The 1,153,433-nt window shown below is 35.3% G+C and overlaps 24 protein-coding genes, 3 long non-coding RNA genes and 2 other non-coding genes across 61 annotated transcripts in view; 16 read left to right on the top strand and 13 right to left on the bottom strand.

Moving 5' to 3' along the window:
• The window catches only part of LOC111515029 (alpha-tocopherol transfer protein-like), a 52,311-nt gene extending 5,205 nt beyond the window's left edge, over positions 1–47,106 (top strand). For 2 of the 4 annotated variants that reach the window (XM_074183542.1, XM_074183585.1), the window contains exons 2-7: positions 28,005–28,184; positions 28,324–28,418; positions 31,711–31,864; positions 34,416–34,609; positions 43,908–44,169; positions 46,764–47,106. In XM_074183542.1, coding sequence (XP_074039643.1) covers positions 28,005–28,184; positions 28,324–28,418; positions 31,711–31,864; positions 34,416–34,609; positions 43,908–44,169; positions 46,764–46,804 — 926 coding nt within the window. In that variant the 3' untranslated portion in view covers positions 46,805–47,106. Of the gene's footprint in view, positions 1–8,501; positions 8,648–23,139; positions 23,301–28,004; positions 28,185–28,323; positions 28,419–31,710; positions 31,865–34,415; positions 34,610–43,907; positions 44,170–46,763 lie in introns of those variants that run through there. The other 2 variants (XM_074183474.1, XM_074183633.1) reach the window with 2 other exon arrangements.
• A 2,188-nt stretch (positions 47,107–49,294) lies between these two features.
• Positions 49,295–73,074, bottom strand: LOC111515030 (alpha-tocopherol transfer protein). 4 transcript variants are annotated; one of them, XM_023171263.2, is made up of 7 exons: positions 68,371–68,524; positions 59,038–59,150; positions 57,054–57,294; positions 54,336–54,778; positions 53,806–53,916; positions 53,572–53,722; positions 49,295–51,798 (listed from the first exon to the last, which is right to left on the bottom strand). In XM_023171263.2, the coding sequence occupies exons 3-7, from the start codon at positions 57,232–57,234 to the stop codon at positions 51,755–51,757; spliced, it is 930 nt and encodes a 309-aa protein (XP_023027031.2). In that variant the 5' UTR covers positions 57,235–57,294; positions 59,038–59,150; positions 68,371–68,524; the 3' UTR covers positions 49,295–51,754. The 4 variants fall into 4 exon arrangements, with proteins under 4 accessions (XP_023027031.2, XP_023027035.2, XP_023027036.2 ...); XM_023171267.2 differs by lacking the exons at positions 59,038–59,150; positions 68,371–68,524 and adding an exon at positions 72,928–73,074; XM_023171268.2 differs by lacking the exon at positions 59,038–59,150 and having other exon boundaries at positions 68,371–68,526.
• Positions 54,979–90,995, top strand: LOC111515032 (uncharacterized). 2 transcript variants are annotated; one of them, XR_012467786.1, is made up of 4 exons: positions 54,979–55,237; positions 82,119–82,337; positions 82,596–82,775; positions 83,458–83,790. It is a non-coding gene; the product is annotated as an uncharacterized lncRNA (long non-coding RNA). The 2 variants fall into 2 exon arrangements; XR_012467793.1 differs by lacking the exon at positions 54,979–55,237 and adding an exon at positions 87,063–90,995 and having other exon boundaries at positions 82,052–82,337; positions 83,458–86,894.
• On the bottom strand, positions 81,666–96,162 carry LOC111515031 (retinaldehyde-binding protein 1). 2 transcript variants are annotated; one of them, XM_074184008.1, is made up of 6 exons: positions 96,130–96,162; positions 90,842–91,063; positions 87,320–87,476; positions 85,592–85,741; positions 84,871–85,025; positions 81,666–82,052 (listed from the first exon to the last, which is right to left on the bottom strand). In XM_074184008.1, the coding sequence occupies exons 1-6, from the start codon at positions 96,145–96,147 to the stop codon at positions 81,873–81,875; spliced, it is 882 nt and encodes a 293-aa protein (XP_074040109.1). In that variant the 5' UTR covers positions 96,148–96,162; the 3' UTR covers positions 81,666–81,872. The 2 variants fall into 2 exon arrangements, with proteins under 2 accessions (XP_074040109.1, XP_074040139.1); XM_074184038.1 differs by lacking the exon at positions 96,130–96,162 and adding an exon at positions 92,573–92,732.
• A 6,298-nt stretch (positions 96,163–102,460) lies between these two features.
• On the top strand, positions 102,461–104,750 carry Mps1 (dual specificity protein kinase monopolar spindle 1). The gene has a single exon (XM_023166582.2). It carries the CDS (start codon positions 102,538–102,540, stop codon positions 104,149–104,151), a length of 1,614 nt encoding a protein of 537 aa, XP_023022350.2. The 5' UTR covers positions 102,461–102,537; the 3' UTR covers positions 104,152–104,750.
• Positions 104,751–112,964: 8,214 nt separating this feature from the next.
• Positions 112,965–115,385, top strand: Tmem18 (Transmembrane protein 18). 2 transcript variants are annotated; one of them, XM_023166581.2, is made up of 4 exons: positions 112,965–113,191; positions 113,872–113,989; positions 114,048–114,196; positions 114,280–115,385. In XM_023166581.2, exons 1-4 carry the CDS (start codon positions 113,129–113,131, stop codon positions 114,394–114,396), a joined length of 447 nt encoding a protein of 148 aa, XP_023022349.2. In that variant the 5' UTR covers positions 112,965–113,128; the 3' UTR covers positions 114,397–115,385. The 2 variants fall into 2 exon arrangements, with proteins under 2 accessions (XP_023022349.2, XP_074038710.1); XM_074182609.1 differs by lacking the exon at positions 112,965–113,191 and adding an exon at positions 113,383–113,403.
• A 3,152-nt stretch (positions 115,386–118,537) lies between these two features.
• Positions 118,538–154,152, bottom strand: row (relative of woc). 4 transcript variants are annotated; one of them, XM_074182200.1, is made up of 18 exons: positions 153,812–154,152; positions 153,596–153,753; positions 152,575–152,721; positions 147,061–147,148; positions 146,683–146,928; positions 142,564–142,730; positions 142,285–142,491; positions 141,590–141,964; positions 139,651–139,821; positions 139,460–139,599; positions 136,045–136,306; positions 132,663–133,160; positions 126,202–126,431; positions 125,829–126,142; positions 123,501–123,808; positions 120,885–121,174; positions 120,451–120,611; positions 118,538–120,392 (listed from the first exon to the last, which is right to left on the bottom strand). In XM_074182200.1, exons 1-18 carry the CDS (start codon positions 154,062–154,064, stop codon positions 118,852–118,854), a joined length of 5,556 nt encoding a protein of 1,851 aa, XP_074038301.1. In that variant the 5' UTR covers positions 154,065–154,152; the 3' UTR covers positions 118,538–118,851. The 4 variants fall into 4 exon arrangements, with proteins under 4 accessions (XP_074038301.1, XP_074038344.1, XP_074038399.1 ...); XM_074182243.1 differs by having other exon boundaries at positions 153,824–154,152; XM_074182298.1 differs by lacking the exons at positions 153,596–153,753; positions 153,812–154,152 and adding an exon at positions 153,168–153,324.
• Positions 129,143–129,264, top strand: LOC111510659 (U4atac minor spliceosomal RNA). Its single transcript, XR_002722809.1, has one exon. It is a non-coding gene; the product is annotated as a U4atac minor spliceosomal RNA (small nuclear RNA).
• A 32-nt stretch (positions 154,153–154,184) lies between the features above and the next one.
• LOC111510655 (Gustatory receptor 63a) lies at positions 154,185–173,853 on the top strand. The gene is made up of 6 exons (XM_023166586.2): positions 154,185–155,874; positions 156,007–156,384; positions 160,738–161,130; positions 165,809–165,880; positions 165,931–166,020; positions 173,138–173,853. Exons 1-6 carry the CDS (start codon positions 155,575–155,577, stop codon positions 173,261–173,263), a joined length of 1,359 nt encoding a protein of 452 aa, XP_023022354.2. The 5' UTR covers positions 154,185–155,574; the 3' UTR covers positions 173,264–173,853.
• On the top strand, positions 163,925–165,569 carry LOC141485428 (uncharacterized). Its single transcript, XM_074182145.1, has 3 exons — positions 163,925–164,442; positions 164,502–164,723; positions 164,781–165,569. The coding sequence occupies exons 1-3, from the start codon at positions 164,272–164,274 to the stop codon at positions 165,426–165,428; spliced, it is 1,041 nt and encodes a 346-aa protein (XP_074038246.1). The 5' UTR covers positions 163,925–164,271; the 3' UTR covers positions 165,429–165,569.
• A 6,741-nt stretch (positions 173,854–180,594) lies between the features above and the next one.
• LOC111510650 (uncharacterized) lies at positions 180,595–228,340 on the top strand. Of its 2 annotated transcripts, none has more exons than XM_074182487.1 (10): positions 180,595–180,715; positions 189,823–190,110; positions 194,069–194,261; positions 205,276–205,379; positions 210,755–210,943; positions 211,045–211,276; positions 212,553–212,680; positions 225,498–225,578; positions 226,388–226,472; positions 228,192–228,340. In XM_074182487.1, exons 2-10 carry the CDS (start codon positions 190,047–190,049, stop codon positions 228,259–228,261), a joined length of 1,146 nt encoding a protein of 381 aa, XP_074038588.1. In that variant the 5' UTR covers positions 180,595–180,715; positions 189,823–190,046; the 3' UTR covers positions 228,262–228,340. The 2 variants fall into 2 exon arrangements, with proteins under 2 accessions (XP_074038588.1, XP_074038535.1); XM_074182434.1 differs by having other exon boundaries at positions 210,752–210,943.
• Positions 228,341–229,337: 997 nt separating this feature from the next.
• On the bottom strand, positions 229,338–275,325 carry LOC111510653 (uncharacterized). Its single transcript, XM_074171582.1, has 13 exons — positions 275,181–275,325; positions 273,768–273,963; positions 270,120–270,434; positions 267,576–267,935; positions 264,736–264,948; positions 261,075–261,323; positions 260,828–261,012; positions 247,553–247,786; positions 240,544–241,068; positions 239,798–240,143; positions 236,575–236,787; positions 231,721–231,975; positions 229,338–229,787 (listed from the first exon to the last, which is right to left on the bottom strand). The coding sequence occupies exons 1-13, from the start codon at positions 275,205–275,207 to the stop codon at positions 229,624–229,626; spliced, it is 3,282 nt and encodes a 1,093-aa protein (XP_074027683.1). The 5' UTR covers positions 275,208–275,325; the 3' UTR covers positions 229,338–229,623.
• On the top strand, positions 249,318–250,341 carry mRpS25 (mitochondrial ribosomal protein S25). The gene is made up of 4 exons (XM_023166578.2): positions 249,318–249,563; positions 249,720–249,826; positions 249,884–249,971; positions 250,107–250,341. The coding sequence occupies exons 1-4, from the start codon at positions 249,427–249,429 to the stop codon at positions 250,282–250,284; spliced, it is 510 nt and encodes a 169-aa protein (XP_023022346.1). The 5' UTR covers positions 249,318–249,426; the 3' UTR covers positions 250,285–250,341.
• Positions 252,035–252,199, top strand: LOC111510658 (U1 spliceosomal RNA). Its single transcript, XR_002722808.1, has one exon. It is a non-coding gene; the product is annotated as a U1 spliceosomal RNA (small nuclear RNA).
• Positions 275,326–279,821: 4,496 nt separating the features above from the next.
• On the bottom strand, positions 279,822–283,106 carry LOC111513446 (ubiquitin-conjugating enzyme E2 J2). Its single transcript, XM_023169656.2, has 4 exons — positions 282,671–283,106; positions 282,052–282,286; positions 280,686–280,823; positions 279,822–280,493 (listed from the first exon to the last, which is right to left on the bottom strand). The coding sequence occupies exons 1-4, from the start codon at positions 282,793–282,795 to the stop codon at positions 280,308–280,310; spliced, it is 684 nt and encodes a 227-aa protein (XP_023025424.1). The 5' UTR covers positions 282,796–283,106; the 3' UTR covers positions 279,822–280,307.
• Positions 283,107–285,314: 2,208 nt separating this feature from the next.
• Positions 285,315–298,458, bottom strand: kz (putative ATP-dependent RNA helicase kurz). Its single transcript, XM_074181599.1, has 9 exons — positions 298,156–298,458; positions 297,795–297,971; positions 296,766–297,676; positions 296,246–296,685; positions 294,574–295,018; positions 291,748–292,102; positions 286,790–287,444; positions 285,984–286,283; positions 285,315–285,550 (listed from the first exon to the last, which is right to left on the bottom strand). The coding sequence occupies exons 1-9, from the start codon at positions 298,228–298,230 to the stop codon at positions 285,468–285,470; spliced, it is 3,441 nt and encodes a 1,146-aa protein (XP_074037700.1). The 5' UTR covers positions 298,231–298,458; the 3' UTR covers positions 285,315–285,467.
• Positions 298,459–299,018: 560 nt separating this feature from the next.
• Positions 299,019–395,670, bottom strand: Mks1 (Meckel syndrome, type 1). Of its 2 annotated transcripts, none has more exons than XM_074181667.1 (7): positions 395,525–395,670; positions 302,762–302,999; positions 302,380–302,558; positions 301,673–301,898; positions 301,090–301,390; positions 300,664–300,908; positions 299,019–299,288 (listed from the first exon to the last, which is right to left on the bottom strand). In XM_074181667.1, the coding sequence occupies exons 1-7, from the start codon at positions 395,551–395,553 to the stop codon at positions 299,037–299,039; spliced, it is 1,470 nt and encodes a 489-aa protein (XP_074037768.1). In that variant the 5' UTR covers positions 395,554–395,670; the 3' UTR covers positions 299,019–299,036. The 2 variants fall into 2 exon arrangements, with proteins under 2 accessions (XP_074037768.1, XP_023025425.2); XM_023169657.2 differs by lacking the exon at positions 395,525–395,670 and adding an exon at positions 304,536–304,752.
• On the bottom strand, positions 305,965–307,586 carry LOC141485327 (uncharacterized). Its single transcript, XM_074181834.1, has 3 exons — positions 307,092–307,586; positions 306,811–307,032; positions 305,965–306,753 (listed from the first exon to the last, which is right to left on the bottom strand). Exons 1-3 carry the CDS (start codon positions 307,260–307,262, stop codon positions 306,109–306,111), a joined length of 1,038 nt encoding a protein of 345 aa, XP_074037935.1. The 5' UTR covers positions 307,263–307,586; the 3' UTR covers positions 305,965–306,108.
• Smr (nuclear receptor corepressor smrter) lies at positions 320,955–468,891 on the top strand. The gene is given in 10 exon segments (XM_074181526.1): positions 320,955–321,659; positions 417,025–417,373; positions 417,376–417,456; positions 425,346–425,612; positions 432,255–432,616; positions 435,495–435,840; positions 435,842–435,965; positions 437,733–438,444; positions 441,660–441,775; positions 464,881–468,891. Coding segments are annotated over 10 exon segments (5,448 nt in total). The 5' UTR covers positions 320,955–321,573; the 3' UTR covers positions 467,886–468,891.
• Positions 443,181–448,015, bottom strand: LOC111510922 (uncharacterized). The gene is made up of 3 exons (XM_074181768.1): positions 447,712–448,015; positions 445,462–445,705; positions 443,181–444,304 (listed from the first exon to the last, which is right to left on the bottom strand). Exons 2-3 carry the CDS (start codon positions 445,691–445,693, stop codon positions 443,316–443,318), a joined length of 1,221 nt encoding a protein of 406 aa, XP_074037869.1. The 5' UTR covers positions 445,694–445,705; positions 447,712–448,015; the 3' UTR covers positions 443,181–443,315.
• Positions 468,892–471,617: 2,726 nt separating the features above from the next.
• LOC141485400 (uncharacterized) lies at positions 471,618–472,160 on the top strand. Its single transcript, XR_012467180.1, has 2 exons — positions 471,618–471,882; positions 471,942–472,160. It is a non-coding gene; the product is annotated as an uncharacterized lncRNA (long non-coding RNA).
• On the bottom strand, positions 471,966–723,867 carry Mhcl (Myosin heavy chain-like). 9 transcript variants are annotated; one of them, XM_074181078.1, is made up of 26 exons: positions 723,659–723,867; positions 722,453–722,621; positions 714,225–714,808; positions 711,204–711,582; positions 686,610–686,747; positions 590,126–590,314; positions 588,878–589,057; positions 581,380–581,669; positions 580,778–581,154; positions 576,576–576,849; positions 573,460–573,782; positions 571,689–571,956; positions 571,458–571,626; positions 570,492–570,674; positions 569,757–569,966; positions 516,363–516,635; positions 499,924–500,013; positions 477,411–477,770; positions 476,951–477,229; positions 476,210–476,525; positions 475,476–475,697; positions 474,027–474,447; positions 473,770–473,955; positions 473,506–473,712; positions 473,340–473,447; positions 471,966–472,869 (listed from the first exon to the last, which is right to left on the bottom strand). In XM_074181078.1, exons 2-26 carry the CDS (start codon positions 722,603–722,605, stop codon positions 472,806–472,808), a joined length of 6,243 nt encoding a protein of 2,080 aa, XP_074037179.1. In that variant the 5' UTR covers positions 722,606–722,621; positions 723,659–723,867; the 3' UTR covers positions 471,966–472,805. The 9 variants fall into 9 exon arrangements, with proteins under 9 accessions (XP_074037179.1, XP_074037222.1, XP_074037334.1 ...); XM_074181121.1 differs by lacking the exons at positions 714,225–714,808; positions 722,453–722,621; positions 723,659–723,867 and adding an exon at positions 712,234–712,319; XM_074181233.1 differs by lacking the exons at positions 686,610–686,747; positions 711,204–711,582; positions 714,225–714,808; positions 722,453–722,621; positions 723,659–723,867 and adding exons at positions 596,600–597,549; positions 618,617–618,728.
• On the top strand, positions 514,375–648,386 carry LOC141485365 (uncharacterized). Of its 4 annotated transcripts, XR_012467166.1 has the most exons (4): positions 514,375–514,845; positions 607,713–607,987; positions 608,117–611,684; positions 613,932–614,347. It is a non-coding gene; the product is annotated as an uncharacterized lncRNA (long non-coding RNA). The 4 variants fall into 4 exon arrangements; XR_012467176.1 differs by lacking the exon at positions 608,117–611,684 and having other exon boundaries at positions 514,446–514,845; positions 613,932–614,311; XR_012467172.1 differs by lacking the exons at positions 608,117–611,684; positions 613,932–614,347 and adding an exon at positions 648,142–648,386 and having other exon boundaries at positions 514,448–514,845.
• A 1,333-nt stretch (positions 723,868–725,200) lies between the features above and the next one.
• Hmt-1 (ABC transporter ATP-binding protein/permease Hmt-1) lies at positions 725,201–749,649 on the top strand. 2 transcript variants are annotated; one of them, XM_074180412.1, is made up of 14 exons: positions 725,201–725,360; positions 726,886–727,200; positions 729,393–729,592; positions 729,729–729,876; positions 734,758–734,935; positions 739,206–739,378; positions 742,709–742,946; positions 742,999–743,174; positions 744,815–745,020; positions 745,198–745,405; positions 746,928–747,106; positions 748,155–748,410; positions 749,026–749,147; positions 749,291–749,649. In XM_074180412.1, the coding sequence occupies exons 2-14, from the start codon at positions 726,892–726,894 to the stop codon at positions 749,403–749,405; spliced, it is 2,508 nt and encodes an 835-aa protein (XP_074036513.1). In that variant the 5' UTR covers positions 725,201–725,360; positions 726,886–726,891; the 3' UTR covers positions 749,406–749,649. The 2 variants fall into 2 exon arrangements, with proteins under 2 accessions (XP_074036513.1, XP_074036436.1); XM_074180335.1 differs by lacking the exon at positions 725,201–725,360 and adding an exon at positions 726,014–726,612.
• Positions 749,650–750,348: 699 nt separating this feature from the next.
• Positions 750,349–782,507, bottom strand: LOC111507279 (vesicle-associated membrane protein 3). Of its 2 annotated transcripts, XM_074181013.1 has the most exons (4): positions 782,495–782,507; positions 755,527–755,609; positions 755,064–755,348; positions 750,349–751,137 (listed from the first exon to the last, which is right to left on the bottom strand). In XM_074181013.1, the coding sequence occupies exons 3-4, from the start codon at positions 755,338–755,340 to the stop codon at positions 751,070–751,072; spliced, it is 345 nt and encodes a 114-aa protein (XP_074037114.1). In that variant the 5' UTR covers positions 755,341–755,348; positions 755,527–755,609; positions 782,495–782,507; the 3' UTR covers positions 750,349–751,069. The 2 variants fall into 2 exon arrangements, with proteins under 2 accessions (XP_074037114.1, XP_074037077.1); XM_074180976.1 differs by lacking the exon at positions 782,495–782,507 and having other exon boundaries at positions 755,527–755,684.
• On the top strand, positions 756,512–759,071 carry LOC111507277 (snRNA-activating protein complex subunit 1). Of its 3 annotated transcripts, none has more exons than XM_074180807.1 (5): positions 756,512–756,612; positions 756,670–756,883; positions 757,095–757,241; positions 757,324–757,655; positions 758,585–759,071. In XM_074180807.1, exons 2-5 carry the CDS (start codon positions 756,696–756,698, stop codon positions 758,833–758,835), a joined length of 918 nt encoding a protein of 305 aa, XP_074036908.1. In that variant the 5' UTR covers positions 756,512–756,612; positions 756,670–756,695; the 3' UTR covers positions 758,836–759,071. The 3 variants fall into 3 exon arrangements, with proteins under 3 accessions (XP_074036908.1, XP_074036863.1, XP_074036945.1); XM_074180844.1 differs by having other exon boundaries at positions 756,589–756,612; positions 756,676–756,883; XM_074180762.1 differs by having other exon boundaries at positions 756,560–756,883.
• LOC111507278 (zinc finger protein rotund) lies at positions 764,982–1,077,037 on the bottom strand. 4 transcript variants are annotated; one of them, XM_074180541.1, is made up of 8 exons: positions 1,076,454–1,077,037; positions 1,064,236–1,064,379; positions 911,186–911,350; positions 863,107–863,218; positions 851,538–851,761; positions 771,532–771,767; positions 769,429–769,718; positions 764,982–766,517 (listed from the first exon to the last, which is right to left on the bottom strand). In XM_074180541.1, the coding sequence occupies exons 2-8, from the start codon at positions 1,064,371–1,064,373 to the stop codon at positions 766,021–766,023; spliced, it is 1,662 nt and encodes a 553-aa protein (XP_074036642.1). In that variant the 5' UTR covers positions 1,064,374–1,064,379; positions 1,076,454–1,077,037; the 3' UTR covers positions 764,982–766,020. The 4 variants fall into 4 exon arrangements, with proteins under 4 accessions (XP_074036642.1, XP_074036727.1, XP_074036678.1 ...); XM_074180626.1 differs by having other exon boundaries at positions 851,550–851,761; XM_074180577.1 differs by having other exon boundaries at positions 911,186–911,347.
• Positions 876,866–878,392, bottom strand: LOC141484945 (uncharacterized). Its single transcript, XM_074180694.1, has 3 exons — positions 877,870–878,392; positions 877,589–877,810; positions 876,866–877,531 (listed from the first exon to the last, which is right to left on the bottom strand). Exons 1-3 carry the CDS (start codon positions 877,918–877,920, stop codon positions 876,884–876,886), a joined length of 921 nt encoding a protein of 306 aa, XP_074036795.1. The 5' UTR covers positions 877,921–878,392; the 3' UTR covers positions 876,866–876,883.
• LOC111510350 (insulin-like growth factor 2 mRNA-binding protein 3-A) lies at positions 1,057,156–1,057,768 on the top strand. The gene has a single exon (XM_023166254.2). The coding sequence runs from the start codon at positions 1,057,304–1,057,306 to the stop codon at positions 1,057,649–1,057,651; it is 348 nt and encodes a 115-aa protein (XP_023022022.1). The 5' UTR covers positions 1,057,156–1,057,303; the 3' UTR covers positions 1,057,652–1,057,768.
• Positions 1,077,038–1,153,433: the final 76,396 nt, after the last annotated feature.

Raw genomic sequence — 1,153,433 nt, 5'->3', positions numbered from 1 at the left:
AAGAGGAATAAGGTGTAAAGGCGACCTAGTGAAAAAATGTTTGTTTTTAAATAGTTCATTTTGTGAAAAAAAAGGCTGAAAAGTTGCCCTTTTCTGAAATTTGAAGGGCCGTAACTTTGTAAATAAGGGAGAGCGTCGCTTTTTTCTTTCGAATTCGTAATCTACGTATCAAAATACATAAGTACACTCAAAATTTCTTTCAAAACCGCCGGGTGCCCTCAAAACGAAAATTTACCAAAAATTCAATAAAAAATATCAACGAAAACATTTCCGACTATTGTGTAGATCATCCAGAGGTATTTTTTCCATATGATACCAAAATACAGAGTTTCTGAAAATTACTCCCCTTAGCGATATACATATTTTGCAGTCGCTTTTTCCCTATTGGTGTTTCAAACATTTATAATAGATGCTAAGACATATAAGATTCATATACAGTGTGGTCCACTAAGTGTGCAACAAATGGGAAACTTTTTTATTATTGATTTCTCAGAAAATGTTATTCTTGACAAAAGTTGGTGCATGTTCCAAAACTATACATTACCATTATTTCAAAAAATATAGAAATATGTTGTAGAGAAAAGTTGCTTCGAATTAAAAGTTATGTTCAGATACGAAGTCATGGCCTGCTATTCGATTTTTTTTAGAACATTTTGAATTACCCCCGTATGATACATATTTTCACTATTTGATTTAATGTGTATTTGAAGTAGCAACAATCAAATCAGTTTGGAGTATTTTTTATCAAATCAAAGTGTATTTGTAAAATTTACTTGGATTTGTATTTTTTTAGGTGACCGTCAACTTCATGTTTGTTGCAACGATATTCAACAGAACTGTAGAATAAAATAAATACTCTTTTTTAACGAGGCAAATACTTTACTAACTAAATGTTCATATTAATAAACTGTCAAAATCTATCGCGGATAGCCATGAACAAAAAATAACCAATAAGCGATAGTACAGAAAAATACAGTAGGTAACTTAACAACTTAACAGGTGCTAACAATAACAATTATCGAAGCATCTCTGTATGTCTCGTTCTATGCATCTAATTGTTCGCTCATAAAATTCGTTTAATGTAGATCGCAACACATTAGCGGGAATATTTCTGCAATGAACTCGTATCGAAGTTTCAAGCTCATCAACATTATTAAAGGGGCGATCTCTGTAGACTTTTTGTTTCAAGTATTCCTATAAGAAATAATCTAGAGGTGTGAGGTCTGGAGAACGAGGAGGCCATCGAGGATCGGTATTTCGTCCTAATCATTTATTACGAAATGTCGTATTCAGCCACTGAGAAACATTTCTAGTAGAATGGGCAGGGCATCCGTCATGTTGGAACCATAACTTTCGCCGTTCTTCTAATACCATATCATCCAAAAACTCTGCTATTTCAGTTTCCAAAAAGTTCAAGTCACCATTCAAATTCTCGCGAAAAAAACGTACCTAGTAATTTATCATTTAATATACCACACCAAACGTTTGTTTTCTGATAGTATTGATTTTTGTTGTCAATAATAAAATTTGGGTTGACCACCATCTGCAATTTTGTGATGATAGAACCACATTTGTTGTAAAAGTAGATTCATCTCCAAACAGAATACATCGATGAAAATCTTGCTGTTCTTCTATTTCACTCTGAATCCACATGGAAAAATCATATCTCAAATTATAAAGCCATTTCAGGTACACTTGGTATAGTTTTGGAACATGCACCAACTTTTGTCAAGAATGAAATTTTCTGAGAAATCGATAATAAAAAAATTTCCCATTTGTTGCAGGCTTAATGGACCACACTGTAGAAAGTAATAAATGAAACGATATTTATTATCAATGTTTTGGATATTCTCATCGATAATTTATTCAAAATGTCTTGATTTTTTTTCAATGTGTCTCGTAAAACGCAAAAATACTTGTATAAGTACCGGATGAGAGTACCTATAAAACCATTATGATTTTTTTTTTATTTTTATTATTTTAAATCAACAATCATTTCTTCATAATAACGGAAAATCGAAAGTTTTGTTACCTTCCACAATCTGAAAAAATATAAAAATTATAATGGAGAACTTTATACAAGTGTAGAAGGGCAAACTTTTTAGTTTACCCCGATAAGTTACTGCGTAAAAATCAAAGTATTTTTCACAAAGAAAAATCTTCTATTTATCAGTAACTTGTCGTATTTAACAATTTTGCCTATCAAAAAAATTATTAAGAAATAATACTTATCTTTTACGTTTCGGAGGCCAAAATCTGCCTCCGTCTTCAGAAATGGATAAAAATTCGAATATATACGCAGTTATTCCTTTTTTGAGAGCTTATTTCTTTACTTCTTCGACAGATGTCAAGAAGTTTTGAAATATGAAATTATGTCAATGTTGTTGATTGACAACTGATTTTTTCCTCCACAAAAAATGACTTTCGTTGAATATTTTCATTGTATATGTGAATTTATGAAAATTCATACTTTAGTGTTAGTGTATTTCAACCTAGTTTTGATGTAAATTTCATTTTAATGTATTACTTCACCTACCAGTTGATAATTCCAATACATCTAATCCATGTCGAAAAATGTAAATAAATATTGATTGATTAATTAGCTTTATAGAGTTCGATACAAAGTCCCAAAGTAAATTTTATTAATCTATGTTGTGCTATTTTCGTAAAAATTGTGTTACTTATTGTGATACACAACATTTGAAAGAAGTTCAAGGTACCAATTTGAAGCACACTTAAATTTGTATCTAAAGTGACCCAATTGATAAGTCATATTTACAATAAATCTAATTTCCTAATTTGAATTCAATTGATCAAATGCTCGAGATGTGGATCAAATACCCACCTACTGACGCATAAAAATTCTGGTCCGCCATTTTCGGTGTACTTGGTGGGGTTTCAGTGCATTATGTTTTTTGAATCATCCCAAATTTTTTTTACATATTGTCTTTAAAGAATCCAATACTGTAAGACCTTTTTTCTCCCAATTCTTCGATTCGGAAAAGTTCAAAAATATGCATCAGGTTGAAATTTTCAACCGTAATCATATGAAAGGTGATTTCTTCAACTTTCCCAAACTTAAATCTTTTAAAACTTCAATGAATTGATGGATGTAGCCGTTAACTACGTGGTAGAAAATCATAATGAAAAGAGAAATGAAAATTTCTATGTTTTTTACCAAATCAAAATCAAATCAAATCAATTTCTTTACCGCTTTTATTTGTATCTAACGTTACAAATCATTTCTATCTAACGTTACAAATGAAAGTGGTAAAAAACATAGAAATTTTCATTTATCTTTGTTTAAAACTCTAAAATACAATGAAAACACAAATAATCACACCGAATTCTCGTCAAACATATATTTACAAAATAATAGAAGCCAACAAAATTGCTAGAAAAATCAAAATTCTTCTTCGCTATATTCGGATGAGGTGAAATCACCATCGAGTTGAATAACGATCGGATTTATGGAACTTTGCACATAATATTTGTTTTCTTCTTTCATAACGGGGGCCACACAGTTCTCCATACATCACTATTACCTACTTCATTCACCACTCGCCTTATATTGTCAAGCACTACAGCATTCAAAGTCGGTGACTGATTACATTTCCGCAAGCTTTCTTTCATTGTGGCCCAAACCATTTCAATTGGATTGAACACACAATAGTATGGAGGCAAACGTAAGAGAATATGACCACGTGTGTCACACATCGAATCAATAATAAGTATACTCTTTTTTGAAATTACGTTGTTTTATGGTCGCCAGTAATACCTTTTTCGTTGGAATCTTTTCGGGTATCTCCATGTCATGATTTCGCATGAAATCAACAATATCTGCTTTTTTGTGTTATTGTTTGGTATTGTAGTCAATAACCGAGAATGATACGAAGCGTTATCCATAACAATAACCGAGTTTGGAGGAATATTTGGGAGAAGCTGCTCACTGAACCAGGTTTCGAAAAAAGCCGCAGTCATATCTTCGTGGTAATCAGCAGACGAATCTTTTATATTTTTGGCCGACAGAAGCAAATCGTTAGGTACGAAACCACTTTCATTCCCGACATGCAAAATTATAACACGTTTTCCCCTTGAAGAAGGTGTGTTCAAAGCCCAACACTTGGTTTCGTCTACCCAGCCATATTTGACAACATCATGGGTGTCAAACCAAGTTTTGATGAGGTAGATTATATGTCTGCTGGATTCTCGCTAGCTTTTCATTCTCCTCAAATATTCTTGTCGGAGTTGAACAATGCGTGTCGATTCCATTATGACCATCCGATTGTTCAATTGTTTATATTTGAAACCACAAGACAATAAGACACCTCGTAGAGTTTCTAAAGATTTGTGATTGTAATCGGGATAGTCGAGTAATTTGTACCAAATCATTTCTAAGGTTGGTACTTAATTTTTTTGGTATATACCATAAATTGTTCGCCGAATCACATCTTTTGTAGCACCATCAACGTTTGCGAATTTTTTATTCGTTTGTTTTCGTTTCATTGCATGGTCAATGATATCCCCTATTTTAATGACTCTAAGAACTGTCGAACGAGATAGTTTCGTTAACTCGCATATTCTTTTCACAATAGCATTCTGTGAAGTGTGACAGTTTTCCTTCTTCAAGCATTCATAAATATTCAAAATTACTCGCTGAACTTGAACATGTAAGTCCTTATTTTCAAGTTCCGGATCCCTGTCGATTGACACAGTTTCCTCACACGTAATGTTATCATTTGTTTCAAAAGGTCTCCAGAAATCCATATTGATGAAAGTACTCAAAAACACTAAGATTTTCACAAAAATCGGTTTGAACGATGAAATTGGATCCTTTGGTGTAAAAGTTGAGAACTTTTTCTAGAGATCAATTACCCTAACACCAAACTGATATATTTGCACTCGCTAAGAAGGTTAACATCTTCAGGAGAAGCAAATTGATACTGAATCTAAAGACAAGGGTTAACTGTTCATATACCTAAAGTTTTCTGACCCGATGTGGACTTTGTTTGTTAATTGATGATTATCCTAATTGATTTTTCGGTAATTAACTAGTGGAACCACTACCTGCAAATTAATTTGTCAACAATAGATTTAAAAGCGGACAAATTAAAATATTGAGCAATTTTATAGAGTTGACTGCTCCAAAGCATATTATAGGAGCCTCAGTACATAGGATTAGAGAGAACTTAATTTTGTGGTAAATTTGTTCACGTGCGATTATCAAATAAGCTTTCAATCTAGTATTATCTCCAGAAATTTCACTTTATCAACGATTTCAATAGATTTGTTGTCGATATATAAATAATAGAAACCGCCACGTTTCTTTGGGTTGATTCTGTGAAATTTTCCACTGATAATGTAAATAAAATTCAATTGATTTTGATGAATTTGCAGTGAGTGTTTAGAAACAGATATGGTATCAAACAAAATGAATTTTATCTCCAACTTGAAGCTTCAGTTTATTTAAATAGTTTATTTCAAATGTATTTCGAGAGATACTAATTTTGTTACATGAAAGTTGAATCTGTGAAATAATTAATTTTCACATTCAAATCTATTCTTTGTTATATTTTTGTTGTTTTTTTTGCTCAGCAAAGATTTTGTGTTGGAACATTTTATCATACATGCGTCTATAAAACTTTAGGATTTTTTCTTCCTATACTGTCTGGTGAAAATGGCATACTAAAACTCAAGATACTTTTTAGTACTGCTATAATCATTAATGTTAGATGAAACAATTGAATCCATACATGTTTCCAGATGTTTAAAAACATTTCTACGTTTCGGACAATTTGGAAATATTCCGTTGAAACATTGAGATATATGTCAAGTGATGGAATATCTTGATTTGATTGATAGGCCACTCGATGAAAGTTATAAACAATCCAAGGTTGATCACAGTACGGATCTGTCACAGGAACATGGTTAATTGAAAAGCTACACGTGTGCAAACCAAAATTAATAAATATATTTTTTCTCTTCTACAGTGTGACCCATTTTTAATGGAAACACCCCCCTAAAATTTGAAGTTGTAAATCGATTTTAATAATTTTTTTTAAAATGTCAAGTTCTAAAAGGTCTACCTTGGGACAAAATTTGAAATGTTTATTAAAGTTTTAGGGCATACTACGATATTTTTTCTTAGTCGAAAATTTATTAGCGATTTTTTTATTGAAAAAATCATTACGCCACTGGATTCAGAGTGCCTCTAAACAGGTGTGACCAAAATTTCATGAAAAAATATTCATTATTAACAAAGTCATGACAACTCAAAAATTCGAAAACTGACACAGCTAACAGTCACAATATATCATTTTTTTTATGATTTCAACAATAAAGTGCCGCCAGATGGAAAAAAAACGAATAGCGTAAATATTTTCAATGAAAATAACGGAATTACATTCACACAATTCAACTAACAATGAAAAAAATTTAATAAACGTAAATAATAACTAATTAATGAAATGTTTCGATTCAGTGCAACAATTAATTCTAACTCAGATTCTAGTAGCCTCTACTAATCCACCACGTATTTCGATACATGTGTCGTAGCGCTTACGAATGTTCCTGATTACGTTCCTTAGTTCTTGAGGGCTAATATCTGCACATACCTGTCGAATTCTTGCACAAAGTTCATTTCTATCTCTTGAGCGGTTTTTGTTAACCTTTTGTGTGAGAAGTCCCCAGAGAAAAAAGTCCAAAACTGTGAGGTCTGGAGATCTGGGTGGCCACTCTATAAACGGTCTACCACGGCCTATCCATCGGTTTGGAAAATGTTCGCTAAGCCATTGCCTCACAGCTCTGGCATAATGAACTGAACACCCATCTAACTGGACAATTAAATTTGATCGTTCATTGATTGGCAGCTCGTGAATAGCATCCCAAAACTCTGTGTTTAAAAATTCTAGAAACCTCTGCGCATTGATGTTTTCCTCAAAATAGAAAGGACCAATAATTCGTTCGTTCAGTATCCCACACCAGACGTTGATTTTTTGGGAATACTGGCTTTTACAGTTTATTACCCAGTTAGGATTATCCGCTGCCCAATAGCGACAATTCTGTGATGACACTACTCCATTTGTAGTGAAAGTGGCTACGTCGGTATATAAAATATTTTTTAGGAAATTTCTATTGTTCAAATATTCCCCTTGGGCCCATAAACAATATTCCAGGCGTCTTGCTTCATCGCCTTCTTGAAGTGTGTGTAAAAATTTTGGCTTGGTAGGTTTAATATTCTTCGCCTTGAGACATCTCCGAATAGTTTCTCGTGGAATATTCAAATCTAAAGTGGCATTCCTTATACTGGCATTAGGATTATTTCCGAAATAATCTAAAATGATTTGATCATTCCTGTCATTCCTGTTTCGTCTTTGTACAGGATTACTTTTTAACATCATTTTTGATACTGCACCAGTTTCATTGAATATTTTATTTATTTTATTTACCTTACCGCAGCTAATACGAGGACGATCTGGATGTCTCTCATTAAATACTCTACAAACCTCTCTAGCACTTCTAACGTCATCTCCCGAAAGGCGTACAATTTCAATTTTCTCCCTTACGCTCAATCTTGCAGCCATGACACAATATAATTCGAAGAACTGTAAGGTGAATATTGTTGACAATAGTACACTTAAATCTTTCACAAGTGTCAAAGTGTAATATCATTTCCATGGCAACTAAGATTTAAATTGAAATATTAGGTCTTAGTTTTAGTTAATTTGCGTGAAAACTTGAATGTAGCGTAATGTAGCGTAAAAATATTTACGCTATTTGTTTTTTTCCATCTGGCGGCACTTTATTGTTGAAATCATAAAAAAAATATTCTCATGGCTATATCTGTTGATATAGGGTGTTTTTTGTGACTGTTAGCTGTGTGAGTTTTACAATTTTTGAGTTGTCATAACTTTGTTAATAATGAATATTTTTTCATGAAATTTTGGTCACACCTGTTTAGAGGCACTCTGAATCCAGTGGCGTAGTGATTTTTTCAATAAAAAAATCGCTAATAAAAATCCCGATTTTCGACTAAGAAAAAATATCGTAGTATGCCCTGAAACTTCAATAAACATTTCAAATTTTGTCCCAAGGTAGACCTTTTAGTACTTGACATTTCAAAAAAAAAGTTAATAAAATCGGTTTACAACTTCAAATTTTAAGGGGGTGTTTCCATTAAAAATGGGTCACAAATGGTTTCCATTAAAAATGGGTTATTATTTGAATAATATTCCTAATGTTGAACAAAGGTCAAAAACTGAACAAAACTATGTGATTAAGTCACGGGGCGTATTTCCAGATGCGTTTTGAACCATCATCGAAAAGTTTTCATTGGTTTATTATTTGACTGAATTATGGTTCACGGTGGAAACAACTCGTTTTCAATTGAGATAGTGTAAAATATGAAAATATTGCTTTACTTGGTCGCTGTGAACACGATATTACCATACAATGATTAGGCAGTTCCAGAATGAGGTCAACGAATTACCAGTCATAGTTCCGGCCCACTGAAAAGTAGATCGTTGTAAAGACAGTTGAAGTGTCAAGTGCACCATGTTTAGTTTTCGAAAAAATAAATCTGAACCCGAAACGAAAAAAACGTTTCGAATCAAACCCGAGATAGTGTTCGTAAATGTACCAGAATGCCGTAAGTGTCAATCGGAAAATTTATTTTCATCCATTGCAACAATATATAGTAATGACTAGCATCGATTTAAAATAGACGATGACGTTTCCTTTATGCCAACAATTACAGACTTATCGGTGGTAGTGACTAAATTTCCGTGGCGCGGAGAGTTTGGAAATTTCGTTCGGGAAGAGCATTATTATTGCAGTGAAAATATTATGCAGAAACACGCCATATGAACCTTTTATTGCTTCACCAAACTCACTGAGGAATCTTCATATAACACGTTTCGAATGAAATGTGAGCATCTTTCAATGGAGACCTGAACAATCAGAGGCTGCTTTAATAATTACTCTTAGAGGGTCAAGTGAGACTCATTTTGAATTCAAGTGATATATCTCTGAATCTTCACTGGAATGCTTTTCAAATGTATTTATTTTTGGTGAAAATTTCCAGAACAAAAGTTAAATCTGCCAAGGGAATTTAGGCTGCTAACTTCATACTGTACGTTTCCTTACGTATTAGTTTCATTTTGATGATTCTTTAGATGTATCTTCTTCTTCTGTACTCTCTTCTTCATTAGCCTGAATTGAAAACATTGCTAATACGTTAGATTCAATAAAGCTAGTAAATTATACAAAGAAACATTAATACGTACCGAATATTGAACAAATGTTAGTTTCTGAAGAGGAAATAGAGTTTTTTCGCCCTTCATTTATGGAAGGACAATAAAAACGTAACAAAAACCTTACTCAAGTGTCTTCAATCGATCAGTCAATCAATTTATTTGCTTATTATCAATACAACAGATTTAGCATCGTCAAGGTAGATAAATATAATACAAAACACACACATTAAAAGGCAAACATTAAAACTTGCAGTGAAAAAATTCACTTACTTTAGGGCAAAGATCAATCAGCAGCCCTTTTATACTTTTTTTGAATTTAATCATATGTAATTTCCTCATATATGGTTTTTACCATATATGAGGTACATATAAACCATATAAACAAGACATTGAAATATGTTTAGAGCCGTAACGGTTAATATATTAAATTTTTTAAATAGAGGTCTATACAGCTGTCTTTAAAGACACACCTGAAGAAGCCACTGTAAAGCGAAACACGTGTTGCCTTTTTGTAAAATTGTTTAGTGAATACGTTTGAATAATGTTTCATTTTTTTAGTTCGTGTTGCTATTGAAGCGTGTTTTTTTTAAATTTTCAAACTAATCATTTTGAGTTTCATTATTTTCCCACAACTTGCATTTCCGCTAATAGAAAAACTGCATTGCGGAATGAAACAAATACACTTATATGCCTAGAACCACTAAGACATTGTTGTCCTACTTCAAAATGTGTTTGAGTAACAATTATAATGAAGTGTCACCATATTTACTCCTCTCATTCGTTTCCGTGCAATTTTTTTCTTTCCAAGGATAAAGAGACACCGATGTATCGTTGTCAAGATGATCAATTACTGTTTACGTTTAATTATTTTTTACTATTAATCGATGTTGACTGTTACACAACGAACGGAGTTTGCCTTGGACTGAGATCGATTCAAGATTAAGGTCCAGACGAAAAAGACAATTACTCAATAATTTACGACTTTGGGGTTATGTTCGTAATAAGTTTTCAAAATAAAAGATCCGTGAAGTAGGTTAACAAATTCTGATTTTGATTTGCTGATAATGATTTACTTATGATCCTTGAAAATAATGGCATCACTCAAAATCCATGGCACAACTATTTTTATAAGTTTTTCTGTTTAAATTAAAATATTTTTTCTTATGTTCATTCAATGTATCAATTTTTACACACTCAAATATACCTAATTAGACGAAGATTTTCACAACTCAATAAAGTACAGTAAAAAAGTAAAGAGGAAGATTAATCTTCCTCTTAAAAACAGGAAACCTTCTTTCTCTAAAACTAACCTCTCATAAATGATAAGCTACTTTCTATTTAAATCCTGTGAAAATTACTTATATTTGAAAAATGGATATTGGGGGAAAAAGTATAGTGCAGGAAAAAAATGTCAACACAAGAACAATAAAAAAATATATTCTCTTTGTATACCTCAAGGATTTTTTGCTCTAGAACCAATGGAGTTCAGACTTTTGCGGCGGGAGACTTCATTGGCGACAATAAGGATTTCTTTTTGATGCATATATTCCTGCTAACAGTTTCTGAACCACAAAATTCTTATGTAATAAAATAACGAATGCGTAATACTGAATAATGCAGAAGGCGAGCCGGCGAATGTAGTCATAATATGAGGTGAAATCCGTTCAAGATCTCTCATTATAGATGTTTATGAACAAAATTTCAATGGAGTCATGTACATTTTCAAGAGTCGTGGGTTGATTATAAAATAATTTCATATCGTTCATGGAAAATATTTCAGATTTGAAAAAAAAAACATTCTTCTGTTTCCTTTGGCACTATTGATTCTTGATTTAACTACTTGTATTTACGAAGCTCTTGACAAACAAATTCCAGCAGTCAGTCATACAAAACTCCTAAGAAAATTAGAGAACTGCGGAGAACTTGGGAAAGCTTACGATATTTCCGAAAGCTATCTATGTGACCGAGAACAGAGAGTTAGTATAGATGGATTTATGAGTTATCCCAAAATTGTTACCTACTTTTGGTGTTCCGCAAGGAACGGTTCTAGGACCAATCCTGTTTACAATATATTTGAATGAACTATTGCAGATATCAACAAAAGGTAAAATTTTGAGCTTTGCTGACGATACAGCTGTCTTGTATACCCACTCTTCATGGAACCAATTGAAAATGTCTGCAGAAAAAGATTTCATTGAGATCGAAAAATGGTTCTGTCACAATAAACTTTCGATCAATTTCGAAAAAAACAAATATTTGCCTTTCACATCATACTGCAGTACATTACCCAATATGGGACCCCTGAATATATAGGAAACAATAATCACATACCTGAAGGCGAGTCAATAAAATATCTAGGTATCCATTTAGATAGACATTTTGGATAGCACCTACATATGAAAGAAATAATCAGAAAGTTAAGAGCTAAATTCAATAACTTAAAAAACTTTCTTGACATTCAACAACTGAATCGGAAACCTTGATAATTTAACTGGCATTGGAATTGCAGTCATCTCTCATTCAAAATGTTTAATGAAACCGATCAATTTTAATGTGAAATTGCACATGAATTAGAGACTATTATCATCTATTACTTCTTTAATAGACCTAACGTTTTAGAGGCATACTTGAGAAAAAAATGTCTTCAATGACTAGTATCGGGATTTTTATCACTTTTTAGAAATATGATTCAATACTTTTTCAATAATTAACTTTTATAGTAGCTACACATGTTGATCGTAAAAAGGTTTAATTAGAGGAAGATTCCACTTTCTTTGTGTTCAATATCAATACAGTTATGAAACAAAGTTAATTAACAACAAAGGAAGTGGATTAGTGATTTGACTTATGTGGAATTTGTTGGAATATTCTCCATCTTCAGATTATTTGAAGATATCTTTAACGAGAAAATAATGAAATAAATCATCAACAATTTTTTCATGTTGAAAATTAAATTTAATTGACTCAGCCTGACAAAATTCTGAATTCATTCAGAAGGATCAGTTGATGATAATATTTTTTTTCGTTAGTTAGTATTTATCAAGAAGACTATGAAAAATAATTCGAAGTTCAACTGAAAGTAAGCCTTCACATACTTACGTTTGTGAAAATTCTTCCCAGTGGCAATATATTAAAATTAACACATTTTCATTCTGTTGTATCTAGAATTCCGTTCAATTGCGTTTATTTCCAGAGATTCGAGCAAGTTCAATTTTTGTCCACCATTTCCTGTATCTAATATGTCGTAGTCCATGTTGAAATTGTGGTTGTCCTTTAAAAGGTGGCAAGCATAGGTGAAATTAGTTTTCTTCAGCTCAAAATTTCTTTTATGTTCGTAGATTCTTGTTTTGAAATTTCTGGAAGTCCTTCCTATATATTTGTGATGCACTCTGTGAAACTTTTGGTGTAGTAAAGAATATTTCTTCAACAGTAATATTCCTTTCTATATATTGTATAAAATAAAGAGAATCCTGAAAAAGAGAACATTAATATAACATATAAAATTGATAACTTGTTGGGTATGCATATAAAGCATAACAAGTCAAAAAGTGACAAAAATAACAAATCAGGGGTCTAACATGTGGATCATGTATATAGGAAAAAATTCAAGAAAGTTGTTTCGTTTCCAACTAATGTAACAGTGCTTTCAGCTGCACTAAATGAAAAAATATATAACATAATTCTAAAATTCATGATTAAATCTAAAATATCATTATAAAAAGTAGTGAGAACCACACGTTAAAAGGTAAGCCCTCGATAGTCCTTATTGCACTTGTTTTCATAAAATATCAGTGATCAACGTTTGTACATACTGAATATTTCACTAGAAATGACATTGTAATAATTTGTGCTTTCTAAATCAACATGTTTTTCCAGAATAAAGCATTTATGTAATTAATTTTTACAAAAAATTTCAATATTGTACCTGTTTCGTAGTAGTAATTTTGTATTCTACTTAATTGTTCATTCAAAACATGTTTCAAATAAAATTTGTTATGGAAATGCCAGTACCATCATATATCATCATGCCAGTATTATATAATCCGTAAACGAAAATAATTTTGATGACATTTAACAAACCTATTTGATTTGGTATATATTCACCATATTCGTAGCAGCATCCAAAAGTCTAGTGTCATATATCGATCTCAATACTTTTAGAGAGTGTTCTCTATGGCTATTTCCCAGGACTTGTTGAGCGATTCCAGACTTTATTGGTCTCCAAAATACACACATCGGAAAAGTCTAGGGATATTTTTATAACATACTAAATATCATAAAAATAAATGCATGAGGTCGTTTAATTTCGATTAAATTGGTACACTCGACCACCCTGTAGATTTCTATGGGTTGAACAAAGCCTGCAAAAACGGTAACTAATCTTTTATCAAGTTTTTTACAAACTGTAGGTTTTCGGCTAAAATGAATAATCTGAAAGTGTCGAGTTTGTATATTCTATGCAGTTCTTGCTCAGCAATTAAACTGGAAATATTGTGCTTCAACATGGAACGCCATCACTTACCATTGGCTGAGATGAATAGAGCTGTAGGGCTTCTTCAAGGTGGCATGCGACAAAATGATGTAGCTCTTCGTTTGGGGGTCTCCCAAAGTGTTATCAGTCGATTGTGACGGCGTTTCCGAGAAACTGGCAGTCCAGCCGAACAACATCCAGGGCGAGGACGCGCTACAACTGCAGTTCAAGACCGATTTTTGGTCTTAACCGCAAGAAGACAACCGACAATCACAGCACCTGAGTTGGTTAACGTGTTGCAGCAGACGCACCAGGTAACCATTGGTCGTGATACTGTCAGAAATCGACTGCATGAAGCAGATCTCCACAACAGAAGGCCACTTAGATGTCCACCTTTGTCGAGAGGCAATCGCGGTAGGAGATTAGAGTGGTGTCAAGAACATCAAAACTGGGATGCAAATGATTGGGCCACAGTTTTGTTTACAGACGAATCCAGATTTGGATTTCATCCAGATTCTCGTCGAGTAAGACTGTGGAGACGACCTGGAAATAATGAACGTTTGAGACACGTCCAGGAAGTCCACACATACAGAGGTGGTACAGTAATGCTATGGGGCGGAATCATGATCGGCGGCAGAACCGATCTCGTTTTTCCAAATCGCTCCCTCACAGCTCGACAGTACCTCGACACTATTCTTCTACCTATCGTCCGTCCGTTTGCTGGTGCTGTTGGTGAAAACTTCCACCTAATGCACGATAATGCTCGTCCACATGTCGCGCGTCTAGTGACTGACTAGCTCACTAACGAAGGAGTTGATGTATTGCCATGGCCAGCACGATCACCGGACCTGAATCCCATCGAGCATGTGTGGGACATGCTTCAACGAAGAATTACTCCGCATATGGGGAACATTCACACAACGTTTCAATTGAGAGAGCTTTTAATCGCTGAATGGGCAAATGTACCTCAACAAGACATTGACAATCTCATTTTGTCGATGCACGATAGATGTAGGGCCGTAATAAACCAGCGTGGAGGCCATACTTTGTACTGATTCCAATTTTTTTTGTATTATGATTTTTTTCGGGGTGCCAAAGAAGAGCCATATTTTTTTTAGTTTTGCTTATATGCGTTTAATAAACTTTGTTGTAAGTTACATTCGTTTAATAATCACCCGTCAACTTTTTTTCCCTAAAGCGATCTAAAAAAAAATTATTGCCATTTTTAAAAATATCCCTAGACTTTTCCGATGTGTGTAGAAAACGTACTACATGTTCTTTAAAACGAGTTTCAGTAGCTCGTTCAGTCTGAGCGATATACTTTTTGTCACTCACCCTACAGCTTACTTCATTTTCCAAAATCTAGTCTTCGGGGTTACCCGATATTTATTGAAGTCGAGTCGTTTCGTAGACTAGGTATTTTCATTACTTATGCGACTGCATGGCTTTGTTTAAAAGTTGCACGTGAAAGACAACCCTGAACGCAACAGTGGTTAAAAGAAAAGTTGGGAATGTTTGAAATAAGCTGTAATGACTGTGGCAAAAATATATCGCTCCGATAAACAAGCTATTTTTTCAATGAATATAGAAACAAAACTGACTCCAAAGAAACCTTCTTGGTTTATCATTGATTGGCAAATTACTAAAGGTAAACCACTCCTAAAGACTAATTCCCAATGACGTCTTTGATGAAACGAAGCTTGTTTTTGATATACACTAAACATGTTATTTTTTACCGTTGTCGCAAACATCTTCCAGTTTGTTACGTTTTTTCTTTGGCGAATTTCTGCTTTAGAACTGTGTGACTTTCCAACTATTATAGTCCAGTTATCTCAGTAAGTTCAGCATATAATTTGAGATATCCAGTCATAAACTCGTATAAACGCGACCATTAAAAGTTAAGGTCAACAATTGATTTCTTGCACATTTTTTGCAAATACCTCTTTTGCTATGGGTTTTTCGCTATTTGTATACATTATCAATATTGAAGAGGACAAAATTTCCTATAATTTCGAGACAGAGAGAGGAGTGCACGGTGTAAGAGTTAAGGTTGAGGTCAACCGGTTGTCCCGGTCAAAAACATGCCATATAAACTTTACAAATTATTGATAAATACATAATTAATAATAATTTTCGTTTCTTATCAACTTTTATATCATATTTAATAATTATTCTACTTGCGTATCTGTTTTTAATTAAGTATCAATTTATTTAATAACACTCACCTGCCTGTTTATTGGAAAATACCTAAATTATGTTTCAATTCTAATGTTACTCATATTAATAATTTTATTTCTGACCGGGATATTATAAGCTTATATCGTCATAGTTACGCTATCAATAAAGAGGGTCATAACTCCCTTGGGACATTATAGATTTTATAATTCCCTCTACCTTTCACAAGTAAAAATAAATAGAAATGAAAACTGAACCATATTTTATTTATTCACGTCATTACAAATAATAAATGTACAATTTTGAAATGTTCCCTGAAAATTACTTCCGCCACTGGAAACAATTTCTTCTTTTGTATGGCTGGAGCTTCTGTTCACTACAGTCGAGGTACCTGCCTCTTCTGATGACAAAGTAGACAACATAAAGGTTCTGTTTATAAACAAGTAACATAGCAACAACCTAGCAACAAGAAAACTCTACTATAATCAACGGTACCTGATTCAAATATACCGGGAAGGTAATGAATTGGTACATTTTTCCGTTTCAAAAATGAACAAAATTTTATTGAAATCGGTCAGAAATAAAATTATCTATGTACCTCGGGAATTAATGAGCCTTAATAACCTCAGGCAATTGCTGTCCCTCGGGCCAGAGGCCCTCGGGACGCAAACTTTGCCATCGGTAATTAGGGCCCTCCTAATTCCCTTGATACATAAATAACTATCTTGAATGGATATTTCAACACCTCGACACGCGTTTCGATCACCAAGTGATCATCTTCAAGAGGAAGATCAAACTAGTTTGAAAAATCTCCAGTAATATCCATTAACTACACCAAGTATTCCTCACATTTATAATTGTGAAAATTAAAACATTTAATACAGCTTATAATTTTAATAATCTTCTTCTTATGATGCACTGTTTGGAAACTTTGGTGTAGTAATGAATATTACTGGAGTTTTTTCCCAACACCAAATCGTTATTTTTAACACCTCGACACGTGTTTCGATCACCAAGTGATCATCTTCAAAGAGGAAGATTCAATCTTTCTCAGTTTTAATCTTCCGATTTGGTGTGGGGAAAAAACTCCAGAAATATTTATCTTCTTCTTCTTTATCTTCGTCTCCCGACCGTTGTAGTATTTCAAAGTACTCTTATTTATCGTCTTCAACGACATTTGTCTCCAGGTTTTTCATGATTTAGCTGTCAAAGGTCCTGTCCTTATTGACATCGCTCTGATATAGTTAAGCATTGGGACAAGCTTACTCATTACACTGACCACAAGTTAAAAACCACTGCATCCACATCGCGAACCACAATCACTCTTGCAGTTGCATAACATTGACCAGGAATTCGTTACGCATTGTCTAACTCCATTCCTGGGGTTCCAAATCATGCATTAACGTAAGTTTGAACACGATTGAAATGTTGGTAAGCGGCTGCATTTGATGGAATATTTGATGATTGCACAGGTTTCTAGACTGCATAACGAAGATGATCGATTCTGTCCTCAGATTTTGGAGCATTATAGACTGACAAAAAAATTGAATTCGATTCTCAAATGATCTTTCAACCGGAGAGTTTTCTTCTTCAAATGCTGCTGCAAGTTGATGCAGGTTTCTTCCGTCGACTTTTTTAAAGAAGATTTCTTGTTGATGAGAAAGTATACACTGTACACCACATTAAAATAACAAGTAAATCAATATCTTCTTCTATTATAACTACAGTAAAAATTCATCATGAGAAATATAAATTAATAATAATTACGGGTTTACCAACAATTAGTAAACTTTATATGGCTTGTTTTTGACCGGGACTACAGATTGACCTTAAATGATGCTCTAATTGCGCGCTCTCTGTCCTCTATCTCGAAAACAATTCAGCGTATAAAAAATGTTTGCAACAGAAGTTGTAGGGAATTCAATCCTCTACAATATTCATAATGAATATAAATTGCGAAAAACCAATTGGAAACGGAATATTTCCAAAAAATATATAAAAAAAAGATTTATGTGACCATTGACCTTAGATTTCAATAGTTGCCTACACCCTACCACATGTAGGTTTCGAGACAACTTTTAGGACGTCAAAATACAAGTTTATACGAGTTCATAGCTTAGTATCTCAAATTCCGAGGTACGCACCAAATTTTGACAAAGATGACTGGACCAATTAGTCCCAGCAATGTATTGAAACTCAATAACCACTCGTATCTCCAGTTAGGAAATTTCAGGTACTTCAAACATATTTTCAGAGTATTATTCAAAATTAATTCAAAAACTCTCAACGGGTTTTACATTGTGAAAGACTTTCGACTTCCAAGCGTTGTTTCCAATAGATATTTGTTATTAGTTGAATAATTTCTTGGGACAAGGCTGAATTTCGAGGTTTCTTCCTTCTTTGGTATTCCGTAATAGTTGATCACCTCACTCCTTAAATTGATATTGCTTCCCACACGTTTTTAATTATAGTAAAATCATTTTTGGGGAAAATTTATACGGGGTGTAACTGAATAAGTGTAAAACATTTAAGGAGGTGATTCCTCATCGAAAAAAAGATAGGATCTTTCATATAAAGAAACTTCATTAGGGCTGTTAAGATACAGCCCCTAACAGGGGGTACATAAAATTTGTATAACAATTTTTTCACAAGCACTGAAAAAGTTACAATATTGAAATTAACCTGACGTTTTGTACTACCAAAAAGACACTTAGCCAGTAATTTATTTGGTTTACCCCGTGGTTGTAAGGGGTGGAAAACGCAACCCCTAAAATGTATTTCCAATGTAACTTTTTGTCTTATCATTTGTTTACCATTTAAAAATGTATTTCCGATAGCCTGTTTCATTCTAAACAAAAAGTGTCTCTTGGGTTTTTTGCCCAAAATGAACCAGTTCGCAGCAAAAAAATATTTTACGAACAACTACAGAGATACATCGTCATAAATGCGAACTGGATTTATTGTTATTTTGTAGTTAGTACCTGCATTAAACGATTCAAGGGTAATAAACAAAACTGATTTATTAATAACAAAACACACAACATGTAGAAATCATAGTAAATGTTCAATATGTCTACCTTCAGACATTACGCATGCGTCTAGACGTCGGCGCATTGAGCCACGTATTCGCTCAAATATTCCTGGAGTCTCTCTGATTACCCTGCACGCATCGATGATGCGGTTTCTTAAGTCCTCTACACCGCGAACAGGAGTACGATAAACCAAATGCTGTAAATGGCTCCAAATAGAGAAATCGAGAGGATTGAGATCCGGGGATCGAGCGAGCCAGTTCTGTGGTCCTCCTCGACCTATCCACTGATTTGCATATGTTTCAGTTGAATGGTAACGTGCTACTTGACTAAAATGGGCGGGAGCCACGTCATGCATAAAAAACAGATCCCTTCTGACGCCCAAAGGAACTTCCTCCAGCAGTACTGGATGGACTTACCTTGAAAATTGAACGTATGCCTCACCATTTAATCGAGGAGGTAGTAAATAAAGCCCAATTAAATCATCCCCAATAACTTCGAGCCACACGTTAAGAGAAAACTGTTCTTGATGGTTAGTTTCGACAATAGCGTGAGGGTTTTCATCAGCCTATATGTGGTAATTATAAAAATTAATAATCTTGTCCCGAGAAAAACTACATTCGACTGTGAATTCTATCGTCTTCAGAAAGTCACAATTTCTTCTAATTATTTCCAGCATCCAATTGCAAAATTCAAGACGGTTCGGAAAGTCTCGCGGTAACAGTGCCTGTACTCGTTGTAGATGGTAAGGGTATAAGAGTTGTTCTTTTAAAATTCGAAATACCGTCATATGATCAACATTTAGCTGGAAAGCAATCTTTCTAGTACTGGTAGTAGGTTCTTCTTCAATCAAATTAAGTACTGCTTCCTGGTGCTGTGGTGTTCGTACTTCTCGATGGCGACCACAATCCTGCGTTCTTTTGTCGAATGAACCATATTCTCGTAATGGTTGATGAAGTCGAGCAAATATTCTATGTGAAGGATGCTGCCGTTGAGGATACATTTCAGCATATCTTCTAGAAGCTTCTAACCCATTCCCCTGCGACAGACCGTAAACGTAATGCATATCAGTAACAAATCAAGAACAGAACAACAACACACAATTAGTATTAATTCATTTTCGAAAATTCACAAACTGACAGCGTCATACCAATTTAATTGTCACTATCGCTAATAGCGACCTACTAGATAGATGAGTTTCGTATTTTCGCATTTATGACGATGTATCTCTGTAGTTGTTCGTAAAATAATTTTTTGCTGCGAACTGGTTTATTTTGGTCAAAAAACCCAAGAGATATTTTTTGTTTAGAATGAAACAGGCTATCAGAAATAAATTTTAGGGGTTGCGTTTTCCACCTCTTACAACCATGAGGTAAACCAAATAAATTTCTGGCCAAGTGTCTTTTTGGTAGTACAAAACGTCAGGTTAATTTCAATATTATAACTTTTTCAGTGCTTGTGAAAAAAAAATGCGTATATAAGCAAAACTAAAAAAAATATGGCTCTTCTTTGGATCCCGAAAAAAAAAATCATAATACAAAAAAAATTGGAATCAGTACAAAGTATGGCCTCCACGCTGGTTTATTACGGCCCTACATCTATCGTGCATCGACAAAATGAGATTGTCAATGTCTTGTTGAGGTACATTTGCCCATTCAGCGATTAAAAGCTCTCTCAATTGAAACGTTGTGTGAATGTTCCCCATATGCGGAGTAATTCTTCGTTGAAGCATGTCCCACACATGCTCGATGGGATTCAGGTCCGGTGATTGTGCTGGCCATGGCAATACATCAACTCCTTCGTTGGTGAGCCAGTCAGTGACTAGACGCGCGACATGTGGACGAGCATTATCATGCATTAGGTGGAAGTTTTCACCAACAGCACCAGCAAACGGACGGACGATAGGTAGAAGAATGGTGTCGAGGTACTGTCGAGCTGTGAGGGAGCGATTTGGAGAAACGAGATCGGTTCTGCCGCCGATCATGATTCCGCCCCATTGCATTACTGTACCACCTCTGTATGTGTGGACTTCCTGGACGTGTCTCAAACGTTCATTATTTCCAGGTCGTCTCCACAGTCTTACTCGACGAGAATCTGGATGAAATCCAAATCTGGATTCGTCTGTAAACAAAACTGTGGCCCAATCATTTGCATCCCAGTTTTGATGTTCTTGACACCACTCTAATCTTCTACCACGATTGCCTCTCGGCAAAGGTGGACATCTAAGTGGCCTTCTGTTGTGGAGATCTGCTTCATGCAGTCGATTTCTGACAGTATCACGACCAATGGTTACCTGGTGCGTCTGCTGCAACACGTTAACCAACTCAGGTGCTGTGATTGTCGGTTGTCTTCTTGCGGTTAAGACCAAAAATCGGTCTTGAACTGCAGTTGTAGCGCGTCCTCGCCCTGTATGTTGTTCGGCTGGACTGCCAGTTTCACGGAAACGCCGCCACAATCGACTGATAACACTTTGGGAGACCCCCAAACGAAGAGTTACATCATTTTGTCGCATGCCACCTTGAAGAAGCCCTACAACTCTATTCATCTCAGCCAATGGTTAGTGATGGCGTTCCATGTTAAAGCACAATATATCCAGTTTAATTGCTGAGCAAGAACTGCATAGAATGTACAAACTCGACACTTTCAGAATATTCATTTTAGCCGAAAACCTACAGTTTGTAAAAAACTTGATAAAAGATTAGTTACCGTTTTTGCAGGCTTTGTTCAACCCATAGAAATCTACAGGGTGGTCGAGTGTACCAATTTAATCGAAATTAAACGACCTCATGCATTTATTTTTATGATATTTAGTATGTTATAAAAATATCCCTAGACTTTTCCGATGTGTGTATATGAAACGGAACATTTTTCGTAATTGAACTCGGTGATTTGTTTTAATCTTTTTTTAAAAATCACTGGATAAATTACCTTTCCATTCCAGTTATGGCATTTTGTTATTGTTTGGACTACTTTACAATATATTTTGACTTTACAATTCCGCGCATGCTGGCCACAGATATACCGTCATGCTGATTTGCCACGTTTCCAACAGATTTATACGAGTTGGGACTCCTCAATGTTCATTTTTATAGCTTAATTCGATCCTCCTATTTCGAAAATCGTAGATTGACTCTGCCAAAGAATCTAAGCATTATATATAAAATTCCTACAAACATCCTTCAGCATTTGAAACCGAACCTAATGAATATTCAACTGAAATTGAATTTTTGGTGTGTCATATTGATCAAAATGTATCGTGGTCAATCGTTAGTACACGTAGTTGAGGTATTGCGAAGTTAAATATCTTTGAAATATAGAAAATATATGTATTCTGCACCAATTCATTTTTGTCTTGTTTCTATACGGGCCACAGCAAAAATATCTGTATTGAAATCATTGAAAATTCTTCGAAATGAATCAGTAGATTGCATTTTATATCTAGAAAATATATTGAAACCTTGGAATTTTTATATTTTTTGTATTCACTACATCAAAATGAAATGAAACATTCAAATCTGAAGTTCCAGAATAGTCCATCTTGTCATGATCCATGAAATTTAGTGGTATTTCTCTCATTGAAGATATCGCCCTCCAAAAAATGTCGAAAAAAAATTGCTAGTGAAAATTTTTGCGTTATAAAATTCTAATTCGACTGGGCTATTACTGTTTTATGGGTACTATATAAACTTCCACAATCAGAGAAATAAACAAAGCAAAATCATAATGTGGAAGATAGTATAGACCAAAAACCTACAAATAGTGTCTTTCAAAGGATAAGAGTCATATATAATCCTATACGTTAACTTTTTAAAGTGACTTTTGAATTTCAGACAATTGTGGATTTTTGAATGTCTTCAGGAATTGTGTTGTATGTTAAAAGTCTATCATGATTGTTCAAAATTGGATTTGGAACTGTCTTCCAACTGATAATAATTTTGTAGAGCAACTTGTGAATGTTTAATGACGGGACAATGAAGTTGCTTTCGAAATTTTTGAAAAATTCAGTCCTTTAGTTAGTTTTGAAAAATAGGATCGACTATTCGGTTCATTCCAAACTGTTTGTGAAAGAAATAGTATGTATCAGCGAAGCCTGGGTATATTTGTAAATTCAAAGGTATTTCCATTGGGTTGCCTATATTTCACTCAATCTGGCAACAGCGCCGTCGACTGTGTCTATAATATACCAGTTGTTTCTTTGAGGAGATTCACATTATTTTGGTACGGTGTATGGTGATTGCACACGCCTTACGTGGATCGACACCTGCTATTTAGAAAGTCCGCACTTACGGTTCTGCTACTTTCCGAAATCAGTGCATTTTGCCCCATTTCTTACGTGATTGTTACTAGATTCGTTTGGAACAATGCCGAAAAGTAAGTTTATTCGTATATTTGTTAGACCTTTAGTTGATATTATATTTCCTGAAACTCAAACTACTTAATTTTTATGTAACAAATTAAAATATAACCATGTTCGACAAATATGCCTGTTTGTCTCGTGATGTTTACGCATTTTTCGAAAATTTTTCATCGTTTTACTAGCAACGGGGGTTCAGAAAGATCGAGAATTTTTTAAGGCATTATCGAAAATACTTCATGATGTCTAAGATGAATTTGAACTCAACACAAGCATTTTTGCGGTACAATTAAATATTATTATTGTGAAAAGTTAAAATTTTCCGAAGTATGTGCAACTAGGTACTGGATAACTATAAAAATCAGTGTTATTTAATCAAATTACCAATATAATGGCAAAAATAGCAAGTTTCAGATATCACATAAAGGTTTTTGAACCGTTTTTCACAGGATGTTGGGGTATTTCCCGTAGATTTGGCATTATCAGTCCTCTAACAAGTTTAGATTTCATTCTATGTTAATATGCGTTACGTGACAGTGTACTATAGAAACGGACATCTAATCGGATTGTTCAACACCAGCACTAATTACCAGTGAAACAATTATGGAATTGTAATGTTTCCAATTGAGGCACATCGTTCAAAAAACATTATATTTCAATTTCTCTCAGTTCTAAATACAGATATTTTAAAATGAATGCTTCAAGACAGAAAACACGCGCGTCTCCCTTACAACTTTATGTTATCAGAAAAAATAAATCTACGGTTATTTGATTTAAGCCCATCCATAGGAATTTTGTTAAAATCGAAAGGGGGATATTATTTGGAAGAAATTAGTTTCCCACTTCTCCGTCGCCACACAAAAAAATAAAACGTGGGAAGTTCCTAGAAACAAATAATTTGTTAGCACTTTACTTTTACTAGTGAATACAATAAATAACGTAGAGTGCCATTCATTCGTTAAGTAATTAACACTTCTATCTTTCATATTATGATGCCAAAAAATTTACTATACCATCAAGACTAGGTGTAACTAAAAAAGTGTAAAACATTCAAGGAAGTGATTCCTCATCGAAAAAAAGATACGATCTTTCATATAAGGAAATTTCATTGGAGCATCTCTTGTTAAGATACAGCCCCTTAGAGGGGGTACATAAAATTTGTATAACAATTTTTTTCACAAGCACTAAAAAAGTTACAATATTGAAATTAACCTGACGTTTTGTACTACTAAAAAGACACTCAGCCAGAAATTTATTTGGTTTACCTCATGGTTGTAAGGGGTGGAAAACGCAACCCCTTAAATTTATTTCCAATGTAACTTTTTTTCTTATTATTTGTTTACCATTTAAAAAATTTTTTCTGATAGCCTGTTCAATTCGAAACAAAAAATGTCTCTTGGGTTTTTTGCCCAAAATAAACCAGTTCGCAGATCGTCCTCGTATTAGCTGCGGTACGGTAAATAAAATAAGTAAAATATTCAATGAAACTGGTGCAGTATCAAAAATGATGTTAAAAAGTAATCCTGTACAAAGACGAAACAGGAATGACAGGAATGATCAAATCATTTTAGTTTATTTCGGAAAGAATCCTAATGCCAATATAAGGAATGCCACTTTAGATTTGAATATTCCACGGGAAACTATTCGGAGATGTCTCAAGGATAAGAATATTAAACCTTTCAAGCCAAAATTTTTACACACACTTCAAGAAGGCGACAAAGTAAGACGCCTGGAATATTGTTTATGGGCCCAAGAGGAATATTTAAACAATAGAAATTTCCTATAAAATATTTTATATACCGACGAAGCCACTATCACTACAAATGGAGTAGTGTCATCACAGAATTGTCGCTATTGGGCAGCGGATAATCCTAACTGGGTAATAAACTGTAAAAGCCAGTATTCCCAAAAAATCAACGTCTGGTGTGGGATATTGAACGAACGAACTATTGGTCCTTTTTTTTTTGAGGAAAACTTTAATGCGCAGAGGTTTCTAGAATTTTTAAAAACAGAGTTTTGGGATGCTATTCACGAGCTGCCAATCAATGAACGATCAAATTTAATTGTCCAGTTAGATGGGTGTTCAGTTCATTATGCCAGAGCTGTGAGTCAACGGCTTAACGAACATTTTCCAAACCGATGGATAGATAGGCCTTGGTAGTCCGTTTATAGAGTGGCCACCCAGATCTCCAGACCTCACAGTTTTGGACTTTTTTCTCTGGGGACTTCTCACACAAAAGGTTTACAAAAATCGCTCCAGAGATAGAAATGAACTTTGTGCAAGAATTCGACAGGTATGTGCAGATTTTAGCCCTCAAGAACTAAGGAACGTAATCAGAAACATTCGTAAGCGCTACGACACCTGTATCGAAATACGTGATGGATTAGTAGAGGCTACTAGAATATGAGTTAGAATTAATTGTTGCACTGAATCGAAACATTTCAATAATTAGTTATTAGTTACGTTTAGTAAAATTTTTTGCTTCATTGTTAGTTGAATTGTGTGAATGTAATTTCGTTATTTTCATTAAATATATTTACGCTATTTGTTTTTTTTTTCATCTGGCGGCACTTTATTGTTGAAATCTTAAAAAAAATGATATATTGTGACTGTTAGCTGTGTGAGTTTTCGAATTTTTGAGTTCTCATAACTTTGTTAATAATGAATATTTTTTCATGAAATTTTGGTCACACCTGTTTAGAGGCACTCTGAATCCAGTGGCGTAGTGATTTTTTCAATAAAAAATCGCTAATAAAAAAATTCCGATTTTCGACTAAGAAAAAGTATCGTAGTATGCCCTGAAACTTTAATAAACATTTCAAATTTTGTCCCAAGGTAGACCTTTTAGTACTTGACATTAAAAAAAATCTATTAAAATCTATTTACAACTTCAAATTTTAGGGGGGTGTTTCCATTAAAAATGGGTCACACTGTATATAGTTTATTAAAAAAAACACAATCGGTTTCAAGTTAAGTTGTTGTCATCAATGATGAGTATTTTTGGACTTGTAGACTTGAAGAATACCTTGAACTTAAAACGGACCCTAAAAAATTAATCGAAACATTGCCATGAGAATATCATTATGTATTCAAGAACCGGCCTTGCGTAAGAAGTTTTCTTAAAGACGTGGACCCAAAGGGTAATTAGATGCACGTAATATATCATTTTGTTAATGGTAGTGTAATGATTTCAAAATCGTATGCCATATCTACCAGTTGAAGGCTTCTGGAAGGCCATCATTAAGTTGTTTTTGTGTTTTTCCATTTGACAAACTAGTTTAACATTTTATCGAACATTACAATCGGACAAAATGTTTGTGAAAACGATTCATGTTTAGTACTTTTTAATGAAAAATCCAATAGTCTGGAATGGGGGTGTCTTGTGATATTTCGTATTTCAATTTTCTATACTATCACTTCTATTTATTGGAATTTGATAACCGGTTATGGACTGAGTTTAGCTAAGTTTCGGTAATTTTGCCTCCAAGTTGCGGAGCACAAATTTTCAATTTGACATATCCCCAAAGAAAAAAAACTAGAGGGGTCAAATCGTGAACGAGCAGGCCATTCCAACAGACCATGCCTACTAATCCACATGACTGGACATGTCTGACCCAACGAATCCCTCATAGGTCTAAATAGATGTGAAAGAGCACTGTCTTGTTAGAAAACAACAAGATTTTTGAATTCATCTTGGGTGTTGGCCACAATTTTTTGAATCCATAGATAAATCGAAAAACAAACTGACCATATGTATGTGTATATGTGTATGTATGTATATATGTGTGTATGTGTATATATATATATATATATATATATATATATATATATATATATGTATATATGTGTATATATGTATTTTAGCTAATGTAAGTGTAAATAAGGATATATGAGTTGAATATAAATGTTGTATTTTTATTATTTTATTAGTTTTCTTTAAGTGATTTTAACTTTGATTGTAATTTTCACAGTCACACACAAACTGGAAACAGTTTATGTGACTTCTTAGTTTATTAACTTAATTTGTTTTTACTACGTCTATATTCTATATTTTATATTGTACCTGAAGTTAATAAATAATAATAATAATAATAAATGAGGTCTCTTAATATATGACACCAACAATATAATTTCCCAATATTCCTCCCCAGACATTTATTTTCTCAGGTGAGTCTGACCTTTTCGAAAACTATGTCTGACCAACATCCCATATTTTGTCTGTTAACATTTCCGTTTAAGAAAAAAGTGCATTCGTTACTGAAACAAATACTCTTTAGGCCGTTCAGATTTGTAATTTCATGTTTTGGCATTAACTCACAAACTATAAAAAATTGAACTATACAGTTTTCAAGCGAAGCCTAGGCATCAACAGTATTTTTTTGCTAAAAAGCAATGCTTATTTTTTCAAATTAACAAAAGTTGCTTCAAATCTAAAGCAAATCAACTTCAAACGTTCAAGCCAGTCTCTATATACCTACACAGTAGGTTTAATGGACTGACGCCTATCAGAAAACAACTACTCCCTTGGCTAATACCACAAATTAATAATCCGATCGTTGTGAAATTTGTACACGTATCTTTTGCAGGTTAGGGTCAACTAAAAATCATATGGATTAAATACTGTGTGCTATCCTATCAGCCCGCCTAATAGCTTTGACAATTCATAGATCCTTAGTTGATTTTACTTTATTTTACAATGGTTTTATTTCTTTTTTTTTAGTTGCTGCAACTTTGCTGTCCCAAATGGACGAGCTGCCGACCGTCAAACTGGGAGATTACACCCTACAAATCGAATTGGAAGATTTGAAACCCGAAGTCCAGGAAATCGCCAGGAAAGAACTCCGGGAAACGCCAGACGTTAAAAGGGACGCCATAGTAGCCCTCAGGGATCTTTTGAAGGGTGAGGGTTTCCACAAAATAGTTTCGCAGTTTTTTGGCCGTCTCCACTAAGAAAATTGAAATATCTCAGGAGTTCCACACGGCTCAAAATGAAACCCACTGCTATTCTCTCTTTATTCTAATTTGTATCAATGTTTCAGAGGAGAAAGACTTGCATATACCATTGGATAATGATATATGGCTGGTGAGGTTTCTTAGGCCATGCAAATTCTACCCAGAGAGTGCACTGGAAAGTGTGAGTATGAAATGCAATTTTTTTAACGTTACTGTATAGGTTTTTGTCTCGTGTTCCTGTGGTGCTTATGTCTCTTATCTCAAGTTGAGATTTTACATAAAAATAATACATATACGCGAGATTGTCTTGATGAGAACATTCTTTTCAGAACCATTTTTCGGGTTTGTCGACCGTGATCTGCAGGTTTTTATGACTTACGTTTCATCTACGGTTGCGCTAGACAAAATGCTCAGGTTAACTAGTCGGTGGTTTTATCTGAGGTTTTGTTCATTGCACTAGATTACACTCTTTTTATGAGTGTAATCTAGTGCAGGTAGCCAAACTTTATTGATGTTAATTTCTTCTTTTAAATTGATTTTTTTTCAAATTTCACTTGCCTTCCTTTATAGTTGTAGTCTCGTAAAAAAAATGGAAAAATTGAAGTGACAATAAAGAGTTTGAATTTGAAGAAAAGATATAAAATTGCAACTGTTTTTTTAGCATTTTTCAAAATTTTTAAAAAAGTTTTTTGGCTATTTGCAAAAAAAAATATTACAGGTGCAAATGACAAAAGAAAAGAGGATATTTTTTACTGATTTCTCAAGCGCAAATTTCCTGCGGAATTAAATTTCGAACAAATCTATTAATACAGGGCTTTTCATGATGAGCGTTAATTAGCCGTTTCTGACAAACTATTCAACGGATCAACCTGAAAATTTCACAGTATGCATAAATCAATATGACCTACACGCCTAAAATATTTCAGACGAAGCGGCGTTGTCGCTTCTACTATAAAGTAGCGGCTTCTTTGATTTTTCAAATGGAACACCCCGTATATAATATCATATTATGATTCACTATCACTTTGTCAACAAATTCATATACTATTTTCCTATACCTATCTATTACCGTTTAGAAGATATAAATTAATTTCGATATTTTTTTTACCAAACATGAACTTTTATAAATGCTGATAATCTTAAATTCTCTTGCACTAAAACGATCAAATTTGAAATGGAGTGGAGTGATACTATGAGGATCTTCACTCCGAGTCATATTTTCATTTGCCTCATACAGGGTCTTCAAAAAATGCAGATACTTTGATCTCATGAAAAAAGGAGTGGAACTCAATTTTTTCAAATGGAACACCTTGTATATTTCAACATTTTTGAGCTCTACATCCAATTTTAGATTAACTTTGTTCAGATAATACTATTTCTATTTTGAACCGTTTTCGAGATAAACTGTTTCAAACTGAAACTGACGTGGTTTTCTTGCTCGTTTTTTTGAATACTTTGTAATATTTCTTTCTGATCCAGTTTTTTAACTGTCTCAGATCAGTCAATTCGAAATTGGTATGTACCTACCTTAGAAAAAGTTACAATTTGTATACATTGAGGTATTGGTCTCTAACGTACAACAGTACACATTAATATTTTTCAATAGTGTGCTTTGGAAAAATAAATGAACCAATTATTTAACGTCAGACTTTCGTTGGTGGTTTTGACTGATTGTGATAGCTACCAATTATAATAGAATAATGTCAAGATATATCCACAACTTCCGAAGCCGAATAATAATGTGATAAATCGACTAATAAAAAACTGTAGGTTGAATGGAACCTTCCGTCCAAAAATCATTCGTAAGAAGACTAAAGTGGATAATGATGACAATGGTATAACAGTTTTGGGAGACTTTCATGCATTTCCAAATGCTTCTCTGCACGAGGCTGAAAGGGAGATAGGTATACCCTACGTGACAATTTGTCGAAATCTCAATAAGCATAAATGGCATCCCTATAAGTTCTACTGTGTCCAACATTTGAAAGAGACTGATTTACCTCGTAGAGTGGAATTCTTTGAATGGTTACTTGTCAAGACTCAAGAGGATGAACATTTCCTTGACAATATCATATTCGCAGATGAGGCCAAGTTCACAAAAAATGGAGTTTTCAATAGACACAACAGTCATTATTGGGCGCCAGAAAAACCCCATGTTGACCGCCAGAAGGGTTTTCAAGAAAGATAGCAATTCAATGTATTTTGTGCCATAAAGAATGAGTCAATTTTTTATATAGAGTTTTATGATGATAATTTGAATGCATTAAAATATGAAGATTTACTGAGGAATGGAATTCAAATGATTTCAAATAATAGACCAGGAAGAGAAGGTGTATGGTACCAAATGGATGGTGCTCCACCCCATAATTCTCATTCAGTCAGCGAAGCTTTAACCGAAATCTTCGAAGACAGGAGGCCTTTTCATTGGCCTCCTAGAACACCAGATGGCAATCCATTAGATTATTTCGTGTGGGGTTTCATTAAAAATATGGTTTACTCTACTCCAATAACAACAATGGAAGATATGAAATCGAAAGTTACAACTGCTTTCAATAGTTTGACTCCAGACTTGATCAGAAGCGCTACACATGACAATCTTTTGAAGAAATTATATGTTTGTTTAAGTAGAGGTGGAGATGTGTTTGAACATATTCTGAAATACACTGACGATTAAATTAACTTGAAGAGAAGTTTCATTCGATAGTTGAGGAGTATTTTAATAATTATCTTTTCATTGTATTATCTGTGACTAATTGAGAAACATCAAACGAAATCTGTTTTACAAATATGAATGATGAACAAGGAAACCATGTCAATTTCCGTTTGAAACAGTTTATCTCGAAAACGGTTCAAAATAGAAATAGTATTATCCGAACAAAGTTAATCTAAAATTGGATGTAGAGCTCAAAAATGTTGAAATATACAGGGTGTTCCATTTGAAAAAATTGAGTTCCACTCATTTTTTCATGAGATCAAAGTATCTGCATTTTTTGAAGACCCTATATGAGGCAAATGAAAATATGACTCGGAGTGAAGATCCTCATAATATTATTTCACTCCATTTCAAATTTGATCGTTTCAGTGCAAGAGAGTTCAAGATTATCAGCATTTATAAAAGTTCATGTTTGGTAAAAAAAATATCGAAATTAATTTATATCTTCTAAACGGTAATAGATAGGTATAGGGAAATAGTATATGAATTTGTTGACAAAGTGATAATGAATCATAATATGATATTATATACGGGGTGTTCCATTTGAAAAATCAAAGAAGCCGCTACTTTATAGTAGAAGCGACAACGCCGCTTCGTCTGAAATATTTTAGGCGTGTAGGACATATTGATTTTCAGGTTGATCCGTTAAATAGTTTGTCAGAAACGGCTAATTCACGCTCATCATGAAAAGCCCTGTATAAAGCTTATCATAGTAGTGTTTCGAAGACCTTGTATAAATCGATGCGTTTTCAATTTTCAGATTAAAAGGTATTACGCTTTCAAAGTAAAACACGCAGACATATACGACGGTCTAATGCCTAGTAAAGAGAGGAACGTCTTTCTGCAGGACATCCTGACCGTACAACCGAACAGAGATCAGTTAGGCAGGAGAATGTTGATAATAGAACTAGGAAGTGAGTATATTTACAGTGTTCATTCGAATATTTAATTATGTATGATGTAGAAGTGAGTGTGTACAAATTGATTATCTCGTTAATTGCTTCGATATCAGTTACACTGTAATTAATTAATTTGTAATTAATAAGGAATGTTTTACAACAAAGTTATTTGGAACTGATAAGTTGACGAACTGACGAACTGGTCATATTTTCCTAATTTAAAAGTGGATAATAAAACTAACTGATAAAGTCACATTTAGTGTGACAATGTTCAGCTTGGATACAACCAATCGAATCAACTGGAATTCAAATCCTTCCTGAATATTCACGACAGGGATGAATTGGACCGTACTGGCCCAATTCGCAACATTGTCTTCTCTCGTATGAGAAGACATTATTTCACATAAACATTGGTGCTTTTGAGTTTAACGTAATTTTCAGTCTAAAAATTTGGAACAATTTTGTTTCAATTTTTAAATAAAATACAAACGTGCTTTTTTCAGAATTTCAATCTCCGAAAATCTGTGAAAAAGTCTTTAAAGAAAGTTGAGTTCTCCATTTTAGTTATCCAACCGTTTTTTGTACATCGTGACTATTGGATTGCTAACGAAATTACTACTCGGCTACATTTTTAGAAAGTTTTAGTTATGATAAACTGAAGCTATAAGATCATATAAGGTGTTTAACAATAGAATTCTATTTTTATTGTAATTGACTGTACTTCTATTTGACTGTGTGAACCACAACATTCTTTTGGATAAACTCTATCACTATGGTGTGAGGGGTACACCTCTGGATTGGATACGGTCATATCTTTGTAGCAGATGGCAGTATGTCTCAATTGAAAAGGAGTAATCTGGGTACCTGAAAACGACTTGGGTGTCCCACAAGGGTCAGTACTTGGTCCTTTTCTATTCATAATTTACATCAACGACATTGATAAGCTCTCTGTGCCAGGCCAGCATCCTTCACTATGTACGCAGATGACACCACACTTATAATTTCCAGTACCCGAGAAGAGAAAGTTCTATAACGGAAACTTTACCAGCAGTTAATAATTGATTCTCGGCAAATCGTCTTTTTCTGAATATTGATAAAAGAAAATGCCTTAGATTTCATATGCCGCAAAGAACTTGTGAATATATCTCATTTGGTTTTCCTATGATCCGCACTAATGTCACAAGAACGAAATTTCTGGGATTAAATGTTGATAACCATCTCAGTTGGAAACTCACTGTGAGGATCTTGTTTCCAAATTCCACACAGTTTCCTTTCAATTTAGGAATATAAAAGAAATTCTGCACAGGTAGGACTACGATATGGCTTGACCTTCTGGGCAACATCAACTTCATCGTCTTTCCGCCAGATTGATTCTAAACATGGCTATAACACTAGACACAAAAATAACTTTATAGTGCCTTTAAAAAACTTAGAATAACTCAAAATGCCCCAAACTTCAGGGCTCCATAAATATTTAATTCAATCCCGGAAAACATAAAAAATAGTAGCTCCATTTTCATTTTCAAACGAAATCTGAAAGATTTTTTAGTGCAAAATTGCTTTTACTTCATAGAACAGTTTTTAGAACACCACTTCTGAGGGAATATATTTTTTTTCTCATCTATTCATGTACTTATTTGCTTTTGTGAATTTTCATTTTTCTCATAAAATATTAATTTATTATTCAATTTCTATTTTGTCCCCTTTATAGTAGTCCCCCTCAGATATGATGCACTTGTGCCAGCGATTTTTCCAATCCTCAAAGCACTTTTTTGGTATGTCCTCAGCTCTCTCATCGTTCGTTTTTTTTCTCCTCATTCGTCGCAAAACGCCGTCCTTCCATAGGTGTCTTCAATCATGGGAGCAGAAAAGAGTCACAGGGGTCAAACCTGGTGAATAAGTTGGCCGAGGAGTTGTGAAAACAGGAAAAAGTTGCAGGGGGCCAAATCTGGTGAATACGGTGGCTGAGGCATGATTACAAACAAACAATGAGTTGTTTTTTCACAATACCGTGATTTGTATTCGTTTTGCTTCTCGCAAGTGGCGAATAACTCCAAAATAGTACTCCTCATTGACCGTACGACCATCTGGCAAGAACTCTTGATGCACGACGCCACGGTAAACGAAGAAAACGGTGCTTTTTTTCCTTGGCTCTTCTAGGCTCTTCTAGGTCCAGGACGAGAGTCGTCGTTCACATCTCGACCAACATAAAAAAATTGAAACATCGCTAATCGTTATCTGATCTATACTAACCAGCGTATTCCATTCGGTCAAGTTTTTGTAGCTCATTTAGTTGATACTCATGTAATTATGTTTCTAGCACGGAGTAGATGCATTAGTAAGTGAACGTCCAGAATTGAAACAAGCACGAGAGAAAAAGATTGAGAAATCGTGAAATATAATAAATGTAAATACCGCAAGTCGTGACAGAAATAAAAACTACGACACATAACCCAATTTATTTAGAATCATGCTACTAAAATATTTTCAATGTGCCGATAAAACCAATAATCAGTCCCCAAACAATATCATTGCAATGACTTAAATTATATTTGTTTGTATACAGAGAAATGGAAATGCAGCGAAGTGTCCTTAGACGAAGTATTCAAAGGCGTCGTTTTGTTCCTTGAGGCGGCCATGTTGGAACCAGAAACTCAGGTTTGCGGCGCCGTCGTATTTTTGGATATGGAGGGTCTCTCTCTTTCGCAAACGACCAAATTCACGCCAAGTTTCGCTATGAAATTGCTGGAGTGGCTGCAGGTAAGGATATCGTTATTGTAGCTTCATAAGCATGTTATAATGCTTTACACATCATTCGGAAAAATAATTCATTGAGAAATATCATTTTTGTTGTCCCACAGGGATCAGTATCGGGACCTCTAGTATTTCTCAAGTATGGACATTGAATTTTGTAGCTATGTCATCATAAGAAATTAGCACTTTTCATCGAGATATCACATAATAATAGAATGGGGAATGTTCCTCAATTTGGGTTATTGCAGCAAATGCAAGTTTGAATAAAATGAAGTCGAGTTTCATTCATGAGTTTTTCAAATTCACTTGGAAAAGTATTCAAATTGATGTTTCAAATGTTGGGTTTTAATTTTTAAAGGGATTCGTTTCTAATTCACATATTGGCAACAGCGCCTATATCAAGTTGAAATAATTTATACGTACTTAGATATTCTACTTTAAAAAAGGAAAATTATCTTTATAAATCAACAATTAAGGCAAAATATAAATTATAGTTCAATACCACCTCCACAAGCCACATAAACAACAGTTGTTTTGTTATTTATTTATATAGAGGAAGATAGGTTAGGTGCACAAAATGTCATATGTCACAGAATGTCTCGGAACTCGGAACATAAGTAAACAGAACAGCACTCATTGTCCTTTATTAGCTATAATCGATGTTGCCAAATAGTGAAATAGAAACGAATCCCTTTAAATGTTGAATGCATTATTTCATTCCTCTTTTTCAAGTATTTAAATAATTTTTTAAAGGAAAAGCTTGAAATGATAAGTTTAAAAGGCGTTGTTTTAGAGCTCTTTTATGAAAACTACTTGATTTTCGTCAGGAGGAACATTCCCCATTCAATACAAATTTTTTGATGGATTCGACCAATATTCACTAAATATGCTTTTATTTTGAAAATCTCACAACGTTTCGAATTTTTTTATGTTATAATTAATCTATTCTTCATTTAATGTTATCCAGTGGAAGGTTTTTCAGAAAATAACGACAAGAAATCAACTCTTGTGTATTTGTGTAAGATTCCTCACATAAGTCGCTCATGAAGTTCAAAAAATTTTCAAATCCATAATAAAATGTATCAGTTAGGATGACTTCTTGTGGGATTTGATATTCATCGAGAATGTTTCAGGAGAAACAGTGTTTTCTCTGTTCAGTTTTTTGTTATTTTCCAACCACAAAAGATTTTCTGAAACCACAAAAGATTTATTCACTAGGCATGTTTAATATGCAAGGTACATTTGAGAAAAAAAACGAGATACATCTAAATTATGACTGTCGTAGAACGAAACGACTTTGAATCCTGATGATATAGATTTTAAATATCTGATGTACACATGGTTCCAAGAATTATGAGTAATTGACGTTATCTTCAATTACATTGGCCTTCAATTTATCATTCATGGAATATGTGATTTTAATGAGGAGGTATTTCAGGTATCATTATATAATATTGGGTACTTAATTCGACTCTGTTAAGTGACTACCACAGTAATAATCGGAAAAATATTTAACGTTGTTCGTATTAATTATTATTTTGTCAAAGTTCCATTTGCAAGAAGAAAACGCAACGGAAAATCGATAATAGAGTCATAAAAATATTGTCAGTATTCCAATTTTCAGTGCTGCAGGTTTTTCCGGGTTTTCCTGCAGCTGAAAAAGCGAATGCGCCACTGGAATCAATGAAGTCGCCCCGGAGCGCCAATTAATTTTTATTGTTGTGTTTATTTTATTTTCTCCATTAATTAATCAATTGATTATGAAAAATTAAATTTTTTGAGCATTTTCAGTTATTTTTCGAGAAGTATGACGTGTTCAGCTCTAACAAGAAAATTACACTCATGAATGAAACTTGTATTTTTTTTAATGAGACTTAATTAATATCAAGGAAACAAATTATCAATTTCCGACCTTGTCTTCCGTCGCATCATAGTTACCATTAGATAATAACAGTAAATAGTCGAGGGGTTATCATAGATCTAGGTCGAAAAGATAATGAAATCTTGCGAAAAAAACTATCTTCATCTCCTCAAACTGAAGAAAAACGTTCACTTCGAACTACAAAGACCGCAAAAAAGCATTTGTGTAGTAGAAAAGGCCCAAATAGGAAGAACGTTATATCTATTGATTATAAAATATAATCACAAATAGTTTCTTCGATTGGCATTAAACGTCAATTTCAGTAACATTTATCGATTATAGAAGTGGCATTTTTAATACCTGCTCAATAGAACATACACATACACATAAATAGAACATGTACTGTAAGTACATTTTTATGAAAAGTATAGTTGAAAGTAGATACGTTTAAATTCAGAATTTGATTATGATTTCAACTTTTACATAGTTACAGAGAACATAACACAGCACATAACATTGAAACATAAAAAAATGTACTAGATTGAAATCTATAATATTGATAGCATATTTATAGCAACGTGCGAACAATTTTTCAACCTTACTTCAGTTGCTTGATCCATTTTGTCCTCTGTAATACCACAGTATACTTATACAGGGTGTAACTGAATAAGTGTAGAACATTTAAGGAGGTGATTCCTCGTCGAAAAAAAGATAGGATCTTTCATATAAATAAACTTCATTGGAGCATCCCTTGTTAAGATACAGCTCCTTAAAGTGGGTACATAAGAATTGTAAAACAATTTTTTTCACAAGCACTAAAAAAGTTACAATATTGAAATTAACCTGACGTTTTGTACTATCAAAAAGACACTTGGCCATTAGTTTATTTGGTTTACCTCATGGTTGTAAGGGGTGGAAAACGCAACCCCTAAAATTTATTTCCAATGTAACTTTTTGTCTTATTATTTGTGTACCATTTAAAAATTTATTTCCGATAGCCTGTTTCATTCTAAACAAAAAATGTCTCTTGGTTTTTTGCCCAAAATAAACCAGTTCGCAGCAAAACATTATTTTACGAACAACTACAGAGATGCATCATCATAAATGCGAACTTGATTTATTGTTATTTTGTAGTTAGTACCTGCATTAAACGATTAAAGGGTAATAAACTAAACTAATTTATTAATAACAAAACACACAACATGTAGGAATCATAGTAAATGTTCAGTATGTCTACCTTCAGACATTACGCATGCGTCTAGACGTCGGCGCATTGAGCCACGTATTCGCTCAAATATTCCTGGAGTCTCTCTGATTACCCTGCACGCATCGATGATGCGGTTTCTTAAGATCTCTACATCGCGAACAGGAGTACGATAAACCAAATGCTGTAAATGGCCCCGAATATAGAAATCGAGAGGATTGAGATCCAGGGATCGAGCGGGCCAGTTCTGTGGTCCTCCTCGACCTATCCACTGATTTGCATATGTTTCAGTTAAATGCTGAAGTGCTACTTGACTAAAATGGGCGAGATCCCCATCATGCATAAAAAACATATCCCTTCTGACGCCCAAAGGAACTTCCTCCAACGGTACTGGATGCACTTCTCTGAAAAATTGAACGCATGCCTCACCATTTAATCGAGGAGGTAGAAAATGAGGCCTAATTAAATCATCCCCAATAACTTCGAGCCACACGTTAAGAGAAAACTGTTCTTGATGGTTAGTTTCGACAATAGCGTGAGGGTTTTCATCAGTCCATATGTACTTATTATGAAAATCAATAATCTTGTCCCGAGAAAAACTACATTCGTCTGTGAATTCTATCGTCTTCAGAAAGTCACAATTTCTTCTAATCATTACCAGCATCCAATTGCAAAATTCAAGACGGTTCGGAAAGTCTCGCGGTAACAGTGCCTGTACTCGTTGCAGATGGTAAGGGTATAGGAGTTGTTCCTTTAAAATTCGAAATACCGTCATATGATCAACATTTAGCTGGAAAGCAATCTTTCTAGTACTGGTAGTAGGTTGTTCTTCAATCAAATTAAGTACTGCTTCCTCAAGCTGTGGTGTTCGTACTTCTCGATAGCGACCACAATCCTGCGTTCTTTTCTCGAATGAACCATATTCTCGTAATCGTTGATGAAGTCGAGCAAATATTCTATGTGAAGGATGCTGCCGTTGAGGATACATTTCAGCATATCTTCTAGAAGCTTCTAACCAACCCATTCCCCTGCGACAGACCGTAAACGTAATGCATATGAGCCATTTCCTCATTTTTGTATGCCATTTTAATAACAAGTGAATTAATAAAGTAACAAATTGAGAACAGAACAACAACACACAATTAGTATCAATTCAATTTCGAAAATTCACAAACTGGCAGCGTAACCACAGTATACTATATGTGTATAGTATACTATGGTAATTCTAGTAAAATTATTTTTATTTATTTGTGAAGTACTGTTACAACCTACGGTATTTTGTTTTTTGGTTTTTGGGATACGAGAAGAGTTTGTCACTAGTATTGTTTTTGCGGCTATAAAGTCTTCAACATAACCTTCGGCTACTGTTGATGATCTCCATCCCCCATGCCTTTCAACGTGGTTATATCTGCTCCAGAGTCCATTAACAATGTAGTGGAATTTTTGGTTTGGTAATTTTGAGAATTTGCAATATCTTGTGGTATTTTCCAAATTCATTGAGACCAAGTCGTTATTTGCATGCCTTACCATTAGGGTTTTTGAAAAAGTAGATGGCCAGCCTGGAGGTCTACAATATTAATATTTTCTGTAGAAGTTTAAAGGTTCCACCACAATAACTGAGCGTAATTTTTTTGTCTTCGTGTCAGGAATGTCATGATGAGTACAAACTGTTATTTGATGACGATCCATAGTAATTTCATGAACTACACATACTATGTATGAATAACATACTATGTATGTTATTCATTGGACAAAGGTATGGTTACAAAAACCACCACGATATTTTAAATCGCCATTCAATTCGACTATGAATTTTCTCAAGAATCAAAATTTGAGGATCAAAAAAAAAATGTGAAGTTTATTTCGTGATAGCTCACTCTTCGGTCACCATTTTCTAGACATAGCAAATAGAAAACAAAACCGTTCATTTTCACTTCATATATGCTTCCGTATATGACATAATCATGAGAGCGAATAGCGAGAAACTTGGTATTTCTTAGTTCCGTACAGATAGCCCTGAGCTTTGTTACTAGAGAGTCAGTCGTGACTCGCCTGTAATTTCCGATATTCCATTAAGAAGCTCGTTGGGGCAATACAGTTGCAACAGGTAACCTTCGGTATAACGGGCAAGGTTTGTTGCAGCCGAAATAATTGATGACATTATATTCAAACTGATTGTATACCGACGATTTTGTGACGTACGTTCAATGCCGTCACTTTCGCTATTTCAGGCGGTAAATCACCTTTGTCGTCATTTCCATGTTTTGTATTCCGCGCGAGACACTGGACATTACTTTCCAAAGATCGCTAGTCTTTGTCTTTTTGTCGGCCATTAATCGTTCCCTTACATAGGTTTTGTACGGTCTCACATGTTATATGATTGATTATTCGCGGTATCTTTCACCACTAAAATACTCTATCTACATACTGAAACACGTATTCAGTAAGTTATCTTTCATCCTGCTGAACGTTGATGAATATTCAGCGAATTGGTATTCACTCACCTATAACAATCACATATTTTTATATATAAATTAGTCCCCATAAATATTATCCTCCCCGAAATTTTGAAATTGTTCCCGTCCCGAAATGTATACGATAGGTTGCCTTTTAAGTTTCAGGATTTGGCAACCCTGGTGTTGCAATCTGACAACTGACAGCTCTATCGTAAAGTTGGACATTTTTGAGCTTATACGTACTCAGACCGTTTTGACATATGCGCGCTATTTGTGATGCATGTTTTGGAAATGCCTCAATCAGAGTGGCAAAAGTGCTTCGACAATTGGTTCAAACGCATGCAAAAGTGTATAGATTTTCATGGGGAATATTTTGAAAAACAATAAAGTGATTTTCGATGATTAATATTTGTTTTCTTATCCCGAAATATAAAAGGCAACCAACGTATGTCTCACTTCTCATGGAAACACCCCCATATCTTCCGTAATATTCAAGGTGGAACGATGAAACTCTCAAGACTGATGGAAATGCTCAAAATGCACCTACCACCTGAATGGGGTGGGCAAAATAGGCTCAAAATTCCTTCAGATTCATGATCAGGACTACCAACTTACTGCGAAAACTCTTTTTTCCTGAAAAAATTTCAGTCCTGAAAAATTCGAATTAGTCTCATTTCTTATGGACACACCCCCGTATCTTTCGTAATAATTGAAGTAGATTTTTTTTTTGTTTTGACATCAAAACATGAAAGAAATTGTTTAAGAGAAACTCGACTTTTGTTTTCACATAAATAATTAATTTTTTATTTTGTTGTCAGGAAAGTTATTCCTTCTCAATAAGAGAGAAAATGGTAATTTTGTAAGAGGAATGGAAACATGTAATTAGTGAGGTTTTAGGATGATTAATGTTAGTTCATATTCTCATTTTCCTATTATTTGAAAAAAAAAGAATATTTTGTGGCGAAAAATGTTATGATGTACTTAGTTCAAAATTTTTTAGAAGTTCTACTTTCAAAATCACATTTTCAAATTGAAAAAGAAAACAATCAATTTTCAGGAAAAAAGTGTATTCGTAGTAAGTTGGTAGTCCTGATCATGAATCTGAAGGAATTTTGAGCCTATTTTGCCCCCTAATATGTTTTACCGTAAAAATGGGGTGTTCCATCGCGAGTGGCAGACAGTGTATATCACTTTGGCCAACCCAATTCAGGTGGTAGGTGCGTTTTATCAGTCCAGAGAGTTTCATCGTTCCACCTGGAATATTACGGAAGATACTACGGGGGTGTTTCCATAAGAAGTGAGACAAATTCGGATTTTTCAGGACTGATTTTTTTTCAGGAAAAAGTGTATTAGTAGTAAGTTGGTAGTCCTGATGACGAATCTGAAGGAATTTTGAGCCTATTTTGCCCCTAATATGTTTTACCGTAAAAATGGGGTGTTCCTGTTCCATCGCGAGTGGCGGACAGTGTATATCACTTTGGCCAACCCCATTCAAGTGGTAGGTGCATTTTGAGCATTTCCATCAGTCCAGAGAGTTTCATCGTCCAACTTGAATATTACGGAAGATACGGGGGTGTTTCCATAAGAAGTGAGACAAATTTGGATTTTTCAGGACTGAAATTTTTTCAGGAAAAAAGTGTTTTCGAAGTAAGTTGGTAGTCCTGATCACGAATCTGAAGGAATTTTGAGCCTATTTAGCCCCCTAATATGTTTTACCGTAAAAATGGGGTGTTCCATCGCGAGTGGCAGACAGTGTATATCACTTTGGCCAACCCTATTCAGGTGGTAGGTGCGTTTTATCAGTCCAGAGAGTTTCATCGTTCCACCTGGAATATTACGGAAGATACTACGGGGGTGTTTCCATAAGAAGTGAAACAAATTCGGATTTTTCAGGACTGATTTTTTTTCAGGAAAAAAGTGTATTAGTAGTAAGTTGGTAGTCCTGATGACGAATCTGAAGGAATTTTGAGCCTATTTTGCCCCTAATATGTTTTACCGTAAAAATGGGGTGTTCCTGTTCCATCGCGAGTGGCGGACAGTGTATATCACTTTGGCCAACCCCATTCAAGTGGTAGGTGCATTTTGAGCATTTCCATCAGTCCAGAGAGTTTCATCGTTCCACCTTGAATATTACGGAAGATACGGGGGTGTTTCCATAAGAAGTGAGACGAATTCGAATTTTTCAGGACTGAAATTTTTTCAGGAAAAAAGTGTTTTCGAAGTAAATTGGTAGTCCTAATCACGAATCTGAAGGAATTTTGAGCCTATTTTGCCCCCTAATATGTTTTACCGTAAAAATGGGGTGTTCCATCGCGAGTGGCAGACAGTGTATATCACTTTGGCCAACCCTATTCAGGTGGTAGGTGCGTTTCATCAGTCCAGAGAGTTTCATCGTTCCACCTGGAATATTACGGAAGATACTACGGGGGTGTTTCCATAAGAAGTGAAACAAATTCGGATTTTTCAGGACTGATTTTTTTTCAGGAAAAAAGTGTATTAGTAGTAAGTTGGTAGTCCTGATGACGAATCTGAAGGAATTTTGAGCCTATTTTGCCCCCTAATATGTTTTACCGTAAAAATGGGGTGTTCCATCGCGAGTGGCAGACAGTGTATATCACTTTGGCCAACCCTATTCAGGTGGTAGGTGCGTTTTATCAGTCCAGAGAGTTTCATCGTTCCACCTGGAATATTACGGAAGATACTACGGGGGTGTTTCCATAAGAAGTGAAACAAATTCGGATTTTTCAGGACTGATTTTTTTTCAGGAAAAAAGTGTATTAGTAGTAAGTTGGTAGTCCTGATGACGAATCTGAAGGAATTTTGAGCCTATTTTGCCCCTAATATGTTTTACCGTAAAAATGGGGTGTTCCTGTTCCATCGCGAGTGGCGGACAGTGTATATCACTTTGGCCAACCCCATTCAAGTGGTAGGTGCATTTTGAGCATTTCCATCAGTCCAGAGAGTTTCATCGTTCCACCTTGAATATTACGGAAGATACGGGGGTGTTTCCATAAGAAGTGAGACGAATTCGAATTTTTCAGGACTGAAATTTTTTCAGGAAAAAAGTGTTTTCGAAGTAAATTGGTAGTCCTAATCACGAATCTGAAGGAATTTTGAGCCTATTTTGCCCCCTAATATGTTTTACCGTAAAAATGGGGTGTTCTTGTTCCATCGCGAGTGGCGGACAGTGTATATCACTTTGGCCAACCCCATTCAAGTGGTAGGTGCATTTTGAGCATTTCCATCAGTCCAGAGAGTTTCATCGTTCCACCTTGAATATTACGGAAGATACGGGGGTGTTTCCATAAGAAGTGAGACGAATTCGAATTTTTCAGGACTGAAATTTTTTCAGGAAAAAAGTGTTTTCGAAGTAAATTGGTAGTCCTAATCACGAATCTGAAGGAATTTTGAGCCTATTTTGCCCCCTAATATGTTTTACCGTAAAAATGGGGTGTTCTTGTTCCATCGCGAGTGGCGGACAGTGTATATCACTTTGGCCAACCCCATTCAGGTGGTGGGTGCATTTTGAGCATTTCCATCAGTCCAGAGAGTTTCATCGTTCTACCTCCAATATTACGGAAGATACGGGGGTGTTTCCATGAGAAGTGAGACAAACTGTATATTTATATTTTTTTATTCTATCTGTACTTTTGTATTGGGTATTGCGTGTAGCTATTTTCAATTTTTTTATTGTATTGAATCAAATGCGTCTTGATCCCAGTAATAAATAAATAAATAAATAATACTTCTGCAAAAGTTCATGTTCCGTCAATCATTTTCCAGGACAGCGTCCCGCTCAGAGTGAAAGCCATCCATATCGTGAACCAGCCGTACGTCTTCAAAATAGTGTTCGCTCTCTTCAAGCCGTTCCTCAGAGAGAAACTGAGGAGCCGTCTCTACTTCCACGGCACTGACCGCAAATCCCTGCATCAACACGTCAGCCCGAAGTGCTTGCCCGAAAATTACGGAGGCACCCTCGATTTGCCCAGGATCGACGGGAAGCAGTGGTTGGAACTGCTTGAGAAGTGCGACAAGGAATATGTCGGTGAGTTTTAACGTATATACAATTCGTCTAGTTTGGAACGTTTGGTGTAGTAATGAATTTTACTGGAGGTCTATCCTAACACCAAACCGGTTTTGTGAGAAAGGCTAATTTGCTAACGAAGTTCTTGCTACTTGGAGACCTACAACGACATCGACAACTATGACCATTATCTTAGTGCTATTCGCAATTTCTCAACTCTGTAACGTAGCAGAATTAATCCAACTTCAACTAAATTATGTCCATCCAACAAACTAAGTAACCCCAACAATGATAGATGCGTGATCAAAGCATGCCCACCTCGCACATTTGCATCCATTGGGTAAGTAGATGAACAAGGCGGATTTTGGACCAAACTCCCATGTATTTTCTTATGGAGCTAAACTTTCTGCAATTTTTGGTTCAAACAGGAGTGGGGGAAGCGTATGACGTCATCGACGCAGGATGGAACGAGTTTCGTAGCGATTCAAGCATTCACGGCCCCCTTATTAGTACTCCACATCACCGCTCAGGCGGTAAATTAGCCTTCTTAGCCCTTAGCCTTAGTTGTATCGGTTGTGGTGTGTACATATACGGTATTTTAAAGTTTCAATTTTTAAAATGTCATATTCTGATACGGCTGAAGAAACTGTCAATTTGTGGCCCTGCACTCTTCCCAAAAATGTTCCTATACCTAGCCGCATGAATTTCATCTCTGGAAACACATCAACAGCGTGAGACCTTCCATCAATTTCACAATGGAGAAGGAAATCCACAACGAATTGCCATTCTTAGACGTTTTGGTGAAGAGGACCGACACTAAGTGGGAAACATCTGTATACCGAAAACCCACTCATACGGGACAGTATCTGAACCACGAATCCAACCACCATCAATCGACTAAAAGAGGAATCATCAAGACTCTATTAGACCGTGCTTTTGGGCTCTCTAATACGAAGGAAGGTCTCGAGAAGGAACTAGACATCATCAAAAATGATCTTCAACGGAATGGCTACTCCAAAGCGATGGTAGAAAAGACTTTGGATAAAAGACAGCAGGAGCCTCGCAAGGAAGAGAAGCCGTCACAACCAGTGCTTGCACTTCCCTACATCAGAGAATTATTGGAAAGGATGAGAAGAATTGGTTCCAAGTACAACATCAGAACCTGTTTCAGATCCGGTAACACTATCCGTAGCAGCCTCACGAAAACCTGGCCACCAAACGCGGACTGCGATTCCAAGAATTGCATTTACCGGATACCCTGTGAGTGCGGAAAGTCCTATATTGGTGAAACTAAGAGGCCATTGAATGTTCGCATTGCCGAACACAAGAAGCACACACAGCGAGGGGAAACCAGCAAATCAGGAATAGCAGACCATGTTTGGACCTATCAACACAACATCGAGTGGTCCCAAGCTGAGATCTTGCACAGAGAGGAACATTGGTTTAGGAGAAAATTCAAGGAAGCCGCATACATGTTGTCCAACAACGTATTCAGCCAAGCCAGCGTAGAAATACGCAACATATGGAAACCCATCATCAAGCGAAAAATGCCCAACTCCCGCCAAAATGGTCATCTCCCACGGAACCAGTGAAGCGGAAAATGGAAAGCGGGGATAAGTGAAAGTACTCGAACTCATCTCTCGGAGGAATCAGTCCAGTCATCACCCGAAGACGATTGTAGATACTAACAATCGAAACGTCGTGAACTAACGTGACTTGGAATCTCTCCACTTTTTATTTTCTTTTTTCTTTTCTTTGTTTTTATTCATTCAATTGTTCTATTTTTACTTATATAATATAATTCTTATTTTCAGCTTTTCATTTTTAATTCTTCTTTTTTAGTTGTTTCAGGGATTTCAAATAATTTTATATAGTAGACAATGGAAGTCCGAACTAGTGAAATTCATCATGAAACATTGTCAATCACCTTCAAACAAACCTAGCCGCATATTGTTGAAAAAAAATCGGTCGTTCCTTAGGACGACTCTGTACAGGCAGCCTTGTCTGGGAGATCACGAGCACTATGCATGATAATGTTTTGGAGCACTCCGTTGCTTAGATGGACAGAGTATAGAAATAAAATGTTCGCCAGAAACAATTTTCATTATTTTTTTGAAGAATAACCGTTGAATTCATCTAAAGTTGAGAAACTTTAAAAATTGACGTAACTTGTCTTCAAGATATATTGAGAATTCTTTGATTGAAAGACTCTCGACAGGATATCAGTTCATGTCCATGAAAATTGTCTTGAAATGCACAATTATTTTGAAAAAACACTAAATTTCGAGTTTAATCTCTGAAAATAATAAATCCCATCTTCAAACTCAAAATTTAATGAATTTGAGCTCTGCACCTTCCTTTTTAACATCATAAATCAGAGAATGATTACTCAAATCCCAAATTACATAAAATTAAAAAGTCGTTGAATTTTCTACAGCATATTTTGAAATTAATAAGTTTAAATAACCGCATTTGAATTTTCTTTTATAAAACATCTTCTTTGATGGTGGATTATTCATTCAACATGGCAATTGAAATAGTGTGAGAATAATTTGAAGATTTATTCATTTATTTATAAACGCCTTAACGTTAATTATCATTTTTTTCTCTTTCAGCTATCAATTCCTTTGGATACAACAAGAAGAGGGAGCTTTAGAGAAAAACAAAGGTCTTCCATCGAACATTCCCAAATTATTCGTAGTCAGAAACATTGGAAACATTATTTATTTTTGTAATGAGTAGCGGTTTTTTAGTTGGATGAGTAAGTTGGACGGCAGCAGTTTTGATATTTTGTTGGTTCGGAGATAATCGACGGAAGCTACTGCTTTGCCGCAATATTTCGTACAAGCCCGTGTACTTATGATATATTTTGTGATACAACTACCATCACTGTATAATACATGCATTTGTAATGTACTTATATATTTCAGATGAATTCATTATAATTTTGTTTTAAAATGCCTTTTTACTTAATGTTTAAGATACTCGTCTTCGACATATCAAAAACCAGGAAGTTTTCTGCAGGTTGATGATAGATCAAAGAGGGGGTGTTAAAATTTTCGTTTTGAGGGTACCCGGCGATTTTGATGCGTAGAATACAAATCCCAAAGAAAAAGGGCGACTTTTCAGCCTTCTTTTTCACCAAATAAACTATTTAAAAACACAAGAATTTATTCACTAGGCCATCTTAACACCTTATTCCTGTTTATTTGACACTTTTCACTTCAATAATCAACATTTTTCTTATAAAAAACTTAAATTTAAAAACGAATGCTTCTGGTGACATTCTTCTATTTCTAGGTTATTTACTGGTGACATTTCAGAAAAAAGCGGTTGGTATTTGCCGTCGCCTACTATTGAATGAAGGTAAAAAACATTTGAATTACTTTAGGAATATTGACTGTATCAGTCGTACCAACCATGTCATTAACCTCAAAAATGTAAAATACAGAATTATGTAACCAAAAAGCAGCTCCGTACGTTTTTTAACATTTTTATTGGAAAAATGTTGATTATTGAAGTGGAAAGTGTCAAAGAAGGAGAAATAAGGTGTGAATGTGACCTAGTGAATAGATGCTTGTGTTTTTAAATAGTTTATTTTGTGAAAAAGAAGACTGAAACGTCGCCCTTTTCTGAACTCGGAAAGGCCGTAACTTTGTAAATAAGGGAGAGCGCCGCTTTTTTCTTTCGGATTCGTAATCTACGCATCAAAATACGTAAGTACACTTAAAAATTTTTTTAAAATCGCCGGGTGCCCTCAAAACGAAAATTTACCTGATTTTATTTTTGTGATAAAACCATGTCTGAAGACGATATCGAAGAAAGATACATACATACTAGAAAATAAATATTTGAAAACAAAATCTCGATCCATCTCTGTAACCCGTCCAAATAGTACTCGGCGTTTCTCGCTGCCAAATAAGTGTGTTCACGAAAGTGATTGCCTCCTCCTTTGTCCCTGGGACTAGATCTGGTGAGTATGGCGGATGGACAAGCCGTCCAAAACGTAATTCGTGGATTTTGGCCATGGCAACCACTGAGGTGTGAGACGGTACGTCGTCTTGGTGAACCATCACTTTTTTATTCTGCAAATGTGTCCGTTTTTCCGCAAGTTCTGCCTTCAGCTTGTCAAGTAATGATGCGTAGTATGCTCATGTAGTAGTTTTTGCTTTTTGAAGATAATCAATTGAAATAATTTCATGACTCTCCCCAAAAAACAGTCGCCATCACTTTCCCTGCCGAAAAAACCGTTTTTGCTTCTTTTGGAACCGGTTTCCTCTTTGTAGTCCACTGTTTGAACTATATTTTTGTTTCCGGCGTATAATGGTGGTGGTATTCTAGTTTCATTGATCGGTGCCAAAATTCGGATTTATTGCGCCTAAACTGCGACAACAGAGCATTGGAAATGTTCACGCTTTTGGTCTAATGTGAACAAACGCGACACCCAACGCGCGGCAGCTTTCCAAAGCCGAAATGTCGATTCAATATGTGACAAACACGTTCTTTTGACATATTCATAACTTCTGCTATTTCTCACTTTAATGCGGCGGTCGTTTAGCACCATTTGGCGACGTTTTCGTCGGTAGTTGCAATTTTTGGACGTCCCAAACGTTCGTCGTCTCCCAAGCTCTTACGGACATGTTTAAATTCAGCTGCCCAAAATTTTACTGTGGTGAATGATTGTGCAGAGTCCCCATACACAGATTCCAACTCATCTTTGATTTGCGTAGGCGTATTAGCATTCAAAAATATATATTTAATGATAGCTCGGTGGTCAATTTTGTCCGTCTCTATAAAAACACTCAAAAGACTGTTACATAAGAACTGCGCATCCAAAATGGCTGAAACTTTGGTTTGTAACTGTCAACAGATGAACAACGAAATTCACTAGCTTCTATTTACGAGTGGTACTATTTTCATGTTGAGGTAGCAAAGTTTTCAGAACTCCCTCGTATTTATCTCGAGATTTTATTTTGAAATATTTATTTTCTAGTACGTATATATCTCTACTCAATCCAGTCTTCAGGCACGGATTTATATCTGCTGGAAAATCAATACATGGGATGTGATTCTGCTTCGAAAAATATACTTTTTAGTTTTATTTTTGTGTATTTCCTTGGACCCCACCTGAAATGAAACGCTTCAGTAGTTTAAGTTTATTCAAAACTTTATTATTCATACTATTCATGCACTTATATAATAAATATTCCCGGTATAAAATATAAAAATAATAAAACGAATTAAAAAGCTATCGTTATATAAATGTATGTAAAGAAAAACTGATAATACTTAATATTTTTCTTCGCGTAATCTTCATGCATGTTTGAAAACATGTGAATCCAATAAATATATTTCGACTTTATCTATAACATTAAACTGGCCCTTAACAAAAAAATCAAAATATATTACATTTATTCATCTTTCGAATGATTAAATGTAAAAATTGAAATAATATTGGAAATACACTGACCTCTTACTTGATGAAAATGAATAACACTATCCTACATTATAATAAAACAAATTTCACAATAAATTTTATCAAAGACACGTTTTGCTGCCCAGTGGCTTCATCAGTATTCTACAAACTATTCAACAATGTTTCTGATATATAGAAGACACTGCAGAATAATTTGATGACCAGGCTAACTGAGGAAGTTATTCTGTAGACAAACACGTTTCAAACGAAACTTAATGTTAAATTTGATAAAACTGATCGATACTTGATGAAACTCCGTATTCAAAAACACACTCTAATGTGAGATTTCTTCTTGAAAATTCATAAAACCGCCACAGGTGTTTTTCAATATTTTGTGACGACTGAAGATGCTAATGTATAGCAAAACACGTGTCGTGGGCGTCACAATACATACTTTTTGAGGTCGCAATAGTTTATGACGTCCGAATCTGCTATTGTATAACGAAACACGTGTCATGGGCGTCACAATACATACTTTCAAACGCCCGAAGGTACTTTTGTATAGCGAAACACGTGTCGTGAGCGTCACAATACCTAATTTGTGACGTCGTAATATTTTGTGACGCATGAAGATGCTAATGTATAGCGAAACACGTGTCGTGGGCGTCACAATACATACTTTCTGACGCCAAAAGATGCTATTGTATAAAGAAACACGTGTCGGCGTCACAACACATACTTTATGATGTTTCTATAGTATATGACGTCCGATTCTACTATTGTATAACGAAACACGTGTCGTGAGCGTCACAATACCTACTTTGTGACGTCGCAATATTTTGTGACGCACGAAGATGCTAGTGTATAGCGAAACACGTGTCGTGGGCGCAACAATACCTACTTTCTGACGCCAGAAGATGATATTGTATAAAGAAACACGTGTCGGCGTCACAACACATACTTTATGATGTTTCAATAGTATATGACGTCTGATTCTGCTATTCTATAACGAAACAAGTGTCGTGAGCGTCACAATACCTACTTTGTGACGTCGCAATATTTTGTGACGCACGAAGATGTTAGTCTATAGCGAAACACGTGTCGTGGGCGTCACAATACATACTTTCTGACGCCAGAAGATGATATTGTATAGAGAAACACGTGTCGGCGTCACAGCACATACTTTTTGATGTTTCAATAGTATATGACGTCCGATTCTGCTATTGTATAACGAAACACATTGTGGGCGTCACAATGCATACTTTCTGACGCCCGAAGATGCTATTGTATATAAAAAATACGTGTCGTGAGCGTCACAATAGCTACTTTGTGACGTCATAATATTTTGTGACGCACAACGATGCTACTGTATAGCAAAACACGGGTCGTGGGCGTCACAATACATACTTTGTTCCGTCACAACACTTTGTGACGCCCGAAGATACTATTGTATAGTAAAACACGTGTCGTGGGCGTCACAATACATACATTGTGATGTCACAATAGTTTGTGACGTCCGAAGATGCTATTGCCTAGCGAAACACGTGTCAGGGGCGTCGCAATACATGCTTTCGTATAGAGAAAAACGTGTTGCGGTTTTGTAAACTTTTGAGTAGAAATATCAAATCAAAGTGTGATTTTTGAATACGAAAAATTCAGTGTGAAAAATGTATGTTTATTATCATGGATTGATTAAAAAATGATAATATATAATCTAAAATGAACTCATTATGAAATTGATAAAAATAACACCACTATTTCGAGCCAAAGGTTTTATACATTATTTTTTCACGGAGATGTTTTCGAATGAATAAGGTAAATAATAAATACTGTATAAATAAATTCAAAATTGTAAGAGCTAACTGATTATTTCGAGTAAAAAATTAAAAAATCTAATTATAACAATGAAAGCAAGGAAAAAATCCCAAAGATCGCTTCTGAGAAGTGACGAACTGTTTCCAATATCTGTTTGTTTATATTTTCAAATCATTTTTATTTTCATTTGTCTTGTATCTAGACTCTTATTTCGCAGCTTTTCAGAATTTAGATTTTTTTCCTCTGCTGTACAAGTGAAGCTTCTAAAAAAAAAAACGTTTCAAATCCTCTAGAAATGCTATAAAATAAAAACAAACAAAAAATTTGCTGCAGGTCATCACCTCCTCGACTGTCGGTCTTGCCAAATCATTAAGTCTATGCTTTCACCTTCGTTGTGACGTATCCGTACGTGTTATACACTGAAACAGAATTGAATGACTGTCATATATTATTTATGGTGTTCAATATCAGGCCCAAGAAAACATTCAAGTAATGTCAGTAGAGTATTAGTTTATTATACTTGGAGGTCGCTTCATATTTTCAAAAGAAGATTCCCAAATCTCCTCGACTATAAACACCGCAATTGAACTTGACATAATTAGTTGTGTAAAAGAAATATTATGCCGTTGACACGCACGTACCTGTACTAGTTGAACAGTGAGTTTAATTATTCTATTTATTATTCGTAGCATTAAGTGGATATTGCGCAAAAACCATTCTTATGAAAATCCAGAATACTTCTGACAATGCTCAGCTCAGAGCTAAGCTAAAACAGACATGTTCAACATTCACATCACCTCACGTGAACTGGCCACCGAGATCGTGTGATTTGACCCCGTTAGACTTTTTCTTGTGTACGATAATAAGCCACAAATCACAGCGATAATAAACCACACATCATTATATGAATGTAAAGTACAATTAACGTCCACGAATATGGTTGATATTCAAAAATTCCTCGGTATAATTATAGTGAAACTGCAAGCTCTAGAACAAATATGTTCGTAACAGACATCGAAATTATTTTCTTTCTGTTCCATTAAGCAACTTCATGAATAGATCAAACAATACTCTGATACCTCACAGTCAAAATCTAAAATGAATGGGGAATGTTGCTTCTGACGAAAATTAAGTAGTTTTCATAAAAGAGCTCTAAAACAACGCATTTTAAACTTATCATTTCAACCTTTTTCTTTGAAAAATTATTTAAATACTTGGAAAAGAGGAATGAAATAATGCATTCAACATTTAAAGGGATTCGTTTCTATTTCACCATTTGGCAACATCGGTGATAGCTAATAAAAGACAATGAATCTGTTACCTGTATGAGACAAACAAAAATGACTTATTTCAGAGGGGTGCTGTTCTGTTTACTTATGTTCCGAGTTCCGAGACATTCTGTGACATATGACATTTTGTGCATCTAACCTATCTTCCTCTATATAAATGAATAACAAAACAACTGTTGTTTATGTGGCTTGTGGAGGTGGTATTGAACTATAATTTATATTTTGCCTTAATTGTTGATTTATCAAGATAATTTTCCTTTTTAAAAGTAGAATATCTAGGTACGTACAAATTATTTCAACTTGATATAGGCGCTGTTGCCAATATGTGAATTAGAAACAAATCCCTTTAAAAATTAAAACCCAACATATGAAACATCAATTTGAATACATTTCAAAGTGACATTGAAATACTCATGAATTAAACTCAACTTTATTTTGTTCAAACTTGCATTTGCTTTAATAACCCAAATTAAGGAACATTCCCCATTGTCGATAAACAGAATGAAAATTCACCAGTTTGAATGATCATTCCATCACTGGAACAAAAGTAACTGGATACTTTCTTTTACTTGAACTTTTGACAATTTTCCACGACCTTCTTGATGACAACAGAGAAGTCTTAATTTTGAACTAATTTTTGGTGCCTCAATTCACTGCTTTCGAAAAAAAAAGTTTTTTAATACATTCAAATTTAAATTATCAATTATTTCAATCTCTTCTCAACATAAATATCAAAATTGAGAATTCAAAACCTCAATGGTCTCAAGTTTTGTTTTAAATGATAACTTTCATCAACACAAATATTTATAAAATACTCTATCACAATAATTTTGCTGAAATCTTAAATTGGTAACAGCTTGAACGAATTTTTCGTGAAGTACATTTTCTTGTTGATCTACCCACCTTCAAAATCTTTCTCATAATAAAAGAGCATATCTGCAAAAAGACTACCAGGATATTCCGGATATTCAGCTGTTCCTCCGTAATATGCCGGTAAACTTTCAGATGATATTTTCTCCAAGAGGGATTTCCTGTTGGTTCCGTGTAAGAATAACTGAAAACCAAAAGATTTTTGTGATGTGATATTTCCAAATAATGATGCAGATATTCAATATCAATAAATATGTATAAGCTCACCAATTTTTTCAGTTTTTCCCCAAGAAATGGTTTGAATATGGTAAACACCATACTGAAAAAGTTCGACTGATTGATAATGTGGATGCCTTTCAGTCTGGTTGGGTTACATTCCTAGAAAACAGGAAAATGATTATTACACATGAACGGGACGCTTTTTGCTGTGATGTCACTGCACAGTACTTGACCAGTATAGTACCAGTACCAGTACCAGTACAGTTGAAACTTTTCAACTGCAACTGCGGCAGTCGAAGTACTCTTCTTAACGTGTCAACTGAAACTCAGTAGTCAACAACCGATGTTGAGGAAGTAAAGAAAATTGTTATGGAGCACCGTCGAGGAGAATTAGAAGCAATCTTGGATTTACAATGATTAAGAATTTATTAAATTGCATTGTCATCAAAACTAAATGTGTGTACCAAATTTCAGATCAATCTGTCAACAGGAAGGTCGTGAAACTTCAATTCTAAATTTGACAAATAAACAAGCAGACAGGGCAAGTTGAATAAAACCGTTTAAAACTGATTAGCTACCTGCACCCAGTCCAAAATGAGCTTAGCAGTCTGAGGGGAGAATTGGCAGACGTGGAGCAGGGAGAAGCCGTCCATGTCGATGATGACGTGGACACCTCCCAGCTGAGTTTTCGGTTCCAACATGGCGATTTCTATGGTGACCATCGTGGCCTTGAACAAGTCTTCCAGGGTTACTTGCTTCGGGTTCCATTTCGCTCCACAGTTTATCACCAACACCCTGGAACCGGCTGTCGTCCTGATCGGAATCAATTTGTACACTTCTGAGTCGAAAACGTGTCTGATGCTCTGAGGCGTTATGTTGACGCTGTATTTGGGATGCTTGATTTTGAATCTGTAGAATTTCCTGATGATTTTTGCCGCGGTTTCTGGGTTGTATCGGCACGGCCTCAGGAATTTGATCAGGAAAGATTCGTCATCGAACGGTATGTAGAGGCCTTCATCAGCTAGAAAACGATAGCAGTTGCATTAATAATAAGGTATTTATTTCGCTGTGGCAACATCGCAAGAATTATGAAGGGAGAGCTGGATCACAGAATACCTCACAGAAGAGATACTCGTGGCCTACTGCGCCGTGAGGGAAGGAGAGATCATAAAAAAAAGAAGAAGAAGAGATACTCAGCACGGATGGCACGGAACAGAAACGATGAACTTTCGACAATGTTAACCTAGAAATGTCTTCGAATTGTGAATTTGTGAACGTGAATATGGTAAAAATTGAATCTAGTTTGGTAGAAGTTAAATCTAGTTTGGTTATTACGACTTAACAACCTGAAGAAATGACAGTATGGTAATTTTTCGACTGCGTTTGAATGATATATCTGATAAGATATGACACTGAACACCCCCCAACACAGAATATAGTTCCCAGTAAACTGACAATTTCCACATCAAAGTGCCGCCAGGTAAGTGTTTCTTTTGTGAGGTATTCTGAGACTCAATTGTATCATCAATAAATTAAAAAAATCAAGATGCCCCTACACTACTATAGCGACTCATACGTTCAGAATTTTAATGCCAATCTGCCAGCCAATATATACGCGGGTCGCTTTAGAAGAAAAAACGCTAGATACCGTCAATATCGTCGTTTGTGTGTCGATATAGTGTTGCGTATTCCACAAAGTGATTATTTATATTGACAGGTAGATGTGAATTGTGATGACACTGACATAGAATATTATCTTATGGTAGGTAGGTAAGCAAATGCATGAAAGTTTTCTGATTTCTTTGAATCACTTTCGTGAATTTATAATAATCTAATCAGCGGTGTTTATCATCAAGTCCATATTTTCAGTTTGCTTTTTCGATTACCTATTTTACTGGAATCAAAATATTTTACGAGTGATGGTATATCTGCGAATCCTCTCTAGTGATATTAGGTGGCTGAGACACGATAACGGTGTTGTTTTTGACGTTATTCAACAATTCCTGAGCGATTCTCATGCGACGGTTTTTTGGTCTTATTCACCTTATTTTTCAACAGACTTCGTATTCCATTGGAACGTTTTTCATTTTAGATGATAATATAGGGGTAAATTTTTGTTTTGAGGACAGCCGGCGTGTTCTTACGTATTTTGATGCGTAGATTACGCATCCGAAAGAAAAAAGCGGCGCTCTCCCTTATTTACAAAGTTACAGCCCTTCAAAGTTCTGAAAAGGGCAACTTTTCTGCCTTCTTTTTCACAAAATAAACTATTTAAAAACACATTTTTTCCAATAAAAATGTTAAAAAATGTACGGAGCTGCTTTTTGGTTACATATCTCTTTATTTTACGTTTTTAAGGTTAATGGCATGGTTGGTACGACTGATGCAGTCCGTATTCCTAAAGTAATTCAAATGTTTTTTACCTTCATTCTTTAGATCGTAAATTAGTTTTTGATGGTGTATTACGAATTTGAAATAGTAGGCAACGACAAATACCAACCGTTTTTTTCTGAAATGTCACTAGTAACTAACCTAAAAATAGAATAATGTCACCGGGAGAAGCATTCGTTTTTAAATTAAGTTTTTTATAAGAAAAATGTTCATTATTGAAGTGAAAAGTATCAAAGAAGGAAGAATAAGATGTAAAGGTGACCTAGTGAATATGCTTGTGTTTTCAAATAGTTTGTTTTGTGAAAAAGAAGACTGAAAAGTTGCCCTTTTCAGAACTTTGAAGGGCCATAACTTTGTAAATAAGGGAGAGCGCCGCTTTTTTCTTTCGGAATCGTAGTCTACGCATCAAAATACGTGAGTACACGCAAAATTTTTTTCAAAATCGCCGGGTGTCCTCAAAACGAAAATTTACCCGTGAATGATTTGGACGTCACATGATTATTCAACTCTAGGAAGTTGTTTCAAAATGTTATTGTATGCATATTTGTAGGCCACACGTGGTGACATTGTTTGGATTCATTTCGGAAAATGGCGAAAAATTGTTCATATTGGCGAACTAAATACATTCGAGGATAGTTTTAAAAATTATGCTTACAAAGTGATACCAACATTCATATTTTTTCTTCCAAATAAAAAGTTCGCTCAGAAGAAAAGTAGTTAGATGCTCTGTTTTATTAATTGTCATACCATGAAAAACAGACTAACTACCGGTGGCGATTTGTTTTGAAGCGAATAAGAAATCCAAAATGACTTCAAAACCATTATTAGATCAAAATAATAGTTGTTCAAGAAATAGTAACTTTCAGCAATCCTCTTAGATATTTGATTACACATTGAAAATTTACCTTTCAGAATTTCGCGAAGCTTCGTCAGTCCAAATTCGACATTCTCGGGAGTTTCTCGCAGTTCTTTTTCCGCCCTTTGTTTATCTTTGCCCCTCAGCTCTTCCAGATCGAGCCGCATTTGATGAGTTCCTAATTGGATAAAAGGGATGTTGTCCAACCCCGTTTCAATGCATATCACCATATTGCAGGCTTGTATTTTTGGACGGTTACTTGGTTAATCCAGGAAATGTAAGGAATCACCCTATAAAATATGATTTTCAATTAATCCTCAATTAATCCTTCATGTTTTCAGTACCAAAAGCCAGCGAAACCAATATTCATTCAAAAGATATATTTTTTGGAAAGTGGTATATGAGTTTTTATTGCCATCCCCCCAGAAATTGTAAATCGGTAGTATCTTGTTTGAAATCTCAACCGTTTTTCTACGTTTTGACGTCCGCAAAGAAAAAGGTGAAGAGGGTTAAAATCTGGTGATTTTGATGGTCACTCAGTAGATTGTAGCAATCAATTAGTTCCGGAGAGTAATTCTGGTTCAGACATTTATTTCATTAGAATAATGAATACCCCATTGAACTCCTTATTGTTCTTAAATTTACCTTGTCAACAAAAGGGCCTGTCACCAAAACAAAATATTTTTCCAAGTCTTAAATCGTCTATTATTTTTGGGTCATTGGGTCACAAAATTTGTTCATCCTACCTGAATCCTTATTATTGAATTTCCGAAGGATTTGAAGATCATTATCCCAAAAAAAGTTTTCGGTATTATTTTTTTTTCTGTTTTCTCGGAGTTACAAATTTTTGCAACAGAGCAACAAATAGAACAGTTATACAAACTAGATTTGATAATTCAGATTGTTAATGTTCTAGAACTACAGAAAATTATTTTTTCGGATATGACTATACTTTGTCCACAACTACGTCATTTTCAATAAACGAAACATGTAATTTTATTATTTATGAACCTCAATACATAACACGAACATTTCAAATTATCATTAAAAAAATTATAGGTGAGATTAGAGACATACACATAATGGCATTTATATGAATAATTCGCTTAATTTTCAATTGATGTTGTATGTACTGGTTGATTGTTATATTAGGACAATTACTGAAAGTGATCGTGTATCAATCGTATTTTATGTTTTTTAGACGTGGATGATTATGATGATGATATAGCTTTTGTGGCGTAAATGCTTAACTTAATTCACAACTCTCGTAACTATAGTTGAAAAAATACCGCCTTATAATTTTTGTCACTTGTTTCAAAACTTGCAATTATGTTTCCGAAACGTTGTGGAAATAATCCTTGTAAGGATCAAAAACACAGAATACGGAGCGAATCCCAAAAAAACAGTTCATCATACTTTGTTCTTGAGAATCTAGAAACATGTAGATTCGTTTTCCGATGGCATTTCAGAATAACTTCCCAAATTTCTGCTACCGCAGTTGTCGGTTGATTGGTCGAACCACCAACACTAACATAAAAACTTGGCAAGTTGACTTGGGTGTCACACCAATAGATGGTTCCACTTATGCCTCGCTTGCGTTTACGCAGTTATTTTTATTGAGTACTTTTCTCACTTTGTCTTCAATCGAGAACTGCCTGCCCGGTACTGACGATGCCCAACAGGCCGAAACAGCTATCTACCGGTGGTTCTTAACTTGAAATCCATATGGGAGTGATCAGAATAGTACTAATGTATTCATCTTTTGATTTTCATGGAATTATGTTCCAGCAGCTTTACTACATTAACCTTTCTCGATTACATAGATACATTTTTCGACATTTATTACAATTTTTATTCAGATCTTACCAAAAGCAGAACCAGTGAAGTATAGCAAAAATATTCACCGTTGACCAGAACAACCAAACTAGGAATAATCGATTTCACAAATCTTGCTTATAATATAAAAATAATTTTAATATTTCTAAGAAATGCTAGCTCACTTTCTTCATTCTGAAGGATTTTCAACTACTTACCAGTAAACTGTGCTCAAAAACCCGTATGAATCATTTCCAAGAATGAATTAATATAACTTTACAGACTCAACAAATATAGCTGTTTCTTGATGAATGGTTTTTTGATTCTGAAACTAATTTAAAATTTATATCAGTGTTATCGACCTGAAAATCAAAGTTTTCGATTCATAAGTTATTCGATACATTTTGACCTAAATCTTTTGTTTGAGTTTGTGGAATACGAGTACTATTTGCAATAATTATTGGAACTTCATACAGTAATAATAACAATAATAAGAAGTGTTGGTAGGATTAAAAAATCAATTTTCAATTATGAATATTCAAATATGAATATGAAATAAACATATATCAAATTTATATAACTTATATACTCGATTATATGCAGGGTGACCGAAACGAAGAAGTCGAAATTTTTTTAATAGGACACCTCAAGTCCTGTAACATGGCTAAATGCGCCTTACGGAAGAAAAGGACAGGAAAACCTAGAGATAGAGAGAGAGAAGTTCTGTAACAATTATTCCTAAGTAGATTATGCGTTGATAAAATTTTGTCGCAATAGAAAAAACACGTTCGAACAAGGCAAAGTTAAATTTTAAAATTTGAATTCAATATCGTTAAAAAATATTCCATAGTTCTTAGGTGTTGTTGTGTTGTTGTATTGTTGAATAAATACCTACTTGATGGTTCTTAAAGTATGTCACCAGACTTTGATATCTTCCAAATACTACCGATTATGATTCGTTATCTAAAACAAAGTTTGGTCCCGGTAATCGAATTTTGATGTACCAGTACATAGGGTAATGACACCACGTATCGTTGAAATCAATCAGTTTCAAATTTAGCTATCAATGAATTTAGCAAAAACGTTACCTTCCACGTTTGAAATAGATGAAATAATAAAACGATTCTTAGATTAACTTTCCAGTACAACAAATAGTCACCTTAAAATTTATACACTGTGGAATAACTAAAATTATCGAAGCTGAGACTGGGAGTATGACTAGAGGCGTGCCACAAGGCTCAATATTGGGGCCCATACTTTTTATTTTGTACATGAATTATCTGAATCACATTATTGAAACAAAGAATTATATTGCATACGCAGATGATTTCTCATTATTCGTTTCCGATTCAGATACGAAAACCTTGGAAAAAAAATTGTAATGATACCATAAATGAAGTAGCAAGATTCTTCAATGGACGAAACTTTTTTTTTCAATGTTGACACAACACAAATTATAAGAGTTCACAATCTTCAAAAAAATGTTGAATGATGTGACTAACAACATATTTACCACTGTTAAAGTAGTGATCGATGTATCATTTGGGCATAATACTATCTACTGTTTGATAACATGACATGATAACTATGACTAATAATTCTTAGATCGCGTTGTACTGATGCTGCAAACATCAATAGAGTCGTTCTTGATTATTTCGCCGAATCGAATCGAAAGTTTTTTGCTATCATAGTTCTTAATTATATCCAACGAGAGTACAACAAAATAATTACTTTTCAATTTTGTTTCGCTAATGTGTTTATGATATTTTTTATAGCATTTGTTATTGTGTTCTGTGGAACTTGTTTCTAATGATGTTGATGTTATTTGCGTTAATTTTCTAATTTGCTCATTCTGGTTCTTAAAAAAAAGACAATATATTGAGTTCAGAATGTGAAGAAAATATTGAATTGAACCTGTTTTTGACTAAATGCCCCATTTTTTCGGTATATCCTGAGTTGATGCGAAATATTTTAAATATATCAGATATCAGTAATGTCACTTTTCATAAAAATTATATATTATATGTACAGTGTGACCCATTTTTAATGGAAACACCCCCCTAAAATTTGAAGTTGTAAATCGATTTTAATAATTTGTTTTTTGAATGTCAAGTACTAAAGTGTCTACCTTGGGGCAAAATTTGAAATGTTTATTGAAGTTTCAGGGCATACTACGATATTTTTTCTTAGTCGAAAATCGGGATTTTTTATTTCATTTCATGAAAAAATATTCATTATTAACAAAGTTATGACAACTCAAAAATTCGAAAACTCACACACCTAACAGTCACAATATATAATTTTTATTATGATTTCAACAATAAAGTGCCGCCAGATGAAAAAAAAAACAAATAGCGTAAATATTTTTAATGAAAATAACGGAATTACATTCACACAATTCAACTAACAATGAAGCAAAAAATTTTAATAAACGCAACTAATAACTAATTATTGAATTGTTTCGATTCAATGCAACAATTAATTCTAACTCATATTCTAGTAGCCTCTACTAATCCACAACGTATTTCGATACATGTGTCGTAGCGCTTACGAATGTTTCTGATTACGTTCCTTAGTTCTTGAGGGCTAATATCTGCACATATCTGTCGAATTCTTGCACAAAGTTAATTTCTATCTCTTGAGCGATTTTTGTAAACCTTTTGTGTGAGAAGTCCCCAGAGAAAAAAGTCCAAAACTGTGAGGTCTGGAGATCTGGGTGGCCACTCTATAAACGGTCTACCACGGCCTATCCATCGGTTTGAAAAATGTTCGTTAAGCCATTGCCTCACAGCTCTGGCATAATGAACTGAACATCCATGTAACTGGACAATTAAATTTGATCGTTCATTGATTGGCAGCTCGTGAATAGCATCCCAAAACTCTGTGTTTAAAAATTCTAGAAACCTCTGCGCATTAATGTTTTCATCAAAAAAGAAAGGACCAATAATTCGTTCGTTCAATATCCCACGCCAGACGTTGATTTTTTGGGAATACTGGCTTTTACAGTTTATTACCAGTTAGGATTATCTGCTGCCCAATAGCGACAATTCTGTGATGACACTACTCCATTTGTAGTGAAAGTGGCTTCGTCGGTATATAAAATATTTTTTAGGAAATTTCTATTGTTTAAATATTCCCCTTGGGCCCATAAACAATATTCCAGGCGTCTTGCTTCATCGCCTTCTTGAAGTGTGTGTAAAAATTTTGGCTTGAGAGGTTTAATATTCTTCGCCTTGAGACATCTCCGAATAGTTTCTCGTGGAATATTCAAATCTAAAGTGGCATTCCTTATACTGGCATTAGGATTATTTCTGAAATAATCTAAAATGATTTGATCATTCCTGTCATTCTTGTTTCGTCTTTGTACAGGATTACTTTTTAACATAATTTTTGATACTGCACCAGTTTCATTGAATATTTTATTTATTTCGTTTACCGTACCGCAGCTAATACGAGGACGATCTGCATGTCTCTCATTAAATAGTCTACAAACCTCTCTAGCACTTCTAACGTCATCTCCCGAAATTTTGGTCACACCTGTTTAGAGGCACTCTGAATCCAGTGGCACAGTGATTTTTTCAATAAAAAAATCGCTAATAAAAAATCCCGGTTTTCGACTAAGAAAAAATATCGTAGTATGCCCTGATACTTTAATAAATATTTCAAATTTTTTCGCAAAGTAGACCTTTTAGTACTTGACATTTCAAAAAAAAATTATTGAAATCGTTTTACAACATCAAATTTTAGGGGGGTGTTTCCACTGAAAATGGGTCACACTGTATAATAATTGATTTTATTCGAATTTGACGTTGAATGTAGAAAGAATCAGTGTTTCATTTAAGAGAAAGGGGAGAAATTATTTGAACTCAGTTCGAAAACATCGTTTTTCACAAAGTTATATTTTTTCCACCAGGGATAGTTGAATTACAATTATTTCGTGAAAAATATATTTCAAATCCACTATATTAGAATTTTCATATGTTATGTATTAATAAAAGGCTCACACAGCTATTTTGAACAAACAAAACAATTAGAAGAGCTCAATTTTACAAGGGAACATGGTTTTTTTGGAAAAGAGAGGTTTTGACATTCATCTTTATACAAAAAAAACTGTGGAAGGTTTCCAATTTTTTTGTATAAAGATGTAAAAAATGAATCCATAACTTTTCTTTTACAAAAATCAACTTCTTCTAAAAATATACCCCTTTCAATTTAAGAAATATGGTTGTTATTAAAAGTTTCGTTATATATTGAAAAATATTTCATAAAGAGGTGTTTCCTCTAACAAATGCAATGTATATGCAAAGGACGTGATGGCTTAAATGAAGCATAAAGAGGTATTTGATTCCTTTCGCAAGATTTTGAACTTCACAGAAAAATTAGAGAGTTTATTTCAGACGCAAAATCTCGATATTTAATTCAAATTCATGTCACCGGCTCACGAATATTGAAGACAATAACTTAATATAGGAGATAAATAAAACAATTCAGTCTCAAAATTCAATAACTAGTTGTCATTGTATATAAAATGTTAAATTTGTGTAGTATGTGAGACGATTTTTATAAAAAGTAGAACCGAATTTTTAGAATTGTTGGTAAGTTCTCAATCCCAAGTAAGATACGAGAAACGTTGAATAATTAGATGATAAAAAATTTGTTCGGAAGATTTTTTTCTACGTTTGATAGTTTTGTATACATTTTTTTGTTACATCTTTTCAACTGACATCAATATTTTGCTTCTAGGTTTTCGTTCTAGATTTTTAATCTATAAATTTCTGTTGAACAATAAAAGTGTGATTAATTCATAGTAAGTTTACTCACTTGATTTGCCTTCTCTGATGTGGATCAGGCCGACACAAAGGAAGTGAACTGTAATCTTTTCACGACCGCTCCGCAGACAACAATAACATTTCGGTTTTCATGAACATTATTTTAAAAAGTGAAGCCCATTCGATGGTGGGACGGAAAGCTAGATTGTTTATTTTTCTTCGACTGTCGATTATTGGGAACCTAGTAATTATTCTGTTTACGATTACGCGATAATTTGGGACATTCTTTTCCAAAAGAGATGATAACACATTATTTTTACGATCTCTGAGAGTTATTCGGCTCGACAGTTTTCACTCCTCGATATTTTTCAATGCAAAATTCACTAGAGAGATTATGATATTTCGGGATTCTACACACCTAATTACCTTTCATGACTCCCAATTCGTTCATGCATAATGCGCTCAAATTATTTTTGAAATACCAAAATTGAGGTCTTCTTTTTTCATAAATATCGCCTAAAAATCACTGAAGATTTTTACGTTTCTGAGATTTTTAAACGAAAACTGGAAATAACAACTCTTGCAATAACTTCGTCCCTGTGAATGACAAATGTTTGTGATGTAAAATGATCTTCAAATATTACTGAAAGGATGAAACAGAGTGTTTCTTTGTGTTCAAACATCATGTATCCGGTTGACCCACATTTCGAATAGATGACAATTTTTTGTTTTAATTATTTTTCATGCATTTTTATCGGTACTAGTCAAAACAAGACTCCTTTGCTTTCTGAATGAAAACAAAATAATAAGTGATTGCCAGTTTGGTTTCCAAAAGCAAAAAAACACTTCCGATGCCATATTTTCATTTCTTCATACTTTGAAGCCTTCGGACCATAATGATTTTTTCAGTTTGTTCCAAGGGCCAATTTCTGCCCTTAACTATATTTCTAGACTAGGATAGTCGCAAAGTGAGTGACCTAAGCAAACTTATGCTTTTTTGCATTTCGATTATTATTGTGTATTGTGACGCTTAACGACATCTAGTGGCGAGTAGTGGTACTATGTACTATCTTTTTCAGCTACCCACTAGGTGGTATTAGGCGTAATTAAATATTTGGAATTACCGCGTTGGTTCGAGAAAGTTCTGATTCCAGCTAGTGTATTTCGATCACCTCGAGATGCCAGTAATAATTGCATATAAAAGGCTAGCGGCGCAACTGCGAGTTAGTCTGCGTAGGAAAGGCGAAGGAAGCGAAACTGTCTATTGTGAAATAAAGTAACACCCGTCAATAAAAGTATTTTGATTTCACTTATTGTTTTTATGTGTGATTTGTTAGTATGAAAAAGAAGCGAAAAATCGACAGTGAATGCAGAACGTTTCAAGAAGAATGGAACTTTCAGTATTTTGTCATTGAGTCCAGTAATAAGGCGCTATGTTTAATTTGTAATGAAACCATAGCTGTTCCCAAAAACTATACTATTAAACGACACTATGAATCGAAACATCTTCAAAGTTACTCCAAGTATACAGGAAGTTTGCGGAAGGAAAAATTTGAAGCTTTGAAACGCGAACTCAAATCGCAGCAATCTTTGTTTACCAAAGCGAATACTGAACAAGAGTCTGCAACTCGCGCCAGCTTTCTTGTGGCTCTTAAAATCGGAAAACTTGGCAAACCATTCACCGATGGAGAAATGATAAAAGAATGCTTGATTGCAGTAGCCGAAGAAATATGCCCCGAAAAGCTAAATTTATTTAAAAGTGTCAGTTTGTCAGCAAACACCGTGGCTCGGAGGGTGCAGGACATCGCAGAAAAAATATCATCTCAACTGTCTGACAAAAATGGACATCATTAGTGGTTTTCTCTAGCAATGGATGAGTCAACGGATGTGTCAGATACTGCTCAGGTGTTTATTTTTATTCGCGGAGTAGATAAAAGCTATGAAGTGTATGAAGAACTTCTTGATATTGATAGTATTCACGGCACGACAACTGGGGCAGATATTTTTAAGGGAGTTGAAAATGCCATTAATTAAAAGAACCTTCGATAGAGAAATTTGAAATCTATAATAACTGATGGAGGCAAAAATATGTATGGTAAAAATAAAGGAGTGGTTGCACTTGTGTCAAAGGCTGTAGAAAATGATGGTGGTTCAAAACCATTAGTCTTACATTGTATCATTCATCAACAGTCCTTGTGCGGAAAATGTTTGGATATGTCTGAAGTTCTAAAACCACAGTCATATCAGTTGTTAACTTCATCAGATCCACTGGGCTGAATCACTGACAATTCCGCGAGTTTATTCAACAGATTGGAGAAAATGATTTACCATATCATACTGCCGTACGCTGGCTTAGTTGCGGAAAAGTCCTTAAGCGCTTTTTTGAACTTCGAGCAGAGACCGAAAGTTTTCTAAATGAGAAGCAGCGCCCTTTTGCCGATTTAGAAAATAGTAAATGGATGTGGAAGTTAGCCTTCTATGTCGATTTGACAGATCATATGAACGAACTGAATTTGAGATTGCAAGGAGAAAAACAGCTTCTCCCTGATTTATACACCAATATCAAATCCTTCAGGCACGAAACTTTTAATGTTATGGGGCAAATATGATTCACAATTTGGCACTTTTTTAAACGGTAGCGTTTCTTCGGGCACCTCAAAAATCATCAAAAATGAGCTTATAGACAGTGTGGCATATATTATTAACGAAAGTATAAGCAAGGAGATTGAAAGTGTTTCTTTTTTGCATGGGAAATTGATGAAACTGCCTATATTACCTGTACATCACAACTTTCAATCGTTTTTAGATATGTCAAAGGTCAAAGATGGTAATGTGGTAAAACGTTTTATGGGTTTTCATGATGTTTCATCTGGGCGCACAGCTGATGATTTGTTTAATTTTTCAATTCGTACGTGTGACACCTATAATTTTAGGCAAAAGTTACCTACCACTGTAGGTAATAACAGACTTAACTGAGTACCTGAATTCCAAATAATTGAGTTTCCAAGGCATGTTTGCATGCAAAATTATCATCTCTCTTCATCTTGATTTGCCAAGCTGTACCTGATTAGACTTCTGAGTCCAAATAAGAGACAGCCGTGTTTTAACCTTGCTTGTGAATGAAATACTTACTATTTTTACTCAAAAATGAAACAGTTGTGAGTAAGTACACATTTTCAAGGATTCAGTGAGAACGAACGCCTGTAAAATGTTTCAAAAACATGTTAAACCTGTAAAAATTGTTCAAAACCTTGAAAACTTGGTATTCGACTTGATGAGCGCTAATTTAAAAATGAATCAACGATAAAAATTATTTAACAACAATAACAACCCAAACAGAAAAATGCAGGTGAATCGATTAGTGTCTATAAATCATTATTGTCCTTGTTCTTTAAATTGTTTTACCAGAATTTGAAAAGGTGGATTTATCAAACCGTAGGATATAACAAAAATTATTTACATTTTTATGACACAAGATATATCGAAATCTTTATTAATATAAATGTGAAAGTTTGAAATACAAGTAATAAATGTATATTATTACTAAATCTCGATAAATTTCGATAAATTTCCAATAGATAAAATTTAGTAATGGTATATTTATTCTATCGATCCCGTGCTGCATCTAAACGGAATAAAAGGAAAACCAATCCCTGTTCTCTCCGTTGGTTACTCCTCATTATGACGATAAACTTCTTTCTGATTGATTAAATTTAAAAACAACTGGAACGGTACCGAAACCAGATGCCTCTATATATCAGTAACCAAAATATATGTATTGTTATCAAATAAGTTAATAAATTGAATTGAATGTATGTTTGTGGATCTTTCACGCCTAAACGATTGAACGGATTTAGATGAAACTTTATTTACAGCATATACATTAGATTAACATACATTGTGTCTCACTTCTCATGGAAACAGCCCCGTATCTTCTGTAATATTCGAGGTAGAACGATGAAACTCTCTGGACTGATGTAAATGCTGAAAATGCACCTACCATCTGAATGAGGTTGGCCAAAGTGATATACACTGTCCGCCACTCGCGATGGAACACCCCATTTTTACGGTAAACCATATAAGGGGGCAAAATAGGCTCAAAATTCCTTCAGATTCGTTATCAGGACTACAAACTTCGAAAATACTTTTTTCCTGAACAAATTTCAGTCCTGAAAAATCCGAATTTGTCTCACTTCTTATGGAAACACCCCCGTATCTTCTGTAATATTCGAGGTAGAACGATGAAACTCTCTGGACTGATGTAAATGCTGAAAATGCACCTACCATCTGAATGAGGTTGGCCAAAGTGATATACACTGTCCGCCACTCACGATGGAACACCCCATTTTCACGGTAAAACATATTAGGGGGCAAAATAGGCTCAAAATTCCTTCAGATTCGTGATCAGGACTACAAACTTCGAAAATACTTTTTTCCTGAACAAATTTCAGTCCTGAAAAATCCAAATTTGTTTCACTTCTTATGGAAAGACTCCCGTATCACGAGATACGGGGGTGTTTCCATGAGAAGTGAGACACATTGTTTATACTACAATTTACAAAGGTTTTGTGTGATTTTGGTCATAATATAATAATTAGTATTAGGTAAAACTGTTTATCCTTGATAGTTCTAATAGTTCTGATATCGTATTTCATAATCGTATTTGAATTGTCATTAACTTCTAAAATTACGATAATTTTTTGAAAATCCTGTAAAATCCCAATTGTAATTTGAACATTTTTAAGAAAACTCATTGTCTGCAAAAAATATTTTTCAGCTTACCTTTAAAACATTTTTTTAATCACAACATACTTCAGTCACTCCTGCATCAAACAAAATACAAAAGGCAAATGAACTACCAGTATAAATTGCTCGGTTATCGACCGTTTGGTTAGTGATTTGATCTACAATGACTTTAGATTCAATCAATTACGAATGTATATTAGTCCTTTGTTGAAGCCAGACCCACCTTTGATCTTTTTCATATTTATTATGATAATTACATATGCAGCGCCCCAAAAATATTTACGAGGAAGGTTCAACAATTACAATAGAAGAAGTAAAAATGAATGTAACACTTGAGTCGAAGAGTTCGTAGGCCGACATAAAAAAACTTGGTAAAATTTGATTTCATCGTTCAATATAGTTGCCTTTGAAGGCGACACAGCAATTATATCGGTCATACAATTTTCCGATACAGTTTTTATAGTACGATTTGTCTTTAGCCTCAAAATAGGCCTCAGTTTTGACGATTACCTCTTTATCGACGCTAAATTTCATCGCAGCGAGCATTCTCTTGAGGTTTGAGAACAGGAAAGAGTCGCCGGGGACTAGATCTGGTGAATATGGTGGATGCGGAAACATTCGAAACCCAATTTATGTAATTTCATCATCGTGTCCATTAATTTGTGATAAGGTGTATCGTTTTGATGAAGCAGCACTTTCTTTTTCTTCAAATGGATCCTTGTCAGCCGACTTGTCGCGTCTTTTCGCCTTTTAGAGTCGGTTCATAACGTGCAATCCACTCAGATGACGATCTTTTTGATTCTGGTGTGAAATGATGGAGCCATGTTTCATCCATTGTCACACATCGATGCATAAATTCGGGTTTTTTGTGGTGAAAAAGCTTCAAACACAGCTCAGAGTTGTCAATTCGTTGTTTTTGGTCGATTGTGAGCTCGGGCGGACTCTCTTTGACCAGAATTTTCGCATACCCAAATATACCAAGGACAAATACAAAAAAGTTATTGTATTCGTTTGAAAATGACCTATTACTGGAGTTTTCTCCCAACACCAAATCGTTATTTTTAACACCTCAACACGTGTTTCGATCACCAAGTGATCATCTCCAAAGAGGAAGATTAAAGTAGAAACTAACGCGAAGCTAACGCTATTGATGCTATATAGATATCCCATACAGGTAAACCATCCAGGTGTACCACCCATACAGGTATACCAACATAAATTAATTTTACAATTATGCCTTATCTATTATTTTACAATATATGTTTAACTGTTATAGCTGTATATGAAACAATTTTCAGCTATATAAAAGCTAATTTCACAATATTGCCTATCTAAATTTATTTTTGCAATGTGTCCTTATGTAGTAACCAGTAAACCCAACAATATTATTTTAACAAGCTATATAGTATACTCTTTGGTATAGGTCCGTCATCGTTATTCATAATATTATTGTGTTTACTTATTTCTACACTCTCATAGGCATCTAGTTGCCTGTTGTTGTTAACTTGTCTAACTAATCTTAATGAACTGAAGTCTATGGAATGGTTTTGTTGCAAAATATGACGGGCAACTGCTGATTTTTCAGGTCTTCCATATTTCAAAAATCAGCAGTCTCCCATCATAGTTTGCAACAAAACCATTCCATAGATTTCAGTTCATTAAGATTAGTTAGACAAGTTAACAATAACAGGCAATTAAAGCAAATTCAAATCCAAGATAGAGTGGATGTAAACATTGACATGCCGTTCGCACGTGATATTGAAAATCCCAAGAATTGGCCAGGGTCGTATTCAGAATCAACATCTTGTTGATCGCAAATGCTATATCATACTTAGGAAAACTTTTTTATAATAACGAATGAAATGCACAAGTTTTGCAGTATGCCCATCCTCCAGATGGGGTAGAACTTTGGAAAACCACTGTTCGAAAGATTCACCGTTCATTTCTTCGTGATAATCTCCAGTTTTCTTCGACTCGAAACACCACAGCCCTTCAGCAACAAACCCATTCTCATTGCCGATGTGACTAATAATAAGCCGTTTTCCTTTACCTGAAATTATGAAGAGGTATGTAAGTTAATAAAACAAATACTAGTTACTTTTTATATATTGAGATTGAGGCAGGTCTTAATATAAATATAAGTTTTCCTGATGGATTTGTTAATCCGGTGGATAGTCCATCTAGAAAGGCCCTCCTAGATGAGGTCACAGTTTCATCGACCCATACTTTAGGGGTAGTATGACCAGCATTGACCCAGGTTTCATCCATATAATAAATTGTTCTCTGTTGTTCCCTATAATATTTAATTTTGGTCAAATACTCTCTCCTTCATAACACAATTTCCTTTCTATCCAATAATAAACTATTGCGCCCTCGTTTTTCCCATACAAAATTCAAATGTTTCAATACTTTATGGAATGTTGACCGCTTAAAACTTGGCAATAAAACATCTTCATTTATTTCTGCGAGTACTTTGTCTATCGTGGGTATTTCATTTCTGAAAAAGTACTCATGCCCTTTCCTCCTGATTGCATGTTTATCGTCATCATCTATTGATTTAATAATGGTTTGACGATTCTGATTTGTATTCGGTTTGGAAAATGTATGATTTTGTTTATATTCCCGTGAAACATTGTAAATCGAAGCGCAACACACTCCAATTTTATCGGAAACTTTCGATACGACTTCGTCGAGAGTCGATGTCTCAATTTCTTCCATCTCTTTCTTGAACACATTCAAAATCACTCTTTTCATCTCAACACTCAAATGTCTTTTTTTGGATCGTTTCCTGGCTGGACTCAGAGGATAGCTCACAGTGTCATCAGCAGTGTCTGTACTGGACATCTTGGAAAACAATTTTAAACAATATACTATAACTCACGCCACACAAACACGCAAACGACTGATTACAACCCTGTGCTGGTACCGAACTCGTACCAAGAAGGCGAATTCACCAATGAACGCTGCCCTATCCATCTGACACTGAGCGATCACGTGAACATCACGCTTCGCTTTTGTTTTGTTTTACTCTATCTTGGATTTGGATAGACTTTAGATGCCTATGAGAGTGTAGAAATAAGTAAACACAATAATATTATGAATAACGATGACGGACGTATAACAAAGAGCATACTATATAGCTTGTTAAAATAATATTGTTGGGTTTACTGATTACTACATAAGGACACGTAGATAGGCAATATTGTGAAATTAATTTTTATATAGCTGAAAATTGTTTTATATACAGCTATAACAGTTAAACATATATTGTAAAATAATAGATGAGGCAAAATTGTAAAATTAATTTAGGTTGGTATACCTCTATGGTTGGTACGCCTGGATGGTTTACCTGTATGGGACATATATATAGCATTAATAGCGTTAGCTTCGCGTTAGTTTCTAGTTTAATCTTCCTCTTTGAAGATGATCACTTGGTGATCGAAACACGTGTCGAGGTGTTAAAAGTAACGATTTGGTGTATGGAAAAAATTCCAGTAATATTCATTACTACACCAAAGGTTCCATACAGCGCATCATAAGTGAAAATGACCTACTTACATGTCTATACATACATACAAGAACGAATACAATAAAGTTTATTGTATTTTTATTCAATGACGAATACAATTAAGTTATTGTATTCGTTTGAAAATGATCTACCTACATGTCTATACATACATACATACATACAAGGACGAATTGTTGTTTTTATTTTATATAGTAACGGCTACATCCATCAATAACTAGTGAAAATTAGATAAAAGTGTTTTTATTTAGTGATTCACAGATTTATTGTATTCGATTGAAAATATCCTTGTATTACGAAACTACAGTAACGTTAGTTACAAATAAAAGTGGTATAAAAGCATAGAAAGTTTTATTTCTAGTTTTTCATATTATCATTATTGTTATTCGTATATATTTTCTTCAATAAAAATGTTCAACGTATTACTTTTTTCACTAATGATCAAAATTCAAAATCGCTCACATCATAAAAAAATCATCAGATGATTTTTTGAAATCTCACATGAATTTTTTTTATATTTTTTCAGTAATCTCTTTCAAACCCTACTAAAATACCATTTTGTCCAGACATGATATGACTTTCATTCAATTATTAACGATTTGAATAATTCACTTCGGTAACATTCAATCGACTTGATGATGCATTTGCAACATGACAATTTTTGAATGCATTCATTTCTTTATTTCACAATAGAGTTATGCAAAGTATGTCCGTTGCATTGTCATATAGAAAGATAAATATTATTCATATTCATTGCATGAGTATCCAGCGAGATGACTGCACTATATTGGCAAACATTTTGGAAGTTCAGACGCCTGGACAGTTTTGATATTTATTCACTGCAATAAACATTTTACTAGGCAAACAATTCATTAATATGTATGTAACTCTTAAGCAAATTCAGAAAAAAATCTCATGTTTAGAATCATTTTTGAAGTTTGAGGTAGAAGTAGATCACAGAGGTGAAAATGTCATTATTGTGAAGTGTTGTAAACAAATCTCGAAAATCAGCAAACCTAAAATGTCATTCTTTATTCACTTCTGATGTTTATGAAAGCCAATGTTACCTGGTTCTATAAACAGAAACATTCCAAAAAGTATGCACCCAACTATCCCATGGACAATGATTCCACACACGTATTTCAAATCATTTACAAAATGTAAACATTTAAAAAAGCAATTCTTATGTGACAGAACAGTTACACATGTTCGGTAAATCGATATGAACGTGCAAGTTGTTCATTGTGGCGCCATCTATGAGTGATAGTATCGTTTCTACTCAAACAACGATGTGTCGAAAACTTTTTAGTACTTACCCTGATCACTAGAGGGCGATGGCAGTACGATGTCAGCTAATGTGATTATTAACAGAATTGGTTAGCTAGCCGTCGCTGACAAGAAAAACAGTCGGCCGGATCATATTCAAGTCGAGACGTATGTCAAAATTAAATTAAATTGAAAAGCTGACTGTTTTGTCAGCGAATGCTACCCAGATCTGTTGGTGAACACATTGAATATTGTCATTGTACTGCCGTCGCCGTCTGGTGGTCAGGGTAAATACTGAAAATTTTAAATACACGAAAATGCCAGTATGAGCTTCTATCGACTTTGTATTCTTTGCTTTGGATATCTTCTCCTGAACAAACTAAAATAATAATAGTAATAATAATAATTCTCCAGAAGGACAATACAAGTATTGTATAGGAGTAGCCGTTCATCTAGAATTAACAGAACATGATAACATTCAATTAAATTGTATACAACAAAACAGTAAATTTGCATATATTATAGTCGTTCATCTATACTATAGAATAATTGTGTAACACATATATACATATACAGACATATATACATATATTTACACAAATAACAGACAAATCATAAAGGATTTACAAATAGTTATTATAGTGCCTGATCGACTTTATAATAGCATCTTTCAATTAAAAAATGTTTAAGACTTTTTTTGAAACATGTTAAGGTTCGATTCTCCATTACATAGTCTGGTAATTTATTAAATAATGAATGACCTAGTGAGTTTGGAGAATTTTTAGATAATTGGACCCTAGAAAAGGGTATATTCAGCTGATTTTTTATTCTTGTGTCATGTTTATGAATGCTAGATCTGGTTGAAAAACTGTTATAGTACATACATATACAGGCTGATTCACGGTGGATGGCACATTAGACGTTTCTGGTGAACCAGACAACGAATCACTTTGAAAATTTAATGGAGGGCATATTCGGACATTCTCTAGCCAACTAAAATATTTTCGACAATGCGGTGTTGCCGCTTCTATTAGAAAGCAGTAGCAACTTTGATTTTTCAAATGGAACACTCTGTATATAATATTATTTTTGGAATCTCCAACAATTGTCCGACAACTTTTCTTGATATTTCCCTATACCTATCTGTTACCGTTTTCGAAATAAAAATTAATTTCAATTTTTTTCTTCGAAAATCATGACTTCTAAAAATGCCGATATCTTTTAGTTAAGAAGTACTATGATATCGAAATTTGGTTTGGAGTTAGGTGATACTTGGACACTTCCCACACGTCAGCCTAATCTCCGTTACTTCAATACAGGGTGGTAAAAAAATACAGTTTTTTCGTTTGCTTGAAAAAGTTGCTGAAATTTGATTATTTTAAATGGAACACCCTGTATATTATTGAAAATTCGGAAAGCTGCTGAAATTTGCTTTCTTTCTATGTATATCATACCTATACCTAACTAGTCAAGTTTCGGACTTATGAACATTTATTTGTGAAAATGTCCCTTCAGAATGGTATTTCCATTCGGTATTTGGTAAGCAGGCCATGATTACTATTTAACAGTAGCGTTGTGACATTCTCCTAATAATATCGACATTTTCGTCACTTCAGAAGTTGCAAATACCTTCAAAACGATGGAACAAAACTATTCAAACGAAGTTCTTATGAATTTGTTTATTATTTTTCGACAGTGTGACAAAATTATCAGCCGAACATGTAGAAAGTTCAATGAAATGTATCCGAATCTACCGCCAATGAACCTCAAGAAATTTATACGAATTCAGAACAATTTCAATATGTTTGGATAAACTTTAAAAAAGCACCAAGAAACTTGAAATTGGAAATATTGATATGAATAATTATAAAAAAGTAAAACAATCATGTGGTATATTTCAAAATATGTTCGAATCGCTGGCCGTTCACTTCCAAGCACTTTAAAATGCGGGTGTTGACTGCTTCCGTGGTGGCAGATCTGATTTCATTGGGATCCAAATCTTCAAATGTTTGGGCAATCCTTTCTAACAATTCATCTCTCGAACGCACGGGTATTTTGTAAACTTTTTCTTTAAACATTCCCCACAAATAAAAATCTAATGGATTAAGATCGGATGATCTCGCTGGCCAATTCCATGGTCCCAAGCGCCTCATCCACCGATCGTCAAATATCAAATAGTCTATCCAGTTCTGCGCTCACTTCTCTTGTGCAATGTGCAGGAGCTCCGTCTAGTTGGTACCAACAGTTTCGATAATCTTCGAGTGGCAGATTATCCACGAAACTGTCTACAGTATTCTACAAAATATTCAGATAGCTTCTGGATGTTAATGACTCCTCGTATATCACGTACCTCAATTTGTTGTCCATCAACATGCAGAAGACATTAAAACTAAATTTTTCTTGAAATCCGGCTTCTTTTGTGACGTGAGGATTTTCACTGGACCAATAATGACGATTTTTTCTATTGAAAATCCCTTCTCTCGAAAATTTCGATTCATCAGTCCAAATAATTTTATTTAAAAAAAGTGGATCTTCTTGAATGCGTGTCAACAACATTTCACAAAATTCTACTCTCTGTTGAGGATCTTGAGGCTTCATTGCTTGAATTTTGGTGAATTTATAATCATGCATTTTATGTCTTCGCAAGATTCTTTGAACCGATGAATATTTTATACTCAAATCTTCTTCAGCACTTCTTATCGATGACTCGGGAAATGCGTGAAAAAATGCTAAGACATTAATCTGGTTGTCTTCGAAAGTTACGGGTCGAGGCAAGTTTCTTGGTGCTTTTGAAGTTGATCCAAATGCATTGAAATTGTTCTGAATTCGTATAAATTTCTTGAGGTTCATTGGCGGTAGATTCGGATACATTTCATTGAACTTTCTACATGTTCTGCTGATAATTTTGTCACACTGTCGAAAAATAATAAACAAATTCATAAGAACTTCGTTTGAATAGTTTTGTTCCATCGTTTTGAAGGTATTTGCAACTTCTGAAGTGACGAAAATGTCGATATTATTAGGAGAATGTCACAACGCTACTGTCAAATAGTAATCATGGCCTGCTTACCAAATACCGAATGGAAATACCATTCTGAAGGGACATTTTCACAAATAAATGTTCATAAGTCCGAAACTTGACTAGTTAGGTATAGGTATGATATACATAGAAAGAAAGCAAATTTCAGCAGCTTTCCGAATTTTCAATAATATACAGGGTGTTCCATTTAAAATAATCAAATTTCAGCAACTTTTTCAAGCAAACGAAAAAACTGTATTTTTTTACCACCCTGTATTGAAGTAACGGAGATTAAGCTGACGTGTGGGAAGTGTCCAAGTATCACCTAACTCCAAACCAAATTTCGATATCATAGTACTTCTTAACTAAAAGATATCGGCATTTTTAGAAGTCATGATTTTCGAAGAAAAAAATTGAAATTAATTTTTATTTCGAAAACGGTAACAGATAGGTATATGGAAATATCAAGAAAAGTTGTCGGGCAATTATTGGAGATTCCAAAAATAATATTATATACAGAGTGTTCCATTTGAAAAATCAAAGTTGCTACTGCTTTCTAATAGAAGCGGCAACACCGCATTGTCGAAAATATTTTAGTTGGCTAGAGAATGTCCGAATATGCCCTCCATTAAATTTTCAAAGTGATCCGTTGTCTGGTTCACCAGAAACGTCTAATGTGCCATCCACCGTGAATCAGCCTGTATATACACACAAACTTCAAAGATAAAGAGTGATGGTAGCGTCATGATTTTACATGTTTTGAATACATCAACACAGCTTTGTCGAGAGGATAGACTAAATATTATTCGGAGTATTCTCTTTTGTGCAACAAAAACATCATTAGCTCTCGAAGACCTTCCCCAGAGAGAGATGGCATATCGAAGTCTGGAGTCCACTTGGGCATAGTAGAGCATCAGCAGCTGATCTCAAATTACGTAATTGATAGGAAATAGAATTCAATTTATTGATTAAGATTTTACAGTGTTCTCCCGGAAATATGTTCGTCTATATATAATCCAAGAAATCGGACGGTCTTATCAACTGACTGTAAGTCTCCGAAATCAACTACACTAGCTCCTTTTTGTCTATTGTGAAAGCGTATACATTTTGTTTTATTTGTATTTAGATGAAGTGAGTTGGCTCTAAACCACTGAGCCATATCAAAGGAAATTTTTTACATTTCTGACGTATACAGTATATTCATCCCTATCTGATACAATAATTGATGTATCATCAGCATAAACAATGATTGAGCTATCACATATCTTCACAATATCGTTGATATAAAGTATAAATAAGGTAGGTCCTAGGACCGAACCCTGAGGGACACCTACTTCAGAATAATCATTGCACGATGACATATGGTTACCAATAGTGACACGATTGTTACGTTTACTCAAAAAACTTTTTATCCATTCATAAGTGACACCTCGGATACCGTACCGAGATAGTTTATTCAATAAGATTGTATGTCTGATGCAATCGAACGTCCTGCTTAGGTCGCAAAATACCCCAATGGGGCACTCACCCGCATCAATGCATTTAATGACTTCAAGAACATTGAGTGTATTGCAGTTGTGGTCGATTTATTTTGCACAAAACCATGTTGATCCGCAGTTATGATATTGAAATGCTTGAGATAAGATAACAATCTCTCCAAGAATGATAATTCAAATATTTTGGAAAAGATGGAGGGTACCGTAATTGGTCGATAGTTACTTATTAGAGAGGAATCACCTTTTTTATATACAGGTGTAATTTTACCAGTTTTCAAAGCTTGCGGGAATGTTCCATTTGCAAATGATAAATTTATGAGATAGACTAGTGGTGTCACAATATGTTTAAGAACACGTTTAACGATCACATGGGGTATTTCATTCGATCCAGAGGAAATACACGATTTATTGAAAAGGGAAGATTGATTTTTGTGAAAAAACGACTGTGGCTTTCTACTTCTCCATCAATACAGACTATACTGGAAAAACTGTCTCTGTTTTTAACGATGCAGATTTTTCAACCAACTTTGTACCTTGGATATTTACAGCAATATTCGTAATATCAACATGGACTTCCCAGCTAAATCGATTCAATATTTTCATATAGCAATGTACTAGGGGACCGAAAGTTGTCAAATTGAATTGAAAAATTATATACAAATCATGCAGAGCCTTTTCAATCCGCATTTTTTGTACTGAGAAACAATAAACTTGAGTATCAGTGGTACTGCGTTCAATCACATCTACGACATTTTTTTCCATTCAATGTTCCAACTATTTGATATTGAATGAAATAACAAGAGTAGGAAATATTTTTGAATGCTTTTTCAGGTTGTTATGAAAATTATTGGTATTTCTCTCGTTCGAAATATCCCGCACAAATAAAACGTAATTCAAGGTATTCCTGTTATAAGTCATAGAAAAAGTATAGTATTCTACTCGCGATATTTGGCCATTCGCTCGAATGATACATCATTATAATATCGCGATTGTTTTCTGAAAAAATTCAGCTGTAAACAACTGAAACTTATAATATGATTATTTGGTTATGAAATCAAAAAGAGGAATGAAGGGCATATTTCTATAATAGATCATGACTCACGGTCGATGGCAGGTTAGACGTTTCTGGAAAACGCAAAGCATGATTTTTCTGAAAATTTCACCTCTCACATTGCCTTACCTGTTCTATCGATTTAAAATATTTTCAGCATTGCGGCGTTGCCACTTCCATCAAAAAGTCCTAGCAATTTTATTTTTTTAAATGGAACACCCCGTATATTGATACATTTTTGGAATCGCTCTGGTATTTTAATACTTTTTTGTTAGTAATGTTCTATACCTATCTCTATCTGTTTTCGAGATAAACAATGAATTGTGCTAAATATGGTCCAAAACATAGCCTTAATTGAAATTAAGTACATCAGTACTCTCAATTCATGAAAAGTTGATATTTTGATGATAGTTTGGACAAACTCGAAATATTCAAATAACACCAAGAAATCCACTCCATATCATACAGGGAGTGCTAAAATTACTATTATTTCCATTGTGCATAAAAGTAGTCAAAAGTTCATTTTTTCAAATGAAACCCTCTGTATATTACTCGATAAATTGAAAGATTGTGAAAAATGCTTCAAGATGATATATCATGTCCTATACCTAAATCATCAAGTTTTCTCAAAAAAGTCGCTTCTTCTAGAAACATTATTTTTTTTTAGAATTTTGATTTAGATAGCAGTGGAATTATCAAGCTTATAGCAGTTCGGTTACTTTTATAAGTAATTTACAAAGAGTTATCGACGGTGTTTCGAATCATCTTCCGAAATTAATGCAAATATCGATTATTCAATCGAAGTTCTTATGAAATTATTTATTATATACATGAACAAAGTGATCAAATCATTGTCAGAACGTGTAAAAAATTCAACCAAATGTATCCTGAATTAACACCAATGAACGAGAGGAAGTTTGTAAGGTTACAAAATAATTTCCTTAACTACGGCTCAAAGTTTCCAGGGAACAACTGTATCAAAAATCAGTCATTTCTAGGTAAAAAGTAAGATTTTGTGGGCTAAAACATGTGAAAGTACAGACAATGACAGAATAGGATGATTCAAAATAACAAAAATGTAAACAAAATATCACATTTTCACAATAAATGCTGAAAATATTGTCCATTACATTCTAAACACTTCAAAATGTTTTTTGTACGCGACTTGTGGTTGCTTTTTCAATTTCCTGGGGATCCAGATCTTCAATACTCCGCAGTATTCGCCGTCGCAATTCTTCTTTGGTAGGCACTGGAGTACTGTATACCCTTTCTTTTAAAAAACCTCATAAAAAAAGTCAAGTGGCGTGAGATCGGGTGATCTCGGTGGCCAATCCCACGGCCCTAAACGCCTAAACCACCGATCGTCGAAGAGTTCGTCAAGTTTCCTGGAAACTTCCTGGGTGGAATGAGCTGGCGCTCCGTCCAGTTGAAACCACGAATTTCTATATTCCTCTAAAGGCAAAATTTCAAGAAAATTGGTTACAGTCGTCCTCAATATTTGGAGATATCTCTCTGAATTCAGTGTGTCTTCATAAATAAAAAAGGTAATTTTATTGTTCTTCAGAATACAGAAAACATTCAGGTCAAATTTTTCTTTTGTAACATGAGGATTATGATCAGCCCAAAAATGTTTATTCCTTCTATTGAAAATACCATCCCTCGTAAATTTTGATTCGTCGCTCCAAATTATTTTTGACAAAAATTCCCGATCTTCCTGTGTATGAATCAAAAGGGATTCACAAAAATGCATTCTACGTTCGAAGTCTTCTGCTTTTAGAGCTTGAACTTTGGTAAATTTATACGGATGCATTCCGTGATTTTTCAAAATTCGTTGTACTGAAGCATGTGATACACCTAAATCTTTTTCTGCACTGCGAATTGAAGCTTCTGGATATGCATAAAAATATGCCAAAACGTTAACAGTATTGTCCTCATTTGAATTAACAGGTTTTGGTAATGTTGAAGGCGCTTTTAACATGGGGCCATAATTAAGGAAATTATTTTGTAATCTTACAAATTTCCTCTCATTCATTGGTGTTAATTCAGGATACATTTGGTTAAATTTTTTACACGTTCTGACAATGATTTGATCACTTTGTTCATGTGTATAATAAATAATTTCATAAGAACTTCGTTTGATTAATCGATATTTGCATTCATTTTGGAAGATGATTCGAAACACCGTTGATAACTCTTTGTAAATTACTTATAAAAGTAACCGAACTGCTATAAGCTTGATAATTCCACTGCTACCTAAATCCAAATTCTAAAAAAAAATAATGTTTCTAGAAGAAGCGACTTTTTTTAGAAAACTTGATGATTTAGGTATAGGACATGATATATCATCTTGAAGCATTTTTCACAATCTTTCAATTTATCGAGTAATATACAGGGGGGTTCCATTTGAAAAAATGAACTTTTGACTACTTTTATGCACAATGGAAATAATAGTAATTTTAGCACTCCCTGTATGATATGGAGTGGATTTCTTGGTGTTTTTTGAATATTTCGAGTTTGTCCAATCTATCATCAAAATATCAACTTTTTATGAACTGAGAGTACTGATGTACTTAATTTCAATTAAGGCTATGTTTTGGACTATATTGAGCACAATTTATTTTTTATCTCGAAAACAGATAGAGATAGGTATAGGACATTATCAACAAAAAAATATTAAAATACTAGAGCGATTCCAAAAATGTATTAATATACGGGGTGTTCCATTTAAAAAAATAAAGTTGCTAGGACTTTTTGATGGAAGTGGCAACGCCGCAATGCTAAAAATATTTTAGATCGATAGAACAGGTAAGGAAATGCGAGAGGTGAAATTTTAGGAAAAATTATGCTTTGCGTTTTCCAGAAACGTCTAACATACCATCGACCGTGAGTCACGCTGTATTTTTTATAATTATTTCAGTACATTACTGAACACTAAATGAATTTCATAAACCCGAAATAAAACTTCAATTCAAATATGTGGGACTTGATTTTAATCATATAAAAATTTGATAATAATAAATGAAGTTTTCGTGAGATGCGAAATAGACAAAAACAAAACACGACTTTAGTTGTTGTACTTTTTCTATAAACGTGCAGAAAGTGGCATCTCACAAAAATTCCAATGAGCCTCAATTGGCAGCTAGAAAAACTTAACGTGAAGTAAATATCAAAAGCGAGCTATTATTTTTTTAGCCCGAACGAATTCATCGTTTTGATGTGGTCCTTATAATTTTCTACAACTGGAAACCATTCTTTTCCACTGTAGTTGATTGCAGGAAGGTCCCCGTCGTAGTCTTTCGGCAGATGGGAAGGACTCATTTTTTTGTGTAGGCTCGCCATTTTGCTTCCGTGGAAGAAAATCTAGAAAAGAAAATTTCGATTAAGTAGATTCACGTAAAGTTTATCTATGAAATTCGTAAATTTCAGTGTTGCGGCTTTTTTACATGGTACTGTATGAAATTAACAGAAACATCCAAATACAAAAAACTGTTTTTATTGCAAAAACATCCGTCGCCGCAAATTCCTGAACAATTCGAAGCAGGCTGTGGTAGAAGCAAATGGTGTGGCGATAAATTAATTCATAAACAACTGTCCTTTCGTTAATAAAAATGGATTTCAGAAAGATGATTTTCGAAATGTTTATCGGTGAGTTAAACAACTGAACTATAAGATCATATTAATAATGAAAATAAGTAGTGAAATTCATGGAAAAATCGATGCAATTACTAGTAATTATTACTAAAAACTGCTAGGGTTGAACATATATGAAAACAATTCTGAATAGTGGCGAAAAATAGTTTATTGTTTAAAAGGAGTCACTAATATTTATCAAGTTTTCAAGTTATACTTGAATAATTGAAAAATGATGAATAATTACAATAATGAATATTGTTTTCATTGCAGGTCTGACTAACAGATGTTACAAGCATCTCCCAACCTGGTTGAAAACTGCTTTAGCAAAAAGATTAGAGTTAACTTTGTTTCTCTCACTATGTTGCTCCCTTACCTTTTGGTGCATTGGCTTCTTTTTTGTTAGGATACCAGTTAATGTAATGCTTGGAATGATATTTGTTGAAAAAAGTGGTAAGTGTATAAACATATTTCATTTATGTATGTTAATCAGAATAACCCTCTACTATTGGTAAATTGTTGTCAAACTATTATTTCATCAGTTTATTCTTGAGTCTGTCGTTCACCTTATTCAATTTCCCATTATCTCTCAAACCCCCAATTCGCCCTACTCAAAACTATACAGGGTGTAATGAAAGTGAATATATTTTTTGATACATTTTTGTTTCGAAAAACTATATACAGTTCAGGATACATTTGAGAAAAACTAAAAACTGCATATGAACGAGTGAAAGCATAAAAAATATAAAACTCAGAAGCACTGCCTCCGACATGCCGTATACTTCCTCAGTAGGAAAATCGACATGCTCATCTTTTCAGTATTATTCATGACTAGATCAAACATAACTTCGTTACCCAGCCTAGTATAAGTGATTTGCTCTAAGCTCTAAGCAACCTGGATTATATTCTGTATTGGCTTCAAATGGCATTTGCCTATTTGCAGTGAGAGCCGCAGAGAGGTGGGAAACGATTCCTCATTTGGCGGTGTTTATAAGCTTAAATGATTTCTTTCTATTTTCATCAGTGAATTATTTAAAAAATTGTCCCGTGGTATTTCAAGTAAATCTGTTATTTCTGTTTACATACTTTTATTATTATTATTATTATTATTATTATTATTATATGTTTCTTTCAGATTCCAAGTATGACATGTACGGTATAGGAAATACTGTGGTGCGTATGGCTGTCCTGCTGTTTGCCTTGGTTATGTCGTTGGTGTGGTTTAGTATATGTTTTTTGATTTATTTGCATATGGCTCTTACAAACACACTGAATATGGATGATTTGTTTGAATTTGATTTATCATCAGGAGGTTCATTCAATTAGTTGTTATGGTGGCGGTTTCATTTTTATTAATATATGTTTATTATTTTTATGTAAATCCTAAAGCTAGTCTATCGATTATGAAATAATTGTTAATATCAGTTTTACCAGTTTTATCTAAAGAATTTTAAATACCAGCACATTATAGATTGTTTCAATAACTTGAGAAGTAAAAATTCTTTTATTAGGATGGATTTCGAAAAAATAGTGGCACGAAGTCCACAGTATCAGATACTCTCACCCAGTTCCGGCTAGATTAAGATTCGGGCAAAAAACGTGGAGTTTTTTCCTGAGACGTGATTCGTTCCTTATACAGGGTGTTTCCTAAGTACGGTACAAAAATTCAGAAGGTGATACGTTAGATCGCTTAAAGAAAAAAGTACCTATCGTTTCTGAGATACAGGTCGTTGGAGTTGAAATGAAACGGTATTTATATAATATGCAACATATGATCCATTGATCAACTTAGACAATTTAAAAAAATCATGACAGTCTTATTTTATATGACACTGACCTTCAATACACTGCCGGATATGATGATATTTCCGTTAAGATTCTTCACCACTCAATGCTCTAGAGCAGGGGTCTCCAAACTTTGAAGCCTTCGGACCATAATTATTTTTTCACTTTGTTCCAAGGGCCAATTTCTGCTCTTAACTATATTTCTAGACTAAGATAGTCGCAAAGTGCGTGACCTAAGCAAACTTACGTTTTTTTTTGCATTTCAATTATTATTGTGTATTGTGACACTTAACGACATCTAGTGGCGAGTAGTGGTACTATGTACTATCTTTTTCAGCTACCCGCTAGGTGGCATTAGGCGTAATTAAATATTTGGAATTACCGCGTCGGTTCGAGAAAGTTCTGGTTCTAGCTAGTGTATTCTGACCACCTCGAGATGGCAGTAATAATTGCATATAAAAAGGCTAGCGGCGCAACTGCGAGTTAGTCTGCGTAGGAAAGGCGAAGGAAGCGAAACTGTCTATTGTGAAATAAAGTAACGCCCGTCAATAAAAGTATTTTGATTTCATATCCAAAAGTAGAGATATTGATGTGTAGGCTTTCACAACCTCGTCTAACAGATCATCCGATGTTTCCATCGCTTTCGGTAGTGTCTGCCGCAGTAGCAGACGGAACGTCGGATATAAAAAGCTGCAAACCACGGCTCATGAACCCAGAAACATCGGACAATCAGTAGATAAATATATTGTTGTAAAATACCTACCCTGGACTTGAGCTTCTGCCTGATGAAGGGCTTGAAAATTTGCCAGACCATGTTGAAGACGAAAGGTTCTTTGACCATGTGGACCTCTTTCAGTCTCAACGGCATGGCGTCTTGGATGAAAGAGAGCAGCAGCAAGCTGAAGGCGGGACCCAAACCTAGAATATAATTAGCAGTGTGTTTTCTTAGTTCGTTCATTCTATCATTTTCTTTTATAATTAGTGTTTGAGGCAATATCGTCTCCAATTGCAAATAGATTTTTTCATCTTCAAGAATAAAAAAACTGACAGACAGATGAACTGTTCACTATAAACAGTTTTGTTTCTTAGGGTAGATAAAGGAATAGTAAATTTTAGAGAAAGGTTGACAAAGATAGTTGCTAAGTAGTAAGAATGGAAATCGCCATTGCTTGATTACAGTAAGGCATTTGATACAGTATACTTTTCTGTAAGAATATTTAAAACTTTGACTTCAATACATACATCGAGGAGTTGTTAGGGAGTTACCACGGAATCGCAAGCAAATTGTATGTATAGATGGTAGATGTTCGGATGCTTCACCAGTTAGTTCTGGAGAACTTCAAGGATCAATTCTTGGACCACTCGAAGTTTCATATATAATTCCGTTGTCCTCAATAATGCACTTCCCAGTGAGTTCAGACGCTAAACGCTATATAACGGGTGAATCACCAGGATTTCAGTGCATCTTTGTCTAGACCACTAACCTTTCACTTGTTTCATTCCCATTCCATTGTAATCCATAATGACCACCACGCCTTTTATTTGGGTTTCCGGCTCCAGAACAGCCAGTTCATGGATCAGGTAGAACATGCGGAAGATTTGATCTGAGGTGACTTTTGATGGGTCCCAGAGTTCTGAAATTTTAAATATGGTCCCAGACACATTAAAGGCACGAAAAATCGAAAAAATATCGTGAAATTTTCTATAAAACATATTTTAACGCTAAAAAACGCATAATGGAGGTAGGATGTAAGGAGTTATGATGGACATAGGATGTACGGAGTTATAATGGTGCTAGGATGTAAGGAGTTATAATGGAGATAGAATCTAAGGAGTTATAAATGGAGCTAGGATGTAAGGAGTTATGATGGAGATAGGATGTAAGGAGTTATACTAGAGATATGCTGTAAGGAGTCATAATGGAGATGGATGTAAGGAGTTATACTAGAGATATAATGTAGGGAGTTATACTAGAGATATGATGTAAGGAGTTATAAAGGAGATGGATGTAAGGAGTTATAATGGAGCTAGGATGTAAAGAGTTATAATGGAGCTAGGATGTAAGGAGTTATGATGGAGATAGGATGTAAGGAGTTATAATTGAGCTAGGATGTAAGGAGTTATTATGGAGATAGGATCTAAGGAGTTATAAATGGAGCTAGGATGTAAGGAGTTTTACTAGAGATATGCTGTAAGGAGTCATAATGGAGATGGATGTAAGGAGTTATAATAGAGATATAATGTAGGGAGTTATACTAGAGATATGATGTAAGGAGTTATAAAGGAGATGGATGTAAGGAGTTATAATGGAGCTAGGATGTAAAGAGTTATAATGGAGCTAGGATGTAAGGAGTTATGATGGAGATAGGATGTAAGGAGTTATAATTGAGCTAGGATGTAAGGAATTATTATGGAGATAGGATAAAAGGAGTTATAAATGGAGCTAGGATGTAAGGAGTTATGATGGAGATAGGATGTAAGGAGTTATACTAGAGATATGATGTAAGGAGTCATAATGGAGATGGATGTAAGGAGTTATACTAGGGATATAATGTAGGGAGTTATACTAGAGATATGATGTGAGGAGTTATAAAGGAGATGGATGTAAGGTTATAATGGAGCTAGGATGTAAGGAGTTATGATGGAGATAGGATGTAAGGAGTTATACTAGAGATATGATGTAAGGAGTCATAATGGAGATGGATGTAAGGAGTTATACTAGGGATATAATGTAGGGAGTTATACTAGAGATATGATGTGAGGAGTTATAAAGGAGATGGATGTAAGGTTATAATGGAGCTTGGATGTAAAGAGTTATAATGGAGCTAGGATGTAAGTAGTTAAAATGGAGATAGGATGTAAGGAGTTACAATGAAGATAGTGTTTAAGGAGTTATAATGTAAGGAGTTGTGATGGATATATGATGTAATGAGTTATAAAGGAGATGGATGTAAGGAGTTATAATGGAGCTGGGATGTAAGGAGTTATGATGGAGATAGGATGCAAGAAGTTATAATTGAGCTAGGATGTAAGGAGTTATAATGGAGATAGGCTGTAAGGAGTTACAATGAAGATAGTGTTTAAGGAGTTGTAATGGAGATATGATGTAAGGAGTTGTGATGGATATATGATGTAAGGATTTATAATGAAGATGGTTAGTGCAATGGAGCTGTGTCCAAACAATAAGTCCTAACAATTGGGATATGTCTCACCTCCAGCATTGACTATGAGGACCCTTCGCCCTTTGTGATCCCTGTTGGTCATCACATTGACGACATTGTGTTCTGTAAATGCAACTTTCTCATCTTGCGGAAGAAGGCCATCCAAAATTTTTTTGTTCTTTTCCTTGAAGTCTGCGATCCGTTTCATCTACAAATGAAAAATGGATAATTGCGTAATTGAAAAATTGTCTACTTATAATATTATTGCGCTGGTTTCATGTGTTTTGCATTTAGTTGGGAATTATTCAAATTAAATTGTCAACGTTCATTATTTTGCATGTCTCAATGTTACATCATCCAATACTTTTGTAAAGATTAGTTGAAAATATTACATATAATGACTAACGGAAATTGAATTGATGTAGATTATTTCAACAATATGTTTCGAAAATGGCAAAAAAAAATATCGAATCTCGTTTAATCTGTTCTAATTTACCTGTTCAGATTTATATTTCTTTTTTAGATTTTTTGTTGTTGCTCCTTTTTGTGTATTTGAGAAGAGGATAAGAGCCTCATTTTAATATCGATTTTGAAATTCAAAAATAATGATAGAGTACCTGACATCATGTTGTTTTTGAAGTATTAAGAAATATATTTATTGAAAAAAATGACAGAGTTCAAGTGTTTGAACTGCTGAACCTATAGATACGGTGATAATTTCATTGTAATCCTTGAAAACAAGGATGAATAAATAAAAATAAAATGTGTAATAGATATCAAATCAAATTTCATTAAATCCCTTTTCCTACTATACAATGGATTAGACGTGTCTGTGAGGTGTAAAACCCACACATTTTCATTGAAAATATTTCTATTTCATAAATGTTCATTGAATTAATTTTATACAACGTGTGACTATTTCAAATTGAGAACATTACCGAGACTTATCGATGTCTAGTAAAAAATGGGAAACATCTGTATATCGAAAACCCACTCACACAGGACAGTATCTGAACCAGAAATCCAACCACCATCAATCGACTAAGAGAGGAATCATCAAGACTCTACTAGACCGTGCTTTTGGGCTCTGTAATAAAAAGGAAGGTCTCGAAAAGGAATTAGGCATCATCAAAAATGACCTTCAACGGAATGGTTACTCCAGAGCGACGGTAGAACAGGCCTTAGCTATAAGACAGCAAGAACTCCACAAGGAAGAGAAGCCGCCACAACCAGTACTTGTACTTCCCTACATCAGAGGATTGTCGTAAAGGATAAGAAGGATTGGGTCCAAGATTAACATCAGGACCTGCTTCAGATCTGGGAACACTATCCGTAGTAGCCTCACGAAAACCAGGCCACCAAACGCGGACTGCGATTCCAAGAATTGCATTTACCGGATACCCTGCGAGTGCGGAGGATCATACATCGGTGAAACTAAGAGGCCATTGAAAGTTCCCATTGCTGAGCACAAGAAACACACACAGCGAGGAGAAACCAGCAAATCCGGAATAGCAGAGCATGTTTGGACTCATCAACATAACATCAAGTGGGCTCAAGTTGAAATCAACCACAAAGAGGAACACTGGTTTAGGTGAAACTTCAATAAAGCTGCGTATATGTTGTCCAACAACGCATTTAGTCAAGCTATCGTAGAGATACGTAACATATGGAAACCTCTAATCAAGCGAAAAACGACCAACTCCCTCCAAACGGTCATCTCCCGTTAAAACCAATGAAGCGGAAAGAGGGAAGGGGGGTTAAGTGAAGGCACTCGAAAGACCTATAAATAGTCAGATCTCGAAGGAATAAGTCCAGTTATCACCCGAAGACGATTGTGGATACTAACAATCGAAACGTCGTGACGTAACTTGGTTTGGAATCCTTTAATTTTTATTATTCATTTTTTGTTAATATTTTTTATTTCTATTTTTCAGCTTTTATTAATATTTCAATTTTTTTTCATTTGTTTGGTTGTTACTTGTATGTTATTTCTTTGTAATTTCAGTTTTTTGTTTAATAAAATTGTTATTTTCGGTTAAACTGTTCAATTTTTTTTCAGGGTTTTCAAATCAATTTATATTATATTAAACAATGGGAGTCCGAACTGATAAAATAATCGTAAATTATACTAAAATTTTCAATGTCTGTTTTTTTGTTCATATTATTAGGATTTTTTTTTTAATAAGGACCATTTCGTGAAAAAGTCTTTTAAACATATTTTTTCCGAATGAGATGACAAACGTCACTGAAAATGACTGGCCCAGTTGCAGTCGAAACGTTTGAAGATAACGAAAGAAGACCACCGTAAAACACGGAAACCAACCAAAACCAAGGGTCTCAATTTTCTTACGCAAAAACGACATATCGTAAGACTAAAACTTGAAAGAAAATTTGTGTCTAGAATTGAAAGAGGAGTTTCAAGAATTAATTTTATTTCACAAAAATCCACGCGACTGGTGAAGTTAACTATTTTTTCAATGAAAAATATAAACTTGCATCAGCTGCCACTGCTTACTAAATATCCCAAGTTTTCGGAACGGGATATTTTTTGGAAAAGAAAGTTTTTGGCTTTCTACTGCTCCATCTTGAACAAAAAAAGGATGAAGGAATCTTCCAAAGAAAGGAAGGAAGTGACTCTATACATGGATGTGTAGATCATGCAAAGAAGTAACTTCACAAACTGAAAGAAAGTCCTCCTGAAACAGCCATTTTCATATAAACATTGAATTACACGAAAGGAAAAAATTCTTTCGAAACAAATACTTCTACATGAACACTGAATTATACAGAAGATACTTTTCTATACTCGGTTTGTATTTCAAACATTCGTTGTGGAATAAAAATCAGATATCATTCACATGAGTTCTACTTTGAATGAATGGTAACAAATTGCACTTACATGGAACACTGTCATCCTCACTGGTATACATCGATGTTTCGCCTTAAGACACTTGCCTTAAAGGCTCTTCAGTACCAAATTGGATAACATTATAGAAAATACACACACTTCATTCTGAATTACGATTTTGAATGTCACGGAATAAGCTTGATCTGCTTATGTCATCGATGACATCGTAATGACATTCATTCACCTGTTTGATTTAGTCCCAGCCAAGAGGAATCTTATTTGAATTGAAGGGATTATATTTTTAGGAGTGATTAATTTTTGGGAAAGAAAGTTTTTGGCTTTCTTTCCCAAAAATTAATCACTTCTAAAAATATAACCCCTTCAGTTCAAATGGGATATTTTCGTAATATACTTTATACAGCAACTTATCACCATTTTTTCAAGATTAACATTTCATTAAAATACCCCCTGAATATACAAAAAAAAAATTGCCGTTTCGTAGAGTTGAAAATTTTCAGACACTCTTACTTCAAACTGTTTTTTTAATGACCGTGTAGCGACCAAGAATTGCAAGGTTTCCATTGAATTATATTAAAACTTTTGCACTGTTTATTCGTAACCTTTGAACAATAAATGTTTCATCGGAGAAATGACAATGAATTTCATTTATTCGAATGAATTAAAACAGCCGATTCGAAATGAGTATTAGGTGTTTTTTCACTTACCAATTCGTATGCACTTTTAGCATACCATTTGCAGGGCCTCAAGTATATCGTCAGGGTGGCGTCATCGTCTTTGAAATAGATCGAGCTGTCATTCTTTAGTAGCTCCCGCAGTTCCTTCAAAGCTGCCTCGACGACTTCAGGAGTTTCCCGAAGTTCTTCCCTGGCGATGGCGAGAGTTGCTTCGTCCGGTGGAGAGGTGTTTATGAAGAAAGGAGATGTCATCTGAGGACGAAGACACGAAACGTTTAGGAGACTTTGGAAAATCTCAGCGAAACAGACTAGCGGTTATGGGCGACTTGTGTGACCGTTTACTTTTGTTTTTACGAATGAACGGTGGATTTTGTATTGAACAAAGGAATGAATTTGAATATAATTCGATTCGACAGAACATATTTTGTCGGTTCGCTATTTGCGGAAGACAGAACAATAAAAACTTTTTGAAATTCAATACAATGATTTGAAAACACTCCCATTTGTTTTCGTGAAGATATTATACAACTTATTTCATAATGGTTGAAGATAAAGATGTCTAAAACGAAAAAGTTTTGCAATTATACACTAATTAACCTTTTTTAGGGTCAGAGATTGCAACATTTGACGATTGACTGAATGCACAACATACTTGATTATGGTTCAATCGTAATCACTTGATATTTGGGTGAAGATTTTTTTATTATCAGAAATATCACTACACCAAAGCTTCTTCAGGGTAAATCATGCTCGTCTAAATATGATGTGATTATTAAGCCCCGGACTTTTATAAGAATCTAACTACATTCATTGCATTTTCAAAAGATGTGTCGCATTGTTGAGTTGGTTTCCCGTTTCAAAAATGCTTCCGAGTGTTCTTTTATACTTGTAGGACAAATTTTTCTGCTTTGCCCAATATAAACAGTGTGGCAAGACCCATAATTGATTTCTTTTTCAAGTTATCACCAGTGAATTCGAAAATTATCATTATTAATGATGTAGGTACTCTTACTTTACCTTCTTTTCGAAACTATGCAAATACCATGCTTTTTTGGGCGCCATTTTGGGGGTGAAAAATAAAAAAAAACGATGTTTAGTTTTAGAGGTCATAAAATTCAAGTTTTGACGAGGAAAATTCATTGATATGAATCCCCATTTCTCACAAAAAATGCACAAAATCTTATTTTCAAGCCATTTTCATCAATTTACATGCGATTTTGTGGAAAAGAAAAATTGAAGTTTCTGCCGTTTTCAAATTTCAATTGACATGAACAACGGCCAAGTTTTGGACGGATTCAGATTGAAAATCTCCCAAATCCTTTAAAGGAACTGAAACAGCAGGGAAAAAACAGTTTCTTCTATATCCGGACATGTTTTCCAATGTTCTCAGTGTTTAAAAAGGGAAACTATTCAATGTACCAAATTCCATAGGTTAATTCCTGCTAATTCCTAAAAAACGGCTCCTTTTTTAAATAAATCGTCTGAGTTTTTATCAGCTCCGATCATTTCAACTGTTTAGAAGTAATTGTTTTTTGAGTGCAATTTAAAATATTCCAAAGTTCAGTATTTTTAATTCAATAAATGCATTTGTTAATATTTTTGATAACAAAATACTTAAACCAATTTTCAATTATCATTATTTTATAACATCTTTTCTTTTCTGTTTCGAAAACAAAAGGTTTTTCGATGATAAATGTATCAAATGATCAATTCTTATTTATGGAATTGCTTATCGTGGCACTTATCGGCCGTATTACTTACAGTTGTTGATAATTATTTCACTTGCGTTTGATGCCGGATAATGCTACTTCACGTTAACCCTTACCGCGCACATATGAGCCCAAATTAAGAGTGTTCTTATGAACAAAAATACCCCTTCTTTTAGGCGATTGTTTATCTTATCCTCATTATTTGTTTCGAATCAAAGTTCATGATTTAAACAATTTTCAAGTATCTCGATATCACGTACACGGACATTCTATCTGAATGACATGGGCGGGGATTTTATTTTCAAGTAGATCAACAGAAGTGAAATTGCGGGAGGAAGAATAAATTGAATTTTGCCCGATGTCTGATTCCAACAAAGTATAGAATGCTTCCCTGTCAAATGATAATTCAACTCCTTTGTTTTTGATGCCATGGACTGAAATCGTGACTAAACGTTTGCTCGAGTTGATAGCGAGACAATATGATAATAGCATAGACTTCGTTTCCGCATGTTTGTTGATATACATGAACATGGAAAAGCCTCGTTATAGAACAAAACAAAATATCAAGACCTATAAATTTGATCTCACTGCTTTCAGCAAAAATCAAAGTGGTTATCAGAGAAGGAGCTTTTTGGATTTCTACTTCTCCGTCAGTATATTGGGTAGAGGAAGATTAATCTTCCTCTTGAAGATGATCACTTGGTGATCGAAACACGTGTCGAGGTGTTTAAAATAACGGTTTAGTGTTGGGATATAACTCCAGTAATATTCATACACTACAGGGTGTAACTGAATAAGTGTAAAACATTTAAGGAGGTGATTCCTCATTGAAAAAAAGATAGGATCTTTCATATAAAGAAACTTCATTGGAGCATCCCTTGTTAGGATACAGCCCCTTGAAGGGGGTGCATAAAATTTGTACAACAATTTTTTTCACAAGCACTGAAAAAGTTACAATATTGAAATTAACCTGACGTTTTGTACTACCAAAAAGACACTTGGCCAGTAATTTATTTGGTTCACCCCATGGGTGTGAGGGGTGGAAAACGCCACCTCTAAAATTTATTTCCAATGTTACTTTTTGTCTTATTATTTGTTTACCATTTAAAAATTTATTTCTGATAGCCTGTTTCATTCTTAACAAAAAATGTCTCTTGGGTTTTTTGCCCAAAATAAACCAGTTCGCAGCAAAAAAATATTTTACGAACAACTACAGAGATACATCGTCATAAATGCGAACTGGATTTATTTTGTAGTTAGTACCTGCATTTAACGATTAAAGGGTAATAATCAAAACTAATTTATTAATAACAAAACACACAACAAGTAGAAATCATAGTAAATGTTCAATATGTCTACCTTCAGACATTACGCATGCGTCTAGACGTCGGTGCATTGAGCCACGTATTCGCTCAAATATTCCTGGAGTGTCTCTGATTACCCTGCACGCATCGATGATGCGGTTTTTTAAGTCCTCTACATCGGGAACAGGAGTACGATAAACCAAGTGCTGTAAATGGTCCCAAATAGACAACTCGAGAGGATTGAGATCCGGGGATCGAGCGGGCCAGTTCTGTGGTCCTTCTCGACCTATCCACTGATTTGCATATGTTTCAGATAAATGCTGACGTGCTACCTGACTAAAATGGGCGGCAGCCCCATCATGCATAAAAAACATATCCCTTCTGACGCCCAAAGGAACTTTATCCAGCGGTACTGGATGCACTTCTCTTAAAAATTGAATATGCCTCACCATTTAATCGAGGAGGTAGAAAATGAGGCCTAATTAAATCATCCCCAATAACTCCGAGCCACACGTTGAGAGAAAACTGTTCTTGATGGTTAGTTTCGACAATCGCGTGAGGGTTTTCATCAGCCCATATGTGGTAATTGTGAAAACTAATAATCTTGTCCCGAGAAAAACTACATTCGTCTGTGAATTCTATACGTCATCGTAGTGCCTGTACTCGTTGCAGATGGTAAGGGTATAGGAGTTGTTCCTTTAATATTCGAAATACCGTCATATGATCAACATTTAGCTGGAAAGCAATCTTTCTAGTACTGGTAGTAGGTTGTTCTTCAATCAAATTAAGTACTGTTTCCTCAAGCTGTGGTGTTCGTACTTCTCGATGGCGACCACAATCCTGCGTTCTTTTGTCGAATGAACCATATTCTCGTAATCGTTGATGAAGTCGAGCAAATATTCTATGTGAAGGATGCTGCCGTTGAGGATACATTTCAGCATATCTTCTAGAAGCTTCTAACCCATTTCCTTGCGACAGACCTACTAGATAGATAAGTTTCGTATTTTCGCATTTATGACGATGTATCTCTGTTGTTGTTCGTAAAATAATTTTTTGCTGCGAACTGGTTTATTTCGGGCAAAAAACCCAGGATAATTTTTTTGTTTAGAATGAAACAGGCTATCGGAAATCAATTTTCAAATAGTAAACAAATAATAAGACAAAAAGTTACATTGGAAATAAATTTTAGGGGTTGCGTTTTCCACCCCTCACAACCATGGTGTAAACCAAATAAATTTCTGGCTAAGTGTCTTTTTGGTAGTATAAAACGTCAGGTTAATTTCAATATTGTAACTTTTTTAGTGCTCATGAAAAAAATTGTTATACAAATTTTATGTTCCCCCTCCCCTTTAAGGAGCTGTATCTTAACAAGGGATGCTCCAATGAAATTTCTTAAATGAAAGATCCTATCTTTTTTTCGATGATGAATCACCAACTTGAATGTTTTACACTTATTTAGTCACACCCTGTATACAAACAAACGAAAAATGTTTTTTCATCTATTCAACAACAAATAAATGAAAAATTTTGATCATAAATCATAACATCAAACAAAAACGTTATCAGAAATTATCATGTTCATTATTTCGTTCAATTGTTATTTTGATTTATAAAAATTTAATGTTTCTTGGGATTTTGGAAACAGTACAAAAGATGTATGAAGCTTCCGAAGAATTCTTTACACCTGGTGGCTCGTTCTAAAACTTTCCTATGAATGATTTCTGTTTCAAATTCGTTACGGATGTTTGGAGTGCTGACTAAATAGGAAAAAGTTATTTTTCTGCAACTCCGTGTTCATATTATTCGAAAGTAGTTATTTTGGATGGACTTTTCTGCAATTGGTACCGGAAAGAAACTGCTGTGAATAATCTGCACGTCTTTGTAAAGAGTTTTTATTGTTAATTACTGTATTCCTTTTTGTTTTCATATGTTTTTATGATAATTGTTTTCATACTACACAAAAAACTCAACACATACTACGTGAAACTATATTAGATTGTTCCAAAAGTTTTGTCCGTTTTATGAGTCTACTTTTGAAACAAGCTAATATTAAGTTTTGCAAAATGCACGTTATAATCCTTCTATACAAGTATGTTTTGTTTTTTTATGAGATCAATGAAGATATATGAAACGGGAAAACCAGTAAGAAGTTCCGAAAATTCAATTGTCACAGAATGTGACATGTAGAAAAGTTTTTCTTTTTTTTTCATCCTTCACAGAGCTTTTTTTGTTCAATATTCAGTATATGTATTTTCTAAAAATAAATATATTGTATTGCACTTTGATATTGTTCTATAATACGTACATGTATCAAGTAATCCATGTTTATTCGATCATCCATAGCAAGTTTCACAAACCCTTGAAATAACAGTTATCAACAATATTATATTTCTCTAAATATGGTGTTTATGAAGCACAAGACTATTTGATCTGTTTGTTATCGCGACTAAGATCTTTTATATTTTCCAGATTATTTAAATAATGGAAAAATGCAAAATCGTCGTCAATTAATCGAAAGTATAGAATATATTAATTGGATAAGCTTGATTGGTTCTAGATAATGTATTGATGATTTTTTGTTATTGCTGCATAAAGCAATAGACAACTAAACTTTTTTTTAGCGTTCTTTTTTATAATTCCCGCACCTGTTCATACAGCGTGTCATATGATTAAAAAAATGCAGAGGAAATCGACTTTTGGCTGTGTTAATCCTAGAAATGTTGATTCAAGTGTTGTTTGTTTATAAATCGTTTTATTCATTATTGTTTCGGATTTGCAGGCGAAAAGTAAATAGGGATCATATTAGTACTTGGCATGTATTATATAATATAGGAAAGGTTCAAGGATTTTTGACAGTAGATTTTTCAGCGATATCAGATTTGTTGGTGATTTTGAAACAAAGTGAGTTCAAAATCCACGGTGTCGGAGCTCAGTACATTTTTCAGACAATCCAAACTTTTTCATCAATGAAATTACTAATTTTGAACCCCTGTCATTTTTGAGGCTATGAAAACTCAGAGAAAATTGTAAAGAAAGGGTATCATTATTTTTTTCGCTGAATATTTGGGCTGCTTTTGTTGTATTTAACACCAGAACGTCTCGATAATAATTAAGGGCGACCTGAATGGAGCCTGAAGCACGAAACGTTTCGTCTGCTACTGCGGCATACAACACGCCCTGAAAATATTTCTCAAAAGATTAGGCGAATTTTATGTTGTCATTTTTTCAGTAAAAACTTTTGGAATTTCAATAAATTTTGTGTTTTTTGTGGATATATTTTCTTCTATAAGTTCCATGATGTGTTGTGATACAAAATAAAAATCACTTTTCTAATATCAATTGATAAAAACGCAAATTAATCGAAATAAACTGGAGTGTTACTTAAAGATATGCATGAATTTTAATGGACAACCTGTTCAGTAAGAAAAATTATTAATAATATTGCGATTGCAAAATATAACGATTGCTTTGTTTACTTTTTATGCTTTGGGGTAATGATTGTTGTCAATTAATACGAGAATAAATACGAGTATTGAAGAAACGCATTAAAAGCCTGTTAACAAGATGACCCTTTTTCCGGTGTCATAATTAAATGCCCAGTGAAATAATTTTTTATCTGCCATTGAACAATCTAGCGATCGCCAAAGTATCAGTCAAAGGAAAAGTTGTTTTCGGTTGAATACAGGATGGCCGGAGTTGAAATGAGAAAACAATGTGTTCCAGAGCGCATTTTTCTCAACTTATCTTCAATAAAGGTCGATGACCAAGCAAAATTAATTTCCAGACCTGCACGTCACTGGTATCTGAACATGATATCGTTATGGTAATAGTAACAAACAAAAATCATAAATTAAAAGTTATCTTTTCTCGATAACACATTCGAATGATTCACATGTATTCATACTGATAGTTTGTATCTTTCCATGTGGCTTTCTTTGTGAAGCTTGGCCTATGATCTTTGTTACTTCACCAATAAAGGTAATGCATAAGGATTAGAGGGTGTACTTCTAAATACGAGTAGATCTTTATTGAGTTAGATATCCTTATATACATGAATATTGTATATTGTTTATTGATGTATAATCTGTTGACCTGGGATTTCGCAAGCAAAATGAATACAGGGCTTTTCATGATGAGCGTTAATTAGCAATTTCTGACAAACTATTCAACAGATCAACCTGAAAATTCCACAGTATGAATAAGTCAATATGACCTACACGCCTAAAATATTTTAGACGAAGCGGCGTTGTCGCTTCTACAATAAAGTAGCGGCTTCTTTGATTTTTCAAATGGAACACCCCGTATATAATATCATATTATGATTCATTATCACTTTGTCAACAAATTCATATACTATTTCCCTATACCTATCTATTACCGTTTAGAAGATATAAATTAATTTCGATAATTTTTTTACCAAACATGAACTTTTATAAATGCTGTTAATCTTGAACTCTCTTGCACTAAAACGATCAAATTTGAAATGAGTGGAGTGATACTATGAGGATCTTCACTCCGAGTCATATTTTCATTTGCCTCATACAGGGTCTTCGAAAAATGCAGATACTATGATCTCATGAAAAAATGAGTGGAACTCAATTTTTTCAAATGGAACACCCTGTATATTTCAACATTTTTGAGCTCTGCATCCAATTTTAGATTAACTTTGTTCAGATAATACTATTTCTATTTTGAACCGTTTTCGAGATAAACTGTTTCAAACGGAAACTGACGTGGTTTTCTTGCTCGTTTTTTGGAATTCATCACTTATTTTGGATAGTCAACATTTTTTTTATACTTAGTAATATTTCTTTTTGATCCAGTTTTTTAACTGTCTCAGATCAGTCAATTCGAAATTGGTATGTACCTACCTTAGAAAAAGTAACAATTTGTATACTTTGAGATATTGGTCTCTAACGTACAACAGTACACATTAATATTTTTTAATAATGTGCTTTGGAAAAAATAAATAAACCAATTATTTAACGTTAGACTTTCGTTGGTGGTTTTGACTGATTGTGATAGCTACCAATTATAATAGAATAATGTCAAGATTAGGTTACAGTAATGAAGATTTCTTAAATTTATTAATAATTTATAGTGAGTGCAATAGAATTGCAAGTAGAACATACCGAGTATTTCATGAAAGATATCCACAACTTCCGAAGCCGAATAATAATGTAATAAATCGACTACTAAAAAACTGTAGGTTGAATGGAACCTTCCGTCCAAAAATCATTCGTAAGAAGATTGAAGTGGATGAGGATGACAATGGTATAACAGTTTTGGGATACTTTCATGCATTTCCGAATGCTTCTCTGCACGAGGCTGAAAGGGAGATAGGTATACCCTACGTGACAATTTGTCGAATTCTTGATAAGCATAAATGGCATCCCTATAAGTTCTACTGTGTCCAACATTTGAAAGAGACTGATTTACCTCGTAGAGTGGAATTCTTTGAATGGTTACTTGTCAAAACTCAAGAGGATGAACATTTCCTTGACAATATCATATGGGCAGATGAGGCCAAGTTCACAAAAAATGGAGTTTTCAATAGACACAACAGTCATTATTGGGCGCCAGAAAATCCCCATGTTGTCCACCAAAGGGGTTTTCAAGAAAGATGGCAATTCAATGTATTTTGTGCCATAATGAGTCACATTTTTATATCGAGTTTTATGATAATAATTTGAATGCATCAAAATATGAAGTTTTACTGAGGAATGGAATTCAAATGATTTTAAATAATAGACCAGGAAGAGAACGTGTATAGTACCAAATGGATAGTGCTCCACCCCATAATTCTCATTCAGTCAGCGAAGCTTTAACCGAAATCTTCGAAGACAGATGGATTGGTAATAATGGACCTTTTCGTTGGCCTCCTAGAACACCAGATGGCAATCCATTAGATTATTTTGTGTGGGGTTTCATTAAAAATATGGTTTACTCTACTCCAATAACAACAATGGAAGATATGAAATCGAGAGTTAACTGCTTTCAATAGTTTGACTCCAGACTTGATCAGAAGCGCTACACATGACAATCTTTTGAAGACATTACATTTTTGTTTAAGTAGAGGTGGAGATGTGTTTAAACATATTCTGAAATACACTGACGATTAAATTAACTCATTAATTTATGGGTTTATTATTTTCAGTTCGTGTTTCAGCGTTAATAAAACTATTGTTTGAAGAGAAGTTTCATTCGATGGTTGAGGAGTATTTTAATAATTATCTTTTCATTGTATTATCTGTGACTGATTGAGAAACATCAAACGAAATCTGTTTTACAAAAATGAGTGATGAACAAGGAAACCATGTCAATTTCCGTTTGAAACAGTTTATCTCGAAAACGGTTCAAAATAGAAATATTATTATCTGAACAACGTTAATCTAAAATTGGATGTAGAGCTCAAAAATGTTGAAATATACAGGGTGTTCCATTTGAAAAAATTGAGTTCCACTCATTTTTTCATGAGATCAAAGTATCTGCATTTTTTGAAGACCCTGTATGAGGCAAATGAAAATATGACTCGGAGTGAAGATCCTCATAGTATCACTCCACTCCATTTCAAATTTGATCGTTTCAGTGCAAGAGAGTTCAAGATTATCAGCATTTATAAAAGTTCATGTTTGGTAAAAAAAAATATCGAAATTAATTTATATCTTCTAAACGGTAATAGATAGGTATAGAGAAATAGTATATGAATTTGTTGACAAAGTGATGATGAATCATAATATGATATTATATACGGGGTGTTCCATTTGAAAAATCAAAGAAGCCGCTACTTTATAGTAGAAGCGACAACGCCGCTTCGTCTGAAATATTTTAGGCGTGTAGGTCATATTGATTTATGCATACTGTGAAATTTTCAGGTTGATCCGTTGAATAGTTTGTCAGAAATGGCTAATTAACGCTCATCATGAAAAGTCCTGTATAGTAGGTACCTTTTTGAAACTGCCCAACATTTCATCGTAATATTTTCACTAATCAGTTTACAAAACCCCAACACGTGTTAATGACTTCTTCTGGCGTGTTCAAATCGAATTAACGATCAATTCCAACACATATTGAAAAAGTATTTTCTTCAGGGAAAGAAAAGTTTTGGCTTTCTACTTCTCCATGTTTATACAAAAAAATTAAGATTGAAACAAAAAATACTTTCGTAAAGATGGAAAAGTAGAAAGTCAAAACGTTTTTTTCACAAAAAGTAATCTCTCTCAGTTGTTTTTTCAATCTACCACAAGCACTTTTCCCAATCACCAGAAAAACTACTTTTTCGGCGAACACGTGATGACGAAAACTCTTTTATTCATCTCCTGAAAACCTTAACTTGGTTGAATAAACGTGTATTTCTGGTGATTGGGAAAAATGCTTGTTTTTGGATGATTCTTCTCTACAAACAATAATACATTTTTTCAAATGGAGTTGATTTTTGTAAATATTAGGTTTACATATTCTGAAGAATTGAATTTGTTGAAATATATTAAAAACAATGAAACAAATAACCTTTGTTTCTGTTATTCTTTATCTTTCTAGATTAAGTAGTCTGGATAGATAAAAGTTCGAGAGCATATTTTTTGTGGAAATTTTTCTCTCAATATAAAAATAATCAAAACACTTGAATGCATTAAGATAAATGTGTATCAAATTTTCAAATCAATTCATTGGAGGTTCATTACATAAAATATAACAAGGTTTGGAATGTCGGAATTTCCTTTCGAAACAGTTCTCCTCCATTTGAATCACGCTGGTTTTGGATAAGTTGATGTGTACGTCTGTCTTAACATGCCCAGCTGTAGAATTTCTGGAAGAAATAAACCATATTTTGAGTTTCATTGGTTATAAAGTTCAACGAGAAGACTGTTGACAGTAATGAGGTCACCACGTTTTATCTCAATACTCGATTATAATTAGAAAGAAACATTCAATCATATTCTTGTCAATCGTTAGAAAAAGATGATTGATCATAGAAATATAAATAATCTGCTTCAATTCTTGATTGCATAACGGAGGGACTGGATTATACACACTCGTAATAATGAAATGCAGATTTCAAGGATTCTGTTTATTTGTATAGTCTTAGTTCTCTCAAATTTGATGGAATATTACTATTTGTCTTAGTTGTAATGATTGGAAAATAACGTTTCATAATTTTGAAGCAAATCAAAATTCCTTCTACAAATAACTTGCACTTGGGTGAAAGTAAAAAGTATGTTTCAAATTTCCACCAGAAGTATATAGAGTTGCATACTTTCAATCTAACGACGCCATCTACTATTCGATAGTCAACCTAATAGTGTCAATCACCTTTTCTGTAAAAGAAATTGACAAATCAAATTCGTACAGTTCGGTCGGCAAAAAAGATAACTTCCGTTTGACGTTTGTATATCATCCATAGACATGATAATATGGACTAACCGTAAGTCACTTTTACATGTATTCCACATGCGGATCACACAAGGTCTTGGCCACTGCGTCACAGCATCAAGCAACAAATGATATCCCAAAATGTTCACTATGGAAATATGCAACACGTAAAACATCGAACGTTAAGCTTATAATTGACGTAATGCCAAGACATAAATCTGTTCATCTTTTTTTTAGTTCATGGAGTCAATTTATCTCTTTTCAATGGCCAGTTTATATTACGAAGTCACTGATATCATCAAATGAAGTAAATCCGTTATTTTGAATTTGCTAGTTATTTGAAATGAATTCCACTACTGATTTCACAGAAATAAGAAAATCACCAGAAAATGATATCCCTCAGAGAAGTACCCTCAGTTCAGTGAAAAAGAGACCGTTCGTTTCAAGAAAGTTGCTTAATTTGGCGCCTCTTAATCTGAACGAGATAAAAAGGGAAGTGGAAGCAGAAAAAAATAAAAGTATAAATTTTACCTTTGATGATAACGAATTTACGACAGAGAACGAATCGTCAGAAAACACCCTCAGAGATATATCGAACTCCATTGAAATTCGAGAAGCTGAATTGGCATCAAGTCTCAGTGAGAGTCACTGTGAGTCCAGTGCTGCTCATGTTGAAAGTTTGTGCAAGGAACCCGAGAGGAAAAGTGAATTGAACCCTTGTAGAAACCCAACTGACGATAGTTTTGATTTGGACTTTTCGTCGTTATCTTTATCAACTCCTGTGAGGAAAAGAGACACAGCTTTCACAACTCCTACTGTTAACAAGCCACCCGTATGTCATACAGCACAAGCACCCAAATTCGACAGTTTTGTTACACCTAAGGTACAGAATTCCTTACCAGCCAAACGTCAGTCAAGCAATTCCAACAAACCGTTGTTCGTAACCCCCAAACAACCTGTGCAGAGTTATCAAATTAAACGTGTTACTCCATTTGGAAGTAAAGCCATCAAGAAAGAAAACGTAGGTGAGAATGTCTTGTATTCTATGCCGAGGACTACTACTCCTAAGGACGAAACTTTCAATAAGATTGTGGTCAATCAGGTAGAATACCTGATCCTCAGCTTGTTAGGAAAAGGGGGCAGCTCCGAGGTATTTCAGTGCTACAATCTGGTAAGCAAAAAGCTTGTAGCGATAAAATGTGTTTCTCTACAAAACTCCTCTTCAGCAAGTGGTTACATAAACGAAGTTAATCTGCTGAAGCAACTTCAGAACTGTGATAAAATAATTAAAATGTTTGACCACGAAATTCTGAGATCAGAAAATAAGCTGTACATGGTTCTTGAGAAAGGCGGAGACGATTTGTCAACCATTCTGAAGAAACTGGCTTCTCAAAGTGCCCACATCCCGATTTACATGCTCCTCTTCTATTGGATGGACATGCTCCACGCGGTCAGACAGATACACTTGCATGGAGTGATACATTCCGACTTGAAACCTTCAAATTTCATCAAGGCCGACGGTGGACTGAAGCTTATCGACTTTGGAATAGCCTCTTCCGTGCAAAATGATGAGACGAGTGTTATTAAAACCAACCCTGAAGGCTCGTGCAACTATATCAGCCCCGAAGCTTTGAACAGTGATACTTCTACAAATTCGTCGAGCCCTAGTTTTGGCAAAGCTAAGTATAAGCTGCACTATAAGTCCGACGTTTGGTCTTTAGGTTGTATTTTGTACCAACTAGTATATAGGAGGACACCTTTCAACCACCTGGTCAATTTGTGGTCTAAACTAGCATATATTTTGAACCCGAATCACACAATCGAGTATCCAGATGCACCTTGGGTGCCTCCGAGAATCTTGGATACTATTAAGAAATGTCTGCAATATAATGTTAAATCTAGACCATCTGTGGACGAATTAATACAGGAGTATGAGACGAAATTACATGAAATTTAAATAATTTATTGAGTATTCAATGTTCTGGTTGTTTCTGAAATAATTTTTCACAGAATGGCTGTAAATTCTGGTAATTTGTAATGTATACCTACTTTTTATTCAGAATTATGTATAAATTAATTTGAATTTATTGACAGAATCAATTAATTTTCAATTGAGTAAAAAAGTTGTACTGACACAGTTTTAAAACAATAATAGTGCTATACTACCAAAAAGTGGGCATTACAAATAGCCCCGTTTGTATTATATATTTATTTATCTAGTATTAAGAAGCCTGAGAGATAATCTTCCATTTTTCAACTGTAAGCCCTTTATAACCTTGTATGTATGTTTTAGTTCATTGAACAGACTAAAGCATATAGATAGAAGCATTATAGATGAATGATTTTATTTTCTTAAATTGTGAATCATGCATCAAAGATGGAATATATTTTTTTAATATTTCGAAGAGAGAGTATATACAAAATATATTTTTTTATATAAAAACTGTACATGTATCCTTGTAAGGTTTATGAGAAGATCCACCACCATAGATATGTGTAAGAGGGTAAATTTACGAATATTGTCAAAGGGTCCTAATTATATTTTTTAACTTTTTACATCTGTACTTTCATTTTAGCTAGTTCAAAGTAATATAGTAGTGGACCATACATGTAACAATATTAATTTCCGAACGAAAGTTTCAAACATTCAAAAATTTGTTGAAAACCAGGGCCCAAACACAAAGCATTTATGATTCAACTCTAGACGAGTACTTCCACCACGTCACAGAAGATGACTACCTCAGTTTCAGTTGAAACGTTTGGAGATTTTAACCAAAGAAGACCACGGCAAAACCCGGAGAGAAACCAATCAATCATAGGTATCATTATCATTCTCTCTGTCGATTCTATAGATGACGTCTTTGTCCCGCTTGTCCTTCAAGAACAGTTGAACTCAGCAATGCATTTGTGGTTCAGCCTAGCACCACTGATGAGACCTGCGGCGTGTTGAAGCAGCGCTTTTGTTGAATTATAAATGCGTTGTGTGGAGGCTCTGGTTTTCAGATAATTGCTTTGCCGTGAGAGACGTGTTGGCTTCGACTTTCAAGCTATTTTCAAGGAGGTACTACACTGGGGTCTCACTCTGTCTACTCCCCAGTTAGTAACACCATTTGAGGGTTTTGTAATTTTACGCCGGTGTCTCAATCTGCCTACTTCCCAGGTCTCGTCACTGGTCTATGCAAAGGTCTCAATCTGTCTACTCCCAGGCGGAAACCAGTGACGAAAACTGCGGGATAGGTAGTTGAGACCCTGGTGTCAAGTCACAGGACAGAACAAGAAAATATCGCCCTAACTTGTAATTCTGTCACTTGTCATCATTTCATGAGGAGGACTAACTTTTCCAAGTAGAAAAAACAGCGAAAGCTTAGGAATTTTGTAAAATTGTCACTTCAAAATTTTTGTGGACTGTTCAGGGCTATTCTCTCACTTGCGAGAAATTAAACTTTTTTGAAGTTTTCAAACAAATCAGAATTTCAAAGTATGGAATCTCCAAGTTATGCATGTTGGGCTTCTCCTAGTTCTTTCCCTTTTCTTATTACCTCTCCCTTTCTTTTCTCCCATTTTCATTTTTTTATTTTTATTCATTTTTTACAATTATTTCTATCTGAATGGAATAAAAAAGATCTCCTCGCGTTTCTGTTATCCTGATACAAAACGAGTGAATCTCATATTTTGAAAGTTCGAAGTTTAAAAAGCAATTTTTCTTTCTGAATTGAATAAAAAAGACCTCCTTGCGTTTCTGTTATCCTGATACAAACCAGTGAAACTCATTTTTTGAAAGTTCGAAGTTTAAAAAGCAATTTTTCTTTCTGAATTGAATAAAAAAGATCTCCTCGCGTTTCTGTTATCCTGATACAAAACGAGTGAATCTCATATTTTGAAAGTTCGAAGTTTAAAAAGCAATTTTTCTTTCTGAATTGAATAAAAAAGACCTCCTTGCGTTTCTGTTATCCTGATACAAACCAGTGAATCTCATATTTTGAAAGTTCGAAGTTTAAGAAGCAATTTTCCTTTCTGAATTGAATAAAAAAGATCTCCTCGCGTTTCTGTTATCCTGATACAAAACGAGTGAATCTCATATTTTGAAAGTTCGGAGTTTAAAAAGCAATTTTCCTTTCTGAATTAAATAAAAAAGATCTCCTCGCGTTTCTGTTATCCTGATACAAAACGAGTGAATCTCATATTTTGAAAGTTCGAAGTTTCAAAACCAATTTTTCTTTCTGAATTGAATAAAAAAGATCTCCTCGCGTTTCTGTTATCCTGATACAAAACGAGTGAATCTCATATTTTGAAAGTTCGAAGTTTAAAAAGCAATTTTCCTTTCTGAATTAAATAAAAAAGATCTCCTCGCGTTTCTGTTATCCTGATACAAAACGAGTGAATCTCATATTTTGAAAGTTCGAAGTTTAAAAAGCAATTTTTCTTTCTGAATTGAATAAAAAAGATCTCCTCGTGTTTCTGTTATCCTGATACAAAACCAGTGAATCTCATATTTTGAAAGTTCGGAGTTTAAAAAGCAATTTTTCTTTCTGAATTGAATAAAAAAGATCTCCTCGCGTTTCTGTTATCCTGATACAAACCAGTGAAACTCATTTTTTTGAAAGTTCGAAGTTTAAAAAGCAATTTTTCTTTCTGAATTGAATAAAAAAGATCTCCTCGCGTTTCTGTTATCCTGATACAAAACGAGTGAATCTCATATTTTGAAAGTTCGAAGTTTAAAAAGCAATTTTTCTTTCTGAATTGAATAAAAAAGATCTCCTCGTGTTTCTGTTATCCTGATACAAAACCAGTGAATCTCATATTTTGAAAGTTCGGAGTTTAAAAAGCAATTTTTCTTTCTGAATTGAATAAAAAAGATCTCCTCGCGTTTCTGTTATCCTGATATGAAACCAGTGAATCTCATATTTTGAAAGTTCGAAGTTTAAAAAGCAATTTTTCTTTCTGAATTGAATAAAAAAGATCTCCTCCTGTTTCTGTTATCCTGATACAAAACCAGTGAATCTCATATTTTGAAAGTTCGAAGTTTAGAAAGCAACTTTTCTTTCTGAATTGAATAAAAAAATATCTCCTCGCGTTTCTGTTATCCTGATACAAAACCAGTCTTTCCTCTTGACAATCAGATATCGAAAATGATAATTCATGAACTATTTTTATCATTCATTCGTACTTTAAGTTTGGACTTCTGGTACCCAGATGAACCCATGATAATGAAACATATTAATTATCCATCAGGAGAGTTGCAAAGTGAGGAGATGTATGAACTTGGATTTGATAAATTTTCAATGTTCATAATTTTGAAGCAAATCAAAATTCCTTCTAAATATTTTTACCAATAACTTACACTTGGGTGAAAGACAAAAGTAGATGTTTCAAATTTCCATCAGAAGTATATAGAGTTGCATACTTTCAATCTAACAGCGCCATCTAGTATTCGATAGTCAACCTAATAGTGTCAATCACCTTCTCTGTAAAAGAAATTTACAAATCAAATTCTTACAGTTCGGTCGGCAAAAAAGATAACTTCCCTTTGACGTTTGTATATCATCCATAGACATGATAATATGGACTGACCGTAAGTCACTTTTACATAAATTCCACATGCGGATCACACAAGGTCTTGGCCACTGCGTCACAGCATCAAGTAACAAATGATAACCCAAAATTTTCACAATGGAAATATGCAACACGTAAAACATCGAACGTTAAGCTTATAATTGACGTAAATGCCAAGACATGAATCTTTCCATCTTTTTTTAGTTGTTGGAGTAAATTTTCCCTCTCAATGGCCAGTTCTTATTATAAAGTCATTGATATCATCAAATAAAGGAAATCCGTTATTTTGATTTTGCTAGTTATTTGAAATGAATTCCACTACTGATTTCACAGAAATATAAAAATTGTCAGAAAATGATATCCTTCAGAGGTACCCTCAGTTCAGTGAAAAAGAGATCGTTCGTTTCAAGAAAGTTGCCTAATTTGGCGCCTCTTAATATGAACGAGATAAAAAGGGAAGTGGAAGCAGAAAAAAATAAAAGTATAAATTTTACCTTTGATGAATAAAAAAGATCTCCTCGCGTTTCTGTTATCCTGATACAAAACGAGTGAATCTCATATTTTGAAAGTTCGAAGTTTAAAAAGCAATTTTCCTTTCTGAATTAAATAAAAAAGATCTCCTCGCGTTTCTGTTATCCTGATACAAAACGAGTGAATCTCATATTTTGAAAGTTCGAAGTTTAAAAAGCAATTTTCCTTTCTGAATTAAATAAAAAAGATCTCCTCGCGTTTCTGTTATCCTGATACAAAACGAGTGAATCTCATATTTTGAAAGTTCGAAGTTTCAAAACCAATTTTTCTTTCTGAATTTAATAAAAAAGATCTCCTCGCGTTTCTGTTATCCTGATACAAAACCAGTGAAACTCATTTTTTGAAAGTTCGAAGTTTAAAAAGCAATTTTTCTTTCTGAATTGAATAAAAAAGATCTCCTCGCGTTTCTGTTATCCTGATACAAAACGAGTGAATCTCATATTTTGAAAGTTCGAAGTTTAAAAAGCAATTTTCCTTTCTGAATTAAATAAAAAAGATCTCCTCGCGTTTCTGTTATCCTGATACAAAACGAGTGAATCTCATATTTTGAAAGTTCGAAGTTTAAAAAGCAATTTTCCTTTCTGAATTAAATAAAAAAGATCTCCTCGCGTTTCTGTTATCCTGATACAAAACGAGTGAATCTCATATTTTGAAAGTTCGAAGTTTAAAAAGCAATTTTCCTTTCTGAATTAAATAAAAAAGATCTCCTCGCGTTTCTGTTATCCTGATACAAAACGAGTGAATCTCGTATTTTGAAAGTTCGAAGTTTCAAAACCAATTTTTCTTTCTGAATTTAATAAAAAAGATCTCCTCGCGTTTCTGTTATCCTGATACAAAACCAGTGAAACTCATTTTTTGAAAGTTCGAAGTTTAAAAAGCAATTTTTCTTTCTGAATTGAATAAAAAAGATCTCCTCGCGTTTCTGTTATCCTGATACAAAACGAGTGAATCTCATATTTTGAAAGTTCGAAGTTTAAAAAGCAATTTTCCTTTCTGAATTAAATAAAAAAGATCTCCTCGCGTTTCTGTTATCCTGATACAAAACGAGTGAATCTCATATTTTGAAAGTTCGAAGTTTCAAAAGCAACTTTTCTTTCCGAATTGAATAAAAAGATCTCCTCGCGTTTCTGTTATCCTGATACAAAACGAGTGAATCTCATATTTTGAAAGTTCGAAGTTTCAAAAGCAACTTTTCTTTCCGAATTGAATAAAAAGATCTCCTCGCGTTTCTGTTATCCTGATACAAAACGAGTGAATCTCATATTTTGAAAGTTCGAAGTTCAAAAAGCAATTTTTCCTTCTAAATTGAATAAAAAAGATCTCCTCGCGTTTCTGTTATCCTGATACAAAACGAGTGAATCTCATATTTTGAAAGTTCGAAGTTTCAAAACCAATTTTTCTTTCTGAATTGAATAAAAAAGATCTCCTCGCGTTTCTGTTATCCTGATACAAAACGAGTGAATCTCATATTTTGAAAGTTCGAAGTTTAAAAAGCAATTTTCCTTTCTGAATTAAATAAAAAAGATCTCCTCGCGTTTCTGTTATCCTGATACGAAACGAGTGAATCTCATATTTTGAAAGTTCGAAGTTTAAAAAGCAATTTTTCTTTCTGAATTGAATAAAAAAGATCTCCTCGCGTTTCTGTTATCCTGATACAAAACGAGTGAATCTCATATTTTGAAAGTTCGAAGTTTAAAAAGCAATTTTCCTTTCTGAAATAAATAAAAAAGATCTCCTCGCGTTTCTGTTATCCTGATACAAAACGAGTGAATCTCATATTTTGAAAGTTCGAAGTTTCAAAAGCAACTTTTCTTTCCGAATCGAATAAAAAGATCTCCTCGCGTTTCTGTTATCCTGATACAAAACGAGTGAATCTCATATTTTGAAAGTTCGAAGTTTCAAAAGCAACTTTTCTTTCCGAATTGAATAAAAAGATCTCCTCGCGTTTCTGTTATCCTGATACAAAACGAGTGAATCTCATATTTTGAAAGTTCGAAGTTCAAAAAGCAATTTTTCCTTCTAAATTGAATAAAAAAGATCTCCTCGCGTTTCTGTTATCCTGATACAAAACGAGTGAATCTCATATTTTGAAAGTTCGAAGTTTCAAAACCAATTTTTCTTTCTGAATTGAATAAAAAAGATCTCCTCGCGTTTCTGTTATCCTGATACAAAACGAGTGAATCTCATATTTTGAAAGTTCGAAGTTTAAAAAGCAATTTTCCTTTCTGAATTAAATAAAAAAGATCTCCTCGCGTTTCTGTTATCCTGATACAAAACGAGTGAATCTCATATTTTGAAAGTTCGAAGTTTAAAAAGCAATTTTCCTTTCTGAATTAAATAAAAAAGATCTCCTCGCGTTTCTGTTATCCTGATACAAAACGAGTGAATCTCGTATTTTGAAAGTTCGAAGTTTCAAAACCAATTTTTCTTTCTGAATTTAATAAAAAAGATCTCCTCGCGTTTCTGTTATCCTGATACAAAACGAGTGAATCTCATATTTTGAAAGTTCGAAGTTTAAAAAGCAATTTTCCTTTCTGAATTAAATAAAAAAGATCTCCTCGCGTTTCTGTTATCCTGATACAAAACGAGTGAATCTCATATTTTGAAAGTTCGAAGTTTAAAAAGCAATTTTTCCTTCTAAATTGAATAAAAAAGATCTCCTCGCGTTTCTGTTATCCTGATACAAAACGAGTGAATCTCATATTTTGAAAGTTCGAAGTTTCAAAACCAATTTTTCTTTCTGAATTGAATAAAAAAGATCTCCTCGCGTTTCTGTTATCCTGATACAAAACGAGTGAATCTCATATTTTGAAAGTTCGAAGTTTAAAAAGCAATTTTCCTTTCTGAATTAAATAAAAAAGATCTCCTCGCGTTTCTGTTATCCTGATACAAAACGAGTGAATCTCATATTTTGAAAGTTCGAAGTTTAAAAAGCAATTTTTCTTTCTGAATTGAATAAAAAAGATCTCCTCGCGTTTCTGTTATCCTGATACAAAACGAGTGAATCTCATATTTTGAAAGTTCGAAGTTTCAAAAGCAACTTTTCTTTCCGAATTGAATAAAAAGATCTCCTCGCGTTTCTGTTATCCTGATACAAAACGAGTGAATCTCATATTTTGAAAGTTCGAAGTTTAAAAAGCAATTTTTCTTTCTGAATTGAATAAAAAAGATCTCCTCGCGTTTCTGTTATCCTGATACAAAACGAGTGAATCTCATATTTTGAAAGTTCGAAGTTCAAAAAGCAATTTTTCCTTCTAAATTGAATAAAAAAGATCTCCTCGCGTTTCTGTTATCCTGATACAAAATGAGTGAATCTCATATTTTGAAAGTTCGAAGTTTCAAAACCAATTTTTCTTTCTGAATTGAATAAAAAAGATCTCCTCGCGTTTCTGTTATCCTGATACAAAACGAGTGAATCTCATATTTTGAAAGTTCGAAGTTTAAAAAGCAATTTTTCTTTCTGAAATGAATAAAAAAGACCTCCTTGCGTTTCTGTTATCCTGATACAAAACCAGTGTAACTCATTTTTTGAAAGTTCGAAGTTTAAAAAGCAATTTTTCTTTCTGAATTGAATAAAAAAGATCTCCTCGCGTTTCTGTTATCCTGATACAAAACGAGTGAATCTCATATTTTGAAAGTTCGAAGTTTAAAAAGCAATTTTTCTTTCTGAATTGAATAAAAAAGATCTCCTCGAGTTTCTGTTATCCTGATACAAAACCAGTTCTTCCTCTTGATGTCTGAACTTGGATTTGATAAATTTTCAATGTTCATAATTTTGAAGCAAATCAAAATTCCTTCTTAACATTTTTACTAATAACTTGCACTTGGTGAAAGTAAAAAGTAGATGTTTCAAATTTCCACCAGAAGTATATAGAGTTGCATACTTTCAATCCAACAGCGCCATCTAGTATTCGATAGTGTCAATCACTTTCTCAGTAAAAGAAATTGACAAATCAAATTTGTACAGTTCGGTCGGCAAAAAGAAAACTTCCCTTTGACGTTTGTATATCATCCATAGACATGATAATATGGACTGACAGTGACGTCACTTTTATATATACTTCATATGCGGATCACACAATGTCTTGGCCACTGCGTCACAGCAAATGACAAGTAAACAAATGATATCTCAAAATTTTCTCAATGAAAATATGCAACACGTGAAACATCGAACGTTAAGCTTATAAGTGACGTAAATGCCAATACATAAATCTTTCCATCTGTTTTTAGTTATTGGAGTCAATTTTTCTTCTTCAATGGCCACTTCTTATTATGAAGTCATTGATATCATCAAATTTAGGAAATCCTTTATTTTGATTTTGCTAGTTATTTGAAATGAAATCCACCACTGATTTCACAGAAATAAGAAAATAAGACTAAACACTACGGCGCTAATTTCGCGGGTGTTTGGTTAGAATAATGAATATTACAACAAAATCTGCAGTTATCTCAATCCTAAATGATTTTTCATTAATTGAATTCAATCTGGTATCAGATTCTTCGTCATTCGAAACTCCCAATAAACAAATAAAAGATGTTCACCTTCAATAATAATGTTAATTTTGTTGTGATATATTATAACCAAATACCAATGCACGCTTATTTTCCTTCATGTGCATGCGCAGACAACTCATTGAGGATACACTTTTATTTTGTTCGAATACCTTATATGTAGTTTGATTTCTTTTCTTTTTATAGGTTGCCAACACTGTTACGGTGGTACAAAGTGGCCATTGGCATTTGTTTTCTATTTTTAATCTGAAGTCAAAAAATAAATAGTGCTTCAAGTAGAGAGTGAATAATTATTGACCAACTTTAACAAGTGATTTAACAGAATATAATAAATTAAAATGATCGACCAAGAATTTGCTGAAGTGAACAAATTGGACAGTTTTCTGTGGTTTTTATTGAACGTGAGTACCTATAAATAACAAGATGTTTTTCCAAAACACACCTAATCAATTCAATGTGGAGTATTTTCTTCTTTTGAAATTGAACCGGTTGATTTGAAATTGATTATACATTGGATGGCAATATTCTGTCACTTTTAGGAGTGAACTATAACCTTTGAAAAACTTTTTGAACATAATTTCGTAGAACAATATTACTTTCTATGAATATGCATGTAAGTTCAACAATGATTAAATAAGTGGAGATTCATGTTATTACAAGTACCACGTATGGAATGATATGCAATGTTTTTCTCAATTCTAAATCGATCAAATTGTTTAATTTTTCCAGAAAATGTGATTTGTTGGTAACATACTGGCATGTTGATACTTTCACTGTCTATGGCAATTCAAGTGGATAATTATTACTTAATATTTTTTTACCGTCATTAGTATATCTTAGTTTACCCATTTCTGTGTATGCATCATTATTACAATGTATTTTTCTTTCAAGTTTTGAGCTCCTAAGTGAGGAAGCATTCCCATATTTCACGCACAGCATTTCTATTGTAGCAATAGCTTATGAATTTTCATCAACATGAGGTACTTAATTGAATGTAAAATACTTTAATTTTATTAATCAATTTCAACAATCATTTCGGCTCAGATTTCAATATATACCTATTGTTTTAACTAAATTTCAGATTGAATGGAAGGACCCTTGGATCATAGCCCTGTTCACCTTCCATATTTCCATTTTCATGATGGCTATTTTGACGAGAAATTATGGAAATTTCCAAGCTCTCTTATTCTTCTGCCTACGTAAGAAAAACCCTATTCTGTAGTTTTGAAAATGTATTCATCATGTTTCGTTTTCTAGTGTTATTAGTCTATTTCTCAGAGAGTATAAACAAGCTGGCTTCGACAAATTGGAACATATTTTCCAGACAACAGCTTTTCGATAGCAATGGACTGTTTATATCAGTGGTTTTTTCCATGCCGATACTGTTGAATTGCATTCTGATGGTGGTAAGTAGATTTTTTTTACGAAAAATTTGTTGATGACAAAATGAATGAAACTTTATCTTTGCATTCATTATATTTTACTTTAGGGTAGTTGGATGTATCAATCAACACAGCTAATGAAAAACCTGAAGTTGGCTCAACTCAGGGAACAGAGGAGGATAGAGAAGGAAATCAAACTACAGAACAAAGCGAAGGAAGAATAATAGATGTCGACATTCTGCTCTATTAATATTTGCTTAAGACATTCTACTAAGATTTCCACTCGTATCATCACAAAGTAAAGGCATAAATAATGATAGTTACCATTCGTTTTAAGTCGCAAAGCTAGCAAACCCCAGAATTTCAGCAGATCCTCGTTAGGTACATGAGATAGTAGATCGGATCCACTCCACGGTCATTATTACGACTTTAGCAACTGTTGCTTTTCATAATGAAGATTGAGATCATTCTGAATCAGGAAGTTTTCTTATAGCAACGAAAAAAATCGGTGATAGTGTACAGCCTTGCTGAGTACCAATGTTTACGCTTTTTCCGAGATTCCTGTCTGAAAGCATACTAAACGATTTTCAAGTACTTACAGTTAGTAGTTCGCAGTAATAACGAATCAAGCTGGGTAAATGTAGCTTGTTTTAATACTTTTTGAAGAAGTCGGATACACATTTAGGATTTTAGCTGGCTAAAGCTCTTTGGAATAATGTTCCTTATAAAAATGTTTCATACAAGTTTTCCAGTGTTTTTTGTAAAATAGTTTATGTGAAGTGTATGTATGAGCATATAAAGTTGGACTATGGATAATGTTCATTGAGCTTTCAGCCGCTTTGAAATGTAGAGCAAGGATATTTTTGTCAAAGTGATGAGCCTTAACATTTTTAAGGGTTATTTTTTGTTGGAAATGAGTTTAAACAAAAATAATGTTGAATTGGTGTGGATTCATGTCTAGCAATTTCCATATTAAATGTTTGTACTTTGCATTTTTTTCATACACAAAAAATTATTATTTTTTGCCATAATCAGTAATCTCGACTAAACTGTTAATTCCGACTAGTCAATTGAAAAGAGGAAAAATGAATTTTGTATATTTTTACTGGATGTTGAACTTAGGACCTAAGATTATTTTTTATTATCACATAAGACTGAATGATTACTGGAAAATTTGTGTATTGTATATGTTGAAATAAATGCTTTTACAGTTCCTTGGACTTTTTGTATATCACTGAAATTAATACAAAAAAAAATACAGATAATATAATTTATTTACCCCTCTTTTATATTTGAGAATTATGTATAACTTTTATCTATATTAAGTGAATAAACATTATTATTATTGAACTTCACTGTTAAAAAACAATCTTTGTTTCCCACCTCGATTCTGATATTGTTTCTAAAATATAAATGGAGGATAATGTCATTATGCACCATGTTTAAAAATTGGTTTTTATTCGAACATTAAAGCTAGAGTAAGTTTTTTAAATCATATTTTGAAGATAGGGAAGCCAGAGTAAACTTAGAAAATGATGTATCCGACTTTGTGGATGTGGAGCACGGAGTATTACAAGGGCAGGTTGTAGATCCCAGGTTTTTCATCATCTATGTCAAGGGTCTCCAAACTAGGGCCCGCCAGTGTCATTAATCCGGCCCGCGACAGGCAATGACTTACTGTCATCAATCTGGCCCGCGGCAGCCAATGATTACCTAATTGTTGTTACTATTGCTGTGATAAGTTGAAGAAGAAAACACAGAATGATAATTACTCGGTTTTATTCACTTGCAAGGTAAAACTTAAAGACAGAAATGATGACAAAGAAAACTTAATTCACAAGTAAGTAGTACCAAAAACAGAAAACAACCCACGAGAAGATTTATGCAAATTATCAAATTGTTCCAGTGGAAGACTCTTATAAAATTCCAACAAAGATGAATTTTGATATTTGTTCTTAAGCATATCACTGCATCGTAAATCAATAATTTCCATTTGGACTTCCGGAGCCAGGGTTTCAATGTCAGAATCAAAAGGATTTTGAAAAAGCTTAATTTCATTCGCAATGACATCAAAATCTGAAAAACGAGTATCAAAATTTATCTTCAAAGCACTCAAAGTTTCGATTGCAAAATTGACGGGAAATTCAGTCTCTGTAGTGTGGCTGAATATTTCACATGTTTCAAAATGTGTGAAACATTTTTTACGGAATTGCGATTGAAATAGTATTATTTTCTGCCTGAAGGATTAGATATTGGTGTATAAATCAGGGAGAAGCTGTTTTTCTCCTTGCAATCTCAAATTCAGTTCGTTCATATGATTTGTCAAATCGACTTAGAAGGCTAACTTCCACATCCATTCACTATTTTCTAAATCGGCAAAAGGGCGCTGCTTCTCATTTAGAAAAATTTCGATCTCTGCTCAAAGTTCAAAAAAGCGCTTGACTTTTCCGCAACTAAGGCAGCGTACGGCAGTATGATATGGTAAATCATTTTCTCCAATCTGTTGAATAAACTCGCGGAATTGTCGGTGATTCAGCCCAGTGGATCTGATGAAGTTAACAACTGATATGACTGGTTTTAGAACTTCAGACATATCCAAACATTTTCCGCACAAGGACTGTTGATGAATGATACAATGTAAGACTAATGGTTTTGAACCACTATCATTTTCTACAGCATTTGACACAAGTGCAACCACTCCTTTATTTTTACCATACATATATTTGCCTCCATCAGTTGTTATAGATTTCAAATTTCTCCATCGAAGGTTCTTTTTATTAATGGCATTTTCAACTCCCTTAAAAATATCTGCCCCAGTTGTCGTGCCGCGAATACTATCAATATCAAGAAGTTCTTCATACACTTCATAGCTTTTATCTACTCCGCGAATGAAAATCAACACCTGAGCAGTATCTAACACATCCGTTGACTCATCCAATGCTAGAGAAAACCACTCATGATGTCTATTTTTGTCAGATAGTTGAGATGATATATTTTCTGCGATGTCTTGCACCCTCCGAGCCACGGTGTTTGCCGACAAACTGACACTTTTAAATAAATTTACCTTTTCGGGGCATATTTATTCGGCTACTGCAATCAAACATTCTTTTATCATTTCTCCATCGGTGAATGGTTTGCCACGTTTTCCGATTTCAAGAGCCACACGAAAGCTGGCGCGAGTTGCAGACTCTTATTCAGTATTCGCTTTGGTGAACAAAGATTGCTGCGATTTGAGTCCGCGTTTCAAAGCTTCAAATTTTTCCTTCCGCAAACTTCCTGTATACTTGGAGTAATTTTGAAGATGTTTCGATTCATAGTGTCGTTTAATGTTATAGTCTTTGAGAACAGCTACGCAGACTAACTCGCAGTTGCGCCGCTAGCCTTTTTTATATGCAATTATTACTGCCATCTCGAGGTGATCGGAATACACTAGCTAGAGAACTTTCTCGAACCAACGCGGTAATTCCAAATATTTAATTACGCCTAATGCCACCTAGCGGGTAGCTGAAAAAGATAGTACATAGTACCACTACTCGCCACTAGATGCCGTGTGTCACAATACACAATAATAATTGAAATGCAAAAAAAGCGTAAGTTTGCTTTGGTCACGCACTTTGCGACTATCCTAGTCTAGAAATATAGTTAAGGGCAGAAATTGGCCCTTGGAACAAACTGAAATAATCATTATGGCCTGAAGGCTTCAAAGTTTGGAGACCCCTGATCTATGTCGATGACATGATGTTTGATATACTTAACCTAAGTGATTTTACTCACCCCGTTAGATATGCCGACGATGTATCAGTAATACACTGTGACAGAAATAGTCGGACACTATGGGGCAAAACGATGGAATATGATGGATTCATCCGGTCTTGAAAAATGAGAGTAATTGTCTTTCCCTCAACTGAGTCTCAGTTTCACACTTGCTGAATAATTAGACGAAAATACAGTTAAATTACTCGGAGTACACCTTGATAATGACTTGAATTTATCACTCATCAAGTATCTCTCGACTAGAAAGCAAACGAATGAATATCTGTCAAATTTTTCATTCAACAGTGCGGGGATCTCCAAGCCACTTCCTGTTGATTCAACAATCTACTGACAGATTCTTCTCGGTCTGGGAAGTGAAGCATCCTTCCGGTTCCAGGGATATTTAAAACATGTCGGTCCCAAATAAGGTATTAATCAATTTTTCACCTCATTTCATCTGCCTTGAGTAAAATCGACTCGAACAAGCCGAAGATTCTTGAGGTTCTCCGCCTTTGAAGAATTTAACCAAAAAAGTTACACGATGCATTCCCAAGAAAGTGAAAATATCGAGCTGAACTTGTAATCATTTTATTGCCGAAATAAAAAAATACCTCTAGAAAACAATGTTTATTTAAACGTACAAATAGTGCAACACAGGAGAAAATAAGGGGAATACTAAAAAGAAATATTTATCTATATAAAAATATAAACAAAAAAGACGCGCATATTACTCTTTCCGCACGCGCCGTGTAGTCTTGCGGATATGGGGTTAGGATTCAATAAACACAAACTTTTTACAAAACTCTTAAATATTTACTATTTACAATATCGAACGGCGGTCGTTGAAACCGCCCCATACGCGCGCTATGTTTGATACAAACACTCTTTTTACTTACATACAAAACACAATCGATCGCATCACCGACTTAGTCCGTTTCCATGGGGGAAACTTCCTCGCTCTCGACAACTTCCATAGACTCTTCCGCCTGAAGACTCTCCCCGTTGCTCAGTCCGCCGACAATTGCAGCCTCTGCGACTGTTGGTTTTTCGCACCCTTCGGCATTCAATTTCTCACCGACAACATCTGAAAGGAGGTTCTGGATATCGTCTGTAGTGAGTTCTGGTTCGGAAGACGATACGTGATTCTGCACCTCGGCCAATTCCGGGCTTCTTCGAGAAATATCAGTTCTTTCGTCTTCCACCACCTTCATAACCTCATCATTTCCCTTTGAGTCTTCTGATTGTTCCTCTGGAAAACTTTCCACAACTGGCCCTTCATCATCCTTATCTTCAGGTTCCGCAATTTGTGTTTCTTTCTCATTTTCAGATTTCATCACACTCTCGAGTTCATTTTCAACTGCTTTGGCTGCATCAACTGGTACAGATGCCTCTTCTTCGGCAGTTTTTGCCGCTTCCTCTACTTCAGATTCCTCCATTTTAATGTCTTCCTCAACAGTAACTATATCTTCTTCCTCCACAGCTTCCACTCTGTCTTCGGTAGTTTCAAGTGTCTCTTCTTCAGCAACTTTTATGTTTTCTAGAACCACTGGTTTCTCTTCTTCAACAGTTTCAGGAACTTCCTCAACAGTTTCAGGCACTTCCTCAACAGTTTCAGGAACTTCCTCAACAGTTTCAGGAACTCTCTCAATAGTTTCAGGGACTTCTTGAACAGTTTCAGACACTTCCTCGATAGTTCTAGACTCTTCCTCTACCACAGCTTCAGGAGTTTCAGTCGTTTCTTCAACAGATTCACATAATTCCTTCATAGTTTCAGATTCTTTCTCAACAGCTTTAGATTCTGCCTCAACAACCTCAGATGGTGTCGTAGCACCTTCAAATGCTCCATCAACAGCTTCAGGAGCTTCTTCAACACCATCAGACGTTACTTCAACAGCTTCAGACACTTCTTCGACAGCTTCAAGCTTTTCTTCAACAATTTCAGGTGCTTCCTCAAAACTTTCAGTCTCTTTTTCATCAACAGTTTTTGATTCTTCTGAAACAATTTCTTCTACTGCTTTGGGTCCTTCAGTAGTTGATGCTCTGTCATCAACAGTTTCGGGGCTAGTCTCCTCTTTGTTTGTTGGTTCCTCCTCATCGACAATGACATGTTTCTCATCATCTTCTGTGGTTTTTTCCTTCTCGACATCCTTCTTTGCCGCCTTATCACCAATCTTTATTCTCTTCATTTTGGGAGCTTCAGTGACTTCTTCTTCCTCAATTGGTTTGCTCTCCAAGTTTTCTACTTTCCTTTTCTTGACGCTGCTCAAACTTTCAGGGGGCTCTTCCTCATTCACCGCTTCCGATTTTCTTTTGGTGTTGCTCACCACCTTAGCTGCTTCTTCTGGCTTCCTCATCAAACCCAGCACGTCCAACATGCTGTGAGTGACAGTGGCCGATTTGGCTTCGTTCCTAGATGAATACGCCGACTTTCGTTCGCAGATCGCCAAATGCCTCGCCAGTTGATTTCCTGAAAAAAATAATGAAGAACTGAATTGTAACAATACAGGTACAATCAGAGTACGTACCATCTGTATCGCTGTAGCCACAAATACAGAACATCTCGAAGGGTAATTTCTCCTCGGCGACAGGGTTGTGACTCTTGCTGCACTTGGCGTTGTGTTCCTGCATGGCATTCGTGCAACAAGTTGAGTATTGACAGTTCGGGTTTTGACAGCTCTCGAAAGATCTGCAAAAATGAAATGGGAAGAAATGAGGTGATGTGTTGAAGTTTTTTTTTTTTTTTTTTTTTTTTTTTAATGAGGTAAAAAGTAGAAAAAGGAATATGAATAAAAAGATAGATTTTTAACGAAAACTGTTCAATTCTAGAAAATGATGAATTAAAAAAAAAAAAGTATACAACAGAAATTTCAAGTGGAAAACGAAAGTTGTATGCCTAAAATGGAAGCTTTCAAAAACTGGTTTCGGAGAACCATCTACAGATAATCCCAAATTCACTTACGGAAAATGTTTGGCTGTATCCATGGAAGTATTGCACTCCTTGCACATCAAATTCTTGGATAAATTGAAGTGCAGAGTCCCAAAGTTGATAACCTCTCCATCTCCTGGGTACTTGTCCATCCGCGATTTTGGTACCATGACTCCGTTCCGCGGCGCATTCCAAGGAATCAGGCCTGTCTTGCCTCTCTGCGAGACGTGCATCCGATTCTGGTGATCCTTGAGGACGTCCTTCTGCACGAACCATAGGTTGCATTTGCCGCAACGTCTCGCAAACTGTTTCCTTTGATGTTTCTAATAATAATAATAATGGTTTTTTAAAATAGGCAACCAGTCACAGAAACTTCATTTATATAAGTAAAGACCTTTTTTCAACAAATTGATGGATGTAGCCGTTAACTACGTGGTAGGAAATCATAATGAAGAATTTCTTCATTTAAGATCTTTTTCATCTTTGAAATATTCAATATTGTTTTACTTCCGTTTAATTTATTCACAAGTTTATTTCTGTTTGAGGCACCACCACATAATCAACTTTGAAACCCTCATTCATAATTTTTCACTGGGATATACCAGGGCTTGTTAAAAAAAATAAGCCGAATTTTCTATAAAAAAATGGAAATAAGTGCCCAAAAACAATTGAAATATTGACAGTGGCATATGGTGATTGTACTTTGGGTCAGAAAAATGTTAACAAGTGGTGGAAGGTCATCTTCGTGTTATTCAGGCTTGGAGTCCAGCTCCCCTACCCTTTTGGCTGATTATTGGTCTCGAGAATGACCAATGTGTTCATGACTGATGGTATGGCGGCATGAAGTCCTCAGATATCAGTGCCGCCCTTCACGGGATACCCCTACCTAGCTGGGGTGGGATGGATGAGAAAGTTGTTCATCCATTAACGGAGGACATGAGGGCCTCATTCGACAGAGTGTCGGGGCCTTCTATATCGGGAGGGGTCGTCTACAGCATAATCTGTGGCTTCCCTAACTAACGGTTAACAAGTGGTACAAGCTTTCAGAGTATTTCATTCCTCTTCCTAAGTTGGAGCGAACAACAAAATGTCACTCCATCTAGTGGGCGAGGTACCAACCAACTGCATATCCGAAATGTGCCCGATTCCTCTGAATAAGGAAGAAAAACTTTCTTATTAGTCTTACCTACACAGTAGGTTGAATGGACTGACGCCTAACAGAAAACAACTACTACACTGGCTAATACCACGAACGGCGATATATTATATCCGATATATTTTGAGACTTGGAATGAAATACTCTGAAAGAGTGGCTAAGGAGCCCGAAACCGGTCTGCAAGTGTGCCCGTTCCAAAATTGAATGTCGACTCTTTCAGTTGTATTGCCATTTGCATATGCAGGAAATTTTCTGTGAAGATTCCTGCACTGACGCCTGTCGGATATAATCCAACGCCCTTCGTGGTATTAGCCAGGGGAATAGTTGTTTTCTGATAGGCGTCAATCCATCCAACCTACTATGTAGGTATATCCGAGACGGGCTTTTGTTTGTTCATGATTTTTTATCCAAAACAATAATACCTCAATCACTAGATTTGGTCCCCTGCCACTTTTTCCTGTTCCCAAGATTGAAGACACCAATGATAGGACGACGTTTTACGACGATTGAGAGGATGAAAACGGAAACGCTTTAATTAGGAATGCAGGTACTAACTACAAAATATCAATAAATCCAGTTCACATTCATGACGATGCCTGTATGTAATTGTTCGTAAAATAATTTTTTGCTGGGAACTGGTTTATTTTGGGCAAAAAACCCAAGAGACATTTTTTGTTTAGAAGGCTGCTTAGGCTATCGAAAATAAATTTTTAAATGGTGAACAAATAATAAGACAAAAAGTTACATTGGAAATAAATTTTAGGGGTTGCGTTTTCCACCCCTTACAACCATAGGGTGAACCAAATAAATTACTGGCCAAGTGTCTTTTTGGTAGTACAAAACGTCAGGTTAATTTCAATATTGTAACTTTTTCAGTGCTTGTGAAAAAAAATTGTTATACAAATTTTATGTGCCCCCTTTAAGGGGCTGTATCTTAACAAGGGATGCTCCAATGAAGTTTCTTTATATGAAAGATCCTATCTTTTTTTCGAAGAGGAATCACTTCCTTGAATGTTTTACACTTATTCAGTTACACCCCTGTATATCGAAGAAAATGATTTGACGAATATGAGCTTGGTCTCGGATTTTCAGCTACTTGCCCTTCAGTGAGAGCTGCAGTGAAAGGCAGAAGACGAATCTCATCGGCGGTCGACGTCGAAGCTTTGCTTTGCAAATGACCGCCTTGGGAAGCCTCGTTCATCTTTTATATCTGAGGCTATAGTTCTCTATCAATCCCATAGATGGCGTCTTCTTACGGAAAGATACCATCGCCCTCACTTGATATGAAACACTTCTGGATTTCATCTGACTCTATCCAGTATTAAATTACTGTTTTCATATAATTTGTTATTCTCTTTCATGCACTCAATTATCATGCATGTCTTTGGGGATCAACAATCAAACAAATCACATTAATTTTTCAATTTTTGTCGATATACTACCCTCGTTCTCAACATCAAGATTATTTGTAGTGAAATTTTATACAAACTCACCTGTAAATGCTGGATGAAATAGTTCATATTCTGCACGATATTCCTGCTGGACGAGAAGACGGTGGTCGATTTGAGGCAGAATGGACACTGGATGGTTGGTCCGTTATCGTGCGTCCTGTAGAAGTGATCGATGGCCTGTTTGTGGTTGGAGCACTTGTATCCGCATGTGCCGCATTGGTACGGCAGTTCGGAGGGACAGTGCTCTTTGGACATGTGCTTACCGAGCACGAACGGGTTCATGTACTGCGTTTCGCAAATCAGGCAAACGAAACCATTGTCGAATTTTGTTTCTGCTGGATGGGAAGTCGCTAGAACAATAATCAAAATAACATTTACTAAAAAAAAAAAAAAAATTCGTTAACTAAAAAAAAAAAAATTTCTATAGCTCACAACAAACTATTTACCAATAAAAAATTTTTTTCAAATCAACAATGTATCAAAGAAGTATAATGATGGATTTATGATTTTCAATGTATATATGTGTATATGTATAATTGAAAAAAAACCTGTGCTTCTCGGGACGCTCGACAGAAGTGATAACTTAAACTAATTCAAGTTGAACTATTTAATATTGAAATTGTTCAACTTGAGAAAAGCTTAGGTTACTACTTAAATTTTATGTATGATAATGTAAGGAAAGGTTATTTATTAATAAAATCTTTTATTGATTATTTTGTGTATGTACATATATTATAGCCACCATAAGCCAATTGTTACTTTTGTAGGATTAAATAATGATACTAATAATGTACATACACAAAATTAGTATTATCATTTTCAAGACACGTTACGCATAATAAAAAAATATTACGTGCTTGCTGATTAGATTTTTATAATACTGTCAACAGTATATGTCTATCGCACACTAAACACTGAACGTCTGCCCGACGAGAGAGGAGGAACCTGCCTTCCGCTGACGTATGCGTGAGAGAAAGGAAAGCCATACAAACTGGCGCCATTACGCGTTATGTAAAGAAGCGGTTTATCCTCCCATAAGAAGTTATCGCTTCAAAAAGAGTTAATCTAAAGTAAAGAATTTTGTAAGACTTTTTAGGGCCTTCAAATTGGAATTATCAGATTAACTACATTTAGTTCTGTTCGTGTAAACGTTATGGCATGCGTTTTATTGGTATTCAATTTCAGATTATGGGCTGAAAAGTAGTTTTCTAGCAGGTTCAGGGAGGAAAAGATATTGGTTTTTCAGAAGAAGCATCATCTGAACTAAAAATCACAAAGCAATCATCAGCATATTGCACCATAAATTCATTCACAGCGTCTGATATGTTATTAGTATATAATATATAGAGTAAAGGACCCAAGATTGACCCTTGGGGTACCCCTCTGATTATTTTCTCTTTAATTGATGTTATTAGTTCGCCGTTTATTTGATCCCTTTGAATCACGCACTGCCTTCTATTTTCCAGATATGATTTTATTAATTTGAGAGGCAAACCTCGTATACCATAATTTGACAACTTGACACCCAATATTTCATACTCAACGTTATCGAAGGCTTTTGACAGGTCCAAATTAACAGCTGTTGTAATTTTATTTTTGTTGATGGAATTTATTATGTTACATAAAGCCTGATAGGTTGCTCTAATGGTTGATTTCTTTTTCCTGAAACCATTCTGGGTATCAGACAGAAGATTATTACCTTCCAGAAAGGTTATTAATTTCATGTATATACATTTTTTTAAAACTTTACTGATATTGGGAAGAAGTGCAATAGGTCTGTAGTTGTTGAGCTCACTTTTTTCGCCTTTTTTATATATAGGTCTCACATATGCTATTTTTAAATTATCTGGAAAAATACCCGTTGAAAAATATAGATTAATTATATTTGATAAAGGCTCACGAATCTCATGTGTTATATGTTTCAGTAATTTGACAGGGATTCCATCTTCGTCTACTGATTCAGCATTGTTAAGGTTTTTGATAATGTCATATATTTCTTTCGAATCAACAGGTTTGAAAAATATGCTTTGTTTGTAAAATGGGAGAGGTTAGAAAACCACTTCCACGATTTTGATTTGTAATATTTGTACAATTATGTATGAAAAAATTGAAGACTTTGCAAAGTGCTTTTGTTTTGTCATTTTCCTTCGGAAAAACATTATCTATTACAGAATCAAGCTGCTTCTTTCCACCACCAGTATAGTTCTTTACTAGATTCCATACTGCTTTAGACCTCTCACCGTTAATATAATTTATTGAAACACTTGCACCAACTACACCCTTCATTTGATCACTCCCATACTTGCGAAACTCTTACATACCGGCAAAAATCGTTCTCTCGAAAAAAAAAAAAAAAAAAACAGTACTTACATATATGTTTGAGAAGATCGTTGGCTGTCGTAACACTCGTCAAGCAGTACCTGCAGAGCTGCGCGTCCTGTGACACGTTGTGCGCGTGCTTGAACAAATGATTCATCAGTTGGATATTGTTGTCGAACGTCGCTTTGCAGAACGGACACTTCATGTTGAGGACTATCGAAGGCGTTTTCGAATACGTATCTATCGTGCCGTAGTAGTAGTTCTCCAGAGGAACCATCTGCTCCGGAACGTCTGGCGAGATGCTCTTGGGGGGACGGTTGATGTCCGTCACTACGTTTTGGGTCACTTTCGGTGGGTCAGGTTTCCTACAGAGATCATAAAAATTCCAGTAGAACAAAACTTTTAGCATTTCACACTCACTCACCTCGTCCTCTGTTTCTTGTTGGCATTCGAGACGTTCTCGACCACTTTGGTGGAATTGGTCAGTGGTATGCTCCAGTTTTTGAACGGGTTTTGAGCTACTTTGTTCAGACGGACTATGAGCGATTGATTGCTGTCGTGCCGAGTTTGTTCGGACATGTGGATGACTAAATTGTCGAAAGCTTGCAGCGAAGAAGTGCCGAACCATTCACGCCACACCAGCTCGTCCAAAAACTACAATAAAAACATTTAACGTACCTATTTGAAAATTCATTTTGATTTTGAACATTTTGGAACAATGGAAAACGTTTTCTTCAATCAAATCTGGCGGTCATTTAAACCTCCCCCATACGTAAAAATGAGATGCGTACTATAATCAATTTAATAAAAATTTAATTAACAATAATAATACTTGTATTGCAAAACGATCAACACAGAACAGGAAACGTCAGCGTCAGGTTAAAAAACAAATTAAAATGTATTTACAAAATCTACAAATTATGGTGAATCACAGGATTCCACTAAATAAACTAGAAGGATATGGTATTAGAGGCAAAGCACATGACTTCATCACTTCTTACTTATCCGGGAGATCACAAATAGTGGACGTTTCTCAAAATAATTCGTCGGCTCTTTCCACTAAAAACCCCATTACACAAGGAGTACCACAGGGGTCTATCCTGAGCCCAGTTCTTTTCCTAGTATATGCAAATGATCTCTCAAATTCCACTCGACCCTGGACTAGTATACCAGTTTGCAGATGATACATCGGTTATAGTGTCAGCCGAAGCCCCGTCTACCCTCTCCAGACAATTATCCCAAGCAGCTCAAAAAATGATTGATTGGTGCAAGGAAAATGACCTAAAATTGAATACAGGAAAAACAGGGCTTATAACATTCAGCAAATCCCAATCGATATATGCCAAATTGCTTAACAAATCTATTCCTGAAAGAAGTGATATTAAATTCTTAGGGGTCACAGTGGAAAATAATCTTACATGGGACATCCATCTAAACAAACTTAAATCTAGACTGGGTACTACAGTAGGTCTAATCCGTGCACTAAGAGATCAAGTATCATTAGATAGTCTGAAGATATACTATTATGCGCATATTCAATCTATTATTCAATACGGAATTATTTTCTGGGGATCATCCACACAGTCATATAAAACCTTCAAAACTCAAAAAAGGATAATTCGCTGTATGTCAAAACTACCTCATAGATCAACATGTAGACCACACTTCAAGATGCTAGACATATTAACAGTTCCTTCAATCTATTTTCTGCAATTAGTCATGTTTGTCAAAAAACATAGTATCTTCATGAGAAACTGCGACCTTTACTCAAACCAAATGACTATAAATACCAGACACAAGAACGAACTAAGCATACCGAGACATAATTTATCATTTTTTGAAAAAGGACCGCATTACAAAGCCATAAAAGCTTATCAATCTCTCCCAAGAGAAATTAGAAATACAGAAAACCACAACAAATTCAGACTCTCAGTCATTGATTATCTAAAAACCAAAGTTTATTATAGTTTCAACAGTTGGTGATGGGTCTCTATGCGATTGCACCATAACTGAGTACTGGACAAAATTCTTTTAAACATTCTTTTAATAGTCCTTCTTAAATTATTCAACATGTAATGTTGACCAATTATAAAAATTGTGATATGGGAACTGTAGTTGTAATAAATATCACCTATTGCAAATCTTAACCCATTGACGTCAATGTAGATTTATAGGAAGGATATTAATATTACTATTATTATTGTTACTATATTATTATTCAACCGTCTTATTTATTATTGTACTGTACCTTATTATACTATTCAATTCACTCAACATGTATCGAATTTCATTGAAAAAAAATATTTATCTTTAGGAATGTTTTTAGATCTTTCTAAAGCACATGACTGTTTGGACAGATCTCTTCTGATGTATAAATTAGAGAAGTATGGAATTAGAGGAAACGCTTTGAAATGGGCTAGTTCATACCTAAATGGTCGAACTCAGAGAGTTTCCATTAAAAGTGAGGGAATGATTTATAAATCACAGATACTTCAATCAATCAATGAACTCTATTACATCACCTGCAATTTGTAATCTTATGTTGAGATTGTTGATGAGTGATAGCTTATAACCAGTTGATAAGATCATATATTTTGTTTTGGATGTGTTGAGTTTTAATTTATTGCTATTCATGTACTTGAAAACATTTCTTAGTTCATTATTCATTTGATCAGCTACTGTTTCTATATTATCTCCTGAAATTGATAACAAAGTGTCGTCTGCAAAAAGGTTCATGAAATCACAACCATGGTTGGTATCTATATCATTCAGGTAGATTAAAAATAATATAGGTCCCAAAAAACACTCCCCTGAGGTACCCTGAAAATGACATCGCGAGATGATGACACTGAATCCTTTATTTTGTTTACCAGCCATAACAAACCAGTTTCCCTGATACCAATACTTTGCAGTTTATTTAGTAATATGTGGCGATCAATTGTCTCAAAAGCTCTTTTAAGATCTAAAAATACGGCTATGATATAATGCTCCTTATCAAAAATCCCAGTTCAAATTTCCAACCCCTATGGGCTTTTCAAACACATGGAATTTAGAATGTATTCATAATTTTGCTTCACTTGAGCCATCAAAGTTGAATGCACAATATTTGTGTAACTTTTTTTTCTGGCTTGAACGTTTAAAGTTCATTTCTTTAGATTTGTGTACATGGTTGTTCATAATAATCTAAACATATAACCCTACATTTTGTTGCCCCCCGTAGCGGACTGCAAATTATGTAAAAGAAAGGAATCCTTCATTTAAAAAGCGCTAGATCTTTGTCCTCCCTCCACTAGATGACGCCACATCCACACCCTTGACTAACTTAGAGGTGAACTACTAGATATAAGCAGCATGAATTTCATTCTGCCTTCTTTGTCAAGGGGAGCTTGATGAGTCAATGAGCGTATAGCGAGGCCATCTTTGCTGAAACCCTTTAAATTGCCCGCACCCATTCAAAAGATTTTGAAAGAGTGCAATTTTTGGAGGCGCCCCTATACTTTTATGGGGCCGTCAAGTAAAAAAAATGTAGTTAAGAGAGGACCCAGGGGATTGTTTCCCCATTAGAATTGAAAATTACTGGAAGTAATTTGTTAAGTACAAAGACTAGCTAAAATAGATCTTAACATTTGATAATATGTTAAAAATTAATTTGAAGGCATAGTTACCAAATTATGACTTATTAAAATTGTCCCCTATTTTTTTGTAGTATTTTTCATGTCAGTATTATTTGGACAGAGGAGCTATTAAAAATAAATTCCTATTTAAGTAACACTGGAAGTTTGATAATGAGGAATGTCCCTTGATAGATAAGATCTCCTTAATCCTTAGCTGGAAGGAGTTTAAAAGTGAGAATTAAAACTTCCATGTTTTTAATTACCATTTTTCATGATGATGGAGATAATTTTCATTACTTGTAAAATATAGGGCTTGATGACAGCAGATATTTTTTTCTATAATTTTTACTACCCTCTTACCAATAAACAGAGGAAAATACAGCAAAAAATATATAAATTGATGGATGTAGCCGTTACTACCTGGTAGGAGATCATAACGAAAAGATAAATGAAAATTTCTATGTTTTTTACCACTTTCAATTGTAACTAACGTTACTGCAGTTTCGTCCCACAAAGACATTTTCAAACTTATACAGTTATAACAATAATAATAATAATAAATGGGCTTTATTCACTGACATACATTGTTTATAAAGAAGTGAATACAAGAATCAATGAAAGGGCGAAGTTCAGCCAAGGCTGTTTTACAACTTAACCTGTGGGATAGCACGTTATATATAGAAATATAAAAATAATTACCTAGTATACATCGGTAAGTGAGTAGTTCATGAATCTTTGTGAGACTAAGAAAAAACAAAGGTTATAAATTCCAAAGTGAATATTAAAAATCTATTTAGCTTAAATAAGGTAAAATATATAGCAATACATCTACTTATAATGTTAGCAGTTTTCAATGACAGAACATGTAATGTATAGAGTAGGGGTCCAAGGACTGAGCCTTGGGGCACACCTGCTTTGGTAGTTTCAGTTTGGCTTGAAATGCCATCAACCATTGTGAATTGTTTGCGATCTAGAAGGTATGTTTTCAGTAAAGAGAGAACATTTCCTCTTATTCCCATTTTTTCAAGTAATATAGAGAAATCAACAACATCAAATGCTTTTCGTAGATCAACAAATACAGCAATAGTGTAGTATTTATCATAACATAAACACAACTCTACTGCACTACCCCAAATCTGATGTTGACCCTATTGCTTTTATGGATAAAAAATGAACACAAATAAGTGGATGTTCTTTAGGCCTGTAATGACAGATGAGGTGAGAATAATCATAACCAAATTAAAAAATAAAAAAACGGAAGATATAAACGGTGTGAATGTTTTAGTCATAAAAAGTGCCGTTGAATGTATAACTCAACCCTTAACAGATATTATCAATACCTGTCTAAGTGAAGGCAATTAAAAATTGGTAGAATCCTGCCGATTCATAAAAAAGGTGTTACATCTGAACCAAAAAATTTCGGAAAGGAAAATCGACGTCTGAAGCAATAAACTTTCTCACAAATAGTATAAAAGACGCCTTTGATAACCAAGAAAAATATGTGAGCGTTTTTACAGATCTTACTTCAGCATTCGACTCGGTAAATCACTCGATTTTATTGGCCAAATTAGATTTCTACGGAGTGAGAGGTGTCTGCCTGGACATGATGAAGTCATACCTTAACGAAAGATATCAAATTGTTGATCTAGGAAATACCAAAAGTGAAAAAAGAAAAATTTTAAGAGGGGTGCCACAAGGGTCAATATTGGGGCCACTTCTGTTTCTAATCTATATCACCGACCTCATGTGATGAACTCATCAGGCATAGAAACTATATTGTATGCAGAAACATATAAAATAGATATAAATATATATAAAATAGATGATCCTCATATGATCCATACTGACATATTAGAGAAAGCTCGATCATGGTTCACACTAAATGACTTGATTCTCAATGAACAGAAACTCGTAACTTTTGAAACAATTTGCTTAAATCGAGATAACAAAAATTCTACCAAATTTTTGGGAGTACAAATAGATTCCAACCTGAAATGGATAGACCACATAAATAACATGTGTAGTAAACTTAGTAAGACGGTTTTTGCTATCAGAAGAATTAAAAAAATTGTAAATCAAAGTGTGGCACTTGCAACATATCATTCTCTTTTTCATTCAGTCCTTAGGTATGGTATAATCAATTGGAATAATGCATCAAAGGTACATCTTAATAGAATATTTGTCATTCAAAAATCTGCAGTAAGAAGCATAATCTCTGCCAATTATGATGAAAAGTGTCGACTATTACTTGTAAAACTTAAAATAACGACCCTGTATTCAGTTATTGTCTATGAAAATCTGCTTCTTGTTCAACAAAACTTGTTGAATGAAGTTGCTCACAAGGATATACATCAACATGATACAAGAAATAAATCAAACCTTGTTCCTACAGCTAATAGGTTGAAAAGAACAGATAATATAGGAATTAAGCTATACAATGTCTTATCTGCCGAATTTCGTAACTTGCCATTTAGAAGATTTAACAACTTATTGAAGAAAATATTAACCAAACATTCTTTATATGAAATTGATCAATTTTTCGAAGTTATCCAAGAAGAAAGACACTTTTGTGGTCACCTCCCGAACTTTAACTCAACTTTGAATATATATAATACGTTAGCTATGTGTTTATAATTTGTAAAAGCTCATGGCTTTACATTTTAGTCAAGTCTTATAAGTACTTGTGATATACTGTTTGGAACCTTTGGTGTAGTAATGAATATTACTGGAGTTTTTTCCCAACACCAAATCGTTATTTTTACACCTCGACACGTGTTTTGATGACAAAGTGATCATCTTCAAGAGGAAGATTTTATCTTCCTCTTGAAGATGATCACTTGGTGATCGAAACACGTGTCGAGGTGTAAAAATAACGATTTGGTGTTGGGAAAAAACTCCAGTAATATTCAAGTCTAATAAGATTGGAATTTTATCTTGTTAACTTGTATTTTTTTTTCTGTAAATCTAATTTATCTACAAGCATTTTTTTTAAAACTATATTGACAAATCTTACCCTCTCAAACCTATTTTAGAAATTGTATTGACGTGTCTAAAAACTGTGTGTTTCTTGAGACTAATAAATATTATTATTATTATTATTATCCAGTAAAGAAGCAATGAAGTCTATAGTTGGACTCAGGGTGCAGGTATATTGTATAAGTTTGAAAATGTCCGTATAGGACGAAACTTCAGTAACATTAGTTACAAATAAAAGTGGTAAGAAACATAGAAAGTTCATTTTCTCTTCTCTGCAAAAAACTGTCTCACTCACCTGCTGGATGATCTGCCTGGACAGCAACGACAACGTATTCTGAAACATCCTCGGCACTATCCTCCTCAAGTACTCCATTATCTGCTTGTTGCTGCCGAACTCATTGGCGGAGGACTGCACGACGTTCGTGAACCCCATGCCAATCAGCGTCTGCTTGTCGACCGTCAAATCGGCCACGAGCATACTCTGCGGGTGGACCCACTGGAAAATCGGCTCGAGGATCTTCGAGAAGCGCTTCTTGTAGTTCCTGTCGCCTTCGGCTTGGGGCTCGACGGCGCGAAGACGGATGAGTTTCGACGTGGTCTCCAGCACGCCCAAAACCTCCACCTTGACCTGGCGCTGGTTGCCGTCCTGCGAGGTCGTGCCCAAGGAGATGACGCCCACTTCCACCTTGACGCCGGGGCCGCCCAGCTGCCGGATGTGCGTCTGGATGGCAACCGTGCATATTGAACGCAACCACGTGAACATTCCCTTCACGTACAGGTTGTCCACCTTCACCTGTGTGATCAAGACATATTCCTCAATTCCATACATCAGATTCTTTAGTGATTTGTTAGTTAAGTGAAAAAATATCTTTACCCTTTCTCAAACTTCTTGAAATCAAAGTAATACTTTTCATCATCATCATCATCAATGATGGCTGAAAGTACAGCGACAAATTTCTTTTCGTCAATTAATAATCAAACTGTATAATCTCTCATATTCAATCATATCGAGCCACTATGATAACACTTGATAGGTAGATAGTTGACAAAATGGTCAAGGCATTTGCGGCCGAGGTTTCCAGTGTCACTATTTTCCGGGTTCTGAGGCTGTGGATTTTTGGAATTTCTTCCTGACGTTTCGCTGGCTAATTTCTTCAGTAATATACAGGGTGTAACAACGAAAACTTAACAGAGCCATTTTTGAATATAAAAAGTAAGATTTAAAAAAAAAAGCTCGGACACGTCGATTTCTAATTAAAGGGGGACACCTTTCAGACTAATCAGATTTTTTGTAGTACGCACCCCCTCGGAGGGGTGCGTCCGACGACCCTTATTTTGATAAGGAAAGTAGGTCGAGTGGCACCTTGTTTTAAAGGTCTTTTGAATACCTTTACAACTATGTTTGAAAAAAAAATTTTGTAACGATTAGTTTTCGAGATAATTTGAAGTTAAAAATGCCATGTTAATAATACATTAGACAGACCACTCGGTAACTTGTATGCCTAAATAAAAAAAATTTCAAGCAGTTCTTTTTATCAGTTTTTTGTTAAATAAAATCCCTTTTTTTAAATCAATACCCACTTCTCTTTTATTCATATATTATACTTTATTTGTATTATCACTTGTATATTATAAATTTGTGTGTGGTATGTGTATGAATGGCATATATGTGTGTATATGTATAGTACACACATCGGAAAAGTCTAGGGATATTTTTATAACATACTAAATATCATAAAAATAAATGCATGAGGTCGTTTAATTTCGATTAAATTGGTACACTCGACCACCCTGTAGATTTCTATGGGTTAAACGAAGCCTGCAAAAACGGTAACTAATCTTTTATCAAGTTTTTTACAAACTGTACGTTTTCGGCTAAAATGAATAATCTGAAAGTGTCGAGTTTGTACATTCTATGCAGTTCTTGCTCAGCAATTGAACTGGAAATATTGTGCTTTAACATGGAACGCCATCACTTACCATTGGCTGAGATGAATAGAGCTGTAGGGCTTCTTCAAGGTGGCATGCGACAAAATGATGTAGCTCTTCGTTTGGGGGTCTCCCAAAGTGTTATCAGTCGATTGTGGTGGCGTTTCCGTGAAACTGGCAGTCCAGCCGAACAACATCCAGGGCGAGGACGCGCTACAACTGCAGTTCAAGACCGATTTTTGGTCTTAACCGCAAGAAGACAACCGACAATCACAGCACCTGAGTTGGTTAACGTGTTGCAGCAGACGCACCAGGTAACCATTGGTCGTGATACTGTCAGAAATCGACTGCATGAAGCAGATCTCCACAACAGAAGGCCACTTAGATGTCCACCTTTGCCGAGAGGCAATCGCGGTAGAAGATTAGAGTGGTGTCAAGAACATCAAAACTGGGATGCAAATGATTGGGCCACAGTTTTGTTTACAGACGAATCCAGATTTGGATTTCATCCAGATTCTCGTCGAGTAAGACTGTGGAGACGACCTGGAAATAATGAACGTTTGAGACACGTCCAGGAAGTCCACACATACAGAGGTGGTACAGTAATGCTACGGGGCGGAATCATGATCGGCGGCAGAACCGATCTCGTTTTTCCAAATCGCTCCCTCACAGCTCGACAGTACCTCGACACCATTCTTCTACCTATCGTCCGTCCGTTTGCTGGTGCTGTTGGTGAAAACTTCCACCTAATGCACGATAATGCTCGTCCACATGTCGCGCGTCTAGTGACTGACTGGCTCACCAACGAAGGAGTTGATGTATTGCCATGGCCAGCACAATCACCGGACCTGAATCCCATCGAGCATGTGTGGGACATGCTTCAACGAAGAATTACTCCGCATATGGGGAGTAATTGAGAGAGCTTTTAATCGCTGAATGGGCAAATGTACCTCAACAAGACATTGATAATCTCATTTTGTCGATGCACGATAGATGTAGGGCCGTAATAAACCAGTGTGGAGGCCATATTTTGTACTGATTCCAATTTTTTTTGTATTATGATTTTTTTTCGGGGTGCCAAAGAAGAGCCATATTTTTTTTTAGTTTTGCTTATATGCACACTCAGTATTTTTGACCATTTAATAAATTTTGTTGTAAGTTACATTCGTTTAATAATCACCCATCAACTTTTTTTTCCCTAAAGCGATCTAAAAAAAATTATTGCCATTTTTAAAAATATCCCTAGACTTTTCCAATGTGTGTATTTTATATTAACCTGATGTTCTTTTAAAACAAGTGCCATTGCACTTATGGAAAAAAATTATTCCATATTCGTATTTGAGAATTGGACAAATAAAGCAAGTTATTGATTGATTTATTTCTCTTTGTTTTTTGTATGAGTTTTGCACTCCCAATTTATCCATTAAGATATCAAAGCTTCTCTTACACTTGCAAGAAAAACTTGTCAAGAAATCTGGGACAAAATGTTATCATACTGAATTGATGGGTTTATATTTTTAGGAGTGATTAATTTTTGGTACTGAAGAGCCTTGGGGCAAGTGTCTTAAGGCGAAACATCGATGTATACCAGTGAGGATGACAGTGTTCCATGTAAGTGCAATTTGTTACCATTCATTAAAAGTAGAACTCATGTGAATAATATCTGATTCTTATTCCACAACGATTAGTTACATGGCAGTTGACATTTTTCTAGTCACGATAGTATTTATTATAAGAAAATGACTTACCCACTGAGTTACGTTCTGGATATTGGTTTGACACGCCCAATGGTACAGCAACTTCAGAATCACCATCGGCGGGTGCGGAGAACCTTCGAAGAGGGATCCGCTAAACACAGAAACGAACCTTTGGGGACAGCACTCGGATATCCATACATATCCTCCAGAATAGGGAAATTTGGAAACGTCGCTGTACATGCCCAGTTTGAGGGGCGTCGCGGTATGCACCGTACATTTTTGTTCAGCTCTTACTAACCCTTGTTGAATCAACCTAGAAGGAATCAACTTTTTGAAGTCGTTGATTATTCAAAACTTTCTAGCAATTTCAAATGATATGGACGGCAGCGAAAGGCGAGACTGGAATCTCTGGCGTAGATTAAATACTGCAGTCTGCTTGCCCTCTTAAACAAATTTTAGGCAACCATAAAGATGAGCTATTTGAAAGTTTAAATCGGGAATATATGATTATGAACTGCGAGGAACGTCACAAAAAATATATTGGGCAGAGAAAGCGAGCTATTGAAACTAGTTTCAGAGAACACACATCATATATCCAATTTCGGAGAGCTGAAAATCTAAGTGACAGAGAACAGCCATAAAATAAATGAACAACTGTTCACTAGACTTTTTGATGTTCTTGAAAGTCCGTAAATAGCAATTCTGTTAAACATTAGCGGAAATTTAATCGAAAAAATATCCCGGCAATTTCTTTGTTTCGATTTGTTAAAACATTCAATTTATATCAATTTTGACTTTCATTAATACATATATAAAACCACGAAGGTATGTTATGCTTCCCATTCATTTTACAGCCATGAGTTCCCTGTAAATAATTTATCTATGTTTGCATTTGTGTGATTTCAATGAATCAATCAATTTTATTGGTAATAATACACATCGTGCTTTTACAAGTCAAGAATACAATTCAAGAATACATACAATTATAAAATTACAGTTTAAAAACTAAAATGAGTGAAATAATTTTTTTTTCTCCATTGAGTTGAATACAATTTAAACAATCAAATTAGGTCATCGAAGTTATTATCCAAAAATTCCTGAATTGAATAAAAGGCTTTGTTCACCAAATAATCTTTGTTTTTTTTGAAAAATAATCTCTCCTCAAGGAGTCTTATGGTCACTGGCAAGCAATTAAAGAAATGTACCATAGTAGTCAGTTCCTTTTCTGGTTCTATGCAGTCTGTGATATTCAGGAATAAAGTCCTGGTTACACCGTGTTTCATAATTATGGAGTTGGCTATGTGTTAAATTTTTTTGTTTATTATTATAGACATATTTAATGCAGTTCAGTATATATGCACAAGGAAATGTTAGTGTTTTAAGCTCAGCAAAACAATGTCTGCAGCACTGGCGATATTTGAGATTCATAATAATACGGATGCATCTCCTCTGTAGCCTAAACATTTTTTCCGAATGGGAAGAGTGACCCCAACTCAGCACAGCATATGTCATGTTTGAATAAAAGTAATCATAATAAGCTGACATTATAGTTTCTCTAGATACAGTTTTAAGAAGTGATCTTATCATATATGTAATTTTTGAGAGCTCAGACGATAGTTGAATAATGTTTTTTTCCCATATTAGACCTTTATCAATAATTATTCCAGACACCAACATGTACTTGTTATAAATATTATCATTTTCATTAATATTTCAGGATTATTATTATAGAATTCCAAGTAAAAATTCAAACTCAAAGTGAATGATATTCAATTCATTTGTTTTATTTTCATTTTTATTTCTTTATTTTTTGTTCAATCGTTTTATTTTTACTTGTACTTTATTTCAACATTGCATTTCAGGTTATTTTTGCTTAATATAATTGTTATTTTCAGCTATTCATTTTCAATTCTTCTTTTTTAGTTGTCAGGGATTTCAAATCATTTTATATATTGATAATAATGTTTATTGATTTTTTTAGAAAATCCTAATATACATACATTATTTTAAAAATATATAAATAAATGACAAACAAAAATGATGATATGATAGAAAAAAAAAAAAACATTTTTCAATAATTCCAGAATGGTTTCAACATGAGGATATACATAATAAATATATTACCAAACAGAAAAAAGAAAATCAAGTATGATATTTTATATAGTTCATGAGTTTTTCTTTGGATTGGAAAACATTTATTGAATCTTTCAACGAAAGTGGAAGTTTGTTATACTTATTGAAACCTTTATAAAATAAAGACTTCATCGTACTAGTCAAATTAGTTCGAGGAAGATGGAATTTTTGGGAGATACTCGCTCTTGTTTAGTGGTTATGGATTTGAGATTAATATATACAGAATTCTTCAAAATAAGTTAGAAGCAAGTTATGTGTTAGTTTGAAAATGAATATCATTGCTAACTCGTACAGTCTGTGGGAAACAGACAGCCACTGCAATGTACTTAACATGTTTGATATACCAGAATATCTATTCACTTTTAAAATAATCCTCATTCCACGATTCTGTAAATTTTGTAAAGCCGATACCTTATTTTGGTCAAATGAGTATAATGGAGTAGCACAATAATCAAAATGGGGTTGGATTATGCAATTAAATAATGTAATTTTTGAGTACATCGAAAGCTGAGATGAAATTCTTGAGAAAAAATATATTTTTTAGTAATTTTTCTATATATATAATCAAAATGAGCATGAAGAGATAACCGATTATCCACCATGAAACCTAAGTATTCGATTTCACTTACGAACTCTATTACATCACCTGCAATTTGTAATCTTATGTTGAGATTGTTGATGAGTGATAGCTTATAACCAGTTGATAAGAACATATATTTTGTTTTGGAGGTGTTGAGTTTTAATTTATTACTATTCATGTACTTGAAAACATTTCTTAGTTCATTATTCATTTGATCAGCTACTGTTTCTATATTATCTCCTGAAATTGATAACAAAGTGCCGTCTGCAAAAAGGTTCATGAAATCACAACCATGGATGGTATCTATATCATTCAGGTAGATTAAAAATAATATAGGCCCCAAAACACTCCCCTGAGGTATCCCGAAAATTACATCGCGAGATGATGACACTGAATCCTTTATTTTGGTTACCTGTTTGCGTTGTGATAAATAATAAGCCAGCCATAACAAAACAGTTTCCCTGATACCAATACTTTGCAGTTTATTTAGTAATATGTGGCGATCAATTGTCTCAAAAGCTCTTTCAAGATCTAAAAATACGGCTATGATATAATGTCCCTTATCTATTGATTTTTTTCATTTTGATATTGTGACTTGTAATGCAGACTCACATGAATGATGTTTTCTGAAACCTGACTGATATTTTAGTAAACTATCATTATTTTCTAGAAGTCCGAACTAGTGAAATTTATATTCAATTCAGTTTGTAACACTTTTCATATGAAACAAATAGAAAATAATCACAAACTCACCATTCCGTGAACTTAGTGGGAGCGTGCATTAGCACCGACTTGACCTTCGCATCCAGCTTGGGTCTATCCACGGAGAGGTCTTGCACCCTGAGATGCGGTCTAGCGACCACAACAAGAGATGGGTACGTCTTACCTTGGAGCTGAAAAAAAAAATCAATTGATTCTCCTGTCGGATAAACAAACCAACTTACTTTATTGAAAGATATTTCTTTACTATCGGGCAGCATTCCTCCCCCTTTGTTCTCTTCCGATGTAAGATCCACGATTATCTTTTTACCTGCCGCAGCACCTCCGGCACTCAGGCCCCCTTGAACATTGCTTTCCGAAGGACGAACGTTAGAAAACGCGTTGGGTGTCGCTTGCTAAAAAAAAAAATAAAATCCTGGTTATTACCTTGACAGTTCTTGAATTTGAGCCAACAGTTATATAAACCATTTTCCTAGCAAATACCACTATTACTATACCCGAAAAGGTGATATTCAGAAAGTTGATGAAATTAGAAGAAGTTGCCTATTTAGGGAAACAATGAAAATCTTTTTTTAGATTGAGACTATCAATGTACGTTTTTGACACATTCCCCAAAAAAATTAAAATTGCAAGTTCTTATTTGTTGGTTCTACCACCTTCGTTTCAAATAATATGAAAATGAAACACATGTTAAGATCTGGTGTGAACCAATTTTCAAAGCGACGTTTCATTCCTTGCATTCCACCATCAATTATTTTTTCCATATGAACATCTACTTTTGCCATCAATTTCAGTAGCTACAATGGGGAATGTTCCTCAATTTGGGTTATTACACCAAATGCAAGTTTGAACAAAATAAAGTTGAGTTTCAAATTGATGTTTCAAATGTTGGGTTTTAATTTTTAAAGGGATTTGTTTCTAATTCACATATTGGCAACAGCGCCTATATCAAGTTGAAATAACTTATACGTTCCTAGATATTCTACTTTAAGAAAAGGAAAATTATCTTTATAAATCAACAATTGAGGCAAAATATAAATTATAGTTCAATACCACCTCCACAAGCCACATAAACAACAGTTGTTTTGTTATTTATTTATATGGAGGAAGATAGGTTAGGTGCACAAAATGTCATATGTCACAGAATGTCTCGGAACTCGGAACATAAGTGAACAGAACAGCACGCCTCTGAAATATGTCATCTTTGTTTGTCTCATTATCCTTTATTAGCTATAACCGATGTAGCCAAATGGTGAAATAGAAACGAATCCCGTTAAATGTTGAGTGCATTATTTCATTCCTCTTTTTCAAGTATTCAAATAATTTTTTAAAGAAAAAGGTTGAAATGATAAGTTTAAAATGCGTTGTTTTAGAGCTCTTTTATGAAAACTACTTGATTTTCGTCATGAGGAACATTCCCCATTATAATAGATTCGGTTATATGTATTTCTCAACATTTTTTTCATGGAAAATTATCATCAGAGTCAGACTTATAGGTTTTTCCGTTAACTAGCTGTCGCTCTCGTACGAACGACAACTCTCAGAAGGTGAGAAACTTGTGCGAGCTAAAGAATAACGAGGTCTTACCTTTTAACGTGTGATTCCCAACACAGAGTTCAAATAGTAATTTCCACTTTAGATAACGGATTCAGTAGAGGAGACGAATTAAATTCTATCAAGTCATTTAGTGAATTTTCCTTATCCCTAAACCTATCGATTCCAAAAGATTGACTTTCAAACCTTTCATTTACAAATATTATAATTCATATTCGTGGTTGAACTCTCGCCTCTCCATTAAAAATGATTCGCAAATGTGGAATTGGTTTCAACATTTAAAAAACGACTTTTGTGTTATTTTACTCTTCGGGAAAAAGTTCTTCTTGTTTGGCCAATATAAAGTTTTGTAAAAGAACCTCAAGTCAACTTATGGTGATCTACCCGACAATTAAAGTTTATTCTCTATTGTTATTGATAAATTTTTGGAGGCAACCAAATTTTCTGAAAATTCAATTGAAAAATGTGAAATTTGATAGGTTTAGAACATGACAACTGAAGCGATGTCATCTTTCAAGTAAAAACCAACCGCAAAGTCAAATTTCAATTATATAATATATATTATTGAAAAAACATCCCATATACTGCGGATTTCACTGTACAACTCACCCCTCTCTGCCTGGTAGCGATACTGGGGGTGGAAGGTTGAGGCGTCGAAACAGTAGACTTCTTGGCCGTTATCAAACTCCTTGTAGGCGGCGGAGTAGTCTTGGAAAGAGGCCCCGCCTTAGGTGGGGGAGCTGCCTTGGGCGATGGCGCGGCCTTGGGAGGCGGCGCCGTTTTCGGCGACGGAGTGGCCTTCGCCGGTGGCTGAACGGGCTTGGCCGGGGGCGTAGCCTTGGATTGGGCCTGAGCAATGGACCTGGTCTGTTGGATGGATCTGGTTTGCGGGGGAGTCATGACGGACCTCGTTTGATGAGCTGCCATCGATCTGGTTTGGCTTGACGGCACGGACCTTGTTTGAATGGTGGGGACAGGCCGTGTCTGGGGAATTGTTGAGAGTTATTTGTCTTTCTCGTTCGAGAAGATTTTAGGCGTAAGCAAAAGTTATGGTCTGTTATCATCAGATGAATCCAAGGAAAGTATTTTATAACATTTTTCGGAATCGACTTTTTTCAAGGACTCTTAACTTGAGAGAGAAAAAAAAAAAAAAAAAAAAAAAACTACAACCGAGAAGATGTTAGCAGTGATACATGACTGTGAGGCTGTTAAAATTGATGTCTTTTTATTGGGATTTGTTCCTATTTAGACATTAAACAATTTTTTTTCAACTGTCAAGTTGGGAAATCTAGAAGCAAACTCACCTGATTAGAAACCGCTACAGATCTCGTTTGATTAGCGTTCGTCCTCGTCTGCTGGTTGGTAGCAAGCGATCTAGTTTGCGGTGCCTGCATGGGAACGGGAGACGGAGGAGGCGTAAGCTTAGCTGCAGCTCCTCTTCGAGTCCTCACGCCTCTTCCGCTCAAATTCTGACTGGATGTGGTGGGAGTTTGTTGTAGGTTCTGGGCGACCTGAGAGAGAGAGACAAAAGAAAGGTTTTAAATACTTGTCACTTGTCACTATTGAAAAGATTCGTTTCTCACCTGCACTTTGCCTTGATAAACCTTAGGTTGCGAAGCAGGTTGGGCAGGAGACGGAGGATTCAGGGCCCCCACTATCAGGCCCAGTCTCGGATCCATAACCAATTGATAATTCTGTTGACCGCTGCTGATGTTGTTTAGCACCAAGTTTGTTGGGGGAGCTTTAGCACCTAAAATTCATAATTAAAGTAAGGAAAAATTGAACTGGAAACATGTTTTCTTTGAACGACAGAAAATAATCGTCGTTTTTGAGAATCTCAAAGGCATTGTTGAAAATTAATTCATTCTCAAGAGAACAAAAAATTTAAATCAGCAATTTTTTCAGGCATATTTTGAACTCTGTCAGAAAAGAGTTATGCAAGTAATTTTGGAAATAAGCAACGCATGAAGAAATAAGAGGGTGGTCCCAGAAGTACCCAATCTGACCTAGAGATGGCGGTGGTTGTTTGAAAAAATCACTGTGTTGGAAAGTACACAATCTATAAAGCATATGTTTCAAGTTTGAAGACGCTGCGTTGTTTAGTATTCGTTTGGCAGCCATAAACAGCAGTGAATTTGTGAAAATGGAGAAAACTGGTCATCATATGTGGTATACTTTTATTTGAAAGGCCTCAGTCCAACCAATATAAAAGCTGAACTGGATTCTACTCTGGGTGAGTCTGCTGCTTCGTTTACAACAGTAAAATTTTGGGTAGCAGAGTTTAAACGAGACTGTATGAGCTACCAAGATGAGCATCACAGTCTACGACCAAATGAGGTGACTACTCCAGAAACGGTAAAGAAAGTCCACAAAGTGCTACTGAATGATCGTCGACTGGAAGTGCGCGAGCTAGCAGACTTAATAGGCGTTTCAAAAAGTGCGGTACATAGTGTATTATCTGAAAATTTGGACATGAGAAAGCTGTGTTCAAGAAGGGTGCCGCGTTTGCTCACTCGAGCAAAAACAGTGCCGTGATGATGTTTCAATTGAGTGTTTAGCAAAGTTTCATAGCAACATAGCATAAATTGGCATTTAATGGCTATTTTGAGGAGCAAGACAGTTTTTATTATATAAACGTCATCAAACTTATTAAACGTCGCTAGAAATAATAATAATTTTCGTTAGTGTCAAGAAACACACAGTTTTTAGACACGTCAGTACAATTTCTAAAATATGTCTGAGAGGATATGATTCGTCAATATAGTTTCTAATAAATGCTTGTACAGTGTGACCCATTTTTAATGGAAACACCCCCCTAAAATTTGAAGTTGTGAATCGATTTTATTTCTTTTTTTTTGAAATGTCAAGTACTACAAAATTTGAAATGTTTATTAAAGTTTCAGGGCATACTACGATATGTTTTCTTAGTCGAAAATCGGGATTTTTTATTAGCAATTTTTTTATTGAAAAAATCACTACGCCACTGGATTCAGAGTGCCTCTAAACAGGTGTGACCAAAATTTCATGAAAAAATATTCATTATTAACAAAGTTATGACAACTCAAAAATTCGAAAACTCACACAGCTAACAGTCAAAAAAAAACACCCTATATCAACAGATATAGCCATGAGAATATTTTTTTTATGATTTCAACAATAAAGTGCTGCCAGATGAAAAAAAAAAACGAATAGCGTAAATATTTTTAATGAAAATAACCGAATTACATTCAAGTTTTCACGCAAATTAACTAAAACTAAGACCTAATATTTCATTTTAAATCTTAGTTGCCATGGAAATGATATTACACTTTGACACTTGTGAAAGATTTAAGTGTACTATTGTCAACAATATTCACCTTACAGTTCTTCGAATTATTTTGTGTCATGACTGCAAAATTGAGCGTAAGAGACAAAATTGAAATTGTACGCCTTTCGGGAGATGACGTTAGAAGTGCTAGAGAGGTTTGTAGAGTATTTAATGAGAGACATCCAGATCGTCCTCGTATTAGCTGCGGTACGGTAAATAAAATAAATAAAATATTCAATGAAACTGGTGCAGCATCAAAAATGATGTTAAAAAGTAATCCTATACAAAAACGAAACAGGAATGACAGGAATGATCAAATCATTTTAGATTATTTCGGAAATAATCCTAATGCCAGTATAAGGAATGCCACTTTAGATTTGAATATTCCACGAGAAACTATTCGGAGATGTCTCAAGGCGAAGAATATTAAACCTTTCAAGCCAAAATTTTTACACACACTTCAAGAAGGCGACGAAGCAAAACGCCTGGAATATTGTTTATGGGCCCAAGGGAAATATTTAAACAATAGAAATTTCCTAAAAAATATTTTATATACCGACGAAGCCACTTTCACTACAAATGGAGAAGTGTCATCACAGAATTGTCGCTATTTAGCAGCGGAAAATCCTAACTGGGTAATTAACTGTAAAAGCCAGTATTCCCAAATAATCAACGTCTGGTGGGGGATATTGAAGGAACGAATTATTTATTGGTCCTTTCTTTTTTGAGGAAAACATTAATGTGCAGAGGTTTCTAGAATTTTTATTTACAGAGTTTTGGGATGCTATTCACGAGCTGCCAATCAATGAACGATCAAATTTAATTGTCCAGTTACATGGGTGTTCAGTTCATTATGCCAGAGCTGTGAGGCAATGGCTTAACGAACATTTTTCAAACCGATGGATAGGCCGTGGTAGTCCGTTTATAGAGTGACCACCCAGATCTCCAGACCTCACAGTTTTGGACTTTTTTCTCTGGGGACTTCTTACACAAAAGGTTTACAAAAACCGCTCAAGAGATAGAAATGAACTTTGTGCAAGAATTCGACAGGTATGTGCAGATATTAGCTTTCAAGAACTAAGCAACGTAATCAGAAACATTCGTAAGCGCTACGACACATGTATCGAAATACGTGGTGGATTAGTAGAGGCTACTAGAATATGAGTTAGAATTAATTGTTGCACTGAATCGAAACATTTCAATAATTAGTTAATGGTTACGTTTATTAAAATTTTTTGCTTCATTGTTAGTTGAATTGTGTGAATGTAATTCCGTTATTTTCATTGAAAATATTTACGCTATTTGTTTTTTTTTTCATCTGGCGGCACTTTATTGTTGAACTCATAAAAAAAATGATAAATTGTGACTGTTAGCTGTGTGAGTTTTCGAAATTTTGAGTTGTCATGAATTTGTTAATAATGAATATTTTTTCATGAAATTTTGGTCAACCTTATTAGAGGCACTCTGAATCCAGTGGCGTAGTGATTTTTTCAACAAAAAAATCGCTAATAAAAAATCCCGATTTTCGACTAAGAAAAAATATCGTAGTATGCCCTGAAACTTCAATAAACATTTCAAATTTTGTTCCAAGGTAGACCTTTTAGTACTTGACATTTAAAAAAAAAATTATTGAAATCGATTTACAACTTCAAATTTTAAGGGGGTGTTTCCATTAAAAATGGGTCCCACTGTAGATAAATTAGATTTACAAAATAATACAAATTAACAAGATAAAATTCCAATCTTATAAAAATTGACTAAAATGTAAAGCAATGAGCTTTTACAAATTATAAATCACATAGCTAACATATTATATGTATTCAAAGTTGAGTAAAAGTTCGGGAGGTGATCACAAAAGTGTCTTTCTTCTTAAATAACTTCGAAAATTGTTCAATTTCATATAAAAAGATGTTTTGGTTAATATTTTCTTCAATAAGTTTTTGAATCTTCTAAATGGCAAGTTACGAAATTCAACAGATAAGGCATTGCATAGCTTAATTCCTATATTATCTGTTCTTTTCAACCTATTAGCTATAGGAACAAGGTTTAATTTATTTCTTGTATCATGTTGACGTATATCCTTGTGAGCAACTTTATTCAACAAGTTTTGTTGAACAAGAAGCAGATTTTCATAGACAATAACTGAATACAGGGTCATTATTTTAAGTTTTACAAATAATAGTCAACACTTTTCATCATAATTGGCAGAGATTATGCTTCTTACTGCAGATTTTTCAATGACAAATATTCTATCAAGATGTACCTTTGATGCAAGATTAGATTGAAAAGTGATTACATTTTATCCCCAAACTTTAGTTTTCTTTGTTGGGCCTGGTACTTCCGAAACCACCCTTGTATACCTGACATCTTCAAATCATTCAAAAACTTGCATTACCTGCGATTGCGCTTTGTACTTGCTCCGTCACTTCGATGATGGAAGCCAGATCTCCCTTGTGTATTACTTTCGCGTTGGCTTGACTCACCAACGAATCCAGTTTTGCTTGCAACTCCTTCTCTTCGTCTTTCATCTTCTGAATCCGATTTTTTTGCACTTCCTCCAGTTGCTCAACAAAACACTCTAATTCAAGAGTGTTTTCCGCATTGCGGTTCGTGATACTTTTCAAAACAATCACGTCACGATCTGCCAACAAAAAAAAATTCTGAAAAACTTTTTCAAGAGTCAATAAATTATATTGAGCAACTTTGAAGACATTATATGTCGGTTTTTATCGTACAAATACCTATGAATAATAATACATATAGTGCTATTTACCGTTCCCATCAGATGACTTCCTGTGGCTCAATTTATATTTTTTCTTCGGAGGGGGTGGTGGAGGGGGCGACGGTGCAGGAGGAATAATCTGAAACGCCATCATGAATGCGTAAGACAAAATCCCAGTGTTGAGAAAAAAAGAGTTTCTGCATCTCAAATATATATTTTTTCAAATGGAAATACAATTCACCGTATGTTTTTCAATATAAAACATTTTCTTTTGTCAAGCAGGAATGGTAAATCATTACGTAGTAGCTGTTTCAGGATAGGACTTAGAATGATTAACTGGTGAGAAAGAATTCAACAGAGACGTGTTATTCAAATCAATTTGATTATTCATGAAATATTGGGAATTTTGAAAAATGAAGTATTGAGCATGTTTTTTTTTAAAGAAGGGTTTCGAATTCGTGATTGAATTCATGACCCTGTAAGAGTAAGCGAGTAACAATTTTCCATTCTGGAATCTTTTCAATGTTCATTTATGTGCACTTTGAATAGTCTTCCAGTTTGTCCTACGTAAAAAATCAGACATGATCTATTCCATGACCAATTCAAGAACTCTCCTGGTTCACCTGACACTCAACACTTCTTCTTTCTTTGTTATTATTAATAACATATGAGTATTTACTAATTTAGTGAAGCTTTTGTGGTCGTAGCCGTCTGTAATATAGATCCAATTTATAGAAACTATTGGAATCTGTTTGGAACTTTTGGTACAGTAATAAATATTACAGGAGTTTAATCCAACACCAATTCGTTATTTTTAACACCTCGATGAAGATGATCACTTGGTTTGGTGTTGGGATAAAACTCCAGTAAAACATCTACCATCAAATCAATACAGTTGACGAAACAAATGGTTTCTTTAAAGATAATAAGTCAGTATTTCTATTTTTTCGGAAATTAGCAAGTTTTCTGCAGACATTATATAATGGGATCAACAAATGAATGCATCTAATTAATTTACTGAGTTGCAGATGTAATTAAAAAATTGCCTCAACTGTACGAATTGCTAATTGCTCAGCAGTAGCGTATTTGTAGGGAAACATTTCTGCTGTGCGTTTTATTTCAATAACACAGCTCAATTTCTGAAGTTGGGGCAACACCAAACTTCCACAAATTAACAAACACATTGAGATACAGGAACTCCCCTTCAAATTTTCAAAGAAATATTATTCTACAGGAACTAGCCCATATAAAGCCGATCAAAATGAATGCTAAGCAAAACAGTGAAAATGAATGACCAAAATTTATGAAAAAAGCATATAAAGAATAAAATGGAAAACCACTTTCAAAAGATTTCAAACTTCACATACAAATTATTCCAAACTGAGGAAAACATTTGCTTTCATAAAAACCACATACTTATAACCATCCGCTGTTAATTAATTATAAGTGCGGATGTAAAATCTACCCCGAAATATTCCATATGGCGTGAAATGTATTCGTGAACAGACTTCTTGTTCTGTTTTCCGTGCTGTTCTAATAAAGAATAGAATAGAATTTATTCATCATTAAAATATCATACACATACAGAGTGGTCCAACGAAAAGTATGCACCTTGCTTTTCTCCTTTTTTTGTAACTTAACGCATAAATGCTCGGACAGGTCAATTTTGCTTTTGAGGGGGACACATTTTAGATGTATTTTTCTACCTGTGCCTTAAATGGAAAATGGGGTCGAGTGATATATCATTTGAAAGGGCACAAAATTATCTTTCCAATGATACCTAATTTGTTGTATTTCACTCAAACATGTAGGTATTATGAAAAAAAAACAACTACAACCCAGTACTTTGAAATGTGTAATTGACTTAGAAGAATCCTACTTCAGCAAGTGCTGAAAATGTGACCCATTTGCTTCCATACAATAATACAGATTTTGTTCAAATCTATTCCTAACATTCTGTAGCATATCAGGTGTTATACTTCTGCACTCTGCTGTAATTCGTTGGCGAAGATCTTCTATGGACTCGGGCTGCGTAGCAAAACATTCATTTTTCAAGTGTCCCCAAAAGAAAAAGTCTAAAGGCGATAAATCAGGTGATCTGGCAGGCCATTCGATGGGGCCTCTCCTTCCAATCCACCGTCCAGGAAACCGGTCATCTAAAAACTCTCTTACCGGAGCAACATGTGAGGAGGTGCTCCATCTTGCTGGAAATGAAGCCGATCATCATTATGATTTTGGTCATTTTCAATTATTTCTATTATGAGAGGATCAATTGTATCTTCAAGCATGTTCAGGTAGACCTCACCAGTTAAATTCCCAGGAATAAAAAGTGGCCCTACGATATGACTACCTAATATGCCACACCAGACATTGATTTTTTGAGGGTACTGGGTATGGACCTCTCGGAATAAGTGTGGGTTACTGTCATCCCAGTAACGGCAATTATGCCTATTCACAGCTCCATTTAAAAAATGTACTCTCATCGGAAAAGCACGTGTTGAATGATAGGTGCGGATCATCAATTAGTAGCTGGCTCAGTTGTTCACAAAATTGCAGCCTTCTATCAGGATCATCCTCATTGAGTTCCTGTACTAATTTAATTTTGTGCGGATCAAATTTATAGGCTTTTACTATCCATATTATGGACGAACGGGAGACACCTGAGGCTGCAGCAAGCTAACGGGTACTTTGAGTATGATCCAATTCAACATGTCCCAAAACGGCGACTTCCACTGCTTCATTTCTGATCGGTTTCCGTGGCTGGTGTTTCACATTACAGACAGATCCGGTATCGAAAAACTTTTGGACTAACTTGGCAACGTACGAATCATTCACATTTTTCCCGGGATGACTGTTATTAAAGAGGCGAGCAGTAAGTCTAGCACAACTATTATGTTGATAATAAAGTTTAACAATTTCAACTCGTTCAGGAATGGAATAAACCATTTTTACAGTGAAGTTGAAATAATTTCAAAAGCAACCGAACTGAATCAATGAACGTTTGCCTAAATTCTTTTTGTACACTCATCTGCTGTTGTTATTTGAACAAAAAAACGCCCGAGAGAAATTGAGGAATGTAGTAGTGATAAAAATGCCGTTTTTTCCGCATTTTCATCAACACCAAAACTATCGAGTAAATGTTCTTGCTTTTTTTATAACTATTCAAGTAAATACAACAAATCAGGTATCGTTGGAAAGAGAATTTTGTGCCCTTTCAAATGATATATCACTCAACCCCACTTTCCATTTAAAATTTTAGGGTTGTTACTCACCCTCGCAAGGGGGTTGAAGGCACAGGTAGAAAAATACATCTAAAATGTGACCCCCTCAAAAGCAAAATTGACCTGTCCGAGCATTTTTGCGTTAAGTTACAAAAAAAGTAGAAAAGCAAGGTGCATACTTTTCGTTGGACCACTCGATATACATTACTGGTACAACATTCATCAGACTAGTTAACACCAACAGAAGAAAACAGAAGAAAAAGACAGCTTATACATTCAAGTCTCTTTAAATTCTTCCCACATTGTAAATGGCATTTTCCAAGAGAGTATCCACCAAAGATTTTTTGAAGTGACTGTATTTGATTTTATATATTATTATTATCATTATTATTATCGAAAGAAAGTAATAAATATTTTGAAAATTTATTGGGACAAACTGAAGTGAGCTTGGAGCCATCAGGAGATGGCTGAAATAAAAGTTGAACAAAACAATATTAACAAAAAGACAGACATCGTTAAAATCTTAGAAAAATTTATTCATTTCTACTAACAAAAAACCCTGAATACATCCTGTAATACTGAAACAATAGAAATCACCATGATCAACAAGATTTTTAAAAGAGTATTCTCACATTGTTTATTGCCAAAAAATTGTCATTCTCGTATGTGTGTATACAACTTATGAAGCTACCATGTAGTTTCATTTCAAATAATATTTATTATGAAAATTCTATATTTATTATCATGAATCAAGTAACAAGTAAGTTAAAAATAATATCTATTTACATACATATTGTTGACTTCTTGTCCTGTTCAAAAGTTAAGAGGGAATTTTTATATTCACACTGTATAATAGTGTACATACATTTTCAAAAGATTGGGTTGCTTTTTTGACTCAGAATTGATCTGAGAAAAACACTTTCCCCTCATTCCGAATTGTTCTCAACATTCATCTCATTGGGAGATGATCTAACCTGTTATTCAACTCCAGATGAGGTCAATTTGGTTGGTGAAATAAGTGGGGAAAAGTGGTTTCATTGGATACGTACATTTTGTTAGTGATGCCTACAAATGCAAACAAAAAGTTCCACATGAAGCTCATTACTAAAAAATTCACAATTTTCTTACAGAACACTTGCGGAAACTATTCAAATAATTATACCAGGTACCATCAGATTTTTGAAGCCTAGTTTCTGTACTAAAATTGCTACTTATCGCATATTTATATAATAAAAATGTAACTTACGTCAAAGTACTGTAGAAGTGACAGGGGTAGGCAAGCATGAACGAAAATAGAGAAAATTCGTTAACAATATAAATGAACTAGTTTTCAGTCAATTTTTGGTAAGAAACTTTTTGGCATTTCACTTCTCATGACTATATAGAGATTGGCCTTGTTAAAAAAAAAGATTTAAAAAAATGAAATACATTAATGATAACTTTACAAATAAATTCCAAAAGCAAATATTATTGATTGACTGCTTTATTGTTTGAAAACACATATTCTTGTCACAAAGCTCAACTTATTAGTAAAAAAGAAGTATAATAAAGATATTTTGTGTGGTGAAATTAATTTTAATAATTATAAAAGGAACAATCATTTCGAGAAACTCTGCAATGACTGGAAATGTGAGTTACTACTCTATTAGGTCAATCTACCAACTATCAATAACTCATTTTTCAATTGGATGAATCTTTTTTGTTATCCAGAGACCAATATGTAACAATTATTCAAGGAAAAAATATTATCGCAAGAATTCTGAGCAGATGACATGAATATAGGGATCCCACAAGGGTCGATTTTGGGGCCAAAATTATTTATATTGACAATATTTTGCCATTAGAATGTAGCAGCTACTTTCATTGCGTGAACAGTGAAAATATCTGCTGAATTAGTAAATAATTTAGAATCTAAATGTCAACCAGTTATGAATAATAAGAATGATTGGTTTGCTGATCATGTTTTGTAGAATAAACCTGGAATCTGCACAATTTGTTAAACCCAGATACTTCATTTTCATTGTTACCAGAATCAGGCAAATCAATTGGGTATTGATATCAATGTGGTTAACTCAAAATTCAATTACGAAAGTTTGGAGTACAAACTGAATGACAGAAAGTGACTTCTCTGTGTTCATATATTCAAAAGGGGTATTCGAATATATATAACTTTTTCCCTATTTGAAAATTTCAATATGTTGTTGAAAAAGTAGAAAGCCAAAAAGTTTTTCCTAAAAACTGATATCTCCTAAAAAGTATTCCAATTCTAAGTTGATATTTCACAAAACTCAAAATATTCACAAAAAACCCCTTGGTAACTATCTAATAAAATAATTCAACTCACATCATCATCTGGAATCTCTACAGCATCATTCTCATCATCCAGTAGTAGCTGCATCTGTTTGAGGGCCTCTTTACTAGCAGCTCTTCTGCTTTGGGTCCTTGCCCTTGGAGGACTCAACTCAATGTGGTGCTTCTTAGGCATTCTGGACTAAAATAATACAGAAACATTCACCAACTAATAAAAATCATCCCACAAACATATAACTTTACTAGATAACCTAAATGTTACATGGTTGGTTCATTCAAAACAATAGATTTCATCAATAAAACAAGGTGGTACCGAAAAATAATGCCACAGATTCCAAGTGAGGCTAGAAAACAGGAAGGGCCTCAGCGAGAGATTTGAGCTTCAATAAGACAAGTTAATGGTTATAGAAATATAATAAAGAATCGAATGTTTGCAGGAAAGTTGTATTGTATTTTTTGAAAATCGTGACGGAAATATACAGTAATGGCGGTAAATGTAACTCTACTTTTGACATCTAAGAAGTTTTGATATTATCAAAAAAATATGACAAACTATCGAATTCCTCGCAACAGTAATCACATATAGGGACACCTTTCACTATTTCCAACGAACTATTGAAACCTTACTTTCGAAGTTTCACGAAATTTTCACAAAAATCACTGACTCCCCGACTTTTGCATCACTCGGCATCCATTTTTATTTGGATTATGTCAAAAACCTCACGCAGTGGGCGGGGACAAAATGTTGGCGGGAAGTTTGAATAGAGCACGACAGATCTATTATGAAAACATTTCAACTGACAGGAACGTGTTTACTGACATTCGTGTAGCCCTCGTATAAATAATAATTACATGTTTGTGATATTCACAATGGGACTGGAAAACGTTTTATCAATTGACGATGCGTCATTAAAATGACGTATGTGGAGGGGAGAAAACTGGAATATAAATAATGAAATACGCATCGTTCCTGCAACCCTCAACACGACAGTTAACTTCGAAAGTTTTGGTACCTCTCGTATAGTAGGATACAAACAAAAGACACTTGTTATTACCTTCTCCTTTTCTTTATCCTTCTCTTCTTTAACTTTAACCTCTTCGACTTTTATCTCCTTACTATTATTATCTTTTTTGCTGATTTTGATTTTGAATGTCGATTTCGGTGGTAAGTTCAAGGATGGCACCGCCTCGTTTTTCAACACTTTGAATTCGCCTGGAATGTACAGGGTGATCAGTAAAAAATCAAAAAAATTATTCAAACCAAATCATACAGGTGCTCTTACTTCCTGTGGGAGTATTCTTATTGCCTGTCGTGTAGTTCAGCCTAGTAACTGAATAATCCGAGTTTTTGAAATGTTCTGAGCACACTTTGCTCCGTTTGTTGACTTCATCTTCAGTTCTGTTTATCGCTTTCAACCACTTTTTTCGCAGCACATCATCCTTCGGGATCAGGTGGAACGTTAGGGGAGGTTTTGTTGCATCCGTAGAATCGCATTCTGATACGATGCACGCATTTTTCTTCATCGTAATGAAATTAAACGAAAAACAACAAGCTCATTACAAGGTTATGTTACCACTCGGTATCCACGAACACGAAAACTGAGTCAACGCCGATGACGACATCTGACGCCTCTTTCTCAAATACAAGCTCTGAAATGGTTGGTAGCGCCCCCTACAGGATTAGTGATGTCGAAATTAGTCGATAGAATATTGCAAAAATCGTTTTATCACTATAAAAACATTTGATCTGGACGCCTATGATTATTACTGACTAGAAGGTTGCCTAATAGTAAATACTCTTTTTAATTAGGAAAGACGTTCAGTTTCTAGGACAGTTGTAATGTATCTGTCCTTTACTTTTACTGTCGCGAGACAATTCGATTTGTTCTTCCTACACATTAACGTACTTCGATGATTGTTCATGATAAATAAATATAACGGGGAAAAGTAAATGTCACGTTTCTGGAGGTCACAGATTACAATGGTGGGTTATCTGCGGCTACTTTTAGCAACAAAAACGCGTTTCGGCTTCAGACTCATGCAAGCATTTTTTCATCGTTAAATAAAGTTTGGTATGTGTATAAAAAATATTTGTTGCCTTTCAATACAGGAAATTATTTTTTTAGTAATTTCATGATTTCTGACAAACGAAATAAGCGTCATCTATCAGTCAGGGCCTGAAATTATCGACGTTAACTCTTTTCGAACATAGATGTCACGTGTAGAAACAATTATTCAAATAATTCAGTTATTTGACTTATTTTCAATTTAAATACAAGTTTGTTCATAAGTGAGGGCGGTGTTTGTGTTGGGCGGGGAATCAGTTCTTTAAAACAGCATTTTCTTGCCTAGTAATAGCTCTAGTAATAGATTCATATTGAAGAACTATAAATTCTGAGTAATGGAAAGTCGAAAATTTACGAAACCATTTTCTTAATCTCGTTTCCTAATTGACTTCTATATTATGTTCGAAAGATAGTCTTTATTATATATTTCCTTGATAATTTTTTCACGCTGTCGTATCTTTCTTTGCTTCTACCTATCAAATCATTTGAAAATTAATATTCATTCGTAAAATGCTTGAAAATTTTGAATTATAGGTACCTTTTTTGAATAATTTTGTTAGCTGCAGTAGATATCCTTGGTTTTAACGCCTATCATAATGGAGAAAACCTGAACTCAAGGTCGACCATGCAATGTACGAACGTTTGTATTGGAATTGGGCAATTAATCATAAATTACGGAGATCGATACCTTTATTTACACTTCTGGAAAAAACTGTAATTTTCTGGAAACTTGACCGCTTTCAGGAACGTATAATTGGTGACACAGTAAAGGTGTAGGTCACAAAAAGTGAGACTATATTTCAAATTTGTCCGGACCATCTCGAAGAAACACAGAAAAAGTTCCGTCAAATATAATGTGAAAGTTTATTCATGTCAAAACGGAGCAGAATCGTTATTCCAAAAGAAGCCGTATTACCTCTGGGCTGGTAAAAAAACAAATCTGCTATTCGTCCGGCTGAAGACTATCGATGATCATGAACAGTGAAAACTTTAACATCAGCCTCATCGACGGAATACCCAGAAAAAACTCAAGAAGAAGAAGCGTCTACTTGGAAGGAACCCAACCGTTCTACCAGAAGTCTGGGAAAAATCCGAACCCCGTCATCAAGGTGGCTCCCTACGATCCAAGCGGGCCTGGAGGCCCTGTCAGGGCCTTCCACGATTCAAGAGAACTTGACAGCGTCTTCTTCAACTCCATCAAACCGATGGTTTACCTTCTGAAGGCGGTAGGAATTTTTCCTATAGGAAATACTGGCTGCGTTTTCCAGGTGAGGCGTGGAATTTTATTTTTTTCTTTCTCTTTTAGGTATGAAAGTAATCTTTCAGTGGCATAGGAGAAAAACAGTTAGAATTATTGTACCATTGTACCATAAATGGAACTGAAGTGTCTCATTTTGCAGACCACACCCCAACTTCTGATTTACTCCATCGCTGTATTCGTCGTCATCTTCGCCTACATTTGCTATATCAGATGGGACAAGGTGGAAATGGTTCGTTCTGCCGAAGGCCGCTTCGAAGAAGCTGTCATTGACTACCTCTTCACGGTTTATTTGGTGCCCATAGTGATCAACCCGATAGCGTGGTACGAGGCGAAGAAACAAGCCAGAGTTCTGACCAACTTGGTGGCCTTCGAGAAATTATACCAGAAGGTGACGAAGAACAAATTCCCGCTTCTTCTCGGAAACAAATCTCTCATTATCGCCATAGGTTTGCCAGTTTTGGCCACCGTCACGATGGTCGTCACGCATTTGACGATGGTCCATTTCAAATTTCTGCAGGTAAGATTTCTATTGAACTACGAAAAATAGTTTGTTTTTCGAACAGAAATTTTTTAACTGAGGCATGCTGCCTATACAAGCGACGCTCTCTTGCTTACAGACACAGGCTTGTCTGGCTATCAGTGGTGCCATCAGTACCACACCGTCAGCGGTCATGGAGATCCTTCTACATCTACCTCCTCTCCACATTTTTTCTGGAGAGAGAGGCTAAATGGACTGCATATACAGGCTGATTCACGGTGGATGGCACATTAGACGTTTCTGGTGAAGCAGACAACGGATCACATTGAAAATTTAATGGAGGACATATTCGGACATTCTCTAGCCAACTAAAATATTTTCGACAATGCGGTGTTGCCGCTTCTATTAGAAAGCAGTGGCAACTTTGATTTTTCAAATGGAACACTCTGTATATAATATTATTTTTGGAATCTCCAACAATTGCCCGACAACTTTTCTTCATATTTTCCTATACCTATCTGTTACCGTTTTCGAAATAAAAATTAATTTCAATTTTTTTCTTCGAAAATCATGACTTCTAAAAATGCCGATATCTTTTAGTTAAGAAGTACTATGATATCGAAATTTGGTTTGGAGTTAGGTGATACTTGGACACTTCCCACACGTCAGCCTTATCTCCGTTACTTCAATACAGGGTGGTAAAAAAATACAGTTTTTTCGTTTGCTTGAAAAAGTTGCTGAAATTTGATTATTTTAAATGGAACACCCTGTATATTATTGCAAATTCGGAAAGCTGCTGAAATTTGCTTTCTTTCTATGTATATCATACCTATACCTAACTAGTCAAGTTTCGGACTTATGAACATTTATTTGTGAAAATGTCCCTTCAGAATGGTATTTCCATTCGGTATTTGGTAAGCAGGCCATGATTACTATTTGACAGTAGCGTTGTGACATTCTCCTAATAATATCGACATTTTCGTCACTTCAGAAGTTGCAAATACCTTCAAAACGATGGAACAAAACTATTCAAACGAAGTTCTTATGAATTTGTTTATTATTTTTGGACAGTGTGACAAAATTATCAGCAGAACATGTAGAAAGTTCAATGAAATGTATCCGAATCTACCGCCAATGAACCTCAAGAAATGTATACGAATTCAGAACAATTTCAATATGTTTGGATAAACTTTAAAAAAGCACCAAGAAACTTGAAATTGGAAATATTGATATGAATAGTTATAAAAAAGTAAAACAATCATGTGGAATATTTCAAAATATGTTCGAATCGCTGGCCGTTCACTTCCAAGCACTTTAAAATGCGGGTGTTGACTGCTTTCGTGGTGGCAGATCTGATTTCATTGGGATCCAAATCTTCAAATGTTTGGGCAATCCTTTCTAACAATTCATCTCTCGAACGCACGGGTATTTTGTAAACTTTTTCTTTAAACATTCCCCACAAATAAAAATCTAATGGATTAAGATCGGGTGATCTCGCTGGCCAATTCCATGGTCCCAAGCGCCTCATCCACCGATCGTCAAATAGTCTATCCAGTTCTGCGCTCACTTCTCTTGTGCAATGTGCAGGAGCTCCGTCTAGTTGGTACCAACAGTTTCGATAATCTTCGAGTGGCAGATTATCCACGAAACTGTCTACAGTATTCTCCAAAATATTCAGGTAGCTTCTGGATGTTAATGACTCCTCGTATATCACGTACCTCAATTTGTTGTCCATCAACATGCAGAAGACATTAAAACTAAATTTTTCTTGAAATCCGGCTTCTTTTGTGACGTGAGGATTTTCACTGGACCAATAATGACGATTTTTTCTATTGAAAATCCCTTCTCTCGAAAATTTCGATTCATCAGTCCAAATAATTTTATTTAAAAAAAGGGGATCTTCTTGAATGCGTGTCAACAACATTTCACAAAATTCTACTCTCTGTTGAGGATCTTGAGGCTTCATTGCTTGAATTTTGGTGAATTTATAATCATGCATTTTATGTCTTCGCAAGATTCTTTGAACCGATGAATATTTTATACCCAAATCTTCTTCAGCACTTCTTATCGATGACTCGGGAAATGCGTGAAAATATGCTAAGACATTAATCTGGTTGTCTTCGAAAGTTACGGGTCGAGGCAAGTTTCTTGGTGCTTTTAAAGTTGATCCAAATGCATTGAAATTGTTCTGAATTCGTATAAATTTCTTGAGGTTCATTGGCGGTAGATTCGGATACATTTCATTGAACTTTCTACATGTTCTGCTGATAATTTTGTCACACTGTCCAAAAATAATAAACAAATTCATAAGAACTTCGTTTGAATAGTTTTGTTCCATCGTTTTGAAGGTATTTGCAACTTCTGAAGTGACGAAAATGTCGATATTATTAGGAGAATGTCACAACGCTACTGTCAAATAGTAATCATGGCCTGCTTACCAAATACCGAATGGAAATACCATTCTGAAGGGACATTTTCACAAATAAATGTTCATAAATCCGAAACTTGACTAGTTAGGTATAGGTATGATATACATAGAAAGAAAGCAAATTTCAGCAGCTTTCCGAATTTTCAATAATATACAGGGTGTTCCATTTAAAATAATCAAATTTCAGCAACTTTGTCAAGCAAACGAAAAAACTGTATTTTTTTACCACCCTGTATTGAAGTAACGGAGATTAGGCTGACGTGTGGGAAGTGTCCAAGTATCACGTAACTCCAAACCAAATTTCGATGTTATAGTACTTCTTAACTAAGAGATATCGGCATTTTTAGAAGTCATGATTTTCGAAGAAAAAAATTGAAATTAATTTTTATTTCGAAAACGGTAACAGATAGGTATAGGGAAATATCAAGAAAAGTTGTCGGGCAATTGTTGGAGATTCCAAAAATAATATTATATACAGAGTGTTCCATTTGAAAACTCAAAGTTGCTACTGCTTTCTAATAGAAGCGGCAACACCGCATTGTCGAAAATATTTTAGTTGGCTAGAGAATGTCCGAATATGCCCTCCATTAAATTTTCAAAGTGATCCGTTGTCTGGTTCACCAGAAACGTCTAATGTGCCATCCACCGTGAATCAGCCTGTAGACTTGTGCACATTGCCAATTGCACAAATCAATATAATGCCGAGTGCAACAGACTGTTGGTTGACACTGGAAGTCACAGGATACTGGAAATGACCTCTGACTTTATGCTTCCAACTGTCAACCACGAACTGCCTTATAAAGTACGGTTCCCGAGTAAAGAGGACTGGAATCTCCAGGAGAAGATGGATCAAAAACACCTTTCGGTTCTGGTGCAGGTGTTTTCAGTCGCAGACCTAGTACAGACACAGGGTGTTAGACAGTTGTATTGAAGCCGAAGAAGGCCATTTCCAACACTTTTAGTGCAATTCGTTAGTCTAGATGTTAGTGTTATTGAATATTTGTTGTCGTTTTTACATAATTAGTAATGAAAAATTGTAAAAATAATAATTTCCAAAAGAAACATTCAATTCCCCATATTATTCCTTGCGAGGTCTAGGGATATGCAATTAGGTCGACTTAAAAACTAAGCAAGCTACGAAAAAAACTCAAGAGACAAAAAAGTTGTATTTCTAATCCAAAGAAATAATAAAAATTGCACAAAAGTCAGTGGCGTACCTTTTAAGTCAAAAATATTCGTTCAAATCGCGCTCGAGACGCCACTGGACTTAATAAATTGAATCACGTTCGGGCTAAATTAGCTCCTTGATGTTATAAATACCATTGCCAAATTACAACAAAATTGGGTGAAGGATATTTGAGATATTTACGAATAACTAACTAATAACCTAACACAGAAACTCCGTCATACGAGGAAATTATATGAAATCGTTTCTTTTCGTATCAATATTCTTAACGAAACTGGATTATGTAATGAAAAGAGTTTGGAGTCGTTCTTTACAGACAACCGAAAAGTTTCTTGTGAGTTACAAGAGTTAGATGACCTGGAAGACATGAACATAAAAGTCAAGAAGCTGGAATTAATTAAATTAGTAACGAAGATTGCGACAGAAAGAATAGTGGCTTAACTAAATGAGCCATAAAAACTTTTTTCAATGGAAAAACTTTCGCATCAAGAAGCGGAATAGAGAACGATTTGTAAAACAACTCAGAATCAGTTTCCTGGAATCATTTCCGGAAAAATTAGTGGGGATTTCTCTAATAGCAGTAGAAAGTTTATTTAACCATCGTGAAATAATGTCAAACTTTTTATGGAGGACAAAAAATACTTTTAGTGAATTACACCAGCAACATCCTGAATTTCCTTTTAGACTTCTTGGAATCCACTTCGTACTCTTCGAGAGTTGAATAGAAGTACTTCCACACTTCACCTTGCCTATATACTACAAAATATTCAATTTCAAGGTCGTTCCGTACTGCTACATCAACATGATCACATACCTAGTAGGCGGCGCCTGGTACCTCTACTGCGACCTCCTCGGCAACATAGCGCTAACGGTGGCGAAGGACTTCAAGCAGGCGCTTAAGAACATTGGTCCTTCGAGCCGGATAGCGGATTATCGCTCGCTGTGGATGATGCTCAGCAGACTGATAAGAGACGTTGGAAACGCCTTTGGATACACCGTCACGTTCCTCTGTCTGTACCTCTTCCTCATCATAACGCTGACCATTTACGGGCTGATGTCACAGATGCAGGAGGGACTGGGAATCAAGGACGTAGGGCTTACTATCACGGCGGTCTTTGCTACGGCTACTCTGTTTTTCATATGCGATGAGGCTCATTACGGATCCAACTGTGTAAGTTCCTTTGAACAATATTAAAAGATATATGTATCAGAGCAAATTTACTACAGTACGGTCAACTGATTTTTAGACGTGCGTCACCGATTTGTGCATCCGAAATGAGTGGAAAAAGTAATGAAAACCACGTTTGTTTGAAGGTGATTGACAATGTTTCGTGATGAGTTTCACTAGTTCGGACTTCCATTGTCTACTATATAAAATGATTTGAAATCCCTGAAACAACTAAAAAAGAATAATTAAAAATGAATAGCTGAAAATAACAATTATATTAAGCAAAATAAACCTGAAATGAAATAATAGTGAAATAAACTACAAGTAAAAATAGAACAATTGAATAAATAAAAAACAAAATAAAAATAAAGGAATGAAAAAAGAAAATAAAATAAAAAGTGTAGAGATTCCAAGTCACGTTAGTTCACGACGTTTCGATTGTTAGTATCTACAATCGTTTTCGGGTGATGACTAATATAATGAAAACCAATTCATATTATAACAAATTGTATTTAACATTCCATTTTACCATACAGCCATATTACAGTCTTTCATAAAAATAATCTGGATATTGCAGAATCATTTAACAATTATTTTATTGATAGCGTACAAGAAATTGTGAACACACTATTGATCAATCTGATTCACTTCATGAGAACAATGTTGTATCGATTAACAACTCCTTCGAGAAATTCAAAGTGTTGGAGTTAGCAGTTCTGTCTAAATTGATCAACGGAGTGGAAATGAAATACAGCAGTGAAATACTCAATTGCAAACTTATTAAAAAAAAAGTTTGGTGTTATAGGACATGCATTGTTGCATTTTATAAATACATATTTGAGCACTGGCAGATTCCCGAAGGAGCTCAAGACAAGTGTCCTTGTGCCAATTCAGAAAGTCCCTAACACAAACAAATCCAACACTTTGCCTTGTATTGAATAAATATTAGAACTCGCAGTTTATAATCAACTCATTGATAATCTAGAAAATAATGATATTTTACTAAAATATCAGTCAGGTTTCAGAAAACATCATTCATTTGAGTCTGCATTACAAGTCACAATATCAAAATGGAAAGAATCAATAGATAAGGGACATTATATCACAGCCGTATTTTTAGATCTTAAAAGAGCTTTTGAGACAATTGATCGCCACATATTACTAAATAAACCGCAAAGTATTGGTATCAGGGAGATTGTTTTGTTATGGCTGACTGCTCATTTATCACAACGCAAACAGGTAACCAAAATAAAGGATTCAGTGTCATCATCTCGCGATGTCATTTTCGGGGTACCTCAGGGGAGTGTTTTGGGACCTATATTATTTTTAATCTACCTGAATGATATAGATACCATCCATGGTTGTGATTTCATGAACCTTTTTGCAGACGACACTTTGTTATCAATTTCAGGAGATAATATAGAAACAGTAGCTGATCAAATGAATAATGAACTAAGAAATGTTTTCAAGTACATGAATAGCAATAAACTGAAACACTCAACACATCCAAAACAAAATATATGATCTTATCAACTGGTTATAAGTTATCACTCATCAACAATCTCAACATAAAATTACAAATTGCAGGTGATGTAATAGAGTTCGTAAGTGAATTCAAATACTTAGGTTTCATGGTGGATAATCGTATATCTCTTCATGCTCATTTTGATTATATATATAGAAAAATTACTAAAAAAATATATTTTTTCTCAAGAATTTCATCTCAGCTTTCGATGTACTCAAAAATTATACTATATATTGTGTATAATCCGACCCCATTTTGATTATTGTGCTAGTCTGTTATACTCATTTGACCAAAATAAGGTATCGGCTTTACAAAAGTTACAGAATCGTGAAACGAGGATTATTTTACAAGTGAATAGGTATTCTAGTATATCAAACATGTTAAGTACATTGCAGTGGCTGTCTGTTTCCCAAAGACTGTACGAGTTCATACTGCTTGAATTTTGGCTTATAGTGTATGAGGGCATGTAATTCAGGTTTCAGCATATTTTTCCAAATGGAATATCCCTGCCTGATAACCATGATTGCATACTGATTTTTTGGTCAATTTCGTTAGCATTTTGTCGATTTGTTTATTGTGATATGGTGCATTATCGATAAACACAACGCTTCTTATTGGAAAATTTGGACTTAGTTGTTCCAACACCCATTTCCTATAAATATCAAAATTCTTCTCGTTGTTATAATCGCCTGTATAACAATTTTATTTCCATACTTCCATCCAATGTAAGCATTAGGCACTGTTCTCTGCAGGATTAGTGATCTCACATAGAATAATTTCCCAACTTACTGTACTAACAAGATGTTCAATACACGAGTTCCTCGATGTAAGTCGCGTATCCAATATTTAGAAGCACAGCTAGATTCGTCATGCTCTACAAATCATCAATATAACTAATGAATGAAAGGGGGCCCAATACTGGGGCGCCTGAGATTGAAGGTTTCAGATCAGATAGGCAAGGTTTATTGAAAATAGTTTGTTAATGTGATTTTGAAAGAGCCAAAGCAACCAGTATGACAAAGTTATTTGTATTAAATTGTGGGATATGAAACTTCCCAGGAAAAGGCCTACGAAAAATATGGTCCCTCCACGAAAATCGGTTTTTTCATTAAAAAATCATGTTCTATAGCAGAAAATGCCTTTTGATTTTTGGAAAAATTGTACTGTGCCACAAAAATATTTATATTCATAATAAGGTTATCATAAAAACAGTTTTTTTTAAATTTTAGCAGTCTGTAGTTTAAAAAAACCCTTGGGATATGTGTTATTATAGTTATTTATGTATCAAGGGAATTAGGAGGGCCTTAATTACCGATGGCAAAGTTTGCGTCCCGAGGGCCTCTGGCCCGAGGGACAGCAATTGCCTGAGGTTATTAAGGCTCATTAATTCCCGTGGTACATAGATAATTTTATTTCTGACCGATTTCTATAAAATTTTGTTCATTTTTGAAACGGAAAAATGTACCAATTCATTACCTTCCCGGTATATTTGAATCAGGTACCGTTGATTATAGTAGAGTTTTCTTGTTGCTAGGTTGTTGCTATGTTACTTGTTTATAAACAGAACTTTGTTATCAAGCTGTGTTTGCGGTGAAAACGTGTTTTCTACCCCAAATATAATGGAGGATATTTTGAAAAAAGCTGAACAAGCAAGAGAATCATTAATTCCATCGAAAAGTGAAGCCGTATACCAAAAAGAATACAAGATATATCTGGACTGGCTGACACGGAAAAATGTTATGCCAAAAGATGTCACTGAAACTGTATTTCTGGCATATTTTCAAGAACTGGTAAGGAATTTTCTATGTTTTTCGGTAGATTTGGTAGTAATTGTGTTTATTCGTTTCAGTCAGAAACGTATAGTCCGAATTCTTTATGGACTAAATGGTCAATGCTAAAATCGATGGTGACTATACATGAGAAACGAGATATCACCAAGTTCAATGAACTACAGGCTTTTTTGAAACGGAAGAGTAAGAGTTATAAGCCGAAAAAGTCTGCTGTTTTATCTCCTAAAGATGTTATCAGATTCCTAAAGGACGCTCCTAATGATATTCATTTATTGCATAAGGTAATTTTTTTCTTATTTTCCTTTTTGTGTGTATTTATTTCCTTTTTTTTGTTATAGGTTGTTTTGATTATGGGTTATTTTGGAGGATGCAGAAGTCAGGAACTTTTGAATATGAAGATATCGGATATAGAGGACCGGGATTCCGTTATGGTAGTGAACGTACCGGAAAGTAAAACTGGTGTATCGAAGAAATTTACAGTTGTGGATGAAAAAGAGTTCTCCGCTTTGCCTTCATTAAGACTTTATATGTCTTTGCGTCCGAAAGGTATTGAACGATTTTTTTTGAGCTTCCGACAAAATAAATGTACATCTCAGCCAATTGGAAAAAACATGTTTGGGAAAATCCCCAGCAAAATCGCAATGTATTTAGGATTGCCAAACTCATCTTCCTATACGGGACATTGCCTTCGTCGCACTTCTGCTACTGCTCTAGCCAATGCAGGAGCAACTATGACTAACTTAAAAAGACACGGAGGTTGGAAAAGTTCCACGGTAGCGGAGGGGTATTTGGAAGATAGCATCGAATTGAGAAATAAAACGGCGCGTATGTTGTCTACTTTGTCATCAGAAGAGGCAGGTACCTCGACTGTAGTGAACAGAAGCTCCAGCCATACAAAAGAAGAAATTGTTTCCAGTGGCGGAAGTAATTTTCAGGGTACATTTCAAAATTGTACATTTATTATTTGTAATGACGTGAATAAATAAAATATGGTTCAGTTTTCATTTCTATTTATTTTTACTTGTGGAAGGTAGAGGGAATTATAAAATCTATAATGTCCCAAGGGAGTTATGACCCTCTTTATTGATAGCGTAACTATGACGATATAAGCTTATAATATCCCGGTCAGAAATAATAAATGTTTTTTCTTAAAATGGTCCCTTAAAATAACCTCTCTAAGTATTAGCATGTTACCAGGTATTGATTCCTTTATTTAGTTGCTGTCTAAGACGAATTTCCACCAAACGGACTCGTTTGCGACTAGTTTCGTTTTCAAAAACAGTTTCGAGAACAAATTCGAAACAGTTTGAGTCGCGGGATTTGTTGTGGAACTGTTTTCAAACTATAAAACATTGTATATTTCCAGGTGAAAGTTCAATTCCAGAAAAGACTGCTGCTCGTCGAATTAAACTGGATGAACGATGATGCCCAGCAAGAGGTGAGCCTTTCGAATTGTTTTCCATAAAGTTACTTGTCTGAAATTTTCAGATCAACATGTTTCTGAGAGCAACTGAGATGAATCCTACGGATATGAGTTTGGGTGGCTTTTTCGATGTGAACAGAAATTTATTCAAATCTGTGAGTAAATATTTATTTAATTATGTATAAACAACTTGCAAGACCAATTCAAATATGAGTAGTACAGTGCTATGTCGTACTTGATGCAATACTATGTCGAAATTGTGCACAATTTCGTTTTAATATGTACAAAAAAGATCCATCAGATATTTATGCAAGGCTAGCTACAGGAATTCATGCCGCCTATTATTTGTGAAGCAAAAAATTATGATCTTAGTATGTCTTATTTTGGAAACAGTGTGTCTTATCCACAAAAAATATAAAAATCAATGTAATACCACCTCAACTTACAGTACACGTCAGTCTTACTTCATTTTCTTCAACACCTACTCTAGCCCTTACACAAAATTCTATTATTTTCAATAGCAAGAAGTTATTTAATCACCTTTCCATTAATTTAAGGCGACTATATAATGAAAAGACATTCAGAAAGAAAGTAAAGGAATTCCTTGTTGGGAGGCCCTATTATAGTGTAGACGAATTCTACCAAGGTTCTATTGAGTAATTGGTATGTTATTGAAATCAACACGAAATGGCTATCAATATATTTATTACGTATCATTATATATTTACATTAATTCAATATTCATATATTCATGTACTTATATTTGTATCTGTTCAGCTGGGCTTAATATTGTTGTGTCCATATACTCTGCTCGTGTCTCTAAGCATTATTTTATAGTTTATGTTTGTTGATTTAATGTCCCATATACACGTTTTACTTTACTAGACTTTGCCAATAGCATGTTCAGGTCTTGGGTTATAAAGCATATTTTGATTTGATTTGATTTGAACAACACAAGCAGAGAGTATTAGATAGCTAGGTGAAGAATCGTCTTCGGGTGAAGACTGGACTGATTCCTCCGAGAGATGACTATTTATAGGTCGTTCAAATACTTTCACTTATCCCCGCTTTCCATTTTCCGCTTCACTGGTTCCGTGGGAGATGACCGTTTTGGTGGGAGTTGGCCATTTTTCGCTTGATGATGGGTTTCCATATGTTGCGTATTTCTACGCTGGCCTGGCTGAATACGTTTTTGGACAACATGTATGCGGCTTCCTTGAATTTTCTCCTAAACCAATGTTCCTCTCTGTGCAATATCTCAGCTTGGGACCACTCGATGTTGTGTTGATGGGTCCAAACATGGTCTGCTATTCCTGATTTGCTGGTTTCCCCTCGCTGTGTGTGTTTCTTGTGCTCGGCAATGCGAACATTCAATGGCCTCTTAGTTTCACCAATATAGGATTTTCCGCACTCACAGGGTATCTGGTGAATGCAATTCTTGGAATCGCAGTCCGCGTTTGGTGGCCTGGTTTTCGTGAGGCTGCTACGGATAGTGTTACCGGATCTGAAGCAGGTTCTGATGTTGTACTTGGAACCAATTCTTTTTATCCTCTCCGATAATCCTCTGATGTAGGGAAGTGCAAGCACTGGTTGTGACGGCTTCTCTTCCTTGCGAGGCTCCTGCTGTCTTTTAGCCAAAGTCTTTTCTACCATCGCTTTGGAGTAGCCATTCCGTTGAAGATCATTTTTGATGATGTCTAGTTCCTTCTCGAGACCTTCCTTCGTATTACAGAGCCCAAAAGCACGGTCCAATAGAGTCTTGATGATTCCTCTTTTAGTCGATTGATGGTGGTTGGATTCGTGGTTCAGATACTGTCCCGTATGAGTGGGTTTTCGGTATACAGATGTTTCCCACTTAGTGTCGGTCCTCTTCACCAAAACGTCTAAGAATGGCAATTCGTTGTGGATTTCCTGCTCCATTGTGAAAGTGGTGGAAGGTCTCACGCTGTTGATGTGTTTCAGGAAGGCGTCTAGTTCAGTATTCCCATGGTTCCATATTATGAAGGTGTCGTCAACATATCTCAACCAGACTCGGGGTTTCTTGTGGGCTTCTTCAATGGCCAGAGTTTCAAACCACTCCATATATATGTTGGCTATGACTGGTGAAAGTGGCGATCCCATTGGCAGTCCCTCATCTTGTGTAAAGAATTCGTCCTTCAGTTGGAAATAACAGTTTCGTACACAGCATCCTAGTAATTCCATAATTACTTCTATAGGTAGATTCGTTCTCTCTTTTAGGTTCCCGTCTTCGGATAGCTTTCTCTGTATGATTTGGAGTGCTTCTTCGACCGGAACGTTGGTGTAAAGGCTTTCCACGTCGAAACTAATTAGTTGATCTTCCTGTGTGACCTCAATTGACCCTAGTAGTTCGACAAAATGCCTTTAATTCTTCACAAAAGGCGATCTTTTTCCTTGTAATGGTTGTATTAAGGGACGTAAAAATCTAGACAAGTTTTGAGTAGCCGAATCTCTGGAGCTGGTGATCGGTCTAATATAGAATATGGTTTTCAAACCGGGAATTTGATATATTAAAGATTTGAAGGTTATTTAAAGAGTCAGCCAATCGAAGAGTTCTGGGAATAAAGCTGTTATATGAATTATTGAATCTGTGGAAAGAAACGTAAAACGTTTGCACCTGTCTAGTTGAACGACTGGGAACATGTAAAGATATTTTGGAGAGAAACTCGGGTCTGATACTCAGTCCGTTGATAATTTTGAATAGAAGTATTAAATCTCTACGTTTTCTGCGAGCCTAAAGAGAAGGTATGCTCAAAATGCATTCCAATGCAGTATAGTCATAGTATACACGCATCTTGAAGGCAATATATCGCAGAAAATTGTGCTGTATGGCCTTCCAGGAAATCCAATTGAAACGACTGTATATACTTTTGTCACATTTTTCTTAGTGTATTTTGTTGTGAGTTCATCAACCGAAACACTATTTATATTCTTTTTAGTTCGATACATTGTGTAATTAATGTGGTTACACATTTCCTATCCTCAGAAGTGTCTTTATCGTCTTATATTGGCATCGCATCGATAAGGATTCTGGTTCCCCATTTTCAGTGTCGAATTTCTTTACGGTATGGTAATCCTATTCGTGAACTAGATTTATTGTTTACTATAAAGAAAAATCTATATTTCCATTCACCGATGATTTTGAAATCGATACCAATTATCTTTCTGAATGAAAATAAATTCGAGATCATGTAAGTAACCCATTCACAGATCACGAATCTAGTTTGTTACATTAGAAGCTTTAAGAAACAAAAGAAAATGATATACTAGATACTCACCTGAAAAATAAGGTGAATTTTAATTTTTCTCAAAGTTCAATTCTAGTAATGTAGCAGCTGCGGTCTTTTGTGATCTTTCTAAGGCGTTTGATTGCGTTGATCATAAGATCTTGTAAACAAAAATTCACCAATACGGCTGCAGAGAAATGGCGCTCAAATGGTTTGAATTTTACCTTTCAGGAAGGAATCAAATGGTAAAAACAACAGGACTTTCATTAAAAAAAAAATTGGTGTGGTATTCCACAAGGATCAGTTTTAGGACCCATATTATTCTTATTATATGTCAATGACATTGCAAATTTGAGCATTTCTGGAAAATAGCACTTCTGTCTGTATTAGTACTGCAGAAACGGGATATCACGTTTATGTGTAAGATAAAACCTCGTGATTCATGCAGACACAAATTCGTTGAGTAAAATATTTTAACAGTGATTGCTTTGTTCATTTTGGAACCGGTTTGCCTCATTTACAAAAATATGTCACTGTTTAAGACTTCATGCCATTCTTATAGCACCCGTTCCACCGCGTTGCCAATTCCTTTAACAAATTTGGTAAGGAATTCTGTTTATTACAATGGAGTCAAGACCTTTGATCACTTGCCCTCAGATATAAGACAGGCAAATTTGACCAACAAAATGTCTAGAAAACGAGTAAAAACATAAGTTAATTCAAAAGTAACTTATTATTAACGCTTGTGAAAGCTATTGTATAGCGAAACATGTGTCGCGGTTTTTGTAAAACCCTTAATAGTGAAAATCATACAATAAACTGTATCAATGAGTTTACCTGAAGGTGTTTTTGATCCACCTGTGAACCAATAACTATCTGCTTTTAATATTTCCTTCTCCCGGAGGACAAAACTAACGCTATAAATACCCAACATTCGCAGTTACCTTCAATATCTTACGTTGGTGTAGAGGCTAAGGACAGTGTCTACCGCGCGGATGTCGTGGGTTCGAATCTCATAGCTATAAACTTTTTTTAATTAAAATCACGTGACAAGGGGGCCTCAGCGCTGATGCGGAATCCCAAGGGGACCGAGGGCGGAGTACTAAGGGAGCTGATAGGTTAGGTGGAGTACCAAGGGGGCCGAGGGGCGGAGTTCCACGCTTGAATCGCTACGATACTCGTTCCGTCCTGCGTCGATGACGTCACACGTTTCCCCCACTCCTGTTTGAACCAAAAATTGCAAAAAGTTTAGCTCCATAAGAAAATACATGGGATTTTGAGTTCGTACATACGTTGTTCGTCTACTCCAGTCCTCTTTTGTCGGGAACAGTAGATACTTTATAAGGCAATTCGTAGTTTACAGTTGGAGGCATAAAATCAGAAGTCGTTTTCAGAATGCTGTGACTTCCAGTGTCAACCAACAGTCTTAGTCCAGTCATTATAGTAAGTTCACCTCGGAATTCGGGATACCCAGCTGTAAGTCTGTAAATACTTGTATATTGACACCCTGAAAGTTGTCTCAAAACGTACATATGGTAGGGTGTACGCAACTATTAAATTTCAAGGTCAAAGGTCACAAAAATCGGTTTTTTGCGCTTTTTTTGTAAATATCTCACTTCCTATGGGTTTTTTGCTATTTGTATTTCATCTATGTAGTAGAATATAAAATTCTCTACAAATTTTGTTGAAAAAGTTTTTTCATACGGTGAACCGTTTTCGAGATTGAGGGCGGAGAGCGCGCGGTCACAGGATCACTTCAGGTCAACCGGTGCCTCCGGTCGAAAACGCGCCATATATAGTTGATGAACTATCAATAAATCAATGATTATAAATGTTTATCAATTTTTATAAACTATTATATTATATTTTATAATTTTTTTCCTAACCTACCCACTTTTTATTCAGTATTAATTTATTTAACAACACTTACCTGCTCATGTAATTACAGAATTGTTAATGAAAATATAGCAATTATATTTGAATTTCAAACTAATTAATAACTTCTTACATGATGAAAAAAACAAATAAATTATGAATTAATCTTTTTATTAAAAAATATCATTCAATACATTTATTTTCATTAAAAGTAAAAAAATGGACTAAAGTTTTGTAGACTTGACGTAATGCATATAACGAAGATGATCGAGATTTTTCACAGATTTCGGAGCATAATAGACTGCCATTAAGGTTTGCGTTCCACTCTCTAATAATCTCTGGGCCGAACAGTTTTCTTCTTCAAATGCTGCAGCTAGTTCATCCAAATTTGTCAGTTTCTCAAAAACTTTTAAAAATTATTTTTTTCCCTTTTTAAAAAGCGCAGAAATTGTGTCACAGCCACTTAATGCGTGCAGAAATAAAATATGTGTTTTGGGATGAGGATAATTATCAAAACTTTTAGTCAAGTATATCTCCGTTTTTACATTTCCTTTCCCAACTTTTTTTAAGAAAATTTCTTGTTCGTAAGACAGTGTACGCCCAATTAAAATGACAAGTAAATCAATATCTTGTCCTATTATAACTGCAGTTTTTTCAGACTTTGATTCTTCAATTGCAGTTTCAACTATAACATCCGCATCATCTCTGGCTTGTTTAGTAGTAATATTTGCAGCTTGTAATTTTTCAATTAACATATTAATGAGCATATCTTTGTTATTTCGATTTGATAAGAATTTTTCTTGAGTAACTGGTACAACCATTGTTTCATCGAAACAGACTTCATACGTTTTTGAAAGTGCAGCAGTTCTTCTCTGCTGCTCCATAGCTTCTTACGTTCTCAATGTAGTCTGAATATCCGTCAAATACAACAATTATTTTGGAACTGTAATGCCTTTGTAAATAATTCATGTATTTATCACAAATAATAGAAAAAGTATCTTCTCTGCTCCTTACAACATGATGAAGAAGAAATCCGCCATCAATAATGAACGTCACATTATTTTCATTGGGAACAAAATCAACTGAGCTCATGTTGTCATACAATGACAATTTTGTTGTTTTTCTCATGCCATCATTATCAAATAGAGCTGTTGGATACGGACTCAATTCATATTGAAGATATTCTTCAAAATTACTTTCAAATTGTTTGCTGACAGTAATTCTTTGCAAGAGTAACAATGGATCCACGCGTTTTCGACCGAAGGCACCGGTTAACCTAAAGTGATCCTGTGACCGCGCGCTCTCCTTGCTCTATCTCGAAAACGGTTCACCGTATGAAAATTTTTTTTCAACAGAATTTGTAGAAAATTTTGTATTCTACAATATTGATAATGAAAACAAATAGCAAAAAACCCATGGGAAATGAGATATTTACAAAAAAAAGCGCAAAAAACCGATTTTTGTGACCATTGACCTTGAAATTTAATAGTTGCGTACACCCTACCATATGCAGGTTTTGAGACAACTTTTAGGGTGACAATATACAAGTATTTACAGACTTACAGCTGGGTATCTCCAATTCCAAGATTCTTACCTAATTTAAGCTTAAATGACTGGTGTATCTGTTGCATTAAATTGATTTGTGCAATTGGCAATGTGTACAAGTCTGTATGCAGTCCATCTAGCCTCTCTCTCCAGAAAAATGTGGAGAGGAGGTGAATTAGAATTATACCAGGTATTCAAAAATGTGAAAATATACAGGGTGTTACATTTGAATCAAGGAAGTTGATACCAACTTCCGGTATAACAGGACGTGTTGGAAGAACGACATAATTTTCATTCGATGCCAATTGTCAGGATATGAGTCTTATTAATTTCCAAAATACGGCTAACCGATAGTCATCGCGCTGTATCCTGTATACACACATGCATGTTGCGCAATATATCACCCAATAGTAGGAAATGAAATGGAAGTAAATAATTGAAGAAGGAATTATCCGGCAAAGCGCTCTTCGTTTATAGCTGTTGTTCACGAGGATATATGTTCCATCATAACCGGCCATCACGTTAATCCATTTCCATCCTCGAATGTAATTATCCACTCGAGTATTCCCGTTCCATCACCCATCGCTAATTGAATTTCTATTTTCAGTTAATTGCCACAATGGTGACGTACCTGGTGGTGCTGCTTCAGTTCCAGATCAGCATTCCGGAAGACGGATCTTCCTCAGGAAGCGCTTCCTCCAATGATAATAATTCGACCAAAATTTTACGATGAGTTTATTCAATCATGAAATATAAAGTGTCTTCAGCGGGTCATTTGTTCAGAATATCATCATCTATGCAGTTTTCAATAATGTACAGTTATAAGTTTTACTTAACATTCAGTGTTCGATTTATTTGAATCAGTTCATGAATAAAAAAGTTATGTCAATTCAAGGAACCACGTCAAATATTTATTGAAAAAATACTGTTCAGTCGATTAGGCTAAAATTTTGGATAATAGTTTATGAAATAATATTCTTATGGATCGAAGGTAGGCAAACATGAGAATTTGTTGCTGTTAGAAAGCTTGGGAATTTCCAAAATCTGAATTAGACACGATGAAAGTCGCGGGCAAGAGATATACAAAGTATGTTGACATGTTAAGCTGATAATATATGAATAGATTTGATTTAAATTTTTGTAGAAGTTTATATGAAATCAGAATAAATGTGCTCCCCTTTATTTCAGACATCCACATATTCAAAATGAATTGGGATAATGTTGATGATATACACAGAAAAAATTGTATTAATTGAGTATTTTGATTTTTTTTTTAAATTTATTTTCTTGGTCTGAGTAATATTAATTTCATTATAAAATATTTTTATTGAACTCAATAAATTAATTTCTTTCGGTTGTATAATGTGTTTATGCAAATAATTCAAAAAGAATATATTAATTTATGTAGTCAAAACTTATCAGTCTACTAAGAATATCGATCTTATAAGTTTAAATAAATATTACATCTTTTTTCTCTTAATATTTAAATTAAATACTTTGGTTTTCTTTCCTTCATTACTTCTTTAATGTATCTCCAAGATTTTCGTCTTGAAATTTATTAAAGTCGTTTCTATATAAAAGTTCAGTCACGGTCCGTATGTTTTATATACCATTTATTTCCATTTATCAAATAATATAGAATACAAAAACTATTACGATAAGTGAATCAAGACTTGTTCTGAGATGAATATAAAAGTAAAGATAAAGGACACAGATTTGATGTGACTCAGAGAGAAAAAATTTAATTTTAAAATCCTTTATATGTATATATACTCGTATATACACATATACACATAAACACGCACACGTACATGTGTATACATACATTGTATACATGTGTACACACTTTTTTTTGTACCTTGGGGACTGTCTGATTTGTCCATTTAGTCCAAGTCTCCAGAAAACACTGCACCATCTCATGACATCCATTCCATCAGTTTCGTTCCCTGTACTAGTTTGTACAGGTTCGGTGTTGGATGTTCCTCATATTCTTCTGGACGTAATTTTGTACGTCCATATATTGCCTGCCTCCTGTAAGTCAGTGCCTCATATTCGCAAAAGATGTGTAGAACTGTTTCTATGCCTTCGTTGCATAATCTGCAGCTGTGTCAATGAGCGGACAATGACCGGTTAGTAACCCTGACTGGTTAGTAACAAGACTGTTAGCAACCCGCGGACGGTTCCCTAATGAAGGGTCTACTGTGTTTGTTGCCAGGTACTTTTGTCCAGTACTCTGTGTGCTTCTTATTGGTCCATGTCCTAATCTGGTTTCGTACCAATGATTTTGGTCCCCCAGAGCCGTTTCTGTTGACATACCTGACCTGTGAGCATATTGGTCTCGATGTAATGATCTGATAGCCAGTGATACGTCCCTGATATGAGTTTTCAACGCAAATGGCATGAGACTGATTGATCTCAAGGCCTTCGCCGAGTTCTGTCCGATTTTCCCAGGTTTCGGAATGAAGGTGGCCCTGATCAGTCTCCAAATTTTTCGTATGTGTCCCAGTGCTAAACTTGTCCTGAGAATTATACACAATTTTTTTGAAAAGAACTTCAGGTCCCTTTTGAAGCATTACTGGGTATATGCCATCAGGTCCCGGCGATTAGATATATGTACACACATACAGGCTGATTCACGGTGGATGGCACATTAGACGTTTCTGGTGAACCAGACAACGGATCACTTTGAAAATTTAATGGAGGGCATATTCGGACATTCTCTAGCCAACTAAAATATTTTCGACAATGCGGTGTTGCCGCTTCTATTAGAAAGCAGTAGCAACTTTGATTTTTCAAATGGAACACTTTGTATATAATATTATTTTTGGAATCTCCAACAATTGCCCGACAACTTTTCTTGATATTTCCCTATACCTATCTGTTACCGTTTTCGAAATAAAAATTAATTACAATTTTTTTCTTCGAAAATCATGACTTCTAAAAATGCCGATATCTTTTAGTTAAGAAGTACTATGATATCGAAATTTGGTTTGGAGTTAGGTGATACTTGGACACTTCCCACACGTCAGCCTAATCTCCGTTACTTCAATACAGGTTGCTTGAAAAAGTTGCTGAAATTTGATAATTTTAAATGGAACACCCTGTATATTATTGAAAATTCGGAAAGCTGCTGAAATTTGCTTTCTTTCTATATATATCATACCTATACCTAACTAGTCAAGTTTCGGACTTATGAACATTTATTTGTGAAAATGTCCCTTCAGAATGGTATTTCCATTCGGTATTTGGTAAGCAGGCCATGATTACTATTTGACAGTAGCGTTGTGACATTCTCCTAATAATATCGACATTTTCGTCACTTCAGAAGTTGCAAATACCTTCAAAACGATGGAACAAAACTATTCAAACGAAGTTCTTATGAATTTGTTTATTATTTTTGGACAGTGTGACAAAATTATCAGCAGAACATGTAGAAAGTTCAATGAAATGTATCCGAATCTACCGCCAATGAACCTCAAGAAATTTATACGAATTCAGAACAATTTCAATATGTTTGGATAAACTTTAAAAAAGCACCAAGAAACTTGAAATTGGAAATATTGATATGAATAATTATAAAAAAGTAAAACAATCATGTGGAATATTTCAAAATATGTTCGAATCGCTGGCCGTTCACTTCCAAGCACTTTAAAATGCGGGTGTTGACTGCTTTCGTGGTGGCAGATCTGATTTCATTGGGATCCAAATCTTCAAATGTTTGGGCAATCCTTTATAACAATTCATCTCTCGAACGCAAGGGTATTTTGTAAACTTTTTCTTTAAACATTCCCCACAAATAAAAATCTAATGGATTAAGATCGGGTGATCTCGCTGGCCAATTCCATGGTCCCAAGCGCCTCATCCACCGATCGTCAAATAGTCTATCCAGTTCTGCGCTCACTTCTCTTGTGCAATGTGCAGGAGCTCCGTCTAGTTGGTACCAACAGTTTCGATAATCTTCGAGTGGCAGATTATCTACGAAACTGTCTACAGTATTCTCCAAAATATTCAGGTAGCTTCTGGATGTTAATGACTCCTCGTATATCACGTACCTCAATTTGTTGTCCATCAACATGCAGAAGACATTAAAACTAAATTTTTTTTGAAATCCGGCTTCTTTTGTGACGTGAGGATTTTCACTTGACCAATAATGACGATTTTTTCTATTGAAAATCCCTTCTCTCGAAAATTTCGATTCATCAGTCCAAATAATTTTATTTAAAAAAAGTGGATCTTCTTGAATGCGTGTCAACAACATTTCACAAAATTCTACTCTCTGTTGAGGATCTTGAGGCTTCATTGCTTGAATTTTGGTGAATTTATAATCATGCATTTTATGTCTTCGCAAGATTCTTTGAACCGATGAATATTTTATACCCAAATCTTCTTCAGCACTTCTTATCGATGACTCGGGAAATGCGTGAAAATATGCTAAGACATTAATCTGGTTGTCTTCGAAAGTTACGGGTCGAGGCAAGTTTCTTGGTGCTTTTAAAGTTGATCCAAATGCATTGAAATTGTTCTGAATTCGTATAAATTTCTTGAGGTTCATTGGCGGTAGATTCGGATACATTTCATTGAACTTTCTACATGTTCTGCTGATAATTTTGTCACACTGTCCAAAAATAATAAACAAATTCATAAGAACTTCGTTTGAATAGTTTTGTTCCATCGTTTTGAAGGTATTTGCAACTTCTGAAGTGACGAAAATGTCGATATTATTAGGAGAATGTCACAACGCTACTGTCAAATAGTAATCATGGCCTGCTTACCAAATACCGAATGGAAATACCATTCTGAAGGGACATTTTCACAAATAAATGTTCATAAGTCCGAAACTTGACTAGTTAGGTATAGGTATGATATACATAGAAAGAAAGCAAATTTCAGCAGCTTTCCGAATACAGGGTGTTCCATTTAAAATAATCAAATTTCAGCAACTTTTTCAAGCAAACGAAAAAACTGTATTTTTTTACCACCCTGTATTGAAGTAACGGAGATTAGGCTGACGTGTGGGAAGTGTCCAAGTATCACCTAACTCCAAACCAAATTTCGATATCATAGTACTTCTTAACTAAAAGATATCGGCATTTTTAGAAGTCATGATTTTCGAAGAAAAAAATTGTAATTAATTTTTATTTCGAAAACGGTAACAGATAGGTATAGGGAAATATCAAGAAAAGTTGTCGGGCAATTGTTGGAGATTCCAAAAATAATATTATATACAGAGTGTTCCATTTGAAAAATCAAAGTTGCTACTGCTTTCTAATAGAAGCGGCAACACCGCATTGTCGAAAATATTTTAGTTGGCTAGAGAATGTCCGAATATGCCCTCCATTAAATTTTCAAAGTGATCCGTTGTCTGGTTCACCAGAAACGTCTAATGTGCCATCCACCGTGAATCAGCCTGTATATACAGTCACATGTACACACACACACAATATATCATTAATGGAAAACAACATTATAAAAGACTATCAAACTTGAAAATACTAGTTGCAAATAGGATCGTAATCATGCTTTCTATTTCTTCCTTCAGGCATATCATTGATAAGCGATCTCGGAAATTCACGAATGACATCGGAGATAACTTAGGAAGGATCAACGGCCTTCAAACCCAAATAAAAATAGTGACACACTAGTAATTTATATTGAAAAGGGTGATTTGGTTGTTGACACTTGTGTCTGAATGAGTTGGTTTGTGGTTGATTATGAAACCATGTTGTTACATATCCACCTGTGAAATCTGTATTACCGAAAAAATTTCTGGTGGGAGCCACCCTATAGCGGACAGCGATAGCCAATACGACTTCCTTTTCGCGATTAATAATATCTAGCTCATTGGGGCACTGGAAAGTGGGGAATCCCTCTTCGCGAGGGTGGGTGGATTAGTGTATCGAAAGACCTTATTTACAACTGCATCTGCAGAGGGGATGGCAAGCAGCGTTGCCAAATCCAACGTTCAGCCGACGTTCTTGCTAATTTACTTATTTTGCAAATGACGAAGTGGCAAAGCATTAATTAAAGATAGATGGTGAAATGGAAATTCCAAAATCCACAATCTTGCAAATTCAAGTCATCAATATAACGAGTAATACGAAACACCTGAATATCAATGGAAAAAATTATTTTTATATAATTCAATAAAATGGCAATGGAAATAACAACTTTATAATGCAGATTCTTTGTAGATGCATCTGCATTGGTATCATAAACCAACCTTTTTTTTTCAATTATTACACAAAACACAATTTTCACAGTAAAATTAGTATTACAAGAAACTTGAAATCAAGAGCCATTATCCAAGAGCCATTAAGTTCTTATTAGTCAATGGGCTATGCTTGAAGACTGGCAGTAAACAAATCTAAAGCAAATGGAACTTCAAACGTTCAAGCCAGTCTCTATATACCTACACAGTAGGTTTAATGGACTGACGCCTATCAGAAAACAACTACTCCCCTGGCAAATACCACGAAGGACGTTGGATTATATCAGACAGGCGTCAGTGCAGGAATCTTCACAGAAAATGTCTTGCATATGCAATTGGCGACTCTTTCAGTTGTATTGCCAATTGCATATGCAGGACATTTTCTGTGAAGATTCCTGCACTGACGCCTGTCTGATATAATCCAACGCCCTTCGTGGTATTTGCCAGGGGAGTAGTTGTTTTCTGATAGGCGTATGTCCATTAAACCTACTGTGTAGGTATATAGAGACTGGCTTGAACGTTTGAAGTTCCATTTGCTTAAGAAAAAAGTTGTCCTTCACAAATTCAATACGTGAAAAATCAACCTGTAAAACTAAGCCTGTTATTTAGTGACAAACAAATGAAAGCGGCCTTTTCAAATTATAATACTGTTGGAAAATATTTCTCTCTGAACAGAAACCTGAAACACACATATACAATCTAACATAGTTTACAAATACTGTGGAAACTGTCTCGAATACTACGTTGGCCAAACCGCACCTCATCTCAAAACACGAGTTTTGGAACACATAGGAGGCTCTAAGAAATTCAATATCAAGAACCCCACAGACCTGGTTGATCATGAAAGAGAACATTCGCACAGTTTTTATTTTGAACATCCGACAATTTTAGATGTCCGCTCATATTTATTTGAAAGAATTCGAAATAATTTCTCTGCCCCATTCTAATTCTTTGTTACAAAACTAAAAACAGGTGCCACTTTATCAAAATTGAAGATAAAACCATTCGTTTGCTTCATGTCACTGTGTTGTGTAGGATTCGAATATTTGTTTGCTACAGTGTTTTTTATTCATCATATAAAAGAATTTTATTATTTCCACATGTTGTTGAATGCTATATCCGTCCATGGTGATTTGGCAAGAAAGACTGAATAAGTGACAACTAATTTGACAGATGTATCTTCATTAAGATGGCCGTTAACAACTGTCAACTGTTGGAAGACCCTATATATCTAACACGTCTAACAATTTTTAAACTTAGTCATAGTTTTGACATAGAGAAACTCCTTTTCGGTAAGTGATTTGATTTTAGTTTTATTATTACCTCTCACAACATGAAAAAAACGACAACAGTTATGAAGTTTGTGGCAGGTATGTTCTATAAAATCCATTATTTCAGAGCCCCGAAGAGGATTTTAATTGAATTCGAAACGTTGGCAAGAAAACAATTGTTTTCCTGATATAATTTGATTCTATAATCCAACAAACATTTCTAAATGTCATTTGGATCATCAGATTATTCAACTAGCGAAAACTATATCAATAATTAAAAAAAAACTAATCAATACAGTTTATTGTATGATTTTCACTATAACAGGGTTTTACAAAAACCCTTTTATAGTGAAAATCATACAATAAACTGTATCGATTAGTTTTTTGATATGGATTTTCTCAAGGATCGGCCAGTTCTATTCAATTATCAATAATTTTGTTGAAAATTCTTTTTTGGAGTGATGTCAGTCAAGATGGAAGGCTGATAGAGAATTTTCTCTAACATGGTTTGGAAAAACGAATGAAAACTTGGCAACGTTGTTCGAAAACCGCGCGAGAATATTGTAAATGCAGCGCAATCGGTATCAAACGTGAACCAACAGTGGTGGTGACGTGAACACGCTGTTTTCTGGAAAACTACGTGTTACGAAAGATGAAAATCCGTACTTCCACTTGACTCCTGACCGAAGAAAATATTCTAGAACAGGTGAGAATTGATATTTCGAGTGACTGTGAGAAAATAATCAGGTGTCATCGAGTCTAGACTGTTAATTGTTGATTTATCCCGGGTGGTGGAGATTCAAGACCGACAGAGTCTTAGTTTTCGCAAAGAAAATTTGGTGAATCCAATATTTAGGGTTGAAGTTCTCTAAATTGAAAAAGAACACTTGTGTGAGATATTTCAGAAGTTGTACTTTTGCAAGCAAATCGCGTCTTACCATCAATATCGATGAAGTATTTTTGTATTGTTCATACGTTCAGAACATTAGCAATCATACAAAGTTTTATTAATTTTGAATACTTTACCAACTGGGGTATTATGATCTGATATACAGTGCGGAGGTATTCCAATGAATGTTCAATATGTTCACCATTCACTTTCTTACAATCATGGGGTCTGTTTACAAATCTATTTCCAACATTATGAACACCTGTTTTTCAATTCACTAGTTTTTTAACGAACTGCCTTTATATACCGTACATTTCAGTTGTCACAAAGCTCATCAAAAGCATCTAGAAGCTTCGTATCAGGTAATCCACGAGGCCTTTCTGAGGGACCACGTTTGCCTATCGACCGGTTTGGATAATTCTCATATAGAGAAAAAGTAGCTCATCTTGCTGAAACGTAACATCAGTTGAAAACTCGTTAGGATTTGTCAGATTTCCTAACCGGTAGGTAACCACACGTGGTCTCTCAAAATGACCCACTGGAGCACCTGATATGGCACCTCTAGATATTCGCGAGGGGATACGTGACATGACAAATATACAACCACAGCTCATTTCAGAACTTTTGGGTAGAAAAAGAGGTGTTTGCAACTAAGTTACACCAGGAACATTTCATAATGTACGAAATAAATTTGTAAACAGACATTGTTATTGTGAGAAAGTGAACATTTATTGGAATAAACTGGAGTGAATAATCAATGTATTTTCTCTTGAAATTATTATATTTAACGTTGGTTTGTTGATTGTTGAAACGAATATATAGCTGCTAATTACTTTAGAACATCTTAACCGATTTTCGAAAGTGAAACAGTATTGGATCGAGAATTAAATTACCAATTGAACGAGATATCACAAGACTCCCTTTTTATTTGAAAAAAACCAGTTTGTAGCGCCATCTCTGCGATGATTGTCAACACTAATGTCTACCAAAAAGTAGTAAGTGGGGGGATTCACGTCCGCACTGTATAAATTCACAATCCGTTTTATACAACGATGCATTATAAATCATTGGTCAATATTCCCTTGAAATGTGAACCCTATCGATTCGAGGATGGCACATGCACGATTGTTGATTTATTCGAATAAGTCGCATTAATGCATCAATGCATCGCCCGTGTCATGTGTCCCGGCGAGTTTTTCCGATTTTCCGAATCATCGATTACAACCAGTACCGTACTTTCACCGTCATAGTGTATTCCTATTTTGACATGCTACAATTTTTATATTGCCTTACCTAAGCCAATAAACATATTCTATTCTATTCTTTTCTATGCTATTCTACGATATGCTATGCTATTTCATTCTTTTTTATGCAATTCTACTCTATTATATGCCATTCTATTGTATTATATTCTATGCTACTATATTATATTCTTTACCATTCTGTTCTATGCTATTCTATATTTTTTATGCTAGTCGATTTCATACTATGCTATTCTATTGTACACTCCTCTACTCTATCATATTGTATTTCATTCTATTCTGTACTATTGTATTCTATTCTAATGAATTGATGGATGTAGTTACTACGTGGTAGGAGATCAATATGAAAAAAAACAGAAAGTTTTGTTTCTCATTATTTATTATATTTTATCCTATTGTATTCTATTCTTTTCCATTCTATTTCATGCTATGCTATACTATTCTATGCTGTTCTATTTTATGCTATTCTATTCTATGCTATACTATTCTATTATTTGTGATGGGTAAAAGTAATGAGTTTTCTCATTACGCTCAACAGTAGCTGTGCTTACTTCTACTAGGAAATATGTTGTGAACTAAGACCAGGTCATATAATATCACTTGAGTGAAAAATTGTAATTTTCTGTGTTTGGTTTTTACTTTTAAATATACACAGTTTCAAAATGTGATTGTTTCATTGAAAATGAAACGAAATAGAACAAGAAATCAAACTTTGACTGACAGCCATGCAATACAAGTCCATACTACTTTATTCATGTTTCCAAAGCACTCAAACCAAAGCAAAAACCTATTTCTGTGCTTATTCCCATTTTAGAAATATGACAGAACACAAATTAACTTAAAACAATTTGCATGTTATGATAACAGATGACAGCAAGTGTATTAGATTCAACAATTACGATAGAACATTAGGATAGTTCAACATTCTACTACATATTGGATAAGAATGGGTAGCCTCTATATTCGTGAAATGTATACACAGGAGATGGAAAACTGCAGTTTCTTATTACAGAAAAAATAAAACACGCAATTAATATACAACAACCTTATAATTGCTATAAAGGATATGTAGACTTCGAGACAGTTCAAAATCAGTGGTTACATCATAAAATGTGTGGTGTAGAAAATTTCAGCAATAGTAAATGCTGAAACAAGACGATTGAAGGAATCTTCGTACAATATTTCATGAAAAGTTTGCTGCAATAGTGTTTGTTAAGTCAGTCCGATCCTGAATATATTCGGAATTCGAAAGCCCTATTTGTAAATTCGATTGGAGAACTAATTGACTGTGTTAAAAGCTCTGTCTGGTTCGAAACGCTCATTAATTCCTGATGTAATAAACGCTGGAATATTGTACATCGCGCCGGTTGTTTTTCCAAGTTTCCGACCTAATGGAATTGCCGTGGCGCTCTGCCCTCACGACTATCTTGTAAAGGGAAAACCCATCAACAGCGACTATGGCATAGCGTTATTGGAGCGCTCGAAGGATGAAATCGTGAAGAGACAGCCCCGTTTAAAGAAAAAGAAAGTGCTGTTTCAGCAAAACAAAGCAATTTGTCACAAATAAATGAAAACGCTGGCAAAATTGCACAAATCGGCTTCTAATTGCTTTCACATCCATCGTATTCTCCCGATCTGGCCCCCAGCGACTTTTTCCTGTTCTCAAACCCCAAGAGGCTGAAAACAAATCGTACCATAAAAATGGTGTTGAAAAATTGTGATCATCTTCAAGAGGAAGACCAAATTAAACATACTTATAATGTTATTCTTATTTATACCATAGATACCTCTTCTAGGTATAGTCGAAGTAACCTTTATTGTGAATACTTAAAGCTATCGGCATCTCAAAGGCCCAAAAAACCAATACAGAGAAATAATGCTGCTGCGAATTAGTCTACGTGTAGTGTAGACTTGGCGTTTCACATTGGATAATTTCTACTAACCGAGTTTTATGATTGGCTGAAGAGTCATAAAATTAAATTTGAAGTCATGATGACGAATAAAATGTGGGGATGAGTATGGCCGTTGTGTCATTAATGTTCAGTTCAGGAACTGATCGCGATTTGAGTGTTGAAATTCGATATTGGTGCAGATATAATTACTTGAAATTTTTGTAATCTTTTTAAAATGTGGCGTCCTTAGACGAGTACTAAGTAATAGTAATAACAAGTGTGATAACAACGCAGGCTTTTTCCTGTGTAGTGATTCCAATAGCGATGGTGAACAATGCGAAAAAGAGATACCAGTGAATAAGATTCGTATGCATTTGAATACTGAAACACAGAGAGTATGTTTCAATGTATATAAGAATCTACATATCAAGTTTGGTTTCGAGGCAAAAAAAAATATTACAAGCAACATCAGATTTGACAGAAATTCCTTTCTCAACTGTACGTAAAATAGTCAAAAACAAACCTTATGAACGCAAGACGCGATGTGATACGGGATTACGAAAACCTTTAGATGTTCATCTAATAAAATCATTGAAAAAAACAATATACGACTGTTAAAAAAGCAATGAGATTCCTACAACTGAAATCTTAAGGAAGAAATTGTATACTTCCGGCCATAACGTGAGCTGTTCTGACAAAACTCTTCAGAATTGGATAAAGAAACTAGGATTTAGATTAGAAATAATAAACAAACGTCAATCAGTTATGGAAAGCAGAAGAATAGTGGAATTCCGTAACAAATACTTAAAACAAATAACCAAATATAGACAAGAACAACGGCAAATTTTCTATTTGGACGAAACTTGGTATGACACTCACGACACAACTACGAAAGGGTGAACTGATGGTTCGATAATGTGTACGCCTAACATGCCTGCAAACCAAACAAAGGATCGCGACTAATCATTGTGCATTGTGGAGGAAGATTAAACTGTTCGATCTTCCTCTTGAAGATAATCACTTGGTGATCGAAACACGTGTCGAGGTGTTAAAATAACGGTTTGGTGTTGGGAAAAACCTCCAGTAATAGTCAGTCTTAATAAACTGAAGTCTATGGGATGATTTTGTTGCAAAATATGATGGGCGACTGCTGATTTTTCAGGCCTTCCATATTTTAAGTGTGTGCTATGTGTTCCTTATATCTTACTTTAATAGATCTTTTTGTCTGTCCACAATATTTTGCATCGCAGTCCTTACATTCAATTTCGTAAATTCCAGACATTTCCGAATTCTCGACTTTGTCGTTTGGATTTCCTAAAAGACCCTGTATCATTGATCAATGTCTATTTTATTGGGACATTCGCTCAAAAACTCATCTCGGCGACCTGACCCGACTGTTGAAAAGCCATAGCGTGCTTGCGAAGAATGAAACAGAATTATAGATCGAACTTTATTTTCTGAGACGTGAAATGTTTTCCCGAACAAGTACATTTCTGAAAGCGCGTCTAAGAATTTCTATCTATGAAGACTGCAAGACAGTACGTGAAAATGTTACATAACTTCATCAGTTCGTTATACGTCTCTGAAATGTAATAAAGAAGTTGTAAATTGCTCCTGATATGACATTTCAAACGACTGAAATGTAAATAGTGATTGAAGCTCTGGTAAACGAAACTCTAAATTACAGAATGTTGTAAATTTTACGTCGTTAGAAATATTCAAGGTTTAAGAGTATTTTTCTCTGTTGAAATGTCAGGTTACTAATAGTTCAAATTTGTTTCTTCAACCGAATTTACGAGTAAAACACACTCCGATCTAATCGAGTTTGAAACTCCATAAACTAATTGTTTTATTGATAATAGGTACATTCAGTCTCTGAAGAAAAAGACGGACATGGAGAAAAATTCACGCACTGGTACGATCCACATTCACAACCCCAAGTCCATACCTTTTTTTTGTTTCTTGGTCCGTAATAAATCTATTCAAATCCACAATAGACTTCCTGTTCTATTCGAATCCAATGATTAGAAAAGCTTTTAGAAATGACGTATTACCTTCAATTTCAAATAATGCAATGTCGTGTTACCTTCACTGTTTTTCAGATCAGAGAAATAGAATATACAGAGTGAGTAAGAGTTAGCATTTGAAATTCGGAATCTCGATTGAGGTTGAAACCGTTTCTGGTGGACACAATATGATTTCTTCTTTTGAAGCTTCCCATTACTGATATTGTGAACAAGTGCCATGGTTGGTAGTTACTGTCTTCATCTTTCTGAAGTTACGAAACTTCTTGGAACGTATGTAGACATTGAAATCAGTTGTGAAAATAGTATTGACGCCATAAGCAAAAAAGTGAACATATTTCGTGGTGTATTTCATCAGTTCGGACTTCCATTGTTTATTATAATATAAATTGATTTGAAATCCCTGAAAAAAAATATTAAAAAATATTAACCGAAAATAACAATTTTATTGAACAAAAAATTGGAATTACATACATACAAGCAACAACCAAAAATATCAACAATTGAAATATTAGTAGAAGCTGAAAATTAGAAAATATTATAAACAAAAAATGAAAAATTCAAATTAAAAGATTCCAAACCAAGTTACGTAACAACGTTTTGATTGTTAGTATCCACAATCGTCTTCGGGTGATAACTGGACTAATTCCTCTGTGATCTGAGTATTTATATGTCATTCGAGTGCTTTCACCTATCCCATCTTCCCTCTCTCCGCTTCATTGGTTTTAACGGGAGATGATCATTTGGCGGGAGTTGGTCGTTTTTCGTGAGGTTTTCGTGAGGCTGCTACGGATAGTGTTCCCAGATCTGAAGCAGGTCTTGATGTTATACCTGGACCCAATCCTTCTTATCCTTTCCGATAATCCTCTTATGTAGGTAAGTACAAGTACTGGTTGTGGCGGCTTCTCTTCCTTGTGGAGCTCTTGCTGTCTTCTAGCTAAAGCCTGTTCTACCATCGCTCTGGAGTAACCATTCCGTTGAAGGTCATTTTTGATGATGCCTAGTTCCTTTTCGAGACCTTCCTTTGTATTACAGAGCCCAAAAAGCGCGGTCTAGTAGAGTCTTGATGATTCCTCTCTTAGTCGATTGATGGTGGTTGGATTTCTGGTTCAGATACTGTCCTGTATGAGTGGGTTTTCGATATACAGATGTTTCCTATTTAGTGTCGGTCCTCTTCACTAATACGTCTAAGAATGGCAATTCGTTGTGGAAAACCTTCCCCATTGTGAAAGTGATGGAAGTACTTACGTTGTTGATGTGCTTCAGGAAAGTGTCTAGTTCTGCATTCCCATGGTTCCATGGTTCCATGGTTCATGGTTCTAGGCCTAGAAGATGACAGTACTACCAACTGTCGAAAGCGCTCGCAGATAATTTATAGAAGATATAAAGCTTCAAATCCTTTTTGTAGAATTTAATATTGAAATATTGACACATCGGAAAAGTCTAGGGATATTTTTAAAAATGGCAATATTTTTTTTAGATCGCTTTCGGGAAAAAAAGTTGACGGGTGATTATTAAACGAATGTAACTTACAACAAAATTTATTAAGTGGTCAAAAATACTGAGTGCGCATATAAGCAAAACTAAAAAAAATATGGCTCTTCTTTGGCACCCCGAAAAAAAATCATAATACAAAAAAAATTGGAATCAGTACAAAGTATGTTCTCCACGCGGGTTTATTACGGCCCTACATCTATCGTGCATCGACAAAATGAGATTGTCAATGTCTTGTTGAGGTACATTTGCCCATTCAGCGATTAAAAGCTCTCTCAATTGAATCGTTGTGTGAATGTTCCCCATATGCGGAGTAATTCTGCGTTGAAGCATGTCCCACGCATGCTCGATGGGATTCAGGTCCGGTGATTGTGCTGGCCATGGCAATACATCAACTCCTTTGTTGGTAAGCCAGTCAGTCACTAGACGCGCGACATGTGGACGAGCATTATCGTGCATTAGGTGGAAGTTTTCACCAGCAGCACCAGCAAACGGACGGACGATAGGTAGAAAAATGGTGTCGAGGTACTGTCGAGCTATGAGGGAGCGATTTGGAAAAACGAGATCGGTTCTGCCGCCGATCATGATTCCGCCCCATAGCATTACTGTACCACCTCTGTATGTGTGGACTTCCTGGACGTGTCTCAAATGTTCATTATTTCCAGGTCGTCTCCACAGTCTTACTCGACGAGAATCTGGATGAAATCCAAATCTAGATTCGTCTGTGAACAAAACTGTGGCCCAATCATATGCATACCAGTTTTGATGTTCTTGACACCACTCTAATCTTCTACCGCGATTGCCTCTCGACAAAGGTGGACATCTAAGTGGCCTTCTGTTGTGGAGATCTGCTTCATGCAGTCGATTTCTGACAGTATCACGACCAATGGTTACCTGGTGCGTCTGCTGCAACACGTTAACCAACTCAGGTGCTGTGATTGTCGGTTGTCTTCTTGCGGTTAAGACCAAAAATCGGTCTTGAACTGCAGTTGTAGCGCGTCCTCGCCCTGGATGTTGTTCAGCTGGACTCCTAGTTTCACGGAAACGCCGCCACAATCGACTGATAACACTTTGGGAGACCCCCAAACGAAGAGCTACATCGTTTTGTCGCATGCCACCTTGAAGAAGCCCTACAGCTCTATTCATCTCAGCCAATGGTAAGTGATGGCGTTCCATGTTAAAGCACAATAATTCCAGTTTAATTGCAGCGCAAGAACTGCATAGAATGTACAAACTCGATACTTTCAGATTATTCATTTTAGCCGAAAACCTACAGTTTGTAAAAAACTTGATAAAAGATTAGTTACCGTTTTTGCAGGCTTTGTTCAACCCATAGAAATCTACAGGGTGGTCGAGTGTACCAATTTAATCGAAATTAATATATATATATATATATATATATATATATATATATATATATATATATATATATATATATATATATATATATATATATATATCGACAATGGAAGTCCGAACTGATGAAATACAGGTTTCAACCTAAAACCAGACGAATCGTGTCGAAGACATTTTCAAATATATAAAATTTTAACAATTCCATGTATTTAAATTTTCAAATGCGTAATGTTATTTACGCAACATATTGACAGTTCATCAGTGTCATGATTACCCCACTAGAAAAGGAGACCTCATCAGAATTCCTGCTCATAGTTCTCATTTTATGAAAAAAGCTCTGCGCATAGTGTTTCAATCATCTTCCCGCAAACCTGAGAGAGCCACGGAATAAAAACTCCTTCAAATCAACCTTAAACGAATATTTGCAAGATAAATGTTTTTATGCACGACCGGGCGTAAAGTATCACTTCATCTACGGGATTTGCGGGCGTAAAGTAGTACTTTAGCGCTCGCGGACTACTTTATCGCCCGGCGGGATATAACATCGTTGAGCAGGCGTTAAAGTGAATTTCAATCACATATCGATAGAAATCACATACCTCTTGAAGATGATCACTTGGTGATCGCAACACGTGTCGAGGGGTTAAAAATAACGATTTGGTGTTGGGAAAAAACTCCAGTAATATCCATTACTACACCAAAGGTCCCAAACAGTGCATCACAAACCCAAAAGTAGGCTAGACAAACTCCTACACAATAAATTGAATCGCAATAACTGCAACTAGCAGTAAAATTACCTGCATGTCTTACAATTGATCTAAACACTCAAATAAACCCGAAAGATGTACAACAAAAATGTTTACCGACATAATCAATCGATCAACTTTTTTTTCCAGTTAGCCAACTCGATGCCACCGGCAACCACTTAGTTTATTTACACGGCGATCGTGTAAACGAATGCCCGATGAATGTAAAATTTGGAAAATAAACAACACAGATAGAGAGCAGTGCGACGACGATAAAAAAGTTAGATGGTTTTCCACTGGACGGTTGCTAGTAAGTGTCGCAGTGATGTTCGTGACAATCCCGAAAAGGAAGAAGAAAGTTAAAGAAGAGGGACATGTTCGTTTTTTTATCGATTCTCGTTTTGGGTTATTTTCGATACACGGTTTCTGGATACGTAGGTGAGATAATTTTAGATACTGGACGTGACGTAGGTAGGCAATAGTTAGTCTATTAGGGACGATGAAAAAACCATCGCAAAAGACGCGATGATCTAAACATTTTTCAAGAATTTCGAAATCTTGAAGATTGCCGAAACATCCGAAGAAATGTCAAAAGTATATTTGAATGGTACCGCAGCAATAATTTGAATCTCAATGTCAAAAAATGCTTTGTATTTACTTTCACAAGAAAATTCATTTGGTTGATATTTGACTATAGATTAGAATCAGCTTCACTAAGTAGATTAGTAGCTCAATTACCAGACGAGTAATTTCATTACATGTTTATAGTAGGGACAATGTAACATACAATTAAAAAAAACATATTAAGAAATACAACAAATAAAATAAACAAAAAAAAAACAAACCCAATCTATTTCAGGATATATTCTTTTAGTTGTGTTTGGAATTTCGTGTAATTCAATTTTTTTATATTGTTAAGTATTTTACCAAATTTACTTTTGTGACTCAGCTTATTATATACATTTTATGATTTTATGTTGTAACCGTTGTACAGGGGAGCATCATCTCTACGTACAACGAACATTGTCCCATAGTAAATCAGAAATCAAACAGGAATGTACCCTGGTGAAATGAAGATCTGGCGAGGATGAGACAAAAAACTAGAAAAGCCTTTCAATGTGCAAGGAAATCAGGTTCATGGGACCAATACAGAAGGTCCCTAACTGAGTATGACATAGTCCTGAGAAAATCCAAGAGAGATACGTGGAGAAGGCAAAATGTGAGGAGGTCGAACAGACCCAAGCATGTGCCAGGCTCTACAAAATACTCTCGAAGGAACCTCAGGTCTGAATAAATAATCTGAAAACAAATACGGGGGAGTATACAAAAACCGGAGAAGAGACTATCAGAGACCTTTTCCGAGTACACTTTTCCGGGTCAGAAATAACAAATCTAACACCGGAGTCCTGGGCGAATTCAGAACTGGAGACCTCGAAAAGGGCATCCAGAGAGGACTGGCAAAGAAGGTGATAGATATGGAGAAAATTAAATGGGCTGTAACCTCATTTCAACCCTATAAGTCGCCGGGACCTGATGGCATATACCCAGTAATGCTTCAAAAGGGACCGGAAGCACTTTTCAAAAAATTGTGTATAATTCTCAGGGCAAGCTTAGCACTGGGACACATACCAAAAACTTGGAGACTGATCAGGGCCACCTTCATTCCGAAACCTGGGAAAATCGGACAGGACTCGTCGAAGGCTTTGAGACCAATTAGTCTCATGTCATTTGCGTTGAAAACGCTAGAAAAGCTACTTGGCAGGCATATCAGGGACGTATCATTGGCTATCAGACCATTACATCGAGACCAATATGCATACAGATCAGGTATGTCAACAGAAACGGCTCTATGTCGGGTAACAGAAAAAGTAGAATATACTTACAAAAACAAGGAAGTACTCTTAGCTGCTTTCTTGGATATTGAGGGCGCATTTGATAATACGTCATTAGAATCAATCATCCAGGGGGCGGGGAGAAGAGGGATCGACAAGACAAGCTGTAGGTGGATAGACTGCATGCTTAGGGGAACAGTCTTAGCACGGATAGCAAGAGGCTGTCCTCAGGTGGGTTCTATCCCCTCTGTTATGGAACCTTGTAATGGATGAGCTACTATGTCTCTTGGACCACAATGGGTATAAAGCAGTGGGATATGCTGACAACTTAGTCATCTTAGTCCAGGGTAAATACCATAATGTAGTGAAGGGATGCATGCAGCAGGTCCTAAACATTATAACAATATGGACCGAAAAAGAAGGGCTTAACATAAGCCCACCCAAATCGATCATAGTAGCATTCACCAAGAGGACTAAAACGGAAGGTCTCGGACCTCTAAAACTTCGAGGTGAAGAAATACAAGTGTCGGGGGAGGTTAAATATCTGGGAGTAATTCTAGATTCCAAACTGCCTTGGACCAACATTTGGACAGGATAAAGAGGAAAGCGGAGGTAGCACTGATGCTCGCCAGACGCACCTATGGAAAAACATGGGGCTAAAACCAGACATGGTATATTGGCTATACACGATGGTGGATAAACCCATGATAACATAAACATCTCTGGTCTGGTGGCCAAAGATGAAGCAGGTGACCGCCATCAACAAACTAGGCAAGGTGCAAAGACTTGCATGTTTGGGAATGACGGGAGCAATGAAAACTACCCCAACTGCTGCATTGGAGACACTCCTGAATCTACTTCCTTTACACTTTGTGATAATGGGGGAGGCCAGGATGAGCCAATTCAGAAGTACAACTTTAACACAAATTTCACGGCCAAAATCATAAGCCGTGACGAGTGGAAGACTATTAGTCATTCCAAAAACATATTTGGAAAAAAACACCTGGTATACAGATGGATCGAAGACCAAACATGGAACGGGAGCTGGAATATACCGAGCGGATAGAAATCTAAACTACAGCTATCCGCTAGGACTATACACATCCGTTTTTCAGGCGGAAGTGTATGCTATCTTGCAGTGTGCAAGGCTCATTTAATTGAGACCTCAAAGAAATGAGCGGATCAATATTTTTACAGAGCAAGAGCGCACTAGGGGATCTGAAAAACCCGAAGGTGACGTCAAAACTGGTCTGGGAATGCCATGAAGAACTGAATGAACTTGCAAACAGGACCAATAAGAAGCACACAGAATACTGGAAAAAAGTACCTGGCAACAAACACAGTAGAACCTTCATTAGGGAAGCGCCCGAGAAAAGAACTGAAGAACTACTTCAATATAGTAGGGATCGGCTCAGAATAATTACAGGGTTACTAACCGGTCATTGTCCGCCTAGAGGACACCTGAATGAAATGGGGCTGTACAACGGAGACCTCAGCTGCAGATTATGCAACGAAGGGATAGAAACAGCTCTACACATCTTATGCGAATGTGAGGCACTGAATTACAGAAGGCAGGCAATATATGGACGTACAAAATTACGTCCAGAAGAATATGACGAACATCTAACACGGAACCTGTACAAACTAGTACGGGGAAAGAGACTGATGGAATGGGTGTCATGAGAAGATGGGAGAATAAACGCATTAACCCCAAGAGGCAGTGTTTTCTGGAGACTTGGACTAAATGGTACAGCTCCCAAGGTACAAAAAAAAACAAAAAAAAAAACATTGTGAAAGTTTCAATTGAGAGGAATTAGCTGTTGCCCAAACTGATGTTAGGTATTGAAGATTCAAATAAATTGAATAAAAATAAATTGTTTTCAAATATTTCAAAGGAACAATATTTCTTATTTTATAAAATATACCTACAAGAGGAGCAATTTTCCTCCTGAGTCGACTGATATGTAAATTCCAAGATAAATTCTAGATATAAACCCAAAATTTTTACTTCTTTCTCAAATTCTACCGGATTATTATTGAAATTAAGAAAAAACTTTTTGTAATCTGAATTTTTTCCGGATATAATTGTATAGCAAGCTGTAGCGAAATTCAAATGTAACTCATAAGATCCCAACCAAAGGGTTATTAGTTTAAAGTCTTCCAAAATTGATTTTTCAATGATATTGGTATTTTTAGAAAAGTAAATGCGGGTTAGATCATCAGCAAAAAGACTGATAGAACCACATAAATTCAGTTCTATAATAGAATTGATGTGAATCAAGAATAGAGTCGGACCTGAAACATAACCTTGTGGAACGCCACACTTGATGGTTTTCAAATGATTTTTTCCTGTTTACAAGTAGCTGTTAACTCTTGCAGAAGAATATCATGATCAAAAACTGTGTTCTAATGAGCGACACATTTTCAAGCAAACGTTCATGATACTTGGCGTAATTCACACGTTACTATGGAACATTAACTTATCAGAAAGTAGAAATAATCGTTCTAAATCAGCAATCGTCTTTAAAGTTACCACTATAAGCAAAATAACCTCTCTGTTCCAGAAATAGTTGAAATAACAGGCTGCCACACCTGCAGATTGATGTTAACCTGTCGAAGTTTGAACTCCATCATCGCCATTCTCGATTACAATTTTGTCGAAGACATCGTTGACGAATCTGCGAATGCAGGAGACCTTGCAGGAAACAGCAGCATTAGTTTCGCTCCTGCTTACCCCAGGGATATACTGAATCAAAGGTCAGTACAGTACAGTACAGTACAGTATGTTGTCTGAAAGCAGGTTGTCTCTTCAAAGTTGTGAGGAGGAAACGCTTGTATTTATTATTTTGTAGATAAAAGATGAAATGAAGTTCTTTCTACATGAATTCATTGCATCTAGCAGGTAGCTATCGAAAAAATCTTCATAGTTCAAAAAAGAATAATAAGGGGAATCAGCAACTTCAATTATAACCAAACTGGCAGAACAGTATTCAAATCCACCAATATAATGACAATCTACGCGATTTATATCTATAAATGCCTAAAGTTCATTTATAAAAATTCACACCTCTCCACTGACAATACACCCCTTCTGAATTATAAGCACCTCCTCAAAAATTTTAAATAGCAAAGGGGGTCGTGTGGCACCTTGTTGGAAAGGGATTTCAGTCCTCTGTTCAGCAATATAAAGTTTTTTAAGTTTGGTGCAATCATAACTGAGAAAATTAATTTTTACAATTAAATTAAGTGTTCAAAATGACCACCATTATTCACTTATTGACAATAACCTGACCTATTAAACAGACCATCCCTGTAACACGCTCCTTACCAACCTTGAATCCTGGAAAAAATCTTTGAAGATACTGAAATATTAGACAAAAAGCCAAATAAACAATTAATATGAATCTAGTAGGCTGCTGTCATTTAGGTATTTGAAGTTACTAAAAGACGTCAGTATAATATTTGTGGGTGTATTAAATTTAATTATGGCTCATTTGTCCGAGACTCAAAGAATAGAACAACAAAAATCTTGAACCTCCTTGTTTAACGCCATTTCATTCTTTGTTACCGACCTTTTGTAATAAAAGTTTGTAATGTACTCTGAAATAAAGCTGTTTATTATCATTATTATTGACTTAACTAGTTCAGTGGTCCAATAATTTTTCTGAAAAAGGGGTTGGTTGGATAACAGGATCAATTTTTTCTTAAAAAAACAATTGTTTTCTTGCCGATGTTTCGAATTTAATTAAATGTTTCTTCAGGGCCAGAAAAGTGGTTTCTTCGTGTGGATAATATTACTATAATAAAAACCATCAGACATATTAGATACATATTAAAAAAATAACAAACATTGCAATATGAGGAATCGAAAAGACAGGTTAAAATTGTATAATCAAGGATAACACCTTCAAGGAATATTTGTAGCCATCGTGGTTCAACTCCCAAGAAAGGTTAGATGTTACATTCAGATACTTGATTGCTATTTTCCTTCCTTCGGATGTTTTCCACATTTTTTGTGTAAAGATGGAAAAGTAGAACGCCCGAAATTTTTTTCCAGATATTCTTCTTGTTATTACATTGACTTAGTTGTGATTATGGATGGAAATAGTTTTAACTCAAGCAAGGAACTGGAATTCATCCACAGATAACTTTCCTCATTTCCAATTAAGATAATTACTTTTCGGCAAAAACTAAATCTAGGATATCTAGAACATTAAAATGTTCCATTCACTTCGTTAATAATTTAGAGTGCTCTCAGCCATGTGTGGCTTTAGAAGTAAATAAAACTTTCTCATATGGCGAGTGTTTCGATCAAACACTCTAAAAATAGTCGTTTATCATTCAAAACCGATCCAGCGGTAAATATATCTAAAGGGCCTGCAAAATATATCGACATGGTGAATAAAAAAATCAATAAAAGCAGTAGAATTCATGAATGGCGACTGGCACCAGAATTGAGGCATTAAATTAATAAACTGTTCTACTCTGAAAATTACTAACTCATCCTTGATTCTGTGAGAAAAAAGTTTGTTTGAAATATTACAAAGTACTTTTCAGTTAGGTATATTTCAAAAAGTATACCGGGTGTCCCACATTTTATGTGACAGGCAATATCTGGTTTGTTGAAGGAGGTACACAAAAATATTTCATACAAAAGTTTTAGGAGTTCATGAGAGCTATATTTTGATATAATTTTTAAATATACAGGGTGTTTGGTGTAGGTGCTACAGACCAAAATTCCATTTTTTAAAATAGAACGCCCTGTATATCATTACATATTCAGATGCTACGTTAAATTCTGATATCATTTCATGTTTGGTTTTTGAAATTCGGTTACGGCGTTGTTGAGTTATTGCACTTTTCCTTAAATATAAAGTTTCAAAAAAACTTATTTACTCGTACACGAATCCAGTCTATATCTTTTATTAAATTGAACTAGACTACTACTGAATACAAACCATTATTCTCACTTCTACGATACGATTTCGATATCAGTTGAATATAATATTGAAATTCTTGAGAATGTGACTAACTTGAGGGTGAATTGCTTTTGTATTGCACAATTTCATCAAGTAGCTTATGCTTGTTGATGCCATAGTAACAAATGTTGTTGAATTGTATCTACTTGTCAGTTCGATTCAGTGATTCTTTGCAAAACAGTAACTGTGTTCTTTGTGCGAAAACTCCAGTATGCCTTTCGCGTTTAGTCCAAGTGATTGCATTGATATGTTATTAATTTTTGGGGAATGTCAGAAAAACTGCCGTCAAGCACAACGTCTATACCAAGAACGTATTCCAGACAGACCCATTCCGTCACGAATGACTTTTTCGAGAGTTGTAGAAAAATTGCGAACTGGGTCATTTCCTTCTACTATAAAGCATCGTCATCATACGAGATCTGTTAGAACCGAAGATTTAGAAATCAATGTGTTGGCTTATATTATTATTCATCCACATGTTTCTATCCGTACTCTTGCAGAAGAAGTCGGTGTGAGTAAATCTAATGTACAGAGAATTCTGAAAGAAATTAAATACCACCCATTCAAAATTCAGTTGGTACAAGGTTTGAAACCCACGGACTTTGAACGACGACTTGAATTCATTGCTTGTATTCAGGTAATATTACATGAAAGTCCTAATATATTCAGTCAAATTTTGTGGAGCGATGAATCGCGATTCCACAATAATGGAGTTGTGAATCGACATAACAGTCACTATTGGTCTCAAGAAAATCCCCACTGGGTCCGCGAAAGTAATTTTCAAACTACTTGACCATTAATGTATGGTGTGGATTGTTCAATGGCCGCATCATAGGACCTTACTTTTTCAATGAAAATCTCAATGGATTGTGATATTTACATTTTCTAGAAAATGATTTGATCCAGTTGATGGAAGATATTCCCATAGCAGAACGACAAGGAATTTGGTGGCAACAAGATGGTGCTCCTCCTCACAATTCACAGGTTGTTACTGAATATCTGGATAGAACGTACCCAAATAGATGGATTGGTAGTAAGGGTCCAATTCGGTGGCCGGCTCGTTCCCCAGATTTATCACCGCTTGATTTTTTCCTATGGGGTTATTTAAAAGATATTGTTTTCACTACTCCCCCTTTGAATGTGGATGATCTGAAAATGAAAATTCGACTAGCGTGCAGTGATATTACGCCTGATATTATAAGAGCGACTTGTACGAGAGAAGTGATTCGACGTTTCGAAGCCTGTATAATATCTAATGGGCATCACTTTGAACAATTTTTATGACTTATTTCTAGGTACCTACCATTCTTATGAAATGATTTATCAAGTTATATTATTTACATTGTTATTAATTAAAGATTTGTTTTCGAATACACCTCTTTCAATTTCGCAATTGTTTCATATTCAAAATGATTCCTGACTGAATTCCACAACTCAAAATTGAAACCATTACTTCGAACACCCAAAATTTTGACTAATTTTCATGTGATCTGATGCAGAGAGAATAATTGTATGAGATATTTTTAAAAATAATAGTCGTTCTCAAGACTTTACATTTTAAGCAATAACTCAACAACGCCGTAACCGAATTTCAAAAACCAAACATGAAATGATATCAGAATTTAACGTAGCATCTGAATATGTAATGATATACAGGGCGTTCTATTTTAAAAAATGGAATTTTGGTCTGTAGCACCTACACCAAACACCCTGTATATTTAAAAATTATATCAAAATATAGCTCTCATGAACTCCTAAAACTTTTGTATGAAACATTTTTGTGTATCTCCTTCAACAAACCAGATATTGCCTGTCACATAAAATGTGGGACACCCGGTATAGCTGAAAACAAAAAGAGTGGTAAATAAAATTCTATAAAAGAGAAATGTTGAGAAGAAAAAGCTAAAAACCTCAGAAAAACTATACAGAGAATATTTCCTAATGAATAAGGAAGTTGGAAGACAAATATGAGAAAATTAAGATGATTGAGAAAATGACGACAAGTACGATGTTAAATAAAAACCACACTTAGGTAATCAGTCCTAAGACATGAAGATGACTTTCCACACTTAGGAAACGTTCGTCATCTAACACCAGGCAGCTCTGTTTCGGACTGCCATAGGTCACATCAGAGGTGTCTTTGAAAGACAAACCTAATAAGTGAGCATGTACTCTCGTTTACGAAAAAAAAACATATATGGGATCAAGAGAAAAGGACCCCACGATGGACTGTGAAAAAGCCAAACTTCGACCATCGAATGAGAAATCGCTTTCTGTCCTCTGCAGCTTTAAACTACACAGATGTCCATGCCTTATATGCTAAAATAATTTCAAGACAACTTGGTTGGTGAATTGCGCATCAATGAAATATATTTTTGTTGCATGTCACAGAAAAAATAACTAGTGACTAGTGAAGCTGAGCTGAATTTTTACTAAAAAAATTAAGGCGCTCAGGTCATCTCAAGTCTTCTCAAGACTGTTGGGAAGCTGCCTCAGCGCACTCAGTAGATACGGTATAAGTCCTAAGTGGTTTGAGTCATACTTAGCAGATCGCACCCAGATGGTCAAAATCACTTCATACTCAAATGAAGATAAAATTACTTGCGGCGTCCCACAAGGTTCGGTACTTGGCCCACTTTTATTCCTAATTTACATTAATGACCTATCGTCTATAAACATCCAAGGAAGGTTTACTTTATTTGCTGATGATACTATAATTTTATGGCATGCTCCTAACAACCGTACGTTGTATGAAGTCATTGAGAATAATACCACGAAAATGAAAAACTGGTTTGACTCAAATCTTTTGAGCTTGAATTTATCAAAAACAAAAGTAGTGTCCTATCGTTGCCAGATTCCAGCCGTACATCTAAATCATATTCAAATTGACAACGTACCAACTTCTAAATTCCTTGGCTTGTTCATTGACAGTAATTTAAAATTCAACAAACATGTAGATACTTTGAAATCGAAGCTCTCTTCAGGATGTTATGCAATACGAGTAACTGCATTTGAGCTCGGATCTGCAGAAGCTAGAATAGTTTATCATCCCCTTTTTGAATCCCATCTTCGTTATGGTATTTGCTTTTGGGGTGTGTGCTCTACAACATGCCTTCAATGAGTTTTACTAATACAAAAACGTGCAATATGATGCATATGCAAAGCCTAGTCTAGGGACTCTTGTCGGCCTCGTTTTGCCTCTAACAGAATCCTAACTGTGGTCTCCTTATTTATATATGAGACAATCTTCCTTCTCTTCAAAAATAGGGTCTTGTTCAACAACTTGGATGAGCCAATGTATCAAACCAGGCAAAGATGAATTTTGCCTGGTTTAAATTACCGCTGCCTTCTTCGACCCTAGTTAAAAATTCCATTTATGATGAACTGTATGGAACCTTTGGTGTAGTAATGAATGAATACTGGAGTTTTCTCCCACCTCGACACCTCGACAAGTGTTTCGATCACCAAGTGATCATCTTCAAAGAGGAAGATTAAAACTAGAAACTGATGCGAGCTAGCCCTATTTATGCTATATATCCCATACAGATAAACCATCCAGGCGTACCACCCATACAGGTATACCAACCTAAATTAATTTTACAATTTTGCCTGACCTATCATTTTACAATATATGTTTGTATAAAACAATTTTCAGCTATATAAAAATTAATTTCACAATATTGCCAATCCAAATTTATTTTTGCAATGTGTCCTTATGTAGTAATCAGTAAACCCAACAACATTATTTTATTTTATTTCAACAAGCTATATAGTAAGGCTCTTTGGTATAGGTCCGTCATCGTTATTCATAATATTATTGTGTTTACTCATTTCTACACTCTCATAGGTATCTAGTTGCCTGTTGTTGTTAACTTGTCTAACTAATCTTAATGAACTGAAGTCTGTGGAATGGTTTTGTTGCCAAATATGATGGGCGACTGCTGATTTTTCAGGTCTTCCATATTTTAAGTGTGCTATGTGTTCCTTATATCTTACTTCAATAGATCTTTTTGTCTGTCCATAATATTTTGCATCGCAGTTCTTATATTCAATTTCGTAAATTCCAGACTTTCCCAAATTCTCGACTTTGTCTTTTGGACTTCCCAAAAGGCTCTGTAGTGTATGACTTGTTTTTAAAACCAAGAAGAAGTTTAGGTTAAGAATGAACGAAATCTCGACTTTCAGAAAGTACAAAAACCAAGATAAATACATCTCAGTTCCATACCACCAATATACGACAAACTTTGGAAAGATTTTCAAGGAACTAGTTATGAAGGTGGTTTTTAAAACAAGTCACTACAGAACCTTTTGGGAAGTCCAAAAGACAAAGTCGAGAATTCGGAAAAGTCTGGAATTTACGAAATTGAATGTAAGAACTGCGATGCAAAATATTATGGACAGACAAAAATATCTATTAAAGTAAGATATAAGGAACACATAGTAATATCTATGGTATTTTATTGATTTGATTCAATTTGGTTTAAATTGATTTATTCAATTTTATTGTCCATGCTCTTATATCCTGAACGTTTGTATTATTATTATTTACATGTCTCTTTTCAGTTCATGTTATCACTTACTTTTAGTGATTTTACTTCTGCGATACTTTTGTGATTTCATTTATATGTTATTTATATTTCGCACAAGGCTTTGTCAATACGAATTTATTCTTCAGACAATAAAGTATATTTGAATTGAATTGAATTGTTAGCAAGGCTGAGACACGCAAAATGCGGGGTAGAAATTGCGAAATTGGCTAGGGCTGCTGCTAATAATATAAAATATTGCAATTCATCAAATAAATAATGAAGTAGATTACGAATAAATAGTATTTCTATGTTATCCTGCGATTTTCATGAATGTTTGTTCTTCTTTTTCTTCTCTTTTTTTATGGTTTTCGCTTCCATTCGGCGCAGTCGACCAGTTGAATATTTGTTGTATCGTCGTTCCACATCGACTCTCGAATTATATTCAAACTAATTGTAATTTGATGTAAAAAATAGATAAACATCAGAAGGTTAACCATTTCATCAAACTATTCTCTATTAAGCCCAACAAAACATACAAACGCCCCACCACCTTGTACAAAAAAACCACTAAATGCAAATTAGAAACCATATTACAATACAAAACATATGCACACCTTATCAGCGTCTGAATCTAGTGATCGGGCACCGAGACGGCCGTTTACCTAATTTATTCAACCCCTCAGCATCGTGAAAAGCTATTCGAAATGAAAATTAATCAGAGAAAGCGATCAGATAACCGCTGTCAATTTTTTCCGATCTTGATTTCGTCATGGACATTTTAATGGAACACTTAATGACGTGCATGAATTACGATCCTGTATGGCATTGACGATCGAGAGTTGGGGTAGGTTCGTTAGGGGAGGCTTTGTATTGCTTTTACTTGGCCACGTGCTTGCTGTTGTTCGCACAAACATGATACAAGTTGATTTCATCCAAGGGTGTGGGGATGGTGTGTGGAAATTTTGATAAAAGGTTGCACGATACACAGTTAGATATTCAGGGATGTTGAACTGTTCAAAGAACAAATAAATATTGGTTTGAAGGTGGTTGATAATGATTCATGGTGAATTTCATTGGTTTGGACATATATTGTCTAATAGAAATCATCACACATGGGCTATAGTAACATACTGCGTACGATTTTCTATGAAAGTGCTATAAAAGGAAACTAAAGCCGTTATCGTCGACCTTGCTTCTCGGAAACCATGTTGGTTTTCGGTTATAATTTCAAATTTTTCAATAAATGTTATAAGACGGTCCAGAAAAGAGTATTCGACTACTTTTTGAAAACCGAAAGGTATCATTACTGGTCTATAATTTTCCAAATTATTTCGATATTTTTTTTTGTGAACTGGAATCACTTTCCCACATTTTAGTCCTTTTGGGAAAGCGCCATTAGAGAAAGACAAATTGACCATGAAAGTGAGAGGTGTTAATATCGATTCGATAACTTTTTTCAATAAAAAAGGAGGAACATCATCTGGATCTGTCGAACATTTATTTTTTAGTCTATTATTTAATATGCTGAGTAACTCATTTTCCTGAAATGGACTCAGAAAAATAGAATTGAGATTAAAATCCGTATTTTCTATTGTTTCTATGCTTTTTTTGTCTAATTGAGAAACCAGATCATTTGGAGCAGTAACAAAACAGTTGTTGAGAAGTGTTGCCAACTCAGAGGGATTTTCAATCATTTCATCTCCCATTTTTATCAATGGAGAATTTATATCAATACCCCCAGTCCGACGCCTATTAATAATATCTCAAACGTAATATGAGAAAAAACATCGAACGGTTCTTTTGGCGGTATTTTCGCATTCTTTGTCGAAGTTTTCGCGTTCTTTGTCACATATCCCTATTTTAATGGCTCGTTAGCGGCGTCCTCAAGAGATATAGAGGGTAGACATATCTCAATGATTTTGTGGGTGAATTGCAGTGATATTCGCTTGAGACGACTATGTTACTTATTTTGATGTAGCGACATGTTTGTCGGGGTACTCGCTTTAGATGCCGCGTCCGCATCCCCAATACACCCGCGGAGGCCTATTTTCGGCGTTAGATTGAAACTTTTCAAGGCCACCTTGACAAAAGTATCAACATTACCATCCGCCTTCAATTTTTCGCCTTCAAAACGCTTCACAAATCTACCCTAGAAATAAACCGTATTCCTCTTGTCCCTCTTAAGCCTTCCTTTCGCTTAAACCAACTTCAAGCATCCCCCGTTCAACAAGATTCCACCCTCGTCGATTACACCCGTTCTCCTTCGCCGTATCCTTACGCAAGGACCTCCGAGTCGTGTCCTCGGCCTGTTTCTAGGTCGCAGCCGGGTCACCGAAAACAAAACCAGGTCGTTTTCGGAGATTGGAACAATTCCCACACCCGAATTTCAGTAGGCCACGCTCCGTTCGGGGGTTGTCTCTCGGGCAAGGTCGAGGGTAAGGTCTGCCGGAGGACGAAATTCGGGAGATTCGAAGAGAAACGTTTATCGATCTGTTGTTGCGAGCTTGAATCAATTATTTACGGAATTTGCGTAGTTGGCGTCGGTGGGAGTCGAGGAGGGGGAGAAGTCTTTTTGTTGTGGAGAATGGCTGAAGAAGTGATTTGTTTCAAAAATTCTTAGTAGTGCCACGCCTTCATTCAATGACTTAACAACTTATGAAAAGTAATTGACAGAATTGAATCTTGTCTATCCAAATCGATGGATCGGTAGGGGTGTAGAAGAACCTAACCAGGCGTGGGCACCAAGGTCCCCAGATCTAAACCCGATAGATTTTTATTTTTGGAGACATTTGAAGTCACTGGTTTATAAGACTCCAGTAGTGAACAAGGAAGATCTAAGAAACCGAATAGTAGACGCCTGTGAAACAATAAGAAACACACCAATAATTTTTGAGTGGGTACGAGATTCAATGACTAGACGATTGACTGCCTGTATCTTCGCTGAAGGTGGACACTTCTAACAATTTATTTGAATACAATTTAGTTTCGTTTATTTTAGTTTATTCTACATATTCAAAATTTCCTGAAATAAAATGTTGACATTTCTTGCAAATTTTATTAAAACAAATACTGATTATGCACCCTTGATACAAAAATAACTATTTCGCTTAAGGATGTCATAAAGGAACGTACCCAACAGTAATGACCTCTTCAAACGAGTAAAACGTCAAATTTATTTCCAAAGCATTCTTGTGAAAAATGCAAAATATTCGTAATAACTTCAACATGCATCGATTATCAAATAATCGACTTGAAGTTTTCAAGTCCAAATATTTAGAAAACGGTTGCTTACAGCGACTAGTAACAAGGGTAGCTTATTTACGTAGATATGATAGAGGAATCGATTTTTTTACTGAAAAATGTGCTAGAAGTACGCCCAAAAAAGTTATGAATCTTTAAAAAAGAAAAAGACGTGTAGGTGGCGCCCCCTACGAGTAAGAGCAATAAGAACATCAGGTTCGAATTCGACACCTCAAAAACCTCCTATTACCAAGTTTCGTTTAATCAAGTTCAGTATTTCAAAAGTTATTTGAAAGAAACGAAAGTAAAAATAAAACTTCAACATCCTGTATCTTGGAAACGAAGCGTTTCCGGACATTTATTTATTTGGACAATTCATATTAGAATATTGTGAGGAATCACCTCCTGAAGTTTGTTAAAGTACTTTTGAATTACCCTGTATACATGTTTTTGGGAAGGTCTATTGAAATATTATCTATGCAACTCGACGTTGTGCTGCCAACTCTTGTTATATCTATTAAAGTTATAGTCAAATCGATACATAATGGCATAATGGTCTTTCAAACCGATAAAAAGTTTCGATGATACCTTTTGAGACAGCTTTTTCTTCAATTCTGTAAAATCGAACAGAAAATCATCACATGACAGAAATGTCTCTCTTCCCCTGCGGCATATGCGGCTTTCACGATTAACCATATGTTAGGTCAGTGACACAAAATGGAAATGAACAGCGATTTCAGGGGTAGATATAACAACCCCTAAATTGCGTTTGGCTATTCTCACAATATAGATGTTGGACCTTTCGAACATTTTCTATAAATTGATCAATCATGAAATATTTACTTCGAATAGTTCCAATATGGAACCATTGGTTTATTCATATAAATAGTATTGATGTACAGGTCAAAAAAGATGATTTCTCTTCATATCGCAACCACTGAGGTCTTTCAGAAAAAACGAACACACATTCCTTAGTTTCATAAATATTTCGGATATATGTATATCTGTATATCTTTGTTTCAGATGTTCCGGTTTAAACCTTTGTAGTTTTATATTATCAGAAGACTGCCCTGGTTCGGATATTTTCGGCCCAGGAAATATAACAATAAAGTATGCCTGTGTTACTGGTGAGTACAATGATTTTCCCAGCTTATAATAATAATAAAACATTTTTCAACCATTTTCGGAACGTAATGTACAAATGGTGAGTCAAAAATTGTTCTACATAATATACAGCGTGACTCACGGTCGATGGTAGGTTAGACGTTTCTGGAAAACGCAAAGCATGATTTTTCTGAAAATTTCACCTCTCACATTTCCTTACCTGTTCTATCGATCTAAAATATTTTTAGCATTGCGGCGTTGCCACTTCCATCAAAAAGTCCAAGCAACTTAATTTTTTTAAATGGAACACCCCGTATATTAATACATTTTTGGAATCGCTCTGGTATTTTAATATTTTTTGTCCTATACCTATTTCTATCTGTTTTCGAGATAAAAAATAAATTATGCTAAATATGGTCCAAAACATTTATTTGAAATTAAGTACATCAGTACTCTCAATTCATGAAAAGCTGATATTTTGATGATAGTTTGGACAAACTTGAAATATTCAAATAACACCAAGAAATCGACTCCATATCATACAAGGCGTGCTAAAATTACTATTATTTCCATTGTGCATAAAAGTACTCAAAAGTTCATTTTTTCAAATGAAACCCCCTGTATATTACTCGGTGAATTGAAAGATGGTGAAAAATGCTTCAAGATGATATACATGTCCCTATACCTAAATCGTCAAGTTTTCTTAAAAAAGCCGTTTTTGTGTAAAAATAGTTATTCGCGTTTTACCTACAAGTGGTGAAAGTGGCATTTTATTTTGTGAGTGCAAAACGAGCGTCAGCAAGTGGAGCAAACTCACGAGCAAAATAAAATCACTTTTAACAAATGTATCATACGCAATGCTGAAAATATTTTAGATCGATAAAACAGGTAAGGAAATGTGAGAGGTGAAATTTTCAAAAAAATCATGCTTTGCGTTTTCCAGAAACGTCTAACCTACCATCGACCGTGAGTCACTCTGTATACATAGGAGGATGAAAACAATAGTTAGTCATACTTGAATAAAAAATCAAAGAATAAAGATATAAAAATAAAAAGATACAAAAACCACGGCATATAATATACAAATGTCACAATTTCAAAAGGAACAAATAAATATATTATTTTATATTGAAGGTTATTATTTGTTTCAAACAAATCAAACAATTATTTTTTTTAATACTTCCAAACAAAAACAACCATGTATCACTTTTGTGTAAACAAATTTTTCTCTATTTTTTACAATTTTTTTAATATTTTTGCGTTTGGTGACACATGGTTGCTTTTGTTTCTTTTGTAGTATTTAAAAAATATTTGTCGTAAAAATTAATGTGTTTAAAATAAATTGTTTATTAAATGAATAAAGAAAATATAAATAATGATTTTTTTTTCAGAATATAAAAGAAAAATAGAAATAATGATTTTAATAAAATCGTTCCTCAATATCCATATTTAGTAGCAAAAAAAAATTGTTAATCAACAAATGCGTATTCAAGCAATAAAAAAAATGTTTAGGAAATGATTTAATTTTTTAAACATTTTTTAACAAATGGAGCTGAAAATTATAAAAAATCATTTAAATGTTACTTCAAATAATAAGAATACAAATAAATTTGAATATCGAAAAAAATTCATTGCTTTAATTGAATTTTTCACTTTTTAACGTCTTCGATTAATAATAACAAAGTGGAAAATGAAAACTTTTTTATTTTTCCAACGGGAGTCTTTTTTAAAGGCTTTCAACAAACGCTCCAAGAAGTGAAAAAAAAATGAGGTTTTCAGTTTAAAAATTATCTGGGTTTTTCTGTAAATTTAAAAATTTAAAACTCTAAATTAAAATTATAAATATTGGTGATAGAGTTCCGGAAGGTGGGACTTTTTTTCAGTAAATTTCCTCCTCTTTAAGGATTTTTTTTCAAATTTCGGATATCTTCAATATTTTCCGAGATACTTGCAAAAAATCAAACCCCCCTTTTTGTTTTACTAAATTATTCATAACTTTTGAAACGTTTTCTAGCCCCCTTGAAATTTCTCAAAAAGTTGCTAGAGGTCATTCCGAATCGAATGAGATCGTAATTTTCGGTGCCCTTGTACAGAATTTCCAAAAAAAGGATATTGTGACCCAGACTATATTAGAAGAAACGAAGGAAGCAACCTGTAAAAATAGATACGTCCCTCAATGACTCGGCCTGCTTTATATTAAGTGAGTTTTTATGAAAGATCACGCAATGCTAACACGTGGTTTCATTTTCCAATTCCACAGCCACGTCTGGCCTGATGTAACATGTAACTTCAACTTATTCGAAAATAATTAATCGGAATCGACTGCACAGATGTTTTATTGAAATTGAATTGAAGAAGCATTTCCGTTTCCTTAAATAGACATCAGAAGTGTCGGTCGAAACGAAATTGACTCTAGTCAATACGGAATATTTCACTTGCTGTGAATTTTTCTGGAATACCATTTAAGATTTTGCTTCTCTACTCCTGATAGTTAGCTCAAACTTTTTCTCCTTCTCTGATAAATATGAACGAGGTGTCATTCTGTGCGGAATAGCATGTAGATGATTTTTGAAAAAATCAAGTTCCGCTTGCAAAAATTGCAAAACTTATAAACAATTACCTGGAACAAAATTAGGTTTGGTTTTTTGCGAATATCTCAAAAACTATCTGACATTTCACAAATTTGATATAAATCAGCTTGCAATGCGACGTTTCGTTCATTAGATTTCATCAACTTTTTTTAAACGACCTCTAGTTTTTTTCATCGATTTTTGTAGCAACTTTGTAGCATACTGTATTGTATTACAATATTGTATTGTATTACAATACATGTCAATGTATGTCTTTCCGTTTCCGAAAAAGCAATAGTGAGATCAGCTACAAAATGGACCTGTATAATTTTAGATGGGCAAAACCATTGTGGTACGTAATTTGCAATCGCAACGACAATAACAATATTCCTTTCAAATTCACTCTACAAAAAAGCAATAACAGAATGCCCTTCTGTAACAAAACGATTGCAAATAATCGCCTGGGCCACGGTGATCCATCATTCATTTTGATTATGCACTCTATGCAGCATAAGCGTGCATTTCACCATTTTCATTGTCAGAGTATCAACCTCTCTAGTAAGTACAATGGAGGGTTTCGTACACAAAAGACGGCTCGTGTGCGTTTTTCAATATCCACGAGATTGGCGAGTTTTCACGGTTTGCCGATTTTACGCCCTATTTATTGAAAGTCATTCGGCACATAAAATATACGAGGGGTGAGTAATATTTTCCCCTGAAATGCCGAAATTGTAGTTGCGTAAGTTGGAGTACCAATAACTGGATTAGGTAACGAATATAAAACAAAAATCCGGTGTCCAACAAAAATATTTCCTCTAAACACTAGAACAGTAGTACTATCCTCGAGGAGCGTTTCACCATGAAAATACGACTCCAAAAAGGAGGTAGTTACAAATATATATTGAACATGGAGATATTTGCATTTTCGAGTGTCGAGATACTGCAGTGGAAATGAAGAAAATTAGATTATTATTTGATAATAAAAGAGTTAGGATAAGTGACTAGGAAATTTTTTATTAAAATGTACTCTCATAATTGGGTCTCTTTTTTTGAAAAATCTACAGAAACAAGTATTTTCAGCAGGATGGAATTACCTGCTATCATCTGTAGCTGTTCTTTCAATTTGAACAGCTGTTATATGTTGCTGTTCATCTGTAGCGATGCATCTGCTCGTATGTATCTGTTCATCTAATTTGAACAACAGTTCAAATGTTTCTGTTCATCTAATTTGAACAGTTGTTTATATGAAGCTGTTCATTGGTAATTATTATTCTGTTCATATGTAGCTGTTTATTCAATTCGAACAATTGTTCATATGTAGCTGTTCATATGTAGATGGTCATTCACTTTGAACAGCTGTTCATATGTAGCCAGGCATCTGTTCATACGTATCTGTGCATCTAATTTGGAAACTGTTCATCTGTTGCGGTTAATTCAATTTAAACAGCTGTTCATATGATGGAGCTGTTCATCTGTTCATTTAATTCGACAAGATGTTCATCTGTAGCGATGCATCTGCTCATATGTATCTGTTCATCTAATTTGAACAACAGTTCAAATGTTTCTGTTCATCTAATTTGAACAGTTGTTCATATAAAGCTGTTCATATGTAGCTATTCTTCTGTTCATATGTAGCTGTTCATTCAATTTGAACAGCTGATCATATGTAGCTGTTCCTCTGTAGATGTTCATTCACTTTGAACAGCTGTTTATCTGTAGCGATGCTTCGGTTCATACGTATATGTGCATCTAATTTGGAAAACTGTTCATCTCTTGCGGTTAAATCAATTTAAACAGCTGTTCATGTGATGGAGCTGTTCATCTGTAGACATTCTTCTGTTCATTTAATTCGACAAGATGTTCATCTGTAGCGATGCATCTGCTCATATGTATCTGTTCATCTAATTTGAACAACAGTTCAAATGTTTTTGTTCATCTAATTTGAATAGCTGTTCATATAAAGCTGTTCATATGTAGCTATTCTTCTGTTCATATGTAGCTGTTCATTCAATTTGAACAGCTGATCATATGTAGCTGTTCCTATGTAGATGTTCATTCACTTTGAACAGCTGTTTATCTGTAGCGATGCTTCGATTCATACGTATATGTGCATCCAATTTGGAAAACTGTTCATCTGTTGCGATTAAATCAATTTAAACAGCTGTTCATGTGATGGAGCTGTTCATCTGTAGACATTCTTCTGTTCATTTAATTCGACAAGATGTTCATCTGTAGCGATGCATCTGCTCATATGTATCTCTTCATCTGGAGCGATTCTTCTTTAGCTGTTCATCTAATTTGAACAGCTGTTCATATGTAGCTGTTCGTCTGTAGCGATTCATCTGTAACTATTCATCTAATTTGAACAGCTGTTCTTGTGTATCTGTTCATCTAATTTGAGCAGCTTTTCATATGTAGATGTAATTTTGAGCAGCTTTTCATATGTATATGTTTATATGTAGCTGTCTATCTAATTTGAATAGCTATTCATAGGTAATGACTTATCTATTCACTTGTAGCTGTTAATTTAATTTGAACAGCTATTCATCTGTGACGATTCATATGTTCATATGTAGCTGTTCATCTGTAGCGAGTCATTTGTTTGTCTACAGCTGTTCATTCAATTTAAACAGATGTTCATATGCAGCTGTTCATTCAATACGAACAGTTTTTCATTATATGTTCATCTGCAGCTGTTCATCTGATCTGAATTAGCCTGTACACTCTCTCTGTATGATTCTCTTCAGCTTATCGCTCTTAAAATTCACCTTTTTACGAGCGTGTTGATTCTAATCAAAGCTAACAGATGAAAATAACCGTTCCAGAAGACAGGATCAAGAAGTACTGCAACAGCGACATAGTCCTGCCGAGCGAATACACAAAGGACGGTTCGGAAGGATTCATCCACAATCCTGGCTATCCGAGATTCTACTCCGGACACAAGGACTGTCGGTGGAGGATCACCGGAAACGCTGAACAAAGGATTCGAGTCACGATCCTGGACATTTCCCTTATCGGTAAGAAATTGTAAGTTAATATTAATAGTCGGGGAAAATTAGAATTTTTTTGGAAATAGTCCGAGAAAATTAGACTCACTTTAGACAACCGTTATTTTCAGTCGACAACGTGGAATGCACGGATGTCCTCGAAATAAGAGACACTGGACAGGTTATACACTCGGCTTGTAGGCAGCAACATCCTCCCACAGAAATTGTTTCAGGAAGTGAGTCAATTGAAGTAGTTTTAAGTTCGCGACAGGAGTTCAATCCCCGTAGGGGATTTCTGATTTACTACAGCGTCGTTGGCTGTTCTGAGCTGCCTACCCCTCAAGGCGCTTACATAGTCCACAGGTGAGACATCAGAATTATTATACAATAGAGACATTTGAAATTAGAAGTCATCTCTTTTACTTAAATGCAAATTACTGTACTTATACGGTATTCCGGAAATACCTACTACTCCCACTGAAACTTATAGTGAGCTTCATTGAATCACCATGCTAAAATTTAGACATATGTTTGGAAATTCATCCATTCATTGTTCCAACAAACAAATTTTCATAAAAATCACTCAATATCTTCTTGAAGAACAGCATCAACTAACTATATGTTCTTGTACAAAAATAACTAAGTATTATAATATAAGAATTGACAATCATTAAAAGTATGAATGAAAACTTTGACATTTTCCTTTGTAAAGACGCCATCTATCGATCGATAGAAAACTCAATACATTGAATGTATTTTGTGTCAGAGCAAAAATACTTTGTTTTTTAGGTTTCTTAGGTTCAGTTGAGAAATATATTCATCCACAAAACTGCAGAATGGCAAATGGTATCTGTGATTTGTTGAAAATCAAGAAAGAAAGTTGTTTCTTCTGCTACATGATTTTATTTTTCCATATCAATGAAAGATGAGTTTGCGACGCCATCATAGAATTATATTTTTCCGAAAGAATAGGATGAGGTACACTTCACACATTGGAATGACAACATTATCCCAACATTACCTGAATTTTTTCATTCCTTAATATTTACATTTAATATGTTTAAATAATTTTTTTTTGTTTTTATGTCAGAGTGACGAAAGGCGCGCGGAAGCCAGCTTTTGGCTCTATTTTCAGGGCTCTGTGAAAATTATAAATAATCGAGATACAGTTTTGGGAGTCAGGACTTTTTTTACGCAAATTCATTGATCTTTTCAAATCTTTTTTCAAATTTCCAAAATTTTGAAAATTTTCCGAGATATTAAGAAAAAACTAAAGCCCCATTTTTTTTCACTTAATTGTTTATAACTTTTGTAATTTTTATCGGCGCGATTTCGGACCTTTCCTTAAACTTTCTAGGCAAAAATACGAATCGAATGACACCTTGGTCGTAATTTTTGGACAGGGCTGAAAAATGTTACAAAAAAAAGTACATGTGAAATAGACTATGGCATGAATAATTTTTGTGGTCCAGGAGAAAAACTAATACTGTTTCATCCCTGACCCATTTTCAAAATGAAAACGTCAAAATTTCAGGCGGCTGCTCTACCTAATCCTTTTGACAATTTCATTTTCTTTCTTCTTTCTCTCACACTTCTTGACGTTCTCGATTAAAGAAGTTTGTTTCGTTTTTTTTTCCAGGACTCCTTTTTTGACGGTGTTCAGCTGCTGCCGCGGTTATAACTTTCCTGATACAGGAACTAGGATAAAAAGTATCGGATGCCTTGGTTCTTTTTGGAACACTTCACTGCCGCTTCTCGATTGTCAAAGTAAGTAAAAACGTTGTTAATGATAGTAATTGATTGTCTCAACAGAAGTAAATCGCAAATTATCTGAACAAGGTAAAATGTTAGTAAAAAAAACAGTTTTGTTACTAGAAAAAAATTTTAAAATCAACTTTCATATTGTATTGTAGTTTTGAAATTATTATATTTATATTTGAATTCACAAAGAGGATACCTGTTTTTAGGAGGAATCAGTTTTTTACGCGCTTTATATTAGCTTCACCTGTATGTATGTTTGTTTGTTTGTTTGTTTGTAACTCTCAAACTCGAGATCCGACAGAATCATCGGGCTAGCGGGCAGATGGCGCTGTATGTAACTATCAATTATTGCTTGAGATGTATCAGAAGTATTTCGTTAATTTTATGCCGAAAGTTACGGTAGTAAAAACCAGCTTATTGATCACTAAATCAAAAATATAATACAGGTGCCTACGACAAATCCATTCTCCCACAAAATTTTGTTAACTCGATTAATAATAATTATAAATCAGTTGGAAATCTAAGGTTAACACATAAAATAGCAACTCTTTTGATTTCCTCAGAAGTTTTGTATTGTTTTACAAGCACTCAGTTGGAGTATTGTGTGCTAAGTATTAGATGGGTTGAAAAGTTCGTAAGTTTACACATAGATGGTGCTACTAGTATTAAATCGATGGCAAAATTGCATGAATTGGGCTTAGAATTACTTCCGCGTCCACCGTATTCGCCAGATCTGGCCTCCAGTGACTTTTTTTGTTCTCTGACCTCAAGAGAATGCGCGCTGGAAATAATTTAGCGGCCATGGAGAGGTCATCGTTGGAACTTAGGCCTATTTTGAGGCTGAAACAAATCGAACTTTAAAAATGGTAATTAATAATTATATGACCGCTATAATCGTTGTATGGCTTTCGAAGGGAATTATATTTTATCAAAAGCTTTATATTTCTATCCGAATATTTCTATCTATTTGAGTTTCTGGCATAATTAGAGAACTGAAGCCAATGTCCAGGTCTATTTATAATTTACCTAATTTACCCAAAACAATTAGAAGTGGTACAAAAAATAATACTTAAACTAATACTATTTAAAAAAAAAGAAGCTTCCCAACTAATCAGCTGTGTAAGGATTTAGTTGGTTACCTCGTTTACAGACAGATGGGGCGACGACAAACCTATTGTTTGTTGTCCGCTTCAGCCTAGTTCGTGGAATGATACTTTGGAAGGAATTCGATTTTCAATTATCGAAAATCATCGACTTTATGTTGATGATAGACACTTTGCACTGAGGAGTGGTCAAACAGCCCGAAACCGATCTGCAAGTGCGTTTCAATAATTGAAAATATATTGCGGCAGGAATAACTTCAGTGAAGAATCCTGCGCCGACACCTGTCGAATATAATCCAAAGCCCTTCGTGGTATTAGCCAGGGGAGTAGTTGTTTTCTGATAGGCGTCAGTCCATTAACCTACAGCACCGTATAGAAGTAAACACTATGTACGGTGCCTTGAATGTAGAGAGACTGGCCTGAACGAATTGTTCCTCTAGATTTCTAGATGATTTGATATTGGCATTAGTTTCAGATTTTCTCAAAATTCCAAGAGCACGAAGCAGTAGGCAACGTACTTTTACCTACCTAATACCTAAAATATACAATACATTGCCAGAAAGTATAAAAATTATTTATAGCAAACCTATAAGAAGAACATTAGTGGGTTCTCAAGACGAATAAAACCTGTTCTCGTGTGATAATTGATCTTTAGTAGAGAAAAAAATTAAGTTAATGCAATCAACATATATCTCAGATAGAACAGCGGTTCGAACTGAATACTAATATTTCCATTTTTATTTTCGAAACTTGTTTCGCTAGCAGTATTCATTAATTAAATTCATTAATTATAATCGTTCTGCTTGTAAGTAGTTGTCAAAGACGCTAGAATCTAAATGACTGAACCATTTCATTTGCAAATCTGTAAATGATTGGAATTTCATGAAATTATTATTATTATTTAAAAAAATATCACATCTGGTAACTCGTAATAAAAAAAATTAACTTTTGTTATATTGAAAAAGATTTGAATTTATTTACACCATTCTAGCGCTGCAAATACTAATTATTTTATCAATAAGGACATCTTTACGGAAGCGCAGAAGGGCCACATATTTTTATTATTTGTTTCATGGAAATTACGACTTTGAATCTCGAATTTTCGACTTCAATCTCGAAATTTTGACTTTAATCTCAAAATTTCGACTTTAATCTCAAAATTTGGACTTCTATCTCGAAATTTCGACTTTAATCTCGAAATTTCGACTTTGAACTCGAAATTTAGAGTTTAATCTCGAAATTTCGACTTCAATCTCGAAATTTCGATTTTAATCTCGAAATTTCGACTTTAATCTCGAAATTTCGACTTTAAAGTCGAATTTAGAAATTACCGGATAAAAGTCGAATCTTGAAATTACCGGATTGAAGTCGAAATTTCGAGATAAAAGTCGAAATTTCGAGATTCAAGTCGAAATTTCGAGATTAAAATCGAAATTTCGAGATTCAAGTCGAAATTTCGAGATTAAAATCGAAATTTCGAGATTGAAATCGAAATTTTGACTTTAATCTCGTAATTTCAAAATTACGACTTTTATCTCGAAATTTCGATTTTAATCTCGAAATTTCGACTTTAATCTCGAAATTTCGACTTCAATCTCGAAATTTCGATTTTAATCTCGAAATTTCGACTTTAAAGTCGAGTTTAGAAATTATCGGATTAAAGTCGAAATTTCGAGATTAAAGTCGAAATTTCGAGATTAAAATCGAAATTTCGAGATTAAAGTCGAAATTTCAAGATTAAAATCGAAATTTCGAGATTAAAGTCGAAATTTCGAGATTAAAATCGAAATTTCGAGATTAAAATCGAAATTTCGAGATTAAAGTCGAAATTTCGAGATTAAAATCGAAATTTCGAGATTCAAGTCGAAATTTCGAGATTAAAATCGAAATTTCGAGATTCAAGTCAAAATTTCGAGATTAAAATCGAAATTTCGAGATTAAAATCAAAATTTCGAGATTAAAGTCGAAATTTCGAGATTAAAGTCGAAATTTCGAGATTAAAATCGAAATTTCGAGATTTAAGTCGTAATTTTAAAATTACGAGATTAAAGTCAAAATTTTGAGTTTAAAGTCGAAATTTCGAGATGAAAGTCGAAATTTCGAGATTAAAATCGAAATTTCGAGATTCAAGTCAAAATTTCGAGATTAAAATCGAAATTTCGAGATTAAAATCAAAATTTCGAGATTAAAGTCGAAATTTCGAGATTAAAGTCGAAATTTCGAGATTAAAATCGAAATTTCGAGATTTAAGTCGTAATTTTAAAATTACGAGATTAAAGTCAAAATTTTGAGTTTAAAGTCGAAATTTCGAGATGAAAGTCGAAATTTCGAGATGAAAGTCGAAATTTCGAGTTTAAAGTCGAAATTTCGATTTTAATCTCGAAATTTCAACTTTAAACTCGAAATTTCGACTTTAATCTCAAAATTTCGACTTTTATCTCGAAATTTCGACTATAATCTCGAAATTTCGACTTCGAACTCGAAATTTAGAGTTTAATCTCGAAATTTCGACTTTAATCTCGAAATTTCGACTTTAAAGTCGAATTTAGAAATTATCGGATAAAAGTCGAATTTAGAAATTATCGGATAAAAGTCGAATTTCGAAATTACCGGATTAAAGTCGAAATTTCGAGATAAAAGTCGAAATTTCGAGATTAAAATCAAAATTTCGAGATTAAAGTCGAAATTTCGAGATAAAAATCGAAATTTCGAGATTAAAGTCAAAATTTTGAGATTAAAGTCGAAATTTCGAGATGAAAGTCGAAATTTCGAGATGAAAATCGAAATTTCGAGATTCAAAGTCGTAATTTCCAAGGAACAAATAATAAAAATATGTGGCCCTTCTGCGCTTCCGTACATCTTTAGTTATCCATATTGATATGTCATGCTGATGTGCAAAGCTTGTACATCGTCATTGAGAATGTGCTCACAAACTAGTTTGACGCCTCAAAAGACTAAAATTAGCCAAAACTTCGATCTCTGATTCCATAATTTTCATATTCCACTACATTCGATGAATTACCCCTCCATCACGAGTCGTCCCTGTGTACCTAAACATCATTGAATAATTCAATTGAATGAACCCATTAGGGAGTTTCTTTATCTCGATGCGGCCTCTAACCCCTGTAGATAGAAGTTGACCTCTCTGTGGATTACGTTACACAGATTTGAACTGGCCTCCATTATAAATAATGTACACACCATTCTCCGTTATGGCTGAGAAATGCCTGTACATTCGGGCGAAGGGATTGAATAACGCAATTGGAAACAAGAGAAATTGCCTGGGAAAATAGGATTTTCCAGCGCAAGCTTTCCGACTACCTGGGGAGAAATATCGCTTGTACATCTGCAGGTACAAACTCTAGAGAGGAATAATACCTGGTCCAAAAGTTTTATTACCCCCAGTCGCAACATTTAGATTAAAATGATTTATCTAATTTCCACAATCATAATAGAAACATTTATTAAGAAATTATTTATTTCTCTCTTTTTTTATTTATTTAAGAATTTATTAGTATGGATTACATTGGAAATAATAAATTGGTGGATGTAGCCGTTACTACGTGGTAGGAAATCATAATGAAAAAAAGAGAATTGAAAACTTTCTATGTTTTTACCACTTTTATTTGTAACTAACGTAACCACAGTTTCGTCCTAGAAGGACATTTTCACACTTTTACATTAAACTAACAATGGTTTATTAAATTATTATAGCACCCCTGTAGGTAATAATAGAGGTGAATTTCACTAGTTCGGACTTCCATTGTCTATTATATAAAATGATTTGAAATCCCTGAAACAACTAAAAAAGAAGAATTAAAAATGAACAGCTGAAAATAACAATTATATTAAGCAAAATAAGCCTGAAATGAAATAATAGTGAAATAAAATACAAGTAAAATAGAACAATTGAACAAAAATAAATAAAATAAAGAAATGAAAAAAGAAAATAAATATAAAAAGTTGAGAGATTCCAAGTCACGTTAGTTCACGACGTTTCGCTTGTTAGTATCTACAATCGTCTTCGGGTGATGACTGGATTGATTCCTCCGAGAGATGACTATTTATAGGTCGTTCGAGTACTTTCACTTATCCCCGCTTTCCATTTTCCGCTTCACTGGTTCCGTTTAGCGGGAGTTGGCCATTTTTCGCTTGATGATGGGTTTCCATATGTTGCGTATTTCTACGCTGGCTTGGCTGAATACGTTATTAGACAACATGTAAGCGGCTTCCTTAAACTATCTCCTAAACCAATGTTCCTCTCTGTGCAAGATCTCAGCTTGGGCACTCGATGTTGTGTTGATGGTTCCAAACATGGTCTGCTATTCCTGCTTTGCTGGTTTCTCCTTGCTATGTGTCTTGTGCTCGGCAATGCGAACATTCAATGGCCTCTTAGTTTCACCAATATAGGATTTTCCGCACTCACAGGGTATCCGGTAAATGCAATTCTTGGAATCGCAGTCCGCGTTTGGTGGCCTGGTTTTCGTGAGGCTGCTACGGATAGTGTTACCGGATCTGAAGCAGGTTCTGATGTTGTACTTGGAACCAATTCTTTTTATCCTCTCCGATAATCCTCTGATGTAGGGAAGTGCAAGCACTGGTTGTGACGGCTTCTATTCCTTGCGAGGCTCCTGCTGTCTTTTAGCTAAAGTCTTTTCTACCATCACTTTGGAGTAGCCATTCCGTTGAAGATCATTTTTGATGATGTCTAGTTCCTTCTCGAGACCTTCCTTCGTATTACAGAGCCCAAAAGCACGGTCCAATAGAGTCTTGATGATTCCTCTTTTAATCGATTGATGGTGGTTGGATTCGTGGTTCAGATACTGTCCCGTATGAGTGGGGTTTCGGTATACAGATGTTTCCCACTTAGTGTCGGTCCTCTTCACCAAAACGTCTAAGAATGGCAATTCGTTGTGGATTTCCTGCTCCATTGTGAAACTGATGGAAGGTCTCACGCTGTTTATGTGTTTCAGTAAGGCGTCTAGTTCAGTATTCCCATGGTATGTCGTCAACATATCTCAATCAGACTCGAGGTTTCTTGTGGGCTTCTTCAATGGCCAGAGTTTCAAACCACTCCATATATATGTTGGCTATGACTGGTGAAAGTGGCGATCCCATTGGCAGTCCCTCATCTTGTGTAAAGAATTCGTCCTTCAGTTGGAAATAACAGTTTCGTACACAGAATCCTAGTAATTCCATGATTACTTCTATAGGTAGATTCGTTCTCTCTTCCAGGTTCCCGTCTTCGGATAGCTTTTTCTGTATGATTTGGAGTGCTTCTTCGACCGGAACGTTGGTGTAAAGGCTTTCCACGTCGAAACTAATTAGTTGATCTTCCTGTGTGACCTCAATTGACCCTAGTAGTTCGACAAAATGCCTTGAATTCTTCACAAAAGACGATGTTTTTCCTTGTAATGGTTGTATTAAGGGAATTAAAAATCTAGACAAGTTTTGAGTAGCCGAATCTCTGGAGCTGATGATCGGTCTAAGTGGAACGTGGAATGCTCAATATAATTGTTATTTTCAGCTATTCATTTTTAATGCTTCTTTTTTAGTTGTTTAAGGGATTTGAAATCATTTTATATAGTAGACAATGGAAGTCCGAACTAGTGAAATTCATCATGAAACATTGTCAATCACCTTCAAACAAACGAATAATAGAGGTATTCGGTTTGATTGAGTACCTGATTTTTTTTTTATTAGTTTCAATGCGGATATGCTAATTTGAAAACCGGTGAATTTATACTTGTGAATTTCCAAGGATTCTAAATAATTGAGTTTGGAACCCTTCCTTGCATAGTGCAAAATTTCCGTATCGTTTAGATTCGGGAACCTCGGGAACCCCTCTTGCTCTAAACTATATGGCCTGATAAAAACACATAAAGAGGATAACTACATAAGACCAGTAGTTTCGTATACAAATAGTCCGGTAAGAGAACTAGGAATACGTCTTAACAAGTTGTTCAAAAATATTACCAATTTCGGTGTAGATCAAGCCGAAGTAGACCATATCACTTCCTTTGGAGTTTCAACAGCTTTCGATGTGTGCTTTGATCAGAGCTCTGGATTTAGGCACACATTCATAGTAAATTCCGAACTGGGTAAAAAACATATTCATTTTTGATACAGATATGTAGAGGATTCGCCTGTTTCAGAGGTACTATACAACAGCTGAACCAATTTATGACATTCATGAATAATCTCAATAAAAATATTCAGTTCGCACTCGAAACAGAGATAGAGAAACAGATACATTTGTTAGACCTGACCATTACAAATAATCAGAATAAATTCGAGTTCAATGTATATAGAAAACCGAGCTATACAGACATTAACATCCCGAGTGACACAGAAAAAACAATGTGGAAGTGACATTCAGACCACATGTCAGGTTATCTAATTTCCTTTTTAATGCCAAAAATAAAATGGACAAGATGGAAAAATCTGCAGTTTGTAAGCTTAAGTGTTATAGTGTTTATGTGGGACAATGTGGCCGAAATTTGTCAAAACGGTATGCTGAACATGAAAGGTCCTTCAGTCTACGTAAAAATAATTCGACGGTTTCAAACCATTCCTTGAAATGCAACCACAAGTTTCCCAATCTAAACGATACGGAAATTTTGCACTATGCAAGGAAGGGTTGCAAACTCAATTATTTGGAATCCTTGGAAACTCATAGGCATAAACATTGCGGGTGTAACCTGTTAAATGATCAAATCGATCTAGTTTACTCAGCGGTTTCAAATTAGCGTTATCCCTCGACAGGACTATTCAATCTGGCGTTTACTCAGAAACGGTTTTTTTTTATTTTTCCGAATTTTTCAACAGCAATATCATGAACTGTTATTTTTATTGCTTTTCTACACCGAACATCCCACTATTACCCAATAACTGACGGTGCTTGCTTATACAAGTCAGCATAATTTGTAAGAATTATACATCCAAAATTTTATAGCTTTCAGCTTCTACATTCACATTCACTTCACACGTAATACCCAACAAAAATATTTATATGACTGAAACTCATAATTCAGGTACGATTTTTTTCGGAGAAGAACATTTAAAAACTATAACTGAGACATGTTTTCGAATAGATTTAGAGATTCGATTTCGTTTTATCTGTTTCCATTATTTTTGCCTTTGAAAGTAACAATATGGAAAGACTGATTTATAATTTATGGAACATTTACTGATTGTGACGAGATATGACAGAACTACTCCGCATAAAAATGCATCTGAAGGCCATTTAAAGTTTTATGAAAATTATAAGGGAAGAAGCCTACTTTCAAGCAAATCCAAATTATTCAAGCTTAACTTTAGGAAACAACTACGTTAACAGCAATTAAGCATCTCTCTGGTTTCACACAAAACAGAATCACGAACACAGAACAACTCCAAATTTGTGCCTTGTTCATCAACTTCTCCAGAGTTTTTGATTGTGTGAATCATAAACTTCCATGCCTGAAAATGCAACGTTACGGAGGGGAGGAACAGCTGTGAAAGGCAGATAAATAATAATACATGGTGGCCCTCTGGGATCCATTCTTGGGCCATCACTAATGGTAATGTATGTATAAATTGATAAATAGAGCCGTTTCGGCAAGGCTTTGGTTCAATTTGAATTCGTACAGAAGAATTGGACAAAAATTTCTCAACGACATCATTTATTAATGAGCTGAAAAGATACAAAAAATTAAAATTAAAATGAACAGGGTAGAAAATTCTCTATCGATCAGTAGGATAACTATTCATTGAGATCTGAAGCTTCAAAAACACATGACATTGATAGATGACATTGAAGACATCCGATAGAGAGGAATTTAGGCCTCGTAACACGCACAGTATTCAACAAACCCCAAGCGTAATACCCCCTAACCCTGTCGGTCGCTCCGCTCGCGTCTGCTTCCCCAGACACAGGGGGTTGTTAATTCAAATATCCAAACTGACTCACAACGCTTGACGTTGAGTGTACAGCTGATAAGCTGAACAACGAAATAATACGAAAACTTCTTACAATACGATTCCGGCAGCTGAGCGAGAAACAACGTTTCGGTTGGTGCAAACTAGCGAAAAACATGCGAAACTAGGTGAGTGTACGCTGTTGTTTCTAGACGGTTGTTGTTGTGTGGCTTTGTAGTCGCGATTTTGATAGTGAAACTCCGGCAGTTCGTGGTTTGGCGGGGTTTACGTTCTAAAGTGGTGGGAACGACAAGCCGGACGCACGTGATAGGGGATGGGGTGCTACAGGGTAGCGAACTTGGCCCCTTTTCCGGGAAAGGGTCTGGTTTGAAGAAAATTGAGCATTACAAGTTTGGAAAAGTTTTCAATGATGAAAAACGAATCAAGAAGGCTGCAAAGTGAATTCAAAATTGATCTGAAATTGGCTTACATTTTTATAAGTAACTGAGACGAATTTCTGTGGCTAGGAAAGTATTTGATTTCCGATGAATGTTTGTTTAGTTTCTACTGAGTCAAAAATGTTTTTTTTCTTTTTTTGTGTCTACAAAGTCGAGCGGTTAAGGTCATGTGCCTCAGAAATATATTATTTTGAATCCTTTCACTTACTATTATTAAACAATGGTGGAGAAGACCAAAGTGTAGAGGGGCAAATACTTTTAGATTATAAAAGGAAAATATCTGATTCTACTCTATCCATTGACAGAGGCTATATTTCTTTTTTTTGATCAGGAATATTTACGAAAATTCAATTATGTATATCAAAGTATCAACAATTTGCCTATAAAAGTCATTATTTGGTATGAGCTGCAAAAACCGTGAATGAATCATATTATTTATCCTTCCCCACAATTTTTTTTTATAATTCAATAATATACTGGAAAATATGAAATATTCCACACAGTCACATTTTTTATTTATTTGCTTTCAATATTCTTATCTCCACAGATATGAACACCACATTTCACTATGATTTTTACGAAAGATTGTACGATATTCATGCTTTATTTTTAAAATTCGATTTTTCTAATCATGTTAAGATAACTACAAAACCTACTTGAGAAGCTACCGAAAAAAAATTGTATGTTTAACTTTTTGGTAGGTAATATAGGTTATAGAGATGAAAACATATGTAATAAAAGATTAAATAAGCTTATTTAGGACCCTATGTGGAAATAGTAGTAATAATAAATATAATTTTCATCAGATACAAATAATATACAATGAAATATGTGTATAACTTTCTGTTAAATTTTTCATGTAGATTGTACAAGTTTTATTGTAGCGGTTTCACAGAAATATCCAGGTTAAAACAGTGTTGTTTACAGTTAATAGCATTATTTTAGTTTGAATATGGTATTATTTAATCCTAAACTGAAATTATAATCCGGGTCTATGTTTTCATTACCTGCGTTTCCTTACAGCCAGTTTATTCTTACCCCTAGTTCTAAATAGATTGTGAATTATATGAAAACCCTTAGTATTGACTTCAACGAAAAAGCGATTGGAACATTATTTATACTTTTGGAAAAAAAAGGTTTTGGTTTTCTGCTTCTCCATCTTTATGCGGAAAATATGGGAATCTTCCAAGCAAAGAAAGAATACGATTAATATTAAAATAAACTCTTCACAAAGGTGTGTAAATCATGTATAGGCACAAACTGAGCGATTTTATATTCGTTCAACATTATAATTAATTCATTTGATTTGAATGATTTCAAGAAAAATTAGGATGATGGCTTCTTCTATAGTTTGTAAATCGTTTTCAGAAATATCATGACGATAGTTTGATTGTATCAACTTGAATCATACAGGGCACTTTCTATTGCGGTAAAAAATGTAAGGACATGTGAGAACATGTTTTAAGAAAAAAAATCACGTGTACGTAAGTTCGGAAATGCTTGCAAAGATACAAATCCTTTTCGGTATTAATATTGTAAATATCACTACTCATTATTCAGGTGAAATTTGGCGATGTTATTTTTAGTCACAAGAGTACCTACGTTTAGCTTCAATTAGATACAAATTATTGAGTACAGTGGCGGCTCGGGACACAGTTCAACCGACATATTTACCAAAAAATTTACGCCACTGACGCTTCTTGTAACATTTTAGTTTTTGTTAACGTATTCTAAAAACACTTCATTGTGTGATTTTCACTAGACAGTTTAACAAAAACGCAACACGTGTTTCGCCATACAATGGCTTCCTCGGGCGTGTCTTAATAACTTATTCTATACATTCAATACTATATACATATATACCTCTTTCTACAATTTGAAGTACCTAAATTTCAAGTACCTGATTTTTTACCTAAGTTTGTAATGAACTAAATTACCTGAGCTTATGTTCCATTTTCCACATTTGAAAATATATTCAGTAACGGAGAGTTATTTAATTCTAATTGATCATTCGGTAAATTACCCGAATTCCTAAATCTATTGATTTCTAAACATTCTAGTAGATTGAGTTTCAAACTCTTCTCTTCTAAATGTAACACATCGTATTCATGATTGAACTCATGTCCTTCTGCTAATAGGTGGTTTGCAAATGTGGAATTGGTCTTTATATTTACAAAACTACTTCTATGTAAAATAGAAACCAATCCCTTCATTATTTCATTCATCTTTTTAAGTATTTAAATAATTTTTTAAAGAAAACGGTCGAAATAATAAGTTTAAAATTCGTTGTTTTAGGGCTCTTTCATGAAAACTACTTGATTTTCGTCAGGAGGAACATTCCCCATTCCTATCTGTACCAGTAAAACATACTAAGATATCATCTACGTATCTGTACTAGTAGAAAAAACTGTTAGCTAACTGATTATTATAGTTTTTGTTGTTTGTTTTTGTGTAAAACATCCAAAAATTGAAGTTTTCCATCCCTTGATTTGATTCCAGAAAAAAAAAACCTTTTTTGCACATTTGTCACATTAATCTATATTTATGAAGTTACCAATTTTAAAATTAAGTCAGTCTACAAAAATTAGTGGAAATGAAAACCAGCGCCAATATTAATACAAAAAAAAAGGTTTTTAAGGGAAAATCAACACCCTCTGTATCTCGGAAAGTCTGAATTTCCGGGCCCATGTTCATATGAACTTTTTTCAACATAATTAACTCCTGAACACGACCTTGTATTTTTTCACAGCAATTTTGGAACACCCTGTATTCTACGTTAATGCTTTCCTTGCACTCATTGGCCATAATTTAAATTGAATTCGAGTTATATTACATACTGCATACACCTACGACCTCGGAAGTTACTAGCATTTTGTTGATTAAAGTCAGTAATACTCTGCATGCCTTTAATGTCGTCCAAGTTGTTTCATTGCCTATAAGTCAACAGGAAAGTGGGTTCAACTGATACTAACAGGTACTGATTGAAATTCTAGCATAACTCTCAAACGAAACGTACTTTTTTAACGTATTTCCTAACTCTCGCCGTGGTAAAACTAATCACCAATCAATAATCATCAAGTGGATTAAAGGGCGTTTGTTAATTGATGTTGTTCTTGTGTATTACGTGCAATGCTGATACTAAATATAAATTCACCCACCGGAAATTTAAGGGCTTATACAAACAGTGATGAAAAGGTAACTTTATTTCATGAACGCTCCTTTTTTTTCCCCGCGGCTGACGCCCCAATTGGCATATTTGAAAATCATGTCTTATTACACATCTACAATTACAAAAAAAAGTACTACACTTCGTAATATGTATTCTTTGTTTTCTTTATTGACTCCGTTCATTATTTTTTACAGAATCGTCATCCCCGCTCCATTGGAATTTAACGAGAAATCTAGAAAATATCAAACCAGGAAACTTTCGCAACATGAGTTCAGGTAAAGTATCGATAGAGCTTTCTGTTTTTTTGTTTTGAAAGCCGGTTTTCGCGAAAAATACCCTTACCTCGACACATGTCAGTCAACACCAACCGTTATATTTAATTTTCTTATTGATTCGGCCGTTAGTTGATGAAGATCCATAGTAATTTCAAAAACTACAACTAACGATTTGATCCCCACAAACTTTATTTCAAAAATATATCACAACATGTTTCGCTGAAACATTAGCTTTTTCAAGTGATTTATATTTAAACTTCACTTTTCAAGTGATTTATACTTAAATCGCTTGAAAAGGCTAATGTTCGATGTTTTTTCAAGTGATTTATACTTAAACTTCACTTTTTCAAGTGATTTATACTTAAACAGAAAACTAGAATATTTCTGGGCCCTGCTTTCATTGAGGAAACTTTATTATATTACTGAGGTCAATTAAAGAAAAAGTATAGTAAGACACGTAACAATCAATATTATTATGTTTTCCCCGTGGGTTTGTCACTAATTGACACTTTATTTTACTGTCACTACAACGAAACGCTTTGACTAAAACTTCAAAGTAATATTCAAATGTTTATCGCCTTATTAGAACACTTCGCATCGCACTGTTAACTAGACTACCTAGACTTGCATATCAGTAGTGTTTATATAATACCAATGGAAGTCGATTGACGTCGACCACCGGTGGCCGACGTTATTTTTTTCAGGGAATGATTTATAACAATAATTTCTCGTCAGACATATTTTTATACACATTCATTTATTGAACAAAAAAAGACGCTGATTTTTAATGATTTCTTATTTATTTTCAGAGTTGATAGTACCTATTATGGTTATACTAGTCCTGTTTGTAGTGAATGCAGTTGTTGTTTTCTTCATCCACAAAGAGAGGAAGAAGTAAGTTGATATAGATGCAATGGAAGCAACTAAGTGTATTTTTTTAATAGGGTTACCAATAATACATTGTGACAAAACTTACCCTTTGCACACTTATAATCAGTTTCAAAGTTATATATGTAATTATTACCAGAATTATTCAAACAATGATTAGGACGTAATAATTTCCAGATAATAGCACAAGTTTGCCAACAAAAAATTCAGAGCTAATAAATTGATGGATGTAGCCGTTAACTACGTGGTTGGTATTTATGCGGTAAATTTTCGTTTTGTGGACACCCGGCGATTTTGAAAAAATGTTTGAGTATACTTACGTATTTTGATGCGTAGATTACGAATCCGAAAGAAAAAAGCGGCGCTCTCCCTCCTTATTCAAAAAGTTACGGCCCTTCAAAGTTCAGAAAAGGACAACTTTCCAGCCTTCTTTTTCACCAAATAAACTATTTAAAAACACAAGCATTTACTCACTAGGTCACCTTTACACCTTATTCCTCCTTCTTTGACACTTTTCACTTCAATAATCAATATTTTTCTTATAAAAAACTTAATTTAAAAACGAATGCTTCTCCTGGTGACACTCTTATATTTGTAGGTTAGTAGATACTAGTGACATTTCAGAAAACAGCGGTGGGTATTTGTCGTCACCTACTATTTTGAATTCGTAGATTTGAATTTTTAGTTTGACGTGAGAGAAAAATACAAAATGAATTTGAACGATATTCATAATCTAGAGGAAGTAAGAAATAATTTAATTCTATATTTGGTTCAAGTAGGAGTGTTTGCAGCAACAATACGTTGTACTAATTGCAATGAAGAATACAAATTAAATTATGACACTTTAAATTAAGATATAGATGCAATAAAAAGTGGATTATGAAAATACCGAATAAAAAAGCTCAGTACATTTGTTGTAATTTTAAGAAAAGTGCCAAAAACCAATTTACGAGCTAAAGAATGAAGGCAAAAAACATTTGAATTACTTTAGGAATACTGACTGCATCAGTCGTACCAACCATATCATTAACCTTAAGAACGTAAAATACAGTGATATGTAACCAAAAAGCAGCTCCGTACATTTTTTAATATTTTTATAAGAAAAATGTTGATTATTGAATTTGAAAAGTGTTAAAGAAGGAGGAATAAGGTGTAAAGATGACCTAGTGAATAAATGGTGGTGTTTTTTTAAATAGTTTATTTTGTGAAAAAGAAGGCTGAAAAGTCGTCCTTTTCTGAACTTTGAAGGGCCGTAACTTTCTAAATAGGGGAGAGCGCCGCTTTTTTCTTTCGGATTCGTAATCTACGCATCAAAATACGTAAGTACAGTCAAATTTTTTTTCAAAATTGGCGGGTGTCCACAAAACGAAAATTTACCAAAAACTAATTTTTTATCTAAGATACGTTCTCTAGTAAGCAATAAACACTTTTCTCAATGAAATTCCTTTTGGTATATTTTCGTTTGTAGTCTGCCATCATTGCGATCAGGAACTTCAAACACAAATATAAAAATTACGTCTTTGATAGCCAGTAATCTCAATTTTTGCTTATTTGACAAATCAATAATGAATGAAGCAACATATCATATTGATTTATCAACTCTTCAGGGGATAATCACCAATTATTATTTGTTTCTATTTTTTTGTATTATGGCACCGATTTATTATTATTATTATATGTGGTGGTTAAGTTTCGATAGAATATTCAATATATTTTACTTTTCAGACAAGAAACGCTAAACAGTATTACGGAGGAGCACTTGAGGACCTTCACATCTTCCCCAGATGAAATATGAGTCTTCGCCCTAATTTATTATTTTGTAATATAAAATTATATACGAGTATCTTTTTGCCAATAAAAGGTTTTACATAGTTCGTAACTTATTTTTTCTTATGTGATGACACATAAAAATTGAAGGAAAATTCATCTTTTTGACATTTCCGAGATTTTTGGCCAGTTCTATAATCCATAATCAGAAAGACGATCGGGAATAGGAACAGGTAACAGAAGCAGCCATAAACTATTATTTTGATAAGTTGTTGATCTATCTATTCAAGTTTTTTGTCTTATAACTCAGTTAATCTAAAGAAAACATTTTTCTTCTTGCGCACAGTAAGAGGTATTAAGACAGATTTGATCAGCCTCAAATCAAGAAATCAATAAAAGCCAATTAAAAATTATTTGAATCACACATTTTCATTCGAAATAGCCGCCTTTGTCATACTCTACAATGCAGCCAACATAGAAAACTGAATTTCCTATTCACATGTTCTTAGTTTTCAGCGTTTCTGTACCACAGAACTAGAATATTCTTCAATATATGGTCTAGAATCGTCATTTGGTGGTTTCTTGCCAAAGACAACTTTTTCTATTGAGAGAAACTACAATCCTTGATTTCTTACCAGTTTATTACCACAGAGGGTTTCTATCAATTGTTAGATAACAGAATTTACAGCTCGCAATTCTCGCTTTATTTCAACGGGGTATACACGATGAAAGGTCAGCTCAGTTTATTCGCATACGTTAGTCAGTTTGTGACGTCACCAGCATTACTGAATATGTCTATTTGATTTAAAACAAAGAGTATTCATTTTTCGTATTGTTCCCTACTATATGCATTGAAATTTTTTCGGTGTGATCTTTCATCTATGAAGCTTCTTTAAATCAATTCGGTGCCTCAGACAAACTTATATTTTGGTGTAAACTCGTATAAGCTAGTTTTGAACCTTTTGAATTACTTTGTATTCGCTAGATTGAATGTGCCTTTTAGATCATTTCTCGAATTCCTACAGGAAATTTGTCTTTTTTGAATGACACAAATCCATGAAGATTATTGAATCAAAATAATCTCTCCGGCAAAAAACGAAACTGTCTAACTGTACATTTTTATTTAATAACGAAATTTAACTAAAGCTATTGCTTGATCGAAAATTATAGACATGCACGATTGTTCTCTTATAAGTATAAATAAGTAGTCTACTAGCACTAAAAGAATTAATAACAAAATACAATTCTTCTATATCTTAATTACCGGCACATCAAAAGTACTCATATCAAGTAATTTGTGCATCCAACATTCCGAAGTGAAATATTTCTCATTCATTCGTGGCAGATCCAGAGTCGAACTTATTTCCTAAAATTTACGTCAATAATAGTTTCACACTTTGGTGACCACCATTTTGAGTCCATTGATTGGCAACATGAAAGGAGATTTCGGGTCCAAAATTAAGGGAGTAGGAGTTTCTTTGCAACTTTCCACTCTGTATTTCTTCAAGAAGTAGACTAAGCCCACCTTGGCACAGATCAGTCCGAATCGATCACCTGAAAATAAATATGAAAATTATCTAAACTAAAAAAGGCCCAGGATGTGGAGTGTACTCCAGATCACGCCTAAGCCGAATAATTTCAGAACTTCCATTAGTATCGTATACAGGGGTGCGCAAAAGTCCGGAATAAAATTAATATTTTTTTTAACCAGTATTTTAGGAAAAAAAACGCTGAAACACGTCAGTTGATTTCACGTTGTACGCATTTTTTGGCAAAAGAATGAAATTTTTTTTCAACCCCTTAGCTGCAACCCTCCCAACTTTTTTTTTTCATATTCAAACCTATGTCGTGCATGGGCTCTTTGAAAATCTCGAAAAACATGGATTCTGACCATACCCTTTATTTTTTTTTGTGGCTACAATGAAATGAGAAAAAACTCTTTTGAAAATTTACAAATACCTAACTCAGTGCTATCTACGGGTGAATTAACGTAACAGATGCTGAAATTGGCCTCCACCCTCTACTTGGCAGGCTCCTAGGCGATGGTAAAACCCGTCTACGGAATTTCGAATGGCCTCAGCCGGTATGTTATGTGATTCCTCTCTAATTCTGCTTTATAGATCCTCAATATTAGCCGGCCTATTTTGATAAACCTTGTCTTTCATATAGCCCCAATAAAAGTAATCTAATGGCGTTAAGTCTGGGGATCGTGCTGGCCATTCAATTGTACCACGTCGTCCAATCCAGCGTCCTGCAAATATGTCATCGATATATTCTCTGACATTAGTACCAAAATGTGGGGGAGCCCGTCCTGTTGGAACCAAAGTGTTTCAGTGGGGACATCTGGATCTGCTTCATTGGGAAACATAACAGCTAAAGCAGGGACTAATTCAAAGCGTAAAAAGTCTAAGTAGCGTGCAGCTGTAAGGTTTCCGTCAAAAAAATTTGGCCCTAATATTCTGTTGTTGATGATGCCTGCCCATACATTTCCTTTCTGAGGACGCTGCGTACGAGCTTCGTATATCCAGTGTGGGTTTTCCTGACTCCAGAATCGATAGTTGTGCCTGTTAACTACTCTATGTACATAAAAAGTAGCTTCGTCCGAAAAGAGTCCCATTATTCTCGACACATCGCCTCATTATTTCCTCACAAAATTGCAAACGCTTGTCATAGTCATCTTCCAAGAGCTCTTGGACAAGACATACCTTATATGGGTGGTATTTTTCTGTTATCAAAAACCTCCCAATCGTACGTCTAGACGCAGGATTGTTTTGGGCTAATGGAACCGTTGACAAATGTGGATCTTTCTGCAGAGATACGGCAATGTCCAATTTTTGATCTTCGTCTAAAACATGTGGCCGACCACTTCTGGGCAAGTCCTTCACTGTACCATGTTCTTCAAATTTGTGTATGATCTTACTCACAGTTGCCTGGGAAATGTGATTTTCCGGATATTTTGCATTAAATAAAGTACACACCTCACTTTGAATCCGCATTCTATCCCCACAATACTAAGGGTTTGAAAAAAAATATTTCATTTTATTGCCAAAAAATGCGTACAACATGAAATCAATTGACCTGTTTCAGCGTTTTTTTCCTAAAATACTGGTTAAAAAGATATTAATTGTAATCCGGACTTTTGCGCACCCCTGTATACATACAGCCTTGAATTTAAAAAAAAGACAAACTTCAAAGTACTCTCCATTAGAAGAACATAAAACTCGTCTTAAACAAGAACTTCATCTGAAGGAGTGGTAGTGTTGGGCTGCATGAATTTAGGTCCTAGTTCTTCAGTCTAGTGAAGTTTTTGAATAAGCCTGATCCTTACCGTCATACCCTTATAACGGCCTTGAGTATCGCCCGAAATAACCCCCATTGATTTTTTTCATTTCAGTTATTTTATCAGGTTATTCAAGTGGACAAAATCAAAAACACCAGTACCAAAGATGAATTAGTCCAGTATTTTAACATACACTGATCAGCCTACCTATACAATTCCTGGGCCCCATTCCGAATGGCATGTAAACGCATGATTGCGACAGTTGCAGCTTCCTTCCGTTGGCGAACCTTTCGGGTTCGAATTTTTCTGGCTCGGAATAATATTCTGGATCGAAATGCAGACCATCCAGAGGTACCAGGATCGGTGTTCCTTTTTCTATAACAAGGCCGGTTTCCTTGATGACGTATTCCTCTTTACACTTGCGGTTCAGGAACGGACCGAAAGGGTATCTCCTCAGAGTTTCTGAAAGAAAAAGGCGTCCGTCAAATGGAAAATGTACAGCAGAAGAGTTTGGAGCAAGGTCGCAAGTGTTTGGAAAATAATGATATGTGTTTTTGTTCAATGGTGTTAATAGTCTAGTAAACAAACGCCTTTCAAATCAATTTTTTTTTCGCCGCCTCCAATTTTTATATTGTGAATGTGAATGAATGTGAATGAATGGTGTACCGCAGAGATCCGTTCTGGGACCATTGCTATTCTTGATATATTTCAATTAACAAACGCATTTTCAGCAACAAAGAAATTTTTTTAAGAAACCATTTTTTTTTCTAAAAATCATGATATTTTTCAATTAACATAATGCAAAAAAATTTTCGAATTGCTTATAAACAATGTATTTGTTTATAATAAATTCATTAACAATAGCTGTAAAAAAATTAAAAAAAAAATATTATTAATTAGCTTTTAGCCATGAGACATTGAAACAATAAAAAATTAAAGGAAAAAAATTGTAATGTATTTTTTATAAAATTATAATTTTCAATTGTTAATAAAAACATAGAAAATAACAATTATTTTATTTTGGCAACGGTAATCTATTTTTTTGCCTATTAAGGATAACTTCAACAAAGGAAAAAAATGCCAGGGTTTTAGTTTAATAATTATGGGGATTTTTATATTAACTTTCAATTCAGAAAAAGTTATTAATTAACAAATTTATAATCAACGTTAAAAATGTGATAAAATTTTTTTGACTGCGGATTATTGTTAATTGATGTATCTCAACATTACATGAATTTTTTCATTCCCTAATATTTACATTGAATATGTTTAAATAATTTTTTTTTGTTTTTATGTCAGAGTGACGAAAGGCGCACAGAAGCCAGACTACCCGCTTTTGGCTCTATTTTCAGGGCTCTGTAAAAATTATAAATAATCGAGATACAGTTTTGGGAGTCTGGACTTTTTTTACGCAAATTCATTGATCTTTTCAAATCTTTTTTCAAATTTCCAAAATTTTGAAAATTTTCCGAGATATTAAAAAAAAACTAAAGCCCCATTTTTTTTCTCTCAATTGTTTATAACTTTTGTAATTTTTATCGACACGTTTTCGGACCTGTCCTTAAACTTTCTAGGCAAAAATACGAATTGAATGACACCTTGGTCGTAATTTTTAGACAGGGCTGAAAAATATTACAAAAAAAAGTACATGTGAACTAGACTTATACAATCATCTTCCTGATTCGTTCAAGGTGCTCAAACAAAGCTTCTTCAAAAACAAAGTCAGAACTATTCTCCTGGAAAACTGTTTCAATTATGCCGATTCATATTTGACTTTATTTCATCTGATATGTTATATTATACATAATATTTGTTTTTTGACACTTTCAAAAATTTCAGCCTGATTATTGTAATGTTCAAAATTATCTTTCATTTTATTCACAATTTATGATTCAATATTTTCAACTTGTGACTAGTTTTTTTTCTTTTTCTATGTATATTTTAACTGACTTGCAACAAACATTCAAGTGTAAAGTTGTCAAATAAATATATCTGTCTATCTATCTATCTATTTAAATTTTCATCGGTTGTTGACTCAGAGAACAATCACCGAATGTCCCTGTCAACATTTCAAGTGTTTTTGGTCACTTCATTTGATTTTTTTACACAAAATTTGATGGAAATTTTCTGATCCATACGCAAAATACTTCTACCTTGTATGCCAAATAGAAATTGATGAATAATTGAATATTTTTGGAGAAAAATGAAAATTCAGTTCATTTCAACACACCTCGTGTATCTCAATAACTTGCAAAAACCATTCTACCAAACACACTAGATTTTTACATTTCTGTATATTTGGTGATTGTGTAAAACTTTCCCAACCAATAACTTAATGGAATATTGCTCTTTCATGTTCTCCAAATCTATTAGAATATTCAGAATATTCAGGTATTATAATCGTGTGTTATTTTTTCAACCGAACCAGACAAACGGAATATATTTCTTTTTCATTAAGACATCCACATGAATAACTGAATAATTGTGACGGGCATATTTTTTTTAATTCGTCCAGAGGTTTTTTTCTGACGGGCCAGTTTGTTTTTATCATGTCACGCAGAATATGCAAATTTTATCGCAGATAATCACACACTCGTAAAATAATAATTTCATAGTGTTGGGAAAGGCCAAGGTGATTATGGAATCCGTTAATAAATTAACAATGAAATTATCATTAGTCAATAAAGCTTAACAAACGAAAAAGTGACGTATAAATTGGTTGTTTTGGAATGGGTCAATGGTTTTTCAGTTATACATGCTTACGTATTGTGCAAAGTATTTTTATAGTAAACAAATCTGAGTGAAAAAAATTTCACGTAGGTTAGAAAGAATATATATTAAAGTTGAATTTTATGGTTTTTGAAATCAGTCAACAATAAATTATATATTTATAATGTACGTCTAATTATTATATTTTCAAGAAGAGGACCGTAAACAAATTAAGTAAATTATATCTTGGCTTCCCCAAAGTTCAAAATACAACATTTCATGGATAGTAATGGAATATACCAAAAAATTATAATACAGCTTTTGACTACCGAAGGAAATAAGGTCGTTTTTCACTCCCGGACCGGAAATAACTGTACGGAGGCAATTTTCCGGGTTTTCTAGCCGTGGTCTGCAGGTTTTCATGCCTGAGGATTAATTGTATTTATTACCAATTCGTGTACCTCTAAGGCCATGTAGCCGGATTTTATTAATATTCATTGTCTCTTCTTTTCTATTCAAATTATTATTTATTTATTTTATTATTATTATTAGCTTCACCTGTATGCATGTATGTATGTATATTTGTTTGTTTGTTTGTAACTCTTAAGCCCGGGATCTGTATTAAACAGAATTATCGACATTATTGCTTGATCTATACGCGAGCAGATGGCGCTGTACATAACCTACTTGATATATTAACATTATTGCTTGATCTATTCGCGGGCAGATGACGCTGTACTTAACCTCCTTGATATAATTCGAACTCACTTTACATGTATTTCATCAGTTCGGACTTCCATTGTCTAGTATAATATAAATTGATTTGAAAACCCTGAAAAAAGTATTAAAAAATCAATAATATTGACCGAAAATGACAATTTTATTTAACAAAAAACTGAATTTACAAAGAATTAACATACAAGCAACAACCAAACAAATAAAAATTGAAATATTAATAAGAGCTGAAAAATAAAAATTAAACATTATTTATTAACAAAAAAAGAAAAATGAAAAGATTTCAAACCAAGTTATGTGACATAAGTTTTTAGCTTGTTTTTTAGTATTAATTTTTTTACTACTCTAACCTAACCTAACCTAACTCAACCTAACCAACATGTAACCTGAAATTTTGAGTAAGAACTAACGTATTAAGAATGTTTTATATGGAAAAAATAATCTACCCTCAACATTTGACCTAAGTAGATTACTCTACTCTTCTCTACTCTACTCTAACCTAACCTAACCTAACATAACCTAACAACCTAACCTAACCTAACCCGACCTAACCCCAACGATTATGGACATACAGGACTGCTTACTTTTGCGATTTTGTTAGACACGTCACGTGAATTTTTGCGTGTACTTACGTATTTTGATGCGTAGATTACGAATCCTAAAGAAAAAAGCGATGCACTCCCTTATTTACAAAGTTACGGCCCTTCAAAGTTCTGAAAAAGGAAACTTTTCAGCCTTCTTTTTCACAGAATAAACTATTTCAAAACACAAGCATCTATTCACTAGGTCACCTTTACACCTTATTCCTCCTTCTTTAACACTTTTCACCTCAATAATCAACATTTTTCCAATAAAAATGTTTAAAAACGTACGGATCTGCTTTTTGGTTACATATCTCTGTATTTTACGTTTTTAAGGTTAATGGCATGGTTGGTACGACTGATGCAGTCCATATTACTAAAGTAATTCAAATGTTTTTACCTTCATTCTTCAGATCGTAAATTGGTTTTTGGTGGTGTATTACGAATTTGAAATAGTAGGCGACGGCAAATATCAACCGCTTTTTTCTGAAATGTCACTAGTAAGTAACCTAAAAATACAAGAATGTCACCAGGAGAAGCATTTGTTTTTAAAGTAAGTTTTTTATAAGAAAAATGTTCATTATTGAAATGAAAAGTGTCAAAGAAGGAGGAATAAGGTGTAAAGGTGACTTAGTGAATAAATGCTTGTGTTTTTAAATAGTTTATTTTGTGAAAAAGAAGGCTGACAAGTTGCCCTTTTCAGAACGTTAAAGGGTCGTAACTTTGTAAATAAGGGAGAGCACCGCTTTTTTCTTTCGGATTAGTAATCTACGCATCAAAATACGCAAGTACATGCAAACATTTTTTCAAAATCGCCGGGTGTCCTCAAAACGAAAATTTACCGATTATTTATAAACCGGTCAAAATACAAACACAACTGTCATTGAAACTTTGTTAAATTAGAGATGCAATTTTATGAAATCGATTGTAAAACACCACGTAAGTATGCGGGTAAAGGAGATCGATACCGATACTCCTGATTCCAATTCAATAATGCTAACTTGAAATTAGATCAAACATTTCAAAAATTACTTACCGGAGAACACCATATCCAAATATTCCAGCTTTTGAACGGACTCAAATGTTATGTCATCATCGCTTTCAAGATTCTCTGAGATTTCCTGCCTCAGTTTTTCTTGGCAGTCCGTTCTGATGCAAAGTTCGTACAAGGCAAAAGCTAAGGCGTTGCTAGTAGTTTCGAATCCTGCTATAAAAAATGTTATCGCCTGTGACACCATTCGGTCTGTATCTGCAAAACATATGACGTTGAGAAACGGAAAAATATAATCGTAAAAAAAGACGAAGTCCTTTAAAACCCAATCAGCATCATTTTCATCAAAAACATAATTGCGTTTATACCTGTTAATTAACATGTGGACAAAAGTTCATTTTTACCTAAACAACCGATACACTGTAATATATCGCTTCACTTTTATTTAAAACCCGCCCCGGCTCTGCACGGGTGCAATGCTGATACTAAATATAAATTCACCCACCGGAAGTTTAAAGACGTAGAGGGATGAAAGGGTAACTTTTTCCCTTACACCTAGCGCCCTAGTTAGAATATTCAAAAATCCTTCCTTATTGCACATATACAATATAAAACGAACCAACATACAAAATTTCAGCCTCAGAAAATATAGTGGTACAGAGAAACAGTTATGAAAATGTAATTTTCATATGTAAACACTCCCCTTTTATCCCCAGGGGGCGCCCCAGTTGGAATATTCAAAAATCCTTCCTCATTGCACATATACAATATAAAACGAACCAACATACAAAATTTCAGCCTCAGAAAATATAGCGGTACGGAGAAACAGTGATGGAAAGGTAATTTTCATATGTAAACGCCCCCTTGTATCCCCAGGGGTACGCCCCGGTTGGCATATTCAAAAACCCTTCCTTATTGCACATCTACAATGTAAAACAAACCTACATACAAAATTTAAGCCTCAGAAAATATAGCGGTAAGGTAAAACAGTGATGAAAAGGTAATTTTCATATGTAAACGACCCTCTTGTATCCCCAGGGGTGCGCCCCAGTTGGCATATTCAAAAATATTTAATTATTGAACATATACAATACAAAACGAACGAACATACAAAATTTCAGCCTCAGAAAATATAGCGGTACGGAGAAACAGTGATGGAAAGGTAAATTTCATATGTAAACGCCCCCCTTGTATCCCCAGGGGTACACCCCAGTTGGCATATTCAAAAATATTTCCTTATTGAACATATACAATTCAAAACGAACGAACATACAAAATTTCAGCCTCAGAAAATATAGCGGTACGGAGAAACAGTGATGGAAAGGTAAATTTCATATGTAAACGCCCCCCTTGTATCCCCAGGGGTACGCCCCAGTTGGCATATTCAAAAATATTTCCTTATTGAACATATACAATACAAAACGAACGAACATACAAAATTTCAGCCTCAGAAAATATAGCGGTACGGAGAAACAGTGATGAAAAGGTAATTTTCATATGTAAACGCCCCCTTGTATCCCCAGGGGTACACCCCAGTTGGTATATTCAAAAACCCTTCCTTATTGCACATCTACAATGTAAAACAAACCTACATACAAAATTTAAGCCTCAGAAAATATAGCGGTAAGGTAAAACAGTTTTGAAAAGGTAATTTTCATATGTAAACGCCCCCCTTGTATCCCCAGGGGTACACCCCAGTTGGCATATTCAAAAATATTTCCTTATTGAACATATACAATATAAAACGAACGAACATACAAAATTTCAGCCTTAGAAAATATAGCGGTACAGAGAAACAGTGATGGAAAGGTAAATTTCATATGTAAACGCCCCCCTTGTATCCCCAGGGGTACGCCCCAGTTGGCATATTCAAAAATATTTCCTTATTGAACATACAAAACGAACGAACATACAAAATTTCAGCCTCAGAAAATATAGCGGTACGGAGAAACAGTGATGAAAAGGTAATTTTCATATGTAAACGCCCCCCTTGTATCCCCAGGGGTACACCCCAGTTGGTATATTCAAAAACCCTTCCTTATTGCACATCTACAATGTAAAACAAACCTACATACAAAATTTAAGCCTCAGAAAATATAGCGGTACGGAGAAACAGTGATGGAAAGGTAAATTTCATATGTAAACGCCCCCCTTGTATCCCCAGGGGTTTGCCCCGGTTGGCATATTCAAAAACCCTTCCTTATTGCACATCTACAATGTAAAACAAACCTACATACAAAATTTAAGCCTCAGAAAATATAGCGGTAAGGTAAAACAGTTTTGAAAAGGTAATTTTCATATGTAAACGCCCCCCTTGTATCCCCAGGGGTACACCCCAGTTGGCATATTCAAAAATATTTCCTTATTGAACATATACAATATAAAACGAACGAACATACAAAATTTCAGCCTTAGAAAATATAGCGGTACGGAGAAACAGTGATGGAAAGGTAATTTTTATATGTAAACGCCCCCCTTGTATCCCCAGGGGGCCGCCCCGGTAGGGATATTCAAAAATCTCCCTTTATTCATTGCACATCTATAATATAAAACGAACCTACATACAAAATTTAAGCCTCAGAAAGTATAGGGGTACGGAGAAACAGTGATCAGTCGACTACTGCTCAAAAATGACACTGTTACTTGGTTATCAATTAAAATTAACATCTGAAAACCTAAATCCTATTCTGTAATGAATTATTCGAGCGAGTTTGGTCAGAATTTTCTTATGTTACCCCTCCCATTAATTGTGGCTAGATTGACGTCAACTTGAAGTTTTTAAATTACCCGGTATTGGTTGTGGCCTTGCCGCTGAAAATAACCAGGACTCTGGGTTACATCAGGTGGATCATTCAATTTCATTACCGCTGGAATTCCATCACGGTACGATGAATTTTTCATCTTCAGTCATTCTGTTAATTCGTGCGTGTGGATAAGTATAGAATCATCAAAATTGCCTTCTCCATGCAAAAACGCAATTAAAGAAATGAATAGAAGAAACGAGATTAATGAAATATCGATAAGCATGTTATTATTGATGAGACACACGAGAAAATGCAACCATTTCAATTTAAAACTAATTAATACACTTTATCGTATGATTTTCACTCTGAGGGGTTTAACAACAGCTTCCTCAAGCGTAAATTTACGCTTTTGTAAACTACTTTATAGTTAAAATTATACAATAAACTGTATTAATTAGTTTTTTTTTGAGATAAACATTTTATAACATTCTCAAAGTTCCATTCAATAGTGTAGGCCAACATACCAAAAATAGTTCCTTTATCAGTGGATTCGATCACGTTATCCCTCAGCTGCAGGAGCAAATCCACGAAATCATTCCTCCTCGTCTTCGTCCTCTCTCTGTACTGCAGCGTGTTGAGAAACACGTTCCTCAAGAACGTCGTATCGATCAGCTTCAGCTTGAACCAAGACACGAAATCTGGCACGAAAAAGTAGGAAAACAGACTGAAGGATCCCATAGGCGACAGCTCGAACATCTCCCTGCTGGCCTTCCTGAACTCGGTATCCTCTCCCTGGAACGAGTTGGTCTCCAATCCGAAGAAGCACGAAGCCACGAGGTCCGTCATATATTTCGCAGCGACCTCCTTCACCTGGAATCGATGATACAATTGTAATATGGTTACAGAATTATAAATTTATTTTCCAACCATGGTCTGCAGGTCTGCAAGGACTCTAGCCTTCTTGGTCGTTCTTGTGAACAGACGTGAGGATGGTACATTGGGCCACAGAGTGTACAAGAGAAGAAGACACACATACAGTTACCTGAACAAAAACTGTAACCACCAGCCACAACAGAAGAGAAGGGCAATCAAAAAGTGGTTGTGAGAGCACGATGTATCTGTGAACCTGAAACTCTTCCTGAGTAACTCAATCACGTTGGCTACCTATCAAGTAATCCAAGCAAGAGAAACCAAGCCACGTCCACTAACAATATCATGAAACCAGAGACAAACACCAGCAACATTCATAGACAAAAACTCACTTACTTACCTCTACCACCTGCCCGTCGAAGCCGCCCAAGTAGGTCTGCATCTCCTTGGAGCACTTCTTCATGATGTTGATCATCATCTTCAGCTTGCCCGACGTGAAGATGGGCGTCAGCTTGTTCCTGATGTTCTTCCAGTCCGGGTTACGCATTATGAAGAGACTGTTTCCAGTCATGGGGTCGGCGTTGACATCACACGCGAATGTTCTATCATCGAAGTTGCTGAAGTCGCGGATGGTGACGCTCTTGATGATCTCCGGGTTCCTGAGCACTAGGTACGGCCGGCCCATGATGTAGATGCCGAAGTAAGGCGTGTCGCGAGGGTACTTGCTGTAGAGGTGCCCCAGGTGCTTCCCTATCTGCCGCTTGCCCGTGAAGACGTCCCAGAGGTTGCCAGCTAGGAAAACGGGCTCCTCGAAGGGTACGCCGCGGTCTTTCCAGTAGGTGTGGTTCCTGGTGAGGTAGCGGTAGACGAGGTAGATGGAAACTGTGAGGAGCAGCAGGCTGGTGTAGACATTGTTCGGAAGAACCTGGAAGGAGCCGTACATCGAAGAGAATTATATAAAAACTATACCATGGCGAATCAAAATGTGTACATTTATTTGGAGGTGGTCGACAATGTTTCGTGGTGTATTTCATCAGTTCGGACTTCCATTCTCTAATATAATATACGCACATCGGAAAAGTCTAGGGATATTTTTATAACATACTAAATATTATAAAAAAAATGCATGAGGTCGTTTAATTTCGATTAAATTGGTACACTCGACCACCCTGTAGATTTCTATGGGTTGAACAAAGCCTGCAAAAACGGTAACTAATCTTTTATCAAGTTTTTTACAAACGGTAGGTTTCCGGCTAAAATGAATAATCTGAAAGTGTCGAGTTTGTACATTCTATGCAGTTCTTGCTCAGCAATTAAACTGGAAATATTGTGCTTTAACATGGAACGCCATCACTTACCATTGGCTGAGATGAATAGACCTGTAGGGCTTCTTCAAGGTGGCATGCGACAAAATGATGTAGCTCTTCGTTTGGGGGTCTCCCAAAGTGTTATCAGTCGATTGTGGCGGCGTTTCCGTGAAACTGGCAGTCCAGCCGAACAACATCCAGAGCGAGGACGCGCTACAACTGCAGTTCAAGACCGATTTTTGGTCTTAACCGCAAGAAGACAACTGACAATCACAGCACCTGAGTTGGTTAACGTGTTGCAGCAGACGCACCAGGTAACCATTGGTCGTGATACTGTCAGAAATCGACTGCATGAAGCAGATCTCCACAACAGAAGGCCACTTAGATGTCCACCTTGGAGAGGCAATCGCGTTAGAAGATTAGAGTGGTGTCAAGAACATCAAAACTGGGATGCAAATGATTGGGCCACAGTTTTGTTTACAGACGAATCCAGATTTGGATTTCATCCAGATTCTCGTCGAGTAAGACTGTGGAGACGACCTGGAAATAATGAACGTTTGAGACACGTCAAGGAAGTCCACACATACAGAGGTGGTACAGTAATGCTATGGGGCGGAATCATGATCGGCGGCAGAACCGATCTCGTTTTTCCAAATCGCTCGCTCACAGCTCGACAGTACCTCGACACCATTCTTTTACCTATCGTCCGTCCGTTTGCTGGTGCTGTTGGGGAAAACTTCCACCTAATGCACGATAATGCTCGTCCACATGTCGCGCGTCTAGTGACTGACTGGCTCACCAACGAAGGAGTTGATGTATTGCCATGACCAGCACAATCACCGGACCTGAATCCCATCGAGCATGTGTGGGACATGCTTCAACGAAAATTACTCCGCATATGGGGAACATTCACACAACGTTTCAATTGAGAGAGCTTTTAATCGCTGAATGGGCAAATGTACCTCAACAAGACATTGACAATCTCATTTTGTCGATGCACGATAGATGTAGGGCCGTAATAAACCAGCGTGGAGGCCATACTTTGTACTGATTCCATTTTTTTTGTATTATTATTTTTTTTCGGGGTGCCAAAGAAGAGCATTTTTTTTTAGTTTTGCTTATATGCGCACTCAGTATTTTTGACCATTTAATAAATTTTGTTGTAAGTTACATTCGTTTGATAATCACCCGTCAACTTTTTTTCCCTAAACCGATCTAAAAAAAATTATTGTCATTTTTAAAAATATCCCTAGACTTATCCGATGTGTGTAAATACAGTCCACAAGAATACAATGTGTATTGTTTCTAATGGTGAATCCTTGAATAAATGAGTAAATATTGGTCAAACGTTGAGATTACTCAAAGATAGAATCAGCTCACATAAAAGTGATAGTAGATTACATCCCGATAGATGTCATAGAAATGTCATTTATATTACAATCAAATAAATGGCTCAACAGATATTCAGATATTGCTCACCTCAGTAAAATCTATGCTTTTTAACTGGATATTGACAAACATTTACATGGTTTTCAAATCAGTAATGATTATGAAAGTTCATTAATATAATTTATGATAGTTTTTCAATAGATTTTTTAATATTTTGAAATACATTTTTCTTGCGTCTTCATTATGAAGGTTTCACAATCAATTAATAACACTTTTCCGTAAAGTTTTTGCCTCGCAATAGTAATTGCGTTTTCAATTAATTAAATTCTAATTTGATGGATGCGACATTGGATTTTCTCCCTAATTTGCATCTATAACAGCTGATGTCCCTGATCACACTTGCACCAAAATTATTCTCAATTGTTCCATAGTTCAACATAGACAAACAAACGCCCTTTTTTTAAATAAAATAACACGTCAGCTGTCAGTGTCACTGGATTTTTTGTATCTCTCTTTGGTCTTCATGGCTTTCACTGGTAAATTATAATTTCAAAAGAAATAAAGTTTTATCAAGTGAATTCAAATAACCTTCTTTACATCAGGAAACTACTTGTATCAGATATACTATTTCAATGCATCAAATGATAGATTTTTGCCATACTGCCTAACTTAGTTATCGATAATTACTGATAATTTCAAAAATACCAAAACAAAAAGTTGGTTAGCATGCTCCTCGATGAATTAACTACTGATATTCATAATATTATGAATCTATGACATTTACTAATATGTTCATCAATGCTAAATGAAAGTTTCAATAATTTCAGGGTATATTACTTCTAAGTACCCTTATTTCCCCACTGTTTATTTCAGTTCGAATAAAAATACGTGACTCAAGCTTGCATGGACCTTTTCACATAGTACTCCATAATTTTCAAAACACATCACCTTTTGCGTTATTACATTTTTTGCAAAAACCAATGGAAAATAATAATCAATTCAGTGGGAACAAAATGAAGACTTTTTGGATTCTCCAATCAATAAAAAAATTCATCGTGAACTAACCTCCCATAGCGGCCACATCATTTTCGAGAAAACCAGTTCGAGTCCCGCGCAAAAATCAATCATCGGCTGATCTCACGGCCTGGCTTCACGAACTGCCCGCCGCCAACTATGTCTCAAATATATCCACGTTCCTTCCTACCGAACAACGCGATTAATCATCTATGCATTTGTGGCCGATTTATCGATTTTGGACACACTCCACCAAACCCCCCAACCTTATCTGTCAATTAATTGCAGCAATAAAGTGTCAGCAAAAACAAGTTTTTTTCGTCGTGCGGCAATTTGGAAGAATCGTTTTTGAGGATGACTTCCGGGACGGTGTTTTTGTTACAAAGTTTAATTTGCGAAATGGTTTTATCGGCACTGATGACACGGGCCCGGTGAAAAACAAATTAAAAGCCGGAATTAAAATGTAGCTACACCGTTATTTCTTAATGAAACAATCGACAATATTGCGATGTACAAAGTCATTGGGGTTTTATATATATGTACTTTAGGTGTAACTTCCCTTCACAAGCTTTATCGCCACTAATAAGTGGAAAGCGTTTTTTCAAATAATATTCTGCTACTACACGGGCTGAAAAGTCCCAGGCCTATCACATAGATGGCGCTACTAAGCTTTAAAAGAAAGCTGTTGAAGATTCATGATATTCTACTCATAAGTTTGTGAGTTATTGTGCTAAGAGTGACACTAATTTTGTTCATTTCAAAACAATGGATCAAAATCAATTTCGTGTTTTGATTTTACACTGCTTCTTGATGGTAAAAATACCGTTCAAGCAAAGTAATGGCTTGAAAAGTGTTATAAAGACTTCGCCTTACCAGAAACAACAATGGGCTTGTTTCATGATTTTTGGTTTATAGTTCACTTGATAGAAATTTCAAATTGAAAAACAGTGCACTTTGTTTCATCTCTCTGAGTACCGTAGTTTTTCCGTAATTAATTATTAAAAATCGAATGTGGTGACGTCACGCCACTATTCCCGCTTCTTGTTTGATTGACCAATTGGAACAATAGAAATAATCAACATTGCCAAATCATAAAATTTACGAAGCCTATAATTATGGAAGTGTATATGAACCCGTTAACGTTTCAATTAATGAAAAATTCTCCACATGGAATAAAATGTACACGAAAAATCATGTTTGGAAATAAGTTCTATATCTAAAATCAGTACACAAAGTCGATAGATCACAAAATATTTACCTGAACTATGATTTTATGCATTATTTAATAATATACAGTTATGAAATCCAAAAAATTGACTTATTTTTTGAATTTCATAATCCAGTTTGCTGGATTCCAGCAAACTGGATTAAAGAATCATTTCAAATATTCAATTTATTCTACAATCATAATATAGCCTAATATAGCCTAAAGTTATAGGCTCGCTTGGGTAATCTGTTGAATCCTCCAAAACTTGAGAGGAAGGTTAAATGAGGTCAAATATAGGCAGAATTGATTATACTCGAACTGATCCAACAAAAGCTTCTGAGGTAATAATACCATTATTCATATAAAATTCAATTAATTTTGTTTTATACTTTCAGTAACAGGATTAACTCCAAGATAATACTTTCTGTGGAGAATACTTGAAGTTGAAATAAAAAACTTTGTCATCAAATTCAATATTTTCGTTCCTCTTTCATTTATAGTCACTTTTTAAATGATTTCTATAAAGTCTTGGAAAAGTAGAAGGACTGTAGTTCTTTCTTTTCAGTTCTTTCAGCCATTTTTTTTCTGATAGATAGATACATAAGAGATGAGGTATTATCAATAAACCCTCTCAACGAACGCCAATATGCGTACCAGCCAGGTAAGTCAACTGTCTAAAGTCGATCAAGTCGATCTAAAGTCATCTAAGTCTAATGGCATTAGATGACCTTAACAGGCTACTAACAAAATCCTCAGAGGATAAAGAGATAGCCGTGGCAACATTCATCGACATCGAGGGTGCCTTTAATAACGCATCTACAGAGTCCATCACCAAAGCTCTAGATAGAAAAGGGGTTCCAACCCTCCTGTGTAAGTGGATAAATGCCAGCCTGGAAACATAGACGAAACCAGTCACAGCTAGAGCTGGCAAGGGGTGTCCACAAGGAGGGGTATTATCGCCCCTACTGTGGGCTATCCTAGTGCACGAAATACAAATGAGGCTAAAATTCAAACTCGCAAGAACTAAACATAATAAATAAATGGTGCCAGGAGGAGGAACTAACAGTAAACGCTCTCAAAACTACACTAGTAGACCAGATGGCAAATGCCTATAAATATGCTGCATGCAACCCCATAAATGGAATTCCATTGGATGAGATGCTTCCCCAGTATAGCTTTGGAAAAAACTTCAAAACAATTATAACAGGCAGGGAGGCTTGGAAGGGAGGACCTCCAATAAATGCAGAGATTGCCTGTTACACAGACGGTTCAAAAACTGAAGAAGGTGCAGAAGCAGGAATCTATATAACTTAACCAAAGACAAAACTCTCACTAAGCTTAGGTAAAAAAGTGACGATATTCCAGGCAGCAATACGTCACTGCACAGAAGAGTTACTAAGGCAAGAGTTTAAGGAAAAGACTATTGCAATATACTCTGATAGCCAAGCAGCTATAAAAGCAATAAGCTCCATGCAGGTCAATTCCAAACTGGTCTGGTACAGCAAAAGCGCTGCGAAAAACTTGTAACAGCAACTGAAAGGAAAAACAATCTCAAAAATGGTGGAATAAGGCGCCGGGTATGAGACCGGCCAAAAAGTTCATTAAAGAGCCATCACCAAAATTCACGGAGTACCTACTAAGTCTGAATAGGCGATCAACTAGAGTTCTGGTCAGGCTATTGACGGGACACTGTAGACTCAACAAACACATGAACAACATCGGACTGGCAGACACAGCCCTACGCAGGCTTTGCCAAGAGGATGAGGAAACCTCCGTACACATACTATGCTATTGCGAAGGTCTGTCAAGGATAAGGTTTGCAGCATTAGGGGAGGAAAAACCACAACCCTCTCAGTATATGGGGAACTTGAGGTCTGACCTATGGAGTCTAGTTATAAGGACGGGCCTAGACAAGGAACTCTAGCATACATGAGGGCACACACAATAGACCTGCAAAGGTCGCAGTGTAGTGGGTGTTCAGCACAGAAGCCCCATATTAATCTAATCTAATCTAATCTAATCTAATCTAATCTAATCTAACCATGGTCTTTTTTGTTGAGTTTTGGCCTCTGAGAAGTGCCGGGATGGCTCATCGGTATCTAACCACTAGTCGTGAACGACTTCTGTTATCGTAGAGGATCCACTTTTCATCATACGATCCAAAAAAGTATAGTTTCGGCTGCGCAAAAGCAAAAAAGAACAGACCTCGATCATTGAGGTGATCTGTTGATCATTCAAATCGTGAGGCTTTTTGACCTTTTCAATAGGTACGTTTCAGACCATCAAAAACCGAATTCAAACGATCAAAACTTTTTAAACAACGTAATAACTATTTGAAGTACTGACCAAAGCACCATTTTTTCTTTATATTGAATAAATTCACCTTTCTTACAAAGTTGGGCAAGTTCAGTAGTTAGTCGAAAAATCACACTAACATTTTAACAATTCAACGTATGAAATTTGCTCGAACTATGAAAGTAAATAAAACTTACTTGAAAATTCGCGATATCATGCTTCCTGTTATAAACAGGCCACACAGATTGAAATAACATCTTCAAATGCAAGATATTATATGTCACAAAGCATTTTATTTTATAATATGCTGATTTCACACTAAATAGAGAAACCACTTGCGTTACATTCATACCATGTGTTGAAAAATATTTTAAGAAATGCATCATTTTGTCATCTCCTGAGGAAACTTGAGAAAAGGAGAAAACTAACTTTTTTTAAGATTGGCATTAAACGTCAATTTTAGTGGAATTTATAGATCATAGAAGTGACATTTTTAATGCCGTGACAATTAAATCATAACACAGAACATACAAAATAGTAGCAGATGAAATTGTTTGATAATAATGATCATTGTGGATATTTATAGTAATGTTTGAACTATTTTCCAACCTTACTCCACTGGCTACATACTCCTTTACGCCCTTTGTAGTCATAGTATAATTATTTTTGTTTATTTCTAAAGTCCTGCCACAACCAATGATATTTTGTTTTTTGGGATAGAAGAAAAGTCTTTCACTAACATCTGTTTTCATAATTTCATAATTGTCTAATATAATATAAATTGATGGAACGAAAAATATAATCATTTCCTAAATTCTGATATTTTGTAGTTAGGGCCTTTCTCCTAATGATGCAGCAGCACAAAAGTAGCAGGAATATGGCAAGTTGCCAATGTATCCACACAAGTAAAGTCCCAAACAACTGATTTTTCCATGGAACAAGTCTCATACCATCCGGCCGTTTTCCGTCGTCTCAACTTGTACCTATGCGTTCCAAAATCACAGGAATTTTTGCTGAAGTTAATGCCCTTTCAATCAGATCATTTATGACACAATGGCAAGATAAAAGTCCAGGGGTCAACCCATGAGTACCTACCTGATTCATCTACAAATGCACCACATTTACAAAAGTGTTGAACCAAGTCGAAATCCAGTAGAATTCCAAGTGATGCTACAGGAATAGCATTTATCCTAGCACTAGATTCTTTCACAGTAACTGCAAGAAGACGATTCTTATTTTTTAAAGTTTCAGAAACTGTCTTCAGTTGAATACTAGTTGTATGATCTAGTAGTAGTTTATTCCATGCCCTCTGGTTTTTCATGTCTTCAATTTTCACTGTTTGGACAGTTTTTGATTCCCAAAGAGATGTGCCTCGATCAAAAACGCGATCAAATATTGGCTTTGAGTATTGAAAGATGATTTTTATCAGATTTGAAACACCGCACAATGAGCATTAAGGTTTAAAGGTTTCTTTCAACTGAACAAACTATATTGAAGAAGAAAAGTAAATAAAAATGGTCTAAATGCAGAGTAATGTGATATCGGAAAATTACAACACGGACAGAATTACTTGTCTTAGGTTTTTGCTTCTGGAGGATTATAAACACCACTGAAAATGCATTGGAAGTGAAGAAGCTATACATAAATTCAAAATGAATTAATATTATTATTATTATTGTTGATCACACTAGTTATTCTAATTCACACGGTTTTTCTAATACATATTTATTCCAATGTGAATGTTATTGATGGTAAAAAACTCACAAAGTAAGTTCCTCTATCTTCTCAAAGGAATACCCCTAAATTCTAAACGCCCACTACATAAAAACCGAACTTGTTCTGTAGTCTAATGAACGAGATAGCTAGTTCCATCTATCAGCGAGTAGTCGATCTAAATGTCAAATAATTATCTCAACCGTTGGTTCTCTTTTACTATCACAGATGTCACCCACCGTACATTTTGTCGATTTCGTCGCGATTTCGTCACGTTAACCTCACTTTTTCACTAGAAAACAACTTGCTAGAGAAATTTTATTTGTTACGTGAAACGAAAAGAATCAACTGAGAAACTATGCCTTTCATGAAAGGGCCAGCTCCTATAAGGAGAACAATAAAATATTTGGAAGGGGCACGGTTAGCGTTGAAGGATCAAATAAAAATAATGACTATAAACTACCATGTAACTGCTCCCCATCACCAAGGAACAAAGTGAGTATTGAAGAAATGAAGAATTCTGACAATGATTGTGAATTATATTTTTGACCTGATCTGACATTTGCTAGCTTTTATGTGTTCGAATTGAAAATGTATTTCTTCTCTTGTTGTCCTAATTACATCATGTCTTCATCTTTGTTTTTGTTACAGAGACTTCGTATTTTGGTATTTGCCGCAGATTCAGTACAGGAACCCGAATGTCCAGATAGCTACTTTGAAGAATCTCACACCATCTCCTTTCGTCAGGTGTTTTTACGGTGAGTTTCTTGCGAAGAAAGTTCTCTAGTTACGACTGTAATGAATTATTTTTTCAGACACTGGTCACGAGATGCTCATTGACACTTTCGGGCGAACTAAAGAAGAAATTCACGAACACTTGATTAACGTCATCGGGAAACAGAAGTAAGCAATGACAAGTTCTGGGTTCAGCTTACAAAATTATTGAATTTTGTTTAAACACAATCGTCAGACATCAAAACGAACACTTACTCAATTTATGTATGCCCAATACTTTTACTGATGGCGGTTTTGTTACAGAGATGTATTGGAGGCCGAAACGATAGCCAGAGAAAAGAAGGATAATCCTGCGAACTTTGGGACGCTGTGTGAGAGACATTGTATTTGTGAAATACCCGGACAAGTGCCCTGTCCCGGAACATGCCCCCTACCTAAGCACTGGAGGGGCAAATACAAGTACAACAAGGTACAAGAGTAGACATTAAGCTCAAGTATAGTTGATTTTTTTTTGTAAATAATAAATTCATGGACGGTCGTTGCTGGATATTAGTTACTTGTGAGAAACCACATCATTATTTCCTTTTCATTCCCTGTCCCATATCAAATGAGCTATTCAAAGGGTATTTGTCAGATGATATTCAATGTCTGAAGAGGTATTAACTATGAAAATAGCTATTTTATAGAGAATTTGTGTGCCATGTACAAGGTCATCTATAATCTTGAAGAAGTTGTTGAACCAATTTGATTTCATTGTTTTCAACCTTCCATAATGAAAAATGAATTGATATAGCTCAACAGACAAGTTGCTCAAGTATAAGAATGATAGTAATAAATCAGCTTTATTGAAATGCAAACAGAAAAAAAACGGGAGATTCTGGTACTAATTGACGGGAAATCTAGCTCAGAGATACTCAAACTCGACCAACAAGCACCACTCCCTAGTAAATAGAGCAGTGCCGATGAATTTTGAAACAAAAAAATACTAGGGGGATTAAACACTTTGGAAAAGGAAGAGAATATGTCAAAAATGAGAAGAAATATAATTTACGGGCTATCTAAAGTCGGGAAGTAGAGAGGGGTGAGTTTTTAAGGGTAAAAAACAGTTAGCACGATTTCCGACAAAATTACAAGTCCTATGGAAAAAAGTTGAATAAAGTTGTATTTTACAAAGTTTTTTCCTTACCAAATTTGATGAAAGCTTCCCTTTTAGTTTCCCAGACACACTGTAAGTTTTGAAATTTAAAATATTCATTTTCTCCCCTCACTTCGATTTAATATCGAAAAAGCACCCTCATGATCAATCGAAAAATCTCTTGTGAAAATGTCTGTTTTGTTCAAAAAATCAAGATGCTTCTGGTTTGTTGAAATCTGTACTTTTTGATGGTGTAAACAATTATACATTACAATTGCAAATCTCAGAAAATGCAAAAAACGAAAAAATTAGAATCTGATTTTTTTTCACTTTCTTTTTTGAAAAATGTGAAATTGCATGTTACATTAATAAACAAAAAAAATTCAAATCCATGAAACAGAGATTGCAAAAATAGTTCATTGAAGGGGATTTCATGTAAAAAATGTGACTGTTGCAATTTCTTTCAGTAAAAAAGCTGATTCATTGAATTCTTATTAAATTTATGTCATAGAAAATATCATAATATCATAATTTTGGAACTATACCAATCCACATGAGATCCAAGAGCGTTCAATACATCCTGAAAAAGTCATTTTTTGGTGTGGATTAAGAAAATTATCAGTAAAAATGTTTGCGTTGTCAAATCCTAATTCGACTGGGCTATAAATATTTCAATGCATAAATAAAAATGTTGAAGATATTTAAAAATAAATTAATTTAATCGGAATTGATCTCTACAAAAGTAAACATACGTTCACTAACTGATTTATCTAATCAGAGTTTTTTTTTTGTTAATTTTACCATATTTATTTCGTTGGCTCTCGGATTTTTTTTCAATCTACAACAACTATCACAATAAATAAAAAGAAAAATCAATGTTCGAATATTTGCGGCAATAATCAATGTTCTCGCCTAGTTCGAACTACGTGGCCTAGATGGCGCCCCACCGTGGACCCCCGGGACATTCATTTGCGTTCCTACGATAGCTCGTACGCACGTCATGTCCGCTAGATGTCGGCAGCGCTTTTCGAACACCACGTCGCCGCTGATACCGTAGCGGTTGTAATTAAATAACTCCATCTCACAACGAATAGTCATACTTACTTGGCGCAGGGGCAACCGCGATCAAGAAGGCGGTTCCCCCAGGTCGAGGGCAATCCATTGCACTACGGGACAGCTTGACACCTGCGATTATCCCTAATGAGGATAAATCGGGCGTTAAATTTTTGGTAGTCGGGATTTGCGTACGCGCGATCCCGGTGTTTTGTCAAATTTAACAAATATTTTAGTCTCGAGCCGCAACTATCGTCAGTAGTGATATACCGCATGTAAAACATTTCTGTAATACGGTCACAATATTTCTGTATACAAAATACTGTGATACGGTGGTGATAGAAATGAGTAGCATTGTGATTACTGACTACTAGTCTTTGATTGCTTAACGATTGAAGTCATAATAATTAATATGTCGTTTAAAATTTACAATAGAAATACAAACAATTATACAGTGTGTAACAACGCAAACTTAACAGAGCCATTTTTTAATACAATAAGTGAGATTTTAAAAAAAAACTCGGACACGTCGATTTCTAATCAAAGGGAACACCTTTCAGACTAATCAGATTTTTTGTAGTACGCACCCCCTCGGAGGGGTGCGTCCGACGACCCTTATTTAGATAGGGAAAGTAGGTCGAGTGGCACCTTGTTTTAAAGGTCTTTCGAATACCTTTACATCTCTGTTTAAAGAAAATTTTTGTAACGATTAGTTTTCGAGATAATTTGAAGTTAAAATTGCCATGTTAATAATACATTAGACAGACCACTCGGTAACTTGTATGCCTAAATTAAAAAAAGCAGTTCTTCTTATCAGTTTTTTGTTAAATAAAATCCCTTTTTTAAAATCAATACCCACTCCTCTTCTTCCAGTTTTCATTAGTACATCGATCGATTGTTTTGTTTAAACGGGGCGTGTATTGTTATTTGTTTAAAAATGCCTTACACTACTGCTGAAAGGGTTTCAGTCATTGCTTTATTTTTTGGCAACGACCGAAATGCTAATAGATCATCAATTTTATTCAACGAGCAAAACCCTGGTAAACACCTAAGCAGAAATCACGTTCTGGATTTGGTCACAAAATTCAGGGAGTCAGGTTCGGTTTTAAATAAGAAAAGAAATGTTCAGAGAAGGGTAGTGAATGACGATAATGCGATTGGAGTGATTGGTCAAGTCATCGCCAATCCCAGGTTAAGTACCAGAGGTTTATCAGCAATGGCCGGAATAAGCCATATGAGCGCATGGAGAATCCTTAAAAACCACAAATTCCATCCTTACAAAATTAAACTTGTTCATGAACTCAATGAGGATGATTTCGACCGAAGACAGGAGTTTTGTGAGGGCATGAGTGAGATATTAATGCAAAATCCCGAGCTGCTTTATAACATCTGCTTTTCGGACGAAAGCTCATTTTATTTAAATGGTTACGTGAACCGTCAAAATTGCCGTTATTGGTCGGATGAAAACCCAAGACAATACGCAGAAATACACACCCAACATCCCCAAAAGTTGAATGTCTGGGCCGGGATATTAGGCAATCATATCAGAGGTCCATTTTTCACTAATGGAAATTTAACCGATGATTCTTATTTACAACTTCTTGAAGAGGCAATACAACCTCGTATAGTTGAAATAATTGAACAGGATCGAAGATGTCAAGATGAATTTATCCATTTTCAACAAGACGGTGCACCACCCCATTATGCCCAGCAGTTTCGAAATGTTTTGAATAATCATTTTAAAGAAGAATGGATTGGCAGAAGAGGTCCAATTGAATGGCCAGCACGATCTCCAGACTTAACACCACTGGACTACTCTTCGAGGGGATATTTAAAGTCTAAAGTTTATGCTACACGCATGGAGCAAAAATGGCGCACATTTTGAACATTTACTCTAAATTTCCTAAGTGAGTTACCCTTATTAGGTGTTACTTTTTTGTGTGTGTTTTAAAAACAATTATTGGGATTTATTAACCCTAAAACAGTTTTTTAAACTTTTCTGTGTCATCAGCATTCTAGGAAATCAGCAGGTTGTATTCGTTGTGTAGGTAAGTTTTTAGTATGATTCACTTTTTTATCAGAAGCATAAAATATCCACGTCAAAAGGCAACCTTCATAAGGAGGTGCCACTCAATTTACCTAAAATGTAAGGGTGGTAACCAACCCCATCCCCCGAAAAAATCTCCTCGTAATAAACAAATAATTCTTACTTTTTTACGAAATCAAATGGACACGTATTAGCAGATTGTCATAAAAAGCAAAAATTAATTTTTTTTATGAAAGTTCCGAACGTAAATTGTACCTTAAAAACAATTTGATTTATTTTAAAAAGAGTTGAACTCAATAAAAATACCGTTAAATCTTCAAATTATCTCGAAAACTAATCGTTACAAAAATTTTCTTTCAACAGAGTTGTAAAGGTATTCGAAAGACCTTTAAAACAAGGTGCCACTCGACCTACTTTCCCTATCTAAATAAGAATCGTCGGACGCACCCCTCCGAGGGGGTGCGTACTACAAAAAATCTGATTAGTCTGAAAGGTGTCTCCCTTTAATTAAAAATCGACCTGTCCGAGCTTTTTTTTAAATCTTACTTTTTATATTCCAAAACGGCTCTGTTAAGTTTTCGTTGTTACACACTGTAGATCGAAGCATCATGTACTTGAATGTGGTGAAAAACTTAGGTCTCAACAGAAAATTTGAAACACATAAAATTAAATTTAAAATCGCAAATAATAATGAAATCAGTAAATCTGAAGAATATAAAATCTAATCAAAATATTCATATAAATGAAATCTAATATTGAGAATTTAAATTATCTGTTTATTATTTCAACACTCGAAAACGGCTGGACAGATTTGGCAATTTTTGGTTTTAAATTACGAGGAAGGTTTGAAAAGTGAAAAATTAAATAATACATAGTGAGCATAAGTAAGTTAAAATTAAAAAATAACTTTTGCAAAAACTAAGTTAATTGCACGAAATTTGGTACCCGGGATTTTTTTAAACTGGGAAATCGTATTTTCGTGTTTAAGTTTTCGTGTAACATCTCCTAGAGTGCCTGCATACGCTGTGAACTTTTGGTAGTTTTCATGGAAAAACCTAATTCCCACACCTCTTCCAACTGAAAAAAGTACACTTTCTCAACAACACTGGAGGTGATCGTTTTTGAGTTATTTACAATTTTCTATATCGATCCATATTACTTAGCTTAGTGAAGTTGCTGAGAACATTACAAAAATTTACTTCCTATGTGGTGGATCTCGTCAAAACGAGCAACGTTTTTCTATAAAATGTTTGTCGAAAAATCATTCGTTTTCGAGGAACAAATTATTGAAATTTGTCATAAAAAAATCGAAAGAAATGAACTTTGAACGTTCAAGCCAGTCTCGAACTACAACCTACACAGTAGGTTGAATGGACTGACGCCTATCAGAAAACAACTACTCCCCAGGCTAATACCACGAAGGGCGTTGGATTATATCCGACAGGCGTCAGTGCAGGAACCTTCACAGAAAATTTCCTGCATATGCAATTGGCAATACAACTGAAAAAGTCGACCTTCAATTCTGGAACGGGCACGGGCATTTCTTTAGATTTGTTTACTGCCAGTATCCAAGCATAGCCTAAGAAAGTCATAAATATTGTCAAAAATCATTCGTCACAAATGTTTGATGAGGAAGAGATCAATCTTTTTAACAACGGTTTAAAATTTGGCATCCCGTCTTCCGAAAAGGTACTTGAGAATATCGTTGCTAGTGTTCTAAATTCGATTCAATATATGCCTGATTTCTTGAAGGGCCTAGCTCGAGAGAAAGTCAGCAATCAAATCTCCAGGAACATGATAATAGATAAACGGAAATATATAATAAACGACGATAAAAACCATAAGAAATAAGTTTGATTTACCTCTTGAAGATGATCACTTGGTCGAGGTGTTAAAACGGTTAATAAATGTTATTATTACTTACACACTCTTGCAGAATGAAGTACAAGTAGGAAAAAACCATCGTTCACTAGGAATGCACTCGCTAAACTCGGTATTTCACTGACTAATCTTTTCAGACGGTGTAACAGTATTCACCCAATCGGCCTTACTTTATAAATAATATTTTGCTATTTGAATTTTAGATAGTTCCTGAAAAACATCCTTCAACATCGAGACCGGGTTTGAATATAATGAATAATGTATCAAACTTGTATGGTAAATGAGGAGCCGAAAGATTGTGGAACGAAATTGTTCCAAAAAACCCTCAGATTTTCAAACAGGTATACTCGTTTGGTTGTCACAGAAAAAGAGGGAAGATTGGCCGTGGTGGAAGAGAGAGTAAGATAGACGGGGTGTGTCGGAAAGGGTGAGAGAGGGTGGTGAATTCCCATTAAACTTTGTTGAATGGAATTTACATACTTCTCGAAGACCAGTTTTTTATCTTTCCTTTATTACCCCTTGAATTAGTTAAACGAAATTTGAATGTTTTATAGAGATATTCATGCATAAGAATTTATATAGTCAGTTTTGTTTTTGATTGTGAAAGTCAGCATTTAAGACGACATAATGATGCCAATGCAAAATTTCGAAAAATGTATCACTTGAAAAATTTAACGTAATTACGCTGATGAGGACATGAAAAATTTGTCAGTTGACACTTCAACTATCTGCCTATAGTTCTAATTTTAACAGAGGGCTGTTCAAAATGTGATCTTTAGCACCCTTTACCAATTTCAAGTAATGATTCTTCATTATATTATCTTGTTTCGCCATTCCCGTAGCTTTCTCAAAAAATAGTTTTCATAGGTGGGTTAATCTGACCAACATATGTTTTGTCACAGTCATCGCAGCTCATTATAAAAATTTCAAACTTTTCAGTTCCCATCATTTTCTCTACAGTGTTAACTTAAAGAAAACAAACAGTTGTTGTATTCGGTTTTTTGATGTGTCAACTTTTCATGGAAGGGTAAACCGCTTCATTACCTAACGCGTAACGCCGCCAGTTTGTCTGGCTTCCCTTTCTCTCACGCATACGTCAGCAGAAGGCAAGCTCCTCCTCTCTCGTCGGACAGACGATCAGTGTTTAATGTGCGATAGACATATATTGTTGACAGTATTATAAAAATCTAACCAGCAAGCAACTAATATTTTTTTGTTATGTGAAAGGGGCTTGAAAATGATGATACTAATTTTCTGTATGTACATTATCAGTATCATTATTTAATCTCACAAAAGTAGCAATTGGCTTATGGTGGCTATAATATATGTGTATACACAAAATAATCAATAAAATATTTTATGAATAATACAGGCTTTCAATCATCTTCATGGCTCTACTCAAACTGAACTTTTTATCTTCTTGTTTGTTCTTTTATACGTTTAGAACCCCTTAGTGCAGGTATTTGTTCTCTCCTGTCTGATGGATGTCTCTTTAAATTTGCCTGTATTTGGGTTATATCAGGTAATATTGAATCAAACAAAAAATACAGATAAAACAACGCAACGATGGACTGCATTTACATACATAGGTCACCAAACCAAAAAATCAACAAACATCTTGAAGCCGTTGAACATCAACATCACTTACAAACCGAACACGAAAATAACACAAAAAATAAACAGCTATGAAAAAGAAGAAGACAAAAACCTAGAAAAACCAAGCAAAAACTGATACAAAGGTACAACGAGCACAAAAAAGCATACATAAACCCAATAACATACAAATCAAACCTCGCAACACACGCAATACAAACAAACATAACTTTCCCCCACCAGAAAACATCAAACTCATAAAACAAGTCAATAAAGGAAACCGTATGGACGTCTGGGAAAACCTTAACATCCATAAATTCAAAAGTGATAATTCACTTATCGAGGAACAAATACAAATCAAAATACAGCAAGACCTAACGTTCAATATACTACACAATACAAGACACATACGTAGAAACACTGGAACTAAAGAAACTCCAACACAAAAGATGTAACTCAAATACAGGCAAATTTAAAGAGACATCCAGAACACAGGAAAGAACAAATTCCTGCACTAAGGCGTTCTAACCGTATAAAAGAACAAACAAGAAGATAAAACGTTCAGTTTGAGTAGAGGCATGAAGATGATAGTACAGCGCTCGTATACAGCGTGACTCACGGTCGATGGTAGGTTAGACGTTTCTGGAAAACGCAAAGCATGATTTTTCTGAAAATTTCACCTCTCACATTTCCTTACCTGTTCTATCGATCTAAAATATTTTCAGCATTGCGGCGTTGCCACTTCCATCAAAAAGTCCTAGCAACTTTTTTTTTAAATGGAACACCCCGTATAATAATACATTTTTGGAATCGCTCTGGTATTTTAATACTTTTTTGTTAATAATGTCCTATACCTATTTCTATCTGTTTTCGAGATAAAAAATAAATTGTGCTAAATATGGCCCAAAACATAGCCTTAATTGAAATTAAGTACATCCTTACTCTCAATTCATGAAAAGTTGATATTTTGATGATAGTTTGGACAAACTCGAAATATTCAAATAACACTAAGAAATTGACTCCATGACATACAGGGCGTGCTAAAATTACTATTATTTCCATTGTGCATAAAAGTAGTCAAAAGTTCATTTTTTCAAATGAAACCCCCTGTATATTACTCGGTAAATTGAAAGATGATAAAAAATGCTTCAAGATGATAATCATGTCCCTATACCTAAATCGTCAAGTTTTCTCATTAAAGTCGCTTCTTGTAGAAACATTATTTTTTTTTTTAGAATTTGGATTTAGGTAGCAGTGGAATTATCAAGCTTATTGCAGTTCGGTTACTTTTATAAGTAATTTACAAAGAGTTATCGACAGTGTTTCGAATCATCTTCCAAAATGAATGCAAAAATCGATTATTCAAACGAAGTTGTTATGAAATTATTCATTATACACATGAACAAAGTGATCAAATCATTGTCAGAACGTGTAAAAAATTCAACCAAATGTATCCTGAATTAACACCAATGAACGAGAGGAAGTTTGTAAGGTTACAAAATAATTTCCTTAACTATGACTCAAAGTTTCCAGGGAACAACTGTACCAAAAATCAGTCATTTCTAGGTAAAAAGTAAGATTTTGTGGGCTAAAACATGTGAAAGTACAGACAATAACAAAATAGGATGAATCAAAATGACAAAATTGTAAACAAAATATCGCATTTTCACAATAAATGTTAAAAATGTTGTCCATTACATTCTAAACACTTTAAAATGTTTTTTTGTACGCGACTTATGATTGTTTTTTCAATTTCCTGTTGATCCAGATCTTCAATAACTCCGCACTATTCGCTGTCGCAATTCTTCTTTGGTAGGCACTGGAGTAATGTGTACCCTTTCTTTTAAAACACCCTTTAAAAAAAGTCAAGCGGCGTGAGATCGGGTGATCTCGGTGGCCAATCCCACGGCCCTAAACGCCTAAACCAACGATCGTCGAAGAGTTCGTCAAGTTTCCTGGAAACTTCCTGGGTGGAATGAGCTGGCGCTCCGTCCAGTTGAAACCACGAATTCCTATATTTCTCTAAAAGCAAATTTTCAAGGAAATCGGTTACAGTCGTCCTTAATATTTGGAGATATCTTTCTGCATTCAGTGTGTCTTCATAAATAGGTAAAATTTTTCTTGAAAACCCATTTCTTTTGTAACATGAGGATTGTGATCAGCCCAAAAATGTTTATTCCTTCTATTGAAAGTACCATCCCTCGTAAATTTTGATTCGTCGCTCCAAATTATTTTTGATAAAAATTCCCGATCTTCCTGTGTATGAATCAAAAGGGATTCACAAAAATGCATTCTACGTTCGAAGTCTTCTGCTTTTAGAGCTTGAACTTTGGTAAATTTATACGGATGCATTCCGTGATTTATCAAAATTCGTTATACTGAAGCATGTGATACACCTAAATGTTTTTCTGCACTGCGAATGGAAGCTTCTGAATATGCATAAAAATATGCCAAAACGTTAACAGTATTGTCCTCATTTGAAGTAACAGGTTTTGGTAATGTTGAAGGCGCTTTTAACATGGAGCCATAGTTAAGGAAATCATTTTGTAACCTTACAAACTTCCTCTCGTTCATTGGTGTTAATTCAGGATACATTTGGTTGAATTTTCTACAAGTTCTGGCAATGATTTGATCACACTGTCCGTGTATAATTAATAATTTCATAAGAACTTCGTTTGAATAATCAATATTTGCTTTCATTTTTGGCGATTTTTTGAAACACCGTCAATAACCATTTATCAATTACTTATAGAAGTAACCGAACTGCTATAAGCTTGATAATTCCACTGCTACCTAAATCCAAATTTTAAAAAAGATTTAATGTTTCTAGAAGAAGCGACTTTATTGAGAAAACTTGACGATTTAGGTATAGGGACATGATATATCATCTACCATAGACCGTGAGTCACGCTGTATAATAAGTATAAACTGTATAAACTGTTGGTAAACAAATGTTAATATTAAAAAAAATTAAACTTCACCTCATTTTTTCAACAGACATCGTACGCCTATTTTCTAGCAACTTTCTGTAATAAATTTCAAATCAATGATTGAAATAGAGAAGATTAATACTTTTCTGACTTCGAAATTCAATTAGTTGTTTTAAACAGACACACACTGTAACATTTATGAATATCGAAATATAATTTATTATTTGAATATCTTGCGATCGTCTGCAAAAATCAGATGATCTAAATTTTTGATCACAGAAGGCGAATAAGCTAAATAAATAAAAGTAAAAACCATAATAAATTAGCATTTTCCTGATGTATTGCCATTTTGCTTGGCAATTGAAGGTAGGTAAGTATATCTTCAAGACAGATCATTATCTGTTTTTGTACAACTTTTTACTACCATCTTCAGTGGTTTCTGCGAGTGATAAAACGGCGATTTTGTATCTACAATTAGAGGAACTGGAGTCACCGGGCATCTTTCCAGCTGGAATGTTTGGAGGACGTTCACTAGAAAAGACTTTGTCGCTATCATCGCGAACCTGTTACCTGAAAAAGAAACGTGAAAAAAAATACGTCGGGTGTTCGATTTCGGAAAAACTCCAGCTCACCTATACATTGCCTGGGGCCTATACCGAAAGGCATGAATATTCCGGACTGTGAATGAGATTTCTTGGCCTCAAACCTTTCCGGTATGAATTTCTCGGGTTCCGGGTAATATCTGGAATCGTTGTGAATTCCGTCTACCGGAATGAAGATCGGTGTTCCTTTTTCGATGACTAAACCTGTCGACGGCACTACGTAATCATATTTGCACCTCCGGTTCAGGAATAAAGAAACTGGATACCTTCTGAGGGTTTCTGGAAGCGAAAACATCAATAATTCCATAGATGAGATTTACGAAATGAACTGGGACTAAACTATGTTGGGCAGAGTAAACAGACTATGAACACTCGTTTCAAGGAACACGTTTCATAGAACTGAGAAGTCTCAAAATGCTTTTATGCAGTTATGCAAAGCAGAAGAATAGTGGAATTGTGAAACAAATGCTAAGAACAAATAACTAAATATAGACAAGAACAACGGCAAATTTTCTATTTGGAGTAATCTGGGTATGACGCTCACGATACAGTTACGAAAGGGTGGACTGATAGTTCGAGAATGTGTACGCCTAACATGCCTGCAAACAAAGGATCGCGACTAATCATTGTGCATTGCGGCGGAAGTAACGGATAGGCTCCGAATTCTTTGAAATTATATGGAAGAAAACTTGAGGAAAAACTTGACTATCATAAGAACATGAAAGCTAATATTTTCGAGGAATGGTTTGGAAACACATATATTCCAAATTTGGATGTGAATAGTTCTTGACAACGCTTCCTATCATTCGCGATACCAAAAACCAACTACTTGAAGTTTTACAGGCAAAAACATTTGAAACAGTGCCCTTGAGAGTATTGCTGAAAAGTATGGATACACCATACTGAGACTTCCCCCCTATTTTTGTGTTTTCAATGTCATCGAGTTGATTTGGAGAAAATTGAAACAAAGCATCAGGCGTAAAATAATTTTCTAAAATTTGATAAGAAGGTAACAGAGCTAATATTACTGAAAGAGACTGGCAGAAAAGGATTAAAAAAGTAATTTTTGTTGAAAAAGACTATTGGACACTTCCATATAATTGGTGGAAATAAACTCATTATTGATTCAAATGACGACAGTGATAGTGAAATAGAGAATATGGAAGAAGAATTATCAGAAGCTTTCGAAGAAAGTGTAACTAAATAAGTGTAAAACATTTAAGGAGGTGATTCATCATCGAAAAAAAGGAGGATCTTTCATATAAAGAAATTTCATTGGAGCATCCCTTGTTAAGATACAGCCCCTTGAAAGGGGTACATAAGGGAGCCAGAAATTTATTTGGTTTATCCCATGATTGTAAGAAGTGGAAAACGCAACCCCTAAAATTTATTTCTAATAGCCTGTTTCATTCTAAACAAAAAATGTCTCTTGGGTTTTTTGCCCAAAATAAACCAGCTCGCAGCAAAACATTATTTCAGGAACAACTACAGAGATACATCGTCATAAATGCGAAAATATGAAACTAGTCTATCTAGTAGGTCGCTATTAGCGATAGTGATAATTAAATTGGTATGACGCTGTCAGTTTGTGAATTTTCGAAATTGAATTAATACTAATTGTGTGCTGTTGTTCTGTTCTAAATTTGTTACTTTAATAATTCACTTGTTATTAAAATGGCATACACAAATGAGGAAATGGCTGATATACATTACGTTTACGGCCTGTCACAGGGGAATGGGTTAGAAACTTCTAGAAGATATGCTGAAATGTATCCTCAACGGCAGCATGCTTCACATAGAATATTTGCTCGACTTCATCAACGATTACGAGAATATGGTTCATTCGACAAAAGAACGCAGGATTGTGGTCGCCATCGAGAAGTACGAACACCACAGCTTGAGGAAGCAGTACTTAATTTGATTGAAGAACAACCTACTACCAGTACTAGAAAGATTGCTTTCCAGCTGAATGTTGATCATATGACGGTATTTCGAATTTTAAAAGAGCACCTCTTACACCATCTACAACGAGTACAGGCACTGTTACCGCGAAACTCCGAACCGTCTTGAATTTTGCAATTGGATGCTGGAAATGATTAGAAGGAATTGTGACTTTCTGAAGACGACATAATTCACAGACGAATGTAGTTTTTCTCGGGAAAAGATTATTAATTTTCATAATTACCACATATGGGCTGATGAAAACCCTCACGCTATTGTCGAAACTAACCATCAAGAACAGTTTTCTCTTAACGTGTGGCTCGGAGTTATTGGGGATGATTTAATTGGCCTCATTTTCTACCTCCTAGATTAAATGGTGAGGCATACGTTCAATTTTTAAGAGAGTTGCATCCAGTACTGCTGGAGGAAGTTCCTTTGGGCATCGGAAGGGATATGTTTGTTTCAGTCAAGTAGCACGTTATCATTTAACTGAAACATATGCAAATCAGTGGATAGGTCGAGGAGGACCACAGAACTGGCCCGCTCGATCCCCGGATCTCAATCCTCTCGATTTCTCTATTTGGGGCCATTTACAGCATTTGGTTCATCGTACTCCTGTTCGCGATGTGGAGGACTTAAGAAACCGCATCATCGATGCGTGCAGGGTAATCAGAGAGACTCCAGGAATATTTGAGCGAATACGTGGCTAAATGCGCCGACGTCTAGATGCATGCGTAATGTCTGAAGGTAGACATATTGAACATTTACTATGATTTCTACATTTTGTGTGTTTCGTTATCAATAAATACGTTTTGTTTATTACCCGTTAATCGTTTAATGCAGGTACTAACTACAAAATAACAATAAATCCAGTTCGCATTTATGACGATGTATCTCTGTAGTTGTTCGTAAAATAATGTTTTGCTGCGAACTGGTTTATTTTGGGCAAAAAACCCAAGAGACATTTTTTGTTTAGAATGAAACAGACTATCAGAAATAAATTTTTAAATGGTAAACAAATAATAAGACAAAAAGTTACATTGGTTGCGTTTTCCACCCCTTACAACCATGAAGTAAACCAAATAAATTACTGGCTAAGTGTCTTTTCGATAGTACAAAACGTCAGGTTAATTTCAATATTGTTACTTTTTCAGTGCTTGTGAAAAAAATTGTTATACAAATTTTATGAACCCCCTTTAAGAGGCTGTATCTTAACAAGGGATGCTCCAATGAAGTTTCTTTATATGAAAGATCCTATCTTTTTTTCGATGAGGAATCACCTTCTTAAATGTTTCACACTCATTCAGTTACACCCTGTATATAGTTTACTTGAACTATACTAGAATGTCTCATAACCACAACAACATATAAAAGCAAGCACATGAGAAATTTCTTACAACATATGCGTCATCATAAAATTCTTGTGAACTATAATAGGGATCAAAAAATGTGGAATGAGCAATGAACAGCAACAAAAACCCAATATCTGATACTTGGAACTATTTTAATGTACCTCATTCCCGCAGGTTCAGATGTGTATATAAGGCCTAACGTAGGCTTGACTTAGTTGTCCCCGTTAGGATCATTTTCAGCAATATAATTCTGCTAACTTCCTTCAGGAAAGGAGCTTTCAACAACTCGAGGAATTAGGGTAAGTTAGAAAAATACGCCTCGAGAGGATTTACTGTATGTAGTTCTAGTTTGTAGAAAAAGTACTCAGAAAAGGATTTCAATCAGATGTGTTACTTACCTAGAACGACCATATCCAAGTACTTCATATTTGCCAAGTTTTCAAAAGTGACGCCAGCTTTTTCGTTGACGTGTTCATTGATTTCTTTTCTCAATCTGTCCTGGCAGTTCTTTTTGAGACACAGTTCGTACAGAGCATAAGAAGCAATCGTACTAGTTGTTTCGAAACCTCCAAGAAAAAATGCTATGGCTTGCGTGAGCATGGTTTTTGTATCTGAAACATTGTTGCTTTTCAAGAGAGTTCAATAAAATTATTCTTCTGCGCATCCAATATTCAGAGGCACAGCTACTTTTGCCAAGCTGTACATACTTCAAGAACAGATTGAAAATTAATAGTCCAGTCATTATAGTAAGTTCACCTCGGAATTCGAGATACCCAGCTGTAAGTCTGTAAATACTTGTATATTGACACCCTAAAAGTTGTCTCAAAACCTACATATGGTAGGGTGTAAGCAACTATTCAATTTCAAGGTCAAAGGTCACAAAAATCGGTTTTTTGCGCTTTTTTTGAAAATATCTCATTTCCTATGGGTTTTTTGCTATTTGTATTTATTATCAATATTGTAGAATACAAAATTCTCTACAAATTTTGTTTATAAAACTTTTTTATACGATGAACCGTTTTCGAGATAGAGGGCGGAGAGCACGCGGTCAGAGCATCACTTCAGGTCAACCGGTGCCTCCGGTCGAAAAAGCGCCATATATAGTTGATGAACTATCGATAAATCAATGATTATAAATATTTGTCAATTTTTATTAACTATTATATTATATTTTATCATTTTTTTCCTAACTTATCCACTTTTTATTCAGTATTAATTTATTTAACAACACTTACCTGCCCATGTAATTGCAGAATTGTTAATGAAAATATAGGAATTATATTTGAATTTTAACCTAATTAATATTTATAACTTCTTACATGATGAAAAAAAAAACCAATAAATTATGAATTAATCTTTTTATTAAAAAATATCATTGAATACATTTATTTTTATTGAAAGTAAAGAAATGGAATAAAGGGTACAAAAACTACAATTTATAATTTTAATCATCTTCTTCCTCTTCATCGTCGTCTTCTGGCTGCTGGTAAATTTCAAACTGGTCTTCATTATCGTCTTCAACGACATTTGTCTCAAGTTCTTCCATGATTTCGGGGTCAAAGGTTCCATCTTCGTTAATGTCGCTCTGATATGGTAGAGCATTGAGACAAGCTTGCCCATTACATTGGCCACAAGCTAAAGAGCATTGCAAGCCCGCTTTCCTGCATCCGCATCGCGAATCACAACCACTCTTGCAGTTGCAGAAAATTGTATTTAGCAAATCTTCTGGAGCAGGTGGTATAATTGTCATGATAGGCTCCAGAAAATCGTTTCACATTGCCCAACCCCATACTTGGGGTTCCAAATCATGTCCTAACCAAGTTTGAACTTGATAATATACACAGTTGAAATGTTGATGAGCAGCTGCACTTGTTGGTGGAATATTTGAAAGCTGCACAGGTTTATTAAGTTTTGTAGACTTGACGTAATGCATATAACGAAGATGATCGAGAGTTTTCACAGATTTCGGAGCATTATAGACTGCCAATAAGGTTTGAGTTCCACTCTCTAATAATCTCTGGGCCGAACAATTTTCTTCCTCAAATGCTGCAGCTAGTTCATCCAAATTTGTCAGTTTCTCAAAAACTTTTAAAAATATTTTTTTTTTTTTTTAAAGCGCAGAAGTTGTGTCACAGCCACTTAATGCGTGCAGAAATAAAATATGTTTTTTAGAATGAGGATAATTATCAAAACTTTTAGTCGAGTATATCTCCGTTTTTACATTACCTTTCCCAACTTTTTTAAAGAAAATTTCTTGTTTGTAAGACAGTGTGCGCCCAATTAAAATGACAAGTAAATCAATATCTTGTCCTATTATAACTGCAGTTTTTTTAGACTTTGATTCTTCAATTGCAGTTTCAACAATAAGAACATCCGCATCATCTCTGGCTTGTTTAGTAGTAATATTTGCAGCTTGTAATTTTTCAATTAACATATTAATGAACTTATCTTTGTTATTTCGATTTGATAAGAACTTTTCTTGAGTAACTGGTACAACCATTGTTTCATCGAAACAAACTTCACACGTTTTTGAAAGTGCAGCAGGTCTTCTCTGCTGCTCCATAGCTTTTACGTTCTTACTGTAGTCTGAATATCCGTCAAATACAACAATTATTTTGGAACTGTAATGCCTTTGTAAATAATTCGATAGTTCATCAACTATATATGGCGCGTTTTCGACCGGAGGCACCGGTTGACCTGAAGTGATGCTGTGACCGCGCGCTCTCCGCCCTCTATCTCGAAAACGGTTCACCGTATAAATTTTTTTTAACAAAATTTGTAGAGAATTTTGTATTCTACAATATTGATAATGAATACAAATAGCAAAAAACCCATAGGAAATGAGATATTTCCAAGAAAAGCGCAAAAACCGATTTTTGTGACCTTTGACCTTGAAATTTCATAGTTGCTTACACCCTACCATATGTAGGTTTTGAGACAACTTTTAGGGTGTCAATATACAAGTATTTACAGACTTACAGCTGGGTATCTCGAATTCCGAGATTCTTACCTAATTTAAGCTTAAATGACTGGATTATAATTGAACAAAGCATGATGAACCTAGTTGAATTACAAAACAGTTTATAAAATCCTGACTTTGTCTTTCGTACCTAAAAAATTTTGTATAGTTAAAATCTCACGAAGTGTTTTCACCATAACTAAAAATTTGTGATCGATGAATGAAAATGAGATAATTAAAACTGTCACATCAACAAATTAATGTTTCTCTTGTACTAACCGAAAACGGTGCCGCTGTTGTTGTTTCTAAAATCTTCTTTCAACTTGAGAAGCAAATCCACAAAGTCGTTCCTCTGTTCTTTGGTTTCCTTCCTTTTCTTTATCGTTTCCAGAAAAACTCTTTGCAAGTAAGTACTATCCATGAATTGGAAGTTGAACCAAGTTGCTATTTCTGGTGCCAAAAAGTACGAAAACAGTCTGATAATACTTATCGGTGTGATCTTGAACATTCTCTTGACGTTTCTGCGGAAATCCTCGCCTTTCTCCTGGAAGGCGTTGGTCTCGAAGCCGAACATGAAGGCTCCTATTATATCCGTCATGTAGCGACTGGCGATTTCTTTCGCTTCCACCACGTTCCCATCTGTTGAATGAAATAAACAGTTTATCAAAGAACTCCCAATGATTTCTCAACAGATAAATAATTAAATGTTTTGAGATATACTACTGAAAAGTCTCGGAATTAACACGTAGATGGCGTTAGTTTTATTGCATTAACCGTTTCGATTTCTGAAGCAAATTCAAATCCAAGATAGAGTGGATGTAAACATTGACATGTCCTACACACGTGATATTGAAAATCCCAAGACTTGGCCAGGGTCATATTCAGAACCAACATCTTGTTGATCGCAAATGCTATATCATACTTAGGAAAACTTTTTTATAATAACGAGTGAAATGCACAAGTTTTGCAGTTTAACGGGAAAAATGCAGATAATATGTGTAATATAGAAAGATTTTCATTGGATTTTTCACAGCGCACTCAAGCATTATATGAAAAGAGACGTAATTATTTCTTTATTGATAATTTTTATTTTATGTAAAATCAAAAGGAATGTTAATCAAAATTATTCAACTGGATGAATTTGTCTCTTCATCAGTAGTATCATCCTCACCAATCTGAATTATCAGTGGCTCGATTTGTGCCTCTATTATGTTATCAAGCTTCCACATCTTTGTCTCAACTTCCGATATCACATGCCGAACGCACTTCTCCCATTTCTCCGCTGTGACTCTTTTCAAAGCCTCATCAAAAAGTACTTTGAGATCTGCAAATTTGAACGTGGTGTTATGCTGAGCTACAAAATTCTTCACATCCCATATTAACTCGATGGGATTGAGCTCGCAGTGGTATGGAGGCAGGCGAAGGGCAATTTTGTTTTGGGCTGCTGCCATCTCATCGACTATATATATTTGGTATTCAAGCTTGCGCTCCTTGACAATTTTTAGTAGCTGTACCCTTAGCATTGAGTCTTCAAAGCTAATATTCTTTGATCGCAGCCAATTTTGGATTTCAACCTTCTTTGAAGACGTTGTCGGAATTTTCTCTAACCGTCGCAAATGATAAGGTGCATTGTCCATTACAATCACAGCATTACCCTCCAGATGGGGTAGAACTTTGGAAAACCACTGTTCGAAAGATTCACCGTTCATTTCTTCGTAATAATCTCTAGTTTTCTTCGACTCGAAACACCACAGCCCTTCAGCAACAAACCCATTCTCATTGCCGATGTGACAAATAATAAGCCGTTTTCCTTTACCCGAAATTATGAAGAGGTATGTAAGTAAATAAAACAAATACGAGGGTTACTTTTTATATATTGAGATTAAGGCAGGTCTTAATATAAATATAAGTTTACCTGATGGATTTGTTAATCCGGTGGATAGTCCATCTAGAAAGGCCCTCCTAGATGAGGTCACAGTTTCATTGACCCATACTTTAGGGTTAGTATGACCAGCATCAACCCAGGTTTCATCCATATAATAAATTGTTCTCTGTTGTTCCCTATAATATTTAATTTTGGTCAAATACTCTCTCCTCCATAACAAAATTTCCTCTCTATCCAATAATAAACTATTGCGCCCTCGTTTTTCCATACAAAATTCAAATGTTTCAATACTTTATGAAATGTTGACCGCTTAAAACTTGGCAATAAAACATCTTCATTTATTTCTGTGAGTAATTTGTCTATCGTGGGTATTTCATTTCTAAAAAAGTACTCATGCACTTTCCTCCTGATTGCATGTTTATCAGCATCATCTATTGATTTTATAATGGTTTGACGATTCTGATTTGTATTCGGTTTGGAAAACGTATGATTTTATTTATATTCACTCCAATTTTATCGGAAACTTTCGATACGACTTCGTCGACAGTCGATGTCTCAGTTTCTTCTATCTCTTTCTTGAACACATTTAAAATCACTTCTTTCATCTCAACACTCAAATGTCTTTTTTTGGATCGTTTCCTGGCTGGACTCAGAGGATAGCTCACAGTATCATCAGCAGTGTCTGTACTGGACATTTTGGAAAACAATTTTAAATAATAACGCACGCCACACAAACACGCAAACGACTGATTACAACCCTGTGCTGGTACTGAACTCGTACCAAGAAGGCGAATTCACCAATGAACGCTGCCCTTTCCATCTGACACTGGGCGATCACGTGAACATCACGCTTCGGTTTTGTTTTGTTTTACTCTATCTTGGATTTGGATAGACTATATATATATATATATATATCAGAAATTCTGAATGATACATACCCACTTTCTCAAGGTAACGCTGCATATCTTTGGAGTAGAACTTCATGAAGGGAAACATCTGTTTGAGCTTTCCAGACGTGAATATCACCGAAATCTTGCCCCTGATGTTCTTCCAGTGAGGATTCTTCAGCGTGAACAGGCTCTTTCCAGCCAGGGGATCTGGCGTCTTTTCCCAGTCGAAAGATCTCTCGTCGAACGTACTGAAATCGCTGATGGTGATGGTTTTTATCAGGTCAGGGTCACGAAGTACCAAGTAGGCTTTGCCAAAGACGTACATGCCGAAGTACGGAGTGTCGAATTTTGTGTATAAGTAACCTGGAACAGAGTGTATCATTAGTCATCACCTGAAGGCGATTGTGGATACTAACAATCGAAACGTCGTGAACTAACTTGACTTGGAATCTCTTATTTTTAATTTTTTGTTTAATTGATCTATTTTTTACTTTTATTTGATTTCAGGGTTTTTTTGCTCAATATAATTGTTATTTTCAGCTACTGTTTTTATTTTTCATTTGTATTGGTTTTTTCAAGGATTTCAAATAATTTTACATAATATTAGACAGTGGGAGAAGCAGAATTAGATGCGAATGGGCAGGACTGACTTACTAGTTCCCTAAAGATGATAAGAAAGACAGAAAAAGTGCCTTAGCGATATCAGATGGGTTGAGATAATAATAATAATAATATTTATTTACTAAAATAGAATATACAAATGTATAAAGACATTTGGTAAATAAATATAGGAACCCACTAAATCATATAATATACAAACATATTACAAGTAATATTCAAGGGTTATAATATACAGATTCATATAAGGATGATAAATAAGACTATATACATACACATAGAGGGTGATATAAGAGAATAAAATAAAGAAACATATGAACTTGCTTAGAGATAATTATGTAATAATTCAAAGAAGTATTTATTTATTCAGTTTTCTAAAGGGCAATAGACATCTTTTATGTCGACATATTGATGTATCTGAATTCTTGGCAGTCTCAGTATCCACATTATCAATTTGCGTTCAAATTGAAGAGTTCATTCAAATATATATTGAGTAGAAGTGGTCCCAGTACAGTGCCTTGAGGTATCACTTGTTGAATCTTTGATTTTTACGCATTGTTTTCTTTCATGTAAGTAATTACAGAGCAGTTCGTGTGATAGACCTCTGAATCCAATTTCACTGAGTACTTCTAGAAGTTGTTCGTGACTCACAGTATCGAATGCTTTTTTAAGGTCTACGAAAATGCATAGGCAGGGTCTATTTTTATCAATATGCGTTCTGATCTTATCTGCTAGGGATGTTATAGCATCTAGAGTAGGTTTTCCATGTTGAAAGCCAAATTGGTTGTTGGATGTAATTTTGTTTTTTGTTAGGTAGTTATCTATACGTGTTTTAAGAATTTTTTCATATATTTTGGCAAAATTTGTAATTACGGAAATGGGGCGGTAATTTTCTACTTTAAGTTCATCACCGTTTTTGTACATAGGGGTGACAATTGCACATTTAAATGATGTTGGGCACCTTCCTGTTGTGAAAGACCAGTTTATAAGATAAGTCAGGGGTGCTGTTATCTCCTTCGCTATAATTTTGAGAGTTTCTGCTCGAATTTCATCTAGTCCAGGAGATTTTTAATTTTTTTATTTAAAAATTGTCTTGAAAACTTCATCTTTGTTTGTTTCTTCTAAGTAGAAGCATTTAACAAGGCGAATATTTGGAATTTTCTGTTTATAGTTCGGTTTTCTTTTAATAGTTTCTGCTAGGTTTTTACCAATTCCAGTAAAATATTTTACAAATTCATCTACCAATTCATTCTCATCATTTATTTTATTTCCATTCTCCGTATGTATTTCAGTTATTACTCGTTTATTCGAACTTTTGGGTGTTATTTCGTGGATCGATTTCCACAGTTTCGCTGAGCCCCCCATATTTTTTTCAACTTTTTTTTGGTAGTAGTTTATTTTGGCTTCAACTATGGTTTTCTTGAGTTTGTTTTGGTATTGTTTGTACTGTGTTTCATTTTCATGGTTTTATAAAGAGATAGCTAAAGAAATATTATATTGCAATACAATAATCAAAGCAGAATAATCATGAAATACAAATCAATTAACAGAATTCAGTTTAAAAAAAAACACCTCAATGGTGCTGCTTCGTTCCCTTCTGTTCATAAAAGAGGACAAAGGCCTCCTGACTCACAAGCGATTATGGTGAAATTGGGAAAACTTGTTAATCGTTGTAATCATGCCACGTGGCACTATATGGGTGTCTGCAATATGCTGTGTAATGCCCGTTGTAAATAGTCCCACTGTGATACGAAAGTGCATATAGATTATAACGACAAGGAGCCACTTTGTGTGCTACATAATTGATCACATCAAATCCTTCCAAAGAAAATACAATGGCAACATTCAGTTTGCCTCTGAATTTTTCCGTTGGAGAGAATATTTTTAAATGAATTACTAAAATACGGGGAAACTTGTAGATTGATGGGGACTTTGTGCATTTTCTTCTTTCGTTGCACCTCGAACAAGTTGGTTTTTCATCTCGATCCAGAGTTTCCTCTCTTGCGAAGGAATTCAAGCAATGTGACAAACTCAATTGGCCAGTTCTTTGTGGTATGGGGAGAGAAAACACCCATATAGGATTTCATTGTTTAGGAATGGAGGCTGCGAAGACTTAGATGTAGAAGGATCCTTCAACGATGTCAAACTGGGTACGATATAGATACAAAAGATTTCTTATGAAATAAACACGAATATAATCAAGCCAATTTCAGGCAATGATACAAAGTGTTAGCCATGGTGTATCATAGATTTGTTGAGGAAGTGTACCTTGTACCTCTGGATTGGATACGGTCATATCTTTGTGGATGGCAGTATGTCTCAATTAAAAAGGAGTCATCTGGGTACTTGAAAAACGACTTGGGTGTCCTACAAGGGTCAGTACTTGGCCCTTTTCTATTCATAATTTACATCAACAAAACTTAGAATAACTCAAAATGCCCCAAACTTCAGAGCTCCAGAAATATTTAATCCGATCCCGGAAAACATAAAAAACAGTAGCTCAATTTCCATTTTCAAACGAAATCTGAAAGATTTTCTAGTGCAAAATTGCTTTTACTCCATAGAACAGTTTTTAGAACATCACTTCTGAGGGATTTTTTTTCTCATCTATTTATGTACTTATTTGCTTTTGATTATCTGTTATATATAACCGTTTCTATGTTTTATGCGGTGTTTGCTATTCGTGTGTTGATGGTATATGCACTTTGTATGAAACCCTTCCTTTGACTTTTTCCATACTGTCTCAAAGAAATAAAATCATATTATTATTATTATTTTTACTTGTAAAAGGTATGGGAATTAGATTTCCTCATGAAAAGTTCCAAAAGTTTACTGTCAAAAAAGTTAAGGCGATTTGAAATGAACAATTTCGTGCAAATGAACAAATTTCGTGCAAATAACTTATTTTTTGCAAAAGTTATTTTCAAAACAAGGACAAAAAATTAAATTTCAACACCCTGTATCTCCGAAACGAAGCATTTTCCGACACAAGTTCATATAGACTTTACACCGTGTATATTCCATCTTTCTTCAGAGAAATCATCGGATCACTAAACTAGTTGACTAAATTGATATTACCTAGATGTTTGGCAATTTGTCGTTTTCCTATGACAACATCCCATAAATTTCCAAAAAGGAACACCGGTTTTTCATACGTGACTCCTCGGGATTTCCAGTAGTCATATTTTTCGTTGAAGTAGAAGTAGAACAGAATGATGATCAACAGGACAAATGTTATCACTTGCCATTTGAGTTGAAAATATCCGGTAGAGTTCTAGAAAAAAAAATCAGTTGAAGTACTAATTACATACTCTGGTAGACAATAAAAAATTTCTATTCTGACTTTGGTGGTCCAAAGAAAAGGTATTTTTTTCAGCCGACAAATATGAGCCGTTTCAATATAAACCACTCTCATTACAAAAAATTATTACAGAATACAATTTCTGTTTAAAATCTGTTTTTCCGTTAACCAGCTGTCGCACCCCTACGAACGACAACCCTCAGAAGTCGAAACTTGTGCGAGCTAAGGATTAACGAGGTCTTACCTTTTAACGTGTGATTCCTAACACAGGTATACAATAAAGATACAAGAAATGTTACATCTCGATACAATAATATAAAAGTTAAATTGTAATTAAATGTTTAATCAATTATTGTAAAGCTATTGAGAACGCCTATATGATCCAATGCTGATCAAAAACTCATCAACCTGCTCATGAATGTGTAATTCAGAAACTTATTACAAAAAAAAATAGTGATTGAATACGACTTTTTGAGTGTAGAAAAAGTGCAATGAAAATCAGTAAAATATATATGATTAAGTGGTATTACATGTCTCGAAAACCATCACTAAAATATTCATCTAAGGAATAAAAAGCTTTTTTAATTAAAAAATTTTTGATTCTGTATTTGAACTCCTTCAAAGGTAGATTTTTGATATTTTGGGGAAGCGAATTATACATTTTTGGAGCATAATAAAACATTCAATGAATTGAATGTTGCATCTCATAGTGTTATGCAGTTTGATGCTGGAGATGCAATAACACAAATGTCTCATTCCGAAACATCGATGTCCGCCATTGAGGATGGCACTCTTCCACTTAAGTGAACTTTTACCGCTTTCGTATGATATATTGTGTAGCAGTCCTGTGAATGATATCTGATTCAATTCCATAACGAATGTTTGGAATACAAACTGAATAGAAAAAAGCGTTTATGTATAATTCAATGTATATATAAAAGTAGGGCTTTTTCTTTCAGTTATGTGTCTGAATGTTACTTCTTTGCATGATCTACACAACTTCGTATAGAGTTTATTTTGAGATTAATTGTTTTCTTCCTTCTTTTGGAGGTTCTTTCCCAAAAATCAATCCTCCCTTAAAATATACCCCTTTCAATTTTGAATTTGGCTAGATCTATAAAAAACAAATGAACTTTCGGCTACTTCTATATGTGAAATCGAAAAAGTTTATCTTTTTTCATATCACTTACTTGTTCCAAACTGCCGAAATCAAACATTTTTCTCAAAAATTGTTTTTGAGCTATTCACTACAATCTTTTGCACGTTATTCGATCAGAAGCAAATAACAAAATAGTATTTCCTGATTTGATCAATATTTATAACCACGGTAGAATTTTCAAAACAGTGGAAGCTGAAGATATTCCGCTTCCACTGTACAAGGTGGTCCACTATTAAATATGAATGATTAAGATAGTTGTGTTTTTATATATATGTATATATATATATATATATATATATATATATATATATATATATATATATATATATATATATCGGACACGTGTTTCTGGCTATTGGCCTCATCAGCGCGGTGCAGCCAAGTGTAAAGATGGGCAACACTTGTTTGCCGAAAGCATGAAACAACACATACGCATGGAGTCAACAACAGAAGCCAACCGCACATTTGTGGTTCCACGCAGGTAGCTATAGCTGCCTACGTGGTCATGTTAGATGTAGCCTAGGAATTCTAGGTCTTCTAACTGGAACCACAAATGTGCGGTTGGCTTCTGTTGTTGACTCCGTGCGTATGTGTTGTTTCCTGCTTTCGTCAAACAAGTGTTGCCCATCTTTACACTTGGCTGCACCGCGCTGATGAGGCCAATAGCCAGAAACACGTGTCCGCGGTTTGCCCTTATTTTTTGAGTGTTGTGTCCACGAATTATTTCATTCTTGATTTGTATCATACACACTCGATAAAATCTCTATCTATCTATCTATCTATCTATATATATATATATATATATATATATATATATATATATATATATTAATTATATTAATTTTTAGATAATGACAATTTCGATAACCACTGATCTGTTTTACAATGTAAATACAGAGTGGTCCAACGAAAAGTATGCACCTTGCTTTTCTCCTTTTTTTGTAACTTAATGCATAAATGCTCGGACAGGTCAATTTTGCTTTTGAGGGGGACACATTTTAGATGTATTTTTCTACCTGTGCCTTCAACCCCCTAGCGAGGGTGAGTAACAACCCTAAAATTTTAAATGGAAAGTGGGGTCGAGTGATATATCATTTGCTTCCATACAATAATACAGATTTTGTTCAAATCTATTCCTAACATTCTGTAGCATATCAGGTGTTATACTTCTGCACTCTGCTGTAATTCGTTGGCGAAGATCTTCTATGAACTCGGGCTGCGTAGCAAACATTTATTTTTCAAGTGTCCCCAAAGGACACTTGAAACAGCTACACCTCTCGAAGCGAAGCAGTAACACGTCTTGATAATGCCATCTGAGATGATGGCGAAACGTCGACTATCGAATAGTACACAACGGATGAACACCCGGAAAAACAACACATCATATTCCACCATCCGTGAAAACCTGCATTTCTCTTTCGACTGAAGCCGCAATAAAAAGAACACGAATATATATATATATATATATATATATATATATATATATATATATATATATATATATATATATATATATATAGATTATTGTTAATATCAGATTACACTACTATTAACCTAGTTTAATCTTCCTCTTTGAAGATGATCACTTGGTCATCGAAACGTGTCGAGGTGTTAAAAATAACGATTTGGTGTTGGGAAGAAACTCCAGTAATATTCCTAGAGATCTGAAAATTAACCTTGTAATATCACCTGATGAGTGAACAGATTGCAAAAGTATACATTCCATCGATTTTTAAGTATGGTCTGTGAAAAACCTTTACAAAAATTATTGTTCAACGTTTTTTTAAATCTTCAATAAAACTTTTTTCGAATACCTAATAATATAAAACTGTGTTAAGTCACACTGTATAAATCAATTGTACGGCTGGGTATATAGTAAATAACGACAATGAAATAAAAGAAACACAGATGTGAAATATATTGTTTTTTCTCGGAAACCTGCTCAATGTTTTTGTTGTTGAACTGTTTACATCTAGTCCAGTTCAAAATATTTTTTCATTTTTTAATTGTGTGAGAGACCCCATTACTTGTAAAGATTTTCTTGTTTTTTTGTATTAATCCTCTCAACTATCGATAACAACTGTCAATGTTACAATTTTGAATGTTCTAGAAGAACAATATTGTTAAGATTTAGTCGACAAACAAATCGAAACGAAATAAAAGAACAATAATAATAATAAGCGCCTGACTTTCGCTTTCCTCAGGTCGACTGGGCTAAAGTCGAAAACAGTGGGGTTCATCATGGCCTGCCAGAATGGTGTCTTCAACACCTTAGTCTACCGCAGTCGCGTGATGGGTATGGAGGTTCCTGACACAAAGTGCAGGGCCTGCCGCGAGGCGCCCGAGACCCTAATGCACTTGCTATCAGCATGTCCAGCATATGCGGTCTCGGCCTATATCCATCGACATAACGCTTCATTACCATCTACGGCACTCTTCCGGTATTGACGAGACATCGGTGTAGCCCCACGCTCCGGGGGATATTGAATCCGTTGTGGGGAACGAGAAGTGCCGAATTTATTGGAACTATTCGTTCCCCACCCTCAGGCTCATACAAGCTAATAAGCCTGATGTGGTCCTTCTCGACCACCAGAGCAAGACGATATTTGTCGTGGAGTTTTCAACTCCTGGCGAGACGAATATCGTCAGAAAACAGTAGGAAAAACGGATAAAATATCGAGATTTTCCCTTCGAACTCCGCAGACCCTATCCAGATCACTCTGTCGAAATGGTTGTTCTAATTATTGGAGTCCTTGGTGGAATGATGTCCTCTCTACTCTCGAATCTTAAAATCATACCGGCTTGCCGCACTAAGGCAGAAATCTTAGCCGGACAGATGCAGAAGGCTGTCATTCTTGGCTCACTGCGTTTGCTCAGGGCACATGATTCTCGCTCACAATGATCACTTACCCCACGGTGTGGGGAGTGGTCGTACTACGGTAAAAATAACAATAATAATATTAACTTGCTTCTCTCGGTAAAAAGTATAAATATTTCTTTTACAAAATAGTACACAGTAACAAAGAAGACGTCCATGGGTGTAAAACATAACAAATATAATACAATACAAATTTAAAAATATTTACAGTCATTTACACATGAAAGGGACAGCGGCGGCTCGTCAGAGGAGGCAGGGCTGGTGTGATTAACTTTCTCACCGGTAGAACCTTCACCAATCAGGACCAGAGAAAAAAGGCCTTCGTCGACTGTATCGATTCAAATGGCGCTCATTTCGATGAAATTAAATAAGTATTCTTTGAGATGTTACGGTTCAAAGTAGACTTATAATAAAATAATGATGAAAAAACTTTTAAAACAAGCTTTTATTTAAGTGCCCTAAAAATATCAAAATATAATTTTGAATCACATTAACCACATTCATTTATGATTTTACAGAATTGAAATTATAATAAAAGCTTATCGCAATAATTTCAATTTGTAATTGAAATTTTGTAATTAGGTAGCCACCTACTAAACTTGTAAACAGTTCATAATGTTTGTAACTAAATAAAAGTACCGTGAATGCTTAAAATGTGGAACTTTACCCTTGAATAACTTTTTTGCACATATTAGATTTATCGGATTTGAAATTTATTGCAGAATGTTTTTTAATTTAAATTTCATCTGACTTAATATGTAGATTTATTCTAGGCATCGCGACAAGCTTTTATTATAATTTCAATTCTGTAAAGTCATAAATGAATGTGGTTAATGTGATTTAAAATTTTATTTTGATCTTTTTAGGGCACTTGAATAAAAGCTTGTTTTAATAGTTTCTCATCATTATTTTATCAGTTGAGCAATTAACAAAATGAAATGTTACTAGTTTCATTGCTGTTGACCGCAATTTAGTGGGAATTTCAACGTTGTTATGTTGGATATACAAAATTACCAAAAATGACGTCATTCTCTTCTTACGTCAACAGCCTCTACCTACTCCTCCGACATACCTTATAGAAGAATTAGCTTGTTATATTTCTTAGTCTATTCATTTCATTGATGCGTCATTATTACATGGCCGAGTCCCGTTAATTTCGAACAGTCTAATATTTTTTTACAATGCAAATAAATATGGGTTCTTACAACCTACTATACCATTTATTGTCTTCTTTTTAGAGTCGGGAAGTAGGTATTTAAAGGTAAAAGCTTGATTTAATCTTTTTTTCTAGAAATATATTTTTTTTATTGAAGCCGACCCTGGATGTGACATCTATTTCATGGTGCCTATCATAAACGAATGCGTATACAAAATTTCGTGTCCCTGCTATTTACCACTGAGGAGATCTCTCGTACGGAGCCGATCCTGGCAGCAACATCAGGTCATGTTTATGATAAACATGCATTGTCATTGGTTCTGAACCAGCATGCAAAATTTCAGGTCAATCGGATACCGGGAAGTGGGTCAAATTAAACTTGCAACATTTGTTAACATACATACAAGTCAAGTTAAATAAAAGCTTCACAAAATGGACAAAACTTTTGAAATAACCTAATATTATTATTGCGTAGTATAGCAGTAAGTGTATTAAACAGAAATTTCATTATTATGCTAAAATATTTTATTTCCTTTAGTGTGATGATCCACATGTTACTTATGGAATTGAAAATTCCCAATAGAAGATTTATTATCAGTACATCTTTCTATTTGAAATCCACAAATAAGTCACAACTGAATATTCCAATGTTTTATTAACATTAATGTACAGGAAAATATTGCTATTATATATACAAGGAAATTATCAAAACTGTGATACAAATTACAATTTATCTGCAACTGTTTCACGTTTTTCGTAAAGAATCTTACATGACCTGAAAAGAAATACTGAATACTGAAAAGAAAAAGACACGTCTCTGAGAGATGAGCCAGATGTTGTACAGAGCAACCAAATTATAATCTGTGCAAAAATCCTTTTAAAATGAATGTCATTTCAATTATTTTGAAAGTTATATGAATGAAAAAATCTCATTCATCACAACTGCCATTATATTTAAAAAAAAAATATTTTTCTCAGACAACTCAAGTACCCTGTATAACAACCGCCTCCATTCAATAGAAAAACCAATGGTCTCCTCCCTCAGACAAGTTCTCCAGCAATACTCTTTGAACTTAAAACAATGTGGATTCACGAAACTCAAACAATAATAAGAACTAAATAAATTATTCGGATTCAGAGGCAGTCGTTTTCATGACGTATTTGACAGTGAATGCAAACGCTGCAACGCCAATTATAACACATAGGTTAGTTATGCAGGACTGTATGCTACTAGGTTGGGCCTCAGCTTCTGTAGATTTCCGAGTCTCCATCGCCACTTTCTGGGTAGCGTTTCTTTTCGTTATCTCGCTCTGAAACCATAACAACAGATTGTTTCACAATGAAGCTCAATCAGATGAGATTCGTTTTTTATAATGGCCATAATACCAATCCACATTTTTTAACTTCTTCCTTTCTATGGAAGATTCCTATATTTTTTGTATGAAGATGGAGTAGACGAACGAAACTTTTCTTTTCCATAAAAACACTATTTGTTTACATACCTGAATTGTTGATACCGTTTCGGGGAATAGATCACAGAACTGCCTATCTCTCAAATTGTATTCCAGAGACAGATAAGCAAATTGTCTCTTATCGTAGTCTGTTGTTTCTATGCTGCCCAAAGTAGGACTTTTTTCAAGCTGAAATAGAGGTACGACTCATTGAATACAAAAAAATGCTTATTGAACTATTTCAAACGTATGTTTAGGTATATAAACAAGCAATTATGAAATGAAATGTTCAATATGGCGAAAATATATTTGAAAATGAGGATTCAATTATGAAAAACTCATTTAAATTACTGAGAAAGGCTTATATCTTAGGAGACCACATAATTCAAAGAGTTTATTTTTATTTCTTTATGTTTTCGCAGGTTTTCTGGATGGCATTTGGTATTCATCATTCACGGACATATAAAAAAGGGTATTTCAATGTATATCTTGGAAAAATATATTATTTGCAGGTAAATTTTCATTTTGAGGACACCAGGCGATTTTAAAAAAATGTTTGCGTGTACTTACGTATTTTGATGCGTAGATTACGAATCCGAAAGAAAAAAGCAGTGCTCTCCCTTATTTACAAAGTTACGGCCCTTCAAAGTTCTGAAAAGGGCAACTTTTCAGCCTTCTTTTTCACAAAATAAACTATTTAAAAACACAAGCATTTATTCACTAAGTCACCTTTATATCTTATTCCTCCTTCTTTGACACTTTTCACTTCAATAATCAACATTTTTCCAATAAAAATGTTAAAAAATGTACGGAGCTGCTTTTTGGTTACATATCTCTGTATTTTACGTTTTTAAGGTTAATGGCATGGTTGGTAAGACTGATGCAGTCCATATTCCTAAAGTAATTCAAATGTTTTTTACTTTCATTCTTTAGATTGTAAATTGGTTTTTGGTGGTGTATTACGAATTAGAAATAGTAGGCGGCGGCAAATACCAACCGCTTTTTTCTGAAATGTCACTAGAAACTAACCTAAAAATAGAAGAATGTCACCAGGAGAAGCATTCGTTTTTAAAGTAAGTTTTTTATAATAAAAATGTTCATTATTGAAATGAAAAGTGTCAAAGAAGGAGGAATAAGGTGTAACGGTGACCTAGTAAATAAATGCTTGTGTTTTTAAATAGTTTATTTTGTGAAAAAGAAGGATGAAGGATGAAAGTCGCCGGGTGTCCTCGAAACGAAAATTTACCAACTTCTATTCATCCAGAACAAGCACTTTTCTCAAACACAAAAACTGTAATACTCTTCTTCACCAACCAAGTTGGTGTCTTTAGGAGATGAAGCAGTTTACTCCATCTCCTGAACAGAGAACTAAGATTTCAATTCATTCGAAAAGCCTAAACTTATCAAATTTGCTCACCATGAAACTCAGAAGCCCCGTGAGGATTGTAGAAACACTCCAAGCTGGGTTCCAGGTGTCTGGATGAAAGTCTGATATACTCAAACAGAGTTTCTTGTTGGTCTTGAAGCGTCCATTTGGAGTTATCATATATATTGAAGGGGGTTTGAATGGAAAGTCGCGTGGGAACACTAGTTTTCCATGATAGTAGCCTCCTTCATACGGAGTGTTTTCTGGTCCACAAACAACATAATGCCTGGATATAAATAGATAGTTTTGAGAAGTATATTTAATTAAATATCCAGACGCGCGCCACTGCAGGTCATAAAACGACCCGAACACTCGAAATCTTTCGTTTACTGTTTGAAAATGGTTGACAATATTTATTGATGAATTTCACAAAACTGAAAATATTGAGATCAAAATATTTGATTGACTTGATTAAAATAGAAATAATTTGAACAAAAAACTGTTTTTGATAGAGTTGGAAGTTTTGTCAATGAAACAGTTCAAAATAATAGAAAATGAAACTCCTTTTCTGAAATTCAAAAAGAATTGGTTATACATGCAATGTATAACCAATTCTTTTTCATAAACCTGAAAATATCCAGCTCAAAAAAAGACTATATGATATTGTTACCATTGCAAAATATTTGAAGGAAGAGGTTCGGCAGTTATATAGGGCACTGGGTCCCTTTTCAATCTGAGGTAATCTTGTCTGAGCCTAGCGGTAGCGCTGGTATGTTTTCGTGACAGTTTACTCATTGCCCCAATTTGTCTGTAATTATTTTCGATTTCACTCTGTAGCTCTCTTGGAATGTGGAAGTTTTCTTGAACTGTACTAATTGTAAAAAAGAAAGTGTATTTCCTTCATCCTTCAAAATCTGGTGCCCTTCATATCGAGTGCAAGATTAACTGAGAAATCGTCTTATTCTTATACTGGATGTTAGGTTTATAGACGAAATTTCGGTCGATTTGAAATGTCTACAATTTTCCAAAATATAATGCAATTCTTCAAATTCTGCAAAATAATAGAATATGATTGAACTGACACTGACAGATGAGAGAAAACCAGATGACGAACGTAAAAACCAGTTACACCAATATATAAATATTTTGATTTTGACAAACTGTCATAGAATTCGACACCGACACTGTCAATAAGGAACATGCATACGTCTCAGTTTTTCAATATTTTGATTTCAACAAGTACATCATCTCCAATGAAGCTGCGAAAAAACCACTTGAAATTACAAATCAAACTTTTTCATAATAGTAAATTGAAAATGCCTGATAATTGTTTTTTACTATTCGCCGATCTATGAAATAGATCGGCATGTACCGATTTTTCTTGAATCCTGTATAATGTTACAAAAAGGTTTTGTTCATAGGCTCAATATACGAATTTCTGTCACAAACGAGACTTCTTATGAAAAATGCAAAAGAATATCTCATTAAAACTGGGAAAAAAGAATCATTATGAATATGATCAGTTTAAACAATCTCTATAGAGAACACACATATATCTCAGTTTTGAAATTTTGATTTCAACTAGTACATTTTATGAAGCTATGAAAACTGCTTGGCATCAAAAATAATAGTACTGTAACCCACCAACGGCGAAACCGTCACAGGACGCTGAAGGGCAGATGCCAAAACGACAGTTGAAGTGTTTCTCGAAAACGTTATGGATTTTCATCAAATATCGTCCGATTCTATCACATAGCAAAAACAATCTTTGCGCTGTCATTTACACAAAAAAATCACACTAATTTGCAGTTCAAAATAACTTCATTTGGTGAGAATACCTATGGATGACTTGCTCAGGAGGAACTTTGACTAACGTGGACTTGATCGGAACAAAACATATAAACTCACAATGAGTCCAAGTCAATGACGTAATAATAAATACAGACTGGTTATTGAATAGAGAACATTGACATTAACAACTAGAAAAGGATGAAGAGATAGAATATCATGACGTTTTATGTGTTGCATACATGTGAAAATTTAGAAATTTGATTTGTCACATGATGCTGTGACGCAGTGGCCAAGACGTTATGTGCCGCAGGTGTAATATACGTAAAAGTGACTTCACGCCTAGTCCATATATTATAATGTCTATGATGTTCTTAAATTCATATCAGGTGAAAAAGATGAAAAGAGGACGCAGAACCTGTTTTAATAAACATAACCCCACTTTTACAATAGAAAACTGGATCCTATAATGAAAATATAAACGAGAGAAACGTGGAACATGGAAATTTCTGCTTTCTTTGTACTGCCACTAAATTTATAGGCACATTTCTTCCTCTTTCATCTAATTCTCTAAGGGAATATGAGTTATTCAGTACTCTGTGGAAAATGAAAAATCAGTTGGCAATGTTAAAGTATGATTACGCTTAAGTAAATCATTCCTGCAGTTATTAAACAGTTAACTCACCCTATGAACTAGTCTGATTAAAAGGTATGTTTTCCAATGTTCTAAAAAAAGTGCTTTTGGAACAGTTTCCCAACATCTAATGAGCTACATATATACAAAAATAAACCCCTTCCAATTTAAAAAGTATGTTCATCGAAAGCCTTCGATACAGTGTGCTTAGATGTTTCACTTCCAAAATTATTCAGCCTAGGTCTCCCAAGTCATAAGATGAATTGGATTTTTATAATATATGAGTGAAAGAAATATAAAGGTATTTTGTATTGGTTCAATATCAAAAAAATAATAAACTCGGTGTGTGTGCCACAGGTATCGGTTCTAGGCCTTCTACTTTTTCTCCCATATATATATATATAAATGGCTTATCCCGACATTTAATAATAAGACAGGCATATTACAATGTATGTTGATGACACCGTAACTTTATCGGGACAAAATGTTGAGCAACTCATCTGCAAAGTATTGTTGACCAGTGTCAAAGAAATAAACTTTCAAGTCGGTACCAATGAAATTCTCTTTTAGGGTTAATACTTCAGATGATCCTGTCATAAGTGTTAGGAATCACACGTTGAAAGGTGAGACCTCGTAAGTCCTTAGCTCGCACAAGTCTCTCAACTTCTGAGAGTTGTCGTTCGTATGGGGGCGACAGCTGATTAACGGAAAAAACAGATATGAGTGGGATTGATAACTGTATGGAAGTGGAATTTCTAGGTAAATACTTGGATGCTAATCTTAACTGGGATAAACAGGTAGATGATACTTGCTAAACGATCAACCAAGCATACTATGCTATAAAGCAGTTGAAATCAGCATTTAATGAATCAGGATTACAGATTGAAACAAATTCTAACAGTGATTATTTTTTAATACAATAAAAATTATATTTAAAATAATTATGTACAATTTACAAATATTCACTAAAATAACCATTCATCAAGAAAAGTTATGAAGATTAAAAATAAATCTGTTTCTGTCGGTGTCTTCTAAATAACACACTCTATTTGTCTAAGGGTGGCCATGACAAGGAAACATCATTGTGGGCTGATTCCGGAACCCATTTCAAAAACTCTGCCAACAAATCTGCAAAAGAAATATTTCATGACAATGAAATGATTGCTAATAATTATCTATTCATTTCAAGACTCGGTTTTGGATTTTGACATTGGGCCAACATTTTGGAACAAAATGATAGGAGAGTTGAAGCATTTCACCCAAAACCCAGAGAATGTCGTTTCAATCTTCTACGGGTCTTGTCTTCTACAGGTCACGTCTTCTACAGACGTGATGACACGTCTAAACTCTTCTGTCTTTATCAAAAAAAAACCCGAGGCTAGAAGTGAGAGGCTCCTGGCTCTGAAGTAGCAGAACTATCATATCTAATAGCATATAAAGAAACGAAATGTGAAACACAGCCAGACTTAAACAAGAGAGAAAGTTTAGAGAAAGTACTCATCAAATCCACAGTTCATTCACTGAAGAATCAAAACTATCACAAAGTAGTCCATATACTTACATTGTGGATCTTTTTTCCACACGTCTTCCAATGCTTGTTTTGTACAACAGTCTTTATCCATCAGTCCTCTCAAAATAGCCTCCGTCCTAGGCTGTAATTTTGCCCAACTTTTAACCATTATATTGGGCTGACTCAAGTAGTGCTCTGCATACTTTTCTAATCTAGAGAATATCTTTCCTTCAAGTAGAAATCTTCCGAACCACTTGAAAGCATCGACTGTTCTCGGGTAAACAATTTCAATGTTGGGCAACGGCCAAGCCTGGGGGCCGAATGTTCCATTTACGGTGCAATGAACTTTACCTTAAAAAAAAAATGCTGAATGTATTGACCGAAATGTAAAAAAAGAAATCTGATTGTAAATGACTCCATTATCTACAAGCGTTTTTTAGAAACTATTTTGACGAATCTTACCCTCTCAAACATATTTTAGAAATTTTATTGACGTGTCTTAAAACTGTGTGTTTCTTGAGACTAATAAAATTATTATTATTATTATGTATGTATAATATACTATTAGTACTAGTCTAGTGATTTTTTATGCTATCGTATTTTACTTATACACATTCATATCTGTAAACTTCATAATATTTGTCATGTAACAATAAACCCCCTTTTTTAATATAAGTTATATTGTTCAGCATGTACTGAGTGATATTTTTTCAAGTTACAATCAATTCAATTGGAGTAATATAAATGCCAATCTTCTTTGGCATGTTCTTAAGAATATTTCGGCAGTTCCATCCAATTTCATTTCACGAAATTAGGATGGATACTGCAACACATGTGTTTTAGTATCAGAATATTACCTGTATGTGGATTGTATCTCGGCTCGGGGAACAATAACGGCTCCGACAAGTTACACAAACCAGGTACGTAGACAGGTAACCACTCTGGTTCCACAGATGCTACCCCTCTCATATACATTTTATTAGTTTCATAAATTTCCTGATACACCACGAACTCTGGCAGTGTCTTTTTCAATACGGAACTCTGATGTAGGAAAACAGGTTCCTCCATATTATTCGCACGGTACGCATACTTATATTTGCTCTTCTCCTCGTCCTCCTTGACTTCTTCTGGAGATATCTTTTTCGCAACTTGATCCCCATTGGCGGCAAGTAACAGCTGCCGCAGTAATTTCGCCTGGAGATCGGTGGGAGGCGGCATAGTGGGATCGACAACCACGTCAACCTCCGGTGTGTTTTTCCTTATTTCATTGGTTAGCTGTAGACGCAATTTCCTTATTTCAACAACGGCTTTGTGCCGCAGGCCATTGTCAGTACAAAATTTCTCGAATTTTCCTTGACTGTTTGCATATTCTGCTGCACCGACTGCTCTCAGGAGAACCATGTAATCCCCCAAAAATAAAGAGTTTCCCTGACCAGCCCATTGTCTCCTAATAACAGCCCATTTTTGACGCATCTGCTTCATTTCTTCTGGACTAGTATGCACAATTGGTACCTGTTGGCAATAATGATAATTTTATCAATAAAGACATGCTCTATCGAGACAGGGAGATGACATCCCCATACGGATACGCCATCTATGGGATCAACAGAGAACTCAGTCCTCGAATATCAAAGATAAACAAAGCTCTCTAAGACGGAAGTTACAAAACCAAAGTAAAAGCAAACAAACAAAAATCTGCAAACAAATCAAAGTCTATCGGCGAATAATATGCCTTTGATAATTCATTAATGCAAATATTCCCTTGTTGAATTTACATTTTCTGGAAAAAGGAGATTTGAGATTTTTGTTAAGATATTATTGAGCTGCCTCATATATACGTTTTTCTATAAATTACATACTAGAATGTTTATTATTCTTGAAAACTTCTTTTCTTGAAACTTCTCTTCTGGATCTGGCTTTATATAGTATTACGGAATTTTTTGAGACAGTGTTCACTGACGTCTAACATCAGCTCAGTATGTTATATGTTATATTGTTATTTAATTTATTTATTTTAATACTTAGTCATAACCAATTGAAAATTAAATTAATTGATAGTCCTATATTTTATTGACAATATCATGTGAACCACGATATATCAAGTTTTATGAATGTCTACACTTTGTTGATAAGATTATTGTATCTTCAGACAATAAAGTATATTTATTATTATTATTATTATTATTATTATTACAATGAACTGGGGGAAGGATGCATACTTTTAATACATAAATAGGTTTGTATGCTTTGGATTATATAGATTTTTTAGTTGGTTCTAGAAAAGGTAAAAGAAAAATGCATTTTAGTGATTTATTTTGTAAACTCCTCAATGGTTTAAGATTTATTTCTAGCAGTTCCCCATTTTCTAACTAAATAAAACTAAATACTGTAATTGAGTGAGAAGAAAATCAGTCTGAGATGCTTCAAAGAAATATAGTTTCTTATTTTATATAGAATCCCAATGATTCGAGCTAAATTTTTTGAATTACATTGATCTATATCTTCCACAAAAGAGTTTTATAGATAGATAGACATATATTTTTTGGGAAAGAAAGTTTTTGGCTGTCTACTACTTCATCTTGATACAAAAAAAAGGATGAGGGAATCTTCCAAAGAAAGGAAGGAAGTAATCAATTTGAAAATAAATAACTCTATACATGGATGTGTAGATCATGCAAAGAAGTAACTTTCAGACACAAACTGGAAGAAAGTCCTCCTGAAACAGCTACTTTCATATAAACATTGAATTACACGAAAGAAAAAATTCTTTCGAAACAAATACTTCTATATGAACACTGAATTATACAGAAGATACTTTTCTTTACTCAGTTTGTATTTCAAACATTCGTTGTGGAATAAAAATCATATATCATTCACATGAGTTCTACTTTGAATGAATGGTAATAAATTGCACTTACATGGAACACTGTCACCCTCAATGGTATACTTGATGTTTCGCCTTAAGACACTTGCCCTAAGGCTCTTCAGTACCAAATTGGATAACATTAAAGAAAATACACACACTTCATTCATGAATTAAGATTTTAAATGTCACGGAATAAGCTTGATATGCTTATGTCATATTATATACGATGTCATCGATGACATCGCTCTTCTTTGGCACCCCGAAAAAAAATGATAATACAAAAAAAATTGGAATCAGTACAAAATATGGCCTCCACGCTGGTTTATTACGGCCCTACATCTATCGTGTATCGACAAAATGAGATTGTCAATGTCTTGTTGAGGTACATTTGCACATTCAGCGATTAAAAGCTCTCTCAATTGAAACGTTGTGTGAATGTTCCCCATTTGCGGAGTAATTCTTCGTTGAAGCATGTCCCACACATGCTCGATGGGATTCAGGTCCGATGATTGTGCTGGCCATGGCAATACATCAACTCCTTCGTTGGTGAGCCAGTCAGTCACTAGACGCGCGACATGTGGCCGAGCATTATCGTGCATTAGGTGGAAGTTTTCACCAACAGCACCAGCAAACGCACGGACGATAGGTAGAAGAATGGTGTCGAGGTACTGTCGAGCTGTGAGGGAGCGATTTGAAAAAACGAGATGGGTTCTGCCGCCAATCAGGATTCCGCCCCATAGCATTACTGTACCACCTCTGTATGTGTGGACTTCCTGGACGTGTCTCAAACGTTCATTATTTCCAGGTCGTCTCCACAGTCTTACTCGACGAGAATCTGGATGAAATCCAAATTTGGATTCGTCCGTAAACAAAACTGTGGCCCCATCATTTGCATCCCAGTTTTGATGTTCTTGACACCACTCTAATCTTCTACCGCGATTGCCTCTCGACAAAGGTGGACATCTAAGTGGCCTTCTGTTGTGGAGATCTGCTTCATGCAGTCGATTTCTGACAGTATCACGACCAATGGTTACCTGGTGCGTCTGCTGCAACACGTTAACCAACTCAGGTGCTGTGATTATCGGTTGTCTTCTTGCGGTTAAGACCAAAAATCGGTCTTGAACTGCAGTTCTAGCGCGTCCCCGCCCTGGATGTTGTTCGGCTGGACTGCCAGTTTCACGGAAACGCCGCCACAATCGACTGATAACACTTTGGGAGACCCCCAAACGAAGAGCTACATCATTTTGTCGCATGCCACCTTGAAGAAGCCCTACAGCTCTATTCATCTCAGCCAATGGTAAATGATGGCGTTCCATGTTAAAGCACAATAATTCCAGTTTAATTGCAGCGCAAGAACTGCATAGAATGTACAAACTCGATACTTTCAGATTATTCATTTTAGCCGAAAACCTACGGTTTGTAAAAAACTTAAAAGGTTAGTTACCGTTTTTGCAGGCTTTGTTCAACCCATAGAAATCTACAGGGTGGTCGAGTGTACCAATTTCATCGAAATTAAACGACCTCATGCATTTATTTTTATGATATTTAGTATGTTATAAAAATATCCCTAGACTTTTCCGATGTGTTTATTTGAAGTGCATAACATCCTGATGCCAATTTTTTATTCAGAGCTGAAATATGTTTATCAAATTTTAATTTGTTATCCATGAAGATTCCCAGGAATTTGGATTGGTTTTTATTCTCAAGAATGTGTCCAAGCAAGTATAAATTGTTAATATTACAGCTGAAGGTGAGTAGGTTTGTTTTTTTAATATTGAAGCACAAGTAGTTTGCGTGACACCATTTTTTCACAACTTCTAAATCACTAGAGATAGTTTCTTTCATATTAGAAGTATTTTTTCCGGGCCAAAGGAGCGTGGTGTCATCCGCAAAGATCGTAAAAATTCCTTGAATTGAGTAACAAGGTCATTTACACAAATAAGGAAAAGAATCGGGCCCAGTACTGATCCTTGTGGAACGCCCGATAAGATATCCTTAGTGTGTGATAGTTTTTCGTTTGATCTTACTTACTGTTTTCTATCACTTAAGTAAGACCTGAACCAGTAATTACACACTCCTCTAAAGTCACAGTAGTTCAACTTTTACAAAAGAAGTTCATGATTTACACAATCAAAAGCTTTGGAGAAATCGCAGAATACTGCAGCTACGACCTCACCATTGTTGAGATGTGTGTAGACATGTTCAAGAAAGGAAAAGATTGCATCATTTGTGCATTTTGCCTTCTGAAAGCCAAATTGACAGTTGGTTAATATATTGTATTTATAAAAAAAAAAAAGTTACAGCGTAAATTTCAATAAACACCTCAAAATTTATAAAGAAATAATGTAAAACTAAACACTAGTCGAGCTTCCAATTTTGTTGTGACCCAACACTAATTTGGAAGTTGTTGTCTCACAGGATTTCTATCTATAAACATAAAAGAAGATATTTCAAAATTCAAAGTTAATTTGTAATATTCAGCTAAATATCTATTTTTTTTAAACAGCTTCCATTTGTTAGTGTAATAATTATGAATCTTCATTGAAATACATTTGAGTTGTACGAATAACTAATAGTTATACTCCAAAAGTGTAATTCCAAAAGAAGATTCATATAAATGAGAAAGAGTGAAGGTCCAAACATAGCACCCTGCGGTACTCCACAAACTGTACTTGGTTTCCAAAGACTCACTTTGATTCCTATCACTCAAAATGCATTACCTCTGCTACCAATGCCAACAAAATTTCATGATTAACAGTATCAAAACCTTCACAGAGGTTTATCTATAGAAGTCCGCATTTTTTACACTCATCTAATTATAAATGAATATTAGAGATCATATCCAAAGCGGCACATTCTCCATCACTAGACCGTGGAAAGTCATAGTGATTTGGATACAAAGATACAAGATACAAACAATACAAGGAGACATTTATCATCAACACTTACCTCCAACAAAACTTCTTGAACAGATAAAGACGCCACCAAGCATATGCTGTACGGTAGCAAATCTTGTTGGTGACTGAGAGCCAACATTTTACCGTATCTCGGGAGAACAGGAAATTTAGATATAGCCCTGCCGAGGGGTGTCACTTGACCGTCTTTCAATGCTCCCAAAGTTTCCAGTCTAGCTTCGGCTGATTTCAGTTGCAACAGATTTGGAGCTGTGGGAAATGGAAAATTCACAACTTTATCTATGTGCAAGCACTTCATTTGCAAATAGAGGTCGTCGACAGGTTTTTGCTGAATTTCTGGTATGGAGTACTCGGGGAAAGTATCGTTGAATACGGCACTGGAGTATAACCTGAAGTCAAAAGTAAAGACGTGACCAGGTTTGTCTTTCAAGGACATTTGAGTCCAACAACGCATTTATGCTTCAGCCTAGCATGAATTAGTCTAGTTTACATGTACTTTTTTTTGTAACATTTTTCAGCCCTGTCCAAAAATTACGACCGAGGTGTCATTTGATTCGTATTTTTGCCTAGAAAGTTTAAGGAAAGGTACGAAAACGCGCCGATAAAAATTACAAAAGTTATAAACAATTAAGTGAAAAAAAATGGGGCTTTAGTTTTTTCTTAATATCTCGGAAAATTTTCAAAATTTTGGAAATTTGAAAAAGGATTTGAAAAGATCAATGAATTTGCGTAAAAAAGTCCCGACTCCCGAAACTGTATCTCGATTATTTATAATTTTTACAGAGCCCTGAAAATGGAGCCAGAAGTGGGTAGTCTGGCTTCCGCGCGCCTTTCGTCACTTTGACATAAAAACAAAAAAAATTATTTAAACATATTAAATGTAAATATTGAGGAATAAAAAAATTCATGTAATTTTGGGATACATCAATAAACAATAATCCGCAGTCAAAAAATTTTTATCCCAATTTTAACGTTAATTATAAATTTATAATTTAATAACTTTTTCTGAATTGAAAGTTAATATAAAAATCCCTATAATTATTAAACTAAAACCCTGGCATTTCTTTCCTTTGGTGAAGTTATCCTTAATAGGCAAAAAAATAGATTACCGTTGCCAAAATAAAAAAATTGTTATTTTCTATTTTTTTATTAATAATTGAAAATTATAATTTTATAAAAAATGCATTACAATTTTTTTTTATTTTTTATTGTTTCAATGTCTCATAGCTAAAAACTAATTAATAATGTTTTATTAAATTTTTTATAGCTATTGTTAATACATTTATTATAAACAAATACATTGTTTATAAGCAATTCGAAAAATTTTTTTTGCATTACGTTAATGGAAAAAAATTATGATTTTTAGGAAAAAAATGGTTGCTTGAAAAAATTTCTTTGTTGCTAAAAAATGCGTTTGTTAATTAACAATCGTTTTTTGCAATTAAATATTAAAATTAAGGAACCATTTTTTTTATAATAAATTCTATTGTTCTTCAAGGTTTTGAAAAAACTTTTTTTATTGTTTTTTAAATTGTTTATTTAAAAAAAATTATTATAAACATATATATTTTTTTTTCAATATTTTGTTCTATGATAAAAGTAACTATATATAAAACTTTTAATTTTGTGATATTAAAAAAAAACACATAGTTACTGTTATTATAGAACAAAGTATTGAAAAAAAAATTGTTTATAACAATTTTTTTTAAATAAACAATTAAAAAAAGAATTAAAAAAAAGTTTTTTCAAAACCTTAAAGAACAATAGGATTTATGATTAAAAAAAAAAAGTTTCTTAATTTTAATATTTAGTTGCAAAAAACGATTGTTAATTAACAAACTCATTTTTTAGCATTTTTAGTAAGAAATCTTTTTTTTTCTAAAAATCATGATTTTTTTCCATTAACATAATGCAAAAAAAAAATTCGAATTGCTTATAAACAATGTATTTGTTTATAATAAATTTATTAATAATTGCTGTAAAAAATTTTTAAAAAATATTAATTAGTTTTTAGGCATGAGACATTGGAAAAATAAAAAATAAAAATAAAAAATGTTGTAGTGTATTTTTTATAAAATTATAATTTTCAATTGTTAAAAAAAAATAGAAAATAACAATTTTTTTATTTTGGCAACGGTAATCTATTTTTTTGCCTATTAAGGATAACTTCACCAAAGGAAAAAAATGCCAAGGTTTTAGTTTAATAATTATAGGGATTTTTATATTAACTTTCAATTCAGAAAAAGTTATTAATTAACAAATTTATAATTAACGTTAAAATTGGGATAAAAATTTTTTGACTGCGGATTATTGTTTATTGATGTATCCCAACATTACATGAATTTTTTCATTCCTTAATATTTACATTTAATATGTTTAAATAATTTTTTTTGTTTTTATGTCAGAGTGACGAAAGGCGCGCGGAAGCCAGACTACCCGCTTCTGGCTCCATTTTCAGGGCTCTGTAAAAATTATAAATAATCGAGATACAGATTCGGGAGTCGGGACTTTTTTTACGCAAATTCATTGATCTTTTCAAATCTTTTTTCAAATTTCCAAAATTTTGAAAATTTTCCGAGATATAAAGAAAAAACTAAAGCCCCATTTTTTTCACTTGTTTATAACGTTTGTAATTTTTATCGGCGCGTTTTCGGACCTTTCCTTAAACTTTCTAGCCAAAAATACGAATCGAATGACACCTTGGTCGTAATTTTAGGACAGGGCTGAAAAATGTCACCAAAAAAAACTAAATCGAGTACATGTGAACCAGACTAAATGTGTTGTGTTTGGGCTCTGGTTTTCTGTGATGTTCATATTGAAGAAAACAATTCTTAATAAACAATATGCTTTTAATTTATACCTGTAACAATGTCCGGGTCCCACTCTGCCAGCTCGTCCGGCCCTCTGATTTGCCGATGCCTTACTGGTCCAATCGACGACGTAACTTGTAACGCCAGTTGCCTTATCATATAATTTCACTTTACGTTTTCCAGTATCTACCACATACTTTATATTGGGGATTGTCAGTGAAGTTTCTGCTACGTTTGTACTGACAATGCAGAGTCTGCAACCCGGAGGAGCAGGTTCGAAGACTTTTTGTTGTTTATGAGTGGGTAAAAGAGAGTATAACGGGAGGGTCCAGAGGGGTTGCGCATTCGTTATGGTAGTAATATCAGCATAATCCTCTTCATCTGAAAGTTCCTCCTCTGATTCGTTTTCTATGTCACCTGGTACACTATAATCGTCCAAATTGATTTCTGGTATGATTTTAACTTTTTTTCTTTTCTTGAGAGCTTTTTTCATTCCTGAAGAAAATTGAAGAAATCATATAAAGATTTTTGAATTTATCTACGATTGTATTTATTATGATAACTCAGTTTTTTTCCAGCCAGAGTAATTGCGGTATCATCATCAAACATTATATGATACTCTGAAAAGAATTCGGATAAGCCTTTATGAAGTCAATAACCTTGACGTACTGTTAGAATTACGTTTTTAGAAAATACTCACTTACAACTGTCTGATGGAAAATAAATTATCATCATTATTAAAACTACCCTGTTGCAATTAAAACTTACTGACTTGAGAAATATAGCTTAACAATTTATCTCAATGGAATTTGTAATGAATTCTCACCTACATGTGTATGAATTTGTAGCATTAATAAAAAAGATACTGAAGCGCTCCATACATTCTTGTGGTTCAAGACTATTGAAAGAAGCGTCAATTATGTGACTGTTTCTTCTCGAGTGAGTGCGAAATTATCCATAACTCACACGTTTGAACCAATCAGAGTTGACCTGAATCATAACCTACTACTTTAGAACCAATCATAGTTGACCAGAATCATATCTCACACCTTGGATCCAATCGCAGTTGACCAGAATCATAACCCACTACTTTAGATCCAATCATAGTTGACCAGAATCATAACCTACTACTTTAGAACCAATCATAGATGACCAGAATCATAACTCACACCTTGGATCCAATCACAGTTGACCAGAATCATAACCTACTACTTTAGATCCAATCGCAGTTGACCAGAATCATAACCTACTACTTTAGAACCAATCATAGTTGACCAGAATCATAACTCACACCTTGGATCCAATCGCAGTTGACCAGAATCATAACCTACTACTTTAGAACCAATCATAGTTGACCAGAATCATAACTCACACCTTGGATCCAATCGCAGTTGACCAGAATCATAACCTACTACTTTAGATCCAATCGCAGTTGACCAGAATCATAACCTACTACTTTAGAACCAATCATAGTTGACCAGAATCATAACTCACACCTTGGAACCAATCACCGTTAATCAGAATCATAATTCACTATCTTACAACCAATTACAGTTGACTTGATGTGTGTTTGGATTTTTGCGAAAAGTTCAGTCTCCTAAGACAGTTTGACTTTTTGATGAGCCATCCTATATAAATTTCATTTGCAATGATGATAATAATTGACAGTTGAGTGTCACGCCATGGCTGGAATATCAAAATAACTTTGAAAGAAATATTTACCATTTTCTACGTCTTCATTGTCGCTGAGCTGGTTATTAGCTTCCTTTGTTATTTCTTTACTCTTCTCCAATATTTTACTCTTGTGTCTCAGAGGAAAAGCCCTCCTCAGCTTTCTCACCAATGAATTGACTTCTTGTTGACCCGTTACAAAAATTAAAATACCACCTTCAGGCAATTTGGTGTTGATTTTGACTACTTTATTGAAAGTTTCCTTTAAATAGTTCTGGTCAGTCCTCTTGTTGAAATGAATCGTAACGGGAAATTGTCTAGCCTCTACTTTGATCACTTTTGGTGGATTCTTGAAAAGTCTGCGATTTTCAGTGAAATCTTCCAGTCGCAATGTAGCCGACATTATAATGAGTTTCAGGGGGTTTCCTTTCTTATGTCGTAGAGGAACTATCCGAGAAAGAAAACCTATGAGTATATCAGTGTATACTGATCTGAAAAGTAAGAAAGGATTCAATGAAACAAGATAACAACTTCTGTTGCCTGAGTAAAATACAAGTAAGTGACCACATACCTTTCATGAGCCTCATCCAATATAACCACAGAGTATTTAGACAACAAGAAATCACTCTTCAACTCTTTCAACAAAACTCCGTCGGTCATAAATTTAATTTTTGTATCATCAGTGACATTCCCCTCAAACCTGATCAGATAACTGATTTCTTTCTGGCTGAGATTCATCTCTTCGGCAATTCTTTTCGACATTGAAATGGCAGCAACCCTTCTGGGTTCTGTAACAGCTATTTGTTGTTTCAAAGCGTATCCTGCCTCATACAGAAATTGGGGTACCTGTGTTGTTTTACCGCTACCCGTTTCACCAGCAAGTATAACTATTGAGTTTTCATTGATTGCCTCCATTATTTGTTGTTCTTCGGCTAAAATCGGAAGTTTGAGCCTGGCTCTTTGTATTTCTTCACTTCTCAGAACGTCAACGAAAACTGCAGGTTTCCTTGGCAGTTCTTCATTGTTGGGACTCACTTTTTTATCATCTTTGACTTCAATGGGCACTTCCTTTTCTTTTTCAACCAGAATGACATCACGAACTTTTTCATCAGTTTCTGTTTCGCAATTAGCATCTTCCTTGATTGCTGGTGCTGTTGGTTCTTCAATATCGTCAGGTACTTCCGTTTCGGAATCACTGGCTTCAGAACCACTACTCTGGAAACCGACTATATTAGGATCATCATTTTTAACCTTATCTTCCGTTGCCAACAATTTACGCCTCTTCGCTCCAGACAAAGTATTAATCTTGAACACACCTTTAGAATTATTTGATTCTTTTTTTGGTTTTACTTTTTCTGGATGTAGTTCTTCCTGAAAGTACCTTTTCAAACCCTTAGTTTGGATTGATGATATGGAAGTCAACTGGGATAATTCTTCACTAGATGCCTGTACTTTTTGGATGGACTCCAACAATTCTGCTCTCTAAAAAATAATACGACAAAATCGAGTGAGTGATATTTACAATTCATTTCATTTGAATTGAAGCGTTACTTTGAGAAATTGGTATAATAAAAAGTCTTTGACAGATTATTCTACTTACATTTTCCTTTTTCTTTTTTTTGTCCAAAATTTTCTCCAAGCGTTTACGAAGTTTCTTAGACAAAATCCTTTTTGTTGTTGCTTTTTCCGATTTTATTTTTGTTTTCCGTTTTTCAGATGGTAAGACCAGTTCGTTACAGTCATCATAATGTCCAGTTGTTCCCAAATCAACTTCTATCTGAAATAATAAAAAAATAGTTTTTCTCAAGTTACTTTTCCATGAACAGTTATTCAGTGAAATGAATCAGCACATACGGTGGTACATCTATCACTATCCAGTAAAATTCATTTATTTAATCCATTATTTAAAAACACCTCACAGAAGTTATTACAAGTAGGTGTAACGTAGACTATAAACTTACTTTTTTAGAGAAAGATCTGTCTATTTTCGTTTCAACCACCTTTCTTGCTTTCCAGTTATATCGTTGTTTACTCATTTTCAATAGAAAAAATGTACAAAAAATATCATTTACAATCCTACTAATGTATTCCAACTATTTCAAATTTCGGAGTGACTTGACCCTTAGGTTATTTTCTTCTTCTCGTTTTATTTGTCTTTGCATCTTTGATGAGGCAGTAGACCACTCCCCTTTTACAGCATAACGTCCCTTTATGTTGGGTTGTATCTAATGATTTTACATCAAACTTCGTATTGATTACAGGCACTGTCCGTTTACTATAAACATGAGGAACTGATCACTAGGTGGAATGAATTACTTCTGCTCACGGGAAACATAATAACTACAACAATATATAAAAACAGCTGAGGGAACTTTGCTTTTGATTTACCATTTGACTTAGTTTCAATATGTCCGATAGATGTCGCAGTTTGATTTTTATTCTGTCAAATTTCATTAAAAACCTGCGGGATAATGTGCTCTAGGCCGGACACTTTCCGCATAAGACAGTTGACAAGTGGCAGATGCGTAGGGCATTTATTGGAGTAAAATTTATATAATGTCGGCACAATGAATATATATATTTATCCCATCCATCCATGGCATCATCAGAAAGTCATCTCCTGATGCTTCCAACATATCTGCGAAACACGAGTAGAAGAAGAAGTTGCAGTATGAGATATAGAACGAGTGTTTTTGTCGGATTGATCCTTTGACACCTGATCAAAATATAAAGTAGGCACCGCTGCTGGTCACAATCATTTAGTGAAACTTTCACAGTTTACCAAATATAACTTTTGAAAAAGGCAGGTTGAAAACACAAAATATACTGTCTCTAAATGTTTTTATTGAAAACCATCTTTCACAGTTTTTTTCACTTCAATCATATTTCTTCGTGCCCTTCTGAATGCATGTAAAACTTGATTTACACTTTTTATTAAACTGGAAGAGCTCAGTTTCTCATAAATATGTTTTTCTCGGAGACTTCCCTCAGTGAACTCTTGTAAAAATGCCTGAGATTGGTTAATGACATTCAATCGAAAGTCAAGCCTACCTGTTCCTATTGTGTTGGCAGCAAATCTGTTGAAAATTCTCATCTGAAAAGTAATTGGCTGATAAATTTTTCTAAATATATTTGCAAAAAATTAGAGAGTTGATAATTTTGCGATTATCTTTGGTATTTGGGCCAATGGGGTTAGATGACATTTTTCGCAAACGCAATAATTTTGATAGTTCAATGGTACGAATGGTTCGAGTCATTGGTTTTTGATGTATACACGAAAATGAGCGCTCCATAGAGTCGATTCGCCCGGCAAGCGATCGGTAAAGCAGATCTGTTGTCTCAGTTACATCTGTTCTGTGTTCGGAATTTACAAGAACGAGGAAAAAATATTACTCTGAGAATGTGATCGGTTAGCTCCGAGATCAACTTTAGGATCATACAGATTTTTAGTTGTCAAAAATGTTTCAGTTTCAGGTATTTTTCTGAAAATCAACTTTTGGTAAAATTTTTGACTTTTGTCAGTATCTTTAGAAAAGAGTTCAAGACATATTTTTATTGACATAATGATGTCTTCTTCAAATCACGTGGTATCAAATCTGCTCGCTCAACCCCAGGTTTTCAAAAATGAACACGCTGAACACACCTAGTGCGTGTCTGTCAGTGTCACAGAACTATAACTTATAATATAGTTCTGTGGTCAGTGTGATCACCATAGACATGATAATAATATGGACCGGTCGTTACGTCAGTTTTACATTTATTCCATCTGCGGTCACATAACGTCTAAGCTTCTGCGTCACAACACAACTAATCCTAAAAATTTTCACGATAGAAATATGCAACACATAAAACATCGAAATTTTGTATTTTGATGTTAAATGTATGAGTGACGTAAACGCCAAGACATGAATCTTTATATCTTTTTTTAATTGTTAGAATCATTGTTCTCTCTTCAATAGCCAGTCCATATTCTGACGTGACTGGAGACAATGTGACAATGTGAATGTTTGAGATCCAACTTTCAATAACGGAGAAAGATTCAAGAGGAAGGGTTATGTGTAATGTGTATAATTTATCAAAGTTTTGTGTGAATTAGTTGAGATTCGACGATGATATCCATACTGATTCGAGGCGGTAGTACCCTGCGAACTATAATGAAAACACTATATATTGTTCATGCTATATATTGTAGCATATATTTATATTTCAGTTATAGCTCTCTATGCCAATTTTTATTTTTAAAATAAGGGTCACACAAAGAATGTTTCCAAATTGCATTGAAAAATATGTTCAGGAGTTGATAATATGAAGAAAAGTTAATATAAATATAGGTTCGGAAATACATTGTTTCCAAGATACTGTTCAAGCGGGACTGTGAAACCACCCAACATTGAAGACATACGTTCAATTTACTCAAAAGGGGTTAAGAAGAAAAATCAGAACGAACAAATTTCGTCGCTGAAACTTACTTGATTTTCCTGTTGAGGTGGACCGATCCTTCGGAGGTCTTCATAATTGTAACCATCACCGATGAAAAATCGTCTCAGTCTACTAGAAGGTCCATCCGTGTCAAAACGAAAACATGACAGAGAGTAAGAATGACAGCCCGGAGTTGATACAGGAAGATTTTTATAAGTGAGCCCCTCTGTTCGATAGCGGTCCCAAGTGCCTTTCGATATTATTTCGAAATAAATGTACGGCGTATCAGGAACACCTGAAATTCATGAAGTAGCGTTGATGTTATCATTTTTGAGCTATTTGAGTTTTTCTTCTATTCTGGCTAACTTCTATGTACTTTTGTACATAGTAGTTAGCCACACAAATTATGGGTGCGTCAGTGCTGTGAGATGAATGGGAACTCGTTCCAAAACAGAAACTACTCCTATAGTCCTTACTTTTTTCCTGTAAACTTTCGATGTCATACTCCAACAAAACATCGAAATTGTGGCCAAAATGGACAAGGCCGTCTTCCTTTATTCCATGGCAAGTTTGTGTTGTCCCTCTAAGGGTCTGAGGGTTTCCGCAAGACCAATACTTTGGAAGCTCTATTCGATAATGGAGATATAAGTCGTCGTTTTCGAAATTCCTGGCAGTTGAGATTTCGAAAAATAAAAAAACGTATAGCTTGTTTTTAGGTGGGACGAAAAATATGTTGCCAACGATGTCCCTCATCAGAGATTGTTTAGTTTCCACAACCTGTAAAGTAAATGGATTGAGAATAACTATGTTTTTTTTTATTTCAGATACAGATGAACCATTCTAGCTTGGCTCTTGTGTTTTGTATGGTTAATTACTCAAGGATTTAGTTTCTCTTGCTCAGTGACTTGTTCACTCTTTCTTCTATGCATTTCAGAGGCCAAGCAATATTGTCGACCTGTTAGTTTTTCATAAATTATTACCAACGTTTTCATTTCAAGATCACTCCACATACTAGTCTTTTCCGAAAACTATTCGCAAATTACTTTGGGGGGGACTCACTTTCTTCATAATATCTTTCTCCTTTTGTTCCTCCGTTTCTGAAAAGTTCTCTGAACATTGTTCGATGAAGTAGTGAACATATTTTGGTCTTTCACCCTGAATTTTCAAAGAGTAAGGTTTACTCTTCGTGAAATCCGGATAAATGGAAACCACTTTGTAAACCCTGTCGAATTTAATTGAACACAAAACCTGCTCGTTCTTTATCCATATATCTTCGATATAATCCCTAAAAGCGTAAAAAATCCTAGAGTTTGAAGTTGTAATTGGAAAACACAATCAAGTGAGTAGGAGGGTGAATACTTTGCAAGTAAGAGATTGTAGTTTAAGACAAGATTGATGTACTTTTCTCAGTGAATAAGTAGTTTGAATTGAAATTCGAAACACTATCTTGCTCCAATGTTCTCACGTAGTAGGATCTGGCAAAATGGCTACCGCAAAACAAATATTTCCCTGGCTAACACCGCGACGGATATACGATCTTCTACCGACACTTGTGCAAGTTCTTGCTCCAGCCTACGGCGACGTATACATAGACAATAATGACTTCAGTTTCAAATTCAGCTAGGCATGCATAGAATATGAATATGGCAAGTGGGATCTTGTCGAAACGTCGTGAAAATATCGAAGACGAACGGATGAACACCCGAGATGACCAAAATGACATCCCGTCTGATTCAAAAAGCATGTTATGTACTAATGTAACTCACCCTAAATCTGCTAAAATGGTCATTCTTTCGAAATCACTTTGTATCGCCTTTTTATCAATACTAGAGTTGAGTAATTGTTCAAAATGGTAATCAGAGTGAACCTTACTAGGTTCTACATGTTCTTCACCCAGTTTCATACCTTCCACGTATTTTTGTAAATAAGAAGTTGTGACAGCATCCTAAAAATGAGGAAATATCAATGTCAGCATATATTAAAGTAATTCCTTTCTTGATTTTACTGTTTTATCTTTCAAAGTTTCAAATATTTTCAGCCCTTCTGAATTCTCAGAATATTTTCTATATTTTAACTATTATTATTATCTTTACGTTCAAGAAATGATCTGAATTTTTTAGCTGAAAACTCGTAAAAACTTTTCCTTACCTCGTCCTCAAAGAAGCCATCTTTATCCACGTACGTGAAAAAAATCGAACTCTCTTGATTTTCAGAGATTCTTTCGTTATATATTTTCTCCAAATCTGTAAAGCAGTTGTTTATGTCTCCATAAAAGTCTTTCTCAATTTTGCTAAAATGTTTTTCTTGCCAACAAAATTCTTGAATGTGCCATTCATCTTCCCTATTTGCATTAATATTTTCCGCATCCTCTTCTTTTAGTCTTATTCTAGAAAATTTATGGAAAATTATGAATGTGCAAAGTGGAATATAGAAAGTTCAGTGTATTAACACTTCTTGGTGTTTAAGAAGTTTGAAATCTTGGGTTGTTTCAAAAGTCTACTTCGAACTGTAATATCTCAATCAATATCTAATCAATTTATTTGAAATGCGCGCCATTAAAATCAGTACACTTTTGCCAACGTAACACAAGTCAACACCATCCTCTTTTTGTTCAATTCAGGATGGGCGTTATGGAGATTTATCACCAAATGAAATGCTGTGTACGAAGTCACGGCTTTAATCGCAAATTTCTATTTCAGTCACCGCTTCAATTAATTAAGTTGACGGACTGAAATAATTTATTCCATAAGGTTAATATATTGATCATTTGTGCACTCATAAATAAAATGTTGGTGTCACCAATCGAAAGATTCCGATTTCCTTAGGAATTTATCAGGAAAACCAGACAAATCTCGATCAGTTCACATGCTAAGACGGAGAAAAACAAGAACAAAAGATGAAAAAACTAGACCAAGGCAAACAAGGAGAAATTCTTTCTCGAATTGTCATGAAAAGGAACGGTACCAGTGAGTAAGGAATACCTGAAAACTATGAAGCAGGTGTTGCAGACAGGTTTCCAGCTCAAGTATACGCGAAAACATTGCTGTATACAGAAAATAAAAATGACCACCACACCATAGTCAACACCTTTATTAAGAATAAGGTTGAATGTCATACCTACATCCTGCCAGACGACAAAACACTTCCTATTATTCTCAGGAGTCTACACTCACAACCTCCAGTAGATGACTTGCAAGAGAAACATAAAATACAGGTGGAGAACATCTACAAGATGAGAACGGAAGGATGGCCGTTATATCTAGTCATAACGAACCAGAACATTATCCTCAACTACTTATTGAAGGGGAACGTTCCAAGCATCTTATACATGCGGGTCAAATAGGAGCTAGCTAATATTCCAATATCCCAGATCTTTGGTAGAAATGTTCTCTCTTCATTTCTGTTGAAGTCCCCTTGGTGTTTGTATATTTCTATGGCTCCTAAATACATTCTTGTTGAATAATAATTCGACGTTGCTGTCATTACAGCAAAAACAGCACCATAAATGGCTTGGCAGAAATGAGAGCTTCAGTTTCAGTTGATACATCAAGAAGAGTACTTCGGCCAGCCACTGAAGGTGACTGCCGCAGTTGCAGTCGAAACGTTTGGATATTGTAACCGAAGAAGACCACGGCAAAACCAGGAAACCAATGAAAGCCTACATTCCTAGTGATTGAGATATTACAATTTAAGGTAGACTCAAAAACACGGAAAAAACTTTTGAAACATCCTGATAAAATGATACAAAAAACTTGGTAGTCAACAAACACGGACTCTTTCAATATCTTACTCATCGGACTGTAACACGAGTCAAAATAACAAATCGACATTTGATATCTTCCAACACCTAACTACGTTTATGGTGAATTGACTGGATTTTGTGGCAACAATGACATGACTGAAAAACGATTTAGCTGCTTACCTTATTTTGAAGTTTTGAATTTCGTCAACACATCGATAATAACCTGTATATTTCGTTAATTTTTCTTTAGTATTGTACATTGTTCTCCCATTATCATAGGTACACACACTACGTCAATGACAAGCCGTATTTAGATCGGAATTCTATGTTCTAACCTGACATTTGTTTACATTGTTGGCGTTATGTTCTCCACAATCACAACATGCAGTTCTACAACCATGGGCGGCTCGTTGAGCACTTGAATAGGATATTATAATTCTCAATATTTGGCAAGAATATCCCTCATGTAACATAAGTTCTAAATATTGGCGTTATGGCGGATTTTTTTGATGGTTTATGTTATTTACATAACCTCAAGTCTATGGTGGAAAATGAAGTCGCATGGAAATTTTTATATTCAAAACATTTGAAAAATTACGGGGAGATTTAAAAAGAGCATTTGAGTATCCTCTAGTAACGAAGAATGGTGTCATAGTACAGAAAATAAAAACATGAAGAACAGTATATAGAAATGCATTGTAACAGATTCGTTTAAAATTAAATTAACGAAAAGGAGATGAAGCAAACTGAGTGGTCGGTGAAACGTGCGTCAAGAAGAAGTATGGTGATTGGGGAAGGTGCTAGTTTTCGTAGGAGATATAATTCCCTAACCTTTTTTCGACGACCTGGATTTCAAAAGTTGTTTGTGATTTGGGTTTCACCAAGTATCAGTTATGCTACATATGTGTGAACAATATTTCAAAGATGGCCTATTTCAAGCTTTATACACAGCATTAAAAGTTAATGACATGCGTAGCTTTCAGTTGCAAAATACTATTAAAAGCTTCTGTAATAGTATTTTGAATTCACCAAGGCATATTACTTTTACGCTTATGGTTTCTTCATAAGGAAGTGGCACAATCAAGGGATTTATGTCATATAGTCCAGATACGACATCTACCGGACTAAACCAGATGGTAAAACAAAAACAAAGCTTGTCAGCTGTTTTTACATATCGTTGTGATTTCTTGTGCTTCCCGTGAGTTGAAGTATTTTTATTACCTATTCATCAGTTTCTCATGTCTATAATGAAGGCATTAAAACATATCACTTTCACAAATTCACGATTTAAAAACTCAAAACCACAAAACATAACGAATATTTAACAATCATTTTTCAGTTATGGGTGAAAATGAAAAAAATCGTACACAAGCAATAGTTTCACGCCAAGATCGTTGGTCAAGAGTTTTAAAAATACAGCCTGATTTCTACAGAAATATAATTGTAAATAGTAAACCTTACTATCATGAATATTTGCCTATCGTAGAGCAGGCAAGGAAGTTGAAATACATTTTTTTCTCAATTTCAGAAAAATCGGCAACCATTTTAAAACACAAGCAGTCAGTCAATTAAAACAAGTCGTTTTTATATTCATGTTATATATTTTATTTCTGACCGGGATATTATAAGCTTATATCGTCATAGTTACGCTATCAATAAAGAGGGTCATAACTCCCTTGGGACATTATAGATTTTATAATTCCCTCTACCTTTCACAAGTAAAAATAAATAGTAATGAAAACTGAACCATATTTTATTTATTCACGTCATTACAAATAATAAATGTACAATTTCGAAATGTTCCCTGAAAATTACTTCCGCCACTGGAAACAATTTCTTCTTTTGTATGGCTGGAGCTTCTGTTCACTAAAGTCGAGGTACCTGCCTCTTCTGATGACAAAGTAGACAAAATACGCGCCGTTTTATTTCTCAATTCGATGCTATCCTCCAAATACCCCTCCGCCACCGTGGAACTTTTCCAACCTCCGTGTCTTTTTAAGTTAGTCATAGTTGCTCCTGCATTGGCTAGAGCAGTAGAAGTGCGACGAAGGCAATGTCCCGTATAGGAAGATGAGTTTGGCAATCCTAAATACATTGCGATTTTGCTGGGGATTTTCCTAAACATGTTTTTTCCAATTGGCTGAGATGTACATTTATTTTGTCGGAAGATCAAAAAAAATCGTTCAATACCTTTAGGACGCAAAGACATATAAAGTCTTAATAAAGGCAAAGCGGAGAACTCTTTTTCATCCATAACTGTAAATTTCTTCGATACACCAGTTTTACTTTCCGGTACGTTCACTACCATAACGGAATCCCGGTCCTCTATATCCGATATCTTCATATTCAAAAGTTCCTGACTTCTGCATCCTCCAAAATAACCCATAATGAAAACAACCTATAACAAAAAAAAAGGAAATAAAACACACAAAATGGAAAATAAGAAAAAAATTACCTTATGCAATAAATGAATATCATTAGGAGCGTCCTTTAGGAATCTGATAACATCTTTAGGAGATAAAACAGCAGACTTTTTCGGCTTATAACTCTTACTCTTCCGTTTCAAAAAAGCCTGTAGTTCATTGAACTTGGTGATATCTCGTTTCTCATGTATAGTCACCATCGATTTTAGCATTGACCATTTAGTCCATAAAGAATTCGGACTATACGTTTCTGACTGAAACGAATAAACACAATTACTACCAAATCTACCGAAAAACATAGAAAATTCCTTACCAGTTCTTGAAAATATGCCAGAAATACAGTTTCAGTGACATCTTTTGGCATAACGTTTTTCCGTGTCAGCCAGTCCAGATATATCTTGTATTCTTTCTGGTATACGGCTTCACTTTTCGATGGAATTAACGATTCTCTTGCTTGTTCAGCTTTTTTCAAAATATCCTCCATTATATTTGGGGTAAAAAACACGTTTTCACCGCAAACACAGCTTGATAACAAAGTTCTGTTTATAAACAAGTAACATAGCAACAACCTAGCAACAAGAAAACTCTACTATAATCAACGGTACCTGATTCAAATATACCGGGAAGGTAATGAATTGGTACATTTTTCCGTTTCAAAAATGAACAAAATTGTATTGAAATCGGTCAGAAATAAAATTATCTATGTACCACGGGAATTAATGAGCCTTAATAACCTCAAGCAATTGCTGTCCCTCGGGCCAGAGGCCCTCGGGACGCAAACTTTGCCATCGGTAATTAAGGCCCTCCTAATTCCCTTGATACATAAATAACTATAACACTGTATCCAATAAACAAAAAAGAATTAATAAAATATGTTTTATTTTGTGCATAAAAGTGAATGTTGGCGCCATCTATCGAATGATAGACACGTACAACTGTATACATCGATAATGTAGATTTCCAGTCTTGAGGTAAGACAGACAAATATTATACAGAGTGTATCAACGATGTGTGGGTGTAATAAAAGTTATTTTTCAAATATAGTCTTCAGTGGGTTCATATTGGATTGGTAGAAAGTTATGGTGGTATTATTATCAGTATTTTACCAATTCAACACAAATTCAATAATATATTTAATGGAATCAACTGAACAAGTTACTTTTTTATTTCGCTCATAAGTTAATTCCAATCAGTCAGATTACACGAAAATTAGAAAACGTGGCAACTGCGGGAAACTCGTCTAATGTAATTTCATCCTTTTTGTTTTTCATGATTATTCTATGTTGCTTTATGAGGCACAAACAATACAGCTATCAGAGACGTTGATAAAGAATGCAAATAACTGGAGTAGGGTACTGATAAACATGTCTTCGAAGAAGAACTTACACTTGATTCGCGCTTTGGAAGTCTGATGGGACAAGCGAAGCGAGTTCTAACTTTGTAGTTTCGGCACAGATTAAATAATACGTGGTTTCGGTGACAGTCCGGACCCCCAGCAAGCTCAGCTCTATCGACCAGTCACCGTAATCTATGCAACGTTGCCAAACTTTATCGACTCAAAATTACTTCATTCTGTTTGCAGTTGGTTTCTCTTCCGTGCTGCTGTTTGAATTCCCACTTCTCCTATTGAAATGAATTTTTTTGATGGTATAAGCCACTTCACTTTTCATTACCTCATGAGATATCCTGGATAAATGAAGTATCAAACGTTTTTTTTTTTAAATAATTATTTATTATTCACCATAACAACATTAAACTCATCAGTTCGGGCTTCCTGAAAGAGCAAATGGAATTGAAAATTTAAAAGAATAGTTTGAAATAAATAACAATTATATCAAGCAAAACAAACCCTGAACTGAAATTACAATAAAATAAAAATAAGCAATGAGTGAAAATTGAAACATTTTGAACGAGGTTTTTGGGTGATTATAAATCCAAGAAATAACATAAAAAAAGTAAATGAATGGGTTATGTCAGGCCTTAATACCAATTTTTCTACATAAACCACACAAAAATAACTGATATAGTTGATTGAAACTACATCATATCGAATACACAGGGTATAGATACATATATGCATGAACAAACATACCTATATAGACACTATATATACAGTTTCAGTTTGAAGTTAAAATTTTCAGTTTAAAGTTTAAATTACGACTTTAATCTCGACATTTCTTGATAATTCACGAAATTTCGACTTTAAACTCAAAACTTACACTCTAAACACCAAATTCTACTTTCTAAATTTCGAGATTTAAAGCCTAAGTTTGAATTTGAAGTTGAAATTTTCTGTTCAAAGTCGAAATTACGACTTTAATCTCGAAATTTCAACTTCAATCTCTAAATTTCGAAATTAAAAGCCTAAGTTTCAGTTTGATGTCGAAATTTTCAGTTTAGAGTCGGAATTGCGACTTTAATCTCGAAATTGTGACTTTAATCTCGAAATTTCAACTTCAATCTCTAAATTTCGGATTAAAAGACTAAGTTTCAGTTTGAAGTTGAAATTTTCAGTTTAAAGTCAAAATTACGACCTCAATCTCGACATTTCTCAATAATTCACGAAATTTCGACTTTAAACTCAAAACTTACACTCTAAACACCAAATTCTACTTTCTAAATTTCGAGATTTAAAGCCTAAGTTTGAATTTGAAGTTGAAATTTTCTGTTCAAAGTCGAAATTACGACTTTAATCTCGAAATTTCAACTTCAATCTCTAAATTTCGAAATTAAAAGCCTAAGTTTCAGTTTGATGTCGAAATTTTCAGTTTAGAGTCGGAATTGCGACTTTAATCTCGAAATTGCGACTTTAATCTCGACATTTCTTAATAATTCACGAAGTTTAGACTTTAAACTCAAAACTTACACATTAATCACTAAATTCTACTTTCGAAATTTCGAGATTAAAAGCCTAAGTTTGAATTTGAAGTTGAAATTTTCAGTTTAAAGTCAAAATTGCGACTTCAATCTCGAAATTGCGACTTTAATCTCGAAATTTCAACTTCAATCTCTAAATTTCGAGATTAAAAACCTAAGTTTCAGTTTGAAGTTGAAATTTTCAGTTTGAAGTCAAAATTACGACTATAATCTCGATATTTCTTAATAATTCACGAAATTTCGACTTTAAACTCAAAATTTCTACTTTAAACACTAAATTCTACTTTCGAAATTTCGAGATTAAAAGCCTACGTTTGAATTTGAAGTTGAAATTTTCAGTTCAAAGTCGGAATTACGACTTTAATCTCGAAATTTCAACTTCAATCTCTAAATTTCGAAATTAAAAGCCAAAGTTTCAGTTTGATATCGAAATTTTCAGTTTAAAGTCAAAATTGCGACTTTAATCTCGTTGCGACTTTAATCTCGAAATTTCAACTTCAATCTCTAAATTTCGAGATTAAAAGCCTAAGTTTCAGTTTGAAGTTGAAATTTTCAGTTCAAAGTCAAAATTACGACTTTAATCTCGACATTTCTTGATAATTCACGAAATTTCGACTTCAAACTCAAAATTTCCACTTCAAACACTAAATACTACTTTCGAAATTTCGAGATTAAAAGCCTACGTTTGAATTTGAAGTTGAAATTTTGAGTTCAAAGTCGAAATTACGACTTTAATCTCAAAATTTCAACTTCAACCTCTAAATTTCGAGATTAAAAGCCTAAGTTTCAGTTTGATGTCAAAGTTTTCAGTTTAGAGTCGAAATTGCGACTTTTACCTCAAAATTTCGACTTTAATTTCTAAATTTCGAGTCTAAAGTCGTAATTTCGAGTTTGAAGTTTAATTTCGAGTTTGAGAGTCAAAATTTCGAGGTAAGGGTTTCGCAAACATAATAAATAATAAGCATTTATTTCTGCAACGATTTTAAAAAAGGACTATAGTAACTATTACAAATTCTTGATGTAAGTTGCTTCAAATCACATTATTCCTTATGTAATATTGTCTAGTCAAAGTCATTTCTTTTGTCAATTCACCTATTGTCAGTTGATTATGTAAATTTTTATTTAATATAATTGTTTCTTCCATTGATATTGTTATGCATTTCTCCTGTATGGTTATGACAAGAGATTTTTTGGGTTAAATTGAAAAACATTGACAAGTGACACCCTTTCATTTCTAGTAAATAAATTGAGTCGTTCATTATTATTATCACCAATATGAACTATAATACATTCACCCAGACAAATGAAAAAGATTGGCATATTCAAAATTCGTGAAAGGCTTTTGAAACGTTATATTTTTCGATTCAGAAATTCGAAACCTTAAATCGACCTTCTCTCCCACAGGTGTGAACGGCTCTGTTACCTTTCAAATAACGTAAATTTATTGTCCTTGGGATAAGAATGGGGTATTTATTGAACGAATCTTATAGAGAGCTTGAAAATAAAAGGTGCGGATATGACAAGTATGACGCAGGTATATTCATAGTAATTGTCGGAATATTTCCATTCCCTTCCTGTGGGTGGTATATTCATATTGAGGATCGATAAATTCAAGTGATCAGGAATAAAATGTTGTCTCATTTTGAGGCGAGTTGGTGAACCTTCCGTTGGGCCGTATTGGTAAACAAAAGCAATGTACGGTGTCTTTCGAAAAAATTAAACGAATTGTAATATTTCTCGAAAATATTTATTCATTGACCAATTTTTATTTTATCACCTTCTGATATGCACTTTCTGGTATGTCCTTGAGCTTTTCTACTTAATCTGTTCGATAAATCAAATATCTTGTCACTTCACAAATTATAAGTTTGCTGTAGCTTCGGGCAAACATCCCTGATTTGGGTTTAACCAGAAAATATATTTTCTTGCATTTTAATGAGATTTTCGGAAGTAATTACTTTCGTTCGTGCTCTTATCTGCCTAACTTTCCACATGCCATACTAATTTTTCATTTTCTTCATTACTTAGTCGAATTATTTTTGTAACAAGTGTCTCAAGTTCAAGTTGTTAACGAAGATAGACACATTTGAGGTGTTTCTTTATTGAAACAGACATTGAAATCAGATTAATACGACTCAGTATTAGCAATGTGTCTAACAACAAACCTACATAGCCTACATAGTCCGGTCAAATTAGACTAAAAAATAAGAGTGAAGGTACATAAATTTACAACAAGCTGCAAATGCGTGTAATTGTTCAAAACATAGTTGAAAATGAGATTTTGAAATTCCGAATGATTGCGATGCCTGGAAAAAAATTTATTTGAGGTCAAAGGTCAAAAATCTCGAAAAAAATTGGTTTTTCGCGATTTTAAGGAAAACGGTAAGTTTTATCATAAAATAACTTCAGATAAAAATTGTAGATCATAAAATTCTCTACAAAAAATGTATCAATACTTTTTTTCTTAGAGCCACCGTTTCTGAGATACGACGAGTCAAAAAGTTGTAATCGTCATTATATATGCATACGTTTCCACGCCTGGTTTTCCCAGTAGGTCTATTCCACATGTCTGTTGTGATTCTGTCAAATTGAAAACTTGCATAATAAAATATATTAGGAAGGGTTGGAAATTATAAAAGCGATTGAAATTTAAAAAATGTAAAAATGTATTCATCTGAGTCATAACCTTCAAATACTTCTTGTTGTCGTTCTCCTTCTTGGTCTTCTTCTTCTTGATCTTTTTCTTCTTGATGTTCATCCTGGGTGTAGGTAAACTGCGTCAAGAGTAATGTATCGCATGTTTCCTCGTTGGTATCAAATGAATCCTCCACTATTGGTGATTCAGCATTAGAACATGACTGGCCTTGACAATGTGTACATCCCAGAGAACAAAACAGTCCAACTTTTTTACAACAACATTTAGCATCCCTTTTTACAGTTGCAAAAAATTGTGTTCAGCAGTTTTTCCGGCGCAGGTGGAGTAAAGTCTTAATAGGTTCTAATGCATTGTCGACCAACTTCCAACCCCAGTCTTTTGGGTCTAGCTGATAACCAAGCCACACTTGAACTTGGTAATATACCCGGAAAAGATGTTGATGAGCAGCAACTGAGGTTGGAGGAAGAAAAGCTAATTGCACCTGTTTCTTATTTTTAGTGTTTTTTACGAAACATGCATATCGATACTTATCTAAGCAGGTGGTTTTTTTTCGGAGCTTTGTACATAGAAAGAAGAAACTGAATCCCGTTGGTGATAATTTCTTGTTGAGTCGAATAACTTTTTTTGAAAACTTCAGCACATTGAACTAAATCTTGTTTTTCAAACATTTTAAAGACTGTTGCTTTACCCCTCCTGTAAAATGCAGACGTCGTATCACAGCCAGTTATTGCGTGTAAAAATAGCACATGATTTTGACTCTTTGCAAAAGTAGATAAACTTTTTGACGAATATATTTCGGTTTGACTTTGAGCTTTTCCTGGCTTTAGAAAGAGAATAGTTTTTTCAGGTGGAGTTCGAGCAGTAAGAAGTACGAGTACTTAAGTCTACATCTTCACCAAAAACGATAGTTGTATTTGTCAAATTAAATTGTTCTATAGCTGTTTCAAAAATCAGTACGTCGGCATCGTTATTAGCCTGTTTTACCAATATATTTTCGCCAATAAACTTATCCTTCAACATTGAAATGAACCGAGATTGGTTGTGAGTATTTGCAAGAAATTTCTGTTGACTGGTAGGAACTGTCATAAGCTCATCAAATAGAATATCGGAAGATGAAGATGTTGCTAAGTTCGACGACGTTGTTCTGCAGCTTTAATATTTCTCGTGCAATCATCATAGCCATCAAATACGGCCGTAATTCTGGCACCAAAATGTATACGTACATACTGAACGTATTTATCTAAAATAATGATAAATGTTTCTTCACTATCCCACACAACACGATGTAGTAAGTATCCACCGTCAATGATGTATTTCGTATTAGTCTTATCTTATTTTTTTCAACTATGCTTTGAACAATTACACGCATTTGCAGCTTGTTATAAATTCATGTACCTTCACTCTTATTTTTTAGTCTAATTTGACCGGACTAATACCTCTTTTGCCATTTCATGTTAATACGCCCATTTATCCCTCCCTATTTATCTATTATTGGCTAAGATTCTTGCATTTTTTGACCCTTGAACATTTGATTTATTATTTGTTGGCAGTATTTTATTAAATTAATCATTATTGTCCAGGTAGAATTAACATGAACAATAAAACTCGTAGCCCGCTATCCGCAAATTCAGACGTGAACAATAACAATCCGGATAATCCTGCAATCTGCAATAATCTGTTCGATAAATCAAATCTCTTGTCACTTCACAAATTATAAGTTTGCTGTAGCTTCAGCAAAACCTCAATGATTTGGGTTCAACGGGAAAATATATTTTCTTGCAATTTAATGAGATTTTCGGAAGTAATTATTTTCGTTGGTGCTGTTTTCTGCCCAACTTTCCACATGCCAACCTAATTTTCATTTTCTTCATTACTTAGTCGAATTATTTTTGTAACAAGTGCCCCAAGTTCAACTCTGATTTTGTTTCCGAAGACAGAAATGGAAAATACGAATTTGAGGTGTTTTTCAAAATTGAAATCAGATTAATACGACTCAGTATTAACAATGTGTCTAACAACAAACCCAAACTAGTTTGAATTATGGTTTTTAATGACTTGTAGAAAACCATTAACATATTTTCGCATTAAGAAAATCGTCCAAAGTCGTCACAATTCTTGAAATCGCTTTGGAGACTCCTTTGAAGACAGGCTTAGTTTTCCTTTCATTTTTTGAGGTTTGAGGTTCCGTACAGCGCCATCTGCCCGCGAATAGATCAAGCAATAATGTCAATAATTCTGGAATTACAAACAAACAAACATACCTACATACATACAGGTGATGCTAATAAAAGCGTGTTAAAAAAATAGACTAAAGTAACGTTATTGTATTTAATTCGACAATGTCTAAAGTAGTTTTGATGATGAAGAAAAGAGAAATGAAACTTGTGAAATGTGTTTTTTACCACATTTATTTGTAACTAACGTTACTGCAGTTTTGTCCTATACGGACATTTCCAAACTTATTCAATAAAGTTGTATCTAATATATAAAAATGGATGTTTGTTGGTTGGTTGGTTGGTTGGTTGGTAAGTGATAAACTTCTACATCGCTCAACCGATTGTGAGGAAACTTGACATGTATAAGTAATTTTTCAGAGAGAAGGTTTTTAGGCTATCGATTTTTCTGTAACTCGCCACTAAATGGCGCTGTAGAAAATTTTTTGAAAGCACTGTTTCATTTCTCTTTTCTTCATTGTGATTTCCTACCACATAGCAATGGCTACATCAATCAATTTATAGTTTTGATGATTTTTAAAAATGATATCACTTTCTCCAGATAATAATTTCTGATGATTTTGAAACAGTGACTCTCCGGAAGGAGTATAACTCATTTCAGAAATCACAAAATTCAAGAATTTGTCTTTTCCCGGCCGGATACACGATTTTAACAGGCAAACCGGCCCGTCAATTACAAGAATATCACTTGAAATAGTTACAATTTCCATAAGCAATGGAAGTGAGTACATGTTTTATGTAAGAGGTCACTGACATTTCGGCCTCTTTTCAAAAAAAGAAAAACAGCGAGAAGATGCCGTTCATGTGGGTTTTAATGAAACGAATTTCAACGCCCCCAAGACACTTTGTGTTAAGTGTTGACAGTAGCGTTGCTAGGAGAATGCAGTTTCAACAAAATTGGGAAACCATTTTGTCGAGCAGTTCTCTAATGTAATTACAATGTTGATGGTATCAATTGATTAATTAAATTAAACTCGAGCGGACGATTGTGACGGGGATCTATGAAACTTCTTCAATTAACCGTTCCCTGGACATTCTGTACCTAATGAATGAAAACTGTGTGTTTATGAAAGTGGTTGACATGTTTTTCTTGAATGGTGAATGTTCGGACATTAATTTATGAGTGTCTGAAAGTTTCACTGCTTTTTATTTTCCATGAATCGATTCAAAAAGATCAATGCAGCGGCGGTGGCTCGTCAGAGGAGGCAATGGAGGCTTAGCCTCCCCATAAAATTTGAGGCTATACATCGCAATAAATTAAAATATATTAACAAACAATTATGATTATTATTTTCTAAAAATGCTTGGGTATCATTACTTTACCATTAATTTTCAATATAAATACATATTACGCCCGAAAAACTCACTACGTAGTACGTACCACACTGTATCCTGCATCAACAAAGCTCAAACGCACCGCCCATGAACGAATAACGAATAAACCATCAACCCGAAATAATAAATGACATACGTTACAAGGGAGCCAAGCCTCCGACCACCTTAAAAAACACAGGCTCCACGAGACCGATCCAAGCAGCGACATACGTCCCGATTTGTAATTTTAGTTGCAGAAATTATAGCGTTAGAGGCGGCTAGCCTCCACTTGGTCTCCGTTAGTCGTTAGTGTATGACTGCGTTTGTTTTTTATTTAATTATTCGGACGGGATGCCGTGACGGACCGGAACTGAAAAATATTTTGGTAAATCGTTTTAGTGTTTCTTGATAATATTTGTTATTTGTGTATAAAACAGGCAGTATTTATTGTATTATAGCAGTGCTGTTTGGTAATATTTTAAAAACTCTGACGATATAGTCGATTGGTTGCCGACAAATAATTTCAAGTCTTTATCTTATGATAATAAATTTTACATTATTAAAACTCTAGGAAGGCCTCAACAAAATTCGATTTCAATTAAAGCGTCAGATAATCGACAAAATCAAGGATTTAATATTAGTTGGTACGATAAATGCGATTGGTTAATCGGCTCCATTAAACGAGAAAAACTTTTTTTTGGCCCTGTGTTTTATTTTCCGTACAAACCGAAAACTAAACGTGGTCTAAAATAGGATACTCCAATTTAAAAAAATTACCTCGTTCTACAGAAAGACATTTTAAATCTAAGAAGCATATATTTTCGTCTTGTAAATTGAAATTGTTTACAAAACAAAATATAGGTTAGGGAAAATCGGTCGAATTTAAAAAGACTCACCGATATTACGATTTATTTGGGTTCCCAAGAATTAGCTTTTCGCGGACACGGTGAAACCGAAGATTCGTTAATCGCGGCAATTGCAAGGAAATTTTAATGTTATGGGGCAAATATGATTCACAATTTGGCACTTTTTTAAACGGTAGCGTTTTTTGGGCACCTCAAAAACCATCCAAAATTAGCTTATTGACAGTGTGGCATATATTATTAAGGAAAATATAAGCAAGGAGATTGAAAGTGTTTCTTTTTTTGCATGGGAAATTGATGAAACTACCTATATTACCTGTACATCACAACTTTCAATCGTTTTTAGGAATTTTTAAGAAACGTCTTATATAAGAAGAGAAAAGTATTATTTATTGACTAAGAAGAGTTCATATATATTAAATAACTCAAAGACAACCCTTTTTCCTTGTTTTTGTTTCTTTGATGGTCAGATTTATACGTATAATTTTCAGCAATACTCAATTTTTGTTTGCATTTATGCAAATATTACGTATTTTGCTACAAATAGGTGCGATACCCCAAAAAATTTCGCGCCTCCGACGGGCTGTGTGTATATATAGCCTTTATGACTTTAGCCTCCCCTGTTCTCCAATGCACGAGCCGTCACTGAAATGCAGTATCGTAAACCGCTTCGTTACTCGATTACAAAACAACACCCTGTACACTACAAACATACTGAGAGCTGTATATTGATTCGGAATTGTTTTCATAGTGGATGGGTATTTATATTTCATAACAATTCCTCTTTTCATAAAAACCGCGCCCGGGGCTTCTTCAAATTCCATCTGCTCTTCTGTTGGCACCTCAGCCATCAGTAATCGACGTCCACATTGTTATAACAATTCCTTTCGAGCGAGGGACATAACGGTTCGTATAGCAACAACATTATCTATCACTTTCATATGAACGGCATCATGACGAAAAAACATCTGCCATCTATTTATGAAATACATTACAACATGGTAGATAACGTTAGAAATGTAATATCAGTATTTAGAGATAAAACTGATAGTTTAATGGTCCCGAACGCATCAATTTCTTATTATCTGATGAAGATTTTTGGCAGCGGAACAACAGTTGTTTCTAGATTCGACAGATATTTCGGATTCATTCATGTCAAGTATAAAAAATATATGATTCTCACTTGTGGAGTGGTTGGTGTGCCGTATATATCTTTACTGGGTACAATATTTTTGTCATATTGTCGAACACTCTCCCTGAAAATGTAGAGATACCTATTATTTACCTATTGTTCACAGATACCTATTTTCATTCACAGATTATGGTTAAAAGAGTTCGGCAACAGATTGTGGGTTGTTTATAGTCTGACCCTACTCAGATATTTATTTACAGATAACTATTTACATATATCTACCTATCCACAGATACTTGTTTACAGATTCCTATCACTTACAAATACCTATTAATATTACGGATAATAGTTGAAAGAGTATGGGTACAAATTACAGGTTGTATGTAATCTGGCCCTACTCAGATACTTATATACAGATACCTATTACAGATACTTATTTACAGATAATTATTTGCATATATCTACGTATCCACGGATACTTGTTTACATATACCTATAAATGCAAATACCTATAAATACATATACTATAAATGCATATACCTACTCAGATATTTATTTACAGATAACTATTTACATATATCTACCTATCCACAGATACTTGTTTACAGATTCCTATCACTTACAGATACCTATTTATATTACAGATAATAGTTAAAAGAGTATGAGTATAAATTACAGGTTGTATGTAATCTGGCCCTACTCAGATACTTATATACAGATACCTATTACAGATACCTTTTACACATACCTATTACACATACCTATTACAGATACCTGTTTACAAATATCTGTCATTTTCAGATACCTATTAATAACAGATAATGGATGAAAGAGTCTGGACATAGATTACGGATTGTATGTAATCTGTTCCTACTCAGTTAATCTTACAGATACCTATTACACATAGAGATACCTACATCAAAAAACAAGCACTCACCAAAACAAGCACCAGAAAAGTTTTTTCATCTCCTGAAACCCGCGTCGTATTTCTGGCAATTGGAAAAAGTGCTCGTTTTTGGATTTATTTTACGCCAGAGGTTCCACTTTTACCTTTTATTTACAGATACCTATTATTCACAGGTACCTATTTACATTTACAGATTATGGTTGAAATTGCCACGGCACAGATTGCGGGTTGTTTGTAATCCAGTCCTACTCAGATACTCATTTACTGATACCAATTTACAAATAAATATTTACAGATACATATACATTTCGGAAAAACATATCCACAATTCAGGCTTCTTACAAGATGGTGAATGACATAGTGGAGGGTCTTCATCAGGGCAAACACATTCATTTCACTTTATGCGACTTGACCAAAGCTTTTGATTGTGTATCACATGCCATACTCATTGAAAAGTTAAGTCATTATGGTTTGAGAGGTACCATTTTGAGTATCCTCAGCTCTTATCTCGAAAACAGGTATCGGTGTGTTGATTTTAATTATGTCAAATCCGACATTGAAACGATACAACATGGAGTACTACAGAAGCAGAATATTTTCATGTATTCATGGTTAAATTGAACTCGACTCTATTCTACGCATATTTTCAGATACTAATTTACATCTACAGATGGTTGAGAGTGGACAGACACTTATTGAGTTTGAATGGTTGGGTAGAAAATCAATAAAAAAAGAAGTTATTCGGTACTTACGCTACCTCTTTAGAGTATCAATAATAAGAGTAAAACTGTTTTCACATCAGTTCTATTCTTTGGTATAGGTATAGCTACCTACCTATGTAGAGATTACCTGGAAAGGTAGATGATTTACGTTGGTATGCTGGCCGCAAGATAGACATTCTTTCATTCTGTACTTTTGTTCAGATATTATTGAATGTTTTTACATATTGAAGATTATATTGACGATTGTGGAAGAAAGAAAAAAGTACCTACCTTCTTTCTATGCCGTAAGACGTAAGATTGAATACCTGTGATTGTAGGCAGAGGTAGCAACAACAATTTCTTGCTGATTTCAGATACATTTAACATACGAAAGTTCTACTTACTAAAATAAAGTAAGGTAGACCTACCCCCTTAGAAACTATAGTGCAAGATTTGAAAAAAAACTGGTTTTAAGTAGGTACCTAGGTATTCAGTGTCCTGTATAGGTCAATTATTGTTTTCAATTAATTGGTAGGTGATTGGGGTACTTTTTCAAAGCAGAGGCAAAAATACTTATTCACAAATTTCATTTTTCATAAACGTCTTTCAGTCTATCCCCTTTAAACTAACAGTCTTCGTTTCATCTCACTCTCACACACAGAACGGGCGGTAAAAAATGAAAGAGAACACAGTGGAATGGAGTATCTCTAGCACGAACTCTAAGAAATACGTCATTTATTTATTACTTTCATAGAATATCGAATTTTACGAAATTTCAGTTCATTTCTCGGGACAAAAGTTTCTTTATACTGTTGAAATTCTTTTCGTTTTTGCATCGACTTCGTTTCACTCAAAAATGACCGCAAAATGCAATTTACATGGCTTGGGTGGTGTGCAGCGTTGCCGGACCACCGAAGCTCAATTATCACATCACATCGACCAAAATATTACCATATCTAAATTCTTTTCATCAGTGCAGAAAAGTTTCTGTATTTCCATTTCAAAGCACACGTTCTGTATTGAGGCCAAATTATTAGATTTTTTACATTTTAATTACACAATTTTTGATATAGAAATCATTGAAAGTCGTACATCCCACTAAGTGACGCTAAGAAAACGTGTTTTGCCTTCTGAATTTCTCACCAGCAACATCAGTTTGGGCAACACAGACATATTTTTGTCAGTGAATACGGCCTCTCATATATATATATTTTGAATTGAATTCTTGCGTTCGATTTAAACTCAAGGGCATGTTGGGAAGAAATATTTACGTCCTTCATTTCTGTATCTTTGATTCATTTCAACCCTAAATGTCAGATGCAAATTCGGAAGACGGAAGTGTATTTCGTAAATTGTATAAAATTTTAATTAGTCATAAACTGTAATTATTGTAAGTCTGGCAACGCGGTGACGTGGCTTCGTTGTTGAAACAGCTGCGTCGTGTCGTTGATTATTTTATGACGGTCTCTCTCTACACTGGCGTCCTTCCCTTGTTCTCGGTAAGATAGACCATCCCGGACCTGTTTTCGTGCGATTCACGTTAAACCTAAACCAAGATGTCGAATATGGCGCTATAGCAGTTGATTTAATATAGAAATTGTATTTTCTAGCCTCTAAATCAGTGAAAAGTTCGGGATTTACAATTTTTTAAACGTGTTTTTCGTGAGGAAATTAGTAACGTAGTGTGATTGATCGAAACGACGCTAACAGTGGAAATAACGGTTCCAAAATACCACGTTTTTAACGTTTAACCTTTTCAATTCCCAGTAAATACTCCTAAATTCGGGATAAAAAATATTTGGTTGCGGATTCCGAGTCCCAGTGAACCAACGGAATACTTTCGACGTGGCAGAATCACGATTTTCACTCTCCCTCGAGAATTAGGCCTGTACCTTCTTGAAATATATCTAGGGTCCATCTCTAAATCAATATGTGTATAAAGTAGGGCCATTTGAATTACGTTTCATTAACCCCGATGACCTTCCTCCTCGGAATAAACGTAAACATTGAAAAAGAAAACAAATCATCATGATCGAAGAACAATAATGTGGCTGCTGCAAAGTGATGACGCTGTGAGTTATTTGTAGGAATTGTGCTTAAATGTGTATGCTATGGAAATTCATTCCATGAGGATTGATCATGGGGCAGTTCAAACTAATACAATGTCGTATCCTCAAAGACAAACTCAAAATCACAGGTAAGTCTTGTTTTTGTCTCAGCTGAACTAGAAATTATTCGTTTAGATTGTGTGCCTCAATTCTTGGATATAATATAGTTTTGGATCCCTATTTTCACATTCACAGACAGAAATACATTGAAATGACAATAGATACAAAATATTGTGCATATGCAGAAAGAGAGAACTTCTAGTTCACTTCGATTTTTCCTAATAAATGTTTTCTCTTCTTCACCACTCAACTCTGCAAAAATCACAACTGAAGAACCGTTCCAGAGATCAATTATATAGATTTTCATATGACTCTTGCATTTTTATCTGGGAAATTGTTTGAGTAATTAATTTTGAGTATATCTTTTCCTTTGGCAAGAAACGGTATCCACACAGTAACTGCTTTGTTGAAATGTAGATACTAAAAGTTTGTTTTTACTACACCTGTAAAATATCCATTGTACTTTTAATTATTTTCAGTCTGTGGAAGATGAAAATTAATGAAAAAAGACCGTAAAAAGATATGGTTTAGCTATTGAGCGATCAATGTTTCAAAACTATTTTTTTCCATTAAAAGTGTAAATATTTAGAGAAGATCTGAAGTCAGTATTGCAGATTTTTCAATGTAAAATATCCATTATACTTTTAATTATTTTCAGTCTGTGGAAGGTGGAAATTAATGAAAAAAGACCGTAGAAAGATATGGTTTAGCTATCTGGCGATCAGTTTTTCAAAACAATTTTTTTCCATTAATAGTGTAAATATTTAGAAAAAATCTAAAGTCAGTATTGCAGATCTTTCAATTTTTCAAAACATTGCCGTCTTCTATATATTTGTTCATTTGGCATAAAAAGTTCTGCATGATTTCAAAATATCTGACATTCTATTTTTGAAACTCGAACCTTCCTGAAAAGAAATTTATGTCCACGTTGTCATTTATGTTCATTACTGAGAAAAACTACGAAAATACTAAACCAAGTTTTCAAGTTCTCCAAAGTCTGAACTAAATCTCAAACAAAGAAAACTATTAGTAGTTAATTATTATGGTAATATCCTCCGTCAATTTCAAGTCCTTAGGCTAATACAAAATAATAATTGGATAAGCCATTGGATGCTATTGGAAAGCCTAAAATTATTACCTAATTATTATCCCGTAGTTTTCTCTTAGTCAAATATTACAAAATAGGGATCACAATTAGCCCAAAAGAGGATTATGAAAAGATTTTAACCTCAAAGTGCTTTTGATGTTTTGTTTGCCAAATACATTTCTTTCTCGCAACAACTTCATTTGGGTCAGTCATTTTTCATTATAAAACCAGTGTGATTGAAATTAATTTTTCTTTGCCAGACCTCAATAATACTTTCAGTGGTATTTTTCTTTTCAACTGTTTTTTTCCAATAAAACTAGTATCACAATCGGTACTATCATGAGTACCTGACTGTAATGATTTTTTTTTTAAAGAAGTATAATGGGTGGTATATTGTTATCAAAATCTGTTTCCTAATGATTTTTCGATTTTGTAAAGCAATTAGTTACCTGACTAAGCATATAGAAATAGACACATATCTACATAATCTTCAGTTCTTTATTCATTTTTAATGGGAACAAAAAGATTTAGCGCCCTAACCTAAGAACAGCTTTTTAGTCAAACTATTTTATTACTCCGGAGGTCAGTGAAGCAGAGATAGAATGAAAAATTTCATCAGTTTATATAAGTCAGATGTAAGTAGTAAGTTTTTTATTTCCTTGAACATAAACGCTGTCTGCAACATATGGATTTTTTAACGATATATTTATTCGAAATTTGACTCCTCAGTAAACTTGTGCTTGAGACAAGAGTGAAAAACAGCCAAAATTTCACAATTTTGGTGAATACTTCAATGTGATTTGCCCAGAAAACACACACATTGTCCTTTTATCAGAAAAAAATGAATGCACCTTCCAGAAATTCGTCTTTGTTGTTGCAAATTTTATCTAGTTTTTCATTTCAATGTGGATCTGATTCGGATTCTGAAGGTTAGGGAGTTGATATGTCAATACTCGTTCTTATTACCCTCGCAATTTTTTTTAATAGATTTTCATCCAGTTTGATTAGTTTCTACCCGTAAATTCACTTCAAAACAAACCTAAAATATCATACGTTTCTGTAAACTAGGCAGTGACCTACAGTTTCATAAGTAGGTGTTCAAAATAATTCCGTTCTAGCGATTTGAACTGAGCATGTTATAAAATTTCAAGATTTTAAACAAGATTTTGAACAGTACAAGACTAATTCAATTGCAATGAAATTTTCCCACAGTAGGCTTTCGAAGCAAAACTTGGTTAATGCCAGATTTTAATGAATCGAATTGTTTTGTATACAGACCTTCATAAATTTGTAATTCATAATTTTTTGGCCAAAAACAACACCGTAATCATACCTCAGCCACCGTATTGACCAGATTAGTCTCCAGGCGACTTTTTGCTGTTCTCAAGTGTGAAGAGACCCATGAAAGGACGGCGGTCTGTGACGATTGGGAATATAAAACCGAATTATCGCGGGAGCTCAAAGATATAGTTACCAAAAAAGATGAATTAATAGTTTTTTTTTGAGAAAAATTAAAATTCACCTCGCAATTCACACAAGACAATGTGGAAATCGTTGTGTTGTGTGGCGTTGCTTGTAGTGTCAGTCAGTGGCATCCAGGAAGAAATATTAACTATCCTTTTGGGAAGGAAATTGAAAACATTCAAAGAAACTGTGTGTGGAAAATCGTTTCAAGAAACCAACTAATCCAAATTACACCTATTTGGATTAGTTGTTGAAGAAGAACAACTTAACGTTTGTTTGAGCTTTGTTGAAAACGGAAAAGGTTATATTTGGGTTTGGCAGAGAAACTATGAGAACCTATCTCTAGATTTTTAAGTAAATAAATGTATACCTACTTTCAATATTTTATCTACCTATTATAAATAAATTCCATTACAGTAATTTTTAATTTATAAACATGGAAAACTACGTATTCTACCGAATCGACCTCACGGAGTTAATTTTAGTCTTCCAGACGCATGTTATTTCTGTATTTGAAGGGATAAATAAAAAAATTATGGGTTCGTCGTTTAACAGTTCAAAAACATGTGTTTCCACCCTGGTGGTAACAAAAACAGTTCTGCAGAAAAAGTATAAATTAAATCGTCTAACGGAAAATACCAACTTTGGTAAACCGGTCAAAGTTGAGAATAGAAAAATGTTTGTTTCAGCGAATACAAACTTTTTTCACGGATGATGTTTGCGACAATTCGAGTTACTAATCAGTTATAGATCGAAGTGAAAATCTTGAACGGTCAAACATTTGTTGATAACTGCTCAAAACACGTTTATACAAGTTTCTTGTTCTCGGATAGGCCTATACAACTGATTTTTTCCTTCAGTTGACCCGGGTTGAGTAATATACATTTTGGATTGCCATACGAAAAAGTCAAGAGGCGTTATGTCGGGTGCCTGAGTTGGCTATTCTGTGGGACTTTGTCTGCTCCATCAAACGACTCTGAATATTGATTAGCCAGTGTCGTAGAACAGCTCACGTTAACAGGGTGTGCATACACTGAAGTTACATAATATAAGTTGTATTTTTTGTGCCACTCCATGATTATCTTTTAGGAATATCTTGAGTCTACAATGTGGTTACCTAAAACAACAGTTCAACATTTTATCTCATCTATATTTATAGTGATGAACTTTTTTAATGTACAGTATTCGTTATTTTGCTAAAGAACTCATAATATCGGATAACGATGACTTTAGGAGTGTGCTTTTTGAATCCATCTCAAATTTTTAGCGCTCTTCCTGATAGAGATATCGTTGTTGAATTCGGACTAACAGAACCTACTAAAATAAAAGAATGCCTGTTTCAATATTATTTTTTTGCGTCATTACTTCTTTTATGAGTATAATAATTCTTCAATTTTAAGAATGGTTTCATCGAGGGTTTTATGCATGAAACAAAAACCCTGAAACGATTTTAAAGTGGTGCGAAACTACCTACTGAAGTATCTGAAATAATTTAGGTTCGATGTATTATGTTTGCATGATGAAAGATAACAAAACAGGTTATCAAACATGTGACGTAAATATATAGATGGATTTGTCGCAAAATATTTGCATCAGCACTTATCACACAGACGGGGGGGGGGGGGGATATTTTGAGGCCTTGTGCCATTCGTCAATGATTTACATGAATATATTGACGGTCGGCATTGCGGAGTTGATGGTCTCCTCGATCATCTGATCTTAATCCATTAGATTTGCCTTTGTCGAGACATGAAAATGATAAATTAGAGTGAATTGTGAAGGTCTGAGGTTGGCAGAATAATTAGTAGGAAATTTTTTGACATGCCAAGGGAATGAAAGAGATGAAAAAATAGCGGAGTACTTTCACTTATCCCCGCTTTCCTTTTTCCGCTTCACTGGTTTAGTGGGAGATGACCGTTTGGTGGGGGGAGTTGGCCATTTTTCGCTTGATGATGGGTTTCCATATGTTGCGTATTTCTACGCTGGCTTGGCTGAATACGTTGTTGGACAACATGTATGCGGCTTCTTTGAATTTCCTCCTAAACCAATGTTCCTCTCTGTGCAAGATCTCTGCTTGGGATCACTCGATGTTATGTTGATGGGTCCAAACATGGTCTGCTATTCCTGATTTGCTGGTTTCCCCTCGCTGTGTGTGTTTCTTGTGCTCGGCAATGCGAACCTTTAATGGCCTCTTAGTTTCACCAATATAGGATTTTCCGTTTAGTAATTTATGCAGGAATTTTATACCAAGGATAACTCTCCTATTTTCCAAAGATGTCATATCAAATCGTGTCAACAATATGTTATGATCGATGCCTCTCGTGGGGTATTGACCGTCAACTTTTACTTATTTTATTTATTTATTTGTAATACAATACTCTACAGGGCATAGCCCAATTACAGAGCAGGAAATAACAGAGTATAATAAATACATCACAAACAAGTGACTGTAAAGTCTACAAACACTACAAACAATACAAACAAGTGACTACAAAGACTACACATTTTATATTTATTATAGGTGACAAAACAACTATTTTAGGAAGTGGGATTTTATATTTGACAATTTGCAACTAAATATATCTAAATTATCACTAACAGAATTTGTCACTTTACACATGGTATGGATCGGAGAATTCTCCAGAACATTTGTGCGAGATGTTTTTATATAGAAAGTACTCGGGTGTCTGGAACAGATTCTAGGAATGCAAATATTAATCCTTTCCAGTAATGTTGGACAGTCAACTATGCTTTTGATAATTTTATGGGTTGGTGCAACACTATAAAATTCACGCCTTTTTTCGAGACTGCAAAAGTTATGCTTTTGTAGCAATTCAGAGTGGGTTGTTCCTATTGGAGGATAAATGCCATCGGTTTTTAGTTTTAAGTAGGTCGTCTGCAAATAGTAGGCTAAGAATATTCAAAGAGGTTGCCAAGTCGTTAATAAAAATTAAAAATAAAAGAGGTCCAAGATTAGAACCTTGTGGTACCCCAGATGTAACTACGTATTGGGCCGATTTGAAAGATTCAAATCGGCCCAAATCTGTTAGATATGATTCAATTAAGAGTGAGCAGTTGGTTAGAGAGTCCCAATTTTGTCAATTTGCTGAGAAGAACGTAGTTGTCTATTTGATCGAAGGCCTTTTGAAAGTCTGAATAAACAACATCGACTTGTTTTTGCTTGTCCAGGTACATACAGAGATATTGATTTAAACATGCAAGATTTGTCATACATGATCTTTGTTGTACGAAACCATGCCGAGTAGGAGAAATAACTTTTTGAATATGGGAGTACATAACATTTTGCACACATATTTCGAAGAGTTTAGAAAAGTTACATAAAATTGAAATTGCCCTGTAGTTTGTGATATCGTCAAAATTGAGGATTCACTAATTTACCCACTCTCTGTTCTCATGAGTGACCCTTGAGCGATTTTCATTGGCAAAGTCCTGGCTTATTGACACATGTCTACATCGATTCGGCATTGTCAATTGGCAAACATTGGCATATTGCGGACACACTCATTTCCCCTCACTATGGAATTTGAGCTTTGTTGATATTTTTCAATATTTTTTCATTGCCATAGCTAGTAAACCTACGATCCGGTCCTGTCTGGACGATCCGGTCCTGGACGATCCGGTCCTGCACTTTGACAGTTTGTAGCCGACTTTTTGACAGTTCATTCATTTCGCCTCTTTGCCTTCACTTGCATTAATGTCCACGCCATCCGGTAGTCTGAGAGGTGCTCCTTCCAGAAACAAAGAGTCGTCCTTCTCCAAGAGGAAATCGAGGAGCGTAAATAGTTCGTCTATTCGTCTGATCGAAGATTCCGAAAAGAAGTCTAAAAGTAGGAAATCGACCTCCTCTTTGGAGAAGAAGAAGCAGGTTACCGATGCCGCTACCGCTAGAGAAATCATTGTGAGATGCATGAGGGATTTGGAACGGGTGAAACGATATCTAGAGAGGAGGCAGCGAGTTGAGAATGATCAAGTGGATCAAGGGATAGGATCGGAGGTCGACGAGGGAGAAGCATAGGCGAAGAAAGACGGAGGAGGGGGAAGTTTTCAGTGCGGGGATATTCAGTTAGAAGCTTAGTCTAAGTGTGACATTTATACTACTACAGAAACTTCAAAAATGGGATTTCAAATAAAATTGTATTTTAATGTTGTGACACTAATTTCCATTTCTCATTAAGTAATAAGAAAAGTCTCGGATCTAACACATAGATAGGTCTAGTCTTACGGCATTCACCGCTTTTTTCAGTTAATACTGACCTTCAAAAGTGAGCTGTTGAAATTTCATCGGCTCTTGAGGGAGATAACATTAATGAATAAAGCCAATTTCGAACACAAAAAAGTGTTTTTCTTTCTTATGTCCGGGATTTTTAAGCCCATGTATTATACAGAGTGGTCCAACGAAAAGTGTGCACCTTGCTTTCCTCCTTTCTTTGTAACTTAACGCAAACATGCTAGGACAGGTCATTTTTGCTTTTGAGGGGGACACATTTTACTACTACTTCAGCAACTGCTGAAAATGTGACCCATTTGCTTCCATGCAATAATACAGATTTTGTTCAAATCTATTCCTAACATTCTGTAGCATATCAGGTGTTATACTTCCGCACTCTGCTGTGATTCGTTGGCGAAGATCTTCTATGGACTCGGGCTGCGTAGCAAAACATTTATTTTTCAAGTGTCCCCAAAGGAAAAAGTCTAAAGGCGATAAATCAGGTGACCTGGCAGGTCATTCGATGGGGCCTCTCCTTCCAATCCACCGTCCAGGAAACCGGTCATCTAAAAACTCTCTTACCGGAGCAACATAGTGAGGAGGTGCTCCATCTTGCTGGAAATGAAGCCGATCATCATTATGATTTTGGTCATTTTCAATTATTTCTGTTATGAGAGGATCAATTGTATCCTGAAGCATGTTCAGGTAGACCTCAACAGTTAAATTCTCAAGAATAAAAAGTGGCCTACGATATGACTATCTAATATGCCACACCAGACATTGATTTTTTTGAGGGTACCGGGTATGGACCTCTCGGAATAAGTGTGAGTTACTGTCATGCCAGTAACGGCAATTATGCCTATTCACAGCTCCATTCAAAAAAAATGTACTCTCATCGGAAAAGCACGTGTTGAATAATAGGTGCGGATAATCACTTAGTAGCTGGCTCAGTTGTTCACAAAATTGCAGCCTTCTATCAGGATCATCTTCATAGAGTTCCTGTACTTATTTAATTTTGTTCCCTTAAAATTTATAGGCTTTTAATATCCGTATTATGGACGAACGGGAGACACCTGAGGTTGCAGCAAGCTGACGGGTACTTTGAGTATGATCCGATTCAACATGTCCCAAAACAGCGACTTCCACTGCTTCATTTCTGATCGGTTTCCGTGGCTAGTGTTTCACATTACAGACAGATCCGGTATCGACAAACTTTTGGACTAACTTGGCAACGTACGAATCATTCACATTTTTCCCGGATGACTTTTATTAAAGAGGCGAGCAGTAAGTCTAGCACAACTATTATGTTGATAATAAAGTTTAACAATTTAAACTCGTTCAGGAATGTAATAAACCATTTTTACAGTAAAGTTGAAATAATTTCAAAAGCAACCGAACTGAATCAATGAACGTTTGCCCAAATTCTTTTTGTACACTTATCTGCCGTTGTAATTTGAACCAAAAAACGCACGAGAGAAATTGAGGAACGTAGTAGTGATAAAAAAGCCGTTTTTCCGCATTTTCATTAACACCAAAAATATCGAGTAAATGTTCTTGCTTTTTTTATAACTGTACAAGTAAATACAACAAATTAGGTATCATTAGAAAGAGAATTTTATGCCCTTTCAAATGATACATCACTCGACCCCACTTTCCATTTGAAATTTTAGGGTTGTTACTCACCCTCGCTAGGGGGTTGAAGGCACAGGTAGAAAAATACATCTAAAGTGTGTCCCCCTCAAAAGCAAAATTGACCTGTCCGAGCATTTTTGCGTTACGTTACAAAAAAAGAAAAACAAGGTGCATACTTTTCGTTGGCCCACTCTATATATTATAATGGTCTCAATATGTTTAATCATTTACCTGACCATATTAAAATTTTAGAGGATAGCTGTTTATTTAGAAAATCAGTAAAAGACTTATTATGTGGTAGACCCTATTATAGTTTAGAAGAGTTCTATGAGGACCGCTTTCTCTAGTTTATTTTATCAACTGTATTTTTTATTAAACAAAGTATGGTATACTGCATTTGAACATTTTGAATTTTTTTGGTATTTTTTATTAATTAATATTAATTTAATTATTATTATTATTAATATTTATCAATTAATATATATATTCATTAATCAATTTTATATGTGTTTGAGTACAAATATAATGAAAAAATCTCCAATTTATACAATGTGCGATACCTCTAATTCTGTTAGTCATGTCCTAGATATACTCAACTGCTAGATTATACAAATCAAAAGACATTTCTTAGCTAACTGTTTTATTATGTAAGTACATATTTGTAAATGATACTGTTACTCCTTATTCTGTTACTCATCCTGTAGAATAGTGTATGGCATAAATGAATAAATAAAAATACAGACATCGGAAAAGTCTAGGGATATTTTTATAACATACTAAATATCATAAAAATAAATTCATGAGGTCGTTTAATTTCGATTAAATTGGTACACTCGACCATCCTGTAGATTTCTATGGGTTGAACAAAGCCTGCAAAAACGGTAACTAATCTTTTATCAAGTTTTTTACAAACTGTAGGTTTTCGGCTAAAATGAATAATCTGAAAGTGTCGAGTTTGTACATTCTATGCAGTTCTTGCTCAGCAATTAAACTGGAAATATTGTGCTTTAACATGGAACGCCACCACTTACCATTGGCTGAGATGAATAGAGCTGTAGGGCTTCTTCAAGGTGGCATGTGACAAAATGATGTAGCTCTTCGTTTGGGGGTCTCCCAAAGTGTTATCAGTCGATTGTGGCGGCGTTTCCGTGAAACTGGCAGTCCAGAGGAACAACATCTTGGGCGAGGACGCGCTACAACTGCAGTTCAAGACCGATTTTTGGTCTTAACCGCAAGAAGACAACCGACAATAACAGCACCTGAGTTGGTTAACGTGTTGCAGCAGACGCACCAGGTAACCATTGGTCGTGATACTGTCAGAAATCGACTGCATGAAGCAGATCTCCACAACAGAAGGCCACTTAGATGTCCACCTTTGTCGAGAGGCAATCGCGGTAGAAGATTAGAGTGGTGTCAAGAACATCAAAACTGGGATGCAAATGATTGGGCCACAGTTTTGTTTACAGACGAATTCAGATTTGGATTTCATCCAGATTCTCGTCGAGTAAGACTGTGGAGACGACCTGGAAATAATGAACGTTTGAGACACGTCCAGGAAGTCCACACATACAGAGGTGGTACAGTAATGCTATGGGGCGGAATCATGATCGGCGCCAGAACCGATCTATTTTTTCCAAATCGCTCCCTCACAGCTTGACAGTACCTCGACACCATTCTTCTACCTATCGTCCGTCCGTTTGCTGGAGCTGTTGGTGAAAACTTCCACCTAATGCACGATAATGCTCGTCCACATGTCGCGCGTCTAGTGACTGACTGGCTCACCAACGAAGGAGTTGATGTATTGCCATGGCCAGCACAATCACCGGACCTGAATCCCATCGAGCATGTGTGGGACATGCTTCAACGAAGAATGTCTCCGCATATGGGGAACATTCACACAACGTTTCAATTGAGAGAGCTTTTAATCGCTGAATGGGCAAATGTACCTCAACAAGACATTGACAATCTCATTTTGTCGATGCACGATAGATGTAGGGCCGTAATAAACCAGCGTGGAGGCCATACTTTGTACTGATTCCAATTTTTTTTGTATTATGATTTTTTTTCGGGGTGCCAAAGAAGAGTCATATTTTTTTTAGTTTTGCTTATATGCGCACTCAGTATTTTTGACCATTTAATAAATTTTGTTGTAAGTTACATTCGTTTAATAATCACCCGTCAACTTTTTTTTCCCTAAAGCGATCTAAAAAAAAATTATTGCCATTTTTAAAAATTTCCCTAGACTTTTCCGGTGTGTGTAAATACCTACCTTTTTTGCCAAATAAAAATAATTACCACAGAACCTTTAAACTTACTTTGTAGAGGGTCTTTGGAAGCTTTTCATTTGTTTTCTGCTCTGACACTTCGTGAAGAATATTCACTAATGAGAGTTTGAGAATCATGAGCTTTTTATCCGTTTTTCAAAGCTGATTATTATACGTATTTATGAGAACATCAAGAAGACGGAAAAACCTGAACCAAAAGGCATGATATTTCTTCAGTCACCAACAGAATATATGAACGAGTTTTTTCATGAACTTGGTCGAGACCTGATGAAAACCATAATAAACGTAATAGAAACGTAAGAGAATCCAAACATTCTCTGAATTTTTTGTTTCATACAAAATACAGCAATTTATCTCATTGAAATTTTGTCAGTTTTGAGAAATAACAATCTAGCAAGCAGTAGCAATAAAACCACTAGTCCAAGATTTTAGACGTTTAGGTTTAGCGGTATCATTTTCGAATATTGAAATAAATTTATCAGTTTTTATTTCGAACGGAAAATCTCGCTCGAAAAGATCAATTTGAAACTAACAAGTCATGTGTCGAAATCAACCCAGAGCCAGAATTAGAGAATCATTACTATTATTAGATATTTTGAAGAGCTTCATATCCGCATAAATTCGTCCGTTCCAAATCTAATTTCGGTTTCAGTATTTCATTTGTGATTATTGAATTTCGATTATGGGCGGAGATTGGCATGGTCAGGAATATAGAATTGGGGCCCCCTCCCCTAAGCTTGGGGAAACAGGGGCCCGCTCAACGCTCACCCTCTCCAAAGCAAACATGAAGGAAGTTATTGCCTACCAAACGAACATTATGAAATGGAAAAGCGAATGTTTGTGCTGCAGGAATGTGTGGGAGAATTGTGTAAACTAATAACAAGAGAAGATATAATAATGTAACAAATTGAAGAATTTACCGTCTTAAACAAATTTATTTCTAACAATATTTAACTATCACAAAATAATTTATTTACAACACGGCTGGATTCATTTTCTGAATTCAACTGCCCCTCTCTGGACGAGAAGCGGGCCTTATATATCGGTAACGATCGTTCTAGATTTCTCTAGTTGTTTCGGTTCTCAACTAGCGTTTAACCGGCGGTTGCCGACTGCATTCCTTTTGCGGTGATGTCATATTATTCACTGGCCGACATATATGCCAGTGAATTAGTTGTCATTCATTCAGTCTGCTTTGCCAAATCACCATGTACGGATATAGCATTCAACAACACAAATCATAAAATTATTTTATCAAAATGGGTGTTCTGTTCGGGCAACGTACCGCGCGCTCCGCTCATTTTACGGTCGCCATAATCGTTCTACTGTCCACTGGTTCGATAAACGATCGACCAACACCCTTAAGTCGACGAAACGCAAGATATGCCGATAATATCGCCGCTGTCTGTGAGAGTGTGCAGTCGCAAATGAATGTGACTTGAGAAAAGAAACGAAACAAAGTGACCCACTGTTTCTACTGTGTCGTTAAGTGAATGGATACACGTCAATCAAAACATGAAATTGATTGTGAAAAACGCCTTCAGCTATAAAATTACAGCAAACTCAGAGTAAATCATTTTCATATATATTTTTTCAACTTGCCTCTCGGAAATAATGGAATTCGTAATTCAATCTCTGAACACCTACTCGCGGGATTTAAATAAATAATGTTTTTCAGCTCGAGTACTTATACATATACATACATGAGCGTTTGACGAATATACGTATGATTCGAAATGCTTAGGCTGGAAGGCTTGGTAACGGAGGTATGTTGATTCTTGGAATGAACAATGAACCGAGTATTAGCATTCTGGTGGGACTTTTTCTCCGTTTAGGAAATACACAAATCACTTGAGAGCATATCAATTAATATATTGTGTTCTTGGTAATAGATGATGACACCGTCTATAAGTATGGGTGATGATTTAGGTATTTTTTGTTTCACAAGAAAACACGATAGCAAATAGTGTTTATACTCATCCAGAGTAATGAAATAGTACAACAAAATGTGTCAACATTCGAGTTACATCGAGATCAAAATTGGAGGATAGTCAAAGTCTCAAGCGGCGCGGCGTCGAAAATTTCTCTTTGTTTCATTACCCATTAGCTTGGCCACACCGTATCAAATTCTGTCATACCTTGTTGGTGTTTTACTGCTTACAAGAACCTTTTTGGAAGAAACGAATGAACATGTCGTTGCAATAATGAATAAACGGGTTTTATTGTAAATCATTCCCTGAAAAAAAAAACCGCCGGCCGCCGCTGGTCGTCGTTAATCGATTGTGACTTGGCCAATATCGCGCTCAACTCGACGTGCGCTTCGCGTTGTTCTAGATGTCGCGTCGCTTCGACAGATTTCTAGCGACTTCAAGAGACTTCCATTACCATATAAAAACACTGCCAACACGCAGATCGAGAAAGTCTAGTTAAAAATGCGGTAAGAAAAGATCTAGTGAGGTTAGAAGTTTCAGTTGAAGTGTTTGTGTTGTATTGGCAATGTGGCAGCGAAATAAAGTTGAGTTTAATTGTACAATGCATTTAATTATTGTCAAACCCACTCTCACTGAGTTATAGCGCCTTCGTTACGTAAAAAAACTCCAAAACAGTTTCTTTTCTTATTTTTTTCTTCAACATTTCATTGTTATTGAACTTGAGAACCTCTGTAACGATCAAAATACACACATCGGAAAAGTCTAGGGATATTTTTAAAAATGGCAATATTTTTTTTTAGATCGCTTTAGGGAAAAAAAAGTTGACGGGTGATTATTAAACGAATGTATCTTACAACAAAATTTATTAAATGGTCAAAAATACTGAGTGCGCATATAAGCAAAACTAAAAAAAAATATGGCTCTTCTTTGGCACCCCGAAAAAAAAATAATACAAAAAAAATTGGAATCAGTACAAAGTATGGCCTCCACGCTGGTTTATTACGGCCCTACATCTATCGTGCATCGACAAAATGAGATTGTCAATGTCTTGTTGAGGTACATTTGCCCATTCAGCGATTAAAAGCTCTCTCAATTGAAACGTTGTGTGAATGTTCCCCATATGCGGAGTGATTCTTCGTTGAAGCATGTACCACACATGCTCGATGGGATTCAGGTCCGGTGATTGTGCTGGCCATGGCAATACATCAACTCCTTCGTTGGTGAGCCAGTCAGTCAGTAGACGCGCGACATGTGGACGAGCATTATCGTGCATTAGGTGGAAGTTTTCACCAACAGCACCAGCAAACGGACGGACGATAAGTAGAAGAATGGTGTCGAGGTACTGTCGAACTGTGAGAGAGCGATTTGGAAAAACGAGCTCGGTTCTGCCGCCGATCATGATTCCGCCCCATAGCATTACTGTACCACCTATGTATGTGTGGACTTCCTGGACATGTCTCAAACGTTCATTATTTCCAGGTCGTCTCCACAGTCTTACTCGACGAGAATCTGGATGGAATCCAAATCTGGATTCGTCTGTAAACAAAACTGTGGCCCAATCATTTGCATCCCAGTTTTGATGTTCTTGACACCACTCTAATCTTCTTCCGCGATTGCCTCTCGACAAAGGTGGACATCTAAGTGGCCTTCTGTTGTGGAGATCTGCTTCATGCAGTCGATTTCTGACTGTATCACGACCAATGGTTACCTGGTGCGTCTGCTGCAACACGTTAACCAACTCAGGTGCTGTGATTGTCGGTTGTCTTCTTGCGGTTAAGACCAAAAATCGGTCTTGAACTGCAGTTGTAGCGCGTCCTCGCCCTGGATGTTGTTCGGCTGGACTGCCAGTTTCACGGAAACGCCGCCACAATCGACTGATAACACTTTGGGAGACCCCCAAACGAAGAGCTACATCATTTTGTCGCATGCCACCTTGAAGAAGCCCTACAGCTCTATTCATCTCAGCCAATGGTAAGTGATGGCGTTCCATGTTAAAGCACAATATTTCCAGTTTAATTGCTGAGCAAGAACTGCATAGAATGTACAAACTCGACACTTTCAGATTATTCATTTTAGCCGAAAACCTACAGTTTGTAAAAAACTTGAAAAAAGCTTAGTTACCGTTTTTAAAAGCTTTGTTCAACCCATAGAAATCTACAGGGTGGTCGAGTGTACCAATTTAATCGAAATTAAACGACCTCATGCATTTAATTTTATGATATTTAGTATGTTATAAAAATATCCCTAGGCTTTTCCGATGTGTGTATTTATCTGAAATTGATAAATGCTATTAAAATATCAGATATGATTTTTACCGAAGGTATGTACATGGACGCAACATCCAAAGTGACTCTAAATGTTTTGTTTGATACAAAGTACAACAATTCAACCCATTATTCTCTATCTCCTACTGGTGAAAAATAAAAACTGCTCATTATAAATGCAAGACCCTAAATTTTGTGATGATGTTAATGCTTTGCCAGAGCTGTTATGGGCCGATTTAAAATACTTTACCGGGCTCAGCCTATTTTTGTATCGCGAATGGGCCACAAAGCAACTTGAAAATGTTTCAATACTCCGCTGCTTAATGGGATAAACTTTAACAACTTTTCATGGACAGTGATTCTGGTATAAAGGATTACTGTGTGAAAAAATCTGTTTAAAATTTGTTTTTCTGTAAACCAACTGTCGCACCCCTACGAACGACAACCCTCAGAAGTAGAAACTTGTGCGAGCTAAGGATTAACGAGGTATTACCTTTTAGCGTGTGATTCCTAACACTGTGTAAATATGTATATAGAAAAAGACTTAGCGTTATTGTTCTCAAAAGATTCTCCCCAGAGCAATGACGAATAAATATTCCTAATATTATCCTTTCGTGGAATTCGTTACGTAATTTTCAGAGCTTCAGAAACAGAAGTGACAGTTCCTCATTTCTTGACAAATTGTCTTTGCGTCTGAAATAACGAAAATTTCGTCTCTTAATGAGACGCGCCGCATTATTTAGTGGAAGATGAATCCAAAAGTTTTGTTTTGTTTTTACCTTCACAAGAGAAAAAGTATAGTCGTTAACAATAATTAAGCAACTTAAAAGTAATAGTTCGCATTTGGCGACCTTTCAAAATCTGTTCCTGTCGTTATTTATCCCGCGACGACTTTATTTCCTAAGAATTCGTTTGGCCTGCTCGTTCTTTTTAGAAAACTAGAATTGGGGTTCTGAAATCTTTTGAAATTCTATGAAAAATAAATCGACAGAAGAAGGAAAGTGTTTCATTAGAAATAAATTGATAACTTTCTCGAATAGTATCTGTGAGCGAATATCAAAAAACAATTTGACGAACAAGAAAGGTGGATTTCGTTTTAGAACGGCCAGGAATAATCTTATGTGTGCTACGATGGGGGACTATTTATACAGGGCTTTTCATGATGAGCGTTAATTAGTGGCAAACTATTCAACGGATCAACCTGAAAATTCCACAGTATGCATAAGTCAATATGACCTATACGCCTAAAATATTTTAGACGAAGCGGCGTTGTCGCTTCTACTATAAAGTAGCGGCTTCTTTGATTTTTCAAATGGAACATCCCGTATATAATATCATATTATGCTTCATTATCACTTTGTCAACAAATTCATATACTATTTCCCTATACCTATCTATTATCGTTTAGAAGATATAAATTAATTTCGATATTTTTTTTACCAAACATGAACTTTTATAAATGCTGATAATCTTGAACTCTCTTGCACTAAAACGATCAAATTTGAAATGGAGTGGAGTGATACTATGAGGATCTTCACTCCGAGTCATATTTTCATTTGCCTCATACAGGGTCTTCAAAAAATGCAGATACTTTGATCTCATGAAAAAATGAGTGGAACTCAATTTTTTCAAATGGAACACCCTGTATATTTCAACATTTTTGAGCTCTACATCCAATTTTAGATTAACTTTGTTCAGATAATGCTATTTCTATTTTGAACCGTTTTCGAGATAAACTGTTTCAAACGGAAATTGACATGGTTTCCTTGTTCATCACTCATTTTTGTAAAACAGATTTCGTTTGATGTTTCTCAATTAGTCACAGATAATACAATGAAAAGATAATTATTAAATACTCCTCAACCATCGAATGAAACTTCTCTTCAAACAATAGTTTTATTAACGCTGAAACACGAACTGAAAATAATAAACCCATAAATTAATGAGTTAATTTAATCGTCAGTGTATTTCAGAATATGTTCAAACACATCTCCACCTCTACTTAAACAAACATGTAATCTCTTCAAAAGATTGTCATGTGTAGCGCTTCTGATCAAGTCTGGAGTCAAACTATTGAAAGCAGTTGTAACTCTTGATTTCAATCTTCCATTGTTGTTATTGGAGTAGAGTAAACCATATTTTTAATGAAACCCCACACGAAATAATCTAATGGATTGCCATCTGGTGTTCTAGGAGGCCAACGAAAAGGTCCATTATTACCAATCCATCTGTCTTCGAAGATTTCGATTAAAGCTTCGCTGACTGAATGAGAATTATGGGGTGGAGCACCATCTATTTGGTACCATACACGTTCTCTTCCTGGTCTATTATTTAAAATCATTTGAATTCCATTTCTCAGTAAATCTTCATATTTTGATGCATTCAAATTATCATCATAAAACTCGATATAAAAAATTTACTCATTCCTTATGGCACAAAATACATTGAATTGCCATCTTTCTTGAAAACCCCTTTGGCCGACAACATGGGGATTTTCTGGCGCCCAATAATGACTATTGTGTCTATTGAAAACTCAATTTTTTGTGAACTTGGTCTCATCCGTCTATATGATATTGTCAAGGAAATGTTCATCCTCTTGAGTCTTGACAAGTAATCATTCAAAGAATTCCACTCTACGAGGTAAATCAGTCTCTTTCAAATGTTGGACACAGTAGAACTTATAGGGATGCCATTTATGCTTATTAAGAATTCGACAAATTGTCACGTAGGGTATACCTATCTCTCTTTCAGGCTCGTGCAGAGAAGCATTTGGAAATGCATGAAAGTATCCCAAAACTATTATACCATTGTCATCATCATCCACTTTAGTCTTCTTACGAATGATTTTTGGACGGAAGGTTCCATTCAACCTACAGTTTTTTAATAGTCGATTTATCACATTATTATTCGGTTTCGGAAGTTGTGGATATCTTGACATTATTCTATTATAATTGGTAGCTATCACAATCAGTCAAAACCACCAACGAAAGTCTGACGTTAAATAATTGGTTTATTTATTTTTCCAAAGCACACTATTGAAAAATATTGATGTGTATGTACTGTTGTACGTACGAGACCAATACCTCAATGTATACAAATTGTAACTTTTTCTAAGGTAGGTACATACCAATTTCGAATTGACTGATCTGAGACAGTTAAAAAACTGGATCAAAAAGAAATATTACTAAGTATGAAAAAAAATGTTGAATATCCAAAATAAGTGATGAATTCAAAAAAACGAGCAAGAAAACCACGACAGTTTCCGTCAGAAAACGGTTCAAAATAGAAATAGTATTATCTGAACAAAGTTAATCTAAAATTTTATGTAGAGCTCAAAAATGTTGAAATATACAGGGTGTTCCATTTGAAAAAATTGAGTTTCACTCATTTTTTCATGAGATCAAAGTATCTGCATTTTTTGGAGACCCTGTATGAGGCAAATGAAAATGTGACTCGGAGTGAAGATCCTCATACTATCACTCCACTCCATTTCAAATTTGATCGTTTTAGTGCAAGAGAGTTCAAGATTATCAGCATTTATAAAAGTTCATGTTTGGTAAAAAAAATATCGAAATTAATTTATGTCTTCTAAACGGTAATAGATAGGTATAGGGAAATAGTATATGAATTTGTTGACAAAGTGATAATGAATCATAATATGATATTATATACGGGGTGTTTCATTTGAAAAATCAAAGAAGCCGCTACTTTATAGTAAAAGCGACAACGCCGCTTCGTCTGAAATATTTTAGTCGTGTAGGTCATATTGATTTATGCATACTGTGAAATTTTCAGGTCGATCCGTTAAATAGTTTGTCAGAAACGGCTAATTAACGCTCATCATGAAAAGCCCTGTATTTCGGGAACTGACAATACTGGCAACGTAGAACGAACAATTCTGATTGGTTCCCGACCATTTTTGAAGGAATTTTCGGAAAAAATCGTAAAACTAACCGTCGAAGACGAATGATTTGCCATCATGACAAACCGGTCTCTCCCACACCTTGTCAAACAGGTGAATCTTCGAATTGATTATTCATCCTCCGGACAGTCCTGATTTGGCACCCAATGACTTCTTGTTTCCAAATATCAAAGATAAACTTGCGTGGTCAACGATTTACGAGCGCCGAATAAGCAGCTGAAACGTTCAAAAACCATGTTTTGGAGGTGTCTCAAGAGGAATGGAAAAACTGCTTTGACAAATGATTTGAACGATTGCAAAAGTGTATTGATCATCAAAGGGAATATTTCGATGAACAATAAAGTCATTTTCATTAAAAAATTGATGTTATTATTTGCTATTCCCTGTTTTCAATAATAATTCAAGAAGTCTCCGTGATTTTTCCAGACAATATAATTCTAAACATTTTTACCTGGAAAACTGATTTCTAAATTTGTATAAACAAAAGTAACAATAGAATTTCAACATTGCGACTATGATAGTTTCTTATGGCTATAATCAATGTTCCTAGAGTTTGACGTTCAAATTGTTGAAGCTAGATGTCGCCCAAACCGTGGTCTTCCTAAATAATCTTGTCAGTTGATTTCACAACGGCCTCAACCACCGAGGCCGATCAACCAGTTACCCATTCGTGAAATTTACTCTGAATTTGAAGGGTAAATTACCCCATCTTGAACTGGAAACTAAATATTTGTTCTGTTTTGCATAGCATGGTTAGCCTTACCATGATACAGAGAATTGAAATACCATTTTCGCTGTCATTTCAAACATAAAATGATGGGCATTAAAAGAAAAACAATTTAATTCCGGTACTCTTTCGTTACATGCACTCGAATGACAAATTGCTGCGGATTTCAGTTTTGAATTGAAATAACAATGGTACCTTTATTCACGGAGCGATGCGTTTCAATTTTTTTTTGCTAAAAGAACAATGATGTTTGTTTTTATTGTCATTGTGGTGGACCATACGGATATGATGGTTAAAGTGGATTGTTATGCATGCAGCGAATGAAAATTGGGAATCGATGCATTTTATTTAACGAGGAAATGGAAAAACTGTCACGGTACAAAATGTATGCGTGTATTGAGGTCAATAAAGTAACACCAAACAATTTTTTTTCCTACTCAAATTTTTATTGTGTCTCAGTATATCTTGAGAATTTTGAATTAGCCTGCCGGTATATATAAAATAATTGAAGTCTCGTTATTGGCCAACAAACATTCCCATTGTTGCACATGCTATCAGACTAACATGTCATGTATCACGAATGACTATTATATGTCAAATATATTGAATTTTTTATGAGCCATTTCTTGAATATGTTATGAATTGCTATAATTTTAGTTCGGATTTTATTGTTGCTTTTTTTCAAATTAGTGAGACGAGTCTTGGAAGAAATACGTCATGGCATTGATTTTTTTAGTAATCCACATCTATCTTTTTTTTTCAAACCATGAAGCTGGTTCTCTGCGATCAACTTTTTGTGAGATTTGGGCTACCTAAAGGAAGATTCAATTTTCAGATTCGATGTTTCATGTATATGATGGTGCTGAATATTTTCTAAATGTGTATATTCGTAATTTCGACCTTATTGCGGAATTTTAATTTCATAATTTATTTTTCTGATTGATTTGGCCGTTACTTGATGTAGATCCTGGCAGAATATCTGTTTAAATCTGTTTAAAATCTGTTTTTGCGTTAATCAGCTGTCGCCCCCATACGAACGACAACTCTCAGAAGTTGAGAAACTTGTGCGAGCTAAGGACTAACGAGGTCTTACCTTTTAACGTGTGATTCCTAACACGGTTGCAGAATCATTCCAGCTTCAACTAGATAAATTATCTCGAGAAAAATATCTGGTCGTAGCGGGAATCGAACCTACGGCTTTCCGATCGTGAGTCGGGCGCACTACCACCTCGGTCAGTTCCACAATTTAGGAATTGAATCCAGGAAACATCATATATGAGCTATGGTAGGGTTTAGTAGGGTTTCGTCACATCATTTGGTCGACCATTGCGGCCTCGTTTAAACTCTGCTATCCATTATTTTACCCAGAATAGAATTCAGTTCAGCTTTAATATTGGTTGGGCTGATGCCATTCAAATAAAAGTGTTGTACAACATAAGGATGACCCATTTTCACAAATTCGCTGAACACGTTCGCTGTTGATGGCTGCCAAACGAATACTAAACAACGCAGCGTCTTCAAACATATGCTTTATAGACTTTGTACTTTCTAATACAGTTATATTTTTCAAATAATTACCGGCATCTCTAGGTCAGTCGGGGTACTTCTCGTATAACCCTGTTATACAGTGTGACCCATTTTCAATGGAAACACTCCCCTAAAATTTGAAGTTGTAAACCGATTTAATTTTTTTTTTTTTTGAAATGTCAAGTACTAAAAGGTCTACCTTAGGACAAAATTTGAAATGTTTATTAAAGTTTCAGGGCATACTACGATATTTTTTCTTAGTCGAAAATCGGGATTTTTTATTAGCTATTATAGTTATTTTACAAAGCTTTTGAGTGGCAAATTGTAATAACGAGGAAAAAGTGAAAGGAAAACTGAATGCATCGCAGTTGCATGAAGCTGCCGCTCGCCGAGGTCGTTCTACTCCAGAGGAAGTTGAAATTTGTAGGTGGAAATGCTTTTCCGGCGGTATATCGTTACGCCGCACCGGCACAAAATCAATACTTTATTTTCTGTTTATGTGTGAAGGACGCAGGTACGTACTTTCGAGGCGATGGCGGCAATGTCTGTAAACAACGTGATGCCGCTGGCCGCGATTATAGGGAAAAACTTGACGTGCTGAAAGGAAAATCTATTGTTTCGTTTCGATCGGGGACGTTGTTTTTGTGAGAAATTGAGGAATATTTTGGTTGTTTAATAAAACTGTAGGGCTGATTTTATGTGGAATTCATGAACGTGAGGAAAAGATGATGATGATAATAGTACAGCTTCATTCGTAGAGAAAATATTGTTTCACATCTAGAGTATTCAAAACAAAATTTATTTATTTCATACACTATTCTACAGGATGAACCCAATTACAATGTTTTGGAAACAAATGTTCCCAAAACTTCATTTAGTACTCTGGGGTTATTTTTTTTTATTTGTCACTGAACCAAATAATAAGTTAGGGTACCATTGGAAGCAGAATTGAACATCAATTAAAATGATGACCCCCTTCTCATTTGAAATTCTAAGGGTAACATCTGCTCCTCTTAGGGGGTTGATCCACGAGGGCTACAAATATTCATTGAAAGTGCCCTCCTTGACACTATTAGAAAAGTTGCTGAGAATTATTTTTCAAGTTAGGGTTCTTGTTGGATATTTTAGCATGCTAAATATTTATTCAGTGTGTTGGTTTATTGAAATTTTCTATGAAAATATTTTGACGTGAAATAAAACGTATGGCTCCTCGTATGTTAACTGCGAAAGTAAATATTGGATAGAGAACGGTTTACACTCTAGGTAAAAATAAAGTCAATATCACGAACGAAGTACAATTAATATGGCAAATCGCATTAGATGAATATTAATGAAAATGACGTAGTTGTTTGAACAGAAGTCAATGATTTGGGTTGTCGTGGCAGTGGTTTTGATCATATGCTTTTGAAACCAATTTATTGACCGTCAGAAATTTCGATATTATTCGAATTCTTCAACAAGAAAAAAAAAAATTGAACCATATAAATAATAAGTTTAATCAAGATGTGGGTGCTCACGCATAAACATGATAAATTCGAATTCATTGGAGTCGTTAGTCAATCAAATACAGATTGAAATCTGTTTTCTGCCTGTTTTTCCGTTAATCAACTGTATCCCCCATACTAATGACAACTTTCAGAAGTTGAGAAACTTGTGCGAGCTAAGAACTAACGAGGTCTTACCTTTCAACGTGTGATTCCTAACACGGTTGCAGAATCATCCCAGTACCTGCATTTGAAGTAGTTTCATCTCAAGTGAAAACTGATAGATCTCAAGTCAAATAAAAAAGTGGTAGTTTATCTGAAGCGATTAACCAAAAAACTATCGGAGTCGAACTCGAGTCCTCAGGACCATGGCTCCTTTTATTTTTCCAAAAAAAAAACAGGAAAAATTGTTACTCAAATCATGGCGATTAAATTTCGAGATATTTGTAGGTTTCAAAAACTTAATGCTGGTTTTCATTGGATGCACACATTTTTTATACGTCTTGAACAGATTTAAGCCAGAATAATGGGTTTCTTTGTCATATCAATATAGGTAATTGTTTAGGAAGGTCAACAAAAATTCCTCGCCATAGTTACTGTAAAACCCTTTACATTTCCTATCATTTATACTAAAATCCATTAAAGTCAATGTATCTGAACTGTCCAAGGTTTCTTTTCTTTATTCGCCATAAACTATTCATGTCGTCGGTTATTCATTCTGTAAATGTGAATTTTATGCAATGCCACTTCGGTTTCACAACATTGTTTATCATCTGTTTTGTGTATGCAAATTCAAGTCAGTATTTTTCGCAGTCTAGTATGGAGTAAAAAGTGTGATTGGGTATCGTCACTCCTAAATGGATTATTTATTTATTTATTTGTAATACAATACTTTACAGAGCAGGAAATAACAAGAGTATAATAAATACATCACAAACAAGTGACTGTAAAGTCTACAAACACTACAAACAATACAAACAAGTGACTATAAAGACTACACATTTTATCGTTTGTTTGACGGTGATTGACAATGTTTCGTGATGAATTTCACTAGTTCGGACTTCCATTGTCTACTATATAAAATGATTTGAAATCCCTGAAACAAGTAAAAAAAAGGATAATTAAAAAAGAATAGCTGAGAAAAAAACAATTATATTAAGCAACAATAAACCTGAAATGAAATGATACTGAAATAACCTACAAGTAAAAATATAATAATTGAATAAATAAAAATTAAAGGAATTAAAAAAGGAAATAATAAAAAAATAAAAAGTGTAGAGATTCCAAGTCACGTTAGTTCACGACGTTTCGATTGTTGGTATCTACAATCGTCTTCGGGTGATGACTGGCATGATATGACAAAGTTATCATCACCCGAAGACGATTGTAGATACCAACAATCGAAACGTCGTGAACTAACGTGACTTGGAATCTCTACACTTTTTATTTTTTTTATTATTTCCTTTTTTAATTCCTTTAATTTTTATTTATTCAATTATTATATTTTTACTTGTAGGTTATTTCAGTATCATTTCATTTCAGGTTTATTGTTGCTTAATATAATTGTTATTTTCAACTATTCTTTTTTAATTATTCTTTTTTACTTGTTTCAGGGATTTCAAATCATTTTATATAGTAGACAATGGAAGTCCGAACTAGTGAGATACACATTTTATATTTATTATAGGTGACAAAAATTATTTCAGGAAGTGGATAACAGAGGATAAATGCAATCGGTTTTTAGGCTTGGCAGTTTTGAAAATCGTCTTTGAATTGCTTCCATTCTATCAATGTGATATTAATAACAGGGGCCCCACACAACTGACGCGTATTCTAACTTTGATCTTATGAAAGCATAGAATAAAGTTTTCAAGGTCGAAGTTTCTTTGAAATCACTACTATTACGTGCAATTAATCCGTACAAACGACAGGAGGAGGCTACAACATTTTCGATATGCCTATTAAATGATAGTGCAGTGTCAAATGTGACGCCAAGATCAGTTTTCACGTTTTCACACGTTTTCTATTGAATACTTGATCACAATACTGCCTGTTTTATACACAAATAATAAATATTATCAAGAAACACTAAAACAATTTACCGAAATATTTTTCAGTCCCGGTCCGTCACGGCATCCCGTCCGAATAATTAAATAAAAAACAAACGTATTCGTACACTAACGGAGACCAACTGGAGGCTAGCCTCCAGCCTCGGGCATATTATGTATTTATTAAAATTCTTCATCATGAACAACACTTGTAAAATGCTATTCATGTAGCAAATGTTTCCTAAATTATCTAATCCAATTTTCTTCGCAAGATTTTCAGGAGAACTGTCTACTGATTCGTAATCAAGAACATGTTTCGTTCTGTAAAGGGCCGTATTGATCTATATTGAACGCACAATGTATTTAAGGTACTTAATTAGATAAGGATTAATGCTGTATTGCTCAAAATCGCTTCGTAAATAAGCCATTATTCCTCGAGGATAAAAAATGGTTATTGTGGGTTATCCCTTTTAAAGGTGTAGTACATTATTTTGATCTATCTCGTAGGGTTTAGCCAGCGTTTGCAATCTAAGCGCAAAAAATGTGTTTACGATATCAACTGGAAACCTCTAAAATCACCGGTGTTTCTCTACCATATTATGCATGTTATATACATATAAACCTTCCACTTAAATCACTCTATCTATTAAAAAACCCACATCAAAATCTGTTGCGTAGTTTTCAAGATCTAACTAAGCATAATGATAGACAGCGCGAAGCGACTTTCGTTTTACACTGTGTAGTGATTTTCGATTGGAAACTGTTTTATTTATTTTTGTTGTTGTTCACTTTTTTTATTTATGGTAAACAGGATACATTTGTGGTTCCGTAAATGAAAGTCGACCGCATCGCTGACCAACGGGTCAAGTAAGAACTGGCAACACAGCTAAAGGCGAAGCGGCGTAGTACACATGAGAGTTTGACCTAGCTAGCCGAGCCGGAGAATGGAGTTTTATCTTTGGGAGAACAGAATTGTGGTGTTTTGCTTGGTCGTGGCGAGCCCGGGTTTCAGACACGATGTCGATACCTACTTATATCTCGGTCTCTGTCTTTATCGACGGTCGTTTTCCTCTCGATTCACCTCAACACCATTGTCATCTTGGAAATCTTATTCGCGGTTGAACTGCCTGCCCGTGAATCATACAACATAAACAGAGATACCGTTCGATCTCTCTTCCTTTTTGATTTCTCGGAAACCACACCGTTTATCTGAAATAGTCTGTCTCGCGAAAGAGTATTGCAGTTTTTCCCCTTTTAATGGAGGATGAATCGAGCCTCTGGAGACACCCGATGTGGTGCTGCAGGTTTTTCCGGGTTTTCCTGCAGCTGAAAAAGCAAATGCGCCACTGGAATCAATGAAGTCGCCCCGTAGCGCCGATTAATTTTTGTTGTTGTTTTATAATTGCATGGTTTGTATTTTGGAAGTGTTATAAATATTTCAAAAGTCAAGCGTCATTTCGGAAAGGATGGACATCATCATACATTATTATTACATATTACTATTATGACGTCGATCAGAAAACAATTCTTCGCGGCAATCAGTCTGTATTTTTGGAGTTGTTAGTTTCCTACAACATTCTGTCGAGAAAGTACCTGCAGGAACCGATCTTTAAAAAAAAAGAGCCATACTCTAACTTAGATCTGGCATACGCAAAATATTGTAATATTGGCAATACTTTTGAAGTTCTTGCCATTTCTGTAAATGAATCCAAGCATCCTATTTGCATCAGCAGTCATATTCCTTATATGTGTTGTAAATGTTAATTCACTGCCGTATGTTATACCAAGATCTTTTATCTCATGTACACGGTTGATTGTAGTTTTTTTGATTGAATAATCGTACTTCAAAGTTCGGTTTTTTGTTGTAAATGATACTATTTAATATTTAGATACGTTTAGTTGTAGTCGATTATTATTACACCAAAGTTTGATTACATCTAATTCATGTTGTACATGTTGACAGTCAGTAATGTAGTCGATTTTATAATAAAGCTTCAGGTCGTCTGCAAATAGTAGGCTAGGAATAGTCAAAGAGTTGCCAAGTCATTAATAAAAATTAAAAATAAAAGAGGTCCAAGATTGGAACCTTGTGGTACCCCAGATGTAACTACGTACTGGGCCGATTTGAAAGATTCATATTCGACGAATTGTTTTCTGTTAATTAGATATGATTCAATTAGAGTGAGTAGGTGGTTAGAGAGTCCCAATTTTGTCAATTTTCTGAGAAGAACGTAGTGGTCTATTTGATCGAAGGCTTTTTGAAAGTCTAAATAAACAACATCGACTTGTTTTTGCTTGGCCAGTTATAACAGAGATATTGATTTAAACATGCAAGATTTGTCATACATGATCTTTGTTGTACGAAACCACGCTGAGTAGGAGAAATAACTTTTTGAATATGGGAGTACATAACATTTTGCACACATATCTCGAAGAGTTTAGAAAAGTTACATAAAATTGAAATCGCCCTGTAGTTTGTGATATCGCTAGAGTCGCCTTTTTTTAAAATCGGACAAATTCGAGCCGTTTTCCACTGCTCAGAAAGGCACAAGTTGATAAAATCAAGTTGAATATTCCTATTAGAAGTATAGAGAGAACGTCAATACAGTCCTTTATCACAAGACTATAGGAACATTGTCAACGCCTGGGGTGAGTTTATTTCTTAATTTTTTTGAAGCAGTAATAATATCGATTCTCGAGAAGGCAGGGATGTTTAATGCATCTAAATCAGAATCATGAGAATTTTCACGAAGCATATTCTCGTCCAAATCCAAGTATACACTTCTGAAATACTTGGCGAATCCATTGACAATATCCCCAGGCTTATCAAACACCTCATCATCATGTTTCATTATACCCGGTATACGCGAATGACCTTCAACGCGTTGAGGGATTGTTGAAATTATTTTTGTAGCTAGGTTGGCACAACGGTCCTGTACGTTCACGCGGAGTCTGAGCGTCAGAGTCATATAGTTTGTTTACAGTACTCAATTTGTTAATTAACCTCAAACATGTTTTGAGAGTTTTACAATGGATAAAAATATCGAACAAAGAATTCTCAGTATCAATATTGGCGACCGTCAAGTTGAACTTTAGACACATTTTTTTCCACCCCCCTTTTCCCCGTTGAGTTCACCGAAGCCCGTTTTTTGATTGATCAGAAATTTTCTTACGTTGCGATAATTTGTAAGTAATAATTTGCAGGTATTCACTGAGAAAACATATTTAATTTTCCGAAAAATTAACGTAGATACACCATATTTCAGTGTAAGATCACCACTTGAAAATTTACATGAAAGTGTGTTTTTTTAATACCTTATAACAGAATTTCATCAAGAATAGATAATTTCGGTCATATACATGCATAACTGAAATGAGAATATTCCGCAAATATACGTTCTGAAATGAAAACATTTCAATTCACTCGGAACTGACGTTCAATAAATGGGTTGATGAGTCAGTACCAGAAATAGCCTAGTTTAATTCTATACCATTAATTCTAGCGAATCCCTCTAATTTCCAAGTAAATAATTGAAATATACGTATCGATTTCCACTGACCGTATACTTTGAAGCGATATACAGGGCTCCTCAATGACAAGAAATGCTTCCTTTGCTTGGAACTGTTTGGTTCTGGGTCAGAAGTGAATTAGCTATGAACGATTTTTTGAAATCAAATGTGAAGATGAAACCACTTCCGTTCAGTACAATATTTGTGAACTTCTGTCTGCAACGATCTATGAATGCTTTTGTAAATATGGAGTTTATGGAGGATATAAGCAAATAATTGATTTCTCTCTTCAAGTTGAAGTTGAGTTGTTCTTAACGAGGCAGTATAGTTTTAGATCATCGGCATACAAATGGAAATACACGTCTATAACATCTGCATTAATGAAGATATTGAAGGGCAACGGTCCCAGATTTGACCCTTGTGGAACACCGGAAGAAGCACTATATTCGGTAGATTTGAAACCATTGAGCTGAACATATTGTTTTCGATCCCGTAGATAGAAATGAAAGAGTGTGATTAAGGATGGAGATAATCCAAAGGCTACTAGTTTGTTCAGTAGAATGTCATGGTCAAGCCTGTCGAAGGCCTTAGAAAAGTCAGTGTAAATAACATCAGTTTGGGCCCTATTGTCAATAGATTCAGCAGTATGTTGGGTTACAGTCAGAAGATTGGTGACCGTTGAACGATTTTTCGTAAAACCGTGTTGGTTATACTTATATTGCAACTAACATGCCGATATACAGGGTGTTCCTCAAACACATGCTAATATTTGAGGAGGTAATTCTTAGACCCATTTTAAGAAAAAAACTTCCTATAGACGTATGTCCTAAACGCCTTTACTTTTGAGATACAGGGTGGCAAAGTTTTCAAAAATAATCAGTTTTTTAATAATAACTGAGATAATTTTGTAAACATCTTTGGCATATTTGGTACACATGTTCCATGCCTCAAGGCGCATTTTCTGATGTACACAAATTTGTATTTTTTCAAACAGTGGCATCCCTACGGGTTTCGCATTGAATATTTTTGGGGAAAAAGTACCTACGCCAATGCTTTTTTTTCAAAATAAAATCATTTTTAAAATCCTCATTTATTTTTGAGAAAATTTGATCTCCTGGTATTTCTTTGTCCGACGCATGATTTTCACTCAAAAAAATAAAAATCGACAGAAAGCAAATTAGGAAATTAGATCAATTCTAAAATGAATGAGAATCTGAAAATTGCTTCATAACGCATTACCAATTCCCTAATAATATTTGAAAACATAATCTGCAAAAAAATAAATTTTTCACAAAAACGAGTTTTATTTTATTTTGTGACAGTAAGTCTAAACGAATAGCACAAATTTGTTAATTAGTAATAATACCAAAACTGATTATAAAAATTGTTGGAAGTGGCCACCTGCACTTAGTATGCATGCTTCCGCCCTTCTAACGAATGGAATTACGCACCCATTCAAATATTCCCGGCGTATTTCGTATAGTTTCACACGAGGCAACTATTCGCTCTCTTAAATCTTCTAAAGTATTAACGGGAGTTTTATACACAAGAGTTTTAAGGTGACCCCATAAAAAAAATCTAAACTGTTGAGATCGGGGGATCTTGCTGGCCATTGCTGAGGTCCTCCGCGACCTATCCAACGATTAGGATAAACTGTATTTAAATGGTTTCGGACAATTACACTGAAATGAGCAGGGGCGCCATCGTGCATGTACCATATTCGATTCCTTAACGCAAGTGGCACATCTTCCAATAACCCAGGTAAGTCTTCTTCGAGAAAGTGTAAATAAGAACGACCATCAAGGCATCCTGGTAGAAAAAATGGGCCTATTAGATGATCACCTATAATTCCTGCCCATACATTAACCGAAAATTGGTACTGGAAATGGGTTTCGGTTATTGCATGGGGATTTTCTTCAGCCCACACATGATTGTTATGGAAATTTTGAATGGCATTCCGAGAAAAATTTGCTTCGTCTGTGAACAAAATTTGTGTCTCAAACTGCGGATTTAGTGCAATACTTTGTAGATACCACTGACTGAAGTTCACATGCTGTGGAAAATCTCTGGGGAGTAATGCCTGCACTCTTGAAATATGGTATGGAAGTATGGTATGGACCATACCAACCAAAATACGCCAAACAATTTGATGACAAATATCCAGAGTTCTAGCGATCTTCCTCGTGCTCGTCTCAGGATGTTCCTCAATTTCTTGCAGCACCGCTTCCTCAATTTCAGTAGTTCTTACTACACGAGGTCTACCTTTCGGAGTCCCTTTCTTGAAACTACCAGTTTCCCCAAGTCGACGATGAATATTTGAAAAGGTTCGGCTATCTAGTAAGGCACGATTAGGATATCTTTCCTGATGAATGCGCCTGGATTCTGTTGCATTACCATCGGCAAGGCCATATACGTAATGCATTTACGCCATTTCCGCATTCGTATAATTTACCATATTTACTGATATTCAGAAAAACAGCGGACTACCAAAATAACTTCAATAATACTTCAAAATCAATCAAAACGCGCTGTGGCAGTTTTTAACACCAACACCTTACTTTAAACCAAAATCAATATTAGCTACTGACGTTTGTACGTACAGAGAATTCGTTTTTTATTGCTATGGTGGGTACCCTGTTTTTCTGCTTTTAATCTTTAAAAGAAATCACATATCGACAAACTCCATATTTCCAAGAGGTGCAGTAAATAAATTCTGCTACACGTCATTTATTCCAGGATAACTAAATTTGTTTTCAAAAATTATTAAGCGGTGCTGCGTTATGACGTAATTTCAATTGAGAACAGTGCATCTGACAACAAACAAATACCTTCTAGATCCTCAATTATTTTGCAACAAATCTGATCTCTTAGTTTGCTTTCAGTCGATGCACGATACCGCATCAGATTTTTAAGGAATTTATCCTTAAGTAAAGCGATTTTTAATTTTTTGAGCGAAAACCATGCGTCGGACAAAGAAAACTCAATAGATCAAATGTGCTCAAAAATGTATGGAGATATTAAAAATAATTTTTAATTCGAAATAAAGCAGTGGCGTAGTATTTTTTCGCCAAAAATATACATTTCAAAACTCGTACGTACGCCACTGGCAGAGAAAATTAAGAAAATTGTACATCAGAAAATGCGCCTTGAGGTATGGAACATATGTGCCAAAGATGTCTACAAAATTATCTCAGTTATTATTAAAAAACTGATTATTTTTGGAAACTTTTCCACACTGTATCTCAAAAGTTAAGGCGTTTAGGACATACGTCCATAGGACTTTTTTCCTTAAAATGAGTCTAAGAATTACCTTCTTGAATATTAGCATGTGTTTAAGGAACACCCTGTATAACTCGCTTCAGCAGAATCTCAAAAACCTTTGCAAAGTTGCAAATAATAGATAGGCCGATAGTTTGAAATATCTCGTCTATCTCCTTTTTTGAAAATGGGACAGACTTTTGATGATTTCCAGATCCTTGGTATTGTAGCCGATCTTAAGCAGATGTTAATTAGTATAGATAGAGGACGAGCAAGCTCAAGTGGACAATCTTTCAGGATGTAATTTGGAATGTCATCTGGACCAGTGGTCTTTTTAGGCGGCTTGAGCGACCATAGTGCCTCGTATACTTCGTTCTCACTGAAGCTTGATATATCAAGAAAGTGATTATTATCAATATCAGAGTTTGGTTGAAAAGGGGAAAAACGGTTTACGATTGTTTCAAGAGATTGGCAAAAGCAATTGACCTTTAAAATTGAGTACTTGTGATATTTTGGAGCTACCTCGTTTATTATTTATAAATGACCAAAATCTGTTGGGATTGATAATAATAATAATAAGAAGGAAAACGTCATAAGAGTTTGTGCTTCTCATATACATATATTCAAACTCAAGTGTTTATCTAAATATTTTAAAAGAATTGAGATAAAAAGATGAAAAATATATGTAGGCACATAAACGTAGCGAAATACTACAACAGTAAAATTGAGGGTCACGGTTATAATTAAAAAGTTTAAAATAATGGTAATGTCAAATAGTGACAAGAACGTTAAAGAAGACAAAAAAACACCTAACCTACTATGATACTACTGTCCTAGTTACTTAGGCTGAGGTATTATGTGAAAAATACTATTCATTCCAGTTCCATGCCATTCCGACAAACACCGATATTTACTATTATTTAGTCTCTAGTACGGCGTATTCGTCGACTTTATTTGCGTATAATAGTCGATCTCTAGTCAAGGTCACCGACCTTGTGAAGTACGTTCATTTGAACAATAATTATTATCATCAGCTGATTATGATTCAGTACCACGTGTGCCGCAGCGTAGGTAGAAATATTTCCAGCGAACGATAAATAAATCTATATGCTTCGTTCGGCTCCGGAGCATTCGACTATTGTCTTTATTCACACCTCCGCAGGCATGTCAAGCCGTTTCATTTCAACACTCTTTGAACTTATGAAATGTATGACGACGCCTCATACTTGAGTATTCAAATTTCGTCCTTTCGGAGAAGTCTCCGAGACGGCAATACCAGGAAGTCGTATCTTGTTTCGACTGGTTTGGTTAGTTGAAGTACCGACACCAGAGATCGGGTTCCAGCACTTTTTCTGTTGTCGGTGGTCTCGCAAACAACTTTACTGATTTTTTAGTTATATGATACTCTGTGTATTTTTGTATTGCCTATAGTTCTGCCAGGCAAGATCATAGGCACATGAAAAATCGTATTCGCAAAAGAGGTTGAGTTCGAAAAGAGGCTTGCCTTTTATGTTTCGGGATTTGGCAACCCTGGTGTTGCAATCTGGCAACTGACAGCTCTATCGTAAAGTTGGACATTTTTGAGCTTATACGTACATATGCGCGCTATTTGTGTTGTTTACAGTAACTTAAGAGATTTATCTCGGCCCAAAATTGGAATTAAATCGTGAACATTTTGGTGCGATTATTTTTTACAACTTTCGACGTGGATTAACACAGCAACAATGCATGGATGACCAGCATAAATTCAATATTGCATAAACATCTGACCGTCAAAAAATTTGCTCGCCTTGGATCCCACCAATTTGTCAATCGCTCAAAAAAAGGCTCTTGTCGATTAGTCGAAGGAAATACTCAAAAAAATACGATCGCGGTGCTTCGAAACACATCGTGACAGGTGATGAATCGTGGATTTACGCGTATGAGCCCGAAAGTAAACAGCAGTCGACTGTATGGGTGTTTCAAGAGGAGCCAAATCCAACAAAAGTTTTTCACGCACGAAGCACTTCCAAGCAAATGGTCACCTGTCGCAACCGTACCACTAGAACAACGCAGAACAGTACATTTTGAGTGGTACTCAACCATTTGTTTGCCAGTTGTCTTCCAAGAAATCAGAAAAATCAACCGCCGAAGACGGATCACTCTCCACCACGACAATGCGAGCTCTCACACACTGGCTCAAAAACTGCATTTTTGAGCACCCAAAACATCGATTTGATGAGTCATCCGCCGTATAGTCCTGACTTGGCACCGAATGACTTTTTTTTATTCCCGCACGTAGAAAAGAAACTGAGAGGTCAACGTTTTTCGACACCTGAAGAAGCGGTTGCTGTATTCATAATCCATGTTTTGGAGATACCTCAATCAGAGTGGCAAAAGTGCTTCGACAAACGCATGCAAAAGTGTATAGATCCTCATGGGGAATATTTTGAAATACAATAAAGTCATTTTCGACGATTAATATTTGTTTTTGTTCTCTAATCCCGAAATATAAAAGGCAACCCTCGTATACGTACAGTTTGATATTCATTTATTTGGTACAGCGACATAATGTGACAGCAGCACCTAATTAACGATGAAAAAAATTGTCGATGACTGTCGGAACTTTGTAATTGCAGCATGCAGAACGCTACAATGTTAACGATCGGGCGTAGAAAGTCGTTACACGTGTTGAAATTAGTTCCACGGTATGGTTCTTAATGGCTGGACATGGTTATTTTGCTAGTTTGTGGATCTTTTAAATATTCATGGTCGTCAAATTATCGACCAACACAGCTACTTTATAATATGTCCATCCAAGATCAGCTTCCTCTTGAAGATGATCACTTGGTGATCGAAACACATGTTGAGGTGTTGAAAAAACTCCATTAATATTCATTACTACAGCAAAGGTTCCAAACAGTGCATTATAAGAACCTAATATAACACAATATCAATTCTAGGTAAGCAGGTACATTTTAAACTTGTAATTTTAAATTTTTTTGTCGATGACCTAGAAGTAATATCGTACCGTTTTTATTTTTTCTTGAAATCTACATGTTTTTCCAGTCGAACAATTTTTTCAAACAATGGGCTCTTTGGACCCTTGAACTCTTCATAATGCTCATGCTGAACTTTGAAAGCATCGAAAAGTCTAGTTTTACGTACCGACCCCAACAATTTTTGACAGTGTTCATTTCATGGCCGTTCTCCAAAATATGTTGGGCGACACTAAACTTTTCTGGTCTCTGAAATCGAATGTATGCTGCGTATTCCTTGAGAAGAATTATCAGAGCTCGTTTCAAAAAACAATATTTGTTTAAAGCAACACGAAGTGATATAAAATAGTTATGTACAGAGAATAGGTGTCTGATGATTCACTTATGAAGACCATTCAATACTCATTATTACATACAAACTAAATCTCGTCCTAACTGCACGAACAAAATCTGATTTATTTTTAATTAATTGTTAATAAAGACATTTGAAGTTATTATTATTATTATTCCAGTGCCATAATTGTGTTAAACAAAATTTTTCTCAGCACTAGCGGAGAATATAGCATAATTGAGTTATCAGTTTCTTTCATTCGTTAATAGATGATATTTCTTCAACTATAATTCTACCTTGACAAAAAAGTTGTTTTTGGCAAATAACTACGCCGACGCGCATAATATACAGACTTGTGACGTCAACCGATCAGACTGCTTAGATTGCACTTCAATTAAGAATATCACAGTATATACATTTTGTTTGAAAGAAACAAGTAAACGTTCCTGTTAAATGATAAGTATACTCTGTTTATCTGAGCAACAGAGAGCTGCAAAACAGTATCAAGCATGATGCACGGGATTTACCAGACAAGGCTGCTTGTACAGAGTCGCACTAAGGAACGACTGAATTTTTTTTTCAACAGTATGCGGCTGGGTATATGAAAACTTTTTAGGTGGAGTGTGGCGATCAGCAGTTTCTTCAGCCGTATCAATACTTGACATTTTGAAAATTTTAAACTTCAAAATATCGTATACAGTGTGTAACAACGAAAACTTAACAGAGCCGTTTTTGAATATAAAAAGTAAGATTTTTAAAAAAAGCTCGGACACGTCGATTTCTAATTAAAGGGGGACACCTTTCAGACTAATCAGATTTTTTGTAGTACACACCCCCTCGGAGGGGTGCGTCCGAGGACCCTTATTTAGATAGGGAAAGTAGGTCGAGTGGCACCTTGTTTTAAAGGTCTTTCGAATACCTTTACATCTCTGTTGAAAGAAAATTTTTGTAACGATTAGTTTTCGAGATAATTTGAAGTTGAAATTGCCATGTTAATAATACATTAGACAGACCACTCGGTAACTTGTATGCCTAAATATTTCGAGCAGTTCTTCTTATCAGTTTTTTGTTAAATAAAATCCCTTTTGTAAAATCAATACCCACTCCTCTTCTTCCAGTTTTCATTAGTACATCGTTCGATTGTTTTGTTTAAACGGGTCGTGTATTGTTATTTGTTTAAAAATGCCTTACACTACTGCTGAAAGGGTTTCAGTTATTGCTTTATTATTTGGCAACGACCAAAATGCTAATAGAACATCAATTTTATTTAACGAGCAAAACCCTGGTAAACACCTAAGCAGAAATCACGTTCTGGATTTGGTAACAAAATTCAGGGAAACAGGTTCGGTTTTAAATAAGAAATGAGATGTTCAGAGAAGGGTAGTGAATGACGATAATGCGATTGGAGTGATTGGTCAAGTCATCGCCAATCCCAGGTTAAGTACCAGAGGTTTATCAGCAATGGCCGGAATAAGCCATATGAGCGCATGGAGAATCCTTAAAAACCACAAATTCCATCCTTACAAAATTAAACTTGTTCACGAACTCAATGAGGATGATTTTGACCGAAGACAGGAATTTTGTGAGGGCATGAGTGAGAGATTAATATGTAAAATCCCGAGCTGCTTTATAACATCTGTTTTTTGGACGAAAGCTCATTTTATTCAAATGGTTGCGTGCGTGAACCGTCACAATTGCCGAAAACCCAAGACAATACGCAGAAATACATACCCAACATCCCCAAAAGTTGAATGTCAGAGCCGGAATATTAGGCAATCATATTATAGGTCCATTTTTCATTGATGGAAATTTAACCGGTGATTCTTATTTACAACTTCTTGAAGAGGCAATACAACCTCGTATAGTTGAAATAATTGAACAGTATCCAAGATGTCAAGACGAATTTACCCATTTTCAAAAAGACGGTGCACCACCCTATTATGCCCAGCAGGTTCGAAATTTTTTGAATAATCATTTTGAAGGACAATGGATTGGCAGAAGAGGTCCAATTGAACTATAACTCCTGAGATGTTGAATAATGTAAGAGCAAAATTCGAACAAAATCTTTTTTATTGCATGGAGCAAAATGGCGCACATTTTGAACATTTACTCCAAGTTTTCTATGTAAGTTACCCTTATCAGGTGTTACTTTTTTTGTGTGTGCTTCAAAAACAAGTATTGGGATTTCTGTGTCATCAGCATTCAAGGAAATCAGCAGGTTGTATTCGTTGTGTAGGTAAGTTTTTAGTATGATTCACTTTTTTATCAGAAGCATAAAATATCCACGTCAAAAGGCAACCTTCATAAGGAGGTGCCACTCAATTCACCTAAAATGTAAGGGTGGTAACCAACCCCATCCCCCGAAAAATCTCCTCGTAATAAACAAATAATTTTTACTTTTTTATGAAATTAAATGGACACGTATTGGCAGGTTGTCATAAAAAGCAAAAATTTATTTTTTTCATGAAAGTTCTGAACATAAATTGTACCTTAAAAACAATTTGATTTATTTTTAAAAGAGTTGAACTCAATAAAAATACCTTTAAATCTTCAAATTATCTCGAAAATTATTCGTTACAAAATTTTTTTTAACAAAGTTGTAAAGGTATTCGAAAGACCTTTAAAACAAGGTGCCACTCGACTTACTTTCCTTATCAAAATAAGGGTCGTCGGAAACTTAATCTCTAAACTAAAATTAAGTGAACATTTCCTTCTTGTTTGGAATTTGTCTACTCCAAATTTCAAGTTCTCCGGCAGGACCTTTTTCCTTTGTCCCTTATTGAAACCAGGTAGTTCCTTTATGTCATATTTCAACGAATTGACTGCATTTATAAATAGACTGTCCTTTTGAATCTTGGGGTCATTGTACTAAATCTATTGACAACATTACAGGAAAGATTTGTTTTTCAGTATTTCGAGTGAAAGATAGAATTTTGTGTAGTGCATCAGTGGAAATGATATAAGCCAGTGCTAAAAAATGAGGGACTTTCTAGTACGATGGCAGTTTCAATTGAAAAAACGGATATTGTTTATCATGGCAACGTTAGTATAAAATTATTCCTATGTTTAGAATTGTAGATATTTAGAGTTGAATAATACATTTGCAGTAGACTTTGTAGTTTGATCAATGAATTTCCTCTACAACTTTTTCTTTGAACTTGTGAACAGTTCGCCTCGTCTCCTGATACATATTTGTTGTTAAATGGTTACTTTGCGTAAACAGTCATTAAAAATCATTATCAAACATGAAAGTGGTCATTAGCTTCAATTACGGCGATGGCCTATAACAACATGTTATGTAGTGCGGAACGATGTTACGCTTTTAAGTTTTTCGTTCATTGTAAATACTGAAAAATGTATTTCTGTAGAATTTTGGAGTAGGTTGAATCTATTCGCTGATCGTTGATCGAACAAAGACTGGTGAAAATTCCATGTGGAATATTACTTTGTAATTCTACCGCGGATAGAAATGTGGAATTTTTCATTTTAAGTGTTCTTTTGCAACAAAATTAACTTGATAGTTTAAATTTGTGATGTGAATTTCTATCGTGATATTACACTCTTCCATATTTTTACAATGGAATTACAGCGGAATTTTACCCTCCAACATGACTTTTCATTGCAATTTTTCATTTTGAGTGTACTTTTGCTATGAAATCTGAGATATGAATATCTATTGTGATATTACACTCATCCATATTTTTACAATGGAATTACAGCGGAATTTCATCCTTCAACATGACTTTTCATTGCAATTTTTCATTTTGAGTGTACTTTTATCATGAAATGAAACTTGATAGGTTAAATCTGTGATATGAATATCTATCGTGATATTACACTCTTCCATATTTTTACAATGGAATTTTCCAGCGGAATTTCACACCCCAACATGATTTTTCATTGCAATTTTTCATTTTGAGTGTACTTTTGCTGTCAAATCTGATATATGAATATCTATTGTGATATTACACTCATCCATATTTTTACAATGGAATTACAGCGGAATTTTACACTTCAACATGACTTTTCATTGCACTTTTTCATTTTGAGTGTACTTTTATCATGAAATGAAACTTGATAGGTTGAATCTGTGATATGAATATCTATCGTGATATTACACTTTCCCATATGTTCACAATGGATTTTTACAGCGGAATTTCACACCCCAACATGATTTTTCATTGCAATTTTTCATTTTGAGTGTACTTTTGCTGTGAAATCTGAGATATGAATATCTATTGTGATATTACACTCATCCATATTTTTACAATGGAATTGCAGCAAAATTTTACACTCCAACATTATTTTTCATTGCAATTTTTTATTTTGAATGTACTTTTGTTGTGAAATGAAACTTGATAGGGTAATTCTGTGATATGAATATCTATCGAGATATTACACTTACACTACAATGGAATTTTACAGCGGAATTTCACACTCCAACATAATATTTCATTGCAATTTTTCATTTTGAGTGTACTTTTGCGATGAAATAAAACTTGATAGGTTAAATTTGTAATTGAATATATACCGTGATATTACACTCCATATTTTTACAATAGAACTTTATATTTCACCATAATTATACAGCAGAATTCACACTCCAACGTGATTTTTCATTTGCGCTGAACTAATACTTGGTAGGTTGAATTTGTGTTAGGAATCACACGTTAAAAGATAATACCTTGTTAGTCCTTAGTTCGCACGAGTTTCGATAGTTGTTCGTAGGGGAAGAAAGCTGGTCAACAGAACAAAAGATAAATATCTATCGTGATATTACACCCTACTATATTTTTACAATGGAATTTTACACTTCACCAAAATTTTAAGCAGAATTTTACACTCCCATTTTTTATTTTAAGGCTATCTTCCCTTTAGATATTCCGTTGTAAGTACGTTTCCTGAGAATTGTAAGAAGTAATACTGAAAAATGAAAACATGAACTCTTCAAATTAACACGTCTTTGAAAGTCGTCAAAATAAGTTGATATACCAGAAATCACCTCTATAGAGGTGATTGTTAAGAAATCTTTAGATCATATTGAATTTCAATGAAATCGTGATTTTTTTATTCTGTTTGTTATTGTAGTAATGCTAAACAATAAAATTTTCTTTAAAAAAATGTGAATTTATCGATGAAATTTTGAGGTCTTGTGGTATTAGTTTTTGATAGATAATTCGTCATTCGATAGAGTTGTTGAGATGGCATTTTAAATTAGATCGGAACAGTTATTTTTAAGAAATATTGACGCTCGAAATTATTCTTTATTTTTAATTAAAACCTAAATGACATTTTCAACCCATTCGCTTTGGCTATATTCGAAAATTTTGGCACTAGGCAAATGATATTTAAAAATGGTAAAAACAGCTTCAATGTGAACAAAGTTGTGTGTCTTTTACCAAAAGAAAACCCGAAAATGTAAATTAATTGTTTTTGCTAACAGTACCTATTCCTTTTCTGAATGTTTTATCTATCAGGTCCGTTCACCCTAAATACATGTTAGATTCGGATGTTTGTTATAAACTGAATCGGATCCACCGTGCGGCTTTTACTAATTGTTTCTACAGATTTTCACAGCCCAGGTACGTCTACACCCTTTTTGGATTCGTTTCGCGAGAGCTGAACAAAGAAGGACTTTCGCAGGATTAACCTCACGGCATAAAGACTCCTTCGGACTTGATGAGTCACTAGAGGTACCCGGCTTCTCAAGGTCGGCAGGTACGAGAGTGGTACCTATAGTATCCGGCCCAACAAAGAAAACATTAAATTTTGAAAAAAAATGTATTTGTTTTTCAACACAATCTTAGAAATATAGGGCACGGCTCCGTAGTGACCAGCCCATTTGGTGAGGAGTTTATTGTAGACTCTTTTTCTAATGTCTTCCCGAATACTGCATTGTTCATCAGCTTGAAAATGTTTTTCTCAAACTCATTCGTAGCCTTTTTCTCTGCAATTCAGTATTCAAATCAATATAGGACTTCAACCATGGTGATTGATTAAACTAAACTCCAGTAATATACAAGAATCCAATGTTTATTTTATAATTGTTTTGTTCCTGTCTTCCTTCTTTCCAGAAAATATCGATACGTATGTCAATCACCTACAAAAAGTATGGTTCTACATTTTATCTTAAATGAGAACAAATGCAACATCTGCGAAAAAAGTTTAACCCCAGAGTGCCCCTTTTAGCTTCTCATCTCTCACAGAGATACTACAGAAAAAAGAACTGTAACCCTATTCATATTCTGCCACAAAATCTCCCATTCACCCTACTCTACCGTCGTCCTGCCGTTCTATACTGAATTAAATTTCACTTCTAGCCAGCCGGGTACGAGCTTTCTTTTGTATCGAAGCTATGTTGCCAGATTGTTCATGACGAGAGCTGTGTTGCCACATTGTAAATGAGTTGTCGTGGGGGAAGTCTGATAACAGACAATATGATGGCTGGATGGCGTATACGGGGATGGGTTTTTTTATTTTGATTCATTTTGGACGTTGGTCGACTACTTTGAAGATTTTTTGTTTTGAGGAAGAGGCTTTTATATTGATTTTTCGTCGGGATGTATTGTGACTCATTCTGTGATTTATTTGATTGTGAAAGTATAAATCATTCTCATGGCTTTGTGTTATTGCTAAATAGTTTCAATAACTTTTATTAATTTTTTTCTAGAAATCACGGTATAGGCGCATACGATACTAAAATTCCAAGGGTGGAAAATGTTTTTTTTTTTAATTTCAGATAGAAATCATAACTCTAACACAATGAATGGTGGTTATGAGCGTTCTCTTATTAAAATTTTATCTCTTTGAATGATTCTTATCGCAATCAGCAGTTTTTTGTCGTCATTATTAGATATGCATTGTATGTAATCGAGGGATAACATTACTTTCTAATCATGATCTCATTTTTCCTTAATTATTTTTGAGTACAGAACTCGACCTGTATGTAGTCCAATATACATTACGTCTCAGATGAGACGACCATTTTTTAGTGTTCAGACATTTCGGAACCTTCGTTCAAGTTATTTAAAACATTCACTATAGTTTGAAAATACCCCAGAACTTTCTCATTAGTCAGTGAGCTATGCTTGTAGACTGGAAGTAAACAAATCTAAAGAAACGAACTTTAAACGTTCAAGCCAGTCTCGAATTTACCTACACAGTAAATTGAATGGACTGACGCCTATCAGAAAACAACTACTCCCCTGGCTAATTCGAAGGGCGTTGGATTATATCCAACAGACGTCAGTGCAGGAATTTCTTTAGAAATACCCCAGGAAATGCAAATTCTCTTCCCAATTTCCCACTTTAACGAATATTCGGGATCTGAGTTCTGAGTGAGAATTATTTTCCTGCAGTTTGAATGACAAAAATTCAAAACAACGATTATTACGCTCAGTCGCGTATATAAATAAGTTTCAAGGTTCCTTGTTTTGAAACGATTTGTATTTTTGGAACGGACGTGCGTAGAAAAATAACGTTGAAATATCGAGAAAGTCGGAGTCGGAGTTCAGTTTATAATTACCTTTCTGTCATACATTATTTGCACTGCAAAATTAATTGTTGATGGCTTTTAAATCGCCAATCGACGTCACGAATGTTTTGTATTTATATAAATCCTCGAATAATTTTTTTTTTGGTGTCAGATCCTAGGCGACAGTTTATTTCATAACTAGCTTAGAACCAATAAATGTTGTGTTATTCGCCTAGTTCTATTTTTTTATGTTGTGTTCGTGGAGCACGAAGTTGGGCCATAATAGCCCGGCCAGTGTTGCCGGGTCACTTCCATGCTCAGTAGTAGATTGTCCACGAAAATGTCCACTATTTACAGTAATTTGGTGATTATTTTAGGCAGGAAACTGAACTATCTGTAGATTTTAACTTTCAAAGAGTGGAACAGTAGACCTAGCAGCGATTTCTTCTTCATCTGCAGAGGATTGATTCGCAATATTCCGCAGTCTAATTGTTTCACGGTTTCTACGTTCATATGTTCTATATTCATAATGAAAATCCTGAAAACCGACTGTAGTTTGCTATTCGTGATGAAAGAATTTGAATTATGGCAATGTTACTATTTTTTATACTAAATACATCCGGAAACTTTAGAATCGTGGTTAGTCTTATGATGTGTATGTACCCCAAAGATCCGGCGCGATTATTACTTTTGATTTTTGAGCCGCGATTATCGTAGTGCTTAATGAAAAAAAACAGTTTTCAAATAATTCAGTGAATCGTTATATGCGGGTTCTGTATTTTTTCTTCAAACAGATAATAAAAACGACCGTTGCTAATAACGCTACGGGTAATAATGGGAAATGGTACAAAGTCCCATAGGACACAGAGAAATAACACGGTATTGTTCAGTATTGTCGAAATACTTGACGTTTCCCATGTAAAAATGGTGGTTCTTCTAATATCCTGACTATTTATCAACTAGTGATTGAAAAACCAGTCCAAAATCTATGTTCAAATTTGTACCAAAGTTTCTATCAACATTTTTCGTTTATTCTTGCCGCTTACGAGCATACAGTGCGAAAACTTAACAGAGCCGTTTTTGAATATAAAAAATAAGATTTTTGAAAAAAGCTCGGACACGTCGATTTCTAATTAAAGGAGGACACCTTTCAGGCTAATCAGATTTTTTGTAGTACGCACCCCCTCGGGGGGGTGCGTCCGACGACCCTTATTTAGATAGGGAAAGTAGGTCGAGTGGCACCTTGTTTTAAAGGTCTTTCGAATACCTTTACATCTCTGTCAAAAGAAAATTTTTGCAACGATTAGTTTTCGAGATAATTTGAAGATTTAAAGGTATTTTTATTGAGTTCAACTCTTTTTAAAATAAATCAAATTGTTTTTAAGGTACAATTTACGTTCAGAACTTTCATAAAAAAAAATTTTGCTTTTTATGACAACCTGCTAAAGCGTGTCCATTTGATTTCGTAAAAAAGTAAGAATTATTTGTTTATTACGAGGAGATTTTTCGGGGGATGGGGTTGGTTACCACCCTTACATTTTAGGTGAATTGAGTGGCACCTCCTTATGAAGGTTGCCTTTTGACGTGGATATTTTATGCTTCTGATAACAAAGTGAATCATACTAAAAACTTACCTACACAACGAATACAACCTGCTGATTTCCTTGAATGCTGATGACACAGAAAAGTTTAAAAAACTGTTTTAGGGTTAAAAAAATCCTAATAATTGTTTTTAAAGCACACACAAAAAAAGTAACACCTAATAAGGGTAACTCACATAGGATTTTTAGAGTAAATGTTCAAAATGTGCGCCATTTTGCTTCATGCAACAATAAAGATTTTGTTCGAATTTTGCTCTTACATTATTCAACATCTCAGGAGTTATAGCTCGGCATTCATCAATAATTTTCTACGACGTAATTCATCCAAATTGGCTGGCTGTGTAGCATAAACTTTAGACTTCAAATATCCCCATAAAAAGTAGTACAGTGGTGTTAAATCTGGTGATCGTGCTGGCTATTCAATTGGACCTCTTCTGCCAATCCATTGTCCTTCAAAATGATTATTCAAAAAATTTCGAACCTGCTGGGCATAATGGGGTGGTGCACCGTCTGTTGGAAATGGATAAATTCATGTTGACGTCTTGGATCCTGTTCAATTATTTCAACTATACGAGGTTGTATTGCCTCTTCAAGAAGTTGTAAATAAGAATCACCGGTTAAATTTCCATCAATGAAAAATGAACCTATATTATGATTGCCTAATATTCTGGCCCAGACATTCAACTTTTGGGGATGTTGGGTATGTATTTCTGCGTATTGTCTTGGGTTTTCATCCGACCAATAACGGCAGTTGTGACGGTTCACGCAACCATTTAAATAAAATGAGCTTTCGTCCGAAAAACATATGTTGTAAAGCAGCTCGGGATTTTGCATTAATCTCTCACTCATGCCCTCACAAAACTCCTGTCTTCGGTCAAAATCATCCTCATTGATTTCATTGGCTATTGCTGATAAGCCTCTGGCACTTTCTTATTTAAAACCGAACCTGTCTCCTTGAATTTTGTGACCAAATCCAGAACGTGATTTCTGCTTAGGTGTTTACCAGGGTTTTGCTCGTTAAATAAAATTGATGTTCTATTAGCATTTTGGACGTTGCCAAAAAATAAAGCAATAACTGAAACCCTTTCAGCTGTAATGTTAGGCATTTTTAAACAAATAACAATACACCACCCGTTTAAACAAAACAATCAAACGATGTACTAATGAAAACTGGAAGAAGAGGAGTGGGTATTGATTTTAAAAAAGGGATTTTATTTAACAAAAAACTGATAAGAAGAACTGCTCGAAAAATTTTTTATTTAGGCATATAAGTTACCAAGTAGTCTGTCTAATGTATTATTAACATGGCAATTTTAACTTCAAATTATCTCGAAAACTAATCGTTACAAAATTTTTCTTTTAACAGAGATGTAAAGGTATTCGAAAGACCTTTAAAACAAGCTGCCACTCGACCTACTTTTACTATCTGAATAAGGGTCGTCGGACGCACCCCTCCGAGGGGGTGCGTACTACAAAAAATCTGATTAGTCTGAAAGGTGTCCCTCTTTAATTAGAAATCGACGTGTCCGAGCTTTTTTTTGAAAATCGTACTTTTTATATTCAAAAACGGCTCTGTTAAGTTTTCGTTGTTACACACTGTATATTCCCACGAGAAAAATGTTGGGATTCTGTTATATATTTGTTTGATAAATCTTCACAACCTTGGCTCGCAAGACAGGGGAATAAATTTAAAATGGGTCAGCTTATTATTTAATGATGTTGATTGATAAATTGCCCTGAAGTGTTTGAGGTGTTTGAGGAAATGACATTAGAAGGAGAGCCAGATTGTTATTTTGAAATTTCATTGTTAAGCTGCCATTGTGTAACTTTGGAATTTGTTGAATCGTGTTCAAATTACTTTATTGAAGTTTTTATTCACCTTTTTTGGGAATTTTCAACTTTTACATTTTGAAAAATACGAAAGTTTTAATGGAGAACGTGTATGAAATTCTCCATTGCAATTTTCCTAATTTTCAGGATCTGGAAAATGAAAATACTCAAAGGAGGACGACAAAAACTTTTGATTTCTTCAAAAAAGAAATACTTTTGTCCACTTCATTAACTTTTGAATTGTATGGGGTGTATAATTGTAAAATTTATATTAACTGAACAACAATTTTAATTCCTATCTCTTTTTTTCAGGTAAGCCAAACATTAGCCCAATTGTGAGTAGAGAATAATATATTTTTATATCAGAGTATGTATCCTTCATCTGATGTATTATCCAAGATTTCTCAAGATTATTCTGCTAGTCCCGATAAATTGCTGTTGATTTTTTTGATAAATAACTTAATTTTTTACTTTGTGTTCGTTTCAAAGAATTATAGAAGGTTGAAGATGAGATTTTGAAAATATATGCTTTCTCATTTTGTGCGTATTATGTTTCAATTATTATTTATGGAGGGTGAAATTAACTGAGCTACCAAAATTGTAATTTAATGATGTTTTTAAGCACGTGTATTATACGCTTTCCATAATATTTCAGAATGTTCTCGTATTTTTCGAAAGTTATTGAAAACATTTTGAGGAATACATTGAAAGCGATGAATTTGTAGTATGTTAAAAATGGGTTCGCTAAAAAAGTCCTGGACAGGCTATTTTTAATTTTTTTTTGAAAAGTGATTTTTAATTAAATTTTGCAACATCAAGATAATAAGAAAATTTTTGTCCTTACTTGAAGTATAAAACGTATAGAATGTGCAGCCGTTGGGTTGTCTATTATTTACCTGGGCGATCTACTGGTTTGTCAGGTATAAACAGGTAAATCGATGCCAGTTACTTTCACTGATCAGATAATAAAAAAAATCGTATATCATCATAAGCGCTGTTTCATTGCGAACACGTTGATAAAGGGTTGTCTCTAGAAAATTCGGTCCTATTAGGGGTTTGCGAACTTTAAAGATTTGAATTTCAATGCGCGTGGAAATGTGTGACAGAGAGATCCGAAGTAAGTATACTGTGTAATAATAAAGGACCCAACATCGTGGCAAACTATTATGAGCAACCTTTTTTTCTGCGAATCAAGACTAGACTGATAATCCGCATTTTAATGATATTATGTACTACAAAATATAAGTATGACGGTGATAACGGATGAGAGCGATATCAAAACGATAATTTAGTTGCGAAATTCTTATTCGTACTGCAAAAAGTATTTGTAATTGCAGAATTTTATACCAAATCTTTCGGTTTACTTCATCTCATTTCCGGATGGGCAAATTAATTTCTAGAAGCGTATAGATTTCGCTCAGAACTGTTGCATTTTTTTTCTTTCTTAGAATTCGTCTGCAGGAAATTGTTTTCAACATGACTGTGGTGTTGAATTATGTTGATGATATTCTCTCTCTTCGAAGTGTTTATCGACCGTTTAAAATTATTCTAAGTGGGTTATGATGCAAATTTATTTCCTGATATCTGCATATATCTGTGTTAAGTCTGGATTACGCTGATACTAGAAAAGCACACATTGAAATATTTTATGTTTGACTGTATTTATGAAGCCATATCTAAGATAAACTGTTATCTATTGCCGTCTGAATTATTTGAATTGGCATAGATGTCTACTCAAATCATTCGATTTATTTTTTGTTTGTTGATGTAGAACTTTCAGATGAATGCTGATTCTTCCGTGAAAGGAACGAGATTAGTATTGTGACAAATTAAAAGAATTAACTGTCTTAAACAATTTATTTCCAACAATATTTCACTAATCACAAGGTAATTTATTTATTACAGACTTGGCAACTAACGCTCAATTTATTTCCACTATTTGAATTTCTTGTTTAGCCGCTCTATTAACTTTCTGAACTGCCCTCTTATATCGGTAAAGGTTCTTTCTAGAATTCTGTAGTCGGTTCGCTACTAGAATTTTACCGGCGATTCCCGACTGCATTCTTTTGAGGTGAGTATCTCCGCCCCTATTTTTCCATGTAATTTAGGAACAATAGCTTTACTTTTGTGAAAAAAACTAATTTACAATGTGTGGTTGGGTTTCTGAATCACCCCGGAGAACATTAGTTTGTGTCCAATAAACACGTTGATGCAAATATTGCATCGGGCTTGATGCGACGTTCTCGGCTGTGATTCTCCTCGGCTTTTGATTAATCGGCACAAAATTGCAACGAGTGAGTCCTGTCGTCGTAGTAAAATGCAACTAACGCTGACCGTGCAACCACGGCGTATTCTTTCGAAATCTTGCGGTCGATGGCAAAAAATGGAATCCGACCCGATCCTCAGACTTCACGTCCGACCTTTAGTTGCTGATAAAGCTAGCGCTGCCTCAGCTGATTGTTTCGTGGTTTGTTGTTCATTCCCGGGCTCGAACGGGTTTACCAGGCGGCGGTGTTGCCAGATCGTGACTGAACGATAGAGGGCATAAGGAAGGACGACTGCACTTTGCGCTTTTTTATGATCGGGACTTTAATCCTAGGTATTTTTGCGCCAATGTTTGAAACAGGTATCAATTTGAAACTACATTTTGTGCCTGTAGTATCAATTAACAATCTTATGATTCAGGTGGGGGGCAAGTGGTTCGAGTCAATACTGAATAAGTTGTAATTATTTTTAGAGATGGTCATTGCAGGTATGACTCGTCATTCATAACTAGTTAAATGTCTGAAAACATGCTGTTTGTCCTACATTAGGTGGCTCATCCAAGTTGGCTGCAAAAATATGGCTCTTATAGTCGGTTTTTTGTTACTTGTCATTCCCAAATGAATTGGCTTGAGCAAAAAGGATATACTTTTCATTTCAGATGAATTAGGCTTTCCCACTCCTAAACTACATGTGGTGTCACATGTATTGTAGTAGTACCAATCAGTGGTGAAGTTTGTTTTATCGGAGTAGATTCAAAATGTGTTTTTGCTGAGAACACAGCTCTCCGGGAGGGGCAGAATTTCATAAGGGGTTGAATCTGCTTCATATACATTATCAGAAATTCCTGAAGAGGGAGATAACTTACGGACTCGAAAACAACTCTAGTTTTGTTAGAAGGTGATTTACAATGTTTCATGATGAATTTCACTAGTTTGGACTTCCATTGTCTACTATATAAAATGATTTGAAATCCCTGAAACAACTAAAAAAGAAGAATTGAAAATGAATAGCTGAAAATAACAATCATATTAACCAAAATGAACCTGAAATGAAATAATAGTGAAATAAAATACAAGTAAAAATAGAACAATGGAATAAATAAAAATAAAGAAATGAAAAAAGAAAATAAAAATGAAAAGTTGAGAGATTCCAAGTCACGTTAGTTCACGACGTTTCGATTGTTAGTATCTACAATCGTCTTCGGGTGATGACTGGACTGATTCCTCCGAGAGATGACTATTTATAGGTCGTTCAAATACTTTCACTTATCCCTGCTTTCCATTTTCCGCTTCACTGGTTCCATGGGAGATGACCGTTTTGGCGGGAGTTGGCCATTTTTCGCTTGATGATGGGTTTCCATATGTTGCGTATTTCTACGCTGGCTTGGCTGAATACGTTGTTGGACAACATGTATGCGGCTTCCTTGAATTTTCTCCTAAACCAATGTTCTTCTCTGTGCAAGATCTCAGCTTGGGACCACTCGATGTTGTGTTGATGGGTCCAAACATGGCTTGCTACTCCTGATTTGCTTCGCTCGCTGTGTGTGTTTCTCGCTGTGTGTGTTTCTTGTACTCGGCAATGCGACCATTCAATGGCCTCTTAGTTTCACCAATATAGGATTTTCCGCACTCACAGGGTATCCGGTAAATGCAATTCTTGGAATCGCAGTCCGCGTTTGGTGGCCTGGTTTTCGTGAGGCTGCTACGGATAGTGTTACCGGATCTGAAGCAGGTTCTGATGTTGCACTTGTAACCAATTCTTCTTATCCTCTCCGATAATCCTCTGATGTAGGGAAGTGCAAGCACTGGTTGTGACGGCTTCTCTTCCTTGCGAGGCTCCTGCTGTCTTCTAGCCAAAGTCTTTTCTACCATCGCTTTGGATTAGCCATTCCGTTGAAGATTATTTTTTGATGATGTCTAGTTCCTTCTCGAAACCTTTCTTCGTATTACAGAGCCCCAAAGCACGGTCTAATAGAGTCTTGATGATTCCCCTTTTAGTCGATTGATGATGGTTGGATTCGTGGTTCAGATACTGTTCCGTATGAGTGGGTTTTCGGTATACAGATGTTTCCCACTTAGTGTCGGTTTTCTTCACCAAAACGTCTAAGAATGGCAATTCGTTGTGGATTTCCTTTTCCATTGTGAAATTGATGGAAAGTCTCACGCTGTTGATGTGTTTCAGGAAGGCGTCTAGTTCAGTATTGCCATGGTTCCATATTATGAAGGTGTCGTCAGCATATCTCAACCAGACTGGAGGTTTCTTGTGGGCTTCTTCAATGGCTAGAGTTTCAAACCGCTCCATATAAATGTTGGCTATGACTGGTGAAAGTGGCGATCCCATTGGCAGTCCCTCATCTTGTGTAAAGAATTCGTCCTTCAGTTGGAAATAACAGTTTCATACACATAATCCTAGTAATTCCATGATTACTTCTATAGGTAGATTCGTTCTCTCTTTCAGGTTCCCGTCTTCGGATAGCTTTCTCTGTATGATTTGGAGTGCTTCTTCGACCGGAACGTTGGTGTAATGGCTTTCCACGCCGAAAATAATTAGTTGATCTTCCTGTGTGACCTCAATTGACCCTAGTAGTTCGACAAAATGCCTTGAATTCTTCAAAAAAGACGATGTTTTTCCTTGTTATGGTTGTATTAAGGGAAGTAAAAATCTAGACAAGTTTTGAGTAGCCGAATCTCTGGAGCTGATGATCGATCTAAGCGGAACGTCCTTCTTGTGGATTTTGGGTAGTCCATACAAGTGAGGGGGCTTACTGAGGTGCGGTGTTAGCGATGATCTTTCCTTGTCCGACAAAATAGACTTGGTGTTTTTTCAAAATCTGGTACAACTTCCTTTCGATTGATGCAGTAGGGTCCCGTACGATCTTTGTGTATCGTCCCTTCTAAAGAACCTCTTCGATCTTCTGTTCGTAGAGAACGGTATCCACTACCACAGTAGCGTTTCCTTTACCTGCAGGTAGGATCTTGATGGTGTTGTCTCTACGTAGGCTGTTCAGAGCTCTATGTTCTTCATTGCTGATGTTAGATGTTGGAACTGGTTCTCGATCCAGCTGTTCTCTAATTTTCCATCTGAACTCTTCTGCTTCGGTCTGGTCAATAAGGGAACTGGTGGATTCCACTGCAGTAATTAACTCTAGTTTTGTAATGCTGCTTTGGTAATATTTTCGAGGATATTTCTAAAATGCCCATCTCATGAAATTTTACTGGTGATAGTGACTTCAACGTGAATAATAATCAAGGAATGTAAAGTTTCACAGCCGGAGTCAAGGCTATTTTGTTGTTGTTGACTGCGTTATGTTGATATCTTCTTGGTATGGCAAGATGGTGAAGAGACGCTAAACGATTTTATCGATTACATCTCAACTCTCTCAACTCAAGAGTCCAATTCACAATGGAACGAGAAACCCAAGAGACTATTGCCTTTTTGGATGTTCTTGTGAACAGACGTGAAGATGGGACAGTGCTATAGACTGTACAAGAAACCAACATACACAGACAGGTACCTGTATAAAAGGAGAGAGAAGGCCAAAGTAACCCCAGCTAGGCCTGTTACAGATCGGATTGGGATTTAGCAAAACACGACTGGAAACCGCAGTAGTGAACGAAACGTCAAGCATAAAACACCTGCAGACCACGGCCAAATAACCTTAGCTTCGCCACATGAGTAATTATGTTACTGTTACTTCCACATTCTTCACGAGTCTTGTTTATGAAGTCTACTTTATTTCTTTGTTGGAGGTTTAGATAGTATGAAGTGTTTTGAACGTCATTGAAGTAAAGCAAAAACGGAGTCGGTTTGAGAATTGAACACTATAGTATACCAGTGTTGATGTCAAAAAAAATCAAAAATATTCCGGCAACAAATTGAACTTGACTCTTTTTTGCATATTTAGTTTGGGTCGTGGTGTGAACCCTGAGTAAGGATTCTGAGGTAACTCTGATATACTGAAACAGTTGAATATTTTCGCTTTGCTTAAGATTGAACGGCAAGACCTTCCTTTTTCTTTAACTCGCACATTCGTGAGATTGTTTATTAGTAGACCGGCAGATAAGGCGAGGTTAAATAAATTCCTAGAGAACTTTCAGTGTAAGAATATACCACTCCACAGTGAAATTGATTTGTTTTTTTGTCATACTCGCGTTATGTCATTGTTTTAAATTAATTTCTTTGAGAACGTTTGCGTTGTCACAATCAATGAAGAACATGTGTCTCGGACAAACACATAACCTATATCACAATCGTTAATTCATTTATCTTTATTTAGAATACAGTTGACGTCAATATTATATTCAGTTTTGATTTGGCGCTCATACTTATGTTTCGATCCTACTGATCTTGTATGATTATTTGAAACCTTCCACGATTTCGCAGAACTTTTGATGAAGTTTTTCTGTTGAGAGTTATGATCAAGAACTGAATTTGTGAGTGAGATGAGTGGTTCTTCTTCTTCTTCTTCTTTTTTATGGTCTTTGCTGCCCTTCGGCGCAGTAGACCAATGATGATCATGTCAAAAATATCAAAGTAGGATTATGCTAATGTAGTAGGATTATATGAAAGTTGAGTTTTCTACCTGCATTATAAGCTGATTGACGAAGTACTGATTATCAAAATAAACCAAAAATCGCTCATGCGTCCATTAACTTCAGTATCTTCAGTGGCATTTGATAATCTAAAAATCAATGCTGATCAGATGGATACCCCTGAATTAGGACATGTAGATTAGACGGAATGTTAGACTCTCTGAAAATGTCTTGGAATACATTTTTATTCAATGAATAATAAACATGTTATTCCGAGAGACGACATATTGCATTTCCATTGATGCATTTTTATATTTGATGGAATTAGCCGTTATTTTTCTGTCAGAACACGCCAAAGAATGAATCGCACTGAAATTGGGCAAAAAACCATTTTTTATGGATTAAATACTTTTTAGCATTATTTCGTACTTTTTAACGAAACAAAACGTTTGTATTTCAGAAACTTGTAATGCAATACATGTTGTGACATGTGTTACGACTCATACTCCTTTTTATCAACTGATATTTTTCTGAGCAAAGATTGCGACGCCCTTGATTTTTTTTAAAATTAAAAACGCCAAATCTATGCGTCGTTCTCTATTAGAAACATATGTAATGTGATCATATTAAGTGGCTGTTGCTTCTAGACTTGTCTGTCACGCACGCATTATAAACGTTGATGTTCTGTTGATGTGACAACATTGCAACATCGATACGGTTGGGGTCGGAAAGGTAGAGGGTTTGGGAGACTTGGCCCGGTTGCCAAGTTTTCGATGCACTTGTCGTGTATAAAAAGTTTTGGCAACGCAGCGTATCGTGCTCTTTCTGCAGGCCCCGCTTTCGTCATGTAATAAAACTTGTCTGGACGTGTAACGTTATAATGAACGCTACAGAATAATATTGTGTTTTTGTTTGGATAGTATTCCGGTTCAGTTGGATGTATCCATGTGTTGAAATTGATTCTTTGGTTGGTTTTGTTTTTGATTGTTGCCCGAGGAAGCTTTATATAGAGAAACACATTCGCAGTGTTGCTAACCTTTAATATTGAAAATCTTAAGGAAAATATATTCAAATAATATAACTTCTGGAAAATTATTCAAAATAGTGCTGTTGAAACAGGTTCATTAACCATTTGGTTGTTGTAGAACGGCAGGTGGGAAACATTTATATTTTGATAATATTTCATCCTCACTTTTGAAAAGTCGTTATTTCGTTAGCATCAAAAGTGAATGTTGATTTTAATTCTGTAGGTGGTTTGAAATCCATTGCTTTTTTTCATTCATAATCTTTGGCTGCTTATAATTTTGACGTGAATATATTTATCTCTGATAAATGTGATATACACGTACAAAATAATCTAATAGGAAGAAAACTCGAGGAAGCTGCGGTGTCTTTTGATAGTGTAGAAAATTATTGTTGATTGTTGTTTATGTTTAACGGTTCGCGTCCCATTTCCTGAACTCGTATACTTTAACTTTTACCCGCATTCATTCTGATTATGATTGATATTCCAGCCTTGTTAATTTTTTTTTCTCATCGTGTTAGCTACTCTTGTTTGCTGTAATAAATCCTTTCTGGGAAAAATATTACTGTTCGTCTCAATTTTTTGTTCTGGTAATTTTGAAATAATTATCTTCTCTAGCATCCAGCTTTTCGAAAATACAGACTGCAACTTCCCACACGAAATTTATTCTACATACTTACGATAAAGACCATATTTTCACGGTTATGCGTCAGACCAATCAAGGTCAAGTTCATTTGTAGCTTACGCGAGTTTTATAAATAGTATTGGCCGATATTTGACTTTTTCGACACCATTATGTTTCTGCTAACGAGTTTTAGGTAACAAATTATTGGAAGTAGTAGAAAAATGTGTTGTTAAGATATCAGCTGTTCACAACAAAACACACAGAGCTCTCTGTTGTAGCGTTTTGTTTTTATGTATCCATTTTACAATACTATTATAACTGTTCTCACTTTAAAGTCGCAAAACTTCTTGCATAGAAAGATCTTCGACAGTAAGTTTTCTGGAAACTCCAAGTCTCTTAGCAGGTTATGTAAGAATACGCGGCGTACAGTTAATGCATCTAGCTGCGGTCCCACTTCAAGGCACGATTGACTTTCAACAATGAAGTTCTATTGTTGAAAAATTTGAGTTGGTTCATGAACAGTTGTACTTTCAAACAAATGTTGTTGATGAAATGTCTCGTTATTCAGGTAATAAAATTTATTTAATTTGAGACTTGGTATTTTCTTCTCATGTCGATGCAAACTTTTCCTACGGACTCGTGGTTTTATCATTTGAGGTGTTATGACTCTCCGATTGTTGATTGAAAAACCAGCAGTTTACCATTCGAGCTCGTAAAACGTTATTTGATTTTCAATTAGTTACCGAGTTTTTGATTGGCAGGTATATACCCGGTTGAAATTACCGGCACTAAACGTGTGCATGGCGATTAATTGCGTTTCCAGTCATAACTCACTAAAGGAAATCCATTTTCATGACCGAAGCAAATGGGGAACAGCCACTTCAGCCGACTAGCTCATCTGCAGAATGTAGGACTGACGATAATCTGTTGTCGAATTAGCGTTTCGTTTGAAGAGGTTCTTTTCCAACGAATGCTTCAACTTAGATTAGGACCGTATCCAGTGGAGGATAGAGGTGTCTGGATAGAAGGGGTAATCTAAAAACTGCGAATTTTTTCAGTCTAATCTGGAGGCACGGTAGTAGGTCACTATGTTTTATCGTAATTTCCAACCCACATAATGCTAGAAATTGAAAACTTTGTGAGGATATGATATCAATACAAATGTAGTATACGAAGGCAGTGCAGGAAGTACCTGGCCTGACCCAGAGATGGCGGTGCAAGAAGTACCTGGCCTGACCCAGAGATGGCGGTAGCTGTTTAAGTGAACTCTTTATAACTATTCTCAAGCTTTCGAGTAACTTAAACTCATCGTCAGGGGTACTAGAAAATACAAATTACAAATTTTTGATAATAGAATATAATATAAATGTAAATGTACAAATTTCCGTCTAATCTTCAACCTCAGATTTGTCACTGTTGCTACCGCTATCATCAAAGTGAATTATGATTGGTTCAATATTGTGTTCAATACGGTTGTCTACGTCCCATATTTTTTGCTCCTCTTTTAAAACATGCTGCATGCATTTCTTCCAGTCTTCTGCAGAAACAGTTCGAATAGCTTCTTGTAGGTGATGGTGCACGTCCACTAATTTAAATGTTCTGTTTTCTCATGCCACATATCCTTTTATTTGCGCCCAGATTAATTCTATTGGGTTTAATTCGCAGTGGTATGGTGGTAACCTTAAAACTGTAATTCCACGACTTAACGCCATTTCATCTACTGCGAATTTTTTATATTTGTCTGTATGTAATTTTGTTAGCTGAAGTAGTTCTACCTTTAAACTATCTTTGTTATATTGGATGTTCTTATTAATTAACCATTCTTGAATTGCTGCTTTTTTCCATGATTGTTTCGGTAATGGTTCTAAATGTCGACTATGGTATGGGGCATTGTCCATGACGATGACAGACCCAGGTTCCACAAGTTGAATGATGCCTTCAAACCATTTTTCAAACACCTCCGCATTCATTTCTTCATGATAGTCGCCTTTTTTCGTAGATTTAAATATTAATTCACCATTTGGTAAAAATCCACTGTCGCTTCCTATATGCGTAACTATCAGACGACTACCTTTTCCAGATGACTGTTTTAACCCAACTGACAAACCTTCAATAAAGGCTTGTCGTGCACTTGTTATATTACCATCCTGCCATACTGTTTTGACCGTATGTCCTTGGTTAACCCATGTCTCGTCCATGAAGTACAGTTTTTTTTTGAGCTTCCGAAATTCGTCAATTTTTCTTAGATAGTTTCTTCTCCATGCTATTATTTCTTGACGTTCATTGAGAATGCTTTTCCTGTCAACTTTTCCGTACGTAAATTTCATTTCGTGTACAAGTTTCCTAAAAGTTTCTTTACCCATTTTAGGGACCAATTCATGATCGCTAAGTGCCTCCAGAACTGTTTGTAGTGTGGGCAGCTCATTTCTGAAAAAGAAACTGTGAATAGTTCTGCGTATACTGGTTTTGGCTTCTTCATCAACTGTGTTTTTTTTTCGTCCGCTACTAGTTTTTGGCGTTTGTACGTCCCCATGAATTTCTGCTTCTCTTAGTATTTTGTAAATCGATGATTTCGGTTGCCCGGTATAATCAGAGCACATATCAACTAATTTACCTTTTGTAATTGTGGAACTTAATGATGTAGAAATGCCCGGTTGGTTATTCGGAGGTACACACGTATAATTACAGCACATATGCACAAAGTCATCTTTTGGTGACTGATGATCTCTTTTAAGACAGTGAAATACTCGCAGTACAATTTGTTTTTCTCTTACTGACCGAGACTCCGACCGTTTTACCTTTTTCGACGTGGAAGGATAGATTTTTTCACCAATTGTTATCACAACACGTCGATTGCTGACTAACTTAACTGTAAAACGTACAATTCACGCTGTATAATTCACAAACCAATGATACGCTCATGGCTGCAAGTACATTAGTGAGGACTGCAACGATGAGATGGAAGTTACGGTAAAGTGACAAAGACAGAAATATCGTTGCGTACAGCGTTGCCACTAATTGTAATAAATATCTAACACTATACAGAAAATAATGAATTTTAACTGATCAGTAATCAGGAAATGTATAAGTATTACTCATTACAAGCTCATTACTGATTTTTGTCATAAATAATACCTTTTAATCATACTAGTATTGTGTATTATCTATAATTTGCCACAACCTACAACTCTACTGCTTACTATATTTTGATTCTGCTATAAACTGGTAACGTAAAATTTAGATATGACAACGCGCTTTACTGTCAATCATTATTGGTTTTACTATATAAAGCATATGTTTCGAGTTTGAAGGCGCTGCGTTGTTTGGCAGCCATCAATAGCGGACGTTTTAGGTAAATTTGTGAAAATGGAGAAAATTGGTCACCGTTATGTGGTACAATACTATGATTTGATTTCATTAAAATTGAAGAAAATATAAACTAGTTTCTGTAAATTATCAACATAAAAGTATTCTTAAAACCCACACTTTTTCAGTTTTTTTGATGTTTAAACTTTGAGGCTTTGGATCCGCCCCTGATTGCATGAAAACAGATGGGTTTCGGAACAATGTGACTTCATGAAGTGGCTCGTTCTTCGCTACTTGTCCTTTAATAATATTTCCATCTCCGAAAGAATAACCCAGAAATGAATGGAGCCGTAACTTTGGAGGAACATCGTAAATTCTCATTTTGAGTTTGGCGACGGTAAATTTGATATAGTGTTCGAGAGAGTTGCGCATTGCATTAACGTCCTGCAGAAAAGCCAACTTGAGGAATATATAGTACCGGTAATGGGGTAGGGCGAAACTCTTTATTATAACCTGAAAAAATACATAATGAAGTTTTACGCCGACTTTCAGTTATTGCTGCGAATTGATCATTGTTACGTCGGGGTTTCTTAATAGCTGTACACTCGCTAAAATTTAATCAAATACTCTATTTGATGATTCAAAATCACAACTGTAATTGCTCATCAATAATTTTTGCATAAGTTTCTCATCACGTTCCTTGGACTTGAACTATTCTCATTTGCCTCTACGACCCGATCATTACCACTGTAGAGATCCAGTCTTTCTACTTGGGCGACCAGTGATTTGCTTCAAGCAATCAGCTCGATACTACAGACCAAGTCGTTTTCTTTTCCATCTTCTATGTAATTCGAAAAAACTCATTTGTTCTGCTGAGGTTTGCATAACCACAGAGAGTCTCTTGGTTGGAACTTTGGTAGCCTTGGCCTCAAGTTCAGTCTCTTTTTCATCCAGTTGGTGTCAATCCATAGGCGTTTTCATTTATGGTTCACTGGTGTGGTTCCCCCCAAAACCATTTTTCCAGTTGTTGTACGTAACAGTTGGGAAATTTCTTCTCTCTTGGTGGTTATATGCTCTGCTAGTACTCTTGATAGAATGATCTGTTGTGCACCTCAAAGAACTTCAAACACACTTCATTACTCTCCTGTTTTGATGATCTTGTTCTGACTGTGGGGACCGACTTTATCAATCTGTCCTCCGTCCTTGACTCGATGTCGTTTCTTTTTGCTTTCATCAGTTTAAGCAGTTAATGTGTTCATTATCCGGTTTTTGGTCAACTTTTAACGTATTTTACCGGACTAAAGAACAATAGTCGTGGTGTTTCTTTACACGGAATTTATAGACTGCGTCTTTCTACAGATGCGGCGGCACGTTATTATGGCTGTCCGTGCGGCAGTGTATGCGTTATTAATAAAACTACCAGCTGCTGTAAACAATCTGACAAATACGTACGGACCAGATGAGTCTGGTTTGATCCAATATTCGCTGTCCGAAGAAGTTTACTTTCGTTTTATGGGTTTGTCGGTGTACCAGAGAGCTTGGAAAATGAATGTTGTTTGAAGTAAAGTTGATTGATTCAAGCAAACATGTATTCTCAACCTACTGGCCGCGACTTTCTGATGATATATTCGAAAGAATGAAAAAGCCGATATAAATGCCTCACTCTAGATATCAGTTTCTTCTTGAGTTTTTCTTGATGTGATTCTTCAATTATTGGGGGATCTGTGTACCCTGAAATACATCCATGATTTAGTGAGCTTGAAGATGGAAAACAAACATGGATTCAGCACCATTTTGAAGATTACTAAAGCTTCTATGTCGGAACTGAAAAAACTCCTTTCGATTCAAGTTCGAACTGTCGTCAAAACTGAATTTGCATGAGATTTGTTTGTAGAGTGGCCTACAGGATCTCCTGATTTATTTCCAAAATGGAAATTCAGCAAGGTGTTTCGGTTGACTGCCAAAAATTTCCATGTTTCAAAATGTCCTGACCACTAGGACATAATGCTCGTTTGTGCCAAGCGATTCATAGAAAACGTTCTAGAATTATTTCTGCTTCTTGGACACACGGATATACTCTCGAGGAATTCCTTATTCCATTTGTTGCGGTCTGTTGAATTTTATTGTTCTATAATATAGTCGAGTAGGCTCACAATTTATAATCTGCATTGAGTCGGAGGACAAAGACGAATGTATAGTATCGCGTAGGTGCTCGATGTTGAAGGTATCCATTAAGAAATGCACATGTAACGTATAGTTGAATGTGGTAATTGATGAGGTAGAAATATTACGAACCGTTCTGAATAACGGCATAGTCTTTATTTTCCGAACAAATTAGGCGAGGTCTGATAAAAAATGAGGTGAATTTTCATTTTTCTCATTTGTTTTTTAAATTTATTCATCAATGTCTATCTTGTCCCTTTCAAAGTTGTCCCCCTCTGTTGTAATACACTTGTGCTAGCCTTTCGGATTTCAATGAGACTTATTGAATCATTTCCCTGGTTTTCATGTCGAAATGAGACTTTTGGACCTTTGCCTAGGAGGAGACAAACAAGTTTCTGTAGACTCATCAGTTGCCGGGAACCGCTCTTAGGATGAGATTCTCATCCAACGCCTTTAGTGCTGTAGTATCGATGGATTCGACTATAATATCCTTTAATTTCGTTTTTATATGAGCGCACGCCTATGGTAAAAGATACTTCAGATGAATTAGTGTAAATAAATGAATCCAGAATTATACAGGGTGTAACTGAATAAGTGTAAAACATTTAAGGAGGTGATTCCTCATCGAAAGATAGGATCTTTCATATAAAGAAACTTCATGGGAGCATCCCTTGTTAAGATACAGCCCCTTGAAGGGGGTACATAAAATTTGTATAACAATTTTTTTCACAAGCACTGAAATTAACCTGTGTTTTGTACTACCAAAAAGACACTTAGCCAGAAATTTATTTGGTTTACCCCATGGTTGTGAGGGGTGGAAAACGCAACCCCTAAAATTTATTACCAATGTAACTTTTTGCCTTATTATTTGTTTACCATTTAAAAATTTATTTCCGATAGCCTGTTTCATTCTAAACAAAGAATGTCTCTTGGGTTTTTTGCCCAAAATAAACCAGTTCGCAGCAAAAAATTATTTTACGAACAACTATAGAGATACATCGTCATAAATGCGAACTGGATTTGCGTCTTGCGTGGATTTTCCCTCACGAAAACCGTACTGAGAATTTGACAAAAGTTTATATTTTGAAAGAAATTTATTAAGCCTAACTTTCACAACTTTTTCTAATATCTTGGCTAAGCAAGGAATAAGGGATATTGGTCTGTAATTGTAATTGAGCCACGTATTCGCTCAAATATGTATTCCTGGAGTATTTCTGATTACTCTGCACCGCATCATCGATGCGGTTTCTTAAGTCCTCTACACCTCGAACAGGAGTACGATAAACCAAAGGCTGTAAATGGCCCCAAATAGAGAAATCGAGAGGATTGAGATCCGGGGATCGAGCGGGACAGTTCTGTGGTCCTCCTCAACTTATCCACTAATTTGCATATGTTTCAGTTAAATGGTGACGTGCTACTTGACTTACGGCGGGAGCCCATTGAAACTTTAGAAGATTAATCTTCCTCTTTGAAGGTGATCACTTGGGGATCGAAACACGTGTCGGGGTGTTAAAAATAACGATTTGGTGGGGAAAAACGCCAGTAATATTAATTACTACGCCAAAGATTCCAAACAGTGCATCTTTCTCAAAAAAATAATCTCGCCTAGAAGCATATTGCATCAATTTAAAATCTAGAATAATTCTTAGACTGCAGAGCGGGACTGTTTTGGTTTTTCAGTCCAAACTAGAATGCTGGGAATAGTGGTCGATAAAAAGCTATAGAAACTTGCATATCATGTTTTACCCGATTGCCGTTTTTTAAAATCCAACCGGTACGGTTATAAATACCGTTCAACTCGATGGCCTATAAACTTGATTCGATTTTCTTACGTTCAATTTCTGGTAGCGTAATTTTTCAGCGCGTAATACAGTTCATGAAAGTACCGACTTTGGTATAAGTTTATGAGTATAATTATTATATTTCAATTCGCAGCAATTACCGCTGGATTCCGATCGAATCGCCTTTGTAAATGTTATCTTCGGCAAAGTGTTGATCGTCGGATCGTTATTAATTGGTAGTGGATCGAAATGCAACGTTAATTGGAAGCTTCTTTCAATTGTTTCCAGTTGTCCATTAGCACACAAGATGGGAAAATCGTCCGGTTTCCTACAACTCTCATGAACGAGGATGATTGTTATTCAGCGGGGGATTTTTTTTTCGATTTAGGCATTCGGTGCGTGAGAGATTCGCTTTGTTGTTCTGATTTCGTAATGGAGTTCTTTGCATGTATTATCGAGTTGATCTAGAGTACTTGCTTCATCTGCATATTGAAGAAGGCGCGTTGCGATAATGCGTGTAGGTTGATTCTTTCCGGACGGATTATGAAATTTCACGTTTTGAATGGGAGGAAACTTGTTTGGGGAACTCACGAATAATTTTCGAGAAATATTCTCATAGAAAATAACTTCTGGGCTCTGCTGTATAACTTTAATACATCGCTCTGAGTCGCATCAAATTTGACAAACATAATTGTTGTAACTTATACTTTATAAGCGAAATATTATTACTATATTCAAAACCAAAGTTTAAAATAAAGTTTTCCTAACATCAAGGATCGCTCGTAAATGAAGACCTATCCAGAAAACTTTAAAACGTTTTTTTTATTAACACGCATTTATTAGCTTCACCTGTATGTATGTAACTCTCCTTTTCATTTCATATTCGAGATCTATATTTGACAGAATTATCGACATTGTTGCTTGATCTATTCGCGAGCAGATGGCGCTGTACGGAATCTCCTTGATATAATTCGAACTCACTTCACATGTACTTCTTCATTTGAAAAAAGTATTTTTTTCACTAATATGAAAATTCATTTATATGAAAATTTGAGCAATGGCTGACATTGTAAAGTTTCCTTTTTACATGGATTGTTTCCATCTGATATTTTTTTTCTGTTTGTAAATGAATTTCCTATATATCCTTGAAAATTGAGTTATTATTGATTCTTAATTATTCCAACAAGTTGAATCGAACATTTACCTTTTCTGTCATTCTGTTATGTGGAGTATGGGATGACCGTGGAGATAAATATTGCCTATACAACAGCAGCTGTTTATATCCAAGTAAAACAAAAGTTTTCTCAATATGTGTTTGGGCAAATTTAGTTGATATTTTTATATCCTACAATCGTAATATTTTGGTACAGTTACCTTCAGCTTTATACAGCTTTATAGCTGTATACAGCTTTATAATAATTGTAAAACATTTATAGAGGTGATTCCTCATCGAAAAAAAGATAGGATCTTTCACATAAAGAAACTTCATTGGAGCAACCCTTGTTAAGATACAGCTCCTTAAAGGGGGTACATAAAATTTGTATAAGAATTTTTTTCACAGGCACTAAGAAAGTTACAATTTTGAAATTGACCACCCCATGGTTGTGAGGGGTGGAAAACGCAACGCCTAAAATTTATTTCCAATGTAACTTTTTGTCTAATTATTTGTTTAATATTTAAAAATTTATTTACGATAGCCTGTTTCATTCTAAACAAAAAATGTCTCCTGGGTTTTTTGCCCAAAATAAACCAGTTCGCAACAAAAAATTATTTTACGAACAACTACAGAGATACATCGTCATAAATGCGAATTGGATTTATTGTTATTTTGTAGTTAGTACCTGCATTACACGAATGAAGGGTAATAAACAAAACTAATTTATTAATAACAAAACAAACAACATGTAGAAATCATAGTGAATGTTCAATATGTCTACCTTCAGACATTACGCATGCGTCTAGACGTCGGCGCATTGAGCCACGTATTCACTCAAATATGTATTCCTGGAGTCTCTCTGATTACCCTGCACGCATCGATGATGCGGTTTCTTAAGTCCTCTACACCGCGAACAGGAGTACGATAAACCAAATGCTGTAAATGGCCCCAAATAGAGAAATCGAGAGGATTGAGATCCGGGGATCGAGCGGGACAGTTCTGTGGTCCTCCTCGACCTATCCACTGATTTGCATATGTTTCAATTATATGCTGACGTGCTACTTGACTTAAATGCATCATGCATAAAAAACATATCCCTTCTGACGCACAAAAGAACTTTCTCCAGCAGTACTGGATGCACTTCTCTTAAAAATTGAACGTATGCCTCACCATTTAATCGAGGAGGAAAAAATTGAGGCCCAATTAAATCATCCCCAATAACTCCGAGCCACACGTTAAGAAAAAACTGTTCTTGATGGTTAGTTTCGACAATAGCATGAGGGTTTTTATCAGCCCACATGTGGTAATTGTGAAAATCAATAATCTTGTCCCGAGAAAATCTACATTCGTCTGTGAATTCTATCGGCTTCTGAAAGTCACAATTTCTTCCAATAATTTCCAGCATCTAATTGCAAAATTCAAGACGATTCGGAAAGTCTCGCGGTACTCGGCTGTACTCGTTCCTTTGAAATTCGAAATACCGTCATATGATCAACATTTAGCTGGAAAGCAATCTTCCTAGTACTGGTAGTAGGTTGTTCTTCAATCAAATTAAGTACTGCTTCCTCAAGCTTTGGTGTTCGTACTTTTCGATGGCGACCACAATCCTGCGTTTTTTTGTCGAATGAATCATATTCTCGTAATCGTTGATGAAGTCGAGCAAATATTCTATGTGAAGGATGCTGCCGTTGAGGATACATTTCAGCATATATTCTAGAAGCTTCTAATCCATTCCCCTGCGACAGACCGTAAACGGAATGCATATCAGCCATTTCCTCATTTGTGTATGCCATTTTAATAACGAGTGAATTATTAAAGTAACAAATTAAGGACAGAACAACAACACACAATTAGTATTAATTCAATTTCGAAAATTCACAAATTCACCGGGTCGTACCAATTTAATTGTCTATCCCTATAGCGACCTACTAGATAGATTAGTTTCGCCTTTTCGCATTTATGACGATGTATATCTGTAGTATCTAAAATAATTTTTTGCTGCGAACTGGTTTATTTTGGGCAAAAAACCCAAGAGACATTTTTTGTTCAGAATGAAACAAGCTATCGGAAATAAATTTTTAAATGGTAAACAAATAATAAGACAAAAAGTTACATTGGAAATAAATTTTAGGGGTTGCGTTTTCCACCCCTTACAGCCATGGGGTAAACCAAATAAATTACTGGCTAAGTGTCTTTTTGGTAGTACAAAACTTTAGGTTAATTTCAATATTGTAACTTTTTTAGTGCTTGTGAAAAAAATTGTTATACAAATTTTATGTACCACCTTTAAGGGGCTGTATCTCCAATGAAATTTCTTTATATGAAAGATCCTATCTTTTTTTCGTTGAGGAATCACCTCCTTAAATGTTTTATACACTTATATTATATAGTTACACCCTGTATATGTAAAAAAACCCTAATGAATTTGGTTGATCTCCTCTTTGTTGAAGACTTTTGCCAATATTACATCTTCTCTAAAAGTTTTGCATTTCTTTACATCCATCGAAAATGATTCATTAACGATTTTTCAGGCGATAATTATGCTGTAGCATTCATTGATCCTTATGTCGTTCACTTTTACGTTTGAAAAAATGAAAATGCAAGTTCTCTCATCATACAATATTGCTGGTTTTCCCTCAAAAGCAAAGTTGTTGAAATCTAATTGTAGTTGGTGCGGTACACAAAAGTAAGCTCTTCTTTTTAACAATTATCTTGATGTAAATATTGTGTTTGTTGAAGAGAACAAATGTAATGGGGACAAAAGGAGCTTCGTCGGATACACAATATTGACACTGAGGTGAATAACATGAGTTATCGTAAATTTTGAATGGGTTGCTTATACTTTCAGTACGGTGGATTATTTTCAACCTCGTAAAAAGTTCTTTCTCTGTATACGTCCCTGTTGGTATAGTTGAAGTAACCGATATAGTAATCTTAAAGGTGTGGGCGAAGTCAAAGGCCAAAAAAAACCAATGCAAAGGAATTATGCCGCAACGAATTAGTCCAAGTGGACTGAAGAATTGGGGGTTCGTATTGGATAATTTTTACTAACCGAGTTTTATGATTGGCTAAAGAGTCATAAAATTAAATTTGAAGTCATGTTACAGTGACCAACAGAATGTAGCGATGAGTACCGCGTTGTACTGCTGGAAGGTAGGGGGCACTATATCTTTTCCTTGAACTATACCATAAGATTCAACTTTCACATTTATAATAACACTAGGATTTTTTTTGTCATGGAACAAACTAGACGAAATTGTTTGTCTTTATATCGATAAGGTTTCAAAAATATAAAAAAATTAACGTTGAAGACAAACATGACATCGGTTAACTCGTGTTGTTTGAAACATTCCTTTTGAATTTTGTAAAATTCTCGTGTGAAATACATAAAATAGATAAACCGGTCAATGTAATATTCTCTTTCAGATTAACAAATTGACCGACTACACTAATATTTCTTTTGAATTGTACTATTTTGTGGCATTGACCTTGGCTTTCGGAAATTTTCTGGCTGTAGAGAAAGGTATATTCATTATTAATGACGGATGACTAATGTAATTTCAAGGGAAATCATCAAGAAAATACAAATAAATTACCATCGTTGCATTATTGTTGTTTTTTTTTCACTTCGAGCATACTTCTAATGCGATTATAATGACTGCTTTGAACGTTTTTTTTTAATTACATGTTTTGTGTCTGTTCACGTTCACTTCACGTTCACATTTTACGGAATTTATTATGTAATTGATTTTACAATTGACGCCCGCTGTGATAATCCAAATTAATTACAAAAATTAATAACGTATATTTTTTGAAACACCCAGTTGATTTTCGTCAAGAAATTACCAAAAAAACTCTGTTGGGGCTTTGAATTCCTACTTCAATATACAGAGCCTACAGAGAAATCTGCCACCGAATGAAAAACTTCATTAGTGATTTATCACTAATATGTATTGCCCATAAAAGTTGGCGCATGTACAAATAGTGAAGTATACACAGGGTGTTCCAAATTAAGTCGACACCATTGCCAACTCCGTTATCATTCATGCTACGAATTCGGTTAAATGGGCAAACTATTAGCACACAAAGTTGAAAGTGTGGAAATATTTATTAATTTCACTAGTCCAATAAATTTCTTGTTTTGGCGAATAGAGAGCTTCAAAATATCGAGTGAATATTCAAAAACGTCGCCTTCTTGTTGAACACACATTATATGCATTATATATTACCAAAATTGCCCACCTACAGCCTCAGATATCAGAGCTTGCAAAATCGCGAATGGTATCCATAAACATTGAGTCTGTTAAGAATCTGATTTGTTAGACTAAGTACGAAAGACCTTCTGCTGAGTTCAGATAATAACGCGTCAGAGCCTGTCACAGCCGTCCTAGATGATAAGAAATAATGGAAGAACGTGTGAGTAGGTTTTTCAATTTGTACGTACTTCGTGTTTTTGATTACGGTGGAGTTTTCTCATTATCTCTGTTCTCTTCTGCGTTTTACATTACGTAGAAATTCCTCGGGAACTTTGCTTTGTAAATTAATTCCACGAGTTTGATAATCGTATCATCAATTATCCATGATTATTGTAATTGGAGGTCTACGATCTCTCGTATCTTGCTGGGTCGTTTTCTTGTGTCTTATTTCAGTATTTCCTTGTCCACGTGATAGAGCAAGGTCACGAAATGTTTTGAACGAAATCCACAATTAGTCTTCCTTTATTATATATTTGAAAGTGACATGGAGATTATAATTTATGCTCAGGTTGTTTCAGGGCCTTAGAATATTACTAAAGTTGACGGAATCTTTTCGAAAAGTCCTAAAATTTTAGTGATTTTTCATAGGCCAGACCAACACTGAAAATTGTAATATTTAAGCGAGTTCTGAGAAAATCTTTAAAGGTCCTTTTGTTGAAATTATAGACCCAAATTTATATAACCGTGAATATCGATGCTTGTTTACAGTTGCTACCGGGACTTGTATAATTATGCTATATCTTTATCAGCAACGTGGCGAATCACATTTGTTATTGTCAATTGTTAAGATTTGTTTTCAACTTTGACTGCTATTTTTCTCGCAATCTCAACCGGATTGATATTTATTCAAGAAAACACGAAAACTGAACGTTATTACTAAAGTTATTATTGTTGAGTTTGAGCATCCTGAAATTTCAAAAAATTTACAGCCAAACATTCATTAATTTTGAATAATCGTTTTCTTTTATCCAATTTATGCAGTTTTCTACAATTACTAAGATTTTTTTTGTGTAGAGGCAGGGCCGGGTTTGGGATTCTGTAGGTCCTGGGGAAACGAAGGAGTGGAGGCCCTGTAATTTTTTTTTATAAAAGTTGAATTTTTAACTTTCCGCTAAGAAAATTGAAAATTTTCTAAAAACCAAAGATGACCTGCAGATTCTATCGTTTTTCGGTATAAATTACAAATTATACGTTGAAAAAAAGGGTTGCTACTGAAATGCTTGATCATATCAAAAATTGATAGTAAATGTAAACTTGCCAACAGAGATTTCTGATATATTGATAGCAATATCATTGTTTGTGCAAGTATTCTTAAAGTGGAAATGCAAAAAAACAGTTTGGCAAGAAAAATAAAAAATTGCTGACCCGTCAAAATTGGGATTTTTTAAATCTTTATCGTGGGGGCCCCTCTCCTGTGAAGGCCCCGGAACAGTAGCTTCGTCTGCCCTTCCTTAAATCCGGCCCTGTGCATAGGTATAGTGCTTATTATCATGAGGTATATGTGTGTTCTTCAATGTTGTGTTGTTTTTTTGATTAAATTTCTGTTTCAGTTTAGAATCTGTTTCTCCGTTAATCAGCTGCCGCTCCCATACGAACGACAACTCTCAGAAGTTGAGAAACTTATGTGAGCTAAGGACTAACGAGGTCTTACCTTTTAACGTGTGATTCCTAAACAACTTCATTCAATAACCCGAAATACAGGCTAGTACTTGTTACCATCGTTTCTAAACTTCGGAATTAGCCTTCGAAATAACTAACCTACAGCTTGATCATTTATAAACTAGTGAATAATCTGATTGACTGTCCCGAACTACTCTCCCACTTCAACTTTTATGTTCCACAAATCAATTCTAGAAATTAACTGACCTTTTATCTACCAAATTCTAGAACAAACATATTACTCAAGTCACCAGTTGTTGCAATGAGCAAACTTTACAATCAACTCTGTGAAAATCTCGACATCTATTATGAACATATTGGTCAAGTTAAGAACCTCGTTAAGAAACGTTTACACTCTAGTCAAAATACATGACCCCAAATTGAAAGTTATTCTACCATGTGAACTTATTACTACTACTGTATTACTGCTGTTTTTTTTGTAATACACCTGAACTATGTTTTTACTTGTTAGCTCCATATCTGACTAAAGGTTTTTTTCAATTACTCTCCTAGCTTGTTGTTTACTCGCTTCAGGTGTTTCTAGTTGATAAATTAGTATTATATTCATGTATATTTGTATGTATGTATGTATATATGTATATGTATTGTGTGCATATAAGCAGATATAAACTGTAACATGTTTGTTGATAATACTAAATGTCTTGTTATTGGGATTTATTCCTGTTTAGACATTAAACAATAATTTTTTTTGATGCGTTCGTTTCCATAGTTAGGACGATTATTCTAGTATGTCGATCCCTTCTTACGTTTTACTATCCCCTCTGAGGCAGTTCGTCCTACTATTATCACAAGTTGCCATGGTGACGATATGACGTTAAGATAATTGTCTAGTCCTTCAGTAATATTAATGGAAATGGTCCAGCCTTCATTTCCTTTTCTCTTATTGAAACTTCACGGTTTTACACGAAATATTATAACACGTGAAGCTTGACTTAATTCCGTGAAAATTAAATGTAATTCCGATTATTTCAGCCATTTCTGTGAAGTATATCATAAACTCGACCAAAAAATTAGTTCCAGTAACAGTAATTAAGTAATTCTGAACAATTCCCTTCTCTATGGATTGAAAAATATTTGTATATTATAAAACTGAACTGAAAGTAAGAGACGTGATGCATTTCAGTATTTTGCAAAATTAATTTTAAATAGAATTGGCAAGTGGAGTTGCGAATGATGAATTGGTGGATGCTGTTTTTATTATGTATGGATTTATATAACATAATCATAAGATATAAATGAACTGACTCGATTTGGCACTGGTTGGTTCGAATTTTTGATGGCAGTAACCTGGTATATAGTTTGTGAATGATGTCATCGATAAACTAATTGCTAGTAAAAATGTAACTTATAAAAAGCCACAAAGAATGTTGGTTATATAGTGTCTGTAGACAAGCAGCGTTTGAAAAATTAAAACATGTTGGGAATGGAAAACATTACATTTTTGAAGGTTATGAATCGATAACCTTTAGAATGTGTATTAACAAAGGAAATCATGGGAAAATTTCGTTTGTCATACTTTAATATTCATTCATTACTATATACTCACTTATTCCAAGGTCGCCGGTGATAAGAAACACTTTCAGCTGTGTTTCGACTCAACAAAAACTAGTCAATGTACAGTGACTCATTCATAACGTGTATTTACTAATTGTATCCGAAATTATTTGAGTTTATTTTTTGTGTTTTGAAATGAAATTGTGTCATTGTGTTATCTGTGCATGACTTTGATCTTATCAATGTGGGTGCGTGATATTTGTCCCTCCGTCAAAAAAAAATTGGAATTATTTACATTTTCTCCTAATCTTTTGTTTTTCTCAACAAACTTACAGCATTATAGAAATCACAACTGCAATATAACATACCTACATCGAAAATTGGAAGTTAACAGTCAGTACAGGTTATGAAGTAACCTCATTTGTGTGATAAAAATTATATAGGTACTAATATTATTATTATTTGTGAATTCAATTAATGTGCGACTGCAGCAAAATCTGATTCTGAATCGGATACCTCCTCTGGAACATATTTATATTCTCTTGAACTGTCAAGCGGATTCCACTATATCATACAAAATCTAGTTTACTGACAAAATGTTTTAAGAGTCCAATAGTTTCAACATTTATTATTGTTACCGCCTAAAACTGTCTCTAATTACATTTTGTTCGTTCTGTAGGCTTATCCAAAGTCGATACCTTAATAATTCAAAATATGCTCAATACTTGTCGCTTTCTCTTGGAACTGGTCTTCGAACTAATGTATCTACAAATTGATACCTCGTATATTTACCGTGATCGAAGGCTATCGAAAATCCTTCAAACTCTTCACGTTCATTGGAGAATAATTTTTGTCACCATGATGTCGATGAAATCGTGATACGTTTGCCAACTCCGTTGTTCTATTGTTTGTTTGCTCTCCTTGGTTGCTCCGCCATGGGCGTAACATTACTTGTGAGTTAATATGTGATTATTTGAATATTACTGTAGTTTTTTCCCAGCACCAAACCGTTATTTTCAACACCTCGATACGTGTTTCGATCACCAAGTGGTCATCTTCAAGAGGAAGAATCAATCTGAAGATGATCATCCTTAAGTTCCATGCACATTGCGACAGGAAGGAAGGAAGGAAGTATAGTCATCTTGAAGCTATCGGCGAACTCATAGGCCAAAAAAAACAATACAAAGAAATAATGCCGCTACGAATTAGTCCACGTGGACTGAAGAACTGACGGTTCGGATCAGCTCATCAAAGTACCGAATAAAAATACGAGGAAAGATGAAATATAAAGTTTTTTATGGATAACAATTTGTATTCTGAAGATTACTTTATCAAAAACCAACTACTTGAAGTTTTACAGGCAAAAACATTTGAAAAAGTGTATGCCCTTGAGAGTATTGCTGAAAAGTATGGACACACCATATTGAGACTTCCCCCCTATGTTTGTGTTTTCAATACCATTGAGTTGATTTGGGGAAAATTGAAAGAAAGCATCAGGCGTAAAAATAATTTTCCAAAATTTGATAAGAAGGTGATAGAGCTAGTTAAAGAAGGAGTATCTAATATTACCGAAGAAGAATGGCAGAAAAGATATCTTTCCCCGTAGAGTTTCAGATTTTTTACCCAAACTATGTCAACGTTCGTCATAGAAACATTCTAATTTATACCGGGCCTAATACTTACGCACGCTTAAATTTATTTCCGTGTCCTTGACAGGAACTAATTTCGGACGAAGTGTTTACTCATCTAGGCCGATTTTACGTCACTCTTAGATAGGTATTCCAGTGAATGAACTAGTCGAATATAAAATTCGGTTTACACCGATGATTAAGAATTCCATTCATCTTTATTTGCTAACTGCCAGCAAACAAGATAAAAATAAGTTCGTGGATGGTATGACGAAATACGTTCTATCGAGGGAATTCACAATAATTTGTTTTCGATAACAAAATCTTTCGTTGAATTATATCAGTCGTATGGTTTACCAGGTAATCGTTCGATATCATCATTTTGTTTGATATGAGTCGTACTTTAAAATGTTGGACCTCGTTAATCCTTGGCTCGCCCATTTTTCTACTGTTGAGGGTTGTCGTTCGTAGGGGGGGGGCAGCTTGTTAACTGAAAACCATATTTCCAAACTCTCGATGGTAATAATTGAACATATGTCTATTACAACATTACGCTACAACTCTTACATACGAGGGTGGTCCTAGAAGTTCCCTGCCCAACAACGAAAACGCAAAAATTTTGCTTCCTCCAGCTTTGACAACTGAGGAAGCTATAATCTCCGGCGTTAACAAGATAATTAAAATATATTGCTATTTTCAAAGACTTACTAGAAGCCTTACCTGATTTTTAATCTGACGTATCGTCTCGGAGAAACCACCACAGAATGTATAATTTTATGTGTTACACAATAATCGTAATTTCCTAAATTTCAAAACGTTATTTGAACAAGGTGGACAACTTTTTCATTGTCAAAACGGCTTTGTATGTGTAGCAGATTAAACAACTTTTTTGTATGTTTCTAAAAAATCTTCCGAAGTTATTTCCAAGTGATAATTCATTCTGAGACTTGAGGATTGTATTGTATAGCGAAACACGTGTTGCGTGTTTTGTAAACTGGCCAGTGAAAGTCTCGGAATGAATTATCATGAAAATCACTTCGGAAGATGTTTTAGGAAAATACAAATACATTGTTTCATCGATCAATTATCATGAGAAGTGCTAGAATGTTTCTATTGATTGAAGAAATAGACAAACTCTGTTTCGTAGTAATTTCAAAAACTACACCATAATTGGTTATACCAACGCCATTTGAACTCATCACGCACACAAAAACTACACCTCATTATTTGATCCCCACAAACTTTATTTGAAAAATATATCACATGTTTCGCTAGCACAGTAGCTTTATCAAGTTATTTGGTCTTTATAGCACAAACATTCCTCTGTAGCTTACAGATGATGTTTTGTTGGAAAATTTACATTGGATTCTATTAATAATCTTGTATATTTCGTGTTCTTGCACAATATTTAACCTGTAAATTCTTGCGAAATAGTAAGTATGGAATGTACTATTAATAGAATCCAGTTGTTCGTAGTCTAAAGTTAGAAAACCACAATATGGAAACTATTATCAAAGATAAAGTTATTTTTATTAATTAGTCCTGATATCTGTAGTTATTTCCACACAAGATCCATGTGAGGTATCTTGCATAAATGTCTGTCGCTTATAATTCATTGCCCAGCGTGGTATTAGACGGGGAAGTAGTTGTGTATATTGTAAACAGTATATGCTTCATTATGATTTGTATGTTCCTCCTTTTCATATTTTTTTTTCTTCACTTATTCGAAATAGAGATGTGAAGGTAGATTTTAGAAACTTTTACTTCCAGTTTTATCTGAAAAAAATTACTGTGCATAGTCTGCATGTAACAGTGCATGGGTATCTAATCTTGATTCTCACGAGTTTGTGTTTCCATTTTTTTTTGCAAGCAGCATATCTTATAATTTCCAATTTTTATAAAGTTAGAAATTTCCAATTTTTATAAAATTAGAAATTTCCAATTTTGAACTAAATCGTAGTTTTTCGTTTCATTACTAAAAAATACCAAGAATTTTTGAGAGTTTTGTATTTTTAAATAGAAATATTGATTGGGATTAATTTATAAATACTGTAAGTATCTAAAAATAAAAATACAGTGATTCGAATGGGAAATAGTTGTAATGAAGCCAAATTTTGATTATGAGAATATATTAACTAGATATTTCAGTTGAAAGTCACTGAAATTTTGATTGATAGGTGTATGTAAGATAACTTGTGAAGTTTACTTGGTATTTTTTATAAATTTACACGTTACTTCAAATTACTGCTCATTTCTGGATTCACCAAATTGTTCTCAGTTAGATTCCTTCTACGCGAACTTTGTCATTATTTATGTGTCACCATCATCACTGGATTCTTACAGAATAACAACAAGGAATCGTTATTGATTTTATTTTCGACTAAATTATCGTAGAATACTTACCTGTTCTTATTCTTTAGCATGTCCTGCATGTGTCTGGTATTCAACGCGAGACATTCGCACAACCAAAGACGAGTCGAAAGTGAAGTTGAATTGTGCCTGCCGTTAGTTGCCTGTAGACACAAATGTGATAACTGAGAGAATCCCCCATACGTTTCCCCCCCTCTTTTCATTCTAAGGCTACCGCCTACATGCGCGCGTTCAGGTTCTTATCGTTCCACTATCCGTTTCTTTCTAAAGGCTTCTCTCTCGCATTCGATTTTGATGAGCGTAGAGCGAGGAGGTATTTTTCAACCGTTACTTTTCTGGAAATGTTTTTTGTTTGGGAAGTGATTCATCCTTTGTGGGTATAAATGTATTTTTTTTTTGGTTGATTGCTCAGTGTGGTTTTCATCATCGATGACTGAGTTGTACTTGTACCGCAATCGAAATCGTCATCCTGTTTTGCTGGCTGCAGGCGATTTTTTTTTTGGAACAGATGGTCACTTGAAACGGTTTTCTATTCGGATGTAGGTAGTATGGCCGTTTTATTGATGCAAATGGGAGGTGGGGAAGAACATTTTAGCTTTCTACTTGATCAACATTGAACATAAATCCTTTTTCTCGACAAACTGATAACTCGTGAGCATTTATTCTTAATACAGTATGTACAGCGAACATTTATAATGAAGTGACACAATATGGAATTTCTCGGTACCTCCATGTCAAGTTTACGATGGCCCACCCTGTATATCGCAAGTGAAGAAGGAAATAATAAAAAATTAAATATATCAATCTGAACTCTTCACAGAGCTGTTCAGATCATGAACAAAAGTTTCGTAGATAAAAAGCAGGTGAAAAATTATGTATTATATGAAAATTGAAGTTTTAAAGCTTTCTTTTTCACTGGCACAGACATTTCTTAGACATTTCCATCATGACGTCATATTGAATCAATAGAAAATGGCTACACCACCGTTTTGAAAGGATATTGGCACTTGAGTAATATCGTTCTAAAAAATATACAGGGCCCTCTTCAAAATTGTTGACTTAGATTCGTTTCCACTTGATTTTAAATAGGATTTCAGCTGCTGTTTCATTAGGAGTATCAGCTGTAATGAACTACTTCAAATTTCCCACCTCAGAAACAACCTGAATGGCGTTTTGTACAATGATTTAGTTTGTATATTACGTTGTGTAGCATTCCTCTATGAAACATGTGTCAACTCTATGATAACGATGAGATTGGAACCTTTGGTGTGAAAGTTGAATAACTTTTTTCGAGATCAATTGCCCTAACACCAAACTGATATTTTTGCACTCGACGCGCGTTTCGCCAACAAAGCTAGCATCCTCAGGAGAAGAAAATTGATACCTAGTCTAGTGTGGTTAGTCGTAATATACTAAAATTTGTTACCTGAGGTTGTATACCTGAAGTCCAATATGGAATTTCTCGGTAATTAACTACCTGTAAGTTCTTAGTAATTATTCTCTCTTCCTAACAGAAGATTAAAAAGCGGGCTAAACGGGATGGGTCCCTTATCGCCATTCATGCTGTTCTTACATTGTGCTATTTCTAGACTGGTACTAATCTTGCAAATTCTAAAAAACGCTCAGACAGGTCGATTTTTATTGAAATCCCCATTTACAGCGTCGTCACCTTAACCCCGGAGCAGGGGTCGAGAAAACAAAAAAAATTCCCAACAAATCCCTAATCTCTCTTAAAAGTAAAATATTATTTTCTTCACTGACAAAACAGAACAAAATTTGATCTCTCACATACCTAATTCAAAAATACCAAATACTATTTATTCTCTTCCATGAATTTGAAACCAATCCACGATTCGATAAAACGTAATGAGTGAAATACGATTGAAATGCCATTGAATTACAAATTTTATAGGAATCATTATATGCAGGAAACTTCCTAAACAGATGTTTTGCCTAGATTATTCAAAAATATTTTTAGAAACTCCTTTTTACTACCTATCCAGTATTACCCAATTTTCTGTATACTAATACTATCTAATAACATTTTTTTAGTGTTCACTTTGTAAAAATAAACTGCTGTAGGCATTTTCTTTCATTAAAAAAAAGTTACGAGAAACCTGGTACTTCAATAACATAACCTCATCTCGAAACCCAGTCGCTGCACTCCGTTTCTCTGTTGAAATGATAGGCATTGACCCTAACGATAAATGAATAACTGTGGGCGGAGTTGTAGTAACGTACAGCTCGCGAGTAGTGGGAGAACCTTTTCGTGATTGGCTTACGCGGGTCGGCCATCTTGGCGAGTCTCCCTCTCTTAAGTTTCAAGCGTACAACACACTCTTGAAGTTGAGAGGGAAATTCTCTAAAAGTAACAGGGAAGACGGAGATGAAATACGTTGACTGATGAAAGACGTTTTCCGCAGAGAGAGGGGGCTATGGTTGCGAGCGTGAGCATATAATCCGAGTGGTGGGGAGGTTTGTCAGGCGCAGCAAGTTCTATGCTGGAACTGCTGGTGGGAGATTCAGCGTTTCAGTCACATTGCATATTGAGCGACTGAAGGAGAAGAGAATATGCTCGTAGATGTGAGATGGAAACCTAGTTTCGTATTGTCAGGTTATGAATTGTTTACTATTCTGTGGTTATGACACGTTCAGGTTCAGGACTAATCCTGGGCAATTATTGTACTTTTTCCGTTATGTCGGAATCCACGACTGACGTGTAGTTTTTGTTACATATGTATTTTCCATGGGTTTAACATTCCAGGCTATTGCGCCAGCTTTCACAAGTAATTCAAAATTTTATTGGCGGACACAACAACATTGAAGTTCAAGGTTTTTTAGTAGTGGAAAAATTCAATTGTAAACATCTGCAGACCTAGGAGTGCCGTGAAAATTAGTCTATTATTGATTTCTCTTAATGTAGAGATACGTTAGAATGGAATATTGAAACGCATTTTCTTTTTTCATTCGTGTTAGTACTTTCCTGGAGTTTTCCTCAGCTCGAGAATCCACCGAGATAAAAAACATTTGACTTCAGCAAAAGTTTACTTTTACCTGTATACATTTTCTTGTATAGCTTTTTGTTGTTTCTTATAGATGTGTTATAATATGCACAGCTTGTCAAAACTAGGAAGAGACTTGAGAATTCTATCTCACTCTCTCACGCAGTCTTCTAACGAACGCATATCTTAGGGGACGTCCTAAGCCAAGACTTTGAAATCGCTTGCTAGATAAGCTGTACCTACTTCGAAGAATATGTACATAGACCTAAAATAATATTATTTTTATATGGAAATTATTTTTTCCATTACCGTCTGAGGGACCTATGACAGACTTACAAATAAATATTTGATGAAGACTCGTTAATGGATGCGTGTTGCTTTCCGCTTTGTTGTACATCGATAATCAAAATAAGATATTCGCCAGACGGGTATTTGAATGATGAAAAATGTATTTTGTTGAATTAACAAGGAGAACGTGACACAATTGGCCGCTAGACCGATTTACATTGTCGGCATTTGCATTTGTAATTGTTTGTCGCTTCTCTGGATGTTTCCAATGGAAATATACTGTTTTTTTCGCCCTCTCCGGAACTTCCGGAATTATATTTTTTATCTGTGCGACTGCAGTTCTGGCACCAAATTACCATTGTGATCGATCGAATCATTTTTGCATGCCATTTTGATTAACGATGCTGATTTGACTGTTAACGCCGTAGAAAATGGGATTTGCTTTATGGTACTTGCTACATTCGATGAATTTGACTCCAATTATTCACTAAATGAAGTCTGATTTGATAAAGAAATGTCACAATTTATCCTAATGAGTGGTTTATTCGTAAAACTATTCATTTGTAGTATAATTCATCTTTAATGTTGTCAACTGATCACTATCGACAGCTGATGAGATCGTACAGGAGTTATACTCGTATATGACTTACTAAAGCAATTATTATTATTATTTTGAAGCCGAAAATTCATGTGTCACTCAAGCAGTTACTCATGTCTTACTCAAGCAATTACTTATGCCTTACTCAAGAAATTACTCCTGTCTTACTCGAGCAGTTACTCATGTTCTACTCAGCGATTACTTATGTTTTACTCAAGCAATCACTCGTGTCTTACTAAAGCAATTACTTATGTCTTACTCAAGAAATTACTCCTATCCTACTCAAGCAATTAGTCATGTTTCACTCAGCAATTACTTATGTTTTACTCAAGCAATCACTCGTGTCTTGCTAAAGCAATTACTTATGTCTTACTCAAGAAATTAATCCTGTCTTACCCAAGCAATTACTTATGTTTTACTCAGCAATTACTTATGTTTCACTCAAGCAATCACTCGTGTCTTGCTAAATCAATTACTTATGTCTTACTCAAGAATTTACTTCTGTCGTACTCAAGCAATCACTTATGTGTTACTGGAGCAATTATTATAGTTATTTGAAAGCAGAAAATTCATGTTCTACATAAACAATTAGTCATGTCTTACTCAAGCAATTACTCATATCTTACTCGAGCAATTATTATAGTTATTTGAAAGCAGAAAAATTCATGTCCTTAAACAATTACTCATGTCTTACTAAAGCAGTTACTTATGTCTTACTCAAGAAATTACTCCTATCTTACTCAAGCAATTACTCATGTTTCACTCAGCAATTACTTATGTTTTACTCAAGCAATCACTCGTGTCTTACTAAAGTAATTACTGTCTTAGTCAAGAAATTAATCCTGTCTTACCCAAGCAATTACTTATGTTTTACTCAGCAATTACTTATGTTTCACTCAAGCAATCACTCGTGTCTTGCTAAATCAATTACTTATGTCTTACTCAAGAATTTACTTCTGTCGTACTCAAGCAATTACTTATGTGTTATTGGAGCAATTATTATAGTTATTTGAAAGCAGAAAATTCATGTTCTACATAAACAATTACTCATGTCTTACTCAAGCAATTACTCATGTCTCACTCAAGCAATTACTCATGTCTCACTCAAGCAATTACTCCTGCCTCACTCAAGCAATTACTCATGGTTTACTCAAAAAATTACTCCTGACTCACTCAAGAAATTACTCATGTCTTACTGGAGCCATCACTCATGTTTAACTCAAGCAATTACTCACGTTTTACTGAAGAAATTACTCCTGTTCAGTCAAGCAATTACTCATGGTTCACTCAAGTAATTACTCCTGTCTTGAGCAATTACTCATATCTTACTCAAGCAACTAGTCATGTTGTTCATTGAACATGTCCAATGGAATTTGGTAAGAAATAATCAATAGAAAGCCAATGAAATTGCTACGCTGATATTTGAATACTTTTGTAAGACCCTTCACCACGCTATTTTTTTCTGTCTTGGTGGATTATTTTGTTTCCTCACTGGCAATAATTAGAAATTTTAAAGTTACTGGATAATAATTGATTATTTCAACTTCCCCTATTCTCAAGCAGAGGAAACGAGTTAGATGGAATAAATATTTTCTACCCATACTCGTGATATTTGTAAAAGTTGCCTTCAAAAATAGAAAATCAAACGAAGTCGTTATGTAATAGTCGATATCTAAATTTATCGGATTTATTTCGAATGATCAAATCTTTTAGTAGATCCATATCAAATCTGATTTGGTTCCGTTAAACCTTGTCTCGATCGACTTTCCAATGTATTTGATAATATTTTATGAAAGGTGGAGGTCATTGGAAAATTAAGGTCTTGCATTATCGCGATATTTATTAGTAGTAACATAATTTTATGCCACCTGTTTATCAAAAGATGAATGTGGGGATTCCAGGTACGGACTTGTTGAGTGGATCTCAAATTCTTGTGCTTCGAGAAGTAAATAATTACCTATGTTATGCTTATGAAGTTTCAGAATCCATTGACTCGTCTGAAGAGGAATCCCCAGTCACACTTAAATCTATTATTATTTTCTCTTCTTCCTTGATCACGTGGGCTACAGCATTAGCCCAATCTTCTTTCCGTATCCGTTCCGTTGGACATCAGAAATTTTATATGTCACGTTTTCACGAGCTACGTAACCCTTAACTTGAGCTCAGATTATTTTCATCGTGTTTAACTCGCAATGGTAAGGAGGAAGTATCAAAATGGTGATGCCTTCAGCACGAGCTATTGTATCCACCACATGCTGGCGATATCTGTCACGATGCTGTTTAATGACACTCGTAAACTCGGCCTTAACCATGTCCTCGGAAAATGGAATTCCTTTTTATCCTAACCAACTCTGCATGTCTGCTTTTCTGGTGGTCATAGTTGGCAGCTGCTCTACTAATCAGCTGTGATAAGAAGTCACAGTAGTATCTTGCCAGATCTTAGATACTGTGTGACCAGCATTCACCCACGTTTCGTCCAGATAATAAATCTTTTTGTGAGCAGAATGCATTTCTCTAATAGAGCGAAGTTATCTCCGTCGCCATGAGACTATATCTTCTCTTTCTATTAAGACAGATTTACGGGATCGTTTGGCATATATAAATTTTAAATCTTCTTTTATTATTTTCCTTAACTTCTCTTTGCTAATTTTTGAAATGAGATCATTATCCATTACCTTTGTCCTAATGGATTGGAGGATTGGCGCTTTATTCTCAAAAAAGAAAGAATGAATGGTATAGCGCACAAAATTTTTCTGGTACTCGTCCAATTCAATTTTTTTTCTACCACGACAATGTGCTTTTGGAGCTTGCACAATCCCAGTCACCGTTTATTCAAGTACAATGCGACAATTGTCGACACGGATATTCCCCTTAAAAATGAACACTGAGCTAGAGCTTCGACTGTACGGAGTGTATTTTTCAAATTTTCGTACACTCTACTTCTATAACGACAAACACTTCCGCTTCCTTTGTACATTACTTGGACCTGCTACGGCATCCATCTTAATACTATAAAAATAATAAAATTCAATCAAATTATTCAACTATTTGTCAGTTGTTTACTTACCTCAAAAACTATTTTAAAGTTGATGTATTTTGAAAAACACTTTATTGTGAGATTTTCACTAGAACAGATTAACAAATCTGCAACACGTGTTTCGCTGCACAGTAGCTTTTTCAAGCGTGTTCACTAACAAACTGAATTCTACATACATTGTGATTTCTATATACTTTTTGAAATATTACTATCTACCTAGAAACTAATAATAATCTAGGAACTAATTAATGACAGTTATACCTGAGTTTAACGAACATTTACACCTGAGTTTAATGACTAGGTCAACTAATTATCTCACAATAAAGTGTGAATGTGATGAAAATCTATGACAATGTATTTTGAAAAACAAGTATCGGCCAACTCTATCTTATATTTCAAAGTTAATACATATAACATTCTATTTAATAAATATAATAAAATATATTTGATAAATACAAAACAAAGTCACGTTCACAAGAAACAGAACACACTATGCCTATGCAGATAAGGACGCTTGATAATGAAGAAACCGAATGACTAGTTATGGCATTTTAAGGACGCAAATATAATATACCTGCGAAGTGTTGATCAGTTTACCGATGTTTCAAAGTATTTAACGAACTGGTTCACCTCTTCGCTCGTACATCCTATTAATATGCAGAAGCTATCTTGTTACGGGGGTCAAATTTTATGGAATCGTCTTACTTTTCAATTATTGACCCCGGTAAGAATTTAGTGTTCTAAGATTTAACATTGTTGCCGTTAGCTCTCAGTTCGATTTGTATATGAGTTACCTTCAATTGAAAATTGTTATACTATAGACTGATACAGTTGACCAAATTAGTGGTTCCATATTCCATATCCACGCTCGGCCTCCTCCTCCAAAAAATATATCACGTCCGTCATCTATTTTTAGTCGGACAAAGTTCACATTTGAATTATCCGATGTGATCTATAGCTAGAAGGTTCACGCTCCACGAGACTAATTCAGATATGGACCAAAATAAAAATGAAACACCCTTGTTTGTTGTGGCTTGATGAATATGCAAAACAAGAAAGTTGTTCGAGCTATAAGCTATGATGATCCACGAGTTTTTGTTGCTTTTCGATTTGTTTAAAAAAAAATGTTGATAGGTTAGTATTGCGGACGAGCAAAAAAGAAGAACCTTATTAATTCGTTTATGTTTTGATAACAAAGGTACAAGACATTGTTTCTGATTTTATTTTATATTTCAACATAGAGGTGCGTTATGTTGGTGAAACAGGATATTCTTTTTCTGCAAATGTGGCCGTTTTTCCGCAAGTTCTGCCTTCAGCTTGTCAAGTAATGATGCTTAGTATGCTCCTGTAATGGTTTTGGAGGTAATCCATTAAAATAACTCTAAGCCTATCCCAAAAAGCAGGAGCCATCACTTTCCCAGCCGAAAACGAAATTCGCTAGCTTCTATTTACAAGTGCTGCCATCTCCATGTTGAGGTTGGGAACTTTTTATATTACCCTCGTATGTCTGGCACACTCATCAGCTTTCTTCAATAATTAGTTGATTTGTTTTCTTCGTACCCAAAAATCAAGTATGTACAGAATCAAGTCAAATGACAAACTCAAGTATTGAACGAAAGTCATTTCTTTGTGGAGAAAAACGAGAGTTTTTATCAACTTTCTTTTAGTATTTTCACCTTCTGAAAAATCTGAAAATTTTAATGGAGAACTTCATGCACGTGTAGAAAGGGCTATTATTTCAGTTCATCCCAAAAAGGTAAATTTGAAGCAAAAATGTTTAATTTATTAGTAAATATTGATAATTTTGCCTACCAAAAAAAATTGACGACATAAAGAACACCTGTGTTGCTGCAGATCAAATCATTCTCTATGCAGATGATACGAATATTTTAATGTGCAGAACAAATAATGAACAACTAGTAAAGAATGGTAATATGACATCAAAGGAAATCAGTGACTATTGTAGTAAAAATGGACTAGCACTAAACACCGCTATCTATTCCACCTATTATTAAACCTATCTATTAAACACCTATCATATTCGATTCTTACCAAAAAATATGAATCCTGATAATGATCTCTACTTAACAGTCAATGGAAAATCGATAGAAAGCAAAGAGAGTATGAAGTTCTTAGGTGTTGTGCTTGATAGGAAACTTTCATGGGAAAACCATATCACCACTTTATGTTCAAAACTCAGCACAATCACATACATTATTAGGAATCTGAGGGATACAGTATTAGCTGATGTACTGAGAATTCTTTATTTCGGACTGGCACAGTCAGCTATGCAATATGGAATAATATTTTGGGGATCCTCTACTCACATACTAGGGGCTTTTCATTCTCAGAAAAAAATCATCAGAGCTATGAATAAAACTCACCCTTCAGAATCTTGTAAGCCACTATTCCGAAATTCTAAAATACTAACGTTACCATGTCTCTACATCTTGAACTTGATATTGTTTATAAAGGACAATGAAAATACGTTTCTGAAAAATGATCAAATACATGCACATGATACAAGGAATAAGGAAAATATTCATCTGCCCTTTTCCAGGCTTCTCATTGGTCAAAATTCCCCAAAATATGTTGGTGTAAAATGTTTGAATAACATGAAAAATCTAATTGATATGAGCGGTAGCAAGTCAGCAGTTAGGACTAGAATATCAACATATCTCAGCGATAAAGCTTTCTATAGCGTAGAAGAGTTTCTGGGCTCCTTATTATAGTTTAAAATTATAATTGTACATTCTTATTATACTCTTTTTTATATATTTATATCACTAAATAGTGTCCCGTTACTGCAGTTGTACCATATTCCCACTTTTTAATCCGTTTGTCCATCCCGATTTTTTATCTATATATATTGTATTGTCTATATTTTATCAATTTTAGTCAATCTACTTTATATACAAATATTTTTTTTTGACTAGTCCGATAAGTTACATATTCTGTAGTTTTCACCACACAATGTGTATTCTTTTGTGATGAATAAAATGATTCTGATTCTGGAAAGAAATCATACAGATACTTATCTCAGCGTTTCGGATGGCTAAAATCTGCCTCGTCATCGGAATAGAAAAAAATCTTGAGTATATTAGCTGTTATTTCTTCGCTGATTCTCTTCACTTATACACTTTCTCGACAGACGCCAAAAACATTTGTGTAAGGTGAAACATCATAGGAAACTTGTTGAAAATCCGTGAGATATTTCAAAAATTGTCTATAAATAGTAATCATACTTCAAAACATATACAAAGTACGTACCCTCCATATCTGCCATCACTATCATCATTTGCATAAACAAGGTCAAGCAAGACATATTTTTTTGGTAACGTAATCAACATGTAGAGATTTCTGTGCAAATTAGGTCTGTTACATAAAGGGTGGACAAATTGTTACCTCCGAAATGCTTGTCACCCATTTACCTACATCAAAGGAGCACGCGTTATGTTTTAGTTTATTTGCATAATTTTCCCATTTATAACATTTCTGTATCACTGCACACCATTTTCATTCTGGAGTTGTTTCTGCCAAGTGTTATCAGGTTCAATTCTATGTGCTCAAGAGGATAACGGTAATGGACATTGCTCGCGAGCTACAGTCGAATTAAAATCGAGAGATTCATTGTAAATTACATAATTTTACTTATCGGTTATAGATTTTATGTACGTATGTATATTTTGATTGGTATTCAATTTGAATTCATCTCTTTCTTTTTCCTATAGTGTAGGTTTTGACAAATGACTGAAGGAAAGTAATAATTTTTTACACGCTTTATTACATGCTTCATATTAGCTTGACCTATTCGCGGGCAGATGGCGTTGCAAGTAACCTCTTTGATATTTCTTGATCTATTCGTGGACAGATGGCGCTGTACATAACATCCTTGATATTTCTTGATCTATTCGCAGGCAGATGGCGCTGTATGTAACCTCCTTGATAGGTTGTTCAAAAGAAAATCAAAATAAAAAATGGATTTCATGGATTGTTTTTTGAAATTATTACTGCAAATTTTCTCTTTACTTCGAAACAAATTTTACAACTGTCCTCTCTCTGTTGGAGACTCATTATACTACCTGTATCTCAGTATTACTATAGAATTTAAGACCTCAAACTTTATTATGTTGTTTGAGAGGAATTTTACATTCGTGCGGCGTCTGTTAAAGATTTATAATACTAGTGATTATAACTTTAAAAAAAAATATTTTTAACAATAAATTGGACTAAAAAGCGAAAAATAAATTTAGTTTACAAAAACTAAGAAACGCGCTTTTATAGCATATGAAACTAAAAAGTGAAAGATAAATATAGTTTTAAAAAACTAAAAAACGCGCTTTTAAAGAACATCGAACTAAAAAGTTGAAAAAATTTTAGTTTGTTATTGTTTTAAGCTTATTGAAAAATATTTTTAACTTTTTAGTACGATGTTCTTTAAAAGCGTGTTTTTTAGTTTTCCAAAAGTATATTTATTCTGGCTGATATCAAGATGTATTTTGGACTGAGTCAAGGCCGGTGGGAGAAATCGTATCTGCGTGAAGGTTGGGTCGTTGCATGACAAAGAAAGTTAGTTAGGAAAACAGGAATAGACACTTTTGTTTGCAATTTCACGTATTAAGGATTGAGGGTTAAACAATAAATGGATACTACAATGCCATTTGGGTTCTTGTAGATATATAAAAGCCAAGCTCATATTCATTAAAATTCTTTCACAGAGACAATCATCAGAAACCAGAAACTTACTGAGATATTTATTTCCGGTAACAACCAGTAGATAAACCCCAAAGTGTACATTTCTTGAGAAATGTTGATGATCATATTTAGGTATCGAATCGTCTAAAATTGGTGGCAGAATAAGTAAACCCAGATTGCATCAGAAAACAACTCCTCCCCTGGCTAATACCACGAAGGGCGTTGAACTATATCTGACAGGTGTCACTGCAGGATTCTTCACAGAAGAAATTCCTGCTTACGCTTTTGGCGATACAACTGCCGGAATCGATTGGAACACACTTGCATTACTTTTTTTGTTTTTTATATTTTCAGTTATATTGAACAGTGTTTTCGTTGGGAGCAAAGAAAACATTTCATGAGACTGTTGATAATGGCCAATGTTTTTTTTTTCAAGGAAATTTTGTGTGATGTTCCACTAGGATCAGTTTTGGGACCCATCTTATTCTTATTATATGTCAATGACATTGCAAATTTGAGCATTTCTGTAAATTTCACTCTTTTCGCCGATGACACGACGATATTGTGGAACAACAAAAACTCAAATGATTCACAAAATGCAAGGAGTGGTGTGACGCTAATTTGCTATCTTTCAATTGATTGCTTTGTTCATTTTGGAAACGGTTTACCTCGTTTACAAAAATATGTCCCTATTTGAGACTTCATGCAATTCTTATAGCACCCGTTCCACCGCGTTGAAATTGCCAATTCCTTCAACAAATTTGGTCAGGAATTCTATTCATTACAATGGAGTTAAGATGTTTAATCACTTGCCCTCAGATATAAGACAGGCAAATTTGACCAACAAAATGTTTAGAATAGGAGTAAAAACATTTTTGGCTGATAGACCCTATTAAAGTTTGCAAGAGTTCTATAATGATGAATTTGCGTGACAAAATGTGCGTATTTGAATATACACACATCGGAAAAGTCTACGGATATTTTTATAACATACTAAATATCATAAAAATAAATGCATGAGGTCGTTTAATTTCGATTAAATTGGTACACTCGACCACCCTGTAGATTTATATGGGTTGAACAAAGCCTGCAAAAACGGTAACTAATCTTTTATCAAGTTTTTTACAAACTGTAGGTTTTCGGCTAAAATGAATAATCTGAAAGTGTCGAGTTTGTACATTCTATGCAGTTCTTGCTCAGCAATTAAACTGGAAATATTGTGCTTTAACATCGAACGCCATCACTTACCATTGGCTGAGATGAATAGAGCTGTAGGACTTCTTCAAGGTGGCATGCGACAAAATGATGTAGCTCTTCGTTTGGGGGTCTCCCAAAGTGTTATCAGTCGATTGTGGCGGCGTTTCCGTGAAACTGGCAGTCCAGCCGAACAACATCCAGGGCGAGGACGCGCTACAACTGCAGTTCAAGACCGATTTTTGGTCTTAACCGCAAGAAGACAACCGACAATCACAGCACCTGAGATGGTTAACGTGTTGCAGCAGACGCACCAGGTAACCATTGGTCGTGATACTGTCAGAAATCGACTGCATGAAGCAGATCTCCACAACAGAAGGCCACTTAGATGTCCACCTTTGTCGAGAGGCAATCGCGGTAGAAGATTAGAGTGGTGTCAAGAACATCAAAACTGGGATGCAAATGATTGGGCCACAGTTTTGTTTACAGACGAATCCAGATTTGGATTTCATCCAGATTCTCGTCGAGTAAGACTGTGGAGACGACCTGGAAATAATGAACGTTTGAGACACGTCCAGGAAGTCCACTCATACAGAGGTGGTACAGTAATGCTATGGGGCGGAATCATGATCGGCGGCAGAACCGATCTCGTTTTTCCAAGTCGCTCCCTCACAGCTCGACAGTACCTCGACACCATTCTTCTACCTATCGTCCGTCCGTTTGCTGGTGCTGTTAGTGAAAACTTCCACCTAATGCACGATAATGCTCGTCCACATGTCGCGCGTCTAGTGACTGACTGGCTCACCAACGAAGGAGTTGATGTATTGCCATGGCCAGCACAATCACCGGACCTGAATCCCATCGAGCATGTGTGGGACATGCTTCAACGAAGAATTACTCCGCATATGGGGAACATTCACACAACGTTTCAATTGATAGAGCTTTTAATCGCTGAATGGGCAAATGTACCTCAACAAGACATTGACAATCTCATTTTGTCGATGCACGATGGATGTAGGGCCGTAATAAACCAGCGTGGAGGCCATACTTTGTACTGATTCCAATTTTTTTTGTATTATGATTTTTTTTCGGGGTGCCAAAGAAGAGCCATATTTTTTTTAGTTTTGCTTATATGCGCACTCAGTATTTTTGACCATTTAATAAATTTTGTTGTAAGTTACATTCGTTTAATAATCACCCGTCAACTTTTTTTCCCTAAAGCGATATAAAAAAAAATTATTGTCATTTTTAAAAATATCCCTAGATTTTTCCGATGTGTGTACTTACATACAGTGTGGTCCAACGAAAACTTAACACCTCGATTTTCCGGCGTTAACATGAAAATGTGGAAAATCGCTCGAACCCGTCAATTGCTGATTCGAGGGGGAACAACTTTTCCGCTGTTTTCATCCCCGTGACTTCAACCCCCTAACGGGGGTGAGCACAACCCCTTGATTTTGAATAGGGATGAGGGGTGTTGAGATACCTCATTTTGAAGATCTTATCGTGTACTATCTGCCCGTAAAATTTCACTTCAAAATATCCATCGATAATGAAATAACAGCGAAAATAGTGAAAGAGGCAATATGGAATTTATCTCGAGAATATTATTCGTATCCGACGCATTTCAAAGGTATTGAGTGGTTAATTTTTTGTCCAAAAAAGTAGACGGACCTTGTTTTTGTACCTTAGTCTATCGTGAATTGTTAAGAACGGTACAAGTGTGTACAAGCGATTGTAAATTTGTAGTGGAATTAAAATGGTGTATTCCGTAGAAAAAAGGGTGGAAATGATAAAATTATTTTTCCGAAATAACGACTCTGCGCGCACAACAGCGGCTTTATTTAACGAACGACATCCTGGAAAAAATGTATCCGCTGCTTACGTTGTGCAACTGGTTGCCAAATTTGACGCTACTGGGTCAGTTGGAAACAAAAAGAGGGTGCATGAAAGAGACGAAGCGAGGGACGTGGCTGTCTTAGGTCATATAGCAATGGATCCGACCGTTAGTACTAGGAAATTGTCCGAGGTATCTGGTGTTTCACGCACAACAATCATGAGAATCCTGAAACAACATAAATTCCATCCGTATAAGATACGATTGGTTCAGGAACTGAATGAGGATGATCCCGATCGCCGACTCCAGTTCTGTGAAGTGATCAGTGAAATAATTAACTGCAATCAAAACTACATGTTCGATATCTGTTTTTCGGACGAGTGTTCATTTTACCTTAACGGCATTGTAAACCGGCATAACTGTCGGTATTGGTCAGATGAAAATCCACGATTATTTCGTGAGGTGTATACACAGCGCCCCCAAAAATTAAATGTTTGGGCGGGTATTTATGGAAATCACATAATCGGCCCTTTTTTTCTACCCGGTAATCTCACAGGCCAACTTTATCTCGATCTATTGGAGAACGCTATTTATCCAGCCCTCGTGCAAGTATTGGAGAATGCAGAAGACCATCAAACGATCATTTTCCAACAAGATGGCGCACCACCTCACTTTGTTCAACCGGTGCGTCAGTTTTTAGATGACAATTTTCCTCACGCCTGGATTGGAAGAAGGGGACATATTGAGTGGCCACCCAGATCACCGGATCTGGCTCCACTGGACTTTTTTCTATGGGGTCACCTGAAATCCAAGATTTACGCTACCCAGCCTGAGTCACTGGATGATTTGCGAACTCGGATCATTAATGAATGCCGTCAAATTACACCAGACATCTTGAGTAATGTACGTGAACGTTTTCAGCAAAACTTATATTACTGCATGGAAGTGGATGGTGCCCATTTCGAACATTTAATAAAGTAATCACAAAAGTACGTACTCTTCCACTCTTTTACCTGTCATGTCGTTATCGATGGATATTTTGGAGCGAAATTTTACGGTCAGATAGTACACGATAAGATCTTCAAAATGAGGTATCTCAACACCCCTCATCCCTATTCAAAATCAAGGGGTTGTGCTCACCCCCGTTAGGGGGTTGAAGTCACGGGGATGAAAACAGTGGAACAGTTGTTCCCCCTCGAATCAGAAATTGACGGGTTCGAGCGATTTTCCACATTTTCATGTTAACGCCGGAAACTCGAGGTGTTAAGTTTTCGTTGGACCACACTGTATGTATGTATTTTTCACAAGCTTTATCCACAAGATTTATTCTTAATGACAATAAAGTATATTATTATATGCTGACTGCTCCTGTCTAAGGCAAGTATTTTATATACTCTCAATTTTTACTTCATCTTACCATGTAAAGCAGTTCTAATTTACAATTCTATCAGATAACAATAATAACATTCCTGACTGTGCTTCGAATGGTTCTCCACGCTTCGATAATTGGGAATGACTCGGTTTTATTCAGACCACTTTTTACAATGTACCGTACATTCATGAACTTGTTTCGTGTACGTACGGGGCAGGCAAACAAACTCATTTATCTCCGTTAAAACACCAAAGACAAAATGTTACTGGTATTATTATCTCCCAGAGCTATGTCAAGGTCTATCGGAAATCTAGGTCATGATATCAGTTCTTAGAAATTGGAAACGAAGCACACCGAAAGGACGCTGCGCGCATACATAATGGGGGGTTCTTTTGATGGGGATTGACAATGTTGACGCATCGTTGATCATTTCTTTACTGTTCAAATTGTTGAATCGTTACACTTTTGCCAACGTAACATAAGATTATCAAATATGTCGGATATAATCCAACACCCTTCTTGGTATTAGCCAGAGGAGTAGTTTTTTTCTGATAGGCGTCAGTCCATTCAACCTACTTTGTAGGTATGTCTGAGACTGGCTGTAACGTTTAAAGTTCATTTCTTTAGATTTATTCTCTATCTCATTAACATTGCTAGTAAACTGAAATTTATTTCTATTAACTACCTGATACCGATTATTCTTTTCACGGTTTGGCTAAACATTCTGTTGAAATCAATCATTTAAGAAATATTTTTCCAAATTTTATTGCGTGATAAAAAAATACAATTCATAGAAATGTATGATTTATAATAGCTGATACGTTAACTTTAATACCTAACTTGAAATTGTCGACTTCCAAACCTACGATCACGAGGTTAAATTGATTGAAAAATTCCTTAAGAGCTTTGATACGTTTGTTTTTATAGCGATACTTTAATCGTCCAGTTTTTTTAGTGCCTGACGGTCGAGTTTTGTTAATCTAAAATTCGTGGAACATTGCCCAAGTAGGGTCAAATACGTAGTTTTACGACGACAATAAAACTTCTTTTATAACTGTGAAGAAAGAAGAAAATTCCGGAATGATTTACATATTTGTTCATATCAGATTGGTGGAATAAAAATTCATTCAAGGTGGGTTTTTAGATGAAGAGAATTGTGCAATAAACGCAAAGAACTGTTTATTTTACATAATAAGGGATTATGAAGAGCATCATGGCCTCAACTTGACAAATATCCATAGCCGCATATGCAAAATAAGCCATAATTGCAAATAAACTGTAATCTTCATTGCAAAATAGATAACATCGTTTCCTAATAGTTTGTCCTTGTTAATTTAAAAAATATTACATGTATCTACAACAAAGACGCATTTGAAATGAAATATTCATTCTAAGTGCATTGATTTGTCCCGGCATTCTAACACAATAGAAGTTGTCAAATGTTTGTCGGAAACCATCTTTAGCTAATACCTCGACGAATATTGGATTATCAAATCCTACTGCTTGAGAAAGCTAGAAGAGCTATATATTGCCTGCCTCCTGTGATTCAATGCCTAACATTCGCATAAGATGTGCAGAGCTGTTTCTATCCCTTCGTTGCATAATCAGCAGCTGAGGTCTCCGTTGTACAGCCCCATTTTATTCAGGTGCCCTCTAACAATAATAGCTCTATTGTCCAACAGTTACCTATTTGCAGGACAATATAAAATTGTATTCACAATACTTGATGATATTAATGAATATTAAGGCAGGAAAATGTCCTGTTGGGATCTTTTGTGATGTCAGCAGGGCATTCGACTGCGTAAATCATTCTATTCTGCTCTCAAAGCTGTATACTTATGGAATTAGAGGATTACCATTGGACTGGATGTCAGATTTTCTTACTTACAGGAAACACTATGTCACTGTTGGTACTGAAAGTTCTGAGATCCGAGGTATTGATCTGGGTGTACCACAAGGTTCAATTTTGGGACCAGTACTATTTATATTCTACATAAATCACTTGGATCACCTATCAGTACCAGCATCATTTACTTTATATGCTGATGACACGTCAGTTCTTATCTCTGATAAATCAGATGTACTATTGACGGAAAAATGCCAAGAAGGAGAATTGCATGGTTGGTACTCTGCTAATCATTTATTCCCCAATATTGAGAAAACAAATTCTATGAGGTTCCACCTTCGTACTAGGGAAGTTCTGCATATGAATCAACTCAATAGTATACTGGGTGTCTAGGTTTTGGCCAATCCGTTACAATTACTAAGTTACATCAGTATGAAATGTTGATTTTGTTTGCTGCTGCTGCCATGGGTGAATTAGATTGTTGCTTTTTACAACTGGAGCATAATTCATACACCAATAGAAGAATCTCGAATAGTCTTTGAAGCGTTCTCTATCCCCGCCATTTGTTTGCCGGCTCCGGATAATATGTTTGTTTTTGATACAAGTACCTAAGGAAAACATAGTTCTTGCAATGCTGCATCGAATTTATTCGACTCTCATTAATGTTGACCTCATTACATTTCGTTATATAGTTACAGTTTCTTTCTGAAAATTAATTAATTCAAAGGAACTGAAAATATTTATAACGCGATGATAATTATGGTAATCTGTACCGTATGTCCGGAATTTCACATCGTATCGCGATTGTTACCACAGCAACTGTTATACTGTACTATCTCCAACTATCTGCCATAATTATATACGAAGCTGGGTAATTTATTATCCTCGTTATTATTCAAAGTAACACGAAATTAATATATCTGCCAATGATACTATTGTTCGCTTTTATTACACGGGGTTTCTTCGCCTGGCTTATCTTGTGGGGGGAAATAAAGTCGCGAGGTCCCATTGAGGTGGAAGAATTTATGGGGCGACGACTTTGACAGGTGTAAGTCCATTAAATGTATATTTATCTTTGCACGGTAGATGAATAATAAATACTCCGGGTGTATAAAAATCTTGATTTATGTTAGAAACGAGTATGTTGACAAGTTATCTACCGTCTCGACGAAAGTTTGAAAGCATGCCGTGAAAATTCCCGCTGGAAAACAACTACTTCTCCGGCTAATACCGCGCAGGTATTAGCCGGACATGCAAGATACCTCACAGAGGTTAGTCTCATAAACATTTATCGTTAATCCAGCAGGACCATGCTGAAATTATTTGAGTAAATCATCTACAGACCGGTTTCGAGGTATTACCTCTCGTCAGTGCAGGACAGATTCGACCCAAACAGCATTAGGCACCCATTTCCATAATGATACGAAAGATAATGTGTAATCATTAATAGCGGTAATACCGACAAATAAGCGGATAAAAGTGTTTTGTCGGATATTTGGATTCTTTTGTGGTATTAGACAACCAGGTAAAAATGTAGGTACCTCCGCAATCAGAAATATGTTTACGTGTATTTAACGTGTTAGGAATTACACGTTAAAAGGTAAGACCTCGTTAGTCCTTAGCTCGCACAAGTTTCTCAACTTCTGAGAGTTGTTGTTCGTATGGGAGCGATAGCTGATTAACGGAAAAACATAATTTTTTAAAACACATCTTGTTAATTATAATTGTTGTCGATAAACAAAATGAAAATCGATTATAATTGAGCAACACACAGAGTGATACGAATCAACTATAAGGTGAACGATATAAAATTGATGTTTGAGGAATTTTTTAGTATTGAATTTATGTTTTGTTACTTTTTTTATCAGTTTATTCATAGTGGAGGGGAGATTTTCAATTTGTGGTAATCACTTACATGACACAGAGAATCCCTTTTTCGTTAATGATTTTGCCTATCAATTCAGAATCTACAAAGACGGAGAATTCAATTATATATAGCCATTCATTAAATTTTCAGATTTCTTAAATATATTAATTTCTAAGCATTCCAAAAGAGTTTCAAAGCTTTCTCTTCCAAATGTAATACGCCATAGTTCTTGTTGAGCCCGTGCTTATCTGTGAAAAGATGGTCATAGTCGAAAATTTACTTATGTTCTTCTATTCCTTGGAAAAAAGATCTTTCCGCTTGGCCAATATACGGTTTTGGACAAGAACCACGAGTCAACTTATATACTCCTGGTCTGTGTGACACTGAATTTATTTCTTTCTTTTTAATACATTTTCTTTACTTTAGACTTGGACGTAGGTTATAGAACAAAACAAATGATAATTTAAGTGATCAGGAGTACAAAAGTTGACTCATGGTTCTCGCCGAGAAATTGATACAAGAATGGGCCTCACAATGGGCCTATTTCATGATTTTTTGTTTACAGTTCATTTGGTAGTAATTTCAAATTGAAAAACAGCTCAATTTGTTTCAGCTCTCTAAATAGCGTTGTTTTTCCGTAATTAATGATTGAAAATCAGATTTTCTAGGCCCGTGACGTCATGGGCCTAGTCTCGCTTCTTGTTCGATTGGCCAATAGGAACAAGACCAATATAATCAACTTTGCCAAATCGTATAATTCACGGAGCCTATAAACAGTTTCTGTTTAATTTGTGATTCAAAGTAAAATTACAGTCACTTTCGACAACTAAATCTAAGAAGCAAGTGCAAGAAATGCAGTGAAGGGAGAATTAATCACACATAGGATGCACAAAACGTAATAAAAACGTTATTTTTGAAATACTCCCGGCAGTAGACATTTTCATGTTGAACTCGTAGAAATTTTAATAATGGAATTGTATATGAACTCGTTGACGTTTAAATTAATGAAAAAATTCTCCACATGGAATAAAATGTACACGAAAACCATGGTTCTAAATAGAATTTAACGAGCTGTATTTTCAAATGGTTCTCAAAGGCTCATGAACCTTAATAAAATAAATCAATTATGCATTCATGCCCGCCACCAAAAATAAGAAATTCAACGTTATATATTAGCAATATTACTACCCAGTCAGCTACCTCTCTTTAATGTTTGAGATAATGTACTCTTTCTAATGTTTCGACACATAACTTCGTATTTTTGTTAATATTATTGGCACTTGGCAACACCGCTGTAGACACGTTCAATTTCATTGGTCAACAGACACGCGGCCAATTTAAACTCTTGCTTCTCGAATTGTTCTTTTTTCTGCAAATATAAAGAGATCTTGGGAGCGATTAGGCTCCCATTTCCATTTCTCAGCTACAATAGTAATTGTAAGGTCTCGGTAACAAAAGGCTCAGGATAAAACTTTCTGGTGACAAAAACATCTCGCCAAATTGAATCTCGCACAAAAAATTATCTAGTTTCGGCGTTTTATGGACTATCCTCATTGATAGCCATACATACTCCTGTAAATTCTTCATATTAGGCGCTGAGATGTTTCAATCTTGAGATGTCTTCTGATGTTTTTTACTGAGATGTTTCTGACCGAGATATTATTTCTGAGATAGAAAGAGGGGTAGCCTACCATTATGTAATCGTTATCGTGCTTTGAGTAACTTTCTGTAATTTGTATAACCTTTCAAATGATACATTTCTATAATAAATAACACCTGTTTTTTTTTTCGTTCCAGACCAAACCACAGCCAACCATCGCATACGTCTGTTGACATATACAAGCCCTCCAGGTCCCCCATATCGACGGCCCGCTACCCGTACCCTTCGTCGCCTCACCAGCAGCAACCTACCGCGACAGCGGCCAGCATCAACCCCGCCGCTGCCGTATCCCAGAGATACCCCCAGCAGCCGCCTCCGGTGGTGGTGTCGACCGCTCCGCCACTGCCCCCTCTCCATACCGGCGTGTTCCGGGACTACAGGCACAATAGAATATCACTGCTGCATCCGGAATATGGTCCAGGCAGGCCCCGAGACCATCAGCCGACCATACAGGCGGGGGTGGTGTGCGTCGACGGCGGAGGACTCCAGAGCAGCGGGGGCAGCAACCGCTGAAGAAGATCCGATTGCAGGACAAGGAGGGCGTGCAACCGCTCAGGATTGACATACGGGTAGGTTTGTGTCAGATTCAAATATATACAGCGTGACTCACGGTCGATGGTAGGTTAGACGTTTCTGGAAAACGCAAAGCATGATTTTTCTGAACATTTCACCTCTCACATTTCCTTACCTGTTCTATCGATCTAAAATATTTTCAGCGTTGCGGTGTTGCCACTTCTATCAAAAAGTCCTAGCAATTATATTTTTTCAAATGGAACACCCCGTATATTAATACATTTTTGGAATCGCTCTAGTATTTCAATACTTTTTGTCAATAATGTCCTATACCTATCTCTATCTGTTTTCGAGATAAAAAATAAATTGTGCTAAATATGGTCCAAAACATAGCCTCAATTGAAATTAAGTACATCAGTACTCTCAATTCATGAAAAGTTGATATTTTGATGATAGTTTGGACAAACTCGAAATATTCAAATAACACCAAGAAATCGACTCCATATCATACAGGGCGTTCTAAAATTACTATTATTTCCAATGTGCATAAAAGTAGTCGAAAGTTCATTTTTTCAAATGAAACTCCCTGTATATTACTCGATAAATTGAAAGATGGTGAAAAATGCTTCAAGATGATATACATGTCCCTATACCTATATCTTCAAGTTTTCTCAAAAGAGCCGTTTATGTGGAAAAATAGTTATTCACGTTTTACCTACAAGTGTTGAAAGTGGCATTTTATTTTGTGAGTGGGGATTATTGCAAAACGAGCGTCAGCAAGTGGAGCAAACTCACTAGCAAAATAAAATCACTTTTAACAAATGTATCATACAAATTTTTTGTATAACGTTACTGCTGATAATAAAAAAAATTATAGAGTTCATGGGATTTGAACACACGATCTTTGGATTACAAGGCATATGTTACAACTACATACGCCAACTCACGTTATTTCAAGAAGGATTATTGGTTAGTCATGAAGGACTATCTACAGTTGTACTGAATACTACTTCGTCATCGTCAGTAACTTCACAGGGATCTAATATTACCAATAGCACGAACTGCATGTGTGAACTTTTCTAAATGAGTTTTTGGTGGGTGTTCTGATTGAAGTGTTTCTATCAAAGAGATTTTCAATAACAGTTGTACAAAAATAATTTTTAAAGAATTTGATTTCTAGGTAGCCGTGGAAATATCAAACTTATGACAGTGTGGTGACTTTTATAAGTAATTGATGAATGGTTATTGACGGTGTTTCAAAAAATCGCCAAAAATGAAGGCAAATATTGATTATTCAAACGAAGTTCTTATGAAATTATTTATTATACACGGACAGTGTGATCAAATCATTGCCAGAACTTGTAGAAAATTCAACCAAATGTATCCTGAATTAACACCAATGAACGAGAGGAAGTTTGTAAGATTACAAAATAATTTCCTTAATTATGGCTCCATGTTAAAAGCGCCTTCAACATTACCAAAACCCGTTACCTCAAATGAAGACAATACTGTTAACGTTTTTGCATATTTTTATGCATATTCAGAAGCTTCCATTCGCAGTGCAGAAAAAGATTTAGGTGTATCACATGCTTCAGTACAACGAATTTTGAAAAATCACGGAATGCATCCATATAAATTTACCAAAGTTCAAGCTCTAAAAGCAGAAGACTTGGAACGTAGAATGCATTTTTGTGAATCCCTTTTGATTCATACACAGGAAGATCGGGAATTTTTGTCAAAAATAATTTGGAGCGACGAATCAAAATTTACGAGGGATGGTATTTTCAATAGAAGGAATAAACATTTTTGGGCTGATCATAATCCTCGTGTTACAAAAGAAATGGGTTTTCAAGAAAAGTTTGACCTGAATGTTTTCTGTATTCTGAAGAACAATAAAATTAGCTTTTTTATTTATGAAGACACACACAGTTGTTTCCTGGAAACTTTGAGCCATAGTTAAGAAAATTATTTTGTAACCTTACAAACTTCCTCTTGTTCATTGGTGTTAATTCAGGATACATTTGGTTGAATTTTTTACACGTTCTGACGATGATTTGATCACTTTATTCATATCTATAATAAATAATTTCATAAGAACTTCGTTTGAATATTCGATATTTGCATTCATTTTGGAAGATGATTCGAAACACCGTCGATAACTCCTTGTAAATTACTCATAGAAGTAACCGAACTGCTATAAGCTTGATAATTCCACTGCTACCTAAATCCAAATTCTAAAAAAAATAATGTTTCTAGAGAAGCGATTTTATTGAGAAAACTTGACGATTTAGGTATAGGGACATGATTATCATCTTGAAGCATTTTTCAACATTTTTCAATTTACTGAGTAATATACAGGGGGTTTCATTTGAAAAAATGAACTTTTGACTACTTTTATGCACAATGGAAATAATAGTAATTTTAGCACGCCATGTATGATATGGAGTCGATTTCTTGGTGTTATTTGAATATTTCGAGTTTGTCCAAACTATCATCAAAATATCAACTTTTCATGAATTGAGAGTACTGATGTACTTAATTTCAATTAAGGCTATGTTTTGGACCATATTTAGCACAATTTATTTTTTATCTCGAAAACAGATAGAGATAGGTATAGGACATTATTAACAAAAAAGTATTAAAATACTAGAGCGTTTCCAAAAATGTATTAATATATGGGGTGTTCCATTCAAAAAAATATCATTGCTAGGACTTTTTGATAGAAGTGGCAACGCCGCAATGCTGAAAATATTTTAGACCTACCATCGACCGTGAGTCACGCTGTATATACTAGTCCAACGAAGGGTATCTATCACCAAGCTTTTCTGTTTTTAGAGAAATCGATTTTGGTTTCCAAGAGAAACGATTTTCTACGTATGACCATCCCTGTCACTTTCAATTCCTATAGGTTTGTCCCACACCAATTCAAACTACACCAATACATCTAATTAATCAATTAATTTGGTGAATGATCTTCCAAACCTCCCAGAGATCTTCCGATAGTCTAAGCCTCTTCATATGATGATTCAAACGACAGCAACCCGTTAGTGGGCCTGTTAGATATAGTAGGTCATCTCTGCTGTATGTAATCTGACAATTATTTCTATTGTGACATTATTTGGAGGAGGTTTACATGCTTTGGAGTGAGCTTAGCTTTTCGGATTTCACCAGGAGTCTAAAAGTCTGCCTGCAGTCCAGTTGTGCAGTATTTGTTCGGCAAAGCCTAAAGATATGTCAGTGACTGGTTCTGGTTCGATTAAACCGCTTGTAGTATCTTCCCCTGCAAGACGGTCAACAGTTTCATCAATATCCAAGCCAGTGTGAGTATCAAAGCAGCTTGGCCATTTGATGATATTCCTATCGATTTATGACAAAGATTGGTTTTCCCCATATCTCCACATATGAATCAGTGTCGTAGATATCAGCTTGAAATGCGGGTAGGTTTGAATTTTTGGACTAGGTCTGCGACTGTATATTCCCGCACCAGAACCTAAAGGTGTTTTTGATTCATATGTGAACCAGTAGCTATATGCTTCTGGTGTTTCCTCCTCCCAAAAGATCCAGCTCTCTATACTCGGAATTAGGACTGTATATGGCAGGCTCTAGTAGACTGTTGCAGGAATTGGTCAGAGGTCATACTCAGGATGTCAGTTTCAGTGCCAAGCTTCCCAGACGCCTGTTTTTTTACAATATGGACAATTCTGTACGTTGTCCATTTAGTTTCTCTCTCCATCTAGAAAAATGTAACGAGGAAGTATGTATGGATGGCAAATGGCACCGGAGATAAGCAGACAAGCAAGTCTCTATTGAGTAGATAGCTTCGTTCTATATAAAACAGGCAATGGGAAATGTTCCTACTGACGAAAATCAAGTAGTTTTCATAAAAGAGCTCTGAAACAATGCATTTCAAATTCATCATTTCAACCTTTTTCTTTTAAAAATTATTTAAGTACCTAAAAAAGAGGAATGAAATAATGCATTCAACATTTAAAGGGATTCGTTTCTATTTAACCATTTGGCAACATCGGTTATAGCTAATAAAGGACAATGAATCTGTTACCTGCTGAGAAACAAAGATGACATATTTCACAGGCGTGCTGTTCTGTTTACCTATGTTCCGAGTTCCGAGACATTCTGTGACATATGAGATTTTGTGCACCTAACCTACCTTCCTCTATGTAAATAAATAACAAAACAACTGTTGTTTATGTGGCTTGTGAAGGTGGTATTGAACTATAATTTATATTCTGCCTTAATTGTTGATTTATAAAGATAATTTTCCTTTTTTTAAAGTAGAATATATAGGTACGTATAAATTATTTCAACTTGACATAGACGCTGTTGCCAATATGTGAATTTGAAACAAATCCCTTCAAAAACTGAAACCCAACATTTGAAGCATCAATTTGAATACTTTTCAAAGTGCATTTGAAAAACTCATGAATTAAACTCAACTTTATTTTGCTCAAACTTGCATTTGCTGTAATAACCCAAATTGAGGAACATCCCCCATTACGTGACCTTTGGTCTGACAATCATCAAAAGTATGTTCAATAGATTTGCTTGGGAACCAAGCTCCAAGATTTTCTACAGATCAAGTGGATTTCTGTTCGTTTTGTGTCAAGTTTACAAAAAACGGAACTCTATCCCGAAATAATAATCACTTTTTTTACACACCCGTTATAACTTCGAGCCAGGAAAAGTTTCTAGGCGTCTTTTGTTATCCGATCTCGTTACCATGCAATTTCCTTGCAGTTTCTCGTTACTGTTTATCTTCGAATGAAATTTGAAGTGATGTGTTTAGTGATGAATTCGAAACCCTTCAACGTCTGCTGTTGCCAACTATCCGAGGTAACATAATATTTCTTCCATTATATTTTTCGTTTCCGCATTCTGAAATGTTCAATGAGGTTAACCTAACCTTGCCAAAAGTGTCCACTTTTCTGGCGATGGCGTCATGAATATGGTTCATAGTGCGGGAAAATTTGTATGTTTTTTATGTATTATAAAAAGTTTTGTGTTTTCTTTGTTGGAAACTGTTAGTCATATCAAATTTTTCATATAATTGGCGTCATTTATGTGGTTTTTATTCTGAAAAGAGTTTTGTTTGTGAGAACAATTCTGGATGTTCTACCAAAAAAGTTATCGTATCGAAATCGAGTTTGACATGGCGGTAAAGAAAAGCTTTCTTTTCCAAGTCCCCGATCTCTAGGTCACTCGCAAAAGTATTGCGAAGTGAGACTGAAAGAGTGTTTGACATTTGACAAGTGTCCACCATTATCGTTATTTCATATAATACGTAGCCCGGTCCACACAATCTATCATTATGAAAGTTTATTTGAGTCTTCAACCATTTCTAGGCATTTGCTCGTCTAACTATTTTCTTATACGAATGGTTTGTTGTTCATTATCGTCTAGTCGCTTTACTTCTTTTAAATAAACCAAATATCCTCTTTTTAACAATTTCTGGACTGGGACTATGCCAAATTGATGAAATTTAAAATAATGTATTCGGTTGGCAACCCATTTGAATGAATATCTTGTTGAAATAATTATATCAGGCTATTCAGCTATGGCCGTGTAATATTCAGCCGTACATGGATTACAAGTATTACCATTTTGAGTTGATATTTTACTATTGGAATAAATATTATATATAATTAACTATCTAATTCATACCCATGAATACGGTAATTAAAGTGAATGTGATGAATGCTGCACAAGAGTAACATTAATACACGTCGCTGACATCTTACGGTTGAAAGCTGAACTAAATTGTCGGTGAAACAATAAAATTCCTTGAATATTGGAAGAAATCCCTCTAACATAAGTGTGTGGAGATTTTTCGAATAGTTTCAAAAGCTTCGTCCGTTTTAAAGTGTTTTTGTAGCTGGTGGTTCACGCGATCATCTATGTTCTCAACGAGGCAGTATAGTTTTAGATCTTCGGCGTATAAAAGGAAATACACATCTATTACATCTGCAATATCATTAATGAATATATTGAAGAGCAACGGTCCCAGATTTGAACCTTGTGGAACACCGGAAGAAGCACTGTATTCGGTAGATTTGAAACCATTGAGCTGAACATATTGTTTTTGATCCCGTAGATAGAACTGAAAGAGTGTGATTAAGGATGGAGATAATCCAAAGGCTACTATTTTGTTTAGTAGAATGCCATGGTCAAGCCTGTCGAAGGCCTTAAGTGTATAAATAACATCAGTTTAGGCCCTATTGTCAATAGATTCAGCAATATGTTGGGTTATTGTCAGAAGATTGGTGACCGTTGAACGATTTTTCAAAAAACCGTGCTGGTTTATACTGCAACTAACATGCCGATATATAACTCGCTCCAGCAGAATCTCAAAAACCTTTGCAAAGTTGCAAATAATAGAGATGGGCCGATAATTTGAAATATCTTGAGTTCGATAATGTTTAATTGAAGGTCAACTTGAAGATTGCCTCAAATAACAGCGACTACTTGATTGTTGGAGAAATTATTGTTGACCAATCGGTAGCATTCAGTTCTTCGAAATCAATGTTAATTTATGTTACATAAGGGTAGTATATTTGAGTGGAATCTTTTCTTTGCTTTGCTTTCTTTGCTGGAATCTTTTTGACAGTGTTTTTGACAGATCACGCGTGAATCGTGTCTTGTGTCATTGTCAAACTTGTTCAGTTTGGTCTATAACTTAACCATGAAACAACCTACGAATGAACAACGCTTGCAAATTATTGAATTTTATTATCAAAATTCATGCTCGGTGAAGAAAGTGCATTGTGCACTTCTTCCAATTTATGGGCAGTTTCGACGGCCTACTGAGGGAGCTATTCGGAAGCTCGTGACTAAATTTCGAACCAAGTTTACATTATTGGACATTAAACCACCAACACGCATACGTACAGTGAGGCCCGAAGAAAATATTGCGGCTGTATCCGCCAGTGTTCGTGATGACCGTGAAATGTCGATTCGCCGCCGTTCGCAGGAATTGGGCCTCTGTTACTCCAGTACGCGGAAAATTTTGCGAAAGAATTTGGGTGTAAAACCCTACAGCTGGTGCAAGAATTGAAGCCACACGACCTCCCACGTTTGGTGAATGGGCGCTGGGAAAGTTGGAGGAAGATCCACATTTTCATCGAAAAATTGTGTTCAGCGACGAGGCTCATTTCTGGTTGAATCGATACGTTAAAAAGCAAAATTGCTAGCCATAAGTATTGCAAGAGCTACCGATGCATCCCGAAAAAGTCACTGTTTGCTGTGGATTATGGGTCGGTGGCATCGTCGGGCTGCACTTCTTCAAAGACGACAATGTGAATGGCGAGCGCTACCGTGTGATGATTGAAATGGAAGAATTGGACGTGCCAGACATGTGATTTCAACAAGACGGTGCCACATGCCACACGGCACGCGAAACAATTGCCCAATTGAGAGCCGCCTTTGGTGAACAGTTTATCTCACGTTTGGCCGCGTAGATCGTGTGATTTAACGCCTTTGGATTATTTCTTGTTGGTTCATGTTAAGGTTCATGTCTACAGGGATGAACCAGCAACGACTGACGCTCTGGAAGCCAATATTGAATCATTTATACGTGAAATACCGGTCGATATGTTAGAGAGAGTGTGCCAAAATTGAACCATGCGCATGGGCCATCTAAAGCGAAGTCGCGGACAACTTTTGCATGAAATCATCTTCAAACATTAAATTATATAGATCGTTCATCAATTTTTTAAAATTTTTCGTGTCGTTTTGAAAATCAAATCCTATACTGCTCAAAAAATGAAAAAAACACCAAATATAATGATATAGATTTGAAAACGAAAACTGTATTATCTGTCAAATTTTTTACACCTATAATGAATAGTTTATGAGTGATGTTTTATGAGTGATGTTTATCACTCGTCAATAGAATTTTCTCTTTATTTCAATTCTGATATGTTGTTCTAAGGAACAGCCGGGAACGTACATCCCGCAAGTGGAAGCTATTTCACCCACACTGCCCGATCAGCTGAATCAGGACGATCAGGCTTTTCGGACGACGAAGGACGAATTGATCCAGCAGATCGGAAAGGTCGACAGAGAGATTGCCAAGGCTGAGTCGCAGATAACGATATTGAAGAAAAAACAGTCGGAGCTGGAGGAAATCGCCAACAAGCCAGTCATCAAATCGGAGGTCGAGGAAGTGACGGCTCCAAAACATCAGAGTTTGCCACAGGTGAGTGTTCGTGAGAAGTAGACTTTGTGATTCAGTGTCTGGTTGAGAATGAAACTCTTCAAATATCGTGTGCTTGGTTTTCCGTGCTAGGAGTCGCACTTCGAACGGTAAGACCTAGTTAACGAAAAAACAGTATCAACTGTTTGTCAACCAATAAGATCAATCGTGACGAAAAGGAGCTATAGTGGTGTCACCAAGTGATGGTTATATTATTTTTTCCAGAGTACAACATACAGTGTGTCTCACTTCTCATGGAAATATCCCCGTATCTTCCGTAATATTCGAGGTGGAACAATGAAACTCTCAGGACCGATGGCAATGCTCAAAATGCACCTACCACCAGAATGAGGTTGGCCAAAGTGATATACACTGTCCGCCACTCACGATGGAACACCTCATTTTCACGGTAAAACGTATTAAGGGGCAAAATAGTCTCAAAATTCCTTCAGATTCGTGATCAGGACTACCAACTTACTACGATTACACTTTTTTCCTGAAAAAATTTCAGTTTTGAAAAATCCGAATTTGTCTCACTTCTTATGGAAACACCCCCGTATCTTCCGTATTAATTGAGGTGGAATGATAAAACTCTCAGGGCTGATGGAAATTCTCAAAATTCACCTGCCACCTGAATGGGGTTGGCTAAAGTGATATACACTGTTTGCTACTCGCGATGGAACACCCCATTTTTACGGTAAAACATATCAGGGGGCAAAATAGGCTCAAAATTCCTTCAGATTCGTGATCAGAACTACTAACTTACTACGAATACACTTTTTTCCTGACAAAATTTCAGTTCTGAAAAATCCGAATTTGTCTCACTTCTTATGGAAACACCCTCGTATCTTCCGTAATATTCGAGGTGGAACGATGAAACTCTCAGGACTGATGGAAATGCTCAAAATGCACCTACCACCAGAATGGGGTTTGCCAAAGTGATATACACTGTCCGCCACTCGCCATGGAACCCCCCCATTTTTACGGTAAAACATATTAGGGGGCAAAATGGGCTCAAAATTCCTTCAGATTCGTGATCAGGACTACCAACTTACTACGATTACACTTTTTTCCTGAAAAAATTTCAGTCCTGAAAAATCCCCATTTTTACGGTAAAACATATCAGGGAGCAAAATAGGCTCAAAATTCCTTCAGATTCGTGATCAGGACTACCAACTTACTACGGTTACACTTTTTTCCTGAAAAAATTTCAGTCCTGAAAAATCCGAATTTGTCTCACTTCTTATGAAAACACCCCCGTATCTTTCGTAATATTCGAGGTGGAACGATGAAACTCGCAAAACTGATGGAAATGCTCAAAATGCACCTACCACCTGAATGGGTTTGGCCAAAGTGATATACACTGTCCGCCACTCGCGATGGAACACCCCATTTTTACGGTAAAACATATCAGGGGGCAAAATAGGCTCAAACTTCCTTCAGATTCGTGATCAGGACTACCAACTTACTACGATTACACTTTTTTCCTGAAAATTTTTTCAGTCCTGAAAAATCCGAATTTGTCTCACTTCTTATGGAAACACCCCCGTATCTTCCGTAATATTCGAGGTGGAACGATGAAACTCTCAGGGCTGATGGAAATGCTCAAAACGCATCTACCACCTGAATGGGGTTGGCCAAAGTGATATACACTGTCCGCCGCTCGCGATGGAACACCCTATTTTTACGGTAAAACATATTAGGGGGCAAATAGGCTCAAAATTCCTTCAGATTCGTGATCAGGACTACCAAATTACTACGATTACACTTTTTTTTCTGAAAAAATTTCAGTCCTGAAAAATCCAAATTTGTCTCACTTCTTATGGAAACACCCCCGTATTTTTCGTAATATTCGAGGTGTAACGATGAAACTCTCAGGACTGATGGAAATGCTCAAAATGCACCTACAACCTGAATGGGGTTGGCCAAAGTTATATACACTGTCCGCCACTCGCGATGGAACACCCTATTTTTACGGTAAAACATATTAGAGGGCAAATAGGCTCAAAATTCCTTCAGATTCGTGATCAGGACTACCAACTTACTACGGTTACACTTTTTTCCTGAAAAAATTTCAGTCCCGAAAAATCCGAATTTGTTTCACTTCTTATGGAAACACCCCCGTATCTTTCGTAATATTCGAGGTGTAACGATGAAACTCTCAGGACTGATGGAAATGCTCAAAATGCACCTACCACCTGAATGGGGTTGGCCAAAGTGATATACACTGTCCGCCACTCGCGATGGAACACCCCATTTTTACGGTAAAACATATTAGGGGGAAAAATAAGCTCAAAATTCCTTCAGATTCGTGATCAGGACTACCAACTTACTACGATCACGCTTTTTTCCTGAAAAAATTTCAGTCCTGAAAAGTCCGAATTTGTCTCACTTCTTATGGAAACACCCCCGTATCTTACGTAATATTCGTGGTGGAACGATGAAACTCGCAAAACTGATGGAAATTCTCTAAATGCACCTACCACCTGAATGGGGTTGGCCAAAGTGATATACACTGTCCGCCACTCGCGATGGAACACCCCATTTTTACGGTAAAACATATTAGGGGGCAAAATAGGCTCAAAATTCCTTCAGATTCGTGATCAGGACTACCAACTTACTACGATTACACTTTTTTCCTGAAAAAATTTCAGTCCTGAAAAATCCGAATTTGTCTCACTTCTTATGGAAACACCCCCGTATCTTACGTAATATTCGTGGTGGAACGATGAAACTCGCAAAACTGATGGAAATGCTCAAAATGCACCTACTACCTGAATGGGGTTGGCCAAAGTGATATACACTGTCCGCCACTCGCGATGGAACACCCCATTTTTACGGTAAAACTTATTAAGGGGCAAAATAGGCTCAAAATTCCTTCAGATTCGTGATCAGGACTACCAACTTACTACGATTACACTTTTTTCCTGAAAAAATTTCAGTCCCGAAAAATCCGAATTTGTCTCACTTCTTATGGAAACACCCCCGTATCTTTCGTAATATTCGAGGTGGAACGGTGAAACTCGCAAAACTGATGGAAATTCTCTAAATGCACCTACCACCTGAATGGGGTTGGCCAAAGTGATATACACTGTCCGCCACTCGCGATGGAACACCCCATTTTTACGGTAAAACATATTAGGGGGCAAAATAGGCTCAAAATTCCTTCAGATTCGTGATCAGGACTACCAACTTACTACGATTACACTTTTTTCCTGAAAAAATTTCAGTCCTGAAAAATCCGAATTTGTCTCACTTCTTATGGAAACACCCCCGTATCTTACGTAATATTCGTGGTGGAACGATGAAACTCGCAAAACTGATGGAAATTCTCTAAATGCACCTACCACCTGAATGGGGTTGGCCAAAGTGATATACACTGTCCGCCACTCGCGATGGAACACCCTATTTTTACGGTAAAACATATTAGAGGGCAAATAGGCTCAAAATTCCTTCAGATTCGTGATCAGGACTACCAACTTACTACGATTACACTTTTTTCCTGAAAAAATTTCAGTCCCGAAAAATCCGAATTTGTCTCACTTCTTATGGAAACACCCCCGTATCTTACGTAATATTCGTGGTGGAACGATGAAACTCGCAAAACTGATGGAAATTCTCTAAATGCACCTACCACCTGAATGGGGTTGGCCAAAGTGATATACACTGTCCGCCACTCGCGATGGAACACCCCATTTTTACGGTAAAACATATTAGGGGGCAAAATAGGCTCAAAATTCCTTCAGATTCGTGATCAGGACTACCAACTTACTACGGTTACACTTTTTTCCTGAAAAAATTTCAGTCCCGAAAAATCCGAATTTGTTTCACTTCTTATGGAAACACCCCCGTATCTTACGTAATATTCGTGGTGGAACGATGAAACTCGCAAAACTGATGGAAATTCTCTAAATGCACCTACCACCTGAATGGGGTTGGCCAAAGTGATATACACTGTCCGCCACTCGCGATGGAACACCCCATTTTTACGGTAAAACATATTAGGGGGCAAAATAGGCTCAAAATTCCTTCAGATTCGTGATCAGGACTACCAACTTACTACGATTACACTTTTTTCCTGAAAAAATTTCAGTCCTGAAAAATCCGAATTTGTCTCACTTCTTATGGAAACACCCCCGTATCTTACGTAATATTCGTGGTGGAACGATGAAACTCGCAAAACTGATGGAAATTCTCTAAATGCACCTACCACCTGAATGGGGTTGGCCAAAGTGATATACACTGTCCGCCACTCGCGATGGAACACCCTATTTTTACGGTAAAACATATTAGAGGGCAAATAGGCTCAAAATTCCTTCAGATTCGTGATCAGGACTACCAACTTACTACGATTACACTTTTTTTCTGAAAAAATTTCAGTCCTGAAAAATCCGAATTTGTCTCACTTCTTATGGAAACACCCCCGTATCTTTCGTAATATTCGAGGTGGAACGATGAAACTCGCAAAACTGATGGAAATGCTCAAAATGCACCTACCACCTGAATGGGTTTGGCCAAAGTGATATACACTGTCCGCCACTCGCGATGGAACACCCCATTTTTACGATAAAACATATTAGGGGGCAAAATAGGCTCAAAATTCCTTCAGATTCGTGATCCTGAAAAAATTTCAGTCCTGAAAAATCCGAATTTGTTTCATTTCTCATGGAAACACCCCCGTATCTTCCGTAACAATTGAAGTAGATTTTTTTTGTTTTGACATCAAAACATGAACGAAATTGTTTAAGAGAAACTCGACTTTTGTTTTCACATAAATAATTTATTTTTCATTTTGTTGTCAGGAAAGTTATTCCTTCTCAATAAGAGAGAAAATGGTAATTTTGTAAGAGGAACGGAAACATGTAATCAGTGAGGTTTTAGGATGGTTAATGTTAGTTCATATTCTCGTTTTCCCATTATTTAAAAAAAAAACAAGGATATTTTGTGGCGAAAAATGTTATGTAGTTCAAAATTATATCGAAGTACTACTTTCAAAATCACATTTTCAATTAAAAAACAAAACAATCAATAATTTCAAATGATTTAACAGTTAACAATTTTATATTTTCGTGCCTTCTATGAAATTTCCCCCCAATCGAACACATTTTTCTATGCGCCTTCTATTATTTCCTCCAACTCTTCTCAGTTCTCTAGGTGTGACTTCTCTACACGCTTGTATAATTCTTGCACGGAGATCTTCCTTATTTGTTGGCCTATCCTTATAAACTTTATTTTTAAAGTTTCCCCATAAATAAAAATCCAGTGGAGTTAAATCTGGGGATCGTGGTGGCTATACAATGAGAGGGCTACTGGGTCCTATCCATTTCATAGGTAGATTCCTATTCAACCAAACCCTTGTTATGCCACTATTATGAACTGGTGAACCATCTAACTGAAAAATCATGCTGTGTCTCACATCCAAAGGTAGTTTTACCAACACATCGGAGAATGCATTTTCGACAAAATCAACGAATAGTTTTTGCTCATCAATCGAGAGCTCTCACTTCTGGTTGGGATATAATTTGGATGTTCAGCAACCAGAATTAGTTTTACGAATAATCTTCTTCAGTTATAATAGATGCCGCCATCGATAATTTTTCATACACTGCTTCGATAATCTGAGAATGTGGTGCTGTGACATTTTCCTCAGATAGGCTCAAAATGGATGAAGAATGAAGGGGTTCAGGTATTGGAGCGAACTATTTTGCGCTAAAAATGGGGTGTTCCATCGCGAGTGGCGGACAGTGTATATCACTTTGGCCAACCCCATTCAGGTGGTAGGTGGCCTTTCAATGGAGCATTTTTCATCTATCCATCGCCACCGCTGTCAAGGGAACACCTACTCCTCCAAATTGGCGGGGTAGAAGATGATCAAAATAAATAAACATGTCTTCTGTTGTTTGTGTACATGGCCCGATATCAGAATAATATCCATGGCCGCCACCATTGGGGGAGACCGCCGCCAGCACTCCTGATCCTTGGCACTCCAGATCCGTGGCACCAAGCTAACAGCCTGCCTTTTACCCTTCTCTTTCATCCCTCACCACACTTTCCGCCCACTCATTGACAAACCTTATCCATTCACTATTCTTTCAATTCTCTCTCAATTCTTTCCATTCACGCCATCCAGTCCTATCTCCATCCATGCATCGTTCTATCACGTGTTCCACCGTTTCAGGATCACCGTAGCCGCAAAACATGGTAGTTCCGGGCCCAGGCTTTTGGGGGTTTTAGTTCCCCTCACCCTACTTATTTCTGCCACTGACCAGAAAGGAGTCCGGCGACCCCGTCCGTGAGGCCACATTGGCTTTCCGGACAGGGCCTCTAGTCCCCTGGCCGTTCCCCTATCCGCCAGTTGGGGACGCGCCCGGTAGGTAGCCCAACCCACTGACCAATTTGTGGATTTTCTTCAAGGTCCAGCAACTTTTTTTCAGCACAAACTTATATAAAAGACATTCTAGAATACCAATAGAAGACCAGTGTCACTGAAGAAGCCACCGTGTAGCGAAATACGCCTTGAATGGAATTTATTGTGAAGATTCTATGAATGTTAATCATCTTTGACATAATTTTTTTATTATATGCATAATCACACCTTTATAAGACATATTTTTTCTTCTCATTTCTGAATTTATTTCTCTGCAGAAAATCTATGCGGAGAACAGAAAAAGAGCCCAAAATGCTCACTCTCAACTGGATTCCCTTGGCCAGAAAGTCGAGTGGCCTCTCTACAACCAACCCAGTGATGCGTCCGCCTATCAGGACAACAAAAGGAAGCACGTGTCTTTCAAAAGAAGGCTGTTGGAGTACTTTAAGCAGAAGCACAAGGAAAACGAGACAAGGAACAAATTTCTGACTGAGACTTACAGCAAAATGATGCAAGATTGGTTGAGGAAAGTCGACAAAATAGAATGTAGCACGAAGCGAAAAGCAAAGGACGTAAAAAATAGGGAATTTTTCGAGAAAGTTTTTCCAGAACTGAGGAAGCAGAGAGAGGACAAAGAAAGGTAAAAAATACTTGTACCGTGTTTTATGAAACGGGACAGAAACACAACTAATTGTTTTTTAATCGAATATTACGAAGTAGGTTTCACTATGATTTGAATGAACTTTATATTCATTATTTTCAATTATAATGAATAATTGCAAATTAGTGTCCGTATTCATCGTCTTAAGTTGACGTCACAAGTCTGCTTGGCACGCATTTTCGAAACGGCCATTTTTGACGTCAAATGACCGCTCCTTGAGCTTCATATAGCCGTTTTTGATGCCAAATTGGCCACTTCTGACGTTAAATTGGCCGCTTCTGACGTCAAATTTACCGCTTCTGTCGTCAAATGGTTTCTTCTGACGTTAAATGTCCGCTTTGGTGCCGCAAGGTGGTTGCTTTTAACAGCAGAGCGCCATGTGGCCGCTTTTGACGGTAGAGCGCCACGTGGCCAATTTTGAAGTCAAATGATCGTATTTGGAGTCAAATGACCGTTTTTGAAGTCAAATGGCCGCTTTTGGCGTTAAATGGTCGTTTTTGATGTCAATTTGCTGATTTAGACGTTAAATGACCGCTTCTGACGTTAAATGATCGCTTTTGACGTTCAATGGCCGCTTTGACGTATGATAGTAGATGCCGCAAGATGGTTGCTTTTAACAGCAGAGCGCCATGTGGCCGCTTTTGACGGCAGAGCGCCGGGTGACCACTTTTGGAGTCAAATGACCGCTTTTGGAGTCAAATGACCGCTTTTGGAGTCAAATGACCGTTTTTGAGGTCAAATGGCCGCTTTTGGCGTCAAATGGTCGCTTTTGGCGTCAAATGGTCGTTTTTTTAAGTCAAATAGCCGCTTTTGACGTTAAATGACCGGTTCTGACGTTAAATGGCCGCTTTGACGTATGATAGCAGGTACGTCAGGTGGTTGCTTTTGACAGCATAGCGTCTGGTGGCCGCTTTTGATGACAGAGCGCCGGGTGGTCACTTTTGAAGTCAAATGACCGCTTTTGGAGTCAAATGACCGTTTTTGAAGTCAAATGACCGCTTTTGGCGTCAAATGGTCGTTTTTAAAGTCAAATAGCCGCTTTTGACGTTAAATGGCCGCTTCTGACGTTAAATGATCGCTTCTGACGTTGAATGACCGCTTTGACGTATGATAGCAGGTGCCGCCAGGTGGTTGCTTTTGACAGAAGAGCGCCAGGTGGCTGCTTTTGACGGCAGAGCGCCGGGTGACCACTTTTGAAGTCAAATGGCCGCTTTCGGCGTCAAATGGTCGTTTTTGACGTTAAATGGCCGCTTCTGACGTTAAATGATCGCTTCTGACGTTAAATGGCCGCTTTGACGTATGATAGCAGGTGCCGCCAGGTGGTTGCTTTTGACAGAAGAGCGCCAGGTGGCCGCTTTTGACGGCAGAACGCCGGGTGACCACTTTTGAAGTCAAATGGCCGCTTTTGGAGTCAAATGACCGCTTTTGGCGTCAAATGGTCGTTTTTAAAGTCAAATAGCCGCTTTTGACGTTAAATGGCCGCTTCTGACGTAGAATGATCGCTTCTGACGTTGAATGACCGCTTTGACGTATGATAGCAGGTGCCGCCAGGTGGTTGCTTTTGACAGAAGAGCGCCAGGTGGCTGCTTTTGACGGCAGAGCGCCAGGTGACCACTTTTGAAGTCAAATGGCCGCTTTCGGCGTCAAATGGTCGTTTTTGACGTTAAATGGCCGCTTCTGACGTTAAATGATCGCTTCTGACGTTAAATGGCCGCTTTGACGTATGATAGCAGGTGCCGCCAGGTGGTTGCTTTTGACAGAAGAGCGCCAGGTGGCCGCTTTTGACGGCAGAACGCCGGGTGACCACTTTTGAAGTCAAATGGCCGCTTTTGGAGTCAAATGACCGTTTTTGAAGTCAAATGGCCGCTTTTGAAGTCAAATGGCCGCTTTTGACGTTGAATGGCGCTTCTGACGTTAAATGATCACTTCTGACGTTAAATGGCCGCTTTGACGTATGATAGCAGGTGCCGCCAGGTGGTTGCTTTTGACAGAAGAGCGCCAGGTGGCCGCTTTTGACGGCAGAACGCCGGGTGACCACTTTTGAAGTCAAATGGCCGCTTTTGGAGTCAAATGACCGTTTTTGAAGTCAAATGGCCGCTTTTGAAGTCAAATGGCCGCTTTTGAAGTCAAATGGCCGCTTTTGACGTTGAATGGCGCTTCTGACGTTAAATGATCACTTCTGACGTTAAATGGCCGCTTTGACGTATGATAGCAGGTGCCGCCAGGTGGTTGCTTTTGACAGAAGAGCGCCAGGTGGCCGCTTTTGACGGCAGAACGCCGGGTGACCACTTTTGAAGTCAAATGGCCGCTTTTGGAGTCAAATGACCGTTTTTGAAGTCAAATGGCCGCTTTTGAAGTCAAATGGCCGCTTTTGACGTTGAATGGCGCTTCTGACGTTAAATGATCACTTCTGACGTTAAATGGCCGCTTTGACGTATGATAGCAGGTGCCGCCAGGTGGTTGCTTTTGACAGAAGAGCGCCAGGTGGCCGCTTTTGACGGCAGAACGCCGGGTGACCACTTTTGAAGTCAAATGGCCGCTTATGGAGTCAAATGACCATTTTTGGAGTCAAATGACTGTTTTTGGTGTCAAATGTCCGTTTTTGGCGTCAAATGGCCGTTAATTTTACTCAGTGTTGGACAAACCATTTTATTCATCATTACAGCATCATTCGTATCTTCCTAACAAAAACTTATATACAGTGAACTTTACTTCTAATCTCTTCAAGCTTTCTGATTGGTGGACATCAAATGTCTGTTTAGTGCGCATCTTCAAAATGGCCATTTTTTTCTATTATAATTATCTTCATTGAAACAACAGATTTTCACAAGTATAATAATATTTCGATCATTTACAGGTTCAACAGAGTGGGGTCTCGAGTGAAGTCAGAAGCTGATATGGAAGAAATTATGGATAATCTTCAGGAGCAAGCTCTGGAAGATAAGAAAATGCGTAGCTATGCAGTCATACCTCCGATTCTTTTCGATAAGAAGGCGAAGCGGATCAAATACGACGACAACAACGGTTTCGTCGAAGATATGGACGTCGTCTATAAGAGCAGACGGTTTTTAAATGTGTGGACTGCCAGTGAAAAAGAAATATTCAAGGAGAAATATCTTCAGCATCCGAAGAACTTCGGTTGTATAGCGTCATATTTAGATAGAAAATCGGTGTCCGACTGTGTACATTACTACTATTTGAGTAAAAAAAACTGAAAATTATAAACAATTATTTAGGAAGGCTAGGCAGCGAACGAGGAGCTCGAGGAATAACACGCAGAAGGTTAGCAATAGCGGGAATGCTTCCGTTGTGGACATCTTGACTTCAGGTAAACATTTATTGATTATTTTCTGATTGCGAAATGGAGAGACAAAAATACTCTTTGTTAATTTTTCCAGTGAAAAACGTTAATCGTACTGTCAAGCACGAGGGTTGCTATGGAAATGTAGACTTTTATCTTTGAACAAATTTTTTTATTTTAGAATGACGCGCTGTTGTCTATGTGATGATATTTTTGTGTAACAGCAAAATAAATTCTCGGATGAATAATTTGAAACTTATTATATCTAAAAAAGATAATAAATATTTTTTTCAAAAAACGGGTTGTTCAAAAACGACCGTTTTTGACACCAAATGCCCGCTTTTCACGTCGAATGGTCGCTCTTGACGTAAAATGACGCTTTTAACATCATATGGCCGTTTTTGACGGCAAATTGTTGCTTTTGACGTAAAATGACCGCTTTTGACGGCAAATAGTCGCTTTTAATAATAATAATAGCGTTTATTGCCTAACAGTTTTGACGTCAAATGGTCGCTGTTGACATCAAATGGCTGTTTTTGACGGCAAATAGTCGCTTTTGACGTCAAATGGTCGCTGTTGACATCAAATGGCTGTTTTTGACGGCAAATAGTCGCTTTTGACGTCAAATAGTCACTTTTGATGTCAAATAGTCGCATTTGACGTAAAACGACCGCTTTTGACATCAAATGGCCGTTTTTGACGGCAAATTGTCGCCTTTGACGGCAAATTGGTCGCTTTTGACGTAAAATGACCACTTTTGACGTAAAAGACCGCTTCTGACGTAAAATGACCTAAAATGGCTGTTTTTGGTGAAAACTGGTCGCTTTTGACGTCAAATAGTCGCTTTTGACGTCAAATGGTCGCTTTTGACGTAAAATGACCGGTTTTGCAGTCAAATGGCTGTTTTTGACATAAAAGACCGCTTTTGACGATTTTATAGCAAATTTTAGGAGGTGTGTTTTGAAAATTATGAGTGGCAATTAAATGTCAATAACAAAAAAATATATAAGCTTATTCATTTCATCAAATTGTTTATAATCCTCCTAGTGCTACAATATAAATTTTGAAATAATTGACAAACATTTCGTTGACGAACAGTTTGAGTTTATCTCAATGATTGGATACTATTACAGCTTCGAAATAATAATGAATTCTACTCTTGGCCATTTGTGGTTCAGTCAGGCGAAGTTACAGGAATCCTTTCTGGTAATGTTACCTACAGCTTTTCACTTTAGTTCCCTCTGTTATCTAGAGGCGGAACCTCTGGTGATTATTGATTTTTCATACATGAGTTTGTGGATGAAATAATCCGAATTTCAATATAGAAAACTGCTTCTCTTTCGAAATGATTCAAGTTTGAAAATTGAGTTGTGCAGAGGACCTACCAATTTAGAGAACCGTCTAAAATTCAGAATTTGTACTATATACGAGGTCTATTCAAATAATGAGGTGACTTCTGATATTTATTGATTCAATTTCTGTTTTTTCCCTTCAAAGTAGTCCCCCTTCAGATATAATACACTTGGGTCAGCTTTTTTTCCAATCCTCGAAGCAGTTTTTGGTATGTCTGTGAGCTCCCTCAGCGATTCGGTTTTTATCTCGTGAATCGTCGCAAAACGCCGTTCTTTTATCAGCCTCTTCAATTCTGGGAAAAGGAAAACGTCGCAGAAGGATAAATCTGGTGAATACGGTGGCTGAAGCTTCGCAGGGTTCAATCTGGAGACTTGCTTCTGTTTCTACTAAAATGTCTCACGGCCTAGATTAAACTTATACATTGTTTCGTTCCACTTTCAGGCGTAACAACTCGACTTCAAAGAGAACAACAGGCTAAAACGGGAAATCAACAGTCTCGAGATCCGAATCAGCCGTTGGAACATCCGACGTCGACGACACCGCCAGCAACATCCGCACCCACTCCCAGCACCGCAGTGTCTGTCGACAGCCCTCCGTCGACCGTTACGACGACTACCACCACCACGTCCACGTCAAGCCCGGCGACGACAACCTCCGTACTCCCGTCTACGCCGCCACCGTCGGCCGTTTCAACGTCCGATAAAACCGTGGTCGGTGGTTCGATGACGCCGTCAGTTTCTGGAGTGACTACTACTCCGACAACCGCGATATCGAACTGTATATCTTCTTCTAGTACATCTGTGATTACGACTAGTAGTAGTGGCGCGATTGTGACGGCGTCCACGGCGACGACGACGCCGTCCGTCGTCGTTTCGGCGTCCGTGACCGTGACGACGATGAACGATAAAGAATCGGCTCCGATGGAGGTGGACACAGTTACGGAAGACGTGAAACCGAAGACTTTTTTGGGGTTTGGTTCGATGGACGAGTACATGGCGAAGAGCAGTTACTTTGAAGAGGTCGGCGGTTGCGGAACCGGCAGCGGTAAAGACGGCGCGGCTGTAATTTTGGACGGGCAGAAGCAGAAGAGCGTTGTGGTGGACGGAACTACGAGCCTGAAGATGGAGGTCGAATCAGCCCAGGAAATCATCAGGTTAGTTGAAAAATTTGATAGTCGTAAAGTATTGGATGGAATAATGTAGTTTTTTTACCAACGGGATGGAGTAATTTTTAAGAAATTGATGTGGCTTGACGCCGGGGCCTCAATCTGCCAACTCCCCAGGTCTCGTCACGGGTTCTCTCTGAGGTCTCAATCTGTCTATTCTTTATATTGAACAGAGGTATCGAAGGGAGTAGGTAGGTAGGTAGGTAGGTCTAAAGTGAGTGGGTCTATTCGACCCTCCACCGCAACCCATAAGGGTTTATTGTGGCTCACACTTATTCACACTCGGCCAAATAAACCCAGCTTCTTAACGAAGCCGATTTGTTTGTATGGTGAGTGGTCTCTCAGGTCAAATGGTGTACATGCAAAGTATATGCTCTGTGACCTGTAAGAAGGTCTGATAGACATCGTAGTTCATCCCTACTGTAGTCCAACCACTGTTTGGAATCAAGCTTCAAATGGTGAATAAATGCCTTGGAGTGAGCCAGATTCTGCCAGAATCTTCCAGGATTGTTGCCATCCAGGTGTTAAGTGTTTGTTTGCAAAGGAGAGGGTGCTTGCAGCACCCTCCTTTGCAAGAGAGTCAGCGGCGGCTTCATTACCTTTTAGGCCAGTATGGCCAGGAATCCAGACCAGAGACAATCTGGATCTCCATGGCCGCTGGCGGTGAGGTACTGATGGCACTACTGATAGCCAGCAAAGCTGCAAAGCCTGCAAAGCTTTTGGTCACCAGGCAGTTGCACCATACGTGATCAGTGGTCTGACAATCATCACATAAATCCAATGGATTTGTTTTGGACCTGAACCCAAAGTTTTACCACAAATCCTTCGACATGTCCATAGAGATAGTCTGGCTTTGTGCAAAACTGTTTTCAAGTGAGCTTTCCAGGTTCCAAATGGAATGACCACACCATTGAGGGAAAGTGGCGTCAGATCGTCCAATTTCCTTCTCTTGTTGAAGGGGATTATCACAGTTTTGCTGGGGTTGACAGACATCTGCTCCCTCAGGCACCAACTGTGAACACCGTCCAACGCGCTTTGGAGGATATTACAAGCTACCCTTCCCGACGTGGACCTTGCCAGGATGACAAGGTCATCTGCGTAAGCTTGCAGATCAACTTTTCTTCTGTCGAGGGCATCAAGCAGACTATCCACCAGGAGCGACCACAGAAGGGGATATAGTATCCCACCTTGAGGGCAGCTCCTGGCGACCCTGAACCTAATACTATATATGTACCACCCAGTTGTTTGGCAGCAAGGGTGGTATATATACCGAAAGTGGGCGGGAGAGACCCACACCCCAAATCGGTACGACCAATCAGCCTTACTTCCTTCCTGCTGAAGGGACTTGAGAGGATACTGGTCGGACATATCAGGAGGGTAGCATTATATGCATCCTCACTGAATAACCACCAGTATGCTTATCAAATCGGCAAATCGACAGACTCAGCGTCGAAGGGAGTTCGGTGGTATTTATATCGGCGGGTGCTTCTAAAGTGGAAATGTGGGGTGGGGCTTCGGGAGATTGTTATCACCGGACGTGTTGGTTGGGGATGAGCATCGGGGGGGAAATTCCAGGTAGTTGCAAGTCTCTGACCGTCATACAGTTACTTGCGACGAATCTTCCAACTAGAAGACGTTGTTCATTATTCTGACCACGGGAATATGTTTATTATTCTGACTATATTCCGGAGAGGTGCATATGACATGCTCAAGTTCAGGTGAAAAACACCTTACCCCTTGAGAACCTACGACTTAGTAGGTACTACTGAATCAACCGCAGATTAAGCTTATGACTAATTGTAATTAATTTTGTTTGTTCGGGATATTCAAAAAAAAATAGCAATAGTTTACACTCGTCGAGGAAATGAATAGATTATACGCATCTTCAGAGCTGATCCTTTTTTGGTTTTTTCGTGTTTATTCAACAAAAAAATCAAATTTTCTCATATTATGTTTTGGTATGGAGTAGCCGAAGGATTTTGTTATTTTCGGTTAATCTTTCTAATTTTTCTTCAGGGATTTCAAATCAATTTATATTATATTAGACAATGGAAGTCCGAACTGATGAAATATAACCATTTCGAAGTTATAACAATCTCGTTCTCCCGTTCCAATCTATAAATCCAATTCACTCAATACCGATGAAAATTCATATTACTCTCAACGTTATATAGAAATAATGCGTCTGCGCGGTACTTTTAAAACATTCCCAAGTTAATCAAAGTTATCAATTCACAAAATTGATATGCCGGTTTGTTCAATAATTGCGCAGCCATCAGTAATACCGACTCCCTAGAGAATTCAAAAACACTCGTCCAGATTGTAATGAAAATTAATGTTTGTCAAAATTATACCGATTCGCCGATTGAATTGCAGAATCAGAAATATCGAGAGGGGAATTTAATATCTCTTAGATTTAAGTTTGTACACACAGCGGCGTCGCTTTGGGAGCGTAGAGAAAAACTATGTTTTTTCCTAATAATTGAACAGTTATTTCCGAAGAACATCTGAAATTTTACCCGAACAAACTTCAAATGCAGGAGAATGGCACCGAGAAAACGGCACTACAGTGCCGAGCGATCAATGATGACGTAATTAACTACTCACTCGACTACACGTGACGTGGTACATGTAGCAAAATTGGTGTCGAACTACTATATGCAGCTGAACTATGTATGTTGAGGTACTTGAGTACTCATTCACACGTGACACACGAAACAAAATGAGACTGAGGTTTGTATTATCTAGAAACTACTGAACTCTCCGAACTTTGTATGGTGGGGTGATTGAATACTGGATGATTTGATAATAGATGATTCCGGCAAGGAAATCTCATGATCTTATTATTACACATTAAAATTTCGATTATATCCCTCTTGAAACTGTGACGCCCCTGAGAGTATTTGCTAACTCTGTGATGCGATTCAGTCGAACATCGTGATGGCGGCCATATTTAAATTGAATTTTCTTGAAACGTTTACAGAGAGAGTCTATTCCCGATTGAAGAATGAATTATTCGAAAAATACGCCTTTTTGAATTCGATTTTTTTATTTTGTGTGACTTTCATAGTCTAACTGATAGCAATTGATATTACTGATACAGTAATGCATTGTTTCAAATTTGCGCCGATATTAAAAAAATAATTAGTAAGAGTAATTTGTTTTTTGTTTTTTCACTATTTTATTTTTTATTTTTGTTTCAGTGATCAAAGCATGACATCCAGTGCAGCATTAGGTGAGAACAAAAAGAAAAAAGAGAGAAGAAAAGAAAAAGACGCCCCTCTAGAAAGTAGTGACGAAGACGCTAACAATGTACAGGGTAAGAAAATTTGAGAAAATACTTGTTTTTTGATATTGCATTACTTCATTGACATCACTTTGTTTTATTGTTAAAATAATCGCTGATCGGGTGGCTACTTTTTTTCCTTGCAATGTTTGGGAATTAAATCGAAAAAATCGCGGCATATTTTGTGATTGATATTTTTCAGTTATTAGTAAAGAAATTGATATTTGCTCGGAGCATTACGGTTTTTTGAACGGGCCGGCAAAAATATTCTCTTCATTTATATTTGGATTCTTGTAGAAGGCAGTTCCTGTTGGAAATTGAGATTTTTTTTTTGAAAATTTTTTGAAATTGATATCATATTTTTTCTCGCAAAGATCAATCAACGAGTAAGTAATTCGACACTTACCCCGTCAGTGACCTATTTTATTCTTATATCTATTTGTGTCATCGAAAATTATTCCAATGAAATTTGGTAGTTTATAGTTTAAATTACAGATGAGATGCCTGAACCATACTACTCTTAAGTAAAATGATAGTGATCTCTAACTGAAGAAACTAGGCAAATCCGCCACCATACGATGAAATTTGGTAGTTTATAGTTTAAATTACATATGAAATACCTTAAACCATACCCTCAAGTAAAATAATAGTGATCTCTAACTGAAGCAACTAGGGAAATGTGGCACCATACGATGAAATTTGGTGGTTTATAGTTTAAATTACAGATGAAATACCTAAAACCATACTACTCTTGAGTAAAATGATAGTGATCTCTAACTGAAGCGACTAGGGAAATCTGGCACCATACGATGAACTTTGGTAGTTTATAGTTTAAATTACAGATGAAATCCTTCTCTTATGTTGAATGATAGTGATCTCTAACTGAAGCATCTGAGCAAATCACTTCACGGTTTCCGAATGAATTCGAAATCAGTGTAAACAGTAAATTGTTTTCATAATTTTTATATTATCTTCTATCATAGGTATTACTAAATACAATTCACCAACATTTATAATTTTTATATGAATTATCGGACAACTTGTGGAAATAGTATGGAACAAGATATAAATCCTTGCTCTCATTAACAAACATTTGAATTATAAACTTCTTTCATGGGGATTTTGAAATTTACTCACTAACACTCTGTACGGTAAAATATTTCTATGAATTGTTCTTTATTCTGATACTGAGTGTTACCAGAAAAGTCATAATTATTTGAAAATTAATTTTATTTTTTTGTAATCTTTGATTCACTTGAATAGTTTATTGTGTGTTCATCAGTTACTCGTAAGTTGATATTTTTGCGAATAAAATCCCAGTGTGTGAGTTGAATTCATGTTTGAAATAGAATTTAAGTGGAATGTATTTATTTTGTCTTTAAAAAATTAATACTCTTGTACATTGTAATACAGTTGGAGATTTACTTAACTTTCATTTTCATTAATACAATTTTTTATAAAATAAATTTATTTGCTACCTCACAAAACTTTCACATTTCTGATATGTCAATTCGTTAATTCGGAATATAATTGATTAGTACATTAAATTTAAAATCGAATTTCATAACGGAAATTATTTATCGGAATTTACGGCCTCCACGTCAATAGCGCTACAACTGCTGTCCGTATTCTCCGCATTCTCCGGCACCATTTCGTTATTCTTATTATCATTATCCGCCATTTCTTCGGCGTGACACAATTTCCTGTGCTTGTGCACGAAGTAGTAGCTGGGAAATTTGCTTCCGCACGTTTTGCACGGGTAGTACTGCACATTCATATCGAGCAGCTTCACTTCTCTCTTGGCCTCCTTCGGCACTCCTTTGGCCTCCAAGTTGACAGGATTCAGGTGCCGGCGAGCGTGTTTCTGGTAGCAGTATTTCGACTTGAACGTGTGGTTGCAATACAGGCACGTGAACAGTTCGCTGTTTTGATTTTCGTTCTCGTCGACGAGCTGATCGCGAATATTCTCGTTCATGACTTTGTTGAGCACGGCGTTCCTGTTGATCTCCTCTCGCTGGCAATTGTCCGAAGCGGGCGGTGGTACGCCGTAGTTTTTGTTGATGACCCTGTGGAATTTGACGGGACCGTCGCAGCAGGCTATGTCGATTATGACTTTCTCGTTGCCGTGGTTTGTCCGTTTTCGATGTTTCTGTTTTTCCCCGGTCGACGTTTTCTTCTGCGCGGCGATTTGTTTTTCATCGGTCTCCATCGCTTCGGCTTTGGACGTGGAGGCTTGTTGGGGGGCCGCTACGACTTTGAAGGGGGTGTCTTCTGATTTCCGTAAGAGGCTGAATGTCGGCGGGAATATTTCTTGAGAAGGCAGGGGCGCTTTTTTACTCGGTATGGGTTTTATTATGTTGGTGCTGCGAATTTCTGGAGCTTGGGTGTGAATCAGGAAGGACCTGCATATTTCGAGCGCTCTGGGCATGTGGAGGATGTGCGTCGCCAGGAGGATGTTGTAGATGTTTGACAGGTTCAGGTCGAGGTAACCGGTGTACATAAAGGTCAGGAGAGAAGAGAATTCGTCCACGTTGACGTTCGGTACTGATATGGCCGTCGAACCTGAGAAAGAGATATGCTGGTTAGGTTAGAGATATGCTGATGAGTGATAAATCCCCTCATAAGGGGATTTATCACTCATCAGGGGCTATATTCCCTAGTCGGGGGGCCAACATCCCCTCATCGGGGTGGGGGGCTATATCACCTCATCAGGGGCGTATATCCCCTCATCAGGGGCGTATATCCCTCATCACAGGCCTATTTCCCCTCGTCAGGGGCCTATATTCCCTCGTCAGGGGCCCACATTCCCTCATCAGGGGCCCATATTCCCTCATCAGGAGCCCATATTCCCTCATCAGGGGCCATATTCCCTCATCAGGGGCCCATATCCCCTCATTTGGGGCCTTATTTTAAAATTTTACTACTATCACTAGGAGTGAGCATGATGTAATTTTTTTCTCAGAATTATGTGTACTTTGTTTTCAAGAATGGTGAAACAGTAAGTTTAGTTCCGCGTTAATAATAGCTAGTATTGAAATAAACAATATTTGGTATCAAATATTGTTTATTGTTATTTAAAAATCAAAAAATGATTTTTAAATAACAAAATCAAAATTACACTAATAAAATTAATATTTTGTAACCTCGAATATGAAAATAGAATAGTTTATTGCAAACACACGAAGTCTTGTAACGGTGTTTTTCCAAAAATCAAGTTTTTAAATTGTTTTTCATTTGTGGAATCATCCAATAAAAATTCATTTTCAGAATACCGTTTCTTTGAATTTAGTTCTTATGATGTTTCTTGTAGATTGGTGAAGGTTCATAAATTTGACTCAAAATTCACAGAATGAAATTCATACAGTATGTCGTGTATTATAATGAAAATTTGAATAAAATAGATTTTTCTGAGAAGTTTTGATTTCCTACAGTTCCTGGTTCGTGTGACAGTTACGATGTATGTGGTTTGCTTCTAAAAATCATTCAACCTATATACATCCGAGTATTATTATCTCTATAGTTTGAAAGAGTTTAAAAACGTCGGATTCCGGGTAGACCTGTTGGTTCTTTTTATTGATACCCTAAACACATATTACTTCTCTATAGTATCATCTGAGACATACCAATAGAGTTTGTAAGCCTTTTTAATATCACCGATATCAGTTCAATCCTTGTCATTCAGTTTCAAATTGTTCTGTATATCTCTGAAAACTATTTACCTGTATGATTTCCCAAGGCTGCTTTGAAGAATCCACTGTGAGCGGCCAAAACGGCCTTGTGGGCGGAAAACTGCGTGAGTCCGGGTCCCACTTGGAGAGCGACGTCTGGTACCGCCGGCATTTGGGGCGGTACGCTCAGATTCATAGGCGTAGGTGTCGCTAGGGTGGGCGGCAAGGGGGGCAAGCCCCCGCAGGGGCCTAGCGATAGCCAGGCTCGGTAGAGGGAGTACATTGCAGGGCTGTCCTGAAATTATGACTGATTAAATTTTTTTTTTTTTTTTTTTTTTAGTTTGAATTGTATCAGTTCGAACGATAATTGCCACTCAACTTGATTTATTTTCCCAAGTTCATAGTAGCAAAAAAACAATTCAAAACTGTGACAGAACTATGTAGGAACAGAGCAACGAAAAAAAAGAATCTGAACTGAAAATGAAAAAAGAGGTATCATTGAATATACTTTGAAAGTCTAAAATAGGATTATCAATTCTTACACATATGTGTACCATATATATACATATACGAGTGCATACTATTTCTCAAGAAATATTCACACGATCACCACCGAAACTCCGAAATGTTTTCAGAGGTGAAAAACACCTTACCTGTTGCCTCTCATGTGACTTACGACTTTGTAGGTACGTATGGAAGATACCCGACGGAAAAACAACAACAGACCCAGCTAACGCCGAGCAGAAACCTGAAGTAAAACCATCAGGCACCTGTGCACCGTCTTCCATTTGGAAGATTCGTCACAAGTAACTTTCTATATATGAAAAGCCGGAATATGGTCGGGACGACCACCGATATACCGGTTTCGGAGTACTTGCTTCTCGTCAGTACCGGGGGAGGGGGTCATTTCATACGGATTTAACCATCGGAGTATCCCGAACAACCAAAATCAATTCCAACTAGTTGCAGTTGATTCAGTAGTACATACAAAGTCGTAGGTTTACATGAGAGGCAAGGGGTGACGTGGTTTTCACCTGAATTTGGGCATGTCATATGCACCTCTCCGGAATATGTTTATTATTCTGAACCTTCGTATGGTGTTTTTATTCTGAGCATATTCCGTCGAGATGCATATGCCATGCCCAAGTTCAGGTGAAAAACACCTTACCCCTTGCCTCTCGTGAACCTACGTAGGTTCAGAATAATAAATATTTCAGAGGTACATATGACATGCCTAAGTTCAGGTGAAAAACACCTTACCCCTTGCTTCTATGTGAACCTACGTAGTTTCAGAATAATAAACATTCCAGAGAGGTGCATATGACATGCCTAAGTGCAGGTGAAAAACACCTTACCCCCTTGTCTCTCATGTGAACGTACGTATGTTCAGAATAATAATTTCGGAGAGGTACATATGACATGCCTGAGTTCAGGTGAAAAACACCTTACCCCTTCTATGTGAACCTACGTAGTTTCAGAATAATACATTCCAGAGAGGTGCATATGACATGCTTAAGTGCAGGTGAAAAACACCTTACCCCCTTGTCTCTCATGTGAACCTACGTATGTTCAGAATAATAATTTCGGAGAGGTACATATGACATGCCTGAGTTCAGGTGAAAAACACTTTACCTCATTGACTCTCATGTGTTTTTTATCTGAACTTGGGCATGTCATATGCATCTCTCAAAAATATGTCTACTATATATATTTAAATAATTAAAAACTGATATTTTCGCTTCAGTTGAAATGAAGTAAAACCTCGTTTCAAACTACACTATTTGCTATATTTGTTATATAAAGCAGGGGTGATTATTCAGCTGTAAAACAGAACTTACTTCATGCTCTATTTCGTTATAAATGAAAAAAAAATTGAAGATACAATTTCAAATAGTTTTTATGGAAAACTGCGTCTAGTTTTAGAACGAATAAATATTTTTTGAACATACAATGAGGATATTTTTTCTGGTATTTCCATAATATATTATGAAGCACACTTTGGCCTGTGTGATGTCATATAATTAACGATGAATGAAACTTATGATGACTGTGATAATTACCAAGTTGCGACAGTTAATTATTTGTAGCAGCATCTTTACAACTGGAGAAAAAATTTTAAGAAGGAAAAAACGACGGAAAATTTCAATTAAGGAAAACTTTTTGTGTTGAATTTCTCTCAAAATAGATAATAGTTAAATTCCCTGTATAATTTATGCAATATTCATGAGGTCATTGTGATTTTTTAGGTTACTTTTCGATGAATTCCAAACAGTACTTTTATTCAGACAATTTGATACATACCTAACTTCACTTTCAACAATATATTTATGGATTTTCAATGTATTTTCTTTTATTTTAAAGAAAATTAATCTGTATATGAAGATTATTGACGGATTTAATTCACGTCCATGTTTTTTTTGAAAACCCCGACACAACCAAAAGGTAACGTTCGACTGACAGATATCCTCATAACATGTCAGAACTTTATAGCCATAATTCAAACACATTCCACCCCATCTGGAAGCGGCGCGTCGCAGGTGGCGGTAGTGGGGGGAAGCGCCGAACGGAGCATCTCTCCATTCTACAATGTTCACGTTCTGGCCATTTAAATTCTTTGCTTTCCGCGCATTTCAGATATAATCGAGCAATTGTAAGGGTTAAATTGGTAATTATAATTGGGGGCGCTTCGTTGAAGAGGGGCGGGCGGGAGCGGATCGGGAGGTGGTGCTATACCTATTCGAGATGGTAGGAAGTAATGTTGTTTCATGATTGTATGTAAAGTAGTATCCTCAAGAAGTTACTGTCCGCCTAATACTCCGAACACAACCTTTTGACGAAGGTCAACTTCCAAGACAAGCACTCTCCCCAATCACCAGAACTGCGATACTTTTCTCGACGCGCGTTTGAACAACCGAGTTGGCGTCATCAGGAGGTGTAGAAAATTAACTCCCAACCATGAAATGTGTCTCTATTCATGTCTTACAGGTTATACACACAATTTGCAGAAATTTCTCTTCAACAAAGAGATAAAAAGGTGAAAGATGAGTTGTTTGGAATGGGATCTTTGTCACTATTCGTAGTTCTCACACATTTCCAGACTTGCGTGTTCTTTCAAACGAGTTTCAATGACTCGCTGAGTTTGACCGATATAATTTTTGACACAATCCTCACAACCCACTTTATATATCCCCGACTTTTCATTTTACAACATTTTGTCTCAGGATTACTGTTCACCTCCATAGCTAACGAATGTTATATTAGATACATCAAACATTAAATACCTATTTGGACTATGTCAATAATCTGTTTTCCCCAAAGTTTGAGACTAGAATTATAAAATCAAGATGTCATCCATTTCATTGACCTCCATAATGATTTTGTATTCATGAATTTTGATGTCAACTTTGTTTCGTAGCAGATGGGTTAATAAATGATAGAGATAACAACAATACAGGGTGTAACTAAATAATTTAAGGAGGTGATTCCTTACCGAAAGGATCGTTCATATAAAGAAATTTCATTGGAGCATCCCTTGTTAAGATACAGCCCCTTAAAGGGGGTACATAAAATTTGTATAACAATTTTTTTCACAAGCACTGAAAAAGTTACAATATTGAAATTAACCTGACGTTTTGTACTACCAAAAAGACACTTAGCCAGTAATTTATTTGGTTTACTCCATGGTTGTAAGGGGTGGAAAACGCAACCCCTAAAATTTATTTCCAATGTAACTTTTTGTCTTATTTGTTTACCATTTAAAAGTTTATTTCTAATAACCTGTTTCATTCTAAACAAAAAATGTCTCTTGGGTTTTTTGCCCAAAATAAACCAGTTCGCAGCAAAACATAATTTTAGGAACAACTACAGATATACATCGTTATAAATGCGAACTGGATTTATTGTTATTCTGTAGTTAGTACCTGCATTAAATGATTAAGTTAGTTATTATTTAACAAATTTATAATTAACGTTAAAATTGGGATAAAAATTTTTTGACTGCGGATTATTGTTTATTGATGTTTCCAAACATTACATGAATTTTTTCATTCCTTAATATTTATATTTAATATGTTCAAATAGTTTTTTTTATTTTTATGTTAGAGTGACGAAGGATGCGGGGAAGCCAGACTACCCGCTTTTGACTCTATTTTCAGGGCTCTGTAAAAATTATAAATAATTAAGATACAGTTTCGGGAGTCGGGACTTTTTTTACGCAAATTCATTGATCTTTTCAAATCTTTTTTCAAATTTCCAAAATTTTGAAAATTTTCCGAGATATTAAGAAGAAACTGAAGCCCCATTTTTTTCCACTTAATTGTTTATAACTTTTGTAATTTTTATCGGCGCGTTTTCGGACCTGTCCTTAAACTTTCTAGGCAAAAATACGAATCGAATGACACCTTGGTAGTAATTTTTGGACAGGGCTGAAAAATATTACAAAAAAAAGTACATGTGAACCAGACTAAACTCGAGGAAACAAGTTCTAGACAGCAGCGCCTTCACGGAATTTTTTAGAAATAGGTTCGAACGCTTGGCTTGCCATTCTGAATTTTTATTGCTGTTATCTAAGTAACTAATTCAAATACAAAAATAAAATCATTTAGAAAAAACAATCAAAGACTTGTGACAATTATTGAACTGATCAAAATCGGGATCATTTTTCCTCAACGGTAAATATAGGCTTAGTAGTACTGTACTATGTTATTAAGGAATTGCAAGCGCCCCAATTATTAACAGAGCGATATATAAATAATGGAGAGAACAATTCAAGGGGCATACATTGTTCCCTTCATTCTCGTCCTAGTGGAATCCTCTCGAGGATCTCTTTTCAAACACGATGGGGCTTGTTAAGGAGATAGTGGTGACGTATAATGAAAAGATTTTCCGCACGAATTTCGACATTTAAAATGAATTTCCTCTGGGAATTTTTGTCGATGATTGTTTCAGAGAATGCCCGGTTCGATTGCGTAGTAGCGATACCTTGAAGTTCTTCTCAGATGAAAGTAATGAAGGGAAATGATACAGTTCTACTAGTTTTGATGATCGTCTAAATTGATTGATTGTGAGTGAACTTTCGACAATGGATATTGGGAGTTGCATTTTCAAAAATTTCTACGTTCATGTCTTGGGTAGAAAAATAAATATTAGTTGAAAAAAAAGAGTATGTGTGTGTACTTAAGTAAGAAGTTATATTTCTTTGGCGTAACAAAATAAAAATCATCATTATCCTTAGCGTTATCCTATGTTGGTAGAAAACACTACACTAATAATAGAAAAAAAAGGTATTTAATACATTTAAAGTTTCATTATAACGCATTATTTAATCCACCGCGTATATACTTTACTTTCTGAAACACAGTGATACCACTGGGTCTATTAGGAAAATTAACAGTATCGGGCATTCTAATCAAGCTCATAAATGAATCAATATTTGAGGGAATTTTTCCTGAAGTCTGGAAAACTGTTAAGGTTATACCAGTACATAAAAAAGGTTCCCAAGTAGATATTGACAACTATCGCCAAATTTCATAATTAAGTGTGCCATCAAAACTATTAGAAAAAATAATTGCAAATAGAATTGTTTTATTTCTTGAAGAATACAAAATCTTATCTGATCAGCAACATGGCTTTAGAAAAGCTAGATCAGTTGAATTGAATTTACAATAACTGCATCACATATTCAAGATATTATGCTTAGTGTACCACAAGGTTCAATATTAGGACCGCTGCTGTTTTCAGTCTATATAATTGATCTCCCGAAATATATCAAACATGGTTACACTGTAATTTTTGCAGATGACACTACCATATCAGTGTCTGGTAACACAATAGATGAGTTAGAATTCAAAATAAACTTTGTCATTGAAGCTGTGGTGTGACAGAAACCAACTGAAACTGAATGCAAATAAAATAATTCACTTCGGTGACATTGAATCTTAATAACGTCCAACTATCTGATACAGCCAAACTTCTAGGTATGTAATTAGATGAAACTTTGTCTTGGGAGCCTCACATTGATCATGTGTATAAAAAATTGAATCATGCAATATTTGCAATATGCCAGCTCAAAAAGTTGCTAGACTTAGATGGTATCTAGACATTCTATTATTCTTTGGCCTATTCTCACATGGCTTCAAAATATACTAATGTGGGATACTTCTGCTGGCGCAAGACGTGTATTTATTCTACAAAAAAGAATCATGAGAATCATATTTGACATTACACCGAGATATAGCTGTAGAGCTTTATTTTCAAAATATAAAATATTAACTTTACCCTGTATCTATATTTATGTCTAATATTATAATGATCTGAAAGATGAATAAATACAACAACAACAATTACTTTATAAAATGCCCGCTACATGGCTAAGAAGTAATGAAGGTGAAAAGTTTGATACTGTGGTTAATATAAATTAAAGAAGAAGAAGAAGAAGAAGAAGCTAACTTCATGGTGTCGGTTTTTCGTGACGGTGTGCGCGTGCATCCTAAAAATGATCAACCACCAGATCATTGAAAAGAGTGTTTTCTAAATTTTTAGGACTATACATTGACAACGGTCTCAAATTTAATGAACATGTCAAAAACCTGAATGAAAAATTGTCCTCTGGTTGTTACGCTTTAAAAATTGCTGCAAACGAACTAGGTTACACAATCGCAAAGTCAGTATACTTACTTCTCCTTGATAGAGTCACATTTGCGATATGGTATCCCATTCTGGGGAGTGTGCAGTGGAAATGTTCTTCAAAGTGTTTTTGTTTTACAAAAAAGAGCCCTGAGATACCTCTGTAAATTAAAATTTCGCGATTCGTGTAGAGTTCACTTCAAGCAACATAACCTTCTCACGGTAGTGTGTATACAGTGTGTCTCATTTATAAACATAAACAAAATTTCATTACAGATAGTAGATATGCCACCCGCCAAAGTGACCATATAAACCACCTTTACCATATTCCACTCTAGTTAAGGACTCCATTATATATAACGGCTGCAAGATGTACAACCACCTTTCAAATTATGTCAAAAATATACAGTCCAACATTGGCTTCAGAAAAGTTGTAAAAAGAGTTCTTTCCGATAGAACCTATTATAGTTTGGAAGAATATTATGCGGATATAATAGACAAATAATAAATATACCCAAACTTTACATTTTGATATCATATACCTACTATTGTTTGTTAAATTTTAAATGAGTGGCTGATTGCTTTTTAACAATTCAATTTTATAAAGTAGTGACTACGTATACTATGTATACTAAGTAAATAATTATCTGAATGTTATTTATATAATTTAATTGAATTTATTTTATTTATACAGGCTTTGTCAACAAGATGTTATTCTTTGATAATAAAGCATATTTTGATTGATTGATTGATTGAAAGAGATTGAAAACACATATATTTCTTAATTTTTTCAATTGACCAAATTCGTTTTCGAGTTGTGATCTTATATAGCAATTCCATAGCGTTTTTTTTTAAATTTAATGTAATATGTTTACATAATGATTTACTGTAATTCATTGAATGAATATCAATGTGACTTTAGAAAATTCGCTCTGTTGAACGTAGAAATACCTACTTCATATTGCATTTTCGCTCGTATAATGAAAATTCGGGTTGAATCCTTCTGATTCATTTGGAACATTAACCTATTCCAAATGTCTAGATAAGAAAATAAATTGTTTGCATTACCACTAATATTCCCTTGTATCTTCAACTATATATCTAGAGTACTCACTTGAAATTACATTCGATGAGCACGTAATGTAAGTAATATTTTTATAAGCGTTTTCGATATCGTGTATATTTTCCCTTTTCCTATGGGGCCGATCGGCATCAAATATTCAAGAAAATAAAGCATTATTGGTCTCGATAATATCAACAATTTCATTATTACTTCTATTAGTCAACATCTGTATTAATTTGTTTCCCTTTTATATGTATGTGGCGTATGTGCAGTGGATCGGCTTGTCACATGTTTTTTTGTCGATAAACGTTTTTGTTTTGATTAAAATACGCCCTAAATTCCAAATGCAATTATCGTTATGGAACTAGTTATTTGCAAAATGAAATAATAATTGAATAGGACTGTTACATATGTGGGTAATATGATTTGAAACGAAATCAATTACGTTTTTCGATGAATTCGATAGATTCCAAAATTTTCCATTAGCTATGCCACTGACTTGACTGACGTTTGGATACTTTGTGAAAAATGAACGTGTCTGCAACAATGAGTGATTCTGATGTTGAAGAAATTTAGGCAGCGTGTCTGATCCGTTTTTGTAACAACTTTTTACACGTTCGACTAGCAATACACGTTGAAATTGAATACGCTGTCTTATCTCCTCAATCGTCGCAAAACGCTCTCCTTTCATCGGTCATCTCAATCTTGGGAACAGTAAAAAGTTGCAGGGGGCCCAAATCTGGTGAATATGGTGGCTGAGGCATGATTACTATATTGTTTTTGGCCAGTCCAAGAGATATTCCCCTTTTTTTGTGGGAGGGTGTTTAGTTTTTTATTGACCGATAAATAATTTAGTGAGAAATATGAAAAGAGCATTCACTATGGAGGTTAATATATATCGAAAAATATGTCAAAAGCACATTATCCTTATTATATAGTTCAAATTGATTGATAGAGGGAGAGGAAACATATTTCTGGTTCCGAAAATATTGAAAACCTCCGCCATTAATAATTATCCAATTTGATTTCATTGCCAAAGGTTACGAATGGCCGGAATGCTTTGTTGATAAAGTAATCACAAATTAATTGGAATCTTTAAAAATCACAGACGCAATTTCGCTTCGAGATGAAGATGAAAAGTATGTATTTTAATATTTGCACAAGGCTCCTAATTAATTTATATAACGAAGTTGGATGAATTAAACGTTCAAAATCAACAGTCGGTGCATGCTTATTTAACACAAGTAATTACTCGAAATTTATATGAATTTGTCAATAACAGTACGCTGGTGCTGTTATGTCAGGGAGATGTTTCTCCTTTACTGATTTCGTTTTATTATCGATTCAGTTTATGCTAATTGTCAGTTTTCAAAGCCACTTTCTTGGGCTTTTTTCTAATTCGATCTAGGTGATTACTATAATTAGTTTTGTTTTTGATCGAAGAAAATGAAAACCATCATTATCATTACTTGTTTTCTTCAATAAAGCTTTTAGAAACACAATCGCGAAATCCCATCGGAAAAACATGGCACACTACTAATCCGGTCAATCTACACATTGGAAGCTACATAAATTTACAACAAGCTGCAAACGCGTGTAATTGTTCAAAACAAAAAAATTGATTTCTCGTGATTTTCTGGAAAACGGTGAGTTTCATCATAAAATAACTTCAGATAATTGTACTCAATTCGTCGTATCTCAGAAACGGTGGCTCTAAGAAAAAAAAGTATTGATACATTTTTTGTAGAGAATTTTATGATCTACAATTTTTATTTGAGATTATTTTACAATAAAACTTGCTGTTTTCCTGAAAATCGCGAAAAACCAATTTTTTTCGAGATTTTTGACCTTTTGACCTCTAATAAATTTTTTTCCAACCATCGCAATCATTCGGAATTTCAAAATCTTATTTATAATTATGTTTTGAACAATTATACGCATTTGCAGCTTGTTGTAAATATATGTACCTTCAGTCTTATTTTTTAGTCTAATTTGACCGGATAATACGTCTGCTTGCTGAATAATGTTTCAATTCGGAAGGATCGATCCTGCTGCTGTGATAAAAATGCTTGTAAACATCCCCAATGCAAACGTATATTAATTACCAGAATGCAAGGTAATCAAAAACGAATCAAACATATATGTGCCTACCTCCATACCCATCTGTGGCCGATAATTTCAATTAACGATAAATTTGTTGATCGCTGTGCGAGCATTTGAATTTGAAAGTTCCGCAGTTTTTTTATTACGCTCGTTAACAAATTGAATGCTATTCGAATTTATTACGTCAGTTTCCGATATTCGGATTGATATGTGACATGATTCTCTTTCAGTAACGATGGTGGTTGGTATTTATGTGGTGGATCTGAAAAATATCTTCTGTTTTTCAGGCTCAAATCGTTTCAGGTGACTCTTAGATTTGTCCTGAACATTTTCTCATCGTCTTCAGTGAAACAAAGTAGCATTTCTAAAGTTTAAGGTCTTATTATCACTAAGCAACTAAAAGCAATATGTTGATAGTTGGTTTGCTTAGAATTCTTTGCAAGCTCAGTCTTCTTGTTTATGGCGGATGGCAGAGATCACTCTACACTGAAAAAACATGTGAAAAATTGAATTTATGTATATCAAATATCTACAGTGTGACCCATTTTTAATGGAAACACTCTCCTAAAATTTGAAGTTGTAAACCGATTTTAATAAGTTTTTTTTGAAATGTCAAGTACTAAAAGGTCTACCTTGGGACAAAATTTGAAATGTTTATTAAAGTTTCAGGGCATACTACGATATTTTTTCTTAGTCGAAAATCGGGATTTTTTATTAGCGGTTTTTTTATTGAAAAAAATCACTACGCCGCTGACAAAATTTCATGAAAAAATATTCATTATCAACAAAGTTATGACAACTCAAAAATTTCAAATTACAATACTAGGGTTGCGTAAATTTTTAGCAATATTGACTGACCTTTTTGGGGTGTATGCGCTTTCTACAAACTGAAAAAAAAAATTGTAATGGTGAATTTTATTCAGGTGTATAGGAAAAATTGTCTGATTCGCTCCGAAAAATTACTACATGAGCTTAAATTTATTTTTTTTTTAAGAATATTTACCCAGTTAATTATTGTGGTGAACTCTCTTTCTATAACTTTATACAGTTTGCCAATTATAATTTTATTTTTTGTTTTTCAGTCTGGGAAAGTGAAAATACTAAAAAAATCACAAAGTTTTTAATTTTTATCATCAAATAAAACTTCATTCATTTGCGCATAAACTTATATAGAAATGGTCAACTTATCTCTTACGAGAGTGGTCCCAGAAGTACGCCGCTAGATTTAGCCCCCTCGAGTATTTTCTGTTCCCAAACTTGATAAAATGGCTCAGTGGTCAAAGATTTCCCAACCGTGAAGAAGTTATGTCGGCAGTTAATAGAGCTGCAAGATTATGTTGAAGAATAAATACATTTTTTTCCAAAATTTTTGTGTTTTCTCTGTTGGGCCGGGAACTTCTGGCACCACCCTCGTATTGAATGCTTTCTCACAAGCACAATTTCATTTACTTGTTTGAATGGATCGAGGTCCTATGACTTCATAGTACTCTTTGCTTTACTAACTCACATTTTCATTGTTTTGCTAATGATCTAATATTATCAACGCGAATAAAACTGTACTGAAGATTTTCAAGTACTTCACAGTTGATTATGTTAATTATTAAATAAATTGAACTGCAATTTCATCGAATGCCCCTCACCTGACACCAATTCGTTTTCTGCAGCAGTTTCAAGCACATACATTTTTTTCAGTGTCAGTTTTACACAGTAAGAACCAACTGTTCCTGAAATAATCTATTAATTTCGGAAAGTTCAAAAAATTATATTTGATTCAACACTATTTCATGATGTTTAGTTTTATCAAACTGTCGTACAGTCAAGCCAATCTGTATGATTTGCAGAACCGTATTTATTCAAAACTCCCTAGTTTATTCAATAGAAAATCGGATTTATTTACTTACTCTCTTATTCTCTCCATAACGAAATGAAGTAAAAAGTAAACACTGGCGATTCATTCGGGAACAAGAAGCTGCGGGCGCATTTGATCTCGTTCGAAATAACAAGGCAGTTTTTGCTTTACTTTATACGATCGATTGTGTAATTCTTATGCGATTTATTTTTTCTATGAAAAAAAAATGAGGTGAGGGCTGTTTTGATACAGAGCAGAATTATGCTCAATATCTTTCAATTACCTTGTATCATTGTATTTTTACCGTGAATTACTCTTGTTCCAAATAGGCGAGTATCATTATTGTTATTATCCTTTGTTTTACCGGAGTTTGCGTTAGTCAGGCCCTATCTCGGGAGGGCGTGCCAGCATTATCAACCAATGACCACTCCCCACGCTGTGGGGTAAGTGATCATTGGGTTCGAGAATCATGTGCACCGAGCAAGCGCAGTGAGCCAAGAGTGACAGCCTTCTGCAGTTGTCCGGCTAAGATTTCTGCCTTAGGGCGGCAAGCCGGAATGATCTTGAAATTCGAGAGTAGAGAGCACATCATTCCACCAAGGACTCTAATAAGCAAAACACACATCTTGACAGAGTTGGCGATATTCGTCTCGACAGAAGTTGAAAACTCTACGACAAATATCGTTTTGCTCTGATGATTGAGAAGAACTACGTGAGGCTTATTAGTTTGTACGAGCCTGAGGGTGGGAAATGAATAGTTCAGTAGATATGCTATTAGAGAGCTAGGACAGAAATGGGCATATTTCCATGTAAATCTCCATAAGAAGCAAACAGGTCCAACATGTCATTTTTATCACTAGATTTAATCGGCCTAAAAGCCACTAGATTTGCCACAAAAGTCCCCAGATTTGACCAAAATGCCACTAGATGTCTTCAGAAAGTCACTAGATTAGCTCAAAAATTCACTAAGATTTATATGAGTGATCACCTCATTCAGTGTCGAAAACGAAACCGAATGAATGATAATTTCAATTCTCGTACTCTCACCATATGAAACTAAGGGATGATCTAGTGAATTTTTTGGTAAGTCAAGTAAGTTTTTGGGCAAATCTAGCGACTTTTCGATAAAGTCTAGTGACTTTTTGGGAAATCCAGTGACAAAAATGACGTGTTGGACCTGCTTTACATGGAAAAACAACCATTTCGGTCCTAGCTCTCTCATAGCATCAATACTTAGTTCCAATAAATTCGGCACTTCTCATACCCCACAACGGATTCAATATCCCTCGGAGCGTAGGGCAACATCGGTGATCGGTGTCTGGTAAATACCGTTTTAAAGTGTCGTAGTTGGTAATGAAGTACTCCTAGGGCCACGTTATGTCGATATATGTAGACTGAGACCTTATATACTGGACATGCTGACAGCAAGTGGATTAGGGTCTCGGTGTTAAAGGTGTTAAAAACAAAATCCTGGTAGGCCATGATGAACCTCTTAGTTTCCGACTTTAGCTGAATCGAATTGAGGAAATAGAAAGTCTAGCGCTTTGATAAGCCAAGCTCTTCAATGTTGTTGAAGAAGATCCCATGCATTGGCTTATCCTTGTGTTTCCGCAGAAATGAGGTGATCTCTGCGGCTTTTATATGAGCTTTTTGCTCAACGGGTTCTAACAGAGTTGTGATCACCTCGTTCAGTATCGAAAACTACACCGAGTTCATCAACTGCTCGGGCAGCTACCTCAAAGATAAATGCTCCAATTCCTGCTCTCTCATGGTCGCTAACCAAGCAGATCGCTCACCAAGGGGATCCGAACTCCTGACGACTTTACAGGCTCCATCCCTCCATCCAAACTCAAAAGTCCACGGCCTTCCTGTTGTCGGGGGAAGTACAACCGTGGAACAGACGATTTGGGATGCAAATTCCTATGGAGGTGCATCATTTTTCGGTGGATTAAAATTAGTGGCCTTATTCGTATCGAAAATTCGCGAAGTTAATTGTTCTACTCGGTAGTTGGGAATGTTCCCGGACAATTAGCAAGTTACATCTCCGAGTTTCGGTGTTGATTTTATCGTCTAATTAGAGCAGATTACGCGAGCGACAGAGAACGAGGAATTGAGTACATATATCCGTTGCAGGCAACCGCCAATTACTCGTCGAATATCTCTTCTCGTTGTTTGAACTTCATTAGAGTTGACTTTTCGAAAAATAAAAATCGACCAGACCTATTCTCGTGTTCTCGGCTCGATTTCGAAATGTGTAATGGAGGACGAATGCATCGGTTTTTTTTCGGTTCTGTTTCATTTCCGTGTTAATTTACATTGCGTTAACTAAAGGGTGTTTTTTATAGAGGTATACCTAGTGACGGGCATTTTGTCAGCTGTCAAATGATTTCTGTTTAGTTTGGTTTGGTTTCAAAATGACTAGACTGACGCCTGATCCATTTTACGATGAACATAATCGTCCATCAGAGCAATTATTTCGATTAACTATGGAGCGGTTTCGCACCACTTTCACTCTAAATGATCCACAGAGACGTCGTACAGTGCGTACAGAAGATGTAATTCATCAATTCATCATGCAGTCAATGGTGACAGCTATAGAGTCAAGATTATTGACTTTTTCGTTCATCAATTCAACAACCATGATGTGCAGGAGCTGTGGCTTCAACAAGACATCGCAAAATGTCACACAGCTCGTGCCACAATTGATTTATTGAAGGAACTGTTTGGTAACCGTATTGTTTCACGTTTCTGATCCGTGAATTGGTCTCCAAGATCGTGCGATGTAACGAAGCTAGACTATTTTCTGTGGGGATATGTGAAGTCGCTAGTCTACGCCGATAAGCCAGTCGATTCTTGGAATTTATTCCTGGCGTTTTTCTGGCGCGAGTGGCTAGCTTCTTCATACATCCTGAGTTATCTCGGATGTCAAAAACTCACCTGGAACGCTCACTTGAAAAAAGTTTTGCACAAAACCAGACTGTCCCTGTGGACATGTCGATGGATTTTAATACTAACGTAATAAAGTCCTATTGTTCAATATGTTGTTCTTCATTTCTAACAGTTACTAATTTCCACGATAAAGAATATCCATTTGAAAAAGTGGGTAGAGAAACTATCTTCAATTTCCTCGCATTGAATTCATCATCTGGAAACAACCCTTCCACTCGAACTCGTGGATTATCCGAGTGAGCCGTTGTATTACAACGAGTTATCCAAATTCGCTTTGGGATAAACTTTGAACAAACGAAAACCGGCCAAGTGGAATAGAGTTGTTAACTTAAACAAATTAATTAATAATTGTTGTACGATAATAATGTTAATTCTCGAAGCATCAAGAAAGTTCTATGCGAGATGCAAATATTCTGTATTTGGGAGAACAATATTGAATTAGCGAATAAGAAGGTAGTTTTGTGATCCTGTGTAACGTCGAATGAGTTTGATTTTCTGTGGGCAAGGATTTGTATTCAATTTTGTTTTTGCTAAATCGGTCAAACATACAGGCCGATTGAGTTGATGAAAACTTCTAGTAAATAAAGTTTTTGGCTTTCTACTTTTCCATCTCTATACAAAAAAGTGGGAAACTTCCGAAGAAAGGAAGACAGCAGTTATTTTCGAAATAAAGTAACTACAAAGATTGTAGATCATGCAAAGAAGTTACTTTCCGACGCAAACTGGAAGAAAATCCCTCTCGAAACAATAACTTTCACTCAACTTTATTTCACTGCTACACTGACTATACAACACAATTACTTTAAATGAAACTTCTGACTAATATTCAAGTGTCTATCGCCTTCGTACCGCACTTTCAACTAGACTTCCTCGATCTGCCTGTTGGTAATGTTTATATATCCTAATGGAAGTATCTAGAAGCCGGTAGGGAATTTCCTGGAAGTGTCTTGAAGTGACGCGACACCTACAACCATCAAGAAACGCAAGTTGATTTGAGCGAGACCTGCGAGAATCGGTTGACAAAGACCAGCGGCGCCCGGCGTTATTTTTTTTCAGGGGATAATTCAAACACTATAAACATTGATTTACACGAAACAAACAGTACTTTCGAAACGAAAATTTTTATATGAACATTGAATTATACAAAAAACAATTTTTCCTATTCAGTTTGTACTCCAAACATTCGTAATGAAATAAAATTTTGTATAATTCATTGTTCATATAAAAGTAGTCGTTTCGAGGGGTTTTTCTTCCATTTTAAACTGTTTAATGTATAAGTTTGGAAATGTCCTTAAAAGATATTTATACATTAAACTGTTCAATGTGTAAGTTTGGAAATGTCCTTATAGTACATTTATGGTGTTCAATGTCTAAGTTTGAGAATGTCCTAATAAGGACATTTATACATGAAACTGTTCAATGTATAAATTTGAAAATGTCCTCGTAGGACATTTATACATTAAACTGTTTAATGTATAAGTTTAGAAATGTCCTTATAGGACATTTATGGTGTTTAATATATAAGTTTGAAAATGTCCTTATAGGACGAAACTGCAGTAACATTAATTACAAATTTTACAAGTATAAGGGTTTTTACCCAATATAGATAAATTCTTGGGGAGGGAGAAGCCCTCACAAATCTATCAATTACAAAAATTTGATTTCTCAATGAAACTATCAAAAAATGAGGACACAATGATAAGAGACATCGATTTTTGTTATATTCGAGGAATGAAATTATCTCGTACTGTCAGAGAAGCATGCTATTTCAGATAGCCGGGTTTTAATAAAACGGTTTTCATTACGTTCGAAACACTCAAATGTAATAAAATATTCTCAAAGTTAAGCGCACAGAACGCCAACATCTATTATATGGCCGAGCTAAATTGGATATAAATATTTAATTTAATTACAGAAAAGTGTGTGTACTCTTCATTTGGTATGACTTGATTTCGTTAAATTTTTCATTTTAGTTTCGAATAAACGACGTACGAAAAAATAACGTTTTGAGAGATGAGTCGGTAGTTGAAACAGGGGGAAGCCCGACGACTTTTCTGGATGGATTTTCTTTAAACCACCATCATTTCATTGGTACCTGTATTTTCATGAGAGTATCAAGAAGACTTCACCTTGGTATAGAAATTTCGCCATCACATACTGGTTCTTGATTTTTTTTTGCGGGGAATCACCCCTTTTATACTAGTCAGAGCATGAAATATATTAATAGGGAATAAATAAAGAATAGACTAAAAATGTAAAAGTAGACTCGAAGTAAACTCAAGCACGTGAAAATTGGTAAAAGATAAACAGAAGTCTGGATTATACAATTCAAAATACAGAAATAAATGGCGAGAATAGTATAAAGTATAAAAATTAGTAATTAGTGAATATATTTTGAATTGAAACAAATAAGTAACTGTTTATCGCACAGAATAATCTCTCCACTTGCTTTACTAATACAGATTTCAAACAGATTTTTAAACAGATGTTCACTACACGAGTTCGTCGATGTTATTGCCCCACTCCGCTGATCTACTATGCATACAATATTCAGAAGCACGCGTCTTAAATTAAATGTATTTTGATGGTTCTATGCTTATTATCATGGATAGCATTTCCTATTAGTTTCACAGTTTATGATCATAATTGTTGCGGGATTGAGCTGATGGATAACTAAGGTTTTAGTGACATTTTGGTTGATAAATATTACTCTCATACTCATATAATATATAAGGGATGAAATGTAGTCTTTTTGCAACTACACGATCCATCCGTTTGCCGCTGATGAGATATATGAAGAACCAAAACGCTGTTGTTTCATCTAGTCTCTTCCAAATTAATTGCCTTCGTTTGAATCGCAACAAACAGAGCCGGACTTTCGTCGTCGATTTTCATTAATAAAACGCGATCGTTCTAATTTCGATTGGCGTGACACGTCCGCACAATGAGCAACATCATTAGGAAGTATATATGCGTTTCGAGGGATTTTGGGGATTATAATCAAATTTTAATAGAGAGCGGAGAGAGAATACCCGGTCGACAGTTTCGCAAATGGTGTGTGACAATTACGATATTGTCATTGATGTACCGATAATTGTGATATGCGTAGTGGGATCGTACAGGAAATTCGATAATTTTACTAATTGTTCGGCAGATGCTCTGCCGTGATTAATGATTACGTTCTAGTTGATAAAATTCAGACTCTTGGGGATTGTCGTTGGTTTTGTCAGAACGCCTCGATTAATTACAAACAGTTTGATGCAATTTAATGCGAAATCTATACAGATTAGGCGTATTTAGAGTTTGGAGTTGGAGTTTTGAAAATTATCATTTTTTTCCAACCGTATCACCTCGACGTTCAAGTTCTAGAATTTAGAAAGGTTTGTTGGGTAACAGTAGTTGGTTTAAGCCGATTTCGTACTCCCCCCCTTCCACTTTTAAACTTGAAATGACCTCTACATACGTCGCATTACGTAGCCAAGCCCGCGCACTGATTAAACAAATAACATTGATGTGTCAAAGCTATTTTTCCTTTTTTTGCCGTGGTATGCAGGTTTTTATGCATGACGTTTCATCTACTACTGCGGTAGACATTATCAAAAGTGCTCGAGTTATCCTCAACGCAGACACTTTCATCATTGGTGGGCCTGGCTTCATTTATCTTAACTGGATTAAATGAACTTGTTTGTGTACAATTGTTTCTGAATTTCTATTACCTCTATATATTCTTGGATAGTAATTAATAGACTATTTTACAAGAATATAACTATTTTTCTGTATGTATAATATATTTATATCTCTATTTCATTGTTTATATCCGCATATTACTGCTTTGTATGTAAAGAAATACATGGTGATTCTGTTTATATTTAGCCTCATGAAAGGATATATCTATTTTCTTTCATACACATTGTATACCTTTTTCTAGTGAATAAATTTTTATCATTATACAAATGAGCAAAGTATTTTATATAAACAGGTAGACAAATTGAAATGAATTATAAACTTCGATATTTGAAATAAGAAGATATATGGTTTTAATTACTTTTGTGCGTCAGATTTCTTCCAAATTGAAATGTATAAAAATACAACTTTTTTTCAGTTTTTTCTCGATCAACTTTTAAAATTCTATGTACCAGAATATTCTTACACGCCGTCCATTTTATTTCACCGTTACTACTTCATACTTTTTAGAAATGTCATTCTTTTTTCCATTTCATTTTCTTTGTTATTACAACGTCAACATACAAACAAATCTAACCGTATGAATATTTGAATAAAATTCTTATTTACTTACCGGTTATTCAATTTCACGTATGGAAACCCGGATTGTGAGATGATTTTATTTTTAATCGCCGACGGGAATACAGTAGTACTGTATGTATCTTGATCAAATGTAATCTTGAAAGAGGAGTTTTAACAATCGATGTTACTAAAACCAACAATTTTCATCGAAAGTTAATAAACCGGGTAATCAATGCTAGTCTCTTTGGAAAGAGATAGAACCAAAGTCATTGAGTCGTGTAGAAACCTACTTTAGGCGGTGAAATAATTTAGTGACATGAAATTTTAACTAGAAAATGTCTGTTTGAAGGTGGTTGATAGAAAATGGGGGGTAGAAAATGTCGTTTTAAAATGGTTCTAATTGAATGGGACGCCTGGGATAAAGATCTTGCAGTCTGCTGAGAAAAAGACAAGTGATGGATTAAATTAGACGAGAAAAGATTTAGGTTGTCAATTAACCTTGCAATATCATTCGCTGAAACAGAATTAAATACTAAGTACTCTTCGTAAATGTTTATTCAGAAGATATCAATATGCTTTTACATTTTCCTGGCCAAAAAATCATATTTATTGATAAATCTTATTGTCTTTGTTTCAGAAAAGACAATTCAAGGTACCTGCATCGTTTGCCAAGCTCAGCTCAGCCCCAAACTCCATTCCAGGCCCTTGGTTCCGAGCCAGGCATCTCTATACGGTTTGCGAGAGGACCAAATACCGCCAAATTCACGGGTGTGTAACACTTGTCGATGCAAATCGGTACGATCGCGATACACCCATTGCCCTCTACCTTCATGTCCCAACTCGCGAGGTCGCGTGAAGAGATTGAGGTCCTTTCCATACAGACTGCAGGATTTGCCCTCCGATGCTCGGGAGCCGCTGCTAGCAGAATTTCGTATTCCCAGTGGGGTAACAAAGTGCTGCTCGGCGTGCTTCAACAGAATCCAGCGTCGATTAGGTCCCGTGGAAGAGTGGCCTGAAGAAGAATTCAATAAACTCAAAACCGCCCTCAGCGAGCTCGGCTCGAACTGGCAACTCATAGGCGAGAGGTTGAACAAGCCGCCGCAGAAAGTGAAAATGTTTTGTGCTGCTAATCGGAAGAGGCTCAAGGGTTGCTTGGGGGAAGATCGCAAACCGACTCTATCCACCGATGAAGAAAGCGGCTCGAGTACTTCGAGCTGCGAGGAATCGTTGATAGACGGAGACCGTCACTCCAGCGACACGGCCAGTGCTGCGGAGAGTCCTCCGGTGCAGGGTGCGAACGATAACGCGACAAAGAGGGTGGATTACGACTCGAGCGCCACCGAAACGGCGGATGAAGCGCAAACTCCGGATCATTATCAAGGATCCGCCACGATAACACCCGTCATCGCTGACGGTCAGCCTAGACAAAATACGTCGCCTCTCAGCGTCAAGGATCTCGTGTTGAATGTGATAGAGTTATCTCTGATGAAAAATTCAGGAGGGCAACAGCAGATTCAGAATCCTCCCACCAGCGGTATAACTCCGACGATATCTTCGATATTGAATAACGATTCTAACGAGGTTACTATAGTGAGCGAATATAGTCTCAACAGCATGAACAATCAGCAAAGGCAGCAGCAACAGTCTCAACAACAACGCTCCGACCTTAACTTGGCGAAACTAGTTACACCTTTGATCGGAGCGACTATAACGCCGGTTTCGGGGCCGATACAGTCACAGCCTCCGCCGGAGCCTGTGCCGTCATCTCGCGATGACTTGATCGTCCTGCAAGTGCCCGATGGTAGAGAACCGGAGACTTTGGACCTTAGTTTGAAAAAACCCAGGGAACCACCTCCGCCACCGCATAGTAAACATCAACCTCAGCAGCAACAACAGTCTCAACTCCACCGATCTGATCCTTTTATGTATCACCAGGAAAGGAAGAGTCCTCTCTTCTCGGTAAGAACGCAGCCGAAATTGCCTAGTCCTAAACCTGCGAATCCGAAATCTGGCTCAATTACTTTAGGCACCCCCATTATGTCCCAACCCAGGTACGAAATATTGAGGCAGATACCGGAAGCTAAAATGGGGTCGATTACTCAAGGTACTCCAGTAATACCTCATAACATGCAAGACAAAAGGGTTTATGATTATTTCACTAAGAGAGGACCGATGCCGACTCAACAAGGGCAGACGCAGCAGATGCAATATCCACCCCAGCGATACGGACAACAACCGGCTTATACCGTCGAGCAGCAGCTCAGCTCTAGGCAAATAATCATCAATGATTATATAACTTCGCAGCAGATGTTGGGTAGAAGAAACGAAAAACCTCAGTATTATCCCGCCAGCTCCCCTCACCGGACTCCGCCGCCACAGCAGGGGCAACAGCAAAGACAAGGCGTCATTCAGAGACACACAAGACCCCAGTATCTTCAACCTGGACACGAAGCTTTATCATCGCTGGTCGATGTTGCTGTTCAACAACCCTCTTTGCCGGTTCCAAGTGCTCCACATGAGGGTCTCGGTAAAACAATGGCAGATAATATAATGGAACAACCTCATCGATATCAGATTATTCAGCAGCACCAACAGCAACAGATGAGGCAACAGCAGCAACGCATTGATGAGCAGCGGAGGGCGGCTTTTCACCAACAACAAGTTCAACATCAGCAACAACAGCAGCAGCATCAACAACAGCAACACCAACAGCAGCAACACCAACAGCAGCAGCACCAGCAACAGCAACACCAGCAGCAACAGGTACAACAACAACAGGTGAGGCAACAACCTCGAACTGACAATAGTACACTGACTGCTGCTAGCTTGATCGATGCTATTATAACACATCAGATAAATCAGACTGCTGAAGGGGGAAGGGAGGTTGTGCAGAATACTAGAGAACAAAGGGCTGGTGATTTGCTGTTTCAGAAATTCCACAGAGGAGGTGATCCACCTCCTCAGCAAGGTCAAGATAATGGGGAACGGCCACCTTCTGTTATAAGTGTCGATCTTGATGGTGATTCCGTTAACAAGAACCTCACCGTGAAAGAACTAACCGATTCAGTGATCAGTCACGATTTCAGTTCAAGGCAAACTAATTATTATCACTTGCAAGAAAATATGAATGAACAGTGGAAGAGAAGAATTCAACAACAGCAACATAATGAGGATAAACGTTCTCAGACACCTCTGCAAGATGAAAGACAAATTATTCGCATAGCTCAGCCTCAGAAATATCATATTGAGAGGGTGGAACCCGTTTCACCACCAGAAAATAGTCACTGGACCGAACAAACTTACAGGAGGTATCCCCAGAATCAACCACACATGTCTCCTCTAGACTATGTGAAAAACAGAATTGTTGAAGTTATGAGAACTGAGGATGATAAAAAAGACTCTCAAGATTGTTCTCATCCTCAGGACAAGGATCGCAGCGACAGTCCTGGAGACATGGTGATAGATGAAGAAAAGCACGAAAATGATTTTGGGCAGCAGCAGCAGCAGCAACCTACCTCCCAGCAGCAAAGTGGATTTTATTCGTTTGTCCACAAAGATAGCACTGCCAGTGATAATTCGAGAAATAATGAGCCCAAACCTCTCCTCAGTGCTCAATATGAGCCATTGTCTGACGAAGATTAACAGTTGAAGATTTCTGTGTTTTAGACTGTTGAAAAAAAGATTCTTCTTGTATGTAAATAGTAAGTGATAAGTGATATCTTAGGTTAGGTTTAATGTTAATCAAACATGAATTTGGCCCACATTTGACAATTGTTTTTATTTCTTCTTTCCTTTGAAGTGTGTTTCTACTTAAATGTTTTTCAACTGTAACTGGCTGTTGTGTTTTGTCAAGAATCTTGGGTTTGGGTTTTAAAAATTTAATTAAATAAATTTGCTATCATATTTTCGGGATAACTTTTGAATGAAAATTGTTCGATATTCTCTTGAGAGGGTCTGAATGTAGCGTCCAACTTTTACTTATATTATATTGATTGTAATATGTAGATATATATATTTTCGTCATATTTGACGGCCACCCGCTTTCCTTGTACTTTTATTTACCCACTAACTATACTGACTAGTAAGAAATGTATATATTATATGAACATAAAAAATCCTAAGTGTAAGTCGATATAGATTTAGTATATGAAGATATTGCATAACAACTGAAATTTTGATTGGTTTTTATGCAATTAGGTGTCCAGTTTTTTGCATTTCCAATGTTTGTCAGTTATTTTTTTATTTTTTTAAGAAAACAGTCTGTGAAATATGACATTTTAAAATTTGCGTGAGTGCAATTATATTTTCTTCACTAATATTTTTTAAAGGTGTATATTTCTTTCTGTTATGTGTACATGTTTGTTTTAATTTTAATACATTTTGGGAATGTAAATAACTAATATGAGTATAAATATTTATAGAAAAATTGAGGGATCCCAGTGTAAATACTTGTGAATTTTTTTAATTTTTATGTTTCACAATGTAATTTAGTCCTTACGCTTTTGGCGTCTAAGAATTAGACGAACTGATAATTTTTCTACACTATAAAACAAATGCTTCCAGAATGTGTACACTGTCAATTTTTTTAGTTGGTAATTTTCAGATGATGACTTGTTATTTTGTTGAAATAAATGAATATCAGTTGGAAGTTTCGTCATTAATTTCCTTACCAAAATCATGTAATAAACGAATGTTTCTCAAAATTTGTTTCATTTCTGTTATTTTTTGGGAAAGAAAGTTTTTGGCTTTCTACTACTCCATCTTGATGAGGATGAGGGAGTCTTCCAAAGGAAGGAAGGAAGTAACTCTATACATGGATGTGTAGATCATGCAAAGAAGTAACTTTCAGACACAAACTGAAAGAAAGTTCTCCTGAAACAGCTACAAAGAAGTTACTTCGTTCCTTTCTTTGGAAGACTCCCTTACTCTTTTTTTTTTTTAATTTTTTTTTGTATCAAGATGGAATAGTAGAAAGCCAAAAACTTTCTTTCCCAAAAATTATTCACTCCTAAAAAATATAACCCCTTCAATTCTGTTATTTATTTTGATAGTATGTACACTCTCTGTGTTCGTCAATTTTAATTTTCTCCTCTTCAAAGTAGTCATCCTCAGATACAACATACTTGTGCCAGTTCTTTTGTCAATCCTCTGAGCAGTTTTGATATGCACTTTTTGGTATGTCTCACTGTCAGAATTTCATACTAATTGTAATATTACGATAAAAATAAAAACAACATTAAAAATTAATTGGCGCTCCGAGGCGCATTTGCTTTCTCAGCTGCAGGAAAACCCGGAAAAACCTGCAGCACCACATCATCTGAAGATCTTGATCCGCCAATGTCCTATCTCTCATAAAACAAAATGTAGGGTGTCTCCAGAGGCTATAATAGATTCAATACATCGCCAGAACGCTTCGTGACACGACTATCGTCAAACTTAAACCAGTCTGTTTTGTCTTAATTTTCATATTTAATAATGGTCAATTTTTTGATTTACACATATACCGTCTTGCCCGTTTTTTCTGGATTAGAAAGACCTGCATGTAATTGTTACTAACCCCCGAAAGGCAATACCTAAACCTTGGTGAGATTCGATTAATCAATGATCAACCATATTTGCGTTGGACGTTCTCAGTTCATTGGATGTGACACGAACTGCATAACATCCACATGCTAGTTTGATTTTCAGATACTTGACATGATTATCGATGTTCAGTTTGCTATCAGTAACCCCAAGAATTTTGTATGACGCTTGTTTTCAACTCTTCCACTAGTGAAACATTTTCAATCTGCTCTCTGACAATGACAACATTGTTGTTGGAGAAACTGAAAGGAAACTTATTTGAGTTACACCAGCTCCTAATTACATTACATTGTGAAATAACTTATTTAAGGACTTCTAATTTGAACTGTCATATTATAGTCGAGTCACTGTCATACAGTGTAGAAAGCCCAGATATGTTGACATTATTTGTGAAATTATAAAACAACAATAAAAATTAATTGGCGCTCCGCGGCGACTTCATTGATTCCAGTGGCGCATTTGCTTTTTCAGCTGCAGGAAAACCCGGAAAAACCTGCAGCACACATCGTCTGAAGATGTCCTCTGTCCTCATAAAACAAAATGTAGGGTGTCTCCAGAGGCTCCGAAAGATTCAATACATCGCCAGAACACTTCGTGACACGACTATCGTCAAACTTAAACCAGTCCGTTTCGTCTTTGACCAAGGCGTAACAATGACCAAATTCAACGCCGGAACCGCAGTGAACAATGACTGCATGAATATTATAATAGTGGTCCGCTAGATTGAAATGTTCATCTATTTTGAACCTTCCAAAAATTTTGTGGCTTCCGTCAGAGGTTGAGTCTTGTTTGAAGATCATCAGTGTTATTTTTAGATTGACTGGTGCCTCAGCTATACTTGTTTCCTTATAACAGTCAGTTAGTTTGGCGCATGTTTGGCAATACAGTCGATCATCACCTGTAAAAATTCCATTTCCAGATGATTTAACAATAAACTTTGCACGGACTGGTTATAAGTCATATTAGGAAACGCTAGATGAGGATCCAGAAATTCACAAAAGTTTTCACTACCTCTTGAACATTTACTGCAAAGTGAACAAATGAGGATTTTTCTAGCAAAATATTTACAAACGCAAGACAGGATGGACTATATGGAATCATTCAATCCAGAGCGGTCAGGAGTATTGATTTTGCTAGTGTTTTGCTCACGAAGAGTATTCAACAAGATACCCAAGAATTCGGAACAATCCTCTTGTTGTCCTAACGAGTATCTAGTGGACTTCAAAGACTCCAGGAAATCGGTTGGAGGGAAAGATGATACCTTCTTACGAAACTGCAGCTGCATGAACAGGTGTTTGAGTTTGATGAATAAGTAGGGAACATTCCCGTTCTCGTTCATCATTAAAACCTCGTTCTTGAAATTCTTCGTCATGAACAACACTTGTAAAATGCTATTCATGTAGCAATTATCTAATCCAATTTTCTTCTCTAGATTTTCAGGACTCTCTACTGATTCGTAAGGAAGAACATGTTTGACATTTGGCAAATCATCCATATACACAAAGAAGAAGAGCGGGCCCAGTATTGAGCCTTGAGGTACGCCAGTCTTTATGTTCGTTTTTTTTTTAGAGGGTGTTGTTGTTCAGTGTCACTATTTTCCGGATTTTAAGGCCGTGGATTTTCGGAATTTCTTCCCGGAGTTTCGCTAGCCTTAGTGGCTAGCTTCCTCATAGGTTTAGACATCCTGAGTTAATATCTCCGATCACTGGATAATACGGCTGCGTAACGCATAATTATGTTGACTCCTCAGGTAGTTTGGTGTACTTTCACCTGTACCTGTCTTAGGTAAATTATGTGAAGCATGTTTATGTTGATTCAGGTTGTCTGGTGTGAGAAAACCTTTACCTGGATTTGGTAAATTGTCATTCCGTAGTGATGAAGTTTCTGTTACAGTATTTCATGATTCACACAGCCGAACTGCCTTTGATTAAATCACGAAATACTGCCGCTATCATCCCATCATTATTCAAATCAGTGTAAACTTTGTTAGGAATGAGAAAATGACATCATTGGTATTTTTGCTGCCTTGAAAGCCAAACTGATTGCTCACAAAAATGTTGTGCTTTTCAAAACATTCGGCCATTCTAACTTTCACTAATTTATATATTATTTTAGGATTTCAAAAAAATTCACAAGGAGTTCAGAACTGGAACGAGAAACGGTGTTTATTTCTACAACATGTATATATTACAGACGAAATGGTAAATTTTAGGTACAATGACTTTATAAAAATTAAATACAATTTAAGTAATACAGCCCTATTCAAACTATATGTTACATCGAATAATTACATGAAAGAAGCTTATTTACAATTACAAAAACAAAAAAAAATAACAGTTTGGAAATATCTAAGCTTTAATAAGTAACAATATGCGATTGGGGCAAATTTTTATTGCCTGAAGTGCATTTCTGAAGCGAAATTTTTGGAGCTATAGTATCAGATATTCATTATTTTATATAAGATGATAATTTATCAACACAAATGACCAGAAATCGTCATTTATAAAAAATCTTATGCAATCAAATGAGCACCCATTACTTAGTTCATAAATACCTTCCCTCGACGAAGCTGTATCATTAATTATAAAATGAAAATATGCTCAGTACCAATTGAACGAATCATTTTTCCTCCACTACATTTTAATTCTGTTTCAAAATAGTTTGTGATATAAAGGTTAATTGATATTTAAACTGTCCAACTACACTTTCTTTCCTTCACTTCCAACAAGAGAACAACCAATTAAATTTTCAAAAAGTATCGTTCAGTCTTATCAAAAAATCAACAGTTCTGGATTATCTTGGTCCTCCATATTTGAGAATTGATACTTGAGTTGCTTATCACCCGCATGTTGTTTGTCAATAACGATAACTATAAACTTTTTGCTATTTTCAAACGTACTCCACCATCGCGTTTTCAGTATCACCAGTTTCTTGTCTACAGAAAGTCAATGATATGCTCCTGCAGATATTCAGCGCTACTCAGGTATACGAAGGCTCTTTCCCCAGGTTGCCAGTTGTACTGGAACGAACGGAGTTGGATAATCTGTAAATAAACTATTTTAGACTTATTGTTCAAAAACAGAAAAGTATGCTACATAAAAGTATGCGTTTTTTCACGTATTTTATTGATGACGCATGTGTATTTTTCCGTCGACCCAACTGTAGTTGCGGATATTTAGATAATTTGACTGACTGAGACTGACTGACTTGAGTAACTTGACTGATCTGACTGACTGCCGGACTAACTGACCGACTGACTGACTCATTACTAACTGACTGACTCGCTGATTCACTGACTGAATGACTCACTGACCGAATCACTAACTCGCTGACCCACTCGCTAACTGACTGACTGACTGAGAAGAGAATCGCACAGCTGCTTGCGCATGGCGACCCGTGGCTACAGCATGCCATCAATTGGTTTTACGTGCAGCTTTAGATGTTTCACATCAAAATGTTTCCGAGTGAAACAAGAATAATTAAAAAAAATGATAACTTCAAAGAAGGTCCTACCTCCTAACATCGTTTGATATGGATGCCTTCTCGTTTTTCGGAGATCCCATTTTGTGGTTGGACAAGAAGGTATTCACAGAGTCGTCAGAGCTGTAGGTTTCTTGTTCACTGAAAAAATATCAATTTTACATATTCCACATTCACTGCGCACCAAAATTGCTCCTACCTGTCGGAATTGTCTGAAATAGTGTCCTCCATATCGCCCTGGATGGCAGACTGTAGATCTTCGATCCTCTTCAAGGCAAGTCTCAAGTCAGTCCTCGCTGTTGCGCCTTCAGCTTCCAAAGCTTCACATCTCTTTTCCAATTCCTTTTTTTTCATAATCACCTCAGATTCTTTGACTAAGCTCTTGTTCAACTCCTCTTTGACTTCCCTGAAAAGGTTTGCCACAATGAGTGAAAAAATAAGAGAAACTGAAGGTTTTACTCACCTCAGTTGTCTCTGAAGTTTCCTTATTTGATCCTGGGCTTGCTGCTCCTTCACTTTCGAGCTGGCCACGTCGTTTTGTAACTTCTCTACAGTTTCCTTCAATCTATTTATTTGCACCTCTAATCTTGACCTCGTCGTCTGTTCTAATTCTAGTTTTGATTCCAATTCTTTTACTTTCAGTTCTGACCTAATGATGAACATTGACGACAATCAGAACGATATTCACTTCAAAATTCCACATCTAAGATAGAAACTTACCTCTTGACTAGCAAATTCGATGAAGATTCACCCATGCTCTCCACATTTTCCAACCTAGAAGTAAGCTCGGCCAGTTGCTCCTTCAGTTGATTCCTTTCGACTTCAAGTTCGGATACCAATGACACTTGCTCCTGTAGCGCCATCTGATCTAGAGACATCTGCTGAACGGTACCTTTGAACTTCTTCAAAACCTCCGCCAGTTCCTCTTCGTTTTCTTCCAGCTGCAACTGCAGATCGGATTTTTCTCTCAAAAGGGCGTTGGCCCTTTCTTCGGAGTCTTGTTTTTGTTTGTGTGCTTCTTCTAACAACGACTGGGTCTCCAACAGTTCGGTCTCTAAACTCTGTTTAGTCTTGACTGCCATTGCTCTTGCACATTCTAGATCTTCCAGCTGGTTCCTAAGCTGTCGAATTGTTGCTTTACCTAGAGAATAAGAACACTATTCATAGACTTTTGTTTACAGTTCCGTGCATAAAAATTGAAAACCTTTTCGAATCGTCACTCAAATCATTTCTTTTACTTCTGTTTCAGTAGCTATTTCGTCTGTTAGGCATTTTTTGTAAAACTGGACAATGTCCATTGAGACGGCACCTGAACCAAATAGGGCTGTACAACGGAGACAACTGCAGGTAATGCAGTAAAGGAACAAATACAGATCGTCATATTTTATGTGAATGTGATGCATTGGATCACAGGAGGATCACCCAAATATGACATGAATATGACATAAATATGAATATGACATGAATTCAATAAGGGATATGTTCAAACTAGTATAGAGCAAAATATTTTTGAAATGAAACATGCTACTTAAGAGAACTGAAAAATTAGAGATGTTACATTTGGGATAAGAAAATCCTCTAAAATACCCATTAAAATGATAAGGCTCCTTCAAACAGCTTTAGCAATTTATGAAGAGAATTTGAGACAGAAGGTCTGAATATTATTCTATTATGGATGATTTGGATTATTGATAGGAAAATCACATTAGCCAATGCCAAATCGAGTAAGATCCTCAATATTTTCTTTCAAAAAAATTAGGGATTTTCAAACATGCGTCAATTTACTTACCAGCCTGAAAAGTGAACATATTTGGCACTATTGGATAATGTTGACAGGTTATCCTTGAAGTGAATTTAATACAAACATTTCTGGAGGACAAAGAAACAAGTTCGCCAACTTTGCACAAAGTATAAAATATTCTAATTTCATTTACTGTAATGAAAAAACTTTTTTGAAACCTTCAGTTAATTTTTCATATCGCCAATTCTGAATGTATAAATAAAACAGAATTATTTGCCTTGAAGTTTTCAATATTCTCATCCACTATATGAAAGTTTTGAATAACAATAAATTTTCTTTCAGATATTCATTTGAAATTTTTTCCACACCTTTCAAGTCTTTGCCTTTTAGCATTGTTTACATTTTTTATGATTTGGTTGGATTCTTACCTGGGGTTTCAGCCTTCTGTCTTTCTAGTTGGGTCTGGGTATCTCTGAGCAAGGCTTTCGTCCTCTTCAGGTCTCTCTTCAGTCTCTGCAAAAGAGCTTCATCTCCTGCTCGATCGTGCCTTTCAGATTCGACAGCTGCTGCCAATCTTCTTTCTAATTCGTGCTTCTCTCGCAACAATAACGTTCTTTCTTCGTGTTCGTTCTCCAACTGTTGTTCAAGAGCTGAAAAATTGTAATTTTTTAAATATAGGTGATCGGTAATGACGTATTCAAAAAACACTTGGAATGTGAGATTTACACTTGACAGCTGACAGCTGTCATACTTGACATTCGACAGGTGTCATACTTGACAGCTGTCACTCTTGACTGTGTGACATCTGTCACACTTGACAGCTGACAGCTGGAAATCTAACATTAAAGGGTTTTTTGGATTTTCATCGTCTTGGTAAGTTCTATCATATGTTTAAACGATAACGAGCCAATCCTTAAGCATCTATGAGAATAAAATTTTGAATGCAAATATAAAACCAGCATTCCTTTCGCAGCAGAAGTGTATATCCTTTTATTATCCTCGATAAAATATTCAGCAGAAACCCTCAGTTTGGAAAAGTTCTACACAATATATTGATTGTCAGACCAATGATTGTATGTTGCAACAGCAACGGAGGGTCGACTAGATCCACTCACTTCGAACCTAATCTATGCTAACATAATAAAACGACCGGCTTCCCTACCTTTGACTTTCTTCTGAGCGTTACATCTGGCTTCTTCCAATTCTTCGTCTCTCATCTGTGCTTCTTTCTTCGCCTCCTTCCTCATGGATTCGAGCGTCATCTCCAGCCGGAGTTTCGCTTGCTCGAGAAGTTGTACTTGTCCGGCAAGTTCGTCCAATTCTTCTTCTTGATCTTGGAGGCGTCGTTCGCAATCGATCTTTTGTTTCCTCAATGTCGTCACCTCTTCTTCGGTCTTACCGCCGCACGTTATTTCGTCGAATTCTCGCTGCAGGGCCAGCAGTCTTTCCTCTTTCATTTCGAGTTCGAGCCTTGTATCCTTCATTAAAACAGATTATGCAATGAATTGATGAACTGGGACGATAAGTTTACAGTGTTTAGGGATGAGGGATGGTATGAGAGGAATTAACTGGAATTTATAGTTTTTTAACTGTCAGAAAAAGCCATTTTGACAAATATGTCAGTAAAACCGATATTTCAATCAAACCAACTGTCAATGTAAGATGTCCACACATCCATTGTCTGAAAGGAAGTAGAAGAAGATTTGAAATATATGAGAAGAAAAACAAAAAAAAAACAAATAGAATAAAATATTTAGTGTTCTGAAATATTATTTTTGACCTGTTCATTTTGTATAATTATCAAATATGTCCAATTTTTAGTGGTCAATTTAATACTATCGAATAATAACCGTCCGTGCTGATCGCGCAGTGCAAACAAGGCCTTAGACTTGGTAATACTCACCGCTAGCGTACTTTCCACTGAATATTTCTCCGCTAAGCAAACTTCCTTTTCTCTCGCGAACCGCTCCTTTGTCTGCCGTTCTTTTTTCAGTTCGTCTTGCAACATCTGCGTCTCCGAATCGAACTTTCTCTGCTTCTTCTCCAGCAGATTGTTCCTGGCGTTTTGTTCCTCCAACAAGAGACGCAGGTCGTTCATTTCGCCGTTCAATTTTTGTACTTTTCTCTTCCACTGACCGACGACTTGCCGCTGTTCCTCGACTTCTTCGTACGCGTCTGCTAACTGAAAGTTGATAATAATAAGATGAGTTGAAGGTTCATATTTGCAGTGGAATAATTTAATTGGCTGGATAAATAGTTTGGACACCTTGTTGCATACGGTATACCGTAGGAATGTGAAGAACAAACATAGCAGGACCACCTCCACTTACCAGCCTAAAAGATTAGAAAAATGTAGTACCCACCTTCTTCTCCAACTGCTTCTTCAGCCCGATGAGCTGCTCCAAATCGTCCTCATGCTGCTGTTGCAGCCTCCTCTTAGTGAATTCTAATTCTTTGACGGCTCTTTCGTACCTCTGTTTGTACACTCCTCCGTCACCGTCGCCATCTTCGTCTTCTTCGCAGATGCCATTGAGGTCTGATCTAGCATAAAGCAGCTCCATCTCCAGCCGTTCCGACGACTGCTGAAGCTGCTTGTTCTTGAGCTGCATGTCGGTGAGTTCTTTTTCGAGCTTGAGACGTTCCGACGTTTCGGCGTCGAGCCGCTCCGCCGCCAGAGTGGCCGTGGAATGCTCTTCCGCCAGATCGGCAGTCATCTCGCTGAGCTGCAACCAAAGAAATAACAATAAGAACATACTCGATGGTGTCAGTTTAACAATGGTGTATGATGATTTGTTTAACTTTTACATTTGGGGAGCAACTTCAATAAACAATGTCATCCCTTTGATTTTTAGGATGACTATACATGATTTGGGTTGTTTCAGGACCTAACAAGAGTACATTAAAAACTATTTTTAAAACCTAATAGTTAAGTTTTTTTGGAGTTTTGTGGTTTTTCAACGTTTTACACTTTATTTGAATCCAAACTTTGTAAACAAAAAACAATATTAAAATTTATGAAAAAAAAACATTATTTCTTCAACAAGTTGATAAACAATAACACCAACACATTTCTCTATACTTATCATAATTCTTAACCTACATATTGAAAAAATACGACGCCTACGCGATTTAAAAATAAAACCCGCTTATTTTCTGAGAGGCCGAAATATTGATAACCATTAAATTATTGCAACAATATAGCGTAAACAATTTCACGCTTCCCTTCATAATCGTTATCTAGGAAAACTCTCTCATAATTTCGTTTTTAGAATGTATCGAAATTAGTTGATCCTCTGCCAAAATATATATGAATTGGTTACAACTAAAGTGACAGTTGGAGAAAGTAAGCTGGCAATATGTTGCTTTGAAAGAAATATAAATGCTTTGGGAAAGGCGTAGATTTATAAATGATCATAATCGATTTTAATCGGGTGACATATCCACGAAACGATATATCTGATCTGACTGACAGTAAACCCTTGTCTTTGTCATTTTCAAAATACTATTTTTGAACAGGTAAATGAAATTGCTACAACAAAATCGAAAGAATCTAGTCATAACTGGAAAATTATGGCACCACAACCAGTATCTGCGACAGCGATAGTATAGGCTGGACTCATACTCAAAATGTCTTCTTAAAGATCTCGCAGCAATTAAAATGTAAGACAAAGTGTGCGAAAAGAATTTTTACTACTCTATGTGCATGTGTCGATGAAGAAAAATGTAGCAAATCATTGACACTGTTGATGCCAAACTCATCAAATTTTGGTAATATCAAAGTCATTCACTGGAATCATAGGCAGCAGGTTATGTCATTTGACAACAACATTTGTATTGAAGGTGGGTATTTGTAGTGTTCCAAAAAGAGCATGTTATCCTCCTATGAAGCCACGTGTCCTCTAAAAAAGTTGATTCAGCTATCAACACATCACTTCGGATCTAGCTCACAGAATTTTGCAATTGTTGCCGACTTCACATCTAAACCAAATGACCACTAACTTACTAACACACTTAGGAATATAATGAAATCATTCGTGATTTGGATTCTTAAAGATCTACTGCTTCACATATAGACTACATCAAAAAGAGGTACAATTCTCATTGAAGAAGGGGACACAGTTGGAGAAATATTCTCCACACAAATCAATTTTGGGTGGACTCATCAATTCGATTGGTACTATAGTTTATCCTCGTTAAACGTTAAACTTTAAACCTTAATGTTCGATAACAGTGGTTACTGTAGCATAGGGAAACCTTGGAGAATTTTTAAAGGAAAACTTATTGTTTGAGTCTTCTATATACCTTAATTCGAGTCCGAAGCTGAACATATTGTTCAGGTTCTTGCTACTTCAGAACCTTGGAGAATTTCTGGAGGAAAACTTATTGTTTGAGGTACTTCAGAACCTTGGAGAATATTTGGAGGAAAACTTATTGTTGGAGTCTTCTATATACCTTAATTCGCCTCCGAAGCTGAACATATTGTTCAGGTTCTTGCTACTTCAGAACCTTGGAGAATTTCTGGAGGAAAACTTATTGTTTGACTACTTCAGAACCTTGGAGAATATTTGGAGGAAAACTTATTGTTGGAGTCTTCTATATACCTTAATTCGCCTCCGAAGCTGAACATATTGTTCAGGTTCTTGCTACTTCAGAATCTTGGAGAATTTCTGGAGGAAAACTTATTGTTCGAGTCTTCTATATACCTTAATTCGCCTCCGAAGCTGAACATATTGTTCAGGTTCTTGCTACTTCAGAACCTTGGAGAATATTTGGAGGTAAACTTATTGTTTGAGCTACTTCAGAACCTTGGAGAATTTTTGGAGGAAAACTTATTGTTGGAGTCTTCTATATACCTTAATTTGCCTCCGAAGCTGAACATATTGTTCAGGTTCTTGCTACTTCAGAACCTTGGAGAATTTCTGAGGGAGAACTTATTGTTTGAGCTACTTCAGAAACTTGGAGAATATTTGGAGGAAAACTTATTGTTGGAGTCTTCTATATACCTTAATTCGCCTCCGAAGCTGAACATATTGTTCAGGTTCTTGCTACTTCAGAACCTTGGAGAATTTCTGGAGGAAAACTTATTGTTTGAGCTACTTCAGAACCTTGGAGAATATTTGGGGGAAAACTTATTGTTGGAGTTTTCTATATACCTCAATTCGCTTCCGAAGCTGAACATATTGTTCAGGTTCTTGCTACTTCAGAGCCTTGGAGATTTTTTGGAGGAAAACTTATTGTTTTAGCTACTTCAGAACCTTGGAGAATTTTTGGAGGAAAACTTATTGTTGGCGTCTTCTATATACCTTAATTCGCCTCCGAAGCTGAACATATTGTTTGCTTGATTTAATAATGGCTCCTTTCGACTGATCAATCTGACAGATTGGTGGTTTACTCCCATCTGCAGTAGCTTAGAATTTTATACAATACCACGTTTCTGTATAAAAACGGAGAAGTAGAAAGCAGTTTTCTTTTACAAAAATTGATCTCTCCTGAAATTATACCCTTTTCAGTTTAATCAATTTGGTATTTACGTTTGCTGAAGTCTTTATCCAGAAATATATGGCTACCTTTCGAAAGAAGGCGCTAAGAGATTAAAAATTCAATTCAGACAGATATGTGAAGTAGGCTGCATGCATAAGTATAGGTGGAGTGTTAAGTACAATTAAATTCTCTGATCACACCATTAAGCCACTTTCAGAACCCAGAAATAAAATCAAACAACCCCAATAATATACCTCATCGCATTCGGCTTCCGTAGGATCATCCGTGATCTCCGACTCCCTCGCAACCGACGACCTGCTGCAGCTGCTAGCTCTGCTAAAGTACTGGAACCCCTTTATCATTATATTCGTGGCACTTCTAGATCGACCGACATTCCTTCCAGAGCTCCTTCGCATTCTCAAGCTATGCTGCTCGTCCTCCTTGTGACCCATGCTCTTCCATTCGTCCATAACATGATCGGTCCTCGAGAGGAAATCCGAGATTTTCGTGGAGAGCGCATTAGAAGCAGTTTGAGCGTCCTCGTGTGCAGGTATTGGAGTGACGTTCTGCCTCAGTTTTCCTTTACAACCCAAAACGAAAGTGAGGTTAGCGTCGAACACGACAGGACTGTCTTCCTTGTCTTCGGAGTCCAGATCCAAGGTGCTCCTCTGGTAAACTTGTGGGAAGACTCTCCTCGGAGGACAGCAGCTGGCGGATCTGGTGGACCTGAAGCTGCTTCCCGATCGCACGCTACAGTTACTGATGGTGGGACTGGGTGACCTTGTAGTGCCCCTCTCCACGGTTCCATCTCTCGAAGGAGGGTCCGATAAGACCGTAAGACCCCTCAGAGGTCTGGTCTGGAACATGACCGGTTTTCTCTCGCTGGGTACATCGAATCCGGCCGAACAGGGTTTTTTAACCGCCGTGAATTTTCTGACATGTTGTGACGAGGGCACTGATGGTGGCAAGCCAGGCGAGAACGTTCTCTGAGATGGGGAGGAGTACACGCTGTGTGTGGAGCTGCTCGGCGTTGGGCTGTATCCATTCAGAGTGCTGGACGAGGGGTAGGATTCGAGGTAGGCGTTTACTTTTCTCGTGGTGGACATTGATGGATATAAAGATGTTTGGCCTGGCATTTTATAAGTTTCGAAATATTTTTTCATCAATATTTTCGCAATGTATATGTTATTGTAAAGTAATAAACCCCAAGCTCTGAAGAAAGTAAACGAGGTGTCATCACCGAAGACGATTATGGATACCAAGAATCGAAACGTCGTGTGAAGTAATTTGGTTTGAAATCTTCTTTATTCTTTTTTGTTTATGTCTGATTCCTTTTTACTCTGTGGTCATTTTCAACTGTTATCTGGATTATTTTATTTTACAAATATTGGTTTTATTGTATTTTTATTTCACGTTTTATTGCTTAAATTTAATTGTTATTTTAGCTACTCATTCTAGTCAAGCAGTTTAAGTTGAACCATGAAACTGCCAAAAAATAACATCAAAAACTGAATGACTTCATCCGCCCCCATTTTCAATAAGAAATCATTTAAAAATACTTTCGTAATGGATATACTTTCAAAATGTATAGTTTTTTCATTATTAAACAATAATTTGACCAAAAACTTTTCCTGAAAATATGGAGCTGAATAAATATATATTCAATTGATGTGACGGTTTACAAAATCTCCAACAACCGTATAAGACGACGGGTTACTGAAGCGTTTTCATACGCGTTTTCTTCACACAAAAAAGGCTATCAATTTCCAATTGGAAATGCAATAAAAATAAGAGCACAGTCATAAACATTTCTTGCCTGAGGCCCCTAGTCGCTCAGATAGTTAGTAAACGTGCTATCAAATGTAGTTGAGGAATAAAGGCTCGGCTAGCTGGACTGGCTGAATACTAATTTTTTGTCCGTTTCACAATATTTCTTTATCAGTGCCGTGTGTTCGTGGGGTTAGGTGAGGTAGTGAGTGGTTTTGCAAACCGATTTTTGAAAACTTTTTCTAGAGACCAATTACCCTAACACCAAACTGATATTTTTGCACTCGATGAGCGTTTCGCTAACAAGGTTAGCATCTTCAGAAGAAGCAAATTGATACTGAATCTAAAAACAAGGGTTAACTGTTCATATACCTAAAGTTTTTGGTCCGATGTGGACTTTGTTTGTTAAATGATGATTATCCTAATTGATTTTTCGGTAATTAACTATTGGAACCACAACCTGCAAATTAATTTGTCCACTTTTTAATATATCGTTGACAAATTAATTTGCAGGTAGTGGTTCCAATAGTTAATTACCGAAAAATCAATTAGGATAATCATCATTTAACAAACAAAGTCCACTTCGGACCAAAAAACTTTAGGTATATAAACAGCTAACCCTTGTCTACAGATTTAGTATCAATTTGTTTCTCCTGAAGATGCTAATCTTCACAAAAAAGCAGATATTGTTGATTTCAGGCGAAATCATGACATGGAAATACCCGAAAAGATTCCAACGAAAAAGGTATTACTGGCGACCATTAAACAACGTAGTTTCAAAAATTTCGATATGTGATTGAAATGGTTTGGGCCACAATGAAAGAAAGCTTGCGGAAATGTAATCAGTCACCGACTTTTAATGCTGTAGTGCTTCTTTTGGAAGGAAGAAACATTTGTATACATTTATGAAGAGTCCTTTAAAAAAATGTGACATTGATTTCTTATATTGATTCTTTAATCAACAAAGAGTTATACGATTTTCAAATGAATGCGACGAAAAAGGAAAATGAAAACGCTTTCAATTTCATTGCCACCATGACCATCATTGCAACATTTCCCGCATTATCAACTCCACTTTTACCAATTGACATCCTTTTTCGAATCATTGCTGATTGGCGCAACGTTTCTGTGTAATACCATCACGGCGTGTAATTTTTGAGCAACCTGCCGCCCACCAAAACAGACTCGATATGCAAAATAATGGCGAATAATTAGCAGTTGCACCGATAGTAATTTATGCGAGGCGTTCTTCTTCATGATGAATGAGAAAACTTACCCGGTGCTTATCGATATCGATGCGGCTTTCAATTTTTACCGGGCGTGTTTAGTCCCGGCGTTTCGCACGGCTCCTACAAAAACATTAATCGTTTTTCAAGTGAAACTTGAATTAATTTCATGACTTCATGTGAAAATCCCATGAATAAATTGCCGTCTCGCGGATTTACAGTTCTATGGGAACGAATGAAATTGTGCAAAGTTGACTCGTAATATTTTATATCCCAGTCAGAGTATAGAATTTCAACTCGTAAAACTGTGTAACCGACTGAAATCCATATGAATAAGTCCATGTATAGGAAGGAGGATCTTCATGAACATCGCTCACAGTGCCTTAAAGAGAAATCTGACCCGTTCTTTCTCCAGTCAAGAAATCATAACGAAGGTTGAACACAATGGGACTCTGACCGCTGACCACCATACAAAATTCGTTAGACTATAGTATAACAATGTTCAATTGGAGTTAACTCATATACAAATTGAACTGAGAGCTAACGGCAACAATGTTGAATGTTAGAACTAAATTCTTACCGAGGTTTTATTGTCTATGCATCGCCATTGTAAATAATTGAAAAGTAAGATGATTTCATAAAATTTGCCCCCCGTAACAAGATAGCTTCTGCATATCGATAGGATGTACGAGCGAATAGGTGAACCAGTTCGTTAAATACAACGGTAAACTGATCAACCCTTCGCAGGTCTATTATATTTGAGTCCTTAAAATGCCATAACTAGTTATTCGGTTTCTTCATTATCAAGCGTCCTTATCTGCATAGGCGTAGTGTGTTCTGTTTCTTGTGAAGGTGACTTTGTTTTGTATTTATCAAATATATTTTATTATATTTATTAAATAGACTGTTATATTTATTAACTTTAAAATATAAGATAGAGTTGGCCGATACTTGTTTTTCAAAATACATTATCATAGATCTTCATCACATTCACACTTTATTGTGAGATAATTAGTTGACCAGTCATTAAACACTGGTATAAATGTTCGTTAAACTCAGGTATAACTGTCATTAATTAGTTCCTAGAATATTATTAGTTTCTAGGTAGATAGTAATATTTCAAAAAGTATCCTATAAATCACAATGTATGTAGAATTCAGTTTGTTAATGAACACGCTTGAAAAAGCTACTGTGCAGCGAAATACGTGTTGCGGATTTGTTAATCTGTTCTAGTGAAAATCTCACAATGAAGTGTTTTTCAAAATACATCAACTTTAAAATAGTTTTTGAGGTAAGTAAACAACTGACAAATAGCTGAAGCATATCACTGAATTTTATTATTTTTATAGTATTAAGATGGGTGCCGTAGCAGGTTCAAGTAATGTACAGACTCAAAGCAAAGAGAAGTTAAGGAAAATAATAAAAGAAGATTTAAAATTTATATATGTCAAACGATCCCGTAAATCTGTCTTAATAGAAAGAGAAGATATAGTCTCATGGCGACGGAGATATCTTCGCTCTATTAGATAAATGCGTTCTGCTCACAAAAAGATTAATTATCTGGACGAAATGTGGGTGAATGCTGGTCACACAGTATCTAAGATCTGGCAAGATACTACTGTAACTAGTTATCGTCAAGCATTTGTGGACGGTTTATCAACAGGGTTACGCGGACCAACGGGTAAAGGGCAACGACTAATTGTCGCCCATATAGGTAGCGAGAGCGGCTTTTTAGACGATAGTGCACTAAGTTTTTTATCAAAAAAAAACGGAGGATTATCACGAAGACATGGACGCCCAACGCTTTGAAGGATGGTTTGAATCCCTTTTTTCACGAGTCGAGTCAAATTCAGTAATAGTAATGGATAACGCTTCTTATCACAGCCGATTAGTAGAACAGCTGCCAACTATGACCACCAGAAAAGCAGACATGCAGTGTTGGTTAGGACAAAAATGAATTCCATTTTCCGAGGACATGGTTAAAGCCTAGTTTACGAGTGTCATTAAACAGCATTGTGACAGATATCTCCAGCATGTGGTGGATACAATAGCTCGTGCTGAAGGCATCACAAATTTTGATACTTCCTCCTTACCATTGCGAGTTAAACACGATAAAATTAATCTGGGCTCAAATTAAGGGTTACGTAGCTCGTGAAAACGTGACATATAAAATTTCTGATGTCCAACGTTTATTAGAACTCGCAATGGAACGGTTACGGAAAGAAGATTGGGCTAATGCTGTAGCCCATGTGATCAAAGAAGAAGAGAAAATGTGGAGATTAGACGGGATGGTGGACACTGTTTTCGACCAAATAATAATAGACTGTGTCACTGGGGATTCCTCTTCGGACGAGTCAATGGATTCTGAAACTTCATAAGCATAACATAGGTAAATATTTCTTTGCTTTGTAGTTCTCTTTCTATATAAAAGGAACATAATAATTATTTTGTAATTTTTTCTGTTTTTTTTAGAAGTACTGTATTAGGCATAATAAGAAAATGTAATCAGTTTTACCATTGACACCAGGTAGCGCCACCTACTATAATAATTTTTACGTAATTACCTATGTATTTGAATAAATAAAAATATTATTTTGGTACGCCTCTTTAGAACTGGTAAGAGGATTATCCGTTGGTCACTTCAAATGCGACGTTGCTAATGAATCACCTTCAAATTGTTATAGTATAATACAGGATTCATGTATATTTTTTCAACCTCCTCAACAACTACTGTTGTTGTTTCGCTATCGAGTGTATTATCGCCATTTAATAATATCAATAAGACAAAATAAGGTTTGGCTAGGAAATTTATTCCTTCTGAATTATTTGAAAAAATATAGCGCCCATATGGAATCAATAATCTATAAATTTAAAAACTTGGAAGATCAAATATGTTTCCAAAATCGTTTGGAAAGTAAAATTCAACAATGCATAGGCATCTAATTTGTGGAATGTGAGATAAGGAATATACTTGTGAATATTTTTTCGAAGTACTCTTAACGAATGAAAATTGAGAATGAGCAAAATTGTGAAATTTCTTTAGTGAAATAATTCCAGAATTATTGTTTGAATAAGTAGAACTCAGGAAAGATCAATTATCTAAATATCTCATATTGATTTACAATGATTTTGTATTTGATAGATCAATAATTTTAATCTGTTATAAAAAACGAACTTATCAATTGTATTTTTTATTTTACTTCTTTATTTTCATTTATATTCATAAAGGTTGAAAGATTTTGTAACGCGTTTAGTATATTTTATATTTATATTTGGATTTGTCATTATTCATTATATTGAAAAAGCGTTTAAGGAGTCAGGAATTTCTTCACGGGTGGTTAACTTCTTCAGAGGTTTTGACCCAGGATTATTTTATCGTGAGTATGAATAATTAATACACTTTTGAAAAAGTAAGATACGATAAATAACTGGCAAGATGTAGAAAAGACAATGTTTATTTTGACTGTGCTGTTACAAGGTTCAAAATGTACTGAATATAAATTTACAATACAATATTATGCCTAGCTTATTAGGGAGGGGGTTAGATTGTTCATTATAGGAAGAGGAAAGGTCATAATAGTGGGTAAGTCACAAGAAAAGTGGCACAAAGGACAATAAATGGGTCAATAAAGGAATTGAAAAATAATCTGTTTGTAGTTTACTATATTTCCATGGAAATAGGATTAAATATAAGGGCTGCTTAAGTAAATAAGATATTCCTAAATATTAAATTTCATGACGATTAAGTGTATTGAAAATGACCCATACATTAGAAGGGCAACTGGAAAACCCATATTGGGAAAATCCTGAGAACTGCAAAACTGAACAAATTAAACAAAATTAGTTAACAATACTTTAAATAGAAATAATGCAATAAACCAACCTGCTTTGTTATAGAAATTTAAGCGCCGGCAACTCTAGCCAAAATACTAATAATTTAAGATTCACAATTCACTAGTTAAAAAATATTAATTTGGGTAGTAGAGTCTTGAGACCGAACTGAGGTCATCGGAGATAATTTATGACGTATAAACCTCTGAAGAAGCAAGCCAACCGCGTCAGCGAAACGTCAGGAAAAAATTCCAAACATCGACGGCCTTTTTAGAATAGTGTTCAATGATCAAATTTCATACTGATATATTTGATATATTTCTGGATTTCATAACGGATATACACGTTTTCATTGAACTACTTCAATAATTTCAGAAAGCATTTTTTAGAGAATTTACTGTTTTTCTTCTACTGAGAAACTATGATCAGAAGAAGAATAAGGTATCGAGAAAATATATAGTTTAAGTCAACATCAATTATATATGTATATAATTATATATGTATATAAGGAACCGATGAATGACAGGAATGCTTGAGGTTTGACCTTTCAGAAGCATTTCAACAAAATCCAACGAACAAAAATCGAAAAACTATATCCTTGGGAAAATAGAAACAACAAGTTTCCTTGGTCGCACTGTAAGAATATTCACTCTTTCTCACACAAATAGATATCACACACAAACCAAATCACCCTTGAATTTTTCTACGCGGAGAGAAAATAAAAATTCCACGAAAAGCGCACTAAACTAAAACAAAACTGAGAAAAATAGCCGGTAGACCGGCGGTCAAGAGTCCTGTGGAACCACTACAAATTAGAATAATTTATTTTAAACAGCCGCCTAAAAGCAACACGTAGCTAAAGATATCCCGAATGCAGTGGCGGGGACATTTTGCACGTCTCAACTGAAACCTGTAATGATTGTTGGAAGAAGATATCCCCTTGAAATACATTTCAAAATTTTATATGAGACTGGAAGCTGCAACAGGGCAGAAAGAGATTGCTCGGCCGGCGATGATAACAGCTCCATATCTCAAAACATTTTTTCAGCCACCTTTTCTCTACGAATTCAAATTGAACCAAAGCACTGCCGAAAAATTAACCAGGAATTTGGCAATATATAGTGTTAATGAACGCACTGTTAGACGTTGGTTTGGGAAATTTCGTTCCGGAGATTTTAATCTCGAAGAAGATAGATAGATAGATTTTATTGAAGTTTTCAAATTGAACATATGAAAACTTAAGTCAGTAAGGTATAAATATATAACAAAAATACAACAAAAGATAACAAAAGATTATCATAGGTTTATACACTCGTGGTAGTACATTTCAGTATAACTCAATATTGAAAAAAGAAGAGAAAAAAAAATAAGATAAGTGTCACAGATATAACATTAGTCTTAAACCAGGGGTCTCCAAACTTTGAAGCCTTCGGGCCATAATGATTTTTTCAGTTTGTTCCAAGGGCTAATTTCTGCCCTTAACTATATTTCTAGACCAGGATAGTCGCAAAGTGCGTGACCTAAGCAAACTTACGCTTTTTTTGCATTTCAATTATTATTGTGTATTGTGACACTTAACGACATCTAGTGGCGAGTAGTGGTACTATGTACTATCTTTTTCAGCTACCCGCTAGGTGGCATTAGGCGTAATTAAATATTTGGAATTACCGCGTTGGTTCGAGAAAGTTCTGGTTCTAGCTAGTGTATTCCGATCACCTCGAGATGGCAGTAATAATTACATATAAAAAGGCTAGCGGCGCAACTGCGAGTTAGTCTGCGTAGGAAAGGCGATGGAAGCGAAACTGTCTATTGTGAAATAAAGTAACACCCGAATATTACTGGAATTTTTTCCCAACACCAAATCGTTATTTTTACACTTCGACACGTGTTTCGATCACCAAGTGATCATCTTCAAGAGAAGATAAGGAAGTTTTATCTTCCTAAAATATCTTCCTAAAATAAAGGAGTGGCTGCACTTGTGTCAAAGGCTGTAGAAAATGATGGTGGTTCAAAACCATTAGTATTACATTGTATCTTTCATCAACAGTCCTTGTGCGGAAAATGTTTGGATATGTCTGAAGTTCTAAAACCAGTCATATCAGTTGTTAACTTCATCAGATCCACTGGGCTGAATCACCGACAATTCCGCGAGTTTATTCAACAGATAGGAGAAAATGATTTACCATATCATACTGCCGTACGCTGGCTTAGTGGCGGAAAAGTCCTTAAGCGCTTTTTTGAATTTCGAGCAGAGATCGAATTTTTTTAAATGAGAAGCAGCGCCCTTTTGTCGATTTAGAAAATAGTGAATGGATGTAAAAGTTAGCCTTCTATGTCGATTTGACAAATCATATGAACGAACTGAATTTGAGATTGCAAGGAGAAAATCAGCTTCTCCCTGATTCATACACCAATATCAAATCCTTCAGGCAGAAAATAATACTATTTCAATCGCAATTGCGTAAAAAATGTTTCACACATTTTGAAACATGTGAAATATTCAGCCACACTACAGAGACTGAATTTCCCGTCAATTTTGCAATCGAAACTTTGAGTGCTTTGAAGATAAATTTTGATACTCGTTTTTCAGATTTTGATGTCATTGCGAATGAAATCAAGCTTTTTCAAAATCCTTTTGATTCTGACATTGAAACCCTGGCTCCGGAAGTCCAAATGGAAATTATTGATTTACAGTGCAGTGATATGCTTAAGAACAAATATCAAAATTCATCTTTGTTGGAATTTCAAAAGAGTCTTCCACTAGAACAATTTGATAATTTGCATAAATTTGCTCGTGGGTTGTTTTCTGTTTTTGGTACTTCCTACTTGTGTGAGAAAACGTTTTCCAAGATGAAGTACACAAAGCATGTTTACAGATCTCAATTAACCGATGAGCATCTTAAATTTCTTTCGATAATTGGTACAAGTAAAATTGATCCACAACTACAAAGTATTGTCGGTGGAAAATCACAATTACATAAATCTCATTATTGTTTTCGTTTCACTGTGATTCATTTCAATTATTTGTTAGTTATTGATATGCTTAAACTTAGATACTTAAGTTAAGTTTTCTTTGTCATCATTTCTGTCGTTAAGTTTTACCTTGCAAGTAAATAAAACCGAGTAATTATCATTCTGTGTTTTCTTCTTCAACTTATCACAGCAATAGTAACAACAATTAGGTAATCATTGGCTTTCGCGGGCCAGATTGATGAAAGTAAATCATTGGCTGTCGCGGGCCGGATTGATGACACTGGCGGGCCGGATTTGGCCCGCGGGCCGTAGTTTGGAGACCCCTGGTCTAAACTATATAAACTATATCATGTCTATATTTGTTAGGATTATAAAAATGTTGATGGCTAATACTAATATCTATCCTTCTTCTGTTCTCTGCAATCGTCATGAAGTTGCCATAAAAAATTCTTGCATCGAATACGGTTCCATGTTACACAACAAATCAAAAACTAGAATTTTGAAAGTATGCCGTCTGCTTTCTTCTCTGATTGTCAGTGGTCAATGATTATATAGTTTGACTTCCATATAGCGTGGACCTCTTTCTGTTTTTCTCAGTCTATGTTTAGGAAGAACGAGGTTCGAATTGTTCCTAGTATAGTACTCGTGAATGTTTTTATGAATAATGCATTTTTCTTTGTTGTCATAAACGAAAATAACACAAACATAAATATAGAATCCATATAAAGTAAGTAACTTATTACTTTTAAAAATTCCGCGACAGGAGTCTGTGAAGTTCATGTTAAGCATATTCTTTATTATACGTACTACTATTTTTCGTTGTTTATTGTTTTAAGCTTATTAAAAAAAAACTTTTTAGTTCGCTGTTCTTTAAAAGTGTGTTTTTTAGTTTGTTAAACTATATTTATTTGGTTAGAAATGTACTAAAACGTGACAGATGTAAATAAATTCGGCATCACACATTAATTTTTCATTACAATGAAAAAAAACTAGACTACGACACTGAATGGTATCCCATTATTAGTAAAAGTCTTTCGAATGGCTGTTGGCAACAGCTCTATGAATTCAATGCACTCTTAAATATTTCAGATTTCCGGGTATATAAATTCTACTTCAATTTTTTTATTTATTGAATTGGATTCGGGTATTTCTAAAAATGTCTAAATACAATCTCAGCTAGCAAAAACAAAACTATTCGTACAATTCAAATGAAATCTTCAAAATTCTCCGGGAAAAAAATAGATTTCAGAATAAATTCCCAAAATAAATCCGAATTCAAACGTCCAGTTTGATTATGAAAACATTTCAAAAGGCTCTGAAAAAATCAACAATGGATTCATTTATAGTATGTTTGCAGGTGCGACCGAAGGTTTTTTTCATTGCGTTTCCTCTCATTATAATCTAAATTTATCCGATTGAATGAAAGATAAATGTAAATTGTAAAGTTAATTGACGAAAACTAAACGGATCGTGACGCAAATTAGGTAATATAAATAGATTTTTCCGTACTAACTGATTCACAGTTTGTTTTTCAATGAAGGTTCGTATGTAATTGCGTGGAATTTGCAACGATTCTAAACGTGTATTATTCAACAACACACATCAATAACTGTTATTTTTCTTGTTTTACATATAACTTTGACTGTCAGTGCAACATTCTCACCAGAACAATGTGCAAGAATGGTAAATTTTTGTTTAACTACAAAGCAACCAATATACAGGATGTTACATAAGTATTTCAAAATATTCAAGTGATGTATTCCTTAGACAATTTTAAGAAAAAACGTCTTTATAAACTTGTGTCCGGAAATGCTTAGTTTCGGAGATACAGAATGTTGAAATTTCCGGACAAAAGTTCATAAAGACTTTTTTTTTACAATGGGGAATGTTCCTCAATTTGGGTTATTACAGCAAATGGAAGTTTGAACAAAATAAAGTTGAGTTTAATTCATGAGTTTTTCAAATTCACTTCGAAAAGTATTCAAATTGATGTTTCAAATGTTGGGTTTTAATTTTTAAAGGGACTTGTTTCTAATTCACATATTGGCAACAGCGCCTATATCAAGTTGAAGTTAAAAAAGGAAAATTATCTTTATAAATCAACAATTAAGGCAAAATATAAATTATAGTTCAATACCACAAGCCACATAAACACCAGTTGTTTTGTTATTTATTTATATAGATTAGGTGCACAAAATGTCATATGTTACAGAATGTCTCGAAACTTGGAACATAAGTAAACAGAACAGCACGCCTCTAAAATGTGTCATCTTTGTTCGTCTCATACAGGTAACAGATTCATTGTCCTTTATTAGCTATAACCGATGTTGCCAAATGGTGAAATAGAAACGAATCCCTTTAAATGTTGAATGCATTATTTCATTCCTCTTTTTTAAGTATTCAAATAATTTTTTAAAGAAAAAGGTTGAAATGATAAGTTTAAAATGCGTTGTTTTAGAGCTCTTTTATGAAAACTACTTGATTTTCGTCAGGAGGAACATTCCCCATTGTCTTACGAATACGTCACTTGAATATTTGAACGAACTTATGTTACACCCTGTATAGATTAAAATTTTCATTTGAAATACTAATCTCGATAAATCCCAAGACGGGTTTTTCACCATTGTGACGTATTCAAAAAACACAATCATCTGTCAAAATATGATTCGCAAATGTTGAATTGGCCTTTCCATCAGAAAAACTACTTCTATCCTCTTTTATTCTTCTGGAAAAAGTTCTTCCGGTTTGTCCGATATAAATTTTTCGACAAGAATCACAAGTCAACTTGAACAATCCCGGTCTATCCAACACTGGAGTTGTATCTTCATTGTTTTTTATGGATTTACGCAAATTATCATTTGTTCTGCAAGCTACGTCCAATTCTTTGCTTTTTAAATACCGAGCGATATTATTAGTTGGATCACCGAAGTAAATGTTACATAATTTAGTAATATTCTTTGAAACTGAATAGACCTGATTCAGAGCTTGCTTGTGCAATTTTTTAGAAAGAATTTAGTCAATAATATCCTCCTAGTAACCGTTGTTATCAGTATTATGTTTTATGAAAATCAGTTCTCTTTGAAATTTGCTTTCTGAAAGTGATATAAGTATTCAATAGTTCGTGTAAGGTAAGATGGTTTGTGGAAAATTGCAAAATTATGTTTATTTATTATCAATTCAGCTAACAAGGGACAAAATGGGTTATTATTAGAACTTCGTTACAAGAGTAAGAAGTGTAGTTGAATTGAAAATTACTCAGCAAATCCAAAACTCAAACAAAAATAACTGAAATATATTGAAGCCTCCTTCTTTCTTTACTTCATAAGATCAGTTATAAATCTTAGGTTCGCGTATTAAATAAAAAAAGGAGGATTGAATAAAATACCGTTTTATGGAGAAATGGAAAACTAAAATACCGAGGCAGTACATTTTGAACTATTTTTTTTGGCACAAAAAGCAGTTTTCTTGATGAATCATCCCCAAAAAGAAGAATGAATATACACACATCGGAAAAGTCTAGGGATATTTTTAAAAATGGCAATAATTTTTTTTTAGATTGCTTTAGGGAAAGAAAAGTTGACGGGTGATTATTGAACGAATGTAACTTACAACAAAATTTATTAAATGGTCAAAAATACTGAGTGCGCATATAAGCAAAACTAAAAAAAAAAAATATGGCTCTTCTTTGGCACCCCCAAAAAAAATCATAATACAAAAAAAATTGGAATCAGTACAAAGTATGGCCTCCACGCTGGTTTATTACGGCCCTACATCTATCGTGCATCGACAAAATGAGATTGTCAATGTCTTGTTGAGGTACATTTGCCCATTCAGCAATTAAAAGCTCTCTCAATTGAAACGTTGTGTGAATGTTCCCCATATGCGGAGTAATTCTTCGTTGAAGCATGTCCCACACATGCTCGATGGGATTCAGGTCCGGTGATTGTGCTGGCCATGGCAATACATCAACTCCTTCGTTGGTGAGCCAGTCAGTCACTAGACGCGCGACATGTGGACGAGCATTATCGTGCATTAGGTGGAAGTTTTCACCAACAGCACCAGCAAACTGACGGACGATAGGTAGAAGAATGGTGTCGAGGTACTGTCGAGCTGTGAGGGAGCGTTTTGGAAAAACGAGATCGGTTCTGCCGCCGATCGTGATTCCGCCCCATAGCATTACTGTACCACCTCTGTATGTGTGGACTTCCTGGACGTGTCTCAAACGTTCATTATTTCCAGGTCGTCTCCACAGTCTTACTCGACGAGAATCTGGATGAAATCCAAATCTGGATTCGTCTGTAAACAAAACTGTGGCCCAATCATTTGCATCCCAGTTTTGATGTTCTTGACACCACTCTAATCTTCTACCGCGATTGCCTCTCGACAAAGGTGGACATCTAAGTGGCCTTCTGTTGTGGAGATCTGCTTCATGCAGTCGATTTCTGACAGTATCACGACCAATGGTTACCTGGTGCGTCTGCTGCAACACGTTAACCAACTCAGGTGCTGTGATTATCGGTTGTCTTCTTGCGGTTAAGACCAAAAATCGGTCTTGAACTGCAGTTATAGCGCGTCCTCGCCCTGGATGTTGTTCGGCTGGACTGCCAGTTTCACAGAAACGCCGCCGCAATCGACTGATAACACTTTGGGAGACCCCCAAACGAAGAGCTACATCATTTTGTCGCATGCCACCTTGAAGAAGCCCTACAGCTCTATTCATCTCAGCCAATGGTAAGTGATGGCGTTCCATGTTAAAGCACAATATTTCCAGTTTAATTGCTGGGCAAGAACTGCATAGAATGTACAAACTCGACACTTTCAGATTATTCATTTTAGCCGAAAACCTACAGTTTGTAAAAAACTTGATAAAAGATTAGTTACCGTTTTTGCAGGCTTTGTTCAACCCATAGAAATCTACAGGGTGGTCGAGTGTACCAATTTAATCGAAATTAAACGACCTCATGCATTTATTTTTATGATATTTAGTATGTTATAAAAATATCTCTAGACTTTTCCGATGTGTGTATTTTGAGAATGCAACCACATACATTTAAAAAGTATTCAAAATATGTATTTATAACATGATAATAATAATAAATTCATTTGCCTCATTAAAAAAATGGTACTTTGAATAAAAACACTGACGTAGACCAATTGAGAAAAATCATCAACTTCAAAGTGAATTCTTCATAAAAATGTGTATATCATACGTAGGGGTTCGTTTCAGATACACACTGGAAAAAACCATTCGAAATAACTACTTTCAAACATTTTTTCTTGTATTCAACGAATGTTTCAACTTTCTAGTTCATATCTGAAAGAACTTCCTGTGGAGAAACATTTAGAGACAATCTCTTCATTAGACTACCAAAAGTTAATATAATTTAAGGATTTTACCGTATGAAAGTTTTTTCAAAATTACATAAAAAACAAAACAATCAATTCTTGAACATTTTTTTAAGAAGTGAGACTAATTAAAGAAAAATAAAATCTCCTATTTCGATAGTACTGAGTAGAGTCAAATCAATCATTGGATAGTTTCGAATATAACGGACTAGAAGTACATCCAGAATTTAATCATAAAGATCCAATGCGCGAACCTCTCTGGCTGCAATTAGAATTGGTCCACATTTAAAATTGTTCAGATCGTGGACCAGTGCCAACATTTTTTCTCACATTTGTTTTGTATTACATAATACATAATTGACAGAAAAAAATAGTAGTTCAAGTGAAACGAAGGTTACTTATTACCTAAGAGTATTTTTGACTTTATAATCATTAAAAACTCATTTTAGAATCGGAGCATCTGCTTTACTCCATTTTCTAAAATACTATTGAGTGATAAATGCAAAGAATAATATTTCGCTTCTGTGCCTTTCTGTGGACTTCAATTCAACATACTTTATAGACTGTGTACTTTCTAATACCGTGATACTTTTCAAACAACTACCGCCATCTCTTGAGGTCAGGCAGGATAGTTCTGGGATCACTTTGGTACATCGAGAATAATAATAATCTTTCTGACAACAGAGAAAGCATATTTGCTCATTCCTTCTACTGGAGTAAAAACTGAAGTATAGTCTATCCATTCCCAATTTGAACGGCAATAAAAATAAGAGCACTACGAGGGGTGTTCATAATCACTGTCCGGCAAATAGGAAATGTATATACTACCAGTGCTTTTATGTTCAAATCTTCCCTGGTACAGTCATAAACATTTCTTGCCTGTGGCCCCTAGTCGCCCAGATAGGTAGTAAACGAGCTATCAAATGTAGTTGAGGAATAAATGCTCGGCTAGCTGGACTGGCTAATTTTTTGTCCGTTTCACAATATTTATTTTTCAGTGCCGTGTGTTCGTGGTGTTAGGTGAGGTAATGAGTGGTTTTGCAAATCGATTTTTGAAAACTTTTTCTAGAGATCAATTACCCTAACCCCAAACTGATATTTTTGGACTCGACGCGCGTTTCGCTAACAAAGTTAGCATCTTCAGGAGAAGCAAATTGATACTGAATCCAAAGACAAGGGTTGGCTGTTTATATACCTTAAGTTTTTTGGTCCAATGTGGACTTTGTTTGTTAAATGATGATTATCCTAATTGATTTTTTGGTAATTAACTAGTAGAACCACTACCTGCAAATTAATTTGTCAACAATAGATTAAAAAGCGGACAAATTAAGTTGCAGGTAGTGGTTCCACTAGTTAGTTACCGAAAAATCAATTAGGATAATCATCATTCAACAAACAAAGTCCACATTGGACCAAACAACTTTAAGTATATAAACAGTGATTCAGTATCAATGTGCTTTTCCTGAAGATGCTAACCTTGTTAGCGAAACGCGCGTCGAGTGCGAAAATATCAGTTTGGTGTTAGGTGCTAGAAAAAGTTTTCAACTTATACACCAAAGGTTTCAATCTCATCGTTTAAATATGACTTTCTGGAGACCTTTTGAAACAAATGATAACATTACGTGTAAGGAATCTGTGTCAATCGACAGGGATCCGGAATTTGAAAATAAGGACTTTCACGTTCAAGTTCAGCGAGTAATTTTAAATATTCATGAATGCTTGAAGAAGGAAAACTGTCACACTTCACAGAATGCTATTGTGCTATTACTGGCGATCATAAAACAACGTAATTTCAAAAAAAGTGTATTATTGATTCGATGTGTGAAACACGTGGTCATATTCTCTTACGTTTGCCTCCATACTATTGTGTGTTCAATCCAATTGAAATGGTTTGGGCCACAATGGAAGAAAGCTTGCGGAAATGTAATCAGTCACCGACTTTGAATGCTGTGGTGCTTGACAATATAAGGCGAGTGGTGAATGAAGTAGATAATAGTGTGGAAGAACTGTGTGGCCCACGTTATAAAAGAAGAGAACAAATATTATGTGCAAAGTTCCATAAATCCGATCATTATTCAACCCGCTGATGATTCCACCTCATCCGAATACAGCGATAAAGAATTTTGATTTTTTTAGCAATTTTGTTGGCCTCTATTATTTTGTAAATATATGTTTGACGAGAGTTCGGTGTGATTATTTGTGTCTTCATTGTATTTTATAGTTTTCGACTCGGAAATCAACTACCTTGAATTTCGAAGTTTTCCATAATTACCCATGGTGGAAAAATTCAGTTGAGATAACTTTTTCATGGGGTGATCAATTGCTATGATTGTAAGAATAAGTAACTGAAAAACTACCACTGAAAAATAATATGCCGTCGCCTATGTCGAGGAGGGAATTCCTTCTCTGTGCTGTTCCAATTGGTATTGGAAATACTATAGCCATTTTAATCCACACACTGAGAATAATTCACTTATACAAACACTGATTAAGATACAAGGGCTTTATCATTAATTCATATTCTTCAGGTAATAAACTACCTTATGAAACTTATGATGCACTATTTGGAACCTTTGGTGTAGTAATGAATATTACTGGAAATTTTTCCCAACACCAAATCGTTATTTTCAACACCTCGACACGTGTTTCGATCACTTGGTGATCGAAACACGTGTGTCGAGGTGTTGAAAATAACGATTTGGTGTTGAGAAAAAAGTCCAGTAATATACCATATGAAAGTACTATCCGATAGGATTGAATCATGACGTCATCATCTTTCCCATGAAAAACAGCATACCTGAATTATTCAGGTATGCCTGATTCAATTAGGTAAGCTGTGCAGGTACCTGATACATTAAAAAGTGCTTTCTATATAAAGCATTGAAAATTGTAGACGAAGCTTAAATGTAAAACAATGTTGGATACATGAAAAAAATAAATCTGATAATTATTAATGCGACTGTTCCATATTTTTGTAACTCCCTGTATACTCGAGCACTGCTACCGTTACCTCATCGCCTTTCATAATATCTACCGCAGTAGTCGACGAAAGGTCAGTAATAAAAACCTGCAGACCACAGGATGATTGTAGAACTGACTTCCAAGTAACTAATACCTTTTTTTGATAAGAAATTTTTTTGCCACTAAAAGAGAAGGTTAAACATTTAACAGACCAGGTAGCCAATAATTCAATTGAGTTCTGCTGCAGCATCAAAGCTCAAACTAATGAAAAACGTCACGACAATTGACACAATTATTTATGGAATAGAGTAAATGTGTGTTATACGTCATTACAAGCGTGCCCATTTGATGAAAATGGATGTATCATACGGTGTGTACGTGTGTTAATGTGAGAACGTGATTATTATTTAGATTCGTCGATTTCGGTGACTCGTTCCAATAATATTTTGTTTGGGCAACAGGTGACACAAAAACAGTACCACGAACTGTAGTACTATTAGCAGTATCACCATTCAGGAAGAGATAGACAGAATAGTTGAATTCATTTTTGAATTTAATGTTTTCGTTTTTTTTTTTCAGTTAACACGGGAATCTCAATATTGCTTTTTTTCTTAGAGCCACCGTTTCTAAGATACGACGAATCAAAAATAATTTAATTATTAAAATAATTACTGCGATTGTGATTCTTAAGATGTAGTAAAGTAAATAAATTTGGCGGGCGCTAGAAAATAATTAATACTCGAAGTGGGTGGTAAACAAAATAAGTTTGAGAACCTCTGGCTTAGAGATTCACATCAATATTTTCTACTGCAAACGATTCGACTGTATCAATATTTATCAAAACGCCGTTAAAGCTTTCGCTTCATTGGTCACTCACTTTATTATTCCAGTGGGTACCAAACACAACATTCTAAAAATGCCCACAATGGCGCCATTGCAATACGAAACTTGGACGTGCTACTCGAATGGTTTGGCAAAATCCCAGACTTTTTCTGCATCGAGATCCAAAACATTCAAAACAATGCCAAAACATTGGTGTTTGGAAATTATTATTCAGTTCAACGAGACGATCGGAGTTATAATGGCATAATTATTAATGACTGGAAGCGTGTTTGAAGCAAAATTGTCGTTTGGCGAGGATACATTTTAAAGTACAGTGTGTTCCAAAATGAAAAATGAGAAGTAAAACCTCCTGTTTTTATACCACTTGTAATTGTAACTGACGTTACGGCAGTTTCGTCCTACAAGAACATGTTCAAACTAATACAGTACATTTGGTCAAAATACTAACCTTGGATTCCAGTTTGTCGTTGTCATGCTTTAGTTTAGTTCTTTCATTCTCTAGTTTTTCTAGCTTCAACTTGATTGATTCCAGTTCATTCTGAAAAAAAAAGAAAAGAGTATTAATGAAAAATCAGTACCGATGAAGTAATTGTTCAGAAAAAGATAATGTTTTTGAGAATCGAGTCCTCAAATCTCATTTTTATCAATCACAATGAGGTGCAGACATATCAACAAAGTAAGGAACTACTGAAAGTCTTTATAATGATCACATCTGGTATTTGTAGTGATGCCGGTTAATTTGAATAGTCTCATACAAAAGATGAGAAAGCAAAGAAAGCTGAACCAAATCTGGCAATTTTCCAGTCAATTCTTTCACTTTTAATTCCGATACGTGTCAAGAATTTACTCGATGAAGAAACGCATTAAAATTCTCACGATTTCTTGCAGTTTGACAGTTTGAAGAATAAAATCAATTATCTCATAAGTTTCTTCGAAAGTCGAAGGAAGATCAAGTTATCAATTATGTATTTTTCGTTCTGCGAAGAACAGTTTCCTAGTAGAACGTTACATAAAATGCATAATGCATAAGGTGTACGCTACCGGGTTGTTTTATTTCTCACAAAAACTCTGGTGAGTTTATTGCCTATTCTTCTAAATCTATCGCTCCAATATATTGCGATAGAAAGCGGAGATGGGAATTCATATGTTAACAAAGAGTTTATCCGACTTAAAGGATTATCAGAGAGGATTATTGTTTTTTTCAATGAATATTCTGCAAAGTAACAGATGAATAACAAATAACTATGCATTGAGGAAAAATTTGAATGAAGAAATTTAAAGATTTGCTCTCGACCAACTTTTTAATAACACGGCATTGATATTACAGCATTGATGACAGTAATTTCAGGACATATTAATAAACTGAAGATGACAAGTACCTAAATGTAAATGATAATACAGTTAAGGTTGAGAATGCGACTTGGAATAGTCGAAGTAACCTGTATTCTGAAAAGTTAAAGCTATCGGCATCTCAAACCTTTAGATGTTCATATAATGAAATCATTTAAAAAAACAATATACGACTGTTATAAAAGCAATGAGATTCTTACCCCATAACGTGAGCTGCTATGACAAAACTCTTCAGAATTGGATAAAGAAACTAAGATTTAGATTGAAAATGATAAACAAACGTCAAGCAGTTATGGAAAGCAGAAGAATAGTGGAATTGCGTAACAAATACTTATAATAAATAACTAAATATAGACAAGAACAACGGCAAATTTTCTATTTGGAGGAAACTTGGTATGACATTCACGACACAGTTACGAAAGGGTGGACTGATGGTTCGAGAATGTGTACGCCTAACATGCCTGTAAACAAAGTATCGCAACTAATCATTGTGCATTGCGGAAGACGTAAAGGATGGGTTCCGAATTCTTTGAAATTATGTGGAAAAAACTGCAATGTTGATTATCGTAAGAACATGGAAGCTAATATTTTTGAGGAATGGTTTGAAAACACATTGATCCCAAATTTGGATGCGAATAGTGTAATAATTCTTGACAACGTTTCCTATCATTCGCGACAGCTCATCAAAGTACCGAATAAAAATTCGAGGAAAGATAAAATACAAATTTTTTAAAAGATAAAAAATTGTATTTTGCAGATAGCTATACCAAAAATCAACTACTTGAAATTTTATAGACAGAAACATTTGAAAAAGTGTATGCCTTTGATAGTATTGCTGAAGAGTATGGACACACCATACTGAGACTTCCCCCCTATTTTTGTGTTTTCATTCCCATCGAACTGATTTGGGGAAAATTGAAACAAAGCATCAGGCATGAATTTTTTTATTGTCGTTCATCATGGTGATTTATACTGTGTTAATATTACAGGATGTATTCAGATTTATATTTTTTGTTAGTAAAAATGAATAAATTTTGCTGAGGTTGTCGATGTCTGTCTTTTTGTTGATATTGTTTTCTTTAATTTTGATTTCAGCCATCTCCAGAAATTGCCTTTTATTTGAATCTGGTTCGAAATGGAGAATTTTGGTGTCAGTATAATTGACTGAATGATCATTATCTAGAACGTGTTGTGTAAGAGCACAAGAATTTCGTTTTAAATTTTTACAATTACTTTTATAAAGAGCTATGCGGGTTTTTAAATTGTTTTTTGTTCGACCTATATATATCTTATCACAATTGTTGCAGGGAATTTCGTAAACTACATGTGACTTTTGAATATATCCTGTAATATTAACACAGTATAAATCACCATGATGAATGACAATAAAAAATTAGAAAAAGTATTTCACATTATTCAATGTCAAAAAGTTCTCATTTTGATGTTGAAGACTTTTAAATTGAAATCAGTATGGGAATGATCAAAAAGTACTTATCTATGTATTTTTTGATTTTCATGGAATTATTTTTCAGCAGATTGACTGCATTAACCTTTCTAGATTATATATAAATATATATACATACTTGAACTATACAAGCTATACGTTTTTCTGTACCTTATTCCACATATTTGCTTCGTAGAAGACGGTGTTTGGTGACAAAAGTGGAACTGTATTCAATGTTACACAACTCAATATTTTTCTGTTTACAAAACCCAAAAATTCACTTGAAAACGGAAAAAATTGTTTTTCTGAAACGTCGACCATTGAATCAAGATTGTGGAAGGTTTATATACCTAAAAACACATTACGAAACATTCTTTTTCATTATTGGATGCCTCGTTGTCTGATTTGCTTGGCAAAAACTCATTCAAAATTCTATTATCCGTTTGAGATATCATAAAGCGTATATAATCATTGAAGATAAAAATCGCTGTATACATTAAACGTTCACAGTTAGATTTCTTATCGATTCTTGATTTTATAAATACGCCTTTGGAGGGTCATAACAGTCATGTTACGCCTCCTCACAGATAGATCTGATTACATTGAATTTCATGCAATAATACTCGGCGTGGAGTTGTTTCGATGTTAATTCTCAAGTTGACTACTTCACCCATGAAAATAATACTCAGTTGTTGTCAACATACAGACAAACAACACCTACAATGATGATTTCAAAGGAAATCTACAAACACCCACAAGAATAGTCTCACTTCATGAATTTTGCATTCCAATTATGTACACAAAATGATTTGAAAAAGATATTGTGCGAAACGAAAAGTGAAATAATAGTGATCTACAAAAATTATCTTTCTCAGCTAAAGGATATAGGACGAAAAGAAACAAAACTTAGAAAATGTAGGTACCTAAAATAACACAACAGAGCAGGAATCGTCAACAATAATTGTAAACCTGATCACTGTACATGTGTATTTGGAGAACACTTGAACAAATGGAGGCCGTATAACGGAGATTTCATCTGCAGACAGACATTCTAACTAATCATGCAATGACGAACAACTAAAATTATGTCGAGAATAATATGACTATATCATATACTAAAGTACTTGTACAGTTTAGAACAGAAAACAAGATTATTGGAATCGGTGTTCCTCAATTTGGGTTATTACAGCAAATGCAAGTTTGAACAAAATAAAGTTGAGTTTAATTCATGAGTTTTTCAAATCACTTCGAAAAGTATTCAAATTGATGTTTCAAATGTTGGGTTTTAATTTTTGAAGGAATTTGTTTCTAATTCACATATTGGCAACAGCGCCTATATCAAGTTGAAATAATTTATACGTACCTAGATATTCTACTTTAAAAAAGGAAAATTATCTTTATAAATCAACAATTAAGGCAAAATATAAATTATAGTTCAATACCACCTCCACAAGCCACATAAACAACAGTTGTTTTGTTATTTATTTATATAGAGGAAGATAGGTTAGGTGCACAAAATGTCATATGTCACAGAATGTCTCGGAACTCGGAACATAAGTAAACAGAACAGCACGCCTCTGAAATATGTCATCTTTGTTTGTCTTATACAGGTAACAGATTCATTGTCCTTTATTAGCTATAACTGATGTTGCCAAATGGTGAAATAGAAACGAATCCCTTTAAATGTTGAATGCATTATTTCATTCCTCTTTTTGAAGTGTTTAAATAATTTTTTAAAGAAAAAGGTTGAAATGATAATTTTTAAATGCGTTGTTTTAGAGCTTTTTCATGAAATATACTTGATTTTCGTCAGGAGGAACATTCCCCATTAGGGCAGTCTAAGATGACCAAATACACTAATGGAAAAATACTTCAAACAAATTTAAAATATTCATTTATTTCAGCTCTCCTGATCTGAATTATTTGCTAAATTCCTGCTGTTAAAACAACTACTTGTGAAGAAAATATCTATCAAATGTATTACAAAAATTGGTCGAAGAATTTTTGAAGAAAGTTTCTCTGGATGTCTGTTGTTGAAAGTTTCAGCTGCTTCACGTTTCTTTTATAATTATCACCAACAACTAACCCAATTTCTATCTTTTCTTCCACACTAAATATCAAGTTAACAAATTTTATTTGATGTTCACTGCCAAATAATTCTTACTAAAAAGAAATCATTACCTAGTTAATCAGTGCATCCTTAATTTCACGTAACTAGAGTTACATTTGCATTGCTATTGTAGTAAAAAAAACATGTAATTGGGTGTAGTCGTATATTTAAACGTAGTTTTTAGTTTTGATCAACTTTTCTCAATAACAATTTTTGATTTTGTCAAAAATGAAGTTAATTTACTCTTGATCCAAATTCGTATATTTTGAGAAACCGCTGAAAACGACTGAAAAAAATCAATATCTGATGGTTGCATTTCAGGTTTTAGACCATGCAGGACTTTTCATAAAAAATAACATTTTTTTTTCATAAAATCAATAATAAAAAAGTTTTATATATGGTGCGAACTTAAGCAGACACACTGTATATTCGAGATATTGATTTACTTAATGTATTTACTTTTCCTTATATTAAGTAACTGACTACCATTCTCTATAAGAGATCCATGTTATCCCATCAATGAATAAAAAGTTGCTGAAAGATTTACGTTTCAAGTAAAGAATCGATCTCGACTGCAATTTAAAATATCTGAGAACTAGATTATTTCTCAGAAACGTGACTCCTAGAAAGCACACTGGAAATTGAAGTTCATTGTGGCAGAGAATGAATTACCGATTTAATTTTGAAATTTCATTGATAAAATGTTACAGTAATATATGTAGCTCGATTCGAGGTCAATTTCGATTTCCTTTTACGGCTTAATGCGAGCTTGCCTTCAATGTAATGGAAGGGTGTTCATAATTTCATTCAATTTGTTCTACTTCTCCAGATAGAGATAACTACTGTTTGAAAGGAACTAGTATACATCGATTTTTTTTCTATTCAATCCTTAGCATAATCGATAATCTTGTGAATGTTTTCAGGAACTTAAAAACTTACTTTACAAATAATGAGATACTTTCATCAAGAAGGACTTTCATCAGATACGTATAAACATATTTATGATCGCAGGCAATATGTTGAAATTGAATGTTATCAGTCGAATTTTTACTCATCTACTTTTGGAGTTCCACAAGGTTCAAATCTTGGCCCTGCTGTTTATTGATGACCTTCCACGGTTCATAAAGACTCCCAAATTATAACATACTGACGATCTGAAGATTTATAATGTCATTGAATGTAAAGAAGGCTGTTTAACATTGCAGATAGATATTACACAAGTTTTCAACTGGTGTTCTGCAAATCACTTTTATCGTAAGACCAAAAGGACATATAATTTCAGAAAGTTCAAACACTGATTTTCCTTTATTATTGCTTGGTCCAAAGAGCAGAGTATATTGAATTCATTTAAAAATAACACGTACTTACTCAAGAGATTAAAAAACAACAAAAATATCTAAGCTTAATGGCGCTCATGAAATAACCTTGAAAAAATAATTCTTTCCTAACACCCTGATGTGAATAACCCCAGAGAGAAATTACTAGAAACTAGAAATTTTGATATTAATTAATTAACTTAATATTAGGCAGGTAACCAATTTAAAAACTACCAATAATCATCCCATAATAATTATGAACAAATATATAATTTCTTTTCGAGAAGGTTGAACCATTAGCAGAAAAAGTCAGAGGGCTTGTAAAAAATAACAATAACAGAGATACTATCAAAATACGCAAAAAAAATACACTATTGACTGTTGAAGTAGAAAATTCTTTTAAGTGTTGCTGAAGTAAGGGTAGAGAAGGTCCAATATACATGGGCTTATTAGATCCTTCATAGCAAACCGTCAGGATTTATTGTGGCTCACACCTAGTCAAACTCGACGGAATAAAACAATCGAAAGAAGCGAAGAACTCGAGTAGTGAACAATGTAGAGTGTTGAAAATAAAAATCCTTACATGCACAGTTTTTTACATAACTAAATGTAGTTTGACTTATCTTTAAGATGAAGTCTTCTCCCTATGAATTGTTCTGGGCCATGTTATCCTTAAGAAACCCTCAGTCAAATAGATATAGATCGGGAAAATATAGGATTACTTAGGTTTCTCTTAATATATTGGTCAAATAGGGAGTAAGTACTGCTGCGAAAGGAATGAAAGACTATACGATAGATGCAGTTTTGTGAATTGAAAGACCAATAAACTTTTTGGCAGAAGTAGAAAATGTGGCAACTCAATATTTCGAGATGTTTTAAAATCGATAGATTAAAAATATGACGACAAAATAGAATTCAGCTCGTAATTATCAATTACACCTACGTTTTCATTGAACCTGTTCTTGGAATTGTTATTGTTAGTATAAAGACCCGCCTGAAGAAGTCATTGTATGGCGAAACACGTGTTGCTTTTTTGTCAAACTGTTTAGTAAAAATGTCACAATGAAATGTTTTTTCTATACGTTAATATTTTTATTACTTTAGTGCTGCAACTATACACTTTATAATAATGATGTCAAGATTTTTCGATAACGTCTCCTATTTTATCAGTTTTATTATTTGCAAAAACATTTTCAATATTTTTAACGTATTCAACTAGGAGAACTGACCATCTTCTTTGAAAGTGTTATTCGATGCACAGTGAGTTGATCATTTATCAAACAAGCTGCAGAACAAATTACACAAGAACTCGCAATTAATTGCGAATAATTACATCATGGACTTTCTAATCTGAAAGCATCCTCATTTCTCAAATTCGACACGAGAGAAACACTCCCCTTATATTACATGACTAGGAATCGAAAACTTTTTCATACGACACAAAAAATTACTACATTACATACGAGGGTGATCAATAATGTTTCCGAACTAACCAAAATACATTTTTGCAGTTTTTTTTTAAATTTATTTCTCAACTCTACACACTTCTAGAGACGTTCCCATCTCCAAATAGTACCCGGCGTTTTTTTATGCAAAATAATTGTTCGCGAAGGCGATTGCCTGACGTAACAACTGCGCGTCCAAAATGGCTGCAACTTTGGTGAGTAACTGTCACCAGATGAACAACGAAATTCACTAGCTTTTGTATATAAGTGCTGCTATCTGCATGTTGAGATTGGAAATCATAGATAACCGTTTCAGTTTTTTAAGCTATTCACCAGTAGGTCCGTGGATTCTGTCACCAAAAATACAATGTTGCATTCTGTTTCTGAATTATTCCATTCTCAAACTTCCATCGAGATTGAAAAATCTACTCATGAGAAAGCAAGCTAACCATGCTTTTTACAGGAACAAACTGAGGATGAACTTTCAGTTGTTCGATCAATAAAGTATCAGAAATTTTCTCTAGACATGTCTAGGCATGCGTCATCAATAAAATATGCGTTTAAACACATAATTTTCTCCCACAAGTGAAAAACGAAGACAAAACAATTAACGTAATGTAACAAATAGAAAAGAAATGCTGTTTCTAGATGCGCGTTACGCTGACCAAACTAACACCATCAGGAGATGATTGGGACTGGTGTAGACGCCCATGTGGAAATTTTCAACCATTGGAAATACGAAGTGGAGAGAATATAGTCAAAAAGATTCATGATAGCCTTTGAAAAAATTAGTTTTTCCAACGACTCATTGATTGGCACCATGAAAAAGAGAGAAACGACATCGAAGCTGACCAGAATGTCATTTGGCTGTGGGTCCAGAGACTTTTTTGTAGTTTGTTGACCATTGAATTGGAAACAAATTTGGACGACAACCTGTAGAGGTGCATATAAGTAATGTTGAGACGCCCAGTATAATTCCAACGAACTTCTCCGCTTTATTAACCCCTAAAAACGACATGTGCAAGTGATCAATATCACTCTGCTTCATAATAATGAAACTTGACCTAGTCTCGTGAACGTTCAAGAGCGATGAAATTGATATGATTGATATCGGTAATGACTTTCGAATATTTCTTGCATACTCGTTCACGCTTCGAAATTTCATCGGTCGGTACACATATATTTACAGGAACTGACAAGAGGAGAAAGTATCGATGTCACGAAAAAATATATTGGGCCTGGCATGTGCGACAGGTTGGGTTCTCGCACTTGAGAACAGCTTTTACCGGTCCCAGAAGAAGTAAAATCGTTTCTTTGAACGAACTGATGACCCGCTGCTCTAGTAGTTAGATTTCGATGATTATCAGTCACTGGATGGAAGATGCATTGCTATATAATTTTCTTCTCTTCAGATTCGCTTGAAGAGGGAAATCCAGTTACTGCTGGAGAACATTATGATTAGGAGAACAGCACTTGAGAACAGCTTTTACCGGTCCCAGAAGAAGTAAAATCGTTTCTTTGAACGAACTGATGACCCGCTGCTCTAGTAGTTAGATTTCGATGATTATCAGTCACTGGATGGAAGATGCATTGCTATATAATTTTCTTCTCTTCAGATTCGCTTGAAGAGGGAAATCCAGTTACTGCTGGAGAACATTATGATTAGGAGGTGGGAAAGAAAGTACAGGACAACAAAAGTGACTTATGTGAAAGCTATTTTCCTGTTTTTTAGACATAATCTGTAGGTTTTTGTGCCTGGGGTTTCGTCTACGTTTCGCTAAGATTCTCCCAATACGGTTACAGACTAATCCAGTCATTTAAGCTTAAATTAGTTAAGAATCTCGGAATTCGAGATACCCAGCTGAAAGTCTGTAAATTCTTGTATATTGACACCCTTAAAGTTGTCTCAAAACCTACATATGGTAGGGTGTAAGCAACTATTAAATTTCAAGGTCAAAGGTCACAAAAATCGGTTTTTTGCGCTTTTTTTGGAAATATCTCATTTCCTATGGGTTTTTTGCTATTTGTATTTATTATCAATATTGTAGAATACAAAATTCTCTACAAATTTTGTTTGAAAAAATTTTTTATACGGTGAACCGTTTTCGAGATAGAGGGCGGAGAGCACGCGGTCACAGCATCACTTCAGGTTAACCGGTGCCTCCGGTCGAAAACGCGCCATATTAGTTGATGAACTATCGATAAATCAATGATTATAAATATTTGTCAATTTTTATTAAAAATTGACAAATATTCGACCGCAGGCACCGGTTGACCTGAAGTGATGCTGTGACCGCGTGCTCTCCGCCCTCTATCTCGAAAACGGTTCACCGTATAAAAAATTTTTTTAAACAAAATTTGTAGAGAATTTTGTATTCTACAATATTGATAATAAATACAAATAGCAAAAAACCCATAGGAAATGAGATATTTCCAAAAAAAGCGCAAAAAACCGATTTTTGTGACCTTTGACCTTGAAATTTAATAGTTGCTTACACCCTACCATATGTAGGTTTTGAGACAACTTTTAGGGTGTCAATATACAAGTATTTACAGACTTACAGCTGGGTATCTCGAATTCCGAGGTGAACTTACTATAATGACGGGACTAGACCGGATTAGGAGAAACATAGAGAAACACGACGTGACATCAGTATTGAAGTCAACAAAAACTATCAGACAGAGTTTGCCAGTTTACCAAATTCCTTGTAGCTGCGGATCCGTCTTCATTTTAACCACGAAAAGAAGTGTAAACACAAGAGAAATTTTCGACTCGTACAAATCGACAAATCAGCTGTAGCCGAACATCATAATATAAAACCAGAGTCAAAAGATTGACATGTTTTTAAATAATAATAGTGGCATAAGCAATAACCATTTCGGCTTTCAATCAAAAAAAGAACTATCTTTTCTTCGCTACCTGATGTTTATGGAAACTTTAATAAAAGAGAGTCATCAGAAGCAGTGTTCTACTGAAGCCTTTGACTGTGTAGATCATGGAAAACTGTTAAAAAACTATATCAATATGGTATCCGTCGAGTTACTCATAAATGGTTCGAAAACTACCTCACAGAAAGACGTCAGATTGTGAAAACCTCATCATCCTCATCAGCAGGCGAAATATAAAAAGGCGTACCACAAGGTTCAATACTGGGACCGATACTTTTCGTGCTATACATAAACGATTTAACATCTATCGATATAGAAGGCACCACAATATTATGGCGTGATAAAACATTATGTAATCTCCACGAGATTATAAGTGCAGATATAAAAAAAAATAAAAAGTGGTGCTTATTATTATTATTATCATTTCGCTGTTTTATTGACAGAATTCCATTACCAAGGACGCTATTAAATTTTTGGAGGTAATAATTGACAATAAACTCAAATTCGCCGATCACATTGTAACTCTCAATAAAAAGCTAGCTTTAGGATGTTTTGCAGTGAGAATAACTTATAAGGATCTTGATTTGTCTTATGGATATTATATGGATAATAATTGTAAGCACAGTGGAAGTTATGAGTATGTATGACGCTTTAATCACATTACCAGTTTTCGTTGCTAAGGAAACTCTCGGTTGCTAAGGAAAGTCTGGTTGCTAAGGAAAGTCTGGTTGCTATGTACATTTTCTGATTTGTTAAGTTGAAAATCGCCATTTTCATTCGTTCATCTTGAGAGTGAATTGTTCAGAGAAGAGATTATTTTGTGTTTGGACTTGCCAAAAACATTTCATATTTCCTTAAATAGTGGAAAGTGATGAAGAAAAGTTAACTCCTCCCGAAATTAGAGATTTGGCAATAGACGCAAAATATAACAGAAACGTGTTATAATATTGAAGACTAGATTGTACATTAACAATACTCTAGACATATCTAAACATTTGAAACTGTGCATCAGTCAGATGGTTACCGTGCCAAAAAAACCGAGTACTACAGAAATCGCAAATTCGACAATTCATTTTGGATGCTCCAGACAAAATATACTGCAACGAATCCGAAGCCGCCCCTGACTGATATGTCGTCCAGCGAACAAACACATGATATGACCGCAAAAAGAATGTAGTCGGCAACCGCCGGTTAAACTCTAGTTGAGTACCGAAACGACTACAGAATTCTAGAATGATCGTTACCAATATATAAACCGGTTTCTCGTCCCAAGAGGGCAGTTGAGTTCGGAAAGTGAATCGAGCGGTTAAACGAGGAATTCAAATAGTGGAAATAAATTAAGCGTTAGTTGCTAAATGTTGTGAATAAATTAGTTGGTGATAGTGAAATATTGTTGGAAATAAATTTGTTTAAGACAGTAAACTCTTTAATTTGTTACAATTGGTGTCAGAAGTGGGATTTGTAAAATAAATGTGCGAGCGCTTGGCGGACAATCTTTGTATTGCGGTGAAATTGACTAGAAGACTTATTTGTTCGCGCAGAGAGACTGATGATATCATGTGTTTGTTCGCTGGCCGATATATCGGTCAGGGGCGGCTTCGGAGTCGTTACAATACCTATCTACAAAGCTAAGAATGAAGAATTGATGAAATTTTAAATTTATTATTGAGTAAACAATTTCTTTAGGATGGTTTAGTTGTTGGCATAGCGGGTGTATGTAGAAGTGATGAGTACGTGGTAAGGCACCTTGGTAACAACGACACAAGAATTTACTGGGCATTATTTCAACAGAATTTCTACTACATTGTTAATGTAGGCATTGAAAAGGCATGGGGATTGGAGATCCTACAACAGTAGCCGAAGGTTATATTGAAGACTCTATATCAGCAAAAACAAATGTTCTCTCGGATCCCAAAAAACAAAATACCGTTGGTAGCAGTACTTCACAAATGAATGAAAATAATTATACTATGATTCCATAATGCATAATGGGTTATGTAGCCAGTGGAGTATTGTTGGAAAATTGTTCGCACATTACTATAAATATCGCAACAATCATCAATACTACCCATATTTCCGTTATGTTCGTTATGTTTTGTGTTTTGATTCATTCATTGATGTTAGAGTTGAAATCATGATGAAACTATGAATTTTGTCGTTATTTTCATGACCTATTTTTTTATCTGCCTTAAATTATACTTTTCACGAAAATTCTTAGGAAATCGACCTTCTTCATGTGAGGTATTGGAAAATATTTTAATGCTCTTCCAATAGTCATCTTTTTCATTTCTTCCGAGTGCATTTATTTCACTTTCTTCACATAAAACGTTAGTATTATAAACTTATTGGTGAACTTCCCAAGTGGAAACAGTTTCTTCATATCTTCTTCATTGTAAGGTACCCAATAACTGGGTATATAATGCACGTAAACTGAAGAATCACGTTTGCAGTATCTCCGAGGACATTATAAAACATGTTTCAAAAAACGACAACAATGAGAACAACAATTTACAACTTTCCTAATACACCGAAACAAGGTAGTAACATTCTTCGATAAACATCAAGCGGTGAACTTTTATGGACACTTGATACGATTTTGTTCCGACATCAAAACGCACTCTGCATTCCACTTTCACCTCTTTGTTTTATTTTTCATCGAGTAATAGACACCTAAAAATAGCAATACTGGGAAATACTACTCTATAAACGTCTCGGCGAGGCGTTTTTTTAAATTTTAATACAATACCTACTTCTTGGAAGTCTTCAACACGTCGCGTCGTGTAGATTGAAATACTTCGTTTGAAAATGAAAGTATGCAGTAGGTTGGCTGTTGATTAAGACAAGGTATTCGATTTTTCAAAAAAATCAAGACTGCATAACGAATTTAGTCATCAATAATTCACTAAAACATAGTCAGAGAAAAATGCACCTCTCTCCGTCATTTCATAATGAATTTTAAAACTGCACTAAGTGGTATTAACAACTTTCATGAACATACTAAAGAAGTCCTGACCAACGTCTTGATTTTTATACGGTAAATATTTGTTTTGAGGGCACCCGGCGATTTTGAAAAAAATTTTGAGTGTACTTACGTATTTTGATGCGTAGATTAGGTAAGAAAAAAAGAAAAAAGCGACGCTCTCCCTTAATTACAAAGTTACGGCCCTTCAAAGTTCAGAAAAGGGCAACTTTTCAGTTTTCTTTTTCACAAAATGAAGTATTCAAAAACACAAGCATTTACTCACTAGGTCACCTTAACTCCTTATTCCTCCTTAATTGACACTTTTCAATTCAACAATCAACATTTTTCTTATAAAAAACTTAATTTAAAAACGAATGCTTCTTCTGGTGACATTCTTCTATTTCTAGGTTAGTTACTAGTGACATTTCAGAAAAAAGCGGTTGGTATTTGCCGCCGCCTACTTTTTCAAATTGATTAAAAAATTATAATTTCAAAATTTGCGTATAACTCATACTCACTAGGATTATTTTGCGGAATATAAGCTGATGTTAGTTTACTTCTTAAATCTATCTTATCTTAATAAACCACCTAAAACCAATTTACGATCTAAACAATGAAGGCAAAAACATTTGAATTACTTTAGAAATATTGACAGCATCCTGTCGTATCAACTATGCCATTAACCTCAAAAACGTAAAATACAGAGATATATAACCAACACCCAAAACATTTTTTCAAAATCGTCAGATGCCTTCAAAACGAATATTTACCAAACTTTATTCTAATGTACTCTGCCGTTCTGTTACTGATTTTATCCTACGACAAAAAAATTCCTTCGCTACCGTGTCACCGATTCAATTCTTTCTCGGAAAACGAACACAATGGCAAGAATGGGTCGGGAAAAGGTACTAATAAGATAAAACGTCAGATGCACGTGCGTCGATAGCACAAATAATAGCGTTATTTATATGTAAAGTGCAATCCATTCTGAAGAGACGTTGAACCTGATTCGAGATAAAGTAATAATAATTGGAGACGAAAACATGAAAGCAGCGATTGTTAGCTGCACGTGATAAAATTTGCCACTTATTGAATATTGATGTGTACAGACCTTCAACAGTCAAAAGAAGAGTTACCCTTTGTCGGGAGGTACCAATCTTTTCAGTTAATTCATGAATAGAACTTATCGAGAACGCAACACATGTTGCGGTTTTGTAAACTTCTGAACTCTCTTAAATGTTATCACTTCAAATCATCAGCGCAATATATTTTCAATTTTGTGAGTGATGGGTAGGTATCTTGTCTAGAGACAGCAGATACTCGTTTTGCGATATTTTCCCGGCGTACTTCGGCTTATTATCCCGTTACCGGATTAACAATCGAACGAGTCGGAGCGAACCTGTCAAAATTGTGGTTCGCAGTGCCGAATTATTGTAGATTTCAGTCTCCCTCAGCTCATAATGATTACGGAATACTGTTTATTTGAGGCCACTGAAATAGACACTGCTGAAACGATTCGTCATGTTTATGGAAATGTGGTACGTTTTAATTTATGATCAACCAAAAGAAGTCTGCAAGAATATGCCAACCATGAAAAAACCAACGAACAAACTATTACAGCGAACAAGTCTGAAACAATAGTTGTCACGAAAAGATGAGACGATAACGCAATAAGCTCAGCAGGCTCTTGTTTTTACACCATTAAAGTAAAATTAAAATACTGTGGAGATGATAATTCATGGTGTGTTTAGTTATAGTGATGCTGATCTGTGTTTGAAGACGATATATAGTGTTTTCCTGGCACTTGGAGGAAATTGACAAGGAAGGCTCCGACATATCAAAAAAATTACAACTGTGAGTTCTTAAAATATTACATTCATTAAATATAAGGTGATTGTCGACTGCTTCAGAATCTTACTCTAGTCAGAACTGATTTTATGAAGCTGAAGAACCCAACCGGGACGGTTTGTAGAAAATGTTGGTTTTTTCACTAGTGAAACAATAACCTAGGTATGTCAAAGCATATTACTTTTTGAGATGGATTTCAATCTCATAGAATAGTATCAAAATGGTTACTTGATAAGAAAATCAATCATAGATATGAGAATTTCGGAATCGTGATTAGGTTTTCCAAACAAATATTCATTTAATTCCTGGTTACAAATTTCTTGAGATATGTTCAGGAATTACTTGGTTTGGAGTTTATAAACAACGTCAAAAGATGGTGTTCAAGTCGACTTATCATTTTCAGTTATGGAGTTGAAAGAATCTCCACTGTTTTCCACAGCTTTTGTGCTTATTCATGCGAGTCGGGCATATATAATATGAATAGTAATAATGATAATGATTACGAATAATGAATGTAAGAAAAAAAATCAAAATGCATTTAGTATCTCAAGAAGTACAAAGTGGAGAATATTATTCGATTGTGATGAAACGAAATAAAAACAACGTTCACTTTTCCGAGGTTTTTGGCCCTGGTCTACAGGTTTTTATGCCTACTGCGGTAGACATACCAAAAGTTATATGGTAGCATCGCCCGAGATGGTATTCGAGTTGTTCCCGTTGTTCCAAACGCAGTAACTATGATGCCCCCTCCCGGGTTGAGTGCCCTGAGTTGAAATTTCTCCACGCGATTACTGTGTAATCCGGAGGAGCGGGGATGACATCTGATCTTCTTTGGTCGAAAGTCAGTCTCTAAGTTCATTTACTTTCTGATCTATTGAACTATGATGCTGGCATTTGACTCTGGTTTTATATTATTATTGGTGGGCGTGGCTTGGTTTCTCTTGTTTGTGTATTTTTAAGGACAGGTAGCCAGATTTTAATAATGTTCATTGTCTCTTATTTTCTATTGAAATTCACCCTGTTTTTGAATTTCTATTGTCTCTCTATATACTCTTGGATAGAAATTGTGAGTTTTATTGAGTTTCACTATGGATAATGTGAGTGCCTTACTTGTTGAGAGCATGTTCAGCTACAGCGGATTTGTCGAGAATAACGAACAGAATAACGACAGGCGGCAAGACTGTTATTGTTCCAGGTTCAAGTACAGGTACAAGTGCAGGTGCAAATACAACTGATTACCTGAAAAGGCATAAATACGCTTTACGAAGCCAAAAAGTTTGTCATCGGAAGAAGAAATTCCAAAAATCCACGGCTTTCAAACTCGAAAAACAGTGACACTACCCATCTTTTTTTTGTGGTTGGTTCAGCTGAACTCGAACCGACATACTTAACAGTTACGTCAAAGAACGTTCATCAAAGTAATTCATTTCAAACCGGACGTAAAACAATGTAACAGATCAACAAAAAAAAACAAATACAAGAACCTATTTTATAATGCGTATTACGTTTCTTTGTGAACTCACCGTTTTTATCCTCAATTGCTCTTCAGTCCTGTGAACGTTCAGCAACGGTGTAACTCTCACCAACAATCGCCACCACGGCCAATCCCTAACAGCTATGAACTTTCTGACATTCCTCTGTATACAGCGCACCGCCATATCTTGAAGTTTTCGTTGAGCCAGCTTTCTTCTGGCGAGGTAACCGCGGCAGTGTGCCTGAAGGTGGACCACCATACCGGCGAGACGTTCGTCGCGCTGTGTTTCGAGCTGGGATATGACGCCATTTCTGAAGAAAATCTGGAATTAGAAGAAAAATATATATTACAGAGTATGTGTTGAGTTTGTATACTACCGATGGAATCAGTCGTCCAATGAAAAAAATGTGGGAGTTACAAAAACAAGTGGAAAGTGACAAATTTACAGTATAATAATTAGGATCTGCAGTCTAGTTAATCTTCTGAAGACGCAAATTTAGTTTCTGGCTATGTGTCTTTTTGGTAGTACAAAACGTCAGGTTAATTTCAATATTGTAACTTTTTTAGTGCTTGTGAAAAAAATTGTTATACAAATTTTATGTACCCGCTTTGAGGGGCTGTATCTTAACAAGGGATGCTCCAATGAAGTTTCTTTATATGAAAGATCCACTCTTTTTTTCGATGAGAAATCACCTCCTTCAATGTTTAACACATATTTAGTTACACCCTGTATCACTCGCAGTAATATTACAGTTAAACAATTATTTATTCAAGTAACTTTACAAATAACACGGCACCTCAGTCTTGAAACCCTTCTGGCGAATAGCAGGAATGTCTTTGCAGGCATCAATTATAACGGCCACATAAAAACTGTGATGGCAACTTCGACATACTTTTCATTTGAATTAAACATTTCATTCACTCGGTATAGCCGGGTACACGGCGTTTTATCTCGCTAACCCAGATTTCTTCACCCTTCTTCAAATTGAGTGACCTCTTCAGTTTATTCATAAATATTAACATCCTCATTATCAATGAAAAGCATTGTTATTCACTTCTTTTTTGAATCGGTATTTAATTCAGTGAATGGGAAATAGAGTAGTGTTTTGTATTTATTGTAGGAAACAATTTCTTTCTGCGTGAGACGCTGAATGAATTCTGAAACTGCCGACAGTGAAAGTGGCAGTTCAAAATAAGGTTCTGATGAACATCAACACTGAGAAATACTTTTTATGTTCTGAACACTTCCGATTCATCTATTGAAAACACTCTTCAGTCATCAGGATATGACTAACGTATCAAGACAGTAGGTTCTGGTAAATGCCTGCCGAAAAACAACTACTTTCCCGGCTAATACCACGCTGGACAATGAATTATATCGGCACTTATGCAAGATACCTGACAGAGATTAGTCTCGCTATTTCCCGTTCATTCAGCAGCAGGACTATGATGAAATCAATCGAGTAGATCACCTGCAGACCGGTCTCGAGGTATTACCTCTCGTCAGTGCAGGAAAGATCCGACCCAAACAGCAAAGTGCCTGGGAGTCGATTAACTTCAACGTGGCTCAATTGTGAATTTTATTACTTCGGACTTCTATTGTGTAATATGATTCTGATATGATTTGAAATATATCAAAGACTAAATAAAATTGAAATGAATAACTGAAATATCAAGCAATTCAACGTAACCATTTATAGGTGAGTCGAATGCTTTCATCCAACCCCTCTTCCCTCTCCCTGCTTCACCGGTTTATCGGGAGTTGATTGTTTTTTCCGCTTGATTACAGGTTTCCGTATGTTGCGTATCTTTACGCTAACTTAGCTGAATGCGTCGTTGGACAGCGTATATGCAGCTTCTTTGAACTTCTTCTTAAACCAGTGTTCCTCCCTGTGAATGATCTCAGTTTGGGACCACTTGATGTTATGTTGATGAGTCAAAACATGCTCTGCTACTTCCGATTTGCTGGTTTCTTCTCGCTGAGTGGTTTGAAACATTGCTACCCACTTTCAAACAAACGCAGCTCAAATGCATGTATGAAATCTTAGTCTAGAGACATCTTTACACAAGATGAGGGACTGCCAATGGGATCGCCACTTTCACCAGTCATAGCCAACATATATATGGAGTGGTTTGAAACTCTGGCCATTGAAGAAGCCCACAAGAAACCTCGAGTCTGGTTGAGATATGTTGACGACACCTTCATAATATGGAACCATGGGAATACTGAACTAGACGCCTTCCTGAAACACATCAACAGCGTGAGACCTTTCATTACTTTCACAATAGAGAAGGAAATCCACAACGAATTGTCATTCTTAGACGTTTTGGTGAAGAGGACCGACACTAAGTGGGAAACATATGTATACCGAAAACCCACTCACATGGGACAGTATCTGAACCACGAATCCAACCACCATCAATCGACTTAAAGAGGAATCATCAAGACTCTATTAGACCGAGCTTTCGGGCTCTGTAATACGAAGGAAGGTCTCGAGAAGAAACTAGACATCATCAAAAATGAGACAGCAGGAGACTCGCAAGGAAGAGATGCCGTCACAACCAGTGCTTGCACCTCCCTACATCAGAGGATTATCGGAGAGGATAAGAAGAATTGGTTCCAAGTACAACATCTGAACCTGCTTCAGATCCGGTAACACTATCCGTAGCAGCCTCACGAAAACCAGGCCACCAAACGCGGACTGCGATTCCAAGAATTGCATTTACCGGATACCCTGTGAATGCGGAAAATCCTATATTGGTGAAACTAAGAGGCCATTGAATGTTCGCATTGCTGAGCACAAGAAACACACACAGCGAGGGGAAGCCAGCAAATTAGGAATAGCAGAGTATGTTTGGACCCATCAACATAACATCGAGTGGTCCCAAGCTGAGATCATACACAGAGAGGAATATTGGTTTAGGAGAAAATTCCAGGAAGTCGCATACATGCTGTCCATGCATGCTGTCCATCCAAGCTAGCTTAGAGATACGCAACACATGGAAACTCATTATCAAGCGAAAAACGACCAACTCCCGCCAAACGGTCATCTCCCACGAAACCATGTAATTTAAAAATAAATTATGGTCGAGAATTCCAAATAAATATAAAAAAATGTGAAAACTTTGAATTCTAAAATTATTGTGTACCTTATCTGTTTTGTTGAAAGACAAATCCTCCTTGGTCAAGTCGATACCGCTATCTCCACCAATAATGGAAACATCCAAAACCGTTGTCAAAGATCCGGAACTCTTCAACGATGAAGTGGAAGACGACGGATTCGTATCATCACAATCCAACTCGATTTCATTGGAAATATGACCAGAGTCGTCAGAATTGTCCGAATTATAGTCTAGGTGTTTTTTCAAATTGTCATCAAGAACTGCAACAGCTTCTTTAGTAGTTTGAGACTCTTGTATCAAATAGATATCATTCCCATTTTTTTCTTGAACAAAATCAATAGGGTCCAGATAGTATTCCGTGTGTTCACCAGTTTCTGCTTTGAGCTTCTCGAGGAAATCTTGAGTCCGCTTCAGATTCAGTTTGATCGTTTCCATTTGTTTCTTCTTGAAAGTGCCTGTAGGTTTATTTGTTGCGACAGGTTCTTTGGAAAACTTGGGCTCAACTCGAGCCTTGTGGCTAGCGAAATTGTCCATGTTTTTGGCAACGCTGTTTTTGGCAGGAACTCCGAACGTGTCTGTTCTCAACTGCCTCGGTTTTGGACAGGGCTTGTCATCTTCCTTCACTTCCAGCTTTTGTATTACATTCTTCACCTTCTCGTTTGGAGCTTTGAGAACTATAAATGTATCTTCTGGAGTTACCTCTTCGTTCTTTCCAATGGAGGACAACTTCTCTACAGATTTCAATACAGAAACGGTCCCATCTACTCGGTCTGCGGGTAGTCCTCTACTCAGAATTTTCGGAGAGTTAGGTACTATTTTAGTTTCCACTTTGAGTATTGGTTTCACTGGTTTGGGCTTTTCTTTGTCACTGTCGAAGTTTTTAGAGAGATTCCTCACAGATTTTGATCTCACTTGCAATTTCCTACTGTTGTCCAGCGCTCTGTCGGGAATCTTAGTTGCAACATTGGTCGATAGACTTTTTTGGTTCAGATTCTGTACACTTCTAGTTCTGTTTGATTTATCCAAACTTTTCAATTGCGTTTGCTTCAAACTCTGAACACTACTTTTTGTTGAAGTGCTATCTTGCTTGGCTAAAGACATTTTGTATGTGTTGCTCAAATTCTGAACACTTTTTCCCAAATACTGGCCGGATTTTGAAAGGTTCTGGGTACTTTTGGCTAGCGACAACTTTGAAGTGGTACTTTCCGTCAAGTTTTGGGTACTTTTAGCGAAATTTCCATTCAGGGTTTGCCTCTTAGAACGAGCATTACTTCTGTCTGGATCTAAATGGTTTAGATCGCAGGGAATGCTGGGGTAGTTCTTTCTCAAGGTCGTATTGACCGGAATCTTACTGCAAATCGACAGTTTTTTGTTGGAGCTGTTGGAGCTGAGGTCCAAAGTGCTTTTAGCTTTAGCGATTGTTTGTTTTGGAGTAACGTCGGACGTTATAAGATCCTCTTTCGTATCAGTTAAACTGTTCAGTCTCTTAACCATTGCTCTAACATTTGACAAGACTTCCTTCTCAGAGTTTCGATTGGGTTCAGGAGTTCTTGGAAGTTTATCATTATTGGCACTGCAATGAATCGAAGCTTCGTCGAAATTGTCAAAAGTTTTCTCACCCTGAAAGGTACCGTCCAAGTTGCTCATGCTTTTTGTTTTGTTGAGTGGTTTATCGGTTTCAGAAGTCCCGCTAGCTTCAGTAGCTAGTGGCTGCGAATTGCTTTTTTTCAAGATACACTTCGATTCAATGATGCTGCAAGTCTTTGCTTTCACCAGTTTCGGGATTTTGGTGTCACCTCTAACACTTGGCTTATCGGTTTTAGGCACCGGTAAATCAGGTTTTGCTGGGGTGGAAGTGGCATTAGCAGTTTCAACCCCGATATTGGCATACTCGTCCAGTATTTTGTCGAAGTTTTTGATAACTATTCTCAACTTATCCGATTGACTTTTGTCGAAATTGACATCCACTAGCGTAACATTTTCCTCCGCTTTTTTGTTGATTTTATCGCCTTTTTGGTATTCAACGTTTTCGTACGTGCGGTCTGTTTTTTTGTGAATGATAACAACATCACGTTTAGCTTTCAACGTAGAATTTCTTTCAGTTCCCAACCACCTTCTAGGCGTTTCGTATATCTTCTTGATCAGAGGCGTAGAGGAGTTCTTGGCATTGAACTTTTGCATCTTAGCGGAAGACATATCTTTTTTCAGAGCTGTTCCAGCATTTAATTACTCAATTACAGAATCAGTCGCGGTCTAGATAGCTTTAATATGAGGCTCGTCATAGTCTGCGTAAATCATCCTCTATTCTAAATCTTGATGTAGGTTAGTAACACAATGGTATATGCCGGGTTATTTTTGGAACGGTATTAGCATTTTTGATACTCCTACACTACTCGGTCACGCAAATTTTATTTTCCTCTTTTAATTAGCTGAGTTATGAAACGTTGCCCACATCTGAATTATGCACATACGAATGATGTGAAACTTTTCTTCAAATATGGGTAAGAATTTCTCTTGGAATTCTTCGTATCCGATTCCAAAGTTGTTAACGGTCTCCTGAAATTGAGCGAGGTGATAGTTCATCTTGTGTTTTATGGACTACACTCTGGAGATTTTTGGGTCGAGTTTTTATTAAAATGTGAATTAATGTGAAACGTAACAGTAACTTCGTTTCTTTTGGGAAGATCAATTATTTTCTTCGAGGCTATACTTCGAGAAATTTCGGCTTCGAACTGAACTTTGGTTTAGTTGGCAAGAAATACAAAATAATGGAGAAAAATATCTGTGAAACAATATCTAAATATAATGATGACAAAAAAGATTGGGTGAAATGGAAAAGGAAGACTTTTGTTTTGGTAAATTTTGAAAGCGTTTCTCCAGATAATCTATCCTAATTCGATTTAAATACAGTGTCATCCCCAAAGTATGCGCCATATGGGAAACTTATTTATTAAGGGTTTTTCGACAAAAAGTTATTCTTGATAAAAGTTTGTTAATCCCCTAAAACTAAACATGCACTAACAAAATACAGTAAAACACACGTAATATACGAGGATCCTTCAAATATTTTATTTTGAGATAAGAGTAAAGTACTCTTATTTTGAAAAATCCCGGGAAATGTTATTTAAAAAAGTAGTTCAGAAAAAAAAACTAAATTTGAAGTCATGGCCATCTTAGTGAAGTTTTATGTTTTTACCCATTTTTTTATGTGGACTACAAAAAAAAAATCACTAAAACGATAAATAGACAGTATCCTGTATACGACGCTTTATTTTAAATGCCTGCAATAGTACGAATTACACAACTATGGTGTTGAACACGGCAATTTTTTTGAAGAGTAAAATAATTTTCAAAGTTTTTGGTGCAAAGTTATTTTTACTCAAAAATTACTCAAAATTATACAGTATTGTAACAAGAACTCAATATTCAATTATATCAAATCACAAAACATCAAAATAAAATAGGTGTTTTGGAATAAACTCATTGATTTTCTGGAGATTATTTTGGAGAATTATTTTGGAAAAATCCCCAGTATAATTTTACAATTTACAATTCAGTATAATTTTGAGTAATTTTCTGTGTTAACAAAAAATAAAAATAACTGCACCAAAAACTTTGAAAATTATTTTACTCTTCAAAAAATTGACCATTGTTAACGCCATAGTTGTGTAATTCGTAATATAGGTTTTTAAAATAAACTGTCGTATACAGGATGCTGTTTTAGCAGTTTCTTTTTCGTAGTCCCCATTTAAAAAAAATGGGAAAAAAATAAAACTTTGCTTAAATAGCCATCACTTCAAATCTAGATGTATTTTTTGATGTTGAACAATTTTTTTAAATAACATTTTCCGAGATTTTTCAAAATAAGAGTACTTTATTTACACTTGTCTCAAAATCAATTATTTGAAAGCTCCTCGTATATTACGTATGTTTTACTGTATTTTGTATTTTGGTGCATGTTTAGTTTTAGGGGATTCACAAACTTTTATCAAGAATAACATTTTGTCAAAAAACCCTTAATAAATAAGTTTCCTATATGGTGCATACTTTGGGGATGACACTGTATGAATTTTAGTTGAACGGTTTTTGTTAATCCTGAATTAGATACTTTTATCGAATTCTCATTCTTCAGAGTGATTATCAACTCAAATAATATATTTTTTCGGTCACAAAACTACATTACTCAAAAATTAAATTGATTAATGATTAACTTGAAGCACCTCCTTTTCACGATCATATTAAGTACATAATAATTTCCAAGAACCCAGGGATTTCCTATTCAACAAAGTGCCTTTGGAAGAACAATTTTTATGGTACTACATAAGCCCATATTTCTATAAAGTTTCCAAGAAGTCCAGAATATTCTATAAAAGTATTCAATACCTGGCAGGTAATTATTTTGAAAACCCTTACAACTGAAGTAATTACCATCAATCCTGAATATACAAAAAATGTAAATGGTGTATCCCTTCGAGAGACTATTCCTTCAAAAATAAAATGTTATGTGAAGAAGATATTTAATTTTGGATGGTGCTCGTATTGATATTGGGGCTTCCCACAGGTGAAAAAACTCCGCAATGTCGCAAAAAAGCAGCAACTTTTTTTTAGGAACATATTGAAGAACAGACGCGTATACAGTATGTATCACATACAAGTTGAGATAGAGAAGTGAAATTATCAAAAAAAATTAGGATAAAAGCTTGAAATATAAATACATTAGGCTTGGTATTTTCGAACTTTGTAATTTTGAATATTTTACGTTTGAAGATGTTTTTCATTTCTTAAACTAATTTTTTGCGTGTGTAAATAAAAATAAAAGTTGTCTTTTTTCATTGTTTATTACTATTATTTATAAAATAATTTATTAATTTCTAAAGTATTCAGACTTATGATGCTTTGTATAAAATGAACCTGGTTCTAACCAAATAAACCTAGTTTAAACAAAAAAACCTGTTTATTTCGTTTTTTTTTTAAACATTCTTGGTTTTTGCCAACCCTGTTTTTTTGGGTTTATAACCTTCCAAAACAAGTCAGTAACTTGTTGTATTTATTAATTTTGCCTACAAATTAAAAAAAAATAATACTTAGCTTTCTTCAGTGGTTAACGTTTCGGAAAACAATCCTTTTCCGTTTTCGAAACCTGTTTTCACTATAAAAATCTCGCCTTAAACAGTGATGGTTCTAATTTCTTTTGACAATTGATTTTTTCAATTTGTAGGCAAAATTTATGAATACAAGTTACTGACTAATTGGACTTTCCAGTAGTTTATATAACGCAGTGAACATTTTAAATTGTCCTTGACTACTCTTCAGCAGATTCTCTGTCGATTTAGCTTGGAGAAGGGTATAAACCCAAATAAACTGTATAAAACTTTGAGTCTTCCACAAAAAAAATATCGTTTAAAGAAGTTAATTTTGATCAGAAAAGAGTCGGCAAAATTTTTTCACAGGTAATATAAATTTTGTTGGTTTCCAAACGTGAAACACCAAAAGCATATGTGTTTTTGAAAATAGGAAGGTATTGTCAAGTTTGAATGAAAAAGACAATTTCCGTAAAAGACTGGGTTTGCTTCAAACAAATACGGTATCACCCAATTAGTTTCACATACAAAAACAAGGTTTGTCTAAATCAAACCGCATCAAATTCTCAGAAAAGAATCAATTATAATTCGATTCCCGAAAAAATCTCCAGAACGGTCTCTTCGCCAGATCGAAAAAATTACCACTCTCTGTTACAAATATCCACTGCATTCACTGTCACCTCCAACATACAATTTTCGAGAAGCCACAAATATCGGCGGAAAAACGCGTTCAATCACGATACCGTTGACGTTCACCACACAAAGACGAGTACCAACCGAAGGACAAGAAGCGACTGCACCGGCTGCGGAGTACCGTCGCCTCCTCGATGGACGATTAGAGCAGATGTTGGTCGGTACCACAACAAACCGCAACAAGTGAAAGAAAAGCTCAGGAAGCAGTTGGCGCGTCGAGGAACAGGTATAGTCGTAGTAAACGATATTGTGTACTCTTAAAGTTGTCGGCACTCTTAAAGGACAAAAAAACAATACATATAAAAGAACCGGCAGCAAACTAGTTCACGTGGACTGTAAATTGGATAATTTTTACTAACCGAGTCATAAAATATATGAAATCGTGTTACGGTGACGAATAGAATGCTAGGATGGTTATCGCCGTCGTGTTGTCAATGTTCAGTTCAGGAACTGATCGTAATTTGACTGTTGAAATTTGATATCGGTGCAGTTATAATAACTTAAAATTTTTGTTATCTGTTTAAAATGCATTTTTGGACAAGTACCAATAGTAATAACGAGTTTGGTTTCGAGGGAAACAAACTATTACAAGCAACATCAGATTTGACCGAAATTCCTGTCTCAACTGTAAGTAAAATAGTCAAAACCAAACCTTATGAACGCAAGACGCGACGTGATACAGGATTACCAAAACCTGTAGATGTTCATCTAATAAAATCATTGAAAAAAACAATATACGACTGTTACAAAAGCAATGAGATTCCTACAACTGAAATCATAAGGAAGAAATTGAATACTTCAGCCCATAACGTGAGCTGCTGTGACGAAACTATTCAGAATTGGATAAAGAAACTAGGTTTTAGATTAGAAATAATAAACAAATGTCAAGCAGTTATGGAAAACACAAGAATAGTGGAATTGCGTGATAAATACTTGAGAACAAATAACTAAATATAGACAAGAACAACGGCAAATTTTCTTCACGACATAGTTACGAAAGAGTGGACTGATGGTTCGAGAATGTGTACGCCTAACATGCCTGCATTTTCGAATTAATAGCTACAATAAAATACTATGAGAAGTAGGTATCACAAATTTCGAGTTTAGACAGTAGACTATTTTTATTGACAAAAATATAATATGGCGATTTACACCTATCGCTTACTTGCTAAGTCAGTAACGGTCAAATATCTACACTCACTTAGACATAAATAATAAATTTAGTTACGAATTGAAGATTTGTACAGTCATAAGCAGTAATGAAAATATAATGCAAATAAATGAATATTGGTGTACATTATAGAGCGAATGATAGTAGTCCGAAAATGGAGCTATGTGGATACTCCATAACTAACAAGTGAGATATCAGAAACAGACAGAAATCAACAGGACGCAGTTACCGATTGCAAATCCTTGAGAAACATTTCGATGAGATGAATATAATTCAAAATAGAATATGTGAAAACGATTATTATTATTATTATTATTGCAGCGCATGTCTTGGAACATTCCATAAATTTTTAGGTGCAGCTTGGCAACTCTATTTGATGCCCAGTAGATCACCGGAGTGGAGCGAGACCTCAATAACATCGAGAAACTCGTGTAGTGAACATCGTGTTAGTACAGTTAGTGGAGAAATTTTTCTGTGTGGTGAACTATGAGTTATTTGTTGTTTTTTGACAAGTACCTCAAATACATTGTGCATTACACAATTAAAAGGCATGGATATAGCGGTCGCGGCGGTACCGGCCGGGGGGCCGGCAGCATATAAGTAGCGCGTCGAAGGCTGCGATTCGCCTATAGCACTTTATGATTAGCAGATATTGTACGCGTTTATATGTATGTTTAGTATCAGCATTGCACCCGTGCGGAGCCGGAGCGGCTCGCTAGTGAGTTTTTATGGAGAAGTATTGTGATAAAATGTGTTACTCAAACGTTCGTAAACCTAAATCAATCGACAGGATTCTTGGGCAAATGCAATAAACTCGTAACCGGAAATATATTTTAAAACTCAATTGGAATAGCAGCTTTTTTCAGACAGGATGAATGATGCATCCGCAGCAGCGTGAAGTAGTCAACGATCTCGGTTTTTTTTCTGCCAGCCATTCACTAAGAATTTATTAGGATTGTCCAAAGTAATTGAATAACAATTTATCGGTAATTTCTGTCGTTAGTCTCGTTTGATACACGTTACAGAATGTTGCTTTATATTAACATGACAATTTATATTAATAAGTTTATAAATCATACGGAAAGATTACGATCGTGACATATGGCCAGCGGCCTTTTTGAAATTATTGAACATCTTTACATTTCCATCAGAAATTCGATTTTGAATTATTTATCGAAGAATGAGAAACATTTGCCTTTGACCGCTGTTGAACCAAAAAAACTAATCAACATGAAATTCCGAAATGAATATTCATCATTCTTGATGTTTTACTGTGAGTAAATGAATGAATTTGTTATAAAAAAAATAAATTGGGTGACCAGCTGATGAAAAATAACACAAAATTACGATTCAAGTCACATAGATTTTTTATTCAAATTTTGTAGGGAATGATTGAAATTTTTCTCGAATAAAAGTTTAAGATATCGATGTACTGATATTTTATGAAGTATTCTCTTATATACCGGTGAAGAGTAGAAGCGTGGCATGTGAATGTTAGTTTTTTTTATGAAATGTCAAATATTACGTTACATATTCCAAATTATCCTTTTCAAATATGTTCAACTTGGATACGAGGTGCTTTATTATTTTTTTATTATATACTTTATTGTCCAAAGAAAAACTCTTGTTTTTGTCTTGTCTTGTTGACAAAGTTGTTGAATAAATATAAAAGAATACATAAATGTCCTATAAATATAAAAATATAGTTTTTATACTAAAGTATAAAAACACTGAATAAAAAAACCACAAACAATGGTTGAAACATACATACACATAAAACATGCTAAGTTAAAAATGATCGGTACAGAACTCAGTCAAACTGTAATAGGGTCTACTACTCAAAATTTCTTTAATAATTTTTCTGACTCTGATTGGTATGAATATTTATCTCTTTAGTGTAACTCGGCAGATGTTATACATTTTCACACTATTGTAAAATAAGGAGTCCTTGACCAGAGAGTTGCAAGGGATAGGTAAAGTGAGACTCTATCAAAGCGTGATATGCAGTATAAACATTCTATTTCACTAGTTCGGACTTCCACTGTCTAATCCCTGAAACAACTAAAAAAGGAGAAATAAAAATAAATAGCTGTAAATAACATATAAATAAAATATAATTGTTATTTACAGCTATTTATTTTTAATTCTTCTTTTTAAGTTGTTTCAGGGATTTCAAATCATTTTATATATTAGGCAATGGGAAGTCAATCACCTTCAAACAAACATAAACTTCCCAGTTCTCTAGCAATAACTCTCACTGCATAACAGCCGGGGGAAATTTTACTTTTCATTTTTCTGATGTGAGCGTCAAATTTCAGTCCACCGTCACATTCCCAGAAATTTAGTACATTCTCGCTACAGATAAATTCTGAAGAGAACATTTGAACGTCATAATATTTGTTTTAAAAATATTAAGGGAGAGTAGATTGTATATCACGAGCTATTGTCGCATTGAAGTATATCTACACCTTTTCTTTGCTACAATATAGTGGTATCGTCAGCGAAAAGGGTGAATGTTCCAGATATACTGATGTTCATCAAATCGTTAATATACAACAGGAACAATATGGGACCGAGAACCGATCCCTGTGGTACACCAGTATTTATTTCAATACTGTTTGAACATTTAATCGTTTTTACAATGTGACTGCGACCATTTAGATACGACTCAAACCACCATAGATATTCAGCTTACGTAGCAGTATTTTATGATCAACGCAGGCAAACGCTTTTGTAAGGTCTCAAAAAACTGCTGCAGCAGCATCTCCATCATTCATATTGGAATACATCTCAAACAGGAAAGAGAATATTGCATCATGTGTGCTCTTGTTGCTCTGGAATCCAAATTGATTTTTTCTTGTAGAGTTATAATGTTATGACGAAGGAGACATTCATTGAGGGCCACATAACTGAAAGATTATTCATTGCTTTGGGTGATTCTAACCTAATGATTCTCCGCACTCGCAGGGTATCCGGTAAATGCAATTCTTGGGATCGCAGTCCGCGTTTGGTGGCCTGGTTTTCGTAAGGCTGCTACGGATAGTGTTCCCATATCTGAAGCAGGTCCTGATGGTGTATTTGGACCCAATCCTTCTTATCCTTTCCGATAATCCTCTGATGTACTCTGATGTACAAGTACTGGTTGTGGCGGCTTCTCTTCCTTGTGGAGTTCTTGCTGTTTTCTAGCTAAGGCCTATTCTACCATCACTTTGGAGTAACCATTTCTTTGCAGGTCATTTTTGATGATGCCTAGTTCCGTTTCGAGACCTTCCTTTGTATTACAGAGCACAAAAGCACGGTCCAGTAGAGTCTTGATGATTCCTCTATTTTGTTAACATACCTCGTATAGTAAATATCGAAGTTCCGTTTCTGCATTATTCTAAATATTTGACGAACTCGCTATAGTGTCTACAAACATAGTATCGGCAGTAAATTAATACTCATTATATGAATCGAACACTATAAAACCGTAAGACTAACGATGTTTTACCGTAAAATAGGAATTTACGTTCGAAAAAGGGGGTTTACACTGACCGTCGGTATTATAGATAACATCTAGCTTTGTTAATAATATATAACATGTAATAGTTCTTTGGCTCATTTACTCTGCGAAATAATTCACGTCGTTAATTTATTTTTATTTTATAGCCCGAGTAATGAGGTCAGTTCTATCGAATATAGCACAGTCGAACATCCTGTGAATGTTGAAAACAAAGTTAAAAGAAAACTGGAAAAGGTAACCCACATAACATCGGAGAGTATCCATACAAAATATGAAAGTGAAACAAATTCAAAACAGTCACTGCTCCCATACACCAGAACTGCAATCCTCTTCTCAACGCGCGTCTCACTAACAAAGTCGGTGACGCTAGTGCTTGTTTTGGATTCATTCTACGTCGGATGTGCGGTTCTACTTTTCATTGTCACTGAAACAAAGCTCCATTGTTTATCTCCATGGACGACAACGCCCGCTAAGGGGTACTGGAACAAGGGCATATTACTCAACTAGACTGGCCACCTTACTCGCCGGATCAGAATCATATTGAAGCCATGTGGGATTTTGTTCGTAGAGCAGTCAACAAACGTATTAACTTATCCCAAAATACAGGAGAGAGTTGATTGCAGCAGCAGTAGAGGAATGGAACGATATTGCTCAAGGATATCGTTCAATTGTTTCAATACATAGTCAATATGTACCTTTCTATCCGAAAACCCAAAGAGTGCTATTTCAACCTTGAAAATGAAACGCTACGTAATAACGCAATTGCATCCTTTCTTCATCACGCGTGTTGCATGGCATGTCCGACCGCTTGAGTTCATTTCTCGTTCAATAGTGTCATTTTGCGACAACACCTAAGATGTTAATTTGAATCGAGTGGATCAAAAGTGCATGAAATACTTGAAGTCAGTGAAGAATTCATATCGTATCCGTATAAATGTCTTTTCAATTATCACTTTATAGTAGAAACTTTTCTGAGCTGGGGATTAACGATATCTCAGATTGTAACACATGGGCTGAGAAGTCTCGGGCCAATTTTGTTCAAAATTGGCTTTAATCATTAACGCCGCTCTAACATTTCAATACCACTTTTGTAGAATGATTTATCTCTTGCCTCGAAATAGGCCTCAGTTTCAGCAATTACATCTTCATTCGCACAAAATTTCTTACCAGTGAGCATTTTTTGAGGACTGCGAGCAGTCAGAAGTCGCTTGGAGCCAAATCTGGTGAATACGGTGGATGTGAAAGAAATTCGAAGTTCAATTCATATGGTTTCGCTATTGTTTTGGTTAACCTTTTCAAGCCATTGATTCGCTTGAATGGTATTTTTCCCCATCAGGAAGCAGTTACGTACACCAAGTTACGTACGAAACTGCTACTTCCAACTGAAGGACGAATTTTTTACGCAAGATGAGGGATTGCCAATGGGATCGCCAATTTCACCTGTTATAGCCAATTTATATATGGAGTGGTTTGAAACTCTGGCCATTGAAGAAGCCCACAAGAAACCCGAGTCTGGTTGAGATACGTAGACGACACCTTCATAATAGGAACCATGGGAATGCAGAACTTAAAACTTTCCTGAAGCACATCAGCAACGTAAGTCTTTCCATCACTTTCACAGTGGAGAAGGAGGTCTACAACGAATTGCCTTTCTTAGACGTATTGGTGAAGAGGACCGACACTAAATGGGAAACATCTGTATATCGAAAACCCACTCACACAGGACAGTATCTGAACCAGAAATCCAACCACCATCAATCGACTAAGAGAGGTATCATCAAGACTCTACTAGAACGTACTTTCAAGCTCTGTATGACAAAGGAAGGTCTCGAAAAAAAAATAGGCATCATCAAAAATGACTTTCAACGGAATAGTTACTCCAGAGTGATGATAGAACAGGCTTAAGCTAGAAGACAGCAAGAGCTCCACAAGGAACAGAAGCCGCCACAACCAGTATTTGTCCTTTTCTACATCAGAGGATTATCGGAAAGTATAAGAAGGATTGGGTCCAACTATAACATCAGGACCTGCTTCAGATCTGGGAACACTATCCGTAGCAGCCTCACAAAAACCAGGCCACCAAACCCGGACTGCGATTCCAAGAATTGCATTTACCGGATACCCTGCGAGTGCGGAGAATCATACATCGGTGAAACTAAGAGACCAATGAAAGTTCGCATTGCTGAGCACAAAAAACACACACAGCGAGGAGAAACCAGCAAATCCGGAATAGCAGAGCATGTTTGGACTCATCAAATATCAAATGGGCTCAAGCTGAAATCATCCACAAAGAGGAAGCCTGGTTCAGAAGAAAATTCAAAGAAGCCGCGAATATGTTGTCCAACAACGCATTTAGTCAAGCCTGCGTAGAGATACGTAACATATGGAAACCTCTTATCAAGCGAAAAACGACCAACTCCCGCCAAACGGTCATCTCCCGCTAAAACCAATGAAGCGAAAAGAGGAAAGAGGGGAAAGGTGAAAGCACCCGAGTAAGAAATAGTCAGATCTTGAAGGAATAAGTCCAGTTATCACCCGAAGACGATTGTGGATACTAACAATCGAAACGTCGTGACGTAACTTGCTTTGGAATCTTTCAATTTTAATTTTAATTTTAATTTTCATTTTTCAATTTTGTTAATAATATTCTGAATTTTTAGCTTTTATTAATATTTCAATTTTTCATTTTCTGGTTGTAGCTTGTATGTTATTTCCTTGTAATTTCAGTTTTTTGTTTTAATAAAATTGTTATTTTCGGTTAATCTTTTTATTTTTTCAGGGTTTTCAAATCAATTTACACACATCGGAAAAGTTTAGGGATATTTTAAAAATGGCAATATTTTTTTTTTAGATCGCTTTAGGGAAAAAAAAGTTGACGGGTGATTATTAAACGAATGTAACTTACAACAAAATTTATCAAGTGGTCAAAAATACTGAGTGTGCATATAAGCAAAACTAAAAAAAAATATGGCTCTTCTTTGGCACCCCGAAAAAAAATCATAATACAAAAAAAATTGGAATCAGTACAAAGTATGGCCTCCAAGCTGGTTTATTACGGCCCTACATCTATCGTGCATCGACAAAATGAGATTATCAATGTCTTGTTGAGTCACATTTGCCCATTCAGCGATTAAAAGCTCTCTCAATTGAAACGTTGTGTGAATGTTCCCCATATGCGGAGTAATTCTTCGTTGAAGCATGTCCCACACATGCTCGATGGGATTCAGGTCCGGTGATTGTGCTGGCCATGGCAATACATCAACTCCTTCGTTGGTGAGCCAGTCAGTCACTAGACGCGCGACATGTGGACGAGCATTATCGTGCATTAGGTGGAAGTTTTCACCAACAGCACCAGCAAACGGACGGACGATAGGTAGAAGAATGGTGTCGAGGTACTGTCGAGCTGTGAGGGAGCGATTTGGAAAAACGAGATCGATTCTGCCGCCGATCATGATTCCGCCCCATAGCATTACTGTACCACCTCTGTATGTGTGGACTTCCTGGACGTGTCTCAAACGTTCATTATTTCCAGGTCGTCTCCAAAGTCTTACTCGACGAGATTCTGGATGAAATCCAAATCTGGATTCGTCTGTAAACAAAACTGTGGCCCAATCATTTGCCTCCCAGTTTTGATGTTCTTGACACCACTCTAATCTTCTACCGCGATTGCCTCTCGACAAAGGTGGACATCTAAGTGGCCTTCTGTTGTGGAGATCTGCTTCATGCAGTCGATTTCTGACAGTATCATGACCAATGGTTACCTGGTGCGTCTGCTGCAACACGTTAACCAACTCAGGTGCTGTGATTGTCGGTTGTCTTCTTGCGGTTAAGACCAAAAATCGGTCTTGAATTGCAGTTGTAGCGCGTCCTCGCCCTGGATGTTGTTCGGCTGGAATGCCAGTTTCACGGAAACGCCGCCACAATCGACTGATAACACTTTGGGAGACCCCCAAACGAAGAGCTACATCATTTTGTCGCATGACACCTTGAAGAAGCCCTACAGCTCTATTCATCTCAGCCAATGGTAAGTGATGGCGTTCCATGTTAAAGCACAATATTTCCAGTTTAATTGCTGAGCAAGAACTGCATAGAATGTACAAACTCGACACTTTCAGATTATTCATTTTAGCCGAAAACCTACAGTTTGTAAAAAACTTGAAAAAAGCTTAGTTACCGTTTTTACAGGCTTTGTTCAACCCATAGAAATCTACAGGGTGGTCGAGTGTACCAATTTAATCGAAATTAAACGACCTCATGCATTTATTTTTATGATATTTAGTATGTTATAAAAATATCCCTAGACTTTTCCGATGTGTGTATATTATATTAGACAATGGAAGTCCGAAGTGATGAAATACACCACAAAACATTGTCAACCACCTTCAAACAAACGATAACATTAAAATATTGAAGGCAATTGGATATCACTTCTCGCATAAGAACAAATCGAAAATGAGCATCAATTAGCTGTGAGAATCGCGAACTGAAAACAATAAGTCGATTGGAAAGTATTCGACGTAATATTACAAATTGATTCGGTTCCTATTGTGTATTTGTATTTATCAATTACTACGTTCAAAACGCCAAGAGTGAAAGCGTAATGCATATTGGTAATTTCTGTGTTTTACAAGGCACAACTATTAATCAAGGGCTTCGACTGAATAATGATCGCTTGATTATAGACAATTCGATAATGCAATGGAATTATTTATAATGACGAAACGAATAGTTTTGAATGACATTTTCCTGCGAATGTCGAAAAAAAAAGCAATGGCAGAAAGGAAATTAGAACGAAGTAAGAGCGAATCGAGACTTTGATTAAATTGGAAGAGTTTGAAAAAAACAAAGAGAAATTTTCTTATTATGCGCTTTGATAGGATATGGCCGCTTTCATTTATTTTTATCTTAATGTATTAACGAAGTATCACATAATATGGGCGGACGATAGGTAGAAGAATGGTGTCGAGGTACTGTCGAGCTGTGAGGGAGCGATTTGGAAAAACGAGATCGGTTCTGCCGCCGATCATGATTCCGCCCCATATCATTACTGTACCACCTCTGTATGTGTGGACTTCCTGGACGTGTCTCAAACGTTCATTATTTCCAGGTCGTCTCCACAGTCTTACTCGACGAGAATCTGGATGAAATCCAAATCTGGATTCGTCTGTAAACAAAACTGTGGCCCAATCATTTGCATCCCAGTTTTGATTTTCTTGACACCACTCTAATCTTCTACCGCGATTGCCTCTCGACGAAGGTGGACATCTAAGTGGCCTTCTGTTGTGGAGATCTGCTTCATGCAGTCGATTTCTGACAGTATCACGACCAATGGTTGGTTACCTGGTGCGTCTGCTGCAACACGTTAACCAACTCAGGTGCTGTGATTGTCGGTTGTCTTCTTGCGGTTAAGACCAAAAATCGGTCTTGAACTGCAGTTGTAGCGCGTCCTCGCCCTGGATATTGTTCGGCTGGACTGCCAGTTTCACGGAAACGCCGCCACAATCGACTGATAACACTTTGGGAGACCCCCAAACGAAGAGCTACATCATTTTGTCGCATGCCACCTTGAAGAAGCCCTACAGCTCTATTCATCTCAGCCAATGGTAAGTGATGGCGTTCCATGTTAAAGCACAATATTTCCAGTTTAATTGCTGAGCAAGAACTGCATAGAATGTACAAACTCGACACTTTGAGATTATTCATTTTAGCCGAAAACCTACAGTTTGTAAAAAACTTGATAAAAGATTAGTTACCGTTTTTGCAGGCTTTGTTCAACCCATAGAAATCTACAGGGTGGTCGAGTGTACCAATTTAATCGAAATTAAACGACCTCATGCGTTTATTTTTATGATATTTAGTATGTTATAAAAATATCCCTAGACTTTTCCGATGTGTGTAGATTGAAACATACTCTCTGTGTTTCAATATTCAAATGCATCCGAATCATATTCACTGGTATCTCTTTTTCGCATTGTTCACCAGCGCTATTGGAATCACTACACAGGAAAAAGTCTGCGTTGTTATCACACCCGTTATTACTATTAGTACTTGTCCAAGGACGCCACATTTTAAACAAATAACAAAAATTTTAACTAATTATAACTTCACTAACATCGAATTTCAACACTCAAATCGCGATCAGTTCCTGAACTGAACATTGATGACACAAAGACGGTACTCATCGCTACATTTTATTGGTCACCGTAACATGACTTCAAATTTAATTTTATGACTCTCCAGCCAATCATAAAACTCGGTTAGTAAAAATTATCCAATCCAAACCGTCAGTTCTTCAGTCCACGTGGACTAATTCGTAGCGGCATTATTTCTTTGTATTGGTTTTTTTTGGCCTTTGAGTTCGCCGATAGCTTTAAGAATTACTATATCAGTTACTTCGACTATACCTACACAGTAAGTTCTGGTGAATGCCTGACGGAAAACAAGTACTTCCCTGGCTGATACCCCGCTGGATATTAGATTATATATGACAAGATTCCTCACAGATGTCAGTCTCTTCCACCCAGTAGCAGATTCGATAAATGATGACATAGGAATACATGGAACTAATATCGATAAAGTGTCCAATCACGAATTTGGGACTTTGTTTAACGTACTGGCACCAAATTTTTTTAAATAGAATACAAATTACAGATTGGTTATATCTGAATAGTTGCTTGTTGTTGTCGACCGTTTCCATATAGCGAACTCTGTTTACAAAAACACAGACAAAACACCGAAACCTTTTGATCTTTCCGCCTGCCGACGGGACATTTAGTTATTGACAAAACAGTCTCCCGTGACACTAAGTCTTCAAAATGTTTCTCATTTTGACAACTCAAGTTTGTTTTGTTGCGGTTTTGTCCGCTTGGTGGAAATCTGCTTTGAGACTTTTTCTAACATCTTCAATAGGGTATGCAGAGTTTTTTTCAAACAATAAATTTACGATGATCAACAATGCAGTGGTCGTATGGTTCTCATAACACCATTTTATCTCGTACCATAAAAACTGGTCGGAGATTTTTTGTTCGCCAAACCGACTCCGCCCCTGATGAAAATCTAGTTTTGTGTTCTTGCGGTCGCCGACAACCGCTAGCACCATAAGGTATAGTTGAATCTTGATATTTACACAAGCAGCGAACGCAATGAATAAAATCGAGACTTGATTCTCGATTCAAAGAAGCCAAAAAGGCAGTATACATTGAAGAAGAGTTACTTTCGGAGGAGAAACCAAGTATTAACTGTACACATCATCTTCAAAACCGGGTTGCTGGGTTGGGTTAGTTCCTTCGTAGTCTATTTTATTGTCAGAACCACATAGATCGAGTTCGAAATAACAATAATAATTCAGTGAATTGGAATACTCGCCCAGTTTCATGAACAAACTGCATGGAATATATCAAAGTCAATCATAATGTCAAAATCAGGCGAGAGCTGCAAAACTGATATAATTTCATTGCAGAGAAGAAGTTCTTTGACCTTATCTGACAACTGATTCTCAATGAGATGATGAAGATTTATTTCTTAATGACTCGTTATTACATAAAGGATCGCCCCCCTAGGAGTAGAAAATAAGAGAAGAAGACAGTGCATAATGCTTATTTGATTTACATGGAAGCGAAACGAGAAGTAGAAAGATGGAGAACAGTGTTCGTTTTGATGTGGAACAAACCAGGTGGAATTCAGTTTCAGTTGAATACAATTATTTAACATGGCTAAAATATGAAAGGAGGATCATAAAACACCTAATAATGCAAAAAAAAATCATTCCATTTTATATTGATATAATAACGGATATACACATCGGAAAAGTCTAGGAATATTTTTATAACATACTAAATATCATAAAAATAAATGCATGAGGTCGTTTAATTTCGATTAAATTGGTACACTCGACCACCCTGTAGATTTCTATGGGTTGAACAAAGCCTGCAAAAACGGTAACTAATCTTTTATCAAGTTTTTTACAAACTGTAAGTTTTCGGCTAAAATGAATAATCTGAAAGTGTCGAGTTTGTACATTCTATGCAGTTCTTGCTCAGCAATTGAACTGGAAATATTGTGCTTCAACATGGAACGCCATCACTTACCATTGGCTGAGATGATGTAGCTGTTCGTTTGGGGGTCTCCCAAAGTGTTATCAGTCGATTGTGGCGGCGTTTCCGTGAAACTGGCAGTCCAGCCGAACAACATCCAGGGCGAGGACGCGCTACAACTGCAGTTCAAGACCGATTTTTGGTCTTAACCGCAAGAAGACAACCGACAATTACAGCACCTGAGTTGGTTAACGTGTTGCAGCAGACGCACCAGGTAACCATTGGTCGTGATACTGTCAGAAATCGACTGCATGAAGCAGATCTTCACAACAGAAGGCCACTTAGATGTCCACCTTTGTCGAGAGGCAATCGCGGTAGAAGATTAGAGTGGTGTCAAGAACATCAAAACTGGGATGCAAATGATTGGGCCACAGTTTTGTTTACAGACGACTCCAGATTTGGATTTCATCCAGATTCTCGTCGAGTAAGACTTTGGAGACGACATGGAAATAATGAACGTTTGAGACACGTCCAGGAAGTCCACACATACAGAGGTGGTACAGTAATGCTATGGGGTGGAATCATGATCGGCGGCAGAACCGATCTCGTTTTTCCAAATCGCTCCCTCACAGCTCGACAGTACCTCGACACTATTCTTCTACCTATCGTCCGTCCGTTTTCTGGTGCTGTTGGTGAAAACTTCCACCTAATGCACGATAATGCTCGTCCACATGTCGCGCGTCTAGTGACTGACTGGCTCAACAACGAAGGAGTTGGTGTATTGCCATGGCCAACACAATCACCGGACCTGAATCCCATTGTCGATGCACGATAGATGTAGGGCCGTAATAAACCAGTGTGGAGGCCATACTTTGTACTGATTCCATTTTTTTGTATTATTATTTTTTTTTCGGGGTGCCAAAGAAAGCCATATTTTTTTTTAGTTTTGCTTATATGCGCACTCAGTATTTTTGACCATTCAATAAATTTTGTTGTAAGTTACATTCGTTTAATAATCACCCGTCAACTTTTTTTTCCCTAAAGCGATCTAAAAAAAAATATTGCCATTTTTAAAAATATCCCTTGACTTTTCCGAGGTGTGTATATAAGAATCTATATATCAAGTTTGGTTTCGAGGGAAAAAACTATTACAAGCAGCATCAGATTTGACCGGATTTCCTTTCTCAACTGTACGTAAAATAGTCAAAAACAAACCCTATTCTTAGAAGAAATTGAATTCTTCTGGCACTTCTCAAGTGCCAGATGATGACTTGAATAATTGAATTGAATAACTTTTTTCGAGATCAATTGTCCTAACACCAAACTGAAATTTTTGCACTCTACGCGCGTTTCGCCAACAAAGTTAGCATCCTCAGGAGAAGAAAATTGCTACCGGCTCTAGTCTGGTTAATCCTTATATACTAAAATTTGTTACCTGAGGTTGTATACCTGAAGTCCGATATGGAATTTCTCGGTAATTAACTACCTGCAAGTTCTTAGTAATTATTCTATTCCTAACAGAAGATTAAAAAGCGGGCTAAACGGGATGGGTCCCTTATCGCCATTCATGCTGTTCTTACATTTTGCTATTTCTAGACTCTCACATGCATCGAGTAGCCTGGTGTCATGCACATACTTAATCAGTTTCAGATTGTTTTCACCAATTCTGCGGTCCTTGTCTAGAGTATGTTGGGCGACACTGGATTTTTCTATCCTTCCGTATTTCATGTGTGCACAATGCTTCTTGAAGCGGGTTTTAATCGCTCGTCGGCTCTGGACGATGTATTTGCTGTTGCAATCTTGAAAACTGATTTCGTAAATCCCCGACTTTTCTATGTTTCCTAGTCTATCTTTTGGATTACCAAGAAGCTGTTGTAATTTATAAGAAGTTTTGTTCAAAACTGTATATTGGCCAAACTGGAAGAACATTTTTCCAAAGAATTAAAGAACATAGAAGCAGTTTTATAAATAGAAAGACCAATTCCACATTTGCAAACCACCTATTAGCAGAAGGACATGAGTTCAATCAGGAATACGATGTGTTACATTTAGAAGAGAAGAGTTTGAAACTCAATCTTCTAGAATGTTTAGAAATCAATTGATTCAGGAATTCGGTAATTTACTGAATGATCAATTAGAATTAAATAAGCTCAGGTAATTAAATTCATCACAAACTTAGGTAAAAAATCAGGTACTTGAAATTCAGGTACCTCAAATTGTAGAGTAAGGTATATATAGCATTTAATGTGCAGAATTAGTTATTAAGACACGCCCGAGGAAGCCATTGTATGGCGAAACACGTGTTGCGTTTTTGTAAAACTATCTAGTGAAAATCACACAATAAAGTAAAGTGGCTTATAAGATCAGCGAACCATGGGGGGAATTTACGTGTTCTCAGTGGAACTATTCGAAAGAAGATGCTGTGTAACTTTTGATACAATAAATTTCATGCCGAGTCGATTTCAGTACATTCAGAATCGTCACACCCTTCGGTGTTCATACCTAGCTGGAGTTCCAAAATCCTCGCCTCGAGGCAAATGAACAACATCAATGTATAGAGTAAAAAATTCTCTATCAATCAGTTTATACTACGACACAGTAGAATAAGTATTCATTGAGATGTGAAGCTACAAAAATACATGTCAGTGAAACGGACAAAACTTTTGGAACAACCCAATATTATAAGCGATAGTTTTCGGAGGACCTCCCTGTACACACCTTGAACATACACATCGTCTTCCTCCTCGACATCCATCATCTCACAGCAGTATTTCCTCAAAACTCGTATGCAGGTTCCTAAACAATCGAATCGCAGATGGCCAGCAGAGAGTAACTGTTTCCAGCAACATCCTTAATCTTTGCGTATGAATAAAGTGATAGCCGCAGACTATACCGAGAGTTCGCTGACTTCCGGAAGTGAAATTCTCTTTAAGGGTAACGCCCATATTCAACGATTTTTTAAACCCATGTTATGGGTCATTGCGAAATACAGTCACGTCTAATTACGGATAAATAAATATTCGTATCGTGGTACAACGTTGCGTTTTTTTTTTCGACTAATAATATAAATGATTACGTAGTAGATGATAATTTCATTCACTTTTCCGAATTTTACTACATCTTCATTTAATAACGTATCAAATGACGTTACAAAATCTATTTTTTCAGACGCATGTCTCCATTAATATTGGTATTATAGGTTAAATGACAAGACACTATATCGGAGATTGTTGCAACAGAACATGGAGTTCCGCAGGGTTCTGTTTTAGGTCCTCTACTTTTTAGAATCTATGTTAGTGATTTGATGTTCAATTTATCCGAACAAACTAATATGCATGCAACTGATGTCTCAATTATACTTTGTGTCGAACAAAATATACCGGAGTCTAAAAATTAATGAAATATGGAACAAAGTAGGTAATGTTTCTAGCCACTCGAGAATTTTTTTTTAATTTACAATCAGCCGCATAGACCTGATGGTTATTAGCGGCGGAGTATGTCTATTACAAATCACTAGGTGGTTGTTACAATCTCATAATAAGGTTCAAAGCACCTAAAAAGCAAATCATATTGTTCACTGGATGTCGTTCTAGAGGTATGTTGTACTTGTTTATTTCTATTTGGAACATTGGACATTCCGTTATGATGTGTGTTACTGTGAAAGGTATTCATGGGTGAACCTGGTATGTCCTATTCGAGTCACAATGACTTTTTCTCTTTTCGTCAGATTTCCATGATCCCACGGTCCTATCGCTGTTTTGATCTCTTTGAGTTTTGACTGTGAATTTTGCCATTTTTTTATTCCAGATATCCCTCAACAAACTTTCTATATATGTTTTCAAATATGTGTAGGGAGTGAGCAACGAGGCTTCTTGGTTCGGGTTTATCGGCGCCTCACGAGCGCTTCTGTCAGCTGTTTCTCCTTTGAGAAGTATTTTACTTATTTGCACGTGACGTAGGTATAAACACTTCTGTGTAGTAACATGAATAAAGTTTCTATATATCTAATAATTTTGTTCTGAAGGAACTGAAACTGAACCGTGACCCGAGTTATTTAGTGTCTCTAATGAATAATTACTCTCTAACCAAACTTACCATGATATCGTTGGACATTGATACGACTCAACCCCGCCGAAATGGAACTCTCCCTTACACCGTAGGTTCATTTAATATGGCGTTTTCAAGTTGCCTCTTTTCATAAAGAGTGGCACCTGTTTTACGAAATTTGGCCACCAATTCTAGAACAATTTTTCCAGAAGCATCTTCGTCGGGATGCTGTTCGTTAAACAATTCCGTGACTTCATTTCCATATTTTTTTGGTCATTTGGTTTTTGCCACAGAGTTCTCTTCCACCCTGTATACTATATACGGTACCTTTGCGATGGGCCACTCTGCATAAATTCTGAAAAAATCATTCTCGACATCCGAATTTCCCTCGTACATTAAACCGGTCCATCAAAATGCGTACAATCCTATAATTTTCAAAGTGCTACGCTTTCGTATACGAGGGATGTTCAGAAAATAACAGAAACTATGTGTGAATTTATTTCTCGAATTATTTTAACAAAGCTTTGTCAATAAGATGTTATTCTTCAGACAATAAAGCATATTTTGACTTGTATTTGAACCCAGAAACTTTGATAAACTAGTACATATTGCGCCTAAAAGCTGAAAGAGAAGTATGTTATCTCTACAAATAAACGAAGATTCGCGACCTTCACCCCAGCTGTCTTCAGACTCAAGTGGACGATCCACTAATAAACCAGGCCGGAGCAAATGTGGGCCAACTCAAAAATAGTAACTTATCAAACAAGGAAGTTATTGGCAGACTTTAAACATTATACAACTTCTCAGTGAATCAAAAAGACGCAATGAATAGATAAATTATGCATTTCACATTTTATTCATCTTTAACATACTGATGAAAGATTTGAATTAGCTTTCATTTTTTTTCTGTATACAGTTATTGTTATTATTATTCAAATCATTAATCTTAATCTTAACTTAGTTTATTGTTTCAGTTTTTTTTTTGTCATAAACGAGCTCTATGAGCTTCTGTGACTTGTCATGTTTATTTCTGCATTCCTTCTTGTTTATATGTATATGTTTTCAATCTTATGAAATAAACATTAAATAAATTCATTAATTGCATCATTTGGAAAAGAAACAACCCTACGCCACTGGCAAAAGAAACATCACTGAAGCAATGAAAACTACTAATTCTTCTACCGACCCAGTATTTTATTGGATACGCGATCTGGCTTTTCCTCAAGGGAGAGTATAATATCAGGTTAGCTGTGGTATCATCGCAGCTCGCTCCCAAGAGAAACAAACAAAAACCGCGCAGTCCTTAGATGGCTTCGATGAAAAAGAACGGTAATTGATCACGGCACATCGTACGTACTGGTAACAAACAACAAAAGTACGAAACAAGTGCATATCAATCAACCTGAAACCGGTCATCTAGATTAAAATGGAAGATATCGGAAAACCGGTCACGGCAAGCGTGCGTCTTTAGGAAACAGTTACGCATCATGCGGCCCTCGAGGCGTGCGTTTCAGAGAAATTGGGATGAACGAGGGAAGATTGACACGTATATAATTATGCCAAGCGAACTAATATGATTGTCTAACCTCTATAACAATATTATTCAGTTGCAAAAATGAAACAACATAAATTGAACAACATCAAACAGCGCTGTTTCGACCCGCTATAAGAATCATCAGTGGTGCTAGGCTGAATCAGGCTAGCAACAACTAGGGTGTACGAATCTGAAGTTTCTATCTTGATTATGTTGTCACCTCACAAACCACAAGAGGAGACTAAATCATCTGTCGGTAACAAATAAGACAGATGGGTATCCGCGGCTAAGCTAAACAGTGGAGACGGGAGTGGGTTAAATAACTTAGCAATTTTCAAATAGATCTTAATGGGCGCCAGGTAAATTTAATCCTCCAGATACCCTAAGTAACTCACAATATCAATAACTTACCAATTAATATTGGAAATAAAAGATAAAGATCCCCAATATGATTTATTCAGTAATCCTAACTTACATGGATTAACCAACAACGCTTCTAAGACAACAATGCGATATTCACACTACTACGCGATGTTCAAATGTCAATACAAAAGCGCGGTGTATATAACCACGAATTCAATCAGCCATAAATTACGGTAGTAACGACGCTGAAAAGAAAACTACAATACGTCGAGTGAAACTACCACGAAAATTGAGTAGGTGAGGTCGTAAATACCAGTATTGGAAGGTAAGACAAATTCGTTTGCGTCGCGTGAGCTCAGGCGTAGGCGCATCGGTGTCAACAAGCAATCGTGAAAGGAAGAAAATACCTCAATTTCCGTTTCACAAATGCATCACTATATCAATCAGGTATAAATAAACAAACACTATATCAAACAGGTATCAATAAACATAAGGGCAAACAATTATTTAAATCACTCAGTATGTCACCAATATTCAAATAAATCAATTATAACTTGCGTGCTCCTTTTGGGCCACCCGGTATATGGTGTTAGGCTACCCCGTGGTCCGACGGAAGTGGATCACCCTGTAGTACGGCGGAGATGGATCACCCTGTAGCACCACCAAGATAGATCACCCTGTAGGGCACAACAAGCTGGACCAGTAATATATCACCAAATAAGATCCAGAAAGATAAATAAAAAAAAAAGAAAGAAGAAAACCCTACGGAAGAAAATTCTCAATCAGAATCAGATAAAAACAAGGTGAGATTCAACCCCCATTCAATAGGGACTAGTTGACTAATCGATACCCCTGGTATATTGGGTGCCCTGTATAACCATATAACCCGTAAAAATCAAGAAAATTGAATGAGTGTTGAAACCTCTCTTCAAAACTGAAATTCAGTTGAGTTACAACGATGCAATCAAAAATTACTAAAATCATTTAAAACACATTTAATGGTAAAATTCTTACCCTGGCCAAGGGGTTTTCTATACGTCCTCAAAAGAGATTAAGTTTCAGACTGCAAATATCCACACCAAATGACCAATCAGTCTTCCACTATACAATCCTGACTTGTAGAAATAATCCCCGTGAAGGATGGCACAAATACAACCATATATATCCTACAATCTGTCTGATGGTACGCTTGAACTCCGAACCAAGCTATCTTCTATCTAATAGCAAAGATAAACGAATCTAAGCCTAGCACTACTGACGAGACCTGGTGGGTCGAAACAGCGCTGTTACAAATACATCAATCAAGATAATAATGTTTCTAAATATAATTTCGAAGCATTCATCCTTCTCAACTACCTACACAGCAGGTTCTGATATATGCCTTCCGGAAAACAGCTAATTCCCCGGCTAATACCACGCTGGATAATGAATTATACCCAACAGACATTTATGGAAGATACCTTACAGAGGTATCCTCGCAGATGTTAGATTAGCAGCGGGACCATGCTGGACTAATTCGAATAGATCATCTGTCTGTCTGTAGAGTAGGGAGGGTGAGTGTAAGCAGCACTTACGCCACATGTGACCCATTGTACATCCTCCCGAGGAGTTGTCCTCCTAGGACATCGTCCATCCTGTCCTTTCCAGAAAGGTGGACAGGTCACTGGGAGACATCTCCTTTAGGCCAAGACTCGCCTAACACACACTCTCTTATTGACGATAACTCCGGGCACTCGCGTAGGACATGCCTGACAGTCTCATCTTCCTGTTCACACATCCTGCATAGAGGTGTGTCCACTAGCCCCATATTGTGGAGGTGTTTCCTTAATTGACAGTGGCCAGTCAGAAATCCTACTGTTAAGCATAGATTTTTCCTGGTCACCGCCAGATATTTCTTCGGCGCCAGTTTCCCAGGGTCGCCCAAGGTGATCCTGGCAAGATTGCATCCTTTGATTCTATCCCATCTTTTCAAGGATTGAGCTGGTTCCGCAATTGTCGAAGTCATCAGGCCGTAGGTGCCACTAGGTCCTAAAATTCTTAGTCCAGCCGCTTCCTTAGCTAAAGAGTCGGCAATGCGATTTCACTTCTGTCGTGCCCTTACACCCACCTCAAGATAATGTTATTATCTACCGAGGCTTTGGCTAAATTTTGATGACACTCTAGTACTAGCCCTGAGGTTATACGTTGTCTGTTCAAGGCTAATAGGGCTTGTCAGCTGTCAGTGCATATTGTTATGTTTTTGCCGGAAATTCCTTTCCTGGTTATTGCTTCTGTGGCCATTGAGATACCAGCCAGTTCTATTTTGACCACGCTGGTATTTTTCCCATTCCCCACTTAATCCTTAGGCTTAGTGATCTGGAGTACACTCCACTTCCTGAGCCTTCTTTGGTTTTTAGGCCGTCTGCATATATGCGTATTGCATTAGTAGCATTTGACTCTGTATTCTGTTTGATTTGTATTTTGTAGGGTTTATTAAACACAAAGCTGGGTTAAGTTGAATCATTGGTTGCCTGCAGCAGAGGTTGCGCAGTAAGCGCTCCCCGCCATAGCCCCAGAAAATAGATCACCTACAGGCCGGTTTCGAGGTATTACCTCTCGTCAGTGCAGGAAAGATCTAACCCAGACACCAAAGTGCCTGGTGTTCGATTAAGCTCAACTACATGTACGAAACCGACTAAAAGAAGGATTATCAACTAGTAACAGCTCTATCTCGTAAACAAAGTCCAAGTCGGGGAAGAAACATTACATGTACCAATACTCTGAGTCTGAGGAGTGTATAGAGGAGAGATACATACACGTACATATAGAATGAAATTTCGAATTATCTTTCTCAACAACCTGAATCATTATTTCTAAATCTATTATATTTTCACATCACCTCATTCACCAGTTGATTCGAAAAGATCGATAATGTAACTTTTTCACTTTTTTTCATCTGCTTTTACTACTTTACTTTCATCTGCGAAATCTTACATCTTCATGGCGGTACCTGCTTCGGAAAACCCACTATGCCCGTAGAGTAGAAGTACCACTTTTTGCCTCGTTGCGAATTCTAGAACGCCGCCTACTTTTATCTAGCCATCGGCGCTGACCTATGACCCTAGATAGATATTTATTCGACTGATTCGACATAAATAGCAGCCAGAGTAGGTGATGGCGTTCGATTTATGCAAACCGTTATTAGCAAAACCAATTTTGATTTATATTACTGGTTTTTCGATGAGTTGAACACGACTAATCGTAGAACCAACGCTTTATTAGGTTATAGTGATCGATGAAGAATTTTTCACTTAATACATTGATGCTACTTTTTGCCTTTGTTCGGCTTGTTACTATATGTTGAACGCACTGTTCCACGTTGGTTTGCGAAATTTCTTTCTTTAGCTTCGGAGATTAGCCCCGAAATGGTCGACCTACAGTAATCCAGGACGGAGATTTGAGGATCCTGGTGGAGACTGATCCATCACATGCGGTTTTTGATGGTTTGAAACGTTTACTACATGGGCTGGAACGTCTTGAGCCTAACATATAGATGGCGCCAGTCGTATTGCATTCACCGCTTCTTCAGTTAGAACTAACCTTCAAAAAAAAGCTGTTGAACTTTTCATGACATTCTACTCATAAGTTTGTGAGTTATTGTGCTAAGAGTGACACTACTTTTGTTATTTTCTAAACGATGGATCAAAAACACGCGTTTCTTGAAGGAAATCATACGATACTGTTTGAAGATGTGAAACTACTTGCACCCGATCATGGATACCACAGTCGGCTTGTACGGGAAGCCATAGAAATCCATAAACATACAGAAAACTACAACATGAAAGAGGAGGCGATAACGCTTAGCCGGATTTGGAATCCCATACTAAAAGATGCTAAGGTGGCAGCTGTGCAACGCAATGTAACAGGTAATAACACTTCGGCCAAAGATGCTAAGGTGGCAGCTGTGCAACGCAATGTAACACCAAATATGCTGAGGTGACAGCTGTGCATCGTAAAGTAACAGGTAATAACACTTCGGCCAAAAATGCTAAGGTGGCAGCAATGCAATGTAACAGGTAATAACACTTCGACCCAATATACTAAGGTGGCAGCTGTGGAACGCAATGTAGCAGGTAATAACACCAAAGATGATGAGGTGACAGCAGTGCATCGTAATGTAACAGGTAATAACACTTCGACCGAAAATGTTAAGGTGGCATCAATGTAATGTAACAGGTAATAACACTTCGACCAACGATACTAAGGTGGCAGCCGTGCAACGCACTGTGACAGGTGACAACACTTCGGCCGAAAATGCTAAGATGGCAGCAATGCAATGTAACAGGTAATAACACTTCGACCAACGATACTAAGGTGGCAGCAGTGTAACGTAATGTAACGGGTAATAACACCAAAGATGTTAAGGTGGCAGCAGTGCGACGTAATGTAACAGGTAATAACACTTCGATCAAATATACTAAGGTGGCAGCTGTGCAATGTAATGTAACAGGTAATAACACCAACGATGCTGAGGTGGCAGCAGTGCATCATAATGTAACAGGTAATAACACTTCGACCGAAAATGCTAAGGTGGCATCAGTGTAATGTAACAGGTAATAACACTTCGAACAACGATACTAAGGTGGAAGCCGTGCAACGCAATGTAACAGGTCATAACACCAAAGATGTTAAGGTGGCAGCAGTGCAACGTAATGTAACAGGTGATAACACTTCGGCCGAAATGCCAAGGTGGCAGCAATGCAATGTAACAGGTAATAACACTTCGACCAACGATACTAAGGTGGCAGCAGTGCAACGTAATGTAACTGGTAATAACACCAAAGATGTTAAGGTGGTAGCAGTGCGACGTAATGTAACAGTTAATAACACTTCGGCCAAAGATGCTAAGGTGGCAGCAGTGCAATGTAACATGTAATAACACTTCGTCCAAAGATACTAAGGTGGCAGTTGTGCAACACAATGTAACAGGTAATAACAGCAAATATGCTGAGGTGGCAGCAGTACAACGTGATGTTACAGGTAATAACACATCGGCCAAAAATTCTAAGGTGGCCAGCAATGCAATGTAACAGGTAATAACACTTCTGTCAAAGATGCTAAGGTGGCAGCTGTGCAACGCAATGTAACATGTAATAACACCATAGATGTTAAGGTGGCAGCAGTGCAACGTAATGTAACAAGTAATACCACTTCTGCCAAAGATGCAAAGGCGGCATCAGTGCAATGTAATGTAACATGTAATAACACTTCGACCAAAGATACTAAGGTGGCAGTTGTGCAACGCAATGTAACAGGTAATAACAGCAAAATGCTAAGGTGGCAGCAGTGCAATGGAATGTAACAGGTAATAACACTTCGGCCAATAACAACGCACCAACTAGAAAGGCGGGCTACCTGTGTCAACATAAATACAGCTTACGAACTAGAAATTACGAGTCATCGGTGAACCATCAGGATGAATAGACCTCTGAAAAAGCCATCCACTCGTGCTGGCGAAACGTTGAGATACAGTTCCAAACCACGACGGCCTTCAAACCCGAACGATGATTGTAACACTGACAGGACACATTATCTCGTTCGAAGATACAGTAATACTCGATAAAACTCAAAATTTCTATACAACAGTATATATATATATATATATATATATATATATATATATATATATATATATATATATATATATATATATATATATATATATAAATTCAAAAACACAGAGATAAATCCAGTTGAAAAGAAGAGGCAATGAACACTTATAAAATCAGGCTATATGTTCTTAATGGTACTTGGTCTAGTAATTCAATTAAGAGAAACCGAAACACGCCTACCAATAATAATAAAAAACCAGAGTCAACTACCAGAATCGTAGTCACAGCGTTGGGAACAACAGCTCCAGCATCAACCTTAGCATTCCGATCGTTACCTCATCGCCTTTGATAATGTCTACCACGACCAAAAACCCGGAAAATAATTTGCACACAGTTATTTCCGGTAGTGAAAGTTTAGGTTGAGGTTAGGTCTAGAGTGAGTGGGTCTATTCGACCCTCCACCGCAACCCGCAAGGGTTTATTGTGGCTTACATCTATTCACACTCGGACAAATAAACTCAGCTCCTCAACGAAGCCGGTTAGTTTGTATGGTGAGTAGTCTTTCAGGTCAGATGGTAAGAGTACGGCTTTGCCAAACTCTGAAAACCTAATTTGGTCCCCAGCGGGGCATGCACAAGGTATGTACTTGGCTGTTTCATAATTTTCCAAACAGAGGCGACACACAGTCTCTTCCGACAGTCCAAGTCTCTGCATATGATGATTCTAATGACAGTGACCTGTATGAAGGCTTCTTAGACATCGTAGTTCATTCTTATTGTAATCCTATTCCTACTGTTCCTACTGTTTGGTATCAAGCTTTGAAGGATGAATAAACGCCTTGGAGTAAGCCAATCCTAGAAGATTCTGCCAGAAGTTCATAAATCTTCTTGCCATCCAGGTGTTCAAAGTTTGTTTGGCCAAGGCTAAAGCGATGCCAATTTTAGGTTCTGGTCCGATGAAGTCCATTCTCTCCGCACACAATTCAATAGCGTAAGTTTCAGTTTGAAATATAGTCGCATAAGTTCCTAGGCAGGTAGATAACTATGTCCTGGGTCTGCGACTAAAAACACCTGCACCAGAACCGGAAGGTGTTTTTGATCCATCTGTGAACCAACAACTATCTGCTCTTAATATTACCTTCTCCCGGAGGATCCAGTCTTCTCTACTCGGGAATGGTACTTTATAAGGCAGTTCGTAGTTGACAGTTGGCATAAAGTCAAAGGTCATTTCCAGAATGCTATGATTTCCAATGTTACCAACAGTCTGTTGCACTCTGCATCAAATTGATTTGTGCAATTGGCAATGTGCACAAGCCTGTATGCAGTCCATCTAGCCTCTCTCTCCAGATAAATGTGAAGAGGAGGTAGATCTAGAAGGATCTCCATGGCCGCTGACGGTGTGGTACTGATGGTACCACTGATGGCCAGAAAAGCCTGTCTCTGTAAGCCAGAGAGCTATATTTAGGCCGTTTTCTGTAAAGCTTTCGCTCACCAAGGAATTGCACCATAAGTGATCATTGGTCTTATAATTATCACATAAATCCAGTGAAAGTTTACCTTGAATCTCTCCAATTGCCCAGGCAAAGAATGTAGAGTTTCACAGCACCAAAAAGAAATGATCTCTGTCATGACTAATTCGTTTTTGATTATTTTTCATTATTTTGTGGATTCCATTACATACGCAGAATAAGTTTCTGCATCAACATTTTAAAGAAAAAACTTGATCGAGATTGCGAAAGATCTGAGCAACCACAAAAGAAGAGAACTTATTTAGCGACAACTAATTAGTCATGCATCATCTGTACAAATTGATCCAATGCGATTCTGTAAACTATTTTATTGCCGTTGAATAAAAAGCCAACCGTTATAGACGAACATAAAAGTAAAACTCCACGATCGTCCAATAACCATGAAAATGATCCAGATTGATTTGCATAATTCGATTTACAGGCCCACCTGTAATCTCGGAGTACCGTAACGCTGCTCTGACTACTCCTTTTTTCTGTTATCGTCATGTATCTACCTGTTACGCCTTTCTCTTCTTCTTTCTTCTATTTATGGTACAGTTGAACATGTGGCCAGATTTTATAGCGTCGGACCGGTCGAAGAACGAGGAGTGCCTTCGAGAGGTTCACAAACTCGACTCAGCGGGAATCTCTGCTCGTATACAGAGTGTCAGTCCATTTCATGTCGATGATTATCATCTTTGGTGTGAGAGAATAACTGGGTGAATCGTCACACAGAGTGAGTCTTCGAAATGGTACCTCATGGCAAAACTGCCAGAGAAAAAACTTTTGGCGACAGTCTAAAATCACATCAAGGTTTTTAGGTCAAGTTTTGACCTAAAAACAATTGCAAAACCTTCAACTCTCTGGGTGCATGGGGATGAGGCTTGAGGAATTGAAAACAGATTTTGATACACTGTCACTGTGACTCGTCTGAAAAATATAGAGATTTGGATGGAAATGAAGTGATACCTTGGATCAACCAGGATTCAGGTAAACATATAGTATAGTCGAAGTAAACGATATTGGCACTTTTAAAGTTAGCGGCACTCTCACAGGCCAAAAAACCAATACATAGAAATGTAACAGAAGTGAACTAGTCCACGTGGAGTGTAGACTTGGCGTTTCATATTGGATAATTTCTACTAACCGAGTTTTATGATTGGCTGAAGAGTTATAAAATCAAATTTGAAGTCAATTAGGGTGACGAATAGAAATCGGGGGAGGTTATCGCCGCCGTGTTCAGTTCAGGAACTGATCGCGATTTGAATGTTGCAATTCGATATTGGTACAGTTATAATTACTTAACATTTTTGTTATCTGTTTTAAGTCTGGCGTCCTTGGACAAGTACTAATAGTAATAATGAATATGATAACAACGTGTTTCGACACGTGTTTCGATCACCAAGTGATCATCGAAACACGTGTCGTGGTGTTAAAAATAACGATTTGGTGTTGGGAAAAAACTCCAGTAATATTCATTACTACACCAAAGGTTCCAAACAGTGCATCATAATGACAACCACTATCAAAAAGGAAATGTAGAAGAACCTGGATAAAAATTCTTGCGGACGTAAAAATTTAATCTAACCTTAGGTAATCAGTATTCCGGATTAAGCTTGAAATTGCAAACTAAATCTAACCAAAAATGTTGTTCACTGATTTAACCGTTAATTTTATTGCTTCAATCCAAGATATGTTGATGAGTTATGAAGCAATCAGAGTCTACATTTGAATTACAGCGTCGTAAACAAGCTATCCGGATATATCAGCAACAAGTGGTTAATGCCGGTACGTAATAGGTATATCGTATTTAATAATAAAAGTTTTTTTGCCGACGTCATTGAAATTACTCCAGACAAATTAGAATATTTTGGACACATGTGTAGACGAATATTTTGAAAGCACTATATATTTTCAATTCATTAATTTCGGTAATGAGATTTGTTTTTATCAATTGGTATATTCTGAACAGATAGATTTGAAAAAAAAAGAGTTCGGTTTACTATCGGATCAGAGCAGTTTTGCTACTGTGGCAGATGAAATATTTGGAAATAGTACCTGCAAATTTGTATCATTTGACGTCAAAAACCTATTTCCGAGTATCCCAGTTCGATTAACAATAGATAACCTTAATGACCTGTCAAAACACAACAACAGCACCCCAGTAATTACCCAAGAAATTATTAATTTAACTAAGCGGAACAAAATTATCTGGAGTTCAATATCATTAGCAAAATCTACATATAAAAATCTGGCCCCCCTATTGGTTCACTACTATCCCTTCTACTTGCTGAATTACTCATGAATCATTTGGAAAAATAAATACATGCATCTGAATTCAAACATAAGTTCAAATATTGGTATCGATATGTCGAAGACATCTTTGTTTGTTGGGTCGGAACGCAAAACCAGTCAAATATCCAAAAATAATTGAACAGAATCAAACAGATTGCCGTCAATAATGGATATAAAACCTCCATCGTAGACGAAATACTAAAACAAAAACAAAACCGCAAAACTTCAAATTTAATCTACCCTCGAATCAAAGAAAATAATGACCTTTTGAGTGATATATCTGTTATTCTACAAACAAAATAATTAAATTGTAGCATTCGATATAAATAACGATTTGAATTCCTTTATAAATAATTCAAAGTTAGCACGGGACAAATTTAAAAAATCTGGGGTATACAAGCTCAAGTGCGATGACTTTAATGTCTTATATATAAGCCAGACTAGTCACAGTTTCAACCAGAGATTCGGGGAGCATTTGAGAAGTTTCAGATTGAATAAACAAGATTCCAACTACGCCAATCATCTCATATAAAACACTTACAGTTTCACACAAAATCTGGAAATTCTACACATTCAACCAAAAAGTCTGAAATTAAATCTAGGAATCAAAAAACATCTTGCTAATAAAAAGAACATTGTTCTGAATGGTCAGATAGATATTTATAATTCACCAATCATCAATGGAAAAATCCTCATTAGTTTACTTTTTGGTGCATGTTCAAGGGGTAGCAAAAACGTATGTGACTTTGTGGAACTTCAACTAGCGTTTCCTAATATGACTGATGACCAGTCTGTGCAAAGCTTATTGTTAAATCATCTGAAAATGGAGCTTTTAACGGCTGATGCCAAACATGCGCTAAACTGACTGTGCCATCAGTCAATCTAATGATAACACTGATGATCTTCAAACGAATGACTCTGACAGAAGCACTAAAATATTAGGAAGGTGAACACTTCAACCTAGCAGACCACTATTAGAATCTTCACGCAGTCATTGGCGTTGAATTTGGTCGTTATGACGCATTGATGAAACGGACTGGTTTAAGTTTGACGATAGTCGTGTCACTAAAGATTCTGGCGATATCTGAAATTTATTGAAGCATCTGGAGACACCAGTAGATCACCAAAGCCGATTCTGTGACACCAGCCAATGAGAGCGTGGTATAGTTTGATGTTGCGCAGTTACGCTTTGGCTTGGTTCGGCGTACTATGTATCAGTTTCGCTCGTATCGTTATCTTTCAAGGTCACGCGTACGGTTGAGAATCAAGCAGCGTTATCGCGGTTTGAAAGATAACGATTCGAGCGAAATTGATACACAGTACGCCGAACCAAGCCATACTGCGCAAAGCGTAACTGCGCAACACCAAACTATACCGCGCTCTCATTGGCTGGTGTCACAGAACCGGCTTTGGTGATCTACTGACACCCTACATTTTATTCTATGAAAGAGGGACATTGGCAGAACAAGATCTTCAGATGATGTGGTGTTGCAGGTTTTTCCGGGTTTTCCTGCAGCTGAAAAAGCAAATGCGCCACTGGAATCAATCGAGTCGCTCCGGGGCGCCATTTAATTTTTGTGGTTGTTTCATAATTTCATAATTTGTATTACTTCCTTTTTTCAATAAAACCATTTATTCAGTAATGATATTAGTAACTTTCCAAATGCCCCTCTCTATACCTATACCGATGCAACTTCATGTATTTTAGGAGATGAAAATATGTACCTAGGTTAGTTTATAACTTGCACAGAAGATGGCAGCGTGTCGAAACAGTTCCTAGCCTCAAATGTTAGTGTTGTGTAAATTGTGAAGTATTTTTTTTACCCTACCAATTCAATTAGAATATTTTTTGTTTCAAACAGCTTTTTGTTGTAGTGCAAATCCTGATCCAAACTGTATCGATAAGATTAAGTGAAAACTTCATAAAAATAGAGTAGAGAGTTTTTTAATTCTCATACAGAATCAGTTAACCAAATGGTTCACCATCAACCAGAATGAAAGGAATGAATGTAAATTATTAGACTTTTCAAACACTTGTTTTGCTTGGTTTCCGGGTTTTGCCGTGAACTTCTTCGGTTATAATCTCCCAACGTTTCAACTGCAACTGCGGCAGTCATCTTCAGTGGCGCGGTCGAAGTACTCTTCTTCTTTTTGGTAACACTGTTTTTGACAGATCACGCGTGAATCGTGTCTTGTGTCATTGCCAAACTTGTTCAGTTTGGTGTATAATTTAACTATGAATCGACTTACGAATGAACAACGCTTGTAAATTATTGAATTTTATTATCAAAATTCATGCTCGGTGAAGAAAGTTCATCGTACACTCCTTCCAATTTATGGGCAGTTTCGTCGGCCTATTGAGGGTGTTATTCGGAAGCTTGTGACTAAATTTCGAACCCAGTTCACATTATTGGACATTAAACCACTAACACGCATACGTAGAGTGAGGACCGAAGAAAGTATTGCGGCTGTATCCGCCAGTGCTCCTGATGACCGTGAAATATCGATTCGCCGCCGTTCGCAACAATTGGGCCTCTGTTACTTCACTTCGTGGAAAATTTTGCGAAAGAATTTGGGTGTAAAACCTTATAATAATACAGCTGGTGCAAGAATTGAAGCCACACGACCTCCCACAAGTCTAACATTTGGTGAATGGGAGCTGGCAAAGTTGGAGGAAGATCCACATTTTCATCGAAAAATTGTGTTCAGCGACGAGGCTCATTTCTGGTTGAATGGATACGTTAACAAGCAAAATTGTCGCCACAAGCATGGTCCAATGGTCCAAACAATGGTCCAATTAAGAGCCACATTCGGTGAACAGTTTATCTCACCTTTGGGGTCCATCTATTGGCCGCAGATCGTGTGATTTAACGCCTTTGGATAATTTCTTGTGGGGTCATGTTAAGGCTTATGTCTACAGGAATACACCAGCAACGACTGACGCTCTGAAAGCCAATATTGAAGCATTTATACGTGAAATACCGGTCGATATGTTAGAAAGAGTGTGCCAAATTTGGACTTTGCGCATGGGCCATCTAAAGTGTAGCAGCGGACAACATTTGCATGAAATCATCTTCAAACATTGAATTATATTGATCGTTCTATCGATTCCAATAAAGATTTCATCATTTTTTTTTCAATTTTTTGTGTTGTTTTGAAAATCAAATCCTATACCGTTCAAAAACTGATATTTTTTTCGAAATATTTCCGAGTATTTTGTGAAAGCATTTACTAACCAACCATTACTGTTTTTTTTCTTAAATTACCTAGGCTATCAAGAGAATCACAATGTAATTTTGAAAGCACGTTCACGACCTCCAGAAAAAAGAATACTAATAAAACAGTAAATGAAGCTGAACTTGTACGAGAGGTGTTAGAAAGTATGATATTTATAGTCAGTTGATTGATGATCTGTCGGCAAAGAAAATTGCTTCTTCAACAGGTATGAGGCTTGTACATCTGAACGAACAGCGAAATGAAAGTAGAACTTGCAATTATTTCGGATTGACGGTAATGGCAAGCCCATAGCATAGATTACGTTCTGATGAAGTCACAAAAAGCCTTAACAAGCCGTAAAAAGTAATACGATCGTTTTGTCTGAGATCCGGTAGCGAAAAAGAAGATTATTCAACGAGCGAGAAATTTAGTCATTATTCGTCAGAATGAATGAACCAGAGACGAATCCCGTCAAGCCTTCAAGCGAGTAATGATCCGTTCTCGCAGGTAGAATTCTATACTATTTCGAAATCCCAACAATGACTGACTGTTGCTGATACTTCGAAATATAACCTTTGTCCTCGCAGTCAACGCACATATCACTGATGGTGTTTGCCGCAGTAGCAGACGAAACGTTGGGTACTTCAGGTCCATTCTATCACCGTCCTACCAATCTGGATTTTTTCTCTTTGATAGTGTCAGTAGTAATGAATAACTATCAAAACTATATCCATCCAGCAAACAAAGCAACTCAAACAAATATAGATGCGTGATCAAAGTATGATCACCACGCACATTTGCATCTATTGCAGATCTATTACACATCATTTGCAGATTCAACGGCAATCGGCTGGCGGAATTGATTGTACACTGTCGAAGTAGTCAGTTAAGTTTCAAAGCCTGTAGTGTGTTTATACAGGGTGACTCAAAAGTACTTTGACAATCTTCAGGAGGTGATTCCTCACAATATTCTAATATGAATTGTCCAAATAAATAAATGTCCGGAAACGCTTCGTTTCCAAGATACAGGATGTTGAAGTTTTATTTTCAAATAACTTTTGAAATACTAAACTTAATTAAACGAAACTTGATAATAGGAGGTTTTTGAGGTGTCGAATTCGAACCTGATGTTCTTATAGCTCTTACTCGTAGTAGGCGCCACCTACACGTCTTTTTCTTTTTTAAAGATTCATAACTTTTTTGGGCGTACTTTTAGCATATTTTTCAGTAAAAAAATCGATTCCTCTATCATATCTGCGTAAATAAGCTACCCTTGTTACTAGTCGCTGTAAGCAACCGTTTTCTAAATATTTAGACTTGAAAACTTCAAGTCGATTATTTGATAAGCGATGCATGTTGAAGTTATTACGAATATTTTGCATTTTTCACAAGAATGCTTTGGAAATAAATTTGACGTTTGTGAGTAGTTTTGGTAATTACATATTTTGTGACAGTTAGACGTTTTGTTGAAGTTTCCGTGAGTAGAAGTAGAAAACACTTATTTTGAAAAAATGGATTATTTAAACAATAATGCTCATTTAGCCGATATGCATTTCGTTTATGGCCTTGCGGATGGCAATGCGCGCGAAGCAATACGTATTTACCAGGAGCGATTTCCTAATCGAGTACTGCCTTCAGCTCCAACATTTGCTAGTCTCCACCGTCGTTTGGCAGAAACAGGTAGCTTCAAGAGGGCAGCTGATATTATTGGAAGACCACGAGCAGTCCGAACTTCAGAATTGGAAGAAGCTGTTTTGAACGCTCTCGAGGAGAATCCAGAAACAAGCACAAGAGTAATTGCTGAATCTGTCAATTCTACTCAGTCCACAGTTTGGAGAATTATCCACGATCAACAGTTTTATCCATACCATATTCAAAGGGTACAAGCTCTTTTGTCACGAGACTTTCCCCAACGCATTACTATGTGTCAATGGTTTTTGAGAAAATTGGCTGGAAATCCTCAATTTAAGATATGCACTCTTCACGGACGAGGCAAACTTCTCCCGAAATGATATCACAAACTTTCATAACAACCATGTTTGGGCTCTCGAAAATCCGCACGCAGTTAGTGAAAGGCATTATCAGTATCAATTTTCTGTAAATGTATGGGCGGCAATAATTTTCAATTACTTGATAGGTCCTTTCTTTCTTCTGCTCCGACTGAATGGCGCAACTCACAGACACTTTAGAAAATGAATTGCCGGGACTACTTCAGAATGTACCATTAGAAATTCGTGTCCGCATGTGGTTTATGCATGATGGGGCTCCGGTCCATTTTAGCGTTGTAGCCAGGGAATTCCTTAACACAGTCTATCCAAATCGATGGATCGGTAGGGGTGTAGAAGAACCTAACCAGGCGTGGGCACCAAGGTCCCCAGATCTAAACCCGATAGATTTTTATTTTTGGGGACATTTGAAGTCATTAGTTTATAAGACTCCAGTAGTGAACGAGGAAGATCTAAGAAACCGAATAGTAGACGCCTGTGAAACAATAAGAAACACACCAATAATTTTTGAGCGGGTACGAGATTCAATGACTAGACGACTGACTTCCTGTATCTTCGCTGAAGGTGGACACTTCCAACAATTTATTGGAATACAATTTAGTTTCGTTTATTTTAGTTTATTCTACATATTCAAAATTTCCTGAAATATAATGTTGACATTTCTTGCTAATTATGATTATGCACCCTTGATACAAAAATAACTATTTCGCTTAAGGATGTCATAAAGGAACGTACCCAACAGTAATGACCTCTTCAAACGAATAAAACGTCAAATTCATTTCCAAAGCATTCTTGTGAAAAAAGCAAAATATTCGTAATAACTTCAACATGCATCGATTATCAAATAATCGACTTGAAGTTTTCAAGTCCAAATATTTAGAAAACGGTTGCTTACAGCGACTAGTAACAAGGGTAGCTTATTTACGTAGATATGATAGAGGAATCGATTTTTTTACTGAAAAATGTGCTAGAAGTACGCCCAAAAAAGTTATGAATCTTTAAAAAAAGAAAAAGACGTGTAGGTGGCGCCCCCTGCGAGTAAGAGCAATAAGAATATCAGGTTCGAATTCGACACCTCAAAAACCTCCTATTACCAAGTTTCTTTTAATTAAGTTCAGTATTTCAAAAGTTATTTGAAAAAAACGAAAATAAAAATAAAACTTCAACATCCATATCTTGGAAACGAAGCGTTTCCGGACATTTATTTATTTGGACAATTCATATTAGAATATTGTGAGGAATCACCTCCTGAAGTTTGTCAAAGTACTTTTGAATCACCCTGTATATACACACTACAGGCTTTGAAACTTAACTGACGGTATTTTGAAGTTTTAAATTTTTTAAATGTCAAGTACTGATACGGCTGAAGAACCTCTTGATTTGTGTCCCAACGCTTCATCTGAAAAATTTTCCTATTTCCTAGTGAATGAAATTTCGGACGTTTTCTCAGTGCCACTCTGTATAAGCAGCCTTGTCTGGGAAATCACGTGCAGTATGCATCATAATGTTTTAGAGCACTCCGTTGCTTAGATGGACAGAGTACATATCTTTATATTTTCTAAGTACTAATTTTGCAAAAATATACAGGCAGCAGTTCACAAAGAGGGATATAAGAAGGGACATGTTTGCAGAGGTTCCCTTCTTTAGCTTGAAACACGAACATGATATGCAGTTTGGCGAAAAAATTCAAGCAAAAATTAAAATTCCTTTTTTTTTTATTTAGATTTTTCACCGGCGTTCACAAATGAAGTGGATCCCTACAAAATTACTATTTGCAGTAGAATTGATGTGGAAAAAGACAGTAAACATTTGAAATGTAATGGTTCGAAGCTAACATATAAGGCAACTTCCTAAATTCAACACAATATTTCTGATGAATAGTAGTAACAAGCTAACGTTTCGAATGGAAAATTTTTATATTTTCATATCATATTCCATGAGAAAAACGGATGGAAATAAAATATGAAATTATACTGAACCTTTATCAATTTTTGTGTTCTCCTGTAGAGCGCAATTTTTACATACCACCTTTTTGTATGAACAGTAAGGTTATTTCTTTCTTTGTACACCGATCAAAAAGATCATTGTGAGAATAATCATTAAATTTATTAAAGGAATATATTTTTTCTGTTTTTAATTGAACCTACATGTTTTGTGATCTCTTGCAAAGTGTTTAATTTTGACATACGACAGTAACGTTTTTTCTTTCCCAGCACAGTGATATTTTCCATTTAATCTATTCAAGAAATCCATTTTTCTGTTTTCAATTGAATCTACCAAAACCATCTATATAGTAAACAAGTGATGAAATATGTTCCATTTAAAAAACTTTCATTGAGATAAGTTAATCCGGCTTTCGAGGTAGGTATATAAATTATAAGATATTTCAAAATGGGAACTGATTATACAAACGCGGTTAATGATAATGAGAAAAACTGTGCTGTCCTCATCTCAATCATCTGTCGGATGAATAAAGAGCCTATGGAATATGTCGTCATTAAATTCGTCAGATTCTTTATTTGACAAGTGATGTTAATCAAGTTACGTTTTACAAAGATACGAAGAGCCAATCAAAATTAATGTTTATTGAAAATATTACGAAACAACTTTTCAATTCAAGAGATCTTTACAAAAATCACATCTGTTTTGGTTTATGAGATTATTCGAAGTAGAATAATGGGCAGTTTCATAAAATTTGTCCCCCGTAACAAGATAGCTTCTGCATATCGATAGGATGTACGAGCGAATAGGTGAACCAGTTCCATAAATACTTTGAAACATCGGTAAACTGATCAACACTTCGCAGGTCTATTTGCGTCCTTAAAATGCCATAACTAGTCATTCGGTTTCTTCATTATCAAGCGTCCTTATCTGCATAGGCGTAGTGTGTTCTGTTTCTTGTGAAGGTGACTTTGTTTTGCATTTATCAAATATATTTTATTATATTTATTAAATAGACTGTTATATTTATTAACTTTGAAATATAAGATAGAGTTGGCCGATACTTGTTTTTCAAAATACATTGTCATAGATTTTCATCACATTCACACTTCATTATGAGATATTTAGTTGACCCAGTCATTAAACTCAGGTATAAATGTTCGTTTAACTCAGGTATAACTGCCATTAATTAGTTCCTAGAATATTATTAGTTTCTAGGTAGATAGTAATATTTCAAAAAGTATATATAAATCACAATGTATATAGAATTCAGTTTGTTAGTGAACACCTTGAAAAAGCTACTGTGCAGCGAAACACGTGTTGCGGATTTGTTAATCTGTTCTAGTGAAAATCTCACAATAAAATGTTTTTCAAAATACATCAACTTTAAAATAGTTTTTGAGGTAAGTAAACAAGTGACAAATAGCTGAATAATATGATTAAATTTTATTGTTTTTATAGTATTAAGATGGATGCCATAGCAGGTCCAAGTAATGTACAAAAGAAGCGGAAGTTTATGTCGTTAGAAGAAAAACAGATTGTCTGTAGAATGTACGAAAATTTAAAAAATACACTCCGTACAGTGGAAGCTATAGCCCAGTGTTCATTTCAAGGGGAATATCCGTGTCGGCAATTGAACGCATTATACGTGAAAAAACGGTGACTGGGATTGTGCAAGCTCCAAAAGTACACTTTCGTGGTAGAAAAAAATTGTAATTGGACGAGTACCAGAAAAATTGTGTACGCTATACCATTCATTCTTTCTTTTTTGAGAATAAAGCGCCAACCCTCGAATCCATTAGGACACTGGTAATGGATAATGATCTCAATCAAAAAATGAGCAAAGAGAAGTTAAGGAAAATAATAAAAGAAGATTTAAAATTTATATATGTCAAACGATCCCGTAAATCTGTCTTAATAGAAAGCGGCGACGGAGATATCTTCCCTCTATTAGAGAAATGCGTTCTGCTCACAAAAAGATTTATTATTTGGACGAAACGTGGGTGAATGCTGGTCACACAGTATCTAAGATCTGGCGATACTACTGTAACTAGTTATCGTCAAGCATTTGTGGACGGTTTATCAACAGGGTTACGCGGACCAACGGGTAAAGGGCAACGACTAATTGTCGCCCATATAGGTAGCAAGAGTGGCTTTTTAGACGATAGAGCACTAATTTTTTTTATCCGAATAAACGGGGGATTATCACGAAGACATGGACGCCCAACGCTTTGAAGGATGGTTTGAATCCCTTCTTCCACGAATCGAGCCAAATTCAGTAATAGTAATGGATAACGCTTCTTATCACAGCCGATTAGTAGAACAGCTGCCAACTATGACCACTAGAAAAGCAGACATGCAGTGTTGGTTAGGACAAAAAGGAATTCCATTTTCCGAGGACATGGTTAAGGCCAAGCTTATGAGTGTCATTAAACAGCATCGTGACAGATATCGCCAGCATGTGGTGGATACAATAGCTCGTGCTGAAGGCATCACCATTTTGATACTTCCTTCTTACCATTGCGAGTTAAACACTATAGAATTAACCTGGCCTCAAATTAAGGGTTACGTAGCTCGTGAAAACGTGACATAAAATTTCTGATGTCCAACGTTTATTAGAACTCGCAATGGAAAGGATACGGAAAGAAGATTGGGCTAATGCTGTAGCCCACGTGATCAAGGAAGAAGAGAAAATGAATAATATAAGAGAAAATAATAATAGATTTAAGTGTGACTGGGGATTCCTCTTCGGACGAGTCAATGGATTCTGAAACTTCGTAAGCATAACATAGGTAATTCTTTCTTTGCTTTGTAGTTCTCTTTCTATATTAAAGGAATATAATAATTATTTTGTAAATTTTTCTGGTTTTTTTTGAAGTACTGTATTGGGCATAATAAGAAAATGTAATCAGTTTTACCATTGACACCAGGTAGCGCCACCTATTGTAACAATTTTTACGTCATTACCTATGTGTTTAAATGAATAAAAATATTATTTTGGTACGCCTCTGCAGAGTTGGTAAGAGAATTATCCTTTGGTCACTTCAAATGCGACGTTGCTATTGAATCACCTTCAATTGAGAATTGTTATAGTATAGATTTAAATTTTTTTTGTCATCCCGACTTTTTTCTGGAAATCTCGACTTTTCTCACCAGAGGTCTCCAGAAAAAAGTCGGGATCAAACCAAAAGTAAGGGCTTCGTAGAAATGTGAACGTCAAATATATTTCCTGGGCAACTTTACTAGTTAATTTCTTATTTTTAGAGGTGCGCCTCTTCGCCCATCAAGCACATATTGGAGAAAGCATACTCGACATTTTTTTTGATATACGAGTACTTCAGCACACTTAGATCAGTTGAAAGTTAAATGTTGCTGAAGATGAATGAGGTCATTGCACCTTCGGCAGTAGAAGGCACTTGAATATTCAATGAGGCAATATAACAAGAATAAGCCGCTAAAAGCAATTTCAATTCCGTTTTATGAAAGTAACCGGGTAGTGCCAATTTTTCGATGTTAATCAGAAATTCTCGAAACGCAATTAGTGCGAACAATTGTTGATGTAGAAAATCGTAAGGACCCGAAATATTAAAAACATGATTACAAGAAATAATTATCTTGTTCGGCTGATATCGAAGAGAGGTAACAACATTTTAACGAAATTAATTTATCATTAATTCATTCATGAAAAAAATGGTAAAATGGAGTACACACCTTTGCGTCTTGCAAAATCAAAAGCTCTGTTGAAAGTGGGTGCCGCGCGTGCTCACAAGCGACAACAACGATTTGATGATTCTGAGCAGTGTTCGAAGCTGTTCTACCATAATAAATATAGTTTATAAAACTAAAAAACACGCTTTTAGAGAACATCGAACTAAACTAAAAATTAAAAAAAAAATTAAATAAGCTTAAAACAATAACAAACGAAAAATACTAGTATTATTGTGAAAAAAGCGACGGGCGCCTAACATACAAAACTATGGCACTAAGCGCCCACGCTTTTTTCATAATAATACTAGGAGAGTTATTGTTTCACGTTTATTAAAAAAATTATTTTTCACTTTTTAGTCCGATTTATTTATTTATTAAGTAGGCAAGCCTAATATACAAAAAAAGAAAAATTACAAATTCATAAATATCTCACGACATTAACATGTAAATATAATAACATTTTAAAGTACCTTTCAAGGAAAACCAAATATACATACATATCTATAGATTGTTAGGTTAGTTCACATTAAAAAATAAAAAATTACAAATATCATAATGAGCTGTCACTAATATACTTCTTTAATGATGACTTGAATTGGTTTATTGAATTAGATTCTTTCACAAATTGTGGTAGTTTATTAAATTCGTTTAAGCCTTTATGAAATATACTATTCATTCCAAATTTAGTGTTAGTTTTATTAATGTAAAAATTGTTATTTTTTCTCGTATTGTAATCATGAACTTCATTATTTCTCAATAAGAATTTTTGAACGTAATTGGGTAGCAATCCTTTATGCAGCTTAAATATAAAGATCATAGTCATATATAATATACGTTCTTCAACTGAAAACCAGTTTAGACACTGTAACATCGATTTAACAATATTAATCGCATGCCCCGATTTTGAAGCTTTTGCAATTGCGCTATTTTATTTTTACCAAGTAGAAAAAGTAATGTTGTGCAATAATCAAAATGAGGTTGTATTAGGCTTTTAAAAAGAGTCAACCTAGCATACATAGACACTTTTTTACATATACGAGAGAGAAAAAAAAGTTTTTTAGATATTTTTTTACAAATAAAATCAGCATGACTATTTAGTTTTAAATTTTTATCAATTATAAAACCCAAATATTTTATTTCAGTCACAATTTCAATGCTAACATTATTAATTTTTACAACAGCATTTGCCCAAACAATTTGATCATACTTATAAGATGATGTCAAAATAATACTTTTTGTTTTACTGACATTTAGTTTCAGTTTATTATTAAATAAATATGTTTCAATGCTTTTTAAAGACCTGTTCATTTCAACAATTGACTGATCCAAATCTTCATGTATACCATAAACCAATGTATCATCTGCAAAAAGATTTATACAGTGTGATCCAGATATGTGATTAATATCATTTAGGTAAATAATAAAAAGCGATGGACCTAACATTCATTGTCAAAAATATATTTTTTTAAGTCACTAGTATTATAAATCGTTAATAGATGGCGCACGAATGTAAAATTCCTCTCAAACAACATAATAAAGTTTGTGGTCTCAAATTCTATAGTAATATTGAGATGCAGTGAGTCTCCAACAGAGGGCGGACAGTTGTGAAATTTGTTTTGAACTAAAGAGAAAATTTGCAGTAATGATTTCAAAAAACAATTCAGTCTTGATGTTTTGATTTGAAGTTTCATCCAAAATATTAATGGACTAAAAATATCTTTTCAGTGAATAATTGTATTTTTCAAATCAAGCTTTTGATTTGATATGTAAGTCAAGCACCTTGATTCTAATTTTTCGATTTTTTGAAATATTTGAGTAACTGAACTTTTTAGGTGTACAATTTACGATAAAGTTTTCATTGTTGAAATCCATATTCTGGTTTGCTTTCAAATAATCGAATTAGATTTTAAAATGTATCTTCCGTTTCGTTCAAAACTTTTTTCTGTATTGAATCACGGGTAATTGTAAATATTTAAATATTTCATCTGTAGTACAAAATTTATAACACTTATAATTCTTAAAAAATGTTTTTTATTTTGATTTTCTTTTGAACAACCTATCAAGGAGATTACGTATAGCGGCATCTGCCCGCGAATAGCTCAAGCAATAATTGATAGTTACGTACGGCGCCATCTGCCCGCAAACTGATCAAGCAATAATTGTTAGTTCCGTACAGCGTCATCTGCCCACGAGTAGAACAAGAAATATCAATGAGGTTACCTACAGCGCCATCTGCCCGCGAATAGATCAAGCAATAATGCCGATAATTCTGTCAATACAGATCTCGAGTTGAGAGTTACAAACCAACATACATGCAAACAAACATACATACAGGTGAAGCTAACATAAAGCGTTCAATAAAAAATGATTTATGCGTTGATATGTGAGAATGGAAGAAACATGACTATATCGTTTCACAGCAGAATCAAAACGATCGTCATTTAAGTGGACTGCACGTGGTAAACCGACTCCAAAGCGTGCAAAGACGCAACAGTCGGCTGGAAACGTTATGGTATCGGTATTTTGAGATGTGCATGGTATAATATTCATTGACTATTTCAAAAAGGGAAAAATAATAAACAGTGACTATTACATAGTGTTATTGGAGCATTTGAAAGATGAAATTGCGGGAGAACGGCCCCATTCGAAGAAAAAGAAAGTGCTGTTTTATCAAGACGAAGCACCGTGTCACAAATCAATGAAAACTATAGCAAAATTGCATGAATTGGGCTTAGAATTGCTTCCGCATCCACCGTATGCTCTAGATCTGGCCCCTAGCGACTTTTTCCTGTTCTCAGATCCACAAGAGGAAAGAAAGAGGTAGTCGTCGAAACTGAGGCCTGTTTTGAGGTTAAAAACAAATCGTACAATAAAAATGGTATCGAAAAAATTATAAAACCTCTATAACCGTTGTATCGTCCTCAAAGGCAACTATATTGAATAATGAAATCAAATTTTATTAAAATTCGAATCCTGATGTTCTCGAAGAAGATGGTAAATAAGTATCGTTAATTTTTTAGTGATGGAAAAATATGGACTTGAGTTTCGCACAACAATTGGAGTAAACAACTTCGGAGCGCCTCGTATAATAATCTAATCCGCGATGCATAATCCAATTAATAATTTATTACTTGAAATGTATCCAACATGCAATCGATCCATTATTTTTAATTGATAACTATGATAGATACAACCAACGTTAATTAAAAGAAATTATGTGAACACGTAGCTAATAAAATGTTGTAATTTCCTTAACAACCCATGAAATGATTTCTTTGGGACTTGCTTTCTATTCGAAAATGATTATATGTTTCTTTTTCCGGCAATATTCAAATTGACATAAGTGCACCGATTTGTTAATGAATTGTTTTGTTTGAATTTAAATTAATTTGACCTTACATATTTATTCATTGAATTATAATGGACATAATAATTCAAGTTGCTAGGATATCCCAGATAATTTCGAGAAAAGCTAAAAGCATTTTCCAATGATTTTCTGGGGCAACTGCACTGAGTCTGCAATTCAGAATGTTTGTTTGACAATAAAACGGATATTTTGAATTTTTTTTTCAGCCTGAAATAAAAACACAGCTCATGTTTAAAAAATACAACATTTATATTTTCATATAAACAACTTGCCCATAAGTTGAGATAACCTTCAGTTATTTAGAGGTATTACATTGAAACAATTCTTTTTTATTTGATATACAATAAGTTTCACAAAGGACAGCATTTTTTTGGGATTATTTTGACAATTTTCATCCGAAATAGATTACATTTTCAGTAACGAAAATGTGGTTTCGAAGGTATCTACAATAAACGAACGATGACAAAATGAAAATATTTTTAACATGGTCGAATGGAACGTAAAAAACCAGACGTTTCGTCTGCCACTGCGGTGATCAACTCAAAAATGTATTATCATATGCATACGGAGTAATTACTGATCGAAATTGGAAATATTCAGCATTCCCAACGTTTCTACAAAAACCTGCCAGAAACTACTACATCCCTGGTTAATACCCATGAAGGACATTGTATTCCTTTCAACACCAAATTAGTTGTTATTGTAGACTTTAATTACCTTACACCATCTGTACTTTTTCAAAACACTTCAAAACAGACAGGAAACTGTAATTTCTAGTAGATGAACTCATTGTTATGAATAGTTAAATGGATAATATACATTATTAGTTATTTTTTAACGGGATTCATGTATTACATGCTCAATAAATCAACGATTACTAGTCAAAAAAATATTTGGTGGTATATGAATTAATATACGACATAACAATAAAAACAACAGATCAAAAATAACCTCACAGGAATCTCAAAGGTGCGTACTCGTTTCTTCCTTTTCATAAAAGAGGGTGTATGCCTCTCCACTCACAGGCGATTTTAAATGCTACTTCGAGATATTCTTTTTTTTTCTCCATTTCACTGAAATTGTCAAGTTTCAACCTTTTTCAAGCAAATAATGTCGATTAAAAACATTTTCCACTTAACTATGCATGTTATTACGTGTTGGGAATCACACGTTAAAAGGTAAGACCTTGTTAATCCTTAGCTCGCACAAGTTTCGCCTTCTGAGGGTTGTCGTTCGTAGGGGTGCGACAGCTGGTTAACGGAAAAACAGAAATGAATAATAGGAATATATCCTCAAATTCATGTTGAATAAAAAATTGTCCAGCTGTAATTATGCAACCAATAATACTTATAACGTATTCAAAAAGTTGCCTACAAGTAAATTATTTCAATACAGTTTTTCGTGATCGGGTCTTGTTATATCTGTCGTTTTTTGCATTATTTTGCATTTTGCAATATTTCACGCTCAAGTCTTTAGAATCCTCAGGAACACACACTGTTTTCATCTCAACACTTATTTCTCTTCCAGTAGGGCAGATAAAACTCACATAACTGAAGCCTGTCAATCGGTTCTAATTAATACAGAAATTAGTTCATTTAAAGACTTCTTAGTGCAACCTGTCCCTTTAATTAACCGCCTGAGGTAGTGACTAGGCGTTCTCAGGGATATGATTTCAACAACAGTTCAACAGAATAACATTGTGAAACTCACTCAAAATGAAATCCCGAAAAACGACAAATGTTTTGTGAATAAATAAGTGCGCCATCTGTGTGATCGACAGAGAATTCAATCCTCCCCAAGGCGGTCAGTTGCAAAGCCAAACTTCGACATCGACTGCCGACGAGAATCGTTTTCAGTCTTTTACTGCAGCTCTCACCGCACGGCAACTGATTGAAAAACAGTGCCCAAACACGACGCATTTATGATTCAACACCAGACAGCGCCTTTCCGACCCGCCATAGATCTCCTCAGTGGTGTTGGGCCGAACCACAAAGGCGCTACACTCGATTGTCCTAAGAGGACCAGCCTTAGAGGGACGATATCTCCCCCTGACGACGACGCCATCTATGGAATCGATGGGGAACTAACTCAATTCTCGAAAATCTAAGACAAACAAAGCTGCCTCGTTGTAAATGTTGAAAAGACTCGCACTCGCAAAGAGCCTCGCAAAGTTACCTCCAGTTATTATGAATTCAAAGGGTGTTTTTTGAGTAAATCATTGGACGACTGATTTTGGCTAAAATGCAAGAAAAATAAATAACTTACCTGACTGAGACCCACTCTGTAACTAGACAACTCGAGATCCAGAGCTAACAACATATCTTCAACCGCTTTTCTTTCGTCTAATACGGGACTAGAAACACTGTGATCGCCAGTCAGAAAATGAAACTTTCTCCTGAATTCACCCAAGGGTAAAAAGTTCGGATAACCCTGTTTGTATAGTCGAACCGAATCTAGTACTTGACCGCCTCGTATCTGCAAAAATGAAATTTCAAGGAATTTTCAACATTGGTTCTGTAGAGTCTCCCAACAGAGGCTTCCGAACTTTGACAATTGATAACGGCCATCTTGTTAAAGCTACAAATTAGTTGTCATTCATTTAATCTGCCTTTCCAAATCACTATGGACGAATATAGTATTCAAGAGCACGTGCAAATACGAAAATTGTTCTATCAAAATGGGTATTCTGTCCGCGCCCTTCACCTATTTTACGGTCGCCATAATCGTCCTACCGAGAGGACTATTCGCAATGTAGTGGATAATTTTGTGGTTCAGTGGGTGATCGACCAACACCTGTACGTCAACGAAATTCAGGATCTGCCAAAAACATCGCCGCTGTCTGTGAGAGTGTGCAGGAGAATCCGAGGCAGTCGATTTTGATGATAACTCACACACTCTTTATTTTATTCGAATTTAAAGATAGGAAGCACTTGATGGAAGACCCTATATTTTGAAATCTATGAAGTTTCGGTTGCACATATAGAAAAAAATCATCTTTACCTGTGATCTGAGAAGCGGAACGTTGATCAGAGGGTCTTCAGGCTGCCCAGCTATTGTTTTTACACCCATTAGCGATGAATTTGTTTCACAAAGCCCGGCATTGTGTTGAGGTAAAATACACTGTATGAATCTCAGTTTTGTTCTTCTTAGAGTCTCGACAAGGCCATCGATTGTGAACTTTGTCTGAAAAAGGAACCTCAGTTTACAAGAGCCAAGGATGGAAAACATGAAGAACATTGAGGTTATGTACTGTAGGTACAGACATATAAACACACTATACTAAAACCAATAATGATTGAGAGTAGAAGTAAGCCCAGTTGACAGCAAATCGGAGGCGTGCTTATTAATTTTTGAGAGGGTTGAGAATGAAACACAAAATTCTGAAAAAACTTTCAGTATTTTGTGATTGAGTCCAGTAATAAGGCGCTATGTTTAATTTGTAATGAAACCATAGCTGTTCTCAAAGACTATATATAACATTAAACGACACTATGAATCGAAACATCTTCAAAGTTACTCCAAGTATACAGGAAGTATGCGAAAGGAAAAATTTGAAGCTTTGAAACGCGGACTCAAATCGCAGCAATCTTTGTTCACCAAAGGGAATACTGAACAAGAGTCTGCAACTCGCGCCAGCTTTCGTGTGGCTCTTGAAATCGGAAAACGTGGCAAACCATTCACCGATGGAGAAATAATAAAAGAATGCTTGATTGCAGTAGCCGAAAAAAAAAAGATTATAAATATGTATGGAAATATAGAATGTATCATAAATATACACACAAACGTAATGAAGAATACTAAAGTAAACCTTGAAATATAGCAAATAAATCATGAAAATTTTACATGATAAAATAAGTTAAGTCCGTTTTGGAAGCTGGTGGAACAACTAGACGCGACGTTCTATACATTACACCTCAGTACACCTCTTACATATTTGTGAAACGAAACAATAATAAAGATTATCACCTGAAGGCAAACACTCTTCCTCTTTATACCCGCAGCACCACCAGTGAAAGTTCTTCTGATACTCGAAGCTCTTCTCAATGACTGGCAACCATCCAGGCCAACCAGAGAGCCACCAAAACTTGAGGCACCCAGCCCTCTCACAGTAACGAATAATTTACTAAGATCCTCCCTGGAATACAAAAAAATATTCGAAAAAATCTTCCATGTTTCAGTAATTCAATAAATACTCACTTGCAACTTTCCTGAAGAATGTTGACAGCAGCTCGAGCTACGGGATTTTCCCTGCTACACTTCAACCAGCCTTTGGCACTGTACAAGACAGGATTCGTTCCTTGGAGATGCTGAATTATGAACTGGTTGTTTCCTGGAGCTTTCCTCAAGAGTAGCTGATGGTCTCGTTCCCCGTAATGGGTGAAGAGTCTTTCGAGGAAGGAATCATCAGATGAACCAGGGTAAATAGCTTCTTCATCTAGGAGCCAAAGGAGACCGCGTCTATCTCCTGGAAATTCAAAACAGGGAATTATTTGGAATGTTGATTCTGGAGGGCTTACCGATTTTTTGTCATACTATATAACTCAATGTTAAATTTTTGTTTTCGATACCAGACGCTAGGTCTGACGAAAACATTAACTGAGTTGTTTATATAGTCCTTCTCGATAATCAAAATAGACCCTTGTTTTTTATGCAGTTTCCAGTTGAAGAAAAAGATAAAAATGATCAAAACTCACTCTTCAAACTCCTAAAATTGTAATTTCAAAAACTACACCTCACGATTTGATCTTCACAAACTTCATTTTGAAAAATATATCACAACATATTTCGCTAGCACAGTAGCTTTTTCAAGTGATTTATACTTCAAGTTGTTCTTACATTAATATTCATATACAACAGGTAACCACAATGGGGAATGTTCCTCAATTTGGGTTATTACAGCAAATGCAAGTTTGAACAAAACAAAGTTGAGTTTAATTCATGAGTTATTCAAATTCACTTTGAAAAGTATTCAAATTGATGTTTCGAATGTTGGGTTTTAATTTTTAAATGGATTTGTTTCTAATTCACAGCAACAGCGCCTATATCAAGTTGAAATAATTTATACGTACCTAGATATTCTACTTTAAAAAAGGTAAATTATCTTTATAAGTCAACAATTAAGGCAAAATATAAATTATAGTTCAATATCACCTCCACAAGCCACATAAACAACAGTTGTTTTGTTATTTATTTATATAGAGGAAGATAGGTTAGGTGCACAAAATGTCATATGTCACAGGATGTCTCGGAACGCGGAACATAAGTAAACAGAACAGCACGCCTCTGAAATAGGTCATCTTTGTTTGTCTCATACAGGTAACAGATTCATTGTCCTTTATTAGCTATAATCGATGTTGCCAAATGGTGAAATAGAAAGGAATCCCTTCAAATGTTGAATGACACTGGCGGGCCGGATTTGGCCCGCGGGCCGTAGTTTGGAGACCCCTACTCTGGTCGGCCATCAAAATCCTTAACTGAACTTAGCGTCGCTAACGTGAAGGAAATGGTGACTGACAATCGTTTTTCAAGACCGAGAGATAAAGCCGCTGAAATATATGTCTCATGAACCTGTGAAGGTTTTTTTGGCATGTGACACATTGATATTTGACTAGTACCAAAAGATCTGAATTTTCGGTGAAAACTCAATCGCGTAAAGGTCGCTAAAGACATCTTAGAACGAGTATCATTAAAAAAACGCATTGTACCTGGTCATGAGACATGGGTTTACAGAGTTAATATGCAAACCAGTCAAGAAGCTTCAGAATGGCTTCTCCAACTGAGCCGAAACTTAAAAGAGCCCGTCGAAGTCGATCAAAAGTGAAGGTTTAACAATTTTTTTCTACTACTGCGGTGTTGTGCACTTAGAATTCTTGTCAGGAGGTAGGACAATGAATTTGGATGAATTAAACATATTTCCGTTACATTTTTGACAAAGTACTGTTTCATTATTTTCTACTGAATTACAAACCTTCATGCAGATCAGTCTGAGAAGTCCTAATCACAGTATTTTGAGCAGTTTTATCCAATAAGTTGACAAGCGGCGTTGGATTTATCAAATTTTCGTTTTCATTCTCGTCATAGGTGAAATCAATGTTCTCTTGCAAGTATCTATCTCTTGGCGCCACCAGATTTGTATGATGGAACAGAAGCTGGAGACGCTCCTGGAAGTAATTGTGACACAGATCTTCAAACGAAGCTCCCGCCTGACGTCCGCAAGTCGCCGGATTTTGAAAGCCTGGTGTGTCGACTAGAAGAATCGAGGTAACTGTGTATGTTGGTGTCGATATTGATCTGGAATGATAACAGAGTGTCACACAATTTATATTTGCTCAAAACGTATCTGGACTGTAGAGTTGAAAGACCTCGAAAATCCTAGTGAACCAAATATTTTTCAGTGAGGAGTTCCTCAAGGAAACGAATTAGGTCCACTATTCAATTATTACTACATTGAGCTCGTTGATTGATCATATCCAGGAAGTAAGTAGTCCATAGCTCAAAGTGGAGGTGATCAATCGCAATCAGGATGATATCATTTTGGACACGACCTTGATATCTATCAAAGAGGTATTCTTTAAAGCTCATGACTCTGTCATAACATGGAAGTAGGTCAACAAGAGATGAATACCTAAGTGTAAATATGAAATCAGTTATTTTGAAATGCCATATTAATCTCAATCTCAAAAATCACACCTCACGATCAGATAAAATGAGCATTAAATGTGGAGTACCTCAGGGATCTACCCTCGGGCCTTTGCTGTTTTTATTATATATAAATGATCTGGCATATATATCGATTGAAGACAAATTCACAAGTTTTGCTGATGACACGTCTATACTTTAGCATGAAAGAAGCACTGATGCACTAAAAATTAGGGTAGAGCATGATATAGGCAAAGTTAAACCATGGTGTGATGCCAATTTATTATGTTTCAATATATCAAAGACTAATATAATGTCCTTTGAATGTAACCTGGACCATATAATTCTTGAAGAACACATCATTGATCATAAACTAGAGAACAAATTTTTAGGCCTCAACATAGACAACAAATTAAAATTTGGAACGCATATTAGTATACTATGCAAAAAATTATTCTCAAGTTGTTATGCGATAAGGTCTATATCTAACTCTTTGAACTATCACTCTGCTAGAAAAGCATACTTTGCACTTTTCGACCCACTTGCGGTACAATACAAAAAAGAGCAGAATTATACCACTCATCTCACATTCAATATTCCCCTTCCTATCCCGTCAACAGCACAAATTTAAAATTCGATTCTTTATAATAGCAAAAAATACTTTTACCATAAATTTTTTGAAGTGTGCTTGAGCCATATTAATATCTTGTTCTAAATTCTTGACCTTTATGTTAATGTTTCAGATTGTTTTGGTTCTTAAGCCTGCTTTGTCAACAAAACCTAAACTTTTATGACAATAAAGCTTTTCTGACTCTGATCTCCACAAACTTTGTGGAGATGAAATCGTGAGGTGTCGTTTTTGAAATTACTGTGGATCTTCATTAAGTAACGGCCGAAACAATCAGAAAAAAAAATAATAATCTCAGTTGAATTATGACATGAGGTCAACAATGTGGGAAACAAAAAGACACACGATGCAGCAGCTAAAGGAATTTATAGAGAAGTTATGACTTGAGAGGCAAGCAGAATTGACAGTAAGAATGAGAATCGAAAAAGAATGTATTGTTGTAGAACATGGTCGAAAGAAAGTAACGGGCCGCCACTGGCAACCATAAACCAAACGTGTCGTAGCTGAGAGGCGTGAGAATGCCCAATGTTCCCTGCCGCTCGAGAAGCAGCAAGAACTTCGGCGAAAATTCTACGATGTTCGGTTACGTTATTTAAGCGCTGGCGGCGGGCATATCGACACAGTCAAGTGGACGTTACAGTGCGATACGCGAAGTGATCTAATAAGGCGATAGACATTCACACAGTCAGGGGAACGTTACAGTGCGGTACGCGAAGTGATTTAGTAAGGCGATAAAGATTCCAATGATAGTTGAAGTTTTAGTTGAAGTCTTTTTGTATTTTAAGTGATTTAAAGTTAAGCTTGCTTATTCAGTGTAGTCAATTATTGATCAACCCACGGGGAAGAACGTAACAGTATCGTAGGTGATTGGCAACGGGGATGGGAGAGTGGCACGACTGGACAGCTGTTTTACAGGTTCTGTAAAACAGACGGGTATGAATCATTGAATCGGAAGGGGGTATAGCTACTAACTTGGCATGGCAACTTCCCGGGATATTTGGCCAGGTTCAACATGGGACCGCAGGTGTCGTGTTTTTGTGGTTATGGGGAGCCTGAAACGGCAGATCATGTGATCGAGAGATGTATGGATGACGACAGGACTGGATGACGCGAATGGAAAGAACGCCTGGAACCAGAAAATGGGAAGATTATATTGAGAGGGAAAACGGAAGGAAGGACAAGTGGATCCGGTTTGTGAACGAATGGACAGATAATGTAATGAGGGATGAACGAGAAGGATGATTGGTAAGCTTCTAGCTTACTGCTGATCAAAAGAACGGGACTGAAAGCTTTTTCAATAATCTCCCCAATCAGGGAGAGCATGTTAGGGTGGTTAGATTGTATATACAGTCAATTAGGTATATAGTTCATAATTTTAGTTATTACCTGATAAGTAGGATATTAAGTTGATTTGGAGGTAATGTATAACCTGGGCCATGTACGTGAGAATTAAGAAAACTGAATTTCGCGTCGGTGGCACGAAGAGGGGAGAGGACAGAGGAGTAAGGGTTGCTTTGTAGTGGTGGCGCTACACAGCGGGAAGATGCTTAGCCTTTGGGCCAGGGCAATATAAGCAATGGCGCTTTTCATGTCATCAAAGAACAAGCCTGAGTAAATAAGGGCGATGACATTTCCCCTTATAAAACGCCATCTATGGGCGTAATAATGAAGAAAGTTAAATAAATGGTATTTTGAAGAGGTCACAAAAATAATATTTCCTAGTATCAGCAATCTGAAAATTAATTTTATAGTGTTACTACCTCAAATGGACAGACAGTCCCATTAAATAAATTCTCTTTGGATATTTTGTAACGTACCTGTTGATCAACGAAGCAATGCAATTAAAAACTTCGGCATAAAGTCCTATGATGATTCCTTCAACGGCTTCGAGACCAACAGCTTCCCTATCGAGGCCTTTGTCAGTCGGGGAAGGTGTTCTGAATGGTGCTCTAGGTGTATTAGGTGTACCCAAGCCGCCCGATGCTAGACCGAACATGACTCTCGACAGTTCTTCCACGGAGGTTCCCAGTAGATTGGCAGCTCTCTGTGCACTTTGGGGATTGGCGAATTGGTAACGATTGTTGTTGCCGGCTACAAAAAAACAATATTTGGGTTGTTTCAGTTGATAGTGAATGTTCAGTCATCGTGAATATCAAAATTGATTTTGTGCCTAATTTGTCGGCGAGTGTTCAAGGGCGAATAATCGCTCACTCTTCACAAGAATATGATAGCTGTATGAAGAAAAAAACTACTACGACGTTGACAAGAACACAGTCGCCGTAACCGTTCCTCATCATTAACATTTCAACAATATAAACTACATGGGCTGAGCAGTCTCTGGCCTAACAGTGAATATTTTTGGGGAAAGCTGTTAGTGTACGTTCGTATACTGTTATTGATGCGATTGGTGAGTTCCTGGAAAAGGATGGCCATCCAATCTACATATTTTCGCCAGCAACATGAAAGTCAACCACTGAGGTGAGTGTGGGAGAGTTTTGTCATTGGAGATGTATATTTGTATATATTTCATAAATACAATCCACTTTTCATGAGTTCTCGCCCAGTGTATCAGTCGTCTGAATAAGACTTGTCTATACAGTGCTAGTCAAAAGTCCCCTCCCCCCCTCGTATCTTTGGAACGGGTATACTTATAATAATGAAATTTGGAGGGTGGAAATAAACGGATGTAGGCTTCTTAACTGGTCATAACAGGTGACGCAATAGTCATAAATGACGTCACAAGGCCACTGTGACCAAAAATTTTAAATGGGACCCTATGGCAAGTGACAGCTCGTTTGAAAGGTATTGAAAATACCTATTCAGTCATACCAATTTTGTTTGGGTTTCGGCTGATTTTGATTGATAAATTGAAGAAATACGAAAATTATTGTTTCGCATTCAATTGATAAAGATTTTAAAGTACGCCTCTGGTTCATTGTCAAAAAGGTTGACGTGTTTGAATTATCTACTTGTCAAAAGTGTTTATACCTTGAAAATTTACCTAAGCTATTGTTTAACGAGACGTTTAAGTGTTTACATAGGCAAAATGGTACGTACTGTAGCCGACAAAGTAGCAGCTATCTTAATAATTGGTGAATGTAGAAACAATTTCCATGCAGCGGAACGACTGTTTAATGAGAGGTACCCCGATCGCCCTATATCGAGGGTTTATTTGAGGGAGCTTCTTCGGAAGTTTGAAGCATCAGGTAGTGTTCAAGATGCCAAACGATCTGGTCGACCAACAATTAGTGATGACAAAAAAATTGACATACTTGGAGAAATGGTAGTGAACCTTACTTCTTCCACAGCCCAAGTTGCGTCTATCTGTGAAGTCAGTCAAAGGACAGTACATAGGGTGTTGGCTAAAAACAAATTTCATCCATACAAATTAAAAATGGTGCACCAATTTTCAGATGATGACCCCGACCGAAGACTAGAAATCTGTGAAACTATGTCCGATAAAATGAACCAACAACCAGGCTACATACAGACAATTTGTTTTAGTGACGAAAGTACTTTCTTTCTCAATGGAAATGTTAACACTCAAAATGTGAGGTATTGGAGTGACACAAATCCTCACATCTTTCGTGAAAAACATACTCAATTTCCAGAAAAAGTAAATGTTTGGGCAGGTATTTTGGGAAACCACATAGTTGGGCCTCTTTTTCTCAATGCTAACTTAACCGGTGAATTGTATCTGGAGATGTTACAAACTGATATTGAGGCGTTAATTCTTGAAATTCTAGAAGATAATCCAGATGAATTCGACAACTTGGAAATAACGTTTCAACAAGATGGTGCTCCTGCACACTATTACGGTGCAGTAAGACGTTACCTAGATGAAGAATATCGTGGTAGATGGATTGGACGACGAGGTTCGATCGAATGGCCAGCTCGGTCACCGGACCTTACACCATTAGATTTTTTTCTATGGGGGTACTTGAAATCTAAAGTTTACGCTACAGCACCTGACAGTATTGCCATTCTGAAACAACGAATTGTTGAAGAATGTAGGGCAATTTCCGCTGACACACTGGGACGAGTACGACAAGAGTTTAGCAATAGGATGCATTACTGCCAGGAAGTAGATGGAGCACATTTTGAACACTTATTATAAGAACTGGTTCTTAAATCTTTATTAATTAAATGCGAAACTATAATTTTCGTATTTCTTCAATTTATCAATCAAAATCAGCCGAAACCCAAACAAAATTGGTATGACTGAATAGGTATTTTCAATACCTTTCAAACGAGCTGTCACTTGCCATAGGGTCCCATTTAAAATTTTTGGTCACAGTGGCCTTGTGACGTCATTTATGACTATTGCGTCACCTGTTATGACCAGTTAAGAAGCCTACATCCGTTTATTTCCACACTCCAAATTTCATTATTATAAGTATACCCGTTCAAAAGATACGAGGGGGGGAGGGGACTTTTGACTAGCACTGTATGTACAATCTGATTGAAATTAATGTTGAGACGTATTCAAAATGGCGGTTTCAATAGTTTCAATGTCGCGGAATACTGGTAAATGAATTTTGGACACTAAACGATGTACCAATTTCATCTTAATTTCGAACAGGTTGGTCATAACTGATCATGGGATGGCGACATGAATGTGAAACCCCTGCCTGGCTGGGGTGTTATGGATAAAGAGATTGTTCATCTGTTAACGGGGGACATGAGGGCCTCATTCGACAGAGTGTCTGGGCCTTCTATATCGTGAGGGGTCGTCTACAGCATAATCTATAGCTTCCCTAACTAACGGATTATCGTGGGTTTCAGCGTACGGCTTCATTCCGTACGAACCACGGAGCATTCACAATCATCCGTATAAACTTGTTTTGCAATCTCTCCAGAATGGAGATATTAGACGGATCCGTTTGTCCTCAGACGCCTGAAGCATATATGATGACCGGCTTGAACATCGTTATACGGATCGTAATTTTGTTCTTTAGGCTCAGTTTGGATCGTCTATTGATCAGAGGGTACAGACTTCTGATCCGACCCTCGATCTTTGCCTTCACGATTGTGATGTGCGGGTTCCAGGTCTATTAGAAGACCGGGGTACTTTACCCGCGCTTGCCAGTCAACCTCCCTTTCAGAGATCCTCACTTTTCTAGCCGGAGAAGATAATATTCTTCCCATGGTTCACTCGGGTCTTCATTCGAGGTACCAGCGCTCGAGGTCGTCCAATGCACGTTGCATGTAGACGATCTCGAGCTCCCGACCCATGGAAGATGAGAGAAGAACCGTGTCATCGGTGTAAAGGAATATCTCGGACCTTGGGAGGTCACTGGTGTAAAGGAAATACAGCGTGGGAGAGAGCACATCCCCCAGTGGCACTCCAGCGGGGATCTCTCTGTCAGACAGAGAGCCCTCTACTCTAACCTGAAATGTTCTGTCCTTCAGGAAAGACCCAATCCACCAGATCAGGCCCCGAGGCAGGTCGAAGGCGACTAGCTTATGCAGAAGACCTTCGTGGCAAACACGGTCGAAGGCCTTCGATATGTCTAAAAGAACGACATACACTTTACGATTATGATTTAGCTCTGCGATGGTATTTTCGATCAGTCTCAGTGCCTGTAGCTCAGTGGAGTGTTCTCTCCTGAAGCCGAATTGTTCGTCAGGCAGAACATTTCGGTCCTCAACTTCTTCGTTGAGTCTTTGCAGAACGACTCTTTCAGCCAGCTTAGCCGCCAACGAGAGCAGACTGATCGGGTGTTAATTCTGCGGGAACAGCAGGTTCTGACCATGTTTTGGGATCATGACATCCCATGCAAGGGAAAATATCTGAGGGCCAATGAACTGTCTAGACGATGTACATTTATCGTTATTAGGAACAGTAATGTTTTTAATGTTATTCACTAATAATTATTTATACTAAATCGCGGTTCGAAGTAATTAAGGGCAAGTAGTTTGATTATATTTGACATGTTAAGTTACTCGTACTTCAATAAATGAGATATACCCAGAAAGCTAACCTAAAAGTACTACTCAAACGTATAATAGAGCTCACCTTTTACAGCACCAGCACATCCCAAATGAAAAATGGCTGCCAATACCGAAAATATCAGCTTCTGTTCGTTCGCCGTAACTCCAAGAATGCCCAAAGAATTGCACACCTTCACGAATTCCAGCTGAGCCCTCTGTTTGTCTTCGTGTTTCTGGAGTAGATTCATGAACGGGTTGCTCTCGTTACCCGATAAATTGTCCAGGAACAGCTCTTTTCTCAAAGCACCTTCGACTCCCGACAAGAGCCGATGCACTATGTGGAACGTCGTTTCGTTTTCGATTTTTTTCGCGATTCTCGTTTTTTCCAACATTAGAACTTGCAGGCTCGCTGAAGCTATAGCTCCGCTCTGATCGAAGTCGAGGCTGAAGATCTGCGTGAATCTACAACGAAGAAAGTAATTGATAGAGAAACCACTCGCACTCCTGATTCTGGAGATCGTTCTGTTCACATTGAAAACTGGTAACAACAAGGTTTATCATTTCATTTTCATTTACTGATCGGTATTTTTTATCTTCAAATTGTTCTCCAGTAATGAATTATGAAGAAAAGGTGGTATTCAATGAACCCGGCGGTGATTTTGTTATAACCTGAGAATATATACAGACCTTGTCGCATTAGAGTTCATCACCGTCTTGCAATTTCCGAAACTCTCCAACACGGTCCATACCGAGGATAGTTTCTCCAACGTGAGGATCTTATTCACCGTACCCACTGCTGTGACGAGGTACTGGACGCAATGCCGGAAATTGGAAGTTTTTCCGGATCCGGATCTGCCGAGGAAGACGAGACTCTGGTCCCGTCTGGTGGAGAGCATCGCGTGGTACGACGACTGAGCCAACGAGTAGATGTGCGGAGGCATGTCTTCGGATTTGCAGCCTTTGAATAGCGACACTACCTGTTGATATGGGCAAAAGTTGAGAAATCATTGAAAATTTTCACGGTAATTGAGTCAATTTTACTATCCACGATAGTGATTTTTGACTTTTCACAACACAACTTCGGAAAAAAATTAAAATCATTTATAGACCATTGAATCAAATTCATCTCCTGGTTTGGATGGAGTGAGCCCCTTTTTTCTCAAAAAGTTTGCCGGAACTCTCTGCTCTCCGTTGTCAACAATTATGTCAGTCTCTTTCGCAAAATCTCGCATCCCACGGGCTTGGAAGAAAGCATCTGTCACCGCTATTTTCAAAAAAGGCGATACAATCAATCCAATTAACTACAGGCCCATTAGTCTTTCATCTGTACCTTCCAAAGTAATGGAATCCATCATCGTAGAAAATATGTCAGAATTTTTAACAAAAAAACGCAGAACAACATGGTTTCGTCAAAGGTAGATCAACCCCCAGCAATCTACTACAATGCATGAATGATTGGACGACAGCTCACGATAGGAAAATACCGACAGATATCGTTTATCTTGACTTTGCTAAGGCTTTCGACAGGGTCCCAGTGAGGAGGCTAATGCACAAACTTGATACACACGTATTCGAGGCCAACTAAACCTATGGATTGAAAATTACATGACAGATAGAACTTTCTCGGTCAAATTGGGTCACTCTTTTTCTTCGCACAGACAAGTCACAAGTGGAGTTTCCCAGGGATCTGTTCTTAGCCCGCTCCTCTTCGTTGTTTATGCATTCCCTTCAAGAAGACCTCAACTCGATTAGTCAGTGGTGCGAGGATTGGCTTCTGCCTCTCAACGTCGACAAATGTGTCGTACTTCATCAAGGAAAGAACAATCCACTCCATACGTACACAAAAAGTGGCCAATCGTTACGTAGTGTCCTCACTTGGGAGTGACTATTAATACCGACTTAACATGGTCCGAACATATAATATCCACATGCAAACGCGCAAACACACTGATTTACCTCATCCGCAAAACGTTCCTCCATCTATCATATTCAAGTTCCATAAAACTCTACAAAACCTACGTTCGTCCAATCATGGAGTATGCAGGTCCAGTGTGGTGTCCTGTTCTGGTACGTGATAGGGACTTGTTGGAAAATGTACAGCGTCGAGCCACGCGTATGACTTTCGGTGAAGTGCGTCCAGCCTGTCCCGAAAGACTGAGGATGGCACAACTGCTAGCTTTTGACCAACGTCGACTCCGTGGGGACCTCATCATATCTTTCCGTATAGCTAAGTATAACTATGCTAATCAGAAAGAACTTTTTGTTTTCAACAATGATTCGCGGTTACGTGGTCACACACACAAATTAAAAAAGGAAAAATTCGCAACGAGGCAGAGACAATATTTTTTGGTGAATCGTACTTTCGAAACATGGAATAACTTACCCAACGATGTTATGAATTCCGACTCAGTGAACAGTTTCAAAAACAAAATAGACATTTGCTTATTTGTTTAATCGCCTCTATGCATATATTAATTATTTTTCCTTTCCTTTTGCATGCATTGTATTAACTTGTTGATATCCTTCGTTTTTAGGCTTACATAGGACTTTGTCCTCAGGCTTTATTTATATATAATAATAATAAAGATTTTATGGAAGATGCGTTTCACTAAACGGATATTTCATCAGTTGAACTAGTACATCAAATTATTCTACGATGACTTTTATATAACAGTAGGTAATGACAAAGATATAAGTCCCAGTCCATGTTGAAATTGTGACTGTCTTCTAAAAAGTGGCAAGCATATAGGTGGAACTGGTTTCCTTCAGTTTAAAACTTTTGTTATGTTCGTAGATTCTTGTTTCGAAATATCTTGAAGTCCTTCCTATTTAAACTTTTGGGTCAAGCCACATCAGTTAAGCCCTTCTTCAAGGCCTGCTACAGGCGTCCCATCACTATATAGCACCGACTTTGTATCCATCATGGTCCACTTTTTTTTTGCCGTCGCACGCATAGTCCATAATAGTTAGCAACTAAACGTTAGTTTTTCTCTCAATTTTTCGAAAACAAGGGAACGGGTTTTAGGATATTACTTTTCACACCCAGGGGTCGATCAGGGTGACTTTGCACAGAAAAGGTAGACCACGGAAAGAAAGGATTTTGGGGATGGGAACATGAACACATATAATTCACATCTAGTATCCTCTACAACTTCAGGTTACAGTCATTCACGAATTTCATCATAGCGTCTATTACTTGTGGTTTGTTCAGTGCCAGTAAGTGCAGTATATTTAACGGTGGTATTATTTTTTCCCGTCTTAATGTTTCCATGAAATCTTTGGTTTGTTCCTGATGTTCAGAACAGTTAAAAAATATATGATCAATATCAGATATTACATTACATGTGTCACATTTGTTTGACTCAACGATTCCTATTTTGTAAAGATGAGCTGGATAACATGCATGTCCAAATTTCAGTCTGGTTATTGTGACAATTGTTTTCCGTCCGTACTTCATTTTTTTGTGCCATATTTCCGCTGGGATTTTTGGTACTAACCGGGTATACTGTGTAGCAGAGTTTTTACAATACTCTATCCATGCTGTTTCCCAATTTTCCTTGAACCTACTCTTTGCTAAGATTAGACATTCTTCAGCGCCACTTTCATTCTCAAGGCGTTGTCCTGTTCTGATGCCTGTAACAAATCTGAAGCCGGCCCTGACCGATATATCAGCCAGCGAATAAACATGACATCACCACGAAAGAAGCAGTCCGACTCGCCGGGAAAATACTAGGCGAGTACAGAGACCACTAGAGAAATCTAGAACGATCGTTACCGATATATAAGGCCTGCTTCCCGTCCAGAGAGTGAGTCTGTATTCAGAAAGCGAATGGAGCGGTTAAACAAAGAATTCGAACAGTGAAGATAAATTAAGCGATAGTTGCTAAGTGTTGAATATAAATTAGTTGTGATAGCGAAATATTGTTAAAAATAAATTAGTTTAACACAGTTAATTCTTTAATTCGTTACAGTATCCTACATCAATCTTCAGTATGCAGACTATGTAACTACTTGTAGTTCGTATTGTTAATCCCTCATTAGATTGATTTTTGTATGTGTCTCCAATACCCAAGAAGCTAAATGTACGTTCTTGTTTCATTCTGATTTTTCTGTGACTTAGCGTCAAGTCATTTCCGTTGAAATACCTGTATCCAGATTCTCAAGCGATGAGAATTTTGCTCCACTTGAAACTGATGTCAAAATGACGCAATTTGACATTCAAGGGCGTATGTTGAACCTTACGGATAGTTGAATATGACGTCAGTTTCTATGGGAAAAAAATGTCCATAACTCGAAAACTTGACTCCTGGTCTACACGCATATGTCTCTTGATACAGTAGTCCAGAAAGTAATATGCCTGTCCAGGAGCATTTCTAAAGTAGAAAAAACAAATGACATGGGATTAATTAGTTTCTATATGTCTGTTTGATCTCTGGTTGACATTGGGACAATGTTTGTTATACGTAAAAATAATAGCTCCCAGTAAACGGCCAGCTGCTTGGTATTTCAAAACCCATCCAGTCTAAACAGGTTTATTGGTGTGCCTCGTAGGCTTCTCAGTTTGTTTTCCTAGGGTTTTGATAGATATAATCCAGATGTAAGATCCTTCGATTTCAAAGTTTATATATCGATGATCTGAACTTCCCTCATCAAACACACTCCTTTTTACGTGTCAACGGAGCTAGGTTTATTGCTTGCATTCAAAATGTCTAATTTTTTGCCATAATAAACTGTAGTTAATGTTCACTCCTCTTTCAATAGTGGTGTACACTAAACAAATGATGATTCCCTCAACCTTTGTTGAAATCAATTAAGGACCTTTTGTATTGATCTCCCATACATGATGTCCTTGCACTTCTATGTCTGTTTTACGTAGAGCTATAGCTCCCGGTAATCGGTTTGCTGCCAATTCTAGTTCTGTAAAATCTTCTTCCATTTCGAAATGCATCTCCAAAATTTTCAAGTCAGCCTTATATAGGCTTCCCAATTTGTTTTCTCGGGGATTTGATATCGAGGTATGAAACCAAAAGGCCAAGGATTGTGTCGTTTTACCTAGAGGGTATATAAAAATTCGAAAATAAGGAAAGATCATTACACTACAAGAGATTCAGAACTGTCACTTCAAAAGATTCGTCTGCTAAGTAATAAACCTAGCTTTGACACAGTCAGCGGAATTTGAATGATACATTTTTCCAGATAAACATCCAATAAAAGTAAAAGTAAATGCCTTTATTCTTTATTTCTAATGAATCTTTTCTTGGCATAAATATTTCATTCCTTGCGGTAGTATAACAAGTATGCAAAAGTTAATTTGAGGTTGAAGGCAATGAGGATTTGTTGAATGTTGTTATTTCCTTTCACTGTAAGTTTTATACAAAAAACAGTAAGTTTCACCGTTAACCATTGATATTATTTTCCTTGTAGGAATTAATGATTTACACTATCACTTGAACGAAAGCAAACAATTGTTCAGCACTCCGTACGAGAGTTGAACAATTCATAAGATAGATATATGGACATTATATGCAAGTTTTCTTTATGACCACCATAAATTTTCTCATGACATATTTGTGAAGATATAAAACATATTTCAAACGGAAGCTCATAATGTTTTATTAGTCTTTGTTTCTATGACAACACTTTCAGTAACTGCTTGATGTCTGCAGGTTCTAGAGCCTTCGGAACGAATAATAATATTCGCGTTTTAAATAAAATTTTATAATAATTATCATGGATAGAGTCATTTGAATTTGATACATCTCAAACTGCATGGGAGAGGTTCGTAATCAGTAATTTTCCGAAATATTTTGCCATCTATGAGAATGTGGATAAACAAGTTGAATCTTGTGCCTTTACCAATACATTAGATCAGGGGTCTCCAAACTACGGCCCGCGGGCCAAATCCGGCCCTCCAGTGTCATCAATCCGGCCCGCGACAGCCAATGATTTACTGTCATCAATCTGGCCCGCGACAGCCAATGATTACCTAATTGTTGTTACTATTGCTGTGATAAGTTGAAGAAGAAAACACAGAATGATAATTACCCGGTTTTATTTACTTGCAAGGTAAAACTTAACGACAGAAATGATGACAAAGAAAACTTAACTTAAGTATCTAAGTTTAAGCATATTAATAACTAACAAATAATTGAAATGAATTACAGTAAAACAAAAACACTAATGAGATGTATGCAATTGTGATTTTCCACCGACAATACTTTGTAGTTGTGGATCAATTTTACTTGTATCAATTATCAAAAGAGATTAAAAATGCTCATCGGTTAATTGAGATCTGTAAACATTCTTTGTATACTTCATCTTGGAAAACGTTTTCTCACACAAGTAAGTAGTACCAAAAACAGAAAACAACCCACGAGCAAATTTATGCAAATTATCAAATAATTGTTTCAGTGGAAGACTCTTAGAAAATTCCAAAAAAGATGAATTTTGATATTTGTTCTTAAGCATATCACTGCACCATAAATCAATAATTTCCATTTGGACTTCCGGAGCCAGGGTTTCAATGTCAGAATCAAAAGATTTTGAAAAAGCTTAATTTCATTCGCAATGACATCAAAATCTGGAAAACGAGTATAAAAATTTATCTTCAAAGCACTCAAAGTTTCGATTGCAAAATTGACGGGAAATTCAGTCTCTGTAGTGTGGCTGAATATTTCACATGTTTCAAAATGTGTGAAACATACAATGTACATACATACATACATACAATGTCAGACTAATGGTTTTCAACCACCATCATTTTCTACAGTCTTTGACACAAGTGCAACCACTCCTTTATTTTTACCATACATATTTTTGCCTCCATCAGTTGTTATAGATTTCAAATGTCTCCATCGAAGGTTCTTTTTATTAATGGCATTTTCAACTCCCTTAAAAATATCTGCCCTAGTTGTTGTGCCGTGAATACTATCAATATCAAGAAGTTCTTCATACACTTCATAGCTTTTATCTACTCCGCGAATAAAAATCAACACCTGAGCAGTATCTGACACATCCGTTGACTCAATGATAGTGAAAACCACTCATGATGTCCATTTTTGTCAGACAGTTGAGATGATATATTTTCTGGGATGTCTTGCACCCTCCGAGCCACGGTGTTTGCTGACAAACTGACACTTTTAAATAAATTTACCTTTTCGGGGCATATTTCTTCGGCTACTGCAATCGAGCATTCTTTTATCATTTCTCCATCGGTGAATGGTTTGCCACGTTTTCCGATTTCAAGAGCCACACGAAAGCTGGCGCGAGTTGCAGACTCTTGTTCAGTATTCGCTTTGGTAAACAAAGATTGCTGCGATTTGAGTCCTCGTTTCAAAGCTTCAAATTTTTCCTTCCGCAAACTTCCTGTATACTTGGAGTGACTCTGAAGATGTTTCGATTCATAGTGTCGTTTAATGTTATAGTCTTTGAGAACAGCTATGGTTTCATTACAAATTAAACATAGCGCCTTATTCATGGACTCAATCACAAAATACTGAAAGTTCCATTTTTCTTGGAACGTTCTGCAGTCACTGTCGATTTTTCGCTTCTTTTCCATACTAACAAATCACACATAAAACAATAAGTCAAATCCCTTTATTTCACAATAGACAGTTTCGCTTCCTTCGCCTTTCCTACGCAGACTAACTCGCAGTTGCGCCGCTAGCCTTTTTATATGCAATTATTACTGCCATCTCGAGGTGATCGGAATACACTAGCTAGAACCAGAACTTTCTCGAACCAACGCGGAAATTCCAAATATTTAATTATGCCTAATGCCACCTAGCGGGTAGCTGAAAAAGATAGTACATAGTACCACTACTCGCCACTAGATGTCGTTAAGTTTCACAATACACAGTAATAATTGAAATGCAAAAAAAAAGCGTAAGTTTGGTTAGGTCACGCACTTTGCGACTATCCTAGTCTAGAATTATAGTTAAGGGCAGAAATTGGCCCTTGAAACAAACTGAAAAAATCATTATGGCCCGAAGGCTTCAAAGTTTGGAGACCCCTGCATTAGATTATATATTGGACTACAAAGTGACATTGACTCTTCAGTAAACTCTGTTATAAATTAAAAATAAACTATTGTTTTTCTTTGGCGGATTTTGGTAGTAAAAAGATTTTATTTATATCGTCATATCATCTTCGTTGTGAAATTATAAACTTGAGAAGAGACACTTACCTTTTCCGAATAAATAGCTAACGGCGCCATTGGATTTATCACAAGAAGAGTTCCGCAACCCGCATAAGTGTGAATCAAATTCGTGGCATAACGTTGTCGCAAGGTATGGAGTATGCTCGATTCGTTGAGGTGTCGAAGGGAGGCCAAGTCTTCTGCTCGGTCGAATTGAGGAGGGTTAGCCTGCAAAATATAATATAACACATATAAGTGAGGTCGATAACATCTTCTCTTACGAAGAAGCCACCTGTGGGATTGACAAAGAACTCAGTTTTTGAATATCAAAGAAAAACGAGGCTCCCGAAGGCGGTCAGTTGATGAGCCAAGCTTCGACGCTGACCCTCGACGAGATTTGTTCTCTGTCTTCAACTGCAAAGCAAATAGTTTCAACACATTCAACTTGATATTATGATTATGACAGTAACTAGATCATAACTGTACTGAGTCAACTCAAATGAATACTGACAATTCACATATGATAATCAGAAATCTCAAGATCATAATTGAAACTGAATTTCATAATGATTTTCAATTCGAATGGAAACGTTATTCTGAATTTCGAAGAAATCGAAAAGAATACGCGACGTATCTGTGATGCATTTAGCTGCGTCAAGTAGGTCGGCTATTGCCGACTTGCCGGATACGACTTGAGTCATTTACGGACTCTATTCATGTACTTTCAAACAAATGTTCTTTTTGAACATCAATAGAATTGATGTTTTGTTCTAATATCTCATTAAACTCAAACTTTGTTTTTTTGAAGCAATTTTTTAAATGTATTATTTGTTACTACCATTATTATAATTTTTTTAGCAACCCAGATGTAATTTTTTTTCATGATTTATCCCAGAATGAATAAGAATCATCAAAATCGGTTCAGAATTGACGAAGCTTCGGTAATTTTTTTTCGAGAGCCGCGATTATCAAGTCATTCATTATACGTAATCGGGTTTCTTGCAAACATTTTTATCGCATAAAAGAGTTCAAGTTTTTCACTAGTTTCCGTGAAAATTTGAGCCCTCGAGATTCATAAATGGGTGGAGAATTTTCAAAAAAATATCTCACAATATTTTTCTTCAAATGTGAGTTTGAAAGTTTTGCGCAAAAAACACGCTCCAAAAATAACATACTTTTTTAGTCACTACTCTAGTGTTGAAAAATGAAAACTTAATGTTCTCTTTCGGAGTTCTGGAAATATAGGCCTTGAAGAAAAAAATCACTGATAACAACTCCTATGAATATTTCACAAACCTTTTCGATGTCATCTTCATCTACACAAAGCAGCTCTCCGGTGGATTCCAACTTGATCATCAGCTTTCCGGGCTCCTGACTCGATCCTGATTCTTTCCTTGCGGCAGCAAATCCGCCTCTGTGCATCAGCCATAATTTTTCCGCGTCTAGCCATAACTTTTCGTTTGCCAAGAGCTCGTCCGTCTTTGCCTATAACAAAACAAAACCTTTAAATATTTTTGAAGGATGATAGATTTTCATGTAAATTAAATTTTATGTCAATGCTCTTTCATATGTTGTGTAGCGTTGTGCAGGATAATGCTCAAATCTTCTATTTCCAATTGCTTGACAGTGTTGATGAAATATTTATACAAAATGTCAGTTTTGTCTTCGACTAAAAACAATTTAGAATCAGGGCATATTTAAATTAATTTCACAGTTACCTAGAGAAAGATCACTTATCACTTTTATAATAGACTCCCCGCTTTCAAATGATTAAAGCTTGAAGACTGAAATTAAGTGTTTAGCATATTAAATGAAGTTTTCGCAAACTACAGAGTTTAAAAGACTATTGATTATAATTAATTAATAGCATTCAATAAGTTGTTTCTCCGTATAAGGTTTCAACTTTGTAATTCATATATTCAGAATCCATTAGTTCGGTATAGATTGCCAGATATCATGTGTTTATCTTCTCATGATCTGAACTTTGATGAATTAAACTATTATATTCTGCCCCGGGCATCTGAATATTTATTAATAGTCGATATTTGTTTTTACGCACAAAAATTATATCAATCAAGACTTCGGCCATAAATCTAGACATTAAACTCGCTTTTGCTTCACTATACTTAATAATTAGAGTATTATTACAAAGATTTCGTTTTTGAATAATTTTTCCACGTACAATCGATTATAATTAGAATAGAGTGTGAACTTCTCTTGAAATGTTTACTCGAATATGGGAATCGATGAACTCATTTCGAAAAAATGTCCATCAGTATTTGATATAAGTCGATAAATTTGAATAGGGTCAAATAGTGTTCGTCACCTAGAATAATAAGATGAAAATAGATCACCAAAGCCGATTCTGTGACACCAGCCAATGAGAGCGTAGCAATTTGTCACATGACCAGTTTGTTCGGTTGGTTACGCTATCGGTGATAACGCAAAGTCGATAACTCAACCTGACCAAACCTAACCTGACCTGACCTGACATAACTCAACCTAACGTAACCAACCGAACAAACTGGTCATGTGACAAAGTGTTACGCTCTCATTGGCTGATGTCACAGAATCGGCTTTGGTGATCTACTATCGGTGATAACGAAAAGTCGATAACTCAACCTGACCAAACCTGACCTGACCTGACATAACTCAACCTAACGTAACCAATCGAACAAACTGGACATGTGACAAATTGCTACGCTCTCATTGGCTGGTGTCACAAAATCGTCTTTGGTGATCTACTATCGGTGATAACGCAAAGTCGATAACTAAACCTGACCAAACCTAACCTGACCTGACATAACTCAACCTAACGTAACCAATCGAACAAACTGGTCATGTGACAAATTGCTACGCTCTCATTGGCTGGTGTCACAGAATCGGCTTTCGTGATCTACTGATGAACTTGTGATCCAACACTAGACCGTCCTGTTTCGATCCACCTAGGTATCATCAGTCTCAATTGTCCGAAAAAGGTCAGGTCTGAAGGAGAACGACATCTATGGGATCGAAAGAAGACTCGATGCTCGAATATCTGAGGAAACTCCCCATATACGTTATTATATGCATACGCATATTTCAAGCGAAAATGAGTGGGCAATATGAAATTATAATTATACACAAAGGATATTACCTGTTGTAACCCAAGTACAGGCAAATTTAAAGAGACGTCCGGATGAAGTGAGAGGACAAATACCTGCACTAAGGCACTGCACCAAGGCACTGCACTGAATATGAAATTATAATGATACACAAAGGATAATACCTGATGTAACCCAAGTACAGACAAATTTAAAGAGACATCCGGATGAAAGGAGACGACAAGTAGCTGCACTAAAGCGTTCTAACCGTATAAAAGAACAAACAAGAAGATACAATGTTCAGTTCGAGTAGAGCCATGAATATGATAGCACAGCATGCTATCGAAAGCGCTCGCATATAATAAGGATTTATTACAGCTTCGAATCCTTTTTGTGAACAAATGATAATATAAAAATTATATTTGAATATTTTTGGTACATTGATTTAATGAAATGAATGAAAGAGTTTCTGCTATTACTGAGTTTTAATTTTATTAAATTTGATGGTTATGATAGGGAAGCCCAAGCGGGGATTTCGGGATTTACTAAAGCGCGGTAGATTAATTTACAGAGGGATACTTTGTACCCGGGTAAGTACCTCCACCAAATATTAGCCCCATATGTAAGGCCGCCTGTGAAGGATAAAGGATCAGATTAGTAAGAAAAATTGATCATCAGACATTCTCGAGCGCGTCAGATTAAGGTAGGGTGAGTTAATTACCTGCTGAAAAGTGTATATTCCAGTAATCTGACAATTTGAGAGTGACGTAAAGAAGGGGGGGCAGGAAAGTTGTAAAAAAATAACGTCATTTCGACATTCTCGAGCGTAGCTCATTTTTTTTATTTTGAAAGAAATAATTCAAGGATAACAAAAAATATATAATCTGACTATTTCCACAAGCCGAAATAACAAAAATTCGTCGAAAAAGTTTAATGCCTGCAGCTGTGTCATACCTATATTTCCCTCCCGAGTTTCTATTCCTTTTTCACTTTTTCTCTATCTATTACTCTCTCACTCCGTCCCCACTCTGAATTCTGATGCCATGACGTCATCACAGCTGATCACAGAGACTCGTTCGTGATGAAGATTAATTAATCAATTATTTGATGAATGTAGCCGTTACTACGTGGTAGGAAATCATAATGAACAAAAGAGAAATTAAACTTTCTATGTTTTTTACCACTTTTATTTGTAACTAACGTTACTAGAGTTTCGTCCTATAAGGATATTTTCAAACTCATATATTGTATAAGTAACGGCAGTAACGTTAGTTACAAATAAAAGTGGTAAAAAACATAGAAAGTTTAATTTCTCTTTTCTTCATTAATTAATCAATTGATTATGAAAAATTACATTTTTTTGATCATTTTTTAAAAATTATTTTCTTTGAATACAAGTATTCTACTTAAAAAACATACACTTATTTATTAGCATGCTATTTCCTGAGCTTTTCAATTAATTAAGTTTAATGACTTGAAGAAAATATTTTTTTGTCAGATTAGGCGAATCCCTCTAGATAATAGTCAGATTATGAGACAGCACGTTTAAAACATAAAGAGGAACCATATACATCTTAATCTGACGCGCTTGAGTATTTCAAAATGGCGAATTTTTTTCGCACATTATAATAGTGGCCGCGAGTTTGCATCAGATCAAAATCGTCAGATTATTGAATGAGAGCTTTTTTTTGTTGCACTCAACACCCCCTTAGAAAATCTGACGCACTCGATACATTTTTTTTCTTTTCACTTTTAACCCTTACGTACAACCACCCACATCATGCAAACGATCAGAGTAGCATACCAACATTATTAAAAATACGTAGGGCATTGATGCTATCAATATCTGACGCGCTCGAGTATGTCCATGTTCTGTTTTACATATTTAAAAATCTATAGCCGCTTCCCCCACCGATGAAAATGTATATATTATATAAGATTTTTTCTTCTCGCTCGAGTAAATCCCCATTTTGCATCGTGGGCTCCCCTGCTATTGAAAACGTTCCAGAAATTCAATTATTCAAATTTAATTTTTTTGTAGAGATGAGAAATGAATGTGAAACGTTATATTTGACTGTAATGGGCTGAAAAGACCTCGGCCCAAAAAAGACAGCGTTTTTTTTTTCAAAATTGGCATCATGCCTGATCAATCCAGATAAAACATGCCTACCCATTTCGAAAAAGGACGATGAACTGGAAAAACGTCAATATTCTGTCATTCAATTTCGAAATAACCTGAATTTGACATCAATACCGTAAAAATCTTCATTTCTAACGATTTCCGTTGAACGGACGTAACTTTTTCAGTTACGAGTTCATGAACTATTGGAATAATTCCTTTCATCAGGGCTGACCTTTTTCTTCTGGTTCCCATGGTATGTCCTTCGCTGCATTCTAATCTGATGTCAAATTGATAGACATGTTGAAACATTTCATTCAAACACGTTGATCATAACTATTTATTGTTTCGAAGAAATTACATGATGAAGTACATACCTAACCACGTCAGGATTGTTTTAAAACTAGACATAAACAATGGATGAGGAATTATAGTCCAGAGATAATAGTCGCAAAGCCGTTAATGTTTAGTGAGTAGATATAAGTCAAAATATAACAAGAATGAAAATTTTTTTCACGGCTTTACAAAGATGCAAATATAGGGTAAACATAGTTGAATATGTAAAATTGTGGAATATTTATATGGGGTCTGTTGTTAATCATCATGCTGTTTTATAAAATTCTTTAAATGTCCTTGATGTCATCCACGGTTTGCAAATTAATTTTAAAGATTGATCAATGAGATGAAAAGTGTACAAATCGAATAGAAACAAGTTAGATTACAATCTGATTATGTATCATTCTCAAACTTCCGTGTGCAAAATGTCAACTAACCGGTGTTCATTTGCGACTAATTTCAATACTTTATTGACTTGTTTGTTATTGGATTTTTTACTGCCGTAAAAGCATGAACTACTTTCCGGGTGACTGAAATTAAGTGAAATCAAAATTTGTTATAAATATTTATGAAACTACAATACCACTGATTTTCAATCTAAAATCAAGGATTTGCAAATCTCACATTGAAGTGTGTTTTTAGAATACGTTATAATTGATTTGCATCAAATATCTTGTTCAAATACCTGATTTTAATTGATGATAATCATCTGACAAATCGTCTCTGAACAATACTGTTATTCCAAACTATTATTTCCTTATCACCTGTACAATATCAACAAAGTTATTTTGGTACACCCTATATTTCTGGAGGCATTCGAAATAGCTTTTTCGATCTCGATTCAAGATAAGGAATCGATCGGAAGGACAAGGAGTGCATAAACAGCAAGAGGTTTACTTTGACATTTAGATCAAATAAATAATCTTGACAAATCGCTGGGAGATATTTCATTTTGAGAAAATGAGTAATGGATTCGTGATCGTTTTCATAACATTGACATATTTCGCGAAAAGGTGTAGCTGCTCATTATGACGCAATTTCTAAATAGGAAGAAAAAGTATCGATCTATAAATCCTCATAGATAGTTTTATGGACATTATGTTATCAATTCTGACATCGTGGCTATTAGTCCGGCAGAATTAGACGTGTGGATAATGTGTTATTGCACGTTATGATATCGATTTCCAAAAACTCGCTAACAAGTACGGTGGAAATAGATACGTCATTAACAGGTAATAACTCATCGGCCAACAGCAACGCATCAACAAGAGAGGCGGACTACCTGAGTCAACATAAATACAACCTACAAACTAGAAATCACCAGTCATCGGTAATTCATCAAGACGAATGAACGTCTGAAGAAGCCAGCTATTCGTGCTGGCGAAACGTTGGTATGCAGTTATAAACTACGACGACCTTCAAACCCGAATGAAAATAGTAATATATTTAGATTGTGGGTGAGAGGCATAAAAGTTAGAAGAACCCGTTACGGGTTTCCTTCAGTGGAATACGTTTATTCATACCCTTATGAAAATTATATTGAATTATGTATTAATAAACCATTACTGTCAATTAGGTCACAGGAAACAAGTACGTTATAAAAAGAACTGTTTAGTAAGGAAAAAATGTATTATTGCAAACTTTGATACGATATTGAATGAATTGCGGACTTGATTATTATTATTATTTTTATAGAAAACATAAATATAGTTTGAAAAAACTAAAAAACGCTTTTAAATGTGAAATTCCTCTCAAACAACACAATAAAGTTTGAGCTCTCAAATTCTATTGTAATAATGAGATGCAGTAAGTCTCCAACAGAAGACGGACAGTTGTAAAATTTGTTTCGAAGTAAAGAGAAAATTTGCAGTAATAATTTCAAAAACCAATTCAGTCTTGATGTTTTGATTTGAAGTTTCATTCAAAATATTAACGGACTTGAAATATTTTTTCATTGAATAATTTTATTTTTCAAATCAATCCTTTTAATTTGATATGTATGTCAAGCACTTTAATTCAAATTTTCCGATTTTTTGAAATTTTTAAGTAACTGAATTTTTTAGGTGAACAATTTATGAGAAAGTTTTCATTGTTGAAATCCATATTCTGGTTTGCTTTCGTTAAACATTTGATAGGTATTTGAAACATCAAACCTGTAGTCTCCTCTCAACTAAACGTGAATTTTACCAAATAGTGAAAACATAAAACAAGTGTATCTAAAATTCCACTCACCTCGTCGAGTTTCTCCTTCACCATTTCATCGAAATCCTTGAAACAATTATTCTTATCCACCACGTTGAAAAACCCCGGGGTTTTCTTAAAATTGCTCATGAACAGGATGTCTTCGTAGCTGATGCACTTTATTTTCGCGAGCTTCTTATTATTCAGGCTCTTCCTGCTGAAACTATTTCTAGCGGTATTTCTTTGAAAACTTCCCTGCGGCTGCTTGTCGTCGACTTTCCTGAACGAGCCGTTTCTAGACCTGGAAAAATTACTGTCCTTCGCCTCTTTCCCTGAAGGTTTGCTCTCCTGACTCAGGTCAATCGATTTTTTCCTCAAGGAACCGTTCCGAGACCGAACGAATCCACTCTCATGTTCGATAGGGGGTTTTTGCTTCGAAACTTCATCAACGGTTTTTCCTAAGTCCTCCCATCCAGCTGTTGTCGTCGACGTCAAATATATCCAGGTGCCTCATTTTGGCCGTCTTGGCGAAGGAAGATTTGGTAACGTTGTTGAAGAGCCTACTGGATACATCACCGCCCTTTCTCGCATCGTCTGCGACCTCCGAAACTTTCGTTTTGTCTCCCAGGGAGTCCAGAGAATCCGACTCGCTGAAGTTCTCCGAGCTTACGCTGGCAGTTTTCTTTTCCTGCTTCTTGGCAGACCATCTCCCCGAAGAGTTTCTCTGGAAAGGGGTCTTCTCTGTTTGGCTCGCAGTCGGAGATTCGTTTTCGACCTTCTTCGATCTCTTTGACCATCTTTTGGAATTGTTCCTCTGCAAAGGGCTATGTGTGTGATCCAAATCGCATTCCTTATCGTTCGCAGGGCCGTAATTTCCGCTTCCGTGCGCAGTGCCCTTGCACGAGGTGTGCTTCTTTGGTAACGGGGACGAAACGTCGCGCCGGAGAGAATTTTCGAAAGTTGACGCGACGTGCAGCATCTTCAACTTGGTGGATTAACGTCTTGTTTATGCAAAGAATGTCAAGGTTGATTGACTGGTTCAGGATGATTTCATTGTGGTTTTGATCGAGCGACGGTTCTATTGTTTATATTTTATTGATACAGGTGTGCAGGTTAATTAGCGATTATTGTTCAGAACCAGTCGTTTGATAACTTGAATGGTATGCATTACACGTAGGAAATTGAATTAGAATAATTGATGAAAAAAAATCATTAGCATATAATTAATTCTAACGAATTGTTTCGTCGAAAATTTATTCATCTCCGTAAGTTATGCGAGAATGGGAGATAATATATTATATGTAATGTTAGGTTGGTCCTACTGACGTATGAATGAGTAGCGTCTACAAGAAAAGTTCTAGAGAAAAGAAAAAACTAATTAGACATGATCTTTCAGCAAGGACTTTCGAACTTCAACAATTGATAACGGCCATATTGTTGAAGCTACATCTGTCATGTATTCAGTTTGTTTCGCCAAATCACCGTGGACGGTTATAGCATTTAACAACACGTGAAAATAATTACATTTTTCTATCAAAATGTGTGTTTTGTTAGAGCAAAGTACCGCGCGCTTCAACAATTTTAAGGTTGCCATAATTGTCCTACCGAGAACAAAAAATCATCTGGTTATGATGAAACATCAGTTGAAATTTTAGAAAATCTCCTAGAATACCCTTTAAATATTCTTGTTGAGGCCATATAAATAATTTCTTTCTGGCAGATTTCCTACATGTCTGAAACTAGCGATAGCCATTCCGCTTCATTAAAACTTCCGGCCTATATCATTGCTTCCGACAATCTCAAAAATAATTGTCACAATTGTGATAGCAGATACGTATTATGTACATACAAAATATGGAATGAATTCGATATTTCATAGTAGAGTAGCTTGTTAGTTTAAAAACACCACGAATCTACAGAACTTGATATTTCTTTTGAAAAAATATCTGTTATCACAATTGTGACTTAAACTTCCATATAGGTACTGTACTTTTTGTTTACGACTTCATTTTAGCATACTTTGTATTATTCCTGTTATAAATGTTGTTGAATTAACGTTATCATTATTATTTCTGCTTTGATAATTATTCATTTCAAATAATGGTGGACGAGCGGTTTTGATGTCGTCGAGTGAAACTACATTTTTATCAAGACTCGTTGCTCCGATCGACTTTCCACACGAGTACTTTTATTCATAAAATTGTCCAAGTAACCTTAATTTGTTGAAAAATATTGAAAAATATCTGTCATTTCAAAGTTTTGGGGTGTGGACCATCGGGGGTAGTCCGTTCCTGACTTTGTAGCAAAACAACTGACTCCTGCATGAAAGCTCATCGAAGGAATTCATTTGTTTAGTCAATTACCAAAATTTGGATGATTTTGAATATTCACTTGAAAAGTTATCAAAGAAAAACATTTTTCATTTTGTAACTTCGAGGGCCCGTTACTTGGTAACGAAGGATTTTAGGAAAAAAAGTTATATGAAGTACTGGTGATATTTTGACCCCATCTATACATTCCCAAGAGGAAAAGAGGAAGTCCAGGGACACCCTGTATATATATATATATATATATATATATATATATATATATATATATATATATATATATATATATATATATATATATATATATATATATATATATATATATATATATATATATATATATATATATATATATATATATATATATGTTAACTCGAAGATTCTCACGGATAAAGTATGATGAGCTGTTTTCTCGGGTTTCGCTCCGTGTTCTGTGTATTTTCTACCCATAAGGATTATTTTCACAACGTTTCGGCAAAGTCTCATTTGCCATCTTCTGGTGATGTCTGGTTTTTTCAACTAGACTGATTACTTCGAACTCTGTGTCTCAATTTATAGGGATGGATGTTTCCCTTTACCTGCGTTGCTGCCACTACCTGTGTTTGTTCGACTACCTGTTTTGGTCTTATTACCTGAGCTGCCTCTCCTGTCTCTGTTATTGTACCTGTATTGTCATGTACCGAGTTTTGCCTCTGAAGTTGAGCGGTCTGATTGCTTGTGCGAAGTGATAAAACGGATCTCCATGTTGAGGGAGGGATGATGCGAGGGATGATGCGCAAAGATTACCATCAACATGGAGATCCGTTTTATCACTTCGCACAAGCAATCAGACCGCTCAACTTCAGAGGCAAAACTCGGTACATGACAATACAGGTACAATAACAGAGACAGGAGAGGCAGCTCAGGTAATAAGACCAAAACAGGTAGTCGAACAAACACAGGTAGTGGCAGCAACGCAGGTAAAGGGAAACATCCATCCCTATAAATTGAGACACAGAGTTCGAAGTAATCAGTCTAGTTGAAAAAACCAGACATCACCAGAAGATGGCAAATGAGACTTTGCCGAAACGTTGTGAAAATAATCCTTATGGGGAGAAAATACACAGAACACGGAGCGAAACCCGAGAAAACAGCTCATCATATATATATATATATATATATATATATATATATATATATATATATATATATATATATATATATATATATATATATATATATATATCAAAAATGAAAAATTCGTGGATACAACACTCCAAACAGGGGGGCAAACAGCGGACACGTGTTTCTGGCTATTGGCCTCATCAGCGCGGTGCAGCCAAGTGTGAAGATGGGCAACACTTGTTTGCCGAAAGCAGGAAACAACACAAACGCACGGAGTCAACAACAGGAGCCAACCGCACATTTGTGGTTCCAGTTAGAAGACCTAGAATTCCCAGGTTGTCATTTGCCATCTTCTGGTGATGTCTGGTTTTTTCAACTAGACTGATTACTTCGAACTCTGTGTCTCAATTTATAGGGATGGATGTTTCCCTTTACCTGCGTTGCTGCCACTACCTGTGTTTGTTCGACTACCTGTTTTGGTCTTATTACCTGAGCTGCCTCTCCTGTCTCTGTTATTGTACCTGTATTGTCATGTACCGAGTTTTGCCTCTGAAGTTGAGCGGTCTGATTGCTTGTGCGAAGTGATAAAACGGATCTCCATGTTGAGGGAGGGATGATGCGAGGGATGATGCGCAAAGATTACCATCAACATGGAGATCCGTTTTATCACTTCGCACAAGCAATCAGACCGCTCAACTTCAGAGGCAAAACTCGGTACATGACAATACAGGTACAATAACAGAGACAGGAGAGGCAGCTCAGGTAATAAGACCAAAACAGGTAGTCGAACAAACACAGGTAGTGGCAGCAACGCAGGTAAAGGGAAACATCCATCCCTATAAATTGAGACACAGAGTTCGAAGTAATCAGTCTAGTTGAAAAAACCAGACATCACCAGAAGATGGCAAATGAGACTTTGCCGAAACGTTGTGAAAATAATCCTTATGGGGAGAAAATACACAGAACACGGAGCGAAACCCGAGAAAACAGCTCATCATATATATATATATATATATATATATATATATATATATATATATATCAAAAATGAAAAATTCGTGGATACAACACTCCAAACAGGGGGGCAAACAGCGGACACGTGTTTCTGGCTATTGGCCTCATCAGCGCGGTGCAGCCAAGTGTGAAGATGGACAACACTTGTTTGCCGAAAGCAGGAAACAACACAAACGCACGGAGTCAACAACAGGAGCCAACCGCACATTTGTGGTTCCAGTTAGAAGCCCTAGAATTCCCAGGTTGTTGACTCCGTGCGTTTGTGTTGTTTTCTGCTTTCGGCAAACAAGTGTTGCCCATCTTCACACTTGGCTGCACCGCGCTGATGAGGCCAATAGCCAGAAACATGTCTCCGCGGTTTGCCCCCCTGTTTGGAGTGTTGTATCCACGAATTTTTATATATATATATATATATATATATATATATATATATATATATATATATATATATATATATATATATATATATAATATTTAACATTTCTGAGTTTATAAAATAAAAACTGTATTTTTTTAGTGATGTATTCGATTTGTTTATTCCATTTCAGTTTATTGTCTATCATAACACCAAGGTATTTGATCTTATTACAGCTGTAATTGAGATGTCTTCAGTGATTTGCAGGTTATCATAAGAAGGAGTACTTCTCTTATCAATATGTATGGGTAGAAAAACTGTTTTTTTAAAGTTGATTGTTAAAAGTCTATAGTTGAAAAAGGCTTGAATATTACGGATATCGCTTTCTGCTTGAATTTTAGGTGATAGTCAGTCTTCATGACTATAGAAAATTGCAGTATCATCCGCATAAGTAATAATTTGACCACTTGTGTTTATTCTGAATAGATCATTCAAATATATATATTGAACAGAAGTGGTCCCAAAACAGTTCCTTGCCATATTCTATTCTTTGAAAATTGCTCCTCACCATCTTCAGTTAAACACATTGAAATCTATTGGAAAGATAACTTTCGAATAATTTTAAAGCCACTCCCCTTATGCCGATGTTTTCCAAGCATTCCAGAAGCAAGTCATGACTGACCGTATCGAATGCCTCTGAAAGGTCTATAACTATGAAACACTATTATTTAAACTCCAGTGCTATGTCTTTAGAGGATTGTCACATAACTGGCTTTACAATTATCTAACAGGCAGGAAGCAGTTAGTAAAACTCCAAGGAAATACATCGCATATTGAGAATAATTCATCAAGTGTACCACAAGGTTCGGTTCTGGGTCCTATACTTTTTCTGCTTTATCTGAATGATCTGGTAATCATTGACATTAAAGGAAAGTTCACACTTTTTGCGAATGATACCACGATCCTTTGGCGTACAAATGAAGATAGTCTCAAAGACATCATAACCCTGGATCTCTATAAGGTTAAACAGTGGTGCGATTCAAACTCCTTATGTTTCAACACAAACAAAACAAACACAGTTTGCTTCAAACTCAATTTTGACGACTTACTTATAGAAAATCACGCATTAGTTAACAAACAAACAAAAAGTTTATTCCTTTCAGAAACCGTTTGCCTAATTCGCAAAAAATACTCCAACTCAGCAGTAAATAATGACGGACGTTACCACACGAGAGGAGGTCGAAATTTACCCTCGCCAATCCCAAAATCAACAATTAAATTTTTTTTTTTGATATATGAGAGCAAAAAATATACAACCACCTTCCAATGTGCTATAGGGCAATAACAAATTTTAAAAAATTCAGAAAATTAGTTAAATTAGTACTTCTGCAAAAAGCCGACTATGACTTAAAGGAATATTATAATGATGTATTTTAACTCTTAGTATATCAGATGCTTACATATATGTAATGATTTATTTATTTATTATCTGTAATGGTTTACATATTGTTTTATTTATGTGTGTTCGTATATGTACAATTTTTAACCCTATAATGATGGTTCCCTGTATATCATAATTTTAATATTTTTTTGTTAAAAACTTTAACAATGTTGACTCCATAAAGTTCACTAGTTTGCTCAATAAGGATTCTTGGACAATAAAGCATGATTGACCCGTGTCTGACAGTTCATGTAATCAATATTGGAAATTTTCAAAATACATTATTAATGGCTATTTTCCTAAAGTGTTGTATTGTGCAGAGTAAATACAAACTGTTTCTGTTATCTTTTTATGTCATATTTTGTTACATATACATATATTCAGTATCTACTTGGAATTGAATATTATTTTATAGTTTTATATGACTAAGTAGCGATAGCTAATATGTGTAATTGTGTTTGTTTGTTTTTTTATTTGATTATTTTAACCAAGTTTTGTCAATAAGATATGAATCTTCAGACAATAAAGCATATTTTGACTTCGACTTTGAGGGGACTATTTGCAATGTGGTCCACTGGTTCAGTAAACGAACAACCAATATCCGTACACAAACAGAACGCAAGATCTGCCGAAAACATCGCCTCTGTCTGTGAGAGTGTGCGGGAGAATCCTGAGAACAGCAAGGCGTGCAATTTTTTGTGTCATTATTACCATTCCAATTGAACTCGTTCACCCATTTTTGAACATTAGATCCATTGTTAATGACTGACATGATTGATATTCCATTTGTGATAACTTGAAGGCTAATTGTAAGTCAAGAATCTCTTGTTCTTTCTTCAATAATTTCTGCTCTAGTTCTTTCTTCTTGATTTCTGCCTGAATCATCAATTCTTTTTTGACTTTTTCTGTCCTTTTGGACTTTTTAGGTCCACTAGTCTTGGACTTAAATCGATTTCCTTTCTTGAATGGAACCCTGCCGTGACATTTTCTTCTATCTGTCTGCACATGAGTTCTCAAAAGTGGAGTTATTGTCATCAGTGGCATTACTCTGCTCCAACTGTAAGCCACAAGAAAAAATGTCTTGTCCCCCTTCACTACTGATAGGAATCGCTTCCTTTTTCCGTTTTTTTCACTAATGTTTCGGTAAAGGTCTAGGAGGACCAATTAATGTTATGTTTTACCTGAAATACCTAGGTTTAATCCGGCTCGAAGGACCAATTAATGTTGTGTTTTATCTGAAATATCTAGGTTTAATCCGGTCTCGAAGAAAGAAATATTAAATCGGTCAAATTTAGCCTGATTCATGCGCCAGAGTAAAAAAAAATTAGACGTTTTCCAAAAAATGAGCATTTTTCACAAGTCATCACATTATATTGAAATTCATAACGATAAATGAAAGTGTACGGAAAATGTCAGCTTACGAAGTAGTTTTACTGATTTACTGACATCATTAATTAACACAGTCTGAATTTGTGTATGTAGAAAGCACACCCATTTAGCTTTAAACGGAATTAATGTGTATTCTATTAGTCGCTAGTTTCACGAAAAGTAAACAAACATCAAATAAGTGTTACTCCCATCGATGCAACAGCCCACTCGAAAACATTTCAAATAAAGTAGCGAAAGGAACTGACTGTGAAAATTCAACGTTTGCGAAATAAATATTAGATTGGTCATACTTTCCTGTGAAACATACAATTGAAATAATAACTAGTTATACAGTTTTTGTATCAAACTGGAAGGGGTATATTTTTTGGCGAAAAATAATTTGCAACGGAAACCAAAATAAACTCTTTGTAACTCAGGAATTACTTTCAGATACGAACTGAAAAAAACTACTTTCACATGAATATTTTATTTCTTTTCCGTAAAAACGATACACTGTGTTATCCTTCGTAAACCCATACGAGACTTGTTAAAAAAAGCATTTAGCGATTAGTTCGTAACTTTTTTGCCAAAAACAACACCGTTATCATGCCTCGGCCACTGTATTCACCAGATTTGACTCCCTGCGACTTTTTCTGTTCAAGTACATATCAAAACTGATTCAGGAATTGGAATGAACGCTGGCCCAAGTGTGTATTATATTTGAGAGGGAATAATGTGAAGGGGATAAATAGAAATTGATGAATTTGTTGAGAAAAATGAAACTAGAATTTTCTGATGGGTTGTTGATGCTTGATAGAAAATGGATTAGAAACAATCTAACAAGAACCATCGGTGGTCATTGATATGTAACGACCTTTAAGAAAATCTGGTGACTGCCTGGAAATTTGGAAATCTTGCCATAACTCAATTGGTTAAACTATACTCGTATACTTTTTCCATTGGTAATAGCTGGACATAACTCCTAAACATATTTTTTTTCTAGTCAATATCCCATTCGTCTACTTTTCTGAGCTGAGCGTGACTTTTCATAAGAATATCAACATGTTAGTTCACATTAGATTTACCAGTAATCACTTTGCTCCATTTTTCCGTCATTTTTACATTATTCAAAGTTTATTTTGATTTTCATATACGAGTATTAAAAAAGTACAAATATATTCTCAGTTCATGAAACATACTTATCAAGTTAAAACGGTAGATACTACTTACAAAAATAAGTATAAACAAACCGTGGATCTAATCTTAGTAAGCCTAGACATCAAACACTCCTATGTAACCAGTATAGTTTATGTTCGTCCTTAGAGAAAATTCTGTCAATAATGATAGTCGTAACTTTACAGACACATCATTAATAAGTTGACCACACCTTCCAACAACTCAATCTATCTATTTTATCGACCAATATCTGAGATATTCTATAACACAGCTATAATTTTATCACAATGTGAAACGCCACTTTACTGAATTACAGCCAGCTTTATTCGGGTCAAATAGTGACCTTTTTGTTGATAATTCTTTGAGGAAGGTGAACTTCCTAGCACGGGTGCTGCATCAGTACCATCAAGATGCATAGAAGAGGGAATAATGCATCCCTAAAAAGTTAGGTTAGGTTAGGTAAGGGTGAAAAATGTTTTGGTCGTGGTTATATTTTTGCTTTTTCTTTCCATTGCTCCTTTGGAAGCGTCCATTTCTCCCAAGGCATGATTTTTTCAGTTTCAACGTCAGATGACTTAGTCATGGTGCCTCACTTCAATTGAAATGCACTGTATTGCTGGTCACCCGTTGATCTTGGCTTGCAAGAGTTCTGAATATTTAGAAATGTGCAGCGGATGCTCGTCAGAGGAGGCAAGGGAGGCTTAACCTCCCCATACAATTTGAGGCTATTCATCGCAATAAAGTAAAAGGTATTGACAAATAATTGTGATTATTTTTTTTAAATGCTTGGGTATCATTACTTTACCATTAATTATTAATATAAATACATAATATGCCCGAAAAAACACTATCACTCACTACGTAGTACGTACCACACTGTATCCTGCATCATCAAAACTCAAACGCACCGCCCATGAACAAATTACAAATAAACCATCAACCAGAAATAATAAGTGACATACGTTGCAAGGGAGCCAAGCCTCCGACCGCTTTAAAATACACAGGCTCCACGAGACCGATCCAACCAGCGACATACGTCCCGACTTGTAATTTCAGTTGCAGTAATTATAGCGTTAGAGGAGGCTAGCCTCCAGTTGGTCTCCGTTAGTGTAGGACTGCGTTTGTTTTTTATTTAATTATTCGGACGGGATGCCGTGACGGACCGGAACTGAAAAATATTTTGGTAAATCGTTTTAGTGTTTCTTGATAATATTTGTTATTTGTGTATAAAACATGCAGTATTGTATTATAGCAGTGCTTTCTTTAGCAGTGTTTTCTTTCAATTTCAAGGTGTTTCCAGGTTTTCACTTTTTGGTAAGTTTTTTTTTCCATTTATCATGGATAAGTTGGATGAAATTAAAAAATGTAACGATATAGTCGATTGGTTGCTGACAAATAATTTTAAGTCTTTATCTTATAATAATAAATTTTACATTATTAAAACTCTGAGAAGACCTCAACCAAATTTGGTTTCAATTAAAGCGTCAGGTAATCGACCAAATCGAGGATTTAATATTAGTTAGTACGATAAATGCGATTGGTTAACCGGCTCCATGAAACGACGAGAAAAACTTTTTTGTTGGCCCTGTGTTTTATTTTCCGTACAAACCGAATACCAAACGTGGTCTAAAATAAAATACTCCAATTTAAAAAAATTACCTCGTTCTACAGAAAGACATTTTAAATCTGAGGAGCAAATATTTTCGTCTTGTAAATTAAAATTGTTTAGCAAACAAACTATAGCAACAGCTTTAGATACAGCTCAAAAAGAGATCATAATTTCTTTTAATAATCAGGTTAGGGAAAATCGGTCGAATTTAAAAAGACTTTTCGCGGACACGATGAAACCGAAGATTCGATTAATCGCGGCAATTACAAGGAACTTTTAATGTTATGGGGCAAATATGATTCACAATTTGGCACTTTTTTAAACGGTAGCGTTTTTTCTGGCACCTCAAAAACCATCCAAAATGAGTTTATAGACAGTGTGGTCAAAGATGGTAATGTGGTAGAATGTTTTATGGGTTTTCTGTGTGTATATACTCTTTATGACTTTAGCCTCCCCTGTTCTCCAATGCACGAGCCGTCACTGGAAATATCTCAACAGCTATTCGAAGAGAAAGAAGTCCAGTGTAATTTATATGATTTTTTCGTCACCAGAAATATGTATGTTTATATTATATTATGTGAAAAGTTTTTCAAATGAACAGTACAAAGAGTAGGGAGAAAATCTCAAGATTACAAATCTGACAAATAATTAGAGTTTTTAGTTTGAATTTCTATTCATTGAAATCTAGTACGATTTCAATGAATAGAAATTGATTTCGAATGAGAAAAAGTGTAAACAACTTACTTAACATCAATTACTCCACTTTTCAGGTACGTACTGGTTATCAGCGAGAAGGAAAACAGCTTTCTACAAATCGGTTTTGATCCGATTATAGACTGATTGACAACAGGCATAACCGATAAGATCCCAACTTGATATGATGCTGATAGCGACCGTCAATTCATATAGAAATTACGAGATTTAATTATCAATTACTATGGTTAGTAACAAACGATGGTGTTGATGAAATCTAAATGAGAATATTACGAGGTGAAGTAAAGAGCTAGGCAACGATTGTGGATATTAATAGTCAACACGTCGAGAAGTAAGTTGGCTTAAAGTCTTTTAATTTTCATTTCTATTTATTTAATCCATTTTCAATTGTTACTTGTATTTTATTTCATTGTAATTTCATGCCAGGTTATTTTTTGTTTAATATAATTGTTATTTTCAGCTATTCTTCCAATGGAGAATGTTCCTCAATTTGGGTTATTACAGCAAATGCCAGTTTGAACAAAATAAAGTTGAGTTTAATTCATGAGTTTTTCAAATTCACTTCGAAAAGTATTCAAATTGATGTTTCAAATGTTGGGTTTTAATTTTTAAAGGGATTTGTTTTTAATTCACATATTGGCAACAGCGCCTATATCAAGTTGAAATAATTTATACGTACCTAGATATTCTACTTTGAAAAAAAGAAAATTATCTTTATAAATCAACAATTGAGGCAAAATATAAAATATAGTTCAATACCACCTCCACAAGCCACATAAACAACAGTTGTTTTGTTATTTATTTATATAGAGAAAGATAGGTTAGGTGCACAAAATGTCATATGTCACAGAATGTCTCGGAACTCGGAACATAAGTAAACAGAACAGCACGCCTCTGAAATATGTCATCTTTGTTTGTCTCATACAGGTAACAGATTCATTGTCCTGTATTAGCTATAACCGATGTTGCCAAATGGTGAAATAGAAACGAATCCATTAAAATGTTGAATGCATTATTTCATTCCTCTTTTTTTAAGTATTTTTAAGTAAAATGCGTTGTTTTAGAGCTGTTTTCTGAAAACTACTTGATTTTCGCCAGGAGGAACATTCCCTATTGTATTGGTTTTTCAGGGATATCATATTAGACTAATGAAAATCAAAACTAGGTAGTGGATTCGATAGTCAAATATGCACATTTAATGTCTGAAAATGCAAGTCTCTTTGCTACACAAAATACCGGCCTTACATTTGGAGGAGTCTAATAAAACAAATTCAGATGGAGCGAAATATAAGCTCAAGAAGACAAAAGAACAGTATGTGTAATTTCGAAGATGTCAACGATTCGTCTCTTGAAGATGGTCACTTGGTGATCGAAACACGTGTCCTGGTGTTAAAATAACGGTTTAGTGTTAGAAAAAAACTCCAGTAATATTCATTACTACACCAAAGATTCCAAACAGTGCATCACAAGATTGTGTTAATAATGAAATGCTTATGAATGAAATATCTGAAATAAGTTTTATTAAGATTTTACTTTAGTCTAAAGACAGTCAAAAATTGTTTTCCATAAAACGACATCATTTTTTTTCTCAAACTGAAATGTGTATATTTTTGGGAGACATACATTTTTGGAAAAGAAGGGTTTTGTCTTTCTACTTTTCCATCTTTATACAAAAAATGAGGTAGGAAGCAATTACTTTCGAAATCAATTCATCATGTGTAGATCATGTCATGAGTAACTTTCACACATAAACTGGAAGGGAAATCCCACTCAAAATAACTACTTTCACATAAACATGCAATAACACGAAGGAAAAAATAATGCACTTATTTGAAGAAGGAATTCACTAGACAAGAAAACCAGCAACTTCAATGTATATAAAGCCCAAAGTTAATTATTTATGGAATATGACCCTCTACTAACTTGGAGAAGAGACAAATTTAGAATGTTGACGGAAGACTGGAGATTGCTTTTCTACAGATGCTTTCGACTGAGTCGTATCCTCCTGAGAAGTTTTAAACGGTGGTCCCTCACTTCAAAATTCATTTCCATTCACTTCGGCGTTCTTGTTAAATCAATTTCCGGGGTCTATTTTTTCAAACGAAAAGAATCTTTGGTCTGCGCCAAAGTGGCGATTAACGTTAGGTTCAAATCGCTATGGATTACTTCATTTAGAAAAATGGTTTTGAAATGACACGAGGACAATTCTCAAAATTTTTTTGAAGAACTCTAGGATGTACTGCTGATATTTGTGGCATACTTCAAACATGCTTTTGAATTATTTTTGTGAAAGTATGAAACGGGTATTTCGAATTCGACTTCCATAATTGGGATCTCGGAAACCTCAAAAGGTTGAATTGGGGACAACTTGCACATCTATATGACAAACAAAATGCCGTTTAGAGTTTTGAAATATCGAGTATTTCCTGGAATATTGGGAAAAACGTAAATTTTCAAAAATTTTTTTTCTTTCACTAGCTATAGTGCAGGCCTTGGTCGAATGGAATCTGAAATATGAAACATTTCGTCTGCGACATACATCATCAGTGGTATGTATGTGTACTACGAGAACGAAAGTTTTGAGTAGCTATTTTATTCCACACACTAAGTATCATTCACCAGTAACGACACAAAGTATTTTATATTCTTCACGTGATGAAGCGCTATTATTTATTTATTTGTAGTACAATACTCTACAGGACATAGCCCAATTACAGAGCAGAAAATAACAGAGTATAATAAATACATCACAAACAAGTGACTGTAAAGTCTACAAACAATACAAACAAGTGACTATAAAGACTACACATTTTATATTTATTATAGGTGACAAAACAATTATTTTAGGAAGTGGAATTTTATATTTGACAATTTGCAACTGAATCTATCTAAATTATCGCTAACAGAATTTGTCACTTTACACATGGTATGGATCAGAGAATTCTCCAGAACGAGATGTTTTTATATAGAAAATACTCAGGTGTCTGGAACAGACAGACAGCAAAAGTTATGCTTTTGTAGCAATTCAGAGTGGGTTGTTCCTATTGGAGGATGAATGTCATCGTTTTATAGGCTTAGCAGTTTTAAAAATCGTCGTTGAATTCCTTCTATTCTATCAATGTGATATTGATAAAAGAGGCTTCACACAACTGACGTGTATTCTAACTTTGATCTTATGAAAGCATAGAATAAAGTGTTTAAGGTCAAAGTTTCTTTGAAATCACTACTGTTACGTGCAGTTAACCCGTACAAACGACAGGAGGAGGTTGCAACAATATCGATATGCCTATTAAATGATAGTGCAGTGTTAAATGTGACGCCAAGATCAGTAAATGTTTCTGGTCTCACCAGGGAAACGTTTTCTATTGAATAATCAAAGATCAAGATACTCGTTTTGAAACTATAGGACATGACCATACATTTATCCGGGTTCAGCGACAAGTTATTTCGATGACACCATTCTACAACTCGTCCTACGTTTGCTGAGAGGTTCACACAATCATCTATGTTCTCAACGAGGCAGTATAGTTTTAGATCATCGGCATATAAAAGGAAATACACATCTATAACATCTGCAATATCATTAATGAATATATTGAAGAGCAGCGGTCCCAGATTTGAACCTTGTGGAACACCAGAAGAATCACTATATTCGGTAGATTTGAAACCATTGAGCTGAACATATTGTTTTCGATCCCGTAGATAGGACTGAAAGATTGCGATTAAGGATTAAGATAATCCAAAGGCTACTAGTTTGTTCAGTAGAATGCCATGGTCAAGCCTGTCGATGGCCTTAGAAAAGTATGTGTAAATAACATAGATTGTCAATAGATTCAGCAATATGTTGAGTTACAGTCAGAAGATTGGTGACCGTTGAACGATTTTTCATAAAACCGTGTTAGTTTGTACTTATATTGCAACTAACATGCCGATATATAATTCGCTCCAACAGAATCTCAAAAACCTAGTAGTGGATAGATCGGATCATGACGTCATCCACTTTCCCAGCTAAAATTGTAATATCTCAGGTGAGTTGTGCAGGTATGTGATACATTTGAAACTGTTTTTCTTAGAAAGCATTGGAAATTTTAATCGAAATTCAAAGGTAAAAACAATTTTGGGTGTTTAATAAAAAAAATTATCAATTATCAAAACGACTGTTCCATATTTTTGTTACTCACCGCATACATACAAATATGAAGTCTTTTTCAATTCATTTACCTACATCGAATGTTTAAAATAAATTCAACATTTTTTACTTTTTAACCTACCCGATTATGTACGCCTATGGAACAGCTACTTGAAAATGATTTATTATTCCGCTGCATAAGGAAATAGACTAATGTGTGACATCAGCCAAAGGGCCACTTTTCATCACCACTGGAACATAATATATCTAATGAAGAGAAATCTCCAAATGAAGAAAATGAACGTGGAAGTTCTCGGAAAGAAATGTTGAAAATATAACTGGAGAAATTACATCTTATATAGGAATTACATCACGATTAGACACTACTATTTTGTTGATATATCACCAATATGAAATAAATTAATAAAACTTTCACTATCTTTAACGACTACTTCCAAAGCAACTGATCCTTGCCCACTTATACATCAATCCAAGAAAATTGCATAATTTACTCAAGGTCCCAGATATGTCTCAACGCGGACACACGGCATAATTAAGGCGTTAATCGAATTCGAGAACCAGTCCGAAACATCTTCATCGACAACAAAAAGACGAGCAACTTCCATGTAGCCTCCACAATCGCAAAAATAACAATTTTGAATCAATATTCGATCGAATTTCGTCCGGGGATGGCATCTGCATTTTATTACATTTCTTGTCGGTTCTGTTATAATTGCTTGTAGCCTTCTCGAGAAAGTGGGCGACTGAAAAATAAGTTGTCACATTTGTTGATTTCGAAAGAGACTCGCAGTATAATTTAAAATAAGAATAACCGAAAAAATTTTCAAAAACAAGATCATGCCGGCTTGCCACAACAAGGCAGGAATCTTGGCCTCACAAATGCAGAAGGCTCATCACGTATGCTTAGGGCACATGATTCTTGGGTCCAATGATCACTTATCCCACGGTGTTGGGGTGGGTCATTGGTTAACAATGCTGGCACGCCTTTCATAACGAAGCCGTAATGCATTTGATTGCGAAACTTTGCGAATCAATTCACTGCAGATGAAGAAGAAATCGCACGAAAAGAGCGCCGTATTCAGCCAAATTGTTTTTGCAGTGAATATTCTGGTCTGGCTTTCGAGTTTTAGAAAAATCGACTGTGGTTTATGCACAACGAAGTCAAGAACATTCCCATATGCTGGCGCGCGGACATGTCTCGATTCCAAACACCAGCTTTACAACTTACAGCACACCGATACCTACTGAAGACCAGTGCTGTAAACGTATCATAATTTCTTGCGTAACTATCCTAACCTTTGCCAATCTATAACACATCTAGCGTTCAAAATCACAATGTGATGCTGCTGTAGGTCGTTCAAAGTCAGAGCGAAAAATCTAGAAGCCACCTATTCCACACAGTTGAAGGTCGTTCAAGGTCGAGTCTTTGAAACTTCAAGGTAGCCGCGTGACAAGGTCAAACCCAAAACACTACCTCAAAGTCACCCTGTTTGCGCCGTGTGACGTTGGTCAAGATAGTTCAAGGTCAAACAAGGTAGTTCAAGGTCAAACTCGTAACACTCCCCCAAAGTCACCTTGGCTAAGTCGTGAGGCGTATATTTAAAACTTTCAGATAGCCGCATGACTGGGTTCTTTCGAGGTCACAGTGATCCTGTCGAAAATATGAGGCGCCAATCAATGTTGGCCAAGGTCAAACCCAAAACACTACCCTGTCTGCACCGTGTGACGTAGGTCAAGGTAGTTCAAGATCAAACTCAAAAAATCTTCCTCAAAGTCACCTTGGCTACGTCATGAGACGTAGCTCAAGGTTGTTTCAAGGTTGAAGGTAGTGGGGTGAGGTTCCGAAATCAGCTTAAATCAACTGCTATCAAGTTATAACTCGCTAAATTTAGTTTGGCGGGCATTTGGTATTTGATATATACATTATGGGGAAGGGTGAAATTGAATAAAATGAATGATACATTACTCATAATAAATGGAAGTGATAAAAGTAATTTATTATCAGAGTCTCCTGATATATGCACGAAAAAAATGTACCACTCAGTGTAGAATTCATTTTGGTTAAATTTGGACGCGTATAATCTAAATATAGAATCAGTTTTCTCTATCTATGATTCTTTTTTAGATCAGAGAGTTGATGTTGGTTTGGGGTTCATCTTGCAGCGAACGTCGGACTTGGCCCACTGCGACTGTTATGATAAAATACCTGATATATGTGGTCTTATATGCAATCAGAATTGTTTTTTATATTTGTCATACATTTTCAATAATCTTACGAATAAATATGACTATTCATCATAAAAAACAATTTTCCATTATTAATTTCACTGAAGACGTGTTTCGTTACACAGTAGCTTCCTCAGTCGAACTGGTTGACAAGGAAGGTTGAAACAAAGATCAGCAGGATTACAATTTCCAAAATGATTATTTGCTATATTTTGCATATATTCATAATCAATCGGTCATTATAAGAAAGCATGTTTCTTCGATGATTGGTTTCAAATTCGATTTTTCTTTTGGGAAATGTTTCATTTTTTGCGTTTTCAGGTTATAAAATATCACATAGTGATATGCTAATGTTGTTTCAAAATTTCAAAGAATTTAAATATACCTTTTAAACTAACTTTTTTCAATAATCAGTTATATTTGTTCAGAATCTATATTTCTCATGATATGATCAGATTTTTTTCTTTTTTACGTAAAATCGTTCTAAATAACCTTCAGCGATATTAGTTGATTTCCAACCGCCGTATTGTTTTAGAGACTTTACTGACAGCGTGCTGAAATTCTGCGAAAACTGTGCCGTATGTAATGTTTACGTGGATATAATATTCTTGCCAACTACTTGATTAAATCTAAAGCAAATGAATTTCAAACGTTCAAGCCAGATCATTTCCTCAAAGACACCATGCAACAAGATCCATGTTTCTGAAACCAGTAACACAAAATGAGCTGATTGAAATTATATTCAAGCTAAAAACCAACTGTTCATCTGGTCCTGAAGGCATTTCTTCGAAACTCATAAAGAATATTCATTAATTCATTATGGTAAACTACCACACAACAATTCAAAGAGTCAATCGTTACCCTCATATATAAAACAGGTAAGCGTGATGACATTGGAAACTATAGACCAATATCGTTTATCAATAATTTTGCTAAAATATTTGAACAATCCTTAAAAAGTAGACTTGTAAATTACCTCAATGCAAAAAAATACACACATATAGATAGTTCGGTTTCATTAGCAACTCCAATACCGAAAAAGCAGTATTAGATTTTGTACAAAAAATAATCGGAGCATTGGATAGATCAGAAAAATGTTAAGCTATATTTCAATTTTAGAACGGGCACACTTGCAGACCGGTTTCGGGCTTATTAGCTACTCATCAGTGCAAGATAGTGACCATCATCGACCTAAAGTCAATGATATTCCACAATTGAAAATCGGAATTCTTTCCGAAGTTGGAGCGAACATCACAAAATGTCACTCCATCTAGGGGACGAGTTACCGGTCTGCGAGTGTGCCCGTTCCAGAATTGAAGGTCGACTCTTTCAGTTGTATTGCCAATTGCATATGCAGGAAATTTTCTGTGAAGGTTCCTGCACTGACGCCTGTCGGATATAATCCAACGCCCTTCGTGGTATTAGCCAGGGAAGTAGTTGTTTTCTGATAGGCGTCAGTCCATAAAACCTACTGTGTGGGTATATCGAGACTGGCTCGAATGTTTGAAGTTCATTTGCTTTAGATTTGTTTACTTACATTGTCTAATATAATATAAATTGATTTGAAAACTCTGAAAAAAACAATTAAAAAATTAATAAGATTAACTGATTAACTAATAATAAAAAAATTGTTATTTTCAGTTAATCTTATTAATTTTTTTTCAGGGTTTTCAAATCAATTTATATTATATTAGAGAATGGAAGTCCGAAATGATGAAATCCACATGTTTCATTGTTTACAACATACCTGAAATGAGGGGGAGGAAAAGTACTTTTCCTCCCTAGGTGGAAGTATGATTTTTCTTCTTGATGTGAGGGAGGAAAATGTGTACTTTCCATAGTGGTGAGAGCTTCACCAAAAACACTTATTATAATTTTGAAATATTGATATCAATATTGGTTCTCTGAATGTGATCAACCGATCACCCTGTATAATCATGAAATTGGAAAGTTACCAAAGCACATTAACATAAAATGTAAAGGTTTCCTTGAAAACTTCAAAGAATCAAAAAAAACTTATTTTACCAAAGTATATCAACAATTTCACCACTACTAACTTGTCTTTGTCAGACGAGAAATCAATACTTCACATTATTCAAAAAAAAACAAACAAATCGAGCGATACGGGCGTGGGAAGCATAAAACGAGTACTGTACATATGACAGGACGACAAAAAAAAACACACAAAATACTTTCGATTTACATCATTCGCAATCTTGCAAATGCCACAACCGTACTCTCAAACAGTGGTAACGACAAATAAAATATGGCAGGTGAAAGAGTAAACATGTTGCATCAACTCCCACGATCGATATTTTCGAAACATTATGTAACCGATTACTTCCAAATTATGTTTAATTTATGACTTAGTTTGTCGTTTTCCGTCACGTAACACCTAATGAAAATATTTTATACTACTCCTTATTCGGCCAACAGTTGAACAGATTAGAATATCAAATAAATCATTAAGATTTGTAATGATTTGTTTGAGCTCGTAAGGATTATGTTGGTTCTGACGGAACAATTTGATTAGATATTCAAAATCGTTGGTCAACATGGTAGGCTCAAAAAATTCTATCTACATTTTCTTTCCACTCTTGCCGAGTAGTAATATCAACTCATGGTATTATAAATCAGGAAATTGGAACAAAAAACATTTTAGGGTTTTCAATGAGTACGTTATGTTCAGCCACAGCCTTTACCCAAGTAAACTATTTATTTATATTCATATATGTTTGTTTCGACTCTCAACAACAGATTTTCGTTGTTGAGAGTCGTCATATGCAATCGAAAACAACATAAGGTTACCATTCTTAGATGATTCGACCCTCAACAAGACTCTTAACAACAGATTTCCGAACACTAAACTCACATTCCAGATCAAAAACAACGTAGGGTTACCATTTTTTGGTGTTCCCAATTTCAACAACAGATTCTTAACAACAGATCCCGACAATTGAGCATGAATACGACATTGCAAACAACAACAAATATCTTCGATTTCTACTTTTAACAACATACCTTCAAGAACATATTTCCGAACATTGAGATACCATTCTTTGGTGTTTCGAATCTTAACAATATATCCTGGAAAATTAAATTTACATTTTGAATCAAAAACAACATAGGGTTACCATTCTTTGGTGTTTCAACTCTCAACAATAGACTCCTAACAACAAATCCTGAAAATTAAGCATGAATATGAAATTGCAAACAACAATAAGTTAATATTATTTGATGTTTCAACTTTCAACAACAGACCTTTGAGAACATTCTTTGATGTTTCGACTCTTATCAACAGACTCTCAATAAGAGTTCCTCAAAAAAGTAATTTACATTTTTAATCAAAAACAACATAGGGTTTCTATTTTTTGGTGTTTCGATTCTCAATAACAGACTCTTAACAACAGATCCTGAAAATTAGGTTTAAATATGAAACTGCAAACAACATTCTTTGATGTTTCGTCTCTTAAAACCCGACTTTTGATAACAGACTCTTAACAACAGAACATTCCAGGGCTATTTTTTGCCCGTAGACTTGTTGCGCTCCCTTTGACTAAGAAAATATACAATAATGAGAAAAAATCCATCAGAAACGTAGCTGAAAACAATAGGTTTCAAATACAGTAGCTAAGTTGATGAGGAAGCGAGGTCTGTGGCAAAAAATATATCAGTCAGACTAAACGAGCTATTGAAACTCGTCTCAAAGAACATACAACACATATCCGACTTCGCTCAACACCTTTAAGAACGACCAAAGAGAGTCTGAAAATGTTGAGATCGGCACATGACACAAGATTTTTCGATTCCTTCGATATCAAAAAGTTACTTGTCATATGACACAGAATGTATTTCAATTTAAAGGCTAACGTCTTGAGTTCTCTGATGAAAAATACAAATTTCAAACTGCAGATCTGCAACTTTTTTCGGAGTGTTTGACGTTTAGAACATGAAAAAAAATATTCAAATACAATTTCTACATGAATTTTTTTGATATTTTCTGTTTTAGAATATTATGAAACTTTCCTGAAACTGTGATTCTGATTTCTTCTGAGACATGAGCCAATCAAATAGTTTTTAGCGTAAGTAAGTTCTTATAATCTACTTCTGTAGTTGAAAAAATTGATATATGGCTAGGCTTCTTCAGAGATAAGTCCACCTTCTTCAAACCCAACAAAAGTAACTGAATCCCTAATAAATTATATTTGAAGAAAGTTATGGTATCACTGAAAAGGAAATTCAAAGACCTTCGAATTGATGCACCACTTGGTCACCTTCCTAATAGTATACAGAGCGTAATATCCTAATCCCCTTAGGGCGTTAATACGCGAGAGTTAAAAATAGTCCTTGACATTGTCCTTTTTGAAAAAAATGCACATATTTCAAATTATTTCCTGGAAAGAAGTTAAATGACACACTTCATGTGTTCTGTTTCAGAAGCGATCTTCCACCCAACCACCAAACACGACGTAAAACCACAATGAAACCATCCGCAGTACCTATAAAAGTCAACACATCTCCAACCACAAAATCCTTTCGGACTAATTCGTAGCGATTAAAAAATTTCCCGAAACCGCCAATCACCTAGGTCTAGGTAGGCGATGCACCGTCACACCTTGCACTCAACTATTAAGTAACGCGAAACAAACGAACTTCTAAAAAACAATCTGCGGTCGTGTTGTCCTTACGACGTTAACTTATGAACTAACTTAAGTCACTCGATAATGTGCGAGACGGCGCGGTTATAGCTTCTTTGCTTCAAACACGTGAGAATTGTGAATGTATGATTACGAGAGAAGCAAAAATGCTATTGTACGGAAATGTGCGGCGATGGGAAATCTATCGGCAAATGAGCTTGTTTCATGCTATGGAAAATAATAATAATAATAATAATAATAATCCTCTGGAGAGAAGGATCTCTCCAGAGGATAATTACAAATGCACGGAGCCACCAGCAGGAGCCAGCCGCACATTTGTGGTTTCACTTAATAGATCTTGTGTTTACAAGAAAACTATCAAAATCACTACGGAGGCAGCTATAGCTACCTGCGTGACATCCGGGTCCAGGAAATAATATAAATACGAAGGTTATCGAGTGTCTTGATATAGATAAAAATAAGACCATAAGACACGTGTTTCGGGCTTTTGGCCCATCATCAGTATGGTGCAGCCAAGTGTAAGGATGGGCAACACTTGGTTACCAGAAGAAATGAATACAAATGCACGGAGCCACCAGCAGGAGCCAGCTTGTGGTGTTTTTATATGGTTTCGCTTGAAGAACCTAACATCAGTTACACCTCTCGAAGCGAAGCAGTAACTCGTCTTGATAATGCCATCTGAGATGATGGCAAAACGTCGACTATCGAATAGTACACAACGGATGAACACCCGGAAAAACAACACATCATATTCTACCATCTGTGAAAACCTACATTGTAATATATATATATATATATATATATATATATATATATATATATATATATATATATATATATATATATATATATCCTTCTCCTGAGGATGCTAACTTTGTTGGTGAAACGCGCGCCGAGTGCAAAAATAGCAGTTTGGTGTTAAGGCAATTGATCTCGAAAAAAGTTATTCAAATTTCACACCGAAGGATCCAATCTCATCGTTATTCAGAAGCTTTTGTTGGATCACTTCGAGTAAAATCAATTCTGTCTATACTTGACCTCATTCAACCTTCCTCTCAAGTTTTGGCAGATTCAACAGATTGTCCGAGCGAGACTATAACGCTTGAATTTAGTAGCAATATTAGAAAGTTATGTATGTAGGAATCGTTTTTTTTTATAATAAATTGCAGTTGTACAGATCGAGATTTAAAGAATAAATTGAATATCTGAAATGATTCTTCAATCCAGTTTGCTATATTTTTTTATTTTCATAACTGTATATTATTAAATAATGTATAAAATCATAGTTAAGGTAAATATTTTGTGATGTATCGACTTTGAGTACTGATTTTAGATATAGAACTTATTTGCAAACATGCTTTTTCGTGTACATTTTATTCCATGAGGAGAATTTTTCATTAATTGAAACGTTAACGGGTTCATATACACTTCCATATTCAAATTGATAATTATATGCTTCGTAAATTTCACGATTTGGCAATGTTGATTATTTCTGTGGTTCCTATTGGTCAATCGAACAAGAAGCGGGAATAGGGGCGTGACGTCACAACCCTACCACATTCGATTTTTAATAATTAATTACGGGAAAACTACGGTACTAAGAGAGATAAAACGAAGTGCACTGTTTTTCAATTTGAAATGTCTATCAAGTGAACTATAAACCGAAAATCATGAAACAAGCCGATTAATTTCACTAAACGGTTCGAGGAAGCGGAGTGAAAATCTTGAGAATAGTAGGTTATTTCTGTGGTATTAAACGAATGAAGACATTGGAAAATATTTATATTGAACAAACTCGGCGGTAAAAAATGCACTATTGCCTAGATACAAGGTGTTAAACTTTCCCGAAAGGTAAGAAATTTATTTCACCCTGAAATTTTCTTTTCCAATTTTTATGGGTTCAAGTTTGAAAATAATATATTTTTCCAAACTTGCATAAGTTTCGAACCGCTATTTAACGGATTATAACACAAGCACTACAGGAAAAACCTTACACATTGGATTTGAATCGCTGGTGACTAAATTCAATTATAAAAACCTTCTCAGGAAGTTTATTCCACATACACGCAGTTCTCTAAATGAAACAGTCCTTCAACAGTGAAGTTCGAGGTGTAATTAGTTGAACCTCAAAACGACGAGCAGCCGCAATCCATCGCGTATTTCTGATATGTACCGCTCTTGGTATTCAACAGCTTCAGGGTATTGTTAGGGGCACAGCTCCATACATGAAAACAATACTCCAAAGCTTCATAAAGCATCAAAAGTTGCTGAGGTTTGACAGTTGTTTGGTTCGGAACAATATTCCAAGCTTTCAGAAGCATCCTTTGAAATTCCAGCGACATGATTGTGCCAAGATACATTGATATCCATTTTAACTCCCCCCCAACAAAATTTTCGAAGCAGAAAGTGGAATTGTCTGTAAAGAGAAACCAAGAATGTAAATTATAATCAACAAATCGATTGGTTGTTCAAAGAAAATATGTATTTATACGCTTTAACTCTTTGATCGAACAATAATTATATGTTCATATCTCTGTGAATGTGTATTTATGGTCAAAACTGTCGAAACTTTGGATCTTCTCGTGAAAAGTGAAACTACCAATTCAATAGAATATTATCACGTTCAAAACACCTTCGATACGTTACAAACGTTCACATTGAGATGTGCATCTTCTCGTGAATGTATAAACCTCCTCAAAATTAATTGTTCAATAATTCATTCAAGTCGTGATAACGTGAATGATTTTCTATTATTTTCATACGACAGTGTGTAGGAATTCAATATAATTTGAAGGACGTCAACAAATATCATCCATTCTGTTCTTTTCTCAGACGAATATTATGGACATCTACACTTCGCTCATTTTCAATTTTCTGAATTGTCTTGATATGAAAATTGGAATTTGCTAGTTGTTTTTCTTGATTATTTTCACTGAACGGTTTGCAAATCACCCCGTCACTTAGAAAGCTGAATACGCCAGAAAATGAAAGTGAAACTGAGCCTGGTCCAAAGACATTGTAATGCCTACATCATCATTATTATCCCACTGCTACACTGCCCGCACAAACACTATAACTCGAGGACTTAGATTAGGTTCAGACAAATACTTAAATGTTCATCACCTCATTAGATCACTTAGTACCGCACTTTCAACTAAACTTCCTCGATCTGCGTGTTGGAAGCGTTTATATATGGTAATGGAAGTCTCCCGAATCCGATATGAAAGTCTTTGGAATTCTCTTGCAGCGACGAAATATCTAGAACGATCGCGAAGCGCAATTCTAGTTGATCGCGACCTTGGCCAAGTCACAATCGATTGACGAAAACCAGCGGCGGCTGGCGTTATTTTTTCCAGGGGATGACTTACAACAGTAGTAACACCCAACATATGATTTGTATTTTCTGTCATGGAGAACATTATGCAGGATATATAATGTTGAATAAAGCGGTGTCTCTTACATTGATACCAATTTACGGAATAAATGAAATGGAAACCTAATTATGACACATTTCTTTTGTCTTCCAGACGGAAGACAAAAAAAATCCTCAATCTTTAGAAAAAAGTTCCGTTCATCACTTATACATAAATTAAACGAAAAAAATATGTTTTAAAATCAAAATTGCGGAAACTGTTGTGAAATTTTGAAAAATGGGTACAAAATATAATAATTTCAACATAAATTTATAAAATATGTGTATAGTTGAGAATCGTCGGTTCGAAATGGAAAAATCGCCAAAAAGGAATTGCTATACGTTGTATATAAAAATAATATAGTTAATTTTTCAGCTGCAAAACCCATAGTTGGTTCTTTCGCAACAAATCTATTTCAAAAACATTACAAAGGAAGTCACACCAATAGTTTATGGCCGCAAACAATATAAAAATGGCAACATTATAAAAGAATGCCAAATAAAATTTGGTGAATGCATCTGACGAAACATCCATAGTTATGGGTAAGGCGAATAATTACATAAGGATTCGGTATTTGACCTCTAGATGACTGTAAAAAAATCAAATAGGCAGTGAAATCGAAAATTCAATTACTTTTTTTTCTATACTCATATCCGGTGATATGATAGATAGTGTAAATAAGTTTTAGAGTTACACTGACTGAAACATGTGTTATATTCGTTTATTTAGATTCAAAATTGGAGAATCGTTATAGAGTAAAATGTTCGTTAGGGTTCAATTTGTGTAAAAAGTATACCTCGATGTCATATGGTTCTTGACCATGTTTCATGTTGTCCCGTATAGCCCCCCTAATAGGGATGCAGGACGATATTTCCAGAAAACGAACACATTGACAGGTTTGTATATTGATAGCAATAATGATGTGTATAATCATGATTTTTGATATCACTGATAGCAAAGAGACTGGTCTATAGTTATTTGGCAGATTTTTCCTGCCCCCTTTCTTGTAAGACTTCATCACTGCACTGGAACCGTTCACGAATCATCTGAAGCAAACGTTCATGATTTCCATGAAGGAAATCATGTGGAAATATCGATTAAGTACCCAGTCAAGGTTCAATGAATATTTTTACTGAAAAAATCTACTTACCGAGTTACTGTAATACGATATTCTTGTACTCACCTAGAAAAAAAGAAGATGTTTCAATATGAAGTCATTCATTTGGAAAAACATTTTCGATGAAATAGTAAACTAATCTGTGAGATGCACAATATTTCGTAGCTTCTTTTAATCAACTAAATGAATATTTGAATGTGAAATATTTGCTTGAAATATTTTGTACACCATGTTTCAAAATCAAGAAAAGAATCATATTGTTTTCATTTGATGAATTTCAGATTTATGCTGCTCCAAAGGCAAATATATATGTCGCAGGTTTTGAAACGATTGTATTTTTAGTAAATAAGGCATGCGGTGGAATCGGTCGATAGTTGATGAAAATCCATGACGCATTCAAGAAACACTTCATTTTGAGATTTGCACTAAACAGTTTTACAACATCGCAACACATGTTTCGCTATACGATAGCTTTCCTAAATCTGTTTCGCTGTACAATAGCTTCTTTAGGCGTGTTTACACTCTGTGAACACGCCCTAGGAGCTATTGAATAGCGAAACACGCCTGATAAAGCTATTGTATAGCGAAACACGCCTGATGAAGCTATTGTATAGCGAAATACGCCTGAGAAAGCTATTGTATAGCGAAACACGCCTGAGGAAGTTATTGTATAGCGAAACAAGCCTGAGGAATCTATTGTACAGCAAAACACGTGTTACAGTTTTGTAAATATTTCAATGAAAATTTCATAAATGAAAATTTGCTTTTGAAACAATTAAGAAAGGAATCATATTGTTTTTATTTTGATGAATTTCAGATTAATGCTGCTCTAAAGTCAAATATATATTGCAGGTTCAACAACGATTGTATTTTTGGTAAATAAGGCATGCGGTGGAATCGGTCGATACTTGATAGAAATCCATGACTCATTCAAGAAACGCTTCATTTTGAGATTTCCACTAAACAGTTTTACAACATCGCAACACATGTTTCGCTATACGATAGCTTTCCTATGTCTGTTTCGCTGTACAATAGCTTCTTTAGGCGTGTTTACACGCCCGAAAAAGCTATTGAAAAGCGAAACACGCCTGAAGAAGCTATTGAATAGCGAAACACGCCTAAAGAAGCTACTGTATAGCGAATGATGCCCGAAGAAGCTATTGTATAGCGAAACACGCCTGAAGAAGCTATTGTATAGCGAAACACGTCTGATGAAGCTACTGTATAGCGAAACACGCCTGAGGAAGCTATTGTACAGTAAAACAAGTGTTACGGTTTTGTAAACATTTCAATGAAAATTTCAGAAATGACTGACCAAACGTAAGTCATTTCTGAGAGAAAATTAAGTAAAACGATCAGTCTGTTAGACAAAATATGTACATAAATATGACAAAATACTGATTTTTTTGATATCGACATTGTTTGTTTCATCGTTTGATGAAAACACTAAAGAAAGACATATTTACAATCCTTTTTTCGAGATTTAATGTTGTCAAGATAAATGTGCTCACTTGTGATTAATTTTTTCAGACGTTTATATTAGGCGAAAACTTTTTGCGAAACTATTAGGCGAAACTCCTTTACAAAAATCTGTTGCATACAATATATGTATAATTGTTCTTCTGAACTAAGAAATTGACGATTCAAGGAAGGTTTTCCACTACGACAGCCTCGTTTCTAATCGGACGTAGTGAACTAACAACCATCGGTTGATGAGTAAACCAACTAGGCTATTAAAAGTCGTCACATTTGAATTCGCGAGAAATTATGACCGCCTTCGTAACGTACAAAATACGTCTATTAACTTCCAGGGCAAACTCCAATGAGCACAACAACAAAACCATTAGTATATTTTTTGTTTCCTGTATTTATTGCTCACTAAAAGAAAAAATTCTATATAATTCAAACCGATACGTATTGAAACCGACAAGACGAATAAATAATTAAACCGTACCAATTAATATTTCTGCGGCTGGCCGCCAACTCGACAAATAATCTAACAAGAAAATACAAGAGTGTCAAATACGTTTGGGAGCAAAAAAATCTTCTGGCTAGACTGAAAATTGTATATGGAAAAGCTGTTTCAAGTAACGTTTTTTTCGAAATTTTCCTCACTTTCGAAGCAGATATTGATGCCAAGTCAAATTTTGAATGAAGCTATTAATTAAAACATTCCAATATGACGCAGAATTTCCCTGGGACACACCAGCGTTGATGGTGAAAGTTTTCGAGATATATCCATCGACGGCCACTGGAGCGTTATTTCAGGAAGCTGGAGAGCCACACATAAAATTGATCCGACAAGTAATAGCATCGAAGTTTGGCCAGCAAACCCTCAGGGCACACACGGTCAAAGGCCTTAGAAATATCAAACGCAACAGCTCTTGACTTAGCCATATTGATGGCAACTGCACTAAGTAATGAATAGCTTCGAGAATCGAATTATGTTCCCTATAAAGAAATTCGCAAAACTAACACAACTGTCAACGACGTCTGCCCTCACGCGTCTGCCCGCGTTCTCGGCGGTGGCGCTTCATTGCTTAGACCGCCCTTTTACACCCGCGCATCGTCCCCCCGTCGTCTTACAGTAGACGCGACGCGTAATAGCTTACTGCGTTGCGTCAAGTTAATATTAGTGTGATAGATTTTAAACGATTTATCCAAAATGACTAGAATTTGCGCTCGTTCAATCATCAGCCGGACGTGAAGTCTAATCGACCGCTGGATCATACGCGAACGATAAATATTCCGATATACCTTGTCCAAAAACGTTGCTATTAATGCAAATGAAATATTAATAGATGATTTATAATTCTCTCCTTGCAAGGACGAACGCGGGTATACCCATGCCAAACGCCCGGTATGCATATCTAATCAAATTAGTGGGTATCGGTCGTATTTGAATAAAATAGAATGTGACGGGTACGTAGGTGTCAAATATTATTACCATTATTAGTACGACACATGAGGTAATAATGAGTAATCGCACAGATATGGCATAGGGTTTTGCTTGGAAAACGGCTGGCTAATATGGTATTTGTCGGATTATAAACCAATCAGCCAACGAATGATGGATTAGAATGGCAGATTTCATTGGGGTAGGCGCGGCAAATACTTTCTGGAATTTTCGTCACGATAAGAATGTTCGACAGAACAATGTCTTGGTGAATAATTATTTCATAGGAAAAAATACCAGTACTCTCTAGTAGAGCAATAAGTATCAATGTAGAAGACATCACAGTGAAAGGACTGGTCATAAAGGGTGTACTCAGGGAGGGGTCTCATCACCCCTTCTCTGAAACATAATAATAATATTTATTCACCATTTGTGATACATAGCATATATATGGTAGGTCAATGATTAAATACAAAAAACAGTACGTCACTTATGAATACAATTATGAAATCAAAGCATAAATAAAAATTAATATTTGCATATACAAAGGAATAGGTACAAATAGATATATAAAATGATAATTAAAAAATAAATAAAAAATGTGGCAATTTTGCTTGCGGTAGTCAAATAAATAAATAAATATATATATATATATATATATATATATATATATATATATATATATATATATATATATATATCTTTACATACATATACACACATATATAGAAAACGATAGAATCGCCAATCAGAACACTGAAACTAATGCAAAACAGCAAATGAAAATTTAGAACGATTATATATCTTATCATTCTTCTGTGAAAAAATCCTCTAAATATTCCTTATGACTGTAGTAACATTTGTCTAGTAATAAGTTTTTAACTTTCTTACTGAACAAATTTGCAGAATTCAACCTCCTTATAGAAAGTGGCAGTCTGTTATAACAATTTATGGCATTATATAATGGAGATTTTTTGAAATGATCACTCTTATGTGAAGGGACCCTTAGAGCAGTAGCATGGCGAGTATCACGACCGTGAATGCTCAAGTTCGTTATATACAAGTCAAGGTTCCAGTGCACAAAAATGACACATTTTATTATATAAATTGCGGGTGCAGTCAACAAGCGTTCTCTTTTGAAAACGGGTCTACAACTTTCTTGGTATCCCAGGTTGAATATCAATCTTATCAGTCGTTTTTGAGAGATGAAAACTCTAGAAAATTCCTTCGCACATCCCCAAGCCATTGCGTTGAAACTGATGTGGAGTATGCATACGCAAAGTAAACATTTAGTAAACCAAACCTATCTAAACAAATGTTTTAACTGTTTGATCGAATAATAAGCTGAATTGAGTTTACTGCACACTTTTTGTATGTGACTACTCCAGGTGAGATTCTCATCTAAAATAGTTCCAAGAAAATCAACTTCTTTTGATATTTTTACGTCATTCACAGTGACTAAATTACAACAGAAATCCCTTCTAACAAAGGTTTTCATCAGCACTGACTTAGATTTATTTAAAATCAGTTTGTTACGTTGACACCAACTACTGAATTCGTCAATAACTAAATTATTTTCATTGATAATTAATTCTCGTTTTTTCCAGAAACATTGATTGTAGTATCGTCAGCGTACATAGTTATGTGACAATCTGATATGAATTCAGGCAAGTCATTGATGAAAGTCAAGAATAACAATGGACCCAGAATAGATCCCTGTGGAACAACTAGTTTCACATCATAAGGAACTGATGTAATTCCATTACATTTAACCACCAAACTACGGTTTTCCATGTACGATTCTATCCAACACAACACATTATTGGGAAAGCCCATTACTAGTAATTTTTTCAATAGAAATTTGGAAGAAGCAGTACCGAATGCTTTTAATATGTCTAAAAAAAAGTGAAAAAAGCAGGTTATTATTATCCACTTGTGCATAAATATAGTTCAATAGTTGGTAAGATGCAGATTTAATTGATTTACTCTTCCTAAAACCATGTTGATTATTGCAGAATAGGTCATTTTGTTCAATATACATCAAAATTCTATTACCTATTATTTTCTCAAAGAGTTTTGAAAAGGATGAAATCAACGAAATCTGCCTATAAATGTCAATTTCTGTTATCCGACCTTTTTTATAAAGTGGAAAAACAAGAGAACTCTTCAATTCATCTGGGAAGAAACCCCCATAAAAGAACTGGTTAAGCAAAAAACTAATGGTTCAATAATTATATCAATAATTTGCTTTACAGTAACAATAGACATATCATCAATACCAGCTGAATTTTAGTTCCTCATATTATCTAAAACTTTCAAAACTTCAAGCGGTGAAATTTCTGAGAGATTGAATTCGTTTTGAACGACAATATTCGTGGCAAAAGTGCATGGTAGAATTAAGTTACATCCAAAATGATCCGAAATTGCTGTTGCAGCCCCTGAAGAGAAATGCCTAGCAAACAAATCTGCAACCGTATGTTGATGTTCAATTTCTTGATTGTTATATTTCAAAGCTATACATGCTGGATTTTCACTTTTAGTTTTTTTCCCAAGTTCATTATTTATTATAGTCCATACTTGTTTAGTTTTATTGTTGGAGTTATATATTTTTGCATTGTAATAGTTGGTCTTTCCTTGTTTAATTTTGAATCTGTGATTTCTTAGTTTTGTCCTATGACTATGCATCACATCAGGACTTACAGTGTTACTAGAAGAAATAAGCCAGAACATGTCTTTTGACGTTTTTCCTTTTCGTATGATTTCATTTTTTATCCATGGCTTGGACATTTTTTGTTTGAGTTTTATATTTTTGATAGGACACGAGACATTGAAGCACCATAGTTCTGGATACCCTGATTAATCACCTCAACAATAATGGATTCTACAAAATTGCATATCCAGATGGCATAGTTATCTTGCAGACCGGCAAATTTGTGAACACACTGTGCGATAGAGCGCAGGATGGGCTCAAATTAATAGAAACATGGTGTAAGAAACACTCACTGCCGATCAATTCCAAGAAGACTGAGATGGTTCTTTTTACCAGGAAAAGAAGTTTATCGGGCTTAAAACCTCCCGAAATCTTCAAAAGCAAACTAAACTTCTCTGAAGAGGTGAAATACCTTGGTATTATCCTCGACAAGAAGCTAACATGGAACTCTCACCTACAGAGTAGAGCAAAAAGAGCATATGTGGCTTATGAGCAATGTCGGAGGACAGTGGGACGCGCATGGGGACCCCGTGTGGTTACCTGGATCTAAACTGCAATAATAAGACCTATGTTAACGTACGGAGCCATTGCATGGGGACCAAAAGTTCTACAAGCAACGGCCATCCAAAAATTATATCAAATACAGCGACTGGCTTGTTTAAACATCACAGGAGCCATGAGAACAACACCAACCGTGACAATGTAATTAATTAGGGATCTGGACCTGTACGTTAAGGATGTTGCGGTAATGGCGATGGTAAGATTGCGCACGGCCGGTGTAAACCTCAAAGTAGGAATGGGTCAATTGAGGCTGGGTCTATGGCGAGAAGCGCTTACTGCGCAACCCCTGCTGCAGGTAACCAGTGAAGCAATTGAACCCAGGTTTGTGTTCAATAAACCCTACAAAATACAAATAAAACAGAACACAGTGTCAGATGCTACAAATGCAATACGCATATATACAGACGGCTCAAAAACCAAAGAAGGCTCAGGATGTCGAGTGTACTCCAGATCACTAAGCCTAAGGATTAATTTTGGAATGGGAAAAAATACCAGCGTGGTCCAAACAGAACTGGCTGGTATCTCAATCGCCACAAAAGAAATAACCAGGAAAGGAATTTCTAGCAACAACATAACAATCTGCAACAGCAGATAAGCCCTATTAGCTCTGAACAGACAACGTGTTACCTCGGGGCTAGTACTAGAGTGTCAACAAGATTTAGCCAAAGCCTTGGTAGATAATAACATTATCCCGAGGTGGGTTAAAGGGCACGACAGGAGTGAAGATAATCGCATTGCCGACTCTTTAGCTAAGGAAGCAGCTGGACCAAGAATTTTAGGACCCAATGGCACCTACGGCCTGAAGACTTCGACAATTGCGGAACTAGCCAAACGTAACACCCATCCTCAATCCCTAAAGAGATGGGATGACATCAAAGGATGCAATCTTGCCATGATCATTTCGTTCCTTTTTTTTAATAGTCCATGGAATCATGTTGAAATTCTTGAATAATTATTATTCGATAGACAAGTAAGTTAATCAGATTCGAGTGATTTTCATGACGAGGTCTCATCATGATCAATGGAAAATTAGTCTTTCCTTTTATAAGATGTTAAGGAAACATCATCTCCTCCTACCCGATATATTAAACCGACAATTCCGCCTTTTCCGTTATCTGGAATGGGTTGATATCGTTTATGTTTCAGTCGAGATATCGAAGAGTAGTTTTAATGTATTTGCAACCGACATTCTTCCTACTACATTTGCATCGAGATTTGGACGTATTGAATAATCGGTTCGTGAAGCAAATTCTGAAAAAACACCCGTAGTGGAACATATTTAGCGTGAGATTTGTCTCAGTACCAGAGAAACCGTCAAATATATGCCAGTTTTTCACAAAAAACCAGGTTTTTCCCCAGAAGTTTCAGAAAAACTTCTCCCACTCTCAATTCTTTTCTCGTGCTGCTCAAACAACATACCTAAAGTGATATATCCTCTCCCTAAAAGCACAACTACAAGATAAACCTCCACAACAATCAATCAGCTTATGATTGAATATTTGATTTTGATAAACTTCGATTTTCTGTTGAATGAAATACGAAACGCGACGAGAAAATCTAGCTTGTTGCCTATCCCAACATTAGATCCTTGGAAATAAATTACGTGGGTGTTAACAGAGCTAAGTAGATTTGCTCAAAAGATTAAAAAATATGATAGTTTTGTATAATACTTCACGGTTCGTGACCCGTGACGACAACACAACTTGTTTGTCAAGCGTTTCTTTAATATTGTAATACGAGAATAATTGTAAACGTATATCAACTATCATTATTTCGTCAACAGGTACATTATTATGAGATATCCACTTGATTTTTAGAGATGTTTGACAATTTATCAGCTCTTAAGAAATATTTAAGTATAGAAACAAAATATAATTCATTGATAGTAGTAATACATCAAGTATTGATTGAAATTAACGTTTATAGATTGTTATAGAAAAAGCAATCTATTAGAACTAGAACTTGAAATATGATAAAGCAAGTGTACATTTTATCATACTAGTATACTGTGGCAAATTAATGAACTAACTGTCTTGAAAAAATGAATTTCCAACAATATTTCAATTTATTTATCACAACTAACACTAAATTATTTTCCACTATTCGAATTTCTTGTCTCTCAGAGCATCATAAGGATTTTTCTGCAGTGCTTCTGTTTTGACAAAAAAAAAAAACAAAAATCTTTCGGTCCACAGCAGACAAGAAAGATCATAAAAAAGTTCTACAAGTTCTACAAATGAACTGAATAAAAACCCAAAATTTAATGGATGAAAAGACCCAAAATTGGCCATTAATTTCAATAGCTTGAGGAATCTAAAATAGTTCTTTCAAACAATCTATTTAACTTCAAACACATCAGTTTCTACTCCAAAATACAGTAATAGCTTCATACAGTAATAGCTTTGAGCTTGCTGCTGTTGCCTTTCTAATCTGTCTGGACAATTATTGTATTACTTTACTGAAGGGTCGGCCAAATTGCAGGCCCTAAAGCCAAATAATTTCCAACCTAAATTCCACTAAGAGCTTATGAAATAAAATCTCAAGTCTCACTTCTTTCTAGCGACAAGCATATAAATAGTGTTTGATTAAAAAATGCAAACACCTGCAGTTAAAAAATCGTAGGCAGTACCTACTTGAGTAAACTTGACCTTGCGAATTCGGACAAAGAAATCAGAAGAAGGAAATTATATTGGCGCTATTGAAAGTGGGCGACATAATCTGAAAGCAAACAAACCTCTGAGGGGGCGATTTTTTTATCAAACAGACTGTAAATACCTCTAATGAACCTCCCAAATGACCCTCATAATAGTGCACGTAGATTAACTCAGCCTTATACCTACATGAATAGTATCAACAACTGCTTCAAGTGAAAGATAACAACACAGAAACCGAACAAGAAAATATAAAATACTTGCAGACATATAATTTTTTAATGAACATCTTTGACGAACATACTACAAACCAGTCTCAGAACTCGTATTTTTTCCTCTTTGTGATATGAACCTAACATTAAAAACTATGCTTGACCTGTGAATGTATCACACAATAAATGATAAAGAACGGAAACGAGGTGTCAAGAATGGTAAGTAATGCATTTCAAATATTTGAGTATTTGTTGATTCTTTGTCACTACACAAAATTCCTTATACACTCTGACAGCCGTGTCTGTGTGGGCTTTGAGTTGATATTGAATCAACGTTCATTATGTTCATTTATCATTACCTATTATCTAGTTGTTTACTTCTATAACCACTGATTTTTTCGAATTATGCATCTGCCTCAATCAGAATCAAGATCAGAATCTTGTAAGTTATATGAGGGAAGGGAGAGATATATTTGTGTGTCGTCTTAGTAACGATGTATTTTGCATCGATGGCGGAAGGTATGAACATTGTAAATATACGAACTGAAGAGCAAGGGGCTCAAAACAGATCCCTGGGGTGTATCTTTGGTCAAGAGTAAGCTTCAAAATTTCACCCTTCATGGTCACTTTCTTACTGCCAAATAATATGAGACTGTTGCAAAGCATATTAACCCAGGATGTCGAATGCTCTGCAAAATAGTGGAGTAATTCCTAGCAAATCAATCTATCTTCGCATGACGCTTTGAAAATATGATCAGTGATACCTAGTATAGCTGTGGTAGTGGTAAGTTGCTTTATCTACGAAGAAATATGTTCTGTCATTACTATTTCTGCAATCTTAGATGAAGATGGCACTATGCTCATCGGTCAAGGCCAAAGAAATTAGTAGGGAAGTTGTTACATTTGGCAGAGAAATGAATAGAGCGTGTTTCCAATTTTCAGTAAATTCACTACTCAGAAAAGTTGCACTAATTATGAATACCATAAGCTTTAGAAGGTAGTCCGAGCCTCCTGTATCATTTTATTAGTTCGAATTTTCATTGTTTAATGTGATTCTACTATCATTCGATATCTATGAAAGATCAAGTGAAATTAGAATGAATAGTCAAACTATCAATTATATTAAGCAATAAAACGTGAAATGAAAATATAATAAAACGAACGAAGTAATCAAGATACACAATTGAAATGACCACGAAGTGAAAAGAAATAAAAAAAAGGTTAAAAGGTTTTTAGCTAGAGTTGACCGGCTTTCCCTTGATTACAGGTTTCCATATGTTACGTATCTCTACGCTAGCTTGAACGAGTGTTCTTTCCTGCGGATCATCTCAGCTTGGGTCCGCTTGATGTTTTGTTGATAAATCAAAACATGCTCTGCTATTTTGTGTTTGTTGTGTTTATTGTGCTTCTCAATGCGGACTTTCAATAGCCTCTTAGTTTTACCGATATAGGACATGCTATACCCACAGGTTATCCGATAAATGCAATTCTTGGAATCGCAGTACGCATGTGGTGGCCTGGTTTTCGTGAGGCCGCTACCTATGGTGTTTCTGGATCTGAAGCAGGTTTTGATGTTGTACTTGATGATGCCTAATTCCTTCTCTAGACATTCCTTGATGACTCCTTTGGTAGATTGATGGTGGTTGGATTTGTGGTTCAGATACTGTATCGTGTGAGGGAGTTTTCGGTATACATATGTTTCCCACTTAGTGTCGGTCCTCTTCACCAATACCTCTGAGAATGGCAATTCTTTGTGGACTTCCTTCTCCATTGTAGAGATGATGGAAGGTCTTACGGTGTTGACGAACTTCAGAAAGGTGTTCAGTTCTGTATTCCCATGGTTCCTTACTATGAAGGTGTCGTCAACGTATCTCAACCAGATTCGGGGCTTCTTGTGGGCTTCTTCAATGGTTATCATTATTGATTGACCCAATATAATTGTATTTCATCTTCTGAATAACAGGACAAGAGTTCAAAATATGTATGCCGATTTCCATTACATGCCTCGAGTAAGGATGATTTGAAATTGAGTGTACTATGACCCAAAGCAAACCGGTCGCGATATAATATTCCAAATAATGTAGACCAATCCCTCACTATCACGATCGACAGACGATTAAGTCTCGACTAGTCTACGCCAATACCACTATAGCATGTATAAACGTTAAATAAAAGGCGTAAACAACGAAAAATGAGAGAACCAGAGTCGTTTGTTGGAACGACTGACAGAAATGTGGGAGTTGAAGTGGTAAATAATCATCGGAAATGGGTGAATTTCGATGATTCACCAAGAAAACGGTTACTGGACAGCGGATGTGGAGGCGCGAAAAAATGAAGAAGAAGTGATACAGATTTGCACGGGGGTGTCGAAGATTTTACCGATCTCATGACAAGTCGAAGATTAAACGAGGTATGTATTAGCACCATTGTTGTTCAACATTAATATTGATGATTTATTCAAATTGCACAAGCATTTTTTTCAGTATTCGAAGCAGTTATGAACTTTTTGCTGAAAAGTATGGACACACCATATTGAGACTTCCCCCCTATCTTTGTGTTTTCAATCCCATCGAGTTGATTTGGGGAAAATTGAAACAAAGCATCCACCGGGAAAAATGATTGAAATGTACCTCGGAATTTTCATTTCGAACGAAGAAAATTACTTCAGTTTTATTGAAAATATACTTTCTCTATTGAATAATTCACATCCCCGAGCGTAATTTCAGTAGGCAATGTACTTTTCATTGAGAATTTAATATTCATCTAATATACGTGTGAAATCATAACGTATTATTTCATGTGAAGAGAATTACTAACTGGACGATGGGTATTTCCCCTTAGTGAAATGTAAATTTTCGCCATCTCTTTATCGACTGTAAAATTACGCTTGTATTTGTGAGCGATTATTGTATTGTTCATTCTTGTCTACAGAAGCGCATCGGTTTGTCTGACGTGTGTATTAGAATATTTTTGTTGTTGGTGAAAATAAGTAAAGAAGGTGAGTACATTTCTTGTAAAATTTCAATAACTAGTCCAATAAACCGATGTTTACGAGTTTTCTCGTTATGCATTATAGAGTGTTTTTTATTACAAGTATATCCTAACCTCACATCGTGAATTATTTCATACTATATGGAATAGTGCAACATATTTTAACTGATCTTCAAATAATTACAGAACATATATTTGAAAATGTTTGTGATAATTACTGAATGGTATTGAGAAAAAGAGATATATTCGATAGCAGTGGCGTGACTCATCAGTGACGCCGTATGCACGATCCATTTTAAAAATGAATTTCTATGAGGAATAAAGTTTCGTATTGGTGGTTGCAAATATCGGACAATGTTAAATCGTAATTTCATTCACCTAAAAAATATCTGAACGTTTCATTCGTATCTCTCATAATTTTGGATAAATTTGAGGATTTGTGATTCTTATTATTGAACTTGAAAACATTTTTGCGATGGGAGGCAAGTTGGAACTCAAAATTGAAGGAATCGAGAAACACTTTAGGACCTTTTTGTTTCTGTTGAAGAGGTGAACAAAACACTTCATCACCACTTCATACCATATCATTATAGCTATATTTGCTATATTTCAGAAAATGTTGGAAAACATTTGGAAAAATCTAATTTTTTATTTAAACGGTTGAATATGTATCAAAGATTTTTGAGAAATATTAATATTGAAGTCAAACTAGTAGTAGTTTTTCTCTAGGAATGTGTGTTCGTCAACTTACTGTGTTTTTAGATTTCTAAACCTATTCATTTGATGATATTTCATTTCTCTTTTAGGATAATAACAGGAATTGAGGAAAATAGAAAAAGGAATATTACTTTCATTTCTCTTTCCGAATAATACCACCATGAGCAAGAAAGAAAATGTGTTAATTTGAAGAATGGTTTTTTTATTTTGTACTGTTATTTGACTTTTTTGAAAATGAAAAAAAATGTCTTGTAGAATTTCATTTCAAGAATGTATATGAACTAATTTTGTATATACATATTTTTTTTAATATATCAATGTGTAATATGTCTTGTGCATTCAATTATCTAAATTATGAGGAAAAATGGCCACTTAAGAGTCAAGAGTCAACATCCGATTGAGGTATCATTATCTTCAAAACTAGTCTGAATACGGACCTTCTTACAACGGAATATCCCAAGGTAATATAACCCGTAAATGAAAAATTACACCGTAAAATTTTATCAGAGTATAGAATTCCACTGTGAAATTATATAAGAGTATAAAATTCAACTGTAAAATTTTGTCAAGAGTGTAATATCTCGATATAAATTTATATCGCAAATTTACCCTATAAAGTTTTATTTCAACACAAAAGTACACTCAAAATGAAAAATTACACTAAAAAATTCCACACTTGTCTTCGGGGTAGAATTACAAAATAATATTCCGCATGGAATGTAAGATCACACACGAAAGTAATTTCTCGCTAATATGGGCGGTAATTAAATTGCCACCGATACCGGTGGAAAAATTTTTACCAGTGCAGGCGTAAAAATAATTTTCCAAAATTTGATAAGAAGGTGATAGAGCAATAATGAATTTATTTCCACCATCAACGGTGGAAATAAATTCATTATTGATTTAAATGACGACAGTGATAGTGAAAGGGAGAATATGGAAGAGGAATTATTAGAAGCTTTATCCTCGGCAACTTCTCTAATGGTGCTTCTACGATTCTCCACAACAATTTTCTTCACTTTGTCAACATTTCCTTCGATTGTTGATGTACTGAGGCGTCCAGGGCTAGTGTCGTCATTCACGTCTTCTCGACCTTCTGTGAAAAGCGTGTACCACTTGTAAACACTTTCCTGACTCAAAGTACATTCACCATATGCCACTGGCAATATTTCAAGTGTTTCAGGCCCAATTAATTTCATTTTTTACGTAAAATTTGATGCAAATTCTCTGAACTTTTTTTTAGATGGCTGAAAACAGCCAAACAAGCGAAACACTTTTAACTTTCACGCCAACACCAACGTACCGTTTTTATCTAATGAATTCCATTATCGAGCATTAATGTTGATTTTTTTCCTAACACACTATCATTAATGAACGATGAATCCTTTCACAGGACTCGCCCTCAGAAGAAAATTATATACTCATCGCCTATCAAAACATACTGAATACGTAAATAATAGAATGTACTGAAAAATCAAAGTATTTTGGTATTCAACGTACTATTAGAGTCTATGTGATCAATTACAGTAATATAAAAAAAAATCATAACGGGACCACATGGTTCAAGTTTCTTAGAAACATCTTATTAGAAAGAGCATCACATGGTTATTACATACATTTGAAAAGAAACAAGGTTCTACTTAAATGAGTTGAGTGTGTCACTATTAAACATAAAAAACAACCAAATCTAGTCTAATCTGACATTACGATCAAATCGAGGACCATATTTTGGATTAAAAAAAATTAACTGATACTGAATTATTTATTCCAATTGATTTTTTCACAACTTTTTTTCTCTAAAAGTACATATCGTAACATGAACTTTTCTTAGAAATCCACACAATCTTGAGTTCCCATTAGTTCAAAAAAACACATTCATTTCTTTAAATCAAATAAATCTTATTTAATCTAGCCGTAGGAATGTGCTCAACGACAATTTCTAGATCAAGGTTGAAGATTAGCGAATATTATATCAGGACACTTCAAATTAAAAAAATGTTAAATATTCGAAATATACTACATGTGCTGATGCAGGAGTTTTCAGTCGCAGACCCAGGTCAGAGATATCTACCTGTTAGTCTAGTTCACATGTACTTTTTTTTGTAACATTTTTCAGCCCTGTCCAAAAATTACGACCAAGGTGTCATTCGATTCGTATTTTTGCCTAGAAAGTTTAAGGGAAGGTCCGAAATCGTGCCGATAAAAATTACAAAAGTTATAAACAATTAAGTGAAACTAAAAAATGGGGCTTTAGTTTTTTCTAAATATCTCGTGAAATTTTCAAAATTTTGGAAATTTGAAAAAAGATTTGAAAAGATCAATGAATTTTCGTAAAAAAGTCCCGACTCCCGAAACTGTATCTCGATTATTAATAATTTTTACAGGGCCCTGAAAATAGAGCCAAAAGCGGGTAGTCTGGCTTCCGCGCGCCTTTCGTCACTTTGACATAAAAGCAAAAAAAATTATTTAAACATATTGAATGTAAATATTAAGGAATGAAAGAATTCATGTAATGTTGGGATACATCAATAAACAATAATCCGCAGTCAAAAAATTTTTATCCCAATTTTTACGTTAATTAAAAATTTGTGAATTAATAACTTTTTCTAAATTGAAACTTAATATAAAAATCCCTATAATTAATAAACTGAAACCCTGGCATTTTTTTCCTTTGGTGAAGTTATCCTTAATAGGAAAAAAATAGATTACCGTTGCCAGAATAAAAAAATTGTTATTTTCTATTTTTTTATTGACAATTGAAAATTATAATTTTATAAAAAATACATTACAATTTTTTTTTCTAATTTTTTATTGTTTCAATATCTCATGGCTAAAAACTAATTAATATTTTTTAAAAATTTTTTGCAGCTATTGTTAATAAATTTATTATAAAGAAATACATTGTTTATAAGCAATTCGACAATTTTTTTTGCATTATGTTTATTGAAATAAATCATGATTTTCAGAAAAAATGGTTTCTTAAAAAAATTTATTTGTTGCTAAAAATGCGTTCGTTAATTAACAATCGTTTTTTGCAACTAAATATTAAAATTAGGGAACCGTTTTTTTTTAAATCATAAATTCTATTTTTCTTTAAGGTTTTGGAAAAACTTTTTTTATTCTTTTTTTAATTGTTTATTTAAAAAAATTGTTATAAACATTTTTTTTATTATTTTTTTTTTCAATACTTTGTTCTGTAATAAAAGTAACTATGTGTTTTTTTTATTTATTCTATTTTTCATAAAACTTTTAATATTGTGATACTTTGATACTTGTCTTTTTCATTCGCTCTTTCGCTTTTATAATTATAATATAAATTACCAGAATGACTAATTGCTTCATTTAATTTTCTTAAACTCCATACAAATATGACAATAAGTGAATGTTAATGATTCTACAACTACTAAAAGTGCAAGTAATAAAATCCTTATGATTTATTGTTACATGACACGAAGTTAATGTTGAAAAGACTTAAAAATGTTTCTTTTTTTAATAAATAACGATCAATAATTAAATAAATAATAGCACTGCAACTTTACTAAAAAGCTTAAATTATTAATGATTTCATAATGAACAAAAAAGACTTGGGACTTTTTTTACGCAAATTCATTGATCTTTTCAAATCTTTTCTCAAATTTCCAAAATTTTGAAAATTTCACGAGATATTAAGAAAAAACTAAAGCCCCATTTTTTTTCACTTAATTGTTTATAACTTTTGTAATTTTTAACGGCGCGTTTTCGGACCTTTCCAGGCAATAATACGAATCGTATGACACCTTGGTCGTAATTTTTGGACAGGGCTGAAAAATGTCACCAAAAAGAGCTAAACCGAGTACTTATGAACCTGACTATGTCTAGGAATCTATGCGACTGTATTTCAAACGGAAATTTACGCTATTGAAAAACAGCATTGAAACAATTATGAACCAACCGATATCGGTTGAAAAATGTAAACCATCAGTGTGTGGTATCACTATGTGCGACACTTTTACTCTTTTAAGGTGCATTATAAAAAATTAATACTGATTCTGCTTATGCTTATATCCCAACAATGGTACGTTATAATCGCTTTCATTCTTTCTCTAAAAAAAATAGCAATGTGCAAGAGTTTGCACAAAATCTCCTCAAGCGCTTCGATTTCAGGTCACAATGTACTTTCTTAATTTATCAAAATTATACCGTAATAGCTGATAATTGTTTAATAAATGCCTCAATTACCTGTTTACTTTCAAGAATTGTGACAGGGAACAAGCTGCATTTTTTGAAATTCATTATTGCTTCTTAAACGAAATATAGGACTCCACATATAAATACTTTTCTTTTCTCTCGTTTCGTAATTTTTTTGTGAGGATTTCTTATTCGCCGTAGTCCGTAGTTAACGATATACCAATTGAATGACATAAACAACAGATTAAATTATCCGGTCTCCTTCTCCGCTTGTAATAATTGCATTATAATTTAATTTTTTCGATCAACACAGGCGTATCGTCCTTGAAATCGTGCATGTACGTTATTCAGAATTTTCACAGACGAGTCGTCAATAATTCATACTCCGGCAAGAATATCTCGAGTGGTCGGTTAATTAAATAACGCCCCGTACTGATAATTCGCGATGCGCGGTCAATGATGTATTGCTTGGCTGTGTTTCAAAGCAGGAATTTGCATATGTGTTAATTAAGTTCAACTGCTACTTTGGGTGCAGTGATTTTTTTATTGATGTATCGTTTTCAAGTTTTACACATCCACAAAGTAATAGGTTTGAGAGAAAAACTGTTATTTCTTTCTTTAACGCCTTCCAGGAGCTACTATCTTTCAATAAAATATGAATTTTCAGGTGGTTGCATACCGTTTCTTCCCCTTTTCAACCAAACTCTGATATTGATAGCAAAGGTTTTTGGGATTTTGCTGGAGCGAGTTATATATCGGCATGTAAGTTGCAGTATAAACCAACACGGTTTTTTGAAAAATCGTTCGACGGTCACCAATCTTCTGACAATAACCCAACATATTGCTGAATCTATTGACAATAGGGCCTAAACTGATGTTATTTACACAGACTTTTCTAAGGCCTTCGACAGGCTTGACCACAGCATTCTACTAAACAAACTAGTAGCCTTTGGATTATCTCCATCCTCAATCGCAATCTTTCAGTCCGGTCTACGGGATCGAAAACAATATGTTCAGCTCGATGGTTTCAAATCTACCGAATATAGTGCTTCTTCCGGTGTTCCTCAAGGGTCAAATCTAGGACCGTTGCTCTTCAATATCATCATTAATGATATTGCAGACGTTATAGATGTATAATTCCTTTTGTATGCCGACGATCTAAAACTATACTCCCTCGTTGAGGTCATAGATGATTGTGTGAACCTCTCAGCAAACGTAGGACAGGTTGTAGAATGGTGTTATCGAAATAACTTGTCGCTAAATCCGGATAAATGTAAGGTCATGTCCTACAGTTTAAAAACGAACATCTTGATTTTTGATTATTCAATAGAAAACGTTTCTCTGGTGAGACCAGAAACATTTACTGATCTTGGCATCACATTTGACACTGCACTATCATTTAATAGGCATATCGATAATGTTGTAACCTCCTCCTGTCGTTTGTACGGGTTAACTGCACGGAACAGTAGTGATTTCAAAGAAACTTCGACCTTAAAAACTCTATTCTATGCTTTCATAAGATCAAAGTTAGAATACGCGTCAGTTGTATGGACCCCTTTTATCAATATCATATAGATAGAATACAAGCAATTCAACGACGATTGTTAAAACTGATATGCCTAAAAACCGATGGCATTTATCCTCCAATAGGAACAACCCACTCTGAATTGCTACAAAAGCATAACTTTTGCAGTCTCGAAAAAAGGCGTGAATATTATAGTTTTGTACTAACCTATAAAATTATCAAAAGCATAGTTGACTGCCCAACATTACTGGAAAAGTTTAATATTTGCATTCCTAGAATCTGTTCCAGACACCCGAGTACTTTTTATATAGAAACATCTCGCACAAATGTTCTGGAGAATTCTCCGATACATACCATGTGTAAAGTGACAAACTCTGTTAGCGACAATTTAGATATATTCAGTTGCAAATTGTCAGATATAAAATCCCCCTTCCTAAAATAATTGTAATAATTATAAATATTAAAATGTGTAGTCTTCAGAATCACTTGTTTGTGATGTATTTATTATACTCTGTTATTTCCTGCTCTGTTATTGGGCTATGTCCTACATAGTATTGTATTACAAATAAATAAATAAATAAATAAAAGCTTGTTGTTCGTCAATCTGTCGTTTTTCTCTATGTTAAAAAATTGTATTCTGAAACATTTTCATACATTTCCTAATTTACTAATATTCACCCATCTTATTTTCAAGTTTGTGTGTATCAATGCAAAATTCAAGCATTTTTTCCCGTTATCTTTATCGTGTTTTCTATGACACCTTTGTATTTGGTATCTTTCTTTCCTACTCTACACCCGTCAATAAAATTCACCACTGAAAGGGAGCTGGGTAATTCAATAAATTACCTTGACTAGAATATCACGAAAATTAATATTGAACAATTTTCCACATTTCCATCTTATACAGAACTGTCATACATAATTCATTCACAGACCCCTACCAGCATAAAGTAACTGCATTCAATAGTATGCTTCACAGACTATTGAATATTTCACTGTCAGCAAGTAGTTTTCAGAGAGATCTGAGTTTCAACATACAAATCGCTTCAACAACTGTTGCAAGGTAGATATTAACGACTTCATTCTTTCCAAAAAACTACAGAAACAAGCCATGGACCAAGGCTAGTCAACAACTGGTAACGATAGCGTCCGCAAGAGGACACTGTCATATCTTGGTAAATCCACAATTAATATACCACATCTTTCTTTAGAAAAGGAATGCTTGGACGTGGCTTAGAGAACAAATAAAAGTTTGAGCTGTGACGGATAGATCAGGAGTATATGAGTTATATAAGTATATAAGGGGTTATAAGTTCTGCATTAGTAGAAGTAGTAGTAGTAGAAGTAGTAGTAGAAGTAGTAGAAATCCACTCCTAAAAATATAACCCCTTCAATTGAAAAAACCTCTTTCATAGAATATATACCCCCTCTCTACTGTTCTCATGCTTTTCTTTCCTCCCTTTTGTATGATCTTTGCTCATCTTCAACTATTCGTCTATATCCTTTTTTCCTTTGCTTCATGACCTCTGATATCCCCAGTCCTTCATTCGAAATTCCTGTTCCAATCCATTATCCTTTCCATTTATGCTACACCATCAGCCTTTTTATCGACGCGACAAGTCAGACATCGCAATCGCCACGAGGAAATAAAATTAACAATAAAATAAATCTTGGCTAATGCACAAGTCGAACGGATATGACACGGCGTGTACCCCATTAGCTTTCGAAGCACATGCACTTGGTCCACTCTGGCGGACTATTAAACGCTCAACAAAGGCACTCCAGGTTGCTTCATCGGGTTTCCTTATAGGAATCCACGATTGCGGTGTGAATGACATTCGCTAATTGATCATCATATTTTCCGCCAATTAGCTAGCGATCTTTTCATTTCGATGCAATGTGCAGACGGAATTGAAATTAATAGCGACGATTGATAGATATAATGTTTCCTGTTTCGATTAGAATATATTGTCTGTGGCAAATGAAGTAGCGACGGTCGTAACTTTGACATTGGAAGATAATACACCATAACAAAGAATTTCAACTTAGGTATCAATTGAAAAATGTATCAACTTCACTACAATTTTATTGATTTCATGGTCAAGGGGATCGATTTGAAAACAGAGTCTGCAATGGGGAATGTTCCTCAATTTGGATTATTACAGCAAATGCAAGTTTGAACAAAATAAGTATTCAAATTCATGTTTCAAATGTTGGGTTTTAATTTTTAAAGGGATTTGTTTCTAATTCACATATTTTCAACAGCGCCTATATCAAGTTGAAATAATTTATACGTACCTACATATTCTACTTTAAAAAAAAGAAAATTATCTTTATAAATCAACAATTGAGGCAAAATATAAATTATAGTTCAATACCACCTCCACAAGTCACATAAACAACAGTTGTTTTGTTATTTATTTATATAGAGGAAGATAGGTTAGGTACACAAAATGTCATATGTCACAGAATGTCTCGGAACTCGGAACATAAGTAAACAGAACAGCACGCCTCTCGAATATGTCATCTTTGTTTCTCTCATACAGGTAACAGATTCATTGTCCTTTATTAGCTATAACTGATGTTGCTAAATGGTGAAATAGAAACGAATCCCTTTAAATGTTGAATGCATTTTTTCATTCTTCTTTTTTAAGTATTTAAATAAGTTTAAAGAAAAAAGTTGAAATGATAAGTTTAAAATGCGTTGTTTTAGAGCTCTTTAATGAAAACTACTTGATTTTCGTCAGGAGGAACATTCCCCGTTATGTAAAAGTTATGAGAATGTCTTTGTATACAGGTGATACAACTGTCTACTTTGCTTCTTAACTGGTAGAACTGTCTGTAAAATACGCAGATACAACATCTACGCCCATTCAGGATCCATCAGGGGTACCGCAGGGATCCCATGTGGGCCCACTGCTGTTCAACTTGTTTGTATCGGACATACGAGTTAGTTTTCAAATATTCAGAACTTCTTATGTTTGCTGATGATCTCAAACTTTATCGAGCAGTCACTTGCCGGGAAGATGCTCAATTCGTTCAAAAAGAATTCGAAGACTTTTCCATGTGGTGTAGAAATAATTTGTTAGAGGTAAATATTGAATAATGTCAAATCATTACGTTCGCTACAATTAGAAGTCCAATATTCATTGAATATACATTGAATAATATAGCTCTTAAAAGAGAAACATGTATTCGAGATCTGGGAGTTAAATTTTGATTGCAAAATTAATTTAAATCTTCAAGTATCAGAAGTTGTGGCATAAAGTCCCAAAATGCTGGGTTTTGTGTTGAGAATATCTCCTGATTTTTCAATTAAAACAAAAAAGATTTTATATTGTGCGTTCGTAAGATCCATTCTTGAATATTGTTCGGTTATATGGGACCCATACTATAATGTAAATATCAATTTGATTGAGAATGTTCAAAAGAAATTCTCAAAGAATTTATGCTTTGAACAGTCCGATGAAGCTATGAAGCTGGGAAATCAATATCATAATAACTTAGATTTGTTTAATGTATCACTTCAGGTCTTTAAAAATCAATTGAAAAGCCTATAGCGTTTTCGAAGCTTTTCTTTACCCAACCATATTTTTATTAGTACCAGATTAATTACATCTTTTTCTTTGTAAGTACCAGATTTGCTAAATGTTTTGTAAAATTGTAATGTAGACATCAGACGCATTCAAAAATACTTTGTACTTCCTCACACTTTGTTAAATATGCTTTTGTAAATTGGTTTTGCCGTTGAATAAATAAATAAATATTATGAACATTTGCAGAAGAAGATAGTGAAAGATTTCAGAAAGTAACTATTCTGTATTGTTATAGAATGGCCTGGAACTTCCGAACTTTGACAATTGATAACGGTCGAATAAAGCATTCAACAATACGTGTTATGTTCGGGCAACGTACCGCGCGCGTTTCGCTTTCGATTTGACCCCGTTAGACTTTTCTTGTGGGGTTTTCTAAAGTCGCAGGTGTATGCGAATAATCCACAAACTATAACGATCCTCTTTCTGAAAACGGTTGCAAGAACATGCGCACCTTATTAAAATGATTGTTACGCTTAAGAAGACTAATTTAAGGAATTTTGTTCGATAGATCAATAGAAGTTTTCATGAAGAATTGGTTGAAGAGAAGAGCTATTTCAGATTCATCTTCTGTCAATTCTCCCTTATTATTCATTACCATATTATGGTCGGTTTTTTTATACTTGTTCGATAATTGAAACATTTTTTTATCGGAGAAATGTTTTTATTCGCTTTCTTAAATTTATATTTCATTTTTCTTTTTAATACTTCAATAACCCTCAGAATTAGGATTGACAATTCCCATCCATGTAACTGTCAACGGGAAATGAAGATTTATTTTTATTATTATAAAGCCAACATCGGTCAAAATAAAAATTTGTCGACGTGTTACTTGGAATGACAAACTGTTGAACCTCTTAATGAATAATACGAATGAAACGTTAATTGGTTAGTAGTACAAAGAAATACGGAAGTTATTTTCATTCCAAATAATCATTACTATTCTGTAGCAATGTCAAATGAATTCGAAGAACTCCTCTCATAATCGGATTCAAACCAAGAATACCAAACGATACGTTTAGAGAATTTGAATGAATAGAAACATGGTTGAAAAGTTATTACGAAACATGACAGCAAACTTTCAACATGTTGCGGGTTTACTAGCAATTGTGTAAGCTACAATTGTGTATCTTAGGAACTATAGTCCATTTTTAAAAGAAAAACAGTAATGAATCACTCAAAATAAATGGTTTCAAGTTCGATAAAAACTCAATTTTCAATGAAAAGTACAAGTTATCATTCTCGTTTTAGGCAAAACTTTCAATAGGTAGTTGCCATGTTGTGCTCAAAAAAAAACGATTTGATAACTTTTAGATTTAGCAAGAACTTGGGTTTGTGGCTAGATGCTGATCTGAGATTTCACAAACATATAAATTCACTTTATCGTAGCTCGTACAGTATCTTACGTCAACTCTATCAAAGTAGAGATATTATGACTTCCAAATTGAAGTTGAAACTTTGCGAAACCCTCATATTGCCTAGATGATTCGCTTATAAAATACAAAACAGTTGCATTGCAGTCATTAAAGAATACTGGATGTGTTCCATCTTATCACAAAAAGAATAGCTGTACCATTGAACCAATAATAATACACTAAAGAATTTCATTAATTCGGACTTCCATTTTCTAATATGATATAAAATTGTTTGAAATCCCTGAAGGAATCACTAAAATTGAAATGAATAGCTGAAAAGAATTATAATATTGAGAAAAAGAACCCTGAAATTAAATTACAATGAAGTAAAATACAAGCAACAATCGAAAATTGAACGATAAAAAAAGAAATTTGCTTGTATTTTATTTCATTGTAGTTCCACTTCAGGTTTTTTTTTGCTTTATAATTGTTATTTACAGCTATTCCTTTTATTGATTCTGTATTGAGCAAATAATTTGATGCAAACCATTTCCCAAACACACGCTTGTGACAGAAAATTCGAGCTAATTTACTCGAGGGTAACAATAGGCAGACCCATAAAATCATGTGAATACAGGGTAAACTTACCTACATCAAACAAAAATACCTGTTCTCAATAGAAATCAAGTAATAATGAAGCGAATTTACATGAGATGATTGTTCTTTCAATATTGATTTCGCAACTGCCAAGTCCGACTCTATTTGTTGCGATATATAATTGGGCAATCTTTCAATTACCGATAATTTCGAGTAGCCCCAGAGGAAATCGAGACAATAATAAATACATTATATAGAATGATACGTAGTTATATCGTGGTAAATATCTCCTGAACCCTGTGGGAACAATTTCCTTTCTTAGAAAAATAATGCGTTTGTGCAAATTTTCAATATTTCAGTACAATGGAGTGAAATTATGAAAAAGTGTCGTGAGTCGAGAAGAAATCTCGAATGTGAAAATGGAAGTTTGATAAAGACAATGAAAGTAGTTACCTCCTCTAAGCTCAAGAATAATTCCATATTTCTGGGTTTTTTGGATCTAATTATTGATCTAATTTATTGATAGGACATTCCTATCAATAAACATTTCTTGCATAGTTTCTTCCTAAAGCTCCGATAATGAGTGTATTCTAATAGATTAGTTGATTGGGGTAGAAATTTACGAAGCAAGAGCAGTAGGTAACAAATTTTGAAAATGCTATCTTAGAATGTGGCAAACATCGTCGAATACTTCAGAAATGCCACAAAATACCGCTGTTGCAACTTCATCATCAATCAGATTTAGATTTAATTTGATACTTATTCAAGATATTACGTTTTTCAAGAAATGATAAGAGACGAATTATCAGACAACACCAGTCCTGTATAAAATATTTTTTCCTCCGGCTCTTTCTTGCGAAGTTACAGATTCTTGAAAACAAGATATTCAAATTCATAAGGTAACCAATGAAAAATGGAGAAACTCAATTATTTTAATTTTTTGCAGAACTTCTGAGGGCTCCTTGTATCAAACATATCTAGCAGTGTTAACTGAGTTCATAGTGTTTATTGTGCTTTATGATTTTTTATATTTGTATCTAGATGTCTTGTTTACTTTTTTTTATGTATCATTGAGTAATATTTGGGTTACATCCTCACCAATGCAGTATATCCCTGTATGTATGTGTATATACTCTATTTTGTCAATGTAAATGATCTTTTTTGTAGTGAATGTGTGGGTTTTACACCTCACCAGACACGTCCAATCCATTGTATAAGAGGAAAACGGATTTAATAAAATATGATTTTGATTCTCAAAACTGACCATGTTTCGCTAATTCACATTCCCCGTAACTTACGAAAGAGTTTCTAGAACTGGTTTGCAAAAATACGCTAACAAATGAACATTCACTCAATCGGAATGACAAATGTGCATCAGCTTCGGCAAACAAAGCAATCGGTATTTAATTCACCAATAAACAATATTCCAAACACCTGTTGACCGAAGGCTAAACACATTCTTTCAAAGATCCAATCGTATCGCTTTCGTTTTATTTCATGGAAAAACGAAATCGTGACACGTATCGTGAATACGAAAGTGATATCTGCGGGACGATCTGAGCTATTGAAATCATTCAATTTATTTGGCAAATACAACCAGCAAGGGGTGTGTCTATTCGAATGGGTCTCACAAAAACTTGGCACGGTTGATTGCTCCGACGTGAAATCTGCTTTTCTTAGGGTGCGTTCACGTTGCAGCGGCGATAAACGACAAGAGCGTCGATGGCAGCGATGATGAAAGCCAATTCTGATTCTAGTATAGAATAGATGTAGAGGAGATATTGAACATAATATTTCAGAATCAAACAGCAACACATATTCAGAATCTTTTCAAAATGTATTTATATGAAAACCTCATATGACTGTAATAAAAACAAAGGAGTATTGCTGTTTTAAGAACGTGTTGAACGAACAAGTAGTTGGTCAGGACATAAGAAAATTGATACAACAGTTTTATTTAGATGAAATAACAGAAACATGGTGTAAGGAACACTCACTGTCGATCAATCCCAAGAAGAATGAGATGGTCCTTTTCACTAGGAAAGAAAGTTTATGGGGCTTTAAACCTCCCGAAATCTTAAAAAGCAAACTAAACTTCTCTGAAGAAGTGAAATACCTTGGTACTATCCTCGACAGGAAGCTAACATGGAACTCACACCTACAGAGTAGAGCAAAAAGAGCATATGTGGCTTATGAGCAATGTCGGAGGACAGTGGGACGCGCATGGGGTCTTTCACCCCGTGTAGTCACCTGGATCTACACTGCAATAATAAGACCTATGTTAACGTACGAAGCCATTGCATGGGGACCGAAAGTTCTACAAGCAACGGCCAACCAAAAATTATATCAAATACAGCGACTGGCTTGTTTAAACATCACAGAAGCCGTGAGAACAACACCAACCGCGGCAATGGAATTAATTACGGGTCTGACCCCTGTACGTTAAGGAGGTTGCGTTAATGGCCATGCTACGATTGCGCACGGCTGGCGTAAACCTCGAAGTGGGAATGGGTCAATTGAAGCTGAGCCTATGGCGAGAAACGCGCAACCTCTGCTGCAGGCAACCAGTGATGCAATTGAACCTAGGTTTGTGTTTAATAAACCCTACAAAATACAAATAAAACAGAACACAGAGTCAGATGCTACACGCATCTGCAATACGCATATATACAGACGGCTCAAACACCAAAGAAGGCTCAGGATGTGGAGTGTACTCCAGATCACTAAGCCTAAGGATTAAGTGGGGAATGGAAAAAAATACCAGCGTGGTCCAAACAGAACCGGCTGGTATCTCAATCGCCACAAAAGAAGGAAAGGAATTTCTGGCAAAAACATAACATAACCATTAAGAGAGTCATAGTTACGACCGCACCGGGGGGCCTGGGGGGCCGGTTAGGCCCCCCAGACGCACCCTGGCGTTGGATGCGATCGGGTGTGGAGGGGTGGATTTTCGGGAAATCCTTGCGGGTACCGCCCCTCACCCCACACCAACAGGATTTCGCAGGGCTTCCTCCAGCTCACCGAACCCGGAGTTGCCTCCTTACATCTACTTAATGTGGCTAACCAAGAAACAGGACCATCGGCAGCGTTCGACCGAACGTTCGTACAAGTTAACTAAGCTCTTCTTTCGCCAGAGAGTGCTCGCGTCGCACACCTGCCCCCGCCAGCCATGCCAAATCAGTTGGGAATATGGTCCCGGAAGTGGCCGGTCGGGTCCTAAGCTCGGATACTAGTAGCTCCGTCCAACCGGGGTCCGACACCTCAAACGTCTGCCTTGGTGCCCTCCAAGACTAGACTCGGATACTAGAGCCCGGAAGGACCGCGAGCCCCGACACCTCGAACGCTCGGATCCGTACAGAAGCAGGCGAGGATCACGGAACAGCATAAGCCGTCCAGTGCCTCGGTATGGGGCTGCAATACACCCATGAATGGATTACCGCAACCCTGTATCCCTTTACCCGCTAGTGGAGCCGCTGCCACTAAGAGGCCAACGCCAGTTGGAGATGAGGCTCGCTAGCCTCCAGCCGCAAGCGGGCACTCACCTCCCCCCTAGAACTCATGTTAGGAAAGTTCCCTTTCCAACGTTTGATGAGTAACCGTCGTGGACTCTTTCGAGCATCCTCTACCACACATCATATGTCGAAGACGTCGCGCCCATTACCCGCATAGGTGCAGGATAGGGCGGTTCATCAACAACTTTTGTGTGTACGCCGTGTGGTCTGCACCGCATACCCTTACGTTACCCCGAGGGGCACTCATGTTAGGAAAGTTACCTTTCCAGCGTTGGATGAGTAACCGCCGAGGGCTCTTGCGAGACACCTCTCCCACACATCTAGCTTGAAACCGGCCAACGCCTGTTACCCGCAGGTGCGGGATTGGGTGGTTGACCGATAACTTTACTGGGTGAGTGCCGTGTGGTCTGCACCGGGGGACTGTCAAACACCCATAAGAGAGAGACAGTGATCCCCCGCCACTCAGCCTTGAACAGACAACGTGTTACCTCATTAACTATATTTTCATCAACTAAAAGTATCATTTTTTGCACCTTCCAGTAGAATCAGTTACTAAGAAATAAATTAATCCAAAATATGTGAAACGAATCTCTTCAGCTGACCCTGTGCCCACCTACAGAGAAATAAAAATCAATGGAGGGTCATGTGTCTAGTCTTTTTACATATATTCCAATATTTTTTATGGTCTGACAATACTGGACAATACTGACTTTTACTGGATCAATTTGTTTTTCAAGAATAGATCATGGATTGACCTTGCTGCAGTTACAGGGTTATCCATTAAAACATGTATTATATACACCCTGTATATAACAATATTTTTAAATCATATTCAGAAACAAAAAATGTGAATAACCGCTACCACGTTGCCTAAGTTCTAGTCATCCCATCAGCTTTGGATAAGACTGAGAAAAAAACAATCTCTTACAAAAATAGTGAATATTACACTGTTGAAAAAATTATGCAATAATTCACTCCTCCTTATTTCGTGCCTGCACATAAAGAGAAAGGCATATTGATTTCTTGCCTAGTACATTCATTGAATAAAAAACATAAACATCTCCATTATTCAATAATGAATGATAATTGAAATATAATCCATTCCTTGGGCGAAGAGAATTGCATTTACTTTATTCATAAGATCCAGTGTAGCGAGCTATAGTGTAGCTATATATAGTCGTTACATTCTAAATCATAGGCAACCCATCATACGCAAAAGCGTTTAACCAGTTGCTCGTTTATCATATAAAACTATCGGTTCGCTTGATGAAATTGTGGTATAGGCAACCAGCAAAACCTATGAACGAGGGAGATTGTATATTGGGTTGTATATTCGATGCAGTGCGGCACTATAATTGAGTTTGTTCTGTTTAAAATCTGTCAGTTCCGATTCTCTCTTAATGGAAACATACTTTCAGTTACTAAAAGCAATATTGAAAAACTCTTTTTGTCCTTTCTCCAGAATTTGAAAAATAAACGAATTCAGATCAATGTAGAATCTGCTTGAGTGTAAGATACACAGCAAATCCAGTTCAAAAGAGCAAATGATGTGGGGGAGAGAAATGGGATTTGTCTCAAGCGAAAAAAAAAGAGAGGATGAAGTCACTGTTTCATTCCCGAGACAATAATAAATGAATAACTCTATAGAGCAGCAATACTTCGACGGAATCAAAATAAGTCCAATGACTGCATCTGCATGTCACTAAGAAAATAACGTTGAGAAATCTTGTTAAAGATATCCTTGCAACAAAACCGTCCTACAAACTTGATGAATATTACAATGGAACTTTGCTGCGATTTTTTTTTGTGTGAGCCACAATAAACCCTTGCGGGTTGCGGTGGAGGGTCGAGAAGACCCACTCACTTTAGACTTGAACCTTGCTGTGATTTAATATATGTGTTTTTTTCGTTAGTGTTTATAAATATTGACATCTACACTTCAAATTATATTTTATACTGTGATATATCTTGTTTTTAACATTTTTTGAAAGGAACTATACAAACTATTCTTTCGACAAACGTTGTTGAATTTTATTTTTTATTGTTATATTTTATCTATTGCTCAGATTATGTTTCTGGGTATTTGCGTTATTGAATTGTTTCTTTTCTTTTATTCTTTGAACTGCTATACATACCAGATTTTTTTAACAATATTTGTCAATAAGATTGTATTTTCTTGGACAATAAAGTATATGTCTACCTATCTATCTATTATTATCGTGAGATTTTTCACAAAACTTCATACTGACTAATTGTACTCAATTTGTTCTCTATATAATAACAATCGGAATCAAATGACCTACTATTAAATAATTTCATAATAGGTAAAAACTCATCATCAAATGGACATGTAATAAACTAATTACAACATTCATACTCAAGAAACTACTTTTATGTTCTTTCATTCTTCGAGAAAAGTATCTCCCCGTTTGGACAATATAAATTTTTAGACAAGACTCATATGCTCCTGATCTATCCGTTACCAAAATTTTATCGTTATTGTTTTCAATAAGTTTGCTTCAATTATTATTTGTTCTGTAAGTTATGTCCAAGGAAAATGTGGAAAAATTCGATAAATTCAATTAAAAAGTTGGGAATTGGTTTGATATGCCTATAACTGTGCCAATATTGGGAAAGATGAAAGACGAATTTCCCAATTATCCAGTTGTCACATCCATTAGTGATGAATTGAAAAAGGCAAAAGGAATAAAGAAGTCGGTGATACAAAATTAAATGTCACTTGATGATTATAGGAAAATAGTCGACAGTTGAGAAATAAATAGTCAGCGAAGGAATAACTACATATATATTTGAATTTTTTATCCATTTCTGAAAACGGAAGCAGATTTTGGCCCCCGAAACGTTAAGATGAGTATTGTATTATTTGTTAGCAATTTTTTGATAAGCAAATTCATTAAATACGACAAGTTACTGATGAAAACAACTTTTTTTTTGTAAAGAATACTTCGATTTTACGCACTAGCTTATCGAGGTTTACCTCGATGGATAAACTAAAAAATTTGCCCTTTCTACACTTGTATAAAGTTCTCCATTATAATTTTCATAATTTTTCAGACTGAGAAAGGTGAAAATTCCCAAAAATGGTGGATGCCATTCATGCACCCAAGTAATTTTTATGGTAATATATAATGGCGAATTCGCCAGGCATAAACTGTATTTTTCGAATATTGTTACTTTCTTCAACTACTTCAAGTGAAATGAACGACTGTCAAAGTAAGTATCCTAATTTTTGAATTGCTTGATGAATGTAGTTGACAAAATTTCAAAATTCATCATTACACGAATCCTAGAATATAGATTTCCATTCGAATCAGGACTTTATGTAATAGGAAAGTTGGACTAGACCCTAGACGTTCCAGAATTCCATTGTTTGTTTTTATTCAATTCAAAATTGGAGCTGCTGATGTTAAAGTTGAAAATTACGGCATCTAACAGGAGTCAGACTCAGTGTTTTCCAAATTGAAGGCAAAAAGGAAAAGGTATGCCACAGAACCACAGACATGTTTAGAAGCGGATACCCGAAATAGATAGAGAAAATATCAGCAGCATCTGGAAATACCGCTGAGATTAAGCCTCTTCCTTTCAGGATGCTACCACAACTCCTGATAAGGAAATCGATACCTGCATTATTTACTTTATGCTGATAAAGGAACAATTTCTTGGTTTTACTGGGTACAATAAACATAAACTTGATGAGTTATTGAACTAACCAAGAACAAAACCTTTCATGAGTTCATAATTCTGAATTATGAAGTACTGTAGTACTTCATAATTAACAACAATTAAAAAGAGCATAATTAAAAAGTAGTTTGAAGTATGAAGGCGCTTGATAAATTTATCAAGTGAAAAACTTGTTATATCAAGTAACTTACTAATGGACAAATAATTGCTTGCTTTGTTACTTAATACAATATTATGTGAAGTAAGTTTCCATTTTATGATTCAGATACCACCCAGTGATGAATAAAGTAAAATGGCACATTATCAAGGGATCATGAAATCTAGCAAATTGAAACGGATATATTTTCAGCAAAGAGTAATTTTTGGGAAAGAAAGATTTTGGTTTTCTACTTTTCCATCTTGAAATAAAAAATATTAGAAACTTTCAAAGGAAGAAAGAATGCAATTAATTGTGTAGATCATGCATATAAGTAACTTCTATGTGAACAAAGTGACTGATTTTTCTCGAGTTCAGACATTACAATACTGAATGTAACCAAACTTTGAAGTGTTTGAATAATTATTCTCTTTTGAGCCATGATAATATATAAACAATTTTCACACAAAATTATATTTGAGACGTGTTTCGCTACAGTGTAGCTTTATCAGTTGGATTGGTACGTCAAACAATTCTACAATGAGTTTTATATAAAAATAGGTACATAATTAATTACAAAACTTATGGAAAAGAAAGTTTTTGGCTTTCTTCTACTCCATCTGAACGTAGAAAGCCAAACTTTCTTTCCCAAAAATTAATCACCCCTAAAAATATAACCCTTTTCAATTCATACATAAATAATTAATTTGAAAAAACAATACAAAATTACTTCAAGAAAAACAGATATAAATATGTGAGTCATTGACATTCTGTGCCAAAACTCAATTAGACAAATGATTAATTATGGCAAAACAGGTATGTTTTCAAAAAAACAATTACAGTAATATATTACTTCTAAAAAAACAGATATTTCATAAATATGTTGATAATTAACAAAGATAACAAATCAAGGGTCTTCAAATTAATATGAGGATCATGCTCAAAAGTTTATATGGGAAGACCTTCAAGAAATTTATCTAACTAAGTTCCGACTTAAAATGCAAACAATAACCATATTTATAACCATTTTCACCAAAAATAATATTGGGCAAATTAAATCACTAGAATTTTGGTCATCGTTTTAGACCATTTCCGTTCGTCTAGCATTTCAAACGGTCCGCTTGACCTGCATCCTAATAGAATATAACATATAAGGGATAATTGGAATAAACAAAGTAGGCGAGGCGGTTTGTTATCGCAAAGGACTAACTGTATTCCGTACGCGATTGAGTGTGCATCGCGTGGGTGAGGGGGGTTGGCAGAAATAGCCGTACTCGCAGCGTTGCCATGTGTAAAAAAATTCTTAGGATTTCAAGAATTCTTTAATCCTAAAGAAATGGTGATTTTCTGTTTATATCATGGAAAAACTAGCAACCAAAACCGTATGTTGAGTTCTCGGGGCAATAGTCTTTGCAAAATAAGTATGAAATCCGGAAAAAGTTGAATGAAAAAAAGGGCGAACAGAATAAAAATGATAACTAGTAGGTGACGGAATTCTTAAATTCTTGATTGAGATATACCTATACAGCGAGCCGTTTAATATTTGTCCTGTCTTCTCAGCTTGTAAATAAGTACATTTCGGTTTTATATATAATCCATACTGGAGTTTTTCCCAACACCAAACCGTTATTTTAACACTTCGACACGTGTTTCGATCACCAAGTGATCATCTTCGAGAGGAAGATCCAACTAATCATACTCAGATAGCCACCCTTAATCATACCGTACAGGTATATCATACATAGACACAGGTATCTACATGTTCTAGATACCTGCGTCTTGAGTGCCTTAAATTAATTTAACAATGTGTCCTTATGTAAGTAGATTTACTTGACTATTACATACATACTTGACTATTACATAAGGATACATTGTAAAATTAATTCAAGACATTCAAGGACGCAAGTACCTAGAACAGATAGATACCTGTATCTATTTATGGTAAAGAATAGAATATTTATTTAGAATGTTTATTTAACTATGTTATATACAAAAGTACATTTATAGCAAGTCAGTTAGATTAAAAATACATAAAGATATATTAAAAATACCTAGAAGGACATATTAGCGACAAATAAAGATTGCCACAGTAGTGTAACAAAGAGACTTCTGGCGCAATGGGAGTGGGGGTAACCTATCAGCGTCATCGAAATCGACGCAGGATGGAACGAGTATAGTAGCGATTTAAGCGTGGAACTCCGCCCCTCGGCCCCCTTGGTACTTCACCTAACCTATCGGCCCCCTTGGTACTCCACCTAACCTATCAGCTCCCTCGGTCCCCTTCAGTCACGTGATTTTAAATAAAAAAAGTTTATAGTTATGGGATTCGAACCTGGGTCGTCCGCGCCGTAGACATTGTCCTTAGCCTCTACACCATCGTAAGATATTGAAGTTAACTGCGAATGTTGGGTATTTATAGCGTTAGTTTTGTCGGGACCGAAATTGACTCATTCATTAAACTTGACAGCATTTTTATTTTTGATTTCCGTAGAATGTAATCGTCATTATCATATTGAAGATAGGAAAATATACTTAGATTTGGGAAATAATTAATATTTCATGTAAAGATGTGTATGTGTGTGTAAGAGCGAGAGGCGCGTGTGACATAATCGATGCAAAGAGAGATGGAGATTGAGGTTTTACCGGTTGCTAGTGCAAGCAGGTGTTGCCAGTTGTACAATAAATCAATGTTTATGGAGTAATGTAGCGTTGCCGGTTTGAAAATTAAGTTATAGAACACACAGAGTCATCTATGAGTCACTAGCTGAACTATCTATTGGTTGAAGAAGAACACTGTAAACACTAGACTCATAAGACTGCATCTGTCAAATGTTAATACATGCCAGCATGTCAGGTTCGGCGTTGCCAGTTGTACAATAAATCATTGTTTATGGGGCAATGTAGCGTTGCCGGTTTGAAAATTAAGTTACAGAACACACAGATTCATCTATGAGTCACTAGCTGAACTATCTATTGGTTGAAGAAGGACACTGTAGACACTAGACTCATAAGACTGCATCTGTCAAATGTCAATGCATGCCAGCATGGCAGGTTCGGCGTTGCCAGTTGTACAATAAATCATTGTTTATGGGGCAATGTAGCGTTGCCGGTTTGAAAATTAAGTTATAGAACACACAGATTCATCTATGAGTCACTAGCTGAACTATCTATTGGTTGAAGAAGGACACTGTAAACACTAGACTCATAAGACTGCATCTGTCAAATGTCAATACATGCCAGCATGGCAGGTTCGGCGTTGCCAGTTGTACAATAAATCAATGTTTAAGGAGTAATGTAGCGTTGCCGGTTTGAAAATTAAGTTATAGAACACACAGAGTCATCTATGAGTCACTAGCTGAACTATCTATTGGTTGAAGAAGGACACTGTAGGCACTAGACTCATAAGACTGCATCTGCCAAATGTCAATACATGCCAGCATGGCAGGTTCGGCGTTGCCAGTTGTACAATAAATCATTGTTTATGGGGCAATGTAGCGTTGCCGGTTTTGGAATTAATCGTGAACTACTCGACGAAAATTGGAAGCGCGAAAATGATATATTTTATAATAATGAATCAGATTTAAGAAAAAATATGACAATCTGCGATCCGTCATTGTATACGGGGTGTCTCAAAATACATCATTGAAAACAAACATAACGTCGAAGTGTACAGGGTACGTCAAAATATATTTAAGAAAAAACATGTCGGTTCAACAGAAGTCTAGCATTCCAACATGTCGGAAGTCTCGTATCTTTGTTAACCAAGTTAGCATCGTTAGGAGAAAGAGGAGATCCAAAAGTGTCGAGAGGTTAAGCTTTGTGGACTCAACGTGAGGGCAATGGGGAGCGAAGTATTCGACAATGACATTTCAAAATACGTGGTTTTCCGTGCGTTTTCGATCGTTTTTCGTGCGTTCACGATCGTTTTTCGTGCGTTTACAATCGTTTTTCGTGCGTTTTCGGTCGTTTTTCGTGCGTTTTCGACCGTTTTCCGTGCGTTCATTCGTTACCGTTTCATCGTTATTGTCGTAACGGTTTTTCGTGTTTCAATATGACAGTCATTTATCATTTAACGCGTTTCGCTAACCAAGTTAGCATCATTAGGAAATGATTATTTTGCGAATTTTCAGACTCTTGAACGGAACCTTGTGAAACACCCAACCTAACTTCTGTTACAGAGTAGTGTCGGTCAGCCAATCAGAATGGAGAAATCAAATATCGCTCGATTGATTGTGCTAGATGAAATTGAACTGGAGAATGAGGGTCGAATAATAATAATAATAGAGATAAAACATTAAAAGCTTGAAAGTGACGTAGTCAGCGTGATAGGTGGTGGCGTGTGTGATAATGAATGGGTTATTACAAAGAATAACAGCGCAACTGTCAGAAGGGCACTGAGTTGTATATTTACTAATAATGATCGGATCGTCGCATACAGCACGACAAATGAAAGGATAAGAAATGGAGAATTCGTCGACAGAGAAAAAACAAATATGGCGTAATGAATATAATATCCAAGGCCGAATGTGAAATAACATAGGAAGAATTGCAAATTCAACAAACTTGTAATTAAAAAATGTTGGGTTATGAACAACTATAAGTTTATTCCAATTGCAGAAGCTTGATTCAAAACGCAGAATTTATTGACAAAGAAAATGAAAAAAATTATTGGATACTGAAACATATGATATATTTGGATTCCTTAGGGTGAGAAGGATTCGAATCCATCAAAAAACGACCACTTCCGGTTTCCACTTCCGGTCCTCCGATTTCGATGATTTCAACATCAATGGATTCGTTTAGATGTCATGAAACATAATTAATCATTTGTCGAAGCCAAAAGAACCTTATAACCTATTTTCATTATACTAGCAGCAACGGACCGATGTGGGTACTCATTTCAAACGATGTCATTTGTAGATTATGAAAAGTATAATATCGAGCATCTAATGTGAAATAGCATAGAAAGAATGGCACATTTGAAGAAAATCATTGAACATATTTGAAATTAAACGTTGTTGGGTTATGAACAACTACGAGTGTAATGTAATTGCAAAAGTTTGATTCAAAACACATAATTTGTTAACAAAAAAAATGAAATAATCATCGTATACTGAAACATATGGTATTTTTGGATTCGTTAGGGTGAGAAGGTTTCGAATCCGTCAAAAACAGGTCACTTCCGGTTTTTACTTCCGGTCGTCCGATTCCGCTAATTTTGACATCAATGGATTCGTTTAGATGTCAAAAAACATAGTTAATCATTTTACGAAGCCAAAAGGACCTCATAACCTATTTTCGCTATACTAGTCGCAACAGGTCGGTGTGGGTACTCATTTCAAATGATTTAATGTGTAGACTATGAAAAATATAATATCGAGCGCCTAACGTGAAACAGCATTGGAAGAATTGCAAAGAGAATCATTGAAAAAACTTCGGATCGTTACGTACATCATGTCAAATGAAAGAAGAAAAATTGCAGAATTCATCGACAACGAAAAAACAAATATGGTGCAACATGTCAGAAGGGCACTAACCCACATCTTTATTAATGATAACTGAATGTCAACGTGCAGCACATCAAATGAAAGGGAAACGAATGCAGAATTCATCCTCAGAGAAAAAGCAAATCTGACGCAACATGTCAGAAGGGCACAAAGCCACATTTTCGTTAATAATTGTCGAATCGTCACGTACAGCACGTCAAATGAAAGGAAAAGAAATGCAAAATTCATCGACAGAGAAAAAACAAAGATGGCGCAGTATGTCAGAGTGACACTAAGCAACATCTTTGTTGATGATAGTTGGATCTCAACGTGCAGCACATCAAATGAAAGGGAAACGAATGCAGAATTCATCAACAGAGAAAAAAAAACGGAGACGATGCCAAGAGGGCCCAAAGTTGTATCTTCACTAATAATAGTCGCATCATCACATGTAGCATTTCAAATAAAATGGGGGAAAAAAAGCAGAATTCATGTGTTTGTTGCGCTATTCAAATCCAAGGTGACATGGATCAATGTCAACGCTGAATATGCATCTAACAAAGACTCTTTGATTTTCTTTTGTTTCATTTCAGAATATGTCATCACTAATTTTTATATTTAAACCCAAAGTGACATTGATCACTGTCAATGTCGAATCTACATCCGGAGATACCCAGTTCTCAAAGCGACGAAACAAAGGCTCTTTGTTTCATTTTGAAATATGTCATCACTTATTTTACTATAAATACGTCATGCATGGCGAAATGAGTTAGTTGCATCCGTTGAAAGTGATACCAGTGACAAGTGCACCGATTCTATTTGAAAGTAAGTGTTTTAGGTTTGACTTTTTCCTCAGATGAATTTATTCAAATGTAATTTATTTGAAAATTGGTGAGAATTGTTGAATCATTTGATTTCCAAAATTTTTCTCGATATATATATGTTGGATGATTTCAGTCAAATGTTTTACATGTCGTGGTTTGTTTGAGATAGTATTCGCATATATTGTCAATCAAAACATGAAGCTTTCATTTTTTATTTTTCACAGATGGATTTACAAAAGTTGAATGCAAGTTCGATCGTGAAGAGAAAGCCAAGTATCAAAGTAGTAGATTTGCCTGTGGAGATGCCGCAGAGGATATTCACTGCCAATATCGTGAAAGGAAAATTTGGTGAGGTGGTCTTGTTAGATTTGGGAGATAAAGTATCATTTCTACCCCACCGAGTGACGGAGGCGTATCGTCCTCACTTAGAAGAATTTTCATCAGGAAAATACGCTATTGTGTTCAAAGGGTTGATGGACATTGGGAAACCGAATCTTGTCGTTTCATTTGAGATTGTACAAAATTAAGGTTAGTACTGTTTCCAATTTTTTCTTTGTTTTATAGGCAAAGAGTTTTTGGGTGTATACAATATTTTTCATTCGAGTCAAAAATTCTCACTCACAGATATGATCCGCATAAAGTAGTGTTTCCATACAATATATTTCCTTCACTTAGTACGTGCAGAATATGTGTTTTAAATTCATTATTTTGAATGACACTTGATTTTTTTATTTTCATTATATGTGTAGCAATTACTTCATGGAAGACATTACCCTCTCTGTTGTCAAAAAATTTTGTTTAGTGTATGTTTTTATTAAAAAATCGAATTTATTTCAGTGTATGTTTTTATTGAAAAATCGAATTTATTTCAGAATAATACATCAACGTGTGCAGTATCAGTCAGAGTCATCTCAACAACAACATTCAAAACCGTCATAGCAACCTTTCCAGAACGAGTTTCAAATCTAAGCAGTTTCCATTTTTTTCAATCTATAGAGGCTTGAATTTGTCGATATTCAGTGATTTGTTGGACAAACTGCATCTATTCAATATATACACAACCGTAATGAATTTGGAAGACTTTGAAGATTCATCGTGGTGTGTTCCAAAATTCAAGAAAAACACGCCGTTCTGTATGGGTCATTTCAAAGGAAATTTGTTCAGCTGCAGTCTCAATAACGTTGATATTTTATATAAATGGCTTTATAATATACTACCAAAATAAATACAATACATATCACACGCATCTTTTTTTGAAAATGAAAACTTATCTTATACAGGGAAAGTTGTCAAAAATGTGCAATAACAAAAAATTATATACCAGATTTTATAGAGATGAAGAAACATCATATTGAAAGATACTAAGTTGACAAAAACAGGACATTTTAGAAATAAAGGAAATAAGTTTGTCTGTCATTTTAAATTCTGATTCGTTGGGTCGATATAACAAAAAGTGACATTTTATATCTTGAATTTTATTCAGGACACTATTATAGATTATCGACATTTGTCAATAAATTTCAAGTGTGATATTTGGAAATTCATTTCGTATTGTAGTTTTTTCGAAATTCCCTTTCAAAATAGCATCCTTTGATATAGATACCGGACGAGTTCATCATGTGTAGATAACCTGAGTTTCATTTTTATGACAATGTCGTTTGGTGTGATCACGAGTCCAACATTTTCGTAGTAAAACTATCGTTTGTCTGCAGAAAATGAACTTCGCCCTTTATTTTCAGAAATGTTTTTTTTTGCATACAATGTTAAAATCTATATGTATATTATTTGAAAATAATAAAGACCTTTATTATTATTATTATTATTATTATAACAGGGAGTGAAATGAATTCTCAGACATATGAATATAACAAAGTAACGATACAGACAAATATGAAAAATCGTTATGAAATAATTCAAAGCCATGAATCGAAATACATGAATTGCTTCGATATTCTGAAACAAAAACACTCAGTATTCACAATTCCATTCATTATTCCAACTATCTTCAAAATGCACATCAAGCATTTTGTCGTAGTACGGTGACCGGAGCAAAGTTACAACTTCAGCATATGAATGTTTATAAATAGTGAGGTAGGTCAAGATCTTCAACAGGTATTACGAAATTCATTCGGTGTTCATTGATCACGAAACGGTTCGTAAGCTTTCGGAATACAATGCAAATAATTTTCTTTATGACTATTCGTTAGATATTAAATATTATTACCTCAAAATATATCGAAATCATAACACGTTTGCGATTCATTTTTTCAGTTACACTTGAAAAGTGAGTTTCAGTTTGCAGAAATAATAGCCCACACATGTTGGAAATTTTGCCATAGTGTGGTGAAAATCGTATTGAAAATTCTACGAAATATAAGCGCATACATACAGAGTGAATCAATATTTGAAATACGTCGTTTGGAACCCCCCATAACCCTTCTCTATCGAATTTTGGCAGAAATAATGCTGAGTCGTATTGTAGAGTTAACGTTCGAAATTGGGAAAGTGAAGTATTCAACAGTTTTGCGTGCGACGGTTATGCGTGCGTTTTCGAACAGTTTACGTGCCTTTATTCGTTATCGTTTCGTCGTTATTGTCGTTTTTTTTTTCCTATTTCAATATGACAGTCATTTAACACTTAATGCGTTTCGCTTACCGAGTAAACATCATCAGGAGATGACTAAAGTCCACGCTTTGTCGTATGAAGGTTCGTTTTGCGAATTTTCAGACTCCTGAACCGAACCTTGAGGAACAATCAACCTAACTTCTGGTACAGAGTGGTGTCGTAAGCCAATCAGACTGGAGAAATCAAATATCAGTAGAATGATGGTTTTAGATGAAATTGAACTGAGGAATGTGGGTCGAATAATAATAATAATAGTGATAAAACATTAAAACTCAACTTGTGTTACAGAGTGGTGTCGGTCAGCCAATCAGAATGGAGGAATCAATCAATGGCGTGGTAGAAAATGTGTGAGGATTTGTGGAAATGAATGAGTTATTAGAAAAAAAAATGGAGCAACTGTCAGAAGGGCACTAAGTTGTATATTCGCTGATAATAATCGAATCTTCGCTTACAGCACGTCAAATGAAAGGACAAAAAATCCAGAATCCATTGACGAGAGAATACAAAGATGGCGCAACATGTCAGAAAGACATTAAGTCACAATTTCACTCATGATATTTGGATCTTAACGTGCAGCACATCAAATGAAAGAGAAACGAATGCAAAATGTTATCGACAAAGAAAAAAAAACAAAGACAACGTAACATGTCAGAAGGGCAATGAGCCGTATTTTCGTTAATAATGATTTGTTCTCAACGTACAGCACATCAAATGAAATGGAAACGAATGCAGAATTCATCGACAGCGAAAAAACAAAGATGGCGCAACATGTCAGAAGTGCACTAACCTGCTTCTTCGTTAATAAAAGTCGCCTCGTCACGTGCAGCATATCAAAGAAAAAACAAAAGAGGCAACCGAAAGGGCACTGAACCATAGTTTCGTCAATCATAGTCGGATCGTCGCATTTGACATGATTCATTCACTCAAAACTGAAATATTTAGAAGATACCAAAGGAGATCTCACGGTGACTATAAGTTCTGGTATGCTTTGTTAGGTATCGAATGATGCGTGCAATTTCGTTAATTCCAGCGACATGATTTTCCAAGACATATTGGTGTCCATTTGAACCTCAAAAAACTTATCGAAGCAGAAGGTGGAACCCCAAAAAATAGGAGATATAGTACACCAAGTCAGTGAAGAGCGGCATTTTTCTGCCGAAAAATTTTTGAATTTCTTCAAATTTTCCAAATATCTGTAACAGAAAGACAAAACTCAGCTACGGAACGCTTCTATCTAATAAAGTTAAGTATGTGTCGGTAGTGTGTAACGAAGGTTTCCATTAAATTCACTGGTTGCGCCCTCTGGAGGATGTTTGTTGCGATACACCATAGGTGACAATATTTATTGTTTATCATTTCGAATCCGTTGAATACAAGGGGTTTGGAAATAGAAAAAAACAACGTTTTAACGCTTTGTAGACGTGTTTGATGCTCTATGAGCAACACCCGTTATCCATATTTTCATTATTATCCCGATTGTATGACCACCAAACATTCGATATTATCGGGATTGAAGGGAGCTGATAGGTTAGGTGGAGTACCAAGGTGGCCGATAGGTTAGGTGGAGTACCAAGGGGGCCGAGGGGCGGAGTTCCACGCTTAAATCGCTACGATACTCGTTCCATCCAGCGTGCCCCCTTGGTACTCCACCTAACCTATCGGCCACCTTGGTACTCCACCTAACCTATCAGCTCCCTTCAATCCCGATAATATCGAATGTTTGGTGGTCATACAATCGGGATAATAATGAAAATATGGATAACGGGTGTTGCTCATAGAGCATCAAACACGTCTACAAAGCGTTAAAACGTTGTTTTTTTCTATTTCCAAACCCCTTGTATTCAACGGATTCGAAATGATAAACAATAAATATTGTCACCTATGGTGTATCGCAACAAACATCCTCCAGAGGGCGCAACCAGTGAATTTAATGGAAACCTTCGTTACACACTACCGACACATACTTAACTTTATTAGATAGAAGCGTTCCGTAGCTGAGTTTTGTCTTTCTGTTACAGATATTTGGAAAATTTGAAGAAATTCAAAAATTTTTCGGCAGAAAAATGCCGCTCTTCACTGACTTGGTGTACTATATCTCCTATTTTTTGGGGTTCCACCTTCTGCTTCGATAAGTTTTTTGAGGTTCAAATGGACACCAATATGTCTTGGGAAAATCATGTCGCTGGAATTAACGAAATTGCACGCATCATTCGATACCTAACAAAGCATACCAGAACTTATAGTCACCGTGAGATCTCCTTTGGTATCTTCTAAATATTTCAGTTTTGAGTGAATGAATCATGTCAAATGCGACGATCCGACTATGATTGACGAAACTATGGTTCAGTGCCCTTTCGGTTGCCTCTTTTGTTTTTTCTTTGATATGCTGCACGTGACGAGGCGACTTTTATTAACGAAGAAGCAGGTTAGTGCACTTCTGACATGTTGCGCCATCTTTGTTTTTTCGCTGTCGATGAATTCTGCATTCGTTTCCATTTCATTTGATGTGCTGTACGTTGAGAACAAATCATTATTAACGAAAATACGGCTCATTGCCCTTCTGACATGTTACGTTGTCTTTGTTTTTTTTTCTTTGTCGATAACATTTTGCATTCGTTTCTCTTTCATTTGATGTGCTGCACGTTAAGATCCAAATATCATGAGTGAAATTGTGACTTAATGTCTTTCTGACATGTTGCGCCATCTTTGTATTCTCTCGTCAATGGATTCTGGATTTTTTGTCCTTTCATTTGACGTGCTGTAAGCGAAGATTCGATTATTATCAGCGAATATACAACTTAGTGCCCTTCTGACAGTTGCTCCATTTTTTTTTCTAATAACTCATTCATTTCCACAAATCCTCACACATTTTCTACCACGCCATTGATTGATTCCTCCATTCTGATTGGCTGACCGACACCACTCTGTAACACAAGTTGAGTTTTAATGTTTTATCACTATTATTATTATTATTCGACCCACATTCCTCAGTTCAATTTCATCTAAAACCATCATTCTACTGATATTTGATTTCTCCAGTCTGATTGGCTTACGACACCACTCTGTACCAGAAGTTAGGTTGATTGTTCCTCAAGGTTCGGTTCAGGAGTCTGAAAATTCGCAAAACGAACCTTCATACGACAAAGCGTGGACTTTAGTCATCTCCTGATGATGTTTACTCGGTAAGCGAAACGCATTAAGTGTTAAATGACTGTCATATTGAAATAGGAAAAAAAAAACGACAATAACGACGAAACGATAACGAATAAAGGCACGTAAACTGTTCGAAAACGCACGCATAACCGTCGCACGCAAAACTGTTGAATACTTCACTTTCCCCAATTTCGAACGTTAACTCTACAATACGACTCAGCATTATTTCTGCCAAAATTCGATAGAGAAGGGTTATGGGGGGTTCCAAACGACGTATTTCAAATATTGATTCACTCTGTATGTATGCGCTTATATTTCGTAGAATTTTCAATACGATTTTCACCACACTATGGCAAAATTTCCAACATGTGTGGGCTATTATTTCTGCAAACTGAAACTCACTTTTCAAGTGTAACTGAAAAAATGAATCGCAAACGTGTTATGATTTCGATATATTTTGAGGTAATAATATTTAATATCTAACGAATAGTCATAAAGAAAATTATTTGCATTGTATTCCGAAAGCTTACGAACCGTTTCGTGATCAATGAACACCGAATGAATTTCGTAATACCTGTTGAAGATCTTGACCTACCTCACTATTTATAAACATTCATATGCTGAAGTTGTAACTTTGCTCCGGTCACCGTACTACGACAAAATGCTTGATGTGCATTTTGAAGATAGTTGGAATAATGAATGGAATTGTGAATACTGAGTGTTTTTGTTTCAGAATATCGAAGCAATTCATGTATTTCGATTCATGGCTTTGAATTATTTCATAACGATTTTTCATATTTGTCTGTATCGTTACTTTGTTATATTCATATGTCTGAGAATTCATTTCACTCCCTGTTATAATAATAATAATAATAATAATAAAGGTCTTTATTATTTTCAAATAATATACATATAGATTTTAACATTGTATGCAAAAAAAAACATTTCTGAAAATAAAGGGCGAAGTTCATTTTCTGCAGACAAACGATAGTTTTACTACGAAAATGTTGGACTCGTGATCACACCAAACGACATTGTCATAAAAATGAAACTCAGGTTATCTACACATGATGAACTCGTCCGGTATCTATATCAAAGGATGCTATTTTGAAAGGGAATTTCGAAAAAACTACAATACGAAATGAATTTCCAAATATCACACTTGAAATTTATTGACAAATGTCGATAATCTATAATAGTGTCCTGAATAAAATTCAAGATATAAAATGTCACTTTTTGTTATATCGACCCAACGAATCAGAATTTAAAATGACAGACAAACTTATTTCCTTTATTTCTAAAATGTCCTGTTTTTGTCAACTTAGTATCTTTCAATATGATGTTTCTTCATCTCTATAAAATCTGGTATATAATTTTTTGTTATTGCACATTTTTGACAACTTTCCCTGTATAAGATAAGTTTTCATTTTCAAAAAAAGATGCGTGTGATATGTATTGTATTTATTTTGGTAGTATATTATAAAGCCATTTATATAAAATATCAACGTTATTGAGACTGCAGCTGAACAAATTTCCTTTGAAATGACCCATACAGAACGGCGTGTTTTTCTTGAATTTTGGAACACACCACGATGAATCTTCAAAGTCTTCCAAATTCATTACGGTTGTGTATATATTGAATAGATGCAGTTTGTCCAACAAATCACTGAATATCGACAAATTCAAGCCTCTATAGATTGAAAAAAATGGAAACTGCTTAGATTTGAAACTCGTTCTGGAAAGGTTGCTATGACGGTTTTGAATGTTGTTGTTGAGATGACTCTGACTGATACTGCACACGTTGATGTATTATTCTGAAATAAATTCGATTTTTCAATAAAAACATACACTGAAATAAATTCGATTTTTTAATAAAAACATACACTAAACAAAATTTTTTGACAACAGAGAGGGTAATGTCTTCCATGAAGTAATTGCTACACATATAATGAAAATAAAAAAATCAAGTGTCATTCAAAATAATGAATTTAAAACACATATTCTGCACGTACTAAGTGAAGGAAATATATTGTATGGAAACACTACTTTATGCGGATCATATCTGTGAGTGAGAATTTTTGACTCGAATGAAAAATATTGTATACACCCAAAAACTCTTTGCCTATAAAACAAAGAAAAAATTGGAAACAGTACTAACCTTAATTTTGTACAATCTCAAATGAAACGACAAGATTCGGTTTCCCAATGTCCATCAACCCTTTGAACACAATAGCGTATTTTCCTGATGAAAATTCTTCTAAGTGAGGACGATACGCCTCCGTCACTCGGTGGGGTAGAAATGATACTTTATCTCCCAAATCTAACAAGACCACCTCACCAAATTTTCCTTTCACGATATTGGCAGTGAATATCCTCTGCGGCATCTCCACAGGCAAATCTACTACTTTGATACTTGGCTTTCTCTTCACGATCGAACTTGCATTCAACTTTTGTAAATCCATCTGTGAAAAATAAAAAATGAAAGCTTCATGTTTTGATTGACAATATATGCGAATACTATCTCAAACAAACCACGACATGTAAAACATTTGACTGAAATCATCCAACATATATATATCGAGAAAAATTTTGGAAATCAAATGATTCAACAATTCTCACCAATTTTCAAATAAATTACATTTGAATAAATTCATCTGAGGAAAAAGTCAAACCTAAAACACTTACTTTCAAATAGAATCGGTGCACTTGTCACTGGTATCACTTTCAACGGATGCAACTAACTCATTTCGCCATGCATGACGTATTTATAGTAAAATAAGTGATGACATATTTCAAAATGAAACAAAGAGCCTTTGTTTCGTCGCTTTGAGAACTGGGTATCTCCGGATGTAGATTCGACATTGACAGTGATCAATGTCACTTTGGGTTTAAATATAAAAATTAGTGATGACATATTCTGAAATGAAACAAAAGAAAATCAAAGAGTCTTTGTTAGATGCATATTCAGCGTTGACATTGATCCATGTCACCTTGGATTTGAATAGCGCAACAAACACATGAATTCTGCTTTTTTTCCCCCATTTTATTTGAAATGCTACATGTGATGATGCGACTATTATTAGTGAAGATACAACTTTGGGCCCTCTTGGCATCGTCTCCGTTTTTTTTTCTCTGTTGATGAATTCTGCATTCGTTTCCCTTTCATTTGATGTGCTGCACGTTGAGATCCAACTATCATCAACAAAGATGTTGCTTAGTGTCACTCTGACATACTGCGCCATCTTTGTTTTTTCTCTGTCGATGAATTTTGCATTTCTTTTCCTTTCATTTGACGTACTGTACGTGACGATTCGACAATTATTAACGAAAATGTGGCTTTGTGCCCTTCTGACATGTTGCGTCAGATTTGCTTTTTCTCTGAGGATGAATTCTGCATTCGTTTCCCTTTCATTTGATGTGCTGCACGTTGACATTCAGTTATCATTAATAAAGATGTGGGTTAGTGCCCTTCTGACATGTTGCACCATATTTGTTTTTTCGTTGTCGATGAATTCTGCAATTTTTCTTCTTTCATTTGACATGATGTACGTAACGATCCGAAGTTTTTTCAATGATTCTCTTTGCAATTCTTCCAATGCTGTTTCACGTTAGGCGCTCGATATTATATTTTTCATAGTCTACACATTAAATCATTTGAAATGAGTACCCACACCGACCTGTTGCGACTAGTATAGCGAAAATAGGTTATGAGGTCCTTTTGGCTTCGTAAAATGATTAACTATGTTTTTTGACATCTAAACGAATCCATTGATGTCAAAATTAGCGGAATCGGACGACCGGAAGTAAAAACCGGAAGTGACCTGTTTTTGACGGATTCGAAACCTTCTCACCCTAACGAATCCAAAAATACCATATGTTTCAGTATACGATGATTATTTCATTTTTTTTGTTAACAAATTATGTGTTTTGAATCAAACTTTTGCAATTACATTACACTCGTAGTTGTTCATAACCCAACAACGTTTAATTTCAAATATGTTCAATGATTTTCTTCAAATGTGCCATTCTTTCTATGCTATTTCACATTAGATGCTCGATATTATACTTTTCATAATCTACAAATGACATCGTTTGAAATGAGTACCCACATCGGTCCGTTGCTGCTAGTATAATGAAAATAGGTTATAAGGTTCTTTTGGCTTCGACAAATGATTAATTATGTTTCATGACATCTAAACGAATCCATTGATGTTGAAATCATCGAAATCGGAGGACCGGAAGTGGAAACCGGAAGTGGTCGTTTTTTGATGGATTCGAATCCTTCTCACCCTAAGGAATCCAAATATATCATATGTTTCAGTATCCAATAATTTTTTTCATTTTCTTTGTCAATAAATTCTGCGTTTTGAATCAAGCTTCTGCAATTGGAATAAACTTATAGTTGTTCATAACCCAACATTTTTTAATTACAAGTTTGTTGAATTTGCAATTCTTCCTATGTTATTTCACATTCGGCCTTGGATATTATATTCATTACGCCATATTTGTTTTTTCTCTGTCGACGAATTCTCCATTTCTTATCCTTTCATTTGTCGTGCTGTATGCGACGATCCGATCATTATTAGTAAATATACAACTCAGTGCCCTTCTGACAGTTGCGCTGTTATTCTTTGTAATAACCCATTCATTATCACACACGCCACCACCTATCACGCTGACTACGTCACTTTCAAGCTTTTAATGTTTTATCTCTATTATTATTATTATTCGACCCTCATTCTCCAGTTCAATTTCATCTAGCACAATCAATCGAGCGATATTTGATTTCTCCATTCTGATTGGCTGACCGACACTACTCTGTAACAGAAGTTAGGTTGGGTGTTTCACAAGGTTCCGTTCAAGAGTCTGAAAATTCGCAAAATAATCATTTCCTAATGATGCTAACTTGGTTAGCGAAACGCGTTAAATGATAAATGACTGTCATATTGAAACACGAAAAACCGTTACGACAATAACGATGAAACGGTAACGAATGAACGCACGGAAAACGGTCGAAAACGCACGAAAAACGACCGAAAACGCACGAAAAAACGATTGTAAACGCACGAAAAACGATCGTGAACGCACGAAAAACGATCGAAAACGCACGGAAAACCACGTATTTTGAAATGTCATTGTCGAATACTTCGCTCCCCATTGCCCTCACGTTGAGTCCACAAAGCTTAACCTCTCGACACTTTTGGATCTCCTCTTTCTCCTAACGATGCTAACTTGGTTAACAAAGATACGAGACTTCCGACATGTTGGAATGCTAGACTTCTGTTGAACCGACATGTTTTTTCTTAAATATATTTTGACGTACCCTGTACACTTCGACGTTATGTTTGTTTTCAATGATGTATTTTGAGACACCCCGTATACAATGACGGATCGCAGATTGTCATATTTTTTCTTAAATCTGATTCATTATTATAAAATATATCATTTTCGCGCTTCCAATTTTCGTCGAGTAGTTCACGATTAATTCCAAAACCGGCAACGCTACATTGCCCCATAAACAATGATTTATTGTACAACTGGCAACGCCGAACCTGCCATGCTGGCATGTATTGACATTTGGCAGATGCAGTCTTATGAGTCTAGTGCCTACAGTGTCCTTCTTCAACCAATAGATAGTTCAGCTAGTGACTCATAGATGACTCTGTGTGTTCTATAACTTAATTTTCAAACCGGCAACGCTACATTACTCCTTAAACATTGATTTATTGTACAACTGGCAACGCCGAACCTGCCATGCTGGCATGTATTGACATTTGACAGATGCAGTCTTATGAGTCTAGTGTTTACAGTGTCCTTCTTCAACCAATAGATAGTTCAGCTAGTGACTCATAGATGAATCTGTGTGTTCTATAACTTAATTTTCAAACCGGCAACGCTACATTGCCCCATAAACAATGATTTATTGTACAACTGGCAACGCCGAACCTGCCATGCTGGCATGCATTGACATTTGACAGATGCAGTCTTATGAGTCTAGTGTCTACAGTGTCCTTCTTCAACCAATAGATAGTTCAGCTAGTGACTCATAGATGAATCTGTGTGTTCTGTAACTTAATTTTCAAACCGGCAACGCTACATTGCCCCATAAACAATGATTTATTGTACAACTGGCAACGCCGAACCTGACATGCTGGCATGTATTAACATTTGACAGATGCAGTCTTATGAGTCTAGTGTTTACAGTGTTCTTCTTCAACCAATAGATAGTTCAGCTAGTGACTCATAGATGACTCTGTGTGTTCTATAACTTAATTTTCAAACCGGCAACGCTACATTACTCCATAAACATTGATTTATTGTACAACTGGCAACACCTGCTTGCACTAGCAACCGGTAAAACCTCAATCTCCATCTCTCTTTGCATCGATTATGTCACACGCGCCTCTCGCTCTTACACACACATACACATCTTTACATGAAATATTAATTATTTCCCAAATCTAAGTATATTTTCCTATCTTCAATATGATAATGACGATTACATTCTACGGAAATCAAAAATAAAAATGCTGTCAAGTTTAATGAATGAGTCAATTTCGGTCCCGACAAAACTAACGCTATAAATACCCAACATTCGCAGTTAACTTCAATATCTTACGATGGTGTAGAGGCTAAGGACAATGTCTACGGCGCGGACGACCCAGGTTCGAATCCCATAACTATAAACTTTTTTTATTTAAAATCACGTGACTGAAGGGGACCGAGGGAGCTGATAGGTTAGGTGGAGTACCAAGGGGGCCGATAGGTTAGGTGAAGTACCAAGGGGGCCGAGGGGCGGAGTTCCACGCTTAAATCGCTACTATACTCGTTCCATCCTGCGTCGATTTCGATGACGCTGATAGGTTACCCCCACTCCCATTGCGCCAGAAGTCTCTTTGTTACACTACTTGCCACGTTGAGTATATTTATGATCATTCTGATATAAAAAATGAAATAGTGATGATATTTATCAGAGCACTTCTGAGAAAACAGAGTCTAGCGAATGGGATCTGAAAGGAATGTTCAAAGAGGCACTTAAGGATGTTGCATATATTCTTTAAACTTAACTACCGAATAGAAGCAGTGCTGCAAAAGAAATCTTTTTATCTTTTTTTGAAAGGAAATTATATTGAGTGACTTGATATCAGATGGTAATATATTATACACATGATAGTCTGGTGAATTTCTTTGGGAGACTGTAAGCCTATACCTGGGAGTTCTTGTATCATAGGAATGTACTTGAGATTATGTTACCAAATTTCTTGTTTGTCTATGTATTTCTGTAAGAATCTGATATATGTATAAGGAAGGTAGCGATAAAATTTTGAGGCGAACAAATGAAGGACAACATTGTTCTCTGCTTTACAATTTAAAATTATTCTCAGGGCCTTTTTTTGTTGTTGAAAGATTTGCAGTGACTTTGTTGAGGAGTTACCCCACAGTATGATACCGTAACTCATATGAGCATGAAAAAGTGCAAAGTAGGTACTTTTCAGTGTATCATGATTAACATATCTCTTCAATTGCCGAAGTAAAAATAGCGTACTAGAAAGTTTATGTCTAAGTTGTTCAATATGACAATTCCAGCCAAGTCTGTTATCAATAGTAATTCCCAATAATTTAATGTTATTTTCCTCCATGAGAGAATTAGTTGCAGGAAATGTGATATTCTGGGTTTCACCATTATTAAGTTGTAGCTTATTAGCTTGAAACCAATATTTGGCTTTTTCTTGTAACGCCAGTGATAACATCGGTAGTTGCTGATAGTCATAGTGAGAGGTAATCAGGGTAGTATCATCAGCAAACAAAGTACACTTTTCCGGCAACAGAAATTGACGCAAATCATTAATGTAAATGATAAACAGTAACGGTCCAAGGACCGAACCCTGTGGGACACCATGTATGTTAGTTTTCAACTCTTACCTCTATTGCTGACTTCAACAACTTGATAGCGATTTGTTTGTAAGATTTGTTGGTAAGATTCAAAAAACTTTAGATCAACTCCTTTCAGTCCATAATAACTCAGCTTATGAAGAAGGATATCATGCGAAAGCTTTCGAGAAATCACATAGGATTACTGATGCATGATGTCCTTTGTCCATCGCCTCAACTAAATCTTTCACAGCACTCATCCAGGTATACCTGTATACCTGGATGGTATAAATAAGGATAGCTTTGTAAGTATGATTAGTTGGATCTTCCTATTGAAGATGATCACTTGGTGACCGAAACACGTGTCGAAGTGTTAAAATAACGGTTTGGTGTTGGAAAAAAACACCAGTAATACACCAAAGTTTCCAAAAAGTGCATCACAAGTAATCTATACTCGTTATCTATTGATGAACAGCGGTATAAAACTTATACATTACTTTTTTTTAAAGAAATTCCATAAAATTGAAAAAAAAAATGGGAGATAGCATAATTAACAATCAGTCGTTATTCTTTGAACTTTAATTTTCTATTGATTAACGTCACGCAATTAGGAATCAAAGTGTGAGAGAGAGCAAGTCGTTCTTTGTTACACTTCTCATACAAACGAACAGATCTGCAAATTCCACGCATTGCTTTTTGTTTGATATTCACTGATTTGACAAGTGACAGTTCAGCCGATTCGTGTTAGCTTGAAATTCAGTTTCCAGGCAAACGAAATAATCGATTATTTTTCGTAATTATAAAGATTTCATTCTCATTTTGTTCATCGCGAAATGTCTGTAAAACATGAAAGTGGCATAGCTACTTGAGTGAGATTGACGTTTCAAATGCCATTTCGTAAACATCCTCTATGAAAATCTCAATCGCATGGCGTCGTCAGGCCTGATTCTGAGAAGAAATTTCAGCTCGAGTAGTAGAACTTTAACATTTCTACATTTTAAGTTTTTTCGAGTTATCTAGGGAATTCTGAAAATATCATCTGGCAACACTGCTCACTGGCCCCTCCCCCACAAACAACAGTTAATCCACGTAATTCGACATTACGGTAACCAACGGTGTTTTCAAGATTCGAGGAAGAATTTCCAAACGAGATGACGCGACGTCCTTGCAAAAGTCGTTACACTTGAATTACTGAGTGATTCGTCGTTGTTTTTTTTTTCAGGTTCGCAGGTGACTGGTTGTTTCTGAATGGAAGGCGCGCAAAACTGCAATACAATTGAGTACTACACAGGAAAAAATGTGATTTCTATTCAATCAACAGTCCAGTCCACGAACCAGAAAGAGAAAATGAGATCAGTTCCGATTTTAATGAGTAACAGTATATTAATTATATCATAGAAGAAAGTATCATTCCGTCTTTTTTTGTTGTGGAAGCTTCGATTTTGATGATTTTTCATTAAAACTTTTGTTTTTTATATCACTGGAAATCAGAAACCTTTTGAAGCAGGGCCAATATGTTTGATACTTGATATACATAGAAAAATCAATTTCGCGTTGCTTCACATTGAAATTTCTTGTAACCAATGCCGATGTTGTTTTTGATGAGCGTAATAATGATAGAGATAGTGAAATGAAGAGGAATCCTAGATATTTATTTGATGAAATAATAATTCTGAATACAACTAGAGAAAAACTTTTTGAGAAACAACAAAAATATAAATAGATTTATTAGTTTCTGTAGGGCTTTTTTTCCAGTTTGGACTGAAAGCTACTTCTCTGCATGATCTATACATTTTTGTATAAAGTTATTTTGAAATCATTTGATATCTTCCTTCTTTTGTAAGTTTCTCACATTTTTATATAAATATAGAGAAATACAAAGCCAGAACTTTTCTATCCAAAATTTTATAGGTCATAATCACTATGGACAAGACGTGTTAGGAATCACACGTTAAAAGGTAAAACCTCGTTCGTAGGGGAGCGACAGGTGATTAACGGAAAAACTGATGAAAAAAAGATGTCTTTTAGTCATGCCTTATATAGAAAAGTTTCTTGTCATGCACAAAGAAACATATGAAGTTGATTACAACAGTTTATACGTTCGAATCACATTCGTATAGATAAGACAAACGGTACAACAAATAAACATTCCCAAGTTCCTGATAAATATTCATCGACAGATACAGTTTTTGCAATCATTCAGATGTCGTAATCCTATTGCAAAAATGTATGATATAATACAGTAAACAATTTTTATGCAGTGATCGACAGTTAATCCACATCTTAGGTAAGAAGTTGGGTGCCTTGTTCATACGTTTCCAATGTTAATTGGTAGCAATTAATCGGGTGGATACTGATATCGATTTTCTACAATACTGATACACTTAATGCTTTCTTTGGATTCTGAGATATTCATGGAAACATTACAAATGTGAAATATGTGATGAATTGGCCGATACTTTTTGAAAATCAATGACGTGAGATTTTAACAATACCACTACACATGTTTCATACAATAACGTGTTCAATACGAACTACTACTAATTCGTATCATTTGAAGGTCAATAATTTCACAATCTAGAAACAACTCATTCAATTAAAGAGAACAAAATTCCAGCTGGTTAGCCTGGTCAAATGAAACTCGAAATATTAAAGGTTTCAAAATTCATTTGATCGTACTCCAGTTTCAATACTAGAAAACAAATTTAACGAAGGAGAATTATTCGATTCTATTTGGTCCTTGAGTAAATGCTACAAATTCTTCAGTCTATTGATTTGTAGAAATTCCAAAAAATTGCTCCCTAGCCAAAGGATAATTTGCAGTTAAAGAATTGCTTTTCAGATTGAAAAAACTAATTCTAAGCACTTTTATCCTGTGATCACAGTTCTGCCAGTATAAAAATATAAAAGTTTTGGGCAAGACCGACAAGTTAACTGATCTATACTGAATCTTTGTCGTTGTTTTCAATGAATTTGCTTCGCCTATTTGTTCTGTAAACTATGTTCAAGGAAGGCTTTTCACTGGAAAGTAACGTTTATCTATCCTTGGATGAGCATACATTTTATACCCTGTTCTGGACACCAAAATATCATGAAACGGTTTTGCTTCAGAATTGTTTTCAAGGTAAAAATAAAAAGGACCGAAACCAATAGTCTGGTTCACATGTACTCGATTTAGCTCTTTTTGGTGACATTTTTCAGCCCTGTCCAAAAATTACGACCAAGGTGTCATTCGATTCGTGTTTTTGCCTAAAAAGTTTAAGGAAAGGTCCAAAAATGCGCCGATAAAAATTACAAAAGTTATAAACAATTAAGTGAAAAAAATGGGGCTTTACTTTTTTCTTAATATCTCGGAAAATTTTCAAAATTTTGGAAATATGAATAAAGATTTGAAAAGATTAATGAATTTGCGTAAAAAAAGTCCCGACTCCCGAAACTGTATCTCGATTATTTATAATTTTTACAGAGCCCTGAAAATAGAGCCAAAAGCGGGTAGTCTGGCTTCCGCGCGCCTTTCGTCACTCTGACATAAAAACAAAAACAATTATTTAAACATATTAAATGTGAATATTGAGGAATGAAAAAATTCATGTAATGTTGGGATACATCAATAAACAATAATCCGCAGTCAAAAAATTTTTATCCCAATTTTAACGTTAATTATAAATTTGTTAATTAATAACTTTTTCTGAATTGAAAGTTAATATAAAAATCCCTATAATTATTAAACTAAAACCCTGGCATTTTTTTCCTTTGGTGAAGTTATCCTTAATAGGCAAAAAAATAGATTACCGTTGCCAAAATAAAAAAATTGTTATTTTCTATTTTTTTATTAACAATTGAAAATTATAATTTTATAAAAAATACATTGCATTTTCTTTTGATTTTTTATTGTTTCAATGTCTCATGGCTAAAAACTAATTGATATATTTTTTTTTTCATTTTTGACAGCTATTGTTAATACATTTATTATAAACAAATACATTGTTTATGAGCAATTCGAATTTTTTTTGCATTATGTTAATTGAAAAAAATCATGATTTTCAGAAAAAAAATAGTTTCTCAAAAAATTTCTTTGTTGCTAAAAAATGCGTTTGTTATTTAACAAAATTAACAATCATTTTTTGCAACTAAATATTCAAATTAAGGAACCGTTTTTTTCAAATCATAAATTCTATTGTTCTTTAAGGTTTAGAAAAAACTTTTTTTTTATTTGAAAAAAATTGTTATAAACAAATTATTATTTTTTATTTATTTTTTTTTAATACTTTGTTCTATAATGAAATTAACTATGTGTTTTTTTAAATTTATTCTATTCTTTATAAAACTTTTAATATTGTGATACCTTGATACTTGTCTTTTTCATTCAATTGTTCATAACAATTTTTTTTAAATAAACAATTAAAAAAAGAACAAAAAAAGTTTTTTCAAAACCTTAAAGAACAATAGAATTTATGATTTAAAAAAACGGTTCCTTAATTTTAATATTTAGTTGCAAAAAACGGTTGTTAATTAACAAATGCATTTTTTAGCAACAAAGAAATTTTTTTAAGAAACCATTTGTTTTCTAGAAATCATGTTTTTTTTTCCATTAACATAATGCAAAAAAAAATTTCGAATTGCTTATAAACAATGGATTTGTTTATAATAAATGTATTAACAATAGCTGTAAAAAATTAAAAAAATTATTAATTAGTTTTTAGCCATGAGATATTGAAACAATACAAAACTAGAAAGAAAAAATTTTGTAATGTATTTTTTATAAAATTATAATTTTCAATTGTCAATAAAAAAATAGAAAATAACAATGTTTTCATTCTGGCAACGGTAATCTATTTTTTTGCCTATTAAGGATAACTTCACCAAAGGAGAAAAATAGCAGGGTTTTAGTTTAATAATTATAGGGATTTTTATATTAACTTTCAATTCAGAAAAAGTTATTAATTAACAAATTTATAATTAACGTTAAAATTGGGATAACAATTTTTTGACTGCGGATTATTGTTTATTGATGTATCTCAACATTACATGAATTTTTTTCATTCCTTAATATTTACATTTTATATGTTTGAATGATTTTTTTTTTTTTTGTTTTTGTCAGAGTGACGAAAGGCGCGCGGAAGCCAGACTACCCGCTTTTGGCTTTATTTTCAGGGCTCTGTAAAAATTATAAATAATCGAGTTACAGTTTCGGGAGTCGGGACTTTTTTTACGCAAATTCATTAATCTTTTCAAATCTTTTTTCAAATTTCCAAAATTTTGAAAATTTTCCGAAATATTAAGAAAAAACTAAAGCTCCATTTTTTTCACTTAATTGTTTATAACTTTTGTAATTTTTATCGGCGCGTATTCGGACCTTCCTTTAAACTTTCTAGACAAAACTACGAATCGAATGACACCTTGGTCGTAATTTTTGGACAGGGCTGAAAAATGTTACAAAAAAAAGTACATGTGAACTGGACTACAAAGAATGGTTGCACGAATAATCTGGTGTTGAGTTCAAAATGTATCGAGTGATAGAACATGAACAGACAGATGGAGAGGTTAAATTTATTAACAGATAATTTTTGACAAAAATTCTCACAAAATTGAATAACACTGAAAAGCAATTTAGTGGAGTTTTCTCTCGACTCCAGCATTTTTTTTATATCAGCAATTTGAATGTGAAACTATTTATTTCAACCGTCACCGTCAGCGGCCATGGATATCCTTCTAGATCTACCTCCTTTCCACATTTTTCTGGAGAGAGGCTAGATGGACTCCATACAGACTTGTGCACATTGCCAAAAACGACTCTCCTCGATAGGAAGACTTAACAGAGTGTGTGGTCGAGTGTGGATAGGTGTGAGCCACAATAAACCCTTGCGGGTTGCGGTGGAGGGCCGGTTAAACCCGCACACTTTAGACCTAACCTAACCCAACCTAAAAATCACCGTATGCTACTGTCAACATTTCAAGTGTTTTTTTTTTCATTCCATTTTGAACATTCACCTTATTTTTTGAACGCACCTCGTATTTGTCCCCGCAGGTTTAACCTCTAAACTTTAGAAGGTAGACTTCTAATTGTTCGTGAATATCTAGGTATTTTAATAACAACCTTTCACATGGATCGGAATGATAATTGTTCCTGATTACAGCATCACTATTAGTCTGCTGTAACGAATGATTACCGACTAGTCTGAAAACCTGTTAAAACGCATGACTGGATTCACTGGAAATGCTCATATTCGGTAAAAACAGTTACAGATAATAACGTGTTATGTGACAATGTAATCTAAATCGACATTTTCGAAGTACTACAGAAACTAGAATTCAGAGAATTATCACAAATTCAACAGCGACCACGTTCAACCTGAAGACAGTTGTGGGTGTTTTCAATTGTAATACGACTAGTGCTTGAGGATTTTGAAATATTACTCGTCATAAATCATCTTTCGAGAATTTTGAATAAGGAGGCATACATTTATTTATTGAAATTCGACATGGCTATTTCGCCAAAGATTTCTCATAGTCAGGCTCGTTTTCCAAGAGCTTTGACATGGTCCAGTCATCTTAGTCAAATCTAGGTAAGTATCGCGGAATGTGAGATACCAAGCTATAAACTAGTATAAACTTGTATTTTGACATCCTAAAAGTTGTCTCAAAACTTACATATAATAATTATAATGTTTATTCGCCATTTTTGATACACTTGGATATATAAGGTAAGTCAGTTGTATTAAAAGCTAGTAAAAATAAAGAGAGAAAATGAGCGAGCACAGATTTGCATCTATATTTATACATATACAGGGTGAGTCAACAAGACTTCCTCGAATAACTTTTTTCGAGATCAATTGCCCTAACACCAAACTGATATTTTTGCACTCGACGCGCGTTTCGTCATCAAAGTTAGCATCCTCAGGAGACGAAAATTGATATCTAGTCTAGTCTGGTTAGTCCTTACATACTAAAATTTGTTACCTGTGGTTGTAAACCTGAGATTCAATATGGAATTTCTCGGTAATTAACTACCTGCAAGTTCTTAGTAATTACTCTCTTCCTAACAGAAGATTAAGAAGCGGGCTAAACGGGATGGGTCCCTTATCGCTATTCAAGCTGTTCTTACATTTTGCTATTTCTACTCTCACATGCATCGAGTAGCCTGGTGTCATGCACATGCTTAATCAGTTTCAAATTGTTTTCACCAATTCTGTGGTCCTTGTCTAGAGCATGTTGGGCGACACTGGATTTTTTTTTATCTCCTTGAAGACTTCCTCGTTCATGGAGATCAAATCGTGAGTTGTTGTTTTTGAAATTACTATGGATCTTCATCAAGTGACGGCCGAATCTGTTTAAAATCTGTTTTTCCGTTAACCAATCAGAAAAAAAAGATTCCCTCGCTCCATTGCTCTCAGAGGAAACAATTTTTCGAACTCTTCATTTTTTTGCAGTCATATCGATAAATACTATCTTTCAAAATTATTTTCTCGCACACTGGGTGATTCAGCTGATGAATACGTCATTGGATTCCATATTTTTTTAGCTCTCTAAGGAATTTTCGTTTTCTAAATTCCATTGCGGCATTGCCAAGATATTCCAGAAAAACCTATTTTGCAGACAATTTTTTTTTAATTCACCACCCGCATGTCTACAGCAATTGAGTGGATTTTTTTTAGGAATAGTTAGTCAACATCACTATGATAATTTCTGGAATCTCAACTTTCGGAAACAATATATAGGGTGCTCGGTAAAACCGGTCAAGTTTCATTCATTTTCTAACAGACATAATTCAACTTTTTCCAATGGAACACCCTGTATTTTTTCGTTTGTACGAAATGTTTCAACATTTTACTACATTTTTTATCAGAAGTATCCTATACGAAAAACTGATAGTTTAGTTTAGTTTTAGTTTAGATATTTTACAAATTATACCAAGTCTTAGCAATTGTTGTAACCACAAAAAAATGTATTTTTTCACGTTCACTTACTTAAATTTGTTTTTCGAATATTCAAACTAATCGCTAGTACATTAGCATTTCTCATACCATCTAGTAATAGTTGTCAGCGGTTTCAACGTTAACAATATTTATACTGCGTTTTTCTTAAAACAATCTCAGTTATCCATGACTAACATCAAAAAATGAACCTCGGAATTTGTCAATAAAGCCATGTGTTGGAGTTTCTTTCGTGGGTAAATTGAATCATTTTCATTATGAATTACGTATTGGAAGATATGGTGCAAAACCAGTGTGAAGGCAGCCATGGGTTTCAGCCACGATTTGGGGAAATTTACCATTAACGGAAAGGAGTGCGCCAAGCCACCATTGGTCGTTAAAATTCATTGCTAGCCATGAAAAGTTGTCTTTTATAACAATAATCTCATGGCCAGCCGTGGAAATTTTCACATGAAACGATAGTTTTCAACGTTTTCAGTAATACCTTTACAGTCCTCGATTTTGTCTCGGAAAACTACACCCCCTCTAACCCCATCCATCATTTGGATTAAAAAATCATATCTTTTGAAAAATTTGTGCTGCTGGGGTTATTTTCACATAAAACGAGAGTATTCGGCGTTTTCTATGATACCTATATGGTCCTCGAAAACACGTGACCAAGAGGTACAAGTACTCCAGTCAAAAATAGCATATCGCAGATGACAGTGGATGTTTGTATCATAAACGATTAATAGTATGTTTTTGTGGTAATGATTTGATAAGAACTGTAACGCATAACAATTTTTTCTTAACTTTTTACAAAGTATATCGACGTGTGGTTTCCAGCACAATTTATAGTCGATTGTTAGTCCAAGCAACTTAGTCGTCTCACTAGCATATATATTCATGTCATTGTCCTTTAAAATTTGAAACTGTTCCAAAGTTCCCCTCAAAGTAAATTTCATCAAAGAGGTTTTAGACACATTTACCGTTAGATGATTTATTTCGGACCGCTCCATTACTTTATTGTATACCATTCCTGATGTTATCACAAGTTCAGTAGTATCTTCACCAGCTACGAATAGATTTGTATCATCATAACCTGTGTGTGTACTTGTCTTATGAACTTAAAACCCCAACTCAATTATTTATATTGTTAATAATCGTGATGCGCGATTTTTGTAGCGCCACCCGTTGTAGGAAGTCGATACATAAACAGGTTTCTCGAAATGAGAGATTATTTCATCTTATAAATATCCAACGAGTTACGTGAACGCTAAAGACATAACATTAAAGGTTACTAGGTAATGTGTATATTTTTTCCACTCGTAACGTCGATCGACTTTTATTTTCATTGAGGCATGCACATTTCTCAAATGTAATAGGGATCGGCGCCGAACCGAATCCAGCCGTAGCATTTCACGATCGTTTCCACGTTGATTTACTGTCGAAGATTTAAGAATATTACTTGTCATAAATAATCTTTCGACTACTTTCAATTATGAGGAATACATTTATTTATTGAAATTCGACGTGGCTGTTTCCAGTGACGGCTCGTGCATTGGAGAACAGGGGAGGCTAAAGTCATAAAGGCTATATACACACAGAGGCGAAACAATTTTTTGGGGTACCGCACCTATTTAAAGCAAAATACGTAATATTTATTTCACTAGTTCGGACTTCCATTGTCTACTATATAAAATGATTTGAAATCCCTGAAACAACTAAAAAAGAAGAATTAAAAATGAATAGCTGAAAATAACAATTATATTAACCAAAATAAACCTGAAATGAAATAATAGTGAAATAAAATACAAGTAAACATAGAACAATTGAATAAATACAAATAAAGGAATGAAAAAAGAAAATAAAAATAAAAAGTGGAGAGATTCCAAGTCACGTTAGTTCACGACGTTTCGATTGTTAGTATCTACAATCGTCTTCAGGTGATGACTGGACCGATTCCTCCGAGAGATGACTATTTATAGGTCGTTCGAGTACTTTCACTTATCCCCGCTTTCCATTTTCCGCTTTACTGGTTCCGTGGGAGATGAACGTTTTGGCGGGAGTTGGCCATTTTTCGCTTGATGATGGGTTTCCGTATGTTGCGTATTTCTACGCTGGCTTGGCTGAATACGTTTTTGGACAACATGTATGCAGCTTCCTTGAATTTTCTCCTAAACCAATGTTTCTGTCTGTGCAAGATCTCAGCTTGGGACAACTCGATGGATTCTTCACCAAAACGTCTAAGAATGGCAATTCGTTGCCGTCACAACCCGGCAAATTGAGGTTCGTCTTTGATGCGGCTGCCAAGGTGGAAGGGAAATGTTTGAATGATTTTTTATTGAGAGGACCTGATTTATTGAATTCTCTTGTTGGAGTTATTTTCAAATACAGAGAGAAAGATGTAGCTTTCTCAGCAGATATTCGAGATATGTTTTACATAATAGTTATCAGAAAAGAAGATCGTGCTGGACAACGATTTCTCTGGAGAAACTGAGTAGAGAAAAGTATCTTCTGTATAATTCAGTATTCATATAGAAGTATTTGTTTGTAAAGGATTTTTTTCTTTCGTGTAATTCAATGTTTATATGAAAGTAGCTGTTTCAGGAGGACTTTCTTTCAGTTTGTGTCTGATAGTTACTTCTTTGCATGATCTACACATCCATGTATAGACTTACTTATTTTCAAATTGATTACTTCCTTCCTTTCTTTGGAAGATTCCCTCATTCTTTTTTTTTGTATCAAGATGGAGTAGCAGAAAGCCAAAAACGTTCTTTCCCAAAAATTAATCACTCCTAAAAATGTAACCCCTTCAATTAAAATTTATTATCATAAGATAAAGACTTAACGAAAAGTGAAAACCTGAAAACCCCTTGAAATTGAAAGGAAACACTTTAAAAACACATTGAAAATATTACCAAAAAGCACTGCTATAATACTATACTGCCTGTTTTACAAACACATAACAAATATTATTAAGAAACACAAAAAAGAATTACTGAAATATTTTTCATGGTATCCCGTCCGAATAATTAAATAAAAAACAAATGCAGCCATACACTAACGGAGACCAACTGGAGGCTAGCCTCCATTATAGCCTCTAATGCTATAATGTTTGCAACTAAAAGTATAAATCGGACGTATGTCGCTGTTTGGATCGGCCTCGCGAAGCTTGTGTTTTTTAAAATGGTCGGAGGCTTGGCTCCCTTGCAACGTATGGCATTCATTATTTCGGGTTGATGGTTTATTTGTTATTCGTCCATGGGCGGTGCGTTTGAGTTTTGTTGATGCAGGATACAGTGTGGTACGTACTACGTAGTGAGCGATATATTATGTATTTATATTAAAAATCAATGGTAAAGTAATGACACCCGAGCATTTTTAGAAAAAAATAATCATAATTATTTGTCAATACCTTTTAATTTATTGCGATGACTAGCCTCAAATTTTATGGGGAAACTAAGCCTCCCTTGCCTCCTCTGACGAGCCGCCGCTGGCTGTTTCGCCAAAGAGTTCTCATAGTCAGGCCCGTTTTCCGACAGCTCTGACATGATCAAGTCATCCTAGTAAAAATTAGGTAAGTATCGAAAAGCGCTGAAAATGAAAACTTCATATCTTAGTCGAAGTTTAGGACACTTGATATTTTCAATTTCATTCTTTTGCAACAACTGAAAATTTTCTTCTTGGCCGTTTCTGAGTGAAATAGATTAGGCCAATTATTAGATTCTCATAATCATCCATTCTTCAAATTTCAACTGGCGATAGATGAAATTTTTCTAATAGAATGTGTCGGAGAAGACAAAACCTAATTCATCGTATTCAGTTTGTTGGCGAACGGCATAAAAGTTACACGTGTTTCACGTATTCGTAGAATCTGCATCAAATTTTGTATAAAAAGAAGTTTTCAAATATGTTTGCAGGAGTCGATAGTTTTGAGTTGGTTTCAGTACATAAAGTCACTGATGTGTGTGAAACGTGAATATTTTATATATTTTTCCTGTGCTAAAGTCATTTATTATTTTCTAGCACTTCATTTTCATGAAAATATACAGAAAACGCTTGATTTTCAAAGTGCATCTACACTCCTAATCCTATCTGACAGACCTCACCCCGGTTCAAACTCTCATGCAACCCCTATCGACCGCTGGGGGTTGTATGTAAACTGTGAATGGAGTGAAATCACTTACCGTGGTGGTTTTATTGAACCGTCTGCTCCCTGACCTCCGCAACGTACCTCCTCGTATATTGGAATCGTCGAGGTGGACATCAACCCCGTCGTGGCCAGACCTCCTACTCAATTCGCTGAGTTCAGCTACGGGTTGAACCTAGAACGAAACGATTTAGGGTGTAACAATTGGAAACTCTAGCAAAAATAGTCTAGGCAATCGCCGACATAAAGTGTAATTTATTCATATTTTCTTCGTTTTTTTAAAGACAGAACACTACAGGAAAATCCTTAAGAAGCTGTGCCAAGACATAGTGTTGTCCATTTTAACCTACACCACAGCAACAGAAATCTAACAACCACTTACTCACGCATACAAAGCCTAACAAAATCACAGAAAAATATACACTATAACACAGTGGTCGCCACCCTCTTCAATGTGTTTGAGCTACTTTGTTAATATTGGAATAAACAGCGAGCTACCCACACGGAAGCCACGTAACGCAACGTAAATGAAATAATCCACAGTTAATTTATCATTATATGTATTTATTTTACTATTCAACTGGTAATACATAATACATAGGTACTAATAATAACAAAATAACTAATATTACTAGTACGTACTTGTTCATAGCTACATTCCTACCTATCAAACGAAGGTGTTTGAAAAATAAACACAAACTTTTATCCAGCCACAACGGCATGTCACGTATGATTAAAAAATAGTTAATAATAACAACAAAAAAGTAACGCACTATCATGAACATAAACATTAAAAAATAAAAAAGCCCGTTCAATGAGAAGGCTGACACTCAGACTCATCAATAATTTTTTTAATGTTTGCAGTATAATTTGATGCAGCCATTCGAATACAATTATCCAAATGTTTATCTGTTAGTCGATTGCGATATTTGTTCTTAATAAACTTCATATTGGAAAAAGAAGATTCACACAAATAGATTGAACTGAACAATGCTTTCACTTTCAAGGCAACACGGCATAGAACTGAATATTTGTCTTTACTTACAATAGGCCAGATACATTCAGTACTTGAGACTAACGATTTTAAGGCTAAATCATTTTGAAATTCAATGACTTCCATTTCTGTTGCAGCGATGTCTTCGCCAAAGTTCTGCATAACACTGTTGGATATCAATTTCCATAAAGGGTGAAACAACAAACTGCGCTACTAAAGCCATTTCATTGAAATCCTCAAAACGATTTTTGAAGTTATTCTTCAGGGTAGAAATTATTTCTACATGATATTTGTTGTCATAGGGTTCTAATGGATTTTGAGATATTTTTTCTGAAAGAATAGGAAAATGCTTGGCATCGCTGTTAATTAGGTTTTGTTCCCAAAACTCCAGCTTTTTGATAAATGCTTTTATATCAGAAATCATTTCCGCTTGTTCTTTGTCTCTCCCCTGAAGCTGCAAATTAAGTTCGTTTAATTTCTCTGTAATGTCCACGAGAAAACCAAAATCTCTAAGCCAGATTTAATTTTCTAGTTCCGGAGTCGGTTCATCGCGTTGTTTGAAAAATTGAACTATGCCAGATAGGACATCATTAAAACGTTTCAGCACCCGTCCTCTACTTAACCATCGGACTTCAGAGTGAAGGAGTAGGTCCCCATATTGACAGTCAACTTCATCGGCCAAGGTTCTGAATAACCTTCTTTGTAACGCTTGAGCTCTAATCTTGTTCACGATTTTTATCACCAGTTTCATAACGTTGTTTAGTTTCAGGAAATTTCCACATAATGCTTGCTGATGGATAATGCAGTGGTAACAGAGAAATTGCGGAAAAGTTTCATCTTTACGACATAACGCCACCAGACCCTTATCACAACCCACCATAGCTGGAGCGCCATCGGTTGTCAAGCCTACCATTATCGATATTGGAATTTTCTCGGAAGAAATAATATTTTTTAAATGAGAAAACAACTCATGCCCAGTAGTGTGTCCTTTCAGTGGAATGAACTTCAAAAGATCTTCTTTAATCGTAAAATCACTAAAAACCATCCTGACGAACACGGCCATCTGGGCAGTGTCAACGATATCTGTTGATTCATCCAGTTGAAGTGAAAAATAAACACAGTTATCTAAGTCACTTCTTAACTGTAAAAAAATATCATTGCCCATTACTTCTACACGTCTCATCACTGTATTAGCAGAAAGTTGCATAGATTTTATAGCTGAAACTATCTCGTCTTTATTTCTAAAGTTGGCAAATAACGAATCAGCAGCTTCTAAAAACGCCTGTTTTATCATTTCCCCGTCTTCATAAGGTTTCTTTTTTTGTGCAATTATCTGGGACACACGGTACGATGTGATTTTTAACTGTTTCAGTATCTCCTTTCTGGCGGCAGAATGTAGTGGGGATTATTTTTCAAAATTAGAATGTACAGTTTTATGATGTCTCTCAATATTTCCTTTTTTAGCAACGGAGACCGTTGCCGTTAAGTATTACTTAACAAACATACATTTTTATCTTTAACTTCTGTAAAAAAGTATTGTTCTTCCCATTCCGAATGAAAGTGGTATGTCTTTACCTTCTTACAACTGCTTGCCATAATATTATTTTTGTTGTTCTCTACTAACCCAATCGCTGGACGTTGGTAACGCGTTCAGTTTTAAACTAAGCGCAATGTCGCCGCGCCGTGCGTATTTATCCCGTTCAATGCAATCCAGATCGTTCTCGAACACTAACGCGCTGGTCCGGCTGGTCGGTTCTAGCCGATTCTAGCTTGATGGCGTCAGCGGCAGATCGCTCACCGCAACGTTGCCGCTGTTTATGTTTAATATTATGACAATTAGATTTTTTTGTGGAATTTTCGGAAGCTTCTCTGATTTTTGCAATTTGTATTTTTTAAATTAAAATCGTTGTGAGAGCTACCAGAATTGCCTCCGCGAGCTACCGGTAGCTCGCGATCGACAGGTTGGCGACCACTGCAACACATCTCATTCTTTTGATAGTGCCTATATTGGTGAAACTTCAAGACCACCAGAAGTGGAACATTGTCAGAAAACTTTCTTAAATGTGATGATGGCCGCATACAGGGTGTTAATTGAGTATGTACCATAAATTTAACAGACGATTCTTTAGATAATTTCAAGACGAAACATTCATATAAACATGGGTCCGCAAATCCTTCGCTCTCAAGATACAGGGTGTTAAAATAAAAATAAAAAAAGTTATTCGTGAATATCTTAAATATCCTTTACCTAATTTTGTTGTAATTTGGCAATTGTATTTATAACATCAAGGAGCTGATTTAGCCCGAACGTGATTCAATTTATTAAGTCCAATGGCGTCTCGAGTGGGATTTGAACGAATATTTTTGACTTAAAAATGTACGCCACTGACTTTTGTGCAATTTTTATTATTTCTTTGGATTGAGTAATTGAAATACAACTTTTTTGTATCTCAATTTTTTTTCGTTTCTTGTTTAGTTTTTAAGAAAAAAAGTCGACCTAATTGCATATCCCTGGACCAATAAATACCATTGCCAAATTACAACAAAATTAGGTTGAAGGATATTTAAGATATTTACGAATAATTTTTTTTTTATTTCAACACCCTGTATCTGAACGAAGGATATGCGGACCCATGTTTATATGAACATTTCATCTTAAAATTACCTGAAGAATCGTCTGTTAAATTATGGTACATACTTAATTAACACCCTTTATATTGGAATGGGATTAGAACAGAATGTTCACCAATTCCGAGATGCTCAAAAAACACTTAAAATGACAATTCGCTTCGTTTTTTGAACAGACAGCGAATAGTGACATAATAATACCCTTGGCAGGTTTTTGTGCAATAAGCTATCCATACATTTATAAATTAATGTTAACAGTGTCATCCGCCCGCTATTGTCTTTATCAAAGTGCGTTGTAAAAGTCAACCTCAACACTACAACATTAAACTTGTTCAACTTCCGTAGCGGCGTGGCACTATGAATGGGTAATTTACTTTGTAAATTGGACTTAACCGATTTGAGGGTCTGCACAATATTCATAAGTCCGAAGCATTCATCACTATGCATTTAGTGGCTAGATCTTAGATTGAAGTTTCATTGGTTTTCCAACTGAATTCATAGTGCAGAAAATTGATATTACTTACTATTGACGATTAAAGGAGAAGTTATTTGACATTTCTTTCTCGCATAATCTTAAGTTGAGTAATTTTTTTCGGTCCAAAGAGTAAACGTAAAATTGCAATAAGAGGAACCCATATTAATCTACTGGGTGAACCACTGCCTACTGTCAGGGAATGGACAAACTTAGGTCTCTGGTTAGATAGCGACATGAGATTTACAAAACACGTTATTAGTTAGTTTGAAGGTGATTGACAGTGTTTCATGATGAATTTCACTAGTTCGGACTTCCATTGTCTACTATATAAAATGATATGAAATGAAATAGCTGAAATAATAGTGAAATAAAATACAAGTAAAAATAGAACAATTGAATAAATAAAAATAAAGAAATGAAAAAAGAAAATAAAGAATAAACAGCGGAGGGATTCCAAGTCACGTTAGTTCACGACGTTTCGATTGTTAGTATCTACAATCGTCTTCAGGTGATGACTGGACTGATTCCTCCGAGAGATGACTATTTATAGGTCGTTCGAGTACTTTCACTTATCCCCGCTTTCCATTTTCCGCTTCACTGGTTCCGTGGGAGATGACCGTTTGGCGGGAGTAGGCCATTTTTCGCTTGATGATAGGTTTCCATATGTTGCGTATTTCTACGCTGGCTTGGCTGAATACGTTGTTGGACAACATGTATGCGGCTTCCTTGAATTTTCTCCTAAACCAATGTTCCTCTCTGTGCAAGATCTCAGCTTGGGACCACTCGATGTTGTGTTGATGGGTCCAAACATGGTCTGATATTCCAGATTTGCTGGTTTCCCCTCCCAGTCTGTGTTTCTTGTGCTCGGCAATGTGAACATTCAATGGCCTCTTAGTTTCACCAATATAGGATTTTCCGCACTCACTCCCGTATGAGTGGGTTTTCGGTATACAGATGTTTCCCACTTAGTGTCGGTCCTCTTCACCAAAACGTCTAAGAATGGCAATTCCTCGTGGATTTCCTTCTACATTGTGAAATTGATGGAAGGTCTCACGCTGTTGATGTGTTTCAGGAAGGCGTCTAGTTCAGTAGTCCCATGGTTCCATATTATGAAGGTGTCGTCAACATATCTCAACCAGACTCGAGGTTTCTTGTGGGCTTCTTCAATGGCCAGACTCTCAAACCACTCCATATATATGTTGGCTATGACTGGTGAAAGTGGCGATCCCATTGGCAGTCCCTCATCTTGTGTAAAGAACTCGTCCTTCAGTTGGAAATAACAGTTTCGTACACAACATCCTAGTAATTCCATGATTACTTCTATAGGTAGGGATTTCATATCATTTTATATAGTAGACAATGGAAGTCCGAACTAGTGAAATTCACGTTATTAGTTAGTTGATTAGAACCTTATTCAGTACTCTTAGAAACATGTACCCCAACAAACGTGTTATGAATGAAGGTTTGAAACTGACATGTTGCGAATTTCCGATATTTCCAAAATTATCGCTGCCGTTATCTGTTGCGTATACCAAATTCGTAAATCTTTCAATAAAATTCAAAATGTTTCGGAAATGCTCCCTAGCTTTATGATCAATTGTCTCCGGAATGAAAAAAAAAACTTAAATTTCTTCTTCTCAACCAAAAGTAACAACCTGTTTTAATGATCTAGCATTTTCTGTTGTTTATTTTTCTATTATTCATGTTGAATAATATTTCTCCTTTTTTATGATTCATTGTTTCAATATTGTTTCAGTTTTATTTTCCTAATTCATTTAATAATAATAATAATGTCTTTTATTGATGGGTCCATACAACCAATCAAATGGCAGGATTCAATATCTGCGTATGATAAATCATCGCAGAGATTGCTCTTCGATCCAACCGTAAGAACAAAAGAAAATGAAAAAAAAACAGTATGCTATCAAAAACAGTGCCACAGATACAGCGAAATTTAAATACAAAATATATATGTTTTTTTGAGCTTTGAGAAAGTTGATTGATTTCGACATAATTCCACCACATCTGGTGTACCACAAGGATCAAATCTAGGACCCCTACTCTTCAATATGTTCATTTCTGATATCGGAGCTGAGATTGATGTCAATTATACAAATCAAAATACATTTCTCAGCTAACTGACAGTTCGGTTTTCGATTTTTTTATATAGATTCACAAATTATATTATGTAAGTACATATTTGTAAATGGCAATGTTACTCCCTATTCTCTAATTGGGTTCATCCCGTAGAACAGTGTATGAAATGAATAAATGAATAATTCGATTACTTGGATCTATTTATTGCAAGAATATATTATTTTATCTTTCCTAATGGCAGAGGTTTATATTCAATGGGTATCCGATATTATGGCTCAAGTTAAGATGGTTTATTAAGTAATTCTAGATAAAATTGAATAACACTTTGTAGTGACACTTCAACTTTTCACATTTTCAATCCTATTTTTTCGTTCATTGAAGAATGACAGTCGTTGTTATAGTGAAGATAAGACGTTGCAATATGTTGGATTTAGATGGGAGCCAGGTTAGGTTAGGTACCTAGGGGGCCTAGGTTAAGCTAAACTACAACCCCTGCCCTCACGCATCTGCCCGCGTTCGGGTTCTCGGCGATGGCGCTTCATTGCTTAGATCACCCCCTACCCCTGCGCATCGTCCCTCGTCGTCCTATAGTAGACGCGACGCGTAATGGCTTACTGCGTTACGTAAAGTTAATCTCAAAGCTAGTACATAAGAAAGTTGAATGTTTGTGTTTCAAAATCATTGATTTCTTGATAAAGTGTCATTCTTTGGACAATACTGCAGAATAATTGATTAACAAATCCTCTTTCAACGCCCCATTGTATTCTTTCTGTCCCCAAAAAACGCCGTAAAGATCGCTCTAGGTGAAGATTAACAAAACGTGCTTTCCGGACAATATAGGTCATTCGAGATACGAGTCAGGAAGTCTTACAAGAGAAGCGGTCGATATGAAGCAAGGCAGAGCACATTGGCATGTATATGGGATGCAAAGCGATATGTTTTTATCGTTAAAAACTCGGTTAATCGGTCAATCGGAGTAACCGCTGGAGGCGTAACTGTTTTTCGATTATTCATTCATAACAATCGGAATTGATTTGATTTGTAGTTGATTTTCATGCGGAACTAATCAATGATTTCGGTCGTGCTATAATCAGCGGTTATATGATGAATAGTTTAAAAATATAATCGGGTTGTCGAGAAACTAATCGCTGCCAAGTTTTTCACCAATTCGTAAACAAACTTTAATTATAACTTTTTTCAAGATATCCGGGAATTATTATGTTACTATAGTCTATTTTAAAAGAGTGTAGAGTAATAAATCATGAAGTGTCATAAAATTTGCCTGAATTTCGTTGTCGTCCATGGGCGTAGGCAAATCTTAGGATTATTAAACTTAATAATTAAAGTAAATTAAAAATTACAGACATAGATAATAATAAAAGGCCATTTTTGGGAAGTAATTTGGTCTAAAACTAAGTACCTACATGTATTTAGGTAAGTAAAATTTCTTAAAAAAAGATTAAGATTAATTTTAGTGGTTCTTGTAAACTTATTTAATATGCAATTTGGGTTCATATACTTGAGCATGATTTCTCAAAAAAGGGTTAACACTTAGTTCCGAGGTGCCATGTCATTATAATAATCCCTTTTTGACCCTGCCCACCAATCATGCAATACCTATTAAACCCAGGTAATTAAGAAAAAGGGTTTAAATATATTGTAATGGTGTCTTAAACATTCGAGTTATAATAGTAATTGTTACTACACCAATTAAACATACAGTGATATTGTGATATAGAAATAGTGAAAAAGTTATAAAATGGGGACATTTACTCCAAAGAAAAGAAGTGTAAAAAATTATCCGCTATCTGTTTGCGAAAAAGTTATAATTTTAAATGTATATGATTGCATAAAACACGATCACCCTAGTTTGTCTGTGCAAGAAAGTGTTGAGCGATGTGCCCGAATGACTGGAATTGGACAGTCCACGATTTTTAAATTATTGCGAGAAAGAAAGATATCAGGCCAGGTAAGTCCATGCAAGAGAAAATCAGGAAGACCAATAAAAATCTTAGATGAAGACACCAAATGTGACATTCGAAGAAAAGTTCATTCGTTTTATTTTAAAAAGGAAATACCCACTCTTGAAAAAATATTTATCGAGATAAGCCAAGATAACGATATTCCTTTGATATCCAGAAAACTTTTATGGAAATCTTTAAAAAGTATGAATTTTGCCTGGGAAAAGCACAATCGAAAGGCACTATTACTGGAAAGTGATGAAATTGTTTGCTGGAGACGAAAATATTTGACAACTATAAAGCAGTACCGCAGAGAGCAAAAGAAAATTTTTTATCTTGATGAGACGTGGATAAACGAAGGTTATATAGTCAAAAAAATGTGGCAAGATAAAAATATAACAAGTTCTCGCCAAGCTTTCATAGAAGGCCTTTCGACGGGTATTAAAGTGCCTTCGGGAAAAGGGAAGAGGCTTATAATTGCTCACATTGGAAGCGAAGACGGATTTTTAAAAGAAGGTTTGTTAAGCTTTGAGTCGTGCCGGGCGGGAGATTATCATGAGGACATGAATTCGGATGTCTTCGAAGACTGCTTCGGGGAAATGTTAAAATTTCTTTCAGCTGATTCGGTCGTGGTTATGGATAATGCAAGCTACCATTCAAGGCGCTTAGAGAAGGTACCAACTTCAGCTTGGAGAAAGCAAGAAATTATTAACTGGCTGTCAAATAAAGGTATTCAGTTTGAGACGAATTCAGTAAAGAAGGAACTACTAGCCATAGTAAAACAACATAAATCTCGCTTCATGAAATATGCCGTAGAAGATGTAGCAGAAAAGTATAAAGTAACTGTGCTGCGCCTACCGCCATATCATTGCGAATTAAATCCTATAGAACTTATATGGGCACAAGTTAAAGGATATGTTGCAAGGCACAATACCACATTTAAAATGAAAGATGTCAAGGTATTGTTTGATCAAGCCATTATGGAAATCACATCAGAAAACTGGCAAAAAGCAATCCAGCATGTTTCAAAAGAGGAAGATAAAATGTGGGAACTGGACAACTTGGTCGATCAGGTGGTTGACCCTATAATTATAACACCAGGGGATGATGACAGTTCTTCGGATGAAGACTATACTGATGTAGAATAATTTAATTGAATTGTAAATATACTGTAGCGGGATAAGCAATCTGGACAGAGACCAGTGTATCAGTGACAGTGACACTTTTGCTTAGGTTAGGGTTTAGAATTAAGGGTAGTCTGAATAATTATTTTCTCGGAAGGTTCTCGAAAATTGTACCTAGTAATCTCTAGAACATTCAATTAGGGTATAAATAGAGTGTTGTTAAACGTTAAGGGAAGTTCACAGTTTTAGTATTGTTCAAGTGTCAAATTGTAATAACGTATCCAGTAAAGTTCTTGTCGTTTTTGTGAATAAATTGATTTAAAGTCCCCACAAGTGTTTCAATACGTAAAGTTCGTTCGTGTGTGTTTGTGAGTATTTCCCGATTTCGGTTCGTATATATTTTATTGTTACATTTTATATTTTTTTAATAACACTGTTCTGCTGTATTAAATTTTTATTTCCTTTAATATAATTTTTATGAATGCATATTCTTTTGGCAATTATCCCACTAGCGCGCCTCTGGCTCAGTATTTATCCGTCGATAACAATGGACAAATCCCTTAAAACAGGGTGATACCTACCTGCTCTTTATGAAACGACATAATTTTGCAATGCGGACTAGGGAAGTGACAGAATTTATTGACGGATCACCCTGTAGCGCTTTTGAATACTTAATGAGATTTTATTACTCTACACTCTTTTGAAATAGACTATAACACTCGGCTCGCAAACTTATGAGTAGAATATCATGAAACTTCAACAGCTTCCTTTGAAGTTAGCGGTGAATGCAATAAGGCTAGCGCCATCTATGTGTTAGACCCGAACCTTCTCAGCCCATGTAGTATTAGTGTGTGATCACAAATAGAACATTCATTGCTGAACAATTTCTCTTTTCATAGAAACAAAATTTCTTGACAAATCGTTAACCAAAACGTTTCAATTCCTAGAGACTTCCTACATGTTCAGAGTGAAGTTTACAAGTTGAAATGAAGGTGTGACACGAAGATTTCGAAACACCAAATGCAAAACTGTCCACCATGAGAACACAACTCGATATGTGCTTTCAAACTTATGACCATCCCGGCATATGAAACGTCATGACAAAATGGTGTCATTGAAACACACCGTTTTTGGACTTAATAATGACGATGTGTGCTTTCAAACTTATGACTATCCCGGTATATGAAACGTCATGACAAAATGGTGTCATTGAAACACACCGTTTTTGGACTTAATAATGACGATGAATATATGGTTGAACCCTCATTCACATTTACATAAAGAAGGGAAGTCATTAATGTATAAATTAGTTTGTAGCTATAATTACAGTTTTTAATGGGTATGTTTTGGTATGAATTGGATGCACCCTTTCATTTGGTAGGAATGAATTCAAGCCAGAACAATAACTAATTCAATAATTTGAGCTCGATTGAATTGAATATCACGAAGCTACAGAAGCGCAGAAAGATCACAAATTTGTATTATTCCTATAAATCAACCTTGAAATTTTGACTTTCATCTCGAAATTTCGACTTCAATCTTGAAATGTTTACATAAATCTCGAAATTTCGACTTTGAACGCAAATTTATGATGTTATTCATGAACATAATCTGGAAGATTCGACTTCAAACTCTCAATTCGGATTTTATTCTCGAAATTACGATATCAATCTTGAAATTTTGACTTTAATATCGAAATTCTAGGTATTATTACGACTTGAGACTTGAAATTTCGATTCAAAATCCGAAATTACAATTTTTATCTCGAAATTTTGAGAATACCGTCGTCATCCCAAAATTGAAGATAAAGTTTCGAGACCAAATTCAAAATTTCGACTTCAAATTCTCAATTACGATTGTTCTCGAAATTACGATATCAATCTTGAAATTTCGACTTCAATCTCGAAATTACGAACTTTAATCTCGTAATTTTGACTTTTATATACAATTTTTTTTGAAATGATCACTTTAGTCTCGAGTTTTCGACTTTAAACCCAAAATTTCAACTTTTAATATAAAATTTACACTTTCAATTTGAAATTTCGACTTTGATTTCGAAATGATAACTTTAATCTCAGGATTTTCTAAATTCCGACTTCATTGTCAAAATTTTCGAAATTCCACTTCAATCTCAAATTTTTGACTAATTTCGAAAGTACGATTTTAATCTTGAGATTTCGACTTCATTCTCGAAATTTTGGAAATTCCAACTTTGATCTCGAAAACGACTTTAGCTTTAAAAATGAGATTCTAATCTTGAAATTTCGACTTGAATCTTGAAATTTAGACTTTGATCTCGAAATTTTTGAGATTACGGCTTTAGATTTGAAATTTCGACTTTTAACTCAAAATTTACACTTCAATCTCGACTTCAATCTCAAAATTTCCACTCGGATCTCGAAATTTCGACTTTAATCTAGAAATTTTTACATAAATCTTGAAATTTCGACTTTGAACGCAAATTTATGATGTTATTCATGAACATAATCTGGGAAATTCAACTTCAAACTCTCAATTACGAATTTATTCTCGAAATTACGATATCAATCTTGAAATGTTGACTTTAATCTCGAAATTCTAGAAATTATCACGACTTGAGACTTGAAATTTCGATTCAGAACTCGAAATTACAATTTTTATCTCGAAACTTGGAGAATATAGTCGTGATCCCAAAATTGAAGACAAAGTTTCGAGACCGAATTCAAAATTTCGACTTCAAACTCGAATTTACAAACTTCAATCTCGAAATTTTGACTTTCATATAGAAATTTTCGAAATTACCACTTTAGTCTCAAATTTTCGACTTTAAACCCATAATTTCGATTTTAAATATAAAATTTCGACTTTTAACTCGAAATTTCGACTTTGATTTCGAAATGACGACTTTAATTTCGGAATTTTCGAAAATCCGACTTTATTGTCAAAATTTTCGAATTTAGAATTATTTATTTTTCACTCTAATTTGGGTCTTTAGATTTGAAATTTTGATTCTTCACTCGAAAGTTCCACTTCAATCCCCAATTTTTGACAATTTCGACCATTTCAATCTGGAAATTTCGACTTCATTCTCGAAATTTCCAAAATTACGAATTCAATCTCGAATTTTTGACGTTAAACTCGCAATAACGACTTTAGTTTTGAAATTTCGACTCTAATCTCGAAATTTCGACTTGAATCTTGAAATTTAGACTTTGATTGCGACTCAAGCTTTGAAATTTCGACTCTAATCTCGAAAATTCGACTTGAATCTTGAAATTTAGACTCTGATCTCGAAACTTTTAAAATTACGACTGTAGCTTTAAAATTTCGACTCTAATCTCGACGTGTCAACTTGGATCTTGACTTGAATTTTTAAATTTAGACTTTGATCTCAAAATTTTTGAAATCACGAATTCAGATTTGAAATTTCGACTCTCAACTCCAAATTTCCACTTATATTCGATATAAATCCCAAAATTTCGACTTAAATGTCGAAATTTCATCTTGGACCTCGAAATTTAGACTTTGATCTAGAAATTTTTGAAATTACAACTAGAACTTTCGACTTTAAACCCGAAATTGCGGCCAGATTTTTCTGAAAAAGTTTTCGAATTTGGTTTCGACGATTTTTGACCTCAAACCAGTCAAGCTGGTAAAATTCAAACAGATAATAGATATATAATAATAATAATACATAAATAACATGGGAAAGTACGCTTTTACGGCTGTCGTCAATGTTTTGGTGGGTTTTGCCGTGATTTTCTTTAGTTACAATCTTCAAAAGTTTCATTTACAACTGTGGCAGTCATCTTCAGTGGCGTGGCGTAAGTGTTTCAGTTGATACCCAGTTGTAGTTGAAACGTTTGGAAATTGTAACCAAAGAAAACCACGGCAAAACCCGGACACCAACCAAAACATATAAATAAAATTTTTTTTTAATTTCATGTTTTTTTTTATTTCAATTTCTACACTATTCGTTTCTCCCAAACTTGTTGATCTTTCGACATATCAGTTTGAGCCTGTAAGATCCTTCATCATTGAAAGTAGATAAAAAATCATTTTCTTCTTCAACAACAACGATAAAAAAATGTCAACCAGCAAAAATTAAAAAAAATTAAATAGATTCGTGATTATCGTCCTCTCAATAAAAATTCACATAATGATCAACCGCAAGGACTCCTGTGTTAGATAATCCTTCAAGAAATCAAGCCATTGTCCCACCAACCGACCTTATTACCTTGTCCAATTTCGAAAAGCAACTATCGGCTTATATTTTTCTGCAATTACTATAATTTACATCGCTCATTATCAGTCCGGAGAAATGATAATTGGGCTCAGACAAGAATTTATTGTTTGCCTGGTAAAGCGACTGATTGGGAAAGTGGCCATTAGAAAGAAGCAAACAAAAAAACAAAACATTCTACTATCTGCTTATTATTGTTCCAAGATAGTCGAGGACTGGTGGAATTGTTTCGAAATACTCAAGACGAATGCACTATGATTTGGTATACATTTATGTAGTCTTTGAAAACGGTACTAATAACTCCGTAGATTTGAGTTTTTTATCAATTGAGATTGTTCAAATAATTTTTTGAAAAAAAAAACTTTTGGACTGTCTACTTTTCCATATTTCTACAAAACGTTTCGGGGAACTTCCAAAGGACGGATGAAACCAATTGAATTCCGGGTGAACTCCTTACAACATAGTACAAGAGCTGATAAATAATGTTTATTCATTTCAAAATTCACCAACAAAATAAACGCACAAAAATTTAAAGAATTTCTCTGCTTTGTCTTTTTCTGGTACTTTTCTTGATGTTTTACCCATACCTCATCGAAAATCTGAAAAAATAAATGAATAAAGATCAATCAAGTGAAAGTTTAGCAAATGGCACATCGAAAAGTTTATCGGAAAAAGGTACTCTGTAATACAGTTCTCGCCAAAAATATTAAATGGGCTGAACATACATAGTAATGACAGAAAAAATTATTGAATATCATGCTAATCTTTCATTACTTCCAGTTCAGCCGAAAAAGACATCAATTTCCTTTTTTTTTATGGAACACCCGTATTTTTCATTTCAAAATACACTATAAATAATTATAATGAAATACCGATAACCTAGACCAGGGAGGGGTCCCCAAACTTTGAAGCCTTCGGGCCATAATGATTTTTTCAGTTTGTTCCAAGGGCCAATTTCTGCCCTTAACTATATTTCTAGACTAGGATAGTCGCAAAGTGCGTGACCTAAGCAAACTTACGCTTTTTTTGCATTTCAATTATTATTGTGTATTGTGACACTTAACGACATCTAGTGGCGAGTAGTGGTACTATGTACTATCTTCTTCAGCTACCCGCTAGGTGACATTAGGCGTAATTAAATATTTGGAATTACCGCGTTGGTTCGAGAAAGTTCTGGTTCTAGCTAGTGTATTCCGATCACCTCGAGATGGCAGTAATAATTGCATATGAAAAGGCTAGCGGCGCAACTGCGAGTTAGTCTGCGTAGGAAAGGCGAAGGAAGCGAAACTGTCTATTGTGAAATAAAGTAACACCCGTCAATAAAAGTATTTTGATTCGACAGTGAATGCAGAACGTTCCAAGAAAAATGGAACTTTCAGTATTTTGTGATTGAGTCAAGTAATAAGGCGCTATGTTTAATTTGTAATGAAACCATAGCTGTTCTCAAAGACTATAACATTAAACGACACTATGAATCGAAACATTTTCAAAGTTACTCCAAGTATACAGGAAGTTTGCGGAAGAAAAAATTTAAAGCTTTGAAACGCGGACTCAAATCGCAGCAATCTTTGTTTACCAAAGCGAATACTGAACAAAAGTCTGCAACTTACGCCATTTTTCGTGGGGCTCTTGAAATCGGAAAACGTGGCAAACCATTCACCGATGGAGAAATGATAAAAGAATGTTTGATTGCAGTAGCCGAAGAAATATGCCCCGAAAAGGTATATTTATTTGAAAGTGTCAGTTTGTCAGCAAACATCGTGGCTCGGAGGGTGCAAGACATCGCAGAAAATATATCATCTCAACTGTCTGACAAAAGTGGACATCATGAGTGGTTTTCTCTAGCATTGGATGAGTCAACGGATGTATCAGATACTGCTCGGGTGTTGATTTTTATTCACGGAGTAGATAAAAAGCTATGAAGTGTATGAAGAACTTCTTGATATTGATAGTATTCATAGCATGATAACTGGGGCAGATATTTTTAAGGGAGTTGAAAATGCCATTAATAAAAAGAACCTTCGAAGGAGAAATTTGAAATCTATAACAACTGATTGCACTTGTGTCAAAGGCTGTAGAAAATGATGGTGGTTCAAAACCATTAGTCTAACATTGTATCATTCATCAACAGTCCTTGTGCGGAAAATGTTTGGATATGTCTGAAGTTCTAAAACCAATCATATCAGTTGTTAACTTCATCAGATCCACTGAGCTGAATTACCGACAATTCCGCGAGTTTATTCAACAGATTGGAGAAAATGATTTACCATATCATCCTGCCGTACGCTGGCTTAGTTGCGGAAAAGTCCTTAAGCGCTTTTTTGAACTTCGAGCAGAGATCGAAATTTTTTTAAATGAGAAGCAGCGCCCTTTTGCCGATTTAGAAAATAGTGAATGGATGTGGAAGTTAGCCTTCTATGTCGATTTGACAAATCATATGAACGAACTGAATTTGAGATTGTAAGGAGAAAATCAGCTTCTTCCTGATTTATACACCAATATCAAATCCTTCAGGCAGAAAATAATACTATTTCAATCGCAATTACGTAAAAAATGTTTCACACATTTTGAAACATGTGAAATATTCAGCCACACTACAGAGACTGAATTTCCTGTCAATTTTGCAATCGAAACTTTTGAGTGCTTTGAAGATAAATTTTGATACTCGTTTTTCAGATTTTGATATTGCGAATGAAATTAAACTTTTTCAGAATCCTTTTGATTCTGACATTGAAACCCTGGCTCCGGAAGTCCAAATGGAAATTACTGATTTACGGTGCAGTGATATGCTTGAGAACAAATATTAAAATTCATCTTTGTTATGATTTCAACAATAAAGTGCCGCCAATGAAAATAAAAACAAATAGCGTAAATATTTTTAATGAAAATAACGGAATTACATTAACAAAATTCAACTAACAATGAAGCAAAAAATTTTAATAAACGTAACTAATAACTAATTATTGAAATGTTTCGATTCAGTGCAACAATTCATTCTAACTCATATTCTAGTAGCCTCTACTAATTCTCCACGTATTTCGATACATGTGTCGTAGCGCTTACGAATGTTTCTGATTACGTTCCTTAGTTCTTGAGGGCTAATATCTGCACATATCTGTCGAATTCTTGCACAAAGTTCATTTCTATCTGTTGAGCGGTTTTTGTAAACCTTTTGTGTGAGAAGTCCCCAGAGAAAAAAGTCCAAAACTGTGAGGTCTGGAGATCTGGGTGGCCACTCTATAAACGGACTACCACGGCCTATCCATCGGTTTGGAAAATGTTCGTTAAGCCAATTCCTCACAGCTCTGGCATAATGAACTGAACATCCATCTAACTGGACAATTAAATTTGATCGTTCATTGATTGGCAGCTCGTGAATAGCATCCCAAAACTCTGTGTTTAAAAATTCTAGAAACCTCTGCGCATTAATGTTTTCCTCAAATGAGAAAGGACCAATAATTCGTTTGATTTTTTGAAAATATGTACTGGCTTTTACAGTTTAATTACCCAGTTAGGATTATCCGCTGCCCAATAGCGACAATTCTGTGATTACACTACTCTATTTGTAGTGAAAGCGGCTTCGTCGGTATATAAAATATTTTTTAGTAAATTTCTATTGTTTAAATATTCCCCTTGGGCCCATAAACAATATTCCAGGCGTCTTGCTTCGTCGCCTTCTTGAAGTGTGTATAAAAATTTTGGCTTGAAAGGTTTAATATTCTTCGCCTTGAGACATCTCCGATTAGTTTCTCGTGGAATATTCAAATCTAAAGTGGCATTCGTTATACTGGCATTAGGATTATTTTCGAAATAATCTAAAATGATTTGATCATTCCTGTCATTGCTGTTTCGTCTTTGTACAGGATTACTTTTTAACATCATTTTTGATACTGCACCAGTTTCATTGAATATTTTATGTATTTTATTTACCGTACCGCAGCTAATACGAGCACGATCTGGATGTCTCTCATTAAATACTCTATAAACCTCTCTAGCACTTCTAACGTCATCTCCCGAAAGGCGTACAATTTCAATTTTCTCTCTTACGCTCAATCTTGCAGCCATGACACAAAATAATTCAAAGAACTGTAAGGTGAATATTGTTGACAATAGTACACTTAAATCTTTCACAAGTGTCGAATTGTAATATCATTTCCATGGCAACTAAGATTGAAATTGAAATATTAGGTCTTAGTTTTAGTTAATTTGCGTAAAAACTCGAATGTAAATCCGTTATTTTCATTAAAAATATTTACGCTATTTGTTTTTTTTTTTCATCTGGCGGCACTTTATTGTTGAAATCATAAAAAAATATTCTCATGGCTATATCTGTTGATATAGGGTGTTTTTTGTGACTGTTTGCTGTGTGAGTTTTCGAATTTTTGAGTTGTCATAACTTTGTTAATAATGAATATTTTTTCATGAAATTTTGGTCACACCTGTTTAGAGGCACTCTGAATCCAGTGGCGTAGTGATTTTTTCAATAAAAAAATCGCTAATAAAAAACCCCGATTTTCGACTAAGAAAAAATATCGTAGTATGCTCTGAAAATTTAATAAACATTTCAAATTTTGTCCCAAGGTAGACCTTTTAGTACTTGACATTTCAAAAAAAAAATATTAAAATCAGTTTACAACTTCAAATTTTAGGGGGGGTGTTTCCATTAAAAATGGGTCACACTGTATATCCTGGAAGATATAAAGGGTAGACAGTTTTCAAATCGTCACCCCGTATGCGCCGAAAATGTTACGAAATGACAACTTAGAAAAATAGCCGTGACCGGTTTACTCCCTCGGTAATTATTGTATCTGATTCACGAAATAATGATTTTGCAACTATACTTTTAAAATCTTGATATTACAACGAACTCGGTGCAAAACTCGTCCGACACACCTTGATACGTATAATGGCTTAATCTACTTGGAAATAACAACCATCAAATTTTACAGAACGGTGACGGCAAGTCACACCTAGAAAATGAATAAAAATTACAGAAACCCACACTGCGAATTAAATAAACGGTGGAAATGGAACACCATGTGGACCATTTTCCAGTGTCTTTTGCAATACATTAGTACCAGATGTATGTCCTACGCCAGAACAAAAATGCTGTCTCACGACGCGCGTTTCGATAACCATGTTAATGTTTCTATAAGCATTGAATTAATTCCTAGTATTATGGTTATTATACAGTGTGTCCACAAAGTATGGAATAAATTCAATATTTCCAAAACCAAAGGTCGTTTTACAAAAACATGAAACACGTCGATTTTTAATTTCAATATTCTACATTCAATACCAAAATTTCATTATACAGGGTGATCCATGTTGATGTAATGACGTCATCGGCAATGTTTTTAAATGCAACACCCTATATTTGGTATCAGTTTTAGATAACCCGTAACGAGCTGATTCCAAAAAGGTATGATAGTTGGGGTCTAATGAACAGAATTTGAAATATGTGCGCTTAGAAAATAAGTTTTATTGATATCTAATACAAGTAGAAATTAATTCATTATTTTATATTTTTTTCTAATGATTAATTTAACAATGGAAAAGTAATCCAGTAATAAATACAGGACTTTATTTTAAATGTTCGCACTGTAGTCCTTGTTGTAGTTGGACAGTAACCGTGCTAACAAGCATTTCAACCTTCAATTGAAAATTGTTATAGTATACAAAAACACGGCAATAAAACCAACAAAACTTTTGAAACGACCTAATAATCATTATGAACACTATGAACACTACTGAGGAACCTATGCTGTATCGAAACACGTGCTGGGTTTTGTGAACTGTTTAGAGAAAATCTAACAATAAACCACTACTCGAATAGTCCATTATAACTTATTTCTGAGGGCATTTGTCCCAATTTAGCAGGACAACTTGGTATCGAGAATCAAGAGTCTGGCACGTAAAAATGACTCATTGTTTGTGTCATCCAAGAAGCGATGATGATGCATACGAGTTAAAACAAACGGGAATTACGTGTTCGTATGCTGCTGTTAGTTTTCATTCGTCGGGGTCACATTCATAATGCCCATATGTCCAATTAAACGCCATTTAACCGATGAATGAGAATAGACTAGTCGAGAGCCATTTAAACTTTTGATGTCTAATTATAGGACCTTTGTTGTTCGATCGGACGTAAGGTTTCGAGTTTGTTTACGTGTAATTCGAGACGCTTACGATTTTCCTCCCGTTACATTTATCTTTCCGCTGCTGTAAGAATGGAGATTTGAATGAATCTTCACTTGTGACGGCTAAAATATGGAACAAATCAGCCATTTCGCAGGCACACTCTTGACAAACAATTCAGACACAAACAAAACAAACAAAAATAGTTTCTTTATGATACCTAATAGATTGTTTTAAATCGTCACATGAACATGTTTTTGTGACAAACATGAATGACGATTTTTCATAATTCAATGCTAACTTGTGGTATCTCAGCCATGAAATATCATCCAGATTAGAAAGCATATTATTTTTATTTATCTATTGTAAATCATTTCTTGGACATATCATAAGCGAACTAAATTTTCCTAATAAATTAATGTCTGCCATATATGACAAGAAGTACTAGGCCGAAGTAAGAACATTGTGTAACCCCATATAAAACAATTTTCCTATGTTGATGAGAGTACTGGATAATTTTCTCCGAGCCGTATGAGAAATTATTCAATTCGATATTTTAAATCAAAACGGTTGATTTAACAGGTTAAATACAGGGCGTTACAAGGAAAACTTGACCTCCCCTGTAAGTCAGAAACGGACATCTAATCGAAAATTTCAAAGAACACGTCAATTTTTATTTCTAGGGGGACTAATTCTGATATGAAAATTATACCCGAAACTACACCCCCCTGCTGTTAGCAACAATCCCCCCCCTTTTTTTTCAGTGGCATGGGGGGTCGAGTGATACATCATTTGAAAGGTCTTTTTTTCCTTTACCTCTGTAATTTTTTTCGAAATTGGTTCATTCGTTATTGAGAAATTAAATGTCGAACGTTTTATTCAAGAAAAAACACAAAATTCTCTGTCGCTCATTTTAATGAGAAAATAAACAACAAATAATATCAGTGGAAACAAAATCAGCGGATGAATTGTTCAAAATGACTTCCACCTAGTTCCATACAATAATACTCTTAATCTTAATCTCCATTGAGATTACCTTCAACGAAGAATGGTCTAACAATATGATTACCAGGAATGCTGGTAATCATATTGTTAGACCATTGTCTAGTTTGTTAGTTTTTTGGTTTGGTGTCCTACGTACGTAAATGCTGTCCATCGTTGTGTTGTTTTGTCTGTTGGGGTAGCTTGATCCTTGATCCAAAGCTACAATGAGCACAAAAAGGCATACATAAATCCAACAGTATATAAATCAAACCTTGCAACACACGCCATACAAAACAAACATAATTTCCCCCCACCAGAGAACATAAAACTAATAAAACAAATCAACAAGGGAAACCGCATGGACATTTGGGAAAACTTGATCCATAAATTCAACAGTCATAAATCACTTATCGAGGAACAAGTACAAATCAAAACACAACAAGATCTCACATTCAATATATTGAACAAAACCATACACATTCCTAGAGAAGATCTAACACGAAGAAGAATTTCTCAATAATGAATAAACCAATTTCGAAAAAATATAAAGAAGTGATAGAGGGACAAAAAACTTTTCAAATGATATATCACTCGACCCCCCATACCGTTTAAAAAATTGGGGGAAGGGTAGGTATTAACCGCGGGGGGGGGGGGGTGAATGCCCTATATCAAGGTAAAAAAGATATGGTCCTAGACGTTTCTCCTCATGGATGGAAAAGTTCGTGGTTTAAAAAAATTTGTTAGCGAACGAACGACTACTTGAAAAACTTTATCTAGCTCACAGAACCACGATTCTTTACAACGGATCCAAAGAAAAATCTGCGGTTGGAAAACATTTTTTCTCTGCCTACATCCCGCAAGCCATCGAAAAGAAAGTATTCAATGTGAAACTGTACCCACAATATCTACCGTTGTTTACAAACAACGCAATGCACTCTAATCGATTGTAGTGTGGCTCGCGACAAGTTGAGGACAGACCCGACAACTTCCATAACTCCTAATTAGTCAATTACTTGCGAAACTTCGAGCTCGCAGCAATTAACAATCAACGTGTCAGTAGGACGAACACCGTCACGCTCTGGAAAACGCTGATGGTGTCCGTTTCTCATCCCGAAACAATGCGTTTTCGCTCCGATTCGCCATCGTGAACGGCATTCGGGTATTGTTTTCTCGCGTCGAAACATCACAAATTGTTGTTGAATATGCAAATTACGAGTATTCAGAGATTTCGTTGGAAATAGAAAGCAACGCGAACAAACGGGTATGCATAACAAATAATTAGCGTTATGTAAAAGTCTGCCAGTCTGATGGTTTGTTATTCGATGTAGTTTCATACGAAGTGAAAACGAATCGTTTATTGAGAGTTAGTTCATTTGGAATTCTCACTTCATTTCCAGAAAATTCAGCAGGAATACAAGTCCACTATCTACGTGAGAAGCACATTCAGAACTATGATTTTCATGAACTCTGTCCAAATCCCTCCACATTAAACATTACTGGAGTTTAGTCCCAACACCAAACCATTAAACACCATCAATCTTCCTCTTAAAGATGATCACTTTGTGATTAAAACACGTGTGTGAGAGTGGCACGAATGACAATACGTGTGTGTGTGGGAAAGAGAGTGATAAATTCTGCATCCCTTCCCCGTCCATTTGATGTGCTGCACATAGCGATCCGATTATTATTGATGAAGATGCGGTTTAGTACCCTTTTGCCATGCCACCATATTTATTTTTCCCTACTCCTCACTCACTTCATCGTCACCCACCTCATACATACACATATTGCAGTTTGTTAAACTCCTTTACACGTCACACCAATCTTGAGTTGGGTGTTCCACAAGGTTCGTCAAAAGCCATCTTGGGTCAAACAGGTTGGAGTCTGGCTCCCTTAGTCCGGCCGTACACGGACCACAACATTGTGACCATGTTGACTGCACTTCGCGGTTGACTCAACCACATTTTTGTGGTCGACTTGCGGTCATATAAACCGCACTTGCAGTTGAAGCAACTGACATCAAAAATTGAATGCTGTGAGACCAATATGAGAAAAAGTACACGACAGTATACGCGGTTGGGTACGACTGCAAGTTTGTGGTTAGTGTACGGCGGATGCCGCGATCAGCAGCAAGTTGACTGCAGACGCCCGTTTTGACTTTTGTGAACACCCGTGTACGTGTAGTACAGTATTCTTTATGGGCGGCTTGAGTTCGCTGGAACGCGACCGCAAAATGTAGCTCGTGTACGGGCGCTCTTACTTTTTGAACTGAGGTTCGTCAGGAAGACAAACGGGTCAAAACTGATTGTATGGGATGACGGATGACGTGGACCCCTACCTGGCTGGGGTATTTGGATGAAGATATTGTTCATCTTTCAACTGACTGACTGACTGACACTTGACTGAGTGTCTGGGCCTTCTATATCGGGAGGGGTCGTCTACAGCATAATATATAGCTTCCCTAACTAACGGATTATCGTGGGTTTCTGCCCAATCAAAGACTTGCCGAGTTCTCGACTGAATGGACTGCTTAATGGAAGGTAGCTGCTAATCTCTGCGGATGGCTTCAATCCGCACAAACCTAAGATCATTCACAATCATACTCATTAACTTATTTTGCAATCTCTCCAGAATAGAGATATTATACGTGGCCGCTTGTCCCCAGACGCCTGGAGCATACATGACGACAGGCTTGAACATCGTTTTGTAGATCGTAATCATGTTTTTAAGGCTTAATTTGGAACGCCTATTAATCAGAGGGTACAGACTTCTGATCCGACCCTCGATTTTTGCCTTCACGATTGTAATGTGCGGGTTCCAGGTGAGTCTACGGTCTATTAGAAAGCCGAGGTACTTTACCCGCGCTTGCCAGTCGATCTCCCTTCCAGAGATTCTCACTTTTCTGACCGGAGAAGATATCGTTCTTCCCATGGTTATCACCTTGTCCGGGTTCACTAGGATCTTCCATTCGAGGTACCAGCGCTCGAGGTAGTCCAATGCACGTTGCATGTAGACGACGCCGAGCTCTCGACCCATGGAAGACGAGAGGAGAGCCGTGTCATCAGCGTACAAGGATATCTTCACACGCTCAGACCTCGGGAGGTCACTGGTGTAAAGTGAGTACAGCGTCGGAGAGAGCACAGCCCCTTGTGGCACTCCAGCGAGGATCTCTCTGTTGTCAGACAGAGAGCCCTCTACTCTAACCTGAAATGTTCTGTCTTTCAGGAAATACCCAATCCACCGGATCAGGCCCGGAGGTAGGTCGAACGCTATTAGTCCATAAGGTTCCACAAAGTTTCTTCATGAAAAAGCATGGAATTTCGTTCTAGAACCCCCATAACGCCTTTACTTAAATTGAAGCTGAACTACAAAACGTTTTGCGGTATGTGCTTTAACTGCAAGGACAAAGGTTAAATTTCGAAGTTCCAGCAATGACTGACTGGCGAGCTAAGTATTCACACGTATTTACAATTTCAGAATCTGGTGGGGGTAATGGTAGGGAAGGCGCTGGGGTCGACGACGCGGACTTTGGTGGGGCGTTGATGTAGTGTTCATGCAAGTGTTCACTTCTGATTGGTCCACACTTTTGCTGTGACATTCCGATCAGTTCACATGGTTACCGTGTTATCGTCATTGAACACCCCGCCATTGCACCTCCCACCGTCCTTACCACTACCCCCATCACCCTCTGAAATCATAAATACGATTTCACAGGTAGCTCGCCAGTCAGTCGTTGCTGAGCTTCGCAATATAACCTACGTCCTCGCACATACCACTGATTGAAAATGTATGTTGCAGAAGCAGGTTTGACTACGACGTACTAGCCAGGATTTTGTTCTGTTCAATCAAGACCACGGCCGTGTTATTATGGCAGAAATGTTACGGTCAATTGTGGTATTTCAATTCGTTTTAATGTATAGTAAATCTCCTTTCGAAGCTTCAAGACGATTCAGATTCATTGTTTAAAGTACCCAATTGAACTTCCTGAAAAAAAAACAAGAAACAAACCTTCAACGTAACGCTCTCCCCGGACGCCTTTATCAAATCGATGATGTCCTCTCTGGCCTTTCCGTCGACCGGTATACCGTTCACCTCCAATAATTTATCACCGGGAAGCAACCCTGTCTCATTATTGTGTTGCACTATAGCACCGGGTTCGGCGAAGATCACAGCGCGCATGCTCACTTCCATATCACCGCAGTCGCCGTCCCCGCCACCGTTATTCGCGCACCGTTCGAGTACCATCGCGCGACGAAGTGAGAACCCGAAGTCGTTTCGAGGCGGTTTTTGTCTTTGTATCGTCAAAATTCTCGGTTTGGGGAGCGTCAGCGGTACTATTTCCGGTAAAGGCAGGTTCACGTCATCGAAGTTTGCTGTTCGCGACCACCTGAAATAAAATACATTTCTCAATTAGTATGCTTCATTAAAACCAACTCATGAATTATATTTTCTAGAATTATCATTCAATAAATGATATCTTCTCACCAGAAATCAACTCTTTCGTATATAAGATGGATCTAGATGAAATTGAAAGAAAGGTCTCTGTTTTTAGATCGGCGCCCAACGTGGGGCTCACGAAACAACCGGCTTTATAGAATTTCAACATTGAAAACTACCCTTGTAACCTTTGTAATTCTCAGATATAAAAAACTCACTTTTTATAAGGTTTCTAATGTTAATGAGGAATCAATATTACCATACATTGATAGATGCTTCAGTATTGTAAAAATAAACATCCATTATTTGATATTCAATATCAGGTCGCACGCCAATAAAAACTAAAACGTTATCGTCTCTGTTACAAATTTGTTCAATATTGACATACAGACTGCTGGCAGTCTACACAATAATAAAAATGTATGATTTCAATATATAAAGGAGACTTAATATCAATATTTATCAGGGCATATTATGGTTTTATCCGAACTTGACTCACAATATAATACATTGATTGGAAAAAAGCATGGACCTGAAAGGGGCCCCGATAAAAGATTAAGAAAATGTTAAAAATGTGAAACATATCATATTCTTAACTTACGCCATTGTAATAAATTGTGTGAAAACTTGCGATATTGAACAGTTACTGAGTATTTCAGAAGGGGAGATAATTCCAAACGAATTTGATAAGTTGTAATCTAGAGTATTAAGATAAAAGTCTACGACTGATTCAGTAATCAATATTTCAAAATCACAGAATATTTTTATAGAATTGAATTATACAGTAGTGAATTATATAGATTACAAGAAACTCATTTCTGAGACCCCTTTGTATTTTGCAAATACAGCAAAACCAAAGTCTCTTCCTTCTGAAAGGGCTATAACTTATTACAATACAAAGTAGAATTGGCATGGGACCGACAAGTAGAAACTTGACAAAGTAGAATTGGCATGGGACCGGCAAGTAGAAACTTGACTTTTCCACGATCATACTTCAGCATCCGACTACAACTAGAAGAATTAGAGTCTTTAAGTTAATAGAGTCTACATATTACAATGGTTTTGGATGAAAACAGTGGAGTTCGGACTCCCTTCTTTGTTTGACCATGAATATACGCCTTTTTTCAGACTGCAATGGTAATGACTGCTGACTTTAGAGTACAGCAGATCTCAAGATCGACATGCAAAACTGGAACTGCTGCCCTTCAATACCGAACAAAAGTATATAACAGGTAATTTTTGTTCGATCAGTGGTTGATGCGGTGACATGAGGTCGGGTCGGGTTTATGGAAAACCATTCGGGTACTTTCCCCGTCACACAAACCTGGTCATACTGAGCTTACCTCTCGCAGCCAAACCCAAATCCCTTACACCCAAATCCCTTACACCCAAATCCGCAGGGCAGCGTAAGGCACTTAATTCAGCTACGTTCGACCCAGTACTGACCGGACCAACTATGCTCGACTTTCCCCATAGAGTGTTCGGATCGCACATCTGTTCCTGCCGACCTTGCCAAGTCAAGCGGAAATATCGCCCCTGGAAATGGCAGGTCGAGATCCACCCTGGTCCGACTCCTCAAACGTCTGCCTTAAAGTCCTCTAAGGCTAGGTTCGAATACTAGTGCTCATTGGAAGGATCGCAAGCCCCGACGCCTAGAACGATTGAATCTATCAGAAAGCAGGCGGGAATCAGGGATTAGCGTGACTTGCGCTTGTTTCCTAAGTAGGTGCGGGATTGGGCGGTCTGCCACATCGTCCATCTCTGAATAGTATTTAGTAAATAGGCTGCAAGAGTTCTGGCTCATTCCTTATGGAGATTAACATGGAAAATGGCTAAGGTCCATTCTGGCGTTTTTGGTTCCTTTCAAGGTCACGCGTACGGCAGAGAATCGAGCAGCGTTATCGCGGTTTGAGTGATAACGATTCGAGCGCGCTTGGAATGAGAACAAATGGGTATACAGGGTATTATAGAAAAAAAACATGGCTGCCAGCGTTAAAGAAAAAAACATGACGGCAATGTAACGGGCATTGAGTGGAATATACTAGGGTGCATCAAAATACGTAATTTAAGAAAAAACAACGTGACAGTTTAACGGGACTGTAATATTTCAACGCGCGATCGATGTGTGTACAGGGTGTCTCAAAATGCGTCATTTAAAGAAAAAAAACATGACTACAATGTAAAAGGCATCAAGCGGAGTATACAGAGTGCGTCAAAATACATCATGTGAGAAAAAACAGCTTCAAAGAAAAAAAACATGACTGACATCGAGATATATAGGGTATCTCATCGTTTAAGAAAAAAAACATGACATCAATGTGTACAGAGTGTCTCAAAATACGTCATTCAAGGAACATGACAGTTTAACGGGATTCTATCGTTTTAACGTGTGATTCTCAATAATGAGGTGTGACTATGTCATGGAATCGGCCTTGTGATGTACGTGTATGTAACGGGTAATATATTCTATATCCGCTTGGCCGTTAGCTCCACTACCCTAATAGCAGTTATTTGGTCAGCGTCACTCAAGAAGGAGACTCAGATATTCTTTCAGGTGATTCTTGTAATGGAGTAAGTAAATCATTGTCTTACCTATGAAATCCTTGCGATTCTCCCACGGGACTCAACGAAAACGGCGGTGTAGCGAAAGATGAATTCGTGGTGTCCGTTAAGCTATCAGCGCTCGGCGAAGTTGAAGTAATCACCAACAACTGCGAGCCCATATCTTTGCCATTGATACCATTCTGTACCGGCAAGTTTTGATACGTGATCAACTCGTTCTGGAGAGTGTTCCTCACCAGGTTCGTATGATTTCGATCGGGGGTGTCGTATCCGTTAGTGTCGTGAGTTTCATCATCTCCATGGGTAACGTTCACCTTGGGCGTCTTGAGGATACCCCTTTTGGGCGGCTTCGGCGGAAGAGGAGGTAGATTTTTTTGGTTGTGGGGGTTGTTCAACGAGTTGAGACTAGTTTCCGAACTGTCAGACTGCGTGTAACCGTCGTGATTGTGTTGGTGGTGATGCCCGGAAGACAAGGGGGAACCGGTGACGGTCGAAAGAGGTGAATCGGTCCGTTCTAGACTAGCGAGGAAGTCGGCAGTGTAGTCGGCGGTGATGCCGGAAGGCAGTTTCTCTTTATCTTTTCGACGGCCACGGATTTTCAAAGAACGTCTCACCTGAAACAAAAAAAATGTATGAGTGACTTTTTAACAGGAGCAGGGAACTATTCCTGAACATTAAGATAAGTTATTTATTTATTTATTTGTAATACAATACTCTACATGACATAGCCCAATTACATAGCAGGAAATGACAGAGTAAAATAAATACATCACAAACAAGTGACCATAAAGACTACACATTTTATATTTATTATAGGTGACAAAACAATTATTTTAGGAAGTGGGATTTTATATTTGACAATTTGCAACTAAATTATCGCTAACAGAATTTGTCACTTTACACATGGTATGGATCGGAGTATTCTCCAGAACATTTGGGCGAGATGTTTTTATATAGAAAGTATTGAACTTTTCCAGTAATGTTGGGCAGTCAACTATGCTTTTGATAATTTTATAGGTTAGTGCAACACTATAATATTGACGCCTTTTTTCGAGACTGCAAAAATTATGCTTTTGTAGCAATTCAGAGTGGGTTGTTCCAGTTGGAGGATAAATGCCATCGGTTTTCAGGCTTAGCAGTTTTAAAAATCGTCGTTGAATTGCTTCTACTCTATCAATGTGATATTGATAACAGGGGATCCACACAACTGACGCGTATTCTAACTTTGATCTTATGAAAGCATAGAATAAAGTTTTTGAAGTCGAAGTTTCTTTGAAATCACTACTGTTACGTGCAATTAACCCGTACAAATGACAGGGGGAGGCTACAACATTATCGATATGCCTATTAAATGATAGTGCAGTGTCAAATGTGACGCCAAGATCAGTAAATGTTTCTGGTCTCACCAGGGAAACGTTTTCTATTGAATAATCAAAGATCAAGATATTCGTTTTCAAACTGTAGGACATGACCTTACATTTATCCGGGTTCAGTAACAGGTTATTTCGATAACACCATTCTACAACCCGTCCTACATTTGCTGAGAGGTTCACACAATCATCTATGTTGTCAACGAGGCAGTATAGTTTCAGATCATCGGCATATAAAAGGAAATACACATCTATAACATCTGCAATATCATTAATGAATATATTGAAGAGCAACGGTCCCAGATCTGAACCTTGTGAAATACCGGAAGAAGCACTATATTCGGTAGATTTGAAACCATTGAGCTGGACATATTGTTTTCGATCCCGTAGATAGGACTGAAAAAGTGCGATTAAGGATGGAGATAATCCAAAGGCTACTAGTTTGTTCAATAGAATGCCATGGTCAAGCCTGTCGAAGGTCTCAGAAAAGTCTGTGTAAATAACATCAGTTTGGGCCCTATTGTCAATAGATTCAGCAATATGTTGAGTTACAGTCAGAAGATTGGTGACCGTTGAACCATTTTTCATAAAGCCGTGTTGGTGTATACTTATATTGCAACTAACATGCCGATATATAACTCGCTCCAGCAGAATCTCAAAAACCTTTGCAAAGTTACAAATAATAGGGATAGGCCGATAATTTGAAATATCTCGTCTATCTCTTCTCTTGAAAATGGTTCTTCCTCTAGGAAAAAATTGGTTCATCAGTTTATCAAACTTTAGCAAAGTTTCTAAATAGTATATTCAGAGTGAGTTCTCGAAATTCCATCTCCCTACACAAATACAGAGGTACCATTGATGTTATCATACTACATACTCGTAGGAACTGAATGGATCATAAATATACATAAAAGTGCCCAAAATATTGAGGCGTGTTTCAACGGTTCGGGATCGGTAACAGAAAAATCATGGAATTGGTAGAGATTCGGCTGGAATTTGACTGCGGTCAAATATTCGCCGTACCAATATTATTGTTCAATGGCCTTTCGAAGGAATAAATTGTTGAAAAAATATTTCCATCATCGCTGGAAGCAGGTAAAAATTTCTTTGTTAGAAATTCCATACCGGGTTTGCTTTCATATTTTATTTACTGCTACACAAAATTTTGACTTTTGAGTAAATAACTTGTGCATAATGTTCACTACCTGACTATGGTCAAAGTTATCATCCTAAAAGTATGGAAGTAGGTAGCTCTTCCTTAGAATGAGAATTTCAATAATTATCACAAGGAAATAATATCACTAAATACGATTTTTTATATTTATCAATGACTTTCATAAACGCGAAACACAATGTTTACTATTTGCTCAATGTAGATAACTCAACATTTTTTTATAATAAAGATATATCACGTGTGAGCTGTGAAACTGTATTTTAGTAAAAACTATTTTTCCGCGTTTTCACGATGTTCTTCAGTGAAGAAGATTTCATTTTTTCGGAAACTTTCAATTTATTGTAATTGTGTTTTCTCATACAGATTCATCTCGAGTATAAGCTGAATTTTCATACTATAGTATAAACTTTACTCTGTTAATCTAAGCTACAGAGTGCTCCAAATGCATAGTGCACGTGATCTCCCAGACAAGGCTGCTTGTACAGAGTCGCACTAAGGAACGACCAAATTTTTTTCAATAATATGCGACTAGGTATAAGAAAATTTTTAGGAGGAGTGCAGGGACAAAAATTATCAGTTTCTTCAGCCGTGTCAGTACTTGACATTTTAAAAAATTAAACTTCAAAATACCGTATATGCGTTAAAACGTAACTGACCCTCTAACACTGTACAATGAATTCCGTCACCCGATTGCAGGTAAATCTGATTGACCAGCGTAAGAAGACCTGCAACAGATGCCAATGTGCGTAGTGATCACGCTTTCATCACTCATCTATCATAGTTTGGCTTGCTTTTTTGTTGGATGGATATAGTTTGAGAATGGAAAGTCCTGAGAAAGATGTGTGAAATGACAACAACGACGTGATACTTTCCGGAGGGTTGCCGAAAAAAATATTACTTCGACTTCAGCCTCATCTATTCTCAGCTGTTGGTAGTTAACCAGGACTTTGTTAAAGTCGTTCTGATCTATATTTGAAAAAATATGCACTAAGCTAGTTCGTAGGATTATTCAAACAATGTTATCTGCTAATTATCACCTACCTTATCGCAAATTATTCCGATGTTAATGATAGAATCATTAAATAACAAAGAATAAGGCGAGGATTCCAGTTATTTTCATGGTTCGATAATGAATAACGTTTGTTAAGGTAAATGATCGCAACTTGTTTCTAAAAACAGATATGAATCGAGAATGAAGATTGCTTATACCATTGCTTATACCAGGGGTCTCCAAACTTTGAAGCCTTCGGGCCATAATGATTTTTTCAGTTTGTTCCAAGGGCCAATTTCTGCCCTTAACTATATTTCTAGACTAGGATAATCGCAAAGTGCGTGACCTAAGCAAACTTACGCTTTTTTGCATTTTAATTATTATTATGTATTGTGACACTTAACGACATCTAGTGGCGAGTAGTGGTACTATGTACTGTCTTTTTCAGCTACCCGCTAGGTGGCATTAGGCGTAATTAAATATTTGGAATGTTTGGAATATTTGGTTCGAGAAAGTTCTGGTTCTAGCTAGTGTATTCCGATCACCTCGAGATGACAGTAATAATTGCATATAAAAAGGATAGCGGCACACTGCGTAGGAAAGGTGAAGGGAGCGAAACTGTCTATTGTGAAATAAAGTAACACGCGTCAATAAAAGTATTTTGATTTGACTTATTGTTTTCATGTGTGATTTGTTAGTATGGAAAAGAAGCGAAAAATCGACAATGAATGCAGAACGTTCCAAGAAAAAGGGAACTTTCAGTATTTTGTGATTGAGTCCAGTAATAAGGCGCTATGTTTAATTTGAAATGAAACCATAGCTGTTCTCAAAGACTATAACATTAAACGACCCTATGAATCAAAACATCTTCAAAGTTACTTCAAGTATACAGGAAGTTTGCGGAAGGAAAAATTTGAAGCTTTGAAACGCGAACTCAAATCGCAGCAATCTTTGTTTACCAAAGCGAATACTGAACAAGAGTCTGCAACTCGCGCCAGCTTTCGTGTGGCTCTTGAAATCGGAAAACGTGGCAAACCATTCACCGATGGAGAAATGATAAAAGAATGCTTGATTGCAGTAGCCGAAGAAATATGCCCCGAAAAGGTAAATTTATTTAAAAGTGTCAGTTTGTCAGCAAACACCGTGGCTCGGAGGGTGCAAGACATCGCGGAAAATATATCATCTCAACTGTCTGACAAAAATGGACATCATGAGTGGTTTTCTCTAGCATTGGATGAGTCAACGGATGTGTCAGATACTGCTCAGATGTTGATTTTTTATTCGCGGAGTAGATAAAAGCTATGAAGTGTATGAAGAACTTCTTGATATTGATAGTATTCATGGCACGACAACTGAGGCAGAGGCCATTAATAAAAAGAACCTTCGATGGAGAAATTTGAAATCTATAACAACTGATGGAGGCAAAAATATGTATGGTAAAAATTAAGGAGTGGTTGCACTTGTGTCAAAGGCTGTAGAAAATGATGGTGGTTCAAAACCATTAGTCTTACATTGTATCATTCATCAACAGTCCTTGTGCGGAAAATGTTTGGATATGTCTGAAGTTCTAAAACCAGTCATATCAGTTGTTAACTTCATCAGATCCACTGGGCTGAATCACCGACAATTCCGCGAGTTCATTCAACAAATTGGAGAAAATTATTTACTATATCAAACTGCCGTACGCTGCCGGATTGATGACACTGACGGGCCGGATTTGGCCCGCGGGCCGTAGTTTGGAGACCCCTGGCTTATACGAAGAAAGCTCCATCATTCTACAGTGCATTCCTTAAACGTCCCCCCCCCCCTTTTATTTTTTGAACGGATCAACTCAAAAAATTGAAATTGGGCATAATTAAATTAATGCATGAATACTTTATTTTGAAGTGAAATTAACAGATGAAACTTTCAAGATGGCGATTCGGCGCCATCTGGGAAAAAAACCTTAAAAGGAAACGGGGGTCGTGTGACACATCTTTTGAAGCTCCTGACAAATGCTTCACAACCCTAGAGTATAATGTCAATATCTTCAACTACTACAAAATGGCGGAACTTTTAAGAATTGTCTGAGTACATTGACATTTAACTACATAATATGAGGTAATAACTTTGAGGTTGGTTCAGAAGATGCTCGAAAAAGAAGCCTTGAACTTTTTGACATATGAACAGCCTATCCGATATTTCATGCCGAACATTTTCGAACACAGTAACGTCAATATCTCTACAAATATTTATTATTTTCTGCTGTATATCCAATATTGAAGCAGGTTCAGTTTCCTACACCTTTTGCTTCAAATAGCCCCATAAAAGAAAGTAGTCCAAAGGTGTCAAATCTGGCGAGCGAGCTGGTCATTCTGTAGGACCTCGACGACCAATCCAACGACCGGGAAAAGTATTATCCAAATAGTTTTTTACTTCTTGTTGGAATACAATATCCATATCGAATTCATTAGGATTCGCTTCGACGATTTCAGTGATGAGAGGGTCAACAGTAGTTTCCAGCAGTTCCCCTGTTTAATTTTGATCGATAAATAGAGGTCCTACAATATGGTTTCCCAATTTTCCTGTCCAAACGTTAATTTTTTCTGAATATTGGGTTTGTGTTTCCCGGAAACCGTGAGGGTTGGTGTCACTCCAATAACGGAAATTTTGTCTGAGAACATTGCCGTTTAAAAAAATGTACATTCGTCACTAAATCAAATGTTGTGGAGATAGGTAGGATGCCTTGCAATGGTTTCCGTCATGATTTCGCAGAATTCTGTTCTTCGATCAGGGCCATCTTCAGTTAATTGGTGTACCATTTTGATTTTGTATGGATGATGCCTATATTCCTCTTCAAAAGTCTCCACACAGTAGAAGGAGACACCTCACAAACATTCGCGACGGAATGAGTATACTGTTCAGGATTTACTATACCATCTCACCAATTATTTGCACTTGCAAGGCACTTTTCGCACCAGAACAAAAATATTATCTTCGACGCGTGTTACGCTAGCTAATTTATCATCATTAGGAGACAATGGACAGACGAGGACTCAGAAAAATGCATAATTCCTTCATATGAATCATCATGCACCAATGAAATGGACGTTATTTTCGAAAAAAAAATTGAATTGGTTTTTAAAAATGTTCCTACACTTCAACAAGTGTTACTGGCATTCACGAAATGAGCTGTAAGGATTATGTAAAGTATGTTGGTCAAACTGGGCGGACTACCATAACTCGTAACAAGAAACATATTTCACATAATCAGTCTCTTATTTGATAATTAAAGGTAAAAACATGTGTATATTAGGTACTATAACAGGTAAACAGATAAGTAAGGTATTTAATTTGAAAGTATTCATAAACCCCAACAGATATAATCACAGCTGATTCTCAAAAAATTCACTGATATTTCATTGTTCCAAAAAATGAAGCATCAAATATCAGGACTGTTCAAAAAGAAGGTGGATGTTCAAATTTCACGGCAATAAACTTCCACTTTCTTGTGTTCCCCTACCAAACATCGATGGCATACAAACATCCAGACATAATACCAATGAAAATGATAAGAAAGTTTATTTTACACTCATCAATGACACCCGGTTTTATTGTCATTTCTTATCGCCGGCCGTGTAAATATGACCAAGAGAAAACAAATGCCGGACAATGAAATACGTACGGATTCCATTCGAAAACGCAGTGATCATCATACTATAGACCAGTGGTTCCCAAACTATGGGTCGCGACCCACCAGTGGGTCGCGGGAGAAATTTGGGTGGATTGCCTCAAAGTAGCTGATGGGGTTTTCAACCACATATTTGTGTGAGAGGTCATTCTCCACTTTGGTATATTTAAAAAATAAATATAGAAATAGGCTCAGTCTGAAAAGTGACCTGCGTTTAAAGCTTTCAACTTTCAACCCAGATATAGAATCTCTTATAAATCGTAAGCACCAGCTCCACAATCCGCGTTAATTTTTTGAATTTTTGTATTTGTTCAGTTTTAAGATTCTGAATTAAACCTCTTTTTCGTGCTGTATTTTATCTCCAATTATATCATCTTTACCATTTTCTTTTAGAGGTGTATCCCTCAGTAGTGAATTTTCACGATAATAATAAGGAAAATATTAGTAATAATAATTATACTTAATATTATTCAATATGTGGGTCGCGAAAAAAAATTCACAATGGAGGTGGGTCCCCAGGCAAAAAAGTTTGGGAAACGCTGCTGTAGATAATGGATGCGAAAACATCGCCAAATAAATTTTTTGGCGTCGCTCCAAGGCTCTTTGAAATAAGCTGACAATGTCAGTATGGGACATAAACGCATATCCTGTGACCAACCTTTTTTATATACCAACTATGTCAAGTCCGATCCCTATTTGCAAAAATGGATACAATACAATGTATGAGTCTGGGAATCGATCCATTGGAATTCAGCTGTAGATTTGGAATCATCAAACTCATACTGAAAATTCACAAACAATTCAATAAAATTGAGAGTACAGAAGTTTGAGAATCCGATTTAAATGGAAATGGAGGCCCTAAAAATATGAGCGATGATTCATTGGATTGAGAATGACTTGTATAAAAGGTTTTTCAGCCAATTTACAGCGCATATAAAAACTGCAATTGTTATCCACAAACTAATATTTGTTTTCCTTGAGTTTTGCAACGCCACCTTGTGACAATATTTCCCAATACCAATATCATCCTCGGGAATAATTTTCAATTCATACCTCGTCTAGCCGCAAAAGTTCTTCAGTCGACATAGTGGCCCGTTCACGTTTTTGTTTTTCTTTTCGGTCCTTTTTGTCCCTCTTCCTCTTTTCTTTATCATCTTTGTCGGACGTTACTCCTGGAACGGTTGCTTTTTTTATGAAGCTAAACATCTTCGAAATCGTGTATCTGAAACAAAATGAAATATTCCACAAATCAAATGATAAAGAAAAATATCAAAAAAGTTGCTTATTTATAATTTCTTTGTTTTTAAGAAATGTGGATTAAAAGGAAGACTGATGTAACTCATTAATAAATACTTTTTTTACTTAATAATTTTTAGTATAATACATTTCATGTTACTTTATTTCTATATCGTATTTACTCATATTTTATATTATCCATTTTACAAATTTTTTTCCTTATAGCAGTTTCTAATTTTTACCATAACTGAACAACAAAAGTAGAAGCAAGCAATAGGAACACCTAGAAAAATATGGATTAATCAAGACTGAACATTTTCAAGAAAAATTAAAATTGTGTTTCTTGTTGTTTGAAAAAAATTGTAGTCAGATAATATTAAATTAGAGTTTTCAAAACACAAACTAAAAAATAACAAATTCGTAAAAAAACCGTTCAAATCAGACTAAATATGGGATTCGAAAAAGTATGTGTGATATATTAAGTATGATCTGAGAATTTTTTTTAATTAAAAGACAATATTATATATACTTAGTGTGTTCCAAGACTTTTTACAGATTAATGTGGATAATTGCTTGTTCTTTGTGTATCCTTTTTGTGTTTTTTCTAGACAATTCTCATACATACTTGTAAATGAAATTAATAATTATCCAATACATGAATGAACTGCAGAACAAACAGATGAATACTACATTTTGAGTTTGAAACACATGTAATACTCAATAATTCATTTTCAATTTATATAACTGAATGATGGATAGAAAGATATCCATTAAATCCATTAATTAGAAAAATAAAATGAATGATAAATCACTAAAACATCAGACTTTCATCCGATTTATGATTGTAAGTCAACCCTCTCCTTTCTGTTCCTTTCTCATTACTGACATTAGGTTATGTTACACAGAGATCAATAAAAAGGCAGGGCAAAGCTTGAAAATACTTTCAATTCCTAACTTGCAATAAAACCGCAAATTATACAAACAATAAATGTTGACTAAGATCGAATATCGATATATACACACCTTCAATCAGTTGAATTCCTTTATAGGCCCCTTTTGAAAAGTACTATGCATAACACTGTATACATAACACTGCAATCAAAACACTAGCACTTCACATCGTCAAAATCAGTCATTCGATTCATTAAATCCGAAATAGTTCCTAAAATTTAAGATATTTATTATTTTGACAGATTGACATGCACCCACCAAACATTGAACGACAACTATTTCAATTTAACTAGTACTTATGATTACTTCACTATCATGCTCAGCGTCTCTGTCACACACATGGAAACACCTTATAAGCCTGTAAAGGAGAAACATATTGTGCATAGCTTCAACATCATTCAGAAGAGATGGGACTGTGAAGTGAGTATAGGCAACCATACATACTGCAGTGTCTAGAGGGGCGACTAAGCATATAACCAGTTGATATCATAGACACAGAACGCTAAATAGAGAATTTTCACTGGCATGAAATGATTATAAACTTAGTCCAATCAGAGCGTTGAAACATACGGAAGAGCCATGAAGCGAGCGACATCTAGGTTCAATAGTTTGAACGTCAAACTCGAGGAAAACATTGATTGTTGGCATAAGTAACCATTTTCATTTATCTTTTGAAATATTGTATTTCAGAAATATAGAAGTTTATTCATGATGACTACAAAATCTGAAAAGTATCGAGCCTGTTGTGTCCATGCACAGCCTTCCGCAATATACCATAGAAATCAGTGATTCAATTAATTCATTTTTTAATAAATAATGATTTCATTTCACACATAAAATCATTTGTATCAATGTGTCTGCATGTATATTAATTAATTGACCTATTATATTCTGAAAAATCTAAATAGGAATCATTGTATTGGTGCAAATTTTCAACTCTTAAATTTTTATTGTTCAAAAACAGCGAATTTTATCTTTTGTTTTTCACTGTATAAAATTGTTTGATAATATTTCTATGGCTAACATCAAAACAAAATGGTTCTTTCGCCGCTATTTCGAATGAAAATGTTCTGAAAAAATACAGGGTTCTATTTAAAAATCTGGAATGAATTTTCAATTGAATTGAAATAGGTTTTCAATTGTTTGTTCAAATCATAATTATGACCTGCAATACACAAAATAATAATAATAGAATTTTCACAATGAATTTCATCCAAGACGCGTTTCGCTACACGGTAGCTTCCTCAGTTACACTGGTGTCTAGTTCCGTCAGTCTATCTGACGAAACGCGTCTCAAATAAAATTCTATAATTATTATCACGGAGTGTTACTAATTTCCATCAAGTAATGGGTTTGCTGGAGCAGATAATATTCGAATGAAAATTCGACGTATAAGTATGAAATTCTAATAAGATATAATTTTGAGATTAATGATTCGCGTTAAATATGTGAAGGATCATTTATTCCTGAAAACGACAAAAAGTTACTTTCTATTCGCTCTAAATGCGTTTGGAAAACCACCTCTATTACTTTCTAAACGTTCTAAATGCCGTTGGTGGAATATTAGACATATGCAAATCACCACGGAGATCACGTGATAAAAGGTTAAAACACAAAAGTATGACGGCAGTGACAAAAGTGATAAAAAGTGTCATAATAAATAATGACTAAACAATAATACAAAATAGAGAAGGTATCAAATGCAAATTGAAAAGGAAAAAGTTCGGAATTTCGTTTGATTTTGAATATGAACACTTTCATGTAATAAGTAATAGTAAGTACATATTACATTTATAAAAGATTTGATCTTTTTAGCCTAGTATCCAAATTTAACATTGTAACTCAAATGTTCATTAAACACATTTTTTGAATTGTTTTACTCAAAAACTGACAGAGAATTTTCGAAAAAGTAACGTTCTATCTTTGTTTGATAATAGTAATGAAGAAATTTACTTTTATTCTGTGAAAATGTAAAGGCACCCAAACTTGAACAACTGTCAGTGTTATTTAAATTTGATCATTCTCAATTCTGCTGACTATCATGCTCATTGTCAGCAATTTTCAAAAGATACAGGTTTTTAGGTTTATAAAACTGCAGTGGTAACTCACAATTATGCATAGCATAAGTTTATTCAGTTTTTTATGGAAGGCAAATTTTACATTCAATTCAGCATTTACACTGGAAAAAATTGTAATGATAAGGTTTTGTGAACTCTCTCTTCTAGTCTACTAGACAGTAAAAGCTATAACTCCAGATCTAAACATTTAGGTGGTGAATTAATATACAAACTATAGGATATTAGTTTGTAAAAACCAGTAACTAATTTGAATAATTGAAACTTTTATTCAACGTACTACTTTCTTTAGATTTTGAATTTATAAATTGATATCATTGCTTAGGCGCGTAATAATGTTTTAAGTTGATGGTTCACTGGGTTATCTCAACTGTTTTTACGAGTGCTCATGATTCTGATAACAATTGATGTAGATTGACTAAAAAATACAGAAATTTCAACCTGGACAATAAGTAGTGTATTTGTGGATATAATTCATGATAATTCCATTATTGAGTGTTAAACGATGATACTTAATACTTCAGCTTTATGAATGTATGTGGTATAACATTGAACTTGAATAAATGTTCACTATGTAGGTGCAACAGTGACTGGTAAATTAAAAGAAATACAATATTAACTAAAGAGAGGGGTTGGCTTCAATAAACAATTGTTTAATTTTTGTGCAAGACCTAAATATTAATAATACTCACCATCTTACTGTTGAAATAATGAAAGTTCTAATTCTGTTTATTTTCTATTCCATGATATGTAAGAGTAAAAAACTAATGATATTGTGCAAGTATTGGAAATATCAAAACAAACATCTAATAATTGATAAACCATCGCTATATGATTACTGAAATCTAGTTGAAGTTAGAATGAATACAATAACTGATCACTGATTCATTCGTAAACAAAATTTGATTTGAAGTTGGTGTTCATTTCAGTTGTAAAACTGTATTTATGAAGGTGAGTCATTTAATTACTTATAATCAATACTATCAAGTCTTGTTATAGTAGAACTTTGCTTTTTTGAAAACACTATTTCACTGTTTTTTAATTGTATAAATGTAAATATTTTTGTTTTTTTTTGTTCAAGTCTGCTTACAGACAGTAGTCACTACGAGCTAAATCTGGCGAATATGGTTTATGGAGGAGCAATTTGAAGCCCATTTCATGCAATTTCGCCATCGTTTTCATTCATTTGTGACACGGTGCAGATAAAATTATTTTTCAATTCAGGTAACAATGGTTTCCAACATATCGTACTGCCCACCGAACATATCCATTTGGGATGTGTGGGTGAATCATGGAACTTCACAGTGTTTCATGGATACCATAACTTCCTCTGTGATAGCAGGCTTCATATTTGTGGCTGGAACGATCCAGCTGTGGATGTATAGAAAATACGGCACGGAGGTGTCACCTTACCATTTGTCGAAGTCGAAACTGTACTACCTGCAAATATTCTTGACCATATTCCTACCTGTGCTCGAAATACTCAGATTTGGCTTGCAAGGAACAATTTATGAAGATAAAAATATATATGGATATATGGTAAGTTTTGACATGAATGATCTATGTTCTCAGAATTGAGTAGCATTCCATTTTTTTATTGGAAATATTGTATAGTGGATATATATCCTTTATTAGTTCTTTGTAATAAAAAACCTTCTCAAGTGTAGAACATGTCAATTACAGTAAACATTAAAGACAGTAGAAAATCATGAAGCAGTATCATTAATATTGGTTAGGAATATAAGAATATAAATGACCACAGATGTATGAATAACAAGGTTATCACAATCAATACACTTAATGTAATATTATTATATTAGATACAGAACACTATCGTATACATCTATATGTAGGGTTCAGAAGAGACTAAACTACAATACAGATTGATATGACATGAAATATTTAACCCAAACAACATCAGTTTAAATTATCTTTGAAGAATTCTTCCAGCGAATAATAAGCTCTGGAAAGAAGCAAAGTTTTCAATTTATTCTTCATGATCATAGAAGACAAAATTCTAAGAGATTTAGGTATCTTGTTATAAATATTAATGATTGAAAAAAGGTATGTTTTTTTGAAGATAGGTCAAATGTGTCTTTATATTCGAAAGGTTTTTTTTTTCGTGTGTTGTGGGTATGGTTCCTATCATGAGTTGCAAAAAGAGATATATATATATACAGCGTGACTCACGGTCGATGGTAGGTTAGACGTTTCTGGAAAACGCAAAGCATGATTTTTCTGAAAATTTCACCTCTCACATTTCCTTACCTGTTCTATCGATCTAAAATATTTTCAGCATTGCGGCGTTGCGACTTCCATCAAAAAGTCCTAGCAACTTTATTTTTTTAAATGGAACACCCCGTATATTAATACATTTTTGGAATCGCTCTGGTATTTTAATACTTTTTTGTTAGTAATGTCCTATACCTATCTCTATCTGTTTTCGAGATAAAAAATAAATGTGCTAAATATGGTCCAAAACATAGCCTTAATTGAAATTAAGTACATCAGTACTCTCAATTCATGAAAAGTTGATGATGATAGTTTGGACAAACTCGAAATATTCAAATAACACCGTGAAATCGACTCCATATCATACAGGGCGTGCTAAAATTACTATTATTTCCATTGTGCATAAAAGTAGTCGAAAGTTCATTTTTTCAAATGAAACCCCCTGTATATTACACAGTAAATTGAGAGATGGTGAAAAATGCTTCAAGATGATATATCATGTCCCTATACCTAAATCGTCAAGTTTTCTCAATAAAGTCGCTTCTTCTAGAAACATTATTTTTTTTTAGAATTTGGATTTAGGAAGCAGTGGAATTATCAAGCTTATAGCAGTTCGGTTACTTTTATAAGTAATTTACGAAGAGTTATCGACGGTGTTTCGAATCATTTTCCAAAATGAATGCAAATATCGATTATTCAAACGAAGTTCTTATGAAATTATTTATTATACACATGAACAAAGTGATCAAATCATTGTCAGAACGTGTAAAAAATTCAACCAAATGTATCCTGAATTAACACCAATGAACGAGAGGAAGTTTGTAAGGTTACAAAATAATTTCCTTAACTATGGCTCAAAGTTTCCAGGGAACAACTGTACCAAAAATCAGTCATTTCTAGGTAAAAAGTAAGATTTTGTGGGCTAAAACATGTGAAAGTACAGACAATAACAGAATAGGATGATTCAAAATAACAAAATATCACATTTTCACAATAAATGCTGAAAATGTTGTCCATCACATTCTAAACACTTTAAAATGTTTTTTTGTACGCGACTTGTGGTTGCTTTTTCAATTTCCTGGGGATCCAGACCTTCAATACTCCGCACTATTCGCCGTCGCAATTCTTCTTTGGTAGGCACTGGAGTACTGTATACGCTTTCTTTTAAAACACCCCATAAAAAAGTCAAGTGGCGTGAGATCGGGTGATCTCGGTGGCCAATCCCATGGCCCTAAACGCCTAAACCAACGATCGTCGAAGAGCTCATTCCACCCAGGAAGTTTCCAGGAAGAAAGAAAATGTAGGAAATACTTAAGATCGATAGAACAGGTAAGGAAATGTGAGAGGTGAAATTTTCAGAAAAATCATGCTTTGCGTTTTCCAGAAACGTCTAACCTACCATCGACCGTGTGTCACGCTGTATATATAGAGAAAGTTGTTAACTTTTTTTCAGTTGGATAAATGTATGCAACTTTTTCCATTTTGTTTTTCAATTTCAGATCCTTTCATTGGTGCTAACATCCATTGCGTATCCATATTCCCTATGGATAATCAAAGTAGAGAGGCATTATTTATTACCATCCGTGCCCACGAGGGGCCACGGGATAGTTTTACTTATATTTTGGACTCTGACATTCCTCTCAGAAAATCTCTCATTTTTAAATTTGGGACAAATCAACTGGTGGTTCAAACTTGAAAAGTGAGTAACGGTTTCAGTCAGAGTTTCTGTAAGAATCCATCAGCATAGACATTGAGTAAAAAAACAATTCATCTATTATTAAAATATTGCAAATCATCTGTGAATTGTTTATAATTCTCTTCGTTTTTGTTTTCAGTACGACCGATCAAATTGAAATGGCTCTTTTCGTCTTGAGATACATAACATGCCTACTGATATTTTTACTGGGGCTGAAAGCTCCAGGAATCATTCAAAATGTCGACTATTTCAATTTGAATGATCCACAGCGAAATGTGGGAACTCAGGTGAGTATTGATTTCAAATGAGTAATATGATATGAGGTTCTACATCAGCGTTATCGAGTGTGCTTGTCATCATTTCTAAAAATAACTACCGTGACTGCAATATGTTTATTGAATGAAAATAAATGTAGGATTTACCATCAAACTTGACCTATGAGTTACCACAACACAATTATGCTTTGAGAATGTTTTCAATTATTTCTTCTATGTTGAGTTCAACTCTCAACTATTGTTAGCCGCTTCTCCAGAAGAGAATTCAATATATAAAAAACTAGTTATCGAATCTGGTTGACCAACTTTGTTATTGAATGTTGAAGATTTTGACATCCATTATCCAAAAGTGTGTGTCAGATTTGAAGTCAGGAAAGTGGTAACAATTCTACAACCAAAATATCAAATATACATACATCGGAAAAGTCTAGGGATATTTTTATAACATACTAAACAACAACGAGGTCGTTTAATTTCGATTAAATTGGTACACTCGACCACCCTGTAGATTTCTATGGGTTTGAACAAAGCCTGCAAAAACGGTAACTAATCTTTCATCAAGTTTTTTACAAACTGTAGGTTTTCGGCTAAAATGAATAATCTGAAAGTGTCGAGTTTGTACATTCTATGCAGTTCTTGCTCAGCAATTAAACTTGAAATATTGTGCTTTAACATGGAACGCCATCACTTACCATTGGCTGAGATGAATAGAGCTGTAGGGCTTCTTCAAGGTGGCATGCGACAAAATGATGTAGCTCTTCGTTTGGGGGTCTCCCAAAGTGTTATCAGTCGATTGTGGCGGCGTTTCCGTGAAACTGGCAGTCCAGCCGAACAACATCCAGGGCGAGGACGCGCTACAATTGCAGTTCAAGACCGATTTTTGGTCTTAACCGCAAGAAAACAACCGACAATCACAGCACCTGAGTTGGTTTACGTGTTGCAGCAGACGCACCAGGTAACCATTGGTCGTGATACTGTCAGAAATCGACTGCATGAAGCAGATCTCCACAACAGAAGGCCACTTAGATGTCTACCTTTGTCAAGAGGCAATCGCGGTAGAAGATTAGAGTGGTGTCAAGAACATCAAAACTGGGATGCAAATGATTGGGCCACAGTTTTGTTTACAGACGAATCCAGATTTGGATTTCATCCAGATTCTCGTCGAGTAAGACTGTGGAGACGACCTGGAAATAAGAACGTTTGAGACACGTCCAGGAAGTCCACACATACAGAGGTGGTACAGTAATGCTATGGGGCGGAATCATGATCGGCGGCAGAACCGATCTCGTTTTTCCAAATCGCTCCCTCACAGCTCGACAGTACCTCGACACCATTCTTCTACCTATCGTCCGTCCGTTTGCTGGTGCTGTTGGTGAAAACTTCCACCTAATGCACGATAATGCTCGTCCACATGTCGCGCGTCTAATGACTGACTGGCTCACCAACGAAGGAGTTGATGTATTGCCATGGCCAGCACAATCACCGGACCTGAATCCCATCGAGCATGTGTGGGACATGCTTCAACGAAGAATTACTCCGCATATGGGGAACATTTACACAACGTTTCAATTGAGAGAGCTTTTAATCGCTGAATGGGCAAATGTACCTCAACAAGACATTGACAATCTCATTTTGTCGATGCACGATAGATGTAGGGCCGTAATAAACCAGCGTGGAGGCCATACTTTGTACTGATTCCAATTTTTTTTGTATTATGATTTTTTTTCGGGGTGCCAAAGAAGAGCCATATTTTTTTTTAGTTTTGCTTATATGCGCACTCAGTATTTTTGACCATTTAATAAATTTTGTTGTAAGTTACATTCGTTTAATAATCACCCGTCAACTTTTTTTCCCTAAATCGATCTAAAAAAAATTATTGCCATTTTTAAAAATATCCCTAGACTTTTCCGATGTGTGTATTTGTAAAATTAAAGTTATGTAATATTAAGAAATTGATCAAATGTGTTCTATTTCATTTTTTGACAACATTGAAATCCAGTTTTCCAAGATTCACATTGAATTCTATAGTTGTACAGATTATTCGTTTTTTTTTTTGACATGGACACGTATTTTCTTGAGTCTGACTACTATAGCCAGGACAGAAAATGACTAGACTAGAAAATGAATATTTATCTCCCCCAACTACCCACACTGTAGGTACTGGTAAATGCCTGCCGGAAAACAACTACTTTCCCGGCTATTACCACGCAGGATATTGAATTATGATTGACATTGAGGTTGGAGCATCTTGCTTTCTGCTATTAAAATTAATTCTGATCTGATTAGTTGAAATTTTGAATGACTATGGATCTTTTTTATCTGAAAATAGCTATTTATTTGATTAGAGTGTGAAAACCAAAGGATTGATCTTTGATATACATGTTATGATTTGACATTGGGGAATCCCTTGTTGAGCTACCAGAAATAATTAGAAAATTATTTTCAAGCCACACTCAAATCACTACATCAATACATGCGCATAATAATAATATTAAACAACGATAATTAGGATTTATTCTTCCAAGAGGATTTCTGAAAAATTTATTGAAATTTTATATCGTTGACTTTTTTATCATGATCATTTATATCATGATGAGGTCTCTTGAAATATTATTTTAATTTTTGGGAAAGAAAGTTTTCCTGAAACAGCTACTTTCAAATAAACATTGAATTACACGAAAGAAAAATTCTTTCGAAACGAATACTTCTATATGAACACTGGATTATACAGAAGATACTTTTCTTTACTCTGTTTGTATTTCAAACATTCGTTGTGGAATAAAATCAGATATCATTCACATGAGTTCTACTTTAAATGAATGGTAACAAATTGCACTTACATGGAACACTGTCATTCCCACTGGTATACATCGATGAGGATGACAGTGTTCCATGTAAGTGCAATTTGTTACCATTCATTTAAAGTAGAACTCATGTGAATGATATCTGACAAACTGAGTAAAGAAAAATATCTTCTGTATAATTCAGTGTTCATATAGAAGTATTTGTTTCGAAAGAATTTTTCTTTAGTGTAATTCAATGTTTATATGAAAGTTAATGTTTCAGGAGGACTTTCTTTCAGTTTGTGTCTGAACGTTACTTCTTTGCATGATCTACACATCCATGTATAAAGTTCCTTATTTTCAAATTGATTGGAAGATTCCCTCATCTTTTTTTTTTGTATCGAGATGGAGTAGGATAAAGCCAAAAACTTTCTTTCCAAAAAATTAATCACTCCTAAAAATATAACCCCTTCAATTCAAATATTTTAATTTCTTGTGCACTATTTTCATTGCAAATTAAAGTGATGTCATCAGCAAACTTTTGTATGTATTCAAATAAATTTTTTTGTAGCCGAATAATTGAAATATATAAGAAATATAACAACTTTGAGTAGCGATCCTTGCGGTACCCCGCATATTTTCTTTTCAACTAATTATGTCCTATTCAATAAATAATTTTGAGACACCGGATATTTATGTTGGACGTTATTTCAAAAAGAATTTTCCGGTACACACTATCAAATGCTATCTTCAGGTCCAATAAAAGGGCTACACATTTTTGTTCGAATCTGAATCTAGCTGTAATGCACCTTATGATTTTTCTGTTCTGTGAACGCGTCATACGTGCTGAGACTCTCTAAAATCCAGGCCCTATGATAATATGGACTGTATTAGTCCAAGTAAGATCAGTTTGAGTACATGTGTGAATACTTTTTTTTACACTTGTACTATCACAAGACACATGCTAATCAGTTTTGTGATTAATTTGTCTGAGAATGCTCCCCAGGTTATTGTCTAGTTCTAGTTGATGGTTAGACGTTCACTTTTCGATCATGCAGAGATTTTGTGGATTTTTTTATGTTCACTGGTGTTACTGCCTCAATTGGACGACCATGTTTGAAGTCAGCAAACCAATGTTCAATTAGTTTCTGATGGAGCGGAGTCCTTATGATACCGTTCAAGCCATGACTTCGCTTGAACAGCATTTTTTCCCTATCAAGAAGCAGTGTTAAATTAAAACACGAAATTGTTATTGATCCAAAAGTAGCGTCACTCTTAGCACAGTAATTCACAAACTTATGAGTAGAATCTCGTGAAATTTCAACAGCAGATTTCAACAGCAGAAATCGCGCCATCTATGTGTTAGGTCCGAGACTTTTCAGCCAGCCCATGTAGTGGACTAAAGGATGCATCAATAAAATGAATGTTTTTGAATTTCTAATATACTGCAAATATTGCAAACAAGATGAAGTTTCTCAAAATTATTCAACCCAACTTTCCATTTTAATCAAAACACCAATTCTTTCACTCTAATGCTACCAAAAGTATTTCTGTACAAACGTATCTTTCCTACCAAGTGTTTTTTTCTGTGAAAACTTTTTCATGGTGCTTCTTATATTGGTTCATACTTTCCAGTTTCTACTTACAATTGTTAAGGCATTTGAATCAAGAAGCAATTAGTGCATGAAGAGACTGGGAATAGATGAGAAACTAATGCAACTGTCATTAACCAATAATGAGATTTTTACTATTACTGGAGTTTTGCGTATTTTGGGAAAGATTTTTTTTGTTAGGTTCTGATGAAACCAGCACAATCTTCAATTATTTATCTGCACCTTTTGATACCGTTTTCGTTTGTTTCTAACACCAAAGTAAATAGTGCAAATACGGTTGTTTGAGTATACGTCACAGTTGCTTAGAGATGTACGCGGAAAAATATATTTACAAGCTAAAAATGGTACCCAGTGAGAAGGACGTTGATCCCAATAAAATTTTGAAAAACGCAGTTCGTTTTGATAATATTGCTGTGAATGTAAAATTCAAGGTACTCAATTTCAATGCAGTGCTAAGTATTAATAATTTATTTCATCGGGACCTTTAATTTTTTTAGGAAAGAACCGAAAACCGCTCGACATGGAGCAATTTGTGGAAAAAAGTGAGAATTTTAGCTCCGTTCGTCTGGCCGAAGAAGGACTTTTTTCTTCAGTTTCGAGTTATTATTTGCTTTTTGTTATTAGCGGGTGGAAGAGCGGTGAATTTGTATGTACCCATCTACCAAGCACTCATTGGTAAGTATAGAGACATGGTTTTGTTAACCTGAAAATTATTGTTGTCTACTTATATTTCTGTTACTATTTCTTGATTTTCAAAAAAAAGTATGACAAATTATTGTCAAGTGAGCTTTCAAATATCACAAAAATTTTTCCACCGTGTGTTTTACAAAAAATGTTACGTGAAAAATCAAGAAAGTGTATTAGAGAGAATTATTCAATTGCTGAATTCAGTTTGTTTAAAATTTAAGATGGAATAAACTGAATGATACATTAAGTCAAGTATACTTTAAAAAAACCGTTGGGAGGTTATCTTGGCTTTGATAAGTATCATTAAATTTCATTCAGAAAATTTCCAAATAAGAAAACAGTGCATTCCTTCGAAGACTAGCACTCTGATGATGCTGCTAAAGGGTTTTTCAATAAGGGCGGGTAGATGTTGAAATGGAATAAAACAAGCTGTGTGTGAGGTATTAACAAAATTATCATTTTATTTGAAAGGCGCATGTATGCCATTAAGTGTGGAATATGACATCATTCAAATGCCCGCCTCGGCTTCTTACTGTGGCATGGATCCGAGTGATCCAATTTTCAATGACTCTTCCGCATAGATCCGGCTGAATTTGAGCGATGGCCTGTGTTATGTTCACCTTTAGGGCATCGGTCGATTGTGATTTATTTGCATAGACCTGCGACTTCAAGAAACCCCACAGGAAAATCAAGCGGGGTCAAATCGTATGACCTTTGTGGCAAATTCACATCACCCCTGCGAGAGATAACCTTACCCTCAAATCGTTCATGCAAAATGTCAATCGTGGCGTTTGTTGTGCGGCACGTAGCGCCATCCTGCTGGAACTACATGTCGTCTAGGTCCATATGGTTCAGTTTGGGCCATAAGAAATTAGTTATCATCGTTCTGTAGCGCTCGCTGTTGATGGTGACCGCCTCACTGATGTCGTTTTCAAAAAAGTACGGACCAATTACGCCGCCGGCCCAAAATCCACAACAAACGGTAACTTTTTGAGGATGCGTTACCACCTGGTGAACCTCGCGTGGGTTGCTGTCGGCCCATATACGGCAATTTTGCTTGTTAACACAGCCATTCATCCAAAAATGCGCCTCGTCACTAAAGATGATTTTTCGGCCAAAATTGGGGTCCTCTTCCAAACGATTCGAAGCCCAGTCAACGAACAAACGGCGTTGTCTATGGTCATGAACTTTGAGCTCGTGGGTCAGTTGGATCTTGTACGGGTGTAGGCCCAAGTCCCGACGCAAAATTCGCCAAGTTGAAGTCTACGAAAGGTCGAGTTCTTGTACACGGCGAGGAATGGACTGTCTCGGGTTCTGCTGTAGACTTTCACGGACCGCGGCGATGTTCTCGGCCGTTCCTTGAACGTACGGGTATTGGCTGATTGTTTACTGAACCGGTCGTCTCAAATTTGGCCACCAAACGTTGAAGAGTCGACTGTGAAGGGCCACCACGTCTAACGTAAAATGGGCGCAATGCGCGCAACGTTTGCGTTAACAAACACTCATTTTGATAATACAGTTTTATCATTTGAACGTGCTGTTCAATCGTGTAACTTGCCATGATGATTTGGCATAAACAACTGAATAATAAACAAAAGATTTGACAGATATCACCAAAACAAAGTGGCCGCCACGGGGCGCCAAAATCTACCCGCGTCAATTGAAAAACCCTTTATGTAGTGAAACGCATATTGGAAATACAGTCCGTATTTTGAAAATTGTTAATTATTATGAATACTATTACTGACTATCACCAAGCATAGGTCAATGTATTCACAAAACTCTGTTTAATTTCATCTCCTGAAGAGGCAAACTTAGTTGGTGAAACACCTGTCAAGAAGAGTATTCATGTTCTGATATTTATTTCAGCTAAACTAAACATTCGATGCTTTTTTTTCTGGACTTGTTTTGAGATTCATTTGTATGTAGCATCTACGAAAGGAATATAATTTTGAAAAAAAAAGTTTCAGGATTAACGATAAACATATTTTGGAGGAAGCGTATAATAATAATAATCGTCTTTATTGTTACCCAGCTGTAGCTACATACAAATATTCAAATAAATTACAGAGCTAGTTGCTGACATAATAAAAGGCGAAGTTCAACTCAGCACAAGTGCTTCTGAGTTGTTCTTCCACATGACGTGCCAAAGTTCAGTTGAAAAACACCTTACCCCTTGCCTCTCATGTGAACCTACGACTTTGTAGGTACGTGTGGCAGACACCCCACGGAAAAATAACAACTAACCCAGCTAATGCCACTCAGAAAGCTGAAGTAAAACCATCAGGCACCTGTGCAACGTCTTCCATTTGGAAGATTCGTCACAGTTAACTTCCTATATATATTAGTCTTTCTCAAAGTGGGCGATAACGCCCCCTTGTGGGTGCTGGAGGCCTATAGGGGGTTAGTAAAGGGCAAAGAGAAGATTGGGGGTATTGAAGCAGTTTAGGGGTCGGTTGCTAATTTAAAAATTGGGCTTAACGCGCGTTTCCTCGTGTAACGCCATCTAGGGGACTAATCAGTAACTATTTCCTGTCCGATAGTTGTCAAACTGTACAATAGATGGCGGTAAGCTTCAATGCGAAGCGAGTTTCTAGTCTCCATTCTCGAAAGTACTAGGCCCGCCCGCTGCCTCATATAAAAGTGCGCGCGCCATCCAGCCAGTAATGTCATTCGACGATATTACGAAAACAAGTGAATTTAGTTAGCGACTAGCTAGGTATAGTGCTGTACGTGCGGTGGTGCAAAGACGAACTGATGAGATGGCTGAAAACATTGAAGAGTCATTGTGCATTCATCTGAAGACTTCTAAATTCTCAATTCAGTTAGATGAGTCCACTTTACCAACCAATGAGGCATTGTTGTTGTCATACGTGAGGTTTATTAAAAATGAGAAAATATATCAAGAACTACTATTTGCCAGAAATTTAGAGACGGATACAAAAGGAGAAACCATATGTAATACACTGGAGAAATGTGATGAGAAAGAAATTCCACTGAAGAATATTATATCAGCTGCTACGGATGGCGCTCCGGCTATGACAGGAGGTCACAAAGCGTACTTAAAAAATAAACTTCCAGATGTGCTTGCTGTACATTGCGTCATTCATAGGCAACATTTGGTTGCGAAAAATTTGAGTGAGCGCCTCTCTCAATCACTGCAATATATCATCAAAGCAGTCAATAAAATCCGAAACAGCTCTTTAAATGACAGATTATTTAGTCAGCTTTGTGTTTCTAATGATGAAGATTTCAACTGATTGCTATTTCACACAGAAGTGCGTTAATTATTAAGAGGTAACTGTCTGACTCGATTTTACAATCTATTTGACTCTGTCATAGAGTTCTTGGAAAACAAAGAATTGCACGACAACCTCATCACTTCAAAGAACGGTATTGCGTACTTGAAAGAACTGTATAAATTATTAAATGATCTCCAACTTCAAGGTGACGACTTGAATTTGATTAAAACAAAAAATTTCTTTGCTACTTTTGTAGCCAAATTGCTCTTATACAAGAATAATATCGGCAGAAGTGAGTTTCGCAATTTCCCTAATTTGTTAGCAGTATCCTTCAACAACGACGACTTGCGTGTTTACTACCAACATTTGGAAAACCTCCACAGTGATTTTTTGTGTAAATTCGAGCCTGATATTAACAAACTTGTTAAAAATCATCATTCTTCACATTAGATTAGTTTCAAAATTCCAATTGTTTTAATAACATGAATAAAACTTTTCCTAATATTACAAAATGATGTTCTACATTACCCTCATCAGAAAGTCTTATTTTCACATGACACACCTAATTTAATTATTAAAATAATGGCTGCGATTGTGATTCTTAAGATGTAGTGAAGTAAAAAAAATTGGGGGGCGTTAGAAAATAATTAATTCTCGAAGTGGGCGGTAGACAAAATAAGTTAGAGAGCCTCTGCTATATATGAAAAGCAGACAATTAATTTAACCGTTTAAGTATCCCGAACAAACAAAATTAATTCCAACTAGTCATAAGCGCTATCTGCGGTTGGTTCAGTAGGATGATCACTGTGCCACCTGCAGACAAAGTCCGGAAAAAACTCCACAAACACATGCTCCGGGTAGGGAGTCAGAATGATAAACATATGAATTTGAGCATATGACATGCCCAAATTCAGGTGAAAAACACCTTGCCCCTTGCCTCTCATGTGAACCTATGATTCACTGAGACTGATTGTGTAGTTGATCGATTCATATTAATTTTATATTTTTTTTTTTAGTCGATAGTATTAGTGTTGAAACAAGTAAAATGGAATTCCGTTGGGATTTCATATTGATGTATGTGGGATTCAAATTTCTACAAGGTGGTGGTACTGGAGGAATGGGGCTCCTGAATAATGTGAGGTCTTTCTTGTGGATCAGGATCCAGCAATATACAACAAGGGAAGTCGAGGTAAGATACGCCAGCATCAACGTAAATTTTTATTGTTCTCTAGTTCGATCCAAAAGAAATATATCGTACTAGTACTATGTTGATGTATCGCTGCTGTTCCAATGTTTTGACAGAATCAGAATCAACGAACTTAGGCGTGCGCAGCGTTGTAGAACAGTGATTGTTCTACAGCGCCATCTAGTGGCGAGTTACAGAAAAATGTATAGCCTACAAACCTTCTCTATGAAAAATTACTTATACATGTCAAGTTTCATCACGATCGGTGAAGCGATGTACAAGTTTATCACTTACATAAGTTTATATATATATATATATATAAGTTTATCACTTATATATATATATATATATATATATATATATATATATATATATATATACGTACGCACGTGATATTGAAAATCCCAAGAATTGGCCAGGGTCGTATTCAGAACCAACATCTTGTTGATCGCAAATGCTATATCATACTTAAGAAAACTTCTTTATAATAACGAGTGAAATGCACAAGTTTTGCAGTTTAACGGGAAAAATGCAGATAATATGTGTAATATAAAAAGATTTTCATTGGATTTTTCACAGCGCACTCAAGCATTATATGAAAAGAGACGTAATTATTTCTTTACTGATAATTTTTATTTTATGTCAACTCAAAAGGAATATTAATCAAAATTATTCAACTGGATGAATTTGTCTCTTCATCAGTAGTGTCATCCTCACCAATCTGAATTATCAGTGGCTCGATTTGAGCCTCTATTATGTTATCAAGCTTCCACGTCTTTGTCTCGACTTCCTATATCACATGCCGAACACACTTCTCGCATTTCTCCGCTGTGACTCTTTTCAAAGCCTCATCAAAAAGTACTTTTAGATCTGCAAATTTGAACGTGGTATTATGCTGAGCTACAAAATTCTTCACATCCGCCCATATTAACTCGATGGGATTGAGCTCGCAGTGGTATGGAGGCAGGCGAAGGACAATTTTGTTTTGGCCTGCTGCCATCTCATCGACTATATATTTTTGGTATTCAAGCTTGCGCTTCTTGACAATTTTTAGTAGCTGTACTCTTAGCATTGAGTCTTCAAAGCTAATATTCTTTAATCGCAGCCAATTTTGAATTTCAACCTTCTTTGAAGACGTCGAAATCTTCTCTAATCGTTGCGAATGATAAGGTGCATTGTCCATTACAATCACAGCATTATCCTCCAGATGGGGTAGAACTTTGGAAAATCACTGTTCGAAAGATTCACCGTTCATTTCTTCGTGATAATCTCCAGTTTTCTTCGACTCAACACCACAGCCCTTCGGCAACAAATCCATTCTCATTGCCGATGTGACAAATAATAAGCCGTTTTCCTTTACCTGAAATTATGAAGAGGTATGTAAGTAAATAAAACAAATACGAGGATTACTTTTTATATATTGAGATTGAGGCAGGTCTTAATATAAATATAAGTTTACCTGATGGATTTGTTAATCCGGTGGATAGTCTATCTAGAAAAGCCCTCCTAGATGAGGTCACAGTTTCATTGACCCATACTTTAGGGGTAGTATGACCAGCATTAACTCAGGTTTCATCCATGTAATAAGTTGTTCTCTGTTGTTCCCTATAATATTTAATTTTGGTCAAATACTCTTTTCTCCATAACATAATTTCCTCTATCCAATAATGAACTATTGCGCCCTCGTTTTTTCCATACAAAATTCAAATGTTTCAATACTTTATGGAATGTTGACCACTTAAAACTTGGCAATAAAACATCTTCATTTATTTCTGTGAGTAATTTGTCTATCCTGGGTATTTCATTTCTGAAAAAGTACTCATGCACTTTCCTCCTGATTGCATGTTTATCAGCATCATCTATTAATTTTATATTGGTTTGACGATTCTGATTTGTATTCGGTTTAGAAAATGTATGATTTTGTTTAATTCCCGTAAAACATTTTAAATCGAAGCGCAACACACTCCAATTTTATCGGAAACTTTCGATACGACGTCGTCGACAGTCGATGTCTCAATTTTTTCCATCTCTTTCTTGAACACATTTAAAATCACTTCTTTCATCTCAACACTCAAATGTCTTTTTTTGGATCGTTTCCTGGCTGGACTCAGAGGATAGCTCACAGTGTCATCAGCAGTGTCTGTACTGGACATCTTGGAAAACAATTTTAAACAATATACTATCACGCACGCCACACAAACGACTGATTACAACCCTGTGCTGGTACCGAACTCGTACCAAGAAGGCGAATTCACCAATGAACGCTGCCCTTTCCATCTGACACTGGGCGATCACGTGAACATCACGCTTCGGCTTTGTTTTGTTTTACTCTATCTTGGATTTGAATAGACTTTAGATTCGATGGAATTTCAATTTCTCCGTTATTTTGAAACCTATATTACAGTTATCCAACATGGAAAATTTGGTTTATTATACAAGGGAAGTATTCTACAACTATTTTTAGTTAACCTCCATAATATTTTTTTCTTCATTTATTTCACTATGTTTCACTGTATAATAGCATAAACTGTTGAGACAAAGTGGAGAGCATTAAAAATTCAAGTTAAACAAAAAAAACCAGTCACAGTTGAAATATTATCAGATGGACATATTTAAAAAGTTGAAATTCCAAAGTATTAGCTTTTTTTTTCTTATCAGTCAGAGAGCTATACTTAAAGCCTGGCAGTAAACAAATCTAAAGAAATGAACTTTAAACGTTCAATCCAGTCTCGAATATACCTACACATTTGGTTGAATGAACTGACGCCTATCAGAAAACAACTACTCCCCTAGCTAATACCACGAAGGGCGTTGGATTATATCCAACAGGCGTCAGTGCAGGAATCTTCACAGAAAATTTCCTGCATATGCAATTGGCCATACAACTGAAAGAGTCGACCTTCAATTTTGGAACGAGCACGCTTGCAGACCGGTTTCGGGCTTATTAGCCACTCGTCAGTGCAAGATTGAAGGTCGACTCTTTCAGTTGTATTGCCAATAGGGAATATGCAGACAACTTTTAATTTTTTTTTATTCAATATTCACTTCATTTTGATATAGAAAAAAAATAAACATAGCTGTAAGAGTATTTGACAAGTTCAAACGCTCCTATTTCTCGCGCGCTTGAAGCATGACGTCATAGGGCACGTTCTGTCAGTTTATTGTTTACATTGAGAGTTAGTTTGATAGTTAACAAGGTGTTTTAGTTTAAATATCGCTTAATAATCATGGAAGAAGACGGGCTTGAACGTTTAAAGTTCATTTCTTTAGATTTATTAGGTTATTCCTAAAGTTTTGTCCTTTTGGATTAGTCTACGTCAGTTACTTTTTTAGGTGGAATTGTTTCGACATCTCCACAGTTTGTCTTTGAGATGGCACCTTGGTAGGAAAACGGGTGAAGTTCTTCGGGTTATGGACAGAGGAACTGATAGCATAAACAACTTGTTGAACTATATCATATTCTCTATTTTCCCAACAATAGTGGATATAATCATAGCGGTTGTCTACTTCATAGCAGCTTTCAATATTTGGTTTGGTCTAATTGTATTTGTAACGATGATTCTGTATATTGGTAAGTTTAATTTTCAAAAGTATATCACATTCAGCCGATAGCTTGATTTTAGTATTAACCATTACGATTACTGAATGGCGAACAAAATTCCAAAGACGTATGAATTTGGCAGATAACGAAACGAGAGCTAGAAGTGTCGATTCTTTGCTAAATTTTGAAACTGTCAAATATTATGGTGCTGAACAATATGAAGTTGAAGCTTTCAGAGAGGCTGTCCTGAAATACCAGGTATGAGTGTCAAAGATGCTATTTTGTCAGAAGAATAATCTTCCTCTTGAAGATGATCACTTGGTGATCGAAACACGTGTCGAAGTGTAAAAAATAACGATTAAACTCCAGTAAGATTCATTACTACACTAAAGGTTACAAACAGTGCTTAACAAGACCACATATTGTCGGTTAGGATATTTTTCAAATACACGTCTGATTTGTCTATGATAGAACACAAATTTCATTTTAGTTGAACTGAGGCTGAAGAGATTTGAGTCGAAACAAATTCTCATACTTCTGATGTCACTTTCAATAGTTTTATATAGCTTACGGTTATTTGGTGTGTGCCATAAAATGCTGATACTATCAGCAAATGAAGTGTATGTAGTGTATGAACAAAGTCTATTTTTTTCAAGAAACTATTAATAACTGAATACACTTTTGCCAGGTTGCCTGTCGAAATTTGGTCGCAAGTATATTTAATTGAAATGTTTTAAGTGACTGGGCTTATGATTATTCATATGCCCAGTTTTCTAATACTAAAAAATGATAGATTGTCATTATAAATGCAAAACGCTAAATTTTGTGAATATGTAATGAATTGCCACAGCTGATATAGGCGGGTTTATAATACTTTAACGGGTCCCCTGTGTACGCCTATGGAAAAGCGACTTGAAAATAACTCATTACCCCGCTGGTTAAGAAAATAGACTATGAAAATAGTAGGAAGTCACTTTTCCATACGGTTTTTTGCTCAGGTCTATAGGTTTATAATGTTAATTAGTATATGGTGTATTAGATTTGTAATTCCATTATATATTGACATTTTATATTGAATTAAGCACTTTATGATTTTAAATAATATAAATAATGAATAAAATAAAATTATTAACTAAAGATTACGAGACTATTCACGAAAACAAATAGTTTTTTTAATGGGAAAGGTTCCTCCTGACGAAAATCAAATAGTTTTCATAAAAGAGCTCTAAAACAACGCATTTTAAACTTATCAGAGGAATGAAATAATGCATTCAACATTTAAAGGGATTCGTTTCTATTTCACCATTTGGCAACATCGGTTATAGCTAATAAAGGACAATGAATCTGTTACCTGTATGAGACAAACAAAGATGGCATATTTCAGAGGCGTGCTGTTCTGTTTAGTTATGTTTCGAGTTTCGAGACATTCTGTGACATGACATTTTGTGCACCTAACCTATCTTCCTCTATATACATAAATAACAAAACAACTGTTGTTTATGTGGCTTGTGGAGGTGGTATTGAACTCTAACTTATATTTTTCCTTAATTGTTGATTTACAAAAATAATTTTCCTTTTTTAAAGTAGAATATCTAGGTACCTATAAATTATTTCAACTTGATATAGGCGCTGTTGCCAATATGTGAATTAGTAACAAATCCCATTAAAAATTAAAACCCAACATTTGAAACATCAATTTGAATACTTTTTGAAGTGAATTTGAAAAACTCGTGAATTAAACCCAACTTTATTTTGTTCAAACTAGCATTTGCTGTAATAACCCAAATTGAGGATCATTCCTCATTACCATAAAGTAAACAAGTCATCAATCACACATATTCTCATACCCCCAGAAAGATTCTTTTTCATCTTGAAGTACCAAGTATCCAATTTTTCAGGAAGAAGAGTTTAAGAACGCTGTTACATTAAACCTGTTGAACATGACTCAGAATATTATCATTTGCGGTGGGCTGTTGATTGGGAGCTTGCTTTGCGTGCACCTTGTCGTAGATAAGCACGAACTCAAAGCAGGTGACTACGTACTCTTTGCTACTTACATCATTCAGCTTTACGTACCGCTCAACTGGTTTGGTACTTACTACAGGTGATTTCAATAAAAAATCTGACATTCATTGTTTGTAGTAATCCTTGAATAACTTTGTTGATTCTACTAGATCGGATACTTTTTAGTAGGGACAGCAAGTGCTCTCTGTGATTCAATTATTGAATGCTGCGGAGAGGCATGGAAAGCAAATTCTAAATCAGTGTCATTATATTTTAGAGCGATTCAAAAAAATTTCGTTGATATGGAAAACATGTTTGATCTATTGAGAGAGGAACAGGAAGTTATCGATGCCCCAGGAGCGGGGGCTATTTCAGTCAAAAGGGGGGCTGTGGAGTTCAATAATGTCACTTTCGGATATCTCCCGGAGAGATTAGTTCTCAAAAATGTTACGTTTTCTGTACCGCCTGGGAAAACAGTGGCTTTGGTAAGTTTTACAGAATACATGGAATCACTTTAACAGTTCTAATCGATTTTGATTTTTGAAAAAGGATTGACATCAAGTTGAATCTTTATTTATTTATTTATTTGCCTCATTGCCTATTTTTACAAAATAATTAACAAATTCACACATATGTACTATCAGGTTGACGTAAATAAAAATATGAATAAATATAGTTAGATGTTCTTTAAAAGCGTGTTTTTTAGTTTTTTCAAACTATATTTATTTTTTCACTTTTTAGTCCGATTGTCAAAAATTTTTTTTTTTTTTTTTAGTTCTAATACTAGTATCATAAATCTTTAACAGACGGCGCACGAATGTAAAATTCATCTCAAACAACATAATAAAGTTTGAGTTCTCAAATTCTATAGTAATACTGAGATGCAGTAAGTCTCCAACAGAGGGCGGACAGTTGTAAAATTTTTTTTCGAAGTAAAGAGAAAATTTGCAGTAATGATTTCAAAAAACTACTTGTTTTACCAGAATTAATCATTCATCCAATTAAGTTTTGGCATAATATGCCAATAATTACCATATTTATAAATTACTCATTTTCCTAGAAGTAATATTTTATTTTAATTGTTTTTTCAAAATATACTTGTTTTGCCAGAATTAATCATTTATTTTTGGCACAAAATGCCAATAATCAACATATTTGAAAATTAGGTGTTTTTCTAGAAGTAATAGATTCATGAATTCAAGTGAATACCGACTGAAATAAATATTTGCATAAAATTCGAAAAAGATGAACACTTCAATCTAGCAGACCACTATTATAATCTTCATGCAGTCATTGTTCACTGTGGTTCTGACGTTGAATCTGGTCATTATTACGCCTTGGTCAAAGACGAAACGGGCTGGTTTAAGTTTGACGATAGTCGTGTCACTAAAGATTCTGGCGATATCTGAAATTCATTGAAGCCTCTAGAGGCACCAGTAGATCACCAAAGCCGATTCTGTGACACCAGCCAATGAGAGCGTGGTATAGATTGATGTTGCGCAGTTACGCTTTGGCTTGGTTCGGCGTACTATGTATCAGTTTCGCTCGAATCGTTATCTTTCAAGGTCACGCGTACGGTTGAGAATCAAGCAGCGTTATCGCGGTTTGAAAGATAACGATTCGAGCGAAATTGATACATAGTACGCCGAACCAAGCCATACTGCGCAAAGCGTAACTGCGCAACACCAAACTATACCGCGCTCTCATTGGCTGGTGTCACAGAATCGGCTTTGGTTATCTACTGACACCCTACATTTTATTCTATGAAAGAGAGGGCATTGGCAGAACAAGATCTTCAGATGATGTGGTGTTGCAGGTTTTTCCGGGTTTTCCTGCAGCTGAAAAAGCAAATGCGCCACTGGAATCAATGAAGTCGCCCCGGAGCGCCAATTAATTTTTGTTGTTGTTTCATAATTTGTATTTCTTTTTTTTATGTTTCCATAATTTTACCAATATAATTATATGATGAAATATGTAAAACCACATCAATATTTCTTTTAATTTTAGGTGGGTCCTTCCGGAAGTGGTAAAAGTACTATTATTAGACTGTTATTTAGATTTTATGATGTTGATACTGGATCCATTGTGATTGATGGACAAAATATTAAGACTGTTACACAAGAATCTTTGAGAAGGGCCATCGGAGTTGTTCCACAGGACACTGTTCTCTTCAATAACACTATCAAGTGAGTAAGAAGGTTTGAATAATCTAATGCTTGTAGGTTGTAGAAACGTACTTTCTCGAAATAATACTAATCAACGTATGATGAACAGACAGATTCTGTTGAGTTCACAAGCGATTTATAATATACAGGGTGACAATTTGAAAACTTATCTATATCTGAGCAACCAAATGAAATATAAGAAATTGCTGGAAACAACTTCAATAATAGGGAGGGGAAAACAAAATGATGTAATAGCTGACGTAGGCAGCTATAGCTACCTGCGTGACATCCGGGTCCAGGATATAAATACAGAAAGAGATTTTATCGAGTGTGTATGATACATGTAAAAAATAGAATAATTCGTGGACACAACACTCTAAAAAGAGGGGCAAACCGCGGACACGTGTTTCTGGCTATTGGCCTCATCAGCGCGGTGCAGCCAAGTGCAAAGATGGGCAACGCTTGTTTGCCGAAAGCAGGAAACAACACATGCACTTGGCTGCACCGCGCTGATGAGGCCAATAGCTAGAAACACGTGTCTGCGGTTTGCTCCTCTTTTTGGAGTGTTGTGTCTACGAATTGTTCCGTTTTTTATATGTATCATACACACTCATACACCCCCACCCACACACACACACACACATATATATATATATATATATATATATATATATATATATATATATATATATATATATATATATATATATATATATATATATATATGATGTGTTGTTATTCCGGGTGTTCATCCGTTGTGTACTATTCGATATTCGACGTTTCGCCATCATCTCAGATGGCATTATCAAGACGAGTTACTGCTTCGCATAAAAACACGAAACTAAAAAACAAGACGAATTATTGATGACAATTACTTGAAATATACTCACTACATTTTCTTTTGAATGAATTTAATGAATTACAGCTTTTTATATTGACTAGTATTCATAAAAAAATTTTATAATTTCACAAAGTGTGTAATAATACAACCATTGATAACTTTTTTAAATAAATTACCCGTTTAACATATCTCGACTTCTGTGAATCCTTCACTGACGTACTTTTTCAGATACAATATAAAGTATGGTCGTTTAACTGCTACGGAAGCAGATGTAATCGATGCTGCGAGAGGAGCCGATATACATAACAAAATATTGACTTTCCCCGAGGGATATGACACTCAAGTAGGAGAGCGGGGACTCCGACTGAGTGGTGGAGAGAAACAAAGAGTCGCGATAGCCCGAACTTTATTGAAAGCACCGAGTATCATATTACTGGATGAGGCCACGAGTGCACTCGATACGCAGACTGAGAGAAATATACAAGTAGGTAGTTTTCATGTTGCCGTCTATTTCAAATCACGCTTCCAAGAGTAAACGAAATATACAACTACCGTGCCTGCTTACGAGCTCCTGATGAGATTTGTTTCATATTGGAATTCTAGGTAATCTTCTCAAAAAAAACAAATTAAATTTGACATTCAATAAACTACTTCTATGCTCTTTAATTCTTTGAGAAGAAGTCCTCCCCGTTTGGCCAATATAAAGTTTTGGGCAAGAACCACAAGTCTACTTATATACTCCTGATCTATACGATTTTCCAAGTATAAAGCCTTGTTGGTGTTCATTTATTATGTTTTTCGTATCGAACGTAAGTTTTTGAGAATTTGGGAATTTCAGATTACTTACTCGCCAGGGGGTAGTTTTTGATGTTTTCTCTATTTCCAGGTTTATGGATAAAGAAAGATTAAAAATTGTTTGTAAAGGTTTTGCTAAAGTAAATGTACAGTTTTTTAAAAATTGTAAATTTATTGTTTGTTTTTTCATTACTCGTTAAAAGTTGTAAAAATTATTTCAGACACAGTTTTATCGAACAATGGAATTCTCAATGTGTTTATCCCGCTGGATAGCTTCTATCGCAAATAAATATTTATGTTTCAGGACTCTTTGGACACCATGTGTTCGAATATTACAACTGTGATAGTGGCTCATAGATTATCGACAGTTATCCATGCTGATGAAATACTAGTTCTTCAAGATGGTGAAATTGTGGAAAGAGGAAGGTGAGTCTGCATGAAAAGTTCTAAAATGAAAAATAAGATTCAGAATCGTTGTAAAATGTTAAAACTTCTATGTTGAGGTGACTGTCATTTTGAATTTCTTAATTGGAAACCACTGTATATATTATTGAATCATTTCTTTTCAGGCATGAACATCTCATTGGTCAGGAAGGAGTGTATGCAAACATGTGGAGGCAACAGCTTGAAAATAAAGATAACTCATCTATAGAAAATAGTTTGGAAAAAAGTACGACAGAGTGAACGAATTCCAAATCATGCAATTAATAAACCTCCACTTTCGAATCTACTTAGTCATCCTGTTTAGTTGACCTAATGTAAGAAATAAAGTGAACAATCGTTACATGACGTCTTCGGCAACAACATTTTTGTTTTATTTTTATTGATATGCTTGAAGATATGAACAGAGTATTCAAATCATGTAGGTATTATTCATATACTGTTATGTAAGTTATTTTTATTGAATAAAAACGAATATACTGTTGAATTTTTCCGTATTATCAACGTGTTTTTCTCTTAGAAGTTACTCTAAACAAAGAAACTTCTACTAAATATTGAAGTCGTCTCTGAAATTAAAATGTGTGCAAAACCACATGGCGGGCGGTTAACCAAATACAAAGAAACCTGACCAGGTTATGAAAATCTCTCAAAGAGATTGGAACAGAGTTATCAACAAATATATGGTCAACAAATTCTATAGACATTTTCAACTACTCCAGCAAGAAAGCAAAGGCGATGACATCTCCCCTAACGAACATCGCCATCTATGGGATCGAACCTGGTTTATCCTCAATATTCCAGGAGTTCTTTATCGATCTCATAGATGGCGTTTCTGTAAGACTTGCTCCTCGAGTCCAGCAGCTTTAATGAAAAAGCTAGGTATGTTATCACTGCTTGTGAGTTTTAGTTTGTTGAGAGAATTGCAGGTTTCAATTAGTGAAAAATGTTTTAAAGAAATGATAGGATTGTTTGAGGTATTTTTGTGTTCAACATCGTCCCAGAATAGAATACTAGGAATGTACCTTTCTTATTTTGAATGTACGACCAGAAATTGGTAGGATCTTCTTTGATTGCCATTTCAGATTCATTTTCTTATTCTCTGTTATTTTTCAAACCAGACAGACAGAAACCGTTATTTTTCAAACCGGACAGAAGCATCAACTTGGACGGGGAAGAAAAATTGCAATTATTAAATAAATATTTATTTGGGTAAATGTAATCACAAAATTCCACTATCATATCAACATAAACTTAACCTAAATTATAACCATAATTTTCCTCTCAAGAGTTCTGTTAATAGAATGTAAAAGTGAATATGAATTCAGAATCTCCTTGTTAATACTAAAGAATAATTGTGCGATAGTCTCACATTCAAAGGCACAGTTTCAAGGCATATCGGTTTCACAGGAATAAAACTAAAATGCATCGTGACCCACAGTAAGGCACGTCTCCACTATAACCTTTCGAAGTTATTAGTTCATCCCATATCGATTTGCGTTCATTAAGTTTGTTCACAAAATAATTACTTTATTATGCAGATTGAAAGTATCCTGCCCAGGTTTTGATCAAACTTTCCAAAAGGTTACAGTGGAGTCTCAACATACTGAATATAAGGTAGATTTAGATTAGATCTGGTACATAGACATCAGCAATACATTACTTAAGCATCATTCCAATTTTTTACATCAAGGAAATAAGAAGAAAAATGTCAAGAATTTAATATTTTGAAACTATCTGAATGTTCATTTCATAGTCTGGCAAGAACTAACAAAAGTAAATCAATGCGACTGTTACATCTGGAAGATTATAAAATAGTTGCAAAATTATTGTGGAATGATGCAAAAGACATACTTTCTAAGAATTAGGTGGAAATATAAGTAGTTGGGGGGCACATAATATTGCAATGTTTAGGGTTGAGCTGTGGGTGAAGCATTTGTGACGGCTTTGGTACTTTCACCACCTCCAGTTAAAGACACTGAAAAAAATATCAAAACCCATGTCTATTAGACAATAACAGGAAAGCTTCTCTACAAAAACTTTAAAATCGTGGGATAAGATTGATCCTAAAATGTAATAGATATAACCCATATGTTATAGACTTTACAGTGGCAATCAGTAACCAAAAGGTTGACTTCCTCAGCAATGATCTTTATTATTAAAATTGTCAAAGGTTCGATGCCAACTTATTTGAAACAGTTCATCAAGTTTAATCATGAGGTCCACGAATAATAATACTAATAATCCTTATTGAAATAGGAAACTTAATATAAACATATCTATGAGTGTAATAATAACACTAGCATAATGAGATGAAAAAAAAGTATGTAAAAAATTTTAAATTTAAACAATTTGAGATTTAAACTAGCATGTAGGCAGACAATAAACATTGCATATAAAGATTTCAGTATTATATGTTAAGTAACATTTAAATAGATAACGAAATATAGGTACATTAAATTATTATTAAAACAGTGATATTTGGTTTCATTACAGATACAAATACCCTAATGAACAATTTAAAACAATTAAAGACAATAGATGATAGCCAATAATGTCCCAAATAATTCCACATAACTATACAATTTGTATTCTATTACTTTTTTTTTTTTCAATTCTTTAAGAACTCTTTCAAAATCTTTTAAAATGGATTTTTTTTTATTTCTCTCGGTAATTCATTGAACTCGTGGAAGCCCTTAAAAAATAACGAATTCATGGTACTTCCAAGTGCCGGTCTGTTTATATGTATATTATTGGAATTTCTTGTATTATAATTATGAATGTTTTTATTGAATTTGATGTAATCTTTAAAATATTATGGTGCCATTCCATTTACAATTTTGTATACTAGAGTCATGGTAAAATAGTAGAGTCTACTTTCAACTGATAACCAATTCAAACAATCAAGCATACTTTTTATGGGAGTACGGCGATTTGTTTTCAAGATTATGCTCATCCCTCGATTTTGTAGTTTTTGTAGCATATTTAATTTATTGAGGTTAAATAAAAATAATAATGACGCACAATAATGAAAGTGTGGTTGAATAATGGTATTGTAAACTGTCACTTTGGACTGCACTGACAAATTTTGTGCTATTCTACTGAAAAAATATAGTTTTTTCGATATGTATATATTCAAAGTGATTGTCAAAATTTAAAAAATTATCCAGTTGAAAACCAAGGTATTTGAACTGATGACACAACTTAAATTTTTTCGTTATTGATATTGAGGTTTATACCGTTGATATCTAGAGAACTATATTTATATTTTGTGGTGAATATCATTGCTTTTGTTTTTGTTACGTTCAACTTCAATTTGTTAGTGCATAAATACTCATTTACCGCTCCTAAAATCCTATCCATTTCATGAATAGCTCTATCTAAATTCATATCGCTACACATAAGCAACGAATCATCAGCAAATAGGTTTATGAACTCAGATTCAATAAAAAGTTCAATATCGTTCAAATATAAAACAAAAAGAAGTGGACCCAGAACGCTACCTTGGGGAACACCTACATCAAAGTCTTTTTCATTTAATAGTGCATCTTTAAAACGGACTTTCTGTTTTCTATTGTTTAAATAATCACCTTTCCATCAATCCCATACTGAGCCAATTCAAACAACATAATTTCTCTATCAATTGTCTCAAAAGATTTTTTTTAGTCTAAAAATACAGCAATAACATATTTCTGGTTATCCAAGTTAGTTTTAATATTACATATTGTGAGCTGTAATGCTGTTTCGCATGAGAAGTTTTTACGGAAACCTGATTATCAATCAAAATTGAATTTTTAGTGACGTGATGTATTAACTGATCATAAACAGCAACTTCCAGAATTTTTTCAATTGGGGGGCAAAGTATTAATGGGTCGAAATTCACTGGCTTTAAATTTAAAGCAAATGAACTTTAAACGTTCAAGCCAGTCTCTATATACCTACACAGTAGGTTTAATGGACTGACGCCTATCAGAAAACAACTACTCCCCTGGCTAATACCACGAAGGGCGTTGGATTATATCCGACAGGCGTCAGTGCAGGAATCTACACAGAAAATGTCCTGCATATGCAATTGGCAATACAACTGAAAGAGTCAACCTTCAATTATGGAACGGGCACACTTGCAGACCGGTTTCGGGCTTATTAGCCACTCATCAGTGCAAGATAGTGACTATCATCGACCTAAAGTCAATGATACTTCACAATTGAATATCGGAATTCTTTTAGAGTATTTCATTAGTCTTCCAAAGTTGGAGCGAACATCACAAAATGTCACTCCATCTAGTGGACGAGGTACTAACCAACTGCATATTAGTAATTTGCCCGATTCCTCTGAATAAGGAAGAAAGTTTTTCTTCCTTAATGGAGAATAATAATTTGGAATTCTTTTTGCACCAAATTCACTTTCAAAAAAAAAACTTTCAACTCTGGGCACCGAAATTACAATACTAGAGCAGGTAATGATTTTTTTATACGAACGGTACTTCAAAAGCATCCCAAAACTCTGTTTTTCTCGAAGGCCTGAATTCTTGCAAACAACCAATATATTTGTGTCAAAAAAATGAAATCTTGCTAGGTGACTCGGATTCCTCATAATGACATCGTTTTATCCATTGATTCCTAAAACAGACTTTAATATTCAAACTTATATTTTACAAATCTTGATGTCGTTTCTTTTGGACGTCACGTGATGTGACAATGCACAGAATTATCTTTCTCTTACAAACTGGAAAAAAGCCCTCTCGGAACAACTACTTTTACGTGAACATTGAATAGTATGAAAAAAGAAGTCCTTAGCAAATAACTACTTTCATGTGTTTTCCAAACATTCGTAAGAAAAGTACACATGATAAATGTTTTTTTAATGTAATTCAAAGTTCTTCAGGCATGAGTCAATTATGTATCTATTCAAATTGCATTGCTTCTTCAAATTTGTGTATATTTTTTTAATTTTCCAATTCATCAAAGCCATTACAGAATTTATATAAGAATTGAGTAGATGTATATATTGTGCATTCATAAAATTTGTAAAGAGTAAAAACTCAAAAGTCGTATCCACAATTTATTATCACCCTCAGACGTAAGAATGGTAAAACCATCTGAGGGTGAAAATAAAATTGTGGAGACGACTTTTCAGTTTTCATTCTTTGCAAATCTACTGCACTACACTTTGAGATATAATGGACTTCTATCAGAGGTTATTCATGAAATTGTTATCGGTGATAGTGATGAAATTACTTTATCGTGTTCTGTTTGATGTATATTTCCAAGGTTCATCCTTTTTACAAGTGTACATTACCTTTTGTTATGTGAAGTCCTTGTAGACCTTGGACATAAACTCATTAATAGATGATAATTACCAAACGATAATTGAGTATCTGGTATCTCATTTTAGATTCCAAATTAAAAAAAGTATTCCCCCACATCGACATTTTTATGGAAATAAATTATAAGTTCTTTGTACAATATTCGTTCAACAACTTATTTACATCTGAAATGTAAAGTGGGCATATTTTTGAATATTTCTACATATTGCATTTTAAACAGATCAAAATAAATATAAAATAATTAAGTTGACAACGTAGTTAGCTAATTGATAAATTATCAATTGTTCAACTGTTAACTATATAAATGTCTTCTAATCAAACATTTTCACTATTTAATTAGGGATAAAAATAGAGATAAAGAGGTGCAATTTTTTTCTCAACAGATGTAACAAAAAAAAATATCTTCTTGCTAGACAAAGACAGAGCAAAAGTGTCCTGATAATAGTTCTTTCGATATTGGAATATCCAAACTAATTCTAAATGAACATACAACGAAAAATCACTCACATCCACTTGGCATTAGAAGCAAACTAATATTTTGTGTAACTGAACTTATACCAATTTTTTATATACTCACCAATAATAATAATCAAAATAATAACTGCGATCACACCTATTATAATCATCATCTTGATGTTCTTCCACCAGTACTTCCTTTTCAGTTTCTGAGCTTGTTGTTCAAAGCGTTTACCACCTTCTTGTAAAGCGTCTGCTCTACTGTCAAGTTCAGACAGCTTTTGATCCCTCTCGAGAACTTTTTCGACATTCACTCTCATGATGCCCACAACTTCATTTACCTGTTGCTGGGCCTGTTCCAGTTTGGAAGGGCCTCGACTAGCACTGGGATTTTCCATTTTAGAGTCTGGAAAGAAATAAGTATTACTAGGCATTGTTTCAGAAGCAATTTGTTGGTTTATATCTTATCTCTGAGATCGCCACAATAAAAAAATATGATATGATAAACAATGAGTGGTTATGAATGTGACGTATTGAATCTAGTTCTTCTTAAGTGAACACCGATTTAATTATATGGAACTTACTGTTTGGTATTTAGGTGAAATAAAAAAGATTCAAGCAAAAATAATGAAAACAACACAAATTAAACAAATAATCAAAATCGTCCTAATTTTTCAACAATACACCATATTAACAAGATGAGGATGACATCATCCAAATCAAATACCAAAACGTCACGTCATATTGTCAAATATGACAAGATCGGAAATGCCCAACAAAATTTGCCAACAAAACGCACCTGAATTGTGTTTCATTGCCACTTATATTACTCTCGCTATGGCTGCCCGAATTTCACTCTCATTTGACTCTGCCACAGTCTTCCGTTGAATGAACTCACTCGCACTCATATGAAAATTTAATCGTCCCCATGGTGTAATCGGGTAACAATGCCTTCTCTTCAACTCCTTTAAATGTAACACTCATGAGTTTTCAAGTAACACCTTATTGTGAAATTTCCACAGGACAGTTTACAAAACCGCAATACGTGTTTCACTTTACAATAGCTTCCTCAAGCGCCTTCATACTGTTCACATAATAAATGAGTTCGAATGAAAAAATTGTCCAATTTGTGGTAATAAAATGGCTGACGGTTCTAACAGTTCGTAGAGGAATAAATAAATAAACGAATAAATGAAAATGAGGTGTAGAATCGTTTCCACTTTACTTTCATAATATAATACTATAAGTATTTTGTATCACGTTTTGCCGAAGCACATTTTATTACGTTCAGGTAATTCGATTATTCTGCTGGTGTTTATCGTTTCATAATACATTTTGACAGTTTATGTTGAACTTCTATTGATTTGTTCAGCAAGTCTAGTAAAAGTATGAATCTTGTGTTTGACTTCTACGAGATTATGCTAGCTTCTGAAAATTTGACGTATGGAATATGTGCATATACGCTTATGCGCAATTTAATATCACATTTTTATAAATTAATTTAATCTAACGTTCAACCAAATAGTAATAGTTACATAGTACTAAACTACGAGAATTTGAAGCATACGCCAAAATTACATTGTTGCCAATAATACAACACTAAATGCTTCCTATTTTGTCAAATTTAATGTGGTTATCGAGTGGCAAATCTGAGTAGAATACATTTTTGGGTACATTAGTTTCTTCTCATTTTTATTTTGATCATTAACATTGGTTTCTGCCTTTAGCTTTAGTGTGTTTAGTATCTAAATAAATGGAAAATAATAGAGGTAGACGTTTGGAACAGAAGATAAATTGGCTCTATCAGTATGACAAGGAGTTAGCTTCTGCATTCAAAGTTGACTGTGATGAATTTCTAGAGGAATTTGAAAAACTGCAATCATTTAGATTTTCAGACTTTTCCAAAATTTGGCAAGAGAAAAATTTTACATATGTATTTGCGTAAGTAACTTGTTGAAAGGTTAATGTTTGGAGTAATTTTTTGAATTTTTTACAGCTTTGGCTTTTGTAATATACCTACCAATTTCATTCAATTGACCTTCATTAGGAGATGACAATTTATGATTTTTTTAAAATTCAATACAGCTTTTTTTTAAATTTTTTGAATTATTTCTGTCACACTATACTGATATTTTAAAAATGTCTTTTTCAGGGGCCAAAACTATGCTCTTCTGCTTGAGGAGTTCTGTCAGAATTGTTTTCACAATGTGAAAAAGTATATAATGTTTCCAAGAACACTTTTTACCCAAATAGGGGCTTTTTATTTGCTATACGGCTTATATTACAAACAACCTCTCAAGTGAGTACTCGTTTCATCTATAGGATTTTCTCATTAAATTAAAAAAGAATAATGAATGGATAATACATTGAAATACTTTCAGGGAATGGATAAAAGTCAGATTAACTTTGGAAGAATACCAGAAAATTTTTGAACTTGTTCAAGAAATGAAAAGCAGAAGAGAGCTGGACTCTGTCTATATTTTTGCCAAAATGAAAGTGGAAGATGCTTTCCTGTATGTAGCGACACAAACACCATTGGGACCTGAAGATAAGTTTGTGAAAAGATGGCAACCTTACTATAATGATACATTCACTTCTTCAAACACCCAAAGTTCATTGGCAAAATTTCATGGGATTTGTAAGTCTTCTGACCTCATCGATAAGTTGAAAAATACAAATGACGAGTATCAGGAATTGCTGAGACAGTATTCAGGTAAAGTAAAATGATCATCAGATAGATAGATATTTGTTAATTGTTAGAAGAGTGAAGATAATATTTTGTTATCTACATAAATTCATATATACACACAGTACACATATACATCCCTATATAATATTTTCTGAAAGTAAAGACAAGTTCATTATGTTAAGACTAAACATTAAGACTATAAACATGAAATGCCTTCAGATTTTTTGAAATTCAATAATATTTTGGTTTCCGTTATTGCTGATATTACCTATCTGTTATTCCGTTATAGATAATAGAGTCCTTTATGAGACTTGATTTTGGGATAGGAGATAAAATACTCGTTTTTATTCTTGTAGATGAGACAAGAAGATTCGAATATTTATTTTTATCAATTGAATTTAATTCAGTTCATTGTCTCAAGAAATGATAAATGCTTATAATCAGGGGGTACAACTAACTGCGAAGTATTATAAACAGAAATAAGATATTTCACAATAAACATTTCTTGAGAAAAAAAACAATAAATAGAAAAAAAAACAGTCAAAATTAAATTTTTAATATGTAGTTTGCAAGTTTCATTCCATTTTGCCTCGCTAAAATATATTATTAAGCATTCATTCAATTTTATGTTTGATATGTGTATAAGTTGTTTCAAAAATTTTGTCAGTTTTTATGGGTATATGAGTTTTACAAAAATACAATACGTGTTTTGCTATATAACAGCTTCTTCAGGCGTGTCAAAACTCCTTTCCATCACATATCTCATATACATATACCAAAGAAAAATTTATAGCAGTTTACAGCTGCCTAGACAAGAACAAGGAATATTAATTTGTGTACCTATTGTGTGTATCATCTCGCTTCGGAAACAAATATGGTGTGGCCCGCTTGTCACCTGTCACTTCAAGGTTAATTTTGTCATAGAATGTTTAATAAAATATTTCACTTTACAGCAAAATGTCCCGGCGTCTCGGCATTTCCTTCTACAATAATCGGTGATTTGCAGAATGCTTATAGTCAGTTCCAAAGAGAAACACCAGCCGAGGAAGAAGAAGAAGAACAAGGACCTGTTCAAGCAAAACGGTTAATCAAAAACCGGGCCATGGCAAACAAAAACGCTGTATACAGGGGGTGTAAAAAAGTGAAGACAGCCGTAGATATGAATACCAATGATAGTCCGATTTCCAGTGAGATGAGCGATTGAAATCTTTGGGAATATGATTGAGTTTGTCATTCAATTATACTGTTTTATTGCTTTGCAGAAACACTGCTGTTGGTGAATTTTTCAACAGATTGTTGAATTGTTTAAGTTGAAAGTGGTCATCCTACCCTAAGGAATGAAACAAGTAGTTCAAGATCCCTGAGCCGCCAGAATTACATCGTTTCAGCGAAGCCATTTAAATATATAATAATAAATATTACAACTGTGAAAAAGTTTTACTGTGACTATAAATTCACCCGACTCCAAGGAACGAGAGGAAAAGTATAGAATGTTAACATATCTGGGCCAACCTAGTTTTAAAATTTCTATTTTCTTAAATAGTTACGGTCTAAATATCGTGTTAATAACTTGAGTATGCATATAAATATAAAAACGGCAACAGTTTGGTGTCAGATAGATCAGTAGTGTATACATTGTCTTGTGGTCCGTGTCCGATGTTTCACATAGGTCAAACTGGAAGAATATTCAGGGCACACATGAAGGAACATAGTTTCCAGAATGGAAAAAAATTCATCGTATGTTACTCACCCCTTCCAGAGGGATATTAGTTCAATCATAATTCAAAACTCTTCATTTCCAGAAGAAAGGTTTGGAACTTGACCTTCTGGTAAGCATGGAAATCAGTAAGTACACAGATTCCTTGTATCTAATAATCAAATTGAGTTAAATAGCTCCCCGTTGCTTGATATATTCTTACTAGATAATCGTGCTTTGTCATCCTAGAATAATAAGTAATATTTATTAATTTATTGACTTGTTTTTTTGACTCCAACTCTAGCCTAGTTGTTCTGAAGGAGTCGGAAGATTATTTTCTTGGATAAGCCGAGGTCTTCATGTCCTCAAGGGAGACCTTATGCATTAGCAGATTCATTTGTTAACATGGGGGTCACCCCGTTCAGTGTTGAAAATCAAGTCTAGTTCATTGGCTACCAAATTACCAATCTTGAATAGAAACACTCCGATATCTGCTTTTTCAGAGCCAATGTCCCTACAGAGAAGGGAATCTGAACTCCAGATGACTTTGAAGACACTACAGTAATCCAGGACGAGGCTTTGTGGACTCTGCTGGAGATTGATTAATCACAAATGGTTCGTAGGATGGCGGAAGAACAGGGTGTCAGCTCCCATGCGGTTCTTGATGGATTAAGAAGTATTGAAAAGGTCAAAAAGCTCGAAAAAAAAGGGTGCCGTACGATTTCAACGATCGACATAAATTGTCACGTTTCGAAGTCTGTTCTTCTTTGTCATTGCGCAACCAAAACGATCCCTTTTGGGTTGGATCGTCACGTGAGATGAAAAAAAAGTTCGTTTAGGACAACAGGAGACGTTCAGAACAGTGATTGGACACCGATGAGCCACCCAGGCACTTCCCAAAGGCGAAAACCCACCGAAAAAGACTATGGTAACTGTATGGTTGTCAGCGGCTGGTGTTATTCACTATTACTTTCTGCAACCGGACCAAGCCATCACAGCACGGTCATATTGTAAGAAAATCGAAGAAATGCACGGGAAATTGCGTCAGTAGCAGCCGGCAATGGTCAACAGGGTGATAGGACACCACGTGACAATTTGGTGTACTCTGGTTGACTGGGTGATCTGTCTGCCGTGTATGGCGAGCTGAGAGGGAACCTGGCTGGTGTGATGACGTCACAGTCTGCCTGAATAAGGGCTACTCCTACTACGGAAAAGTGACAGGTTGAGGAAAGCGTGCCACGTGACTGGGTGGTCTGTCTTGTTGAGGAATAAGCCTGGTCGTCTGTTTGAATTGTTCATGTCCACAGAAAATTCAAATCTCCCGACACGATGTTCTGAGATGCAGAAGCATATGCTCTGATTAGCTGGCAAACTGCGTGACAATTTTGGGACGCCAAGTGACAACTTGATACACCCCGATTGGGTGACAGCGCACTACGTGACAATTTGGTGTACTCTGGTTGACTGGGTGATCTGTCTGCCTTGTATGGCGAGTTGAGAGGCAACCTGGCTGGTGAGATGACGTCACAGTCTGCCTGAATAAGGGCTACTCCTACCAGAAATGTCCACCCTAATTTACCGTTTGGAATGAGGCTGGGCATAGCAGATCACCTTATGATGTAATACAAAGGCCAAGGCGTAAGCGCATTTGTGGCGCCGAGGTCAAACTGCGAAAGAGAGCGAAAGAGGCAGGACTGGCAGCAACTATAAGTGCACCCTCCTCCTCCTCCCCCACTTCACCTCCAACAGCAAGGCGGCAGGCGCCAAGAGCTCCGCCTTGAATAAAGGCAAAGAACCGGTTGCCCCTGCAGGAAAGCTCCCTCACTTGTGCACCTCCACGGAGGGAACCCCAAGAAGGTTGAAGAAGCCGCGCAACGATAGTGATGTCCCTGCACCTTCCAAAACCCTCGCGGATGCCACCGTGAGACACCCCAAGGTTGCCAAAGAGAGTGTGTGTTCGGCGAGTCTTCGCCTATACCTGCCGGATGGACAATGACCTAGGAGGACAACTCCTCACGAGGATGTACAATGGGTCACATGTGGCCTAAGTGATGTGAGTCTACACTCAAGCTCCCTACTCTATAGATTCAGAGATATTCGGCCAACCTTGCACCCGGATAGTAATCGGTCGCTGAATATCCTACGAAACGTTGCCATTTGGTGTATCGCAAGAAGCACGCTTGTGTAGGCGGCGCGCGAACAATAGGGTGGACTCTGTCCAATTCGGATCTTTTCGTTGATAAGCGAAGTAAACAATTGTTTCATTCATTGACTTATTGTATATTCTTCAACACCTTCCAGCAGCGTGTATAGCAAAATACTTTTTTCTGAAGCTGGCCTATTTACGCAGACAAGCGTAACCGTTTACTACCTCTTAATGCAGGGAAATTAGTATTTCATTCACCATAATTTGCCTTTAGTACTAATTCATTTTCTAAGTTGTAGAATGACTGTGAGATTACTGATTGTATTTCTTGAGTGATGGTAACTAAATAAGCGATTAAGTACCTAAAAATATTTTCTTAAATCCAGAATTCAGCCGGATCGGGCGCAAGTTATCCTCGCCATAGAATAGATCAAGCAATAATGTCGATTTAACAAGGAGGTTACGTACAGCGCCATCTGTCCGCGAATAGATCAATCAATACTGTCGATATATCAAGGAGGTTTCGTACAGCGCCATCTATCGGCGAATAGATCAAGGAGGTTTCGTACAGCGCCATCTACCGACGAATAGATCAAGCAATAATGTCGATATATCAAGGAGGTTTCGTACAGCGCCATCTACCGACGAATAGATCAAGCAATACTGTCGATATATCAAGAAGGTTTCGTACAGCACCATCTACCGGCGAATAGATCAAGCAATAATGTCGATATATCAAGGAGGTTTCGTACAGCGCCATCTAGCGAAGAATAGATCAAGCAATAATGTCGATATATCATGGAGGTTACGTACAGCGCCATCTACCGGCGAATAGATCAAGCAATACTGTTGATATATCAAGGAGGTTTCGTACAGCGCCATCTACCGGCGAATAGATCAAGCAATAATGTTGATATATCAAGAAGGTTTCGTACAGCGCCATCTACCGGCGAATAGATCAAGCATTAATAATGTCGATATATCAAGGAGGTTTCGTACAGTGCCATCTACCGGCGAATAGATCAAGCATTAATAATGTCGATATATCAAGGAAATTTCGTACAGTGCCATCTACCGGCGAATAGATCAAGCAATAATGTTGATATATCAAGAAGGTTACGTACAGCGCCATCTACCGGCCAATAGATCAAGCAATCATGTCGATATATCAAGGAGGTTTCGTACAGCGCCATCTACCGGCGAATAGATCAAGCAATAATGTTGATATATCAAGAAGGTTTCGTAAAGCGCCATCTACCGGCGAATAGATCAAGCAATAATGTTGATATATCAAGAAGGTTTCGCACAGCGCCATCTACCGGCGAATAGATCAAGCATTAATGTCGATATATCAAGGAGATTTCGTACAGCGCCATCTACCGGCGAATAGATCAAGCAATAATGTTGATATATCAAGAAGGTTACGTACAGCGCCATCTACCGGCGAATAGATCAAGCAATAATGTCGATATATCAAGGAGGTTTCGTACAGCGCCATCTACCGGCGAATAGATCAAGCAATAATGTCGATATATCGAGGAGGTTTCGTACAGCACCATCTACCGGCGAATAGATCAAGCAATCATGTCGATATATCAAGGAGGTTTCGTACAGCGCCATCTACCGGCGAATAGATCAAGCAATAATGTTGATATATCAAGAAGGTTTCGTAAAGCGCCATCTACCGGCGAATAGATCAAGCAATAATGTTGATATATCAAGAAGGTTTCGCACAGCGCCATCTACCGGCGAATAGATCAAGCAATAATGTCGATATATCAAGGAGGTTTCGTACAGTGCCATCTACCGGCGAATAGATCAAGCAATAATGTTGATATATCAAGAAGGTTTCGTACAGCGCCATCTACCGGCGAATAGATCAAGCATTAATAATGTCGATATATCAAGGAGGTTTCGTACAGCGCCATCTACCGGCGAATAGATCAAGCAATAATGTCGATATATCGAGGAGGTTTCGTATAGCGCCATCTACCGGCAAATAGATCAAGCAATAATGTCGATATATCGAGGAGGTTTCGTACAGCGCCATCTACCGGCGAATAGATCAAGCAATAATGTTGATATATCAAGAAGGTTTCGTACAGCGCCATCTACCGGCGAATAGATCAAGCAATAATGTCGATATATCAAGGAGGTTTCGTACAGCGCCATCTACCGGCGAATAGATCAAGTAATAATAATGTCGATATATCAAGGAGGTTTCGTACAGCGCCATCTACCGGCGAATAGATCAAGCAATAATGTCGATATATCGAGGAGGTTTCGTACAGCGCCATCTACAGGCGAATAGATCAAGCAGTAATGTCGATATATCAAGAAGGTTTCGTACAGCGCCATCTACCGGCGAATAGATCAAGCAATACTGTCGATATATCAAGAAGGTTACGTACAGCGCCATCTATCGACGAATAGATCAAGCAATAATGTCGATATATCAAGGAGGTTTCGTACAGCGCCATCTATCGACGAATAGATCAAGCAATAATGTCGATATATCAAGGAGGTTACGTACAGCGCCATCTACCGGCGAATAGATCAAGCAATACTGTTGATATATCAAGAAGGTTACGTACAGCGCCATCTACCGGCGAATAGATCAAGCAATAATGTTGATATATCGAAAAGGTTACGTACAGCGCCATCTACCGGCGAATAGATCAAGCAATAATGTTGATATATCAAGAAGGTTACGTACAGCGCCATCTGTCCGCGAATAGATCAATCAATACTGTCGATAATTCTGTCAAATAAAGATTCCGAGCTTGAGAGTTACAAACTGACAAACAAACATAATTACAGGTGAAGCTAATAAAAGCGTGTCAATAGATGAAGGTTTTTGCAGTGGATTAGTTTGTTAAACCTGATCGGGCTTTGACAGCTTCAAAAAAAACAACAATTAGAGATTTAAATAATTTATTTATACATTTAATGAACATTCTATATAACATTAAATTTTAAGGACACCGACAACTTGAAAGTATTATTTCTAAAAGTGCTGAGAATGTCTAAAAGTTTGCTACAAGTGTAAATGAACGGAAAGAAAAATTCGTTGTGTTGGTAAAAATTCAAAAAGGAGATTTCGTGAACTCACATCCACCACATACTTGGTATAATTTTGTATATATCTTACATTTTTGAGTCGAACATATATTCGAACTTTTTTAAATGGGATCGGAACTGACTCGCTAAAATTAACCTAACACCTTCAATCCATTCTTAGAAATTTGTTGCAATATGTACAAATTGACTATCTCTTAAAATGTATCCTTTCAGTACGAAAAAATATCACAGTTATAAATATTTATATCAAAAGAAAATATGGTACTTATGCGTAAACGCGTCTTAAATGATACTGCTTCTCTAAAAAACCGATACTCTGATTAAATTGTGGATTACATGGTATGAAATGGAAAATTTCGTAGATGTCCTCACATCAAGTCGTGACGCAAAAAAAGGAAATGAAATGAATGAGGCAAAACGAAAAACATAAATGATAGTACTTTTTATTAATAAAGTATGTAACAAAAACCTTTCTTCATAAATACATCTATAATCACAAGCTAGGAAAGCTCAACTTCAAAATTTGAAAAAATATTTTACAAACTCAACATACACGTCAATATGTTAACAATAAATGAAATAAAATTTAACCCTAGGTAATACTTTAAAGCTTGTTTCGAAACTTAAATTAACAAGTGATGTGATAAACGTTAACGTAACGTAGATTGGCAACAAAATATGTACACAAGTACCGGAACGATATACACCAATGGTATACAATTTTGGAATATATCAATAATAAGCAGAATCAAATAAATGTTTATTTTTTTCTAACCCTACCATTTACAAACTGTACAAAAACTTCCGAAAGAAAACAGAAACGTATCCCCCGAAGAACTTTTCGTACAGCTTGTATTAATACTATATTCGCACCGAAAACTTAATTATATCCACAACTGTCGAAACGAAAAATGTCTACCAAATAATGCAAAATGAAACATTCCTCAGAATCCAAATAAAAAAATTGCTTTCATTCAAAAATGAAAATAAAATTCCTTCTGATAAATAAAATATATTGAGCTATCTTGTTTTGGGGACGAAAATTCAAACAGAAAATAAACCTTTAGAAAAATTAAATAAAATATACTTCTATGAAAACGTTGAATTCTGGTCCACAAAAATAAAATTGAACTACATTGATTCTTCTGTACAACCTTAACAACTACAACTATTCACAATGTCTTTATACCTTTTTCAATTCATGAAGCGGCGTTTCCCGTAAAAATATGTAAAGGGTTTTCAAAGGAAACGCCACCCACATAATCTTGCACTCTTTCACGGATATTACAAATTTTAAGCGAAACCCGAATGAAAAATTTGTTACAATTAAATTCAGCTATTGGTTCGTATCCAACCAAGCTGAGAATTTAATTGCAACATAGCCTTATAAATTAAATTAGTACGAGATCACGGGCAGGCATCTGATCACAAGTTCCGTGAAAAACGTCCCTAAACCATAGCATACTTTACTTATCTTTACCTAACCCTAAGATAGAATGCTCCATCAAGGATGTAGGGTTTGGCTGGTGAGCATAGTTCCTTATCTGATGCAAGCTGATCAGCTGGTTAGGGAATCCGTTAGAAGGCTGCGACTTCGGTATATCCAAACTATTCTGTTTCTGGAAACTCAAAGCATCGTATATGTAAGGTCTGTTTGGGGCCAGTTGATGATGGTTGAGGTTCAAGTGACCCGACATGGAATTGATCGGAGTGAATGCTGAGTTGGTGTTTGATTTCGAAATTGACGTGTCGTAGGAATTTCCCAGGTTCGTGTTGGGTGTACCAGGAGGGGCGGGAGGATTCTGACCAAGCTGCTGCCTGATGATGACCAAGTCTTCGTTCTGCTCCAAAATCTGACGGGGAATATCGTTGGGGTAGTCGTGCATGTTCTCTGCGCTATCTGGGCTCACTTTGGGCCAGTAGGGATGGTCCAGACCGCGGTGGTTCAGCCCTGGGAAAAATTCTGATTTTTAAATAATGGAAATTCTTCAGAGTTGATGAAACAAAGGGCTACATTGGCAATGCCTTCAAAATTTTTCGAATTACTACATTTTAACCTATTTTGGCTACTAAGTCCTTGGAGTTAGTGTACTTTGTTTTGTAAAAAAAGCAAAAATGAATATTATTATGGTTTCACCAAAAATGTATGTAGGTCAAACCCGTTCTGCAAAGCTCCAATACATTTGGAGGATGTACTAACATTTAAACAGAGAATACACTCCACACTATAGATTGTAAAATTTTTGGGTTAGGAAATCGTTTGCCCTAGTTGGGTCCAATCAACATGCCTGCTCTTTCATGATGCTGGGTCAATCTTGAAAGTAGGAAAACATTTTTTTCCACTGCTTAGGAGCCGCCTGACTGCTCTATTTCTCCCATGTCTCTGGGAAACACTGCAGCTTATGGGCTTATTCCCCCCATCTTTTTCATGACACCCTTTCCAACAATCTTGTGCACTATACTACTTTATACAGGTCATTTGCCTGTTCTTCTGGACATAATTTGGGTGGTCCATTAATGATTTGCCTCCTATGATCCATAAGATTATTTGACTCAAATTTATGGATCCGAGAATCACGATAGTCATCTTCATCTTAATCAAGTTGGAAACTTTTCCCTTACCCTTTCAACTGTCTTTCGTCAGGAGGACGAGTGGTTCATAACGTAAGGTATTTTGGTAGCGACATAAAGGTCAATACCCCTACCTGACTGGGGTATTTGATGAACGAACTGTTCATTTTAACACACGTCGTGGGGCCTTCACTCAACCGAGCGACGGAGCCTTCTGAATCGAGTGGGGTCGTCTACAGTGTAATCTACAGCTTCCCTAACTAATGGGTTATCATAAGTTTCCGCTGACTCGAAAACTCTCTGATTTCTCGACTGAATGGACTGCCGTATAGTTAACAGTTTCAAATCTCTGCGGATGGCTTCATCCTGATTAGTTTATTTTGCAACCTTTCCAAAATGGAGAGGTTTGACGGAGCGGCTTGTGCTCAAGCGCCCGAAGCATATATAATGACAGGCTTGAACATCATATTGAATAATAAAATCTTATTTTTAAGACTGAGTTTGGAATTTCTGTTGATCAGATGATAGAGTTTGGCTGTCCTCATTTGTACTTTACTCTTGATATATTCGATGTGACTTACCCAGGTGAGTCGGCAGTCTACCCAAAGATCTAGGTATTTGACTGGCGTTTGCCATTCGATCTCCCTGCCTGAAATCGTGACTCTTGTATCTGGAAAAACGTTACTTCTCCCCAAATCTATCACCTGAGTTTTTCCTGGATTCACCCGAATCTTCCATTCCAGGTACCAGCGTTCAAGGCCGTCTAATGCGCGTTGCATGTAGACGACCGCCAACCCTTGACCCATGGAAGAAGCGAGGAGAGCCGTATCATCGGCGTAGAGAGAAACCTTCACGAGATCGAACCTCGGAAGGTCGCTCACGTAAAGGCTGTACAGTAGTGGAGACAGCACAGCTCCTTGAGGTACTCCAGCTTGGAGACAGGGTTTCTTCAATTCGGACCTGAAATGTTCTGCCTTTCAGGAAGGACCTAATCCACCGGATCAGGCTCTGAGGCAGGTCGAAATCGAGCATTTTGTGTAGTAAGCCTTCATGCTTCGGTCGAAGGCTTTCGAAATTTCCAGGAGGACGAGATGAACTGTCTTCCGATTGTTCAGCTCTGAGTTGGAATTTTCGACCAGTCTCAGGGCCTGCAGCTCGGTGGAGTGTCCCCTCCTGAAGCCGAATTGTTCATCAGGCAGAACATTTCGGTCTTCAACTTCTTCGGTCAGTCTTTGCAGCACAACACGTTCAGCCAGCTTAGCCGTTGAGCAAAGCAGACTAATTGGACGATGATTCTGGGGAAACAGCGGGTTCTGGCCCTGTTTCGGAATCATGACAACTACGGCATGCTTCCATCTTCGGGGGAAGTATTTGAGGGCGATTGAGGTGTTGATTATGTCCAATAGATATCTGATGAAGTTATCCGGGAGCTGCTTCAACAACTTACTGTTGATTGAATCAACTGATCCGAGAATAATATGTTTTCTCTTCTATTATAGTAATTTACGACGAACAATGATTATACAATATTTGGTAGAAACCCTAAGTAACCTGACTCAATGTCTAATACTACTTTTTGTACAGTATGCCAATTTGGAAGGAGACATGAGCTCTCATTGATATCAAACCCAAATGTTTCCCAAACCTATTTCAATCACTCTTCGGTCTAATACTCTGAACAGAAAACTGTCCAAGTTTCAATGGTTTCATGTCTTGGATAGGTTTTCTGGAATTTGTCCAAGACGAGGCACAATCCATGACCATAAAACTGCTTAGCTCTCCACCCATTTCTTGACCAAAAGATTGTAATTTCCAGGATCCATAAGAGTTTGTCATTGAAAACGGCCAATGACTTATAGAATCAGGATTAAATAAGGCAACTTCAACCATTTTCTGGCTGCAATTTCCTGTGTATTCTCATGGAGGTGGGAAAATGTTTCAGAGCTATTCAGGCGAGCAATAACAATTGACTCGTGATTGATGGAGACGTCAAAGAGAAATGGACCATTGTTCTGTCATTGAACATAGATCTAAATGCCCTTTCAGCATGGCCAAAAATGTTCAAGGACTGGCGTGCAAAGCAACATGCATTCCAATATACTTCTAAATTTGTCTTTGGCATGCCCAGAACATAGCTGTGGAATTCTGGATTTCAAGGATGCCAGATTCGTGAGATTGTTTCGTGGTCATTATCATAAGTATGGTTGTTGGTGTTTTGCAGATGAATTATACAAACTAAAGTAAATCGTGTTGGCGTTTACAAACTGAAGTTGAAATCAAATGAGGACAGTTGTGAAACTCACCTAGCCCAGGCCCTATAGGCGGCCTTTTGTCCGTTCTCTCGGCGTGTTTCTGCATGTGCTTGCTGAGATAGGTTTCCTGGGTGTAACTTTTGCCGCAATACTGGCAGATGTGCGTCTTGAGGTGTTTGCTCTCCTTGTGCTTCGGTATGTGTTCCAAGAGAGATGGTTCGTCACTGAAGCACTTGTAGCACGAGTTGCATTTATACGGTTTGTCTGTCTGGTGGCACCTCGAATGTGATTGGAGATTGCTCAGTTGTGAAAAAGCCTTCTGACAACCTGGGTGTCTGCATCTTGAAGAAAAATAGAGAAGTTCAGTTAAGTCAGGTGTACAAAGAGAATAACTCATTGCAATTATTATTTATTCAATTGATTTATTATCAACATGCTCATGTTCGAAATCTTCAACGATTGATATTTGATTGATATTTTCTGTTGTTTTTTGAGGCGATCCTTACTTTGAGTACTGTTAGTCCAGTCAAAATTGACCAAAAAATTATAGATGCGGCAATAATTCGCATATAGAGCTAAAAATCAGTTTCTTCTACTTTTTCCGTGAAAATACGCCAGACAAAAGTTGTATTTCCTTTAAAAATTGTGTCCTTTTTCTTTTAGAATTCAATTACTGACATATGGAGATTTCAATAATCGAAAACACCATTATGCACTGCTTAATGTTGTAATTAATTGTGCACATAGAAGCATTCAGAAAGATTGACTAATCTTGGCTAGAATTCTCGGAATTCTCGACAAGAAGGTACCTGAACTTTTCAGAAAGGTTTCATAATTATTATCTCTAAACGCAGATGAAATTAAAGGCGAGGAATACGTTTCCATATATTGAAATTCACAATTATGCGAATAAAAAATTAATATAATGAAGATCTCGTTATAAAGACGCTACAAATGAAATAGTGAAAGTTTTTTCATACCCTGTCTAGATTATTGCTACGTCGACCTTGCCAATAAAAATATGAACCATATGCATATTCAAATAAGCAGGAAAAGTATAGTCAGTTAGGTTCATAATGTAAATGCATATAGTTCAATTTGTGACAATCGATTTTTTGCGTCAAAATCTATATTCATGTACACGTGCTTGTTCAACAAATGATATGCAAAAATTACATGCCATTTCTGTCAAGGAGGAGTTTAAGCCAATGATAAAAACTAATAAGGTTACCATAGTTCAATTCAGATGGATTTTTTATGTCCTCATTTTGTAATCATTATTTTTTATCAATCTCTGCTAAATAGCTTGCTATTAATGAGACCAAAGGGCATTCTTTCAAGTTAAACTAGTCCTTGATGTTAATTTCAACTACAAAACAGGCAGAACGCTGTGTAGAGTTTTCAACATCCTCTCAACAACATTGTGATATAAGTTATTCTGTTGACTGTACTTTATTTAACTCATTTCAGTTTAATAATTCAGTTAAATTCAGAAAATACTTAATTTAACAGATGATTCGTTTTCTAGTGACTTTTCTTCATTTTAAGGTTATATGCTAGTGACATTTCGGAAAAAACGGTTGGTAACTGTCAACGACCACTTTTCCAAATTCGTATGATTTGAATGTCCGTTTTGACGTGTGGTTTAAACATGAGTTTAAACGAATTTTCAAATTTAGTCAAAGCGAGAGATAATTTCTGCATCATTTGTATTACATATAAAATTGATTACAGAATTGAACTATCAAAACACTGGCATAAACGCCAATGCGTCAAAAAAACAAATGAAGGTCTCAACACTTAGGTATGTCAAATACAATTGATTAAATGTTGAAATGTTGACAGTTATCAGTGGTGCCAACTATGAGGTTAACCCTAAAAAAGTAGATTTATCACCAAAAAGTAGCTCCGTGAATAAATTGTTATAGGAAATAAGATGTGGAACTGATGTGGTGAATGAATACTGTTGTTTTTCTATAATTTATATTGTAGTTGTTGCAATTTTCGGAACTTTAGAGAACTGTAACTTGGAGATGAGAGTAGGTATTCGCATTCATAATCAACACGTCAAATTAACTGAGGACAACAAAACATTTTCTCAAAATCGAAGTTTGCAGACTTCTGTTGATGAGTTATCGAGTCGAAACAACTTACTTGTAAGGTTTGTCTCCGGTATGCGTCCGAATATGCTGTTGAAGGTGACTAAGTTGAGTGAATTTCCTTTGGCAAATTTCACACCGGTACGGTTTGATACCTAAATGTATTCTCGTGTGTTGTGACAGATAGGAACTATTGGCGAATGCTTTGCAACACTGCGAACACTTGTAAGGTTTCGCTTCTCTCATATGCGCCTGCGTGTGAAGTTGGAGTTCAGCTTTTGATCCGAAAACCTGAAAAACAAAAGTTCACATGAGGCAATACATCACCGAAAATCAATCAATTCAGTTCGTCTGGAGTTGCTTGCATGCTAATCTACAATTTCGATTTCGGGGATTAATTTCACAACTTTTTTTGTTTGCGAAACATATAAAATCTTCTCAGTTAAGACCTATTAACATCCAGAATGTTTTTATAATAATATTTAGCACCATGTTTAGTTTCACAACTGGTATGGAATTGGATGAGGACATGGATCACCAAAGCACACACAGTTGAATAAGAAAGTATTTCTAGGAACTCACAAAAAAAAGTTACAAGGATCCTCTGAGAAAAAATCGCTGAACAGCTTCAACAGAACAAAAGTTGGTACAGGACAACTCTGTAGAAACTATTCTCTTAGAGCAGTCATTATGGCCTTCGGGCCATAATGATTTTTTCAGTTTGTTCCAAGGGAAAATATAAAAAGGCTAGTGGCGCAACTGCGAGTTAGTCTGCGTAGGAAAGGCGAAGAAAAATGGAACTTTCAGTATTTTGTGATTGAGTGATTGTGAGTGATTGAGTAACCATAGCTGATCTCAAAGACTATAACATTAAACGACACTATGAATCGAAACATCTTCAAAGTTACCCCAAGTATACAGGAAGTTTGCGGAAGGAAAAATTTGAAGCTTTGAAACGCGGACTCAAATCGCAGCAATCTTTGTTTACCAACGCGAATACTGAACAAGAGCCTGCAACTTACGCCAGCTTTCGTGTGGCTCTTGAAATCGGAAAACGTGGCAAACCATTCACCGATGTAGAAATGATAAATGAATGCTTGATTGCAGTAGCCGAAGAAATATGCCCCGAAAAGGTAAATTTATTTAAAAGTGTCAGTTTGTCAGCAAACACCGTGGCTCGGAGGGTGCAAGACATCGCAGAAAATATATCATATCAACTGTCTGACAAAAATGGACATCATGAGTGGATTTCTCTAGCATTGGATGAGTCAACGGATGTGTCAGATACTGCTCAGGTGTTGATTTTTAATTGCGGAGTAGATAAAAGCTATGAAGTGTATGAAGAACTTCTTGATATTGATAGTATTCACGGCACGATAACTGGGGCAGATATTTCAAAGGGAGTTGAAAATGCCATTAATAAAAAGAACCTTCGATGGAGAAATTTGAAATCTATAACAACTGATGGAGGCAAAAATATGTATGGTAAAAATAAAGGAGTGGTTGCACTTGTGTCAAAGGCTGTAGAGAATGATGGTGGTTCAAAACCATCAGTCTTACATTGTATCATTCATCAACAGTCCTTGTGCGGAAAATGTTTGGATATGTCTGAAGTTCTAAAACCAGTCATATCAGTTGCTAACTTCATCAGATCCACCGAGCTGAATCACCGACAATTCCGCGAGTTTATTCAACAGATTGGAGAAAATGATTTACCATATCATATTGCCGTACGCTGGCTTAGTTGCGGAAAAGTCCTTAAGCGCTTTTTTGAACTTCGAGCAGAGATCGAGTTTTTTTTAAATGAGAAGCAGCGCCCTTTTGCCGATTTAGAAAATAGTGAATGGATGTGGAAGTTAGCCTTCTATGTCGACTTGACAAATCATATGAACGAACTGAATTTGAGATTGCAAGGAGAAAATCAGCTTCTCCCTGATTTATACACCAATATCAAATCCTTCAGGCAGAAAATAATACTATTTCAATCGCAATTACGTAAAAAATGTTTCACATATTTTGAAACATGTGAAATATTCAGCCACACTTCTGGGATCACCCACGTAGTAATAGATGAAGTGACAAAAAAGTTCTAACATTTAAGCATCCGTCAATTCTATCGTTGCTGAGAAGGTTTTTTTTCAAAAAAGACAAAACGTCCATTCCGTTAAAACTTTCAGCGAGAAATGAATAGTTCTTCAATTTGAAATAACTTCCCGCTCATCCCTCGTAAATGAACTGTCAGTGTAATAAAATATTCGAAAGTGCATGTATCAGGTTGGTGTTCAAACGTCCGATCGGATTTGTATTCGGAGGCAAAAACTGGTTCTGGGATCACAGACGGTAATTAAATTTAATATTCGCAAATCTAATGATCAACGATCTAACGGGAAATTACACTAGATGTTGACCATTCGACTGGGGGATATTTACGGGATTATAAAAGCGTCAATCACGCCAAGATAATTACTTACTTATTTGCTCGATAACAATGGTAAACAAATGATGCACATCAACTCTGAAATTGTTCAGTTCCCAAAAAATATGGTTAATCAATAGAATATGTGGGAGCAGCTTTTCTCTGTATTGAACTGGTTGGCAAATTACCAAAGCACAAAGGTGTTCCACTTTTCAAAAAAGGGTGGGTTGATCTACATAAATCTCATCAATGCTACTCAGCTGTATTACAAATGCATCTCAACTGTAGATCAATTGTCTTATCATCTAGGTTAATCCAGGCAATTGTTAAGTAATTTTAAATTTAAAATTCTGCATTTGAATGCTTCCAAAAAAAATCGAAACCAAGTTTTTCATGGTTTGCCAAAATACTCGCCTAGTTTGAGGCAGCTTAAATATCTACTGAAAAATGAGGCTGTTATTTTTCTGTCTCTTGTAACTGCTGCTTCATTTGTCTACAAAGAGGAGGTTAACAATCGTAGGAAAATATTTTGCCATGTTTTTTCTCACTGATTAAATAATATAAGCAGTCCTACTACAGTTTTAGGAAACAAAGAAATCCATTCACCAACAAATAATTTAATTAGAAATCTAGGAATCTAACTTTCCAACAACATATTTTCGATAATGAACGTTAACCAGTTCGAAATTAAAAACTGATCCGTGCGTTTCAAAAAACGTATTTCATTTCTCAAGTTTGTTTCGCACGTACGGCTATGACACAATTCCTAAAGAACCACAACAAAACTGAATAAAATCACAGAAAAACCATGTAATTATTGGGTAAGGTCATTCCGGTTATTTTACACTCGGCCGCACATCTTTTAAGACACCTTCCACGTCGAAATCTTTCGTACTAAAAACTAGAGGTTGGTTACGAAACAACATATGACATACAGGGTGTTTCGTCACAAGATTTTGGAGCGGAAGGTTTTTTTTACTCATTTCTTAATATTCAAATTGCAAAAATTCTAACTTCTCGTCATTTTGTTTGCTACTTTCCAGCTTTCTCAAACATCTTTGCTACATACCTTTACATCAAATTTCTGACAAACAAAAATTCAAAATATGAAGTAGAATTTAGCACTGAAAGATCCTTTTTTCCAAAGTAAACAAATGTGGCGGAACAAAATCAATGTAAGAACAGATGATTTCACTGGCTGCATCTATTACTTTTTTTAATTAGATAGCAAAGTCTGTATAATAATATTTCTAACGCTCTAATAAACCATAAACACCTTTTCGGAAATTTTATACAGTGTGACCCAATTTTAATGGAACCCCCCCCCTAAAATTTGAAGTTGTAAACCGATTTTAATATTTTTTTTTTTAAATGTCAAGTACTAAAAGGTCTACCTTGGAACAAAATTTGAAATGTTCATTAAAGTTTCAGGGCATACTACGATATTTTTTCTTAGTCGAAAATCGGGATTTTTTATTAGCGATTTTTTTATTGAAAAAATCACTACGCCACTGGATTCAGAGTGCCTCTAAATAGGTGTGACCAAATTTTCATGAAAGAATATTCATTATTAACAAAGTTATGACAACTCAAAAATTCGAAAACTCACACAGCTAACAGTCACAATATATCATTTTTTTTATGATTTCAACAATAAAGTGCCGCCAGATGAAAAAAAAACAAATAGAGAAAATATTTTTAATGAAAATAACGGAATTACATTCACACAATTCAACTTACAACGAAGCAAAAAATTTTAATAAACGTAACTAATAACTAATTATTGAAATGTTTCGATTCAGTGCAACAATTGATTCTAGTAACCTCTACTAATCCACCACGTATTTCGATACATGTGTCATAGCGCTTACGAATGTTTGTGATTACGTTCCTTAGTTCTTGAGAGCTAATATCTGCACATACCTGTCGAATTCTTGCACAAAGTTCATTTCTATCTCTTGAGCGGTTTTTGTTAACCTTTTGTGTGAGAAGTCCGCAGAGAAAAAAGTCCAAAACTGTGAGGTCTAGAGATCTGCGTGGCCATTCTATAAACGGACTACCACGGCTTATCCATCGGTATGGAAAATGTTCGTTAAGCCATTGCCTCACAGCTCTGGCATAATGAACTGAACACCCATCTAACTGGACAATTAAATTTGATCGGTCATTGATTGGCAGCTCTTGAATAGCATCCCAAAACTCTGTGTTTAAAAATTCTAGAAACCTCTGCGCATTAATATTTTCCTCAAAAAACAAAGGACCAATAATTCGTTCGTTCAATATCCCACACCAGACGTTGATTTTTTGGGAATATTGGCTTTTACAGTTTATTACCCAGTTAGGATTATCCGCTGTCCAATAGCGACAATTCTGTGATGGCACTACTCCATTTGTAGTGAAAGTGGCTTCGTCAGTATATAATATTTTTTTAGGAAATTTCTATTGTTTAAATATTCCCCTTGGTCTCATAAACAATATTCCAGGCGTCTTGCTTCGTCGCCGTCTTGAAGTGTGTGTAAAAATTTTGGCTTGAAAGGTTTAATATTCTTCGCCTTGAGACATCTCCGAATAGTTTCTCGTGGAATATTCAAATCTAAAGTGGCATTCCTTATACTGGCATTAGGATTATTTCCGAAATAATCTAAAATGATTTGATCATTCCTGTTATTCCTGTTTCCTCTTTGTACAGGATTACATTTTAACATCATTTTTGATACTGCACCAGTTTCATTGAATATTTTATTTATTTTATTTACCGTACCGCAGCTAATACGAGGACGATCTGGATGTCTCTCATTAAATACTCTACAAACCTCTCTAGCACTTCTAACGTCATCTCCCGAAAGGCATACAATTTCAATTTTCTCTCTTACGCTCAATCTTGCAGCCATGACACAAAAAAAATCGAAGAACTGTAAGGTGAATATTGTTGACAATAGTATACTTAAGTCTTTCACAAGTGTCAAACTGTAATATCATGCCCTGAAACTTTAATAAATAGTTCAAATTTTGTCCCAAGGTTGACCTTTTAGTACTTGACATTAAAAAAAAAATATATAAAAATCAGTTTACAACTTCAAATTTTAGGGGGGTGTTTCCATTAAAAATTGGTCACACTCTATATACCCTACTAAGGCTGAATTAGATCATATATTTGAAATATCGCTCACAATGTGACGGTTCACTCCAAAATAAACTATGAATTTGTTTGGATACATCGAAAAATGTCAACCTCCGAGGTGTCAAAAATATGTGGTGAAATATCCAGACGTATGTAAAAAGAACGTGTCTTGAATATTTCATTTCAGAAAATTTTGTTTCACTCGAAATAAATTTTCCCAAGTTTTGATGACAAAGGTTTCACGCAAGAATTCAGTGTTTTAAAGTAGGAGGCTATATAATTTCTGAGGGAATTCCGATTGAATAATTATATGATTGGATTTTCAACAACGGTTTTCCTAACAAATATGGTGACACATCATGGTTATGCAAGTCATATTTGCATGATGGTGTATTGAACGAAAATTTGGTCAGATTCACTAGTCGAAAACATAATAAACCGAGATACTGATATGATGAGAACAAATGTACAGGGTATCTTAGAATTCTCTCCTTAAAATCAAAGGTTATTGATAATTTCCACAGATGAAGATGAAGCAAATGATTAATTTTGTTCAACGTATCAAATAAGAAATCGAAGAGTTGAAAAATGTAGGTACTTCTCAAGTTGACACGTAAAAAAACGTAGAGAAGACAAAATAATGGAAGTCGCTGTCTAACTCAAGAACATGAAATATTAGTGTGTAAAATCAAGAAAAAAATGAAATAATAGGTGGTGTACTATCTATTATGTTGTTAGTTTGCTTGTTTTGCCGAGCATTTCTGAAAATTGGTGTCAAACGTTTTTCGGATTCACGAGGTCCAAAAAAGTATCTGATCTCCGTTCCTCCACAGACTGAGTGGAGTGATTTTCATTGCACCTGTTACTCCGAAACATGGAAATCTTAGCAGCTAGCTTAGTTTGTTGATAGAGGTCGTTGGTTTATTCTTTGGCTATCAGACCCATAAATGCTTGAGTTCAACCACTAGGGTGTAGAGCCAATAAATACATCATGCTATAGAGTTTGTGATGCTCAGTTTGTTCACTCTCTAAAGATTTTCAAAATTGAAAATTCAATTTTCGTTGCTAATTTTCATTCTTTCAATTTTTTCCTTGTTAATCATCCTGTGTATGTTTTTATTAGATAAAGAACTGCTATTATTGATTTGAATCAATAATTATAACATATGTTTACCATACAGCAGAGAATACGCATTTGTTAAAATCAAACAACTCTTTTTCCTTTTTTCCCATAGACAATGAGACTTTTAAATTATTTTAATGGAGAATATGAAAGCGCGACGATAAAAATGCATCATAACTCATACACCCTCCCTTTGATTACTCACCGGGGAACGAATACTCCTATTTCCTTCGCCAATTGTTGTTCTAACTCTCGCAGGGCCGTTGAAAAAATCCTACTAATTCATTATTGTCGCAGGCAATGCGATATTCCGTGACATAAAAAATAAAATGCACACAGTGAAATTGTTAAAAACATAGCCTTGGTGACCGATCTACATGCACAGTACGCGCTGTAGATTATTTAGATTAAAATATAACATTTATTGTCGAGATGATTAAAAATTTAGCGGCTTCAATTATCTCGCAATTGCCACGCAACTAACGAACAGAGTGAATTCGTAAGAGATGACACGATTTTCCAGGTTGTAAATGATGCTTGACTAATTATCTAAAGTTCTAAAGGAACAATTCGTTCAGGCAGCCGTCCCTTACCTAGGCATTAGGTTTATGGACTGCACTCTTAGATCTGCAGAGGACTTATCTCTCTTCCTTAAATATCATAAACTGCTCAATTGTTAGCTTAATAATCGAATACAACTCCACAATTTGATGCCCTTCGCCCTTCATACTAACTATGGCCAGAATGAGTCTATAGGTAGAATTTTGAGGCTTTCTAACACTTACAATGTGGATTTAGAACTTTTTAATTCGTCTTTGGAATCATTTAAAAGTACTGAAAAGATTGTAATTGATTGACTTATTTTTGCCTTTCTTTTTTTACTCGCTTTATATTAGCTTCATCGGTATATATGTATGTATGCATGTATGTATGTTTGTTTGTAACTCTCAAGCTCGGGAACTGTTTTCACAGAATTATCGGCATTATTGCTTGATCTATTCGCGGGCAGATGGCGCTGTAGGTAACCTCATTGATATTTCTTGATCTACTCGTGGGCATATGACGCTGTACGGAACTAACAATTGTTGCTTGATCTGTTTGCAGGCAGATGGCGCTGTAAGTAACTATCAATTATTGCTTGAGCTATCCGCGGGCAGATGCCGCTATACGTAACCTCATTCATAGGTTGTTCAAAAGAAAATCAAAATAAAAAACATATTTTAGGAATTATGAGTGCTAGCGAAATTTTTTACTACAGATGAAATATTTAAATATTTACAATTACCCGTTATTCAGTAGGTACAGAAAAAAGTTTTGAACGAAACGGAAGATACATTTCAAAATCTAATTCGATTATTTGAAAGCAAACCAGAATATGGATTTCAACAATGAAAATTTTATTGTAAAATGTACACCTGAAAAATTCAGTTACTCTAATATTTGAAAAAATCGAAAAATTAGAATTAAGGTGCTTGACATACATATCAAATCAAAAAATTAATTTGAAAAATAAGATTATTCCCTGAAAAAATATTTTCAGTCCATTAATATTTTGAATGAAACTTCAAATCAAAACATCAAGACTGAATTGTTTTTGGAAATTATTACTGCAAATTTTCTCTTTACTTCGTATTTTTCGTTCGTTATTGTTTTATTTAAAAAAATATTTTCAACTTTTCAGTTCGATGTTCTTTAAAAGCGTGTTTTTTAGTTTTTTTAAACTATAAACTATTATATTTTTTCTCTACATCTAGTTTATAGTTATAGTACATGATATGTGTGAATTTGTTAATTATTTTGAAAATATAGGCAACGCCGTAAATGAATAAATAAAATAAATAAATGAGATATTCAATGTCTAATAAAGAATGTAGTACGGTGCCTAAAGGGTATAGCAAGTGAGATTATTATATCCCAAAAGTGGATCGAAAAAATTAAATATCAAGACAAGAATTAACTTATTTAAAAAACTGAGAACATAAAAAATCACCTCGGCAAAAAACTTGCAAGTCAAATTCAGTCCAGCAACTTTACACCTTGAATTTCAAAACAGGCTTCATGAAAAAGTTCTGTCTTATTGACGAATTGTTATCCACTTCATTCTAATTTCCTATTTTTTGCAAATTCGATAATTACGAAACCCAATGGTGTTCCCTGATACGGAAGTTATATATGCACTCAACTCTAATTAGCAAATTCAAAATAATAAATATTCAAGTAGGCGTTTAGAGGCATTGAACGTGACCCTGCGCTATTGAAATTTTAGAAGGTCACCACCAACCGGTAAGTCTTTGTTTGACTAGCTGGAGTCGGAGGTATGACGCGTTAAATGACCAGTGAATTGTGTTTCCCACCCGTGTTCTTGGATAGCAGATAATCAGATTCATAATCGACATTATTAAATGTTACAGGGCGGATCAAATTCGTAGCTCCGGCAGAGCTTTTGCAAACAATACTTTTGGAACCTTCGCTGTACACTATCTTCCTTAAGTGGTTTCAAACTGACTAAATTTCACTCGATTTGTGCTTTATATGGATCATATAATTTCCTACCCACGTTATGACTTATAATTTCACCTGAATAAAAACTAGTTACAAATTTAAACATCATTAATGAAAATTTTCAGCAACTCATTGAAAGGACATATTATAAACTTATTACCAACTTCCATATTATGAAACAGATTCAGATGATGAGAAGAATTCAATTATATTTGGTCACTCAGTAAATTCTCATAATTCTCAATTATATTAATTTCTAAGCATTCCAAAAGATTTGAATTTCAAACATTTCTCTTCGATATGTAATAATTCCATCGTCGTGGTTGAACTGTGTCAAAAGATGGTTTGCAAATGTGGAATCGGTCATCACATTCAACAAATTAATCGCGTGTTCTTTTATTCTTCGAAAAAAACTTCTTCCCGTTTGGCCAATATAAAGTTTGTAGAGGTACTTTGCTGGATGTTTATCGTTCATGATTTGATTGTTACCGTAAGACTTGACAAGTTGTCTGTGACCCTGGTCCAGATCGCAGGCGATAAATAGATGATATCTGTGTTTAGCACATTCATAACCTATTTTTCCCGAATTTTCTTCCTTCAGTAAAAATGACAGTTCGGTTTTGACAACTCAATGAATTCTTTTCTCAAGTTTTTTCCAAACTACTGAATAGTATATAAATATTGCAGTTCTTCGAAGATCTACAATTTGAGTTGTGGATGGCACGCACTAGCCAAGTTTTGATGTTCAATGACAAAACATAGAAATTATTAACCTACTTTCTCTTTACCAAAGTTTACAGAGATGCATCAACACGATGAAACACATTAAATTTAAATATTGGCAATGGCAATGTCAAATAACCGTTCCAATTTCCTTGGAATATAAAAAAAACTTGTGAATATTCACTTTTGAGAGAAGTAGTGGTAGTAGTGTAGAGGCCTACTCAATCCCAGGCAAAAAGTTCATCTTTTAACCAACAGATGCCGCAAGAAGTCGATTTTTCAGAAGCATTAGTTTCAATTGGATTTGTGAAAATGTCAGTATTTTCAAAGACGGTGATATCATGAAGTGGGATCCCAATCGAGTCCATGTTTAGCAAGAAACCTGATTGGTATGAGTTTGGATTTTTTTGAAGCTTCCTTCTACTTTTCGTAGTTTCTGGAATTATTTCACACATAAAACCATGAATTACACAGACTGTTACCAGTTTGTAATCACCTGAAATTACCAGGAAAATTGCATTATAATAAAGCGTGATAGGATTATAACTGATTTAAAATTTACATGATCATAAAAAGAGAAGTGGTTTCAATTTCTGAGTGATAATTAGGGTTTACCCGTTAATTTGGCAAGGTCAAACCGTATATAAGTGTGGAATATGTTGAAAAATATATGATTTGGCATTTTCCAGAGGTGACAGTTTGAATTTCCAAATAGCTTGTGAATTTACATCTGAGGGTGTGTAAATTCACCACGATGAAAAACAATGGTGTTAAAATCAAAACATATATCATAATCAAATGAGGAGAATTTGTTTATAATAAATAGTTTTTTTTCTGCATTTATCAATGCGAATTTCCGATTCATCAAGTAGTTTTACTATATACTTTTGTGTAGTTTTACTATATACTTTTGTATGCATTAAAACGCAATTACATTAACCTTAAAGTTGTTCAAAACCTTATGGAGAAGGTTAGTGATGTTAATTTTCAATGTTTAATCATTTCGCTGTTGAATATCCAGTTTATCGTATTTATACACCGAAACCCTTTCTTTGCCCTTAACTTTTTAACCATTCCAGCAATCTGACCCCGTTGAGAAGTTTCAAATTGTTTCCAGATTTACTCATTCTGATCAATTTTCAACAAAGTGCAACCATTTACAAATTGTATTCGCGATAGTTCCCAGTATTTTTAAAAAAGCACTCCTTACGAAGATTTTTCCACCCGTCCACAAAACAGAAACTGCCCCAACTATTCACACATACAAAAGATATAATACAAAGGTGTTGGTTATTGTCCTACTAAAGATATACCACTAGTGCTTTACGGCTAGCATTTGCATTTTCATTTTATTATAAGCATTGCCGTAGTTAGATTATTCTAGGTTGGGCTCAGTTCTTAAATTAGCACATTGAAAAGAAAATTTTTCACATGATTTGTTGCTTTGGTTACTAGTATTAAATGAACTCCAAAACTATTACCACTTTCAGTCCTGAACCTTATTCGATTTGTTTACTTATCCATTTTACAAATTCGAGAACAAATTCAATAATGAATAGAGAATTATTCACAAAAGGGCTTGAGGAGTTTGAATTGAGAAATAAACTGAAAAATTCATTTTATTCAATAGGAATGATTTTGTGATACTGATTTATCTGCGAGAGGAGTGATTTATTTTATAATTGTTCTACACAACTTTATCAAAGTTCATAAACAAAACTCAATAGAATCAATTATTGTTATAAATTATACACTCATTTTGTTCACCTTCCGAATCATGCTCAAATATTTATAAATAAATATTCAGTTGTAGATAGAATAAATTCTTCGAAAAAGTTGTTGGGCTTCAATGAAAAAATAAGCCTTTTTTCCTGAAAATATCCCCAACCAGATACTCTTTCTTCTTTATATTTCGTTAAATTGTACAAATGTTTTATTAGTTTCCATATTTGATACAATAATTCATAACAATATAGATTATTATTATAGCTATTCAATGATTAAAAATACATTTATAACCTGTACAAGGTATGTTCAGAAATGATTTTGAAATGGGTTTGAAAAGTCTGCTTGTCATTTTCTATGTTGGTATACATGTCACTGACGTACTATTGAATTTTCAGCTATATTCATTGTTTACTTTGTCTATATGTAAAATAGGATAGCCGCTGATGATTTGCATGAATTAATCCAAAAAAACTACTGGATTTGTGGCTTTAGCACCACTATAACGCAACAGCTTGAACTTCACTGATTTTTCTTGAATTTTTGGCCAAAAACAAGATTGTAACGATGCCCCAGCCTCCATATTCGCCAGAAATGCCTCCCTGTGACTTTGCCCATTTCCAAAATTGAAGAAAACCTCAAAGGGTCGCCATTGTAGAAGCACAGATAATATAAAGTGGGCATCGCTGAAACAGCCGAAGACTATCCAAAGATCGAGTTTTAGAAGTGTTTCGAGGGCTGAAGCGCTAGCACAAGTGCATAATATATAGTAGGCACCATTTTGAGGACGATAACATTCATGTGGACGAATACATTTTTCTCAAAACACAATAATTCACGTTTATTTTTTGTGAACATACCCCCTATACCTAAATTCTTCACTACACCACTGGTTACTTACTACATTCCCCGTATTCTGGTCACATTACGAGCACAAGAGAAATTCAAATTGTTCTGTGCATTTTTTCACAACGTTTCTTTTTGTTTCCAGCATCTCGCTATTATTTTAACCCTTGCAACAGTGTGTCGGGTTAAATTAGTTTTGACTACTTTTTAATCCCCTCTTTGTTGTAGGAACTTTATTATAATTATAGGGGTGAAGACTTTCGTATAATGTACATACAGTTGTGAAAGTTCACGGGAAACGTCCTCCACGGCAAAACAAAAGTGTAATGAGAAGTTCCCGAGGAAATTCGTTGTCCAATATTTCTGTCTCAAACTTTTTCCTTGGCGAGTTTTAGGTAGTTCAAACATCATTTTCCACATACTCTAAACTCCTGAATTATAACTTGTCCTATTTATATGTAATGGAAATAAAGTCATCACAATTATTTTTCAAACACAAATTAGCCGAAAATTTCCCAGAAATTACCTATTAATAGATTACTTTGAGTACGTTTGTAGAATTTGAGGTTAGTTGATGGTATGTATTATTTATTTACATCATAAACTAAAATACATTTTTACATTATTATTGGATCTGTAATGAGTGTGAAAACAATAAAATAAATAATAATAGGTACAAATAACAATTATTAGAGTCTGGAAAACTTAAATTATTACATATATTCAATTAAATTAAACGTTTCTTTCTTGAAGTAATCTTGAAATTTCAAATAATTTAAACAAACAATTTAAATAATGCTTTATAACGAAATTTTTAATGTATTAAATACCTTTTTTTTCTATTATTAGTGTCTTCTTTTCCACAAACGTAGGATAATGCGAAGGATAACATTTTTAGAAAGGTTTTCATCTTGTTACGCTAAAGATGTTAAAACTTCTTGCGTATATAGATAAGTACACACACACAATTTTTTTGGGATTTTCCAATTCAATTTCTAATCTTATTTTTCAAATCCTGTGATAAAATTTATCAGAATACGTATTTTATAAAGTTTATTCAAATACGTTCTTCTACTCTCTAGTCAATATTTTTATCGAATGATATACGAAAATATCGGATTCAGAATTCATGTATGTACGATATCAAACTTAAATTTCAAGTTCAATTCTCATTTTAATAATTATTATGTTCATTTGCAACAATGCCATACTTTGCTCAGGGTAATGTGCTAACGTGCTGTATTTCATTAATTGTCTACATTAAATATGCCTGAATATCATTATTTTATTTAAATTCCTAGCCTAATGATACTCTGAATGCAAGTTGTATGATAAAAACGCCTGAATTTTTTCTCTTTATACATTCAATTCAGATCAACTGAAGGTTATCAAGAGCTTTTATTTTAATAAATACTGGCCATCGAGGCGAATAATTTCGCATGGCAATTTTAATAAGGTGTTAAAATGTAAAATCTAATAATTAATTTGATGAAGCCGGTGATTAAAGAATAGACAGGATTTATTCAAGTATTCAGAGTACATTTATAGTTCCAACCCGTTAGGTACGTCTGATATTGAAAGTTTTTTGTATCCAGACAGAAATGAAATCACCAACTTTCGTGGGAGACTGACTGATGTTTGAAATAAAGTTTCACTTTAGTATGTCAAGTATGTCAACACAAATGCAGACAATTACATAAAACGTTGAAAAAAATATGCTGAATATATAACACAGTCACATTCAATTGACATTTTCTTAACGATTCTCAAAAGGCTCACAATGAAGAAACAAAATAGATTTGAAAATTATGGATAAAATATATAAATTCCAAGAAAGGTCTGATCTGTGTTTATAAAGCATCAAACGTTGCTGAGGTCTGCACAATTTCTTGGTTCGTAACAGTGTTCCAAGCCTTTGCAATTTCAGCGACATGATGGTGCCAAGACATATTGGTTTCCATTTCAACCTCCAATAAACTTATCGAAGCAGAAAGCGGAATTGTCCGTCCCGACATTGCTATATCCGTTTTGGAGACATTTATTTTCTTGGAGAAAACCGATGCATGGGTTTTTGTGGCATTGAATTGGACCTGGTTACCTCTAGATCCTCATTAATACAGGGCTTTTCATGATGAGCATTAATTAGCCGTTTCTGGCAAACTATTCAACGGATCAACCTGAAAATTCCACAGTATGCATAAGTCAATATGACCTACACGCCTAAAATATTTTAGACGAAGCAGCGTTGTCGCTTCTACTATAAAGTAGCGGCTTCTTTGATTTTTCAAATGGAACACCCCGTATATAATATATTATGATTCATTATCACTTTGTCAACAAATTCATATACTATTTTCCTATACCTATCTATTACCGTTTAGAAGATATAAATTAATTTCGAAATTTTTTTTACCAAACATGAACTTTTATAAATGCTGATAATCTTGAACTCTCTTGCACTAAAACGATCAAATTTGAAATGGAGTGGAGTGATACTATGAGGATCTTCACTCCGAGTCATATTTTCATTTGCCTCATACAGGGTCTTCAAAAAATGCAGATACTTTGATCTCATGAAAAAATGAGTGGAACTCAATTTTTTCAAATGGAACACCCTGTATATTTCAACATTTTTGAGCTCTACATCCAATTTTAGATTAACTTTGTTCAGATAATGCTATTTCTATTTTGAACCGTTTTCGAGATAAACTGTTTCAAACGGAAATTGACATGGTTTCCTTGTTCATCACTCATTTTTGTAAAACAGATTTCGTTTGATGTTTCTCAATTAGTCACAGATAATACAATGAAAAGATAATTATTAAAATACTCCTCAACCATCGAATGAAACTTCTCTTCAAACAATAGTTTTATTAACGCTGAAACACGAACTGAAAATAATAAACCCATAAATTAATGAGTTAATTTAATCGTCAGTGTATTTCAGAATATGTTCAAACACATCTCCACCTCTACTTAAACAAACATGTAATCTCTTCAAAAGATTGTCATGTGTAGTGCTTCTGATCATGTCTGGAGTCAAACTATTGAAAGCAGTTGTAACTCTCGATTTCATATCTTTCATTGTTGTTATTGGAGTAGAGTAAACCATATTTTTAATGAAACCCCACACAAAATAATCTAATGGATTGCCATCTGGTGTTCTAGGAGGCCAACGAAAAGGTCCATTATTACCAATCCATCTGTCTTCGAAGATTTCGGTTAAAGCTTCGCTGACTGAATGAGAATTATGGGGTGGAGCACCATCCATTTGGTACCATACACGTTCTCTTCCTGGTCTATTATTTAAAATCATTTGAATTCCATTCCTCAGTAAATCTTCATATTTTGATGCATTCAAATTATCATCATGAAACTCGATATAAAAAATCGACTCATTCTTTATGTCACAAAATACATTGAATTGCCATCTTTCTTGAAAACCGGTTTGGCGGACAACATGGGGATTTTCTGGCGCCCAATAATGACTGTTGTGTCTAATGAAAACTCCATTTTTTGTGAACTTGGCCTCATCTGTCCATATGATATTGTCAAGGAAATGTTGATCCTCTTGAGTCTTGACAAGTAACCATTCAAAGAATTCCACTCTACGAGGTAAATCAGTCTCTTTCAAATGTTGGACACAGTAGAACTTATAGGGATGCCATTTATGCTTATTAAGAATTCGACAAATTGTCACGTAGGGTATATCTATCTCCCTTTCAGCCTCGTGCAGAGAAGCATTTGGAAATGCATGAAAGTATCCCAAAACTGTTATACCATTGTTCAAATTAGAAATATTATTATCTGAACAAAGTTAATCTAAAATTGGATGTAGAGCTCAAAAATGTTGAAATATACAGAGTGTTCCATTTGAAAAAAATGAGTTCCACTCATTTTTTCATGAGATCAAAGTATCTGCATTTTTTGTAGACCCTGTATGAGGCAAATGAAAATATGACTCGGAGTGAAGATCCTCATAGTATCACTCCACGTCATTTCAAATTTGATCGTTTTAGTGCAAGAAAGTTCAAGATTATCAGCATTTATAAAAGTTCATGTTTGGATTCGTGGTGTTTTCCATTAATCCGTTGATATCCAATAAAAAGAGGGTTGGAGATACTAGTATAAGCAAGTGGTATAATTGTAAAAGACATTGAAATTGTTAAATTCCTTCACTACAACAGCATTCAATAACAACTGACGAATATTCTTTGTCGTGCTTCGTCCACTCTGTAAAGAGCAGGAAACAACAACACAAACAAGAAACTCCGACAAAACTTATTAATCACATTAGCAGGCAACATTTCTAGAAGAATAATTATCTCACTTCTTGATACTTTTCAAGGTCTTCTAACTCTGAAACAATCTAATCTCGTAATCTCCTTTCTTAAATTAATACATGACTTGTCTGATCGCCTAAAAATTGCCTGGTAATTTTCGATGCCGCTTATCTCGGAACAGAGGTACGCATCAGGCAAGTCTGTGGGATGGACCGAGCGCCCTGGGCGATATTTCGAAAATTTTTAGCTGTCAATCAAAGTCTATGAACGAGGTTATTCAGTTCCAAACGAGTCAGTCGGAAGAACGCCGAAGGAAAATTTGCATATTATTTTATATTTTGTTCGGTCGCAATTAGCAACACAGAAGTGTTTAGAGTTAGTTTTATGTGAGCGAAATCATTTTCGACAGTATACGGGGAAAAACGAACTATTGAATTATTATTTTAAATTACAAAATTGCAAAAGCTACAAGTAGTTTTTCACTAAAACGGGTGTTTTGATGAGGATTTCAATGTTGGAAACTCAAACGAACAATAAATCGATTGATAATATAACAAGTTTTTTGCTGGTTTCGAAAAAAATTACGATTATTACCTGAAGGGGGTTTCAAACTATCACAATGGAGAGTTACTCATAATTTTTATAATTGATTTTCATCAATTATCGGCCAATTAACTATTTCTATTCAGGAGCTATAGAAAAATGAAAAACTTTCAAGGAAGAGCTAACTATACGATCACTGAATAGGGTCATTTTCATTTTTTTTATTGTAAAAATGAACTAATCACGTAATTTGAGGAATGTTGATGAGAAAAATTATTTGAGTGAATCCGATTCTTCAGAAAACAGCCTCCAAGAAGAGGTTTGGCGGAACGGGGCGTGACGTCACCAGATATTTAAAACACGGAGCTGGCAAGGGAAAAGTGGTTTTTTTAGGAATCGTTAATAGTTTCAGGCATTTCTGTGCAAGCAGTGTGAAAATTCAATGATACAGAAAATGAAAAAAGTTTCAAAAAACTATTATATAGTATTATATGCACCAAATAAATTGTTTGTAACTATAATGACGAATATGTGGAGGATCAGTTTGATGTGAATTCACCACATTCATTTAAAAGTAATAAAGAAATACATGCATTCATACCTAATGAAGTTTGAGAAAACTTCATTTATTAACTAAACATAACGATACACTCAAATATATGGCTTGATTTTTTTCTCCTTGCTAAAAAAAAATAAATTTGAACTCTAGAAACGCTTTCAATAATTGAATTTGATGAAATACCCAGTCCCTATTCTAATCAAAATATTCCATAACAACAAAAGAGTCCACCTGTTGTAAACTACTTGCGTATGCCTTGAAAACTGAACTGAACACATCTTCATTCAAACCTTAAACATACACATACTGTAATGACATTCGCATATATCTCGTGACGTCACAACAGTTTTCGATAAACACGCAGTGAGCAAATATGGACGATGACATAATGTTTATGCAACGAAATAACAATATCAGGTTTCAAAATAATTCATTTAATGATTTGAAAATGATTATTCCTATGTAGGGGGTAACTTTTTGAATTTATTGTCAATGGAAGTCTCAAAAAAGAACTTTTGTTTGAAGGAGGCTGACAATGTTTCCTGGTGATTATCAGAGGTTTTGATTCTCAGGTTCAGAATCTATTAAGAGAAAAAGAAAAAATGAAAAAGACAAATTTTGAATGAATGCAAAAAATTTAATAAAATAAAAAACGATATAAGTGATAGTAGGTAATAATAATGTGTCGAAACTTGCACCTTTTACGGCTCCTCGAAGAATCTTTATATACCTCTATTTGTAGATTATTAGCAAAAATATTTAGCATTATAAATATCACATTTTCGATGATATATTGATACGCATATCATTTTCTTATTGACTTGTTTTGATTTCGTATTTTTACAGGTGATTTTTCTGTAAAAATAATTCATGGAAATGTGTTATATTTTATATTGATACGTTTGATATTTTAAAATTGTTATAGCTATTGGAAATTTCACTTTCTTCCACTTCTGACGAACCCATCATTTGTTATACTAAATAAAAGTACATTTCGAACGAAACATATTCTCCTCATACAGTGTTTCTAATAAATTTTATATCTCTAAACGTGCCCCATTTTCAAATAATCATCGTAATTACCAAGAAGATAAGCCATATAAAATACGCACATATACACATAATTTGATAAAGTTATTACGACATAAATTGCGAACTAATAATTATTTCTTGAGTCAAACGTATGTAGACACAAAAATATTTGAACAAGGTTGAAATAATCAATTATCTTTTTACTAATAACTGCTCACCGTATTATTCACCCGCGAGCTTTCTCGACTGACGTTTCGCCAACAGAACTAGCATCATCAGAAAATTATGAACTATTCCACAAACAATTCAGGTGCAATGATAACGATACAACTGACTAATTTGTGACACATTTCTAAAGTAAAATACAATCCATGCTTACATATTATTTACGCGTGTAAGTCATTATTATCACTGAGTTTAACAGACCGTAAAGAGTCATCGAAATTTTATTTTAGTGTTGGGTTAGACGCTCATTATCGGCTTCGACAATTATTAATGATTTTTCGTGAAAGAGGAAGAGGATTTACATAATGTTTTCTTGTGTTACGACCTTGAAGCTATTTTCGTGCTATTCATCATGAATATTTGGATAATAAAAATATGATAGATATGAGGGACGGGTACCTGTATCTGAATGCCTTTTGAAATAACAATTTAGTATTTAATTACGTCAAGAATGCAGTGGTAACTTTGCATTTTGTAATTTACAGTTAGTGTTTCAGGATATTTGTAGTTTGAGAATGTTTTACAATTTTTGCAAATTTTTAAAATTTTATCATTCTTATCAACACTTTCTGTGAAAGCCACAATTAGGTACATATTATTATTCAATATGATTTCTAATATACCGTTTTTCCAGGAAAAATAACATTACGAAATAAACATTGTTCAAATAATTGGGCATGTTAATTAATTTAGAACGTACCTTCATTATCGAGGAATGAAGTTACTTATTTCATTCATTTTAATACTTATATATGTGTTCAAGACTAACATTAACCTAAATTCGTGAATTGAGACGCTTTGCCTGAAAGAAATTGATGTTTCCACTCTTTCATTAACTGGATAAAAGTAACGATGTTATAGAAATTAACTTCGTTTCCTCGCCTAACGTTTCAATATCAGAAAACCTCGACGTTTGTTCGAAAAACACAAATCCTACGTTCATTTCAGATGCAGAAATATTAATGAATTCGAACTAATACCATTAATTCATCCATCAAACCAGAAAAGATCATTCTCTATTAACGAACTTTCATAAATCACAGCGTAAGGTCAAAACACGCATCAAATCAAATCGAATCTCTTCTTACCTTTTCCTCCTGGAAATTCTCACCCACCGATAACGGAGTGGGTGGCGTCGTCGGCGTCGTCCCCCTATCGTCTTCGTTCCCTCTCTCCAGCGACCTTGAACTTTCCGACCTAAGATTCTCCAAATGCGCCTTGTACTCCCGGTATTTCATATCGTTCAAGTCCCTGTTAACGTCCCTATTCAAATCTCTACCTACGTCCCTACCCATGTCCCTATTCATGTCTCTACTGATATCACTATGCCTCATATCACTGCCGTCCATCCTCAGGCGGTCGGCCAACCTGTCGTTCCCGTAACTCATCCTATCCATATTGTTTACGTTTCTGTCTAGAGAGTTGAGGTTCCTATCCATCAAAGCCCTGTCGTTCATCAGATTGGCTCTGTCGTTGTAGCCCCTGTCTTGGTTCTGGGAAATATTGAGGTTCCTATCCAAGCTTTGGGTGAGACTCCGCTCCAGGTTGAGCCGCTCCAAGCTGAGACCGTGGTCCAGGTTCATCCTCTGCTCCTGCATGGTCCTTTCGTTCAACAGCCGCTCCAGGCTCCGCTCCTGCTGCATCCTCTCCTGCAGAAGCCTGTCGGGGTTCAAGCTCAAGTTGAGCTCCAGCCCGTTGCTCATCTGATTGGTCCTGTCATAGCCCCGATCTATCCTGTCCTGATGGAGGTTCAGCCGCAAATCGACGTTTCGGTCGCCGAGCCGATCGCCCAGAGATCTGAGGGTGTCGATGGACCTTTGCAGGTGGCTGTAGTTGGTGTTGTTTTCCAGCAGCATCGGAGGATTGTGAAAATCCAATCCTCCCGTGCGAAAGTCCAACCTCGACTCCAGTTTAGCGACTTATCGCGACCGCAGAAAAGTCCATAAATACACTTTCCGAATGCACCGTATATTTCGAAAAATAAAGTCACTTTAAATGTTTGCGGCGAGTTCGAGAAAAGCGGTCGCCGCGGCAAAAAACAAAACAAAAACGTATCAAAAAAGCTGCGCTCTGATGGATAGTAAAAAGTATACTAACAACATGGCATATAAAAACGTCGGCATCGTTCTCACAGGCAGCATCATCCACGGCGGCACGGCAGACGGCCGACGGGTGGGGGTAATTCCGAGGAGGGGGTAGCTATTACGTAACACAATATAACAAGTGAACGTCGTCTGCCTATTCAACTTAGACGAATGCGTGGTGGGGGCTCTCTGAAAGCGCGCTGGATTCGGAATGTCGTGAGAGGAGCTTTTTTTCGGGTGGCGGACTGGTTTTTTGTTCGACCAGTATCGGCACGCTTACCGGGGCAAAAAATTCGGTTTTTGTTGGCTTCTGTATTTAGGTTTTGCACTTTTTTTTTAATTTATTGGCATCGCATAACAGATATAATAGCTTTGATTAGTAGGCACTTGTTTATGTCCTTTTTTTGCGGCCGTCAAATGCTGGCCTAGATGGTTCAAAAGAACGGTGAAGAGTTTCAAAATATTTGAACTTGTTTCAACAGTGGCGGTCCCAGAATAGGATGAAATGAACGATATTTCTTGTTTTTTTTTTGTTAAACGTAAATCAATAGATAATGTGTTCAAGTTTAATAAAAAGCAAACTGAGAAGTCCATCCCGAAAAATTACTGCGTAATATAAACATAACTTGTAAATTTTACTCACAAAATGAAATAAATTGATGGACAAATAAAATTTATATAGTTCATTTTCTTCACAATGATAAACATATCGGAAAGAAATCTTGTTCTTTACATCTAAAATTCTTGGCACAGAATACCTAGGAATTGAATTTCATTTTTCCAATAATTAATTCCATTTATAGGTTAAATTCATAAACACAACAAGTTGCTGAATAATTAGATTTTTCACTTTATTAGAAGCAGTGGCTTTTCCCAGTGAAGTTTGTCCTTGTAACACTAGAAAATATTATCTGTTGATTGTTGATTTGATTGTTTTTCAGATTGAGAAGAGTTGACAACAAAAAATTATTAAAAAAAAAAACTGATTCCTCCACATAAAAAGTTAAAAACGTACAAAATTATACAGCTGTATATAGTGTGCCTATTTTGAACGACTTACTTGAAATATCTTCAAAAGACGAGGTTTTTTAGCAAACTCCTCCGTTTCTTTTTGTTATGCGTTGAAAACTTCTTACAAGATTTGGTGAACTGAATCGAAAAAAACAATTGTCTACAAGTATTTCTATGTATAAAAATTTTCTGATTGATTTGGGCATTACTTGATGAAAATCCATAGTAATTTCGAAAACTCACCTCAACGATTTGAACTCCACAAACTTTATTTGAACCCAATCATAGAACGAGAAGTAACTGACATTTTGTCATTATGCCTCAATCAAAATTATTTTCAATTCAACAACAATATTTATTCCTCCTCAAAAGGTTTAATTATGGGAAATCCATTAAGCCCCGTACTTGCAGAAATTTTCATGGATAATCTAGAGAAGTCGATTTTTAAACATCCTTTGATTGAGAATTTCTTGTGTTGGCATAGATATATGGATGACGTTTTGGTATGTTTTACAGGTACTAAGAGGCAATTAGATACTTTTTATAGGGATATTAACAAAATTCATGAAAACATTAAATTCACTATTGAAATAGAAACAGTCAACTCTATCAATTTCTTGGACCTAACAATTAGTAGAATGTAGCAGCTTATAATAGCATGATTCACAGATTAGTCAATGTTCCTCTTTCAATGGATAATTTTGATAAAGAACTTAATATCATCAAGCAAATCGCGGTAAACAATGGGTTTAAAGCCGAATTAATGAACAAAATACTTGCCAAGAAAGTCTACACAAAAGCGATTCGAAACGTTTTTCCCATTGATAAGGTAGATAATCAAAATTATAGAGCTTTAACGTATTTTGGACAACCAACGGAAAAAGTGGCTTAATTTTTGAGGAATCGAGATATTAAAAGTGCATATGGAACACGTAATACGTTGAGACAGTTAGTTAAAAATAATAAAGACGAAACATCCAAATTCGAGAAATCAGGAGTATATAAATTAAAGTGTGGAACGTGCCCTAAGGTATATATTGGTCAAACTGGCAGGACATTTAGGAAGTGAATCCAGGAACATCATACGAGCTATGTAAATAAGAAAACAAATTCAACATATTCAAATCATCTTCTAGAAGAAAATAACATCTTCAATGAAGAGTTCGAAATTTATCACATAGAAAATAAAGGTTTGAAACTGAATCGTTTGGAAGCAATGGAAATTAATAAACTTAAAAATTCAAACATTCTAATAAATGACCAACTAGATTTGAAAAGATCACCATTATTGAACTTGTTTTCTTAAAAACCGAGAAAGAATTATTATTGATGTAGATGTGAGGCAATATGCTTTAGGTAATCATAATTGAACAGGTACGTTATGTAGAGGTTCAGGTAATTTCTTAGAGGTAGTCTCAATTATGGTTACCTGTAGTGTATAAATAGTAATGTAAGGATAATTTGATGTACAAATCACTTGAAAAAGCTAATGTCTTAGCGAAACATGTTGCGATATATTTTTCAAATAAAGTTTGTGGAGATCAAATCGTTGAGGTGTAGTTTTTGAAAAAAAATGTATAAAAATGTTTGAATATGATATTTGGTTTTGTTTCCATATGGAAACATGGGCATAGGTGATAAGAGCAGTGGTCCTAAAACAGAACCCTGAGGTCCTCCATATTGATTCAGAATTGTTGTTCAGGTGGCAAAATTGCTGTCTACCTACGACTCAAAAATTTTCAACAACGTGCCTTTGATGGGTGAATGGAATCTTGGGACAAGTTGATGTGATATTGACTTGTCAATTTATCAGAAAAAAACAGAACAGATACTAAAAATACATTCAACATACCAGCAGAAGCTCGTAAAATATACAAAATTAGAATTGTTCAATGTCATTTCACGTATCTCACAAAATTGTATACGCTGATTTGGTTTATATTCATTGGACTCTTGCAAAAGGGGATAAAACCAATACTGTTTTGAGATCTTCTGTATAAACTGAAAATGTGGTGATTTTAGTGGGATCTATCTAGCTGAACTTGTACTAAAATTGCAATTTGGGCAGCCTGCTCATTAGTACTAGTGTAGGTATCACTTTCACAATCATGTGTGAAAACAAAAATATCTGCCAAATCTTAACAAAATAGAATTAACCTCGGCGGTCAATTCATTGTTTTTCATCGAATTTTTGCAGTGATGTTTCTAGCAGGTTTTTGACGAATGTTATTAAAATGTAGCTTTTCTAATGTTGACTCTCAATTAACCTATAAAAAAAATCTTGATATCTAATGCATTAAATTCAAAAACGAAGCTAGTTTTGAAAAGACACATTGATGTGCTTTCCATTGAGACTTAAGGGTTGATTCTTGGATCACACCCCACCGAGGTTGTAGAATTGACAACACTGAACTTTTTTCTATTGCAATATTGTGCAATATTGAGCTGAATTTCTTGAAAAAATACTGAACTATTCAATTTTAATGAAAATATTGAAAACTCATTTACTCGACAACCTTCCATCAACATATATTCTCTTTTGCGCACCATGACATGGGTTTGGTTGAAATCCTAGGTCACGGTCAGTGATAAAGAACACCTCGATGACTTTCAACATAGCAACAATCTCACAACTGGTTTTTTGGCCGACACTATTTAGCGAATTTCTTATCAACCCATCATAATATTCTATGCAAAAACTATTTTGATTTGCATCAGAATGTCATTAGATAAATTAATTCAGTGGGATGCTCGATAATAAACTTCGTCTGTATGTTAATACATTTTTTGCATATTAGAGGTGCAATAAATGCCAAATTACCCTTGAAAGGATGAAACGAAATTACATTTTCATAAATGGGGGTTTCGGGAAGTTGTGCCGGTTTGGGAAACTGGGTGAGGAATTTTCTATTGAGAATTATTTCTTGAACATTCGAGAATTCAAAAGTCGATAAACTAGAAGATCAAAAACTGTAAATCATACGTGAAAATATACAAGAATTTTAAAAATAATTCAATTAAATGACTAAATATTTTTGAAAATAACCTTTATGACTTTCGACTTGTTCATTACTATGGAAAAAAGAGACATTTTTGATAATTTCGTTAATATCTATCTATATTTGTTATTTTTTTTGTGAAGTTTTCCATTTTTCAGAATCTAATGGAAATAGAAAAGCTAAAAAGGGTATGCTCCTCATATGATCAGTACCTATCAATGTATAATTGAATAAAATTAATAGTATTACCACAATACATCAAAATTTTATCGATGAATTTCCATTTTTCATCGAAAATTTTGGTACGAGAACAACCAGATTTATTCTAGTTGCTCTCCTGAAGTCCTGGTTCCAGAATTGTCCTTGAAATGAATATTATAAATTCACTGAATTAGTGCAAACATGAAAACTATAAAAAACATGATAAAAACGTGTTACCTATGTTTATTATTATAATACATATTATTTTACATAATTTCTGAGATTTTTACTTAATTTATTTTCACTTGCTTTCATTTCAATATTTGATAACTTCACACATGATATCATATCTATTATCATTTTTGCTTATTACCTACAAATTCAAAGAGAACGTTTGTATGTATATGCAATCAGAAATTCCTTCCCAAACAGTTGCTAAAACTGGTCACATTTTTTCAATTTTCGAATTAGGTTTGTACCCGTATTTTTTCTGTGACATTTCCTCAAATAATAGTTCAATTTTACGTTAGGGTTTCTATATCGTAACAATCCCTATATCAATATATTTGACAAATATATAGATGTTTTTAAATCATTTATCAGTAATGTGTTATAGTACCTATTCATTTTTTTTTGCCTTCTATTGTATTTTATACAATTTTCATCTCTACACTTTTACACCTGTAGAGTTCCTGATGCAGAACTAATAGTCTCGAAAGCTACTACGAAAAACACTTTTCTCTATTGCGTTTGTATGGAATCGAATCAGATATCATTCACAGGATTCCTACACAATATAATTAATGAAAAAAGTAAAATTTCACTTATATGGAACACTGTCAGCAGAGCACATGAATATGACAACTGGGATCTTGCCTAAACGTGTTATAACACTATTAAGTGTTATATAGATACTGAAGAGGTTAGCTCGACTGGCCAAGTTGAGAAACAGCTAAGATTGGAGCAGATATTGAAGTCGGAGACTCATTTTTTTGTTCAAGCATCGAGACTCCATTGACCTTTCTACAGGAACTGAAAAGTGAGGTTATGAATATATAGCCAGCATGAAAATTCAGGTTTCCTTTGATACATTATTGAATCAGAAGGATGTTGGAAAACCCGTAAAGTTTGAACACATGGAAAAAAATCGTAGTTGATGATGTTAAAATTAGAATATTTGTTTGAAATTTTCAAAAACCATTTTGTAGACTTTTGGAGGACATTTCCAAGAACATCGAAATCTTGAACAGAATTCCTATTTTTCATGTCAACGACTGCGTTTACAGTATTATATTTTCTGTTCATTTGAAAAAAAAGATCTGAAATGTTGAACAATATTTCATTCTATGATAACATTAAATTAAATTTTTTCTCAGCTGAAATATCACATAACAATAAACAAAACGTTGATTGCTAAACTGGAATTTGAGAAATGTAAATCTGGAGCCACACTAATTTCTAGTCATCCGCCTTTCGTTCTAAGAAACTGCCTGACAAGTTCGTTGACATATTTTTTGTGTATACTTTACCCAAATTTTTTGTGCAATAACTAACCTAAATAAAATTTACCGTAACACATTCTGTGTATAAATCAGAAGGGTTGAAAATTTCCTGAAAACCATCCAAAGTCTTCAAAAGTGTATGGCTCTATTTACGAACGATTTGCCCAACAGTTTTTGCCGACAAAAGTTTTTATTATCCATCCCTAAACAGATTCGATGACGTTCAGAAGCTGAAAGGTTGTAAAAGAGACCCTTTCAAAAAAAACTTCCGTGTTTATGGAAACATTGTAAATATTTGGGTAATATTGGGCAACTTTGAATAAGACATGATTTAGGTAAATAAGGGATGCCGAAAAGGGTGTATCCAGGGCTGGCTTTCTGTCGTTTCACACTTGAAAATCAATATTAGTCTAGTTCACATGTACTTTCTTTTGTAACATTTTTCAGCCCTGTCCAAAAATTACGACCAAGGCGTCATTCGATTTGTATTTTTGCCTAGAAAGTTTAAGGAAAGGTCCGAAAACGCGCCGATAAAAATTACAAAAGTTATAAACAAATGAGTGAAAAAAAAAATGGGGCTTTGGTTTTTTCTCAATATCTCGGAAAATTTTCAAAATTTTGGAAATTTGAAAAAAGATTTGAAAAGATCAATGAATTTGCGTAAAAAAAGTCCCGACTCCCGAAACAATAAACATTAATCCGCAGTCAAAAAATTTTTATCCCAATTTCAACGTTAATTACAAATTTGTTAATTAATAACTTTTTCTGAATTGAAAGTTAATATAAAAATCCCTATCATTATTAAACTAAAACCCTGGCATTTTTTCCTTTGGTGGAGTTGCCCTTAATAGGCAAAAAAAATAGATTACCGTTGCCAAAATAAAAAAAATATTATCTTCTATTATTTTATTGACAATTGAAAATTATAATTTTATAGAAAATACATTACAATTTTTTTTTCTGATTTTTTATTGTCTCATTTTATTGTCTCATGGCTAAAAACTAATTGATAATATGATATAAAAATTTTTAAAAAAATTGTAATGTATTTTTTATAAAATTATAATTTTCAATTGTTAATAAAAAAATAGAAAAATAACAATTTTTTTTATTTTGGCAACGGTAATCTATTTTTTTGCCTATTAAGGATAACTTCACCAAAGGAAAAAAATGCCAGGGTTTTAGTTTAATAATTATAGGGATTTTTATATTAACTTTCAGTTCAGAAAAAGTTATTAAATAACAAATTCATAATTAACGTTAAAATTTGGATAGAAATTTTTTGACTGCGGATTATTGTTCATTGATGTGTCCCAACATTACATGAATTTTTTCATTCCTTAATATTTACATTTAATATGTTTAAATAATTTTTTTTTGTTTTAATGTCAGAGTGACGAAAGGGGCGCGGAAGCCAGACTACCCGCTTTTGGCTCTATTTCCAGGGCTCTGTAAAAATTATAAATAATCGAGATACAGTTTCGGGAGTTGAGAAATTTTTTACGCAAATTCATTGATCTTTTCAAATCTTTTTTCAAATTTCCAAAATTTTGAAAATTTTCCGAGATATTAAGAAAAAACTAAAGCCTCATTTTTTTTTCACTTAATTGTTTATAACTTTTGTAATTTTTATCGGCGCGTTTTCGGACCTTTTCTTAAACTTTCTGGGCAAAAATACGAATCGAATGACACCTTGGTCGTAATTTTTGAACGGGGCTGAAAAATATCACCAAAAAGAGCTAAATCGAGTACATGTGAACCAGACTATATGAAAAAAACTAGCAACTATTTTTTATCGAGTAGATTATGGAAATAATTGAAAATATAAACTGGGAAACTGACTCTGCACTGATTCCAATACAACTCATATTCAGTTTTGTTTTTCATTTTATAAGTAATTAGGTTTTTTATTAATTCACGTTGTTTCTTTGCAACGAGAAGTATGCAATTAACTTGATAATAATGTAGAAAAACAAGGCCTGCGCACTATTTGTAAACAAATTAGGTATATCTAATTGATTAGACTCTTGCATTTAATATACAACGTAACATATTTATAAAAGAGACGGCCCTGAAAAATCGGACTGTAGTTTCATGAAAAATAGTTGAACGCGATAAGCACATTATCGAATTGAATAGTCTTTCATTTCGAAAAATGTTAGAAAGGAGAATTAATATTTTGTATGTATTTGACAATTGTAATATAATATCGCTACTATTTATTAGATAGCTTTCCTGTATAGATAATTCGAATATGAAAAATACAGGGTGTAACTAAATAAGTGTTAAAACATTGAAGGAGATGATTGCTCATCGAAAAAAAGATAGGATCTTTCATATAAAGAAATTTCATTGGAGCATCCCTTGTTAAGATACAGCCCCTTAAAGGGGGTATACATAAAATTTGTATAACAATTTTTTTCAGAAGCATTGAAAAAGTTACAAAATTGAAATTAACCTGAGGTTTTGTACTACCAAAAAGACACTTAGCCAGTAATTTATTAGGTTTACCCCATGGTTGTAAGGGGTGGAAAACGCAACCCCTAAAATTAATTTCCAATGTAACTTTTTGTCTTGTTATGACATTTCTTTATATGAAAGATCCTATCTTTTTTTCGATGAGGAATCACCTCCTCAAATGTTTTACACTTATTCAGTTACACCCTGTATAATAATAAATTTTTAGAATAAATGTTCACAACGTCGGCTAATCGAAAGACCAAGGAGGGGGGGAGGGTGGTTAATATATTTTTTTACTGAAAAAAGATTATTTGCTCATTGAAATGAGTTAGAAATCGCAAGTAGTAGATAATTGATTCAAGAAAATTAGTATTGGGTAATTCAAGTAATAGGAAACCATAAGGGGTTAGGTTAGGTTAGGTCCGAAGTGAGTGGGTCTCTTTGATCCTCCACCGCAACCCGCAAGGGTTCATTGTGGCTCACACCCATTCACACTCGACCAAATGAACCCAGATTCTTAACGTAGCCGAATAGTTTGTATGGAATCCAGACCAGAGACAATATAGTCTTCTTATCGAGGAGAGTCGTTTTTGGCAATTTGCCACCAATTTAGAGATGAGATAATAGAGATAATAAATTTAAAATACGTATAGTTTCAGTGGAGAATCTCTTCTTCAAAATCATGGTTATTTCAGATGTTTTTTCGGATATCAATGAAAAAAAATCTGTCTGTTCAAAATCTGTTTAAAATAGTTCGCACCCCTACGAACGACAACCGTCAGAATTCGAAACTAATGCGAGCTAAGGACTAACGAGGACTTACCTTTTAACGTGTGATCTTTCACTCTTTTGAATGAGTTTTTCCTGATTTTTATTTCGATTTCCTCTAGTTTAAGCCTCAGTTTGGGGTAAAAGTGAAGAAGATAAAAAAATATTTTTTAGGCTTTGTAGGAATTGTTTTGGAACTGAATGACGTTTTAAAAATTCATAAATGAACTGATTTCATACCGAAATGATAGTCACTGACACAAAATTTGAAATTTTGATATTTTTTGATATAATTTGAGAGTTATTTTTGAGTTTTTCATCTTGCATGAATCTTGTCTCACTGAAACAGCAAACTTGAAATTACTTCATTACATTTTCAATTTGAAGTTGAAAATTCAACTCTGCCTTGCTCAAACGCAATTTTTTTTATTTCTGATATATATTTTTGGACTTTACTCATATTTTATTTCACTTGTGATCGATCAGTTGATATGGAATAAGATACAAAAAATCCTGGGATACCTACCGAAAATTTTGAAAAATCGAAACCGATTCGGGTGGAAATTTCCACCAAAATAATAATTTTCGCCATTTTTTTAAATCGACATTTTTTAAGGACTTCTTACTTAAAAAGTATTTTGACATTCAATAACATTTGAAATGAACTACCATAGGCGATATCTCGTCCACGAAGTTATGTACAGTTGGAAGTTTGTAGTTTTCATCACCAGGTACATTTTTTCTTCCCGAGGTGCTTTTGGGAATTCAAAAATAAACACAACCGACTCATAATGGTTGCCAACTTTACGATACAGCTGTCAGTTGCCAGATTGCAACACCAGGGTTGCCAAATCCCGAAACATAAAAGGCAACCTATCGTATAAAGCTCAGATCAGACACCTATCATACAGCTACTTGAAATTGGTTCATTACTCCGCTGCAGCAACAAACAGCGTTCGTGACACCCAGGAAAAATCGAACGGAAGAAATATAATTATTAATCGATTGGCAAACACAGACAAAGTTGCCGACCGGTTCCTTCTCGTACATATTTTACCAAAATCGATAAACTGTGCCGTCGCCCTACCTCACTCAATTTTATATTTTCGGAGACTCTTCAGAAGCAACATCGATACTTCTATAAATAATTTCGCAGCTGGTTTGCAACTCTGCGGCAATATTGATTAAACTGATTTTTGTATTGAAATGTTTTTTGAGAAGAAAGCGAGCAGATTTTTTTGTTGATTCTAAAGAGGTGTAGAGTAAATTAAACGAATGCAGGTAATTTGTCCCTAAAAAGGTTTTTTTCATGATAATTCTTGAAGAAATTATTCAATATTCTTCAATTCTGTTTGCATGAATCGATTGTTCGACGTTGGTTCAAGACAGAAAAAATTTGTTTAATTGCCTGTGTTTGAGTCGTCTATTTTTTCTTGCACTATATTCAATTCGTTTATTGATTTCTTTTCTACACAGCATTTAAGTTTTTTGAAATTATAACGCGATTTTTACAGAATTTGTCATAACAAATTAGCAGTCAGTGTAGGACTCGCCTAACCTCTGTAGTACTGATTGTTTATCTGGCAGTTATTATTTTTCAAGAACCTTTACGAGCACTATAAAAAAGTTGTCATATTTATTTTTGAAGGTACTCACAGAGAGCTTGGAATCTGTTAATTTTTAATTTAATTTTTTTTAATTTTTTGTTTGATTGTTCTATTTTTATTTGTATTCAATTTCATTATAATTTCATTTCAGGGTTTTTTTGCTTAATATAACTGTTATTAATTGTTATTTTTCAGTTACTTTTGGTTAGTTTTTTTTGTTTTTCAGGGATTTCAAATCAGTTTATATTATATTAGACAATGGAAGTCCGAACTGATGAAATTATTGAACGTAGGTGGGAAAAGTGTATAATAGAGCTTCAAGGAGATTATGAATAATAAATACATTTTTTCCCAAAATGATTGTTTCCTTAATTGGGCCGTGTAGTTTTAGGACCGCCTTTGTACACTGAGCCAACACATTCAATGTTTGCAATGGTTTCCAAGAGTTATATGAGATAATTTCTATTCATACCCACAAGAATAACCATCTTGAGTAAGCTAATCAGATTTGGTAAAATCATACAATAAGAGCTGGCAAAGATTTCCACCTCATTATACCCATGGAATATCATACAATAACCTTAAAATTCGTAAACAAGTTGACAAAAAACGCTCACCATATGGCAATGGCTCGTGCCGAAAGCGCACAAAAAATACGTTAAGAAATTCAGTTCAGACACCCCGAAACTGTATAACGGAAAAAACTGTCGCACAAAACAAAATTAAAAGCCCTTGTCCCTTTTTTGACCCCTGGTCACCCCGTGTTAGACTGTGATTCGATTCAACATCCACGGGATTCAACAAAGGCACATTCTTTCGATCTATTTTTTCGAATTCGAATGGTCCCATTGAAAAATCTGACCATACACCCAAGGGTACAAGCGAGTTTTCTGCATACCTGACTGAAAACCACGTTTACATTTGCCTGGTCCATTCTATTTGAATAAGGGGAACGCGCATACCACTTCAAGAAAGCAGTAAACTCCATTCACTCGATCTGGACGGCTACGGCCCGTTTCACGGTAAAGTGAATGTGGTACATCGGAATCGAGAAGATTTGCATAGCTTCGTGAGAAAAAAGCAGGCTGTTTATAGCTGTCAACTGTTTAATATTCAAATTGAATCTACTAGATCGTTAGACGTATGTTGGATCTTGCTTTCGAAGTAATCAGTCATGAAACAGTACTGATTTTTTTCAGAGTTGCCAGATTAAAATAAAAAATCGATTAGGGGGACGAAAAGGTCTCATTTTTTTGCGATGTAATTTGTCAAATTAGCTTTGTCGTATGAGAAAATAATTTGACGGAGAAAAAGCCGGATGTCTTTTTTTTGTTGCAGGCAGGGTGATGTACTGATTTAAATGAAAAATTGATAGCTGTTAGGTATGTGTGAACGAGTAACCAACGGTGTATATGTTTGTGTGATGATTTGAAATGGTGTTGGTATTAACTTATCTGTCAATCTATTTTAACATGTAAAATTTCTAAAATTGCTTTATATTTTCAAGATTTATAATACATTTTTCCTTAATTCTTAAAGTTCGTATTTGGTTAGTCCTAATGAGTTGTTTTTTCTTTTTCTTTTTTTTTTCTATCATTATTTCATTCATTTTTTTAATATTTGTTTTCATTTTTCTTTTTTTTCCAACTTTATTTTATAATTTCTTGTTTTATATGAGTTATCTTAGAATTCACATACAAACACATTTTTTCCGCTTTTTTTATGTTTTTGAATGTGTTTCATCCTTTTTTTTTTCTTTTTATTTCCTTCTTTCTGCGACTTATAAGCTAGCTGGTTTATAGCTTATAACTAGCAAGGCTCATATATACAATATGGCTGGTGAAGAATCAAGAACGAATATAAAAGAATTTATATACAGTGCTTTTCAGATAAAAGTATCCACCTTTAATAACTTTTGTAATACTGGTATTTAGGAAAAATCCAAAAACACGTCAATTTATGTTGGAAGGGGCAAGCATTATGGCTTATTTAAACTTACTGGAAAAGCCGTCCCCTCACCCCTAGCATCATCCCTTTTTTTTAATTACTTCTCATATTTTTTATGTAAAATTTGGATACTCCTCTTTGAGCTGATTTCAAAAATGTATAATACTTGTAGGTTAAAGTGGTTAGTTTATGAGATAAACAATTTTTCTTTTAATAGCACAAATTTTACTTATTTTTTACTTTCACCTTATTTGCCTGTAATAAAATGGACTGTACAACAGTCTTGAAAATGGGGGTTCAGTTTGCTGTTGCCTGCCAGTTTGCTGTTGAAAAATGTACCTGAATCGTTCACAAAACGGCAATTTTTAATGAACAAAAACGATATCAAGATTCAAATTAGGTCGATTCACATTATTGTTAATTACTGGAAAACGGCCAGAGAACGAAATTGAAGAAATTATGTATCAAGGTGAGGAAAATGTATGCATCCATCTTCGCCAACGTACATATTTTTTCTGATTTTACTTGTTAGTTGGTGGAAAAAAATGGCAAACGTTTATTGGTAATTTATTGACGTGAATTAATATTTTTTGCAGAACAACACCCATTAAACATATTCTAATTAGAAATATTAATAGCTCGAAATATGCAAATATATCGTCTTATTTACATGGTTTTAAAATTTCCTGTTCTGCATCGGCATTTACTCGTGTAACTGGTCAATGTCATTATAGTAATTCAACCCTAATTCTCGATGGAATTGAAAGAAACAGACTGTGAAATAATTGAAATCTTTAGATTAGTGAAAGTTATTTCAAAATTTCTTAAAGAGTAATAGTGATTTAATGGAAAAATGTTCCGCAATGAGAATATTTATTTATATCAAATCGAAACAATCTAACAACTACTAATGGAAATGTGTCACCTACGCGATTCAGGACTATCAAATACTAGACAGAACGAATTCCATCTGCTGATGAAATTACAATCATCTGAATTCTCAACTAAACTTTTAGTTTGTCTTCAATAGCTCTAGAATCACCTACAGTATGATAAAATGAATCATTTCATTGCATCTCAAAAGAAAAAACATCTCTCAATGTTTGCTTCGTAAATGTCGCGGTCTCTTGTTTTTTACAAAACTCGCCACAGAGTAAAAGTAGATAAATATCTAAATTACGATGGAAAAAGTGTTTTGAATTGGTTTCCATATCTTCATCTATGTAGAATGATGGCTCGTTGTGGATAGTTTGTAGCATCCACATTTTCATTAATATACACACATCGGAAAAGTCTAGGGATATTTTTAAAAATGGCAATAATTTTTTTTTAGATCGCTTTAGGGAAAAAAAGTTGACGGGTGATTATTAAACGAATGTAACTTACAACAAATTTATTAAACGGTCAAAAATACTGAGTGCGCATATAAGCAAAACTAAAAAATAATATGGCTCTTCTTTGGCACCCCGAAAAAAAAATCATAATACAAAAAAAAATTAAATCAGTACAAAGAATGGCCTCCACGCTGGTTTATTACGGCCCTACATCTATCGTACATCGACAAAATGAGATTGTCAATGTCTTGTTGAGGTACATTTGCCCTTTCAGCGATTAAGAGCTCTCTCAGTTGAAACGTTGTGTGAATGTTCCCCGTATGCGGAGTAATTCTTCGTTGAAGCATGTCCCACACATGCTCGATGGGTTTCAGGTCCGGTGATTGTGCTGGCCATGGCAATACATCAACTCCTTCGTTGGTGAGCCAGTCAGTCACTAGACGCGCGACATGTGGACGAGCATTATCGTGCATTAGGTGGAAGTTTTCACCAACAGCGCCAGCAAACGGACGGACGATAGGTAGAAGAATGGTGTCGAGGTACTGTCGAGCTGTGAGGGAGCGATTTGGAAAAACGAGATCGGTTCTGCTGCCGATCAGGATTCCGCCCCATAGCATTACTGTACCACCTCTGTATGGACTTCCTGGACGTGTCTCAAACGTTCATTATTTCCAGGTCGTCTCCACAGTCTTACTCGACGAGAATCTGGATGAAATCCAAATCTGGATTCGTCTGTAAACAAAACTGTGGCCCAATCATTTGCCCAGTTTTGATGTTCTTGACACCACTCTAATCTTTTACCACGATTGCCTCTCGACAAAGGTGGACATCTAAGTGGCCTTCTGTTGTGGAGATCTGCTTCATGCAGTCGTGTTAGGAATCACACGTTAAAAGGTAAGACCTCGTTAATCCTTAGCTCGCACAAGTTTCGACTTCTGAGGATTGTCGTTCGTAAGGGTGCGACAGCTGATTAACGGAAAAACAGATTTTAAACAGATTTTTAAACAGATTTCTGACAGTATCACGACCAATGGTTACCTGGTGCGTCTGATGCAACACGTTAACCAACTCAGGTGCTGTGATTGTCGGTTGTCTTCTTGCGGTTAAGACCAAAAATCGGTCTTGAACTGCAGTTGTAGCGCGTCCTCGCCCTGGATGTTGTTCGGCTGGACTGCCAGTTTCACGGAAACGCCGCCACAATCGACTGATAACACTTTGGGAGACCCCCAAACGAAGAGCTACATCATTTTGTCGCATGCCACCTTGAAGAAGCCCTACAGCTCTATTCATCTCAGCCAATGGTAAGTGATGGCGTTCCATGCTAAAGCACAATATTTCCAGTTTAATTGCTGAGCAATAGGTGAAATAAAATCATGCCAAAAATCAACTTTTACGCAGTGAAAAAAAAATGGAAGAATCGCCATCAAATAGCGTAAAATATACGTTTTCACGCTATAGGAACACATCAAAATTATTTAAAACAAGTTTCTAAATAGGCCATTGTTGCGTCATTGTAATCTGCACATCAGCGCACAATCTAACCATTTATTTTTAATTCGATTTTTTTGTGTAGACTGTTTTTTAAATTAAGGAAATGCTGGTTACTAACTATGCATATGAATTGGGAAGTATATGAAGTAAAAATGTAATATTTCTTACCCAATTACGAAACTTGTCCTTGAAAACCTAAACGTAATATTTTTCGGATGTCCCAATGTATTTGTAGCATTCGAAATCGGCTCAATTTCGAACGAAATTTTGTTAATGATAATTTACAGATGGCGACTTTTTCTCTAAATAATGAAGTAGTTATTTCGAGCCAATTTTTAAACGATTTTGAACTGTACTGTACTGTAATATATATTTGGTGCAAAATCCGTCTCAAAGTCAATTTGTACAAGTGATACTACAGGGAGATAGTTTCAACTGATTTTACAGTATTCAGCACCAAAATATCTGTTGATATTCGATGACATTCATAAATATTGTTCGTACTACAATAAAGTTTCAGCAACACATTGATAACTAATTATTGATCGAAATAAAGTGTTTTACAAAAACAATCACTCTTCCCAATCGCCAAAAACACGGGTTTTACCTACAATTACCGGTAGAACCTTCGCCAATCAGGATCAGGCCTTCGTCGACTTTATCGAATTCCCAGCACAATTTTGTTCATTAAAATTCTTTATCAGATCTGTGTGGCAAGAAAGTAAAAAAAATATCGGTTTTTTGTGCAGACTATCAAATTGGTTGATTTTTTTCACTTAAATCAATCGTCACATACTCCGTTTGTTTGAAGGTGATTGACAATGTTTCATGATGAATTTCATTAGTTCGGACTTCGATTATCTAATATTATAAATAATGATTTGAAATCCTCGAAGGAACCAATACAAATGAAAAATTAAAATGAATAGCTTAAAATAACAATTATAGGTATTAAGCAAAAACAAAAAGACAAAGAAAACCCTGAAATGGAATTTCAGTGAAATGAAATGAAAATACAAGTAAAAATAAAGCAATTGAACAAAAAAAAAATCAAGTTTGCCTCGTTTGGTGATCCAAAATATTTTCAAATGCGGTTTTTTTAATTGGTTGGGAAAGGAACCAAAAATGTTCATAGACAAACAATTTAGTTTTATAGCAACGTTTCGGACTTTATTAAATCCATCATCAGGGCTCAAACATTAGTTTGAAAATAAATTAATGTTTCTGTAGTGTATGTGTTTTCATTTGGTCAGTTCTCATTTTCGTTTGTACCTATGTTGTCTGACACATATATTTTAAACGTTTTTTTGACATGGATAACTAATGTTTGAGCCCTGATGATGGCATAAAACTAAATTGTTTATCTATGAACATTTTTGATCCCTTTCCCAATCAATAGAAAAAACCGTATTTAAAAAAATTACGATTCAAAGCCAAGTTACTTTACGACGTTTCGATTGTTAGTATCCTTAATCTTCTTCGTCTGATGACTAGAACTACTCCTTCGAGAGATGACTATAGGTTTTTCTAGCGCTTTCACTTATCTCCTCTTTCCTCTTTACGCTTCACCGGTTTAGCGAGAGATTACCGTTTGACGATTTGACTATGGGTTTCCATATGTTGCGTATCTCTACGCTAGCTTGGTTGAATACATTGTTGGACAGCATGTATGCGGCTTCTTTCAATTTCCTCCTGGACCAGTGTACCTTCCTGTGTATGATCACGGCTTGGGACCACTCCATGTTATGTTGATGGATCCAAACATGTTCTGCTATTCCTGATTTGCTAGTTTCTCCTCGCTGTATGTGTTTCTTGTGCTCAGCAACGCGAACTTCCAATGACCTCATACACCGATGTATGATTCTACGCACTCGCAGGGTATCCGGTAAATGCAAGTCTTGGAATCGCAGTCCGCGTTTGGTGGCCTGGTTTTCGTGAGGCTGCTACGGATAGTGTCCCCAGATCTGAAGCAGGTCCTGATGTTATACTTGGACCCAATCCTTCTTATCCTTTCCGATAATCCTCTGATGTAGGGAAGTACAAGTACTGGTTGTGGCGGCTTCTCTTCCTTGTGGAGCATGTTGCTGTCTTCCAGCTAAAGCCTGTTCTACCATCACTTTGGAGTAACCATTCCGTTGAAGGGCATTTTTAATGATGCCTAGTTCCTTTTCGAGACGTTCTTTTGTATTACAGAGCCCGAAAGCACGGTCTAGTAGAGTTTTGGTGATTCCTCTCTTAGTCGATTGATGATAGTTGGATTTCTGGTTCAGATACTGTCCTGTGTGAGTGGGTTTTCGATATACAGATGTTTCCCATTTAGTGTCGGTCCTCTTCACCAATACGTCTAAGAAAGGCAATATTCGTTTTGTACTTCCTTCTCCATAATGAAAGTGATGGAATGACTTACGTTGTTGATGTGCTTCAGGAAAGTGTCTAGTTCTGCATTCCCATGGTTCCATATTATGAAGGAGTCGTCTACGTATCTCAACCAGACTCGGGGTTCTTCAATGGCCAGAGTTTCAAACCACTATATATATATATATATATATATATATATATATATATATATATATATATATATATATATATATTGGATATAACTATACTTTTCCTTCCAGGGATTTCAAATCAATTTATGTAATATTAGACAATGGAAGTCCGAATTAATGGAATTCGTCACATTCTAATCTACAAAACGGCTCCTGAAATTCCACCTGTTCATAAAAATGCAGTGAAGCCCATTTCAACATCAGTATTCATTTTATTCAAAATATTCGTCAGCTGTACGTACTTCCAATATGGAAACTCGATCGCATCGAACTGTCCATTATCGCCATTCGATCTTGTAGGCTAGTTCGTTGAATCATAGCCAAGGTCATGGTTCCTATACGGCAATAGCAGTTCTGATGAATATGTATGGCCATTCTAAATGTCAACATCTCGACGAACTTGTATAACTTGATCCGTGAATTTTAATTTCATAATTTGATACGTGAATGCTAATTTTATACAATTAGGCGTTAGTTATTTACATGCGGCTGTAAATATGTTGCCAAATGGTGAAATAGAAACGAATTCCTTTAAATGTTGAATGCATTATTTCATTCCTCTTCTTTGAGTATTTAAATAATTTTTTAAAGAAGAAGGTTGAAATGATAAGTTTAAAATGCGTTGTTTTAGAGTTCTTTTATGAAAACTACTTGATTTTCGTCAGGAGGTACATTCCCCATTGACAATTCCCATACAGGTAACTGTCAACGGGAAATGAAGATTTATTATTATTAGGAAAGCAACTATAATTATTTATAGAAACAGACTCCTTCAAGTTTTGGTTTCAGTTCAAAGAATTGCTTTCATTTGCTTTCCTTCGACGCCAGTTCACACTCTGCCACTCCTGATGACTCTGAGTCATTCCCTGCATAAATAGTTATTTATGTATCAAGGGAATTAAGAGGGCCTTAATTACCGATGGCAAAGTTTGCGTCCCGAGGGCCTCTGGCCCGAGGGACAGCAATTGCCTGACGTTATTAAGGCTCATTAATTCCCGTGGTACATAGATAATTTTATTTCTGACCGATTTCAATAAAATTTTGTTCATTTTTGAAAAGGAAAAATGTACCAATTCATTACCTTCCCGGTATATTTGAATCAGGTACCGTTGATTATAGTAGAGTTTTCTTGTTGCTAGGTTGTTGCTATGTTACTTGTTTATAAACAGAACTTTGTTATCAAGCTGTGTTTGCGGTGAAAACGTGTTTTCTACCCCAAATATAATGGAGGATATTTTGAAAAAAGCTGAACAAGCAAGAGAATCATTAATTCCATCGAAAAGTGAAGCCGTATACCAAAAAGAATACAAGATATATCTGGACTGGCTGACACGGAAAAATGTTATGCCAAAAGATGTCACTGAAACTGTATTTCTGGCATATTTTCAAGAACTGGTAAGGAATTTTCTATGTTTTTCGGTAGATTTGGTAGTAATTGTGTTTAATCGTTTCAGTCAGAAACGTATAGTCCGAATTCTTTATGGACTAAATGGTCAATGCTAAAATCGATGGTGACTATACATGAGAAATGAGATATCACCAAGTTCAATGAGCTACCGGCTTTTTTGAAACGGAAGAGTAAGAGTTATAAGCCGAAAATTGTACATTTATTATTTGTAATGACGTGAATAAATAAAATATGGTTCAGTTTTCATTTCTATTTATTTTTACTTGTGAAAGGTAGAGGGAATTATAAAATCTATAATGTCCCAAGGGAGTTATGACCCTCTTTATTGATAGCGTAACTATGACGATATAAGCTTATAATATCCCGGTCAGAAATAAAAGATTATAATACTGTTCTTCAAGTTCACTTGAAGGGGGGCGATATCTGAATTCGACATTGACAGACTAGTTTTAATTTCACGAAATTGTTGAATCATTGACCCTTGTACGAAATTGAAGGAACCACACACACACTCTCCGTACTCCGTACCAATTTTACTAGATGTTAGCTAACGAGAACAATCGATCTTTCTTCGTGCACAGCTTCCCTCTCATGTATGCGCCTAGCACGGCCAGGTGGACCATCATAATCGCCTTCGGCTGCGAGAAAAAAATACAAAAAGACTGAACATACACTCGACTTCACCTTAATGAAGCTGCGCTACCAAGAGGAAATGATGGGGACGGTGATGGTCTTCATTACCATCTTGCATGTGTATCATATCCTTTCCTTCGATGGATTGTCGAGAATAGACTCGAACGATATTACAAGGTCGGAGCGAATGAGAAATTATTCGACGGTTTTCTGTTGGAGTTGTTTGGCTTATGCGAATCTAATAGTCCAGTCATCTTGGTAAGTTCACCTCGGAAGTTGAGATATTTATAGCTATAAACTCGTATACACTTGTTTTAATCTTCCTCTTTGAAGATGATCACTTGGTGATCGAAACACGTGTCGAGGTGTTGAAAAATAACGATTTGGTGTTGGGAAAAACTCCAGTAATATTATTTTTTTGACTTCATAAAAGTCCTCTAAAAATCTACATATGGTAGATGAGAAAATTATCGATAAGTATGTATTTATCAATAACCAATAAACTTTTTCTACAGATACTATACAATGTGCCACTTCTCTCATTGTTTTCATACGTTTGAAACGAAAGATTTCTCAGGCAGTGAGATATACACACATCGGAAAAGTCTAGGGATATTTTTATAACATACTAAATATCATAAAAATAAATGCATGAGGTCGTTTAATTTCGATTAAATTGGTACACTCGACCACCCTGTAGATTTCTATGGGTTGAACAAAGCCTGCAAAACGGTAACTAATCTTTTATCAAGTTTTTTACAAACTGTAGCTTTTCGGCTAAAATGAATAATCTGAAAGTGTCGAGTTTGTACATTCTATGCAGTTCTTGCTCAGCAATTAAACTGGAAATATTGTGCTTTAACATGGAACGCCATCACTTACCATTGGCTGAGATGATTAGAGCTGTAGGGCTTCTTCAAGGTGGCATGCGACAAAATGATGTAGCTCTTCGTTTGGGGATCTCCCAAAGTGTTATCAGTCGATTGTGGCGGCGTTTCCGTGAAACTGGCAGTCCAGCCGAACAACATCCAGGGCGAGGACGCGCTACAACTGCAGTTCAAGAACGATTTTTGGTCTTAACCGCAAGAAGACAACCGACAATCACAGCACCTGAGTTGGTTAACATGTTGCAGCAGACGCACCAGGTAACCATTGGTCGTGATATTGTCAGAAATCGACTGCATGAAGCAGATCTCCACAACAGAAGGCCACTTAGATGTCCACCTTAGTCGAGAGGCAATCGTGGTAGAAGATTTTAGAGTGGTGTCAAAAACATCAAAACTGGGATGCAAATGATTGGGCCACAGTTTTGTTTACAGACGAATCCAGATTTGGATTTCATCCAGATTCTCGTCGAGTAAGACTGTGGAGACGACCTGGAAATAATGAACGTTTGAGACACGTCCAGGAAGTCCACACTTACAGTAATGCTACGGGGCGGAATCATGAACGGCGGCAGAACCGATCTCGTTTTTTCAAATCGCTCCCTCACAGCTCAACAGTACCTCGACACCATTCTTCTACCTATCGTCCGTCCGTTTGCTGGTGCTGTTGGTGAAGACTTCCACCTAATGCACGATAATGCTCGTCCACATGTCGCGCGTCTAGTGACTGACTGGCTCACCAACGAAGGAGTTGATGTATTGCCATGGCCAGCACAATCACCGGACCTACTTTGAAAAGTTGCCTAATGTGTTCAAAAGGGTAGCTTTTCGCCCCGAAATTTGGTCCGTTTCTGGTGGCAACAGCCAAAAAAAGAAAATATAAAGTAGAAGTTTCAATACAAGCTGAAGTTCTGAAAATTACTTCAATTACTCGTGAATATTCATATTATATTTCTTCTTTTGGTTCTTTCATTTGATCTCCTTTATATCGTACATAATTAGTCGGGGTCATTTGTTTTTCAACAGAACCCACTCTCCTTATGTACTCATATTCTACAAAGTTGATATTTATTATACTCTGCCGTCTCTTGATTTTCTAACCTCTTAAGTATGTTCACATCACATTCTGGCGAAATTTTGGCAAATTTGCTTAGTAAAACACACTCTATCATTATCACGAGATAACTAAGACAGTCTTAGTCATCTCCTGATGATGCTACGTTGGTTAGCGAAACGCGCGTTCTGGTGTGGAAAAAGCGTTTTCAGTATATTAAGTTTGGGCCAGAAGTTTCAATTTTTCATATCAAGTTGTAAACACAGTTGATACTGTGTACCTTCCAAATCCTTTTTTTTCTCTCGACTATTCAGTTTGGCTGATCTTGATCGTTTTCTCTCTTATGTTTCACACGATATATGATATAAACAAGATTCAGAACTCTAACATCTGACATTTACTCTTTACTACCTTAAAATACACCCAATTATAATACCATCGTTCGTGAACAGGTATTGTGTTTACGTAACCTGCTAAGAGTCATAAATTATTCCGAAACTTTTTATGTACGACAAAAAATCGGTATGTAATGGTCTATAACCTACATCAACACCAAAATTATTAATTCTTTTTCAATTTTTTTTTGTTATTTTGCATATTCGATAAGATGGTGTATTTTCAAGTTCGACCTGTTTTTATTATAGTTCTCAAGTTCAATGTGAAATGTGAAAGAATTGATATGGTATAGAAAAGCTAGAACCCATTTATAAATATTGAACAAAATATTGGTTGTTTGTGGAAACGATGTTGAAGAAACATTTTGATATAGTTTAATCAATACATTTACCGTTTTTCTCTCAATAAAAATTGGTAGATTTGTTAAAGTTATTAGTTTCCTGGGAACGTATATGAAGTGAATACAGGAAATTACAAAAATTTAAAACTACTTTATTTTTATCAACAATTGAAGTTCTTTAGTAAGTTGACCTTTGTTATGATACAACATTTATTCATTCAACTTTTTCGAACCTTTCTCTTTCAAATTTAACACGTCACAAGTGCCAAAAAATGGCACATTCAAAAACTACTCCTTTTCACTTTCATTCTTTAGGAATATTAACCCTGCCATGCCTCTAAATATACAGTGTCACCATCAAAGTGCTCACTATATGAGAAACTTTTTTTTCGAAAAGTTTCAATGAAGTTTAACTTCGGCACTTGTTTGTGCTTTGAATTTAAGTTGAAATGATGCGGCCAACTGCGACCCACTGACGTTCAGTGTTTGACAAATTCAACTTTTTTTTTGAAAAAATTGAAAAAGTGCATTTCTAGATCGAATTTAACAAAAAGTTACTTGAAACAGTTGTGTCTACGGCAATTTTATATCCATATGCCAAATTTTATGCAACTAGGATAAAGTTTACGTTTTGCTCATTTTTGACAGATATCCCCTTTATTTTAAAAAACAAGATCGGTTAATTATCATCAATTCATGTATACATAACAAACTCATCATGGAGTTTAACTTTTCTGATACATTTTTACTCATACGGACATTTTTAGAGATAAATTAAAAATTTGCTATAAACATTTTAACATGACTGGTGCAAAGTTTCAATCACTTCTTAAACAAACCTTTGATTTCGAAAAAGCAGAGGCAACTAAAAAAAATGCAAATAATTTCGATAGAACTATTATTATTATTATAAATTTTAAACAACAATGATATTATAGCAAATACAAATGAGTACAAAAAATTACTTATTGATCTAAATGAGGTTGTCAAACACTTATAGCCTACATTTCAGTATGTCGTCCTCCACGTTCAATACAAATTATGGTCCTTCTACTGACATCTGTGACTGCATTTTTAATAAATCGGGGATTTATATTTGCACTCGCGAATGGTATTTTCCAGATGTTGTATGTCAGTAAATGGTCTACTTCGGTACACTTTTTGTTTCAGGTAACCCCACAAGAAAAAGTATAAAGGCGTCAAGTCGGGTGATCTAGGTGGCCAATAATGTTCCCAGTTACGTCTAATAACTTTGCCTCTGAACTATTGTTGGAGGGACTGTTTTACAGCAACCGTGTGATGTATTGGTGCGCCATCAAGGTGATACCATAGGTCGTATTTAATATTTGAAGGCATATTATCTAAAACTTTACTAACCTCATTATTTAAAAGGTTGAGATAACCGACGGATGATGAATTTTCCCTAAAGAAAAATGGCCCAATTATTTGGTCGTTAAGTATCCCACACCATACATTAGTTTTGAAGGAATACTGATCACCAGATTCAACTGTGAAATTGGGATTTTCTTGGGCCCACCATCGGCACTTTTGAGAACTTACCGTTCCATTTGAAGAGAACGTTGCCTCATCTGTCCATAAAATTTTATACGAAAACTTTACATTTTCTTCTCTCTCTCTCCTTGAAACCAGAATGAAAACCCCAAAACGGACATCAAAAATCTCGTTCTTTTAATGTGTTAATACATTTTGGCTTGTGAGGCCAAAATTTATTCTTTATTAAAATTTTTCTAACACTTTCTCTCTTGTAATTGGTATTTTTTATAATATCGGTTATGCCCGTGTTCAATAACTTTTAAACAAATGTTAAGTTGGGCCTCCTCATCATATTCACTTGGAGTGTGCTTTTTCTTAAATTGATTTGCTACGGATCCTGTTTCTCTGAATTTCGACATTATCCTTGACACAGTAGTATGATGAACATTTTTTCCTGGATGCCGTTCATTAAAAATGTTAGCTACTTGCCGGTATGGTGTATTCTCACCACATATTAAAACTATTTCTATTCTTTCCTGAAGAGACAACATTATTGCAACAATAACTGTTAAAAATCTGACAAGTAAATCAAAAACTTGACACTACCATAGCATGCATTTTGTTTGTCAAGACCTACTTAAAAATTTTATTCAACGTGATTAAGCATCCTTACCGCCCTAGTTAATGTTTATAAATAATCTGTAAATACTGAATATTGAAATTTTAATGTAATTTCAACTCTAGTAATTTTATAAATACTTATTGCAGTTTTTGAGTTGTGTCTGCTTTTTCAAAATTGAAGGTACTGACGTTTGTTTAAGAAAATAGCCAAGTGATTGAAACTTTGCACCAGTCATGTTAAAATTTTTATAGCACATTTTTAATTTCTCTCTAAAATTGTTAAAAAAGTTAAACTCCATGATGAGTTTGTTATGTATACATGAATTGATGACAATTAACCAAACTTGTTTTTTAAAATAAAGGGTATATCTGTCAAAAATAAGCAAAACGTTAACTTTATCCTAGTTTTATAAAATTTGGCATATGGATATAAAATTGCCGTAGACACAACTGTTTCAAGTAACTTTTTGTTAAATTCGATCTAGAAATGCACTTTTTCAATTTTTTTCAAAAAAAAAAATTGAATTTGACAAACACTGAACGTCAGTGGGTCGCAGTTGGCCGCATCATTTTAAGTTAAATTCAAAGCACAAACAAGTGCCGAAGTTAAACTTCATTGAAACTTTTCGAAAAAAAAGTTTCCCATATGGTGCGCACTTTAATGGTGACACTGTATAAACTCATCATAAATTTTAAACAACAAAATATTCCCAAGATTCAAAAAATCGACCACCATCAAGCCCGAAGTAAGAACAAAATATATTAACCTTTTTCATGGATGACTCTTGGTCAAAAATTACAAGATATCAACAAGAGAAAATGTTATTATAAATATCTGGAATTATTGTTCGATCGAAATAATTTAAATAAATTAGAATGTGAATTATTTGCATGTCTTGTTGATATTGTGTTTCATTCTATGGAAAAGTATTTGGCGGTATGACGATTTTAATATGAATTTCTTGAAATATATGCAACTTCTCGACATTTTAAATGTTAAATGTATTTATTTATTTTCTTTATCATGTATTTATTTTAATATTGAGTATGTAATGTAAGTATGGTAGGTATACCACCCATACAGGTATACCACCCTAAATTAATTTTACAATTGGCTCTATTTACAATAACGATTTGGTGTTGGGAAAAAACTCCAGTAATAATAATGTAAATCCATACTTGACTAGTCTGATAGGCATTTATATGTATCACTACTACTATTACAGGGAAATGAATTTTGGACATCTAACGATATCAATTTAGAGACATAAGGGTGGAACTTATTTCAATATATTTAAGCATATTTTTAGTATGGTTTCATGATTGTCAATGAATTTTATGTTCTTGACAACTAATGAGACCCAATGAAAATTCATTCTGTGTGTCATCGCTACCAAAGCATCTCATTTTAGTCCAAAAAATACGCTCTAAAATTACGAACGTAATGGTACATTCGTTGCTCCCATTTCTTCATCTTTTTTTCTTCTCGTATATCTTCAATTTATCATTGCGTGTCTGAATATTATTAGCGTTCCTATTTGAGCTAAGACCAAATCTTATTATTCTCATTCCGAATCTATAATTATAATGTTGAATTCTCGGAAATGCCGAACACGCCACATGTGTATTAAAATCAGAGTTAGTATTTTTCGTTTGAATTCCCCTTTGGAATGCTGATGTATCATGTTTTGAAATTCGGTTTTAATTTCGGTTTAGTTGGCTTGCAGTTTGACCTCAGGTTCATGTTCTTTGACGATTTCAGTCGTTTCACAAGTGTAAAAGAAAAAGAATATCAATATAACTTCTCTTAACAAAATGTTAATATGCATTTAATGTTCCAATAACGCTAAAGTTAATAAATAAAGTATTTTCCTCAGTAATATTTAATTTATGTTCTTATTTGTAATCCAGTCCGAAATAAATAAGTATCCTTAGATCGCAAATAAATTAGTATCGTTAGATTCGTCAAAAAATCCTTTTTTTTCAAAAGTGCCGGTTAAAAAATGGTCGCAATTTGAAAAATAATAATTAGACACGAAAACGTAATTTTGCCAACTTGCCTTATTCATATCTAACATACCGTGTTAGGAATAACACGTTAAAAGGTAAGACCTCGTTAGTCTTTTGCTCGCACAAGTTTCTCAACTTCAGAGAGTTGTCGTTCGCATGGGGGCGACAGCTGATTAACGGAAAAACAGATTTTAAACTGACACTAGTCACTAAAACTTCGCGGTTATAATTTTCTGAGGACCTGAGGATGATCATAGCCATCTAGATGCAATTTCAAAAGTGACTACGAAAAAATTAAGTAGGTAAGCGTAAAAACTTTCCAGAAAACTGATCCAGAATTGTCTCACAAATCCAAATATGTTACAATAAAAAGGGTGTTCCATTTAAAAATTTAGAACCGGAGCCATTTCCATGAAACCAGAGGTGACTTGAATGTGAAAAACATGTGAAAACTCTCATCTTTACATACCATTTACCTTTATCAAATCTCATTTTGATAAACCTAATAGTCTAAAAGTTATGACTTGTATAATAGATTCGTTGACACTCGGTATATTACGTACTGATGACAGCTGATGAGCTAGAAGCACGTGTCACCACATGTGTGCGTTTAGTATATTTTCGGAGTGTTTTTTCCTTGAATTTTCTGTTTTTGACTTATCTCAAATGCACTCTCTAAGCTCTAAGCCATGGTTCTTTTGAAGAGAATAATTAATTTGTTTACAACAATTTAGCTTCCAAAGCTCTAATGATGCAATCTTCTCATTTTTGGAAAAAATATACTTGAATCTGAATGAGGGGGATGCAATTTCGGCAGCTTCCTGCGATTTTTCGAAAGCCTTCGACTGTATCAATCATGATATACTTATAAAAACATGTATACTGTTATGGCATAAGAGGGACATGTCTTGAATGGTTCAAATCATACCTAAAAGGTAGATCCCAGCTGACGAAATAATGCGGACAGTTCAGCTATAGATTGCGGAGTGCCTCAGGGATCTGTTCCAGGGCCCATTTTATTCCTATTATACATCAACGATCTTGCTACAGTCGATATAGAAGAGTCATTCACAGATTTTTACCGATGATACTACATTGTTATGGCATGAAAAAAATACTAACAATTCGAAACAAATGATATCATTAGCTTTAGAAAAAGTCAAACAGTGGAGTGATTCTAATTCACTCTCCTTCAACGTAGACAAGACCAAAATTGTAAACTTCAAATTCAGCTATGACAACTTGCTATTAGATCTTTATGCACAACATTGGCATCAAGATCATTTGCTGTCAGAATCGTCTCCAATGGACTTGATATGTTCACTACTAGATTGACTTACTTTGCCCTAGTAGAGTCCCATCTAAGGTATGGCATTTCATTTTGGGGATTCTGTAGTAAAGAAAAAAAGGTCTACGTGTGGCAAAAGAGATCTTTGCGGTTTTTATGTGGGGCAAACCAAAGTGATAGTTGTAGACAAGTTTTCATTAAATACCGAATCCTCACTCTATTCAGCATCTTCATTCTCGAAGTTGTTTGCCTGATTCATGAAAGATATAACACTGATTCTCCAGATACACATAGAATCCACAACACAAGACAGAACAGCAGTAATAATATCCATCTGCCAATATCCAGATTGACTCTAACAAAACACTCTAACATGTATGAAAGGAAAAAAAGTTCAACCATTTACCACGGGTAGTTAGGGATATAAAAGAGCAGATACATTTCCCGGTGTCGGTCAAAAACATACTGCTCATGAAAGATTGATTGGTCAAACCACCAACACTGACATAAAAAACTTGGCAAGTTGACTTGGGTGTCACACCAATAGGTGGTTCCACTTAGGTTTCGCTTGCGTTTACGCAGCTATTTTTATCAAGTACTTTCTTGGTTTTTTCTCATTTTGTCTCCAATCGGGGACCGCCTGCCCGGTACTGACGATGCCCAATAGGCTGAAACAGCTGTCTACCGGTGGCTCTTAGATTGAAATCAATATGGGAATGATCAAAGAGTACTTATCTATTCATTTTTTGATTTTCATGGAATTATTTTCCAGCAGCTTGACTGCATTAACCTTTCTAGATTATATATATTTACATTTTTCATCACACTTTGTCAATGATAATTCATTCTTGGACAATAAAGTATATTTATCTATCTTATCTATCTAATATAACTTTAAAAATCGTACATATTTTTTTCAATCAAGTACCTTTAAATCAGCAATGCTATAAACTCCACCCTGATTAACAATCACCGAAAAAAATCCAATAAGTGCCAGCGATAATCCCAAACGAAAACATAACGAGCCTGTCATTCCGAAGTACAAAAGCCAATAATAGAAACCGCCTAATAAAGATCTAAATACATCACATTATCGAATGTTTATCTCCTTATATACTCCGTCCCGTAACCTAATACTAATAATTCTGTCAACATGGCGAAAAGGGTTGCGAATGAAAGACCCTTCGATTATTTTCGATACAATACCGACAGACGTACGGCGAGGGTCCGTACCAATGTTAAAATACAGCGCGACAATGCAGTTTTGCCCGAATATCTACATCTGCTATCACTGTATTCGATTGCCGAATGCGGAAAAGATCCGATCTATATTTGCGGATAATGGCCATTGTATTGGTTTTGTTCGTTGTTGATTTCTAGGTTAAATAATTTCGCGTGCTGCTCTCGTGGGACATTGTTCGATATTGGTGGGTGCTCAAGGGGTAGGTACGTTATTATAATTTACATCGGAGCACACCAGAGACCAATTGGTTGGTCGCTATCTCAGCTCTCTAGTCTAGAGTATCACATCTTTTCCACAAATCACAGTAGACTATCATTGAGATGAATTGACACGAAATATGCCTCTTCTTCTAGAAAAGTTCTTTGCTCCTCCTCTTTTCCTTTCCTTTACACCGAAGCAAACCAGATCCGCATGGGTTGGTTGCTTTCTCATCTCTCTAGAGTTTCCAAATTACGGAATCGACTGGATCAAATATTTTTTTTTCCACAGATTACAGAAAACTATCATTGAGATGAATGACATGAAATATGCCTCTTCTGCTTGAGAGGTTATCACAGGCATCCTCCAAAGTGGAGTCTTTGCTCCCTCTCTATTGTTTCCCTCTACATTGGAGACTAATCAGGGCCACCTTCATTCCGAAACCTGGGAAAATCGGACAGGACAGGACCAATCAATCTCATGTCATTTGTGTTGAAAACGTTAGTAAAACTTACTAATATTTTTTGTATTTATTACGTATTGTGTTTGAATAACATACATACAAAACCTCTCTCAATTATTATTTCTGCAAACAACAAAAAGGAAAATTTTCCGAAAACAAATATTCCAAATTGAACTGTAACCTTTCAAGCGACCTACGTGTTTTCCCAGACGGAGCAGGCTGTGGGAATAAAAGAACAAACGAACGCCGTACCGTCGCGCCCGCCGAATCGTAGGTGGCGAGAAAGGGATGGAAAAATAGGGCGATTTCTGTGTGACCTTGAAAACCAATCACTGCGTCGAGGCATTTTAATGAATAGGAGCAGATTTTGATCTCGTTCTCTCTCTGGGACACTTTCGTTTTTAAATGCGGCAGCCGGGGCTTTCTTTTATCGATTGCTTTACTTGTCACATCGCGATTTGGGGCTTCGTTTGTTCGACTGACAGTTTTGTTTATTTGAAAAATACAATTCGATCTTTATCGAGGCCATTGAGATGATTCGCTGCACCGTGTGAGTGGGCGAGGGTGTTTTTTACGTGGTGATTTGACAAAGATTACAAAAAAGGGATATACAGATATGGAGGGTGGCACATACTTCAACACATTTTATTGTGGTTGGAACTGACAAAAAATTGAATAGAATCTTTCATTTCATTATCGATCCTCGATATCCATAAGACTCAATCAATCGAATTATTTTGTTAATAATAATTTATCCCCTTCAAAAATGGAGTGGAAAATATTGATATTTATTTCAGACCAGTTGTAACATTAATGAAACTTGATACTTCAAGTTTCCATCTTCAAAACTGACGAAATTGAACACAATCTTTGAAACCCTACTTTCGCCTTGAGGTGGAAATTCCTGATTCGTTTTCTTATGCTTACTTACGCTATACAAATAACCTACCTGCATATTTCAAGATTCTAGCTTCAGTAGCTTCGGCTATACGTTAATATAAGAGCGGCAACAGTTAGTCACTTATATTTTAACTTTAAAAATACAGTAACTGAAAAATATGCCAACTGCACCAAGTGATGAATAGCTTCGAGAATCGAATAAATACATTTCGCAAAACTAACTCAACCATCAACCGAAGTCTGCTCTGATGCGTCTGCCCACGTTCGGGTCGGCGATGACTCTTCATTGCTTAGACCACCCTTTTGCCTTCTTACAGTAGACACGACACGTAATGGCTTACTGCGTTGCGTCAAGTTCATCTATATTGAATACTTAAAACGACAATTGTATCAATTTTTATAAGAATTTGTTAGATATTCTATAATGAGCATTGGAAAAAAGGGTCCAAACCTTTTTACATTGTTTATTCTGACGTTATAAGCTCTATATTTATGTAAAGTTTCATCTAAATCCGTTCAGTCGTTTAGGCGTGAAAGACTCACAAACATACATACATCCATCCTCATTTATTTGAGTATATTATTAAATATTTGTGAAGATGTATACCTCCGCTTTAGTGTAGCCCATTTTCACAAAATACATGCTAATTTTCCCATCCTCTCATCTTCGTCCAAGGAAAGGAAGACCAGCATTAGAAGAGAATTTTTTTATCCCGAGGTCATTCAAATCATGTTTTGAAATTTACAAAATACCGATTAGTTAAAAAAAACGAATTTCTTCAATTTCGTGTAAATATGCTTCTGACGTTATTTACAGATAGTAGGATACAAAAAAAACATTTTTCAAGCTGTACGAGATGGCGTTTAAAGATCCAAATTTTAATTTTTTATATAGTCAGGAAAAAAGTATTATCTAACCGGTATAAGTTAACCTTCATGGCGACAGCTTTACTTTTTTGATTGGTGAATTTTGAAACGTCATTTGAATAGTCTGTATAATGGGTAACTGAGATCTTCAGAAATATTACTGTGAATTGGATCAATTATTGAATTTCGTTGCAATTGTGATGCAGGAAAGTTGTTACAGAAACATGGACAAAGTTCCAGTATTCATATTAAAAATGAAAATTATAAACACATGTCAAAACACATACACAATCCTAAGTACCTCGGTGTCAAAAACAGTAAATAGTACTGATAATAAAATCTTATACGAATATCATAGAAATAATATAGAAAACTTTTGACAAAACGTTCTGTATTGGACCATCTAATTTTTCATTTAGGCATTTGCCAACTATCTAAAAGAAATCCAAATGTTGTTGAATGAGAGGCCTAGCACCCAGTACAAAGTTAATTTGGTCCTGTTTGCAAGGGAAAATGAAAGGAAAGCGAAGGATATGGATATTTCAATATTTGAGGTGGATTCCAACGACAATAAAATCTAAGTTTGGTTAAATATTCTTGAGATTACTATTAAAAATTAAAATCAATTGAATGAGATTTTAAAAGTTGTTTTATACTGTATACCAGGTGTTTTTTCCAAACATGTTAATCAGAGTTAACGATGGAATTAAAAAATTCAATTATTCTCACACTAACCAGTTTTTTTACATTTTGGAAGGTTGAAATAGCTAGAAAAATGAAAAAAATCCCTAAAGTCGCGATTGAAAAAATATCCTTAGGTTGACTTGAAAAAAATCAATAGGAAAATACGCTCCGCTGGAAAATACTTCATACATAGTTATAGCTTCTCTTTTCTCTTCTGAATCGTAAAAATACACCTTCCCACAACTTATATTTGAACATTATTCATTTGGAATTGCTGACGAATCCTTCAAGAATCAAACTCAAGAATCAATTTGTAATAAACGACTATATCCTAATGATCTCAATGACAACAAAACACAGCAAAACATAATATTCCACAAATCACTGGGAAGGTAAAAAAACTAATAATTTTCAAATCGTTGGCTACTTAGAAACCGATAAATTTCAACGTCGCACATAAAAAACGATCAATAAAACATATATTTCGTTCGGTGGCACGGTCAACTTTTTCGAAATGAACTTCTATTTTTTTACCTGCTTTTCATGGGATAAAAAAGGCCCTCCATCTACCTGATCTTACCTAATAATTGAGTCTGCATTAAATACAAAGTCCGATCACAAACGTATCCCTCTCCTCTTTCATCGGAATTACGAGGGTTAATTTTATTGGATGTTTCCACCTTTTACACTTTTTTCATCGTTTCATGCGACTTAAACGTATTCCATAAAAGATCTTGTTCTGACAACAATATACTCACACATACAAAACAACAGTTACAAAAAAATGGGTGGGGAATTTGTGAAATTGGGTCTGCTTTTTCTCCGAGTAATAAAAGTTCTCTGAAGATGATCCAACAAGAATTTATTGGTATGTCAATAAAATCAAAACTGTTCAACTTTTCAAAAAACGATCACCGCCAAAGTTAGTGTTCCTCAAGGATCCATGCTGCCCCAAGTCTTTTTATTATTTACACCAACGACCTATTGGAGAGACCAGAAATCCAAAATTTTGTTTTCCAGAGGACAACACACTTGTCTTTTCAACAAGCTTTTTTCTAAATTGATGAAAATCTGATGAAAACAGGTTTGAAAATCCATTTATTCTAAAAAGGTGAATATGGTAGAACCAAACATGATGAAGTCAGGGCATACAATTCCATTAGATGCAAGTTCTTCATACGGCTAATGTTTTGAATTACACAGTACCTTCGTATATTGCCTATATATTGTTACGCCCATGGAGAATCTAAAGAGTAGATCGAGCGAAATAACCGCCACTGACAAGGCCGACAATGTAGCCTACGTGACGTCACCAGATACGCCGGGTGTTGAAATCTGTGTTATCAAATGAAATGATTTGAAAGTACATATCATGTATTCATTTATTGTGAGCAGGCGTATGTGCATAACACTGAGAATAATTTAGTGCGTATGGTGCAATGTCAATAATTTGACATTTATATGGTCAAATTCTCTTGAAAAAATTTGGTCTCAGGATATTATGCAGTTAGAATAACTTATGGAAAATTGGAATTACTTGTTCAATACTTGATCACTCACCATACAAACTAATCGGCTTCGTTTGGAAGCTTGGTTTATTTGGTCGAGTGTGAATAGAAGTGAGCCACAATAAAACTTTGCGGGTTGCGGTGGAGGGTCGAATAGACCCACTCACTTTTGACCCAACCTAACCTATTCTGTAAAATCCTACTGGTCTGAAAATTCTGTAACAACTACTGTATAGAAGGTCAAGCGCATTTTTTTTCCTTATTAATAAAGGCTCTTCTAAGTGGCCTTGAACGCTCCCTTTTTGAAATATATGGCGCTGAAATAACGAAAAAAGGTCTAATAGTTTATTCAGTTGCAGTCAAATTATTGAGTAAAAGAATGGAACTGTTCAAAGTTCTATCAGAAAAAGGTGAAATTCTGGAACCATAATACCTCAACGTGTTTTAATGTCATATTCATTTTAGAATAGAATAGAATAGAAATTTATTTATACTGGACAACAAACAGAATGGTTTCCACTTACATGATGTACAGTTTTTTCCAAAGTTCCTTACATATAGTATTCATTGAATACCATTGATACAGTTGAAATCTATATAAAATATTACAATATAAAACAGTAAATTATATTACAATATAAAACAGTAAATAATGAAATGGCTGTAAAAAGATTCAGACACATTTGAGCATTCGGAGGAGTTGTCCCTCTGTAATACTGAATATATCCAGTTAACAAAATGGCCAGTTCCTGGCCATTTTGTTAACTGTTACGAGACATTGTTGAAGAGGAGACAAATTTTTTGAGATACGAAATAGATTGTCTCTTCTTCTCAGTCTTACGTCAGGTACAATAAAATCAATATTATAGAGAATTTCAGGTACTTTCAGTTTTCTAAGAATGTAAAAAACAAAAATTACTTCCGAGGACTCACGGCGGTCTTTCAATGGTTGCATGATAAATTCTTGTAATTGGCTAGAATATGATATAAATAAAGGCCAAACATTGTGTTTTCTGAAAAAGAGTATTCTTAATAATTGTTTCTGGACTTTTTCTATAGTTTCAGAATATAAAAAGGTCTTTGGATTCCAAACGACACAACCATATTCCAGCTTAGAAAGAACAATGGAGTTAAAGAGTAACAAACAAGTATCGTGATTAAATTCACGGCTAGATCTTAAGATAAAGCTCATTTTTCTATAACATTCAGATACTAAGTATTCAATGTGCCCAGAGAAACTGAACACACCGGTTAAAATGATTCTCTGTAAATTGGTATGATTAATGGAATAGTCCTTGATAGTAGGATAGTGTGAAACTCATTATTTTGCATTAGCTTCGTTGAGACATTGATCAGATACTGAAAAGTAAGTAGATAGATTATTGAGATCATCTTGAAGAACATCTAAACAGCTTGAGATCATCGGCATATAGGAGAAATTGGGAATGCTCGATATACCGAGAAATGTCATTAACAAATAACACGAAAAGGAGAGGCCCCAAAATCGAGCCCTGCGGAACTCCCGAAGTAGCGGTGAATTTGAAGGAAGATACGTTGTTAAACTGTACGAACTGTATTTTGTTGGATAGATAGCAGTGAAAGAAATCAAGTGTGTTGTTTGTGAAACCGAATGCTTTTAATTTCAGGATCAAAACCTCGTGGTTAACTCTATCGAATGCCTTGGCCAGGTCAGCGTATATAACGTCTATTTGATAGCCATCTTTTATTCCATCCGTAACAAAGTTACTAAATGCGCATAAATTGGTAATGGTAGATTTATTACGAATGAACCCATGCTGTTGGTCAATTATTACTGAGTCCACGTGATTGTATACTCGATTATATATTACCCGTTCAAATATCTTCGACAAAGCTGGTAAGACGGTTCTCTCTCTCTCTCTCTCTATTTTAGATGGTCGTTGCTTCCTATCTTCAGGCGCATATGACCAATGCTCCTCCTGTTGGTTAACAGGAGCTTCGTTGGGGGGCGCAGCGGTCTTGCACAAAGCAATGCTGCCACCCATTTTTTTCTAACTCTATATATAAAAAACACTAGTTTTTTTAACATAAAAACAATTTCATTTTTTGAAGTCGCCTCCTACTTGGGAGACCTTTTGGTAATTTTTCACATATATAGCCCCCTTTACGTGGTTATCCGAACCATCCCGCCCTGGATACCGGCGTGAATAAAGGGGGCCACTTATTCATCACTTTTTCAGACACTCCACATTTCAATTTTAATACAACACAACACAAAACGGAGCCCCACGATAGCACATGGCATCCGCGTACCTTCTTTGTGGACGGACGTTATCAGCACGTCCGTCCACTACCACGGCCACCACGGAACTCCCTGGTAAGACGGTTATAAGTCTGTAGTTTCTTACATTGTTCTTATTGCCGTTTTTGTGTATGGGGGTAACTTTGCCAATTTTGAGAAAGCTTGGAAAACGATTTTCTTTCAGAGAAAGATTGAATATCAACGTCAGTGGTTGCTTTAACAAGTCACAGTGAGCCTTGAAAAAGTAGGCTGGAATGCCATCAATTCCAATGGGTTCCAGTTGGTTTCAGTGTCTTAATAGCATTTTCAACCTCTTGTTCCTTAATATCATCAATTTCAATGATGCCTAGGTCGTACTCAGGAACTAGTGTGGGGTTTACCGGCACACCGCTATTCGTGAAAGTTGATTTGAAGAAAGTAGCAAAACCGTCTGCAATATCCTTATCATTGAATAATTCACCATTATCATAAGTTAATCTGTTAGCAACAGCACACAGCACAGTTTCTTCGACGTTCCTTGATATGAGCCCAGAATTTTTTGGGATCACTCTGTAAGTCTCCCTCTATTTCTTTTATATTGGATTCATAACAAAAATTATGTGAACATTTCACATAATTTCTGAATTCGTTGTATTTTTCTTTATAATAATATTTTTTTGACTTTTTTCCATCATTTCGAAAAAGCGTTAATTTTGTGCATGAGTTCTTTTGAGAACCATGCGGGAAATCGATTCTGGATGAAAGCATTTTTTTTCCAAGCATTTCTCAAAAACGGCCTTCACGCAATCATAGAAACTATCTACGCTCCCTCGTAGATTCCTCGCGAAGGACAAGGATAACCTTTAATCGCTATGAAATGAGATTCTCAAGATACACCGAATACGCCGTCACAGTGATTGAAGATGGTAAGAGGAAGTGAGCTGTGGACATTTTTTCGATCCCTGTGGCTTCGATGGCCTAATCATCGGTCAGGCATTCAGTTTTTCCTTTCTTTCACGAAATCACTCATCTCGCGGACAATGGTGAAAAAAAAGGTGTGAGCTATTAATAATTGGTTTTCTTGATATTCCACTAGAAAAATTTGATTGGATATGAAATTTTAATAGTGGAACGATTGGTTTCGATTGAAAATCTTAATGGTAGCCAGTATCTACAGCTGGAGGACAATGAGTTCTTCAGTCTTGAAAGCCTCTTCCTACATTTTTTCGGAAAAGAATCCATATATTCTGATGAATAACGAATCCGTTATAGAGGAGAGTGAAAGGATCAAAATATTTCTGAAAAGAAGACACATCGTGTCAGTTTTGGAGAGCTATTATTGTGAGCATGCTTTGAGTTTCTCTTGTTGAGAGAATTTTTTCAGATTGTTGATTTATAGACAGTAATATTTGATAAATCACGTCGTTGTTGTCATTTCCGGCAAATCTATATTATATTCATTGAATTTTTATAAGCAAACACTACTCTGAAATGATTCTCCGCTGTTCAAAAAGCAATGTTATGATCATTACCAATATAATTAATACCAATACTATATATCAAACTATTTTGAGGTGTTTCCAAACGCAGTTTTAAAGTATAATATTTCCAATACCAATTGGAACAGCACAGAGAAAGAATTCCCGCCTCGACATAGGCGTCGGCATATTATTTTTTCAGAGGTAGTTTTTCAGTTACTTATTCTTACAATCATAGCAATTGATCACCCTATGAAAAAGTTGTCTCAACTGAATTTTTCTACCATGGGTAATTATGAAAAACTTCGAAATTTAAGGTAGTTGAGTACCGAGTCGAAAACTCTAAAATACAATGAAAACACAAATAATCACACCGAATTCTCGTCAAACATATATTTACAAAATAATAGAGGCCAACAAAACAACCGCTTTTTAATCTATTGTTGACAAATTAATTTGCAGGTAGTGGTTCCACTAGTTAATTACCGAAAAATCAATTAGGATAATCATCATTTAACAAACAAAGTCCACATCGGACCAAAAAACTTCAGGTTTATAAACAGCTAACCCTTGTCTTTAGATTCAGTATCAATTTGCTTCTCCTGAAGATGCTAACCTTGTTAGGGAAACGCGCGTCGAGTGCAAAAATATCAGTTTGGTGTTAGGGTAATTGATCTCTAGAAAAAGTTTTCATAAATCGGTTCGCAAAACCACTCACTACCTCACCTAACCCCAGGAACACACGGCACTGATAAAGAAATATTGTGAAACGGACAAAAAATTAGTATTCAGCCAGTCCAGCTAGCCGAGCCTTTATTCCTCAACTACATTTGATAGCACGTTTACTAGCTATCTGGGCGAATAGGGGCCACAGGCAAGAAATGTTTATGACTGTACTCTTATTTTTATTGCCGTTCCAATTGAGAATGGATAGACTATACCATAGAATGTATATTATAGAATGTAAACAAAATTTAATTTGTACACACAGATGCATAATAATAATAATAATAAATATGCTTTATTGTCCAAAGAAAAGTTCTTATTGACAAAGCTTTGGTGAACATTTTGAGAAAGAAAAAACATAGTCAAGTGCATGAAATCAGAATATAAGCTAGTAGATTGATGAAAATGTTTTGAGTCCTACCATAAATATAAAAATAAAAATTTTGAAAGTCGCATTTTCTGAAAAACATTGGATTACAATATAAATGCAATATAAACAAATATAAACAAAATAACATATCTATATGAATATATATATACATATATATATATATATATATATATATATATATATATATATATATATATATATATATATAAATACGAAGGTTATCGAGTGCCTTGATATAGATAAAGGAGTTTTTTGATCGGACATAGCACTCAAGGAAGTGGCAAACCATAGACACGTGTTTCGGGCTTTTGGCCCATCATCAGTATGGTGCAGCCAAGTGTAAGGATGGGCAACACTTGGTTACCAGAAGAAATGAATACAAATGCACGGAGCCACCAGCAGGAGCCAGCCGCACATTTGTGGTTTCACTTAATAGATCTTGTGTTCACAAGAAAACTATCAAAATCACCACGGAGGCAGCTATAGCTACCTGCGTGACATCCGGGTCCAGGAAATAATATAAATACGAAGGTTATCGAGTGCCTTGATATAGATAAAGGAGTTTTTTGATCGGACATAGCACTCAAGGAAGTGGCAAACCATAGACACGTGTTTCGGGCTTTTGGCATTTTGATAGTTTTCTTGTGAACACAAGATCTATTAAGTGAAACCACAAATGTGCGGCTGGCTCCTGCTGGTGGCTCCGTGCATTTGTATTTATTTCTTCTGGTAACCAAGTGTTGCCCATCCTTACACTTGGCTGCACCATACTGATGATGGGCCAAAAGCCCGAAACACGTGTCTATGGTTTGCCACTTCCTTGAGTGCTATGTCCGATCAAAAAACTCCTTTATCTATATATATATATATATATATATATATATATATATATATATATATATATATATATATATATATATATACATACATATACAAACACAAAAATAATTAAAAATAATAATGTATAGAGAGAAATGTGTATAAAATATGATTAAAAGGTATCGTCATAAAATTACTACGCAGTTTAGGTAGTTTGGAAGATGATTATACATCTTGAGACCATTATACAATATAGAATTTTTCATTAAAGTAGTGTTACGTATGCAAAGACTTAAATTTAGAGTCTGGCGTGTGGTGTAATGAGAGACAATTGAGGGAAGTTCTGTTATATATATGTTTATGCACTAAACAAACCGTTTCTAAAATGAATAGAGCATATAGTGATAAAATTTTGTTTGCTACAAACAAAGGCCTACAAGCTCCTAGCTCTACCTAGCCTAGCCCGTGTTAGGAATCACACGTTAAAAGGTAAGACCTCGTTAATCCTTAGCTCGCACAAGTTTCGACATCTGAGGGTTCTCGTTCGTAGGGGTGCGACAGCTGGTTAACGAAAAAACAGATTTTGAACAGATTTTTCTACAGAGAAATCTTAATGACATTTTCTGCAGAATAAAAATCGAGTCGAGTCGAGTTTGATTACTTACCTCCCAGACAGGTATCCCATATCTTAGATGTGATTCTACTAATGAATAATAGACAGTTTCAGCTGCAGTTAGTCCTAGTTCGTTAGAAGTTATTTTCACAGCATAACATCCAGATGAAAATTTTTTGTTAAGCGATATTGAGTGGTCCTCAAATTTCAATTTATTATCAATTGATAACCCTAGAAATTTGTTGCATGACGTGTTCTCAATCACATTCGAATTCGAAGCTAGAGGAATATTATCGAGAATGCAATTAAAGGATGAAACTTTAGTTTTAGAGACATTGAAAGCTAATAAATTTGCCTTACACCAATCTGAAAGTTTGGAAATATCACAGCAAATGTCATTATATAGATCATTTGTGTTGGTATTGCGCCATAATATTGTAGTGTCGTTGGCGAATAAAGTAAATTTACCCTCAATATCAATGGTAGTCAAGTCATTGATATAGAGTAGAAATAGGGTAGGTCCCAGTACTGATCCTTGCGGTACTCCGTTAGATATGTTAGAAACATCAGATACTGTTGTATATTTAATCCTTTGACTTCTACCCGATAGATAAGAAGCAAACCATTTATGAGTAATACCTTCAATACCATAGAGATAAAGTTTCCTGAACAGAATTTCGTGATTAACACCGTCAAATGCTTTAGAGAAATGTTACTATACACTCCATATAAAAATGAAAATATGGCATCATGAGTATTTTTGTTTGACTGGAATCCAAATTGCTTATTATATTACCGAAGTTCAAATGTTGTTATGGCAGCTCTATTATTGAAGTATTTTAGCTGAAAAAACCTAGTGATCTACTGTTAGTATTTATGACATATTACACATGGCCATTGAAGTCCTTAATATATTCCAGTCTATTAATTGTGGTAGTACTCAATAAATCCTGAAACATTATTGTCAATATAATTTCTACAATTCTACAAATCAGTGTCATTTCTACAAAAAGATACCTATAAACGTTTACGTTGAGTTTCAGTTTATCATCTATCCTAGAACCCATTATATGACTATAAAAATACAAGAACCATGTGCCTCTTTTATCCCAAATCGAACGTGCAGGTGATAAGATATATTGAGAAAAACGGAAGAGTAAAAAAAAAATTCCGAAGCAAGCCTGCAATTGTCCAACCCGTCACCGATAAAAACACTCTCAAAAAAACCAACAGCTTGTAAGTGAGCACTCGAAGTCGCTCTAGTCCACCTTTCGAAACTAGATTATAATTCAAAGTAAGAACAACACAAAAAACCCTATCAACGAGTATCCTGCCCTAATTACCTACAAAAAAAATAATGTATTCACCCTTACGTACATCTCCAGCTACAATAAAACGAGAAAAAAGTAAATATCCACCACCTGTAGCTGAAAAAATGTATCCTCGAAGGAATCACTTTTACTTTTTATATAAATCACAATACCATACACATGTTACCCTCATCCACCCCCTATATCTCGAGAGTGTTTACACACACAATTTTTAAGCACCCACATGTCCTACAGCGGACCAGACAAACCGTCTTCGCCACTCCTGATTGTTTTCCGCCCTAGCTCTCGGAAAACAAAAGAAGGAGCGACAGTTCCGACAGAATGAAGGATAATTAATAGAAAATTGTAATAATGTAATCGAGGTGGCCGGTCCTGCAGACAATTGACGGGCCGTAGACGTAAAACAAATGACTAGCTGGTCGATCGCAGCCTCCTAGACCGTGTGAACTTGTCTAGGGATGCTAGATTTGGCCTCTGAAGGAAGGGTCATGTGTTACACACCGCACCATACGGTCGGAGGGTAGAAAACGAGAAATGCGCTTAATGGTGGTGCCCCTAAAATTATAGCATAAATCAGAGCCGGTCGAAAGTGAAATTATTTGAATATCAAAAGTCAGGTAAATACAGGTGGTTACTTGGCCTAAATTTTTTCGAGCGTTTTCATCACGATAAAAGTCGGGTTTTTATTGACTCAACGAAAGGGATAGTTTTTTATCGGTCATTTTTTGTGAGCGGGCTCTATGAAAAAATCAACAGATGCTCCCCGATGATTCTTTATCGCGTCGAACATGTTTCTTAATGAATTTTTTCTTACTCCGTCGATAAAAGTGATTAATTCAGAATCAGGCGCTGGCTGTGACGGCTTGGTGGGTAATAATTAATTTTATAGGGATCTGTATCTCGGCGCTTGGACATTTTTATCATCGGCAGAGGGATTAGAAATCATTTCATCACGGTACGAGGGGTTCTCAAAGTGAGAACTATCAAATCTCAGGTTAGAATGAAAGCAGAGAAGTATTTTTCCATGAATAATTGAATTCTATTCGCTGAAGGTATACCAAGTCAATTCGAATGGCATAAACACTAAATAGTTACCGAACGTCGGCAGTCTCATTGTATGGCATCGGCGGTGTGGTATCATACGAGGCCTAATCATTATTTTTATGTGGGAGGTTTTGTATGGTATTAACTAGTAAATTTATCAAACCTAGTACATTAGTCCTTTATTTAGCTGCTCGGATTGACTTGATTGACTTCGTATAAACAATACTTCTATTTGAATATTCTGTATACATTACATACACAATTTTCAGTATTACAATCTTCATTCGGATTTGAAAGCCATCGTAGTTTGGACGAGTGGCTGACTTCTTCAGAGATTCATTCATCTTGATGACTAACCGATGACAGTCATCGGTTTCGGATTATTAAACAAAGTTTGACTAACAAATCCTCATGGAGTCTCTTTCAAAAAAACTCACACTCCAGAACAAGAAACCGTATCGAAGGTGACTGCCAATTTCCACAACGATTGGTCACGAATCTTGATGCTTAGCAATTTTCTCGTAGTTTCGCACAGTGTGTCGTTATGGGGACGGCACGAAAATTCGTGATCTAGAGTAAGACTAAACATTGTCACTAGTGAATTTGAGACTACCTACAATTAGTTGTTTCTTAGGCATGAATGTTACTTTACTTTGACCAAAGATAATATATCATGCCATTCGCATAAATTAAAACGAACGGTGGGCCAAATATAGATCCTTGTGGGACGCCTTGATTAGTTACTGAGGCGTCACTATAAACATTTTGAATATGAATTCTTTGTGGCTTGCCTCCATAACGTTGCATTTTTTGAATGAGTGAAATATGATCCACGCAATCAAAAGCCCTGGAAAAATCCTCGAATAGTCCACGTATTTGTAATTTATTATGTAGGACCGTTTTAATGTGTTCAATTAAGTCATACAGGGTAGTTTCATTCTTTTGTTTTGCATTGAATCATGTTGATTTGGCGACAGGAATTTGATGGAAAAGTGCTGACATCTGGGTTTTCATGTTGAGTTTAAACAACTTGAAGATACTGAATACTGAAACTCTGGTTATACCCAATTTTCGTTAACGACGACCCAATTTTCGTTAGGACGCCCGTTCGACCGTTTTGGATTTCTATAGATGACAAATAAAAGAACAATCGCTTTGCTATCCGTGATATCAAAAATCATGGAGAAAGTCGTTAACCACCATATTCTCAAATATTTGGAAGGCTTCAACATCTTGAGCGATCATCAATATGGCTTTCGGAAACAAAGATCAAGAGGCGACCTTCTATGGCAACCGAGAAACATGAAAAGTCAAGAGCTGTTGAGCTTGATTATTTTTTTCAACCCTGTTGTCCGTGTTGAATTGAAAAATGAAGCAGCTACTTCAATTTCAACTTCTCCATTTGCCGGATAAATAGTTTGGTAAGTTAGCCACAACATTACGCAGACACCACCATTACAAACGACACAGCTCTATTAGTGGTATTTTCAATCATTCGAAAATAATTTCTCACGTATTTTTCGGTACTTTTACTTACGCTCTGTAGCAATAAAACGTAATTATTTCCTCTTTACGACTGAAAATAACTGCTACCTGCAACATATAATTTAAACTGTTAATATAACAACGCGCGAAGAGAAAAAAGTTGAATTGGTTCATTCCAATAACTACGTATCTCTTTTCCACGTTTTAAAATCAACCGCAAGAGTAAATAACAAAATACCATTTCTTACGCAATACGTTCCTCGAATGATTAGAGGAGATGAAAAAAAACAGTAGCCTGCCTCTTATGCGCTTACAACAAACACAATGCCAACTTGAAAAAAAATAAAAAAAAAGGTGTTAAGTGCCGACATAATGTGCGACATTTGTAAATACTTTTTTATAAATGTTAAGGCGTAAAAACTGTATCGGCACACGACTACTATCAGTCTGTTGTAATCCTAGAGTTTTTGTTGGATTTTTTACGAGTACAACAATAAATTTCATCGAATTAACATACATCAATGCCGCATATAATTAGGCGGGATGAAAAAATGTGATAGATGGGTAGATATAGCGGTGTAAAAATAGACTTGTTACAATTTAGTTATAATACTGACCATCTTGCTATATACAGTGTTATACATAAATTTCGCGACATATGTTTTCTGCTAACAGGCCAATGCAAGCACTTTCTAGACAAGATATGACATTAAAGTCTTGTATTTATCAAAATTATGAAATTTAAATCATATTTCGTTCGAATCGAAACATGGAAAAATGGAAGAAGTCGAAAGTAGAGAGCCTAAATTCCGAGCATGGATATAAAATTCGAAACTACTTTTTTTTAATTTTTTGAAATTGAGGATTTTCGAAAAAAATGTCACAGGTTTACAGTAGCACATGACAAAAGGAAAGAGGCTGTTTTTTACCCATTTTTCAAGCACAAACTAACTGCGAAGTTGAATTTTTATTACTATTAATAAAAAAACTTCCATATGTCGCGAACTTTATGTGTGACACTGTATAATGGAGCTACTTTTTTGAGAATTAGGCTTCACGACACAACTTTGTTTTGTATAGGCCATATTAGTGAGGTTTAGATAAATCTTACGCAGGAGATTCACCTTCAAGGGAGAAATATCTTTATTTTAATGACATATAATGTCAAATACCTTCACTATACAGTATTTTATTGCAATATTATTTGTATGGATCCCGTTTAAGAGTTTCATATAAAATTTGGAATCGTGATAATTTTTGTGGGAAAATGTTTTAAGATTGTTGTCGATTCCGGTGAAGTTGAGATAACTGAATTTTCTTGAATATTCAGAAAATCCCTCCAAAACAGCCTGGAAAATACTCAAATAATGAGTTATCATGGCCTGTCAAGAAAATTCCAAATGTTGAAAGGGAACCTTGGACAGCCGTTTCAAGACATCGAATTATGACAAAAGTCATGACAATAAAAGTTTTTGTGATGCACTGTTTGGAATCTCTGGTGAATATTACTGGAGGAAGATTTAGTTTAAACATTCCTCTTGAAGATGATCACTTGGTGATCGAAACACGTGTCGAGGTGTTGAAAATAACGATTTGGTGTTGGGATAAAACTCCATAGTTATCTTAAATGTATCGTTATTGAAAATGAACAAACATTTTGGTGAGTTACTAGAGGCAGTTCTGAAATGAAGATATAGTTATTCTTTATTCGAAAAACAATCATGTAAAAATCAATACTGAGTTACTTTTGTACCTCATGCAATTACCAAATATTTTCATCGGTTTTTGTTGCTTCCTCTCCTAACTTCAGTTTCTGATCATCCATTGGACCCTGTGGATGTATATATTTGTTTTACGCCTTCGTTGTGATGTAAGTTGATGCATCCAAATCGAGGTTATTTGAACTAAACTACAATGTATTGCTGGCTCATATTGATGATAATGATCATTAGTAAATATTTTTATCTTTCAGGGAGTTACAACTGTTAAAGTTTGCAGCATATTAAGTAACGAAAGCAGAAGAAGACAAATCCTGGGGCATATCTTCTTTTTATGACATCAAATACGCCATCTTTTTCAAATTTCCCACAAATATTCATCAAGGGAAATTTTCAGTTACAACATACGTTCAACTTTATTTTTATGAGTTATAAAATGATCAGAGAAGCCAAACCAGGTCATGAGAAATGATAAAATTACTATTGTGGCATTTTTAACAAGGGAAATATATATTATATGTGTAATACATTCTCAGTAATTTGACAGATGAGTTTGAAGCAACAATTTTCATTTCATATAAAGAGATTGAAGGTAATCACCATAATGGAGATTTCATGAATACGATGGTACATCTAGAATCACGAGGAACTATAGCAATTTCAAATTCTTGTACTGTCAACTCAATATATTTCCGTTCAATTGCTATCATTATTCGACCAATTGTGGAGTTTTAGTTATTGATAAGACATTATAGTCAGTACAGGTAAGCCAACAGACGAATTATTCACATAATACCCGTACATTATCAAGCCGAGGTAATCTAAATGGCAATTTGAGTTAAGAACAAAACTTGGAAAATATTTTTGGGTGGTCAGTAGAACGGAAGTGTACTCTTATAACAACAATTATTCCAATATTTCGATAAAATTTATTATCATCTTCAAGGAAAAGCTACAAAATTTATATAGTGATAGTATAATATAAAAAATATCATGAAAGGGCTGAACTTACTGTTAGTGAGTTAGTATGTCGTCAATACAATAAAATAAGTCACTACATAAAAAGAGGTTGACTTCTCACTGATATAAGGAAAGATTATTGAATTAATTTACTAAAAATCATTATTTGTTTTAAAATTATAAATTACCGGTAAAAGCCATGTGGTTGAAGAACAAAAAGAGAGACAGCAAACAATGGGGAATGTTCCTCCTGACGGAAATCAAGCAGTTTTCATAAAAGAGCTCTAAAACAACGCATTTTGAATTTATCATTTCAACCATTTTCTTTAAAAAATTATTTAAATAATTAAAAAAGAGGAATTAAATAATGCATTCAACATTTAAAGGGATTCGTTTCTATTTCACCATTTGGCAACATCGGTTATAGCTAATAAATGACAATGAATCTGTTACCTGTATGAGACAAACAAAGATGACATTTTTCAGAGGCGTGCTGTTTTACAAAATAACAAAACAACTGTTGATCATGTGGCTTGTGGAGGTGGTATTGAACTATAATTTATATTTTGCCTCAATTGTTGATTTATAAAGATAATTTTCCTTTTTTAAAGTAAAGTATCTAGGTACGTATACATTATTTCAACTTGATGTAGGCGCTGTTGCCAATATGTGATTTAGAAACAAATCCCTTTAAAAATTAAAACCCAACATTTGAAACATCAATTTGAATACTTTTTGAAGTAAATTTGAAAAACTCATGAATCAAACTCAACTTTATTTTGTTCAAACTTGCATTTGCTGTAATAACCCAAATTGAGGATCATTCCTCATTACCATAAAGTAAAAGTGAAGTAGTAAAGTAAAGTAGTAAGTAGTAAAGTAGTAAATTGCCAGTAACTGTGCCGTTTGGAAAAAATTTCGAAAATTCAATAGAAGAAAATCTTCTGGACTCAATTTGCTCATTACTTCATTACATTGGCTTTTGCAACTCAAACATTCATCTAAATGTACCCCAAGAAATCTAACAGATGCTTGAGTTTTTGTCAAAATTGTCTGATTTACTCTGAAATCTAGATTTTTATTTCCTTCTGACGTTGATTGAAAAAAATTGATATATTATTTATCACATCACGACATTTAGCATTTAGTAAATTAGTGTCAGACAAAGACAACGCCAACGATAAATCATCTGCGTAGGCAGAGTGATGACAACTTTTGAAATGCAATCTGATTGATATCCAAAATAACCAACAAAGGTCCCATGACGGACCCTTGTGGGACACATATATCAACACCCAACACTCAACTTTATTTTGTTCAAACTTGCATTTGCTGTAATAACCCAAATTGAGGAACATTCCCCATTGACAATGACAGTTGTCATGCGATTCAGTTTGAGAAGGTGTTTGTTTGTATATGTTAAAACTATGGAACAAAAGAGAACTGTTATGGTGCAAGTGTGATCAGAGACGTCTGCTGTTATATAAGTAAATCAATGAGAAAACCCAATATCAAATATGTCCAATTTAAAATTAATTAATTAATTGACAACACTCTTATTAGTTTTGAGGAAAATAAGTGTAGAAGCGTTACTAATTGGGAGTAAAACCCTGCCATAGGGAGGTTGGAACTTTGTTTAAAAAATATTTAAAGTGTTATGAATTATATTAATGAAAATCCAGAAGTATTTCTGGTTTGAAAAGCATGTAAATTTTTATCAATATCTAGTAGGAAGGCATAGATTTCACTGAGATGATCAATGAATAATCTTCTATTAAAGCAATTATTTGATTGTAATATAAATGACATTTCCATAAAACACTTTTAGATGTATTTCTTTCAATTGATAAGATTTCAGCTGAATTATAGTCCATTTTATGAGCTTCTTTGGAAACATGATTACTAAGAGCACATCTCTCATGATGTAATCTACTTTCACTTTTATGTGAACTGATTCTATTCATGTGTAGTCTTGACGTTTGACCAATATATTCACTACTACAATTTAAACATGCAATCCAATAGATTTATTGATATTGTAAGAGTTCGGAACTCCCAGTTGAAAGACTCTAGAAGAAATATATTGCAAGAGAAGTGAGACATGGATTTTCTGCAACGAAAAGTCTATTATAATAATTTCAGTCCACATGAGAACAGACTCCTCGATGTTTTCAGGTCATTACCATAATGATCATTAATTTTGAACCCTCACCTGATAAACGTGTCTAAAGGGCCCGATATCGCACATTAGACCTTATATTTTCACCATAAAATTCAGGAACGATTATCCCGTTGCCTCTCCACTGAAACCATACTCCACAAAAGAAACACGCTAACTAGATCACACAGAACCCTTTGGTCCATTGTCCCCGATCCCATTTAACGATTCAAAATATTTATCGCTTATCAATATTAATGATCTTGTAATATTGACAAATCTATCAACCCTCGGTAAAGGGTCCGCGCCGAAAAAATAAATTAACATCAGAAAAACTGCAACTGTTAACGTGTGTTCGGGGGTCGTGGGGTGCGAATCAATCGGAGGTATCGAAATGTAGGGCAGGCGATATCGGAGAAAGAAATAGGACTGCCATCAAGTACTTATCGACACTTAAAAAGTGGTGAGCATTGTGTCAGGTGTTGCGGGATTTTTTGACAAAGAAAATTGGGGTTAACTACCTTTCAGCAGCTTTAATCTGTTGATCTATATTATTACGCGGCGAGGTCGTGTCGTGAATGAATATCAACAAGTTGATTGAAATCTGAGACTTGTAAAGCAAGAGTTTGAATACAACTGGCAGATTCATGATGAAAACACAACATTTATTTTGCTTTTCACTAAAAAAGGTTCACAAAACCGCGACATGTGTTTCGATACACAATAGTTTCATCAAGCAGGATTTGATTAAGTACAGACTCCAATTGAAACAGTTAATGTTCTAAAACTATCATCTATACGTCCGATCAGATGATTAAGAGCGGATATAATCATTTCATTAACTAGGAAAAACGGGCAAATACGGATGAAAAACTTATTCACTGAAATTTATATGGAAAACAAGTCGATGAATCAATAAATATTACATATTAATTATTATAGGGTTAGAGCTTGATTATCTGGTAAGAACATATTAAGTAACGGGGAGCTATTCAACTAAATCTGACCGTTCATTATCTACATATGTTGACAATCCTGGTAAAACTGCCTGGAAAATTTTATCTGAAATTGGATAATAGACATAAAAATGAACAAAAAATATCACAATTTGTCACAATCATAAGAGAGTCGAAGATCCGGACATTTCAAAAATGTTTTTAAAAATGCTCCACTGGAACTCAGAAATAAACTCTCTGTTCCTAATAAAACTAACGTAATGCGTGAAATTCAAACTCTTACTTTTTTCTTGAAGCCGTACTTGCCGAATGAACTGCTAGTTTTATTGAGGAACAAGCTCAAAAATAAATTCTGAGAAGAATTGTTAGCATTGTGATTGAACCTTTAACATTTTTGGGGAATCTCTCTTTCAAAACCGGCAAATTTCCTTCTGATCTCAAAATCGGTATACATATATACCTGTACATAAAAAATGCCCAGAAAACTTGGAAAATTATAGACCTATAACAATTTCCCACACCAGACGTTAATTTTTTGGGAATACTGGCTTTTACAGTTTATTACCCAGATAGGATTATCCGCTGCCCAATAGTGACAATTCTGTGATGACACTACTCCATTTGTAGTGTAAGTGGCTTAGTCGGTATATAAAATATTTTTTAGGAAATTTCTATTGTTTAAATATTCCCCTTGGGCCCATAAACAATATTCCAGGCGTCTTGCTTCGTCGCCTTCTTGAAGTGTGTGTAAAAATTTTGGCTTGAAAGGTTTAATATTCTTCGCCTTGAGACATCTCCGAATAGTTTCTCGTGGAATGTTCAAATCTAAAGTAATTTCCTTATACTGGCATTAGGATTATTTCCGAAATAATCTAAAATGATTTGATCATTCCTGTCATTCCTGTTTTGTCTTTGTACAGGATTACCTTGTAACATCATTTTTGATACTGCACCAGTTTCATTGAATATTTTATTATTTTATTTACCGTACCGAAGCTAAAACGAGGACGATCTGGATGTCTCTCATTAAATACTCTACAAACCTCTCTAGCACTTCTAACGTCATCTCCCGAAAGGCGTACAATTTCAATTTTCTCTCTTACGCTCAATCTTGCAGTCATGACACAAAATAATTCGAAGAACTGTAAGGTGAATATTGTTGACAATAGTACACTTAAATTTTTCACAATTGTCAAACTGATATCATTTCCATGGCAACTAAGATTTAAATTGAAATATTAGGTCTTAGTTTTAGTTAATTTGCCTGAAAACTTGAATGTAATTCCGTTATTTTCATTAAAAATATTTACGCTATTTGTTTTTTTTTTCATCTAGCGGCACTTTATTGTTGAAATCATAAAAAAATATCCTCATGACTATATGTGTTGATATACTGTTGTAACTGTTGGCTGTGTGAGTTTTCGAATTTTTGAGTTGTCATAACTTTGTTAATAATGAATATTTTTTCATGAAATTTTGGTCACACCTGTTCAGAGGCACTCTGAATCCAGTGGCGTAGTGATTTTTTCAATAAAAAATCGCTAATGAAAAATCCCAATTTTCGACTAAGAAAAAATATCGTAGTATGCCCTGAAACTTCAATAAACATTTCAAATTTTGTCCCAAGGTAGACCTTTTAGTACTTGACATTTCAAAAAAAAATATTAAATTCGGTTTACAACTTCAAATTTTAGGGGGGTGTTTTCATTAAAAATGGGTCACACTGTATACTCTTTATATACCTTACTGTCTACCTGACTGTTCTTATAAAATTTTATATTGTCGCAAAGAAATAAAATTGATTTCATTTTGATTTGATTTGATTGTTGTACTGATTGACTTCCATACTTTTCAGGAGGTCAAGTTTCAAACTATTTTTCTAGAAATGAAGAGTTTTGAATTGAATGTTATTGTATGGTCCTTTATCCGTGATTCAAATGTTATTTCAGTTTGGCCTATGTAAAACATCGAAAATGAACCAAAAGGTGATTTATACTGTTACATTTTTCCGTGGGTTTGCCAATAATTGACTATACTGTACAACTAAACTTAACTATACAACACAATAACAAACACATAAACACTATAACTAAAACTTCAAAATAATATTCAAATGTCTTTGTTATTATGTATGTGTATGTATTATGTATGTGTATGTTATGTATTAGAACACTTCGCAGCGCACTGTCAACTAGATTTCTCTTGATATGCGTGTGGGTAGAGTTTATATATGGTATTCGAGGTCTCTCAAAGCCGATACGGAAGTCGCTGGAAGTATCTTGAAGCGAGGCAAAAATCAAGAAACGAGTTGATAGTGATCTTCGCTAATTTACAACCGATTTACGATAACCAGCGGCGGGCTACGTTATTTTTCAGGGGATGATTTCCAACAATACATTTCTTATCTATCCGACACCAAACTGTTGGCTTTGTTATTTTCAATATACATGTTAACGTTGTTATTGGTTTCAAACGCTATATTTGCAGCTTTATATTTCAGGAAATTGGGAAATTGGGAATTGACTCGTCGTATCTCAGAAACGGTGGCTCTAAGAAAAAAAAGTATTGATAAATTTTTTGTAGATAATTTTGTGATCTACAATTTATATCTCAAGTTATTTTATCATAAAACTTACCGTTTTCCTGAACATCGCGAAAAACCAATTTTTTCGAGATTTTTGACCTTTGACTTCGAATAAATTTTTTTCCAGGCATTGCAATCATTCGGAATTTTAAAATCTTATTTTTAACTATGTTTTGAACAATTACACGAGTTTGCAGCTTGTTGTAAATTTATGTATCTTCCAATGTCTAGCTTGACCGGATTATACATCATGAAAATATCGTAAACTGGACATCTGGAGACTAATACCAAGAGAAATTCCTCGGCACGTCGAGGGCTCCTAGTAAAAGTGAACTCTGATGTAACCTTCAGCCCGCCAATGGCCTATCAAGATCCATTCAAGGTGAAATCGGGAACAGGTGTATATTTTATAAGGGTGGCTGTGACCCGGTCCGTCTTCCAGCCGCTGCATTTTCCCATAGCAGTCTTGATTAGGACTGACGGAGCAAGCTCTAACGTCTTAGTTGCAGAAGATGACCGCGATTACGATTCTACGCTACAAAATTCAGCTTAAGAAACGTCTCCTTTGAGGTTAATATCGCCCGAATCGAGTTCATCCCAGCGGGCTGTTCAGTAACGTTGAACCGGACCAACTTGAGACGGGGGCGTTAGACATTCTTAAAAATATCTCGTTTCACGAAAAAACTAATTTTGCGCACCCTCTTTTTAAACAGGAAACCCATAGCGTTTTTGACGGAAACGCGGACTTAATAGGTCAGGCGGGGGATCGTAGAAAAATAGTTATTTTAGTTACTTTCGATGGTTCCCAGGGAAGTCGAATTTTAGGGGTGCTCAAGTCGGATGCTGCAAATGTCGGAAAACCCGGAAATGATTTCATTTTGATTTACTTGCCGCGTGGATGCAGATTGGGTCCTGAGCTATACTCGAAGAGAAAATCAATTTTAAAGTCCATCATGAAATGATGATCCAGCTACATGAAAAAACTGAACTTATTTTCAATGAATAATCTCAGCTCTCGAAAAAAGAACTATAGTAAAACCAATAATGATTGAGAGTAAAGCGCGTTGTCATATCTAAATTTTACGTTACCAGTTTATAGCAGAATCAAAATATAGTAAGCAGTAGAGTTGTAGGTTGTGGCAAATTATAGATAATACACAATACTAGTACGATTAAAAGGTATTATTTATGACAAAAATCAGTAATGAGTTTGTAATGAGTAATACTTATACATTTCCTGATTACTGATCAGTTAAAATTCATTATTTTCTGTATAGTGTTAGATATTTATTACAACTAGTGGCAACGCTGTACGCAACGATATTTCTGTCTTTGTCACTTTACTGTAACTTCCATCTCATCGTTGCAGTCCTCACTAATGTACTTGCAGCCATGAGCGTATCATTGGTTTGTGAATTATACAGCATGAATTGTACGTTTTACAGTTAAGTTAGTCAGCAATCGACGTGTTGTGATAACAATTGGTGAAAATAATAGTGCTAATAAGTGTTTAAGCGTTACATAATTATATTTCTACACCGTTCTCAAACTACTCAAAAAATGGGAGACATGGTCGGGCCTTCCACGTCAAGAAAGGTAAAACGGTCGGAGTCTCGGTCAGTAGGAGAAAAACAAATTGTACTGCGAGTATTTCACTGTCTTGAAAGAGATCATCAGCCACCAAAAGATGACTTTGTGCATATGTGCTGTAAATCTACGTGTGTACCTCCGAATAACCAACCGAGCATTTCTACATCATTAAGTTCCACAATTACAAAAGATAAATTAGTTGATATGTGCTCTGATTATACCGGTGTACCAAAATCATCGATTTACAAAATACTAAGAGAAGCAGAAATTCATGGGGACGTACAAACGCCAAAAACTAGTAGCGGACGAAAAAAAATCACAGTTGATGAAGAAGCCAAAACCAGTATACGCAGAACTATTCACAGTTTCTTTTTCAGAAATGAGCTGCCCACACTACAAACAGTTCTGGAGGCACTTAGCGATCATGAATTGGTCCCAAAAATGGGTAAAGGAACTTTTAGGAAACTTGTACACGAAATGAAATTTACGTACGGAAAAGTTGACAGGAAAAGCATTCTCATTGAACGTCAAGAAATAATAGCATGGAGAAGAAACTATCTAAGAAAAATTGACGAATTTCGGAAGCTCAAAAAAAAATTTTACTTCATGGACGAGACATGGGTTAACCAAGGACATACGGTCAAAAAAGTATGGCAGGATGGTAATATAACAAGTGCACGACAAGCCTTTATTGAAGGTTTGTCAGTTGGGTTAAAACAGCCATCTGGAAAAGGTAGTCGTCTGATAGTTACGCATATAGAAAGCGACAGTGGATTTTTACCAAATGGTGAATTAATATTTAAATCTAAGAAAACAGGCGACTATCATGAAGAGATGAATGCGGAGATGTTTGAAAAATGGTTTGAAGGAATCATTCAACTTGTGGAACCTGGGTCTGTCATCGTCATGGACAATGCCCCATACCATAGTCGACATTTAGAACCATTACCGAAACAATCATGGAAAAAAGCAGCAATTCAAGAATGGTTAATTAATAAGAACATCCAATATAACAAAGATAGTTTGAAGGCAGAACTACTTCAGCTAACAAAATTACACACAGACAAATATAAAAAATTCGCAGTGGATGAAATGGCGTTAAGTCGTGGAATTACAGTTTTAAGGTTACCACCATACCACTGCGAATTAAACCCAATAGAATTAATCTGGGCGCAAATAAAAGGATATGTGGCACGAGAAAACAGAACATTTAAATTAGTGGACGTGCAACATCACCTACAAGAAGCTATTCGAACTGTTTCTGCAGAAGACTGGAAGAAAAATTCACTTTGATGATAGCGGTAGCAACAGTGACGTTGAAGGTTGGAGATTAGACGAAAATTGGTACATTTACATTTATATTATATTCTATTATCAAAAATTTGTAATTTGTATTTTCTAGTACCCCTGACGATGAGTTTAAGTTACTCGAAAGCTTGAGAATAGTTATAAAGAGTTCACTTATCAATTGCTGCAACCCACAATATATATATATATATATATATATATATATATATATATATATATATATATATATATATATATATATATATATATATATATATGTGTTTTTTATTAATATTGTTAATTTATTTGGTACCTACTATAATTACCACGATTATTACTCCGTTTTCATAAGGCCCACCTAATAACTACAACGATTAGGTAAATTACGATATTGCAAAGTTTTAATGAAATAAATAAAAAATGTGTATGAATATTTTAACTAATTGTACTAAGAATTTTTCTTTCATTCTTAACCCTCTCAAAAATTAATATGCACGCCCCCGATTTGCTGTCAATTGGGCTTACTTCTACTCTCAATCATTATTGGTTTTAGTATAGTGAACAAAACTTTGTCGATAAAATGACGAAAAAATTCCTAGTTCAAATTTGACTCGTCAAATTACTCTAAACAAAAATTTAAATTTCAAGAAATCGTCAAAAGAATAAGCCAGTCCAACAGAATTTGTAACGCTGGAACTGCGATTTATATTTCACATAGAAAAAACTCCAGATATGGTAGGCTGATGAAAAAAAAAAAAACCAGAAATAAATCTCAGATTTACTGACAAATTCATGTTGCATGCGATTGCCAGTCCACTGCCACTGAAATAGTCATTTGAGGGAAGTGATTGAATAATTTATAGTTAAGCTGTTTTCGAATATATTTTCCACAAAAAATCTGAAGAATACTCAGTATTAATATTTCATAGATTCATTTATATAATGAACTGTCTTGAATTATGGTCATCAACAGAAATAATACGGAATAAAAATCTACTCGACAGTGGCGGTACTCAAATAATTCATGGGATCATTTTTATCAATAGCAGACACCTCTGTGATCAACAACTCAAGGAAAGGAAAGAGCAAATATCAATATCAACAGATTTGATATTGAACAAAACGGGTCTTCCCGTGACCAAAATAGCTGCTCAAGAAATCGTTATTAGTTTCGATCTAGGACGAGATTACCTCAACTCTGTATCAAATTAGACCATTGAAAGCAGTAGAAAACACTTCATTCTGATGATGAGACCATGTGTGTTAACATTCAACCACTGTCCACTGCCAAAGAGATGAAACTGGTTCTATACAGGGGTGCGCAAAAGTCCGGAATAAAATTAATATCTTTTTTACCAGTATTTTAGGGAAAACAACGCTGAAACACGTCTGTTGATTTCACGTTGTACGCATTTTTTGGCAATAAAATGAATTTTTTTTCAACCCCTTAGCTGCAACCCTTCCCAACTTTTTTTTTCAAATGCAAATCTATGTCGTGTATGGGCTCATTGAAAAGCTCGTAAAAAATAGATTCTGACCATACCCGTTAATTTTTTTTGTTGTTACAACGAAATGAGAAAAAACTCTTTTGAAAAGTTACAAATACCTAACTTAGTGCTATCTACGGGTGAAATAACGTAACAGATGCTGAAATTGGCCTCCACCCTCCACTTGGCAGGCTTCTTGGCGATGGTAAAACCCGTCTACGGAATTCCGAATGGCCTCTGCCGTTATGTCATGTGATTCCACTCTAATTCTGCTTTTTAGATCTTCAATATTAGCCGATCCATTTTGATAAACCTTGTCTTTCATATATCCCCTATAAAAATAATCTAATGGCGTTAGGTCTGGGGATCTTGGTGGCCATTCAATTGTACCACGTCGTCCAATCCAGCGTTCTGCAAATATGTCATCGAGATATTCTCTGACAATAATACCAAATTGTGGTACCTATGTCCTGTTGGAACCAAAGTGTTTCAGTGGGGATATCTGGATCTGCTTCATTGGGAAACATAACAGCTAAAGCAGGGACTAATTCAAAGCGTAAAAAGTCTAAGTAGCGTGCAGCTGTAAGGTTTCCCTCAAAAAAGTATGGCCCTAATATTCTGTTGTTGATGATGCCTGGCCATACATTTACTTTCTGAGGACGCTACGTACGAGCTTCGCATATCCAGTGTGGGTTTTCCTGACTCCAGAATCGATAGTTGTGCCTGTTAATTATTCCATGTGAATAAAAAGTAGCTTCGTCCGAAAAGAGTATGTTGAGTGGAAACCCATTATTCTCGTCACATCGCCCTATTATTTCCTCACAAAATTGCAAACACCTGCCATAGTCATCTTCCAAGAGCTCTTGGAAGATGACTATGACAGGCTCTTATATGGGTGGCATTTTTCTGTTTTGTCGTACCTCCCAAATCCCAACAATATCGGGACTTCCATACGCTGCCTCTCTGACAATACCATTTTTGTTTAGCAAATTATAAAAGAACACTTTGAAGGTTTCCAATTAATAAACTAAACATACATACAATAGTTCTTATCAGGGCATTCATTTTGGTACAAAAAATGCAACAACATTTTTCTCTTTTTGAGGTACACTGGTCAACAATTGCTTGGGATGGAACTAATTTTATGTGTAAGTTTTTGGTGAAAAAATAAAATCCACAGAATGTTGATGCTACATTACGTTGCCAGTTTTACACATAAATCAATAAAATTCGTTGTGGTGCCTGGCATGGTTGGTCTGTTCTTAAAATTTGTAAAATTTTAGAAAGTAGGTACTGGTGATCCTTAGCAATTGTTGAACAATGTACATCATCACCACTTATTTGTTTTTTGCAACGTTAATTCACCCGTAGATAGCACTAAGTACGTATTTCTAACTTTTTTGGTTTTGAAAGAGTTTTCTCTCATTTCATGGTAACCGCATGAGTAAAAAAATAAAGGTTATGGTCAGATTCCATTTTTTACGAGCTTTTCAATGAGCCCATACACGACATAGGTTTGCATTTGAAAAAAAAAGTTGGTGAGGGTTATAGCTAAGGGGTAAAAAAAAATCATGTTATTACCAAAAAATGCGTACAACGTGAAATCAACTGACTTGTTTCAGCGTTTTTTTTCCTAAAATACTGATTGAAAAGATATTAATTTCATTCCGGACTTTTCCGCACCCCTGTATTAGGCACTACGTAGGAGCTGAAGAGCATATAAGTCTCGAAACAGGTGATTTTTCATAAGAGACAGTACTTTTATCTGACATTTTCCAGTTCAAACTATTCTCTATGTATCGTCTTTCAAAAAAATTATTCACAAGTAATATATTTTGATGTACTGAATACATATCTATTGATCAGAATCATGGTGAAACTTCCTAAGAATAATAGGCAGTCAAAGTTTCAGGGCAAAGTGGAAAACGACCCCGGCTATGTGATAAATACAATGAAATATATCAGGCGTAACATATTTATCTTCCTTGAAACGGAATAAAACATGAGACGGGTCCAAAAAATCATAAAACCTAAATTACACCTGAAGTGAAGCCGTTCAAACCTGTGAAAATCATTTCTAGAGATGTGTACAATTATTCTTCCAGACTTAAACCATTTTGAAATGAACAAACCTGGGGGCTCACCTGCGGGCACATCTTGCACTGGTACTTCCTGGGCTGCGGACCGCCATTTTGCATGCCGCCCATTTTGGTGGCGTTGATCGGTTGTGGTACGACTAGCAGAGCCGGACTCGAACCGGCGACACCCGGACTTGAACTGCTAGACGTCGACCTTCCCGACGTGTAGATACCAGGCGTACCCGTCATATGGTGGTGATCTTCCATGCCGTACAGTCCTAAAAAAATACATTCATATAGCACGCTTTTATTGTACGAGTGAAAAATGAAGACGAAACAGTTAAACGTTTAGAGTTCAATTAGAAAAAGACAGAGAGACAGCTCTTCTTTAGAGCTACCTAACAGACTAAGAACAGGGAAACAACTCACTTATTTTTTTTTTGATTTGAAAGGGTTATATTTTTAGGAGTGATTAATTTTTTGGGAAAGAAAGTTTTTGGCTTTCTACTACTCCATCTGATACAAAAAAATGGATGAGAGAATCTTCCAAAGAAAGGAAGGATTAATCAATTTGAAAATAAGTAACTCTATACATGGATGTGTAGATCATGCAAAGAAGTAACTTTCAGACACAAACTGAAAGAACGTCCTCCTGAAACAGCTACTTTCATATAAACATTGAATTACACGAAAGAAAAATTCTTTCGAAAGAAATACTTCTATATGAACACTGAATTATACAGAAGATACTTTTCTCTATTCACTTTGTATATCGAACATTCGTGGAGGAATAAGAATCAGATATCATTCACATGAGTTCTACTTTGAATGAATGGTAATAAATTGTACTCACATGGAACACTGTCACCCTAACTGGTATACACGTGTTTCGCCTTAAGACACTTGCCCTAAGAGAGTTACTTATTTTCAAATTGATTAATCCTTCCTTTCTTTGGAAGATTCTCTCATCCATTTTTTTGTATCAGATGGAGTAGTAGAAAGCCAAAAACTTTCTTTCCCAAAAAACTCACTTATATTTGTTAATTCAACAAATTTTCAGAATTCTCAATTATATCAATTTTTAGGCTTTATAAAGATAGAGTTTCAAACCTATCTCTTCAAAATCTAATACTTCATAGTCATGGCTGAACTCATAGAATCAGTCTTCACATTCCAAAGAAGCTATTCATATGCTCTTTTGCTTTGTGGGAAAAGGTTGTCCCTGTTTGGCCAATATAAAGTTTTGGGCAAGTCAACTTTCAAACCCCTGATCTTATACGACAGTAAATTTTTGTCTTTATTTTGTATAACAAATTTGTTGCTTGAATTATCAATTATTTGCCGGCGAGTAGAAGTCTTTAAAAAACGAGCGATCATTGGTAGGTTCATCAAAGTATGTCAAGTAGTTTTTGGAGATGTATCAGGTCAAAATTTTTAAAAAACGCCTCGTTATGTTACCAAAAGAGTAAAAAACCTGTTCGGGTCGACAGTTATTAGAATGGCGCTGTGACAGAAATAGTATTGCCATTATCGCCGATAAAATGCAAAACTAATTAAAGAAGCTATAAGCTTAAAATCTCATAAATATTGATGAAGCAGTATGAAATTCGGGTTTGAAACGCTGCAGAATGTTTTGAGGAAATCGATGAAACTATTCGAGTTATTCAAAAGTTACAAACGCATAAAACTGAATTTATTCAAAATTCGTACTAGTTCATACTTGTTTCGAGCTACTTTAATCTAGGACTATTAGATTTATACAGCTGAATGAATTGAAACTGATTGATTTTGCGAAGGGAACCTTCATCATGAAGAACAACTGCTTCGCTTTTGAAAATACTATCACTCGTTTAGAGTACAGAGAGCTTCAAAATGCCAACAACCGTTGAGTCGAAGTTCCCAAAGTATTATCTGTAAATAATTCTAGTTGATATGTGGATAATATTAACGTAAGCACTGCTGTCTTATTGAAATCAGAATGAGGAGCTGGTTACATATACACCCCAAACCTTCAACCAGAAAAATCTAGGTAAATGGTCATCCGCTTCAGGAGCCTAGGCCATTTACTGTCTGTGACAGTTGTGACAGACTAGGGGCAGATGAGATTAGTGTCATCTGTCAAGTTCTCAGTAAATTCTCAATATACCATTTTTAAACTGTCTTGTGATAGTAATGATGTTCAAAAAAAGTCAGACAGTTCACAACATTTCACAACATTTAAATAGATAATGAAATATTGGTACATATATACATTAAATTATTCTTAAAACAGTGATATTTGGTTTCATTACAGATACAAATACCCTAGTGAACAATTGAAAACAATTAAAAACAATAAATAAAAAAACAATAAATGATAGCCAATAATGTTCCAAATAATTCCACATAACTATACAATTTGTATTCTTTTAATTTAAAAAAAATTCTTTAAGTGCTCTTTTGAAATCTTTTGAAATGTATATTTTTTTATTTCTTCATGTAATTCATTGAACTCGTGGAAGCCCTTAAAAATTAACGAATTCATGGTACTTCCGAAAGCCGGTCTGTTTATATGTATATTATTGGAATTTCTTGTATTATAATTAGGAATGTTTTTTTAGTGAATTCGATGTAATCTTTAAAATATTCTGGTGCCATTCCATTTACAATTTTGTATACTAGAGTAAAATAGTAGAGTCTACTTTCAACTGATAACCAATTCGAACAATCAAGCATACTTTTTATGGGAGTACGGCGATTTGTTTTCAAGATTACTCTCATCCCTCGATTTTGTAGTTTTTGTAGAATATTTAATTTATTATTATTATTATTATTAAATTAATTAATTAATAATTATTTTTAATATTAATAATTAAATTAATTATTAATATTAAAAATATTAATGACACACAATAATCAAAGTGTGGTTGAATAATGGTATTGTAAACTGTTACTTTGGGCTGCATTGACAAATTTTGTGCTTTTCTACAGGAAAAATATAGTTTTTTTCGATATCTTCTTATGTATATATTCAAAGTGATTGTCAAAGTCAAGAAAGACTATTTTTTGCCACAGAAGTTTGTCCATACCAAAGAGAAACAACAATATTTTGGAGAGGCATAATGCATGGTCGTCGCATACAGCTTATTTCCATTCCAGATACTGTAATAGAGGACGGATTTCCATTCCAGATACTGTAATAGAGGACGGATTTCCATTCCAGATACTGTAATAGAGGACGGATTCTTTCAAAACTGTATTGAACCCATTATTCATCCTCTCCGAAATGAAATTGGTGCCAGTAATTGGCCAGCGAATTCGCCAGACATGAATCACATTGAGCACATGTGGAATTTCGTAAAACGAGAACAACTCTGGATACCATTACCGCCCTTATTGTTTCGATGCACAGGCGAGTTAACAACTTACTACAGAACAAGGGAGGACACATCGAATAATGATGCATTTTTGATTTTACTCTAAAGTGCTTTTTTCTAGATCTTAGATTCTGGTAATCATTGTATCGTGCACCATTTTCCGTTTGTATTTTTGTCTTCTCCAGTTATGATTAAATTCGGCCAATTCATACTGGCTGCATAACCAAATTGAATGTACTTCATACTACACTGCTTGACTTTTAATAATAGTGTCTCATTTAGACAAACATAAAGGCGATTTGTACATATAGGATGAACGCAATGAGCTCGTAAATATGTGTGTTTTCCAGAGATTGGAAATGAATTTATACACGGAAGTTTACGATCGAAAACAATGTGGAAGAGTCCTCTTTGGAATATCCACTTAAAATCAACTTTTTGGGGGAGAATGGGGGAAGATAAGCGTAAAAATGAAAAATTCCATGGTACGAAGAATTTTAATGGATAATTAATTACACATTTTCAGCGTACATAATTTTCCTGGAACTAATTGAAGAAAAACAATCTACTCTCGTCAGTCATAATGTAAATGTACCGCTCGAAATTTGTAGCTTCGCCAAAACAGGCGTCTGAAATAACATATCTCATTAAGTCCAAGCTCTGAAATAATAAATCAGAACTATAAACACATACATAGATGATCGCGTTGACCTTGATAACGTTACAAGGCCTGCGGCATCACATTCGATAGAAAAAAAAAGACAACTTGCAGTATTTTGGCCGACCGAAAAAGAACTGACTTTTGCATGTTGAGATTTCCTGTTTGACGGGTCGGTAATTCGATACGAACGGAACGTCGAAATTTTATTACGGGATCTTAAGTTGATTTCCAAGTAAGACGTAATTAGCTAGAGTGGAAACACTAATTAAACTGATTTTTTCTTCACGATATTAACCTCTTTCCTTATTGGATTTTCATGGATGTAGGTAATTCCGTTTAAATATTGGTAGCCTGCGTTTTTACAATAGTGGCAAAGTTTGATTTATGTGTTTTTGTGCTCTCTGCACATAATTTTGCAAAAACCCGACTCATCAATTTTTCGACACAACCTAAAGCAAATTCAAATCCAAGATAGAGTGGATGTAAACATTGACATGCCCTACGCACGTGATATTGAAAATCTCAAGAATTGGCCAGGGTCGTATTCAGAACCAACGTCTTGTTGATCGCAAATGCTATATCATACTTAGGAAAACTTTTTTATAATAACGAGTGAAATGCACAAGTTTTGCAGTTTAACGAGAAAAATGCAGATAATATGTGTAATATAAAAAGATTTTCATTGAATTTTTCACAGCGCACTCAAGCATTATATGAAAAGAGACGTAATTATTTCTTTATTGATAATTTTTATTTTATGTAAAATCAAAAGGAATATCAATCAAAATTATTCAACTGGATAAATTTGTCTCTTCATCAGTAGTGTCATCCTCACCAATCTGAATTATCAGTGGCTCGATTTGTGCCTCTATTATGTTATCAAGCTTCCACATCTTTGTCTCGACTTCCGATATCACATGCCGAACACACTTCTCCCATTTCTCCGCTGTGACTCTTTTCAAAGCCTCATTAAAAAGTACTTTGAGATCTGCAAATTTCAACGTGGTGTTATGTATGCTCAGCTACAAAATTCTTCACATCCGCCCATATTAACCCGATGGGATTGAGCTCGCAGTTGTATGGAGGCAGGCGAAGGACAATTTTGTTTTGGCCTGCTGCCATCTCATCGACTATATATTTTTGGTATTCAATCTTGCGTTCCTTGACAATTTTCAGTAGCTGTACTCTTAGCATTGAGTCTTCAAAGCTAATATTCTTTGATCGCAGCCAATTTTGGATTTCAACCTTCTTTGAAGACGTTGTCGGAATCTTCTCTAACAGTCGCGAATGATAAGGTGCATTGTCCATTACAATCACAGCAGTATCCTCCAGGTGGGGTAGAGCTTTGGAAAACCACTGTTCGAAAGATTCACCGTTCATTTCTTCGTGATAATCTCTAGTTTTCTTCGAAACTCGAAACACCACAGCCCTTCAGCAACAAACCCATTCTCATTGTCGATGTGACAAATAATAAGCCGTTTTCCTTTACCTGAAATTAAGAAGAGGTATGTAAGTAAATAAAACAAATACAAGGGTTACTTTTTATATATTGAGATTGAGGCAGGTCTTAATATAAATATAAGTTTACCTGATGGATTTGTTAATCCGGTGGATAGTCCATCTAGAAAGACCCTCCTAGATGAGGTCACAGTTTCATCGACCCATACTTTAGGGGTAGTATGGCCAGCATTAACCCAGGTTTCATCCATATAATAAATTGTTCTCTGTTGTTCCCTATAATATTTAATTTTGGTCAAATACTCTCTCCTCCATAACACAATTTCCTCTCTATCCAATAATAAACTATTGTGCCCTCTTTTTTTCCATACAAAATTCAAATGTTTCAATACTTTATGGAATGTTGACCGCTTGAAACTTGGCAATAAAACATCTTCATTTATTTCTGTGAGTACTTTGTCTATCGTGGGTATTTCATTTCTGATAAAGTACTCATTCACTTTCCTTCTGATTGCATGTTTATCAGCATCATCTATTGATTTTATAATGGTTTGACGATTCTGATTTGTATTCGGTGTGGAAAATGTATGATTTTGTTTATATTCCCGTGAAACATTGTAAATCGAAGCGCAATACACCCCAATTTTATCGGAAACTTTCGATACGACTTCGTCGACAGTCGATGTCTCAATTTCTTCCATCTCTTTCTTGAACACATTTAAAATCACTTCTTTCATCTCAACACTCAAATGTCTTTTTTTGGATCGTTTCCTGGCTGGACTCAGAGGATAGCTCACAGTATCATCATCAGTGTCTGTACTGGACATCTTGGAAAACAATTTTAAACAATATACTATAACGCACGCCACACAAACACGCAAACGACTGATTACAACCTCGTGCTGGTACCGAACTCGTACCAAGAAGGCGAATTCACCAATGAACGCTGCCCTTTCCATCTGACACTGGGCGATTACGTGAACATCACGCTTCGGTTTTGTTTTGTTTTACTCTATCTTGGACTTGGATAGACTTCAGATTTCAAGAGGACATACTTAACCTAATTTGCAGCAAAAACATTGAGATTGAAATATGATTCGTTTGAAATAAATTAACACTCTGCATTGAATGATGACCAGAAAAGTTCAATAATCATATTTTAGTTAAAGCTAACCTCGATTTTTAAAAAATGAATGTATCACACATCAAAATTGGCTTTACAATCAATTCAAAAACGTTCACAATTGCACCGACTCAACCAGAGTGTCGTTATATTGAAAAACACTTTACCAACACCAGAACATAATGATCATAATGATATACTGAGGACGCTAACTTGGTTAGCGAAATGCGCGTCGAGAGACCGTAATTTTTGTTCTGGTGTTGATTCATTTCACGCCAGAGGTTCCAGTACGAACTATCAGCTCACCTTGTCTTTTTCATTTTCCAAAATTGGTCTTGAAAATTATGGAATGTTTTGAAATTCTAGATCTTCATTCGTAACCTCGATACTCAGGTAATTTCTTCAAACTCACAATCATTGGTTTACTCATTGGACCGAATTAACTTCGGCAAGTCATCAATCCCAATAACAGGATTATCAATTCTCTCAACATTGAGGACAAAAAGCATCTCATGGCTAAAATATGGTTGATGGAGGATACCTCCAGTAACCAATTGATCTTCCTTATCTTACTTCATCATCATCAGGGACGTTTTGGACATAAAATTCTATCCAGAATTCCAGGATTGGGTTCTTGGATTGTATAACGGGTTCCTATTATACCCACTTCCTCACATCACAACAATCCACTCAGTAGAAAGTCCTGCTAGATTCATATACATTCTGCATTGCTTCTTTTGATGACTTCTATGAAGTTTTTTCTGTACATTCTTGATATATGCTCACGCATATATTGACATAGTAACGGCTACATCCATCAATGAATTGATTAATTTATCATCAGCTTCATCTTCATCACGAACGAGTCTCTGTGATCAGCTGTGATGACGACATGGCATCAGAATTCAGAGTGGGGACGGAGTGAGAGAGTAATAGATAGAGAAAAAGTGAATAGAGAATAGAGGAATAGAAACTCGGAGAGGGAAATATAGGTATCACACAGCTGCACGCAGTAAACTTTATCGACGAATTTTTGTTATTTCGGCTTGCGGAAATCGTCAGATTATAAATTTTTCGTTAACCTTAACAACTTTGCTGCCCTCTCCTTTCTTTACGCCACTCTCAAATTGTCAGATTACTGGAATATACACTTTTCAGCAGGTAATTAACTCACCCTACCTTAATCTGACGCGCTCGAGAATTTCTGATGATCAATTTTTTTTACTAATCTGATCCTTTATCCTTCACGGGCGGCCCTATATATGGGGCTCATATTTGGTGGAGGTACTCAACCGGGTACAAGGTATCCCCCTGTATATTAATCTGCCGCGCTTTAGTAAATCCCGAAATTCCCGCTTGGGCTCCCCAATTAGAATGTCAACAATTTGACTCTAATGGGCCGCCCATGCTCATGCTGTCATATAAAGACATCATAATTAATTTATTGCAGTTTACTGCAGAATTTATTTATTTCTTTGGAGCAAATTCGCTCCGCTAATGATCGAAGAAACGTGAATACGGTACAACCTATAACAGAAAATTAGTGTACGTGAACACATACATAATATAATCAAAGTTAATCATGAGTGACATGCATGAAGTCAAGCCCGCCAACTGTCTGAGCAACCCACATAGACAACTTTTAAATCCTCGATAGACAGTCACCTGTGGGCCACACTGGCGTACTTCGACAGCAAAGAAGAAAAAAACCTGCGAAATTCGGAGTGTGACGTAATTCTTATATAATGTTCGTATTAGTTGCGGCACCGGTTTATATGAAGCGGCAAATTTGAATTGAACGCTACAGAGTTCGCAGATCATTTTTAGCAAAATGTCTTATCAAGCAGAGAAAATAAATAGTTACAGACGCCTGAAGGTTATACACATCTGTTAATACCCGCAGCCCATCCTAATTTACATGTCATACTAGACCGTCAGAGCATCCACAATATTTCTATATGAACATTTGAAAAAATCCAAAAATTAAATTTCATTTTGACAACTTCATTGTGTAATAATAATTGGTTATAGTCCCTGCTAAGGAAATGACATATTTATTTTTGGCACCATGTGGCAGCGAAGTTTATTCCAAAATCTACTGAATTTTGACCACAAAAACCGTCGCATGATCATCGCTCAGGAATTGCTGAAAAACGTCAACGGAGATCCAGGTTTGCTTAAAAGAGTCATAACTGGTGACGCCTCATGGGTATTTGGTTACGACATCGAAAACAAAGTTCAATCTTCCGAAAGGAAGAACCCAGGAGAGCAAAGCCAACCACCGTATTGAGCGGATTTGGCCCTCTTCGACTTTTTCCCGGCACAATTATTTATATATTGATATATTGTTTTTATTTGACCACATTATGTATACACATTTGTGGCAAGTCGTACAGAATACACAATTTGAAGTTACACAATAAGAAAAAAAAATACATATATACACATATACATAAATATGTAATAGATGAGGTACAAATACAAATAAAATAACAATTAGACCTTGGAGTAAAGGTATCACAGCAGGTTAAGAGAATAGAAGTCATAGCGGGATGATCACTCACATGTCAACTCATTATTTATATAATTCAGTTGGCAGTTCTTAAATTCATCGAGAGAATAGAATGCATTGTTATTGAAAAATACTTTAATGATTCTATTGAACTTGTTTTTGCTCAAATTTTTAATGTGGGCGGGAAGTTTATTGAAGAGGTTCAAGTCTAGCGAATTTTTGGTCGAGGTAGTGAGTCTGTATCGCGGATTGATCAACTGATCATTGTTTCTTGTATTATAACTATGCGTATCGGAGTGAGTATGGTAGATACCAATGTTCTTGTGGATCTGTAAAAGGCAATAAAGAATATACGCTGAATAGTGAAGTAGTTTCTACAAGATTCCTTCATATGACCTTTTTCTGTATTCGGAGAACTTTAACTGAGAGACTAGAGTTTCCCCATAGTCGAATACCATAAGTAATGTGTTAATGGAACAGGGCATAGTAAGATATTCTCAATGCTTCGAAACTGGTTACTTTTTTCAGTTGTCTTCGGAGATAGAGTTGATTGGAAAGTTTAGAGCACAGTTGCTCAACGTGACAGTTCCATATCAAAGAATGATCCAAGGTTATACCCAAAAGTTCAACTTTATTAGCTGAGTTCACACGACAGTTAGTTGAAATGGAAATCATTTGGCATTTATTAGGGTTTTGTTTCAATTTGTTTGTTAGAAACCATTCTACCGTTCTACGCTCCGCCAATTGTATTGAATTTTACAATATTTCCTTATTAACATGTGATTCGTATATAGTTACATCATCTGTAAACATCATGCATGATGACGGTGACAAGTTTTGCGGTAGGTCATTGATATATAAAATAAATAGGAGAGCACCTAATACAGATCCTTGGGGTACCCCATGTTTGAGGATTCGAAACTATGAGAATTCTGGTATTACACTGTCTGGAATCTGTTGGTAAAGTAGGGACAAAACAGAAATTGTTGAATAAATAAATATTTTTTTAGAAAAATGAAAATTCTCTCAACTTTTTGAACAGACAATCTGATTCAGTATAGCCAATCTAATGAGGAACACAAGTATTCATACTTATAAAGCCTTCTGACGTCACACATGATTTTTGAGCTCGCGGTTATTCATCAAGTTATACTAATTAATACATTTTCAGACGAAGTTTCTATTTTTCATTTTCATTTCAAACGAGAAAACTGAAATTTTCTATTTGAAACTGATAGTTTTGATATGGAAGAAACGTCGGTATATTTGATTTTTTTCCTTGATTGATTCCGTATATAATAAAACAACACATCGTCGTAAAATGCCGTTTTCCTGTCCTGAACTATAAATAAATGTTGATTTTTATGAGCGACGGCAATAAAAAATATTTATGTGTAACTACCACCGTAAAAATGGCGATGCACCCTTTATGGCCGTTTTAATTTTCTTAGGTGAAAGATAAATTCATATGTGTGATTCTGGAAGACACTTATGAGAAAAAAATGTTTCTAATGAGGAATATGCTGTGCTATCTTTACATATATACAGTGGGCCAATTGAAAGGAACAAGTCCGATTTCTCATAGTATTTTGAGTGGAAAACTGCAAATTATTAATGTTATTGATGACCAAGCAATACCTCGTTTCAAAAGTCATCGATTCTCTTTCCAGCGCCTCTTACTTTTTAAATTGTAGTAAAAAGTAAAACCAGTTTGCTATTTCCGTTTAAAGGTGAAGTGACAAACATTTCACATTCTTTTTATATCCATTTGATATTTCATAATATTCCAATCGTTCCTCTTTCGGCTTATTGATTGATTGAACTTCATTATGCAAACGGCAGGTACGCTAATATTACAGCACAGCTGTTCAATAGCTCGAGTCCGAATAAGCAACTTTACCAAAAATTCGGCAGGATTGGTTACAAATACAAACGAAACCATCCAAAGGGAAAAGTGGAGAAAGAAGTTAGAGAAGACGTTGTTTGCCACGTCAGCATTAATCTTACGCTGTGTGCCAGTTTGTGTGTTCATATATTTCATCCGTATGAAATTCATTAAATGTAATGTTCAGTTCTTGTTTTTCATATTAGTGTTTATTTTGAAAACTCTCACAGGTGTGAATTTCAGGGCCTTGCCATCCTGAGAAATTACCTTTTTCTGTTAGCTGAATCGATTGAGGAAGATATAGTGGCCGCAAGATCATCCGATTTGAATCCGTTTGATTTTTGTTGGATCTCTTTCAGAAAATGTATGGAACTAACAAAGCAACTCAATATTATATACTGTATGTACACAGTGTGTTAGTCAAAACATGCTTAGAAAAAATTCGGTTAGAAAATTTTCAGTTGGTTGGTTCTACAAAGTGACAAGGTTGAGAAATTCGTTTATATTTTTGAACGTCCCGTATAATCGAACCAATTTTCGAGTTTTATACATCACGAAAGGATTCAACAAAAAGCTATAGCGTCAGTTTAAATTATAATAGCCTATTTACGAAGCCAAAATGGTTTACCTTTTTGCATTTGGTTATGTTCGTTCATTTTTGACTCGTATCCCTGTTTGTTGATCCCCATCGTGTTCCTCGTCCAATTGGGGTAGTCGTCCTTTACATGTTGGCCACATTGCTGAAAAAAGGAAAGGAAACATTAAAAATGAAATTATTACAACGATCACTAGTCCAATGGATTCAGTTTGCAAATTTTTGAAAGCAATAATGAAATAATATGGTCTAACTTGAGAAACCAAATGAATAATGTTTCAAAAAAGTAGAAAGGATTTATAACCGACTTATATTGTAGGTCACATAATTAGAAATACATTATTCAAACACATTGAAATTTTGTTGCAAATTCAGAGAAGCTGTAAATTTCTTCATGAATTTTTATTACGTAGCTTCATTATAGACCCAATTAAGAGTAGATCATTCGACGTTATTTGGAGATTATTTTGGTTCAAAAATATGGAATGGTTTCGTTCACTATGAATATTCATAAATATCCACATCTCTGGGAAGATTGCTTTTGATCTTATTAATATACAGCCAGGTCAAAGCTCCTCAAATATAGACAAGACAGCCTAGGCGAAACATTCTTAATAGCCTACGTGTTTCTGTGTCAGAAATGTCTTCTTTGCAGGGAGATACGTTCCTCATCAAAGAATACCATGAACTACTTTAAGCTATATTTTGGCAACATAGAAGTTCCTCGGACACCAATGAATGGAAAACATCCACACAATCGAATTTGATGAATTTTTTGCTGAATTTTCAGATTAAACTCGTGATATGTTACCCAGCAATTTAATGGATCAGCTCCTAGTAATACTTATGATATCGAAATTAATTGTGGGAGGATTCTTGATCAGACTCTGTCTTGTATCGAAGATACAAAGCTTCTGAAGTAAGATACACAATCAAGTCCAAGTCCTCGGCTCAAATCGCATATCCAAATCTTCTTCATCATTCTTCAACGGGACAAAGTCCAACAACCAATTATCTCAGCACTCAAAAACTTGAATCAATAGATTACCCGCGGTATAATACTGATTTGGCACCAATTGACTTTTTTACTGCCCTGCATTCCACAATCGTATTGGAGGTGTTTCAAGAGAAAAATATTTTTAAAAACAAAGTCGAATTCAATTACAAATTACTGATTTTTATCATTAAACTCAAAATGGAAATACTGCCCTTGTTTATGATTTAATTCTCCAATCGCTACACTGAATCGTGTTATTTTCCAAACTCAGTATGGAAAATTTCGACCTTGTGAATGGCACGAGTCCATGTATGTGTGGTATGTCAGATAAAAGCAACCATGTTGGGTCTAATAGCATTCAAAATGTGATATCAAATGCATTAGTATAATTGGGTGCTGAAATAAATACAAATGAGAAAATGAATTATTTATGATAAGAATTTCTATTTTTATAACTTCGATTCAGGAAGGAAATCAGTTTGAGAATTCCGATGAAACTTTATCTTCTAAAAAATTCAACAAATGACCAGTGTTCTCTGCTCATATTCTTGAAAATTCACGGATTATAATATAAGTGATAATAAATATTTATACAACGGATTGATTTGAAGGAAGCCTCTACGGCTGAAGGTACACAGGTCGAAACACTCTGGTTCGCAATATTGTTTATACAAAGAGTAAATAATGTTTTGTATGGCCAGCCTAAAGTCATCAAATATTCAGATGTTCTACGTTCAGGTATCGACCTCGAAGAAATAGGATTTTTTAAAATCAAAAGATCCCAGTCGACTCTAAAGGCTTCAAACGATCTGAATCAACGATCTATGGAAGCTCGACCATGTTGCGGAAAATGAGTTTCTACCTTCTATAAGGTTTCACATTTTTTACTTAACAGTATTTTTTTTAAACTGCCTCTTTGACTATCAATACTGATTACCATTTTTGGCTCGAAAAATTCATCATTGCCCGCCAAAATGATCTGCTAGATCATATTCGGATAACACCACCTTGTTGAGAAAAGAAGAAGATTTATTGAAAGGTTTATAAAAAACCATATTTCTTTCAACGCCATCTTACTGTCACATTCCTTTGTCACATTCCTTTTGTCACTGTCGCACCACGCCTTAGTAAAGATTGAAAATTAATCTAGTCCTTCTTTCTTTTCCTTAATTGCTTCCTTGAAACACTTCTCAGATGCTCTCTGCAAGCTCGAAAGAAGTATCAATCCACGAATTTCAGTGATAAACGAGGCTCCGAAAGGCAGTCCGTTGAAAAGCTAAGCTTCAACATCGACCTCCAATAAACCTAAGCTTCAACATAGATCTCCAATAAAGATTCGTCCTCTGTGTTTTTCTGAAGTTTTCACTCCTATCTTCACCTAGTAGAACTTTATAATGTACTGAATTGAAGGTGGTCCGTTAAAAAGGCAAGCTTCAACATCGACCTCCAATAAAGCTAAGCTTCAACATCGACCTATAATAAAGCTAAGTTTCAACATCGATCTCTAATGACGCTAAGCTTCAACATAGATCTCCAATAAAGATTCGTCCTCTGTGTTTTTCAGCAGTTTTCACTCCAATCTTCACCTAGTAGAACTTTGTAATGTACTGAATTGAAAGCGATCCGTTGAAAAGATAAGCTTCAACAACGACTTTCAACAAAGTTAAGCTTCAACATCGACCTCGAAAATAAAGCTAAGCTTAAACATAGATCTACAATGAAGATTCGTCCTCTGTATTTTCTGCAGTTGTCACTCCGACTTTCATCTAGTAGAACTTTGTAATGTACCGAATTCATACATGATACCCATAAAATAAAAAACCCACCGTGGAGGGAAACACGAATGTTTTGAATCTAAACCTGAGCCTTGTTCAGTATTGAAGAATATTTCCAGTGAAATTTCAGATGAGTTGTACCTAAATTCCGTTGAATCACTTTAGGTTTTTTCACAATACGTAAATAATAATAATAATAATATTCATTTGTAGTTCCTTATTACATATAAATACAATAAATATTCAATCTATAAAAATGATAAAAAAAAACTACAAATAAGGCTAGAAACAACATGTACCGGAAGGATACTGTTAATCTTAGTTTTAGCCTTGAAGAAAAGAAAACAAAACAAGAAAAAAAGAGGAAGGAGAGAGAAGGAAGAGGGAGAGAAAACATGTTAAATTTATTACTGACAATTTTTCAGAAGTATAAAATCTATGAAATCAATGGCTTTCTGATTGAGCAGCGATGAGATATTTTTTGTAACAGCACGTAAATGAAGAAACTTTACTAACTTTATATTTTTGTGGAATATTATTATACAAACTATATATGTTATAACTGAAAAATCGTCGATATAGAGTGGTTCGATGGGGCGGAGGACAAAGTAACCCTTTAAATGTCAAATTTAGAGTGTGTACATCGCTACGAAATCTTATTTTGTTATACAAATATGATGGACATTTGTTAATCAATATTTTATGAAAGAGGGTAGCCGAGTGTAAAACACGTCAATTTTCCATAGTTAACCAATTGGTTTCCTTAAGTTTATATGAAATTCTGTCATATTTTCTAATACCATATATGTACCTAAGACATGATTTTTTGAACTCTCTCAATTCTCAAAATATCTTTTTTATCTAGACATGAACCATACACACCATCACAATATGCAAAATGACAACACAAGCGCATTTGCTAATTTTATTTTCAAACTTATTGATAATAAATGACGATGGGGATAAAGCATTTTCAAACTCATGTAACTTCTTTGAACACATTTTGTGACATGTTTTGTAAACCTTAAATTCACGTCCATTTCGATACCTAAATTTTTTGCCACGTTCGTGGGGCATATTACTGTATCACCAATAACAATATTAATATGTCTTTCCACCAAGCTACGATTAGTACCAAAAACAAGCAGATTAGTTTTGTTTGAATTAATTTTGAGTTTATGAGCTTCAGATGCTGAAATAAGACGAGCTAGATCTTCATTCAATTTTTGATTAGCAGTAGCAACGTCATTAGGGGTAAATGATAGATATAGTTGAGGATCATCCGCATACATATGTGAATTACAATGTCTTGAAACAGAAACTAGATCACAAGTGTATATGCAAAATAATAAGGGTCCAAGTATAGATCCCTGAGGCACTTAAAATTTAATAAATTCACTGCTTGATTTTCCCTTCGAAGTTTCTACAAACTGTGAACAATCTTTAACATAGCTTTTAATTAAATTTATAGCAGGTTTAGAGAACCCGATGAAGTTCGAAATTGCAAATAAAATTGGATAACTAATAGTATCAAAAGCTTTGGAAGAGTCTATAAGTATCAAAGCAGTCGTGTTAACTTTGTCTGCAACTTCGAAAATATCATCAGTTATTTTCAAGAGAGCAGTTGTACAGCTGTGCTCTTTACGAAATCACGACTGGTTGACTGGTAAAATATTAAAGGAATTTAAAAGGCATTTGATTTGAAAACTCATTATTTTTTCCAATACTTTTGAACAAGTAGGTGCACGACAAATGGGGCGCAGATCGTTAAGAGTATTTGGATTAGATATTTTAGGAAGTGCCGGTATTGGATCAAGATTAACAACGAATTTAGCACTATTTGATAGTATATGTATACACTAGAGATACTGCGGTGCAAATTCCAGCTATTTACTTTAATCAACAACAAAATTGCAGATTTTTTGAGCCGGTACATGACACTAGACTTTTGGAGGCTTTCAAGAGTTTGGATATGAACAGTTACAAAGGTCTCATTCCAAACCTTTGGTGTAGTAATGAATTTTACTGGAATTTTCACCAACACCAAACCGTTATTTTAACACCCCGACACGTGTTTCGATCACCACCACCAAGAGGAATATCAAACAGTTTGATGTTCCACTTACTTGGTTGGTGAAACGCCAGTCAAATAGAGTATTGCTGTTCTGGTCTTTGGGAAAAGTGCTTGTTTTCCAGCTAGAGTTCCGAAGGATTTCATTATACTATAAAAAAATCTATTCACAACGAATTGGAACCTTTTACCCCAGTGTTGTTTTTTTATGACTATCATAAAATGTATGTATTCAGAGTACACTGTAATCAATTAACCGTCCCAAAGAAAAAGCTCCATCAATGATAATGAAGGAGCCGCTCAAAAATCGCCGGTTCAAAGGTGGGATCGTGGTGGGGATCATGACCTTGCCGTTGCCATTGACAACGAGACATGTTTACTCTCTTCTCCCCGTCGATGTTGTCTTCTTTCCAACCTGGGAAAAATATGTACGGCAATTTATCACAGATTGAATTATTCAAAGTACAACACGACGCATTACGGGGCACGGAGAAAGACAAGACGCTTGGCGTCACGCTCGCCGTGGCGCAACGGACAGACGTCTAATGTCAATTGTTTGTTCGCCTACTGCGCGTATTGTTGTCTATTAGATATTGAGACTTAGAAAATGTATTTGGTTTGCTGACAAACTGAAGAGTTTTAAAGTTGTCTGAGAAATTATTTATTTATTTATTTATTTATTTTATACACTATTCTACAGGATGAACCCAATTATAGAATAGGGAGTAACGGTGGCATTTACAAATATATACTTACATAATATAATTTGTGAATCTATACTTATAAAAAAATTAAAAACGGAACTGTCAGTTAGCTAAGAAATGTCTTTTGATTTGTATAATCTGGTAGTTGAATATATCTAGGACATGACTAACAGAATTAGAGGTATCGCACATTGTATACATTGGAGATTTTTTCATTATATTTGTACGCGGAGTGTTGAGATGAAATGTGACACTATTCTTAGATGACCGTCTAGGAACCCAAAAAACCCATGTATATTGTGATAGAGTTTCAAGTCATCTGCGTATAAAAGGAAATTGACATCAATCTCAGCTACGATATCATTAATGAACATATTGAACAGTAGGGGTTCTAGATTTGACCCTTGTGGTACACCAGATGTGGCTATATATTCGATAGACTTGAGGCCATTGAGTTGGACGTACTGCTTACGGTTGTAAAAATACGATTTGAAGAGGGTAATTAATTCATTGGATAACCCTAAAGTCGAAAGTTTGTTGAGCACGATACTATGGTCAAGTATGTCGAACGCTTTAGAAAAATCAGTGTAGATGACATCAGTCTGAGACTGACTATCAATACCCTCTGCAATTCATTGAGTTATTGTTACAAGATTGGTGGTGGTTGAATGACCTTTCATGAAACCGTGTTGATTGGGGCTAATAATGTTGCTGACATGACAATAGATTGTTTTCTCAAAAAGCATCTCAAACAATTTACAAAAGTTGCACATGATAGAAATTTGTCTGTAATTTTTTATCCCACTTTTATTTCCTTTTTTGAAAAGGAGGATCACCTTCTGGGTTTTGACAAAGAGTGGATAACATTATTTTGTCTTTGAAAATATTTCGCCTTGAAGATAATACACCCCTGCAAGTAATCAAAGCAATTATAGTGATAATAATAATGTCTTTATTTCCAACGAAAAATAAAATGTTACATAGTATTCTCTACCAATCAACCCTTGCTGTTTGCTATGCTATAATATAACTTAAAAAATTAACCTAACTAATCCTAAAACATAAATCTATATCACACAGTTTTTGGCATTTGTTGGGTTACTTGAATATTCAACAACAACAAAAATAGAAAAGAGTAATAAGGAAGATAACGAGAAATAAATACTTGTCAAACACAGGGTGGAAAACAAGAGGGAAATACGGAAGAGAAATGCATCAAATTGTGTTAACTTGCAGACAACTTTGAAGTTCTTTTTTGGATTTATCAATATTATTGTGAAATATTACTGGAAATCTGAGGTCTTTTGTTGTGTGCATGTAACATTTCTGTTTCTTAGATTTATGTTGTGTACGTCTGTCCTGAATGTTGGTTTACGATATAAATAAGGCGGATTTCTATATATGTAAGTCATATAATTTTTTGAAATGAACATATTGGATGAAATTTAAACCAGTTTAGACAAGGGGCAACATCTTTTGCATAGTTTCAATTCTAATTACTTCGTTATTTAGGTGCAGTAGTAACTGTTTTTCCCCACCCAAAAATTGATATATCAGAAAATGGTTTCGTGAGGCTTCTCTAACTTCCTTAGGTGACAGAAACAAGAATCAGTCATCAATTATATGTTTTTATTTTCCTTATAATCAATTGTTTTTTAATTTTTTCTCAGACCAATTCACACTAGCTTATGTTGAGGGATCAAACTGTGCAGAATCCATCTGCACTACCAAAAAAAGAACAATGGCTGGTGTACGGTGGTCAGCGACTGGTTCACTATAACTTTCTGCAATCGTGCCAAACCATCACAGTAGAGTCCTATTGTAAGGAAATCAACGAAATGTACAAAAAATTGCAACTGGGCAACAGAAGAGGCCCGATCCTGCTTCATGACAACGTCAGCCCGCACGCTTCACAAATCACCGTCCCAAAATTGAACGAATTGATCGTCGAAGTTCTTCTTCATCCACCATACTCTCCAGAATTCTCGCCTACCGACTACTATCTTTTCAAACACTTCGATAGAACTTTCGCCAAATAGGAACAGGCAAAAATGGCTTTCGTTAACTTCATCGATTCCTGAGCACAAAATTGTTATGCTGACAGAATTAATCGACTTGTGGTACGTTGGCAAAAGTATACTGTTTCGAATGGCGCTTATTTCGATCAAATTGATTGAAGTATTTCCAGAGATATTACAGTTTAAAGTAGACTCATAAAAACGGACAAAACAACCTTATAACTCTATATTACAAAAAGTTCCAAGCATTATTCTGATTGATAATATTCTCAAATACATATAAAACATGGCTCAAGTTTCTGGAATATGTGAAAAGTATAAATGAAAATAGATATACCCTCGGCCGTATATGTTATTGCGTCCTTTGAAAACATGAGATTCGTCCAATCCATCGTACTTCATTCGAAAAATCTGGAACAGTAAACAAGTAAAAAAGATGCTTCTATATACCAAATACATGAAAAAACCGCAGTGGTCTCCATCGATAAACTACTACATTCTTACTCAAAAGTGGTGCTTGGATTTTTCCACTATATTCAACTGGTGGATAGTGGGTGTATGACTCAAAATCATTTGAAGAAGTTATTGAGTGCCGAGGGTGTCGATATTCCCAAGAAATGCATTGAAGGTCTTTAAGAACTACTTAACCTCTTCTACGATTGTGTCCAGAAGTATACCGGGGCCCCTTTTCAATGATGGAGTTATTGATTATTCAGATTTGGAAATGATCACAAAAATAATTTTTGTCGGATGTAGTCATGAAATAATGGTTGTCCATAGTTTTGATCCTCCTTCTATTATATATCCGAATTTTGTGAGAATATACCAAGTCTGTGATTCCGACTTATTGGCAGCATAATTCACAAAACGCAAAGTTGAGTCAGTAGTTTCACTGGTAAAGTTGAAAATATCAAAGGTGGTATGAGATCCAATCTTCATTGGTTTGTTAGTGACGTAGTTCGAATTTTCTCTTTTCATTTGACTCTCTAGTACTCTGTAACTAGGTGAAGTGAGTAACTTGATGAGAAACCGTTAGATTTAGTCAGACGGTTCGGCGAGAATGTCCGGACCGTCTGAGCAGTTCGGTCCAGCCAAATAACCCGGACGTGATTGGTCAGAAGTAGCTTCCCGCTTCTCTCCGACCACGCGTCTACGAACGCCGCGTTACTAGACGGTTCGGCGAGAAAACCCGGACCGTCTGAGCAGTTCGGTCCAGTCGAATAACCCCGATTGGTCAGAAGTAGCTTCCCCTTCCTCTCCAGCCACGCTTCCACGAATTCGGCATTACTTCACTGCCTGGGCCCAGATCTAAACGTTTATGAACGCCTGCTGGCCTTAAACGCTCCCAGATACATGCCCAAAGAACCTGGATCTTAGCACCCAGCACTGTGGAACGAACAGAGACGACTCTAGATTCCGCGAGAGGGACAAGCACATGAGGTTGACGAAGCAGAATCAGAGACAACCTTCCAGAGTCGTCATTCGGCGACTCCCGTCAGCAAAAAAACCTCACAGATACATACAAATACACAATCCAGTTCAAACATATTATTAGTCCGTGACACTCGTCTCCAGCTAGGTACAGGGTACCACCGTGCACACACCACACACAGTAGAGTCCAGTTCTACAAATGATCCGATACCAAGGCTGACTTGCAACCACAAGAGGTCAGATTTCAATCTTGCTGAAGTGCTAAGCAGCAGGTTGAGGACCACTCGGAAATGAGTCGGGGTGGACGGAAGAGGTTCTAGCCTCTGCAGATAGTAACAGGATGGGGAATGTTAGTCAGGGAAGCTATAGATTACGCTGTAGACGACCCCTCTCGATACAGAAGGCCCCGACACTCTGTCGAATGAGGCCTCTATGTCCTCCGTTAACAGATGAATAATTTCTTCATCCATCTCACCCCAGCCAGGTAGGGGTACACCGCGAAGGGCGGTAAGGATGTCTGAGGACTTTCATAACACCATCAAAAATCAGTCATGACCCATTTGTCCCTCTGACGAAAACCAGCCCAAAGGGTAAGGGAGCAAGGCTCCAGCCTGATTAAAACGACGATGATCATCGACAGGATGGGGAAGATTTGATCTCAGGGCTTTCAACACCGGAAATGGCATGTATCTTCAATATTGGAAGCGACAACATGGAGGATCTCTGTAAATATCAGTCTCTCGCACCAGTATATAACGTCGGAAGACGATGGTCTAAAGACCCGAAACAACAACAGTTTCAAGAACCTAAATGTTTATAGTATCAATAAATACACTTGCAAATATCTATGATCGAACTAGTATAATACGATTGAAGGGGAGAAAGGCCAGCATTGAAAGACATCACCTAGCTGAGTGATAGTTATGCATCGAGGACTCCCTGAAGCATTTCTCGACGCTACGGATTTACATGCTGCCTCTTCGAATCCGCCTCCGCCGTTAGCCGGCTCGCCGTTCACGGTTCGCGCTATGGCCCCCTCTCGCTCTTTCTCCCTCTCGCGCGCTGCACGAAAAAACCAAACGACGAAAAAAACCAAGAAAAAACTGATCTTTTTTTTCAGCTTCGAGCAGAAAAACGCGCAAGCGTAGATCGAAAAAAGTACCCGCCGCCGCCCCCTCCTGTGTCTGTCGTTATTGATTTTCGCCCGGCCGCCAACCGTCGAGTTCTTCGTCTCCTTTTCGTCTAGTCCTGCCGTACCTGACCTGAGTTACGTCAAACATCCTTCGGCAGGACATCATCATCGATTTCTAGACACCGGCAACGGCTGGAGTTGTGCTTTTTTCATCGGTACTGCGTTGGCGGTTGCTGCCGAGCCGTCCGCCTCGCTGGAATGACCGAGAAAACGATGCGGAGGGGAATGTCAAGGGTAATATGGGGGTCCGAAGGGGGATTTCTAAGCAAATATTCGACGAGAGTGACAACAAGGGCAAGGATGAAAGCCAATCTACTGTTCCATATATTCAGGTGGGGGAAAGATACCTGTCAGTCGGAAACTGTGCCAGATTTTTTCTTGTTGAGAGAAAGTCTAGATGTGTGAAAGAAACTGAGTTGAACTCTCTGGAAAGAAACAATCAGCCACCTCGCGTGTTACATTTGAGGGTCAGGCAGACCCACCCACTTTGGATCTATCTTCGTTTTGCAGTTTTACTCACTTCATTTTTGAAGGAACAGAGCAGACTAACACACTTATGCATAACAGTGTCCCAATCTTCCTTAGCAGCAGCAGCCTCTAGCTAGATTTGGAAGGAAGATCCTTATACTTAAACATTATTCGTCAATGAGACTACACTTTCTTCTCGAAAATAACTGAACAGTGGAAAGCAAATTGTTCATAAAGTCCATTGAATCAATTTCCAGGTTATATTAAGATGATTGTCGAAGATGTATTTATTAAACGATACTGCACAATAGTCTCATGAACTGGTGAATTCTATGGGAAAGTTTGTACAGCTTTTTGTTTGGGTCACAGTTTTTTCAACTAAGATCAAATTACTATGTTACTATCTTCATTTGGGTTTGAAAACCGTCGTAGTTTGGAACTGCTTCCTAACGCCAGCCTCTCGTTAGGATGCAGTTCCAGAGTACGACGGTTTTCAAAACCCGAATGAAGAAGATATTAACACTGTATTGATATTACATTCATTTGTCAGGTTATAATTCAGTTAGGTTATAATAAAACATAGTATTAACAAATAAACATGGTTCACAAAGTCTAAGTTGTTTGTGGAAGCCTGGATTCGAAATGGTCGAATCGCCAATGTATCCCGAAAAGTCACTGTTTTGTGTGGATTTTAGGCATATTTCTTTGAGAACATCGTTGGCCAGGCCATTACTATCAACGTCGAACACTGTAGGTCCATGATTAGAAAGTTTTGGCCTGAACTGGAAGATCTGAACACCAACGACATGCGGTTTTAACAGAATATTTAATTCGAAATTTATTATTTTTGTTTCGGAGCGGGTAAATAATAAGACTCGGACTGTCGGAAGACAGTGAGTGTGGTTTCTGATGAAAATGATGAAACAGCAGAGCATATACTTTGTGCCTGCCCCGCTGGGGACCGAATCGGGTTTTTAGAGTTAAGTAGAGCCGTACCCTTACCATCTGACCTGAAAGACCACTCACCATACAATATGTGTGAGCCACAATAAACCCTTGCGGGTTGCGGTGGAGGGTCGAATAGACCCACTCACTTTGGACATAACCTAACCTAGTCTGTTCATTTTATCTAATGCGACATTTCTGTATGCTCCATACCTTCAATCTTTGCCAAATTATAAATCCTGGAAATTTGTAACCGCCATATTGGATTAAAAATGGTGGGGGATTCCAGGTAATTCTGCATTGCCACGATAATCAAATTGGGTTGAATTCGACTGTAGGATTGCATTACAGCTTGTAATTGTAAGAAAAAGGAGTTGGCCCCCTACATAAATGGCCATCTTCATACAAAAAATCTGGCAAACTTCAGAAAATAGAAGAACAGAAAGCCAATAAGCATTTTTTCAGTTTATGCTTTTGAGATTGTTGTTGAAAGATTGTCAAGTGGTTGAAATATATCTCACTTTGCGGTTTTCAATTGAAGCAAATATTCTTTCATGTGAAAGTTGACAAAGAAGAGAAAATAATATACAGTGTGTCAATTTTAAAACTTACAATGAGCTATGTCTCACGAACGAGAACTGATATTGAAAAATGCTTGAAACCGTTTCTAGGATAGTGAGGGGGAACTAGAGTGGCATGAAAGAGAACTCACCCCCATCAACCCCCTAGGCCCCACCCACCAAAACACAAAAAGTTTAAATTGCAAATCAAAATATTATCCAATGGTATAAATAATAATTGTACAGGGTGAAGCAATAATTATGAGACTTTGGCTTAAAAGTAATATTTAATGAGGTTTTTGTTGAACTGCAAATTTATTAAAAATGTCAATTGAGTAAATGTTCAAAGTGGGTTCCGTTGTTTTGTAAACAATAATACAGCCTACTTTCAAATTCTGTACGAACTTTGGCAAATGTTGTTCTAGTAATGGCGCGAAATGCTTGCGTAATTCTTTCTCGCAATTCCCCAAGTGACGCAGGTTGAGTTTCATAAACAACTGACTTGAGGTGACCCCACAGAAAAAAGTCAGGTGGCGCCAAGTCTGTTGACCTTGGTGGCTACTCAATGGGGCCTCTCCTTCCAATCGATTTGTTTGGATAATTAGTATCCAACCAGTGCCTAACTGGAGCTGCATAGTGAGGAGGTGCTCCATCTTAATGGAAGTGCAGCAAATATTCGTCTACAGCTAGGTTGCCTTGGTGTCGTCCCTTTGGTTCTCTAATTCATGCACAATTGAAGGTTCGATGGTGTTTTCCAGCATATCGAACATTCAGTTTTTCAGGATATTGAGTGTGACCTTCTCTGAATCGATGCGAGTTTGCATCACTCCAGTACCGACAGTTTTGTTTATTTACATTACCATTCAGCAAAAAAGTACATTCATCACTGAAACAAATATTCTTCAACATTCTCGGTTCATTGCGAATTCTTTCACTCATGAGTTCACAAAACTCAATTCGTCAGTCTGGATCATCATCGCCTAGTTCTTGAAGAATTTGGGTTTTGCACAGTTGAAACTTATGTAATTTCAACACCTTTCTAACCGACTCATGTGAAAGTCCTGTCACTGCAGATACTTAACGTGTTGATGCAGTAGGCTCCATTGCAAAATTTCCAAGGACCTCAATTCGGGTTGCTTCATTCAGTTATCTTGGGGCATTCCTTTTTTTATTCTGCACTGATCCAGTTTCTCTAAACTTTTCAACTAAATCTCGGACGTACACGTGACTTATATTTTTGTTCGGATGTCTTTCATGAACTATTTGAGCTGTTTTTCAATAACACTGATTCTGGGAGGCAAATATGAAAATTATCTCCATGCGCTCAGGTATACTGTCAACCATCGTGACAACTACAGCTGAATGACAGTACAGATCGTACAAATGATGAAAACTAATGACATTTAAAAGTCTCAAACAAGCCAAAAATGATTGACTTTGACGGAACCCAAAAAACAGATATTTCCAACTTGTTTTGCAGAAACGACAAATTAAGTTTTTTATTTCTGACCGGGATATTATAAGCTTATATCGTCATAGTTACGCTATCAATAAAGAGGGTCATAACTCCCTTGGGACATTATAGATTTTATAATTCCCTCTACCTTTCACAAGTAAAAATAAATAGAAATGAAAACTGAACCATATTTTATTTATTCACGTCATTACAAATAATAAATGTACAATTTTGAAATGTTCCCTGAAAATTACTTCCGCCACTGGAAACAATTTCTTCTTTTGTATGGCTGGAGCTTCTGTTCACTACAGTCGAGGTACCTGCCTCTTCTGATGACAAAGTAGACAACATACGCGCCGTTTTATTTCTCAATTCGATGCTATCCTCCAAATACCCCTCCGCCACCGTGGAACTTTTCCAACCTCCGTGTCTTTTTAAGTTAGTCATAGTTGCTCCTGCATTGGCTAGAGCAGTAGCAGAAGTGCGACGAAGGCAATGTCCCGTATAGGAAGATGAGTTTGGCCATCCTAAATACATTGCGATTTTGCTGGGGATTTTCCCAAACATGTTTTTTCCAATTGGCTGAGATGTACATTTATTTTGTCGGAAGCTCAAAAAAAATCGTTCAATACCTTTAGGACGCAAAGACATATAAAGTCTTAATAAAGGCAAAGCGGAGAACTCTTTTTCATCCACAACTGTAAATTTCTTCGATACACCAGTTTTACTTTCCGGTACGTTCACTACCATAACGGAATCCCGGTCCTCTATATCCGATATCTTCATATTCAAAAGTTCCTGACTTCTGCATCCTCCAAAATAACCCATAATCAAAACAACCTATAACAAAAAAAAGGAAATAAATACACACAAAAAGGAAAATAAGAAAAAAATTACCTTATGCAATAAATGAATATCATTAGGAGCGTCCTTTAGGAATCTGATAACATCTTTAGGAGATAAAACAGCAGACTTTTTCGGCTTATAACTCTTACTCTTCCGTTTCAAAAAAGCCTGTAGTTCATTGAACTTGGTGATATCTCGTTTCTCATGTATAGTCACCATCGATTTTAGCATTGACCATTTAGTCCATAAAGAATTCGGACTATACGTTTCTGACTGAAACGAATAAACACAATTACTACCAAATCTACCGAAAAACATAGAAAATTCCTTACCAGTTCTTGAAAATATGCCAGAAATACAGTTTCAGTGACATCGTTTGGCATAACATTTTTCCGTGTCAGCCAGTCCAGATATATCTTGTATTCTTTTTGGTATACGGCTTCACTTTTCGATGGAATTAATGATTCTCTTGCTTGTTCAGCTTTTTTTCAAAATATCCTCCATTATATTTGGGGTAGAAAACACGTTTTCACCGCAAACACAGCTTGATAACAAAGTTCTGTTTATAAACAAGTAACATAGCAACAACCTAGCAACAAGAAAACTCTACTATAATCAACGGTACCTGATTCAAATATACCGGGAAGGTAATGAATTGGTACATTTTTCCGTTTCAAAAATGAACAAAATTTTATTGAAATCGGTCAGAAATAAAATTATCTATGTACCACGGGAATTAATGAGCCTTAATAACCTCAGGCAATTGCTGTCCCTCGGGCCAGAGGCCCTCGGGACGCAAACTTTGCCATCGGTAATTAAGGCCCTCCTAATTCCCTTGATACATAAATAACTATTATTTAACAAAAACGTATCGAAGGACACTTATCATTTAAAATAATAGTCCGGGAGGTAGCATTACAAATGAAAAAGTTATAGTAAGCCGGCTGATATTAAAGTTTGAGCAAACTTTGACAATTGGCTGTATTATTGTTTACAAAACAACGGAACTCACTTCGAGCATTTACTTAATTGACATTTTTGATTAATTTGTAGTTCAACAAAAACCTCATTAAATATTCCATCTAAGCCAAAGTTTCACAATTATTGCTTCACCTTGTACAATTATTATTTATAGCATTGAATAGCATTTTTTACAGTCTTTTCAATGATGTATCACAAGTAGGGGTTTGCAATCTAAACTTTTTGAGTTTTGGTGGGTGGGGCCTAGGGGGTTGATGGGGGTGAGTTCTCTTTCATGTCACTTTAGTTCCCCCTCACTATCCTAGAAACGGTTTCAAGCATTTTTCGATATCGGCTTTCGTTCGTGAGACATAGCCCATTGTTAGTTTTAAAATTGACACCCTGTATGAACCAACTGTGTGCTTGTTTCACACAGAAAACCTAAACACAAAATGAAAACTCTTCGAGAAGTAATCCAGTTGAAAAACACCTTCAAAGCGCATCCGAGCAACAACTGGTTTTCCCCTTCCCTACCCCTTTCCCATGAAAAATAAAAATTCCCAAGCTCAAAAAAATGCGATGCCTCCAGCCTGACGAAAACCAAGCGATGCATAAATAAATCGAATTAAAATCATCTTTTATCCCTGAGATAATGGCAAAAACTAAAGGACCATATGCACAAAGGCCGTGGAGAAGGCCGTAAAACTAAAGAAATATTTGCATACAGCGAGTGCCGAGATGGGGTTGAGATTCGTCATCCCCGAGACTCGTACGTATGCAAATACGGACGTGACAGAAATGCTTATTAACGATTAAACAAAATACAAGATAAATGATGCATCGTGAGAAAAACAGGTAGGCCATAGCGGAAGATAAAAAATTAAGGGTTATGTGCACAGATAAAGAGGAATTAAAGGGTGAGGCTTTTTTGTCTATCACGTTGCTTGAGGACATACGGGATTGTTTTTTTTCTCTACGGTGTATGTAAATGTTTTTCGTGTATCAACGGCTGCAAGATGGGTATGACTTTTGTTGAATTTTTTGTCGGCCTCGATGGTTTTTTTCGTGAGGAGAAAGCGGGTAGGAAGTAAACCGTGAATAAAGTTGGTCGTTGGAAAATTAAATCGTTTTCAAATGCATCAATGGCAACATGAATAACGAAGTGGTTCTTGTGGTCAATCATTTTGTGAGCTAATTTTGAGTAGGCCTATCTGGTCAAGGTTTGTTACCTCAATTAACAACCTTGTCACCTGCCATTTAGGGTTAACAATCAATTTACTGGAATGAAAATTCATTGTTTTCAAGAAAAAAACTGTAACATTTTCAACATACATGTAACTGATAAACACTCTTTGGGAAAGTTGCAAATTATCTGTATTCAATAGAAAGGGATATATTTCACTAGTTCGGACTTCCATTGTCTACTATATAAAATGATTTGAAATCCCTGAAACAACTAAAAAAGAAGAATTGAAAATGACTAGCTGAAAATAACAATTATATTAACAAAAATAAACCTGAAATGAAATAATAGTGAAATAAAATACAAGTAAAAATAGAACAATTGAATAAATAAAAATAAAGAAGTGAAGAAAGAAAATAAAAATAAAAAGTGGAGAGATTCCAAGTCACGTTAGTTCACGACGTTTCGATTGTTAGTATCTACAATCGTCTTCGGGTGATGACTGGACTGATTCCTCCGAGAGATGACTATTTATAGGTCATTCGAGTACTGTCACATATCCCCGCTTTCTATTTTCTGCTTCACTGGTACCGTGGGAGATGACCGTTTTGTTGGCCATTTTTCGCTTGATGATGGGTTTCCATATGTTGCGTATTTCTACGCTGGCTTGGCTGAATACGTTGTTGGACAACATGTATGCGGCTTCCTTGAATTTTCTCCTAAACCAATGTTCCTCTCTGTGCAAGATCTCAGCTTGGGAACACTCGATGTTGTGTTGATGGGTCCAAACATGGTCTGCTATGTGTGTTTCTTGGGCTCGGCAATGCGAACATTCAATGGCCTCTTAGTTTCACCAATATAGGATTTTCCGCACTCACAGGGTATCCAGTAAATGCAATTCTTGGAATCGCAATCCGCGTTTGGTGGCTTGGTTTTTGTGAAGTTGCTACGGATAGTGTTACCGTATCTGAAGCAGGTTCTGATGTTGTACTTCGAACCAATTCTTCTTATCCTCTCCGATAATCCTCTGATGTAGGGAAGTGCAAGCACTGGTTGTGACGGCTTCTCTTCCTTGCGAGGCTCCTGCTGTCTTCTAGCCAGTCTTTTCTACCATCGCTTTGGAGTAGCCATTCCGTTGAAGATCATTTTTGATGATGTCTAGTTCCTTCTCGAGACCTTCCTTCGTATTACAGAGCCCAAAAGCACGGTCTAATAGAGTCTTGATGATTCCTCTTTTAATCGATTGATGGTGGTTGGATTCGTGGTTCAGATACTGTCCCGTATGAGTGGGTTTTCGGTATACGATGTTTCCCACTTAGTGTTGGTCCTCTTCACCAGAAGCCGTCACAACCAGTGCTTGCACTTCCCTACATCAGAGGATTATCGGAGAGGATAAGAAGAATTGGTTCCCATGGTACAACATCAGAACCTGCTTCAGATCCGGTAACACTATCCACTAAACGCGGACTGCGATTCCAAGACTTGCATTTACCGTATACCCTGTGAGTCCGGAAAATCCTATATTGGTAAAACTAAGAGGCCTTTGAATGTTCGCATTGCCGAGCACAAGAAACACACACAGCGAGGGGAAACCAGCAAATCAGGAATAGCAGACCATGTTTGGACCCATCAACACAACGAGTGGTCCCGAGCTGGGATCTTGCACAGAGAGGAACATTGGTTTAGGAGAAAATTCAAGGAAGCCGCATACATGTTGTCCAACAACGTATTCAACCAAGCCAGCGTAGAAATACGCAACATATGGAAACCCATCATCAAGCGAAAAATGGCCAACTCCCGCCAAAACGGTCATCTCCCACGGAACCAGTGAAGCGGAAAATGGAAAGCGGGGATAAGTGAAAGTACTCAAACAACCTATAAATAGTCATCTCTCGGAGGAATCAATCCAGTCATCACCCGAAGACGATTGTAGATACTAACAATCGAAACATCGTGAAGTAGCGTGACTTGGAATCTCTCCACTTTTTATTTTTATTTTCTTTTTTCATTTCTTTATTTTTATTTATTTTTGTTCAATTGTACTATTTTACTTGTATTTTATTGCACTATTATTTCATTTCTGGTTTATTTGGCTCAATATAATTGTTATTTTCAGCTATTCATTTTTAATTCTTCTTTTTTAGTTGTTCCAGGGATTTCTAATCATTTTATATAGTAGACAATGGAAGTCCGAACTAGTGAAATTCATCATGAAACATTGTCAATCACCTTCAAACAGAAAGGGATATATTTTCAGGAAACATTCGTTTTTATTATAAACTACACCGATTCAAGCTTGCATAAGCGGTATGGGTATTTTTTTTCATACATTAACTACACCCCGCCACAGAACCACGTTTATTTCGTGGATCCTTTTCTTATGATGTGGCCTGGCTTGGCTTTATAATCGAATTCCCAATTCATTAAAATCACTCACCTATAGAAATAAACTCAATATTTACTTACTGAAACACCAATTGCCTCAACTTCTCTGTCAATAAAATAATTTTGATGTAAATGAGCATTTCATACAGTTTGATTTTCATTAGTTTTTTTTTTATTGTTTTTAGTACTAACAGAAATGATTCTGGTGTATTTGGCACTGAAATATATCTGGGATTTACGTATGTTGTGCATGTACCATTTTTTTTTCGAGGTTGAATGGAAGGTTGAGTCATTCGTAACAAGATCAGAAATTGAATTCTGCCTTTTGACAGGTACGTGAGTGGAATGTATATATTGTTTCAGGGCCGTCACCATGGGGGGGGGGGCCTCCCACCCTGCTATTGCTACTTGGGAAAAAGTTGGGAAAAGTTGGGAAATTTTGGGCCATGAAGATAGAAAAAAATAATAGTAAAAAATGAATAGAAATTTAAAAAAATCAAAATGAGAGAAAAGAAAAGGAGAGGTAATAAGAGAAGGAAAAGAACCAGGAGAAGGTTGGGATTTCCCAACATGCATAACTTGGAGATCCCATACTTTGTTCTGAGTTGTTTGAAAACTTTTTCGGGCCGTGAAGATAGAAAAAATAATAGTAGAAAACAATAAGCTCAATATTATTTAAGTGTTGTTTCCTTTCATTTGTATTGAATATTCCTATACATGGTGGAAATGGTGGAAGAACAAGGACCTTGGTCCAAAGAAGAAAAATTCCTATTATTATTTTTATAATTACCAAAATTTATTTTTGTTTGGGCATATCTTAACGGGCATAAGCATTCTGCCAATCTTTGGATAGCTAAGTAAGAAAATTAATATATTATAGTAGTAACTAATCCTTCGGCTTTCATTTTTTCGAAAGTTAGGAAATTTTGCTGGTGGGGTTGGAAAAATTTGGATTTCCTTCCCTCCCTGGTTTTTCTTTTCGCTACGGCCCTGATTGTATTCCATACATTGTAATTTTTTTCTTACCTATCAATAAAAATAATTATTATTATTATTTGATAAAAAACAGCAAAATTTAGGAAGGACCTATACATTTCAAGAAAGAGTGGAAAGAAACAAAATCAATAAAAAACTAGCAAATATAAACGGAAATGAATTATAAAGGTAAAAAAAATAATGAATATGTAGACTATTTGTTAAGTGTATATCTACAATCGTTTCAATGTTTTGCATGAAAATTTGAATTTCAGATAATTTTGATTGTTCAGTTTCATGGAATTTATTGAATCAAAATTGGTCTATCACTTTATTGTCAGATACTTTTTTTATAATTGACCTGACATGATCTTCAATCATATATTCAGTGCAAGACACCATAATAGGGAAGATAACATATTTTGGAATACTGTTCATAATGTTGGGAAATATATCATAATTACAACGCGAAAGTTTTGTATAAAATACATACACTTTGATTTATAAGTTTAAAATTCGCACCAAAACACTTCAAAGTATCGTGCCATCGATTGTGACGTCACGTTCGAGTAGAATAGAAGCTCTTTCAGAAATTTGGTGAAAACTATTATTAATTATGAATTCAAAAATGTTTAGGTTGTGTTAATCCCTCAGTGTATTGAAACATCAATAAAAACTCCGAACGATCTGATTGGCGTTCAAGATATCATGGCGGTTTGCCGTATTTCGTAGTTTTATTTTATCAAAATATCATTGATCTCGATGATCATGATACAATAAATGCGTATTGGGGTTTCATTAAATTAAGTACATCATTCAAATGCTTTTTACTTATTGTCGTCATACCTTTATTAACTTCTCTTATGATACATGTAATTAGGACGTACCGTGGTCCTGGTAGTGAGAACTGAAAGTTTTGGAATTATAGACTAAGTTGTGAGAAATGCAACAAGAAATATATTGGTCAAACTGCACGAGATATTTGAACTTGTTTCAAAGAACACGAGGTGCATATCTGACTTTGGTTTGTGTCACTCAACTCGTCGGAGAAAAACCAGAACATGCCATTACATTCTCGAATGATTGAGAAGTCTGATTCTGAAGTGTTTTCGCTCTTCAGTGATCTGATTCACCATCATTAAATGTCGAAATTCGTATCGCCTTAGAATCAATCAATATGGTGTTGAATTAAGAGCTGAGTTATATCAACTATTTTGTATTGTGCTTGTGGAACACGAAGTGGGCCATACTAACACGGCCGTTTTACCAGGTTAGAAAAACAGCAGAGAGAAAATACAGGCAGAAACTATATTTTATATATACTACATACTACTACATACATTGTAATTTTCACTGTTTACTTTTTCAAACTAAAAAAACAACTTTCTTCTGCAAACTACGACCTCATCAGTCTTTGCCTGTTAGTCCTAGCTTCTTTACCCTACGAATGCACCTAATCCGTTGTCGCTATGCAAATCACTATAATTTGGAATCTTAAACAAAAAAAGAACCCCTGGAACTTATTCATCTCGTCTCTAGCAACCCTTAATAATTTTTATCTACCGCTATTTTCTTCACCTGCATTTCTCACGATGCACTGGCAGAATCATCCATCTTCCATTTGTCTACTTTTTAATAAGCATATTTGGCACTTCGGCTATTTGCATTGAATTTACATAAACGCTCCTAGACAAACAACTCCTCGAAAGCACATTGAAATTTCAAGTTCGGTTGTACGAGAGATGCTGTAAAATAATCCTCAACAGTAATTATCCTTTATGACTGAATCCCTTCGAGTGACTTATATTGAATACTCAGTTCAGCAAACTCAATGAAAAAACATAAACAGATAATAAATGAAAATATATATCTATCAATTGCCCAATTGCCAATCGTGTCACAGTTTTTTGAAATTATATATATATATATATATATATATATATATATATATATATATATATATATATATATATATATATATATATATATATATATATATATATATATACTAGTTGTAGAATTTGGTTTGCAACATTAAGTTTCATCACAGACCATTTTAAACAAATCATTTTTATTAACCCAAAACTTCAGAATTCCAACTTCAAAACTGACGAAATTCAATACAATCTTTGAATCCCTATATTTCCCTCTTGGGTGTGGAAATTCCTGATTCCTTTTCTTGCTGCTTATTTACGCTATACAAAGAACCTACCTGCATATTTCAAGAATCTTAGTTCAGTAGCTTCGGCTGTACGTTAATATAAGAGCGGGCAGCAGTTAGTAATTTTTATTTTTACTTCAAAAATACAGTAGCAAAAAAATTATGCCAACTGCACTGTTATGATTAGCTTCGAGAACTGAAGTATGTTACCTATAAAAAAAGGCGCAAAACCAACACAAGTGTTAACGACGTCTGCACTCACGCGTTTGCCCGCGTTCGTGTCTCGGCGATGGCGCTTCATTGCTTAGACTGCCCCTCTACCCCCACGCATCGTCCCCTGTCATCTTACAGTAGACGCGACGCGTAATGGCTTACTGCGTTGCGTCAAGTTAATCTTATTGTGATAACTTTTGAACGATTCCTTCAAATTACTCAGTGTCAAAGACAAAGTTAATCTATATTAAATACTTAAAACGACAATTGTATCAATTTTTATCACCAACCCCTATTTTTTAGTAATTTGCGATTTTTAACCCTGATCATAGATCAGTTATTCCCGCCAGGCATCTACCACAATGTCACTTCTCACTCAGTAAACAGCACGAAGTAGAGATGAGAACGAAGCCGGTCTCCTGTCTCTCTCACACAATAGGTTTTCTCCCACTCCCTATACAGTTTTCGGCCACTATTATTGTTTATCCATCAAGCGTAGATACAGTTTGCGATGCCATTGAAACTGCGAATTATCTAACAGAGTTTTGAAATTTATCAGGCATGCCACCGCTTAATTCACAACTGAAAATTGGATCGCTCCATAATTTGAATCCACCACGGGTGTGCAACGGCACGCGATTAGTGGGCAAATCGTCCAGTTTGCCCACTAATCGCGGGGATCCAGTAATATCGATTTTTCCAGTATATTATCTTTAGTATCCATTTCTGGAGTACGTCGAGTCCGTTAATTTGATTATTGTGAAGTATATTTCAAGAAATTTCTTGATATGTTTAAACTTTGCTATGAGGTGAAAGCGAGCTTTTTTATGTGAGTGTACAATTTCATGTGACTATCTAAGTAGACTCCCAAGTATTTTATGTTTTTGATTATGGGTATAGTGAAGTTGTCGGTGAATGATAGATGTGAATTATCCAGAAAATTGGTTTTGGTGATTGAAAACGGAAAAGACATTTTGTCTTATCGAAATTAATCGTGAGTAATTTGGAGTCGAAGTGGGAGGTGATTTCCAAAACAGAAAAAAATTCTTATCAAAAAAAATCCGCCACAGAAACAGCCGGGTTACCGAACCTGCAACCAGTACAAAAAAATATATATAAAAATCTAACGGCCAAAAAGACAATCGTATGAGCGCATTTTCATCTAGCATAAAAACCATTTGCATATACCCCTCATCTTTCGACCACTCGTGGATATTAAACAAAAAGGCAACCCTTTAATTTTTTGTCTGTATCTGTGAATGAATACCCCATGCATAGTTTTTACACGATTTTTTTGTCCCAAGCCATTCTCTTACCTGCTTTCTCACGATGCAAATGAATGGCAGCATCATCTATCTTCCTGTTTGTCTAAAGTCGTTGATAAAGTCGCATTTGCATGACTAGTGAGGGTCTATTTATTTTTCTTTTCGCGAGGCATCATGTTATTGGGTTAGGAGATATTTATAATTTTGAAGTTAAAACTACATAGTTACTATAAAATGTGTTTGGTTTGTGATACGCAATATACATTCTATGTTTGATTTCTAAAAGAAAGCAACGAGATTTAGTTTGAGAAAATGGATTCGAGTCAAAAAATGAAACACTCACGACATGAATACTTTTTGAATAATCAAGTAAGCATTTTTTATAAATCCGTGAACACCTTTGGTTTAACAAATTTTAGAAACAGATGATGGGTCAGTTTCCATCAGTAAATACTAAAAAAGAGAACAGACAAAAATTCCGTTATGAAATCAAGCGTTCTTAACGCTATTCAGTGTGATTTTTTGATGTATTTACATAAAAGCATAGTTGATGAATTTCGTAAATTTTTTTTCACAGCAAGTGAAATTTCTAACATGTACTGTAATGTTTATACATTCCCCCTATTTTCAACGTCAATCAAAGAAAGTATACCTTCAACGAAAGTAATTTTTTGTGGAGGAAAATCAGTTTTTTATCAACCTTTTTTGGGTATTCGTTACCTTCCACAATGTTACGGAGGCCAAAATCTGCCTCCGTCTTCAGAAATGGCCAAAAAAATTCTAATATATTGGTAGTTACTCCTTTTTGATTGTTTATTTCCTTTGATATCTGTCGAAGAAGTAAAGAAATGAACAATCAAAAAGGAATAACTGTCAATATATTAGAATTTTTTGTCCATTTCTGAAGACGGAGACAGATTTTGGCCTCCGAAACATTGTGGAGGGTAACAAATACCCAAAAAAGGTCGATAAAAAAGTATACCTATTCCCATTCAAAATTCATATATTTTTTGTTTTGATTGTGAATAATTTCAGGCAATGCAGTTTGAATGAAATAGGCAAAACTTATTGAAATAATTGAATAAATCCATACCTTAATTTTAACGACATAACATTTGTGGGTAAACTCAATAATTTGCTTCATAATTGATTCATTTGAGAAGTTTTTTTTTTATTTCAGGGGAGTGATAATCTATATATTTTACTAGTTCAGATTTCCATTGTCTAATATGATTCGAAATATATGAAAAAACGAATAGAATCAGAATGAATCGCTGAAATATCAATTATATTTAAGCAATAAAACGTGAAATGAAAATACAATAAAATGAAAAAAAAAATAATCAAGATAAAACATGAAAATGACTACAAATTAAAGATGAATGGAAAACAATAAAAATTGAAAGTGAGCAGAAATTGAAAAAATATAAAAAAATTAACAAAATTTAAGAAATATGTGAAAAAATTCGAAAGATTTGAAACTTACTTACTTACGTTACTTCACAACGTTTCGATTGATAGCATCCACAATCGTCTTCGGGGGATGACGGGACTATTCCTTTGAAACATAATTATCTATAGTTCTTTCGAACGCTTTCACCAATCCCCCTTTTCCTCTCTCCGCTTCACCGGTATAGTGGGATTTGACCGTTTTTCCGATTGGTTGAAGGTTTACATATGTTACGTACCACATAGATGTAGCTTCTTTGAACTTCCTCTTAAAACAGTGTTCCTTCCTCTCAGCTTATGACCACTTGATGATTATGCTCTGCTATTACCGATTTGCTGGTTTCTCCTCGCTGTGTGTTTCTCTTGAGCTTAGCAATTCGCATTTTCAATGGCCTCTAGTTTTATCGACATAGGATTTGCCGTACTCGCAGGGTATCCGGTAAATGCAATTCTTGGAATCGCAGTCCGCGTTTGGTGGCCTGGTTTCCGTGAGGATGCTACGGATGGTATTTCCGGATCTGAAGCAGGTTCTGATGTTGTACTTGGAACCAATTCTTCTTATCCTCTCCGATAATCCTCTGATGTAGGGAAGTGCAAGCACTGGTTGTGATGGCTTCTCTTCCTTGCGAGGCTCCTGCTGTCTTCTAGCCAAAGTCTTTTCTACCATCGCTTTGGAATAGCCATTCCGTTGAAGATCATTTTTGATGATGTCTAGTTCTTTCTCGAGACCTTCCTTCTCCAAGAGTGGATTCCTTTTTTGGTAGATTTATGGTGGTTGGATTCGTTATTCAGATGCTGTCCCAGGTGAGTTGGTTTTAGGTATACATATGTTTTCCACTATCCTACACTAAGTGGAAAACATCTGTATTGTACATTGTATTGTACAACATATGTACGTTGATAATTCAGACTTCCATTATATTAGACAATGGAAGTCTGAATTATTAAAATTGAGCAGGAAACATTTTCAACCATTTTTAAACAAACATAATCTTTATATGTCAAGAATAACTTGCGTCACTCTCAAAAAAACATTCTCTCTAGTTACGTTTTGAAATTATCAATTTGAAGGCTTGTTTTTCCCGTTGTATGCCCTTGTAATAGTATAATCCTCGCAAAAATTGAAAATTATAATGTAGGTTGAACAGTTTGAATGAATCATCCTGTACACGAGGTTTTTTCCCAACACCAGACGTATTGTGCTACACACATCGCTTGAAACGCAGTTACCAACAACCCCAATCTTTGCCATTCAAGGTTCGTCTTCGACAAAATTGGTAATCTCTCAATCCAACCTCATCTAATAATAGACCCGAAAATAAAACAATCCCTCACACTCGACCGAGTACGAAAAGCCGATACGAACATTATTCGAAAAACCAAAACACATCCAAATATGATAATAGAGCGATTATGTAAATTGGAACCCTTCACCCTTACTTTCGACGCCCTGCTGAGAGTGAGAGACACGAAGATGGGGTTAAATACCTCTGCTACTTCAACTAATCTTAGGTTTTGCAAAGTATTTCGATTTTTTTTTCGTTCGAGCATTTGAATCTGGTGTGATTTTTTCTGCGACTAATTTGAATAAGGAGGCACTTTTTTTTCGGATAAGTGGTTTGGGAACTATTTGGAACCGAATGAAAAATTGACATTTTTGCATATTACCCGTTGTAGAGAGGTGGAGGATAACGGCTCATAGGGAAGTTTTCCGTTCCATTGATTGATGTGAGAAAAAACACAACATATTTCTTTAATAAATTTATAAACAAAAAAAATACTGGTATTCATGAAACATCTATTGTTTTGAATGTGAAACAGGTGGTCAAGATTTTTCTGAATAGAATACATATGAAGAATTGAAAATCTTCTTGTCACCTCATTTGCAGAATTTCACAATATGAAAATATAGATTTCTGATACGTCAATGGTCCTTCAAAAAGTTGAGTTGTGTCTACATTTCAAACTATATTTTGTCACAGAATCTTCAGGGGTCAAGGTTGTAAACTACACACTATGTTGGAAGTGTTCAAAGTCATTTTTGGCGGTGCACTAAAACTCATTGAATATACAGGGTGATTACTTGTTATATTTTCTTGTTACTTGTTATATAACTTCAAAAGTATGGCCACCTTGCAATTGCTATATTTTTTGCGTATGCCAGATCTAAGTTAGAGTACGGCTCTGTGGTATGGAATCCAGTTTACGACTACCAAAAAACATCAATTAAGAGCGTGCAGAGGAAGTTCCCAAAATACGTATTAAAGTTGATGGTCAATACCCCACGAGAGGCATCGATCATAACATTTTGTTGACACGATTTGATATGACATCTCTGGAAAATAGGAGAGTTATCCTTGGTATAAAATTCCTGCATAAATTACTAAACAACAATATTGACAGTACGGTTCTTTTACCCGAGATCAATTTCTCAGTACCAAGAAATGAAGGCCAACACAATCTGAAATTCTATTGCGAAGCATCACGCACAAATGTTATGCTACGATCACCATTGAATTTTATGTGCAGTAGCTTCAATAAAATCTGTGAACACTGCGATATTCATTTAGACTCTCTGAACGCCTTGGTATCACTTTTAATAATAATATAAATAACATTTCTGTCAGTACTACTACATTGCATGATTTGTAACTGTTTGTGTTATATAATCAATTTGTCATTCCTCTTTTGAAATTCTACGTATACGAATATTTTATATACTTCGTTTTAGCATTTACTTTTATACATTTCTATATTCCATTGTTTTTAATATTTATTTCAAATATACTCTAATATAGCATTTCCTGTAACTGGGTACTCCTGTTGGAAATAAATCGCTTTTTTTTCGATATTTTATGAAAAAAGTTCACATGAACGTATGTCCTAACTTGCATCTTTTCCGAATAATAGGGTGTTCAAAGTTTTACTAATAATATTGTTCTTTGATAAAAAATTACGCCCTTATTCTCATTGAAATATTCCATGAGCATGGTCCACCGTTGGTAAATCAGTTGCACGAGTATCTGCCTCATTAAAACTTGTCTGGACCGAACTACATATTCATTCAAATTTTCAACATTAAATGTTTCGATGCAGTTTAGATGCTGTTCGCACATATCTCGTGACATCACACCGGCTTTCGGAAAACGGGTAGTCTAAAAGTTGCGTAACTTGTTAACGGTAGATGCTATGAATTTGAAATTTTGTATTCTGGACGACAAGCACCATCAAAATGTACAAAAAAATACTCAAATCACCTCTTCGGGTGATGTCATCACCTGAAGATACTAACAATCGAAACGTTGTGAAGTAACTTGATTTGTAATTTTTTTATTTCTTTTTTAATTGTTTGCTTATTGTTATTTTCAGTCTTTTTTATTTCTTTTTACTCTGTGGTAATTTTCCATCTTTTATCTTGTTTATTGCAATCATTTTATTGTATTTTCATTTCACGTGTTATCGCTCATTTATATAATTGATATTTTAGCTTTTCATTCTAATTTTCTTTCTTCTCTCATAGATTTCCAATCATATTAGAATCATATAAGAATGGTAGTCCGAACGAGTAAAATTCAAAACTTTTTTATTTATTTATTCACTGGCAAAGCCAATTTACAAAAACACATTCAACAAAGAAGAACTACAAAGTATTTTTGAATGATCATGTCTGATGTCTACATTACAATGTACACTTATATAAAACATTTAGCGAAGTGTGAAATACAAAATATTAATAAATCCGTATGTCTAGTGACTATATTACTAAAAGATGAAACAATCCTGGTACTTACTAGAAAAAAGATGTAACAAATCTGATACTTACAAAGAAAATGGTAAGGTAAAGAAAAACTTCGGAAATGCAATAGCATTTTCAGTTGATTTTCAAAGACCTAAAGTGATACAATTAAACAGATCTCAGTTATTATGATATTGATTTCCCAGCTTCAGAATACGAGGAATCGGACTGTTCAAAGCATAATTGGTATAGAAAAAATTTATATGAAAAATGTCAGGATTTCTCGTATTTTTTTGTTTGATAATCAATCAGAATTACTCAAATTGTTAGACAGCCTAATTACAAAAAAGCCAACATGGGATTGTAGACATATTATCACTAATCAACAACATGGATTCAGTGGTGGTAGATCTACCAGCACAAATTTGTTCATTTATCAACACTGTATAATAAATGCCTTTGAAAATAGACACCAGATGGATTCTATTTACATATATTTTTCAAAGGCATTTGAGCGAGTAAACCACAATTTGTTGTTGCATGAACTAAACGCTTTGAGTATTCAAGAAAACATTCTGAAATGGATTCAAAATTATCTAGCCTGCAGAGTACAATTTGTAAAATATGGTAACTCAGTATCTTCCTCAATTACAGATTCATCGGGTGTACCACAGAGTTCTCATTTAGGGCCATTGCTTTTCAACCTATTTGTAAATGACTTGAAAGATGTTATTTTTTATAGTCAATTTCTTGTTTGATGATGATCTGAAGACGTTTAAAGTTATTCATGACTCAACTGATACAGAATTAATACAGGACGATTTATCCAACTTTGTTCGCTGGTTTTATATAAATCTACTGCAAGACTTTGAGACTTGCAAATACATACAATGTAGAGTTAGAATTTTTCAATTCTTCTTTGATAACATTCAAAAAGACTGTGAGAAGATTGTAAATCATTAACTTATTTTTACGATTTTCTTTTATTTTATTTTATATATTTTTTCCTTAAACCTAGCTTAGATTACTGTTAAATACATATGTGTGAACTTGTTAATTATCTTGTAAAAAATTGGCATTGCCGTAAATAAATAAATAAATAGATATGAAAAGTTATTAATTGAAGTAGTTCTGAGCAGTTTATCTCCCTATTTATTATTTTGAAGAGACTCAAGTTCATAGAAATTCTCCTATCTGACAATGATTTTATATTTATCTTGGTTAAGAGTTGACTGTATTCATATTTATTTCCTTGAATACCAAAGTGAATCTCACAATTCCTTAAGAATTTCTTTTGAACATTCTCAATCAAATCGATTTACTCCTGAAGCCAAACAATTCTACACTAACCGTAGAAATGTGCGACTGTCAATGTTAAAAAAAAATTGAACAGTACCTTTCTATGCTGCCAAAGACAAACCGCATTGTCTAATGCAAAATAGTGTCTTCTCAAGTGGCCGTAATGCACCGTAGTATGCTCTGCATAGGTAATTACCAGATTAGGCTCGTACCCTCTTTAGAAAAGCACCAAAATAAAAGAAGGATTACCGCGACGATATTCATTAAACCCTTTGAGGAGCGACGTGAGACGCATCCTCATATGCAAAAGAAGTGTGTGAAAAACTCGGGCCATCCCCGCTTCTCGAAAAATTACGAAACAATCGGCTCCTTCCTCCTCTTTCCGAGATAATTATACGGTGGAAGAGAGAGACAGGCTTACGTTACGTCTCCCTTCCGATGCCCGGAGCTAGTGGAAAAAAATTTGGTCGTTAAGTTTTTGTAGTGCAACCCTTTGAACCCGTTTTTTTCAGGCGGTGGAAAAAAATTAAGGTGTTATTTTGCATGCTTTGTTTTTTACGCAGTCTGAACGTTACCCAGCTATTTGTGAATGGAGAAAAAACGTTGGAAATGCCTGAACGGATGAATGGATATATGTGTTACTGTTATAATTGACAATGCAATTTTTTGTAATTTCGCTGACTTGCCTTATTAAGTTACATTAGAGTCGCAACCCCATTTCATTTTGATATCAGATTGAATTTTGTTCAGGAAAAAAATGCAGACTTCCCTTTTGCGAATGATTTATACAGGCCATTAAATTCATTTTAGTCGTTCGACTTCCAAAAAGGCAACTTCAAACGATAACATTATAGTAAATCACATTTTTTGTTATATCAAGTCCTCTTAGTAACAAATTAGGTCGAAATATATGAATAAACAAATAAAATTAGAATGAATAGCTGAAATATCAATTTTATACAGATAATAAAAAGTGAAATGGAAATACAATAAAACGAATAAAATAAAATGAGCAAGATACAAAATTAAAACAATAACAGAGTAAAAAGAAATGAAAAAAATAAAGAATGCAATTAAAAATTAGCAAAAGTTAAAAAAAGGAAATTGAAAAATTAAAGAGATTTCTAACCAAATTTTTTTTCTTTTTTTCATTCAGTTTTTTGTTTTAAATTTTTTGTTTATTTTTGTTTCTTTTCAATTATTTTTATTCTGTGATAATTTTCATCTTTTATCTTAATTATTTTATTTTATTCGTTTTATTGTATTTTCATTCAACGTTTTATTGCTCGAATATATAGGTAATTGATATTTAGCTATTCATTCTAACCTTATTTGTTCTTTCAGATATTTTAAATCATATATAGTTTGTATAATAATATAAAACAAAAATATAAAGTTTTTATTAAAGTGCTGTTACAAAAAATCACTGCTCAATCAGAAAGTCATCGATTTCATAGATTTTATACTTCTGAAAATGTTTCAGTAATAACATTCAACATTTTTTCTCTCCCTCTTCTCCCTCGCTCCTTCCTCTTTTTTTTTCTCTTCTTTTTTTCTAGGTTTTTCCTCTAGTTTACTTTTTTTTTCCTTAAGGCTAGAACTTAGATCCAGTACCCTTTCGGTACATGTTGTTTCTAGCCTCATTTGTAGTTTTTTCTCATGATTTTTATAGATTAGATATTTATTGTATTTATATGTGATAAGAAACTACAAATAAATATAATTATTATTACTATATCATTTCAGACAATGGAAGTTTGAAATAGTAAAATTCTACATGAAACATTGTCCATCACATTCAAACGAAAATTGGTCGAATTTTCGAAGTCGCGATATTCTGTTTAAAAAAAATCTGTTTTTACGTTAACTAGCTGTCGCACCCCTACGAACGACAACCCTCAGAAGTCGAAACTTGTGCGAGCTAAGGATTAACCTTTCAACATGTGATTCCTTATACGAAATAAAAGTTATTTTAAGAGTGAAAATCAGCGTTGAAAAATTTCGTTCATAATCTGTTTTCTGAGAGAAAATGATAGTATGTGAATTTTTCATGGTTTCCCTTGAACTGAGTTTCTCCTTATGGAGTAGAATATTGAGAAAAATTTCAAACTTTGTTTTGAATAGCTCAAAATATCTGAGTATCATTCCTGGGCTTAATATTAATTCCATAGCCTGTGAGAAATATTAATATTATTATTATTTATTGCCTATTCACAACACGTATATATTAAAAATTATTTGTTAAGAAATTAAACTGAAGAAAGAATAAAAATTACTTTGAAGATATTTCTTATGGATAATATGGATGGATATTGTCTATTTTATAAATTAGAAAAAATACAAGTAACAGAAGCTTTTTATTTTCTCATTGCCTACTGCTACACTTGTTAGTAGGCAATATTGAAAAAAAATTAAAAAAGCTCAAATATTAGTTAAAAATTCCGCTATATTTTGCTTATACCATCGAAAAAAAGTGTTCTCTAATTTGTAACTACAAAATTTCTCAATCATTTCAAACGCGGTGTCAAAAAATATGGTTCAGCGATTTGTCATCAGTGAATCCTGGCTAAACGTTAATTTTTCTTGGATATTAAGTGCGGGCATGGTAATTGTGGTTTTTCCAGACCCTGATATCAGCAGGTCTGTTATAATATGCTTCACCCAAAAGTGTATTAGCTTCTGTGATCAGAATCATTCTCGTTCAGTTCATGATTGGATGGACTTCGTAGTGACGGTGATTCTTTCAAAATACGCAATATTCAACTGAGTTGAATTGATATAAGCTACATGGCTTTCACGAACAATTCAGAAATCTATTGTCACAATTGACATGAGTAGTATTCACTTCATCACTGTCATGTATTCGAAAATATATCTGAAGGTATATCAGTAACACAGCACCACAGGATTCCGTTTCAAATTATTACGCAACTTCCAATTATGTTTCCTCATTTTTGTAGTGGAGGATGACATTTTCTAATCAATTAAAATTTACGAGATCCATAATTTTCAATACTATTAAACCCTTATATTATAAATATTTGTTTGGGACGCCCTGTATATGAATTTACCCGTCCACAAAACTCTGAAATCTCCTCATAACATGCAAATACCTCGACGACAACGGCACATTTGGTCCACTGCATCGACAATCATGCAGGCCATATGTGTCTCTTCCTAGAAATTAAGGAGTTTCTAGTGTGAACAGACGTATACGAACATCAGATTAAGAATATCAACACGATAAAAAATCTGTTCCGATCTGCCGGTAATGAATTCGAGTGAATGACTGTGAAGAAAAATGCAACCTTAACGACCCACTTGAGAAATTCACTCCGATAAATTTTGATGGGCTCAATAGTTGAACTCTGAGTATAATGTATTAGTATGAAACAACTTTGTAATAACACATGGGCTGTTCCTGGACGAAGAAAGAATACGCGTTTTTTTGTTCAAAATTGGCTTTATTCATCAGCGTAATCTCTATCAACAGCCACAGAATCTATAAATTGATTCTCAACTATCTTATCTTCATCATTATCATTTCAAAGGGATTTGTACGCCAGGCCCTATACCCGAAGATCCGATACAGTGTCAAGGCGAGCTAAGATCATTATTAAAGGACCAATTTCCGCAGTGATGAGTGACCGCTGGTTCCAAAAATCATCAACCCCGAGTACCTGCAATGAACCAAGAATTATATGTTGCGCCCATGGCAAGCTACCAAGGTGATCGAGCGAAAGAACCGCTACTAGCGGTTCAACAACGTTGCATTTGTTACGTCAAATGGGAATACATAGTAGGTTCTGTGTAGATGAAAGTGAAGTAGGTGAAGGCATTGACCGATGGGAGACAGTTTCAATTATATCACGAAATACTTCGAGAGTCAAGAAAACATTTATTTATTAGGAATCCATACTCAGTCGTAACATTTAGTGGCAGGGATAATTTGTAAGAATATCCTTTTGTATTTGTCGGGGCAAAAAATTCTGCTGCATTATGTCTTGTGTAAAAGTTTTGGGGAAAAGAAAGCATCATTCTAGGAAAGACTATTATATGTATGATTAAAACAAATAATTGAATAAAATGGTCTTAGTAGATTCTGCAGATTTAGGAGGGTAAATGTTGAATTTTCATCAGTTTTTTCACCATCATCATTCCTAACTGAAATTATCAAATCAAAATACACTCAATATAATTGATCGTTACGAATTGATACAAAATGAATTATTTCTCAAAAAATGATATGGTATGTTTGGAAAATTTGAATGATTTGTAATTAATGCACAATCTAACAATAACTGACATTTCATAAATATTCTCGCCTTCACTCATATCACAACTACATAGTTTATTGCTTTCATTACAGTCATTACTTTCAATTATCACCCAACAATTAATTGTTCATAATAAAACAAAAATAGAACTGGTAATTAACCCATATCTTTATTTTTTCTATCCTATCAATTGGTTGGCATAACATTATGCAAAACACGTTTGTACAACAAAAATATATGGTTCAATATACGGCCTGAAACGATTTTGAGATTTTTCATTGCGGACTTTACAATCATATCAATTATCAACAAGGTAGGTACTCGTATCATGCTCATTTTAAATTCCTTCGTTTGCTGATTGCTATTAAATTTAGTGCAAGCATTAACATGACATGCAATTTAAATAGGTCAGCAATTCCAATTATTTCTGTCATATGGAAATTGATTATCTTGCCAATCCAAACCATATAAATCATTAAACATAAAGTGCCAACAGTACTTATATATCAGACAACAGTACCTTGTATATCAAGAGGTGTAAAACCCATGACTACAGATATTACCAACCTCAAGCGAGTAACGTATTTCAATAATGTAGTGTTCACATTATTATTATTCCTGAATTTGTCTAATTCGAAACAGCTCAGCAGTGAGAAGTAAAAACATATTTTTTCAAGCTAAATTTTAACCAAAGTGTACATCACCGAAATGGTGCGATTCTCATGAGGATCCCTTTCTATCATTATCCTAAATACCACTGTTCAGTGTATAAAAGTTATTTTAAATATGAATTTCGTATTCCCTGAATAATCTAGTATGATCTTCAGCTTCGAGATAATCAATCTCTTTCATTCCCCTAATCTATTATATTTATTTATTTATTTAGGGCAATGTCTATTTTTTACAAAATAATTAAAAAAATCACACATATTTATGTATTTAACAGTAATCTAAGCTATGTTTAAGGAAAAAATATATAAAATAAAATAAACAAAATCGTAAAAATAAGTTAATGAATTTTCACAGTCTTTTTAAATGTTATCAAAGAAGAATTGAAAAATCTAAATCTACATTGTATGTATTTGCAAGTCTCAAAATTCTACCTACAGATTCATTCTGGCCATAAATGGTATGACGAAAAGGTACTTTGAAGATTTCTGCATTTCTCATGTTCTCTTTGAAGGGAGCCAGAGTATTCAAGTTAAGTATTAAGTCATATTCACTAATATGATATCTCAGTTCATATGCAGAGTACCTTAAAAACTTATTTTGAACACTTTCAAGCATATCAATATCCACATGATATAAAGGGCACCAAATTGTGGAATTGTATTCGATTATTGATCTAACAATTGAACAATATATGATTTTTATTGAAGTGAGAGATAATTGATTTGCAGATATAAGAATGAAACCTAACATTTTTAGCGCTTTAGAAGTAATATTTGCAATATGGGGTTTAAATGACATTTTTGGGTCGAGAGTGATTCCTAAATCTCTGATTGTGTTTGTTGTTTTCAGTTCTGATTGATTGATTTTATATGGCCGGTTAATGGGATTTTTGTTTCGGAAAAAAGTTCATTTTTGACATTTGTCTGTATTTAATTGCAGTAGATTTATATCACAACAGCGAACAAAGTTAAATAAATCGTACTGTAATAATTCTGTATCAGTTAAGTCATAAATAACTTTAAACATCTTCAGGTCATCAGCAAACAAAAGAAATTCACTATAAAGAATAACATCTTTCAAGTCATTTACAAATAAGTTGAAAAGTAATGACCCTAAATTAGAACTCTGTGGTAGACCCGATGAAACTGTGATTGAGGAAGATACTGAGTTACCACATTTTACAAATTGTACTCTGCAGGCTAGATAATTTTCAATCCATTTCAGAAGCATTAGCACTGCTCCATGGTGTTATTCCATGGTCGAAAATAAGCAAATCCAGTATTTTAACAAGACTGTATCGTTGGTGTTTTGTTATTCTCAATACTCCGGGTTTTTGGTTCGCGGAACATTTTGCCAAGTTTGCTCCCGAAGGATGTTCAGCTTAGACATTAATTCATTTCGGTTCCGAAGAATCTTGTAGATCCAAATCGATCACTTGTCAGGAGATTGGCTCCTGTATGAATAGTGTTTCAGATCATGCCCCAAAGAAAATAACTCCGGCCGCCGCTGGTACCCATAAATCAACTGTGACGTGGTCAAGACCGCGCGCAGCCTCGACTATTCTAGTCTTCGCACCGGCTTCGATGGAATCCCGGCGAATATTCCACCGGCTTCGATGGATTCCTGAGGAATTCTCCACCGGTTTCGGGATAGTTCGTTTGCCGCATATAAATGCTATCTAAGAGCATAGCAAGATAGTCAAGTTTCGCGGACATTGCGGTGCAGGACGATCTAATAAGGCGATAGATATTTGAATAATGGTTGAAGTTTTAGTTGAAGTGTTTTGTTGTGAAATAAAGTTGATTTGATTATTATACGTTCTAGTCAAATGTTGGTGAAGCTACGGGGAAAAACGTAACAGCAGTAACACGAGTTTTCTTCCTTGTAACTCATATACTAAATATACAATTTTTTTGCTTGTTTCAGATATATAGTCAGCTGCTGCCCTTTGCTTGCGAGAAGCATAATGACTGATTGACTGACGCAAATCTTTCAGAATAAAATTTGTTGCAACTTTCTACATCATTACCAATATCATCAATAGAAGGAAACGGCAGCAAATCTATGGTTGTTATAAAGAACCTTTTTTTTTAGGTATAGACTGAACTCTATCGATTTTCCAACGGAAAAGAAACTTTTTATAGGTTCAGCTTATGAAGAAATCGATTATGATATTAAATTGTTTTCGATAATGCAACGTGGTATACAAGATCTGTTGAAAATAAAGTAAATTTTAGTTTTTCTCAAAAAAATATTTATTTATTCATCAATTTCCATTTAACAGACCTCGTTCAAACACGGATCAGTTCTGCTATTTTGGTTAGGTTAGGTTAGGTTAGCACTGATTCAATTCCTAAAAGAAAATCTCTCAAGCTAACGATATTCTGGCCGAATCTTTCATTAAACCCATACCCTTCCATCGTTCTCTCGATAGACAAACATATCCGCTTAAGAATTAAACGCAGCATGAAAATTGATAAAAAGAAACATTCAAAACAGGTAGGCGATGACTCTGCTAGATTATCACCAAAACGCTACTCACCGGGCTCCACAAAGAAACTAACAACTTCCCATGTGCGGAGAAACAAATTTTCTAAAAATTCATACTCCTCCCTATGATTTATTAGGCTGATGTTTTCATTCAAGGCCTACTGGGATAAATTAAAATGTCAATGGGGCCGGTCCACACACAATTTTGGTGCCGTAAATCTCGACACAAAAGCCACTATTTTCACATTTAAATGTGATACAAAAGGGCGAATATAATTGATAGTCTATAGAATCGGAAAGGAAGGGTTTCAATAGGTGTGTCGACGGTCCTAATGTGTTTTTTGTCATTTTTTACGCTATATGAGCAAAGTGACGGATAGCAACGAGTTGGATACAGGAAAAAATTACATTCACAGATTTGAGAATGAAGTGAAATAGTCATTTCAGTTTATGAATACATAACATATATTTCAAGTTGAGATTTGCTTTTCCTCAACGAGGATAAAAATCAAAAGCTTATTTACACAAATACAAATTCAACGTCATGCAGGGCCGTCGTCATGGGGGGATGGGGGGAAGCCCCCCCTGCTTTTTCGACTTGGGAAAAAGTTTGTTGTTGTTTCCTTTCATTTGTATTGAATATTCCTATACATGGTGGATGACCAAGGACCCTGATACAAAGAAGAATAATTCCCATTATTATTTTTATGATTAACAAAATTTATTTTTGTTTGTGCATAACCTAACGGGCATAAGCATTCAGCCAATTTTTGGATAGCTAAGTAAGAACATTAATATATTATAGTAGTAACTAATCCCTCGGCTTTCATTTTTTCGAAAGTTGGGAAATTTTGCTGGTGGGGTTGGAAAAATTTGGATTCCCTCCCCCACCTGGTATTTCTTTTCGCTACGGCCCTGACCTCGGGTAAATGTGTTAAGCTACTGGGATCCATATAGACGACAGATTGAACTGGTCATGTCATATTGACAAACTAGTCAAGAAATTATCAATTGTAATATTTATGATTCGTAGACTAAAGGAATTCGCCGGAATCAGAGCGGTCAAATCTTCTTACTTCGGACTCTTCCATAATCACACGGTGTCACATAGTGTTGTGGGGGGATTCATATCATTCCAAAACAAAAATTTTATATTGCGTCTGATACCTAATGCTAATTTTAGAGATCACTGTCGCCCACTTTTTAATCATCTTAAAATTATGCCGCTTCCTTCAGCCTTTATAAACTACTCAAAATGAATATAGAGACACATCCTTAAAATCCAAAAAGTAAAAAAATATGAATTGAAGGGATTATATTTTTAGGAGTGATTAGTTTTTGGGAAAGAAAGTTTTTGGCTTTCTACTACTCTATCTTGATACAAAAAAAGGATGAGGGAATCTTCCAAAGGAAGGAAGGAAGTAATCGATTTGATCGATGTATACCAGTGAGGATGACAGTGTTCCATGTAAGTGCAAGTTGTTATCATTCATTTAAAGTAGAACTCATGTGAATGATATCTGATTTTTATTCCACAACAAACTGAGTAGAGAAAAGTATCTTCTGTATAATTCAGAATTCTTTACTGAAAACGTATCTAATTGGGTTCTGGAACCCCAGCTCATCAAGGAAATCATAGAAACTTTTGTCAAGAGCATCATAATTGGAATTTAGAGCAGTGGGCCAATGTAATGTTTACAGATGAAAAAAAATTCATGTTATTCAACAATGACGAACGTGTTCTGGTATGGAGACGTCCCGGTGAACGCTATTTGGATGACTGTGTGCAAGGAATTGTTCCATTTGGAGGTGGATCGGTAGTGGTATGAGCTGGTATAACTTTGACAGGGCACACGAACCTTGTGGTATTTCGGGAAAGGAACTTCAACGGCTGTCCGTTACATAGAGGACATATCGGAACCTTATGTTGTCCCATTTGTCCAAAATATGGGCGCTGGGTTCATTTTACAACAAGATAATGCCAGGCCACACGTAGCTAGGGTCGTGAGAAATTTCCTACAGGAGCACAATATTAATATCATGAGATGGCCAGCTAATAGTCCGGATTTGAATCCTATTGAGCAGCTCTGAGATGAACTGGAAAAACGTTCAAAGGATCATCAACCCTTCCAAAATCTGAACCAAGTTGCAGATGCTCTTTTGACGATTTACGAGCAGTTACCACAACAAATAATTAGAAATTTGTTGTAAAGCATGCCTCGTCGTTGTGCCAAACTTCTCAGAGCCAGGGGTGGATGTACTATTGATTTACATTTTTGTTAATTTTTTTCTGAAATAAATTTTATTTCTTTTTGACACTCATTTGTATTTCTTTTTAATTGTATTACCAAACAGTATTTTGAAAACAATATAAGTTAAATTTAATAAAGACACCTATAAATTATTTTATAAACATAAATGTTTGACAAAATAATACATATTTTTTGACTTATTGCATTTTAAGGACATGTCTCTATATTCCTTTTGAGTAGTTTATATGAAACATTGATTGAAATTCATAAAAATAGATCCGACTACATTTTACAATCACAACAACATGAATATCCAACGAGATCAGGAAATCTTATAAGGACTGAGAGATTCAGACTAAGCACCTCACAGAAAAATTCATTGAATTTGAAATTTTATAATAAATTACCATGTCACATAAAACAACTCAGTTTCTACCGTTTCAAGCAAAAACTGAAGTCAAAAATATTCGTTCAAATCCTGCTCGAGACGCCACTGGACTTAATAAATTGAACCACGTTCGGGCTAAATTAGCTTCTTAATGTTATAAATGTAATTGCCAAATTACAACAAAATTTGGTAAAGGATATTTAAGATATTTACGAATAACTATTTTTTTATTTTTAGTTTAACACCCTGTATCTTGAGAACAAAGGATTTGCGGACCCATGTCTATAAGAACATTTCGTTTTAAAATTACCTAAAGAATCGTCTGTTGAATTTATGGTACATACTTAATTAACACCCTGTATGTATATAACGCAGATAATTCGTGTGACTTCGAGTACCGATTGTTCTCATTTTTATCATTAGTTTTTTGATTGTATTTGTTATTGTGAACATTGTTCTGTTATAAAAGCATTGTGATATTTGTATATTATTCGTATATATGACGATATATTTATAATAAATTGATGGATGTAGCCACTACGTGGTAGGAGATCATAATGAAAAGAGAAATGAAAATTTCTATGTTTTTTACCACTTTTTTTGTAACTAACGTTACTGCAGTGGTGAAAAACATAGAAATTTTCATTTCTCTTTTCATATATTTATAACTTTTTGTTTTGACTTGCTACAAATATTTGTTCAAATGTGTCACGTAGCTAATAAACTATTCTATATATTTTTAAGTCTACAAATGCTTCGTAATGCAATTTCACACTGAAAATTGAAAGAAGGAATGTTCAAAAAATAATTCAAATAGAATCTAAAATGTTGTCAGAGATAATTCTGGTCTTTCTTACGGTACAAATTGATTATTCTGAGAATTAACTAATTATACCTACAATATCTGATCAAAACAGAATAAAATGAAAATATAACATCCACCACTTGGCATTAGCTACAAAGCTTCATGGAATCAAGTGATGAAAGCAATAAAAATTTGACAAGACACCGTGAATAATTTTGGGCAACCTGAAGAAATATCCAAATCCAATTCTAACCGACCTGAATTGATTGTAGCTAAAAATATATAAGTGAGTATAGCACTGGTCAATAAAAGAGGTCTCATCCGGTTCCACGACAACGCCCGTCTGCACGTTTCACAAATCACCGTCCGAAAATCAAACGAATTGATCGTCAAATTTCTGCTCCAACCATCATACTTCCCAGACTTGTCACCTATGGACTACTATCTTTTCAAGCACCGGCACCGGTAGAAACTTCGTCAATCCGGACCAGTTAAAAACGGCTTTCGTCGACTTCATCGCATTCCGAGCACATTTTTATGCTGACGGAATTATTCGACTTATGTTACTTTCGCAAAAGTGCAATGATTCAAATGGTCACTGAGATATTATCGATTATCGAATTGAATCAGAAAAATTTTTAGAACAACCTCTCAGTTGTTCAATTCCTTGACTTTTTTGCTAAAAGTTAATAAATTTTCTATCAGTGTTTTGTTCTAACAGTCTTTCACAGAAAGTTTTGTTTCGGGGAAGTCTGAAAGTAGAGAGAAAACATGTGAAAAAGTGCGTTGACAAAAATAAATAACATTTGCGAAACTATACATTCAATCAAGCAAAGTAAGTGTCAATCAACTTCAACTATTCCAACGAAGTAAAAAGTAATTAACTACTTTGACTCGTTCAGCAACAAAACATAAATCAATTTACGAACACAACAGATTCAAACTACTGACAATCTACAAACAAAAACTGAAAGAATTTTCAGTTTCCAGAACCCAATTAGATACGTTTTCAGTAAAGAATTCACCGTGTCACAAAATGCCGACGTAATAATGTCTTCATCAAGAGATATCAGAGATACAATCAATCTACTGGAGGAATATTTATTTTAATTGGACGAATTTGAGAAGTAAAAGTGAGGTTTGTTGTTTGTTGTAAAGAATGTTGATTCTAATGACGGAATTATAAATGTGCATGTAGAACACTTCCATTATCAAAAATCAGAACTTGAGAACGTTCAAAACTCAAAGGAGTAACTCAAATTTCACAAACTACACCGGAAACGGTTTCGTCTTCACAAATTTTATTTCCAAAAATATCACATGTTTCCCTATCACAGTAGCTTTTTCGTAGTAGAGTATGTTATTCACTACGAAAAAGACAAATAGTCCTTTTCACTATATAGGGTGTAACTAAATAAGTGTGAAACATTTAAGGAGGTGATTCCTCATCAAAAAATAAGATAGGATCTTTCATATAAAGAAATTTCATTGGAGCAACCCTTGTTAAGATACAGCTCCTTGAAGGGGGTACATAACATTTGTATAACAATTTTTTTCACAAGCACTAAAAAAGTTACAATATTGAAATTAACCTGACGTTTTGTATCCTTTGTATCCGGCAGCATCCTTCACATAGAATATTTGCTAGACTTCATCAACGATTACGAGAATATGGTTCATTCGACAAAAGAACGCAGGATTGTGGTCGCCATCGAGAAGTACAAACACCACAGCTTGAGGAAGCAGTACTTAATTTGATTGAAGAACAACCTACTACCAGTACTAGAAAGATTGCTTTCCAGCTAAATGTTGATCATATAACGGTATTTCGAATTTTAAAGGAACAACTCTTATACCCTTACCATCTGCAACGAGTACAGGCACTGTTACCGCTAGACTTTCCGAACCGTCTTGAATTTTGCAATTGGATGCTGGAAATGATTAGAAGAAATTGTGACTTTCTGAAGACGATAGAATTCACAGACAAATGTAGTTTTTCTCGGGACAAGATTATTAATTTTCATAATTACCACATATGGGCTGATGAAAACCCTCACGCTATTGTCGAAACTAACCATCAAGAACAGTTTTCTTTTAACGTGTGGCTCGGAGTTATTGGGGATGATTTAATTGGGCCACAGAACTGACCCGCTCGATCCCCGGATCTCAATCCTCTCGATTTCTTTATTTGGGGTCATTTACAGCATTTGGTTTATCGTACTCCTGTTCGCGATGTAGAGGACTTAAGAAACCGCATCATCGATGTATGCAGGGTAGTCAGAGAGACTCCAGGAATATTTGGCTCAATGCACCGACGTCTAGACGCATGCGTAATGTCTGAAGGTAGACATATTGAACATTTACTATGATTTCTACATGTGTGTTTTGTTATCAATAAATTAATTTTGTTTATTACCCTTTAATCGTTTAATGTAGGTACTAACTACAAAATAACAATAAATCCAGTTCGCATTTACGACGATGTATCTCTGTATTTGTTCGTAAAATAAATTTTTGGTGCGAACTGGTTTATTTTGGGAAAAAAACCCAGGAGACATTTTTTGTTTAGAATGAAACAGGCTATTGTAAATAAATTTTTAAATGGTAAACAAATAATAATACAACAAGTTACATTGGAAATAAATTTTAGGGGTTGCGTTTTCTACATGGGGTAAACCAAATATATTGATGGCTAAGTGTCTTTTTGGTAGTACAAAACGTCAGGTTGATTCAATATTGTAACTTTTTCAGTGCTTGTGAAAAAAATTGTTATACAAATTTTATGTACCCCCTTTAAGGGGCTGTATCTTAACAAGGGAAGCTCCAATGAAGTTTCTTTATATGAAAGATCCTATCTTTTTTTCAATAAGGAATCACCTCCTTAAATGTTTTACACTTCAGTTACTTCAGTACAACTTATTCAACTACCTACTACAGTTACTAACTTTCCTTTGCTTGCTACCGCTGTCATATCTTGTACTGAACTGATTCAATTCTGTCATTTCGGGTGCTTATAAATGATCAGATGAATGTTTCCAACGTTATCAGCTCCCACACTTTAGTGTTTTTCATCATCCTCTCCAGAATATTCATCGACCTTTCCAATACATTCTCAACATTAAGGTCACCGTCACCCAGGGCCGGACTCGTGAAAATATCATTTGAAGAGAATGCCTGATTTGAAAACAAACCACTGAATTACATGTTCACTCGATTGGTTCATTCATCACACTACTGCGATTAAAAACTGGAACCATTACACTAGGCATTTATAAAACCAGGGAACCATCCAGAACGTATAGAACATTCAACGTATCAACAAGTGTACGTCATTATTCTTTCCTCTCGAATTCGACACAATGTCCAAAAATAAACCATTTCCCCCTGAATATTTTTGAAACATATTTTTTAAATGCGGCCGGTAACGCTACGAATGCGCATCTCTGTTTGGTATAGTATTACACGCTGGAGCTCATTAGAATTCCGAAATAGACGTTTTTTAGTGCGTTTTTTCACGGCATCTCCGTCATTTAACATTGGAACACATGTGGCCACAGTAAGTGTCTCATACTGCTGACGACCAGCTAAGTCATTAACATCATTAGGGGGCATGCGAAGACTTCTATCTATGTGGAACGGCGGAAAAAATGTTACGGATTTGCGAAGAGATTGTTGCAAAAAACAGCGGAAAACCCGGAGGGTAGTTACCTATTTCCTTTTTAATTACTTCTTATAGCTGGATTCGGGTGAATTATAAATATCGGCTGCATATTCGTTTTCATTCTCCTTACACCAAAAATCTTTTTTGAAATCATATTTGAATTTGAAGTTGGTTGAGTGGAAGAACTCCTTTCTTCGGAAAGGAGTCGAACCCTGGCCGTTGGTGTTACTTTTGTAATAATTGAATTTTTATTACGTCAATACAAACGTCTATTATTTTTATTTCATATGTTAATTCTGCCTATACAGGGCCTCTCACCTGAAACTTTCACACAGAATATATCCACATTCTGCAAACGCTAGCGAGTTAACAGGAAATACACACATCGGAAAAGTCTAGGGATATTTTTATAACATACTGAATATCATAAAAATAAATGCATGAGGTCGTTCAATTTCGATTAAATTGGTACACTCGACCACCCTGTAGATTTCTATGGGTTGAACAAAGCCTGCAAAAACGGTAACTAATCTTTTATCAAGTTTTTTACAAACTGTAGGTTTTCGGCTAAAATGAATAATCTGGAAGTGTCGAGTTTGTACATTCTATGCAGTTCATGCTCAGCAATTAAACTGGAAATATTGTGCTTTAACATGGAACGCCATCACTTACCATTGGCTGAGATGAATAGAGCTGTAGGGCTTCTTCAAGGTGGCATACGACAAAATGATGTAGCTCTTCGTTTGGGGGTCTCCCAAAGTGTTATCAGTCGATTGTGGCGGCGTTTCCGTGAAACTGGCAGTCCAGCCGAACAACATCCAGGGCGAGGACGCGCTACAACTGCAGTTCAAGACCGATTTTTGGTCTTAACCGCAAGAAGATAACCGACAATCATAGCACCTGAGTTGGTTAACGTGTTGCAGCAGACGCACCAGGTAACCATTGGTCGTGATACTGTCAGAAATCGACTGCATGAAGCAGATCTCCACAACAGAAGGCCACTTAGATGTCCACCTTTGTCGAGAGGCAATCGCGGTAGAAGATTAGAGTGGTGTCAAGAACATCAAAACTGGGATGCAAATGATTGGGCCACAGTTTTGTTTACAGACGAATCCAGATTTGGATTTCATCCAGATTCTCGTCGAGTAAGACTGTGGAGACGACCTGGAAATAATGAACGTTTGAGACACGTCCAGGAAGTCCACACATACAGAGGTGGTACATACAGTAATGCTATGGGGCGGAATCATGATCGGCAGCAGAACCGATCTCGTTTTTCCAAATCGCTCCCTCACAGCTCGACAGTATCTCGACACCATTCTTCTCCCTATCGTTCGTCCGTTTGCTGGTGCTGTTGGTGAAAACTTCCACCTAATGCACGATAATGCTCGTCCACATGTCGCGCGTCTAGTGTCTGACGAAGGAGTTGATGTATTGCCATGGCCAGCACAATCACCGGACCTGAATCTCATCGAGCATGTGTGGGACATGCTTCAACGAAGAATTACTCCGCATATGGGAAACATTCACACAACGTTTCCATTGAGAGAGCTTTTAATCGCTGAATGGGCAAATGTACCTCAACAAGACATTGACAATCTCATTTTGTCGATGCACGATAGATGTAGGGCCGTAATAAACCAGCGTGGAGGCCATACTTTGTACTGATTCCAATTTGTTTTGTATTATGATTTTTTTTTCGGGGTGCCAAAGAAGAGCCATATTTTTTTTTAGTTTTGCTTATATGCGCACTCAGTATTTTTGACCATTTAATAAATTTTGTTGTAAGTTACATTCGTTTAATAATCACCCGTCAACTTTTTTTCTCTAAAGCGATCTAAAAAAAATTATTGCCATTTTTAAAAATATCCCTAGACTTTTCCGATGTGTGTATATCTGTGATTTGATATAAGGGTCAGTTCCATGCCAACAACTTTAAATGTGGTGTATTTGATACGGCATATTGTAATAGTTTTGATCATATTTAGAGACATTTGGGATCCCAAGAAATATTTTTTCGAAATTTCAAACCAGGCGTTGATAAAAACGGAATTCACAAAAACTTCAATAAAGCATTTTTTGTGAATTTCATAACCTTAGAATGAATTTTCCTAAAAAACCTAAAAACGGATTGATTAAGAAGCTGAACCGAGTAGATGCAGAGCCTTAACCACCAAAATCACAGGAATCCAAAAGCGTTATTAAAAAGGTCGTAAAAAATGGTTTTTCTTTTGATATAGGTACTTCTGACTGTATTTTCTTCAAAAAACACCTCAATGAGTTTTTGAATATTTCGCTGTATTAATAAGTGAAAAATGTATGAAAGATATATTCATTATTTTTCTAGTTTTCATAGTTTAGTATGTCTTTCCAGAAAAAAAAGATTCTCAGTTCTGTGTAAAGTTCTTCACTACGCTCGAACTACGAATTATCAAGGCTTTAGTTTTTAACGTGCGATCCTTAGCGCGGATAGACGATTCGCAACAAAGAACCAGAGTGAAGATTAATCTAGTTTTCACAATAGGGAACGTTCCTCAATTTGGGTTATTACAGCAAATGCAAGTTTGAACAAAATAAAGTTGAGTTCAATTCATAAGTTTTTCAAATTGATGTTTCAAATGTTGGGTTTCAATTTTTGAAGGAATTTGTTTCTAATTCATATATTGGCAACAGCGCTTAGAACTTTACCTGCCATTCCTAAAAATATTTTACCTTGCATATAATATATCAAGTTGAAATAATTTATACGTACCTAGTAATTCTAGTTTAAAAAAAGGAAAAGTATATTTATGAATCAACAATTAAGGCAAAATATAAATTATACTTCATTACCACCTGCACAAGCCACATAAACAACAGTTGTTTTGTTATTTATTTATATAGAGGAAGATAGGTTAGGTGCACAAAAGTCATATGTCACAGAATGTCTCGGAACTCGGAACATAAGTAAACAGAACAGAACGCCTCTGAAATATGTCATCTTTGTTTGTCTCATACAGGTAACAGATTCATTGTCCTTTATTAGCTATAACCGATGTTGCCAAATGATGAAATAGAAACAAATCCCTTTAAATGTTGAATGCATTATTTCATTCATCTTTTTTAAGAATTTAAATAATTTTTTAAAGAAAAAGGTTGAAATGATAAGTTTAAAATACGTTGTTTTAGAGCTCTTTTATGAAAACTACTTGATTTTCGTCAGGAGGAACGTTCCCCATTGTAGCTAGTGCAATTAGTAGAATATACTAAGTATTCGAACTAACCAGCCGACTACTATCTGATAATATAGATACTATATTATGAATTGAATTTCAATAATTTTGAAAACAGTGACTACTGTAAACAACAGTAGACAATTTTTTTTACAACACTTCATGATGAACAGTCAACAAGATATCACATTTTACACTAGTTATGCGAGTTATTTATAGATTAATCTCACGAATTTACTGCCGAATATCGAAAATTGCAACTTACCTCTTGGTTCCACGACATGTAGTGGGACATGGCGGGGTCCATATGCTCGGCCATTACACTCATCCAATGGACGAGGCCTTGCGCTCCTTGACCACCAACGCCTCCAGATTGGGGCCCTGAGGGACTCCCACCAGTTTGTCCACCGTCCCATCCGAAGGCCGCCTTCTGAAAGAAAGGAAAAGTCAATAATTGTTGAAAATACAATGTAAGAGGGTGAGAAGCCTCAACAGATGTTTATAATAATATTTCATCAAATTCCTAATTTCTAGAAGGAAAATATATTGGTAATATTCCTCCTTTTTCTCCAAATCGCAAGTATAGACGAGATAATTACAAACGAATTTGATACACACAAGGAAATAGAGAACCTTTTATAACAATTTTTTTTGTAAATCTCATCCTCATTTTGGCGAATCTAAGATAAATAAATTACTTCGTACTGATCAGTATGTATACTGAAAAATCAAAGAGGTGTGCCTCAATTTGCGTTACTTATCCGCTGAAAATGTCAAAATTTCCAAAATTTTCCCATTAAGATAATGGTGATGGTGACAAAAGTGATTCTCATTTTAATATCACATATCACGCCATGTCAAAACTTATATTTGATAATTCATTGTCAATCATGATTTTCATGTGATATAGTATATTTCCTACTAACATATTCCGATTGATTCCGAGAGCAGAGTAAAAACCATTTCTATTTTTTACGAGCAATAAACTAAAAACCGGCTCCCATTCCCTTCGGTCCATCAGAAATTATCAATATTTTATTGGTCACCAAATTATTAGGTGAGCGTCAATTACTCCAATTGAATCCGAAGAAATAAAAAGTCACGATAAATAAATGTGGTTGAATTTAAAACATTAGCTGTTCTTCGTGCCAATGAAAAAAAAACTACCGAAATAATTTATACTGCATTAACATATCCAATAATAATGAGGTAACTGTTTTTCTCCTCTCGTGATTGGTGGTACAGTAAATTTCCATCTGGTTAAAATTGTGGAAACAAGAATGAATGAAATATTTAATTACATGGGGGTGAATTTCAAAACCTGTAATGAAAAAGGGAGGTTCATTTGTTTTCAAAGTCCCAAGTTGTAGAAAATTTAATCCTCTACAATATTGATAAGAAATACAAACAGCAAAAATCAATTTTTGTGACTCTTGACCTCAAATTTTATTGGTCGCGTACACTCTATCATAAGTAGGTTTTGAAATCACTTTTAGGATATCAAAATACAAGTTATACAAGTTCATAGCTGCTACTAGCTAGTCAACTAGCTATCAAATCATCAAATCAAAATATGCTTCATTGTCCAAGGATAAATCTTATTGACAAAGCGTGTTATACAGAATGGATAGTAAATATAAACATGAAACCTAAATATATAAGTTATATACATACAAACATAAATATATATAAATCAAAATGTAAATATAAAAACATAAATATTAAAATAAATACAATTATAAACATAAAAATATAAATATAATCATAGTCATGTAATGGATAGTTTGTAATATTTTTAAAGAGACTAGGTAAATGGTTATTTAACTTTTTACTTTCAAATATAATGGAATTTTTACTTAAAGACGTTGTGGGTTTAGTCAGATAAATATTATCATTTTGTCTTGTATTATACACTGTTTCTTTAGATATTTTGGACTTATGCATTAGGCAGACAGTTTCTAAGATAAATATGGAGTTATCACTCTAATAGCACAACAACCTGAGGCTAGTTTTTTATTTAGATTTCTTATGTGTTCCTCAAATTTTAATTTATCATTCAAGTAGATTCCTAAGAATTTGGTATGTGATTTGTTGATAACAATATTCCTGCCTAGATAAAGGTCATTAAACATGAACTTAAATGTCGATATACTGGTTTTATTAATGTTGAAGCAAAGCAAGTTTGCATCGCACCATTGTTTAACCTTTTCTAAGTCCTTGGAAATGTTTCATTTCAGAAGTTCAACATTATTATCATGCCACAGTAATGTGGTATCATCCGCAAGCATTGTAAATGATCCTCGAATGTCGAGTTTACTGAGATCATTCAGATAAACAAGGAAAAAAATTGACCCAAGAACTGAACCCTGAGGAACACCACATTCAATATTGGAAGGATCAGAGAATTCATCATTGAAGTTAACAATTTGAGTTCTGTTGGAGAGGTATGATTCAATCCATTTATTTGCAACCCCTCTGAACCCCATAACATTTCAACTTCCGGAGCAGTATACTGTGATACACACAATCAAAGGCTTTGGAGAAATCACAGAACACAGCTACAACAGCTTCACCGTCATTCAGTCCTATATATAATTCATTGAGCAAATTGAAAATTGCATCATTGGTGCTCTTCTTAGATTGGAAGCCAAACTGAGTATTCGACAATATATTGTGTTCAACTAAAAATAGTACTATCCGTACAGTACGAAACTGTTATTTCCAACTGAAGGACGAATTCTTTACACAAGATGAGGGACTGCCAATGGGATCGCCACTTTCACCAGTCAAAGCCAACATATATATGAAGTGGTTTGAAACTCTGGCCATTGAAGAAGCCCACAAAAAACCTCGAGTCTGGTTGAGATATGTTGACGACACCTTCATAATATGGAACCATGGGAATACTGAACTAGACGCCTTCCTGAAACACATCAACAGCGTGGGACCTTCCATCAATTTCACAATGGAGAAGGAAATCCACAACGAATTGCCATTCTTAGACGTTTTGGTGAAGAGGACCGACACTAAGTGGGAAACATCTGTATACCGAAAACCCACTCATACGGGACAGTATCTGAACCACGAATCCAACCACCATCAATCGACTAAAAGAGGAATCATCAAGACTCTATTAGACCGTGCTTTTGGGCTCTGTAATACGAAGGAAGGTCTCGAGAAGGAACTAAACATCATTAAAAATGATCTTCAACGGAATGGCTACTTCAAAGCGATGGTAGAAAAGACTTTGGCTAGAAGACAGCAGGAGCCTCGTAAGGAAGAGAAGCCGTCACAACCAGTGCTTGCACTTCCCTACATCAGAGGATTATCGGAGAGGATAAGAAGAATTGGTTCCAAGTACAACATCAGAACCTGCTTCAGATCCGGTAACACTATCCGTAGCAGCCTCACGAAAACCAGGCCACCAAACGCGGACTGCGATTCCAAGAATTGGAATCGCAGAATCGAATGAGTGCGGAAAATCCTATATTGGTGAAACTAAGAGGCCATTGAATGTACGCATTGCCGAGCACAAGAAACATACACAGCGAGGGGAAACTAGCAAATCAGGAATAGCAGACCATGTTTGGACCCATCAACACAACATCGAGTGGTCCCAAGCTGAAATCTTGCACAGAGAGGAACATTGGTTTAGGAGAAAATTCAAGGAAGCCGCATACATGTTGTCCAACAACGTATTCAGCCAAGCCAGCGTAGAAATACGCAACATATGGAAACCCATCATCAAGCGAAAAATGGCCAACTCCCGCCAAAACGGTCATCTCCCACGGAACCAGTGAAGCGGAAAATGGAAAGAGGGGATAAGTGAAAGTACTCGAACGACATATAAATAGTCATCTCTCGGAGGAATCAGTCCAGTCATCACCCGAAGACGGTTGTAGATACTAACAATCGAAACGTCGTGAACTAACGTGACTTGGAATCTCTCCACTTTTTGTTTTTATTTTCTTTTTTCATTTCTTCATTTTTTATTCATTCAATTGTTCTATTTTTACTTGTATTTTATTTCACTATTATTTAATTTCAGGTTTATTTTGGTTAATATAACTGTTATTTTCAGTTATTCATTTTTAATTCTTCTTTTCTAGTTGTTTCAATGACAATGGACAATGGACAATGGAAGTCCGAACTAGTGAAATAGTACTATCCTCTTCTTAACTAATTTCTCTAGAATTTTGGAGATAGTTGACAGTAATGCAATAGATCTAAAAATTGCTGGTTCGTTAAATTGTCCACCTTTGTAAAATGGGATGATGATTGCTGTTTTGAGACATGATGGAAATACTCCTGTTCTGAAGGATATATTGATCGCATCTGTTAATACCTGTAGGGCCTCAAATGGTAAATTTAGTAATATTTTGACAGATATTTCATCCATACTTGAAGTCTTTTTATTTTTAATATCCGATAGAGTTGTTAGGAGTTCTTCAATGTTAGTATTACATAACTTAAAATTAACTAATATGAGCTACTCAACTCAATTTCAATATTTAGGGCAAAAATAACCTACCTGATCGAAATCCCGATCTTTGGAAAAGAACATATTTTTGTAGACGTTGCTCTTGTCATCGTTACTGGAGAACACCGCCTTGGCTAATAAAGTCTTATAGAACTGAGTAGGCAACAGTAACTGATTATTGTTATAGGAATCGAGCTTGTTGACGAAGTCGTTATACTTGAAGCTCGGTTTATACAGACTTAAATTCATGTCGTTGTTGTTGGTTGTGGCGCATGAATCGCTACTATCTGAGCTGTCCATAGCCGCCTCCGGAATAGGCCGAATGGTCGTCATTTTCTTCATCAGATTCCGCTCAGACATGAATACACTTATCTAACTACGAGGATATCAAAATATAGGCTGAGATTCTTCACTAGTAGGAACTTATTGTGTCGAGGAACTATAATTGATGTCGATTTCTAGGTACGTATAAGCTAGCCCATTTTAAAAAGCACGCTGTTAATTTTCAAGAAACTTCAGTGGAAGGAGTTCGGACCGCATGGTCATATTAACGAAATCGTTCTGCAATCGGGAAATTCGTTTGTTTTCATTACGCTATCCCCGATTAATATTTTGATAAAGTTTAATTCAAAAGTTCCAAATAATCCGTAATTAAATTTTGATCAAATCAGAATGCAAACAATAATTAATGAATATGAATTATTATAAAATGAATGATTAAATATAGAAAATTATAATATTTGATATGATGTTGCAAAAACATTTTTCGTTGCGTTCTGCATGCATAGCTTTTATGCGAATGAACGAAATTAATATTTACGGAATCGAAAAAGTTTATGATATTCGTGATTTGCCGTGGCTAACTATCAAACGCCGAATTAATGAAACAACAAAGCGAAAACAGATGTATTTTTGTTGAATCAATGAATTAATTATGGAAAATAGATTTCGATATCGTGAAATCTGCGTTTCAATATTTGCTATTTTGCTTTAACAAGAACCGTATCATTGTTGCTTGAGATTCAAATTCAGTAACATTTCAACCATTGTTTCTATTTCAAGTGACTTCATCACAACTGGTGATAGAGAAAGGATCCAGTAAAAAGGTCCAGTACAAATTATTGCTATGGACAATATTGTTTGCTATGGGCAATAATTTGTACTGGGCAAAACATTGTTTTAACATATCTATTTTGCAAGTACATGGTTCAAAGCTGTGAAAGCTACTTTTCTTTAACCAACAGCCACAACAAAAAAGAGGAATAATTAAAACGTTGGTTTAGAGAGCAGGATGTATTTGTTACCTAATCGCCTTTGATAATGTCTACTGCAGTAGTAGACGAAACGTCATTTAGTGGCCACCTGAACAAAATGGGGTTTTAAAACGGGTACTTCAATTGAAAGCGAGGTATCAAAGGGACAGAAACAAAAGCAGCTCATGTTTGATACGATTGTGAAGTATACCAAATTGTATCTAGAAGAATTTGACACAATCCAACAAAATATCTCTACAACTAGCACAGAAAACAAGATTTTTGGAATGGGTGTTATTGCCGTGAGGACAAACGCAACAGGTTCGAAATGCTTCAGTTTTTTTCGGAGACTTTGAAAAAATGGACGAGTCAGGTGGATTCCAAGTATAAAAAAGTTGAAGAAAATAATGTCAATCCAATATTCCATAAAAGAAGAAATCTATTACCAATCTTTTTTTAGAAATATTCTGTTTAAAATATATATTTTCAATGGCAAAATAACAAATTGATAGAAAGCAAGCGCAGAAAAAAGCTAGAAGAAGCTGTGAGAAGGACTGGGGATTATTTATTCAGTGGCAGGGTACAACATCAACATTCACTGGGTAAAAAACAAAAAAAGTGTTTTCATTTAAAAATGATTTCGTCTTGAAAATTATTGTAAAACTTGTTTACATTTTCCATTGCAAGAGTCTACAGGAAATTTTGATGAGCTAGTATGGGTGTTTTCATTGACAATGTGAACGGCAACGAAGTTTTCAAAAGAATCAATGGGGTCTTAACTTTCAACGTAAGATTTTTTGGCAAATTGGCCTCAGATTGAGCCAATTTCATTCCAATAATTTCAATTCTACCTGTTTTGTATGGTATAACGTTTCAGATCTTATATAAAAATATAAAAAGATGATGAGAAAACCATTCTTTTCTTTAATAAGTACTTCTGAATACATACAGTGTGACCCATTTTTAATGGAAACACCCCCCTAAAATTTGAAGTTGCAAACCGATTTTAATAATTTTTTTTGAAATGTCAAGTACTAAAAGGTCTACCTTGGGACAAAATTTGAAATGTTTATTAAAGTTTCAGGGCATACTACGATATTTTTTCTTAATCGAAAATCGGGATTTTTTATTAGCGATTTTTTATTGGAAAAATCACTACGCCACTGGATTCAGAGTGCCTCTGAACAGGTGTGACCAAAATTTCATGGAAAAATATTCATTATTAACAAAGTTATGACAACTCAAAAATTCGAAAACTCACACAGCTAACAGATATAGCCATGAGAATAAGAAAAAATATCGTAGTATGCCCTGAAACTTTAATAAACATTTCAAATGTTGTCCCAAGGTAGACCTGTTAGTACTTGACATTTCAAAAAAAAAAATTTTAAATCGGTTTACAACTTCAAATTTTAGGGGGGTGTTTCCATTAAAAATGGGTCACACTGTATATCAGCTGGAAGCTAATCATTCAATAAGATGTTGGAGCAAGAAGCAATAACTAAATCGTGTTCAAAATGAAATGGGTGTATTTTTAGGAGAAACTAGTTTTTGAGAAGGAAAGGTGATGTTTTCCTACTTCTCTAACTTTATGCAAAAAATGTGTTTAACGTCTATGCATGATCTACACATCTGTGACTTCATTTTGAAGTCAATTTTTTTCTTCCTTCCTTCGGAAATTTACCATGTTTTTTTCTGTAAAGATGGAAAAATAGAAAGCCAAAATCTTCTCATCCCAATAACTAAAATTTTGGTATATGGGTTTGATCATTTATCGGAAAAGGAAAAATAGAATACCTCTGTTGACTGTTGACTAAAACATTCAAACAACACAAAATTTTCAGTAAGTTGGAGCTCTTCTCAACTCATTGATTCACGACTATAATTTTAACTATGTTTTGGACATTTAAAATGAATTTTTAAAGTGTTAGGAATCACACGGTGAAAGATAAGACCTCGTTAGTCCTCAGCTCGCACAAGTTTCAACTATTGAGAATTTTCTTTCGTAGGGATTAACGAAAAAACAGATTTTAACAGATTTGTTCCAATAGATTCCAAATGTAGCTTTACAGCCATCATAAGTGAAATTTCCGTCTAATTTATGTTTAAATAAGGCGCTTTGTAACAAACTGTAGATGTAGGTGAAGTGATGAATTGTTTTTTGAATTTAAGATTCCATTAACTCAGCTGAATAATAGTGTACCTACTATAAAGTTATCTTACAATGTTGGGGGATTATTGCAGTGGTTTTTCTTACGAATTTCTTACAGTTTCTTATTATGAACAAACATTTAAACAAAAAGAATACTGCTGAGATATTTCGAATGTGCTCAATTGTTTTTCACAGGAGAAAATAAAAATGCCACGTCATTTTTAACTTACATTTTGAGGAGCTAGCTATAGGATCTACCCGAAAACATCAAAAGAAAAGCACGACAAAAAATTCAATAAATTTATAGAATGGAAGCAGAAATGCGAAAATAGTCGCAGAGGGGTTTTGTCTGTCTATTTTATAGCACAGATTCGTCACCTTATAGCACATGTATCTAAAAGTGAAGATTATTAATAATTTTGGCATTCATAATCATATATTAGGCGGCAACAAACCAAATCAGCAACTTAAAGAAGTTTATCATCCAAACATTCATTTCATAAGCTTCTCAAAAAACAGTTCAGTTATTCTCAGTTAGTATATCAACTTTAATTTCACGAATTCTCGCAAATCAACATCTAAATTCAACGGAATAAATGCGAGAAAACGAATCATTTGGAACTGGCAATAAAGCAACATGAACAAACGCTCAAAATATACCAGTAAACTTTTAAATTCTAAATTCCAATCGTAAACCACAAGTTTATCGCCGAAACATGCGATAAACATTAAAAACAATCGCGAGATCACGTGGTGTGTCAACCCATTCAAAGCGGCAAAACGGCAATTAGAGACGTTAATTTACGCGCGTCGCGATTCCCGTCGTGGTGGGGAGCACCTCATCCGCACGATCGTTTACCCCCACCAAAAATTCCGAGCCACTTTTGCATTAATTTAACACGAGTAACGAGGACTAATTAACGAAGCCAGCGAATTCACACGAGACCCCGTTCACGGCCTCCTAGGATGCAACAAAACTGCATATAGTTCTACAACTCGCCGTCGACTGAGAATAAGGCGTCGCGACGCCAGGAACTAGGTTAGAGAATAAGAAAAAGAACTGCAACGACGTTGGGAAGGAAAAAATGCTAAAAAAATGTATGTACATATACGGAAGTAAGGTTAGAGTGCATGTAAGAATATGATATTGATTGGGTATTTTCTTCCTTGTGGGGGAGTCTATGTGCGCTGCCGACCGGGCTCTACGGAAGGGGTGGGGGAGAAAAAATGTTATAGTGCAGTTGGCTGTGTTGGCAAACAAATGAATGTTGTCGCGGTCAGTGGAGACAAATGATGAACGGCGCGGAGTGTCTTCCAAAGCACGTGTTGATTACAACGAGGGGAGGGGGGATAATGAACGGAGTTTCCCGCCGTTCGTTCGGGGTTTACAGGGGAAGTTTCGTGAAAGAGAGTTTGTATGGCGGATATGGTGGAAACAACTTGGTTGTGGTGGATTCATTGAACATGAGTTGTTAAAAAGAAGAAACTAAACGTCTATCGATAAAACTATTCGTAATAATGAAAAAATCAAAACGGAGTATTAAAAAACTAACTCGCTTCTCTCACGCGTCAGCTCGCAAGAATTTTTTAGATTGATTCCTTTTGAACCTTCGCCATTTTTGTGTTACAACTTTCAGCTTTCGAATCTTCCAAAGTATTTTCTTTTCTTTCTTGATGGTTTGAGAAAACATCAAATAGTGTTTCGGGGAAAATGTGTCTTTATGCTTCTCCATCATTATTTCTATGTACTTGTAATGCACTGTTTGAAACCTTTGTTGTAGTAATGAATATTACTGGAGTTTTTTCCCAACACCAAATCGTTATTTTCAACACCTCGACATGTGTTTCAATCACCAAGTGATCATCTTCAAAAGGTTCAGTTTAATCTTCCTCTTGAAGATGATTACTTGGTGATCGAAATACGTGTCGATGTGTTAAAAATAACGATTTGGTGTTAGTAAAAAACTCCCATAATATCCATTATATGTTAGGAAGATAGTAATGAAATAAATCAACATACACCATTTACAAAGATGTGTAGATCTTCCAAAAAAATGAATCCACAACAACTACTTTCAAATACATGAACACTGAATTTCCCATCCAGTTTGCTCTACAAATATTTATAATGGAATCGAAGCAGATATCACTCACAAGAGCGCTACACAACATTTTACAGTGCGGAAGTAAATAGCTCAGACAAAATTTACGTAAAAAGGGATTATTTTTAAAACTTTGTGATAAGAAAGATAATAGTGTTGCATCACTTGTCGCCAAGAGGGGGCTACTAACTTTTTTATGGAAAAGGGAGTCTTGTAATAGCTTATTTGACGGACCTTTCCATTATTTATTCAACTTTTTGTCATTTTTGACAATCAGTTCAGCCAATCCTGAAAAATTAGCAGTTTCATCCGTTTCAAAAATCATTTGAGAAAACCTGTATTCTGAATTCACTCTATTTTAATCCAGTGAATATTTTCAAATTTTTCATCATTACTTGGCTAAAAATAAAATAATTATTCAAGATTTATCATTTCAAGTTGGTAGTTTTTTATGCATCTGAATGTAAATTGAAGGTGATATCAAATAGAAAAAAATTGTTCTTGAAGATTCAAATCGGATAGAATAGACTTTTAGGACAGATTAATTTTTGAGAGAGAATTTCTACTCCACCATCTGTATACAAAATTGTTTCAACAAATTAACTCTATATAAAGATGATCATGCAAGGAAGTACCTGACATTCGGAAACAAACTGGAAAAAAACCACTCTCATATACACGAAATAAGGATATGTTCGAAAAAAATGAACACTTGATTATAGAAAATCTCTTCTCTCTATTCACTCTTCCGTCCAAACATTCGTTAGGGAATTGAATCAGATATCATTCAAAGGATTGCTACACAATATTTTATATGAAAGAGGTGAAATTTCACTTAGATGGAACACTGTCGTCCTTATGTTGATGTTTCGGCATAGGACATCGCCTCTTCAGGCGATGTCAGGCGGAACTTTCATACTGCACATAAGCACTAATGAAGTTTTTCATTTTTGTTGTGTACTAATGTGCAATCCCTTTTCTTACCTAACCCCAAAGGGTTAACATTCTTTATTTTTATTCCATCCACAATTTGTAAAATTATAATTACATCTACAATATGTGTAATTGATATTGCAAACGAAATAGTTACAACAAAACAAAATAAATGACGACGATCCAACTACAGAAACATGAATTTTTTCTTTGGTTTTTCATTTGTGTGGCATGTTACAGAACTGTTCTGTATCCGCAGTGTTTTGCGCAAAGATTTTGAGACAATTTGTAACGATTATCTAGTAGCTAACTCAAAAATGATGGTTTATATCAGATCTGCGGAATTATACGGCATCGAGCATTTTATTAGTAAGCCTTCCACCAAAATGGCGTGTACCAAATAGACCTCATGCTCAAAATAATTGGTACTTTCGCACCGTTGTCCGACATTCCTCCGAAAAACCGGAAGTAGTCTACGAAAATGCAAGGTATATTTATTGGGTGGGCGTCGAATCCAGCTAGACGTCGTCGGGCCGGCGTCGGGGGGCCGCGGCAGGGGGTCGGGGGTCCCTCCAAGCTCCGTAAAGCATAAAACGCGAGCGCGCAAGGCGCCTGCTCCGTCTCAAAAAAAGCACAAAAACTTTATTTCAAGGAAAACACATAAAAATATATAACATCCGATGCACTTTATTTGCCCATTTTTGCAAGGGAATAAATTTCGTTCGGTGCTAGTTTTGAGTATAATGGAGTTTTCGGGCTTGAGATGCTGAGAAATATATGGCCAAGTCAAATTGTTATTGTAATGTTTTATAACAATAAATACAAGACGGATGTGTTCTTAGAATAACGGATGCGAGAGGAGGAAGACAATCGAGCTTCTTGCAGGATCAAAAAGGGAACGAACAAAACTTTCTGAATTTCTGTATTAGAATGTGGTTAGAAGTTTGATGAATTGCGGTGTGGTATAAACTTTCCGTGGTGGAGAACGGGCATCCAAGTAACAAAATATCATAACGTGCTTCGATAATGTTGAGGTTCGGACTTTTATTGATAGAAAAATAACAACATATTTGAAATTCGAAAGAAGACAAATGGATGAAGTAGAAAAAATCTACCAGAATCGTACTATTCAGATGAGTTAGTGAAAAAAAATGAAATCAATTCAACCTGAAACCAACCCTACATTAGATACATATACAAACATCAATATACACTGCATTTCTTCAATTTCCCCCTCCTTTTATTTTTTGAACGGGTCAGCTAAAAAAATTGAAATTTGGGATAATGAAATTAATGCATGAATACTTTATTTTGAAGTAAAATTGACAGATTAAACTTTCAAGATGGCGACTGGACGCCATCTGGGGAAAAATATTAAATTGAAAGGGGGTTTTGTGACACATCATTTTAAAGCTCCTGACGAATATTTCACAACCCTAGAATATAAAGTCAATATCTTTACCTACTACGAAATGGCGGAACATGAAAGTAATAATTTCCTGAAGACAAACTCATTAATATCGATATTTCTGGAAATATTCCTTTTTATCTGCAATTTGGCAATTCCAACAACAACCCGATAAGGTTTGTTGAGTTATTTTTTGTTTAAAAAAACGTAAAAAATTTTCAGTCAGACAATGAACATTATTGTTCAGTTGGAATATTCTTATTTAGTTTTCGGTTTTACTAGTAGAAAGGTACCACGTCAACAATCTTTAACATGGTCAATTCTCGTCTATTGGAAGCAAAAATTGAATTGATTTTCATTTACGATTCGACGCGTAACTTTCACGAGACCAAAAGATTTTCAATGAACATTTTCCGAATCATCCTATCTGTAGAAAATATTTGAGGAAACTTGTATCCAAATTCACAACAACCGGTAGTGTACATAACAAAAAGCCTTCAGGTCATTCGTCCATTCCGGAAGAACAGCAAGAAGAAGAACAGCAGATCGGGGTTTTGTTCAGGGTTTTGTGACTTGACGCCTGGGTCTCAATATGCCTACTCCTCAGTTCTCGTTGCTGGTCTCTGCAAGAGTCTCAATCTGCTACTCCCAAGTGAGTGGGAGTAGGCTGTGGATCCATAGTCGAAGCGTATGTAGTAGGCTGTGGACCCACAATCGACGTTTGTGAGTAGGCAGATTGAGACCCCCTGCAGAGACCAGCGACGAGGCCTGGGGCAGTAGACAAAGTAGCCTTAGAAGAGAGTTGCCAAAATCGTACCGTCTCCTAAATCGTACCACAATAATTTTAGTACGTATTAGAGTGACTACAGCGTTCGTGCGGTACTACCAGCAAGAACTGCTTAATTGTAGTGTAGAGACTAAGTTTGAGGCATGTGCCGTTGTGAAAGATTTCCTGTTTTGGAGCTAGTTGATAGTGTTTTTGAAACTTTTTCGTAAGAACGTAGTGACTGTCAAGGTACGTACTGATATTATTCATTAACAATTTGTAAAATTAAACACTAATATTGCGTGTTTTGATCAGCCGTTTTATGCTTCCATTAGTGTATGATATTAGAAATGAGGTAATGATTTCGGAGAGTCCCAGTTGCCTTAATCGTACATCTAATGGTTTCTCAAATTGTACCGGTACGATTTTGGAGCCCATTAAATACCATGATAGATATTCGTCATTTTTTGTGTGTGAATACTGGATTAGTTTGTTTTTTTGAATAAATAAAGTAGCGTAATTGATTGTGACACAATTTTTGTGTTTCAGAATGTCAAAACGAAAGTATGGAACGTGGAATGGAGATGATATGAAAAGAGCTCTAGCTGTTTATAAGAACGGAGATATGGGTTTCAATCAGTGCTGTAGATAGTACGGAATTTCAAAACCGACACTTAAGCGTCATTTAGACAGTAAAAATATAAAGGCCAATGAAGGTATCAAAGCTATGGGACGTCATCCTACATTGTCACCAGATGTAGAGCAACAGCTTGTAGACCACCTAAAAAAACTAGAAGCGTGTTTCTTTGGGCTCACAATAACGGACGTGCGTAGACTAGCATTTCAAATTGTTGTTAGAAATGGTATCCCTCACGCATTTGATGAGGAGAAACAGATCGCTGGTAAAAAATGGTATTACAACTTCATGAAACGTCACAAGGACATCTCCCTTCGTGAGCCTCAGGCTACATCCTTGGCAAGGGCACAAGGGTTTTCTAAAAACAATATCAAAGAATTCTTTGACATTTTGAAAAACACTATTGATGAAAATAAAATCGATGCAACTTCTATTTTTAACACTGACGAGACAGGCGTAAGCACCGTACAAAACAAATGTCAGAAGGTGATAGCTGTGAAGGGGAAACGTGCTGTAGGGTCGATATCTAGTGGAGAAAGAGGTGTCAATACAACTGTTGTGTGTTGTTCAAGTGCAGCAGGCATGTATATTCCACCGCTGATTATTTTCAAAAAAATGGGGATGTGTAATGAATTGATGGTTGGAACTCCACCTGGAAGTTTAGTTGATGTGTCAGAGAGCGGATGGATAAATTCAGATCTGTTCGTAAAGTGGCTTCGTCACTTCATTGATATTGTAAAGCCGAACAAAGAAAGAAACGTTCTTCTTCTTGATGGCCACTCTACTCATTCTAAGGACTTAGAAACATTGGTAATCGCTCGAGATGCTGGAGTAATTATGCTGCAATTACCAGGACACACAACGCACTGCAGCCATTAGACAGGTCATTTTCCAAGCTTCTCAAAAGTTACTTTGCCTAATCGGTAGAAAAATGGCTGCGGACAAATCCTGGCTTGAGAGTCACTCAATACCAGATTTCACAATTAGTAACTGAAGCATAGGTAAGGCTGCGACGATTGAGAATTTGTGTAACGGATTCAAATGTAGTGGTGTGTGGCCCTTTGACTCCTCCATCTTTAAAGAGTCAGACTTTTTGCCAGCAGAATATCTCAACACAACTTTAGATCAGAATCGAGAAGACAGTAAATCAAGAGAAAACTTGCTTGGTTGAAAATCAGACTCTTGATATTGAAGCAACCTCACCTAACAGGCCAACAAGTTTAACTTCAAAACTGAATGTTTCGATCGAAGAAATGTCTCCACTTCCAAAACCACCCAAAAAGAGAAATGGATCTAAACTCAGATCTAATTTAAAAGTGCAAAAAGCAGTTATATTCACCAGTAGCCCCTACAAAAATGAAATTGAAGTATGTCACGAGCTGAAATTGGCTAAAGAGAAGGTCAACAAGCTCCAGATGAAAACACGGCCTTTTTCTGAAGAGATGAAAGTGACCGAGACACCGATAAGACAAAAACAAGAGAAGGCTGTCGTTTCAAAAACAGATCCAAATCTAGTAATCTTAAACCAAGCTGGAACTTCTGCCCAGAGTGACATCATCATTAAAATCGAACCTTAAGATTGGTTTTGCTCGGTTTGTGAGGAAAATTCAATCGAGGACATGGTGCAGTGCATGCTTTGTGATAAATGGGTTCACGAAAGTTGTGTCAGCTCAAAGGCAAAAGTCAAGAAATTTGTTTGCTAAAATTGTATCTAGTTTTTAATAAAACACAGACCAAGAGAAACACTTTGTATCTAAAAAGTATGAGAAAATAATGCATTGAATATAAGTTTCTTCAACCATTCTTGCCATTTCATTGTTCCATTCACTTCATTTTCAACTTTATCCAACGATTTGGGCAACTGGTTTCCTAAATCGTACAAATTGCATCGCTTTACAAAAAGTGATTCACCTTACTCTAATATCACCATATCAGATACTAAAATTTAGATTTGCCTATCTCAATAACCAATACCTCTTAGGGTTACGGTACTTCTGCACAGGTTCTCCTTATAAGGTGTAAAAAAAATTAAATGTAAAAAGAGGTACGATTTAGGCAACCTTCCTCTATTCCACAGCGATAATGTTTGTGAACAAATGACGTCATCAACTTTCCTTGGTGACACAAGAGTATAATCAAACATTTTGTTTATTGAATTAAAAAACTGAATCGCTCAAACTGTTTCGGGCATAATTATATTTGTTCAATTTCCCTATTCGTTGCATTTTATGCTACCATTCATTCTACTTGGAAACCTATAAAAAATATATTTTACTTCGTTGTAAATACAATTATTACCAACCTGAAACATGAAAGTTACTATCTCTCGTAGCTTTGTCTATGTAGTTTGCGATTCGAAATTTCATACCGACTAGAAAGGGCTGACAAACACCGGAACCGGTTGAAAGTATAAATATTCAATCATCCACTTCACTAAAATGGAGTGACAGTTGAGGAACGGCAAAAAATACTTTTGAATAAGGGAAAATTACCCGTATGGACGACATAAAAAAGTGGAAGCGAATACAAACACTATCATTAATAATTATATATAAATGTGGATTCCTCACTTCATTAATTGCCTATAGCTTAATGAGCTCACTCATTAAATGACATTTATTTATAAAATCGCCAATTAAAAAGTTAAGCAGGAAGCTCTGTGCGTTTATCTTCTATCACTCTTCTGTTCCTTTTGCAATATTTGCGTCACTAGTCCTCGTCGATATTTGTTTTTTTTTCTTTGCATAACATCGTTTACAGTTAATTTCTGACTTGAATCAATTCCTTTGGTTTTATACGTGGGGCTTGTAGAGGTTTATTAACCCACAACTAGCCAATGGAAAGGCCATTAGAGATCTCATGATAAACGTTTTTTTTAATTGAGAGGTTTTTAAATGTCAATAATGTATAGAAAAACTGAAGGAGAGAAAATCTATGAATACATGACGTGCAGTGGTGATAATTTTGTACTGTATAAATTGATGCTGTTTATTTTTTTTTAAATTTCAATTTTATGCCTCAGTTCAGCTTATTACCATATAATGTCGTTGAGTGATTTTTGTTATAAGAGTTACACTTGCATGGAACACCATCATATTCTCAATGTAATGAATAGTTCATTTTGAACTTGATTACTTTTTTTCTTCGATAGATTCGCAAAATTGTATCTATAAAAATGGACAAGTTTAAGCTAAAACTATTTTCCCTCCAACAAAAAACTCCCCTTGAAATATACCCACTTCAATTCAGTTACAACCATTTTTTCAAATGAAGAAATTTTGTTGGCCGTAAATGGAACCCTGATGAAACTTTTTAGAAAAAATTACTCGGTGAAACTATTTATTTTGATAACAATGATGAATTCGACTGTTGTAATGTCCCTTACAATATCGATGTTATGAAAATTGAGAAGGGTTAACATTATAATCAGCTCTGAGGACAGTAACCAAAATACATCGGTCAGACTAAGCGAACTATTGAAACTCGTTTCAAAGATCACACGGCACATATTCGATTTCGAAGACTAAAAAATCTAGTGGACTAGGAAAAATGAATGAGCCAGAGACTCCTGAGCACTACAAAAGCTTGGTCCCTAAAAGTTGTAGAAGAGAAACCACTACGTAAGGTACATATAAAAAAAACAAATATATAGTCATCACACTGAGCTCATCACTGGGGAAATTTCTTCCCCACAATTTCAAATTTGGAAAATCATATATGACTTTTTTGTTATCAAACCTCCAGAATTTCGACGTTTTATTTTTGTTTAGTCTGACATAGATGCAGACCGAACAAATTAGGGAAAACAGACCTTTGAAAAAATACGCGAATATTGTTCAACCAAATAAAACATTTTTACCATATTCCAATCAAGTCGGGCTTGACGTGGTCTGTATTTTCAGTACAAAGCGGTGTATTCCGTCCATGTTCGACGCAGGATTGTTATTTTTTCATTTTTTAGTTTGTTTTGAAAGAAAACAGCTTGTGATAACACCGAAAGTACGAGGCGGGTGACATAAACGAATTTGGCCCTTATGGACGTTCAAAATGAGTTTTTCAAACATTTAGAAACGCGAGTTTTTCATTTTGTGGAGTTTCCTCGTTATTTCGTGTCTTCTGACATTAAATTTAATGTGGTTTCTGGGAATTATATTATTGTTTCATCCCTAATGATTTTCTTTCGGTTCGGCAGCCTATTATTGATGACTTCCTACGATAGAAAATGGTCATTTATAAGATTCGAATTTATAATGTTATTCAACATTGCCGTAATTGAATCGTTATGATTCATAACGAGTATTTGATATCGGGAATATCTTAAAAAGAGAAACTACTCAAATGACCTCTCTAAGAAAAATGACTTATACCTTACAAAATTTTACAAACATAAGCTTTTTATGTCATAGATATACTCTGATAGATGATACCCTGTGTTTGAAGGTTGTTAACAATATTTCACGGATTTCCATTGTCTAATATGATATAAAATGATTTGAAATCTCTAAAGGAATTGGCTCCTGGCATAAGAATTTTGGAAAAATCCAAATGGAGTCTTCTGGGTGCTCCTCTCTCTGAAGATTCACTTTCAGAACATCTTCGAGAAAAAGGGGAATCACTCGGTCAAGTCAGTTAGAGCTTGACGAATTTGATAATTTACTCCGCCACACGACGGAATATGTTACAAACAATCATTTCAATAATGATTCATGGCTCCAAGCAACTCTTCCTGTAAACCTTGGCGGGCTACGTTCGGCTTCTTCCTTAGCTTTACCAGCTTTTCTGTCATCAGTCAATAGTGTTTCCGATCTTTCTCAAGGTGAATGACTTTGGCACGCCGCAACTACTATTGCTCCTCCTACAGATAAAAAGAAAATACAAAGTGTATGGGACCGACCTCTTCTGAACATTATAACTGATAAACTTCTGAAATCTACGAGTGTATACGATAAGGTTCGTCTGAAAGCAGCAATGATCAAGGATTCGGGTGCTTGGCTGAATGCTTTACCTGTTGCATCTCTTGGAACACTATTAGACGATGAATCTTTCAGAATAGCAATAGGACTTAGGATGGGTTCATCTATTTGTGTTTCTCATAATTGTGTTTGCGGTAGTATAGTTGATGAGAAAGGTACACATGGTTTGAGTTGCAGGAGAAGTGCAGGGCGTACATCTCGACATCACCAAGTGAACGACATATTGAAACGAGCTATGTTGCCAGCGGATGTTCCTGCAATTCTGAAACACTTAGGTACCAGTCGAGATGATGGTAAACGACCAGATGGTATGTCTCTCATACCATGGAAATACGGTAAACCTGTGGTATGGGACTTCACTTGCGTTGACACGGTCGCGGCTTCCCATCTAGCCGAAAGTTCCAAGTCTGCTGGAACTGCAGCATTGTCTGGCGAGAAATTGAAAAGAAAAAATACCAAAATCTTGGAAACAACTATCTGTTCCACCCAGTAGCGGTTGAAACTTTTGGTGTTTATGGCCAGTAGTCTCTGTTATTCGTTCATGAACTTGGAAGGAGAATAGGCCAAGCAACGAAAGATCACCGTTCTACCTCTTTTTTTGATAGAAAGAATTAGTATTGCTATTCAACGTGGCAATGCTGCTTCAGTACTTGGAACTATTCCTCCTTCACATAATTTTGATGAGATCATATATTGCCCTAATTTAGTACGGAACTGAAACCTCTTCGAAACAAGCCGAGATATGTGGATATTCATCAGTCTCCTATCAAGGTTAATTCACAAGAGATTGTGCCACTTTTTTTTTCAGTGTGGTCAGTGGACTCAGGTCATTCTTGCCCCCCAAATATGAGTTGCAGACCTCGTAGAACTGGTTTCCTTTCAGTGGAAGAGCTTCATGAAGCAAGAGCCGAATCGATCCCTCTACGAAACCCTTCTTCACTTGGAAGGATCGATCGCAGCTTGAGAAATGGTTCTTATGGAGATTCTGTGAAACATGTTCTTCCTTACGAATCAGTAGATAGTTATCCTGAAAATCTAGAGAAGTAAATTGGATTGGATAATTTAGGAAACACTTGCTACATGAATAGCATTTTACAAGTGTTGTTCATGACGAAGAATTTCAATGATGACGAAATTTTAATGATGGACGAGAACGGGAATGTTTCCTACTTATTCATCAAACTCAAACAACTGTTCATGCAGCTGCAGTTTCGTAAGAAGGTATCATATTTCCCTCCAACCGATTTCCTGGAGTCTTTGAAGTCCACTAGATACACTTTAGGACAACAAGAGGATTGTTCCGAATTCTTGGGGTTCTTGTTGAATACTCTTCGTGAGCAAAACAATAGCAAAATCAATCTAATAATAACACTGATGATTTTCAAACAAGCCCTAACCTCTAACGGAAGCAAGAAACTCTTTGGAAGGTTCGAAATAGATGAACATTTCAACCTAGCAGACCACTATTATAATATTCATGCAGTCATTGTTCACTGTGGTTCTGGCGTTGAATTTGGTCATTATTACGCCTTGGTCAAAGAAGAAACGGACTGGTTTAAGTCCGTTTTTAGTCGTGTCACGAAGTATTCTGGCGATGCATTGAATTTATTGGAGCCTCTGGAGACACCCTACATTTTGTTTTATAAGAAAGAGGACATTATTAGATCAAGATCTTCAGATGATGTGGTGCTGCAGGTTTTTCCGGGTTTTCCTGCAGCTGAAAGAGCAAATGCGCCACTGGAATCAGTGAAGTCGCCCCGGGGCGCCAATAAATTTTTATTGTTGTTTTTATTTTATTTTTATCGTTGTTTCAATAAAAGGAATCGATAAAATTAAAATGAGTAGCTGAAAATAACAATTATATTAAGTAAAAAAACCTTTAAATGAAATTACAACGAAATAAAATATAAGCAACACTTGAAAATTGAACAATTAAAAAGAAATGATTATTAAAATATTTCGAGCCAAGTTATTTCACGACGTTTCGATTGTTAATATCCACAATCATCTTCGGGTGATGACCCAATACAAAACTTGAGAACATTAGTAAGTAACTCGGCGTTAAAAATTATAAACATATAAGAAATGTTATATGTCTGAGATATAACGGAAATATTGATAACAGTGTTCTTATGAGATTTCTTTTGAAAAGAATTCATCTGTTGAATAAAAACATCTTGTAACAAGAAATTTTTGAGTTGCTTTTTAAAAGTCAATAACGAAGAACAGTTTTTCAATTCATTCGGTAATTTATTAAATGCAGATAGGAGAGCAGAAAAGTACTTTTTTCACACATTGTCTCGGATTCTTCAGCAGTGGCTGATGCTGCAAAAGTGAAGCACATCTTCTCCACCCCACTGTTTCAATTCCAACTGATTCTAGGATCTCTGAGTACAGGAATATCAGGAAGTTGTCTCTTCTTTGAGTCACTAGTGATAACAGAGACAGCATTAGCGTCGGTTGAGAAAATCAACAAAAGCGATCCGCCCAAAAATTTGAATGAAAATAACATTGTCCTCATCTCCTAATATTTCCTACCGCAAAATACGGCGTCATTCAAAATATTTCACACGGAAATACATACGACCTAATTTGGTAGAATATGTACGCCCAGAGAAACAAAATGACAATAAATTCCTGGAGTGTATTTACTTATATTTTACAATTGTAATCGTGCACCTCGTTCTCTGTTTGTGGTGTAACGTGACAAAAGGGCTTTTCATTGAGAAATTCATACAACATATTAAGAAGCCGGATTGGAATTTATTGCCACCCGATACTCCGTGCAGGTAAAAAAGAAAACTTCGTATTCAAATGAGAGTGTAGACCTCGCGAGCGATTATGCAAAATATCTAGGCATATGGGCCATTATTGAAGTTATTAATGATCATTGAGTAAACAAAGTCGAGTAGATTATGCTGATTGTTCAATTGCCAGGGAATTTCTCACGGCTACATCAACCGAACTTAAACTATCGAAAATTTTCCTCAACTGAAAAGTTGTAACAGACATTTTGGTGGTCTGTTTCAAATTTTCAGGATAACATTGTGCTGTTACATCAACTTCTTGATTTCCAAAGATATCACAAAATTCAATATTGGAGAAATGTCCCAATTGGATTCTGGCAATTAATTTTTTTTTTCTCTGTTCTCTGGGAGACAGCTTAGCCTTTAATAAAATCACATTCTATATAATACTAGTACTATGTTGCTGTATCGCTGCTGTTCCAATGTTTCGACAGAATCAGAATCAACGAACTTAGGCGTGCGCAGGGTTATAGAACAGTGCTTTCAAAAAATTGTTCAACATTGCCATCTAGTGGCGAGTTACAGAAAAATTGATAGCCTAAAAACCTTCTCTATGAAAAATTAATCACACATGTCAAGTTTCATCACGATCGGTTGAGCGATGTAGAAGTTTATCACTTACCAAACAACCAACCAACCAACCAACCAACAAACATTCATTTTTATATAGTAGATTTACTATAACATTTGAAGTACTTTTAAAAATGAACTGTATATAATTTTGTTTATAAAACCGTATAGAATATTAAATTGAATCAAAACTATCAACAAAATAAGCCAAAATAATTGTTAAACTTGTTTTCGTAAAATATCAATAATTAACATATTTATAATTCACCAGTAATATTGTATTGTAACGGTTTTGACAGAAAATATCAAACAAAATTCATTGAGGTAATAAATAACAATGGAAGTACTCGAAAAATAATAATTTATTCAAAAAACACTTTGTTGTTACATTTTTACTACGTAGTTTCACAAAAACGCAACACGTGTTTCGTTATACAATGGCTTCTTCAAGCGTGGGTACAGACGGCCGATTCCATCACATCACATGTCAATATCTTCAACCACTACTACAAAATGGTGGAATACATTGCCTGAATACATTGACATTTAACTTTATAATATCAGGTAATAAGCTTGAGTCAGTTGCACGTCAAAATGAAGAATGCATGCATTGATTTCATTATCCCAAATTTTAATTTTTTGAGTTGGCCCATTCAAAAAATAAGAGGGGGGGGAGCATCAAAGAAGTGCACTGTATAAAGATAATTTATATTGTTGCTGATGGACAAATATAGCGTTGGTCTATATTGGGATGGGTTATTATCAGAACAAACGAAAAATGGCGAAGGAGCTTTCAACATTCTTCAAAATGATTTGTTCCAATAATTAGTCCATCACAACACAACAAAAAAATATTTTTTGAATGTTTCCTACACTAAATTAGTCAATTTCTACTAATTTTGGGGTGATAAAAACGAAAATAACAATGAAAAATTTTTATTAGCTCTGGTTTTTGAGATACACAGTACTTAATCTTAAAGAGTAGTTATACTATACGTGAAAAGTGAAAGTACATAAAACAATATTGTTATGTTTCTTTTTTAGAATATTTTAAGTACAAAATTAATGAAAAAAAAAACATTATTCTTAGTGTTTTGACAAATAAAAGAAGGTTGTACCACCAAATTTCAATTAAGTTCATCCGATTCATTGTAAGATCCCTTTGTTTAGCTTGTCTTTTATAAAACACTTCTGGAGCATCCCTACACACAGACCAGCAGTAGTCTGCAAGCATTGCTTCATTCCAACGGCCCTGATATCTCTGTTCCATTAAGGCAATGTCTTGATGGAATCTTTCTCCATGTTCGTCACTCACAGCTCCACAGTTTTGTGGGAAGAAATTAAGATGAGAGTGAAGAAAATGAATTTTCAAGGACATGTTGCATCCAAGTTGGTGGTAAGCTTGAAAAAGCTCTTTAACCAATGCTGTGAAGTTATCATCTCTTTTGTTACCTAAAAACCCATGTACAACCCCCTTAAAAGCTTCCCAGGCTCTTTTTTCATTTCCTGTTAAAATCATGTCAAAAGCAGGATCATTTACGGTTTCACGGATTTGAGGCCCAATAAAGATGCCTTCCTTGACTTTAGCATCACTCAACCTGGGAAACTTTGCTCTCAAGTACTTAAAAGCTTGTCCTTCCTGGTCCATGGCCTTCACAAAGTTTTTCATTAGTCCCAACTTAATATGTAATGGGGGAAGGAGAACATCCTTAGGATCTACAAGAGGCTCGTAAACTACATTTTTCTCATTAGGGTTTAGGTCTCGTGTAGGCCAGTTCATTTTTTTATAGTGAGATTTTCTATCCCGACTGTCCCACAGACACAAAAAACAACAGTACTTGGTGAACCCTAATTGCATTCCTAGGAGTATAGCAATGACTTTCAGATCACCACAGATGTGCCACTTGTGTTGTTCATATTTGATTGATTGGAGAAGTGTTTTCATATTTATATACGTTTCCTTCATGTGAACTGCATGACCTATAGGAATAGAGGGTAGCTGATTTCCATTATGTAGAAGTACAGCTTTTAAGCTTAGTTTTGAAGAGTCTATAAACAGTCTCCATTCAGATAGAGTGTGATCCAAATTCAAGCAGTCCATCAAACCATTAACATCAAAACAAACTACGAGGTTTTCTTTTTTCTCAAAAAAAGGAAGCAAATCTTTTTGACGCTGTCTGTACTGAGATATTTTCACATCATGTTTTAGAAGATTCCACTGTTGTAGTCTTGACCCTAACAGCTCATCCTTTTCCTTAGACAAGCGAAGATCTCTTATAAGGTCACTCAACTCTGCTTGACTAATTCTGTGCGGATCACTAGACCTATCGCTTACCTCAAAATCAGGGTCATAGGATGTAGAAGGATGGGTTGCTCCTTCTAAACAGTCTTCATCACCTTCCTCTAAAATTTCATAGTTTTGGGGTGGAGAAGGTACTGGCAAATTGTCTGAGTGTGGTACAGGCCGAAGAGCAGATGGGAGATTAGGGTATTTAACCGTTCCACTTTTCTTCATAGATAAACCTTGCTTAATGGGAGGAGTTAAGCAGAAATAACAGTCGTCTGTATGATTGGTAGGCTCACGCCAAACCATAGGTACTGCAAAAGCCATTGCCCGGTTTTTATTTTTCAGCCACTCTCGCAATATGACGGAACAAGAATTACAACATATATGAGGAGCCCATGATTTATCTTGGTCCCCAACTTTCACACCAAAATAATGTTCATAGGCAGTCTTAACGATAGGTGTCATTTTACGTTTCTGAGCCTTAAATGTTATTTCACCACATATATAGCAAAAGCTATGGACAGAATTCACACACTTTCGAGGCATTTCAGATCAGCACTTAAATTAATTTAAAAATCAACTTCACACGATAATTTCAATAGCAACCACGTGCGTACAATTGACAAACTCACATAGGTTATGTTTACTACTTAAGAACAGCTGATGAGAGGGGTGTTATGTAAACAAACATATTTCATTTGTTGAAAACTCAATATACATATATATATATATAATATAATGATACTATATCTTGAAAACAAGAGCTAATATATAATTTGTATGGTCACTTTCGGTTTTAACACGTGGAAATACATTAAAATCATCTAATTTCAACCCCGAAACAAAAACTTTGTTGTGTTGTGAATTTGTGATATGTAGTACTCACCAGTACCATAAAAACTCATATCCAAAGTTCTAGCAACTGTCAAAAGAATTGAAAATAAAATAACCATCATTATTCCTTCATTAACATTTCGATTTTGTTAAAACCGTCTTCATGACACAACAATAATGTTCCTGTTGCAAAAAAGTTTCATTATAACTGTATAAACTGTGTCGTTAATGTGAACATATCCCTATTGCGGTATATAAGTCGAACGGCACGATTCTTTTTGTTTCCAATATCGACATGAAATTCAAATCGGGTGGGTGGTGTTTTCAGCTTCGCAAATTTCCATCATGAGAGTAGCGGTGCTTTGAATAAAAAATAATAAAGGTTGAAAGGAGAAAAAATCTGGAAACGGAGGTAAATCGATACCGGTGGCTAGACGTACTACAGACGGGCGAGAGCGAGAGAGACAACATCATAAAATAAAGTACAAGACCAAAAAAGATATGACTATATACTTCGTATACAGTCGCAGTGCTGATAAAAATTTTTATGGAGAAATTCCTTTTTATTAAAAATTTTAATTTCTCTTTCATACAAAACGCCGGTGGCCTTGCGAAACAAAATGGTTGTTTCCATCCCAAACATCATTATAGGAAATTTTACTTTTTTGTGTACTCTTCAAGGGTTTGGATTTTGCTCTCTAGACCGTTCCACGATGAAAAAAAAAACCTTTTTCATTTCCATACAGCAGAACGGTTTCTGAATTCATTTCCAATACGGTTAGGCTTTCAATTAAGAACGCGCCGGCATGAATTTCATCAACCCAATTAATTTGAGAGTAATAAAACACGGCGACAAAAACTTTTAGGAAAGCAGAGACTTAGTGTTTCAAGTATTGTTCGCTGTCGTTTGAGTAAATTCGTATTCAAAGAAAATTAAATGTTTTATATTATTCTTTTACCAGAATAGTTATTTGATGAATGTCATTTATTATAAATGTAAATAGTTCGTAGGCCAACATGGACATTTTTTTTTTGGATGAAATTTCATTTTATTATTCAATACTTCGAGAGAGTTTAGTATCAGTTCAGTTTAGTTTTAGTTCAGTATCAGTTCAGTTTCAGTTCAGTTTTAGTTCAGTATCAGTTCAGTATCAGTTCAGTTTCAGTTCAGTTTCAGTTCAGTTTCAGTTCAGTATCAGTTCAGTTTCAGTTCAGTATCAGTTCAGTTTCAGTTCAGTTTCAGTTTAGTTTCAGTTCAGTTTTAGTTCAGTGTCAGTTCAGTTTCAGTTCAGTATCAGTTCAGTTTTAGTTCAGTATCAGTTCAGTTTCAGTTCAGTTTTAGTTCAGTGTCAGTTCAGTTTCAGTTCAGTTTTAGTTCAGTATCAGTTCAGTATCAGTTCAGTTTCAGTTCAGTATCAGTTTATTTCGGATCAAAAAGAAGATACATTTTTAATTATTGGGTCATTTGAGCTGTTCTATGAAAAATGATTAGCAACCTAAGCGCTTGTGGCTTGTATTGTGCTTTTCATTTTCCTCTTCCACGGAACACTTTCGATAATAATTGGTACAGTACGACATGTGAATCATTTCATTGAAGATGTGAAAACGGAAATAAAAACGAAAAATCAACTACCGATTAAAGAAGAAGGAAGAAAACGATAAGCAACATGAAAATCAGAGAGTTGGTGAAATAAATTGTTGTGTTTTAGAGGTTTTTAGAGTTCAGCAGAGCCGTAGTAGAGTAATAATGAGTGTATCGTTTGTAGTGAGACATTTTCAATATTTATTTTATACATTTCAAAGTTTGAGATATCTCTCGTTTCTGTTGGCTGTATATCATACAATTTCGGAGCAAAATAATATATTGTTCTTTGTGTATGGCCATACAATTTTTCGATACAAAAAAACTCGCTGGGAGTCAGATCTGGAAAGTATGGTGGAGGCTGAAGCGAAATGAAGCCCAATAAATGCGCATTGGCCATCGTTTTCTTTGATTTGTGACACGGCGCATTGTCGTGATTGAAAAACACTTTTGTTTTCTTCAAACGGGGCTATTTTTCCGCGATGTCGTCCTTCAAACGCTATGTAACAGACGCTGTTGATGGTTTTCCCCTTTTCGAAATAGTCGATGAATATTATTTCACCTCGTTAAAACTCAGCAAATCACTTCTCAACGGTTGATTTTCTTTTTCCTGGTGTTCTATCTCACGAACTAATAGTCCGGCAGCTGTAAAATTTGTACACGTGTCTTTTGAAGGCTAGGGTTAACTAAATATCACATGCTTCATGTTTTGTCTAACTCCACGAGTTAGACAGAACAGTTGTTCATTTAAGTCGTATCTCTTGCGAATATCTCGATAACACTAATCACTATTATTATCTAGATCGTGGGAGACTCTAGCTATATGGCCATTGAAACCTCCCGAATTGAATCATTTGGAATACTTCCTGCGAGTAGGTTCATCTCAACAATATTGTTTCTGAAACGATGGTGGTGGATGAAAACGAATTATTAAATAATAAGATTATCAATAATGACAGCAAATGTTCGTAACGCCATATGCATTTTGGGGCGCGTTGATGGAAAGAAGAAGATTAATACCTCTTCAAGGTATCTTTTTCGAGCAGCTGCTTCAATTGATGAAAGTTATTGACAGTTATTGACAAAAACATCATTTCATTCATTATTTATCTCGAGTTTTCGTAGTCGTGGCTTAGGCATTGATTTCTATTGCTTCTCTGGTCTGCAGAAGAGAAGACAGGAAATTGAATATTCACTTTATCTCATATTTATATGTCTCATTGGCGCCTGTATATATTGAGAGTAATTAGAAATATATCATATAATTCAGCATTTTCCAATTTGACGCAAATTGGAAAATAAGATAGATGAATCTACAAGCTCCAGCCACTTTAATTATCCCGTAAAGAGAATGCGAATAATTGAAAGTTATCCTCATATTCGAATTTCGTCGATGGGAAGCAATTATTATAAGAAAAGCAATGAGATATCAGTGATAAAGTGCGTGAATCTCGTTAGTGAATCAGTTAATTCATGTTATTTTCATTGTGTTCCTACTGTTATTGTTTATTGTCGGTTATCATCAATACGAGGAACGAAAATCAAACATTCTTGTGTACGTACGTTCATGTTGTATACATGTACATGGGTATTGTATATATGTGAGTACACAACACACACAACAACATGTGTGCAAGATATGGACATTGATATTGTTGTTGCTGTTGGGTTCAATCATGTTTTTGTATGTTATGTTCATGTGCTTAAGTTCTTGTGTACATTCCTGTTGAATGTGTACATGTGTACATGTTGTGTACAACATATTGTTGATCATTCATGGTGTTATTGTCTAGATTCATATTGCTGTTCTTGTATTCGTGTTCTTGTGTGCACATGTGTGTACACAACACTCAAAAAAACATGTGCACATGTTGTGTTCGTTAATATTGTTGTTCATTAACGTTGTTGTTGGATTCGTTGTTCTTGTATTTATGTTCTCGTGTATATGTTCTTGTGTAAATTCATGTTGTTGCCATGTCATAATATACACAAGTTGTGGACACATACATGTGAGTTGTGAATGTGTGTGCACACAACACTCAAAACAACATGTGTAGATGCTATGTACATTTATGTTGTTGCTCATTTATGCTGTTGTTTATTCACGTTGTTGTTATAATATACACAACAAGTTATGTATATATACAACAAGTTGTGTATGTATGCATGTGAGTTGTAGATGTGTATGTACACAACACTCAAAACAACATGTGTACATGCTATGTACATTCACGTTGTTGCTCATTTATGCTGTTGTTTATTCGCTTTGTTGTTGGGTTCATTCATGCTGTTGTTCTTGTATTTATGTTCTCGTGTACATGTTTATGTTTTTGTGAACATTCATGTTGTTGTTATGTCATGGTGTTATTGTGTACATGTTGTTGCCATGTCATGAAGTTGTCGTGTACAACATATTGTATATATTCATGTCATTGCTCATTAATAGTGTTGTTAATTCACGTTGTTGTTGGGTTCATTCGTGTTTTTCTTGTATTCATGTTCTTGTGTACATGTTTATGTTTTGTGTGTACATTTATGTTGAACGTTAAAGTAATCAGGCATAACCGTAATTACTGTAGTAACGTCAATCCCTATTCAGTCACGGTGCGTAACTATAACTGGATGTTTACATAAAATTGTTCAGTGGAGTAGACGATTATCTGATCTCTCACTTTTGAGACAACTGAGGCGTTAAAAGACAATTGGAGGTAATCATTATTGAGTATTGTTGTCATTTCTGTAATTGTTTGTTGTCGATTATCCTCAATGAGATAAACAACAAGCTTATTTTCTTGTGTACATTCATGTTGTTGTTGTGTACATATATATGTATGCTGTGTTCATCTGTGTACAGAACATGTCTATGTATGTATACAACATGTACACATACAACAATATGTGTACATATTGTGTACATTCATGTTGTCGTTCTTGTGAACATGATCATGTTTTTGTGTATATTCAGACACAACCATAAGTAGTGATGTCAATCTCTCTTTAGTCAAGTTGCAACTAAAAAAAAATGTGAAAAGTCCCTGCTGCCGTGAGGGGGTGAATCTGGATCCCCACAAAACAAAAATTGACGTGTTTTTTGAAATTTTCCAGCACATTCGTTACAGAGGAGTCAATTTGAGTTGGGTTGGAATGGTCTGTATATTATGAAAGTACGAGGGCAAAATTGATCACTTTTATTGATTTTAGAAACTCGTCCTATTACTATTTGTTAGAGACAGTGCTCATCACAACTGAGTGGCTTCACCCAAATGGACATTGTACCAACTACTATTTCGTACAGACGATTATACTCGAAATATCACAGAACACTAATCATCAAATAAAAAATACTGTTTTCTATATCTAATTAACGATGTGCCAATTAAAAAAAATCGCAAAAGCGACTCTCGCTATGCAAATCATCATTCCAGATTGATATGTAAATCGTATAACGGTGCATACCGTGTAAGAAAAAAACAACGGTGCAGACACCCAACAAATTTGCCTTTCGAAAAATCGAAATGCATTAGGCATTCGACGAAAGAGACGAATTGACGGAATCCATCAAAATGTTAGAGACCTTTCTTTGCAGACCGTGTTAATTATATGTTGGACCGAGTGAGGCTGTGCCTGTGGCTTTGAGGAAATGATAGAAGGACAACTTGTTTATCGAATTACTTAGTCGGGTTCTATAGCTGTAGTGAGCGGCTGAAAAATTACTGTTACAGAGTGCTAGGCAGTGCAAAATTTGCATTGAGAATATCAGATAACTTTATTGATAATTATAAACTACATCAGTTATCCTAATGATGAGATAGAACTGGAACATGATTAGGAGCAGAACATCAGAATATCGATTACTTGAAAATTCCTTGGACTCAATCTCAATTTTGCCAAATATAGATTGATTCTTGAGTGAGTCTTGAACCAGTTTTTACCTGGAACCCAAGTTTTTGAATATGGCGCTGGTTCTCATAGATCTGTTGTTGTTGTTCCTCGTTTCATTAATTCTATTGTCAAGAATCTCATTGAATTCAAACGTTAACACTCCATTTTCATTGTTAAAAATTTTTCAAACGATTCCGTAAGATGTATTCCATCTTTGAAGCGTAGTTGAGAGATAGATTGATTTAATCGAGTACGATCTGTGATATAATGAAACAGTTTTATTCTGAACCTACTGTGGAACCGACTTGCCCTCCTTCTTCTACTTTTTCATATGAAAGGTTTGGGTCTAGACAGAACTGCTTCATGTTGCTTCTCCTAATTATCTCATAAATTTTTTTCTATTGGAAAGATTCAGCTCTTTTGACTCTACATGCACAAAGCTAATCTCATCTAGATACTTTATGAAAACACTTTTCCCAGAACAGAAAACACTGTCTCGACGCGCGTTTTGCTAACCGAATTGAAATCATCTTCTGATGATGATAACTTTCTAATATGTTCAATGATTTGTGCCTCACATGCTTATGTTCAAAACTCTAAGTTATAAAAAAAATATGAGCAATTTGCAAGACAGCATTTTAGATAAGACATTGTCAAACTTGCTATCATTGCTGAGGATTCAACATCCAGATGAAACAGCAAAAAATATTAATTTTAAGGTCAGCTCCGTGAGAAAGTGGATGCTCAAATAACAATCGCCCATCGAGGTCTCAAACATAGTAGCATTTATAATGAAGAAAGAACCCGCAAATCAGAGATACAGAGGAATATGAAGGGGAATTTCGAGTTATCGTACAAAATGAATTTATGGGCAACCGAAAAAAGTTGGTATGACAAATAGTTACACTTATTCCTACAGCAATTTGAAAAAGCTGGGCTTAAAAAGATTCAGCACTGCTCAGAAACTACCAAATACATCGTATATAGGATAATCTAGTTGATATTAATGAGTAGGGGTTCATAAATTAGTTTGCTAGTGAACTTCAATGCTCCACTCCGTACAGAATGGTAGAAAATACTCTGAAACTCAACAAAATTGACTTTGGAGAATGTACGTAGCATATTGTTGTGGATAACAATAAGTTTGGTCGGTTTTCTTAGTCTTCAGTTAGACCAAGCTGGCTGCTGCCGTTATCCACAGAATAGGAAGTAAATGCTATGACTTTGGAACTGAATTATTACAATCGTTGAAAAAAGTATAGACCAGTCCGACTGATCGTGCTATCGTTTGAAGAAATGTGTCTTGAAACAAACTTCATTGTGAAAACTGTATAATTTATATCATAAATAGTGCTTTCAATTTTCCTCAAGTAAGGGGTCAGCCAACAACCATCTCCTATACTACTGATGCACTGTTTGGAACCTGTGGTGTAGTAATAAATATTACCGAAGTTTATTCCCAACACCAAACCGTTATTTCACCACCTCGACACGTGTTTCGATCACCAAGTGATCATCTTCAAGAGGAAGAATAAACAGTTTAAATTACATTAAACAGTATAACTTCAGTAATATTCAATAACCACCTTCTGGAGTTAAATGCAAAGCATTCCCAAACGGAAATAATAATATGCATTCGATGAATTACGAGCTGAGAGAGGATATCAGAAGGTTTTTTTAAAAGACATGCCTGATCACTACAATAACTTTCTACGACTCACAATGGTAGCATATTTGGCTGAACTTAAGTCTACAGTGAAGAGATATCAACATCTTCCAAGTTGTAGATAAAATAGAGATACTATGATAAAAAAAGCTTGACCATTGGACTAGTTGTACAATTAAAAAAACAAGTATCACTTTTCTATACTGGTTGCGTTTTTGGAATCCTCTGGTGAAAAAATGTGGCCGGCGCAAATAAAAGACAGAATTATTGAACACCTCCACGGTTTGAGGTCTTTTTTTTTGGGAATATTTGACAGAACCCGACAATAATGAAAACTGGATAGCAGAGCATGATACTTTTTAGGTACCCAGAAAAGCGATGACGCATTTGGTGGCAGCAGTGGGATGATTCTTATCGACAGGCAGTATTTGAGTAGGTATGTACTTGAGAGAAATTGACGACAAAGGAACTTAAGAATTTGGCAGACATCTATGGAGCTGCTAAATATGTTTCTGGAATAAGAAAACAAGAAGTAGATGCAAGGAATCCAAAACGGCTGCTGCAAATAGAAAACAAGCGCAAAATGTATCTACTGAAGCAAAAAGAAGGTAGTGACACTACAGATACTACAGCAGAATAGATACAAATCAGAAATAAGTTGAAACTGGTAGAATTGAGATTCAAAAATGAATTTGGAAACTCAGAAATTCGAGAAATGAATCAGATAAAACTTATAATAACTAAGAATTCAAGGACGATGTTACTGGCCAAAGGAGCAGCCAGTTATGTAAAGAAAATGTCTAACGCTGGAAAACTCATTTGGCTCATTTCACCATGGCTCAATTGTTTCCAGGAGCTATATTGCAGAGCTATATTGGCAGACATCTATGGAGCTGCTAAATATGTTTCTGGAATAAGAAAACAAGAAGTAGATGAAAGGAATCCAAAACGGCTGCTGCAAATAGAAAACAAGCGCAAAATGTATCTACTGAAGCAAAAAGAAGGAAGTGACACTACAGATACTACAGCAGAATAGATACAAATCAGAAACAAGTTGAAACTGGTAGAATTGGGATTTAAAAATAAATTTGAAAACTCAGAAATCCGAGAAATGAATCAGATAAAACTTATAATAACTAAGAATTCAAGGACGATGTTACTGGCCAAAGGAACAGCCAGTTATGTAAAGAAAATGTCTAACGCTGGAAAACTCATTTGGCTCATTTCACCATGGCTCAATTGTTTCCAGGAGCTATATTGCAGAGCTATATTGGCAGACATCTATGGAGCTGCTAAATATGTTTCTGGAATAAGAAAACAAGAAGTAGATGAAAGGAATCCAAAACGGCTGCTGCAAATAGAAAACAAGCGCAAAATGTATCTACTGAAGCAAAAAGAAGGAAGTGACACTACAGATACTACAGCAGAATAGATACTAATCAGAAACAAGTTGAAACTGGTAGAATTGGGATTTAAAAATAAATTTGGAAACTCAGAAATCCGAGAAATGAATCAGATAAAACTTATAATAACTAAGAATTCAAGGACGATGTTACTGGCCAAAGGAGCAACCAGTTATGTAAAGAAAATGTCTAACGCTGGAAAACTCATTTGGCTCATTTCACCATGGCTCAATTGTTTCCAGGAGCTATATTGCAGAGCTATATTGGCTGACATCTATGGAGCTGCTAAATATGTTTCTGGAATAAGAAAACAAGAAGTAGATGAAAGGAATCCAAAACGGCTGCTGCAAATAGAAAACAAGCGCAAAATGTATCTACTAAAGCAAAAAGAAGGTAGTGACACTACAGATACTACAGCAGAATATATACAAATCAGAAATAAGTTGAAACTGGTAGAATTGAGATTTAAAAATGAATTTAGAAACTCAGAAATTCGAGAAATGAATCAGATAAAACTTATAATAACTAAGAATTCAAGGACGATGTTACTGGCCAAAGGAACAGCCAGTTATGTTTAGAAAATGTCTAACGCTGGAAAACTCATTTGGCTCATTTCACCATGGCTCAATTGTTTCCAGGAGCTATATTGCAGAGCTATATTGGCTGACATCTATGGAGCTGCTAAATATGTTTCTGGAATAAGAAAACAAGAAGTAGATGAAAGGAATCCAAAACGGCTGCTGCAAATAGAAAACAAGCGCAAAATGTATCTACTAAAGCAAAAAGAAGGTAGTGACACTACAGATACTACAGCAGAATATATACAAATCAGAAATAAGTTGAAACTGGTAGAATTGAGATTTAAAAATGAATTTAGAAACTCAGAAATTCGAGAAATGAATCAGATAAAACTTATAATAACTAAGAATTCAAGGACGATGTTACTGGCCAAAGGAACAGCCAGTTATGTTTAGAAAATGTCTAACGCTGGAAAACTCATTTGGCTCATTTCACCATGGCTCAATTGTTTCCAGGAGCTATATTGCAGAGCTATAATGGCAGACATCTATGGAAATGCTAAATATGTTTCTGGAATAAGAAAACAAGAAGTAGATGAAAGGAATCCAAAACGGCTGCTGCAAATAGAAAACAAGCGAAAATGTATCTACTAAAGCAAAAAGAAGGTAGTGACACTACAGATACTACAGCAGAATAGATACAAATCAGAAACAAGTTGAAACTGGTAGAATTGAGATTTAAAAATGAATTTGGAAACTCAGAAATTCGAGAAATGAATCAGATAAAACTTATAATAACTGAGAATTCAAGGACGATGTTACTGGCCAAAGGAGCAGCCAGTTATGTAAAGAAAATGTCTAACGCTGGAAAACTCATTTTGGCTCATTTTACCATGGCTCAATGGTTTCCAGAAACTATATTGTGTCGTCCATATAAATGTGCATCGCCTGATAACAAAGAGCCTTGTTGTGGGCGCTGGTAGCGAAGAAAAAAAGGCACACCAATAATTTTTCCAGAACGAACGTTTCCATCGATACCATTCGAACGAGGAACGTGATAAATCTCAACTGCGCAAAAATGCATGTTCGGTCAGCGGAACCCACATAGCAGCGAAGAATTCCGAAATAAAAATCGCATTGCAATTTCCTCTCCGTGAAACCGATTTGCTACTGAACCGCGGTAATCATCTAATATAAAATATTAACTTCGATATAATTCGATTCGACCATGAACAGGTGGTGTTTTAAGAGTAAAAGTTGAAGGTCGAAGTTATTCGCTTGTTTAACGTAATTACGAGCTGTTTCATTGGAATGAATACAGAAGCTCGTCGATTTTAATCAGGCTCGGTATTATAATAAATACGACGTACGGAACACACTGGATCAATAATTATTGTGGCTTGAGATGTGTGTAATAAGACGTCTGTATAGAATGTAGAAAATACATACGCTTTTGCTGATAGCATGGAGAGAATAATTACCCAGATTGGATGTTATAAATACGGCGCATAGAACGAGATTATGTTGGCCGGTGTTGATGGTGGCAGTTTAATACCCCTTCCAACTCACTCATAGAAACAAGTGAAAAATCTACAATTCAGGATTATTCCGATTTTGAGACGAACATTTAAATTTTTTTCGAAAGTTGAAGAAAGAACTTCAAGATTTTTTAATCTTCGGCAGTCGATGTCGGGACTTGACTTTGCAACTGACCGTATCTGTCAAGTACACTTCAAAATAATGTATACAGGGCTTTTCATGATGAGCGTTAATTAGCTGTGCTTCTGGCAAACTATTCAACGGATCAACCTGAAAATTCCACAGTATGCATAAGTCAATATGACCTACACGCCTAAAATATTTTAGACGAAGCGGCGTTGTCGCTTCTACTATAAAGTAGCGGCTTCTTTGATTTTTCAAATGCAACACCCCGTATATAATATCATATTATGATTCATTATCACTTTGTCAACAAATTCATATGCTATTTCCCTATACCTATCTATTACCGTTTAGAAGATATAAATTAATTTCGATATTTTTTTTACCAAACATGAACTTTTATAAATGCTGATAATCTTGAACTCTCTTGCACTAAAACGATCAAATTTGAAATGGAGTGGAGTGATACTATGAGGATCTTCACTCCGAGTCATATTTTCATTTGCCTCATACAGGGTCTTCAAAAAATGCAGATACTTTGATCTCATGAACTCAATTTTTTCAAATGGAACACCCTGTATATTTCAATATTTTTTTCCAATTTTAGATTAACTTTGTTCAGATAATACTATTTCTATTTTGAACCGTTTTCGAGATAAATTGTTTCAAACGGAAATTGACACGGTTTCCTTGTTCATCACTCATTTTTGTAAAACAGATTTCATTTGATGTTTCTCAATTAGTCACAGATAATACAATGAAAAGATAATTATTAAAATACTCCTCAACCATCGAATGAAACTTCTCTTTAAACAATAGTTTTATTAACGCTGAAACACGAACTGAAAATAATAAAACCATAAATTAATGAGTTAATTTAATCGTCAGTGTATTTCAGAATATGTTCAAACACATCTCTACTTAAACAAACATGTAATCTCTTCAAAAGATTGTCATGTGTACCGCTTCTGATCAAGTCTGGTGTCAAACTATTGAAAGCAGTTGTAACTCTCGATATCATATCTTCCATTGTTATTATTGGAGTAGAGTAAACCATATTTTCAATGAAACCCCACACGAAATAATCTAATGGATTGCCATCTGGTGTTCTAGGAGGCCAACGAAAAGGTCCATTATTACCAATCCATCTGTCTTCGAAGATTTCGGTTAAAGCTTCGCTGACTGAATGAGAATTATGGGGTGGAGCATCATCCATTTGGTACCTTACACGTTCTCTTCCTGGTCTATTATTTAAAATCATTTGAGTTCCATTCCTCAGTAAATCTTCATATTTTGATGCATTGAAATTATCATCATAAAACTCGATATGAAAAATTGACTCATTCTTTATGGCACAAATTACATTGAATTGCCATCTTTCTTGAAAACCCCTTTAGCGGACAACATGGGGATTTTCTGGTGCCCAATAATGACTGCTGTGTCTATTGAAAACTCCATTTTTTGTGAACTTGGCCTCATCTGTCCATATGATATTGTCAAGGAAATGTTCATCCTCTTGAGTCTTGACAAGTAACCATTCAAAGAATTCCACTCTACGAGGTAAATCAGTCTCTTTCAAATGTTGGACACAATAGAACTTATAGGGATGCCATTTATGCTTATTAAGAATTCGACAAATTGTCACGTAGGGTATACCTATCTCCCTTTCAGCCTCGTGCAGAGAAGCATTTGGAAATGCATGAAAGTATCCCAAAACTGTTATACCATTGTCATCATTATCCACTTTAGTCTTCTTACGAATGATTTTTGGACGGAAAGTTCCATTCAACCTACAGTTTTTTAGTAGTCGATTTATCACATTATTATTCGGCTTCGGAAGTTGTGGATATCTTTCATGAAATACTCGGCTTGTTCTACTTGCAATTCTATTGCACTCACCATAAATCATTAATAAATTCAAGAAATCTTCATTACTGTAACCTAATCTTGACATTATTCTATTATAATTGGTAGCTATCACAATCAGTCAAAACCACCAACGAAAGTCTGACGTTAAATAATTGGTTTATTCATTTTTCCAAAGCACACTATTAAAAAATATTAATGTGTACTGTTGTACGTTAGAGACCAATACCTCAATGTATACAAATTGTAACTTTTTCTAAGGTAGGTACATACCAATTTCGAATTGACTGATCTGAGACAGTTAAAAAACTGGATCAAAAAGAAATATTACTAAGAAAAATGTTGAATATCCAAAATATGTGATGAGTTCAAAAAAACGAGCAAGAAAACCACGTCAGTTTCCTTTTGAGACAGTTTATCTCGAAAACGGTTCAAAATAGAAATGGTATTATCTGAACAAAGTTAATCTAAAATTGGATGTAGAGCTCAAAAATGTTGAAATATACAGGGTGTTCCATTTTAAAAAATTGAGTTCCACTCATTTTTTCATGAGATCAAAGTATCTGTATTTTTTGAAGACCCTGTATGAGGCAAATGAAAATATGACTCGGAGTGAAGATCCTCATAATATCACTCCACTCCATTTCAAATTTGATCGTTTTAGTGCAAGCGAGTTCAAGATTATCAGCATTTATAAAAGTTCATGTTTGGTAAAAAAAATATCGAAATTAATCTATATCTTCTAAACGGTAATAGATAGGTATAGGGAAATAGTATATGAATTTGTTGACAAAGTGATAATGAATCATAATATATTATATACGGGATGGAAGCTGCTACTTTATAGTAGAAGCGACAACGCCGCTTCGTCTGAAATATTTTAGGCGTGTAGGTCATATTGATTTATGCATACTGTGAAATTTTCAGGTTGATCCGTTAAATAGTTTGTCAGAAACGGCTTATTAACGCTCATCATGAAAAGCCCTTTATATAAAAGGGGAGGACATCAAAGAAATGCAGTGTATAACAACTGCGTGTCCAAAATGGCTGAAACTTTGGTGAGTAACTGTCAACAGAAGAACAACGAAATTCACTGGTTTTCATCTACGAGTGTTGCTATCTTCATTTTGAGGTCTAAAACTTTTCAGATCACCCTCGTATTCACTCACAATTTTCTCAGAAATCATCCAGAGGTCACAATACCTCCTCTGTGCGATCCAACAAATCTAGCAACATTTCTTCGACAAACAAGCGGATTTATTATATTCAAAATTGGCAGGTGTCAAGGTCCCTTCAAACTGTTCGTATCGAAACACCTTCACGATCCAATCAATAATATGCATTACGTATATTTTCAATGTCAGACATACGCAACGTGTTGTGTTGGGTATAAGGAAGATGGTTAATTACCACTTTGTATCGACGAAGGTCATATTTCGCGGCGTGAATAGTATTTTGAATAACAACAGGTAACTGACTTGTAATTGTGGTATACGGAACCGTGCAAAGTTTAAGAAGTTTCCGCATTCTTACTGTCTTCTAAAACACGATCATAGCTGGGAATTGAGTCAAAGAAAACTACGACATTCTGTTTAGAAAAAAAAACTATCGGATTTGCAAAAAAACATTTCATGACTTTAGCACCATGATAATGCACCTGCACCAGCCTTCATATTCGCCAGACATGCCTCCATGTGACTTTTTCCAATTTCCAAAAATAAAAATTCAGTAACCGTCAACTGACCGATTTCCTTTTCAATAACTAACCTTCAAATGAAGTTTTTTTTTTTGTATTTATTTATTTTTCATATTTGTCAAATATGAATTCATTCACATGGGTACGAAAAAAATTATCAAATTATCTAAAAGAACAACTCGTTCAGGTCAGTTTCACCTACACTGTAGGTTAATAGAGCCTTGAAAGAAAGAAAGAAATTTTATCGACCTCAAATTACAATTTCTGTTACATTTGAAAATATCTGCGATAACAAAATTTGCTTAGGTACGTCATACTGAAAATATAAAAATATACATAGAGTTCATAAAAAAATTTCACAATACAATAGTTGACTCACAATATAAATACACAGATATACACACATATACACACATCGGAAAAGTCTAGGGATATTTTTAAAAATGGCAACAATTTTTGTTTAGATCGCTTTAGGGAAAAAAAGTTGACGAGTGTAAACGAATGTAACTTACAACAAAATTTATTAAATGGTCAAAAATACTGAGTGCGCATATAAGCAAAACTAAAAAAAAAATATGGCTCTTCTTTGGCACCCCGAAAAAAAATCATAATACAAAAAAAATTGGAATCAGTACAAAGTATGGCCTCCACGCTGGTTTATTACGTCCCTACGTCTATCGTGCATCGACAAAATGAAATTGTCAATGTCTTGTTGAGGTACATTTGCCCATTCAGCGATCAAAAGCTCTCTCAATTGAAACATTGTGTGAATGTTCCCCATATGCGGAGTAATTCTTCGTTGAATCCCATCGTTGCTCGATGGGATTCAGGTCCGGTGATTGTGCTGGCCATGGCAATACATCAACTCCTTCGTTGGTGAGCCAGTCAGTCACTAGACGCGCGACATGTGGACGAGCATTATCGTGCTTTAGGTGGAAGTTTTCACCAACAGCACCAGCAAACGGACGGACGATAGGTAGAAGAATGGTGTCGAGGTACTGTCGAGCTGTGAGGGAGCGATTTGGAAAAACGAGATCGGTTCTGCCGCCGATCATGATTCCGCCTCATAGCATTACTGTACCATCTCTGTATGTGTGGACTTCCTGGACGTGTCTCTAACGTTCATTATTTCCAGGTCGTCCCCACAGTTTTACTCGACGAGAATCTGGATGAAATCCAAATCTTGATTCATCTGTAAATAAAACTGTGGCCCAATCATTTGCATCCCAGTTTTGATGTTCTTGACACCACTCTAATCTTCTACCGCGATTGCCTCTCGACAAAGGTGAACATCTAAGTGGCCTTCTGTTGTGGAGATCTGCTTCATGCAGTCGATTTCTGACAGTATCACGACCAATGGTTACCTGGTGCGTCTGCTGCAACACGTTAACCAACTCAGGTGCTGTGATTGTCGGTTGTCTTCTTGCGGTTAAGACCAAAAATCGGTCTTGAACTGCAGTTGTAGCGCGTCCTCGCCCTGGATGTTGTTCGGCTGGACTGCCAGTTTCACGGAAACGCCGCCACAATCGATTGATAACACTTTGGGAGACCCCCAAACGAAGAGCTACATCATTTCGTCGCATGCCACCTTGAAGAAGCCCTACAGCTCTATTCATTTCAGCCAATGGTAAGTGATGGCGTTCCATGTTAAATCACAATATTACTAGTTTAATTGCTGAGCAAGAACTGCATAGAATGTACAAACTCGACACTTTCAGATTATTCATTTTAGCCGAAAACCTACAGTTCGTAAAAAACTTGATAAAAGATTAGTTACCGTTTTTGCAGGCTTTGTTCAACCCATAGAAATCTACAGGGTGGTCGAGTGTACCAATTTATTCGAAATTAAACGACCTCATGCATTTATTTTTATGATATTTAGTATGTTATAAAAATATCCCTAGACTTTTCCGATGTGGTACATACACATATAGGTACATATATTAGGTCCTCTGACAATTGAATACCTCATCAATCTTATAGAAAGCTTGGGTGACAAGTGAATTTCTTACTTTGAACTTCAATTCTTTGATATGAAGGTCTTTCCACTCACTAGGCAAAGTGTTATATACTTTTATGGGAAAAATTCCATTTATTTGGCTGTGTTTTGGTATCGTATCTTCGGTAGCCAGATTATATCTTTGTGTTTTGTATCCTGGAGCCACTATTATATTTATTTTTATATACAAACAATACTGCTTCTAGAATATACATGGAATGATTATTGGAGGAATGAACATACGAGGAATGATTATTTGAAATCATCGACTGTACGTTGCACTGACTAGAGGCTAAATAGCCACAAACCGGCCTGCAAGTTGTATCCCCAACATCATAAGCAGGAATCACTTCAGTGAAGAATCCTGCACTGACACCTGTCAGATATATTTCAACGCCCTTCGTGGTATTAGCCAGGGGAGTAGTTGTTTTCTGATGGGTGTCAGTACATAAACCTACAGTGTAGGTCAGTTGAGATTGACCTGAACGAACTGTTCTTTTAGATAATTTGGTCTACAGTTAGTCTTCAACTATGCTCCCTTACTATATGTGAGGGAAATAATGATATTTGACTAAGACCTGACTTTAAATACGTCTAATATGGTGTTCTCAGAACAGAAGCTACTTCCTCTGAATCAACTCTTGTTTAGGACATTTACTCTTCGGCAAATTTCGTTAAAAAGCCTAGAGATTACTTCTCCATAACCATAAAATTCAAGAAAAGGTAAAATAGCGGCAGTACATGAAAATTTTCCAGATCTGGCAATAAAAATAAATCACTTATCCAACACTTTCCCAATTCTTTGTACAACGCCCAGTCGACCACCTTCCTAGTCCAAACCCCTGTCGATGGTGAGTTATATGCTATAATTATCTTTTCAATTTTCGTACGATCCCGTACCTCGAGCTCCACAAGCTGTCGATATTCACAAGATTCGCCCACGAATTACAGTCCGACATCGACGCTGAAGCGTCGTTCCAATTAGGGTTTTTTTCAGATCGACCAACTTTAAAAATAATTCCCGATAACATTCCCTTTAAGGCTAGACAAGGTGAGACATCACTAAAATTAGTACGTGAACAAATGCGACAGGGGCGCTTCACGGTTTATTTTGCATAAGGATAAACTATTTTCATACAGAATGTGAGTTCGTACGTTGAGAAGTAAGACCGCTCAGTTCCTAAGAGTTCTGAAGAATTATCTAGGGTTTAAAAAAATACGGTCTGTCAAGCATTTTTATATAACTACTTTTGAGAGGGAGTTAAACTAGAGATCCAACAAATCACTACGTCGAATTTCCGCTAGGTCGAAATCCCACCCCTCCATTGACGTCAGAAAAACACGGAAGTTGACGAATATTAGACTTCCATAAGGTATTGATGTAATGACAATATGACATAGTCACATAGGAAATGCTACTTCATCCTATTCCTCTTACGTCGAACTCCCGCTACGTCTAACTGTCATTATGGCGAAATCTCGACATGAGGAATACATCTGAGTATCGAGAATATCTGATGACGTCTTCTTCCTCTTCTGCATTGGGTTTCTCTTGTCAGACACATGTTTCCTGAGTCGGCTATGCCCTGTTAGTAGACCCCCTCTTCCCTTACAAACTTACGGTTGTAGTTTAGCAGGTCTTCCGTGAATCTGGGCGATGGTTTCTTTGTGAACCCTCTCGCCTACCTTATTCCTAGGAGCTTATTCCACCAATCTATCGATTCGGCTCGCATCCAGGAATTTATGAATGTCGTTACCCCGCAGAAGGGTTCTGGGCCGGAGCTCCCACTCCTTCTTGGGTCTTTGAGCCATCTATATACCAAGTTTCTTCCACTTTTACCGGTGGGCCGTTTTGCCAGTCCTCTTCTCTACTTGGTATGATGATTTGGAAATCTTTTTGAGAGTCGTTCTGAGGAACTGTGTTATCCACGGGATAACAAGGCTGAGACACGCAAGATGCGGGGAAGAACAACCAGAGGCTGGCAGCTATATGAAGGGGTCAGTGTCAAGGCTATGGAGTCTCATCAAAGAGATCAAGCTGGACAATCAATCAATCAATTTATTTCATGAAAGGCAATGGTTACATTGGAAATTTACAAGGTAAGAGCGCCATCTTTGCCCAATAGCTTTATAGGATATAGGTTTAGTTAAGATTTTGTTTACGTTTGCTCTTGTATGATAGGAATGCGATACTAAAACTAGGCTATCTTTATTTTTGTATAGATGTATCAAAATTTCATGAAAAAATAGCTGTCTGATATAAAAAACTTTTGTTTCGTTATATAGGCGATTTGTGGAGTAATTTCAATCTTTTTTGAATAGTATTTTGATACTCTGAATTTATATATTAATTTTCTAAAGGAGTTTGTTACTTTGTCGACATGTTTATTCCATCTTAAGTGTCTGTCAACAGTGACACCAAGGTATTTGATTTGGTCGGTTGCACTAATTTCATAAGTAGTTCCGTGATTGTTGAAAGATAACTTTTCTTAATTGGGCAAGTTGGAAGCATAACAGCTCAGCGGTAGAAACATGGATTTTTCAAAATTGATGGTGAGTAGTTTGTGATTGAACCAATCTATCAGGTGGCTGAACTTTTCTTCGACGATATGTTTCAAGTTTTTCCAAGAGTCTGCGCTATAAAAGATAGCCGTATCGTCAGTATAGCTGACGAAGAGGATTGGCCCTAGAACTGTTCCTTGTGGCACTCCGCAAAGTACAGTTCACTTATACATCCGTTTATAGTCACGAGTTGTTTTCTTGAGTCCAAATAAGATTGAAAAAATTACAAAGCATTTCCTCGGATGCCAATACTGTCTAGGGCTTACAACAACTGGGAATGATCGACAGTGTCGAACGCCTTAGCAATGTCCAGAAACAAACAAAGTGACACCCATCCTTTATCAAGTGCATCATACATTTGTCTTGTTAGGAAGGAAATAGCAAAGGTCGCAGGGAAGCAGGTCATGGACTAGCTCCCCGACAATCTAATCTTATCTAATCTGATGATGTCAGGAAGGGAATGGGTTTTGACACAGAAAGAATTCTACGTAAGGAGAATTTGGATGTAAGGGGCACGATATTCATTATTTAAGTATAACTTTTGATGTCTATACTGCAAGAGGGTTAGGGAACTTTTCAAGACAAACGATTTTCACAATGAAAAATATTCAGTGGCGGGTAATAAATAAGTATCTTGGGCTCCCAAGATAATGTTGGAATTGTTGAATACTGTTCCATTTTTTGAAAGAAACAACATTTTCCATGTAAATTGCTCAAACGCAATTTTCACGAACAAATTCGAATAACTCCCAAACGCCGCCACTGCCTATATCCCCAGTGCGTGTTCAGCGTTCACCCCCTAATATCGTCGTCTGAAATTGTTTGGGCATTAAACGATTTTCGGTGTCGGGGGTGGACCTGCCGCAACGAATTTCCTCGAATAATGTAATCACTATTGCTCGATTCTTTTTCAGCATGTTCTTTATCTGGGTCAAGTCGTAGGGGAAGGTCGTCTGTTTGGGGTGCTGATCGATTGCGACGCGTAAAAGGTTAAGCTGTTTTTTATTGGGGTGAAAATGGAGACCGGTGCAACGGTGAGAATCTGCGATTCTCAGTTATCTTTGTGTTTATGCGAAATCGTTTGGGTTCTTCAATCACTAGTTGGTGTCTTTGTTTTGGGGAAACGCAAAAGCACTTATGAAAAATCTACTGCGAGCCAAGTTGAATAGTTTTTGAACGAACATCTTATCAGAAGTAGCATTAGTAATGAGGTCTTGTGGTGTAGCCAGCTACTTCACCTGATCTATCACCGTTGCATATTTTTCTTCGAATGCTTAAGGTGGACATTTTTCACTGCCACTAAGTTTAGACCTACCTACCTACCACTCTTGCAAATCCCTCAAGAGCAGCAGCAGAAAACAACTTCAATAACGTAAGAGTTAGTTTAAAAACCGGATGAATTATTGTAGTGCAGATGGAAGAGGTCACTTTGTTTCTGTTTGTTGTCGATTTTCCTCCAGAATATTCTATGAATTCAATGATAGAAAATTGAATTTATGAATAAAATTGTCAAGCAAAGAAAGACCTTTTCAAAACGAGTCATATTGTTATTGCATATGAACCAAAGTCAAAATATCATGTTCACTACTAGCCTTGAGAGAAGAAGATAGAAACTGAAAAAGTCTAGGTTTTACGAAATAATCTGTGCAAAAAATGTTGGTCAGACTAACCGGGCTATTAGGCTCGATTCAAAGAACATAAGATGATTTCGTAGATCAGAAAAGTCTATTGTTGTTCAGATTGATGTTTTTCAATTTGGAAACCAATCACTGTCATATCGAAGAAATCAACAACCCGATAATAAATGAATCCCAGAATTAATTCACGATAACTCGCATAGTTACTTTCCCAGAAAAAAATTGCAAATGAGAATGTCACAGCGGAAATACTGTTACTCTCGATAACATTAAAAATACTTTCATTACCTGTTACAGGAGTCAACTGAATGGGGGTAATTACCGTGAAAACCGTTTAATTTTTAATTAGACTTTTGTTCCCTTAGAAAAACTGGTAGCTAAATGTCGACACTTATAGTCAAGTCACTGAGGTTATGAATGACATGCTGCTGGAAAATAATTCCATTAAAATCAAACACTGACATAAAAACTTGGCAAGTTGATTGGGTGTCACACCAATAGATGATTCCACTTATGTCTCGCTTGCGTTTACGCAGTTATTTTTATTGAGTACTTTTCTTGGTTTTTCACAGTTTGTCTTCAATCGAGGACCGCCTGCCCGGTACTGACGATGCCCAATGGGCTGAAACAGCTGTATACCGGTGGCTGAATGGGGAATGTTCCTCCTGACGAAAATCAAGTAGTTTTCATAAAAGAGCTCTAAAACAACGCATTTTAAACTTATCATTTCAACCTTTTTCTTTGAAAAATTATTTAAATACTTTAAGAAAAGAAATGAAATAATGCATTCAACATTTAAAGGGATTCGTTTCTATTTCACCATTTGGCAACATCGGTTATAGCTAATAAAGGACAATGAATCTGTTACCTGTATGAGACAAACAAAGATGACATATTTCAGAGTGGTGCCGTTCTGTTTACCAAGTTCCGAGACATTCTGTGACATATGACATTTTGTGCACCTAACCTATCTTCTTCTATATAAATAAATAATGAAACGACTGTTGTTTATGTGGCTTGTGGACGTGGTATTGAACTATAATTCATATTTTGCCTTAATTGTTGATGTATAAAGATAATTTTCCTTTTTTTAAGGTAGAATATCTAGGTACGTATAAATTATTTCAACTTGATATAGGCGCTGTTGCCAATATGTGAATTAGAAACAAATCCTTTTAAAAATTAAAACCCAACATTTGAAACATCAATTTGAATACTTTTTGAAGTGAAATTGAAAAACTCATGAATAAAACTCAACTTTATTTTGTTCAAACTTGCATTTGCTGTAATAACCCAAATTAAGGAACATTCCCCATTGACCAATAGAATTCATGGAATTAATTTTGATCAATGATAGTGAAAAATTGGCAATAAAAATGTAAAGAGAAATAAATTCCATGGATGGTAATCAAACTAGAAGAGCAATTAAATTACAGAATGAAAATAAATAAGGAGTGATTTTTAAATTATTTGAAAAAATAACAATATTGAGGAAGTTTGACATTCAACTATTTTAGTACATGAAATAATGCTTCAACAATTTGAAAAGGAAAGAAAATACCAAAGACTGAATTGATGACTAAAATAATAATTTCACTAGTTCGAACTTCCATTGTTTACTATATAAGATGATTTGAAATCCCCGAAACAACTAAAAAAGAAGAATTAAAAATGAATAGCTGAAAATAACAATTACATTAAGCAAAATAAACCTGAAATGAAATAATAGTGAAATAATATATAATATTTTATTTGCATTTTATTTCACTATTATTTCATTTCAGGTTTATTTTGCTTAATATAATTGTTATTTTCAGCTATTCATTTTTAATTCTTCTTTTTTCGTTGTTTCAGGGATTTCAAATCATTTTATATAGCAGACAATGGAAGTCCGAACTAGTGAAATTCATCATGAAACATTGTCAATCACTTTCAAATAAAATAATAATCTTAGAATTTCAAGCTTTCAAAAGATGTCAATAGTACCTACTCTCCAAGACTCAATAATTAGTTTGTAATAACTTGTCAAAAATTAGTTAATAAGAAAATTTTCAATATTGTTGCTAGGAAACAGAGACATTCATAATTTTTGTTGATGAGAGAAGCCAGAAGATTGTTAGAGAGGAGGAAGGTTGTACAAAATATATATGTAATGATTATTTGAGCTATATATCCATAATTTTCTCAAAAACTGTATAAGAGAAATTAAAATAATGATTATAAAGTGCTATTGGAGGGAGTAAGAGGATAATTACTTTATATTTATTTATAAAAACATATTCCTTGGAGAAAGAAGTTTATCCAGGTCAGTTACACAAAATGGCGGATTAAAATAGAGTATATGGGGAAAACTTATGTAGTTCACACCGAACTACACAGGTAAAAAAGCCTTTTATTACTTATCAATCGTTGCAATGTACTTCGGAACACATATATGCATATATTCTGCGAGAAATTAGGAACAATTTTCAAATTCAATTGAATAATAACCAGAACTAACATGAATTTAATGAAACCTTTTGCATTAACGCTCAACCAGAGACCTAAATCATAGAATATTAGAATTAGAAACTAGTACAGTAGTTCAAAATGAATAAGGCTTGCCAAATTGTGTTAGCGAAACATGTTTTTTTTTACAATTACTGGCTAAAGCAGTATGATCAGTTGAGTCGGTGAGAAACAAAAGATGACCAGCTGTCAAAACAAGAACAAAAACCTCCATAAAGCAGCTACCTAAAAAATTAATGCTAGTCCTCTCAAATAACTGTCTGGAAGTTGGTAGCGCGACTCTAAGTATTTCTAAAATCCGAATCCTAAATATAAATGGCTGAATTATAAGCGCGCAAATATTTACCCGTCCAAAAAGGAGAAAAATAAAATAAAGTCGGTGAAAGAACAAAGGAATTTTTGAGGAACTGTTGACGTTGACGAACTACTGTCAAACCCGATAAAAAGTGGCCACCAATTTTTAAATTTTCGTTCGCATAGTCTCTGGCTCTCGAAAAGATGACGTCTCGAGGATGATGCACCGTTCAAAAGTCGACTTTATCCGGTGGCACTTCAAGGCTCAGGATTCGGCCCGTGGCTTTATATTTGATGTCATCAAAATTGATGAAAATAGTCCCCTCAGACGGCCATCTCTACAGAAACAAAAGGTAATGGCAATGGCAAATCGACGCAGACTTGATTGATATTGCTTTTATTAAATTCGATTATCGCACGAGACAAATTCAGGTTTTCATCCGAATAGACCTATTGATTTTCTGATAATAATTATCACTTAAAATGTGTGTTTGAAGGTAATTACTATTCACCCATTTATTTTTATCGATAGTACCTAATTAGGTTTAGTTTGATTCTTAACAATGGATACATATAACAACGAATACCTCTAGAAAGAAAACAAATTTTTGCTCGACCAGTAGGAAAATAATGTTCACTTGATTCCAGTTTCTAAGAAAAAATCAAGATACGACACAGATGTAGATGTGTGGAAAAAAACATAGGAAACAATGGTCCTATTAAATGACCTCCACGTTCAGCTGACGTGACCCTTCTGGACTTTTCATTGTGGGACTTCATTGAAGACAAGGTATTCGGCCCAACATTTGGAACCATTGATAAATTGAAAAAAATAATAAGGGAGGCTAGCACGGCTATAACTCCACGAATGCTATTCATTGCAAGAGCGAATATGTTTTTAAGTAACGACGGAGCGCTTGTGTTTTGTCCTATAAAAAAGTGTCTGGGAATATGTGACGTCTCAGTATTAGTTTTATTAAAAAGGTTATTTTATATTTTGTTTGGGCTGTATTAGAGAAGTTTGCCTAGATCTTAACACTTTTCCAGAATATTCAACATCACTATTGTCAACTTCCATCGACTGTTACGTAGTCTTTTGGAATTTCCAGAAACGAAAAGTACCAACCATTAGGAAATATATCATCTGCCGTTGATGGAATCTATGAGAAAACTGATAAATTGCAAACCTATACTCATCATTATTACAGAAACATAAAAGCGTTTTTTCCAGAAGGATAACTTGGCACCGTTCAAGAAATTCCCCAAATCCCAACAATCTCTCACAATTGGAAATCTTATTTCAAAACCCTTAAACTGAACTCATTACCGTTCCATTTTCATGGCGTACTTTCCAATCGCGATGAAGACGGGCTCTCAAAAAGATTTATAAGCAAACAATAAAACTTGTCTGTAAAATTTCGAAGTCAACTTTCCTAGAGATCAATAACCAGCCAGGGTACAAGTGGCGCCCCATTTTGTTACACGACCGAAACACACCCCAAAAACGTCACAGCATCACGAGAAAGATGACTACAGAAGGGATGCGTTACCGAAATCTATATTGTTACTGCATCATGTCGACGTAAAAGGTAGCGCAAAAAGGAAAGTTGGATTCTGACAAAAAAAAAACAGTTTGTTCCAAATACATTTCATTAATTTGCTAAGATATATCGTTAGAGCCAACAAAGAACGATGGAAATGATAAAAAATGGATTAAATTTCTTGGAGAATATAGGAAAGTGTTTAGGAAAAAACCGTATGACTTTTTTTTTCTTCTCCATTAGAATATGGATTGTTTCTTTACTAAAAACTGTATCCTCAAACATACTCTTTCATCAATTATAAAAGTTTATTTTTGTGGAAAAACATATACTTTCTCAACATTTTCTGGTTATTTCCACCTTCTACAATGTGAAAAAAATATGAATTATAATAAAAATCTTGATATCGAACCAAATGGAGTATTAAATAGTAGATACTCAATATTTCAGTAAAATATTGCAAAAAGTTAAAGAAATATGTGAAACAAATATTTCCTAAAAAACTCCCTGATAAACGTGAGAATTCAAAAAAAAATCACTCATCAACAACACAATAAAGATGATTTGCTGAAAAAGAGGTCACATTTGTCATATCTCGTTACCTTTCAGTGGAATTCAGGCACAGATTAGAGAACTAAAGATTCGCCCCGTTTAGTGTACTCTAACGGAGGGTAGTGTAACTGATTTTGGGGGTTGCCGAATTTTAGTGTCGAAATTTCTCGATTGGTGGCGTTGAGGCAGATCAAAAATTGTAAAAGTTCGTTTATACGGTAAAAATAGAAAGAACATATTTCTCATTCGAGTTAGTGGAAATTGCTTAAAAAAATTTCAATGGATGAAAGAAAATAATTATCAATTTGAAGAAATTTAAATACATGGATATTTCTTACAATCTGTTTGCAACATATGTCTTCTAACATCTATCGAAAGTGCTCTTCCCACTCACTAGAACTGTATCGCATTTCATAACGCGCTTTTTATAATCTAAATAGGATTCATCTGTATAAATTGGTGTCTCAGTATCTAACAAAAGAAATTTTTACAATAAAAATGTCATCAATGATTTCTTAATTTTTACGTTCCATACCAATAACTTTAAAACATTTTCTAATACTCTACTTACAGTTTGACGTTTGGAAGTATCTGAAATTCCAGTGTCAGCCCAGTTTTGACAAAATCACAAACGTTTTTTTATATTATGATGATTTTCAAATCATCATAATAGCGACCTTACACTTTCTTGGTCTACATATCACAGTGTGCTCTTTTAAACGAGTTTTACTAACTCGTTCAATTTGACCAACATACTCTTTGGCATAATCCTCACAATATAGTTTTCTAAGGCCTTTAGTAGAAAATCCTCCCAATCTGTTGAGTCCTAACTGGAGAGATACTTTATAATGTTTTGTTCTAGGTAAACACAGGAACATTTTGATATATTGACTTCCACAATGATTGTGAGATGCGTGAAATCTTACGAAATACCAGTCTAGTACTCAAATTCATCTCATCGTATCACTAAGACATGTAAACATTCAAGTTCAAGTTTGACAAGTTTTCCGTTAACCAGCTGATCCTCCTCTATGAACGACAACCCAACATTTAAAGTCGACTTCGACATCCAAGTCCTTGTCTCGGTCATTGTCTTAATTTTAGTCTCTGTCTTAAATACTGGTACAGCAAAATCTTAATCCGTTTGAAACTCAATCAACCATCAGCTGTCAACAACCAACCGAATTCAATCAACCAATATTTGTAGGCCAGTCAACTAGATTAGTATCTATTTGTGGACATGCGTAGTATTGTTTTAGTAGTCTTAGTCTTAGTAGTAAAAGTTGAAATTGGGAACTTTTAACGCCATATTCAAAGGACAGATATTAGGACAATGACATGAAACTTTGCATAAACATTTTCATGGAAACCAACACATTGAACTTTTTTTGAGACTAAAATTAGGATAGAGACAAAATGTCTCAGGGCCAATAGATATATATCTTAGTACTTGCCTTCGTCTTAATTTTAGTTTCAAGATGTTCAATATGTCTTTATAAAAGAATTCACATAAAATTTCATATCTTTGTCGAAGTCTTTGTCCTCATTGGTTGGTTTACTGATATTAGTTTATTGCTGAATGCTGATAGATAATTGCTGATAGTACTTCGAAAGAACTTGTTTGCAAATCGCACAACTACGTTCCAATGGGTACATGTCACTAGTCCTAATTCTTACGATTGAAATTATGCTGCATAAATTAACTAATCTTTAAACAACTTCAGATACTAAAATGAAGACAAAGACTGAGACAACGACTAAATCGACCCTGACAAAAAAATGTTTAGTGTTCGGAGGTGCCTCCCTTATTTTCTAATGCAGTTAAATCAAATAAATCAATATGGCATTACATTTAACCATCATTATAATCTCTGTATGAAATATCCCTTTGTTAGAACAATAAATGCTTTCATTATTCATTCAAGGATTTCCACCACTTGTATATTCATAACCTTGTTGCTCAACATACCCCTAGGTTTTGAAATTGACAGATGTTGGACATGTGAATATTAACAAATCAATTTTGCCCCAATTAATTATGACTTCCATTTCCAGTTTCGCATATAAGGGTAATCTATGTGAAAAAATATCAAGAAGACGGGCTCTGGTAAGAATGAAGTAGAACGAAGGATTGCTCTAAAAAAGTTGTTGTAATTGAAAGATGTGAAATTATATCCACCAGATAATATTTATGACACATAATGGGATGTTTAAACACCTGACCCATATTAAATGGTATCAGGAGTCGAATACCAGAAAATCCTAAATTATGTTCGTATTAAAATTGCCCAGTTGGAGGTATGGGGGTAATGAGCGATATATGCAACGTGATTAACTAGCTGATAATTAATTGAAAATGTGGAGCTGGCCTTCAGAGCATGCATGTAAACATTTTGATTTGAATGTGTGGAATTGTAGACTCGAAATAAATGAAAAGCAAGAAAAACTATTGAGAGAAAAAATAATTGACAAAATCGTACTCACCAAATAATCAAAGTTCGTATCTTATTTCAGAAATAGTAAAAAAACTGAGGAGAGATATTCCCACCAAAAACAGCGCCCCTCAATAGGACGAGCTCACTTGTGATTCATCATTTCTGTATTTCTGTTGCAAATAAAACATTTTTATTGCCGTAACTCTGATGTACCACATTTTTAGGCACACCCTGTATATTTGAAAATAATTTTGAGACGTCTCATGACAAATAATTACAAATATGTTTCGTCTAGCTTCCCAAGATCGTCTTGCTACTCGTGACTCAATATACAGGGTGTTCCACAATGATATACGAATATTTAAGGTTGTAAATGTGGATCAAAGAATAATGATGGGTTGCTGTCATTATTTATTGTAGGCTGCTCGTGGCTATATGAACTGTAAATGAAATATGTTCCGTTACGAAAATAGGAGTATTGAAAGTTTTAAGAAAAAAATGGAAATTATTTATTATATTCGAAACTATTCGTTAGAAATCACACGTTAAAAGGTAAGACCTCGTTAATCCTTAGCTCTCTCAAGTTTCTCAACTTCTGAGAGTTGTCGTTCGTATGGGGGCGACAGCTGAATAACGGAAAACAGATTTCAAACAGAACAGACAGAAGTTTGGTGAGCAACGACAGTTGACAAAAGCAGTTCAATGAAACAATAATTTTCAACTTCAACAGTGGCGTGGGTACAGTAATTAACATCGATATTTAAATATCGATGTTAATTACTGGGTTTTATAATATAAAACCCATTTTTGAACTTCTCCTTGAATTTGGAATGAAAAAGGCCTCCTAAGTTTTTTCTACGATACACCGTTTATGAATAAAAAAAATTAAACCCATGTATTGTCCGAGAAATTATTAAATATATTTATTGTATTGAAATCTACACCATTCCAGTTTTTGGATTAGTAGGTAGTAACACTGTTGAAGTATAAATCATCAACTATAACTGCTTACCAAATGACACAAACATATCTCAACCGGTTTCGGAAATATCAAATAATTTCCATGTTTTTTCTTGAAACTTTAATGCTTGGTATTCTCATAACGAAACATTCTGGAACCATAGTTTATATAGCAACGTATCATTTTTTTTTTCATGTAGATTTACACTCGTATTCGCATATCAGTAAACAACACTCTGTATAACAATAAAAATGCTCTTCGCCAGCTATGCATGGAAAATGAAGTGTGAGTTTTCATAATGTTGCTTTTCTCTCGAATTCTCTTGTCCTGAAGAGACGAAACAATTGAGTCTCCTCTTGACCAAGATGACCTAATTAATCTCTTGTCTTCTCAAAACATCCTTTTTAAGACAAACTACTGAACTACTTACATAGTTTCTATCAACTACATGTACTACTACTACTACTACTAACATAGTTTCCCGAATCAGTTCATTTTGACTTGAACTTAATTTTGTCGTAGTCCCAGTCACAGTCACGGTCCTAGAATGATATATTGTAAATATAGAATTATATTTCTCTTGTTGAAGAATACAAAAAAAATATAACCCCTTCAATTCACAAATAAGATAAAGCAGAATTACCTGAATCGGTTTATTTTTACTTGAACTATTTTTTTTTCCTAGTCTTAGTAATAGTCCTAGACCCATATATGGTTGATATAAAAGTATATTTCTCCTGTGAAGAATACAAATAAGATAAAACATTGTTTCCCGAATCTGTTTATTTTGACTCGAACTTAATTTTGTCATAGTCCTAGTCACAGTCATGGTCCTAGACCAATACATTGTAAATATAGAATTATATTTCTCTTGTTGAAAAATACAAATAAGATAAAGCAGAATTTCCCGAATCGGTTAATTTTCACTTGAACTAACTTTTCTCATAGTCATAGTCCTAGACCCATATATTGTAAATACATAATTATATTTCTCCCTTGAAGAATACAAATAAGATAAAGCAGAGTTTCCCGAATCCGTTTATTTTGACTTGAAATAACTTTTGACACTGCCCTAGTCATAGTTCTAGACATATACATGTGTTGTAAATATAGAATTATATTTCTCTTGTTGAAGAATAATAATAAGGTGAAGCAGAGTTTCCCTAATCAGTTTATTTTGACTTGAACTCAATTTTATCATAGTCCTAGTCACAATCATGGTTCTAGCTAGACCAATATATTGAAAATATATAATTATATTTCTCTTGTTGAAGAATACAAATAAAATTCAGCAGAATTTCACGAATTAGTTCATTTGACTTGAACTAACTTTTGTCATAGTCATAGTCATAGTCGTAGAACAATATATTGTAAATATAGAATTACATTTCTCTATTTGAAGAATAATTTTTGACGTAGCCCTCGAATCGTCGATTGACGGCGAGACAAACAACATTACACTGTCGAACTTTGGCATCATAACTAATTATAATATTTGTCACAGTCCCTCAGTCCGATTACCATGAACGTTAACAAGCAATTTGAATAAATTAATAAATAATGCCATCGAGGCATCATTAGACGCGTTATTCGCTATAATTTGCCAGCATGTAGATACCAATTTCAGTACTTGACAGATTTTTTTCGGGACGCAAACATTATCACATTAGATGCAAATTAGATATTACGGCATTGGACGTGGATTATGTGGAAAGAAAAGCGCTAAGGCTGTAATTAGGAAATGGACATTTCTTTCCTTAATTGATAGCTTGCAAATTGTTGATGGCGAGCGCCAGCAACAAGAAAACGTAAACACTGGGACATGGAAATTTCTTGGTCGAAGCAAACATACAATTACTTAATGATAATTAGTTATAATTATTTTGATACTCGAGGCGATCAGATCCTCATGACTGTGCATATGATTTTTGTACAGACAGTCCATTCAAATCAAATTTCAGATCAAATCAAATTTATTTTCGATATGAGAAGTTATCAAGGAATTGTGGTCAGAAGTTTCATCTAACAGAGTAATAAACACTGCCTACTTTAAAAGTCAGATTCAAAACTTTGCCCCTCGATTCATGGGATATTCCCATCATGACGCCCAGGAATTCCTTCGATATCCTTTAGAAGGTATACATGAGGACCTCTGTGCTGTCCTCTTTTATGAACAGGAGGAAACAAAGCAGCACTTTTGAGGTGTTTCCTTTCCTTCTTTCTTTTAATAAGCTAAACTCTGGTAATTGATTTGTATTTCATGATTATTCTAATAATAAACGTTAATGTCACATTGAAAAAATATAATATCCAAATTTTTGTATAACAAAGTTATTGGATTTCAATTATCTTGAATGAGTAACCTTCCACCTGTAGTGTGTTATAGTATTCATTCAGATGAGAGTTATATAAGTACATGTTATAGAAACAGAAATCCCAAGACAATAAACTTCAATAATATAATTACCAAAAATAAAATTTTAAATTCATGGAGAAAACAAAAAGAAATAGATAAAAGTTGAGTATGTGCTTGTGTAAAAAAAGATACAGATAGTATACGAACTGCTATTCAATAAAGGAAGCATATTTGAATTTAGTATTTTTTTTCAATCACACGGATCTTTGTGCATGGCTTTTCTTATAGAGTGGAATTTCAATATTTAAACTCTTGGCTGTGCTAGTTCTTACTGTTGTATGAGTAACATAGTTGTTAAATTTCCAGAACATCCATACTAGACATTGATAACTATATCGGTTGTTTCCTGACAACGGTACGAAACTCCAGAGGGTAATTTCGTTAGGTCGTTTTCAGAAAAAAAGTTCCTATCAACATATGACCGGAGTTGCTTAAGTGATGTCGAGATGACGACGAGCAAGAACACTAAAATGAGCTGGAGCCCCGTCGTGAATTCTTTGATATATGAGATCAAGAAAATATACAACCACCTTCCAATGTACTATAGGGCAATAGAAAATTAAAAAAAATTCAGAAAATTAGTTAAAGGAGTAAGTACTTCTGCAAAAATCCTAGTATGAAATAAAGGAATATTACCATATTGTATTTTAACTCTTAGTATTCAGATGCTCCCATATCTGTAGTGATTTATTTATTTATTATCTGTAATGGTTTATATATTGTTTTATTTATGTGAATTCGTATATGTACATTTTTTAAATCTATAATGATTGTTCACTGTATATAATAATTTTATTATTTTTTTAAAAAACTTTAACATTGTCGACATCATAAAGTTTCACTAGCTTTGTCAATAAGGATTTCTTGGACAATAAAGCATGATTGATTGACTTGTGTCTGACTCTCAATACAGTTCATGTAATGAATATTGGATATTTTCAAAATACATTATTACTGGCTATTTTTCTAAAGTGTTGTATTGTGCTAAGTAAATACAAACTTTTTCTGTTATCTTTGTATGTCCTATTTTGTTACATATACATATATTCAGTATATACTTGAAATTGTACATTATTTTATAGTTTTATATGACTAAGTAAGTGATAGCTAATATGTATAATTTTGTTTGTTTGTTATTTTATTTGATTATTTTAACCAAGCTTTGTCAATAAGATATGAATCTTTAAACAATAAAGCATATTTTGACTTGACTTTGACTGATATGACAACACTATCACTATCAGCTGGTCTCATGATATGCAAAGTGGCTTCAATTTTTTCTCGAAAACGAAGCTGGAGAAGAAAAAACAAGCGACGAAAAAGTTGTATTTTTAGTTGATTAACCTAAAAAAAATAAAAAACTACCAGTCATTGGCGTACTATTTTTTCCAATATTGTTTGTTGTGATGCTCACTAAGACTCCACTGGACCTAACAATTTCAATCTAGTTAGCACTCAATAAGCGTCTTATTACTTCGAATAACTGTAGCAAATTTCAACCTAATTGGTGTAAGGATATGCATGATATTTTATATACTTTCAACGCTGTGTATCTCAGAAAAGAAGCAAATTCAGAAATTTGTTCATGTAAAACTTTTTCTTGAAACGACGTAAAAAATCACCCTCTGAGGTTTCGTACCGTAGTTGGTCTATTTTTCTCAATATCATTTGTAGGCTATCAATGTAGTTGAGTTACATATGATACTTGTTTGTCCCATTTCACATGTAGGTCAATAACAATACCCAAATATTCAGTGGATACCGTTTTCTCTATAACCGGACAATTACATTTTTTTGCAGGTCTTTTGGTACAATTCAACTTCATTCATATGTGGCTGATCATCTGAGTTGAGTGAAAAAAATCATAAATTTTGTTTTTCTCACATTCAAACTCAATAATATATTGTTCAGCCAGAGAAAAATTTTCCTCAGATGCATAGACTTCATCCCAACTTTCACCAGTGAAGATCATGGCCGTATCATCAGCATAATACACTACATGACCGTAAGATTCATTAATCTGCGTTACTGCGTTTATGTAAGCAAGAAAAGGGATCAGGCCAAGTACTGTTCCTTGAGGTATGCCCATATTGATTTGTAATGTTGCACTGAGCTTGCTACCAATCTCAGTACCACAGTTTGTCTTCGTTCTTTCAAATAAACCTCTGTTCAAAAAAACTGTTTAAAATCTGTTTTTCCGTTAACCAGCTGTCACACCCCTACGAACGACAACCCTCAGAAGTCGAAACTTGTGCGTGCTAAGGATAAACGAGGTCTTACCTTATAACGTGTGATTCCCACATCAATTCACTTCATATATTCAAAGATTTCGAAGAAAAAATGATTTTAAATGCCAACACCGTACCTCTCTCTATTCGACAGGAAGTTTCGACAAACAATATAATCGGATACAGTGGCGCCAGAGGGAACAATACTAATAGCCGTATTTCCACATCAATCACTCACGTAAAGAAATCTTGTCTCTAGTTTTTCAATATCTCTGATTAACAGTAACAACCGCCAGATCAATGAGTCTTCAAATATAATGCCTCCAATAAAAATCAAGTACAAACCCGTTTGCTGCGCTTTGAAATAGTGTGACTAAATGAAGATAATTAATTTCTAATTGCACATTGTTTTTATCAAACGAGTCTGAAGTTGGATATTTTTCATGGATGTTAGTTACTTTATATAGTTTGTTTTATGCTAGTCATAAATATGAACGTAAAACGTATAAGCGTAATTACTACAAGCGATTAATTATATGATACTGTGTTTAGAGATTTGTTTGCATATACTACTTTTTTCTTAGTAAATTACCATTATTGGTAAAATTTTTAGAGAAAATACCCTTCTCTTTATGTCAATGATAAGACATTACTTTTCACTGACGAGTGGCCAAACAGCCCGGAACCGGTCTGCAAGTGTGTTCCTATATTTGAAAATCTATTGCAGCAGTTTTATTGGTAAACGGGTCTCTCAAAAAAATTTGACACTAGGAGCTCCATAAGACAGGGTTGCCCCTTATCGATATTATTTAGCATTTTGATTGAACCTTTCTTACGTATTCTAAAAACATTTTATTGTGTGATTTTTACTAGACTGTTTTACAAAAACGCAACACGTGTTTCGCTATACAATGGCGGGCGTGTCTTAATGACACGCCCGGGGAAGCCGTACAATGGCGGGCGTGTCTTAATGACACGCCCGAGGAAGTCATTGTATGGCGAAACACGTGTTGCGTTTTTGTAAAAATGTCTAGTGAAAATCACACAATAAAGTGTTTTTAGAATACGTTAGTTATGGATTTTCATCAAGTATCAGCCGATTCCATAATGAATTTGTGATTTCTCACTAGGAAGAATTAAAATATAGAGCGGAGAGCAAAAAATAGTAGCCTATGCGGACGATGTGACGGTTTTCTTTTCAAATCGTAATGACATAAAAATTTTCAACGGAATTATGAAAATATATTGCGCTGCATCTAATGCAAAAGTAAATTTTGAAAAATCATATATACTACCTCTAGGTAAGTGTGAAAAAACCTACAATTTTTTCAGCTTAAATCAGAGATTGAAATTTTGGGAATGAGAGTATGTGCAGAATTTAAGGACTTGACCAGAATAAATTGGAACCTAATTATACAAAATATTCACAAAATTTTACAAGCCAATTACGTAATTTAGATTTAATTAAAAAAAAATCAATTTGTGAATATACAGGGGTGCGCCAAAGTCCGGAATAAAATTAACATCTTGTTAACCAGTATTTTAGGAAAAAAATGCTGAAACACTTCAGTTGATTTCACGTTGTACGCATTTTTTGGCACTAAAATGAATTTTTTTTCAACCCCTTAGCTGCAATCCTCCCCAACTTTTTTTTAAATGCAAACTTATGTCGTGTATGGGTTCACTGAAAAGCTCGTAAAAAATGGATTCTGACTATACCCTTTATTTTTTTTGTGGTTACAACGAAATGAGAAAAAACACTTTTGAAAAGTTACAGATACCTAAGTTAGTGCTCTGTATGTGTGGACTTCCTGGACGTGTCTCAAACGTTCATTATTTCCAGGTCGTCTCCACAGTCTTACTCGACGAGAATCTGGATGAAATCCAAATCTGGATTCGTCTGTAAACAAAACTGTGACCCAATCATTTGCATCCCAGTTTTGATTGTTCTTGACACCACTCTAATCTTCTACCGCAATTGCCTCTCGACAAAGGTGGACATCTAAGTGGCCTTCTGTTGTGGAGATCTGCTTCATGCAGTCGATTTCTGACAGTATCACGACCAATGGTTACCTGGTGCGTCTGCTGCAACACGTTAACCAACTCAGGTGCTGTGATTATCGGTTGTCTTCTTGCGGTTAAGACCAAAAATCGGTCTTGAACTGCAGTTGTAGCGCGTCCTCGCCCTGGATGTTGTTCGGCCAGTTTCACGGAAACGCCGCCACAATCGACTGATGACACTTTGTGAGACCCCCAAACGAAGAGCTACATCATTTTGTCGCATGCCACCTTGAAGAAGCCCTACAGCTCCATTCATCTCAGCCAATGGTAAGTGATGGCGTTCCATGTTAAAGCACAATATGTCCAGTTTAATTGCTGAGCAAGAACTGCATAGAATGTACAAACTCGACACTTTCAGATTATTCATTTTAGCCGAAAACCTACAGTTTGTAAAAAACTTGATAAAAGACTAGTTACCGTTTTTGCAGGCTTTGTTCAACCCATAGAAATCTACAGGGTGGTCGAGTGTACCAATTTAATCGAAATTAAACGACCTCATGCATTTATTTTTATGATATTTAGTATGTTATAAAAATATCCCTAGACTTTTCCGATTCCACATCGCGTACGAGATTGCGGAATTTCGAGTGATACATGGAAATGGTCCAAGGAAAAAATAAATAAGAAATTTAGTCAGTGTGATAATAGTGGTGACCCAAAACAGATTTTTCAAACAGTATTCAAAAATGAAAATGACGCAAATGTTTGGCAATGGATTTATTGTGGAGCAGCACAAAGATTTAACAGGATTTAACACACTTAGAAGTAGGTGGTTCATGATAGACTCTAATTGTTTAGATAGATTTTCAAAAAAATGTTTTTCTCTTAGATATATGACATATTTATACTATGTAGTTATTATATAGATAAATAAAGAGGTTCTTATTAAAAAACAATCGCCAAAAGCATATACAGGAATAACTCCAGTGAAGAATCCTGCATTGACACCAGTCGGATATAATCCAATGCCCTTCGTGGTATTAGCCAGGGGAGTAGTTGTTTTCTGATAGGTGCCAGTGCACGGAGTTGAGACTGACCTGAACAAATTGTTTTTTAGATAATTTGATAATGAAACTGTCACAGTGAACCCCATACGACCGTACCTTCCATATTCCCGATAGTCCACCTCAACGAAAAAGAAACATGGTCCAACTCAATGAGATGCCGTTCAGACTGTAAAATAAATATTGAGATGAATATCACTTGCTGGTAACACGCATTTCTTGTAACTGTAATGACTCTTCAATTCAGTCTACAGTAACATTTTGTTCCCACACTCTTATGCCTAGTCAAAACATCATGCAGGAAGTGTTACAATATTTATATTCGAACAACTATGCGTGTACTGCGAGCAACATGTTTGGAACGCTGGAAATTCATTCCGACATGTTTTTGGTGGAGATTTCATTTGGAGTGACATGTTGAAAGATTCATATGTATATGAAGTTACTAGTTTATATGATTTATCGATGGGAGAATTTGAAAAGACTAGGAAAGGTACAGTTACACGTTAGGAAAACATTATTCAATGATTTCGATCAGCAATGATTCAGTTTTGTTTTGAGGCTATAATGCGGATGTCACAGGATCTGATTGAACCGAATATTTTTCTGAGAAACGATTGATTTCCTACTTGCAACTCTAAAAACCACATTTTTCTATTAAAAATTTATTTTTATTCAATGATACAAATGTAATCTAATCATTCTCGAATTTCCGTGCAATTTTTTCGAATTTATTAAGTAGGTAACTGTAAAAATAATTTTTCACATTTAATGACCACAAAAAATTTTGCTGTGTGGGAGACTGGGACTAGTTGTGACATTTTTTAAATAATATGTCCCAATTTTTTTACAGTTTGTTGTTTTTATCTGAATAATAGTTTATTCAATTAGGTAATCACCCAGTATTTGAATTTTCAAATCGTTGTACCTACCAGGCTATTGGAAATTTCATAAATTAATGAATTACGGGAAGAGAAACCGTGTTGTTACACTACAAGTGGTAAAAAAACTCAGATTTTTTATCAAGAGCAATTATAGTTCCATTTCCTTATACAAATGAAAATAAATATGATGATTCATTTAATAGAGAAACATTTATTAAGAACCAACGAAAAATCAGATCCTGAAACAAAGCAATTCAGTCACTATAGTCAGAACAATCACTCAAATGCCAATTGTCAAAGCTAAGGCTTTTTTCACTATGGAATATCGTGAAAATACATTGTTTCACCAGGATTATTTCTAAGCATAGCTGGGCTAATTTTTGAATGGTCCATAGACTCCCACATCCAAGTGCTGGAGCTCAAGAGAACAATGTGGCGGGGAGGATAACAAAACCACATTGTTTTATTTAGCCATGTAGACGACTTTAGTATTCAAATTAGAAGAAAGGTTGTCCCATAGTAGGAGAAAAAGAATGTTTTGTGTATGAAATGTTTTACGAATAATCTGAATTCAACTCGAGTCATCCAACAACTTTAATTTTCAGAGCCAGTACAATTTGGATGTCCATCTCAGAAACAACTTCCTTGGATCCTCTCAGAGACTCGTAGTCTCTGGCGATTTTACAGATGAAGCCTTGTTGCGTTTAAAAAACAACTTCTGCTTCTTTCTTGGTAACCCATGATTGTGGCATAACAATATTACTAATTTCACTAGTTCGGACTTCCATTGTCTATTATATAAAATGATTTGAAATCCCTGAAACAAGTAAAAAAGAATAATTAAAAAAGAATAGTTGAAAATAACAATTATATTAAGCAACAATAAACCTGAAATGAAATGATAGTAAAATACAGTCATCACCCGAAGACGATTGTAGATACCAACAATCGAAACGTCGTGAACTAACGTGACTTGGAATCTCTACACTTTTTTATTTTTATTATTTTCTTTTTGCATTCCTTTAATTTTATTTATTCAATTATTATATTTTTACTTGTAGGTTATTTTACTATCATTTCATTTCAGGTTTATTGTTGCTTAATATAATTGTTATTTTCAACTATTCTTTTTTAATTATTCTTTTTTACTTGTTTCAGGGATTTCAAATCATTTTATATAATAGACAATGGAAGTCCGAACTAGTGAAATTCATCACGAAACATTGTCAATCACCTTCAAACAAATATTACTAATTGTCAGACATACTGTGGTGTCAGTCCGTGGTAAAGTAGGCTGGAACTTCATAATTCACCAAAGGTGTACCATGTCCCCTCTCTTTTAATTCTTTCCGTTTCTTCGAATATCTTGTTGAAAACATATGGCATAATGTAAAATCTTTCGGAATGCTACGAATTTTTCCTGTTTTACAGTTCTCAAAAATGGTTGTTTTTTCTTTATAGGTATCTTGAAATATGTTTCAACATTATGTTTTTTAAACGTCCCCGTCCTACTAAAACCACTTTACCAGCCGGTAAAAAGCCCTACTTGGCAGTAGTAACAAATCACAACCTTTCCCAGTCTCCCCTACCTCAGTGAAACCCTGCTGGATCCGGTTCTGCTTCTTCTGTTTATTGAGGACCTTGAGAAATTTATTGAAAATAATAATACTATGTTTCATGTAAATAATATCACTGCCTCAATCTGAAGAAATATTAACAAATATGGACGCCTGGCATGGTTTTTATTTATTTATTTATTCATTTATTGATTATCCGTTTGACATATAAGTATGTATAGGATTTGTCCAGCAATGAAGAACACATGAAAACGCAGTGTCCGTATCAATACAAAAACATTCTAAAAGTAACACACAATATAAAATACAATACAAAAGAAAACTATTTTATGATATAAAAAATTCGTCTAGGTCCTAGGTATAAAAACAATTATCATTTAAATACTTTTTCAGATTTCGGGTAAATTCATTAATTTTATTGAGCTCCTTAATATATTTTGGTAACTTATTAAAGATATTTGGGCCCATCACATAAGGTGAATTAGAAGTAACCTTATATTTACAAAACTGTATGTGGAAGTTATATTTTTGACGAGTATTCCTACTATGTATGATTTCATTGGTGATGTTTGTTTTTAAACACAAAAATTGACAATTCGAATACGTACATGCTGACAAGAGTTAAAATGTTAAATTGTCTAAATAAACTTCTGCAAGAGGCCCTTTTTGAGGCCTTGACCATTATTCTCAAAATATACTTCTGCGCAACGAATACATTTGATATCGAAGTCGAGTTACCCCACACACATATGCCATGTTTCAGTCTGGAAGCTACTTGAGCATGGTATAGTGTCAAAAGTTGCTGATCTGTCAAGATATCTGTTACGTTTCTAAAGAGATAACCTAATGAGTTAATTTTACTCGTTAAATTCGAACAGTGTTGTTTCCATGTCAAACATGCATCAAAGGTAGTTCCCAAAAAATTTGTCTCTTCTTTTCCCAGAATTGACATGTTCTTAATTTGGAACTGAATAGACACGCAATGTTTTTGACGATTGTGAAATCTAACCAATTGTATTTTGTTAGCATTTAGATAGAGAGAACTAGCTACGCACCAGTTCATAACAGACTTCAAAGTATATTTACAATTGTCTAAAAGCGAGTTTTCATCCATGGCAGATGCTATTAAAGACGTATCGTCGGCATACATTGTTAAAGAAGTAGTCCTAATATGTGATTCCAAATCATTTGTTTATAAAAGGAACAATATAGGCCCTAATACCGATCCTTGCGGAACACCCATTGAAGTATTTAACAAACTTACATTACATTTATCACAGGTACTCGTAATGTGGTTATTAATTGTAACATATTGTTGCCTATTTTCTAAAAAATGATGAAATCCAGGTTTCGCGGTTTTGAAAACCGTTTATAGTGAAAATCAAAACGAATATTAGTAAGACATGATACCAATGGGATTCCCAACTCTTCCGTTACAGTGGAAATTGAGAACTTTCCTGAAACTTGGTCGGTGTTTTTGATTCAATCAATGCTGCATTAATACGAGACCTACTTTTGAACTGATAAAATTAAAACTCAATGTCACTATTTGCATATATGAATTCCATTTTCAAGTCAAGATTGATCTCAACCTGTGTACTGCATTCACTTCACACGCATAATTTTGATTTTTTCACTCGCAATAATGCACTGTCATAATTCATAATAGTTTTGCTGTGTCTTGACAGACACCAACGTGAAAGAAACTAAATTCGTTCTCTAATGATAAATAACGCAACTCGTTCTCAACGAGACTTGAATATTTAATGACACTATTGTTCCCCAGATGAAATATAACGATGCTCATTGTGAAAATGATAATATATTTTGTTCAATGGAAAGTGGTGAAAGTGGAATATTTATTGATCTCTTGAAAAATTATTTTTAGGCGCAGTACACTTAAAATAATCATTCAATCATTCAATGTATTATACTATAATTCCAAAATAGGCACTGAATTCTCAGAAATGACTGACGTTTTTGCCTTCATCTGTCTCTTGCAGTGTCGTACTGAAATTCAACTAAACATATTAGAAAAATGCTGATAAATATATAGAAACACAACCTTGACAACAATGTTTTCGTTTCAATGCAATCATAACAAGAAATGAAAATTTAAAAAATTCCAAAACCAAGTTACTCCACGACGTTTCGATTGTTAGTATCTACAATCGTCTTCGGGTGATAACTGGACTTATTCCTCCGAGATCTGGCTATTTATAGGTCATTCGAGTGCTTTCACCCATCCCCCTTCTCTTTCCCTGCTAAATCGGTTTAGCGGGAGATGACCGTTTGGCGGGAGTTGGTCGTGTTCCGCTTGATTAGAGGTTTTCATATGTTGCGTATCTCTACGCTAGCTTGACTATATGCGTTTTTGGACAACGTACAGGGTGATTCAAAAGTACTTTGACAAACTTCAGGAGGTGATTCCTCACAATATTCTAATATGAATTGTCCAAATAAATAAATGCCCGGAAACGCTTCATTTCCAAGACACAGGATGTTGAAGTTTTATTTTTATTTTCGTTTTTTTCAAATAACTTTTGAAATACTGAACTTAATTAAACGAAACTTGGTAATAGGAGGTTTTTGAGGTGTCGAATTCGAACCTGATATTCTTATTGCTCTTACTCGTAGGGGGCGCCACCTACACGTCTTTTTCTTTTTAAAGATTCATAACTTTTTTGGGCGTACTTCTAGCACATTTTTCAGTAAAAAAATCGATTCCTCTATCATATCTACGTAAATAAGCTACCCTTGTTACTAGTCGCTGTAAGCAACCGTAAGCAACTATTAACCATCTTCAAAGAGGAAGAGGAAGTTTTATCTTCCTCTTGAAGATGATCACTTGGTGATCGAAACACGTGTCGAGGTGTAAAAATAACGAGTTGGTGTTGGGAAAAAACTCCAGTAATATTCATTACTACACCAAAGGTTCCAAACAGTATATCACAAGTATGTAATATTTCTTATTAGTTGTTGCCCGTGGCGTCGCCTGCGTTGAATTTAATTTGTCACATTAAATTTCGTGACAGACCGTTTTAAAAAAATTGTTATAATTTTTTTTATATCAACGTAAAACTTCAGGTATCCAACTTCAAAACTGACGAAATTCAATAGAGTTATTGAACTCGCATTTCCCCCCCTTGGTGGTGGATATTCCTGATTCCCAGGCATGCAGTTGATGTAAAAACTTTTTGTACTGATTTCTGTACTTTATCATGTGATAATCAAGAAATACACTGGAGTTTCATAACAAATATGTAATAACACCTTGTAATGTTATATTTTCCGAAACTACAACGTATTTTTACACAAGTCTACCCTACAGATAGTGGGAATATACTGAGAGACTCGTCACATAGTGGCGATATACAGTTTTCATCTCCTTCAACATTTATCATATTTACAATTTTTCATTTCTGATAATGTTAGAATACGTAGAGAAGAAAAAGATATTATAGTAAATACTGAATATTTACACAATATATCGTTTACAGTAACATAAGTTTTTACGTAATTTTAAATTACCTACATTAAATTTTCATTTTGAAATATTTCAGGATAAATTCTGTTACAGTTACACTATTTGTACTGAAAAACAATACATGGCGAGTTGTGGTAATAAATTGCTAACGATAAATAATGTAATTTTTTAACAGTTCGACAAGATCGACTATCCAAAAACTACAACAAAAAATACAGGTCCGTATTTAAAAATTTAAAGATGGTGGTGGCCCAAGTCAGATGACACCCTGTATAAAAGATTCATGGATATATTCTGAGAGCCCACATCAAGTGCCAAGAGCAAAATGTGGACAGATTTTCAATATGTCTGCGAATGAAGAAGATATAGGCAAAAAAATAATTTGGGAATTTTTTGTTTTTCCTGTATATCTCCAGAACCAAAAGAGCTATATTCGATTTCTTTACATCATTGAATAGGTCTCTAAAATACGCAACTTTGCCACAATTTAACCGACACTCTATCTCTTATCGTCTACGAGATCCCCATGTACAGAAACGAATTTGAATAGCCCTGTATAAGATCCCTGCTTAACATTTTAGAAACAACAAGAACAATTTATTAACCTCCAAAATCTACCATCAATGGCAAATCCACATACCCCACTCCATTTCTTTCATTCACAATCGAAAACAAACACTATCTATCTATCGGTTACGCCACCAGCAGAATGGTCAACAGGCAATTCTCAATATCTCTTCGTTCAATGACTCTTCCTCTTTCTCGGCGCTGCGTGACTGTAACCTCCGCCAGGTCACTGCAGGTAAGTCCAATGCACCTGTCCTGACGTCAGCGGGATGGGCCGTACGGAGGAAGTAGGCGTTCCCGCGCCATCCATTCATTGGCTGCGTGGGTGGGTGATAGGTAGGATCACTCCCATTTTTTACACACCCACAATCCGTCAAGTCCACTATTTTTCTAGCCGGTGCCGCAACGGTTGCCGGTATCGATTAAATTAGGCTGGTGTTGGGTGGCAGGACGACCAAAGGTTGTCAGTTGAAGGGTTTCATTGGGTTTCGCTTCGTCACTGTTGTGGGTTTGTCATTAAACAATTGTAGTAAAAGTCATTACTATTTCAACACTTACTTCATGAATACCGTTTGTTTGGGTAATTAAACTGACGCGTTCCCTGGTGCTTGAAATTGTTTTTTTTTCATTCGTGAGTGTTGTTTGGTGAGTGCGAAAATGGATTTTACAAAATGCATTTCGCAGGAGATAAGGTATAGTCGAAGTAACCGATATAGTAATTTTTGAAGCTTCGGCGAACTCAAAAGGCCAAAATAACCAATACAAAAAAATAATGGCGCTACGAATTAGTCCACGTGGACTGAAGAATTGGCGGTTCGTATTAGATAATTTTTACTAACCGAGTTTTATGATTGGCTGAAGAGTCATAAAATAAAATTTCATATTACGGTGACCAATAGAGTGACCAATAGAATGTGAGGCTGGTTAGAAGAGTCGTGTTATCGATGTTCAGTTCAGGAACTGATCGCGATTTTTGAGTGTTGAAATTCGATATTGGTGAAGTTATTATAATTACTTAAAATTTTTGTCATTTTTTTAAAATGTGGCGTCCTTGGACAAGTACTAATAGTAATAACGAGTGTGATAACAACGCAGACTTTTTCCTGTGTAGTTATTCCAATAGCGATGGTGAACAATGCGAAAAAGAAATACCAGTGAGTAAGATTCGGATGCATTTGAAAATTGAAACACAAAGAGTATGCTTCAATGTTCATAAGAATCTACATATCAAGTTTGGTTTCGAGGGAAAGAAATATTACAAGCAACATCCAGATCCGACCGAAATTCCTTTCTCAACTGTATGTAAAATAGTCAAAAACAAACCTTATCAACGCAAGACGCGATGTGATGCGGGATTACCAAAACCTTTAGATGTTTATCTAATAAAATCATAAAAAAACAAAATACGACTGTTACAAAAGCAATGAGATTCCTACAATTCAAATCATGAGGAAGAAATTGAATACTTTCAGCCATAACGTGAACTGCTGTGACAAAACTCTTCAAAAGTGGATAAAGAAACTAGGATTTAGAGTTAAAATAATAAACAAACGTCAAACAGTTATGGAAAGCAGAAGAATAGTGGAATTGCGTAACGAATACTCAGAACAAATAACTAAATATAGACAAGAATAACGGCAATTTTTCTATTCGGACGAAACTTGGTATGACACTCACAACACAGTTACGAAAGGGTAGACTGATGGTTCGAGAATGTGTACGCCTAACATGCCTGCAAACAAAGGATCGCGACTTATCATTGTTAATTGCGGAGGAAGTAAAATAAAATATTTTTGAGGAAAGGTTTAAAACCACATTGGTCCCAAATTTGGATATGCGAATAGTGTAAAAGTTCTTGACAACGCTTCGCGACAGCTCATCAAAGTACCGAATAAAAATTCGAGGAAAGATGAAATACAAAGTTTTTTAATGGATAATAATTTTTATTTTGAAGATAACTATACCAAAAACCAACTACTTGGAGTTTTACAGACAAAAACATTTGAAAAAGTGTATACCTTGAGAGTGTTGCTGAAAAGTATGGACACACCATACCGAGACTTCCCCCCTATTTTTGTGTTTTCAATCCCATCGAGTTGATTTGGGGAAAATTGAAACAAAGCATCCAGGCGTGAAAATAATTTTCCAAAATTTGATAAGAAGGTGATAGAGCTAGTTAAAGAAGAAGTATCTAATATTATCGAAGAAGACTGGCAGAAAAAGATTAAAAGGGTAATTTTAGGCTCTACTCTAGTTCTAGGCTCTATTTTGAGTAGGGCCTAACGACCAGCTATCGAAAGCGCTCGCATATAATTAAATAGAAGTTATAAAGCTTCAAATCCTTTTTGAATATATATATATATATATATATATATATATATATATATATATATATATATATATATATATATATATATATAAGAATAATAATATTTATTGGCAAAAATACATTGTTCAATGATACAAATTGTACGAGTCAATTTCCAAATAAATATAGAATTCCCACAGAAGGATATACCTGTGCGTGGGGTCTGCAGAAATTTGAATACTAATGAATATAATTTAAAATTTGAATACCAATGAATACAATTTAAAATTTGAAATATAAAGTGGTATGAGTAAATAAATAAAAGGTAAGACGTTTTAAAATTATCAGACATATTATTTTAATTATATCATCAATCTTCTTGTATGAATATGTGAATCAGTTTCTATGCATGTCACTATGATAGTAAACATTTTTCATATCAACGTGTTGGTGTATCTGAAGCCTTGGCAAGCCTATATATATATATATATATATATATATATATATATATATATATATATATATATATATATATATATATATATATATATATATATAAAGGTACTGTGATTCTTATATAATCAGAAATGATTATTGAATAACAAAATTAGTTAGCTCCCTAACTCCCTAACTGTTTCATTAAAGGGGAACTGCTGGAATGTAGGGTGCAATATATCGTTCACTTGAACTATACCTAATGACGTCAGCCTGCTCTTAAAAAAAGTTCACAGTCATAAATTATCTTGTAGGTATTCATAAATCTATTTTTTTCAAGATCGGATTGGATTTTCACCAATAATCAATGATAATCATTCTCTGTCATGTATTATACTGTGTCGTGGTATATAGGTAGGTACTGATCGATAGATAATGTTGTACTCTTCACAATGATGCCTTTCTTTTTTTTCAAATTTTAATTTTTTGGCCCTTTTCAGCTCAATGACAATTTTCGGCCTATTTACCAAAAATTGCGTCTGAAACAGTCGGCACTGGTCAAAAAAAGAGGTCCTATCTTGCTCCACAACAACGCCCGTCCGCACATTTCACGAATCACCGTCCGATAATTAATCGACTTGAGCGTCGAAGTTCTGCTTCACCCACCATACTTTCCAGACCTCTAGCCAACCGACTTTCATCTTTTCAAGCACTTCGATAACTTTCTCACTGGTAGAACCTTTGCCAATCAGGACCTGGTAAAAACGGCCATCGTTAGCTCCATCGAATCCCGAGTACTCAATTTTCACGATGGCGGAATGAATCGACTGGTTTTACGTTGGCAAAACTGCACTGATTCAAATGGTGCTTACTTCGAATAAATTGAATGATATTCACTGAGATATCACCGTTTACAGTAGACTCATAAAAACGGATGAAACTTTTTGAAACAACCCAATAAATAGACAAAATTCACCAATACGCCATATACCTACTGACTAATTGGTAGATATATAGATAGATTTATTAGTCCTTTGTGCTAGCTTAGGTATATATAGATTGGACAGGTCATATTTCTCATGTGTAATATTATAAGCTGTCATTTGAATAAAAAAATAACGTGACACACATTGGAAAACAAACAAATACATATTGAAATATAAGTAAAACATAAAAATAGAAAAATAAACAACATGTTACGATATATACGTCACAATGGCAGTGATCTGACATTACCAACTTCAACTTTCTAGTTTATATTTCATGGGAGAAGTTCTGATAGGTTTTCTTCCATTTTCAGGTAACAAAAGGTTGGGAAAACCCAGAAAAGACAGCAAGAAACACTGACTTTTCTTCCACAAAAAATATCTTTCAAGTAGGTAACCTTTCAATGATCATTGATGAACATTTTTCATCGCAAAATTGTCTGGAAACGACAGTAGGTAATAGGTATTATTCTTATTCTATTCTTATTCAAACTAGCTTGCCAAATCATCTAAACCAGGGGTTCCCAACCTTTTTGCACCTGCGCGTACCACCAAACCTGAATATTTTAATAAACGTATAATATTTGCTATTCTAAAATTGTTCAAAGGCTTTTTCAATTAAATTCCTGAGAAAACTTCATATTTAATGGTTAAATATTTGTTTATTTATAACATGCTTGTAATAAAGAAAGAATAAAAAGATTAAAATGGTATTTACAGTTTTATTTATTACGCATACGTCTAAAAACATACAAATAAAAGATCATTAAAAGGTCAGCAAAAAATTAATCATCATACAAAATATACTTTTACAGTCTTCAGTGCGAAACTATAATAATAATAATAATAATACGTTTATTGGTCCTTAATATGAGCATACAAGAAGCTATAGGGCAAGTCAAGGTATACAAAATTGTAGTAAAATATAGTATTATAGGTATATATATATATATATATATATATATATATATATATATATATATATATATATATATATATATATACATATACACATACACATATATACACACACACACATATATATACATATATATATATACATACACACACATATATACACATACATACACATACACATATAAGTGAATAAAATTAAATAAATAAATGCTTGTTGTTGTTCGCCTGTGATTAAAATATCAACATTAGGAGTATATACATAATGGAACTCATCTTTACTCTTAAGTTTTCTTCAACACTTATTCTGCTTCTATATTTATTTTTTATGTACAATATAGTTCAGAAAATCCACTCTCACACAAGTAACTCGTAACAAATGGCATCAAAAATAGCAGAGCTTGCCAGAAAAGCAAAGGGTACTCGGTTTTACATCTGATCCAGAAATTAGTTAAAGATTTCTCTTCAAAATAATCTTTCATGGAATTATCTTCTGTAAGGTCGATAAAACTTTCTTTTAGTTCCAATTTATTTGGTGAGTTTCCCGAAAAATGATTTCTGATCCAGTCCACTTTTGAATAATCTTCAGAGAAATACTTCTTGAAGCTTTTTTGAAGGCCTTTCAAGTGAACAATGATATCTGCAACCACATCTGGCATTGTAGATATTTCATAGAGTGAGGAATGCAGATAAATTCTCCTCCTATAGGTATTTGTAAACCAAACAGGGCCAACTTTCTCTTGAAGGAGTTTATTTACTCACTGGTTGTGAAGGCTGTTGTGTTTGGTCCCACATCAATTACCTTAAAAATGAGTTCCGCTGTGGTATTTGATTCAAGTGGATTGCAGAAAAAAACTCTTCTATCACCTCTTCATTATAATCAAATCGCACGAAAACAAGTAGTTGCGCCATGTTTGTAACATCAGTGCTTTCGTCAACTCGCAAAATAAGTGCATTCTTGGAGTTTTGAAGCCACTTGTTCTTCAATATTATTAGACATATCGTCAATTGGTCTTTTTACTGTGTTATTTGACAGTGGTATTTTTTTAATTTCTTTGCCTTCCTACACTGTAGGTTAGGTTAGATAATGAACATATATGCGAAAAACTAGCTTATTTTTTTTAAATCACTTTCAAATCTAGTCAAAAACCTAATGAATATGTATCGTTTGCGTCTGAACGTAATTTCTTTGCATTATCTACAACACCTTTGCAAAGAGTTTAATTTGAACCTAAGAGCTTTCTCCCTATCTTCGGAAGTTTGCCATATTCTTCGTAGAAGGATAAATGAGCCGCCCAAAATCCATTTTCTCGAAAACCTTTTCAGTCCAATCAACATATCGCAGAAACATTTTTGCGTTGATGAATTTTTATTTCAGTAAAATATGGCGAATGCGCGGGTGACAAAAATCTGTACAGTTGTTTTTCCGTTAATCAGCAGTCGCCCGCCCACGAACGACAACTCTTAAAAGTCGACACTTGTATGAGCTAAGGACTTACGAGGTCTTACATTTTAACGTGCGATTCCTAACACGGGTTGGACGATAAGAATGTAATTCAATGTCCATCGTGGCATTTGCCAGGGAAGCATTTACCGAAACCTACAGTGTAGGTACTTTGGAGAAGTGATCGTTTCGGGATTGTATTTTGAAATATTCATTTTCTCATATATGTCCTCAAATAAGTCCTCAGACTCATCTATATTGTCTTATGATTGAACTCGAACCTGTTTAAAAAAAAAAAAAAAATCTGTTTTTCCGTTAACCAGCTGTCGCACCCCTACGAACGACAACCCTCAGAAGTCTAAACTTGTGCGAGCTAAGGATTAACGAGGTCTTACCTTTTAACGTGTGATTCCTAACACGGGTTGGACGGTAGCAAGTGAAGATCGATCGTTCAGACTAGGGCTTGAACCACCGACCAACACGGCAGTCACTTCGAGTGAGTGAACAAAGCACCCACACCGAACCGCTTGGCTACCGTATATAGTACTCGAAAAATGTTGAACCAAAACTCCATGTGATTTTACAAAATCCTGAAAAAACTCCTCTTAATAACAAGTTCACAATTTGAACATTCGTCGAGAGCCACAATGTAAGTGTTTTCTAACGTACAATCTCCCGTATGTCATAGATGACACTAGTTCGAAGTTCAAACCGACCGTCCTTCCTCTTCCCGGCCGCAATTTCGTACGGTTCAATTTTCCAAAACAATCAAAAGGCGGATATGGTACAGAACCGCTTAAAAATAAACGATCCTAGATGGCTGGGCAAGAAAAAAGCAGCTATCTAGCTGCCGAGGACAAAAGACGACGGCGCCGGTTCATTTGTCACGACATCGGTGCTGTCACTTCCGGTGCAACGCGACGTCCTCGCTATCCCCGACCGACGAACTATCTGTGACAGATCTAGATATCCAGTCGGCTAATGTTTGTGTGAGAGTGTGCAAGGCATTGATTTGTTTCCGATGCTCGTTTTTTCGGCCTTCGCTGATCCGATTTACATACAAATACAAATCGTTTATTGATGGTACAGGGTGTCCGTGAGATGGGGCTGAAAGGACTCTGAAATTTCTCAATGTTATCGATGAATAGTAATGTAATAGTGAGTCTATTTAGCTATGAAGCTACTGAATACAAATGTTGAGTAACGCAATGAGAACAGATCATTATAAGTGGTTAATAACATGAATTTTAAATGTATATCATTATCAAGTAAACTCTGTGTACAGGGTGTTTCAAATTCGATCCTCGCCATTGGGATCTCGAAAACTATGGGAGATACGAAGATGGTTGATTTGGAATAGAGTTGCACATTTATCTGACTAACAATATGCCGTTGACAAAGTTCAGAAATTCCGAGTATATCCGGAGATATCCGGAAAAAACTAAAATTTCGGAAAATGGTTTTTATTTTATTCTGGTTTCATTTTTCGAAGGATTCGAAAATAAATTGCACTTCCACATTGCCACTCTTTCCCTATTATATAATGGTGTTTTCAGATTTGCTATCCGACGTTTCGTCTTATGGCCACTATCATCAATTTTATTTTTTCCTATGGGCGCTACATTGGATTCTTTCTGTTTTGAACAGAACCAGATTTTTCGTTTTCAATGATGTATCATAAGTTAATACTTTTTAGAACTTTGAGATATTGAAAAAAATTATTTCTTATTATTTGAAATACCGGGTGTCAACGAATCTATTAGACAAGTCATAACTTCTAGACTATTAGGTGCATCAAAACGAGATTTGGAACAGATAAATGGTATGTGGAGAGGAGAGTTTTCACATATTTTTCACTTTCCGGTCACTTCCGGTTTCAGCGGAAATGGCTCCGGTTCTGAATTTTTAAATGGAACACCCTGTATATTGTAACATTTTTGGATTACTGAGACAATTCTGGATCAGAAACTGACATTTCCGGAAGTTTTTCAGCCTACTTGATTTTTTCAGAGTCACTTTTAAAATTGCATCTAGGTGGCCATGATCGGACGTAAACTAATCTATGGACCTCAGGTGATATCAGAAAATTGCAATAGCGGAGTTTTAGTGACTAGTGTGTTGAATATGAAAGAGACAAGTTTACAAAATAACATTTTCGTGTCTAACTATTATTTTTCAAATGGCGACCATTTTTTGACAAGCACTTTCCGAAAAAAGGATTTTTTGACAAATCTAACGATACTAATTTATTTGCGATTGGATTACAAATAAGAACATAAATTAAATATTACTGAGGAAAATACTCGATACAAATTCATTTACTTTTGTCAAGGGTGCCATGGATAGGAATGATGTATAATATTTTGCGGTTATTTCCATCAAGTCCACTTTGGAGAACAAAACGCTCACCTAGGTTATGACAGTGACATAAGCTTTATGAGCAGAAAGTAGAAGTTTCTCTTGATTTTCGTTAATTTTAGTTTAATTTTTCGTCGAAATAATGTATACTCAAAGTGAAAAAGTGGATATGTTGTTATTGTTTGGAGAATGCCACAGAAATTCAAGGAAAGCTGCTGAGTTGTATGCTCAGAGATATCCCAATCGGCAACACCCATCTCATCAGTATTTTCCCTATGTTGAGAGTCGTTTTAGGCAAGAGGGAAATCGAGACGCAGAACAGAGGTTTGTCATAAATGAGGAGACTGAGATTAACGTTCTTGCTATGGTAGAAGTTGACAAAACGGTTTCTTTAAGAGAAATTAGTAGAGAAATGCAGATAAGTCACGAATCAGCAAGAAAAATACTGAAAAAGCACGGATATCGAGCATTTAAATATCAGTTACATCAACATTTGTATGCTGACGACGGCAATAGAAGAGTAGTATTTTGTGATTGGTTGCTTCAAAATCATAGAGTTAACCTAAATTTTATCAACTACATTCTATTTTCCGACGAATCACGGTTTACAAATAATGGCATGTTTAATAAGCAGAATTGTCGGTACTGGGCCCAACAAAATCAACATGCAATGAGAGAGGGCAATTTTCAAGAAAGGTTTGGCGTCAATGTCTGGGCTGGTATCGTTGGAAACAGAATAATCGGTCCAATATTGTTTCAAGGTCAGTTAACAGGGGTTAGATACTTGGGTTTTCTTCAAAATGAAATCGAGGATCATCTTAATGATATGCCTTTAGAAGTTTTACGGCAAATTTACTTCCAGCAAGATGGAGCACCACCCCATAATAGCAGAGACGTACTTGATTTTTTAATAGAGTATTTTAATAATAGAGTTATTGCAACCAACCGTCCAGTACGGTGGCCTGCCCGCTCACCGGATCTGACTGTGTTAGATTTCTTCATTTGGGGATATGTAAAAGAAAGGGTCTACTATGCAACAGCCCCAGCCACTCTCGAAATCTTAGAAGAAAGGATTCAACAGGCATTTAGAAGTAAATCGCCTCAAATGTTACAAAACGTGTTGAGAGAAACAATTGAACGAGCTGAAATGTGTCTTGAACAAGGAGGGATGCACTTTGAAAATTTACTATAGTGGAATTTTCAAGAACTTAGGCTATTGCAAAAAATCTAAGTGCATCGCTGAAATTATTAGTTAAATTTGTTAAATTTGTTGATCCAATCGCAAATAAATTAGTAACGTTAGATTCGTCAAAAAATCCTTTTTTCGGAAATTGCTTGTCAAAAAACGGTCGCCATTTGAAAAATAATAGTTAGACACGAAAATGTTATTTTGTAAACTTGTCTCATTCATATTCAACACACTAGTCACTAAAACTCCGCTATTGCAATTTTCTGATATCACCTGAGGTCCATAGATTAGTTTACGTCCGATCATGGCCACCTAGATGCAATTTTAAAAGTGACTCTGAAAAAATCAAGTAGGCTGAAAAACTTCCGGAAATGTCAGTTTCTGATCCAGAATTGTCTCAGAAATCCAAAAATGTTACAATATACAGGGTGTTCCATTTAAACATTCAGAACCGGAGCCATTTCCGCTGAAACCGGAAGTGACCGGAAAGTGAAAAATATGTGAAAACATTCCTCTCCACATACCATTCAACTATACCAAATCTCATTTCAATTCTCCTAATAGTCTAGAAATTATGACTTGTCTAATAGATTCGTTGACACCCGTATATTAATTTTATTCCCAAATCTAATGTTTGACAATCGAGTCATTATGATATGAACTACAAAAATAAATAAATTCTCAACTAAACTTCTGAATTGAAGAAATCACGTTGTATCTTATGATTGCCAAAACTACTTCAGTAAATAACTACTAATGATAGGTAAACTCCCCTGAAGGATATTTGAAGCAATTTCTGTAAGGTCATCACCTCAATCATTTTATATTAGCTCAACATCAATAATAATTCGTTTAATTTGAATGATTTGAAGAATGGGGTCATAATTGAAAATAATGTTGTGGTTTTTTCCGTGAAACATAGGTATCCTACCTCTCTCCATAATATTTGTTTTAGTGACGAATGTACATTTTTTAACGGCAATGTTCACAGACAAAATTGCCGTTATTGGAGTGACACCAACCCTCACGTTTTCCGGGAAACACATACCCAATATCCAGAAAAAATTAACGTTTGGGCAGGAATAATGGGAAACCATATTGTGGGACCTCTATTTATCGACCCAAATTTAACAGGTGAACTGTATTTGAATATGCTGGAAACTACAGTTGATCTTCTCATCACTGAAATCGCCGAAGCGAATCCTAATGAATTCGATATGGATCTTGTATTCCAACTAGATGGAGCACCACCACACTACCCCAGCTCGCTCGCCAGATTTGACATCTTTGGACTACTTTCTTTTATGCACTGTATACTCTTGAAAATTTCGAATGTTTATTTCGATCAGTCAAGTGGATGATTTGTTAACCATAACTAAACGCATAATTCCTCTTCATAATCTTGGAAACGAGTTAGTAATTTTTAAACGGCTGAAGAGATTTTCATAAAACATATCTAAGAATCATCCCGACAAAATGAGCTATTGAATAAAAAAACGGCATCAAAATTGATATACTAAGTGTAGTTATTCCTATTCATAACAAGGGTTCAGATGAAGATATAGATAACTATCGCCAAATATCATTACTGAGTATTCCATCTAAAGTTATTGAAAAAATAGTAGCAAATAGAATTATTGCGTTTCTCGAAAAATACAAGATTCTAACCGATCATCAACATGGTTTTAGAAAAGCTAGATCAGTTGAGACTGCTATTGCTAGAAAATTCGAGTTTATTTACAATGAAATCGATGAGGGGAAGTACGCAGTTTCAATATTATTTGACTTGGCTAAGGCATTTGATTCAGTAAATAGTGACATAATGGTTAGTAAGTTATATAACATTGGCATTCATTGGGTTCCTTCTGGAATGGATAAAATCTTTTATGGAAGATAGGAAAATGGTAGTGACTGCGAATAATGCAGTATCTGATATTCAAGATATTATCCTTGGGGAACCACCGGGGTCCATTTTAGGCCCACTGCTTTTCTCTATCTATATAAATGATATTCTGAAGTATATAAAACAAGGTTTCATTATCCTATTCGCAGATGACACTACCATAACAGTTGCCGGAAATACTGCGGAGGAGCTAGAAAACAACATTAATTCAGTCATGGATGACATGATTTCTTGATGTGATAGAAATCAACCAAAACTGAACGAAAGTAAAACAGTACATTTAAGCTTCGCGTTAAAGAAAACAGTGAAACTCAACAGCGTTCAACTCTTGGAAACAGCCAAACCTTGTCTTGGGAGCCCCATATTGATTATGTCTGCAAAAAATCAATCAATCGTTATTCGCAATACGACAGATCAAAGCCGTGCTCAGTTTAGATGGTATCAGGACTGTTTACTATTCATTGGCGTACTCACATGTACTCAAAATGTATTAATGTGGGGTTCTTCTGTGGGGGCAAAACGTGTTTTTATTGTTCAAGAAAGAATAATTAGAACTATCTTCAATAATGCACCCAGGGGTAGCTGTAGACCTACTTTTTGCAAGAACAAGATGTTAACGTTACCTTGTATCTAAATATATATAAAGCTCTGCTCCATGTGAAAAATAATGTACCCTGAGAGATGAATCAATAGTTCATAACTATGCAATACGAAATAGACATTTATTAACTATACCAAAACATAAAACATCGACATTTAAGGAATCACTGGCATAACATTATTCATTACGTTGCCTCAAGATATTGAAGATTTGCATATTATACCATTTAAAAAACAAGTAAAGGAGCTATTAACTGATAAGGGATATTATAGCGTAGAAGAATTCATAGAACGGGACACACTGTTATCATGAATATTGCTTTCACTGTATTTCTTTCATCTTAGTTAAAGATAAATTTACTTTATGTATATTTATGTATGTGTATACATATATGTGTGTATGTGTGTTTGTGTTATATTTTATATATGTATACAATAGTTAAGTACCTGTTTCAAGTGTCCGAGCTATGATATACTGTGGATCGTTATTGTTTTATATAATTTATGACATGTCTTATATCATGTATATGATCGAAAAGACGAATAAAGTTATTATATTATTATTATCATTATTATAGTACATAAGCTACAGTGTTACAGACAGACACATAGGTACACACACATAGGTACACTGGTTTAAATTTGACGATAGTCAAATTGTATTTGTATTTTGTATTTGTATTTGTTGGAAGCGTTAGAGTATTATATAGGATTTATATTATAAAAAAGAATAAATGAAAAAATAAAAATGTTCTACTTTTTGTTTCACTGAATTCTCTAATGACTGGTTCGTTATTTATCTTTGATGTTATAATTTGCTTCAATGGATTAAACTGCCAAAGCTGAAAGACTTTTTTGGCTCATTGAATTTCTCAAATGGAAAAAATAATGACAAAATTAAATAAAAAATAAATAAATAAAAAAAATCATAGCGTGTGCCTACGTTTTGGGTTTCCATACTTCTAAAATTCATTTTCGGCTTTGAGACCCTTTGCGCCGCGAGGCCATGGGTAGAGGCACACACCACCCACGCCTTACGCCGCTTTTCTATAGAACTTTGAAATTCCTTTCGAACGAATAGTCACAAAACCCCCTTTCTATTTGAGACGTAGGGGTGAGTTTTTCACGTCCGCACTGTATAGAAACCCCTTACATATCAATTCCGGCATTCCGAATCCATCTACTCTAAGATCTCGTCTCATCCCGCCGTAATGACCGATGCTGATGACTGCTTTGGCAGCAGATACACCCATCGTCGCGGGGGGTGCCCCGAGCGTCTTAACGATAATGGTGGGAACCACCCCCACGTCATTTGTCCACGTCCGGACAACGTATCGCCAAGGACGACTCGATAAATGCATTAGGATGATCGTTAAGTTGTAGAGATGTCGAGGCTTTCGAATGGTAAACAGAATTCGGTAGGAAAATTGGGCGATACGGAGTGGCATATTTTTCTTTTGTACCATCTAGGGTAGATTTGTGAGCCATGATCAATTCTTGACATAGGAATTGTGAAAGTTATTTATCTGAAGATGATAGAAGTGCAGGAGAAACACCACCATGAGAACGAATTTATCAAGCCGAATTTCACAAGCACCGATCACAAGCAGGATCGTTCAACTGCAACAAATCGCTTTGAAAAATCGCCTCAGAAGGTTTCAATCAAGGTTTCAGTTCTTCAACAGTTTTACTATACCATAAAATGGTGGTATAAGTTAATTTTTCCAGAAGTGTTCATACACAGAAAATCATTGATATATACAAGAAAAAGAGTGGGTCTCAAAACCGATCCTTGTGGCTCTCCATAATCTATATTGATATATTTTGAAGTTATATCACTTTTTACGACTTGACTGCGCCCAGTTAGGTAGGATTCGAACCAATCCAAAGTAACTCCCTCACAACCGTAGCAATGTAGTTTCCGCAAAAGTATTTTGTGGTCTACACAGTCAAAAGCCTTTTTTAGGTCACAAAATTCTGGTGCAGCTACATCTCCGACATTTATATCTGAATATACCTCACATAGGAAGGAAAAATTGCTTCTTGTGTGTTCTTTTTAGCTTGAAATCCGAATTGATTTTCTTTGATGATTTTATGAGCAATAAGAAATTCATTGAGCATTTTTTTCACTAGTTTTTCAATTATTTTTGCTAGGGTCTGGATAAGTGATCTTAGACGATAGTTGGAGGGATCATCTAAGTTTCCGCCTTTGTGCAAGGGAATTATCACAGACTTTTTCAAGAATGAAGGAAATTTACCGTTGTGAAACGAAAGATTAACTAATGCGACAAGAGTTTCAAGCGCTAGTTTTTTTGGAAAGAGCTAGATTTAACAAGCTTGAGAATAGTTCGTTAAATTCTACGGTAGTTATTAAAGTAGGCATGGAAATCTGGATTTAAGCTGAACTTTCTTATACAACTGAGGGACCGTAGATTTCCTGAGGACGTCTCAATTCCAGGTGTTATCCAGGGTTTTTTACGCTTTATTTTGATTTTCTGTATAGGAAATGATGCACTGAAAAGTTCTGAAACTTTGTTATAAAAAGCAACGAATGGTTCATTTAAAAGTAAGACTCGTTCCCATTCAAATTCAAGACAGTTCTCATAGAACCTATTATAGTTTTGCACTGCTATAAAGCCGTCCATATTTATATCTATTATTCTCTGTTTCATCTAAAAGAATGGAGCATTCTGTACCTTCATGGTCAGATAGATCCGTGGAAGTAGTTGCACATGACACTTTTTCTAGGTCATAATTAGTGCAATACAGGTGGAGGAATAATTACAAATTCGAGTGTTTGATCTGATGTGCATATTGAGGTTGAAGGATCGTAGTATACTCATAAGTGCTTGTGTAGCCGCACAATTTTTATTCACATAATTTATATTGAAATCGCCTCCTAAGAAAACATTGGATTTCAATGGAAGGTCTTCTGATGGTTGGAGAATTCCATTACAAGCATGTATTGCGTAGTTCAAATGAGGTGCCACTAGACTTTTATATGATGTTATTTGATCCTCAATTCCAAGAATATTCTCTGTTTTGTAGAAAAGGTGAAGTATGGGTCTCGACTTCTCAACAAGATACTCTACGTGAGAATCCCATTTTCGATGTATATCAATTATTATTTCCAGATATTTTAAGCTTCCTTTTGAACCGAAGTTTGTTACTACACTATTGTCTTCTATTTGTAGTTAATCGAAAGTAACTATTGCTTTTATGAATGGCACGGCACAAAAAATGTTTTTTTTGAAATGTACTGTTACAAACCATCACAGCAGAGTTCTATCATGAGGAAATAGACGAAATGTACCAAAAATTGCGGCAGCAGCAGCCGGTACTGGTCAACAGAAGAGGTCGATCCTGTCTACGACGCATATTTTACAAACTTTTGAAAGAACCTGCTATATCCAGGGAGAATGGAGCTCTGATCAAGGCTATCGCCAAAGTGACCAGAGAGCTCTGATTAGAAGAGCTGCATCAAAATGTGTTACTTAAAGAAACAAATCCAAAGATTTGTCCCTCGATTCATGAGTTTCGTCCAAGGGTTACACTACAATGTTGGTAGAATTGCTGTGAAGACTAAATCGATTTGGACAGAATTTGACGAGGATCTTAACGATAACTGTAAAGAGTGGATACTTAACTAGTAAAAGCAGGTAAAAGTAGTAAATAGAAGTAGAAATATTTATTAACTAGTGAACTTATATGAAAACAGGTCAATGAATTGAGAAATATTTCGTATTGATTATTCTATTCTTCTGTGGTCGCTCCTGATGGATAGTGTCTGCTTGGAAGTCCTCAACAGAAGAAAAGTAGATCTGCAAGCTTGTGCAGTTGACCTCGTCATCTTGGCAAGATCGACGTCGGGAAGGATAGCTTGTGATATCCTTCAAAGCACGTTGGACGTTGTTCACAGTTGGTGCCTGACGGAGCAGATGTCTGTCAACCCCAGCAAAACTGTGACAATCCCCTTCGCCAGGAGGAGAAAATTAGACGATCTAATGCCACTTTTCCTCAATGGTGAGATCATTCCATTTGGAACAGAGGTGAAATATCTTGGCATTGTCCTTGATAAGAAACTCACCTGGAACGCTCACTTGGAGAAAGTTTTACACAAAGCCAGACTGTCCCTATGGACATGTCGAAGAATTTGTGGTAGAACTTAGGGTTTAGGTCCTAAACGAATCCATTGGATTTATGTGATGATTGTCAGACCAATGATCACTTGTGATGCAATTGCTTCATGGCCGAAGGCTTTACAGAAAACGGCCCAAGCGAAGCTCTCTGGCTTACAGAGACAGGCTTGTCTGGCCATCAGTACCTCCTCTCCAATGAGGCTGCTGACTCCGTTGCAAAGGAGGCGGCTGACTCCTTTACAAACGAGGTTGCTGCAAACAGCTTCATCGGACCATCGGAAGATTTATAGACTTCTGACAGAATCTTCCAGGACTGGCTCACTCCAATGCGTTTATTCATCCTTCGAAGCTTGATACCAAACAGTTGATAGACTACAGTAGGGATGAACTACGATGTCTGACAAGCCTTCTTACAGGTCACTGTCATTTGAATCATCATATGCAGAGGCTCGGGGAAGACAGTGTATGTCGCCTCTGTTTGGAAATTGATGAAACAGCAGAGCACATGATTTGTGCCTGCTCCGCTGCGGACCGAATCAGGTTTTTAGAGTTCGGCAGAGCCGTACTCTTACCATTTGACCTAAAAGACCACTCACCATATAAACTAATCGGCTTCACCAAGAAGTTGGGTTTATTTGGTCAAGTATGAATGGGTGTGAGTCATAATAAAGCCTTGCGGGTTGTGGTGGAGGATCGAATAGACCCACTCGCTTTGGACCTAACCTAACCAAACCTATGTATTCATTTTTATACTTTTAGGGTCAAATTTCAAACCTTTTCTAATTCAAAACCGGTATACAACTACGGCCCATTTCATTTAGAAAAAAACCCTGCCACTTAATTTTTTCTACAGAGTGGTCCACGATTCCAATATTATTCAAAATGATGTGCGACTCTGACAAGGTACAAGGTACCTCGAAGAAAATAATGATACATATACCTTCAACGGTTTCCAACAACACGGGTGACTTTTACAATTTTTGTAAGCTGGTCACACTTTAGCACACTATCTACGAAATTGATGAAATAATTCAGTTATGGTTGGACGATCGAAAAAATTATCAAACGTTATATTTCAGCAACATATTCATTGTAGAATAAACCGATGAATTTCACGGTTTCACTCAACACAAGAGAGATTGTAGCGGCACAGACAATGCTCGATTTTACCCAATTTATCCGTTCCATTATAGACATAATTGCTTTTGCCTTTCTTCATATCAATTTTCTATTAAATACTGACGATGCAATATAATGATTGTCCGCTTTTTTTAATCACGGAAAATATCGTCACCCATGATCTCCGGAACAGAAATGAACAACTGACATAGAATGGACAACTTATCGTTAGATGTTTACTGGTATTCATCATAATTTGGCAACAGTTCATATAATAGAAAATGATCGCTCTTGCTAAAAAAAATACTATGAGCTTTTTTAACCAGTTACGCTATTTTTGTTGATTTTTATAAATGATCACTCTTGCAACTCTTGCAACTCTTTGTTGACTTTTATATGTGGTGAAAAATGTACAATTTATTAGTTGAAATTAAACCTATTTTCCAACTACGGACCTTCGATTTATACAGTCCATTATATCGATAACCGTAGAATGTTATAACTAACAGGTCTCAATTAACAGAACAGTCTCAGAAAACTGCGTTTTTGTTGATTCAATTTCATTTGAGAATCGAAACTAGTTCGAATTTCATTATAATTCAGTTTTTGGAGGCATGCATTCATGTGAAAAACTCATAATTTTCTATTTGTCCAGGAGGATAGATCAGGAATGTATAAGTTACCTTATGGTTCATGTCCGATGTTTCACATAGGTCAACCTGGAAGAACATCTACAGCACGCATAAAAGAACATAGAAACAGTTTCCAGGATGTGAAAAATCATGAATTAAAAAATGCTGAGTTCCAGAAGAATGGTTTCATTCGTAATCTCCGTAAATTCATTTGTATAGCTGCACTGTTTCACAAAATAAAACACTGAACGCCACCTGATAACCAGAAAAACATCACCTGTAGACAGCAGAGCGGCATTAACACCGCGACATAATTTTTCTGAACGGCCTCTAATTTGTTTCTTGAGATTAGTGGAGCGATAATTACCTCGCGTCGTATTTCTGTAATAAGGTTGCGATGAGAAATTCTTGACATCTGCAACAAAACTCGAATGTTGAAATGACAACTGAATGGATGAAATGCAAAAGGCGGGTATAATGTTCCCATTAGTGCGAAAGAAAACTGTAATGTGTGACGCCAGCGAGAGTCGATGCAAATGAAGATGCTTCTCACTTGCTTTGTATTGCCACGCAGCAATATCCTTGAAAGATTGACACTTCATATACGGGTTGAGTCTTCGCGAAGTGCGTCGATGTACAGTGTGGATGCAAATAGTCCCCACAATGGAAATTTCGGATGAGTATCAGATAGAAAACGTTGGGTCTGCAATGAATAACCCCCGGCAGTGCACGACAACAGTTGCCCGACAACAGAATCCTCTCAGATATTGGTTGGATCAGACATACCCTGGCATGTGGATTGGTAGATGCGGTCCGTTCGAATGACCTGCTAGTTCACCGGATTTAAGTCCTCTCGATGTTTTTTCCTTTGAGGCTATATCGAATCGAAAGTTGATATCAAATCATTTTTCGCTTGATGATGATGTTGCGTATCTCTACGCTAGCTTGACTGAATACGTTATTGGACAGCATGTATGCGACTTCCTTAAATTTCCTCCTAAATGTTCCTCTCTGTGTATGGGACCACTCGACGTTGTGTTGATGGGTCCAAACATGTTCTGCTATTCCTTTGGCAAAGACTTTGGCTAAAAGACAGCAGGAGCCTCGCAATGAAGTGATGCCGTCACAACCATTGCTTGCACTTCCCTACATCACAGGAGTATCGGAGAGGATAAGAAGGATTGGTTCCAAGTACAACATCAGAACCTGCTTCAGATCCGGTAACACTATCCGTAGCACCCTCACGAAAACCAGGCCACCAAACGCGAACTGCGATTCCAAGAATTGCATTTACCGGATACCCTGTGAGTGCGAAAAATCCTATATTGGTGAAACTAAGAGGCCATTGAATGTTCGCATTGCTGAGCACAAGAAACACACACAGCGTGGAGAAACCAGCAAATCGGGAATAGCAGAACATGTTTGGTTGGACCCATCAATACAACATCGAGTGGTCCCAAGCTGAGATCATACACAGAGAGGAACATTGGTTTAAGAGAAAATTCAAGTAAGCCGCATACATGCTGTCCAACAACGTATTCAGCCAAGCTAGCGTAGAGATACGCAACATATGGAAACCCATCATCAAGAGAAAAATGGCCAACTCTCGCCAAACGGTCACCTCCCACTGAACCAATGAAGCGGAAAAAAATGGAAAGTGGGGATAAGTGAAAGTACTCGAACGACCTATAAATAGTCATCTCTCGGAGGAATCAGTCCAGTCATCACCCGAAGACGATTGTAGATACTAACAATCGAAACGACGTGAACCAACGTGACTTGGAATCTCTTAACTTTTTATTATTTTCATTTTTATTTTTATTTCTTTATTTTTGTTCAATTCTTCGAATTTGACTTGTATTTTATCTCACTATCATTTCATTTCAGGTTATTTTTCCTTAATATAATTGTTTTTTTCAGCTATTCATTTTTAATTCTTATTTTTCAATTGTTTCAGGGATTTCAAATCATTAGACAATGGAAGTCCGAACTAGTGAAATTCATCTAACAGTAATGACGTAAACTCTGAGATTATTTCATGTACTTTCAGTACTGGCACAAACTTGGGAAAACATTTAAAAACAATTGAAAATAATAAGCTGAAAATAAATTTGTCACTCTCCATTGAGAAATATTGAAGCACTGTTTTTTGCGACATTTTTGGAGAATGTACACCTTGTGTAATATGAAAATTATAAAAATCTCCGATTTCCTCCACAGAAAATTGATTTTCATTCAATATGAAAACACTACAACAAAAATTACGAATTTCGACACTACTCAATAAATGAAACTTTTTTCTCAGTGTAACTTCAAGATGGCCTGTTTTCCAGCAATAAAACAAGGTCGATCATAAATATCACTGTTCAGGTAGAAACATAACAATCTATTAATTTGGCCGAGAAAGACAGACCGCGGTTATCTAAATTAATTTTCAGAAATTCCCACTATAATGTACAACATGACAATCAACACCTTGACGATATCTTTAAATTCAAAATTTGCCGGTTAATTTCAGACCGCCTGCTTCTTTCTTAACGACATGAAACCGTGAAATGCGAGAAAATTATGCTGAAAACCAGCTGGACGATATTTTGTTTCTCAACGGAAGACATAATGTAACTATTCAACAGTCAATAATTATAAATATGAATATTACTGGTGTTTTTTCCCAACACCAAACCGTTATTCTAACACCTCGACACGTGTTTCGATCACCAAGTGATCATCTTCACGTGTCGAGGTGTTAATTAATACATCAAAGCTTCCAAACAGTGCATTACAAGGCATTGATTATAGTTGAGTTTTACCTCAACTATCACTTAGAAGAACAAAGATCAGAAAAGAAAGAAAAGATGATAAGGATGGACAGGATAAAATTGAAGATTTTTCTCGCAAGTGAAGTTGAAACAAAATTCAAGACTTTGAGAACATAAAAAATTGAAAGCGAATGCAAATGTTAGCTGACAACATACCAAATAAGATAATATAGACATTGAAATATCTTCGAAATAAAATACGAATATTGCATAAACTATCTGTCAGTGTAAGAATTGTTATGAATAGAACCATCATAATCAATCGATTCAATTTAGTTCAAATGAGCTTGCAATCGAATTATAGTTAAAAAAAATGAAAAATCATTACGTAAACAAGTGATGTTTATGCTATTTACTTATTGAATTGTCAGATAGTGTATCGATTGTATTATCTACCTATGAATGAAAACCGACAAAGTAGCTCGTTAGTTTATACACGCTTTATATTAGCTTCATCTGTATGTATGTTTGTTTGTATGAATGTATGTTTGTTTGTAACTCAATTTGGAACACCCTGTATACAAGGATTTACAATGTGACGAAGCAAGGTCAGCTGACTTTTTTACGGAAAAGTTTAAAGGTAATATACAGAATACCGTTTCATTTGAAAAATTTGAAAGTAATAATATATGCCTTTTAATTTTTCCATGGCAGTGAACACTATTTTCTGAAAAAAAGGTCACTTTCCAAAAAGTGAGAAAAATAGTAGTTTTTCCAAAGAAGTTATACTTTTAATAAATATAGTTTAAAAAAACTAAAAAACACGTTTTTAAAGAACATCGAACTAAAGAGTTAAAAATATTTTTTTTTTCTACACCCGTACTCTTACAATACACTTATATGACCATAATCCGTTTCATAATGATATACATTATGATACAGATTTTTCATAACGATACAGATTATCAACCAATAGAAACCCATAATTTTTCAATCAAGAATCCTGTTCCTTTGTTTGTCCCAGATTCTAACCTAAGTAACTAATTGCTTTATTTGTCAAAATCAGTTTTCATATTACCTACCTATATTATCAAAATGTCTGAAAACAGCGATATAGAAGGAATACCATCGACTCCAATATTTTTAAAAGATCAGATTAATTACAGTTGTTATATTCAATATAAATATAATTAGAATCTTTATAGTTTTCATATATCCATGATGATACCATTAAGTTTGTGTTTTTTTAAAAAAATATGAGTTAATTACTGTAAATCTGTTCAATACAAATATAATATTTATAGTTTTTCATTATTTATCGGGTTTAAAAAAAATAGCGTATGCAACTCTCATGTAATGGTTATTAATACACTCGCATATACCATACAAAACTCGCCTTCGGTTCGTTTCGTATCCCGGTTAATGCTCGTGTCTTAATAACCATCATTACATGATCGTTGCATAATATACTATTATTAAGCTTAAAACAATAACGAACGAAAAATAATAGTATTATTGTTTTAAGCTTATTTAAAAAAAATATTTCTAACTTTTTAGTTCAATGTTCTTTGAAAGCGTGTTTTTTAGTTTTTTTAAACTATATTTATTTAAAGTAAAACTTCTTTAGAAAAACTACTATTTTTCTCACTTTTTGGAAAGTGACCTTTTTTTTTTCAGAAAATAGTGTTCACTGCCATGGGGGCAAATATTATAACTTTCAAATTTATCAAATGAAATGCTATTCTGTATTTTACTTTTAAATTTTTCCATAAAAGAGTCAGCTGACCTTGCTTCTTCACATTGTAAATCCTTTTATACAGGGTGTTCCAAATTAAGTCGGCACCGTTGCCAATTCATTATTGATGCTACGAATTCTGTTAAATGTGCAAACTAGTAGCATTTTCAATGGCCTTCTCGATCCCGAAAACAAAAAATAATTACAGTCGCGTTTTCAAAACCTTTCATGAAATTATATTTTTTTAAATGGAACACCCTATATTTTATCATGCATTTCGATTCGTAATAACATCCCCAACAACAAAGCTCATTTCTTCCTTCTTCGTGAAGTAGTTATTTCTTTCACTAGTTCAAAACATTTCTTTGTTTTGTCGAATAAAGAGCTACAAAATATCGAGTAAATATTCAAAAACGCCGCCTTTCTGTTTAACACATATTTGGGCCCTTCTATTGACACCACGTGTTGCTTTCAACACAATGCTGCCATCAATTCTATCAATTATTCTATTGATCTATCAGTTCACCTACAGTATTATGTTTTATTTTGTACACCCAAACATAAAAATCTAGAGGTGTCATGTCTGGTGAACGAGGATGCCACTTAACAGGATCGTTTTTAACAATTCATCTGTTTCCAGTCTTGCAACATTCGTTTCACGCCACTGAAATTATGTGTTGGTGCTCCATCCTGCTGAAAATAGATCATCTTTCGAGCCTCCAGATCAAGATCATCGAGAAACTCTTCCAACAAACACTCTTGTTAATAAATTAATGCAACAGGGTCCGTTCAAAGAACCATGGTAGAAAAATGGACCGATAAATCTGCCTCTATTAGACATCAACAATACTTCAAAAGGGATTTCAGGAACAGTAAAAAAAGGAGACACAAGAACAAAATGATCAATGTTGGTGGATTCAAAGAAAAAACAACTCAAACATCCTGACGATGTGAAACGTAACAAGAGTAAACAAAGTTTGCTGCAGTTCTACTTGATCCACATCTATCAAATACCAGTGAGAAATACATTCAAAGCCTCGAGAAACAGAAACATTTCATGATGTTCCACCTGTCAGCTGTCACTTCTTTCACAGCGGGAAGAAAAATAATAAACAGTTGTCAAATAACCTTCAACACAAAAATAACACACTTCGCCTTATAAACGAGATATCAAAACGAGCCTCATTAGTTTTGCGTTCATTTGCAATTTAAGTTATGCGCAGATGTGGAAAATTTTGCATCAAAACCAAATTACAGAAATACATGAGGCGATTAATATCACGACCTAATCGAACGAAACAAATGAGATGCCATTTACATTTCAATAAGGATGGACTTCTTTCTGGCTCTTAGCAGCCCTCAATGTCAGTGGTGTAGAAGATGGGGAATATTGACCTCCAACACCGACAATTATAATGATAATATAGCCTTTATAGCACAATAGTAAAAGCATTTATAGAGCAATTTGTGAATAATGAAAATACTAATCTGAAAAAAAAAGATAAAAGATGATATACTTGGGTTCTACAATAATACAAGTGAAAATGTAATATTTCATTGAAAATGTGCACATAAAATTCATTGGAGTTTTGAATAATAAGTTGGTGGGAGCTTCGTTACATAAATAGTTGTTAGTCGACAAACAAAAATATTTATAAGAGACAATAATCCGGAGCAAAAAATCTGGGCATTCAAAAGTTTACACAAAAACATTGCTGGAATCTGTTTTCTACGTTTTTTCAAGGACATACAATTAAATAAATTGATGGATGTAGCCGTTAATTATTACGTGGTAGGAAATCATAAAATTAAACTTGATCAACAGCTCGAAGTAGTCTGAACTTCTTGGTGGATACGTCTCTTCTGATATAAAACATAGAAGTTTCCAGAATTCAAAAATGTAAAATCAAAATAAACCCCCGAAATTGCGCATGATATCATTTCGTTCTGAACCAGTGGTTCCCAAAAATGGGAGTAAGCGAGGGTCCACGAAAATTGATCTGGTTTCGATGGTGAAGAACTAAAATGTTGGATTGACTTCATCTATCAATGTAGACAGATAATATTTTAGGAAGCTCAACCACTGTTACATGTAAAAACATATTCACTTCAACGTGTCAAGATATTCAAAGCGCGCAAACGCTTGTTTAGACGTGCAAAGGGAACAAAATACAACTTGCAATTTTGCTTGAAATTGTTCGATTCTCCACCAACATAAATACTAATATTTTTTTACCACGCTGAATGAGGAGTTTTTTGTATGAAATGAGTGGAAATTTATTGGTTTCTTGTGCTGTATGTCAAAAAATGAAGTTGGATGGAACCACTTTTTTGATTTGATACAAAACCTCTACGTTGAACTATAGTGTATGTTCTAACTTTACTTTCTTGTAGGTGTTTTTATATTCACATTTTATATTTCTATACTTATATTTATATCTATTTTTCACAAGTTATGTCCACAAGATTTATTCTTATTGACAATAAAGTATATTATTATTATTATTATTATCTCAGTGAATTTATTGTCTTCAACTTACAAATAGATGATTACTCAACTGGGAAAAAATACGTTTCAACTAGCCAATTAGAAAATGACGAATATAATGAATTCTTCCTATTTTATAAAGGATTTGATAAGTTTATTAAATTTCCACATGAGACCAGAGTCGAATGAAAATTAGCACTTCAACCAGTGTTTCTCGAAATTTAGCTTTGAGCACTAAAATATATTATTTTATGAAATTAAAACAGAATGGTAGCAGACAAAACTTTTATTGAGTACATATTGACATATTTATATGAAGACACCCTACATTTTGTTTTATAAGAGAGAGGACATTGTTAGATCAAGATCTTCAGATGATGTGGTGCTGCAGGTTTTTCCGGGTTTTCCTGCAGCTGAAAAAGCAAATGCTCCACTGAAATCAATGATGTCGGCCCGGAGCGCCAATTAATTTTTATTGTTGTTTTTATTTAATTTTTATCGTTGTTTTAATAAAATGTTCTGATTATTTTTGAAAAAAAGTAAAACTTTGAAGCTATTGTTTGTAGGCTTCAGTAAATATCCAGGTTAGAAAAATTAAAATTTTTGTGATTTTCCACTTTTTTCATTACCAGTTCAGATTTTCCACTTTTTTAATTACCAGACCTTTTACCAAACTAAAAATGTGATTGGCGCAATATTTTCTCAACTCATCCTATTATATGTTCTCTATCACCTGAAGCAACTTACATGTTGTGAAGTGCCGAAACTTGAGATATCTCAAATAAATAGTTCTTGAGATATTTGCAAAAAAAACTACTTTTTCCACTTAACTGTTTATGACTTCAATTCTTAGGGCCCTTTCCATACAATACATTTTCAGAACTTTTTAATTCTTTATACCTCAACAAATAGTGACTTCTTGCTGAAATCGCATTTCGTATATCTGGTGACGTCACGACTCTTTTCGCTAAACCGCTTCTTAGAGGGTGTTTTCTACATCAAATTCACTCAGTAACCATGTTTGATATTTGTGTAGTGTTTCATTCAAAACAAGTTAGAGTTGACAAATGCATCAATAGGATGTTCGTATGTTATTATAGACAAAGCAACCGGAAGACTTACTCTCAAACTTTTTCTTTCGAAGGAAGTATAACTTATCCTCTGACGCAATATATTGATAGAGTTTTTTAGTTTTTCATTCGTTGAGATACAACAAATGGAAACCATGAAGAATGGCATGTTATTTCATTAATTTCAATTGTGCGGTACCAATTAATTGAGGTTATTATTAATGACGAATGAAATGACATGTTTGTTCATCAAGTTGAAATTCCTAGGAACTTCCATAACTATGATGGTTGCCGCAGTTTTAATTTACGGCAATAATCTATTAACAAATTAAATTCAAAAGGAGTAACTGTTCTGTTGAGTATGAAAAAAAAAAAAAGATTTTGATTATCATGGAGTTCTTTCATAGAAATCGAATCTAAATAAAAGAGAGGTAATGATAGAAAATCAATCCTAATATACAGGGTGTAACTAAATAAGTGTAAAACATTTAAAAAGGTGATTCCTCATCGAAAAAAAGATAGGATCTTTCATATAAATAAATTTCATTGGAGCATCCCTTGTTAAGATACAGTCCCTTAAAGGGGGTATATAAAATTTGTTTAAGAATTGTTTTCACAAGCACAATGAAAGTTACAATATTGAAATTAACCTGACGTTTTGTACTACCAAAAAGACACTTAGCCAGAAATTTATTTGGTTTACCCCATGGTTGTGAGGAGTGGAAAACGCAACCCCTAAAATTTATTTCCAATGTAACTTTTTGTCTTATCATTTGTTTACCGATAGCCTGTTTCATTCTATACAAAAAATGTCTCTTGGGTTTTTTGGCCAAAATAAACCAGTTCGCAGCAAAAAATTATTTTAGGAACAACTACAGAGATACATCGTCATAAATGCGATCTAGTAGGTCGCTATTAGCGATAGTGACAATTAAATTGGTATGACGCTGTCAGCATGTGAATTTTCGAAATTGAATTAATACTAATTATGTGTTGTTCTGTTCTTAATTTGTTACTTTAATAATTCACTTGTTATTAAAATGGCAAACACAAATGAGGAAATGGCTGATGTGCATTACGTTTACGGTCTGTCGCAGGGGAATCGGTTAGAAGCTTCTAGAAGATATGCTGAAATGTATCCTCAACGGCAGCATCCTTCACATAGAATACATATTTGGTCGACTTCATCAACGATTACGAGATTATGGTTCATTCGACAAAAGAACACAGGATTGTAGTCGCCATCGAGAAGTACGAACACCACAGCTTGAGGAAGCAGTCCTTAATTTGATTGAAGAAAAACCTACTACCAGTACTAGAAAAATTGCTTTCCAGCTAAATGTTGATGATATGACGGTATTTTGAATTTTTAAGGAACAACTCGTATACCCTTATCATCTTTAACGAGTACAGGCACTGTTAACGCGAGACTTTCCGAACTGTCTTGAATTTCGCAATTGGATGCTGGAAATGATAATTGTGACTTTCTGAAGACGATAGAATTCACTGACGAATGTAGTTTTTCTCGGGACAAGATTATTAATTTTCATAATCACCACATATGGACTGATGAAAACCCTCACACTATTGACCATCAAGAACAGTTTTCTCTTGACGTGTGGCTCGGAGTTATTGGGGATGATTTAGTTGGGCCTCATTTTCTACCTCCTCGATTAAATGGTTAGGCATACGTTCAATTTTTAAGAGAAGTGCATCCAGTACTGCTGGAGGAAGTTTCTTTGGGCTTCAGAAAGGACATGTTATGTGTTTTGTTATTAATAAATTACTTTTGTTTATTACCCCTTAATCGTTTAATGCAGGTACTAACTACAAAATAACAATAAATACAGTTCGCATTTAGGACGATGTATCTCTGTCATCGTCCATAGATATTCTAATTCTAATTAGAATATCTATGGACGATGTCTCTGTAGTTGTTCGTAAAATACTTTTTTGCTGCGAACTGGTTTATTTTGGGCAAAAACCCAAGAGACATTTTTTGTTTAGAATGAAACAGGCTATCGGAAATAAATTTTTAAATGGTAAACAAATAATAAGACACAAAGTTACATTGGAAATACATTTTAAATGTTTTACACTTATTCAGTTACACCCTGTATAATTTGCTTCATTTTTGGTAGATGTCTCTGAGAGACCCGTCCTGGCTAAAGAAAATTTCACTGTGACACCCCAAGCACGAAGTGGATGACGTGAATGCAGAATTCCATATTTTTGTAGAAGAACTTGTACAAATGAGTGTCACAGTAGTCACAATCGTGACATCAACACAAAACAATTACCCACAATGGGTTCATTACAACCTGGCATGAATTATATTGCGCTAACATTATCTTCACGGCCAATTATTAGCGGGACAAGAAAAACCAGTTATTAATATTATTAATAACCATACGTACGTGAACTTGAACAAGGTTCAATAATTTTATAATTAGGTATTTTGTTGCGTAAACGAAATCGTACGTTAAACGCAGAGTTCCGTACTGCCGGAGGCCATCGCGAACGAGTGCAATTTGCGAATAAACAATGATAATTGTGGCGAGTGGACTTAGAATTATAATTGGAGTGTATCGCAGGGTGTGGTGTGTTATGTAAACTCGATACCCCGTGCAGAAACACTATTCGAATAACGCCTTCACCTGCCAGTCGCGAATGCCGTTGGTGACACTGGTATGAAAATCATGATTTGTCACTGATGGTACCGGAAGAATCCGAAACGTTATTGGGTTACTTTTCTGATCAACCTGTGGATGCTATGAAGAGACCGGAAACATAGTTTTGTGGACGTTTAGGTGGGTATTGTCACCTTCAACAGTTTGGAAAAATATAGAAATTGTAATGGTAGATGAATACTCGGATTTCCACCGAAAAAATGACTTTTTCGGCAACTGTCCAGGAAATACCAAATTTTCGGACGCTTTTTCTATGAGAAAGTAGCATACGTATATTGAAAATGAAAATCGAATATTCAGGATGGGGCACCGAAAACGAAACAGATCAAATATCTTCGAAACACATGTGTTCTGAAAAAAATGCAAAAACACGTCGATTTTTAATCCAAAGGGGACATCTTCCTATCATAACCTCAACTGTCATACCTCTTCCCTCCACCCCTCGGTGACTATCACCCAAATAATTTGAATAGGGAAAGTAGTAAGTGTAAAAAGGTGATTTTGTAAGGAATTCAGCCATGTCAATTTTAGCTACCTAACTTTCGATTTTGGCGCCCTCTTGCGGGAAAAAAACTGTCCCGTATTCCAAATTATGATACTTCATTCGCAAGCTAACTTGGCATAAATTCGATGACAATGTATTATGGAGTTTTTCTAGGGGAAAAAACAAGATAGCGGCTTCGCAATGGCGGACAAGATTTGCAATTATGGTCAGGTTTGATTCAAAATTGATAAGTGGTGGTTTTCAGAGTCGGAAATTATGAATTGTTTTTCAATGCAAATAAATCAAGATGGTGGCTCCAAAATGGCGGACGAAATTTGTAGCTATGGTTCGATTAAACCCGACACCGAAAACGAATTCTTCAAAACACATGTGTTGTGAACATAATGCAAAAACACGTCAAATTTGAATCCAAGGGGGACAAATCCTATCGTTACCTCAACTGTCATACTTCTCTCCCCACCCCTTGGTCACTCATACAATTTGATTAGGGAAAGTACTACGTGTGACACAGCATTGAAAAGGTAATTCCAAAAGGAATTCAAACATGTGAGTGTTCGCTACTTAACTTTTCATTTTGGCGCACTATTGCAGGAAAAACCACTGTTTCGTTTTTCAATTCACATTTTATTTGAAAGGTAATGTGAACAATTCACGAAAAAAAAAACAATTAACAATAATCTCCGACCCCGAAAACCACCACTTATCAATTTTGAATCAAATCGGACCATAATTGCAAATCTTGTCCGCCATTGTGAAGCCGCCATTTTGGTTTTACCCCTAGAAAAACTCCATAATGCATTGTCACCGAATTTATGTCAAATTAGCTTGCGAATGAAGTATCATAATTTGGAATACGGAACAGTTTTTTTCCCACAGGAAAGCGCCAAAATCGAAAGTTAGGTAGCTAAAATTGACATTGCTGTATTCCTTATGGAATTACCTTTTTAACGATGTATCACACTTACTACTTTTCCTATTCAAATTGTTTGGGTGATAGTCACCGAGTGGCGGGGGAAGAGGTATGACAGTTGAGGTTATGTTAGGAAGATGTCCACCTTGGATTAAAAATCGACGTGTATTTGCACTTTTTTCAACAACAAACACATGCGTTTTGAAGATATTCGACCTGTTTCGGTTTCGGCGCCTCACCCTGTATTATTGTGAATTGAAATTACAATTGTACACTTCAAGCTTTTTGTGCAGCAAATAAATCTATGACCCTGTCATAATTTAATTCGTGCATAGAAGATCGCAAATATTTATTTGATGAGTTTTAGTTTGCTTAAACTTCGCTCACAGCTTGCGGATGTAGTAGGTTAGGTGAGTGAGTCTATTCGACCCTCCACCGCAACCCGCGAAGGTTTTTTGTGGTTCACACTCGACCAAATAACCTCTTTTCAATATCACCAAATAAAAGTGGAGCTTGCTCTTTAAAAACGTAGAGTTCTTGGCAGAATTCAACGGTACTTGATTCTCGCTATTTTCGAGCCAGATCTGCTCCATACTTTTGCAATTCTTCAATTGACATTTTCAAAATATTAGTACCATTTACGGCCATCCCATACTCCACATAACAGATACGATGTGGAGGTCTACCAATGTCGCTGCAGGATTTATAGAGAATTCACTTTAAAATTGCCACGACCATTAAAAAATTATCAGATTAACATTATCAATGTGAAACGTAAACTTTAATATTCTGACTTCAACAAAATGGAGTCAAATATACCAAACATTTCAAACAAATGGAATCCCTTCAATATCAGCAATTGTTTGAATTTCCATATGAATATTAATATAAATAAGAAGTGGAATGTTCGAATTTCACTATTTAATACGTACAAATAAGAATTGAAATGCTCAAAATGTTGTTCTGTAAAGAAATTTAACAAAGAAATGTGTCTAATTGATTTGTTATTCTACACAGTTTTTTTGGACTCGCAGACTTCACGAAAATTACTATTAAAATACTGAAAAAGTACATGTTTAAGGGAAAAAATCTTTTTGGCTTTGCCTGTACATCTTTCTGCATAAATGTGGGATCGTTTCTAAGAAAAGAAGAAACAAGAAACAATTATTCCGTGATATTATTGAATAAAAACCGATATCTTAATATATCGAACGTATTGAGTTTCTCAATAACAATGTGGAAGCAATAATAGAGATGACTAATATAAAATCCATGTTAGTCAAACGCAAAATTAATAGTTTTCCCGTACACTCGATAGAGAACATAATCCTGATTGAGACTGTCTACGTTGATGTAAATTGCCGTCTTAATTAAATTTAAATTATTGACTGAAGCTCATGAAGAATGTCATGTTCGCTTTTTTATGCTCAAAACGATTCAAGCTGAATAATTAAAAATGTTAATAACATAAAAACGTGACAAATACCCAACATATTTCTTTTTTTATCTATTACCGTTCAATGGAATTAGTTTTCAGACCATTAATCAGTCTATTATGACTTACCGATTCATTTGATGGCAGTTTTTACGTGATTTCTCATTGGCAGGAAATTGAACAAGTTGAATAGTGGTCAAAAATTCTTTTTTTTGGGCTGGTGCGTTCTGATGTAAAATGGCAAATGCAAAACTGTTTATTCGTTATTATATTGAATACAAGTCAAATAAAATTTATTAATTCATTTGGGTTGTTAACATTTTGAGTTGGATACAATTTGCTAAACCGTATATAATCGTATATATCGTTTATTTACATGTACGAACATGTAAATAAACGACATACAGAAAATGTTTTGAATGGTGTAAGAAATTTTGAGAATACTCAATATTTTTGTGTTGTAGAAAGAGGTGTAAAATTGATTTTTGCCAGGTTTATGCCTAATTTTCAATTTCAAAAGTACTACGAACTTCAGGAATTGAGATGACTATGAATTGAAAATAGGAAACTATTCAACGTGTTTCCAAATTATACTCGTTTAGGGAGGGCGAAACAAAGTCAATTTCTCATAATTTGCGTTTGATACCTGTACTTTACTGTAAACACTCTCTAGTGTAAAATTAAAAAAAAAACAAAAATGTCTACATCACCAATTTGGAGTTCAATCTTTATATCACCGAGAATGGAAATATACCAGATATCGTTCAGATAGAACAGCTAGGAACTACAATTATCCGTCAAGTGATATGAGAACATGTGACAGGTTATCTTTGATGTCATTTGTGTTGAGGAATTTCTTTGAAAATCTAGTCACTGTTCTAAACAAACGATTTTTTGTTATTTTAAAATAATTAACGTAGCCGGAATAAAAGTACAGCGTACTACACTGGGCCTACCAAGTAATGAAAAATCTAAAAATTCCGTTGGATTGGTCGAGGTGGACCTCACTTATGGCCTGCTCGATCACCGGACTTAAACCCCCCTGGGTTATTTCCTGTGGGGCCACCTAAGGTCATTAGTTTATACTACTCCAGTGGAAGATGTGGAAGATTTGAGAAATCGGATAATTGCTAGAAGTAACGCAATCAGCAACGATCCTGGTTTTATTTTCAACAGTTCTTGTAGATTAAGAAAGATTAAATGTAATTTTTTTAATAAATCGCTATTGTAAAAAGTCTGTTTCGTCCCGTATATTCGAAACAAAGTGCCCTCTGAAAAATCATCAAAGGACAAAACATCCTTAGAATAGTCCCTTGAATTTTTTTCGCATGTTTAATAAACACCCTGTATTTCAACTGGTTTTCTTCTCTTATCAACTGTTCCATTCATAATTGAATTGTAGAACCAATATGGTTTCCTTAATGGATTTGACTCAGTACCGTATATTTCGATATCTGGAGTACTGCAAGGGTCTGACATGGGGCCCTTGCTTTTCGTAATATTCATAAATGATCTCATTTCAGAGCTTTCACGGGGAAATGTACTTATCGTAGACGAACCAAAGATCTTTACAACTATTTGTAACATTCTGACCTTCGCCAATCAGCACTAGACACAAACGGCCTTCAACGACTTTATCGAATTCCGAGCATACAAATTTTTTTTGTGATGCAAATTCAAGCCCAACCTGTATATTAGAAATGAGAAAATATTTGGTGACATCTTAATTAATCCTCCCCTGGGCAGCTTCTCGAACTCAGCGTTCCCCATCGATACACCCTGTTAACGATATGATTAAAAACGAACGTACATCAAACAAGAAGAAAATAACGGAATAAGGATGATAGCAATCTCTCGCTGACAACTTATAATCAAGGAACGATTCGAGAGATAAAATTGACTCGACGGTCCACCTCTGCGTGGAATAACATAGAATAATGTGGAATAATCATCATTACCACGATAAAATTTCGAGTAGCGCGTAACGCAGGAAACGTGGATGTTTAAAGCTAATGACCACAGAACGAAACTACAAAAAAAAGGAAAACGAAATCATTAAAATTGATGTTAGGAGCTTGGAGAAGACGCCACGACAAACTGTAATTGTCTTGTTTGAGATAATGAATGAAGCCGAGGCTGTACATGCCGGTTCTGGCTGTGTTTATTATTGGGAAAGTATCCCTGTAAAATAACTTGAGAAAACACTGGCATACTCCTTTGTATAAACACGCTCGAAGAAGCTATTGTAAAGCAAAACACGTGTTGGAGTTTTGTAAACTGTCTAAAACTTATAAGTGTATAGTGTACTATAAAGGGCTTTTCATGATGAGCGTTAATTAGCCGTTTCTGGCGAACTATTCAACGGATCAACCTGAAAATTCTACAGTATGCATAAATCAATATGACCTACACGCCTAAAATATTTCAGACGAAGCGGCGTTGTCGCTTCTACTATAAAGTAGCGGCTTCTTTGATTTTTCAAATGGAACACCCCGTATATAATATCATATTATGATTCATTATCACTTTGTCAAAAAATTCATATACTATTTCCCTATACCTATCTATTACCGTTTAGAAGATATAAATTAATTTCGATATTTTTTTTACCAAACATGAACTTTTATAAATGCTGATAATCTTGAACTCTCTTGCACTAAAACGATCAAATTTGAAATGGAGTGGAGTGATATTATGAGGATCTTCACTGCGAGTCATATTTTCATTTGCCTCAAACAGGATCTTCAAAAAATGCAGATACTTTGATCTCATGAAAAAATGAGTGGAACTCATGAAGTGGAAAAATGAGTGGACTTAATTTTTTCATGAGATTAAAGTATCTGCATTTTTTGAAGGCAAATATGAGGCAAATAAAAATATGACTCGGAGTGAAGATCCTTATAGTATCACTCCACTCCATTTCAAATTTGATGGTTTTAGTGCAAAAGAGTTCAAGATTATCAGCATTTATAAAAGTTCATGTTTGGTAAAAAAAATATCTAAATTAATTTATATCTTCTAAACGGCAATAGATAGGTATAGGAAAATAGTATATGAATTTGTTGACAAAGTGATAATGAATCATAATATGATATTATATACGGGGTGTTCCATTTGAAAAATCAAATGAGCCGCTACTTTATAGTAGAAGCAACAACGCCGCTTCGTCTAAAATATTTTAGGCGTGTAGCTCATATTGACTTATGCATATTGTGGAATTTTCAGGTTGATCCGTTGAATAGTTTGCCAGAAACGGCTAATTAACGCTCATCATGAAAAGCCCGTATGTCACTCAACCCCCTCTAGAGGCGTCATATCAGGTGATCCAGCGGGCCATTCTAAGAGGTCACGGATTCAGCACATCCACAAACATACATAGACTTGTGTAATCGAAATTATTAACGAAAACTTTGTTTCTCAGCAAAGGTAACCAGCATGAATATGCGACATACAGTGAATACATCCAGCCGCGTCAAGTAAGTCGGGAACTCGGATGCCGGTTCTGCGGTCTCATGTCAAAGCACGATAAATCTCAACAATGAAATCCTATTGTTGAAGAATACAAGTTTAATCTTTAATGTACTCTATTCATATAACATTGTGTTTTTGTACTTTCGAATAAATGTTCCTTTTGAAATTTCTCGTTGTCCCGGTAATGAAATTAATTTGAGAACAGAATACGGACTCGTGGTTTCATCTATTGCTGGTTGCCCGATTGGTTTTCCTAACAAATAACATTTTTCTGAGAAATAAAATCAATTCTCAAATTAAATAAACTTCATTGCCTGCATAACGAGAAATTTCAGCGAACACATTCGTTTCAAAGTACTATGAGCAAAGTATGTAAACGACCTAAGTCGTATTCGTCAACAATAGCCGACCTACTTGACGCAGCTAAATGCGTCACAGATACGTCGCGTATTCTTTTCGATTTCATTGAAATTCTGAGTAACGTTTTCACTCGAATTAAAAATGAGTTTCGATTATGATTTTGAGATTTCTGGATATTATATCTAGTGGTCCAACGAAAAGTATGCACCTTGCTTTTCTCCTTTTGTTGTAACTTAACGCAAAAATGCTCGGACAGGTCAATTTTGCTTTTGAGGGGGACACATTTTAGATGTATTTTTCTACCTGTGCCTTCAACCCCCTAGCGAGGGTGAGTAACAACCCTAAAATTTTAAATGGAAAGTGGGGTAGAGTGATATATCATTTGAAAGGGCACAAAATTCTCTTTCCAATGATACCTAATTTGTTGTATTTACTTGAATAGTTATAAAAAAAGCAATTTTACTCGATATTTTTGGTGTTAATGAAAATGCGGAAAAAACGGCATTTTTATCACTACTACATTCCTCAATTTCTCTCGTGCGTTTTTTGGTTGAAATAAAAACAGCATATAAGTGTACAAAAAGAATTTAGGCAAACGTTCATTGATTCAGTTCGGTTGCTATTGAAATTATTTCAACTTTACTGTAAAAATGGTTTATTCCATTCCTGAACGAGTTGAAATTGTTAAACTTTATTATAAACATAATAGTTGTGCTAGACTTACTGTTCGCCTCTTTAATAACAGTCATCCCGGGAAAAATGTGAATGATTCGTACGTTGCCAAGTTAGTCCAAAAGTTTGTCGATACTGGATCTGTCTGTAGTGTGAAACACCAGCCACGGAAACCGATCAGAAATAAAGCAGTGGAAGTCGCTGTTTTGGGACATGTTGAATTGGATCATACTCAAAGTACCCGTCAGCTTGCTGCAGCCTCAGGTGTCTCCCGTTCGTCCATAATACGGATATTAAAAGCCTATAAATTTCATCCGTACAAAATTAAATTAGTACAGGATCTCAATGAAGATGATCCTGATAGAAGGCTGCAATTTTGTGAACAACTGAGCCAGCTACTAATTGATGATCCGCACCTATCATTCAACACGTGCTTGTCCGATGAGAGTACATTTTTTTGAATGGAGTTGTGAATAGCCATAATTTCCGTTACTGGGATAACAGTAACCCACACTTATTCCGAGAGGTCCATACCCAGTACCCTCAAAAAATCAATGTTTGGTGTGGCATATTAGGTAGTCATATCGTAGGGCCACTTTTTATTCCTGGGAATTTACCTGGTGAGGTCTACCTAAACATGCTTGAAGATACAATTGATCCTCTCATAACAGAAATAATTGAAAATGACCAAAATCATAATGATGATCAGCTTCATTTCCAGCAAGATGGAGCACCTCCTCACTATGTTGCTCCGGTAAGAGAGTTTTCAGATGACCGGTTTCCTGGACGGTGGATTGGAAGGAGAGGCCCCATCGAATGGCCTGCCAGGTCACCTGATTTATCGCCTTTAGACTTTTTCCTTTGAGGACACTTGAGAAAAAAATGTTTTGCTACGCGGCCCGAGTCCATAGAAGATCTTCGCCAACGAATTACAGCAGAGTGCATAAGTATAACACCTGATATGCTACAGAATGTTAGGAATAGATTCGAACAAAATCTGTATTATTGTATGGAAGCAAATGGGTCACATTTTCAGCACTTGCTGAAGTCGGATTCTACTAAGTCAATTACACATTTCAAAGTACTGGGTTGTAGTTGTTTTTCTTCATAATACCTACATGTTTGAGTGAAATACAACAAATTAGGTATCATTGGAAAGATAATGTTGTGCCCTTTCAAATGACATATCACTCGACCCCACTTTCCATTTGAAATTTTAGGGTTGTTACTCACCCTCGCTAGGGGGTTGAAGGCACAGGTAGAAAAATACATCTAAAATGTGTCCCCCTCAAAAGTAAAATTGACCTGTTCGAGCATTTTTGCGTTAAGTTACAAAAAAAGTAGAAAAGCAAGGTGCATACTTTTCGTTGGACCACTCTGTATATAAATTATTGGTATTCAAGAAGGAGTTTCCATAGAAGATTTGTGTGGCAATTAATTTTTCATTTCGGTCCCTGGTAACGATATTGGCTTACCGAGTTTTATTTGATTCTCATATTCATTTTAGTTGTCTGAGTAGAGTAAGGGTTTAATTATTGTCATAATCGTAATAACGATGGTTGCCTTTTATATTTCGGTATTAGAGAACAAGAACAAATAATAATCATTGAAAATCACTTTATCGCTTTTCAAAATATTCCCCATGGAGATCTATACAATTTTGCATGCTTTTGAACCAATTATCGAAGCACTTTTGCCACCCTGATCCAGGTATCTGCATTCTGCATACAGCAACCGCTTTGTCAGGTGTCGAAAAGCGTTGACCTCTCAGTTTGTTTTTTACGTGCGGGAAAAAAAAGAAGTCATGCGGTGCCAAGTCAGGACTATACGGCGGATGACTCGTCAAATCGATGTTTTGGGTGCTCAAAAATGCAGTTGTTTAAGCCGATGTGTGAGAGCTCGAGTTGTCGCAATGTCATCAAGTTTGCCTATTTTTATTCAGTTTCTAAGATATCTGGATTGACACATTCATATCGTAAACTCTAAAATCCGATTCTCTGGAAGAGTTTGACCCATAAACTGATCAACTATAGATAAAATTCAATGAAGTACTATCCAAGACAAATCGCCTGCCGCTCGCAGTCCTCTATTTCAACAAGAGACGGCCAACTCGTCAACAATATATTCCCATTCCATTCAATCCGAGACAATAGACAATTCTCATAGAGAAATCTAGAATGCGGTGGGCTCGAACTCCGATAAACAGTTATGCATCGGCAGGCACACTCTGATTCATGCTCGACCGGGACCGAGAAGAGAACAACAAAAAAAAACGAGATGATCGCGCGCCTTCTGACAAAAGGAAGTCGTAAAACGAACTACAGTCTAGCTTCCGAACAAGAACAACAGAACATGGTCATAGTCGACTAGGCGCGGATTAATTTCTTACGAAATTCGACGGAACGCGCGACCAATCGACTTTTTTCCATGGTTTGCTTTGTTTCGTGCGTTGGAAGTCACAATGTATGGTATGTTCTAGTCATCGTCGCGGTTTGTACTTTCTAAATCTATCAGATCGTAATGTGATTGTTACAGTTCTTTTTGTGACGAAGTTATTATCGGCATTATCAATGTCATCGTCACCGCAAGCTGATCAATCGAAACCTAAGACTTTTTCCGGACCTTTCCAGTCAACTGAACTATACATGATGTGGAGATTTTCTTATGTATATTATTACCTAATAAGTATCTAGTTTAATAAGGGAATGGTCGTTGTTCCGTTTGAGAGAAATTGAAGTTGCTATTGCTATTGAATTGGCGAATGATGACGATACACAGACTCAGTGAACTCAGTACAAGGAATGAAAAAACTTTTCCTCAGAAATCCAATACTGTAACGGATCAAGGGAATGTTACAAGACTTGAAATTACAAGAAAAGCGTTCAAAATTCATGTAGATAATGCCTGGAAATGGAAGAGCAGACGTAGCAGTGAATGCTACCATGGACCCCACCACCATTATAATAGATGCAGAATTTCACTAGTTCGGACTTCCATTGTCTACTATATAAAACGATTTGAAATCCCTGAAACAACTAAAAAATTATAGAAAATTAGAAAATTATATTAAGCAAAATAAACCTGAAATGAAATAATAGTGAAATAAAATACAAGTAAAAATAGAACAATTGAATAAATAAAAATAAAAATAAAGAAATGAAAAAAAAAAAAATAATAACTGGAGAGATTTCAAGTCACGTTAGTTCACGACGTTTCGATTGTTAGTATCTACAATCGTCTTCGGGTGATGACTGGACTGATTCCTCCGAAAGATGACTATTTATAGGTCGTTCGAGTACTTTCACTTACTCCCGCCTTCCATTTTCCGCTTCACTGGTTCCGTGGGAGATGACCGTTTTGGCGGGAGTTGGCCATTTTTCGTTTGATGATGGGTTTCCATATGTTTCGTATATCTACGCTGGCCTGGCTGAATACGTTGTTGGACAACATGTATGCGGCTTCCTTGAATTTTCTCCTAAACCAATGTTTCTCTCTGTGCAAGATCTCAGCTTGGGACCACTCGATTTTGTGTTGATGGAGTGACTAATTATGTCGCCAAGAAGATACAGAACCTCATATAAAAATCTAAGGGGGTCAAATCTGTAGGTCTTGATAGTCATTTGATAATTCCAAAATTCTAATCTTATTATTGTCATAATTGTCCAACCATTGTCATATTGGATCATATTCCAGTGGTATAACCACTGGATTTCATTATTTTGAAAGCGTTAACAACTTGATAATAAATTAATGGAAGTTATATAATTTATCTCTATGAACCCATGTAGATACTCTGTGATTTCACCTAAAAAGGTATGGATTCATGTTATTTTGAAACAGAGAGTTTTTTTTCAGTGTCTTCCTCAATAACCTTGGAATATCGACTTGAATAAAAGTAGTTTAGGGTTATTCGTCATAATTTAATAACAATGTTTCAACAATAAACACTTTATGATGAAATTTGACATTTTTCGCATTGGGAAAAGAAATATTTGTAACTCAGATAAAAGTAATATAGTACCTACAAGACAAAAAAGTCCACCTTTTAATGAGTTTTCAATTTTCTTGTTGAAAAAGTCAATCATTTGCCAGTACAAATGGAAAATTGGACATTTGGTGATTCCCAACGTGATTGTTTGAAACTTTTGTTGTTTCAAATCTTCTAGTCTTCAAAGATGTTTCAACTGTGTGATTGGTAAACATAAAAAAATTCGAAGGTAATGGTATTCATGAATTGTTCAATATATTGTTGTTAGGAATCACACGTTGAAAGGTAAGACCTCGTTAGTCCTTAGCTCGCACAAGTTTCTCAACCTCTCTGAGGTCGACAGCTGCTTAACGGAAAAACAGATTTTAAACAGACAGAGTTCACATAAACTTGCTAAAATCTCGAGCATTCATCATTTGTCCCTCAACTAATTCAATTTTCATGAACGACAACAAAATACTGACGAAATTCTGATTTCCAGAATAAAAAGAAACAACCTGAATGAAAAAGTCTTCATCAAGATGGGTACATTCATATAATAACGCTGAAAACCGCAGCGAAAAAAGTGCCCATTCTTTCTATACAGAAGAGAATCAATTGATTAATTTCAGAATAATGAAATATAAAATACCATGACAGTGAAATGGTATTGGGAGAGGTAGGAAAGCCAAAGAGTTGCAAGATCATGGAGAATTCCGTAATTAAGAGTGGTCGACAGCAAGTCATCGAGCGGGTCCACCGTAGCAAGGTTGAACTACTTTTCCAGTGGTGTACAATATTTTTTTGTATTAGGATATGTTTGTCGCTGTTTCTCGAGTTTGATGGCCGTCGAAGAAAATCCAAAAATCTTCCTGTACTTATACGTCAATAAAAAAATCTGGACAAGTTCCATGTCATGCCTTTTTCAGTACTGAATACCACGTACAGGTCCATGGCTATGGTACGATTGCGCACGGCTGCTGTAAACCTCGAAGTAGAAATGGGTCAGTCAATTGAGGCTAGGCCTATGGTGGGAAGCGCTGACTGCGCAACCTCTGCTGCAGGCAACCAGTGATGCAATTGAACCAAGGTTTCTGTTTAATAAACCCTACAAAGTACAAATAAAACAGAACACAGAGTCAGATGCTACAAATGCAATACTCATGTACAGTGTGTAACAACGAAAACTTAACAGAGCCGTTTTTTAATATAAAAAGTAAGATATTTAAAAAAAGCTCGGACACGTCGATTTCTAATTAAAGGGGGACACCTTTCAGACTAATTAGATTTTTTGTAGTACGCACCCCCTCGGAGGGGTGCGTCCGACGACCCTTATTTAGATAAGGGCACCTTGTTTTAAAGGTATTTCCAATACCTTTACATCTCTGTCAAAAGAAAATTTTTGTAACGATTAGTTTTCGAGATAATTTGAAGATTTAAAGGTATTTTTATTGAGTCCAACTCTTTTTAAAATAAATCAAATTGTTTTTAAGGTACAATTTACGTTCAGAACTTTCATGAAAAAAAAATTTTTGCTTTTTATGACAACCTGCTAATACGTGTCTATTTGATTTCGTGAAAAAGTAAGAATTATTTGTTTATTACGAGGAGATTTTTTCAGGGGATGGGGTTGGTTACCACCCTTACATTTTAGGTAAATTGAGTGGCACCTCCTTATGAAGGTTGCCTTTTGACGTGGATATTTTATGCTTCTGATAAAAAAGTGGATCATACTAAAAACTTACCTACACAACGAATACAACCTGCTGATTTCTTTGAATACTGATGACACAGAAAAGTTTAAAAAACTGTTTTATGGTTAATAAATCCCAATAATTGTTTTTAAAGCACACACAAAAAAAGTAACACCTAATAAGGGTAACACATAGGAAATTTAGAGTAAATGTTCAAAATGTGCGCCATTTTGCTCCATACAACAATAAAGATTTTGTTCGAATTTTGCTCTTACATTATTCAAGGAGTTACAGCTCGGCATTCATCAATAATTCCACGACGTAATTCATCCAAATTGGCTGGCTGTGTAGCATAAACTTTAGACTTTAAATATCCCCACAAAAAGTAGTCCAGTGGTGTTTAATTTGGTGATCGTGCTGGCCATTCAATTGGACCTCTTCTGCCAAACCATTGTCCTTCAAAATTATTATTAAAAAAAATTCGAACCTGCTAGGCATAATGGGGTGGTGCACCGTCTTGTTGAAAATGGATAAATTCATCTTGACATCTTGGATCCTCTTCAATTATTTCAACTATACGAGGTTATATTGCCTCTTCAAGAAGTTGTAAATAACAATCACCGGTTAAATTTCCATCAATGAAAAATGGACCTATAATATGATTGCCTAATATTCCGGCCCAGACATTCAACTTTTGGGGATGTTGGGTATGTATTTCTGCGTATTGTTTTGGGTTTTCATCGGACCAATAACGGCAAATGTGACGGTTCACGCAACCATTTAAATAGAATGCGCTTTCGTCCGAAAAACAGATTAATCTCTCACTCATGCCCTCACAAAACTCCTGTCGTCGGTCAAAACCATCCTCATTGAGTTCATGAACAAGTTTAATTTCGTAAGGATGGAATTTGTGGTTTTTAAGGATTCTCCATGTGCTCATATGGCTTATTCCGGCCATTGCTGATAAACCTCTGGTACTTAACCTGAGATTGGTGATGACTTGACCAATCACTCCAATCGCATTATCATCATTCACTACCCTTCTCTGAACATTTCTTTTCTTATTTAAAACCGAACCTGTCTCCCTGAATTTTGTGACCAAATCCAGAACGTGCTTTCTGCTTAGGTGTTTACCAGGGTTTTTCTCGTTAAATGAAATTGATGTTCTATTAGCATTTTGGTCGTTGCCAAAAAATAAAGCAATAACTGAAACCCTTTCAGCAGTAGTGTAAGGCATTTTTAAACAAATAACAATACACGACCCGTTTAAACAAAACAATCGAACGATGTACTAATGAAAACTGGAAGAAGAGGAGTGGATATTGATTTTAAAAAAGGGATTTTATTCAACAAAAAACTGAGTAGAAGAACTGCTCGATAATTTAATAGGAAAGTTCTTAAACACCGGCTCGCTTTTGTCCTTGACGGATCTGATAGTTCAATAGTTGACTTGTAAATTGTCATAATGTGACAGTTTTCCCGCGCGGTCCGTGACTTTGTTTATTTGAAGCAAATAGTCTATGTCTATCACTGGGGGCTGTATTGCAGTCAAATTGGGAGTATTTCTTGGCCGTAATAGCCCGTGTTCTTATAATACATGTCTGTTTCTGAATGAGGAATTTAATTGACAAACCATGTGGTCTCACTGACAACCACCTATTTGAAAACTAAATCTATTGAAAATGTTGAATGGACTAAATATCTACGAATCAAACTAGTCTCCAACTCGAAAATTACTCTACAATTACTCTACGAGTCAATCCGCCCGTTCCTTATTCGTTAGTAACGCCCATGGGTAACCCACCATCAATCATTGAAGTTCATCATCCAACAGCTACCGTCGCAAGAACTTGTATATATCGCAACCGAGTTCCAATACTACATAACTAATTGGGACATCCCATAAAGGTGAAATTTATGTCTTTCAGTTGGGTTACTCTGATTGTTGAAACCCATTTTAAAGTGTGCTAGTTTTCTAACACAACCAACAGCTTTCGTACGGGTATTCATTCAAATATTTGTGTAATTAATTAAAATCTTGTGTGGCCTAACGATAGCGTATTAGTTGAGTATGTATTAATTACGTCGCTTCCTGTAATTTACTGCATTTGTTAATTGTTGAAGTGTTGTACTGATGAAGAGCATGGTGGTTTGTCTGGAGAGTTTTAAATTCATGATTGAAGGGGTGAGCATCATACGTTAAATTCATTTTTCCATTCTGGAAACTGTTTCTATGTTCTTTTATCCATGCTTTGAATGTTCATCCAGTTTGACCTATGCCCCAACAGACAAGCGAAAGATTATAAAGCGTTAACATATTTGGGCCAACGAAGATTTATAATTTCCTAAAAAATATAGCTGTAAATATATCGTTGAAAACTTGTAATAACTAAAGGATGCATATTAAAAACAACAAAGACAAAGAGTTTGGTGTTAGATGGATCAGGGGTGTATAAATTGTAATGCGGTTCATGTCCGATGTTCAACATAGGTCAAATTGGAAGAACATCTAAAGCACGCATAAAAGAACAGAAAAACAGTTTCCAAAACGTCAAGTTTTGGAAACTATGAACATTATTGCGTGTAAAAATTCCCAACAACTAATGAATGATCAAATTGAGTTGAATAGCTTCCCATTATTTAATGTTTCCATTAGAAATCATGCTTTATCGCCCCAGAATGATGAATGAGTAAGTGATACTAATTTTGATAGGCCCGGAAATTAATAGAAAAACCAACTTCAATGGTGTGATTACGAAAAATTTTAACAATAAAAAAATTTGTGAAAGTCCATTTTTAAACGGAAGATGGTTGATATAATCCAACTATAAAAAATAGACAAACAATATGGCATTGAGTTAGGTATATGTAAAAATCCGTACCGAAAATTCAACTGCTTTTTTGTTTGCAAATATTCTAACATAATTTACAAGAATAATTACTGTACTGTAGAGTACTTATTTCTTACATCAAGGTTTAAAATAGCAATTCGGTTTATTTATGAAAATATTATGCCATATTACGTTGATATGATGTTTGTTGGATGGGATTATCTGCAGTATGATTATTATAATAATAGAGATGTTTCAAAAAGAATAGAAACCGATAAACGAAAGGAATTTTAAGGAATTTACAACTTATTCAAATTGCAGCATAAAATGTAGAGAAGAAAGACCCAAGAAAAATAAGAACTACTTTCAAAGTTCATTGTAAATTTCTACGTCTAACAGAAAAATACGAAAATTTCATGTATTATTCATTCTGCAACAATTCAAAATGAACAACTCGTTATCCGTTATCTCAACACAAACTGCAGACAGGCAAAAAACTTGACTTTCTATATTCAAAACACCTTTCATTACGAAAAATATATTGATATAATAGCATACCTTCACAATCACGGCCATTTTTTCAATGGCAAAGATAAATAACTCGTGTATAAATTCTAATGAGATCAATGCTTTTTTCAAAACACGTCTAACTATTCAATTAAAATTATTATATGAAAACGTTTATTAAAATTTATCATTTAACGATATATTGTATAATATGTAACGAATATCATTTGCAGTTTTGACAAAGATACGGAGTTATTCATAGAAATTACCGTAATTACACAAAAAATGATATCGTATCGCACTCTCATGATAAGCTCGAGGATACCTTCTTCAAACCTCACAAGCAAAATGTGGTAAAATATCTATATGCGGTATATGATACAAACAATAGATTGTTCTAGTCTGAATGAAAAAGTTTGCTCTAATAGTGGAATTTTTTGCCACCTTCACACAGCATAGTCACATACCTGTATGTGACTATACCTGTAATGCCTATATTCCAAAAAAGATATCCTTATACTTATCTGTTTAGTTCTGGTTAGAGATTCAACCAATGCATAACAGCTTCAAAGCGTCTCACCCAGATTATAAATAAGCCAACAGAAAACAACAGCTTTGCGATAGGATACAGTTTTCATCCAATTATGTAGATATGAACACTGTATCAAATAGATATCTCTGGTTAATCCAACTTGAATCGCTACAGAAGTGTTTTCAAACGGTCACCGAAAAAACTGAGATCATTTCAGATTGAGATTAAATGGAGATGGAAAGAACTGTGTAATCTCAGCATCATGGAAAAAATGTATATCAGATCAGATCACAACACAACAAAGTTTTTGTTTCGGGGTTGAAATTAGATGATTTTAATGTATTTCCACGTGTTAAAACCGAAAGTGACCATAAAAATTATATATTAGCTCTTGTTTTCAAGATATAGTATCATTATATTATATATATATATATATATATATATATATATATATATATATATATATATATATATATGTATATTGAGTTTTCAACAAATGAAATATTTCATCACCAACAGTTGGTACACATGTTTGTTTACATAACACCCCTCTCATCAGCTGTTCTTAAGTAGTAAACATAACCTATGTGAGTTTGTCAATTGTACGCACGTGGTTGCTATTGAAATTATCGTGTGAAGTTGATTTTTGAATTAATTTAAGTGCTGATCTGAAATGCCTCGAAAGTGTGTGAATTCTGTCGATAGCTTTTGCTATATATGTGGTGAAATAACATTTAAGGCTCAGAAACGTAAAATGACACCTATCGTTAAGACAGCCTATGAACATTATTTTGGTGTGAAAGTTGGGGACCAAGATAAATCATGGGCTCCTCATATATGTTGTAATTCTTGTTCCGTCATATTGCGAGAGTGGCTGAAAAATAAAAACCGGGCAATGGCTTTTGCAGTACCTATGGTTTGGCGTGAGCCTACCAATCATACAGACGACTGTTATTTCTGCTTAACTCCTCCCATTAAGCAAGGTTTATCTATGAAGAAAAGAGGAACGGTTAAATACCCTAATCTCCCATCTGCTCTTCGGCCTGTACCACACTCAGACAATTTGCCAGTCCCTTCTCCACCCCAAAACTATGAAATTTTAGAGGAAGGTGATGAAGACTGTTTAGAAGGAGCAACCCATCCTTCTACATCCTATGACCCTGATTTTGAGGTAAGCGATAGGTCTAGTGATCCGCACAGAATTAGTCAAGCAGAGTTGAGTGACCTTATAAGAGATCTTCGCTTGTCTAAGGAAAAGGCTGAGCTGTTATGATCAAGACTACAACAGTGGAATCTTCTAAAAATATCTCAGTACAGACAGCGTCAAAAAGATTTGCTTCCTTTTTTTGAGAAAAAAGAAAACCTCGTAGTTTGTTCTAATGTTAATGGTTTGATGGACTGCTTGAATTTGGATCACACTCCATCTGAATGGAGACTGTTTATAGACTCTTCAAAACTAAGCTTAAAAGCTGTACTTCTGCATAATGGAAATCAGCTACCCTCTATTCCTATAGGTCATGCAGTTCACATGAAGGAAACGTATATAAATATGAAAACACTTCTCCAATCAATCAAATATGAACAACACAAGTGCCACATCTGTGGTGATCTGAAAGTCATTGCTATACTCCTAGGAATGCAATTAGGGTTCACCAAGTACTGTTGTTTTTTGTGTCTGTGGGACAGTCGGGATAGAAAATCTCACTATAAAAAAATGAACTGGTCTACACGAGACCTAAACCCTAATGAGAAAAATGTAGTTTACGAGCCTCTTGTAGATCCTAAGGATGTTCTCCGTCCCCCATTACATATTAAGTTGGGACTAATGAAAAACTTTGTGAAGGCCATGGACCAGGAAGGACAAGCTTTTAAGTACTTGAGAGCAAAGTTTTCCAGGTTGAGTGATGCTAAAGTCAAGGAAGGCATCTTTATTGGGCCTCAAATCCGTGAAATCGTAAATGATCCTGCTTTTGACATGATTTTAACAGGAAATGAAAAAAAAACCTGGGAAGCCTTTAAGGGGGTTGTACATGGGTTTTTAGGTAACAAAAGAGATGATAACTTCACAGCATTGGTTAAAGAGCTTCTTCAAGCTTACCACCAACTTGGATGCAACATGTCCTTAAAAATTCATTTTCTTCACTCTCATCTTAATTTCTTCCCACAAAACTGTGGAGCTGTGAGTGACGAACATGGAGAAAGATTCCATCAAGACATTGCCTTAATGGAACAGAGATATCAGGGCCGTTGGAATGAAGCAATGCTTGCAGACTACTGCTGGTCTGTGTGTAGGGATGCTCCAGAAGTGTTTTATAAAAGACAAGCTAAACGACAGCGATCTTACAATGAATCGGATAGACTTAATTGAAATTTGGTGGTACAAACTTCTTTTATTTGTCAAAACACTAAGAATAATGTTTTTTTTATTAATGTTTAAAAGAAACATAACAATATTGTTTTATGTACTTTCACTTTTCACGTATAGTATAACTACTCTTTAAGATTAAGTACTGTGTATCTCAAAAACCAGAGCTAATAAAAATTTTTCATTGTTATTTTCGTTTTTATCACCCCAAAATTAGTAGAAATTGACTAATTTAGTGTAGGAAACATTCAAAAAATATTTTTTTGTTGTGTTGTGATTAAACTATTGTTCGCAACTAAGAAAATTTTTTCGAAAAAACATTTCTCGAACATTTTTGGGCAACATAAATTATGTTCCAAAAGGTACTTTGATATGATACATTTATTGTGAATTTTCATTTAGTCTCGACTAATTCACAAATAAAAAGATGATCTTTAAACTGGTACTCAACACTTGTAATTTCTTTTATTTTTGTGGCAATCTACAACCAGTCGGTATGCTTTTTTGATTTCATTTTATAACATTTAATCGGGTATTTAAATTGCCTACTTACCATGTATTATGTGTAAGATTCTGTGTTGCGATTCCATTTCTTCGATAATTGAACATCATTTGGAGTTAAGGATCTCGTATATCATACGTTATAGCATTATATTCTGCACCGTTAGTTAATATCTAATCTACAAAGTTGATTTGGATAGAAATCGGAATAAGTAACTGCTGAGTCATATCTAATCAGTAGTGTTAACAACTTTGATTTCCTGTAGATAATGGAAAATTAAAACACGATTTCATTGGGGCCTTATTGATATAAAAAAAGGATTAAAGTTAATATAATCATTTCTAATAATTGTAATAAAACTTTCTACATATATATTTTTGCACATAGGTATATGAAATGTAGGAATACAAAACCCAATCAGGTCAAAAGTCACAAAACATCACTGATGAGATTATACACTGAGAATATTTTTAAAATGAAGAAACCGAATATTACAAAACTTATTTCGTGAAAGAACAAATTTCTACATACAAAAAGATGTTGTTTAGAGGAAACCTGTTTCTTATAGAAATTGGAGTACTTGAAATCCAGCAACATGAATCAAAGTTACCAGACCCTACACGTCAAAAAGATCATTGGTCTGAAGAACTTGATCAAAATTACTATCTAGTTCCTATACCTAGTTCCGCATGAGTCACCTTCAAAAACTGAACCATTTTAGTTTCTCTGAAAGACCTTGAAACAAACCTTGCAGAGTTCGGAGTGATAATCAACTTTCGAATCGTTACCCAGAGTGGAAGTGTTCTCTAAGGATCTTTGACTAGCCCCATTTTTATCCCATATACAGAAATCCACAAATCTCTGTTGCTCATAAACAGGCTTGACGGAAGCACGCAGTTTTTGCGATTTTTGTAAAACAAGTACTTTTAAACTTGCGCAGAAATGTATGGGTCGAGTTAGATGGCTCTACACCATATTATGTCCACCAAATAAAGCAATTTTCAACAAATATCTACCATAGCAGATGGATAGAAAGAAAGAATATCCTGGCCACTGCGGTCCCCGGATCTGAACCCTCTTGATTTGTATACGATTTTGTGTTATCGAGTAGTAACACATTGATTTCCAAATGATTCTCAAGATTGATGACAAATATTTAGCTCTTTTAGTACATTGAATATGCAAGATCTATCATCTGCCATTGAAGCCATGAGGAACTTCATCTAATGATATTTCGTAACAAATAGGTTTTTTATTTTGTAAAAATCACAAATAATGAAATCAACCATGACTTATGAGACAACAAATTGATAGATGTAGGCGTTACTACGTGGGAGGAAATCAAAATGAATAAAAGAGAAATGAAACTTTCTGTTCTTCCAGTTTCGTCCTATACGGACATTTTCAAATAATACAAACATGTATAAGTTACATATAAGTTACAATGCATAAGTTACAATGCATAAGTTACAATACAAACTTATAAAAATTATAAAACTCAAATTGACTGTTGATACCTAGTTGTAAATCAAATGAATTTTTTATGTGCTGACCTAATGATCATAATGATAATGATATACTTCTGATAATGCATTACATTATATAATGATCACATTATATGAGATCATGAACCTTTTTGGTGTAATATAAATCTTATATGCAGTTATATCAGGTTATGAACTATAAGGTTATCATAATTAGGTGTTGATATTGATAGTTATTCGAAAGTATTAGCGAAATGTCTGATTTATTGTATTATATACCGACTTCGTGCTTAATGCATTCACACCAATGTACTTCTGAGACCGCATTACCTTACCGCATTACCGCATTACCATATAAGGTTATTAAAGGTGTTTTAAAACTTTATGAAACTATAATTACGTGTTAATATTGATAGTTATTTGAAAGTATTAGGGAAATGTCTGATTTGTTGTGTTACCAATGTACTTCTGAGAACGCATTACCTTATATAACCTTTATGAGGTTACAAAAACCTCATATGAAGTCATATAAGGTAATATATATGATTGCGAAGACCTTTAATAACCTTATATAAGGTTATTAAAGGTGTTTCAAAACTTTATGAAACTATATTTACGTGTTGATATGATAGTTATTTGAAAGTATTAGGGAAATGTCTAATTTATTGTATTACCAATGTACTTCTGAGACCGCATTACCTTATATAAACTTTATGAGGTTACAAAAACCTCATATGAAGTCATATAAGGTAATATATATGATTGTGAAGACCTTTAATAACCTTATATAAGGTTAATAAAGGTGTTTTAAAACTTTATGAAACTATAATTATGTGTTTATATGATAGTTATTTGGAAGTATTAGGGAAATGTCTGATTTATTGTGTTACCAATGTACTTCTGAGAACGCATTACCTTATATAACCTTTATGAGGTTACAAAAACCTCATATGAAGTCATATAAGGTAATATTTTATGATTATGAAGATCTTCAATAACCTTATATGAGGTTATTAAAGGTGTTTTAAAACTTTATGAAACTATATTTACGTGTCGATATGATAGTTAATTGAAAGTATTAGGGAAATGTCTGATTTATTGTATTACCAATGTACTTCTGAGAACGCATTACCTTATATAACCTTTATGAGGTTACAAAAACCTCATATGAAGTCATATAAGGTAATATATATGATTGTGAAGACCTTTAATAACCTTATATAAGGTTATTAAAGATGTTTTTAAACTTATGAAACTACAATTACGTGTTATTTGAACGATAGTTATTTGAAAGTATTAGGGAAATGTCTGATTAATGGGTGTTATTCACACCAAAGTACTTCTAAGAATACATTACCATACATTACCCTTCATAGGGTTTGCAAACTTTATATCCAATTGATCGTTGATGTTGATAGTTTTGCCAGTGTAAGCGGGAATATAATTTATTTTGTTATATACCTACCTAGTGATCAAACCGTTCACACCTATGCAATTCTGAGAATACCGAATAGACCCACCGATGATTATTCCAAATGCTTCAAATGCATTACCACTAATTAGAGTTTCGCCCTTCATTCCAGGAGTACTTCATCAGTAACAACAGTCCTGTTGACGTGAAAGGCATGCGATAGTCGTTTATTATCATCGTTTGTCGCGAACAGATAACAATAAAAAATTATTTTTATTGGATTTCATCATGCACGGCTCACGGCATATTGCATGTAATTAAACACGCCTATTACTTAATTCATTTGTGTTTTCGCGAATGGAGTATGCAATTTGTTATGCGTTTGTTTTTCAAACGTAAATATGCAAATGGTTGTTTTTCCATTTCGTTCACTGTCCGATAGTTCAGTGGCCTTCTGCTAGCCAATCAGGTATCAGGAATATTGGAGTGTCACCCATTTATCTAGGGGAAAATCTGACTGATAATTTATATCAGGAAATTCTTCAAAAACTCATTCAACCCACGGATTCAAGAAATTGTGGCCATCAATCCAGATAAATTCGAAAATTCTGTTGTTTTCCAACAAGATAGTGCGCCCATACATTTTTTTTATGCCTGTAAAGAATTGGTTGAGTCAGACTATCCAGGCAGGTTGATTAGTAGGCGGGGCCCGTTGGAATGGCCAGCTCGTTCACCGGATTTGACTCCTCTTAGTTTTTTCTTTGGGACTGTATCAAATCGTCAGTTTGTGTTACATAACCTGGGGCAATAAGTACTAGAACTACCGGAACATATAGTATTTCCAATACCAATTGGAACAGCACAAAGAAGGAATTCCCGCCTCGACATAGGCGTCGGCATATTATTTTTCAGTGGTAGTTTTTCAGTTACTTATTCTTACAATCATAGTAATTGATCACCCCAGGAAAAAGTTATCTCAACTGATTTTTTCCAACATGGGTAATTATGAAAAACTTCGAAATTTAAGATAGTTGATTTCCGAGTTGAAAACTCTAAAATACAATGAAAACACAAATAATCACACCGAATTCTCGTCAAACATATATTTACAAAATAATAGAGACCAACAAAATTGCTAGAAAAATCAAAATTCTTTTTCGCTATATTCGGATGAGGTGGAATCATCATCGAGTTGAATAACGATCGGATTTATGGAACTTGGCACATAATATTTGTTCTCTTCTTTTATAACGTGGGCCACACAGTTCTTCTACACATCACTATTACCTACTTCATTCACCACTCGCCTTATATTGTCAAGCACTACAGCATTCAAAGTCGGTGACTGATTACATTTCCGCAAGCTTTCTTTCATTGTGGCCCAAACCATTTCAATTGGATTGAATACACAATAGTATGGAGGCAAACGTAAGAGAATATGACCACGTGTTTCACAAATCGAATCAATAATATACTCTTTTTTGAAATTACGCTGTTTTATGGTCGCCAATAATATCTTTTTCGTTGAAATCTTTTCGGGTATTTCCATGTCATGATTTCGCATGAAATCAACAATATCTGCTTTTTTTATGTTATTGTTTGGTATTGCAGTCAATAACCGAAAATGATACGAAGCGTTATCCAGAACAATAACCGAGTTTGGAGGAATTTTTGGGAGAAGCTGCTCACTGAACCAGGTTTCGAATAAAGCCGCAGTCATATCTTCGTGGTAATCAGTAGACGAATCTTTTATATTTTTGGCCGACAGAAGCAAAGCGTTAGGTACGAAAATTAATTTGTCCGCTTTTTAATCTATTGTTGACAAATTAATTTGCAGGTAGTGGTTCCACTAGTTAATTACCGAAAAATGAAATAGGATAATCATCATTTAACAAACAAAGTCCACATCGGACCAAAAAACTTCAGGTATATAAACAGCTAACCCTTGTTTTTAGATTCAGTATCAATTTGCTTCTCCTGAAGATGCTAACCTTGTTAGCGAAACGCGCGTCGAGTGCAAAAATATCAGTTTGGTGTTACGGCAATCGATCTCTAGAAAAAGTTTTAAAAAATCGGTTCGCAAAACCACTCACTACCTCACCTAACCCCATGAACATACGGCACTGATAAAGAAATATTGTGAAACGGACAAAAAAATTAGTATTCAGCCAGTCCAGCTAGCCCAGCCTTTATTCCTCAACTACATTTGATAGCAAGTTTACTAACTATCTGGGCAACTAGGGGCCACAGGCAAGAAATGTTTATGACTGTACTCTTATTTTTAATGCCGTTCCAATTGGGAATGGATAAACTATACCAAAATGTTAGAAATTAATTCGAAAAACACTCAACATTTGCTCAACAGAATTTTATGTGTAAGGTAAATAATAACGAGATAATAATAAAATGCTGCAGTTTCAAAAAGTTATTCAACTTTCACACCAAAGGTTCCAATCTCACCGTTAATTATTTTCTAGTCACGTGTATTATACATCTTCTTTCAATGCATCTTTGATACGAAAACAGACTAACTTATTTTTCATATTCAAGTAATTGAACCCTAATCTCGACCTGAAGCCGTCAAAAAAATTATCATATGAGAAAATCTAGTATTTACTAACTAAGACAACAGTTCTTGATAAATACTTAACGGAAGACTTCCATGAATTACCATGTATGCGTTACTCAATATAACAGTCATGGAAATGCCAAATGAAGCCATATACCACATAACAACGAAACAAATAAGGGGGAACAGTTAACTCCAACATAAATAAACAAATGAAACACGAATGTATTACTCACATGAACATAATAAAAATAACACTTTTGTAAACATTCAGGCATTTCAGTTTGATTTTAACTTGACACATAAAAACGTGTTTGATCAATGAATACAAACTTTCACAGCCCGAGATAACTGTGTGAAAGACAGGCAGGTTTTCATGCCTGACGCTTCGTCTACTACTGCGGTAGACATTATTAAAGGCGATATAGTAATGGTCGCAGTGTCCGATTTGGTGCTGAGGCTGTTGTTCCCGTAAAGGAACGCAGTAAGTGAGTTCCTGCTATTCGACTCTGGTTTTATGTTATTATTATTCGACGTGGCTTGGTTTGTGTACAAGTACAGCTGGCCAGATTTAATAATATGAAAAATATTCAACGAAAGTCATTTTTGTGGAGGAAAAATCAGTTTTTTATCGACCTTTTTTGGGTATTTGTTAATATATGAATAATAATATGAAACTATCGTAGTTTTCGCGTTCGGAACAACGGAAACAATTACGCGAGCACTACGACCGTTACCACATCGCCTTTTATAATGTATACCGCAGTAGTAAACGAAACGTCAGGCATACAAACCTGCAAACCACGGCCAAAAACGCGGAAAATGCTTTCACACGAAAACATGTTTCTTCCTTGCCTACCAGGTACTTCCAATTTTCATAAAAAAAAAGTAACGAACAATTTCTGAACAAAATGGCGTGGACTTCAGTTTTTGGGTTATCCCAGATTGTCTAAGAGCAAAAAGTATTTCAAGATCTTCAATTTACAAGAAAATTGTTTCAGAAACTATAGAAATAGTCAACCAAAATTTCAGTTTGACCAGTTGAACAGTACTTCAATAGCAACTTCTTTCCAACGAATGTTTGACGCGATTTTTTGAATTGATAATATTATAGCACAATTTTCAGATGCCAAATCACCCTGTACATCGTCCGAACCACCTTCGTCAAGCACCTGTCGCCAAACCGATGACCCATCGCCCGGAAATTGGGAGATTACAGTTCCAAGCCGATAAAATCGTCATCGAGGATTATACAGCAGAAGTTAAAGTCGCAAGAGTAAAATTGGACGCTGCTGAAAGATACAGTAGGCAAGACGAGGTCGTAAATCTGTGGTGCGACAAGTGAGGCCGTATTCCAGATTTCAGTCACTAGATAACGCCAAGCGACAAGCCTCTTTATATTATAATCTGAGAGGCCTAGCAGTGTCGACGAGAAGATATGTGCGTCTTTTCATGGTGACTTGTGTTCTACATGGGGGAGTAGAGATGAAACCGCTTTGCCGCCCGCCTGATTCATTCACGATGAGTTTTATGGTGGCCAGTCAGAATTTATTACCGAAGAGGAAATGTATCAATAGACTGGAGAAAATGCGGAGTTTTATGATGCGCTGAACAAGTTGGCTTGAAAAACTCGTGCGTATACCAATTAACATCTGTTGAGCTGCATAAAACTGCCAGAAAATAATGTATGCCATCATAGATAGTTTGGGGGAAATCATTAGTCTTGCAGATGATACTGTTGTTACTTACAAAGCAAACACTTGGAATGAAATTCAAGAAAATATTGAGGATTAATTTTCTAACATAGCTAAATGGCTTCAGTATAATAAACTCACTCTCAACTCAAATAAGAGCTGGTATCTACCATTCTGTTCCTATTCGTCAGGATTGCAACATTTGGGAGATGTAGATGTTGGTCTAGATTAAAAAATTTCTGAAGCCCAATCCATTAAAAATCTTGGAATAATGATAGATCGGCATTTCAGATGGGACCTTCAAATGAAGCATCTCTCGAATAGAATACGAGGAATACTTCCGAAATAAATTTCATTAAAACAACGATAAAAATAAAATAAAAACAACAATAAAAATTAATTGACGCTCCGGGGCGACTTCATTGATTCCAGTGGCGCATTTGCTTTTTCAGCTGCAGGAAAACCCGGAAAAACCTGCAGCACCAAATCATCTGAAGATCTTGATCTAACGATGTCCTCTCTCTTATAAAACAAAATGTAGGGTGTCTCCAGAGGCTCCAATAAATTCAGTGCATCGCCAGAACACTTCGTGACACGACTATCGTCAAACGTAAACCAGTCCGTTTCTTCTTTGACCAAGGCGTAATAATGACCAAATTCAACGCCAGAACCACAGTGAACAATGACTGCATGAATATTATAACAGTGGTCTACTAGGTTGAACTGTTCATCTATTTCGAACCTTCCAAAGAGTTTCTTGCTTCCGTTAGAGGTTGAGTCTTCTTTGAAAATCATCAGTGTTATTATTAGATTGACTGGTGCCTCAGCTATACTTGTTTCCTTATAACAGTCAGTTAGTTCGGCGCATGTTTGACAATACAGTCGATCATCACCTGTTAAAAATTCCATTTTCAGATGATTTAACAATAAGCTTTGCACGGACTGGTAATTAGTCGTATAAGGAAAAGCTAGATGAAGTTCCAGAAATTCACATAAGTTTTCAGTACTTCTTGAACATTTACCACGAAGTAAATTCAAATATTTGAAAGCGTTTTTAGATCCTAAACACCTTAAAACAGTTTATTTCGCATTGGCACAATCACAATTGAGATATGGAATTTTGGGATAGGGTGGTGTGAGAGACTGTTTCATAGACAAGATAAACGTATTACATAAATGGATTTTGAAAATGATTTTTGAAAAAAATATCAGCTATTCTGCTGAAAGTCTGTATAAAGAAACTCAAATAATGGATGCTCGTCAACTTTTCTGTCAAAGAACTCTTGTATTTTTAAAAGAAGGACAAATAATACTGAAGTATCATAAGCATACTCACAATACGAGAAGGAATGATGAACTGTTTTTTCCTCGAAGTGAAAAAACAATTGGCCAAAGGAACACAAATTATGTCGCGCCCAGATTATGGTCGTTGATACCAGAAGACCTTAAAAATATTTCGAGCTTTCATTATTATAAAAGTAAGCTTAAGTTATGGATAATGGAAAATGAGCATACCTTGTTTTATAATTTATTGAAATGAAGCAAATCCGAAAGTGACAATATACCGAATATGACCCAAACACGTGATTGTGACAATATACCGAATATGACAAAATACTTATATCTACCAACTATGATGCCAAACACATTACTGTGACGAAGTTTATTTTTATTAGTTAGTTTGAATATCACGCACAAGCAGCCTAATGACTGCTTCAGTGTTTGTTGTATCACTGTGTATTTGTGAAATTTATTTTGTAAAAATTCGCGAATAAACTTTTTTATTATTATTATTATTAATTATTATTATCATACAAGGCTAAAACTAAGATCAACAGTACTCTTTCGGTACATTTTGTTCCTAGCCTCATTTCTAGTTTTATAAATATTATAGATATTAATAATTATTGTATTTATTTATATGTTGTGAGAAACTACGAAGAAATCATTATTATTATTATTTTTTACCGTAGTACGCGCTGGTCAGGCCCTATCCCCCGAAGCCCCGATATATTGGGGAGGGCGCGCCAGCATTATCAACCAATGACCACTCCCCACACCGTGGGGTGAGTGATCATTGGGTCCGAGAATCATGTGCCCTGAGCAAGCGCAGTAAGCCAAGAATGACAGCCTTCTGCATCTGTCCGGCTGAGATTTCTGCCTTAGTGCGGCAAGCCGGTATGATTTTAAGATTCGAGAGTAGAGAGGACATCATTCCACCAAGGACTCCAATAATCAGAACAACCATCTTGACAGAGTGATCTGGATAGAGTCTGCGGAGTTCGAAGAGAAAATCTCGATTTCTTATCCGTTTTTCCTCCTCTTTTCTGACGATATTCGTCTCGCCACGAGCTGAAAACTCCACGACAAATATCGTCTTGCTGTGTTGGTCGAGAAGGACTACATCAGGCTTATTAGCTTGTATGAGCCTGAGAGTGGGGAACGAATAGTTGCAATAAATTCGGCACTTCTGGTTCCCCACAACGGATTCAATATCCCCAGGAGTGTTGGGCAACACCGCTGTCTCGTTAATACCGTACGAGTGCCGTAGATAGTAATAAAACACTCTTAGAGCCGCGTTATGTCGATGGGTATAGGCCAAGACCACATATGCTGGACATGCTGATATCAAGTGCAGTAGGGTCTCGGACAAATCACGGCAGGCCCTGCACCTTGTGTCAGGAACCTCTATACCCATCACGCGACGGAGGTAGACCAAGGTCTTAAAAACAACATCCTGGCGAGCCAAGATGAACCCCTCAGTTTCCGACTTCAGCCTACTCGATCTGAGGAAAGCGAAAGTCGGTGCTTCAAAAAGCTAAGGTCTTCAGTGTTATTGAAAAAGACCCCTTTTTTTTGTCTCATGTGAAGTGATGGACCCATGTTCCATCCTTAGTTATTAAACGACGCAAGAATTCTGCTTTGTTGCTGTGGAAATTCGCTAAACACTCATTGGAAACATCTTCACGATATTGTTTTTCCTCGAGTGTGAGCAAACGCGGCACCCATCTTGCACACAGATTTCTCATGTCGAAATTTTCAGATAATATACGATGTACCGCACTTATTGAAATGCCTATTGAATCTGATAGTTCGCGCACTTTCAGTCAGCCTAAACTCAGCTTCTATATTGGTTGGGTAGACACCTTTCAAATAAAAGTTTTGTACCACAAAACGATTACCAATTTTCTCCACTTTCACAAATTCACCGGAAACGTTCCCTATTGATGACCGGCAAACAACTATTAAACAACGCAGCGTCTTCAAACTTGGACCATATGCTTTACAGATTGTGTATTTTCTAATACAGTAATATTTTCCAAACAACTACCGCCATCTCTGGGCTAGACGAGGTACTTCTTGGACCAGCGTCGTATGCTCTCCGATTTTAACTGATATGTTTCTGAAGCGCATGTATAACATCAACAATGACAAGAAATGTCTACTAAAACCAAAGGAATACAATTTACTCTCTATTATTTTTGGATCTCTAATATATTTGAAGGGTACCCGTTAATATCAGCAGTCTCTGATAATATTTCTCTCAATATAGTACCTTCTTTTACTCAAGAGAAACAAGAGAAACATCAAATTCTGGATCCTGTTTACTGATGTAATAATACTAAAATTCCTCACAACTTCACATACTCAACTTTCTCTATAAATTTACCTGAATCAACAACACTAAAATTCAATTGTGATATTGAGGAGCTCCAAACTTTTGGCTAGCAATTTAGCAATTTTATCAGTACTGGAGCTTGTAAATTTTTGATAGATCGTAAATTTAAGAAACTGAAGGAGAGTTTGTAGTGCTCTCGAATAATTGGTAGTTTTTTCAATAGTGCCAAGCCTGTGCACTACTCATGAAGTATTACAAATTTTAGATATTCAAATAATTTCGACTGAATATCCCTTCAACAATAAAATGAACTCCTTTACAATTTGTACGCCAAGTTGCCTATCCACCTGTTCTTGACTCATTACATGAACGTTTGAACTTGCAAAAAACGATGGGCAATCAACATTACTCCCCAAACAAAAAACAGCCGACATGATTGTCTGGTACTGCTCCATTATGCAGAATTCGTCACAAACTATAAATTCGACGAAAAATAACGTAATATATTACGTATATTCGAATAAGTATTTCCATATACTATATATTATAGGTGCGAATTATATGCCGCATTACAAAGTAATTAGCGAGATGCAAGAAGCCATAATCGAAAGGGTCAGAAGCCAAATTGAAAATTTCTAATTTCCATTTCGTCGATTTGAGTCGGTTTGTTTTCTTGTTTTATTGTTTAGCAATATGCAGTTGATCTCGAAGAAAAAATAACTACTTCACCGTCAGAAGTCATAATTAACTAACGAACAGAGAAACACGCATGAGATATGCTAGTTGCAGACAATGACAGGTTTTCAGAATAATTTTGACAGTTCTTGTTCAGTATATTCATTGTTTTTTTCAATTCACAGTATAAATACGTCGGAAATATAACTGCAGTCGCCATATAAATTCAAGTATCAGTTATCAGAGGAAATGAAACTCAGCTTAGTTAAAACTCTTATTTACTCCCGTGTCGAGTATTGTTGTTCGGTGTATTTCAATTTTTCGACTCAATATAACAAGCTGAAGTTACAACGTATACAAAATGCTTGCATGCGATTCGTATGCTGTATACCATATGGTGAACATATCACCCCATTTTTATTAAAAATGAAGGAGCTGAATATGAGGTACAGAGTCCAATATTTGATAAAAATGTTTTTGTTTAAGTTGCTCCAAACTAAAACACCTAGTTATTTATATAGTTTACTAAGCAGGCATTATGACATACATATGGTCAATTTGAGAATTAACTCATTCAACATACCTAGACACCGAAATTGTTACATTGACCAAAATAATGTTAAGAAAATTAAGAGTTATTATCAACTAAATGATGTATTATTTTTTCTCTTCTCTATCATTGTTAAGATAGTAAATAAGTATTTTTATGATTATTTTCTTACACTCACTGTATAATTTTTGGGAGGGCTAACTCTTTTCTTTATATGTATAAATGTATTTTTATGCATAACAAATGATATTATTACTATTATTATTATATAAGATGAAGCTAAGTGAAACGGGTAATCAGTTTTTAGGCCTAAAGCAGACTTTCTATATTATAACTTAAAAGTTCGTAGGCTAACATAGAAAAATATTTTTTTAATAAAACTTGATTTTTTATTCAATATAGTTGCCTTCAAGGGCGATACAATGATTATTAGAGCAGTCATATAATTTTTCGATGCAATTTTTGAAGTACAATTTGTCTTTAGCCTCAAAATAGACCTCAGTTTCAAAGATTACCGCCTCATCGGTATCTGAAAACAGAAAAAAATCGATGGGAGCCAGATCTGGATAATACGGTGGATACGGAAGAAATTCCAAGCCCAATTCATGCAATTTTGCCATCGTTTTCATTGATTTGTGATACGGTGCATTATCTTCACAAAACAAGCTTATTTCTTCAAATGGGTTCATTTTTCCGCGAATAAAAGAAAAATTCCCGTCATTTTATGACCATGCGTCGTACATATTTTGGAGAAATTGAACGTTTCTATAAAAAGAACTGAGTGACTCTTAATAATATTTGATTTTTCAACTTAGAAATGTTCGTAGCTCAGAAACAAAATGTCTGACCTCCTAGCAATGACGTCAACATAGTGATCTGCGGACAAAAATTAGTACGTCTAAGTAAAAAACGAATATTTCCCCATTTTCATCTCATATTTAACCACTGTCACGACCAGAACGGAAGGCTTGAATTCAATCACGTTTCTTGAATTGCCGTACTGAGATGCCCGTCCGGATTTTTCTTCCAGTAAGTGCACATTTTCGCTTCAACTCCCAAATAAAATGCATATAACTCGGGCGCATCAAATTCGAACTATTTGTTTAATATTACGCAAGGGCATCGTTAAATTATCATTCTCACCGGAGCCGGTCAAGCAACGACCGCTCTTCATAGTTTCTAGATGGCAGACATATCTGCGATCAGCGCCGGCTTTAGGGGGGGACACTACGGGCGGTCGCCCAGTTCGCATGTACCCAGAGACAGAGGGCGTACGTCAAGGCATTTCTAAAAAACACGACTTTTTTTCAAAAAATTTAACGACCCCATTTACGATTAGCACTATATTTTGGCCCAAGAATAACTTTGGATCCTGAAGAAGCAAAAATGTAACTCTCGTCAACGATGAAAGTTGAAATAAAATTTATTATTTTTCGCTACGGTTCTGATTTTTTTAGGTAGGGTGCTAATAACGGTTCTGAACCTCCCCCCACCACTCAACTTCGAATGATGTCACACGACCTTGAGCTATGTGAACGTCATATGACCCTGAAAACCATAAACGACCTTTGGCTATGATCACGTCATATGATGAGCCCGAAGTTTCATGCTTTCACAGTCAGTTCAGATAACCTCAAGTGTTCGAGTAGATGAGGAGTATTTGTTGAGTTCCCAGGTGACAGCAACAAGTATCTAGCAATCCATGTAGAGTCATAGAGGTGAATGTATGTCATTCTCAAACTGTAATTTCACAATTTGTTTTAGAAATAGATAATTCGAAATTTGACATTGAGAAGATTAATTTAGCGATTAATGAACAAAGTGAAGTTTTTAGAGCAGAGACCCATAACATCATTCGTTGTCGATGAGGGTTATAAAATTGATGAAATGTCTATACTTTCTACACGATATGGTGACTCCACCTAAGCAGTTTTATTGGATGAAGAAAGTAATACTTCTTTCAAATCATGGCCTCCAAAACGTGTCACAGACCAATTCACACAGCACATTATCCGCGAAGTGGATGGTACATATGGGTCAAAGTTCTCAGAATTATCCTGGTGCCAAGACCCGCTCAGTGGTAAAATTTATGTTTTAGATTGAAGGTATTGAGTATGTCTTCAAACTCTTCGTAAAAAGTGACAATATGGTTTATTTATATGAAATATGTATCAACTCTCCCGCTTCAAAGATGGTCAAATTTCAAGTGAGTGTTTTTCTTTTCACAACATAACTTCCAAACTAATGAATAGAACTCATGTATTTTCATAGCTCTTCCTCCTCCTACAAAAATGTGTATGAACTACGTAGCTGAAGATTGATCGGAAGCAGTGAATTTGGATTCCGCTATCAGAAGGGCAGCATGGGGGTTAGCTGATCTAAGTTTTAATGACTTACATTCATCAAATTATGATTTGAGTGTACGTTTTAATGATTGGCTGTCAACTTGAATTTAGTCCGGGGCTCCAAGAGCTTTAGACCCGGCCCTGGATGTTCATAGTTTCTAGATGGCGGGCATATCTGCGAAAGCATTACGACGGAGCGCGTTAACATTTTTCAAACACCTTGGCCGGTTACGCGAATCCAACAAGGAAAAACTAGATTGCGTACTTGGCCTTAACTGCCATTGTCGACGTTTATCGTATACCGGGAGTACGGACAATTTTCAAACAACAAATTTAGCAACATTCGTCGCGAATACTGAGCATTCTAGTGGTGATGGATAGTGGGTATTTTCCTCGATTGTAGGCACTTTGATGAAAATACTTATTAGCTAATGAGAAAATGAACGGACTGTTACTTGGTCGTTGTTAAATATTTGATTTTCTTTATTGAATATATAATACTTATGATGAACTGTTTGGAACCTTTGGTGTTGTAATGAATATTACTGGAGTTTTTTCCCAACACCAAATCGTTATTTTTAACACCTCGACACGTGTTTCGATCACCAAGTGATCATCTTCAAAGAGGAAGATAAAACTTTCTCTTCCTCTTTGAAGATGATCACTTGGTGATCGAAACATGTATCGATGTGTTGAAAATAACGATTTGGTGTTGGGAAAAAACTCCAGTAATATGAGTATATGATATATACAGAAAATAATGCTGTATTTTTGTAACTAACAAAAAACATGACAGTTCCCAATTATACTATATGTATCTAGTTGTCACCAAAAGTATAATAGAAATTTATTTATACAGAACAACAAACAGAATGGTGTCCACTTACATGATGTACAGTTTTTTCGAAAGTTCCTTGCATATAGTATTCATTGAATAACATTGATACAGTTAAAATATAAATAAAATAATACAATACAAAACAGTGAATAATAAAATGGTCGTAAAAATATTCAGACACATTTGAGCATTCGGAGGAGTTGTCCCTCTGTAATACTGAATATATCCAGTTCACAGTTCCTCGCCATTTAGTTAACTGTTTCGAGACATTGTTGAAGAAGAGACAAATGTGAGATACGAAATAGATTGTCTCTTCTTCTCAGTCTTACGTCAGGTACAATATAATCAATATTATAGAGAATTTCAGGTACTTTCGGTTTTCTAAGAATGTTAAAAACAAAAATTACTTCCGAGGACTCACGGCGGTCTTTCAATGGTTGCACGATAAATTCTTGTAATTGGCTAGAATATGACATAAATAAAGGCCAAACATTGTGATTTATGAAAAAAAGTGTTCTTATTAATCGTTTCTGGACTTTTTCTATAGTTTCAGAATATAAAAAGGGCTTTGGATTCCAAATGACACAACCATATTCCAGCTTAGAACGAACAATAGAGTCAAAGAGTAACAAACAAGTATCGTGATTGAATTCACGGCTAGATCTTAAGATAAAGCTTATTTTTCTATAACATTCAGATACTAGGTATTCAATGTGCCCAGAGAAACTGAACACACCAGTAAAAATTATCCCGAGATCTTTCATCTTTTTTCATAATCACCCATGGTGGAAAAATTCAGTTGAGATAACTTTTTCACGGGGTTATCAATTGCTATGATTGTAGGAATAAGTAACTGAAAAACTACCACTGAAAAATAATATGCCGACGCCTATGCCGAGGCGGGAATTCCTTCTCAGTGCTGTTCCAATTGGTATTGGAAATACTATACAAATTATTCTCTTCATTTTAACGACGCAAGTCTTTTGCTCCTCCATTGTAATAGAATTTTTGTTTTTCATGTGCCAATATTCTCTTTTCTTGAATCCATTTAGTGTTATTTGGTATCTGAAGAAACCAACGTTCTTCAAATTGATGAGCTGCTATATTTGTATAAGTAGCGAGTTTACAACGATGAGAGGTTTTTTTAGACTCTTCTTGTCACCAAAAAACCTGTTTATTCTGGCACAAAAACCAACTATAATCTGTGAAGACGCAAGTCGACTATTCCCTGTCTCAATCATTTCAGGAACATGTAATTACTGACACACATACTTAATTCAGTTTCCTCGATAAAAAAAGCACACACACAAAAACAAAAAACTGAACCGGTAGTAGCTACGTGAACCACTCTCAGATTTACATAATTTCAGTCATGTTTGTAGTGGCAAAGCATTAAAGGTAATCCGGTAAAGCTGAACATAGAATCAATAATCTATTCAAAATTGTTTTACACGGCTTTTACACGCTTTTTATTTATATTTAATGGATTTGAAATGTTTTTACTGGAAAAACATCAATCACCCGCAAATGTAAAACAAAAAAGCGTTTGTACTTCCAGCTGAATAGTCCTTGATAAGTGGGTACATACATCATTACACCGACCATTTAGAAAATTGTTTATTGGCAATGTACTAGTCATGTATTGGTTATTTTCGGGTCAATCATTAGCTAATTTGTCTACTTCAAACTGTAATATATTCGTGAATATTGAAAGGGGTTCCTGATTTCTTCTTCTCCATCTTTATACAAAAAATGTGGGAAATATTTATTGCAATATGGAGCTACAAAAACACATGGCATTGAAACGAACAAAACTTGAAAAAACCTAAAAATTCGCTTTTTGAAATGCTTCACTTCTCAATTTAATTTAAGTATATTACACACATCGGAAAAGTCTAGGTATATTTTAAAAATGACAATAATTTTTTTTTTAATCGCTTTAGGGAAAAAAAAGTTGACGGTGATTATTAAACGAATGTAACTTACAACGAAATTCATTAAATGGTCAAAAATACTGAGTGCGCATATAAGCAAAACTAAAAAAAATATGGCTCTTCTTTGGCACCCCGAAAAAAAATCATAATACAGAAAAAATTGAAATCAGTAGAAAGTATGGCCTCCACGCTGGTTTATTATGGCCCTACATCTATCGTGCATCGACAAAATGAGATTGTCAATGTCTTGTTGAGGTACATTTGCCCATTCATTAAAAGCTCTCTCAATTGAAACGTTGTGTGAATGTTCCCCATATGCGGAGTAATTCTTCGTTGAAGCATGTCCCACACATGCTCGATGGGATTCAGGTCCGGTGATTGTGCTGGCCATGGCAATACATCAACTCCTTCGTTGGTGAGCCAGTCAGTCACTAGACGCGCGACATGTGGACGAGCATTATCGTGCATTAGGTGGAAGTTTTCACCAACAGCACCAGCAAACGGACGGACGATAGGTAGAAAAATGGTGTCGAGGTACTGTCGAGCTGTGAGGGAGCGATTTGGAAAAACGAGATCGGTTCTGCCGCCGATCATGATTCCGCCCCATAGCATTACTGTACCACCTCTGTATGTGTGGACTTCCTGGACGTGTCTCAAACGTTCATTATTTCCAGGTCGTCTCCACAGTCTTACTCGACGAGAATCTGGATGAAATCCAAATCTGGATTCGTCTGTAAACAAAACTGTGGCTCAATCATTTGCATCCCAGTTTTGATGTTCTTGACATCACTCTAATCTTCTACCGCGATTGCCTCTCGACAAAGGTGGACATCTAAGTGGCCTTCTGTTGTGGAGATCTGCTTCATGCAGTCGATTTCTGACAGTATCACGACCAATGGTTACCTGATGCGTCTGCTGCAACAACGCTGTGATTGTCGGTTGTCTTCTTGCGGTTAAGACCAAAAATCGGTCTTGAACTGCAGTTGTAGCGCGTCCTCGCCCTGGATATTGTTCGGCTGGACTGCCAGTTTCACGGAAACGCCGCCACAATCGACTGATAACGCTTTGGGAAACCCCCAAACGAAGAGCTACATCATTTTATCGCATGCCACCTTGAAAAAGCCCTACAGCTCTATTCATCTCAGCCAATGGTAAGTGATGGCGTTCCATGTTAAAGCACAATATTTCCAGTTTGATTGCTGAGCAAGAACTGCATAGAATGTACAAACTCGACACTTTCAGATTATTCATTTTAGCCGAAAACCTACAGTTTGTTAAAACTTGATAAAAGATTAGTTACCGTTTTTGCAGGCTTTGTTCAACCCATAGAAATCTACAGGGTGGTCGAGTGTACCAATTTAATCGAAATTAAATGACCTCATTTATTTTTATGATATTTAGTATGTTATAAAAATATCCCTAGACTTTTACGATGTGTGTACTTCCAAGTTGAGGTCCCGTAAATAAATAAAAAATTCTTTAAAAAAATCTCGGTCAGATTGTTTCAATCTGTAGACAAAGCTACTTTACTGAAATTAGTTCCCTTAGTTAAAAAACAGTTCGATAAGGAATGTCATCCTTTCTTTCCTCCTGAATCCTATCAGTTGCAACTGGTCGGAAGATTCCGATAGAGGACTAATTTCCTCCAACATTCCACAGGACCGTGGAATGTTCCACCGGCACATTTTTCTAGGTAAACCGACCGAATCCCACATCATCGGAATAGAAATGAGTGGTCTTCCGATTTCGCAAAATAACTCCTTTATTTTTGTCGTCTTTTTTTGCCTGCTGCCGTTCATTGTGCGGCAAGGCCTTTTGGCGGTGCGTTCTCCGGCAGCGGCAGACTGTGTTGTCGATTGTTCGACATCGATGGGGCCAAACAACCACACAAGGAGATGGAAGTACGACTCGCGACTCCCATAATTAACTGCACCAGGACCGAATTAGGAAATTAGCCTGCCGGATGTTTTGTGTGCGTTTATGGAGATTTTGTGACGACGGTGTTGCTATATACAGCGTAGGTAGGAAAGTCTGCGTTTCACAGACCGTTTTCTTAGTTGACCCCCCTACTGTTATCTTGTAGCGTTTAGTTTGTCTTACTTTTATTTTCTATAATTTTTGAAATAAATCCAAGACAAGTCAGCTCATACACGAGACCATTCGAACATTTTTGTGTATGGTTAGTTGCCCGCTCCCAATTAATGCGGAATTTTAAATATCTCACCCTCCATTTGTCTGATGACTGATGTGTATTCGGGTCGATTGGTCAAACCAAGCACAATTCTATTCAAGGATAAGGCTTCAATTTGATATCTTTTTCTGCGAAGGCAGATGTGCCAAGGTGGTTGTGAAGGGACACAGTTTTTGGATTTGAATTTTTCTTCCTGTTGAAGTTGATAATTACTCTTCCCGAATTGAGTAGAATACTATTCTGGCTATTTTGTAAACTAGCCCTGGAAATTCCAGTTTTTCGCTTAATCCCGGTTTTTGATAGATAAACCGTTGCCTATCCTCTTTAGAGGTAAGTCTTTGAGAAGCCCCAGAAATTTGATAATACTCTGGATACCTTTTTGTGTTAGGTTTGCTTTAACTAAAATTTAATTTTAGCGTTTTGGGATGACATCAGGCGAATAAGTAGTTTATGTTAAAATAGCGAATCTATTCACTTTGCTGTTGCATATGCTATTACGTCCAACTCGGCTATATAGAAGTACAGATCTTTCTGATCTTTTCCTTTTCTTCAATTGTGGGGGAAACGTCCTTATGGTGGTGTCCACCTAGATAGTGTACCTTCAACATGTTGAAGCCTTCCAAATATTTAAGGTTATGGTGGTTTACCACTTTCTTGCTTTTTCTATGGCTGTTGTTACATCTGCTTGTGTTAGTAGCTGATTGACAGCTTTAGCCACCGACCAGAAGACCCGTTGGGATTGGCTAGCAGTTTATCCCTAATTCTCTGATTGTGAAAGTCTTTGCTTTCATTTATCATAAGTACGCAGCTGTTGCGAGCATTAACAAACCTAGTTCGGTTTTCGGCACTGGGATTTTTGCGCCACGGCCGGTAGACGAGTTTGCTCGCAATTTTTGTTTAACCAAGTAATTTTCATAGCAATAATTTTTACGTAAATTATTGTTTTCAATTTCAATTGAAATACCAACTACAATACAATACAATTTATTCACCAAATATACAAGTAGAGTTTGAATACAACTATTGTTAACAATAAACGGTGGTAAATAAATACGAAGCACCTGAAAAAGTTACAATATTGAAATTAACCTGACGTTTTGTACTACCAAAAAGACACTCAGCTAGTAATTTATTTGGTTTACCCCATGGTTGTAAGGGTTGGAAAACGCAACCCCTAACATTTATTTCCAATGAAACTTTCTGTCTTATTATTTGTTTACCATTTGAAAATTTATTTCCGATAGCCTGTTTCATTCTAAACAAAAAATGTCTCTTGGGTTTTTTGCCCAGAATAAACCAGTTCGCAGCAAAAAATTATTTTACGAACAACTACAGAGATACATCGTCATAAATGCGAACTGGATTTATGGAGTCTCTCTGATTACCCTGCACGCATCGATGATGCGGTTTCTTGAGTCCTCTACATCGCGAACAGGAGTACGATAAACCAAATGCTGTAAATGGCCCCAAATAGAGAAATCGAGAGTATTGAGATCCGGGGATAGAGCGGGCCTGTTCTGTGGTCCTCCTCGACCTATCCACTGATTTGCATATGTTTCAGTTAAATGCTGACGTGCTACTTGAGTAAAATGGGCGGGAGCCCCATCATGCATAAAAACATATTCATTCTGACGCCCGAAGGAACTTCCTCCAGCAGTACTGGATGCACTTCTCTTGAAAATTGAATGTATGCTTCACCATTTAATCGAGGAGGTAGAAAATGAGGCCCAATTAAATCATCCCCAATAACTCCGAGCCACACGTTAAGAGAAAACTGTTCTTGATGGTTGATTTCGACAATAGCGTCAGAGTTTTTATCAGCGCATATGTGGTAATTATGAAAATTAATAATCTTGTCCCAAGAAAAACTACATTAGTCTGTGAATTCTATCGTCTTCAGGAAGTCACAATTTCTTCTAATCATTTCTAGCATCCAATGGCAAAATTCAAGACGATTCGGAAAGTCTCGCAGTAACAGTGCCTGTACTCGTTGCAGATGGTAAGGGTATAAGAGTTGTTCCTTCAAAATTCGAAATACCGTCATATGATCAACATTTAGCTGGAAAGCAATCTTTCTAGTACTGGTAGTAGGTTGTTCTTCAATCAAATTAAGTACTGCTTCCTCAAGCTGTGGTGTTCGTACTTCTCGATGGCGACCACAATCCTGCGTTCTTTTGTCGAATGAACCATATTCTCGTAATCGTTGATGAAGTCGAACAAATATTCCATGTGAAGGATGCTGCCGTTGAGGATACATTTCAGCATATCTTCTAGAAGCTTCTAACCCATTCCCCTGCGACAGACCGTAAACGTAATGCATATCAGCCATTTCCTCATTTGTGTATGCTATTTTAATAACAAGTGAATTATTAAAGTAACAAATTAAGAACAGAACAACAACACACAATTAGTATTAATTCATTTTCGAAAATTCACAAACTGACAGCGTCATACCAATTTGATTGTCACTATCGCTAATAGCGACCTACTAGATAGACTAGTTTCGTATTTTCGCATTTATGACGATGTATCTCTGTAGTTGTTCCTGAAATAATTTTTTGCTGCGAACTGGTTTATTTTGGGCAAAAAATCAAAGAAACATTTTTTGTTTAGAATGAAACATCCTATCGGAAATCAATTTTTAAATGGTGAACAAATAATAAGACAAAAAGTTACATTGGAAATAAGTTTTAGGGGTTGCGTTTTCCACCTCTTACAACCATGGGGTAAACCAAATAAATTACTGGCCAAGTGTCTTTTTGGTAGTACAAAACGTCAGGTTAATATCAATATTGTAACTTTTTTAGTGCTTGTGAAAAAAATTGTTATACAAATTTTATGTACCCCCTTTAAAGGGTTGTGTCTTACCAAGGGATGCTCCCATGACATTTCTTTATATGACAGATCCTATCTTTTTTTCGATGAGGAATCACCTCCTTAAATGTTTTACACTTATTCAGATACACCCTGTCTATAGATTTCATTGACTTATTTTTAGAATACTTGGAAATATGCCAAGATCTATAGATTTGTTTATTATATGTATTAAAGGAGTTGAAATGAGATTTGAGTAATAATAGTAGTAATAGTAAAAATAGTAGTAATAATTTCCATAAACGGTTGATTCGTCCTGTATGCAGAATTAGTAGTTTCATATTTAAACTAATAAATTAAGCTGGCGATTTTCCAACAAAAACCTTCCAGCCATAGCAAAAAGTTTAATAAACTTTGTACAAACGTAAAGATAATGTCACGTTACCTGGAATTCTAACTCCGGTCCAATCCGTCAAAACCGGTCCTGGGCTTTAACGACTCCCATAATTAATGGTAGCGTTTCTTTCCATCAATTAATTAACAAAGATATAGCATCAACACGATCTTTATCTCATATCTTCTGTGCATCGCCGGCAAAGCCCAAAAGACAACTTAAATATCTCTCTGGACAAACTTCTACCTTGTTGTAACATTACGAAATTGTGTAGTACGTGATGCCATATCGGACGTTGTGCATGTTTAGCGGTTTTTTTCTCTTCGGGATGCGAATGCATGCTTAGACGGGCACAACGACAATTGTGAATGAGAGTTTTTAGCCGTTCATGTCGTGTGTGGCATTTTTGGGTTGCCGTTTGCTTGAGAAGCCCAAGACAATACATAGATTTGAAGGTTTTACAGCACGACTTCGCACGGGTGCAATTCACAGACATAATTCATAGGGGTACATAGTTCACGGCTTTTTTTGCCCGTCGTTACTTTCACAGGCTTTAAATTTTTCAAAATTAATACAACATTCATGTTATTCGCTGATAAAATAGTCTTCGACGGTAATTTTCAAGTTCATCCATTACAAACAACCAATTAACGAATTTTCTTTCACTAATTAACGTATAGCCGAAAAGTAAACGGTATTGTGCACTCTTAAAGTTGACGGCACTCTCAAAGGCCAAAAAACCAACAATAGAAATGAATAGGCAGCGAAATAGTCCACGTGTACTGCAGAGATTGCGGTTCGTATTGTATAATTTTTACTAACCGAGGTTTATGATGTGCTGAAGAGTCATATAATTAAATTTGAAGTCATATTACGATGACGAATAGAAATCGGGGAGGGGAAGATGGTTATCGACGTCGTGTTCAGTTCAGGAACTGATCGCGATTTGAGTGCTGAAATTCGATATTGGTGCAGTAGTAATATCTTAAAATTTTTGTTAACTGTTTAAAATGTGGCGTCCTTGGACAAGTGCGAATAGTAATAACGAGTGTGACAATAACGCAGACTTATGAACCTTTTGAACGCAAGACGCGATGTGATAGTGGATTACCAAAATCTTTAGATGTTCATCTAATAAAATCATTGAGATTTCTACAACTGAAAGCATAAGAAAGAAATTGAATACTTCCAGCCATAACGTGAGCTGCTGTGACAAAACTTTTCAGAATTGGATAAAGAAACTAGGATTTAGATTTAAAATAATAAACACACGTCAAGCAGTTATGGAAAGCAGAAGAATAGTGGAATTGCGTAACAAAAACTCAGAACAAATAACTAAATATAGACAAGAACAACGGCAAATTTTCTATTTGGACGAAACTTGGTATGACCCTCACGAAACAGTTACGAAAGGGTCAACTGATGGTTCGAGAATGTGTACGCCTAACATGCCTGATTCAAATAGAACATCGTGACTAATCGTTGTGCATTGCGGAGGAAGTGAAGGATGGGTTCCAAAACCTTTGAGATTATGTGGAAAAAAAATTTAGGACTACAATAAAATATGGAATGCATAAAAATATGGAAGCTAACCATTCCGAGACTTCTCCCATATTTTTGTGTTTTCAATCCCATCGAGTTGATTTGGGAAAAATCGAAACAAAGCATCAGGTATGAAAATAATTTTCCAAAATTTGATAAGAAAGTAATAGAGCTAGTTATAGAAAAAATATCTAATAGTACCGAAGAAATCTGACAGAAAAGGATTAAAAAAAAGTAATTTTAGTTGAAAAAGACTATATCGTTTACTTGAACTACACCTTTCACTTTCAGACATCTGTAATCTGTTCTGTTTATAATCTGTTTTTCCGTTAACCAGCTGTCGCACCCCTACGAACGACAACCCTCAGAAGTCCAAACTTGTGCGAGCTAAGGATTAACGAGGTCTTACCTTTTAACGTGTGATTCCTAACACGGGTTAGACGATAGCAAGTGAAGATCGATCGTTCAGACTAGGGCTTGAACCACCGACCAACACGGCAGTGAATTCGAGTGAGTGAACAAAGCACCCACGCCGAATCGCTTGGCTACCAACCGACCTTTGATAACTTTTTCTCTACTGATCAAGCTATCAAAACTGGGCAAATGTAACAAATTACTTCATTTGGTGAGTGATCTTCAAGTTCAGATGTTGAGTGTAATCTGTGCCAAACGCCAAAAACCTGGAACGCATATTCTCAAGCATACTCTATGGGATTCAGCTTTGGGAAAGAAGTAGGCCAATCCAAACATCTACTGTGTCACAGCTTTAGAGGTCGAGCAGTGTTGCCCATTCGTCATTATATTCTGGGTGTCTTTATGTCATAATGCAAAAACATAACACCGCCATCTACAAAGAGGATTTGGTACTGAAGATTGGATTTTCGATTCTTATGTTGCAAGTCTCTTTCTAGTGAGTACTAGGATGGGTATAGGACGATTTCTACGAATCAAATAAAATGAATTGAGTAGCATTTTTTTCAGAAAACGTTCATAAAACTTCAACACGAGTTTTACGAATCCGTTTGGAATTGATTCAAAATATTTTTTGTTTCTAAGAATATTACATTTATTAGAAGTGGATGGCGTTTAACATGAAATTTCGATAAAATGTTGATTTGTTTTTGAAATTTTTCCTCACATTGTTTGTATGATTTGTAAATATGCTCTGAAAGAGACCTTAGTGCCATAATATATTAGCATTCTTATGAAATTTTATCTACAATTCCAGAAACTTTCGATCCAATCAGTGCATTCCATCCTGGGATTAACTGGGTTCTATGACCCGCAATCCGTCACCCGAGTTCATTTATCAATTTACTTAAAAATCCTCTACGAAGCCCGACATGTATCGCATTGTCATCCATTCGGATCACGTGTGCAGACGCGTTAATCAACCCGGCGACGATAAAAACAAAAGCCGCACGTTATAAGAACAGGTCTAATATTCATTTAAGCACGCAATTGTTTTATATTTGGTAAGTGGGCGTGGCCCCCGGACCGTCCTCATTGGCCGCACAATTGACAATAGTGACAGTTGAAGTTATTTCATGAATGGCAAACGATGAATTTCAAATTATCGAGTCGCCATTGCGCTTGTTTTTGTCCAGTTGACGGCCTACTGCAGTGCGAAGAAGTAGCGAAAGAACGAGCGCTCTAATCGCTGAACCGTGATGATGGATGGATCAGATACAAAACGGGTAATCGTGAATGAATTAACTTGTTAGAAGGTGGATTCTTAGCGGTGCTCGTGAAAAAATGTAGCAGTCGAGAATTCAGAAGTTCTTCATTTATGTCTGGCGCTTGATTAGAATTGCTGATTTAGCGGAATTTGATGCACGTGAGAAAATCGGAGGAGGTGAATTTTAATTCGACTTATGTGCTGCCTGTGAAATGGGTGTACAAAAACTGGATGAGGTTATTTAGATTTCGGTTACTGTAGTTCAAACGAGATTGAGAAATCAATTGAAAGAAAGACAAAAAAAGTCTGCTTGGCCACCAACACACATATTGAATTATAAAAATTTACTCTCTTGTAATAGAATCAACCTCAAAAAACAAATTTAAGAATACAAGTCATCTCTACCAGAGTGTCCGGGAAAAACGGACTTAGTATTGGCCAGTACTTACCAGAGTGGTTCCAGAAGTCCACGGCCTGACCTAGAGATGGCGGTAGTTGTTAGAAAAACATCACTGTATTGGAAAGTACACAATCTATAAAGCATATGTTTCAAGTTTGAAGACGCTACGTTGTTTAGTATTTATTTGGCAGCCATCAATAGCGAACGTTGAAAATGGAGAAAATTGGTCATCGTTAGGCCTGTTAGACATCGTAGTTCATCCCTACAGGATTATCGGAAAGGATAAGAAGAATTGGATCCAAGTACAACATCAGAACCTGCTTCAGATCCGGTAACACTATCCGTAGCAGCCTCACGAAAACCAGGCCACCAAAAGCGGACTGCGATTCCAAGAATTGCATTTACGCGGAAAATCCTATATCGGTGAAACTAAGAGGCCATTAAATGTTCGCATTGCCGAACACAAGAAACACACAGCGAGGGGAAACTAGCAAATCAGAAATAGCAGAGCATGTTTGGACCCATCAACATAACATCGAAGGGTCCCAAGCTAAGATCATACACAAAGAGGAACATTGGTTAAGGAGGAAATTCAAAGAAGCCGCATACATGTCATCCAACAATGTATTCAGCCAAGCTAGCGTAGAGAGTCACAACATATGGAAACCCATAATCATGCGAAAAATGGCCAACTCCCGCCAAACGGTCATCTTCCACTAAACCAGTGAAGCGAAAAAAGGAAAGCAGAGACAAATGAAAGTACTCAAACATGTAGGTATTATGAAGAAAAACAACTACAACCCAGTACTTTGAAATGTGTAATTGACTTAGTAGAATCCTACTTCAGCAAGTGCTGAAAATGTGATCCATTTGCTTCCATACAATAATACAGATTTTGTTCAAATCTATTCCCAACATTCTGTAGCATATCAGGTGTTATACTTCTGCACTCTGCTGTAATTCGTTGGCGAAGATCTTCTATGGACTCGGGCTGCGTAGCAAAACATTTATTTTTCAAGTGTCCCCAAAGGAAAAAGTCTAAAGGCGATAAATCAGGTGACCTGGCAGGCCATTCGATGGAGCGTCTCCTTCCAATCCACCGTCCAGGAAACCGGTCATCTAAAAAATCTCTTACCGGAGCAACATAGTGAGGAGGTACTCCATCTTGCTGGAAATGAAGCCGATCATCATTATGATTTTGGTTATTTTCAATTATTTCTGTTATGAGAGGATCAATTGTATCTTCAAGCATGTTCAGGTAGACCTCACCAGTTAAATTCCCAGGAATAAAAAGTGGCCCTACGATATGACTACCTAATATGCCACACCAGAAATTGATTTTTTGAGGGTACTGGATATGGACCTCTCGGAATAAGTGTGGGTTACTGTCATCCCAGTAACGGCAATTTTGCCTATTCACAGTTCCATTCAAAATAAATGTACTCTCATCGGAAAAGCACGTGTTGAATGATAGGTGCGGATCATCAATTAGTAGCTGGCTCAGTTGTTCACAAAATTGCAGCCTTCTATCAGGATCATCTTCATTGAGTTCCTGTACTAATTTAATTTTGTACGGATGAAATTTATAGGCTTTTAATACCCGTATTATGGACGAACGGGAGACACCTGAGGCTGCAGCAAGCTGACGGGTACTTTGAGTATGATCCAATTCAACATGTCCCAAAACAGCGACTTCCACTGCTTCATTTCTGATCGGTTTCCTTGGCTGGTGTTTCACATTACAGACAGATCCGGTATCGACAAACTTTTGGACTAACTTGGCAACGTACGAATCATTCACATTTTTCCCGGGATGACTGTTATAAAAGAGGCGAGCAGTAAGTCTAGCACAACTATTATGTTGACAATAAAGTTTAACAATTTCAACTCGTTCAGGAAGTAAAGTTGAAATAATTTCAAAAGCAACCGAACTGAATCAATGAACGTTTGCCTCAATTCTTTTTGTACACTTATCTGCTGTTGTTATTTGAACCAAAAAACGCACGAGAGAAATTGAGGAATGTAGTAGTGATAAAAATGCCGTTTTTTCCACATTCATTAACACCAAAAATATCGAGTAAATATTCTTCCTCTTTTTATAACTATTCAAGTAAATACAACAAATTAGGTATTATTGGAACGAGAATTTTGTGCCCTTTCAAATGCTATATCACTCGACCCCACTTTACATTTAAAATTTTAGGGTTGTTACTCACCCTCGCTAGGGGGTTGAAGGCACAGGTAGAAAAATACATCTGAAATGTGTCCCCCTCAAAAGCAAAATTGACCTGTCCGATCATTTTTGCGTTAAATTACAAAAAAAGGAGAAAAGCAAGGTGCACACTTTTCGTTGGACCACTCGATATAATATCAGACAATGGAAGTCCAAACTAATGAAATTCATCTTGGAAAATTGTCTCAGTGGTTGAAGATTCTACAACGATGAAGAAGTGATTTCGGCCGTAAATGGCTATTTCGAGAAGCAAGACAGTTTTTATTATAAAACCAGTATGGAATTCATTGAACGTCCAAAATTGTTGTGTTTTCTTTGTTGGACCGGGAACTTCTGGAGGCATCCACTTATTTCGACTGTTTTCCCCCTCTTATGTCTACAATTTTGTAGTTTCAGTGTTTTTTTTGTTTGTCCGCATTTTGAACACCGAATTCAGTAGGTGCACCCACAGTTGACGAATGTCTATGAGATGAGTTTCCAAGCAGTTTTCTCCACAGCCCACACAGTCACATTCTTCATTTCCTTCACCATCATCATCTGCTGTTTCTTTGTCCTTCTCAGCTATATTTTCTTTGGCCCTGGTCTCTTTTTCTTATTCTGTTAGTCCTTTTTCCTTTTTTTCTGTATCTTTTTTCTTTTCTCAGCATTTTCGCATCTTCTTTAGATTTTCTCAGTTTAATATGATACAACAAACACCATGAAAAGCATGAAATATAAAGAAGATTGTATCTACAAAAAAATTAAAGCAAAAAAGGTGAAATTGTTGAAGAAACAGTAAATATAAATCCAAAACGAAGCATTTTATCCAAATTCCAGAACTACAACCCTCTGAAGACTCCAATTTGGTGGGTAATGTTTATGAAAACATAATATGATGAAAAAATTAGACAACAAAAGCTTCATTTGTGAATAGAAAACCAACGTGGAGGAGAACTCACTGCGTGAAAGACGGAACTGCTGCGTGAAGGACTAGTCAAATATTCACTTCAAGCCAAATTGAGAAATAAAACAAGAGCAAGAAAAAACATGTCACGGAGGCTATAAACTTTAGGTATAAATTTTTCTGTGTAAATATAAAAATTATCTGTCATTCATACCCACTTTCAAAATCGCCATTCTGTATATGAGAATATAAATCAGAGGCTTCGCTGACTGATACAACAGTTATCTGACGTTCCTGAAGCATCTGTCAAATTAATTTTATATAGAAGTGCATATGTCTATTGCGAAGCATCAAATCGTGTTGTCTCAAGTGTGCTAAGTTTCCTCTTACATTAGTTTAACAAATAGAAGATATCCATATGACTACAGCAGCCAAAATCCCACCCATAACAATGAGCAAGTTGTACGTGGGAAACCTACCCAACGAAACCAGTGAAAACTCCCTGAGGCAGCTGTTCCTCGAGCAGAACTTGGCCTGTACCAACATTCTAGTCAAACGTGGAGGATACGCTTTCGTGGACTGCCCGGACCAGTCCTCTGCGGATAGAGCCATCGACAAACTGAACGGGGTCAATTTCAAGGGATCCGTACTGGTGGTGGAGCCTTCCGTTGCTTCGGGGAGGAAAAAGGTGCACTCTGCTTTTCCGGAGCCTTCTTCCATTTCTGTTGGAGGAACGTGGATGCGAGCGGGTGCTTCCGGTCGCTAAGAAAAGCTCATAAACATTCGGGAAAAATGAATGTATAGAATTAATGTTGTAAGTCTCAGTAGTAGTCATGTGTGTCTTTTCCGCAAAATAATCTTTCATAAATCTGCTAAATCATCATGAGTTATTCATTTTATTGTAAGAAGGTATTTTTCACCAGCAAAAATATTTTATACTGAAAAATACAATGAATGTTTTAAGAAAGGATGATCGAAACTAGTCAGTAAATATAGCTGGTAAATATTACAAAGTTCCACATTTTCTTGGTAAGTAAAGAAATCTTTCCCTGATAGGAAGAGACTGGAACAATTTTTGAAATTTATTGAAGAGTTTGCATTTATTCAATTTATTAGTTAATATGATAATACCTAGATAATATATTTTTCTCCAGTTTGCCCGTCCATGAAATGTCGAGTCAGATAAGTTCACGGCCTTTGTCAAAATTAATTAGGCTACCACACATTTTGCTTTTTGAAAATGGTATATTCTTTTTTGTTTCACAACTGTACCCATATCAGTAACAACATTCAGTCGTTAATATTTTTTATCAACTTTCTGGGAACCCTAATGTTCAAAATTTCAGTTCTAGATTCAAATATACACTGAAACAAACTGTTTTTGGTAAAAGACTCAATCTAATTAAAGGCATTACTCCTGATGCCATACGAATTCAAGATTCTGTTTGTTTGAAGGTGGTTGACGATGTTTCGTGGAGTATTTCATCAGTTCGGAATTCCATTGTCTAATATAATATAAATTGATTTGAAAACCCTGAAAAAACAATTAAAAAATTAATGAGATTGACCGATAATCAGAATTTTATTAAACAAAAAACTGAAATTATAAAGAAATAACGTACAAGCAAACACCAAACAAATAAAAATTGAAATATTAGTAAAAACTGAAACAATAAAAATTAAAAATTATTTTAACAAAAAATGAAAAATAAAACTGAAAAGATTTCAAACCAAGTTATGTCACGACGTTTCGATTGTTAGTATCCACAATCGTCTTCGGGTGATAACTGGACTTATTTCTTCGAGATCTGACTATTTATAGATCGGTCGAGTGCTTTCATCTATCCCCTCTTCACTTTTTCCGCTTCATTGGTTTTTAGCGGGAGATGACCGTTTGGCGGAAATTGGTCGTTTTTCGCTTGATTAGAGGTTTCCATATGTTACGTATCTCTACGCTAGCTTGACTGAATACGTTGTTGGACAAAATATACGCGGCTTCTTTGAATTTTCTCCTAAACCAGTGTTCCTCTTGGTGGATGATTTCAGCTTGAGCCCATTTGATGTTTGATGAGTCCAAACATGCTCTGCTATTCCGGATTTGCTGGTCGTATGGTAAATAAGGAGTATTATCTTGAAGTTAAGCGAATTAATCTTATTACAAATAAAATATAACTTTCACCGTCTGTCCTCAAACATATGTTTCTTTTTTAGATAATAAGACCGATGACAAATTGTCCGTGTGCGCTGCTAAAAATACTTCAACGCTCATTTGCGACTCACCGAAAACGGTCGGAAAATTCATAATTATCAATTATTCTCAGTCGATTGCACGGAGAACCACCAGCTTCGATTCAACAGAATAAAGAGGTCAACCTCACGCATATATTAATCCAAGTACATGGCTCATTACCGCATTCTTCAGCTTTCTAGATTAAGTTATTCCGCAACCTACCCGTATAATTTAAAATTACATATGCTTCGTTTACAAGGAAAATTCGGTCAGTATAAACACAGTCCTTTCGCCTTTTAGAATTGCTAATTTCTGATGTTGAAAAGGTCTGGCAGAACGCTGACACGCTGTATACACAGCGGTTTATCGCTTACCCTTTCGGTTGGATCAGGTGCTGTGTAAACACAGCATCATGCATCTGAGCAAAGAAATAACAAATTGATGCCGTCGTACATTTTGATGGTCTTCAACTTCAACTAATTTCCTATAATGAACGAAAGATGGACAACTAGCCAGTAGGTTTTGCTGTAGAATAATCCAATATTTGAAATGTGAAGGAATTGGCCGACATTTCATGAAAATCCATAACGTTTCAAGTAACAATTTAGTGTAAGATTTTCACTGAACAGTTTACACAACCTCAACACGTGTTTTGCTATAGGTACAATGTATATCTGCAACTGAAAAACTAAAAGACGAACTAACATCAGGCCCAGATATGAGCCCATCATTTTTGCTGAAGGATTGTGCAGGAGCATTGGCAAGACCTTTAACGAGAATTTTTAATTCATGTCTGATATCTGGAACATTTCCAGATATTTGGAAATTAGCTAAAGTATGTCCTGTATACAAAAGTGGTGGAAAATCATATACAGCGTGACTCACGGTCGATGGTAGGTTAGACGTTTCTGGAAAACGCAAAGCATGATTTTTCTGAAAATTTCACCTCTTACATTTCCTTACCTGTTCTATCGATCTAAAATATTTTCAGCATTGCGGCGTTGCCACTTCTATCAAAAAGTCCTAGCAATTATATTTTTTAAATGGAACACCCCGTATATTGATACATTTTTGGTATCGCTCTAGTATTTTAATACTTTTTTGTTGATAATGTCCTATACCTATCTCTATCTGTTTTCGAGATAAAAAATAAATTGTGCTAAATATGGTCCAAAACATAGCCTTAATTGAAATTAAGTACATCAGTACTCTCAATTCATGAAAAGTTGATATTTTGATGATAGTTTGGACAGACTCGAAATATTCAAATGACACCAAGAAATCGACTCCATATCATACAGGGCGTGCTAAAATTACTATTATTTCCATTGTGTATAAAAGTAGTCAAAAGTTCATTTTTTCAAATAAAACCCCCTGTATATTACTCGGTAAATTGAAAGATGGTGAAAAATGCTTCAAGATGATATGTCATGTCCCTATACCTAAATAGTCAAGTTTTCTCAATAAAGTCGCTTCTTTTAGAAACATTATTTTTTTTTAGAATTTGGATGTAGGTAGCAGTGGAATTATCAAGCTTATAGCAGTTCGGTTACTTTTATAAGTAATTTACAAAGAGTTATTGACGGTGTTTCGAATCATCTTCCAAAATGAATGCAAATATCGATTATTCATCATGATTGAATTCATGTTTGTCTAGCAGAAAATGCGGTTTGAAAATATTGAATTGATCTCAATTCAACAGTGGATCCAGATTTGACCCCCTGCGACTTTTTCTTGTTCCCGAGATTGAAGAGACCCATAAGAGGACGGCGTTTTGTGACACAAGTGTATTAAATCTGAGGGGAACTACTTTGAAGAGAGTCAAATGGAAATTTATAAAAACAAATTAATCTTTTTTAAGGAAAATTAAAATTGACATTATTTTTTACACAGACAGCATATATAATTTTAAAATTCATATACAAGCCGTTTTGATAAGAACGGAGGAAAACAAGTGATTAACCAAGTCACCCAGACTTCACCCCTATTGACTTTTCTGATTCTCTTGTGTCCATTCCGATCTACAGATCTACTTATTTACTGATTGTTATCAAAAGTTTGCAACTATACACTAACAAAAAAGCAGAATCCCCCTATAATCAACCCAGAAAATCCCCTCATTTCAATAATTACCAGGTATGTAATTGAGTGTAAATTATTCTACAGGATGTGTGTTTATATCTGCGCCGCAAGGTTGTCTTGACTTGATGAATAAAATAAAATAATATACGTTTCCGAAGTATAAACGCATATACGCTGATAGTATCTTGCATATTATAAAAGATTCATAGTGCAAACCGTGCACATGAAAAAGTGAATGCCATGCATCACGAAACATTAATATTAAATTGATTAATTATAATTATCAACTCACCTATCTCATTATCACGCATTCGGAATCATTATTCAAAGCGAGGAAAAAATTTAGACGGAAAATTGAAAAATTGCCGCAAAAAAAATTTAATTGATTTTGATGTGTAGTTGTCTAATATCCATTTATTCTAAACTAACGTCCTATTAGGTGACCGATTGCTGAGTTGCTGAAAAAAAGATTATACCGGAAACTTATTGAAATCATGAAACTTCCAGACTGTACAGGAATTTGTTCTGTGCTCCATAATTTTGAAAGGGATTACTTAAGCGCCCTCAAACTTACTTCAGCAAAGGCACATGATATTGCAGACGGTCACTCAAACTCAAACTAACAACGCACTCCAAAAGCCTCTTGGTCCATGCAGCTGACGGTCGTTTCAAGGTCGAATCTTTGACTCTTCGAAAGGGCCGCGTGAACAATGAAGGTCGTTCATGGTCAAACCCGAAACACCAACTCAAAGTCACCTTGCCTGCGCCGTGTTACCTAGGTCATTGTCGTCCAAGGTCAAACTCAAAACTCTCCCTCAAATTTCAAAAACTACACCTCACGATTTGATATCTAAAAAGTTTAGTTGAAAAATATATCACAACATGTTTCGCTAGCACAGTAGCTTTCTCAAGTGATTTGAATCTCCCTCAAAGTCACGTTGGCTACGACTTGCGACGTATGTAGAGGTCATTTCCAAGGTTGGAAGTGGTGGGGGAGGTTTCGAAAACGGCTTAAACCAACTATATGATAACTATTATGATGTGAATCGAATTCCGATAAATTTATTATCGTTATTCATTATGAATTAACCAAATACCGACTGTTTTTGTTTCAATTGAATGAATTTGAGTGAATTGAGTGAATTTCTTCTTTTAATCGAATAAACAAACATTTTACCCATGAGGAAAAAATATGTGGAAATACGCGAGGAAAACTGCAAGAATTAGCATACTACAATATCGAACTCATTACGTATGCGATGCATACTCCAGTAGTACAAGTTGCACAGATTAAAATTCATTTCATTTCATAAATTATGAAAATATTTCAAGATTTAAACAGCGATATTATTCTTCGCGTATTTGTTGCCAGCAAAATACAAGTTGTTCAGCGAGAAGTGATAGAAGAAGCATGAGAGAATTGTGTCGGGCGAACCTAGTAGGTAGTCCAACAATGATAATAATAATAGATATTACGGTTTGTATTTAGTTCACGGACTGACAAAGAAAATAACTTCTTACAAACGGATAAATTTAAAAAAGTACCGAATAAATGTAACTGATATAGGCTCAAGTAAACCTTCTTTTGTCATTCACTTCTGAAATAATTTTTCTGAATAAAAACACTGAGGTATAATAGTGGTGACTATTTTGACAATTACCTGAAATTCATTAAAAAATTAATTGAAAGATTATGAAGCTGTTTATAGATACATATTATTCTCCGTAGGTTTATATAGTCCTGAAAGAAATTTCAAAATGTTTAAATTACTGCTTATTTACTGTCTTTTTAGTCCAGATAATTTATGAAAATTTGTAACAAGTCGTTGGTTTGTGAGGAATTTGTAACCATTCGTTGGTTTGGGAAAAATTTGAAACCGATCGTTGGTTTGTGGGATATTTGTAACCCTTTATTGTTTTGTGGGAAATTTGTAACCATTCGTTGGTTTGTGGAGAATTTGTAACCATTCATTTATTTACAGAAAATTTGTAACCACTCTTTGGTTTGTAGGGGGAATTTGAGACTATAGGTTTGTGTGCAGGACATTTGTAACCAGTCGTTGGTTAGCGGTACATTTTGTAACCATTTGTTGGTTTAGGCGACATTTGTAACCATTCGTTGGTTTGTGGAAAATTTGTAACCATTCGTTGGTTTGGAGGAAATTTGTGACCATTCGTTGGTAAGTGGGATATTTGTAACCCTTCATTGGTTTCTGAGAAATTTGTAACCATTCGTTGGTTTGTGCAAAATTTGTAAGCGTTCATTTATTTGCAGGAAATTTGTAACCACTCTCTGGTTTGTAGGGCGAGTTTGTGACCATAGGTTTGTGTGTGGGACATTTGTAACCAGTCGTTGGTGAGTGGTACATTTTGTAACCATCTGTTGGTTTGTACGCCATTTGTAATCATTCGTTGGTTTGTGGAAAATTTGTAACCATTCGTTGGTTTAGAGGAAATTTGTGACCATTCGCTGGTCTGTGGGATATTTGTAACCCTTTATTGTTTTGTGGAAAATTTGTAACCATTCGTTGGTTTGTGCAAAATTCGTAAGCATTCATTTATTTGCAGGAAATTTGTAACCACTTTTTGATTCGTAGGGCGAGTTTGTGACCATACGTTTGTGTGTGGGATATTTGTAACCAGTCGTTGGTTAGTGGTACATTTTATAACCATTTGTTGGTTTTTGCGACATTTGTAACCATCCGCTGGTTTGTGGAAAATGTGTAACCATTCGTAGGTTTGTAGGAAATGTGTAACCAATCGTTGGTTTGTAGGACATTTGTAACCAATCATTATTAAAGGGACATTTGTAATCATTTGTTAGTTTATGGGATATTTGTAGCCATTCGTTGGTTTGTGGAAAAATTGAAACCATCTGTTGATTTGTGAAAAATTTGTAACCATTCGTTGGTTTTTGGAAAATTTGTAATCATTCGTTGGTTTGTGGAAAATTTGTAATCATTCGTTGGTTTGTGGGAAATTTGTAACCATTCTAGATTAAAAGAAAACAGAAGTACTCATGCAAAAGTGGGACTCACCTTACTCTGGGTGGCGTAGTCTAATGCCAACATACAATCGTTATATCCGTTTTCAGTCTTTATGGTGGTGGCCATCGGACCGCAGAGCTGCCCTAATTGGCTCCCCACAGAGTCCCGGTACCACGGATACATATTCATCCTGTCCTGAAAGAAACAACATAAACAATTTTTAAATTATCGTTTATAATCGGAAGTGGAAGAAATGGCACAACATTATACACAATAAAATTATAAACTCTTCCGAAGTCAATTGCCAGATTTTTTTTGCAGATTTTCTATTGAACAGAACAGTACATGTACTACTCATAATATGATAATGAACGGTTTCATTTATTCAAATTCAATGATTGAGAATACTTATACCTGTTGCATCTCTTGGAACACTATTAGACGATGAATCTTTCAGAATAGCAGTAGGACTTAGGATGGGTTCATCTATTTGTGTTTCTCATACTTGTGTTTGCGGTAGTATAGTTGATGAGAAAGGTACACATGGTTTGAGTTGCAGGAGAAGTGCAGGGCGTATATCTCGACATCACCAAGTGAACGACATATTGAAACGAGCTATGTTGTCAGCGGATGTTCCTGCAATTCTGGAACCCTTACGTACCAGTCGAGATGACGGTAAACGACCAGATGGCATGTCTCTCATACCATGGAAATACGGTAAACCTGTGGTATGGGACTTTACTTGCGTCGACACGGTCGCGGCTTCCCATCTAGCCGAAAGTTCCAAGTCTGCTGGAACTGCAGCATTGTCTGGCGAGAAATTGAAAAGGAAAAAATACCAAAATCTTGGAAACAACTATCTGTTTCATCCAGTAGCGGTTGAAACTTTTGGTGTTTATGGCCCGGAGTCTCTGTTATTCGTTCATGAACTCGAAAGGAGAATAGGCCAAGCAACGAAAGATCACCGTTCTACCTCTTTTTTGATAGAAAGAATTAGTATTGCTATTCAACGTGGCAATGCTGCTTCAGTACTTGGAACTATTCCTCCTTCACATAATTTTGATGAGATCATGCATTGCCCTAATTTCAGTACGGAACTGAAACCTCTTCGAAACAAGCCGAGATATGTGGATATTTATCAGTCTCCTATCAAGGTTAATTCACAAGTGATTGATCCACCTTCTTCTTTTTCAGTGCGGTCAGTGGACTCAGGTCATTCTTGGCCCCAAAAAATGAGTTGCATTCCTCGTAGAACTGGTACCATTTCAGTGGAAGCGCTTCTTGAAGCAAGAGCCGAATCGATCCCTCTACGAAACCCTTTTTTACTTGGAAGGATCGATCGCAGCTTGAGAAATGGTTCTTATGGAGATTCTGTGAAACGTGTTCTTCTTTACGAATCAGTAGAGAGTTGTCCTGAAAATCTAGAGAAGAAAATTGGATTGGATAATTTAGGAAACACTTGCTACATGAATAGCATTTTACAAGTGTTGTTCATGACGAAGAATTTCAAGAACGAAGTTTTAATGATGAACGAGAACGGGAATGTTTCCTGCTTATTCATCAAACTCAAACAACTGTTCATGCAGCTGCAGTTTCGTAAGAAGGTATCATCTTTCCCTCCAACCGATTTCCTGGAGTCTTTGAAGTCCACTAGATACTCGTTAGGACAACAAGAGGATTATTCCGAATTCTTGGGGTTCTTGTTGAATACTCTTCGTGAGGAAAACAATACCAAAATCAATACTCCCAGCCGCTCTGAACTGAATGATTCCGTACAACACATCTCGTCTTGTGTTTGTAAATCTTTTGCTGGAAAAATCCTCACTTGTTTACTTTGTGGTAAATGTTCAAGAAGTACTGAAAACTCATGTGAATTTCTGGAACTTCATCTAGCTTTTCCTAATACGACTAATTACCAGTCCGTGCAAAGCTTATAGTTAAATCATCTGAAAATGGAATTTTTAACAGGTGATGATCGACTGTATTGTCAAACATGCGCCAAACTAACTGACTGTTACAAGGAAACAAGTATAGCTGAGGCACCAGTCAATCTAATAATAACACTGATGATTTTCAAACAAGACTCAACCTCTAACGGAAGCAAGAAACTCTTTGGAAGGTTCGAAATAGATGAACATTTCAACCTAGCAGACCACTGTTATAATATTCATGCAGTCATTGTTCACTGTGGTTCTGACGTTGAATTTGGTCATTATTACGCCTTGATCAAAGAAGAAACGGACTGGTTTAAGTTTGACGATAGTCGTGTCACGAAGTGTTCTGGCGATGCATTGAATTTATTGGAGCCTCTGGAGACACCCTACATTTTGTTTTATGAGAGAGAGGACATTGTTAGATCAAGATCTTCAGATGATGTGGTGCTGCAGGTTTTCCGGGTTTTCCTGCAGCTAAAAAAGCAAATGCACCACTGGAATCAATGAAGTCGCCCCGGAGCGCCAATTAATTTTTATTGTTGTATTTATTTTATTTTTAAAATAATTGAATGTCAGAATCAAAAGGAAAAAAAAATTAATTCATTATTGAATTATTTAAAATAAGTCCCAGCTTTGAATTGAATTGAAATCCAAGCAGTTGTGACTTGTTCCAACACGAAATAGTCGCAACTTATAAAAGCAGAGTGGACTGATTTTTCAATTCGTCATGCTCATTTTCATGGATGTTGACTGTAGTTGTACAGTTGTGTCTGCCTGATTCTAATAGTGACCAGGTGATAAGTGTTTAAGTTTACAGGCCAAACTTGAAACATATATGTATAAGAGACACCGAACGTGCACATGCCATCCAGATTTCCAGAAGCATCACAGCTTCTGCTAACAAACTGGGGAGAAATTTAGAGTACCCCAATTACGGTAAATGGAACTTCCATTTTGTGCTTTTAAAAACTTGAGTTTCTGACAACTTGACCATACCACACAGTCCCCTACGGCTCTGAGGAATGATCGATTCTCTACAGCCCCCTACAACTCTAAATAATGTTTCTCCACAGCCCCTACGACTGTGAGGAATATATCTGATAGACCAGGGCTTCGGAAAGGATACACCGAAATATGTCCCGTGTGGTCCAATAAAATCATTGTATATTTTGAGCACACATATATCGATTTAAAGTGTTATTTCAAAAATACAATGCTCCATTTCGCGCTTGCAACCACCAAATTTTCATCTTTTTTTTTTTATCATTACTTACATTTTGTACGCCCCTGTATTTCACATAATACCATGGTAGTGCGGTAATAGGTCCGAGGTAGCGTGCAACCGCAGCGTAAACCCCTCATCACAACACTTGTTACAACAAATGAAACTCGAGAAATTATTACCCGCTGATATAGATGTATATACTTAAATGGTAAATGAGGAGATGGCCCGGCTATATTTCCAGGCGCGATTTGCAGGACGTAGTAGTCCGATCTTCGAAGATAAAATGCATTATTTTGCCTACCAGCACAGATTTGCACAACAATTTTGATTTTGGTTCTACAACTTTGTCAAAAAAGTACCGGAAATCGTTCAATGCAACGCAAAATGCGTAGTATTCATCCAAATTTCTTGTATCACCTTCAAAGTAGCCCCTTCCGAAATGATACAGTTACGCCAATGAACTAACCAATCATGAAAACATTTTTTCAACGCGTTTCTTGGAAGCAACTTCAGTACTCGCGGTGAGTTCTGTTTCATGTAGTCTGTCGACTGAAAACGGATGCCTCGAAGTGGTAATTTGAGTTTTGGAAAAAGAAAAAATCAGCCGGAGTCACATCAGGTGAATACGGTGGCTATTCGATATGGTTTGTTGAGTTTTGGCCTGAAATTTTTTCACAATTATAGTTTTGTGATATGGTGCATTATCGTGGTGCGGAATCCATGAATCTTCTTTCCATATACCTGGTCTTTCTCAACGAATTTGCTCTCTTAAACGCTTTCTGAGTCAACAACACTGCAGTAATCTGCAAAACCATCACCTTCAATCGAGTTGGCGCTATTCCAAAGCTTGTTGCCTGATTTGCCCGTTACAAGCTTTTATGAATGCGGATCGGAACTGACTGGTTCAAACCTGTCGTCAGCGACCTTTACGCGATCGAGTTTTTGCAGAAAATGCAGGTCTTTTGGCACTGATCGAACTGTAACGCATTTCATGCCTTAAAATCGTTTGAAATGGTATGCACTGATCATAAGGCGCAGAAATTTCAGAGGCTATCTCTCTCAGACGTAAACGGCGATTTTCAGTAACCATATCTTTACTTTAGCGATGTTAAGTTCAGTTGAGGATGTTGATGGCCGACCAGAGCTAAGCAAATCTTTCACCACATCTTGACTGTTTTCAACAGCACTCATATGCACATGTTTTTCATAAAGTCGATTCACCGTGACTCTCAAGGTAAGTATAGACCGACCTAAAAAATATTGGCAACATGTTTATATTCGTATTGGTGTTGCCAACGTGTACCCTGTCAACTAGCAACTAGTTGATGGATATTCGTCAACATCCAAGCGGGGATTTCGAGATGTACCAAAGCGCGGCAGATTAATATACTGGGGGATACTTTGTACCTGGTAGAAGCAACCCCCAATATAGTAGAAGAAAAGTAGAACCTGAATCTAAATTTTTATGAACATCGGCAAAAATATCATTGACTGGACTATAAAGGCAATGCGTGGATTTTTGTTAAATTTTTCCTTTTCTACTTTAATTATAACCTAGGACAGCTGCACGGTGTGTGCGTGAAGGATTTTTTTTATTTTCAATAGTGTGTAGCGTGAACATTCTAAATCGCACTTGATTATCTTTTTTAAATAGAATATATGTGTACTTATGAAATATTTATGAATTCATGACATGATATGTTCACATAAAAATTGTTATACGGTCCCTTGAAATTTTTAAACATTGCAAAGAGACGGAATCATTAACGTTTCAACAAAGAACACACGGTACAAGTACTGAAACAAAGTTGGAAAACAAAGCATCTGTGATCTAGTTTTAACAAATAATTCAGATACAGTTGACAAGTTTTTTTCAGTGAATTGTTTTTAAGTCAGTTCTGGAATATCTGTACTTATTTCGTTATGACTAACGCTGCATCGTTGGTAAATCTCAATCTGAAGATATGTTTGGTGACGAATGTAAAAATTCAAGGAAGGGATGCAGGGCTAAAAATCGTTAGTTACAAGGGAAGTTTAGCTAGCTCATAGGTGGCAATTCTGACATCCTGACATTGATAATCGTAACTTTCTTATGCAGGTGACGACAAGAAGTTTTCAATGCCATTTTTTTATCTGAAGCCTATCATCCACTACAGTAATATATATTTGACAAATAAATTAAACAATACCTATTTTCATAAAGCGCAACCCCTAGGCTTTTTTCTCACTCTCAATCAGATCAAAGTTCAACAAAATCCGTGGTGTATGCAAACGACCGGCCAATGTCCTAATGGAACGTGCAAAGCAAATGAGCTGACACTTGAATTAATCAATGAATGAGTAAACTAGGGTAGCCGCAAGGGGTCTATGGCCCCTTACGATTTTGAACTGGGTTAACTTCTACTCCAACATCTTGTCTTACCTGTTGACCGAACGAAATGAATGGTCATTATCAACCTAACCGCTAAACGCATGAAAGAAAAGAAAAAGGCAGAGTTCGAAACAGTGGCGCATCGAACTCTTTTACTGGAAAAAAAAAATTTCATATCATACAGTACTTAGGTATAGTTATTTTTTACCTTCTAAAATAGATGCACTTTCATTGTCCATGCAAAAACCACAAATTATTGGTGTTTTTTTGGCATCCTCGAAATGTATACATTGTATATCACTACGAACCTTAACACCACTGTATCTCTTTTGTTTCAATATTCGTTTTTATCAAATGATATAGAGTCGTACCTATAAAAAATATAAATTCACCGCTGCTGAATAAATCACAGTTTATCTTCTTCGGTCAACATGATTTCATTGTCAATTATATTTGATATTGAACGACAACAAAATAAATTTCTAGATTACAATAATTATTAATCGAATGCCACTGAAAATAATAGGCAGAATAAAAGATATACAAATTATTTTTCTATTATAAGGTTGGCATTTGTGTTTTCGAATATCAATATAAAAATAGGTAGAACGTGATTTGTGCCTATTATTTTTTCAATTTCAACGTGACTTTTGCCAATTATTTTCTTAATTTTAAATGCCCATAAAAATAAGCGAAACAGAGGGTGTTTATGAAACGTGGTATATATATTATACCTATTATTTTTTAATAACAAAGCTGGCATTTGTGTTTTCAAATGTTGAAAAAAATATGCAGAACATGATTTGTGCCCATTATTTTTTCACATTCAATTTTCCATAAAAATAAGCAGAACATAGGGCGTTAAAAGAACGTGATCTGTGCCAATTATTATCTTAATTTCGAATGCCCATAAAAATAAGCGTGGTATATATAGAAACCTACCTATTATTTTTCAATCACAAAGTTGGCATTTGTGTTACCGAATGTCAATTAAAAAAATAGGCAGAACATGATGTGTGCCTATTATTTTTTCACATTCAATTTTCCATAAGAATAAGCAGAACAGAGGGCGTTAAAAGAACGTGATTTGTGCCAATTATTTTCTTAATTTCAAATGCCCATAAAAATAAGCGAAACAGAGGGTGTTTATGAAACGTGGTATATATATTATACCTATTATTTTTTGATAACAAAGCTGACATTTGTGTTTTCAAATGTTAAAAAAATAGGCAGAACATGATTTGTGCCTATTATTTTTTCACATTCAATTTTCCATAAAAATAAGCAGAACAGAGGGCGTTAAAAGAACGTGATTTGTGCCAATTATTTTCTTAATTTCAAATGCCCATAAAAATAATCAATCAAATAATCAATTCAGGTTGCAATATATACAATTTTCCACCAACCTGAAGATTTTATTACCACTTGATTCTACGCAAAATTAACCCTTCAACCTTTATTGACAAAGTATTTGTAATTCCATGTCTCATAAAATAGCACCACAATTCTCAAAAGATAGTAGCTGCAATTACTCTTTCTATGTCCCAAGGGTTTCATTTTGTGTTCTCTACACACGAATAACTAATGAACTCAAAATTTCATAAGTTGAACTAATCAACTATAGATACACATTTCATCGATAAAGGTACGCAAGTTCCAAAAGAGATAGCGGGTCGCAAGTACGTACTCAACGTAACTAGATAAAATTGTTATCGCCGTCATTAACGTTGACATTGCTTACAGTATTTAAAACAATTAAAATCATAGGTTGTTGCAATTACAAATCAATCACCACCACCGATTATCGAGTTAGATATACAGGCCGTTTTTTAGCGGATCCCACTATTGCTAGCTCGAAAACGGTAAGACCTACATGATTGGTTGAATCGAACAAAATATTAACATTTTGGGTAGTAACTTGGTTTGGAATCTTAATTTTTAATTTTCATTTTTTGTTAATAATTTTTTGATTTTCATCTCGCGTTAATCGTTTAATTTTTTTTAAATTAATTTGTGGTTGCTTGTATTTTTATTTGATTTGAATTTCAGTTTTTTTGCTTAATATTACTGTTATTTTTCAGAATAATCTTTTTTAATATTTTAGAGATTCTTTCAGGTATTTCAAATCAATTTATATCATTTTAGGGATTAGGCAATCGAAGTCCGAACTAATCAAATGTACCAAGAAACACTGTCAACTACCTTTAAACAAACATTTTGGAAACTAGAATGAATAATTTTTCAGTTCAAAAATGTCGCCTAAAACTAGAATAGCCTAATTTCAATTTTTTGGCGCTACCGCCTCTATTTGGAATGTATTGGCAAATGTATTTTAATGCTTAGCTGAATTTTTTATTACGCAGTGGCTACAAAAAAATATTCCAGAGGTTCGTATTCAGAAAAAGTAAAGTTGATAACGAAATCTAATGAACGAAACGTCGCATTGCAAACTGGTTTATATTAGAATGTAACAAATATGTAATACTATTAAAAGTTCCTCTGCCTTTTTTCAAATCATTCGAAATGGAAGCGGCAGAGCCAAAAAACGAAATTCGACAATACTAGTTTTTCGCGAATATTTCAAAAACAGCCACTGATATTCTCGACCTGGAAAGATATCATTTCAGCTCCCCAAAATAGGAAACTAATGTCCAATTTAACCCAATTTAACCGATCTTTTAGGTCTTACCGTTTCAAAGGTAGCAATAGAAGAATCAGCTGGAAAAAAGTGCCTGTGCCTATGTAGGTAATGCGAAATAATCGTATATTTCATGAACAGCTAAAATGAGGTCTGCAGTTTGAAATAATTACTTAGCGGAATGCCGTTGATTGAGATAAGTCATTCTTCACTGTCGAGATTATATTTCCTTGTAAAAGTTCACTTGCTCGCGGAACTAGGTTAGGTTAGGTCGGTCTAATAACCGTAGGTGCCTGCTTTATAGAGTCGATTTGATTGAATTTTCAAGTTTCATGAAAGTAAATTCATATCCAGAACAGCTCGTAGTTTTCTTCAGTTTGTTCGGTGCCGAATTCAAAACAAGACCAAAGAAGAACTTTACCCCTGAAAAACCACTCAAGGCACTGTAAACACCACAAATAACTCACAACAACATTTTTATAGCAATTTCACAAAGCAAGCGATGATTTTCAGAAAGTTTTAAAGAAAAACCGCAAAAAAATACTTAGAATTCACACGAGTTTACAACAACTCACAAGCATTTAGTATTCAAAACAGAATTAGCTCATATTTGAAAAAAATACACATTTCACAACAAATTTTGTTTTCTATATCAAGGTAAGAAGCATTAATTTACATCTATCAAGATTATTTTACGAAAGAACAGAAAGCACCTATATAAATATGAATTTCCTCTACCCCTGTTAAGCTAACAGAATCACTTTGAATTTTCATATTTATTTTCAGGCTATCCTTTTACGTTAATTTTGTACTCTGTTCTATAATTTTTTGCTCTCCAGTCACCGGGAATATGGTGGACTCCGCAAGCTTAACAATAAGCTAGCTTAACGTGGGTTGGGTTCTGCATGTGGTTGGGTTCTGCTACCTTGAAGTGAGCTGAGTTCTGAATGTGCTTGGGTTCTGCTAGCTTAACGTTGAGCTAGCTTGAAATGGGTTAGGTTCAGGTAGCTTAACATAAAGCTAGCTTGAAGTGGGTTGTTTTCTGCATGTGGTTGGGTTCTGCTACCTTGAAGTGAACTGAGTTCTGAATGTGCTTGGGTTCTGCTAGCTTAACGTTAAGCTAGCTTGAAATGGGTTGGGTTCAGCTAGCTTAACATAAAGCTAGCTGGAAATACCTAAGTTGGTATGTGAATGTGGTTGGTTTCTGCTAGCTTAACGTCAAGCTAGCTCAACGATGATGAACATTTTTTGACCCTCTGATTCAAATAAAATAACAATTGGAAAGTCGAAGATGGTGGGTCATAGGAGCCTAAATTGAGCCTGAAATTATCTATATATTTCTATCTCGCTGACAGTTGAAAAATATTTTCATCACGCGTTTCTGAGGTAATCAGCCAAATATTCAATTCAAACGAGAGGCAAAAAATGTTATATATCGTCATGTAGGAGTCTTAAATGAGCCTTGAATTATTGCAAGGTCAAATCTTTCAAAAAATGACGGATATCGATTTGGTTCAGCAAACTTAACGGTTAAGCTAGCAGAACCCACAATTTAAAAAAAAAAACGCATAGAAAATTGTTTATAAGGGGTAATAGGAGCTTGAAATTAGCCTGAAATTAGTACAGATAAATGTTTTCTTTTGTAACATGATATCTTTGTCGAATGAAGAGCAAAGCATTTTGGAATACAGTACATAATTAGCCTAAAATTAGCCTATAACAAATATAAAAAATCTTAAGTGGATCTGCCTGCTTGACAGGGGAACTTTCAAACATATTGAAAAGATAAACATGAAAACAGTACAAAATAAATCTAAAATAATTTATGGAATAAAATTCAAGTACTGAAAAACTGAAGGTTTGGGTCTAATATTTGGCGAAGGGCCCGGTTTTTCAATGTGCAATATCAACTCCAAAAAAGTCTAGATTCAGAGTTTGACTGAGAAATTCTGCTTTTAGAGAGTCGATTGGACAGAATATGTTGCTAATGAGTTTTAATGAAACTTTGAGGTGGGTAATCGAGTGAAATTTTACTCAAAACTTGTTTCGCCAAGCGGTTTCGTCATCAGTTAGATTGGGGCTCGAAAATTATCATATAACTAGGGTGGGGCTAAATTTCCCTCATTTCCACTCATTTCTCAAGAAAAAACAAATTTGAAAATCCAATTTCAATTGAAAACATTCATAAACACCTCAAAACAGTATATCATGAGGTACCTACCAAGAACGGTACGGACTTCAATGACGTCGCTGTACATTTTGAATCAGAATTGTCCGAGGAATTTTCAGTTAATGAAAGCAAAACTCAAAACAGTATTTTATGAATATCAATACATTATTATCTTTCTGTGTATGGTGAAACAGTTGACAGACGTATAGGATAACTTATTTGTAACGTGATGATTTGACGTTAATAAAAATCTTTAGCGAAACGAACCGAAGTAGTATTTTATTTTCTGATTTTTGCACAATGAGTTACTAGAAAAATTGTTTCAGAACAAATTGCTTCCACCAAAAAACTAACTGACAGGTACTGAAAGGTACATCCACTGATACTAAAGAATTAAATCATTTCATGTATTCATGAAAATCGAATACATTTCTCAAATGGAAATATCTATGAAAACCACTGATATTCTTTCGAAAAATTATAACATACATAGCAGTGAGTACATACAAAGGTTTTTCTAGGGAGTTATTCCACTTTTACTCAATTTGTTTTCGAACTACTAAGAAATTACCATTGGAGATTCGAATCTCCATTTAATAGTAAAATTGTGGTTACTTCGGCTGAAAACCAGAACCCAAACACAACACCACATAGCGCTGTTTCGACCCGTCATAGACATCATCAGTGCTACTAGGCCGAACCACAAATGACAAGCCTAAATAAAACGCCATCTATGATGTTACCAAATAATCGAAATGAAGGTACAGAAAACGTCTGAAGTGTCTATTTTATCATCTCATCTTTTGTAATCACGATATCATTGTACTATCGATACGTAACGAACGTTACTTAGTCTTCGAGTCCAACGACAACATAAAATTTTAGTTTCCATTGATATTTGTGAACTTTTTCTTCATCTTCTTAGAAGATTTCCATTTCCGGATATTTAATATTGTAGATTTAGAAAGCCAATTATAGTTTCTTTATACAACTATACTTTAAGTATTCAAATTCGATTTTTTGAGTTTTAACTTCCACGTCCTATGTCATTATTTTCAAATTTTGTATTTTCCAAATTATTGGAACATTTTTCAATAATTTTCTACTATTATTTATTTCGTTAGTTTTTTTTCAAACCTTCGATTCTTTTGGACAACGTAAATCTGAACCTGTAACATTTTGAAGAAACTTGTCAACCGTGGTACGAATAGCAAAAAGGTAATTTAATTCAATAAATCCATTTGAAGAAAAAGTTACAATTAAATAACCTTCAAAAACGATAAATTACATGTGAGAAATATCCGACAGAATGGTATTTCACTGGATGTTTGTTAAATAATTCGATTTCAAATAAATTGATTCTAATTACCACTTCCTAATTTCTATTTCCAATTACTTAGAACTATCAAGTACCTAGATATATTTTTATTGTCTTTTCGATATGGTCAATAAAAGCTAGAACAAAACGTTAGAAAACTTCCCAAACTCCAAAAAATTATGTACACCCTTCGACAATGTCAAAAAGAAGTTTCTTTATGAATTATGACACCGATTATGAGGCATTAAATTGAAAAAAAATGGTCTTGGAATTTTTCAATATGGCAACAAATAAAGTTTATCCGCAGAATAGTAAAGAGCTCCCAAAAATTTCGAAGGTTGAGCTGCACTTTTATTATTTTGACAAATTTATAATGCATGACACAAGAAAAGTGGCAACGTTGCCTAACCTGTTTAAGGAGTATGAAAATATGAACACGAAATAATATACTGAAATCACACTCGAAGACAAGTATAAATACTGTTTTGTCACTTGTTCACGTGTTCCCTCCAAAGACTAAAAAGTGAGGTTAAAATTTAAGTTTGGATAACATAAATACCCAAACTTATAGATGAAAATACATTGGCCTATGAACATAGTTGAAAAAACTTACTTGATACCCCAAAAAGGTCCAAAACCACTACCAAATAATGTCAATACGCACTAGAAGAAAACACTAGGAAAATCTTTGGGTTAGATTAATATTCTACCTACAGACTTTTTTCATATCCTCGCACAAGTTTTTTTACCGACCAATATCTTGTTTTTCACGAAGTAGGTACATAAAAACAACAACACACACACCAATAATACTGTACAAATATCGCACAGGCAAAACTTTGCGACGGAATGGAGTTGTTTCTGAAGACAATCGGCGGGATCAACACGTAAAGGAATGCTCAGGGAATGTTTTGATTCGTCATACGATGCACTCGTCAATTGTTGGTCAAGTTCGACGCGATTTCAAACAAAAACACGCGCACAATCCAGGCGTTGGAAAAAGAAACTGCAAAACACTTCAGCTCGTGGCAAAAACGAATACTGTGATGTAAAAACCATTGCAAATACTCGGGTAGAGTTTGAAGTAAAAACGTGGTCTCGGTTTTTGTCTTGTCTAAGCTCGTGCCGGTTTTTTACCACGGAAAACCCATACACTGTGTCATAGACCGCCAACTTGACTAAAACTGAAATACGGTTTAAACGCGGCTTCGCGGTCTTCGCGAGTGATCGGCCACTGTCGCGGGATAAACACGCCTCTCGCGCGTTGAAACAATGCATTAACGGAGACAGGTGGAAAGGCGTGTGCGCGTAGGAGCGAGAAGGGTAATGTCTTCGTTTTTTTTTCAAAATTGATAAGATAGGATTCATTTCCAGGAGAGTAGCTTTGAATATGAAAAATGCATTAGAATGTTAGTTATGAAAACGTTGATGGGGGTGGTAATCACTAGTTTCTCTATAAAGGATAATGTAATTGATTTTTTGGATGAACATTTGGTAAATATTCGTTTTGAGGAGGCGATTTTGAAAAAATTTTTGAATTTACTGACGTATTTCAATGCGTAGATTACGAATCCGGAAGAAAAACCTCCAGCTCCAAAGTTTTAATCTATATATTTATATTTTACTACTTTGAAATTGAAAAGTGAGACGTTTTGAGAGTCACTTTGAACTACAGTTAAGTACATGCGGTTACATTTTCTGATTCATGACCCAATAAAAGATAAAAGAAGCAAACCTGAAACTTCTGGCGTAGAATAAATCCTAAATACTTTTCCCAAAAACTAGAACTGCAATACTCCTGTGGACGTGCGTTTCGCCACACAATTTAGGGTCTTCAGGAGACGAAGGAAACTAATTCATAACTCTAACACGTCAATGATTTGGGGTAGACATTTGTGGAAATCTGCAGGTTTCTCATCCTGCAGTTCCTAAAATATACGGTCTACCAAATATTCACAAGTTTGGGAAGTCGTTGCGCCCAATTGTCTCCACCATAAGTTTCCCTACTTATAAAATTGCTTGAAAGGTAGCTAGCCAAAGAGTTTGAAACTCTCTCACAATTGATTTCATAGATACAGAAGGTTGAGGATGTAAAGTTGCGAGATGAAGAGATTTTAGTATCAGTTGGTGTATATCTTTGCATAAATTGATGGATGTAGCCGTTACTACGTGGTAGAAGATCATAATGAAGAGAGATATGAAAATTTCTGTCTTTACCACTTTTAAATTCGAGTTCAATGTTTTCAGAAAACCTAGCTATATACAGACATCACCATCCCAAGCGATTCTTTCCATCCAGACAGTCATAAATTAGCAGCCTACAACTCAATGTTGCACAGAGCATTCTCACTGCCTTTGTCTGCAGAAAATCCAGCTAGAGAAATTGATACAATTACACAGATTGGTCATAATAATGGTTTCAACGCAAATAATATCCAGAAGTTTGTCAGGAAACAAAGCTGGGAATTCACTCACAGATTAATATATCCACAGGTCAAACAACCAGAAATCAAGAAATGGGTAACGCTAACATATTTTGGAAAAAGAACAGAAATAATCGCAGGTTTCTTCAGAAAAAACAATGTGGAAGTAGCATTCAGACCACATGCCAAGTTATCTCGTTTCCTTTTCAATGCCAAAGATAAGGTCGACAAGTTAGAAGAATCTAGAATTTATAAGCTTAAGTGTCCGGAGTGTAATAGTGTTTATGTGGGACAATGCGGACGAAATTTCCAAAAACGGTATGCTGAACATGAAAGGTCCTTCAGACTAGGAAAAAATGATTCGACATTTCCAAACCATTCCTTGGCATGAAACCACAAGTTTCCGACCCTAAACGATACGGAAATTCTGCACTATGCAAGGAAGGATTGCAAACTCAATTATTTAGAATCCTTGGAAATTTACAAGCATAAACATTGCGGGTGCAACCTGTTGAATGATCAAATCGATTTAATTCACTCTCCGGTTTTTAAATCGGCACATCCGCATTGTGAACTGTAAATCCAGGTACTCAATGAAGTACCTGAATGGTATATATTGACGAATGTAATGAATCATTGTTAGTTTATTGTATTAGTTTGAGAATGTCCATATAGAACGAAACTGCAGTAACGTTAGTTACAATTAAGAGTGGTAAAAACATAGAAATTTTCATTTCTCTTTTCATTATATCTTTGTCGTTTCCAAGTGTCTCTAAAGCAAAAACTATTGAATATTTGATGGATTTTCTGAGGATCAGATCAGTTCAACAACTGTTTCTACAGAGAGCATGAAGGCACAGCAATAGGAAACACACTGTTTGCCTCTACAGGTTATCTATTCATGAGTAGATTTGAATTAGAAGCAGATAAGGAGTAGATTCCTTTTTATTAACTTGGATCCGATATGCGATTTTTCGATACATCAAATTGAAAACAACGAGGAGCTACCATTCTTGGACGTGTTATAATGATTAGAAGTAACTAGGATCTAGAATATGATGACTACAGAGAGACTACCAGTATTTTCAGATATAAAATAATAATAATGAAATGCGGCTCGTAGATGGAAGCATCCTGAATCACCTGGTTGCCGGAGAGACGTATACTTACCTCGTGGTAGAAGAGATTACAGCAGTGCAGAACTTTCTCCCTGGCAAGTATCAGCACAAACTCCGACAGATCTGGTCATCTGAACTGTCGTGAAGGAACAAAGTTGATGCTACGAATATGTTTGCCGTTCCAATCTTACTCGTTTGGAGTAGTGGAGCGGAGCTACATCAATTCGACGTAAAGACTCAAAAACTGATGCACCTCCATGGGTGCATGTCGAATCGTCCGCTCCACGATTGTATATACTTTTCCCGAGAACAGGGAGGCCGTGAACTTTTGAGTTTGGAGTGTCTACATGACATAATGCTACTGGATGGGGCCTGTTGAGTCGTCAGGAGTTCAGATTCCCTTCTCTGCATGGCTGCGACCATAAGAGAGTATGACTTGGAGCATTTCCCTTCAGGGCAGCTGCCCGAGCAGCTGAACTCGGTTTCCTGGAGTTTTCAGCTCCTGGCGAGACGAATATCGTTCGAGAAGAGGAGGAAAAATGCCCTTTTTGTAAAATGAGCACTTCGTTGAGAAGTTTTAAGTTAAACATTCCCCAGAAAGGTATTCCATAACATAGGTGAGAATCTTGAAGAGCGTAATATGCCATTTTAGCAGTAGCTGGTCCCAGCTACTGCTGAGCATAGCAACCAGCAAGCTGGTTGCTATGCTCACTGCATAGCAACCAGCTTTTAAGTTGTTAAACATGGTCATCAAATTTAGGAGTTTTGTCTATGAGCACATCTATGAATTTAGTGCAATTTTTTTTTCCTATTACATATTTGCCAAACACAGGTTCTTTAATCGAGCATCTGAAGGACAATCAGTGGGTTTTTTCTGCGTTGAAACATAATTAGTTTGCATCACACCAGTTTTTACAATTTTCAAGCCTGTAGATATTAATTATATTATGGTATTCTTGCCTTTCCATAGTATAGCGGATCATCTTCAAAGAGAGTGAATTGTATCATCAGCATAATAGTGCTGCATACATGATATGAAGGAAAATTACAAGTATATGGACTGAGGAGTAGGGGCCTGATATTCCTGATATAGCTACCATTGTCCACAACACAAAAAGACGGGTCTATACTTTGTTGTCCATATGCTTGTTACGTTTCTTTTGAGTAAAGAAAGGTACGATAATGAGACATAGCTGAAAGCAATGGGTATTCTTGGAATCCTATTGTAGATAAGTTTATTTATTTATTTGTAATACAGTACTCTACAGAACATAGCCCAGTTACAGAGCAGGAAATAACAGAGTATAATAAATACATCACAACCAAGTGACTGCAAAGTCTACAAACAATACAAACAAGTGACCATAAAGACTACACATTTTATATTTATTATAGGAGACAAAACAATTATTTTAGGAAGTGGAATTTTATATTTGACAATTTGCAATTAAATAAATCTAAATTATCGCTGACAGAGTTTGTTACTTTACACATGGTATGGATCGGAGAATTCTCCAGAACATTTGTGCGAGATGTTTTTATATAGAAAGTACTCGGGTGTCTGGAACATATTCTAGAAATGCAAATATTGAACTTTTCCAGTTTTGGGCAGTCAACTATGCTATTGATAATTTTATAATATCCACGACTTTTTTCGAGAATGAAAAAGTTATGCTTTAGTAGCAATTCAGAGTGGGTTGTTCCTAGTGAAGGATAAACGCCATCGGTTCTTAGGCTTAGCAGTTTTCAAAATCGTCGTTGAATTGCTTCTATTCTATCAATGTGACATTGATAATAGGGGCTTCACACAACTGACGCGTATTCTAACTTTAATCTCATGAAAGCATAGAATAAAGTTTTTAAGGTCGAAGTTTCTTTGAAATGACTACTGTTACGTGCAATTAATTCGTACAAACGATAGGAGGAAGTTACAACATTATCGATATGCCTATTAAATGATAGTGCAGTGTCAAATGTGACGCCAAGATCAGTACATGTTTCTGGTTTCACCAGGAAAACGTTTTCTATTGAATAAATAATCAAAGATCAAGATGTTCGTTTTTAAACTTTAGTACATGACCTTATATTTATCCGGGTTTAGCGACAAGTTATTTCGATAACACCATTCTACATCCCGTCCTACGTTTGCTGAGAGGTTCACACAATCATCTATGTTTTAGATCATCGGCATACAAAAGGAAATACACATCTATAACATCTGCGATATCATTAATGAAGATATTGGAGAGCAATGGTCCCAGATTTGACCCTTGTGGAACACCGGAAGAAGCACTGTATTCGGCAGATTTCAAACCATTGAGCTGAACATATTGTTTTCGATCCCATAGATTAAGGATGGAGAAAATCCAAAGGCTACTAGTTTGTTCAGTAGAATGCCATGGTCCAGCCTGTCGAAGGCCTTAGCAAAGTTAGTTTGGGCCCTATTGTCAATAGATTCAGCAATATGTTGGGTTACAGTCAGAAGATTGGTGACCGTTGAACGATTTTTCATGAAACCGTGTTGGTTTATACTTATATTGCAACTAACATGCCGATATATAACTCGCTCCAGCATAATCTCAAAAACCTTTGCAAAGTTGCAAATAATAGAGATAGGCTGATAATTTGAAATATCTCGTCTATCTCCTTTCTTGAAACTGGGACAGACTTTTGATGATTTGACTGTTCAAAAAGACATTGTTTCAAAATGTATTGTCCTTCCGTATGAACCAAGATACACTATCTATCGGTTCAGATCGTATTTTTAAAGAGTTATTGAACGTGAAAATTTCGAAACTTTTTGTTCATTTAAACAAATGTTACGTTAACCTAAAGACAAAATGTTGGAAAATGAAAAGTCAGGAAAATTAACCGCAAATTTCTACCCTAAACCATTGATGTGTGTGGAAGAGTGAAGAAGTTGCCAGTTAGATATGAATAGAGACCTTCACGTCCTGAAGAAGCCAACTTGCTTGGTACTGTCAATTAACAAATCAAAAGTGACAGTTGACGTAGAATAACTGATAGTTAACGCATCAAAATCGACGGCTGAAGACCATGTTTTTCTTCTTCTTCTCTTTTTTTATGGTGTTTCCTTCCCCTGGGCGCAGGAAACCAGTACGGCTGAAGACCATTTTGACATGTCACCTGTCAGTTTCGATACGTCAACTACCTATCTCATAGATTAATCAGCCAGTGTTGCCAACACTGGCTGCGACTCTCAAAAGTTACAATCCTTGGTTGAAAAGTAGAGTTTAAACCGACCACTCATTTACATCCACCCTTCACTTCATTCAACACACCCACCATAACCCAATTTCCATCCACCAATCCTTTGTGCAATTCCCAAGGAAGAGGAAACACGACTGATGACGCCAAACTCCGAACATGAAAGTTTTTGTTAATTCGTCCTCGTGACCTAGGCCACAGTTCAACAAAAAGGTATCGCCGAGTGAAATATGTCGGTTTTTATAAGCCGAGTGTTTTTACTGGGTGTTTTTCAATCGTAACAGCATAAACGGCGAGCCGCATAAGAAACCAAAATAGAACGTTTTTGCGTGGCGCTCACTTCCTTGTGCTGCTATTTACGACTATTTCTTGCACCGACTTGGGATAGGTCGCACTCTTTTCGGTTTCACTGCAAGGATGTCGCTTTGGCGAACACTAAATTCGGAGTAATGGCTTTGTTTGGGTGCGGTTTTTGTTTAAATATGCGATCTGTACCGTTTCTGCGAAGAGATAAATTCATTGGCCGCAATCCATGAAATGCTTCTACTCGTAGTTTTTGTTTTTGAGGTTAGTTTCACAATACAGGTCTCTTTGTAAAACTTTCCAAAACTTCGAAACGAATGTTAGACTTTTTAGAATCAATCATTCCATCTTCAATCATGAAATATTCCTGCTGAGTATCGCACATTAAAAGGAAACACCTTCAACAGGTCTATCCTTTAAGAAACGATAAGAAACGATTTAAGAAAAGAAAGTCATATAGAGTTTTTTTTCGACATATCTATCTATCCATCCATCTATTCTCTGATTCTGAAGTTATTCAATAATAATAATGATACTGATACGTTAATCATTTACCACAAATCTACAAACAATATTAAGTTTCAATTTGAAAAAGAAGCTAGGTAAATAAAAGGTGAGAGTTCAGTTTCTTTCCAACACCAGGAAGAGAAAAACTGGTATTCCACTCAGACTTACTACAAACTAAACTTAAAGCGAAAAAATACTTACTTGGTATCACTGAACGAGAAGACTAGAGAAAAGCAAGAGAAAAAAAAGATAAAAGAGAGAAGATAGCAACCATTTTTATAATTTATTTTCACTTGTGAGGGCAGTGATTCCTTCGGGCTATGAAATCGCTTGATTGTATGACGACGCTGTGAGAATTTTATTTTTTGCTCTGAGTTGGGAGATATTTTCAATTATTTTTCATTTTTGTATTTCACTCAAGTACACAGTCATGGATTTTTTCAAAGGGAAACACGACCTACTGTAGTCGGTTATCTTGTAAGTATTCACGTAACTAGCAATATTATATGAAAAACTACATTTTAAAATTCCCTTTCTATGTCGAAATTTTGCTTTCGTTTATATCAACAATAAATTACAGAAACTATGAGGCAAATATGCAAAACAAACAATCCATGGCAACAACACCACTGCAATAGAGATGCTGTCTACCTTCTGGAAACCTTGCCCAACCATCAGAATAATCCGATTAAGAAACTCATGTTACCATCAGCCAGAATCCTAGGAGCACTGCAGGATATTCCAGAGTATTTCAATGCATATAGAGTAGGATACTACTGATGAAGCTACGGTGATAGCGAAACGCATCTAGAATTAAAAAATGTGGAAAATATCATGGAAAATGTAGAATTTGAATATTTCTAGAGTTTTATCCCAACACCAAACCGATATTTTTAACACATCGACACGTGTTTCAATCACCAAGTGATCATATTCGAAAGGAAGATTAAACAGTTTAATATTCCTCTTGAAAATGATCACTTGGTGATTGAAACACGTGTCGAGATGTTAAGAATAATGGTTTGGTGTTATTTTTGACACCTCGACACGTGTTGCAATCACCAAGTGATCATCTTCAAAAGGAACATTAAACCGTTGAATCTCCAAGGGGAAGATTAAAAAGATTAATCATCCTCTTGAAGATGATCACTTGGTGAATAAAACACGTGTCTAGTTAAAAATAATGGTTTGGTATTATTTTAAACAGCTCGACACGTGTTTCAATCACCAAGTTATCATCTTCAAGAGGAATATTAAACAGTTCATTCAGTTTAATATTCAAGAGGCAGATTAATCATCATCTTGGAGATGCTCACTTGGTGATTAAAACACGTATCTAGGTGTTAAAAATAATTATTTGGTGTTATTTTTAACAGCTCGACACGTGTTTCAATCACCAAGTGATCATCTTCAAAAGGAAGATTAGGCAGTTTGAACATCCTCTTGAAGATGATCACTTAGTGATTAAAACACGTGTCGAGCTGTCAAAAATAACGATTTGGTGTTGGGAAAAAACTCCAGTAATATCCATTACTACAAAGGTTCCAAACAGTGTATTACGAATGTAGAATTTGATATGACTATCCATGATAAATAACTACACAATTTTCACAAAAATTTTTATTTCTAGATGCATCTCGCTAACACAGTAGTTTCCTCGGTAGAAGTGAATATCACACACTAGGCTACAATTCTTATATACAACAATACACAACTTAATTGGTCAATACTGAAAGCGATATCAGGTTGAATTTGTAAACGTTTAGTTCTTGGACACCAAGTACATTTTTGAATGTGAATAAACAAGGTTGAACCCTTGTTAAACCTTTTAAACGTTTACCAGAAGAAGTGATTTTTCACTTCAAAGGTTGTTTGGAAGCTGAAGAACCTATATTATTGTTTTTAATGATGGGAAGTTCAAAATAAGCAGAGCTGCCTCAAGGTGACCATCTAATACAAGTTTATTATACTTATACAGGAGTTAAACTCGATGGATGAACAGGTTCAGGTTGATGTTGTATACACCGACTTCAGTAAGGTCTTTGATAAGATTAGTCACAAAACTATATTAAAGAAACTTGCTGAAGTCGGTGTGAATGCCTTTTTATCGAGATGGATATGGTCCTATTTGAATAGCAGGTCATAAATGGTGGCCATAAATGGATTTACGTCACTCCCCTTCACGGTATCCTCCTCAAGGCAGCCATTTGGGTTCTTTATTCTTCATTACATACATCAACGAAATCTCTAGTTGCTTCAATAAGTGTAAATTTTCACTATATGCCGAAGACTTGAAAATCTATCACACAGTAAAGGATTCATATGAAAGCGGAGAAATTCAGGAGATCTTGAAGCGGCTCAAAAAATTCTGTGATGATAATGATTTGTTTCTCAATCCACAAAAATGTGTGTCAATCTCATTCTCCAGAAACAAAAATATAATCAGAAATAATTATTACTTTGAAAATCACGAACTGAAATCAGTTTCAGAAGTTGAAGACTTGGGAATAATTATGAACTCGAAGTTGTCATTTAATTCACATATAGAAAAAACCGTCAATACATGTAATAGTATCATTGGATTCCTCAAAAGAAACTGTCAAAACTTCAGAACGGCAAAACCACTCCTCAATTTATACTATGCATTTGTACATAGTAGGCTCTGCTTTGCATCGGTTGTTTTCCAGTTACGAATAGCGATTACAGTCCCATTATGCGCCAATACAATTTTATGCCTATGAAGGATAGAAGAACTGTTACAGATCTTATCATGATTTTCAAGTTGATGAAAGGATTAGTCCACTGCCTAGAGCTTTATTCCAAAATTGAGTTCAATGTTCAGGGTAGAACGTTGAGACGTACAAAATTCTTTAAGTTAACTTGCACAAGCACAAATGCTGCTCAAAATTCACCACTTTATAAAATGCTCAAAACCTTTAACGAAATTTGCAATGATATTCAATATTTTGAAATCTCTTTAGACTGCTTCAAACGCAGAATGAAAAAAAATGCCATTGATAAGTTGTGATCATTTCTGTAGTCTCTGTCACTCTTATGAGAATTATGTTATTCTTCGATTGTCCAATTTGATTTAAAAAAAAATTAAATTTATATTATTTTTTCTCAAAGCCCACTTGAAATAAAATTATAAAGTGGGTTCCCTATTGGATTTGTTAATCTGTTTGTAACCCCTATATTGGTAAATAAATAGACGGTACCAGATTATAATGTACATTGAGTGATAACAAATAAGGAATTATTATTATTTTCTTTAAGTAAAAGTTCAAAAAGATTACAGGTACTGTTAGTTAGCTGAATAGGTAAAAAAGTATACACTTATGTTATAAGAAATAGAAAACAGCTGATATACTATAGAGGAGCTCATCAGGTATTCATAGTTCTATTTATGTGGTCTATACAGTTGTATGGTTAACAAATGATAATGTTTGGAGATATTTGATATGGAAATACTCAGAAATAAGCATCGAGGTTCCATTTTCGTTGTTTGTCAAACAAAATATCCGTAATTTTGGTTGAGTATTACCTTTTTGTGGATGATGTATACAGGGCTTTTCATGATGAGCGTTAATTAGCCGTTTCCGGCAAACTATTCAACGGATCAACCTGAAAATTTCACAGTATGCATAAGTCAATATGACCTACACGCCTAAAATATTTTAAACGAAGCGGCGTTGTCGCTTCTACTATAAAGTATCGGCTTCTTTGATTTTTCAAATGGAACACCCCATATATAATATCATATTATGATTCATTATCACTTTGTCAACAAATTCATATACTATTTCCCTATACCTATCTATTACCGTTTAGAAGATATAAATTAATTTCGATATTTTTTTTACCAAACATGAACTTTTATAAATGCTGATAATCTTGAACTCTCTTGCAATAAAACGATCAAATTTGAAATGGAGTGGAGTAATACTATGAGGATCTTCACTCCGAGTCATATTTTCATTTGCCTCATACAGGGTCTTCAAAAAATGCAGATACTTTGATCTCATGAAAAAATGAGTGGAACTCAATTTTTTCAAATGGAACACCCTGTATATTTCAACATTTTTGCGCTCTACATCCAATTTGCCTCTTCTGATCCTCGAAACGAATATGTGAAACGAGCTCTTTGAACCCCGTTATTATTCTACGTTGACATACGTATTTAAGTAGTTCATTATTTACAACTCAGTTCGCTAGTTCGGGATCAAAAGAAATAATAGTTTCACGTTCGGGTTTTTGCTGTCGAAGGATTATCTGAATTTTTCAGGGATTCAGGTTCCTGTTGAAAACATCATATTTCGGATGATTGCCACAACTGCCTGAAAACAAAATGTCCTTTATTTGTTTCAATTTTGACGTTCTTCCTGTTCTCCTTTAGTTTCAGTTCAGCATTATTTCTGAACCTATCCCCAGATGTGAGTGTTTTTAGATTGGCACATTTCAATATCTGAAAATATGACGTAAAGCATAAACAATGTTTTGTTGCAACATTTTCCTTCCTGTTTGAAACCTATTTCCATTCAGTATCGGTGTTGGAAATAATTCAAAGCTATAGGTCTAGGTATTTTCGTTTTCCCCAATGAATTATTGAACATTACCTCAACTTTTTTCATAATTTACATCATCTGCTCTGCATCGGCACCCTACATGGCCATAGCTTAGATTGGCCTTATGGATAAGCCGGACCTGAATTCATGACTACCATCAAACGTTTTGATTCATGCGGTGGCGCCTTGTTTTTCTTCGTGACCATAGAAAATCATGCGATTTCAGTTAAATTATTGAAAACTCCCTACATCCCCTCCCATGCACTGACAGGTCCGGATTATACCATCTATTAGCGTCATATGAGTCAAACTTCTAACGCTCAGAGCGTTGAGCTTGAGAATGGTGTAAAAACCGAAACCTTGGTAGTATTAATATCAATACAAGTAAGTGGAAATTAAACAAAGTGTTTTATTTCTGTACCTATATCATTTAATCAAAATATAAGCAGAATGGAAATTGCTTCTAATTTAGATCATATCGAGTGGTCCAACGAAAAGTATGCACCTTGCTTTTCTCCTTTTTTTGTAACTTAACGCAAAAATGCTCGGACAGGTCAATTTTGCTTTTGAGGGGGACACATTTTAAATGTATTTTTCTACCTGTGCCTTTAACCCCCTAGCGAGGGTGAGTAACAACCCTAAAATTTTAAATGGAAAGTGGAGTCGAGTGATATATCATTTGAAAGGGCATTCTTTCCAATGATACCTAATTTGTTGTATTTACTTGAATAGTTATAAAAAAAAGCAACAACATTTACTCTATATTTTTGGTGTTAATGAAAATGCGGAAAAACGGCATTTTTATCACTACTACATTCCTCAATTTCTCTCGTGCGTTTTTTGGTTCAAATAACAACAGCAGATAAGTGTACAAAAAGAATTTAGGCAAACGTTCATTGATTCAGTTCGGTTGCTTTTGAAATTATTTCAACTTTACTCTAAAAATGGTTTATTCCATTCCTGAACGAGTTGAAATTGTTAAACTTCATTATCAACATAATAGTTGTGCTACACTTACTGCTCGCCTCTTTAATAACAGTTATCCCGGAAAAAATGTGAATGATTCGTACGTTGCCAAGTTAGTCCAAAAGTTTGTCGATACCGGATCTGTCTGTAATGTGAAACACTAGCCACGGAAACCGATCAGAAATGAAGCAGTGGAAGTCGCTGTTTTGGGACATGTTGAATTAGATCATACTCAAAGTACCCGTCAGCTTGCTGCAGCCTCAGGTGTCTTCCGTTCGTCCATAATACGGATATTAAAAGCCTATAAATTTCATCCGTACAAAATTAAATTAGTACAGGTACTCAATGAAGATGATCCTGATAGAAGGCTGCAATTTTGTGAACAACTGAGCCAGCTATTAATTAATGATCCGCTCCTATCATTCAACACGTGCTTTTCCGATGAGAGTACATTTTTTTTAATGGAGCTGTGAATAGGCATAATTGCCGTTACTGGGATGACAGTAACCCACACTTATTCCGAGAGGTCCATACCCAGTACCCTTAAAAAATCAATGTCTGGTGGCATATTAGGTAGTCATATCGTAGGGCCACTTTTTATTCCTGGGAATTCAACTGGTGAGGTCTACCTGAACATGCTTGAAGAGACGATTGATTCTCTTATAACAGAAATAATTGAAAATGACCAAAATCATAATGATGATCGGCTTCATTTCCAGCAAGATGGAGCACCTCCTCACTATGTTGCTCCGGTAAGAGAGTTTTCAGATGACCGGTTTCCTGGACGGTGGATTGGAAATAGAGGCCCCATCGGATGGCCTGCCAGATCACCTTATTTATCGCCTTTAGACTCTTTCCTTTGGGGACACTTGAAAAATAAATGTTTTGCTACGCAGAAGATCTTCGCCAACGAATTACAGCAGAGTACAGAAGTATAACACCTGATATGCTACAGAAAGTTAGGAATAGATTTGAACAAAATCTGTATTATTGTATGGAAGCAAATGGGTCACATTTTCAGCACTTGCTGAAGTAGGATTCTCCTTAGTCAATTACACATTTCAAAGTACTGGGTTGTAGTTGTTTTTCTTCATAATACCTACATATTTGAGTGAAATACAACAAATTAGGTATCATTGGAAAGATAATTGTGTGCCCTTTCAAATGATATGTCACTCGACCCCACTTTCCATTTAAAATTTTATAGTTGTTACTCACCCTCGCTAGGGGGTTGAAGGCACAGGTAGAAAAATACATCTAAAATGTGTCCCCCTCAAAAGCAAAACTGACCTCTCCAAGCATTTTTGCTTTAAGTTACAAAAAAAAGGGAAAAGCAAGGTGCATACTTCTCGTTGGACCACTCTGTATATATGTGACCACAGAGTTCATTTGTCGCAGTAGATGTTGATATTTTCTGCCTAATCAGGAATAAGTTTGTGGTGTTCAGTGAATTTCATTATCGGCAATATACAAAATCGAAACAAAATAGATGGGAGAATTTGCAAGGATTCTTTCATTCTGAACTACAGTGTGAATTCACCATAGAGAATATGATTCGAACAAATTATTTGTAAAATTGTTTCGAATGAACTTTTGAATTGACTGATTCAAATATTTTGTAAGTTGAAATATAGATGGTTGATAAAAACTGAGTAATATTTTCAAGAAACACTTAATTCTGAGATTTTCACTGAACACTTTCAAAAAAACGCAACACTTGTTAGTACAGACCAGCCTGAAGAAGCCATTGCATAGCGAAACACGTTTCTTAAAAACTGTTTCTTGAATACTGTATGGAATTTTATTAAAGTATAAAGGCCAATTCCATCACACATCAGCTGTATTATTCTGCGCTGTACTTTTCCCCTTTTTTTCCAGTCATATTCGAAATTTCTTCAATTTTTTGTCTTCATCTGCTCCCTAGGCCATGGTTTAAAGGTAATCCGGGCCTGCCCAGCAACGTCCACGTCTTATCCCGGGCATTTCCATCGGCACGACCATACGACCGATACTTAATACTTATCTCCCGGTCTGTACGGTGGAGAACTGGCTTGATATATAGCTACACCGACGTCGAGACAAAAGCTGCGTTTTTTGTTGTTGTAAATACATTAAACATTACATTGCGAGAGGGCGGAGTTTGCCTTCCAAAGGTAGTTACATGTACACGAGTCCGGTGCGCAGCCAATTGCAGCGGTCGATGACGGAATGGGCGTTTTCGATTGGCCGGACGGTCGGCGTACGCTTCGCCGTTGTCTATCCAGGAGCTTCTACGAAGCGTAGCAGTATTGAATTTCGTGTCAGCGAAGTTGGCTACGTGAGGTAGGTCTGCGGGGGTGCGATAGGTTGGGGGACGTGATTTTTCAGGGGGTTTCGTTCTGGATATGCTACTGTTTTGGCGAGAATGGCATACATGTGGAGAGAGTTATACATTTTTGAAATAGGCATTTGTAACCGCCTCTCAACTGGTCATAAAAATCCAAGCTTTTAACCCACTCCTATAAGTACCACCTAAGTGGCAAATATTCATTCATTCAGATTAGTTCCCTTATCAAGAATTTGAAATCAAAGCTTGGTAGGAGAAATTGACACCAATTAAGAAAAACTTCCTGAAACTTTGGACAAACATCATTTTTTAATATAGTTTTTGACTTTTTTCACAACGTAACTAATCAGGTTCGTCTTATCAACTCATAAGAACTCTAACTCCATTTTAATTTAAACTTGTTGTTGTGCGTTTTGAATGTTAGTGTTATAGACACCAGCTCTGTTGTTAGGGAGCGAGTCATGGGTTCATTAAATGTGGGTGCTCTTCGACAGGGCGCCACTCTATTTACAGACAAAAATAGAGAAATAACAAAAATGATTGAAAGACCTGTTGAACTGTACGGTTATATAATGAAGTATCAACAATAAAAATGTATGTACAATACCACTACTTCCCTTAAGGGATGTTTCAATGATTTACCTTCTATTGATTTGTACTGTTCATTTGAAAACTTCTTAAGTTATTTTACATCCCCCTTATACTGGCCAATACCTGAGTTCACATGTTGATTTCTTTCAATATCATATTGCTGATGATTATATATTTAAAATTTAAATGTTGAGTGGTAAGTATTATCTTCTCTTAATATAAATAATTCTTTGGATCCTGGAGTTATAATTATTGGATAGATCTAACCTTTTCTCCAGGGGTAACGTCCAGAATTATAAGTCCTGATGTTAAAGCTTGTTGCTTCATTGGGAAACCTTGAATCCTCTTCACTGGGCTGACGATGAACCAGCAGAAATACTGAGGAACTGGTCTCTAAATGTAACCATCTACATTGATAGTAAACCAAAATCCCATCTACATTGATAGCAAACCAAAATTCCATCTACACCTCATGGGCCTAACAAAATGGTAAATGGCGTACCCTCCTCACAAATCAGGGAAGAAATTTAGGTATCTTAAACCTTAAATTATCTCTAAAAAAGCCAACCGATCTTCCAAAATGGAAAGGCCTTTTAGGTAGATATTATTCAGAAATCAAATCAGGAATTCCACACAGCCTTCCTCGTGAAATCTCACCTCGAAAAAAAACCTTTTTCCTGTCAATATTTCAATAATACTCTTCTTAGGAAATATAGTATCCTCTAATTGTTTATCATAACAAAGCGTCATGAGATTAGATGTTAGTAACAACAAAGCGTACCTGGGTATAATGGTAACATTCTGTTGGACGAAATCTAACTTCGATTCATCTGACATCAAAAGGTAAATAAAGGCATCTAACCTTCAACAATGTTCATAAATGAAATGTAAAGTGGAATTCGAAGCTTAGGAATTATGCAAAGACAATTATAATGTTCCTGATGAATTATATTCAAGACACATAATTGAGGATGTTTGTTATGCTAAAAACTTGTGTTATAAGTTTCACCGGGTAATGGTCACACACATATATATATATATATATATATATATATATATATATATATATATATATATATATATATATATAATCTAGAAAGGTTAATGCAGTCAAGCTGCTGCATTAACCTTTCTAGATTTCATATCATTTCTAGAAACATGTGGATTCGTTTTCCGATGGCATTTCAGGTTAGCTTCCCAAATTTCTGCTACCGCAGTTGTCGGTTGATTGGTCAAACCACCAACACTGACATAAAAACTTGGCAAGTTGACTTGGGTGTCACACCAATAGGTGGTTCCACTTATGTTTCGTTTGCGTTTACGCAGCTATTTTTATCAAGTACTTTCTTGGTTTTTTCTCATTTTGTCTTCAATCGAGGACCGCCTGCCCGGTACTGACGATGCCCAATAGGCTGAAACAGCTGTATACCGGTGGCTCTTAAATGGAAATCAATATGGGAATGATCAAAGAGTACTTATCTATTTATTTTTATATATATATATATATATATATATATATATATATATATATATATATATATATATATATATATATATAATATATATATCCAAAGAATAATATATGAACAAAAATATATGAAAAAAAAACCTTAATTCAAATATGCTAATGCATGTTTATAAACTCAACAACTTAGACAAGAAAATGAATTAATTCTTTAGTAATTTTACACAAATGAAGTTTTTAAAACTAGTTGCCATTCTGGTAAATAACATTAAAAAAATCACTATCGTCTATCAAGTTCTGCATTCAGCTTTTGTTTATCCATAACTGCCAAAACATCTCTTGGATTCTGAAACGAAAGAAATCAGTACATCATCGTTAGCCACTATTTCAAATATCTAGAAATGTAAAACTATGAAAACAGCTGCCACATAATCCAAAAAAAAAAATTTTTTTTATAAAAAACTATATGAGTGGGTTTATTCCGTCAACCAACCCAATTTTTGTCCGCATACGAACGACAAGCCTCAAAATTTTAAACTTGTCTGAGGTCTTATTGTTCAACATACAATTCCTATCAAGTTAAAAGGTGCTTAAATATTCCTTTATCAGAAATAAATATTCAATTCAAAAGACGTACCGCAAATCCCTTTGAAGTGGACAGAAGTATTTACAGAAAAATTACCTTTCAAAATAATCATTTTGGAACCGTTATAGGAATTCAAAGTGTTGTGTGAATATTATTAGAGGATCAATAGAAAATATAAAATGTTTCATTTACAAAATTCAACTCATGATCATACAAATACACTTAAAGGTATGTGATTCGCTATTTAAATGAAAACATTCATTGTTTTCACGTTTTTGGTAATTTTGATTTCTCCTCTAGTGAGTTTGGTAACATTTCTACCTACTTCCTACATTCTTAAAGGAAATATATTAAATAATTTCAAACTAAGTAGGGTATATTCAATTCGTTCCCAATGAATAAAAACTTTTCTGAAGTAATTACAGAAAGTAAAGACATTTCGGAATTCAACAAACATTTACATGTTGAAATCAGAAAGTGGCTGTAATATGTAGGTGCTTTTTATATACTTACTGGTGCCTATTTTGGTATTTTTTGTATAATAATTTATTGTCGAAACTATAAGTACCTCTCTCGTTCAATAAAAACTGAATTCGGTCTAAGAGAAAATAAAATTTTATTTAGAGAAAATGCACTTATTTAAAACAAAATAGATGTTCAAAACAAGAGATTGGCGAATTTGAATCAACGTGGAGGATTTTTTCAGTTCAAAGCAGTTCAAGCATTGATATAGTTTTCGCAAAATAAGGGCAAAATTAAGAGTTGCAGTCAAAGTTTACCAGTTTCTTTTCGGTACTAGGTATACAACGAGGTACTTACTGATATAGCGGAGTTTATTTCTCAAGTAACCCAATCATCTCAATTTTATCCAATTATAATTCTTACCCATGAAAATATCTTTCAACTATGTAAGACCCCAGGACGTTGGAACGTCCAACAGTGATAACCACTCATTCATTTCGTTCCAGGCTTCAATGTGGTTAACACGCCAAGCTATAGATCGCCAAAGCGATCTTTAGCTACAGTCACCCTGTATATTTATCCACTTTAATCGTGAAAAATGCCTAGCAGTCTAATAGCTCTAAATCTTGCAAGCTAACAATATTCATGATCCAACTTGATTGATCAGTAACAAACGCAAAAACTTTGTCATACTAAGACGGTTCCCCTTCCCACAGAAGCAAATCGGTATCGGATCATCGTTTATGTAAATCAAAGCGTATTTGCCCATTTTCAGAAAACTCGACCCAACTGCTTTATACCCAGAGGCAGAAAAGTACCGAAGATCGATCGTTATCTGTAATCTTTAAACAACGAATATCAAGTATGTGTAGAGAAACCCCCAGTTACGCGAATTTTATATCATCGCGGTCCGTACAAACATAATTATAGCGTGCATATACCTAGAGTTTTAATTTATTATTGATAAATTTCGAATTTGCATTTGATCGAGGTCGTATGCAGTAGCGTAGGTAATAAAAAAGAGGAACTTTCAAGCGTATGATTGTGTTTGGAAAAGGAAGGTTTTCGCCAAGGCTGTGCCCAGATTTTTGTTTCGGGGGGAAGTCTGCTAATTCAAATTTAACGAATTACTACTACATTGGCACGGGAAAAGCCCTGTACTAAAAAAAACTGTACTAACATAGTCGTTTTCATAACTAAAAATCGCAAATTTCCAGTTCAGTGAATTCACTATACAAAATCAAGCCATCTAGACTTTTAATAGGCAAATTCTGTTATAGGATCATCAGGGCTATTAGGGCCAATCCGGTTAGCCTCTCTTGCACATACATGTCCCAGAAGATCAAACACAATTTGATCTTTCTCTTGAAGATGATCACTTGGTGATCGAAACACGTGTCGAGGTGTTAAAATAACGGATTGGTCTTAGGAAAAATCTTCAGTAATATTCTTTACACTTTGTTTTATTTATAATCCAGTCATTTAAGCTTAAATGAGGTAAGAATCTCGGAATTCGAGATATATACCCAGCTGTAAGTCTGTAAATACTTGTATATTGACACCCTAAACATTGTCTCAAAACCTACATATGGTAGGGTGTAAGCAACTATTAAATTTCAAGGTCAAAGTTCACAAAAATCGGTTTTTTGCGGCTTTTTTTTGGAAATATCTCATTTCCTATGGGTTTTTTGCTATTTGTATTTATTATCAATATTGTATAATACAAAATTCTCAACAAATTTTTGTTTAAAAAAATTTTTTATACGGTGAACCGTTTTCGAGATAGAGGGCGGAGAGCGCGCGGTCACAGCATCACTTCAGGTGATATATATATAGTTGATGAACTATCGATAAATCAATGATTATAAATATTTGTCAATTTTTATTAACTATTATATTATATTTTATCATTTTCTTCATGCATTAAATCTATATCTATTCATAATGTATGGAGCAGAGAAGATACTTTTTCTATTATTTTTGATAAACACATGAATTATTCACAAAGGCATTACAGTTCCAAAATAATTGTTGTATTTGACGGATATTCAGACTACAGTAAGAACGTAAAAGCTATGGAGCAGCAGAGAAGACCTGCTGCACTTTCAAAAACGTATGAAGTTTGTTTCGATGAAACAATGGTTGTGCCAGTTACTCAAGAAAAATTCTTATCAAATCAAAATAACAAAGATAAGTTCATTAATATGGTAATTGAAAAATTACAAGCTGCAAATATTACTACTAAACAAGCCAGAGATGATGCGGATGTTCTTATTGTTGAAACTGCAATTGAAGAATCAAAGTCTAAAAAAACTGCAGTTATAATAGAAGAAATATTGATTTACTTGTCATTTTAGTTTGGCAAACACTGTCTTACGAACAAGAAATTTTCTTTAAAAAAGTTGGGAAAGGTAATGTAAAAACGGAGATATACTCGACTAAAAGTTTTGATATTTATCCTAAAAAACATATTTTATTTCTGCACGCATTAAGTGGCTGTGACACAACTTCTGCGCTTTTTAAAAAGGGAAAAAATCATTTTTAAAAGTTTTTGAGAAACTGACAAATTTGGATGAACTAGCTGCAACATTTGAGGAAGAAAATTGTTCGGCCCAGAGATTATTAGAGAGTGGAACTCAAACCTTATTGGCAGTCTATAATGCTCCGAAATCTGTGAAAAGTTTCGATCATCTTCGTTGTATGCATTACGTCAAGTCTACAAAACCTAATAAACTTGTGCAGCTTTCAAATATTCCACCAAAAAGTGCAGCTGCTCATCAACATTTCAACCGTGTATATTATCAAGTTCAAACTTGGTTAAGACATGATTTGGAACCCCAGGTATGGGGTTGGGCAATGCGAAACGATTTTTTGGAGCCTATCATGACAATTTTACCACTTGCTCCAGAAGATTTGCTAAATACAATTTTCTGCAACTGCAAGAGTGGTTGTGGTTCGCGATGCGGATGCAGGAAAGCGGGCTTGCAATGCTCTCTAGCTTGTGGCCAATGTAATGGGCAAGCTTGTCTCAATGCTCTACCATATCAGAGCGACATTAACGAAGATGGAACCTTTGACCCCGAAATCATGGAAGAACTTGAGACAAATGTCGTTGAAGACGATAATGAAGACCAGTTTGAAATTTACCCAGCAGCCAGAAGACGACGATGAAGAGGAAGAAGATGATTGAAATTATAAATTGTAGTTTTTGTACCCTTTATTCCATTTCTTTACTTTCAATAAAAATAAATGTATTCAATGATATTTTTGAATAAAAAGATTAATTCATAATTTATATGTTTTTTTTTTTTATCATGTAAGAAGTTATAAATATTAATTAGGTTAAAATTCAAATATAATTTCTATATTTTCATTAACAATTCTGCAATTACATGGGCAGGTAAGTGTTGTTAAATAAATTAATACTGAATGAAAAGTGGATAAGTTAGGAAAAAAATGATAAAATATAATATAATAGTTAATAAAAATTGACAAATATTTATAATCATTGATTTATCGATAGTTCATCAACTATATATGGCGCGTTCTCGACCGGAGGCACCGGTTGACCTGAAGTGATGCTGTGACCGCGCGCTCTCCGCCCTCTATCTCGAAAACGGTTCCCTGTATAAAAAATTTTTTTAAACAAAATTTGTAGAGAATTTTGTATTCTACAATATTGATGATGAATACAAATAGCAAAAAACCCATAGGAAATGAGATATTTCCAAAAAAAGCGCAAAAAACCGATTTTTGTGACCTTTGACCTTGAAATTTAATAGTTGCTTACACCCTAACATATGTAGGTTTTGAGACAACTTTTAGGGTGTCAATATACAAGTATTTACAGACTTACAGCTGGGTATCTCGAATTCCGAGGTGAACTTACTATAATGACTGGACTATTAAATGAAAGACCTTATATAATATCAGTAAAAGAACATTTTCCTTTGAGATTTGTTTTTTACAGCTTTGGGAAGATATCCCTATAATTTTCTCAAACGATTGAATTGATACATTGAAAGGGAAACATATTTAGAAGAAATTAGTTTTATAGTTTTCTAATATTTTATTTCTTCCCTTTTTCAAAGTTTCCTACATTTTTTGTTTGAAGAAAGAAATTTGAATTGAAATAAAAATTTGCGAGATAGTTCTCACCGCCCTATTATCAACATCAAATCAAAAGTTTTATCAAAAATAAAGTTCCAGAATAGACATTGTTTTTTTCGATAATTCCTACAATATGAAATGTATTGTGTGAAGTTAATAGATTTTAACAAAGTTTGGAGCTATTTTGTTATTTAAATTTATTTATTTTAGGTTCGGATTCGAAACTTTTAAACTATGAAGTACCTAGTAGTCCAATTCTTGTACAAACAATGCGGAAAATGAAAAATATATATTCATTGATTGCACCGCATTTTCTATAAAAATTAAAAAATTTCACTCAACCGTAATGTGACTGTTTATAATTCAAATCAAAACCAACCACTAATTGCAGTGTGCAGAATTATTCAATGCAATTATTTCTTCATGATTTCAAATGCGAACAAAGTAAATAATGTGAACACGTAAATCAAATTATTGTGATTGTTTTCCATTATTCGAGGGAATAATTAACTGAAAACTTGGTTTTGAACAATGTGAACACGCAAGAAAACACGGCGATGCGTTGAAATATCGTTTATGTGTCGAGGAGGTGAATTAATAACTTTCATAAAGCTTGTTATTTTGATAGAAAAAATGGAAACAAGATTCATTATACTCAAGGCGGCGATTCAGAAAGCTTTCAATTATCGCGATAATCATAAATTGGAGATATCAGGACCGGAATGTCTCGAAAAAAGAAACACAAAAAATAACAATGATCGTCTTCTGATAACTCCATAAGCTAGTTACAAAACAGAACAGAAACGCCACAAAAAGCCGTGAAATCTCTACGACAAACATGGAACTCCTTTCACGACGTTCTCATATCTGCGTGTCTTTCTATGGCTAACAACTGAAAGAGACGAATAACTGGCTCTATAATAATTAACAAAGTCCATATCAAACGGCAATTGTGGCGAAGAGTTATATTTCCACAGAATCTAAGTAATTTACTTCGCTACAGACAGTTTTTGAATGAGTACATCCTCGCCACATATATTAGACTCGCCGCCTTCACTATGGAGATAACCTCGCCAGTAGAGGAGCCAAAGCCAACAGAAGTTTTGTTAACGTTCATAATTTCCACACTGATATTTCACAACTCCAACGAAACCGTACTTTTCGCTTATCCTGGTGGCTCCATCGAGCTTCAAGCTCAAGAGGAGATTTCTAGCTGCTAGTTATCCTATTTGAATCTCACTGCATGAGAACCAGTATGGATTTCGAAAGAATCGATCAACTGCACAGGCTGTCTCCAGAGTGGTGGAGGACATAGTGCAGGGCCTTGAAAGCGGTCGCCGGACATCCATAAGCCTGTGCGATCTTAGCAAGACCTTCGACTCTGTCAAACATGAACTGCTGAACGGATTAAGTCATTCTTATCTCTCTGAATAACACTGCATCACATATTAAAGATATTATGCTTGGTGTACTACACGGTTCAATATTAGGACCGCTGCTGTTTTCAATCTGTATAAATGATCTCCCGAAATATATTAAACATGGTTACACCGTAATGTTTGCAGATGACACTACCATATCAGTGTCTGATAACACAATAGATGAGTTAGAATTCAATATAAATTCAGTCATGGACTCTATGATTTCTTGGTGTGACACAAACCAACTGAAACTGAATGCAAATAAAATAATTCACTTGGGTTTCTCCTTGAGAAAGACATTGAATCTTAAAAACGTCCAACTATCTGATACAGCCATACTCCTAGGCGTGTACTTAGATAAAACCTTGTCTTGGGAGCCTCACATTGATCATGTGTGTAAAGAATTGAACCAGGCAATATTTGCAATACGCCAGCTCAAAAAGTGGTATCAAGATGGTCTACTATTCTTTGGCCTATTCTCACATGGCTCAAAATATACTAATGTGGGGTACTTCTACTGGCGCAAGACGTGTATTTATCCTACAAAAAAGAATCATGAGAATCATATTTGACATTACATCGAGAACTAGTTGTAGAGCTTTATTTTCGAAATATAAAATATTAACTTAACTCTGTATCTAGATTTATAAAGCTCTGCTTTATAAATTGAACACAGTTCAATTCAATCACGAGTCAGTCACTCATAATTAAGCAACACGAACTAAACACTTGACCATCCCAAAACACAAAACTTCAGCATTCAAGGAATCTCTTAGATATAACGGCATCATATTTTAACGTCAGTTATAGGACATTAGCATATTTGGGTGAATCAACCAGGAATATTGTCCGTTTTTTTAAGAAAGAAGGCGTAAACGTAAACGAATAATAATCTATGGAAATTTTTTTAAAAACAATAAAGACAAAACTTCGGTGTCGGATAGATCAGGAGTATATAATCTGACTTGTGGCTCTTGTCCAAAACTGTATATTGGCCAAACTGGAAGAACATTTCCCCAAAGAATTAAAGAGAATAGAAGCAGTTTTATAAATAGAAAGACCAATTCCACATTTGCAAACCACCTTTTAGCAGAAGGAAATGAGTTCAATCAGGAATACGATGTGTTACATTTAGAAGAGAAGAGTTTGAAACTCAATCTTCTAGAATGTTTAGAAATCAACAGATTCAGGAATTCGGGTAATTCACTGAATGATCAATTAGAATTAAATAACTCTCCGTTACTGAATATTTTTTCAAATGTGGAAAATCTACGAGATATAGATTGAATGAAGCTATGAATATCTAACTCTCCCAATAAAATTCTTCACAATCACTTGCCTAGGGAAGTTAAATCTTTGTCCAACAATTGTTTAAATCAAAAGGTGAAACAGTTCCTTATCAGCTCAAGTTTTTACACTATTGCAGAATATTTAGATACCCCCCATTCGCATGAGAATGTTCAGATGTTTAGTTTTTTAATAACTTTATTCGTATTTGAGTTATTAATGTTTTGTTGAGTTTGATTGTTCATGCTGTATATTCAGTGTTTCTGACTGACTCCATGATTTTTTTTCTTTCTGGAAATACAAATGCGATTCATTTTTGAATACAATTTTTGTAATATGACTTGCTACAAATGCAAATTACATGAACGTAGTCAAATAAAGTATGTCTATGTCTACCTGTTTTAATTTGTCGCATCAAATGCAACGGAGAAGATTGACAGAAGCACAGAAACAGAGACGGCTTGTAAAAAAAAGCCTGTGATGGGAATGCTGCCGTGTATCTTATAAATGCTGTATCATTATTATTTAATTAAATTACGTTGTTTTGTAGCGAGTTTTTAATAATGTTCGTCGAGAATTAACGTTGATCATTTGGAATTTGTTGGCTCATCATGCAGCTCGGCTAGGTTGTGGAGGTAGTGATTAATATATGGAGTGGAGGAGGAAGTAATCAAACCGGAGAATTATGCAACAGTCGTTTCGAAAAAAATTGAAACGTGTTCTGTTGTGAAATGCCTGACCGGCCGCTGTGGAGTTTATACAATATACTTCTACTAACTGCTTGGGTTGCTTAATTGCCTTGTCTCTAGTCTACTAGCTTTTCTCTCTATGAATATTTTTGTTACTTCGGCTTGTTTCGAACGTTTTGTGCGTTATGAATACTCATTCAATTTAATAGAAATAAACGCCGTTGGAGTCAGTCCAGTTTTACCAATTATTGGACATCTTGGCCAATTATTTCAGAATTACCGAACAAGTATAAGAAAACTGACCAAAATATAGTAATCGATAATAACAGAGAAGAGACAGAAGATGCATCTGAAATAGCTTCTCTCTTCTTCAACCAATTCTTCATCAACACTCCTAATAATCTATCAAACAATATTCCTAAAATCAGTTATCTCAAGCGTAATAACGATTTCAATAACGTGAGCATGTTCTTGCAACCGTTTTCTGAAAGACAACTTTGTTACTTTTAAAGAGAAGAATAAAAAATAAAAATTCTGCTGGATCATATGAGATCCCAGGATTTATTTTGAGGGATGTCCTCGATGATATTATTGCTATCCTAATTCATTTGGTGAATTTATCTTTTCAAACAGGTTCATTTCCAAATGCTATTAAAATTGAAAAAGTCATACTGATTCATAAGAAATATGATTCTAAATTATTAGAAAATTAGAAACCGATAACTATTCAATCTGTATTTTCAAAGTTATTTGAATATGCCTTTCTCGACAGTCTTTGGAGTTTCATTGAGAAGGACAATTCCTATACAAATTTTATTATTTTGTGAAAAAAGAAAATAAAGATTCGTACATTATTATTATTATTATTAATATTGTGTGATAGAGAAATTATCAACCATAAAAAAATTCTTTCATTTGTATAATTCCTCATTTGTGTCGCTGAAAAGGCGTGTTTATTTCAAGAGTCAGATTTGGATGTAAGGAACGAATTATAGGAATACGAAAATGAAATTGGCAGTTTTTAGAATCAATAAGCATAACACTTTGGGGTGTCGAAGTTACCCCAAAGGGGAGAGAGCCAGATTGGAAATTAATTTATTTTCGATTCATATGTCTTATCGGAGCAATCTGCATATTTGCTTTTAACTAAATTATTTTTTTGGGATGAGTTACTGATACAATATCTATGAATTTACATCAATTTGTGAATTGGATATAAATTAGATTAGTTGATTTACATGATGATCTTCGTAAATGGTGTCGATCGTTCCACTTCGTGTGTCAGTTTGAGTTTCTATGCAGATAAAAAAATTTGTAATGAAAATATGGACATTTTATAAAGAAATTTTAATTTTGCTGTTAACAATGAATCAATAACGACAATGAACCAATATCTTTGCAATCTTATTTTTGTTTGGTAGATTTGGCACACATGACCAATATTTCTATCATTTTCCTACTTTCCTTGTATTATTCGATAATATACCTACTTGCTACGTTGATGAGTTAGAGAAGTACACCTCATATATTGGTTTTTCTGAAAATTTTCTTACTTTCTTCATGTTTACTTTTTTTGTACTCAAAGACGAAGAGACTGGAAAGTCTGACTGCTTATTGTGATATATATTTTAAATTGTGCCCCTCACTTCAATGGAGATATATAACTGTTAAATTCATAGGCAAAAATATATCTTCGTTGATATCTACAGAAAGCATAATAGTTCAATAAAGGGAGCCCCAAAATTAACGCGAGATTTGAATTTTTTATCTTCAGTATGTTATTTTCTATTGATGAATAAAGTACGTAGGAACAAATTCGTTGAAAAATACCAGATATGTGTTAAGAAAACTTATGTGTACGACTATCTGCCAAAACTAAACCAATCCAATTGAACAGACACCGTATTCACCTGACATGACTCCGGCAAACCACTGTTCGAAAGATTCACCGTTCATTTCTTCGTGATAATCTCCAGTTTTCTTCGACTCGAAACACCACAGCCCTTCAGCAACAAACCCATTCTCATTGCCGGTGTGCCAAATAATAAGCCGTTTTCCTTTACCTGAAATTATGGAGAGGTATGTAAGTAAATAAAACAAATACGAGGGTTACTTTTTATATGTTGAGATTGAGGCAGGTCTCAATATAAATATAAGTTTACCTGATGGATTTGTTAATCCGGTGGATAGACCATCTAGAAAGGCCCTCCTAGATGAGGTCACAGTTTCATCGACCCATACTTTAGGGGTAGTATGACCAGCATTAACCCAGGTTTCATCCATATAATAAATTGTTCTCTGTTGTTCCCTATAATATTTAATTTTGGTCAAATACTCTCTCCTCCATAACACAATTTCCTCTCTATCCAATAATAAACTATTGCGCCCTCGTTTTTTCCATACAAAATTCAAATGTTTCAATACTTTATGGAATGTTGATCGCTTGAAACTTGGCAATAAAACATCTTCATTTATTTCTGTGAGTACTTTGTCTATCGTGGGTATTTCATTTCTGAAAAAGTACTCATGCACTTTCCTCCTGATTGCATGTTTATCAGCATCATCTATTGATTTTATATTGGTTTGACAATTCTGATTTGTATTCGGTTTGGAAAATGTATGGTTTTGTTTATATTCCCGTAAAACATTGTAAATCGAAGCGCAACACACTCCAATTTTATCGGAAACTTTCGATACGACTTCGTCCACAGTCGATGTCTCAAGTTCTTCCATCTCTTTCTTGAACACATTTAACATAATTTTTTTCATCTCAACACTAAAATGTCTTTTTTTTGGATCGTTTCCTGGCTGGACTCAGAGGATAGCTCACAGTGTCATCATCAGTGTCTGTACTGGACATCTTGGAAAACAATTTTAAACAATATACTATAACGCACGCCACACAAACACGCAAACGACTGATTACAACCCTGTGCTGGTACCGAACTCGTACCAAGAAGGCGAATTCACCAATAAACGCTGCCCTTTCCATCTGATACTGGGCGATCACGTGAACATCTCGCTTCGGTTTTGTTTTGTTTTACTCTATCTTGGATTTGGATAGACTTCAGCGAGTACTGAAGCCGATTAAAAAAATGCGTTAAAAAATGCTTTGATGATTTAATTGTTCGTTGGCGTGGGTATATTAATTCGGAACAGGCTTACTTTGACGGCTTTACGATAAGAACATATTTTGTGCAGTACTTTTTTGACAGATCAGTATACAGTGTCCAATCTTTCCAGGGTATCACAATAAAATGTCATTAGTGGGAATATGAGATTAAGTAACAGAAAATTTCTGCATTATCAATAGTCAGAAAGAATAATCTCCAGCACGTATCAAGACCTTCAGCAGTTCTTTTCAGAAAGAATGTATTTTATAGAAAAAATTCTATCAAATCATCCCCTAAAAAAAATAACGCCAGCCGCCGCTGTTCTTCGTCAATCGATTGTGATTTGTCGCGCTCAACTCAACTTATGTTTCTAGATCATTCTGAGTGTCGTGTCGCTTCAAAATCAATTCTATCAGCTGCCTAAGACTTCGATTGACATATATTAACACTAGCAACACGCATACCGGAGAAAGTCTAGTTAACAGTGGGGTGCGAAGTGCTCTAATGAGACGATATACATTCGAATATTATTTTGAAGTTTTAGTTGAAGCTGTTGGTTGCATTGACAGTGTAGCAGCGAAATAAAGTTAAGTTTAATTGTAAAGTGTTGCTGCTAATTATCGTTAAATCCACGGGAAAAACGTAACAATATCATTTTTGAAAATAATTCTTATGCGAAGTGTTAAGATTTTTGTTCGACTGCTTCAGAAATAGTACTTGTACAGATTTTCTTTATGAAGTTCACGTCTTTCATAAATCGAAAGGAGCACTTTTTCAAGAGAGAGATTGATTATTGGACAAAGATGGAAAAAGTAGGATGCCAAATCTTTATCTCCCAAAAATGTCTTTTTTATTTTTATATTCAATTAAATAGCTATCAAAATTATGTTTATCATTCAATCGATATGTTAGAATTGAAATAATTTCTTCCATCATTATTTTGAATTTCATCCCTGTTACAAGCATTTTTTGTTTCTTGGTATTAATAAATATCATTACTATTATCGCTTCCTGGTTTCTTCAAGCAAACAGATATTTTTGCAGAAACTTCCATTGGTGTGTGATGCACATTCATACAAACAAGTTATTATCTGTTCCAGTCAACACGAAACCAAAATACCTAAGTGAAATTTTAAGAATCGAAAACCCTCAATTAATACACATTTATATAAGTGATATGTTTTATGTATGAGTTTCCAGACACGTAATATTGAACGTAATTGCATGTTATTATTTGTTTTGAAATGTTCTACACAACTTCTTTCTTTATAAACTTCTTATACATAAATATTACGGAGTCCGAACACGTCCAATGACATGTAGCAGAGTTTTATTGAAATAATCACTTATCCTTTTGAAGATGATTCATTCATAAGTATGAGATATTAGTCTAGGTTCGGTATTGCAGACATGAAACACTTGAAAGCGGAACTTTTGAACTTTTTAATCATATTTTTATAGCCTCGTGTCATGCTCCATTCTTTCTTTCGGATCAAGGTTGATTTTTGTTTTGAAAGTATACGATGAAAATCAATAAAACATGATAAGGGATTCCTCTCTATAGTTATACGATAAAAAAATTCTTTCTTCTTCTGTTGGACGAATGCTATGAGCTGTGTAAATTTCCATTTTGAATAAATTCAAAAATTTCTGCGATTCTTGATCCGTGATTTACAAAACTGTCGATACCAACAGGCTAAATCAAACATTTGTCTTTTTTGTAATTCACGAATAGTCTGTTACGTGGAGTATGGGATCGCCCAAAAAGATAAATAGTGCCAATAAAACAGCAGGTTTTCTTGCCCAATTACAACAAAGGTTCTTTCAATTTATGTTTTGGAATCTGGTATTTTCACAGGCAACATGCCGCACTTTTCGTTTATTAGATCAATTGACATCTTTGTTAGTTCTTTCCAGGTATTGTTGCTACCTGAAAATAAAGCAAATTTAGTTGATACTTTTAATTCCTATAATCGTACTATTTTGTAAAAATAACCTTTAGCATTAGATATGTTTCATTATTTGCTTACCCATTGAATTTATTGATCTGCTCGATGTTGAACGTTTCTGATTTCTTTACTCTAAAACGAACATTTTTCTTTTTAAGAAATGCGATAACCTTTAGAAAAGTGGCTGTTTACATTTTTCTTCACTGAAATGGTAGTTTTCAACATAGAGTACATGGTCCAAAAGGTAGAGGATTTGACAGTTTCAGATTTTTGCGTCAAAATTACATCCTCTGTTATAGTTTTGTATTTCCTCGACTTTGATTTTCAGCCAATGAATATGATGTAGCAGCAGCTGCTGCATTGGAAATTTCCCAAGGCATATTCTCAAATTCACAATCGCTGCTGCTTTCCATAATTATTTGCGATAATTGCGAACAAAAACTATGCATATAATTTCAAAAATCAAAATGTCAACTAACTCCATGTCAAACAGCTTTCGTTATTTCGCAGCTAGATCAACTGCTTTTATCAAAACCATACCATACCATTTTCATATTTACAATGACAACAACGATGTGATTCTTCCCTGACTAGACGAAAAAATGCTACTCTCTCAAAGACCAAAAAATAATCTGATCAATGAACTACGAGTACATTTTTGTGGAAAATATAATTGAAGGCAGATATACCTACTCATAAGAAATGCAAAATTCAGAATTTTATAATTATTTTAACTCCAACATTATTAATTAAATCGCATTACAGATCAAAACTTAGAATATATGATGGAATCGGCTGATACTTGAAAATCCATAACTAACTTATTCTAAAAACACTTTATTGTGTGATTTTCACTAGATAGTTTTACAAAAACGCAACACGTGTTTCGCCATACAATGGCTTCCTCGGGCGTGTCTTGATCATTCAGTAAATTACCCGAATTCCTGAATCTATTGATTTCTAAACATTCTAGAAGATTGTGCTTCAAACTCTTCTTTTCTAAATGTAACACATCGTATTCATGATTGAACTCATGTCCTTCTGCTGAAAGGTGGTTTGCAAATGTGGAATTGGTCTTTCTATTTACAAAACTACTTCGCCATTGTATGGCGAAACACGTGTTGCGTTTTTGTAAAACTATCTAGTGAAAATCACACAATAAAGTGTTTTTAGAATACGTCAAAACTTAGAACATAATGAACATAACACAGAACATAACAAAAAATTCAAGTAAATGAAATTGTATAGTATCAATTATTGTTGCTTAGTTGAATAATAACTGAAGAACAGAGAATTGAAACTTTCTAATTTGTTTTTTATCACTTTTATTTGTAACTAACGTTACTGCAGTTTTGTCCTATAAGGACATTTTCAAACTTATATATTAAGTATGTCCTTATAGGACATTGAGTCTGGTTCTGGTTTTCAAACTTATACAAAAAGTATGTTCTTATAGGACATTAAGTATAAGTTTGAAACTGTCCTTAAAGGACGAAACTTCAGTAACATTAGTTACAAATTAAAGTGGTAAAAACATAGAAAGTTAAACTTTTTTCTTTAATGTATAAGTTTGTTTAAAGTTCTTATAGGACTTAACCGCAGTAACGTTAGTTACAAATAAAAGTGGTAAAAAACATAGACATTTTCATTTTCTTTTCTTCATTATGTTTTCCTACCACGTAGTAACGGCTACATCCACCAATTTATTAAACAATAACTATTTATTCGTAATGTTCTCTGTTCTCTGTTCTTCATCATATTCAATTGCTAGATTTCCTCTACTTTCACTTTTTGTTAGATACCCATTAATTTTCGTGTCTAGAACACAAATCTCAACAATTTTTTGAAATATTCGAATTCATTCCGTTATGGTATAAAGTCTGCAATGAAATTTCTCTCAACAGATAAGATAGAAATAGATTTCAAACTGAAACAGATACAATTATCACTATCATAATAGACAATAGCAATCCCGGTCCCACAAATTATTGAAAAGAAACATCCAATATAACCGGACGGTTTATGGTGTGAGCTTCATGGAATACCGAAGAACATTCTTTTTATTTCTTATATCTCTGACACGGCTTGTAACAAAAACTTAGAGCTACTGGTATTTGAACAGTTGCCCAGAACGGTGTGAGTATTTATCTTCGATGAAACAGAGCAAGACTTGAGTGGGCCATCACAAGTTCTGCACAGCTCGATTTCATTTATAAGAGATAGGATGACCGGAGGAATTGCATCTAGAAAGTGAGTTGTTGATTTCAGATTGTTCATGAACATATTTTGAAATTAATTCATAAATTGAATCGTTTTTGCTTGTAAATAGTTGTCGCACGGGGGTTCGCAGAACCTAAATTTGCAAATCTGTAAATGATACATTTCTAAGAAGTAATTTAATATTTCTATGAAAACATATTTTAACATATCTTGAATACAAATCATGAAATTATGGAACAACAAAAATTAATTGGCGCTCCGGGGCGACTTTGTTGATTCCAGTGACGCATTTGCCTTTTCAGCGCAGGAAAACCCGGAAAAACCACACCATCTGAAGAGCTTGATCTGCCAGTGTCCTCTCTCTCATAAAACAACATGTAGGGTGTCTCTAAGACATCGCCAGAACACTTCGTGACACGACTATCGTCAAACTTAAACCAGTCCGTTTCGTCTTTGACTGAGGCGTAATATTTATTGATCATTTTTGCTACATGATGTGTAGATGGGATAAGTCATAATTGTAGTTATAAACATGCATAAATATAAACATACAAAGGTATAAACAAACATATAAATAAAATTCTAGGTCTAGGTAGAATGTAAGTGAACTAGGTTTCACAATAAAAATAATTTTGTCCAGGCATCATATAAAATCCTGGGAAAAATATGAATCACTAGCTTGCTTTAGAAACAATAAACAAGGAGAGGTAACAAGGACATTTTGAAATAAAGTTTTCAAAAGAAATACGATCGCTCATTGCTTACTTCAAGTGTAAATTCGTCTACTGTGTAAAAACCCTTTTCTGATAAATAACGTTTCAATTATTTTTTGAAGATATGAGGAGACAGAGTCTTTATATCGTTTGGCAGTAAATTATACATTCAAATGCCGGCAAATTTAGGAGATTTTTCATATTTTGCGTGATGGTGTTTTCATATCTTTTCTTCTTATATTATAGCTATGCATCTCTGTTTCTGTTTGGAAAAGTTCTTTATTTTCATATACATATGTCAATGTTTTTAAAATGTACAAACTTGCAACTGTCAATATTTTATTTTGTTGGAATATATTTCTACATGAAGTTCTAAAGTCTAAATTAAATATCAACCTCAGCAGTGATTTTTGTTTTATAAAAATTCTGTCTGATCCAGTAGCTAGTCCCCAGACCGAAATGTTCTGATACATGATCGAGTGAAATTTGGCATAATAAACTGATATCAGTGAATTTGTATCTAACTTACACTCAAGAGATTTCATCAGATAGTATGATTGATTCAATTTCTTACATATATAATCTATATGTTCTTGCCATGTGAGGAGTGAGTCAACCATAGTTCCTAAGAATTTTGTCGAGCTGGTCAGTTCTAAAGGTTTATTTTGGAAACTGAGATTAAGATTATGTTGACTTATCGATGAATTCGCGAATTGCATGTATACCGTTTTGTTCTGGTTAACAATGAGTCTGTTCTTGTTACACCACCCATTAAATTCGATTAGAACAGCATTTACCAGTTGTGTCATATCGTCAGATATTTTACCAGAAAGAATGATAGTCGTGTCATCTGCATAGAGAAATATTTTTCCATGACTTATATCGAGAGGAAGATCATTTACATATAATAAAAATATTAGTGGCCCAAGAACGCTGCCCTGAGGGGTACCTGTTGTAACTAAAAATACATTTTTTATATGTAGGTTTCTATTATTTTAAAACAATTAGAATTGGCTTTGACCTTCCACATGGATTGTCTGAATGTTATATGGCAAGTGCTGGAGCCCTTTTTGGATGAGAATATTTTTGATAAATCGAATGATAAAATCAATTACTGAATTTGAATGAATTTGAGTGAACATTTATCGAACAATTGGTGATATTGATGACTTATTTATTTTGTGGAAATTCATCTTCAATTAAATGATATAGATATAGAAATAAAATACTGTGTCTAATTTCCACTTACTTAATGTATTGATATAAGTAATAATAATTTAGGCAAAATAATATTTAATGTAAAAACTAGACATGACAGAATGAAGAAATCTGGAATATATAGATTAGAATGTAGTGAATGCCCTGCAGTATATACAGGCCAGACCGGTAGAAATTTCGAAGTAAGACTCCGTGAACACGTCGGTTTAGACAAAAAATCTTCTATGTACGAACATCTACAAGAAACAAACCACAAAATAAGAAAGGAAAACCTCAAAATCTCACATACATGCAGTAAAGGAAGGAAAATGAATTTGTTGGAAGCCATGGAAATCAATAAATTAGTTAAAAACTCAAAATATAGAACCCTTAACGAACAAACAGATTTGTGTAGGTCTCCACTTTTGAATTCATAAAGATGACAACGCAATTAATCACAGTTTAAAGTTTATGTAGTTCATACTAATGAATGTAGGTATATATCTTATTACCTACTCTCGGATATATATACCTACTTCGATATTGCTCCTAGGTCAGTAGTGTTAGAATACTTGAGAATGGTGTAAAAACCGAAACCTTGGTCGTATTAATACATTAAGTAAGTGGAAATTAGACAAAGTATTTCTTTTCTATATCTATATCATTTAATTATAACAACAATATAAATTTCCGAACAAATTGGAAACAGAAGTGGAAATTTCAGACCAAGTAGAAATCAAGAAGTATTTTCATTCAATTTCGAAAAACTTCTGACATTTCGAATAATTTTGAGACAGAGGAAACAACATTATCCAAAAAATGAAGAGGCAAAATTTACAATAAGAATCGTTCCTCACAAGTCGTAAATGTAGTAACATTTTAGAACGAATTCAGTAATTTGACCTCCACAAGCTAAAAATCTATATGCGTGATAATTTTGGCACAATCATCGATATCGTCGTTTTTTCAATTGTTTTCAGTGTCATAGTTTCATCCAATTTATTATGTTTTTAGTTGTTCTTATTTCTAGGTGATTTTTTTTCATGCCTGTATACTTTCATCCTTTTATGCTTTCACCTGGCAGAACTTAAAAGCTGGAATTTATCCCGAAGGATGATTCTCAAAATTATTTACCTAAATGAGCACTATGTCTTCTTAGCCAAAACCAGGCACAGATAGATTATTATATTTAAATATACAAGAACTTACGTTCGCTATTGATGACTGACAATCAAATACTAAACAACTCAGCGTCTTCAAACTTGAAACACATGCTTTTTAGATTGTGTACTTTCTAATATCGTGATATTTTTCAAACAACTACTGCCATCTCTAGGACAGGCCGGGTATCCCTGTCTGCAACTCACTTCTCTCTCTACTTTAATCACTACGAAAAACAAGTCAATGACTGCACAAAAGAAGAAGGATACTTGTTGACGTCAATTTGTATACCTAACTAAGAAATTTATAAAAATAATCAAATTTTTTGAATAGGTGTCAGCATTCTGATTTATTTAGAGAACTGTTGCAGATCTCTCAGAAGAATCCCAGATCTGTGAAAAAAAACAGAAATTCAAATAATTATTACAATCTACAAGATTAAATTCGCAAAAAAGGTTTTGTGTTCAAATTCTCTCGCAAACAGTACATGAAAAGTTGAAAAATAGAATGCTACAATAAATGGCGAGAACATGTATTGTTATTACTATTATGCTTACTCATATTCTCATTTTATTTTGAATTATCTCAAATGGTTGTTTGTAAATTTGAACTGAAAAAAAAAACAAAGTATGGTTTTTGTTAAATTTTGATTTTTCTCTTCTGACTATCTTTTGAGAATCCAGCTGCCAGTCAAAAATTTCATTTTCCCATTCAATTCTGGCTAACAATTAGAGTTGGTGCTACTCGATAAACTCATTTGAATGAGAAACGTTGCCGACCCTTTGAACTTCGCGAGGATACCCAAAGGCCGATCGAAAAAAATAATGACTAATTTCAAGGTTGGGATTTAAGTACTGTCGTTAATACTCAAACTTAGCTTTATTACTCCCATTTCAGGTTTTCTGTACAGCTATCAGGGTAGTAAATCATCATATATGAAGCCGGCAGGGCGGAAACCTCGGGAAACGAATAAACAGAAGCTGATAGGTGGGGTGTTTTTGGAAAATCAGTATATCAGTTCTGATCATGGGTTTTATATTTTTTTAGTGTCACCAATATGTCACCATGTGTCACATTGTTTGTTGATGACAAATATTTTTTTTTATTTTAATATTTGTCCCTTCAACCCTTAAGGTAAAGGCACAATTTGAGGACAGTATTACACCGGTAGAGTACACAAATATGTCAGCAATCAATAAGACGACACAACACTGTATAATCACTGGACCTGATATTAAATTTTTATATTGTCTTATGAAACAAATCCTGAAAGAACAAAACATTTAATGAAGATTCTGATTGTGACAATACCCAATAGAAGTATGCAATTTTTTAAATGCTTCAACATCTCAACCTGGGTTTTTTATATTTTAAATTGATCAATTTCCTGATATAGTTCCGTACAAATAATTTGAGTGATCTCTGGATTTGTTCACCTGTATCTTGTATCAGCTTTTTAATTTTCTAACCATCTCAAAACATAGTAAAGAGTCAATCCGTCACAGTCTATCAGTTCTGTTCCTCTCTATCTCTTAATGCTTTATTGTCCAAAATACATCAGGTCCTATTGACAAAGCTGCCAGTTTTCTTCAGTCACCATATTTATAGATACAGCGTGACTCACTGTCGATGGTAGGTTAGACGTTTCTGGAAAACGCAGAACATGATTTTTCTGAAAATTTCACCTCTCACATTTCCTTACCTGTTCTATCGATCTAAAATATTTTCAGCATTGCGGCGTTGCCTCTTCCATCAAAAAGTCCTAGCAACTTTATTTTTTTAAATGGAACACCCCGTATATTAATACATTTTTGGAATCGCTTTGGTATTTTAATACTTTTTTGTTGATAATGCCCTATACCTATCTCTATCTGTTTTCGAGATCAAAAATAAATTGTGCTAAATATGGTCCAAAACATAGCCTTAATTCAAATTGAGTACATCAGTACTCTCAATTCATGAAAAGTTGATATTTTGATGATAGTTTGGACAAACTCGAAATATTCAAATAACACCAAGAAATCGACTCCATATCATACAGGGCGTGCTAAAATTACTATTATTTCCATTGTGCATAAAAGTAGTCAAAAGTTCATTCTTTCAAATTAAACCCCCTATATATTACTCGGTAAATTGAAAGATGGTAAAAAATGCTTCAAGATGATATATCATGTCCCTATACCTAAATCGTCAAGTTTTCTCAATAAAGTCGCTTCTTCTAGAAACGTTATTTTTTTTTAGAATTTGGATTTAGGTAGCAGTGGAATTATCAAGAAAGTTATTTTGTAACCTTACAAACTTCTTCTCGTTCATTGGTGTTGATTCAGGATACATTTGGTTAAATATTTTACAAGTTCTGGCAATGGTTTGATCACTTTGTTCATGTGTATAATAAATAATTTCATAAGAACTTTGTTTGAATAATCGATATTTGCATTCATTTTGGAAGATGATTCGAAACACCGTCGATAACTCTTTGTAAATTACTTATAAAAGTAACCGAACTGTTATAACCTTGATAATTCCACTGCTACCTAAATCCAAATTCTAAAAAAAATTATGTTTCTAGAAGAAGCGACTTTATTGAGAAAACTTGACGATTTAGGTATAGAGACATGATATATCATCTTGAAGCATTTTTCACCATTTTTCAATTCACCGAGTATAGTATAGGGGGTTTCATTTGGAAAAATGAACTTTTGACTACTTTTATGCACAATGGAAATAATAGTAATTTTAGCACGCCCTGTATGATATGGACTCGATTTCTTGGTGGTTTTTGAATATTTCGAGTTTGTCCAAACTATCATCAAAATATCAACTTTTCATGAATTGAGAGTACTGATGTACTTAATTTCAATTAAGGCTATGTTTTGGACCATATTTAGCACAAATTTATTATTTTTCTCGAAAACAGATAGAGATAGGTATAGGACATTATCAACAAAAAAGTATTAAAATACCAGAGCAATTCTAAAAATGTATTAATATACGGGGTGTTCTATTTAAAAAAATAAAGTTGCTAGGACTTTTTGATGGAAGTGGCAACGCCGCAATGCTGAAAATATTTTAGATCGATAGAACAGGTAAGGAAATGTGAGAGGTGAAATTTTCAGAAAAATCATGCTTTGCGTTTTCCAGAAACGTCTAACCTACCATCGACCGGGAGTCACGTTGTATATATACAGACATATACATACAAATAGAGTACAAATCGATCATTATAAATACCTACATTAAACAATTTTATCTAAACACATATACTGAAAAAACAATACCAGAAAAGTTCTAAATATTAAAAAAATTCAGTACACCATACTCTGTTTATTCATTAATAATACAGATGATAGAATAAATTAGAAAAAAGTGTCCTCATATAACACTTCCAAACTATAATAGGGTCTACCACATGATACATTTTTTCACAATCTACACCTAACGAATTAATTTTCACAAACTTTATTTTCAACAAATATATAACGACATGTTTCGCTATTACAGTAACCGTTTCGTAGTGTTTGTTTGAAGGTGTTTTCGTAGTGAATCCCTACGAATGTCGTGATATATTTTTTGAAAATAAAGTTTGTGAAGATCAAATCGTTAGTGTAGTTTGTGAAAGTACTATGCATCCTCTAAAATTTTAATATGACCAGGTAAATGATCTCAAGACCATAATAATAAAAGTAATCTTCGACTAGAGTAGAAGCTGGATCTTAGGTCATTAGCTTGACGAAGGACATAATTATTGGAGTAGCCGATAAATATCAATTTGTTAATCAAACAGACTGTTTTTGAAATGAAGATTCCAAAGCCTGTCAAAATTTTATGTAGTTCAAATAAGGGTTTACAGGAGATTCGACTGCACATGGATCTTGTAGCAATTTTCTGTATGATGAAAACAGTATGCAATTGAGTTTCGCATATTCCCCAGAAAAGAATCAAATGAGAATCAATGAGTGAGAAATAAGCTGATTTAGTGGCAGAAGTTTCTCACAAGTAATTCTGACTTGAAAACACCTTGAAGCTAGCTTTTTATTGAGGGTTACAATGTGATCGGAGAATTTACGTTCAGTGTCAATTATTACACCCTGAAATTTAGAACTAGTTCTGTTTTCAATCATCTTGTCTACGTCCTTATTAATGTTATGCTGTCAAGAAAACAGTGAAATGATATTAAATTTGGTTTGGAATAATTAAATGACAACAGATTGGAGTCGCACCAGCTTTTTTATTTTTTATATCTGAGCTTATAATCTTGTGGAAATCACTTAAATTCAAGTACGTCTCCTTATGAGGAGACGAAATCTGACTTCTTTCTGTGAGATAATTCACGAACCATTTATGAGTGATTCTAAGGATGCCATAGTAATAGAGTTTTTTCAGCATTATTCCGTGATCTACACAGTCGAATGCTTTACCAGAGTCACAGAACACTGCTGCTGATGATATTATTAATATTCAAAAAATGTGGTCAGTTTCTCAGCCTGCCTGTATTTTTTCAACAGAATATTTAGTGAGACTTTTTTTATCCGATTCACTAATTATGTTCATATGAAACATCTCATGTGCGAAGAACCAAGCACGAAGCTCCATTGACCTGCATTGAACTATTGTAATTCGATCTTATTTTCATCAAATGAAGGTATTTTCTCATCTACGAGTCCATCATACGGCCCTGTAATTATTTCAGCCTCTTAAATAAAGCGTGAAAATTAATTTATTATTTAATTTAAAGTCCTTAATGAATATGCGCTTTAATGTTGTGGTGTTTCATTATAAAGGCATCAATCTTGTTTTACGATTCATTTATGTTTACTTTAATTAGTTGATCTCGAAAAAGAGAATTCGATTCTCACTGGAAATTGAACGGGAAATACTATGATCTATAATCCGAAATTATACAAAAATTTCGAGATGTATTCTTTTGGTGTTTGGGAATAGTTACGATGGTCTTTGTTTTAATTTCAGAATACCCAAAAAAAGTCGATGAAAAACTGATATTCCTCTATGAACATTCATGAATTCTCTGTTCAGAATGTTATTCCTGTTTCACTATCGTACAATGTCAAAGATATGAAACCGAAAGGGTTGAAACTGTTTTGAACAGTACACGAAAACCAAATTTAGAAATGCACTGACTCAGCAGAAACATCCTCACACCTCATCTTACTTCTCCCCCAACCCTAAAGGATATACAATAAAGGGACTAGACTAAGATTTATTATTTCGAGAAGGGGAACATGTAGGTCACTTTTTTGGACAACAAGCGTATCGATTTTCTAGGATCAGCTGACTAGGATTCAGACTGAAGATGTTAGTATTTAACATTGAATAATGACAATGGAGCGGTTTGGAAAAATGGAACTTCCGTTTAGATACTTTTTTGAATACCGGACTTAATTTTTGCTCACAATAATACTTAGATAAGTGGATCTAAATTTTCAAATGCCGATTTTGCATTACATCAAGGCAGACAATTCATAACTTCTGGTGTATATAGGTGTATTAAAATAGGTTGATATACCACATTCCATTTTGTGAAGAGGTGAATTTTCGCTTTTTCGGTCAATCCGGTTTTACCGAAAATTAATCCGGTTTGGTAATTTTAAAAAGGAACATTATAAATGTGATTTATAATAATTATAATAATAAATGGGTTTTATTCATTGACATACATTGTTTATAGAGAAGAAGTAGATACAAAAATCAATGAAAGTTAGAAGTTCAACCGAGGCTGTTTTACAACTCAACCTATAGTCCGTTCATAATTTGTCGATAGCACAAAATGAGGGCCCAAGTCATAAAACGGTCGTAAAACTCGTAAAATCATAGGCGGAGGTTCCTGAGGTGTTTATTCATTAAATATAAAGCTTCAGTTTATATTCGAAACTTGCCTTGAAAGGGTGAAGTTGTTACGAACGAAAATAATTTTTGGTTTAGTACATTTTTTAATCGCATTTAATTTACGGCTTGTTGGTGTTTCGGCGTCTACGGCAGTAATTAACGTCTTTAATATTTATTTTGCGAATTTTGTGCAGTGCGTGAGTAACTTTTTTTCATATTCCTACAAACATATACGTACCTTTCGTTCCTGCTTGTTTTGTTGAACATAGCAGATGATTGAATTATAGTATTAGATAATGCACCTTATCATTCACGACTAGTTGAAAGACTTCCAACGACTGCGTGGAAGAAACAGGATATCATTGACTGGCTGCGGAATAAGTCCCTGCCTTACGAAGATGGAATGGTTAAAGCAGAACTTTTAAAAATTGCCCGGCAACACAAATCTAAGTTCAAGAAATACGTAGTTGACAAAATGGCGGAAAGACGAAACATCACAGTCCTTAGACTTCCACCCTACCACTGCGAATTAAATCCAATTGAACTCATTTGGGCACGAATGACAGGCTATGTGGCTAGAAAAAATACGTCATATAAAATACAAGCTGTACGAGAATTGTTATATGAGTCTTTACAACATATTACAGAACAAAATTGGCGAGATGCAGTAAGACATGCAATAGAAGAAGAACAAAAAATGTGGGACCTTGACAATATAATTGATGCGACTGTAGAGACACAACCGCTAATTATTAACCTGCAAGACGACTCGGATTCCGAAGATGATCCTGTTTATTTTGAATTTGAATAGTTTTGTAAGTAATCGTAGTTTATATCATTTAAAAATAGGTATTAATTAAATAAATGTATCTTTTACAAATTGCAAGTAACTTATTATTTTTGAATAAAATAAAGAAATTTTTTTAAAATAAAAATACAGTTTGCAGTACCTACAGTTTAAGAATATTAATATATTTATTTATTTAAAGTAACTAATGTTTTAATCATATACTCTACGACACTGGTCACTCATTTCCACTCAAAATACCTACATAAATGGATTAAAAGTTTTATAGCTGTATTGTATTTCTTCAGATACAAGGTGGGTTAGTCGAAAACATCTTAAACTGCCAGATTTAGTTTGGTTTTTGTTATTATATCATCATATTAGCTGTCCTCTCTGTATTTCAGTTCTCTAATGAGGGTCAAACTTGCAGTGAGCTATCAACAAATTATGAACGGACTATAGGGGATAGCATGTATTATACAGGGTGATTCAAAAGTACTTTGACAAACTTCAGGAGGTGATTCCTCACAATATTCTAATATGAATGGTCCAAATAAATAAATGCCCGGAAACGCTTCATTTCCAAGACACAGGATGTTGAAGTTTTATTTTTATTTTCGTTTTTTTCAAATAACTTTTGAAATACTGCACTTAATTAAACGAAACTTGGTAATAGGAGGTTTTTGAGGTGTCGAATTCGAACCTGATGTTCTTATTGCTCTTACTCGTAGGGGGCGCCACCTACACGTCTTTTTCTTTTTTAAAGATTCATAACTTTTTTGGGCGTACTTCTAGCACATTTTTCATTAAAAAAATCGATTCCTCTATCATATCTACGTAAATAAGCTACCCTTTTTACTACTCGCTGTAAGCAACCGTTTTCTAAATATTTGGACTTCAAGTCGATTATTTGATAATCGATGCATGTTGAAGTTGCTTTGGAAATAAATTTGACGCGGATTTGAGGACCCTGGTGGAGACTGAAGCATCACAAACGGTGCGTGGGTTAGTGGAAGAACAGGGCGTCGGCTCTCATGCGGTTTTTGTCGGTGTAAAACATATTGGAAACGTCAAAAAGCTCTGTTCTTCTTTTGTTTTTTTTTCGCAACCATAACTTGAAAAGTGAATTCTGTACGACAACTGGAGACGTTCCCAAAAGCAAAAACACCATGGTTTTTTCCTTAGTAATATTCAATTTATGTTCTCACTTTCAATCCACTCGCAAATAAATGAGTATCATTGGATTTCTCTAATTTTTATTATTGGAAAGTCAAAAATGGTCACCATTTAAAAAGTACCTGATAGTTAGACTTGTGTTCTGAAACTCAAACAGTTTCAGTTGATACGTCAATAAGAGTACTTTGACCACGTCACTGAAGATGACTGCCGCAGTTGCAGTCGAAACGTTTGGAAATCATAACCCAAGAACACCACGGCAAAACCCGGAAACAATCCAAAACACTGACACCAGCCTTTAAAGCCTACATTCCTAAGCTAGACTTGTCTTATTCCCATCTATTATTCACTGAATATTGTGAGACATTTACTGAGGATTTCACAAAATCACAACAATAGTTTCACTATACAGTAGCTTCCTCAGGCATGTATGAACATGTGTTGTGGTTTTGTAAACTGTTCAGTGGAAATCTCAAACTGAAATTCATTTGAAAAGGTTATTGATTTTCATCAAGTATGGACCAACCCGATAGTGATTTTCTGACATCAACGAGATCCTTTGATTAGTATATTTCGATCATTGCCATCTTTATGCAATATTGGAAGTAAGTCGGAAAATGGTGTGAGGAATCATCTCAGAATGTAAATGGAAAAAAAATATGTTCCTTTTGAAAATTCAAAACAGGAGCCTTAGAAAGCTATAACAAGTTCTTTTTCTCTGAATAAAGTATGAAATTATATAATGAAACGTGAAATTTACTACTGGAAAGTGTCCTCGAGAAAGAAAATCTGTCACTGTTAGTGCCAACGGTACCAAAAGTAATGTTAATAAATTAACGTTAACTTCAACTCAGGATTGTTAGTGATAAAACACTATGCATTTCTAGTGTTTAAGGAAAACTGCATTTTTTGACTCATTTATTTATTTATTTATTTGTAATACAATGCTCTACAGGACATAGCCTTATTACAGAGCAGGAAATAACAGAGTATAATAAATAGATCACAAACTAGTGACTATAAAGACTACACTTTTTATATTTATTATAGCACAAGCACAAGTGCTCAATCTTTTAGGATGAAAGCTGCATTGTCATCTGGACCAGTGGTTTTTTAGTGCCTCGTATACTTCGTTTTCACTGAATCTTGATATATCAAGAAAGTGATCAATATCAGAGTTTGGTTGAAAAGGGGAAGAAGCGGTATACGATTATTTGAAAAGATTGGCAAAACCGTTTACGATATTATAGGTCCCCTCCAGCAATTGACCTTCAAAATTCAGTACTTGTGATATTTTGGAGCTACCTCGTTTATTATTTATAATAATAAATCTGTTGGGATTGATATGTATTTCTCCCTCAGTTTTACCTAAGAATTTTTTATATGCCACATCAACATCATGCTTTATTTTTGCTCGAAGATGTTTGAAATCTTCAAGGGCCTGCAGATTACACTCACGCTTGTATTTGCGCCAGATTCTGCTTTTAGCCTGCAAATCTCTAATAATGCTTCTATTATACCAAGGAGGATATTTATTTTCAGATTCAACTGTATACTTGGGACAGCAGCGATCAAAAACATTATAAAGTTTTCCATAGAAATATGTGGATGCATCTTCTGAATCATCAAGAACTTCCAAGAAGGTACAGTCAATATGAGATTTTTGATTATAAAGTTGTGGATAGTTGGCTCTTTTGAAATTATAATTATTCTGGAAACAGGAATGCAGTTTATTTTTGTAGTTAGCCTTCGTTTCAAGCACACAAGTAATATCCAAGGCAGGATGATGCTGATCTTCGACTACGAAAGGATCCATTGATTTCTCCACATGACACTCTCTATTAAAAAATACCAGTACAGTAAATATTTATGCGCCTGAAGAAAAATTCTGCCTACTTAATTTTTTCAATAGGAAAGTAGTCATTTCAGTCAAACTATTATCTAGTTTCTGAATCTGAAAGAATAATCTGTTGGCGAGATTATTATCTTTTGAAGAATTTTCATTGCCATTACTTTTTTCTCCCTTTTTTTGTAGTTTCTCATTTTTTATACAACATTTGAGAAGTATGAAGCCGAAACGGGTTTCTCTAAAATTTAACGTTTCTCAAAGAAACTTTTTTCATGTATTATTGGATTTGGAATCCTAAATGGGTCACAATTTCATTAATGGGTACATATACGGCCATCTATGAGATATGAAAGATAAATGAGGCTCCCCAAAGCGGTTAGTTGCGTTAGTTGCTGACATATGGCGTCTTTGTATGGGAAGAAGCCGTCGTCCTCGTTTTATCAGGCTTGTTCTATGAGGAAAGTTGTGGTTCAGCCTAGTACCACTGAAGAGACCTATGGCCGGGATGAAACATCGTTATGTGGTATTGGATCACAAGTGCGTTGTGTTAGGGCTCTTCATTTAAACCAGTCGCTTGAATATTATATACTATAATCACCAGTAAGTCTTTGATGAACTAATTAAATTTAATCTGCAGACCGCCGTCCATACGAGCAGTTGTTTTAAAGTTTCTAATCCGCTTATAACGTTAACTAACCATATTCAGAAACCTCTTGAATTATTTACAGAAACTACGAATGTATTAACTTCTATTAGGCTCAAGTCTATATGCCATGATTAAAAGACGACGAGAAAACAATATATACTCGCTGCATAATTAACATTTAAATGACTTTCAGGAATGAATTCACGGTTTTCGGTTAGCTATACTCGATTATAATGTGCATCGATCGATTCAGGTACTAATGGAGTTCGCTACAAGCTGTAAACAATAAAACTCTGAGTGTCTAAATGAGTGTCTAACTTGGATTTGATAAAAATTAGTTCTTGGGCATTCTGTGAATTTTCATTTTGAATTTTTCAATTCAAAGAAGATTCCTATGACTGGGATTAAATTAAATCAGCGAATGAACTAGTTGTCACTCATTAGTGACATAAAGTTATAATTTTATGAATGAATCGAGTTCTTCATCTTGTAATGTTGTTCAGATAATAATGTTGTTCCAAATAATGATAGAACTCATTTAAAAACTTAGTAGAATATTTATTAAATAGAAAAATGGAAAAAAAAAACGCTCAGAAATGAACTAACGTCGAATAGTTAAGAATAAATGAAAATAACAATTATATTAAGCAACAATAAACCTGAAATGAAATGATAGTGAAATAACCTACAAGTAAAAATATAATAATTGAATAAATAAAAATTGAAGGAATGAAAAAAGAAAATAATAAAAATAAAAAGTATAGAGATTCCAAGTCACGTTAGTTCACGACGTTTCGATTGTTGGTATCTACAATCGGGTGATGACTGGACTGATTCCTCCGAGAGATGACTATTTTATAGGTCGTTGAAATACTTTCACTTTCTCTACTTTCCATTTTCCGCTTCACTGATTCCGTGAGAGATGACCGTTTTGGCGAGAGTTGGTCATTTTTCCTTTGAAGAAGGGTTTCCATATGTTTCATATATCTACGCTGGCCTGGCTGAATACGTTGTTGGACAACATGTATGCGGCTTCCTTAAATTTTCTCCTGAACCGATGTTCCTCTCTGTGCAAGATCTCAGCTTGGGACCACTCGATGTTGTGTTGATGGGTCCAAACATGGTCTGCTATTCCTGATTTACTGGTTTCTCCTGGCTGTGTGTGCTTCTTGTGCTCGGCAATGCGAACATTCAATGGCCTCTTAGTTTCATCAATATAGGATTTTCCGCACTCACAGTGTATCCGGTAAATGCAATTCTTGGAATCGCAGTCCGCGTTTGGGGGCCTGGTTTTCGTGAGGCTGCTACGGATAGTGTTACCGGATCTGAAACAGGTTCTAATGTTGTACTTGGAACCAATTCTTCTTATCCTCTCAGATAATCCTCTGATGAAGGGAAGTGCAAGCACTGGTTGTGACGGCTTCTCTTCCTTGCGAGGCTCCTGCTGTCTTTTAGCCAAAGTCTTTTCTACCATCGCTTTGGAGTATCCATTCCGCTGAAGATCATTTTTGATGATGTCTAGTTCCTTCTCGAGACCTTCCTTTGTATTACAGAGCCCAAAAGCACGGTCTAATAGAGTCTTGATGATTCCTCTTTTTGTCGATTGATGGTGGTTGGATTCGTTGTTCAGATACTGTCCCGTATGAGTGGATTTTCGGTATACAGATGTTTTCCACTTAGTGTCGGTCCCCTTCACCAAAACGTCTAAGAATGGCAATTCATTGTGGATTTCCTTCTCCATTGTGAAAGTGATGGAAGGTCTCACGCTGTTGATGTGTTTCAGAAAGGCGTCTAGTTCAGTATTCCCATGGTTCCATATTATGAAGGTGTCGTCAACATATCTCAACCAGACTCGAGGTTTCTTGTGGGCTTCTTCAATGGCCAGAGTTTCAAACCACTCCATATATATGTTGGCTATGACTGGTGAAAGTGGCGATCCCATTGGCAGTCCCTCATCTTGTGTAAAGAATTCGTCCTTCAAACAAAAGTTGAGAATAAAGATACACAGAATCACCAAAAACTCACATTATACTGCTACCCAGCAGGATCGATGCAAAGGTGATTTTCTGCATTCTAAAAATGCTCTGGAACAATTTCTGAAGTAATCAATGAATACTAAACGAATTTCTTAATACTTGTTGGTAATCTTGACCACCCAAAATATTTATAAACATTCATATGCTGAGGTTGCAACTTTGCTCCGGTCACCGTACCGGATTGTTTTATATTTCTATATTCTGTACTCGTATCAATTTTGATAACTATGAACTTGGAATATTAAAAGATGTAATTGTAAATACTTATTGTTTCTGTTTTAAAATAATGAAGTTGGGGTTGAAAAATCTTTCTATTCAAGTACTGGCTTGAAATGTTTTGAATTATTTCACGACGGCTTTACATATTCGACAATGAGGCAAGTTTCTTTTCCGAAACATCGATGTCCGGCAAAACCTTTCTTTCTCGTAGTTTTTGAAATTCACGTTTCTTTATATTGTGAAGGTCAGAAAACAGAATGATGTTTTTGTAGACTTGAACAAACTTCATACAAACATTTTCATACGAACAAAAACAGATTTTCCCCAAAAAATAATTCATGGATCCTAGAAACTAGAAAAGAGACTTCCTGAATCAAATTTATTCCGCACAATGAATATGACAAGTTTTCAAATTCTCAATTTTGAATTGATTTCCTTGTTTTTCACTGCGGCTTGAAATGAAGAACTTCGAATTTATAAACGTGGAAAGTGGAAATTTGCCATAGTTTCAACATTAACATCTTCATGAGATAAATCTCAGAAAGGAAAAAACCGCTTCAGAGTCATCATTAACAAAGTGATTTTCACTACAACAGTTTGTTTATAAAAAATGAAATATTTGGGTTCCCCAAAGACGAAAAATATATAGTCATTGTATTAAAAATACCTTGTCTTACAATTTGTAGAATTATGGCCATCGCCGACCCATAGTATTGAAAAAATAATTATTGTTCGAGGCAGGGCATAAATGAATCCAAAAGATCACTCTCAGCAGGAAAACCGATAATACTTTTTCATTTCATTATATTCATGTTTTTTTTTCAAACAAATCATCCAAAAATTGTGGTATTTTTGATATTCAATTATATTTTTCCTAAATACCCCTCTGATCAACGGTATAACTGCCTTTCTGATATGTCTGTATGCAAACTGACAGTAGATTACATCTCAAGTTGTACAAAAGTTTATATTGGCCAAACGTGGGGAATTTTTTCCAAAGATTAAAAGAACATAGGAGTGGTTTTTTGAATTTCAAAACCAATTCCACATTTGCAAACCATTAGATTCAATCTATATTCTGGTAGAACTATATAAGTTATGAAGTAGGCATTTTCTTTTATAGTGTCCAAATATTTTCGTTGACAGTTGTGTTAGTTTTGTGAATTTCTTTATAGGTAACCTGATTCGATTCTCGAAGCTATTCATTACTTACTGTAGTTGGCATATTTTTTACTCACTGTATTTTTACAGTAAGAATATAAATCATTAACCGTTGACCACTGTAATATTAACGTATAACCGAAGCCACTGAACCTGGAATCTTGAAATATGCAGGTAGGTTCTTTGTATAGCGTAAATAAGCATCATCTTCAGAGGGCCTGCCTCTGGAAGATGCCTCTTCTGTTTAAAATCTGTTTTTCCGTTAACCAGCTGTCGCACCCCTACGAACGACAACCCTCAGAAGTCGAAACTTGTGGGAGCTAAGGATTAACGAGGTCTTACCTTTTAACGTGTGATTCCTAACAGGGGGTTTGAAAATTGTATTGAATTTGGTCAGTTTTGAAGTTAAAACCTGAAATTTTAGGTTAATAAAAATTATATTGACAAAAACTTTGTTGATGTTTGCGGAGTTTCCCACATTCCTAAGACCGGCATACTCTTTCAGTACTCAACGAATCGAGGAGTTTATGACCAGGTAGTCAACCATTCTCGCAAAATTGAAGCATTCAAGTTTAGCACTCAAAATAAAAAAAATTATCGGCCATAATAAAAAGGTCCATAAATAAGAGCCATTTACAATGTAATTGGCTTTTGTGGGTGAATGTTTATGAATGTCTCGTGATGGGTGAAGAAGTTTCTGAGACGAGGGAGCTGTGGTTTATTATTTATATGCATAACTAGTACGGTCAAATTAGACCAAAAAATAAGAGTGAAGCTACTTAAATTCCCACCAAGCTGAAAATCAATAAGATTGTTCAAAATATGATTGAAACTGAAATTTTAAAGTTCCCTACCTTTCCCCTGTACGGAAAAAATTTTATTCAAAGTCAAAGGACGAAAAAATTAGTTTTTCGCGATTTTATTTTATCATGAAAATACTCCAGACAAAAATTATAGACCATAAAATTATCTACAAAAAATGTCTCAATACTGTTTTCCCACGAACCACCGTTTTTGAAATATAACGATTCAAAAAGTTATAAATTGACCGGACTAAACATAGCGGTTCGTGATTGATCCTAGCATTTATTAATGGTTATGAAGAAGAATTGCCTGATTGCGGATTACGTATGGACGGTGGAATACGCCATAGTGGCGACGAATTGTGTGGGATATTTTCATGCAATGTGACTTGATATCTCATTCGAAATGACTCCAACAATGCCCTCCGTAACTCAATGTGTTTAGCGACCCAAAATGAAGATATTTTCATTCGAATTGTTCAGAATTCATTTTGGAGTAGAATAAATATATTACGTTATAATACAAGAAGTTTAAAAGTAGTGAAACAAAGCAGTGGAATTCCATATCAGGCCTTCAAAATTCCTTCACGGTCTTGTAATACCTCATCGCCCCTCGTATCTCTTGACCGAACACAAGAAATTGCGGTTTCCTAAATGACTCCCACACCTGGTCGGTGTCGAGGAACCAAACCAATAATTTCCGCGACATATGATTTCATACTTAGCCGGAACACAACAGGTAGTATCATTATAATACTGTCAAAGGATATGCCTCGGCCAATTACTCAATAAAGGTTATGATCATTATACTGAATGGTATGGGAAAGTCAACACCTCAGCCAACGACCAGGTCTATAATGTTAAAGTGCAATTTGATGAACCCTTATCTAGACGGCGAGTCAATTTGCGGATAATGAGTTTTTTTTCTGGAACGAAACTTCTGTGAATGAGCCTAATTAGGTACTCATTTGTTGAGGGGTGTGGCGTTTGACGTGCTCAAAAGTCATCGGGGGGTTCACCTGTATTGATGTTTGTGTGTGAAAAAATTCTTGGTGAAGGTGGATTTGATGTCGACAAAGATCCACGAAGTAACTTACATGTACTGTTTACTTTGTCTATACAGAGTGTTTTTTAGAAATACTTTTATATTAAAAGGGGCTTTTCAAGATACATTTTGGGAATATACAGTGTGTAAAAGCCAAATGGAATAAATTCATTATTTCGGTTACTGTACATAAAAATAAAAATCCCGAAACACGTCAAATGTAAATCATAATTTGACATTCTTCAACGTAAAAATGCCACCCCTACCTTCCACCCCCTTCGAGTAACAGGTACAACCCCCAATTTTTTTAATGTAAAGTATAGGCTTGTTATATGTCGTGTGAAAGGTTTCTTCATTCTCTATTCAAAAATGTTATCGCTTTCAAGTTTATCGCAACAATTAAGATGAAATGAATTAAAATCATGTGGCTACCGAAATTCGATGAAATACACTCAACCATTCATTTGTAATATATATATATATATATATATATATATATATATATATATATATATATATATATATATATATATATATAGAAATTAATGGATAAGTAAATATTTTTCGAGAAAAGTGAAAATTCGACTTATTTTTTGAACACACCCCGTACAAAAATATATAATATTCGTTGCAAATGGACTCCAATAAGAGGAAACAAAACAAACAAGAAAGAAAAATGCCTATTTTGTCCGTTACATCTCCTCGAAGTGAGTTCTTCATGAAAAATTCACAGCCCGTGACTGGTTCGAAGTTTAAACAAATAGCACGACCAAGATCGGCTATCAGTAAGGCATAATGCGGCAATATTGGCTCCTTTCGAGTATATTAGATTAAGTTATCCTTCCATTCAAGCTGGATCTGTAATCCGAGTGCGAACATTTGTCAACTTTTATATCAGTAATGGGGTCATTTGTCCGGTAAGTGGATCATTTCGTTCCAGACGTCACTTCAAACACTGTCCGTCCGAATTAACGCCGCGGAAAGGACATCGAACATTCGCTGAAATAATAATTCCATCTTCCACTTAGTGTTTTGCTTTTCTTCGCAGATACAAAGCGGTTCGTTGAAACAAGTAGACATACACTTGGGGGTTATATTTCAAACAGATAAGAACACATATCAACAATGAATATTATACATAGTTTTTTTTCAAGAAAAACCACAAGCACTACAGGAAAATCCTTAAGGCGCTTTCAGAGCGGTGCCTTTACGAAAGTAGCGATTCACATTGGATTTGAATCACTGGAGATTAAATACCGATTAAGTACCGCTCTTGGTGGAATCAAATGTGCCAAGTCACTTTGGTCGGACGATAGCCGGTCGGTTCGACGTGGGTTAAAAGTTTCGACTTGTCGTTGGTAGGGGTGCACGTTTTATACCACCCAATCTGTCTCACTTGATGCAAGGTGGTACAAAATACGTACCACCATTTTCAAATGTTTCTACCGGTGTGCTGGAGCTGAAATATCGATCTATAGCACTTCTTTGAGGTTATTCCTCCATGAAAGAGATGGCGGTAGCTAGTAGAATATAAAAGATAGCACGTGGCATGGCGGTGACTGGTCAGTTAGATGAACTTTTAGCTCATTGGTGAGCGTTCAATTTGATTTGGATCTCTAAGCGTTTATTCAGTTGATGTAACCGATATTTCCTATTGATTCATTGTGTAAGTATACTCTTTTATTAATTTTCGCTCACAAACGAATATTTGATGAACAGTAGAAAAAAATTCACCTTTAGTGGTGGTCGTTATATGTATCACCATGCAACTTCAACAGTTTTATGTAAACACGCGCCAATTATGAATAATTTTTAGAAATAGTCATGGATAGGAGAATTCCTCTACCATTCAGACTTGTGGGAATGACCGAGAAAGAAATGTGGGATCAGCTGTATGATGATATACCTAGTGGTGCAGAATCTTTAGCATCAGATATCGGAAGTGATGCCGAAGAAAAACCAGTTGTATCTGGTATCGTTCTAGAAGATGAACCTGGACATGCAGCGGATATTGAACATGCAGAAATGGAAATTCAGGAAGAATATGACTCAAAATCAGAAATACCACTTTCGAAACTTCTGAGAGGGAATCCCGAAATGAAACGCAAACATTCAGTAGGAAAACGAACGAAATCATCCCAGGTTGCTGTGAAGTGGGATAAACTGCAAACTGTTGACGAACGTCTCCCATTTGTGGAACCAAGTGAAATTCCTGATTTTGTGAGAGATTTGAATGGCCCAACCCCCGGAAAATTGTTCGAATTCTTCATGACAACAAACGTAGTTGAACTACTAATTTGAATGCCCAACAAATACAGCAACGACTGGGTAGACCTTATTTTCCAACCAATAATACGGAAATCAGGACCTTCCTAGATATAAAATTCTAATGGGAATAAAAGTTCTCCCTAGTTATAGGGACTATTGGAGCAGCGCCCCAGATATGCACGATTATTATTTATTTATGATTTTCTTTGGAATTGTTTCTTTCCGTTGATATCTATATCGAATGTCAGAAAAGTCCATATTATTCCCTAGACTGACCCTTGAAGAACCTACAAGTAGTGGGAATTGCTATATTCGAAAAACATGTGTCTAAATAACTATTGTCAAATTCATTCATCCAGGTTATGTGCAAATAAAGTATTTTTCTATAATACACAAAAACCTGCAATTTTTTAAATAATTTATGCACCAGTGGTGAGTCGTAATTTCGAAACTCGTCACTATACTGTCAGATAACGATTCTACTTTGTCGGATATTAATGCATTTTTCTGCATCAAGCGAGATAAAAAGCAAACCGCCATCGATCTGATGCAACTGAACATCAGACGAAAAGGGCGAAACGAAGAACCCCCTAGGACTTGAGCTGTCCTTCTTCCTCATCATTTATAATAGTAGATTAGCCAGTTTTCAAATGAGCCAGATAAAAAGCTGGAAAGCAGGACCGGTTCGAGTTTGAATCGGAGTTTTCGGAACTTTATGACGCTGATTATTATTTACCTTTATTTTTCTTCAATTCTGAAAGATATATCGACCACGAGAAGTCGTAGATACAAAAATATTAAGTCACTTAAGATGAATAACCACCAAACGGACAAAACCACAACAAATCAGTAGCTGTGTCGATTTCGATGTCTTTACTAGTGAGTGAAAATTTCGATAATCTCAGTTCTCCATCCTAGGTCATCATTTATCACATCAACCGCAATTATATCTCTTCCATTATCTTTTCGTCTCCTTAAGAACAATCTCATCTAGTATCGATTCCGCCTCTTTCGCTCAAAAGATTATTTTATAAGACAACCACAACAAAATGAGTAAAAAGAAAAGAAAATTACATACAAGAATTTTGCGTGTAAATATAACTAACATACAAATATCTTAAAATTCAAATTTTCGAATTTTAACGAAACCGACGAGTTTCAAATATTAGTCATAATATTGCTGTACCAAAGTTAAAAAAAATAATGATTTCATAATTTTTTATAGTGATAGCAGTTGTTGGAAAATATATCTACATAGATTTTTTGCATAAATAGATTGAATTCTTTTTGCGATCGTATGAGAGGAGAGTTTGTACTAATATTTGTCTTTTTTTTCGTGTAATTGAAACATTTGTTTGTCCGAAGGCTCCTTGGTGGAACAGAATTGTAATTGTGACAGTAATTCTTGCTTGTCAATTTGGTTTTTGATAATTTCAGTTAAAAATAATACGTCACCGAGAGTTTTTCTATGAGTATGAGAATACTGAATTTTTTCCTGATGATGTCATAGTTGCTATACTGTACAGGGGAATTGGTTTTGTATCCCAGGAATCTCAAGAATTTGTTTTGGATTTTTTTCAGTACATTGATATCTTTTGCATATATCGGGTTCCAGATTATAGAACAAAAACTCAATTTACTGTGGATAAGTGCATTTTATAATGAAATTAGTGTTTTAGGGTTTTTAAAATCTTTGCTGCTCCCATCATTTTATATGTTTTGTTGCAATTTCATTTATATGTGCTTTGAAATTAGGTTTGCCATCTATTATGATTCCCAAACCCCTTATCTCACTTTCTGAAAAAGTTTCAGCTTGATTGCAAAGAGGTAATTTATTTTATTTTCATTATTCGTGAAGCTTATATGATAACATTTTTCCAGATCAAGATAAAGTGTATCATTATGTCAAAACAACGAAAATGTTTTCAAGTCAATCTGGAGGATTCTGCAGTCACTTTGTTTCCGTATCCTGTGAAATATTTTTAGGTTATCTGCATACACTACAAAATTAATTTTTTTTAAACATTTGATGACATCGTTTATATATATGATGCACAGTAAGGGACCCAAGTGGCTGCCTTGAGGTACTCCAGAAAGGGCAAGGAATCGATCTGGATTCAAATCCATTTATTGTAACTTTTTGTATGCGATTTGAAACGTGACTTTCGTTTGGAAATGGTGTGAAATTTTTCAATCTGTAAGTGCTATTTCTCTTCAGAAATCAGAGTCCGGGACTGGTGAGACGTGGACCAGTTTGGGGGAGGCTGCGGGGGAGATTTACACACAGACACTTTGCTAACTGTCTTCTAATTCCCTTGTCTATCTTGACGAGCATCTACCTAACATCGATTACTTCGGATTACCGTGTTCAGACGCTCGCTGATGCCTCTATATCGGCAGGTTGGCAGCTTTAGACGGACTGGAAGACAGATTGCCTTCAAATCTGGTGCAGTTCACAATTAGAATGTGACTTTCATTAATCTTGAAGCGGCAAAAGTTATGAATGGGATATTTTTCAAGTTCCTGCGAAAATAGAGCTGCAGCAGTGACTTCATCGGTTGTAACCATGAAACTAATCTTTGGCAATTGTGATAAATGTAGCATTTGATATTCCTGGCACTGAAATATATAACTGATATTTTGAAGAAATCGACCATTGAGGGAGGTAGAGTTCGTTTACAAATGACAGCGTTTTAATCAATGGCTGTATGAAAAATGGGAGCTTGAGAGGTAAGGATTTTCACTTGTTTCAGTGGGACATCCAAAAGCTCTGAAGTATTATAAACAAAGAGAACACATTTATTAATTTACAAAAACAATAGTAAGAATCTAAATATTTCTGTTTAAATCTGTTTAAAATCTGTTTTTCCGTTAACCAGCTGTCGCACCCCTACGAACGACAACCCTCAGAAGTCGAAACTTGTGCGAGCCAAGGATTAACGAGGTCTTACCTTTTAACGTGTGATTCCTAACACGGGTTGTCGGTAGCAAGTGAAGATCGATCGTTCAGACTAGGGCTTGAACCACCGACCAGCACGGCAGTCAATTCGAGTGAGTGAACAAAGCACCCACACCGAACCGCTTGGCTACCGACTGAGAAGGACTATTACGCGACAGTGAATGTTATTAGACCTCTGAAGATAATAAAACTGTAAGCTTTTGCCATCATGAGTTTGATTGGGATGATATCAATGTAATGCAAGCTTTCCTTACAGAAATTTATAGGCCGTTTTTGAGCTGATTTCATTATTCATGCCGGCCCTCTTTTGTTCGTCATTTATTTTTATTCAAAAAAACCAAGGACTGGTTCAATAAAAATAAACTTATACTAAATGAATCGAAGACACATATGATTTTGTTTAGAACAAACCAAGACAACATTGATTATCCAGTTAGGGTGGGCCTTCAAAACTCTTCTTTCGAACTGTCCCACAACACCAAATTTTCAGGAATCCACATAGATGAGAACATGAATTGGACTTCTCATATTGATAGCCTAGCAAACAATCTAAATGGAATATCGTACGGAATTAGAGTTACATCAAAATATCTGCACAACGGGGCTATAAAAACAATATACACGGCTAACTTCAAATCGGTTGCTCGACACGGAATTATTTTTTGGGGTAGCAATCGAAATATTGAAAAAAATTTCATAGTTCAAAAAAGAATAATAAGAGGAATCAACAACTCAAATTATAACCAAACAGCAGAACAGTATTCATATCCACCAATATAACGACAATCTACGCGATTTATATCTATGAATGCCTGATGTTCATTTATAAAAATTGACACCTCTCCACTAAAAATATACCTGCTCATAAGTATCCCAATAGAACAAATGAATATATGTATCCCCTTCATAGACTAACAGTAACTGAAAAAAGCACCCACTATACGTCGATCAAGCTTTTCAACCATCTTCCTAATAGATTAAAACGAACTAAGAAAATTTGAGTTTTCAAAAGAGAACTAAAAAAACTTCTCATAGAATTAGATCCCTATGATTTGAACGCATATCTCACTGGAACATTCATTTAAAAATATTTATAACAAAAAAATCTTTACCTTCTTGTTCTTCTGTCTTCTGTACAGCATGTTATTCCATGTTACCGACCTTTTGCAATAAAAGTTCGTAATCTACTCTGAAATAAAGCTGTTTATTATTATTATTATTATTGCTATCTCGGAAACGGTAAGACCTACAAGGTCGTTTTAACGGTACATACGTTTTCTATTTTGGGGTACTAAAATAATCATTTTTCAGATTGACAATATCAATGAAATATTCGCCAAAAACTAGAATGGTCGAATTTCTTTTTTTGGTCTATCGTTTCCATTTCGAAAAAGGCAGAGGAACTTTCAATACTGCATTATATTTGTTATAATTTGATACAAACCACTTTGCAATGCGACGTTTCTTTCATTAGATTTCATCATCATTTTTTCAATACGGATCTCTAGTTTTTTCATCGATTTTTGTAGACACTAATAACGAATTCAGCTATGTTTTACAGTTTAGATCCGTATTTGAAAATATAAAGTTGATGATGAACTCTGATGAACGAAACGTCTCACTGCAAATTGGTTTGTATCAGATTGAAACAAATATTTAACAGAATTGGAATTTCTTTTGTCTTTTTTTTATATCATGAGAATTGGAGCATACTGCCTGATCTTGATCTATCCATAGTTTTCAGGTTCTCGGGAAGAAGGTTGGAGAATTTTGGGCCATAAAAGAATAGACATCGTTAGGAATGGGTTTTCGTGAAAAGTGGAATTCGTAGAGTTCATTTATAAGTTATCTGTTTTTTGAAATTACTGATAATAAAGAAGGTCCATATGATGTTTCTGTAAGTATATAAAAAAATTAATTCATTTTTGGTGTAATATGTGATGACAGAATATTATTTTATTTTTTGTTAATAATTTTCACTAAAGAATTTTTAGCAATTCTAAGGAGATCAAGAATATTATTGAGGGCGCTACCCTATAGTGTAATTCATCACTATTAAACTATTTTTGGATACGATGTCAAGTTTTTCTACTAAGATTTTGAAGGAAAATATGCACATTCTTTTTTTCATTACTCATCCGGTATATTTGAAACTTCATCTTAGTTAACAGTCGCACATTATCGGGACCAAACGCAACCAAGGAATTACGAGTACGAAAGTACATTGCCAGCACGGACGTAGTTTTGAAATAAACGATTTTCATGTGCTTTTCCTAAATTTTCTCACCTCACACAGTCCACTACTGTTCAACGCTTTTGCTTTGCCAGTTGGATTTACAGCAGGGATTCCATAATTCAGGTTATTGAATTCTCAACATGTTTTTGCGATTTTATTCATACAAATCGACACATTTTGGTCCTTCGAGCCGGATTAGCATTTTGTGTTCGAACCCGAAAACTTTTTATTTCAACAAATGTTGTTAATGTACACGCGAACACGAGAAATAGTATTGGACCAGATACTGTACCCTGAGGCACACCAATAGGTAGATTTAATGCTGAAATTTGGGTTTTACCGATTTTAACTTGCTGCATTCTACCACTGAGTACATTTTGAAATTCCACTAGTATCATATCTTTCCAGTTTTTCCAAAAGAGTATCGTGTGATGTAATATCGAAACAGTTCTTCCACTCTATACTTTGGAGTGAACAATTTGTTGCGTTATTTGTTTTAAAAGCACGCAAAAGTGTGTTAATCACTCAATAGATACTCTTAAACACTTCTATTCGAATACATAACTGCGGTCTACCGCCAATAATTGCATTCAAATCGATCGCAAATGATAAATTAATCGATTGCTCACTTGACACCGTAACAATTTCGACATTGAACTATCGATACCGCTGACCTATATTTAGAAAAATCCCCCTCGCACGGCTTCCAGTCCTTAATCAAACATCGTTTTCGGCATCTCATCCCCTAAACTAATTCCCTGCAGCACAGCAGCAGGCGTACCAACCGACCTAAAAGCCCCTGCTTCTCGCAATACTGGATTCCGTTCTCTCGCTAGAACTTTTTGCGGGGTAGTTTTTGCGACCGATTTTTTGCTCCGCTTGTCGGATCCACAGTTAGCTAGTTTGTCATTCGGTTGGCACCACTGTTCTCCCTAGTTTCTTTGTAAACCGTAGGGCTTTCTCTCTCTGGTCGGGGACTTCGGTTCGTAGATGATATAATGTGCTCTCCTCTGAATAATGCCACAAAATGAGAAAGCATTCCGGTGTTATTAGGTTATGAGTTTGTTTGTGTTGCGACTGTAGACAGGACTGGAAGCAACCGATACGTTTTTTGGTGTTGAATATCATGAATGAGAATCTAACTCTATTTTTCTTGAGGAAAAGGGTGATCGCACTAATTATTTCTAACGGTAAGAACTACAAGGTCGGTCCAATTGGACAAAAAATTACACTTTTGGGGAACTACATAAAGGAGGCGATCTTGACAACCCAGCTAATTTTAGGCTAATTGCTTTGCTACCCGTCTCGTCTAAAATTATAGAAAAACTGGTAAAAAAACGAGTAATATCCTTCCTCGAGAAAAACAAGGTGATAAATTTATTCCAATTTGGCTTTCAGTCTTCAAAAGGTACACAAGACGCCATATTTTCACTCATGGAAAACCTGTACACCAATCTGAATGACAGAGAATCTGCGGCGGCCATGTTTTGTGACCTAACCATGCTGCTTCTTCGCAAGCTGGAAGTTTACGGATTTAGAGGATCGGCATTACTTTGGTTTGAGACGTACCTTTCTCATCGGCGGCAGAATGTTCTATTAGATGGAATTCCATCAGAGGAACGCTTCATTGACAGTGGGGTTCCACAAGGTTCCGTTTTGGGACCGGTGTTGTTTCTCATTTATGTCAATGACTTGGTCCATGTTAACATAAGTGGTAAATTCACATGTTTCGCTGACGACACCACTATCCTCTGGCATAGCAATACAGCCTCCAGTTTACTTGATCAAATCATCGTCGACATAAGAACGGTTAAAGAGTGGTGTGATTCCAATCTCTTATCATTGAACATCGATAAAACAAAGGTGATCACGTTTAGATGTAACATAGGGGAAGTACACTTGGAAAATGTAAAAATTGAAAATTTGGAGAAAAACAAATTTTTAGGGCTCTTCATTGATGAAAATCTAAAATTTGATTTCCATGTCGACTACTTATGTAAAAGACTAGCAGCAGGATGTCATGCAGTGAGAGTTGTTGCAAGAGAGTTGGACACTACTATCACAAGATCAGTTTATTTTGCACAAATTGAATCCTATTTACGTTATGGAATTTGTTTCAGGGGAAATTGTGCAAAATTTCGTTTCAATATGGTATTCTCTTTACAAAAAAGAGCCATAAGATATTTATGCAAGGTTAGCTACAGGGATTCATGCCGCCCATTATTTGTGAAGCAAAAAATTCTGACCTTAGTATGTCTTTTTATTTTGGAAACAGTGTGTCTTATCCACAAAAAATATAAAAATCAATTTAGGAACACCGCAACTTATAGTACACGTCAGTCTTACTCCGTTTCCCTTCCCACACCTTCTCTAGCCCTTACACAAAATTCTATTATTTTCAATAGCAAGAAGTTATTTAACCACCTTCCCATTAATTTAAGGCGAATATATAATGGAAAGAAATTCAGAAAGAAAGTGAAAGAATACCTTGTTGGGAGGCCCTATTATAGTGTGGACGAATTCTACCAAGGCTCTATCGAATAATTGACATGTAGCTTTGTGTAAACAAGTTATTGAAACCAACACAAAATGGCTATCAATGTTCATTATGTAGAATTATATATTTACGTTTACTTAATATTCATAAATTCATGACCTTATATTTGTAGCTGTTCAGCTGGACTTAATATTGTTCTGTCCATATACTCTGCTCCGGTGTTTAAGCATTATTTTATAGTTTATATTTGTTAATTGTCCCTTATACATGTTTTACTTTACTAGACTTTGCCAATAAGATGTTTATATCTTGGGTAATAAAGCATATTTTGATTGATTGATTGATTGATTGATTGAAATTTTTAAAACTGTTCCATATTTGCCATGAACTTATATGAACCACTTGGTTTTATTCGATTTTTGTTGCCAAAGTCAGATACGTATTAAAATACATGTGTTTCTTGACGATTTTCTCATCTTCACTGTGTGGTCATACAATTCCCGATCGGAGCTACTTCAAAAAAGGAGGAACCAATATTTTTTGGGCGCAGAACTCAGAGCTCTACGTGAACACCACATGTCGGAAGAACATGTAACGTACTAAATAACAAACAGAAAAAAATTAATGTCAAAATATTCCTAAGCATCTACGTCGTTCAGGAAACCTCAGTGAATGTTCAAATTGCCATCTATCGCCCCTTGAACAGATATGCGCTCTTGCGATAGTATTTCTATGGCAGTATTCCAGCATCTGTGGAGTTATTTATAGCCATGCAAGTCTGCCCGATTGTTTTCAAGAAAAATTTGACCTGAATGTATTCTGAAGAACAATAAAATTAGCTTTTTCATTTATGAAGACACACTGAATGCAGAGAGATATCTCCAAATATTGAGGAGGACGACTGTAACCGATTTTTTTTTAAATTTGCCTTCAGAGGAATATAGGAATTCGTGGTTTCAACTGGACGGAGCGCCAGCTCATTCCACCCAGGAAGTTTCCAGGAAACTTGACGAACTCTTCGACGATCGTTGGTTTAGGCGTTTAGGGCCGTGGGATTGGCCACCGAGATCACCCGATCTCACGCCACTTGACATTTTTTTATGGGGTGTTTTAAAAGAACGGGTATACAGTACTCCAGTGCCTACCAAAGAAGAATTGCGACGACGAATAGTGCGGAGTATTGAAGATCTGGATCCTCAGGAAATTGAAAAAGCAACCACAAGTCGCGTACAAAAAATATTTTGAAGTGTTTAGAATGTAATGGACAACATTTTCAGCATTTATTGTGAAAATGTGATATTTTGTTTACAATTTTGTTATTTTGAATCATCCTATTCTGTTATTGTCTGTACTTCCACATGTTTTAGCCAACAAAATCTTACTTTTTACCTAGAAATGACTGATTTTTTGTACAGTTGTTCCGTGGAAACTTTGAGCCATAGTTAAGGAAATTATTTTGTACTCTTGCAAACTTCTTCTCGTTCGTTGGTGTTAATTCAGGATACATTTGGTTGAATTTTTCACACGTTCTGACAATGATTTGATCACTTTGTTCATGTGTATAATAAATAATTTCAAAAGAAATTCGTTTGAATAATCGATATTTGCATTCATTTTGGAAGATAATTCGAAACACCGTCGATAACTCTTTGTAAATTACTTATAAAAGTAACCGAACTGCTATAAGCTTGATAATTCCACTGCTACCTAAATCCAAATTCTAAAAAAAAAATATTTCTAGAAGAAGCGACTTTATTGAGAAAACTTGACGATTCAGGTATAGGGACATGATATATCATCTTGAAGCATTTTTCACCATCTTTCAATTCACCGAGTAATATACAGGGGATTCTATTTGAAAAAATGAAATTTGGCCCACTTTTATGCACAATGGAAATAATAGTAATTTTAGCACGCCCTGTATGATATGGAGTCGATTTCTTGGTGTTATTTGAATATTTCGAGTTTGTCCAAACTATCATCAGAATATCAACTTTTCATGAATTGAGAGTACTGATGTACTTAATTCCAATTAAGGCTATGTTTTAGAACATATTTAGCACAATTTATTTTTTATCTCGAAAACAGATAGAGATAGGTATAAGACATTATCAACAAAAAAGTATTAAAATACCAGAGCGATTCCAGAAATGTATTAATATACGGGGTGTTCCATTGAAAAAAAAAAGTTGCTAGGACTTTTTGATGGAAGTGGCAACGCCGCAATGCTGAAAATATTTAAGATTGATAGAACAGGTAAGGAAATGTGAGAAGTGAAATTTTCAGAAAAAACATGCTTTGCGTTTTCCAGAAACGTCTAACCTATCATCGACCGTGAGTCACGCTGTATATGGTTGAGCTGTACCAAAATTGAATCTTCAGAATATTCCTTGAATCGCCATAAACAACCACTGGGTGATCTTGGAGTTGAATAAATAAAAAAATGCTAATATTATGCGCTTATCGAACGTCAACAATCTTCGCCAGTGACCTTGGAAAGATTGATAGCATCTGAAACCAAGTAAGGCAAAACACCATCGTATCAGTTCTCACAGATCTGCTCTTGAGCTCGTCATCTAACGAGAGATCCTAATCTATCTACTTCTTTCGTACAAAATAATTAAAAAGTAAGGAAATTAAAAAGTACCAGCTAGAATTAGCACAGAAACGATCTATACAAATGCGTAAGGAGTAAACGACAGTGATTCAAACAATGAATCCAATTATGAGGCATCGAATATGGTCAAACTGGGTGGTATTAATCAAAAAACCCAAAGCTGGGGAACGTATTTGAACAGAGGAGAAAGAAAAAGCTGATAAATGACACCATTAGTACCCAGTTAGCTTAAAACCTGTAACTCGTCAGCACTCCACGATCGTAATCCTGACTAATACTACAATGTCCTCGGGTGTCCTGAAAAATGCAACGCTTTTTGTCAGAGCTTGTGTACAGTGCAAGCAGAATCTCTTTTCCATGTTACAGCGAGCGATGTATTATTGTCTTTTGCCAGGGAATCGTACCGATCATTGAATTTGTTTAACTAAAAGCTTGGGGAATTTCTATTGGGTCATAATTTATGTTTAACCTCCGAAAACCGCAATTGTCAATCAGATAGAGCTCAGAATATTTCTTATTCTTCGAATCTATTACCATATTGTTTTATTCCATGGGTTTTAATACAAAAAACAAAGTGTGTATCAAGGATGGGTTGACTGTTTCTTTATTTTGAAAATATTTGACGTGTCAAGTTTTCATAAACTCTCACATTTCACACAGAAACACTATATTGTGGGATATTCACTGAACAGTTTCACAGAAGCGCGACACGTGTTTTGTCAAGCAATAGCTTCTTCAGGCCTTCAGTATAGACACGCCTGAAGAAACTTTTGTATACCGAAACACGTGTTACGTTTTTGTGAAACTGTTTAGTGAAAAATGAAGTGTTCGCATATGTCACATTATACTCTGAATACATTGTCAAAAATGTGTTGCTATATACAGGGCTATTCAAATTCGTTTCTGTACATGGGGATCTCGTAAACGATAAGAGATAGAGTGTCGGTTAAATTGTGGTAAGTTGCGTAATTTAGAGACTTATTTATTTATTTATTATCAAATATTTCACTTGTTGAAAGGTACAATGGAAAAAAAGATGAAAAAGCATATCTTCCAATATACAATAACAAGGAAAACGTCAGCTTAAAAAAAGAAAAAACTATTCACATTTACAAATGATTTGCCAAATGAAAAAGAAACACAAAATAACATGGAGAGGAATAAAATCATCGATAAAACTCATCCAAGGAGTAGCAATTTTTTTCAATAAAATAAGTTTTCAATGTAGATTTGAAAATATTTATATTAGGGGCTGCCTTTGTATTAACGTCTAATTTGTTGAAAATTTTCGGTCCGAGATAAAGATGACTTTTCTGGTAGAGGGCTGTTCGATGTGATCGAGTTACTAGCAAATTTCCAGAGCGAGTTGGATAATCATGAGTTTGCTTGTTCGATAAAAAACTTGTTCTTATAAACAAAAATACATAATTCATAAATATATATCCCAACAACCGTTAAAAGTTTCAGGTTTTTGAAAGAGCTCCTGCATGACTCTCTCCATCCCAGTTTAGCAATTATTCGGATTGCCGACGGACGATCCCGTACCCCAATTCAAAATCCCGTATCGCAAATGACAATGAATGAGAATCTTAACGCATAATAATTTTTACGTAGTTTTTCACAAAGTGAGTCGATATGTGGTGTCCAGGTGAGGCTGTAATCAACTGTGATGCCTTATAACTTAGTTTCTTCAGAGGATTCTACATGAAAATCATCATCCTCATATATACTGAAAATCTCGGACTCATTCGTAACCATAGTAAATTTCATCAGCACAGTTTTAGTTATATTGATTTTCAGGTGATTTTTACTTGCCCATGTTATAATTGGCTGGTATACCTTTCCAGTAATATCTGATAGAGTTGCCAAGTCTTTCTCTGTCAAAAGGAAATTTGTATCACCCGCATATGTTACCACGTGTACTAATGAAAGTTGTTGAAAATAGTGAAACAAGTCATTCGCAAAAATGATGAAGAGAAGTGGTCCAAGTATATATCCTTGAGGGACACCTTGCTCTATTTTCCGTGGTTCACTCACAGTGTCTTCAACAATCACTCGTTGAATTCTGCCATGCAGATATGATTTAACTAACTTGTGAGCAGTCCCTCTCACGCCATATCGTTCCAATTTTTGTAGCAGTAGTTCATGGTTCACGGTGTCGAAAGCTCTTGAAAAATCTATAAATAAACCACAAATGTGCAATTTGCAATCACGAGCATTTATAATGTGTTCACTGAAATCACATAGAGCTGTTTCTGTACTCTTATTCCTTGTGAATCCATGTTGTTTTGATGAGAGAATGTTATTCATAGAAAAAAAGGAAATTAATTGATTTTTGATATTCAACTTATAAATCGAATATAGCTCTTTTGGTTCTGGTGATATACCAAAACATCCCAAATTATTTTTTTGCCTATATCTTCTTCATTCGCAGGCATATTGAACATTTGTCCACATTTTGCTATTGGCACTTGATGTGGGCTCTCAGAATATATCCATGAATCTTTTATACAGGGTGTCATCTGACTTGAGCCACCCCCATCTTTGAATTTTTAAATATGGACCTGTATTTTTTGTTGTAGTTTTTGTATCGTGGACGTTCATTTCATATTGAGAAATCAAATTCAATTTTATATTTCGTGATGTTTCTCTAATATTTAATTATAATTGTGTGAATTATTCCCTTTTAAATTACGGCCCTGGAAATTAGTTGAGTGAGTTGAATAAAAACACAATAGCAACTTTCACGTCTCCCTATGTACCGTAGAGAGATATTTTTGAATTCGGTTTTTCACATTATTCATTGCCCTTAATACACTTATTTGCTGCATTGTTGCGAAATCATTCAAAATCTTCAATCTCGAGTCTTCCACATTTTCTATCTCTCTGCCAGCGTGTAAATCCTATTTTTCAATGTCCCCCGTAGGAAATAGTCCAAAATAGTAAGATCTGGTGATCTTGCGGGCCATCTTATTGGCCCATTATTTGTCTCAAAATGGAAGGACTCCAATTCGAACATTGGACGATTCGGTTAAAAGTTATCACGATAATATTAACTTGACGCAACGCAGTAGGACATTATGTGTCGCGTCTACTGTAAGACTACGGTTGACGATGCGCTGGAGTAGAAGGGCGGTCGAAGCAACGAATCGCGATCGCCGCGAACGCGACCCGAACGCGGACAGACGCGTGAGGGCAGACGTCGTTGACGGTTGTGTTAGTTATGCGAATTTCTTTATAGGTAACATAATTCGATTATCGAAGCTATTCAATACTCGGTGCAGTTGGCATAATTTTCAGTTACAGTATTGTTTGGGTAAAAATATAAATTACTAGCAGCTGCCCGCTCTGAACCTAGAATTTTGAAATATGCAGGTAGGTTCTTTGTATAGCGTAAATAAGCATCAAGAAAGGGAATCAGGAACTTTCACCCATCAGGTGAAAAATAGGGGTTTGAAAATTGTATTGAATTTTGTCAGTTTTAAAGAAGGAAACCTGAAGATTTGCGCCGCTTGCGGAAAGCGATACAGAGAATACGTCCGGTATTGTGGAAAAACAATTCAGGCTCCTGCATCAAGATAATGCACCTGCTCACTCATGATTTTTCGGTCAAAAAAACACAGTAATCATGCCTCAGCCACCGTATTCGCCAGATTTGGCCCTATGAGACTTTTTCCTGTTCCCAAGACTGAATAGATCCATGGGAGGGCGACATTTTGTGACCATTGAGCAGATCGAGGGTTGGAAAAAACACTGGCATGAGAGTATTATATCTGAGGGGACTACTTTGAAGAAATTGATGAATAAATAAATATTTTTGAAAAAAATAAAAATTCACCGTATTTTCTGAACATTCTCCGTATTATTTGATGTTCTAGTAGAATGTACTTCAACCATATTTTCTGATTTTCGTATTTTCTGTTAGTTTCCAAACTCGGTAACTATTTCGATAAGTAATTTCAGGATTCACTTTCACTAAGCCTTTTAAATGGGTTACGGCATTAAACAATCATTACATAAAAATAATTCGTTCTGTAGTTTCAATAACACAATATTTCATTAAATTCAAATCGATTTTTTATGCTTGTCAATATAAATAGCTGAAATGTCACGATTCTTTAAAATTCATTATTATGGAAAAACTTTATCGGGCGTATTTGAAATCTCATTAGATTTCTCCATAAATAAATTATGTGAATTGCTGTCAAGGACGAATGCACAAAATAATATCACTTTTTCGACATAAAATATAAAAATAATGTGTCCAGGTTAATTGATTGTAGATTAAATTGTTACGATACTTTTGATGGCAAATGAGTTATATAAATGAAAACAAACATACGTGGTTTCTTCAATTTATTTTTTTCAGTTTCATACAAATAAAACCACAAAATGTCCCAATTGCTATTACACCTTGAATGAGTCATTTGAAAATGAATTGAATAACTTTTTTCGAGATCAATTGCCCTAACACCAAACTGATATTTTTGCACTCGACGCGCGTTTCGCCAACAAAGTTAGCATCCTCAGGAGAAGAAAATTGATACCTAGTCTAGTCTGATTAATCCTTATATACTGAAATTTGTTACCTGAGGTTGTATACCTGAAGTCCAATATGGAATTTCTCGGTAATTAACTACCTGCAAGTTCTTAGTAATTATTCTCTTCCTAACAGAAGATTAAAAGGCGGGCTAAACGGGATGGGTCCCTTATCGCCATTCATGCTGTTCTTACATTTTGCTATTTCTAGACTCTCACATGCATCGAGTAGCCTGGTGTCATGCACATGCTTAATCAGTTTCAGATTGTTTTCACCAATTCTGTTGTCCTTGTCTAGAGCATGTTGGGCGACACTGGATTTTTCTATCCTTCCGTATTTCATGTGTGCACAATGCTCCTTGAAGCGGGTTTTAATCGCTCGTCGGCTCTGGCCAATGTATTTGCTGTTGCAATATTGACAACTGATTTCGTAAATCCCCGACTTTTCTGTGTTTTCTAGTCTATCTTTTGGATTACCAAGAAACTGTTGCAATTTATGAGAAGTTTTATATGCAACTTTCATATTTACTTTATCGAATATCTGTTGAAGCCCCCTCGTGTATTGGGGTTCATATGGGATTACTATAAACTTGTTATTACCCTCCTCTTCTTGGAAAGTCGAAGATTTATGAAGTGCTTCCGTAAACTTGCATTTTCTAATTATCTTGTCAACTATATCTGGGTTAAAACCGTTTACTTCAGCTACATACCAAATCACTCTCTTTTCATTGTCATACTTATCTTTCTTTAAAGGAAAAGTTATTATCCTGTGTACCAGAAATTGCAGTGCCGCCATTTTGTGTTGTGGACAATGATTCGAGTCATTGGAAATGTATCTGAAAGTGCCCGTGTCTTTCCTGTAAATGTCAAATTCTATTTCGTTCTGTTCATTCTTTATGACCAATACATCTAAAAACGGCAACTTTCGTTCTTTTTCTACTTCATATGTGAATTTTATACTCTTACACCTGTTGTTTAGTGCTGGTTATCCTTGTATCCACTACAGCGAATATGTCATCAACATACCTGATCCAGACCCTAGGAAAGTAACTGAGTTCTTTCCCAGCTTCCGTCTCAAACCTACCCATGAATAGGTTCGCTATAAATGGAGACAATGGGTTACCCATAGCCGTTCCTTCAAGCTGTTCATAATATGAGCCATTATATGAAAGCAAGTTTAATCCATGCAAAGCTTGGTGAGTTGAATGTATTCTTCAACACCTTCATTTGCTAAGTTGTTCGATTTCAGAAGATCCCTCAAACACGATAGAGCTTGTGATATTGGGACGCTTGGAAATAAGGAACTCACATCGAACGATACCAATAATTCGCCTTCTCCTAATTTAATATCTTTTATTTTCTCTATGAGTTCTTGTGAGTTTTTAACACTCGCAGGTCGGGGATTTACGAAATCAGTTGTCAAGATTGCAACAGTAAATACATCGGCCAGAGCCGACGAGCGATTAAAACCCGCTTCAAGGAACATTGTGCACACGTGAAATACTAAAAGATAGAAAAATCCAGTGTCGTCCAACTTGCTCTAGATAAGGACCACATAATTGGTGAAAACAATCTGAAACTGATTAAGCATGTGCATGACACATGCATCGAGTAGCATGTGAGAGTCTAGAAATAGCAAAATGTAAGAACAGCATGAATGGCGATAAGGGACCCATCCCGTTTAGCCCGCTTTTTAATCTTCTGGTAGGAAGAGAATCATTACTAAGAACTTGCAGGTAGTTAATTACCGAGAAATTCCATATTGGACTATAGGTATACAACCTCAGGTAACAAATTTTAGTATATAAGGATTAACCAGACTAGACTAGGTATCAATTTTCTTCTCCTGAGGATGCTAACTTTGTTGGCGAAACGCGCAAAAATATCAGTTTGGTGTTAGGGCAATTGATCTCGAAAAAAGTTATTCAACTTTCACACCAAAGGTTCCAATCTCATCGTTATGCAAATGAATTGTTCAGTGTTATCGGTAAAATTATTGAAAATTTCAGAGTACAGAAACATACATGGTAGGAGTGTGAAAAAACTTTTGAAACGCAAAATAAAATCCTCATCTATAGCAAGTTTGCAGGTTATATCCTCATTTGAGCAATGAAATTACACCACTTCAACATGGTTTTATGAAAGGTCGCTCGACAATCACCAACCTTTTCAATATTGAGTGGAAGAACAACTCAGTAGCACTTGTACTTATGATGTACTGTTTGGAACATTTGGTGTAGTAATGCATATTCATCTTCAAGAGGAAGATTATCTTTCTCTTGAAGATGATCACTTGGTGATCGAAACACGTGTCGAGGTGTAAAAATAACGATTTGGTGTTGGGAAAAAACCCCAGTAATATTCAGTAGCACTTGTATTAACTGAGTTGGATTTCGCCTTTTGTTATATCAGCAACTAGCTCTGTAATTTATCTAAATATTTGTATGTAACTACAGCTGGGAAACAATAAAAATGATTATTATCATTATATCTCTGAAACCATTGATAGGAGACCCCAAACTGATGTATATATAGAGTTCTCCAAGGCGTTTGACAGACTTGATCACGGATTACTGTTATCGAAATTGTACAGTTACGGCTTTTCTCTGACCCTGTTCTAACTTTTTATATCATACTTCACTGACAGGCGTCAGTATGTTACATTCAATGGCTTCAAGTCCGTGGTGTTCTACAAGGAAGCAACCCAAGCCCACTTTTTCAACGCCTTCATAAACGACATAGTTGAGGACATAGTTGAGTCTTATATACGTGATGTAATGATGTACACACTGAAAAAACGTCCATTTTCATATCAATATTCAATAAAGGATATTTCACTTCAACGGCCTCTCACATTCACCGATCTAGGTGTTACATTCGACACAAAATTTTCCTTTGTACCTCACATTGAAGCAATTCTGTCTGCTGCAAACAGAATGTATGGATTTATTGCACGAATCTCCAGAGATTTCATGGATTTATCTACCTGTGGAACAGTGTGTAAAATAAATAAATAAATAAACAAATAAATAAATTATTAAAAACAGCAACATCAACAAAAGCTGATTTGCAAAACAAGAGTTGTAAAATTCGAAAGGGATAGTACTGAGAATAAATAGAATAATGGAAAAATGTGCAAACTGAAAGACCGATGAACACACTTCAAATCGAGATGCGACGTTTCGTATTTTCAATCTTTGTATTATTTTTGATTTCGTTATTTCTACACATTCATATTGAAAATCTAGCAGAATATAGCAGTAATTCACCAATGAATATTCGAATATTAGTCATCAGTCTCCATTTCGTTCACTGGATACCCTCCATAAATAGACTCGAAATCAATTTATTATTTTTAATATTGTGAGTTACGGCTCAGCTTTAATGAGGCGATGTAAAAATTTTAATTATTGCAATGAGTGAATATATATGGAACATATCAACTGCACATGTTCCGTTCGAATTATGAAAGTGATAACACAAACACATGTGTTCCATCCGTGAGAAATTACTTGGAGTACTTTAATGTTTGGGCCATCGTAATGCAATACGAATTTGTTAAATGTGTCTTTTACTACGTATAATAAGGTCAACGTTAAAACTGGAGTTAATTTTGATATTATTGTTCTCTCAGTTTTCAGCAGAGGGATTGTTATTATACACTGTGTCCGTAAAGTATGGAACAAATTCATTTTTAGCTTCATTCCAATCCTAATCCTCCAGATCAGGAGGTTCACGATGTAAGTAGCCTTTCATATTCACCTCTTGCCGTCGTAAATTATTAACACACAAACATCAGACAAGTCGGGGGAAGCAAGAGAATATTAAGTACGGGGTGGTGTTGCCTCGACGCGCCCCTGCGGCCGCCTCACAAACCCCAAGTCGAGTCCGCTCTTCATAATAGCATAAGTAGACGTCCAAGACAGACTAACTGGGTGATAAATGATGAATTTACACACTCAACTCCTTATTTTGGTTTCTGAACTTTACGTTTGTTGTCAGAGATGGAATTTGACCGACGGGAAAGTTATTCGCGAGTGGTTGGGTTCTCTAGGATGGATACCAACTCTCCAGAGCTCAATTTAATAGGAACGTAAACTTGTAAGTTCGAAGAAAAACTTGTCAAGTCTATTCTTTCACTAGTTTCAATTTTTATGAAACTTTTACAACTTGATGAGCTGTACTTTCATGAATAAAGCGTTTTGCAGCTTCCAAGATACAATCGCAGGAGCTGCAAGTCTCATTGTCTGATCTGCCCACATTTGATGAGGTTAACTTTAGTAAATCAAGAGTTTTGCAGCTACAACAATACAATCGCAGGAGCTGCAATTTTTATTGTCGGATCTGTCTGCATTTGGTGAGCTTAATTTTAGTGAATCAAGCATTTTGCAGTTTTCAAGATACAATCGCAGGAGCTGCAAGTCTTATTGTCTGATCTGCCCACATTTGATGAGGTTAACTTTAGTAAATCAAGCGTTTTGCAGCTTCAACAGTACAATCGCAGGAGCTGCAACTTTTATTGTCGGATCTGTCTACATTTGGTGAGCTTAACTTTAGTGAATCAAGCGTTTTGCAGCTTCCAAGATACAATCGCAGGAGCTGCACTTTAGTGAATCAAGTGTTTTGCAGCTTCAACAATACAATCGCAGGAGCTGCAACTTTTATTGTCGGATCTGTCTACATTTGGTGAGCTGAACTTTGTAAATCGAGCGTTTTACAGATTCACCGATACAATCGCAGGAGTTGCAACTTTTGTTATTTGATCTGCCTGCATTTGGTGAGCTTAACTTTAGTGAATCAAGCGTTTTGCAGCTTCCAAGATACAATCGCAGGAGCTGCAAGTCTTATTGTCTGATCTGCCCACATTTGATGAGCCTAACTTTAGTGAATCAAGTGTTTTGCAGCTTCAACAATACAATCGCAGGAGCTGCAACTTTTATTGTCGGATCTGACTACATTTGGTGAGCTTAACTTTGTGAGTCGAGCGTTTTACAGATTCAACGATACAATCGCAGGAGCTGCAAGTCTTATTGTCTGATCTGCCCACATTTGATGAGCTTAACTTTAGTAAATCAAGCGTTTTGCAGCTTCAACAATACAATTGCAGGAGCTGCAACTCTTATTATATTATCTGTCTACATTTGGTGCAAGAACTATTCTGATCATTACTATATTGATTTCAATTCAAGAGCCACCGGTAGACAGGTGTTTCTGCCTATTGGGCATCGTAAGTACCCCGCAGGCGGTCCTCGATTGAAGACAAAATGTGAATAATGAAAATAACTGCGTGAACGCAGTTGTATTGGATCAATTGCCAATAAATTATGCTGCGATAAGAAACTTTCTTCAGTTTGATTAGATTCCATTAACTGTGCTATTCTAAAAGGTTTTTTCCAGAACAAACACATCAATACAATGCAGAGGAAGAAAAACCCGATTACTTCTGAGTCATCTAACTGTAATTCTCGAACTGTATTACTTCGAGCATGCAGATGCAGATCTTGAAATAATGACGTTATAATAAGTGAGTACCTCTATTCAAAAAGTGGCTATTAATTTTCATTCGATTTGGGACAATGAAGAAATAAAAAATGAATGACTAGCTTACATTATAGCTCGGTATCGTGAAATTGGCTGATTTGATACACTTTTTTATACTGTCGCATCTATATTCAGATTGTCGTGTTTTAAGAAAATTGGATTTCGAAGCTTCGGCAACAAGTCATTTTGATAATTCATGGATGATTATGGAACAGGGATTTCATTATTAGAAAATCGAAATACAACTACCTATCATTGGGTGTGAAGAACGTGTAAAAGTTCCCCCTTTAATAATGTATAGCGTGCTGTAAACAAAAACATGGAAACCGAATTGGTACCCCTAGTTGAAATAATTACGATAACAATTACAACGCATGTCAAATCAGAATCACAACGGGTCATAACAGTCTACAATTTCCATTGAGGCTAATATGAATGAAGAAATGAGTCTCTCATGATCAATTATAAGATGTATTTGCAAACATATATCTGCCTCCAATCTTCCCCATTCTTTTTATCATTTCCATGTCAGTTTACTACACTAGATCACACGCGATGGATATTTTTGTAAGTTTTCTTACAGAAAAAATTCTTTCAGAAGCTTCTCATTTGTCCCGCGACAAGTTCTCGCTTCTAATTAAACCTTATCATTGTTCATTATTTAGCTTTTAGTAAGTCAAATTTTGGTTCTATTCGATTTGATTTTTTTTCAGCTTTTTACTGCATTACAGTAGACTTACAATACTCACATTTATTTCCAGTAGCTCATCACCCTAACATTCCTAACAGCAGCTCTCTTTAAGTTGACACAAAATGAATGAATCACTTTTGCAAAATCAGTATCCATTGTTACTCCCGTCTAATTAAGAAATCATTAAAAATGATTGACCTCAATCAAATCAATCAACACCTTCCGACTTCAATCGATCTTTCTATACCCAATAAAACTGCTGAAATGATAGATTGGACTTGATTATATGATTACACAGAAACGTAACGGTATCATCAATATAATCACACAAATTACTTGAGGGTCAGTTTTGGGAACAGTAATAGATACTTTATCATAGATAGTATCTTTACTCTCGATGGTTATGGAAATTACGTGAAATTTATTGATTTAGATGATAAACCCACTGGTTTCGTGAATATAAATTGTTCAATTAGGTATGCCTGGAGGAAAGCGAATTTATTTCATAAACAGTTGCAAAATTGTTGCACATAACTGGTTATATTTATTGTATATTAGTTGTTTTTGTCCGCTGAAGGCTCATTACAGTTATTATGCAAGCAGCTTGAAGGAGGATCAAAAATTATCCAAATAGATTTCTTCGAATGGACTCATGACACTAATCGCAAGAAGTAGTTTCTTGTGTAAATGAAACCAGAATTCCTTAGCAAGTATACAGGATAGTCAACTACGTCTATCCCACTTTGAAAAATAATAATTAACGCAGATCAGAGAATAAGAGCTGCAGCTCCTGCAATTAGATCTTTAAAGCTGCAAAACACTTGATTTACAAAGTTGAGCTCACCAAATGTAGACAGATCAGATAATGAAAGTTGTAGCTCCTGCGATTGTATCACTGAAGCTGTAAAGCGCTCGATTTACAAAGTTGAGCTCACCAAATGTAGACAGATCCGACAATAAGAGTTGCAGCTCCTGCGGTTGTATTGTTGAAGCTGCAAAATGTTTGATTTACCAAAGTAAAGATAATCAAATGTAGACAGATCAGACAATAAGAGTGGCAGCTCCTGCGATTATATCGTTGCAGCTGCAAAACGCTCGTTTTACGAAATTTAAGGTAATCAAATGTAGACAGATCAGACAATTAGAGTGGCAGCTCCTGCGATTGTAACGTTGTAGCTGCACAACGCTTGTTTTACGAAAGTTAAGATAATCAAATGTAGATAGATCAGAGAATAAGAGCTGCAGTTCCTGCGATTGTATCGTTGAAGCTGTAAAACGCTCGATTCAGAAAGTTGAGCTCACCAAATATAGACAGATTCGACAATAAGAGTTGCAGGCCCTGCGATTGTATTGCTGAAGCTGCAAAACGCTTGATTTACCAAAGTTGAGCTCATCAAATGTGGACAGATCAGACAATAAGACTTGCAGCTCCTGCGATTGTATCGTTGAAGCTGCAAACCGCTTGATTCATGAAAGTAAAGCTCATCAAGTTGTGAAAGTTTGGAAAGTATCTGAAGAATATTTTTGATTCCTATCATAACTATTGTTGATCGCAAAATGAATCTTACCAGTAAGTTTTGCTATATGGATGTTCATTCAGTATCGGCAAATTCTATTCAATAATGATGATGGAAAAATAATATGCTTGTTTAAATTGAAAAGGTATATTTTTAGGAGACATTGATTTTTTGGGATGGTTTTTGGCCTTCTGGAAAAGTAGAAGACCAAAAACTTCATTTCCCAGTGATACGCTGGTTTGCAAAGTACGAAATACATAACAGATCGTGTTGTAGGATCTGTGATATTTTCAGCCGTGAAGACCTGACTCTTCTCTCATATAATATCCCGGAACACGCCTACACCATCGCAGGGCCTACAAAAAACTAATTTTAAATAATTGAAAGTATGAGCCCAGTCAATTTGTTTAAATTCGTCACGGTTTGTGATATGAGCCGACGAAAGAAGTTACTGCGCTCCCGTGCGTATTAATATCAACATCAACGCCAACCAGTTTCTGAATCATAGATGGCTGATTGACGCTTGCGGTATGATAACGTCCGAATATAATTATAATCGTGAGGGTAATTTAGTAATCAATATGGTAGTTGTTGGGTTAGCATTAGGAACGTGTGATGATTTAGATCAGAAGTTGACCAGTGTTACGTCCAAAGCATTGAAGAATATACAAATAAAAATACCAAGTAAGGAAATTCATGAGGCTGAAACCATAATTGATACTTCAAGATAATACCTTCGCATATATAACTGAAGATGTCAAT

This window comes from Leptinotarsa decemlineata, unplaced genomic scaffold (assembly GCF_025532065.1).
Source record: "Leptinotarsa decemlineata unplaced genomic scaffold, Ldec_3_MD MMD2_P_RNA_scaffold_1, whole genome shotgun sequence".
NCBI lineage: Eukaryota > Metazoa > Arthropoda > Insecta > Coleoptera > Chrysomelidae > Leptinotarsa > Leptinotarsa decemlineata.
This window is presented reverse-complemented; position numbering and strand designations above follow the sequence as displayed.

Bases quoted from the DNA above. Each gene is read 5' to 3' on its own strand.
- LOC111510653 (XM_074171582.1), bottom strand. From the start codon at position 275,207: ATGTTTGATTTCGGCAGTTTGGAACAA. The intron at 264,949-267,575 runs GTTAGTACAAGA...ACAATGTTTCAG, and splicing joins CAACAGCGGCACCGTTTTCG to ATACAAAAACCATGCTCACG. The intron at 241,069-247,552 runs GTAAGTTTTATT...GGCTCCTTCCAG, and splicing joins ATGATATCGCGAATTTTCAA to GTTCTTCCGAACAATGTCTA.
- LOC141485428 (XM_074182145.1), top strand. From the start codon at position 164,272: ATGGAGGATATTTTGAAAAAAGCTGAACAAGCAAGAGAATCATTAATT. The intron at 164,443-164,501 runs GTAAGGAATTTT...TATTCGTTTCAG, and splicing joins TGGCATATTTTCAAGAACTG to TCAGAAACGTATAGTCCGAA. The intron at 164,724-164,780 runs GTAATTTTTTTC...TTTTTGTTATAG, and splicing joins ATATTCATTTATTGCATAAG to GTTGTTTTGATTATGGGTTA.
- LOC111510650 (XM_074182434.1), top strand. From the start codon at position 190,047: ATGTTCGTTTTTTTATCGATTCTCGTTTTGGGTTATTTTCGATACACG. The intron at 190,111-194,068 runs GTGAGATAATTT...TCTCTGTTCCAG, and splicing joins CACGGTTTCTGGATACGTAG to AAATAGTTGAAATAACAGGC. The intron at 205,380-210,751 runs GTGAGTACAATG...TAACCGTTCCAG, and splicing joins AAAGTATGCCTGTGTTACTG to AAGACAGGATCAAGAAGTAC.
- LOC111515030 (XM_023171267.2), bottom strand. From the start codon at position 57,234: ATGGTGATATGCATTGAAACGGGGTTGGACAACATCCCTTTTATCCAA. The intron at 54,779-57,053 runs GTAAATTTTCAA...ATCGTTTTCTAG, and splicing joins GCTTCGCGAAATTCTGAAAG to CTGATGAAGGCCTCTACATA. The intron at 53,917-54,335 runs GTAGCTAATCAG...CCTGTTTTCTAG, and splicing joins TCATTTTGGACTGGGTGCAG to GAATGTAACCCAACCAGACT.
- row (XM_074182200.1), bottom strand. From the start codon at position 154,064: ATGAAGAAAAATGCGTGCATCGTATCAGAATGCGATTCTACGGATGCA. The intron at 139,600-139,650 runs GTAAGTTGGTTT...TTTTTTTTTCAG, and splicing joins AAGAAATATCTTTCAATAAA to CTCCAAGGTAAGACGTACCC. The intron at 136,307-139,459 runs GTGAGTTTGTGA...GATTCCTTCTAG, and splicing joins CCCACTAAGTTCACGGAATG to GTTGATTCAACAAGGGTTAG.
- LOC111507278 (XM_074180494.1), bottom strand. From the start codon at position 792,430: ATGCTGCTGGAAAACAACACCAACTACAGCCACCTGCAAAGGTCCATC. The intron at 769,719-771,531 runs GTAAGTTGTTTC...TTTTTCTTCAAG, and splicing joins ACCGGAGACAAACCTTACAA to ATGCAGACACCCAGGTTGTC. The intron at 766,518-769,428 runs GTGAGTTTCACA...TTTAAAAATCAG, and splicing joins GCCTATAGGGCCTGGGCTAG to AATTTTTCCCAGGGCTGAAC.
- kz (XM_074181599.1), bottom strand. From the start codon at position 298,230: ATGAGTAAACAACGATATAACTGGAAAGCAAGAAAGGTGGTTGAAACG. The intron at 297,972-298,155 runs GTAAGTTTATAG...TTATTATTTCAG, and splicing joins ACAGATCTTTCTCTAAAAAA to ATAGAAGTTGATTTGGGAAC. The intron at 287,445-291,747 runs GTAAGTGTTGAT...TATTGCCAACAG, and splicing joins TTCAAGAAGTTTTGTTGGAG to GTACCAATTGTGCATACTAG.
- LOC111515031 (XM_074184008.1), bottom strand. The intron at 87,477-90,841 runs GTAAGTGAAAAA...TTTCATTTGTAG, and splicing joins CTAAAAGTGCATACGAATTG to ATGAAACGGATCGCAGACTT. The intron at 85,742-87,319 runs GTGAGACATATC...TTAAAATTTCAG, and splicing joins CCTCATAGTCAATGCTGGAG to AACTCTGGGACCCATCAAAA.
- LOC111507277 (XM_074180807.1), top strand. From the start codon at position 756,696: ATGGAAAATAATAGAGGTAGACGTTTGGAACAGAAGATAAATTGGCTC. The intron at 757,242-757,323 runs GTGAGTACTCGT...AAATACTTTCAG, and splicing joins TATTACAAACAACCTCTCAA to GGAATGGATAAAAGTCAGAT. The intron at 757,656-758,584 runs GTAAAGTAAAAT...TTCACTTTACAG, and splicing joins ATTGCTGAGACAGTATTCAG to CAAAATGTCCCGGCGTCTCG.
- mRpS25 (XM_023166578.2), top strand. From the start codon at position 249,427: ATGCCTTTCATGAAAGGGCCAGCTCCTATAAGGAGAACAATAAAATAT. The intron at 249,564-249,719 runs GTGAGTATTGAA...TTTTTGTTACAG, and splicing joins CCCCATCACCAAGGAACAAA to AGACTTCGTATTTTGGTATT. The intron at 249,972-250,106 runs GTAAGCAATGAC...GTTTTGTTACAG, and splicing joins AACGTCATCGGGAAACAGAA to AGATGTATTGGAGGCCGAAA.
- Hmt-1 (XM_074180335.1), top strand. The intron at 729,593-729,728 runs GTGAGTAACGGT...TTTTGTTTTCAG, and splicing joins TGGTGGTTCAAACTTGAAAA to TACGACCGATCAAATTGAAA. The intron at 743,175-744,814 runs GTATGAGTGTCA...CCAATTTTTCAG, and splicing joins AGGCTGTCCTGAAATACCAG to GAAGAAGAGTTTAAGAACGC.
- LOC141484945 (XM_074180694.1), bottom strand. From the start codon at position 877,920: ATGCCAAACGATGTCACTGAAACTGTATTTCTGGCATATTTTCAAGAA. The intron at 877,811-877,869 runs GTAAGGAATTTT...TATTCGTTTCAG, and splicing joins TGGCATATTTTCAAGAACTG to TCAGAAACGTATAGTCCGAA. The intron at 877,532-877,588 runs GTAATTTTTTTC...TTTTTGTTATAG, and splicing joins ATATTCATTTATTGCATAAG to GTTGTTTTGATTATGGGTTA.
- LOC111507279 (XM_074181013.1), bottom strand. From the start codon at position 755,340: ATGGAAAATCCCAGTGCTAGTCGAGGCCCTTCCAAACTGGAACAGGCC. The intron at 751,138-755,063 runs GTGAGTATATAA...TATTTTTTTCAG, and splicing joins TATTTTGATTATTATTATTG to TGTCTTTAACTGGAGGTGGT.
- Mks1 (XM_023169657.2), bottom strand. From the start codon at position 304,615: ATGTACAATACTAAAGAAAAATTAACGAAATATACAGGTTATTATCGA. The intron at 301,391-301,672 runs GTGAGTCCCCCC...TTTACTTTACAG, and splicing joins AGAAAGATATTATGAAGAAA to GTTGTGGAAACTAAACAATC. The intron at 300,909-301,089 runs GTAAGGACTATA...CATGAATTTCAG, and splicing joins CGAAAGTTTACAGGAAAAAA to GTGTTCCTGATACGCCGTAC.
- Mhcl (XM_074181078.1), bottom strand. From the start codon at position 722,605: ATGTTTAGCTTCATAAAAAAAGCAACCGTTCCAGGAGTAACGTCCGAC. The intron at 711,583-714,224 runs GTAAGACAATGA...ATTTTATTTCAG, and splicing joins GAATCGCAAGGATTTCATAG to GTGGTCGCGAACAGCAAACT. The intron at 571,627-571,688 runs GTGAGTATTTAT...TTTGTATTCCAG, and splicing joins ATTCTTCAGGAAAGTTGCAA to GGAGGATCTTAGTAAATTAT.
- Tmem18 (XM_023166581.2), top strand. From the start codon at position 113,129: ATGATCGACCAAGAATTTGCTGAAGTGAACAAATTGGACAGTTTTCTG. The intron at 113,990-114,047 runs GTAAGAAAAACC...TTCGTTTTCTAG, and splicing joins TCTCTTATTCTTCTGCCTAC to TGTTATTAGTCTATTTCTCA. The intron at 114,197-114,279 runs GTAAGTAGATTT...ATTTTACTTTAG, and splicing joins TGAATTGCATTCTGATGGTG to GGTAGTTGGATGTATCAATC.
- LOC111510922 (XM_074181768.1), bottom strand. From the start codon at position 445,693: ATGTACTCCCTCTACCGAGCCTGGCTATCGCTAGGCCCCTGCGGGGGC. The intron at 444,305-445,461 runs GTAAATAGTTTT...TCTCTTTCTCAG, and splicing joins AGCCTTGGGAAATCATACAG to GTTCGACGGCCATATCAGTA.
- LOC111513446 (XM_023169656.2), bottom strand. From the start codon at position 282,795: ATGAGTAAACTGTCACGAAAACATACCAGCGCTACCGCTAGGCTCAGA. The intron at 282,287-282,670 runs GTAACAATATCA...ATTTATATCCAG, and splicing joins CCTTCAAATATTTTGCAATG to GCATTATGTTGTTTGTGGAC. The intron at 280,824-282,051 runs GTGAGCAAATTT...CCTCTATTTCAG, and splicing joins CGGGGCTTCTGAGTTTCATG to CTTGAAAAAAGTCCTACTTT.
- LOC111510350 (XM_023166254.2), top strand. From the start codon at position 1,057,304: ATGACTACAGCAGCCAAAATCCCACCCATAACAATGAGCAAGTTGTAC.
- Mps1 (XM_023166582.2), top strand. From the start codon at position 102,538: ATGAATTCCACTACTGATTTCACAGAAATAAGAAAATCACCAGAAAAT.
- LOC111510655 (XM_023166586.2), top strand. From the start codon at position 155,575: ATGATCATGAACAGTGAAAACTTTAACATCAGCCTCATCGACGGAATA. The intron at 155,875-156,006 runs GTGAGGCGTGGA...CTCATTTTGCAG, and splicing joins ATACTGGCTGCGTTTTCCAG to ACCACACCCCAACTTCTGAT. The intron at 165,881-165,930 runs GTGAGCCTTTCG...TGAAATTTTCAG, and splicing joins ACGATGATGCCCAGCAAGAG to ATCAACATGTTTCTGAGAGC.
- LOC141485327 (XM_074181834.1), bottom strand. From the start codon at position 307,262: ATGGAGGATATTTTGAAAAAAGCTGAACAAGCAAGAGAATCGTTAATT. The intron at 307,033-307,091 runs GTAAGGAATTTT...TATTCGTTTCAG, and splicing joins TGGCATATTTTCAAGAACTG to TCAGAAACGTATAGTCCGAA. The intron at 306,754-306,810 runs GTAATTTTTTTC...TTTTTGTTATAG, and splicing joins ATATTCATTTATTGCATAAG to GTTGTTTTCATTATGGGTTA.